Genomic DNA, 1,153,433 nt, shown 5'->3' with positions numbered 1-1,153,433 from the left:
TGTTACACTATCTACAAGCACGACATTATTGGCAACAGTCGTGGGGGAAGTATGGAAATAGATGGACATATGGGAAGCTGGATGAGATGGTGTTACGCTTACCTCCGAAGGGTAATAAATTATCCACGTGGTATAAGCTGACAAAGATGGCTCTACCAGATAACAGGCAGGGAGGAGCTGTCTCCGGTTGGAATAGAGAATTGGGAACTGAATATTCACAACCTCAATTTAATTTCTTGTTTGTGTCGCTAGCTGAATTTGTCAAATCTGTGGATTGGCAAGAAACACAGTTTAAACTGCTCCATAGAGCATATATCACCTGTGAACGGGGGAAGAAAATGAAGTTATGGGAGTCGGATACCTGCTCCAAATGCCAGGCAGGAATTGATACCTTTTTACATAGTTTTATGGAGTGCCCTAAACTGGTCCTATGGAATGAAATTTTTAAGGTATTGAACACAGTGCTCCAGGTTGAGGTAGAATGGTCCTACCAATCGTTGTTGTTGGGGGATCAGACAGATCTCCTTGAACAGGGGTTCTCCCAACCACAGCGGAGATTCTTATATATGACAACCCTGGCAGCTAAAAAAAACTGTCCTGCAGTGTTGGACAAAGGTAGAACCAGTATCATACAACTGCTGGGTGGCAAAGGTTAAAGAAATGGCAAAATATGAGCACACATTGTATAAGCAGTCTCCAAACATAGGCAACAGGCAGTATGCACTGCTTTGGCAGAAATTAGAGGAAATGGTAAGACAGTAAGGTTTCCTATCAACAATGGAGATCATAAAGGGGGGTGGGGAGGCAGGCAAGGGGGGGCCCGATCGGAGGGTGGGGGGGGGAAGGTTGACTGAGTATTACTTTTTCTCTTTGACTGAAGTAGTTTGGGGGGGGGGGAGGGAGATTGGGAGGGGACTATTAGGGGCATAGAAGAAAATGTTAGTGCAATTATGCTTCCTGGATGGTATTTGAGTATACTCTTGTGCTGAATGTCATGTTGTTTAAAGCGTTGATGGACTGTCTCAGATTGTGTGGTCTATGAGCATGTATTGTACCAATGACAATAAAGAGAATTGAAAAAAAAAAATCTGTCCCCTGTTAATTTCTGTCATCTTGTTCCCTATTTCTTCAAGCTAGATTTCCACTCGTGGGTTGATGCAGAAAGCCACTTGGTAGAGCCACATAAGAATAACCATACTGGGTCAGACCAGTGGTCCACCTAACCCAGTATGCTGCTTCCAACAGTGGCCAATTCAGGTCCCAAGTACCTGATAGAATCCCAAATAGTGGCAAGATTTATGTTACTGATCTCAGGGATAAGTGGAGGCTTTCCCCATGTCTATCTTAATAGCGGACTATGGACTTTTCTCCTCCAGGAACTTGTCCAAAACTATTTAAAACCCAGATACACTGACTGCTGAGTGCATGGCTTCTACCACAAGGTGAAGGAGAGAAAAATTCTGTGGCAGTGCATTACGCTAATGAGATGTAATTCAAAGTGCACAGAATCTGTGTGCTACTCGGAGGATGCCTGCCAGGTACATGTGCACAAAGGTTTTCTGGTATGGGCGGGTTCACTGTGCACATGTCTGAAGAAAACGAAAGTGCTAGCACATAACTACACATGAACCAGAATGATGTTCTGTGCATAAATATTAGCCTCATAAAAATTTCTTGCACATAAAGTTTTTGTGAGGCTAATATTTATGCACAGAACAACATAAGCAGATGTGTGTTGGTACTTTTTCTTTCATACTAGAGAGTTGTATAAGGGCAGAAATTTCATCCATCCCCACTGGAATCTAACCTCTACTCGCTGAGAGCCATTACATCCCCACAATTAATCTCCTCCATCCCCACTCGTGCCCTCAGGAGTTGACAGTAGTATTTACTTCCTCGCAGTCCTGTTTCCTCCCAACAGCCTCCTTTGTTTTGTTTTTTTGGGATAGTATTTACTATTTAACCTAGTCTGGTGATCTGGGTGTGCCTCTGGACATTCCAAGCCTCATTCTGGAGCTCCGGCTGCCTTCTCGCTGTATGTTCTCAAGTCTCATTCTGGGATCACCAGATTTTTTTGACTACACTCCCATGGGAATCCTGTGGCAATTTCTTCTTGTGGGGTTCCCACAATCCCCATTCCTGTGCATCTTTTTACTTCATACATGCACATAGTGAAGCTGCTGTTACCTCTATGCACTGCTGCTGCTGCTGTTCTGTCTTTTAAAGTGTATATATAGTCACAGAAAAGAAAAAAAAAACGGCATTAAATCCCCTCAACTAACCCTTCTATGGTGCCTCAGACCTAGCGGTGAATTTCTAGAATTGTGTGCGCATTAAAATCACCTATTTATTTCTGTGCATTGCAAAGGAATATGTAATGACCTCATTACCATTCATTTTATATACTGTGTGCCCATTCATACAGTACAATCTTAATCATCCAACGTAAACGGGACCAACCTGTTGTCAGATAATATGGAAAACACTGCATAAACACTGAAATCAATGCATAAAAAAGACAGAGTTCCTGATTTTCAAAAATTGTTCTAAAACAGATTTTTAATAGAAATAAACGTGATAACGTTACCGGGGGGGGTCTGTCTGTCGGATATTCTGGATGTTGAGATTAGCAAAGGTTGGATAATGGAAATTGTAGTATGTGAGTTAACTGCACAGTGAACCCCTAGTAATGTGCTTTCAGAACATTTAATGGCGCGGTTCTGCCACCAGTAGTTTTCTGCATCAGCTCCTCAGTTTATTTTCTGCATCAGCTCTTCAGTTTATTAACGTTCCATCAACTTTCACAGAGTTGCTACAGGTGCCACTCTGGGACATCTATTGTTTTCTTCCTGCATCATTTGGCTAGATGAGTTGGAGCAACATACCATTGAAATTCGTTCATGATTCACATAGGCCTTTGAGAATAAAATGGGAATGTGGACACTGTGTGATTCAAATTAATTGAGAGCTGTGCAGTCCCAAAACAAAACAGAACTGTTCCAGAGACAGTTCTAGCAGTAAGCATAAAAAATAAGGGTTCTGGAAGAGTGTATATTTTGGCTCTCTATAACTTTCTTCCCTCACTAGATTCAATAGGGGTTGCCACTAGCCCCTTGGCCTTCCAGTGAAGAACATTGCCTAGGGTGAACCTTCAGCCTTACATTTCCCCTCAATTAACTTTCAGGTCCCTAACTTACAACCCCCCCCCCCAAAAGATTTTGAAACTTAAACTAAACAATCATGATCATCGCACAAACATAATATAAAAATGCAGGTTAAAGAAAATGTTGATGGTTCTTTGAGTTTGTATGGCTGTCAGGACCTGTTTTGACTGCAGCTGCTCTTTAATACCCCCAAGAAACTGCTGTAGGCAGTCTGAGTTTTGCCTAATGGTTGGGCTGGCAGTCGTTGTTGCTAGGTATATTTCTATTGCCCTGTAGGGTCTTTTGAAAGGCTGCATACCTCTTCTTGCCCACTGTACAGTCTTTAAGTGTACAATCACAGAGATGGGTGACGTGATAAAAAGGAATAGAAAAGTTGTCTTAGAAGTACTCGCCACTGGTTTCTAAACGTGCCCTAGGGGGTTCCCCAGTCAGGTTTTCAGGATATCAACAATGAATATTCATGATATTTGCATGTAATGCCTCCATTGCATGCAAATCTTTCATAAATATTCTATACATTGTTGGTATCCTGAAAACCTGACTTGACTGGGGAGCCCCCACGACAGGTTTGGGAACCACTTTTTTGAACAAGTTAGGGGCTCTTCAGATAAGAGAGGAGATGTGATAAAGCATTTATAAAATGAGCGGGATGGAACAGGTAGATATGGGATGGTTATTTATTTTTACTTTTTCAAACAGTACAAACATTGAGTTAGTACAGTGGTTCCTAAACCTGTCTTGGGGGTTCCTTAGCCAATCAGGTTTTAAGGATATCCACAATGAATATTCATGAGAGAGATTTGTATGGACTGCTTCCTCTTCATCCAACCTAGGACTCAACCCATACATCTATGCAGACGATGTCACGATATACATCCCGTTCAAACAAGACATAACCGAAATCACAAATGAAATCACATGCAGCCTCCAAATAATGAACTCATGGGCGGACGCATTCCAACTAAGCTAAATGCAGAAAAAAACACAATGTCTCATCCTGTCCTCACAATACAACACAAACATAACCAATACCATAAACACCCCAGACTACACACTTCCCGTCTCAGACAGTCTGAAAATACTGGGAGTCACAATTGACCGAAATCTCACACTCGAAGACCATGCAAAAAATACAGCAAAGAAAATGTTCTACTCAATGTGGAAACTTAAAAGAATCAAACCTTTCTTCCCAAGGGAAGTATTCCGCAGCCTAGTACAATCAATGGTGCTAAGTCATCTAGACTACTGCAATGCCATTTATGCCGGATGCAAAGAACAAATCATTAAGAAGCTTCAAACCGCTCAAAACACAGCAGCCAGACTCGTATTTGGGAAAGCAAAATACGAAAGCGCCAAACCCCTAAGAGAAAAACTACATTGGCTCCCACTAAAAGAACGAATTGCGTTCAAAGTCTGCACCCTGGTCCACAGAATCATCTAGGGGAAGCCCCGAAACTACATGTCAGATCTTATAGACTTGCCTATTAGGAAAGCAAAAAGATCATCACGTACATTCCTCAATCTCCACTATCCTAACTGTAAAGGGTTGAAATATAAATCCACATATGCGACCAGTTTCTCGTATATCTGCATGCAGCTATAGAGCGCACTACCGAAGGCCATAAAAACAACGCAAGACCTAACCATCTTCTGAAGGCTACTGAAAACAGATCTTTTCAAGAAGGCATACCATAAACATCCATCTTAAACACGAAATAATATTATACATGATCTATACAAAACTGAACCCCTATCACATGACTGATTAACCTCTTTGCTATGAATAATCAAGCTCTACCACTTTAAACCTTATATCGAATAGGATCTCCCTATAGTCGACAACCTAATGTATGTTACAATCCAATTTATTACTCGGGAACCTTGTTGCAATACCATAATGTATTCTTCTTATATATATACCATGATCTGTTCCATGTATGTATGCACCTTATCGCAATACCATTTGTAATTCTGTTACCCGGAAATGGCAACCGCCATTATGGCAAATGTGAGCCACATTGAGCCTGCAAATTGGTGGGAAAATGTGGGATACAAATGCTATAAATAAATAAATAAGCTACTATTGAGACAGACATGGGAAGCAATTGCTTGTCCTGGGATTTATGTTATGGAGTGTTGCCACAATTTGGGTCTTCCAGGCACTTGTGACCTGGCTTGGCCACTGTTTGGAAAACAGGATACTGGGCTAGATGGACCATTGGTCTGACCCATTATGGCTACTCTTAAATTCTTATGTTGGTAAAGTCAACACAAATCCCTGGGAATAAGCAGCAAGGGATGATCTATTCTTCAGCACCTAACCATTATAACTCTATTCAGGAAATCTAGACGGCCCCAACTTGACATTTCGTCCTTTAGAATATAAGCTCCTTTGAGCAGGAACTGTCCTTCTTTGTTAAACTGTACAGCGCTGCGTAACCCTAGTAGCGCTTTAGAAATGTTTAGTAGTAGTAGTACTTTATAGTTATCTGGATTGGCAGCTGTTGGAGACAGGATGTTGGGATGAATGAAACTTTGGTTTAACAGCATGGCATTTCTTGTGTATTTGTATTCACAGTGTTTTGACAACTGCTTAGTTCCTTATTTTTGATCCAGTTCTAGATTCCTCTACAGTTTTGTGGTCATCTGTGTCTTCTTATGAACTGATAGTCTGAGATTGTGCACATTAAAATACCTGATGGTAAACTTTCCTCAGAAGCTAAACCTCCTTTATATTATCTTACTATTTTTAAATCTACATCTGGAGACCAACAGGTTGGTAAACCACAAAAAGAAAAGATCAATGTGAATAATATTTCTGCTATACTTTGAAGACTCTATCTCTGAAAGACTCACTTTGTTGGTCTCCATTTTTGAACAGGACTTAAATGCTATTCTCAGACTTTATTTTCGCAGTTCTCAAGTTTTGTTTTGTGGTTTATGTATCTTGTTTTCCCTGATTTACATAAGACAACGTAGGAAGGGGGAGAAGCCTTCCTAGCATTGAGGAAAGATACAAAAGCTCTTTGGGCTACCTTTCTCTTAGTTATCCTTGTAAATGTATGATCTGCTACTTAGGAGTGAACTATGGCCTAGATGCACAAAACTCTACCGACCCTTTAACGACAAAATTTGCCACCGTTGCATACATTATAGTCCTTTTTCTGAAGCCACTAGCAGATAACGAAAACTGAATGCAAACCAGAAACTACCATTGAAATGTGGACAATTCGCAATGCACTAACCATACCGACGATTCTAACGAATCATTTAACGTGAGAAATTTAGCGAGATCTCAGACCTGTCGCTCAGGCCTGAGCTGTCATCTCCCCGCTCCCTCCTGCACCTTAAAAATGCAAGCTGGCAAGTAAAAAAAAAATACAAACCGGTAGTTCCCCACTTCCCCTTGCACTAACCAAAACAAAAAAAAAATTCAAATAGATTGGGAGGGGGCAAAGGCGCTCGTCAGGAGCATCCTGTATGGGCGCCCTTGCCCCCCCCCCCCCCCGAGATCGCCACTGTTTCCCGCTTCAGCCGGTTTTAATAAAAACAAATCTCCACATTTTCTCATCCCCGGTCCCCCTCCCTTCCTGTGTTTCCTGTCCCTTGCTCCAGGGCTCCACCTTACGTCAATGGAGGGCGGGCCCAGGAACAACAGACTGACGTCAGAGGAGGGAGAAGCAGTTGGCGATCAGATGTTTTATCCTGTGCAGCGCCTCCACATACAGGTGACAGGCGCTGCGCGGGACGGTAATGTGGAGGGGGGTCCGGTGGAGGGTGGAAGTGGCGGCGCCGATCCCAGGGGGCGGGGCACGGAGGCGGAGGATGGCGGGAGGTGGAGCCCTGGAGCAAAGGACAGGAGACACAGGAAGGGAGGGGGAGCGGGGATGAGAATGTGGAGATTTGTTTTTATTAAAACCAGCTGAAGCGGGGAACAGCGGCGATCTCTGGGGGGGGGGGGGGCAAGGGTGCCCATACAGGACGCTCCTGACGAGCGCCTTTGCCCCCTCCCGATCTATTTGGATTTTTTTTTTTGTTTTGGTTAGTGCAGGGGGGAGCCACGTGTTTGTGTTGTGGGTTTTTTTTGGACGTTTGTGGCATGCGCAGAGCAGCCAGCATAATGCTTGGCTGCTCTGCGCATGATTTAGGGGCCCATTAACGGGGATTACGATTGATTGATACATTGTACTTGATACCGCAACGAACATGTTTGACCTGTTTTTTTGGTGCATGCTTTGGTTTTTCAAAATCGTTAAGGACTTTAACGATTTAGATTTTTTTACGTTTGTTTGATGCATCTGGGCCTATATTTTCTTTATGCCAGACCAATTAAATGCTTTTCTAGATCTAAAGAAGATTACTGTTAAGACTAATGGGATTACAGGATAATGGGGTTCTGGGTCTCCTGTTGGTTTATGGTTTCTTGATGGTAATTTATTTTTCCTCCTCTGTTTTCTCCTAAATTGTGTTTTCCCCTCCCCCCTCTATATTGTGGTCTATAGATAAAGTTAATTTGAATCCTGATTGTGATTTAATTCACTTTTCTGTATTATATTTGCTAATCGTGTTTCCTTGTGGTTTATATTTTCAAAATTATAAATAAAGAATTAAAATACTGATTTGTTGTTAGTATGTTAACTCTTAGGGATTAAAATATTCCAGGTATCTCATTGCTTGGGTGATCAGATTTTCATATTTGGCACCTACCAGAACTACTTTCAGCATGGGACCTTGGGAAGCAAACCATATGCCTGGGGTGGCTGCGCTGGGAGCAGCAAGGCAATTGTAGGAAGGAGCAGTCAGAGTAGTAGTTTCTCAAACTTAAGGAGGACCTACAGGCAGTCGGGTTGTGTGGATATCCTCAAAAATATGCATGAAATAGATTTGCATCCAATGAAAGCAGTGCAGGCAGTTATCTCATGAATGCTCATAGAGGATGTTCTGAAAACCTAACTGGCCTAAGTGTCCTCCAGGATAAGTTTGAGAGCTGCTGGCTTAGAGCAATTTCGGGTTCCAAGCTTGGAGGTCCTTCACCAGGAAGAGTAAGATACTGCAGGGGGAAGGGAGCCCTAGAGGTGGAGATTTGAGGGAGCTTCAGTGGAGAGAGTCTGGAGGAAGAGGATAGAAGTAAAAGCTGGAAAAGGAAGGAAGACTGAGATATCCCCAAAGGATCCCTAAATGGCAAGAGGTTAGAAACCAAGTTTTGAGTACTTCAGCTCAAAATAGCAGTAACATGACTATATAAAGAATTTCTGAAAAAAGTTTGGAGACTCTAATGTGCACAGAGTAAGAACCCTGTGCAAAGGCATGGTGGGTAGGTAACCTGCATGGAGTAGTAGTTAACACTAACCATCTTACTTGGCAGATTGGATGGGTTGTTTTCTTCATCTGCTATCATATATTATGTCAGGCCTTGACAAATTTTCTTTGAATTAGGAGCTTACGCAAAAACTTAGAAGCTAGTTGGCTGAGATCTCTTCACTCTCCCTCCATTTCCCAGTATCCCTATCAAAGTTCAAGAATGGGGGAGGGAAATCCTCTCAAATCTGCTGCTCCTTTAGGGACTAATTTACTAAGACTGTCTTCCCCTTTCTAATGTACCACTGCATAGCACTGGCAGAAGGCCAGCAGCTCCCATTCCCCAACTGTACTGCCAGTAACACAGTGGTGCTCCCCGTTTGATGTGCCAGACTTTATATCCTTTTTTATTTGCTTGTTAGCCGAAGCATGATTCTCCCTGTCCTCCCTTTCTTTTTCTTTTCTGTTTGATGAATGTATATGACCCCTCTCCCATGCTGCAGCTTTTGCTCTTTCTTTGTCATTGTTGCGCCGCTGTCAAAATGAACATTCCTCTTTGGCACAGCATAAGTCCACTCCAGTTTCCACTGCATGTTGTGGGAACTCCTGAGCTCATTTTGCGGACTCAAATCTTGCCAGACTTGGAGACCACAAGGGTTTCTATACTGTGTGAATCTAGCGCAAACTGACTTGCTCTACGTAGATAGAAGAGGAAAACTTGCTTTGGTGGCAGCAGAAACGACAACACTTCCCCTCTTCCCCCCCTCACTTCATAAGAACATGAAATCCTGAGCACCAGGCTGCAATTTTTAGGTGTCTCGGTGGCATAGTGCCCAGGATTTGTCATGCCCTGTACTGTGTCTAAGGGGCCCTTTCACTAAAGGTTACCACAAAATGGTGTGCTGCAAGGTTTGGCTCTTGGCCAGTATTTTTTAACATTTTTGTAAATAATATCTCTGATGGGCTGTCTGGTAAAGTTTACCTCTTTCCGGATGATACCTAAGTCTGCAATAGGGTAGACACCCCTGATGGTGTGGATAACATGAGGAAGGACTTAGCAAAGCTAGAGGAAATTGTCTGGAATTTACAGCTTAAATTTAATGTTAAAAATTGGAGGGTCATGGATTTGGGTGCAGAAACTCGAGGGAACGGTACAGTTGGGGTGAAGAACTTTTGTGCATAAGAGGAGCAGGACTTTGGTGTGATCGTATGTGATGATCTTATGATGGCCGAACAGATAGAAAAGGTGACAGCGAAAGCTAGAAGGATGCTTGGGTGCATAGGGAGAGGAATGGCCAGTAGGAAAAAGGATGTGATGATGCCCCTGTATAAGATGCTGGTGAGACGTCAATTAGAATATTGCTTACAATTCTGGAGGCCGCACCTTCAAAAAGATATGTCGTCCAAAGGACAGCTACATAAAGAGTATGAGGACAGACTTAGAGATCTCAGTATGTATACTTTGGAAGAAAAGTGGGAGAGGGAAGTTTATGATAGAGACAAGTAAATACCTATGTGGCATAAATGCACATAAGGCGAGTATTTCAACTGAAAAGAAATTATGGAATGAGGGGCCATAGCATGAAGGTGAAAGAGGATAGACTCAGAAGTAACCTGAAGAAATTCACAGAAAGGGTGTTGAATTCATGGAACGGTCTCCCGGTGGAAGTGGTGGAGGCAAAAACAGTATCCGAATTCAAGAGAGGTTGGGACAAGTACACAGGATCTCAAAAAAGCTATAGTGGAATTAGAAAAGGTACAGAGAAGGGTGATGAAAATGATAGCGGATGGGACGACTTCCCTTTTGAGGAAAGGCTAAAGTGGCTAGGGCTCTTCAGCTTGGAGAAAAGACAGCTGAGGGGAGATATGATAGAGGTATATAAAATGAGTAGAATGGAGCCGGTAGACGTGAATCAATTGTTTACTCTTTTTCAAAAAATACTAGGACTAGTGGGCATGCAATGAAGCTACAAAGTAGTATCAGTGTCTAATTAAACTCTGGAATTCGTTGCCATAGAATCTAGTAAAAGCAGTTAGCTTAGCAGGGTTTTAAAAAGGTGTGGATAGCTTCCATATCATCATGCCGATCAATCCATAGACTGGTGGGTTGTGTCCATCTACCAGCAGGTGGAGATAAAGAGCAATCCTTTTGCCTCCCTATATGTGGTCATGTGCTGCCGGAAACTCCTCAGTATGTTCTCTATCTCAGCAGGTGGTGGTCACACACAGCAGCAGCTCTGGCTAGGTCTCCAAGCCTAATTCTTAGGTTTTGTTGAGTACCTGGGGTTGAGGGCTCTTCTTGAGCAAGTGCAAACCTGGTGGTGCCAGGTCCCTCCTTTTCTCCCCCCTCCCGCTGGCTCCGTTAAAGAAAAAAAAAAAAAATTTGAACGTCCTTTAAGGGCGTTTATTTCAACGTTTATATCAGCGTTTATTGCAGCTGCTCACTAGGACATCAGTTCGTTACAGCTCGGAGCGAGAAGCAGGGAATTTTACCTTTTTATAGCGGGCAGGGGGTTTCCCCGTTCGGTCTCTCCATGTGGCTTATGGCATCGGAGGGCGAGGGCGCAAAGATTCGCTCCCCGGACCGCATGTGTGCGTCTAGCGGGGATGCGGGGGTTTCAAAGCCTGACTCGCCTTTGGGCGTCAGTTTGGAGTCCGGTCAGTGTCCCGGTTTTTCCTCCGGTGCAGCGTTTTTTTCCCGCCATAAGCGCCCATCCCCCGCTGCTCGTCCCCCCCCATTTTGGCTGGCCACTCTGCTCGGATGGCTTCTTCTTGGGCTGCCCTCGAGGTGGGAGACGTTAATGCTATGGTCGCCCTTGATTCGGGCGACGGCAAGAAAGCGGCGAAAGTTAAGCGCTGTTCTTTCCGCGCGGCTCCTTCTCGGAGTTTCGCACCGGACGCCATTTTGGATGCGCAGCATGTTTCTCTCCCGCTCTGGCTAGCGCTGGTTGAGGGTGCGTCTAGGGCCGTGGCCCAGGCGGCAGAAGTGCACAGGCTAGGGGTTTCCCCTGAGTTCATTTTGCTCCTGCATCAGGCTTTTCTTATGCTAAACGCTGCCCGGCTCCCCCTCTGATCAAGGGGTTGAGGCCTCCGAAGCAAAGCCCTCGGGTGGACTTCGGGCCCTAGAGGACTCTGTCTCCTCTTATGTAGATGAGGGCAGCGTATCTGAGTTCTCCCAACGGTCCTTTGGGGATTCCTTGGAGGAGACAGATTCCTGCTCGGGTGGAGCGGATGACCCCTCTGCAGCACGGATCTTTCGCTCAGAGGATTTGCCCAACCTGTTAATGCAGGCCATGAGCATTTTGAAGATTTCCTCTCCGGAGGACGTCTCTCCCTCAGCCTCTGTTGGCTCTGCCATTATGCTGGGGACGAAGCGCCCGCCTAGAACCTTCCACGTGCATGAAGCCATGCACACCTTGATTTCGGCTCATTGGGATTTCCCAGAAGCAAGCCTTAAAGTGGCTAGGGCTATGTCCCGCCTCTTTCCTCTGCCTGAAGGTAAACGGGAGGCCTTTCTTGGGCCTACCGTGGATTCTTTAATCACTGCGGTGACTAAGAAAACGGTGTTGCCGGTGGAAGGTGGCACGGCCCTAAAAGATGCCCAAGACAGGAGATTGGAGGCGGCTTTAAAGTCGTCCTTCGAGGTGGCTGCCTTAAGTTTGCAGGCCGCAATTTGTGGCTCCTATGTGGCCAGGGCGTGCCTGACGCTGGTGCAGCGGGCTCCCCCCTCGGATCCTTCCTTGAGGGCTGATTGGCCAGCCCTGGAATCGGGCTTGGCCTACTTGGCAGACTTGCTGTATGATGTCTTGAGAGCCTCGGCTAAAGGTATGGCTCAGACAGTCTCTGCACGTCGGTGGCTTTGGCTAAAGCATTGGTCTGCTGACCACGCCTCTAAGTCTCGCCTGGCTTAGTTACCTTTTAAAGGCAAGCTGCTCTTTGGGGTCGCGCTGGACAAGATTGTGACTGATCTCGGCACGTCTAAGGGCAAGAGGTTACCGGAGGTCAGGGCTCGGCCAGTGGTGCCCGCTCCGGTTCCTCCAAAGGACGGTTTCAGGAAGCCCGTCGGTATCGCCCGGGCTCCTCTGCCCCCTTTTTCTTCATAAGGAACTTCTCCCCCAAGCAGCATTCCTTTCGCAGAGACCGCCGTCCCGGAGGTGCCTCCTCCGGTCCTCCCCCCAGGGTCTCATACCCAATGACGGGTCGCTGGTCCATGGCCCAGAGCTGATTGGAGGACGCCTATCCTCGTTTCTGGGCGAGTGGACCAGGGTAACTTCAGACGCTTGGGTGCTGGAAGTCATCAGAGACGGCTTCAAGCTAGAGTTCTGCCGACCCTTAAGAGACGGGTTTGTGCACTCTCCCTGCAAGTCTCCGGTCAAAGCTGTGGCAGTGCAGCAGACTTTGGACAATCTGATCCGCCTGGGTGCGGTCGTTCCGGTGCCAGAAGATCAGCTTGGCAAGGGACGTTACTCCATTTACTTTGTGGTACCAAAGAAAGGAGGTTCTGTCCGGCCTATCCTCGACCTCAAAGGGGTCAATCGGGCTTTGTAAGTTCGGCACTTACGGATGGAGACTCTCCGCTCTGTTATAGCGGCAGTGCAGGCAGGGGAGTTCCTGGCATCCTTGGGTATCAAGGAAGCTTACTTGCATATTCCCATCTGGCCTCCTCATCAACGCTTTCTGCGTTTTGCAGTTCTGAGCAGACACTTCCAGTTCAGAGCCCTCCCGTTCGGGTTGGCTACTGCTCCGCGGACCTTCTCCAAAGTAATGGTGGTCATCGCGGCCTTCCTACGCAAGGAAGGAGTACAAGTCCATCCTTATCTGGACGACTGGTTGATCTGAGCAGAGTGCGGCAGAGCTTCAGACCGGGTGATTGCTCTTTTGAGCTCCCTGGGGTGGATCATCAACTGGGAGAAAAGCCAGCTGCACCCGACTCAGTCCCTGGAGTATCTGGGAGTTCGATTCGACTCCCAAGTGGGCAGAGTGTTCCTGCCAGACAATCGGATTGTCAAGCTTCAGGCTCAGGTGGACAAGTTCCTAGCAGCCTCTCCTCTTCGGGCTTGGGACTATGTGCAGCTGTTGGGCTCTATGACGGCCACGATGGAAGTAGTGCCCTGGGCCAGGACCCATATGAGACCTATACAGCTCTCTCTGCTGCAGCGATGGACTCCAGCTTCGGAGGATTACGCTGTGCGCCTTCCCTTGGATCCGGCGGTGCGCAAGGCGCTGAGCTGTTGGCTGAGGCCAGACTAGCTGTCCGCAGGAATGCTTCTTATGACCCCGGAGTGGGTTGTCATCACGGTGGACGCCTCTTTGATGGGCTGGGGAGCCCACTACTTGGGAAGGACAGCACAGGGGCTCTGGTCCCCTTCAGAGGCAAAGTGGTCTATCAACCTCCTGGAACTCAGAGCCATTCGGTTGGTGCCTTTGGAGTTTCTCCCGGTCCTGGCGCTGAAGCCAGTACGGGTCCGGTCGGACAATGCCACGGCTGTGGCCTATGTCAATCGCCAGGGAGGTACCATGAGCGCCCCTCTAGCCAAGAAGGCCATGAAGCTATGCCTGTGGGCGGAAGCAAACCTGGAACAGATGTCGGCGGCCCACATTGCGGGGGCCAGCCGAGCCTAGATCTGATGGCGTCATCAGCCAATTGCCAAGTGCCGCGCTTTTTCAGCAGAGGATGTGACCCTCGATCTCTGGGAGTAGATGCACTTCTCCAACAGTGGCCGACACAGGAGCTTCTCTGTGTGTTCCCGCCTTGGCCCATGTTGGGCAGGGTGCTAGGCCGGGTGGCAAAGCATCCGGGCCAGATTATCCTGGGGAGTCCAGATTGGCCCAGACGTCCCTGGTATGCGGACTTGATCAGGCTCTCAGTGGACGGCCCTCTGCAGCTGCCAGCAGAACGGGGCCTGTTGCATCAGGGTCTCGTGGTAATGGAGGATCCCTCCCCCTTTGGTCTTTCGGCCTGGCTATTGAGTGGCAGTGTCTGAGGAAGAAGGGCTTCTCTGACAAGGTCATCGCCACTATGCTGAGAGCGAGGAAGCGCTCTACTTCTACTGCTTACGCCAGGGTTTGGCGTACCTTTGCATCGTGGTGTGAGGCAGGCTCACTTTCTCCCTTCACTGCTCCAATTTCTTCAGTATTGGTGTTCCTGTAAGAAGGTCTGGAAAAAGGCCTGTCGCTCAGTTCCGTTAAGGTCCAGGTAGCGGCTCTTGCTTGCTTCAGGGGTTACCTCAAGGGTGCTTCCCTGGCCTCGCAGCCAGATGTGGTGCGCTTTCTCAAGGGAGTTAATCACCTGCGCCCTCCTCTGCACTCAGTGGTACTTGCGTGGAATCTCAGCCTGGTGCTAAGAGCCTTGCAGAAGCCGCCTTGTGAACCCTTGTCGAGGGCATCTCTGAAAGACCTGACGTTGAAAGCAGTCTTTTTGGTGGCTACCACTTCAGCCAGAAGAGTTTCCGAGCTCCAGGCGCTATCATGTCGAGAGCCCTTTCTGCAGTTCACTGAGGCAGGAGTGTATTTTCGCACAGTGCCTTCCTTCCTGCCCAAGATTGTTTCTCGCTTCCATGTGAATCAGCAGCTCTGTCTACCCTCCTTTCGTAGGGAGGACTACCCAGAGGAGTACTCTGCTCTCAAATATCTAGATGCGAGACGAGTCATCATCAAATACTTGGAAGTGACCAATGATTTCCGGAAATCGGATCATCAGTTTGTGCTGTTCGCAGGTCCTCGTAAGGGTCTGCAGGCTGCCAAGCCTACAGTGGCACGATGGGTCAAGGAAACCATTGCAGCGGCTTAAGTGGCCGCGGGGGAAGGTGCTGCCTATCCAGCTGAAGGCTCACTCCACTAGAGCGCAGGCGGCCTCGATGGCAGAGGCCGGGTCCGTCTCCTTGGAAGAGATTTGTAGGGCGGCAACTTGGGCATCGGCTCATACCTTCCCCAGACATTACCGCTTGACTGTGGCTGCTCGGGCGGAGGCCCGGTTTGGAGCTTCAGTGTTGCGGTCAGGGATTTTTATGTCCCGCCCTGGGTGAGTACTGCTTCGGTACATCCCACCAGTCTATGGATTGATCGGCATGATGATATGGAAGGTAAAATTATGTATCATACCTGATAATTTTCTTTCCATTAATCATAGCTGATCAATCCATAGCCCCTCCCAGATATCTGTACTGTTTATATTCTGGTTGCATTTCAGGTTTAAGTTTAGTCTTCAGTTCCTGTTCAGGAGGACTTCGTGTTCAAGTTTTTTCAATTGGATTCTTCAGGAGTTGAGACGATTTTGTGTTACAGTGAGCTGCTGCATTCCTCTCCCCTCTGTTTTACGGGGCTGGATTGAGACCTAAATTCTGCCGGCGCTCCCTCCCGCATCGTGCGGCTGTAGGGCAGCTTTGTAGCCCTCCCGCTTCGGCGGTGTTAGGGTCAGTCAGCTCCTCCTGCGGTTGCAGGATAAGCCAGATCCCCCCCCACATCGGCAGGTGTGGTGTCCCTTCCCTGCTCCGCGGGGATGAGCTGGACGAATTCCCCTCCCCCACTTGTGTGGGGGATGAGCTGGGTTGATTCCCCTCCCCGTTTCGGCGGTGGTGAGCTGGGTAGAGTGTCCCTTTGTGGGTGTAATTCTCTAAGTGCTGAGTCCTGCGGATGGAGCTTTGATATCGACATACTGAGGAGTTTCCGGCAGCACATGACCACATATAGGGAGGCAAAAGGATTGCTCTCTATCTCCACCTGCTGGTAGATGGACACAACCCACCAGTCTATGGATTGATCGGCTATGATTAATGGAAAGAAAATTATCAGGTATGATACATAATTTTACCTTCTTAAAAGAAAAGTCCTTAAGCCATTATTAAAATGGACTTCGGGAAAATCCACTACTTGTCAGCAGCAGCATATGAATCCATTAACTGATGGGTTGTATCCGCCTACCAGCAGGTGACAACTGTTTGAAAATACAAAAATTCCTTTATTATTCCAATATGCTAAAACACTAAAATCTAAATTAAACCAAAGCTAACCCAAAAATACTCCATACATTCATTCCACTATACATTCAAACACCCCGTGGTACAGCATCCAATACTTTGAGACTGACATATATCTGATGGCAAATATACAATCTGTCATATTACACACTTATAATACAAATACAGAATCTGTAGTGCAAAATCAACAGTCCCATAATATCCTGTGATGTGATGAGATAAAAGTTCTTCATCAGGTCAACCTTGCCACTCTCATCATCATCAATAAACCATTGTCAGTAATTTCCAAATTATTCCAGCTCAGTCTCTGTATTCCATATAATAATAGCTCCGATTGACCAGAGCATATGATTGCCATCTGGTAACTCCCACAAAGTACTGAGATGTATAAATAGTTTGTTTTTCCAATTGATCCATGTACAGGCACGCAACAGTGGGGGCTACCGTAGCCCCCATTTCTACTCCTTTTAACTGAAGATAAAAGGTATCCTGAAATTTGAAATAATTATGATATATAATGAGTCTTGCCATTTTACTAAGTAACTGAATCTTAGAAGCCGACAAGGGCAAACTTTCCAGCAACCTATCTATCAACTGAACCGCCTCATATTGAGGAATATTAGTATATAATGCCGAGACATCCAACGTCACCAGGCATATAGTCACATTCTCAGGTATCACTAATTGTTCCAATATCTCTAAAAGGTGCTTGGAGTCCCTCACATAAGATGTAATAGACTCCAAGCAAGGTCGTAAATGATAATCAAGATATTGGGATGTCTCAAACAAAGATTGACGGCCCGACACAATGGGGCGACCCGGGGGATTCACCATATCTTTATGTATTTTCGGAGTGAAATAAATCACTGGAATTCTAGGATATTGACGAAAAAGATAGCGATATTCCTGAATGGTAATAATACCATTTTCTACAGCCTTATTTAAAAGTAGATATAATTGATCCTGATACTGTTCTGTAGGGTCTTGTGGTAAAACCATATAAAATGAGCGATCTGCAAGCTGTCTAAATGCTTCCTCGTTGTATATATTTATATCCTGAACTACTACTCCACCCCCCTAAGGATGATAATACTCTCATCCTTTTGTAATTCAATCAAAGCTTGACGATGTGCCGGGTTCAGGTTACTATACTGTCTGCCCATGTCAGTCTCCAAAATACTAAGATCGTGTAGTACCCACTCCTGAAAAGTAGCAATTGCAGGATCCACCGGGCCAAATGGCACCCAGGTGGATGGACGACGATATTTCTGCAAGAAAGTTGCAGGCTCAGAACCTTCATCAATATTACACTCATCTACATTAGCAAAGTGCAACCTCAGCCGTAATTTTCTGAAAAATTTATATAAATTTACACGTGCTTCGAAAGACTTGTGAAATTGTGTCGGAACAAAAGATAATCCAAGACTGAGCAGTTGGATTTGATATTGGCTTAACGATTTTGAAGACAGGTTAAAGACTATCAGTGAGTCTTCTTGACCTGTCTCTTCGGCCGCACTATTGGTTGTTCCACTGTCACATTCTGAAGATCTTGACCTTCCTGTGCTAAAAAAGATCTACTAGGTACTTGTGCTCCCCCGCCATCACCAATTGTCTGCTTGTTACCAGCTGTTAACTGTTGCTCGTCACCTGACGAATCACTAGATGAATTAATACACGTGACTCTCTTTCCTTTCTTGTTCCTTCTAGATTTCCTACCCTGATTCATCCAGGGGTAAACGAATCCTTTAGTGTAATCAAGTTCGTCACGTTTATACTTTGAAATCTTTTGTGATCTTATTTCCTGCCTATACCGTTCGATCACTAAATTTCAAATCATAATTCTCAGGAGAGCTTCATGTTTTCAGCACTCCTAATTTCTGATCTAATTCCTCCTGAGTGCTAGTCTTTATTAATTTATTCAATTTATCAGTTTTCCTTGTCATCAAGCAGATGAAGTCATTACGTATGGGTTGTGTCCATCAACCAGCAGGGGGAGATAGAGAGCACTCAACTTTTCTCAGTGCCTCATGGCCAGCTAGCTCCACTGCCTCTTCAGTATTCTCTATCTCCCCAAGCAGGGTGGCTGCAGCTTCTTCGAGCTCCATCAAAAATCTGCCTGGGGGTGGCTCCTGGCTTGCCAGTTGTTAGCCGGGGTGTTAGAGGCTATAGCAGCTTCACTTTGAAGGCACATAGGTTAGCCCTTTCCCTGCCTTACCCATGCCCCCGTGGATGTGGACATATTAGCTTGCTTTTCCCTGTCCTTTCCTACTCAGTGGATGCAGGCACATTGCTTCGCCTTTCCCTGCCTTTCTCACTCATCTGAGTCTCCGGAGTTATTACCTCTGCTTTCCTCACAGCGTTTAAAAAAAAAAAAAATGGAACAGAGGTTTTCCTTTGATTCTTCTATGGGACCGGAGCTGTGATACTCAGTCCATTGAGGTAAGAGTGTTTAACTCCTCCAGGGTGGGCCCGCGATCGGGGCATTTTTGGCGCGAAACCGCCATTTTGAATTTTCTCGCCATTTTTGGCGATGGCTGCAGAGAATGTAAAGCGCTGTTCCCGGTGTGGCAAGCGCAAATCAGCAGCGGGGCTCTGTAAATCGTGCTGTAGAGGTGTAAGAGCTGGCCCGAGCATAGCGAGCGATGATTCTTCCCGCTCAGAGCTGGCAGCCGATGCCATTTTGAATTCTCTGCATGGCGCGGCCTCCGTAGAGACGGAGAGCCATGAGCCGGGGGAGGGGGGAACCTCGAATTGAGGCTATTCAGGGAGCGGCTAGCCCCGGACGGGATCTGGGTGCCCAGGGTGAGTTTTTCTCCCCTGATTTTGTGTTATTGCATAAAGCATACATGCTGAAAAGAGCTCTCCCTCAAGGGTCGTCTGAGGTCCCTTCTATTGTCCCCCCCCCCCCCCCCCCCCCCCCCCCAGTGAATTCTGGCCTGGGACTGCCCGCTGAGGCTATTTTCCCTGATAATTGGCATAAAGAAAAGCGTAGAAGGGCTAATTCCCCTTCAGATTGTGGTGCACCTCCTTCCCCCCTCCCCCCCCCCAATGGTCGGGCTGTGAGGATTCGGAGAGTTCTGGCAGGCCTTCGTGGTCTGAGGAGCCAGAGTCAGGTGCAGAATTACCACAGGATTTGGATGATTCTTCCGCGGTGAAGATTTTCCACTGTGATGAGCTGCCAGTGCTTATTTCAGATGCCCTACAGGTCTTTTCTATTGAAGAGCCTGACAGTGGCACGGCCTCCTCTGTGAATTCTAGGATGGCTAGTACCAAAAAGCCTGCTTGAGCCTTTCCTTTGCGTAACTCCATCCAAGAGCTTATTTCCGCTCAGTGGGCTGACCCTGAGGGACCTTTGAAAGTTTCCAGGACTATGGGGCAATTATACCCTCTGCGTGAGGAGCATTTGGCTCGCTTTGCAATGCTTAAAGTAGATGCCCTAGTCACTGCGGTGACAAAGAGAACTACCCTCCCTGTGGAAGGAGGAGTTGCCCTGAAGGATATACAAGACCGTAGGCTGGAAGCAGCACTTAAACGGTCCTTTGAAATTGCAGGTCTTACTGTTCGGGCGTCTGCATGCAGTTGTTATGCTGCTAGAGCCTGCCTGGCATGGTTGCAACAGGCAGTGGAACAGCCCGGAGATGGAGCGGAGCCCTTCTCGGATGTGGCTCCGCGGCTGGAGTCGGCCTTGTCCTTTTTGGCTGATGCCCTTTATGATATTATCAGAGCTTCGGCTAAACAAATGGCAGTAGCAGTGGCGGCTCGCCGTCTTATTTGGCTACGACATTGGGCAGAGGACATGCCCTCTAAGCAAAGGTTGGTGAAGTTGCCCTTTCAAGGCCTTCTCCTATTTGGTGAGGAGTTGGGGAAAAAAAAATTGTTAAAGGCCTGGGAGATCCTAAACCCCAGCGCTTGCCCGAAGTTAGGCCAAGGCCTTCCTCCAAGGGCTAGACCTCGCTTCCGTGAAACTAGAAGGTACCGCCTGGGGCGTTCTGCTGGGTTCACGTCTTGTGCCCGTTTTTCAGCAGAGGAACTCCTTTCGCTCAGACAAGCGTTCCGCAGCCACCGGCTCTAGGCCTGGAGTTCAGGGGTGACCCTCTCAATGATGGTGCGCCTGCCCCCTCCTCGCTTCCTGTCAACAGAGGACGTCTTTCCCTCTTTGCCGAGGAGTGTGCCAATATTTCCTCAGATCAGTGGGTTCTGGACCTGATCAGAGATGGCTACAGAATAGAATTCAACGCCCCAGTAAGAGACGTGTTTGTGGAGTCCTGATGCGGTTCTGCCGCCAAACGGGCGGCGGTAGAGGAGACTTTGCAAGGTCTGATTCAGTTAGGGGCCGTGTCCCCGGTACCTCTCGCCGAACACGGCTACGATCGATACTCCATCTACTTTGTGGTGCCGCAAAAGGTGGGTCTTTTCACCCTATTCTGGACTAAAAAGAATTAAACAAGTCCCTGAGAGTGCGGCATTTCCACATGGAAACCCTGCGCTCCGTCATTGCTGCGGTACAGCCAGGAGAGTTTCTCACGTCTCACGTCTCTAGACCTGAAGGAAGCTTACTTGCACATACCAATTTGGCCCCCGCACCAGACGTTTCTGAGGTTTGCGGTGTTGGGAAAACATTTCCAGTTCCGGGCCTTGCCTTTTGGCCTCGCCACAGCTCCCCGAACCTTTTTGACGGTAATGGTGGTAGTAGCTGCTTTGCTTAGGCGAGAAGGTATCAGGGTTCACCCGTACCTAGACGACTGGCTCATCAGAGCAGACTCTGTAACAGAGAGCTATCAAGCTACAGCCAGAGTGGTCTCAGTACTTCAATCTCTAGGCCAAAAGTCACCTGACCCCCTCGCAATCTCTAGAATATTTGGGGGCCAGGTTCGACACAGACTCGGGCTATGTATACCTACCCGAGCTAAGGCGATGCAAGCTTCAGAATCAGGTCCGTCTGCTCCTGAGGATGCCCCGCCCGCGAGCTTGGGACATTGTCCAGCTGCTGGGATCGATGACAGCCACATTGGAAGTGGTGCCCTGGGTGAGAGCGCACCTGAGACCTCTACAGTATTCCCTACTTCAAAGATGGTCTCCAGTTTCTCAGGATTATCAATGCAGACTTTCTTGGCTCCCTGCGGCCCGACTCAGCATGGAGTGGTGGCTCTCAGACAGCATGCTGCGGCGAGGAATGCCGCTGGCGCTCCCCGATTGGTGTCTAGTAGTGACAGATGCCAGCCTGAAGGGCTGGGGCGCACATTGCAAGGGGAAGCATGCCCAGGGTCTATGGACACCCGAGGAGTCGGAGTGGTCCATCAACCGCCTGGAGTTGAAAGCGGTGTTTCAGGCGCTTCTGGCCTTTTAAGTGACCCTGGAAGGATTGGCTGTCAGAGTGATGTCGGACAACACGACAGCAGTGGCCTACATAAATCGACAAGGCGGCACTAAGTGCAGAGCACTGGCCGCGCAGGCCGAACAGATTTGTCACTGGGCCGAGCTGCATCTTCAGTTTCTGTCGGCAGCTCACATTGTAGGTCAGAGCAACGTGCAAGCCGATTATCTAAGCAGGCATCAGATCGATCCAGCAAAATGGGAACTAGCAGACGAAGTATTCCTGCAGATATGTGCCAAATGGGGCAAGCCTTTGATGGATCTTATGGCGACAAGTTCAAATGCCAAAGTCCCGTGCTTCTTCAGCAGACGGGAGAGATCCTCGCTTGGCAGGGTTGGATGCCTTGACTCAGCCCTCGCCTCCGGGCCTACTATATGTGTTCCCTCCGTGGCCCTTGATAGGGTGCGTGCTCCTGCGGATTCGGCTGCACCCAGGAGAAGCGGTCCTCATCGCCCTGGATTGGCCCAGGAGGCCTTGGTATGCGGACCTCCGACAGATGCTAGTGGAGGCTCCCCTTCCTTTACCTCTGGTACCAAACCTGTTGTCACAGGGCCCGTTAGCCATGGAGGACGCCTGCCGCTTTGGTCTTCTGGCATGGCGATTGAGAGGGCGCAATTGAGAGAGAGAGAGAGAGGCTACTCAAATAAGGTAATTTCCACACTCCTGCAGGCTCGTAAGCGCTCCACTTCTGTGGCTTATGCCAGGATTTGGCGCCAGTTTGAAGTCTGGTGTGTTTCAAGAGTGCTTTCTCCGTTGCGGGCTCCTGTCTCGCCGATTCTGGACTTTTTGCAGGATGGTCTACACAAAGGCTTGGCCTATAATTCCCTGCGGGTGCAAGTGGAAGCATTGGCCTCCCTCCGTGGCAAGGTTGAAGGGCATGTCCTTAGCTGCTCATCCAGATGTGGCACGGTTTCTTAGAGGGGTGCTTCGGCTTTGTCCTCCCGTGCGGGCCCCTTGTCCAGCTTGGAACCTGGGGTTAGTATTGAAGGCCCTCAGGGGGCTCCCTTTGAACTGCTTCGGCGTGCTTCAGAGAAAGATTTGACACTGAAGATCGTCTTTTTAGTGTCCATTACCTCGGCGAGATGGGTGTCGGAGCTCCAGGCGCTGTCCTGTAGCGACCCTTTTCTGCAATTCTCAGAGTCGGGTCATGGTTCGGACCGTGCCTTCCTTCATGCCTAAGGTGGTTTCAGCGTTTCACCTAAACCAGCCTGTTTTTCTTCTCTTCTTTGTTGAGGAGGAGTTTCCAGATTCATTTGGGCAGTTGCACCTTTCGGATGTGTGCAGGACTCTGTTGCAGTATCTGCAAATTACAAATTCTTTCAGGACCTCTGATCATCTTTTTGTGCTGTTTGCAGGTCGTTGCAGAGGGTCTTCAGCATCTAAAGCCACTATTGTCCATTGGCTCAAAGAAACTATCTTTTCAGCATATCTGCTGTCTGGCCGGGCTCCACCTGAAGCCTTTAAGGCACATTCTACAAGAGCAATTTCCTCTTCCTGGGCGGAAACTGGAGCACTATCTCTTCATGAGATTTGCAGTGCTGCAACATGGGCTTCTAAGCTCTTTTTCGCCCGACATTACAGGCTGGATGTGGCTGCCAGGAGGGATGCGCGTTTTGGAGCACAGGTGCTAGCGCGTGGTGTGGCTTGTTCCCACCCTATTTAGGGATTGCTTTGTTACATCCCATACGTAATGGCTTCATCTGCTTGATGACAAGGAAGGGAAAATTAGGTTCTTACCTTTGTAATTTTCTTTCCTTTAGTCATAGCAGATGAAGCCATGAGCCCTCCCTGTATGATTGTCTGTATGCTGTGAATCTGTTTTTCAGGTTCTGTTCTAATTTCCTGAAGTTCCTTCCTTTGGAGAAAGTTGGAAAACAATCTTCAGGATTCATGTTCAGTTTAAATTTAGGAGGATGTGTTCATTCCCTCCAGCATGTTTTTTTTTGGAGGATGTGTTGATTCTCTCCAGGAGGCGCGTATGTTCCCCTCCAGTTCTATAAATAGGAGGATGAGTTCATTCCCTCCAGTGTGTTGGGAGGATGTGTGATTCCCTCCAGGAGGCGCGTGTGTTCCCCTCCACTTATACAATAAGGAGGATGAGTTTATTCCCTCCAGGAGGATGTGCATTCCCTCCTTTATGAGTTCATGCCCTTGTGATGGGCCATCGTTCGCTGTGAGGAAAACTCTTGTGATTCCCATTGCGGTTTGCCATACTGCTTTGGAAGCTTCAAATACTGAAGAGGCAGTGGAGCTAGCTGGCCAAGAGGGCACTGTGAAAGTTTGAGTGCTCTCTATCTCCCCTGCTGGTTGATGGACATAACCCATACGTAATGGCTTCATCTGCTATGACTAAAGGAAAGAAAATTACCAAGGTAAGAACCTAATTTTCCCATAACCTATACCAGTTGAATTATGTGCCACTCCTTACGACAATAAAAAGGGACCTGGGTGGTTGGAAGAAGGGCTGGTTATCATGGTGGGGCCGGATAGCGGCGATCAAAATGAATGAATATACTACCGTGGCTGCTGTTCCTGTTTCAAACTCTACCTATCCTGGTCCCTAAGAGGGAATTACAGAAAATACAAATGGAATTAGGAGGGTTTGTATGGGGAGAGAGCCCAGCAAGACTGTCAAGGAAAATAATGTGGAGGGCGATAGACCAGGGGGGAAGGGGCATGCCAAATATCACCTGGTTATTACTGGGCTGCTCAGCTCCAGCAAATTGGAGTATGGAGTAAAGTTGACCTCTCTCCAGTGACAAGGCTTGAACAGATATTTGTTCAGGAGGGGAGGTTAGATGCTTTATTGTGGGGGTCATTCCCGGATTATAATTATAAGAAACTGACATTAAACCCATTTATTTCTCACTTGCTAACATTATGGGGGAAGCTTAAAATGAAGTTAAGAGGCACACAGAGCAGGTCAACATATGCTTGGCTAACCCAGGAACCGGGGTTCCTGAGGGGTGGGGGGGGGGGAGAACAAGATATTTAGTATATGGTTTGAGAAAGGCTTGATTCGCTTTCGAGAGCTCATGGTTGAAGGATCTATTAAGAGTTTTGAAATACTCAGAAAGAAATATGATTTGCCTGAAATAGATCTATATGCATACCTGCAAGTTAAAAATTATATGGTGGAAGAAAAATGGACTAAAGGGAGTTTAACGGAAAGTGAAAAATTCGAAAACTTGTGGGGGACTATAGGCTGTAGTGGGAAGGGGATTTATAAGCTTTATGAACATATAAGAGGAAAAGAGTTTGTAAAACTACCATATATGACGGCTTGGGAAAGGGATCTTAAAGTGGACATTAGTGCGGGAGAATGGAAGAAAATATGCTTGGAGGTCAAAAAAGCATTTATATGTGTGCTAATCAAAGAGAATGCCTATAAGATATTGAGCCGATGGTATTTTACTCCAGACAGAATAAAAGCTATGTATCCCAACTCTTCGGATACCTGTTGGAGATGTAAGAGAGAGAAAGGATCATACTTTCATATATGGTGGGACTGTCCAGTGATACAGGAGTATTGGGAAAGCATTATGAGACTAATAACTGCAGCAGTAGGAGTCCTGTTCCCTTGTGATCCTAAGTGGTGCCTATTGGGTTGGGGAAATAAGAGGAGGGGGGGAAAGAAATGGCAATGTAGAATCAAAAGAATATGTCTTGCAGCAGCAAAAACTATAGCATTGAAATGGAAACAGGCGATGGGCCCTACGGAGAGGGATTGGATAGAGAAACTTCAAACGGTGATAGCATTGGAAAGCCTCACAGATAGGCGTAGGGGAAAGTATAATCCGTAGGCAGAGGAATGGTTACACTTGGAGGAGATCTTGGGAGGAGTAAAGGGAGGACGGGCGACATGAAACATAGTTGGGGGGGGAAGGGGAGGGAGGGGCACAGGGTTATAGGGGGGAACAATTGGTTGCTGGAAAATGCTTGTATGTGATCATATGTGAAATGTTCAGGAGAATATGTCTCCTAATAGTTTAGTTGGCTTTATTTTCAATAAAATTTTGTAAATTAAAAAAAAAAAAAAAAAAAAGAGTACGTATTGATTCTGCTTAATAATTTTGAGGCTATTTTCAGCGTGCAGCTTGATCGGAGCTCGTTTGACTCGGTCTTTTGAGGTGAGAGTGGTGCCCAGCTCCTCTGGGGAGGTCCCGCAGACGCCATTCCGAACGGGGTAAGTTTTGGTGCTGAGGCAGTTAAACGTTGCTCCTGTTGTGGTAAACGCAGATCAGCAGCAGGGCTCTGTAAGACATGCTCTTTAGACGCTAGAGCTAGTACGAGCATGGCAAGTGATGATTCTTCCCGCTCAATGGAGCTGGCAGTGGGTGCCATTTTGGAAGCGCCGCATGTCTTGACCCTCGCGGAGGAGTCTAAGTGCAGGGGGACGTCTCGGTTAGAGGCTACCAGAGGAGCTACTATTCCCGTTACTCCTAATTTGGAGATGGAGGGTCAGGGTGAGTTTTTCTCCCCGGAGTTTGTGCTTTTAATGCATAAAGCCTTCATGCTGTAAAGAACTGTGCCGCAGGTGTCTGAAACTGCGCTGCTACCTGGTTGCCCCCCGGATGTTGATGGCCTGGGGCTGGCTACTTCCCTTGAGCGTTGGAAGGACGCTAAACATAGACAGGTACATTCCCCGTCGGAGAGTGGCGCACTTCCCTTTCCCCCCTGTGGTCGGGCTGTGGGGATTCTGAGGGTTCTGGCAGGGGCCTCATGGTCTGATGAGCCAGAGGAAGGTGCCGGTTTGCCACCGGATCTGGATGATCCCAATGCGGTGAGGATTTTCCACCGCGACGAGCTGCCAGCAGAGGTGTAGCCAGGTTTTGACATCAGGGGAAGCAAACTTTTGTAAATTAGGCGCTAGTCAGTGTCAGACAGGTGGCAGTGCCGGTACTGTCGCTTAGGTGCAGTGACTGTGGCCGGCAGTCATTAACACAGGCTGCTTCTGCTGCATCCCACTTACAAGGAACCTGGAAGTTACATCAGGAGACGGGAGGTAGCAGGGGTCCCAGGACTGGCCAGTCTTCTTAACTACAAGTAAAATTATTCAAATTGTGGCCATCACCTCAGGAACACTCGTTCCACTAGTCGAAACTTTGTTTAAATCAGATGGGGTTTTGTTTGTGTGGTGACTCTACAGGATGTGGAGCCCCTTAGTCCTTGAGCATTTTTATTTTTGGTGACAAGGGTCACCAAAGGCAGCCCTTGCCCTGGAGCCTACTTTCAAATACAGCCAGTTTATGAAATAACACAAATAACACACTAAAGACACTAAAAACCTATACACGCAATCCTACATGAGTTTTAATCAGGCTTTCGGTCGAATCACAGCACGGAAACTGTACTAGTGTCTGTGATGAACTCCTTCAAACAAACAATTGCTACTGGAAACAACATACTTCTCCTACAATTCGACATGTCCAGTGCTTTTGATATGGTTGATCATGGAATACTATTACGTATACTAGAATACTTCGGAGTCGGAGGTAAAGTTCTTAACTGGTTCAAAGGATTCCTGACCACAAGATCATACCAAATAACAACGAACGCGGATTACTACTACTACTATTTAGTATTTCTATAGCGCTACAAGGCGTACGCAGCGCTGCACAAACATAGAAGAAAGACAGTCCCTGCTCAAGAGCTTACAATCTAATAGACAAAAAATAAATAAAGTAAGCAAATCAAATCAATTAATGTGAACGGGAAGGAAGAGAGGAGGGTAGGTGGAGGCGAGTGGTTACGAGTCAAAAGCAATGTTAAAGAGGTGGGCTTTCAGTCTAGATTTAAAGGTGGTCAAGGATGGGGCAAGACGTAGGGGCTCAGGAAGTTTATTCCAGGCATAGGGTGCAGCGAGACAGAAGGCGCGAAGTCTGGAGTTGGCAGTAGTAGAGAAGGGAACAGATAAGAAGGATTTATCCATGGAGCGGAGTGCACGGGAAGGGGTGTAGGGAAGGACGAGTGTGGAGAGATACTGGGGAGCAGCAGAGTGAGTACATTTATAGGTTAGTAGAAGAAGTTTGAACAGGATGCGAAAACGGATAGGGAGCCAGTGAAGGGTCTTGAGGAGAGGGGTAGTATGAGTAAAGCGACCCTGGCGGAAGTTGAGATCTATCAGCTGCATGGACACCCAAATGTGGAGTACCCCAAGGATCCCCCCTCTCACCATCCCTCTTCAACCTGATGATGATACCTTTAGCTAAATCATTAGCTAACCAAAACCTTAACCCTTACATATGTGCAGCCGATGTCGCGATCTACATCCCGTTCAAACATGACCTAAATGAAACCACCAACAAGATTAACCAAAGCTTTCAAATCATGCACTCCTGGGCAGACGCAATGCAGAAAAAACACAATGTCTTGTACTCACCTCACAATACAATACAAACAACTTCACCTCTATAACCACACCAAAATTCTCTCTTCCTATATCAGACAATCTGAGAATCCTCTGAGTCACCATCGACCGAAACCTCACGCTCGAAACCCATGTGAAGAACACAACAAAAAAAAATGTTCCACGCCATGTGGAAACTCAAAAGAGTAAAACCCTATTTCCCTAGATCCATCTTCCGGACCCTGATACAATCACTGGTACTAAGCCACCTGGACTATTGCAATGCACTCTACGCTGGCTGCAAAGAACAAACTTATCAGGAAACTCCAGACAGCCCAGAATACCGCCGCCAGACTCATTTTTGGAAAACCAAAATTTGAAACTGCAAAACCCCTAAGAGGAAAACTTCACTGGCTCCCACTTAAGGAACGTACCATGTTCACGATCTGCGCGATTGTACACAAAATCATCCACGGAGACGCCCCGACTTACATGCTAAACCTTGTAGACCTGACTCCCAGAAATGCCAAAAGATCATCTCGAAAGGTTTTGAACCTACACTTCCCCAACTGCAAAGGACTAAAATATAAGCATATACATGCGACTTCCTTCTCCTACATGAGTACGCAGATATGAAACGCTTTACCTGCCGATCTGAAAACAATCGAAGAACTATCTATCTAACTTTCGAAAATCCCTGAAGATGTATCTCTTCAACAAAGCCTACAAAGAGAACCCATAGGTTAACTTTACAACCATACTAATCCTCAGTAGTCTGAAACTCTTCTTTAATAACTATTTTGTTAGAACGCTTTCCCACTCTCTTTACATCACCAATTGTATCTGACTCACTGGAACGGCAATGCCATAACGTACCACACCATATTCACCTATGAAAAGCTAGTACTATAAATATTACACTGGGCCCTAGAGCACCAATATACCTGCACTACAAATATTACACGGAGCCATAGAACACCAACACATTTACTACTGGTAAAACAGAACAAGTGAGACTGCTAAACAGTTCTATGCAGAAACTACTTGCCCACAAAATACCACACCTTGGTCACACACCAAATACAAAACAAGGGATCACGTTAGAAATAGAAATATAAAAATTGAATTGGGAACACCAAGAATTCAAACTAGGCATGCTGCATAACATGGGAGAAATGAAAACACAAATGTATTTTTTCTTGTACTGAAAAAAAAAACATTTTTTTTTACAAAAGACATCTGTGATGCTCATTTTCCAAAGCTAACATATTCCACCAAATAAATTCAAAATAAAACACTTTTTTCTACCTTTGTTGTCTGAGTATTTTATTTTTTCAAGCATGTTGGTCCCAGTTTCTTTTCTGTTTTTCTGTCTGTCTTCTGCTGTCTTTCCAGTGGGTGCGGTCCATTTGTCCTATCTCCATTTTCTTCTTATCTTCTTCTACTCCCTCACTATGATACATTTCCTCTTTCTCTTTTCTGTCTCTCCCCTTAGATTTTATCTTCTCACTCTTCAGTCCTCCACCTATATTTCACTCACCAGTACCTATCAACTTTCCATCTTCTCCTCTCACCCCGACCTCTCCCGTCTCACTCCTTCCCTAACCTTTTTTTTCACCCACTCCCTATTATACAATTCTACCCTCTGTACTTACCATCCTCCTCTCACTCATCTCTCCTTGAACCTTCATTTGTCTCTGCCCATATTGTTCTACCATGCCAATATATCCCCTCCGTCCTTATACCGTTGTAGCCCAGCATCTCTTTGACCCCTCAACCCCCTATGGTCTAGCAGTTCCCTCTCCCCTCTGTCCCCCTTTCCTCCTTATTGTGCCAGGAGACATGGCTACACAAATTCCCAATGCCATGTGCCTTCCAGGTTGCACAGACAGCAAACTTCACACCAGAAGTGAAAGCCTGCTAAGTGTACACAATCCAGGAAGGAACCTGCATCTCTCCCCTTCTTACTCTCTCCCACTCCTCCTCCTCCTCCTCCTCTTCTGGTTTGCCATCTTCCGCTTCTCTTCCCGTTTTCCATCTTTATAACGCCAGGCTTCCCAAAGCAGATTACACTAGTTAACATAAAGTTTAATCCATCAGGAAACAGGATATCCTCACTGAAATTTGGCCATCTGTATAATATTGAGCAGTGTAGAAAAATGAGCACAAAATAGAGTTTATTAGTGCTGTTTCTACCAGCTACAATCATTTTAAAGCTATTTTAGTGATATTCAGTTGTCATTTTATGATATTTATATCTACATATGGGACGCTTTCAAATAAATTAAAAAGCTATCAAATAAGTTAAAATAAAAAAAAATATTTGTCCTCCACCTTTTAAGGCACTACCTATCCAACTGGAACAGCTTAAACGTTTTAGGATGGACCATGCATAGGCAGTCCCTTCTAATAATCAGTTTTTTATATTGTTTTGGGTCAAAAGGCTAGATAGCCTCACCCACTCTCCTGTTTTGTCTAACCTCCTTGTCTTGAACCCCCCTCCCTGTGTCCAGTATCCTCTGTTTCCCCTTTCTCTCTCCACTGCCATCAATTCCCCTCCCCGAGTCCAGCATCCTCTGTTTCCCCCCCTCTCTCTCCCCGGTGCTGCTGACGCTGACACTGCCACCTGAACCGTCAAGTCTGCTCTGTTTAGCTGTTCCCTTCAGCGATAACACGCTGCTTGCCTGAGCCGGTATTGGATCCGCACCTCGACGCAAGTACTTCCTGTTTACGTGAGGGTGAGTCACGCAAGCAGAGGGAAGGATCCAACACCGGCTCGCTCCAACAAGGCAGCGTCAGCGTGTTATTGCTGCAGGGGCTGCCTACTCTTTAGCAGCCCCTGCAGCAATAACACGCTGCAGAAAGTGGTCTTGCACTTGGTGGGGTGAGAAGGTACGGAAAGGGAGGGGAGAAAATTGCTGCAATTTTTTAAAAATCTGTGCTGCAGTGTGCCGACCATGCCGGTAAGTGCATAGGTGCCATTTTTTCAAAAATCCATTTGGGGGAGCAACCTTAAGGGTGTCTATTTGCAGTTCCTATGCTGCTTGGGCTTGCCTATCCTGGTTACAACAGGCAGTGGAGCAGCCCGCGGATGGTGCGGAGTCCCTCGCTGAGGTTGCACCGCAGATAGTCGGCCCTATCATTTTTGGCTAATGCCCTTTATGATCTAGTCAGAGCTTCGGCTAAACAGATGTCTGAGGCGGTTGCTGCCCACCGCCTTCTTTGGCTACGGCATTGGGCGGCTGACATGGCCTCTAAGCACAGGCTGGTGAAGCTACCCTTTTGGGGCCACCTGTTATTTGGAGAGGAGCTGGAAAAAAATTGTGAAAGACCTGGGGGACCCTAAGCCCCAGTGGTTACCCGAGGATAGGCTGAGGCCTTGTTCCAAGGGTTCTGTGTGGCCCTCCTCTTCCAGACCTAGCTTCCGTGAAGCTCGCAGGTATCGCCCGGGGCGCTTTGCTGGGTTCTCTCAACGGGCCCGTTTTCAGCAGAGAAACTCCTTTTGCTCGGACAAGCATTCCGCAACGGCTGGTTCAAGGCCTGGAGTTCAGGGGCGGCCCCCTCAATGATGGGGCGCCGGTCCATTCCTCGATTCCTGCAGTAGGAGGACGCCTTTCCCTCTTTTTTTCGAGGAATGGACCAATATTACCTCAGATCAGTGGGTCTTGGACCTCATCAGAGAAGGTTACCGATTGGAATTCAGCGCCCCGGTGAGAGACGTGTTTGTGGAGTCCCGATGCGGTACTGCTGTCATACGGGCAGCGGTAGAGGAGACCTTACAAGTCTTGTTCCATATCATCAAGCTGATCAATCCATAGACTGGTGGGTTGTGTCCATCTACCAGCAGGTGGAGATAGAGAGCAAATTTTTGCCTCCCTATATGTGGTCATGTGCTGCCGGAAACTCCCCAGTATGTTCTCTATCTCAGCAGGTGGTGGTCACACACAGCAGCAGCTCTGGCTAGGCCTCCAAGCCTAATTTTTAGGTTTTGTTGAGTGCCTGGGGTTGAGGGCTCTTCTTGAGCAAGTGCAAACCTGGTGGCGCCAGGTCCCTCCTTTTCTCCCCCCTCCCGCTGGCTCCGTTTGAAAAAAAAAAAAAAAAATTTTGAACGTCCTTAAAGGCGTTTATTTCGACGTTTATTTAAACGTTTATTGCAGCTACTCACTGGGACACCAGGTCGTTACAGCTCGGAGCGGAAAGCAGGTAATTTTTACCTTTTTATAGCGGGCAGGGGGTTCCCCGATTGATCTCCATGTGGCCTATGGCGTCGGAGGGCGAGGGCGCAAAGAGTCGCTCCCCGGATCGCTTGGGCGCTTCTAGAGGGGATGCGGGGGTCTTGAAGTCTGATTCGCCCTTGTTGGGTGACAGTTTCGTGACCGATGAGTGTCCCGGTCCTTCCTCAAGTGTGGCGGTTTTTCCCGCCATAAATGCCCATCCCCCGCTGCTCGCCTCCGCCATCTTGGCCGGCCACGCGGCTCGGACGGCTTCTTCTTGAGCCGCCCTTGAGGTAGGAGACATTAATGCCATGAACGCCCTTAATTTAGGCGACGGCACAAAAGCGGCTAAAGTTAAGCGCCGTTCTTCCCGCGCGGCTCCTTCGTGGAGTGTCGCGCCGGACGCCATCTTGGATGCGCAGCATGTATCTCCCCCGCTCTTGCGAGCGCCGGTTGAGGGTGCGTCTAGGGCTGTAGCCCAGGCTGCGGAAGTGCACAGTCTGGGGGGTTTCTCCCCCGAGTTTGTTTTGCTGCTGCATCAGGCCTTCCTTATGCAAAACGCTGCCCCTGCTCCCTCGTCTGGTAAAGAGGTTGAGGCCCCCGGAGGTAAACGCCCTCGGGTTGATTCCCAGGCCTTGGAGGACTTTGTCTCCTCCGATGTAGATGAGGGCAGCGTATCTGAGTTCTCCCAACGGTCCTTTGCGGATTCCTTGGAGGAGACGGATCCCCGCTCGGATGGAGCGGATGACCCCTCTGCAGCGCGGCTCTTTAGCTCAGAGGATTTGCCCAACCTGTTAGTGCAGGCCATGGGCATTTTGAAGATTTCCTCTCCGGAGGACGTCTCTCCCTCAGCCCCTGTTGGCTCCGCCATTATGCTGGGGACGAAGCGCCCGCCTAGAACCTTCCACGTGCATGACGCCATGCACACCTTAATTTCGGCTCAATGGGATGTCCCGGAAGCGAGCCTTAAAGTGGCTAGGGCTATGTCCCGCCTCTATCCTTTGCCTGAAAGTGAACGTGAGGCCTATCTGTGGCCTACCGTGGATTCTTTAATCACTGCGGTGACTAAGAAAACGGCATTGCCGGTGGAAGGTGGCACGGCCCTAAAGGACGCCCAAGACAGGAGATTGGAGGCGGCCTTAAGGTCGTCCTTTGAGGCGGCTGCTTTAAGTTTGCAGGCCTCAGTTTGCGGCTCCTATGTGGCCAGGGCGTGCCCGACTATGGGGCAGCGGGCTTCCCCCTCGGATCATTCCTTGAGGGCTGATTGGCCGGCCCTGGAATCGGGCTTAGCCTATTTGGCAGACTTGCTGTATGATGTCTTGAGGGCCTCAGCTAAGGGCATGGCTCAGACAATCTCTGCGCGGTGGTGGCTTTGGCTGAAGCATTGGTCTGCTGACCACGCCTCTAAATCCCGCCTGGCTAGATTGCCTTTTAAAGGCAAGCTGCTCTTTGGGGTCGAGCTGGACAAAATCGTGACCGATCTCGGCACGTCTAAGGGCAAGAAGTTACCAGAGGTCAGGGCTCGGGCTAGTACTCGCCCCGGTATCTCCAGAGGACGGTTTCAGGAAGCCCGTCAGTACCGCCCGGGCAGGTCGGGCTCTTCTGTCCCCTCTTCCTTCAAGAGGAACTTCTCCCCCAAGCAGCATTCCTTTCGCAGAGACCGCCGTCCCGGAGGTGCTCCCTCCGGTCCTCCCCCAGGGTCTCGGACCCAATGACGGGGCCTTGGTCCACGCCCCAGTGCAGATTGGAGGACGGCTGTCCTCGTTTCTGGGCGAGTGGACCACAATAACTTCAGACGCTTGGGTGCTGGAAGTCATCAGAGACGGCTACAAGCTAGAGTTCTGCCGACCCTTAAGAGATGGGTTTGTACTCTCTCCCTGCAAGTCTCCGGTCAAAGCTGTGGCAGTGCAGCAGACCTTGGACAACCTGATCCGCCTGGGTGCGGTCGTTCCGGTGCCAGAAAAGCAGATTGGCAAGGGGCGTTACTCCATTTACTTTGTGGTACCAAAGAAAGGAGGTTCTGTGCGGCCTATCCTCGACCTCAAAGGGGTCAATCGGGCCTTGAAAGTTCGGCACTTTCGCATGGAGACTCTCCGCTCTGTTATAGCGGCAGTGAAGGCAGGGGAGTACCTGGCATCCTTGGACATCAAGGAAGCGTACTTGCATATTCCCATCTGGCCTCCTCATCAACGCTTTCTGCGTTTTGCAGTCCTGGGCCGACACTTCCAGTTCAGAGCCCTCCCGTTCGGGTTGGCTACTGCTCCGCGGACCTTCTCCAAAGTAATGGTGGTCATTGCGGCCTTCCTGAGGAAGGAAGGAGTACAAGTCCATCCTTATCTGGACGACTGGTTGATCCGAGCCCCCTCTTATGCAGAGTGCGGCAAAGCTGTGAACCGGGTGGTTGCTCTTTTGAGCTCCCTGGGGTGGATCATCAACTGGGAGAAAAGCCAGCTGCGCCCAACTCAGTCCCTGGAGTATCTGGGAGTTCGATTCGACACCCAAGTGGGCAGAGTTTTCCTGCCAGACAATCGGATTGTCAAGCTTCAGGCTCAGGTGGACCAGTTCCTAGTAGCCTCTCCTCTTCGGGCTTGGGACTATGTGCAGCTGTTGGGCTCTATGACGGCCACGATGGAAGTAGTGCCCTGGGCCAGGGCTCATATGAGACCACTACAACACTCTCTGCTGCAGCGCTGGACTCCGATGTCTGAGGATTATGCTGTGCGCCTTCCCTTGGACCTAGCAGTGCGCAAGGCGCTGAGCTGGTAGACGCAGACAGACAAGTTGTCTGCAGGAATGCCTCTGGTGACCCCGGAGTGGATTGTCGTCACGACGGACGCCTCTTTGTCGGGCTGGGGAGCCCACTGCTTGGGAAGGACAGCGCAGGGGCTCTGGTCTCCTGCAGAGGCAAAGTGGTCTATCAACCTCCTGGAACTCAGGGCCATTCGGTTGGCGCTTTTGGAGTTCATCCCGGTACTGGCGATGAAGCCTGTACGGGTCCTGTCGGACAATGCCACGGCTGTGGCCTATGTCAACCGCCAGGGAGGTACCAAGAGCGCCCCTCTAGCCAAGGAGGCCATGAATCTATGCCAGTGGGCGGAAGCGAACCTGGAACAGCTGTCAGTGGCCCACATTGCGGGGTCATGAATGTCAAGGCGGACTTTCTCAGTCGCCATACCTTGGAGCCCGGAGAGTGGCAGCTATCTGCTCAGGCGTTCTTGGACATCACGAAGCGCTGGGGCCAGCCGAGCCTAGATCTGATGGCGTCATCGGCCAATTGCCAAGTGCCGCGCTTTTTCAGCAGAGGACGGGACCCTCGATCCCTGGGAGTAGATGCTCTTCTCCAACAGTGGCCGACACAAGAGCTTCTCTATGTGTTCCCGCCCTGGCCCATGTTGGGCAGGGTGCTAGACCGGGTGGCAAAGCATCCGGGCCGGATAATCCTGGTGGGTCCGGATTGGCCCAGACGTCCCTGGTATGCGGACTTGATCAGGCTCTCAGTCGACGATCCTCTGCGGCTGCCAGTGGAACAGGGCCTGTTACATCAGGGTCCCGTGGTGATGGAGGATCCCTCCCCCTTTGGTCTTACGGCCTGGCTATTGAGCGGCAGCGGCTGAGAAAGAAGGGCTTCTCAGACAAGGTCATCGCCACTATGCTGAGAGCGAGGAAGCGCTCTACTTCTACGGCTTACGCCAGGGTTTGGCGTACCTTTGCAGCGTGGTGTGAAGCAGGCTCACTTTCTCCCTTCACTGCTCCAATTTCTTCAGTATTGGTGTTCCTGCAAGAAGGTCTGGAGAAAGGCCTGTCGCTCAGTTCCCTTAAAGTCCAGGTAGCGGCTCTGGCTTGCTTCAGGGGCCGCCTGAAGGGTGCTTCCCTGGCTTCACAGCCAGATGTGGTGCGTTTTCTCAAGGGAGTTAATCACCTGCGCCCTCCTCTGCACTCAGTGGTGCCTGCGTGGAATCTCAGCCTGGTGCTAAGAGCCTTGCAGAAGCCGCCTTTTGAACCCTTGTCGAGGGCATCTCTGAAAGACCTGACGTTGAAAGCAGTCTTTTTGGTGGCTATCACTTCAGCCAGAAGAGTTTCCGAGCTCACTGAGGCAGGAGTGACTATTCGCACAGTGCCTTCCTTCCTGCCCAAGATTGTTTCTCGCTTCCATATGAATCAGCAGCTCTGTCTCCCTTCCTTTCGTAGGGAGGACTACCCAGAGGAATACTCTGCTCTCAAATATCTGGATGTGAGACGAGTTATCATCAGATACTTGGAAGTGACCAATGATTTCCGGAAATCGGATCATCTGTTTGTCCTGTTTGCAGGTCCTCGTAAGGGTCTGCAGGCTGCTAAGCCTACAGTGGCAAGATGGGTCAAGGAAGCCATTGCAGCGGCTTATGTGGCCGCGGGGAAGGTGCCGCCTATCCAGCTGAAGGCTCATTCCACTAGAGCTCAGGCGGCCTCGATGGCAGAGGCCGGGTCCGTCTCCTTGGCAGAGATATGCAAGGCGGCAACTTGGGCATCGGCCCATACATTCTCCAAGCATTACCGCTTGACTGTGGCTGCTCGGGCGGAGGCCCGGTTTGGAGCTTTAGTGTTGAGGTCAGGGATTTCTATGTCCCGCCCTGGGTGAGTACTGCTTCGGTACATCCCACCAGTCTATGGATTGATCAGCTTGATGATATGGAAGGTAAAATTATGTATCATACCTGATAATTTTCTTTCCATTAATCATAGCTGATCAATCCATAGCCCCTCCCAGATATCTGTATTGGTTTTATTCTGGTTGAATTTTAGGTTCAAGTTTAGTCTTCAGTTACTTCAGGAGGACTTCGTGTTCAAGTTTTTTCACTTGGATTCTTCAAGAGTTGAGACGAGTTTGTGTTACAGTGAGCTGCTGCATTCCTCTCCCCTCCGTTTTACGGGGCTGGATTGAGATTTAAATTCTGCCGGCACTCCCTCCCGCTTCGTGCGGCTGTAGGGCAGCTTTGTACCCCTCCCGCTTTGGCGGTGTTAGGGTCAGTCAGCTCCTCTTGCGGTTGCAGGATAAGCCAGATCCCCCCGCATCGGCGGGGTGGTGTCCCTCCCCCGCTCCGCGGGGATGAGCTGGACGGATTCCCCTCCCCCACGTGTGGGGATGAGCTGGGTTAATTCCCCTCCCCCGTTTCGGCGGTGGTGAGCTGGGCAGAGTGTCCCTCTGTGGATGTAATTCTCTAAGTGCTGAGTCCTGCGGATGGAGCTTAGATATCGACATACTGAGGAGTTTCCGGCAGCACATGACCACATATAGGGAGGCAAAAGTTTGCTCTCTATCTCCACCTGCTGGTAGATGGACACAACCCACCAGTCTATGGATTGATCAGCTATGATTAATGGAAAGAAAATTATCAGGTATGATACATAATTTTACCTTGCACCTCGAAGCGGTGATCCCCGTGCCTCCCGCCGAACGCGGCTGCGGTCGCTACTCCATTTACTTTGTTGTGCCTCGAAAAGGTGGGTCTTTCCGACCGATCCTCGACTTAAGTTCAGTCAACGAGGCACTAAGTGTGGCATTTTCGCATGGAAACCCTGCGCTCCGTCATTGTGGCGGTACAGCCAGGAGAGTTTCTCACGTCTCGACCTAAAAGAAGCTTACTTGCACATTCCTATTTGGCCCCCGCATCAACGGTTTCTCTGGCTTGCGGTGTTGGGAAAAACATTTCCCATTTCAGGCCTTGCCTTTTGGCCGCGCCACAGCTCCCAGAACCTTTTACAAGGTAATGGTGGTAGTAGCTGCCTTTCTCAGGCGAGAGGGTATCAGGGTTCATCTGTACCTCGACGACTGTCTCATCAGAGCGGATTCGGCAGACAGAAGTCGTCTAGCCACAGCCAGAGTAGTCTCAGTACTGCAGTTTCTAGGCTGGGTCGTCAATATAACCAAAAGTCACCTGACCCCCTCTCAGTCTCCTGAATATTTGGGGTTCTGGTTCGACACGGCCTTGGGGTTTGTCTTTCTGCTCCGACCAAAGGTGGTGCAAGCTTCCGAATCAGGTCCGTCTGCTCCTGCGGATGCCTCACCCCCGCGCTTGGGACTTTGTCCAGCTGTTGGGGTCGATGATGCCACTTTGGAGGTAGTTCCATGGGCGAGAGCGCACTTGAGACCACTGCAGATTGCCCTGCTTCAACGTTGGTCTCCAATGTCCCAGGATTATCAACGCAGACTAACGTGGCTCCCTGCGCTTCCCTCTTGGTGCCTGGTGATAACTGATGCCAGGCTGGTCGGCTGGGGAGCTCATTGCCAGGGAAGCTATGCCCAGAGTCTGTGGGCACCTGCGGAAATGGGATGGTCCATCAATCACTTGGAACTGAGAGCGATATTCCAGGCTCTTCTGGCCTTTCACAAGACTCTGGAGGGGCTGGCTGTCAGAGTTCTGTCAGACAACACGACAGCGGTGGCCTACATAAATCGACAGGGCGGCACGCAGTGCAGAGCGCTGGCTGCGGAGGCCGCTCAGATTTGCCACTGGGCCGAGCTACACCTGCAGCTTTTCTGCATATTGCAGGTCAGAGCAACGTTCAAGCTGATTTCCTAAGCAGGCATCAAATTGACCCAGCGGAGTGGGAACTGGCAGACAAAGTGTTTCTTCAGCTCTGTGCCAAATGGGGAACGCCCGTAGCGGATCTAATGGTGTCAAGCGCCAATGCCAAAGTCCAGCGCTTTTTCAGCAGGCTGAGAGATTGTCGCTCGGCGGGGTTGGATGCTCTGGCTCAACCCTGGCCCTCGGTCCTCCTGTATGTGTTCCCTCCTTGGCCCTTGATTGGGCGAGTCCTCCGAATTCGGCTACATCGAGGAGTGGTGATTCTCATTGACCCGAATTGTCCCAGGCGTCCTTGGTACGCGGACCTCCGGCGGATGCTGGTGGAGGCTCCTCTTCCTTTGCCTCTGCTGCTGAACCTGTTGATGGAGGGACCGGTGATCATTGAGGATCCCTGCTGCTTTGGTCTTACGGCATGGCTCTTGAGAGGGCGCAATTGAGAGTCAAGGGCTAACAAAGTCATCTCCACTCTCTTGCAGGCCCGCAAGCGGTCCACCTCCGTTACTTATGCTCGGATCTGGCACCAGTTTGAGGCGTGGTGTGTTTCAAAGGCGATCACACCCACGCGGGCTACAGTCTCGCCAATACTGGACTTTTTGCAGGATGTTTACAAAAAGGCTTGGCCTACAGTTCCCTGCGACTGCAAGTGGCAGTATTGGCATGCTTTCGAGGGAAGGTCTCTGGCTGTTCCCTGGCCGCTCTTCCGGATGTTGCCCGATTTTTAAGAGGGGCTCTCCGGCTCCGCCTGCCAGTGCAGATGCCGTGTCCGGCTTGGAACCTGGGGCTGGTGTTGAAGGCGCTCCAGTGTTTGCCCTTAGAGCTGCTGAGGCGAGCTTAGGAGAAAGATGTAACTCTAAAGACAGTCTTTTTGGTGGCCATGACCTCGGCGAGATGTGTGTCAGAGCTCCAGGCACTGTCCTGTTGAGACCCCTTTCTGCAATTATCAGAGTCCGGAGTAACGGTACGTACGGTGCCTTCCTTCCTGCCTAAGGTGGTTTCAGCGTTTCTCCTGAACCAGCCCATTTATCTGCGCTGCTACTCTAGAGAGGAGTTTCCAGAATTTTGGGCAGTTGCATCTTTTGGATGTCCACAGGGCTCTGTTGCAATATCTGAAGATGTCAAATGCCTTCAGGACTTCGGATCACCTTTTTGTGTTATCAGGTCCACGAAGAGGGTCTCCAGTGTCTAAGGCCACTATAGCCCGTTGGCTCAAGGAAGTTACTTTTTCTGCGTACCTGCTGTCAGGGTGGACTCCGCCTGATGCGTTCAAGGCGCATTCCACGAGAGCGATTTCCTCCTTGTGGGCTGAAATGGGAGCACTCTCTTCAAGAGATCTGTAGTGCGGCTACTTGGGCTTCCAAGCTCTCTTTTGTCCGGCATTATAGGCTGGATGTTGCAGCGAAGCGGGATGCGCATTTTGGAGCACAAGTGCTGGATCGCGGAGTTTCATGTTCCCGCCCTAACTAGGGAGTGCTTTTGTACATCCCATCAGTTAATGGATTCGTCTGCTGCTGATGACAAGGAAGGGAAAATTAGGTTCTTACCTTGGTAATTTTCTTTCCTTTAGTCACAGCAGATGAATCTATGATCCCTCCCTGATTGACTCTGTTTTGTGTTCAGTTCTCTCATGCAGATATGTTCCCTCATCGGGAGGAGTTGCAAAACAGTTTTCAGGTTTTCTATATATTGTTCTATTACAGGAGGTTGAGATCGTCCCTCCATTGTATGGTTATTGCTCCTGTTCTGGGGTGTTCGTTCGCTGTGAGGAAAGTTCATGTTATTCTGCTTTGAGGATTCATTCTGCTTTGGAAGTTTCAAATACTGAAGGCAGATGGAGCTAGCCGTCCAAGAGGGCACTATGGTTTTTCAGTGTTCTCTATCTCCACCTGCTGGTAGGCGGATACAACCCATCAGTTAATGGATTCATCTGCTGTGACTAAAGGAAAGAAAATTACCAAGGTAAGAACCTAATTTTCCCTTATTTCTAGGATAAGCAGCACAGAATGTATTGTACTTGTGACCTGGATTGTCCACTGTTGGAAACAGGATGCTGGGCTTGATGGACCCAGTGGCGTTCCTAGGGGGGGCTGACACCCGGGGCGGATCCCGATGTGCCCTGCCCCCCGGGTGCAGCGCAACCCCCCCCCCCCGCCCGGGTGCACGCCGCTGGGGGGGGGGTGCCGCGCGCGCCTGTCCGTCGTTCGTTCCATGCTCCCTCTGCCCCAGAACAGGTTACTTCTTGTTCCAGGGCAGAGGGAGCATGGAACGAACGACGGACAGGCGCGCGCTGCACCCCCCCTAGCGGCGTGCACCCGGGGCAGACCGCCCCACCGCGGAACGCCACTGGATGGACCTTCGTTCTGTCCCAGTATGGCAATACTTAATGTATGTCTTTTTCTCTAGAAGACCCTTACATTCCAAGAAAAATTTAATCTGGGATGACTCAAAAATATATAAGAATGATTATCCATGTAAATATGTGATTCTGTTTAAGAGAAAACTTAGCACCCATGTTCAACAAATTGTTATAATAGGATAGGAATTTCTTCTTTCTAACCTGTGTCCATTTTGAGACATCTAGGAAAATAGATTTTTTTTTCTCCCAAGAAATTCACAATCTAAGCTTTTTCATCTTGTTGAAGTAAGAAAGGGAACTAACAAAGTTGATCTAAAAGTGACCTCATCCATAGAACTTTAAAGGATTTCAGTAACATTCAGACTATCAAAAGAGACATTTACTAATGGAGGTTCTCCAGAAGTAGCATGTTTAGTAGAAATTGATAACTTTTTTTTCTGCAAAGGAGGAAGAGTTTCTGGTGAGTAATGTAAAATCAAGAATCTGTAGAAAAAGCCTTTAAGAGAAACAGTCAACATTTTTGGAAAATCCAAGATTGTTAAATTCAGATGTCCGATAATTGTTGTATTTGATCATGCAGTTTGTCAGATTTAACTTTTACGTTCACTTGCGCTTCCAGGTTTTTCAGTTGAACAGAACTTGCTTGTACTGTACGACTGATTCTGGAGCGCACCAGATAACTTTGAGGTTAATCTCCGCTGGCTTCACCAGTAAAGGGACTTTATTCCAGTCCCTTGAGCTGAAACTTCTTTTGTTCCCACAGTCGATGGTTGTGTTCCCATAGACGCCATCATCTTGTATCCTCCAGCAGGTTCAACTGCAGCTGGATTCTGCTCTGAGTAACTCGAGCCTTGAGTTTATCTACAATGTCTGGAGTTCTACAGGTAGTGGGCAGCTGGACTCACAGGGCTGAGTCTCATGAATCTGGGCTCTTCCCTTCACCTAGATCTGCTGGAGCACTCCTGTTAGCGCTGCGTATAGTGAGAAATCTCTGATTCCCTCAAAGTTTGAGGCTGAATCAGGTGGGCGGAAGCCTGATGTCCTCCTTTCCTTTTACTTCAGCCAGTATCAATATTAATTTTAATGGAGGGGATTTTTTCAGAATAAATTCTGGTTATTACGCAGCTCCCAACAACCTCTTATCAATATCCTTACACACCACTTAAAGGGTATTGAATATTGGATCCATCAGATATCCATGTCACCACCATTCAGGCTATATATATGTGAGCCAGGCACTTTACTATGGTGGGCATGTATTCGTCATTGATCCTTGATTTTAATCTTTTAACTTTCTTCCTTTTACTTTCACCCAACAATTTTATCTTGTAATCACAATTATACTTAGCTATTTCGCTGCTGTTTTTTTCTTTTTCTTTTAAATTGGTCATCTCTGAGACATCAGCTAATTCGACATGGTCATGTTTCGCACAAAATGTGTCAAGGTACGTCTCCTACAAGGCAAAAGATCATATAATATCTAACTTGCTTCATTCTATATAAACTTAGTTAAAGATAGATCTAAGTTACTCCATTACCTCTATACAAGCTGGGAACATATCTGTTGCTTTCTCTATTCAAAGATGGCTGTGGCTTCTTCCTAATTATATGCCAATTAAATCGACCTCTGAACAGCTGATCTACAACATGGGCCAATCCAGAGTCCCTATGACGTAGCTCCACTTAGTTCTAGCGATGATATGTGAATACTAGATTACTGACATCCACTCAATTTCTCGATTTAGCGCACCTGGGCTAACCCAGTTACTACCCCACCTTTATCTGCACGGAGAATATATGTATCAGTATTTAGACGCAAGTATTTTAGCGCTATAGATTCCCCTGTTGACAGATTATGAATTATCTATTTTTTAGATGAATCATTCTCAATACGTGATAGGTCCGCAGGTATCAGTTTCAAAAAGGTATGTATCACCGGATCCATAGCCTGTGGATACCACATTGATTTTGGCTTCAAACTAGAAATATCTATTCCTATATCATGGTCCCAGAAGAATCTTTTTATTTGTAGTAGTCTAATGAACCTATAAATCGCCACCCTTGTTTTAAATGGCTCATATACAGTTGCGGGGACAAACCCTAATAGCTTCTTGATCTTTAGTTAGAGTGTATATGAAAAGTTGTTGGTAAGAATTAAATCCACAAGAGAAAACGGTAAGAAGGATGCAGAGGAAACCGCCAGCACGTCTTACTGTGGTGCCATCTTGGTTTTCTTTAAGCTGTTAGCTTTTTTGTTGGCTGCTGCTGCACACTAAGCAGAAAATGTGAATGTGTTGTCCATGGTAACCCTTAAAGTGGAACATACCATCAAATAACTGATTTGGATTATTCTTCCCAGTGTGCATCACTTTGCATTATTCCACATTAAATTTAATCTTCCATTTGGATGTCCAGTCTTCCAATTTCCTAAAGTCTAATGCAATTTTTCAGTGTGCATTTGTTAACAACTTTGAATAGCTTTGTGTCTGTAAATTTAAATCTGGTTCCTATTTCCAGATCATTTAAAAGTATTAACATGTAACTTCATAGCGTGTCCTCTAGTCTTTGTACTTTTTTAAGAAGCAATGGTCTCAGTACAGATCCCTGGGGCATTCATTTATTCATCTTCTTCCACTGAGAGAAATGGCTATTTAAACCTGTGCTTTTAACCAGTTCCTAATCTACAACTGAACATTGCCTCCTATCCCTTGGCTTTTTAATTTTCTATAGAGACTCTCATGAGGGTGTTTGTCAAAAACATTCTGAAAAATCTAGATGCACTACATCAACCGGTTCCACGTGTTATTCATTCCCTCAAAGAAATGAAACAAACTAAGTCAAGATTTCCCTTGCTGAATCCGTGTTTACTCTGTCCCATTAAACCATGTTTGTCTGTGTGTTTGGTAATTTTATTCTTTGCAATAGATTTGCCTGGCATTGACGTCATGCTTACCAGTCTGTAATTTCCCAGATTACCCTTTGAATACATTTTAAAAATTGGTATTAGATTGCCACCCTCCAATCTTCAGGCACTATGGACAATTTTAATGATGGATTGCAGATCACTAATAGATCAGCAATTTCATGCTTTGAGTTCTTTCAGTTCCTGAAGTGTATACCTTCTAGCCCTGGTGATTTACTGCTCTTTAACTTGTCAGTTTGGCTCAGAATGTCTTCCAGGTTCACCAAGATTTTTGTTCCTCTGTATCATCACCCTTGAAAAACCATTTCTAGCACAGGTAGATCTCTTCCGTAAAGACGAGAGCAAAAAATTAATTCATTCTGTCCTCTATGGCCTTGTGCTCTGAGTGCCTCTTTCTAGTCCTTGATGATTTAATGATCCCACTGATTCCCTCACAATTTTTTCAGATATATAAGAAGCAGAAATCTTATTACTATGACTTTTTGCCTCTGCAAGTTTCTTTTCATATTCTTTTAGCTTTCTTTGTCAGTGCTTTCAATTTAACTTGCCAGTGCTTATGCTATTGCTTGCTATCTTCTTTAGGATCCTTCTTGCTAGGGTTACCATATGTCCGGTTTTACCCGTACATGTCCTCTTTTTGAGGACACGGGGGGACATTTGGGTGGGTTTTTCCAGCCTGCCCTTTTGTCCAGGTTTGTGGACAATTTCCTAACCTTCACTCAGTTCTACAGCCTCTGTAGATGTGTATGGAGACCTTTAAAACAGGACACAAAAATCTCTCTCTTATTAGGAGTTGCAAAGTACTTTAACCAATACTATAAACCTGTGAAGTGCAACCGACATGAGAAAAGGGAAAAAGCTTCTGAACCCAACCTCCACCTACTATGACTATTTTCAAAGATAAAGGTGAAGGAAATCATGTGGGTTGGCTATCTTCACTGGCATAAAAAAAACTTCTAAAAAGGGAGATATTTTTGTGTGCTGATATTAGGACTACTCCTTTTTGTATTTTGACCTTTTAAAACAGGGACATAATCCAAGGTGTTATACCCACAGTGAAACAAGTACCAAAGTACAGTATTGGGATCTGGTTGAGCAGGGCTGTGGATTATGCCGAAGAATACTAGTCAGCGGTACTGTTTATTTGAATGTTTGTTATTTTACTTTTTAACAATTTTATTAATGACTCAGTATAAACAATACAATATTCGTAAGTCATATACAGAACACAACATGAACAGATAAATGACCGATAATCATGACAAAAACATTGATCGTCACTTTTTTCCCCCTCAATAACTCCCGTTCTCCCCCCTCCCCCATACCGCCCCTCCCTTTCTCTACCCCATTCCAGGCAGCAACATGTCTCCAATAACCCATGGAAATTGATTACTGTATTAACCAAGTCTCTTAGCTATCTTTGCTGTGTCCAGGCTTAGTCGATTTAAAATGGAACTTCGGGCCCTAGGGGCCAGAATATTAATATACGGTTCCCATGTCAGGTAGAATTTACGTTGTGTTCTAGGTTTGTAGTAGGAATCTCTCAACTCCAATAGTAACAGCGGGTGCCACCTATTGCGCCATTGCCAAAACGATGGTGTTTCTAACTGTGTCCAGTTAACTAAAATGCATTTCTTCCCCACTACACACGCTTTATAAATTAGCAGATTATAGTAGACAGTACTGTTTCCCTTCAGTAGGTCGACCCCCAGAAGGGCCGTCTCCGGCGTTAATGTCACCCTCCGCCCCAGGACGTCCCCTAAGAACTTCGCTATTTGCTCCCAGTATTTGGATATCTCTGGGCAAGCCCACATTGCATGATAATAAGTATAGTAGGGCGCCCCACACCTGCAACAAGTAGGCGAATCCGCCCTGCCCATGTGATATAATCTCGACAGTGAGGTGTACGCCCTGTATATACTGCGTCCCTGGCACTCCCTCAGTTCCGCACTACTAACTTTTTCTTTTATTTGCCTCATACTACTCAGCAATAAGCTGATACTAAATTGTTTCTGTATGTCTGCTGTCCACTTTCTGGCCAACTTTTCAAGATTCTTTTTTGGTCGACTTACTAGCAGCCTTTTGTGTATCATTGAAATAGAAGCTGGATCTGTTGTTGGCATTTCATATAGTTCATTGAATTTGGAGGCCACATCAACTTCCAACAGGTGTGTAGGCAACGTGTGAATGTAGTGGGAAATCTGTTTAAAGGCATATATCTCTGCCCATGTATTATGGTCTAGGTTCAAGGAGGCCATGGACTTAAGGCGCCCCTCCCTGTCCACAAAATCATCTACCATATGAAGCCCTTTATCCCCCCAACCCCTGATACGCTTATTCTCTAGCCCTGGTTTAAAGGCTCCGTTTCCTCTTATGGGCAAAAGTCTACTAACATGTGCATCAAAGGACCAGAGCCTCGCTATCTCTCCCCATATCAGCCGCATTGGTTTTATCAAAATACTTCTACGTATATAAGTAGGCAAATCCGAAGCTTCAGCCTGTAAGACATAGTTAAAATGCAAAGGACGTATCCAATCTGCCTCCATCTGCAGTGGTGTGTGACGCGAATCTCCCTTCAACCAGTCTCCCAGGTGTCTTAACATACAGGCTCTATTATACCACCATAAGTTCAAAATTCCAAAACCTCCTGTATTCCACCCATCCATCATACTGCCCATACTAATCTGCGGCCTTTTCTTATTCCAAAAAAATTTTGATAACAGGCCAAGCAATTTTTTCCAATCACCTTTTGTGAGGCTTAGTGGCAAAGTCTGAAAATAGTAAAGCCATTTGGGAAAAATGATCATATTGAACAATGAAATTCTACCCAAGAGCGACACCGGTAGCCCTCCCCATCAATCCAGAAGTAATTTGGTAACTGAAAACAACTTGTTAATGTTCAATTGATACAGTCTCCTCGGATCACCCGGCAGTTGTATACCTAGATATTTAAATACTTCTTCTGTTCTTTTCAATGGACAGTTAAGCTGCGACCACTCTGCATCAGACATATATAAGGTCTGAGCCTCGGACTTATCCAGGTTAAGACGAAAGCCTGAGTATTCCCCAAACTCTACAAATATCTCCAAAAGCGCTGCCAAAGATGTCCGAGGCTCCTGCAATACCACCAATAAATCATCTGCAAAGGCTGCCAGTTTAAATTGTTCCCGGCCCACCTCTACCCCCCTCACCTCCGCCATAGTCACAATATCTCTAACCAGAGGATCCATTACCAAAACAAATAGAAGGGGCGAAAGGGGACAGCCCTGTCGTGTACCTCTCTCTATCGGAAACAAGTCTGAAACTATACCGTTAACCACTACTTCTGACACAGGCGCCTGATATAAAGCCTTAATGGCTTCCACTAAATAACCTCTTATCCCATAGGCCTCCAATGTTGCATACATAAAGGACCAATTAACCTGATCAAATGCTTTTTCAGCATAGAAACTCACCAACAGTGCTGGCCTGGAGTCCCTATGTATTGCCTCTAGAGCTAATAGAATCTTCCTCATATTACATGCTACTGATCTCTCGCGAACAAATCCAACCTGCGGCTCCGCTATCAGGGATGGCAAAACTCTAGCCAGCCGATTCGCCATGATCTTAGCAATCAGCTTTGTTTCGAACGGCAATAAGGAAATAGGTCGATAGGAACCCGCTCTATTTGGATCTCGACCTGGCTTAAGCAGCACAATTATCTGTGCTTTCCTCAAAGTGTCCGGCAATGTTCCTCTCTGTATTATGGTGTTAAACACCACAGTTAAGCATGGGACTATGTCATTTATCATCAGTTTGTAGAATTCGGACGTATATCCATCTGCCCCCGGTGACTTGCATAAAGGACTATTTCTAATACACCATCTCACTTCCTCCTCATTAATCTCAGCATTTCTCTTTGCGTATCTTGTAATTGAGGTAGCTCCTGACCCGCCAGGTAAGAGGCCGCCTCAAGCCCGGTGTCAGCCGGTGATGCATATAGCTGGGCATGGAAGTTTTTGAACACTGTGTTAATATCTGCGTTAGTGTGGGAATAAGAACCCTGTTCATTCACTATTCTGACTACACATCTGCGCCCTCCCACCTGATTAACTAGTCGTGCCAACATTCTTCCCTGCTTATTAGCGTGTTTATACAGCTGAAAGCGAAAATAAGTCAGCGATTTTTGTGTTTTTGCCTGGATCAATTGGTTTAATTCCACTTGCGAGGCCAAAAGTTTGGTCTTATTCCCTACTGTCGGTACAAGCCCATATTGCTGTCTATCCCGTCTCACTTGGAGCTCAAGCCGTGCCAATTCTGCATCTTTTGCTCTCTTTTGATAAACAGAGTATGAGATAATATGTCCCCGCAAGACCGCCTTTGCTGCCTCCCAAAATAAAATCGGGTCCCTAATGTAACTTTCTTGATTGCAGTCTACATATTCTCCCCATTTTTCCTTCATAAACAGAATTTAGGATCGTGGTATAATGCTCTGGGAAATTTCCATTGGAACCCTGTCTTTTCCTCTCTACTCCAATCCAATACCACCCAAATCATCGCGTGATCAGACACTTCAGTAGCACCAATCTCTGCCTGTTGTAATTTAGACAAAATCCTCTCTGGTATTAGCAGATAATCTATGCGGGACTGTGTGCCGTGTGCTCTAGATAAATGCGTAAAGTCCCGTGTACTAGGGTGTAGCAAGCGCCATGAATCCACCAACTCCAGTTCAGAACAAACCCAAGGAACTCCTCTAGTAAGGTTCACCGGAGAGGCCCTTATGGATCCAGTACTGTCCATCAAAGGATCCGCTACCAGATTAAAGTCCCCTCCTGCTATAATTGGGGTCTGATCAAAGACGTGTATATGTTTAAGAAGTCTCTGGAAGAATTTTTTATCATATTGGTTAGGCGCGTACAGGTTGACCAGCAATAGCAGCTTGTTATTTAAAGTAATGTGCTGAATTATGTACCTGCCCTTAGTATCCACAATTCTATCATGTAAAACATATTGCAACCCTTTTCTGAACAGTATAGCTACTCCTGCCTTTTTATTGTGTGCAGGACTTTCCACCAGTTCCTGCACCCACCACTTACGTAATTTCTGCTGTTCAGTTGCAGATAAGTGGGTTTCTTGTAACATAACAATGTTAGCTTTTTGCCTATTTAATGCCTGTAGCAGCTTAGCACGTTTAATTGGCGACGATATACCACCAACATTCCACGATATTATTTTAACCATTGCATCAAACCTCTATTGGTTTCGCTATAGTGCTGATATGTTTGACCTTTGGGGAAAGTGTCCCAGCTCACCTCCCCCTCCTCCATATCCTGCCTAGTTATCCCTTTGGATTCTCCAGTTTCCATTTGTCCAAATAGCCCGCTGCCTGGAAGAATTCCCCCCTTTTCCCCATCCCCTTTGCTCTCCCCTATCAATCCCCCCCTTCCCCTCTCCCATCTTCCCATTTGAGCTCCTAATCAAGCTCGTCACGCATTGGCACCACATTCCCTCCCTTCAGAAATCCATAAGACTCAGTCCAGCCAAATAATATATTCTAACTTGGATCCCCCGTGGCATTATGACCCAAATTCAAACTCGCTACTCGTACCAGTGGTACTCTTGCTAGTCACGGGGTTTCTCTACAAAAAGTGCAAGCACTGGTTTTACCAGTGAATTTAACAATACAGTTAACCCATTAGAACAAAATAATATCTCATTTCTGCCTTCTGCAGAGAACTATTGAGGTATGAGAAGGTGGTTTTTGTGTGATAAAAAAAAAAAAATGCTTATTGTGTTCACCAGGTTCTTTATGAACATATAACATATAGGAAACATTTACTCTCCTTGACTAACATGAACATATCTGATTAATTGTATGTGAAACAGTCAGTTCAGAAGATCAATCCTTGACCATAAAACTCAGGCTGCCCGAGTAGCGCAGGCCACTTTACTGTGGGTGAAATTGGAACACAACATTAACATTATAATATTAACATCATAACATTACCCCAACTGTAGTCAGAAATCTTGCTTATTAAGTCTCACTCATGTGCTGACCACTGTGAAATGGAGTATCAGGACTCCCTTTACGAAAGTGAGGTCCTTCCACATTTGCTTTATCAGTGCATGTGCAGACACTCCTGATCGTAATTATAAAGCATTACCCATCAAAGCCCACAGATGTTCAATTATCCGTGTCTCTCAGGTGCTCAATAAACTAACAGGATTGCTGCCATATTAAACTCTTCTATTAACTATTCGGCAGCATATCATATTATTCAGTAGCAAAGTACTGGTGAAGTTTTATATTTCCTATGCCTGCCCGATATCAAACCTGTCGTCTCCCGCCTTCACTCTCTGCAAACAGCTCGTCACTCCGTTGTGGCAGATGATATGGTTTTAAGCAACTCTTTAGCCGCTTCCACCGTCTCCAGGGTTTTTTCTGTGCCATTCCGAAAAACTTTCAGCGTGGCTGGATAAAGTAAAGCAAATTTTATCTTCCGAGTATGGAGTTCTGTACACACGGGTGCAAAAGCTCGTCTTGCCGCTGCCACTTTCGATGAATAATCTTGAAAGCATAAAATGCGCTTTCCATCATATTGCAGCTGCAGTCCAGATCTAAGCGCCTTCACAATTGCCTGCTTATGGCCATAGTGTAGGACTCGCAAAATCACAGCTCGCGGCCTATCCCCCACAGCTCTCCTCGGCCCGACCCGATGGGCTCTTTCAATCTTCAGCGGTTCTTGCAAATTGTTGAGCTGTAGCTCTTTAGGCAGCCAACGCTCCAAGTAATCCACAAGCTCCGAGTCCTTAAGGTGTTCCGGGAGGCCAATAAGTCTAAGATTGTTACGTCTCGACCTGTTTTCTAGGTCGTCAAGTTTTTGCTCCAGATCACTCACTTTAGAGCGCATGGCTTCCGCTGGTTCCACGGCCTCCGTCATGCGGTCTTCAAGATCACTAATCCGCATCTGATCAAGGTCCAAATGGAACCCATCGAGTCGTTCGTGGGCAGCTTCAGCTCTATCATATAGAGCCTGTAGTTTTTTATCTAAAGTGGCTTCCACCGCCGCCGTGACTTCCGCCGTTATTTCAGCCGTCCATGCTGAACACCCCGTGCTGGTCGGTTGCCCCGATGTCTCCGCCATCTTAGAATCAGGTACCTTGATCTTCTCTTTCTCTTTTTTTTGTGATTTCGTGGCCATCGCAACACTCTCAGTAAATATAATTTCCATATCATCAAGCTGATCAATCCATAGACTGGTGGGTTGTGTCCATCTACCAGCAGGTGGAGATAGAGAGCAAACTTTTGCCTCCCTATATGTGGTCATGTGCTGCCGGAAACTCCCCAGTATGTTCTCTATCTCAGCAGGTGGTGGTCACACACAGCAGCAGCTCTGGCTAGGCCTCCAAGCCTAATTCTTAGGTTTTGTTGAGTGCCTGGGGTTGAGGGCTCTTTTGAGCAAGTGCAAACCTGGTGGCGCCAGGTCCCTCCTTTTCTCCCCCCTCCCGCTGGCTCCGTTAAAAAAAAAAAAAAATTTTGAACGTCCTTAAAGGCGTTTATTTCGACGTTTATTTAAACGTTTATTGCAGCTACTCACTGGGACACCAGGTCGTTACAGCTCGGAGCGGAAAGCAGGTAATTTTTACCTTTTTATAGCGGGCAGGGGGTTCCCCGATTCTTCTCCTCGTGGCAAACGGCGTCGGAGGGCGAGGGCGCAAAGAGTCGCTCCCCGGATCGCTTGAGCGCTTCTAGAGGGGATGCGGGGGTCTTAAAGTCTGATTCGCCCTTGTTGGGTGACAGTTTCGTGACCGATGAATGTCCCGGTCCTTCATCCGGCGTGGCGGTTTTCCCCGCCATAAACGCCCATCCCCCGCTCCTCGCCTCCGCCATCTTGGCCGGCCACGTGGCTCGGACGGCTTCTTCTTGGGCCGCCCTTGAGGTTGGAGACATTAATGCCATGAACGCCCTTAATTTGGGCGACGGCACAAAAGAGGCTAAAGTTAAGCGCCGTTCTTCCCGCGCGGCTCCTTCGCGGAGTGTCGCGCCGGACGCCATTTTGGATGCGCAGCATGTCTCTCCCCCGCTCTTGCGAGCGCCGGTTGAGGGTGCGTCTAGGGCTGTAGCCCAGGCTGCGGAAGTGCACAGTCTAGGGGGTTTCTCCCCCGAGTTTGTTTTGCTGCTGCATCAGGCCTTCCTTATGCAAAACGCTGCCCCTGCTCCCTCGTCTGGTAAAGAGGTTGAGGTTTCCAGAGGTAAACGCCCTCGGGTTGATTCCCAGGCCTTGGAGGACTTTGTCTCCTCCGATGTAGATGAGGGCAGCGTATCTGAGTTCTCCCAACGGTCCTTTGCGGATTCCTTGGAGGAGACGGATCCCCGCTCGGATGGAGCGGATGACCCCTCTGCAGCGCGGCTTTTTAGCTCAGAGGATTTGCCCAACCTGTTGATACAGGCCATGGACACTTTGAAGATTTCCTCTCCGGAGGACGTCTCTCCCTCAGCCCCTGTTGGCTCTGCCATTATGCTGGGGACGAAGCGCCCGCCTAGAACCTTCCACGTGCATGATGCCATGCACACCTTAATTTCGGCTCAATGGGATGTCCCGGAAGCGAGCCTCAAAGTGGCTAGGGCTATGTCCCGCCTCTATCCTTTGACTGAAAGTGAACGTGAGGCCTATCTGTGGCCTACCGTGGATTCTTTAATCACTGCGGTGACTAAGAAAACGGCGTTGCCGGTGGAAGGTGGCACGGCCCTAAAGGACGCCCAAGACAGGAGATTGGAGGCGGCCTTAAGGTCGTCCTTTGAGGCGGCTGCTTTAAGTTTGCAGGCCTCAGTTTGCGGCTCCTATGTGGCCAGGGCGTGCCTGACTATGGTGCAGCGGGCTTCCCCCTCGGATCATTCCTTGAGGGCTGATTGGCCGGCCCTGGAATCGGGCTTAGCCTATTTGGCAGAATTGCTGTATGATGTCTTGAGGGCCTCAGCTAAGGGCATGGCTCAGACAATCTCTGCGCGGCGGTGGCTTTGGCTGAAACATTGGTCTGCTGACCACGCCTCTAAATCCCGCCTGGCTAGATTGCCTTTTAAAGGCAAGCTGCTCTTTGGGGTCGAGCTGGACAAAATCGTGACCGATCTCGGCACGTCTAAGGGCAAGAAGTTACCAGAGGTCAGGGCTCGGGCTAGTACTCGTCCCGGTACCTCCAGAGGACGGTTTCAGGAAGCCCGTCGGTACCGTCCGGGCAGGTCGGGTTCCTCTGCCCCCTCTTCCTTTAAGAGGAATTTCTCCCCCAAGCAGCATTCCTTTCGCAGAGACCGCCGTCCCGGAGGTGCTCCCTCCGGTCCTCCCCCAGGGTCTCGTACCCAATGACGGGGCCTTGGTCCACGCCCCAGTGCAGATTGGAGGACGGCTGTCCTCGTTTCTGGGCAAGTGGACCACAATAACTTCAGACGCTTGGGTGCTGGAAGTCATCAGAGACGGCTACAAGCTAGAGTTCTGCCGACCCTTAAGAGACGGGTTTGTACTCTCTCCCTGCAAGTCTCCGGTCAAAGCTGTGGCAGTGCAGCAGACTTTGGACAATCTGATCCGCCTGGGGGCGGTCGTTCCGGTGCCAGAAAGTCAGCTTGGCAAGGGGCGTTACTCCATTTACTTTGTGGTACCAAAGAAAGGAGGTTCTGTCCGGCCTATCCTCGACCTCAAAGGGGTCAATCGGGCCTTGAAAGTGCGGCACTTTCGCATGGAGACTCTCCGCTCTGTTATAGCGGCAGTGAAGGCAGGGGAGTACCTGGCATCCTTGGACATCAAGGAAGCGTACTTGCATATTCCCATCTGGCCTCCTCATCAACGCTTTCTGCGTTTTGCAGTCCTGGGCCGACACTTCCAGTTCAGAGCCCTCCCGTTCGGGTTGGCTACTGCTCCGCGGACCTTTTCCAAAGTAATGGTGGTCATCGCGGCCTTCCTGCGAAAGGAAGGAGTACAAGTCCATCCTTATCTGGACGACTGGTTGATCCGAGCCCCCTCTTATGCAGAGTGCGGCAAAGCTGTGGACCGGGTAGTTGCTCTTTTGAGCTCCCTGGGATGGATCATCAACTGGGAGAAAAGCCAGCTGCGCCTGACTCAGTCCCTGGAGTATCTGGGAGTTCGATTCGACACCCAAGTGGGCAGAGTTTTCCTGCCAGACAATCGGATTGTCAAGCTTCAGGCTCAGGTGGACCAGTTCCTAGTAGCCTCTCCTCTTCGGGCTTGGGACTATGTGCAGCTGTTGGGCTCTATGACGGCCACGATGGAAGTAGTGCCCTGGGCCAGGGCTCATATGAGACCACTACAACAATCTCTGCTGCAGCGCTGGACTCCGATGTCGGAGGATTATGCTGTGCGCCTTCCCTTGGACCCAGCAGTGCGCAAGGCGCTGAGCTGGTGGATGCAGACAGACAAGTTGTCTGCGGGAATGCCTCTGGTGACCCCGGAGTGGATTGTCATCACGACGGACGCCTCTTTGTCGGGCTGGGGAGCCCACTGCTTGGGAAGGACAGCGCAGGGGCTCTGGTCTCCTGCAGAGGCAAAGTGGTCTATCAACCTCCTGGAACTCAGAGCCATTCGGTTGGCGCTTTTGGAGTTCATCCCGGTACTGGTTTTGAAGCCGGTACGGGTCCTGTCGGACAATGCCACGGCTGTGGCCTATGTCAACCGCCAGGGAGGTACCAAGGAGGCTATGAATCTATGCCAGTGGGCAGAAGCGAACCTGGAGCAGCTGTCAGCGGCCCACATTGCCGGAGTCATGAATGTCAAGGCGGACTTTCTCAGTCGCCATACCTTGGAGCCCGGAGAGTGGCAGCTATCTGCTCAGGCGTTCTTGGACATCACGAAGCGCTGGGGCCAGCCGAGCCTAGATCTGATGGCGTCATCGGCCAATTGCCAAGTGCCGCGCTTTTTCAGCAGAGGACGGGACCCTCGATCCCTGGGAGTAGATGCTCTTCTCCAACAGTGGCCGACTCAAGAGCTTCTCTATGTGTTCCCGCCCTGGCCCATGTTGGGCAGGGTGCTAGACCGGGTGGCAAAGCATCCCGGCAGGGTAATTCTGGTGGGTCCGGATTGGCCCAGACGTCCCTGGTATGCGGACTTGATCAGGCTCTCAGTCGACGATCCTCTGCGGCTGCCAGTGGAGCAGGGCCTGTTGCATCAGGGTCCCGTGGTGATGGAGGATCCCTCCCCCTTTGGTCTTACGGCCTGGCTATTGAGCGGCAACGTCTGAGAAAGAAGGGCTTCTCAGACAAGGTCATCGCCACTATGCTGAGAGCGAGGAAGCGCTCTACTTCTACTGCTTACGCCAGGGTTTGGCGTATATTTGCAGCGTGGTGTGAAGCAGGCTCACTTTCTCCCTTCACTGCTCCAATTTCTTCAGTGTTGGCGTTCTGCAAGAAGGTCTGGAGAAAGGCCTGTCGCTCAGTTCCCTGAAAGTCCAGGTAGCGGCTCTGGCTTGCTTCAGGGGCCGCCTGAAGGGTGCTTCCCTGGCTTCGCAGCCAGATGTGGTGCGCTTTCTCAAGGGAGTTAATCACCTGCGCCCTCCTCTGCACTCAGTGGTGCCTGCGTGGAATCTCAACCTGGTGCTAAGAGCATTGCAGAAGCCGCCTTTTGAACCCTTGTCGAGGGCATCTCTGAAAGACCTGACGTTGAAAGCAGTCTTTTTGGTGGCTATCACTTCAGCCAGAAGAGTTTCCGAGCTCCAGGCGCTCTCATGTCGAGAGCCTTTTCTGCAGTTCACTGAGGCAGGAGTGACTATTCGCACAGTGCCTTCCTTCCTGCCCAAGATTGTTTCTCGCTTCCATGTGAATCAGCAGCTCTGTCTCCCTTCCTTTCGTAGGGAGGACTACCCAGAGGAGTACTCTGCTCTTAAATATCTGGATGTGAGACGAGTCATCATCAGATACTTGGAAGTGACCAATGATTTCCGGAAATCGGATCATCTGTTTGTCCTGTTTGCAGGTCCTCGTAAGGGTCTGCAGGCTGCTAAGCCTACAGTGGCAAGATGGGTCAAGGAAGCCATTGCAGCGGCTTATGTGGCCGCGGGGAAGGTGCTGCCTATCCAGCTGAAGGCTCACTCCACTAGAGCTCAGGCGGCCTCGATGGCAGAGGCCGGGTCCGTCTCCTTGGAAGAGATATGCAAGGCGGCAACTTGGGCTTCGGCTCATACATTCTCCAAGCATTACCGCTTGACTGTGGCTGCACGGGCGGAGGCCCGGTTTGGAGCTTCAGTGTTGAGGTCAGGGATTTCAATGTCCCGCCCTGGGTGAGTACTGCTTCGGTACATCCCACCAGTCTATGGATTGATCAGCTTGATGATATGGAAGGTAAAATTATGTATCATACCTGATAATTTTCTTTCCATTAATCATAGCTGATCAATCCATAGCCCCTCCCAGATATCTGTACTGTTTTTATTCTGGTTGCATTTCAGGTTCAAGTTTAGTCTTCAGTTACTTCAGAAACACTTCGTGTTCAAGTTTTTTCACTTGGATTCTTCAAGAGTTGAGACGAGTTTGTGTTACAGTGAGCTGCTGCATTCCTCTCCCCTCCGTTTTACGGGGCTGGATTGAGATTTAAATTCTGCCGGCACTCCCTCCCGCTTCGTGCGGCTGTAGGGCAGCTTTGTACCCCTCCCGCTTCGGCGGTGTTAGGGTCAGTCAGCTCCTCCCGCGGTTGCGGTTGCAGGATAAGCCAGATCCCCCCGCATCGGCGGGTGTGGTGTCCCTCCCCCGCTCCGTGGGGATGAGCTGGACGGATTCCCCTCCCCCACTTGTGTGGGGATGAGCTGGGTTAATTCCCCTCCCCCGTTTCGGCGGTGGTGAGCTGGGCAGAGTGTCCCTTCGTGGGTGTAATTCTCTAAGTGCTGAGTCCTGCGGATGGAGCTTTGATGTCGACATACTGAGGAGTTTCCGGCAGCACATGACCACATATAGGGAGGCAAAAGTTTGCTCTCTATCTCCACCTGCTGGTAGATGGACACAACCCACCAGTCTATGGATTGATCAGCTATGATTAATGGAAAGAAAATTATCAGGTATGATACATAATTTTACCTTACTCTGCGTGCTTATCGATTATTCCCCCTCTCTCTTCTGGCAGAAAATCCTCTGGTAAGGCTGATTATAGCAAGGTTTTAGGGAGGAAATGTGGGAGCTCCGCTTTTCAGCGTCTTCACTCCTCCATGGCACCACGTGACTCCTTTGAATGTTTGTTATTTTAAAGAGAAGCTGCCAGGCCCATTGCCGATTCACAACAGAACCAACTGCCAACAGGATTGTGCACTATGCCATCGAACAAAATGCTGTTAAGACATGGCTGGCTCATGAACAGATTCAACTGTTAGAATTTTGACTGGGCAATAGCCCAGTTTTGAACATTATTCAAAATGTGTGGACAGTGATGAATCAGAAAGTGGCCATACACAAACCTGCATCTGATGCAGACGTTATGGATCAAAGCTGTGTGGACTCTACAGAAAACTGGCCAGAATGATACATACAGTTATCAGTATTTACAGTGATGCCCTTTGTTCTTAATATCTAGCAGAAAATACGTGCAATGACTTTAGATGCTAAATGCAACATAAGACAATCTGTAGCTTTAAAATCAGATTTGTTTCACATGTGTGTTAAGATATTGGTCAAAAATCATGAAAATGGTGGAGGTCGCAAACTTTTGGCCATGACTGCAAGTGGACTACACCTGGTTTGGGCTTCCAAGATTTGTATTTAAACAACATCCATGCCTGATTTTAAAGGCCTTCTCCTTTTAGCTTTTTCTATAATTTTTCTCATTTTATCATAGTTGCCCTTTCAAAAGATAATTGATGTAGACTAGTTTTGCCATTGTATGTTAAAAGTGCTGAAAGAGATTAGAGATAAGGATTCCTTGCATTTCAATTTTATTTTTGGAGGGATATGAAATAATATGAAAACATACAATATTGTTTACTGTAAATGCCAAATGGCCAATTGATTTTTGCAGAATGCTTTGGTTGATTTTTTGCTGCACTCTACTGTGGATTAGATAGGCTCACTTCCACTCCTGTCTATTAAGCCTCCTTGCAGCACCTCATAGGTTTGCTTGCAGTTTTGAGCGAATAGATAGCAATGACGGCTGCGCAAGGGAGTGGAAACAGAGATTAAGCAAACTGGCTTCCTTGCGAAGTTGAAGTACGGTCCTGAGGACTGGTGAGGGGGGGGGAGTGGGAGATGCGGGGTGGGGGGAAAGATTGTAAGCTCCTTTGAGCAGGGACTGTCCTTCTTTGTTAAACTGTACAGCGCTGCGTAACCCTAGTAGCGCTCTAGAAATGTTTAGTAGTAGTAGGTTTGAAGAAGGGAGCGGATGCAGGGAGGGACAAGAGGATAAAGTTGAACAGGTTAGAAGGAGGAGAGAGATCAGATTTTTTTTAAAATATATTGATACTAGCATTTTATATATTTTGTTCCATCTAGTTGGAACAGCGTATTTTAAATCTCAAGCTTCTGTTGCATTCTTGAATGCTTGAAATGTGTAACAATGTCTTTTGCAAGTTTTTTTTTATTTTTTTTTTTTATCAGCACACATAGTTTAGCAGCTGGAGAATCAGACTCGCAATTGTCTTTCATGAATCAAAACAAGATGCAAGTTGTGGCCAGCACACGATATCCATTGTTGATCCTTGAATGGAGCCTTAACATTAGCTCCATTGTCAATAACAGAGATATTGTCCTGACAGTAAGCTCCAAACTATTTCAAAATATCCTTCTTAATAGATCTAATATTTGCTGCAGTGTGTTTCTCAAGCACAGTTCTGGTGGCAAGGATTCTTGAGTTAAGATTAAAGTTTTTATCTACGTACTGTGCAGTTACTGTTGTGTATGGCATTCCACTACCAACTTCAGTCCACAGATAATTTAACACTAAATTTCCTTAGCAGCAGCAGATGAATCCATTATGAATGGGTTGTGTCCACCTACCAGCAGGGGGAGATAGAGAAAACTGAAAACCATAGTGCCTCTAGGACGGCTAGCTCCATCTGCCTCTCAGTATTTCTCTATCTCCCAGCAGGGTTGGACGCAACTTGTTCAGCTCCTTGAAGATTCTGCCTGGGGTGGCTCCTGTGCTTTTTGCCAGGTGTAGCAGGGGTGTTGTGGCTAAGTGGAGCTCACTTTAAAGGCACATAGGTTCACCCTTTCCCTGCCTTACCCTTCCCCCTGTATGGATGCAGGCATATAGGTTCGCCCTTTCCCTGCCTTTCCCACCCTCTTCTGCCTCCGGAGTACCTCTGTAGCTGTTTGCCTCCAACTTTCCTCACAGCGTTAAAATTTTTTTTTTTTAATCGCGCTTTGACAGCACTGCTATTTCTGAGGCTTTTCCTGACTGTGCAGTGTGACCGGAGCTCGTGGACTCGGTCCTTTGAGGTAAGAGTGGTACTCGGCTCCTCCAGGGAGGGCCCGCGGACGGCGTTCCAATCGGGGTGATTTTGGCGCAAAGCCACCATTTTGAATTTTATTCCGCCGTTTTTCGGCGATGGCTGCTGAGGGAGTTAAGCGCTGTTCCCGTTGTGGCAAGCGCAGATCAGCAGCGGGGCTCTGTAAAACGTGCTGTTTAGACGGTAGAGCCAGTACGAGCATGGCGAGCGATGATTCTTCCCGCTCGATGGAGCTGGCAGTGGGCGCCATCTTGGAAGCGCTGCATGGCTCGACCCCTGCAGTTGCGGAGGAGTCTGAGAGCAGAGGGGTGTCTCGGGCCGAGGCTACCAGAGGAGCTCCGTTCCCTGGGGCTCCTAATTCGGAGACGGGAGGTCAGAGTGAGTTTTTCTCCCCTGAGTTTGTGCTTATTTTACATAAAGCCTTCATGCCGAAAAGAGCTCTGTCGCAGGTGTCTGACCCTGCGTTGCTACCTGGTTCCCCTCCGACTGATGATGGCTCGGGGCTGATGCCAGACGTGGATGCCCCTGAGCGTTGGATGCAAGTTAAGCATAGACGGGTAAATTCCCCGTCGGAGAGTGGGGCCCCCCCCCCCCCCCCCCCGTGGTCGGGCTGTGGGGACTCTGAGGGATTGGGCAGGCCTTCGTGGTCTGAGGAGCCAGAGGAAGGTGCCGGTTTGCCACTGGATCTGGATGATACCACTGCGGTTCGGATTTTCCACCGCGATGAGCTGCCAGCTCTTATCTCTGATGCCTTATAGGCCCTCTCTATTGATGACCCTGTTAAAGGCGAGGCCTCCTCTGGTAATCCAAGGATGGCGAGTACTAAGAAGCCTGCTCGAGCCTTTCCTTTGCATGACTCCATCCAAGAGCTTGTTTCTGCTCAATGGGCTGACCCTGAGGGGCCCTTGAAAGTTGCCAGGGCGATGGGGCATCGTTACCCTCTGAGTGAGGAGCACTTGGCCCGTTTTGGGATGCCTAAAGTGGATGCCTTAGTCACGGCGGTGACAAAAAAGACCACCCTCCTAGTAGAGGGAGGGGTCGCCTTGAAGGACATTCAGGACCGGCGGCTGGAATCAGCGCTAAAATGGTTCTTTTGAGATTTCGTCTGTTTGCAGTTCTTATGCTGCTCAAGCCTGCCTCTCTTGGTTACAACAGGCAGTGGAACAGCCCGGGGATGGTGCGGAGTCCCTCGCTGAGGTTGCACCGTGAATGGAGTCGGCCTTGTCATTTTTACTGACGCCCTCTATGATCTGGTCAGAGCTTCAGCTAAACAGATGTCTGTGGTGGTGTCCGCCCGCCGCCTTCTATGCCTACGGCATTGGGTGGCTGACATGGCCTCTAAGCAAAGGCTGGTGAAGTTGCCCTTTCGGGGCCTTCTGTTATTTGGAGAGGAATTGAAGATTGTTAAAGACCTGGGGGATGCTAAACCCCAGAGGTTACCTGAGGATAGGCTGCGGCCTTCTTCCAAGGGTCAGGTGGTTCCCTCCTCCTCCAGACCTCGCTTCCATGAAGCTCAAAGGTATCGCCCGGGGCACTTTGCTGGGTTTACTCAACGTGCCCATTTTCAGCAGACGAACTCCTTTCGCTCGGACAAACGCTCCGCAACGGCAGGCTCAAGGCCAGGAGTTCAGGGCCGTTCTCCACCATGATGTGACGCCGGTCCACTCCTCCTTTACAGCTGTAGGAGGACGCCTTTCCCTTTTTCTTGAGGAGTGGACCAAGATTACCTCAGATCAGTGGGTCCTGGACCTGATCAGAGAAGGTTACCGATTGGAATTCGGTGCCCCGGTGAAAGACGTGTTTGTGGAGTCCCGATGCGGCACTGCTGTCAAACGGGCGGCGGTAGAGGAGACCTTACAAGTCTTGTTGCACCTTGGAGCGGTGATCCCTGTGCCTCCCGCTGAACACGGCTGCAGTCGTTACTCCATTTATTTTGTGGTGCTGTGAAAAGGCGGCTCTTATTGGCCCATTCTCGACTTAAAGAAAGTCAACGAGTCACTAAGAGTGCGGCATTTTCACATGGAAACCCTGCACTCTGTCATTGCGGTGGTTCTGGACCTGAAAGAAGCTTACTTGCACATTCCTGTATGGCCCCCGCACCAACGGTTCCTCCGGTTTGCGGTGATGGGAAAACATTTCCAGTTTCGGGCCTTGCCTTTTGGTCTTGCCACAGCTCCCCCAAACCTTTTCCAAGGTAAGGGTGGTAGTAGCTGCCTTTCTCAGGCGAGAGGGTATCCGGGTTCACCCGTACCTCGACGACTTGCTCACCAGAGCGGACTCTGCCGAAGAGAGTCGTCACGTAACAACCAGAGTGGTCTCAGTACTGCAATCTCTGGGCTGGGTTGTCAATATACTCAAAAGTCACCTGACCCCCCTCAATCTCTAGAATATTTGGGGGTCCGGTTCGACACGGCCTCGGGGTTTGTCTTTCTACTCGACCAAAGGCGGTGCAAGCTTCAGAATCAGGTCCGTCTGCTCCTGCGGATGCCTCGCCCTGGGACTTTGTCCAGCTGTTGGGGTCGATGACGGCCACCTTGAAAGTGGTACCATGGGCGAGAGTGCACATGAGACCTCTGCAGATTGCCCTGCTTCAATGATGGTCTCCTATGTTCCAGGATTATCAGTGCAGACTCACGTGGCTCCCTGCGGCCCGACTCAGTATGGAATGGTGGCTCTCAGACAGCATGCTGCGGTGAGGAATGCCGCTAGCGCTTCCCGATTGGTGCCTGGTGGTAATGAATGCCAGCCTGAAGGGCTGGGGAGCACATTGCCAGGGAAGCTATGCCCAGGGTCTGTGGATACCCGAGGAAACGGGATGGTCCATCAGTCGCTTGGAACTGAGAGCGATATTCCAGGCTCTTCTGGCCTTTCACAAGACTCTGGAGGGACTGGCTGTCAGAGTTCTGTTGGACAACACGACAGCAATGGCCTACATAAATTGTCAAGGCGGCACTCAGTCCAAGCACTGGCCGCAGAGGCTGCTCAGATATGCCACTGGGCTGAGCTACATCTGCAGCTTCTGGCAGCAGCTCACATAGCAGATCAGAGCAACGTGCAAGCCAATTTTCTAAGCAGGTATCAAATCGACCCTGCGGAGTGGGAACTGGCAGACGTTCCTTCAGATCTGTGCCAAATGGGGAACGCCCGTAGTGGATCTTATGGCCTCAAGCACAAATGCCAAAGTCCTGTCCTTTTTCAGCAGACGGAGAGATCCTCGCTCGGTGGGGTTGGATGCCCTGGCTCAACCCTGGCCTCCTGTATGTGTTCCCTCCTTGGCTCTTAATAGGGCAACTCCTCCTGCGAATTCGGCTGCATCGAGTGTTTATCCTCATTGCCCCGGGAAGGTCTCTGGCTTCCTGGCTGCGCATCAGGACATTGCACGGTTTCTTAGAGGGGTGCTTCGGCTCTGGCCTCCCATGCGGGCCCCTTGTCCGGCTTGGAACCTGGGGCTAGTATTAAAGGCTCTTCAGTGTTCGCCCTTCGAGCCGCTGAGACGAGCTTCGGAGAAGGTTGTGACTCTAATGACAGTCTTTTTGGTGGCTATTACATTGGCGAGATGGGTGTCTGAGCTCCAGGCGCTGTCCTGTCGAGACCCATTTCTGCAATTCTCAGAGTCCGGAGTTAATGGTACGTACTGTGCCTTCCTTCCTGCCTAAGGTGGTTTCAGCGTTTCACCTAAACCAGCCTATTTTTCTATCCTCCTTTACTAGGGAGGAGTTTCCGGAATCTTTTGGGCAGTTGCACCTTCTGGATGCAAGCAGGGCTCTGTTGCAGTATCTGCAGATGTCAAATGCTTTCAGGACCTCTGATCACCTTTTTGTATTGTTGTCAGGTTCTCGCAGAGGGTCTCCAGCATCTAAAGCCACTATAGCCCATTGGCTTAAGGAAGCCATTTTTTCTGCTTATCTGCTATCTGGCCGGCCTCCGCCTGACGCCTTTAAGGCACATTCCACAAGAGCGATTTCCTCCTCTTGGGGTGAAACTGGAGCACTCTCTCTTCAAGAGATATGTAGTGCAGCTACTTGGGCTTCTAAGCTCTCTTTTGCCCGTCATTACAGGCTGGATGTGGCTGCCAGGAGGGGCGCGCTTTTTGGAGCAAAAGTGCTTGCGCGTGGTGTGGCTTGTTCCCGCCCTATCTAGGGATTGCTTTGATGCATCCCATTCATAATGGATTCATCTGCTGCTGATGACAAGGAAGGGAAAATTAGGTTCTTACCTTGGTAATTTTCTTTCCTTTAGTCACAGCAGATGAATCCATGATCCCTCCCTGATTGACTCTGTTTTGTGTTCAGTTTTTCCTGCAGACATGTTCCCTCATTGGGAGAAGTTGGAAAACAGTCTTCAGGATTTCTGTTCTACTACAGGAGGTTGAGTTCGTCCCTCCTTTGTGTTATTGCTCCTGTCCTGTTCTGGGGCGTTCGTTCGCTGTGAGGAAAGTTCATGTTATGCTACTTTGCGGTTTAACACTGCTTTGGAAGCTTCAGAATACTAGGAGGCAGATGGAGCTAGCTGTCCTAGAGGCACTATGGTTTTCATTGTTCTCTATCTCCCCCTGCTGGCAGGTGGACACAACCCATTCATAATGGATTCATCTGCTGAGACTAAAGGAAAGAAAATTACCATGGTAAGAACCTAATTTTCCCTTAGTTTGCTGTTGCAACACATCACAGTACTGCCTTTTTCCTTTTCAGCAAAAGCAGAAATATGTCTAGAAACTGTTCTGGCGGAGGGAGTATCTGGTCTGTAGAAAGCTGGCCATATTTTGCACCAGTTGAAATCAACTTCTCTGCAAGATGATTGAAGCCAATTTCTTCTATCGTAGAGAAAGGCCCGATGTCCATGGTACACATTAAGGCGATCGCGTTGGTAACTATTGCTTTCACTGTTGCAGGCATGGTCATTGTTATGAGTTCATCCTTGTGACTCACTTTATGTAAGAAGTTCCCGATCTTGTAATAGTATGTTTTTGCTCACAGCTTGTTGCATGCCCTTCAATCCACTGGTACAATCAGGGGGCTTCTATTTCAACGTTGTCTTACAAGCCTTGCCCATAGCGAAACCTCTGCTTTGATCATCCAGAAACATAGTGCGATTAAACAAACAAAAAACCAAAACACACAACCAAACAACTTTGCAGTACAAACTACTACAATGAAATGAATTACGGAATAAATACTGTACAGCTTCATCAGTGTAACACAACTTTGGATTTTAAATTTAATTACTGACCTTTGCCACAACACACTCCACTGCCCTTTCAATAGGGAACAGCTTCAAGTGTACTTGCTTTCAATTAAGTTGTTTTCCTTGTCTTCTACTTTGTCAACTGTCCTAGCTAGGTGTGGCATACCCAATAGCCCAAACACACTCTGCTTCACTTCTCTGGCCCCTCCTAGCCAGTCTTCCTGTTCACGCCAAGCCAGAGTTTACTTGTTGTAAAACAGCAGAGCAACACTCTTCAAAGGAAAGAAGTCTGGACAGCTTGCGGAATGGTAGCATGCAGACTGCTGATACTAATTTTGCCTATGCTTTTTAACATTTTTGAATGAAGTGGAAGCAGGAATAATGAAATTTGCTGAAATCACAAGAGGATAGTGAAAAATTGCAAGAGGATTTTATGAAACTGGGAGACTGGGCATTCATATGGCAGATTAAATTTTATGTGAGCAAGTGCTAAGGGGATGCATGTAAGGAAGAGGAACCCAAACTATGAGGAGTCCCTGGCCAGGGAAAGGATGTAGGTGTTATTGTTGATGGAAAATCTCTGGTTGGTGTGCATCAGTGGCTAAGAAAAGAAATAGAATGTTAGGAATTATTAGGAAAGGAATGAAGAACAAAGCAGAATATTGTAATGTCTCCATATCACTCCATGGTGTGACCATACCTTGAATATTATGTGCAATTCTGGTGATCTTCAAAGTTATGTTTATTTGATATACCGCCCTTTAGTCAGGCCATTGAGGTGGTTTACATAGTGTGACAACCCGTGCGAGTATTTGGAGTGGGCTGGAGAAATAACATAGACAAAAGGGATGAACACAAAAATAAGCCTGTTCCCTCACAGCACCAATACATAGGGTAGGAAAACCACTGCAGTTCAGAAAACAGAGTATTAAGCAGGCCTCCAGTGGCAGGCCTAACAGTATGTGACTGCTAGGGTTGCCACGCCCCAAACAGAACCTGTAAGTCAGGGCCATGCCTAGGGTCTCTGGTGCCCCCCTGCAGACTATCAGTTGGTGCTCCCCCCCCCCCCCCCCCCTCAGTCTAGCAGAGCAGGAACAGAAGGGAGCAGGCAAGTAAGCCGGACCTCAGGAAAAAATAGCACTGTATGTATCCCTCATTGATAAGTCTCTGACTCTAAAGTTTAGCAATTTCATTAAAGCAAAATGTATTTTCATAACACTCCAAAGATTTCCAACTCAAAATAGGAATGCTAATTCAAAATGTGAGCAAAGTCCTCTTAGTTTCCAAAGATTCTTTTTCTAATCTCCTTTGCACCAAAGGATATAATTCAGATCAAACATTTATCTCTGATCAACTATCTCAGATCAAATATTTATTTCAGATCAAATATTAAGGTTTCCTTGCTTACAGTCACTTAAATCGACCTAGCCTTTATATAGCTTATAGGATTTAAACACTCTTAAACTGAAATTCACCCTTTTCTATTCTTCATAATCCTGAAATATTCAGATCCTTTTCTCACTAGAGAAACCTCAAACTTCAATCTCCACCAACCTCTTTTCGCTCATATTTTCTCATTTACCACATTATGAGGCACTCTTTTATAATTTCAATCAACACACACAGGAACTCACAGCTGCATGTCTCTCTTGGCCAAACAGACGGTCAGTTGCTGTCTCACTCTGTTCCCTTCCCGGCAGATTTCTAACAGAAGCTGATCATCCAATCAGAGAGCTCTATTTGAATGCAGATTAACATACAGACACTGTAATGGGAATTTTTAGTCAAAAACACTAGATAAACCCTTCGTTTTTGGATCAAACTTAACACTTTTGATCGGAGCCATGACCTAACATTAAGGCTGTAAACATTTCCATCATTTTTTATCCATAAATATGCAAATGAAACCCTCCCAAAAACGGACTAATTTGCATATGATTTAAACAAATCTGAGCATATGACAACCAAGTACAGACTCCCAGCACCTGAATTCTGCAATTAGATTTAATGCAAATATTTTTAAAACTTATTTTTAGCACTTTTAAAATTTCAGGTTCTCTTTAATTTGAATGCTGTTCAAGCTCTGAAGCTCACCCTGAGTGAGGAGTTATCTCCAAACCAAAGACATATATAGCAGTCTGGTTGCATTCTCTCAAATAACTTGAAGAGCCTGCCTGCCTCAATGAATACTGCTGCGTTACTTTCACTTCCGGTTTGCCATGAAAAGGAGGGCAGGGGAGATAGGAGAATCACAACTTCAGGTAAAGATTTTGCAAGTGAGCGGAAGGCAGGGACGGCAGGGCAGCGGCGCCCCTCGAAGGCAGGCGCCCCCCTGCCGTGCTTACCCCGCATACCGTATTGGAACGGCCCTGCTGTAAGTTCTTGGGTGTCTTCTTAGGTCCAGGTCTGGCTCCAGCCAGACTCAAAGCAAACCTTGCAAGATTCAGTCCAACAGTAACAGTGGCTTTCTTCAGCAGTGGAACAGTAGCTTCAGCAGTTTACAGTGGGGATTCAAGTCTTCCCTCCCTGGGCCTCCTTAACCTCAGTTGGCCCTGTCTTTTAAACTTCCCAGTATGGAAGGGACCAGTGCTCTTAAGGTGGCCCAGGCTGGTTAGAGAGGGACATTCTTTAAGGGTGAGGGGCAGTGTTCTATAAACCCCCTCGCACATTGTAACACTTTTGTAATGCTTTTTTTTTCTTTGTTTTTATATATCTTTTACTATTTATAAAGAACAAATAAGGTATGTATCAACCCAGGATATCGGTATCTACACACAACCTCAGGACTGGGTTATATATATATATATCCTATATAATAATTCTCACCTCCAACATTCTAATGTGCCTGGTACTGTGGCTCCCTCGGAGGTGGTCTGCTAGGCAGTTTAGAATGCACTGACGTCAGTGATGTCACTGACAGCTGATTCCAAGGCAAGGGGAGGAGTAGGGAAACACGCGGAGCCCCTGCAGGAAGACCCCAGAGGAGCGCAGCGACGTCAGAGGGGAGAGGAGGAGCGGCTGCAGAGATGACAGCCAATGCCAGATGGCTGTCTACGGAGCTGTGTTTCAGGTTTAAAATCTTTTTTGGGCTTTTTTCTTTTTGTACCGGCCACTGCTGCTCAACAGGAGACGCAGCAGCGGCCGGACAGCGTTAGTATTGGCGGCTGCGGGTGGCGAGGGGGTTGATGTGCCGGAGGGGGGGGGGGGTAGGGGCTTGGGTGATGCGCTGGGGGTGGTAGGGGTTTGGGTGATACGCCGAGGGGGGAGGGGAGGGTCGCTGGACATGGATGGCTGCAGGGGGGCAGGGAAGAGGGAGGTGGGGAGGGGGTCCTGAGACCAGATGGGTGGCTGCAGGCGAGGGCAGGGGAGACAGAAGAGACGCTGCAGGGGGGGGCAGGGGGAGAGGAGGGTCACTGGACATGGGTGGCTGCAGGGGGGGCAGGGGAGAGAGGAGGGCCGCTGGACATGGGTGGCTGCAGGGGCAGAGGAGGGTTGGTAGGGAGGGGGTCCTGAGACCAGATGGGTGGCTGCAGGGGGAGCAGGGGAGACAGGAAGGATGCTGCAGGGGGGGGGATTACCTTGCTAGCGCCCGTTTCATTGCCTACCGAAACGGGCCTATATATATATATATATATATATATATATATACCAGGACTCAAGTATTACAGGGCCAACCTTATGGAATATATATATATATATATATATATAAGATGAGTTTCCAGGACTGTTTAAATATCTGATGGGAGGATATCTGACATAGATGTGATAGAAGGGCATTCCATAAGGTTGGCCCTGTAATACTTGAGTCCTGGTATTTTCCAAAAATATATGACAGAGGGAATTACCAATAGATTCTGGTCTAAAGAATGTAGGGTTTGAGTATTAATATAGGGTATTAAGTAGCAATATAGGAAAAGAGATTCATAAGCAGTATGTATTTTGTGCACCAGTGATAAGATTTTGTAAATAATACAAGATTTAATTGGCACCGCATCTAAAAAAAGATATAGTGGAATTAGAAAATATACAGAGAAGGGCAACAAAAATGATAAGGGGATGGAATGGCTTCCCTGTAAGGAAGGCTAAAGAGGATAGGGTCCTTCAGCTTAGAGAAGAGATGGTTGTGTGATAGAGATCAATAAAACCATGAGGGCAGTGAACAGGTAGACATGAATCGCTTGTTTACTGTTTTTCCAAAAGTACAGGGACTAGGGGGTTACACAATGAAGTTACTAAGAGTAGATTTAAAATAAGAGAAAATATTTCTTCAGTCAACGTATAATTATGCTGTGGAATTCATTGCTAGAGAATATGGTAAAAGCGGTTAGAGTAGCAGGGTTTAAAAAAGGTTTGGACAAGTTACTAAAAGAAAAGTCAATAAATCATTATTAAGGTGGACTTGGGACCATGCACTGCTTATTCCTGGGATAAACACTGAGTGTATATAGATGAGTAACCATAAAACAAGAGCTGTTGAAATAACTAGGTGGATTAGAGTCTCATATCTTGCACATGATTATTCACATCTCACCCAATGGTGGATCACTTGTTCGTGCCTGTTTGCTAATCATTGACTCAACCTCCACCGCCCTACGGCTACCAATTTATTCAGCCCCGTTAGTACAAAATTATTGAGGCTGGATGGTACAAGAAGCTTGTGACTTTTAAAGCACTCAATGCAAAATATACTCAGCACTTAACTTGTGCCGGCTGGCGAACTCTTGCACCCCGACAGGTCCCCGATTCGTTAATCTTTTTCAAGGGGGAGTAACGCCGCATCTAACAATAAAGAGAGCACAGCACAGTCACATCTACAAACTTCAACAATAATACTCACTTAATCACTTTTACTCAATATTTCCTGCAATAACAAATCCCTGTTGTTGTGTTTTGCTCTGGTGTAGGCATGCTTCACAATTTTCTGTGGATAATTTCTTTGCAATAACTTCACTCCAAAGACCTCCGAATGTGCTTTATAATCTTCCTTTGAAGTACAAATACGTTTGAAGCGGAGAAACTGTGAAAACGGGAGGCTTTGTCTCAGTGCCATCGGGTGGACAGCTACCATATTCTAAGAATGTATTGCGATCAGTACTTTTAGTGAATTTGTTGTGAAAACACAACAGGGATTTGTTATTGCAGGACAGACAATGTCAGGAACAAGATGAGCAGATGATGACATTCATAACGAGATATACTCCTGGTGGTGAAGTCACAGCAGGGATAGTTAAGCGTCATTGGGACATTATTAGATCACATCCCGTGTTCGCTGATTGTAACATGAGAACTGCTTTTTCGCGCTCCAAAAACCTCAAGGAACTATTGAGTCCCGCAGTTTTGCCCGACACTTCTATTCAGACTGGTGCAGCTTCCACTCTGTGTGGTCATTATAAGTGTATGAAACCACGCTGTAAGACTTGTCCTGCTACGCGAAGGAGCAAGCTTTATGCACGGCAATAAGATCTACACCTTGAAAGGCAGCACTACCTGCCGCACTTCGGGGATTATTTATTTTATCAAATGCCCGTGCGATAAAATATATGTAGGCAAATCCATTAGGTCCCTACATGAAAGATTAATTGAACACCGATCACGCAAAGCTGCACAGAACACAGGAGCACCCCTAGTCCAACATTGGGTGTCTCACAAGCATACTATTGACGATCTGAAATGCATGGTAATTGAGAAAGTGGTCCGTCCAGTAGGGGTGGTGATTTCAACAGAAGAGTCTTACAACGTGAAACTTTTTGGACTTTCACTTTAAACACTATTGAACTTCATGGTTTGAATACCTATACACATTAGGGCTGCTTCTTCTGATTGTTTGGCAGATTGTTGACATAATTTGTGACGTACCAAGGGGGGCGGGTTTACAGACAGCTGTTTCCTGTTGTAAGTATTAATAAGAACGCTGAGCACCATTTTTATTGTGAGAAGCGGTTGAGCACACACAGCTACGATATGCTGAAATCCGGTAAGCCAGGGGCATGATAGTTGAGAAATATTGAGTAAAAGTGATTGAGTATTATTGTTGAAGTTTGTAGATGTGACTGTGCTGTGCTCTCTTTATTGTTAGATGCGGCGTTACTCCCCCTTGAAAAAGATTAACGAATCTGGGACCTGTCGGGGTGCAAGAGTTCGCCAGCCGGCACAAGTTAAGTGCTGAGTATATTTTGCATTGAGTGCTTTAAAAGTCACAAGCTTCTTGTACCATCCAGCCTCAATAATTTTGTACTAACGGGGCTGAATGAATTGGTAGCCGTAGGGCGGTGGAGGTTGAGTCAATGATTAGCAAACAGGCACGTAGAAGTGATCTACCATTGGGTGAGATGTGAATAATCATGTGCAAGATATGAGACACTAATCCACCTAGTTATTTCAACAGCTCTTGTTTTATGGTTCTCCGAGGACAAGCAGGCTGCTTGTTCTCACGACTGGGTTGACGTCCGCGGCAGCCCCCACCAACCGGAAAAAAGCTTCGCGGGACGGTCAGCACGCAGGGCACGCCCACCGCGCATGCGCGGCCGTCTTCCCGCCCGTGCGCGACCGCTCCCGCCAGTTTCTTTTTTTCCGCGCCTGGAGAGAGTCGTGCTTTGCCGCTCTCTCTACTTCAGCCGCCGGATTCTTGCGATCGCGTATACGCGGATCGCGCTTCGTTAATTTAATTTAATTTTCTTTTATTACCTTTTCTTTTACGAAAAAAAAAAAAAAAAAAAGAGTGCGCGTGTGGAGCACGCGCTCCCCTTCTTTTCCCTCGCTTCCAGCGGGGACGCTGCGTTGCGGCCTAGTGGCCGCACGGTCATTTTCTCTTTTCGTGGTGTGATTTTAGCCACCATTGACGATTTTGACTTAGCCGACGCGATTTTTCCGTCGATGTCCTCGAAGGTCCCGAGTGGATTTAAAAAGTGTGGTCGCTGCGGCCGGCCGATCTCGCAGACCGACACCCACGCTTGGTGCCTCCAGTGCCTCGGGCCGGAGCACAATCTCAAGTCGTGTGCTTTGTGTCTCGGTCTCCGGAAACGGACTCAGGTTGCGAGGCAAGTTCTGCGGGACCGTCTTTTTGGAACTTGCGCCGGCCCCTCGACCTCGACGGCATCGGTATCGAAGGCCGGTTCTTCGGTACCGGTATCGATGCCCGAGACATCGGCACCGATGGCAGCGACCCCAGGAGAACAGGTCCCGTCGGCCCGCCGGTCCGCCGGTGAGAGTGGGGTTGAGAGGCCGCGTGGGCAGTCGGCCCCGGTCACTCCCTCAGCTCGTGAGCCACGGGACCGAACCCTGTCTGACCCGGTGCCTCGAGACCGAGGGGGATCGACCTCCTCCTCCTCCATGCCCTCCGGCGCCGGTGACGTGCATCGAAAAAAGGACAAGAAGCGCCGTCACCGGACGCTCTCGGTGCATCCCGAAGAGGAGTCGACGCCGAAGCGTCATCGTCGAGAGGAGAGGTCCCCGTCGGTTGTGGAGGTACCGACGCGTCGGGGTTCCGGCACCTCGGTGCCGTCTCCTGGCTCCCAGCAGCTTCCGGCACCGACACCCTTACCGGCCCCACCGCCTTTCCCAGCAGCGGGCGAGTGCCTCAGAGCCATCCTTCCGGGGATCCTGGAAGGGCTGATGCGCCAGGCTGTGCCGGCCCCGGGGGTGCTTGCGCCCTCGGCGCCGATGACTGTGGCGCCGGCGAGCTCTAGCCCGGCGCCGGGGCTGTCGACACCGCCGCCGCTTGCGGTGCCGGTCTCGACTGCCACGCAGGTGGAGTCCCCGTCGACGTCGATGGAGGGAGCTCCGTCCCCGCCGGCGCGGGAGTCCACCGCTCGACGACACCGAGACCTCGGTGCCTCGACGTCGAGCCGGGCCCGGTACAGGACTCAGCTACATGAGCTAATGTCCGATACCGAGGATGAGGACTCGTGGGGGGAAGAGGAGGACCCTAGATATTTCTCCTCAGAGGAGTCTACGGGCCTTCCCTCGGACCCCACGCCTTCACCGGAGAGGAAGCTCTCACCTCCTGAGAGTCTCTCCTTTGCCTCCTTTGTGCGGGATATGTCTATCAGCATTCCCTTCCCCGTGGTCTCTGTGGAAGAGCCAAGGGCCGAGATGCTCGAGGTCCTCGACTATCCATCACCACCTAGAGAGTCCTCCACGGTGCCGCTGCACAATGTCCTGAAGGAGACGCTGCTCCGGAACTGGGTGAGACCGTTAACTAACCCCACCATTCCCAAGAAAGCAGAGTCCCAGTACAGGATCCACTCTGACCCAGAGCTCATGCGGCCCCAATTGCCCCATGACTCAGCGGTCGTGGATTCTGCTCTCAAGAGGGCACGGAGTTCGAGGGATACCGCCTCGGCGCCCCCGGGGCGGGAGTCTCGCACTCTGGACTCGTTTGGGAGGAAGGCCTACCAATCCTCCATGCTCGTGACCCGCATCCAGTCATACCTGCTCTATATGAGCATCCACATGCGGACCAATGTGCAACAGCTGGCGGACCTGGTCGAGAAGCTCCCGCCGGAGCAGTCCAGGCCTTATCAGGAGGTGGTCAGGCAGCTGAAGGCATGCAGAAAGTTCCTGTCCAGGGGTATTTTTGACACCTGTGACGTGGCATCTCGTGCTGCGGCCCAAGGTATAGTGATGCGCAGGCTCTCATGGCTGCGCGCCTCTGACCTGGACAACCGCACCCAGCAGAGACTGGCCGACGTCCCTTGCCGGGGGGATAACATTTTCGGTGAGAAGGTCGAGCAGATGGTGGACCAACTGCATCAGCGGGAAACCGCTCTCGACAAGCTCTCCCACCGGGCGCCTTCAGCATCCGCCCCCACTGGTGGGCGTTTTTCCCGGGCACGGCAGGCTGCACCCTATTCTTTTGCAAAGCGTAGGTACAACCAGCCGGCCCGAAGGCCTCGTCAGGCACAGGGACAGCCCCAGCGCGCTCGTTCTCGTCAACAGCGTGCGCCTAAGCAGCCCCCTGCGCCTCCACAGCAAAAGCCGGGGACGGGCTTTTGACTGGATCCACGGGAACATAGCCAGCCCTACAAGTGTCCGTACCGGACGATCTGCCGGTCGGAGGGAGGTTAAAATTTTTTCACCAAAGGTGGCCTCTCATAACCTCCGACCAGTGGGTTCTCCAAATAGTGCGGTGCGGATACGCCCTGAATTTGGCCTCCCTGCCTCCAAATTGTCCTCCGGGAGCTCAGTCTTTCAGCTCCCATCACAAGCAGGTACTTGCAGAGGAACTCTCCGCCCTTCTCAGCGCCAATGCGGTCGAGCCCGTACCACCCGGGCAGGAAGGGCAGGGATTCTATTCCAGGTACTTCCTTGTGGAAAAGAAAACAGGGGGGATGCGTCCCATCCTAGACCTGAGAGGCCTGAACAAATTCCTGGTCAAAGAAAGGTTCAGGATGCTTTCCTTGGGCACCCTTCTGCCAATGATTCAGAAAAACGATTGGCTATGTTCCCTGGATTTAAAGGACGCATATACTCACATACCGATACTGCCAGCTCACAGACAGTATCTCAGATTCCGCCTGGGCGCACGCCACTTTCAGTATTGTGTGCTGCCATTTGGGCTCGCCTCTGCCCCACGAGTGTTTACCAAATGCCTCGTGGTGGTAGCGGCCTACCTACGCAAGCTGGGAGTGCACGTGTTCCCATATCTCGACGATTGGCTGGTCAAGAACACCTCGGAGGCAGGAGCCCTCCGGTCCATGCAGTGCACTATTCAACTTCTGGAGCTGCTGGGGTTTGTGATAAATTACCCAAAGTCCCATCTCCAGCCAACTCAGTCTCTGGAATTCATAGGAGCGCTGCTGAATTCCCAGACGGCTCAGGCCTACCTTCCCGAGGCGAGGGCCACCAATCTCTTGGCCCTGGCCTCGCAGACCAGAGCGTCTCAGCAGATCACAGCTCGGCAGATGTTGAGACTTCTGGGTCATATGGCCTCCACAGTTCATGTGACTCCCATGGCTCGTCTTCACATGAGATCTGCTCAATGGACCCTAGCTTCCCAGTGGTTCCAAGCCACCGGGAATCTAGAAGATGTCATCCGCCTCTCCACCAGTTGCCGCACTTCACTGCTCTGGTGGACCATACGGACCAATTTGACCCTGGGACGTCCATTCCAAATTCCGCAGCCCACGAAAGTGCTGACGACGGATGCATCTCGCCTGGGGTGGGGAGCCCATGTCGATGGGCTTCACACCCAGGGTCTGTGGTCCCTCCAGGAAAAGGATCTGCAGATCAACCTCCTGGAGCTCCGAGCGATCTGGAACGCACTGAAGGCTTTCAGAGATCGGCTGTCCTGCCAAATTATCCAAATTCGGACAGACAATCAGGTTGCAATGTATTACGTCAACAAGCAGGGGGGCACCGGATCTCGCCCCCTGTGTCAGGAAGCCGTCGGGATGTGGCGCTGGGCATGCCGGCACAGCATGCTTCTCCAAGCCACATACCTGGCAGGCGTAAACAACAGTCTGGCCGACAGACTGAGCAGAGTCATGCAACCGCACGAGTGGTTGCTCCATTCCAGAGTGGTACGCAAGATCTTCCGAGAGTGGGGCACCCCCTCGGTGGATCTTTTCGCCTCTCAGACCAACCACAAGCTGCCTCTGTTCTGTTCCAGACTTCAGACACACGGCAGGCTAGCGTCAGATGCCTTTCTCCTTCATTGGGGGACCGGCCTCCTGTATGCTTATCCTCCCATACCTTTGGTGGGGAAGACCTTACTGAAGCTCAAGCAAGACCGCGGCACCATGATTCTGATAGCGCCCTTTTGGCCCCGTCAGATCTGGTTCCCTCTTCTTCTGGAGTTGTCCTCCGAAGAACCGTGGAGATTGGAGTGTTTTCCGACTCTCATTTCGCAGAACGACGGAGCGTTGCTGCACCCCAACCTTCAGTCTCTGGCTCTCACGGCCTGGATGTTGAGGGCGTAGACTTCGCTGCGTTGGGTCTCTCTGAGGGTGTCTCCCGGGTCTTGCTTGCCTCTAGGAAGGATTCCACTAAAAAGAGTTACTTTTTCAAGTGGAGGAGGTTTGTCGTTTGGTGTGAGAGCAAGGCCCTAGAACCTCGTTCTTGCCCTGCACAGAACCTGCTTGAATACCTTCTGCACTTATCGGAGTCTGGCCTCAAGACCAACTCAGTAAGGAATCACCTTAGTGCGATTAGTGCTTACCATTATCGTGTGGAAGGTAAAGCCATCTCTGGAGAGCCTTTAGTCGTTCGATTCATGAGAGGTTTGCTTTTGTCAAAGCCCCCTATCAAGCCTCCTACTGTGTCATGGGATCTCAACGTCGTCCTCACCCAGCTGATGAAACCTCCTTTTGAGCCTCTGAATACCTGCCATCTGAAGTACTTGACCTGGAAGGTCATTTTCTTGGTGGCAGTTACTTCAGCTCGTAGGGTCAGTGAGCTTCAAGCCCTGGTAGCTCATGCTCCATATACCAAATTTCATCACAACAGAGTAGTGCTCCGCACTCACCCAAAGTTCCTGCCGAAGGTGGTGTCGGAGTTCCATCTTAACCAGTCAATTGTCTTGCCAACATTCTTCCCCAGGCCGCATACCCGCCCTGCTGAACGTCAGTTGCACACATTGGACTGCAGGAGAGCATTGGCCTTCTACTTGGAGCGGACACAGCCCAACAGACAGTCCGCCCAATTGTTTATTTCTTTCGACCCTAACAGGCTAGGGGTCGCTGTCGGGAAACGCACCATATCCAATTGGCTAGCAGATTGCATTTCCTTCACTTACGCCCAGGCTGGGCTGACTCTTGAGGGTCATGTCACGGCTCATAGTGTCAGAGCCATGGCAGCGTCGGTGGCCCACTTGAAGTCAGCCACTATTGAAGAGATCTGCAAGGCTGCGACGTGGTCATCTGTCCACACATTCACATCTCATTACTGCCTCCAGCAGGATACCCGACGCGACAGTCGGTTCGGGCAGTCGGTGCTGCAGAATCTGTTTGGGGTGTAAATCCAACTCCACCCTCCAGGACCCGAATTTATTCTGGTCAGGCTGCACTCTCAGTTAGTTGTTCTTCGTAGGTCAATTTCTGTTGTACCCTCGCCGTTGCGAGGTTCAATTGACCTGGGTTATTGTTTTGAGTGAGCCTGAGAGCTAGGGATACCCCAGTCGTGAGAACAAGCAGCCTGCTTGTCCTCGGAGAAAGGGTATGATACATACCTGTAGCAGTTGTTCTCCGAGGACAGCAGGCTGATTGTTCTCACCTACCCTCCCTCCTCCCCTTTGGAGTTGTGTGTTTCATCTTTTGCTAGTTATTCAACTGGCGGGAGCGGTCGCGCACGGGCGGGAAGACGGCCGCGCATGCGCGGTGGGCGTGCCCTGCGTGCTGACCGTCCCGCGAAGCTTTTTTCCGGTTGGTGGGGGCTGCCGCGGACGTCAACCCAGTCGTGAGAACAATCAGCCTGCTGTCCTCGGAGAACAACTGCTACAGGTATGTATCATACCCTTTACTCATCTATAACATAGTAGATGACGGCAGAAAAAGACCTGCATGGTCCATCCAGTCTGCCCATGACAAACTCATATGTGTATACCTTACCTTGAATTTGTACCTGTCCTTTTCAGGGCACAGACCATATAAGTCTGCCCAGCAGTATTTCCCGCCTCCCAACCACCAGTCCCGCCTCCCATCACCGGCTCTGTTACAGACCGTATAAGTCTGCCCTCCCCTATCCTCGCCTCCCAACCACCACCCCCTCTTCCCCCCCAACTGCTCCGCCACCCAATTTCAGCTAAGCTTCTGAGGATCCATTCCTTCTGCACAGGATTCCTCTATGCATATCCCACGCATGTTTGAACTCCGTTACCGTTTTCATCTCCACCACCTCCCGCGGGAGGGCATTCCAAGTGTCCACCACCCTCTCCGTGAAAAAATACTTCCTGACATCTTTCCTGAGTCTGCCCCCCTTCAATCTCATTTCATGTCCTCTCGTTCTACCGCCTTCCCATCTCCGGAAAAGATTCGTTTGCGGATTAATACCTTTCAAATATTTGAACGTCTGTATCATATCACCCCTGTTCCTCCTTTCCTCCAGGGTGTACATGTTCAGGTCAGCAAGCCTCTCTTCATACGTCTTGGAACGTAAATCCCATACCATCCTCGTAGCTTTTCTTTGCACCGCTTCCATTTTTTTAACATCCTTCGCAAGATACGGCCTCCAAAACTGAACACAATACTCCAGGTGGGGCCTCACCAACGTCTTATACAGGGGCATTAAAACCTCCTTTCTTCTGCTGGTCACTCCTCTCTCTATACAGCCTAGCCATCTTCTAGCTACTGCCACCGCCTTGTCGCACTGTTTTGTCGCCTTCAGGTCCTCAGATACTATCACCCCAAGATCCCTCTCCCCGTCCGTGCCTATCAGACTCTCCCCGCCTAACACATACATCTCCCTTGGATTTCTACTCCCTAAGTGCATCACTTTGCATTTCTTCGCATTGAATTTTAATTGCCAAACGTTAGACCATTCTTCTAGCTTCTTCAGATCTTTTTTCATGTTTTCCACACCCTCCGGGGTGTCCACTCTGTTGGAAATCTTGGTGTCATCCGCAAAAAGGCAAACTTTACCTTGTAACCCTTCGGCAATGTCACTCACAAATATATTGAACAGATTCGGCCCCAGCACCGATCCCTGAGGCACTCCACTACTCACCTTTCCCTCCTCCGAGCGATCTCCATTCACCACCACCCTCTGGCGTCTGCCCGTCAACCAGTTCCTAATCCAGTTCACCACTTCGGGTCCTATTTTCAGGCCGTCTAGTTTATTTAAGAGCCTCCTGTGGGGAACCGTGTCGAAAGCCTTGCTGAAATCTAAGTAGATGACGTCCATAGCACGTCCTTGATTTAATTCTCCCGTCACCCAGTCAAAGAATTCAATGAGATTCGTTTGGCACGATTTCCCTTTGGTGAAACCATGTTGTCTCGGATCTTGCAACTTATTGGCTTCCAGGAAATTCACTATCCTTTCCTTCAGCATGGCTTCCATTACTTTTCCAATAACTGAAGTGAGGCTTACCGGCCTGTAGTTTCCAGCTTCTTCCCTATCCCCACTTTTGTGAAGAGGGACCACCTCCTCTGTTCTCCAATCCCTTGGAACCTCTCCCGTCTCCAAGGATTTATTAAACAAGTCTTTAAGAGGACCCGCCAGAACCTCTCTGAGCTCCCTCAGTATTCTGGGGTGGATCCCGTCCGGCCCCATGGCTTTGTCCACCTTTAGCTTTCCAAGTTGTTGATACACACTCTCTTCCGTGAACGGCGCTCTATCCACCTCATTTTCAGGTGTACTTTTGCCAGTCCCTCTCGGTCCTTCCCCAGGGTTTTCTTCAGTGAAAACAGAACAAAAGTATCTATTTAGCAAATTGGCTTTTTCTTCATCATTTTCTACATAGCGTTTCGTTGTATCTTTTAGTCTCACAATTCCCTTTATAGTCTTTCTCCTTTCACTAATATACCTGAAGAAGTTTTTGTCTCCCCTCCTTACATTTCTAGCCATTTGTTCTTCCGCTTGCGCCTTCGCCAGACGTACCTCTCTCTTGGCTTCTTTCAGTTTCATCCGGTATTCCTCCCCGTGTTCCTCCTCTTGAGATTTTCTATATTTCTGGAACGCTAACTCTTTAATCTTTATTTTCTCAGCCACTTGCTTTGAGAACCATATCGGTTTCCTTTTTCTCCTGCTTTTATTTACTCTCCTTACATAAAGGTCTGTGGCTCTGTTTATTACTTCTTTTAGCCTGGACCACTGTCCTTCCACTTCTCGTATTGAAACAGGTGGGAAATCAGGAGACGAAAGGCAAATTTTGGTTCCAAACAAGGCAACTTTATTGCTAGCAAGTGAACAGCACCGAGTAGCCTCGGGACACTGTGTGTCATAAATCATCTGACGCTTACATTTATACTTCCCTACTGGGCCTGCGCATTTGGCCCCTCACACGTCATAACTGTCATGCGCAGTAAACATTTGTAGTTCTTACAGTACAAAATTGTAGTCCCAGTACGTACACACGTCATAACACTGAAATGATACTGGCAAGAAAAACGAAACTTAGCAGCTTATTCTGTATACACACAATGCTCCTTTCTAGCACAGGAGATAAGGTGCGGCTCAGGAATGCAGGGGGGTGTCAGCACCCTCCAAGGCCGCCTATTCAGATGGCGTTGCTACGTGCAAGCTGGTCTTGTATAGGCCTTGCAACCTACTGTTACAAGCTATATATCTAATAGCCCTGCATTCTGTCTGTACATTAGTAAACAGCAAACTTGTCTTGTTAGTAAACAGTAAAACTGGATAAGGCACAAATGTCCAGTGCAGTAATAAGGTGTGGCCAAACAGCCAAAAGCAGAGGTAGAGTGCATAAGTAAAAGTCCATCAGTAGGCACAAAACATGAGGTTGTCCTGTTGCTCAGTAGTATTCAGGTAGTACCGGCGTTCCACTCCTTCATTCCCCCCTTTTGATACTTGAACATCCATTCTGGTGGAGAGTATCACCTCCACGAACCCTGAAACGGAAAGAAAGGACAAGGATAGTTAGCGAGGGAGGCAACAAGCGAGCCCTAAGCCCTTGCGCAGCCGTTGGTTGCTTCGCCGGGGTTGAGACGGAGGGCCCCTAGTGGAATCCCCCCCCCCTTTGTAGCCGGTCTTTTGCTGGCACAAGGGTGATGGTCCATTGAGTGACTCAGGGGGTTCAAAGTGCACATCAGCCACAAGGTGCTTCATCGTCAGCTTCATCAGACTGGGGGATGGGGGAGTACATCTGGAGAGCCATAAGTTGGGCAGCAGCACGGCGGTCAGCGATGCTTTCCATGGTGGAGCGGAGACACCTGAAAACTAAGGGGAGAGACAAAGGTATTATTAGGCAAGACAGCAAGAACAGGCCACCCATGACGAGGAGGCCGTGCAGGCTCCCGGAGGTTGGGAGCCAGCTGGTGAGGGAGGAAGTCCAATCCCAGGCACTGTTCCAGGTCTGGACGGGGACGTGGGCTAGCTTGACCATCCGGTCAGTTATCTCCCTGATGACATGGCTCTGGTCATCAATCTGTAAGCAGCAATTACTGAGGTTAAACTTGCCACACACCCCGCCCTCCTGGGCTAAGAGGTAGTCAAGAGCCAAGCGATTTTGATAGACGGCGGTAATGAGCTTAGTGTTCTGTCGAGCTAGGATATTGAGGGCCAGGGCAGAATCGTTAGTGAGGATTTCGAGTACGGCCTGTAGGCGAATAATGCGATTTAGCATGTAGATAGGGGTGCGGTACCCCCATGTACCATCTTCAGCCCACGTGGCCGGTCCATAGTAATGAATGATGCGTTCAGGCGGCCACTCATTGTCTCTCCAGTCTCCAATTTGGACCTTGGGCTTGACGGGTGGGAAAGACCGTCGTCGTCGGGTAGGATTATCAGGCCCCTTTTCCACGTAAAGGGGGATACCCAAAGTTTCGCCAACTTGTATGGGCAGAAGGAAAAAACTAGGTCGGACCGTGCCCAAGAGGCAGGTACCGTACCAGCGGGTCGGGAGCTGTTCATAGGCCCTGCGTCCGCAGATATAGTAGTAGCCCGCCGGGGCTACCCACTTGAGGGAAGCGTTCCCTCCGTAGGTCCATGTCATGTTCAAGGTGGGTTCTGTCCAGATAGGCTCCGGGGCGGGCAGGTTGTCCGTTTGCCACCAGGTCGTCCGGCTGCCATTGTAGTGAAGAACCCCCGTACAAGCAGAGTCTCCCACTGGTACAGAGTAACGCTTCGATGGCGCTCGACTAGCGCAGAGGGTACCTATGATGTTTGTTCTCAGGGCCCATTCGTACGGCTTCGGCCGTTGGGGAAAGGTAATGTTAGTGGTGTTGAGTGCATCCCATGTGTGTTGTCGGATCTCTCTCGCTTCCCAGGGCCATTGTTCACCCATGTCGGTGCCTCCACAGACGAAACAGTTGGCAATTCCGAGGGAGAGGGCGATGTTTTCAGCCAAATTGAGGAACATATTTCGGGCTTCTGGGGAAATGGGGAATTTAGTCTCGGTCTGCTCAGCACGAGCAATTTCATCAAATACGTCTTGGTAGCCGACAACAGTAGTCTGGTAGTGCGTAGGAGGCTTCGTTTCGAGACTCTGATATATGGTAATATATGTCAACGGATCCATTCCTCCGCCGTCAATGCCGAGGCCCCACGTTCCTCTCCAGGGCATGTCGTAACCTCGGATGGGCCAGTCTAGGGACACATAGTTACCAGAACCTCGACGAAATTCGCCCAGGCCGGCGCATCCGGCATATCCTCCTCCCGTATAAGCACATACTCGGTCCCAGCCCGAGGCTCGAGTATCGCCGGCGCATGGGAGCCACACCCACGGGGAGCAGCATCTCATGTCTGGACTGAAGGGGCAGACATACTTGTGGTCCTTAACGTATGCCTCTCGCCAACTCTGGCTACCACACTTGCGAGACCAAGGGTGCTTGTCCATGGCGGCACAGACGTCGAAGGTGAGGGTTGCTACAGTTTGGATGCCACCGACAAGGATACGAGTGGAATTAATGTAATACAGAATGCCATCTCCCTCGACTCCCGGAGGTCCGGCCACATACGCAGGGAGTCCTACGCTGAGGGTGACATTGTAGTATCTTGGTTTGGTGGGGCTGTGACAGATAGTGAGATTTCCTTGGAGGCATCTGTGGAACTGTTGGAGGCCATTCGGAGTGATGAGGGCACAAGTCGGGAGAAACTGGCAACCGCCTTCCGGGGGCTGCGTCTGGTGAATGAGGGTAGTGACTAGGTGATATCCTCCCTCTATACGGTGGCGCACGAGGCGCAAACATTCAGTACAGTTCTGGCTCAAGGGGTAATAGCTCGGGACTGAGCAGAGGAGGAGTAGTAGGCTCAGCATCATATATGCGGTGGGAGGTATCCGAGCCTTTGCAGCAAGAAAATGATAAGGCCCACGATTATGGCTGCGATAAAGAGAGAGCCAAAAACGCAGTGGGTCCAGAAACTGAGTTCCTGTTGCTGGGCAGGCATGAATCTGGTGGTTCACGTCTTTCTTAGAGTCAGCCGTAATGGAGCGTCAGGATGTTGGTGCGCAGTCCAACGCTTCAGGGAGCCGCTAGTGGGAGCAGCAGGCTTCAATCGGGTCCAATGTATCCACACTGGGCTTCCTGCAATTTTAACAGCGGTGGAGGTCGTTAGGAGAACAAGGGAGGGCCCCTTCCATTTTGGCTTTAGGCAGTCAGATTCATCCCACTCTTTTACCCATACCTCGTCTCCCACCCTGAACCTGTGCGTCGGATTGGTGAGGACCAAGGGAGCTACTCTTTCAGTGTACTGCTGGATGTCTTGCACTACCTGGTGTAAGGCTCTCATCTGTTTTACTAAGGAACTCTCACCCTGTATCTGCAAGGAGTCGGGAAAGGAGGGCAGTGGTGGTGGCCTAGCGTACATCATCTCGTAAGGAGTAAGGCCTGTAGCCTTGGGGGTACACCTAAGATGCAGCAAGGCCAGGGGGAGCAGGTCGGGCCACTTGGCTTTTGCTTCTTGGCATAGCTTAGCAAGCTGGTTCTTCAGGGATCGGTTAGCCCTCTCTACTACTCCACTGCTTTGGGGTCTCCAGGCACAATGCAACTTCCAATCGAGGCCCAGTCTGGTACTGAGCTGTTGTGTTACTTCACTGGCGAAGGCGGGGCCGTTGTCAGAATTTATTTGCTTGGGGAGGCCGTATCTGGGTAGGATTTGATGAAGCAGTAGGGAGGTAACTTCTTTAGCCATTTCCGTTCTAGTAGGCTGGGCTTCAATCCATCCGGTGTAGGTACACACGGCGACGAGGATAGCTTTGTAGCCGCGCGCCGGGGGCATGTGTGTGAAGTCAATCTGGCACACGTGGAAAGGGCTGGTGCCTCGGAGAACATGTCCTGGCATAGGGCCGGGCCCCGTTCGAGGGTTGTTCCGGGCACAAGTCGCGCATCGGCTGGAAGCGTTTTTGGTCCACAGGGATAGTTTGTTGATGTAGTAGGTCTTCTCAAGTAAGCGCCCCAGGGCGTCCCTTCCCAGGTGGGTGCGGTCGTGAGCCTCCTTGGCCACCGTCCAGGCCAAGGCTTCGGGTATCCATATGCGCCCATCCTGTAGTATCCACCAGCCATTGCGTGACTGTAGACCCTCTTGTTGGGCCCATTCCGTTTCTTGGGGGGTGTAAATAGGGGTCTCCGTAGGGAGCTGGACGACGAGTACGGGGTCAGGAGGGTGAGAGGAGTAGGGGAGCTGACTTGCCCTTTTTGCAGCGTCGTCTGCCCGCTGATTTCCCCGGGCGATAGGGTCCGTTCTTCCCGTGTGGGCCCTGCAATGCATCACAGCCACCTTCTTCGGCTTCCATACCGATTCGAGTAATTGGCAGATCTCAGCGGCATTTGCAAGTCCTTTCCCTTCTGCTGTCAAAAATCCCCTCTCCTTGTACAAGGCTCCGTGCACCTGGAGGGTGAGGAAAGCGTATTTGGAGTCGGTGTAAATGTTAACAACTTTTCCTTCAGCCCACAGGAGGGCTCTGGTGAGGGCGATTAGCTCCGCTTTCTGGGCTGATGTTCCGGGTGTCAGAGCCATAGCCTCGATCACATGGTCCTCAGATACCACCGCATAGCCAGCTCTTCGAATTCCCTCTATCACCTGGCTGCTTCCATCGGTAAAAAGGGTGATACCCCCTTGCCAGGGTTGATCCTTCAGGTCAGGTCTGCTCGAGTGCACAGTGGCCATTACCTCTTCACAGTCGTGGAGTGGTGGTTCAGGGGCCGGAAGGAGGGTGGCAGGATTGAGGTTGGTCGTGTCCAGGATCCGCACCTCCGGATTTCGCACAGGAGGGCTTGGTATTTGACCAATCGGGAGTTGGTCATCCATCTGGGTCCGTGGCTCTCGAGTAGGCCGCGGATGGTGTGGGGTGTGGTCACAAAAAGTGTTTGGCCGAATGTGAGTTTATTGGCCTCGTGTATCAGGAGACAGGCCGCTGCAATGCTTCGGAGACAGCCCGGCCATCCTCGTGCCACGTTGTCCATGCTCTTGGAGAGGTATGCTACAGGGCGTTGCCAGGTGCCGACCAGTTGGGTGAGGACTCCAAGTGCCAATCCCTTCTTTTCGTCGATGAACAAGTGGAACGGCTTAGTCACATCTGGCAGTCCGAGCGCTGGTGGGGCCGCAAGGGCATCCTTAAGGTCCTGAAGGGCTTTCAGTTCGTGTTTCTCCCACTGGAGATTTTGGCCCTCGAGTTCAGGTCCTTTCAGTTTGGCGTACAAACTGTGGGTCAGGATGGCAAAATTGATAATCCAAATGCGGCAATATCCAGCGGCTCCGAGGAGTGCCCGTAGTTCCTTCTTATTTGCAGGAGTGGGTTGGTTGCGGATGGCTTGGGTTCGGGGGATACCGAGCCTTCGGGTTCCTTCTCGGAGGCGAAACCCCAGATACTCGACTTCGATCTCGCATATCTGCGCCTTCTTGCGACTGGCCCGGTACCCCTGGGCTTCCAGGGTTTTCAAGAGGTAAAGGGTGGCTTCTGCACAGTCCGTGTACGTCTCACGGGCCACCAACAGGTCATCCACGTATTGGACGACCGGCCCGTACTCGTCTTGGTACGTTTTCAGGTCCTGGGCAAGCTGGTCACCAAAGAGGGTGGGGGAGTTCTTGAACCCCTGGGGAAGCCGGGTCCATGTATATTGCTGCTTGGTTCCCGTCTGTAAGTCTTCCCACGTGAAGGCAAACAACTTTTGGCTGTCAACAGCAAGAGGGATGGAGAAGAAGGCGTCCTTCAAATCAATGACACTGTACCACTTGGTCTGAGATGGCACTTGGGCCAGGATGGAGTATGGGTTCGGTACGAGGGCAACGATGTCGGCTACCTGGTTGTTGACTTTCCTCAGGTCCTGGACGGGTCTGTACTCGGATGTTCCTGGCTTCTTAACGGGCAACAATGGGGTGTTCCATGCGGATCTGATTGGCTTAAGGACTCCCTGTTGAAGGAGTTTCTGTAGATGTATGTGCATACTATGCCGGGCTGCATAGGGGATGTGGTATTGTCCTTGGTTAACAACTTGAGCATTCGGTTTGAGCTCAATCCAGATGGGGATAGCGTTTACGGCCAGTCCGCCGGGGTTCAATTCTGCCCATACATCAGGCACTTCATCCATTATGGCCCGCCTCTGCTGGGCGAAAGGGGTGTTCTGGTCGTAACGGCAGTCGCCGGGTCCCGCAGTTGGGGGAACATGTAGTCTCCATTCTTCTCTTACTGGACAGATAAGTGTTACTGGCCGATCTTCAAAGCGAGCTTCCACTTCACCCGTAGTCTTGAACTTCAAGGTGGCCTGGAGCTTACAGAGTAGGTCTCGACCAATCAAGGGGACCGGGCATCCAGGGATGTGTATGAACTGATGGGACACCATCGTCCCTCCGATCTGGACTTGGCGCTCTTTGAGGAGGGGGGCCGCAAGGGATTTCCCGGAGGCTCCCACAATTGGTATAGTTTCTTTCGTGGCTGGGGCTATGGCAGTGGTGATAACAGATCGCTGGGCCCCTGTGTCTAGTAAGGCCTTCATAGATTCTGTCCCCACTCGAATTTCCACCAGAGGGTCAGTGGGGACTCTGCCCTCCCGGTTTCTTCATGCTGAGCCGTCTCGGGTAGCGTCCACAGCCATCTGCCATTCCCTCCGGTCATCCCGTCCTCTCTCTCTTCGGCCCCTTCCACGGCCTCGCCTAGGGGCCCCCGTACGGTCGCCGGTCTCCTCCTCTCTCTGCCGGTCCCATGATTCCTCTTCTCTTGGGTTGTCCCGTATCTCCTCTGGACAATCAGCCCACCAGTGTCCTTCTTGTCGGCAATTTGCACACTGGTTACGCCCTATGGGGGACCGCGTTCCTCTTGTTCTCCTGCCCCTCCCCTTTGGTCTAGACCTCATTCGTTCTTCCAGCACCGTAGCCAACACATCTGCCTTCTCCCGCATCCGTCTGGTCGATTCCTTCCGGGCCTCCACCTTCTCCTCCTGGTCGCGATATCCGAATACGCGATCAGCTATAGCTTTCAGTTGGCTTAGGCTCATCCCTTCGAACCCCTCCGTTCTCTGTAGCTTTCTTCGTATATCCGGTGCTGACTGGCTAACAAAACTCATAACCACGGTTGGGAGGTTCTTAGGGTCTTCGGGATTTATCGGGCTGTGCCTTCTGAATGCTTCCATAAGTCGTTCAAGGAAGTCCCCTGGACTCTCGTCCTTTTGTTGGACTACATTGTGGATTTTCCCCATGTTGGTAACCTTCTGCTTCCCCTTCTTTAAGGCGGCCAGGTACGCCTGTTGGTATCGGCGGATAAAGGTTTGGCCTTCGGCGGTTCGGTAGTCCCACGTGGGGGCAGCGATGGGCGCCTCCGTTTCTAGTAGGTTCTGTAAATTGGCATGGGCCGGATTCGCATCCCGGACGGCTTGCTCCATATTTTGTTGTAAAAGGCGGCGTTCTTCAGAGGTCAGGATGTGGGCGCTCAACTGCCTAAGGTCGGCCCAAGTTGGATTGTAGCTGTATATAATGCCTTCCACCAGCTCTATCAGCTGCTCGGGTTTCTGGTCGTAGGACGGCCCATGGAATTTCCAGTTATACAAATCGGCACTTGAGAAGGGAACGTGACTATAGACTGTTGATTCGATGGGCTGGCCCCCCCCCTCTGCCGGGTTAGGGGTATAGGTGGTGGACTGTCGGACTGGGAATAAGTGAGAGGTTCCCCCTTTCTGGCTGGACGGAAGGGCCTGTTGCGGACTCGATTGGGGGAACCGAGTAATGTTCTTCACAACCCGTGTACTCTTCCGTGTGGTTGCGAGGCCAGGTGACTCAGGTGAGGCTGGGTGGGACGTCTCCCCGGCATCCGACTCTGACCCGGAAGTCTCGGCGTCAGCGGGGCCTTCTGCTAGGCCCGTAAGGTCAGGGTACATAGGAGCATAGGGCGGCGGCGCGATGTCGTCTTCGTATGCTTCCGCCGTAGCAAGTATCGGGGCTTTTGGAGGCTTCTTCTCGGCCAAACCCTGAACTTTCCCTGCGGTCTTCTTTGGGGGTTTTTTTCTAGAAAGTGTGTTGGTAGTACTGGGCGTAGTTCCTGCCTTAACTCTGGTAGCAGGGGGCGTGGTCTCAGTGGCTTCAGTGCTAGGGGCGGTAGGCCGTATGGGGGCGGTCCCTGCGGCCTTCGAGACGGCAGCGGTTGCCGAGCTTTGAAGAGCGAAGGCATGGGTCGGCAGGGTTCTAAGCTTGGTTTTCCGGCCTTTTCTCTGCTTTACCAACATAAGGGCGGCCTTTTCTACCTTCCGTTGGGCCCAAGCTGGCGGATCCCGGACTACATCCAACCACGCTTCTATGTATGGAATGTCCTCAGGACAGCCTGGGTTTCCCTCAATTATAACAATATTCATGACCGCCGCCACTTTTTCATACTCGAATGACCCCTTCCGGGGGCCATCCAGCAATTCCTAGCCCTGGCCACATAAATTGACATCTCTGTATCATCCCGGCCCTGCTACATTTATCTAGGTCGAACACTTCGCTAAAGTGTTCCGTCATTAAATCTAACGGTGAAGACCCACCCCCGCCCATCCTAACCTGAGTGCCAAAGGACAGGTGACGGACAAAGGGGGAAAGGGGAGGTGGAGGAGTAAGGGGTCTCGTTCCACCAGACACAGAAGGGTCAACACTCGGCCTGACCAGGACGCGGTCGCCCGGCCTGGAACTGCAAGCCCACTCACACACTTTCATACGCCACAAGAAACCCCCCCGTTCGTTCGCCGCTCGGTTTCGTCGCCGGAGCCTAGTGAGTTTCGGGACCTAGTCGGATACCAATAGTCCGTATTAGTCACTGGCTAAAAGAGGGTGATCACGCCTCTTCTTCGGTCCTTACTGGGCCGGTCACTACGTAGAGTATACTCGCCTGTCCGCCGGGGTCGCAGGCCGCGCCGTCGTGCGCTTCTCCCTGAAATGGAAAAAGGTGCCTTGTCGGAGCCACACAACCCCCTCTACAGTCAGGCGGAGTGGATCGGCCCTCCTCCGGGAGATGGACGCTGAAATCAGCGGTGGCCACTCACCACCTCCTCGGGTGGGAATCGATGACCCGATCCGACTGCAGTGGGGGAGGGGAAGAATATAATCCGATTCCCCTTTCTACTTCTGTCCCATCTGGGTCGCCAATGAAACAGGTGGGAAATCAGGAGACGAAAGGCAAATTTTGGTTCCAAACAAGGCAACTTTATTGCTAGCAAGTGAACAGCACCGAGTAGCCTCGGGACACTGTGTGTCATAAATCATCTGACGCTTACATTTATACTTCCCTACTGGGCCTGCGCATTTGGCCCCTCACACGTCATAACTGTCATGCGCAGTAAACATTTGTAGTTCTTACAGTACAAAATTGTAGTCCCAGTACGTACACACGTCATAACACTGAAATGATACTGGCAAGAAAAACGAAACTTAGCAGCTTATTCTGTATACACACAATGCTCCTTTCTAGCACAGGAGATAAGGTGCGGCTCAGGAATGCAGGGGGGTGTCAGCACCCTCCAAGGCCGCCTATTCAGATGGCGTTGCTACGTGCAAGCTGGTCTTGTATAGGCCTTGCAACCTACTGTTACAAGCTATATATCTAATAGCCCTGCATTCTGTCTGTACATTAGTAAACAGCAAACTTGTCTTGTTAGTAAACAGTAAAACTGGATAAGGCACAAATGTCCAGTGCAGTAATAAGGTGTGGCCAAACAGCCAAAAGCAGAGGTAGAGTGCATAAGTAAAAGTCCATCAGTAGGCACAAAACATGAGGTTGTCCTGTTGCTCAGTAGTATTCAGGTAGTACCGGCGTTCCACTCCTTCAGTATGTCCTCCCAGCCCATCAGCTCCTTCCTCAGGTATTCTCCCATTTTGTTAAAGTCAGCTCGCTTGAAATCGAGGACTTTGAGTTTAGAGTGGCCGCCGTCCACATGAGACGTTACATCAAAACAAACCATTTGATGGTCACTGTTTCCAAGGTGCGCAGCCACTCGGACATTTGACACACTATCCCCATTCGTGAGCACCAGATCCAATGTGGCTGCCTCCCTCGTGGGTTCGTTCACCATTTGTCTGAGCAGAGCACTTTGGAAAGCATCCACAATCTCTCTACTTCTTTCCGATTTTGCAGACGGAACCCTCCAATCTACATCCGGCAGATTAAAATCTCCCAACAACAGTATCTCTCTTTTCTTCCCCAACTTTTGAATATCAGCGATCAGATCTTTATCTAATTCTTCCAATTGTGTCAGGGGTCTATAGACAACACCCACGTGGACCAAGGTTCTATCCTCTCTTTTTAAGGTGATCCATATCGCTTCTTCCTTTCCCCAGTTCCCTGTCATTTCAGTCGCTGGGATATCATTTCTCACATACAGAGCTACTCCTCCACCTGTACGTCCCTCTCTATCCTTCATAAAAAGATTATAGCCTGGTATGTTTACATCCCATTCATGGGAACCATTGAGCCATGTCTCTGTGACTGCAACTATGTCCAAGTCAGACTCCAAAATCAGGGCTTGAAGGTCAGGAATTTTATTGCTTAGACTTCGAGCATTTGTGGTCATCGCTTTCCATGTACATTTCCTAGTATGTGTTTTGGTTTTAGTGATTTGTGAGGGTGTTTTTTCTTTGGGTACCTTCTCATATTTTTGTTCCCCCTTCCTTGCTTTTTCTTTTTCTGCTTCAGTTTTATTTTCAGGACTATCAGAGTGCTGTAGTGGAGCAAAAGAATTTTGTAGTGGCAACACTTGTGTGGGCGGATGCTTCTGTGTCACATGATGAAGTCTGCCCGAGCCTACTGTGAACCATCTGTTCTTATGTGGTTTTATTCTTTGAGGCAGTGGTGAGAAGTTATGATTCTGCACAGTGTTAATTCTTGTGATATAAGTCTATACCTGAGTGAGGCCACCATCACGTTGTCAATAATATTCCTGGGATAAGCAGCACAAAATCTATTTTACTTTATTGGGATCCTGCCAGGTACTTGTGACCTGGATTGGCCATGTTTATAAACAGGGTACTGAAGTTCATGAACTTTAGGTCTGTCCAAGTATGGCAATGCTTCTTTAAGTCTGTACTTAATTGTGTGGGGTTGTTTTGGGCAAGTGGAGCGGATTTAACTCCAGTACTTTGGAGAAGACTAGCTGACCCACAAACTGAGGCTTAATAAACTCGAATAGTATTTGGATGGAACATCATCTTCATGAGTCCCTTTTTTTTTTTTCCTGAGTTGTATAAATAATTTCTTATGTGGTTTGGTCCCCCTACAATTCTGGATTAATAGTTTGTTTAGCTTCCTTTGACAATTTTTGTGTGCCTTTATTTCTTCTATTCTCTTTTTAGCATTGCAAGTGTGTACTTTTTTTTATTATATATACATTAATTTTAGAAAACAAGTTCACCATTTCATATTGTAGGTAACCAGTGCAATTCAATTAACCAGGGAGTAATATACTCAAATCTTGAGAATCCATCATTAACCAAGTTGCTGAGTTTTGCACTGCTTGCAAAGCTCTTAATACATTGTTGGTTAAGAAATTTACAGTAATCCAGTTTCAGTGAAATCAAGAATTGAACAACTAAACTAAAATTCTCTAGTGCAAGATCAGTACACTGACTGAAATCTTGTCTTGCTCTGTAGAAAGTAGTACAGCCATTTCATGAACTTGTGGTTTTAAAGAAAAGGAGCTGAGGAAAACCCCTCAGACTTTCACAAACATGGATATCTGAACGTGGTGTTTTGAGTTCTAACACTTTCAAGGAAAGAAGAGAGGGTTCCAAGTACACCAAGGAGTCATAACAGAAATCACAAGTCGACCCCCAGTAACAGGACAATGGGAAATTCTTTATTGAGAAGACATGACACAGGCTGTATTTGGTGACCAAGAGCCTGAATCAGAGGTCTAAAATAATACAAAAATAAATGAGAACATGTACATAAAATATTTTAAATAATATAAAACATACCTGACATACACAGTATGTATAAATACCATCTAGATCATGACATATCTAGTGAATTCCCAATGTATGTGAAGCAATAGAGATAAAACAAATTTAAAATACAAACAATAAGTTAAAAACAAGAGATATATAAAATGAAATAACTTTGAAATGCAAATGAATAAAGATAAACAAAGTATATACTGTCGTGAGATACTGCTGCCAGTATATGAACCAAAAATATAAATAAAAATAACCGTGACCCTTCCTTGCTTACTGCAAAAAAACAGGGGTTCTTTTTGAAACGAATCTTATATATACACCACTAAGGGGCTCGTTTTCAAAGCACTTAAACTTAAAGTTCCATAGGTTACTATGAAACTTTGTAAGGCAAAGTACTTTGAAAATATGCCTCCAAGTAAAGCTATGATGAGAACAAAAACACAAAGAGTGACTGACATCATAAAAAAGACAAGGGTATATGTGCTGCAGGGAAAATGCAAGAGTGGCAAAAATGCATAAATATTCATAAGCTGAAACGTAATACACAATGTGAGGGTGATCCAGCTTACAGTGTGAAAAAGTCCACAAAAATATAAAATATGTTCTAAAATCAATGTAACATTTGTGACAAAATACTTCATAGTTATGTGCTTTGTGGTGGTTTGCTTAGGATGTGCACATAATGCTCCACAGTGTGTGCTGCATACCTAAGTGATTCAAGTTACATAGAAACATTTGTCAAGAGGGAAAAAAAAAATTATTAATAGTTTGACATATAGGATTCAGTGACGTAGCTAGGGGAAGCAGTCGCTCCCCCAAATGGATTTTTAAAAAAATTGCACCTATGCAGTTACCGGCATGGTCGGCACACTGCAGCACACATAAAAAAAAATTGCAGTAACTTTCTCCCCTCCCTTTCCGTCCCTTCTCACCCCACCAAGTGCAAGACCACTTTCTGTTCTCCCTCTTCCAACCCTCACCTCCCGGACTGTCAAACCTACTCTTTAGCAGCCCCTGCAGCAATAACACGCTGACGCTGCCTTGTTGAAGTGAGCCGGTGTTGGATCCTTCCCTCTGCTTGCGTGACCCACCCTCGCGTAAACAGGAAGTACTTGTGTCGAGGTGCGGATCCAATACCGGCTCAGGCAAGCAGCGTGTTATTGCTGAAGGGAACAGCTAAACAGAGCAGACGTGACGGTTCAGGTGGCGGTGTCAGCGTCGGCAGCACCGGGGAGAGAGAGAGGGGGGAAACAAGGTGCTGCACTTGGGGAGGGGGATTGATGGCGGCAGAGAGAGAGAGGAGAAACAGAGGATGCTGGACTCGGGGAGGGGGATTGATGGTGGCAGCGGAGAGAGGGAGAGGGGAAACAGAGGGTGCTGGACTCGGGGAGGGGAATTGATGGCAGTGGAGAGAGAAAGGGGAAACAGAGGGTGCTGGACACGGGGAGGGGGGTTCAAGGCGAGGAGGTTAGACAAAACAGGAGAGTGGGTGAGGCTATCTAGCCTTTTGACCCAAAACAATATAAAAAACTGATTATTAGAAGGGACTGCCTATGCATGGTCCATCCTAAAACGTTTAAGCTGTTCCAGTTGGATAGGTAGTGCCATAAAAGGTGGAGGACAAAATATTTTTTTTTATTTTAACTTATTTGATAGCTTTTTAATTTATTTGAAAGCGTCCCATATGTAGATATAAATATCATAAAATGACAACTGAATGTCACTAAAGAGAATCCACAAACAGTGGAGAACTCAAAAGATCCCACGGGGCGTGAAGCAAAAAATAAAAAATAAAAAAAGGTGGGAGAATAAGCCAGGCTATCCAAAGGAAGGAACCAAATTGGTAGAAAAACAAAATTTATTAATCTTTAAACAAATAATAATTATTTGTTTAAAGATTAATAAATTTTGTTTTTCTACCAATTTGGTTCCTTCCTTTGGATAGCCTGGCTTATTCTCCTAACTGAATGTCACTAAAATAGCTTTAAAAATGATTGTAGCTGGTAGAAACAGCACTAATAAACTCTATTTTGTGCTCATTTTTCTACACTGCTCAATATTATACAGATGGCCAAATTTCAGTGAGGATATCCTGTTTCCTGATGGATTAAACTTTATGTTAACTAGTGTAATCTGCTTTAGGAAGCCTGGTGTTATAAAGATGGAAAGTGGTAAGAGAAGCGGAAGATGGCAGACCAGAAGAGGAGGAGGAGGAGTGGGAGAGAGTAAGAAGGGGAGAGATGCAGGTTCCTTCCTGGATTGTGTACACATAGCAGGCTTTCACTTCTGGTGTGAAGTTTGCTGTCTGCAACCTGGAAGGCACATGGCATTGGGAATTTGTGTAGCCATGTCTCCTGGCACAATAAGGAGGAAAGGGGGAGAGAGGGGACAGGGAATTGCTAGACCATAGGGATGGAGGGAACAAATAGAGAGGATAGGGAACTTCTAGACCATAGGGATGGAGGGAACAAATAGAAGGGATAGGGAACTGCTAGACCATAGAGGTTGAGGGGTCAAAGAGATGCTGGGCTACAACGGTATAAGGACGGAGGGGAGATATTGGCATGGTAGAACAATATGGGCAGAGACAATGAAGGTTCTCAAGGAGAGATGAGTGAGAGGAGGGGATGGTAAGTACAGAGGGTAGAATTGTATAATAGGGAGTGGGTGAAAAAGAAATGTAGGGAAGGAGTGAGACGGGAGAGGTCGGGGTGAGAGGAGAAGATGGAAAGTTGATAGGTACTGGTGAGTGAAATATAGGTGGAGGACTGAAGGGTGAGAAGATAAAATCTAAGGGGAGAGACAGAAAAGAGAAAGAGGAAATGTATCATAGTGAGGGAGTAGAAGAAGATAAGAAGAAAATGGAGATAGGACAAATGGACCACACCCACAGGAAAGACAGCAGAAGACAGACAGACAAAAACAGAAAAGAAACTGGGACCAACATGCTTGAAAAAATAAAATACTCAGACAACAAAGGTAGAAAAAAAGTGTTTTATTTTGAATTTATCTGGTGGACTATGTTAGCTTTGGAAAATGTGCATCACAGATGTCTTTTGTAAAAAAATGTTTTTTTTTCAGTACAAGAAAAAATATATTTGTGTTTTCATTGCTCCCATGTTATGCAGCATGCCTAGTTTGAATTCTTGGTGTTCCCAATTCAATTTTTATATTTCTATTTCTAACGTGATCCCTTGTTTTGTATTTGGTGTGTGACCAAGGTGTGGTATTTTGTGGGCAAGTAGTTTCTGCATAGAACTGTTTAGCAGTCTCACTTGTTCTGTTTTACCAGTAGTAAATGTGTTGGTGTTCTAGGGCTCCGTGTAATATTTGTAGTGCAGGTATATTGGTGCTCTAGGGCCCAGTGTAATATTTATAGTACTAGCTTTTCATAGGTGAATATGGTGTGGTACGTTTTCTGTATTTATTTATTGCATTTGTAGCCCACATTTTTCCACCTATTTTCAGGCTCAATGTGGCTTACAGAGGTCTGTTATGCCATTGCCGTTCCAGTGAGTCAGATACAATTGGTGATGTAAAGAGAGTGGGAAAGCGTTCTAACAAAATAGTTATTAAAGAAGAGTTTCAGACTACTGAGGATTAGTATGGTTGTAATGTTAAGCTATGGGTTCTCTTTGTAGGCTTTGTTGAAGAGATACGTCTTCAGGGATTTTCGAAAGTTAGTTCTTCGATTGTTTTCAGATCGGCAGGTAAAGCGTTCCATATCTGCGTATTCATGTAGGAGAAGGAAGTCGCATGTATATGCTTATATTTTAGTCCTTTGCAGTTGGGGAAGTGTAGGTTCAAAAATTTTCGAGATGATCTTTTGGCATTTCTGGGAGGCAGGTCTACAAGGTTTAGCATGTAAGTCGGGGGGGGGGGGGGGTGTCTCCGTGGATGATTTTGTGTACAATCGTGCAGATCGTGAACGTGGTACGTTCCTTAAGTGGGAGCCAGTGAAGTTTTTCTCTTAGGGGTTTTGCAGTTTCAGATTTTGGTTTTCCAAAAATGAGTCTGGCGGCGGTATTCTGGGCTGTCTGGAGTTTCCTGATAGTTTGTTCTTTGCAGCCAGCGTAGAGTGCATTGCAATAGTCCAGGTGGCTTAGTACCAGTGATTGTATCAGGGTCCGGAAGATGGATCTAGGGAAATAGGGTTTTACTCTTTTGAGTTTCCACATGGCGTGGAACATTTTTTTCGTTGTGCTCTTCACATGGGTTTCGAGCGTGAGGTTTTGGTCGATGGTGACTCCGAGGATTCTCAGATTGTCTGATATAGGAAGAGAGAAGTTTGGTGTGGTTATAGAGGTGAAGTTGTTTGTATTGTATTGTGAGGTGAGTACAAGACATTGTGTTTTTTCTGCATTAAGTTTTAACTGGAATGCGTCTGCCCAGAAGTGCATGATTTGAAGGCTTTGGTTAATCTTGTTGGTGGTTTCATTTAGGTCATGTTTGAACGGGATGTAGATCGCGACATCGGCTGCATATATGTAAGGGTTAAGGTTTTGGTTAGCTAATGATTTAGCTAAAGGTATCATCATCAGGTTGAAGAGGGTTGGTGAGAGGGGGGATCCTTGGGGTACTCCACATTCGGGTGTCCTTGGAGCTGATATATCTGCGTTCGTTGTTACTTGGTATGATCTTGTGATCAGGAATCCTTTGAACCAGTTAAGAACTTTACCTCCGACTCCGAAGTATTCTAGTATACGTAATAGTATTCCATGATCAACCATATCAAAAGCACTGGACATGTCGAATTGTAGGAGTATGTTGTTTCCAGTAGCAATTGTTTGTTTGAAGGAGTTCATCACAGACACTAGTACAGTTTCCGTGCTGTGATTCGACCGAAAGCCTGATTGAAACTCATGTAGGATTGCGTGTATAGGTTTTTAGTGTCTTTAGTGTGTTATTTGTGTTATTTCATAAACTGGCTGTATTTGAAAGTAGGCTCCAGGGCAAGGGCTGCCTTTGGTGACCCTTGTCACCAAAAATAAAAATGCTCAAGGACTAAGGGGCTCCACATCCAGTAGAGTCACCACACAAACAAAACCCCATGTGATGTAAACAAAGTTTCGACTAGTGGAACGAGTGTTCCTGAGGTGATGGCCACAATTTGAATAATTTTACTTGTAGTTAAGAAGACAGGCTGCCTTCTCTGGCCAGTCCTGGGACCTCTGCTACCTCCCGTCTCCTGATGTAACTTCCAGGTTCCTTGTAAGTGGGATGCAGCAGAAGCAGCCTGTGTTAATGACTGCCGGCCACAGTCACTGCACCTAAGCGACAGTACTGGCACTACCGCCTGTCTGACACAGACTAGCGCCTAATTTACAAAAGTTTGCTCCCCCTGATGTCAAAACCTGGCTACACCTCTGATAGGATTTAGTCTTACTTTTATTACTTTATTATTTTTTTCATTTTGAAAAGCTCTAGTTGTGAACTGGGATTGTGTCCCAAGGATGGGGATGACTTCTAGGGGTTTTGGGGGTGGGGGTTACTTTGTCACTCCTACCTCCAGTATATTGCAGGGGGAAAAACTTGGTGTTTAAGAGTGATGGCAGAGTAGGTCTGAGCCTTCTGCAGATGCTTCCATGTGTGAGCTGTTGCTGCTTATATTACTTTGAGGATTGGGCAGTGACTTTAGATGTTGTTTTTTTTGTGGGGATGATGTTGGAATTGGACTTAAACATACTATATGGTTAAACATAAACAGTCATAGGGGGGATTGTTTTAGCCTTTTGTACAAATTGCTCTGCAGTTCTTTTTTTCTCATTTATTTGTTCCTGGATTATGCTTACTTGTTTTTACAAAATGTTAGGATCTTTTTCCTTTGTTGGTATATTTTAACTCTAATGCCCTTGTCCTCTTTAATTTTTTTTTTTTTTTATTTGTACCCCGCGCTTTCCCACTCATGGCAGGCTCAATGCGGCTTAGGTACTTATTTGTACCTGGGGCAATGGAGGGTTAAGTGACTTGCCCAGAGTCACAAGGAGCTGCCTGTGCCTGCAATGGGAACCGAACCCAGTTCCCCAGGACCAAAGTCCACCACTCTAACCACTAGGCCACTCCTCACTTGCAAAATGACCAATTACATCCTTTGTCAACTACTTAAGCAAAATGTGTCTACTAAGTGATAGTACCTGTTGGGGAGGGTCCCGTCTATCTGTACGCATCTGTTGGTGCGTGTGCCAACATACATAGGGCAGGACAGATCAGTTTCAAATAGTGAAGAGCCAGCAGGAGTTTCCAGGTCCCTCTGGCGAAGATTGTCCAGGCATCTTAGAAAGAAAGGGGAATGAAGGGATAGGGTATAAGGGAAGAGCTGGGATTAAGGGAGGGAGGGAGGAATGGAAAGGAGGAAGGAAATTGGGAAAGTGCAACAGTAATATAGAATTTATGAAGAGAGGATCCTTTTAATAAAGAACCTTAAGTAGTTAACACGCAAATTAGACTATGCTGTTTATCATAAGAACACAATGGCATGACAGTATGTGCTAATTTTTCAAGTTAACTGCATTCTGTGTTAAGGGTGGGAAATGGACGGATTATGGTTAGAGAATGGGCATCGATTGCACTCTACAATTAAGGCACAGTACTTACCATATACTGTCACTTGTGCAGTTAGTGTGCATACATTTATTACCACCTTGAGGCCATAAATGAATCAGCACTAACTGCAAACATTTTTAATATGTGGTAATGAATATTTCAGAACAAAGGACACACTGGAGATAGTAAATTATCACTGTTTCAGCTAAGTTCCCTTCACTGATATTCTTGAGTTTGTGAATGGAGGAAAGGGTCAACATGCTGGTTTGTCAAATGTAAGTATGTACTTTTCAAACTACAGCTTTGTATACAGCCTTTTTTTAAAAGAATAAATTAGTGTCTCATTGTGTAATAAAAAAAAAAAAAGGAAAGATATAGTACCAGATTTACTAAATTTTAGGATGTTAATACTAATAAGGTTGTGTGGAGTCCAGCTGCTGTGTGTAATCCAGCTTTTATTGTCCAGGGTATGTGTATGTTTCTTTGTTAAAACACTTGTTATGTTGCTTTTCAAAAAACAAAATCAAGCTGTTCACAAAAATACATAAGTAAATAAAAACAAATTATATCAAATTGTTTTTAAAACGCATTAGAATATAGGTGTTGAACAAAATGACATAATAAAACTTACAAATAACATCCTTCTTTCTGTCTGCCACCCCTAGTTACCAGCAACCAGATCAAGGTTTCAACCCCATTTTGAACTTCTTAAAGTTTTATCCATCTCTGAGATACTGGGATATTAAATTCTGAAGAGCTATGGCAAGATAGAAGACTGTATCTCTTACTACATCTTATTTTGCCCTATTAGAGGAAAGAAGGACTAATTGTGTGTGATGAATTTGTTGATTGGACTCTTAAATCTGATTACGTACAGTTAGTAGTGCTGATTTTAAATGAGATTTAACAAAATGAGTATCTGTACTTCACATACTTTTTAGGTTTTCCTTGCTACATAATTAAGTTCTATGTGTGTACCAGTGATGTGCTGGAGTTAAATAATTTTATGAGGGGCTCACTTGAGTGGAGTAGAACCTCATGAGAGATGCTTTAAATATGGGCAGCACATCACTGGTGTGAGATTTTGCTTCATCACAGCTTTGTGCTGGCTGGGTCTGAGCTGTTCCTCTTTTCCCATAGGGAATCTTATGGAGTGGTGTTTGCCTCATGACATTGACCTAGAAGGTGTGGAATTCAAGTCTATGGCCAGTGGATCCCACAGAGTCCAGTCTGACTTCATGTGAGTTTAACTGGGGTTTTACTTCTTTTCCCACCCCCTCCGTGTACTTCATTTATTTATTTTAAATTTTCTTTATACAGTGTTCTATACTAGTAGAAGAATGATCTAAATTAGAACTTATGGAAGTTAACACACACATACAATCTACATATGAATACATGGTTTCTTCTACTTCTAAATCTGTAAATCCTAGTGAACTCGTGTATATATTAAATAAAAGTAGGGAGATGTGCGATCCCTCTGCCAACAAGGAGACCAGAGTTGAATCTGGCACTCTGCACAGGGTCCACTTTTCATAATTTTTTTTTGTGCCATTCTTGTTTAAATTATCTTTATTGTTCCAACAGCACATACAAAACAAGAAGAGTGTCTCCTTTAGATGTAATAACAACTGAGATATTGGATACCCATATCCAAAGTACTGACCCCCCCCCCCCCTTTGTTCTTTGCATGCCCCCTCCCTTGCATGAGAACTATACAGAAAAGGATAAATCAATAATTCAGTAAATAGCTAGGAGCTCAAGAAAGTAAGATTAGCCAAAAAGGCTCCCAAGTCTCCTGAAAATGACATCCCAAAGTGCTTTCCATATCTTGCTCACCTTGGTGTTCTATGTGTTAAATCAGTGGAAGAACTAACACATGACACATACAACAGACAACCTCGACCTTCCATTCATCACTGAAACTTGGCTCCACGATTAAAACGACCCCACAATTTTAGACTTATGCCCCCCAGGTTATAAAATCACTCATTGGACAAGAAAAGGAAAACGAGGAGGAGGTATAGCATTAATCCATAAATCTCATTTCACCATAACAACAACAGCTGAGTCTATAACGCCCCCATCTTGAAATAGTCTCAGTAAGAATCCATCACACTTCCTTGTTCGACCATCTGAACGCTGTCCTGTTCTATAGACCACCAGGCAATTGGCACAAATGCCAACCACAACTTATGGACTTTATATCGAATACCTGTGTAGCTAATTCCAACATACTTACTATTGGGGATATAAACCTACACCTAGATGATTCCAATTCAACCAATATTTGTGAATGTAAAGAATTCCTTCACCTTTGTGACCTTAACTGGCCAAATATACAAGCAACCCATGACAAAGGACACACACTTGATCTCATTACATACAAACTAGCATCAGATCATTACATACAAACTAGCATCAGATCTAAACCTAACTCTAGTAGATACTAAATGGGAAGAAGTGCCTTGGTCAGATCACCATAAATTAAACATATCCTTACAATGGCGAAGAAAAAGCACACGCCGTAACCAAGAATGCATAACCTACACCTCAAGAGGACAAATTGATCCTACAACATTCTGGCAACAGCTTTACAAGGATGAATGGACAATACAAACACAATCGAATAATTATCTCCAAGATTGGGACACTAGATGCAGAAATATACTAGATAATATAGCACCATTACGAACAAAAACCACACAAAGAAACAATTCGATACCTTGGTTTAATGAAGAATTGACAAAATTAAAAACTCAGGAGATACGAACGAGCATGGAATAAAAGAAAAGATGAACACACATTAAACGCATGGAAACAAATCCAAAGGAAATACAAATATGCTATACGACATACTAAAAGATCTTACTACAAAATCAAAATTGGACCAGATTACAAAGACACACACAAACTTTTCCTACTAGTGAACAAACTACTAAATACCACCCCATTCACTACAACTACTACAGATACCCCATCAGCAGATAGTCTTGCTAAATACTTTAATGAGAAAATTGTTAAGATTTGACTCACATTATTATCTTTCTCCGAGGACAAGCAGGCTGCTTGTTCTCACTGATGGGTGACGTCCACGGCAGCCCCTCTAATCGGAACACTTTCCTAGCAAAGGCCTTTGCTAGTCCTCGCGCGCCGATGCGCACCGCGCATGCGTGGCCGTCTTCCTGCCCGAACCGGCTCGTGTTCGTCAGTCTTCTTTTGTCCGCGCTCGGTAGGGTTGTGTTACGCCGTTCGCGCCCCTTAAGTTGACCTCGCGCATCTTTTTTGGACTTTTCGCTAGTAAAAAAAAAAAAAAAAAAGGGAAAAAGGATTTCGGAAGAAGGCCTTTTCGGTCTTTTTCCCCTTCCTGTATTTCCAGTTTTTGCCCCGTTAAGTTTCTTTTCGTTTTCGGGGTAGGCCCTTTTGAGGCCTCGGGTCGAATTTTTTCTCCCCCTCTTTTTGGTGCCTTACCACAATTACGAGTTTTGATTTCGCCGGCGTGATTTTTCCGCCCATGTCATCGAAGTCTCCCAGCGGCTTCAAGAAGTGCACCCAGTGCGCCCGGGTAATCTCGCTCACTGACAGGCACGCGTCGTGTCTTCAGTGTCTGGGGGCTGGGCACCGCCCGCAGGCCTGTAGTCTTTGCGCCCTTTTACAGAAAAGGACTCAGGTAGCGAGATTGGAATGTTTTGTTCTCGGGCTGTTCGTTGGCATCGGCACCGGGAGTATCGAGTGGGTCGACGTCGACAGCGTCAAGACCTCCGTCCTCGGCCGCGACTGCATCGAGAGTATCGAGGCATCGACCCTCTGCATCGGGGCCGAGACATCGGAAGGCTGCGTGGGCGTCGGTGGTACCGGGATCTCCACTTCTGCTGATGTCGTCGGACGGTGGTGCTTCGACTGGAGTGCAGGTGAGGGCTGTCCATTCCCCTGCTGGTGGCGGTGAGCCTTCGGGTGGGTCTCCCCCTACCTGAGGGCTCCTGCAGTACAGCCCCCCCCCCCCCCCCCCCCCGAGACCGACCTTCTTCGGCCTCGGCCCCGAGGAAGCGACGGCTGGATTTTACGTCCTCGTCGGTACCGGGAAGCTCCGGTGACATGCTTCGTTTGAAAAAGTCAAAGAAGCATCGACACCGGTATCCTTCCCGTATCGGTACCGAGAGCTCTGGGTCGCCGAGGGAGTCGGCACCCAGTAGGCATCGGCACCGAGAGGACCGCTCACCCTCTGTTCAGGAGGTGTCGATGCGCTCCACTTTGGACAGCCCGGAACAGCCTCCACGCCCGGAACAGACTCTGACATCGACACCTGCATCGGCTTCCATGTCTTTCTCCACAGCCGCTCTGCACGAGAGTCTCCGGGCTGTTCTCCCAGAGATCCTGGGAGAGCTGTTGCGCCCTTCCCCTCCGGTACCGGGGGTGCTTGCGCCACCGGTACCGTCGAGTGAGGCGCCGGCTGGCCCCTTGCCCGGGGTGAGGTCTCCGACATCGGTGCCGCTTGCGGTCGCCTCCCAGGAAGGCTCCCCGATGACATCGGCGGAGGGAGCTTCGCGGGCGAGGGAATCTACCTCTCGACGCCCACACCGTGGCCGTGGTTCCACGGAGTCGAGCCGGGCACGGCTTCAGACACAGGTCCGTGAACTTGTGTCTGATACTGATGGTGAGGCCTCGTGGGAAGAGGAGGACGAGGACATCAGATATTTCTCTGACGAGGAGTCTGATGGCCTTCCTTCTGATCCCACTCCCTCCCCTGAAAGGCAGCTTTCTCCTCCCGAGAGTCTGTCTTTCGCGGCCTTTGTCCGGGAGATGTCTACGGCCATCCCCTTCCCGGTGGTTGTGGAGGACGAGCCCAGGGCTGAAATGTTTCAGCTCCTGGACTATCCTTCTCCACCTAAGGAAGCGTCCACAGTACCCATGCATCATGTCCTAAAAAAGACATTGCTGGTGAACTGGACCAAGCCATTAAGTAATCCCCACATTCCCAAGAAGATCGAGTCCCAGTACCGGATCCATGGGGACCCAGAGCTGATGCGCACTCAGTTGCCTCAGGACTCTGGAGTTGTGGATTTGGCCCTAAAGAAGGCTAAGAGTTCTAGGGAGCATACTTCGGCGCCCCCGGGCATGGACTCTAGAACCTTAGACTCCTTTGGGAGGAAGGCCTACCATTCTTCTATGCTCGTGGCCAAAATCCAGTCTTACCAGCTCTACACGAGCATACACATGTGGAACAATGTGCGGCAGTTGGCGGGCTTGGTGGACAAGCTCCCGCCTGAGCAAGCCAAGCCATTTCAGGAGGTGGTCAGGCAGCTGAAGGCGTGCAGAAAATTCCTGGCCAGAGGGGTGTATGACACCTTTGATGTTGCGTCCAGGGCCGCTGCTCAAGGTGTGGTGATGTGCAGACTCTCATGGCTGCGTGCCTCCGACCTGGAGAATAGGATCCAGCAGCGGATTGCGGACTCGCCTTGCCGTGCGGATAATATTTTTGGAGAGAAAGTCGAACAGGTGGTAGAGCAGCTCCACCAGCGGGATACCGCTTTCGACAAGTTCTCCCGCCGGCAGCCTTCAGCTTCTACCTCTACAGGTAGACGATTTTGGGGAGAAGGAAGACTGTTCCCTACTCTTCTGGTAAGCGTAGGTACAATCCTCCTTCTCGACAGCCTGCGGCCCAGGCTAAGCCCCAGCGCGCTCGCTCTCGTCAGCAGCGTGCGCCTCAGCAAGGCCCCTCGGCTCCCCAGCAAAAGCAAGGGACGAGCTTTTGACTGGCTCCAGCAGAGCATAGCCGACATCCAAGTGTCAGTGCCGGGCGACCTGCCGGTCGGAGGGAGGTTGAAAGTTTTTCACCAAAGGTGGCCTCTCATAACCTCCGATCAGTGGGTTCTTGAAATAGTCCGGCAAGTATACACCCTCAATTTGGCCTCAAAACCTCCAAATTGTCCACCGGGAGCTCATTCTTACAGCTTCCAACACAAGCAGGTACTTGCAGAGGAGCTCTCCACCCTTCTCAGCCCCAATGCGGTCGAGCCCGTGCCATCCGGGCAGGAAGGGCTGGGATTCTATTCCAGGTACTTCCTTGTGGAAAAGAAAACGGGGGGATGCATCCCATCCTAGACCTAAGGGCCCTGAACAAATATCTGGTCAAAGAAAAGTTCAGGATGCTTTCCCTGGGCACCCTTCTCCCCATGATTCAGGAAAACGATTGGCTATGCTCTCTGGACTTGAAGGACGCCTACACACACATCCCAATACTGCCAGCTCACAGACAGTATCTGCGATTTCAGCTGGGCACACGTCACTTCCAGTACTGTGTGCTACCCTTTGGGCTCGCCTCTGCGCCCAGGGTGTTCACGAAGTGCTTGGCTGTAGTAGCGGCGGCACTTCGCAGGCTGGGGGTACACGTGTTCCCATATCTCGACGATTGGCTGGTGAAGAACACATCCGAGGCAGGAGCTCTACAGTCTACGCAGATGACTATTCGCCTCCTGGAGCTACTGGGGTTTGTGATAAATTATCCAAAGTCCCATCTTCTCCCAGTGCAGAAACTCGAATTCATAGGAGCTCTGCTGGATTCTCGGACGGCTCGTGCCTATCTCCCAGAGGCGAGAGCCAACAACTTGTTGTCCCTCGTCTTGCGGGTGCGAGCGTCCCAGCAGATCACAGCTCGGCAGGTGTTGAGATTGCTGGGCCACATGGCCTCCACAGTTCATGTGACTCCCATGGCCCGCCTTCACATGAGATCTGCTCAGTGGACCCTAGCTTCCCAGTGGTTTCAGGCTGCTGGGGATCTAGAAGACGTGATCCACCTGTCCACGAGTTTTCTCAAATCCCTGTATTGGTGGACGATTTGGTCCAATTTGACTCTGGGACGTCCTTTCCAAATTCCTCAGCCGCAAAAAGTGCTGACTACGGATGCGTCTCTCCTGGGGTGGGGAGCTCATGTCGATGGGCTTCACACCCAGGGAAGCTGGTCCCTCCAGGAACGCGATCTGCAGATCAATCTCCTGGAGTTACGAGCGGTCTGGAACGCTCTGAAGGCTTTCAGAGATCGGCTGTCCCACCAAATTATCGAAATTCAGACAGACAACCAGGTTGCCATGTATTACATCAACAAGCAGGGGGGCACCGGATCTCGCCCCCTGTGTCAGGAAGCCGTCAGCATGTGGCTCTGGGCTCGCCATCACGGCATGTTGCTCCAAGCCACATATCTGGCAGACGTAAACAACAGTCTGGCCGACAGGTTGAGCAGGATTATGCAACCTCACGAGTGGTCGCTCAATTCCCGTGTAGTGCGACAGATCTTCCAGGTGTGGGGCACCCCCTTGGTAGATCTCTTCGCATCTCGAGCCAACCACAAAGTCCCTCAGTTCTGTTCCAGGCTTCAGGCCCACGGCAGACTGGCATCGGATGCCTTCCTCCTGGACTGGGGGGAGGGTCTGCTGTATGCTTATCCTCCCATACCTCTGGTGGGGAAGACTTTGTTGAAACTCAAGCAAGACCAAGGCACCATGATTGCTCCTTTTTGGCCGCATCAGATCTGGTTCCCTCTTCTTCTGGAGTTGTCCTCCGAAGAACCGTGGAGATTGGAGTGTTTTCCGACCCTCATCACACAGGACGAAGGGGCGCTTCTGCATCCCAAACTCCGGTCTCTGTCTCTCACGGCCTGGATGTTGAGAGCGTAGACTTTGCCTCTTTGGGTCTGTCAGAGGGTGTCTCCCGTATCTTGCTTGCTTCCAGGAAAGATTCCACTAAGAGGAGTTACTTCTTTCTATGGAGGAGGTTTGCCGTCTGGTGTGACAGCAAGGCCCTAGATCCTCGCTCTTGTCCTACACAGACCCTGCTTGAATACCTTCTGCACTTGTCTGAGTCTGGTCTCAAGACCAACTCTGTAAGGGTTCACCTTAGTGCAATCAGTGCATACCATTACCGTGTGGAAGGTAAGCCGATCTCAGGACAGCCTTTAGTTGTTCGCTTCATGAGAGGTTTGCTTTTGTCAAAGCCCCCTGTCAAACCTCCTGCAGTGTCATGGGATTTCAATGTCGTTCTCACCCAGCTGATGAAACCTCCTTTTGAGCCACTGAATTCCTGCCATCTGAAGTACTTGACCTGGAAGGTCATTTTCTTGGTGGCAGTTACTTCAGCTTGTAGAGTCAGTGAGCTTCAGGCCCTGGTAGCCCAGGCCCCTTACACCAAACTTCATCATAACAGAGTAGTCCTCCGCACTCACCCTAAGTTCTTGCCAAAGGTTGTGTCGGAGTTCCATCTGAACCAGTCAATTGTCTTGCCAACATTCTTTCCCCGTCCTCATTCCTGCCCTGCTGAACGTCAGCTGCACACATTGGACTGCAAGAGAGCATTGGCCTTCTACCTGGAGCGGACACAGCCCAACAGACAATCCGCTCAATTGTTTGTTTCTTTTAATCCCAACAGGAGGGGAGTGGCTGTGGGGAAACGCACCATATCCAATTGGCTAGCAGATTGCATTTCCTTCACTTACGCCCAGGCTGGGCTGGCTCTTGAGGGTCATGTCACGGCTCATAATGTTAGAGCCATGGCAGCGTCGGTAGCCCACTTGAAGTCAGCCACTATTGAAGAGATTTGCAAAGCTGCGACGTGGTCATCTGTCCACACATTCACATCTCATTACTGCCTGCAGCAGGATACCCGACGCGACAGTCGGTTCGAGCAGTCAGTGCTTCAGAATCTGTTCGGGGTTTAGAATCCAACTCCACCCCCCTAGCCCCATGTTTATTCTGTTCCAGGCTGCACTCTGTTAGTTGGATAAATTGTTAGGTCAATCTCAGTTATGTCCTCGCCGTTGCGAGGCCCAATTGACCATGGTTGTTGTTTTGAGTGAGCCTGGAGGCTAGGGATACCCCATCAGTGAGAACAAGCAGCCTGCTTGTCCTCGGAGAAAGCGAATGCTACATACCTGTAGAAGGTATTCTCCAAGGACAGCAGGCTGATTGTTCTCACAAACCCGCCTGCCTCCCCTTTGGAGTTGTGTCTTCCCTTGCCTTTTGTTTTGCTACATATGGGACTGACGAACACGAGCCGGTTCGGACGGGAAGACGGCCGCGCATGCGCGGTGCGCATGGGCGCGCGAGGACTAGCAAAGGCCTTTGCTAGGAAAGTGTTCTGATTGGAGGGGCTGTCGTGGACGTCACCCATCAATGAGAACAATCAGCCTGCTGTCCTCGGAGAATACCTTCTACAGGTATGTAGCATTCGCTTTTACTACTGACCACGAAATATTCTTCGTTTGCTTGGATCCAACTCCTGAAGAACATCCAGCTGACAGAATCTGGTCTAATTTCACTATCTTCTCTGAATCCCTTACTTAAGCGATCAATACATTTGCTAAATCTCACTGCAAGGTTGATACATGCCTATCACGATGGTGACTGTTTCCTTGTCTGTGCTTGCTTTGCCCTCTGGTGGCCAGAACCGGTGGCTGCTATGAACTGTTACCCGTTCCAGACTTCAGTCCAGTCTGGCTCGGATCTTTCGGGCTGCCAGACTTGCTTTTCTTGTTTGTGCCTGAACAGCACCCGTAGCTGCCTTGTGATTCCTGCAGCTGAACTTCAGCAGCTGATGGGCATTATTAACCACCTGGAAACTTCTGTGTTTGCCTTTGCATCGTCTAAGGTCCCTGGTTTGTTGGTGCTTTGTTGCACTTCTGCCTAGTCTGGTTTCTTGTTTTGAGTTTCTTGTCCGGTTCTAGTTAGTCTGTGTGTAGTTTAGCTTAGGTGTATTGCTTTTTTTATTGCTTTTTTCTTAGTCTTGTTTCTGGTCTAGATTCTGTTTGTCTGTGTCTCTTGCTTAGTGGCTTTTCTGCAGCTTTCAGTCCTGACTCTTGTCTGTCAGTATTTGTACCCTGTTTCAGTGGCTGCTTGGCAGCTTTCAGTTCCTGTCCTCTAGCTTGTTCATTTCCTGTCTTGTGTAGTATTGTCTGTCTGTGAGTCCTAGCCCAGTTTCCTGCCTTGCTGCCCATGTATATTCCCTTCCCCTCTGACCCTCAGTCCCTGTTCAGCCTAGTTGGTATCCAGTTCCTGCCCTGTCCAGTAAATCCTGCCGGCCGCCTGCACCCAGGGGCTCAATTCCTGGGGAAGGGCGGTCAAGTGCAGGTGAAGTCTAGCTGTTGATGTCAGAGTTCTGCCTTGTCTCTGGTGTGGGGTGGTTTTGCCTGCCACTGCCGCTCCCCGGCAGTGGTCTAAGGACACTCGAACCTAGTTTCTGCCTTGAAAACCTAACAATGCCCCAACAACCTAATAAGATTTGCCCCTAAAAGCTTCATAACAGACCTCACGAAACACCTAAATCATATGTTACAACATGGACTCTTCCCCAATGATAAAGGAAATATATTACTTACACCAATACCTAAGGACATAAAGAAAAAAGCAAATGATATAACCAACTATCGCCCAGTAGCATCCATCCCTTTGGCAGTCAAACTAATGGAAGGAATGGTGACCAAATAACTTACCGATTACTTAAACAAGTTCTCAATATTGCATGAGTCACAATCAGGATTTCGATCTAACCATAGTACAGAAACTGTGCTAATCACTCTCCTTACCAAATTTAAGCAAACAGCCGCAACTGGAGACAACATACTTCTCCTGCAATTCGACATGTCCAGTGCGTTTGATATGGTTAACCATGAAATACTGCTAAACATCTTAGAATACTTTGGAATTACAGGAAACGTACTTAACTGGATCAAAGGCTTCTTAACAACAAGAACATATCAAGTAATATCAAATTCAACTATATCACCTTGGAAACCGGAATGTGGAGTTCCTCAAGGATCACCACTCTCGCCGACCCTCTTTAATCTCATGATGACACCATTAGCCAAAACGTTATCCAACCAAGGCCTTAATCCTTTTATTTACACAGATGATGTCACGATCTACATCCCATTTAAACATGACCTAACAGGAATCACTAAAGAAATCAACGACAGCTTCCATGTTATGAACTCATGGGCGGATGCTTTTCAACTGAAACTCAAATCAGACAAAACACAATGTCTCATTCTCTCATCGCAACACAACAAGTACAAGCCCACTTATTTAAATATCCCAAACTTTACCCTTCCTGTCTCAGAAAGTCTGAAAATTCTAGGAGTTATAATCGATCGAAACCTTACATTAGAAAACCATGCGAAAAACACAACAAAGAAAATGTTTCACTCAGTGTGGAAACTCAGAAGAATAAAACCTTTTTTCCCAAGAGAAACATTCTGCAGACTGGTACAATCATTGGTGCTATGCCAACTAGACTATTGCAATGCTATCTATGCCGGGTGCAAAGAACAAATTATTAAAAAAACTTCAAACTGCAGAAAACACTGCAGCCAGACTCATATTTGGCAAAATGAAATATGAAAACGCAAGACCCTTAAAGAGAAAAATTACATTGGCTTCCATTAAAAGAACGCATTGCATTCAAGGTTTGTACTTTGTAAAATTCTGGGTTATTTCCAGCCTTCAACACACCTCAGACCAGCTGAAAGTGTCCCGAACGCAGGAAAGTCCCCAAAGCCGCTTCTAATATTACTTTACTGACTCCACCCAGGGGACAAGTGCACTTTTCTCCCCTGGTATAGAATGCAGACAATTATCAATATAAAGAATGAAAAAAGAGAACAAGAGAGAGGTTACAAATGAATATTTTACTACTCACCCAAAGCAAGCAATCAACTATAAGAATATAGTCATATATTCTTATGGGAGTTAATCGAACGGACCGGCTGGGATGCCTGACACATATATGATGATCTCCGTTTGCATAGGAGCTGTCAGTTCTTAAATATTCTTTTTGGCCAATGGTATTTCCATCTAATTTGACCATTACTGACCTTTGTTACATCCCTAAACCGCTGATTTGCACCACTCCGCCCAAAAACCCCCCTTCTGCTTTTCCACACCTGGACTTCCCGATGCACCCATCGGTCACTTGACCACAAAGTTCTCATTTTAACTTCCACCTGCCACTTTCTTAGGCTATTCTCGTCAGAGCTAAATTTCGACATCCGGCAGCTGCCAACTGTGAAGAAGACGTGTCACTGAAACTTTTTTTTTTTAGGGTCAGACAGCCAATTTGATTTCTTTAATTCAGGCCTTGTTTATCAAAAGCACAAACCAAGCCTGTTTGTCCTATCTTTCCCAGAGATAAGTAGTGACACTATTGTACAGTACCCTGGTTTATAAGATCATACACGGTGAAGCTCCGGGATGTATGTCAGGCCTCATAGACCTACCAACCAGGAACTCTATTAGCTCATCTCGTACGTTCTTGAATCTACACTATCCCAACTGTAAAGGACTAAAATATAAACTAACATATGCATCTAGTTTCTCCTACATAGGCACGCAAATCTGGAATGAACTACCAAAAACGATAAAAACAACCCACGACATAATTAATTTCTGTAAGTTATTGAAGACATTTTTTCAAAAAAGCTTACCATAATAACGCACCCTAATTGTCAGTTAACAAGATGTACACTGGACTTTCACAATATCTAATTCTTTATTTCCTATCGCTCATACTAATTTTGAAGTTTAATATTCATGATTATTTCAAGCTAAGTTATCCCGATTTTTATTATAAGATGAACTTTCCTTCCTGAATACCTACTCCATTTCTGTCTCCTCTACCTTAACTATGTATTTCTTTTTTCCGGAACTGGTAATCGCCATTACGGAACTATGTAAGCCACATTGAGCCTGCAAATAGGTGGGAAAATGTGGGATACAAATGTTATAAATAAATAAGTATACGTATTTGAAGAGCGCAATCACTGCACTGTGGGACCAGAGGCAGCCAACCAGTCCAAAAGGAACACCTTCACACCAAACAAGGCTTTGTGAAGAAAAGGCTTAAATGCAACAGGCAGGGCCGTGCCAAGGGTCTCTGGTGCCCCCCTGCAGACTATCAGTTGGTGCCCCCCCCCCCCCCCCCATCTCGCTTCTTCATTAGATGTTTCTCCATTGCTACCTGTCTTTCCTTTAGACTGAAAACTACAGGCCCAGCCAGACCTGACAAAAGGGTCTACCACACCCTTCAATGTCAAGCATATACTAGAAAACTGTAAATTAGCTTACACAGGAAAGCAGTTAAAAAAAATAAACACAATTCCTGCTGTTTCTTAACACTGCTCTCCAGAGAAAGCACTGCCTTTATAAAGAGGCTTTTTAGTGGGACTTAGCCTATTAAAAACTATTAGCATAATTAGGAATGGCCAGCCCTTGTAACTGCAGAGACCTAAGCTTTGATTATGCATGTTCCTGTCTTTGTTACAGTGGGGGGGGGGGGGGGGGGGGGGGGGGGGGGGGGGGGGGGGGGCGGGAGGTCTCTTCATCTCATTTACACAGTCTGACCTCCCTGGACTGCTATACATTGCAAAATAAGATAGCAGATGTAAATTCTCAAAGTGGACATATTCGAAACACTAATATGAAAATCGATTTTTTTTCTACCTTTGTTGGCTGGTGACTTTCTTTTTCTGATCATGCTGGCCCAGTATCTGATTCTGTTGCTGGTATCTGTCCTCTTAACTCTGTTTCCAGGGCTTCCTTTCCACTGTATGTATCCCTCATTGATAAGTCTCTGACTCTAAAGTTTAGCAATTTCATTAAAGCAAAATGTATTTTCAAATATCACAAACTCTCCCTATCCAAGCAGAATGTTTTATATAAAACAAACACACAAAAAAAGCAATCAGATTTTTACTTACCAGCTATTCTACACTATTCGTCAGCTAAACTTCCTCTTTGAACCTCAGCCAATTAAATGGATTTTAGCTGTAGCTATGATAATTATGTACACATCATTGCAGTCATGCCCTCCTCTCAGTGTACATGCTCAAAAAACAAAAACTTTGAACCACTTACAGATAACAATTACACTATTTATTTTTTATTTCTCCCCAGTCTCACTTGCACACCTGCCTCCAAACCTGTTCTCTTTAATTTGAATGTTGTTCCAGCTCACCCTGAATAAAAGTTATTCACACACCAAAGCCATAAATAGCTGCTGGTTGTACTCTTTGAAGCAGCTTTAGCAGAGCAGCGTGTCTGTCTCAGCACTGCTGGGCTACCTTCACTTCCTGATGCGGGAAGGGCAGGGGAGAGAGGAGAATCACAACTTCAGGTAAAAGATTTTGCAAGTGAGTGGCGCCCTCTAGAGGTCAGCGCCCCCCCTGCGTTGCTTACCTCGCTTACCGTGTCGGCACAGCCCTGGCAACAGGCACCCGGGTCAGTACAGACATATCATCCAAAGAGCAACAAAGGGATATAAGTAACCGAGCAGTTCCAGTGGAACATGATGGCCTGCAAGACCACTTTCCAGAAGTCCTACCACCGGATATTGCCAGAACACGTGTCCCAACATAACGAGTCCCTAGCCACACTTGGGGCAAGAGTCTCTCTGAGTAAAATGTGCTTGTAAGGCAAGGTGTATTTTAAGAACAAATTTGTAGAGCAGTTCATGCAAGTCCATCAATTTCCTTAATTTTGTGAATCCCCAAAACAAAAGTTGTAAGCTGATCCCGGGACCACTTGGCAGCCAAAGCTTTATAATACAAATCAGGTGTAGTGTCTTTCAGATACTGATGATGAAAAGTAAGCGGTACCCACTGTTGTGATCCCAGAGTAAAAGCATCTGTTAAGTGTCCTGCTCGTGTTCTGTAAGATCTATCCAAAGGAGTGTGGAGATATGTCTTAAGTTGCCATTTAGCAAAAAACTGGGATGCCGGTAGCTGATTCCCTTTGTAAGTCTTCAAAAGGTTTTAGCTCAAGCCCTGTCCTGGAGAAAAGGCTGGATTATCACAGATAGATCAAGAAAACAGGTAGGCAGACGACTCACAGAATTCAGCACTGGATAAAAAAGAAGCAAATTGCCAAAAATTCTTTCATTAACAGATGAATTTCATCATTTTATGATACATTTTTGGCGATTTGCTGCTTTTGTTTTTATTGAAATATATTTTTTTATTGATAACAGCTTAAATAATAGCATTGTACATCTCAGCAGAAATAGAGCAGATAACAAATCAACTGTTCAAAACATGTTCTTACTGTCATATTTCTTCCCCCCTTTTTTCTCCCCCCCCCCCACTTCCCTCCCTCTGTACATATATACCTTCTTCTCTCAGCTATCCTTCCCTCTATATCATTGATATCCCCCCCCCACCCCTCCCAGCACCTTACTTCACGAATCCATGTATAAATCAACTGATCCAGAGGGAACCTGTACTCTTATAGTTTCCTTCCCAGAACAACATTATAGAGCTACCCTATCTCCCCCCCCCCCCCCCCCCCCCCATCTCAGAGCAAAGATCTTATTCCACACATTCGCTGTATCTTATAGTGACATAGAATTCAGAATCAGACTGCAGCCCTTCCTGACAAAGGTTGTATAGATGGCTCCCAAATTGCCCAAAATTTTTTCTTTCGATTAATTCTAGCACCAATATAGCACGAAAAGCATTCCTCCAGTACCAAAAGGAGGGTGATAACGTCTGTGTCCAGTATTGTAAAATACACTGCTTCCCTATGACACTGGCTTTATAAAGCAGCGACCGTTCTGCCCGCCGAAGGGAACTCCCCCCCTCCCCCCCCACCCCCCAAGCTCCCAGAATAATATCCTTAGGTGTCAAATGAATCGATCTATTCAGTATGTGCCCGCAATATCTCATTATCTTATTCCAGAAGCAATGTCTCATCTGGTTCATCACATTTATAGCACTTAGGCTCCGCTATACAGCCAGCATAAAATGCCTGTTTAGGAGAAAAATATGCTCTAGTAATAATTCTGTATTGAATTTCTCTGTCTTGCACTAAATATATTTATGGGAATCTGTCTCAAATACTGTAAAGTCCCCTTCATGAATTTCCACCCCCAAGTCGGCTGTCCACTTCTGCGCTATATCCCCATATCTTTTGTGCGGGGTCGCAATTACTATGGCTTTATACAGATTAGAGACTGTACTTTGCATGCTACCAGATGGCAGGGAAAAGTGTGCAAATAGCTGATATATCCCTCTGGAGCAATTGGATCGTTTGAGTTAGGAAACATAAGTTTATTCCTGGAAGTATGAATACCAATCTATGTTCTTTCTCCCCACTATAGATGCCATAGAGGCATATTTTCAAAGCACTTTGGGAGGCTAAGTTCCATAGGTTTCTATGGAACTTTGGGAGGCTAAGTGCTTTGAAAATAAGCCTGCTTGTCTCCCTAGATATAATCTCTCCTGAGTCTTGCAATATGTCAGTCATATAGACCACTCCTTTCCACGCCCAACTATGAAATCTCCCCTGTGTTAACCCTGGACCAAAATCGGAATTCCCAATAAGAGGTATCATATCCGTGCAAGAAGGATTCTTATGTATTAGTAGAAGCAGGTATTGCCAAGTCCGTTTCATGGAGTGCAGAAGGATGTGTTTACGCCATAGCTTAGGTATGTGCCTATAGGGTATATGTAGCAGAAAGTGAGGATGATAGGGGCGGAAAAGTTATCCAGATCCTACGGTGTATATTCTTCCAATCCCAATACCCAGTCCGCCAAATGCTATACCATCATAGATTAGGCAGGCCTAAGCCCCCCACTCTCCATCCTCCATATAGTTGTTCTACTTTAAGTTTGGGTTTCTTACCTCCCCAGCAGAACTGAGACAAGAGCGTTCTAAGCTGTTTTAGATCCCTTTTTTAAGACGTATATCGGTAATTGTCGTAGGACGTATAGCCATCAAGGGAAGATTATTATACTATATAAACTTATTCTCACACATAATGATAAGGGTAGATTGTACCACTGTATTTACTGCTGTCCAGTATACTGCAGAAGTCAATCCACATTCCTTTTATACAATATTCTAAGATCTGCTGTTAAAATGACCCCCCAAATAAGTGAATTCCTGTGCAGCCCATCTCAATGGAAACTCCCCACCCATCGATTCCGCAACTCTGGGTTGGTGGGAAGACCCTCCGACTTTTGATTATTCAATTTAAACCCGAAAAGGCCTCATACGCCGCAAAGCTTTCCAATAACACCTGCAAGGATTGGCATGGATTTAGATAAGTGTACCAGGAGGTCATCAGCGAAGGCTGAAAATTTAAACTTCCATGCTCCCATTTTAACCCCAGTAATCTCAGGGTTCCCAAGAATCTCCCGAATCAAGGGATCTAATACTAATGCAAATAATAATGGGGATAATGGGCAGCCCTGCTGCGTTCCCCGGCTAATTGGAAAAACTGGTGAATAAACACCATTCACCAATACCCTGGCTGTGGGCCCCTTGTATAGTGTGTATATTGCTTTTTCAAATAATCCCCCAAATCATATGTGTGCATTGCTTCAAATAAAAATTCCCACTTAACCCTATCGAATCCTTTCTCAGCATCAAAGCGTATCAGTAAAGAATCCTGTTGCATGTTGCGTACCCACTCTAACAATGCTAAAATCATCCAGATATTTTTAACTATCTGTCTGCCCTTGATGAATCCCACCTGAGGCGCTGCTATGATTGTAGGTAACATCCCAGCCAAGCGCTTTGCTAAGATCCCTGCGAGCAATTTAGCCTCGTAGCTAATTAGCGATCTAGGTCTATAAGATTCTGGCCTAGTCGGATCTTTCTCTGGCTTAAGGAACACCATTATATCTGCTAATTGTAAAGATAGGGGCAGCTTGCCAGCTTCTATGGATGCATTAAAAAAGTCCGCCAGCGGCAGAGCGATATCTGTCTCCGGGAGTTTATAAAATTCCGCTCGATAACCATCCGGACCCGATGCTTTGCTCAATGCACTACTCCCTATCCCGTCGTATCTCTTCAGGATCTATTGGCTTATTCAGCAATGCATTCTGTTTCTCTGAGAGTTTTGGTAAGTCTAAATTGCTAAGATAAATCTCAGGATCTAGACTATCAGAAGAGTCCGGCTCATACAATTTAGCATAATAATTATGAAATACCTGCTGAATCTCTTCATTAGTATGAACCAGCCTTCCCGAAGGCTGACATATTGATGATACTTTTTGCATGCCTTTCTTTTGTCTCACCGTCTTGCCAAAAGTCTACCATGTTTATATAGCTGGTATTTAAGATAGATAGCTGATTTGGTCGCCCTCTGATGCAGCAGTTCATTAAGAGCTGCCTGGGTGGCCAGCAGCCGTTCCTGAATCTGGCTTGTTGGAGTTACCCCATTTGCTCTGCGCAGATATACTAGTTGTCGGCCCATCCTGAGTATATCGCTATCTCTTTGTTTTTTCTTTGCACTACAGTAAGCAATTATCTCCCCCCCTCAGGACAGCCTTAGCCGCTTCTCAGTAGAGGATAGGATTGTGGCTTTCCTTGTCATCTATACCAGACCAGTCCAGACTAATGGGTTGTGTCCATCTACCAGTGGAAGGAGACAGAGAAAATAGTTCCAAGTAAACTGCCCCTTAAGAGTATCGTGCAGCCTGGAATGTTCAGTATTTTCTCTGTCTCCTAGTGGATGGTGGACGGATCGTGCAGCTGCTCTGGATTGCTGGCTGGTAGCTCTTGTCCCAGATTCTTCTGGTGACAGTGGAGCCAGGGGTGTGCTGGTACCCGTGTTGGGGCTAGTTTTAGATGATACTCAGTGGTCCTGAGTTCCTCATCTACCAGCTAGGGTGATATCCAGTGACCCTGGTTCCCTCCCCTCCCCTTCCTCCCCTGGCTGTCTTTCTAGCAGGGTGATGGTTAATTGTGGCATGAAGTAACTTGTTTCCCCTGTGGGGTTCTTCTCTTCTGTGGTGGTAGGCATATCTGAATTTCTGCCTCTGAGGTAAGCCTTTATTTATTCCTGTCATTAGTGAAGTAGGTTGTGTCTAAAAGAAAAAAAGGAAACTTTGTTTTTTCCCTCCTTTTCTGCCTCTGAGGTAAACCTTTATTAATTTCTGTCACTAGTGAAGAAGGTTGTTTATGAAAAAGGAAACTGTTTTTCCCTCCTTTTCTGCCTCTGAGGTAAACCTTTTTTAATTCCTGTCTCTAGTGAAGAAGGTTGTTTAAAAAAATAAAAAAAAGAAGAACCGTTGTTTTTCCTTCTTTATCTTGCCTGTTACCTGATTTTTTTTCCCACCTTTGGCAGTGTATTCTAGGGGGCCGCTTGCAAAGAGTCTTTGAATTTCACTGGCCGGCATCTAATTCTGATCTTGGACCCTTCTGAGCTGGTACCAGTTGCTTTGATTTTTTTTTTGTGGGGCACAGCTTGTGCCTGGATCACGAAACTCAGTTGTTTTTCTCCTCTTCATGGTCCTAGACGGCAGCTGGTTCAGAGGGCGGCCCCGTTGCTGGAACTTGTACCTTTGCGGTTCGGAGGTCTTAATCTGCCATTTCTAAAGTGGGGGAATTCTCTTGCTGGCTCTGTTTGGCTGCAGGCTCGGTCTTTTTAGTCCAGGGCTATTTTTTCATTCCTGTCAGCCTTACACGGCTGTTGGTCAGTTCTTTCAGGCAGTCCGGTCTCGGCTGCTTCTGGCATCTTGCTTGAGACGCCCCTGCTATTTTGATTCTTGTTTTGGCAGCAGTTTTTCCTCCCTTCCTTAGGGAGGTTCTGGTTCTCTCGTCCCCGTGGATCCCTCCTGTCTGCTCTGGTTTGTCTGCAGGGTGCTTTCCTTCTGGTGGGGGTCCGAGTTGCCCTTGGTGTGCAGCTACTAGCTCAAATCCCTCTTCTGAGTACCCTTGGGAGCGCCATTCTTGCCAGTCTTTTGCTTGGACTCAGTTCATTGTCTCTTTATGGGAATGTGCCTTTTTAGGACTAGTTTGCCACAGCTCTTCCTTGCTTCCCTTTTTTTTGGGCGTGAGTTTTACCTGGCACAGGTGGATTTTGCCTTTTCTAGTTTCAGGCGCCTCTCTCCTGGCACATTTGGCACTCCTTCTTTTTTCTGTAGGGACGCAGTTCTTTCCTACTGAGCAGATCTATTGCTGTGCATCTGGATTATCGCCTCTTAGCTCTGCACTTTTCTCTACTTTTCTACAGGGAAGTGGCTGTGCTCTAGGTCTGGAGTTTGACTCTCCCTTAGCTGTTTTTTTCCTCAGTTTGTTGTTAGTGGCCAGCTTCCTCTTTGTTCATGACCTGGCGAGAGTTGTTTCTTCCTCACTGCCTTGCGGCTGCATTTTGCTTCCTATGGTCTGAGGATTCCAGCTCTGTGATGCTTACCTCCCTCGGGGTGGGAGTTCTTTCTTTATGTTGACTGCTGCTCCGTATCAGTTGCCTAGGAGGGCGGTCATTGTGGCTCAGAGACCACTTGAGGGCTGAGAGTGACTCTTGGGGCACGGGGCTTTCTTGTAGTTTTAGTCCCTCTGGGCCAGGGGAGTGCAGTGCCAGGTCTGCATTTCCACAAGTTGTGCTCCTTTCCTGTTGCCCTCTTGGCGGGCACCTTCTTCTCTGACTGTTTCCCGGGACTCCATCTATGCATTTTGCTTGTTGAGCACAGCTCCATCGCTGCATGTTGAGCGCGGCTTCATTGTTCCATGTTGGGCACGGCTCCATCGCTGCATGCTGGACACAGTTCCACAGTTCCAGGTTGGCTTTAGTTCCATCGCTGTATGTTGAGGACAGCTCTATCATAGCATGTTGAGTGAAGTTCCTTCGGTGCTTATTCTGCAACCTTTCTTCTCTGCATGTTGAACGCAGCTCCATTGTCACATGTTGAGTGTAGTTCTTTCTCTGCAGGTCTCAGTGTGGGGCGCAGTCCTGTGTGTGCCTGTGGAACGCAGCTCCTTGTCTGTTGTGGCATGCAGCTCTCTCTCTTTGCTTATGGAACGCAGCTCCCTGTCTGCATGCAGAGCGCAGCTCCACCGCCTGTTGAGTGTAGCTTCATCTCTGTATGTTTAGCACAACTCTTCTCTGCAAATTGGGTGAAGTGGAGCACAACTGTGACTGCAGGTGCTATACAGCTTCATGTCTGCGTAGGAAGCTTAGCTCTTTGCCGGCGTGTGGAGCGCAGTTCCTTGCCGGCGTCAGGAGCGCAGCTCCTTGTTGCGTGTGGAAAGCAGCTCCTTGTCTGCGTTTTATACACAGTTCCATTGCTACCGCATCTTCAGTTCTGCAGGTACCTCTAACATCCAGCTCTTTCAGTGGGGCACTGCTCATCCTCTGTCTGTTACTCTGAGGTTCGTCTCTGCTTGTTCAGGGCATTTCTACTGTTGTCAGAGGTGTGCAACTCTCTCTGCCCGTGGTGCGTGGCTCAGTTTGTGTGCTTTGAGTGCAACTCCATTTGTTCTCGTTGAGCACGGATCCTGCTCTGCCTGATGAGCGCAGCTTCTTTTCTGTCTGTTGAGCACAGTTCAGTCTCTGACTGTGGAGCATATTTTTCACTTTTGCCTGTTGGGCACTGTTTCACCTTGTTGGTCAACCCCAGCTTTTTTCTATGGGTTGGATACTGTAACTTTTCAGCAGTTGTGGCATACCGCAGTTTAGATTACTATACAAGGCTGACTTGTCTCTTGTTAGCTCCATTCCTGTGGCACCTTTTCTTGCCGTAGCCTCTTGGTGGCTGGCGAGAAGCTTCTCCATTGCTGGAGTTTGAATTAGTCTCTGCTCCTTTTGTGGCTGCTTGGCACCTTGGGGGTCTTTTCTCCACAGTGTGGCTCTTGACTCTCTTTCTTTTTGTCTCCTTTTGTTCTCTTGGCTCTGTTCTTTCATCCCTAAGTCCAGAGCGAGCTGGTTGAGGAGCACTTTTTCTACGGTTGTACCCTGGTATGCTGCTGCCCTTTTCTTCATGGTTCTGGAGAGACTAGCGCTCCAGTTAGTTGGTTGGTTCTCTCGACTCTGGAGTTTCTTCTTGTTCTGTGGAGTTTGATTCTCTCACTAGGCGCGAGTCTGGGTGGTTCCTGGGCCTTTCTTCTATGAAGTGTGACGCACTGTTTGGGGTTGTGTACTCCTAGTACTTGTTAGGGTCGCTTCATTCGACCATACTGGACTCAAGACAGGGGTACGTAATTTTTCTTTTGCTCAGGACGTTTGTTTTACGTCCTACGGCTTCAGTTCCTTTCTAGTGTCTAATTCTGTTCCATTTTGGTAGCCTGGTGGTTCGGATATTCGAATCCTTTTCTGCTGATCAGTTTTTTTGCTGTGTGTATAGCTTTGTTGATTTTTCAGTCTTCTGCATTCTTCTTTTCTCCCCCTCTCTTTGGAAAACTGCTTTGCTACATCCCATTAGTCTGGACTGGTCTGGTATAGATGACAAGGAAAGAAAAATTATGTTCTTACCTGATAAATTTTCTTTCCTTTAGTCATACCAGACCAGTCCAGATGTCATCCCTGGCTAATGTCGGTCAGAGTGTTGTTTCCTTTAGGTATCCCTGAGTGTTCCATGACGCTTCAATACGCTGGGATGTCCTACAGCACTGCCTACTTCATCTTCTCTATTCAATCTCCTGCCACTTGTTGTTGTGCTAGCTCTGTATGACTCCTGTTACTTGGCATCACGGAGTTCTTTCCCCGGATTCAGGGGTAGATCTCTATGTGCTTGAGCAAAGCTCAGTATGGACCTTTCCCTCCCACTTACTTTGCTGTGAGGGGAGGTTTTCAGTTGCCTTTGGCCAAGCATGAGCAGTGAGGTTCTGCATATTGGCTCCAAGAGTTTGCCTGTTGGTATTAACTGTGTTTCTTCTAGACTTCAGAGCACCATTGCTTGACTATTTGAAATACTGAACATTCCAGGCTGCACGATACCCTTAAGGGGCGGTTTACTTGGAACTATTTCTCCTGTCTCCTTCTGCTGGTAGATGACATAACCCATTAGTCTGGACTGGTCCTGGTATGATTAAAGGAAAGAAAATTATCAGGTAAGAATGTATTTTTCCATGTAAACCCTTATAATATTTATAATCCAACCATTTCTTCTGATACTTGGTAAAACATTTTATCATAATATAAATCAAGGGAAACGTTCACCTTCTCCTGTGGTGTCTGGGAGCCCTGTTCTTTCAAGTCTACAAATATAACCGCATGATCTGATATTACTGTTGGATCTATATCCGCAACCTGGATCCTAGCAAAGCTCCCATCATCTACCAATAGATAATCTATGCGTGATTGTGTGTGATGTGCCCGGGAGTAGCGGTATAATCTTTAACATCTGGATTCAACATCCTCCACGTGTCCACCACTCCTAGAGTTTCACACAAAAGTGGTATTCCCTTTGTAAGATCAGTGGGTGTTCTATGGGGATTATGTGTCCTATGTGTCCTATCTATAGCGGATCCGCTACTACATTAGTCACCTCCAATATCATCACAGAGTGAGCAGTAGATTGTAGTTTACTAATGCGGTTCCTAAAAAATCTTTTGCTGTAAACATTGGGAGCATACACATTACCAAGGAGATATGAAGACCCATACACCAATACTTGGGTAATATATATCTCTCCTCTGGGTCCAAGTAAACCTGTTGCTGTTCACCTGAAGAGATTTAAGAAACAATATTGCTACTCCTGCTTTTTTTCCCCACCACTGGAGCCTCTTTCATATTCCCACCCACCAAGTTTGTAATTTCTTATGTTTCTGAGATGTTAAATGTGTCTCCTGGAGCATAGCTATGGATGCCCCCTTCTTTTTCATATTATGTAGTATTTTCTTTCTTTTAATTGGTGATATGCCCCCCACGTTACAAGAATATATTTTGTGCCCCATTATGTTATCTCCGCGCGAGTTCCCATCTTATACGTTAAATAAGCCATCCCCAATCGGGCATGTTGTCCCAGCCTCAACATCCCTTCATATAAGCCCAGATAGCAAAATCTTCTCCCATGTCAACATTCACACTCTTGCACAAGCCCCATGTCTTCATATCCCCATCCAGCCACTGTTTCATTTCCTTTGCTCTGAATCTAAAGCCCGTTCCCTTCCCCCACTTTATACCCTTCCTTAATCAGGGTTAGTCACACTCCGTTGCCCACACCCCCTCCCCTTCTATGCATCCTTCAAATACATTGATACCTTGAACAGCGTTGCAGATTACCCCAGTCTTTCATCTTGTTGAATAATGTCCCTACTTAGGCCAAAGCACAATATGTCCATCTTCTAATACCAAACTCAGATTATATCAATTGAATCATACTTCCCCCATTAAATTCACATCTCAACATGCAGCATCCTCACACCTCTTCTGAAGTCATAACATCATAAGCAGCCTCTATGCGATCCAACAGCCTAATCAGCTATTGCAATCCGTTGCCTTCCTAACTCGTCACTGTGTTCAATTGTTGGAGATATTCTCTGGTGTTAGCCACCTAGTCAAAATGTCTGGTAGTGCCATTATCGTTGATACGCAGTTTAACTTGATACAGGAGTGCAAAATGAATCTTCTTTTTATATAACTCCGCATACACTGGCGTGAAAGCTTTTCTTAGTTGTTGCACATGTTGAGAATAGTCTTGAAACCACAATATCTTATTCCCTTGTCCTTTCCGAATCTCAAATCTGCTGTTTGTGTCTAAAGTTCAGGCTTTTGAAAATCAAGACTCTCGGACGATTAGCAGATGATCGAACTGGTCCTATCCGATGCGCTAGTTCCACACAAAAACGTTTAGCTGTTCTCCAAGTTGGAAACTCGAGATAGCCATTCCTCCAAGAAGGCTGGTAAATCTTTATCCAGCAGTGCTTCCGGTAGGCCAACTAAAGGCAAATTGTTGCGCCTACTGCAATTCTCTAAGTCATCCAATTTAGCTTCCAAATCCGCCACCTTCTGTTTCACATGTGCCACCTTCAGCATTGAGGTGCTTTCTTCTAAGTCAGATGTGCGCTGCAGGCACGAATCCAGTTCCAAGCACACGGTATCTATTTGTTCATATGCCTCCTCTGCTCGATTGTAGATTTGTTGCAGTTTTTTATCCAGCGCTGCTTCCACCGCCGCTATCACTTCAGAGGTAATTAAGACCACCCATGCAGATCCTACTGTTGCTTCCGCCGGACTGTGCTGGTCGGCCATCCGTACAGATTTTGTCGTCATTTCAGCACTTATGTTTTAATCTCCGGTCTCTCCAATGGGGTAAGTAAGTCCAAAAGGTTCGCATTCAATATCGTGTTATTTCTCTACTGTTTAGCTGCTAAAATCGTCGATTATTGAGGCGTGCACGGAGCTCTGCTTTCAGTGTCCTGCTCTGCAGCATGGCGCACGTGACCTCTTTTTTTTTTTTTTTTTTTTAATCACAGATCAATAAGAGGTTACCTTTGCTGAGAAATGGTGTCTATGGCAAATCCAAACCCACACTTCTCTAAAGCCTTCTTTCCTAAAGGTTCCTGGTGGCAGTATACTTTGGTGTGTAAAATATGGGTGGTATGCACCCAGGGAAGAAGTCGGGTTCAAGAGATGTAAGAGGAAAATGCTCAATCCCTTGGTACCAATCATTAACCCTTTAGTGTCCAATGTTTCCATCATCTGTTTCCATACGGGAACAGTGGACACTAAAGGGTTTAATACGTCACATGTCACTGGCTACTGTCAAAGTACAAGATTGAGCAGTCCCATGCCTCCATGAGCTTTGGGGTCTGTATTAGGGCTAGTGGCATGCAAGGCCTATATTATCTAACCACAGATATTTTGTAGCAAGCACGTCAGCTGGCACTCTACGCTTTAGAAAGACAGGAAGTGTTTGAAAAGTGTACAGCCATTTGGAGGTAGAAGAATGTTAAACAGGTGTACACGACCCCACAATGAAAGGAGGTAGGCCTTCCAGTTTGCATCTCATGTCGATCACAAGGATTGCACTTTAGAGAAATATAACTCATGAGATCTCCCAGCAATAGCACCCCCGGATTACAACGCCAAATCCCTCCCATGTGAGTGGTAAAGATCCCATTCAATGGTGACGTACCATCGCAGGAACTGACAATTTAGATTTGGCATAATTAAAGGAAAAACCCCAAAAAGCTACCAAAATGATCTATCATGAAGAACAATGGGGGAAAGAGCTTTCTGAGGTGTCACGCTTCACACGAAACACTGGATAGTGAGCCCTTGGGCTACTGCCGAGGATGGCAGTGGCAGGAGGAACACCCACCGAAACAGAAGCCACAGCAGAGAACAGGAAGATAGTCCACAAACCCAGCAGAACCGGGCCAGGCAAATAAAGTCAAGGTCCAGCTCAGGCACAGGTTCCAAGGCAGGTGGCAAGCAAAGTCAAAGTCCAGGTCCAGGCACTAGGTTCAAAGGCAGAAAACTGAAAGTAGCAAAAGCACAGCAACAAACAACCACAGAAGACACACCTCTGAGGACCTCTGTTGCAAGGCAAACTAGAAACACTTCCAGGTGGTTAATAAAGGCCAAGAGCCAGGGAGTTCACCAGGTACGGAAACAGCTTAGTTCCAAAAAGTCTCGAGACCAACTGGCAGGCTAGAAAATCCGGACCGGACCGGCATGACTTCTGGAACCGGGAAAACCATCAAGACAGTCCATTGCGACCACCAGGTCTGACCACCAGGGGGCGAGATGAATGAGAGCATGATACCGGGGCAGAGTCATAACAGTACCTCCCTCTCAAGGCCCCTCCGGACCTTTCGGGTGATCTAGGTCTCCATGGATATCTCTGATAGAATCTGTTGAGTTTAAGCGAGTGATCCATAATCCCTGTACTAGGCTTGGGTCGTGAGACGGTCGATTGTAGACCAGACTGGAGCTTGTACATCGAATTGGCCCGAGTGCCCAGCACCGAAGCAGGGCCACCCGCCATGATTCGCTGGGGACTCCTCTGTGAGCCTTGAGATCCCCAAACATCATGGCGGTCCTGAGCCTTAAGACCTGAATCCTGTCCTCGAGGAGAGGCGTAGGATAACCCGCCTCGAGGGATCTTCTTAGAACTCCTGATGGCGGAACGCTGGGGTTTGGACGCCTTGCCGACTCCAGCTTGGAACTGGCTGATCGGGGGCGCCATGCAGACACAGTGCAGATTCATTCCAGCAACATCCGAGTTCTGGGACTGTGAGTCGCTAATATCAGTCCAGGCATCTGATTCTTGGTCTTGTCGTTCGCTGTCAATCTCACCATGATCCGACACGAGGAAATCCATCCTGCAAGACTCACCCCAGTCCAAAATTTCACCCTTTTCCCAGTCTAGGATCGGATTGTGGCTCTGTAACCATGGTAGACCCAACACAATGGGTTGCATGGCTGACTGGAGGACATAAAAGGAAATGTCTTCTCTGTGATCCCCAATACATAAGCTCACCGGACCCATCTGGGTGTTTACATACCCTTAAATGCGTCCATAAACTGAAAAAAGTGGCATGGGCTTAGGTAGTTCTTGTATAGGAATGTTCAATTGATGAACCAGGGCCTCGGCTATGAAGTTTTCACTGGCCCCAGAGTCCAGGAAAACTTCAGTCTGTTCCCTCTTGTGACCAAGATCGAGCATAGCGGGCACCAAGAATTGAGTACGAAGAATGCCAGGTGATAGACTTACTATACTGCCTGCTGTCAACCCCTGATCCAGGGGTGCCGGTTTAAGAGGGCACCTGGCCGCATAATGTCCAATATTACCACAATACAGACAAAGGTTGAGACTCCGACGTCTCTGTTTCTCCTGCATGGTGAGGGAAGTGTGTCCTAATTGCATGGGTTCTGCGGGTGGTAGTGGAGAAGCCTCCTGGTCTTTAGACACCGGGGGCACAGCCTGAAGACTAGGTGTTTTGGTTCCCACCCTTTCTGCGGAGCGCCGTTCTCGGTTACGCTCCTGGAACCGAATATCAATTGTAGTGCAGAGTTTAATCAGGTCATCCAATCCCGTAGGAGGATCACGTCCAGCTAGCTCATCCTTAATTTGGGGTGCCAAACCCTGCCAAAAGGTCGCAACCAGGCTCTCATTATTCCAAGTTAACTCAGAAGCCAGGGTGCGGAACTGAATGGCATAGTCGCCCAAAGTCCGCGTTCCCTGCTTTAATCTCAAAAGTGCTGACGTTGCTGAGGTAACTTTCCCGGGCTCCTCAAACACTCGTCTAAATTGATCCAGGAAATTGCGGAGGTCATGCGTCACTGGGTCATTCTTCTTCCACAAAGGGGACGCCCAGGCCAGAGCCTGTCCAGACAATAGCGACATAATATAGGCTATCTGAGTTCTTTCAGTAGGAAAGTCCCGAGCTTGAAGCTCAAAAATTATAGCACACTGATTGAGAAAACCCCTACAGTCTTTAGGATTCCCATCATATCTTGGGGGTGACTTCAGACGGATACCTGGCCTTACCAGAGCTGCCGCCGGTCCTGAGTCTGAATCTGGAGGCGCCACCCCGGAAGATGTCCTAGGTCCTGGGGTGTTAAGGTGCACATATTGGCTTAACAACTGTACCTGTGCATTCACTTCGTTATAGAGTTTATAAAGGTGTGCTATCGCACCGGCGGGTGATTCTTGCGAGCTCATGGCCTTGCAATCTGTCACGCTTCACACGAAACACTGGATAGTGAGTCCTTGGGCTACTGCCGAGGATGGCAGCGGCAGGAGGAACACCCACCGGAACAGAAGCCACAGCAGAGAACAAGAAGATAGTCCATAAACCCAGCAGAACCGGGGCCAGGCAAATAAAGTCAAGGTCCAGCTCCAGGCACAGGTTCCAAGGCAGGCGGCAAGCAAAGTCAGAGTCCAGGTCCAGGCACTAGGTTCAAAGGCAGAAACTGAAAGTAGCAAAAGCACAGCAACAAACAACCACAGAAGACACACCTCTGAGGACCTCTGTTGCAAGGCAAACTAGAAACTCTTCCAGGTGGTTAATAAAGGCCAAGAGCCAGGGAGTTCACCAGGTACGGAAACAGCTTAGTTCCAAAAAGTCTCGAGACCAACTGGCAGGCTAGAAAATCCGGACCGGACCGGCATGACTTCTGGAACCGGGAAAACCATCAACAGACAGTCCATTGTGACCACCAGGTCTGACCACCAGGGGGCGAGATGAATGAGAGCATGATACCGGGGCAGAGTCATAACATGAGGATTTGTCAAAAATACCATATCAGCATATTCCTATGGCATAATTTGATGTCCAGAGATTTCAGTACCACTAATAGACAAGGTAGCATTAATCATCCGGAGAAGTGGCTCTAAGGACAAAACAAATAAGAGGGGGGAAGGGGACAGTCCTGGCGAGTGCCACACGACATATAGGGAAAGTGGAGGTGCAATCACCATTCACAAGTAGTTGCGCTTAGGGAGAGCTATACAGTGCCCGAACCGCCTAAAGAAACCAGCCCGTAATCCCAACCCTGTTTAGTACCTGAAAGAGATACCGCCAGTGCACTTGATCGAAAGCCCTGGCTGCATCTACATTGACCAACATAGCTGGAATAGCATGTGCTCTACAATGTGACATAGCCAGAAGTATCTTTCGAATGTTAAAAACCGATTGGCGAGCCTTAACAAAACCCACACAAAACCCACCTGTGCTGAACTAATCAATGCATGAAGACAGACAGCCATATCTATCGCCAGTACCCTCGCCAAGAGTTTAATATCAACATTCAGTAAGGAGATGGTAAGATTCAGCCGCCTCACACGGCTTACCCAGTTTGGGAAGTAGCATGTTAAGTGCCATATTCTCCGAGGACAAGCAGGCTGCTTGTTCTCACGATTGGGTGACGTCCGACGGCAGCCCCAGATTGGAAGTTCTTCCTAGCAACAAATTTTGCTAGCCCTCGCGTGCACATGTGCGAACTGCGCATGCGCGACCGTCTTCCCGCCTGTAGCGCAAGCGTGCTCCTCAGTCTCTTTTTTTTTTTTTTTTTTTCCTGTGGCTCAGGACGGCTGTTTTTCGGTAGTTCTGTGCCCCAGAGAGGCCCTCGCAGCGTTTTCGGCGTGTTTCTAACGAGTTCGCTCGTGTTTTTTCCGTTCAAAAAAAAAAGTTTCTTTACCTCTATTTCTTTAGTTTTGCCCGTAAGTTTCCTTTCCTTTGTCGTGAGTGGCCATTTTGGCTGCCCGTACGGGTTTTTAAATTTTTTATTTAGTACATTTATATCCCACCTTTTCCCACAGGTTTGCAGGCTCAAAGTGGCTTACAATGTAATGATAAGGCGGTTGCCAGATCAGTTGTTATACATTTACGAGACAGGATAGAAGGAACAAGGGAAGAAGAAGAGAGGGAAAGGGCAAGAGAGTCTAAAATGGTCTTCCCTGTTTTGGTGTTTCTTTTCGGCACCATCGCGAATTTTGACCTCGCCAGCGCAATTTTTCTGCCCATGTCCTTGAAGCCTGCCAGCGGCTTCAAGAAGTGCACGTGGTGCAACCGGACAATCTCGATCACTGATAGGCACGTCTCGTGTCTTCAGTGTTTGGGAGCTGGTCATCGTCCCAACGCCTGCACGTTGTGTCTTCAGCTAAAAAAGAGGACCCAGGCGGCGAGATCGGCTCAGTGGAACCTGTTGTTCAGAGCCCAGTCCGGTCCTTCGACGTCGATGGAGCCAGCGGTACCAAGGTCATCGATGTTATCGATGTCAGCATCGAAGCGTGCATCGACGTTCGGAGCGCAGGTGATGGCTGTCCAAAGATCCCACGCTGGTAGCAGTGAGCCATCGAGTGGGTCTCCACATGCCGTGAGGGCTCCTGCGGTATGGGCCCTCCGGGACCGACCTCCTGTGGATTTCACGTCCTCGTTGGTACCGGGAGGTACCGGTGGCATGCTTCGAGCGAAGGCGAAGAAGCACCGTCATTGGTCACCTTCCCGTCACAGTACCGAGAGCTCCGGGGTGCCGAGGGAATCGGCACCCGGAAAGCATCGACGCCGGGAGGACCGCTCACCCTCCATACAGGAGGTGTCGATGCGCTCTTCTCCGGACAGCCCGGTACCGCCTCCGCGCCCCAGGCAGATTCTGACCTCGTCGCCGGTATCAGCCCCACAGCCTTGCTCAACAGACACTCTAGACGAGCGCCTCCGAGCCATACTTCCAGGGATTCTGGAAGGACTGGTGCGACCATCCATTCCGGTACGTCGGTACTGTCGAAAGATGCGGCGGTTGGCTCCCCGCCCATGGTGAGGACTGCGACTCCGATACCGCTTGCGGCATCGGCGTCTGCTGCCACCCAAGTTGACTCCCCGTCGACATCGCTGGAGGGAGCTTCGTCGCCGGCGGTGAGGGAGTCTTCTTCTCGACATCGCCATACTTCCTCAGCGTCGAGACTGAAGTTCGAGAACTGGTGTCCGATACCGAAGGTGAGGCCTCGTGGGAGGCAGAGGAAGACCCCAGATATTTCTCTGCTGAAGAGTCTTGTGGTCTTCCTTCTGATCCCACTCCTTTGCCAGAGAGAAAGCTTTCTCCCCCTGAGAGTCTGTCTTTCTCGTCATTTGTCCGGGAAACGTCTACGACCATTCCCTTCCCAGTGGTTACTGAAGATGAGCCCAGGGCTGAGATGTTCGAGGTCCTGGATTATCCTTCGCCACCTAAGGAGTCATCCACTGTTCCTCTTCATAATGTCCTGAAGCAGACATTGATGGCGAACTGGATGAAGCCGTTAAGTAATCCCACTATTCCCAAAAAGATTGAGTCCCAGTATCGGATCCATGGGGACCCAGAGTTGATGAAGACCCAGTTGCCTCATGACTCTGGAGTTGTGGATCTGGCTCTCAAGAAAGTCAAGTACTAGGGATTACGCCTTGGCGCCCCCGGGGCAGGAGTCTAGGACTCTGGACTCTTTTAGGAGGAAGGCCTACCATTCTGCTATGCTCGTGGCCAAAATCCAGTCCTTCCAGCTCTACACGAGCATACACATGCGGAACAATGTGCGGCAGTTGGCGGGCTTGGTGGACAAGCTCCCCCCTGAGCAAGCCAAGCTATTTCAGGAGGTGGTCAGGCAGCTGAAGGCGTGCAGAAACTTCCTGGCCAGAGGGGTGTATGACACCTTTGATGTTGTGTCCAGGGCCGCTGCTCAAGGTATAGTGATGCGCAGACTCTTATGGCTGCGTGCCTCTGACCTGGAGAATAGAGTCCAGCAGCGGATTGCGGATGCTCCTTGCCGGGGGGATAACATTTTTGGTGAGCAGGTCGAACAGGTGGTAGAACAGCTCCACCAGCGGGACACCACATTCGACAAACTCTCCTTCAGCATCTACCTCATCAGGTAGACGTTTTTATGGGGGGAGGAGGAATGCTCTCTATGCTTATAAGCGTGGGTACAATCCACCTGCCCGCCAGCCTGCTCAGTCTAAGCCCCAGGGCGCTCGTTCACGTCAACAGCGTGCGCCTCAACAGGCCCCTACAGCTCCCCAGCAAAAGCAAGGGACGGGCTTTTGACTGGCTCCAGCCGAGCATAGCCGAGATAAAAGTGTCCGTGCCGGACGATCTGCTGGTAAGAAGGAGGTTAAAGTTTTTTTCACCAAAGGTGGCCTCTTATAACCTCCGACCGGTGGGGAGGTCACGTGATGCTGTGAGAGAGCCAGACGTGCAGAGCTAGCTCTCCGAGGCCCCAACCCGAAAATTGAACTTTATAACTCTAAACGAGACAACTCGGGTGCAAATCTCGATAACAGCAAGAGTGAGGAGTGAATGGAAAAATATTTGGAGAGCTCCCCGAGCGGAATGGTAGGCAAGGGAGTGAAATGCGAGAAGGAGAAAACGAAAGCGCTGGGAGCAAAAATGGAGGAGAAAAAGCAACAGGAGGGGCCGGTTTTCTCCGAGGAACAAGTCTCACAAATAATAGCTGCAGTTGGGAAAGCGCTGGAGCCGCAAATCAATCGCTTAGAAGAGAGAATAGTAAGCATCGAAACACTACTTACCGACATTAATAGAAGAGCAGGAGAACTAGAGAATCGGGTCTCCGCGCTAGAGGACACGGGCCCAGCAACAGCAACGGCAGTGGAACAGCTTCAAAAGAAAGTGAGCAGGATGGAGGAGAAAATGGACGACCTAGAAAACAGGTCCCGCCGAGCGAATCTCCGAATCATAGGACTCCCAGAGGAAATAGGAGAAAGGGATCTCTCGACAATACTAGAGAAGTGGCTGGCTGAAGAACTGGCCTTATCGGACACATTCGGGCCCTTGTGCCTAGAAAGAGCGCACCGCGTGGGGAGGCTTCAAGATGGCCGCCGAACACCAAGAGCGGTATTAATAAAAGTCCACAATTATACCCACAAGGTAGAAATCCTCAGGGGATATCGCATGAAACGCGACACACTACAATACAAAGGACATAAAATTCTAATATTCCAGGACTACTCAATGATGCTCCAGGAACAACGGAAACAGTTTACTCCTCTGTGCAAGAAGCTTCACGACCATAACATAAAATTTTTGCTGCTATATCCAGCGATTCTCAAAATTCACCACAATAATCAGTGGAAATCGTTTACCGCCACGGAGGCTGCACAAGAGTATGTGGCACAATTATTGGATAAGTGAAACAGTTATCATCCAATGCTGAGACTGGTAATGAGGTTTGATTGATAATGCAATAGGAGTAGAAAATGCACAGAGTTTATCGTTCACTGTTAAACAAGATAGCTGGAAATGTTATAAATAACTGTCTTGTGGGAGTTAATGATACCTTATAAGATAGGGTTGGGGCCGATGGCATTGAACATGACCTGGGTATCTGACTCATTAGTGAGTCGGATGCATGTAAAGGGCAAAGAAGGGAAAGGGAAGAAAGGGAATATAGGGGAGGGGGAGGGAAGGGGGGGAGGGGGAGGGAATAGGGAACAAAAACCTAACATAGTCTGGAGAGAGAGAAGAGATGGACGAATAAATAGTAACTGGAAATGGGGGATAATAAATAAACATACTGGCATGGATAACCTGGACTGCCCTGGGGTGAGGCTGGGCGCCCTAGGGTCGAGATGTAAGATATTACACCTAGAAGAATATTGGCCCATAGATAATGGTTAAACAAAAAGGTAGATGTGTACGAATGATATCTTGGAATGTTTGTGGCGTTACTTCGCCAGCTAAGAGAACAAAAATCTTGCAAGCTCTGAAAAGGCAACAGGCAGACATTGTTTGCCTCCAAGAAACGAGGCTCTCATCAGAGGAACACAAAAAATTAATACGTTATTGGGTAGGGGAAGTGTATGATTCTCCTGCTGATGGGCGCAGAGGGGGAGTGGCCATTCTGTTTAGTAAATCCCTACAATACAAGGCTAAGTTACTTTTTAAAGATGTAAAGGGCCGATTCGTGGGGCTTCAGGTAAACGTGCAGGGACGAGAGTTTTTGTTGGTGGCCCTATATGCCCCTGTAGGGAACAAGACAGAGCTGTTTGCACATCTATTGAGGGAATGCCAGAAATATCCAAACCTGCAACTGGTACTGGCTGGAGATATGAACGCGGTGATGGATCCAGCATTGGATCGCACAGGGCAGGGGTCCCATGGGTCCACACGCTCACCTACTGAATTAGAATTGTTCACCACAGCGTTGGGGGTGGTGGACCCTTGGAGACTCCTCCATTCGGAGGAGCTGGATTTTACACACATTTCCAGGGCACATAAAACACAATCTCGACTGGATTATATTTTTGTGACACAGCACATTCTCCAACATATATCTGAAGCCACAATAGGGCCCGAGGGGATCTCCGACCACGTGATGATATGGGTGGATTTACGGGCGCCCCACTACTTCCAGGGAACACTGCATTGGAGGTTCCCAACTTACCTATCATCCTCAAGGGAGTTTGTCACTTACCTACAGGCTAAATGGCAAGAGTATGAGTCCACGAATAGCCAACATATAGAAGACCCCGTACTGTTCTGGTCAACTGCAAAAGCAGTAATCAGAGGGAGTGTAATATCGTATGTTAGTGGGAGAAACCGTAGAATAACTGCCAAAATAGTGGAACTGGAAAATAAACTGAGAGCACTAAAAAAGAGATATACAAGACAGCCCACACAGAACACATATGAGACATTGATAGCCACTAGAGTGGCACTCAATAGTCTCATACATGAGAGAACAACTAGAGCACTCATGTACCAGAAATATAGATTTTTTAGATTTGGGGAAAAAACCGGGGGAATGATGGCACGCCTAGCTAAAAGAATGCAGAGACCTCACTACATATCAGTGGTGAAGGATGAGCATGGTACTCCCATTACAGATCTCACAGAGATTGCTAGGATTTTTAGGAATCATTTTGAAAAAACATATGCACCAGAGACCTCACAAAGATCAGAAGCAGAAATGAAGAAGTATATAGAAAAATCTGGCATGTTACACCTGTCGGAAGAGACGGCAGAGGCACTAAACGCACCAATCTCCATTAGGGAGATTCAGAGGGCCATCAAAGCATTAAAATACTCCTCAGCCCCTGGGCCAGACGGCTACACGGGAGAATTTTATAAGATCTTACAGAACCAGATTACTGGTCCCTTATTAGATTATTATACAACAGTAGTAGAAGAAAAGAAATTCCCTCAACACACCAATACAGCGCTGATTAGCCTTATACCCAAACCAGGGAAGGATCATATGCACCCGGGTTCTTACCGACCAATCTCATTGATCGATGTGGATATAAAGATTTTGTCCAAAATCTTATCGGAGAGATTGTCACCGATGATACCCCGGGTGATACACGGGGATCAGACGGGGTTCGTGAAGGGAAGGCAGTCTGTCATCAACGTTAGGAGATTAATAGCGGCATTACTACATGGAGGGGCCGGCCGTAACCCATATCTGATTGTGAGTTTAGATGCAGAAAAGGCATTTGATAGGGTGGGCTGGCCTTTCCTGTTCACAACCTTGCGGAGGGTGGGACTGCATGGGTGGTATCTGGATGCTATACAGGCTATGTATTCTACGCCCCAGGCTCGAGTGTTAGTAAATGGAGTACAGACAGATTCCTTTCCCATTGGCCGAGGGACCAGACAGGGCTGCCCCCTGTCTCCTGTGCTGTTCCTTTTAGTATTGGAGCCATTACTATGCATGATTCGCGCAGATGAGGATGTAGGGGGAGTGTGCCTGAATGATAGTAAACTTAAAGTGCTTGCATATGCGGATGACCTCCTTATTCTCTTAAGTAAACCACAGAGCTCCTTACCCAGGCTGCTACAAGTGATAGAGGAATATGGTACCCTTTCGGGGTACAAATTGAACCTCCTCAAATCCTTGGCAATGCCAATACAAGAGGAGACCCAATTGACATGGAGGGGGGCATTTCCACTAACATGGGCTAGAGAACAAATTACTTATCTAGGGGTGACCATTACTGTTGATCCCATGAAATTATATGAGAAAAATGTAACACCATTACTTATGGAAACAAAAAGATTGTTGGGTCTTTGGGGCGGGGTCCCCTTGGCGCTGGTGGGACGCATTTCACTATTTAACATGATGTTAGCACCTCGTTGGCTGTATTTGTTTCAAATGCTACCACTGGCGCTGAGGAGAAAAGAAGAAAGAATATTACACAACGCCTTGCAAGGATTCTTATGGAGAGGACGGAAACCAAGATTGCCAATCTCTAGTTTACAAAAACCCAAAGAACAGGGAGGTATGGGACTAGCCAATATTAAATATTTATCAGTAGCATGTGCCATGAGACACATACGAGATTGGATCGCAGAGACTAATGACTTTTCGGACAGAACAGTGGAGGGTGCTTTGATGCCATCTGCACATCTCAGTTGGCTATTGCACACAATGCCAGGAAGACGGGTTCAGGGCATAAGGAACAATCCAATGCTGCGGTCATCCAGAGCGGCCTGGAGATGGCTCTGCCGGAGGCATGGATTCTCTGCAGCGAGCACCCCATATCTGCCCCTCAACCACAATCCAGATTTTATAGCAGGTACCGAGTCGAGAGGGTTTCAGCACTGGACAATACAAGGGATAAAATATATAAGCCAATTGATAACAGAGGAAGGAACTATCAAACCCTTTACCGAACTTAGACAGTCATTTGGATTAAAGCACACTGACTGGCTTGCATACTTACAGATAAAACACTACATTACCTCCTTGGGGTGGTCTAATCTGACTGAGGATGTGCGGGATGTGTTGAGCGAAGCACTCACCCTAAACGCTAGCACTGCAGTACCATTGCGCTTTCACCACAGATACCTTAAGGATACGACCGAAGAAATAAACTTCAAGAAACTCATAGATCAATGGACTGAGGATTTACAAATTACCATAACAGAGGATAGATTTCGTCAGCACTTCACATCCATTCAAAGGAGAGAGACATTTCCAAGATACTGGGAATTACAGTATAAGTTTGCCTTAAGACTTCACATATCACCAAGGAGGGCATACAGAGCGAGGTTGGATACAAAAGGAGCCTGCCCTAAATGCGCGCAGGGCCTGGCCACCTTAGCACACATGTTTTGGCAGTGCCCAGACATCTCCAGCTTTTGGACACAGATCATCCTAACCGCATCTCGGCTCTGGAAGAAACCTGTTCCAATTTCAGAGTTGATTCTATTTGAGGACTTTCAGCTGGAGGATAGACCCCCAGCAGGCTTGCTACAATTCTTACGCAAGTCAGTATTGATGGGGAAGAAAGTGATTCTATTGTATTGGAGAGAGGTGCATGGACCCTCGGTGTCAGTGTGGAGAACACACATGATAGACTTGGTACGATTGGAAAGATGTAGCTTGCAAAGGGCCTCATTTGCCGAGCAACGACAGTTTAAATATACGTGGCAGCGTTTTTTGATGACACTCCATCCAGTGGCACGTAAACGACTAACTTTCTCACCGGACTAGACTCATGATAAAGGTTATCAGAAATGGGAAGGGGGGAGGGAAGGGGAAGGGGAACTGGGTGGGGGGGAAATTGTTGTAAATGATGACATGAATCTGCAGTATTTGTATTTTGTTTCTTTTCTGGTTCAATAAAATGTTTTAAATATAACCTCCGACCGGTGGGTTCTCCAAATAGTCCGGCTAGGATACTCCCTCAATTTGATCTCCAAACCTCTAAATTGCCCACCGGGAGCTCAGTCCTTCAGCTTCTAGCACAGGCAGGTACTTGCAGAGGAACTCTCCGCCCTTCTCAGCGCCAGTGCGGTCGAGCCTATGCCACCGGGGCAGGAAGTGCTGGGATTCTATTCCAGGTACTTCCTTGTGGAAAGAAAACAGGGGGGATGCGTCCCATCCTAGACCTAAGGGCCCTGAACTATTGTCCAAGAAAATTTCAGGATGCTTTCCCTAGGCACCCTTCTCCCCATGATTCAAAAAAACGATTGGCTATGCTCTCTGGACTTAAAGGATGCTTATACTCACATCCCGATACGCCAGCTCACAGACAGTATCTTCGATTCGTCTGGGAACACAGCATTTTCAGTACTGTGTGCTACCCCTTGGTCTCGCATCTGTGCTCAGGGTGTTCACAAAATGCCCTTTCAGTTGTGGCGGCGTCTCTATGCAGGGTGGGAGTGCATGTGTTCCCTTATCTTGACGATTGGCTGGTGAAGAAACACCTCGAAGGCAGGAGCTCTACAGTCCATGCAGATGACTATTCAACTCCTGCAGCTACTAGGGTTTGTGATAAATTATCCAAAGCCCCATCTTCTTCCAGTACAAAAACTTGAATTTATAGGAGCTCTGCTAGACTGCTCATGCCTACCTTCCCGAGGCGAGGACAGACCAATCTTCTGTCCCTTGTTTCCTGGGTACGAGCGTCTCAACAGATCACAGCTCGGCAGATGTTGAGATTGCTTGGCCACACGGCCTCCACAATTCATGTGACTCCCATGGACCCTAGCTTCCACGTGGTTTCAAGCTGCGGGAATCTAGATGACATGATCCAACTGTCCACAAGTTTTCTCAACTCCCTACATTGGTGGACAATTTGCTCCAATTTGACCTTGGGACATCCCTTTCAAATTCCTCAGCCGCAAAAAGTGCTGACTACGGATGCGTCTCTCCTGGGGTGGGGAGCTCATGTCGATGGGCTTCACACTCAAGGAAGTTGGTCCCTCCAGGAAACAGGTTTTCAAATCATCTCCTGGAGTTACGGGCGGTCTGGAACACGCTAAAGGCTTTCAGAGATCGGCTGTCTCATCAAATTATTCAAATTCAGACAGGACAATCAGGTTGCTATGTACTACATCAACAAGCAGGGGTGCACCGGATCTTGCCTCCTGTGTCAGGAAGCCGTCAGAATGTGGCTTTGGGCTCGCCAGTGCGGCATGTTCTCCAAGCCACCTATGTGGCAGGCATAAACAACTGTCTGGCCGACAGGTTGAGCAGGATAATGCAACCTCACGAGTGGTCTCTCAACTTGAGAGTAGTACACAAGATCTTTCAAGTGTGGGGCACTCCCTTGGTAGATCTTTTTGCCACTCAGGGTCAATCACAAGGTCCCTCAGTTCTGTTCCAGACTTCAGGCCCACGGCAGACTAGCGTCAGATGCCTTTCTCCTTCATTGGGGGAAGGGCTCCTGTATGTGTATCCTCCCATACCCTTGATTGGGAAGACTTTGTTGAAACTCAAGCAGGATCGTGGAACCATGATTCTGATCGCTTCCTTCTGGCCGCGTTAGATCTGGTTACCTCTTCTTCTGGAGTTGTCCTCTGAAGAACCGTGGGAGATTGGAGTGTTTTCCAATCCTCATCACTCAGAACGAGGGGGTGCTTCTGCATCCCAACCTCCAGTCCCTGGCTCTCACGGCCTGGATGTTGAGAGAGTAGACTTTGCCTCCTTGGGTCTTTCTCCCGAGTTTTGCTTGCTTCCAGAAAAGATTCCACGAAGAGGTGTTATTCTTTCAAATGGAAGAAGTTTGCCATCTGGTGTGACAGCAAGGCCCTAGATCCTTGTTCTTGTCCTACACAGACCCTGCTTGAATACCTTCTGCACTTGTCCGAGTCTGGTCTCAAGACCAACTCTGTAAGGGTTCACCTTAGCGCAATTAGTACTTTTCATTATCGTGTAGAGGGTAAGCCTATCTCGGGACAGCCTTTAGTTGTTAGCTTCATGAGAGGTTTGCTTTTGTCAAAGCCCCCTATCAAGCCTCCTACAGTGTCATGGGATCTCAATGTCGTTCTCACCCAGCTGATGAAACCTCCTTTTGAGCCACTGAATTCCTGCCATCTGAAGTACTTGACCTGGAAGGTCATTTTCTTGGTGGCAGTCAGTGAGCTTCAAGCCTTGGTGGCTCATGCTCCTTATACTAAATTTCATCCGCACTCACCCTAAGTTCTTGCTGAAGGTGGTGTCGGAGTTCCATCTGAACCAGTCAATTGTCTTGCCAACATTCTTTCCCCGTCCTCATACCCGCCCTGCTGAACATCAGTTGCACACATTGGTCTGCAAGCGAGCATTGGCCTTCTATCTGGAGCGGACAAGCCATTCAGACAGTCCGCCCAAATGTTTGTTTCTTTTGATCCCAACAGAAGGGGAGTGTCTGTCGGGAAACGCACCATCTCCAATTGGCTAGCAGATTGCATTTCCTTCATTTACGCCCAAGCTGGGCTGACTCTTGAGGGTCATGTCACGGCTCATAGTGTTAGAGCCATGGCAGCGTCAGTGGCTCACTTGAAGTCAGCCACTATTGAGGAGCACGCTCGTGCTATGGGCGGGAAGACTGTCGCGCATGCGCGGTTCGTGCATGTGCACGCGAGGGCTAGCAAACTTTGTTGCTAGGAAGATCTTCTGATCTGGGCTGCCGTCGGACGTCACCCATCGTGAGAACAATCAGCCTGCTGTCCTTGGAGAACACCTGCTACAGGTAAGTAACATTGCTTACTGTGAAGCGGAAATGTGCCAGATTCTATGATGGATTGATAACGCTAGTAAAGGACTATTACCTGCAATTGTAGTAACTTGTAAGTTCACCTGAGAAACCATCTGCTCCTGGAGCCGAGTAAGGCTTCAGCTGCTTATGTATTTCTGATACCGGAATTGGCGTTCGGCATCACGGTACTATGTTCGCGTTCACCATCACTGTACTATGTAAGCTACATTGAGCCTGCAAATAGGTGGGAAAATGTGGGATACAAATGCAACAAATAAATATTGCAACTCCTTGGGCTCAGGTCCACCCAGTAGCAGCACACCTATGATGTGACTGGCAGGAATCTCCATGCCCCACCAGCCAAACACTCCCAACAACTGTCCCTCCTGTGTAGCTTGTAAATAGCATATCTTTGCTCGCTCTGGCCACACAGCCTTCTCTCTGATGTATTCCTGCCTATGCGGAAAGAGAAAGTTGCATCAGAGGGAAGGCTGTGGGGCCAGCATGAGCAGTGCAGTGGCGTAGCCAGACCTGACATTTTGGATGGGCCCAGAGCTAATATGGGTGGGCACTATGTATATAGGTATGAGTCGTGTTTCATGAGACAGTCTAAATAATGCCTTAGCATGCACTTGATAACAAAATTATCTGCCCAACAGATGTCCTACATCAACATAAACCACATACATACTTTATGGAACACAGAACATTTTAAATAAAATTTAAAATTGTCAATCCTGCACTATCCCACAATTCTAGGCAGGTTGCAACTGCTACATACATAAATTTCACTAGAAGAAACCTCTCCCAAAAGTTCCACACCATCCAAGCAATTGCACACCCAAGCTTCAGAGTATATGCCACTTTGTGTCTGTAAATGGACAGAAAAGCAGCAGGTAAGTGTACGCATACCTGTGTAAATGCCAGCTTTAAATGTGCTATTGGCTAAATAGTGTATGCTCTAGCTGGCACCCCTAGGAGAGGTCTCTTCTCATGTGATTTAAATTGGTCTCTTCTACCCTCTGATTAATAGTGTATAGAAAATACATAACATTTTGCATATTAATTACTAGACAAACAACACTTAAACTTGACAAGCGAGGGCTAGCAAACTTTGTTGCTAGGAAGATCTTCCGATCTGGGCTGCTGTTGGACGTCACCCAGTCGTGAGAACATCAGCCTGCTGTCCTCGGAGAATACCTGCTACAGGTAAGTAACTTCGCCTTATCTGCCTCCCACAATGCTCACACAGGGACGTCTGCAGCCCCCCAAAATTTGCTAATTGTGCTTGGGCCATGTAAGCTCTATTTATAAAACGGAAGGCACGTTCCCTGTATTGGGCTCCACTAATCAGTTTTGGAATCTCCTTCAGATGCTGAACAATATCCCAAGATGTTAATCTGACTCCCAAATCCCTCTCCCAACGATCTTTCAGCTGAGTTAAATCTTTGGAGTCCACGTTCAACCACAATGCCTTATGGAGCCCTGAAATAGATGGGTCTGTGTCCGAAATTTCCGCAAAGAAATTTTTCATCTTATCTCCTAGTTTCTGAGTGAGGCCGACCTTGTCCAAGGACTGAATGAAATGCTTTAACTGACAGTGTGCGAACGTGTCTCCCCATCGAATGTTATCAGTACCTAGCAATTGTTCCAGGGTTTTAATCTCACCATTTTCACCCAATACATTGCCCAAGCAGTCCAATCCACATTCTTCCCAGCGGCGGAAGACGGGGTTTTCTATGCCTGACACAAACATAGGATTTCCCCTAATAGGTATAAGCTCTGTTACACCAGTTCCCACTCTTAATCTGCTCCCCAGGAACTGCCACGCTTTCCTCAGTGGAATCTGCAACAGACTGTTTCTATATTTTACGGGAATCTGCGTTCCTTCTATCTGTAAAATGGATTGCAGCCGAAGCAGATCAAAAAGTGCCTCTTCTAGCTCTATTGGCGTATAATAAGTTGAAGCAAAAATCCAATCCTGAACATGTCGTAACAGGCAAGCCATGTTGTACAGCTTCAAATCAGGTAAACCTAGACCACCCTGCTGCCAACCTCCCATCATTAGCTGATATCTCAGCTTCGCTTTCTTATTCGCCCAGCAGAATCTCATTACCATCTTGTAAAAGGCTCTCAGATCTTTACCCAGTAAACATATAGGAATGGTTTGCATAACATATAGCCACCGGGGAAGTATCACCATAAGTATTAGGCACAATCTACCTATTAACGGCAGCTGCAGTACCAGTGGCGTAGCCAGACTGCCAATGTTGGGTGGGCACAAAATTTTCTCTCTACCCCCCTCCCCCAGGAAATATTTAGTCACACTTTTCAGTGAGCTTTCAGAGGCCAAAACCTCCTGCCTCAGGTCAGTATAATGATGTTACGGTATCCTCTCCTGACCTAAGGAAGGAAGTATTGGTCTCTGAAACTTTATTAACACAGGTACCATATTACTTTATCCTAAATTAAAAATAAATATTTTCTTTACCTTTGTTGTATGGCCATTTACTTTTTCTCATTGTGTTGCTCCCAGTTTCTAGATTCTGCTTTCCTTCGTCTTTCTCTTGCCAGGGTTTCCTGTCCATTCATCACCTATGGCTTTTCATCTTTTCCTCACCCTTGTTCGCCACATGCCCCTTCCTCTTATTCTCCAGTCTTTCCCTACTCTGTCCTCTCCCTCTTTCCATCCAGCAGCTCCCCTCTTTCTCTCCCCATCCTTCGTGTCTCCCCTCTTTCTTTTGCATCCAGCGTCTCCTTTTCTTCCTACCCTTCCATCCAGTGTCTTCCCTCTTTCTCTCCTTATCCTTCCACTCATCTACCCTTTCTCCTGATCCTTCCATCTAGTGTCTCTATCTCCCCTCTCCTTCTATCCAGTGTCTATCTCTCTACCCTTTTCTGTTCAGTCTCCTCCCTCTCTCCACATCCTTCTAGTTTCTCCCCTTTCTCTCTGCACCCTTTCATCCATCTCCCCTCTTTCTCTCCCTATCCTCCCATGTTCAGCAGCTCTCTTCCCTCTAGTCCCTTCCTCTCCCTCCCATGTCCAGCAGCTCTCTCCCTTCCATCCAATCCCCTCCTCCTCTCCATCCCATCTCCAGCAGCTCTCTCCCTTCCCTCTAGTCCCTTCTTCCTCTTCCTCCCTTGTCCAGCAGCTCTCCAGTCCCTTCTTCCTCTCCCTCCCATGTCCAGTAGCTCTCTCCCTTCCCGTCAGTCCCTTCTTCCTCTCCCTCCCATGTCCCAGACGCTCTCTCCCTTCCCTCCAGTCCCTTCTTCCTCTCCCTCCCATGTCCCAGTAGCTCTCTCTTCCTTCCCTCAAGTCCCTTCCTCCTCTCCCTCCCATGTCCCAGTAGCTTTCTCTTCCTTCTCTCCAGTCCCTTCTTCCTCTCCCTCCCATGTCCCAGCAGCTTCTCCCTTCCCGTCAGTCCCTTCTTCCTCTCCCTCCCATGTCCCAGACGCTCTCTCCCTCCCATGTCCCAGTAGCTCTCTCTTCCTTCCCTCCAGTCCCTTCTTCCTCTCCCTCCCATGTCCCAGTAGCTCTCTCTTCCTTCCCTCCAGTCCCTTCTTCCTCTCCCTCCCATGTCCCAGTAGCTCTCTCTTCCTTCCCTCCAGTCCCTTCTTCCTCTCCCTCCCATGTCCCAGTAGCTCTCTCTTCCTTCCCTCCAGTCCCTTCCTCCTCTCCCTCCCATGTCCCAGCAGCTCAGCCACTTTCCCCCCAGGCCCGCAAATCCACATCCTTCCCGCGCAGTCGCAGCCCTTTTGTCCCGCGGAGGCAGCGTTCAGCGTTTCCTTCCTGCCCTGTCTTCTCCCCAGGCTCCGCTGCATCGTCCCTGCAAGAGGAATCGTTTTCCTTTTCGGCCGTCGCGCTGCTGTTCACACAGGCAGCTTCGCTCCTCCCCCGCCGCGTTCATCCGGCCCTAACAGGAAGTGCATCAGAGAGGGCCAGAATGGACGCGGCGGGGGAAGAGCGAAGCTGCCTGTGTGTATGGCAGCGCAGTGCGACGGCCGAAAAGGAAAACGATTCCACTTGCAGGCCGGGACGATGCAGCGGAGCCTGGGGAGAAGACAGGGCAGGAAGGAAACGCTGAACGCTGCCTCCGCGGGACAAAAGGACAGCGACAGCGTGCGAAGGATGGGCGGGCCTGGAGGGAAAATGGGTGGGCCTGGGCCCGTCCAGGCCCACCCGTGGCTACGCCCCTGTGCAATACACTCCAGCTCTCCAGTTGTTGCCTAGTCAGCAAGAGCCTAATGTTAATAGAATAAAGATCAGCCACTATTGGAGTCAACATTATTCCCAAATATCGGAATGAGCCCACCGCCCATCTCAGGGGAAACCGCCCCTGCCAGGCTGCACCAATGTTTGCATCAGTAGCCAATGGCTCCGATTTCTCCAAGTTTAGTTTAAACCCCGAATAATCACCAAAATCTTTAAACACCTCCAACAGGGCTCTCAGCGATTCTACTGGGTTCGTAAGCAGGACCAAAAGATCATCTGCGAACGCAGCCAATTTGAATTCATTTTTTCTAATTGTTACCCCTTTCACTGCTGGTGTGGAGTAAATATCTCTAATCAATGGGTCCAAATATAGTGCAAATAGTAGTGGTGAGAGGGGACATCCCTGCCTGGTTCCCCGTCCTATTTCAAACTTGTCTGTACAACTTTCATTAACCCTGATTCTTGCTTTCGGCGAAGTATACAACGTCCTGATCGCTCTTATGAACCACCCTTCAAAACCATATGCCTTCAGTGTAGAAAACAAATAACTCCAATCAACCCGGTCAAATGCCTTCTCTGCATCAAAACTGACCATTAGAGTAGGCTCCGAATCCATCCCTATTTTTTCTAACGCTGTCAAAATCCTTCTTAAGTTCTTTGAGATTGACGTTCCCTTAACAAATCCTACTTGCCTATCCTGCACAAGTTTGGCAGAACCCGGCTCATACGATTAGGTAGTATTTTTGCAAATAGCTTCATCTCAAAATTCAGCAACGGTATTGGGCGGTATGACTCTGGCAAAGTAAGGTCTCTTTTAGATTTGGGGATCAAAATAATTTGAGCCATATTCAACTGACTAGGGAGAAATCCCCTCTTCACCCAGCCATTAAAGACTTCTACCAATGTGGGTTCTATAGCCTCACCCATTATTTTATAAAACTCCACTCGCAAGCCGTCTGGTCCCAGTGCCTTCCCCAATTGACTATTACCTATTGCCCAATGCACTTCATCTGTAGTAATAGGGGCATTTTAAGTGCTTCTGATCTAAGTCATAGAGGACAGGATTTTTCACCCCTTTTAAATATAGGTTACTCGGAAGACCTGGTTCATTCTTTTCTGCATACAGCTTCTGATAAAATGCCTTAAAGACATCTCGAATTTCCGAGTCTGAGTGACACAGTTTGCCAGCACAATCCTTTAAGGATGTAACCGTTCGCGAGGCCTGTTTACGAGCAATCAATCTGGCCAACATCTTCCCTCCCTTGTTACCGTGCTTGTATAGTTGAAACCTATAATAAGCCTGGGATTTCACCTCTCTCTCATGAATGAGGGAGTTCAGGGCCACCTGGGCAGACAAAAGTTCCGTCCTCAGTTGGGCACACGGCCTCACTCCATATTTCTTCCTCAGTGTTTTAATTTGCTTCTCTAATTTCAGTATTTCATTGTCTCTTGCTTTTTTAAACTGGCTAACATAGCTAATGATTTGTCCACGTATCACTACCTTTGCAGCCTCCCAAAACACTATGGGATCGGAAGCCGTGTGCTCATTAAAGCGTTTGTATTCCACCCAACTGTTCTGTAAATGTTCCCGAAAGCTCACATGGTTAGCCAGATAACCTGGGAATGTCCATTGTTTGTACTTAACCCCCGGTCCCCCCGGGTTCCAGGTCGCCGAGACCTCTGCATGGTCCGACATTGCGTACGGGCCTATCTGAGCCTCCTGTATTTCTCCCATAAGAGAGCGAGACACCAACAAATAGTCTATCCTTGATTGTGTGTTGTGAGCCCTGGACAAATGTGTGTAGTCTCTATTCTGGGGATGTAAGACCATCCAAACATCCAAAAGGTCCAAGAGAGAACAAAAATTCAGAAGACCTCTCAACAGAGAGAAGATGTGGGAGCAGCGCGAGATCTATCTAACTGTGGGTCCCATGCAGTATTAAAATGCCCTCCCAAACTTAGTGGCGTTGATTCTTCTTTTGTCAAATGTCCTAATAGTTTCTGATAAAATGTGGTATCTAGCTGATTGGGTGCATAGATACTGCCCAACAGTACTTGTCTCCTGGCCAGAACTACTTTACACTACTACTACTACTACTTAACATTTCTAAAGCGCTACTAGGGTTACACAGCGCTGTACAGTTTAAGAGAGAAGGACAGTCACTGCTCAAGGAGCTTACAATCTAAAGGACAAGTGTACAGTCAGTCAAATAGGGCAGTCAAATTGGGGCAGTCTAGATTTCCTGAATAGAGGCATAAGGGTTAGGTGCCGAAGGCGACATTGAAGAGGTGGGCTTTGAGCAAAGATTTGAAGATGGGCAGGGTGGGGGCTTGGCGAATGGGCTCAGAAAATTTATTCCAAGCATAGGGTGAGGCGAGGTGAGGCAGAAAGGGCGGAGCCTGGAGTTGGCGGTGGTGGAGAAGGGTACTGAGAGGAGGGATTTGTCCTATGAGCAGAGGTTTCGGGTGGGAACGTAAGAGGAGATGAAGGTAGAGAGGTAATGAGGGGCTGTGGACTGAGTGCATTTGTAGGTTAGAAGGAGAAGCTTGAACTGTATGCGGTACCTGATCAGAAGCCAGTGAAGTGACTTGAGGAGAGAGGTGATATGAGTATATCGGTCCAGGTGGAATATAAAGACGTGCAGCAGAGTTCTGCACGGATTGAAGGGGGGATAGATGGTTAAGTGGGAGGCTAGTGAGGAGTAGGTTGCAGTAGTCAAGGTGAGAGGTAATGAAAGTGGACGAGAGTTCGGGTGGTGTGCTCAGAGAGGAAAGGGCGAATTTTGCTGATGTTAAAGAGAAAGAAGCGACAGGTCTTGGCTATCTGCTGGATATGCGCAGAGGAGAGGGAGGAGTCGAAGATGACTCCGAGGTTGCGGGCAGATGAGACGGGGAGGATGAGGGTGTTATCGACTGAGATAGAGAGTGAAGGAAGAGGAGAAGTGGGTTTTGGTGGAAAGACAGTAAGCTCGGTCTTGGCCATGTTCAGTTTCAGGTGGCGGTTGGACATCCAGGCAGCAATGTCGGATAAGCAGGCCGATACTTTGGCCTGGGTTTCCGCGGTGATGTCTGGTGTGGATTACAAAAAATATATCTTCCCTCTGGATCTTTAACAACATTGCTAATCTTTCCAGCCACCCCCTTTCTAATCAAAATAGCCACTCCACCCCTCTTCCCCTTTGCTGGTGAGTCAAACACACTCCCCCACCCACCATTTTTTAAGCTTAGCATGCTCAGTCCCAGTCAAATGCGTCTCTTGTAAAAGAGCTACATCCGCCCGGATCCTCTGCATATACTTCAGTATTTTAGACCGCTTCACAGGGGAGCCTATGCCCCCCTACGTTCCAAGTTATGATTTTAACCATCTCAAGCGGTGTGCTGACATCTAATCCACCACAGAAACTCTTTATCCTCAGGAAGGTGCCACCCCAGCCCATGGCTCCCCCCTCTTTCCTTATAACACATGGTTAGCACTTCATCATCGAGATAAGCGGAAGAACCCCCCCCTCCTTCCCTGCAAACATCTATCCTTGGAATCCTAATCTCTACCTGACAGGTTCTCCCACAGACCTGCTCCTTCACCTGTCTCCCTTCACTCCCCTTCTCCCCCTTCCCAACCTCCCCCCTCAAACCCCTTGTTACCCGTTCCTTTGGAACTAGTCATGTTTTTACGCCCCTTCTAACATTCCCATATACTCGATACTTTCCCAGCCATGACCCCCTACAGTTACCTAATAACCCTCCTTTATTATGCCCCCCAGTCCGGATCATAGCCACAACATACTCTTACATTCCCACATATAACCTTTCATGTGAACTGAACAAATCTTTTAAACATTTCAACACTTTAACATCAATTACAACTTGGGATTCATTGTTGACCTTCAGATTCCACTGGAGGCAATTTGCAGCTTACGCTTTAACCAATAACTTTAAACCAGGATCTTCATACCTATCTTGAGTTAAGTTCATATCAGTAATGAGCCCTATTTTGGAAAGCATTGCAAATCCTTCTCCCCCCTACTTAGTAATGTTTCATAACCTTTCTCCCTCACTCAACCACATTAGTCCCCACTGTAGCAATACTTGCCAGAGATCAAAGTTCAGACCCCACCAACGCGCCTCACGAGAGTCTTCAAAAAGAAAGTCATTGACTGTAAGCGGCAGAGCCTGAGCACTCGAAGATTTTGTTCTTGCTATAAGGCTTAATTTCTACCATCATTTATTTCAGACCCCCCCCCCCCCCCCCCCCCCCGATGTTACCTGACCATGGGGACCATCCAGGCTACAGTTTCTAGCAGATTCCGTGGTGAGATAAGTAGGTTCCAGGCAGATCTGGAGGACCAAGTCGCTGTACCCGGGTCCCTGAGCCATGAAGGTCATTAAACTTCCTGTGTCAAAATACCAGAACCATATCCATCTGCCACCTTAATCCTCTTGCCAGACAGCTCTGTCCATGCTGACAGGCTTTATGCTCTGCACCAGCTGCTCGTCCATGTAAGCGTGGGCTCTCAAAACCGACCAAGCTTCCACATTGAATAAAGTTAAGTTTCAGCTCACTCTCTGATGCCTGGTTTTGTTCTCCGGTTTCAATTCCCCCATTCAACAAAGCTATCTCCAATTTGCAATAATCATCCATTGACCTCCTTTAAAATCTTTTGGTTATTTAACAATGATTGTAATAAAAAAAAAACTGTGAACATATTCTCCTCCATTTCAATCAATAGCCGAGTTTTAGCAACTAGTCATTCGTCTCCATTGCTTAGTATTTGCCTTACAAATTGTTGAGCTTCTTGAACAGAGTTACATATTTTTGTAGTGGACTGGTAGAAAATCTTCAGCTTTGCTGGATATAATAAAGCAAATTTAATTTTGTGCTTCACCAACTGTGAGCAAACTGGCGAAAAGTTCTTTCTCTGTGTAGGTACTGCAAACGAATAATCCTGAAAACAGGATTTTGTAGTTGTTGTAATTCAACCCCGCTCCTCCTCGTATAGCTTGCATAATTGCAGTTTTATGAACAAAGTTGAGCAGCCAGCAGATCACTACCCTGGGCTTAATGGAGTTTTGTCTCAGCGGTCCCACTCAATGTGCCCATTCAATTATCAGGGGCCCCATGTCTGCTGGTAGTTTAAGTTCTTTCACTATCCACGATTCCAGGAAGGCGCGAAGTTCTCTATCTCCGAGTTCTTTGGGGAGACCAACGAAGCTCAAGTTATTGCGCCTAGACCTGTTTTCAAGGTCTTCAGTTTTTTCTGCTTGTTTCCACCATCTTTAACATTTTAGAGTACTTCTGTTTCATCATAGAAACCTGGTCTTCCAGGGCCCCAGTATGTTGTTGAACATTTACCATATCCTGGCTTAGCTGTGACATATTATTTTTTAGACCCTCCAGCTTAGAGTCCAGCCCTTGCAATTTTTTGTCTAGAATTGCTTCCAGGGCGCTTGTCACTTCTCCAGCGATTTCTGCAGCCCATGCTGAGCTGACTGCTGATCCTGGCGGGCTTGCCGGGGCCGCCATCTTGTCTTCCACGATTTTGCGTTTTTTTCTTTGTCTCTTCGCAGCGATTTAGCCGCCCCAGTTCCAGCTGGAATACAGTCAGGATATGTTTACTGACCGGATTACCTCAAGTTCTGCTTTCTTTGTTGGGATTTAACAGCGGGAAATGTAAGAAGGAGCATGGAGCAGAGCTTTCAGCGACCGCTCTCGTGCATCGCGTCACGTGACCCCCTTTGTAATTATTTAAAATTGCAAATACTAATTGAGTTACAGCAGCAACAGCAAAAAAAAAAAACCAGCACAAGACTGGCGCAAACAAATATGCTTTCTTTAGAGACCCAACACGGGTCGTGTTTGGGTGTACCTGCACCTGTGTCAGGGGTCAAGCTAAAGTGCAGCACATGAAATTTTAAGCAGTTTCAAAGAACTTGACAATAAGTGCACACGTGCTGAGGTGTCCCGTGCTAATTTTGTGATGTGCGCGTGCTACCCATGCGCTAAAAAAAAAGAAAATTCCTTAGCCTCAGCAGCAGATGAATCCAGAAACTGGTGGGTTGTGTCCATCTACCAGCAGATGGAGATAGAGATTACTAGACTGAAGATAGTGATACTAGATGACCAGCCCCTTCAGTAGTCAGTATATCTCTATCTCCAGCAGGTGGTGGACATCATCTGTTCAGCTTCTGCATTCATCTTCTGTGGGGCAGCTCCTGGACCGTTGCCAGTTGACTTTGGGGGCAATTGGCTGAGCGGTGCCATTCTTGGGGGCATACCTGGTCTCCAGGTCCCTGCCTCGCCCCTTAGTTCTCCTCCTTCCTCCTGGCTGTTCTGCTGTCTTGTTTTGTTTGTTGTTGGCTGTGCTTCCCTCACCAGCCATTAAACAAAATACATATTTAAACTGATCTTTAAGGACAGCTTAAAAGTTTTTTTTTAAAGCAGACGGCATTGAGTGCACACACACAGCGGGACCGCTGCTGACGGGAGATTAGCCTGCGCCTGGGAAACTTGTTTGGCAGTGCCCTGTGTTTTGAGTTACTGCTGCTACTTCCTGTGTAGTGAGTAGTACCGCTGTTCTTTTCTTCTGTCTTGCTCCAAGGAACGTCTATGGTGGCGGAAGCGGTTAAACGTTGTCCCTGCTACAGGAAGAGGAAATGCGCAATGGGAATCTGTGTGGCAGGCTACGCGGAACTTTTAGTGGCAAGCGTTTCTCTTCCTGAGCAGTCTTCTTCCCACATGGAGGCGGCGGGACCGTGCACCATTTTACCTGCTCTTGCCGATGCAATTCCCTCTCTGCAGGTTTCGGTGGGTTTGGAATCCTCCCACCTGCCGATGGAGTCTGGCACTATGTCAGCAGGGGGCTCCGGTCCAACATGTGCTGATTCTCCGGGGTTCTTGCCCAGGTCTGCAGACACAGGAGAAGGTTTTTCCCCCGAGTTAATTTTGCTCCTTCACTAGGCCTACGTTCTTAAGTGGATCTTGCCTCTGCCTCAGTCTGACCCTGATTCCTTCCCCTATTGAGGATTATACTCTTAAGAGGCGGTGAATGACCTCTCTCTCTGAAAGGGGGGGATCTTGGGTATCATTTCTCTGGGGATTTTCTCCGTCCGTCTCGCATTGATGAGCTGGAGGAGGGTGAGTTGTTGTAGGGGGAATCTGATGACCCTATTGTGGTTCGCATTTTTCATAAGGAGAGTTACTCTCCTTGGTTTCTAGCACTACTACTATTACTAATTAGCATGTCTATAGCGCTACAAGGCGTACGCAGCGCTGCACAAACATAGAAGAAAGACAGTCCCTGCTCAAAGAGCTTACAATCTAATAGACAAAAAATAAAGTAATCAAATCAATTAATGTGTACGGGAAGGAAGAGAGGAGGGTAGATGGAGGCGAGTGGTTACAAGTGGTTACGAGTCAAAATCAATGTTAAAGAGGTGGGCTTTCAGTCTAGATTTAAAGGTGGCCAAGGATGGGGCAAGACATAGGGGCTCAAGAAGTTTATTCCAGGCGTAGGGTGCAGCGAGACAGAAGGCGCGAAGTCTGGAGTTGGCAGTAGTGGAGAAGGGAACAGATAAGAAGGATTTATCCATGGAGCGGAGTTTACGGGAAGGGGTGTAGGGAAGGACGAGTGTGGAGAGATACTGGGGAGCAGCAGAGTGAGTACATTTATAGGTTAGTAGAAGAAGTTTGAACAGGATGCGAAAACGGATATGGAGCCAGTGAAGCGACTTGAGAAGAGGGGTAGTATGAGTAAAGCAACCCTGGCGGAAGACGAGACGGGCAGCAGAGTTTTGAACCGACTGGAGAGGGGAGAGGTGACTAAGTGGGAGGCCAGCAAGAAGCAGATTGCAGTAGTCTAAACGAGAGGTGACAAGGGTGTGGATGAGGGTTTTGGTAGAGTGCTCAGAAAGAAAGGGGCGGATTTTACGGATGTTGTAAAGAAAGAAATGACAGGTCTTGGCAATCTGCTGGATATGAGCAGAGAAGGAGAGAGAAGAGTCAAAGATGACCCCAAGGTTTCGAGCTGAGGAGACAGGGAGAATGAGAGAGCCATCAACAGAAATAGAAAACGGGGGGAGCGGGGAGGTGGGTTAGGGGGGGAAAATGAGAAGCTCGGTTTTGGTCATATTTAATTTCAGGTGGCGTTGAGACATCCAGACAGCAATGTCAGACAAGCACGCTGAAACTTTGGTTTGGATGCAAGGTGAGATATCAGGGGTAGAAAGGTAGATTTGGGAGTCATCAGCATAGAGATAGTAGGAAAAGCCATGGGATGAGATTAATGAATCAAGGGAAGAAGTGTAGATAGAAAAGAGGAGGGGACCAAGAACAGAACCCTGAGGTACGCCGACAGGCAGAGGGATAGAAGTAGAAGAGGATCCACCAGAGTGAACACTGAAGGTGCGGAGGGAGAGGTAGGAAGAGAACCAGGAAAGGACAGAGCCCTGGAATCCAAGTGAGGACAGGGTATCGAGACGTATGCTGTGATCGAATGTGTCAAAAGCAGCGGAAGGATCAAGAAGAATGAGGATGGAATATTGACCTCTGGATTTAGCCAGTAATAGGTCATTGGAGACTTTAGTAAGCGCAGTTTCGGTTGAGTGGAGAGGGCGAAAACCAGATTGTAGTGGGTCAAGAATAGCATGTGAGGAGAGAAAATCAAGGCAGCGGCGGTGAACAGCACGCTCAAGTGATTTGGAGAGAAAAGGAAGGAGGGAGATGGGTCGGTAATTAGAGGGACAAGTAGGGTTGATTGAAGGCTTCTTAAGGAGAGGTATGACCACAGCATGTTTGAAGGCAGCAGGGACAGTCACAGTGGAAAGTGAGAGGTTGAGAATGTGACAGATAAAAGGAATAAGAGCAGGAGAGATGGCATTAAGAAGGTGGATGGGAATGTGATCAGAGGAACAGGTGGTACATTTTGAGGAAGAAAGGAGAAGTGTAGTTTCCTCTATAGTAACTTCAGGAAAGGAGGAAAGGGAATGAGGGGAAGGAGAGAGAGGAGAACGGACTAGTGGAGGGAGAGGTGATGAGGTAGAGAATGCAAGGTTTATCTTTTGAACCTTGTTGTGAAAGAATTCAGCAAGGGTCTGAGGAGATAATGAAGGGGGAGTTGGGAGAGGGGGCACCTTGAGGAGAGAGTTCAATGTGGTGAAGAGAAGTTGAGGGTTAGAGCCAAGAGAGTTGGTCAGTTGGATATAATAATCCTGTTTGGCTCGTAAAAGAGCATGTTGGAAGGAGGTCAGCATGAACTTAAAGTGTAAGAAATCAGCAAGGGCCCGAGATTTCCGCCAGAGGCGTTCGGCGGAGCGGGTACAGGAACGTAGGTAGCGGATATTAGAAGTCAGCCAAGGTTGGGGTTTTGTACGCCTTACAGGGCGGGTCATCAAAGGTGCAAGAGTGTCTAAGGCAGAGGATAGAATATTGTTGTAAGAAGAAACAGCCTCATTGACAGACGTGGATGGTGCCACAGTAGAGAGGAGGTTTGAAACATGGGAGGATAGAGATGAAGGGTCAATATTGTGGATTCCTATCTAAATTAGATAAGATAGGATGGGACTGGGAGGGAGGAGATTTAAGTGTGAAAGTTATAAGATGGTGATCAGAGAGGGGAAGATCAGAGGCAAGGAAACTAGAGGGTGAACAGTTGGAGGAGAAGATGAGATCAAGACAGTGACCATTTTGATGAGTGGGGGAGGTGGAGCATAGTTGGAGATTAAAGGAGGACGTTAAAGCGAGTAACTTGGAAATATAACAGTTGGAAGGATCATTAGCAGGAATATTAAAGTCACCAAGGATGAGAGAGGGGGAGGAAGGATCATGGAAGAAGGCAAGCCAGGCATCAAAGTCACTGAGAAAGGATGAATGGGACTTATCAGGGGGACGATAAATGACCGCTGTTCGAAGAGGCAGAGGAGAGAAAAGGCGGATAGAGTGGACTTCAGTGGAGGAAAAACAGTGAGATTGAGGTGGAAGAAGGGGTTGAAATCTGGAGGAGGGAGAGAGAAGTAGTCCAACACCGTCCCCGCGACCAGCAGGGCGAGGAGTATGTGAAAATAGATAACCGCCATGGCACAGGGCTGCGACTGAAGTAGAGTTATCAGGGCAGAGCCAGGTTTCTGTTATGGCGAGCAGATGGAGGTGACGCGAGATAAAGAGGTCCTGGATATAGGGGAGTTTGTTACAGATAGAGCGGGCATTCCATAGGGTGCAAGAGAAGGGCAGAGAAGAGGAGGGGAGTAGAGAAATAATGAGGTTAGAGAGGTCGTGGTGAGATCTGTAGAGTTGGGATAATAGTTGGTGAGGGGGGCCAGGATTGGGATTGATGTCACCTGCTGAGAGTAAGAGAAGGAGTAAAAGAAAGCAGAGGAGAGTAGGAGAGGTGTGGCCACGAAGGCGTCGAAGGCGAGAGGTATTTAGGTGGAATGGGGAAGGCAAAATGGAGGGAAGAAAGAGACTGAGATTAAAAGCCAAGAGGGAGGAAGAGGGTAGGAGAGAAGGTGAGGTGATGAAGTCGCTGGATGGGCAGTGAGTTCCTGTAGCAGAGAGAGGTAGGGGGTGAGGGAAAAGATTAGGAAGGGACAGGGCTAGGAAGAGAATGTGAATAGGGGCCATAAACGACTGAGGTACTTTAGCAACTGGGAAGAAGATTAGATGTAAAGAGAAAAATGGGGCACCTAGAGTGGAGGCCCTGAGTGGATCGGAGTGGACCTGCGTGTCACCCCAGAGAAGGCTGTAAGGATATGCAGATGAGCTGCAAGACCTCCACAGCACCTGAAAGGCAGCCGGTGGTAGAGCTGGGCACCTCTCAGCTGAGGAAAGGCTTACCAGGGGTTAGGCCGAAGCCAGCATTCCTCCCCCTGAGGGTCACCTGATCCTTAGAGGCACTGAATATTGCAGATCCAGAGACCCAGGCTGCGGCAATGGTCAATCCTAAGATGGCCTGCACTAGGAAGCCATCCAAATTCTTTCCTGTTCACGAGACCATCCAAGAGCTTATTTCAGCTCAGTGGTCAGAACCCGAGTGGGGGCTTAAGGTGGCAAGGGCGATGGCTTGCCTTTACCTGGTAGGTGCGGACCAGGTGAATAAATTTGCCCTTCCCGCAGTGGACGCTCTGATGATGGCGGTCACCAAGAGACTACTCTGTTGAGAATGGAGTAGCACTGAAGGATATGCAAGATGTGAGGCTTCTTTGAAGTGTGCATTTGAAGTTTCTGCGTTGACTCTCCAGGCCTCTATCTGTAGCTCTTATGCTGCTAGGGTGTCTTTTTCCTGGCTTCAACAGGCTTTAGAACAGGATGTGGTGACTGTTGTAGGGTCTGTTGCGCCCCACATGGAATGGGACTTGCCCTATCTGACAGATTCCCTTTATGATTTGGTATGTGCTTCGGCCAAACAGATGGCTTTGTTGCTTTGTTCCTACTGGATGTTGTGGCTTCGTCACTGGCAGCGGATATGACATCCAAGCAACACCTCACTAAATTACCTTTTTGGGGCAAACTTCTCTTTGGGGAGGACCTGGACAAAAACTGTGAAAGATTGGGTGCCTCTAAATGACAACAGCCTGTGTCATTGCCAGGGGCGGTGAGGCCCCAGGTTCGGGAAACCCGCAGGTACTGTCTGGGCTGGGCTTCCACTTCCAGTGCCCCAGATGTCAACAGCATTCTTTCTTTCATGGGGATAAGCGACCTGTTGGTTTTGCGGCACGATCAGGGGTGCCCAGCCGCCCCCTCCTATTGATGGGGTGCCGGTCCACTCTTCGTTTCTAAGGATAGGAGTTTGACTGACTCTCCTACGACAAGTGGGCCAAGATCACCTCAGACCAATGGGTTCTGAATATCATCAAATACAGCTACAAACTGGAGTTTCCTTCGCCCATAGGCAACATCCTTTTGGACTCCGGTGTGCCACGTCAGCCAAGTGGGCCGCAGTAGAGGCCATGTTGCGATCTCTCCTAGACCTGGGTGCAGTGGTGCTGGTGCCTCCATGAGAGACAGGCACGGGGCACTACTCCATTTATTTTGTTGTTCACAGTAAGGGAGGGCTCCTTTTGCACTATCCTGATCCTCCGAAGGGCAATCAACACTTGAGAGTTCGGCATTTTCACATGGAAACTCTGTGGTCAGTGGTGGTGACAGTTCAGCCAGGGGAATTTCTCACAGCACTGGACCTAAAGGAGGCTTATTTGCATATCCTCATTTGCCCCCCCCCCCCCCCCGCATCAGCGTTTCCTGTGTTTTGCCATTGTAGGTCTTCATTTTCAGGCCCTGCCCTTTGGCCTGTCTACTGCTCCCTGTACCTTCTCAAAGGTCATGGTGATGGTGATGGCATTCCTGTGGACAGAGGGCATCAGGGTGCATCACTAGCTAGACAACTGGCTCATCAGGGCAGAGTTGGAACAGGTGAGTTGCCGGGCCATCGATTGGGTGATTTCACTTTTACAGTCTTTGGCATGGATCTCACATCTTCCCAAGAGCCACCTGGTTCCCTCTCAGAGATTGGTCTACCTTGGTGCCCAGTTCCACACAGCTCAGGGCCGAGTTTTTTTGCTGGAGGACAGGTGGGTCAAACTTCAGACTCAGGTGTCCAACTTGCTTCTCCTATGGAATCCGCAAGCATGGGACCATTCGGCGACCTTGGAGGTGGTGTATTGGGCGAGAGCTCACATGCGCCTGTTACAGCAGTCCCTCCTGTGCATATGGTCACAGATTTCCCAGGACTACTCTCGGCACCTGCTGTGGCAGCCCACAATGAGGCGCAGCATGGCCTGGTGGCTTTATGACCCCAACTTGCATCAGGGGATGCCTTTGGCCTCTAAGCCCCCCCCCCCCCCCCCCCGGTGGGTTGTGGTGGTTGTGGATGCCAGCCTGACAGGCTGGGGAGCTCATCGTCTCCAGGATGCTGGACCACTTTGGAGGCGACCTGGTTGATCAGTCGGCTGGAGCTGCATACAGTAGTGAATGCCTTCAGAGCTTTTCAGGACTTGCTGTCAGGCAAGGTAGTGCGCGTTCTCTTGGACAACACGACAGGGTGGCATTCGAAGCCTGGCTCTTGCCGCAGAAGCAGCATGGCCTCGAGTGGGGAGAAACCCGTGTTCAGTGCCTGTCGGCAGCCCACATTGAAAGCCAGAGCAATGTACGGGTAGATTTTCTCAGCCATCATCTGTTGGACCTGGTGGAATGGGAGATCTCAGCAGTGGCATTTCTCCTCATTTGGATCTGATGGCATCCCGGGTAAACTCCAAGGTGGACAGGTTCTTTAGTAGACTAAGAGAGCTCGGGTCCAAGGGTCTGGACTCTCTGCTCCAACTCTGGCCTGAGGGCGATCTCCTTTACATGCTCCCTCCGTAGCTGTTGATAGGTTGAGTGTTGCATTGGATTGCTCGCCACCAGGGACGAGTCATCCTGGTGGCTCTGGATTGGCCATGCCATCCTTGGTATGTGGACTTAGTCTGCTGATGAAGGTGCCCCTTTGGTTGCTTCTCAGCTCTGGTACCGATGGAGGATCCTTCTCGCTTTGGTCTTGTGGCCTGGCCCTTGAGATGACACATTTGAGGAAGTAAAGCTGTTTAAATCCTGTGATTGCTACCTTGTTGCAGGCGCGGAAGTGTTCTACTTCGACAACATATGCTTGAGTTTGGCGGACCTTTGTCTCCTGGTGTTCGGCCAGGACTTGGTCTCCTTTGTATGCCTCTGTGGCTTAGCTGTTGGCTTTTTTGCACGACAGGTTGCAGAAAGTTCTGGCCTGTAATTCTTTTGAGTTCAGGTTGTGGCCCTGTCTTATTTCAGGGTGTGGGTGTCTGGTGCTTCCCTGGCTTCTCATCCAGACCTGGTTTGGTTTTTGTGGGGGTCTCTCCACCTTCAACCTCCTGTTTGGCGGGCGTATCATGCATGGAATCTGAATTTGGATCTTAGGGCTGTGCAGGGTGCTCCCTTTGAGCCATTGCACAAGGCCTCTGTCAAGGGTCTTAATTTGAAGGTGTTGTTTTTAGTGGCTATGGCGTTGACACGTAGAGTTTCTGAGCTTCAGGCTTTGTCTTGTCAGGAGTCTCCTTATGTATGGTTCCTTCCTTTCTGCCTAAAGTGGTTTCAGCCTTTCATATTAATCAGCCTTTCCTCCTTCCATCCTTTCAGAAGGAGGACTACCCTGCAGGATTAGGTAACCTTCAGTTTCTAGATGTTCGGCAAGTTCTTCTCCGCTATTTGCAGGTGTCTAATTGTTATGGTATAAGCGCTCTTACCCCCAAAAGAAATAATTTCTTGTAACACAATGAGTTTCGGTGTTCAGATCACTTTTTTGTCCTGCTGTCAGGGCCACGGCATGGTGAGGTGATGTGTAAGGCTACTGTAGCCCAGTGGATTAAGGATACCTTTTCTTCCGCGTATATTTTAGGCGACCAGGTTCCGCCAGAGGACTTGAAGGCGCATTCCACTAGAGCGCAGTCAGCTTTGCGGGCGGAGACGTCTGTTCTGAATCTGGATGAGATCTGTAAAGCAGCTACTTGGGCGCCTCTACATACCTACCTTTATGTGCCATTTTAGAATGGATGTTACGGCGTGGGTGTTTTGGTGCGGAGAGTGGCGGCTTTCCACCCAGACTAGGGATTGCTTTGGTACATCCCACCAGTTTCTGGATTCATCTGCTGCTGAGGCTAAGGAAGGTAAAATTATGCCTCGCCTGATAATTTTCTTTCCTTTACTCACCGCAGATGAATCCAGGATCCCTCTCTTCTCCGCTGCTATGTTCTGCTGTGTGTTTGTGTGTGTGTGTATTTGTTTCTAGGGCCTCTGTTGCTATACTTTCATCTCTTCGCCGTGTCTCTTGAATTCATTGTTGTCAAGAGAAAAATGAATGACAAACACATACAAACTGTACATGGATGCATTTACAAGTCTTTCCCTCTTTGAGAGAGTTTTTTTTTTTTTTGTAGGGCAGCTTGCACCACGTTTTTTGGCATTGATATGGCTTGCCTTGGAGTATGGTTGGTGAGGAAGGTTTTCTATTTGTTGTTGCCTGTTTATTTTTTCCTTCTGCTTTGTGATGCAACATATACTTAATGAAGGGGCTGGTCATCTAGTATCACTATCTTCAGTCTAGTAATCTCTGTCTCCACCTGCTGGTAGATGGACAACCCACCAGTTTCTGGATTCATCTGCTGCGAGTAAAGGGAGACAACCCACCAGTTTCTGGATTCATCTGCTGCGAGTAAAGGGAAGAAAATTATCAGGTAAGACATAATTTTACCTTATTTTTTTTTAGCACTGGGACAGGTGTGGAGGTGGAAATTGGGTGTGTTCTGTGCTAATCCAATAGTGCATGAGCATTGCCATGCACTAACCGATTACCGCAGGTATAGTGCATGAGTTGCTATTACCTACAAAACAGGCGGTGGTAGGTGCTAATGGGAAAACTAGTACTTGTAAAAATGGCCTAAGCATGCAAGAATGACCTGCTTAGGGGCATGCTAAGTTGTTTTTAATTTTTTTATTTTTTTACTGCTGTTTGGTAAAAGGGTCCCCCTTGTATCCTATCTTTATTTTCCCCTGTGGTGTCCTTTTCAACTTTGAAAAGGCAATACAAGATCTGATTTCTAGATTTGTTGTTTGATGGTGGACTGCTCATGCTCATTTAGTATTTCTGTTTTGGTTTGGTCTCCTCTTTGAATTGTATTGATAGATATTTTCGCAAAGGACAGTACTTCGGCCTAGCATGCTTTGCCAATATGTCTGTGGAAAGTGAACTGGAGCGTGGGGCACGCATGAAATCTGTGGGGATCCTGTCACCGTCATATACGCTACTCTACAAATACATGCACTTCTTGGAGAAACAGGTCAGGTGAGTCCTGCTGCCTGCTTAAGAACATAAGATATACCATACTGCATCAGATCAAAGGTCCATCAAGCCCGTCATCCTTTCTCCAGCAGGATCTCAAGGAGCAGATTGATGCAAGCTTGGTGATTCAAATAAGGTTTAAATTTAACCATATAATGCCTACTGAAAGCAAACTTTTATTTGAATCGCTGAGCTTTTTGTGCAGTTATGCAGGTGATGATGCTCAGCATCCTGGACTGCTATGCATGCTTTACATCATAAGTATTGCCATACTGGGAAAGACCATAGGTCCATCAAGCCCAGCATCCTGTTTCCAACAGTGGCCAATCCAGGTCACAAATACCTGGCAAGATCCCCAAAAAGTACAAAACATTCTATACATCTTATCCCAGAAATAGTGGATTTTCCCCAAGTCCATTTAATAGTGGTCTATGGACTTTTTCTTTAGGAAGCCATCCAAACCTTTTTTAAACTCCGCTAAGCTAATAGCCTTTACTACATTCTCTGACAACGAATTCCAGATTTGAGCTTTCTACCTAAGAGCCTAACTTTGGCTTCCAGAACCTCTCTCCCACATTTTCTTATGTCATTGGTACCCACATGTATCATGACAGCTGGCTCTTCCCTAGCACTATCTAAAAATCCTACCTAGGTGATGCGTGGGGTCCGCCACCTTCGCACCAGGCAGGCAATTCACCAGGCTATCCTCACGACCACCAGCCACCCAGCTATCTATATGCCTAATGATCGAATCACCAACGGCTGTGCTAACCCTTCCTTCCCGGGCAGCACTTTGAGACATATCCTCGGTGCAAGAGGATAGTACATCCCCTGGTGGGCAGGTCCTGGCTACAGTAGTACTTCCTACTTCACCAGGGTGAAGGCTCTCCTTCTAGGAGACCACCCTCCTCCAAGGTAGCACAGAGGCTACCAGACTGGAGGTGGGACATCTCTACAACATCCCTGTAGGTCTCCTCTTTGTACCTCTCTGTCTCCCTCAGCTCCACCAAGTCTGCTACTCTAGCCTCAAGAGAACGGACAAGCTCTCTGAGAGCTAGGAGCTCTTTGCATCGGGCACACACAAATGACATCTCACCAATTGGGAGATAATCATACATGTGACACTCAGTGCAAACGACTGGATAGCACCCCTCTCGCTGCTGGACTGCTGACTCCATCTTAGTGTTTTTGAGTTTTTCAATAATTTAAAACTTGCTATAGTATTAAGGATATTAGCCTAGTTTATGTAGTATATGGTGTGATTTATTTAGTGTTTCCTTCTTAGATGGTAATGAAATGTATTTAAAACTCTGTAAGAGCACTCCTTGCTTGTTACCCTAATTACAATAACTGATTATAAATGAAGAGTTGTCCTAGGGGTGGGTGTGAAGACTAAACTAGATTCTGCAGTGCCTGCTAGATTCTATCTGTTAATGCTGTGGTACAAAGTTTTTAAAACTAAGGGGAAAACACTATGGAGATTAGTTGATAAAATTTGCTTTTTTTTTGTATTTTTATTTTGCCTAACACTAACCTACAATTGCTCCTTTAAACCCCAATCTTTAAGTTCCCAAGCACAAAGCAAAATAGTGATCACTTACCAGAGAAATGCCCTCTTCTCTCAGAACTTACAGAAAGAAAGTTCAGTGGGACCTTTCCTCTTTATATAGTTTTTGAATCTAAGGGGCGTTTTTTTAAACAGGTCTTTTGAAGCGAACTCAGGGCCAGATGCACTAAACTTAACGAGCAAGTAGTAAACCCTGGCATGCACTAAAGACTTTTTCTGATGACGGTAGCAGCTAACAAATACGGAATGCAGGTGAGCAAATTGTGTAGCAACCCTATTGTAATGAGATGCACTAACTTTTTCCGATTGCCTTAACGCTGGAAAATCTAATGAGAGGTCTGTACCTCTCGTTGGGGCTGCACGGAATTGAAAAACTGCTACAAAAGTAAACCCCCCCCCCCCCCCCCCCCCCCACCAAAATAGCGCTCTGCTTAAAAAAAAAAAAAAAAAAGTCAATTTTGGCTGCCGTGCTGCTCACCCCCTCCGATGCGGTTCGATCCAGAGGACAGTGCAGGTCGGTCGAGTATGCGCAGAGCAGCCAAGCGTTATGCTGTGTGCTCTGCGTATGCCAAATACGCCTCCCTGTGCCGCCCAAAGACACCACGCTGCTCACCCCCTCCGATGCGGCTCGATCCAGAAGACAGTGCAGGTGAGGACGCCTATCCCAAAAAAACGTCTATTTTGGCTGTCATTTCTCCCCCCCCCCCCCCCCCCCCCCGCAATAGTAAAAACGTCTTTTTTGGCAGTGCTTCACTCAGCTGAGAGGCCAGGAATTCTCTGATCCAATCACAGCGCGTTTAGCTCGGCTAAACGCGTTGTGATTGGCTCAGGAAATTTCAGGTCTCTCAGCTGAGTGAAGCACTGCCAAAAAAAGACGTTTTTATTATTGCGGGGGCGAATGACGACCCAAATGGACTTTTTTTTTTTTTTTTGGATGGGCGTCCTCACCTGCACTGTCTTCTGGATTGAGCCGCATCGGAGGGGGTGAGCAGCGTGGTGTCTTCGGGCGGCACAGGGAGGCGTATTTGGCATACGCAGAGCACACAGCATAACGCTTGGCTGCTCTGAGCATACTCGACCGGCCGATTGGCCGACTGTTTAACAGTGGAATAGAGAATGCAAGTGATCTACAACGAGCAGCTCATTTGCATTCCCTTTCCTTAATGCATGCCCGTTCCTTACCGATTCGCTAAGGGAATCTGTAAGGGAAGGGCTCTAACGATTGTTTAGTACATCTGGCCCTCAGCAACCTATGCAAATATTGTACTTCCTCACACCTTAGTGTTCACCCTCACCTGCCTGTCTCACAGCCCATCTACTTGCCCCGTGTACACCTCAGTCACTACTCATGGCCCCCATTCTCGTTCTATTCCTTGCCCTGTCCCTCCCTAATCTTTTCCCCCTCCCACCGCTGTATACCACACGATCTCACTGCCCATCCATGTCTTCTCCCGTACTGCTCACTACTGCAATACCCTACCCACCCCTGTCCCCCACCACCTCACTATCCCTATTGTCCTCCTCCTCCTTCCTAGCTCTCAACCTTCAACACCTCCTTCCTGCCATGAACCCTTCCCCATTCCTCCTAAGCGCATCCCATCTTCGTCGCCTTCGTCACCCTACCTCACCCACCCTTCTCTGCACTCTCTTGCTCCTTCTCCTGGTATCCGCGGGAGACATCAATCCGAACCCAGGTCCCCAACACCTGTCCTCGTCCTCATCTATGCAAACGTTTCCGCGATTTCTCCAATCTCATCTCTATTCCCCTCCTCCCCCCTCCTCCCTCCCCTTCTCGTGCGCCCTGTGGAGCGCCGCTCGGTCTGCAACAAACTTCCCTTCACCCACGATCTCTTCATCTCCCATTCCCTTCAACTGCTCGCCCTAACTGAAACCTGGCTCACCCCTGACGACTCTGCCTCAATCGTGGCCCTATGCCATGGAGGTTATCTATGCTCCCATTCGCCCCGCCCAGTTGGCCGCGGTGGCGGCGTCGGGCTACTACTTTCGCCCTCCTGCAGTTTTCAACCTCTCCTCCTACCTCAGTCTCACTGCTTCTCATCCTTTGAAGTTCACTCCATCCGTCTATTCTATCCGCTGCCACTCAGAGTTGCAGTCATTTAACGCCCCCCCTGATAAGTCCCTCCCTTCCTTCCTTACCGACTTCGATGCCTGGCTCTCCGTTTTTCTTGAGCCCTCATCCCCATCCCTCATTCTTGGTGACTTCAACATACACACTGATAACCCATCCGACTCATACGCTGCTCAGTTCCTCACTCTAACCTCCTCCTTCAACCTCCAACTGAGCTCCACCAATCTGGCTACTGTCTTGATCTCGTCCTCTCTTCTACTTGCTCACGCTCCAATTTCCGCGCATCAGCTCTTCCTCTCTCTGACCATCACCTGATCACATTCACACTTCATCACCCTCCCCCTCAATCTCGCCCAACACTAACTACTACTTCCAGGAATCTCCAGGCTGTTGACCCCCCCACCTTATCCTCTAGTATCTCTGATCTCCTCCCTTCCATCATGTCCTCCGAGTCTGTTGACAAAGCTGTCTCCACTTACAATGCCACTCTCTCCTCTGCTCTAGACACCCTTGCACCGTCCATCTCCCGTCCCACAAGGCGTACCAATCCCCAGCCATGGCTGACCCCTTGCACCCGATACCTTCATTCCTGTGCCCGTTCGGATGAACGCCTCTGGAAGAAATCTCGCACCCTTACTGATTTCATTCACTACAAATTCATGCTGTCCTCCCTATTCCTCGCCAAACAGGACTATTACACCCAACTGACTAATTCCCTCAGCTCTAACCCTCGTCGTCTCTTCGCCACCCTCAACTCCCTCCTCAAAGTGCCCTCCGCTCCCCCCCCCCAAACTCTTTCCCCAATCTCTGGCCGACTACTTCCGTGACAGGGTCCAGAAGATCAACCTCGAATTCACCACCAAACCTTCTCCTCCTCTTCATCCTATAACCCACTCTCTCAACCAACCAACCCAGGCCTCCTTCTCCTCTTTTCCTGATATCACAGAAGAGGAAACTGCCCATCTCCTCTCCTCCTCAAAATCCACCACCTGTTCCTCAGACCCCATCCCCACCAACTTACTTAACACCATCTCTCCTACTATCACCCCCCCCCCCCAATCTGTCATATCCTCAACCTCTCTCTCTCCACTGCAACTGTCCCAGATACCTTCAAGCATGCTGTAGTCACACCACTCCTCAAAAAACCATCACTTTGACCCTACCTGCCCCTCCAACTACCGTCCCATTTCCCTCCTACCCTTCCTCTCCAAGATACTTGAACGCGCAGTTCACAGCCGCTGCCTTGATTTTCTCTCCTCTCATGCCATCCTCGATCCGCTTCAATCCGGCTTTCGCCCCCTACACTCGACAGAAACGGCACTATCTAAAGTCTGCAATGACCTGTTCCTCGCCAAATCCAAAGGTCACTACTCCATCCTCATCCTCCTCGACCTATCTGCCGCTTTTGACACTGTCAATCACAACCTACTTCTTGACACACTGTCCTCTTTTGGGTTCCAGGGATCTGTCCTCTCCTGGTTCTCCTCTTATCTCTCCCATCGTACCTTCAGAGTACACTCTCATGGTTCGTCCTCCACCCCTATCCCGCTCTCTGTTGGAGTTCCTCAGGGATCTGTCCTTGGACCCCTTCTTTTTTCAATATACACCTCTTCCCTAGGCTCCCTGATCTCATCTCATGGTTTCCACTATCATCTTTATGCTGACGACACCCAGCTTTATCTCTCCACACCAGACATCACTGCGGAAACCCAGACCAAAGTATCGGCCTGCTTATCTGACATTGCTGCCTGGATGTCCAACCGCCACCTGAAACTGACCATGGTCAAGACCGAACTTATTGTCTTCCCACCCAAGCCCACTTCTCCTCTCCCTTCACTCTCTATCTCAGTTGATAACACCCTCATCGTCCCCGTCTCATCTGCCCGCAACCTCGGGTTCATCTTCGACTCCTCCCTCTCCTCCCTCTCCTTCTCTGCGCATATCCAGCAGATAGCCAAGACCTGTCGCTTCTTCCTCTATAACATTAGCAAAATTCGCCCCTTCCTCTCTGAGCACACCACCCGAACTCTCATCCACTCTCTCATTACCTCTCGCCTTGACTACTGCAACCTACTCCTCACCGGCCTCCCACTTAGCCATCTATCCCCCCTTCAGTCTGTTCAGAACTCTGCTGCACGTCTTATCTTCCGCCTTTTCCGATATACTCATATCACCCCTCTCCTCAAGTCACTTCACTGGCTTCCGATCAGGTACCGCATACAGTTCAAGCTTCTCCTACTAACCTACAAATGCACTCGATCTGCAGCCCCTCCTTACCTCTCTACCCTCCTCTCCCCTTACGTCCCTACCCGTAACCTCCACTCTCTAGACAAATCCCTCCTTTCAGTACCCTTCTCCACCACCGCCAACTCCAGGCTCCGCCCTTTCTGCCTCGCCTCACCCCATGCTTGGAACAAACTCCCTGAGCCCATACGCCAGGCCCTCTCCCTACCCATCTTCAAATCATTGCTCAAAGCCCACCTCCTCGATGTCTCCTTCGGCACCTAACCACTACACCTCTACTCAGGAAATCTAGACTACCCCAACTTGACATTTCGTCCTTTAGATTGTAAGCTCCTTTGACCAGGGGTCTTCTTTGTTAATTTGTACAGCGCTGCGTAACCCTAGTAGCGCTCTAGAAATGTTAAGTAGTAGTAGTAGTAGCACCTAATTGAGGTTGCTGGACTTGCTATCTCTCCAGCAGCCAAATAACAGAAAATAACTGCCTTTTAGAACAAGAGTTTTTGGCTGTTAAGTTTCTACCTCTAGAAAAGGATTCAGGTTAAAACTTTCGGAAAAATGCCTATTTCTAGAGAAAATTTCAGTTTAAAACTATGGGGAAAGGGTTGTATACTATGGCAACTAGTAAATAATGCTTGCTTTCCTCTGTCTCGCTCATTTTATTCCCCCTTAATACTAAACTAGGTCCTGCTCGCTTCTCTCTCTCTTTTTCTCTCTCTCTCTCATTTTATTCCCCCTTAATACTAAACTAGGTCCTGCAGTGCCTGCTAGAGTCTGTTAAAGCTGTGGTAAAAAGTTTTTAAAACTAAGGGGAAAAGACAATGGCGATTAGTTGATAAAATTTGCTTTTTTATATTTTTATTTGGCCTATCACTAACCTACAATTCCTCCTTTAAACCCCAATCTAAGTTCCCAAAGCACAAAGCAAAATAATGTTCACTTACCCAGTGGCGTTCCTGGGGGGGGGCTGGCACCCGGGGCGGATTGCCGATGCGCCCCCCCCCAGGTGCAGCCCCCCCCCCCGATGCAGCGCGGACCCCCCCCCCCCCCCCCGCGAAGGAACCCCCCCGCTGGGTGCACGCCGCTGGGGGGGGGGGGGGGGGGGGGGGTGCCGCGCGCGCCTGTCCTCCGTTGTTCCATGCTTCTTCTCTGCCCCGGAACAGGAAGTAACCTGTTCCGGGGCAGAGAAGAAGCATGGAACAACGGAGGACAGGCGCGCGCCCGGGGCAGACCGCCCCCACCCCCCCCCCCCCCTAGGAACGCCACTGCACTTACCAGAGAAATGATGCTGCAACTTGTATCATTACAAGTGCCAGGAGAAAAAGTGCACACCCTTTGATATTGGAATTCAAAGCCTTACAGTTTGAGTCATAAGTACATAAGCATTGCCATGCCAGGACAGACCAAGGGTCCATTGAGCCCAGCACCCTGTCTCCAACAGCGGCCAAAAGAACAAACAATTTGTCCCGCCCATCCCAGAAATAGTGGATTATTCCCACGTCCTTTCAATAACATTCTATGGCCTTTTCCTCCAGGAAGCCGTCCAAACCTTTTTTTAAAGTCCACTAAGTCAACCGCCTTAACCACTTTTTCCGGCAACGAATTCCAGAGTCTAACTACGCGTTGAGTGAAGAAAAATTTCCTCCAATTCATTTTAAATTTACTACACTGCAGCTTCATCGCATGCCCCTTTTCCTAGTATTTTTGAAAGCGTAAACAGACGTTCCTTGTCATCAAGCAGATGAATCCATTACGAGTGGGTTGTGTCCATCAACCAGCAGGGGGAGATAGAGAGCACTGAAAAACCATAGTGCCTCATGGCCAGCTAGCTCCATCTGCCTCTTCAGTATTCTCTATCTCCCCAGCAGGGTGGTTGCAGCTTGTTCAAGCTCCTTCAGAAAATCTGCCTGGGGTGGCTCCTGTGCTTTTGCCAGTTGTAGCAGGGGTATTGTGGCTGATGGTGCCCACTTTAAAGGCAAATAGGCTAGCCCTGTCCCTGTCTTTGCCCATGCTGTGGGTGCAGGCACATAGGTTCGCCCTTTCCCTGCCTTTCCCACGCTACAGATCCTCCGGAGTTGGAAATTTGCCTCTTTTGCTGTTGCCTCAAACTTTCCTCACAACGTTAGAAAAGAAAAAAAAAAAGTTGCGTCGCACTTTGGCGCTGTGATCCCAGAAAAGAGGCTTTCTTCTGATTGTGCAGCGTGACCGGAGCTCAGAGACTCGGTCTGGTGAGGTAAGAGCATTTTGTAGCTCCTCTGGGGAGGGCCCTCGTTCGGGACGATTTTGGCGCGAATCCACCATTTTGAATTTCCGCTGCTTTCGGTGATTGCTGCTGAGAAAGTAAAGTGCTGTTCCGTTTGTGGCAAGCGCAAATCTGCAGCGGGGCTCTGTAAGGCGTTTTTTTTTTAGACGGTAGAGCCGGCCCGAGCATGGTGAGCGATGTTCCTTCTCGCTCCATGGAGCTGGCAGCGGGCGCCATTTTGGAACAGCATGGCGCAACCCCCGCTGAGGCGGAGGGGTTTGAGCCTGGAGGGGCGCCTCGTGTAGAGGCTAATCAAAGAGCTGTTTCCCCCAGACTGGAACCGGGAGGCCAGGGTGAGCCATTTTCCCCTGTATTTGTTTTATTGCTGCATAATGCATATATGTTAAAAAGAGCTCTTCCGCAGGGGTCCTCTGTGGCCCTGCTTTCTGTATCCCCTCCAGTGGAGTCTGGCCTTGGATTACCGTCAGGCGTGTTTTCCCGTGACAGATGGCTGCAAGACAAGCGCAGAAGGGTGGATTCCCCTTCAGAGAGTGGCACACCCTCTTTTTCCTCCTCGTGGTCGGGATGTGAGGACTCTGAGGGGTCTGGCAGGCCTTCGTGGTCTGGAGAGCCAGAAGAAGATGCAGGATTGCCACCGGATCCAGATGATCCTTCCGCGGTGAGGATTTTCCACCGTGATGAGCTGCCAGCGTTTATTATTGATGCCTTGCAGGTCCTCTCTATAGAAGACCCTGGGAGTACCGAGACCTCCTCTGGTAATCCGAGGATAGCAAATACTAAGAAGCCTGCTTGAGCCTTTCCTTTGCATGACTCCATCCAAGAGCTTGTCACGGCTCAATGGGCTGACCCCGAGGGGCCTTTGAAAGTCGCCAGGGCTATGGGGCAATTATACTCTCTAAGTGAGGAGCATTTGGTGCACCTTGCAGTGCCTAAAGTGGATGCCCTAGTCACGGCTGTAACAAAACTACCCTCCCAGTGGAAGGAGGAGTTGCCCTGAAGGACATGCAGGACCGTCACCTGGAGGCAGCTATGAAACAGTCCTTTGAAATTTCAGGCCTATCCTTACGGGCGTTTGCATGCAGCTGCTACGCTGCCCGAGCCTGCCTTGCTTGGTTACAACAGGCAGTGGAACAGCCCGGAGATGGAGCGGAGCCCCTTACGGAGGTGGCACCGCAGATGGAGTCGGCCTTGTCATTTTTGGCTGACGGCCTTTATGATCTGGTCAGAGCTTCGGCTAAACAGATGACTGTGGCGGTTGCGGCTCGCCGTCTTCTGTGGCTATGGCATTTGGGCAGCTGATATGGCCTCTAAGTAAAGGTTGGTGAAGTTGCCCTTTCAAGGCCTTCTCCTATTTGGTGAGGAGTTGGAGAAAATTGTGAAAGGCCTGGGGGATGCCAAACCCCAGCGCTTACCCGAGGATAGGCCGCGGCCTTCTTCCAAGGGTCAAGCGGTTCCCTCCTCTTCCAGACCTCGCTTCCAGGAAGCTAGAAGGTACCGCCCGGGGCGTTCTGCTGGGTTCACTTCGCATGCCCGTTTTCAGCAGAGGAACTCCTTTCGTTCGGACAAACGTACTGCAGCAGCAGGCTCAAGACCTGGAGTTCAAGGGCGACCCTCTCAATGATGGTGTGCTGGCCCCCTCCTCGGTTCCTGTGATAGGAGGACGACCAAGATTACCACTCGAGGAGTGGGCCAAGATTACCTCAGATCAGTGGGTCTTGGACCTGATCAGAGAAGGCTACAGAATAGAATTCAGTGTCCCGATAAGAGATGTGTTTGTGGAGTCCCGATGCGGTTCTGCCGCCAAACGGGCGGCGGTAGAGGAGACCTTGCAAGGCTTGATTCACATTGGGGCGGTTTCCCCCGTGCCTCCCGCCGAATGCGGCTCTGGCCGTTACTCCATTTACTTCGTGGTGCCACGAAAAGGAGGGTCTTTTCGGCCTATCCTAGACTTAAAACAAGTCAACAAGTCTCTGAACGTGTGGCATTTTCACATGGCAACCCTGCGCTCCGTCATAGCGGCGGTACAGCCAGGAGAGTTTCTCACATCTCTGGACCTGAAAGAAGCTTACTTGCACATACCAATTTGGCCCCCGCACCAGAGGTTTCTGTGTTTTGCGGTGATGGGAAAACATTTTCAGTTTCGGGCCTTGCCTTTTGGCCTCACCACAGCTCCCCGAACCTTTTCCAAGGTAATGGTGGTAGTAGCTGTTTTTCTCAGGCGAGAGGGTATCCGGGTTCACCCGTACCTAGACGACTGGCTCATCAGAACAGACTCTGCAGAAGAGAGTCATCAGGTTACAGCCAGAGTGGTCTCAGTACTGCAATCTCTGGGCGGGGTTGTCAATATAGCCAAAAGTCACCTGACCCCCCTCTCAATCTCTAGAATATTTGGGGGTCCGGTTCGACACAGCCTCGGGGATGGTCTTCCTACCCGAGCAAAGGCGGTGCAAGCTTCAGAACCAGGTCCGTCTGCTCCTGAGGATGCCTCGCCCGCGAGCTTGGGACATAGTCCAGCTGTTGGGGTCAATGATGGCCACTTTGGAAGTGGTGCCTTGGGCGAGAGCGCACCTGAGACCTCTGCAGTGTTCCCTGCTTCAACGGTGATCTCCTATATCTCAGGATTATCAATGCAGACTTACGTGGCTCCCTGCAGCCCGGCTCAGTATGGAGTGGTGGCTCTCAGACAGCATGCTGCGGCGAGGAATGCCGCTAGCGCTCCCCGATTGGTGCCTGGTGGTAACAGATGCCAGCCTGAAGGGCTGGGGCGCACATTGCCGGGGAAGGCATGCCCAGGGTCTTTGGACACCCGAGGAGTTGGAGTGGTCCATCAATCTCTTGGAGTTGAAAGCGATTTTCCAGGCGCTTCTGGCCTTTCAATTGACCCTGGAAGGATTGGCTGTCAAGTTATGTCGGACAACACGACAGCAGTGGCCTACATAAATCGCCAAGTTCATTGCACTAGCAGCGCAGGCCGCGCAGATTTGCCACTGGGCCGAGCTTCATCTGCAGTTTCTGTCAGCAGCTCATATTGCAGGTCAGAGCAACATGCAAGCCGATTATCTGAGCAGGAATCAAATCGACCCAGCGGAGTGGGAACTTGCAGACGAAGTATTCCTGCAGATATGTGCCAAATGGAGAAAGCCCGTAATGGATCTTATGGCGTCAAGCACAAATGCCAAAGTCCCATGCTTTTACAGCAGACGGAGAGATCCTCGCTCGGCAGGGTTGGATGCTTTGGCTCAACCCTGGCCTCAGGGCCTCCTGTATGTGTTCCCTCCGTGGCCCTTGATAGGGCGAGTACTCCTGCGGATTCGGCTCCACCAACGAGAGGTGGTTCTCATTGCCCCGGATTGGCCCAGGAGGCCGTGGTATGCGGACCTCAGGTGGATGCTGGTAGAGGATCCCCTGCCGTTACCTCTGGTACTGCACCTGTTGTCACAGGGCCCAGTGACCATGGAGGACGCCTGCTGCTTTGGTCTTATGGCATGGCTATTGAGACGGCGCAATTGAGAGACAAGGGATATTCCAGTAAAGTCATTTCCATTCTCCTACAGGCCCGCAAGCGTTCCACTTCCGTGGCTTATGCCAGGATTTGGCGCCAATTTGAGGCTTGGTGTGCTTCTAAAGCTATCACACCCATGCGGGCTTCTGTCTCGCCGATCCTTGACTTCTTGCAGGATGGTTTACAAAAAGGCTTGGCCTATAAATTCCCTGTGTGTTCAAGTAGCAGCCTTAGCATGTTTTCGAGGGAAGGTCGCTGGCCTCTCTCTGGCTGCTTGCCCGGATGTGACACGGTTTCTTAGAGGGATGCTTCAGCTCAGTCCTCCCGTTCGGGCCCCGTGTCCGGCCTGGAACCTGGGGTTAGTTTTAAAGGCCCTTCAGTATTTGCCCTTCGAGCCACTTAGGAGAGCTTCGGAGAAGGATGTGACCTTAAAGACGGTATTTTTGGTGGCCGTGACATCGGCGAGACGGGTATCTGAGCTCCCGGCGCTGTCCTGTCGAGACCCATTTCTGCAATTCTCAGAGTCTGGAGTAATGGTACGTACGGTGCCTTCCTTCATGCCTAAGGTGGTTTCAGCGTTTCATCTAAACCAGCCTATTTTTCTGCCCTCCTTTTCTAAAGAGGAGTTTCCAGAAGCCTATGGGCAGTTGCACCTTCTGGATGTGCGAAGGGCTCTGTTGCAATATCTGCGCATGTCAAATTCCTTCAGGACCTCTGACCATTTTTTTGTTCTTTTGTCAGGTCAGCGCAGAGGGTCTCCAGCGTCTAAGGCCACTATAGCCCGTTGGCTCAAAGAAGCTATCTTTTCAGCATATCTGTTATCTGGCCGGCCTCCGCCTGAAGCCTTTAAGGCAATTTCCTCTTCTTGGTCTGAAACTGGAGCACTCTCTCTTCAAGAGATTTGTAGTGCAGCTACTTGGGCTTCAAAGCTCTCTTTTGCCCGACATTACAGGCTGGATGTGGCTGCCAGGAGAGATGCGCATTTTGGAGCACAAGTGCTGGCACGTGGTGTGGCTTGTTCCCACCCTATCTAGGGATTGCTTTGATACATCCCACTCGTAATGGATTCATCTGCTTGATGACAAGGAAGGGAAAATTAGGTTCTTACCTTGGTAATTTTCTTTCCTTTAGTCATAGCAGATGAATCCATGAGCCCTCCCTCAGTGGTTCATTGTGTGATTCATATTACTTTTATGTTCAGTTTTTCCTGTAGATATGTTCCCTCATTGGGAGAAGTTGGAAAACAGTCTTCAGGATTTCTGTTAAGTTACAGGAGGATGAGTTCATTCCCTCCTTTGAGTTATAGCTCCAGTTTTGGGGCATTCATCCGCTGTGAGGAAAGTTCATGTTATTATGCTTTGCGGTGTTGCACTGCTTTGGAAGCTTCAAATACTGAAGAGGCAGATGGAGCTAGCTGGCCATGAGGCACTATGGTTTTTCAGTGCTCTCTATCTCCCCCTGCTGGTTGATGGACACAACCCACTCATAATGGATTCATCTGCTATGACTAAAGGAAAGAAAATTATCAAGATAAGAACCTAATTTTCCCCTCCACATCGACCCGTTCCATTCCACTCATTATCTTATAGACCTCTATCATATCTCCCCTCAGCCGCCTTTTCTCCAAGCTGAAGAGCCCCAGCCTCTTCAGCCTTTCCTCATAGGGAAGTCGTTCCATCCCCTGTATCATCTTTGGCACCCTTCTCTGCACCTTTTCTAATTCCACTATATCTTTTTTGAGATGCGGCGACCAGAATTGAACACAGTACTCGAGGTGCGGTCGCACCATGGAGTGATACAACGGCAGAATAATATCCTCATTTTTGTTTTCCATCCCTTTCCTAATAATACCCAACATTCTATTTGCTTTCCTAGCCGCAGCAGCACATTGAGCAGAAGGTTGCAACGTATCATCAACGATGACACCTAGATCCTTTTCTTGGAGCGTGACTCCTAATGCTGAACCCTGCATGACGTAGTTATAGTTTGGGTTCCTCTTTCCCACATGCATCACTTTGCACTTCTTCACATTAAACGTCATCTGCCATTTAGACACCCAGTCTCGTAGGGTCCTCTTGTAATTTTTCACAATCCTCCCGCGATTTGACGACTTTGAATAACTTTGTGTCATCAGCAAGTTTGATTACCTAACTAGTTACTCCCATCTCTAGGTCATTTATGAATATGTTAAAAAGCAGAGGTCCCAGCACAGATTCCTGAGGGACCCCACTAACTACCCTTCTCCATTGCGAATATTGACCTTTTAACCCTACTCTCTGTTTCCTATCTTTCAACCAGTTTTTAATCCACAGTAAGACACTACCTCCGATCCCATGTCCCTCTAATTTCCTCTGTAGTGTTTCGTGAGGGACCTTATCAAATGGCTTCTGAAAATCTAGATACACAATATCAACCGGCTCACCTTTGTCCAACAAAAATCTAGATACACAATATCAACCGGCTCACCTTTGTCCAACAATATCTGCCAACTTGCAGCAGTAGTGTCTGAATACGCAGTTGTGCTCTGCATAGGGTTGTTTGTTGCTTTTCCTTCAGCATTCGTGGTGCATTTGGTGAAATGGAGGAATAGCACTTTTGTAGCTGCTTCAGGGTATTGGAATAAGCTATCTGCATTTGGAGAGGAATCTCCAGAAGCAGCAAAAAGTTATACTGAGTAATTCAGGATAGGTTTTGAGTATGGATTTGAGACTGGGAATGTGTGTTAGGAATTTCGTGCTAGTGGATTTATGTGTTTAATCTTTATGTTGTAGCTGTTTTTTAAAAGAGCTTAAACTGCCTTGATCCACATCTGCATATTGGTTTCATGGAATCTTTCTTTGTCTTATTACTATTTGAAAGAATAAACGGTTTTTATTTACCCTTTCCGTCCCACTCATGATTCTATAGTTCTCAGTCTTATCAATCTGTAACTTTCTCTCTTTCAAACTCAAGGACTTTCTGATCCTGGGAGGAGAAATATAATAGGTTCCCAGCACTTGCAGTTGCTGGTGCTGCTATGGGCAGGTCCCAGCAGACTGCCAGTTCAGGCCTTTCCCAGGCCCTCCCTTTTGACTGCAGCCTGTCAGCTCCCCTTCTTTTGTCCATGTCTGCCTTGGGCCTTTCCTGCCCATTGTGGCTTACAGTTTAAATGGTTCATAGTTTTTGTTTCTTCAAATTGTTGATCCTGGGCCCAAATCCCCCCCCCCCCCCTCCCCCGTGAGCGTCTTTCATGCCAGCAGCTATACCTCTGGGACCTCAAAGCCCTGCAGGACCCCAGGTAAATATATAATGATATTTTTCAATCTATTACATTTCTTGCCAGCCTGAGAAATATTGTCCCCCTAGCTTGCTGTAATGCTTTTCTTAACAAATGTGATTTTCCATCTCATTAATTTGGTTTGCCCTTTTCTATACCTTAAGTTCTGCTGTATCAGTTACACCATTAGTCTGTACAGAGGTACTTGTACACACACCTTTGTGCGCTGTGTTTAGTTGGGCGCACAACTTTATAGAATTAAGATGATTCTGGAAAGTGCCAAGGTGGAACATAGATGTTCCTAAAAATTACCAGATAGTGGCGATATTCAGTCAGTTCTCCGAGGATAAGCAGGCCAGAAGTATTCACATGTGGGTGATGTCATATGATGAAGCCTGATGCGGGAGCTTCCTAGTGTGCATTGCTTCAAGAAAGTTCTAGCAGAATCCCACCGCATAGGCGTGTTGTCTTTCCACCCAGTGCGTTTCCATGGAGCTAGGAGGTTGCGTTTTTCTCAGTCACCCCTCGACACTGTTTCTTGAGGTTTTTTTTTGTGCCATCCCTTGCGGGTATTGCATTTTCTTTCCTTCTTTACCTCACATTTTTTTTCTTTCAGTTATTTTCCCTTAAATTTTTGAGTTTTTACAGCCCTTAAAAGTTTTTTTTTTTTTTTTTTTTTTAATTTCTTGCAGCTCTTTAGGTCCGCTTAGGCCTGAGCACCGGCCTCAGTTTGAGTCTAATCCCTTTTTAATCTCAAAATTATGAAGTTTAATTTAGCCGTGATTCTTTTTTCAATGTTAAAGAACTCCAGTGGTTTCAAAAGGTGTGCCTAGTGTAATTGGGTGATTTCTATCACGGACCCATGCAGTTGGTTCATCGGGTGCTTAGGACTTTACAGTGAGGCTGATTCTTGTTCTCTGTTTGCATATGTAGTTAAGAACAGAGGGTGCGCCTGTCCAGCAGGAGAAACTTTTTGTCTCCCCAGACTGCTTCTACCACTGGGAGTGCACCGACATCAAGGAGCTCTCCACCTCCCTTTTGACATTGGGCGCCATTAGTAAGATCTGGGACTGGTCAGCATTAGACCCAATAGATATTTCTGCTGCACACCGCTCGGACATTGAGGGTACTTGCACCAGCTGCAGTTCATCTCAACTCCTTCCTGAGGTTCAAGCTCTGCCTATGGACTGGTCTTTGGCGCCTTGCTGGGCGTCAACTTCGACCTATGTGGTACCGTTCTCAGCATCAGGAGAGGAAGCTTCTGTGGAGTCTTGAGAGTAGGGCTGTACCTCGGCATCCTTCAGAGAATGGGCAGGGTCCCACTGAACTGGGGCAGGCACAGACCTGGTCCGTCCAGAATACTTTGAGGAGTCTGAGCTGGACTGTTCATGGAAGTCAGAGGAGGATTCACATTACTTCTCGGAGGAGTCATACGGTATCCCTTCTGACCCCTTCCCTCACAGGAGAGGCGTAAATCCCCACCTGAGGGTCTTTCTTTTTTACTGGGTTTGTCAAGGAGGTTGCTCTTCAGTCCCATTAAAGCTGGAGACAGAGGAGGAGCCCTGGGGCTGAGATGGTATCAGTCGTGCATTATGAATCTCCTCCTAGGGAAGGGGTCATGGTTCTACTACACCCTATACTGAAGAACTGGGAATCTCCTCTCCCTTCAGTGCAGGTCATTCCAAAGAAGGTGGATATACAATATCCAAAAGGCTTCCGGATTCGAAAAAGCGCAGCTGCCTCACCACTCATTGGTAGTTGAATCCACTCTCAAATGGGCCAGAAGTTCCAGGACTCATACTACTACTACTACTACTTGACATTTCTAAAGCGCTACTAGGGTTACGCAGCGCTGTACAGTTTAACATAGAAGGACAGTCCCTGCTCAAAGGAGCTTACAATCTAAAGGACAAATGTACAGTCAGTCAAATAGGGGCAGTCTAGATTTCTTGAAAGGTATAAAGGTTAGGTGCCGAAAGCAACATTGAAGAGGTGGGCTTTGAGCAAGGATTTGAAGATGGGTAGGGAGGGGGCTTGGCGTAAGGGCTCAGGAAGTTTATTCCAAGCATAGGGTGAGGCGAGGCTCCACCAGGTAGAGAGGCCTGGATCCAAGACTCATTTGAAAAGAAGCTTTTTCAGATCTCATTGCCTGCATCCAGACCTACCAGCTCTATACAAGAATTTACTTGAAGTGTCTGGCGGCAGTATACTTAGTTTTGTGGATTCTCTCCCTCAGGAACCGGCTACAGAGCTTTGCCAGTTGGCCAAAAAGCAGCTGGAGTGAAGCATGTATCTAGCCAGGGGCACCTATGAGTCCTTGTTGACATTGTGTCCAGGCTTTCTGCTCATAGCTTCATGTCTCTGACCTAAAACCAGCGGTTCAAGAGAGTTTTGCAGATGTACTTTGACAAGGTGACAGCCTTTTTGGAGAAAAAGTGGAAGAGGTCACTGACCTTATTTAAAAAACACACTGACACCCTCCAGTCCCTCTTCTGACAGCCTCCAGCTGCTTTCTCCTTGAGCAGGAGGTTCTTGAGTGGGCCTAGGCGGAGACCCTACTACTCTCAAAGACATAGGTAGGGGGGGAGGATGAATTTTTTTCCATCAAAGTTGGCCCCTTTTAACCTCTGACTGATGGGTTCTTTAAATAGTTTGTCTCGATTACACACTACATTGGTTTCCAAATTGCCCACTGAGAGCATCATTTATCAGTTCTCAGGACAAGCAGGTAGGTAGGAAATCTCTGCCCTTCTACAGGCTAGTGCAGTTGAATGTATGCCATCAGGGGACGAAGGAAAGGGATTCTATTCCAGGTACTTCCTTGTGCCCAAATATTTGGGGGAATTTCATCCCATCCTAGACCTAAGAGCCCTTAACAAATTCCTAGTCAAAGAAACGTTCTGGATGATTCCGTGGGCAGCCTTCTCCCCACGATTCAGGAAAAAGATTGCCTATTCTTTCTGGACATAAAAGATGCCTATATTTGTATTCTGATGCTTCCCAGTCACAGGAAGTATCTGATTTTGAGTAGGGAAATACCACTACCAGTATTGCCTTCTTCCTTTGGCTTCACATCAGCTCCCATGGTCTTTACCAACTGCCTAGCAGTAGTCACAGCACTGATATGCAGACTGGGATTGTATGTATTTCCATACCCGAATGATTGGCTAGTCAAGAGGACGTCGAAGGAGAAGCCGCAGGAATCCTTGCAGAGAACTGTTTGGGTGCTGGTGCTACTAGGGTTTGTTATAAACTACCCCGAGTCCCACCTGCACTCAGTACAGCGATTAGAGTGCATAGGAACCCTGCTGGATACAGTACAGGCTTTCCTGCCACAAGCGAGAGCAGATGTCTTTGTTGCAGTTGCTTCGCAGGTCTGCAGCAGCAAACGGGCTACAGCTCAGCAGATTATTATTTATTGCATTTGTACCCCACATTATCCCACCTTTTTGCAGGCTCAATGTGGCTTAATTATGAGATTACTAGGCCACATGGCCTCTACATTGCATATCAGTTCCATATGAGAGGGGCCCAATGGATCCTAGATTCTTAGTGGTCACAGGCCACAGGGAACCTGGCAAATGTTGTCTGCATCTCTTCAGAGCTAGTTCACTCCCTGCTCTGGTGGGCAGTTCAGTTGAATTTTGGGCAGTTCAGTTGAATTTGACCATGGGACTACCATTCCAAATTCTACCACCTCAGAAGGAGTTGACAACTGATGCATCCAACCTCAGATGGGGAGCTCATGTGGATGGGCTTCATACCTAAGGGGACATGGTCTGCTCAGGAGAAAGACTTTCACATCAACCTCCTGGAGCTAAGTGCCATTTGGATTGCTCTAAAGGCTTTCAGAGATTCGCTGTTGAGCCAAATTCTTCTCATTCAAACTGACAACCAGGATGCGATGGACAGTGTGAACAAGCATGGGGGTACAGGGTCCCTACCCCTTGTGTTCAAATGATTTTTATTGATGAGTTCAGAATACAGATACATCTGTATATACCAGAATATTAAATATTAACACGTAGTAATACATTCAAAAACAGATTATCACCAAGTCAAAGCATACTGTCATCAAACTTTTATCCCAATCCCCTTCCGCCATGCAATAGATCTATCAAGGTCATCATCCTGGCATACCTCCCTCCCACCCCCTTACCCTCACCCATTGACTCATCCTAGTTAAAGGTTCAACAAAAAACGTCCTCCTTTATGGGGAAGAGTAATCCACAATGGTTCCCACATTGCCCGAAATTTAAGACCCGGAACACTCTCAAGGTCAGTGATTCCACATCGGTCTATACACATCTGTTTTATTAACTGTGACCTCCAGACTTGCAGCAGAGGTCCCGCAGTGGACCGCCATGATTGCCATATATTTTGGGATCACTTCTATTCTACAATCTTAATAAAACCCCTAAATCCCTCTGGAGGGTCCGACGAGTATTTGTAATTATTAAAGAGTAGCAGGAGGTCATATATTAAAGTACAATTCCACATCTTCTCCACACCCTTTAACACATCCTTCCAAAATCGTTGTATAAACGTGCACCGCCAAAACATATGTCCCAGCGTGGCTAGTCTTCTTCCACATTTGGGGCAGTTCCCACAATTTGTAAATTTCGCCCGATATGCCCTGCGTGGGGATATATAAAGTCTCAGAAGCCATTTATATAGTGTCTCTCTCTGTGGTATCGAAAGCCTCTGTGTATAAAGATTTTAAATAAGATCTACACAAATCAGCTGAAACCTCACATGCAAGATCTTCCGACCAGTCGAGAGCCAGGCGCATATAATCCACCTCCGCAATTGAATCCTTCAACTGTTGATGATGAAATTTCGATGTGATGGATAATTGGGCCCCCAGTGAGAAAGCTTCAGATAGCACTTCCACCACGTCCTCTGTCAAGTCAGTCCAAGTCAGTGTAGCAATGTAATGTTTCAGTTGAAGGTATTCGAATAAGTGACCCGGGGGAATCCCATTTTGGGTCTGCAACTCAGGGTAAGTGCGCATACAGCCCTCCTCTGTAACTACCTGTGCTAAATACACTCTACCTCTCTTTGCCCACCTACTAAAGATGCTATTCCCCTGACCCGGAGGGAAGGCAGGATTGTTGCATATGGATAGCCAGGGAGAACAGGTGGCTGAAAAATGATGCCTCCTACACATCCAGCGCCAGGTAGCCCTAAGAGACTGCAATAATTGATGTCTTATGAAGGCATGAGGTGGCAAAGTTCCCCCGGAGTGTAAGAGATGGCTCAAGTGGAGTGGAGGAGTGACCTAGTGGTTAGGGTGGTGGACTTTGGTCCTGGGGAACTGAGGAACTGAGTTTGATTCCCACTTCAGGCACAGGCAGCTCCTTGTGACTCTGGGCAAGTCACTTAACCCTCCATTGCCCCATGTAAGCCGCATTTGAGCCTGCCATGAGTGGGACAGCACGGGGTACAAATGTAACAAAAAAATAAAAATCTCCGGAAATAAAGACGTCTCTACCGATGTTAGCAAAAACTCAGAGGACCCCCGATACCAATCATTAATATGGTGCATTGCACAAGCCATTGTTAAAGATCTAATATTTAAGAGGCCCATTCCCCCGCCCCCCATCCCTTGGAGTAGCGATTATATCAAATGACAGTCTTGGTTGATTCCCTTGCCATTGGAAATCTTGCAAAAGTCTCCTCAAGACCCTTTCCTCTCGACTTTTAAGGAAGAGGGGAAGCTGCTGAAACGCATATAGCCACTTAGGAGCCAACATCATATTAAATAATGCTATCCGCCCCCACACCGTAAGCGGAAGGGCCTTCCACATGGACAATTTACTTCTAGTCATATCTAGCAGAGGGATGATGTTAACCTTGTACAGAGAGGCCATGTCCTTAGTGAGAAGTATCCCCAAATATTTCATCTTCGTGTTCACCCACCGAAGTGGAAACTCCCTCCTCCATGAGTTTTCCGTCTTTTCATCTACTGCCATTGCACAAGATTTATTAAGGTTAAGGGTGAAACCCGATAGTGACCCATATTCCCGCATCAAATCCAAGGCCGCCACAAAGGACGGCTGGGGATCTGATAAAATTAGCAAGATGTTCTCGGCGTATGCGAGAGCTTTAATCTCCTGGTCCCCCACTTTTACTCCCCTGATCTCTGTGCTAGAATTTAACAACCTAAGCAATGGCTCCAAAGCCAGATCGAACAATAAAGGAGAAAGTGGGCATCCCTGCCTTCTTCCTTGATGCTCTTCGAAAGCCCCCCATTAACCGCGATGTGCGCCTTCAGTCCGCTATATAAGGTTCTTACTGCCTTTATGAAACCACTTGGTAAGCCTACCCATTCAAGGACCTGAAACAAAACCCTCCATCTAACCTGGTCAAATGCCTTGGCTGAATCCAAGCTGACGACTATCGCCGATTCCTTTTGATAAATATTAAATGAGGTAATAAAATACAGAGCAATCACGAGACACAATTATTGGAGTTTAATATGGAAGTTTATGGGTTAAGATAGAATTATCTGTTATCAGATTTTTATTGTATAACAAAGAATTGCAAGTAATGCGTCTTCATTCATAACAATAGTTAAAACATAAAAGGTAAATATAGAATAGGGTCTGGGGGGAGGGAGCCATGGCTAGTAAAGTCATGCGTATATGTAGGACGGAGTGGCGTTTAGGTATTAATTCCACCTGTGCCGGCCCAATGAGATCTGGCAGATAATTCATTAACCTATTGGCCAATATCTTAGCCAACAGTTTAATGTCAACATTAATTAGCGAGAGGACGGTATGATTCAGGCTCTTCTGGGGCCTTCCCAGGTTTCAGCAAGAGAAAAATTCGTGCTGCGTTTTCAAACATAGGAAAGCTCTCTTCTCGAATGACCGACTGAAGATATTCGAACAGCGGACCCAGCAAGGAATGCTGTAATTTTTTATATTTCAACATTTTTATTGATGACAAAGATAACTACATCCAATATCTGGCAGAAACGTAAATGCCACCAGCAAACTTTCATAATAGAAATACAATGATAAAGTCCATCATCAATCTTTTTGACAGTTTCTCCCATCCCCCCTAACCCTCCCTCTTTCCCCTCTACTTGTCATTTTCGACCGTTTTTATTGATGACATCTCCAAAGGTACCAATCCACCTAAACATAACATTCTCAAAATAATTATACAAAACTCAGTGGAAGAGCACTTCAACCATGCAACATTGCGTACAGCCATCCCATTTTGAAATACAACATTTATCCCTCCCTCCCCCCAGACCCTATTCTATATTTACCTTTTATGTTTTAACTATTGTTATGAATGAAGACGCATTACTTGCAATTCTTTGTTATACAATAAAAATCTGATAACAGATAATTCTATCTTAACCCATAAACTTCCATATTAAACTCCAATAATTGTGTCTCGTGATTGCTCTGTATTTTATTACCTCATTTAAGTCCCAACAGTGTTTACCGACGAGACTTCTGAATGTTTTTCTTCAAACAAAACTTTTCCAAGCTATTATGGCATGTAACCCTTCAATTTACATAGTATCTTACCTTTTTCAAACCTATTTCCCCTTCCTCCCACCCCCACCTCCCTCCATCCTCTTAAACCAACTTTTAACTTCATGGCATCCCTCTCCCTCTCCCCTCCGTATACTTATCAGAGTGTAGGTTAACGTGTCCGGATTCCTCTGGCACTTTCCCCCATTTCTGAGGCGGTCTTCTCTAACTATGCATACTCCACTAACCCCTCCCATTCCTAAAATTTTTAGCCTCTCTCTCCTTCTATCTCATGGCTCGGTCAGATTATTGAGCACTGCACTTCGTGCCTTATGAGAGATTTGTTGCAAGTATCTGTTCCAAATGGAAATGAATGCTTTTCTTTTCTTTGGGGTACCTCGTGCTGCTCTAGCCTCCCATAACATCAACTCATGAAATTTATTCCTCCACAGCCAGATGGTGGGTGGTTCCTCTTGCATCCAATGTAGGAATGCTGTAATTTTTTATAGAACTCGCCTGAAAACCCGTCAACTCCTGGAGCCAAAAAGGACTTCAACTCTCTAATTGCACACTGGAGCTCCTTGGGCTGCAAAGGAGATCCAAGCCTAGTCACTGCTTCTTCACTTCCGAGGCATCTTCGCTTTGGTCAAAAAGTCTCTCACCTTCTCCTGGCTTACCGACTCTTTCTTCGCATATAGCTGTTTAAAGTGGGCCCGTAATAGTCCGGTTTCCTCCTCACTTTTTTACCATCCTTGCCAACATACCCCCTGACCTGTTACCGAACCGGGCAAAGCGATATTTTTGGTACACCGGATTCCGTTGCATTTGTTCTTGCAACAAGGTGTTGACAGTCGCCTGCACTGTGTAGGATAAATCACAGATAATAAATTACCTGTGTCCAGGTTCCCCTAAGCAGAACTATCTGCAAGCAAATAATCCTGATTTAGGTCTAGGGGTGGGAACCTTGGAACCTAGCCAAATACTTCCGTTAGAAAGAACTGTAGCTGAGACTGTAGGCTGATATATATATTAGATTTATTATGGTATCAGGTAAGAAAATAGAGCTAAGGTATACAAAATAGAACTCTACAAGCTTTGGCTGAATACAAAAACACTGGCTGATAAAAATTACACTCATACGTCACACTACTAAACACTAATTCTTATTGGTTACCAGGTAAAATTACACCACTGATCCGTCACACTATGTTACGAGGTAGTACAGTTATTAGCAGCTTCTCCTGATCACAAGTACGACGGCCCCAGCCTTCTGCTTAGGTAAATACCACTAACTAGCCCCCGACTAGTAGGAAATGAATCACTGTGTTTCTCACCAGGCTGAGACCTCAGGGTCGTCTCTCTCGGGAGCTGGCACGGGACACCTCACAGACTCAAGCTGATATAGCAGCGAGTGTTAGTCAGAGCTGGAAGGGAACTTTGCAGCAGATAAGGAGGTCACAGGTCACTCCGTGCTGATACAGCTGAACCACGATACTTTCCTCCAGATACACAGTTCATCAGTTGGTGGACCTTATTAGGTCTCATTGGTCTTATTTTCACTTCCACCTTCTTCCAAGGCTTCCGAATAACCCTTTCTTTGTTCCCGCTCTCCCCGTACCTCTTGGTCCGGTGGCTGCAGGAACCAATCTGGATCTTTCTCAGCTCACTGCCTGGCAAGAACAGTCCATTGTTCTTGACCTTCAAGTTGTTACATTTTGGTATGCATTTTCTGTTTCTCACCCGCCTTGCTGGAGCCAGCCTCTCAGGGAGATAAGGGGGCCTGCTTTGCCCACAGCATGTCCTTGGTGTTGACCTTCTGCTGTAATTTTCCACAAGCTGCAAAGCTGTTTCTTGCTGACATAGAGATGTGCGGGTCAGAGTTTACAGTCTCCATTTTGGTGTCATAGGATTTTACAGGCCAAGGCCCGCAAGGTGAGACACACAGGGAAATACTCCTACAACTGACAAATAATTATCTCGGTGGGTCTCTGTAGGCGAAGCTGTATATCTGTGCCTGGCTCTCTGCAGCTGTCGGTTTAAATGAATAAGACTAGTTGCAATTTTTCTTCGCCGTGTTGCTAAATAAGCAATCAGTTCTCCCCTCATTACTGCCTTACCAGCACACCAAAAAACTTGAGGGTTAGATTTATGCTCCTTATTATGCGCTACATAGTCTTCCCACTTTGTGTGTAAAAACTTCTGAAAATCTTTAACTTTTGATAGCTGGGAAATCTCCAGCTCCGGGTTGGTTCAAAACACCCCGGGGCAGCCAACTGAAACCACACTGGCGCATGATCTGAAATCATTCGCTTCCTCACCCGAGTCCTTAACCCACGGGAAAAGGTCTGTGGTCACTAACGCATAATCAAGGCGTGCCCACGATCCATGGGCCCTAGACCTATGTGTGAACTCTCGAGCATCTGGATGTAAAAGCCTCCAGACATCTACCACATGAGAGAGAGGCCGCAAACTCCTGCATCATCCCTCTTTTTTTCCCCGCGAACCCTCCGAGCGCCGGTACAATCCTTATTTGGGTCCATCAGTGTATTTATATCCCCTACTACAATTAGCTGTTTTCCTTGAAATGGAAGAAGATCTCTCATTAGCCCTGAAAAGAATTGGCAATCAAATGGAGTAGGGGCATAAACATTAAGCAAGTACAGTTCTCTGCCTTAAAGCCATAATTTAATCATAATATATCGCCCCTGGGGGTCTTTAGAACTGTCTCTTTATTTTTATTTTAGTTGCATTTGTACCCCGCGCTTTCCCACTCATGGCAGGCTCAATGCGGCTTACATGGGGCAATGGAGGGTGACTTGCCCAGAGTCACCAGGAGCTGCCTGTGCCTGAAGTGGGAATCAAACTCAGTTCCTCAGTTCCCCAGGACCAGAGTCCACCACCCTAACCACTAGGCCACTCCTCCACTCCGGCTGTATAAGCTAGCTGTTTATGGAATAAGATGGCCACACCCCTTTTGCGCCCATCAGGAGACGCACAAATAATTTGCCCCACCCAGTCCTGTTTAAGCTTATCATGCTCCTGATCTTTTAGCCTGGTTTCTTGAAGATGTGAGACGCTTTGAATGGGTTAAAAGATTTTTCCGTTTGATCAGGGAAGAGATCCCTTCCACATTCCAAGTAATTAATCTACAATGTGACATTACGATTCATTCTCATGACAGCAGAATTAACATAATTTATAGCCTCTGGGTCCCAGCCCTGTCCCAGAGGCCCTAACTTCCCAATCACGCCCTGTACATCACCTATTCCTGTAACACTCTTATTTACATAATATAGTCTTTCCCAATCCCCTTTACTAGGATTTTCATATTTCTGAATCATTTCTCCCCCCACCCAACCTTCTCGTCCCCCCCCCCCAAGCCCTAAAGAAACCCCCCACACACCCATCCTGCAATCCCTTTAATATTCCCCTTCTACAGCCCCCACTTACATCTGAAGAGCCATCGCTCATCAGCCAGGTCCTGTTAATGCAGGAGCCCTCACTCCCCATCACCTCTCAAATGTTCAATACATTCATTCATCTGTTAACACCAACATTAATCCCCTCAAGCATCCTCACTCGTGCAGAATCAATGCCAAACATTTGTAGATCAACGTATATGAACTCTCCTCCAGAAAGTCTGTCTGGATCCTTGTAAAAAAAAAAAAAAACAACCTTTTCAACAGTCTTTTCTTCTGCAAATGGCCACATACTATCTTTCATTGCAATTTGCAAAATTCCATACCACTATTCATGATCTCAGTCCAAATTAAGGCATGGTATACCACTCCTATGCTTTCAAACTACGTTTAGTCGCAATTCTGTGTTCACAAAATTCTGCACATTGGACACCGAATCAAAGGAGCACCACTTTGCCTCATGCTGAATCTTTAAGATTGACGGATACAGCAGTATAAAACATATTTTCTTTTCCACCATTGAGGAGCAGAGTGGGTGAAAGCGACGTTGCCTTTCCTGTACTCCTGCCGAATAATCTTCCCCTAATCTGGGCCCTGTCGTAAGTCACACTTCAATCTGTATCCCCTCAGAATTTCTTCTTTATGAAGATAGTTGTGCACCTACTACTACTACTACTTAACATTTATAAAGTGCTACCAGGGTTACGCAGCGCTGTACAATTAGCTTTATAATGACAATCCTGGGCCTCTGGTTATCTTGCTGCTGCCTTCCAACTCTGTGAGCGCGTTCAATGCACAGCACCCCGTAGCTGTCGGATAAGGCAAACTCTGTGCACAGCCATTGTTCCAGTAAATATGTCCTAGCGATTTGTCTGGCAGTTTCTCTGGCAAACCAACAATTCTTAAGTTGCATCTTCTCGATCTGTTTTCATTTTTTTCTTTTTTTCTTTTCAATTTGTAAATTTTATTGTTCAATCAATTTGACAACCATCAGGAGCCCAATACTCTTTGTACTTTGCTTACATTCCACTTTTTAAAACATCCAGAACATACACAACAGTAATAATTTTCCATTTCAACCCGATTTTTCCCCCCTCCCCCCCATTCTTCATCAGTTTATTCAGCCCTTACCCAGTACCCTCTCTCATAATATTCTCTAGGTGTATCCATTCCTCCGCTGTCCAACAAAATATCCCCCTGCGGCAGTCTGTCATCTTTTCCATTGTAGACACCACTTTGTTTCATGACCCAGTTGTGTACTGTGGGGCCCGTTTTTACCTTCCAATTCGAGGCTATGGTGGTTTTTGCCGCTGCTAAACCTATTCTTTTGATTTTACATTGTCACTTCTTCCCCTGTTTATTTCCCCACCCCAGTAAGCACCATTTGGGATCACATGGGAATAGGGAACCCAAAGCCCTAGTTAATAATTTCGTAACTTCCCCCCCAAAACAACTACAGTTTCGGGCACTCCCACCATATGTGGTAGTAAGTACCCGTATCGTTCTCGCATCTCCAACATCTGTCTGAAGAGTCTGGATACATTGCTTTTACCCTATCTGGCGTGTAGTACCATCTACTTAATATCTTGTAAGCATTCTCTTTAAATAGTACGCATACCGAGGTCACGTGACGCTATGAGCGGGAGTGGGCGCTAGTTGGATCGCTCCTGCCTTCTCCTCAAACATCTAGGCAAAAAATCGCTGCAAACAAAGATTAACATCCTGCTAACTGAGAGCGAACAATAGCCGAACTCACAGTGAACGGATTGAGTGCAGAAGGTTACGGCAATGGCGACAAAAAACACAAGAAAAGAAAAAGAAAAAACTCGCCTAGTTGGAGACAAAATGGCGGCGCCGGTGAGCCCGGGAACGTCGGAGGTGGGGTCTGCCTGGGCCGCGGAAATTGTGGGAGAAGTTACACAAGCGCTAGAGGTAATATTAGATAAAAAACTGAGTTCCCTGGACAACAAGTTGGAATCCCTTAATAACAGTATAGCCCAAATACAAACGGATATGGCGCAATATCAACAGCGGGCCAGTGAAACGGAAGACCGAGTCACTGTACTAGAAGCAGAGATAAATCAACTGAAGAAAACAATTACCTCATACGACGACAAACTCGAAGACCTAGAAAATAGGTCGAGGAGGAACAACCTCCGAATTGTGGGACTAACTGAAGGGCAAGGAGATCGTGAACTCAGCAAATTTCTTGAAACGTGGTTCACAGCAGAACTGGAGTTACCTGAGATGTTGGGGCCGCTAAGAATAGAGCGTGCACATCGACTAGGGCCGAAGAACGTGGCGGAGGGAAGACCACGTGTAGTCATCTGCAAAATTCTCAATTTCAGTCACAAAAACGCCATACTGCAAGCCCTGCGCAACGGCAAAGAACTATACAGCGGGAACCGCAAAGTTCTTTGCTTTCAAGATTATTCATCGGCGGTGGCGGCGCAAAGAAAAAAGTTTTCATCGATATGCTCAGCGTTGGTGAATAAAAAGATTAAGTTTGCGCTATTATACCCTGCAAAGTTGAGAATCATTCATTCTTCGGGCACAAAGTTGTTTACCACTATGGAAGAAGCAAAACTATTTGTGCAACAGATGGAAGAGAGGCCGGAAACTTGAGAGCTAAGGATTGCACTGCTGAAAAAAAGACATTTTCTAACTGACTCCGCTAAATGCTTGAGAAAAAAGTATAAAGAAGAGACCTATAATTGAAATGAGAATTATAAACAGAGGATGTTGGGGCAGATGATACATAAAAGAGACTATCAATGGACACACTGAACAGCGACACAAATTGGATTTAAGGTGGACATAATGCACACTGAAACCATTAGAGGGCCAATTGAAACACAAACAGGATAACAGGAAAGGACGATTTAAGCATGAAAAGTGGCCAAGAATCTTGGATATTAGGAAAGTATGTCATAATAGATATAGTATAAGGATATTAAGATATTACTTTTGTTGTTAGATATTTGATACTGCAGATAATGTAAGCTGCAAGGCCTGAAATCAGTTAAATTAGATTTGAAAGTATTACAATCTAGGTTTGAAAGAATCTGACAACACTAAGATCTCATAAGACTAATACTACTCTTGATTAACAATTGTAGAGACTGGCAAATTTAAAAGTCAAATGAGATGGGGGACTGAATGATAAAGAGGTAATACATACTCACACAATCATAAAAATATGTTATAATAGATATAGTATAATAAGGTTAAGATACTACTGTTGTTGATAACAAGTTGACACTGCAGGTCATATAAGTCGTAGAGCCTGAAATCAGTTACATTAGATTTAAAAGTATAACAAGCTTAGTTTGAAAGAATCTGATAATCATAAGATTATTTATGACTAATAATACTGCTTTTGCTTAATAATTGTAGAGAATGGCAAATCTAAATGTCAAATGTGTTGGGGGACTGAATGTTAAAGAGGTAATACTTACGGGGAGCGGTGACGTCACGCTGAGCTATGGCGGTGTGAGAGAACAGCTCCGCACGCCAGTAGCAAAGTTCGATAATATATAGCCGAAGACGGCGAGCGCGGAGCACACGGACAGATATAGCAAACAGTAGAGGAGCAGCGGAGCACGGAGATGGCAGGCAAAGAGGCATCTGGACCCCGCAAATCGCTAAAAGATTTCTCTTACCGGCCGCTGCAGATGGCGGACAAGATGGCGCCCGCTGAAGAGTGCGGGAAAGCTGACAAGGCCCGAAGTGATAGTTCCCCAGAGAACTTAGCGGGGGAGGGGGAACTATCTGCAAAAGATTTCTGGGCATTGCTAGAGGTGATCCGAGCGGACATCAAAGGAGTTCGCGAAGACTTCGCGACCTTAGCAGCAGATCTCCGCGGCGAGGTCTCAGAGATGGGACACCGCGTGGAGGAGCTAGATGAGCAGATGGAAAGTCAGCAGGAGGCCCTGAGCTCCGTTGAGCTTATGCTAGAGGCGCAACAGGCCATGTGCAGGTCGCTGAATGAGAAGGTGGAAGACCTAGAAAATCGGGGGAGGAGATCTAATCTCCGTATTAGAGGCATACCGGAGCAAGCTGAGTATGTGAACTGCGAACAGGTCACACAGCAAATAGCGAGTATGTTACTATCGGAAGAGGGGCAAGAAGTGACCACCTCCATGATTAAAATTGACAGAGCGCATAGAGTACTGGCACGCACGAAAGCTAATGTGCCTCGGGACATTATCGCATGCTTCTCGGAGTACAAAACGAAGGAAGCAATTCTGCGTAAGGCACGGAAATTGGAAGTGGTGCACTGGGAATCCTTCCCGATTGAAATTTATCAGGATCTTGCCCCCTCTACATTAAAACGACGGGCGGAGCTGCGGAACTTCACTAGATACTTGCGAGATAAAGGAATACCATACAGATGGCAGCATCCGTTTGCATTGACATACAACCAGGAGGGAACGTGGCATCGAGTGGCCACTGCGGAGGAAGCTCGGGAAAGATGGCCAGAAGTAGAGGCACCCCGGAGGGCCCCGGACGAGCAGATCAGAGCAGAGGGGGATGCACGCCCGAAAAGACAACGCTGGACTCGAGTGGCGAGAGGCAAAGGGCGCCTCACTAGACAACAATCTGATAAGCAATTGATAGCATCACGCTCTCATATAACTTGACTGTTGCACTATGAACATTGAAGCTCCAGGTTTGGTTGATGTGATTTGTGTGCTCACGGGCTGATATATAAGGGGAAAGTAAGGGCAATAATAATGTGGTTATATACAGGTACAGGGGATAATTGGGCATCTACTGGCGTGGGGATAGTCACCGTTCTCCTAATTTTGGAGGTGGGATACAGTTTTTCCCATCGGTTAAAGATGGATAGGGGAAAGGAGGAGGGAGGGGGGGGGGACACGGGGATTTCTCAGGAAACTGATAGCATTACACATTGTTCTGATAAGCTGGAAGGGACTATGAGGAAGGATGATAGAGTTGCTGATAAGGATCCACCATGACTGGGTTGATATGCTTATCTCTCAATGTACGAGGTCTTAATTCTCCTTTAAAACGTAGGAGGCTCTTTCGAGAGGCGCTGAGGGTGAAGGCTGAGGTTTTATTTATACAGGAGACACACCTACTACCCCGACATGAACATTTACTACAGCATCCTAGATACCCTCATCAATACTTGGCATCTAATAGGCAGCCGGCAAAGACAGCGGGTGTGGGGATACTATTTAAACAAGGGCAACAATGGGAAATACAAACGGTTAAGAAAGATATAGGGGGCAGGTTTGTGATCGTGGTAGGGACTCTCAGGGGTCATACCTATACATTAGTTAACATTTATGCCCCGAATCAAGCGCAGGGAGCCTTCTTTGATACACTGGGGGCTCAACTGTCGCGTTGTGTGCAAGGGGAGCTTCTGCTTGGAGGGGACTTTAATTTGACGATGGATCCCTCCTTAGACAATTCGAGCGGGACAGCGAACTATGCGCAATCAGACCGGGATAATCTGCTTAAATTCTTAAATCAGTGGGGCCTGGTGGATATTTGGAGGGTGTTACATGGGGGAGAGAGGGACTATACGTGCTTCTCCGCCCCTCATGACTCTTATTCGAGAATAGATATGTGGATGGGAAGTGCGGGCTTGGCAATGCAGGTGGAATCCTCAGAAATACACACGAGAGCATGGTCGGATCACGCCCCTCTTTCTATAACCCTCCGGGGATTCCCAGTAAAAGATAGGCATAGGAAATGGCAGTTCCCGGACAGAGTGTTAGATGATCCAAAAAACGTTCAGAAGCTCGCAGGAGAGATCAGGGAGTTTCTGCAATTCAATGACATACCGGGTACATCGCCAGAGATTCTATGGGAGAGCCTGAAGGTTGTGATTAGGGGGTCTTTGATCTCAATGCAAGCCTTTTTACAGAAAGAGCACAGGGAAAAAGAAACAGCTCTGAGACAAACATTACAACAGTTAGAACCATTAGCCAAACAGAATCAGGCTTCCCCGAGCCAGCAAGCGGAACTACATAGCACTAGGGTGCAATTGCTGGACCTAGATCTCAAGATTATTAAAGAGCAGATGCAGAGGACACAACAAGAATTTTATGAATTCAATAACAAAGCTAGTAAAATATTAGCATATAAATTGCGACAGCTAAGGCAAAGGAATGTCATTAGTAGAGTGAGAACGGAGGATGGGCGGATGTGGGATCAGCCGGCAGATGTTAAGAGACTGTTTGTGGAGTACTATCAGAGGCTCTATAGAGCGGAGGGGGGGGGGCGGAGGGGGCCCCTCGGACCTATTTAAATAACATAGATATGCCGAGCCTGAGGGGGAATGATTCTGAGATGCTATCTGCCCCTATAGAGCTAGAGGAGGTGATATCAGCAATCAAGGGTCTGCCTAGTGGAAAAGCCCCAGGAGCAGATGGGTATAATAACCGCTTCTACAAATATTTTAGCTCGCTATTGGCACCAATTTTACTTAGAGTATTTAATGCTATACAGGCTGACACCGGGCTCCCAAGATCTTGGCGCCTGGCAGAGGTGGTCTTATTATTAAAACCACATAAAGACCCGCAAAGTTGCGGTTCGTATCGGCCAATCTCCCTGTTGGGGACTGATTATAAAATTCTGACCACCATTTTGGCCGCCCGACTGCAGAAAGTGCTCCCGTACTTGGTTCATGAAGACCAGGCCGGGTTCATAGCCAATAGACAGACCTTTGATAATACTAGGCGGGCGCAGTACCTACTGGATAGAATTAAACAGTTGGGACACCCGGCAGTGTTTGTGTCATTGGACGCAGAAAAGGCGTTCGATAGGGTGCTGTGGCCCTTTCTGTTTGAGCTGTTGCGGAAGGTTGGAATAGATGGGCAATATTTAAGCTGGGTCACTGCGCTCTATCAACAGCCGATGAGTCAGCTGCGAATTAATGACACGACAACGGAGCCTTTTGAATTGTTTAGAGGTACAAGACAGGGCTGTGCCCTCTCCCCATTGCTGTTTGCACTAGCCATGGAGCCACTGGCAATTTTGATCCGAGCAGACGCTACAGTACAAGGTATTAGAATAGGGAGGCATGAAACCAAGCTACTGCTTTATGCAGATGATATATTGCTGACACTGTTGCAGCCTGAGAAATCGCTGCAAGCTGTGTTGCAGATAATCCAGGGATATGGTCAGGTGGCTGGTCTCAAAATTAATATGCAAAAGTCTGAGATCATGCCCATACAATGCCCGAATGAGTTGCAGGAGCAGTTACAAGCCTCCTTCCATTTCCTTTGGTCACCTCAGTATATTAGATATCTGGGGGTTAACAACGCCAGACACGGGGGACCTATTTCGGGAAAACTTTATACCTAAACTACGCGAACTTTTGCAAGAACTGGACAGGTGGGGAGGGCTACATATGTCATGGATGGGCAGAATAGCTGCGGTTAAGATGACACTACTCCCCAAACTTTTGTACCTGTTCATGGCGGTGACAGTTCATATACCATATACATTCTTTCACGATTTGCATAAGAAGGTGTTTTCTTTTGTCTGGCGTAGAAGACCACCCCGAGTGGCGCGTAGTGTTCTCTTTCAAGTACGGAAAGATGGGGGTATGGGAGTCCCTAATTTTACCTTATATTATAAAGCTGCACTCTTTCAGATGCTGTCCACGGTACAGAGAGGCCCAACTAAACTATGGACCTATGAGGCGCAATGGGGCTTGAGGGGGGTGCCATTATGGGCGGTGGCATGGCTCCCCTTGCCGCTCCTGCGAAGCCTTATTTCTGGAATGCGAGGCCCAATGGGGGTGGTCCTGGGGGAGTGGGTTAGATGTAGAGCGGCCTGGTTTCCTGGACGTAAATACCATGTGATGACCCCTATCATTTTTGCATCCGACTTTACCCCAGGTCGGGCAGATGGGGTATATAGACAATGGTCAGCTGCCTCGCTGCGTTTGTTGGGGCAAATATGGGAAGATGGGAAGTGCCATTCATTTCACACACTCCAGGAGGAATTTGGATTAGGGGACAAAGACTACTTCGCCTATATGCAGATTAGAGATTTTATACAGAGAAGAGCGAGAGAGGACTTATCCCTTGCAGACACAGAACTTGAGTTGGCCATAAGATCAGGGGAAGGTAAAGGGGGGATATCCCGCATTTACAGAGCTTTGCTGCATAAGACACAACCAATGGGCAAATACATTAAGAAATGGGAGACTTTACTGGGTACCACTTATGATCCACTGATCTGGAAAAGAATATTTAAACGCTTATTGGCATTTTCAGTGGCGACTCCTTTATTGGAGAACGGGTATAAAATGCTGTATCAATGGTATATGACCCCTAGCCGACTGGTCCATATTTTTAAAAAGGGATCGGCAGCTTGTTGGCGTAAGTGCGGGGCAGAAGGTACTCTTTGGCATATCTGGTGGGAATGTCCAAAGATACAGCAGTTCTGGCAGGACGTACAGTCCAGACTGCAGAGCGGGATGGGGCTGGGGATAAAGTTGGACCCTGGCTTGTGCCTGCTGAACGTAGTTGTAAAAGAGAGTAAAGACTCCTGCTCTGCACTTTTGCGTTATATTGTTACAGCAGCCAGGACTTTAATTGCAAAATACTGGAAACAACAAATATTGCCCACTGTGGACCAAGTACTCACCAAGGTAGATTACTGTTGTATGATGGACAAACTAACTGCTCTGCGAAGAGGAGGAATGCTGAGATTTCTCAAAACCTGGTCTACGTATGTAGAGTGGCGGGGGCTTACAGGCTGATATTTGTATTTGGTGACATACGTGACAAAACAATGTGTATCTTTTGGGCTATGTTATCCTGAGAGGGGGGGGAGGTTTGTAATGCAGAAAAGATGGAGCCTATGGTCAATATGCGTTACTATTTGTTCTGAAAATTGTTAACTTAATAAAAAGATTTTCAAAAAAAAAAAAAAAGAGGTAATACTTACTCACACATACATGTATCATTAATGGAAGAACGAGCAGAAAAGGGACGGATACAAATAATGGGAGGAGGAGCGTTGAAAGTGACCTGCTTCCTACGGGAAGGAGAGGGCTAATGGGGGGGAATGGGGAGAGGGGGGAGGTTAGGGAACAGATAACTACAGGACAATGTAAGGGGGGGAAGGGGAAGAGAGTAACTCAATGTAACCTACAGACGCAAATAAATATGAAAATGAGAACATGGGGTATGAACAGGAGTGGTTGGAGGCTGGGCTGGCTACTCTTGATAGTAAAAGGTAATCAGATGATGGAAAATCGCTATATGAATGATAACTACTTAAGGTAGCATCCTGGAATGTGGGGGGAATACATTCCCCCATCAAGAGATCAAAAATATTGCGCCATCTTAAACATATAAGAGCAGATATTGCAATGCTCCAAGAAACACATTTGTCAGCAGAGGAGCATGCCAAATTAGCCAAATGGTGGGTGGCGGATTGTGTGGCAGCTGCGGCAATGGGTCGAAAAGGGGGAGTAGCCATACTTTTTCGGAAAGGGCTAGCAATCAAGATACATAAAACTATTTCAGACCCAGAGGGTAGATTTGTGCTAAGCATAGTAACCATTAATAAAAAAACTATAATTTTGGGAAATGTCTATGCTCCTAATGTGTTAGATTTAAAATTCTATAAGAAATTGCTTTCCCAAATCACTCAATTGGAAAACTTGCCCCTAGTGATGGGAGGAGATTTCAATATGACTTGGGACCCGAATATGGATAGATCGCATCCGCCTAAGGAGATAAGAAAAATAGATACTAGGGGTCTACCGGATTTATGTGAAATATTAGATTTAATAGATGTCTGGCGCACCTTGCATCCTATGGAGAAAGAATACACACACCAATCTAGAGCACATGGGTCAGCATCAAGAATTGATTACTTGCTGGTATCACGAACTATAATAACAGACATTACTGAGGTACACATAGATCCCTGTGTCATATCGGATCATTCAGTGGTCGGAATGACATGGAAGGGAGGAGAGGATGAAGACTTGCTAAAAAGCTGGACGTTTCCAACATACTTAATTAAAGATGCAAGATTTGGGGAGCTTTTACATGCTAAATGGGCAGAATTTAAGCATTTTAATGAAGGCTCAGTGGATGAGATCAGCACTTACTGGGAAGCAGCGAAAGCGGTGTTGCGGGGGGAAATAATTAGCTATGTCACGCACTATAAACGAATGAGAGACAGAGAAATAATGAGACTAGAACAACTTTTAGGTAAATTACACCGCCAATACGGTATGAACCCTAGTAATGATATCAGACAAGAGATTCTGACTATACAAGCAACTTTAAATGCCAAACTACATGAGAGAGAAGTGAAATCTCAGGCCTACTATCGCTTTCAACTTTACAAGCACGGGAATAAAGGGGGCAAATATTTAGCTCGACTTATAGCATCTAAGGTTAATTCCCGAAATATAACAACTATTAAACAAAAAAATGGGAAACTCATACACTCTAATAAAGAAATTCGACAAGCTTTTCAAAATTTTTATCAAGAACTTTATAAGAGGGCAGATCAAGACGAGCTACAGGGGGAGTCTTACTTAGAGGGTGTTCACATTCCGAGGCTGCAAAGTAGAGACAGAAAGCGGCTAAATGCTAGGATTAGTGAAGACGAGGTAGGATGGGCAATCAAACAAAGTAAATCAGGCAAGGCATCAGGTCCAGACGGTTTTAAAGCAGAATTTTATAAGATGATGGGGGACTCGATTCTCCCTACCTTGACTGAAATGTTCAATGACTGGATAGAGAAGGGGGCCTTGTCTGATAATATGAATTTAGCTAGGATAGTAGTATTTCCTAAACCAAAACGAGATGAACAGTTGGTTACATCATATAGACCCATTTCCCTAATTAATCAAGAGGCAAAATTATTTGCAAAAATATTGGCCAAAAGATTAGGAGGGATATTGCCTCATCTAATTCATCCAGCACAGGTGGGTTTTGTCCAAGGGCGAACAAGTACAAAAAACTTGCGGAATATTTTGGCGTCATTGGAAGGACTAGGTCACTCCAAAGAACAAGCTGTGATGATCAGCTTCGACGCAGAAAAAGCATTCGACAGAGTGGAATGGCCCTTTCTATACTCGGTGCTACAGAAATATGGATTTAATGGCACCTTTGTGCAGGCAATTAGAGCACTATATCATAACCCAAGGGCACAAGTGCTGGTAAATGGAAATATATCGGGGGAAATTCAGATCACTAGGGGAACTAGACAAGGTTGTCCTTTGTCGCCTCTGTTATTTGCACTTCAATTAGACCCATTAATTAGAGACATACATGATTGTGCAGCGATAACAGGGGTACATATTAAAAATCAGGAATTTAAGATAGCTGCATTTGCGGATGACTTGTTAATGATTATTACGAAGCCAAAAGATACTCTAGAGAATCTTTTACAAATTTTCAGAGAATATGGAGATTATTCGGGTTTCAAACTGAATATAGACAAGTCAGAAGCGCTTCAAATTAATGTGGACATACACGAGTTATGGGGGGGAGATTTCCCTTTGAAGCAGGCACATAAATCTTTTGTATATTTGGGTATACAGTTGCCGGCCAGACCAAAAGAGCTATATCATTTAAATGTTGAAAAATTACTGGAACAGACAGCACAGCAGTTGGCATCATGGGGCACGCTAACACTCTCGCTCATAGGGAGGATCAACCTTCTTAAAATGGTGATCTTACCGAGATGGTTATATATGTTGCAGATCTTACCAATAGCCCTGTTGCAGAAAGATATAAAGCGCTTATACCGAATGCTGCTCAGATTCTGTTGGGCTAAGAAAAAAGCTAAAATACAACAAAAATACATGTTGGGAGGATGGAGACAGGGGGGTTTGGGAATTCCCAATCTTAAATATTATAATATGGCATGTTTATTGCGACTGGTGAGAGATAGATTATTTCATGCTTCCGACTATACACCTATAGAGATGGAAGATGCATTATTTAACCCATATCACTTTACTACCCTAATGCATTTGCGGAGCGGGGAAACTCCTCCTAGAATTAGGCACAATATTTTACTTAAACCCATGAGAGAGGTATGGAAATTTATAGGCAAACTATTAGGCGGAGACTCGAGAATAACGGAGTTAATAAGTATTAGAGGGAATCCGGCCTTCCAACCAGGAATGGAGAACAAAATCTTTGATGACTGGGGAAAGATAAGTGTGGAAACCCTGGCAGACGTACTAGGAGAGAATGGGGATATTAAGCCACTGCCGCAGCTGCTTCATCAAGAGGAACCTGGATGGCAAGATACTTATGCGCACTATCAGCTTAAACATTACATACAAAATTTAAATAAAGAAGCACTTATAATTAGGTTAGGTAATAAAATTATTACCTTCTTTGAGGAAATTACAGAAAATGCCCCTTCTATATCGCAATTATATCAGAGACTATGGAGCCTAACTCCTGCGAAGGAGATGACTTTGTTGAAACAGAAATGGGAAAAAGATATGGGAAGGAACTTGCAATCCTGGGATATAATGGCACAAATCAAAAGTATTCCATGCCTGATAGGGGGAAATGATTATAGGGAATGTGCATTTAGAATGATACACAGGGCATACTTTACACAGGTTCAATTGTATAAAGCAGGGGGTATAGAAACAGCTCTTTGTGTAAAATGTCATAATGCCGAGAACTCCATTTATCATGCGATGTGGAAATGTGTATTAATACAACGATATTGGAGACAAATAACTAACTATCTTACAGGTATGTTATGTAGTAGAGTAGATATGAATCCATTACATCTCATATTGGATATGAAGGAGGTACAATCGAGTTTAAATGCAGATAAAGTATTGCTAAAGCGCAAATTATGTTTGATAGCAAGGAAATGTATTATGCAGCACTGGACTACACACAACCCGCCAAATTTCTGGCATTGGCGTAATCAGGTACATCAATTGTTGGTTTGGGAAGCAAAAGAGGCTAAAGGAAATGATAAAAGAAAAACGAGATTTCTTAAAATCTGGGGATGCTACTTGGAAAAAATGACGCAGAAAGGGCGAAGTCTGATTATTAATACCTTATGAGTGGACTTTATGCGATACTGGAAAGTATGGGGAATTTTATAGGTTACAGGGGGAACCATGAAGAATAAGAGGGCAGGGAGGGTGGGAAGGGGGAAAGGGAAATAGTAGGTATAAGGATGGAAGAATGCAACATTATACTATGGTGGGAACTAATAATGGATTTGTTGTACTAATATCGGATAATGAAGGTGGCACAATACTTGGTTATGTTAGATGTTGACAATAATGCAATGTTCTGTTGAATTCATGGATAATACAAATTAATGAAACACACAGAGAAAGAAAAAGAAACACACTATCCTTGTGTAAGATAATTATTGTTTTATTATGCTGTTACAAGATAATGGAGGAACAAAAAAATACTTGTATTAGTTCTATAATGTCTATAAGATGTGGATATGTTGATTTCTTTCATAATAAAAAACAGTTGAAACATAAATAGTACGCATACCAATGCTTTTTTCGCCTCCAGGCACACTCTCTTCCATTCTGTCACACTAAGCTCTTGTGTGAGGTCTTTTTCCCAGGCCAACATGTATGGAAATTTGACAAAACCTTGCCCTCTAAGATGCCCATGCAGCCTAGAAATCCCCTTCCCCTCCCTGTCTATTACTACTACTACTTATCATTTTTATAGCGCTACAAGGCATTCACAGCGCTGTACACCATACACAAAAAGACAGTCCCTGCTCAAAGAGCTTACAATTAGATAAGACAGGTAAACAGACAAAACGATTAAGGGTAAGGGAATAAATAGGTGAGGATAAAGGACAGGGCCAGTGAGTAGTGGTTAGGGGTCAAAAGCAGTGGTAAAGAGGTGGGCTTTAAGTTTGGACTTGAAAATGGCCAAGGACGGGGCTAGATGCACAGGCTCGGGAAGTCTATTCCAGGTGTGAGGTGCAGCAAGACAAAAGGAACGGAGTCTAGAATTAGCAGTAGAGGAGAAAGGGACGGATAAGAGAGATTTATCTACAAAACGGAGTACCCAAGGGGGGGGCGTAGGGAGAGACGAGAGTGGAGAGGTACTGGGGAGCGGCAGAGTGAATACACTTATAGGTCAATAAGAGAAGCTTGAACTGAATACGGAAACGGATAGGGGGCCAGTGAAGTGACTTAAGGAGGGGGCTAATGTGAGCATAGCAACTTTGGTGGAAAATGAGTTGTGCAGCAGAGTTTTGGACTGATTGAAGAGGAGACAGATGGCTTAGCGGAACGCCGGTGAGAAGCAGGTTACAATAATCAAGACGAGAGGTGATAAGAGTGTGGATAAGGGTTCTGGCAGAGTGCTCAGAGATAAAGGGACGGATTTTGCTAATGTTATAGAGAGAGAAACAACGGAAAAATTCAAAAATATCGTAGTCTCTGGTAACATCCACAAGTAAACATATAAACCAGGACCTTAGCCACCAAAATATAAACTCAAGTCTCAGCTATCACCAATGCACTGTTTCACCTGTATGGTACACATGATGTAATGTACATATTATATTAAGTATAAAGGGAAACCTCAGATGTTTTTCCACTTCTCATGCAGTCAATAATGCTGCTATGAAGTGGTATAGCATTTCTTTCATCGGGTCTCCCCAAAGTGTTTGCGGAAGACTTTTTTTCTTTCTGTTATTTTTTTGGCTTCCCAACACCACAGTGCTACAAACTTTAAATCTTTGAAACAAATGTGCTAGGTGAAAAGCATTACAAAACAAAAACATATCAGTGTTGTAGAACACAATTTTCTCTTTCAGATGATACTGGTCACAAGCTGATTCAGGCAGACTCTTTTTTAATAATTGGCTTTGAACTTTGGTACATTTTACCATTTGTGCTGACAGTGCCAACTTTGAAGAGATCCTGCAGGGCGTTTATAGATGCTGGTTAGTTGCAAATCTGGCAGTATTATGTCCAGCACAAGTATAATACTTGTTCAAAATTTCAAGTCCGTATCTTTGTTTGCATGGAAGTTGTTGCGGTTTGAATATTGGTCCAAATATGTTCCGATGAGTCGCGACCAATTTTAATGAACACTTTGAGTCAACATGTTTGACTGGATTTTGCATCCATAATGTTAAAATGTATTTCATCGGAATTAGCATGAAAAACTGTAGAAGATTTGAATTTTTTAGCCATTCTTATAAATGTGTTTGGATTTTATTAGACCCCAAAAATGGCATTTTGGTAAATGTCGCGCGCTCATGGACTGACAACCTTTCAGAAAAGGGGGTCTAGATCTGCAACTATTGCAGTTAGAGACCTCAAATTTTGGGAAACTTCGTTTAACACCTGACTCGCGCAACAGATAAAATTTGAGCAAAATTGGAGACATGATGGTGGGAAGGTTTAGACCACTTGGCATGGAATTGACCCCATGTTAAGTTTCAGATGAAGTTGAGACATCCAGACAGTGATATCAGATAGGCAGGCTGAAACCTTGGTCTGGATGCTAGTTGAGATTTCAGGGGTAGAGAAGTAAATTTGGGGGGAGTCAGCATAGAGATGGTATTGAAAGCCATGGGATGATATCAGAGAGCCAAGGGAAGAACTGTAGATGGAGAACAGGAGAGGACCGAGAACAGAACCCTGGGGTACACTGATTGGTAGAGGGATAGAAGTGGAAGAGGATCCACCAGAGTGTACACTAAAGGTGCGAAGCGAGAGGTAGGAGGAGAACCAGGAAAGAACAGAGCCGTGGAATCCAAATGAAGACAGCATATCAAGAAGTAGGCTGTGATCAACAGTGTCAAAAGCGGTGGATAGATCGAGAAGGATGAGGATAGAATAGAGACTCTTGGATTTGGGCAGGAACAGGTTGTTGGAAACTTTTACAAGTGCAGTTTCAATTGAATGAAGAGGGCGAAAGCCAGATTGGAGAACAGCATGAGATGAGAGAAAGTCAAGACAGTGGCGGTGAACGGCGCGTTCAGGAAAGGAGGAAAAGGACGGAAGGGTTGAGGAAATAGAGGAGCGGACAAGAGGGAGGGACAAGGGGAAGGAGAGGCAGGGGTGGTTTGGTAGAGAATTCAAGGTTTATCTCCTGAACCTTGTCGTAGAAGAACTTAGCTAGGGTCTGGGGAGATAGTGAGGGGGGGAGTTGGGGGTGGAGGCACCTTGAGGAGAGAGTTTAGTGTGGCGAAGAGGAGGGTTTGAGCCGAGAGAATTGGTCAGCTGGATGTAGTAGTCTTGTTGGCAAGCAAGAGAGCAGATTGGAAGGAGGTCAACATGAACTTGAAGTGTGAGAAGTCAGCAAGGGCATGAGATTTCAGCCAGAGGCGTTCGGCAGAACGGGTACAGGAACGTAGGTAGCGGATTTTAGGGGTTAGCCAGGGCTGGGGTTTGGTGCGTCTTATAGGACGGGGCATGAGATGTGCAAGAGTGTCTAAGGCAGAGGATAGAATAGTATTGTAGGAAGAGACGGCATCATTGACAGATTTGGATGGTGTAGTGGTAGAGAAGAGGTTTGAGACATTGGAGGATAGGGTAGTAGGGTCAGTGGCCTGGAGATTCCTAGATAAATTGGTTAAGGTTGGACGCGATTGGGTGGGAGGAGGTTTAAGAGTGAAGGTTATTAGATGATGGTCAGAGAGGGGAAGATTTGAAGTAAAGGAATTGGAGGGAGAGCAGTTATAGGAGAAGATAAGATCAAGACAGTGACCATTTTGGTGGGTAGGGGAAGTGGAGCATAGTTTAAGATTGAAGGAGGATGTTAAGGTGAGGAACTGGGAGACGTAAGAGTTGGAGGGATCATTGGCATGAATGTTAGTCGTCAAGGATGAGGGAGGGGGAGGACGGATCATGAAAGAAGGAAAGCCAAGCGTCAAAGTCACTGAGAAAGGATGAAAGGGATTTATCAGGGGGTACGATAAATAACTGCTAATCGAAGGCAAAGGAGTGAATAGGTGGACAGAGTGGACTTCAAATGAAGAGAAACAGAGAGATTGAGGTGTCAGAAGAGATTGAAATTTGGAAGAAGGCGAGAGTAGTAGACCAACACCACCACTGTGGCCAATAGGGCGAGGAGTATGGGAGAAGAGATTTCAAATACTTCCCTCTCTACGAGATCTTCCCTTAACCAGTTCTCTTTCACAATATAATGCTTAACCTGAAGATAGGCAAATAAATCTGTCTCGGGTAAATCATATTCTTCCCTGAGTTCCTCAAAACTTTTAAGAGCCCCATCTTCTAGAAAGTCTCTAAAGCGAATCAAGCCCTTTTGGAACCATGTTAAGAAAACCCTATTCTCCCCACCCCATGGGAATCCTGGCTCTTGGATAATCCAAGCATTTGTTGATCTCTTTTGCGAGCCCCTTAATTTATTTTTAAGTGCTCCCCATACTGCCAGTAAGTGTGAGACAAAGGGGTTTAGTGTCAACCTCCTATAAGAGTGATCTGGGGAAGCGGCCCATAGTAAGTCATCAAGCCTCCCCTCTCTAACAAAAATCTGTTCCAGCCTCGTCACTGGAGACAAATCCACTTTACTCCATTCTCCAATCTGTTTTAATTGTGCTGCCCAGTAGTACCAGAGCACATTTAGCATGCCCCTCTGTCCTTGTTCCACTGCCCCCCACATAATCTTCCATGACAATCTGGCCGGTCGTTCCCCCCCATGCAAACCCCCCTAATTCAGATTGTATTCATATTAACTGTCCCTTAGGGACCTGAATCGGTAGTGTCTGAAATAAGAACAACAGCCTGGGCAAGATGTTCATTTTAACAGCTGCTATTCGCCCCCACCAGGATAACCATCCATTTTTCCATTTACTTATATCCCTTCTTATGGCTCCAAATAGAGGGACATAATTCTCGTGGTATCCTTATTTCCAAATATCGAAAGCTAGTGGAGGCCATCCTAAATGAAAAATTTTTCTCCATTTGTTCAAGCTCCAGGTCTGTTGTGGTGACCCCCATCAATTCAGATTTATCAAAATTTACTTTAAATCCCGATAGATATCCAAACGCGCTATGATCCCTTATAATTACAGGCAATGTCAAAAGCGGGGACGCCACATAAAATAGGATATCGTCTGCAAATAATGCAATTTTATGTTCACTCCCCCCCCCCCATTTGAACCCCTCTTATATCTATTAAAGACCGGACTCTTTGTGCTAATGGTTCTATAGCTAAGGCGAATAATAAGGGAGACAGCGGGCACCCTTGCCTCGTACCCCTTTGAATACATAATTGATCAGACCATCCCCTATTAACCTTAATCTGTGCCACCGGTGCTGCATATAGCCCTTTCACCCACCCCAGGAAAGCTCCTCTGAAACCCATCTCCTTCATAACCTCCCACAAATACTCCCACTCCACCCTATCAAATGCTTTCTCTGCGTCAACAGTAAGCAACGTCAATGAGTCCCTTCGCCTCTGGGCCCCCCATGCTATATTCAGGGTTCGCCTAATATTATCTGTTACTTGTCTATGTGCTATAAATTCCGATTGATCTTCATGCACTAGCTGAGGCAGGACTCTACTCAATCTATCAGCCATAATCTTTGCCAGACTCTTAACATCCACATTCAGTAGGGATATCGGTCGATAAGATCCGCATACCGCCGGATCTCGCCTAGGCTTTAACAATACCTATACCCCTGCTGCATGCATACTAGGGGGCATCCCCTTCGCTCCAAAACAGGCATTACCCACCCGCACCAATAATGGTCCCAACTCTCGACTTAAATGTTTATAATATTTAGCTGTAAACTCGTTTAATCCGGGAGACTTCCCCCCCCCCCCCTTTAAACCCTTAATAACCCCTAAGACTTCTTGCAACGTAATCTCCGCATCTAACTTCACCCTTTGCGAAGCTGTAACTCTTTGTAAGCCCATCTCCTGTAAGAATTCCTGTATCTCTGCTTTAGAGGCCCCCGCTCCCTTAGTGTATAGTTTTGTGTAGTATTGAACAAATTGCTCTCTAATTTCCTCATCCTGATAGAACATTTTGAGGGGCGTAATCGAACGCGAACGCCCATCTCCATGGGCGTCCATCTCTGAGAACGGGTACGTGAAGGGGCAGGACAAACCGTATTAAAAAAAAAAAATGGGCGCCCATCGTTTTTTTTCGATAATACGGTTTGTGCCGGGCAAATGCATCGGATTTGTGCGGATTTGAGCTGGGCGGTTTCGTTTTTCAGCGATAATGGAAACCGAAGGCGCCCAGCTCAAAAACGAACAACTCCAAGGCATTTGGTCGTGGGAGGGGCCAGGATTCGTAGTGCACTGGTCCCCCTCACATGCCAGGACACCAACCGGGCACCCTAGGGGGCACTTGTAACAATTAAAAAAAACATTAAAATACCTCCCAAGTCCATAGCTCCCTTCCTTTGGGTGCTGAGCCCCTCATATCCCCCCCAAAACCCACTGCCCACAACTCTACACCATTACCATAGCACTTATGGCTGAAGGGGGGCACCTAGATGTGGGTACAGTGGGTTTTGGGGGTGGTTTGGAGGGCTCCCATTTACCACCAGAAGTGTAACAGGTAGGGGGAGGGATGGGCCTGGGTCCACCTGGCTGACGTCCACTGCACCCACTAACAACTGCTCCAGGGACCTGCATATTGCTGTGATGGAGCTGGGTATGGCATTTGAGGCTGGCATACAGGCTGGAAAAAAAAGTTGTTAAAGTTTTTTTTTTTTTTTTTTTGTGGGAGGGGGTTAGTGACCACTGGGGGGAGTAAGGAGTGGTCAGCCCCTATTCCCTCTGGTGGTCATCTGGTCATTTAGGGCACTTTTTTGGGACTTGTTCGTGGAAAAAAAAGGGTCCAAAAAAGTGACCTAAATTCGCGCTAAAAACGCCTTTCTTTTTTCGATTATCGGCCAAGGGCGCTCATCTCTCCTCAGCCGATAAACACGCCCCAGTCACGCCTTCACCACGCCTCTGACACGCCCCGTCAACTTTGCCCGTTTCTGCGACAGATTGCAGTTGAAGACGCCCAAAATCGGCTTTCAATTATACCGATTTGGGCGCCTTTGCGAGATGGGCGCCCATCTCCCGATTTGGGTCGAAATATGGGCACCCATCACTTTCGAAAATAAGGCCTTTTATTTTAGTGATTGTGTTCTTCAATCGCCTTTGGCGCAGCCCCCTCCCTAGCCAACATACTCCCCGCCTTATTGCTAAATTCGAAAACGTTTTGCTGCATCAAGCTCCTATGGTATTCCATCATTCTTATCTGTATTTTTTTGCATTTCTGTTCTCCATTTTAAAAGCTCTACTAAGCTCTGGGGGTTCCCCTCCCTTTTATGCAGCGCCTCATATCTGGCCAGCTGTTGGCGCACTGCCAACTCGTGCGCCACTCTCTCTCTTTTTCAGTGGGCCCCCCCTGTGAATGAACTGTCCCCTTACTACCGCCTTCAACGCATCCCATAACATCCCTTCCGATGTTTCCCCATTGTCGTTAATTTCCAAGTACTCCTTTATAATTGCCCTCATTTCCTGACAGTCCCGCTCCCCTTCCAACAACGACTCATTAAGACGCCAAACCGTGCCCTTCCCCCTCTTCCCTACTCCTTCAATGATATCCATACCGGAGCATGATCTGAGGCATGTATACTTTCAATTTCAGAGTTTTTTTACCTCTCCCCACCATGTACGACTACTCCAAATCATGTCTATTCTAGTGTATGACTGTTCTGCATGTGGATAGAATGTATAATTTTTTTGCCCAGGGTGCTGTAATCTCCATACATCTAACAAGTCCAATTCCTTCATCATTTTGAGCAGCTGCCCCCTGTGCGTGTCCCCCCCCCCCCCCCCTCCAATACGACCCTTGGAGTGATCAATCCCTTCCACCGGGTAATTGAAATCCCCTCCCATGACAACCCCCCTCCTTCTACAAACTGAATTAATTCTGCTCGAATGGAGTCGGAACTTTCCTTGCCCTACATTTGGGGCATACACATTAATAAATGTAATGGGTCGATTATGTATCCTCCCTTTAATCGCAATACACCGGCCTGCCCTATCTTTGTATACTGCCTTTTTCACAAATTGCAGATTTTCCTTAACATAGATGATCAATCCTCCTGTTTTTCCCCCCTTAGGATCCGCCAGTGGAAAACCCAGTGGCGTTCCTAGGCTGGCTAACAACCGGGCCGGATCGCCAATGCGCCCCCCCCCCCCCCCCGGGTGCAGCACCCCTCCCCCCCCGGCGAAATTACACCCCATCTCCCCGGGGTGCATTTTTACCTGCTGGGGGGTGCCATGCGCCTGTCGGCTCCGAGTCTGCTCGTTCCCTGCTGCTCCCTCTGCCCTGGAACAGGAAGTAACCTGTTCCGCTCAGAGGGAGCAGCAGGGAGGGAACGAGCGGACTCGGCCAACAGGCGTGCGGCACCCCCCAGCGGCGTGCACCCGGAGCGGACCGCCCCTCTCCGCCCCCCCCCTTGGTACGCCACTGGGAAAACCCTCTCCTAATCCTTTATGCATAATGTACGCTACATCCTGCTGCCTGATATGGGTTTCTTGCAACATAACATCCCATTTCATCCTGCGCACTTCTTTGAAAATAATACTTCTCTTCCCCGGGCTATTTAAACCATTGACATTCCAGGACCCCACCCTTAACCCCTCCCCCCTTCCTCGCCCCCCCACCCAGACCCAGTCTCCCCTCTCAACTGGCCTCCACCCTTTCCCGCCAGTTATATCCCATAGGAAGTGAGCCCCCACCAGAGACCCGCAGCCCATTTCCCTTCTCCCTTTACCAGCTCTCCACCTCCCATTTCCCCACCATACAATCCCCCCTGAATATATTTGGTGCCAGCGGAAGTGCTAGAGGGCCGTAGTATTAACAGTCTGGGAAGGGGAAGCAATAGGATTTCTTCCGACCTGAATAGAATGGCATGCTCCCTTTAGATGATTACTTATTCTGCCCTAGTATTTAATCAGACTGTTTTACACAGTCTGTGCACTAATAAGCAACATAGTCAGTGTCAAGCTTCTTCCCTGGAAGCCCTGGGTTTGTGAGCCCTTGGGCCACTACTGTGGAGCGGCAGTGGCAGGCAAGGTCACCTTCAAATCAGAGGCTGGACTGGAACCCCGGACTGGAGTTCTGCACTGGAATGCACAGGACTGGAACGTACCGGACGGGTGCGCACTGGACTGGAACCCACTGGACTGGAACACACGGGACCGGAACCCGCTGGACAGGAACACACTGGACCTAGGCTTCACCTACGCTTAGCCACCGTTCCCCGAGGGTTGAGCCCTCAGGTTCGGGCAGCCGGCAGGGCTTACAGGAAAACCGGAACTGGAACTAGCAAGCAGGAACAACAGGAATCAGGATACAGAAGTGCCCCCAGGCACCTAGGCGAAAGCAAGGCAGACAGGCAGGGAATGTCCGGGTTCCGGCAATAGTCAGGTCTGCCCACAGGCAGAGAATATCCGGGTTCAGGCAGTAGTTGGGTCAGGCAGCAGGCAGAGAGTAGTCAGATACAGGCAATGGTCAGGTCAAGTAGCAAGACTATGGCTGGAACTCCAGTAGCAAGGAGTACTGGCAGTGGACAGGACTAGGGCTGAAGCTCCAGAAGCAAAGGAAAATGCACACGGGAAAACCAGAAAGCTAAACACAAGAAAACTAGTAAAGCTATGCCCAAGCTAACTAGTCACAAGCTAGAAACTCACACAACACACAGGAGAACTAGTAAAGCTGTACACAAGCCAACAAGAAAAGCTATGCCCAAGCTACTAGTAACAAGCTAGAAACTCACACTGAACTGGACAAGGTAGCAGTGCACAGAGCACTCTAACATACCAGGGACCTTAGACAATGCAAAGGCTGCAGTCTCTAAGTGATTAATAAAGCCCTTCAACACCTGAGGAGCAGCTGCAGCCATCAGTAAGTGAGAGATGTTTTTTTTTATTTTTTTCTTTGAGGCCTAGCTCTTAGCTGTAAGCCTGAGCCCTTGGCCTATACTTCACTGAAAGCAAGTGACAGCATATTTCTACACCCCTCACTTTTAACACTGCCTTCCCCCATTGAACACTTGTTTTTCCCCGACATTAGATTATAAATGCGCCATTAACCATCCTCATCATTCCAGCTTCAGGTTTCTTCTCTAATTTCTGGGTCTGCTTTCTCCGCTCGAGGGGAGAGACGCCCCCTCCCTGCATCCACTCTTTTCCATCCATTCTGCTCCGCTGTGGCTGGACCCTGCTTCAGGTGTTGACCCTCAGTTTCCTCTCTGGGAGCATCTGTGCAGCCCACGTCTCTCAACACTTTCCAGGCCCCCACATGTGTTTGTAGTTTTCGGGTTTTACTTCCCACCAGTGGCGTACCAAGGGGGGGGGGGGGGCGGTCCGCCCCGAGTGTCAGTGGGTGGGGGGGGGTGCTCCGTTGCAGACTGCAGTCAGCCCTCGTCTCCTCTCCACCCTGGGCCTTTAAAAAAAAAATCTGAAAAGCGGCATGGCAGGCAGTGCTTTGCGTCTGCCCTGCCTGCTTGTAAAAGAAAGTGCTGGCAAACCTCCTTGTCAGATTTTTTTTAAAAGCCCCGGATGGCGGCAGGAGACGAGGGCTGTCGTCGAAGGTGGTAGGTGGGTCTAGTTGTGGGGGGGCTTAGATGGGCGAGGAGGACTGGGGAGGAGGGTTTCAGATGGGAGAAGGGGACTGGGGTAGGGAGGGGGATCTCAGATGGGAGAAGGGGTGGGGGGTCTCAGATGGGAGAAGAGGGGAGAAGGGGACTGGGGTGGGGAGAAGGGGGTGGGGGTCTCAGATGGGAGAAGGGGACGTGGGGGGGTCTCAGATGGGAGGGGAGAAGGGGACTGGGGTGGGGAGGGGGTCTCAGATGGGAGAAGAGGGGAGAAAGGGGATGGTGGGGAGAAGGGGGTGGGGAAGGGGCCATGCCTGGGGCTGGTGGGAAAATGGGTCTGGGGCTGAAAAGGGGTCCCTAATGCAAGGCATGTAGATGAAGGGGGCTGGAACTGGGGGCTGAAAAGGAGGGTAGGTGGGATAAGGGGGCTAGTACTGGAACTGGGGGCTGAAAAGGGGCAGGGGCTGAAGCTGGGGGGACTGGGGGTTGAAAAGGGGATAGGGAGAAGTGGCTGGGGCTGAAGCTCGGGACTGGTGAAAGAAAAGGGCTGGGGCTGAAACTGCGGACTGGTGGGATAGTGGGGCTGAAAAGGGGGAGCAAGTGGGAGATGTGGGCTGGGGCTAGAACTAGGGGCAGGTGGGATAAGAGGGCTGGAACTGGGGCCTTAAGGGGCAGAGAGAGAGGGGACAGACGATGGATGGATGGACGGGGGGGAGAGGGAGGGCAGACCCTGGATGGATGGGGGGAGAGGGAGGGCAGACCCTGGATGGATAGGGGAGGGCAGACCCTTAATGGATGGGGGGGGGGTGAGGGAGGGCAGACAGTGAATGGAAGGGGCAGGGAGAGAGGGCAGACATTGGATGAAGGGGACAGCAGAGAGAACAAAGACAGATGCTGGAGGGAAGGAAGACAGTGAAAAGAAGATGAGGAAAGCAGAAACCAGAGACGACAAACTGTAAATAAAATATATATTTTTGTTTTTTTTGCTTTAGGATAAAGTAGTATTGTAGCTGTATTAATAAATGTTTATAATAGAACATGTAAATAAGGTAATCTTTTTATTGGACTAATTTTAATACATTTTGACTAACCTTCGAAGAACAAACCCCCCCCCCCCGCCTCAGGTCAGGTTAGGACACTGTAACACACTTTCTCCGAGGACAAGCAGGCTGCTTGTTCTCACGACTGGGTGACGTCCGCGGCAGCCCCCACCAACCGGAAAAGGCTTCGCGGGACGGTCGGCACGCAGGGCACGCCCACCGCGCATGCGCGGCCGTCTTCCCGCCCGTGCGCGACCGCTCCCGCCAGTTCCTTTTTTTTCCGCGTCTGGAGAGAGTTGTGCTTTGCCGCTCTCTCTGTTTTCAGCCGCCGGATTTTCGATCGCGTTTACGCGGATCGTTGCTTTTTCTCTTAGTTTTTTGTTACCGCCGGTTTCTTTTTCAAAAAAAAAAAAAAAAAACCTGAGCGTGTGGAGCACGCGCTCCCTTTTTTCCCTCGTTTCCAGCGGGGACGCTGCGTTGCGGCCTAGTGGCCGCACGGTCGTTTTCTTTTTTCGAGGTGTGATTTCAGCCACCATTGACGACTTTGACTTCGCCGACGCGATTTTTCCGTCGATGTCCTTGAAGGTCCCGATTGGATTTAAAAAGTGTGGTCGCAGACCGACACCCACGCTTGGTGCCTCCAGTGCCTCGGGCCGGAGCACAATATCAAGTCGTGTTCCCTGTGTCTCGGTCTCCGGAAACGGACTCAGGTTGCGAGGCAAGTTCTGCGGGACCGTCTTTTTGGAACTTGCGCCGGGCCCTCGACGTCGACCTCGACGGCATCGGTATCGACGCCCGGTCCTTCGGTACCGGTATCGATGCCCGAGACATCGGCACCGATGGCATCGACCCCAGGAGAACAGGTCTCGTCGGCCCGCCGGTCCGCCGGCGAGGGTAGAGGTGAGCGGCCGCGTGGGCAGTCGGCCCCGGTCACTCCCTCAGCCCGTGGCCCACGGGACCGAACCCTGTCTGACCCGGCTCCTCGGGACCGAGGGGGATCGTCCTCCTCCTCCTCCATACCGCCCGGCGCCGGTGACGCGCATCGAAAGAAAAACAAGAAGCGTCGTCACCGGTCGCCCTCGGTGCATCCGGACATCGGAGAGGAGGCGACGCCGAAGCGTCATCGTCGAGAGGAGAGGTCCCCGTCGGTTGTGGAGGTACCGACGCGTCAGGGTTCCGGCACCTCGGTGCCGTCTCCTGGCCCCCATCAGCTTCTGGCACCGACACCCTTACCGGCCCCACCGCCTTTCCCGGCAGCGGGCCTGGACGAGTGCCTCAGAGCCATCCTTCCGGGGATCCTGGAAGGGCTGATGCGCCAGGCTGTGCCGGCGCCGGGGGTGCTTGCGCCCTCGGCGCCGATGTCTGTGGCGCCGGCGACACCGCCGCCGCTTGCGGCGCCGGTCTCGACCGCCACGCAGGTGGAGTCCCCGTCGACGTCGATGGAGGGAGCTCCGTCCCCGCCGGCGCGGGAGTCCACCGCTCGACGACACCGAGACCTCGGTGCCTCGACGTCGAGCCGGGCCCGGTTCAGGACTCAGCTACACGAGCTTATGTCCGATACCGAGGATGAGGCCTCGTGGGGGGAAGAAGAGGACCCTAGATATTTCTCCTCAGAGGAGTCTACGGGCCTTCCCTCGGACCCCACGCCTTCACCGGAGAGGAAGCTCTCACCTCCTGAGAGTCTCTCCTTTGCCTCCTTTGTGCGGGATATGTCTATTAGCATTCCCTTTCCCGTGGTCTCCGTGGAAGAGCCGAGGGCCGAGATGCTCGAGGTCCTCGACTATCCATCACCACCTAGAGAGTCCTCCATGGTACCGCTGCACAATGTCCTCAAGGAGACACTGCTTCGGAACTGGGTGCGACCGTTAACTAACCCCACCATTCCCAAGAAAGCAGAGTCCCAGTACAGGATCCACTCTGACCCAGAGTTAATGCGGCCCCAATTGCCCCATGACTCGGCGGTCGTGGATTCTGCTCTCAAGAGGGCACGGAGTTCGAGGGATACCGCCTCGGCGCCCCCGGGGCGGGAGTTTCGCACTCTGGACTCGTTTGGGAGGAAGGCCTACCAATCCTCCATGCTCGTGACCCGCATCCAGTCATACCTGCTCTATATGAGCATCCACATGCGGACTAATGTGCAACAACTGGCGGACCTGGTCGATAAGCTCCCGCCGGAGCAGTCCAGGCCTTATCAGGAGGTGGTCAGGCAGCTGAAGGCGTGCAGAAAGTTCCTGTCCAGGGGTATCTATGACACCTGTGACGTGGCATCTCGTGCTGCGACCCAAGGTATAGTGATGCGCAGGCTCTCATGGCTGCGTGCCTCTGACCTGGACAACCGCACCCAGCAGAGACTGGCCGACGTCCCTTGCCGGGGGGATAACATTTTTGGTGAGAAGGTCGAGCAGATGGTGGACCAACTGCATCAGCGGGAAACCGCTCTCGACAAGCTCTCCCACCGGGCGCCTTCAGCATCCACCTCAGCAGGTGGACGTTTTTTCCCGGGCCTGGCAGGCTGCACCCTATTCTTTTGCAAAGCGTAGGTACAACCAGCCGGCCCGAAGGCCTCGTCAGGCACAGGGACAGCCCCAGCGCGCTCGTTCCCGTCAACAGCGTGCGCCTAAGCAGCCCCCTGCGCCTCCACAGCAAAAGCCGGGGACGGGCTTTTGACTGGATCCATGGGAACATAGCCGCCCTCAAAGTGTCCGTACCGGACGATCTGCCGGTCGGAGGGAGGTTAAAATTTTTTCACCAAAGGTGGCCTCTCATAACCTCCGACCAGTGGGTTCTCCAAATAGTGCGGTGCGGATACGCCCTGAATTTGGCCTCCCTGCCACCAAATTGTCCTCCGGGAGCTCAATCCTTCAGCTCCCATCACAAGCAGGTACTTGCAGAGGAACTCTCCGCCCTTCTCAGCGCCAATGCGGTCGAGCCCGTACCACCCGGGCAGGAAGGGCAGGGATTCTATTCCAGGTACTTCCTTGTGGAAAAGAAAACAGGGGGGATGCGTCCCATCCTAGACCTGAGAGGCCTGAACAAATTCCTGGTCAAAGAAAAGTTCAGGATGCTTTCCTTGGGCACCCTTCTGCCAATGATTCAGAAAAACGATTGGCTATGTTCCTTGGATTTAAAGGACGCATATACTCACATACCGATACTGCCAGCTCACAGACAGTATCTCAGATTCCGCCTGGGCGCACGGCACTTTCAGTATTGTGTGCTGCCCTTTGGGCTCGCCTCTGCCCCTCGAGTGTTTACCAAGTGCCTCGTGGTGGTGGCGGCCTACCTACGCAAGCTGGGAGTGCACGTGTTCCCATATCTCGACGATTGGCTGGTCAAGAACACCTCGGAGGCGGGAGCCCTCCGGTCTATGCAGTGCACTACTCGACTCCTGGAGCTGCTGGGGTTTGTGATAAATTACCCAAAGTCCCATCTCCAGCCAACGCAGTCTCTGGAATTCATAGGAGCTCTGCTGAATACTCAGACGGCTCAGGCCTTCCTTCCCGAAGCGAGGGCCAACAACCTCCTGTCCCTGGCTTCGCAGACCAGAGCGTCTCAGCAGGTCACAGCTCGGCAGATGTTGAGACTTCTGGGTCATATGGCCTCCACAGTTCATGTGACTCCCATGGCTCGTCTTCACATGAGATCTGCTCAATGGACCCTAGCTTCCCAGTGGTTCCAAGCCACCGGGAATCTAGAAGATGTCATCCGCCTCTCCGCCAGTTGCCGCACTTCACTGCTCTGGTGGACCATCCGGACCAATTTGACCCTGGGACGCCCATTCCAAATTCCACAGCCCACGAAAGTGCTGATGACGGATGCATCTCGCCTGGGGTGGGGAGCTCATGTCGATGGGCTTCACACCCAGGGTCTGTGGTCCCTCCAGGAAAAGGATCTGCAGATCAACCTCCTGGAGCTCCGAGCGATCTGGAACGCACTGAAGGCTTTCAGAGATCGGCTGTCCTGTCAAATTATCCAAATTCGGACAGACAATCAGGTTGCAATGTATTACGTCAACAAGCAGGGGGGCACCGGATCTCGCCCCCTGTGTCAGGAAGCCGCCGGGATGTGGAATTGGGCCTGCCGGTTCGGCATGCTTCTCCAAGCCACATACCTGGCAGGTGTAAACAACAGTCTGGCCGACAGACTGAGCAGAGTCATGCAACCGCACGAGTGGTCGCTTCATTCCAGAGTGGTACGCAAGATCTTCCGAGAGTGGGGCACCCCCTCGGTGGACCTTTTCGCCTCTCAGACCAACCACAAGCTGCCTCTGTTCTGTTCCAGGCTTCAGGCACACGGCAGACTAGCGTCGGATGCCTTTCTCCTTCATTGGGGGACCGGCCTCCTGTATGCTTATCCTCCCATACCTTTGGTGGGGAAGACCTTACTGAAGCTCAAGCAAGACCGCGGCACCATGATTCTGGTGGCGCCCTTTTGGCCCCGTCAGATCTGGTTCCCTCTTCTTCTGGAGTTGTCCTCCGAAGAACCGTGGAGATTGGAGTGTTTTCCGACTCTCATCTCGCAGAACGACGGAGCGTTGCTGCACCCCAACCTTCAATCCCTGGCTCTCACGGCCTGGATGTTGAGGGCGTAGACTTCGCTGCGTTGGGTCTCTCTGAGGGTGTCTCCCGGGTCTTGCTTGCCTCTAGGAAGGATTCCACTAAAAAGAGTTACTTTTTCAAGTGGAGGAGGTTTGTCGTGTGGTGTAAGAGCAAGGCCCTAGAACCTCGTTCTTGCCCTGCACAGAACCTGCTTGAATACCTTCTGCACTTACAGTGGGGGAAATAAGTATTTGATCCCTTGCTGATTTTGTAAGTTTGCCCACTGACAAAGACATGAGCAGCCCATAATTGAAGGGTAGGTTATTGGTAACAGTGAGAGATAGCACATCACAAATTAAATCCGGAAAATCACATTGTGGAAAGTATATGAATTTATTTGCATTCTGCAGAGGGAAATAAGTATTTGATCCCCCACCAACCAGTAAGAGATCTGGCCCCTACAGACCAGGTAGATGCTCCAAATCAACTCGTTACCTGCATGACAGACAGCTGTCGGCAATGGTCACCTGTATGAAAGACACCTGTCCACAGACTCAGTGAATCAGTCAGACTCTAACCTCTACAAAATGGCCAAGAGCAAGGAGCTGTCTAAGGATGTCAGGGACAAGATCATACACCTGCACAAGGCTGGAATGGGCTACAAAACCATCAGTAAGACGCTGGGCGAGAAGGAGACAACTGTTGGTGCCATAGTAAGAAAATGGAAGAAGTACAAAATGACTGTCAATCGACAAAGATCTGGGGCTCCACGCAAAATCTCACCTCGTGGGGTATCCTTGATCATGAGGAAGGTTAGAAATCAGCCTACAACTACAAGGGGGGAACTTGTCAATGATCTCAAGGCAGCTGGGACCACTGTCACCACGAAAACCATTGGTAACACATTACGACATAACGGATTGCAATCCTGCAGTGCCCGCAAGGTCCCCCTGCTCCGGAAGGCACATGTGACGGCCCGTCTGAAGTTTGCCAGTGAACACCTGGATGATGCCGAGAGTGATTGGGAGAAGGTGCTGTGGTCAGATGAGACAAAAATTGAGCTCTTTGGCATGAACTCAACTCGCCGTGTTTGGAGGAAGAGAAATGCTGCCTATGACCCAAAGAACACCGTCCCCACTGTCAAGCATGGAGGTGGAAATGTTATGTTTTGGGGGTGTTTCTCTGCTAAGGGCACAGGACTACTTCACCACATCAATGGGAGAATGGATGGGGCCATGTACCGTACAATTCTGAGTGACAACCTCCTTCCCTCCGCCAGGGCCTTAAAAATGGGTCGTGGCTGGGTCTTCCAGCACGACAATGACCCAAAACATACAGCCAAGGCAACAAAGGAGTGGCTCAGGAAGAAGCACATTAGGGTCATGGAGTGGCCTAGCCAGTCACCAGACCTTAATCCCATTGAAAACTTATGGAGGGAGCTGAAGCTGCGAGTTGCCAAGCGACAGCCCAGAACTCTTAATGATTTAGAGATGATCTGCAAAGAGGAGTGGACCAAAATTCCTCCTGACATGTGTGCAAACCTCATCATCAACTACAGAAGACGTCTGACCGCTGTGCTTGCCAACAAGGGTTTTGCCACCAAGTATTAGGTCTTGTTTGCCAGAGGGATTAAATACTTATTTCCCTCTGCAGAATGCAAATAAATTCATATACTTTCCACAATGTGATTTTCCGGATTTAATTTGTGATGTGCTATCTCTCACTGTTACCAATAACCTACCCTTCAATTATGGGCTGCTCATGTCTTTGTCAGTGGGCAAACTTACAAAATCAGCAAGGGATCAAATACTTATTTCCCCCACTGTATCAGAGTCTGGCCTCAAGACCAACTCAGTAAGGAATCACCTTAGTGCGATTAGTGCTTACCATTATCGTGTGGAAGGTAAAGCCATCTCTGGAGAGCCTTTAGTCGTTCGATTCATGAGAGGCTTGCTTTTGTCAAAGCCCCCTATCAAGCCTCCTACAGTGTCATGGGATCTCAACGTCATCCTCACCCAGCTGATGAGACCTCCTTTTGAGCCACTGAATACCTGCCATCTGAAGTACTTGACCTGGAAGGTCATTTTCTTGGTGGCAGTTACTTCAGCTCGTAGGGTCAGTGAGCTTCAGGCCCTGGTAGCTCACGCTCCATATACCAAATTTCATCACAACAGAGTAGTGCTCCGCACCCACCCAAAGTTCCTGCCAAAGGTGGTGTCGGAGTTCCATCTTAACCAGTCAATTGTCTTGCCAACATTCTTTCCCAGGCCGCATACCCGCCCTGCTGAACGTCAGTTGCACACATTGGACTGCAAGAGAGCATTGGCCTTCTACTTGGAGCGGACACAGCCCCACAGACAGTCCGCCCAATTGTTTATTTCTTTCGACCCTAACAGGCTAGGGGTCGCTGTCGGGAAACGCACCATCTCCAATTGGCTAGCAGATTGCATTTCCTTCACTTATGCCCAGGCTGGGCTGGCTCTTGAGGGTCATGTCACGGCTCATAGTGTCAGAGCCATGGCAGCGTCGGTGGCCCACTTGAAGTCAGCCACTATTGAAGAGATCTGCAAGGCTGCGACGTGGTCATCTGTCCACACATTCACATCACATTACTGCCTCCAGCAGGATACCCGACGCGACAGTCGGTTCGGGCAGTCGGTGCTGCAGAATCTGTTTGGGGTGTAAATCCAACTCCACCCTCCAGGACCCGAATTTATTCTGGTCAGGCTGCACTCTCAGTTAGTTGTTCTTCGTAGGTCAATTTTCTGTTGTACCCTCGCCGTTGCGAGGTTCAATTGACCTGGGTTCTTGTTTTGAGTGAGCCTGAGAGCTAGGGATACCCCAGTCGTGAGAACAAGCAGCCTGCTTGTCCTCGGAGAAAGTGAAGGATACATACCTGTAGCAGGTGTTCTCCGAGGACAGCAGGCTGATTGTTCTCACCTACCCTCCCTCCTCCCCTTTGGAGTTGTGTTTCATATTTTATTGCTTGTCATTCAACTGGCGGGAGCGGTCGCGCACGGGCGGGAAGACGGCCGTGCATGCGCGGTGGGCGTGCCCTGCGTGCCGACCGTCCCGCGAAGCCTTTTCCGGTTGGTGGGGGCTGCCGCGGACGTCACCCAGTCGTGAGAACAATCAGCCTGCTGTCCTCGGAGAACACCTGCTACAGGTATGTATCATTCACTATACTGTATTGACCTGAGGAAGAAGGTTTTGGCCTCTGACAGCTAAATGTATTAGTCCAATAAAATGGTATTTTATTTTCTATATTTGTTTTATTTCTATTTGTTAATTTGTAAAGTGGTGATTGGTATTTGTTAGTTTTTTTCAAATTTACATCTGCTGTCTTTATATTTTGCACAGTACTAGGGGACATTTTCTGTTTCTGTGGTGTTGCATTGTATGCAGAGTCTGGCATCTTGGGGGTTCAGTTTAATCTTTGTCTAAATAGAAAGTTTATGATTACTTGTTCTGTAGTGGATTAGGGTGTATCTGTGTTTGTGAAAAAGACATGACTTTCAGTTGGCATTGACTGTGCAAGATTGACGATCTGTACTATCTGTCTGGTTTCGTTTTACAATAGGTGAATTGATGTTCTAGTGCTCACTGTAGTGTTTAAGATGATTTCTTTTTCCTTGTGTGACTCGAAGAAATGACTGCTTATGGTATGGTAGAATTGCTTTATAGGTCCTGAGTGTTTTGTATTCTCGATATGCCTAGTACTGGATTTTGGAGGGGGGTGTTAAAAAATGACCGGCCCCGGGTGTCAACTACCCTAGGTACGCCACTGCTTCCCACTGTAACCTGAATTCCGAATGGAAATAGCCACCGATATCGCAATCCTGCTTTTTGAAGATATGCTGTAATTTCTTTAAAGTCCCTCCGTTTCTGAAGGGTTTTCCTGGATAGATCTTGAGACACCTTTAGCTTGCTGTTTTTCCATTCGATCTCGCCCAAACTCATAAGTACATAAGCACTGCCACGCTGGGAAAAGACCAAAGGTCCATCAAGCTCAGCACTCTGTCTCCGACAGCGGCCAATCCAGGCCCCAAGAACCTGGCAAAAACCCAAAATTTAATAACGATCAATGGACTTTTCCTTCAGGAATCTGTCCAGACCCCCTTTAAACTCAGCAAGGCCAGCTGCTGTCACTACCTTCTCCGGCAATGAGTGCCAGAGTCTAACCACACGCTGAGTAAAGAAAAACTTTCTCCAATTTGTTTTAAACCTACCACATTCTGATTTCATCTTGTGCCCCCTAGTTCTATTATTGTTAGAAAGCGTAAACAAACGCTTCACATCTGTCCGCTCTACCCCACTCATTATTTTGTAGACCTCTATCATATCACCCCTCAGCCACCTTTTCTCCAGGCTAAAGAGTCCTAGCCGTCTTAACCTCTCCTCATAAGGTAGTCATCCCATCCCTTTTATCATTTTCGTCGCCCTTCTCTGCACCTTCTCCAATTCCTTTATATCTTTTTTGAGATGAGGGGACCAGAACTGAACACAATACTCCAGGTGCGGTCCTGGCTTTTTCCATATAGTTTCTTTGATCGCAAATTCGTGAAAGCAAGCCACAATGTCTCTGGGAAGTCCCCCTCTTTGGGGCCCCAAACTGCGATGTGCCCTTTCAATCATGATTTGCGCTGGGGTTTGAGAACCTCCTGCTCCATTTCCTTGCAGCAGTATAAAAGCACAAATTTCTTGCACTACTTTTACTGTGTCTTTAAATTGGTCGTTCTCCGGTACTCCCTTAAATCGCAGGTTGTTTTGTCTGGATCTATTTTCCAGATCCTCCACCAGTAATTCCATTTCTATTCTGGATTGGCTTTCTTTTTTAAGGGCCTCGCGAAGGTCCCGTATCTCCTCTGCTACTGCTTCGGTTCTCTCCTCCGTCTCTACGTTTAAATGATTTTTATTATTAACTTTTCACTTAACACAGTGTGCTTACAATACATAGTGTCCAGGCATGCTTAATTCGCAAATACAGTCACTTCTATATCAGTCTAGACTCTTCTTAAAATTTAAGCTGCTTATCACACGCTCCCTCATTTAAACATTCCCCCCCCCCCCCCCCCCCTCAGAGGCAGGTCTCATTGTCCTTTTGTGAGGTCCATTTTTGTTTGACTTATTACATATTCAATAAATATCCTCGGGTGTCATTGAGTCCAGGAAAGGGCCTCACCTACGTTGAAATCTCAGATCTCCGGCCGGGGGTTGGTGGTTTGTTTCTAATCTTTCAAATCTCACGAGCTGTATCATTTCCCCTCGCCAGCATTGGTTTTGGGGTGGTTTCGAGGACAGCCAGGCTGTAAGTATAGTTTTCTTGGCCACAATGATGTCTCGCAAACTCCCGCATGCCCGGAACCACCGGGCCTTGTATTTGTAATTTTCCAAACAACATCTCCGGTCCGGGGTGCCAGTCTGATTGCCAAATGCGTGAAATCCATTGTAACAGTCTGTCCCAGAATGCGCATGTGGCCGGGTATGTCCAGAACATGTGCCCCCAAGTGTGGCTCCTTCTGCTCCACACTTTGGGCATGCTCCATCCGGGGATAGCCCCATGTGGAAGGCCCTCCTTGGCGGTATATGGGCTTGCATTACCATCCGATATTGAATCTCCCAATGCCTTGCCACTAGGATCATCCGCCTCAGCCCTAGGATATGATCTTTTAATATTTCTGCTGTTATAGTCCCATCCAGCTCTCCACTCCACACCTCTGCTAATTTCCCATAGTCCAACTCTGGGATTGTATCTTTTATATGTCTGTGGTGGAATGTAAGTGGTACTTTCTGTTGTGATCTGATAGTAAATGCTTCCGCCAATTCCTCCTGGACATCTTCCGTTAGGGAATCCCAGGGTAGGCTAGATATATAATGTTTCAGCTGATAATAATAAAACAGATCCGACGGCAACAGCTGGTATCTAGTCTGTAGTTCACTAAAGGTTTAATTTTCCCATCTTCTATCAGCACCTGTACCAAATATACCAGGCCCTGTTGTTTCCATCTCCAGTAGGCCTTATGTAGCTGTTCTGGTTGAAAGTCTGGGTTCCCACATATGGGTAAGTACGGTGTTGTCCTTGCTGAGAACCGATGCAGTCTGCAGACTCACCTCCAAACCGCCCGTGCTGTTGTGAAAATTCCTGTATCCTCACTCATTCCGAATTTTTGTCCTTGATGCATGCAATAGATAACCAAAGTGCATGTTTTGCAGTGCTGACTGCTCCAGTGTGGTGGCTGAGAAAAAGCTAGTGTCTCTCAACCAATCATTAATGTGACGCATGTCACTTGCCACTGTCAAATATTGTATGTTCAGGAGCCCTAGGCCACCATACTCCATTGGGGTTTGTAGAATCGACGGGTATCCGGGGCTTTTTCCCCTGCCAGAGGAATCTGCAGATGGCCCTATTTAATGTCTTTTCATCTTTAAGTGAAAGGTATAATGGTAGCACCTGGAATACATAAAGCCATCTGGGCACAATCATCATATTTATTATAGCAGTATGCCTGCCATAGCTGTAACCTAGCACATGTCTCCCATCAACCTAGTGACATTCAGTGCATATAATTGTGTTAAATCTTTCGGTATACGGACCCCAAGATACCTAAATTCTTCCTCCGCCCAGGTCATCTAAGTTTCCCCTGCCATTTGGTCCCTTCCCCTTGCACCATCATAGCTGTTGATTTTGTGAAGTTTAAAGTGAAGCCTGATAGCTTACTATACTTATCGAGTAGTTTCAGCAGACTTGGGAGGGAGCTATCCGGGTTTGTGATCAGGATCAGTAGGTCATCTGCAAATACTAATACTCTTATGTCATGAGCTCCCATCTTAACCCCTTGTATCCCCTCCTCCGATTTTATTGCTCTAAGTAATGGCTCTAGGGACAATATAAATAACAGGGGCGAAAGGGGGCAGCCCTGACGCGTCCCCCTACCGATCATAAAATTATCGCTTCTCACCCCATTGGTGAGGATCTCAGCTGTTGGCTCTGTGTAGAGGGCTCTTATGGCATTGTAAAACCACCCTTTGAAATCCCATATAGTGTAGTGTGTCAAACATGAACTCCCAGTCTACTTTGTCGAATGCTTTTTCCTCATCGAGGCTTAGGAGTAGTGCTGTAACATTCTCCGCCTTGCTCCGAGCCATTGCTATTAATAATTTACGGACATTCCCTCCTGCTTGCCTCTGTCTCATGAACCTCGTCTGTTCTTCTCCTATCAACCTGGGCAGTATTTTAGATTATTTTTGCTAAAATTTTGTTTGTCTACATTTAGTAGTGAAATGGGGCGGTATGCATCCGCCTGGTCCTCTGAATTACCCGGCTTCGGCAGTAAAGTTATGAGCACTGTATTTGCATAACGGGGGAAACTCATGGTCTGTACAACGCCATCATAGTAGGCTCCCAAAGTTCCCAGGAAGGTCTCTGGCAGCAACTTATAGAACTCTCCCGACAACCCATCCGGGCCCGGCGCTGAATGCAGCGCCAATCCCCGGACCACCTCCTGAAGCTCTTTCCCATTGATGGGTTCGTTCAACTGTTGTTTCCATATCATCATGCTGATCAATCCATAGACTGGTGGGTTGTGTCCATCTACCAGCAGGTGGAGATAGAGAGCAAACTTTTGCCTCCCTATATGTGGTCATGTGCTGCCGGAAACTCCTCAGTATGTTCTCTATCTCAGCAGGTGGTGGTCACACACAGCAGCAGCTCTGGCTAGGCCTCCAAGCCTAATTTTTAGGTTTTGTTGAGTGCCTGGGGTTGAGGGCTCTTCTTGAGCAAGTGCAAACCTGGTGGCGCCAGGTCCCTCCTTTTCTCCCCCCTCCCGCTGGCTCCGTTAAAAAAAAAAAAAAAAAAAAAATTTTTTTTGAACGTCCTTAAGGGCGTTTATTTCGACGTTTATTTAAACGTTTATTGCAGCTACTCACTGGGACACCAGGTCGTTACAGCTCGGAGCGGAAAGCAGGTAATTTTTACATTTTTATAGCGGGCAGGGGGTTCCCCGATTGATCTCCACGTGGCCTATGGCGTCGGAGGGCGAGGGCGCAAAGAGTCGCTCCCCGGATCGCTTGGGCGCTTCTAGAGGGGATGCGGGGGTCTTAAAGTCTGATTCGCCCTTGTTGGGTGACAGTTTCGTGACCGATGAGTGTCCCGGTCATTCCTCCGGTGTGGCGGTTTTTCCCGCCATAAACGCCCATTCCCCCGCTGCTCGCCTCCGCCATCTTGGCCGGCCACGCGGCTCGGACGGCTTCTTCTTGGGCCGCCCTTGAGGTGGGAGACATTAATGCCATGAACGCCCTTAATTTGGGCGACGGCACAAAAGCGGCTAAAGTTAAGCGCCGTTCTTCCCGCGCGGCTCCTTCGCGGAGTGTTGCGCCGGACGCCATCGGATGCGCAGCATGTCTCTCCCTCGCTCTTGCGAGCGCCGGTTGAGGGTGCGTCTAGGGCTGTAGCCCAGGCTGCGGAAGTGCACAGTCTGGGGGGTTTCTCCCCCGAGTTTGGTTTGCTGCTGCATCAGGCCTTCCTTATGTAAAACGCTGCCCCTGCTCCCTCGTCTGGTAAAGAGGTTGAGGCTCCCGGAGGTAAACGCCCTCGGGTTGATTCCCAGGCCTTGGAGGACTTTGTCTCCTCCGATGTAGATGAGGGCAGCGTATCTGAGTTCTCCCAACGGTCCTTTGCGGATTCCTTGGAGGAGACGGATCCCCGCTCGGATGGAGCGGATGACCCCTCTGCAGCGCGGCTCTTTAGCTCAGAGGATTTGCCCAACCTGTTAGTGCAGGCCATGGGCATTTTGAAGATTTCCTCTCCGGAGGACGTCTCTCCCTCAGCCCCTGTTGGCTCTGCCATTATGCTGGGGACGAAGCGCCCGCCTAGAACCTTCCACGTGCATGATGCCATGCACACCTTAATTTCGGCTCAATGGGATGTCCCGGAAGCGAGCCTTAAAGTGGCTAGGGCTATGTCCCGCCTCTATCCTTTGCCTGAAAGTGAACGTGAGGCCTATCTGTGGCCTACCGTGGATTCTTTAATCACTGCGGTGACTAAGAAAACGGCGTTGCCGGTGGAAGGTGGCACGGCCCTAAAGGACGCCCAAGACAGAAGATTGGAGGCGGCCTTAAGGTCGTCCTTTGAGGCGGCTGCTTTAAGTTTGCAGGCCTCAGTTTGCGGCTCCTATGTGGCCAGGGCGTGCCTGACTATGGTGCAGCGGGCTTCCCCCTCGGATCATTCCTTGAGGGCTGATTGGCCGGCCCTGGAATCGGGCTTAGCCTATTTGGCAGACTTGCTGTATGATGTCTTGAGGGCCTCAGCTAAAGGCATGGCTCAGACAATCTCTGCGCGGCGGTGGCTTTGGCTGAAGCATTGGTCTGCTGACCACGCCTCCAAATCCCGCCTGGCTAAATTGCCTTTTAAAGGCAAGCTGCTCTTTGGGGTCGAGCTGGACAAAATCGTGACCGATCTCGGCACGTCTAAGGGCAAGAAGTTACCAGAGGTCAGGGCTCGGGCTAGTACTCGCCCCGGTACCTCCAGAGGACGGTTTCAGGAAGCCCGTCGGTACCGCCCGGGCAGGTTGGGCTCCTCTGCCCCCTCTTCCTTCAAGAGGAACTTCTCCCCCAAGCAGCATTCCTTTCGCAGAGACTGCCATCCCGGAGGTGCTCCCTCCGGTCCTCCCCCAGGGTCTCGTACCCAATGACGGGGCCTTGGTCCACGCCCCAGTGCAGATTGGAGGACGGCTGTCCTCGTTTCTGGGCGAGTGGACCAAAATAACTTCAGACGCTTGGGTGCTGGAAGTCATCAGAGACGGCTACAAGCTAGAGTTCTGCCGACCCTTAAGAGACAGGTTTGTACTCTCTCCCTGCAAGTCTCCGGTCAAAGCTGTGGCAGTGCAGCAGACCTTGGACAATCTGATCCGCCTGGGTGCGGTCGTTCCGGTGCCAGAAAATCAGCTTGGCAAGGGGCGTTACTCCATTTACTTTGTGGTACCAAAGAAAGGAGGTTCTGTATGGCCTATCCTCGACCTCAAAGGGGTCAATCGGGCCTTGAAAGTTCGGCACTTTCGCATGGAGACTCTCCGCTCTGTTATAGCGGCAGTGAAGGCAGGGGAGTACCTGGCATCCTTGGACATCAAGGAAGCGTACTTGCATATTCCCATCTGGCCTCCTCATCAACGCTTTCTGCGTTTTGCAGTCCTGGGCCGACACTTCCAGTTCAGAGCCCTCCCGTTCGGGTTGGCTACTGCTCCGCGGACCTTTTCCAAAGTAATGGTGGTCATCGCGGCCTTCCTGAGGAAGGAAGGAGTACAAGTCCATCCTTATCTGGACGACTGGTTGATCCGAGCCCCCTCTTATGCAGAGTGCGGCAAAGCTGTGAACCGGGTGGTTGCTCTTTTGAGCTCCCTGGGGTGGATCATCAACTGGGAGAAAAGCCAGCTGCGCCCAACTCAGTCCCTGGAGTATCTGGGAGTTCGATTCGACACCCAAGTGGGCAGAGTGTTCCTGCCAGACAATCGGCTTGTCAAGCTTCAGGCTCAGGTGGACCAGTTCCTAGTAGCCTCTCCTCTTCGGGCTTGGGACTATGTGCAGCTGTTGGGCTCTATGACGGCCACGATGGAAGTAGTGCCCTGGGCCAGGGCTCGTATGAGACCACTACAACACTCTCTGCTGCAGCGCTGGACTCCGATGTCGGAGGATTATGCTGTGCGCCTTCCCTTGGACCCAGCAGTGCACAAGGCGCTGAGCTGGTGGACGCAGACAGACAAGTTGTCTGCAGGAATGCCTCTGGTGACCCCGGAGTGGATTGTCGTCACAACGGACGCCTCTTTGTCGGGCTGGGGAGCCCACTGCTTGGGAAGGACAGCGCAGGGGCTCTGGTCTCCTGCAGTGGCAAAGTGGTCTATCAACCTCCTGGAACTCAGAGCCATTCGGTTGGCGCTTTTGGAGTTCATCCCGGTACTGGCGTTGAAGCCAGTACGGGTCCTGTCGGACAATGCCACGGCTGTGGCCTATGTCAACCGCCAGGGAGGTACCAAGAGCGCTCCTCTAGCCAAGGAGGCCATGAATCTATGCCAGTGGGCGGAAGCGAACCTGGAACAGCTGTCAGCGGCCCACATTGCCGGAGTCATGAATGTCAAGGCGGACTTTCTCAGTCGCCATACCTTGGAGCCCGGAAAGTGGTAGCTATCTGCTCAGGCGTTCTTGGACATCACGAAGCGCTGGGGCCAGCCGAGCCTAGATCTGATGGCGTCATCGGCCAATTGCCAAGTGCCGCGCTTTTTCAGCAGAGGACGGGACCCTCGATCCCTGGGAGTAGATGCTCTTCTCCAACAGTGGCCGACACAAGAGCTTCTCTGTGTTCCCGCCCTGGCCCATGTTGGGCAGGGTGCTAGACCGGGTGGCAAAGCATCCAGGCCGGATAATCCTGGTGGGTCCGGATTGGCCCAGACGTCCCTGGTATGCGGACTTGATCAGGCTCTCAGACGACGATCCTCTGCGGCTGCCAGTGGAGCAGGGCCTGTTACATCAGGGTCCCGTGGTGATGGAGGATCCCTCCCCCTTTGGTCTTACGGCCTGGCTATTGAGCGGCAGCGTCTGAGAAAGAAGGGCTTCTCAGACAAGGTCATCGCCACTATGCTGAGAGCGAGGAAGCGCTCTACTTCTACGGCTTACGCCAGGGTTTGGCGTACCTTTGCAGCGTGGTGTGAAGCGGGCTCACTTTCTCCCTTCACTGCTCCAATTTCTTCAGTGTTGGCGTTCCTGCAAGAAGGTCTGGAGAAAGGCCTGTCGCTCAGTTCCCTTAAAGTCCAGGTAGCGGTTCTGGCTTGCTTCAGGGGCCGCCTGAAGGGTGCTTCCCTGGCTTCGCAGCCAGATGTGGTGCGCTTTCTCAAGGGAGTTAATCACCTGCGCCCTCCTCTGCACTCAGTGGTGCCTGCGTGGAATCTCAACCTGGTACTAAGAGCCTTGCAGAAGCCGCCTTTTGAACCCTTGTCGAGGGCATCTCTGAAAGACCTGACGTTGAAAGCAGTCTTTTTGGTGGCTATCACTTCAGCCAGAAGAGTTTCCGAGCTCCAGGCACTCTCATGTCGAGAGCCTTTTCTGCAGTTCACTGAGGCAGGAGTGACTATTCGCACAGTGCCTTCCTTCCTGCCCAAGATTGTTTCTCGCTTCCATGTGAATCAGCAGCTCTGTCTCCCTTCCTTTCGTAGGGAGGACTACCCAGAGGAATTCTCTGCTCTCAAATATCTGGATGTGAGACGAGTTATCATCAGATACTTGGAAGTGACCAATGATTTCCGGAAATCGGATCATCTGTTTGTCCTGTTTGCAGGTCCTCGTAAGGGTCTGCAGGCTGCTAAGCCTACAGTGGCAAGATGGGTCAAGGAAGCCATTGCAGCGGCTTATGTGGCCGCGGGGAAGGTGCCGCCTATCCAGCTGAAGGCTCACTCCACTAGAGCTCAGGCGGCCTCGATGGCAGAGGCCGGGTCCGTCTCCTTGGCAGAGATATGCAAGGCGGCAACTTGGGCATCGGCCCATACATTCTCCAAGCATTACCGCTTGACTGTGGCTGCTCAGGCGGAGGCCCGGTTTGGAGCTTCAGTGTTGAGGTCAGGGATTTCAATGTCCCGCCCTGGGTGAGTACTGCTTCGGTACATCCCACCAGTCTATGGATTGATCAGCATGATGATATGGAAGGTAAAATTATGTATCATACCTGATAATTTTCTTTCCATTAATCATAGCTGATCAATCCATAGCCCCTCCCAGATATCTGTACTGTTTATATTCTGGTTGAATTTTAGGTTCAAGTTTAGTCTTCAGTTACTTCAGGAGGACTTCGTGTTCAAGTTTTTTCACTTGGATTCTTCAAGAGTTGAGACGAGTTTGTGTTACAGTGAGCTGCTGCATTCCTCTCCCCTCCGTTTTACGGGGCTGGATTGAGACTTAAATTCTGCCGGCACTCCCTCCCGCTTCGTGCGGCTGTAGGGCAGCTTTGTACCCCTCCTGCTTCGGCGGTGTTAGGGTCAGTCAGCTCCTCCCGCTGTTGCGGTTGCAGGATAAGCCAGATCCCCCCGCATCGGCGGGGTGGTGTCCCTCCCCCGCTTCGCGGGGATGAGCTGGACAGATTCCCCTCCCCCACTTGTGTGGGGATGAGCTGGGTTAATTCCCCTCCCCTGTTTCGGCGGTGGTGAGCTGGGCAGAGTGTCCCTTTGTGGGTGTAATTCTCTAAGTGCTGAGTCCTGCGGATGGAGCTTTGATATCGACATACTGAGGAGTTTCCGGCAGCACATGACCACATATAGGGAGGCAAAAGTTTGCTCTCTATCTCCACCTGCTGGTAGATGGACACAACTCACCAGTCTATGGATTGATCAGCTATGATTAATGGAAAGAAAATTATCAGGTATGATACATAATTTTACCATCTCCTGGTCTGTCAGGCACGTAATGCCCACCCCCTGCAAGTAGGCATTCAATGATGGCTTTCTAGGCTTTTGCTGTTTTTGATATAGTTGAGAATAGTACTGCACAAATATCTGCTTAATCTCTTCACTCTTGGTCTTTATCTTCCCTTGCTTATCTTTCACCGCTGTAATCACCCTGTGAGGCTTCCAATTTGTTACCAACTTCGCTATCATTGAGCCCGTTTTATTGCCATACCTATGCAACTTGTATTTGTGATAAAACATCGCCCTGGTGGCTTTCTCATGTATGTGGGAGTTAAGAGCTATTTGTGTCGTTTTAAGCCGTTCCCAGGTCTTTTTGTTTGGATTTCACGCATATTGTCGTTTAGCTCTCTGAAATTGCCTTTCTAGTTGTATAGTGGCTCTAGCTATCTTTTTATTTCGTGCTATCACATCGCCTCTTAAAACTGCCTTTGCGGTCATCCAGTAGAGACTAGTGCTATCTTTATGTTGTGCATTAGATACTGCGTAGGCTTCCCATTTTTGTTTAAGGTATTGTGAGAAATCCTTATTTTTGTATAAATATCCTGGGAACCTCCATCCCCTGCCAGTTTGGTAATAACTAGGGGCCTCCACATCCACCCATACTGGGCTGTGGTCGGATATCTCTTCTGGGCCTATCTCTGCTCGTAGGATCTCTGGGAATAACTCTCTGCTAACCAGAATGTAGTCAATTCTGGAAAGGGTCCCGTGAGCTCTAGACAAGTGGGTGAAGTCCTCACCTGGGTGTAGTGTGCGCCATGCATCCAAGACACTTAGGGTGCGCATGAATGTATGTAGTGCCTGCGCTCTCTGGCCACCATGCTCTACTCTTTTCGGTCTTGAACAATCCTGTGCTGGGTCCGCCACTAAGTTAAAGTCTCCCATTACTATTAGCGGGTGTTTAAGTACTGCACATTGCCGTACTAGGGATTGATAAAAGTTCGGATCGTATACATTAGGGCCGTATAAGCCTAATAGCACCATTTGTCTCCCCTGTAGCTATAGCCGCACTAGCACATATCGCCCACCCGGGAGAGTAACTCTGCCTTAGCGGCCACCCCCCCTCCCTATCAGTATCGCTACCCCTTTTCTCCACCCATCTGCTGATGCTGAAAAGACCCCTCCCACCCATGACCCTTTTAATTTTTCATGCTTCGGCTCGGAGAGGCGAGTCTCTTGTATACATGCTATATCCGTCCCTTGACGGCGTAAGGCCGACAAAATTTTTGCCGTTTTTATAGATGATGTTATTCCTCCCACGTTCCACGAAGTGAAACAAATTTTTTAAATTTACACCATATGTAGCTAGGTACAGATTCCAACAGCATTCCCTGTCACTGGGGCCTATCTTCGGTAGCCCAGCCTCCCCCCGAGTATTGCAATCCTCGGATTGTCCTGGTGATTTCTGAACTTCCATCACATTGCCTTGAGTGGTGCAAGGTTGCCTCTTTCCCTCTGTCCTCCCCCTTTTTTCTTTTCCAACTATCCTCTCTGCCTCTTTCCTCCTGTTCCCTCCCCTAACTTCCCTCTACCCCATTCCTCCCCCATCTTCGTCCCTATCCCTTCCCCCTTCTCTATCCTCCCTTCTGATCTAACCTGCCCCCCCTTCAGCCCCTGTCCACTTCCCGTACCCTCTCCTGTCACCCCTCTCATTTTGCGATGCTACTCGCAAAATGTGTGCTCCCGCCTCTGTGCGCATCTGGTAACATTCCTGTCTAACCAACCGTGTTCTATAAACAGTTAACATTTAACATGGCAGTGCACAATCATCAAACATACAACCCTTCAACTCTCTACTACATGCCCCTTGTCTGCTAAGAAGGATTTCACCTCAGCCACAGTTGTAAAGTGGTGCCATTTCTCCTGATGTAGTATTTTTGGGCGGGCCAGGTACATTAGGGCAAATTTTATGTCCTTTTTAATTAGCCAGGTGCACATTGGGTGAAAACCTCTTCGCTGTTCCTGGACAGATTGCGAGTAGTCTCGGGAAATTAAAATTTTATGTCCATCATAGCTGAGCTCCTCTCTCCGTAAGCGAAAGCCCCTCATGATCTCCATTTTGTGTCTGAAATTGTGGATCTTTGCTACTATTACCCTGGGGCAGTTTTTGGCTTCTTCCTTTCGACCCACACGGTGCGCTCTCTCAATTACCAGTGGGTTCCTGGAGTCCATTAGCGCTAATTTTTTTTGCCAGCCATGTCTCTAGCCATGCTTCTAAGTTCTGCTCTGGTATTCTCTCCGGGATATTCACTATTCGAATGTTGTTTTTCCTGGAGCGGTTCTCCAGGTCCTCCAGTTTCATAGCTTGTGCTGCCATTTGCTTTTGAAGGCTCACTATGTCAGGGGCCTGCGAGCGGTCATCATCCTCAAGCGCTGTTACTCTCGTCTCCAGGTCCCCCATTCGGATTCCCAATCCGTCTCCTTTTAAATGCCTCCATTTGCTGCGAAAGTGCGTTCCAGCGTGGGTCCATCGCTTTAATCACTGCCGCAGTTAACTGCTCCAATTGTGTGTCAGTGAAGCTCAGGACCGGCATCGCAATTTCATCCGCCATTTTGGATTCGCCGCCTCCTACCTTACTCTTCTCTTTCCGTGTTGATTTCTGCGCCATCACGGGTGAGGTTTTTTGTAAGTACTTTTCCATAAATTGTTCACCGCACGTTAGTGTTTTGGTCGGTTTTCAGCGTTGATTCTGCATTAATTATTGCGCTCAGCGGCGGGAGACCTCAGAGCCAAGCTCAGCTGCTGCCGCTCCGCTCACCGCATCACCGGAAGTCTCCTCCGTCTCTATTAGTCTGTTTCTGATCTCCTTAATCTCCTCATGAAGTTCAGCTCTTCTGTTTGAATGCTGCGTCTCGTCGCGATGAGTTCTGTTTCAACTCCTAAAACCATCAGACAAAATCTTGTTTATTAAGTTCAGATTCACTTGCGGTGGGTTCCTCGGGGTCTGGTTCTGATTCAGAGTCTCCGGCCGCCTTTTTGGTCGCGCGCGTCACCGCCCATAGACCCGCCCTTTTGCCTGTGCTTGAAGTCTCTGCTGAATATTTAAATTTGGCAAGCTTTTTTTGGGCCGCCATTCCTTCCGCTCGCAATTCTTCTGCTTTTGAGGGAGATCCGCTAGCTCTATCGAGGGGAGAGTCGTTTTTCTGCTCCGGAGTTCACAGAGCTCCGCGATCAAGCGGCCATCTTCCAGTGCTGACGTCACTTCCCTCTCGATCTGTTTTCAATATCCTCACGCTTTTCTTGTTGGGCCTTTATCTGTTCTTTTAGGCGCGAAACCTCCGGGTCACACCGGGCCTACGTGTCTTCCAGATCCGAAATCCGTTTTTCTGTCTCACCCGTTCGCTTCACCATATCAGCCAGCGCTGCTTCTAGTTTTTCCAATTGACCAGTCAGCAAATCAAATCGTGGAGTTAACACCGCTCCAACTGCTGCAGTTATTTGTGCCAGCTGCTTAACAGTAAATTCTCAGCCACTATTGCTTTTCACCTCCGCCATATTGGAGCTAGGTGTTGGCGGTGAAGATTTTTCTTTTTCAACTTTAGTTCCTTGGCGAGACACACCGGAAGGCATTGGAAGTAATAACTGATCCATATAATATTTACTGCAGCTTGGGTATGAATGCTGTGTCCTTAGGAGAGGTAAATTTAGTGTTGTTGATTGAGGTTAGGAGTAAGGACCCCGGAGCAGCGTTGAAACACAGCTGCTACTCGCGCCGCATCACATGACCTCTCCCTACCCCTTGTGTAAGGAAGTAGTGAGTTTGTGGCAGTGGGTTATCCTTTGCAGGATGGTTCTGTGGGCCATGTACCTGGCTGATGAGAACAGCCTGGTGGATAGACTGAGCAGGGTGATGCATCCTCAAGAGTGGTATCTCAGCATGGGTAAGGCCTGCAAGATCTTCCGAGCATGGGGCAACCCTTCGGTGGATCTTTTTGCCACTCATCTCAACAAAGTTCCGCAGTTCTCTTCCAAGCTCGGATCACGTAGCAGACTAGTGTCAAGATACCTTGCTCTTTCATTAGGGGGAGGGTCTTCTGTATGTGTATCCTCCCATACCTCTCATAGACAAGACTTTGCTGAAACTCAAGCAAGATTGGGAAACTGTGATCCTCATTGCCCTGTACTGGCCCAGATGGGAAAGTTGTGTTTTTGGTGGTGGTAACTTCTGCTCGCAGGGTCAGTGAGCTTCAGGTCCTAGTAGCTGATTTACCTAACAAGAAATTTCATCACAACAGAGTAGTTCTTCACACGCACCCTAAGTTTCTTCCTAAGGTGGTGTCAGAGTTTCCATCTTTACCAGTCAGTTCTGCCAACATTTTCCCCCGAAATCTCATGCCTATCCTGGCAAACATGTACTGCATACACTGCCTTAGTCTTCTATCTGGAGCAGACTAAAGCCCATAGACCCCTGATGGCGAACCTATGGCACGCGTAGCCATTTTCAATGACACGCGGCCGCATGTGGTCGCATACAGAGAAGCAGCGGCGTTCCTTGCTGACACCCGGGCGGATCGCCGATGCACCCCCCCCCCCCCCCCCCGGTGCATGTTTACCCGTGTGCGCTTCTATTGGCTCCCTCCGAGTCCTCTGCTCGTTCCCTCCCTGCTGCTCCCTCTGCCCCGGCTCCTGCACGGCCGTTTGACCTCACTTCCGGCCGGCGGAGCAGAGAGCAGCGGAATGCCGTGTGGGACGCATCGCTGAGGGCCCTGTGATCTCCATTACCAGCAACCACATAACCACAGCAACCATCATCCAATCTACTGTTCTGGGGTGTCGTGGATTTCTAATTGACCATCATTACTGAGATAGGTGAGGGGGAGGCTGGGAGAGGCGAGGGCATGTGCTATGGGTGCCGTTTCCCGCCATTAGAAATAGCGGCAGCCATCTTAATTTACATAAGGTGGTCAGTTAGGCTAGTTAACCCCTAATTGCTTGCAGGGCTAACAGGCTATCTATAAGTCTATTTTCTGTCACTGCCCCCCTGATGGAGAACCCAAAAAATAAAAAACCAAGGTTAAGCAAAGGAAGTGGTAGTAGCAGTAGCCGACCCTTTCAAGAGACATGGACCGAGATGTATGGCATTATAGAAAAAAATGGCAGATCATTTTGCTGAAACGGTAGTAAGCAGAACGTGGAATATAAATAGACATTTTGAAACTAATCATTCCCAGCTCTTGAAAAAAAGTGAGGATGAAAGGAAGGAATACATTTCCAGGCAGCTACACTTTTATAAGAGCCAATCTAATTCCATCCTTACATTTGTAAAAGGTTCTACAAATTTAACATCTGCAAGTTTGAGCATTGCTCACTCCATAGCTCAGCATGGAAAAGCACTCAGTGAGGGAGGATTTATTAAAGAAACTCTCCTAAGATGTGCACCAGTTGTATTTCACGATATGCAGAATAAAGATGCAATTATTAAGAGAATATCTGAGTTACCAGGAAATTTGGAGTGCCTGGATCCGATTACCAGACACTTTTAGCACCCTGAAAAATATAGCAATGGATTTACTCACAATTTTTCCCTCTACGTACTTTTGTGAAACCTTATTCTCAGCGTTAAATAATATCAAAACCAACAAAAGAAATAGATTGAAAGATGAAGTTAGTAGCGCTTGCTTGGGCTTGAAGTGTACAAAATACCAACCTTCAATTGAAGATTTAGCCAATGAAATTCAGCAACAAAAAAGTCACTAATAGGCAGATTAGTTAAAGAATTCCCCCTCCCCCTCACTTATCTTAGTTCACGGCACCCCACATAATATCAAGACCAACAAAAGAAACCGACTGACAGATGAACAAAGAAGTCACTAAGCAGGTAAGTTAAATAATTAGTTTTTGGTTTATTAAATACAGTTATATATTACAATTATACATTTTTGTTATTTAAACTATAAATATCGCGAAATTATGTTTTTTTTTTCTCGAAGTGACACACCACTCGAGTTATGCTCAGTTTTTTGGCGAATTTTGACACACCAAGCTCAAAAGGTTGCCCATCACTGCCATAGACAGTCCACCCAGCTTTTTGTTTCTTTTTATCCAAAGATCTTGGGGGTAGCTATCAGCAAATGCACGCTTTCTGTTTGGCTAGCAGATTGTATCTCCTTCACTTTTATGCCAAGGTTGGGCTGGCTCTTGGGGTTCATGACACTGCTTATAATGTCAGAGCCATGGCTACATCAGTAGCCCACTTGAGATGAGCCTTCATCGAGGAGATTTGCAAAGCTGTGATCTGGTCTTCAGTCCACACATTCATATCACACTATTGCCTTGTGCAGGGTACCTGACGTGACAGCTGGTTTAGTCAGACAGTTCTTTGTTGTTTGGAGTTCAACTCCACCCTCCTAGCCCCAGTCTTCTGTTCCAGGTTGAACTTTCACAACCAGTTTGTATATAGTTTCAGGTTAATTGACTTCAAGGCCTCAACGTTTTGAGTCCCTATTATATTAGCATTGTTGTTTTTGGTGAGCCTGGTAGCTAGTGATTCCCACAAGTGAGAATACCTCTGGCCTGTTTGAGAAAGCAAAGTTACTCACCTGTAGCAGATGTTCTCTGAGGACAGCAGGCCAAGTGTTCTCACATACCCTCCCACCTCTCCTAGGAGTTGTCTTCTACAGCTATGTTACTTTGACTGAGGGATCCGCGTTTGCATGTTGGGCTGGAAGGCACCAGTGTATGCCTGGTGGGACACTGCTAGAACTTTATTTAAGATATACGCACTAGGCAGCATATGTATCGGGTTCTGTTGGATGACATCACCCACATGTGAGAGAATTTTGTATGCTGTCCTCGGAGAACACCTGCTGCAGGTGAGTAATAGTGTTTTATCTGCATTGAATGTCACCACTGTCTGGATAATGCTGGTGGCTGCTATTCTGGCTATTCAGTCCCACTGAATATCTGGATTTATGTAACTGCTGCAGCTGGTGTTTAAAAGAGTCGTAGACAGTGGCAGCAGAAGATTGTCTCGCATATTTATTTTGAGCAGGGCTGTCATAGTATTGCAATAAAGCATCTTGTTTTAGTTTATTTTCCCTGCATTACAGGCACCAGCTGGAAATCCCGGGGCATTATTCACATCTAGAGGCCTTCTTTGAAGATAAGAAAGGAGTACTTCCTGCTGGCAAAGGTGTATCTGCCTATCAACAGCCGCCAGTACATTGGCTGCCCTCTATCCACAGATATATGTACCCAGAGATGAAGGTGAGAGCTATACAGGACGAGTGGCATCTGCTTGAGCCCAGCATGCTCATTATTGTTAAACACATCATCAAACATGGAGACAATTTCATAAAATATTAGACTTCATAAATTATTTATAATATATTTTCTAGGAAAGGAAAGAAAAAAGTATTTAGGATGGCATATTGTGTGTCTTTACCTCAAGGACTTCTCTCCAGCTATATCTATATAGATCTTCTTTGTTCTTTGTGGAGCTGAGATGGTGTGATTATATTTATGTGCCTGCAGATCTGGGATAGTATGCACAAAGCTTTGGGTTGCAGTACTTGGAAGGGGGCAGGTGTACTTAAAACTTTAGGGTGCTCTACCTGTGGCAGTGTATGGGTGGCTTTGATATGTGTCCTTGGTAGTGAATGTATCTGCTGAAGATCTGGGTGGAGATATGTAGAATTAAACTTGATAACATTCTCTGTATTTTGATACCGTACTAGCTATACCAGTGTTCTGGTTTTCTGTGTTAGGTGCACATGTATATCTTTTTGGAAACCGTGTGTGTAATGATAATCTCCTCCCTTAGATTACACATCCTGCTGGCTGTATGTCTCAATTCATTAAGTTCTTTGGGGAACAGATCCTAGTTCTCTGGAAGTTTGCTCTTCTACGCAAACGTATCTTGATCTTCTCTCCACCTCCTGTTGGTGTCGTGTGTTACCGAGGTAATTGAGGACAGTGGGCTGCACCAGAGAGGGAGGGCGATACTGTATATTGAAAGAAGATATTCTTTTCTGTTGAATGACAGAGTGATTTGAATCACCTGGGGCATACTTTCTACTTTGTTAGATGGGCGAGGAGGGCCTGGGGATTGGAAATCTCCTGGATCAGAAAAGTTAAGACAAATATCATGTCTGCTGTACCCATTGAAATATTACCACCAAAAGCTGTTACTTGTCTGTGTAATGAAGGCCTGAAAGGCAATACTTAGTTGTCTGTCCTTTGAAAATATCTTTCTAAAGTGTTATTCCTCCTCACTCAGTGATACATTCTCATTGTATTACTGTTCTTTGTTCTTTGCTTATGTTTTCTTTTCCCTTCTTTCTCTTCTGTTTCCAGTGTATTGCTGTTGCTGTCTGGCTAATGTCTCACTGCCTGGAATTGGAGGATCAGTTCCGGAGTCTAAGCCTTTCTTCTATGTGAATGTAGCAGATATAGAAACTTTGGACACGGAGGTCTCGTATGTAGCTTGTGAGTATTCCTGTTTCTGCCCTGAATTTTCCTAGGTGGCCATGACCTTACACCTACCTTTTTTATCTCTTTACACTTGACCTTTTGCTATTGACTCAATTACAGTGAAATGCATTATATGTTCATATTTTTATTGTAAAGTATTGAGATATACAGTTCTTTCTGTTTTAGGGTTTGGGATAAACATACAATTTTTTTTTCTCATAAAATATTTTTTCACTCAAAGAATTGTTAAGCTATGGAACTCGTTACTGGAGGATGTGGTATCCGCAGTTAGTGTATCTGGGTTTAAAAAAGGTTTGGACAAGTTTCTGGAGCAAAAGTCCATTGTCTGTTATTGAAATAATCATGGGGGAAACCACTGCTTGCTCTGGGATTGGTACCATTGAATGTTACTACTATTTGGGTTTCTGTTAGGTACTTGTGACCTGGATTGGCCATTGTTGGAAGCAGGATACTGGGGATAGATAGACTATTGGTCTGACCCAGTGTGGCTATTCTTATGTTGGGTTCTTGAGCATGCTTTATAAATTGCCCAAGAGAAAAGCTAGGAGTCCCTCGCTTAATATCTGCTTCCATAAGTAACTGCCCTTGAGCTTTGTTGACAGAGAGTCAGAAAAAGAGTGTATGTATTTGGTAGAGAAAGAAAATGGGTCTCAGTTTGAAGCCTCTAGTTCAGAGAAGACTGGAGAATTGAGTTGAACAGTAAGCTTCCGCCAGATGAAAAAGTATCCTCTGCCAAATTTGGTTGCATTGACATGATCAGTATCTAAATACCTAAAAAGCAAACTTTTGAATAACACTGTTAAAAAATCCCTTCTACTCCTTGAATAGTGGATCTTAAAGGCCTGGATGCTGCATAATGACAAATCCTTGTCTTCCCTGCTTCCATCCATCTAAACTGAGATGATTGCTTGGCCAGGCAGGTTTTTACCTGCTTTCAAAAAGTAGGATCATTTATCTTGCAGCCCCCCTCACCCCTTCTTGGGGAGATAGTCCCAAAGGTTAAGGGGTATTGGCACAGACAGGCCTGAGAGCTGGGCTAGAAACAAAAGATAAGTGTAATGGAGTGGCCTAGTGGTTAGAGCACCGGTCTTGAAATTCAGAGGAGGCCAGTTCAAATCCCACTGATGCTCCTTGTGATCTTGGGCAAGTCACTTAACCCTCCATTGCCTCAGGTACAAACTTAGATTGTGAGCCCTCCTGGGACAGAGAAATATCCAGTGTACCTGAATGTAACTCACCTTGCGCTATTACTGAAAACGGTGTGAGCAAAATCCAAATAAATAATAATTGAAAGAATATTTAGGAGTTAGATGCTGATAGGAGATGGTATATGGTAGTATTCTCCGAGGACAAGCAGGCTGCTTGTTCTCACTGATGGGTGACGTCCACGGCAGCCCCTCCAATCGGAAACTTCACTAGCAAAGGCCTTTGCTAGTCCTCGCGCGCCCATGCGCACCGCGCATGCACGGTCGTCTTCCCGCCCGAACCGGCTCGTGTTCGTCAGTCTTTTGTCCGCGCTCGGTACGGTCGTGTTTGCGCCGTTCGCGCCCCTTAAATTGACCCTCGCGCGTCTTTTTGACTTTTTGCTTTAAAAAAAAGGGGGATTTCGGAGAAAGGCCTTTCGGTCTTTTCCCCTTCCCGTATTTCCAGTTTTTTGCCCCGTTAAGTTTTCTTTCGTTTTCGGGGTAGGCCCTTTTGAGGCCTCGGGTTGAGTTTTTTCTCCCCCTCTTTTTGCTGCCTTACCGCAATTACGAGTTTTGATTTCGCCGGCGTGATTTTTCCGCCCATGTCATCGAAGTCTCCCAGCGGCTTCAAGAAGTGCACCCAGTGTGCCCGGGTAATCTCGCTCACTGATAGGCACGCGTCGTGTCTTCAGTATCTGGGGGCTGGGCACCGCCCGCAGGCCTGTAGTCTTTGCGCCCTTTTACAAAAAAGGACTCAGGTAGCGAGATTGGCCCAGTGGAACGTGTTGTTCTCGGGCTCTTCGTCGGCAACAGCACCGGGAGTATCGAGTGCATCGACGTCGACAGCGTCAAGACCTCCGACCTCGGTGGCGACTGTATCGATTGCATCGAGGCATCGACCCTCTGCATCGTCGGGGCCGAGACATCGGAAGGCTGCGTCGGTGGTACCGGGACCTCCACTAGTGCTGATGTCGTCGGACGGTGGTGCTTCGACCGGAGTGCAGGTGAGGGCTGTCCATTCCCCTGCTGGTGGCGGTGAGCCTTCGGGTGGGTCTCCCCCTACCCTGAGGGCTCCTGCGGTACAGCCCCCCCCCCCCCCCCCCCCCCCCCCCCGAGACCGACCTTCTTCGGCCTCGGCCCCGAGGAAGCGACGGTTGGATTCTACGTCCTCCTTGTCGGTACCGGGAAGTTCCGGTGACATGCTTCATTTGAAAAAGTCAAAGAAGCATCGACACCGGTCTCCTTCCCGCGTCGGTACCGAGAGCTCTGGGTCGCCGAGGGAGTCGGCACTCAGTAGGCATCGGCACCGAGAGGACCGCTCACCCTCTGTTCAGGAGGTGTCGATGCGCTCCACCTTGGACAGCCCGGAACAGCCTCCACGCCTCCACAACTTACATCAGCAGGCCATTCCACGCTTCCACCACCCTTTTCTTGAAATAATACTTTCTTAGATTATTCCTAAGTCTATTCCCTCTTAACTTCATTGTATGCCCCTTTGTTGCAGAGTTTTCCTTCAGTTGAAAAAGGCTCACTTTCTGTACATTAATGTCCTTGAGATATTTAAATATCTCTATTATATCTCCTCTCTCCCTCCTCTCTTCCAGCTTATACATATTGAGGTTCATAAGTACATAAGTAATGCCATACTGGGAAAGACCAAAGGTCCATCGAGGTCAGCATCCTGTCCCCGACAGCGGCCAATCCAGGTCAAGGGCACCTGGCAAGCTACCCAAACGTACAAACATTTTGAACAAGTTATTCCCGAAATTGTGGATTTTTTCCAAGCCCATTTAGTAGCGGTCTATGGACTTCTCCTTGAGAAAACCGTCCAACCCCCTTTTAAACTCTGCCAAGCTAACCGCCTTCACTACGTTCTCCGGGAACGAATTCCAGAGTTTAATTACGCGTTCGGTGAAGAAAAATTTTCTCTGATTTGTTTTAAATTTACTACACTGTAGTTTCATCGCATGCCCCCTAGTCCTAGTATTTTTGGAAAGTGTGAACAGACGCTTCACATCCACCTGTTCCACTCCACTCATTATTTTATATACCTCTATCATGTCTCCCCTCAGCCGTCTCTTCTCCAAGCTGAAAAGCCCCTAGCCTCCTTAGTCTTTCTTCATAGGGAAGTTGTCCCATCCCCACTATCAATTTTGTCACCCTTCGCTGCACCTTTTCCAGTTCTACTATATCTTTCTTGAGATGCGGTGACCAGAATTGAACACAATACTCAAGGTGCGGTCGCACCATGGAGCGATACAAAGGCATTATAACATCCTCACATCTGTTCTCCATACCTTTCCTAATAATACCTAACATTCTATTTGCTTTCCTAGCTGCAGCAGCACACTGAGCAGAAGGTTTCAATGTATCATCAATGACGACACCCAGATCCCTTTCTTGGTCCGTGGGACCTTGCATGACGTAGCTATGATTCGGGTTCCTCTTTCCCACATATATCACTTTGCACTTGCTCACATTAAACGTCATCTGCCATTTAGAGGCCCAGTCTCGTAAGGTCCTCTTGTAATTTTTCACAATCCTCCTGCGATTTAACAACTCTGAATAACTTTCTGTCATCAGCAAATTTAATTACCTCACTAGTTACTCCCATCTCTAGTTCATTTATAAATATGTTAAAAAGCAGCGGTTTCAGCACAGAGCCCTGGGGAACCCCACTAACTACCCTTCTCCATTGAGAATACTGACCATTTAACCCCACTCTCTGTTTTCTATCTTTTAACCAGTTTTTAATCCACAATAGAACACTACCTCCTATCCCATGACTCTCCAATTTCCTCTGGAGTCTTTCATGAGGTACTTTGTCAAATGCCTTCTGAAAATCCAGATACACAATATCAACCGGCTCCCCTTTAGCCACATGTTTGTTCACCCCTTCAAAGAAATGTAATAGATTGGTGAGGCAAGATTTCCCTTCTCTAAATCCATGTTGGCTTTGTGTCATTAATCCATGCTTTTGAATATGCTCTGTAATTTTGTTCTTTATAATATGAACATTTTGCCTGGATCTACCCTGGAACCTTAGATAATACTATATTCCTGTGGAGTGCAAAATATGAGAAAGGGAAAAAGCCTCTGTGCCCAAATCTCCACCCAATATATGTTAATAGGGTAAAGAGAAAAAAAACGGGTCAAACTTTTTTCTTCTGCATAAAAAACCTTTTCTCTTTAAATCTTGCTGAAAACTCCACAGGAAATTCTAATTTTTCATGGATCCATCCCAAAAACATGAAAAGGCATTTAGCTTTTAGGTTAGTGGTAGACACAAATGTGCAAAAAGAGTCAGTCACACCGACTGTGGCCAAAGTTTCGCTATCATGGGCTGTTTTAAGGCGTGCATGACCAATCAGTAACACTGAGCACACCTCGTCTTCAGTCCATCAGCAAGATTTGAAGAGAAAAGGTTTTTTATGCAGATGAAGAAGTTTTGACCCGTTTTTTACCACTTTACCCTATTAATATATATTGGGTGGAGATTTGAGCACAGAAGCTTTTTCCCTTTCTCATACTTTGCTGTCCACAGGAATATAGTATTACACTAACTAACTTGCAGTTTATACAAGAGAGGTTTTGCCTTTGTTTTGTGAAAGAGTAGAAGGTACCATGTGGAGTAGAAGAGGACTCAGTCCATGAGCAATTTTAAGCCAAGAAGATGGAAAAGGGTCTAAGAGAAGAGAGTAGTAGTCAAGTTCATATGTTGAGGATCTTTATCAAAAACGGTAATGATCAGTAAAGTATCCCAGTAGGTAGAACAAGTTAAAGCATCAGAAACCTGTGGATTAGATAACGATGGGGGTGTAATAACTGCAGAATTGTTAGTAAACTTATTCTTCAAGTTAAGGATTTTCACTGAAATAAAATGCTAGGGAGTCCACAGAAGGACGGTAAGAATTCTGCATTAAATTGGAGCCAGAGAGCTCAGAGAAAGTTCTGAACAAAATTTTTGAGTGATTATTCAATGAACTGATCATCTTAGAATAGTAATTTATCTTTGCCTTTTTTAGATCATAGTTAAACTGATTAGCTAGCCTATTGTATTCAATTGTTTTAATAAGGTAAGGTAATAAGGTAAGTCCACTGTGATACTATGGACTTTTTTGTGGGGTCGATGAACAGAGACTGTAGTAATAGACGCCTGGTCGAGATGTCTACACTGAGCGGCAAGAGAGCAGTCCTAGTTGACACCATGTTGTCTAAAGAAAGTTCAAGAAAATTATGAGATAAACAGGTAAACAGAGGTTTGCAGGTAGTAGGATCTTGTGGGATAAATGAAGATCTAGGGACAATCTGAGTAGTACTGTGTGATCATAAGTCGTTTTTTGAAATGGGAAAAATAAGGGAGGTTAACAGCAAAAAATGATCAGTCCAAGGCAATAGGACTGTTTGAATAGAAGAACATGAAAACATCTTTGTAAGATTATTCTGCTGGAGAATAAGGACAAGTGTACGTCAAACAATGTGCATGAGTCTGGAAATCAAAGGAGTAAGATGAGTGTCAGAAAAGATAAGAAATGTGAACATTTAGAGGAGGAATGTGCATCCACCTGCACACTGAAATCTCCCAGAACAAGCAGATTCGATAATCGGGTAGAAACATCAGCCAAAGATTGGATGAAATTATCCCAATTAGGATGAGAGGGGGGAGAAGGAGGAAGGCAACAGACTAGTAAAGTCGTATAGGAAGCAGTGATTCTAATCGAAAGTAACTCAAAATAAGAATCAGAAGAGGGGAGATCAGAAGCAGTAAAAGAGGAAGGAAGACAAATTGCAACGCCTCCACCTCTTCGGAGGCTCTAGCAGAAAGAAATGTGTTAAACCCTTTGGGAAGACATTGAAAAAGAAAAGCTTCCTCCCCATCATGTAGCCAGGTTTCAGTGAGGCAGAAAATATCAAGTTTATATAAGGAGAAGAGGTCGAAGATTTGCACGGTTTTAGTACGTAGAAACCAAATGTTAACCAAACCTAGTTGAACCGGAGCACTGTCCCTTTTCTAAGCCGTGTAAGCGCCAAAATGGAGTTACCACCCGACTACCGCATGGCTCTTGTGGTAATTTCATTTTTGACGTGCGTCTGAAAAATATTTTTTATTTTTGGGCGCACGTAATGGACGCGTGCCAAGTGGCATTTGTGACATGTAGGTCATTACCGCCTGGCTTCTTTACCGCTGGGTCAATGGCTGGCGGTAAGGTCTCAGACCCAACATGGATGTGTGGCAATTTTGATTTTGCCGCATGTCCATTTTCAGCAAAAAAAAAAAAGCCTTTTTTTTTTTTACAGGCGCTCTAAAAAATGGATCGGCACACTTTCAAAACCCGTGTGTACACTACCGCAAGCCATTTTTCAGCGCGCCTTAGTAACAGGACCCTTAAATACGAGAGCAACAGAAATATCGTTAGAGCAACAATTAGAGTGAGAAGTAATACTGTGACAATCCTCTATGGATGGAAAGGGCAGTAGAGTGGGATCAAGGCCCATTCTACGACCCCAGTGAACAGGAATCGGCAAAGGAGTATTTCCAGAAACTGAAAGGGAAAAATACCATATTGAAGTAAGGATTAGTAGAAAAAAAATAAAGCAAAAGTAAAGAAAGAAAGAAGAGGAGAAAAAAAAGAGATTAAATTGTCCCTGGAGCTCACCCAAGGAGCACAACCTGCTCCTTGTGCTCACTCCTTCGGCATGCGTTGCCACAGGAAGATCCAATATATCCAGAATTTCTAGGTCAATACTTGCGTGATAGTCACGTGACCTAATGGTATCAGAGTCAGAGAAACTCAGAGAATCGGGACTGGAACCAACCAGAGAATACTTCAGAAACAGGTCAGAGAGAGAGCATTCATTAAAGAAAGCAGTACACAGTCAGTCAGTGATAACACACACATGTGGAGAAAATTCACTAATTCAAGAAAGGTAAGCCAAAACTCAGAAGGTGTACCTTTATCAAGAGTCCCAACATGAATATTGCAGAAGCAATTCATAAGAAGTAGTTAACATTGTAATATAGTCTGCCAATTTCAGCAAAGAGGTAGCAGCTATAGCAGCTAAGAAAGGCTATATACAAAGTCAGCTGCTTTGTGGGGCTGCCTAAAACACAATTACCTGACCCTAAGTAGAAGATAGGCAAAGAGGGAACATATACACAAGTAACATGATAAAAGATAGCACTCTGGAATGTAATTAGGTGTAATTAGATGGCCCTCCAACAGCGAAATCCAAGTTCTCTATAGCCCAAAATAACATGAAAAGAAAGACACACAATGCTCAGATTTAAGAAAAATAGAAAAGCTGATTTATTTGTACTGGCAGCAATAATGCAAATCAGAGACAGTGCACTTATATAGAATTACTCTGAAATGATGGTAAAGTGCTGAATCTGTATACCTGTCGAGATAGGGTAGAGAACAGATATTCACAACCTTGCCCTGAGACTTATTAGGACACCTGACTCCCGAGGTACTATGAAAAGAAAGGGAAGTTTAACCTGACAGATGTAGAAGGGTCTCACACACTCTTGAACTGTGGAGAGGGAGGCAGTGTAGAAATTCTTTGAAGGAAGCAGGCAGCACAGCTGGGATGGCAGATGGTCTCTTTCAGGGCCATGCCAACACGTTAAGCGGGGTAAGCACCGCAGGGGGGCGCCGACCTCTGGAGGGCGCCGCCCAGGTCCGCTCACTTGCAAAATCTTTTACCTGAAGTTGTGATTCTCCTCTCTCCCCTGGCTTTCCCTCTCTGCGTCAGGAAGTGAAGGCAGCCCAGCAGTGCTAACTAAGGCAGACACGCTCTGCTAAAGATGCTTCAAAGAGTACAACCAGTGCTATATATGTCTTTGGTGTGGGAAGAACTCCTCATTCAGGGTGAGCTTGAACAACATTCAAATTAAAGAGAACAGGTTTGGAGGGAGGTGTGCAAGTGAGACTGGGGAGAAATAAAAAATAAATAGTGTAATTGTTTGTTAAAATCTGTAAGTGGTTCAAAGTTTTATTTTTTTTTCTGAGTATGTACACTGAGAGGAGGGACTGCATAATTATCAGGTAACTTATCAGGTAACTGCCAAACTCTGATAGAGGGGGGGGGGGGGCATTTTTACATAGCTGCTACACTGCTATAATTATTGGCAATATCTAGATTTATTTAAAAGGAAAGTTATTAATATCTAGGGCAGTTTTAAAAAGTAAAATAAAGTGTAAAGTCCTGGATCAGACACTACCATTTTGGTCCATTCAGCTAAAGAATTCCCTTGATAGATAGCAGCACTTAGCTGACCCATTGGGACAAATGGGGATAGTGTGTCAAATGTCCGAGTGGCTGCACACCTGGGAAACAGTGACCATCAAACGGTTTATTTTGATGTAACGGCTCATGTGGATGGCGGCCACTCTAAACTCAAAGTCCTGGATTTCAAGCGAGCTGACTTTAACAAAATGGGAGAATACCTGAGGAAGGAGCTGATGGGCTGGGAGGACATACGAGAAGTGGAAGGACAGTGGTCCAGGATAAAAGAAGTAATAAACAGGGCCACAGACCTTTATGTAAGGAGAGTAAATAAAAGCAAGAGAAAAAGGAAACCGATATGGTTCTCAAAGCAAGTGGCTGAGAAAATAAAGATTAAAGAGTTAGCGTTCCAGAAATATAGAAAATCTCAAGAGGAGGAACACTGGGAGGAATACCGGATGAAACTGAAAGAAGCCAAGAGAGAGGTACGTCTGGCGAAGGTGCAAGCGGAAGAACAAATGGCTAGAAATGTAAGGAGGGGAGACAAAAACTTCTTCAGGTATATTAATGAAAGGAGAAAGACTATAAAGGGAATTGTGAGACTAAAAGATACAACAAAATGCTATGTAGAAAATGATGAAGAAAAAGCCAATTTGCTAAATAGATACTTTTGTTCTGGTTTCACTGAAGAAAACCCTGGGGAAGGACCGAGAGGGACTGGCAAAAGTACACCTGAGAATGAGGTGGATAGAGCGCCGTTCACAGAAGAGAGTGTGTATCAACAACTTGGAAAGCTAAAGGTGGACAAAGCCATGGGACCGGAAGGGATCCACCCCAGAATACTGAGGGAGCTCAGAGAGGTTCTGGCAGGTCCTCTTAAAGACTTGTTTAATAAATCCTTGGAGACGGGAGAGGTTCCGAGGGATTGGAGAACGGCGGAGGTGGTCCCTCTTCACAAAAGTGGGGATAGGGAAGAAGCTGGAAACTACAAGCCGGTAAGCCTCACTTCGGTTATTGGAAAAGTAATGGAAGCCATGCTGAAGGAAAGGATAGTGAATTTCCTGGAAGCCAATAAGTTGCAAGATCCGAGACAACATGGTTTCACCAAAGGGAAATCGTGCCAAACGAATCTCATTGAATTCTTTGACTGGGTGACAGGAGAATTAAATCAAGGACGTGCTATGGACGTCATCTACTTAGATTTCAGCAAGGCTTTTGACACGGTTCCCCACAGGAGGCTCTTAAATAAACTAGACGGCCTGAAGATAGGACCCGAAGTGGTGAACTGGATTAGGAACTGGTTGACGGACAGACGCCAGAGGGTGGTGGTGAATGGAGTTCGCTTGGAGGAGGGAAAGGTGAGTAGTGGAGTGCCTCAGGGATCGGTACTGGGGCCGATTCTGTTCAATATATTTGTGAGTGACATTGCCGAAGGGTTACAAAGTAAAGTTTGCCTTTTTGCGGATGACACCAAGATTTCCAACAGAGTGGACACCCCGGAGGGAGTGGAAAACATGAAAAAAGATCTGAAGAAGCTAGAAGAATGGTCTCACGTTTGGCAATTAAAATTCAATGCGAAGAAATGCAAAGTGATGCACTTAGGGAGTAGAAATCCAAGGGAGACGTATGTGTTAGGCGGGGAGAGTCTGATAGGTACGGACGGGGAGAGGGATCTTGGGGTGATAGGACCTGAAGGCGACGAAACAGTTCGACAAGGCGGTGGCCGTAGCTAGAAGATTGCTAGGCTGTATAGAGAGAGGAGTGACCAGCAGAAGAAAGGAGGTTTTAATGCCCCTGTATAAGACGTTGGTGAGGCCCCACCTGGAGTATTGTGTTCAGTTTTGGAGGCCATATCTTGCGAAGAATGTTAAAAAAAATGGAAGCGGTGCAAAGAAAAGCTACGAGGATGGTATAGGATTTACGTTCCAAGACGTATGAAGAGAGGCTTGCTGACCTGAACATGTACACCCTGGAGGAAAGGAGGAATAGGGGTGATATGATACAGACGTTCAAATATTTGAAAGGTATTAATCCGCAAACGAATCTTTTCCGGAGATGGGAAGGCGGTAGAACGAGAGGACATGAAATGAGATTGAAGGGGGGCAGACTCAGGAAAGATGTCAGGAAGTATTTTTCACGGAGAGGGTGGTAGACGCTTGGAATGCCCTCCCGCGGGAGGTGGTGGAGATGAAAACGGTAACGGAGTTCAAACATGCGTGGGATATGCATAGAGGAATCCTGTGCAGAAGGAATGGATCCTCAGAAGCTTAGCTGAAATTGGGTGGCGGAGCAGGTGGGGGGAAGAGGGGGGTGGTGGTTGGGAGGCGAGGATAGGGGAGGGCAGACTTATACGGTCTGTACCAGAGCCGGTGATGGGAGGTGGGACTGGTGGTTGGGAGGCGGGAAATACTGCTGGGCAGACTTATATGATCTGTGCCCTGAAAAGGACAGGTACAAATTCAAGGTAAGGTATACACATATGAGTTTGTCTTGGGCAGACTGGATGGACCATGCAGGTCTTTTTCTGCCGTCATCTACTATGTTACTATGTAACTTGGGATACCTACAGCTAAAAGCCATTTCATTGGCTGATGTTTCAAACAGTAGGTTCAAACAGGAAGATTAGCTGTGTAGAAGAGCTGGTAAGTGAAAATCTGACTGCTTTTTTTGTGTGTAATTACTAAATGTTTATTTCTTATATATCTCCACCATTCATGATGTATTGTAAGCCACATAGTACCATATTCAGGGCCTACATCTTCAACTTGCCACAGCACATTATCAAATATTCAATCCTTTTCACCTTTTCCATCTATATATGAACTACAATAGTATTCACAGCCTATCAGACAGGGTTGGTAAGTTTTAGGAAATTCTGTGTTAGAAGTAACTTTAAGATCATGCTTTTGAATTAAATCATGTATTTAGGATACCTTTGTTCCCTACTGAACCAGCATTAAATATATCTATTGAAATACTACATCCTGAAGCATTAAAGGAATAATGAAGGTAATCATAGAGTGATTTTTTTCTTTCTTTTATTGTTTTCACAATAGCTGATAGCATCTCCACTCCTATCCACTATTCTAGGATACCCTGCACTAATTTCACACCTTCTCTCAAATAACTTGGCTCTGCTCAGAGGCCCTAGACAGCCCTTAATAATGCAATGGTAGTCAATCCCTGCCCTACCCCCCTTTTCAAGGGACCCAGAAATTGATAAGTGGATAGAACATTAGCATACTATATAGTGCCATGCATCCAAGTAGCACCAAGGTACTTAAGGTACTTTTAGTTGCTTGCTAAGACCCAGAAGGTGGAAAAGAGGTAGGTACAGTAAGAAAATAAGTACACCAATCCTGATCAGGGATACTGAATGAAACTCAGAATTTGTCTTAATTATCATCTTACTTTTGGTCCCTAAATCTCCACTGTAATTAATATTTTCTTGTCTCCACTTCTCACTTTATTCAATCCAATAATTGTCTTCCATTTTGTTGCACAGTTGATATTCAGAGTCTGTACTGTGTCCCCCCCCCCCCCCCCCTTCTTTGATCTTACTGACTTAAACCATTGTACACTTTCCTATTCCTTATTCAGCTACCCCTTAGAATCCTCCTTCCTGCACTTTGGCCCTCCCTACTGCAAATAGAGTTTGCATTTTAGGTAAACTGTTCAAATTCTAGGTGTTTGTTTTATTTATTTATTTGTAGCATTTGTATCCCACATTTTCCCACCAATTTGCGGGCTCAATGTGGCTTACATTTGCCGTAGTGGCGATTGCCATTTCCGGTCCATAGAATTGCAAATGATATTGACATCAGGTGCGTACATACATGGTAGAAGAATACATCAACATTATGTTATTGCATAGGTATTGACATTAGGGTAGACGTGATTGTGTTTGTTCATTGAAAGCCGTGGGTTAGTCAGTCGTGTAATGAGAGATCGGTTCTGTCTTGTTCATGTTCAGTCTTATTGTTTAATAATTAGGATGGTTGTTTGTGGTATGCTTTCTTGAATAAATCAGTTTTCAGTAGCCTTCGGAAGACGGTTAGATCTTGTGTTGTTTTTATAGCCTTCGGAAGTGTGTTCCATAGTTGCGTACAGATGTAGGAGAAGCTGTTTGCGTATGTGGACTTATATTTTAGACCTTTGCAGTTGGGGTAGTGGAGGTTGAGGAATGTGCATGCTGATCTTTTTGCGTTCCTAGTAGGTAGGTCTATAAGGTCTGTCATATATGCCGGGGCTTCTCCATGTATAATTTTGTGGACCAGGGTGCAGACTTTGAACGCTATTCACTCTTTTAGTGGAAGCCAATGTAATTTTTCTCTTAGTGGTTTTGCGCTTTTGTATTTTGCTTTCCAAAATATGAGTCTGGCTGCTGTGTTTTGAGCTGTTTGAAGCTTTTTAATAATTTGTTCTTTGCAACCGGCATAAATGGCATTACAGTCATCTAGGTGACTTAGCACCATTGATTGCACCAGGCTACGGAATATTTCCCTTGGGAAGTAAGGTTTGATCCTTTTAAGTTTCCACATTGCGTAGAACATTTTCTTTGCTGTATTTTTCGCATGGTCTTCTAGTGTGAGATTGCGGTCAATGGTAACTCCCAAAATTTTCAGGCTGTCAGAGACCGGAAGAGTGTATTCTGGTGTGTTTATAGTGTTGTGTTTATTTGGGTTGTAGTGAGAAGCTAAGATGAAACATTGTGTCTTTTCTGCATTTAGTTTTAGTTGGAATGCGTCCGCCCATGAGTTCATTATTTGGAGGCTGTGTTGGATTTCGTCTGTGATTTCGATTAGATCCTGTTTGAACGGGATGTATATCGCGACATCATCTGCATAGATGTACGGGTTTAGTCCTTGGTTGGATAGCGATTTGGCTAAAGGTATCATCATTAAGTTGAATAAGGTTGGTGAGAGCGGTGATACTTGTGGTGCTCCACATTCGGGTTTCCATGGTGTTGATGTTTTTGATTTTGAGATCACTTGTTAAGTTCTTGTTTCTAGGAAGCCTTGAAACATCTTAATACGTTTCCTCCAATCCCGAAGTAGTCTAGGATGTTCGAGAGTATTTGGTGGCTGACCATGTCGAACGCGCTGGACATGTCAAATTGAAGGAGCAACACATTGCTTCCGGTTGCAATTAATTGTTTGAATTTGGTTATCAGGGTGGTTATCACTGTTTCAGTGCTATGGTTGGATCTGACTCCTGATTGTGATTCATGTAGTATTGTGAATTTGTTTAAGTAGTTGGTGAGTTGTTTGGTTACCATACTTTCCATTAGTTTGACAATCAGGGGAATGGATGCTACTATTCGGTAATTGGTTGTGTCGTTTAGTTTTTTCTTTTAAGTCTTTGGGTATCGGTGTGAGTAGTATGTTTCCTTTGTCCTTGGGGAAGAATCCGTGTTGTAACATGTAGTTCAGATGTGACGTGAGTTCTGTTATAAAGCGTTTGGGGGCAGACTTTATTAGATTACTGGGACAGATGTCCAATTTGGAGTGGGTTTTAGAGAATTTGTTAATTGCTTGGGAGATGGTTTCTTTGGTTAGTAGATCGAAGTTGGTCCTGATTCGATCAGCTGGGTATTCATCAGGAGTTGGGTCCAGGCAGTCCATAATATTTTCATGATTTGTAGTATTAAGTGGTAACGTGGATCGTAGTTTTATAATTTTCTCGTTGAAGTATTTGGCAAGGTTGTCTGCCGATGGGGTGTCTGTGCTGTTTGTGGTAACTGGTGTAGTGTCTATTAGTTTATTCATGAGTTGGTATAATTTGTGTGTGTCTTTGTAATCAGGTCCTATTTTGGTTTTGTAGTATGTTCTTTTGGTTTGTCTTATTGTGTATTTGTATTTTCTTTGTAGCTGTTTCCATTCATTGAGTGTCTGCTCATCTTTCCTTTTCTTCCACGCTCGTCCACACTCGTTCAAGTCGTCTAACATGATTTCAGTAGTTTCAGTTCTTCATTGAACCAAGGTATTGAGTTTTTTTCTACGTGTAGTCTTTTTTTGTACTGGTGCAATTTTGTCTAGTGTGCTCTTACATCTGTCATCCCAATTTTGTAGAAAGTGTTTGGAGTTTGTTTGTGCTATCCATTCATCATTGTACATCTCTTGCCAGAATGTTACAGGATCAATTTGGCCTCTCGTCGTATAGGTTGTGGGTTCTTGTTTGGGTTGTGTTCCTTTTTTCCGCCATTGTAGGGTAAAGTTTAGTTTATAGTGGTCTGTCCATGGTAACTCTGTCCATTTTGTATCTCTCAGTATGATATTTAGGTCTGAGGATAGTTTGTGTGATATAAGACCAATTGTGTGTTCTTTAACATGGGTGGCTTGCATACTAGGCCAGCTAAGGTCCCATAGTTGGAGGAAATCCCTGCATTCGCGTGCGTTAGTTGCATTAAGGTCTTCTAGGTGTATATTTATGTCCCCAGTTATTATTATGTTGGAGTTAGATACACAGGTATTCGATATGAAATCTGTGAATTGTGATTGGCAATCTTGACTATCACCTTAGCTTTAAGGATGAAATCAATTCTGTTATCAAAGCCTCTTATTGCTCAGTTCAGAACATTGGCTACCTCTTTTTGCTCGAGTCCAATGTAAATTATATCTTTTGGTTTTCAAGTCATGTCTTCCCTCTGCACCAGAATATCTAGCTTGCTTTTTATACCTTATGCACCCTCAAGTCACCTTTGTTCCTATGCGTCTGGTTCACTCTGGTTGCCTCCTCCCTCTGTTGTCTGCCTTGATGACACTTGTTCTACAGCTATCAGTTATGCTGGACCCCAGCTTTGGAATACACTTGCTGCTCCCCTCCATTCTGAATCATCTTGCACAAAATTTAAAACAGCAAAAGCTATCTCTTTGTTACAGTTTATGGTTCAAATTAGTATTAATGTATGTATTTCAACTGTTTTTTTATTTTGTAATGGCAGCAATTGTAATTGTTTTTATTGTAAACCGCTTAGATACCATTTTGGCCCTTTGTGGTATATCAAGATTTTTGTAAGTAAAATAAATCATTTGTGGTTTGGAAAAAACCCTTCAGTTCAAAGGGACTGTGTGCCCTCAATCATCTGCTTATCCTAAGTTGCCTCAACTCTTGCAAATCCCTTTATTCGAGGTGTTAAATGGCTCAACTGATCTGAAACATGGTTTTGAAACTCCTTTGTGGTATAAAGAAATCTACAAAAATACAGAAGAACAAAGAACCTCACAGAAATAATACCACAAAGGAAACAGTGAAGGTGACTCAGTAAAACAATGATGCTGTATGTGGTCTAGAAAAAACAGCATCATCGTTTTACTGAGTCACCTTCGCTGTCTCCTTTGTGATAAAGAAATCTAATCAAATGACCTTTCTTCTGATGTAACAGCACTGTTTGCCTTTTCAGAATCAAATTTTAAGTTTAACCTGTGTATATCTCTGATCTATATATGTTTTTACATCCCTGCTTGGCTCCTCAGATCATCAGAGTAATCTTTTCTCTTTTCCTCTGCCTACAAGAATCGGATGTGAGTTCGTATACTATTGCACATTTTGTTACTTGGTAACTGGTAAATTCATCATCTTGGATTGTTTAGCTGTCATCGTCAATAACTGGCTCATAAAAAGACCCTTCTGGTCATTCCCTTACTCCTCACCCTGTGTTCCTGTTTTGTCAGGTTGCCTTAGGTCTTATTCAGTATGTCTGTCAATTATCTACTATGCTTTCATCATGAGTTTGATAGATACCTTCTTTAAATCAATTTGTGGATAATGAAAAGTGAAATTTCAAATAAACTGTTGATTACCTTAAGTGTCTGTCCTTCTGTCATCCCTTTTATCTGTCATATCCTCAATCTTTCACTGTCCACTGCGACTGTTCCTGATGCCTTCAAACATGCCGTAGTCACACCACTCCTTAAAAAAACCTTCATTGGACCCTACCTGTCCTTCCAATTATCGCCTCATCTCCCTCCTCCCTTTCCTATCCAAGATACTTGAACGTGCTGTTCACCGCCGTTGCCTTGACTTTCTTTAATCTGAAGCTATTCTTGATCCACTTCAGTCTGGCTTTCGCCCCCCTTCATTCAACTGAAACAGCGCTTGCTAAAGTCTCCAATGATCTGTTCCTGGTCAGATCCAACGGTCTCTATTCTATCCTCATCCTTCTCGATCTATCTGCTGCTTTTGACACTGTTGATCACAGCCTACTCCTTGATACGCTGTCCTCACTTGGATTTCAGGGCTCTGTTCTTTCCTGGTTTTCTTCTTATCTCTCCCAGCGTACCTTTAGTGTATACTCTAGTGGATCCTCCTCTACTTCTATCCCACTGTCAGTTGGTGTACCGCAGGGATCTGTCCTGGGACCTCTTCTTTTCTCCATCTATACTTCTTCCCTTGGTACTCTGATCTCATCCCATGGTTTTCAGCATCATCTTTACACTGATGACTCCCAGATCTACCTCTCCACACCAGAAATCTCGGCCGAAATCCAGGCCAAAGTATCAGCCTGCCTGTCTGACATTGCTGCCTGGATGTCTCAGCGCCATCTGAAACTAAACATGACCAAGACTGAGCTTCTCAGCTTTCCCCCTAAACCAACCTCTCCTCCTCCCCCATTTTATTATTTTATTTATTGCATTTGTATCCCACATTATCCCACCTATTTGCAGGCTGAATGTGGCTTGCATAGTTTTGTTAACATTGTCATTGCAAGGTGACATATACATTTAATGTTGTGCAGAGGTTAAATGAGGGTAAAAGAAGAAGGAGAGGAGTGATTTAGGTAGCTATAGTAGGTGAGTTATCTTAATTGAGTGGACTGTCTGGTGGATTATTGTGGCTATTAGTTCTCATTGTATGCCTTGCTGAAGAGATATGTCTTAAGAGATTTGCGAAAGATAGTGTCTATTTCTGTGGATAACACTCTCATCCTTCCTGTCTCTTCCTTGGGGTCATCTTCGACTCCTCCCTCTCCTTCTCTGCACATATTCAACAGACTGCTAAAACCTGTCATTTCTTTCTTTATAATATCAGCAAAATTCGCCCTTTCCTTTCTGAGCACACTACCAGAACCCTCATCCACGCTCTTTATCACCTCTTGCTTAGACTATTGCAACTTGCTTCTCACAGGTCTCCCACTTAGCCATTTCTCTCCTCTTCAATCTGTTCAAAATTCTGCTGCACGACTAATATTCCGCCAGTGTCGTTATGCTCATATTAGCCCTCTCCTCAAGTCACTTCACTGGCTTCCTATCCATTTCCGCATACAGTCCAAACTCCTCTTCTCCGAGGACAAGCAGGCTGCTTGTTCTCACTGATGGGTGACGTCCACGGCAGCCCCTCCAATCGGAACACTTTCTAGCAAAGTCCTTTGCTAGTCCTCGCGCGCCGATGCGCACCGCGCATTCGCGGCCATCTTCCCGCCTGAACTGGCTCGTGCCCGCCAGTCTTCTTTTGTCCGCGCTCGGTATGGTCGTGTTTCGCCGTTCGCGCCCCATAGTTGACCTCGCGCGTCGTTTATCAACTTCGTTCTTAAAAAAAAAAAAAAAAAAAAAGGTGTCGGAAGGAGACCTTTATGGTTTTCTCCCTTCCCGTACTTCTAGTTTTTGCCCCGGTAAGTTTTCTTTTGTCGTCGGGGTAGGCCCTATTTAGGCCTCGGTCGAAGTTTTTCTTCCCCCTATTTTTGTGGTGCCATTTTCGCCATTTCGAGTTTTGATCTCGCCGGCGCGATTTTTCCGCCCATGACATCGAAGTCTTCCAGCGGCTTCAAGAAGTGCACCCAGTGCGCCCGGGTGATCTCGCTCACTGACAGGCACGCGTCGTGTCTTCAGTGTCTGGGGGCTGGGCACCGCCCTCAGGCCTGTAGTCTGTGTTCTCTTTTGCAAAAGCGGACTCAGGTAGCGAGATTAGCCCAGTGGAACGTTCTGTTCTCGGGCTCTTCGTCGGCATCGGCACCGGGAGTATCGACTGCTTCGACGTCGTCGGCGCCCGGACCTTCATCCTCGCCCCCGATTGCATCGAGTGCATCTAGGCATCGGCCCTCTGCATCGGGGCGACATCGGAGGGTGGCGTCGGTGGTATCGAGACCTCCTCGTCTGCTGATGTCGTCGGACGGTGGTGCTTCGTCTGGAGTGCAGGTGAGGGCTGTCCATTCCCCTGCTGGTGGCGGTGAGCCTTCGGGTGGGTCTCCCCCTACCCTGAGGGCTCCTGCGGTACAGCCCCCCCGAGACCGACCCTCTTCGGCCTCGGCCCCGAGGAAGCGATGGCTGGATTCTACGTCCTCGTCGGTGCCGGGAAGCTCCGGTGACGTGCTTCGTTCCAAAAAATCGAAGAAGCATCATCACCGGTCCCCTTCCTGTGTCGGCACCGAGAGCTCTGGGTCGCTGAGGGAGTCGGCACCCAGTAAGCATCGGCACCGAGAGGACCGCTCGCCCTCTGTTCAAGAGGTGTCGATGCGCTCCCCTTTGGACAGCCCGGAACAGCCTCCACACCCGGAACAGGTTCTGACATCGACTCCTGCATCGGCTTCCATGTCTTTTTCCACAGCCGCTCTGCACGAGAGCCTCCGGGCCGTTCTCCCAGAGATCCTGGGAGAGTTGTTGCGCCCTACCCCTCCGGTACCGGGGGTGCTTGCGCCACCGGTACCGTCGAGCGAGGCGCCGGCTGGCCCATTGTCCGGGGTGAGGTCTCCGACATCTGTGCCACTTGCGGTACCGAGTGCGGTAGCCTCCCAGGAAGGCTCCCCGACTACGTCGGCGGAGGGAGCTTCGCCGGTGCGGGCGAGGGAGTCTACCTCTCGACGCTCCCACCGTGGCCGTGGTTCCACGGAGTCGAGCCGGGCACGGTTGCAGACACAGGTCCGTGAACTTGTGTCTGACACCAATGGTGAGGCCTCGTGGGAAGAGGAAGAAGACATCAGATATTTCTCTGACGAGGAGTCTGAGGGTCTTCCTTCCGATCCCACTCCCTCTCCTGAAAGACAGCTTTCTCCTCCTGAGAGTCTGTCTTTCGCTTCCTTTGTCCGGGAGATGTCTACGGCCATCCCCTTCCCGGTGGTTGTGGAGGACGAGCCCAGGGCTGAAATGTTTGAGCTCCTGGACTATCCTTCTCCACCTAAGGAAGCGTCCACAGTACCCATGCATCATGTCCTCAAAAAGACATTGCTGGCGAACTGGACCAAGCCTCTAACTAATCCCCACATTCCCAAGAAGATCGAGTCCCAGTACCGGATCCATGGGGACCCAGAGCTGATGCGCACTCAGTTGCCTCATGACTCTGGAGTTGTGGATTTGGCCCTAAAGAAGGCCAAGAGTTCTAGGGAGCATGCTTCGGCGCCCCCGGGCAAGGACTCTAGAACCTTGGACTCCTTTGGGAGGAAGGCCTACCATTCTTCTATGCTCGTGGCCAAGATTCAGTCCTACCAGCTCTACACGAGCATACACATGCGGAACAATGTGCGGCAGTTGGCGGGCTTGGTGGACAAGCTCCCCCCTGAGCAAACCAAGCCACTTCAGGAGGTGGTCAGGCAGCTGAAGGCGTGCAGAAAATTCTTGGCCAGAGGGGTGTATGACACCTTTGATGTTGCGTCCAGGGCCGCTGCTCAAGGTGTGGTGATGCGCAGACTCTCATGGCTGCGTGCCTCCGACCTGGAGAATAGAATCCAGCAGCGGATTGCGGACTCGCCTTGCCGTGCGGATAATATTTTTGGAGAAAAAGTCGAGCAGGTGGTAGAGCAGCTCCACCAGCGGGACACCGCATTCGACAAGTTCTCCCGCCGGCAGCCTTCAGCCTCTACCTCTACAGGTAGAAGATTTTTTGGGGGAAGGAAGACTGTTCCCTACTCTTCTGGTAAGCGTAGGTACAATCCTCCTTCTCGACAGCCTGCGGCCCAGGCTAAGCCCCAGCGCGCTCGCTCTCGTCAGCAGCGTGCGCCTCAGCAAGGCCCCTCGGCTCCCCAGCAAAAGCAAGGGACGAGCTTTTGACTGGCTCCAGCAGAGCATAGCCGACATCCAAGTGTCAGTGCCGGGCGACCTGCCAGTCGGAGGGAGGTTGAAAGCTTTTCACCAAAGGTGGCCTCTCATAACCTCCAATCAGTGGGTTCTCCAAATAGTCCGGCAAGGATACACCCTCAATTTGACCTCAAAACCTCCAAATTGTCCACCGGGAGCTCAGTCTTACAGCTTCCAGCACAAGCAGGTACTTGCAGAGGATCTCTCCGCCCTTCTCAGCGCCAATGCGGTCGAGCCCGTGCCATCCGGGCAAGAAGGGCTGGGATTCTATTCCAGGTACTTCCTTGTGGAAAAGAAAACAGGGGGGATGCGTCCCATCCTAGACCTAAGGGCCCTGAACAAATATCTGGTCAAGGAAAAGTTCAGGATGTTTTCCCTGGGCACCCTTCTCCCCATGATTCAGGAAAACGATTGGCTGTGCTCTCTGGACTTGAAGGACGCCTAAACGCACATCCCGATACTGCCAGCTCACAGACAGTATCTGCGATTTCAGCTGGGCACACGTCACTTTCAGTACTGTGTGCTACCCTTTGGGCTCGCCTCTGCGCCCAGAGTGTTCATGAAGTGCTTGGCTGTAGTAGCAGCGGCACTTCGCAGACTGGGGGTACACGTGTTCCCATATCTCGACGATTGGCTGGTGAAGAACACATCCGAGGCAGGAGCCCTGCAGTCCATGCAGATGACTATTCGCCTCCTGGAGCTACTGGGGTTTGTGATAAATTATCCAAAGTCCCATCTTCTCCCAGTGCAGAAACTCGAATTCATAGGAGCTCTGCTGGATTCTGGGACGGCTCGCGCCTATCTCCCAGAGATGAGAGCCAATAACTTGTTGCCCCTTGTCTCGCGGGTGCGAGCGTCCCAGCAGATCACAGCTCGGCAGATGTTGAGATTGCTGGGCCACATGGCCTCCACAGTTCATGTGACTTCCATGGCCCGCCTTCACATGAGATCTGCTCAATGGACCCTAGCTTCCCAGTGGTTTCAGGCTGCTGGGGATCTAGAAGACGTGTTCCACCTGTCCACGAGTTTTCTCAAATCCCTGTATTGGTGGACGATTTGGTCCAATTTGACTCTGGGACGTCCTTTCCAAATTCCTCAGCCACAAAAAGTGCTGACCACGGATGCGTCTCTCCTGGGATGGGGAGCTCATGTCGATGGGCTTCACACCCAAGGAAGCTGGTCCCTCCAGGAACGCAATCTGCAGATCAATCTTGTGGAGTTACGAGCGATCTGGAACGCTCTGAAGGCTTTCAGAGATCAGCTGTCCCACCAAATTATCCAAATTCAGACAGACAACCAGGTTGCCATGTATTATGTCAACAAGCAGGGGGGCACCGGATCTCGACCCCTGTGTCAGGAAGCCGTCAGCATGTGGCTCTGGGCTCGCCGTCACGGCATGGTGCTCCAAGCCACATATCTGGCAGGCGTAAACAACAGTTTGACCGACAGGTTGAGCAGGATTATGCAACCTCACGAGTGGTCGCTCAATTCCTGTGTAGTGCGTCAGATCTTCCAGGTGTGGGGCACCCCCTTGGTAGATCTCTTCGCATCTCGAGCCAACCACAAAGTCCCTCAGTTCTGTTCCAGGCTTCAGGCCCACGGCAGACTGGCATCGGATGCCTTCCTCCTGGACTGGGGGGAGGGTCTGCTGTATGCTTATCCTCCCATACCTCTGGTGGGGAAGACTTTGTTGAAACTGAAGCAAGACCGAGGCACCATGATTCTGATTGCTCCTTTTTGGCCGCGTCAGATCTGGTTCCCTCTTCCTCTAGAGTTGTCCTCCGAAGAACCGTGGAGATTGGAGTGTTTTCCGACCCTCATCACACAGGACGAAGGGGTGCTTCTGCATCCCAACCTCCGGTCCCTGGCTCTCACGGCCTGGATGTTGAGAGCGTAGACTTTGCCTCTTTGGGTCTGTCAGAGGGTGTCTCCCGCATCTTGCTTGCTTCCAGGAAAGATTCCACTAAGAGGAGTTACTACTTTCTGTGGAGGAGGTTTGCCGTCTGGTGTGACAGCAAGGCCCTAGATCCTCGCTCTTGTCCTACACAGACCCTGCTTGAATACCTTCTGCACCTGTCTGAGTCTGGTCTCAAGACCAACTCTGTAAGGATTCACCTTAGTGCAATCAGTGCATACCATTACCGTGTGGAAGGTAAGCCGATCTCAGGACAGCCTTTAGTTGTTCTCTTCATGAGAGGTTTGCTTTTGTCAAAGCCCCCTGTCAAGCCTCCTACAGTGTCATGGGATCTCAATGTCGTTCTCACCCAGCTGATGAAACCTCCTTTTGAGCCACTGAATTCCTGCCATCTGAAGTACTTGACCTGGAAGGTCATTTTCTTGGTGGCAGTTACTTCAGCTCGTAGAGTCAGTGAGCTTCAGGCCCTGGTAGCCCAGGCCCCTTACACCAAATTTCATCATAACAGAGTAGTCCACCGCACTCACCCCAAGTTTTTGCCAAAGGTTGTGTCGGAGTTCCATCTGAACCAGTCAATTGTCTTGCCAACATTCTTTCCCCGTCCTCATTCCTGACCTGCTGAACGTCAGCTGCACACATTGGACTGCAAGAGAGCATTGGCCTTCTATCTGGAGCGGACACAGCCCAACAGACAGTCCGCCCAATTGTTTGTTTCTTTTGATCCCAACAGGAGGGGAGTGGCTGTGGGAAAACGCACCATATCCAATTGGCTAGCAGATTGCATTTCCTTCACTTACGCCGAGGCTGGGCTGGCTCTTGAGGGTCATGTCACGGCTCATAATGTTAGAGCCATGGCAGCGTCGGTAGCCCACTTGAAGTCAGCCACTATTGAAGAGATTTGCAAAGCTGCGACGTGGTCATCTGTCCACACATTCACATCTCATTACTGCCTGCAGCAGGATACCCGACGCGACAGTCGGTTCGGGCAGTCAGTGCTTCAGAATCTGTTCGGGGTTTAGAATCCAACTCCACCCCCCTAGGCCCATGTTTTTTCTGTTCCAGGCTGCACTCTGTTAGTTGGTAAATTTTTTAGGTCAATCTCAGTTATGTCCTCGCCGTTGCGAGGCCCAATTGACCATGGTGGTTGTTTTGAGTGAGCCTGGGGGCTAGGGATACCCCATCAGTGAGAACAAGCAGCCTGCTTGTCCTCGGAGAAAGCGAATGCTACATACCTGTAGAAGGTATTCTCCGAGGACAGCAGGCTGATTGTTCTCACAAACCCGCCCGCCTCCCCTTTGGAGTTGTGTCTTCCCTTCTCTTTGTCTTGCTACATATGAGACTGGCGGGCACGAGCCGGTTCGGGCGGGAAGATGGCCGCGCATGCGCGGTGCGCATCGGCGCGCGAGGACTAGCAAAGGACTTTGCTAGAAAGTGTTCTGATTGGAGGGGCTGCCGTGGACGTCACCCATCAGTGAGAACAATCAGCCTGCTGTCCTCGGAGAATACCTTCTACAGGTATGTAGCATTCGCTTTATTGACCTATAAGTGCATTCACTCTGCAGCTCCTCTGTACCTCTGCACTCTCATCTCTCCCTACATTCCTCCCTGGGAACTCCGTTCACTGGGTAAATCTCTCTTATCTGCACCCTTCTCCTCCACTGCTAACTCCAGACTCCGTTCCTTTTATCTTGCTGCACCATATGCCTGGAATAGACTTCCTGAGCCGGTACATCAAGCTCCATCTCTGGCCGTCTTCAAATCTAAGCTAAAAACCCACCTTTTTGATGCTGCTTTTAACTCCTAACCCTTAATCACTTGTTCAGAACCCTGATTTTTTCATCCTCACTTTAATATTCCCTTATCTCTTGTTTGTCCTGTTTGTCTTAATTAGATTGTAAGCTCTGTCGAGCAGGGACTGTTTATTCATGTTCAAGTGTACAGCGCTGCGTACGTCTGGTAGCGCTTTAGAAATTAGTAGTAGTAGATTTCTGAATCAATGAGCAAGTCTTGATCTCAGAAGTTCATTCTTTTATGGATTGTAACTCTTGTTATTCCTTTACTCTTCACCTTGTGTTCTTGTTCTGTCAGGTTGCCTTAGGTCTTATTCAGTATGTCTGTCATTTATCTACTATACTTTTATCATGACTGTGATAGATGCCTTCTTCAAATCAATTTGTGGATAATGAAAAGTGAAATTTCAAATAAACTAACTGTTCATTACCTTAAGTGCCATCTGCTCAATTTCTATTATTTATTGTGATTTCTGAATCAATGAGCAAGGCTTGATCTCTGAAGTTCATTCTTTTGTGGTTCAGATAAGTTAACTTATCTCTTTTTTGCATATACTCCTTTGTTACCTCATTCTCTCTTCTACAGACCCCCACCATGCTCTTTTCTCTTTTGTAGGGGCAATAGTAACTTAAAAATTTGGCTGCCAGTGCCACCTTCTGTCTCCTCTGTCTCTGGGTATCTGGAATTGAGTGAAACCAATTAACCACAGCAGTCAGGAGATAAGCAGCTTTCTGATGAGCCCCATTTGCATGAGAGGCACTCTTGTTTTCCTGTCCCTGTTCCTCCACTCATTCAGAAATTGCCGCTCTGTGCAAAATCCAGTCCTAGGGATAAATCTGTTTGCCTAATTTCTGGTTTTCACTAGAGTTCAATATTTCTTGGTTCGGCAGGCACTACGGAGAAGATCTTTGAAGACAAGAGGGATCTCTATGATGTATACGTGGATAACCAAAACGTGAAGACTCATCATGAGCACCTTCAACCACTCTTGAAGGTGAACAGCGCGGACAGAGAGAAGTACCGGGGGCTCAATGATCAGAGGTAATGACAGTGGGTGGTGGACTAGGTAACCCAGAGTTAACAAAAAAGAGGAGGGCCTAACAAGCTAAGGTTATGATAAGTATGTTTGTGACAAGAGTGGATTAGTAACTAGAGATAACAGAACAGTGAAATTGTTCTTTTATATTCATCTTTTAATAGATTTTTTTTTTATTGTATTTTGCATTAGGCCAGGTGTGAGAAAATTTTGGCCTGCAGGGCAAAACTGGCATGGGAGTGCCCTTTCCTTGACTCTTGGTGGTCCTGTTGTCTGGACCTGCTGCATTTCCAACTTTGTGAAATCCACTGATGAAGAGATGATGGTGGCAGGGGGTCAGGAGCTGTTAAAACTACTCCCTTCTCTATCTCTTCCTGGGCTTGACTAACTTAACCCTTTAGTGTCCAATGTTCTTGTAATAAGCCATATGGGAACAGATTGATGGGAACATTGGACACTAAAGGGATAACACTTGGTTTCTGGTTCTGCTCTCCCAAGTGAGAGCTGTGGAGGAAGACTTTACAAAAAGCAAAAAGCCAGCAGGGTGAAACTGAAGCACTACCCCTTACAATTTTGGGACTTTTTCAGGGGCTTGGCTACCATTGAGTGAGCCCAGCAAAAAGCCCAGAGCTGCTAACTACTATGGGCAGCCTACTGCTGCACTGAAGTAACCTATTCCCATGCATAGGTACCTGGCTCCTTGCTGTCTGCCCCTGTGGTCCAAAATCTTTCCCCTTATTCCTTTCTTCTCTCCCCCCTCCTCCAGAACAAGCACCTCTCCCTGAACAAGCCCCCAGGTCCTCCAAATTTACAGTGGGTTGCTGGCAACAGAAGTGCTTAAGACAGGCCACTTCTGGCTGGCCGTGGGGCCTACCCTCTGCTATTTCCTGCTTTTTTTGATGCAGCATATTTTGGGCAGGATGAAGGAGAGGGAAGACCACAGGACTAGCTGGAGGAGGCTTGTCTTCAGCACTTCCCCTGCCAGTGACCCACGTTAAGTTCGGAGGAACTTTCTTTGAATTGATGGGGTTTTTTTTCCAAACCACAAATGATTTATTTTATTTATTTACTTACAAAAAATGATATACCACAAAGGGCCAAAATGGCATCCATGCGGTTTACAATAAAAACAATTACAGGAGGAAGGGAGATATGCCAGACTCATGGCTGAAGGGGAGGGAAGGGTGAAAAAGCTGGATCTGAGATGGGGTGGGAGAAGAAGGAAGGGAGAGTTGCTAGATTTGCGGAGGGGGTAAAGAGAGATACCATGGAAGGGATGCTAGACCTGAGGTGTGGAAGCAAAGGGAAAACACCAGCCCTGTGGTGGGATGGAGGAGGAAGAGATGATGGACCTTTGTTGGGGGGAGGGGGGGGGGGAGTGATTGATTCCCGATCTGTGAGAGAGAGGAAGAGAGAGCGAGTGAGACTGGACCAGGAGACAGAGGGGGAAAGATTCCGGACTGGGGGAGGGGGGAGTGGAGGGAAGAGAGTGATAAAGGTTGGGCCAGGAAGGGAGGAGAAATGTTAGACAGAGCAAGGGAGGGAGGCAGAGAAATATGCCAGATTGCTAGAGGGGAGGGGTGGCAAGGGAGAGAGAGGGGGAGACATGCTGGTCTGAGGGTGGGGGGAGGCAGGGGAGAGAGAGGGGCGAATCTGGTTATGGGGAAGGACAGTGACATAGAGGAACCATGCCAGATAAAGGGAGAGGAATAGGGACACTGGGAAGGCAGATGCTGTACAGGGCAAGATAGGAATACATAGTGGAGATGCTGACTGGGGGGAGGATAGTGACAAGGACACAGAGGAGAAATGCTGGACAGGAAGGATAAGGAGGCAGAGGGAAGATAGAGGGTGGACATGATAAGAGTAGACATGCTAAATTGACAGGAGACCCTGGAAAGAGTTTGGCAAAAACAGAAAAGCAGAAGAGAGACACTGGGACTGGGAATGGAAAAATAAAATACTCAGACAACAAAGATAAAATAGATAGATATAAATAATATTCTGAATTTATTAATTTAAATATGTCAGCTTTGGGAAATGTGCATCTCTGATATCTTGCATTTCGGTTTCTGTTTCTTTAGTTTTGTTGTATATGCAGAGTTTGACTTCTGGAGGTTTCCAGTTTTCATTTTTGCCTTCATATTTCTATTACTGATCTGTAGTTCCCACCCCACCTCCCTCCATTGTTCCACCCAGGGCCCATTCCATCCTACTTGTGCCACTTGACATTGTGTTGCAGGGCCCACTTTTTCCTGTGCTCATTGCTGCACCTTACAAACAAACATTGTACTCAGCTGGGCTCTACACTGCCCCTTCACAATGCCACTGCTTAAAAAAAAAAAAAGAAAGAAAAAAGAAGAAAAATGTGCTGCTAATTTGTTACACCACAGAGGCTACCAAGTAATCCTGCTCACCAATATAAATTAAAAAAAAAATTGTAATGGGAGATTTCAGGTCTTGGTGTAATAAGCAATGGGTTAGAACAGTTCACAGTGTTTTACTGCACAGTGTTCTGATACATATGCTAAAATAACTTTTATCCCCAGTGCAACGTTTAAAAAGTGCGTATTGACAGAAAAAAAATGCATTCTCTGATGTGGTAATATGCAGTGGTTGCTGCATTGGGAGTAAAATGTCTCTCCTTTTCTGTCTATGCATGAGCAGGGATTGGCTGACAGGAAAATACTAAAAAAGCAAAACAAAAAATGTTGACTGGACTTTCTGACTCCCACTCCAAAAAATTTGTACCCTAACCCCCAGACTTCCTTCCCTGGGGGCATCTGCTCTAGTCCAGAGCACTCCTAACCCAGCCATCTCAAGTCAGAGAAGCCTTTGACCAGAGAGCTTCCATACTACTAGACCCTTCTGGACCAGTAATACTTACCTGGTCCAGGAGTGATTCATTGTTGTCCTTTTGTCCATGGCATCTTGTAAAATGGCGTTGAGGCGCACCACTAGATATCAATTTGCCAAGCAAGGCTACCACTGGGGGTTAGGTGCCACAATTTTACAAGGTGGCAGTAGTGAAAGTTGGATGCCTCCTCAGATCAGGTTGTTATTTTTGGTCCAGGGGGTCCAGCCATATGGGTCACTTGATGGAGGAAAACCTGGGATCAGATAGCATAGGGGTGGCTACTGGGCCCACTTGAGCCACGAGCTCTCAGAGATAAAGGTCTACTCTTCATCTCAGGTGGCATCTTTTTTCAGCCCTTTTTTAATTCAACATGTTTATTTTTTATATGGAGAGAGAGATTACATGCCAATGGTCTTACTGCAGATTTTTCCAAGCTAAAGTCCTTACTGCATAAGGGTGAGATTAGTGTGGGAAGATAAAAAGTAAACCATTATGTTAAAAATAGTGTTGCTTTTTACATCTGGCTCTCAAAGAGGGCGAGGAAGGGAATGTGTTGAGAGCTGTGGAGGATCATTGAACCCTCCTTAACTTCTGAAATGGAGCTCAGAGGGAGATCCATCTGCCTTTTACTCCATTCCCCCCCTCGCCCCCCCCCCCCCCCCCAGGCTGTAGAATAGGCAAGAGCAATTAATGTGGCTCACTGGAAGAAAAGTTGCCCATCCTTGACCTAGGCAGTGCACCTTGGAAGGGCCACTATATCCTCTTCCCAACCTTGGGACTGACTGCATAGAAATGCAGGGTTTTGAGATACATCATGACTTTTTAAATAATGACAACTTGGTTCAGAATTTTTTTTCTGGCTACAAGTGGAGTTCCTGGAACTATGTTAATTTAATTGTTCTCTTCTTGCAGGTGTCTAGGTCATTAGTGTCTGATGCTGCTTCTCTGCTTCACTCTTCCTTGTCTGATAAAATCATTTTTCCTGCCTGTTATTCTTTGCTCCCATTATGCCTTATCCAAATCTTCCCTTCTCTTTTCTGCGATACATTTACTAACTTGTCTTTCTCTCATCTTATTTATTTATTATTTATTTGTTGCATTTGCATCCCACATTTTCCCACCTATTTGCAGGCTCAATGTGGCTTACATCTTCAGTCTCTGTTCTGTGTTTTCTCCTTCTCAGGCAGATGTTGATTTACTCACAGGAAGTGGATGGAGACTGCGGCTCCTGTGAGGAGGATCTCTTTGTTCTGTGAGTTTCCCTCCCTGATTTTGAATATATTTCCTGTTTTTTTTTTAACATATAATTAAGGGAATATTTAAAGCACAAATTATTTGAAATATTTTGATACCATTTACCTTTTTTGGTCTTAGTTATTGTTTATTCCTGAGTCATATTAGTGTTTCTTTTACTGCTCTTATCCATTTCTCCATTATACTTATCATAGTTGGGGGTCCCTAGGCTCTAGAACTGTCAAATCTGGCCCTTGCTGTGAAGAACCCCACTGAGAGAGATTCCCACAGAATCATGGGACACCCAAAGGAGTGCTGGTAGATGCAGCACAAAGTGTATCTCTGTGTTACTGTATCTGCCTTCTCCCCATAGCTATTGTTAAAAAAAAAACACAAGTATGACCCTGACAGCAGGGGAAGGCAGATAGTATTCAGCACTGCTCTTCACATTCAGCTAACTAAGGGAGTTGAAGATTGAGGCAAGGAGAATATTGGTTTGAGGGTTTGGAGGAAGGGAGAGAAAAGGAGAAGATAATCATCTTGGGGAGGAGAGGAAATGGACAGCAGATGTTATTCCTGGGGTAGAGAGAGGGAAAAAATAGAGGAGCAGAGCTTAGGTGAAAAAAAAAAAGAGAGTCTCGAGGATGTGGGTAGAGAAGAGAGAAATGTGGAAAGGATGAAAGATGGGAAATTACATTAGAAAAAAGGCAGAAGGAGGTTCTGGGAGAAAAGGATGACATCAGAGGGAGGATCAAATAGAAAAAGGAGGGAACAGATAAAAGAATAGTAGAGGGCTGATAGGAAGTGGAAAAAGGTACTCTTATGAGGAAAACTGGTGGGCTATACTGATAAGAAAATATGAAAGAGAGAAGACAGAAAAAAGTAGAGAACAACAAAGAAAAAGGTTAGAAGTGAAATGGATAAAACAATTTTTAAAAAGGTGAAAAATAAAAAAAATATGTGTCTAGATACATCACAAAGGTTAGAAAGTGTAATGTAAATTAGTTCACTTATTAAATGTAAATTTTATAAAGTTATGCAAACGTGCCCACAGAATTTCTGAATTTGCACTGGATTTACCCCATGTTACAGCAAGGAACAAGGGGCTCTAAATTACATGACGACAAAAATAAGTGACCCATCCAGTCTTCCTGGTTATTCTAGTCAACACTTATAAGTATTGCCACACTAGGACAGACCAAAGGTCCATCAAGCCCAGCATCCCGCCTCCAACAGTAGCCAATTCAGGCCACAAATACCTAGCAAGATCCCAAAAAACTACAAGACGTTCCATGCTGACCTTCCCAGAAACAAGCAGCGGACTTTCCCAAAGTTCATCCTAAAAATGGTCCACGAAGCCGTCCAAACCCCTTCTAAATCCAGATACACAATAACAACCGGCTCACCTTTATCCACATATTTGTTCACCCCTTCAAAGAAATGTAATATATTGGTGAGGCAAGATTTCCCTTCATTAAATCCATGTTGGTTTTGTCTCATTAATCCACTATTCTAAGGAGATGTTCCAGCTGTCTTACATTCAAGTTTGGTTGCCCACAGGATGTAGCTCCCTATCCCAAATTGGTTTTGCTCTCATTCCCCCATACACATAAATTGGTCATGTGCTTTTCCAGGTAGATAAGCATACAAGTTTACTGACACCAATACCCTATGTTTCTCTTAACCAACCTCTCAAACCCCTTCTTATTACTCTTCCTCTGCCGATAGGTTATTCCAGGAACCTGCCACATTCTCAGTGAAGAAGTATTTACTTATTCCTTATCCACCACACCAGTCCAGAACTGATGGGTTATGTCCCTCAGCCAGCAGGTGGAGACAGACTAATGAGCTACGAGTGTACCCTATAAGAGCCCCTGTACAGCCTCAGTAGCTCAGTATTTTCTGTCTCCAGCAAATGGTGAAGGACAGCCCATGCAGCACAATCTGATCTGGTCTAGTGTGAGTCCTGTGCTCAGGAGGAGGAGTCTGGGCCCCTTTCCTAGCCTGATGGACCCCTCCACTGAAGTCTCTTCCCTTTATTTTCCATTTTCTCTCTCTGTTTTCTATATTCAGCCAATAGTGGTCAACAGTTTTTTTTAAACACTTATCACCAGCTAAATAGGATCTTGTTATTCGATGCCAGGGCCATGTTCAGGCAACGACATTGAAGATCTAAGGCTCTCCAGGCATGTGCTGGCCACTAATTCTTAATGCAGGTGCTGGCTGGTATTCTTCTGGGACCCTCATAAGGGGATCTGTCAGATCCTCCAGTCTCCTTCTCCCCTCCAGTGTTCCAACAGGCTGCCTCATTCCTATCAACATCCTTGGTGATCTAATGGGGGTCCAGGTTTGAGTGAACACCACTCGCTTCTGCCTTTGGCAGCTCCGGCCAGAAAATGGTAGCCACGACCTTTAGTGAATAGTCTTATGGTATTACTGCTAGTAGTCAGCCTTCCTTTTGAATATTGACTCTATTTTTTTCTATTTCCCCTCTCTCCCTACCTTTCTTTCTCTTCTGCTCCCCCCCCCCCCTACATTTTTCTCTCAGAGCTGGCCTCCTGCCTGAAAAAAGTCCACAGTGGGGATTGTTACAGACCTCATGGGGAGGGGGAGCTCCTGTTGCGCCAAGTTGGCAGTGAGTAGATGAGTCCCTAGGGTAGGCTGTACTGTGAGCGACTGTGTGGCTAGCTTATTGGACCCGTGGCAGGAGGGGAGCTCTGTGGCAACATAGAAGTAGGGGGAAGTTCTTTGGCAACTTTTCCCAAGAGGAGTGCACGGGAAAGCCCCAGGATATGGCAAAGTTAATGCCAAGATTAATGCAATTGAATTGGTAGTTAGCCTGCTGGAGTGGGGGAAAGATCATCAGAGTAGGCAGAGGTTCCGGGTCTTGGTGAGATGTGCAGGTTTCATTGTTCCACTCCTCATGGAGGAGCCAGCTAAGCTGGTCAGGGGTATCATATCTGTGGGGTTCACCATGGAGAAGAGAGGACAGTCCAGGTGGGACCGCAAGTGCAAGTCTTCCAGGCTATGCAGCAGGGTAAGACATCCTGGGAGTAGGGCTGGGCATTCAGCTTGTGGAAAGGCCTAGAAGTAAAAAAGAACAGGAGAGCTCACAATTTTGTTCACCCTTGTGAATTTGCCAGCCCTCAGCCCTTGTCCCAAAGGGAGGCTTGGGAGAGTTGGACGTGGCTGGACATGTGCTTAGGGGTCTTGCTATGTTAGGCTTGTGGGGGGGGGGGGGAGGAATTTGATGGATTTTCCCCTAAATTAATTTTCTTGCTCCACAAGGCATTTATTATGAAGCAGGTTCAGAGCAGCAAAGGACTCTACTCTAGTGCTTCATGTGGACCATTTCCTCCCAATGGGGCCTTGGTTGGCTGAGTTCACTTGGGGAGTCAGGGTAGAGGCTCAGCAGATATCCTTGCTGAAGAGCTCCCCTCGGAGGTTAGGCTGTCATGGAGGGAAGAACTATTCAGCATGAGATTGCAGGCCCTAGAGGACCTCAGCATTGCAGATCCCCTGGCTAAGGAGATGGGCATCCAAGGAGATCTGCAAGCCCTTCAGGGCTTTTCCAGTCCACCTGGAAGTCAGGCTATGACTCAGCAGAGTGGAGATGCCTGAGGCAGGATTCTAAATTGGCTGAACCATGGATAAGTTATATCCACTGGTCTTGGAGGAGAAGGGAGAAGCTCCAATTTCCCCCAAGTTAGTGCAGTGGTGACCATGGTCACTTAAAAGACTATCATCCTAGTTGAAGAGGGAATGGCTCTGAAGGAGCTACAGGACTGGAAGCTGGAGCTGTGCTGTAAACATTGGAGGAGGAGAGTGTCGCTTCAAGGCTAGATCTTGGGCCCTTTGCTCTGGGATTATGCAAGTGGTGGTGTTGCTGCTGTTTTTTTTTTTTGCCATCTTTTTATTTTAGTGATTTTTCATTACAGATCATCAACTCAAGCTAACAGAGAAATCTAAACATTTCACATATAGACAACATCACAGCCCCCCCCCCCCTCTCCCTCCTGGTATCTCAACATATACATTTTCACTTCCAGTACTATAGACCCTTTGGTTTATATGTATTATCCCGTAAGACCCCGCCATTCTACATAGGAGGACCATGTTTTAAGAAATCTCACCATTCCCACTCACTTCAGGGCTGTAAGTTTGTCCATTAAACAGCAATAGTCCACTTTAGCCAACACTTGATCCACGGTGGGTATCACCTGTTGTTTCCAATATTTTGCAGTTAGAGTCCTGGCTGCTGTGACAATATAGGCTAAAAGTCCATGACAAGAGCTATGGCCCTCTCTGGCCGAGATGTTCAGCAAACACAGACCGGGATCGAACACTAGCTCAGACCCCAGCCTGTTTTGTAGTCTGTTCTGTAAATCCTTCCAGAACTGCTGTATCACCGAACAATCCCACCACACGTGCCAGAATGTGCCCTCTGCCCCGCATTTACGCCAGCAAGCTGCCGATCCATTTTTATAAATGCGGGCCAGCCGACTAGGAGTCAGATACCACTGATACAGCATTTTATATCCATTTTCCAGCAAAGGAGTAGCCACTGAGAATGTCAATAATCGTTTGAATATCCTTTTCCTATCCCCTGGTTCATATGTAGTACCTAGTAAAGCCTCCCATTTATTCATGCATTTATCCAATGGCTGAGTCTTATGTAACAAAGCTCTATAGATACGTGATATTCCCCCTTTACCTTCCCCCGATCTCATAGCTAATTCAAGCTCCGTGACCTCTAGTGACAGGTCCTCTCTCACTTTCTTCTGAACAAAATCCCTGATCTGCATAAAGAAAAACCTGTTCCTGTCCCCCAATCCAAACTCCTCTTTTAATGTGTTAAATGAATGAAAATTCCCGTCTTCCCATATTTGGCCTAGCAAGCGTAGGGAAGTCGCCGACCACTGCCCATACACCCCTTCTACCTGACCAGGTGTAAAATCTGTCGCATAGATGATAGGTGTAGTCAAATGATATTTGCGCCCTGGAAACCAGGCTGCTCTACATCGTGCCCATTCCCCCAGAACCACCCTCATCTGACCCCTCAGGCCCGATAGGAGGCCTCGCAACAGCGGTAGTGGAAGCCATGCTACAGCCCATAATGGCACCCCCTTCAGTCCCCACTGCGCTGCATAAGTCCCTAGCTTAGTCGGGCCCCTCTGTACAGTGGATAGCATTTGGAATAGGGCAGCTCTGTAATATAGGTTGAAGTTAGGTACCCCCATGCCCCCATCTTTCCTAAGCTGAAATAGGATACTACTTGTCACTTGAGGGGGCCTTTTACGCCAAATAAAAGCAAACATTTTCTTGTTAAGTGTGTGAAAAAAGGTATGTGGTATGGAAACTGGCACAGCCATGAATAAGTACAACAGCTTGGGAAGCAATGTTATCTTTACTGCTGCTATTCTACCCATCCACGACTTGTGCAGCCCTCCCCATCTCTCCAACTCTTGCAAAAGCTCTCGTAGTTTAGGGATAAAATTTTCCCAGAATAGATCCCCAGTATCTTAAGTTCACCCCCAGGTATCTAATATATCTAGAGGACCACTGAAAAGGGAAGGAGGATTGTAGTTTCTCTTGCAGCTAATCTGGGCACTGTATTGGCATGATCTCAGACTTTTGAATATTAATTTTTAGACCTGCAACCTGGCCATACCCCTGAATTATCTGCATCACAGCTTGTAACGAACTCTCAGGCTGCGACAGCGTCAGCAGAACATCATCTGCATAAAGCATTAGTTTTGTTTCATATCTCCCTATTCGTTAACCTTGTACCCTGGGATCTTCTCTAATCATAATTGCTAAAGGCTCCTTAGCTAGTGCGAACAAGAGCGGGGATAAGGCACAGCCCTGTCTTGTACCCCTATGCAATTCAAAAGGATCAGTGTTTGTGCCATTTATCCGCAGCTGACACAGAGGCCGTTGGTAGAGCGCTGCAACCCAGCATAAGTATTGTCCGCTTATTCCAACCCTTCGCAATAATTCAAACAAAAAGGGCCACAGCACTCTATCAAACGCCTTTTCGGCATCCAATGACACAAAGACCGCCGGATGTCCCACCTGTTTGATTCTATCCCCTATATATTGTGCTCTTCTGGTATTATCAAAGGTTTGCCTATTCGCAATAAACCCTGACTGGTCTTCATGGACCAGACGCAGCAGCACTTTTTGCAACCGATTGGCCAGAATTGTGGTTAGGATCTTATAATCAGTCCCCAGCAGAGATATTGGCCAGTAAGAGCCACAGCTCTGCGGGTCCTTATGTGGTTTAAGTATTAATACCACCTCCGCTAATCTCCAAGATCGTGGAAGCCCTGAATCGGCCTGAATAGCATTAAACACTCTATGTAGAATGGGTGCTAAGAGGGAGTTAAAACATTTATAGAATCGATTGCTGTACCCTTCTGCTCCCGGGGCCTTTCCACTGGGCAAACCCTTGATTGCTGCAGTCACTTCCTCCAGTTCTATGGGTGCTGATAACATCTCCTGTTCTGTCCCCCTCAAACTTGGCATATCTATTTTGTTCAGGTAAGTCTGTATAACTTCCTTAGCTACATTCTCCTCTGGCTGATAAAGCTTCTGGTAATAGTCAACAAAAGTTCTCCTAATGTCTTCTATTTGGTCCCAGATCTGCCCATCTTCCGTTCTCACTCTCCCAATAACATTTCGACTCCTGAGCTGCCGTAATTTATATACTAATATTTTACTCGCTTTATTATTAAATTCATAGTATTCCTGTTGCGTCGGCTGCATCTGCTCCTTAATAATCTTAAGATCCAGCTCTAAGAGCTGCACTCTGGATCTATACAATTCCTCTTGCTGTCTGGGCGTAGCCTGATTTTGCTTAACCAGCAGCTCTAGATGTTGTACCATTTGTCTTAGAGCTGTTTCTTTTTCCCTATGGTCTTTCTATAAAAAAGATTGCAGTGATGTGATATGGTCCCTCTGATCACTACCTTCAGACTTTCCCATAAAATCTCTGGTGATGTTCCCGGGGTATCATTAAACCGCAGGAACTCCCTAAGTTCTTCTGTGATTCGTTGAACATTTTTGGGATCATCCAACACTCCATCAGGGAATTGCCATCTCTTATGTCTAGCCGTCATACGGAATCCCCATAGTACTATAGAAATGGGAGCATGGTCCGACCAGGATCTTGTATGTATCTCTGAGGACTCCGCCTGAAGTGTCACACCCGTACTTCCCAACCACATATCTATTCTTGAGTAGGTATCATGGGGGGCGGAGTAGCATGTATAATCCCTCTCCCCCCCCCCCCCCATGTAGCACCCTCCAAATATCTACCAGCCCCCATTGATTCAGAAACTGGAGCAGTTTATCCCGATCTGATTTGAGCATAGCCAGCTATCCCTTTCGAGTTATCCAGAACAGGGTCCATCGTCAAGTTGAAATCCCCTCCAAGCAATAGCTCTCCCTGCACATGTCGTGAGAGTTGAGTACTAAGTGAGTCATAAAATTCTCCCTGTAAATGATTGGGGGCATAGATTTGACTAGTGTATAGGTGTGCTCCACAAGTGTCTATACCACAATCACATACCTGCCCCCTGAATCTTTTTTAACCTCCTGTATCTCCCAATTGCGCCCTTGCTTAAATAGGATCCCCACTCCCGCTGTTTTTGCTGTTTGCCGGTTAGATGCCAAATACTGGTGCGGATATCTAGAATGCTGCAGTAAATGCTCATGCCGGGGCAGCAGATGTGTCTCTTGTATAAATAAGACATCCACATCCACCCGCATTGCCTCTCGGAATAACTTCTTGCGTTTTAACGGGGAATTAAGACCACGTGTGTTAAGGGATAAGCAAGTAAGCTCTGTCATGGGGGCCTATTGCCAACAGCCCTAATATCCACTCCAAGGGTCCAGCTCTGTCTATGATGCCAGTGTGTGTTACTAGCTTCTTCCTGAGATACCCCATATCCCTCCCCTAGCCCACCCCCCACCCCCCATCCTTATTCAACCAATGGGTCAAGTTTATCCCACCTCTAATGTTTGAGAACGGTGACTAACCACATGACAGAAAATGCCCTCAGCTTCCCCACATATTCATGTAACCACAATACTGTTTCCCCCACCTGCCCCCAACATACATTCCCATATGTAATCAGACCATACCAGACACCTATTGAATATTCCTGCTCAAGGATCGAGTTATATTATTTTGTGGTGATGGCAGCTTCTTTTCGGATAGCTGTCTGGTAAGGCGTCCCTTGCCTCTCGCCACTCGTGTCCAACGCTGCCTTGCCGGCCGTGAGGTCGCTTCCGATCTGCTATGCTCCTCCAGGTCTTCCATGGGCGCCTCTTCCTCTGGCCATGTTGCACATGCCTCCTCCACGTTAGCAACCCGACTCCATTTTCCTTCTTGATTATATGCCAAAGCAAATGGATGCTGCCATCTGTAAGTAATCCCTTTATCACGCAAATATCTAGTAAAGTTCTTCATCTCCGCTCGCCTTTTTAATGTGGCAGGGGCTAAATCTTGATAAAGTTCAATAGGGAAGGAGTCCCACTGCAGCACTTCCATTTTTCGTGCCTTATGGAGTATCGCTTCTTTTACCTTGTATTCTGAGAAGCAAGCAATTATATCCCGGGATACATTAGCTTTCATCTGCGCCAGTAATCTATGAGCTCTGTAATTGTTTCAGGGGCCACCTCTTGCCCTTCTTCAGACAGCAGCATGCTCGCTATTTGCTGTGTGACCTGCTCACAGTTCAGATATTCTGCCTGCTCCGGGATGCCCCTAATGCGAAGGTTGGATCTCCTTCCCCTATTTTCCAGATCTTCCACTTTTTCACTCAGGGACCTGCATAGGGCCTGTTGCTCCTTCAATGTACTTTCCATGGTGTTCAAGGCCTCCTGCTGGGTCTCCACGTGGTCGTCTAGCTCCTCCACCCGTCTTCCCATTTCTGTAATTTCGCCGCGGAGGTCTGCTGCTAGGGTCGCGAAATCCTCGCGGATCCCTTTAATATCCGATCGGATCACCTCAAGCAATGCCCAGAAATCTTTCGTCGAGAGTTCACCCTCCGCTGCACTCTCATCGGGTGAGACACCGCGTCTAGCGTTAGTACTTTTACCGCGCTCTTCTGCAAGCGCCATCTTGTCCGTTGTCTGGCTAGGCCGATAAGTGAAGTCTTTTAAGGACTTACGGGGTCCCGCAATCTCCTTTCCAGCCATCACTGCGCACCGCAAGCCCTCCAACACACGTATGTTGAGTCTGCACTCTCTTATAGCGCAAGAAGCAGTTATATATTATCGATCTTCGGCGCTGGCGTGTGGAGCTGTTCTCTCACACCGCCATTGCTAAGCGTGATGTCACCGCTTTCGGTGTTGCTGTGGTTTAAACAGATCTATGCTGTGATGGATTTGTTTTGATGCTTTTACTGACGTGTTTTATTTATATTTTTTAAATATCACTCAAGTGTCAAGACCCCTGACACAGGTGCAAAGTTAGCTGAAACACAGCTTGTGTCAGGTTTCTTTAATAAAATCTCTTGATTTATCCCATGCTTGAAAGCCCTTGGTGCTGTTTTCTCTCCATTGTTGTTCTCCATGACACTGACTCTGGACCTAGTACTGTGGATGTGGGCCAACATTTGTCCTTTGTGATCCTTTATCTCTCAATGATCATCTCAGACCCAATTTTGTATTAGAAGTGACTACTATGAATAGTGGGGGATCCCATCAGTATGAGGTGGTGGGCTTCAGGACCACAATCTGGAGAAGGGCATAGATCTTGAAAGCTCCGGAATGGTTGGTTGTGACAACTGATGCCAGTCTCCTAGGTTGGAGAACATGTTGTTGTGCTCTGAGAAGGCTAGTATAGGAACTGGTTAGAGGCTTGGGCAATAAGGAGGGTACTATGTATGTTTTCAGAGCTTGGTGCAGGGGAAAGCAGTAAGGCTGTTCTTCTGAGAATGCCATGGTGGCATATATAAATCAAGGGGACACAAGGAATGTTCCAGTGATCTCATTTGCAGACGCTGTCTGTGGCCTAAATAGTGGGTGTGCAGAATGTTCTGGTATACTTTTGAGTAGACAGGCCCTGGACCTGGGAGCTATCATCCAAGGCCTTCCTCCTGGGAGACGCTGGCCAAGGATCTCATGGCAATGAGGGTGAACGCCAAGGTAACTGGAAGGTGTCCGGGTCTATAGGGCCTACAAACCTGGCCCACAGCAGACCTGGCTGATAACTAAGATGAATGCTACCAAGGGTTTTATCTCATCCTGGATTGGTAATCATGGTGGTCCTGAACTAGCCTAGGTGACTTTGCTACATGGATCTCATCTGCCTTTGGAAAGGGGACAGCCTTCTGCTCGTCTAGGTCACAGCACTGCTGTTGTGGGGCCCCGTTCTCTCTTTTCTTGTAGTCTGGTCCATGAGAGATTGTGCTTTAGGCGTAAAGGATGTGAAGAGGGAGTGATCTATCTCTCTATCCTACATAAAGGTCTGGCAGGCTTGGGGTGTGGTTAGGATTTGGGAACTCTTTTGAGCCCATTCTTTTTCTTCTCGACAAGCAGATTTATCCCTAGCTTCCTTGAGGTTTAGGTCACAATATTGTCTTGTTTCCATAGTTGCCTGGAAGGGATCTCCTTGGGGGCTTACCTAGATATGGGGGCAGTTTCTTAAAGGGGTGTCACATTTGGGTCCATGGTGTGTTTGGTGATCCCATTATCAAATCTGAATTTAGTGCTGAAAGTGCTAGCAGTGTGTCCTTTGAGCCACTCAATAAGGCGTCCCTTAAAGCTTTGACCTTTAATGGTGGTGGTTTTTGGTAGCCATCTGTACCCATAAGTACTGCCATACTGGAAAAGACCAAAGGCCCATCAAGCCTACCATCCTGTTTCCAACAGTGGCCAATCGAGGTCACAAATACTTGGCAAGATCCCAAAAAAGTACAAAATATTCTATACTGCTTATCCAAGAAATAGTGGATTTTCCCCAAGTCCATTTAATAATGGTCTATGGACTTTTTATTTAGGAAGCCGTCCAAACCTTTTTTAAACTCCGCTAAGCTAATCGCCTTTACCACATTCTCTGGCAATGAATTCCAGAGTTTAATTACACGTTGAGTGAAGAAAAATTTTCTCCGATTCGTTTTAAATTTACTACATTGTATCTTCATTGCATACCCCTAGTCCTAGTATTTTTGGAAGGCATAAATAGACACTTCCTGTCTACCCGTTTCACTCCCCTCATTATTTTATAGACCTCTATCACGTCTCCCCTCAGCCGCTCTTTCTCCAAGCTGAAGAGCCCTAGCTCCTTTAGCCTTTCCTCATTGGGAAGTCGTCCCATCTCCTTTATCATTTTCGTCGCCCTTCTCTGCACCTTTTCTAATTCCACTATATCTTTTTTGAGATGCGGCGACCAGAATTGAACACAATATTCGAGGTGCGGTGGCACTATGGAGTGATACAAAGGCATTATAACATCCTCATTTTTGTTTTCCATTCCTTTCCTAATAATACCTAACATTCTATTTGCTTTCTTAGCCGCAGCAGCACACTGAGCAGAAGGTTTCAATGTATCATCAGCGACGACACCTAGATCCCTTTCTTGGTCCATGACTCCTAAAGTGGAACGTTGCATGACATAGCTATAATTCGGGTTCCTCTTTCCCACGTGCATCACTTTGCACTTGCTCACATTAAACGTCATCTGCCAGTTAGACGCCCAGTCTCCCAGTCTCGTAAGGTCCTCTTGTACTTTTTCACAATCCTCCCGCGATTTAATGACTTTGAATAACTTTGTGTCATCAGCAAATTTAATTACCTCACTAGTTACTCCCATCTCTAGGTCATTTATAAATATGTTAAAAAGCAGCGGTCCCAGCACAGAGGCCTGGGGAACCCCGCTAACTACCCTTCTCCATTGAGAATAATGACCATTTAACCCTACTCTCTGTTTTCTATCTTTTAACCAGTTTTTAATCCACAATAGAACACTACCTCCTATCCCATGACTCTCCAATTTCCTCTGGAGTCTTTCATGAGGTACTTTGTCAAACACCTTCTAAAAATCCAGATACACTACTACTACTACTATTTAGCATTTCTATAGCGCTACAAGGCATATGCAGCGCTGCACAAACATAGAAGAAAGACAGTCCCTGCTCAAAGAGCTTACAATCTAATAGACAAAAAATAAATAAAGTAATCAAATCAATTAATGTGAACGGGAAGGAAGAGAGGAGGGTAGGTGGAGGCGAGTGGGTACAAGTGGTTACAAGTCAAAAGCAGTGTTAAAGAGGTGGGCTTTCAGTCTAGATTTAAAGGTGGCCAAGGATGGGGCAAGACGTAGGGGCTCAGGAAGTTTATTCCAGGCGTAGGGTGCAGCGAGACAGAAGGCGCGAAGTCTGGAGTTGGCAGTAGTGGAGAAGGGAACAGATAAGAAGGATTTATCCATGGAGCGGAGTGCACGGAAAGGGGTGTAGGGATGGACGAGTGTGGAGAGATACTGGGGAGCAGCAGAGTGAGTACATTTATAGGTTGGTAGAAGAAGTTTGAACAGGATGCAAAAACGGATAGGGAGCCAGTGAAAGGTCTTGAGGAGAGGGGTAGTATGAGTAAAGCGACCCTGGCGGAAGATGAGACGGGCAGCAGAGTTTTGAACCGACTGGAGAGGGGAGAGGTGACTAAGTGGGAGGCCAGCAAGAAGCAGATTGCAGTAGTCTAAACGAGAAGTGACAAGGGTGTGGATGAGGGTTTTGGTAGAGTGCTCGGAAAGAAAGGGGCGGATTTTACGGATGTTGTAAAGAAAGAAACGACAGGTCTTGGCAATCTGCTGGATATGAGCAGAGAAGGAGAGAGAAGAGTCAAAGATGACCCCAAGGTTTCGAGCTGAGGAGACAGGGAGAATGGGAGAGCCATCAACAGAAATAGAAAACGGGGGGAGCGGGGAGGTGGGTTTGGGGGGGGGAAAATGAGAAGCTCGGTTTTGGTCATATTTAATGTCAGGTGGCGTTGAGACATCCAGACAGCAATGTCAGATAAGCACGCTGAAACTTTGGTTTGGATGCAAGGTGAGATATCAGGGGTAGAAAGGTAGATTTGGGAGTCATCAGCATAGAGATGGTAGGAAAAGCCATGGGATGAGATTAATGAACCAAGGGAAGAAGTGTAGATAGAAAAGAGGAGGGGACCAAGAACAGAACCCTGAGGTACGCCGACAAGCAGAGGGATAGAAGTAGAAGAGGATCCACCAGAGTGAACACTAAAGGTGCAGAGGGAGAGGTAGGAAGAGAACCAGGAAAGGACAGAGCCCTGGAATCCAAGTGAGGACAGGGTATCGAGAAGTATGCTGTGATCGACAGTGTCAAAAGCAGCGGAAAGATCAAGAAGAATGAGGATGGAATATTGACCTCTGGATTTAGCCAGTAATAGGTCATTGGAGACTTTAGTAAGTGCAGTTTCGGTTGAGTGGAGAGGGCGAAAACCAGATTGTAGTGGGTCAAGAATAGCATGTGAGGAAAGAAAATCAAGGCAGCGGCGGTGAACAGCACGCTCAAGTAATTTGGAGAGAAAAGGAAGGAGGGAGATGGGTCGGTAATTAGAGGGACAAGTAGGGTCAAGTGAAGGCTTCTTAAGGAGAGGTGTGACCACAGCATGTTTAAAGGCAGCAGGGACAGTCACAGTGGAAAGTGAGAGGTTGAGAATGTGACAGATAAAAGGAATAAGAGCAGGAGAGATGGCATTAAGAAGGTGGGTGGGAATGGGATCAGAGGAACAGGTGGTACATTTTGAGGAAGAAAGGAGAAGTGTAGTTTCCTCAATAGTAACTTCAGGAAAGGAGGAAAGGGAATGAGGGGAAGGAGAGAGATGGGAACGGACTAGTGGAGGGAGAGGTGGTGAGGTAGAGAAAGCAAGGTTTATCTTTTGAACCTTGTTGTGAAAGAATTCAGCAAGGGTCTGAGGAGATAATGAAGGGGGAGTTGGGGGAGGGGGCACCTTGAGGAGAGAGTTCAATGTGGTGAAGAGAAGTCAAGGATTAGAGCCAAGAGAGTTGGTAAGTTGGATATAATAATCCTTTTTGGCACATAAAAGAGCAGATTGGAAGGAGGTCAGCATGAACTTAAAGTGTAGGAAATCAGCAAGGGCCCGAGATTTCCGCCAGAGGCGTTCGGCGGAGTAGGTACAGGAGCGTAGGTAGCGGATATTAGAAGTCAGCCAAGGTTGGGGTTTTGTACGCCTTACAGGGCGGGTCATCAAAGGTGCAAGAGTGTCTAAGGCAGAGGATAGAGTATTGTTGTAAGAAGAAACAGCCTCATTGACAGACGTGGATGGTGCCACAGTAGAGAGGAGGTTTGAAACATGGGAGGATAGAGATGAAGGGTCAATATCGTGAAGATTCCTAGATAAATTAGATAAGATAGGATGGGACTGGGAGGGAGGAGATTTAAGTGTGAAAGTTATAAGATGGTGATCAGAGGCAAGGAAACTAGAAGGTGAACAGTTGGAGGAGAAGATGAGATCAAGACAGTGACCATTTTGATGAGTGGGGGAGGTGGAGCATAGTTGGAGGTTAAAGGAGGACGTTAAAGCGAGTAACTTGGAAATATAAGAGTTGGAAGGATCATTAGCAGGAATATTAAAGTCACCAAGGATGAGAGAGGGGGAGGAAGGATCATGGAAGAAGGCAAGCCAGGCGTCAAAGTCACAGAGAGGATGAAAGGGACTTATGAGGGGGACGATAAATGACCGCTATTCGAAGAGGCAGAGGAGAGAAAAGGCGGATAGAGTGGACTTCAAAGGAGGAAAAACAGTGAGATTGAGGTGGAAGGGGTTGAAATCTGGAGGAGGGAGAGAGAAGTAGTCCAACACCGCCCTCACGGCCAGCAGGGCGAGGAGTATGTGAAAATAGATAACCGCCATGGCACAGGGCTGCAACTGAAGCAGAGTCATCAGGGCAGAGCCAGGTTTCTGTTATGGCGAGCAGATGGAGGTGACGTGAGATAAAGAGGTCCTGGATATAGGTGAGTTTGTTACAGATAGAGCAGGCATTCCATAGGGCGCAAGAGAAGGGCAGAGAAGAGGAGGGGAGTAGAGGAATAGAGATGAGGTTAGAGAGGTCACGGTGAGATCTGTAGAGTTTGGATAATAGTTGGTGAGGAGGGCCAGGATTGGGATTGATGTCACCAGCTTGAGAGTAAGAGAAGGAGTAAAAGAGAGCGGAGGAGAGTAGGAGAGGTGTGGCCACGAAGGCGTCGAAGGCGAGAGGTATTTAGGTGGAATGGGGAAGGCAAAATGGAGGGAAGAAAGAGACGGAGATTAAAAGCCAAGAGGGAGGAAGAGGGTAGGAGAGAAGGTGAGGTGATGAAGTCTGTTCTGCTGCTATCTGTCCTCAGTGCAGGTCAGGAAGTCATCCTGCTTAAATATCTCCCTGGCAACTCAGGACACCTCCAGCCAACCCCCCTGCTTTCCCAGCAGTAAGGTAAACAAACCATAAACCAGTTTCTACAACTGCTAGAGGGCTTTCACTGCAGCTCCTGCTGTGAGGTTAGAGGTAAATCAACAATTTAATCTCCTCAGAGCAGCTGGACTCCACAGCTGATCCATTCTGCTGCAGCAGGGGGGAGGCTTAGCCTCTCCAAGTCTCTTATACCGGGCGCATATGCTTTTGCTAGTGGAATCAGCATAACATACACAATGGGGCTCATTTTCAAAGCACTTAGCCTTCCAAAGTTCCATCCAAGGAGGAACCTATGGAACTTTGGAAAGCTAAGTGCTTTAAAAATATGCCTCTATATCAACCGGCACACCTTTATTCACATGTTTGTTCACCCCTTCGAAGAAATGCAGTAGATTGGTGAGGCAAGATTTCCCTTCACTAAATCCATGTTGGCTTTGTCTCATTAATCCATGCTTTTGAATATTCTCTGTAATTTTGTTCTTAATAATAGTCTGTACCATTTTGCCTGGCACCGACGTCAGACTCTCCGGTCTATAATTTCCCCGATATCCTTTGGAACCTTTTTTTTTTTTTTTTGGTTTTATACATTTTTTTATGTTGAAATATTTTTATTGAACAGCAATAAACAATGCAGACAACAGTTTCATGTTAATTTGTTCAGTTACATACCCACCCTTTCCTCCCCCCATCTCCCCCTTCCTCCCCTCCTCTACTCTCCCCCCTCTTTCCCTTTCCATCTCCCGGATCCCCAAACTTGTGTTCGAACGTGATCATAGAGTTCCATGAGTACATTTCAGATAACGCTACTGTAGTTATACCAATTACCATATTGTCGCCCCCCCTCCTCCCTCCTTTAATTACAGTCAACTTTAAATGTCCTATTAGGTATGGTGCCAGTTAAGTAGTTTCTTCCTTGCCACTGGCTGTAACGTGTCCAAAAACTTGCTCCATGTCCACTGCCACCGCCTGCCCTCCAGGGACGTAAGGTCTCTTATTCCACATCTCTTCCAGCTTCAGCAGTTCAATCATGAAGGTTCTCCACTGGCTTACGGAGGGTCCCGTCTCCTCTCTCCAGCACAGTAATATAGACTTTTTTCCCCATTAAAACTGTCGTCTGAAGGAACCTGCGGAATCTGGGCGGAGCAGGTTTTGGGTACTTAAATGCATCAAACAAAATCAGGGGCTGCACCAGCACTTTTCGAGCCCAGTACCTCCGGACTTCCTCAAGCAGTCGTCTCCAAAACCCGATCACCCTCAGGCAGGACCAAAACATATGGTCTAAATTTGCCAAGTCTTTCGCACATTTAGGGCACGCCCCTGTAGTTCCAAAGTCTAACTTTATGGGCTCTATAGGGGGATATGTACATTCGTTGTGCAAATTTGTATTGTAACTCCCAGTATCTGGTAAATGGTGAATTACTTAGAATGGAAAGTACAAAGCTCTGTATCAGGCTGTCACCTCAACCGCTAATTCACCAGACCACACTTTCGCCCACCTCCTATAGTCTACATCTTCTGTAGTGTCCAGCAGGTGTCGATGATGAAACCTCAAAGGGACTTCATTCTGGGATCCCAGTGTAAGCGCGGTACTGAGCGTTTCCTGCACATCTTCACATAAATTAATCCAGCCCAGTGAGATGACATAATTCTGTATCTGAGCATATGACAGTAGTATCTGAGCATATGACAAGAAGTCCTTAGCCTCTATTTTATATTCTTGCTGTAGATCTTGAAAGGGTCTCATCTTGCCTTCCTCATCCACCAGCTGATGTACATAGTGGATCCCCTTCAATCTCCATTCTGCAAACACTTTCGACACTGTACCAACTAAAAAGTCTGGGTTCTGATACAGCGGCAGAAAGGGGGTGGCCTTTGCCAAAAAACCATGCCTCCTACACAGCCATTTCCAGGTCATCCTGGCTGCCGTTAAGAGGGTTTGTGCCAATCTCAATTTCTGTTTTCTTTCACATTGTGTGTATTAGCCAGCCAAGGTGCATGTTGGGGATGGCCAAGGACTCCACTAGGGTGGCCGAGAAACCCTGATGTCCTGTTAACCAGACTCGTATGTGTCTCATTGCACTTGACACAGTGAGGTACCTGATGTTTAAAATCCCCATACCCTCGATTTACTGTTCTTGCACCTAACCCAACTCTTGCTCTCATCTATACCCCCTCCCTCTCCCTCCCACCCCCCTTCATTGCACCCTCTGTCTTGAACATCGCCTACCCATTCTGCAGTAGGCTTAGAGTCACTGCAAAGCTTGGGGCCCCTCGCCCTCTGCAGTTATTAAATTTTACTAAAGCCCCATATTAACTCAAACATAAACTTCATAGGTATTCACCTTCTTTGCACTAACGTACTCCATTCTTCGTACTCTCTGTTAGTCTTTCATCCCTTTGAACTGTCCGAGTTATTGAGTCCGCGTTTGTTCTCCATGTCTCTCACAAAATCAGTTGCCTCCTGCACTTTATTGTAGGATTTCCTTCCGCCCTCATGCTTGATCCTTAGGGACCGCTGGGTATAACAGCATGAACTGCGCCTTGATTTCATGCAGCCGCTTGCACACCGGAATAAATTGCTTGCATCTGTCCTATAATTGTGCTGAGTAATCCTGATATATTCGTACCAGATGTCCATCATACTTGGTGCTTTCTCTTTTCATTCTATATCCTTGCAGTATTTCATTTTTGTGGATGTAATTATGCACCTTTAGAATTACTGTCCTGGACGTCTGACGGCCATCTTGCCTCCTTCCCGCGCGGTGTGCTCGTTCGAGGAACAATGGCCTTGCATGATCTGATAAGGCGAATTTGGAGGCAAGCCATTTTTCGAGTACAGACCCCAGCACTCTGTCCCCCACTGTTTCTGGAATGCCTACAAATCTGAGATTTGCTCTCCGCGATCTGTTTTCAAGATCGTCAATCTTCTTGGACAACTCTGCAATCTTTATGCCCATCTGCTTCATGCTCTTTGCCATCGGAGTGAGTTCTTCTTCCATTTCTGATACTCTTCTCTCCAGTTCTCCGGTTCTCTGTGTAGTCTCTGCCATTAGAGTTTCTATGTTTGTAATTTGACTGGTCAACCTCTCCCATTTCCCTTCCATTGCTTTTTCCACTGCTGCAGTTAGCTGCATCAGCTGCTCTATCAAAAAGGTCGGCCCCTCTGCCGGCTGTTTAATCTCCGTGTTGTCTTCCGCCGCTCAAGACTTTTTCTTTTTCCTTTTTTGTGCCTCTACTAGCCATTGTTCTCGCCGGCGTCGCTAGAAACGTGTCCATTAACCGATCAATCTCGAGGGGCAGTTAGTCTCAATTTTAACTCTGTTTCAGGGTTTTTGAGCAAAAACAGACTTCGGGGCCCCAGAGAGCAGGAGAACACATCTCTCTCCCTCTACAGCATCACGTGACTCCCCCTCTGGAACCTTTTTTAAAAATTGGCATTACAGTGGCCACCCTCCAATCTTCCGGTACCACGCTCGATTTTAAGGATAATTACTAACAATAGCTCAGCAAGTTCATTTTTCAGTTCTATCAGTACTCTGAGATGAATACCATTCGGTCCAGGAGATTTGCTACTCATCAGTTTGTAGAACTGCCCCATTACATCCTCCAGGTTTACAGAAAATTCATTGTTTCTCCGACTCGTAGGCTTCGAATACCATTTCTGGCACCGGTATCCCACCCAAAACTTCCTTGGTGAAGACCGAAGCAAAGAATTCATTTAATCTCTCTGCTACGGCTTTGTCTTCCCTGATCGCCCCTTTTATTCCTCGGTCATCTAGCGGTCCAACCAATTCTTTTGCTGGATTCCTGCTTTTATTATACCTAAAAAAGATTTTTACTATATGTTTTGGCCTCCAACGCAATCTTTTTTTCGAAGTACCTCTTAGCCTTCCTTATCAGCGCTTTGCATTTGACTTGACATTCCTTATGCTGTTTCTTATTATTTTCAGTCAGTTCCTTCTTCCATTTTCTGAAGGATTTTCTTTTAGCTCTAATAGCTTCCTTCACCTCACTTTTTAACCACGCTGGCTGTCGTTTGGTCTTCAGTCCTCCTTTTTTAATATGCGGAATATATTTGGCCTGGGCTTCCAGGATGGTGTTTTTGAACAGCACCCACGCCTGATGTAAATTTTTGACCCTTGCAGCTGCTCCTCTAAGTTTTTTTTTTTCACTGTTCTTCTCATTTTATCATAGTCTCCTTTTTTAAAGTTAAATGCTAACATATTTGATTTCCTATGTATACTTCAAAGCTAATATCAAATCTGATCATATTATGATCACTGTTATCAAGCGGCCCCATCACCATTACCTCCCGCACCAGATCATGTGCTCCACTAAGGACTAGGTCTAGAATTTTTCCTTCTCTCGTCGGCTCCTGTACCAGCTGCTCCATAAAGCAGTCCTTGATTTCCTCAAGGAATTTTACCTCCCTAGCATGCCCTGATGTTACATTTACCCAGTCAATATCGGGGTAATTGAAATCACCCATTATTATTGTGTTTCCCAGTTTGTTTGCGTCCCTAATTTCCTTTAACATTTTTGCATCCGTTTTCATCCTGGCCAGGCGGACAGTAGTACACTCCTATCACTATCCTTTTCTCCTTTACACGTGGAATTTCAATCCATAGTGATTCCAAGAAGTGTTTTGTTTCCTGCAGAATTTTCAATCTATTTAATTTAAGGCTCTCCTTAATATACAGAGCTACCCCTCCACCAATTCGATCCACCCTATCACTACGATATAATTTGTACCCCGGTATGACAGTGTCCCATTGGTTAGCCTCCTTCCTCCAAGTCTCAGAGATGCCTATTCTATCTAATTTTTCATTTAGTGCAATATATTCTAACTCTTCCATCTTATTTCTTAGGCTCCTGGCATTCGCATATAGACATTTCAAACTGTTTGTTGTTCTTTTTTACATCAGGCTCAGTACTTGACAGTATTAATTTGAAATCTTTTGTCTGATTTTTATTTTTATTTAAGGACACCTGATCTACTACGGTCTCTTTTGCAACCTCACTATCAGGGTACCCTATCTTCCCTGTTTTGGTGATATATTTGAAAGATACCTTATCCCGAACCATGCTCTTTTGAGCGACTGTTGGCCTTCCCCCGTTTCTGGTTTAAAAGCTGCTCTATCTCCTTTTTAAATGCCGACGCCAGCTGCCGGGTCCCACCCTGGTTAAGGTGGAGCCCATCCTTTTGGAATAGGCTCCCCCTTCCCCAGAATGTTGCCCAGTTCCTAACAAATCTAAAACCCTCCTCCCTGCACCATCGTCTCATCCACGCATTGAGACTCTGAGCGCCTGTCTCCTGGCCCCTGTGTGTGGAACAGGTAGCATTTCAGAAAATGCTAACCTAGAGGTTCTGGATTTGATCTTTCTAGCTAGGAGCCTAAATTAGGCTTCCAGAACCTCTCTCCCACATTTTCCTATGTCATTGGTACCCACATGTACCAAGACAGCCGCCTCCTCCCCAGCACTATCTAAAATCCTATCTAGGTGACAAGTGAGGTCCGCCACCTTCGCACCAGGCAGGCAAATCACCAGGCAATCCTCATGTCCATCATCACCGTGAGTGGAGGAGTGGCCTAGTGGTTAGGGTGGTGGACTTTGGTCCTGAGGAACTGAGTTCGATTCCCATTTCAGGCACAGGCAGCTCCTTGTGACGCTGGGCAAGTCACTTAACCCTCCATTGCCCCATGTAAGCCGCATTGAGCCTGCCATGAGTGGGAAAGCGCTGGGTACAAATGTAACAACAATCCACCCAGCTATCTATATGCCTAATAATCGAATCACCAACTACAACAGCTGTCCTATCCCTTCCCTCCCGTGCAGGACTTGGAGACATATCCTCGGTGCGAGAGGATAGTACATCCCCTGGTGGGCAGGTCCTGGCTACAGGAGTACTTCCTACTTCACCAGGGTGATGCTCTCCTTCTAGGAGACCTCCCTCCTCCAAGGTAGCACAGAGGCTACCAGACTGGAGGTGGGACATCTCTGCAACATCCTTGTAGGTTTCCTCTATGTACCTCTCTGTCTTCCTCAGCTCCACCAAGTCTGCTACTCTAGCCTCAAGAGAACGGACATGTTCTCTGAGAGCTAGGAGCTCTTTGCATCGGGCACGCACATATGACATCTCACCAACTGGGAGATAATCATACATGTGACACTCAATGCAAAAGACTGGATAGCACCTCTCTCGCTCAGAGGCATAGCCAGAATTAAGATTTTGGGTGGGCCACTGGGGAAACTGGGTGGGCAAGTGATCGCCACATCTCATCTCCCCCAACTCAAACCTTTAAATATCTGAGCTGGCGGGGATCTCCAATCCCCCACCAGCTGGAAACCTCCTTGAATGTGACCAAGACTTTCTTCAACACAGTTTCACAGTCGGCGGTAGCTCTTCATAGGCGCCCAACACTGGCCCCCAGGTCATGCTCCGTTTTCCTGCGCATGTGTGAAAGCCAAGCATGCAATGAGTGCCAGTGTTGAGCAGCAAAAGAGAACTGTCGCCAGCTATGAAGCACACCAGCATTAAATATAAAATCTTTTGTTTTTTAATGTCCTGGGCACTGCAGAGCCCATCCCCACCCTGATACCTGCCTACATTATTATAATATAAAGTTTTTTGTTTTGTTTTTTTAACTTTTAACCTGGGCACTAAGCCCACCCCCACCCAGAAAGCCACCAACATTAAAATTTGTTGTTGGTGAGTTTATTTTTTATTTATTTGTTGCATTTGTATCTCACATTTTCCCACCTTTTTGCAGGCTCAATTTGGCTTACATATTACCGTTACAGCGTTAGCCAATTACAGTCTGAACAAATACATGGTACGAAAGAATTCAAGGTGATGATGTGGTAGATAAGGTGTACATGTAAGGTAGGTGTAATTGGGGGAACTTAGAGGGGGGAGGGGAGGAAGAGTCAGGTAATGTCCTTTATGTTCTTTGGTTGCATTGCGTCGCAGGTGTCCATGTATTTTTATGTTGGGTCGGTGGGGGATGCTCTTTTGAACAGGACCGTTTTTAGTGATTTCCGGAAATTAAGGTCGTCTGGCATAGTTTTTACTATTTTTATAGTTGTGCACTTAAGTAGGAAAAGCTGGATGCATAGGTGGATTTATATTTGAGTCCTTTGTTGCTTGGGTAGTGGAGGTTTAGGTATGATCGTGTAGATTTAGTGGTATTTCTGGTTGGCAGGTCAATAAGGTCTGTCATATATCCAGGTGCCTCATCGTAAATGATTTTATGAACAGTCGTGCAGATTTTGAACGTGATTCGTTCTTTGATTGGTAGCCAATGCAGTTTTTCTCTGAGTGGTTTGGTGCTGTCAAAACGCGTTTTTCCAAATATAAGCCTGGCTGCTGTGGTTTGAGCGGTTGGAAGGTTTTTTATGATTTGATCTTTGCATCCCGCATAGATTCCATTACAGTAGTCTGTGTGGCTTAGTACCATTGTTTATATCAGGTTTCAAAATATTTCCGTCGGGAAGAATGGTTTCATGCGTTTGAGTTTCCACATTGAGAAAAACATTTTCTTTATGGTAGATTTCGCTTGGGTCTCAAGTGAGAGGTTACGGTCAATTGTTAGTCCGAGGATTTTCAGGCTGTCTGAGATAGGGAGGGTGTATCCTGGGGTGTTGATGCTTGTGGGTTTGTATGTATTGCATTGTGATGAGATGATGAGACAGTTTGTTTTTTCTGTATTGAGTTTTAGTTGGAATGTATTAGCCCATGAGTTCATGGTGTTTAAGCTGAGCTTGATTTCGTTGGTGATTTCTGCCAAGTCATGTTTGAAGGGATATATAATGTAACGTCATTAGTGTAGATAAATGGGTTAAGGCCTTGGGTGAATAAGGTCTTGGCTAGTGGCGTCATGAGGTTGAAAAGGATCGGTGATAGTGGTGATCCTTGCGTTACTCCGCAGTCTGGTTTCCACGGTGATGATATGTTTGATTTTGATTTCACTTGATATGCTCTTGTGGTTAGAAAGCCCTTGATCCAATTAAGAGTACTGCCACCGATTCCGAAGTGTTCTAGAAGTCTTAGTAGTATGTTGTGGTTGACCATGTCGAATGCACTTGACATGTCAAATGCATGTGACATGTCAAATTGGAGGAGGAGAATGCTTTTGTCTTGCTATTTCCTGCTTGAATTTGGTTAGGAGACTAAGTAGTACTGTTTCGGTACTGTGTAGGGGTCAAAATTCTGATCGTGACTCATGTAGTATAGTGAATTTGTTTATGTAGTCGTTGAGTTGCTTGGTCACCAGACCTTCCATTAGTTTGACTACTAATGGGATAGATGCTACTGGGCGGTAGTTGGTAATGTCATCTGTTTTTTTTTTTTCTTGGTGTCTTTTGGTATTGGGGTGAGTAGGATGTTGCCTTTTTCTTTAGGGTAGGTACCCTGCTGTAGCATGAAGTTTAAGTGGGATGTGAGATCTGTTATGAAGCGATGGGGGGCAGATTGTATTAGGTAGCTGGGACAGGTGTCCAGTTGACAGTGGCTACTGGAGTATTTTTTTAATTGCCTGGGTGACTGTATCGGCACTGAGGGGGGCGAAATTTGACCATATTCGGTCAGGGTATTCACCAGGGTTTGGGTCTAGACCATTAATGAAGTTTTCTATGTCCATGTTGTTCCTAGGTAGGGCTTTGCGTAGATTTACGATTTTTTCATTGAAATATTTAGCAAGGTTGTCTGCAAGTTTATGGAAGGGGGTGGGGTGTGTGGTGCCTAGGGAGAAAAAAGATATAATCAATGATTAAATATACCTTTTTTTCTCCCCTATGCAGCAAAGAGCCCACTCCCACCCAGAAGCCCACCACCAGCATTACACTCAGCGTACATGTAAAAACATTTATTTTACCTGGGCAGCTGGGCTTGAGTTTCTCTAATTTGTGTGCAGGTGGTAGCAGATGCAGACTCAGAGAGTACTGCAGCCTGTTCTCTGTGTGCTTGCTCCTGTGCTTGCCTTGATGGAGCTGTGGGCCTTGGGATACTGCTGAAGCCTGGCTGGTTGGGGGGCTTAACTGAAGGCTGATCCAGCAAGGGCCCAGTAATGTCTTCTCTAGCCCTGCTTCCAGTGCATAGTGAAGGAAACCCGGCAACTGAGCCACAGCACAGGATGCAGATTTTTCTGTGCGTGCCGCGGGAGCACAGGGTGGAGGGGAGTAAGGCAAGGTAGGAGTCCTGAAATAGCGAGACTGACGGGACTCAGCAGTGAGAGCAGCACAGCATTGTTGCAGCAGCGGCGCTAAAGCACCCAACATTGCTGACCCGGACTAAAACAATGAAGAAAGTTACCGCACTGCCACAGGTAAGAGGACGAGACTGTCTGGAGAGCTACTGATTTTCCTGACGGCTACCTAACTGCATGTGGCTGAGGCCGCTGCAGCAAAACTGAAAGGCTGTGCATTCCCAGTGCAACCTAACTGGCATGTAGAAGACTGGCACTAATTGGAGGAGCATGGCAAAGTGGGTGGGCCTGATGCGGCCCAACCGTAGCTACACCCCTGCTCTCTCTGCTGGACTGCTGACTCCATCTTAGTGTTTTTGAGTTTTTCAATTATTTGAAACTTGCTACCGTATTAAGGATATTAGCCTAATATAAAAATGTATTTTAGTTTATATAGTATATTGTATGATTTATTTAGTGTTTCCTTCTTAGATGTTAATGAAATGTATTTAAAACTCTGTAAGAGCACTCCTTGCTTGTTACCCTAATTACAATAACTGACTATAAATGAAGAGTTGTCCTAGGGATGGGTGGGTGTTGGGGAGGGTGGGTAGGAAGACTAAACTAGATCCTGCAGTGCCTGCTAGAGTCTGTCTGTTAATGCTGTGGTACAAAATTTTTTGGCCTATCACTAACCTACAATTCCTCCTTTAAACCCCAATCTTTAAGTTCCCAAAGCACAAAGCAAAATAGTGATCACTTACCAGAGAAATGTCATCTTCTCACAGAACTTCTGTGGGTGTTTGAGTTCCAGGCCCTTTCAGGTCAAGACTCCTTTTTATGCTTTACCAAAGCAGAGGTTTCCCTTAAGGCTGTTCTTTCTTTTTTCTGTAAGGTGGTGACACTGTTGTACCTCAGTGAAGTGGTTCTGTTGTTTGCCTTTCGTCATGAGAATTGAGGACCGATTTCAAGCATTTGCGACTTCTGGATTTTAGGACCGTGTTCCTATGTTACTTTTTTCTGTTTGAAGGAGGTATGAAGTGCGAGGCAGCCACTCAAGCTATGATCACACATTGGTTGAAGGAGGCAATTGGTTTGGCATATGTTATTCAGAGATGGAATACATTTGAAAGTCTTCAGGCTCATTTCATGAGAGGCATGGCCATTTGTTGGGTAGAATTGCAATCTTTTGCTGGCAGAAATTTACAGGCCACTAAGTGGTCTTCCATTTCTTCCTCCTCCAGGCACTATAGATTTGAATGTGAAGTTAGAGAGGATGCTGGTTTCGGGACAGTAGTGGTGACAACTCCCCTTTCTTTTCACCTCCCTGTTTGAGATTGCTTTGCTGCATTCCATCAGTTCTGGACTGGTCTGGTGTATGATAAGGAATGAAATATTTGTTCTTATCTGCTGATTTTCTTAACTCCTATCAGACCAGTTCAGAAGCCCACTGTTTGTCAGGTGGCTTCCGAGCAAAGCAGTTTACCTTCAGAAACTCAGAGAACAGAGGGATGAAAGGAACCCTCAGGTGATCTTTGGACTGCAGGCAGTTCCTACACATGGTAGATCCTTCCTTCTGCTAAGGTTTAGAGAATGCATTTGGCAGTTCTATCTGCTTTGTTACAGGAACACTGAGCTACTAAGGCTGCACAGAGGCTTTTTAGGGTAGAGTTCATAGCTCATTAGTTGCTGTCTCCATCTGCTGGCTGAGGCACATAACCCATGAGTTGGACTTATTTAGTTGGACTCAAGGAAAGAAAATTAGCAGGTAAGAAGAAATTTTCCTTTTCTCAGAGACTTTCTGTAATGTAATCTAATATCAGCATTTATAGACTACTTTTTCCCCTTATTTGGGCCCTGAGTGGTTTACATTAAGAGCATCAAATACATAAAGAACTAAAATAAAACTAGAAATAATTTTATTCAAGAACTTATGAAAAAAAAAGGTTTTAAATGTTTGTAAAAAAAAAAAAAAGAATTGAATAAGAGGACTGTCTTCTGATAAAGGAAGATCATTTCAAATCTGTTTTGCTCTATAAGAAAAATATTCTAATACTCTCTTATAGCAAACAGACCTGAGAGATGGGAAAATCAAAGAATACCAGTCTTTTGATCTAGAAGGACCATCGCCAAGTGAAAATGAAATCAGTGAAGATAAACATTCAGGGGTTATACCATTTACAATTTTTAAAACAAGCAACCTGGGGGTCACATGATGCAGCTGAGCTAGGAGGCTGTGTTCTCTTCGAGCTCCCCGACCCCCTCTCATTTCGAGTACCTTTGTGCTATGATCTTTGGAATTTCTTCTCCTTTTCTGGCGAAGGATGAAGTGCCCCATTACTTATGGACAAATATCTTTTGAAATCTGGGGTGGAAATGACTTCTAAAAGTGCTAAAAAGGACAGCGCTAAGGCGCGCTTTGTGCCAGTGAGTGAAAGCAAGATGGCGGATGAGCAAGCGGAAGGCCCCGCGATTTCTGACACGCTCATTGAAGAACTTTCAGCAGCGGTGGTGACAGCACTTGGTACAAGACTAGATGGGATCCACTCTAGAGTGCAGGGACTAACTCAAGCCGTGGCGAACTTCAGTGCCAGCGTGACTGAGCTAGAATCCAGAATCAGCGCCACGGAAGGCGGTGTTCAGGGAGTCTTGGAAGAACTTGCGAGGCTCAGGAAGGAAGTGGCAGGCTGCCCTAACAAATTGGATGATTTGGAAAACAGGTCCTGCTGCAACAATATAAGAGCGGTGGGGCTGCCGGAGGCGACGAAAGAAAGGGACCTAAAGCAGAAATGGTTCACGGAGTTGCTGTTGACTGAGTCCTCCATGGGGCCTATTCAAATAGAACGTGCACATCGCGTAGGAAGACTCATGGAAGGTGCGGCCAGGCCCTGCGTGGTGGTGGCACGGATTCTGAATTTTGCGCATAAAGAACAAATTTAGCAGAAATATAGGTCAATGCAAGATTTGCAGTTCCAGAATACTGAAGTACTATTGTTCCAGGATTATTCGGCTTCAGTGGCGCAACTACGTAAAAGTTATTTGGAGATATGTATAACACTGGTGGAGAAGCAATTAAGAGTTACTTTACAGTTCCCTGCCTGACTTTGCATCATTAAGGAGGGAAAGGTTCATATTTTCGAAACTAGTGAAGCGGCCAAATCACAAATGCAGCAATGGTTTCTGAATTGATACAACTATGGAGGACTTCTATAGGATTACCTACCTACACCCTGTCGGGGGAGCTGGACATAGCGGTTTGATTCTCCATCTGTTGAAATAGTGCTGAGAATGATGTACTTCTTCTTTCCATCTCTGTTGTATGATGCACCTAGCCAGGTTTTAGGTATATGCTTAAGTCAACATCCTATATTTCTAAGGTGTGAGTCTGTTGGTAGTGCGTGATTGTGGGGAAATATGGGGTTTGGGATGCTAGAAAGGGGGATGTGTTTGTGCGGAGGGGGCGGGATGCATCATAACGCTGACCTTGATGAGTGCGAGAGGGGTTGATGGGGGAACGGGATTAAGGGGGAGAAGAGGGTGGGGTGGGAAGGGGGAGAGAGGAGGGAGGTTCTGTATAATGAGGAAGTCGTATGGGAAGCGGAGGAGTATATGGAGTGATGAACAGGGTGTGTGGTTAGTTGCTTACCAGGGGGGAGGCTGGGCTTTCTGGTGGGTTGTCAGTGCAAATGTTATAGTGTATATCTGTACCCATCTTTATGTTGCCCATGATGGCGACTAAGGGTTTGAAATTAATATTGTGGAATGTGTCGGGTGTTAACGTGCCAATAAAAAGATCTAAGATTTTGCAGTACCTGGGAAGACACAAAGCTGATATTGTGGGATTGCAGGAAACTAAACTAAATGATATTGAATATCAGAAATTAAGACGGTCATGGGTGGCTCAATGTTATTATGCTTCTGCACCCAAAAGTAAGGCGGGGGTAGCCTTATTGATTCATAAATTGGTGCCTTTCATTCAACACAGGGCCACAAAAGAAACAGGGGAGGTTTGTCATAGTGGAGGGGAAACTAAATCACTCTAACATCACTCTGGTCTCAATCTATGCACCTAATGCTGCAGAAAGGCTTTTCTTTAGGACTATAATAGCAAAATTGTCCACTATTGCTGGGCCTAAAATTCTTCTGGGTGATTTCAATGTTATCTTGGACTCAAATCTAGATACTAATCCCGGGACACAGAGATCTAGGCCTAGATCTACGGAAGGCCTAGGGTTTTTTTTTTTAAACGTAGTTTGGATTTGGTGGACCCTTGGAGAACGTTGCATCCACAAGAGAGAGATTTTACGCATGTCTCCAAGGCCCATGCAACACAGTCCCGAATAGACTATATATTTGTATCTAAAGACTTGTTCCATAAGATAGAGAGGGCGGAAATTGGACCCTTAGTGATTTCAGATCACTCACCTATCTCTATAATTGTAGATCTGGGAGGTCCCGGGGAGGGGATAAGAGGGTGGTGGCGATTCCCAGCCCATCTGTACACAGACCAAGTCTTTAGACGATATCTTACCCAAAAGTGGGAGGAATTTCTCAATAGTAATAAAGAACATGTCTCGGATCTGATTTTGATGTGGGATGCAGGAAAGGCAGTGATTAGAGGAGATATTATATCCTTTATCAAGCAGAAAAAACAAACCAGTCGTATGATCGATTTAGAAAGGAGAATTAGAATGTTAGAGGCGGCTACGAGCACATCCAACTGTGGCATGTAGGCACTCTTTAGAACAGGAGCAGGCTCAGAAAAATATTTTCTATTATAAGTTTCATATTTTTAGATTTGGAAATAAACCTAGTAAACTCCTGTCGAATCTTACAAAAAGCTGGACTGGGCCAACAGCAATATCTGCGCTTCGAGATCTGCAAGGTCAGATTGTGACTGAGCAAAAGAAGCTAGAGGCACTCCTTGTCCAATTCTATAGCTCTCTGTATAGGGCAGTGGACAGCAGGAGAAAATTGAATCTTTCCTACATACTTGTGGAGTCCCGTGTTTGCTGGATGAGGAAAAAACCAAATTGAATGAGCCCTTATCTGGACCTGAAATACAGAGAGCTATAAAGAGTTTGAAGCTGCATAAGTCACCTGGGCCTGATGGGTTCAGTGGAGAATTTTATAAAATCTTAAATACGGGAGTGATGGGTCTCTTGGGAGCCTACTTTGACACAGCTATACAGATGGGGTTTTTCCTCAGTGGTCCAACCAAGCATTGATCACGGTCTTGCCTAAGCCAGGGAAGGACCCTTTGCAGCCAGAGTCCTACAGACCTATCTCTCTCATAAATGTAGATCTTAAATTGTTAGCGAAAAATTTAGCTGAGAGACTAGCCATGGTGATTCCCAAGCTTGTGCGGTTTGTGAAGGGACGGCATGCTGGAGTAAATGTAAGGCGTCTGATTTTGGGGCTGGAGCGTTGTGCTCAATTGTCCACCCCAGCTGTGGCTATCAGTTTCAGCTCTGAAAAAGCTTTTGATAGGGTGGAATGGATTTTTTTATTTTCGTTACTGGGCATATACGGTATAGAGGGTTTTTTTCTCCAGGCAATTTGAACTCTGTAAACTAGCCCATCAGCGGCTGTGTTAGTGAATGGAGTATCATCTGAGGTTTTCCCTCTGGGGAGAGAAACAAGACAGGGCTGCCTGCTATAGCCTTTGCTATATATTCTTTTTTTGAGCCTTTGCTGGTGCAGCTTCGAGGTAATAAGCATATAATGGGGATCGAAGTATCAAGGACGTGTGCTCCACTAAAATGCATGGCTTTTGCAGATGATATAATGCTACTTGTGACGGCACCGGGGCGGACACTGCCTCTGGTGTTACAGATGTTTGCAGACTTTGGTCAATTATCTGGGCTTAAGTTGAACATATCGAAATCTGAGGTGTTACCGATGAGTTTGGGGGCTGACCCCGCTGAGAGAGGCGGCAGGCTCCGTTAAGTATTTGGGTACTTATATACCCGCTGATATGAACAAGTAGTATGAGTTAAATGTGTCTCCACTCCTGCAGAAATCTGTGGATTGCTTGCAGTTATGGTCGGGCCTGCCTTTGGCCCTTTCGGGCAGAATTTTCCTGTATAACATGCTTATAGTGCCCAGATGGTTATATCAAGTGCAGACACTGCCTTTGTGGTTGAGAGAGGCGGAGTTGCTGAAATTGTATAAGGCATTACGGATATTCCTGTGGAAGGATAAGAGGGCTAGGATTCCCTTATCTACACTTATGATCTCTGGGTCGAAGGGTGGGATGGGGCTTATGGATCTGAGACAGTATAACTTAGGCTGTGGAATGCGACACGTTAGGGATTGGCTATTGGGTACATTGGGGTTTACAACCTGGGAGGTGGAGGCTATGTTTCTGCAACCCATGTCGGTATCATATATGTTACATGCTAGAGCAGCACACTTGGTTGAGGCTTTTGGGAGACGTGATTTGGGCGTCCAAATGGCAGATGAAGTTCAACGTTGACAAGTGCAAAGTGAAGCACGTGGGAAGGAGGAACCCGAATTACGGCTATGTCATGCAAGGTTCCGCTTTAGCAGTTACAGACCAAGAAAGGGATCTGGGAGTCATCGTGGATAGTATGTTGAAATCTTCCGCTCAATGTGCTGCGGCGGCCAAGAAGGCGAACAGAATGTTGAGTATTATTAGAAAAGGGATGGAAAACAAGCATGAGGATGTTATATCCTCCATGGTACGACTGCACCTGGAGTATTGTGTTCAGTTCTGGTCGCCTCATCTCAAAAAAGATATAAAGGAATTGGAGAAGGTGCAGAGAAGGGCGACGAAAATGATAAAAGGGAGGTTAAGAAGGCTAGGACTCTTTAGCCTGGAGAAAAGGCGGCTGAGGGGTGATATGATAGAGGTCTACAAAATTTTGAGTGGGGTAGAGCGGACAGATGTGAAGCATTTGTTTACGCTTTCTAACAATAATAGAACTAGAGGACACAAGATGAAATTAGAATGTGGTAGGTTTAAAACAAATTGGAGAGAGTTTTTCTTTACTCAGCGCGTGGTTAGACTCTGGAACTCATTGCCGGAGAAGATAGTGACGGCAGCTGGCCTTGCTGAGTTTAAAGGGGGTCTGGACAGATTCCTGAAGGAAAAGTCCATTGATCGTTATTAAATTTTGGGATTTTGCCAGGTTCTTGGGGCCTGGATTGGCCGCTGTCGGAGACGGAGTGCTGGGCTTGATGAACCTTTGGTCTTTTCCCAGCGTGGCAGTGCTTATGTACTTATTTACATGAGGGACATTTGGAGGGCACTGTGTTCCACTTTACTGGGTTTTAGATATGTTTCCCTGTTTCTGACTTTGAAGGGGAATCCTGACTTCCCTCCTGGCATGGGTTGTGGGGGAATTTTGGGGGAAGAGAGGGAGATACGTTGGGTAGGAGATCTACTGGACGTGGAGGGTAAAGTGCTTCCCTTCTCTACTTTGCGAGAGAGATACGAGCTGGCGGAGTCTATTTTTATGTTTTTACAGATGAGGCATTGTATCTCCTCCTTGCCTGTGACATACCTTGGGGCTTCTTTTGCTCAGCAGGTCACGGTATGTTTAAGGTTGGAAGACAAGGAATAGCCTCGCCTCTGCCAACACGTAAAAGCTCTATATGAGGTTCAACCCGACTTATCTTTACAGAAGGTGGCGGAGGCATGGCCGGGGGATTTGAAGAGTAGTGTTTCAATAGCAGTGCTTCAAATCTTTCTTAACAATATTGCCAAAACATCTATAAATATGCTTCATAGAGAACAGGAATATACATTTTTATTACAAACCTATATTGCTCCTTGGAGGGCTTTTAAAGCCTGGTTTGCTGATTCAGGCAGATGTCCCAAATGTGGGCAAGATGGGGCTACACAGGCCATATGTTTTGGACATGCGAAAGGACTCAAGTTTTTTGGGGAAGGGGTGAGGAATTTTTTGTCCAGGTGTCTCAGAAGGAAGATTCTGCTACATCCCTGGGCTTCTTTTTCCAAGATGGGACACACTTGCAGGTGGAGTCGGACGCGCAGCGCCTTTTTGTGGCAAAGTCTTTACTTCTGGCTAGAAAGGCCATTCTTGCCCAGTGGCGAATGCATAGAGTTCCACAGTTAGCAATGTGGCGTTCACTGTTGTTTGATATGGCACTCATGGAGCGTAAGTTAGTGGGTAACAGACCTGAATCTCAGTGGAAATGTTTCCAGGAAGTATGGGAACCTTATTGGTCTATGCTTCCACACAAGGAGCGTAGCCTGCTCTTGAATGTATAAGGGGTAGGGTGGTCGGGCTATCCAAAAATAGTAAATGGTAACTTTGTATTATGATATTTATGGGTTTAAAACAGTATCTTGTAGAAACTCATGTGTTAGACTTGAGGTATTTAGCTTCCTCCTATGTTTAATATGTTTTTTTGTTTTGGGAGGGGGAGGGAGAGAGGTAGAGAGGGATTGGGGGGTATACATGAAAAATGTGACGGATATCTCGTGTTTTGACTAATTGCTGGATCATGGCATATGTTAATGTCTAAATAATGGTGCTGTGGTATGAGAGTTACAATGCTTAACGATTTTTGTTGGTTGGTCTATTGATATTGACAACGTTTTTCTCTGTAATGATGAGAACTCCAAATAAAGATGATGTAAAAAAAAAAAAAAAAAAACAAGCAACCTAATTTAAAAGCTATTCATGCCTTTGAGAGAAGCCAGTGAAGCTCAGTGAAGAGTGGATATGGATGATAAAACTACTTCTTTTAAAAAATCAATCTAGCTGCAGTATTTTGCAGTAGCTAAAGTTTTTTTCATAGATAAAACTGTGGTTCTGCCATAGAGGGAGTTGTAATAGTCTAGCTGTGATAGTATCATTGAACCAACAAAGCAAACTGATTTTCATAAAAATGGGAACGGACAGTTATTGTTTCATTTTAAATAAACATTTCTTGTCTAAACTGAGATTCAAAAGATAACTCATAACACTTTTGAATTACTATCAATTGATATCTAATCACTGTCAGTTGAACAAACTAATGAGGGCGTCGTAGGGTGACTATTTCCTAGCTGCAAAAATTTTGTTTTTGTGGGATTCAGTTTTAACAAATTACAACGAGCTCAAATTTTTAATTTTATTGATACAGAAGTTGCATTTTAAAATTCTAGATTGTATCTCAGTTGGTACTGTCTGTAAGATGAAAATATCATCCGCATAAGAATAAAGAAACTCACTGTTATGTAATGGCACAGAATCTAATGTACACATAAAAATATTAAATAAAGTATGGGATAAGGGCAAGCCCTAATGAACTTTCCACTGTAGGAGCCAAAAATGGGAACATTTCCCCTTCTCTTTACCATATATGATCGATTAACCAGGAACTTTTTAATCTAAAACTGTCTCTCCAACGTTGTATCATGACTCCTTGTCCTTATTTAATTTGTCTGTGGAAATTTTCACTTTCTTGCACCATATTGAAGTTTTCTAAATAAATATTTTTCTTATATCTCCTCTGTTCTCATCTTTCCTGTACTAAATACATTTTGAGTGCTGAAACGTCTCTGTGTGAGATTTGGATTATAAGCCCTATACCGTTTTTTATAGCTTTTCTCTGAAGTGCTTCTATCTTATTGATGTCCTTACAAAGCTTTAGTCTCCAAATATCAACATGGTATTCAAAATGGAACCTCACCAGTGGCTTATACTGGAAGATATTACCTCTTTCCTGCTGATACCACTTCTGCGTATACACCCGAGTACATTGTTAGTGTTCACTGGTCTCTTACAAAGGCTTGCAAACCTACAGGTCATCTTTTTTTTTTGTCTACTAGATTGTAAGCTCTTTGAGCAGGTCTTTCTTCTATGTTTGTGCAGCGCTGCGTACGCTTTGTAGTGCTATAGAAATGCTAAATAGTAGTAGTAGTAGGTCTCTCTCCTATTGAACAGTTGCCAATTCTTCTCTTCCTATTTAGGGTAAAGGCCATACTGTCATGGTGTTATACAAATAAGAGTAGATAAATACAGGCACTGAATATCTGGTTGTGTGCTGCCGGCTGTCACTTATCCAGTTACATATGATATTCAGTACTTTAATGCCTAAGTGAAACTGGGCAAACATAGGATTGTATTTTATGTGGTCCAATTTTGTCCAGTTAACTTAGGTGGTAAAGTGCTGAATATTGGCTCTTAACCACCTAAGTACTAACTCTGCCCCTTGACCGCTCACAAAATCACTGGCTACAGCTTTACCGGTTAGTACTGATATTCGGTGGCACTAACCAGTTAACTGGTGCTGACTATCAGCAGATAGCCCTGCACAAGTGATTTAACTGGGTAGGAGCCTCTACTGCCAAGTTAAATACTTGCCCAGACATTATTAACTTCGGGGTTGATATTCAGTGATTTAAATGTATGTCGTATATCGAAAGTGATGCTGCAGCTTTCATCTTTTAGGTTTCAGCATACCAAAATCTCCCATTGACACTATGCATACTCATTATGCCACACTAAACTGTATCCACAGTTTTTTTAAAACAACCAATCAGGCATAGGAAGCAAGAGAGGAAAAAGGCTCCCACCGATGTAAACAACGCTTTCTCAAAATTTGGGGAAATTTGCTGGAAACTTTAACATAGAGAGGCAGAAGCCTTATTCTTAACACGTTATAATCGGGGTAACAGGTGTGAATCACATTGGGGAGTAAAATATGTGCACCAACATATACACATATGTAAGCATGTTGTTTGGACAAGGGAGGGGGGATGAGGGATGGAAAGGGAGGGGGAGAAATTACAATATGATGAAAGAGGATGCCATTGGAAATTGTAATATGAGTGTATTTTGAGGATGCTATGGTGTAAGAAATGACAAATGTTGGGGGATGGGGATAAAATATAAAAGAAGAGGATTTATCATACTGGAGCTTCACTGGATAGTTTGTTTGACTGCTGTGTATTCAATGGCGATACTGTTGCTTTTGTATTGTTTTCAATAAAAACGTTGAAACTAAAACAACCAATCAGCTGATTTTTCATTGTCCAGTAGCTTAATGAACCATATTTTCAGATGCAAATGCCATATTCAATGCCACTAAGACTTGATTCAACTGTATGTGTATGTATGTGTTTATTTATATTTTAATATAATTTGAAAATAAGTAATAGTAACTTATACGGAAATAGGCAAGAAAAGAATAAAGCAAATGAAAATATGCTCAAGTGGCCTAGTGGTTAGAGTGGTGGACTTTGGTCCTGGGGAACTGGGTTCAATTCCCACTGCAGGCACAGGCAGCTCCTTGTGACTCTGGGCAAGTCACTTAACCCTCCATTGCCCCAGGTACAAATAAGTACCTAAACCACATTGAGCCTGCCATGAGTGGGAAAGCGTGGGGTACAAATTAAAAAAAAAAAAAAAGGAAGGACCCAACAGCAAAAGTTTGGAGGAAGTTCATAAGAAAGTGTTTGTTTTTTTAAAGAGACCCTGGTGCTAACTATTAACTGTCCAGCTTTTCCTGTGATTGTCCATTTTGGACTAGATACTTATCACACCTTAAAAAATGGGCGCCGAAAAAAAAATACACTTAGGTGTATCTATAAAGTATGCCTAAATTTAGGCATACTTTATAGAATATGCCTAAATTTCTGCTTGGCTTGTAGAATATGCCAAGCGGCCATCCAAGTAACTAAATTTTAGTTGCGGGCAGTTATGCCAAGTAAAACTTGGTGTAAATGCTGCTGCCTAAATTAGGCGTCTCATACTGTCACAAAGACACATTTATGTCATACTTCTTTCAAGCTTGTATGCTTGTGACTTGGTATAATCATAGACCACCTCCAGCCAACCAGTAGTTCACACTATCTGCCTATAATGAAAACATCGGTGTCCATATAACCGTGTACTTGCTGTGATATATATTTAAAAAAAAAAAAAAATTTTGTGCGCTACTGTTCAAAAATTCAAGCACTGTTGGAATAAATTTAATTATAGTGCAAAAAATCAACTTACCTTAATGTCTCTGGTAGTTGCAAGCCATGTTTTAATCTTCTTAGGCTTCACGCATTTCCAGAGTTCAGCTTACCAGACATTAGTAGAGTCTCCGGTATCATTGTCAGCCCGACAGGACCCTGTTTCGCGGTCAACTGCTTTCTCAAGGGCATATGTCTCTGAAACACGGAGAACAAAACATTACCACAAACATACTCTTGATTTCTGCATACCTTATATATAAAAACGGCAACTGGTCTCACTTCAACAGCATCTGATACCGATACAAAGCCAATCAAAATTATATTGAAGTGGTGAATATAACATTAGAGGACAGACAGAGGCCACATTAGGTCCCTACTAAGTTTTTGATGTTTTTGTTGAAATTGGCGTTATGTAAGAATTTCTTTAAATTTGGTAACAAATTATATCTGCAAACGTCTGGCGTAGCCATGGGCGCTACGTTCGCCCCCACCATGGCTAATTTATACATGGCAGTGTTCGAGAATAAGTGGTTGTCCAGCTCTCCATTTAACCACAACATACTTATCTGGCGCAGATATATTGATGATATCTTTGTCCTTTGGAATGGCATAGAAGTTGAACTAAAAAATTTTCACCAATGGTTAAATAGCTGCCATCCACGTATACAATTCACGGTTACCTTTTCAGATAGCGTGATTCATTTTTTAGACGTAGAGATTACTTTAAGTCAATATACCTTCCATACAAGGGTATATACAAAATCTACGGACAGGAATACGATCTTGGAATATGGTAGTTGTCATCCTCGAACTCTCCGTAGAAGTTTACCTTTTTCCCAATTTCTACGTTTCAAGCGGATATGTACAGATGAAACTGATTTTCGTCAGCAAGCCCATGTATTTGGCTCTAGATTATTACATCGAAGTTACCCTAAGGGAGTTCTCAAACAAGCATACACTAGAGCCAAATACCTTAACCGGGACTTATTATTACAAAGAACTACACCAGAGTCGCAAGAAGATCTGGTTATGACTTTTATTATGAGATATGTACAAGGAGGTGAAGCAGCATCGCAAATTATTAAACAACATTGGGACATTATGCGTGCTCACCCTATTTTTGAGAATTTTCAAATAAGAATGGCCTTCTCTCGAGCACGCAATCTCAGTGAAATTTTAAGTCTGGCTGATTTACCTTCAACAGAAGCAACTGACGATATTAGACACGGTAGTCATACAAAATGCAATAAAAGTGGATGCAAAACATGTGCTTTGTCTATAGAAGCGTCAAATTTTTGCCATAATGGCCGTATATATCAGCTTAAACATCAAACCACCTGTCGTACAACACATATCATTTATTACATCAGATGTCCCTGTGGTAAGGTATACATTGGCAAATCAAACAGATCTCTAAATGCTAGAATGGTTGAGCACAGATCGAGAATAGTTGCTAATAGCATCGGAGCCCCACTTGTACAACATTGCATCAAAAAACAACACTCAAGTGAGTCATTAAGGTGTATGGTTATAGATTGCATTATTCCAAATGCCCGTGGTGGTAACATTGATAGATTGCTATTACAAAAAGAAACTCAGTGGATCTATCGTCTGAACACGTTAGAGCCTAATGGACTCAATACGTATCTCCAATGGAACTGTTTCTTTTAATCAAACAGCTGACTGTGACTTAACAGCTAAATAGGCGGGGCCTGAAGGTTTTAAAATAAGAACGCCAGCGCCATTTTGATTGGCTTTGTATCGGTGTCAGATGCTGTTGAAGTGAGACCAGTTGCCGTTTTTATATATAAGGTATGCAGAAATCAAGAGTATGTTTGTGGTAATGTTTTGTTCTCCGTGTTTCAGAGACACATGCCCTTGAGAAAGCAGTTGACCACGAAACAGGGTCCTGTCGGGCTGACAACGATACCGGAGACTCTACTAATGTCTGATAAGCTGAACTCTGGAAATGCGTGAAGCCTAAGAAGATTAAAACATGGCTTGCAACTACCAGAGACATTAAGATAAGTTGATTTTTTGCACTATAATTAAATTTATTCCAACAGTGCTTGAATTTTTGAACAGTAGCGCACAAAAAAATTAAAATATATATATATATATATATCACAGCAAGTACACGGTTATATGGACACCGATGTTTTCATTATAGGCAGATAGTGTGAACTACTAGTTGGCTGGAGGTGGTCTATGATTATACAAAGTCACAAGCATACAAGCTTGAAAGAAGTATGACATAAATATGTCTTTGTGACAGTATGAGACGCCTTCAATAATAAATATCTCTGTTGTAATAAATTGCTTTGCCTTTCAAACGTTGTGTATTTCTACAAAGATATATAAGACAAAGCGGAGCCATTCCAGATTTATTTTTTGTGCTGCCTAAATTAGGCATGGATTGGGTCTATTCTGTAACAACGCATATAGATTTTAGAAATACCCATGACCCGCTCATTCCATGCCCGTGGCCACAACTCCTTTTCAACTATGCAACTTAGAATTTACACATATCACGTTAACAGAGTATGCATAGACAGTTGTTTATAAATTCTAATTAAAGCAAATTAATATCAATAATTTCCTGTTAATTGGCAATTAGCACTGATTTGCTAGTTAACTAATTAAGTTGCGTGTGCAAATCAACATTCAACCAGATTTGTGTGCAACTAAGTCACGCTATATAGAATCTGGGGGTTTATCCAATAATGGCCTTCAGTCCCAAGCTGTACTGGAAGCTTATCATGAAACAGACTAAGCTATTTAGGGTCATAAATCACTTTGGATGTACCACAGAAGGGTGGTATATCAAGAATCTACTAAACATAAACATAAAATATATAATATACATCAGAAAATTTTGCCATTTAGCAGGAAATTGCAAAAAGAGCCAAACACTGTGGCCCCCTTTTACTAAGGAGCGCTCACGTTTTTAGCACGCTCTAAAATTGTGGGCACACTAAACGTTAGAGACACCAATGCATTCCTATGGTCATCTCTAACGTTTTGCGCACCTACAATTTTAGTACGCGCTAAAAACATGAGCGCGCCTTAGTAAAAGGGGGCCTGTATATAGAGCCAAGAAAAGTTGATGCCTTTCCTGGGTTTTCCTACACTTACACATCTGGAAAACACCATAATTGTATGATATGACTCTCATCACTTTAAAACTTGAAGGACACAAAGCAAAGTTGCTGGATCCTCTACCATATTCAATGAAATATGGCGTCCTTCAATGAGTTGGTGAAAATGTAACTGTGAGGGACTGGCACAATAAGTCGTTTTGGATTATACAGATTTGTTTTGGGTTCTTTCATAAAGCGAACAGTGAAACATGGTCCATTTTGGGACCCTTAAAGATGATAAGTTGTTCTACTCAATATGTTATATTTGTTAAAGATATTTAAATTTGTTATAGTGTGCAATGATTAAAACTTTGAGTCAGGATGAGAAATTGACCTGTTTAGGGTTGGTCGTCCCAGTAAGGGGTATGAGCACACTGCATATAACTTATCAAGGAATGTTTTTATTGTTTTTTGGAGCATAATTATATCAAGCTTTGAACTGTTTGGAGTGTTTTTTTACTCTGTGGGATTTTTGTGGATTATTTTCAGTGAGTTTCCTCCAGAATCTTTTCCTCTTTCATTTTTGGTTATTCTTTAAATATTTTGTGTTGCTTGATATTTTGTATTGCTTTGGCATCCTTCTATTACTTATTCCTACAGGCATTTGCCTAGAACATTAAAGGGCATATTAAGTTTGAGCTGCCATACTTGGTAGCAAGCCTGTGACTCTCAAATTTCACTGGACATTGAACTTCCCTGTTTGTATGCCTCTTCCCATCTCTGTTCGCTGACTAATGCCAGTGACACAGTACAGAACAAAGTCCAAAGTACAGCAAAAAGCACCAGGAGCCTTCAGAAATGGGACACAATTCTATTTATTATAAAAATCAATATTCCAATGTGAACCCGACATGGGCCATGTTTCGGGGCACAGCGCCTGCGTCAGGGGTCTGTATTAAACATAAATAGCAATATAAATCAGGCAAAAACAACGTAAATGATTGAGGTTAATAATATAATAAAACATATGTATAAAAGAAAAAATATATAAAATATCTTAAGTTAGACATGCATAATAAAACAGTGTGAATGGATCTTAATATTGTGCTGTTATATAAAAATGTGACATAAAATTATTCATCACAGAATATCAAGCCATTCCAGTTAATGATGTGGATCAGAGATGTTCCTGAAATCAGAGCTGCTATTAAAAGGTCATATGGCTTGGTTTATATACAGGCTTATTTTCGAAAGAGAAGGGTGCCCATTTTTCGACACAAATTGGCAGATGGGCATCCTTCTCCCAGGGTCGCCCAAATCGGCATAATCGAAAGCTGATTTTGGGTGTCCTCAACTGCTTTCCGTCACGGAGACGACCAAAGTTCACAGGGGCGTTTCAGAAGCATAGCGAAGGCGGGACTGGGGTGTACCTAACACATGGGCGTCCTCGACCGATAATGGAAAAAAGAAGGGCATCCCTGACGAACACTTGGGCGACTTTACTTGGTCCATTTATTTTCATGACCAAGCATCAAAAAGGTGCCCAAACTGACCAGATGACCACCGGAGGGAATCAGGAATGGCCTCCCCTTACTCCCCCAGTGGTCACTAACCCCCTCCCACCATAAAACAAACTTTAAAACTTTTTTTGCCTGCCTCAAATGTCATACCCAGCTCCCTGACAGCAGTATGCAGGTCCCTGGAGCAGTTTTAGTGGGTGCAGTGCACTTCAGGCAGGCAGACCCAGGCTCACGCCCTCCTACCTGTTACACTTGTGGTGGAAAATGTGAGCCCTTCAAAACCCACCAGAAATCCACTGTACCCACATGTAGGTGCCCCTTAGGGCTATGGTAGTGGTGTTCAGTTGTGGGGAGTGGGTTTGGGGGGCTCAGCACCCAAGGTAAGGGAGCTATGCACCTGGTAGCAATTTATGAAGTCCACTGCAGTGCCCCCTAGGGTTCCTGGTTGGTTTCTTGGCATGTCAGGGGGACCAGTGCACTATGAATGCTGGCTCCTCCCAAGACCAACTGGCTTGCATTTGGTCGTTTCTGAGATGGGCGTCCTCAGTTTCCATTATCGACGAAAATCGGGGACGACCATCTCCAAAGATGACCATCTCTAAGGTCGACCTAAATTTGACGATTTGGGCGTCCCTGACCATATTATCGAAATGAAAGATGGACGTACATCTTGTTTCGATAATACAGGTTTCCCCGCCCCTTCACCGGGACGTCCTGCGAGGATGTCCTCAGGAAAACTTGGGCGCCCCTTTCGATTATGCCCCTTATAATCTCCCAGGATTAGATAACATTTACATTGCTGAACCAAGTTGGTCCTTCAGTTATTTATGTTTATTAGAGAATATTTGGTACTTTGGTTTTATTTATCTAAGACCTAATTTTTAGTGGTAAGACTTGTAACAAAACTATTCTAGGAACTTGCCTTATGTTTTATGTTGCTATGCTGAATAATACCAACAGTAAAAAAAAAAAAAAATCCACTATAAACAACCAAAAGTGGAAACAAAACCTTGCTTCTCACCACCAAAACTCAGATTGTATATTGTATAGATCTTTAAGTTATTTTTAAAAAATGGGAAAAAAAAAGACCTAAGCTGGCTGTGATCTTCAAATGGCGATATGCTTGCTGGGCAGTTCAAAAGCTCCAGCTACTTCATGAACACAGCTCACAATTTTATTCATTGTTCAAAAAAACTTCCTTCAACAAAATCAGTATTTCTTATCGTGCCCCCTTCACATAACACTCATGTCTTTGTGCCAAACAAAAGGTTTCTTTTGTACATTTTTTAAATATTTATATATTCAAAAAGTTCAAGTCTTGCAATTCTTCAATGAATAATGTCACTGAAGCTTGTACTTAAACTTATATATGTATGCAGCAGGAAAACACTTAATCAGAATCTCCTTTTTCCTGCTGGCCATTCCTCCCCCAGTGGGAACAACAGTCGATATGTGAATGTCTAGGGATTCAATTCTTGCAATTCTTCAGTGAATAATGTCACTGAAACTTATACTTCTTTATATATGTATGCAGGAAGAAAACACTTAGTTTAAACAGCAGAGGCGATCCCTATAGGGACCTGTTTCACCTCCCAGGCTTCTTCAGGGGATTTCAACACCCTGCCGGTGCTTCCAAACTGAAAAAAAAGTAAAAATGTCTTCCAAAAATTGAATCTTGAAAACAAGCACATCTTTCAACTGGAGAAAAAACAGTACTGAATTCAGGCACTATGGGACAAATTACTCAATGCAGACTCTCAATCACTCTCAGACCCGCTTCTTGCTAGGTGGACACCACACAAAATGGTGTTGTATTTAAAATCCACGCCAATGCATGTTCAGTGACAACCAAGAGCTCCACTGCTTCCTAATGGAATTTAAAAGAAAGCAGCCCACTCGATAATATTATTAAGTCCCAAACTTCTGTTGACTGATGTTAGAACGAATGAATGAGCACAGAGGTTTGGTGCACCTTTGGTTTCCCACAGCATTGCTGCACAGCATTTTTTCAATGACTTCAACTGTTGGGTTACCATTTCAGTTAATGTGCGTGGTGGCAATATGGATAAAAGATTATTGCAATTAGAATAATGGATTCATCATTTGAAGTCTGTAGAATCTTATGGACTTAAAAATATTATAAAGTGGGCTGCTTTCTTTTAAATTCCATGAGGGAGTATTGAAGCTCTCGGTTGTCATTGGGAGGTGAAATAGGTCCCCATAGGGATCCCCTCTGCTGTTTAAGCTAAGTGTTTTCCTCCTCCATACATATATATGGAAGTATCAGTGACATTATTCATTGAAGAATTGCAAGACTTGAACCCCTGGACATTCACGTGTTGAATGTTGTTCCCACTGGGGGAGGAATGGCCAGCAGGAAAAAGTAGGTGATAATGCCTCTGTATGTCTCTGGTGAGATCTCATTTGGAGTACTGTATACAGTTCTGGAGATTGCACCTTCAAATAGATATAAGTAGGTTGGATGCAGCCTAGAGGCCATCTATTAAAATGGTCAGTAGCCTTTGCCATAAAGCATTTGGGACAGACTTAAACATAGTGAGATCTTTGGAAGAAAGCTGGGAGAGGGGAGATATGATAAGACATTTATATACCTCTATGACATAAATGTACAGGAGGCAGACTTTAAGTCGAAAGGATGACCATTTTTATTGAAAGGAAGCTAGGGAGCAATGGGTCACAGGATGAAAGTAAAAAGGGACAGATTCTGTAAGGTGGTGGATGCACGGATGGCCTCCCATCAGAGGTGGTGGAGATGAGAACAGTATCTCAATTCATGAAACAAGCACAGAGGATCTCTAATGGAAAGAAAGGGATTGTAGAGATTAGTAGTTGGTAAGGAGATGCAGGAAATGAGGAGGATACCAACATATCCTAAGTTTAAAGGAGACTTTATATTCTCTGGACTTAAAAAAAGCATACAGTACATCCATGTAGAGAGACATCCAAGTTACTGTGAGTATTTCAGATATGTAATACGGAAACTCCACTACCATTATTGCATCATGCCCTTTGGCCTTGCACCAGTTATACGTCTGTTCTCCAAATGTCTAATTGTGTTAGTCACTCACTTTAACAAAATGGAAGTGCATCTCTTTTCCTGTCTGGATGATTTTCTAGATGTGGTGTATTTAGATTTTAGCAAAGCCTTTGACACAGTTCCACATAGATTTGAAATGAGACTCTCATGTTGGATGGTTGGGAGCTCTGTTACAGCATAACCTTGCTGTATGGTGTGTAGTACCCAATGGTTGGAGGTTATGAGAGGCCACCTCTGTTGAAAGAGGATGAGTCCCTCTCTAACCGATAGTTCTCTTGGCACGGACAACTGTAAAGTGGCAGTGCTCTCTAGGAAGGTGTCAAAAACTGGGTTATTTAGACTGAAAGGGTGTCTGGGATTTTTTTTAAATTCTTTATTTATAAGTTTTAACATTTATATCAGCAAACATAAATGCATTGAAATATCAGAAATATAATAGAATATATGACATAATACTTTATATCATTCAAATAAAATAAGGAAAAATTTGTTATATAATTTGTCCACAATTATTTGGTCAAGATACTAAGAAATAGTTCAAGTGGAAACTTATAGTAAATTAACAATTTACAAACGGATGGGAGCAACGAATGTACACAGCCGATTTCAGCATATTTAAACTAAGGGAATACCTCCACGGTAGGAACAGCCTTTTCCCTTGATTCAATAAACTCCAATAACTTCTTAGGAGTAAAGAAGACATAGTTCACCAGATCAATTGAAATACAACATTTACAGGGAAATCTCAGCACTAATGTGCCTCCTAATTTTAATACCCTAGATTTATACAAAAGAAATTCTTTTCTCCTCTTCTGTGTAATCCTTGCTAAATCTGGGAACACTTGAATCTTTTGTCCCATGAAAGAATCGTTGATATGTCGGAAATATAACCGAAGAATATTGTTTCGGTCAAACTCGAGGGCAAAAGTTACCAACAATGTAGTTCTTTCAGATATCAGTTTGAGAGAGTTCTCCAAGAATTCTGTTAAGTTTAATGTGTTTGAGGTTGTTCGTTTAATTGAATAGGTCTACCAGTTATGTATTGGGTTCTCGTTATGGGGGGAAACCCCTCCACTAGAATCCCCAATACCTCAGTACAATATTTCTTAAGCATATCTGTAGGATTTATCAATGGTGATTTCGGGAAGTTCAAAAATCTCAAATTGTTCCTGCGCACATTATTATCAAGATACTCCATTTTTCTATCTTGGATTTCTCTTTCTTTAATCAGGACTGAGGTAATATTCTGTAGTTTTTCAACCTCTCCTTCTATTTTCGTAATTTTAACTTGCTGCTCCTGAGTTTGAGCTAACAATGTTTGATTGGCCTGTTTCAGGTCCGTTATATCACTTTTAACTGAATTATTCATCAAGAGTAAAATATTGTTCATTGCCTGAATGGCATCCCAAAGTGTATTCATAGTTACCACTGCTGGTCTCTTTAAGACTCCAATAGATGCGGCTGCGATCTCCCGGGGAACAGGAGCAGCGACCTGCACTGAATCCTGTAATGATGTTTCCTTTCTCGGGGTTGAAGTGCTCATAGGTCCTCCCTCTACGAGTACCACCGGTCTGGGTAACTCCAGAACCTCAGGTTGTCGTGACCCCACGAGCAAAGAATCGCCTCCCGGTCGCGGAGGTGCAGTGAGGGAAAGAGGACTTAGCGTCACTCCTTCTATGCTGTGCTCGGTACCCTGAGAAACCAAGCCAATCGAAGCAGGCATTCATTCTCCAGGAGGCACCACTCAAAAACTCTCCAAAGTCATCTGGCGAGTGGCGGGGGTTGGCGGCGGAACCGCGGAGGAAGGAACCGTCGTTTTCCCCTTTCTCTTCCCCATAATGAAATCGGGAAGATCAATCCTCGCGCCAGAGCGTTTTCGAGTCTCAGGAGCTAAGGTGCCTCACTTCCGTTCCTGACGCCATCTTGACCGACAAAAGTCGTGTCTGGGATTTTTGACCCCACTGCTGCCTTGGATTTGAGTGTTGGGCTGTAATCCTTTGAAGTGGTGGAAGAGGAGTGTAACGATGCTTAGACATATATTAATTGGAGCATCGAAATACTCCTCAGATTTTCTATAAGAAGAAGTAGCAGCAGCAGAAGTTTGTGGCTTGGTTATAGTATCTGTATGTTTTTTAATTAGGTTGACCACTTAAAGTTTTCTCCATGACAAAGGACATCTAGATGTTCTTGGACAGCAGATTCGAGGTCATAGACCCTGAGCCAGGAAAGACGTCGCATTGCTACTCCTAAGGCGGAAATGCATGAAGAGACAAGGCATCAAAGGCTTACCTTGCCAGATATTTATGACAATCCAGAAGTTTCCTGTGAAGTTGATGAAATTCATAAGCTTTCTCAGGGGGAAGAAATTCTGCAAATGAGAGAGTACTCTGTATTGGAAATTTTAAGTAAATTGTGCAATAAAGTTGATAGTATGCAATTGGTTAGCATTGAAGCCTGATAAGTTTTTCTGCCAAAAATGACCAATATTCTAGCTTCTCTTCCTGGAGGAGCAGAAGCATGAGATCTCGCACTACGATGTCACGGTTGTGACTGTATCCCATGCCTACACACTCACCTCACCTCCTGGTGACCAGGCCCTTTGGCTGCTGTGGACTGTGTTCTTCCTGTTTCCCAAACATGTTCCAGAATCCGGTTCCAGCCAAGCCTATTCCAGTCCTATTCTGATGTTCCAGCATTCCAGACTTGTGACCTCATCTGTAATTGTCTTTATTAAGCACCTGGGAACTTTCAGGCTTGCCTTTTTCAACAGAGGTCTTCAGATGAGTTTTCGTCTGTGTGTGTTTGTTGCAGTTCCAGCCCTGCTACTTCTTGTCTTGCCAGTCTTCAACTTCTACTCCAACCCTGCTTGTTCCAGTCCTGCAAGCCTTCAGCTTTAGTTCTAATCCTGCTTGTGTTTGCCCTTTTTGTCTTCAGCTTCAGTTCCTCCACTGTTTGTTCCAGTCCTGTCTGCTTTCAGCTTCCATTCCAGCTCTGCCTGAATCCTGTTCCAGCCAAGCCTGTTTGAGAATCCTGAATCCAGTTCCTGCCTTGTTTGTTTTGCTTCCAGTTCCAGCCAAGCCCATTCCAGAATCCAGTTCCAGCCAAGCCTGTTTGAGAATCCTAGCTATACCTTCAGCTCCAGTCCGGTTGTTCCAGTCCTGCATATTTCAGCCCTGCTCATCTACAGCTTCAGTTCCCATCCTGCTAGTTCTGGCCCTGCTTGTACCAGCCTGTTTGTGTTCAGCCTTGCTTCCTGTTTGAGTGGTTCACCTGCTGCTGCCGGTCACTGGCAGTGGCCCAAGGGCTTACTACTCCGGACTCTGTGACAGTCCTTGACATACGAGTGCATCTTAAAGCAGATTTTATTCTAGTTAAACCCTTATTAAAGAATCATACCTCAGACATTACAATAGTTGGTGTTATAGACCCATTTCCTCTTTGCCTTTTATATCAAAACTAATGGAGAAAATAGTTTGATGATTTCACAGATTTTTTGGTTAAACATAGCATCTTGGATCCTAATCCATCACACATTCACCTCGGAACTCTCATTCCCGTAATATCACATCATTCATAACTTCAATCACAGAAAGATATATATCATATGTCTTTATGCCTTCTTATCGCCCTCTAAGCTCCCATTGTTTCCTCCCAATGTTTCAATGTTTGTGCTCCATTGTTACACTCCCAAGGACACTCCAATTGTTTCGCATAATTATGCAAAATGTAATCCATAACCAATCTAACAAATTGTATTTCCAATATTTAACTCATATTGTAAGCCACACTGAACCCGCAAAAAGGTGGGAAAATGTGGGATACAAATGCAATAAATAATAAATAATAATAATAATAATCAGTTCGGTTTTAGATCATGTCATAATACTGAGACTTTATTACTTTCTTTGATATCATTAGATCTGGATTTGACAGAGGACAGAGAGTTTTGCTAGTAACTTTAGATATATCTGCCAACTTTGACACTACAGATCATACTATTTTACTTAATTGTTTCAGTACTATTGGAATGAATGTTTTGTGATGTTCATCTTTTTTACAAAATAGGCATTTTGTGTGTTTCAGAATTGGGTCGAGTCCAGTTATATGATTATGACTACTGGTGTCCCACAAGGGTCATGCTTATCTGCAGTGTTGTTTAACATTTTTTTATAACTGTCTGAACTGTCTGAATTTTTAGAATTTATGCAGATGATAGTCAATTTTTGGTTCCTTTAAGTGATTCAGTTACTGCTACATTTGACAGATTAAGATTGTATCTGCAGACTGTTCAAGCATGGATGAGAGCTAATCATCTAAAATTGAATATCATGAAAACCCAAATTTTGTTATTGACAAGTTTTCCCAGCAATGATATACCTGATACGTTTGTATTTGTGATTCAATTCCTGTGGTTGGTAAAATTCAAAATTTGGGAGTTATGATGGGTTCCTCATTAACACTGAAGTGGCATATTCAGAAAATTATTAAGAATGTCTTTTATAAGTTATGTTTACTGAGAAGATTAAAAGATCTACTGGCTGTCACGACTGTGGTCGTGACTCCACTTTCGACTCACCTTGCCTTCCAGTGGTCAGCTTCAGAGATGGCTCTAGTCTCTTTTTTCCTTGCATTGTTGCCTTTGTTACCACTTTTGTGTTTTAAGCCTCACTCTGGTATTCTGTGTGTTTCAAGCCTCTTTCCTATAGTCATGACATCATCGGTGAAGGCCTTCATAAGGAAGTTGTGGACATTCGTTCAGGGCCTTTGCTTCACCAAAGGTCTCCAGGTTTTCCTGTGTGCTTGTAGCACTTCTGCCTTGTTCCTTGTCAGTGTGCTTGTGTAGCACTTCTGCCTTGTTTCCTAGCCTATGTGGGCACGTCTGCCTTGTTTCTTATTTGTTTGCCTATGTGCTAGGGTTAGCACTTCTGTCTTGATTTTTGCTTGTTGTCTGTATGCCTGCTTGGCACTTCTGTTGTGTCCCAGCCTTGAGTTGCTTCTCTGTGTGACCTCCCTTTTTCCTTTGGGTGGCTGTGTGGCTCGGCCTAGTGTTCTGCCTAGTTTGCCTTGCCTAGTGTTCTTCGTGCTTGGGTTCCAGTTCGGCCTTGTGGCCCTTATGAGGGGGCTCTGGTATGCACAGATTACAGTTCGGCCTTGCGGCCCGTTTGAGTGCCTTTCTTCTAGCTTTACTTGGCTCTGCTCCTGTGTCCTCTGTTCCTGCCTAGCCAAGCTCTGCTCCGGTGTACACTGTTCCTGTCTAGCCAAGCTCTGCTCTGGTGTACCCTGTTCCTGCCTAGCCAAGCTCAGCGGCCCAAGAGCTCATGTTTCCCTGAATCCAAGACAAGTTTGCTAAGGCCCCAGAGATCATGACACTGACTTTTAATAATTTTAGAAAGGTTGTTCAAAGCATTATTACAGCCTCCTTTGATTACTGCAACAGACTTCTTTGTGTACAGAAAAATTGGTTGCGAGCTTTTACAAGTCGTGCAGAATGCAGTGGCAAGAATTCTTACTGGTAGGAATCGGTATGATCATATCTCCCCTGTACTTAAGGAGCTTCACTGGCTTCCAATTGCTTTTAGGATTGAAATTCAAGATTCTTTGTATGATTTTTAAGGTGTTTACAGGACAAGTTTCACCATAGTTGGCAACTAAATTACATATCTACCAACCTAGATGATCCTTGAGATCTGAAAAAAACAACTTTTACTTGATGTTCCTTCCTATCAAAATATTATGTTGGAAGAATACAGGAGCATGATTTTTTACATAGCTGGGCCTATGCTGTAGAATGCACTGCCTTTGAAATTAAGAGGAATCCAGAGTTTAACTGATTTTAAAGAAGAACTTAATACATATTTATTTGTGGAGGCCTTTAAAGGAGTATAGAATTTTTGCCTTCTTAATATGAGTGGGACAGTTATGCAAACATTGATGCATTTGAGCAAAAATAATTTGCACATGTTACAGAATGTATACGTTAATGTTTATCTGATGATGTTTAAAAAATGTATTGTTTTGGATTTGTTATGAATATGGTGTGGAGCCTGGATTATATTGTGTATGTTGCATTGTGAGCCGCTTAGAACTTTTGTAATAGTGCAGAATACAATTTTTTAATAAATAAATATATCTAGGGAATGGTGAGGTAACCGTGTTTTCTCTATCTCTGTGTCCTATACATTGTATCTATATTCTTTGGGGCAAATTGAAACGTCAGTGGAGTCTCAATTTTTGATCAGAGTTTTTTTTCATAAGTGGAACAGTGATTCCTTCTCTGGGAGGAGATCCATAATATAGAACCTCGAAGTTCTGAACGAGGTTCCTCCTCTGTCTCTAATTTGGATGGTATGGCTTGAGCTATCTTGTGGACAAAGCCAGGAAAGGATAATCTAATGTAATCCAAAATTTGAAATACTGCAGAATCCAAAAAACATTACAATAGAGATGAGATAAAGTGTACAAAATCAATACATTAAAATACAGTAAAATTATTAAAAATATAAAATTAACAAAGGCAGCACAGTTATACAAACAACAATTTCTCAAAAGATAAGTCTTCATTTTTTTTTCCAAAAAGAAATTTATGATGAATCCAACCTAAGTACCAATGGAAGATTCTCCCAAATTGAAACAGAAAAAGTAGGAAAAGATGCTTTCCAGTTCTTACTATATCTTAAACCTACAAGAGAGGATAAGACAATAAGCAATTACTTCTAGAACGACATATGTTTCCCAGAGGAAAAAGGGTGAAATTCAATTGCTTCACCAGAGAACAACGCGCAGAGCCATATTATGATTAAAACACAAAACTTTAAACAGCACTCTTGCAGACACCGGAACCTAAAGCTTGCAACAGTTGAGTAACACTTTCATATTTGGAACGGTGAAATACCAACCTAACAGCTGTATTTTGCAGCAATTGCAGCTTCCATATCATCAAGCTGATCAATCCATAGACTGGTGGGTTGTGTCCATCTACCTACCAGCAGGTGGAGATAGAGAGCAAACTTTTGCCTCCCTATATGTGGTCATGTGCTGCCGGAAACTCCCCAGTATGTTCTCTATCTCAGCAGGTGGTGGTCACACACAGCAGCAGCTCTGGCTAGGCCTCCAAGCCTAATTTTTAGGTTTTGTTGAGTGCCTGGGGTTGAGGGCTCTTCTTGAGCAAGTGCAAACCTGGTGGCGCCAGGCCCCTCCTTTTCTCCCCCCTCCCGCTGGCTCCGTTAAAAAAAAAAAAAAATTTTTGAACGTCCTTAAAGGCGTTTATTTCGACGTTTATTTAAACGTTTATTGCAGCTACTCACTGGGACACCAGGTCGTTACAGCTCGGAGCGGAAAGCAGGTAATTTTTACCTTTTTATAGCGGGCAGGGGGTTCCCCGATTGATCTCCAGGTGGCATATGGCGTCGGAGGGGGAGGGCGCAAAGAGTCGCTCCCCGGATCGCTTGGGCGCTTCTAGAGGGGATGCGGGGGTCTTAAAGTCTGATTCGCCCTTGTTGGGTGACAGTTTCGTGACCGATGAGTGTCCTGGTCCTTCCTCCGGCGTGGCGGTTTTTCCCGCCATAAACGCCCATCTCCCGCTGCTCGCCTCCGCCATCTTGGCCGGCCACGCGGCTCGGACGGCTTCTTCGTGGGCCGCCCTTGAGGGAGACATTATTGCCATGGACGCCCTTAATTTGGGCGACGGCACCAAAGCGGCTAAAGTTAAGCGCCGTTTTTCCCGCGCGGCTCCTTCGCGGAGTGTCGCGCCGGACGCCATTTTGGATGCGCAGCATGTCTCTCCCCCGCTCTTGCGAGCGCCGGTTGAGGGTGCGTCTAGGGCTGTAGCCCAGGCTGCGGAAGTGCACAGTCTGGGGGGTTTCTCCCCCGAGTTTGTTTTGCTGCTGCATCAGGCCTTCCTTATGAAAAACGCTGCCCCTGCTCCCTCGTTTGGTAAAGAGGTTGAGGTCCCCGGGGGTAAACGCCCTCGGGTTGATTCCCAGGCCTTGGAGGACCTTGTCTCCTCCGATGTAGATGAGGGCAGCGTATCTGAGTTCTCCCAACGGTCCTTTGCGGATTTCTTGGAGGAGACGGATCCCCGCTCGGTTGGAGCGGATGACCCCTCTGCTGCGCGGCTTTTTAGCTCAGAGGATTTGCCCAACCTGTTAGTGCAGGCCATGGGCATTTTGAAGATTTCCTCTCCGGAGGACGTCTCTCCCTCAGCCCCTGTTGGCTCTGCCATTATGCTGGGGACGAAACGCCCGCCTAGAACCTTCCACGTGCATGATGCCATGCACACCTTAATTTCGGCTCAATGGGATGTCCCGGAAGCGAGCCTCAAAGTGGCTAGGGCTATGTCCCGCCTCTATCCTTTGCCTGAAAGTGAACGTGAGGCCTATCTGTGGCCTACCGTGGATTTTTTAATCACTGCGGTGACTAAGAAAACGGCTTTGCCGGTGGAAGGTGGCACGGCCCTAAAGGACGCCCAAGACAGAAGATTGGAGGCGGCCTTAAGGTCGTCCTTTGAGGCGACTGCTTTAAGTTTGCAGGCCTCGGTTTGCGGTTCCTATGTGGCCAGGGCGTGCCTGACTATGGTGCAGCGGGCTTCCCCCTCGGATCATTCCTTGAGGGCTGATTGGCCGGCCCTGGAATCGGGCTTAGCCTATTTGGCAGACTTGCTGTATGATGTCTTGAGAGCCTCAGCTAAAGGCATGGCTCAGACAGTCTCTGCGCGGCGGTGGCTTTTGCTGAAACATTGGTCTGCTGACCACGCCTCTAAATCCCGCCTGGCTAGATTGCCTTTTAAAGGCAAGCTGCTCTTTGGGGTCGAGCTGGACAAAATCGTGACCGATCTCGGCACGTCTAAGGGCAAGAAGTTACCAGAGGTCAGGGCTCGGGCTAGTACTCGTTCCGGTACCTCCAGAGGACGGTTTCAGGAAGCCCGTCGGTACCGCCCGGGCAGGTTGGGCTCCTCTGCCCCCTCTTCCTTCAAGAGGACTTTCTCCCCCAAGCAGCATTCCTTTCGCAGAGACCGCCGTCCCGGAGGTGCTCCCTCCGGTCCTCCCCCAGGGTCTCGTACCCAATGACGGGGCCTTGGTCCACGCCCCAGTGCAGATTGGAGGACGGCTGTCCTCGTTTCTGGGCGAGTGGACCACAATAACTTCAGACGCTTGGGTGCTGGAAGTCATCAGAGACGGCTACAAGCTAGAGTTCTGCCGACCCTTAAGAGACGGGTTTGTACTCTCTCCCTGCAAGTCTCCGGTCAAAGCTGTGGCAGTGCAGCAGACCTTGGACAACCTGATCCGCCTGGGTGCGGTCGTTCCGGTGCCATAAAATCAGATTGGCAAGGGACGTTACTCCATTTACTTTGTGGTACCAAAGAAAGGAGGTTCTGTCCGGCCTATCCTCGACCTCAAAGGGGTCAATCGGGCCTTGAAAGTGCGGCACTTTCGCATGGAGACTCTCCGCTCTGTTATAGCGGCAGTGAAGGCAGGAGAGTTCTTGGCTTCCTTGGCCATCAAGGAAGCGTACCTGCATATTCCCATCTGGCCTCCTCATCAACGCTTCCTGTGTTTTGCAGTCCTGGGACGACACTTCCAGTTCAGAGCCCTCCCTTTCGGGTTGGCTACTGCTCCGCGGACCTTTTCCAAAGTAATGGTGGTCATCGCGGCCTTCCTGCGAAAGGAAGGAGTACAAGTCCATCCTTATCTGGACGACTGGTTGATCCGAGCCCCCTCTTATGCAGAGTGCGGCAAAGCTGTGAACCGGGTGGTTGCTCTTTTGAGCTCCCTGGGGTGGATCATCAACTGGGAGAAGAGCCAGCTGCGCCCGACTCAGTCCCTGGAGTATCTGGGAGTTCGATTCGACACCCAAGTGGGCAGAGTGTTCCTGCCAGACAATCGGATTGTCAAACTTCAGGCTCAGGTGGACCAGTTCCGAGTAGCCTCTCCTCTTCGGGCTTGGGACTATGTGCAGCTGTTGGGCTCTATGACGGCCACGATGGAAGTAGTGCCCTGGGCCAGGGCTCATATGAGACCACTACAACACTCTCTGTTGCAGCGCTGGACTCCGATGTCGGAGGATTATGCTGTGCGCCTTCCCTTGGACCCAGCAGTGCGCAAGGCGCTGAGCTGGTGGATGCAGACAGACAAGTTGTCTGCAGGAATGCCTCTGGTGACCCCGGAGTGGATTGTCGTCACGACGGACGCCTCTTTGTCGGGCTGGGGAGCCCACTGCTTGGGAAGGACAGCGCAGGGGCTCTGGTCCCCTGCAGAGGCAAAGTGGTCTATCAACCTCCTGGAACTCAGAGCCATTCGGTTGGCGCTTTTGGAGTTCATCCCGGTACTGGCGTTGAAGCCAGTACGGGTCCTGTCGGACAATGCCACGGCTGTGGCCTATGTCAACCGCCAGGGAGGTACCAAGAGCGCCCCTCTAGCCAAGGAGGCTATGAGTCTATGCCAGTGGGCAGAAGCGAATCTGGAACAGCTGTCAGCGGCCCACATTGCCGGAGTCATGAATGTCAAGGCGGACTTTCTCAGTCGCCATACCTTGGAGCCCGGAGAGTGGCAGCTATCTGCTCAGGCGTTCTTGGACATCACGAAGCGCTGGGGCCAGCCGAGCCTAGATCTGATGGCGTCATCTGCCAAGTGCCGCGCTTTTTCAGCAGAGGACGGGACCCTCGATCCCTGGGAGTAGATGCTCTTCTCCAACAGTGGCCGACACAAGAGCTTCTCTATGTGTTCCCGCCCTGGCCCATGCTGGGCAGGGTGCTAGACCGGGTGGCAAAGCATCCAGGCCGGATAATCCTGGTGGGTCCGGATTGGCCCAGACGTCCCTGGTATGCAGACTTGATCAGGCTCTCAGTCGACGATCCTCTGCGGCTGCCAGTGGAGCAGGGCCTGTTGCATCAGGGTCCCGTGGTGATGGAGGATCCCTCCCCCTTTGGTCTTACGGCCTGGCTATTGAGCGGCAGCGTCTGAGAAAGGAGGGCTTCTCAGACAAGGTCATCGCCACTATGCTGAGAGCGAGGAAGCGCTCTACTTCTACTGCTTACGCCAGAGTTTGGCGTACCTTTGCAGCGTGGTGTGAAGCAGGCTCACTTTCTCCCTTCACTGCTCCAATTTCTTCAGTGTTGGCGTTCCTGCAAGAAGGTCTGGAGAAAGGCCTGTCGCTCAGTTCCCTTAAAGTCCAGGTAGCGGCTCTGGCTTGCTTCAGGGGCCGCCTGAAGGGTGCTTCCCTGGCTTCGCAGCCAGATGTGGTGCGCTTTCTCAAGGGAGTTAATCACCTGCGCCCTCCTCTGCACTCAGTGGTGCCTGCGTGGAATCTCAACCTGGTGCTAAGAGCATTACAGAAGCCGCCTTTTGAACCCTTGTCGAGGGCATCTCTGAAAGACCTGACGTTGAAAGCAGTCTTTTTGGTGGCTATCACTTCAGCCAGAAGAGTTTCCGAGCTCCAGGCGCTCTCTTGTCGAGAGCCCTTTCTGCAGTTCACTGAGGCAGGAGTGACTATTCGCACAGTGCCTTCCTTCCTGCCCAAGATTGTTTCTCGCTTCCATGTGAATCAGCAGCTCTGTCTCCCTTCCTTTCGTAGGGAGGACTACCCAGAGGAATACTCTGCTCTTAAATATCTGGATGTGAGACGAGTCATCATCAGATACTTGGAAGTGACCAATGATTTCCGGAAATCGGATCATCTGTTTGTCCTGTTTGCAGGTCCTCGTAAGGGTCTGCAGGCTGCTAAGCCTACAGTGGCAAGATGGGTCAAGGAAGTCATTGCAGCGGCTTATGTGGCCGCGGGGAAGATGCCGCCTATCCAGCTGAAGGCTCACTCCACTAGAGCTCAGGCGGCCTCGATGGCAGAGGCCGGGTCCGTCTCCTTGGCAGAGATATGCAAGGCGGCAACTTGGGCATCGGCCCATACATTCTCCAAGCATTACCGCTTGACTGTGGCGGCACGGGCGGAGGCCCGGTTTGGAGCTTCAGTGTTGAGGTCAGGGATTTCAATGTCCCGCCCTGGGTGAGTACTGCTTCGGTACATCCCACCAGTCTATGGATTGATCAGCTTGATGATATGGAAGGTAAAATTATGTATCATACCTGATAATTTTCTTTCCATTAATCATAGCTGATCAATCCATAGCCCCTCCCAGATATCTGTACTGTTTATATTCTGGTTGAATTTTAGGTTCAAGTTTAGTCTTCAGTTACTTCAGGAGGACTTCGTGTTCAAGTTTTTTCACTTGGTTTCTTCAAGAGTTGAGACGAGTTTGTGTTACAGTGAGCTGCTGCATTCCTCTTCCCTCCGTTTTACGGGGCTGGATTGAGACTTAAATTCTGCCGGCACTCCCTCCTGCTTCGTGCGGCTGTAGGGCAGCTTGTACCCCTCCCGCTTCGGCGGTGTTAGGGTCAGTCAGCTCCTCCCGCGGTTGCGGTTGCAGGATAAGCCAGATCCCCCCGCATCGGCGGGTGTGGTGTCCCTCCCCCGCTCCGCGGGGATGAGCTGGACGGATTCCCCTCCCCCACTTGTGTGGGGATGAGCTGGGTTAATTCCCCTCCCCCGTTTCGGCGGTGGTGAGCTGGGCAGAGTGTCCCTTTGTGGGTGTAATTCTCTAAGTGCTGAGTCCTGCGGATGGAGCTTTGATATCGACATACTGAGGAGTTTCCGGCAGCACATGACCACATATAGGGAGGCAAAAGTTTGCTCTCAATCTCCACCTGCTGGTAGATGGACACAACCCACCAGTCTATGGATTGATCAGCTATGATTAATGGAAAGAAAATTATCAGGTATGATACATAATTTTACCTTGTCAGCTTTCAAGAAAGAGCAAAATAGATGGGGTTACAATAATCCAGACTAGTTAATATTAGTGCCAGATATACTAAAGCAAAATGCTCTTCATGAAAATGAGAACAAATGGATGTCAGTATACTTTCTGGAGGAGACCTGCGTATCTCACGTGGCAGAGAAGGATCATATGGGATGCCATAGGACTCCTTAGCTGAGATGTCCTGTGGGTCTTGATGCATTTCCTGGGAGAAGTCTGAGCTGACTCTCTTCAAAGTACCATTCATGGGAAGTATGTGGAAGAGTGTCGACTAGAGCGTTGGCTCTACATTGAGGTATGTTGAGGTAAATGAGTCTCCAAGGTTGGAGAAAGTTGCCTGCTGACGTTGATGTATGTGTTAGTTGGGTTCATGCTGCCCCGATGGTTGGCGCCGAGCTGGTATGCAGGACCTGTCCCATGACTGTCTCTCTGATGTATTGACGGGCTGGGCTGAGACTGGTACAAGCATCCTGTAAGCCTGTATAGACTTTGAATGTAGTAGCCCTGAAACCTGCTCCTTGAGCCAAGCCCGGATTTCCTCCTGTAGAGCAGGCATTGGTACCAGCTAAGAAAGTGGTGTGGATGTAACCTGAGTTACAGCCTATACAGTCATAGGAGATCTTGAAGGCTCTCATTGAGAAATAAGTTGGAGAGGATGTCAGTATAGGGGAGGTGTGGGCAGAGTGCCTGGAGGGGAAATGATGACTTTTTATGCTGCAGATCCCTCAATACATGCAGTGGAATGCATTCACCGGATGGGCATCCTGAAGGACAGGGAATCACGTCCCCGTCCGGAAATGGCATGAGTGTTAAACTACGCAGCCAAGGAGAAACTCATGCAGCTTTTCAGAGCCCAGAAAGAAGTGGATTACAATGGCGCCCAGATCCTAAGGTTTCAGGATTACTCTGCCAGGGTTTCTGAGTTGCGCTGGCAGATGGGTCAACAATGTAAAATCCTCTTCTCCAAAGGCATAAAATTTGCAATCCTCTATCCTGCAAAGCTACGAGTTGTTCACGATAATAAGACTTTGTTCTTCACAGACCCTGCAGTCCTTAAAAAGTTTGCAGATGGATTACCAGGTTAAACTGCTATGATGTGGTCAAGCCCAGTGAGCTCTGTTTACAGGCCTAGGCCGAACTCTTAATTTTTACTGTCTCTCTTTTGGGACTCATGAGCTGACCATCCGACTCCTGTCATGGGGTAGAGGACATCTCTATTTGGAAGGGTCCCGATGTTGTTTGCCAACATGATGGTCATTTTGTACATTTTTTTTGCAACCTTTTTTTTCTCAGACAGTGGGTTTGTGGGCTTAGACCTGCGTAGCATTGCTACCTTGCAGGTTGGACCCATTGTGTGAGGGAGCTGTGGACTTAAATTGACCTTACTCTCATCCAAATATGTGATTTGTATAATCGGGGGTGGGGGAGTTGGGGGGGATGTGTTAGTGATTGTTTGGTAGCATTTGAATGTAAGTTGACCTGGTTTTGAGTGGACAAAGAGAACATGTTATTTGGGTTTCTTTTAGGGATGTAGGTCAGTTTGTTTATGAAGGGAGGGGATGGGTTGCAATTTGAGTGTTTACTGGCAAGGGGGGCAGTTTGGGGTTGATAGTATTATTTTATGGGTTATTTTCTTTTCCTTTTTTTTTTTTTTTTTTTTTTTTACTGGATCTCTCTCTTTCCATGACTAGCGTCAGACTGTTGTTTCACCTTTGTTCTGTACCGCAATGCCTTATATGTGAGGTGGGGCTTGGCTGGGAGGCCCTGGACCTGTCATGATGCATGCACCTTGCCACCGCTGCTGCATTGTTTGGAAACCCAAATAGATGAATGATCTTAAGGTAGTGTCCTTTAACGTGGATGGGGGTACATTCTCTGGTCAAGAGGACTTGGATCCTCCAGGCTTTAAAATGTAAGCACACCGATGTTGCACTATTACAGGAAACTCTCCTCTCTGCAGGGAACACTTAAAATTGAAGCGGGATTGTCTGGGAGAATTAATTTTTGCACCATATAATGGATGCCAACGAGGGGTTGCTATTTTAATTAGACAGTCTCTGGCTTTCACTCTCCACAGGACCGGGAGGGAAGATATTTGGTAGTCACAGGTGTCCTACAGGGAGTAAAAATAGCTCTCTGCAGTGTTTATGCTCCTAATGTCTATTCTCACCAGTTTTTCTCCCAGTTGCTGGCTAAATTAGTTACCTTTGATAATTATTTTGGATTATTGGGGGGGGGGGGGGGAATTTCAATATCACCAGCGACCCTAGTATTGACTGCAGGCTGCCCAGACAAATGTCCAGGGACCATGATGGGTGGTGGGGGGAATCAATCTTTTGATCAGGGAGCTAGCTCTGATTGATGTATGGAGGCTATTCCATGCAGATGAACACGATTACACCTTTTTTTTCCCACCCACACGGGGTCCACTCACACTTGGACTACATACTCATTTCCAGGGGGCTGCTTAGCAAGGTTCTGGCGACCACTATTTATACGAATGAGCTTTCGGATCATTCCCCAGTAACACTCACAGTGCAGTGGGGGGGGGGGGCTAACATACACTCCACCAGGTGAAAGATGAAACCGGCGCTATATCGAGACAACCAATTCTATGTGTTTCTTCGTAAAACTTGCCAGGACTATGAAAATACTAAGTCAGTAGAGGTGAGTCCTCGTGTCGATTGGGAGGCAGCTAAGACAGTTCTCAGGGGTAAGATTATAGCATACTCCGCAGGTCTTCGTAAGAAATGAGAACAGGAGCTGGAGGCACTTGCCTCCCAGCTGCAGATCTGCCAACGCCGTTTCCTGACTGATTCGAGTGACCAATCTCGCAGTGAGTTCCTTGAAGCTAAGAAACGCTTCCAATCCCTGTTGGATCAAAGGGCCCTGTATTGATATCAAGCTGTACAATACTGGCTGTATCAGTGGGGCAACAAGACGGGGAAGTTATTGGCCTGACTGGTCTGGCAGAGATCCTCTAAGAGCTACATTAGTAAGATAAGATCCAGTGAGGATACCAATTATACTAAATTGGCCGATATCCAGCGGGCTTTTGTACAATTCTATGAATCTTTGTATGATTCTGAGTCATTTTCCCCTGAAGCCTGCTCTGCGTTTTTTGTCACTGAGGCTCCCCTCACTATCTCCAGAGCAGCTCTCTAGCTTGAATATGCCATTAACCAGGCTTCAGGTCCAAAGAGCTATTAATTGACTCAAGCTGGTCAAGGCCCCTGGCCCTGATAGGCTTGGCACCGAACTCTATAAAATTCTCCAAGATCTTATAGTGTCACCCTTTATTTGTATGAGTGAAGCTATTCGAGATACGCAAGATATGGGCTCATCCTTGAACCGTGTCTTTATAATAGTCCTCCCTAAGCCAGGAAAGGATGTAGAACTGGTGGGATCTTATAGACCCATTTCATAAGTACATAAGTATTGCCATACTGGGACAGACCAAAGGTTCATCAAGCCCAGCATCCTGTTTCCAACAGTGGCCAATACAGGTCACAAATACCTAGCAAGATACCAAAAAGTACAAAACATTTTATACTGCTTATCCCGGAAATAGTGGATTTTCCCCAAGTCCATTTAATAACAGTCTATGGACTTTTCCTTTAGGAAGCCGTCCAAACTTTTTAAAAACTCTGCTAAGCTAACCGCCTTTACCACATTCTCTGGCAATGAATTCCAGAGTTTAATTACACGTTGAGTGAAGAAACCGTTTCTCCGATTCGTTTTAAATTTACTACTTCCATATCATCATGCTGATCAATCCATAGACTGGTGGGTTCATCTACCAGCAGGTGGAGATAGAGAGCAATCCTTTTGCCTCCCTATATGTGGTCATGTGCTGCCAGAAACTCCTTAGTATGTTCTCTATCTCAGCAGGTGGTGGTCACACACAGCAGCAGCTCTGGCTAGGTCTCCAAGCCTAATTTTTAGGTTTTGTTGAGTACCTGGGGTTGAGGGCTCTTCTTGAGCAAGTGCAAACCTGGTGGCGCCAGGTCCCTCCTTTTCTCCCCCCTCCTGCTGGCTCCGTTAAAAAAAATAATAATTTTGGACGTCCTTAAGGGCGTTTATTTCAACGTTTATTTAAACGTTTATTGCAGCTACTCACTGGGACACCAGTTCGTTACCGCTCGGAGCGAGAAGCAGGTAATTTTTACCTTTTTATAGCGGGCAGGGGGTTCCCCAATCGATCTCCACGTGGCCTATGGCGTCGGAGGGCGAGGGCGCGAAGAATCGCTCCCTGGACCGCGTGTGCGCTTCTAGCGGGGATGCGGGGGTCTTAAAGTCTGATTCGCCCTTGTTGGGTGTCAGTTTGGAGGCCGGTCAGTGTCCCGGGTCTTCCTCCGGTGCGGCAGTTTTTCCCGCCATAAACGCCCATCCCCCGCTGCTCGCCTTCGCCATCTTGGCCGGCCACTCTGCTCGGACGACTTCTTCTTGGGCCGCCCTTGAGCTGGGAGACGTTAATGCCATGGCCGCCCTTGATTTGGGCGACGGCAAAAAAGCGGCTAAAGTTAAGCGCCGTTTTTCCCGCACGGCTCCTTCGCGGAGTGTCGCGCCGGACGCCATCTTGGATGTGCAGCATGTTTCTCCCCCGCTCTTGCAAGCGCCGTTGAGGGTGCGTCTAGGGCTGTGGCCCAGGCTGCTGAAGTGCACAGTCTGGGGGGTTTCTCCCCCGAGTTTATTTTGCTGCTGCATCAGGCCTTCCTTATGCAAAACGCTGCCCCTTCTCCCTTGTCTGATAAAGGGGTTGAGGCCCCCGGAAGTAAACGCCCTCGGGTGGATTCCCAGGCCTTAGAGGACTCTGTCTCCTCTGATGTAGATGAGGGCAGCGTATCTGAGTTCTCCCAACGGTCCTTTGGGGATTCCTTGGAGGAGACGGATTCCCGCTCGGATGGAGCGGATGACCCCTCTGCAGCGCGAATCTTTCGCTCAGAGGATTTGCCCAACCTGTTAGTGCAGGCCATGAGCATTTTGAAGATTTCCTCTCCAGAGGACGTCTCTCCCTCAGCCCCTGTTGGCTCCGCCATTATGCTGGGGACGAAGCGCCCGCCTAGAAACTTCCACGTGCATGATGCCATGCACACCTTAATTTCAGCTCAATGGGATGTCCCGGAAGCGAGCCTCAAAGTGGCTAGGGCTATGTCCCGCCTCTATCCTTTGCCTGAAAGTGAACGGGAGGCCTTTCTTTGGCCTACTGTGGATTCTTTAATCACTGTGGTGACTAAGAAAACGGCGTTGCCGGTGGAAGGTGGCACGGCCCTAAAGGACGCCCAAGACAGAAGATTGGAGGCGGCCTTAAGGTCTTCCTTCGAGGCGGCTGCCTTAAGTTTGAAGGCCTCAGTTTGCGGCTCCTATGTGGCCAGGGCGTGCCTGACGATTGTGCAGCGGGCTTCCCCCTCGGATCCTTCCTTGAGGGCTGATTGGCCGGCCCTGGAATCGGGCTTGGCTTATTTGGCAGACTTACTGTATGATGTCTTGAGAGCCTCGGCTAAAGGTATGGCTCAGACAGTCTCTGCGCGGCGGTGGCTTTGGCTGAAACATTGGTCTGCTGACCACGCCTCTAAGTCCCGCCTGGCTAAGTTGCCTTTTAAAGGCAAGCTGCTCTTTGGGGTCGAGCTGGACAAAATTGTGACCGATCTCGGCACGTCTAAGGGCAAGAGGTTACCAGAGGTCAGGGCTCGGGCTAGTGCTCGCCCCGGTATCTCCAGAGGACGGTTTCAGGAAGCCCGTCGGTACCGCCCGAGCAAGTCGGGCTCCTCTGCCCCCTCTTCCTTCAAGAGGAACTTCTCCCCCAAGCAGCATTCCTTTCGCAGAGACCGCCGTCCCGGAGGTGCACCCTCCGGTCCTCCCCCAGGGTCTCGTACCCAATGACGGGGTCCTGGTCCATGGCCCAGTGCAGATTGGAGGACGCCTGTCCTCGTTTCTGGGCGAGTGGACCAGGGTAACTTCAGACGCTTGGGTGCTGGAAGTCATTAGAGACGGCTTCAAGCTAGAGTTCTGCCGACCCTTAAGAGACGGGTTTGTAATCTCTCCCTGCAAGTCTCTGGTCAAAGCTGTGGCAGTGCAGCAGACCTTGGACAATCTGATCCGCCTGGGTGCGGTCGTTACGGTGCCAGAAAATCAGCTTGGCAAGGGATGTTACTCCATTTACTTTGTGGTACCAAAGAAAGGAGGTTCTGTCCGGCCTATCCTCGACCTCAAAGGGGTCAATCGGGCCTTGAAAGTGCGGCACTTTCGCATGGAGACTCTCCGCTCTGTTATAGCGGCAGTGAAGGCAGGAGAGTTCTTGGCTTCCTTGGCCATCAAGGAAGCGTACCTGCATATTCCCATCTGGCCTCCTCATCAACGCTTCCTGCGTTTTGCAGTCCTGGGACGACACTTCCAGTTCAGAGCCCTCCCTTTCGGGTTGGCTACTGCTCCGCGGACCTTTTCCAAAGTAATGGTGGTCATCGCGGCCTTCCTGCGAAAGGAAGGAGTACAAGTCCATCCTTATCTGGACGACTGGTTGATCCGAGCCCCCTCTTATGCAGAGTGCGGCAAAGCTGTGAACCGGGTGGTTGCTCTTTTGAGCTCCCTGGGGTGGATCATCAACTGGGAGAAGAGCCAGCTGCGCCCGACTCAGTCCCTGGAGTATCTGGGAGTTCGATTCGACACCCAAGTGGGCAGAGTGTTCCTGCCAGACAATCGGATTGTCAAACTTCAGGCTCAGGTGGACCAGTTCCGAGTAGCCTCTCCTCTTCGGGCTTGGGACTATGTGCAGCTGTTGGGCTCTATGACGGCCACGATGGAAGTAGTGCCCTGGGCCAGGGCTCATATGAGACCACTACAACACTCTCTGTTGCAGCGCTGGACTCCGATGTCGGAGGATTATGCTGTGCGCCTTCCCTTGGACCCAGCAGTGCGCAAGGCGCTGAGCTGGTGGATGCAGACAGACAAGTTGTCTGCAGGAATGCCTCTGGTGACCCCGGAGTGGATTGTCGTCACGACGGACGCCTCTTTGTCGGGCTGGGGAGCCCACTGCTTGGGAAGGACAGCGCAGGGGCTCTGGTCCCCTGCAGAGGCAAAGTGGTCTATCAACCTCCTGGAACTCAGAGCCATTCGGTTGGCGCTTTTGGAGTTCATCCCGGTACTGGCGTTGAAGCCAGTACGGGTCCTGTCGGACAATGCCACGGCTGTGGCCTATGTCAACCGCCAGGGAGGTACCAAGAGCGCCCCTCTAGCCAAGGAGGCTATGAGTCTATGCCAGTGGGCAGAAGCGAATCTGGAACAGCTGTCAGCGGCCCACATTGCCGGAGTCATGAATGTCAAGGCGGACTTTCTCAGTCGCCATACCTTGGAGCCCGGAGAGTGGCAGCTATCTGCTCAGGCGTTCTTGGACATCACGAAGCGCTGGGGCCAGCCGAGCCTAGATCTGATGGCGTCATCTGCCAAGTGCCGCGCTTTTTCAGCAGAGGACGGGACCCTCGATCCCTGGGAGTAGATGCTCTTCTCCAACAGTGGCCGACACAAGAGCTTCTCTATGTGTTCCCGCCCTGGCCCATGCTGGGCAGGGTGCTAGACCGGGTGGCAAAGCATCCAGGCCGGATAATCCTGGTGGGTCCGGATTGGCCCAGACGTCCCTGGTATGCAGACTTGATCAGGCTCTCAGTCGACGATCCTCTGCGGCTGCCAGTGGAGCAGGGCCTGTTGCATCAGGGTCCCGTGGTGATGGAGGATCCCTCCCCCTTTGGTCTTACGGCCTGGCTATTGAGCGGCAGCGTCTGAGAAAGGAGGGCTTCTCAGACAAGGTCATCGCCACTATGCTGAGAGCGAGGAAGCGCTCTACTTCTACTGCTTACGCCAGAGTTTGGCGTACCTTTGCAGCGTGGTGTGAAGCAGGCTCACTTTCTCCCTTCACTGCTCCAATTTCTTCAGTGTTGGCGTTCCTGCAAGAAGGTCTGGAGAAAGGCCTGTCGCTCAGTTCCCTTAAAGTCCAGGTAGCGGCTCTGGCTTGCTTCAGGGGCCGCCTGAAGGGTGCTTCCCTGGCTTCGCAGCCAGATGTGGTGCGCTTTCTCAAGGGAGTTAATCACCTGCGCCCTCCTCTGCACTCAGTGGTGCCTGCGTGGAATCTCAACCTGGTGCTAAGAGCATTACAGAAGCCGCCTTTTGAACCCTTGTCGAGGGCATCTCTGAAAGACCTGACGTTGAAAGCAGTCTTTTTGGTGGCTATCACTTCAGCCAGAAGAGTTTCCGAGCTCCAGGCGCTCTCTTGTCGAGAGCCCTTTCTGCAGTTCACTGAGGCAGGAGTGACTATTCGCACAGTGCCTTCCTTCCTGCCCAAGATTGTTTCTCGCTTCCATGTGAATCAGCAGCTCTGTCTCCCTTCCTTTCGTAGGGAGGACTACCCAGAGGAATACTCTGCTCTTAAATATCTGGATGTGAGACGAGTCATCATCAGATACTTGGAAGTGACCAATGATTTCCGGAAATCGGATCATCTGTTTGTCCTGTTTGCAGGTCCTCGTAAGGGTCTGCAGGCTGCTAAGCCTACAGTGGCAAGATGGGTCAAGGAAGTCATTGCAGCGGCTTATGTGGCCGCGGGGAAGATGCCGCCTATCCAGCTGAAGGCTCACTCCACTAGAGCTCAGGCGGCCTCGATGGCAGAGGCCGGGTCCGTCTCCTTGGCAGAGATATGCAAGGCGGCAACTTGGGCATCGGCCCATACATTCTCCAAGCATTACCGCTTGACTGTGGCGGCACGGGCGGAGGCCCGGTTTGGAGCTTCAGTGTTGAGGTCAGGGATTTCAATGTCCCGCCCTGGGTGAGTACTGCTTCGGTACATCCCACCAGTCTATGGATTGATCAGCTTGATGATATGGAAGGTAAAATTATGTATCATACCTGATAATTTTCTTTCCATTAATCATAGCTGATCAATCCATAGCCCCTCCCAGATATCTGTACTGTTTATATTCTGGTTGAATTTTAGGTTCAAGTTTAGTCTTCAGTTACTTCAGGAGGACTTCGTGTTCAAGTTTTTTCACTTGGTTTCTTCAAGAGTTGAGACGAGTTTGTGTTACAGTGAGCTGCTGCATTCCTCTTCCCTCCGTTTTACGGGGCTGGATTGAGACTTAAATTCTGCCGGCACTCCCTCCTGCTTCGTGCGGCTGTAGGGCAGCTTTGTACCCCTCCCGCTTCGGCGGTGTTAGGGTCAGTCAGCTCCTCCCGCGGTTGCGGTTGCAGGATAAGCCAGATCCCCCCGCATCGGCGGGTGTGGTGTCCCTCCCCCGCTCCGCGGGGATGAGCTGGACGGATTCCCCTCCCCCACTTGTGTGGGGATGAGCTGGGTTAATTCCCCTCCCCCGTTTCGGCGGTGGTGAGCTGGGCAGAGTGTCCCTTTGTGGGTGTAATTCTCTAAGTGCTGAGTCCTGCGGATGGAGCTTTGATATCGACATACTGAGGAGTTTCCGGCAGCACATGACCACATATAGGGAGGCAAAAGTTTGCTCTCAATCTCCACCTGCTGGTAGATGGACACAACCCACCAGTCTATGGATTGATCAGCTATGATTAATGGAAAGAAAATTATCAGGTATGATACATAATTTTACCTTGTCAGCTTTCAAGAAAGAGCAAAATAGATGGGGTTACAATAATCCAGACTAGTTAATATTAGTGCCAGATATACTAAAGCAAAATGCTCTTCATGAAAATGAGAACAAATGGATGTCAGTATACTTTCTGGAGGAGACCTGCGTATCTCACGTGGCAGAGAAGGATCATATGGGATGCCATAGGACTCCTTAGCTGAGATGTCCTGTGGGTCTTGATGCATTTCCTGGGAGAAGTCTGAGCTGACTCTCTTCAAAGTACCATTCATGGGAAGTATGTGGAAGAGTGTCGACTAGAGCGTTGGCTCTACATTGAGGTATGTTGAGGTAAATGAGTCTCCAAGGTTGGAGAAAGTTGCCTGCTGACGTTGATGTATGTGTTAGTTGGGTTCATGCTGCCCCGATGGTTGGCGCCGAGCTGGTATGCAGGACCTGTCCCATGACTGTCTCTCTGATGTATTGACGGGCTGGGCTGAGACTGGTACAAGCATCCTGTAAGCCTGTATAGACTTTGAATGTAGTAGCCCTGAAACCTGCTCCTTGAGCCAAGCCCGGATTTCCTCCTGTAGAGCAGGCATTGGTACCAGCTAAGAAAGTGGTGTGGATGTAACCTGAGTTACAGCCTATACAGTCATAGGAGATCTTGAAGGCTCTCATTGAGAAATAAGTTGGAGAGGATGTCAGTATAGGGGAGGTGTGGGCAGAGTGCCTGGAGGGGAAATGATGACTTTTTATGCTGCAGATCCCTCAATACATGCAGTGGAATGCATTCACCGGATGGGCATCCTGAAGGACAGGGAATCACGTCCCCGTCCGGAAATGGCATGAGTGTTAAACTACGCAGCCAAGGAGAAACTCATGCAGCTTTTCAGAGCCCAGAAAGAAGTGGATTACAATGGCGCCCAGATCCTAAGGTTTCAGGATTACTCTGCCAGGGTTTCTGAGTTGCGCTGGCAGATGGGTCAACAATGTAAAATCCTCTTCTCCAAAGGCATAAAATTTGCAATCCTCTATCCTGCAAAGCTACGAGTTGTTCACGATAATAAGACTTTGTTCTTCACAGACCCTGCAGTCCTTAAAAAGTTTGCAGATGGATTACCAGGTTAAACTGCTATGATGTGGTCAAGCCCAGTGAGCTCTGTTTACAGGCCTAGGCCGAACTCTTAATTTTTACTGTCTCTCTTTTGGGACTCATGAGCTGACCATCCGACTCCTGTCATGGGGTAGAGGACATCTCTATTTGGAAGGGTCCCGATGTTGTTTGCCAACATGATGGTCATTTTGTACATTTTTTTTGCAACCTTTTTTTTCTCAGACAGTGGGTTTGTGGGCTTAGACCTGCGTAGCATTGCTACCTTGCAGGTTGGACCCATTGTGTGAGGGAGCTGTGGACTTAAATTGACCTTACTCTCATCCAAATATGTGATTTGTATAATCGGGGGTGGGGGAGTTGGGGGGGATGTGTTAGTGATTGTTTGGTAGCATTTGAATGTAAGTTGACCTGGTTTTGAGTGGACAAAGAGAACATGTTATTTGGGTTTCTTTTAGGGATGTAGGTCAGTTTGTTTATGAAGGGAGGGGATGGGTTGCAATTTGAGTGTTTACTGGCAAGGGGGGCAGTTTGGGGTTGATAGTATTATTTTATGGGTTATTTTCTTTTCCTTTTTTTTTTTTTTTTTTTTTTTACTGGATCTCTCTCTTTCCATGACTAGCGTCAGACTGTTGTTTCACCTTTGTTCTGTACCGCAATGCCTTATATGTGAGGTGGGGCTTGGCTGGGAGGCCCTGGACCTGTCATGATGCATGCACCTTGCCACCGCTGCTGCATTGTTTGGAAACCCAAATAGATGAATGATCTTAAGGTAGTGTCCTTTAACGTGGATGGGGGTACATTCTCTGGTCAAGAGGACTTGGATCCTCCAGGCTTTAAAATGTAAGCACACCGATGTTGCACTATTACAGGAAACTCTCCTCTCTGCAGGGAACACTTAAAATTGAAGCGGGATTGTCTGGGAGAATTAATTTTTGCACCATATAATGGATGCCAACGAGGGGTTGCTATTTTAATTAGACAGTCTCTGGCTTTCACTCTCCACAGGACCGGGAGGGAAGATATTTGGTAGTCACAGGTGTCCTACAGGGAGTAAAATAGCTCTCTGCAGTGTTTATGCTCCTAATGTCTATTCTCACCAGTTTTTCTCCCAGTTGCTGGCTAAATTAGTTACCTTTGATAATTATTTTGGATTATTGGGGGGGGGGGGGGGAATTTCAATATCACCAGCGACCCTAGTATTGACTGCAGGCTGCCCAGACAAATGTCCAGGGACCATGATGGGTGGTGGGGGGAATCAATCTTTTGATCAGGGAGCTAGCTCTGATTGATGTATGGAGGCTATTCCATGCAGATGAACACGATTACACCTTTTTTTTTCCCACCCACACGGGGTCCACTCACACTTGGACTACATACTCATTTCCAGGGGGCTGCTTAGCAAGGTTCTGGCGACCACTATTTATACGAATGAGCTTTCGGATCATTCCCCAGTAACACTCACAGTGCAGTGGGGGGGGGGGCTAACATACACTCCACCAGGTGAAAGATGAAACCGGCGCTATATCGAGACAACCAATTCTATGTGTTTCTTCGTAAAACTTGCCAGGACTATGAAAATACTAAGTCAGTAGAGGTGAGTCCTCGTGTCGATTGGGAGGCAGCTAAGACAGTTCTCAGGGGTAAGATTATAGCATACTCCGCAGGTCTTCGTAAGAAATGAGAACAGGAGCTGGAGGCACTTGCCTCCCAGCTGCAGATCTGCCAACGCCGTTTCCTGACTGATTCGAGTGACCAATCTCGCAGTGAGTTCCTTGAAGCTAAGAAACGCTTCCAATCCCTGTTGGATCAAAGGGCCCTGTATTGATATCAAGCTGTACAAATACTGGCTGTATCAGTGGGGCAACAAGACGGGGAAGTTATTGGCCTGACTGGTCTGGCAGAGATCCTCTAAGAGCTACATTAGTAAGATAAGATCCAGTGAGGATACCAATTATACTAAATTGGCCGATATCCAGCGGGCTTTTGTACAATTCTATGAATCTTTGTATGATTCTGAGTCATTTTCCCCTGAAGCCTGCTCTGCGTTTTTTGTCACTGAGGCTCCCCTCACTATCTCCAGAGCAGCTCTCTAGCTTGAATATGCCATTAACCAGGCTTCAGGTCCAAAGAGCTATTAATTGACTCAAGCTGGTCAAGGCCCCTGGCCCTGATAGGCTTGGCACCGAACTCTATAAAATTCTCCAAGATCTTATAGTGTCACCCTTTATTTGTATGAGTGAAGCTATTCGAGATACGCAAGATATGGGCTCATCCTTGAACCGTGTCTTTATAATAGTCCTCCCTAAGCCAGGAAAGGATGTAGAACTGGTGGGATCTTATAGACCCATTTCATAAGTACATAAGTATTGCCATACTGGGACAGACCAAAGGTTCATCAAGCCCAGCATCCTGTTTCCAACAGTGGCCAATACAGGTCACAAATACCTAGCAAGATACCAAAAAGTACAAAACATTTTATACTGCTTATCCCGGAAATAGTGGATTTTCCCCAAGTCCATTTAATAACAGTCTATGGACTTTTCCTTTAGGAAGCCGTCCAAACTTTTTAAAAACTCTGCTAAGCTAACCGCCTTTACCACATTCTCTGGCAATGAATTCCAGAGTTTAATTACACGTTGAGTGAAGAAACCGTTTCTCCGATTCGTTTTAAATTTACTACTTCCATATCATCATGCTGATCAATCCATAGACTGGTGGGTTCATCTACCAGCAGGTGGAGATAGAGAGCAATCCTTTTGCCTCCCTATATGTGGTCATGTGCTGCCAGAAACTCCTTAGTATGTTCTCTATCTCAGCAGGTGGTGGTCACACACAGCAGCAGCTCTGGCTAGGTCTCCAAGCCTAATTTTTAGGTTTTGTTGAGTACCTGGGGTTGAGGGCTCTTCTTGAGCAAGTGCAAACCTGGTGGCGCCAGGTCCCTCCTTTTCTCCCCCCTCCTGCTGGCTCCGTTAAAAAAAATAATAATTTTGGACGTCCTTAAGGGCGTTTATTTCAACGTTTATTTAAACGTTTATTGCAGCTACTCACTGGGACACCAGTTCGTTACCGCTCGGAGCGAGAAGCAGGTAATTTTTACCTTTTTATAGCGGGCAGGGGGTTCCCCAATCGATCTCCACGTGGCCTATGGCGTCGGAGGGCGAGGGCGCGAAGAATCGCTCCCTGGACCGCGTGTGCGCTTCTAGCGGGGATGCGGGGGTCTTAAAGTCTGATTCGCCCTTGTTGGGTGTCAGTTTGGAGGCCGGTCAGTGTCCCGGGTCTTCCTCCGGTGCGGCAGTTTTTCCCGCCATAAACGCCCATCCCCCGCTGCTCGCCTTCGCCATCTTGGCCGGCCACTCTGCTCGGACGACTTCTTCTTGGGCCGCCCTTGAGCTGGGAGACGTTAATGCCATGGCCGCCCTTGATTTGGGCGACGGCAAAAAAGCGGCTAAAGTTAAGCGCCGTTTTTCCCGCACGGCTCCTTCGCGGAGTGTCGCGCCGGACGCCATCTTGGATGTGCAGCATGTTTCTCCCCCGCTCTTGCAAGCGCCGTTGAGGGTGCGTCTAGGGCTGTGGCCCAGGCTGCTGAAGTGCACAGTCTGGGGGGTTTCTCCCCCGAGTTTATTTTGCTGCTGCATCAGGCCTTCCTTATGCAAAACGCTGCCCCTTCTCCCTTGTCTGATAAAGGGGTTGAGGCCCCCGGAAGTAAACGCCCTCGGGTGGATTCCCAGGCCTTAGAGGACTCTGTCTCCTCTGATGTAGATGAGGGCAGCGTATCTGAGTTCTCCCAACGGTCCTTTGGGGATTCCTTGGAGGAGACGGATTCCCGCTCGGATGGAGCGGATGACCCCTCTGCAGCGCGAATCTTCGCTCAGAGGATTTGCCCAACCTGTTAGTGCAGGCCATGAGCATTTTGAAGATTTCCTCTCCAGAGGACGTCTCTCCCTCAGCCCCTGTTGGCTCCGCCATTATGCTGGGGACGAAGCGCCCGCCTAGAAACTTCCACGTGCATGATGCCATGCACACCTTAATTTCAGCTCAATGGGATGTCCCGGAAGCGAGCCTCAAAGTGGCTAGGGCTATGTCCCGCCTCTATCCTTTGCCTGAAAGTGAACGGGAGGCCTTTCTTTGGCCTACTGTGGATTCTTTAATCACTGTGGTGACTAAGAAAACGGCGTTGCCGGTGGAAGGTGGCACGGCCCTAAAGGACGCCCAAGACAGAAGATTGGAGGCGGCCTTAAGGTCTTCCTTCGAGGCGGCTGCCTTAAGTTTGAAGGCCTCAGTTTGCGGCTCCTATGTGGCCAGGGCGTGCCTGACGATTGTGCAGCGGGCTTCCCCCTCGGATCCTTCCTTGAGGGCTGATTGGCCGGCCCTGGAATCGGGCTTGGCTTATTTGGCAGACTTACTGTATGAAGTCTTGAGAGCCTCGGCTAAAGGTATGGCTCAGACAGTCTCTGCGCGGCGGTGGCTTTGGCTGAAACATTGGTCTGCTGACCACGCCTCTAAGTCCCGCCTGGCTAAGTTGCCTTTTAAAGGCAAGCTGCTCTTTGGGGTCGAGCTGGACAAAATTGTGACCGATCTCGGCACGTCTAAGGGCAAGAGGTTACCAGAGGTCAGGGCTCGGGCTAGTGCTCGCCCCGGTATCTCCAGAGGACGGTTTCAGGAAGCCCGTCGGTACCGCCCGAGCAAGTCGGGCTCCTCTGCCCCCTCTTCCTTCAAGAGGAACTTCTCCCCCAAGCAGCATTCCTTTCGCAGAGACCGCCGTCCCGGAGGTGCACCCTCCGGTCCTCCCCCAGGGTCTCGTACCCAATGACGGGGTCCTGGTCCATGGCCCAGTGCAGATTGGAGGACGCCTGTCCTCGTTTCTGGGCGAGTGGACCAGGGTAACTTCAGACGCTTGGGTGCTGGAAGTCATTAGAGACGGCTTCAAGCTAGAGTTCTGCCGACCCTTAAGAGACGGGTTTGTAATCTCTCCCTGCAAGTCTCTGGTCAAAGCTGTGGCAGTGCAGCAGACCTTGGACAATCTGATCCGCCTGGGTGCGGTCGTTACGGTGCCAGAAAATCAGCTTGGCAAGGGATGTTACTCCATTTACTTTGTGGTACCAAAGAAAGGAGGTTCTGTCCGGCCTATCCTCGACCTCAAAGGGGTCAATCGGGCCTTGAAAGTTCGGCACTTTCGCATGGAGACTCTCTGCTCTGTTATAGCGGCAGTGAAGGCAGGGGAGTTCCTGGCATCCTTGGACATCAAGGAAGCGTACTTGCATATTCCCATCTGGCCTCCTCATCAACGCTTTCTGCGTTTTGCAGTCCTGGGCCGACACTTCCAGTTCAGAGCCCTCCCGTTCGGGTTGGCTACTGCTCCGCGGACCTTCTCCAAAGTAATGGTGGTCATCGCGGCCTTCCTGCGAAAGGAAGGAGTACAAGTCCATCCTTATCTGGACGACTGGTTGATCCGAGCCCCCTCTTATGCAGAGTGCAGCAAAGCTGTGGACCGGGTGATTGCTCTTTTGAGCTCCCTGGGGTGGGTCATCAACTGGGAGAAAAGCCAGCTGCGCCCAACTCAGTCCCTGGAGTATCTGGGAGTTCGACTCGACACCCAAGTGGGCAGAGTGTTCCTGCCGGACAATTGGATTGTCAAACTTCAGGCTCAGGTGGACCAGTTCCTAGTAGCCTCTCCGCTTCGGGCTTGGGACTATGTGCAGGTGTTGGGCTCTATGACGACCACGATGGAAGTAGTGCCCTGGGCCAGGGCTCATATGAGACCCCTACAACACTTTCTGCTGCAGCGCTGGACTCCGGTGTCAGAGGATTATGCTGTGCGCCTTCCCTTGGACCCAGCAGTGCGCAAGGCGCTGAGCTGGTGGCTGAAGACAGACAAGTTGTCTGCAGGGATGCCTCTTGTGACCCCGGAGTGGATTGTCATCACGACGGTCGCCTCTTTGACGGGCTGGGGAGCCCACTGCTTGGGAAGGACAGCGCAGGGGCTCTGGTCTCCTGCAGAGGCAAAGTGGTCTATCAACCTCCTGGAACTCAGGGCCATTCGGTTGGCGCTTTTGGAGTTCCTCCCGGTACTGGCGTTGAAGCCAGTACGGGTCCTGTCGGACAATGCCACGGCTGTGGCCTTTGTCAACCGCCAGGGAGGTACCAAGAGCGCCCCTCTAGCCAAGGAAGCCATGAATCTATGCCTGTGGGCGGAAGCAAACCTGGAACAGCTGTCAGCGGCCCACATTGCCGGAGTCATGAATGTCAAGGCGGACTTTCTCAGTCGCCATACCTTGGATCCCGGAGAGTGGCAGTTATCGGCTCAGGCGTTCTTGGACATCACGAAGTGCTGGGGCCAGCCGAGCCTAGATCTGATGGCGTCATCGGCCAATTGCCAAGTGCCGCGCTTTTTCAGCAGAGGACGGGACCCTCGATCTCTGGGAGTAGATGCTCTTCTCCAACAGTGGCCGACACAGGAGCTTCTCTATGTGTTCCCACCCTGGCCCATGTTGGGCAGGGTACTAGACCGGGTGGCAAAGCATCCGGGCCGGATAATCCTGGTGGGTCCGGACTGGCCCAGACGTCCCTGGTATGCGGACTTGATCAGGCTCTCAGTGGACGACCCTCTGCGGCTGCCAGTGGAGCAGGGCCTGTTGCATCAGGGTCCCGTGGTGATGGAGGATCCCTCCCCCTTTGGTCTTACGGCCTGGCTATTGAGCGGCAGCATCTGAGGAAGAAGGGCTTCTCAGACAAGGTCATCGCCACTATGCTGAGAGCGAGGAAGCGCTCTACTTTTACTGCTTACGCCAGGGTTTGGCGTACCTTTGCAGCGTGGTGTGAAGCAGGCTCACTTTCTCCCTTCACTGCTCCAATTTCTTCAGTGCTGGTGTTCCTGCAAGAAGGTCTGGAGAAAGGCCTGTCGCTCAGTTCCCTTAAAGTCCAGGTAGCGGCTCTGGCTTGCTTCAGGGGCCGCCTGAAGGGTGCTTCCCTGGCTTCGCAGCCAGATGTGGTACGTTTTCTCAAGGGAGTTAATCACCTGCGCCCTCCTCTGCACTCAGTGGTGCCTGCGTGGAATCTCAACCTGGTGCTAAGAGCCTTGCAGAAGCCGCCTTTTGAACCCTTGTCGAGGGCATCTCTGAAAGACCTGACGTTGAAAGCAGTCTTTTTGGTGGCTATCACTTCAGCCAGAAGAGTTTCCGAGCTCCAGGCACTCTCATGTCGAGAGCCTTTTCTGCAGTTCACTGAGGCAGGAGTGACTATTCGCACAGTGCCTTCCTTCCTGCCCAAGATTGTTTCTCGCTTCCATGTGAATCAGCAGCTCTGTCTCCCTTCCTTTCGTAGGGAGGACTACCCAGAGCAATACTCTGCTCTCAAATATCTGGATGTGAGACGAGTCATCATCAGATACTTGGAAGTGACCAATGATTTCCGGAAATCGGATCATCTGTTTGTCCTGTTTGCAGGTCCTCGTAAGGGTCTGCAGGCTGCTAAGCCTACAGTGGCAAGATGGGTCAAGGAAGCCATTGCAGCGGCTTATGTGGCCGCGGGGAAGGTGCCGCCTATTCAGCTGAAGGCTCACTCCACTAGAGCTCAGGCGGCCTCGATGGCAGAGGCCGGGTCCGTCTCCTTGGAAGAGATTTGCAAGGCGGCAACTGGGGCATCGGCCCATACCTTCTCCAGGCATTACCGCTTGACTGTGGCTGCTCGGGCGGAGGCCCGGTTTGGAGCTTCAGTGTTGCGGTCAGGGATTTCAATGTCCCGCCCTGGGTGAGTACTGCTTCGGTACGTCCCACCAGTCTATGGATTGATCAGCATGATGATATGGAAGGTAAAATTATGTATCATACCTGATAATTTTCTTTCCATTAATCATAGCTGATCAATCCATAGCCCCTCCCAGATATCTGTACTGTTTATATTCTGGTTGCATTTCAGGTTCAAGTTTAGTCTTCAGTTCCTGTTCAGGAGGACTTCGTGTTCAAGTTTTTTCAATTGGATTCTTCAAGAGTTGAGACGAGTTTGTGTTACAGTGAGCTGCTGCATTCCTCTCCCCTCCGTTTTACGGGGCTGGATTGAGACATAAATTCTGCCGGCGTTCCCTCCCGCTTCGTGCGGCTATAGGGCAGCTTTGTACCCCTCCCGCTTCGGCGGTGTTAGGGTCAGTCAGCTCCTCCCGCGGTTGCGGTTGCAGGATAAGCCAGATCCCCCCCGCATCGGCGGGGTGGTGTCCCTCCCCCGCTCCACGGGGATGAGCTGGACGAAGTCCCCTCCCCCACTTGTGTGGGGATGAGCTGGGTTAATTCCCCTCCCCCGTTTCGGCGGTGGTGAGCTGGGCAGAGTGTCCCTTTGTGGGTGTAATTCTCTAAGTGCTGAGTCCTGCGGATGGAGCTTGGATATCGACATACTGAGGAGTTTCCGGCAGCACATGACCACATATAGGGAGGCAAAAGGATTGCTCTCTATCTCCACCTATTGGTAGATGGACACAACCCACCAGTCTATGGATTGATCAGCTATGATTAATGGAAAGAAAATTATCAGGTATGATACATAATTTTACCTTTGTGGCTTCATCGCATGCCTCCTAGTCCTAGTATTTTTGGAAAGAGTAAACAAACGATTCATGTCAACCCGTTCAACACCACTCATTATTTTATAGACCTCTATCATATCTCCCCTCAGCTGCCTTTTCTCCAAGCTTAAGAGCCCTAGCCACTTTAGCCTTTCCTCATGGGGAAGTCGTCCCATCCCCTTTTTCATTTTTGTCGCCCTTCTCTGCACCTTTTCTAATTTCACTATATCTTTTTTGAGGTGTGGCGACCAGAATTGAGCACAATATTCGAGATGCGGTTGCACCATGGACTGATACAAAGGCATTATAACGCCCTCATTTTTGTTTTCCATTCCTTTCCTAATAATACCTAACATTCTATTTGCTTTGTTAGCCGCCGCAGCACACTAAACAGAAGGTTTCAACGTATCAATGACGACACCTAGATTCCTTTCTTGGTCTGTGACTCCTAACGTGGAACCTTGCATGACGTAGCTATAATTCGGGTTCCTCTTTCCCACATGCATTGCTTTGCACTTGCTCACATTAAACGTCATCTTCCATTTACACACCCAGTCTCCCAGTCTCGTAAGGTCCTCTTGTAATTTTTCACAATCCTCCCGCGATTTAACGACTTTGAATAACTGTGTCGTTAGCAAATTTAATTACCTCACTAGTTACTCCCATCTGTAGGTCATTTATAAATATGCTAAAAAACAGTGGTGCCAGCACAGATCCCTGGGGAACCCCATTAACTACTCTTCTCCATTGAGAATACTGACCATTTAACCCTACTCTCTGTTTTCTATCTTTTAACCAGTGTTTAATCCACAATAGAACACTTCCTCCTATCCCATGACTCTCCAGTTTCCTCTGGAGTCTTTCATGAGGCACTTTGTCAAACACCTTCTGAAAATCCAGATACACAATATCAACCGACTCGCCTTTATCTACGTTTGTTCACCCCTTCAAAGAAATGTAATAGATCGGTGAGGCAAGATTTCCCTTCACTAAATCCATGTTGGCTTTGTCTAATTAATCCATGCTTTTGAACATGCTCTGTAATTTTGTTCTTCATAATAGTCTCTACCATTTTGTCCAGCAGTGACGTCAGACTCACTGGTCTATAATTTCCCGGATCTCCTCTGGAACCTTTGTTAAAAATCAGCGTTACATGGGCCACCCTCCAATATTCCGGTACCTCACTTGATTTTAAGGATAAATTACATATTACTAACAATAGCTCCGCAAATTCATTTTTCAGTTCTATCAGTACTCTGGGATGAATACCATCGAGTCCAGGAGATTTGCTACTCTTCAGTTTGTAGAACTTCCCCATTACATAGACAATCCATTCAGTTTCTCTGACTCGTCAGCTTCGAATACCATTTCTGGCACCGGTATCTCTCCCAAATCTTCCTTGTTGAAGTCCGAAGCAAAGAATTAATTTAATCTCTCCGTTACGGCTTTTTCTTCCCTGATCGCCCCTTTTACCCCTAAGTCATCTAGCAGTCCAACGGATTCTTTTGTCGGCTTCTTGCTTTTAATATACCTAAAACATTTTTACTATGTGTTTTTGCCTCCAACGTAATTTTTTTTTTTTTTTTTTCAAAGTCCCTCTTTTCCTTCTTTATCAGCGCTTTGCATTTGACTTGACATTACTTATGCTGTTTCTTATTATTTTCAGTTGGTTCCTTCCATTTTCTGAAGGATTTTCTTTTAGCTCTAATAGCTTCCTTCACCCCACTTTTTAACCGTGCCAGCTGTCATTTGTTCTTCCGTCCTCCTTTTTTAATACACGGAATACATTTGGCCTGGACTTCCAGGATGGCGTTTTTGAACAGCATCCACGCCTGATGTAAAGTTTTGACCCTTGTAGTCGCTCCTCTGTTTTTTTTTTCACCGTTCTTCTCATTTTATCATAGTCTCCTTTTTTTTAAAGTTAAACACTAACGTATTTGATTTCCTATATATACTTACTTCAAAGCTAATATCAAATCGATCATATTTTGATCACTGTTATCAAGCGGCCCCAGCACCGTTACCTCCTGCACCAGATCATGCGCTCCACTAAGGACTAGGTCTAGAATTTTTCTTTTTCTCTTCGGCTCCTGTACCAGCTGCTCCATAAAGCAGTCCTTGATTTCGTCAAGGAATTTTACCTCCCTAGCATGCCCTGATGTTACATTTACCCAATCACTATCGGGGTAATTGAAATCACCTGTTATTATTGTGTTGTCCAGTTTGTTTGCGTCCCTAATTTCCTTTAACATTTCTGCATCCGTTTGTTCATTCTGACCAGGTGGATGGTAGTACACTCTTATCACTATCCTTTTCCCCTTTGCACATGGAATTTCAATCCATTTCTCTACTCGGTCAAGATTTAAAGATCTTAGCCTCTGTCCTAGCGTCTAGACTGGGTAAATTCCTCCCACAGCTCATACATCCAGACCAGGTGGGCTTTGTCCCAGGCTGCTTTGCATCTGCTAATATTTTAAAGGTTAGCCACATTTTATATGAGGGCAGAATGGCTCCTGGGGATGCAATTCTGGCCAGCTTACATGCAGAGAAGGCTTTTGTCAAGGTGTTTTGGAAGTATTTGTTCTGGGTGCTACAGTGCTTTGGTATCTCTGGTGAGTTTCTGGAGTGGATCAAAGTATTATACAGTAACTCCACAGCCCAAATACTTGTTAATGATATCCTTACAGAAACGCTGCAATTGGGCTGCAGCATGTGTTGGATGCCCAATCTCCCCTCTTCTTTTTGTTCTTAGACTTTGAGCCCTCAGCTGCAAAACTTCATCAAGACAGAAACATACGTGGCATCGTAGTAGGTCTTCAGGAATACAAAGTTAACCTTTTTGCCGATGACATGTTACCAATTATCGACCATGCATCCTCATCCCTCCAGGTCATTATGAACATCATAGGGGACTTCGGGTTTTTCACAGGCCTATGCACAAATTTTGGGAAATCTGAGACTTTACCTATAATGCAGCCATGTGCTAGCGCGTCCGCGAATGATTTCCCTTTGACTTGGGTGTATACGGGAATTAAATATTTGGGAGTATGCTTGAATGCGGGCTACTCCTGGGCTTATTGGAGAAACATTAGTGACAAATGGGAGAGTCTGCGAAAGCTCTGTAAAGTCTGGGGGGAACTACATTAACTTTCTAGGAAGGGTTGCACTATGTAAGGTGGTCCTGTTGCCCAAATTGATTTCCCCATACAGATGCTCCCTCTATGGGTACAAAGGAGGGAAGAGGACATGTATCGTCAGTTTATTAGCTCATTTATCTGGTATTCTAAGTGGCCTAGGACAGCCTTTTCCAAGTTAATGGGCAATAGGGCACAGGGGGTGTAAGGCTCCCAGACCTTCGGTTTTATAATGTTGCCGTTCTTCTCAGATGGATCCGTGAGATTCAGAGTGGTGGGTGCACGTATGCTCCTGTAGACTTTTGGCAAAGCTGAAGTGACCCTTTTGATGTATTTTCTGTCTGGAACCTGGGTGCCATTGCAGGACGGGTGTCTTGTGGGCGAACCCGTATTTAACCTCCTTAAGTAAGACATGGTCTTGTTAGTGACATTGTTGAGGAAGCCAGGGGGGTTAATCCATTTCTGTCTCTACTAGGGAACCCTGAATTTACGCTGGGGCTGGGACATGGTGCTTTCCAGCATTGGAGAAATGGGGTTGCTGTGGGATCTGGGAGGGCAGGTTTTTCCCTCTTTCGATCAAATCAAGCGTGAGTGCGGTATCACCAACAATCACCTGTTTCATTTTTTTTCAGGCACGCAACTACCTTCTCTGGAGCACAGGATGTCCTCTCAGCCTCATTTCACCCAGCTAGATCGGATCTTTCTGAGCCTCCCACCCAAGCAGAATAGGATTTCACAGTGGTATCAACTATTTATTTTATTATTTTTATTTATTTAGATTTTGCTCACACCTTTTTCAGTAGTATCTCAAGGAGAGTTACATTCAGGTACACCTGATATTTTTCTGTCCCAGGAGGGCTCACAATCTAAGTTTGTACCTGAGGCAATGGAGGGTTAAGTGACTTGCCCAAGATCACAAGGAGCAGCAGCGGGATTTGAACCGGCCACCTCTGGATTGCAAGACTGGTGCTCTAACCACTAGGCCACTCCTCCACTCCACTAGTAAGGGATGGACAGTCACTTCCCTAGATTCTCTGGCCCCAGGTGTGGGAGGCAGACTTGGATGAGGACTTTTCGAGCCAGCACTTGCAGATGGTTTTTTGAAGACCTCCCTTCGGTTACATCTAATGCTGCCCTACAAGACATACAGTATAAAATAGTCCATAGAGTCTACGTAATACAGGTATCATACTCCCACAGCCCCATACAACTCTCTCTCTGCCGCATTAAGTGTAAGGCATTTTGCGGTACATACCTGCATTCCTTTATGGAGTACCCGGCTCTCTCACAACTGTGGTCACAGGCCTTGCGGACAATTGACCTTACCCTACAGGTCTTAGTCACATGGACTTAGGTGCTTTTGCTGGGGGATGGTGCCCCACTGCGTCGGGGAAGCCTAAATGATGCACAGCTTGTCTTTGTGTTGTTGTCTGCCTTTTTGGTCAAGAAATGTATTTTACAGTACTGGGCTAACCAGATGAGCCCTCATGTTAACAGTCTGGCGCACTGCTATGAAGGAGATGGACTGGATCCTCTTCCAATTAAGGAAAGCAGGGTCTGTGCACAAATGCCAATATTGTGACATATGGCAGCTTTATGTAAATCTGTCTTATTACTGTGTGGAGAGATGAAGGAGAGGGCGGCGATCCAGTTTCTGGTTCTGGTACTGTTTCTGTTTACGGGGGATTTTTATTTCTTAGTGTTCCTTTAGTTGAGGTGAGACAATGTGGGGAAAAAACCTCGGGGCAGGTGGGTGACTGACGGGCTCATTTTTGAGAGGACGTCCATCTTTCGACATAAATCAGAAGATGGATGTCTTCCTCCCACAGATGTCCAAATCGGTATAATCAAAACCCAATTGTGGACGTCTTCAACTGCAGTCTGTTGCAAGGATGTCCAAATTTTAAGGGGGCATGTCGCAGGCGTAGCGAAGGTGGGACTTGGGCATGCGCAACACTTGGACGTATTTGACCCATAATCGAAAAAAACAAGGATGTCCCTGACAAACACTTGGATGTTTTCACCCGGACGTGTTTTTATTACGAATAAGGCACAAAAAGGTGCCCGAAATGACCAGATGGCCACCGGAGAGAATCGGGGATGACCTCCCCGTTACTCACCCAGTGGTCACTAACCCCCTCCCACCCTCAAAAAACATCTAAAAATACATCATGCCAGCCTCAGATATCATATCAGGTCCATGACAGCGCATGCAGGTCCCAGGAGCAGTTTTAGTGGGTACTGCAGTGCACTTCAGACAGGCGGACCCAGGCCCATATACCCCCTACCTGTTACATTTGTGGAGGAATCAGCGAGCTCTCCAAAACCCGCCACAAACCCACTGTACCCATATATAGGTGCCCCCCTTCACCCGTAAGGGCTATGATAGTGGTGTACAGTTGTGAGTAGTGGAGTTTGGGGGGGGGGGTTGGGGGGCTCAGCACACAAAGTAAGGGAGCTATATTCCTGGGAGCATTTTATGAAGTCCACTGCAGGGTGCCCGGCTGGTGTCCTGGCATGTCAGGGGGACCAGTGCACTACAATTGCTGGCTCCTCCCACACCCAAATGGCTTGCATTTGGACGTTTTTGACATGGACGTCTTTGGTTTCGAAAATCGCCAAAAGTCAGAAACATCCATGTCTAGGGACATCCAAATCTAGGGGCGTCCAAATTTAAGGATTTGGACGTCTCTGACGGTATTTTTGAAATGAAAGATGGACGTCCATCTTTTTTTTTTGAAAATACGCCCCTGGATTTTGCCGTTATGCAAGGCCATCCAAATCGCAACTTGGATGTTTCTTTCAAAAATGCCCCTCTAACTGTTAATGTTTTCTGTAACTGATGTTCTGTATTTCGCTTACATAGCACCGAACTATGTTGCTGATATACAGTTTGTGCATGGTTGTTTATAGATTGGGAAGGAAGATGGCGACCTGATCGGACGCCAAAACGGCGGGATCGCCTGCTTGGGAGCAGCGAGGGAAGATCGTGGGGTGCGAGCTGAGAGCGTGGCGGGACGGTCACTCGCAGTGACCTGAGACCTAAGGCCACGAGGAAATCAGCTGCCCGGCTCTGTAAATCGGCACTCCAGCCGAGCATCCGGCCGAGTCGAAGGCCCTGTGCTGCGGCGATCAAGTGGAGAGCGGACGAGAAGTGGGGGCCGAGCATGGCCACTCACCCATCTTGGGGCCTGGCTCTGATCCGAGGCCGAAGAGAGGTCCAGTGGCCGGACAGGGGTCCAGCCGCGCCAGGACCACACCAGATTGGCTGACTGGGCGACCAGAGACTGACGGCGGCTGTCTGGTCGACGTGCCCGCGGCCCAAGGAGAGGCGCCGACTGCGTGGCCCGAGGAGACGAGGGGGCCTCCATCGCAGGATCGCCACCCGGCCGCTCGGCGACACGAGCGGCGACGACCGGCCGAGGCGCGGCGCCGCAGTGCACCCGGGCACTCACTGGAGCATCGAGCCACGGGTCACCCAGGCGCATCGGAGGTGCCAGCAGCCCGTGGGTCTCTGGACTGGAGGCGCTACCGAGGTTGATGGAGCCAGGCTGGGTGAGATCCTGCTGACTGGGTGTGTGCACTGGAGACCCGATAGGAACGGCTCTCACAGCTGCTGGGCCGCATTTGACTTGCCTGCTTTGCCTTTCGCCTTTTTTTTTTTTTTTCTTTTCATGGTGCAGCCTTTGCCTGCTTGCTTCTGCTTTTTGCAAAACTGCCTTCAAACGCATACTAGGGGCCCCTCATGCTGCTTTGCCTCTGGGCTTTGCTTCTAAATACCTTACTTGCCTGCTTCTGACTTTGTAATACAGCCTTTAACTGCTTGCTTATGCTTTTTGCAATACTGCCTTCAAACGCACACTGAAAGCCCCGCATACTGTTTGGCTTCTAAGCTTTGCTCCCAAATGCCTTACCACTTTATGTTTAAAGGCAATTGCAGGCTGGCCTTGCTCTGAATTGTTGCCAAGCTTTGAATTGTTACCAAACTTGCTTTGAATTGTTGCTAAGCTTTGAATTGTTACCAAACTTAAATGTATATGTAAGCTTTATCTCGCTTTGAACAGTAGCCAAGCTCAAACGCAAACGTAGACTTTACCGCGATTTGAACTGCCAAGCTTAAATGCAAATGTAAGCTTAATTCGCATGAATGTAAACTAGCTGAATGTCTGCCACAACGCCTCAGACATAGAGATGAATACTAGTAAAACACTCCTAATCATCCATTGTCTCTCCCTACTCGTACACACAAACACAACCCAGATAACAACAAGCCCATTACCCACAATTCACACAGCACTCACATACACACAATGTCCACCCTAAAGAACATCCAGAACAACTCACTCACAATACACCAATCCTATGTACAAACTATCAACAACCCACCAAACCAAAGACAAAATAACCAAAAGGAAGAATCTCCGGATATGAATACCACCGACAAAAAGAAGAAAATAACAACAACAACAAATTCAACCACCGAAGAAACAGACAACTAATAAAAATAAATACATCGAACCCCCCCCTGCGGAACCATACCACTCAATCCAACTAGGATACATCAACGCAAGATCAGCAGTAAGCAACTCAGTAGACATACGAGACTGGACTACCACAGATAACTTAGACCTATTATTTATCACAGAAACCTGGTTCCATAGCCCCACCGACCCCGCCATCCTAGAAACATGCCCACCAGATTACAAAATCACCCACTGGACAAGAAAAGGGAAAAAGAGAGGAGGCGGAATAGCTATTATTCACAAACCCGAATTCACCATCACAATCACGGGTGAATCTACCTCACCACAACTTGAAATTGCATCGACAAGAATTAATCATCCAGACCTAATAGGACACCTTAACACAATCCTATTCTACAGGCCACCAGGAAAATGGCAAGACTCCCAAGCACAACTCATGGACTTCATCTCGAACTCCTGCGTATCTGCCTCAAACATCCTTATACTAGGAGACATCAACCTACACCTAGAAGATGACACCTCACCAAGCACACGAGAATGCAAAGAATTCCTAAAACTCTGGGACCTGCAAGCACCCAACACGCAACCAACACACAAAAAAGGACACACACTAGATATCATAACAAACAAATTCGAATTGGACTCAACTATCACACTTACTGAAACAAGATGGACACCCACATTATGGTCAGACCACTATAAAGCAAATGTCTGTCTCTGCTGGCGAAAAACACACATAAATACAATCAATAAACATGAGCGAACAACATACACAACAAGAGGAAAAATAGACCCCACAATATTCTGGCAACAGATCTACCAGAACGAATGGTCAACAAACGCTGACACCACCCAATTCCTCCAAGAATGGGACGATATATGTACAATAACATTAGACAAAATCGCCCCAATCCAAACCAGAACATCACACAGGAAAAAAGCAAATCCATGGTTCACCGAAGAGCTGAAAAAACTTAAAACACAAGTCAGGAAACTAGAACCAGAATGGAACAAAAAGAGAGACGAACAAACACTAAACGCCTGGAAATTACTTCGGAGAAAATACAAATACACCATAAAACAGACCAAAAGACTACATTACAAAACAATAATAGGACCAAACTACAAAGACACACATAAACTCTTCAACCTTGTGAACAAACTGCTAGACACCACACCAGTTACAAACAACGACAAAGATATACTAGACGTTGCCAACCTTGCGAAATACTTCAAAGAGAAAATAATACAACTACGACTCAAAATACCCGCCAGCCCTACTGAGTACACCACACTTTTAGATTATCTGGATCCAGAAGAAGGAACATACCCAGCAGACAGAACCTGGACCGAATTCGAAATACTGTCAGAAGACCTCATCTCTGAAACTCTCAAAAGATATGCCAAATCCCATTGCAAACTAGACACATGCCCAAATAACCTCATGAAATCTGCTCCTCAACAATTCATAATAGACCTAACGAACCATGTAAACTTCATGCAACAAAACGGAGTCTTCCCAAAAGAAAAAGGAAAAATCTTACTCACCCCTATTCCTAAAGATACAAAGAAAAGCACGAGCGAAATAACCAACTACAGGCCAGTAGCATCCATACCACTAATAACGAAAATAACCGAAGGAATGGTAACTAAACAACTCACAAACTATCTGAACAAACACTCAATATTGCATGATGCCCAATCAGGATTCCGCTCGAATCATAGCACAGAAACAATATTAGTCACCCTTATGACTAAATTTAAACAAATAATTGCAACTGGCAACAATATACTCCTTCTACAATTTGACATGTCAAGTGCCTTCGATATGGTTGACCACGGAATCCTGCTACACATACTTGAATACTTTGGAATTGGAGGAAATGTCCTGAACTGGTTCAAGGGGTTCCTAACCCTACGTTCGTATCAAGTCACATCAAATTCAACCACGTCTAAGGCATGGACACCTGAATGCGGAGTACCACAAGGATCACACCTCTCACCAACCATTTTCAACCTATTGATGATCCCCCTGGCTAAACTCCTATCAATCCATAACCTCAACCCATACATATACGCTGATGATGTTACAATATACATCCCTTTCAAACAAGACATCAACGAAATCCTCAATGAAATCAATCAAAGCCTACACATCATGAACACATGCGCAGATGCATTTCTTCTGAAATTAAATGCAGAAAAAACTCAATGCCTGATACTCGCCTCCCAATACAACAAAAGGAATTTACCACTATAAACACACCAAACCTAAACCTTCCAATCTCAGAAACGCTAAAAATCCTAGGAGTCACTATCGACCGCCACCTAACACTCGAAATTCATGCAAACAACATAACTAAAAAGATGTTCTACTGCATGTGGAAATTGAAAAGGATAAGACCATTCTTCCCAAGATCCGTCTTTCGCAGCCTAGTGCAATCCCTCGTAATCAGCCATCTGGATTACTGCAACTCACTATACGCAGGTTGCAAAGAGCAAATACTGAGGAAACTTCAAACGGCCCAGAATACAGCAGCCAGACTCATCTTCGGAAAACCAAAATATGAAAGTGCAAAGCCATTAAGAGAGAAACTACACTGGCTACCACTCAAGGAACGCGTCACTTTCAAAGTATGCACATTAGTCCACAAAATCATTCATGGCGAAGCCCCAGCCTACATGTCTGAATTAATAGACTTACCACCCAGGAACGCCAAAAGATCATCTCGAACTTTCCTCGACCTTCACTTCCCCAAATGCAAGGGCCTGAACTACAAGACGCTACACGCGTCAACCTTCTCTCACATAAGCACGCAGTTTTGGAATACACTGCCGCGCAAATTAAGAACAATCCACAAACAAACTTCCTTCCACAAAGTATTGAAGACCCATCTTTTTGAAAAAACATACGGAAAGAGCCAAAACACATAAAGTCCATACTCACTGTTCACTAATGCATCACACATCCAATTCTACAATCCTCTCCCCGTAATCTCACATCACTCATACCTCCACTCAGAGAAATATGTATACCGTATGTCTTCATGCCTTAATGTTGCCCTTTAAGCCTCCCATTGTCCCCTTCCAATGTTTCAATGTCTGTGTTCCATTGTTATATTCCTTAACGTTACTTGACTGTCTCGCTTAAATCTACACAATGTAATCCATAACCAAGTTGTAACAAATTGTATTTCTATCATTTATATCATATTGTAAGCCACACTGAACCCGCAAAAAGGTGGGAAAATGGGGGATACAAATGCAATAAATAAATAAAATCTTTGCTCTGAGTTAATAAAGGTATCTTAAAAAAAAAAGATTTAATGCTAAGAAATGCAGGGTCATGCATTTGGGTTACAATAATTCAAGTGAACGGTACTGTATAGGGGGTGAAGTGCTTCTGTGTACGAAAGAAGAGTGGGACTTGGGGGTGATTGTGTCCGAAGACCTTAAGGTGGCCAAGCAGGTAGAAAAAGTGACTGTCAAAGCCAGAAGGATGCTTGGGTGCATAAGGAGAGGGATGACCAGCAGGAAAAAAAGAGGTCATAGTGTCCTTGTATTAGTCTCTGGTGAGGCCCCATTTGGAGTACTGCATGCAATTCTGGAAGCTGCACCTATGGAAAGATAAACAGAATGGAGTCGGTCCAGGGGGTGGCTACCAAATTGGTAAACTGTCCCTGTTATAAAACATATAGGGACAGGCTTATGGACCTCGACATGTATACGCTGGAAGAGAGGCGGGGGGGGGGGGATATAATAGAGACATTTAAATACCTCAGTGGTGTAAATGTACAGGAGGTGAGCCTTTTCCAAATGAAGGAAAACTCTAATTCCAGAGAGCATAGGAAGAAGTTAAGAGGAAATAGGCTTTGGAGGAATCTACTATTTCACGGAAAGGAAAGCTAACCGCCTTTACCACATTCGTTGTCGAACGAATTCCAGAGTTTAATTACACATTGAGTGAAGAAATATTTTCTCTGATTCCTATTAAATTTACTACTTTGTAGCTTCATCGCATACCCCCTAGTCCTAGTATTTTTGTAAAGAGTAAACAAACAATTCACATCTACCAGTTGCACTCCATGATAGGGAGATATTTTAGACCCTAGTCCTTAGTGGAATTTGGTGCAAAGGGTAAGTTTGTTGGGATTACTTGGTAATAGTGATCATAATATGACCAAATTTGACTTAACTAGAGGTAAGACACTAAAGAAATTTACTGAACTAGTACTTAACTTTCAAAAGGGAGACTATAAGAAAATGGTAAAGAAAGAAAAAGTGTAGCTTTATATTTAGCCAAAGGTGTTGTCCAAAAATACCATCTTGAATGCCCAAACCAGTTATGTTCCACATATTAGGAAAGGTAAAATGAAAGTCAAAACAACAGCTTGCATGGTTAAAATTTGAAGTGAAAGAGGCTGTTCCAACAAACAAACTTCTTTAAAGAAATGGAAAAAGGATCTGAGTGAAGGAAACTGGAAAGAGCATAATTACAAGTAAATTAGATTCAAAACTTTGATCAGGAAGGAAAAGAAGGTTGCTGTAGAGGTGTTACCTCATAACAGAAACATTTTCAAGTATGTTCAAAGCAAGAAACCTGAGGGAAAGCATGGCATACAAATGTAACAAAAAAAAAAAAAAGATGTAAGGGAACTAGCCATGCCAGAAGTGGTATTTAATGGTAACAATTCAGAGGAAACTGAAACAAAACTTGGTGAACCTGGAATGTGTAATAGGACAAGTTGACAACTAAAGAGCAGCAAATCACCTGGACCAGAAAGTATACACCTAAGAGTGCTGAACTCAAAAATGAATTTGCAGATCTACTATAAGATATTAGACAATTTTAATGATAGAGTACGGATTACCATGGTACCTGAAGCCTGGAAGATGGCCAACGTCATACCAATTTTTAAAAAGGGTTCCAATGGTGATCCAGGAAAACTACAGACTGGTGAACCTGATGACAGTGCAGATCCAAAAAGCCTGTGAGGGAATACACAGGACAGTTAGACCATGAAGGAGCAAAAGGGGCGCACGTGAAAAAACCCCTCATAGTAACACCTTTTTCAGGTACATCAGAAGCAGAAAGCCTATGAGGGAATACGTGGGACAATTAGACCATGAAGGAGCAAAAGGGGCACACATGAGGGACAAGGCCATAGTGGAGAGATTCAGTGAATTATTTGCTTTGGTCTTTAAGGAAGAAGATGTAAGAGATCTACCTGTATCAGAAATGGTGATGCTGTGTAGGAACCGAAAGAAATCTCGCTGAACCTGAAGACATACTGAGCCAAATTGTCAAGTTAGAGTAGTAAATCACCTGCACCAGATGGCATACATCCAAGGGTACTGAAAGAACTCAAACATGAAATTGCTGATCTGTTAAGTGTTCTGTAACCTGAGGTTAAAATCATCCATAGTACCTGAAAATTGGAGAGTGGACAATGTTGTTCTGATTTTTAAAAAGGGTTGCAAGGGTGATCTGTGAAATACAGACCGATAAACCAATAAGCCTGGCTTCAGTGCTGGGCAAAATAGTGGAAACTATTATAAAGAATAAAATTACAGAACACAGAGATAAACTGGTTTAATGAGATTGTCAGCATGGGTTCAGCCAAGGGAAGTCATGCCTTACCAATTTGCTTCATTTCTTTGAAGGCATGAATAAATATGTCAATAAAGTTGAGCTTGTTGATGTAGTGTATCTAGATTTTCAGAAAACTTTTGACAAAGTCCCTCACGAGAGACTCCTGAGAAAATTAAAGAGTCATGGGATAGGAGGCAATATCCTTCTGAGGATTAGGAATTTTTATTTTTTTTATTTTTTATTTATTGCATTTGTATCCCACATTTTCCCACCTTTTTACGGGTTCAGTGTGGCTTACAATACATTATGAATAATGGAAATACAATTTGTTACAATTCAGGTTATGGATTACATTGTGAAGAGTTAAACGAGTCAAAATCAAATTCGTTAAGGAGTAAATCAATTGATAAGAACATTGAGACATTGGAAGGAGACAACGGGAAATTAAGGGGCGCTATATGAAGCATATGGTATATTGGTTATTGGATATAAAACAAGAGGGTAGGATTTAATGGCCATTTTTCTCAATGGAAAAGGGTGAATAGTGGAGTTCCACAGGGATCTGTACTGGGACCTGTGCTGTTTAACATATTTGTAAATGATGTGGAAATCGGAACAAGTGAGGTGATTAAATTTGCAGATGATACAAAACTATTCAAAGTTGTCAAAAACATGTGGATTGTGAAAAATTGCAGGAAGACTGGGCATCCAAATGGCAGATGAAATTTAATGCAAAGCGATGCATTTTGGGAAGAATAATCCAAATCATTGTTACCTGATGCTAGGTTCCACCTTAGGAGTCAGCACTCAAGAAAGAGATCCAGGTGTCATTGTAGACAATATGCTGAAATCTTCTGCCTAGTGTGTGGTGGCAGCCCAAAAAAAAAGCAAACAGAATGCTAGGAATTATAAGGAAAGGGTTGCAATATAGCAAGAATATTATAATGTCTCTGTATCGCTCTATGGAGCAACCTCACCTTGAGTATCGCGTTCAATTCTGTAATCAACTCAAAAAAAAAAAGTCTTTGAGCAAGAGACGTGCATGGGACACCCCCTCGGTGGATCTCTTTGCCATTCAGTCCATTCCCAAAGTCCCTCGGTTCAGTTCCAGGCCCATGACAGACTAGCATTGGATGCCTTCCTCCTTCACTGGGGCACAGGACTTCTGTCTGTATATCTTCCCATTCCTCTTGTGGGGAAGACTTTGCTGAAACTGAAGCAAAGACTGCAGGACCATGATTTTGATCACTCCCTACTGGCCCTGGCAGATTTGGTTCCATCTTCTTCTGGAGTTATCCTCTAAAGAACCATGGAGATTGGAGTGTTTTCCGACCCTTATCACGCAGAACGAGGGATCTCCTCTGCATCCCAGCCGCTGGTCTCTGGCCCTCACAGCCTAATGCTGAGAGCTTAGAATTTGCTTCCTTGCATCTTCCTGAGGGTGTCTCCAAAGTCTTTCTAGCTTCCAGGAAAGATTCCACTAAGAGATGTTATTCTTTCAGATGGAGGAGGTTTGCTATCTGGTAGGCCCTAGATCCTATTTCCTGCTCTACATGGACCTTGCCTGAATACCTTCTGCACCTCTCTGAGTCTGGTCTCAAGACTACTACTACTACTTAACACTTCTATAGCTCTTCAAGGCATACGCAGCGCTGTACATCAGTGGCGTAGCTAGGGTAGTTGACACCCGGGGCCGATCATTTTTTAACACCCCCCTCCAAAATCTAGTACTAGGCATGCCGAGAATACAAAACACTCAGGACCTATAGAGCAATTCTACCATACCATAAGCAGTCATTTCTACGAATCACACAAGGAAAAGGAAAGCATCTTAAATACTACAGTGAGCACTAGAACATCAATTTACCTATTGTAAAACGAAACCAGACAGAACAGTACAGATCGTCAATCCTGCACAGTCAATGCCAACTGAAAGCCATGACTTTTTCACAAACACAGATACACCCTAATCCACTATAGAATAAGTAATAATAAACTTTCTATTTAGACAAAAATTAAACTGAACCCCCAAGATGCCAGTCTCTGCATACAATGCAACACCACAGAAACAGAAAATGTCCCCTAGTACTGTGCAAAATATAAAGACAGCAGATGTAAATTTGAAAAAAACTAACAAGAACCAATCACCACTTTACAAATTAACAAATAGAAATAAAACAAATATAGAAAATAAAATAATACCATTTTATTGGACTAATACATTTAGCTTTCAGAGGCCAAAATATCTTTCCTCAGGTCAATACAGTATAGTGCTGTTACAGTATCCTATCCTGACCTGAGGAAGGGGGTTTTGTTCTCCGAAAGTTAGTCAAAATGTATTAAAATTAGTCCAATAAAAAGATTACCTTGTTTACATGTTCTGTTATAAACATTTATTAACACAGCTACAATACTACTATATCCTAAAGCAAAAAAATAAAAGTAAATATTTTATTTACAGTTTGTTGTCTCTGGTTTCTGCTTTCCTCATCTTCTTTTCACTGTCTTCCTTCCTTCCATCCAGCATCTGTCTTTGTTCTCTCTCTGCCATCCAGTGTCTGCCCTCTCTGCTGTCCCCTCCATCCAATGTCTGCCCTCTCTCCCTGCCCCTTCCATCTGCCCCTGTCTGCCCTCTCTCTCTCCCCCTTCCATTCACTGCCTGCCCTTTCTATCGCTTCCATCCACTGTCTGCCCTTTCTCTCTGTCCGCTCAATCCACCATTTGCCCTCCCTCTTCCATCCATCTAGGGTCTGCCCTCCCTCTCACTCCCCCTTCCATCCAGGATCTGTCCCCTCTCTCTGCCCCTTTTTTTCAGCCCCCAGTTCCAGCCCCACTATCCCACCAGTCCCCAGTTTCAGCCCCAGCCCTTTTCTCCCACCAGTCTCGAGCTTCGGCCCCCAGCCACTTCTCCCTGTCCCCTTTTCAGCCCCCAGTTTCAAACCCAGCCCTTTTCTCTCACTAGTCCCGAGCTTCAGCCCCAGCCACTTCTCCCTGTCTCCTTTTCAGCCCCCAGTCCCCACAGTTTCAGCTCTTGCCCCTTTTCAGCCCCCAGTACTAGCCCCCTTATCCCACCTACCCTCCTTTTCAGCCCCCAGTTCCAGCTCCCTTCATCCACATGCCTTGCATTAGGGCCTCCCTTTTCAGCCCCAGACCCCATCTGGGCTCCCCACCCCATCCCCTTCTGTCATCTGGGCCCCCCTGACCCGACCCGACTACCAGCTCCGTCAAGTCGACAGCGGGTGGGGAGGGGGTGCTCCGCTCCCGCTGCTCCCACCCTACCTTCTTTTAAAAAAAAAACAGTAAAGCGGCATGGCAGGCAGCGCGCTTCACATCTGCCCTGCTTGTAAAAAAGTAGATCTCGTCGGGCCTTCGCTCACTGGGTCCCGCCCTCGAGGACATAGGAAGTTACCTCAGAGGAGGGCGGGACCCAGTGAGCGAAGGCCCAACGAGGAGATCTACTTGTTTTACAAGCAGGGCAGACGCGAAGCGTGCTGCCTGCCACGCCGCTTTACTGATTTTTTTTTTTTTAAAGAAGGTAGGGTGGGAGCAGCGGGAGCGGACACCCCCCACCCGCTGACACCCGGGGCGGACCGCCCCCACCGCCCCACCCTTGCTACGCCACTGCTGTACACCATACATGAAAAGACAGTCCCTGCTCAAAGAGCTCACAATCTAAATAGGGCAGGCAAACAGACAGAACAACTAAGAGGTAAGGTAATAAAGAGGAGGGGATAAAAGGGTACAGGGCAAGTGAGTAATGGTTAGGAGTCAAAAGCAGCGTTAAAGAGATGGGCTTTTAGCCTGGATTTGAAAACGGCCAAAGACGGGGCTAGACGTACAGGCTCGGGGAGTCTATTCCAGGCGTGAGGTGCAGCGAGATAAAAGGAACGGAGTCTGGAATTAGCAGTAGAGGAGAAGGGACAGACGAAAGAGATTTATCCACAGAACGGAGTACCCGAAGGGTAGCGTAGGGAGAGACAAGACCAACTCCGTAAGGGTTCACCTCAGTGCAATTAGTGCTTCCATATCATCATGCTGATCAATCCATAGACTGGTGGGTTGTGTCCATCTACCAGCAGGTGGAGATAGAGAGCAATCCTTTTGCCTCCCTATATGTGGTCATGTGCTGCCGGAAACTCCTCAGTATGTTCTCTATCTCAGCAGGTGGTGGTCACACACAGCAGCAGCTCTGGCTAGGCCTCCAAGCCTAATTTTTAGGTTTTGTTGAGTGCCTGGGGTTGAGGGCTCTTCTTGAGCAAGTGCAAACCTGGTGGCGCCAGGTCCCTCCTTTTCTCCCCCCTCCCGCTGGCTCCGTTAAAAAAAAAAAAAAAATTTTTTTTGAACGTCCTTAAGGGCGTTTATTTCGACGTTTATTTAAACGTTTATTGCAGCTACTCACTGGGACACCAGGTCGTTACAGCTCGGAGCGAGAAGCAGGTAATTTTTACCTTTTTATAGCGGGCAGGGGGTTCCCCGATTGATCTCCACGTGGCCTATGGCGTCGGAGGGCGAGGGCGCGAAGAATCGCTCCCCGGACCGCGTGTGCGCTTCTAGTGGGGATGCGGGGGTTTTAAAGTCTGATTCGCCCTTGTTGGGTGTCAGTTTGGAGGCCGTCAGTGTCCCGGGTCTTCCTCCGGCGCGGGCGGTTTTTCCCGCCATAAACGCCCATCCCCCGCTGCTCGCCTCCGCCATCTTGACCGGCCACTCTGCTCGGACGGCTTCTTCTTGGGCCGCCCTTGAGCTGGGAGACGTTCATGCCATGGCCGCCCTTGATTTGGGCGACGGCAAAAAAACGGCTAAAGTTAAGCGCCGTTCTTCCCGCGCGGCTCCTTCGCGGAGTGTCGTGCCGGACGCCATCTTGGATGCGCAGCATGGTTCTCCCCCGCTCTTGCGAGCGCCGGTTGAGGGTGCGTCTAGGGCTGTGGCCCAGGCTGCTGAATTGCACAGTTTGGGGGGTTTCTCCCCCGAGTTTATTTTGCTGCTGCATCAGGCCTTCCTTATGCAGAACGCTGCCCCTTCTCCCTTGTCCGATAAAGGGGTTGAGGCCCCCGGAAGTAAACGCCCTCGGGTGGATGCCCAGGCCTTAGAGGACGCTGTTTCCTCTGATGTAGATGAGGGCAGCGTATCTGAGTTCTCCCAACGGTCCTTTGGGGATTCCTTGGAGGAGACGGATTCCCGCTCGGATGGAGCGGATGACCCCTCTGCAGCACGGATCTTTCGCTCAGAGGATTTGCCCAACCTGTTAATGCAGGCCATGAGCATTTTGAAGATTTCCTCTCCGGAGGACGTCTCTCCCTCAGCCCCTGTTGGCTCCGCCATTATGCTGGGGACGAAGCGCCCGCCTAGAACCTTCCACGTGCATGATGCCATGCACACCTTAATTTCGGCTCAATGGGATGTCCCGGGAAGCGAGCCTCAAAGTGGCTGGGCTATGTCCCGCCTCTATCCTTTGCCTGAAGTGAGCGTGAGGCCCTTGTTTGGCCTACCGTGGATTCTTTAATCACTGCGGTGACTAAGAAAACGGCGTTGCCGGTGGAAGGTGGCACGGCACTAAAGGACGCCCAAGACAGAAGATTGGAAGCGGCTTTAAGGTCGTCCTTCGAGGCGGCTGCCTTAAGTTTGCAGGCCTCAGTTTGCGGCTCCTATGTGGCCAGGGCATGCCTGACGTTGGTGCAGCGGGCTTCCCCCTCGGATCCTTCCTTGAGGGCTGACTGGCCGGCCCTGGAATCGGGCTTGGCTTATTTGGCAGACTTACTGTATGATGTCTTGAGAGCATTGGCTAAAGGCATGGCTCAGACAGTCTCTGCGCGGCGCTGGCTTTGGCTGAAACATTGGTCTGTGGACCATGCCTCTAAGTCCCGCCTGGCTAAGTTGCCTTTTAAAGGCAAGCTGCTCTTTGGGGTCGAGCTGGACAAAATTGTGACCGATCTCGGCACGTCTAAGGGCAAGAGGTTACCAGAGGTCAGGGCTAGGGCCAGTGCTCGCCCCGGTATCTCCAGAGGACGGTTTCAGGAAGCCCGTCGGTACCGCCCGGACAAGTCGGGCTCCTCTGCCCCCTCTTCCTTCAAAAAGGAACTTCTCCCCCAAGCAGCATTCCTTTCGCAGAGACCGCCGTCCCGGAGGTACGCCCTCCGGTCCTCCCCCAGGGTCTCGTACCCAATGACGGGGTCCTGGTCCATGGCCCAGTGCAGATTGGAGGACGCCTGTCCTCGTTTCTGGGCGAGTGGACCAGGGTAACTTCAGACGCTTGGGTGCTGGAAGTCATCAGACGGCTACAAGCTAGAGTTCTGCCGACCCTTAAGAGACGGGTTTGTACTCTCTCCCTGCAAGTCTCCGGTCAAAGCTGTGGCAGTGCAGCAGACCTTGGACAACCTGATACGCCTGGGTGCGGTCGTTCCGGTGCCAGAAAATCAGATTGGCAAGGGACGTTACTCCATTTACTTTGTGGTACCAAAGAAAGGAGGTTCTGTCCGGCCTATCCTCGACCTCAAAGGGGTCAATCGGGCCTTGAAAGTGCGGCACTTTCGCATGGAGACTCTCCGCTCTGTTTTAGCAGCAGTGAAGGCAGGAGAGTTCTTGGCTTCCTTGGACATCAAGGAAGCGTACCTGCATATTCCCATCTGGCCGCCTCATCAACGCTTTCTGCGTTTTGCAGTCCTGGGACGACACTTCCAGTTCAGAGCCCTCCCTTTCGGGTTGGCTACTGCTCCGCGGACCTTCTCCAAAGTAATGGTGGTCATCGCGGCCTTCCTGCAAAAGGAAGGAGTACAAGTCCATCCTTATCTGGACGACTGGTTGATCCGAGCCCCCTCATGCAGAGTGCGGCAAAGCTGTGGACCGGGTAGTTGCTCTTTTGAGCTCCCTGGGGTGGATCATCAACTGGGAGAAGAGCCAGCTGCGCCCGACTCAGTCCCTGGAGTATCTGGGAGTTCGATTCGACACCCAAGTGGGCAGAATGTTCCTGCCAGACAATCGGATTGTCAAACTTCAGGCTCAGGTGGACCAGTTCCTAGTAGCCTCTCCTCTTCGGGCTTGGGACTATGTGCAGCTGTTGGGCTCTATGACGGCCACAATGGAAGTAGTGCCCTGGGCCAGGGCTCATATGAGACCACTACAACTCTCTCTGCTGCAGCGCTGGACTCCGATGTTGGAGGATTATGCTGTGCGCCTTCCCTTGGTCCCGGCAGTGCGCAAGGCGCTGAGCTGGTGGATGCAGACAGACAAGTTGTCTGCAGGAATGCCTCTGGTGACCCCGGAGTGGATTGTCGTCACGACGGACGCCTCTTTGTCGGGCTGGGGAGCCCACTGCTTGGGAAGGAAAGCGCAGGGGCTCTGGTCTCCTGCAGAGGCAAAGTGGTCTATCAACCTCCTGGAACTCAGAGCCATTCGGTTGGCGCTTTTGGAGTTCCTCCCGGTACTGGCGTTGAAGCCAGTACGGGTCCTGTCGGACAATGCCACGGCTGTGGCCTATGTCAACCGCCAGGGAGGGTACCAAGAGTGCCCCTCTAGCCAAGGAGGCCATGAATCTATGCCAGTGGGCGGAAGCGAACCTGGAACAGCTGTCAGCGGCCCACATTGCCGGAGTCATGAATGTCAAGGCGGACTTTCTCAGTCGCCATACCTTGGAGCCCGGAGAGTGGCAGCTATCTGCTCAGGCGTTCTTGGATATCACGAAGCGCTGGGGCCAGCCGAGCCTAGATCTGATGGCGTCTTCGGCCAATTGCCAAGTGCCGCGCTTTTTCAGCAGAGGACGGGACCCTCGATCCCTGGGGGTAGATGCTTTTCTCCAATAGTGGCCGACACAGGAGCTTCTCTATGTGTTCCCGCCCTGGCCCATGTTGGGCAGGGTGCTAAACCAGGTGGCAAAGCATCCGGGCCGGATAATCCTGGTGGGTCCGGACTGGCCCAGACGTCCCTGGTATGCGGACTTGATCAGGCTCTCAGTCGACGATCCTCTGCGGCTGCCAGTGGAGCAGGGCCTGTTACATCAGGGTCCCGTGGTGATGGAGGATCCCTCCCCCTTTGGTCTTACGGCCTGGCTATTGAGCGGCAGCGTCTGAGAAAGAAGGGCTTCTCAGACAAGGTCATCGCCACTATGCTGAGAGCGAGGAAGCGCTCTACTTCTACTGCTTACGCCAGGGTTTGGCGTACCTTTGCAGCGTGGTGTGAAGCAGGCTCACTTTCTCCCTTCACTGCTCCAATTTCTTCAGTGTTGGCATTCCTGCAAGAAGGTCTGGAGAAAGGCCTGTCGCTCAGTTCCCTTAAAGTCCAGGTAGCGGCTCTGGCTTGCTTCAGGGGCCGCCTGAAGGGTGCTTCCCTGGCTTCGCAGCCAGATGTGGTGCGCTTTCTCAAGGGAGTTAATCACCTGCGCCCTCCTCTGCACTCAGTGGTGCCTGCGTGGAATCTCAACCTGGTGCTAAGAGCCTTGCAGAAGCCGCCTTTTGAACCCTTGTCTAGGGCATCTCTGAAAGACCTGACGTTGAAAGCAGTCTTTTTGGTGGCTATCACTTCAGCCAGAAGAGTTTCCGAGCTCCAGGCACTCTCATGTCGAGAGCTTTTTCTGCAGTTCACTGAGGCAGGAGTGTCTATTCGCACAGTGCCTTCCTTCCTGCCCAAGATTGTTTCTCGCTTCCATGTGAATCAGCAGCTCTGTCTCCCTTCCTTTCGTAGGGAGGACTACCCAGAGGAATACTCTGTTCTCAAATATCTGGATGTGAGACGAGTCATCATCAGATACTTGGAAGTGACCAATGATTTCCGGAAATCGGATCATCTGTTTGTCCTGTTTGCAGGTCCTCATAAGGGTCTGCAGGCTTCTAAGCCTACAGTGGCAAGATGGGTCAAGGAAGCCATTGCAGCGGCTTATGTGGCCGCGGGGAAGGTGCCGCCTATCCAGCTGAAAGCTCACTCCAGTAGAGCTCAGGCGGCCTCGATGGCAGAGGCCGGGTCCATCTCCTTGGAAGAGATTTGCAAGGCGGCAACTTGGGCATCGGCCCATACCTTCTCCAGGCATTACCGCTTGGCTGTGGCTGCTTGGGCGGAGGCCCGGTTTGGAGCTTCAGTGTTGCGGTCAGGGATTTCAATGTCCCGCCCTGGGTGAGTACTGCTTCGGTACATCCCACCAGTCTATGGATTGATCAGCATGATGATATGGAAGGTAAAATTATGTATCATACCTGATAATTTTCTTTCCATTAATCATAGCTGATCAATCCATAGTCCCTCCCAGATATCTGTATTGGTTATATTCTGGTTGCATTTCAGGTTCAAGTTTAGTCTTCAGTTCCTGTTCAGGAGGACTTCGTGTTCAAGTTTTTCAATGGATTCTTCAAGAGTTGAGACGAATTTGTGTTACAGTGAGCTGCTGCATTCCTCTCCCCTCCGTTTTACGGGGCTGGATTGAGACTTAAATTCTGCCGGCGCTCCCTCCCGCTTCGTGCGGCAGTAGGGCAGCTTTGTACCCCTCCCGCTTCGGCGGTGTTAGGGTCAGTCAGCTCCTCCCGCGGTTTGCGGTTGCAGGATAAGCCAGATCCCCCCGCATCGGCGGGTGTGGTGTCCCTCCCCCGCTCCGCGGGGATGAGCTGGACGGATTCCCCATCCCCCACTTGTGTGGGGATGAGCTGGGTTAATTCCCCTCCCCCGTTTTGGCGGTGGTGAGCTGGGCAGAGTGTCCCTTTGTGGGTGTAATTCTCTAAGTGCTGAGTCCTGCGGATGGCGCTTGGATATCGACATACTGAGGAGTTTCCGGCAGCACATGACCACATATAGGGAGGCAAAAGGATTGCTCTCTATCTCCACCTGCTGGTAGATGGACACAACCCACCAGTCTATGGATTGATCAGCTATGATTAATGGAAAGAAAATTATCAGGTATGATACATAATTTTACCTTATCAATGTGTAGAGCCTCTAGTTGTTTGCTTCATGAGAGGTTTGCTGTTGACAAAGCCCCCTGTCAAACCTCCACCTGTGTCATGGGATCTCAACATCGTTCTCACCCAGCTGATGAAACCTCCTTCTGAGCCACTTGATTCCTGTAATCTGAAGTACTTGACCTGGACGGTCATTTTGTTGGTGGCTGTTACTTTAGCTCGCAGAGTTAGTAAGCTTCAGGCTTTATATAAGTATAGTATATAAGTAATGCCATACTGGGAAAAGACCAAGGGTCCATCGAGCCCAGCATCTTGTCCATGACAGCGGCCAATCCAGGCCAAGGGCACCTGGCAAGCTTCCCAAACGTACAAACATTCTATACATGTTATTCCTGGGATTTTGGATTTTTCCAAGTCCGTTTAGTAGCGGTTTATGGACTTGGCCTTTAGGAAACCGTCCAACCCCTTTTAAAACTCTGCTAAGCTAACCGCCTTCACCACATTTTCCGGCAATGAATTCCAGAGTTTAATTACACGTTGGGTGAAGAAAAATTTTCTCCGATTTGTTTTAAATTTACTACACTGTAGTTTAATCGCATGCCCCCTAGTCCTAGTATTTTTGGAAAGCGTGAACAGACACTTCACATCCACCTGTTCCACTCCACTCATTATTTTATATACCTCTATCGTGTCTCCCCTCAGCCATCTCTTCTCCAAGCTGAATAGCCCTAGCCTCCTTAGTCTTTCTTCATAGGGAAGTCGTCCTTAGTGGCGGATACACCTTTATACGAAGTTTCATCATAACAGAGTAGTCCTCCACAAGCAGCATAAGTTCCTTTTTAAGGTTGTGTCAGACTTCCATCTGAACCAATTGATTGTCTTGCTAACGTTCTTCCCCCGATCTCATGCCCATCCTGGCAATAGCACACTGCACACCTTGGACTGCAAGCCTTTTACTTGGAATACACTAGGGCCTACAGACAGTCCACCCAACTTTTTTTTGTTTTGATCCCAATAAGATGGGGGTCGCCATCGGGAAACGCACCATTTCCAATTGGTTGGCAAATTGCATTTCCTTCACTTATGCCCATGCTGAGCTGATCCTTGAGGGTCATGTCAGGGCTCATAATGTCTGAGCCATGGCTGCGTCGGTAGACCATTTGAGGAGGTCGGCCTCCATTGAAGAAATTTGCGAGGCTGAGATGTGGTCTTCGGTCCACGCATGCACATCTCATTACTGCCTTGAGCAGGATACCCGATGTGACTGTCGGTTTGGACTGATAGTTCTGCAGAATTTATTTGGGGTCTAGAGTCCAATTCCACCATTTTAGGCCCATTTTGTTCTGTTCCAGGCTGCACTCTAACCTAAAACTATATACAGTCTGAGTGAATTACTTTTTTGCCCTCATCATTTCGAGGTCCAGTTGACCACTGGTGGTTGTTTTTGGTGAGCCTGGTACCTAGAGTTTCCCATACAGACGACTGACTCCAGTTTCGACGAGGGGGTTTCTGCTTCAGCTACTGCTCCAGCAACAGTGACGTCCTCTCTTCAGCAAAGGCATCTTTCACAATGTTTTCCTCTACCCTCATCTTTGTAATCTACTCCTCTGTCCTAATCTACACCACGTTTACTGCGACGGAACCAGAGTGGAACATCATTCCTCTAGTCTCTCTCAGGAGAAGAATTTTGCCTTACCGCCCATCTCGCCATGCGTCTCACTTGGAGCAAGCGCGCATCCTTACTCTGGCTGAGCTCCCACCTGCAAGACCTAGATGCCTAAAAAATGTCTTGCGTGCCAATAGGCAGGCAGTTCCTTCCACTTTGCATGGGTTACATAAACGCCAGGTCCGTGGTGAATAAGCCTGAATTTATATCGGATTGGATTAAATCTGAGAACCTAGATCTCCTCTTCCTAACTGAAACCTGGATTCAGGTGTCTAATGACCCGATTGTCCTGGACCTTTGCCCTCCAGGATTCAAGTTCATGCACTGGGATTGACAAGGAAAGAGAGGCGGAGGGATAGCGTTAATTTATCGCTCCTACCTCAAAGTAGAAGTTTGTGCTGATCACTTCTCTTTCCTTGAAATAGCTGCAATCAACATCCAACATTCTACTCTTCTTGGCCATCTTGCTTGCATCTTGCTCTACAGACCACCTAACGCCTGGAATTCTTGCCAGACCGAGCTTATGGATTTCATCGCCAGAACGTGCATTGCTCACTCAAATATTTTAATCCTGGGTGATCTTAATCTCCATCTGGAAAACCACCTATCCATGGATACAGCCCATTTCCTGGATTTCCTCTGCCTTTGGGACCTCACCTGCCCCAGCATCTGTCCATCGCACTCAAGAGATCACTCATTAGATCTCCTCTCCTACAAATTCGACACCCCTACAAATTTCCAACTGGATGGCGTCAGGTGGGTGGCAACACCCTGGTCCGATCATTTCAAACTGCAATTCACCTTACACTGGTTAAAATCAGGCATTTACCAGCAGAGTAACAGTTGATCCTCAGCTATTTTGGCAATCGCTCTACAGTGATAACTGGTCAGCTGACACGGAATCACATCATTATCTAACTGCCTTGGAGAACAGGTGTAAGTGTCCTTGATGTAATCGCGCCCTTGCAGCGTAAAACAGCCTACAATCGCACGTCCACGCCTTGGTTCACGGTGGAGCTAAAAGCACTAAAGTCACAAACAAAATTTGAAAGAGCATGGCGTAAATTGAGAACTGATTGTACCCTCAATGCGTGGAAATCCAGTCATTGGACATACAAATACGCAATCAGAAGCGTGAAGCGATCATACTTTTCGGAAAAACTCACGTCAGCTGGCAAAGACGCTAAAAAACTTCAGTGACTCTTGACTTCGTTCCTTTATACGCGCAGAACTGTTTCCACGCAAGCCACCTGTCCCTCTGCTGACAAGCTTGCAGCCTATTTCAGTGAGAAAATCCAGCTATTACGAAAATCACTGCTTGGCAGTACTGCTGTCGTCGAGGACTTTCTCAAAACCCTGGACTCATCGCTTGCCCTTTGCCCAGCAGATCGCAACTGGTCCACCTTTAGCTCTGTGAACATTGATACTGTAGCACAAGTGCTTTCAAAGTTCTCAACGAAACATTGTGGTCTTGATATCTGCCCTAGTCACCTGTTGAAAACTGCACCAGATTGCTTCATCGCGGATTTAACCTCCTATCTAAACTTCATGCTCGAGCGGGGTCTATTCTCTCCTACGCATGGAAGTATTCTTCTGACACCTATTCCCAAGAACCCAAAGATTAATGCTGATGTTATTTCAAATTATTGGCCAGTAGCCTCAATCCCCCTGCTAATAAAAACAATGGAGAATTTGGTCACTACTCAGCTAACTTCGACATTTTGCATTGCTCTCAATTGGGGTTCCATCCACAGCACAGTACCGAAACGGTACTGGTTACCCTTCTATCTAATTTCAACAGGGAAATATCCACTGGGAACCAAATCTTATTACTCCAATTTGACATGTCCAGCGCATTCGATATGGTGGATCATGAACTCTTACTGTACCTGCTGGACACATTCGGAATAAGTGGGAACGTATTACAATGGATCATGGGTTTCCTAACTTCCCTTACCTACCAAGTTAAAGCGCATTCCAACTTCTCGGCGCCATGGAAAGCCAATTGTGGGGTACCTCAGGGCTCACCCCTTTCTCCGCTCCTCTTCAATGTCATGCTGATTCCACTAGCAAAAGCACTAGCAAAACTCGGCCTTAACTCATTCATTTATGCGGACGATGTGACCATCTACATCCCTTTCCGGTCAACACTAGCCGAAATCGCTGAACAAATTGAAACCTGTTTTTCCACCATGGATTCCTGGGCAAAGGCGTTTTTGTTTAAACTTAATCAAGATAAAACACAATGTCTTATCCTATCCGTCCCAGTACAATGAAGTTGTCCACAAAACGCTCTCTGTGAAGGACTGCACACTTCCAATCTCCAATAGTCTGAGAATCCTTGGAGTTATGTTGGATGACCACTTATGCCTGGACAGCAAGTGCAACTCATCACAAAACGTATGTTCTATGCCATGTGGAGGCTGAAGCGTATCAGGCATTTCTTAACACGGGATCTATTCCGTACCCTTGTACACTGGCTGGTCCTGTCCCATATAGACTACTGCAGAGGGATCTATGCCAGTTGCTGGGACTATATTCTTAAATGTCTACAAACGGCTCAAAACACGGCCACACGACTTATCCTAGGGAAATCTCGTGTTGTTCCTGCTCAGCCGCTCTGTTTTCAACTACACTGGCTCCCTGTCAAGGACCGTATTTCATTCTACAAAAGAAAATGGCGCCATTTTCTTTTGTAGAATGTTATCAATAGAAATCAAACAAAATAAAACATGGAAAAGAAAATAAGATGATACCTTTTTTATTGGACATAACTTAATACATTTCTTGATTAGCTTTCGAAGGTTGCCCTTCTTCGTCAGATCGGAAATAAGCAAATGTGCTTATTTCCGATCTGACGAAGAAGGGCAACCTTCGAAAGCTAATCAAGAAATGTATTAAGTTATGTCCAATAAAAAAGGTATCATCTTATTTTCTTTCCATGTTTTATTTTGTTTGATTTCTATTGATAACCTTAAGTGGACTAACACGGCTACCACACTCCTCTACTTTTGTAGAATGCAATCTGAAAAAAATTGAACCAATATCTGCAACGCAAGTCCCTGAAGAAGCCACATGAAGGTGAAACGGTGGCGCCGTTGGGCTTAAGCTAAGTGTTGCTTTATTTTCATTGGCGCTTTTTCAGCAAAATGTGCAATTCAGATTTGAGATGTTAAACTGCTAACCATAAAACATAGCATTCAGCACTTATTGAATTCATATAAAATATTTAAAAAGAAGAAGTTTTTAGAATCCCCATGATAGAGACTAATCAACGATATCATATACTCGTTGTTAACCTAAGACCTTGAGTCTGAGAGGTTTCTGAGGGATTCTTTTCTTCTCAAAAAAAATTACACAATAGCGGATTTTCTTCTAGTGTTCTTTGTTTTGTTTTGTATAGATTTACTGCATTTCAGACACTAGATTTGCTGCACTATTGTATTTTTAGTATAGATTATAACATCAATATTAGTATTCGAGGCTTTACACTATTCTCTGATTGAGCTGCTTATTTGGTTTGTATTCCTGCTAGGTAAGGATCCTGGGAAGCATGTAAACTTCTTTCTATCTTGAACTGTGCTTCCAAATTAATGCCTCTCGTAATAGTCTCCAAACAGTAGAAAGTTTATGTTGTGAAAGCTTTTCAAGTTTCTTTATTTGATATATCACCCATTTCAATTTATCTGAACTGTTTACATATGTAATTACAAGAAAAATGAGGAATCAAACAGGAAAAAAACAGCAGAATTCCATTAGGATAGGAAAGGAGAAGGAAGGGACAGTAAAATAGAGCTACAGTGTCCTTCAGGGTTCCCTACAGCATTCGTGTCTCATGTCTCAGTCGCCTCCCCTGCAAGTGGAGACCTAGAGAAAAGCTTTTGTAAACAAGTTTTGAGTTTGGCTTTGAATGCCAATAAGGACTCATGTAATCTCAGAAATAAAGGAATAGTGTTCCAGAGAATAGGGCCTGTAATAATGAAGATTTTCTTTCGAATGCACTCAAGCTTTATCTGCCTGACAGTAGGGATGTCAGGAAGATGCTGTCGACTAGAACAAAGTGATTGTTGTGGAGAATAAGGTTGCAACAACTGAACTAGAAAAAGAGGATGATGAGTATGCAGGACCTTATGGACTAGGAGCAGAATTTTATAAGAAATTATATAAGCACTTTTGGCAGTGCTTTGGCAATATTTATTTAATTGTAAAACTTTTTATACCCTCTTTTTGGCAAATAAATTACCATTCAAGAATACAGTGAAATAATAAAAGTAAATAAAATACATTAAAAATCAAAATTTAAAATCTGGGAAACAAGTTTTCAGTGTCTTCCTAAAGGCCAAATATGATAGCACATTCCATTCTTCAACAGCCCATTGTTGGAAAGCCTTCATTCCACATCTTTTCCTATTAACCCCCCCCCCCCCCCCCAAAAAAAAAAAAAAAACCACCTATTTGTAATTACCAAACAGTTCTGATCCATAGACCAAAATCTATGACTCAGGACCCATTGTTGGAAAGCCTTCATTCCCCATCTTTTCCTATTAAAAAAAACCAAAACACCTATTTGTAATTATCAAACAGTTCTGATCCATAGACCAAAATGTACAACTTGGGACATACTGTTGAGTGAAAGGGCAAAGCATTTGTGGAGTTTCTGAATGTAAAACCTTAAAAACCAAAATTAGCATTTTAAACAAACAATGCTTCCTTCTGGACAACCAGTGTAGTTTTTTTTCCTCAGCATTAGGCTCTGTGTTTTTTTGCATACATTTCATCAATATGTATTTTGGCTGTGAGTACGCTGTGCATCATTACTCGTACATTTTTTTTTAATGTTCAACAGTTTTTATTGAAAACAGAATTGCAAAGCTACAAACACCAAAAAGACTTATTCACAATATATTCTACTGATACATCACAATGACAACGAAAATCATTTTCATTTTGTTTGGACCCTTATATCCCCCTCCCCCCCTCTTCTCCCTATACCCACCCTATATTCCCATATAAATGTTTCGTCGGGCACCAGAGTTAAATACAATATCAATCATAATTTATTCAGGATTAAACTTCTTCCCTGTTGTGTTATCTTGGCTAAATAGGGGTTCCAGATCCCAAGAAATCGGAGCTTACGTTTATAAGAGCCTCTGGCTTCTTGTGCTTCCCAGGTAATTACTTGATGTACTTGGTTTCGCCAGTGCCAGTATTCTGGCTTGTCCTGTGAAGCCCATTTTTGCAAGATGCATTTCCTTGCTATCAAGCAAAGCTTACGACATAGCAACACTTCACCCACACTGAGCCCCCTAAATGTGTCCGGACAATCAAGTACCACCTGGGCAGGCGTTCCCTGTATATATTTCGGCATCAAGAGAGAAAGAAATGCTGCCACCCTCCTCTAAAAACATCTTATAAGCAGACATCCCCAAATTCCATGATATAGAGAATTATCAGCTGAGTTACACTTCAAGCAAGTGGGTGTCTTTATTCCCCCCGCTCGGAATAGCTGAACTTGTGAAAAGTATGCTCTATGAATAACTCTGTATGCACATTCTCTATATCCTGCCCCACTAATTAATTGGGGAATGTTCTTAAGATGCACTGCAATATCCCAAGAAGTAAGATCCTGACCCACGTCTACCTCCCAACGTCTCTTAAGCTGAACCAGCTCCTTCCCAGGCACTAATGCCCAAAGTTTCTTCTGTAGATTAGAAATGGAGGGGGCCTCACTAGAAATTTCGGCAAACAGGGTTAAAATTCTCTCTCCCAAGCGAAACGGAAGTGCCACCTTATCGAGAGAGTGAACATAGTGCTTCAGCTGACAATGTGCAAAGGTGTCACCCCAGCGAATGGACTCTTGAGGGATCAGGTGGTCTAAAAGTCTAGGCTCTCCTGTGTGGTCTACCACTGTCCCCAAGTTACTGAGTCCTTGAGCTTCCCACCGCACGAACACTAGATTCTCCTGTCCAGGTCCAAACATAGGATTCCCTCTAATCGTTAAGAGTTGCGACACCTGTGGATCACCTCCCAGGTGTCTCCCCAAGAATCTCCATGCATCCCGTACGGGCCCCAGAAGTACGGATTTACCTCCCAGCTGTGCCAATGTTACACTATCTCCATGCAATAATGAGACCAGTTGATAAGGTTTAAACAACTCCCTTTCTATGCCCAAGGGGGTATGGTATTCAGAGGCATAAATCCAATCACGTACTTGTCTCAAGTTACATGCTATGTTATATAATTTAATATTAGGTAAGCCCATGCCACCGTGCTTCCACCCCCCCAAGAGTAAGGGCATCCGGATTTTTGCCTTTTTATATGCCCAACAAAACCTCGTCACTAAACGATAAAACAGTCGTATATCTTTCTGTAATAGTCGCAATGGCAAAGTTTGCATGACATATAGCCATCTAGGGAGAATGACCATGCGTACCAAGCACAGTCGACCTGACAGTGGCAATGTTAAGGGCTGATTAATAATCCGAGCAATTTGGGGGGCTAAATCCGTGTGAGGACGCACACACATTTATCCAATGGCTCGTCTGATTTTGCCTGTAGCAGAAGAGGACGCTGTGCATACCAGGCCCTCTTGTATGCATGGCGTATACATCGATCTGGATATCCTCTATCCCGTAGACGTTGAATGAGCACGGACGATTGTTGTCGAAACAATTCATCAGTAGTACAAATGCGCCGCAGTCGTAAAAATTGTCCTATCGGCAGGGATTGTCTTAAGCGATATGGATGATGATTATGATATTCCAATAAAGAATTTCGGTCGGTGGGTTTTCTATGCACCGTCACTGAAAAATGATGATCCTGTATAAACACCTCAGTGTCTAAAAATGAAATGCATTCTTTGCTGTATTGCATTGTAAAACGCAGATTTGTATCCATGGTGTTAAGCCAAGTAACAAATTGCTGTAATGTTTGAATAGATGTCCAAATAAAAAACACATCATCGATGAACCGATGACATTTTACTATGAATTGGAACCATTGGGATCTATACAGAAATTGTTCCTCAAAGGCACTAACGTATAAGTTCGCTATACTTGGGGCAGCAGCTGTGCCCATAGCTACACCGTGCCTTTGGTCATAAAAAGTAGATCCAAAGGCAAAATAGTTCTTCCGGAGGACCAATTCCGCTAATTGCACTAAAAACCTAGTGGTCACTCTGGCTGTCACAAGGCGTTTTTTCCAGCATACGTCATACGATATCTAGTGCTGCTGCCTGAGGAATGTTAGAGTACATTGACTCCACGTCAAGCGTAACAAATGTCATATCAGAAGTAATTAACTCCATATGTGAATATTCTCTTAAAAAATGGGACGTGTCTTTTATATAGGATCTTGCTGCGGTAACAAAAGGTTGCAAATGTAGATCAAGAAAATGTGATAAGGGTTCTAATACTGTATGTTTCAAAGAAACAATCGGTCGACCGGGAGGGTCGTTCAATCTTTTGTGCACTTTCGGTACTATATAAAATATAGGTATCTTCGGATGTTGATTTTGTAGATATCTAGCCTCCGGTTTTAGAAGAACTCCTTCCCCTACTGCTTGTTGAACTAACACTGCAATTTCCTTAATCAACTGCGGAATGAGGTTCATTTGGCACGATTTCCCTTTGGTAAATCCATGCTGTCTTGGATCTTGCAACTTATTGGCTTCCAGGAAATTCACTATCCTTTCCTTCAGCATCGCTTCCATTACTTTTCCAATAACTGAAGTGAGGCTTACCGGCCTGTAGTTTGCAGCTTCTTCCCTATCGCCACTTTTGTGAAGTGGGACCACATCCGCCGATCTCCAATCCCTCGGAACCTCTCCCGTCTCCAAGGATTTATTAAATAAATCTTTAAGAGGACCCGCCAGAACCTCTCTGAGCTCCCTCAATATCCTAGGGTGGATCCCATCCGGCCCCATGGCTTTGTCCACCTTTAGCTTTTCAAGTTGTTCATACACACTCTCTTCCGTGAACGGTGCTCTATCCACTTCAATCTCATTTGTACTTTTTGCAGTCCATCGCGGTCCTTCTCCAGGATTTTCTTCTGTGAAAACAGAACAGAAGTATCTATTTAGCAAATTTGCTTTTTCTTCATCATTATCCACATAGCGGTTCGCAGTATCTTTTAGTCTCACAATTCCCTTTTTAGTCATTTTCCTTTCACTAATATACCTGAAGAAAATTTTGCCACCCCTCCTCACATTTCTAGCCATTTGTTCTTCCGTTTGCGCTTTCGCCAGTTGTATCTCTCTCTTGGCTTCTTTCAGTTTCATCCGGTATTCCTCCTCGTGTCCCTTTTCATGAGTTTTTTTTGTATTTCTGGAACGCCAACTCTTTAGCCTTTATTTTCTCAGCCACTTGCTTGGAGAACCATATCGGTTTCCTTTTTCTCTTGCTTTTATTTACTTTCCTTACATAAAGGTTTGTGGCCCTATTTATAGCTTCTTTCAGTCTGGACCACTGTCCTTCCACTTCTTGTATTTCCTCCCATCCCATCAGCTCCTTCCTCAGGTATTCCCCCATTTTACTAAAGTCAGCATGTTTGAAATCCAGGACTTTGAGTTTTGAGTGGCCACCCTCCTCTTCAGCCGTCATATCAAACCAAACCGTTTGATGGTCACTGCTGCCCAGGTGGGCACCCACTCGGACATTTGACACATTATCCCCATTTGTGAGTACCAGATCTAGCGTCGCTCCCTCCCTCGTGGGTTCTGACACCATTTGTCTGAGCAAAGCACTTTGAAAAGCATCCACGATCTCTCTGCTTCTTTCCGATTTCGCAGACGGAACCGTCCAATCTACATCCGGCAGATTGAAATCTCCCAACAACAGCACCTCTCTTTTCTTCCCCAACTTTTGAATATCAGTGATCAGATCTTTATCTAGGTTCTCCAAATGTGTCGGAGGTCTGTAGACAACACTCACATGGACAGAGGTTTTATCCTTTCTTTTTAAGGTGATCCATATTGCTTCTTCCTTTCCCCTGTTCCCTGTCATTTCAGTCGGTGTGATATCATTTCTCACATACAGAGCTACTCCTCCACCTTTACGCCCCTCTCTATCCTTCCTAAAAAGATTATAGCCTGGTATGTTTACATCCCATTCATGGGAACCATTGAGCCATGTCTCTGTGATTGCAACTATGTCCAAGTCTGCCTCCAAGATTAGGGCATGAAGGTCCTGAACTTTATTGCTTAGACTGTGAGCATTTGTGGTCATCACTTTCCATCTACATTTCCAAGTATGTGTTTTGGTTTTAGTGATTTGGGGGTGTCTTTTCTCTTTGGGTACCTTCATATCTTAGAAACAGTTTCTACAGGAGTGCAACAAAAAAAAGTTTAGAAATTAAGTTAGGCAACATAGGGCTGCAGAAAAGCTTCCCAGACTAGCAGCAGTGACAGGCTCACTGAAAAAGTCACGGAGATGCCTACTAGATATGGGGAGGGAACCGCCCAAGGCAGAAAAGGGGAAGTGAAAAAATGTCGCAGCAAAAAAACCCTGTAGCAACAGAGGAAGTGTTCTCAGGAAGTATCTAAAAAAAAAAAAAAGGGACTACGCAGGAGAAATAGAGATAAGATTTAGTATTGAGAACTCCTCTATTAAGGGAAAAGAAGCAAACTTTTAAAACTTTATAACCACATTGTGGAACACGATAAGATCTACCAGTCTGTCTCTTGCAGCATTAAAAAAAAAAAAAAAAATCTGTCTCTGAGTTTTAACGAGACCGGGCAACAGATTAGATTGCCAAATACAGCATCTTAATTCTGAAAGTCTCAGAAACAGTTTTAGAAAGAGACTAGAAAGCAAAAATAAAACAGCAGTTTATAAATTCAGCCAAAAATTATGCTAGTAAGGGCAACATTCAATTGGAAGATAAAACAACAGAATTTTAGTCAAGATCTATAATCAACCCCCACTTTGACAAAAATTCTGGTGGCGTGCTTAAATCGAACGCTGGGGGTCACCAATGTTCTAAATTTAGGGTTCAGAGACCCCCAAGAAGGCTGGAGTGACCTTAAATCTGACTCCATCTCTAAATAGCACTAGTACTGGGGTAATCAAGGAGTTGTGAAGTTCTAAAAAGAATTGCCACTAAGAGAGATGTTAGGTCTAAGGAAAAGATATCAGCCTTATGACAAACTGGATTTATGTCACAGGTTATACAATGCAGTGAAAGACAGCCTGATACAGCAAAAGCATTTATACTTACAGCCTCTGAACATTAAGTGAAGTCCACAAATCATCATTTGGAATGAGGAGTTTATTTGCCAAGGTACAAGTCAAATCAGTGATTGACAACAGGCACGTACAATCAATTAGTTATAGGAATATAATAATCCAGCTGCAAACAGGTGTTAATTAGTTCCTAATCTTTTATAATTTCTCTTACCAATTAGAGGTTTTACAAGGGAAAGCAATTAGGTAATTTGTCAATTCTGCTGGACACATTGGTTTCCCTTGGAGAGAGTGGCAACCCTTTTCTCTAACTTAAACCAGGAAATACCCTGATTTTTATAGGTGCCCTCAGGATATGGATAATATGACAGTAGATATACCTGATTGGATCTATGCTAATGTCATGTTTGTCACTGATTGATCATGCTAATGAGTAGCTTCTATCTTGCTAACATGGTTTTGTCTTTAGCTCGCTTGACCACAAATCTTAAGCAAGACCCTGCATCCAGCTACACCTTTCCTTTCTCACACCATGGCTGACCACAATCCTGCTCACAGGAAAGTCTCATTTCTCAACTTGTTTTTCTAACTTACATTAGAGAAAATTCCACTTTGTAACAGATACGGCTTCCATTTTGTGCTGAAATCCTCCATTTGTTTCCATATCTATTGACCTAACTTTTCCTAATTTAGCTTATTTAGGCCTCAATCCGGGCTACAAACTAGGCCATACTTTTCCAGTAAGCTCCCAGTTATGTCAGCCATCAGATTTCTGACTCAGCCAAGGTCTGTAATGGCCTGAGCTCTATGACTGGGCCCGCCACCATTCCAGTGGGGGGGTCTCTGTCTGTACCATAATTATACAAGTTTAACTTGTAAATTCCGAAAAAATCTTGCTAGTTCAACCCTAGCATTGAATTTATGATGGAAATTAGTGGGTACATATGAAGTAGAGGAGTGTGGTAGCCGTGTTAGTCCACTCTTAAGGTTATCAATAGAAATCAAACAAAATAAAACATGGAAAAGAAAATAAGATGATACCTTTTTTATTGGACATAACTTAATACATTTCTTGATTAGCTTTCGAAGGTGCCCTTCTTCCTCAGATCGGAAATAAGCAAATGTGCTGGCTGACAGTGTATATAAGTTGAAAACATTCAAGCATTACTATGACAGTCTGACAGGGTGGGAGGAGGGGGGTGGGTAGAAGTATGCATGGGGACATCAAAGCATATCATTGATATTCTAACAGGGTGGGTGTGGATAGGTGAGGGAGGGTGATCAACAGAGACATACAGCTTTATGGTTTATAATGGGCTAGGAACCCCAGATCCTTGTTAAGTCCTTTCTGTGTGTGTTAAATATTCAATCATTCTGACTTCAAAGGTCTTACGTTCTTGTATGGTTTAAAGTTACCTTTGAGGATTCTCACTGTGAAATCACTGGTACAGTGTCCTGGTCCTGTAAAATGTTGACCAACAGGCGTGGGGAACCCTGCTGGCACCAGTATTGTTCATATGATGTCTATGTAAATTGAATCTTGTCTTAAGCATCTGGCCTGTTTCTCCAATATAGCATCCTTCGATACATTTTTTACACTGAATGATATATACCACATTGGAAGATGAGCAAGTGAAAGATCCCTTTATGTTGATATCTTTCCTTTGTGGATGACTTTGGGGTCCTGTGAAATATTTTGGCATAGTTTGCAACTGGATAAATTACAGGGAAGTGTGCCCTTCTGTTCCTTTTCAGTCTGTGAAGGAAGTTACCTTCTGATTAGCTTGTGTTTTAAATTGGGGTGGCTGTCGGAAGGCCAGTACTGGTGGGGATGGGAATATCTCTTTCAGTAATTCATCCTCCTGGAGTATATGTCTCTTCCAGCTCAGCCATAAAAAGGTTGGCATATTGGGGTGCTCTCCTGGTGCCCATCGCAGTGCCCATTATTTGCAGATAGATATCATTGTTAAAGTGGAAGCAGTTGTGAGTTAAGATGAATTTGATTAATTTTGTAATAGTTTCTGGTGAGTATTGATGGTCCAGTGTGGAGTTTTTTAGGAGTCTTTTTAGGACTCCTAAAAAATCCACACTGGACCATCAATACTCACCAGAAAACTATTACAAAATTAATCAAATTCATCTTAACTCACAACTACTTCCACTTTAACAATGAGTATCTATCTGCAAATGATGGGCACCAGGACAGCACCCCATATGCCAACCTTTTTATGGCTGAGCTGGAAGAGACATTTCTGCATACACACCAGACCAAACCTCTAAAATATTACCGGTACATCGATGACATTTTATGATTTGGACAGAGGGTGAAGAAACTCTGAAACAATTTTTATTCTGCATTCGATACATACCATCCTACAATCAGATTCAAAATTGACTACTCCCCAGAAAAAGTCAATTTTTGGACACCACGGTCTCAATCAGTGATGGCTGTATACAAACATCTATATTCCAGAAACCCACAGACAGATGTAGCTACCTCCACAACTCCAGCTTCCATCCTTCACATACAAAAAGATCCATCATTTACAGCCAAGCCACAAGATACCACAGTATCTGCTCTGACCCAGGGGACAGAGACAGACACCTTAAAACCCTGACTGAATCCTTCAAACAGAAGGGCTACAACCCCAAAATAATCTCCAAGAATATTGCCTCCTCCCTCAAAACACCCAGGGAGAATCTGCTACAGTACAAAAAGAAAAGATCCACAGACAGAATCCCGCTTGTAGTGACATACAATCCAGAGCTGGAAAAACCGAGGAAAATCATAAGAGATCTACAACCTATACTCCAGGAGGATGAATTACTGAAAGAGATATTCCCATCCCCACCAGTACTGGCCTTCCGACAGCCACCCAATTTAAAACACAAGCTAATCAGAAGTAAACTTCCTTCACAGACTGAAAAGGAACAGAAGGGCACACTTCCCTGTAATTTATCCAGTTGCAAACTATGCCAAAATATTTCACAGAACCCCAAAGTCATCCACAAAGGAAAGATTTTCAACATAAAGGGATCTTTCACTTGCTCATCTTCCAATGTGGTATATATCATTCAGTGTAAAAAATGTAATGAAGGATGCTATATTGGAGAAACAGGCCAGATGCTTAAGACAAGATTCAATTTACATAGACATCATATGAACAATACTGGTGCCAGCAGGGTTCCCACGCCTGTTGGTCAACATTTTACAGGACCAGGACACTGTACCAGTGATTTCACAGTGAGAATCCTCAAAGGTAACTTTAAAACCATACAAGAACGTAAGACCTTTGAAGTCAGAATGATTGAATATTTTAACACCCAACAGAAAGGACTTAACAAGGATCTGGGGTTCCTAGCCCATTATAAACCATAAAGCTGTATGTCTCTGTTGATCACCCTCCCCTCACCTATCCACACCCACCCTGTTAGAATATCAATGATATGCTTTGATGTCCCCATGCATACTTCCTACCCACCCCCCTCCTCCCACCCTGTCAGACTGTCATAGTAATGCTTGAATGTTTTCACTTATATACACTGTCAGCCAGCACATTTGCTTATTTCCGATCTGAGGAAGAAGGGCAACCTTCGAAAGCTAATCAAGAAATGTATTAAGTTATGTCCAATAAAAAAGGTATCATCTTATTTTCTTTTCCATGTTTTATTTTGTTTGATTTCTATTGGGTACATATGATAAACCATAATTCAACACTCGTATCTGGGTGGGCGTGAGAGTTACATCCGACAAATTAATCACATTGGATAATTCTGCATGCCTGACCGTGTTACTGGGCCTGTCCAATGTTGTTGTTGTGAAGGCATTTGCTGTGCTCGTCTGCGGTATGCTCTGCTGCGCTGGCGTCCCCCCCGGGGGCCTCGTAAAAAACGCTGTCCCATATTAATGACACTGATGTTTTCTTTTGAACTAGACAAGTGTTCCGTAATGTTACTCGTTAGAGTGCCTGATGTAGCACCTGTCCCATTAACTGCCTGATTACTTAGACTCTGTAACCAGGGATGTATACTCATTTTTTCAGGTTGATTTTTGATTACTATTTAGTCTTAGTCTTAATTGAGGAAATGAGTAAAATTTATAACGTCATTTCCTGCCAGGGATCATATAAAACCCTCATAGTAATAGTAATAGATAATACTTCTGAAAAGAGAGAGGGACTGATTTTTGTTCCAAGTTTCAACAGTTGTAAACATTTGGAGTTCCTGAGGAAGTTTTCCAACGAAACCCTGCAGTGTTGGACTCTTGATGTTTTGAAGACAGCAATATAGCCCAACCGGGATGTGAAGATTTTCACCTTGGTGTGGTGCTTGTGGTGGAATATAATCATTGGAAATAACCCATATTGGATCCACTTATATAGTGGATGGGGATTTAATAGAATTATCGAAGAAGCTCACAATAAGCTAAGTGAATTCAAATATTCTTTACAGTGCCTCTTGAATATATGAACTATGAATTAGTCAAAAAAACTTTATAAGAGGGATAGTGGCACGAGAGATACTTGTTGGACTGTTACTTTTAATTCATTTTTTGAAGTGTTTGAGCACTATTGTGGTTTTCGTGAAGGGAACACGTATTTAAATAAAAAACCACGGAGAGGCTCTGTGATTGAGATGCTCAACCACCCAATGAGATGCACAGGTGTTGGGCAAATTCTCATGTTATAGGGTGAGTTAATACTCTGAGAGCCCTCCAAAAATTCAAAAATTAATAATCACACTAAGAGTACTTTATCAAACAGTGGTTTAAAAGAGCAGTCCTCCTTTAATGGTACTCTCGTGTCCACCAGCCTGGTCTCTTGTTAGAAGATTAGTTAAAGATGGCACTATGGAATCCCCCAACAATTTGTAAAATTCTGCCCTTAAGCCATCTGGGCCCGGAGCTTTATCTAGCTTGCTACTTCCTATGGCCCAGCTCACCTCATCGCTGCTTATGGGAGCGTTCAAAAACTTACATTCTTTCTGTGTAATGTGTGGGAGTAAAACGTTTTCCAAATAAAGAACTTCACTAAGGCCACTCTCCTCTCCCGGACTATATAGTTGTTGAAAAAACCTTTGAAAAACATCTCTTATCTCTTTGTCTGTATGGAGTAATTTCCCCCTTTCGTCTCTAATAGTTAAAATATGTCTGGACGTGTTCTTGGAAGTGATCAACTTCGCCAGCATCCTACCCCCTTTATTTCCATATTTATAAAGTTGAAATTTGTAAAATGCCTGCGACTTAACCACCCTGTCTTGTAGTAAGGTATTCAGCGTGGTCTGAACATTTATAATATTTTGTCTAATCTGGGGAGTAGGCTGTTTCCCAAATTGTTTTCGTAAGCCAAACAATTGTTTTTCCAAACGTAGAATTTCATTGTCTCTGGCTTTCTTGTGGTGACTAACATAACTTATAATGTCCCCCCTCAGAACCGCTTTTGCAGCTTCCCAAAATAAAGTGGCTTTATCTTTCATCTCTTCATTATGGTGTAAGTAGTCCTTCCACTTGTTTACAAGAAACTCCCTGAAGTTCCCATCCTTATAAAGATAACTAGGAAAGGACCAACCTCTCCCCGCCCCCTCTTGAATCCCCAATTTCCATGACATCGACACTGCTGCGTGATCAGAAATTATGCAAGGACCAATTTCGGCTCCACCTACGTCAGAGAAACTTTCTCGCGAGACCAACAAGTAGTCAATCCTGGAATGAGTATCATGTGCTCTAGACTGATGTGTTATTCCCTGTCTGATGGATGTAAGACCCGCCATACGTCTATAAGATCAAGTATTGAGCAAAAATCTGGCAGTCCCCTCCCCTTCAATGACCCTTGCCCTGACGGGGGATTAGATTTATCCATCTGAGGATCCCAAGCCATGTTAAAATATCCCCCTAGCACCAAAGGGATAGATTCCATTTTAGATAGAATTGCCACTAAATTCTTATAAAATTTAAGGTCAAGCTGGTTTGGGGCATATATACTTCCTAGGAGCAACTGCTGTCTGTTTATTGTCGCCCGGCATAAAATAAAGCGGCTTTCAGGATCTTTCATGATGTTAGTAAGTTGCATTGCCACCCCTTTTCTGATTAAAATGGCCACTCCTCTTTTGCGGCCCACTGCCGCTGAAGCCACGCACTCCCCTACCCACCATCTTGCTAATTTAGCATGTTCACTCTCCGACAAATGTGTTTCCTGCAGAAACACTATATCTGCCTTGATACGCTGTAGATACTGCAGTATTTTGGATCTTTTTATGGGGGAATGAATACCCCCCACATTCCACGTAAATATCTTAATCATGTTACCTACAAATGATATTAGTTAACCCCCACTTACTTAACACTGTACCCAAGGGGAGCCAGCCCAGCCTCCGGTCCCCCCCATGTGAGACGGTAAAATCCTCCCTAACGCACTCATCATAATAATTTGTTTTTGCATAAGGTTCAATCCTTTTCTTCCTGTCTGGCACCCGTTTTTTAAAAATCCCTCCCAAACACCCTCCCATCCCTTGCATTCTCTCCCATGTCCCTCCCCAAAGCATCCCAACCAAACTCCCCTTCGTTCCCCTGCTATCCCTCTACGAGATCTAGTACTTTTGACGCCTCCCCCCCCATCCCGAACCCAACCCAACCAACCAATACTACCCTTAAGTGATATGCATCCTTCTTATTAACCCAAATATTAGTGATCCAACCCTTCTCTCCCACCTACTCCATCTCAACATATTATGCAAATTATATTCCACAAGTAAACTCCCACGAATATGTGTTTGACAGGCTTAACCATTCTCATGCTCCCCCTGGCACAATGAAAGCCTGCACAAGGGGGGCAAACAATGCCTCTTAGCTCCCACAATTCTATAACACTGGGGTGTTATTAAATTTCTTAAACACATAAATAGCAACATATTTGAAAACCCGGTATTCAAATATAACCATACAGAGCAAACCATCTCACTTGCACTTCACTGCTGGTAAACATTTATTCTTCAAACATCCAGTCCCGATTCAAACCCTTCAGCAATTAGCAAACCAATTGATGGATAGTCTTCCCCGTTCCCTCCACGAAGGAACGTAGAATGCTGTTGTTTGCATTAAGCATATTGTTTGCATTAAGCATATTCTCTGCTGCTGCAACTGTTTAAAAGGTCTGCCAGTTATCCTGTTTTTGCACTCGCTGTTTCGCCAGGCATGTAATGCAAATTTTATCTTTTCCTCCACTAGTTTTGAGCAGGTTGAATGTAAATTTCTGCTCTGCACTTGTGATGCTTAAGAGTAAGTTCAAAGCTAGTAATTAATACAAACCGTTAGTAAAACCCGAAAACTCAAATATATTCAAACAAATCCAGCAGTCTCTTTTGCACCTCCCTGCTGGTATCCATGTAGATTGCCGTCCTCCAGTCCCGGTTCTCCACCAACAACAAGTAGGGACCAAGGTAATAAGTAGATTTCCTCAATTCCTCCATTGAGGGATGTTAACATTCAGGTCTCTGCCAACATATGGTGCTCATTAAGCTTTTTCTCGGCTTCTGTTGCTGTTTGAAAGGTCTGCCAGCGATCCTGCACTTGCACCCGCAGTTTCGCGGGATATTGTAGAGCAAATTTTATCTTTTTTGCCGCCAACTTTGAGCAGATTGGATGGAATTTTCTTCTCTGTTCCTGTACTACTTGGGTGTAATCCTGAAAAATCAGAATGTTTCAATGAGTCTCTCCGTATCTTAAAGCCCTGGAGAATCTCAAGCTTGTGTTTGTAGTTTAGGATCTTTGCCACCACTACCCTGGGCTTAGTGTTTATCTCCAGCTTTCTTCCCACGCGGTGTGCGCGCTCAATCACCAACGGTCCCGCTGAATCCATTAGAGCCAATTCCTTTGTCAACCAAGCCTCCAGCCATGGCTCTAAGTTTCGCTCCGGGAGTTGCTCAGTGAGCCCAACAATGCGCACATTATTCCTTCGTGATCTGCTCTCCAGATCCTCGATTTTTAATCCTTGTTCCCTCAGCTGCTGTTGTAAATTGCGCAGGTCGGGGCCATAGCTGCATGTGTCATCTTCTAATGCGGAGACTCGCGTTTCTAAATCGCTTGTTCCGAGTACCTAGCCCTTCCATTGCCATTTGAAGATTATCCAATTTGTCATTTAGCGCTGTCCATTTCGGAGCCCAAGCACTTGTGATTGCGCCGGTCAGCTGGGAAAGCTGCTGCTCCATAAAACTCGACACCGCTATGTCGGGGCCTGCTTCCGCCATCTTGCCCTCTGTGCTGCTCACCTTATTCTTTATTGGCCAGTCGCTGGGTCATTGCTGCTGGAGATTTCGTGATATATTTTTCCATACGCTGTTATTGATTAAATCAGCGAGTTTTGAAGGACTTCTCCCTGGTAAATTAGGCTGTTTAAGGGATGAGGGTCTCAGAGCTGAGGCACCATGCTGCTAGCTCAGCTCATGACGTCATGTGACCTCCCCAAGACCATGTTAATAATCTTACTCGTACATTTTAAATCATCAGCTTCAGCAAATGCGATTTAATTTTATTTTCTCCCGAGCTTTTATGTCCCATACAGTAAACTGTTTTTCTGATTTTCCCATATATATCTAATGCACAAAATGGCTTAGGCTGGTTCTTTTTGGCTGCATTGTTTCACAGATATTTTGTCACTTGTCACTACCTCATCGAGGGCATTCCCCTGGTCACTACCCAGTGGTGTTCCACAAGGCTCCGTCATCTCTCACCTCCTGTTCAATGTATTTCTTAGTCCCCTAGCAACCTTGATACAATCCATAGTCTCATTTCACTTCTGTGCAGATCATCTTCTCTACCCTGTAAACACCTTCAATCCTTCTCTAGGACTGCTTCAAAGCTGTCTTCAACTTCTTTCTGACTGGCTTTATGATCTTAAACTTGTCCTTAATAGGGAAAAAAACTGTAACATGTTGGTTTATGGGTGGCCTTTGTACTTGGTCCATTCTTCAACCAGTTGAATCTTTCAGGTACCTTGGAGTTATTCTGGACTCACAGTTATTTGCACCTCAGATTTCAAATGTGTGTAGGACATGGTTTTTTGTAGTCCGTCAACTCTGCCATATTTTAGTCGCAAAATCTTTAATGCCTTGATTCTCTGTTTGCTTACTACCAGGTTAGATTACCATAACAACATATACTTAGGTTGTACCCAAGTTTATATTTAAAGACTTCAGTCTATACAGAACACAGCCATCCGTTTGCTCTGTCATGCTCATTGTTATGACCATGCTTCTCCATTGATGCAAAAATATCACTGGTTATCGATCCATCAGCGTATACTCTTCAAACCATTGGTTCTCACATTTTGGTCTTACAGGCTTGGTCTACCCTTTTATCTTTTCTCTTTCACTATTCTGTACTCTCCAGCCTGTTTTTTACATTCAAAAAACGATCAGCATCTAATTTTACCTGTCCCCAAGTCTGCTCAGCTAGTGTTCACCCTTCAGTGCGCTTTTTTCACTGCTTGTTTTCATTGAAATTCCTCTCACTAGACATCCATCCGTGCCAAAACCTCTTTTAAAACTTTCAAAACAAAACTAAATACCTGGCTTTTGTCTAAAGCCTTTTCTGTAGATTGAACCATTGTGACAATCTGCTGTTGTACTCCCTCTCTTGTCCTCCTCCCCTCTACGCTGTTTTTACCCCTCTATATCTCTCTACCTCTGTGCTGTCCAATTTCCTGTAAAATTTTGTAGTTCCTTTCTTTTTCCTTAAATTTGTTTTTAAATATTGTAAACCGCCAAGATCTGCCAGTTAGTCATGGCGGTATAGCGAGTTCTAATAAACCATAAACCATTGATACATTTCATCGCGTTTTGAGCCAGTCCTTTGGCCGACTTCAGTAAGTTTCTTTTCATCATTTACAGTTTTCTTACTGCTGTTTGAAGGATAATATCCAGGTCTTAATTCATGTTTTTAAATTATCCTTACGTCCATTGTTTTAAAATCAGGTTTGGCAATTTTTATCTTTATTTTACCCATTCGGCAGTTATTGTCACCTAAAGTTTCTATGGCTACTGAATGTCAGCTGTCCTGTAAAAACATTTAACAATTGTAGCTTGTTCCTATGAGTTGTTGATTGCTGGTCTATCGTGGTGTCTTTATTGTTCAAACACATTTTTATGCACCCTGTACACAATTTAACATCCTTGCATGCTCAAAAGTGGTGGCTTTTGTTCAAAGCTATTCATATTGCTGTATGTGTGCTCAATGATAGCTCTTGCTTCAGGAGAACTGCGATGTATTTACACTGCTCTCTACAGTGGAGCACCAATAGTATGTGGTACTCGGGAGGCAAGAACCTTGAACCGCGTAATATTGGTGCGTGTATAAATGGATCATCAGGCTTACTCAAATAGCGGACCGCAGTCCAGAGCTAGAGGGCACCATTTTTTTTAAACTAACACTGCAGCAGACTGACCCTCTCCCTCAACCCCTCCTGTGGCCCCAGGTCCGACATTTCCTACCTTAAATCCTTTCTCGGCCCAGGTTTTTAGCAGTGACAGTGATTCATATGGGCTGTCTGCCCGAGCTCAGAGAAGCTGTCTGCTGTGCCCTGCCCCTTTCTGATCTAACTTCCTGCTTCTGCAAGGGCAGGATACAGCAGAAAGCAGATTCCGAATTCGGGCAGACGGCCTGTTTGAATAGCTGTCGCTGCTGAAGACCTGATCAAAAAGAGAATTTAAAGTATGGGGCGCGTATGAACGAGTCCCACATACAGAACTTGGAGGCATGTTACCTCATGCATTATCTGGACCTGTGCAATAATGGGTCGCGTACTAACGGTGCTCCACTGTACTTTTATCTTGCTAATCTGTGTTGATTTTGCTTGCAGAGCTGTCACTCGCTGCTTTAATTTAAGAATGTTTTATTTTTTTCGAGTTCACACTATTTGCCATGTTTTTTTCATTGGGTCCACCATAAAATATGCTGCTAATTTCCTTTTTGTCACTATGTATAAATGGTTGTTTCTTTCAGTCTATATCTGAAGGCTTTTATATACAATTTCTTTTCACATACAGTGTGTTTCATGTTCACTTCACTTTGTTTTGTATTCACTACTTATTAGTTTCAATATCATTCCCTTTGTGGTTTCAGTATATTTCATATTTAAGTTATTTATATCTAGGTTATATATTTATGTATTTTTTTTAGCTATTTACAATAGATGTGTTTTGTATTGATTTATATATATTTGTTGATTTATTTCCATTTAGCCATGTGCTTTATGAGTTTGTTTATTCATGTAACATTGTATTACTAGTAAAAAAGGCCCGTTTATGAACATAATGAAAAGGGCGCTAGCAAGGATTTCCTCGGAGTGTGTATGTTTGAGACAGTGTGTGTGAGAGTGACTGTGTGTGTGAGAGTGAATGGGGGACAATAGCCGTTCTTCCCCTGTACTTCCCTTTCCTTAGCCCTGTACCGGAAGGAGGGGGTGTGGGGGGGGGGGGGCCTTGGTTATTGTTTTGGTTGGGAGTGTGTGAGTTGCATGACCAATCAGCAGTGCCATTTTTTTTGGGGGGGGGGGGAGGGTAGCATTGTTCCACATCAGTGTATGTGTTTGTGGGGGTTTTTTTTGGGGGGGGGTGCTATGGGTGTGTTTGAGAGAGAGATGTTGAATTTCCTTGTTAGAGTTTGTGTATTAAGGGGGTTGTGGGGGAGGGAGTGTGTGTGTGAGTGAGAGAGAGATGCTGTCTCTCCATGGCAGATTGTGTGTATGTTGGTGTGGGTGGTGGGGAGTTTGGTTGTGTGTATGGGTGTGAGTGAGAGATGTTGATTCTTCATGGTAGATCTTGTGTATTTAGTTGGGGGGGGGGAGTGTGTGGGTGTGAGTGGGAGACAGAGATGTAGATTCACCATGGCAGAGTTTGTGTATGATGTTGTGGGGGTGGTTGGGGGGAGTGTGTGTGGGGGGGTGGGGCGAGGGTAGCGGCGTCTGTGTGTGAGAGTGTTTGTATGGGGGACAATTGCCGTTCTTCCCCTGTACTTCCCTTTCCTTAGCCCTGTACCGGAAGGAGGGATGTGGGGGGGCCTTGGTTATTGTTTTGGTTGGGATTGTGTGAGTTGCATGACCAATTAGCGGTGCCATTTTGGGGGTGGGGGGGAGGGTAGCGTTGTTCCACATCAGTGTATGTCTTTGTGTTTTTTGGGGGGGGGCTGTGGGGGTGTGTGTGTGTGTTTGAGAGAGATGTTGAATTTCCTTGTTAGAGTTTGTGTATTAAGGGGGGGGGGAGTGTGTGTGTGAGTGAGAGAGAGCGCGATGCTGTCTCTCCATGGCAGAGTGTGTGTATGTTGCTGTGTGGGGTGGGGAGTTTGGTTGTGTGTATGGGTGTGAGTGAGAGATGCTGATTCTCCATGGTAGATCTTGTGTATTTAGTTTGGGGGGGGGGGGGGGTGTGGGTGTGAGTGGGAGACAGAGATCATGATTCACCATGGCAGAGTTTGTGTATGATGTTGTGGGGGTGGTTGGGGGGAGTGTGTGTGTGGGGGGGAGAGGGTAGCGGCATCTGTGTGTGAGAGTGTTTGTATGGCGGACAATTGCCGTTCTTCCCCTGTACTTCCCTTTCTTTAGCCCTGTACCGGAAGGTGGGGGGGGGGGGGGACTTGGTTATTGTTTTGGTTGGGATTGTGTGAGTTGCATGACCAATCAGCAGTGCCATTTTTTGGGGGGGGGGGAGGGTAGTGTTCCGCATCATTGTATGTGTTGTTTTTTTGCGGGGGGGGTTGGGGGGGCAGAGGGTGTGTGTGGGTGATTGAGATAGAGAGATGATGAATTTCCTTGTTAGAGTTTATGTATTAAGGGGGGGAGGTGTGGGGTGGAGTGAGTGAGAGAGATGCTGTCTCTCCATGGCAGAGTGTGTGTATGTTGGTGTGGGAGAGGGGGAGTTTGGTTATGTGTATGGTTGTGAGTGAGAGATGTTGATTCTCCATGGTAGATCTTCTGTATTTAGTTGGGGGGGGAGTGTGTGGGAGACAGAGATGTTGAATTTCCTTGTTAGAGTTTGTGTATTAAGGGGGGTGGGGGTGGGGGAGTGTGAGTGTGTGTGAGAGAGAGAGAGAGATGCTGTCTCTCCATGGCAGAGTGTGTGTGTGTCTGAGTGAGATGTTGTTTTTCCTTTTTTACAGTGTGTGTGTGTGAGGGCGTATGTGAGGGAGGTTGCAAGTGTATTTCAGGGGGGGGGGGGGGTGGAACTGGGAGGGAGGTTGTTTGCGGTGCCGGCGACGTTGGGAGAGTGGGTAGTTGTGTGTGGGAGGGCATTTTGTGATGGAGGTGGCAAGTGGATTTCAGGGGGTGTGTTTGCGACGTTGGGAGAGTGGGTTGTTGTGTTTGGGAGGGGGTTTGTAAGGGAGGCAGCGAGTGGATTTCAGGGTGGGTGGTTACGGCGCCATTATCGTGAGCATTGTTACCGGCAACGTTGGGTGAGTGGGTCGAGTGTTTGTGAGGGAGGCAGCAAGTTGATTTCAGGGGGGGGGGGGGTGGTTCTGGCGCCATTACCGTTTCAGTCTTGACGTACCAGGAAGTACTGACGTCAGTCCATTGGATGTATAGCACGAATGCCTCAAGGTTAGTGCTACGCAGTCAGCTTCAGAACATTGGAGGTGCTTTTTATTATATAGGATTCATTTTTAAGTGAACTTACTATTTAATTGTTGTATCTATATGTTGGCTTTTAGACTCCTGATGCAGACTTCATAGCCAAAACATGGTGACTGTGTCGGGTCTCATCATTAATAAAGACTCTTTGGACTTGCACATTCTTCTCTGCGTTGTTACTCCTCTCCTGTTTGGCTATTGTTCTTCTGTGGAGTTTTGTTCTTCCTTTTCTCATTGTCTCAGGTCATATTTCCCAGAGCCCATTACAACCCATCTGTCCATGGGTTGTGTTTCTTTGCAGAAAGTTAGAAATTGATGGTGCAAGTTCTGAGCCTTAAGACGGTTGTATTAGGATTAGAGAGCTACAGTTATTGCACTGAATAATAGTCATTTTGATTGTATTGTAAACCAAGTAATATAAAGTAAATTAAGTGGCAAAGGCCCTTCTGACCCATATCAAACTAAGGGGTCCTTTTACTAAGTTGTGCTGAAAAATGGCTTGTGGTAGTGTAGACGTGTGTTTTGGGTGCACGCAGAATCATTTTGCAGCACACCTGTAAAAAAATGCCTTTTTAAAATTTTTGCCGAAAATGGATGTGTTGCAAAATGAAAATTGCTGCGTGTCTATTTTGGGTCTGAGACCTTACTGCCAGCCACTGACCTAGTGGTAAGGTCTCGTGCAGTAACTGGGCGGTAATGGTCTATGCACGCAGAATGCCAATTACTGCCTGCGCGCCGGAAAATAAAATATTTTCCGGCACGCATAGAGGATGCGCATCAAAAATGAAATTACCACAAGGCCATATGGTAGCCAGGTAGTAATTCAAAATTGGCTCGCATAGGCGCTTAGTGAGGGACTTGAAGGGGACCCTGAAGAGCTGGAGTTTTGGGGTCCAGTAAGGTATAAGGGAGAAATGGAAAACCTGTGTCAATTTATATAATGAAAACAGTTTTCCTGAGGCTGACAATGACCTTGAAGGCTATGAACAGTAAATGCTTGGCTAATTAGCTGTTGAACCAAATGTCCTAGCAATAGGCCTTGAGACCTAGACATAAAAGGGAAAAAGAAAATTGTCAGTAGCGTAGACATTGACTTCCCATTCATTTTAGAGTTTTATTTAAACTGGCTTGTTTAATTTTTAAAATGTTTAATGGTTCATCTCCAGAATCATTTTTTAATCTGATTTCTTTTCCTTTTGTTTGTGGTATGCAGAGAACCAGAGATCCGTTATGCCTGTTATTACCTTCTTTCTCAGGTGTTAACAAAAAGACATCTCCAGAATCCTATATAATAAAACTCACCCTCAAAGTTCTGAGGACTCTGATGTCACTGTCAGTTACTCTGGGCACTTCCTTCCGGTTCGAAGGGTTCGTGGTGGTGAAGCCACCGAAATCACTGTGTTGGGGCCCCGCCCTCGCGTCAAACGTGATGACGTCGAGGGCGGAGCAATGGCGTCAGTGGCTTCACAACCAACGACTCAGCACATTGAAGGTGGCGTTGGCGTGCGTTGACGAGGTCCGCAACAATGGCGGTCAGTGCCTTCACAACGCCGAAGGGGTGAGCAGGGGGGGGGTTCGGGAGGAAAACCTTGCTAGCGCCCGTTTCATTTGCGCCTGAAACGGGCATGTTTTACTAGTGTTTTTATATTTATCAAGCTCTCTCTTCCTATTGAACGTCGAAGCTTTTCTAGTTATTTTCAATTTTGTAAGAACTTAAACTTAGCTATTTAAATGATTCATGTCTTAATCAGTAGAGTTTTTAGGTTACATATTTTTTAACCACTTTGAACTACTGACAAGTGGGACTTAGTGGGATATAAGAAACACATCACACATACGTATATGTGATGTGTTTCTTATATCCCATTAAGTCCCACTTGTCAGTAGTATGATGTATCTATTGATAGAACAGACAGGACCTGAGAAGGTGAAAGTGTGTTGCTTGCCAATTAGGAATCTGTATCCTGAAATTTGCTAATAAAAGTGGCCCAGAAAACAGGAGAGACAGAGATTTGTTTGGCAAGGCTGCTGTGATTTGCAGTTGTGATAAAACTCTCCTGACGCCAGCTTCAATCTAATTATTCACTTGTAACCTGTGTTGGGTTTCAGAGCCCAAGGTGTGTTCGGGAAATAAAACACAAGAGCAGAGGTAAGGGCAAGGAGTCCCCCAGGTTCTACCATTCATCAAAATCGCAAAGCTCTCTTTTAAAGGTTAAGTATGGAAGAGTTTCAAAACTAGACAAATTTCAGTTATTCAGCAATATATTTTAGTATAAGAAAACAAAAACAGAGAAGCTTTGAGCAAACAGGCCCAAACAATGAGCGTTTTATTCATTTTTCTAGCTAGAATTAATGAAAAATAAATTAAGCAATATATTCAGTGTAGAAGAATAAATTAAGTTGAAATAGGCAGCGTAAAATGTCTTGGCTTTATTGCAGGCAGCACATTGAAATTCTCAGCCTAGTGTGATTTGTCTGCCAAAAGAGTCTGTTTTTACCTCATGGTAGAAATTCCTGAAATGCCCATTATATTAGAGAGAGACATACCCCAAGGTTGTGAAGGGGGTAGGCTAATGTCAGTTGTTGACCCATAGCCCTCTCATCACCTGGGTTCCAAGGACCCAGAAGGGAATGGGACTTGACACACCGCCTTTCTCTGATTTTTTTTTTTTTTTTTTGCAACTACGTTCAAAGCAGTTTGTACCTGGGGCAATGGAGGGTTAAGTGACTTGCCCAGAGTCACAAGGAGCGGCAGTGGGAATTGAACTCAGTTCCCCAGGATCAAAGTCCACTGCACTAACCACTAGGCTACTCCTCCACTCCAGGTGTTACAACTATCCTTGCACAATTTTTGCTAAAGCCATATACACATGGCCTACATAGCATTTCTTCTCACAAGCCCATACACATTCAGTGTTTTTTCTGTTTCTACCACTATTCCACATCTTCTACCTTCAAAATCTTCCCACTATAGAAAACCAAGATTGGATTCTAGATTTTAAGGAGACAGTGTCGAGGGGGTTCAGGAGAGAGAAACAAAATTTAGTGTATGCAACACCCCTCACCTGTAATGACAGGCCATTAAGGTAAAAAGAATCAGCCTCCACTAACTTGTCACCTGCTCGTAACCTTTATCTTGTCTTCCTCTCTTCATTAGTCCCTTCCCATATGTCCTATCTGTCTTTCCTACCCTTATCCCTTATTTGTTCTGTCTGTCTGCCCTGATTTAGATTGTAAGCTCTTTTGAGCAGGGACTGTCTTTTCTTCATGTTAAATTGTGAAGCGCTGCGTACGACTGGTAGCGCTATAGAAATGATTTATAGTAGTAGTAATGACAAGGGTTGGACATCACAGCTAAAATTTAATTAAATCAAGACAGTTTTACTGTTTACACCTACCCCTACTGTTCGCGCTTGTTTCATGTTAACCACTTCCTGTTTTTTCTTTGCATTTTACTTTTCTTTTATCCATCTTTCCCCTCGCCTCCTCCCCCGCTGACAGTTTCATTCTCTTTCTCCCATTTATCACTTCACATTTATCATTCTATTATATTTCATTTATTTGTATTTTGGTTTTCTTTACCCCATATAAAGAGATGCCAAGGGTGAAGATTTGGTAGTGATACCGGTGCCAGAAAGGGTATTAGAAGCTGACAAGTCGGAGAAACTGAATGAAATCTCTATAAAACTAGAGGATGTAATGGGGCAATTTGACAAATTGAAGAGTAGCAAATCTCCTGGACAGGATGGTATTCATCCCAGCATACTGATAAATTGAAAAATGAACTTGTGAAAGCGTAAAGGGTTAGGCTGATCTTTATATGCCCTCCACTACCAGGGAACCTATCAGTTCTTGATCCTAGATTCCCCCGAAGAGGTCAAGTAAAATGGAAATAAAGCACATACACAAAATATATGTATCCTATATAATAATTCTCACCACCAACATTCTAATGTCTTGCCCTTGTCCGTGGCTCCTTCGGCGTTGCTGAGCTAGGCTCCGTAGCCAGGCTGATGTCACTCACAGCTGATCCCCCCCCCCCCCACCACACACACACAGCCACATGCAAATCTGGCATCAAACGGCCACCCATGTCCAGCGACCCTCCTCTTCCCCTGTCCCCCCTCCAGCCACCCATGTCCAACGACCCTGCTCTCTCACCTGCTCCCCCCTGCAGCCAGCCAAGTTGTGAATTCTTTGGGGCAGGCAGGAAAGATCCCCTGGCCCTCCCCCGCTGCTGGATCGCTGTTCAAAATGGCCTCCGAGACTTACAAGGGCGGACTCCAAAACCAACAGAAGTCTCGCGAGTCTGCCATTGGACGTCTCGGCGGCCATTTTGAACAGCGATCCGGCAGCGGGGGAGGCCCTGCGCCAGCAGCGGGCAGGCAGGACTGGGGATCTTTCCTGCCTGCCCCAAAGAATTAACTACACAACCTGGCTGGCTGCAGGGGGGGCAGGTGAGAGCAGGGTCGTTGGACATGGGTGGCTGGAGGGGGGGGGGGGGCAGGGGGAGAGAAGGGTCGCCGGACATGGGTGGCTGCAGGTGGGGCAGGGGGACAGGAGGGTCGCCGGACATGGGTGGCTGGAGGAGGGGGGAGCAGGGGAGAGGGAGGGGGGTCCTGAGACCAGAGAGGTGGGGGTGGAAGGGGGTTCTCAGACCATAAAGGGGGGGCCCTGAGAGAGGAGGGTGGGAGCAGGGCCCTGAGAGGGGGGGGTGGGGGCACACACTCACTCTCTGTTTCTCACATACATTCTCTCTGACACACTCTCTGTCACACACACACGTCACTCTGCCTCTCACACATTCTCTCTCTCACACACACACACTCTGTCTCTGACACACACACTCCATCTCTCACACACACTCTCTCTCTGAAACATACACTCCGAGGAAAACCTTGCTAGCGCCCGTTTCATTTCTTACAGAAACGGGCCTTTTTTACCAGTATATATATAAAATAAAAGCAAAGGCCAATGCGGAGCGAACTCCTGAGTCTCTTGAACCGCAGAGATTCTACAGGACTGGCTCAGAGATACAGGGGAAGGCTGTGCCCCATCTCTTCTCACCAGGATGTCCAATCAGTACGTGGAAGGAGGCAGAGCTAAGGACACAGCAACGATCCACCACCTTGCTGACTTTCCTCTGTCTTTGTTACTTGAAAGCATACTTGGCTAGTATTTCTAATCTGTCAATGCACAGAAAGGTTTAAAATAGAGCAGCCTGGTCCAGAACTAGGGATTTTGCAACCTTATGAGTGTGTCTGTGTGTAGATAGCCAGAAAGAACTTACCAGTTAGAAGTGCTCTGGATAGAGCAGCAGGCTGAGACCTAGAGGAGCACAGATCAAATCCCACTGTAGCTGCTTTTGATCTTTGGCAGATCATTTAACCAGTGTTCCCTCTCAGTTGTGCATGTGTGAATGTGCACACAGGTCACAAAGGGAGTGCATGCATCCAGCAACTGTGTGTTTAAAATTTTTGCTGGCTTTCTTTTAGGCTATACTGCACACATCAAGTTGAGGCTGAAAAACTTCTGCATATGGGCAAGCAAAAATTAGAGAGAACATAGCACTTAACCCTCCATTGCTTCAGGTAACATAGTAGATGACGGCAGAAAAAGACCTGCGCGGTCCATCCAGTCTGCCCAACAAGATAACTCATATGTGCTACTTTTTGTGTATACCTTACCTTGATTTGTATCTGTCTTTTTCAGGGCACAGACTGTAGAAGTCTGCCCCGCCTCCCACCACCACCACCACAAGACCAACTGAGTCCAGGTCATTATCTGCAAGATAATGCTCCCATGCCTGAATCAAAAACTGCTGAAACTTGGTATCTAAGTACAGGGTAGGGTTCATACGCCACATTCTCACCCTTTCTCCTTGGTACCACCGGACGTCCGCCCACACCAAGCAATGATCCGAGACTGCCCCATCCTCAATATCAGCAGTCACTACCCGGGACAACATGGAGGGATCTAAAAGTATATAGTTGTCTCTCGCGTGGACCCCATGCACCTGAGAAAGAAGGTATATGATTTTCAGGATGCAACACCCGCCAGATATCCCAAAGACCCAACTCGTGCATTAAGAAGTTCACCCCTCTATCTCTCCAGGCAGACCCTCTAGGTTTTGCAGGAGCGCAATCTATAAGGGGGTCCGCAGTAATATCAAAATCTCCTCCCAAGAACAATTGATACCCACTCAGGGCCACAAGATGTGCCAGCAGGCTGGAAAACAAAGGAGTGAGAGTACACACTGGGGGCATATACCTTTCAGGAAATCTAGACTGCCCCTATTTGATTGACTGTGCATTTGTCCTTTAGATTGTAAGCTCCTTTGAGCAGGGACTGTCCTTCTATGTTAAATTGTACAGCGCTGCGTAACCCTAGTAGCGCTTTAGAAATGTCAAGTAGTAGTAGCTCTCCAGGGACAGACTATCTTCTGTAACTGAATGTTCACTGCTTAGATAGCTTTTGGGCTTGCAGGCGCTATGTAAGAATATTTTTTAAATTGGTAATAAATAACCTGTTCCTTGCCATTTTCAAACACACACACTATTGAATGGTCACTCCTAGTCTTTTCTAGCAACAGGCCAGGTTGTAGAGAGAGGTTGTGTTCTGTTGAGCTTGGTGTTGTACATAGCTGCAGATGAGGAGAAATTATAAGCAGAGAAATGGATTTCTATTTATTTTTGAAGCTGCTGTTTTCAGTGCTGCTCAGAGAACCAGATTTTCAGCAAGATATCTGCCTATCTTTGAACCGTGCTTGTTCTGCTCAGTATATACCGTAATGTCTCTCCTAACCAAGCACACTACTAATATTTATTAGTAGGGAGAAAAGTGCTGCTTTTGTAAATGTTTTTATCTTTTAGTATTGCAATTTTTCATCCTCTTTCTTTTGTGTTTTTCACTGTATCTTCATTTTTTTATTCCACTGCAGGTTTTTCATGGAACAGAACAATAGGATCTTCCAGACTCTGCTGGAAGTATCTGCAAGCCAGGATAAGTCTCTGACTGCGGAGCATGCTCGAAGCATGGGCCTGGATCCACAGGGTGACCGCAGTTTTCTGATGGACTTATTGGAGGTTTATGGCATAGATGTTATGCTTGTCATTGATAACCCTTGCTGCCCGTAGCCTTGACTTGCAAGAGGGAATTGAGCATTTTACCACTGCTTCAAAAAACAACCCCCCCCCCCCCCCCCCCCAAAGCTGGTTTCCAGACTGTAGAAATGTTGAATTTCAACAGAGAGCCACTTGAAGGGTCAGCAACCTGCTACAAAGAAGACAAGAGATTGCTATTTATAATTTTTTAAAAGATTTTTATTTCTACTTTTTGATGTGATCACAAAGGGGGCTTACGGATAGGTTTGCTTTCTTATGTTATCATCACCTTGTGCTCAAATGTTGTATGTGTGCAGTTTATAGCTGGAAGCGAGTTGGGAAATGTGACAGACTGACTACTACACTAGGGTTGCTAGTGTTTGGCTATAACTGCCAGGCTTTGGGCTACCTTTTTTTTTGGGGGGGGGGGGGGGGTGAATGAAATACAGGGTTGGAATTGAAAAGCTCAAAGTGGGTTGTCAACTGACTGAAGCCCTTTTGTTTCACTCAAGGTCGTTCTTAGTTGGGGGTTATAGTCTAACAAGGCTTCATGTTTTGCCTTGTCAACAGGGTTAAAAGATGACCCTTCAGTTTCCTCTAAACACTGTAAATTGTCCTCTATGAAGAGATTATTCTTTCTTTGCTGCTGTCTCACTGATTTTGAGCAAGTTATTGTTTTCTACTTTTGTTATGGGCTCATCATTTGTAATATCAGTTATTTATGGTGTTGCAGATGATCAGTTTGCCTATCCACTATAACAGTAAGTTCCAACTGCCAGTTGTATGAGCTTGACCCACTTGTACAACATTTTCTGAGGTCAGTTCTGTGCAGATCATAAAAGTTTCTGTATTTCACCCAACGGTTTATTCTTTCAGCTGTTGTATAGCTTTATAATTTGTTTATGGCTTTCATTTCTGTACCTGCATAGTTTATAGCAGTGGAGGACTCCATTTTAAGAGCATGTTGTACTCAGAACTGAAAGAACATTTAAATTAGATCAGATCAGATCTGTTAAAGATGAATCAGCATATAACACATCAATTTCACTCACAGGTACTAGAGGACTTGATGGGGGCAGGACAGAGGGGCAAAAACTGCAAAAAGCTGTCTTTTAAATACCAGTGTGTTTGGTGGTGCAGTTATTTATTTTGTGCTAAGGAGCTGGTTTGTTCAGTTCTGATGCTGGGTACTAAGACAGCTGAACCAAGTTTTTCTCTGTTCAACTTGTTGGACATGAAAGAAGTACATGTACCATCTCTAAAGTGTGCTTAAATGCAAACTTTTTTTTTTAAAATATAAAGTTAGACTGCTGTTACCACTTTCTACTGTACCAAACATCTTCTTTTATATAACCCTTTGGGCCACTTTTAAGGGCTCTCTGCACCTGTCTGATGTAGCTGGACTATTTTCAGGAATAGGTGAAAAAAAATAGCATTTAAATAAGATTTGGTTTTCAAAATGAATGAGTTGAAAGGTTTGTTACTGTTATGTATCTTGAGCAACATAAGACTGTTAGCCTTAGAGAGGCAGGGAGCTAAAATGAAGGGCACTTTTCCAACTTTCACTGTCCAGCAGCAGCAGTTTTGAGAAAAAGAGGTAATGGCTTTTGGACAAAGCAAGTTTTGCAGAGTATTCAACTCCAAAGTAATTAAAATACCATGAATGTAGTGGGTATTGGCACAGGAATAAGCTACAGTAAATGAATCTTACTTGAACAAAATTAATGCATAACTCAAAACTGAAAAAAAAACTAGACTATGTGAGTTTTGGAAAAGTGCTCTTCAATCTTATATCTTGGATTGCACTCTTCAATTGTGCTTTGTCTTATATCATGGATTATAGAGCAATAGACAAGCTTCACACTAGAGAACTAAATATTGCTGGATGTATAAAATATCAACATGTGCTGGCTACACTACCTGAAGAAAGGCTAAATCATGGATGAATATCCTCTCTGTCATAACTGTCTGGTGGTGGTGGTGTAACCCCTCTTGGAGTATGCCTATGAGGAGCTATGCTTGCTATATTGTATTGTGTGCCTATCTTTTTCTTGAATGATTCTTGTGTAATTTTTTATCTAAATTTATTTTTATACAGGCATGTTCAAACTTCCCCTTTGTCTTCTCTGTGCAACCATGCACAAGTATCCTTTAGCCCCCCCCCCCCCCCCCCCCAAGTCACTGTGTGTGTATAAAGTGACAGGCTAAAGTGTAGTGGGATCTTGCTTGGATGAAGGATATTTTATAAATTTAACTCTGCCCTCTTCACATTAGATATCCTGTTGTGCAAACTGGAGCAGAGATGCTCACCTTGAGGTGCTTGAACCAAGTGTAGCTGGTTTACAATGGCACAATCCATTTTATTTTTAGTAAGATAGTTATTCATTGTGCCCTGCTGGACTTATATTGTAAGGTTTATGCTTTTCAGTTTAAATAATGGTATATCATTACTCCTGCTATATAGAAACAGAAGGATCAAGGTACAGGAGAATTGAGCTTTATTATATACTAGTAAAAAAGCCCCGTTTCTGATGCAAATGAAACGGGGGCTAGCAATGTTTTCTTCTGTGTGCATGTGGGAGTGTGTGTGTCCCTGCCCTCTGGCCTCTCTCCCCTCCCCCCTCCGAGTCCTTCACTGTTACAGAGCCAGCGATTTGATTTCGTGCTCTGCTGTTTTCCTTCACTGACTGTGTTACAGAGAGGGCGGGGCAGACACTCATAGGGAAACCGGATATCTCGCCCCCTTCACACTTCCGGCTGGAGGCTTCATAGAACATTGGTGTTGCTTTTTATATAGAGAGATAATGCCCATCTTGTGTGGTATGGTCTTAGAATGATATAAACCAGAAAATAACTGTCCACTGTATGCATTTGTGATGTCAGACTGGAACTGGCCCATAAGAAATAGTTGCTTTTCAAAACAGTGTAATAAAAAAGAAAACAAATTCTGGAGTTCTCTCATCTTTTGCAGAGGTAACTGATCTGAGGAACTCTCTTGCCTTCCTCTACATGAGCACTGAATGCTGAGACTCTGAGCAATAGTGGTGCTAGTGCTAGAAAGTCTGGGGAGTTTTGGCAGAACCTGGTGGGGATATTATCTGCTTGGCACAGGCTGGTCAAAAGCGTCATGGCACCCCGATGGAAGGATGTCATTGTAGCCTCTTTTGAGCCTTAGTGGTCCTCATTAAAAAAAAAATAGTGAAAACCAACAAACACTATCGTATGATCATTTTCTAGAGAAATGTAGTGCAGGCTAGTGCTATATATACTCCAAAGTTAATCAAAGAGGGTCTCCTTTAGCCTCAGCTAAGCAAAAATACAGTGCTACACCAATTACACCCAATGTTCTTGACAGTTGAGAGTGTAAGCCACAGAACACTAGCATTTGTGAATAAGAAAGACCTTTGCATCTAACCCTATCCAATAAGGCTCATCTGTTGAGAAAAACTTTTATACTTGAGTGCTTTTGATAGAATTTGGTTCTTGTGCCATTATCAGAGTGGAAAGATATTAATTCTATTGTTAAATTAACATTTTTAATTCTTCTGTGAATTAGCAGCATACCTCAAAGTTGAGCGTCGGTATGCTGTGGATTCTGAATTCTGCATTTGAACATTCATTGTATATATTGGTTAGTTTGATTTAATAGACTGCCTTTTATTGAGATGCACAGCAAACTGTATTGTGGCTAAATTGTCAAGGATCCCAAATTAGTGCATCCTGCAAGCAATGCCTATAGGTGGAGAAGGAAGCCAAAGTAAAATTACACTCAGCTCCTATAAAATGACATCATGACACACAGCCCCCGGCGCTAAGGGATATATTGGCCAACACCTTGGCTCACCTCCACTCTCCACTACCAACTTCAGTCTAAATTCTGAACTGGCATGGTCCACCTCTAGTCTTGTAGTAGGTGCCTCAATCTTTATGATGCAGCACAGATTGCAGCAGCACATAGAAAGGGCACCTTGGTCATGCCAGGGACAGAAACATAGATCAAAGCATTACCTCATTCTTCCCCCCCCCCCCCCCCCCACTCCACATCCACAAATCTGGCCAGCAGGCAATTGCCCCTATGTAAAGCATCAATTTTACTTTCACAGAATTTCTTTATTTGTAATAACAATATTATAAATTATACATAGAAAAGTTTCCTCACAACCTGCAGCATTGTTCCACCATGTGTGACAATTAATAAGCTAATATATGAAAATTAGCAGCCAGAGGGACACATTACTTAACTGTGTAAGAACCTGGCACATCCCCCTTTTTTTTTCACACCTCATTCCGAGGGCAGTTTACCTCAGGACTGCTAGAAACTGCACAAAGATAACCATGAAACATTTGTATGCAAATTGAGTAGTCAATAGTGACTGGCTGTGGGGTCATTGGACAGTTTTGCTATATTGGAAGCACAATGAAAAAGAGTACTTGTGACCTTGGGGAAGAGATAAATCCCACTACTTGACAAGGGTTAAACACCACCACTTTCATCACATATACTGATCTTGAACAGCTGTCATCTATGCTGTAGGAGCAGTGGGGCATAGTATTTTGTACAAAATGTTATAAATACTATACCTGGTGAGAATGAAACTGGGCCACTAACTATGCCAGTTTACATAGCTAGGTGGCTATTAAAGGGGTAATTGCCTTTGAACACTTTACACGTTACAATCACAATATCTGACAATCTAAAAATCCTAGGAGTAACATTAGACAATCACCTAACTTTAGAAACTCATGCAAAAGCCACAACGAAGAAAATGTTCAACATGATGTGGGTACTGAAAAGAGTAAAACCATTCCTCGTTCTGTTTTCTGAGTCTGACGTCCTGCAGGTACAACGTGCAGGACGTCAGCATGCAACAGAACGAAGACTTTTTTGACTGCAGGACGAAGAGGACGTCGGCTGGCGGGTATTGGGGTCCTCCGCCAGCAAAACCGAAGGTAGGCGACGGCAGGGGAGGGTTCGCAGGGGTCGAGAGGGTGGGAGGTTGTGAAATGTGGTGGTGGGTTGGCAATGGGGGGGGGGGTCTAAAATGTGCCCCCTCACCTCGGGCTCTGGACCCCCCTCCCACCAAAGTGTGGCTACGCCCCTGCTCCTCACTGAGGCCTAAGAACCAATGTTTCAAATTTATTGGGGTTACTAAAACCAATGGCAATTACCTCTCCCTGATCAAAGGCAAGGCTTCCCTATCATCAAGTCGATCAATCCATAGACTGGTGGGTTGTGTCCGTCTACCAGCAGGTGGAGATAGAGAGCAATCTTTTGCCTCCCTATATGTGGTCATGTGCTGCCGGAAATTCCCCAGTATGTTCTCTATCTCAGCAGGTGTGTGGTCACACAGCAGCCGCTCTGGCTAGGTCTCCAAGCCTAATTGTTTACGTTTTGTTGAGTACCTGGGGTTGAGGGCTCTTCGTGAGCAAGTGCAAACCTGGTGGTGCCAGGTCCCTCCTTTTCTCCCCCCTCCCGCTGGCTCCGTTAAACAAACAAACAAAAAATTTTTAAAACGTTCAAAAAGGACGTCTATTTGCAGCTGCTCACTGGAACAAGTCGTTGCTGCTCGGAGCAAGAAGCAGGTAATTTTTACCTTTTACTAGCGGGCAGGGGGTTCCCCGAACGGTCTCCACGTGGCTATGGCCTCAGATGGCAAGGGCGCGAAAAGACGCTCCCCGGAACGCGTTCACGCGCCTAGCGGGGGGATCGAAGGTAGAGTCACCCTTTTTGGGCGCCCTTTCAGAACCGGGAGAGTTCACCGGGTTTTCCTCCGGCGCGGCGGCCTTTCCCGCCTTAGGCGCCCATCCCCCGCTGGCCGCTCTCCTGGTTGTGACCGGCCACGCGGCTCGGTCGGCTTCTTCTTGGGCCGCCCTCGAGTTGGGAGACGTTAACAGCTTGGTCGCCCTTGAATCGGGCGACAGAAGTCGGCGAAATTAAAACGCCCTTCTTGCTGTGCGGCTCCTTCTCGGAGTTTCGCGCCGGACGCCATTTTGGATACGCAACACGCCTCTTCCCCGCTACTGGGAGCGCAGATGGAGGGCGCCACTAGGGCTGCGGCACAGGCTGCAGAAACGCACAGACTGGGGGGTTTCTCCCCTGAGTTCATTTTGCTGCTGCATCAAGCCTTTCTTATGCAGAACACTGCCCCTGCCCACCTCTCTGATTGGGGTGATGAGGCCTCTATGCTTAAGCACCCTCGGGTGGATCTTCCACCCTCGGGGGACTCTGTCTCCTCTGATGTGGATGACGGCAGCGTGTCTGAGTTCTCCCAGAGATCCTTAGCGGAATCGATGGAAGAGACTGATCCTCGCTCGGATGGAGTGGACGACCCCTCTGCAGCGCGGCTTTTTGCTCAGAGGATTTGCCCAACCTGCTTGTGCAGGCCATGAGCATTTTGAAGATTGCCTCTCCGGAGGAAGGCTCTCTCTCAGCCTCTACTGGCTCCGCCATTATGCTGGGAACAAAGCGCCCGCCTAGAACCTTTCACGTTCATGAAGCCATGCAGACTTTAATTTCAGCGCAATGGGATGCCCCTGAGGCGAGCCTGAAAGTAGCCAGGGTTATGTCCCGTCTGTACCCCTTTCCTGAGGGGGAACGGGAAACCTTTGTCTGGCCCACGGTAGATTCCTTAATCACTGCCGTGACTAAGAAAACGGCGCTGCCGGTGGAAGGTGGCACTGCCCTGAAGGACGCCCAAGACAGGAGAATGGAGGCGGCCTTAAAGTCATCCTTTGAGGCGGCCGCTCTGAGTTTGCAAGCCTCGGTTTGCGGCTCCTACGTGGCTAGGGCGTGCCTGACTGTTGTGCAGCAGGCTTCCCCCTCGGACCCTTCCTGGAGGGCGGAATGGCCGACCCTGGAGTCGGGTTTGGCCTACTTGGCAGACTTGCTCTATGATATTTTGAGAGCCTCAGCTAAGGGCATGGCTCAGACAGTCTCTGCGCGGCAGTGGCTATGGCTTAAGCACTGGTCTGCTGACCATGCCTCTAAATCTCGCCTAGCCAAGTTGCCTTTTAAAGGCAAGCTGCTCTTTGGGGACGAGCTGGACAAGATCGTGACGGAGCTCGGCACGTCCAAGGGCAAGAGGTTGCCGGCAGTGCCCGTCCTGGTTCCTCTAAGGGCCGATTCCAGGAAGCCCATCGGTATCGCCCGGGCAAGTTGGCCTCCTCTGCCTCCGCTTCCTTCAAACGGAACTTCTCCCCCAAGCAGCATTCCTTTCGTAGGGACCGCCGTCCCGGAGGTTCGTCCTCCAGCCCACCCCCAGGGTCGCGTACCCAATGACGGGGACCTGGTCCATGGCCCAGTGCAGATAGGAGGAAGGTTGTCCTCGTTTCTGGGCGAGTGGACCAGGGTAACTTTAGACGCTTGGGTTCTGGAAGTCATCAGAGACGGCTACAAGCTGGAGTTCTGCCGACCCCTAAAAGACGGGTTTGTAAACTCTCCTTGCAAGTCTCAGGTCAAAGCAGCTGCCGTGCAGCAGACTTTGAGCAACCTGATCCGCCTGGACGCGGTGGTCCCGGTGCCAGTAGATCAGCTTGGCAAGGGGCGCTACTCCATTTACTTTGTGGTGCCAAAGAAAGAAGGATCTGTTCGGCCTATTCTCAACCTCAAGGGAGTCAATCAGGCCTTGAAAGTTCGGCATTTCCGGATGGAGACCCTCCGCTCCGTAATAGCTGCAGTGAAAAAGGGAGAATTCCTGGCCTCCCTGGACATCAAGGAAGCTTACCTACATATTCCCATCTGGCCGCCTCATCAGCGCTTTCTGCGCTTTGCAGTGCTGGGCTGACACTTCCAGTTCAGAACCCTCCTGTTCGGGTTGGCTACGGCTCCGCGGACCTTCTCCAAAGTAATGGTGGGCATCGCAGCCTTCCTCCGCAAGGAGGGAGTGCAAGTCCATCCCTATCTGGACGACTGGCTGATCCGAGCCCCTTCCTATGCGGAGTGTGGGAGAGCTTCAGACAGGGTCATTGCTCTTCTGAGCTCCCTGGGATGGATCATCAACTGGGAGAAAAGCCAGCTGCGCCTGACTCAGTCCCTGGAGTCTCTGGGAGTTCGATTCGACACCCAAGTGGGCAGAGTGTTCCTGCTGGACAACCGGAGTGTCAAGCTTCAGACCCAGGTGGGCCAGTTCCTAGACTCCTCTACCCTTCGGGCTTGGGACTATGTGCAGCTGTTGGGCTCCATGATGGCCACGATGGAGGTAGTGCCCTGAGCCAGGGCTCATATGAGACCACTACAGCACTCTCTTCTGCGGCGGTGGACTCCAGTCTCGGAGGATTACGCCGTACGCCTTCCTTTGGATCCAGCGGTGCGAAAGGCGCTGAGCTGGTGGCTGAGGCCAGGCAAGCTGTCCGCAGGAATGCCTCTTACAACCCCGGAGTGGGTTGTCGTCATGACGGACGCCTGCTTGATGGGCTGGGGAGCCCACTACCTGGGACGGACAGCGCAGGGGCTCTGGTCTCCTGCCGAGATGAAATGGTCCATCAACCTCCTGGAGCTCCCAGTCATTCGGTTGGCGCTTCTAGAGTTTCTCCTGGTACTGGTGCTGAGGCCTGTACGGGTCCTGTCGGACAATGCCATGGCTGTGGCCTATGTCAATTGCCAGGGAGGTACCAGGAGCGCCCCTCTAGCCAAGGAGGACATGAAGCTATGCCTATGGGCGGAAGCGAATCTGGAACAGCTGTCGGCAGCCCACATTGCGGGAGTCATGAATGTCAAGGCGGACTTTCTCAGTCGCCATACCTTGGATCCCGGAGAGTGGCAACTGTCTGCTCGGGCGTTCTTGGACATCACAAAACGCTGGGGCCGGCCGAGCCTGGATCTGATGGCGTCCTCGGCCAATTGCCAAGTGCCGTGTTTTTTCAGCAGAGGACGGGACCCTCGATCCCTGGGAGTCGATGCTCTTCTCCAGCAGTGGCCGGCACATGAGCTTCTCTACGTGTTCCTGCCCTGGCCCATGGTGGGCAGGGTGCTAGGCCGGGTGGCAAAGCATCAGGGCCGGGTGATCCTGGTGGGTCCGGACTGGCCCAGACGTCCCTGGTATGCGGACTTGGTCAGACTCTCTGTGGACGGCCCTCTGCGGCTGTCAGTGGAGTGGGGTCTCTTACATCAGGGTCCCGTGGTGATGGAGGATCCCTCCCCCTTTGGTCTTAAGGCCTGGCTATTGAGCGGAAGCGGCTGAGGAAGAAGGGTTTCTCAGACAAGGTCATCGCCACTATGCTGAGAGCGAGGAAGCACTCTACTTCCACCACTTACGCCAGGGTTTGGCGTACCTTTGTGTCGTGGTGCGAGGCAGGCTCTATATCGCCCTTCACTGCTCCAATATCTTCAGTGTTGGCGTTCCTGCAAGAGGGGCTGGAGAAAGGCCTGTCGCTCAGTTCGCTGAAAGTCCAGGTGGCGGCTCTAGCTTGCTTCAGGGGTCGTCTGAAAGGGGCTTCCCTGGCTTCACAGCCGGATGTGGTAGGAATCTCAATCTGGTACTACGGACCTTGCAGAAGCCGCCCTTCGAGCCTTTGCCAAGGGCATCGCTGAAGGACCTGATGTTGAAAGCAGTCTTCCTGGTGGCTATTACATCAGCCAGAAGAGTTTCCGAGCTCCAGACGCTCTCGTGTAGAGAACGGTTCCTGCGATTCACTGAGGCAGGAGTATCGATTTGCCCAGTGCCTTCCTTCCTGCCCAAGATTGTTTCTCGATTCCATGTGAATCAGCAGCTTTACCTACCCTCCTTTCGTAGGGAGGATTACCCAGAGGAGTACCCTGCGCTCAAATACCTGGATGTTAGACGGGTCATCATCAGATACTTGAAAGTGACCAATGATTTCCGGAAGTCGGATCATTTGTTCGTGCTGTTCGCAGGCCCTCGTAAGGGTCTGCAGGCATCTAAGCCTACAGTGGCACGTTGTGTCAACGAGATGATCGCGTCAGCTTATGTGGTGGCGGGGAAGATTCCGCCTATTCAGCTGAAGGCACACTCTACTAGAGCACAAGCAGCCTCGATGGCGGAGTCCAGATCTGTCTCCTTGGAAGAGATTTGCAGAGCGGCTACTTGGTCGTCGGCTCATACCTTCTCACGACATTACTGTTTGGATGTGGCTGCTCGGGCCGAGGCCCAGTTTGGGGCTTCAGTGTTGCGTTCAGGGATTTCCATGTCCCGCCCTGGGTGAGTACTGCTTTGGTACATCCCACCAGTCTATGGATTGATCGGCTTGATGATAGGGAAGGTACAATTATGTATCATACCTGGTAATTTTCTTTCCCTTAATCATAGCCGATCAATCCATAGCCCCTCCCAGATATCTGCATTGTTTGTGTTCTGGTTATATTTCAGGTTCAAGTTCAGTCTTCATTTCCTGTTCACGAGGACTTCGTGTTCAAGTTCTTCCAATTGAAGTCTCTTCGAGTTGAGACGATTTTGTGTTACAGTGAGCTGCTGCTTCCTCTCCCCCCGTTTCGGCGGTGGCTGGCTTGATAACTAAATTATGCCGGCGCTCCCTCCCGTTTCGTGCGGCTGTAGGGTAGCTTTGCATCCCTCCCGCTTCGGCGGTGTTAGGGTAAGCCAGCTCCTCCCGCGGTTGTGGTAGCAGGATAAGCCAGTTCCCCCCGCGTCGGCGGGTGTGTTTTCCCGCCCACCGCCCCGGCGGTGGTGCGCTGGAATATTTCCCCTCCCCCGCTTTGGCGGTGGTGAGCTGGGCAGAGTGTCCCTTTGTGGGTGTAATTCTCTAAGTGCTGAGTCCTGCAGATGGAGCTTTGATATCGACATACCATTTCCGGTAGCACATGACCACATATAGGGAGGCAAAAGATTGCTCTATATCTTCACCTGCTGGTAGATGGACACAACCCACCAGTCTATGGATTTAATCATAGCCGATCAATACATAATTTTACCATGGTTCCTATGCACTGAATTACTTTGGTGGGGGGGGGGGGGGTGTACCTGTCCCCTTCAAGCAGACCCACATTCCATTCCATGCCCAGCCTCATACCTTCCTCCATCAGACACTTCCCTCGACTCACCTCCCCTCCACACTTTGCTCTAGGCACATGTCCCCTTCGTGTAAAGGAGAAATTTTCTTCTTGCTGCTGATCAAGCATTTCTAACATTTTTTGGCTTGAGGAGGAGAGTAGATTTTGCTGGTGTTTGATGCACTGGACACATAGGCGCCAACACCATGGGTGCTGTGGGTGCTCAAGCACCCCCAATATTTTCTAACCTGCCGTCACCCAAGCACCCAGCCCCCTTCAGAAGTTCCGGCTCCAACCCCAGCCTGCCCGCCCCCCTCAATAGTCCTCCATCCTCACCTTCCTACCACCCAGAATTTAAAACTCATTTTACCTCAGGTCGTGGCGGCAGTGAAAGGCAAGCAGGCTCGCTGTCAGCCTTCCCTTCTCTCTAGGCTCTGGTCCCGCCCTTGCGGAAACAGGAAACGAGGGCGGGACCAGAGCCAAGCGAGAAGGGAAGGTTGAAAGTGAGCCTGCTTCGCCTTTCATTGCTGCCACGATCTGAGGTAAAGTGAGTTTTAAATTCTGGGCAGCAGGAAGGTGACAACAGAGGACTGTTGTGGGAGAAGAGGTCAAGCTGGGGTTGGAACTCGGGGGGGGGGGGTGCTGAACAGGGGCAGGTGGTGTTTGGGGGCGAGTTATTAGACATGGAGGGGAGGGCAGGGGAGAGAGGAGAAATCGCTGGACATAGAGGGGAGTGCAGGGGAGAGAAAATAATTGCTGGATATGGATGGAAGAGAGGGCAGGGGAGAGAGGAGACTTGTTGGACATGGAAGGTTGCAGGGGAGAAAGGAGAAATCACTGGACATGGATGAGAGGGGAGGGTTCGGGAGAGAGGAGAATTGCTGGATATGAATGGAGGAGAGGGCAGGGGAGAGAGGAAACTTGCTGGACATGGATCGATGGAGGGGAGGGCAGGGGAGAGAGGAGAAATCGCTGGACATGGAAGAGAGGGCAGGGGAGAGATGAGACTTGTTGGACATGGATGGATGGAGGGGAGGGAAGAGAGGAGAAATCACTGGATATGGATGAGAGGGGAGAGAAATTGCTGGACATGGAGGGGAGTGCAGGGGAGAGAGGAGACTTGCTGGATATGGATGGAGGAGAGGGCAGGGACAGGAGAGTTGCTGGACATGGATGGATGGAGGGGAGGGCAGGGGAGAGAGGAGAGTTGCTGTACAGGGATGGAGGGGAGGGCAGGAGAAATACTAGACATGTACGGAGGAGAGGGAAGACAGGAAGGAGATGCACATGGATGGAGAGCAGGGGAGAAAGGAGAAATGCTGGACTGGACATGGAATGGAGGAAAGAGAGGAAGTAGATGCACATTGCGGGGAGAGGAGAAATGCTGGACATGGATGAGGGGAGGGAAGACAGGAGGAGATGCACATGGATAGAGGGGAGAGAGGAGAAATGCTGGACATGGATGGAGGGGAGGGAAGACAGAGGAAGTGAGATGAACATGGATGGAGGGCGGAGAGAGGCTAAATACTGGACGGATGGAGGAGAAGTAAGAGAGAGAAGGGAGATGCATATGGATGGAGAGGATGGAAGAAAGAAGAAGGAGATGCATACTGACTGAGATGAGGGAAAGGAAAAAGAGGAGAAAACCTACACATGGATGGAAAGAGGGAAGAAAGGGGGCAGATGCTGGATGGAAAGGGGAGAGAGAGGGGGTAGGAGTGGAGGAGTGGTTAGGGTGGTGGACCTTGGTCCTGGGGAACTGAGGAACTGAGTTCAATTCCCACTTCAGGCACAGGCAGCTAGCTCCTTGTGACTCTGGGCAAGTCACTTAACCCTCCATTGCTCTATGTAAGCCACATTGAGCCTGCCATGAGTGGGAAAGCGCAGGGTACAAATGTAACAACAACAAAAAAAGATGCTGGATGGAAAGTGGGGAGAGTTAAGATCAAGGAAAGAAGAAATGAGACTGAAACCAACACAATTAGAACCAGGAAACAGCCAGACAACAAAGGTAGGAAAAAATGAATTTTATTTTTAGTTTAGTATAAAGTAGTGTGGTAGCTATGTTAATAAATACAGAAAATGAAACTAAGTTAATATCTTTATTGGACTCATTTTAATACATTTTTGACTAATGTTTGGAGACCAAACCCTCCTTTCCCATGTCAGAACAGAATACCGTAACAGCAGTATACTGTCCTGACCTGAGGAAAGAGGTTTTGGCCTCTGAAAGCTAACTGAAAAATGTATTTAGTCCAATAAAATATCATATTTTCCATTTTTTGTTTTATTTGTTAACCTATAGTACAGTGATTGAAATATATCATGTTTTTGAAATTTGCATCTCCTTATATTTGCACAGTATAGGGGGACTGAGGGGTTGGACTGTTCAGGGAAGAAGTCCTAGTGTAGGTTGCAGGCAGCCTTTGAGTGGTGCTGCCACTGCCCAGGTGAAGACTGCAGCAGACAGGATGTTAAGGTACCGGGGGAGGAAATGCACCACCTGTTAAAAAAAAAAAACGTTTCAGCACCCCCAATCATTTTGAAAAGTTGGCTGCTATGACTGGAGCGGATGCTGGTGTTGGTGCTGGAAGCATGCAGAATAGTTCCCAGGGGCAGCAGCAACAGTAGAAAATAGAATGAAAGAGTAAAGATAAAGCACTTTAAAACATGATATAAAATTAACGTATCAGGCGAGTTCCCACCCACCAATTCCGGCCTAGGACCATTCCCACCAAGGACTCCCACCCTCCCTAGCCTTTTTTTTTTTTTTTTTTTTTTACTGACCATAGCTTCTTTCTTATATTGGGTCCCATAAGTCAGTGCTTTATTTTCTTTTTCAGTGTGTCATTTTGAGGGTCTGAATTAGGTTGAATTCTAGTTTGGGGGGGCACTGCCCCCCCCCACATGAACTGCAGTTTGTATTTATTTATGTATTTACTTATTTATGACATTTAGATCCCAGATTAAACATAAATTAGATTGAAACCTGAGGGGTATTGCCTCCCTACACATGAACTTCACACCTGGAAGGGGAAAGGGAGGTGTAAAAGATAATGTTGTGAGGGGTTACTGGCCCCCCTCCCTCAAACGACCTGGAAAAGGGAGGGAGATTACTTGACTTGTGAATTTTGTATTTTTGGGGGGGTTATGGGTGGGAATTGGTTCAGTGGGAATTGTCCAGATGGGAACTGACTTAGAACCAAAAATTAATCAGTAGGCATGTTTCCTGACCAGCAGCAAGCTGTGTGCTATTTACACTTCATATACAAAGATGAGGAAAATACAGGCATGCTGCTTGCTTTATGGCCATAGGCTGGGTAGGTGTGGTATTTCTTCTCCTCATCCCCCACAAACTCTGCAAAGCCCTGATTGGAAACCACTATGCTGGACTACACCCCCAGCAGAGCACATACATCTTCTACAAAAAGCAAGGTAAGTTTCCTCATCTGTAAGGCTGCTCGTTAGAGGCTGTGGCAGTTGGACATGGATTCTCTTCAAGTTGTAGTAGCTCCTGCTTTTTCTTGGAATCACACAGGAACTGTAACTTATGGGGTAGTAATGTCACCTCCACAGACATGGCTTCATATTCCTCATCATCAATACTGAAGAAACCCTCGGTGCCCTGTGTGAGGAAAGTCATATATAATTAAGCCAAAAGCTTCACTACATTACAGCTTTTATTTAAAAGACCCAATTCAAGTTTTTTTTTCTATTGGAATTTAAGTAAATGCAATCTATACAGCATAGAACAGAATTTAGCTAACTCAAGATTTGTAGCCCTTTAAAATGTGTTTTGTGATGAATGCTACAGAGCTAGGCCCATTTTCTTTGATGTTAGAGCAGGAGTTCGCTTCCTTTTGCTTGAGACACACTTAGCCAGTCAGGCTTTCAGAATATCCACAATTAATATGCATGAGATAAATTTGCATGCACTAATTGTAGGGTATCCTGGAAACATGACTGATTAGGTGTGTCCTTCAAACTGTTAAAGGGATGACAGCTTCAGTAACTGGTATAAAATTCAGTAACAGTATTAACCCAAGGTAGAATATTGCAAGGGTTTCCAGGCTACTTGCTCATTTCAAAGGCACAGATTTGATCCCTTATTAAGTACATGCCAAAACCGCATGACTAGGCATGGTTAAAAAAAAATACAAAAACAAAGTGACTAAACATCAACAATAAATAAATCAAAGAAAATACAGTTTAATTAGTAGCAGTGGCTCATTGTGAAAAGGCTTGTCTGTACAACCAATGTAAAATGTCTTTTCAAATACCTGATTTGTTTTTGTCTAAAGTTATTGCCTCACCTTTAATTCTCAGTATAGTTTTTTTGGCCCAGCATATTCTTTCTCCTTTAGGCCTTCAGGTGAATTGAAACTAGCCCCTTTAAATTTACAGGGCTGTGGGTCTTCATTTGTAGCTCCCCTCCCCTCTGCAACAACAAGCTTGTCATCTCTCGTTCCCTTCAGCTACTCGCCCTAACTGAAACCTGGCTCACTCCTGACAACTCTGCATCAGTCGCTGCCCTTTGCCACGGAGGTTCTCTCTTCTCCAACACTCCCCGCCCTGATGGCCGTGGTGGAGGCGTTGGGGTTCTACTCTCGCCCTCTTGTAGCTTTCAACCCCTCCTCCTACCGCAGTCCTACTGCTTCTCCTCCTTCGAAGTGCACTCCATCCGTCTTTTCTACACACTGCCACTCAGAGTTGCAGTCATTTACCGCCCCACCCCGACAAGTCCCTCCCCTCCTTCCTCACTGATTTCGATGCCTGGCTCTCAGTTTTTCTTGAACCCTCATCTTCGTCCCTCATTCTTGGTGACTTTAATATACACGCTGACGACCCATCCGACTCTTACGCTTCCCAATTCCTCACTCTGATATCCTCCTTCAACCTCCAACTGAGCTCAACCACCCCTACTCACCGCTCTGGCCATTGTCTCGACCTCGTCCTCTCCTCTTCCTGCTCACCCTCCGATTTCTGCACCTTTGCTCTTCCTCTCTCAGATCATCACCTGATCACCTTCACACTTCATCACCCTCCCCCGCAGTCCTACTAACCACCACTTCCAGAAATCTCCAGGCTGTCGACCCTCCCACCCTTTCCTCTCAAATCTCCCATCCATCCATCATGTCCTCCGAATCTGTTGACAAGGCTGTCTCTACTTACAATGCCTCTCTCTCCTCTGCCCTGGATACCCTTGCACCATCCATCTCCCATCCCATACGACATACTAATCCTCAGCCCTGGCTGACCCCTTGCATCCGATACCCTCGCTCCTGCGCACGATCGGCTGAACGCCTCTGGAGGAAATCTCGCACCCAAAGTGACTTCTGTCATTACAAATTCATGCTATCCTCCTTCCAGTCCTCCCTATTCCTTGCCAAACAGGAATACTACACCCACCTGACTAATTCTTTTAGCTCCAACCCTCGTCGCCTCTTCGCCACCCTTAACGCCCTCCTCAAAGTGCCCTCCGCTCCCACCCCCCCTCACTCTCTCCTCAATGTCTAGCCGATTACTTCCGCGACAAGGTGCAAAAGATCAACCTTGAATTCGCTACCAAGCCACCTCCTCCTCTTCACCCTTTAACCCACTCCCTCAACTATCCAACCCAAGCCTCCTTCTCCTCTTTTACTGATATCACCGAAGAGAAAACAGCCCAACTTCTCTCCTCCTCGAAATGCACCACCTGTTCCTCTGATCCCATCCCCACCAATTTACTTAACACCATCTCTCCCACTGTCACCCCCCCCCCATCTGTAATATCCTCAACCTATCTCTCTCCACTGCAACTGTCCCCGACTCATTCAAGCATGCTGTTGTCACACCGCTCCTCAAGAAACCTTCACTTGACCCTACCTGTCCTTCAAACTATCGCCCCATCTCCCTCCTACCCTTCCTCTCCAAGATACTTGAACGCGCCGTTCACAGCCGCTGCCTCGATTTTCTCTCCTCTCATGCCATCCTTGACCCGCTTCAGTCCGGTTTTCGCCCTTTACACTTGACAGAAACGGCTCTTACTAAAGTCTGTAATGACCTGTTCCTTGCAAAATCCAAAGGTCACTACTCCATCCTCATCCTCCTTGACCTATCCGCCGCAGCTGATACTGTTAATCATAATCTACTTCTTGACGCACTATCTTCACTTGGGTTCCAGGGCTCTGTCCTCTCCTGGTTCTCCTCTTATCTCTCCAACCGCACCTTCAGAGTACACTCTCTTGGCTCTTCCTCCACTCCCATCCCGCTCTCTGTTGGGGTTCCTCAAGGATCTGTCCTTGGGCCCCTTCTTTTTTCAATCTACACCTCTTCCCTGGGCTCACTGATCTCCTCTCATGGTTTCCAATATCATCTTTATGCCGATGACACTCAGCTTTATCTCTCCACACCAGACATCACCGCAGAAACCCAGGCCAAAGTATCAGCCTGCTTATCTGACATCGCTGCCTGGATGTCTAACCGCCACCTGAAACTGAACATGGCCAAGACTGAGCTCATTGTCTTCCCACCTAAACCCACTTCTCCTCTCCCTCCACTCTCTATCTCAGTCGATGGCACCCTCATCCTTCCCGTCTCATCTGCCCGCAACCTTGGAGTCATCTTCGACTCCTCCCTCTCCTTCTCTGCCCATATCCAGCAGACAGCCAAGACCTGTCGCTTCTTTCTCTACAACATCAACAAAATTTGCCCCTTCCTCTCTGAACACACCACCCGTACTCTTATCCACGCTCTCATTTCCTCTCGCCTTGACTACTGCAATCTGCTCCTCACTGGCCTCCCACTTAACCATCTATCCCCCCTTTAATCTGTTCAGAACTTGGCTGCGCGTCTTATCTTCCGCCAAAACCGATATGCGCACATCACCCCCCTCCTCAAGTCTCTTCACTGGCTTCCGATCAGACACCGCATACAATTCAAGCTCCTCCTACTAACCTACAAATGCTCTCATTCTGCAGCCCCTCACTACCTCTCCACCCTCATCTCCCCGTATGCCCCTACCCGTAGCCTCCGATCACAAGGCAAATCCCTCCTCTCGGTACCCTTCTCCACCACCGCCAATTCCAGGCTCCGCCCTTTCTGCCTCGCCTCACTCTATGCCTGGAATAGACTCCCTGTGCCCATACGCCAAGCACTCTCACTGTCCATCTTCAAATCTCTACTCAAAACCCATCTCTTCAATGTCGCTTTCGGAACCTAACATTGTACCTAGTAACCTAGACTGTTCCAACTATTGATTGTCTACTCCAATTATTGCTTGTCTGCTCTCCTTGTCCGTCTTGTCCTCTAGATTGTAAGCTCCTTTGAGCAGGGACCATCATTCTTTGTTTATTGTACAGCACTGCGTAACCCTAGTAGCGCTCTATAAATGTTAAATAGTAGTAGTAGTTGTCAATGCCTGGACTGCTGTGGTTATAGAAGCCTGTAACAGTTACGAATTTTATATTTAAATAGTTTTATTATCATACTAGTAAAAAAGGCCCGTTTCTGACACAAATGAAATGGGCACTAGCAAGGTTTTCCTCTGAGTGTGTATGTTTGGGAGTGTGAAAGAGAGAAAGTGAATATGCGAGCATGTGTGTGTGACAGAGAGTGAGTGAGACTGGGTGCGAGCGTGTGTGTGAGAGAGAGAGTGCGTATGTGAGATTGAGAGTGTGTGTCAGGGGCGCCCCCCTTCTGAGTTCCGGGGTCATCCCCCCTTCCCTCCCAGTTCCAGGGTCGTCCCCCCTCCCTCCCTCCAAGTTCCAGGGTCGTCATCCCCCCTCCCTCCGAGTTCAAGGGTCATCCGCCTCCCTCTGAGTTCCAGGGTCATCTCCCTCCCTCCCTCCAAATTCCAGGGTCGCCCTCCCTCCAAGTTCCAGGGTCATCCCTCCCTCCGAGTTCCAGGTTCTTCCTCCAAGTTCCAGGGTCATCCCCTCCCTCCAAGATCGTTGCCTCCTTCTCTCCCTCCGAGTTCCAGGTTCCCCCCACCTCCCAGTTCCAGGCCCCTTCCCTCCAATTTTTAAAAGTCATCTTTCACTTACCAAGTCTCTCTCTTTCTCAGCTGTGGTCCCGCCCTTGCGGAAACAGGAAATGAGGCTGGGACCACAGCTGAGAGAGAGAAAAGGGCCAAGCCTGCACGCGTTCTACCACTGTTGCCGGCCGCCGTAACCCTGACTTGGTAAGCGAAGATGACTTTTAAACATCGGAGGGAGGGGGCCTGGAACTGGAAGGGAGGAAGGGAGGGACGACAACCCTGGAACTGGGAGGTAGGGGGAACCCTGGAACTGGGAGGGAGGGGTCTCGGAGATGAGAGGGAGGGCGGCGGGACGGGGAGCGTGTGGCTGCGGTGGGTGTTCATCGGGGAGGAGGTTGGGTGAGGGGGGCTCTGGGCGGGGGACGGGGTCCAGCGGCGACTCGAGAGGGGTCCTTCCTTTCCTATGTGGGGAGGGGGGGGCGTGTGTCTCAGAGCGTGTTTGCAGCTATGGCTGCGGACCCAGGGGGGGAGGGCGTCGTGTGTCTGGGAGGGGGGTTGTCAGGGAGGCGGCGAGTGGCTTGCAGGGGGGTGGTAGCGGCGGCAGTACCGGGATACCAGCGACGTTGGGTGTGGACTGAGGGTGTGTCTCAGAGTGTGTTTGCAGCTACGGCTGCGGACCCAGGGGGGAGGGCGTCGTATGTCTAGGAGGGGGTTTGTCAGGGAGGCGGCGAGTGGCTTGCAGGGGGTGGTAGCGGCGGCAGTACTGGCAGTGTTGATGCCGGCGACGTTGGGTGCGGACTGGGGATACGTTGGTGTGCCTCATGCTACTATCGTGTGGTTGGTCACTGCTGCTTGTGTTGAACCAGGAAGCACGCGAACATCAGGACAGGAGATGGATACAGCATTACAGGCAGCACAAACCCTACAAACCCTTTCACTCCCACGGAGTCAGCTTCAGAACGTTGGAGGTGCTTTTTATTATAGTAGATAAAAGACAACAATATTCTGTAACTGTCATTTATAAATCACAAACAATAATACAGAAGAAGGATTAACAAAATCCCCAACTCCCCCCCCCCCACACACATCCCTTCTACTATCGAGAAAACTGAACAAGCCAAATTACTAGAATGCTATTCATGCTAACAGAATACCTTTGTCACACACACAGAACAGCTGACTAAAAATAATAAAAATAAATTTAACCAAAATCTCAAGAAGCCACACCGTGCATGTAGTACAACACTAAAGAAATAGAAAGAGATGCACTTCCTCCTATACTGTGCACAATATAAAGATTGCACATGCCAGGGATGGTGTTAGGGGAATGCAAGTTGGGCAACTGCCCCCTGGCCAGAGAGCCATAAGCCTGCTGGAAGCTGAAGGCACAGCCTGCTAGGGGACTCCGGGGTCCCCTTCCAAATTTCTGCCCTGGGACCCAGTCATGTCTAACACCAGGTCTGACAGGATACACATTTCAAATCTAACATGATCACAAAATACAAAATAAAATTATTTTTTTCTCTCTTTCGTTATTTTAGTTTTAAAATCATGTTGGTCTCAGGTGCTGGCTCCTATTTCTCTCTGTGCTCTCTTAACTCACTCACCAGGGTCTCCTATCCATTTGATATTTCTTCTCTCTCCATGCTTACCATCCATCTTCCATCACTCCCCATGTTCAGCATCTCCCTTTTCTGTGTCCCTATGCTTCCATGTCCAGCATCTCCCCTGTAATCATCCCCATATCCATCATCACAGCTTTTTGTCCCTATCCCCTCCTGTGTCCAGCAACACTCCTCTTTGTCTCTATTGCAAGCCCCCTGGTGGCAGAGCAAGGTATTACACTGATAAAAATTTGCCACAGAGTTTCCCCAAATAAACTCTACGCCAAACCAGGAAGTTTAACAATAAAAATACATATTTATTTATTTATTTGTAACATTTATACCCCACACTTTCCCATTCATTAGCAGGTTCAATGCGGCTTACATAGTAAATCAGGTTGACAAAGGAATATAGAATGTTGCAGCTGTAATATAGTAAGTAAAGAGGTGGTCGTTTATGTGGATAGGTAAGATGGGCAAGGAAGGAGGATGGAAGAGGTAGGGGAAAGGGAGGAGGATTTACTATTAATCATGAGCTATCAAATAATTCAGTTGCATTTCAAAACTAGCAGATAACAAATGTATTCGTTTGTTTGTTTTTTTTGTTTTGGGTTTGTTTTTTTTTAACTGCAGGAGCAAGGGTTGTTTTGGTTACCATGCATGCCTTGATTAAAGCAGGGCCCTGGTAATGCAGTTAAAAAAAATGTTAACCTTGGGAGCAAAGCTTTTTATAGGAGCCAATGCTTTTCCATGTTTTTGATTACAGCAGGGCACTAGTGTACACTGGTGTAGTGGCATCTCAATTACCCATGCCACTGCTACTTAGTAGAAGATTAAAATTTTGATTCTCACCCTTGCTGCTCAATCCTTAGACCGGGTAGGAGCATAGTAGAGAATGACACGCGATAATAGAAAAATGTTTTGAAGAATTACCACGTGTCCCCATCAACATGTCATTCTCTACTATGCTCCTACCCAGTCTGAGTAGCAGAGGTGGGAATCAAAATTTATATCTCCTATTAAGTAGCAGTGGCACAGATAACTGATACAGCTATACCAGTGCTCTGCTGTAATCAAGATATGGTAAAGCATTGGCTCCTATACAGATCTGCCAATAGGCAGAGGAATAGCTGGCATATTGCTAGCTGCAGTGAAAGACTACCCAAAGGAAGTAGCACAATCAAGGCCAGCCACACCCCTGCCTCTCTTCTCATCTTCCCTCTCATAATATGAAGGACACTTTTGAGCTGTTGTGGCTTGTTCTTGTGAGCAGAATGAACTAAACAGCTGTGAAAAAAAGAATATTTTGCTTAGCAATGCTTCTTCTAACTCTCATCTGTAACACGTCTGAAGAAAACAATCACTGGGAAAGAACACCTTGGAAAAGAGAAAGGAGCTAAGCATAGGCGCCCGGTATAAGAGGCTTGGGGAGGCTAAGCCTCCCCAGCCCAACTGCTGCCCCCACCCCGCGAGCTGCAGACTTCCCCGTCTGCCCTCAGCTGCCATTTCCTAGCCTCCCCCCGCTCCCCACCTCCCGTCGTCAATCATCTCACGTCACGTCTGCTGCCCACCCTCGTTCCCTTCCTGCCCTCGCCCCATAGGCGCCGACTCCGTGGGTGCTGTGGGTGCTGTAGCACCCCCAATATTTTTCAAACCTGTCCTCCTTGCCTTCCTGCCGCTGAGCCAGCGCTTAAACTCATTTTACCTTTCTGAACTGCACTGCAGTGAAAGAAACAGAGTACAGCCGGCTCCGTCTTCAGCAGCTTTCTCCTTCCCTCTCAGCTGTGGTGGTCCCGCCCTCATTTCCTGTTTACGCAAGGGTGGGACGCTGAGAGGGAAGGAGAAAGCTGCTGAAGATGGAGCCGGCTGTACTCTGCTTCTTTCACTGCAGTGCAGTTCAGAAAGGTAAAATGTATTAGCCGGTTTTTCTGCGGGCCTCCGTGGATGTTTTCTGCATGAGTTTTCCTTGTTGTGGATAGAGGGACGCTCACTAGTTTTGCAGGACTGACAGAAAGCTTTTTGGGGGGGGTGGGGGTTGTCGTTTGGGCTGGAGATGTGAGCCTTTCTGCGTTTGAAAGGTTTTGGGCTTGCTTGCTGGGAGTTGGTGCTGTTAAGAATGACGGAGAGGTGGCTGCTCTATCCACAGAGTTAAACTTTCCTCACCCTAAAGGGAAGATTTCACAAGCGTGGGGAGGGATACTCTGAAGATTGCTCCCAACTTCAGCTGTCTTCCGTGGATGTTAATCCTTTTCTTGAATAAATATCACCCTAGACTTTTCTTTCCTTCTCACGGGCACCCCTGGAAAGGAAGCTGGCAGGGATTTCTAATCTCAGGCATAATGATAACTTGCCAATGAAACCAATTCTGCATTTTCTGAAATAGGAGGCTAGTATCATGGGTTCAAAGATGAAAGATCTGTCCTTAGCTTGTTCTTTTCGTAAGCAATATGAGGAAGGTTTTCTTTTGCAGATGATACCAAGATCTGTAACGTCATGGAAGGCATGGGTAATGTACTAATGGAGGTCAAGTGAAGCTTGACAGTCTTGATTTTGGCTGCTAAGACTTAATCCTAAAAAAATGCAGGTTCTTGAATTCAGGTTTTCGGTGCAGTACATGGGATGAAGCATTGTGTACGAATGAGCAGGATCTATGGGTGATAATATCTGATGAGTTTAAGTGGCTAAGCAAGTAGATAAGATAATGCTTAGGTATAAATGGTCAGGGGTAGCAAGCAGAAAACAGGAGGAGATGGTAAAAGTTTTTAGTAAGACTTTACATGGAGTATTGTGTGAAGTTCCTTTTAAAAAAAGGTAAAAACCAGATGGGGTCCATCCAGACTCTGGTTACTAAAATGGTCAGCAGCCTTCATTATAAGTGGTATAGTAACAGTTAAAAAAATACTGTGGAGGAAATGCAGGATGAAATAAAGACAGACCTGTTCAGAAGAGCATACCCCACCGACCCAACATAAAAATACCTGGACACTTGCGACACAATGTAACCAAAGACCGTAACGGACATTACCTGATTCTTCTTCCCCTTTCCCTCTCTAAGTTCCCCCCAATTGTACCTACCATACATGTACCTCATTCTACCACAATATCACTTTGTATTCATTCATACCATGTATTTGTTCAGACCGGAATCGGCTAACACCGTTAACAGTAATATGTAAGCCACATTGAGCCTGCGAAAAGGTGGGAAAATGTGGGATACAAATGTAACAAATAATAAATAATAAAAAGAGGGGAGAAAGCGCTTAACATGGATGCAGGGAAGAGGGGAGAAATCGCTGAACATGGATGCAGGGGAGGGGGCAGGGAAGAGGGGAGAAATCGCTGAACATGGACGCAGGGGAGGGCAGGGGAGAGGTGAGAGTTGCTGTACATGGATGCAGGGGAGGGCAGGAAAAATGCTGGACATGGAGTGGAGGAAAGACAGGAAGTAGATGCACATGGAGGGGAGAGGAGAAATGCTGGACATGGATGGAGGGAAGGGAGGACAGGAGGAAATATACATAGATGGCAGGGAGAAAGGAGAAATGCTGGACATGGATGGAGGGGAGGGAAGACAGGAGGAGATGCACATGGATGGAGGGGAGAGAGGAAAAATGCTGGACATGGATGGAGGGGAGGGAAGAGAGGAAGTGAAATGCACATGGATGGGAGGGGTGGAGAGAGAGGAAAATGGTGGACATGGATGGAGGAGAGGGAAGAGAGAGGAAGGAGTTGCATATGGATGGAGGGGAGTGAAGAAAGAGGAAGGAGGTGCATACTGACAGATGAGGGAAAGGGAAAAGAGGAGAAAAACTACACATGGATGGAGAAAATAGACGCTGGATGGAAAGAGGGAAGAGAGGGGGCAGATGATGGAAAGGAGAAAAAGAGGGGTCAGATGCTGGATGGAAAGGGGGGAAAGTTAAAGATCGAGGAAAGAAGAAACAAGAGACTGGGACCAACACAATTAGAAACAGTAAACGGCCAGACCACAAAGGTAGGAAAAAATGAATTTTATTTTTAGTTTAGGATAAAGCAGGGGCGTAGCCACGGGTGGGCCTGAGTTTTGGTTCAGGCCCACCCAGCAGTGGAGGCAGCGGAGCGGAGGGAGCAGGCTGAGCTCCGATCCCGCATCTGCCTCCCTCTCTCTCACGGCAGCATAGGCGCCCCGTACCAGCCCACCACTGCCCCGCCGCCGCCCGCCGTACCTTTAAATATTACAGTTTTGCTGGAGTCGCGGGCAGCCGGCATTGAAGACATCGGCAGGCTTACGCCGGTTCCAGCAGCCTTCCCTCTTCCCTCGTTGCAAGTCGGATGATGGCTCCGCCCTCTTCTGACGTATTTCCTGTATCTACGAGGGCGGAGCCATCATCCGACTTGCAACGAGGGAAGAGGGAAGGCTGCTGGAACCGGCGTAAGCCTGCCGATGTCTTCAATGCCGGCTGCCTGCGACTCCAGCAAAACTATAATATTTAAAGGTACGGGGGGGGGGGGGGGGGAGGAAGGAAACAGGGCAGACGGGAGAGGAGGGTTGCTGCACATGGTGGAAGAAGGGGAGAGGAGGGTTGCTGGATATGGTGGAAGAAGGGGAGAGGAGGGTTGCTGGACATGGTGGAAGAAGGGGAGAGGAGGGTTGCTGGATGGAGGGAAGGGGAGAGGAGGGTTGCTGGACATGGTGGAAGAAGGGGAGAGGAGGGTTGCTGGATATGGTGGAAGAAGGGGAGAGGAGGGTTGCTGGACATGGTGGAAGAAGGGGAGAGGAGGGTTGCTGGATGGAGGGAAGGGGAGAGGAGGGTTGCTGGACATGGTGGAAGAAGGGGAGAGGAGGGTTGCTGGACATGGTGGAAGAAGGAGAGAGGAGGGTTGCTGGATGGAGGGAAGGGGAGAGAAGGGTTGCTAGACATGGTGGAAGAAGGGGAGAGGAGGGTTGCTGGATGGAGGGAAGAGGAGAGGAGGGTTGCTGGACATGGGTGGATGGAGGGGAGGGTAGGGGGGAGAGGAGGGTTGCTGGACATGGAGGGGGAGGGAGGAGTGAGGAAGGAGATGAGATAACAGAAAAGGAAGAGAGTAGAAAAACTGCACATGGATGAAGAAAATAGGCAAAAGCTGGATCCACTGGACAGTCAAGTTTGCGGAGGACCCAGCTTTTACTTATGGATGTAGGACAAGAAATGAAGAAGAAAGGCGGAAAGTAAACAAATAAATGGAAAGGAAGCCCTGGAAACGGAGTTAAGAGGACAGATAGCAGCAGAATCGGATACTGGGCCAGCATGATCAGAAAAACAGTCACCAGACAACAAAGGTAGAAAAAAAATCATTTTATTTTCATTATAGTGTTTGGAATATGTCCACTTTGAGAATCAAGTGCTCAACATTAAAAGTTTATATTTATTTACTTATTTATGGCATTTTATCCCACATTAAACATGAATTAAATTGGAACCTGGGATCATTTAATTTTTTTTTCCTGGAGACAGTAATGCATTGCCCCCCCCCCCCCCCCCCAGGCTCTCTCCCCGGCTATAGCCAGCTCTGCAATTTTGAGGAGAGGTGCACAGGTGGATGGGGGGGGGGGGGGTGCAGAGGTGGACCGGGGAGAGAGCCTGTTGTTAAACATTTACCAGCACACCACTGTCTAGTGCCCACCCATCCAGCCTGTTGGCCCACCCAAAAATTGACTTCTGGCTACGCCACTGGGATAAAGTAGTGTGGTAGCTTTGTTAATAAATACAGAAAATGGAAGTAAGGTGACATGTTTACTGGACTAATTTTAATACGCTTTTGACTAATGTTTGGAGACCAAACCCTCCTTTCTTATGTCAGAGCAGAATACCATAACAGCAGTATACTGTCCTGACCTGAGGAAAGAGGTTTTGGCCTTTGAAAGCTAATTGAAAAATTTATTTAGTCCACTAAAATGATATCATATTTTCCATTTTTTGTTTTATTTGTTAACCTATAGTATAGTGATTGAAATATGTCAGTTTTTGAAATTTGCATCTCTTTATATTTGCACAGTACAGGGGGACTGAGGGGTGGGACTGTTCAGGGAAGAAGTCCTGGTGCAGGTTGCAGGCAGCCTTTGAGTGGTGCTGCCACTGCCCAGGTGAAGACTGCAGCAGACAGGATTTTAAGGTATTGGAGGGGGGGGGGGGGGGGGGGAACGCACTGCCTGTAAAAAAAAAAAAAGTTTCAGCACCCCCAATCATTTTGAAAAGTTGGCTCCTATGCCTCGCCCTACCTTAAAATATTGGCAGGCGACACCGTCATTAGAAGCAGCAGCAGGCTCCAGCCTTCCCTCGCATGGCTCCGCCCTCTTCTGACGTATTTCCTGTTTCCGCGAGGGCAGAACCATGCGAGGGAAGGCTGGAGCCTGCTGCTGCTTCTAATGCCGGCGGCTGGAGCAGAAAGAATCTAAGAGTCGCGAACTGAACCGGCGGGTGGGGGACGACACGAACATTCTGCTTGCAGTGGACGGCCGGGCTCAGCACTGAGCGGCAGACTGCCGATTTCCTCTCCTCCCTGGTGATGATGCTGTAGTGATGTGGTGAACGCTTCCGCAGTGGCTAAGGTGCATCTCTGTCGTGCCGGCGCTATCTTTCTGTGTCGTGCCAGGGTTGGTGGCATAGTGTCTCTTGTGCTCAGCGACCTTTGCCACAGAAGCGCTAGTTTCATTTTAATTAAAAAGCAGGATAGGATGGGGGGGGGGGGGGGGGGAGGTATGCCTGCTGCTGCAGCAGCAGCAGCTGCAGAGAGGCTTTTCACAAAAAACTGCTTTCTTCCTACTTCGATGAGCCACAGAAGTGCTAGTTTAATTTTAATTAAAAAGAAGGATGGGGGGGGGGGGGGGGGGGGGGAGGGGAGGGTACGCCTGCTGCTGCAGCTGCAGAGAGGCTTTTCACAAAAAACTGCTTTCTTCCTACTTCGATGAGTCCTGGTATTCGTCTTTGGCCCTTCAGGGGCGTAGTTTCACTAGTGCGTGTAGGCATTTTCTATTCACTAGATCTTTAAGGACAGGCTGAGCCGAAAGAACAGATTTTCACCACTACTGGAAGTTGCTAGTTTCAGATCAGGTGCTCAACATTAAAAGTTTATATTTATTTACTTACTTATGGCATTTTATCCCACATTAAACATGAATTAGGGTGTTTTGTGGCTCTACATGATCCCTTGTTTCATATTGTTGACGGTCTGCATTTTCCGTATGGATGGTATATTGGTGTATTAGGTTCTGCCCAGTGTAATATTTATGGTACCGTAAGGTTCTGAGTGTGTTTTTGCACAAAGTTGTGCATAATGTTTTGCAGTTGAGCGATTGTGGTTAGTATATGCTTTGAGCAATCACTTTATCCTTTGACATATGATACATATCTAATATCTAAAATTAATAAAAGGTATTGTGACTTATTTTTATTTATTTTTTCTGTGTGTTATCAAACAATTATGGATTTAAGCTCCACCCCCAACCCCGCCCCCTTTAGCCTCCCCAAACAGTTGGTCCACCGACCGCCTATGGAGCTAAGGGAAGTAAGTGCAAAGAGTTAGAGGTAACAAAGGGAAGGGGGTTATGCTTTCAAATAGAAAAAGATGCTTGAGAAAAGAGGAAGGAAAATAAGAACATAAGTATGTCTGGTTATGATACGTATGTAACGGGTAAGTAGGGGAGGGGGAGGGGGAGGGAGATCAGTTCAGCATTAGCACTTGCAACGCTTCGGAATGCTGTACCCCATGCCCACTCCAAACCACACTTTTGGTAACAGCATGGCTAGCAGGAGAGTGAATTAAAAACACAGCTGATGCAAGATGGGGTCCAGCCTTACATTACCCCACTTTGGCTGAATATTGTTCTACTGCTGCTTAGTACCATAGAATACCACATCTAAATCACTGGATGCCTATTGGCACACTGTGCATTATCAAGTTCTCCAAAATAAATAAAAGAAAAATTTCATCATTAATACTCTCTCCCTAACCCAAGCATCAATATTGAGCTGGTTGAGCAAAGTCTATCCTCCAAGACAGTTAAATGGGTTATAGATTGACCATATCTGCTTACTGTCATACTAGCTTCAGATGCAGCCATCGTAATTCTCCTAAACTCTAGCAGCTGAAGAAACAAACATTTCAGTTCTCCAAACTTCCCTAGAGATTTGCATTCTCTCACACTTTTTTGTTCCCACTTTTTTTTAAATTTCGTAACTCTCTTCTGCATTTCACAGACTTCCCTCCCATCTCCCCAACTCAGTTTTTATTTAAGGTCTGACTGTATTAAAAGAAAGGATTTACCTTGGCTTTGGGCCATGAGAAATGAAAAGCTTTCATTCTAACCTGAAAATATGTTATTCATTAGGCCTGCACTAAGCAACGAAGATCATCATCAGTGATTTTTTCTGAGCTCAAAGTATAGCACATCTCCAGTAGCCAAACTGGTCCTAAAAGCAATGAGGATTCTTTGCAGGTTGTGATACAACACTATAATACATGACCTTATAAGAACATATAGCCCCAGAAACATCTAGGTATGACCACTTAAAAAGCAAAAGTATCCACTTGCTAGTCCATTTAGCTAAGAATCATACACGGATTATGCATCAACCAATTAAGAAAAACTATTGTTTTCATAGGTGTTAAGTTTCATAAAGTTAGCTGCTCCATAAGGTACACTTATAAAAAATATTAGGTAGCATCATTTCCCTGCCCAACAAAGCAACAATTCATCTATAAGTCCCATACTCTAACCTAGCATTTCCAAAACTGTGCGCCACGGCGAACTCACTGGGGTGACGAGGGGCAGATGGGAGGTTAACAGGCAAGCGCCTTTGCTCAGTTTTTGCCCCCTGCACCTCCTTGCCTCTTGTACTGCCGGTACAGCACCATTAATTTTTTTTAAGCAATGCAGGTACAGATCGGCAGGAATAGGCTGTTTCAGCCAATCCTGGGGCCTTTCTTCAGCCCTCAGGGGTGGGACATGCTGAAGGAAGGCCCCTGGGATTGGGTGAAGCAGCCTGTTCCTACCAACGTGTACCAGCACTGCTTAAAAAAAATTAATTGTGCCGCGACCGAGTGTGTGCTTGCGTGCCTTTTCTGTCTGAGAGTGACTGCGGGTGAGTCTCTCTCCACTCATCGCCGGCAGTGCCAGTCTCTGTGCCCCCCGGCCCTTTTGACTGCGGCTTCTCCACCTGGCCTTTGACTCTTGGCTGTGCCGGGCCCCGGCCGCAGCGAGGAGACAGACACCAAATGGACAGTGCTTCTGGAAGCGGGTCCTCTCCTGATCTGCTCTCAGAGTTAGAGAGAGCAGATCATCGGGAGAGAGGAACCCGTGGCACCACCAGAGAGGACGGTGCTGGAAGAACCGCAGAAAGAGGGAGTCTGGAATGGATTGGCCGCTGTCGGAGACGGAGTGCTGGGCTTGATGGACCTTTGGTCTTTTCCCAGCATGGCAGTGCTTATGTACTTATGGAGGGTGGAGGGAGCCAGTCTGGAGGATCGGATATGAGCTGCTGCTTAATTATTGGTAGCATTTTTATTTAATCTCATTTATACTTTCAAACATGCCAGCCAGCTTGTGCAGCATACGGATGCACTAGAGAAAGTAAAACCTTTTTATAGGTAGAGTAGTAATTTGTTATAAATCATAATCAGTGTGTCATTTGGTGGGGCTGGTTATAGGGACACCCTAGCATGTGTTAATATATATGCAGAGATTTTTTTCTCCTGGTAAAGGGCCACTAAAACAGACATCGTAATGAGAATCAGGTGCTCAACATTCAGAGTTTCTAACTATTTATTTTCTTATTTTGACAGTTTATCCCATATTAAACATGAACTAGATTGCAACCTGCGAGGGAAAGAGAGATGCTGCAGGAGAAATGAGGGGCATAAGTATTGGACATGAGTTGGAGGGGGAGGAAGGGGTGAAATCTTGTATATGAGGGTTGAGGGGAGGGTGAGATGCTGCATGGAGAGGGGAGAAATGTTGGATATAGGGGTGGAGGGAAGGGAGAGATACTGATGTGTAGTGTGTGTGTGTGGGGAGGGGGGTGCGGTGGAGACCTTTGTGTTGGTGGAGGGGGGAGTGCCGCAAAAAAATTCTCAGACACTAAGGGTGCCTTGAACCGAAAAAGTTTGGGAACCACTGTTGTAAGTCAAAAGAAATGCTTCATAGTTTAACAAGCAAAGTAGCAATCTATTCCTGTCACAGACTCGAAACATGGGCAATTATTTCCACATGTCTTAACAGGCTTTTTCAACACAGTTTAAATTACACATAAATCCAGGCCTGATTCCAGCTGGGGCACCCGGGGCCAGGGTCTTCACAAATAAATAAAGGCTAACTTTCACCTTGGCATTTTTCTATTTCTTTTCAGGCAATCCCTGGGCACATTAACAATATTCCCATTCAGATCATCTTGCTGTAGAGCGAATGCTACATACCTGTAGAAGGTATTCTCCGAGGACAGCAGGCTGATTGTTCTCACTGATGGGGTGACGTCCACGGCAGCCCCTCCAATCGGAAACTTCACTAGCAAAGGCCTTTGCTAGTCCTCGCGCGCTCATGCGCACCGCGCATGCGCGGCCGTCTTCCTGCCCGAACCGGCTAGTGTTCGTCAGTCCCATATGTAGCAAAACAAAGCAAGGGAAGACACAACTCCAAAGGGGAGGTGGGCGGGTTTGTGAGAACAATCAGCCTGCTGTCCTCGGAGAATACCTTCTACAGGTATGTAGCATTTGCTTTCTCCGAGGACAAGCAGGCTGCTTGTTCTCACTGATGGGGTATCCCTAGCCCCCAGGCTCACTCAAAACAACAACCATGGTCAATTGGGCCTCGCAACGGCGAGGACATAACTGAGATTGACCTAAAAAATTTACCAACTAACTGAGAGTGCAGCCTGGAACAGAACAAACAGGGCCCTCGGGGGGTGGAGTTGGATCCTAAAGCCCAAACAGGTTCTGAAGAACTGACTGCCCGAACCGACTGTCGCGTCGGGTATCCTGCTGCAGGCAGTAATGAGATGTGAATGTGTGGACAGATGACCACGTCGCAGCTTTGCAAATTTCTTCAATAGAGGCTGACTTCAAGTGGGCTACCGACGCAGCCATGGCTCTAACATTATGAGCCGTGACATGACCCTCAAAAGCCAGCCCCGCCTGGGCGTAAGTGAAGGAAATGCAATCTGCTAGCCAATTGGATATGGTGCGTTTCCCCACAGCCACTCCCCTCCTATTGGGATCAAAAGAAACAAACAATTGGGCGGACTGTCTGTTGGGCTGTGTCCGCTCCAGATAGAAGGCCAATGCTCTCTTGCAGTCCAATGTGTGCAGCTGACGTTCAGCAGGGCAGGAATGAGGACGGGGAAAGAATGTTGGCAAGACAATTGACTGGTTCAGATGGAACTCCGACACGACCTTTGGCAAGAACTTAGGGTGAGTGCGGAGGACTACTCTGTTATGATGAAATTTGGTGTAAGGGGCCTGGGCTACCAGGGCCTGAAGCTCACTGACTTTACGAGCTGAAGTAACTGCCACCAAGAAAATGATCTTCCAGGTCAAGTACTTCAGATGGCAGGAATTCAGTGGCTCAAAAGGAGGTTTCATCAGCTGGGTGAGAACGACATTGAGATCCCATGACACTGTAGGAGGCTTGACAGGGGGCTTTGACAACAGCAAACCTCTCATGAAGCGAACAACTAAAGGCTGTCCTGAGATCGGCTTACCTTCCACACGGTAATGGTATGCACTGATTGCACTAAGGTGAACCCTTACAGAGTTGGTCTTGAGACCAGACTCAGACAACTGCAGAAGGTATTCAAGCAGGGTCTGTGTAGGACAAGAGCGAGGATCTAGGGCCTTGCTGTCACACCAGACGGCAAACCTCCTCCATAGAAAGAAGTAACTCCTCTTAGTGGAATCTTTCCTGGAAGCAAGCAAGATGCGGGAGACACCCTCTGACAGACCCAAAGAGGCAAAGTCTACGCTCTCAACATCCAGGCCGTGAGAGCCAGAGACCGGAGGTTGAGATGCAGAAGCGCCCCTTCGTCCTGTGTGATGAGGGTCGGAAAACACTCCAATCTCCACGGTTCTTCATGGATAACTCCAGAAGAAGAGGGAACCAGATCTGACGCGGCCAAAAAGGTACAATCAGAATCATGGTGCCTCGGTCTTGCTTGAGTTTCAACAAAGTCTTCCCCACCAGAGGTATGGGAGGATAAGCATACAGCAGACCCTCCCCCCAGTCCAGGAGGAAGGCATCCGATGCCAATCTGCCGTGGGCCTGAAGCCTGGAACAGAACTGAGGGACTTTGTGGTTGGCTCGAGATGCGAAGAGGTCTACCAAGGGGGTGCCCCACGCTTGGAAGATCTGTCGCACTACACGGGAATTGAGCGACCACTCGTGAGGTTGCATAATCCTGCTCAACCTGTCGGCCAGACTGTTGTTTACGCCTGCCAGATATGTGGCTTGGAGCACCATGCCGTGATGGCGAGCCCAGAGCCACATGCTGACGGCTTCCTGACACAGGGGGCGAGATCCGGTGCCCCCCTGCTTGTTGACGTAGTACATGGCAACCTGGTTGTCTGTCTGAATTTGGATAATTTGGTGGGACAGCCAATCTCTGAAAGCCTTCAGAGCGTTCCAGATCGCTCGCAACTCCAGAAGATTGATCTGCAGATCGCGTTCCTGGAGGGACCAGCTTCCTTGGGTGTGAAGCCCATCGACATGAGCTCCCCACCCCAGGAGAGACGAATCCGTGGTCAGCACTTTTAGAGGCTGAGGAATTTGGAAGGGACGTCCCAGAGTCAGATTGGACCAAATCGTCCACCAATACAGGGATTCGAGAAAACTCGTGGACAGGTGGATTACGTCTTCTAGATCCCCAGCAGCCTGGAACCACTGGGAAGCTAGGGTCCATTGAGCAGATCTCATGTGAAGGCGGGCCATGGGAGTCACATGGACTGTGGAGGCCATGTGGCCTAGCAATCTCAACATCTGCCGAGCTGTGATCTGCTGGGACGCTCGCACCCGCGAGACGAGGGACAACAAGTTGTTGGCTCTCGTCTCTGGGAGATAGGCGCGAGCCGTCCGAGAATCCAGCAGAGCTCCTATGAATTCGAGTCTCTGCACTGGGAGAAGATGGGACTTTGGATAATTTATCACAAACCCCAGTAGCTCCAGGAGGCGAATAGTCATCTGCATGGACTGCAGGGCTCCTGCCTCGGATGTGTTCTTCACCAGCCAATCGTCGAGATATGGGAACACGTGTACCCCCAGTCTGCGAAGTGCCGCTGCTACTACAGCCAAGCACTTTGTGAACACCCTGGGCGCAGAGGCGAGCCCAAAGGGTAGCACACAGTACTGGAAGTGACGTGTGCCCAGCTGAAATCGCAGATACTGTCTGTGAGCTGGCAGTATCGGGATGTGTGTGTAGGCATCCTTCAAGTCCAGAGAGCATAGCCAATCGTTTTCCTGAATCATGGGAAGGAGGGTGCCCAGGGAAAGCATCCTGAACTTTTCTTTGACCAGATATTTGTTCAGGGCCCTTAGGTCTAGGATGGGACGCATCCCCCCTGTTTTCTTTTCCACAAGGAAGTACCTGGAATAGAATCCCAGCCCTTCTTGCCCGGATGGCACGGGCTCGACCGCATTGGCGCTGAGAAGGGCGGAGAGTTCCTCTGCAAGTACCTGCTTGTGCTGGAAGCTGTAAGACTGAGCTCCCGGTGGACAATTTGGAGGTTTTGAGGCCAAATTGAGGGTGTATCCTTGCCAGACTATTTGGAGAACCCACTGATCGGAGGTTATGAGAGGCCACCTTTGGTGAAAAGCTTTCAACCTCCCTCCGACTGGCAGGTCGCCCGGCACTGACACTTGGATGTCGGCTATGCTCTGCTGGAGCCAGTCAAAAGCTCGTCCCTTGCTTTTGCTGGGGAGCCGAGGGGCCTTGCTGAGGCGCACGCTGCTGACGAGAGCGAGCGCGCTGGGGCTTAGCCTGGGCCGCAGGCTGTCGAGAAGGAGGATTGTACCTACGCTTGCCAGAAGAGTAGGGAACAGTCTTCCTTCCCCAAAAAAATCTTCTACCTGTAGAGGTAGAGGCTGAAGGCTGCCGGCGGGAGAACTTGTCGAATGCGGTGTCCCGCTGGTGGAGCTGCTCTACCACCTGCTCGACTTTCTCTCCAAAAATGTTATCCGCACGGCAAGGCGAGTCCGCAATCCGCTGCTGGATTCTATTCTCCAGGTCGGAGGCACGCAGCCATGAGAGCCTGCGCATCACCATACCTTGAGCAGCGGCCCTGGACGCAACATCAAAGGTGTCATACACCCCTCTGGCCAGGAATTTTCTGCACGCCTTCAGCTGCCTGACCACCTCCTGAAAAGGCTTGGCTTGCTCAGGGGGGAGCGCATCAACCAAGCCCGCCAACTGCCGCACATTGTTCCGCATGTGTATGCTCGTGTAGAGCTGGTAGGACTGAATTTTGGCCACGAGCATAGAGGAATGGTAGGCCTTCCTCCCAAAGGAGTCTAAGGTTCTAGAGTCCTTGCCCGGGGGCGCCGAAGCATGCTCCCTAGAACTCTTAGCCTTCTTTAGGGCCAGATCCACAACTCCAGAATCATGAGGCAACTGAGTGCGCATCAGATCTGGGTCCCCATGGATCCGGTACTGGGACTCGATCTTCTTGGGGATGTGGGGATTAGTTAAAGGCTTGGTCCAGTTTGCCAGCAATGTCTTTTTTAGGACATGGTGCATGGGTACAGTGGACGCTTCCTTAGGTGGAGAAGGATAGTCCAGGAGCTCAAACATTTCAGCCCTGGGCTCGTCCTCCACAACCACCGGGAAGGGGATGGCCGTAGACATCTCCCGGACAAAGGAAGCAAAAGACAGACTCTCGGGAGGAGAAAGCTGTCTCTCAGGAGAGGGAGTGGGATCGGAAGGAAGACCCTCAGACTCCTCGTCAGAGAAATATCTGGGGTCTTCTTCCTCTTCCCACGAGGCCTCACCCTCGGTGTCAGACACAAGTTCACGGACCTGTGTCTGCAACCGTGCCCGACTCGACTCTGTGGAGCCACGTCCACGATGGGGGCGTCGAGAGGTAGACTCCCTCGCCCGCATCGGCGAAGCTCCCTCCGCCGACTTAGTCGGGGAGCCTTCCTGGGAGGCGACGGCAGCCGGTACCGCACGCGGCACCGACGCCGGAGACCTCACCTCGGGCGATGGGCCAGCCACGCTCGACGGTACCGGTGGCGCAAGCACCGCCGGTACCGGAGGGGTAGGGCGCAACAGCTCTCCCAGAATCTCTGGGAGAACGGCCCGGAGGCTCTCGTTCAGAGCGGCTGCAGAGAAAGGCACGGAGGTCGATGCAGGCGTCGATGTCAGAACCTGTTCCGGGCGTGGAGGCTGTTCCGGGCTGTCCAGAGTGGAGCGCATCGACACCTCCTGAACAGAGGGTGAGCGGTCCTCTCGGTGCCGATGCCTGGTGGGTGCCGACTCCATCGGCGACCCAGAGCTCTCGGTGCCGACCTGGGAAGGAGACCGATGACGATGCTTCTTCGATTTCTTGGAACGAAGCATGTCACCGGAGCTTCCCGGCACCGACGAGGAGGACGTAGAATCCAGTCGTCGCTTCCTCAGAGCCGAGGCCGAAGGAGGTCGGTCTCGGGGGGGCTGTACCGCAGGAGCCCTCAGGGTAGGGAGAGACCCACCCGAAGGCTCACCGCCACCAGCAGGGGAATGGACAGCCCTCACCTGCACTCCAGACGAAGCACCACCGTCCGACGACATCAGCAGACGAGGTCCCGGTACCACCGACGTCGATGCAGCTATCCGATGTCTCGGCGCCGATGCAGAGGGCCGATGCCTCGATGCACTCGATGCACTGGCGGCCGAGGATGAAGCTCTGGACGCTGAAGATGTCGATGCACTCGATACCCCCGGTGCCGATGCCGACGAAGAGCCCGAGAACAAAACGTTCCACTGGGCCAATCTCGCTACCTGAGTCCGCTTTTGCAAAAGGGAACACAAACTACAGGCCTGCGGGCGGTGCCCAGCCCCCAAGCACTGAAGACACGACGCGTGCCTGTCAGTGAGCGAGATGACCCGGGCGCACTGGGTGCACTTCTTGAAGCCGCTGGTAGACTTCGATGTCATGGGCGGAAAAATCACGCCGGCGAGATCAAAAGTCGAAATGGCGGAAAAGGCACCTAAAAAACAAGGGGAAGAAAACTTCGACCCGAGGCCTAAAAGTGGCCTACCCCGACGACGAAAGAAAACTTACCGGGGCGAAAGCTGGAAATAGCGGGGGAAGAAAAGACCAAGAGTCTTTTCCCACACAGAATGGATTATAATTTTTCTCTTTCGAAAACACGACGAACGCGCGAGGTCGACTTTGCGGGGCCCGACACGGCGAAAACACGACCGTACCGAGCGCGGACAAAAGAAGACTGACGAACACGAGCCGGTTCAGGCGGGAAGACGGCCGCGCATGCGCGGTGCGCATGAGCGCGCGAGGACTAGCAAAGGCCTTTGCTAGTGAAGTTTCCGATTGGAGGGGCTGCCGTGGACGTCACCCCATCAGTGAGAACAAGCAGCCTGCTTGTCCTCGGAGAATATCCCTTATCATAGCTTTGGAGTAAATATACGGAGGAAATCAAATACGTTAGCATTTAACTTTCAAAAAGGAGACTATGATAAAATGAGAACGGTGAAAAAAAAACCCAAACAAACTTAGAGGAGCGGCTGCAATGGTCAAAAATTTACCTCAAGCATGGCTGCTGTTCAAAAATACTATCCTGGAAGCCCAGGTCAAATATATTCCGCGTATTAAAAAAGGAGGGTGTAAGACCAAACGACAGCCAGCATGGTTAAAAAGTGAGGTGAAGGAAGCTATTAGAGCTAAAAGAAAATCCTTCAGAAAATGGAAGAAGGAACCGACTGAAAATAAGAAGAAACAGTGTGGATAAGGAAGGCAAAGAGGGACTTTCAAAATAAGATTGCAATGGAGGCAAAAACACATATTAAAAGCAAGAAGCTGGCAAAAGAATCGGTTGGACCTCTAGATGACCAAGGGGTAAAAAGGGGCAATCAAGAAAGACAAAGCCATAGCAGAGAGATTAAATGAATTCTTTGCTTTGGTCTTCATTGAGGAAGATTTGGGAGAGACACAGGTGCCAGAAATGGTTTTCAAAACTGACAAGTCGGAGAAACTGAATGAAATCTCTATAAACCTGGATGACGTAATGGGGCAATTTGACAAATTGAGGAGTAGCAAATCTCTTGGACTGGATGGTATTCATCCCAGAGTACTGACAGAATTGAAAAATAAACTTGCAGAACTATTGTTAATAATATGTAATTTATCTTTAAAATCGAGCATAGTACTGGAAGAATGGAGGGTGGTCGATGTAACGCCGATTTTTAAAAAAAGGTTCCAGAGGAGATCCGGGAAATTTTAGACTGGCGAGCCTGACGTCGGTGCCGGGAAAAATGGTAGAAACTATTATAAAGAACAAAATTACAGAGAATATTCAACAGCATGGATTAATGAGACAATGCCAACATGAATTTAGTGAAGGGAAATCTTGCCTCATCAATCTATTACATTTCTTTGAAGGGGTGAACAAACATGGATAAAGGTGAGCCAGTTGATATTGTGTATCTGGATTTTCAGAAGGCATTTGACAAAGTACCTCATGAAAGACTCCAGAGGAAATTGGAGAGTCATGGGATAGGAGGTAGTGTTCTGTTGTGCATTAAAAACTGGTTAAAAGATAGAAAACAGAGAGTAGGGTTAAAGGGTCAGTATTCTCAATGGAGAAGGGTAGTTAGTGGGGTTCCCCAGGGCTCTGTGCTGGGACCACTACTTTTTAACATATTTATAAATGACCTAGAGATGGGAGTAACTAGTGAGGTAATTAAATTTGCAGATGACACAAAGTTATTCAAAGTTGTTAAATCTCAAGAGGATTGTGAAAAATTACAAGAGGACCTTACAAGAATGGGAAACTGGGTGTCTAAATGGCAGATCAAGTTTAATGTGAGCAAATGTAAAGTGATGCATGTGGGAAAGAGGAACCCGAATTTTAGCTACGTAATGCAAGGTTCTATGTTAGGAGTCACCGACCAAGAAAGGGATCTAGGTGTTGTAGTTGATGATACATCAAAACCTTCTGCTCAGTGTGCTGCTGCGGCTAAGAAAGCAAATAGAATGTTAGGTATTATTAGGAAAGGAATGGAAAACAAAAATGAAGACGTTATAATGCCTTTGTATTGCTTCATGGTGCGACCGCACCTCGAATATTGTGTTCAATTCTGGTCACTGCATCTCAAAAAAGATATAGTGGAATCAGAAAGGGTGAAGAGAAGGGCGACAAAAATGATAAAGGGGATGGGATGACTTTCCTATGAGGAAAGGCTAAAACGGCTAGGGCTCTTCAGCTTGGCGAAAAGACGGCTGAGGGGAGATATGGTAGAGGTCTATAAAATAATGAGTGCAGTGGAACGGGTAGACGTGAAGCGTCTGTTTACTCTTTCCAAAAATACTAGGATGAGGGGGCATGCAATGAAGCTACAAAGTAGTAAATTTAAAACGAATCAGAGAAACTTTTTCTTCACTCAACGTGTAATTAAACTCTGGAATTCGTTGCCAGAGAATGTGGTAAAAATGGTTAGGTTAGCGACGTTTAAAAAAAGGTTTGGACGGCTTCCTAAAGGAAAAGTCCATAGACCATTATTACAATGGACTTGGGGAAAATCCACTGCTTATTTCTAGGATAAACAGCATAAAATGTTTTGTACTTTTTTGGGATCTTGCCAGGTAGTTGTGACCTGGATTGGCCACTGTTGGAAAGAGGATGCTGGGCTCAATGGACCTTTGGTCTGTACCAGTATAGCAATACTTATGTACCTATTCATGCCCATTTTAACCAATCAAAATGACTTTCATTCAGTGTAATAGTTATGGTACATTAATTCTAAAGCAAACCATTTAGAGGCTTGTCTCATCTGTCTTCAACTCTTACTATGACAGAGGAACTCAACAAACTCAAACACGAATTGGCTGCAATTAATAGGATTTCCAGGACTACACAGCTTCCAAATAATTTACCGCCACCACTACCACAGAGAATAAAGAATAAATCAACCCAACAATAGATGGGTCACAGTAGGCTCAGTTAGATTATGACCTGTGACATACAGGCATCCACCCTCCCAATCACTGCACTAATTTTTTGGTGCAATGGAGCATTACGATTCTCAGAAAACAAGAACAGAGGTAGAGCCAAAGACAAAGAAGGTATCTCAATTCAGAAGTCACCTCCAAAGAACCAATAAAACAAACTCTTGCTGCTAGGGTACTCAGTTATCAGAGGCATTTATCTTGGGAACACAATCCATGGGACCCAATAAAATGAAATGCCTTCCAGGTTCCTCGGCTACCAGGAACCACCATCAAATACTGACTATGTTCACAGAAGAGCAATGATTCTAATACTGATGCTGTAATCCACCCTGGGATAAATGACCTAGCCAACAGCAGCACACTAAGAAGAAAAGGACTAACAGAATATTAGTACTCTACAAACTATTTCTACTGCTGGTCCTGACGGTCTGGAAAATCTGTCTGAGAATAGAGACCCCCGGGTCCAGGTTGAGAATGATTATGAGGAGCTGCCCTGTAATTTAATATAACAGTTAAATCAGGGGAGACAAAAGCTTGCAGATAGATGAAACTTACAGCAACTACAACAATAATTACTGGAAATTAAACTAATGTTGCAAAAACTGGAAATAGAAGCTAGAAATAACACATATTTCTAAATCAACAGCTGAGGCTAGCAGAATGATAAAGAATACAGAACTAGGCAATGTCCCTGATCAGTAAATTTAACTATAGCCTGTTTTTGGGAAATCATAGGTTTGTCAGTATTAAGTGACCAAAGATCCGTTGCCTGGCCAGATAGTTGACACGTGAATTGGAAAGATAAATATGGGTGGTGGTCAGACTTGTTGCTAATAGGCTGGATGGACAACTGCTGACATATAATGATTAATGAGTAATGCTTTCCACGTGATGCTGATAATATGTGATTGGTTTCTGAAAATAATGATGATGTGGCATTGATTGCTCACCGATAAAAAGAAGGGGGCTGAAGTGAATCTCTGAGCTAGTATGCTGAGCAGCCTTCACAATTCAGGAGGCCCAGGAACTGCTCCGCATTGGCCTTTACTTATATATATTTTTGTGTGTGTTTTATTTCTCTTGACCTCTCTGGGGACAAGGATAAAAACTGGTGGGTCCCCTACTTGGTGGGGGAGGGCATAAGAAAGATCAGTTGGCCCTAAACGCTTTCAGTTTTTGCCATGACTCGGATTCTTAGACCTCTTGGAGATGTCAACGGAAGAAGACCCCTACTCAGGTAATACCACTATACTTTGTTACTATGGGGTCTCTTTGTTCTAAGACATTTAATGATAAGGAAGTTCTGCAGGAAAGTATTAAGCAAACTACCACTATGGGTGGACCAATTGGTGTTATGTTAAAAAGTCATGGTAGGGGAGCTCTCGTTCCTATCCCTAGGTGGCACTGTATTACTGCCAGACTTCAAAGACTGCAGTTTCCCCTTACTGGGAGTTTCTCAGTAGAGAAACTGCCTTATCTGGCTACCCAATTACAATTGGAATGCCACACTAAGGATAGAAAAATCTATGACTGGCAGATTCTCTGTTGGTGGCAAGCGACAGCACAGAATCAGGAAAGAGAGCGGAATAGGTCTCAGTGTAGATCTGAAACTGGTACTTAAGTCAGAAAACTTGAGGACACAATACAACAGTTAACCATATCCATAAGTCAAAAAGATAAGAATACCACCCCGGGGTTTCCTCCCCTAGCAGAACCCAATGTACCCCCCCCCCCTTAGCTATATGGAGGAGGTGTGTATATTAAGCACAATGCTAGGGCATACTGCTGCAGAGGAACTGGGATGAACAGATAGTGAAAGTGCACTTCGGCATGAGTCTTCAGCTGTTTCAACTGATAAAATTAGAGAGCAGTGAATAAGTGACATATGGCAAACAGCTCAGCTCTTGCCTTCAGCGAAAGCTACAGCCTTTACTGCTGGGATGACTCATAGATCTCTCCAAGAATTACAGGAAATAAAACAAAAAGTAACCTTAGCAGTAAAGGAACAGAAGGAAGCAGATGATTTAAAAGAGTGTATTGCAACTGTTATTTCAATATCACCCAAGACTATTAGTAGACACTATGAAAATTGTAAGGATCTGAATAGTCTTAATGTTATAAGAATTAAGTTTAGTCAGTTACAATCAGAAATGACAGATGCCAAAGATAGAATGAAGGAGTACTGGGAACGAAGTAAAGGTATTGTTGTCAAATTAACAGAGTTACAATATGCAGACACACTCTGTAGGACGAAGTACCCCTGAGAGTGTATGATGTTGATTGGCATTATGACCAACTGCAACAGCTGAAAGGTGCTTTACAAAATGCCATTACTGGCAGCAACCTTGTGCAGGGTTCAGAACAATCTGAATTTATGAAATTGTGTGATGACAAAACAGTAAAGAAACCTAGTGCAGCACTAATAAGTTATGCTGGCACTGCTGAAATGTTTCCCTTGAGACCATTCCCGTCTGCCAAAGGGGGGATGATTATGGTCCCGGTGAATTGGACCCCTCCTGAAATTTTTCATTTAGCTAAGTCTTTTCCAAATCCTCGGCACAATCCAGTTTCTTTTATAGAAAATTGGAAACAACTGATGGCTTCTTATAATCCTACTTGGGCAGACGTGAATAATCTCAATACCCTATTTGTCAATAAATCAGATTACATTAAGATAACAAATAATGAAGAAACAAATACTAAGTGGCCCACTGAGGATCCTGTTAAGGATTACACAAACCCAGGAGAAGTTAATGATTACACTGATCAAAGAAATAAACTGACAGCAAGTTTAGAGAAATTCTGTGCACCCAAAGTAGATTGGCTAAAATTGATATCTCTGAGGCAGGAGAAAGAGGAAGATCTTACAACCTTCCATACTTGGTGTACTAAATCTTTATCCCATTTTTCTGGCCTTCCTGATGAAGGAACTGGGAAAGGGATGACTGCAATGTTTGTAAATGGCATTTTGCCATCCATAAAAGACATGTTAGAGAATGCAGTCCTTGATTGGCCAGCTAAAGATTCCAGTGCTATTTTGGTAGCTGCCAGACTGTGTGAACGAAGAATCAAAGAAAAGGAAGATCAGGAAATGCAAACAAAGTAAAACCAGAAACAGAGATTGTTGAACTTACAAATTTCTTCCTTAGTGGGGGCAGCTAAAGGACGGGGGAGAGGAAAAGGGGGAGATCACAGAACTAGAAATCCAGGATATAGGAGTGGTAAAATAATCTGTTATCAGTGTGGACAGCCAGGACATCTCAAACTTGAGTGCCCGTATAAACCATGGGTGTGCCAGCCACTCCCTTATTGCATCCACCACCACATCTCTCCCCGCTCAGAACTCAAATCCCACAGCACACAGCCCTGGCCCAAACCACCTCTGGCTGCTTATTACTCTGATGACATAATGTAATGAAAAAGTTTGTGCTTGATATTGAGTTCTGCCTAAGTATTGTTATCATATTTAATGTTTCCTTGAAAGTACATAATGAACTATTGTTATCATAGTTAATGCTCTCTTGAAAGTACATAATGGACTCCCATATGGATATTTAGTGTTTCTTGAAAGTACATAATGATTGTTATCATAGTTAATGCTCTCTTGAAAGTATATAATGGACTCCCAGGACAGGAAATGATAGCATTATCATATTAAATGATGAAGTGATTTGTACTAAATGGAATGACAACATGCTTAGGGCTAAGGATGATGTTTCACATGAATCTCTGGAAACCTGGTCAGTTCCTGGGGATGCATTAAGAAACTGTCATATCCTTAAATACATGTCAGCCTTATTCAATTAAATGATGAGATTGTATTTATTGGTCAGTATAAAACATGGGAGCTAAGGGCAAACAGATAGAGGTTTTCAGACCAGGAGCAGATGTGCTACCCAGGCCCCTTGTGCCCGCTGAAACTCTCTGTCTGGCTGCAACCAAAAACCTCCCAGTCGCTGGCAAAGATGTTGTCTGCAACTCAAGTGGTGATGTATGATTTACTTATTTGAATAAAGTTTATGTAATAACCTTTGACCGCCTCTATAGTCTACGTATGACAGAGATATAACTGAAAGAACCTAAAGCAGAACACATACACATTGACTTTACAGAGGACTGACTAGGCCATGAGGCCCCGGTCCTTATGAATCTTCAACTCCCTTGCTTAGAAGGAGCGGAGATGGGGAGGTGGAAGGTTCATTTTGGATTCAGGGGCCACTTATTCAGCCCTCCACTATAAGGATGCCCCCATGTGGGCGTCCCAAAAATTAGAGGGAGCACAAGTTATACATTGTGAGGGAATTGGAGGTACAGAAATCTCTCACTTCAAGTCACCACCCCTGACATTGACCCCACAAGAACACAAATACCACCTCCCCTGCCTGATTAGTACCCAGCTCCTAGTAAATCTGTTTGGCTGGGATTTTCTTTGCATGGCCAAGGCTAGTCTTAGCTGGGACCAGGGCACATTAAAATGCTCCATTTATTTAATGCAACCAGCAGCAGAAGAAGAAGATGAGTTGAAGGATATTCCTAAAGACTTGGCTACACCAGGAGCTAATGCTGGATTTTAACAGTCCCACCAGTGAAAATTGAAGTGCATCCAGAGTTAGAATTACCCCGCATCAAATAGTACGAATTGAAACCAGAAGCAATAGAGGGAATTAGACCAGTGTTTTTCTGTTATAGACTTGTGCTCTGCCTTTTTTAGTATACAGATCCACCCCCTTTCTCAGCAGTTTTTTTGCTTTCTCCTTCGAGGGGCAGCAGTACACCTTGCGGACCGTCTCGCAAGGATACACCGAGAGTCTAAGTTATTTTTCACAGGCCTTGAGAGCTGCCTTACAGAGATTCATAAGTATTGCCATACTAGGACAGACCAAAGGTCCATCAAGCCCAGCATCCTGTTTCCAACAGTGGCCAATTCGATCCAACGCCTTCTACTCTGGTACAGTATGTGGATGATTTGTTATTATGTGCTGATGATGTTGAATCTTGTAAAAATGTTACTATTCTTATATAATACTGGGCTTAAGGTAAACAGGGAGAAGTTACAGTACTGTAAATCTAGAGTAGTTTTTTTTTTTTTTTTGGGGGGGGGGGGGTGTAACTGATAAGGGAAGAGAAATTACACTTGAAAGAATTGCAACTATTTTGAATCTGAGTTTTCCAAAAAAATATGACTGCCTGCCTTAAGAAGATTTTAGGGGTTAACTGTATTCTGTAGACAATGGATTCCTAACTTTACTCAGATAGCAGAGCCATTGTATGTCACGTTAAAAGAGACAGATGGAGAATTCCATGCCTTTCTTAACTTGAAAATAGCTTTAACCAAGGCTCCCTGTCTGACTTTGCCGGACTACAAGTTAAAGTTTAATTTATATGTGTAGCACACTAAAACTGTAGATACTTGTTTGTTGGCCCAGAAGTTTCCCACTGGCCTTAAACCACTGGGGTACTTCTCACACCAGTTTAACCCTGTGGGTAGGGGAATGCCGTATTGTTTGCAGAGCTTGATTGCAACGGCTTATGCTGTACAAATTACAGACTTTGTAGTTCTACAGCATTTTCTGACTATTCATACAGAGCACACGGTGTCACAGTTAGTCTTGGCAAAAACTCAGCATATTACAAATACCAGACTACTGCATGTTGAGCTGACTCTGACCAAGGATCATATAACTATCACTAAATGTACTGGAATGAATCTAGCAACCCTCCTCCCTACAGAGGGAGAGGTGGGGTAGCTGAGGGGAATCATGACTGTATTCAGCAAATTACACTGGACACTAAGCCACATCTAGATCTTTCACCAGTGCCTTTGCCTGATGCAGATTTGATCATGTTCACTGATGGGTCAGCCTACAGGGACCAACAAAGGACTATACGAGTAGGTTATGCCGTATGTACTCAGGAAAGAATAATAGAAAAAGGGTCTTTGCCCTTTACCAGTTCTCAGCAAGCAGAACTGTTTGCATTAATTCATGCATATGAGTTGGGACAGTTTGTAGTTGTAAATATCTACACTGTCAGTGCATATGCTTTAGGGGTTGTCTGGGACTTCGCTCAGATCTGGAAACAGCAAGGTTTTTTTTACCTCATCTAACAGACCTATCAAATATGCTAAATATATACACAGACTGTTGGAAGCAATTAAGAAACCAGCAAAAGTAGCAATCCTTAAGTGCGCTGCACACACTGGAGGATTGAACTCTGTGAGCCAAGGAAATAAGTTTCCTGATCAGACCACAAAAGCAGCAGCTCTGAGTGAGTCTACTACTGTTTATTTGTTACCTCTGTATCCTAAGCCTCCTCCTGAATTGACTGCATTGGAATATCTGAAAGAATGCTTTGCCCAGTCAGACCCACAACAGCGTACAATATGGGCCACTTGGGGGGGCTGTCCTCACGGCTGAAGGTTTATGGAATAAGGATACTTTAATTGTATGCCCAGACAAACTACTTTATCCTCTAGCAGTGTACATGCACACTGGGACACATCCAAATGTTGCTTCTATGATAAAGACTTTCTCTATCCTTTGGTATCATCCACAGTTAACTGAGCATGCTGAAGCAGTAGTCCAAGCCTGTCATCATTGCTGGGCTTCTGGAAAGAAAGAACAGCTTTGCAGACCAGTACCTGCACATCTTCCAAAGCCCTGGGGCCCCTTTCTCTATATACAGGTTAATTACATAGAGTTACCTCTGGCCAGAGTGGGGCTCAAGTATTTACTGGTGGCAGTCTGTGGGTTCTCTGGATGGGTGGAGGCATATCCAACTACAAATTGTACAGCTGGGACAACTATTAAAAAGTTGATGACACATTTCTTTCCAACCTGGGGAATATCTTTAGTGATTTCCTCAGACCAGGGTCCCGCATTTGTCTCGTCTCTTTGGGAGGAGTTAGAACACCAGTTTGGGCTAAAGGGGCAGCTACACACTCCAAACCATCCTCTCAGCTCTGGCCAAGTTGAGGGAATCAATGGATTAATTAAGCAGCAATTAAGAGTACTCACCTCTGAGTGCAGAAAAGATTGGGTTCAGTGCTTGCCCTTTGCCTTGATGGTGCTTCGAAATTCCCCTCAACGGGCTAGATAGGGTCTCACCCCTTATGAAATTATTATGGGTAGACCCCTGGTAACCCCAGAAATGTTAGGGACCCTGCCAGATTCTGTTTTACTGTGCAGCGATCTCCTAACTTTTTCTCAGTACTTGTATAAAGCGCTTTCTTCTTTTTCTCCATTTCAGGTCACAGATTACAAAGCTGCTGGTGAGATACAGAGCGAGTATCCTCATCTGGAACCATAAGGCGCTTTCTTCTTTTTCTCCATTTCAGGTCACAGATTACAAAGCTGCTGGTGAGATACTGAGCGAGTATCCTTGTCTGGAACCTGGACACTACGTATACATGAAGGTCCAGAGGCCTCACACAGCTTTATCAGATACCTACAGCGGACCCTACCTGGTGTTACTGGTTGGACACTCAGCAGTCAACCTTCAAGGCCTGAATTCCAGGATTCATCTTTCCCACTGCAAGAAGAAAGCTACCCCAGCCCTAGGATCGGATGGGAAAACTGAGGTGCTTCAGTATTCGGATTCCTGAAGAGATTGAACTTGATCTGACTCCAGATTCAACTTTAGACAACAACAGAAACAATTCAGCTCTGCGTGAACATTTGGATCAACTGAAACAGAGGACAACAGATTGGTGTTCTATCTGTTTCTTAGTTTACCTAGCCCTAAGCCTAATTACAATAATTTTGATGCTGACGTACCTTTTATGAACATGTTTTGGTTTCTATTACAGATTGCCTTTCTTGTATTTCCCATTGGTTTTTTGCTCACTTTGGCAACTAGCTAGAGACATGATGCCTAAGCCCCAAGTTAAACTTATGGTAAAACAAACCATAAAAGAGGACACCTTCCCAATTAACATGCAGACAGAATTCCATGGTTTAAACATGATTTATGACCCCTTATGGGGTCAGAGAGGAGGGGGAGTCTGATGGTCTGAAAAATCTGTCTGAGAAGAGAGACCCCCAGGTCCGGGTTGAGAATGATTATGAGGAGCTGCCCTGTAATTTAATATAACAGTTAAATCAGAGGAGACAAAAGCTTGCAGATAGATGAAGCTTACAGCAACTAAAATAATAATTACTGGAAATTAAACTAATGTTGCAAAAACTGGAAATAGAAGCTAGAAATAGCACATATTTCTAAATCAACAGCTGAGGCTTGCAGAATGATGAAGCATATGGAACTAGGCAGTGTCCCTGATCAGTAAATTTAATTGTAGCCTGTTTTTGGGAAATCATAGCTTTGTCAGCATTAAGTGACCAACAATCCACTGCCTGGCCAGATAGTTGACATGAGAATTGGAAAGATAAATATGGGTGGTGGTCAGCCTTATTGCTAATAGGCTGGACGGACAACTGCTGCCATTTAATGAGTAATGCTTTCCGCGTGATGCTGATAACATGAGATTGGTTTCTGAAAATAATGATGATGTGGCATTGATTGCTCACCAATAAAAAGAAGAGGGCTGAAGTGAATCTCTGAGCTTGTATCCTGAGCACCCTTCGAAATTCAGGAGACCCAGGAACTGCTCCGCATTGGCCTTTGCTTATATCTATCTATCTATCTATCTATCTATCTATCTATCTATCTATCTATCTATCTATCTATCTATCTATCTATCTATCTATCTATAACTATAGTGCAATCCGCTTAAGTGCAAGGGTCTGGGACCAAAGAAATGCATACAGTTAACCAGAGCGTGCACTTAACCATTGTGACCCAAAGAAGCTTGACATCTGATAAACATATGTACAGTACTGTTTATTATTATACATACCGTATACAGTCTCAGTTAACTCACATTAGACTTGCTTGAAGTAATCAGTTATAGTCCTCTGTACACTATTGGGTCTGTGAGTTCCATAGACTACGTCTGCCACACAGTAAAAACTGTCATAGCACTGACATCCAGTGGCCTCCAGATAGGCCCGCACAGTGTTGAGACTCTCCAGCGCTCTTGCAAAAGTGACAGGAGGAGGTTGTTGAATTTCGTCAGCATGTGCCTTGCTGCTCATTTCTTCATCTGTTCCATCATCAGCCATTGTTGCCTGTGTGTAGGCGCATATCTCGACATCAGTGTCGTCATCAGCTATTTGATCGTAATCAACAGCTACGTAGTGATGGAACTCCTCTTCAGTAACACCAGCTGGGATGTCACTAACCTCTTCATCTGACATGTTTGCAACACCTGCATCTGTTTCGTCCCTCTCCACATCCGTAACAAAGCTTGCCTGCTAGTAGCAGTTCACAATGGTTGCCTGTGTAACATGATTCCAGGCTTCTTTCTGCATATGTAGGGAATCCAACAGTGATAGATTACGAGCCAGTTCAACAGCACGTTTATCCTTGTCAGTCTGGTCATCCATAATGCTCATCAGACAACGTAGCACAAGAGCCCGATAATGTTGTTTGACATTGGCTATTGTGCCCTGATCCATAGGTTGGATCAGAGAGGTAGTGTTTGGTGGAAGGAAGACCACCTTGACGTTAGACAGCCTGTCATCATCCCTGTATGCAGCATAATTATCACAAAGCAGCAAAATCTGACGCTTTTGTGCCCACATTCTAGTGTCTAACTTCTTTAGCCACTGCTTCCAAATTTCCTCAGTCATCCATGAATTTGGATTAGCCTCGTATGACACAGGAAGTCGCTTAACTTTCTTGAAGCAACGGGGCTGTTTGCTCTTTCCAATGCACTCCCACCCATATTGCAGCAAAGGAGGATTGTCAGACAGTCCTTCGGTGTTTTACCTCCAGTAGTTTCGGCATGTTTGAATGCAAGTGTTCCATCAGGAATCGCTCTCCAGTAGAGACCATTTTTGTCAGCATTGAAAATGTCACGAGGTGCAAACTTGTTCAAGATGGTAAGAAGAACTGAAACAACCGAATTTTCAGCACCAAAGTCATCAGCGTATTGTTTCTCACCATGCTGTTTCTTGAATTTTATGCTGTTCCTCTCCTTCCAACTTTCCAACCATCCAACAGTGGCTTTGAATTCAGTTAGTCCAATACTTTCTGCTAGCTGGTTAGCTTTCTCCATAAGCAGTGGACCACTGACAGGAACTGTCTGCACCTGACTTGAGAAAACCACAGAAGAAGAGCATCTTCTACCTCCTCAGCTTTTCCCACCCGTTTTCGTTTCCGTTGTGGACTTGTATTGTTTTGCCATTCTTCCAGAAGCTGATCTTTCTGCTTCAAGACATGTGAAATTTGACTGGGATTGACACCACATTCTTTAGCAATAGATGCTTGACTTTGTTTGTTTTCTAATTTTTTAAGAGCTTCTATTCGTTCAGCCAGTGATAAAGTCTTACAGTTCCGCCGCGACGACGACCCTGGTGTACGCTGTAAAAACATTCTTTCGCTTATTCTGCCTGAGGCAGTTAAAGAGGCAGTAAATTTGAAATCTCGTTGGTTGTCACGCGCCAATCGGCTTCCATATTCCATGCGCGCGCTTATGCGGAGTCTTTCCTGCAGAGGAGTGGTCTTAAACCATGCATATAAGCAAATCTTGCACTTATCAGTGGTGCGCTAAACCGAAGTTTGTCCCCATAGTAACATAGTAGATGACGGCAGAAAAAAAGACCTGCACGGTCCATCCAGTCTGCCCAACAAGACAACTCATGTGTGCTACTTTTTGTGTATACCCTACTTTGATTTGTACCTATGCTCTTCAGGGCACAGACCGTATAAGTCTGCCCAGCACTATCCCCGCCTCCCAACCACCAGCTCTGGTACAGACCGTATAAGTCTGCCCAGCACTATCCCCACCTCCCACCACTGGCTCTGGCACAGACCGTATAAGTCTGCCCAGCACTATCCCTGCCTCCCAACCTCCAGTCCCGCCTCCCACCACTGGCTCTGGCACAGACCGTATAAGTCTGCCCAGCACTATCCCTGCCTCCCACCACTGGCTGTGGCACAGACCGTTTAAGTCTGCCCCGCCTCCCAACCTCGCCTCACACTACTGGCTCTGCTATCCAATCTCGGTTAAGCTCCTGAGGATCCATTCCTTCTGAACAGGATTCCTTTATGTTTATCCCACGCATGTTTGAATTCCGTTACCGTTTTCATCTCCACCACCTCCCGCGGGAGGGCATTCCAAGCATCCACCACCCTCTCCGTGAAAAAATACTTCCTGACATTCTTCTTGAGTCTGCCCCCCTTCAATCTCATTTCATGCCCTCTCGTTCTACTGCCTTCCCATCTCCGGAAAAGGTTCGTTTGCGGATTAATACCTTTCAAATATTTGAACGTCTGTATCATATCACCCCTGTTCCTCCTTTCCTCCAGGGTATACACGTTCAGGTCAGCAAGTCTCTCCCCATACGTCTTGTAATGCAAATCCCATACCATTCTCGTAGCTTTTCTTTGCACCTCTTCGATTCTTTTTACATCCTTAGCAAGATACGGCCTCCAAAACTGAACACAATACTCCAGATGGGGCCTCACCAACGACTTATACAGGAGCATCAACACTCCCTTTCTTCTGCTGGTCACACCTCTCTCTATACAGCCCAACAACCTTCTAGATACAGCCACTGCCTTGTCACACTGTTTCATCGCCTTCAAATCCTCAGATACTATCACCCAAAGATCCCTCTCCCCGTCCGTACCTATCAGACTCTCGCCACCTAACACATACGTCTCCCATGGATTTCTATTCCCTAAGGGCATCACTTTGCATTTCTTGGCATTGAATTTTAATTGCCAAACCTTAGACCATTCTTCTAGCTTCTTCAGATCCTTTTTCATGTTTTCCACTCCCTCCGGGGTGTCCACTCTGTTACAGATCTTAGAGTGGACACCCCGGAGGGAGTGGAAAACATAGAAACATAGAAATTGATGGTGCCAAAAATGGGACCGAAGTACGGCATGCAGTTAAACAGAGCATGCGCTTATCCAACGTGCACTTAAATGGAGTGCACTGTATATTTATTTATTTATTTGCTGCATTTATATCCCACACTTTCCCACCTATTTGCAGGCTCAGTGTGGCTTACAATATAATACAACAACAATCACATTAATGGGATAAGGAAATCAGAATACAGATAACAAATATATATTGTGTGTGTGTGTGTGTGTGTGTTTTATTTCTCATGACCTCTCCGGGGACAAGGATAAAGAACCTATGGGTCCCCTACTTGGTGGGGGGGGGGGGGGGGGGGGGGGAGAGGGCGTAAGCTGGGCCCTAAATGCTTTCAGTCCTTGGTCAGTTCTTTATTATTTTTTTTTTATTTACATTTCATTATAGGCTGCCTAACTATTCTAGGTGGATAACAAATGAATATTAGAAATAAACAATACTAATTACATGAAACACACACATACAATATACAGGACAGCAAGATAAAAATAAACTAGAATTATCATCTCTGACCATTATTGGAAAGTCAGCAAGGGCAACAGCTACAATCAATGAATCCATAGCAAAAAAAACCAAACTCCTTAGACTGGCCCCCTAAAAATAATTTAACAGTACTTTGATTTAATCAGCAAAGGAAAGACATTTCTCACCAACTATCTTCCTTTGGCTCAGCTGTAGGTCTGTTCTTCTGCAGAACAGTGGGAGTGCACATTGTACAACTGTTCACTGAAGGTAGCCTTCAACACTCTGCAAAGAGAAATCTGGGTTGCTCACCTCTTGTAACTGTAGAGAGCACTGGCTGGCTTGAAGATGCTGACTTCCATCAGGACATACTGGGGGATTATACTGCTTCTGGCTCCTGGTTATCACAAATCAGGAATAAATTACGTATTTACCAGCATGTGTCAGAAATAATATCTAAAATAATCATGTGAGGTACAAGGCATAAATAGGAGTATTCCTATCTGAAGAAGGGACATTCATTCTCAAACGTTCATGTACAATGACATCACCTTGGTCTAACAGGTATCATAATCTATAAAGATTTAAAGAGACTTCTTAATAATAATTTTTTTTTATTTAGCTAATACCTTTTCAGCGCTCAGAGGGCTTACAATCTATTTTTGTCCCTAGGACAATTGGAAGGTGAAGTGACTTGCTAAAAGGTTGCTATAACTACTAGGCTACTCCTCCACTATTATGATGTGTGAAAGCTGCAGTGAATTACTCTCTGTATTCCAATTGCTCAAAATCTTCTCTGATATGTTTTCAAAGCAAACCATAAACTCTAGTCAATTTTACATTGCTATCTGGTTTGCTTTTAACTGCTACCCTTTGGATGTAGCCTTCTCCACCGTGTCTATCATCTGAATAGAGTCTCCTCCTTTACACTCACCCCAGAGTTATGAAGTCTGCTTTACTGACTGTATCCGGCTCAATACAAATGTTCATAGAATCCTCAGTGCGCTGGAAAGATAATAAAGAGATTCTGTAACACCATATTAGTGTGTGCATCTTATCACTGTAACCTCACACTGCATCAGCAGCAGTGACAACCGTCTCCTCTCTGGGCATGGCCTTTCCTGACACCCCACATCAGCACACAGTAGTGGGTTTCAAGAACTGGCCCCCTTCTAAGGGCAGGTGTTCGATGTCTATTTTATACATTTATGTGCACAAAGTAATGGAACACTTAAAAGATGATCATATTTCTTCACTTGTCAAGAGAATTCATAACCATCAACATCTGCACATGAGTCTGCTGAAATACTTCAGAAACTATAAGCGAGCACTACAGGTGCTACAAAAAAAGGAGTAATTTCTTTTTTTATTTGTCAAAATTTAGTTTATTGAACCAACACAAGTATGCAATAACTACTAGAAATTTACAACACAAAATTTGGTTCCCAAACAGCTACAATACAGCATACCTTTGAGGTTTAATATTTTATATCCTCCCACAACCCCTCAACCACCCACCTCCCAAATATATATCCAAACAAAAAGGAGTACTCTTTTCAAAACTATTGACTTCCCCTTCTTTTCAACATAAATTTTAGGACTCTTCTATTCGAACTTTGAGGATGCTTCACAAAGGGCCTCTTTTCCTTTGAAGAGTAGTGCAGGGCTCTGGGTTAGCATTAAAGGGTATTATTTTTAATGTTCAAGAAACTATTTGGACAGAAAGATTCCTTCTTGTTTCTCTAAGGTTTTCCCTAGTTTTAACTCTTATTCTTCTGCTGTCTAGCCTAGCCATCACAGCAACTCTTGTCAGAAGTCAGAGACCATAGCTTTCTTTGAAAGCTAGTATGCAGACATCCAGTCTAGACATGAGGTGTACTAGTATGTTTTCAACACTCTAGTTTGCTACCTTTGCTTTCATTAGTTGATAGTTAGATTCACGTCCTTTATGGGGTCAATACTAAATACCATGATGGCTTAAGTAGGATTTGAAATCAAAGATCTGTGATTCCTTACCCTGAGGTTTAGCTGTCTATTCTGTGTTGAAATGGATAGCTCAATAGCAGAAAGCTCAACTTGTTCCCAAGATTCTGGAGTCACTTCCCAGGACACATCTGTGAATACAATGATACAGTAAAGTGAAGACACTTACCTGTAGCAAGTATTCTCCGAGGACAGCAGGCTTATTATTCTCACAAGTGGGTTGACGATCCACAGCAGCCCAGGAACCGGCATGATATATAACAAAAAAGTTGTCAGAGCCTTCTGCCGCTCTCACCGCACAGAGTGCCATCCTGCCCATCGTGCAACCGTGCTTAGTTTAATTCAACAGCATAAGAAAAAACGAAGAAACAAACAACTCCAAAGGGAGATGGGTGGGACTGTGAGAATAATAAGCCTGCTGTCCTCGAACGCCTGTTACAAGTAAGTATCTTCGCTTTCTCCGAGGACAAGCAGGCTTAAATATACTCACAAATGGGGAATCCCCTGCATCCAGGCTTACCCAAAACAATAAACAGTGGACAACTGGGCCTCGCAACGGCGAGAACATAACACAAAGTAACCTGAAACTATATACAAACTAGCTGAGAGTGCAGTCTGGAACAAAACAAAACGGACCTAGGAGGGTGGAGTTGGATTCTAAACCCCAACAGATTCTGCAACACTGACTGCCCAAACCAACTGTGGCATCGGGTATCCTGCTCAAGGCAGTAATGAGATGTGAATGTGTGGACTGAAGACTATGTTGCAGCTTTGCAAATCTCTTCAATGGCGGCTGACTTCAAGTGAGCCACCGATGCAGCCATGGCGCTGACATTATGAGCTGTGACATCACCCTCCAGAGTCAGCCCAGCTTGGGCATAAGCGAAGAAAATGCAATCTGCTAGCCAATTGGAAATGGTGTGTTTACTGATGGCGACTTTCCTCCTGTTGGGGTCAAAAGAAACAAACAACTGGACGGCCTCCTGGCACAGAGGGCAAGATCCAGTGCCCCCCTGCTTGTTGGTGTAATACATTGCAACCTGAATGTCTGTTTGAACTAAGATAATTTGGTTGGACAGCTGATCTCTGATAGCCTTTAGAGCGTTCCAGATCGCTCGGAGCTCCAGGAGGTTGATCTGAAGACCTGTTTCCTGGAGGGACCAGGCTCCTTGAGTGTGAAGCCCATCTACATGAGCCCCCCACCCCAAGAGCAATGCATCCGTCGTCAGCACTTTTTGTGGCTGAGGAATTTGAAATGGAAGTCACAAGGTCAGATTGGACCAAATTGTCCCCCACTGAAGAGAGCGTACCAGCTTGGGGGACACTCGGATGACATCTTCTAGACTCCTCATGGCTTGATACCACTGAGAAGCCAGAGTCCACTGAGCAGATCTCATGTGAAGACGTGCCATGGGTGTAACATACACTGTGGAACACACATGGCCCAACAACCTCAACATCTGTCGAGCTGTGACCTGCTGCGATGTCCGAACCTTTGACGCTCATCCTCTACTTCTATGGGGAACGAAATGACATCCGCCATTTCCCGTACAAAAGAAGTAGAGAAACTCTCAGGTGGAGACAGTCTCCTCCGAGGTGGAGGGGAAGGTTCAGAAGGAATCCCAAAGGACTCATCGGAGAAGTACCTGGGATCCTCTTCTGATTCCCATGAGCGTTCCTTGTCAGTGTCGGTTAGCACTTCCCTCAGTGATTTCCAAGACCTAACCCGCCTCGACCTCAACGACCCACGGTCACGAGCTCGGTGTCGTGCAACTGATTCCCGCATCGACTGCGACAAAGCTTCCTCCACCGATGTCGAAGGCGAATCGGCCTGGGTGGCAGTCGACATCGGCGCCATGCAAGAGGCCTCACCACGGGTTGAGGGCCAGCCAAAGCTGCAGCAAGAGGCATGGTAGGCGCAAGCACCTCTGATGCCGATGCACTTCGACGCAGCAAGCCTTCCAGAAGCTCTGGAAGCAAGGCCTGGATCCGCTTGTTGAGAGCCTCCATTGGCAAAGGCTGTAGGGCTGGTTGGAGATCAGGCTGCAGAAGTGCTTGGGGACGGAAGCACAATCTTGGCTGCTAGGAGACAGATGCGTCTGCACTTCCTAAATGGAAGGGGAGCAGTCCTCCCGGCGTCGATGCTTCTCAGGTGTTCTCCTTTGGCACCCTGGAGCTCCTGGCACCGTGTGTCCAAGGAGAATGGTATCGATGCTTCTTAGCCTTCACCCGATGCTAAGGGGTCATTGAGTCATTGAGACTCCTCGGTGCCGATAACGTCGAATCCTCCATTCATCTCGGGGTCAGGTCTGACGAAGGCCGGTCTCAGGGGGGCCTGCATAGCAGGAGGCCTCGAGGTAGGTAGAGACCCGCTCGATGCCTCACTGCTCTCAGTGTGTCAGGGTCTCTGTGTAGCCACTGCCGATGTCTCCCTCAATGCCAACATTGATGCCGCCGACGTTGATGCTGATGCAGACGTTGAAGGACCAGAACGGGCTCCAAAACGTTTCTCTCTTTGAGCCTCTCGGGCAGTTTGTGTCCTTTTCCTCATACGAAGACAAAGGGCACAACTCGCTGCACTATGGTCGGGCCCAAGGCACTGGATACACCAAGAATGGGTATCTGTACCTGAGATGGTCCAGTTGCACCGAGTACAGTGTTTGAAGCCACTGGGATTCTTTGATGTCATGGAAGGGAAGACAGCTCCGGCTAAATCAAAAAACGCGATTCCGCCAAAAGGAAAGAGGCACAAAAGGAGAAGAGACCTGGCCAAGCAGGCCTAAGTACAGCTGCGATGAAAAAGAAAGGAAGCTTAATGTGGGTCAAAAAACTAAGAAAAAGAAGAGTCGAAAGAATGCTGAAAAGCGCTGAAATGCTCGTTCCCGGGTGAAAAAGGAGCCCCGGAAAAAAAGATACCTGAGGAGCGCGGTCTTGCAACAGATGGGAAGGCACTCCGCGCATGCTCTGGCAACATTTGTGCTATATATCATGCAAGTTCCCGGCCCAGATCGTTGACCCACTTGTCAGTATAATTAAGCCTGCTTGTCCTCGGAGAACATATCAGTGAAGAAATTATATATGGGATAAAACTGCTGAATATTAAAAAATTGTGATCACATGATTCCAACCAATAAAAAGATGATGCTAGGAATCCAGACATAGTGGTCAAAGAGAAAAACTCAAAAACAGCATTGCTAAGAGAGATGTCAGTACCATGTGACTATTCTGTGCTACAGAGAGAGAGAGAGAAAAAAAAATCAAGCAAATACCAACTAAGAGAATGTGGCGGAAATATACAGAAATAATCTTAAATGTATTAGGTGCCAAAAGTCCAATTTAGAACTTGTAAGAAGATTGATATGTTGCCTGAATATATTAAAACCTATGAAATCTAGAATGATCTGTTTGGCATAAACAATATTAAGAGAAATATCTGAAAAACCACAATCAAACCTGGCATACCCTGGCTAAAGAGTAAAACTCGTTCCTGCCGTGGTACACTCAAAACAAAAGCATTTGGAGATAATATCCTGAGGAAAACCACAACAGAAAGTGTCCAAGGCAAAAATAATCAATTATTGTTCAAAGTATGTTCAATAGGTGACTAGGACCCCAGCCTAGCAGTTAATGTCATACAATGCAAACAGGAGACCAGTTCCCAGATCTTGTTCTTCCTGCTTAGGCATGCATTTGGCATATCACCTTTCTCAGCTACAATTAAAGCAGTTTATATATTATATACAGGAACTTTCTCTGTCCCTAGTGCGATCACAATCTAAGTTTTTTGTACCTGGGTCAACGGAGCATTAACCTATTCTATTAAGTTAGATGCCTAACTGTACGTTTAGCACGCAAAGTTGAACGCGCAAGTTACAGAATAAGGTCAGTTGCATGTGCAACTTAACATCAATTATAAGCTAATTATTATAGTAACTAAGAATAACTGGCACTAAATAATGTTAATTAGCATTTCCAGAAATTTTATTGATTTTCCAATAACAAAGGATAGAACAATAATCGTAACAAACATGTTCCATTATAACTTGTTAAAAAAAATAAACAAAAAAGAATTAAATGTACATATCAGCACTTCTCAAAGAAAGTTAAAAGGAGAGAGAAAAACAAAGAAGGGAGAAAAACATTTAAGAAATAGTACTGATTAGCTGCTTACCAAAAAGACAATAGCATAGGTTAGATATAAAGCATTTACATCGGAGTCATGTGATGCTAGGCGAGGGGTAGGACGCCGCAGGACTGAGCTCTGAGGCCCCGAAATAACATCTCCCCTCCCTAGCAGCGCAAATCGGCAACTAAACAACTCGCAAGAGGCGACAGTATAAACGGAAAGATAGAGCCAAGAGATCGGCAGCAGCAACAAAGAAAATAATAAAGATATGACCTCTAAAACACAGCGGAAAGACGGAGCACGAGGGAGAGCTGGTGACAGCAAGATGGCGGATCCCAGTCCTTCGGGAGAAACAGTGAGCTCCGTCTGGGCGGCTGACTTCCTTCTCATTAATGAAACTTGGATTCATGACTCCAAAGACCCAATAATCCTAAAGCTTTGCCCACCAGGGTACAAAATTACCCATTGGACAAGGGAAGGAAAAAGAGGCGGAGGCAAAGCTATAATTTATAAATCCCAATACACAGTCACAACAACAGCTGAATCTATCCTTCCCCAACTCGAAATAGCCTCAGTCAGAATCAACCACCCCAACCGCAGGACCAACTAAACATAATCCTATTTTATAGACCCCCGGCTAAATGGCAAGATGCCCAGACACACTTCATGGACTTCATATCAAACACCTGCCTGTCCTCCCAAAATATTCTTATAGCAGGAGACATCAACCTTCATCTGGAAGATATTAACACAAACAATGTACACGAATGCAAGGAATTCCTACATCTCTGGGAGATCCACTGGCCTAACATGTAACATGCAACCCACTCACAAGAAAGGACACACATTAGACATCATTACCCATAAATTTTCGTCAGAAGCGAACCTCAGAATCAAAGACACAAAATGGACAGCCACACCGTGGTCAGACCACCACAAGGCAAACACCTCCCTCCTTTGGAAAACAAAAGAGACACAACAAAACAAGAATAAAGAACATATACTACAAGAGGCAAAATAGACCCTCTAACATTTTGGCAACAAATATACACCGACGAATGGACAACAACTACAGACTCACCCCATTTTCTACAAGAATGGGACAACAGATGCAGAACAGTTCTAGACAAGATAGCACCACTCCAAACTAGAACCTCACATAGGAAAAGCTCAATCCCTTGGTTCAACGAAGAACTGAAAGAACTAAAAACACAGGTTAGAAGGCTAGAAAGAGCTTGGAGCAAAAAAAAAAAAAAAAAAAAAAAAGACGAACACACACTCAAAGAGTGGAAACAGTTACAAAGAAAATATAATTACAAAATCAGACAAACCAAAAGAACGCACTACAGAACTATAATAGGACCAAATTACAAGGATACGCATAAACTCTTTTCACTTGTAAATAATCTCCTAAACACCACACAGGTCACTTCGAATAGCATAGAAACCCCATCGCCAGCCAACCTAGCAAACTAGTTCAAGGAAAAAATCATAAAGCTCCGACGCATGATACCAAGCAATACCACTGAGTACACAAGCATCCTTGAATGCTTAGACCGGAAACCTGGGGAATATCCAGCCGATCGATCATGGACCAACTTTGACTTGATTTCAGTAGACGAACTCACACACTGGCTCAGAAAATACGCCAAATCTCAATGCAAACTTGACATCTGCCCTACTAGCCTATTAAAAGCCGACCCCAAACAATTCACAAAAGACCTCACGAACCAAGTAAATTACAGACTCCTAAATGGTCTCTTCCCCACGGACAAAGGAAATATCCTTCTCACTCCACTGCCAAAAGATGCCAAGAAAAGCACAATGGACCTAACCAACTACCGACCAGTTGCTTCGATCCCGCTCATAACAAAACTGATGGAAGGCATAGTGACGCAACAATTCATGGAATACCTAACCAAACACTCAATTCTACATGAGTCTCAATCAGGATTTAGATCAAATCATAGTACTGAAACTGTACTAGTGTCTGCAATGAACTAATTCTAAAAAACAATTGCAACCGGCAAGAACATACTCGTACTACAATTCGACATGTCTAATGCTTTCGACATGGTAGATCATGGAATATTACTACACCTGCTAGAATACTTTGGAATCGGAGGCCCAGTTCTCAAATGGTTCAAAGGATTCCTTACCACCAGATCCTACCAAGTAACAACGAATAATGACAGATCACCACCTTGGACACCGGAATGTGGAGTTCCTCAGGGATCCCCCCTTTCGCCAACTATTTTCAACCTTACGATGATACCACTAGCCAAACTTCTAGCCAACCAGAACTTCAACCCCTACATATATGCGGATGATGTCACGATCCACATCCCGTTCAAAAGTAACTTAAACGAAATAAGCAACGAGATCAACCAGAGCCTCCAAATCATGCACTCTTGGGTGGACTCATTCCAGTTAAAACTGAACGCAGAAAAAACTCAATGTCTAGTTCTCACTTCCCAATACAACACAAACAACTACCCTACCATAACCACACCATACTGCACATTCCCTATCTCAGAAAATCTGAAAATTCTTGGAGTCACTATTGATCGATACCCACGTGAAGAATATAACGAAAAAAATGTTCTACTCGATGTGGAAACTCAAGAGAATAAAACCTTTTTTCTCAAGAAACACCTTCCGTACCCTAATACAGTCATTAGTAATAAGTCATCTGGACTACTGTAACACTTTGTACGCAGGCTGTAAAGAACAGACCATTAAAAAAACTCCAAACAGCCCAGAACACCGCAGCCAGACTCATCTTTGGAAAAACTAAATACGAAAGGGCGAAACCTCTAAGAGAGAAACTACACTGGCTACCACTCAAGGAACGAATCGAGTTCAAGATCTGCACAACCGTCCACAAAATCATCCACGCAGACGCCCCACTCTATATGTTAAACCTAGTGGACCTACCACCCAGAAACGCCAAAAGATCGGCCCGCAAATTCCTCAATCTGAACTTCCCCAGCTGTAAAGGAATTAAATACAAACATTCATACGCTACTTCTTTTGCGTATAAAAGTACACAGATCTGGAACGCATTACCCATGGCCCTGAAGAATATGGACAATCTAACCTGCTTTCGCAAATCTTTGAAAACACACCTCTTCAACAAAGCCTACTAAAGACATCCTTAATAAATCATTCCTCAAACTACTCAGGTGCACCAAAAACACCTCTCACAACACCTTACCTAGTACCTTGCATCTAAATCACCTACCTTCAGCTTATTATCGACTGTATTTAAGATCATGCAATGACTACATCATAACAACACTCTGTAAGCCACATTGAGCCTGCAAAAGGTGGGATAATGTGGGGTACAAATGCAATAAATAATAATAATAATAATAATAATAATAATAATAATAATAAAAAGCAGCAGAGGTCTCACAACTACTGGAATCCTTGGTAGATGTGAAATTGCAGAGGATCTCAGAAAAATTAGACACCATGGACGGCAAATTAGAAAGATTGAAAACGGATATGATGGGATTTCAGCAAAGGCTGTCTGAACTAGAAGATCGCAACGCACAGCAGGAGGGCCAAACTAAGGACTGGCAGAGGAGGATCACCCAGTTACAAACGAAAGTGGAGGACCTGGAAAACAGGATGAGAAGAAACAACATCAGGTTGGTGGGGATCCCCGAATCTGTCCGGGAAGTGGACCTGCGCGAAGTAATAGAAGCATGGCTGCTGAAGGGGTTAAAAATGAAAGCCCTGGAGAATAACTTACGAATTGAGTGGGCACACCGCCTAAGTCAACTGAGATCAAAAGCACAGCATCCCCGAGTAGTAATCTGTAAAATCTTAAATTATACTCACAAACAAGAGATTTTGAGAGCCTGGAGAGCTATGGGCAAGGTGTGCTATGAAGGGCAGAGTGTGCTGTGCTTTCAAGACTTTTCGGCAGCAGTAGTAGCACAACGCAAGCAGTTTGTAGGCGCATGTATGGAGCTGCATAAAAAAAGAATTCATTTTGCATTGCTCTATCTGGCACGATTGAGAATTCATCATTATGGTCAAGTCCACTTTTTTACCACCCCAACGGAGGCGCTGCAGTTTGCCCAGCAGAATAATGGAAGTACGGAGAAGAATGGGGAGACAGTGGCACGTTAACAGACGAGGAGTGGTTTTCACATGGCTGACAGGATTTTCAAGATTCCAGGAGATGGAGGAGTGGAGTCAGCGACATACTACAGAAGCAGAGACTTGAGTATGGTTGATTTGAGACACTGAATTTCACAGTATTAAAATAAATAAGAAGTGGGGAATTAAAGTTAAACACACTTCCAAAACTGCTAATGATAACTGTACTGGAGCAGGGATGGCATTTTGGAAGGCAAGTTGAGTGCGGAAGGGCCATTTTAACATGACAAAGGGAGGAAGAGGTAATAAGGGCTTGGAGACCAGAGAAAGCGGGTTGTGAGTGTTCATAAAGAAATGAGGCTGCAGGGGGAGGGGGCAGGGCCAGGACGTGACCAGTTCTCTAGAGAGAACAATGATTAGTAGACCAGCGAGGGGAAGGGGGGGAGGGAAGGGAGAGGGAGGGGAAGGCAGGGGACAGGGGGGGGGGGGAGTTGGGATTTTTTTGTTATTTTCATTCTGCTTCTCCTAATATTATTTTGCATACTTCGCGCCCGGGGGTGGGGGGAAACAGTGGAGGACTCAGCTGTTCAAAGGAGGGGTGCCTAAGGGCTGGGAGGCACGCTCTCCAATTAGAGGGAAAAAGAACAGAAATGCACCCTAAATTGGAGTGATAGGGCAGGTTAAATTGATATCATGGAACGTGGGGGGGGGGGGGGGGGTCTCATCGCCCATAAAGCGGAAAAAAATATTACAAGCTTTACAGCAGCATGCAGCAGACATTGTGTTCCTTCAAGAAACGCATCTGACCTCGATAGAACATGATAAATTCCAACAAGGTTGGGTGGGAACTGCAGTGGGATCCCCAGCTAACAATAAAAAAGCAGGAGTGCTGATATTATTTAGGAAGGGATTACATGTGGTCACAAAAAAGATCAGAAGAAGCGCAGAAGGTAGATATGTTCTGATAGAAGCAGAAGTAGGAGGGACCACTTACATTTTTTGCAGTATATATGCACCCAACGTATATGATAAAAAATTTCACAAGGAGATAGTGACATTACTGAATCCATATCAGGGAGAGAATGTGGTGCTGGGAGGCGATTTTAACATGGTGTTTGACCCCTTAATAGACAAGACAAACCCAGGGGGCTTAGGGCATAGACACTATTTAAGGGGACTGCCGTTTTTGTGTGCTACTTTGGAATTAGTAGATGTGTGGAGGGTGTTACATCCGGGGTGTAGAGACTACACACATCTATCTCGGGCTCACTCCTCCTTATCCCGAATTGATTATATATTCATTTCCAAACCCCTTTTTGCTAGAACTGTGGAAGTGGAGATTGGACCAGGTGAGATTTCCGATCATTCCCTTATATGGGTGACATTGGAAATAGCAGGAGACAAAAAAGGACAAGGGGGGTGGAAGTTTCCATATGAGCTCTACAGGGACGCAAAATTTCAGGAACTATTACGGGAAAAATGGAGAGAATATGAAACTCATAACAGAGGGCACATAGAGCAGCGTGGGTTATATTGGGAAACAACAAAGGCAGTTATGAGAGGGGAGATAATTGCATATAGAGCATGGACGAGGAAGTGAAGGGATAGAGAGATATTACATCTGGAAAGGGAGGTACGTACACACCGAATGAAATATGGAGCTACTCAAACGGAAGAACAGAAGCTAAAATACTTAACGTCCCAGAGAGAACTAAATGAATTATTGCAAGAAAGAGCACAGAAAGCTGAGTGGTATTACAAACATAAGCTATTTATGTATGGGAACAAGGCGGGGATGCTACTAGGCCGAATGGCTAAAGGGAAAAGAGGGACAAGTATAAATAAGAAGTGGGGAATTAAAGTTAAACACACTTCCAAAACTGCTAATGATAACTGTACTGGAGCAGGGATGGCATTTTGGAAGGCAAGTTGAGTGCGGAAGGGCCATTTTAACATGACAAAGGGAGGAAGAGGTAATAAGGGCTTGGAGACCAGAGAAAGCGGGTTGTGAGTGTTCATAAAGAAATGAGGGCTGCAGGGGAGGGGGCAGGGCCAGGACGTGACCAGTTCTCTAGAGAGAACAATGATTAGTAGACCAGCGAGGGGAAGGGGGGGAGGGAAGGGAGAGGGAGGGGAAGGCAGGGGATGGGGGGGGGGGGAGTTGGGATTTTTTTGTTATTTTCATTCTGCTTCTCCTAATATTATTTTGCATACTTCGCGCCCGGGGGTGGGGGGAACAGTGGAGGACTCAGCTGTTCAAAGGAGGGGTGCCTAAGGGCTGGGAGGCACGCTCTCCAATCCTACAAACAAAAAATCAAAAAGGAGATAGGCTTAGACTTGAACAAGATATAGTGAAGAGCTTTCGGCAGTATTATGAGAGAATGTATAAGGAGCCTGAGGAGATAATACCGGACAGCACGTTGTTTTTAGACAATGTGGATCTCCCAATGCTCTCAGCTTCACAGAAGAAATATCTCAATGCGCCTATTGAGGAGGTGGAGTTAACATTGGCATTACAACAGAGTGATATCCATAAGACACCGGGGCCAGATGGATATAGCATGGCGTTTTATAAAATGCTACAAGAACAGGTAACCCCGCCGCTGTTGAACTTATTTAATTCGATAGCGGTCATGGGATCGGTTCCTGAGACTTTTAGAATGGCAAGAATGATAGTGCTGTTGAAACCAGGTAAAGATCCAGAGGAAATGGGCTCATACAGACCAATTTCCCTGTTAAATTGCGATGTAAAACTATACGCAAAAATTTTAGCTAATAGGCTGGCCCGGGTGCTGCCAGATTTGATAGCATCGCCACAAGTAGGGTTTGTAAAGGGAAGATCAGTAGTAAGCAATGTACGAGCTCTTATTGCTTCCTTAGAGAGAGTGGAAGAACAGAAACAGCCTTCTCTGCTCGTAAGTTTTGATGAAGAGAAGGCCTTTGACCGGGTGGTGTGGCAGTTCATGTTTGAAGTTATGCGGCGAGTAGGAATAGAGGGGTTTTTTTTAGGAAGGCTGTGGAGGCCCTTTATCTGAACCCACAAGCGTTCATATGGATCAATGGGAAACGGTCATCAACATTTTCGATAAGGAGAGGAGTGCGGCAGGGGTGTCCGCTATCCGCGCTATTGTTTGTACTGGCACTTGACCCATTGATCAGAGAAATAATGTCCCACCCGGAAATCATAGGAGTGACATGGGGTACGGCTGAGTTCAAGATCTCCGCATATGCGGATGATATTTTGGTGCACCTCACAGATCCCAAGAATTCCTTAGCCGCCCTGTTGGAATTGTTTCGGGAGTATGGGGACTTCATGGGATTTAAAATTAACTCTTCAAAGTCCCTGGCATTAACAGCCACAGTTAACATGCGGGGGGAATGGGGGGAGGAGTTCCCGTTAAAGTGGGCAAAGGAAAATCTTACATACTTAGGAGTACAGGTGGCTATGAAGACGGCGGCCTTCTACAACCTAAATTTCACAAGATTGTTGGATAATATGAGGAATAGGCTGAAAAGATGGGCAGTATTACCACTCACGCTGCATGGAAGAGTACAGCTCTTTCACATGGCAGAATTCCCCAGATGGCTTTACATACTACAAGTATTGCCACTGCGCTTAAGTAACAAAGATCTCAGGTGTTTTTATAGGCATTTACGGCAGTTTATTTGGGGAGGGAAAAAGGCCAAATTACCAATGGAATTGCTAGTAGGTTCTTGGAAAAGGGGAGGCATAGGGCTGCCAGATATTAAAAAATATAACCAAGCACGCTTGTTGCGACACTTGGGAGATAGAAAGATAGGACTTTACACCGAGGAAGTTGGAAGAGGCCTTTTTTGCACCATTTCACTTACATTATTTACTCCATGGCCCAAGGAGTGTGGTACCAAGCAAATTCAAAGGTAGTTTGTTATTAGGACCAATGAGAGCAGTGTGGAGGGATTTGAATAAATACTGGGGCCTGGAAGCAGATACCTCGGATCTTTTGCCATTGCAAGGTAATCCAACATTCTCACCTGGTTCAGATAATAAAGTATTTTGCAGGTGGGCCCTTATGGGAATAATGAGAATAGAACATGTATTGGGGACAAGAGGAGGACTATTAAATTTAGGTGCCTTGGGGGTAGGTATAGACATCAATCATGAATTCGCATATCAGCAATTTGCTCATTACTTTCAATCCCTAAATATGGAAAAGCTGAATAGTGGACATGGGAGGAAAGTTCGGGAATTTTTTAAGGCAGTCCAGGGGGAATGGCTCTCAATATCAGGCCTACACAAAATATTATGGGTATTAGATTCACAGAAAAACACGACAGTCATCACGACCAGATGGGCGCGGGAGATGCAGAAACCAAATTTAGTCCTGGACTATGTAAAGTTAGTATCACGCATACCTGAGATTTCAGTTCAAGCGAATCTGAGGGAATGTCAATTTCGAATACTGCACAGAGCTTATATGACCAAACCACAGATATTTAAGATGGGAGGTGTGTTAGACCCGCTGTGTGTCAAGTGCCAGCAAAGGGAAGGCACATTCTATCATCGTCTTTGGGATTGCCCTCCTATACAAAGATATTGGAAAATGATAATACAGTATATGGAAAGTTTAATCAAATCCCAGATCAACTTCACTCCTATGGGGATTATATTTGATAAATATGAACTTTTTGCCCTCCAAAGGGGAGGCCAGAAACAACTGGTCTGTAAAGCTTGCCTGATGGGGAAAAAACTGATCACGAATGGGTGGTTGAGTGTGGACCCACCAGATTTTTGGAATTGGAGGAACAGATTCCATGATTTATTGCTGCATGAGCGCAGGGCGGTGGGACTCTCCCAGAAGAAAAGAACACGTTTTTTGGAGATCTGGAGACCTTACATTCAAGCCTTGCCCTCACGTGCGCGAAGTTTAGTATTAAAGGGTTTATAGTTTGTTTGTTTGTTTTATTTCTCTCTCTCCTCTTCTAGTTTTGGAGGTTCTGTTAAGTAACAAGTAACATACATAGTAAGATAGTAGATGACGGCAGAAAAAGACCTGCACGGTCCATCCAGTCTGCCCAACAAGATAAACTCATATGTGCTACTTTTTGTGTATACCTTACCTTGATTTGTACCTGTCCTTTTCAGGGCACAGACCGTGTAAGTCTGCCCAGCACTATCCCCGCCTCCCAACCACCAGCCCCACCTCCCACCACCGGCTCTGGCACAGACCGTATAAGTCTGCCCAGCACTATCCCCGCCTCCCAAACACCAGTCCCACCTCCCACCACCGGCTCTGGCACAGACCGTATGAGTCTGCCCAGCACCATCCCCACCTCCCAACCACCGGCTCTGCCACCCAATCTCGGCTAAGCTCCTTAGGATCCATTCCTTCTGAACAGGATTTAGGCCATAGAGGCAAAGTGGGATAAATCCTGAATCCATGCACAGAATTGGTGGAAAGGGAGGTGATAAGAAACAAACACCTCTCACTCGATTATGGATATCAGTCTATGGGGTGGTGGCCTCGGCCAGATATGGGCGGAGGTTGCTGGTACCGTGGTATAGACCACATCGGAAGGCATGGTTACCTTGGAGAGACTGCCCACACAATGTCAGATTAAGTAATCTTTGTGAGATAAGGATTAAATGGTTGATCCAGAGTTAAAAAACGCCTATTTATTGGATTAGTATAACAGTTTGTTCTAAGTTGTTAAAGTTCAATACAATAAGAAGAGGGATAAAAAAAGGGGGGTAGGGGGAAAGGGGGAAAGGGTAGGGGGGAAATACGAAAAGAAAAGTTATTTGTTGATAGCAGAAGAGATAAATGTTGGTGGTACTGAATTGTTCCTTAAGTGACCAAATTCTGCGTGTATTAACTGTTATTTTTGACAATAAAAAGACTTAAACATAAAGCATTTACATCAAGGAAGGGATTGTAAATATATGTCTAATGAAGACCAGGTTTGTAGTTTTTTCCTTGAGCAACCAGATAGTTTAGCTGCAGTGATTTCCGATTTATGATAATACAAACCGTAAAGCCGTTACAACGGGCGAATTTCTGTTGTATGTAATGAAATAGCAAAACGGGGAAGATATTTTATGTCTGAAATGTAATTTAAAAGCTGATGAACGTAATGTCAGTTGATGTGTATAGTACAGGTTTATATACTATGTTCTTTGTGTAAACAGCATTAGATCCTTCAGAATTTGAACCTTGTTATTGTTAGACTTATGTGATTTCCCTTGTCCCTTATTGTTCAATTTTTTTCTGGGTGTGTGTGTGTGTGAGAGAGTGAGTGTGTGAGAGAGTTGAGTGTGTGAGAGAGAAAGTGTGTGTGTGCATGTATGTGTGTGTGAAAGAGAGAGAGAGTCAAGGAAGGAGAAGATAAATTTCTCCCTGCTTTCGCGAGCTTCCCTCTTTCATTTTGGCCTGCCCGCTGCCCCAGCCGAACAGCTGATTCACACCGGTCCGCTCCCTGCTCTGCCGCTCTCACTCCCTGCAGCATTCCTTCACCGATGCAGGACGCGGCCAAACCTTGACGACGCCCTGACCCCTGAAAATGAATGGGTCACCTCAGTGTAAACGCCCCCTGCCTGCCCACAGCTCCCACGGCCTGTCTCCCGGATCGCCGCTTCAGCCCCGCAGCAACTTACTGAGCAGCGACTTGCTGAGCTGCCAACATGCCGACTGTCCCGGTGGGATCGTCCGCGCACTGGCTCTTGATTTGCCCGGCAGCAGGGTCGATCTGGTCCTGTCTCTAACCACATTGGGAGAGACCAGGATATTGTGTGTGTGTGTGTGTGAGAGAGAGAGAGAGAGAGAGAGAGAGAAGAGATAAAGTGTGTGTGTGTGACTGTCTGAAAGAGAGTGTGAGAGTGAGTGAGAGAGAGAGGAGAGAGAGAGAGAGAGGGGAGAGGGAGAGAGAGAGGGGAGAGGGAGAGAGAGAGAGAGAGAGAGAAAAAAAAAGACAGAGACACGGCACTGTTTCAGGGGGAGAGTGCTTGAGCATACTGTGGTTTTTTTCTCCCCAGCTGTGGTGCTTACTGGGTCCTACGTTGCAGGCTCTGAACTCTGTAGTTATTTCTCTTGGGCTGGTAGGGGTGCTCCTTAGGATCGATGCTCGTGTGTTCAGTGCTCTAGTTGCACGGTCTGCAGCTTTATGGTAGTGACACGTTCTAAGCGTTGTCCAGTGTGTCAGCGACATTCTCTAAATACCTCCAGTCACTGCTTTTTGTATGAGAGAACAGCCTGTACCTTCCTCAGCATCTATGTTGGTGGTACCGGGGCTGGGCCCAGTATATGCTTTGGTGGCAGCGAGGGAGTGATGGAGCAGCATTCAAGGATAGTTTCACTTTTAGTTGGAACCGCTGCCATCTTGAATCCCCTGCCACCTCCTGACTTGCCGCCGCGTCTGGAATCTGTCACTGCAGGAGAGTCAGCAGGAGCAGATGCAGCGCTTTCTGCTCCAGCAACGGTGGATTTTTGCCCCAATTTTATGTTGGCCATGTAAAGGGCCTTCTCTCTGTCCCCGCCGGTAATGATCGTCCGCAGCAGCAGCAGCCAATCAGGAGCGCAGGCATGGGGCGCCCCAGGACGCGAGAAGCAGGCGGGGCGGCCCATGTTTGGCGAGCGACGGCTGCAGTGCCAGCTGATTTCAACGGCACGTACAGAGAAACCTGTGACGTGACGTCGGGAGAGATATGTGACATGCCACGCATGTGTGGCACGTCGGTCAGTCTTCATTTATATAGTAGGATAATACAGATTGCCATTAGAAGTGCAGGTTAAGCAATGAGACATCTTTCCAGTTGGTCAAAACAAATCTCTGAGCAATAGTTATTAAGATCTCAATCAGTCTTCTTTGATGATCTGGTAAAGTCACTCTGATAGCTGCTGATTTAAAAATAACTAGTTGAGTTGAAAGTGCAATGTCAATACGGAAGATAGCAGAGATAGTACTCCATATTGAGGACCAGAATGGCTGTATCAAAGGACATTCATATATCATATGAAGTAAAGTACCAGTTTTTATTTGCAATGCCAAAATGTATTACAGGACCATAATCTAGCCGAGTGAAGTTTCCTTGGGGTTCAATTAGTCTTGTGATATACGAAAATCACTGATTGTAGTATGCTGGCTGAAGAGAGAGGTCTTATAATTATTTGTGCTCGAGAGTTGCATGAAGTATCGTCTAGTGAGAAACCAGATTCAATTCCCCAAAAGTGAATAACAGAGTTATTTGCCTTTTGAAAAGGTTTCAGTAGCATCTTATATATAGAGGACGCCACGTGACCCTTGTCATATAAAGTACATGCCAAATCTGGTAGAAAGGGTTGACTATTACAGGTTTGGGAAAGAAGCTTAGAGAAAAAGAGACAATGATTCAGTTGTATCCATTGAAAGTAACAGGAAGGAGGTAAAGAAAATTTAGTTTGTAAGTTGTCACATAATAATTTTTTGTTGGTTGTGTCACATATATCTGCAAGTGTTTATATATTTCAGGTGGACCAATTTTTCCAGAAAAATATGGATTTATTAATAAGGAGTTTGGGGTTAAACCAAAGAGAGGCAAGAAAGGAGACAGAGAGCGAAAACTTTAATGTATTATCAAAATCAAGGAGACATTTGTGTGTGTTAACAAGTATTAAGTTTGTCATATCAGTTACATACAGTGTAGCAGTGGGCATTAGAGAAATAGGAATTGGGTACAACAATAGTTTTTCTAAAGTAAACCAAAGAGAGATATTTTCAGTTAAATCAGGAACAAGCCATCTAAGTCCTTGTTGAATTATAAAAGATTTATGATAAAGGAGAAAGTCAGGGAATAACACACCCAAGTGTTCTCTAGGGGCTTTCAATTTGGTTAGTGATATTTTAGGAGGCTTGGAGTTCCATAGAAAGGAAGAAAAGTCTTTCTTTGTAGAAGACAGGTGATAATAATACTGGGATCATGCTAAGTATGAAGTTGGTTTTTGGAGATACCATCATTTAATGGTCTCTAGTCTATCCCACCAGGATAAATGTAGCGGGTGTCAAGTAGACAATAGGGATTTTATATAGTGCATGATAGCATCACTATTTTTTAGAATTGTTTCCTGTAGGGTTGGAAATAATGAAATGCCAAGATATTTTAGTTTTGTAGGTGACCACATGAGGCCAAAAGGTTTAATCATATCAGAGTGAGCATGAACATTAACCGGTAACACTTCAGTTTTAGACTGGTGGATTTAATACCCTGAGAAGGTTGAGAAAGTGGCAATTAAATCAAATAATGCAGGAAGAGAAGTATTCGGATTTTGGATATAGAGCAGAATGTCATCTGCATAAGCAGTGACTCTGTACGATTCAGAACAAGGGGAGGAAGGGTTAGACTGTAATGATAAGCCTGAAATATCATTATGTGCCTTTATATTATTATTATTAATGAGGAGGGAACTTCTGTGCTATAAAGGTGCATATATGAAAGCTATTCAGGGCATGTGCATAGCAGCCACACTTACTGATTGAGTGCTATGCTCATGCCCTGGCCTGAGCTGCACCGTAAAGGTCCGTTCAGCTCATTTGCATGTGATTTTTTTTTTAAAGCACAGCTTTCCACCTTAAAGTGGCAGACGTGAGAATGAAGTAGGCAGTAAAGAATTTAGAAAAGATGTTCAGGGACATAATGGATCTGCCCCACCTCCAATCTGGTAGCTCCTGTGAAGCATTGGAGAAGCAAGGTTACCAGGAAGATGATGATCACCTTGGGGTAACAAAAAGCAAGCCTGTAACAAGGGGTCTGCCTTCTAGGCAATGCATTCTTCTCCAGGAATATGTGCACAAAAGGGAAAGAGTAGGAGTGCCATAGTGATAACAGAAAAGCTGGTGGGTATGCGCCAAACTCTTGTTACCTCTCCTGCCTCTGTCTCCATCACCTTCCTCTGTTTTGCTCATAGGATTGAATAGTGGTTACTTTTCCTGCCATGAAGCTATCACCCCTCTCTTCTTCTTGTAAACACCATGTAGCTCACTGAGCAGCAGCTGTTTGAACTGCATGGATTCTGTAGGTAGTGCTTCTGAACTTTCTCCTAGAGGCGCACTGAGCCAGTATGGTTTTCAGGTTTACTGCAGTGAGTACATATGCAACATTTATCTCACATGTGTTGTAGTAATGTTGTAACCTGATTGGGTTGGTTTGCCTCTGGGAGAGGGTTGAGAATCATTTGTGTAGAAAGTGCCATGTGGTTCAAACAGCTGTTGATCAGTGAACCATGCTGCATAGCAGGAAGAGGAAGAGATATGTGCTGGCTCCTCAGCAGAATTTTACAATTTTTATTTCTGACAGGCTTCCTATTTTCTTGTGGTTTAATTATGGACAAATGGTAGCTTCTGGGCTCACTCAGGTCTCTTTAAAATATAAACTTAGCATTTCATTGTCCTGATTATCATTCATGTTCTTCATTAAGAGAGAATAATGTTAGTTTCCTGGTTGCATTGTTGAGGAGTTCCTCCAGTGTTTAGCAACAGATAAAGTTTTTGTGCCACACAATATACAGTATTGTGCATGCAGTAATCAAGAGGGAATGGATGAGAAAATGGACAGCATGGAGATGGGTGAGTGGGAGAGAGAGTCATTGAACTGGGGGAAGAGAGAGGATGGGATGAATGAATGAGGGGGGTGGAGAGACAGCATTGGGGTACATAAGTATTGCCATACTGGGACAGACAAAAGATCCATCAAGCCCAGCATCCGGTTTCCAACAGTGGCCAATCCAGGTCACAAATACCTGGCAAGATCCCCAAAAAGTACAAAACATTTTATACCACTTTGTATTTCTCATTCCGGAAATGGCGATCACCACTACGGAACAATGTAAGCCACATTGAGCCTGCAAATAGGTGGGAAAATGTGGGATACAAATGCAATAAATAAAATAAATAAATTACATTTGTACCCCGCACTTTCCCACACATAGCAGGTTCAATGTGGCTTACATAGTAAATAGAATTACAAAGTCTTGAAGGAGAATGTTACAAGTTGTAGTAAACATAGTAGTAGTGGGGTTTTGAGGATATGTAAATTGAGCATGGAGAGGTAAACAAAGATAGGATGAGCAAAAGGAGAAGAGATTGGGAGGGGTAAGGAGTAGGAAGGATGGAGAGGAAGAGATTGAGGAATGAGCATAAGGAGATTGTGAGACACGGTCAAAGGTTTAATAATCGTCGGGGCAGGAATCATGTGGGTGGGCTTAAAAAGTTAAGTTGGGTCATTAGGGTAAGCTTTCTTGAAGAGATGGGTCCTTCAACATTTTTCTGAATGGTAGATGGTCATTGATTGTTCGGATGGATCTTGGTAGAGCGTTCCAAAGCTGGCTGCCTAAAAAGGAGAAACTGGATGCATAGGAGATCTTGTATTTAATACCTTTGCAGTTGGGAAGGTGTAAATTGAGGTAAGTATGAGAAGACGATGATCTATTTCTGGTTGGGAGGTCGATGAGGTTATTCCTGTAGTTAGGGGATTCTCCATATATGATCTTATGAATCAGAGTGTGGACTTTCTCTGATGGGGAGCCAATGAAGCTTCTCTCGAAGAGGTGTTGCACTAGCGAATCTTGACTTGCCAAAGATAAGTCTGGCTGCCGTGTTTTGGGTAGTCTGAAGTTTCTTCAGGATTAGGGTCTTACATCCTAAGAAAACACACTGTTGCAGTAATCTGCATGCGTGAGTACTGTGGATTGTACTAGGTTCCGAAAGGTGTCCAGGGGAAGGTGTGATTTCACTCGTTTCAAAATCCACATCATATTAAACATTTTTGTGAAGAATGTAGCATGGTTTTCGAATGATAAATGGTTATCAATCGTTACTCCAAGTATTTTTAGGTTGTCAGATATGGAGAGTTTAACATCTGGGGTGCTAAGAGTAGTCGGGAGAAGTGGAGAGTATTGAGATGAAAGGACTAGACACTGTGTTTTCTCTTTGTTTAATTTCATCTTTAAAGCGTTAGCCCAAGAGATTAGGGTGGTCATGCCTATATTTATTTTATTGGAGATTTCAGATAGATTGGATTTAAAGGGGACAAATATAGTGACGTCGTCAGCATAGATGCAGGGATTAAGGCCATGTTTGGCTAGGGGAATCATCATGAGGTTGAAGAGTATCGGGGAAAGCGGAGATCCCTGCGGTACCCCGCATTCAGATGACCATGGGGAAGATATGTTTGTAGTTCCTTTGACTTGGTAAGATCTTGTGGTAATAAAGCTTTTTATCCAGTTGATGATATTGCCACCGATCCCAAGTTTGTCCAGAAGTTTAGTTAGGATAGTATGATCAACCATGTCAAAAGCGCTGGATAAGTCAAATTGTAGGAGAAGGATACGGTTTCCAATTGCTATTTCATGTTTGAATTTGGATATTAAGGTAAGAAGAACCATTTCAGTGCTATGGGCCGAACGAAAGCCCGACTGCGATTTGTGCAGGATGGAGAATTTCTGAATATATTCGTTGAGTTGCGAGGTCACTCTGTTTTCCATCAGTTTTGTGATTAGAGGGATGGAGGCAATTGGACGGTAGTTGGTAATATCATTTGCAGGTTTGGGGTTTTTTTTTGGTGTAGGTGTTAGTAATATATTGCCATGTCTGGTGGGGAAGGAGCCTCGCTGAAGTAGGAAGTTTAAGTGGGTGATGAGATCTGAAATATAACATGTTGGGGCGCCTTTCAAAAGATAGTTGGGACAAGGGTCAAGTTGGCAATAAGACCTGGAGAGTTTAGAGATGGTTTTAGTGACTTCTTCAGTGGTAAGGAGGGTAAAATTGGTCCAATATCGGTCTGCTGGTACATCATCAAATCCAGGGTCCAGTTCGTCAAGAAAGGTGTCTGCAGTAGAATTGTCTTGAGAAATTGATTTGCAAAGATTGGTGATTTTGTCATTGAAATATTTAGCTAATTGGTCAGCAGAAGGACGGTTTGAAGGTGAAGTTGTTACTGGATCTGTGTTTAGGAGAGCTTTTATGATTTAAAATTGTTTTTTTTTATATCTGCACAAGTCATGGTAATTTTTTGTGTATAATAATCTCTTTTGGCACGTTTAATGGTATATTTTTAGTTCCTTTGTGACTGTTTCCATGTATTAAAGTTAAGGTTATCCTTTGATTTGCTCCATGCTTTTTCAAGTTTTCTGGTTTGTGATTTCAGGTTTTTCAGTAAATTGTTGAACCACGGTGAGGGGTTGCGTTTACGTAAAGTCTTGGAGTGTAGTGGTGCAATTTCGTCCAAAATCATTTTGCATCTTTTATCCCATATAGTAAGGAAGAGATCTGAGTTAGATTGTGTTGACCAGTTATTGGCGTAGATATGTAGCCAGAAATTATCATTATCAATCCGTCCTCCGGTGAAGATCGTTATAGGGTATTGTGATTTGGACTGGCCCTTTTTACGCCATTGTAAGGTTAGGAAAGCTTTGTAATGGTCGGACCAAGGTGTAGGAGACAATTAATATTGGATATAATGAAGTTATGGTTAGTGGAGAATTTATAAGAGATAACATCTAGCGAGTGACCCTTGATGTGAGTGGGTTGTGATGGAGGGAGGATAAGGTCACGTAGGTCAAGAAGATCCATACATTCTCGGGTGTTGACAGACTTGGAGTCACCTATTAAGATTACATTAGGGTTGTTGATGCATGAGTTAGATAAAAAGTCCATGAAGGTTGAGTGGTTGTGGATCCAGTTACAAGGGGGTCTGTAAAATAAAATACAAGTTAGGTGATCGCATAGTGTGGGGCTGTGGAGTTTTATTGAGGCAATTTCAAGTTGTGGGGGGTAAAGCTTTCTGAGATGGGTTCAGAGGAGAAGTTGGATCTAAGGATTAATGCTATACCTCCTCCAATTTTCTCTTTTCTAGGCCAATGTAAGATTTTGTAGCCAGGAGGGCAGAGGTCAAGTATGATGGGATCTTTGGAGTCATGGATCCAGGTTTCTGTGATGAAGAGCAGGTCTAGATTGTCAGACTTAATCCAGTCAGTGATAATTTCAGCTTTATTGACTGCTGATCTGGCATTGATATATCCTACACGGACGGGTAAGTAAGGTTCTGTTGCATGAGATGACGGGCGAATATTTATAATTTGTCTTGTTTTTTGTATATTAGTTTTAGTTGTTTTAAGTGTTTTTGATGTTATATATTGTTATCTTCAGCTTTTGTTGAGACTGCTACTGCTTTTAGTGATGACTGGTTGAGTGTTGAAGGGTTTTTATGGTTGTGAGCAGTTCGTGAAGACGTGATTATCTTGGTTGTTCTTTTGTGGTAATGAAGAACTGGTATGATGTTGATTTCCGAAGGTAGGGCTTTGGAAGTTGCATGGATAAGAGCAAGTGAATGAATGACAATGAGTATTTTTAAGAAAATAATTTTAAGAAAATCATAGATAAGGTAGGGGTAGATAATTTGTTAATTAGGTGGGGGTGAGGCACAGGAGAGTAGAATTACAGGGATGGATGGACAAGTGTCACTTCGAGTGAGATGACGGTATGATTGTCTTGATAGTCTGGATAAGGTGGATGTGAAGGATGCGGAGGAATAAAAAGGCCAAAGGATTGGGAAAATGGAACAACGAGAAGACAAAGTGAGTATAAAATTATATACTGTGTATACAGATCAAAACAGACAGTATTAATGTACAGTTATATACTATCTATACGAATCCAGTATTGTTAATATAAAGCATATATGAACTTACATACACAGTAATATATAACAGTATGGTTAATATTGGTAAACAGATATGAGCTATGTAAATAAATCAACAGTCTGAGGTGGTCAGTGATCCCTTATTAGCTTAGAATTCAGATTCAACAGATAAGGTTATTATTAGTTAGCAGGTTGGTAGAGCCTCAGAAGCAAGCTGCCTATTGTGGGAGGTGCTTTCTGATATCACCAACCATCTGCCTGGTTTGAAATTATGTTGTGAAAGATGATGGCTGAGGAAAGCCTTCCCCAAGAGCAGGCTACAATAAAGGTTGGAGCTCAGCAGCTCTAATAAGAGTGTAGACTGCTGTAAAGTAGGAGCTTAACAGTTCTAAAGTAAGTGCAGGCTTACAGTGAGAGTGGGAGCTCAGCAGTTCTGATGGGAATACAGGCTCACAGTATATTATAGCTAACAGTATTATTATTGTTTATAGCTAACAATAATGGTTCTAGAACAATATTAAACAAATATGAGGAGCAGGGACAACCTTGCTGTGTTCCTCTTTTAATTGTATAGGATTAGACAACGTATTGTTAGCTATAATTTGTGCAGAAGGGTTGGTATACAAGACTAACTTTATCTACAAAATTTGAATGAGCTCCAAACCAGCTCAAGATATGGAAGAGGTATGGCCATTCAACCCTGTCAAAAGCCTTCTCCGGATCAAGAGACAAGGCTATGACAAGATGAAGAGATTTTTTTGCCAATTCAGGTAAGTGAAAGAATAATCTTGTGTTATCTGTTATTAGTCTGCCAGGCATAAAGCTGACTAGATTAGGTGAAATAATTTTGGGCGATAACACTTTTAAGATGATTAGCAAGTGTTTTTGCATATATTTTGCAATCAATGTTTAATAATGAAATTAGGTGATATTTGTGAACCTCTAGGAGATTTTTATTAGGTTTTGGTATAGCTTTAATAAAAGCATCTGTAAAATGACTAGTGCAGATATCAGAGTTGGGAAGAGAGTTGAAAAGGGCTGTTAAATGTGGGATTAAGGAATGCTGAAACAGCTTAAAGAATTCTGAGAGAAGGCCATCTGGGCCAGGAGACTTTCCAGGCGATAATTGTTTTAAGGCTTGTGAGACTTCATCAGCATTGAAAGCTGTACTAAGGATAGAATTATCAAATTCAGACCATTAGGGTCTTTGTAAGGAACTGAGAAATTGGTCTATTTCAAAATTAGTACAGTGGAATTCAGATTGTATAAAAGTTATGAAAAATATTTGCGATATCTTGGTAAGAAGTCTTAATTTCCCTATTGTCATTTTTAAGGGCTAGAATTTGAACTTTAGGCCCAGATGCACTAAACGTTTTCATCGTTAAATGAGCCCTTAAGGAAGAATTTCCCGATCCTTTCCATGCACTAAAGCCTATTTTTTCGACGGTAGTAGCAGCTAACGAAAACGGAATGGAGATGAGCAATTAGTGTGAAAACCCCATTGAAACGACATGCACTAACCTTTTCCGATTGCCTTTACGCAGGAAAAAGGCAGGAAAACTAACGAGAGGTCTGGACCTCTCGTTAGGACAGCTCTGTGCCAGGAAAAAGTGTTAAGTGAAAAAATAAACAAACTTTGAGCCAATCCCAGCGCATTAGCAGAGCTAAAAGCGCTGTGATTGGTCCAAAGGACCTCAGAAAACACATAAAAAAATAAAATAAAAAAAGGATCGGGAGGGGGCAAGGGCGCTCATCAGGAGCGTCCTGTACGGACGGCCCTTGCCCCCCCCCCCCCGCTGCTTCCCCACTTTCCGCCGCTCCCCCACCCCGAAAAAGCAAACTTCTAGAAGCCCCTGCCCCCCTCCCTTCTCTCTCACCTCAGCTCCGCCTCCCGACATCCTCCGTCCGTGCCCCGCCCCCTTTTGGGGTCGTTGCCGCCATTCCCCTCCTCCATCGGGCCCCCCTTCCTCTTACCGGGCCCTTGCAGCGCCTCTCTCCTCTGTCCGAAGGCGCTGCACGGGCAAGAAGAAAGCTGAATCAGCTGATGCCTGCCTTCGCCTAGCTTCGATAGAGCGTCTTTCTCCTCCTGGGCCCACCCCTGTCTGACGTCAGTAACCTACATAGTTACTGACGTCAGACAGGGGCGGGCGCAGCAGGAGAAAGACGCGCCATCGCGAAGGGCAGGCATCAGCTGATTCAGCTTTCTTCTTGCCCGTGCAGCGCCTTCGGACAGAGGAGAGAGGCGCTGCACGGGCCCGGTAAGAGGAAGGGGGGCCCGATGGAGGAGGGGAATGGCGGCGACGACCCCAAAAGGGGGCGGGGCACGGACGGAGGATGTCGGGAGGCGGAGCTGAGGTGAGAGAGTAGTGAGGAAGGGAGGGGGGCAGGGGCTTCTAGAAGTTTGCTTTTTCGGGGTGGGGGAGCGGCGGAAAGTGGGGAGCAGCGGGGGGGGGGGCAAGGGCCGTCCGTACAGGACGCTCCTGATGAGCGCCCTTGCCCCCTCCCGATCCTTTTTTTATTTTTATTTTTATTTGGGAGCCATGTGCTTGCGATTTGACTGTGTTTTGAACGTTTCTGGCATGCGCAGAGCAGCCAGCATAACGCTTGGCTGCTTTGCGCATGCTTTACGAGCCGATTAGCGACGGGGATTGGTGCATCGTTCTTTCCAATACCGCACCAAACTTTTTGGGGCTGTGTTTTTGGAGCATGCTTCGTTATTTGAAATTCGGTAAAGGTTTTAACGTTTCTGATTTTTTTACGTTTGCTTGATGCATCTACCCCTTAGTTTGGTTTTTTTTCAGATAGCCAGCATTTTACTGCTTTTGTTTCCTTTGAGGTAATATTTGGTTTTTTTAATTTATCAAATGAGATTTTCAGGAGATATAAGTTATTCTTGAGGGTGTTATTGGGAGTTGATGAGTAACTTTTCTGTTTCTTTTATTTGACGTTCAATTTCTTTTAGATGTGCATTTTTCTCTTTGTTTAATTGTGAAGGTACGGAAATAAGCTCCCTCTAAGAGTCACCTTAAAGGCTTTCCAGATGATTAAGGATTTTAAATCAAGAGTATTATTGGTCTGAAAAAAAATCATCAATGAATTTAGCAAGGTGTTTTTGAATATTCTCATCTGTAAGTATATTCATGTTAAGTCTCCAAACTGGAGAGCGAGGTGGACTAGAAATATGGTCAGTGAGAGCTAAGGTAATTGGTGAGTGATCTGAGAGTACCGAGGCATGGATTTTGGAATCTAAAATTTTAGGTAGCAAGGGTGCAGATATGAGAAAATAATCTAATTGAGAGAAACAGGAATGAGGAGCAGAGTAATGAATATAATCTCTATCAGGGTGTAAAAGCCTCCAGGGATCAACTAAATTAAAATGACTATTGAGAGAACGTAATGTGATATGAGCTTAAGACTGAGTACTCTTATTACCTGAGTTTTTTATGTACCCATGGATCTAGTTCTAACCATGGATCTAGTGGGAGATTAAAGTCACCAGCTAGATAAGTAGGTAAGGATCCAAAGTCTGACAAATGTTGAAAGAAAGAGATAAAGAATTCAGGGGAATCACTGTTAGGAGCATACAAATTTGCAGTAAGTAATTGTACAGATGAGACCTCCAGTTTCAGAATTACCCATCTACTTTCAGGATCAATCTTTTGATCAAGAATCTGAAACTGGAAGTCTTTACTTAACAGGATCGAGACATCCTTTTTTCTTCCTATTGAAGGTGAATCAATAGTTTTTGATATCCATGGGAAATTGCCTATATAGTGAGAGAGATTCGGTAAATGAGTTTCCTGAAGAAAAATTATAAAGGGTTTAAAAGATTCAAATGACTGAAAATCTTTTTCCTTTTAACCAGGTGACTCAACCCATTTACATTCCACGAGATTAGTGAACATGGTAAAGTTTGAGATACCAAAGACATTTGTTATAGAAGAGCATAAAAGACAGAATAGGCTCAAACATATCAAGATTAGAGAGGTAAGCAGTAAAGATGAGAAAAGACTCAATCTCTGAAGCAGGCTGAGTGCTATACGATGAAAAAGGCTGGTAGAACATAGGCATGTTCAGCCTAAGGTGGGGAGAAAAACACCACAAATTTTGAGGCTAGTGGCAGGGATCAATGCATCTAAGCAACAGTCCTAAATAGCTATGAAAATGAGACTTAGCGATTAATGTGATTTAACATTAATTGTGTAACAGAATATATTAAAATGTTAAACAGAGAAAAAAAGGGGGGAGTGGGGAACATAAGAATGTACAAGATAGCAAAGTATAACAAAGTCCAAACAGGAGCTGGGGGTCATGTTAATATGGAGCAAAAAGGAAGGGTTTTGTAGTCAGGTACAGTACTATGACAAAATAACTGGAGTTCACAATAGAGAAACAGCAATATGATTGGAGAAGACTAATAGTTATAAAATTCAACATATTACGCTGGGTTGAAAATTGCCTAGGCTAGGCAATATTGAAGGTGATCAGAGTCAGTCCAGAAAATCAGAGGATTTAGTAGCTTGTTGATGCTCCTTTCTTGTACACTGGGTATTGGAGCCCATTTTAGTTTCGATCAATTCCAAATGGGCTCTCTTTAGAGTAAGATTTTCTGATCCTTGTCATGGTTCTTGTAAGGTTGGCGACCATTAGGTCCAATTACTCCATCAAGTTGGAGACGTAGAATCAAAACAGGATCTGGTAATAAAGATACTCTTGAGATAAAAGGAAGAATTTTGAGATCGGGTACATTAAGTATTGAATCTGAACTCACAGTGAAGAAAATATCAGTCTTAAAAGTCAAGTCCTTCCGCTGGTCTGAAGATTAAACAGATAATGCTGAAGATGATGGCGAATTGAAGGATTTAGTTGTGCTGTTGATGGTGATTGTCTTATGCGCTGGGTATTGGAGCCCATATCTAGCGCCAATCAATTTCAGATGGGCTCTCATTTCCAGGAAAGATTTTCTTTTCATTGCCGTAGTTCTTGCCAGGTCAGAGACAATTAGAACCTTTTTCCATCCAAGCTGGAGAGCAGGAGTGGTGGGGAAGCATAAGAGCTTAGCAACCACCAGCCTAGGACTTGTTTGGGCCTGTTTCATATGGAATGGAGCACGATGAGCCCATTCGAATTTCAGTGTGTGTGTGTGTGGGGGGGGGGGGGGGGGGGTCAAAGGTGATATTTAATAGAGCTGGAATCCATTTGGTAAGAAATGCGATTATATTTGCACCTTCAACCCCTTCTTTTACACCAAGTATTCTTATGTTATTCCGGTGGGATCTGTTGGCTAAATCCTCTAACTCTAATTCTAGTTTTTTTGAAACATTTATCAGTAGTTTCCTGGTACTGCGCTGTTTGTAACGCAGTTTGGTCTGTTTTATGTTCCAGATCAGTTATTCTTAATTGAAATGCAGCTAAAGAGGCAGAAATAGCTGCAAGTTCAGATTTTAGATTGCAGGTCGTTTCATAATGATGAGAGGAAAGATCTCCTAACGATTTGAGTTCATCAAGTACGGCGTTGGTAGCAAACACAGAGGACTTACCCCATGCCATTTTCTCAGGAGTTGATGGATTGTGTTTAGATCTTTTAGTGCTTTGTTGAAAAGATGATAGTGGATCAGACTTTAGTGATCTTGTACCCGACATTAAGTGCAAGTCAGATACCCCCCCCCCCCCCAAAAAAAAAGCAGATAATGTTCTGTAAAGACACTGAAAATTGTCAATGTTCTATATCAAGGAGGAGAGTAAGTTGCCTAGGCTGCCATTCACGTCTCTGGCTCACCAGCGCCCCCCCCCCCCCCCCCCCACTAAGTAGTGTTAATTGGCTGTAACTGGCACTAATTAGAAGTTAAATATGCAATTGATCTTCCTTGATATTCGACATGCAACAGCAAAGGGAGTGTGGATCGGGGAGGGGTATGCCCAGGACTTGTGCACACATATTATAGAATACATGCAATTACATGCCTAACTGCCTAGTGTTAGGCATGAGCACTTACACAAACCTTTGAGCTAGCATAAATGCTCACCATAAATTAGGCACATAAATGTGGACTTATGGTTGTATTGTATAACAGCATGGAACTGCTATTATAGATTTGATACTTAGCACCCAAATGTTAGGGGACTAACTCTAGGCAATTTCAATTGAATTTACGCGTAAATGACTTCCTGGGATCACAAGAAGTCACAGTGGGAACTGAACCCAGGTCCCCTGATTCTCAGCCCATTTCACTAAGCACTGTGGAAAAATGTACATAAGTATTGCCATACTGGGAAAGACCAAAGGTCCATCGAGCCCAGTATCCTGTTTCCAACAATGGCCAATCCAGGTCACAGATACCCGGCAAGATCCCAAAAATGTACAAAACATTTTATACTGCTCATCCCAAAAATAGTGGATTTTCCCCAAGTCCATTTAATGTCTAAGGACTTTTCCTTTAGGAAGCCATCCAAACCTTTTTAAAACTCCGCTAAGCTAACCGCCTTTACCACATTCTCTGGCAACGAATTCCAGAGTTTACTTACACGTTGAGTGAAGAAAAATTTTCTCTGATTCGTTTTAAATTTACTACTTTGTAGCTTCATCGCATGCCCTCTAGTCCTAGTATTTTTGGAAAGCGTGAACAGACGCTTCACATCTACCCGTTCAACTCCACTCATTATTTTATAGACCTCTATCATATCTCCCCTCAGCCGCCTTTTCTCCAAGCTGAAGAGCCCTAGCCGCTTTAGCCTTTCCTCATAGGGAAGTCATCCCATCCCCTTTATCATTTTTGACACCCTTCTCTGCACCTTTTCTAATTCCACTATATCATTTTTGAGATGCAGTGACCAGAATTGAACACAATATTCAAGGTGCGGTCACACCATGGAGCGATACAAAGGCATTATAACATGCTCATTTTTGTTTTCCATTCCTTTCCTAATAATACCCAGCATTCTATTTGCTTTCTTAGCCGCAGCAGAACACTGAGCAGAAGGTTTCAACGTATCATCAACGACGATACCTAGATCCCCTTCTTGGTCCGTGACTCCTAACGTGGAACCTTCCATGACATAGCTATAATTCGGGTTCCTCTTTCCCACATGCATCACTTTGCACTTGCTCACATTAAACGTCATCTGCCATTCAGATGCCCAGTCTCCCAGTCTCGTAAGGTCCACTTGTTATTTTTCACAATCCTCCCGTGATTTAATGACTGAATAACTGTGTCATCAGCAAATTTAATTACCTCGCTAGTTACTTCCATCTCTAGGTCATTTATAAATATGTTACAAAGAGCCCTGGGGAACCCCACTAACTACCCTTCTCCATTGAGAATACTGACCATTTAACCCTACTCTCTATTTTCTATCTTTTAACCAGTTTTTAATCCACAATAGAACACTACCTCCTATCCCATGACTCTCCAATTTCCTCTGGAGTCCTTCATGAGGTACTTTGTCAAATGCCTTCTGAAAATCCAGATACACAATATCAACCGGCTCCCCTTTATCCACATGTTTGTTCCCCCCTTCAAAGAAATGTAGTAGATTGGTGAGGCAAGATTTCCCTTCACTAAATCCATGTTGACTTTGTCTCATTAATCCATGCTTTTGAATATGCTCTGTAATTTTGTTCTTAATAATAGTCTCTACCATTTTGCCCGGCACCGACGTCAGACTCATCGGTCTATAATTTCCCGGATCTCCTCTGGAACCTTTTTTAAAAATCAGCGTTACATTGGCCACCCTCCAATCTTCCGGTACCACGCTCGATTTTAAGGATAAATTACATATTTCTAACAATAGCTCTGCAAGCTCATTTTTCAGTTCTATCAGTACTCTGGGATGAATACCATCCGGTCCAGGAGATTTGCTACTCTTCAGTTTGTAGAACTTCCCCATTACATCCTCCAGGTTTACACAGAATTCATTAAGTTTCTCCAACTCTTCAGCTTCGAATACCATTTCTGGCACCGGTATCCCACCCAAATCTTCCTCAGTGAAGACCGAAGCAAAGAATTCATTTAATCTCTCCGCTACGGCTTTGTCTTCCCTGATCGCTCCTTTACTCCTCGATCATCTAGCAGTCCAACCGATTCTTTTGCCAGCTTCCTGCTTTTAATATACCTAAAATATACCCCAAAAAAATTTACTATGTTTTTTTGCCTCCAATGCAATCTTTTTATCAAAGTCCCTCTTAGCTTTCCTTATTAGCGCTTTGCATTTGACTTGACATTCCTTATGCCGTTTCTTATTATTTTCAGTCGGTTCCTTCTTCCATTTTCTGAAGGATTTTCTTTTAGCTCTAATAGCTTCCTTCACCTCACTATTTAAGCACGCCGGCTGTCGTTTGGTCTTCCGTCCTCCTTTTTTAATAAGCGGAATATATTTGGCCTGGGCTTCCAGGATGGTGTTTTTGAACAGCATCCACGCCTGATGTAAATTTTTGACCCTCGCAGCCGCTCCTCTAAATTTGTTTTCACCGTTCTTCTCATTTTATCATAGTCTCCTTTTTAAAGTTAAACGCTAACGTATTTGATTTCCTATGTATACTTCAAAGCTAATATCAAATCCGATGATATTATGATCACTGTTATCAAGCGGCCCCCAGCACCATTACCTCCCGCACCAGATCATGCTCTCCATTAAGGACTAGGTCTAGAATTTTTCCTTCTCTTGTTGGTTCCTGTACCAGCTGCTCCATAAAGCTGTCCTTGATTTCATCGAGGAATTTTACCTCCCTAGCGTGTCCCGATGTTACATTTACCCAGTCAATATCAGGGTAATTGAAATCACCCATTATTATTATGTTGCCCAGTTTGTTTGCGTCCCTAATTTCCTTTAACATTTCTGCATCCATCCGTTCATCCTGGCCAGGCAGACGGTAATACACTCCTATCATTATCCTTTTCCCCTTTACACATGGAATTTCAATCCACAGTGATTCCAAGAAATGTTTTGTTTCCTGCAGAATTTTCAATCTCTTTGATTCAAGGCTCTCGTTAATATACAATGCCACCCCTCCACCAATTCGATCCACTCTATCACTACAAAATAATTTGTACCCCGGTATGACAGTGTCCCACTGGTTAGCCTCCTTCCACCAGGTCTCAGAGACGCCTATTATATCTAACTAGTAAATCAGGCCCATTTCTGACACAAATGAAACGGGCGCTAGCAAGGTTGTCCTCGGAGTGTGTATGTTTGAGTGTGTGTGTATGATACTGACTGTGTGAGAGAGAGAGAGAGAGAGAGAGAGTGAATGTGCGAGTGCATGTGTGTGACACAGAGAGAGTGAGACTGGGTGCGAGTGTGTATGTGAGAGAGAGAGTGTGTGTGTGTGAGAATAAGAGTGTGCGCCATGGGCCCCCCTCCCTCCCTCTGAGTTCCAGGGTCGCCCCCCTCCCTCCGAGTTCCCGGTAGCCCCCTCCCTCCCTCTGAGTTCCCGGGTCGCCCCCCTCTCCCTCCAATTTCCAGGGTCTCCCTCCCTCCCCCCGAGTTCCAGGGTCACCCCTCCCTCCCTCCGAGTTTCAGGGTTCCCTTCCCTCCCTCCCAGTTCTAGGGTCGTCGTCCCTCCCTCCCTCCCTTCCAGTTCCAGGCGCACTCGCTCCAAATTGTAAAAATCATCTTCACACGAAAGCAGCGTTAAAAGGCATGCAGCCTCGGCCCTTCTCTCTGTGTTAGTTCTGGTCCCGCCCTCATTACGGAAACAGGAAATGAGGGCGGGACCAGAGCTAACAGAGAGAGAAGGGCCAAGCGTGCACGCCTGGGGGCGGCGACCTGGGGGTGTGTGGCGTGCTGTTGGTCAGTGCTGCGGCTGACGTACCCGGAAGTACGTGACGTCGGTTCAGTAGGTGGAGCCTTACAGAGCGCAGGAATGCTTCAGCCACGGTCCACGGAGTCAGCTTCAGAATGTTGGAGGTGCATTTTATTAGATAGAATATATTGCACTAAATGAAAAATCCTAACTCTCCCATCTATTTCTTAGGCTCCTGGCATTTGCATATAGACATTTCAAACTGTGTTTGTTGCTCCATTTACATCATGCTTAGTACTTGACAGTACTAATTTGCAATCTTTTGTCTGATTTTTATTTTATTTAAGGACACCTGATCTACTACGGTCTCTTTTGCAGCCTCACTATCAGGATACCCTATCTTCCCTGTTTTGGTGGTATCTTTGAAAGATACCTTATCCCAAACCATGCGCTTTTGAGCGAATGTTGACCTTCCCTCCATTTCTAGTTTAAAAGCTGCTCTATCTCCTTTTTAAATGCCGATGCCAGCAGCCTGATCCCACCCTGGTTAAGGTGGAGCCCATCCTTTCGGAACAGGCTCCCCCTTCCCCAGAATATTGCTCAGTTCCTAACAAATCAAAAACACTCCTCCCTGCACCATCGTCTCATCCACGCATTGAGACTCCGGAGCTCTTGGGCCCTGAGTGTGGAACAGGTAACATTTCAGAAAATGCTACCCTAGAGGATCTGGATTTGAGCTTTCTACCTAAGAGCCTAAATTTGGCTTCCAGACCCTCTCTCCCACATTTTCCTATGTCATTGGTACCCACATGTACCAATACAGCCGACTCCTCCCCAGCACTATCTAAAATCCTATCTGGGTGACGCGTGAGGTCCGCCACCTTCGCACCAGGCAGGCAAGTCACTAGGCGATCCTCATGTCCACCAGCCACCCAACTATCTATATGCCTAATGATCGAATCACCAACTACAACAGCTGTCCTAACCTTTCTCTCCTGGGCAGCACTTGGAGACATATCCTCGGTGCGAGAGGATAGTACATTCCCTGGTGGGCAAGGTCCTGGCTACAGGAGTACTTTCTACTTCACCGGGGTGATGCTCTCCTTCTAGGAGACCTCCCTCCTCCAAGGTAGTACAAGGGCTACCAGATTGGAGATGGGACTTCTCTACAACATCCCTGTAGGTCTCCTCTATGTACCTCTCTGTCTCCCTCAGCTCCACCAAGTCTGCTACTCTAGCCTCAAGAGAATGGACATGTTCCCTGAGAGCTAGGAGCTCTTTGCATCGGGCACACACATATGACATCTCACCAACTGGGAGATAATCATACATGTGACACTCAATGCAAAAGACTGGATAGCACCCCTTTTGCTGCTGGACTGCTGAATCCATCTTAGTGTTTTTGAGTTTTTCAATAACTTAAAACTTGCTACAGTATTAAGGATATTAGCCTAATATAAAAGTGTCTTTTAGTTTATGTGGAGGGGCATAATTGAACGAAAACGTCTATCTCCATGGGCGTTTATCTCCGAGAATGGGTCCGTGAAGGGGCGGACCGAACCGTATTTTCGAAAAAAATAGAAGTCCATGTTTTATTCGACAATTTGTGAGCTGGGCGTTTTTGTTTTTCAGTGATAATGGAAAATAAAAGCGCCCAGCTCAAAAACGAATAAATCCAAGGCATTTGTTCGTGGGAGGGGCCAGGAGTCGTAGTGCACTGGTCCCCCTCACATGCCAGGACACCAACCGGGCACCCTAGGGGGCACTTTTACAAAAACAAAAAAAAAAGGTAAAAGAGCTCCCAGGTGCATAGCACCCTTCCCTTGTGTGTTGAGCCCCCCAAATCCCCCTCAAAACCCACTGCCCACAAGTCTACACCATTACTATAGCCCTAAGGGATGAAGGGGGCACCTACATGTGGGTGCAGTGGGTTTGGGGGGGGTTGGACGACTAAGCATTAAGCAGCACAATTGTAACAGGTAGGGGGGGGGATGGGGCTGGGTCCACCTGCCTGAAGTCCACTGCACCCCCTAACAACTGCTCCAGGGACCTGCATACTGCTGCCAGGGAGGTGGGTATGACATTTGAGGGTGAAAATAAAAAGTTGTGAAACATCATTTTTTGTGGTGGGAGGGGGTTAGTGACCACTGGGGGAGTCAGGGGAGGTCATCCCCGATTCCCTCTGGTGGTAATCTGATCATTTAGGGCACTTTTTGGGGCCTTATTCGTGAAAAAAACAGGGTCCAGGAAAAGTGTCTTAAATTCTAGCTACAAACGCATACTTTTTTTCCATTATCGGCGAAAGGCGCCCATCTCTCCTCGGCCGATAACCACGCCCCAGTTCCACCTTCGCCACGCCTCCGACACGCCCCCGTAAACTTTGTACGCTTCCGCGATGGAGTGCAGTTGAAAACGTCCAAAATCGGCTTTCCATTATACCGATTTATTCGTTTTTTGTGAGATAAACGTCTATCTCCCGATTTGGGTCGAAATCTAGGCGTTTTATAAGGTGGATAGTATATTGTATGATTTAGTTAGTGTTTCCTTCTTAGATGGTAATGGAATGTATTTAAAACTCTGTAAGAGCACTCCTTGCTTGTTATCCTAATTACAATAACTGACTATAAATGAAGAGTTGTCCTAGGGGTGGGTGGGAAGACTAAACTAGATCCTGCAGTGCCTGTTAGGTTCTATCTGTTAATGCTGTGGTACAAAGTTTTTATGTTCATTCAAAATAAGTGGAAAAGACTATGGAGATTAGCTGATAAAATTTGCTTTTTTATATTTTTATTTTGCATAACACTAACCTACAATTCCTCCTTTAAGCCCCAATCTTTAAGTTCCCAAAGTACAAAGCAAAATAGCGTTCACTTACCAGAGAAATGTTCTCTTCTCTCGGAACTTCTCAGAAAGAAATTTCAGTGGGACCTTTCCTCTTTTTTTTTTTTTTAGTTACATTTGTACCCCGCGCTTTCCCACTCCTAAGGGGCCTCTTTTAAACAGGCTCTTTGAAGCTGACTCAGCAACCTATGCAAGTATTCTACTTCCCCACACCTTAATTAACACTTAATTGAGGTCGCTGGATGAACTACATGAAGATCGTTCAAAAGTGGGGAATTACAGACCTGTATCAAACCTATGTTCTTCTGCTAAATTAGCAGAGCAACTGGTGTTACAGCAACTAGTTAGTTTGTAGAGTCTGCCAACATTTTGCATCCTCGTCAGGCAGGCCTTACAGTGGGGCACAGTATCGAAACTTTGGTAACCACAATGCTGAGTGAGATTTACGATTGGTTGGATAAAGGAGATAACGTCCTTGTAGTGTCTTTAGACCTAGCCTCAGCATTTGACTCTAATTGACCCTAACCTACGTTTACAATGTTTAGCAGAGATAAGCATTTCAGAAACAGTTTTACAATGGTTTTCTTCATTCCTGAATAACAGACCATTTCAGGTTCTGGTTAATATTCACAGTTCTCAGAAATATCAGCTAGAATGTGGAGTGCCCCAGGGCTCTGTGCTCTTACCAATTTTATTTAATTTGTATCTTAGTCCATTACTCACTTTGATGTAGAGTTTGGACTAAGTGCTTATTGTTATGCTGATACATCTTGATTATCTTAAGAGTTTCTCCTCAAAACCTTGGATTTATCTCGCTACATTATGGTTTAAATGCTATATCAGATTGGTTGGCGGGGGGGGGGGGGGGGGGGTCATCATTACTACTAAACGTAGAAAAAACTAAGATTTGTTGGCTCACTGGGCATCCACAGTGTCCAGATGTTGTACCTACTTTATTTGGGAGGGCAATTAAACCCATGACATGTTTCAGATATTTAGGGGTTCTTATTGATTCTAGTATAACATTTTTTTTGTTACATTTGTACCCCGCGCTTTCCCACTCATGGCAGGCTCAATGCGGCTTACATATTGTATACAGTGTGAAGACGAGGCTTCTCCTGCTCTCCAGCAGGCCTCACTGGCCTGTGGCTCCTGAGCAGGACTCTAGCCGGTCTCTTCCCAGCATACTGAACACACCAACCTTCAGGATCCTAAGTCCCTTGTTCACTCAGGGTGACCTTGTTCTTAATATGCAAATTAGATGTAGATTAGACAGTTCTCAACAACAGCATATTCATCCGGCAGCTCTTTATTCCAGCCCCCTGGGCACACTTCTTCCAGCTTAAACACTTCACAGGTCTTCCCACGGAGCCCTCACACACAGACACCTGGCCCAGTGCTAACAGCCCCTCTGGCCTGAACAGGATATTCTTCCCCCACTCTGAGGGTACAGCTCTGTCCTCCAGCCCCTGGCTGCTAGTTCCCTGTTCTTACTACATAGTTCTATCCACAACACAGTTCATCAAGAGTCCAGCCAGTACCTTCAAGGGGATCTTCTTCCACCAGCTGCCAGGTCTCCAGCTTCTCTCTCTTCCCTTTTCAAAACTCAGGTAGGTATAAGAAGGTTGATTAGCTTATCCACCCCATTAGGCTCTTCCCCCTAATTCCAGGCAGAACCCAGCCCATAACCACTTACACCTGTTTCTAGCTCAGGACTCTCCTTGGTCCTAGCAACCTCCACCTGGACATTCCCTACTGGCTCCCTCTAGTGACTCCTCAGTAATAACATGACCTGGACATTTTCCCCCACTTCTATGGGAACAGCGCCACCTAGCGGCCTACCCAGGACAGGACAGCCCCTTACTCTTCACAACAGGTACTTATTTGTACCTGGGGCAATGGAGGGTTAAGTGACTTGTCCAGAGTCACAAGGAGCTGACTGTGCCTGAAGTGGGAATCAAACTCAGTTCCCCAGGACCAAAGTCCACCACCCCAACCACTAGGCCACTCCTCCAGAATCAGGTTACGGTTGTGAAAGAAGGTTTTATGGTACTATGGAAATTATGCTCATTAAAGCATCTATTTATACACTGCTGCATGCACTACATATTTTGCATACTGATTACAGTAATGTTATGTACACAGGCCTTTAGGGTGTCATCTAAAAAGATCACAAACTTTAAAAGAATGCAGCAATTAGATTAGGTAATAAACATAAATTTGACCATGTTACCCCATTATTTAGATACTATCATTGGCTTCCTATTACTTAAGAGTTCACTTAAGGCAGCCACCATACTTAAGTATGCTAGTAATACCCTACTCACCAGGAAGGGTATCTCGATCAGTTCAAGACTTTAGAATGGTAGTTCTAAGTTTAAATAGAGTAAGATGGGAGAGAACTAGAGATAGCGCCTTTTATTGCTTGGCCTGAGGTTAGCTTAAAAAAATTTAAGACCTTGCTCAAAACTTAATTTTTTACGTTAAACATTCAACTTACCTGAGGAAGGGGATGGGAAGTTTTAATGAAGTAGCTGCAGTTGAAGAAATATAAATTCTCACCCTAAGATTGAATGGTCTAAAGTCAATTTGTTAGATCTTTCCTGTTAAATAATGGCATTCCTTCTCTCTTTGTTTAAATTGTCTTCTTAACTGTACATTGTTATCCGCCTAGATCTGGTAAAGTGTGGCGGTATATAAAGTTTTTTTTTTAATAAACATAAACATTAGGCTACTTCTCCCACTCAATCCTACAGCCTGCAGAAGGGGAGGGACAAAATATTGTTTCTATGACGACACTTAATGGCTGTCCAAAGAGAAACTCCAAGATGTCTGCATCTTGTTTCACAGATGAACAAGGCCTGCAACACCTGGTTTCAATAAGGAATCAAACAAGTAAAAGCATGACCACCAGGGAGCTTTAAAGGTTTGGGGGGTAGGGGGGTTGGGAGGGATCTGATCATCATTAGACATGCCCACAAGAGATGTGACTACCAGGGAATGCTCAGACCCTTTTACCAACCAATGCTCAAAATTAATAGTGTGAATATAATTTGCATGCAGTTAGTGTTGAGCATTGGTTGGTAATTCTGACTCGGTATTGAGCTGATGTTTTTTCCGGTGATGTTCTCTATCTTGGGGTGATTATTGATACTGTCCTCTCTTTGAGTAATCAGATCTCGCACATTGTGAAGAAATTATTCGACAGTTATGTTCGGTTAGAAATTCATTAGAACAAAATTTGCTTTGTACTTTATCATATGTGTACATTACCACACGACTACTATAATATTATTTATATTGGCATCACCAAATCCAATCTGAAATGTTTACAAACTATTCAGAATACTGAGGCCTGCGACATCCGTCAGGCCTCTAAATAGAGAGAGCCACCCCTCTCTTGCACCATCTTCACTGGATTCCTATTGAATTTCAAATTAAATTTAAAATTCTTACATTGACACATAAGGCACTTCATACTGCCACCCCATCATCTCTTGTGGCTTTGACCATTCCATACACACTTGGCCGCAGTCTTCGTTCATTAACAGACAAATCACTGGCTCTAACCCCACCTTCCAAGGCTAGATGGGAATCCACTCGCACATCAGCTTCTTACTTTGTCTCCAGCACTATGGAATTCATTGCCTCAGCCAATTAGATTGGAGAACTCTTATTCTCGTTTTCGTGTGTAGCACTCAAAACCTACTACTACCAATCAATTTTCATTACTTGCTGAATTTTGGTTGTCGACTAAACAGGTTTCTTGAAGTTTTTGAGATGTTTTTGATTTATGTTATGATGAATGATTGTTGTACAAGTGAATTGGCTTTTTTAATTGTTTTTCATTAGTAAGAAAGATTTCTGTCTTATATCCTATCTTTAAATAGAGTTCCTAAATAATTTTAATTTATGTTAATTTTTATTATAATATTTGCTATGTGAACCGTTCTGATTTGCCATATAACTGCTAGCATTCTATAATATGTGCAATTGTCACATATTTAGGTGCCATGTTATAGAATTAAGGGGAATGTGTTTTATGAACTTGGCTGGACTGTTTTACCTTGGTTTGATCTGCTGTTCTCACACAGCAGGGAAGGACCCATTCATTGTGTCACTTGGGTACTGCTCCAGCAGCAGCCTTTGACCTCCCAGTACCTCTGTTACTGATGGTAACACGCACACTGAATATACTCCAGGGAATTTTGTGCCAAAAACAAATCAAATTAATGCACGAAAATCATACAACATACTACACAGAACAATACAGTATTCTGGAAATATATGCAGCTACATTAACACTGTGGCTCCCAGTCATCCCTGGCACCCCATTACAGCATCTTCCTGCTGAGTATTTCTGTTCATGTGGCCAACAGTACTGTAACAGAAATCCTATGGTTAATGCTATCATAAAATGATTTGCCTTTTTATTTTATTTTTTTTCAGTTGCCAAATGGCCTCCAGGCCTCAGATCTGCAGGCCTTTAGTTTATTAATGAGTTACCAAACATGTTTGGAGTAGACCTAATGCAGTGGGCAGAGAACCAGGGGCTCAAATCCCACTACTGTTCCTTGAGATCTTGGATAAATCACCTAAACCTCCACAAAAGGTTTAGGTGATTTATCCAAGTGTTGTCCATCTGTCAAGGAAGGGAAGAGTGTCTTCAGCAACAGGCTGGCTAAAGTACTAAAGAGGGCTTTAAACTAAAATTGATGGGGATGGGTATAAAAGGCCATGAAGCCATAATTAACCCCAAGGAAGGTAGGACATCTAACGCTTCTATAGAACTGAATAAAAAGAGTAAAATCTGGAGAGCCTTGTATACCAATGCCCATAGTATGGAAACAAACTTCTAGAACTTGAGGCTACAAAGATAGAAGCGGACTTGGATTTAGTGGCGGTCACGGAGACGTGGTTCACGGAGAACCATGACTGGGATGTTGCTATACCTGGCTATAATCTATTCAGGAAGGACAGAGTAGGAAAAAAGGGTGGAGGTGTGGCATATATGCTAAGAATGATATCCAAGTGACAGAACTGCAGGACATGTGGGGTATGGAAAGAGCGCTGTGGGTTAAACTGGAAAGAGGGAAAGGAAAATGTATCTATATCGGAGTGATATACCGACCTCCCTCACAGTCGGAGGAAATGGACAGGGACTTAATTGAAGACATCCGCAAGATAGCTAGGAAAAGGGAAGTACTACTGATAGGTGACTTCAATATGCCGGATGTTGATTGGGGTGTCCCAGCTGCGGGGTCGTCTAGAAGCAAAAAGATCTTAGATTTCCTACAGGAAGAATTGTTCCAGCAGTGGGTAATGGAACCAACGCAGGATACGAATGGAGAGTACGTTTCTGACGTCAAGGTGGCGGACCATTTGGCATCTAGTGATCATCGTATGGTATGGTTCATATAAAACAGAAGAGAGGGCTCACTCGAGATTGAAGGTCCTGGATTTCAAAGGAACTAACTTTCGCCAAGATGAGGGAATTTCTCAAGGAACAGTTAGCGGGATGGGAACAGCTAAAGGATGTAGAACAGCAATGACAAGACTGAAAGGAGCTATATTAAAGGCAACTAACCTTTATGTTAGAAAATTACATAAAAGCAAGATGAAAAGAAGGACTCTCTGGTACTCAAATGTAGTAGCTGAAAAGATAAGGGAAAGGAGGCTAGCCTTGCATGCTATAAGACGACTCACAAAGGTGAAGACAGGAGGGAATACCTAAATAAGCGAAGAGAAGCTGGAAAAGCTAGAAGGAAAGCGAAGCGGCGAATGGAGGAAAAGATAGCTAATACGGTAAAATTGGGGGACAAGACCTTTTTCAGATATGTAAGGTGACAAGAGAAAGTGCCATAATAGCATTGTGAGGCTGCAAAGCTGAGGGAGAGAATATATGGAAGAGGATAAGGATAAAGCTGAACTGCTTAACAATTATTTTAGCTCTGTGTTCACGAATGAAAGACCGGGGGTAGAGCTGCAAAAAACACAAGCTATAGGGGATGGATGTATGGTTGACCAAGACCCATTTACGAGGACTATGTTCGTGAGGAGTTTGCCAAACTAAAAGTAGACAGAGTGATGGGGCCTGATGGGATACACCGAGGGTGCTTAAGGAACTCTGAGAAGTTCTGTCGGCTCCGCTGATGGACCTCTTCAATGCTTCCTTAGAAACTGGAGTGGTCCCGGTGGACTGGAGAAGGGCGGATGTGGTTCCTTTACACAAGAGTGGAAGTAAGTGGGAATTACAGACCTGTCAGTCTGACCTCGGTGGTGAGTAAGCTAATGTAAACGCTTCTAAAGAGGAGGATTGTGACATTTCTTGAACTACATGGAATGAGGGACCCGAGGCAGCATGCACTAGTGACAGGTCGTATCAGAAGAATCTGACTGTCTTCTTCGCTTCGACTGGGTGACCAAACAGTTGGATGCGGGAGGGGCGCTTGATGTGGTATACTTGGATTTCAGCAAAGCCTTTGACACGGTTTCCGCACAGGCAACTGATAAATAATTGAGTGCCCTTGTGTGGGACCCTAGAGTAACTGATTGGGTAAAAATTGGTTGAATGTAGGAGACAGTGGGGTGGTGGTAAATGGAGCTTGCTCTGAAGAAAAGGATGTCATCAGTGGAGTACCACAGGGATCGGTCCTGGGGCCGGCTCTTTTTAACATCTTTGTGAGCAATATTGCGGAAGGGCTGTCTGTAAGGTTTGTCTCTTTGCAGATGATACTAAACTCTGTAACAGGATGGACAGCCTGGAGGGTGTGAATGACATGAGGAAGGTACCTAACGAAGCTAGAGGAATTGACCGATATTTGGCAACCTAAGGTTAATCCAAAAAAATACAGGGTCATTTGGGTCGCAAAAATCCGAGGGAACGGAACAGTATAGGGGGTTAGTGCTTCAGTGGTGTGAAGGAAGAGCGGGACTTGGGGGGTGATTGTGTCTGACGACCTTAAAGCTTCAACAGGTAGAAAAAAGCGATGGCCAAAGCCAGAAGGATGCTTGGGTGCATAAAGAAAGGCATCACCAGCAGGAAAAAGGAAGGGTGATAGTGCCGTTGTATAAGTCTCTGGGTGAGGCCTCATTTGAAGTACTGCATGCAGTTCTGGAGACTGCACCTACGGAAAGATATAAACAGGATGGAGTTGGTCCAGAGGGCGCTACGAATTAGTAAGCGATCTTGAATGCAAAAATTATAGGGACAGCCTTATGTACAAAACCATAGAACGAAGGCAGTAACTATTAGAGCAGGACAAGTAACCTAATACAAAAAACAAAGCTCTAATATCTAAATGCGTGCTTGTGAAAATGAAGAAAAAGCCCTCAGAAACCGTGGGTAAAATACCCAGGGTTTTAGTGCGCGGTTATGTTATTTTTATAACACACGCCACGATTCTATCATAGGGCAAAAAACTTCATTTTTTGGTAAATTCACTGTTCAATAGCCTCTAATGTGGCTTATAGAATGTGCCTTTTCGTGAATATATTTTTCTTTTTTTCAATAATTATTTAACAATCCAACATTGTCTGTTGTACTTAGCTTTGAAAGCTGGGCACTCTTCAATATCTGTTCAACGGGAACCCGTTTCGCCCAAAACCTGGCTTCATCGGGAACGGAGTGCTTTAAATGTGCTGAAAACAAAGTGCAATAGATGCAAAAAGTTGTTATTAAGGAAAGAAATATAACATTAGCACATTAAATTTCACCTCGCGATCAAACATACTTTAGTGAAAGCGTACAGCATTTCAAAAAATGGCGCCTGAAATACTTGCGCCTGTGTTACGTACTGTACGCTTTCACTAAAGTATGTTTGATTGCGAGGTGAAATTTAATGTGCTAATGTTATATTTCTTCCTTAATAACACTTTTTGCATCTATTGCACTTGTTTTCAGCACATTTAAAGCACATCCGTTCCCGATGAAGCCAGGTTTTGGGCGAAACGGGTTCCCGTTGAACAGATATTGAAGAGTGCCCAGCTTTCAAAGCTAAGTACAACAGACATGTTGGATTGTTAAATAATTATTGAAAAAAAGAAAAATATATTCACGAAAAGTCACATTCTATAAGCCACATTAGAGGCTATTGAACAGTGATTTACCAAAAAATGAAGTTTTTTGCCCTATGATAGAATCGTGGCGTGTGTTATAAAAATAACATAACCGCGCACTAAACCTGGGTATTTACCCACGGTTTCTGAGGGCTTTTTCTTCATTTTCACAGCCTTATGTACCTCAACATGTATATGCTGCGAGAGAGGAGACATGATAGAAACATTTAAATATCTCAAGGGCATTTATGTACAGGAAGAGAGCCTTTTTCAAATGAAGGAGAGCTCTGGAATGAGGGGACATATGACAAAGTTAAGAGGGAATAAGCTTAGGAGTGGCCTCCCGGTGGAGGTTGGTGGAGTCAAGGACAGTTCCAGAATTTAAAAAGGCATGGGATAAGCATGTGGGATCGCTTAGGAACAGGAAGAATTATGGGGTTACAGAGGGGATGGGCAGACTGTATAGGTCAATGGCCTTTATCTGCCATCATGTTTCTATGTTTCTAAAAGCACTGACTACCTAGGAAAAGTCAGCACCATAAACACTGCAGTGGGTAGCAGAACATCAATACACCTATTGGGAAAAATAAACAAGATACATTAGTACAGATTGATCCTACACAGTCATTCAGTGCTAAGAGGTTTTTGGTAGAGTGCTCAAGAAAAGAAGGGTTGAATTTGGTGATGTTTGGGAATTTGTGGAATATATTAATAATGTGGATAGTAAATACGGTTCACTACATAATGGCACAATAGACATATACATTTTTTTAAAGGTATTTTCTGTATCAGTATCTGATGAGGGCACGTTCTATACGTTCTACGTCACCAGAAGGAAACTGATAGGAATATAGTACTTCATTATTCCAGCTTTTACTCTAAACATTTATGAGACAATATTCCCATGGGTCAATTCCCTTCGGTTGAGACGTTTGTGTTACACAGTAGAACAATTTATGTTCCAGGCAGGTTCCCTATATATAGATTTTTACAATGAGGTTATCCCCAGTCTATACTTAAAAAGGCCTATAAGTGGGCCCTTTATGCCAGACAATGGCTTAATGCAGCCGCAGAAATGCGACAAACAGAATTCTTTGGTTTGTGTTTTGCCTTACTCTACAGGGGCCTATGTGGTTTGATCTGTACATAAGTACATAAGTACATAAGCACTGCCATGCTGGGAAAAGACCAAAGGTCCATCAAGCCCAGCACATCTTCTCAGACAGCGGCCAATCGAGGCCCCAAGAACACTGGCAAAAACCCAGAATTTAATAACGATCAATGGACTTTTTCCTTCAGAAATCTGTCCAGACCCCCTTTAAACTCAGCAAGGCCAGCTGCCGTCACTACCTTCTCCAGCAATGAGTTCCAGAGTCTAACCACACGCTGAGTAAAGAAAAGCTTTCTCCAATTTGTTTTAAACCTACCACATTCTAATGTCATCTTGTGTCCCCTAGTTCTATTATTGTTAGAAAGCGTACACAAACGCTTCACATCTGTCCGCTCTACCCCACTCATTATTTTGTAGACATCTATCATATCACCCCTCAGCCGCCTTTTCTCCAGGCTAAAGAGTCCTAGCCGTCTTAACCTCTCCTCATAAGGTAGTCGTCCCATCCCTTTTATCATTTTCGTTGCCCTTCTCTGCACCTTCTCCAATTCCTTTATATCTTTTTTGAGATGAGGCGACCAGAACTGAACACAATACTCAGGTGCGGTCGCACCATGGAACGATTATAATCGGCATTATAACATCCTCATGCTTGTTTCCATCCCTTTTCTAATAATACTCAACAATCAATAATACTCAACATTCACCTTCTTAGCCGCCGCAGCACATTGAGCGGAAGATTTCAACGTTCTACCCACGATGACTCCCAGATCCCTTTCTCGGTCCGTAACTCCTAAAGCGGAACCTTGCATGACATAGCCGTAATTCGGGTTCCTTCTTCCCACGTGCATTACTTTGCACTTGTCAACGTGAACTTCATCTGCCATTTGGACGCCCAATCCCCCAGTCTCACGAGGTCCTCTTGTAATCTTTCACACTCTTCCCGCAACGAGACGACCCTGGATAACTTTGTGTCATCTGCGAATTTAATTACCTCACTAGTTACTCCCATCTCAAGGCCATTTATAATATGTTAAAAAGCAGCGGTCCCAGCACAGACCCCTGAGGGACCCCACTTACTACCCTTCTCCATCGAGAATACTGACCATTCAAACCTACTCTCTTGCTTCCTGTCCTGTTTAACCAGCTCTTAATCCATAATAATAACCTGCCTCCGATCCCATGACTCTCCAGTTTTCCTTTGTCAACGCCTCGGAAAATCTAGATATACAATATCCACCGGCTCCCCTTTGTCCACATGCTTGTTCACCCCTCGAAAAAATGCAGTAGATTTGTGAGGCAAGACTTCCCTTCACTAAATCCGTGCTGACTTTGTCCTCAGCAGCCCATGCTTTTGTACGTGCTCCGTAATTTTATTCTTAATAATAGCCTCCACCATTTCCTGGCACCGACGTCAGACTCACTGGTCTACAATTTCCCGGATCTCCTCTGGAACCCTTTTTAAAAATCGGCGTTACATTGGCCACCCTCCAATCTTCCGGTACCACACCTGATTTTAGGGATAAATTGCATATTACTAACAGCAAGCTCCACAAGTTCATTTTTCAGGCTCTATTAATACTCTGGGATGAATACCATCCGGACCCAGCGATTTACTACTTTTTAGTTTGCAGAACTGCCCCATTACATCCTCCCAAGTTTACAGAGAAATCATTTAGTCTTTCTGACTCGTCCGCTTCAAATACATTTTCCGGCACCGGCATCCCTCCAAATCCTCCTCGGTGAAGACCGAAGCAAAGAATTCATTTAATTTCTCCGCTACATCTTTGTCTTCCCTGATCGCCCCTTTACATCACCCATCGTCCAGCGGCCCTACCGATTCTTTAGCTGGCTTTCTGCATTTAATATACCTAAAAAGATTTTTCCTATGTGTTTTCCGCTTCTATCGCTAACTTTTTTTTCAAAGTCCTCCTTAGCCCTCCTTATCGCCTTTTTGCATTTGGCTTGACATTCCTTATGCTTTATCTTATTGTCTTCCGTCGGTTCCCTTCTCCATTTTCTGAAGGATTGTTTTTTGGCTCTAATAGCTTCCTTTACCTTACCGTTTAGCCAAGCCGGCGAGTTCACTTACTTCGTAGCCAATATCAAAACCGATCATATTATGATCACTGTTATCAAGCGGCCCTCGCACCGTTACCCCCCGAACCAGATCATAAGCCCCACTAATGATTAAGTCTAGTATTTTCCCTGTGATACTGAAGTATTGGCATGTGTTGTGAATACATTCTTCATTAAAGGATAAACTGCAATTTCTATACCAGAGGGGTAGAAATTTGGGGGAAATGTTGTCGAACCTCTGTGAATTTGCACCATCTGCACAGGGCCATGTTAAGTGTAGGAAATGCTTATATTGTTATTATGTTAAGTAAACTACTTTTGTTGAAATACCCCAGACTTCTTGCAGATTTTATTTACGGTCTGGGACTAATTGCAATTTGACAGGCGTTGTTTATTGTATTATTTGCCCCTGTGGTCTATATTATATTTATCAGCCCATAAAATAAAAATTTGTATTGGGGAACATATAAACAATATAAAGACAGGTAAACAGATGCCCCATTGACCACATATTGGAGGGAACGGGGGCATCAAATTTCAGATTTTAAAATATGTGGTTCTCTTACAAGTGTGAGTTAAGGGGAGTTCATAGTTAATAGACTTCTTTACAAAGAAGTGATTTATCTACATGTGGATCACCACTCACCCTAGAGATTTGAACAGGGAAGTAGAATGGATATAGCAAAAATGATGACTGAATAGTGTCACATGCTCCAGGGTTACACATTTAAATTCAGGGGTGCGTAACAGGAACGTGTGGTTGCTAACTGAATTTGCATTATGGGTTTTGCTTCCTGATGGGAGAAGCATCCGCAAGTGAGCTTCCTGTTATTTAGAGGGAAATTGTATGTAATGTTTATAGTTTGCTTTTGGAAATGTTTGTAGTATGGTGGTAATTGGACTATATTTCATGATAGCATATCCTTTTGAAGGAGCCGTGGCGAAACCTGGCCTGAGTTAAGGATCTGCACTTGATTTGAATAAGGATTTGACAAGTGTTTGTCTGGGATATATGTGATTGTGATTTCAACTCTAATTCCAATGGATTTTGACATCTAAGGACCTATTTGGACTTAGTGAGATGGAAGTAATTACACCATGGCATTGAAAGTGAGAGTTTGAAACAAGTACGTATCCTATTTGAGGTTTTTCGTAATTTGGGACTTTTTGAGTCCCTATATGTGTTTTTGGACGTTATTTTCTATCTAATTGGATTTTTGGGACAGTCTTTTATGCACCTAATTTAAGAATTTTTCCACAGATAAGTATATATACATACATATAATATTTTTCTTTGACAAATTGGGATTGGATGATGTTCTTTTATATATTTGTAATAAATCTACATTATAGAAGTGTTTAGTCTTTGCCACCTCACATACAAATGTTCTTATATTTGATTGTATTTAGATAAAGGTTATCTTATAACTATGCTATAATTAGAGAAAGAAAAAGAAATGTCAGATTTTACAGTCTGATGGATATGTGCAGAAAAGGAGAGAAGTCGATGACCTCAAGGTTATGAGCTGGGGAGAATGAGAGTGTTATCTACAGAAATAGAGAATGAGGGAAGATGAGAGGTGCTTTTAGTGGGAAAGAGAAGCAGCTCAATCTTGGCCATGTTCAGTTTCTGATGGTGGTTGGGGACATCCAGGCAGCAATGTCAGTCAAGCAGGCAGAGACGTGGGCATGTATTCCTGATGAAATTTCTGATGTGGAGAGGTAAATCTGGGGAGTCATTAGTATAAAAAATGCTTATGAAAACCATGAAGGAGATCAGAGCACCAAGGGAATAAATACAGAAATATAGAAGAGGCCCATGTATACCGACTGACAGTGGAATGGCAGTGGAGGAGGATCCGTTAGAGCATATGATAAAAGTGTGACTGGAGAGATAAGAAGAAAACCCAAGACAGAACAATGCCCCAAAATCCATGTGAGGATGGCATATCAAGGAGTATGTGGTGATCAGTGTGTCAAAAGCAGCAAATAGGTCAAGGATGAAATTTGGATGGCCCTGGATCTGGCCAGAACCAGGTTACTGGAGACTTTGTGTTACGTCTGTGCTTTCCTCGCCCTCTGGTGGCCAGTACAGGTGGCTGCTATGGACCATCACCCGTTCCAGATTTTAGCTGAGTCCGTCCGGATCTTCCAGGCTACCAGGTTTGCTTGCTTGGATTGAGCCTGCACAGCCACCATAGCTTCCTGGTGATTGCTGCAGCTGAGTCTTTCCTGTCTGGGCTTATTAGCCATTTTGAAACTCTCTGGCTTTGCCTTTGCATCGCGTCTAAGGCCCTGGTATGTTGGGGTGCGGGTGCACTTCTGCTGAGTCCAGTTCTAGTTTGGTTTCCTGCCTTGATTCTTGTCTGTTCTAGTTAGTCTGTGGATACTTAGATTAGCTTGTTTTTTGTTTGTTAGTCTTGTCTCTGGGTTATAGTTTTGTGTGTAGTCCTTGTCTGTTTGTATCTTAGTGGCTGCTCTGCAGCTTTTAGTTTTGTGTCTTGTAGTCAGTATTTTGCTCCCTGTTTTAGTGGCTGTTTTCAGCTTTCAGTCCTGCCCTTTATTTTACCCTTTCCTTGCCCTGCTGTCCCTGTATGTTCCTTTCCCCTCTGACCCTCAGTCCCTGTTCAAACCTAGTTGGGATCCTGTTCCTGCCCTGTCCTACAAGTCCTGCGGCCACCTGAAGCCAAGGGCTCAACCTTTGGTGAAAGGTGGCCAGGTGCAGGTGAAGCCTAACTGTTCATTAAAGCTCTGCCTTGTCACTGGTGTGGGGTGTTTTGCCTGCCGCTGCCGCTCCTCGGCAGTGGCCCAAGGGCTCACAACCTAGTTTCCTGTTTTGTAAATGTGACACTTTGGCAAGGGATGTTTTTCTAGACTACAGAGGGTATTGTAGTGAGATCGAGAAAACAGAGATTAAAGAAAGTCAAAACAGGGGCAATGAACAGCACATTCAAGTAGCTTGGAAAAGAAAGGGAGGAAGGAGATGGAATGATAGTTGGAAGGGCAAGTAAAGTCCGGTGAAGATTTGAGGAGTGGTGTAAACACAGCATGTTTGAAGGCACCAAGAACAGTTGCCCTGGAAATTGATAGATTGAGGATAAGACAGATAAAAAGGATAACATTAGGGAAGATAGACATGAGTAAATGGGTGGGAATGGGATCAGAGGAACAAGTGGTGAGTATGGAGAAAGAAAGAAGATGTGCAGTTTCCTCTCCTGTGAATTTAGAAAAGAAAGAAAGGGTGGCAGGGGTTGAGGGAAGGTTGTGGGAAAGAAGCTGGGGATAGAGATGGAGGGGACCTGGTGGAGAACTCAAAATTAACCTTGTGAACCTTGTCATGGAAGTACCTGGGTAGAAAGTGATGGGGGAAATTTGGAGGTGAAGGCATTTTAATGAGGGAGCTCAATATGGAACAGAGATGGTGAGAGTTTGAATCGAAAGAGTTTGTCAAATGGATATAGTCTTGTTGGCAAGTGCAAGGGCAGATTAGGAGAAAGTCAGCAAGAATTTGAAATGTATGAAGTCAGCCCAGGCATGGGATTTTAGCCAAAGGCACTCAAAAGAGAAGGTACAGGAATGTAGCTAGTGCATTCTAAAGGTCAGCCAAAGCTGGGATTGGAACATCTTACAGAACAGAAAATGGAAGAAGCAAGAGTGTCCAGAGCAGAGGAGAGAATAGTATTATAGAGAGCTGGCCTCACTGGCAAACTTGGATAATATAAGTGATGAGAGGGAGGTGAAACTGGTGGAGAGAGCTAACGGATCAACAGCCCGAAGATTCCTAAATGCTTTAGTGGTGATGCTTTAATAGTGTCTGAACAAGACTGAGGGGAAGGGTAATTAAGTACAAAGTATCAGATGATAGGCTGAGAGGGGAAGAACTGAGATAGAGAAATTATTAGGCAGTTGGAAAAGATGACAAGATCACGGTAGTGGCCATGCTGGTGAGCAGGGTAATGGAGTAGAGCTGAAGACTGAATAAGGAGGTTAAAGCAAGAAATTTTGAGGTATAAAAGAGTCAGAGTGATCATTAGTATGAATACTAAATTCCCCAAGAATGCGGGCAAGGGATGGTTCAAGAAAGACAGAAACCCAAGAGTCAGTGAAAAGGAAGACAGGAACTTATCAGGGGATCCATAAATGACAGCTACCTGAATAGATAGTGGAATGGGCCTTCAAAGGAAGGAAAGCAGTGAGACCGAGATGGAAGAAGAGGTTGAAACTTACAAGAAGGCGAGAGTAACAACCTAACACCACTACCACAACCAACTGGGCAAAGTGTATGGGAGAAAAGGTAAACTCCATGACGGAGGGCAGCAAGTAAAGCAGGATCTTCAGGAAAGCTGTCTCAGGGAAGAAAGATGGTAAGTATGAGAGATAACGAGATCGTGCAAGCTTGTTGTAGGCACAGCAGACATTCCATAGGGGACATAAGAGAAGACTGGGTCTTCAAATCTCTCATATGCATATTAATTGTGGATATCCAGAAAACCTGACTGGCTGGAGTTCCTCCAGGACAGGTTTGGGAACCCCTACCCTACACTTTGGGGCGATCCATGCTGCCACTCTAGCCCTATCATAAGCACTATGATTGCCTATCACCATGGGGTGTACTGCAAGTCAGTCTTCCAGGGCACCAACAAGCTGATTTGTCCCCACACCCACCTAAGGTCAGCCCATATAGAGGCAGTCATATACAAGGGGTACAGGAGGAGTGGCCTAGTGGTTAGAGTGGTGACTTTGGTCCTGGGGAACTGGGTTCGATTCCCACTGCAGGCACAGGCAGCTCCTAGTGACTCTGAGCAAGTCACTTAACCCTCCATTGCCCCAGGTACAAATAAGTACCTAAGCCGCATTGAGCCTGCCATGAGTGGGAAAGCGTGGGGTACAAATTAAAAAAAAAGATAGAAGTATAGCAGCAATGCATACAAAATATAAGATGTTTCTCTGGATGCCGTGGATGTGCTTTATATTTGTAGTGCTCAATGAGCAGATAGTGAAAGCTACATACCTGTAGAAGGTATTCTCCGAGGACAGCAGGCTGATTGTTCTCACTGATGGGTGACGTCCGCGGCAGCCCCTCCAATCGGAGATCTTCCCTAGCAAAGACATTTGCTAGGCCTCGCACGCACACGGACACCGCGCATGCGTGACCGTCTTCCCGCCCGAACTCGCTCGTGTTCGTCAGTCCAGTAAATAGCAAAGACAAAGACAAGGGAAGACATAACTCCAAAGGGGAGGTGAGCGGGTTTGTGAGAACAATCAGCCTGCTGTCCTCAGAGAATACCTTCTACAGGTATGTAGCTTTCGCTTTCTCCGAGGACAAACAGGCTGCTTGTTCTCACTGATGGGGTATCCTTAGCCCCCAGGCTCACTCAAAACAACAAACATGGTCAACTGGGCCTCGCAACGGCGAGGAATAACTGAGATTGACCTAAACTTATTCAACTAACTGAGAGTGCAGCCTGGAACAGAATAAAATGGGCCTAGGGGGGTGGAGTTGGATTCTAAACCCCGAACAGATTCTGCAGCACCGACTGCCCGAATCGACTGTCGCGTCGGGTATCCTGCTGTAGGCAGTAATGCGATGTGAATGTGTGGACAGATGACCACGTCGCAGCCTTGCAAATCTCTTCGATAGTGGCTGACTTCAAGTGGGCCACTGACGCTGCCATGGCTCTAACACTATGAGCCGTGACATGACCCTCAAGAGTCAGCCCAGACTGGGCATAAGCGAAGGAGATGCAATCTGCTAGCCAATTTGAAATGGTGTGTTTTCCGACAGCCACTCCTCTCCTGTTGGGATCAAAAGAAACAAACAATTGGGCGGACTGTCTGTGGGGCTGTGTCCGCTCCAGATAGAAGGCCAATGCTCTCTTGCAGTCCAACGTGTGCAGTTGACGTTCAGCAGGGTGGGTATGCGGACGGGGGAAGAATGTTGGCAAGACAATTGACTGGTTCTGAACCAGATGGAACTCTGACACCACCTTTGGCAAGAACTTAGGGTGAGTGCGGAGGACTACTCTATTATGATGAAATTTGGTATAAGGAGCATGAGCTACTAGGGCTTGAAGCTCACTGACTCTACGAGCTGAAGTGACTGCCACCAAGAAAATGACCTTCCAGGTCAAGTACTTCAGATGGCAGGAATCCAGTGGCTCGAAAGGGGGTTTCATCAGCTGGGTGAGAACGACATTGAGATCCTATGACACTGTAGGAGGTTTGACGGGGGGCTTTGACAAAAGCAAACCTCTCATGAATCGAACAACTAAGGCTGTCCCGACATTGGCTTACCTTCCACATGGTAATGGTCTGCACTAATCGCACTAAGATGAACTCTTACAGAGTTGGTGTTAAGACCAGACTCAGACAAGTGCAGAAGGTATTCAAGCAGGGTCTGTGTAGGACAAGAGCAAGGATCTAGGGCCTTGCTGTCACACCAGACGGCAAACCTCCGCCATAGAAAGTAGTAACTCTTCTTAGTGGAATCTTTCCTGGAAGCAAGCAAGACTCTGGAGACACCCTCTGAGAGACCCAAGGAGGCAAAATCTACGCTCTCAACATCCAAGCCGTGAGAGCCAGGGACCGGAAGTTGGGATGCAGAAGCGCCCCCTCGTTCTGAGTAATGAGGGTCGGAAAGCACTCCAATCTCCACGATTCTTCTGAAGACAATTCCAGAAGAAGAGGGAACCATATCTGACGCGGCCAAAAGGGAGCGATCAGGATCATGGTGCCTCAATCTCTGCTTGAGTTTCAGTAAAGTCTTCCCCACCAAAGGTATGGGAGGATAGGCATACAGGAGACCCTCCCCCCAATGCAGGAGGAAGGCATCCGACGCTAGTCTGCCGTGGGCCTCAAGTCTGGAACAGAACTGAGGGACCTTGTGATTGACTTGAGCGGCGAAGAGATCCACCAAGGGGGTGCCCCACACTTGAAAGATCTCGCGTACCACTCGGAATTGAGTGACCACTCGTGAGTTTGCATGATCCTGCTCAATCTGTCGGCCAGACTGTTGTTTACGCCTGCCAGATACGTGGCTTGAAGAAACATGCTGTTCCGGCGAGCCCAAAGCCACATTCTGACGGCCTCCTGACACAGGGAGCGAGATCCGGAGCCCCCCGCTTGTGATGTAATACATGGCAATCTGATTGTCCGACTAAATTTGAATAATTTGATGGGACAGCAGATCTCTGAAGGCCTTTAGAGTGTTCCAGACCGCTCGTAACTCCAGCAGGTTGATCTGTAGATGGGCTTTCACACCCAAGGGAGATGGTCTCTCCTGGAGCAAGATCTGTAGATCTTGCTCCGGAGGGACCAACTCCCTTGGGTGTGAAAGCCCATCTACATGAGCTCCCCAACCCAGGAGAGACGAATCCGTCGTCAGCACCTTTTGTGGCTGAGGAATTTGGAAAGGACGTCCCAGAGTCAAATTGGACCGAATTGTCCACCGATGGAGGGACTGAAGAAAACTCTGTGGACAGCAGGATTATGTCCTCTAGGTCCCCAGCGGCTTGGTACCACTGAGACGCTAGGGTCCATTGAGCTGATCTCATTTGGAGGTGGGCCATGGGCGTCACATGCACTGTGGAGGCCATGTGGCCCGAGCAATCTCAACATCTGCCGAGCTATGATCTGCTGGGATGCTCGTACCCAGGAAAACAAGGGACAGAAGATTGTCGGCCCTCGCTTCCGGAAGGTAGGCACGAGCTGTCTGAGAATCCAGCAGAGCCCCTATGAATTTGAGTTTCTGATCAGGAAGAAGGTGGGACTTTGGATAATTTATCACAAAACCTAGTAGCTCCAGGAGTCAACTAGTCATCTGCATGGACTGTAGAGCTCCTGCCTCGGAGGTGTTCTTCACCAGCCAATCGTCGATGTAAGGGAACACGTGCACTCCCAGTCTGCGTAGAGACGCCACTACCACAGCCAGGCACTTTGTGAACACCCTGGGCGCAGAGGCGAGACCAAAGGGTAGCACACAATACTGAAAATGCCGTGTTCCCAGACGAAATCGAAGATACTGTCTGTGGGCTGGCAGTATCGGGATGTGAGTGTAAGCATCCTTTAAGTCCAGAGAGCATAGCCAATCGTTTTCCTGAATCATGGAAAGAAGGGTGCCCAGGGAAAGCATCCCTAACTTTTCTCGGACCAGATATTTGTTCAGGGCCCTTAGGTCTAGGATGGACGCATCCCCCCTGTTTTCTTTTCCACAAGGAAGTACCTGGAATAGAATCCCAGCCCTTCTTGCCCGGGTGGCATGGGCTCGACCGCATTGGCGCTGAGAAGGGCGGAGAGTTCCTCTGCAAGTACCTGCTTGTGCTGGAAGCTGAAGGATTGAGCTCCCGTTGAGCAATTTGGAGGCTTGGAAACCAAATTGAGGGAGCATCCCAGCCGGACTATTTGGACGGACTATTTGGAGAACCCACTGATCGGAGGTTATGAGAGGCCACTTTGGTGAAAAAATTTTAACCTCCCCCCGACCGGCAGATCGTCCGGCACGAACACTTTGACTTCGGCTATGCTCTGCTGGAGCAGTCAAAAAAGCCCGTCCCTTGCTTTTGCTGGGGAGGCTGCAGGGGCCGGCTGAGTCGCACGCTGTTGACTGAGAACGACTGCGCTGGGGCTTGGCCTGGGCAGCAGGCTAGCGAGAGGGAGGATTGTACTTACGCCTATTAGAAGAATAGGTAACAGTCCTTCTTCCACCATAAAAACGTCTACCAGTTGAGGTAGATGCTGAGGTGCCTGGTGGGAGAATTGTCGAAAGTGGTGTCCCGCTGGTGGAGCTGCTCTACCACCTGTTCGACCTTTTCACCAAAAATATTATCCCCCCGCAAGAAGAATTCGCAATCCGCTGTGAATCCTATTTTCCAGGTCGGAGGCATGCAGCCAAGAGAGTCTGTCGCATCGCCACACCTTGAGCAGCGGCCTGTGACGAGACATCAAAAGTATCGTAAACACCCATGGCAGGAATTTACGACACAGCCCTTCAGCTGCCTGACCGCCTGCTGAAAAGGTCTTGGCTTGCTCAGAAGGGAGCTTATCCACCAAGTCCGCCAACTGCCGCACATTGTTCCAGCACATGAATGCTCGAGTAGAGCTGGTAAGACTGGATTTTGGCCACGAGCATTGAGGAATGTAGGCCTTCCTCCCAAAAGAATCCAAGGTTTTAGAGTCTCTGCCCGGGGGCACCAAAGCATACTCTCTAGAACTCTTGACCTTCTTAAGGGCCAGATCCACAACCCACAGAGTCGTGAGGCAACTGAGGTCCGCAATCAACTCCGGGTCCCCATGGATCCGATACTGGTATTCGATCTTCTTGGGAATGTGGGGATTAGTTAGCAGCTTCGCCCAGTTCGCCAACGCAATGTCTTCTTGAAGACTGATGCATGGGTACTACTGTGGACGATTCCTTAGGTGGCAAAGGATAGACCAAAAGCTCAAACATTTCAGCCCTGGCTCATCCTCCGTAACCACAGGGAAGAGAATGGCCGTAGACATTTCCCGGACAAAGGTCGCGAAAGATAGACTCTCAGGAGGAGAAAGCTGTCTTTCAGGGGAGGGAGTGGGATCAGAAGGAAGACCGTCAGACTCCTCATCTGAGAAATATCTTACGTCTTCCTCTGCTTCCCACGAGGCCTCACCATCGGTGTCGGACACTAGTTCATGAACCTCTGTCCGAAGCCGTGCCCGCCTCGACTCCGTAGACACATGGCCATGGTGGGAACGTTGAGAAGTAGACTCCCGCATCGGTGGTGATGAAGCTCCTTCCATCGACGTCGTCAGACAGTCTGCTTGGGAGGCAGCCGACGCGGGCACCGCAAGCGGTACCGGCACCGGAGACCTCACGACAGGCAAGGGGCCAGCCGTCGCCTCACTCGATGGCACCGGCGGCGCAAGCACCCCCGGTACCGGAGGAGAAGGGTGCAACAGCTCTTCCAGGATCCCTGGAAGATAGCCCGGAGGCTCTCGCTTAGAGCGGCTGTCAAGGAAGGCTTGGAGTCCAGTACAGGCGACGAACTGAGAATCTGCTCGGGGGCGCGGAGGCGGTACCGGGCTGTCCAGGGTAGAGCGCATCGACACCTCCTGAATAGAGGGTGAGCGGTCCTCCCGGCGTCGATGCCTATGGGTGCCGACTCCCTCAGCGACCCAGAGCTCTCGGTACCACGACGGGAAGGTGACCGGTGCGATGCTTCTTTGCCTTCACATGAAGCATGTCACCGGAACCTCCCGGTACCTGCCGAGGAGGACGTCGAATCCAAGTGCCTCTTCCTCGGGGCCGGATCCGAAGAAGTTCGATCCCGGGGGGGCTGTACCGCAGGAGCCCTCGAGGCAGGGGGAGACCTACTCGAGGGCTCTGCCACCAGCAGGGGAATGGACAGCCCTCACCTGCACTCCGGACGAAGAAGCACCCTCCGACGACATCAGTACCAACGATGATCTCGGTACCGTAGACGCTGGAGCACCGGTCGATGACCTCGGTACCGTCGATGCACCGGCCGATGACCTCGATACTGAGACTGTCGAAGCACCGGGCGAGGCCCCGAACAGAACGTTCCACTGGGCCAATCTCGCCACCTGAGTTCTCTTTTTTAACAAACAACAGAGAGTACAGGCCTGAGGACGGTGCCCAGCCCCCAGACACTGAAGGCACGAGGCGTGCCTATCAGTGAGCGAGATAGCCCGGTTGCACTGGGTGCACTTCTTGAAGCCGCTGGGAGGCTTCGATGACATGGGCGGAAAAATCACGCCAGCGAAATCAAAATTTGCGATAATGGCAAAGGCACCAAAAATAAAGGGAGAAAGAACCCGTACGGGCGGCCAACAGGGTCGCTACTGAAAGCGAAAGGAAACTTACACGGGAAAAAGAACTCGAAAATAAAGGAAAACTTTCTTTTTTTTTTTTTAAGAACACGCGAAGTAGATCAAAAAGAAGACTTCCGAAACGGAAGGACGCAAGAAAAGCGTGAGGGTCTCCTCAGGGCACAGAATGACGGTAAACACAGCCGTCCCGAGCGCAGGAAAAAAGAAGACTGACGAACACGAGCGAGTTCGGGCGGGAAGACGGTTGCGCATGCGTGGTGTGCGTGCGTGCGCGAGGCCTAGCAAACGTCTTTGCTAGGGAAGATCTCCGATTGGAGGGGCTGCCGCGGATTTCACCCATCAGTGAGAACAAGCAGCCTGCTTGTCCTCAGAGAACTTAAATTAAAGAGCTCCTTAATAAGGGATTAGATTATTTTAAAGAACCAAAAAAAAAAAGTTTCATTAATCGATTGCATTATCCCCCTGAAATCTTTGTCATGTTTGAAATGCTCCAATCAACTGAATTTGTATGTAGTGGTGTACCTACCTTAGTTGCCGCCCGGGGCACAGCTCTCCTCCTTTAAGCAATGGGTGCGGCGAGCAGGCGCACAGCTGTCAGCTCTGCCGGTCCTCTGCTCCCTATGACATCAACTTCCTGTTCTGGGTAGAGGACCAGCAGAGCGATAGCCGTGTGCCTCCTAGGCGCATCCCCCTGCTGCCTGCACCTGGGGCAGACTGTCCCCACCACTACGCCCTTGGTACACTAGAGTTGTATGAAACAGCTCCAGCAACTAAGTATCACCTGTTTAGTGCACAATACTGTAAAGGTGTGGATGAGCAAACCTGGATGGAAAGTGTTGCAGTTTATTTTTCTAACAGGTTGATTCTTACCTTCTTTAGGTTGTGCCCAGTAATTGACAAGCCTTCTGTAAATACGAATGTACAAAGGAGGCCTTAAAGGTTTCTGTACTGGCTCCTCTGGGGGCCTCTCCCTGGGACCTAAATACATTATCAAAGCTTGATGTTTCTGGGGCCATTCCTACATGAAAGATAAATCAACATAAATTCAGGAATTATTTCATATACTTATGTTACAGCTGAGAGTCAGGTCAAGGCTTCACAGAATGGCTCTCCAGCTCCTTGCTGTTGTATCAGCTACTTCAACAGCTCTTGGTACCAGGGGTGGAGTAACCATTCATTCAACTGGGCAGTGCCCAGGGAAGTGGCGGGGCCCCGTACATCCCTCCTATGTGCCGACATCCCTCTCTCCCCTAGACTGGGACGCCCTTTCGACTACTACTACTTATAATTTCTAAAAGCGCTACTAGACGTACGCAGCGCTGTACACTTGAACATTGAAGAGACAGTCCTGCTCGACAGAGCTACAATCTAATTAGGCCAGACAAACAGGTAAACAAGAGATAAGGGAATATTAAGTGAGGATGATAAAATAAGGGTTCTGAACAAGTGAATAAGGGTTAGGAGTTAAAAGCAGCAACAAAAAGGTGAGCTTTTAGCTTAGATTTGAAGACAGCCAGAGACGGCCCTTCTCACACTCCTGTCTCTGACCCCCCCCCCCCCCCCACCACCACCACCACCTGGAGCAAGAAAAGTGCTTCCAGTTGAAGTCGTAAGAAGAAGAGGAAGGAGAAGAGTTTGTGCTTACCATCCTGAGGCCCGGTCCGCCAACGCTGGAACTTCTCTCTGCCACGGCGTGCCCTTCCAGAAGAAGAAAGTTACATCAGATGGGATGCCTCAGGATGGTAAGCTCGGACTCAGCTTCTCCTTCCCCTTACCACTTTAATTGGAAGCTCTTTTCTCGCTCCAGTTGGGGGGAGGTGGGGTTGGAGACAGAAGTGTGGGAGGGGGAGAGAGAAGGGGCATACCAGTCCCGGATGGAATGGGGATGCCTAATAATCCCTGTTGCCCAGGGGCCCAGATCATTGTTAATCCGCACCTGTCTGTTACACTTCCTCAATCCTTTTTCCTCATGATAGATTGAGTTTTGCTGCAAAATATTGCACCACACTCTTCCCCAAGATTAACAGGTCTCCACAATTCTGACCTTCAGCAACTCCTGCTGTTCTAATAGAGACTCTACATATAATTATACTAATGAACTCAGTTCTGACTTGCAATATTCATAATATAAGACCATTAGTAGTTTACTGAAAAGTTGACTGCAAAAGGTAACATACAATATTACTTGGCTACCACCACAAAGAACACTGCAATATAACAAAGTTACTTACCTATAGCAGGTGTTCTCTGAGGACAGCAGATACATATCCTCAAGCATAGGTGATGTCATCCAATGGAGTCCTGCCCACGAACAATTTTCCAGCTTTACTCAAAGCCTTAAGAACACTGAACCATTGAATTCAGGCTAAAATTAAATCGGGAGAAGACTAAATTTTTGTAATAACTAATCTGTTTGACCATGATCCCTGTAGCAATTTTAGCATTGACTGTTTCTTATCCTTTGGAGTCCACTCTAAAAGTTTAGGGGTTGTTGTTGTTGTTGATCGGCACAACCTTTGATTCTCAGGTGTCCTCGGTAGTTACTAAATCTTTTAAATTACTTTGGCAGCTAAAGCGCATTAGGCCCTTTTTTTCAATTGATATTTTCAGATTACTTGTCCAATCTCTTGTTTTGACCCAATTGGATTATTGCAATTCTATCTATGCAGGATGTAAAGAATGTATCTTAAGTAAACTGCTAACTGCCCAAAATAATGCGGCTAGAATTGTCATGCATGTATCATGCTTTGAGAGGGCTACTCCTTTGCTGATACATTTACATTGGCTTCCTATTAAGGCCAGGATTGTATTCAAACTCTGTGCTCTCATATTTCAGATTCTGTATGGTATTGCCCCTGATTATATGTTGCCCCTTGCTACTGCCTTCTCACAATTCAGTCTTTGGTGCAAGAGAATACATGCGTCTTTATTTTCCTACCTGTAAGAAAGTAGTATATAAATCTATATATTCAGCTACTTTTTCATACTAAGGTACTAAATGGTGGAATTCCTTGCCGAAAAATATAAAATCCCAACATGATGATCTGGTTTTCGTAAGTTTTTGAAATCTTTCCTTTTGAAAAGTTTCTGTCAATGGATCCTGGTGCCTAATCTCCCCCTTCCATTCTCCACATTATGCTTTATTATTGAATTCTTTATATATTTATGATTCTTTATATAAGAACAAAAGTATTGCCATACTGGTACAGACCAAAGGTCCATCAAGCCCAGCATCCTGTTTCCAACAGTGGCCAATCCAGGTTACAAGTACCTGGAAGATCCCAAAACAGTACAATACATTTTATGCTGCTTATCCTAGAAATAAGCAGTGGGTTTCCCCCAAGTCCATTTTAATAATGGCTTATGGCCTTTTCTTTTAGGAGGCTATCCAAACCTTTCTTAAAACCCGCTAACTGCTTTTACTACGTTCTCTGGCAAAGAATTCCAGAGTTTAATTACACGATGAGTGAAGAAATATTTTCTACGATCCGTTTTAAATTTTACTACTTTGTAGCTTAATTGCATGCCCCCTAGTCCTAGTATTTTTGGAAAGAGTAAACAAGCGATTCACTTCTACCCGTTTTCACTCCACTCATTATTTTATAGACCTCTATCATATCTTCTCTTAGCCGTCTTTTCTCCAAGCTGAAGAGCCCTAGCTGCTTTAGCCTTTCCTCAAAGGGAAGTCGTCCCATCCCCTTTATCATTTTCGTCAACCTTCTCTGTACCTTTTCTAATTCCACTATATCTTTTTGAGATGCGGTTACCAGAATTGCACACAATATTCGAGGTGTGGTCGTACTATGGAGCAATGCATTATAACATCCTCATTTTTGTTTTCCATTCCATTCCTAATAATACCTAGTATTCTATTTGCTTTCTTAGCTGCTGCCACTGCACACTGAGAACAGAGTTTCAAGGTATCATCAACAATGACACTTAAATCCTCTTGTAATTTTTCACAATCCTATTACGATTTAACAACTAACTTTGTGTCTTCAGCAAATATAATTATCTCACTAGTTACTCCCATCACTAGATCATTTATAAATATGTTAAAAAGCAGCGGTCCCAGGAAAGACCCCTGAGGAACCCCACTATCTACCCTTCTTTATTAAGAATACTAGCCATTTAACTCTACTCTCTATTTTCTATCTTTTAACCAGTTTTTAATCCACAATAGAACACTGCCTCCTATCCCATCACTCTCCATTTCCTCAGGAGTCTTTCATGAGGTACTTTGTCAAATGCCTTTTGAAAATCCAGATACACAATATTGACCGGATCACCTTTATCCACATATTTGTTCACCTTTTCATGCCTTATTGATGTGTGGGTTTATGTATTTTGTTTCATATTTGTAATTACTTCTTTTTAGCTTCTTTTACTGTACGGGAAAATGTGGGGTATAAATATCATAAATAAATAACCGTGCATAAACATGCCTTCTCGCCTGTTGTCGCAAGAGACCTAATCACTCAAGTCTCTAACAGAATTAAGTTCTGAGGGGAGAAGGAAGGGCATTGTGAAGATATGTATCCTGTGGTCCTCGGAGAACACCTGCTAGTTAACTATTCTTTCTGCTGACAAGCATGATAGCAATATCCTTGCATGTGGGGTCTCCTTACCTATATGCTGCCTTATTTATTTTATTTTGTACAATTTAATATGTTGCCATTCACATAAAAATTACACATCAAGGTAGTTTACATGGCTTGTATGGTCTGAGTCCCACATATTGCAATTCGATTATTGGATGGATTGGAGCGAGCTTCGACAGAAACTCCAGTAATATGGAACACTAGTAAAAAAGCCCCGTTTCTGATGCAAATGAAACGGGGGCTAGCAATGTTTTCTTCTGTGTGCATGTGGGAGTGTGTGTGTCCCTGCCCTCTGGCCTCTCTCCCCTCCCCCCTCTGAGTCCTTCACTGTTACAGAGCCAGCGATTTGATTTCGTGCTCTGCTGTTTTCCTTCACTGACTGTGTTACAGAGAGGGCGGGGCAGACACTCATAGGGAAACCGGATATCTCGCCCCCCTTCACACTTCCGGCTGGAGGCTTCATAGAACGTTGGTGTTGCTTTTTATATAGAGAGATGAGGACAGTATTGGGCAGACTTTATGTTCTGTGACCTACAAATGACAAAATGGATTCAGATAAGCTGGAGTGAGGTTTGATGGCAACTCCAGTAATTGGAACATAAGAACAGAGCCAGGCAGACTTCTATAGTCTATGTCCCAGAAACATCAAAGAAAGACCATGATCAAGTACATAATATCATGTTCATTGTTGATTTACTCTTGAACTGATAGTAACTGTTGGGTAGACCGGATAGACCATTCAGGTCTTTATCTGCCGTCACTTACAAAGTTACATTAAAAATTAAAATCAGCCTACTGGCAATGTGTTTCCTTACAATAAATTTCAGATCCTTCCTACAACTTGGATGTGTCTGTATGGGGGTATAAGCAACCTTTGTCCAGAGAGCAGGAGGGTGCATAATGAAACCATTCTGAACTTTTGCTTGGGCAGATATTTATTCAAGGCCCTTAGGCCTAGGAAGGGACAAAAATCCATTACTCTCCCCCCATCATTTTTGTTATCATGAAGTGCATGGAATAAAATCTCTGCCCTCTTTCTCACAGTAGAATGTTCTCGACCGCACTGGCCTAAAATAAGTAACAGAGCATTCCTTGGTAAGTAATTCATCATGATGAGCGCTTGGCTTTGATTGATATGCTCTCTGTAGGCAATATGGCAAGTTCATCTCTAATTACACCCAGTATCCTTCACAGACTTGTCCAAAAGACCTCTGGTCTGAGGTTGTAATGGGCCATCTTGGTGCAAAAACATTAGCCCACCCTCTTACCAGAAGGTCGAAAGGTCAGCTATGGAGACTGAAGATGTGCTCTGCTGAAGACTGTCAAAACCCCATCCCTGTTTTTTTTGTTTGTTTTTTTAAGTTTATTTAATTTTATTGAAATACAACAAAGCTTAGTAAATACAACATCAGAACCAAACACAGGTTAAGTTCCCAATAGTGAATATAATACAGGCTGCTACCTAACATTCATTTTACTACACCCAACCCCCAACCCCCCCCCCAGTTCTCCCCCCCCCCCCCCCCATACCATCCCCTCTGAATTAAGCAAAGAAGAGTCAGGATGAGAGGACCACATAACGTATGTATCCCAAATGCAGTGATAGGACAATATACGGCCTTTACACATAGCTGTAAGCTTAGACATCAAATGAATATAGTCCAACTTGCATAGTATCACAGGAAGGCCCGGTAAAGTCCGCTGCTTCCATGCCGCTGCCAATACTAATTTACTGGCCACAAACACTTGCGTAACTAACTGATGAGTGTTCAAGTTCCCTCCCTGCGGTCTGACATGCAAGAGACAGGATTCCATTTTCTTGGGATAGGTGGTCTTAGTCAAGCTAAACACAAGCTTCAAAACTTTAGTCCAGAACTCTTGAGCATGAGGACAAGACCACCAAATATGATACATATCCCCCTCCATCCCACACTGGCACCACATAGGGCTGATCCCACTTTAAATATTTTAACCAGCCTCTGGGGAGTATAATACCAGCAACAGAGTATCTTGTATCCATTCTCCACAAGGGCACTAGACACTGACATTTTAAGCAAAGATTTAAAACACTTTCCCACTCTGAATATTCATAAGAATCACCTAATGCCTTTTCACACTTCTGTAGGTAGTAAATAATAGGTTTAGCCTGCTGGAGGAGTGCCTTGTATATTCTAGATATCCCTCCTCTTCCCCTCCCACTAGCCATCGCCCGCTTTGTGTTTCTGCTAGCTCAACTCCCTCCTTTGTTCGCCTAAGGATAGAATCTCGCAACTGATGATACTGAAATGCATTGGAGGAAGGGACCCCATATTCCTCTTGCACTTCCCCAAAAGCTGGGAGTTCCCCATCTTCCCACACCTGCCCAAGCTCACAAAGACCTAGCTTTTCCCAGTTGCCATAAACAGGGATCGGAGGTCCCAGGAATAAAACCTAGGTGCAAATCGGATAAATATGTGAAGGAAATGTGTGCGCCCAGGAAAAAAAAAACGCCTTCAATTTGCACTCCAGGTCATAAGAGGCCAACGAATGAGTGGCGGAGCTATTTTGACCACACCTCTCAACAACCGATCTGGCAACCAAGGGATGGCTCTCAGTGGATATGAGACAAACCAAGTTTGTTCCAAAGATTTCCAAAATTTTCTCCCCCCTTGAAGCCAATCAGCCAGAATTCTAAGATGGGCTGCCTGGTAATAGAGAAAAAAAGAAGGAACTCCCGTTCCCCCATGAGCGTGCGACTGATACATTACCGCTCGACGTACCTGTGGGGGCCTCCTATTCCAAATAAAGGAAAACACTCTCATTTGCAAGCCCCGAAAGACCTTATCAGATAGAGAGATTGAGAGTGCCATAAACAAATACAGCGATTTAGGAAGCAGGATCATTTTATCTGCATTAATATGTCCAAGCCAAGAGATCATCAATTCCTCCCACCAATCCAGTTCCCAGAACAGCTCTCGTAATTTAGCAGGGGAAATTTGCTTCATAGAGATCTTCCAGACTCCTCGTCAAATTAACCCCCAAATATTTGATAAATTGCGATGCCCAGCAAAAAGGAAAGTTGGATCGCAACATTGCTTCCTGGCAGTCTGGAACAGTGATATTCAAAGCCTCTGACTTATCCATATTTATCTTAAAGCCTGAAACCCAGCCGTATTCTTGCAAAACCAAGGACAGAATTGGAAAAGAAGTACTGGGGTCAGTTAAGGTAAGAGTATATCATCAGCAAATAAGAGAATCCAAGATTTGATTGTCCCCCGCCACAGTCCCTTGATATCTGGATACGTACGGATATGAACAGCCAAGGGCTCAATGATCAATCCAAAAAGGAGAGGAGATAGAGCACAACCCTGCCACGTTCCCTGAAACAAGGAAATGGAAGAGTATGTCTACCATTAACCCGAGCCGAAGAAGTGGGAGCCTTATATAAAAGATGAAGCAAATGGATAAAACACCCCGATATTCCCATTCTCTCCAAAACTACAAACAAAAAGGCCAATGTACCCAGTCAAACGCCTTCTCGGCGTCCAATGAAAGCAGACAAAGAGGAATCTCCATGGAACAAATGTAATGGATAAGGTGAAGCACCCTACGGATATTATCAAAAGTTTGACGCCCATGGACAAACCCAGCCTGGTCCTCATGAACCAAAAGTGGAAGGTAATGTTGTAATATCGTAGTAAAAATTTATAATCAATCCCTAGTAAAGAAATCAGTCTATAAGAGCTACATAATTGTGGGTCCTTAACAGGCTTAGGCAAAACTGTAATACGCCCAAATTCCAAGTCTCGGAAGTGATTGTGCATCCCTTAGCGAGTTAAACACCTGCAAAAAAGGGGGGGCCAAAAGCCTTACCAAAGTCTATAAAACTTATTTGTGAAATCATCAAGGCCGGGAAACTTACTAGGAGCCAAAGTCTGAATTGCTTGTAAAATCTCACCCCTGTTCAATAGGTCTAGACAACCTATGTTGGGCCCCCTCTGTAGCTTCGGTAAAATGAACTGATCCAGATAAGCAGGAGATTCGTCCTCTGAAGGACAAATATCAGAGGTATAAAGTCTCTCAAAAAAATGTTGAAAACATTAATTGCAAATCCATTCGATCAGAAGTCACCGCACCGTTTGCCATCTGAAAGGTGGAAGACATGTGCTCGGCTTGTTTCTTTTTTTAGTTTATGGGCCAGAAGTCTACTGCCTTATTTCCAAACTCAAAATGGGCCTGCTGGACCCTTTGCAGCTGCTCCAAGATGTCAGCCAGCTGCAACCCATAGATCTCCTGCCGGAGTTATGTGCTTGATCTAATAAGATTGAGGGGGAGATTGAGAGTCTCGCACAACTATTAGCCTTTCCACCCCGGCCAAGTGTTTCTGCAAGGAATCTTCCGCCTGGTAGCACTCTTTCCGCACATGAGCCTTTAAAGCAATGAGATGCCCTCGCATAACAGCCTTAAACCCCTTGTTCCGGGCCCTCTCTCTATGTAAACAGGTCTCGAGGAGACGAGCTCCCCAAGTGCTGCAAGGTGCACATGGGTGGTGGTTTCAGGTCCACCTTATGGTTCGCTACTGAGCTGCCAGTGTACGTAAACTGAGACAAGTTAGCTTGCAGCTCATTGTCACCAAACGCCCTGATTCTCAACTATGCTCCACTGATCAAAAAGAGCTGAAATAAATTCAGATTCTGGGAAGTCGCTAGGAAAACGGCGTGGGTGAGTGGGAGCAAGCTCTTCAAGCAGCCATTCTGCTTGGTGACGCCACTTCCTCCCCATCCCTGTTTTTTTTTACTATGGAGTTAGTAGGGTCTTTTGGGCCCTCGGCTGTTAGCATGAAAGCGAGATCCCTGAGTTGACTGGGAGGAACAGGAGGGTGGAGGATACCTATGCCTAGATGAATAAGGGATCTTTGTTGCCCTCCATTGTAAAACTCCTAGAAGAGGAGGCTGTGTCAGGCGTGGGACAGGAAAGAGCTTAAACAGTATCTTAGTGTTGTTTGATTACAGCAGGCAAGCTCTTAAACCTGATCTCTAGGGAGAGTCACGTGATGTGCTAGAGGGAGCAGGACGTGTGCTTTGCTCTCTTTGAGGGAACTGGGCCCAATCTTGGACACTGACCCGTTTTTTTTAAAAACAACACGCTATTTCTTACTTGGGGACGAGGAGACCACATGGACAAATTCGTAGAATCTTCCCCGAAACAATGGCGAGCAGAAGCACCAAGCGAGAGAAGGAAAACCTCGCTCGGGCGAAGAACCAGCAGAACGCAAAGGGCCGCTGAGCGGGAGCGTGGGGTTCATAAAAGAGCAGCTGGCTCAAATCACCACCGCCGTGGAAGCAGCTATGGAACCGTGCATGGAAAAAATCTTAACCCAGCTTGCAAACGTATGAAGAGGCCAAACAAGATCTTACCCGCTGGACCGGGGAGTTAGTAGCAAAGGGTCTCCGACTTGGAGAACTCAGCGGAGGCTGCTTCCCCGGAACTGAAACAACTTCAATCAACTGTTGCCTCCCTCTCCGCAAAAATAGATGACCTGGAAAATAGGTCAAGATGATCGAACCTACGACTCATAGGGATCCCAGAGTCAGTGGGGGACAAAATATTCTTAACGGAGATGGAAAAATGGCTGAAGACAAATTCACACTATCTGATCATGCGGGGACTTTAAGCCTGGAGCGGGCTCACAGAATTGGAAGGCCGCAAGAGGGCTGTACAGGACCGCGCACGGTGATTATTAAAATCCACAATTACCTCCACAAAGTGGAAATTTTGAATGGCTACCGCATAAAACGAGAGGCTATGAAGTTTAAAGGCAGCGCAGTCCGCATATACCAAGATTATTCCGCCGCGTTGCAAGAGAAGCGCAAAGCTTTCACCCCACGTGCAGCTGTCTACACGATCTGAACATCCAGTTCATGCTGATATACCCCGCTGTTTTAAAAATTAAGCAGAATGGACGCTGGAACTCCTTTACCTCTGCCTCCGCCGCTAGAGAGTTTGTGGGGGGTCTTGAAAGAAAAGGAAATAATACACTGAAGAACCTCAAGTGAGATGAACAGTTTGGACTTAGCTCTCAAGCGTTGTAAGTCTGATTCCACTGTATGGTAGGATGTATTCCGTTATGCTGGGATACTGTGAAAAGGGTCTCATGTAATTTGATTATGGGGGTCCAGTTTTCTCAACATTTAGGTGACTCTATAAATGTAGGTTCACAGGGGGTTGGGGAGTAGGGAGGGAGGACTCGGGGGAGAAGGGGTGAGCAAGGTAGGAAGGGTGGGGAGGGGAGTGCATGGGGGAGGGGGGAGGAATGGGAGGAGGGTTTCTTGGATTTATGAGAGTGCGGTGGAAGTGTATGTGTGTTTGGGCACTAAAAAGGTGACACTGATTGGGGATTATTGGAATTTAGGGCAATCCCCTGCTCTGACTTGCGATTGGATCCCCCGGGGGGAGGGGCTGGCCTCTGGGGGTGATCAAGGCAATGGATCTATTACTTATTATTTATTTATTGTATTTGTACCCCACATTTTCCCACCTTTTGAAGGCTCAATGTGGCTTACAGAGTATGGAAAATGAAAAACGTCGTTACATGATTTGAAAGAACAAAACAGTCAATCATAAGCTGAGGTGAAAGAGGAATTCAGATGGAAAGGTGTTAGGTAAGGTCGTGTGAGAGGTGTTGTAGGTGCCTTATGTAGTTTGCGGAATGATATGTTTCATTGAGGGTGACTTTTGTAGGCTCTGTTGAAGAGATGTGTTTTCAGAGCTTTGCGAAAGCTTGTTAGATTGGTTATGGTTTTCAGGGCCATGGGTAGTGCGTTCCAATATTGTGTGCTTTTGTACACAAAGGTGGTAGCATACGCCTGTTTGTATTTCATTCCTTTACAGCTGGGGAAGTTCAGGTGGAGGAATCTGCGGGCCGATTTTTGGCATTCCTGGGTGGTAGGTCCACTAGGTTTAGCATATAGAGTGGGGGCATCTGCATGAATGATTTTGTGTACAGTCGTGCAGATCTTGAACTCAATACGTTCCTTGAGCGGGAGCCAGTGCAGTTTCTCTCTGAGGGGTTTCGCACTTTCGTATTTAGGTTCCAAAAATGAGTGGCGGCGGTGTTCTGGGCTGTCTGGAGTTTCTTGATGGTCTGTCTTTGCAGCCTGCGTACAGAGCGTTACAGTAGTCCAAGTGGCTTATTACTAGGACTGTACTAGGGTGCGGAAGATGTTTCTTGGGAAGAAAGGTTTTATTCTTTTGAGTTTCCACATCGATTGGAACATTTTTTGTCATGTTCTTCGCGTGGGTGCGAGAGTGAGGTTTCGGTCAATTGTGACTCCAAGGATTTTCAGATTTTCTGAGATAGGAAGTGTGCAGTAGGGTGTGTTATGGTAGGGTAGTTGTTTGTATTGTATTGGGAGGTGAGAACTAGACATTGAGTTTTTCTGCGTTGAGTTTTAGCTTGAATGAGTCCGCCCAAGAGTGCATAGTCTGGAAACTCTGGTTGATCTCGTTGGTTATTTCATTTAAGTCGCTTTTGAAGGGATATGGATCGTAACATCATCGGCATATATGTATGGGTTAAGGTTTTGGTTGGCTAGGAGTTTGGCTAGTGGTGTCATCATTAGGTTGAAGATAGTTGGTGAGGGGGGATCCTTGGGGCACTCCGCATTCTGGTCTCCAAGGTGGTGATCTGTCCGTATTCGTTATTACTTGGTAGGATCTGGTGGTGAGGAATCCTTCAAACCATTTGAGAACTGGGCCTCCGATTCCGAAGTACTCTAGTAGGTGTAATAGTATTCCATGATCCACCATGTCGAAGGCACTAGACATATCGAATTGTAGAATGAGTATGTTCTTGCCAGTTGCGATCGTTGTTTTGAATGTGTTCATTGCCGTCACTAGTACAGTTTCAGTACTATGATTTGATCGAAATCCTGATTGAGACATGTAGAATTGAGTGTTTGGTCAGGTATTCCGTGAGTTGTTTCGTCACTATGCCTTCCATCAATTTTGTGTGAGTGGGATGGAAGCGACTGGTCGGTAGTTGGTTAAGTCCATTGTGCTTTTCTTGGTATCTTTAGACAGAGGAGTGAGTAGATGTTTCCATTTTCCGTGGGGAAGAGCCCATTTATGAGTCTAAAGTTATTTGGTTCGTGAGGTCTTGTTTGAATTGTTTGGGTGCGGATCTTATTAGGCTGGTAGGGCAAGTGTCAAGTTTGCATTGAGATTTGGATTTACTGAGCCAGTGTGTGAGTTCATTTATTGAGATCAGGTCAAAATTGGACCATGATCGATCGGCTGGGTATTCCCCAGGATTTGGGTCTAAGCATTCGAGGATGCTTGTGTACTCAATGGCATTGCTCGGTATCAGCGTCGTAACTTTGTAATTTTTTTCGTTGAAATAGTTGCTAGGTTGGTTGCCGATGGGGTGTGTGCTATTCGAGGTGACCCGTGTGGTATTTAGGAGATTGTTTACAAGTGAAAAGAGTTTGTGCGTGTCCTTGTAGTTTGGTCCTATTATAGTTTTGTAATGCGTTTTTGGTATGTCTGATTTGTATTGTATTTCTTTGTACTTGTTTCCACTATTTGAGTGTGTGTCATCTTTTTTTTTGCTCCATACCCTTTCTAGTCTTCTGACCTGTGTTTTAGTTTTTCAGTTCTTCATTAAACCATGGGATTGAGTTGTTCCTATGTGAGGTTCTCGTTTGGAGCGGTGCTATTTGTCTAGCACTGTTCTGCATCTGTTGTCCCATTCTTGTAGAATTGGGGTGATTCTGTAGTTGTAGTCCATTCCTCGGTATATATTTGTTGCCAGAATGTTAGAGGGTCTATTTTGCCTTCGTAGTGTAGGTTTTTTTTCTTGTTTTGTTGTTTCTCTTTTGTTTTCCAGAGGAGGGAGGTGGTTGCCTTGTAGTGATCTGACCATGGTGTGATTGTCCATTTTGTATCCCTGAATATGAGGTTCGCTTCTGATGAAATTTATGAGTTATGATGTCTAGTGTGTGCCTTTTTTGTGGGTGGGTTGCATGTTAGGCCAGTGGATCTCCCATAGTTGGAGGAATTCCTTGCATTGTGTACGTTGTTTGAGTTTGTGTCTTCAAGATGGAGGTTTATGTCTCCTGCTATGAGGACATTTTGGGAGGACAGACAAGTATTTGATATGAAGTCTGTGAAGTGTGTCTGTGCGTCTTGCCAGTTAGCCGGGGGTCTGTAGAATAGGATTATGTTTAGTTGATCAGTAGGTTAGGGTGGGTGATTCTAACTGTGGCTATTTCGAGTTGGGGAGGTTGATGCAGCTGTTGTTGTAACTGTGAATTGGGATTTATAAATTATAGCTATGCCTCCGCCTCTTTTCCTTCTCTTGTCCAATGAGTGATTTTGTATCCTGGTGGACATAGCTCTATGATTATCGGGTCTTTGGAATTATGGATCCAAGTTTCATTGATGAGAAGGAAGTCAAGGTTATCTGCGGTATCCAGTCAGCTACGTTGTAGTTTTCTTGTTATTGATCTGGCGTTGGTGTATCCTATTTGTATTAATGGTGTTGCTTCCTTGGGTTCGAATTTGTTGTGATTTTTATCAGTTGTCTGTTTTCTTGATGTGCTGGTTTGGTGTCTTCTTTTGATAACCTCTGTTGGTGTCCATGGGTTTAGGTTTCTCAGGTTTTTTGTTATTTGTTTGGGTGGGGGCATGGTGTGTGTGTAAGTGGTGTGTGATTTGTGAGTGTGGGTTTGTTGTTATCTGTGTCGTGGGTTGTGTATATGTGTAGGAGTAGGGTGAGACAGTAGAGAGTTAGGATTGTTTTGCTGGGGTTCATATCAGCATTTAAGGCACCACAGCGCTTTCTAGGGCAGCAGTGTATAGGATAAACAATACCATGTGAGAGTAGTACATAGGAGCATGCGGCATCTGGTTCAGTGGGGTAGTGCGCTTAGAGGTAGATCTCGTTTGCAGGAGTGTACGTGATGGCGAGTCTCAGTTGGCAGTGAACCCTGTGGTCAGTCCAATCTGCGGTGTCCACATCGTATCTATGAGCGGTGTGATCAGCGCGAGGCAGTTCGTCTGGGCAGTGTATTCTGCATTGGTTCAATCAGATCTCACTTGCCTTAAGCTTGTCAACAGTTCATGCTGATCTTACTTGGTTTACATTTAGAAGCAAAGCCAGCCAGCATTTACATTTAAGCATTACTGTGAGCGGTACAATAAGAAGCAGAGCCAAGCATTACTGTGAGCGGTACAGTCGGAAGCAGAACAAAGCAAAGCCAGCGTTTACATTTAAAGCATTACTGTGAGCGGTACAGTCGGAAGCAGAACAAAGCAAAGCCAGCGTTTACATTTAAAGCAAAACTACCTGGCTGATCACTCCCAGGTAAAAATCGTATCTTGGAATGTCTCTGGCATTAAGTCCCCAGTGAAACAATATAAAATCCTGACCCAGCTGAGGCGTAAGGGTGCCACCATAGCATGTCTCCAAGAGACTGAACTTAAGGATATAGAACATCAAAAACTTAAACAACAAGGGTGGGGGAGTGTTTTTTCTCCTCCTCAGGGAGCAGGAAAAGTGGGGTAGTATCTTGATCAAAAGGGACTCCCCTGCCAGACTGAATTAGTTTACAAAGACTCAGAGGGTTGTATAGTCTTACTCCGAATTAACTACCAAGGGCAGAGGTTCTATTTATGTGGGGTATACGCTCCCAATGATTATAGTTCCGGCTTCTTTCATACCACTTACCTCCTTAGGGCTACAATATACTGACACCCCCTGGATCTGGGCGGGGGACTTCAATCAAGTATTAACCCTGCATTGGATTAGGTCCTCCCCTAGGGCAATTCCGGGGCTGGGGAGCAGGAGGGGACTGCCGGCCCTATGCAGACAACTACACTTGGTGGACCCTTGGCGAGTGTATAACCCCACAGTTAGAGACTATACCCATCAATCCAAAGTGCACCAGTCTTGGTCGAGAATCGACTACAACACTGATTTCACAGGATGGTTTTTCAGGGTCAGAGAGGCTGAGCTGGGCCCAATGGCAGTATCAGATCATGTATTGATCTGGCTAGTTCTGGACTTGACTGGGGGCATTTCTGGGGTCCGGCCGTGGCGATTTCCCTCATACCTCTACCAGGATAAACATCTCTTAGAACACCTGCACGCAAAATGGCAATTTATGTAGACACAAATGATGATTCATGCGACTCCTCCATTATATTCTGGGAGGCCTCCAAGGCAGTCATGCGGGGGGAGGTGATTGCTTATCAATAGCTAGGACCAAGAGGTTGGCCGCTGGGATACTGCGCTTAGAAAGGGAGTATAAGTTAGCAAAGAAGAGACATATCTCATTCCCCTCGAGAGTAAATAAAGATAAAATGGATACCGCTTTAGTGGCTCTTAACTCACTCTTGCACGAGCAAACCCAGAGACAATTATTAGTGGGCCGTCTAAAATTTCAACGTTTTGGCAACAAGACGAGGAGATTGCTCGCAGGGGTTACAAGATCCTGTACTTCATGCCAGTTTATTCCCACGATAGTTGATCAGAGGGGGAGGAGGGCTTCCACTCCACAAGGGATTCTGGAGGGATTCTGCGCTTTTTTCGAGGACATGTACGCCACAGGTAACCGTGAATTGGGGCCCTCGACCTGGGACTACTTGGAAGAATCAGGAATGCCGAAACTGAGGGCAGAGGCGCGACAAGTGCTTTCAGCCCCAATTCAGGGAATAGAGGTGCAGAAGGTTATTAAAACTTTGACACTGGGCTCTTAGCCAGGAATGGATGGGTTCGCAAATGAGTACTTCAAACTTCTGGCACCTCAGTTATGTACTCCCCTGGTGGCCCATTATGATGAGGTAATAGAGAGGGTTTCTTTTCCAGGGAGAGAATGAGGCCCTTATCACATTGATTCCTAAACCCAGCAAACCGAAAGATCAGATAGAATCTTATAGGCCCATCTCTTTACTTAATGTGGACATAAAAATTTTGACCAGGGTACTGGCAAACCGCCTGGCGGCCCATATCCCATCCTTAGTGGAAGAACATCAGGTAGGGTTTATGAGGGGCCGCCATGCGGTTACCCATGTGCGGAAAGTGGTACTAGCGACGGCCTAGGGTCAGGCTACTGGTGACCCCCTGCTGTTGGTGAGTCTAGATGCGGCCAGGGCCTTCGACAAGGTTAACTGGGCCTACCTCTTTCAAGTCTTAGACTATATAGGGGTACCAATACCATGGCACGGGTATTGGTGAATGGGTTTCATTCTGATCCTTTGTGTGGCAAGGAGTACTAGGCAGGGGTTTCCCCTATCCCCATCTCTGTTCTTATTATATCTGGAGCCACTGTTACGCTCTATACTAAGAGCCCGGACATTAAAGGAGTGGTGCTTCGTGGGATTGAGACCAGGGTGTTAGCTTTGCAGACGATCTCTTCCTGACCCTCACAAAGCCAGCCCTCTCGGTCCCCCACCTGCTAGAAGTTATAGAGGAGTTTGGGTTTTTCTCCGGGCTGACCTTAAATCTACAAAAGTCGCTAGCGCTGCCGGTTCAGCCACCGGTTAGAGAAGACTGGGTGGGAGAATTCCCAATCCAATGGGCCGAGGGGGCGGTTAGATACTTGGGTATGCTCATCCCGTCGGATCTAGCTCACTTGTACTCGATAAATTTGAGGCCCTTGAAAGAAAATCTGTCAACCACTTTACAGGGGTGGCGGGAACTACCACTTTCGCTACATGGCAGAATAGCCTTTATTTAACATGATATGTTCCCCAGGTGGACATACATTTTACAAATGCTCCCGCTCGTACTGGGTTATAAGGAGGATAAATGGCTCCAGAGACAGCTTAACCGGTTCTTATGGCAAGGGAAGAGAGCATGCGTTGAGATTCATAAACTTATGAGATCAAGGGAGAAGGGGGGACTAGGGCTTTTAGATTTGAAACTCCTCTCCATGGCAAGTAGCTTATGACATCTATCAGACTGGTTTCGCTCCACGGAATTCTTTCATGTACAAGGATTGAAACCACACTGATGGAACCCCTCCACTTTGCATATTGGCTGCATGCACCATCAGATCAGTTAACCTCCCTGGGACCCTACAATACATCTTGCAACCCCTGCGCAGAGTGTGGCAATGGCTCAGTAGAACCTATAAGTGGGATAAGTCAGTGTCGCCCTTACTGCCATTCGGGTAATCCAGCATTCCCGGAGGGAGGGTCGTCCCGCTTACTGAGAAGATGGACTGCCCGGGGGATTCAATATTTGTTCCAGGTGGTAACAGAGCAGGGAACTATTAAATCTTTTCAGGCCCTATGTGAAGAATTTGGGTCTACAGCAGGTGATACCTTTGCTTATTTTCAAATGAAACACTATGTCCGGTCGTTGCCGGCTGATTCCCTAAGACAGGGAGTATGGGAGAGGCAGAATGAACTATTGGACTTTGAGGCACAGCAAAGAACCCCACTGAAATATTTCCATACCTGCCTACGGGATTCTCTAGAATCGTTGGATACTACTTCAATTTGCGTCCTATGGAGCCAGGAATTGAAATGGCGAGTGGAACCACAACAAGTTATGAACTGTTTAAAGTCCATCCACAAAGTGACTGAGAATCAGCCTGGTGGGGAGCTGAACTATAAATCTCATACTCCGATTACACATTTCGCCTCACAGGGCCTTTAGAGCATCCCTGAGAGAGACAGATGATTGTCCTAAGGTGTGCCGGTGGGGGGGGGGCCTCCCTGGCCACATGTTTTGGCATTGCCAAGGAGTGTCGGCATTTTGGTCGGCACTGGGCCGCAAGTATCGGTTATGTGGAAGGGTGTGTTGGGAAACCACCCCTGGGCAATTTTTGATAGTTTCTTAGTACAGGGGCCACAACCTGCGGGCGTTGGGCGATGATCAATGTTGTTCAGTAGAAAGCGGGGGAATCGATGACTTGGCTTCCTTCAGGGAGACCAGTTTGTAAAAGTTGGTCGCCATTCTGGGATACACTCACTCCTACTACTGCAAAAAGCAGAATCTTGATTGTTGAGGGAGGGGGGAGGGGCGGTTTGGGAGCAAGGGGTTCCGGGGGGGGGGGGGGGGGATTGGTGGGAATGGGGGGGGGGGGAATTTAAATATGTAAGTTTGGCAGTTCTTCCATAACAGAAATTGTCTGCTCAAGTTTCTGTAATAAGTTTGTGCTTTTGGTAGCTCTTGCATGTCTAATGCCATGCCAATAAACAGATTATATAAAAAAAAAAAAACCTTGATCTCTAAATATATTCTCTTCATGGCATGGCAGATGAGCAAGTTTTCTTGCACTACTGCTTTGAGGTCTGAGGCCAGGCAATTCTGCAGGCACCAATCCTCAGTCATGGAGGCTATATTGAGAATATCATAGATTGCACTCCATTGCCTTGGCTACAAGCTCATTTGAGTTGTCAGCCTTTTCCTAGGGGAGTGTCAGCAAACTCTCTAAGGTGTTACGGATCAGTTTGGGGGCTGACCCCCGCTGAGAGAGGCGGCAGGCTCCGTTAAGTATTGGGTACTTACATACCCGCTGATATGAACAAGTTGTATGAATTAAATGTGTCTCCACGCCTGCAGAAATCTGTGGATTGCTTGCGGTTTATGGTCGGGGCCTGCCTTTGCCCTTTCGGGCAAAATTTTCCAGTATAACATGCTTATAGCGCCCAGATGGTATATCAATTGTAGACACTGCCTTTGTGGTTGAGAGAGGCAGATTTGCGGAAATTGTATAGAGGCATTACGGATATTCCTGTTGGAAGGATAAGAAGGCTAGATTCCTTATCTACACTTATGATCCCTGGGTCGAAGGGTGGGATGGGGCTTATGGATCTGAGACAGTATAACTTAGGCTGTGGAATGCGACACTTAGGGATTAGGCTATTGGGTACATCGGGGTTTACTCCCTGGGAGGTGGAGACTATGTTTCTGCAACCCATGTCGGCATCATATATGTTACATGCTAGAGCAGCACACTTGGTTGAAGGCTTTGGGAGACGTATTTGGGCGTCCAAATGGCAGATGAAGTTCAACGTTGACAAGTGCAAAGTGAAGCACGTGGGAAGGAGGAACCCGAATTACGGCTATGTCATGCAAGGTTCCGCTTTAGGAGTTACAGACCAAGAAAGGGATCTGGGAGTCATCGTGGATAGGATGTTGAAATCTTCCGCTCAATGTGCTGCAGCGGCCAAGAAGGCGAACAGAATGTTGAGTATTATTAGAAAAGGGATGGAAAACAAGCATGAGGATGTTATAATGCCGTTATATAGCTCCATGGTGCGACCGCACCTGGAGTATTGTGTTCAGTTCTGGTCGCCTCATCTCAAAAAAGATATAAAGGAATTGGAGAAGGTGCAGAGAAGGGCGACGAAAATGATAAAAGGGATGGGACGACTACCTTATGAGGAGAGGTTAAGAAGGCTAGGACTCTTTAGCCTGGAGAAAAGGCGGCTGAGGGGTGATATGATAGAGGTCTACAAAATTTTGAGTGGGGTAGAGCGGACAGATGTGAAGCGTTGTTTACGCTTTCTAACAATAATAGAACTAGGCGACACAAGATGAAATTAGAATGTGATAGGTTTAAAACAAATTGGAGAAAGTTTTTCTTTACTCAGCGCGTGGTTAGACTCTGGAACTCATTGCCAGAGAAGGTAGTGACGGCAGCTGGCCTTGCTGAGTTTAAAGGGGGTCTGGACAGATTCCTGAAGGAAAAGTCCATTGATCGTTATTAAATTTTGGGATTTTGCCAGGTTCCTGGGGGCCTCGATTGGCTGCTGTCAGAGACAGAGTGCTGGGCTTGATGGACCTTTCCCAGCGTGGCAGTGCTTATGTACTTATGTACATGAGGGACATTTGGAGGGCACTGTGTTCCACTTTACTGGGTTTTAGATATGTTTCCCTGTTTCTGACTTTGAAGGGGAATCCTGACTTCCCTCCTGGCATGGGTTGTGGGGGAATTTTGGGGGAAGAGAGGGAGATACGTTGGGTAGGAGATCTACTGGACGTGGAGGGTAAAGTGCTTCCCTTCTCTACTTTACGAGAGAGATACGAGCTGGTGGAGTCTGATATTTTTATGTTTTTACAGATGAGGCATTGTATCTCCTCCTTGCCTGTGACATACCTTGGGGCTTCTTTTGCTCAGCAGGTCACGGTATGTTTAAGGTTGGAAGACAAGGAATAGCCTCGCCTCTGCCAAAACATAAACGCTCTATATGAGGTTAAACCCGACTTATCTTTACTGAAGGTGGCGGAGGCATGGCTGGGGGATTGAAGAGTAGTGTTTCAGTAGCAGTGCTTCAAATCTTTCTTAATAATATTGCCAAAACATCTATAAATATGCTTCATAGAGAACAGGAATATACATTTTATTACGAACCTATATTGCTCCTTGGAGGGCTTTTAAAGCCTGGTTTGCTGATTCAGGCAGATGTCCCAAATGTGGGCAAGATGGGGCTACACTAGGCCATATATTCTGGACATGCAAAAGGACTCAAGTTTTTTTGGGAAGGGGTGAGGAATTTTTTGTCCAGGTGTCTCAGAAGGAAGATTCTGCTACATCCCTGGGCTTCTTTTTCCAGGATGGGACACACTTGTAGGTAGCTAGAAAGGTCATTCTTGCCCAGTGGCGAATGCATAGAGTTCCACAGTAGCAATGTGGCGTTCACTGTTGTTTGATATGGCACTCATGGAGCGTAAGTTTGTGGGTAACAGACCTGAATCTCAGTGGAAATATTTCCAGGAAGTATGGGAACCTTATTGGTCTATGCTTCCACACAAGGAGCGTAGCCTGCTCTTGAATGTATAAGGGGTAGGGTGGTCGGGCTATCCAAAAATAGTAAATGGTAACTTTGTATTATGATATTTATGGGTTTAAAACAGTATCTTGTACAAACTCATGTGTTAGACTTGAGGTATTTAGCTTCCTCCTATGTTTAATATGTTTTTTTCTTTTGGTTGGGGAGGGGGAGGGAGAGGGGTAGAGAGGGATTGGGGAGGTATACATGAAAAATGTGACGGAGGTCTCGTGTTTTGACTAACTGCTGGATCATAGCATATGTTTTATGTATAAATAATGGTGCTGTGGTATGAGAGTTACAATGCTTAACGATTTTATTGGTTAGTCTATTGATATTGACAACGTTTTTCTCTGTAATGATGAGAACTCCAAATAAAGATGATGTAAAAAACAACAAAAAACAAGCAACCTAATTTAAAAAGCTATTCATGCCTTTGAGAGAAGCCAGTGAAGCTCAGTGAAGAGTGGATATGGATAATAAACTACGTCTTTTAAAAAATCAATCTAGCTGCAGTATTTTGCAGTCGCTGAAGTTTTTCATAGATAAAACTGTGGTTCTGCCATAGAGGGAGTTGTAATAGTCTAGCTGTGATAGTATCATTGACCAACAAAGCAAACTGATTTTCATAAAAACGGAACGGACAGTTATTGTTTCATTTTAAATAAACATTTCTTGTCTAAACTGAGATTCAAAAGATAACTCTTAACACTTTTGAATTACTATCAATTGATATCTAATCACTGTCATTTGAACAAACTAATGAGGGGTCGTAGGGTGACTATTTCCTAGCTGCAAAAAGCGAATGCTACATACCTGTAGAAGGTATTCTCCGAGGACAGCAGGCTGATTGTTCTCACTGATGGGTGATGTCCACGGCAGCCCCTCCAATTGGAACACTTTTCTAGCAAAGTCCTTTGCTAGTCCTCGCGCGCTGATATGCACCGCGCATGCGCGGCCGTCTTCCCGCCCGAACCGGCTCGTGTTCGTCAGTCCCATATGTAGCAAACAAAGCAAGGGAAGAAACAACTCCAAAGGGGAGGCGGGCGGGTTTGTGAGAACAATCAGCCTGCTGTCCTCGGAGAATACCTTCTACAGGTATGTAGCATTCGCTTTCTCCTAGGACAAGCAGGCTGCTTGTTCTCACTGATGGGGTATCCCTAGCCCCCAGGCTCACTCAAAACAACAACATGGTCAATTTGGCCTCGCAACGGCGAGGACATAACTGAGATTGACCTAACAATTTATCCAACTAACTGAGAGTGTAGCCTGGAACAGAATAAACATAGGCCTAGGGGGGTGGAGTTGGATTCTAAACCCCGAACAGATTCTGAAGCACTGACTGCCCGAACCGACTGTCGCGTCGGGTATCCTGCTGAAGGCAGTAATGAGATGTGAATGTGTGGACAGATGACCACGTCGCAGCTTTGCAAATCTCTTCAATAGTGGCTGACTTCAAGTGGGCTACCGACGCTGCCATGGCTCTAACATTATGAGCCGTGACATGACCCTCAAGAGCCAGCCCAGCCTGGGCGTAAGTGAAGGAAATGCAATCTGCTAGCCAATTGGATATGGTGCGTTTCCCTACAGCCACTCCCCTCCTGTTGGATCAAAAGAAACAAACAATTGGGCGGACTGTCCTGTTGGGCTGTGTCCGCTCCAGATAGAAGGCCAATGCTCTCTTGCAGTCCAATGTGTGCAGCTGACGTTCGCAGGGCAGGAATGAGGACGGGGGAAAGAATGTTGGCAAGACAATTGACTGGTTCAGATGGAACTCCGACACAACCTTTGGCAAGAACTTAGGGTGAGTGTGGAGGACTACTCTGTTATGATGAAATTTGGTGGAAGGAGCCTGGGCTACCAGGGCCTGAAGCTCACTGACTCTACGAGCTGAAGTAACTGCCACCAAGAAAATGACCTTCCAGGTCAAATACTTCAAATGGAGGTTTCATCAGCTGGGTGAGAACAACATTGAGATCCCATGACACTGTAGGAGGCTTGACGGGGGCTTTGACAAAAGCAAACCTCTCATGAAACGAACAACTAAAGGCTGTCCCGACCTCGGCTTACCTTCCCACACGGTAATGGTATGCACTAATCGCGCTAAGGTGAACCCTTACAGAGTTGGTCTTGAGACCAGACTCAGACAAGTGCAGGAGGTATTCAAGCAGGGTCTGTGTAGGACAAGAGCGAGGATCTAGGGCCTTGCTGTCACACCCGATGGCAAACCTCCTCCATAGAAAGAAGTAACTCCTCTTAGTGGAATCTTTCCTGGAAGCAAGCAAGATGCGGGAGACACCCTCTGACAGACCCAAAGAGGCAAAGTCTACGCTCTCAACATCCAGGCCGTGAGAGCCAGAGACCGGAGGTTGGGATGCAGAAGCGCCCCTTCGTCCTGTGTGATGAGGGTCGGAAAACACTTCAATCTCCACGGTTCTTCGGAGGATAACTCCAGAAGAAGAGGGAACCAGATCTGACGCGGCCAAAAAGGAGCAATCAGAATCATGGTGCCTCGGTCTTGCTTGAGTTTCAACAAAGTCTTCCCACCAGAGGTATGGGAGGATAAGCATACAGCAGACCTTCCCCAGTCCAGGAGGAAGGCATCCGATGCCAGTCTGCCGTGGGCCTGAAGCCTGGAACAGAACTGAGGGACTTTGTGGTTGGCTCGAGATGCGAAGAGATCCACCAAGGGGGTGCCCCACACCTGGAAGATCTGTCGCACTACTCTGGAATTGAGCGACCACTCGTGAGGTTGCATAATCCTGCTCAACCTGTCGGCCAGACTGTTGTTTACGCCTGCCAGATATGTGGTTTGGAGCACCATGCCGTGACGGCGAGCCCAGAGCCACATGCTGACGGCTTCCTGACACAGGGGACGAGATCCGGTGCCCCCCTGCTTGTTGATGTAATACATGGCAACCTGGTTGTCTGTCTGAATTTGGATAATTTGGTGGGACAGCCGATCTCTGAAAGCCTTCAGAGCGTTCCAGACCGCTCGTAACTCCAGGAGATTGATCTGCAGATCGCGTTCCTGGAGGGACCAGCTTCCTTGGGTGTGAAGTCCATCGACATGAGCTCCCCACCCCAGGAGAGACGCATCCGTAGTCAGCACTTTTTGTGGCTGAGGAATTTGGAAAGGACGTCCCAGAGTCAAATTGGACCAAATCCTCCACCAATACAGGGATTTGAGAAAACTCGTAGACAGGTGGATCACGTCTTCTAGATCCCCAGCAGCCTGAAACCACTGGGAAGCTAGGGTCCATTGAGCAGATCTCATGTGAAGGCGGGCCATGGGAGTCACATGAACTGTGGAGGCCATGTGGCCCAGCAATCTCAACATCTGCCGATCTGTGACCTGCTGGGACGCTTGCACCCGCGAGACGAGGGACAACAAGTTGTTGGCTCTCGCCTCTGGGAGATAGGCACGAGCCGTACAAGAATCCAGCAGAGCTCCTATGAATTCGAGTTTCTGCACTTGGAGAAGGTGGGACTTTGGATAATTTACCACAAACCCCAGTAGCTCCAGGAGGCGAATAGTCATCTGCATGGACTGTAGAGCTCCTGCCTCGGATGTGTTCTTCACCAGCCAATCGTCGAGATATGGGAACACGTGTACCCCCAGCCTGCAAAGTGCCGCTGCTACTACAGCCAAGCACTTCGTGAACACTCTGGGCGCAGAGGCGAGCCCAAAGGGTAGCACACAGTACTGGAAGTGACGTGTGCCCAGCTGAAATCGCAGATACTGTCTGTGAGCTGGCAGTATCGGGATGTGAGTGTAGGCGTCCTTCAAGTCCAGAGAGCATAGCCAATCGTTTTCCTGAATCATGGGAAGGAGGGTGCCCAGGGAAAGCATCCTGAACTTTTCCTTGACCAGATATTTGTTCAGGGCCCTTAGGTCTAGGATGGGACGCATCCCCCCTGTTTTCTTTTCCACAAGGAAGTACCTGGAATAGAATCCCAGCCCTTCCTGCCCGGATGGCACGGGCTCGACCGCATTGGCGCTGAGAAGGGTGGAGAGTTCCTCTGCAAGTACCTGCTTGTGTTGGAAGCTGTAAGACTGAGCTCCCGGTGGACAATTTGGAGGTTTTGAGGCCAAATTGAGGGTGTATCCTTGCCGGACTATTTGGAGAACCCACTGATCGAAGGTTATGAGAGGACACCTTTGGTGAAAAACTTTCAACCTCCCTCCGACCGGCAGATCGCCCGGCACTGACACGTTGATGTCGGCTATGCTCTGCTGGAGCCAGTCAAAAGCTCGTCCCTTGCTTTTGCTGGGGAGCCGAGGGGCCTTGCTGAGGCGCACGCTGCTGACGAGAGCGAGCGCGCTGGGGCTTAGCCTGGGCCGCAGCCTGTCGAGAAGGAGGATTGTACCTACGCTTACCAGAAGAGTAGGGAACAGTCTTCCTTCCCCCCAAAAATCGTCTACCTGAAGAGGTAGAAGCTGAAGGCTGCCAGCGGGACAACTTGTCGAAAGCGGTATCCCGCTGGTGGAGCTGCTCTACCACCTGTTCGACTTTCTCTCCAAAAATGTTATCCGCACGGCAAGGCGAGTCCGCAATCCGCTGCTGGATCCTATTCTCCAGGTCGGAGGCACGCAGCCATGAGAGTCTGCGCATCACCACACCTTGAGCAGCGGCCCTGGACGCAACATCAAAGATGTCATACACCCCTCTGGCCAGGAATTTTCTGCACGCCTTCAGCTGCCTGACCACCTCCTGAAATGGCTTGGCTTGCTCAGGGGGGAGCTTGTCCACCAAGCCCGCCAACTGCCGCACATTGTTCCGCATGTGTATGCTCGTGTAGAGCTGGTAAGACTGGATTTTGGCCACGAGCATAGAAGAATGGTAGGCCTTCCTCCCAAAGGGGTCTAAGGTTCTAGAGTCCTTGCCCGGGGGCACCGAAGCATGCTTCCTGGAACTCTTAGCCTTCTTTAGGGCCAAATCCACAACTCCAGAGTCGTGAGGCAATTGAGTGCGCATCAGCTCTGGGTCCCCATGGATCCGGTACTGGGACTAGATCTTCTTGGGAATGTGGGGATTACTTAATGGCTTGGTCCAGTTCGCCAGCAATGTCTTTTTCAGGACATGATGCATGGGTACTGTGGACGCTTCCTTAGGTGGAGAAGGATAGTCCAGGAGCTCAAACATTTCAGCCCTGGGCTCGTCCTCCACAACCACCGGGAAGGGGATGGCCGTAGACATCTCCCGGACAAAGGCCGCAAAAGACAGACTCTCGGGAGGAGAAAGCTGCCTTTCAGGGGAGGGAGTGGGATCAGAAAGCAGGCCATCAGACTCCTCGTCAGAGAAATATCTGATGTCCTCCTCCTCCTCCCACGAGGCCTCACCATCGGTATCAGACACAAGTTCACGGACCTGTGTCTGAAGCCGTGCCCGGCTCGACTCCGTGGAACCACGGCCACGGTGTGAACGCCGAGAGGTAGACTCCCTCGCCCGCACCGGCGAAGCTCCCTCCGCCGACGTCGTCGGGGAGCCTTCCTGGGAGGCGACCGCAGTCGGTACCGCAAGTGGCACCGATGTCGGAGACCTCACCCCGGGCAAGGGGCCAGCCGGCGCCTCACTCGACGGTACCGGTGGCGCAAGCACCCCCGGTACCGGAGGGGAAGGGCGCAACAGCTCTCCCAGGATCTCTGGGAGAACGGCCCGGAGACTCTCGTGCAGAGCGGCTGTAGAGAAAGACGTGGAAGCTGATGCAGGTGTCGATGTCAGAGTCTGTTCCGGGCGTGGAGGCTGTTCCGGGCTTTCCAAAGTGGAGCGCATCGACACCTCCTGAACGGAGGGTGAGCGGTCTTCTCGGTGCCAATGCCTACTGGGTGCCGACTCCCTCGGCGACCCAGAGCTCTCGGTACCGACACGGGAAGGAGACCGGTGTCGATGCTTCTTTGACTTCTTCAAACGAAGCATGTCACCGGAGCTTCCCAGCACCGACGAGGAGGACGTAGAATCCAGCCGTCGCTTCCTCGGGGCCGAGGCCAAAGAAGGTCAGTTTCGGGGGGGCTTTACCGCAGGAGCCCTCAGGGTAGGGGGAGACCCACCCGAAGGCTCACCGCCACCAGCAGGAGAATGGACAGCCCTCACCTGCACTCCAGTCGAAGCACCACCGTCCGACGACATCAGCACTAGTGGAGGTCCCGGTACCACCGACACCGACGCAACCTTCCGATGTCTCGGCCCCGATGCAGAGGGTCGATGCCTCGATGCACTCGATGCAGTCGCGGCCGAGGACGGAGGTCTGGACGCTGCCGACGTCGATGCACTCGATACTCCCGGTGCCGACGAAGAGCCTGAGAACAAAACGTTCCACTGGGCTAATCTCGCTACCTGAGTCCTTTTCTGTAAAAGGGCGCAAAGACTACAGGCCTGCGGGCGGTGCCCAGCCCCCAGACACTGAAGACACGACGCGTGCCTGTCAGTGAGCGAGATTACCCGGGCGCACTGGGTGCACTTCTTGAAGCCGCTGGGAGACTTCGATGACATGGGCGGAAAAATCACGCCGGCGAAATCAAAACTCGTAATTGCGGTAAGGCACCAAAAAAGAGGGGAAGAAAAAAATTCGACCCGAGGCCTCAAAAGGGCCTACCCCGAAAACGAAAAGAAACTTAACGGGGCAAAAACTGGAAATACCGGAAGGGGAAAAAGACCGAGAAGGCCTTCTTCCGAAATCCTTTTCTTTTTTTTTTAGCGAAAAAGTCAAAAAGATGCGCGAGGTCGACTTAAGGGGCGCGAATGGCGTAACACGACCGTACCGAACGCGGACAAAAGAAGACTGACGAACACGAGCCGGTTCGGGCGGGAAGACGGCCGCGCATGCGCGGTGCGCATCGGCGTGCGAGGACTAGCTAAGGACTTTGCTAGAAAAGTGTTCCGATTGGAGGGGCTGCCGTGGATGTCACCCATCAGTGAGAACAAGCAGCCTGCTTGTCCTCGGAGAAATTTTGTTTTTGTGGGATTCAGTTTAACAAATTACAATGAGCTCAAATTTTTAATTTTATTGATACAGAAGTTGCATTTTAAAATTCTAGATTGTATCTCAGTTGGTACTGTCTATAGGATGAAAATATCATCCGCATAAGAATAAAGAAACTCACTGTTATGTAATGGCACAGAATCTAATGTACACGTAAAAATATTAAATAAAATATGTGATAAGGGCAAGCCCTAATGAACTTCCCACTGTAGGAGCCAAAAATGGGAACATTTCCCCTTCTCTTTACCATATATGATCGATTAACCAGGAACTTTTTAATCTAAAACTGTCTCTCCAACGTCGTATCATGGCTCCTTGTTCTTATTTAATTTGTCTGTGGAAATTTTCACTTTCTTGCACCATATTGAAGTTTTCTAAATAAATATTTTTCTTATATCTCCTCTGTTCTCATCTTTCCTGTACTAAATACATTTTGAGTGCTGAAACTTCTCTGTGTGAGATTTGGATTATAAGCCCTATACCGTTTTTTATAACTTTTCTCTGAAGTGCTTCTATCTTATTGATGTCCTTACAAAGCTTTAGTCTCCAAATATCAACATGGTATTCAAAATGGAACCTCACCAGTGGCTTATACTGGATGATATTACCTCTTTCCTGCTGATCCCACTTCTGCTTATACACCCGAGCACATTGTTAGTATTCACTGGTCTCTTTCAAAGGCTTGCAAACCTAAAGGTCATCTTTTTTTTTTTGTCTACTAGATTGTAAGCTCTTTGAGCAGGGACTGTCTTTCTTCTATGTTTGTGCAGCGCTGCGAACGCTTTGTAGCGCTATAGAAATGCTAAATAGTAGTACAATGTGCACTATTTACCACATGCTCATGAAGAGCTGGTAAGATGTTATGTGCTACCTTGGAGGAGGGAGGTCTCCCAGAAGGAGAGCATCACCCTGGTGAAGTAGGAAGTACTCCTGTAGCCTGGACCTGCCCACCAGGGGATGTAGTATCCTATCGCACTGAGAATATGTCTCCAAGTGCTGCCCAGGAGGGAAAGGTTAGGACAGCTGCTGTAGTTGGTGATTCGATCATTAGGCATATAGATAGCTGGGTGGCTGAAGGACGTGTGGATTGCCTGGTGACTTGCCTGCCTGGTGTGAAGGTGGCGAGGAGGAGCCGGCTGTCTTGGTACATGTGGGTACCAATGACATAGGAAAATGTGGGAGAGAGGTTCTGGAAGCCAAATTTAGGCTCTTAGGTAGAAAGCTCAAATCCAGATCCTCTAGGGTAGCATTTTCTGAAATGCTACCTGTTCCACGCGCAGGGCCCAAGAGACAGGAAGAGCTCTGGAGTCTCAATGTGTGGATGAGACAATGGTGCAGGGAGGAGGGTTTTAGATTTGTTAGGAACTGGGCAACATTCAGGGGAAGGGGGTGCCTATTCCGAAAGGATGGGCTCCACCTTAACCAGGGTGGGACCAGGCTGCTGGCATCGGCATTTAAAAAGGAGATAGAGCAGCTTTTAAACTTGAAACGGGAGGAAGGCCAACAGTCGCTCAAAAGTGCATGGTTCGGGATAAGGTATGTTTCAAAGATATCACCAAAACAGGGGAGATAGGGTATCCTGATCCGGGGTACAAACTATATCGTAGTGACAGGGTGGATCGAATTGGTGGAGGGGTAGCATTGTATATTAACGAGAGCCTTGAATCAAATAGACTGAAAATTCTGCAGGAAACAAAACACCTCTTGGAATCACTATGGATTGAAATTCCATGTGTAAAGGGGAAAAGGATAGCGATAGGAGTGTACTACTGGCCGCCTGGCCAGGATGAACAGACGAATGTAGAAATGTTAAAGGAAATTAGGATCAGAAACAAACTGGGCAACACAATAATAATGGGTGATTTCAATTACCCCGATATTGACTGGGTAAATGTAACATCGGGGCACGCTAGGGAGGTAAAATTCCTTGATGAAATCAAGGACAGCTTTATGGAGCAGATGGTACAGGAGCCGACGAGAGAAGGAAAAATTCTAGACCTAGTCCTCAGAGGAGCGCATGATCTGATGCGGGAGGTAACAGTGCTGGGGCCGCTTGATAACAGTGATCATAATATGGTCGGATTTGATATTAGCTTTGAAGTACACATAGGAAATCAAATACGTTAGCGTTTAACTTTAAAAAAGGAGACTATGATAAAATGAGAAGAATGGTGAAAAAAAAAAACTTAGAGGAGCGGCCAAGGTCAAATATATTCCGCGTATTAAAAAAGGAGGAAGGAAGGCCAAATGACAGTTGGCATGGTTAAAAAGTGAGGTGAAGGAAGCTATTAGAGCTAAAAGAAAATCCTTCAGAAAATGGAAGAAGGAACCAACTGAAAATAATAAGAAACAGCATAAGGAATGTCAAGTCCAAAGCGCTGATAAGGAAGGCTAAGAGGGACTACGAAAAAAAGATTGCGTTGGAGGCAAAAACATATAGTAAATTTTTTAGGTATATTAAAAGCAGGAAGCCGGCAAAAGAATCGGTTGGACTGCTAGATGACTGAGGAGTAAAAGGGGCGATCTGGGAATACAAAGCTGTAGTGGAGAGATTAAATGAATTCTTTGCTTCGGTCTTCACCGAGGAAGATCGGGTGGGGTACCGGTGCCAGAAATGGTATTCGAAGCTGACAAGTCGGAGAAACTTAATGAATTCTCTATAAACCTGGAGGATGTAATGGGGCAGTTGTACAAACTGAAGAGTAGCAAATCTCCTGGACCGGATGGTATTCATCCCTGAGTACTGATAGAACTGAAAAATGAGCTTGTGGAGCTATTGTTACATAAGTACATAAGCACTGCCACGCTGGGAAAAGACCAGCACTCTGTCTCCGACAGCAGCCAATCCAGGTACCAAGAACCTGGCAAAAACTCCAAATTTAATAATGATCAATGGACTTTTCCTTCAGGAATCTGTCCAGACCCCCTTTAAACTCAGCAAGGCCAGCTGCCGTTAGTAATATGTAATTTATTCTTAAAACTGAGCATGGTACCGGAAGATTGGAGGGTGGCCAATGTAACACTGATTTTTAAAAAAGGTTCCAGAGGAGATCCGGGAAATTATAGACCGGTGAGTCTGACGTCGGTGCCAGGCAAAATGGTAGAGACTATTACTAAGAACAAAATTACAGAGCATATTCAAAAGCATGGATTAATGAGACAAAGAGGGGCATAATCGAACGTGATCTATTTTGGCGGCGGTGCAACAGCTGGCCAGAACCGTATTATTGAAAAAAATGGCCGGCCATCTTTTTTTCCGATAATATGGTTTAGCACGGCCAAATGCCAGAGTTCGCCTGGTTTGAGATCACCGGTTTTGTTTTTCAGCGATAATGGAAAAAAATGCCGGCCATCTCAAACCCGGCGAAATCCAAGGCATTGGTCATGGGAGGAGCCAGCATTTGTAGTGCACTGGTCCCCCTGACATGCCAGGACACCAACCGGGCACCCTAGGGAGCCACTTCTAAAAATGTTTAAAAAATACAAAAAAAAGCTCCCAGGTGCATAGCTCCCTTACCTTGGGTGCTGAGCCCCCCCAAACCCACTCCCCACAACTCTACACCATTACCATAGCCCTTATGGGTGAAGGGGAGCACCTACATGTGGGTACAGTGGATTTTGGGGGGGGTTTGGAGGGCTTAACATTTACCACCATAAGTGTAACAGGTGGGGGGGGGGGGGGGGATGGACTTGGGTCTGCCTGCCTGAAGTGCACTGCACATATTAAAAACTGCTCCAGGGACTTGCATACTGCAGTCAGGGAGCTGGGTATGACATTTGAGGCTGGCATACAGGCTGGCAAAAAAAGGTTTTTATTTTTTTTTTTTTTTTAAATTTGTATTTATTTATTGGTTTTGTATAATAACAAACATGTTGCTTATCAAACAGTCAGTCACTGATACAATCCAAAATATTCCCGTCCCCCTCCTTCTCCCCACCCCTCCCTCCCCAGCCGATTATACATTTAAGTTACATGTCATGTGGGTTAAGCTCCGATATTGAGTCCATAACTCTGAAGATTCATTATAACGTCCCAATCTTTTGTCCGTAAATTTCTCCATTTCACCAATCAAAGATAGCTTCAAGAGCCAGTCCTCTTCTGAGGGTGCCTCTAATTGTTTCCAATGCCTAGCTATGACAGTTTTTGCTGCTGCCAAACACATTCTTTTAAACCGGCTCTGCCATTTAGCTCCTCGTCTATTACCCAATCCAAGCAAACACCATTGAGGTTCACATGGGAAAGGTTTCCCCGTGTGGGCTGCTATCTTTGTAGCAACATTTCCCCAGAAGACCTGTATTTTAGCACAGGATCACCAAATGTGTAGATAGGTCCCCTCCTCATCTCCACATCTCCAACACCATTGTGATGTCCCTGGAAACATAACATGCAATCTGTGTGGGGTATAATACCATCGTGACAGGATTTTGAAAGCATTTTCCTTTATCAGCACACAGGTTGAGGCTTTAGTAACCTCAGCCAAAATTGCCTTCCACTCGTGTGCTGTAAATTCCTTATGCAAATCCCGTTCCCACTGAAGCATATAAGGACATTTCTCAAAGGTCCTTCCCCTTAAAAATTTATACAATATAGAGATAGTACCTTTCATTTTCCCCAAGGAGCTCCACATGTTCTCTAGGCCCTCAAACTCCTCCGGGTCTGCCTTCAACCACCCTTGTGTTTGTATATAATGTTTGACTTGTATGTAGAAGAATTGTTCAGTATCTAAAATCCCATTTTGCTCTTTAAGCTCTGCAAAGGGAACCATTTGTCCATCATCCATTAGATCTCTAAAACAAATTATCCCCTTCTCTGCCCATCTCCTTGCCACCGGATGACCCATCCCTATCTGAAACCCTGGTTCCCCCCCAATGTATGCATAGGATGAGGTGAGCCTGGACTGCCACAGTTTGCTTCTAACCACTGCCCACAATATTAAGAGGTGTTGCACGAAAGGATTGGAAGTCAATGTTGTGTACATCCTACGTGGATAGGAGGCCCAAAGTACTGATTTTAGACATTGATTCGGCACCATAGATTGATCAAGTTGGGCCACCACTGAAAGCCTATCTTGGCTCCATGCGGAGATGAACTTTAGTTGAGCAGCCCAGTAGTACCATTTAAGGTTTGGAACCCCTCGTCCCCCCAAATCAACTGACTTCCATAACAACTTTCTGCTTTGCCTAGGCGCTTTGCCCTCCCAGATAAATCTCAAAAGAGCTCTCTGCAATTTCTCCAACTCTCCCTTAGGCACCAATATTGGTAATGTCTGAAAGAAGAATAGCACTCGAGGTAAAATATTCATTCGGACAACTGCTATACGCCCCCACCATGACAGCCATTTCCCCGTCCATGCTTCCATATCTGCTCGTACCTGTTGAAAAAGTGGTATATAGTTCAGATTAAATAATTGTGAAATCTCTATAGGTATCCTGACCCCCAGATATTTAATCTTATCGTGCCTTACACGGAATGGGTATGTTCGCATGAGCTCTTGCATCCAAGCCTGTGTAATGGAAACCCCCAACAACTCCGATTTGTCATAATTGATCTTAAAGCCCGACATGCGTCCATACTCTGCTAAAGCTACCATCAGATTCGGAAGGGTCAATGCAGGGCTTCCCACAAAAAATAACACGTCGTCTGCAAATAATGCTAATTTGTGTTCTATAGTCCCAATTACTATCCCCTTTACATCCGCAGATTCTCGAATCTTCTGCGCTAACGGCTCTATATAGAGCGCGAAGAGCAGCGGAGACAATGGGCAGCCCTGGCGAGTTCCACGTTCTATCTGAAATGTCGACGTGTACCCACCATTGATTTTTAATCGAGCTATTGGCCTTTCATATAACCTATGGAGCCATCCCAGTAGACCAGTCCCAACTCCCATATGTTCCATAACTTCCCATAGATAGGGCCACTCCACCCTATCAAATGCCTTTTCTGCATCTGTACTTAGCAAAGTGACCGGCATATCTTGTCTCTTAGCCTCCCATATAACATGCAGTGTACGACGTACATTATCTGCTACCTGCCGGCCCTTAACAAACCCAGATTGGTCAGTATGTACTAATTTTGGTAGGATTGCACCTAGCCGGTCTGCCAACACTTTTGATAATATTTTTATATCTAGATTGATCAGCGAGATTGGTCTATAGGACCCACATATAGCCGGGTCCCTTCCTGGTTTTAAAAGCAGAGATATTCCCGCCTCATGCATACTAATGGGCAATGACTGACCCTCAAAACAGGCATTACCCACTCTCATCAACAAAGGTCCCACTTCCCCCGCAAAAAGTTTGTAGAATCTGGCGGAGTAGCCATCCATTCCCGGGGCCTTTCCTCCCTTAAGATTCTTAATGACTCCTGTGATTTCATCAAGACGAAATGGAGCTTCCAGCTTACGGCTCTCCTCGCTAGTCAGTTTCGACAGCCCAAGTCCCTCAAAACTCTGCCGCACCTCAGCAGCTTCCAACCCTATTTCTCTTTTGTAGAGCTCTTTATAAAAAGTTAAAAATTGAGTTCTAATTTCGTCATCCCTGTAATATAGCTGATCCCCTGGGCCTTTAATTTTTGTAATGGTATGATTTCTCTGCCTAGCCTTAAGGCAATTGGCCAGCATTTTCCCTGACTTATTACTATATTCATAAAATTTATGTTGGAGGAGCTTCCTCATAAATTCCACCCGCACTATTTGTAGCTTTTCTAGTTCCATCCGGCACCTCCTGAGCTCTTGCAAGTCTTTTGCCAACCCCCCCGCCTGGTGTTGTCTTTCCAGATGAACCAGTCTGGATCTCAAATTGAGTTCCGCTGCTTCTCTGGCGCGCTTTTTACGAGCCCCCCACTTTATGAGATGCCCTCTTACCACCACCTTCAATGCATCCCAGAGCGTCCCATCTGAAACCTCCCCCGTGTCATTGCTTATGCAGTAAGACTGGATCACTTTACGAATATCTGCGCAAATTTTGTGGTCTCCCAGTAATGACTCGTTTAATCTCCAGAAGAGGAGCCGATCTTCCTCCCTCCACCCCTTCAGTTCAAGTTCTACTGGAGCATGGTCTGAAATACTAATGGGGCCAATCTCAGAATCTAACACACTATCCCAGAGTGTGCGACTGCACCAAATCATATCTATTCTAGTATATGTAGTTTGTGAATGAGAAAAAAATGTATATGTCTTTTGGCCTGGGTGTCTGAGCCTCCAAACTTCAACTAAATCTAACTGTGAGGTCAATTGTTTTAGTTTTTTACTGTGGGTCACATTTATGCTGCCTCCTCCTCTAGAGTGGTCCATTGGTGACATATATGTGTTAAAATCACCTCCTAAAATCATATGACCTTGTTGGAATTGGGAAAGTTCCTCTGTCATTTTATCGAAAAAGTCCCCCTGCCCCACATTCGGAGCATATACATTCACAATAGTCACAGGTTTGCCATATATAAGTCCCTTTACCGCCAAACATCTGCCTAGGACATCTTTATAAATATCATCAATTATAAATGGTATACCTTTCCGAACATAGATTACAAGCCCTCCCACTTTTCCTCCTCTTTTATCAAAATGAGCTATACAATCAGCAAAAGATTTGTGCTTGAGCAAATGAGCATCACCACTCCTAATATGTGTTTCCTGTAGCATTACTATATCCCAATGAAGCCGTTGCATCTCCCGAAATACAAGACTGCGCTTTGATGGGGAGTTCAACCCATTGACATTCCATGTACCCACTTTTAACCCCTGACCCCCCCTCCCCCTCCCTTCCCCCCCCCCCCCCCCCCCCCTGAAGTAGCTGGTAGAAAACCTGCCAGCAGATGGTTCTGAGGAAGTAACTCCTCGCCAGAGCAGACTATTATTAGGCTTCGTATGAAAAACCCCCAATTGCAATAAACTGTTTCAATCCTTATCCCTCTCTCTAATCTTGTCTTAATATTATTGCTAGCCAACATAAAACATATGTATTAACAACATTTCAGGAGCGACATGAAACTGTCGCCTAAACTAAACATGTTCAACCAACTGGTTATATAATTAACACTGTATGGTATGCATCCAGTTCTCACTATCGTGTGTTCAGGTCCCACTCTTCTTTGGAGATCTTCGAGGACTTGTTTCCTTTCTGGATCCCACTCTCTGCCATGTGGATGCCATGCGTGACTGATTCGCATTTGTAGAGGTTGATCCAGAAGCTTCTGGTGGCAAATCCTTACAGCCCAGATCTTTCAATATAGTCCACGCCTCTCCTAGCCGTGACACCCTCCGGGATTGACCTCCAATTGTAAATTGTAATCCAAAGGGAAATGTCCATCTATATCTAATGTTGGAGTGTTGAAGATATTGAGTAAGATCTTTAAATGATCTTCTACGTTGTAGGGTGCCTAATGCCAGATCTTGAAATATCGTAATTTTCTGGTTTTCCCAGAGGACATCACCCTTAGCTCTTGCTTTTCTCCAGATCATGTCTTTGATTGTATAACTTGAAAAACAGACGATTATATCTCGAGGTTGAGAGGACCTCCTGGGTCCCAGGCTTCTATGTACTCTGTCAAATTGGATTGCAGGATCTCCTTGTTCCTGCTGGGTCTCTGCAGTCTCTCCCAGAATAAGAGCACATATTTCTCTAATGATTTTAGCACAATCCATATTTTGATCAGTATCTGGTATGCCTTTAAATCTGAGGTTACTTCGCCGTGAGCGATTTTCCAAGTCCTCCAGGTCTAATTCCATTTTAGCCTTATCCTCTTTCAGGGATTGAAGTTCTGACTTTAACTGGTGCACTTCGCTTCCCACGTGCTCCAGTTCACCCTCTGCCTGCTCCATTCTATGCCCGATTTCCCGCATGTCTTTCTGTAAATCTGTGACTGCCTCCTTAATCGTCTTGCGAACAGATGACATTTCTGCTTTCAAGGCTTTAAACCATCGAGCGACTTCTTTTTTGGTGATCTCTGTATCGCTATCATGTTGTTCCATGAGGCCTTCCGCCTCCGATTCGGAATCTGCGGCCGCCATTTTGGCGCGTGTCATGTGCGATATGCTGCCGGAGTTCGCTGCTCCGTCGCGCTTCTCCGCCGTGAATTTAAATTTATCTAATTTTTTCCGGGTCGCCATAGGCTTGTGTTGGCCGCTGTGTTTTTTATCTGGAGGTTGAATTTTCGGGGTTTATTCGCCGTTTTCGCCGTCGCTCTAGCGGAGCTCCGGAATCATGCGTCCATCCCTGACGCTGACGTCACTTCCTTCTCCGGTTTTTATTTTTTTTAGTGTGGGAGGGGGTTGGTGACTATGGGGCGGTCATCCCCCATTCCCTCCAGTGGTCATCTGGTCAGTTGATGCACCTTTTTGAGGCTTGGTCGTGAAAATAAAAGGACCAAGTAAACCCGGCGAAATACTGATTAACACCGCTTTTTTTTTCCATTATCAGCGAAAGCCAGCCATCTGGTAGCCACGCCCATGCCCGCCCATGTCCCGCCTTCGCTATGCCGCCAACACACCCCCTTGAACTTTCGCCGGTGAGGCGATGGGAAAGCGGCGATGCTGTCAAAAAAGCCGCTTTCGATTATACCGATTTCGCCGCTTTTGAGAGATTGCCAGCCATCTCCTGATTTATGACGGGAAATGGCCGGTGATCACATTCGAAAATAAGCCTGGAAGTCAACATGGATTTAGTGACAGGAAATCTTGCCTCACCAATCTAATACATTTCCTTGAAGGAAGTCTAAATGGCAGGTGATGTTTAATGTGAGCAAGTGCAAAGTGATGCATGTTGGAAAGAGGAACCCGAATTATAGCTACGTCATGCAAGGTTCCACATTAGGCATCATGGACCAAGAAAGGGACCTAGGTGTCATCATTGATGATACACTGAAATCTTCTGCTCAATGTGCTGCTGCGGCTAGGAAAGCAAATAGAATGTTGGGTATTATTAGGAAAGGGATGCCATTGTATCGAGTATTGTGTTCAATTCTGGTTGCCGCACCTCAAAAAAATATATAGTGGAATTGGAAAAGGTGCAAAGAAGGGCGACACAGATGATTTAGGGGATGGGACGACTTTCCTATCAGGAAAGGCAAGGCGGCCAAGGTGGGATATAACAGAAGTCTATAAGATAATGAGTGGAATGGAACGGGTTGATGTGGAGCGTCTGTTTACGCTTTCCAAAAATACTAGGACAAGGGGGCATGCGATGAAGCTGCAGTGTAGTAAATTTAAAACGAATCGTAGGAAGTTTTTCTTCACTCAACACGTGGTTAGACTCTGGAATTCGTTGCCGAAGGTGGTTGGGGCGGTTGGCTTAGCGGAGTTTAAAAAAGGTTGGACGGCTTCCAGGAGGAAAAGGACATACAATGTTATTGAATGGACGTAGGAATGATCCACTATTTCTGGGATGGGCGGGACAAAATGCTTGTTCTTTTGACCGCTGTCAGAGACAGGGTGCTAGGCTCGATGGACCCTTGGTCTGTCCCAGCATGGCGATGCTTATGTCTTATAACTTCAACAATCAATCTCTATCAATGCGAACAAAAGTGTAGAGGGTATTGCTAGCCCTTCTTTAAAGGATTCAAGAAAAGCAGTTAAATTCAAACTATCCTGTGATATTGGAGAAAAAGCATCTACTCCTCCTTCTCCAGTCTCCCTTTTCTTTACAGAAGGCAAATAAAAGATTCTTGAGATTGGAGGTAATGATTGTGATGGCACTTTCAATATTTCTAGTATATATCTCAAATATTTCTTCAGCAGAAATCCCAAGGATCTTAGAAAAATTAATCAAACATAAATTCCTCCTTTGAACTTTATTCTTCAAATTTTCTAATTTTGAATCTACTGACGTCAAACCTTTAACCAAGGAGGCTGTGAGGGCAGGAGTAGATTTTGTCTCGATAACTAAAGTTTGAACAGAATTCTGTACCACAGATAGTTCTGATTCTTGTGAATCCACCCTCTGTTCCAAAGTTATTAATTTAGCATGGGCAAAAGACTGTTGAGCTGTGAGTGATTTTCCTAATGCCACAATAGTATTCCAAATTTCCAACATGAACACAACAGGTCTTACTGGTGAAAATGACACTCCGGAACTGGTTTTATCTCCAGGTGCTCCGGGAAAAGATTCAACCTCATCTGTATTTGAAAGAGCATGCAGTTGTAATTCTGCGTCAACTGATAAGCTTCCTGATTTCCTCAAACCATTGAGCTCCTGTGCAGTGGCTCCCACAAGAGCCTCAGCTGCTGGTTGGCAAATCAATGGGGAGATTGCTCCGGGGCTCGATGAGGATCCTTCGGTGGCCCTCTCCCTCAGACCAGCTGGATCCATTGATGGCTCTCGATCATCAGGGTACAACGATATGCTGCTATCCAGGAGTGGTGAGGCAGATGCTCCTGCCTCCCACACTCGCAGTGGATCCCTGGTAGATGTTACCTCTGCGAAACCCTTGAGGGTAGTTTGAACAAATCTAGGTAAAAATGTAGAAGCCACGGAAGCCGAAGGATAAACTCTCCTGTGACACTTCTTAGGCATTGCTGAGGCAATATAAAGGAAGCAGCTAGTGTTCTTCCCTCTAGGGCGTCATCTTGTCTTCGATAGCTCTTTTGTGTATCAGATTGCTTTGATATGGAATGAATTTCCTATATCTGTTAAACGCTTATTTTTCTTTTCATAAAAGTTTGAAAACTCTAGTAAGTAGAACTTGTTATAGCTTGATTAATTCTTAGCATGCTGTTACTATGTAGAAACTTTTGTATAATTTTCATTTAGGTATGGGCTATGATTGTACACCACTTTAAACCTATTGGGATTTAGCTGTTTATAAATCCTAGAGAATAGAAGAAAACTGTATTGAAGTTATATATAGATGGTACTTAATTCCTACACATCTGCATCACATCTACTCTACAACCTTTCCACTTTGCTGGCACCACGGAAATACTGGTCACATCTGGTGGACCTGTTATAAGATTCAGGTCTTCTGGAAACAGTACCAATTTGGCTGCAATTTTGATTAAATATAACAATCTCATGGGATCTGGGAATATTCTTATTAAATAAAAAGGTACCTGATCTCCCCAAGATCAAACAGATGCTGGTGAGTCATGTGGTTAAGCTTATCGTAGCTCAATGTTAGAAGTCTGAAAAGACCTCACCTTAGCTAAATGGTTGAAAAACTGCACTATATTTGTGAAATGGAGTGTCTTACAGTAGAATATAGAAAGACTCTCTGTAAATGATGTCTTCCGCAATCTGATACAATCTATGGTCTTAAGTCAGATGGACTACTGCAACGTTATATATGCAGGATGCAAGGAACAATACTAAAGAAATTACAAACAGCTCAGAATACTGCGGCTAGACTGATCTTTGGAAAACCCAAATTTGAATCTGCAAAACCACTTCGAGAAATTCTGCACTGCCTCCCCATTAGAGAACGAGTAGCCTTTAAAATATGCACACTAATTCACATGATAATCTTTGGTGAAGTCCCAAATATACTTGAATTAATTGACATACCACCCAGAAACAGATTCAGTACCTCAAGATCATATCTGAACTTACACAACCCAGATTGTAGTGGCCTTAAGTACAAATCAATTTATGCCACCAACTTTACATATATAGGCACTCAACTATGGAATGTACCCAGAACGACCTAAATTTCCGAAAATTATTGAAATCAGTTTTGTTTAAGAAGGCTTATTTCCCAGTTGTGTGCTGGAGCAGGCTCTCACAGGCTCGCAAGAGCCGGTTGTTAAGTTTTTAAGAATTTTGGGAGTTGGTTGTTAAAGTAGGACCCTCCATAGGACTACTGCTGCTCCCCGCTCCTTGTTTCCAGCTCGGAGCAGCAGGCTGGGATTTCTTTCGAGCATGTGTGAGAAGTTCCAGCAAGCTGCTCAGAGGAAGACATTGGGAGTGGGGGCAGTCCATTTATTGGCTGCCAGCAAAGGTATGCCTAGCGTGCCTGCATGAAGGGAGGGAGGAGAGAGAGACAAATGTTGCTACCCCCTCCCCCGGCCACCCCTGGCCCTTTCAACTGCAGAGCTGGCTACGTCCGGAGAAAGAGCCTGTTAAACTTTTACCAGCACACCCCTGCTTATTCCCCAGGTTTAACCTAACTTGAATTAACTATTACTATAAACTCAGATCTAAGGACAATAATTACCTGTCATTATCACTTGCCTTTTGATGTTTAATTGTTATTTTATATCTTATTCTCAATTTGTATAATTGTTTTTCTTGGACTGTAGCTTGCACTACAGACTTTGTAAGCCACTTTGAGCCTGCGATCAGTGGGAAAATGTGGGATATAAATGTAATAAATAAATAAATAAATAAAATAAGTGTTCTTCAAGATGTAAAACTTGATAGTTTGTGGACGTTGTGTTTTTATAAAAATCTAATAGTGGAGTTTAATATGCACCTGGCAGATTTGTTAAGTAGGTCTAGTGGAAGGGAGAAAATTAAGGGGTATGGGGGTAAGTTAATTACAATTAAAAGTATTAAAATTTGAGAGGGTTTCATTTTCAGGTTGTAGTTGGGCTATACTTTTTTTTTGTTACTTTTGTATGCAATAAGGGTATTAGCATAGGCATGTACAAGTCAGTGGCGTAGCTAGGTGGGGGGCCAGGGTAGCGACCGCTCCCCCAAACGGAGTTCTTCTGGCGCCGGCGCCTATTTTTTTCGTTGTGCAGCACTGAAAATGTGCACCGGTGCCAGCGGAAGTCCTGCGCTGTCAACCTGGCTGAACCTGGCTTCGCTTATGGTACAAGTGTGCTTATCACTTGATTATATTATGTATGCAATGCTGTAACTGTATTTATTGTACTTTTGGCATACTGTTCAATAAAGACCTCTACAAATTAAAATAAAGTCTGAAAAACCTAATGCAGCTAATGAGAAAAAATACACACCATTCAACAATGAAAAGACTTAAATGCGAAAAAATAGTCAAAACATTGCTAGAAAAAGAAACCAGACGCGAACTATGAGAGAGTGCAAATAAAAACTGATCACTAAGCTCTATGGAAAAGTGATGACTGGTGAAGTCTCATGTGACAGCAACAGGCAGGAAGATGTGCACATGTACCACTGAATGCTCTCAATAGTCTGAGTAAAGCTGGAGAGGGAAAGGGAATGAGATTTTATATACTGCTTTTCTGTGGTTACAATGAAAGTGGTTTACATATTATATACAGGTACTTATTTTAAACCTGGGGCAATGGAGGTTTAAGTGACTTGCTCAGAGTCACAAGGAGCTACAGTGGAAATTGAACCCAGTTCCCCTGATTCTCTGGTCATTGCATTAACCATTAGGCTCCATAGGATGACATCAACTGCACGTGATATTCGCATCCTGCTTGAAGAATGCACATGCTAAAGTAGCTCTAATAGGTTTGCCTGCCTGTCAATTGAAATTTCCTTGCGATGTTAATCCTTACCTTGAATGTGCAGAAAAAGTGAGCAGCTTTGTTCTTTAGAGGTCCCAGATACCAATATCTAAAATACAAAACAAAATGCCACTCGGGTGATTCCTGCAACACAACTTGACTAAAGATTGTAACTCCTCAGCTAAACGAATCTTTTATGTGGCTATACCACAGGTTCCTTTTCTACCACAACATAACTCTGTAACTGTTTTACCCCGGAGCCTGTAAACACCTCTCCGGCGCTATGTAAGCCACATTGAGCCTACAAATAGGTGGGAAAATGTGGGATACAAATGTAACAAAATAAATAAATAAATAAATAAAATAAAATATTTAGGCTTTCAAACAGCATTCAACAGAAAGTGTTTTCCAAAATGTATACTGAACAAATCTAGATATCACAAGCTGCGTACAGTTTACCTGCTCTGTGGTCTAGTCATACAAGCTCCAACTTTGAAAGTAAAATGTTAGACCAACAAAGTTGCTTACCTCCAATAAGTGTTCTTTGAGGACAGCAGGTTACCAGTCACAGAGATGGGTGGTATTATCCAGCAGTTCTCATGTAGAATGCTTTTTCAGAGCTTTCCAGTGAAGACTTAAACAGCTCTTTAAAAAGTGCAAATATTCCTGCAGTATATTTGAATTCTCCAATTATGCTAAAGAGCTCAACTCTAGAAAGGGTGTGGAACTGTTGAGCTGCTGTATTCAGAAAACAATTTTTACAGGTAAGTAACTTTGTTTTCTCTAAAATAATTCTGTTTACTTAGTTACACAGATGGGACCCTAACAGCTGTCTTCAACATGAAATATTAAAAAAAAAATACTTTAAGAGAGGCTAATGACACTTTATAGACCAACCAATTTATTGAGGACAAGAGTTCATTTTGTTATGACATCTAATACCCAGAGAATATGCTACTCGAATCTGTCATCAGCATGGAAAATCTACACCTAAACAGTAATTTGAACCATGTAACTCTATGGAACCTTGCATGGTTAAAATCAGCAGATAGGCTCAGGATGACAGAGCAGGATAGGGCCACTTGTGCAGCCATTCGCCACCTCCTGTTGCTATGCAATCGGGGGGGGGGGGGGGGGGGGCTAGACTTCAGTAAACTGCAATGACCCTGCAGAGGGGGGGGGGGGGGGGGATGGAAAAATGAGAGGCAGAGGTGTATCCTCTAGAGGCCAACTGGGTTTCGGTTTTAACGCCAAAACCTATCTGAAATCGGGGTTTTGGCTAAAACCAAAAAAACTCCCCCCCCCCCCCCTCCACCTGCAATCATTCTCCACCGCTGCAACCCTGGAAGAGGGCAGGTCCTCCTGGACCAGCCAGCCATCCAACTCCTCTGCCCTCCCACCACCCTCCCTCCCTGGGCCTACCTTTAAGTGGCCTGATGGTCTAGTGGCATCTTCTAGGCAAGAGCAATCCCCAAATGCAGGTTCCTCAACCAAAATGCCTGCCGGGAATGAAGATTGCTCCTACTTATGCTGCTTCTAATCCCAAGGTGGCCACCGGGACCTCCCGCTACAAGTTCTTGCAGTCATTTTGGCTGAGGAAGCTGTGGGGGCAAGAAGAATTGCTCTTGCCCAGAAACAACTGCTAGACCACCAGGCCATTTAAAGCAAAGGAAGGCCTGGGAAGGGCCTTTGGGTGGGGGGAGTGTGGAGGGGTTGAGGGTTAGGTGGCAGCTGACTGGTTGGCCCTCTTGGGGGGGGAGGAGCTGGCACTGGCGGCTGGGCCAGGAGGATTCACAAAGCGCCAATAACTTTTGGCCAAAATCAAACAGCGAATTTCAGCAATGGATTTGGTTTCCACTGAAACCAAAACTACCAATTTCGGTCGGCCTCCAATATACTCTTCCTCTGCCTGAATATTCTTAGAAGTACTGCAGCTTAGAATGACCCAATCTACCTAATTATTCATTTGGCAGATATACATATTGAGGTAGATCAAAGATGCTTGTTCTTCATTCTCTCAGCAAGAATCAGAGGATAAAACCTGCTTCATTCCCTGAGTCTCTCTAAGTTTCAGCACAAGAACTGTAAGTACATTCTTTGGCACTTTTAAACCTCCAGCAGTTGGTGTGGATCTATGGCCTTTGTGGGTTTTGTTTTGTTTTCAAATGTCTCACACAATTTAATTGATCTGGATTTTTATTCAACTTATTCAAGTATTGCTTGAGGGCACGATGCCTCTCAGTAACATCCTGAGCAGACACTACAATGCTTCTCACCACTTCATGCTTCTCACCCAGATGTCAGTAGTAGGTTTTATGGTGATCTTTTGCCCCTGATCTGGGCACTTTTTGAAGCTACTGGCCATGCTACCATCATCAGAAAAATCAATAATACAAATTTCTTATTTCAATTTTGCAAGACTGATGGGTCCATTACAAGACATACACCATGGTCAGCAAGGCCTATCAAGAATTGCCAAGAAACCTGACAGGATCTTGAAGAAAGAAACCTGTAAAGTACTGAAAACTCTAAACTGAACATTAAGATGAAAAGAAACAATGCACAAGAAACAATCCAAACAAAGGAAGTAAAATGCTCTAAAGTAGAGTAGCAACTTAGTGCAGCACTCAGAAAGAAGCAATGTATCCATTACTCTAGAAATATGTTAACATCATATCATAAGAGAAATGTTAATATATAGAGCCAACAGAACTTCAATTTCATGGTTTGTTTTTTTGTATGTGCATCAGCACACAGTATGACGGTCTGTCAAAGAATACAGCTGTTTTTGGCAACATACAATGTTAAAGAATATATAGACATGCATGTATCTACAAGGATGTAAGCATCTGCCTGAAGAAAACATTGATAATGAAAATCTGCCATACTTGCTGACTTTAACTGCAGCGTCTCGATAGGATCCCCACCTCAGGCCAGTCATTGCAAAAACAGGTTGATCCTTCTTCCCCTGTAACACAAAAGAGCTGCTTTTTACCACACATTCATGCTGTTTATCCACCCAGTGAAATTCCTTACTTTTTTTAAAACTAATTTTTATTGAATGTTTGCCCATCAACATATACAATTACTGCTGTAATTGCCTATTGCTCATGTTTGATCTATTCTTACTGTACACCGCCTTGAGTGAATTCCTTCAAAAAAGCAAAAAAATAAATCCTAATAAAAAAATAAATAATCTTTATCAATAGGTGATAGGGTGGACTGAATTGGTGGAGGGGTAGCATTATACAATAAAGAGGGCCTTGAATCGAATAGACTAAAAATTCTGCAAAAACCGATTCAAGGGTGCATGAATCTTACTCCAAAATTTACACTGGTTACCTATCAAAGCACGCATATCCTTCAAGATTTGTTCCTTAGCCTACAGAATAATCTTCGTTCTCACACAAGAATATATGACTGGTCTATAGATTTACCATTATGCAACGCCATCAAAAGCGCGAGGTCCTATCTCACCCTCCACTATCCCAAATGACAAGGCTTAAAATACAAATCTACATACTCGAACAACTTCTCTTATGTCTGCACCAAAATATGGAACTCACTACTGGAAGACCTAAAATCAGTAAACAACTACCTAACCTTTCGCAAACACCTAAAAGCATATTTTTTCAGAAAATTCATTCCCGATGATTACGCCTAACCCAGCAAAACACTGACAATCTCCCTCCATCTAAAACATGGACAGAATTGAACTGCACACATGACACCTCTATCACCACAAAGCTTGTATACCTTAAATTAACTATAAGCCACACTGAACCTACCAACAGGTTGGAAAACGTGGGTTATAAATGCAGAATAATAATAATACTGGAATCCCTATGGATAGAAATTCAATGTGTGAAGGGAAAAAATATAGCGATAGTGTACTACCGGCCAACTGGCCAGGATGAACAGACGGATGTAGAAATGCTATCAGAAATTAGGGATGCTAACAACTGGGTAACACAATAATATTGGGTGATTTCAATTACCCCAATATTGACTGAGCAAATGTAACATCAGGACATGCTAGGGAGCTGAAGTTCATTGATGAAATCAAGGACTGCTTTATGGAGCAGCTAATTCAGGAACCAACAAGAGGGGGAGCAATTCAAGACCAATTGCTTAGTGAAACACATGATCTGGTGCAGGAGGTAACAGTGCTAGGGATCACTTGATAACAGTGATGATAACATGATCAGATTTGATATAATCTCTGGGATAAGAATGCAAAGGAAATCCAATACATTAACACTTAACTTTCAAAAAGACTATGATAAAATGAGAATGGTATTAAAAAAAAAAACCTTAGAGGAGCAGCTGCAAAGGACAAAAATTTACATCAGGAATGGATGCTATTCAAAAATACTATCCTGGAAGCCCAGACTAGAAATATATTCCATGTATTAAAAATGGAGGAAGTAAGGCCAAACGACAGTTGGCATGGTTAAAAAGTGAGATGACGGAAACTATTAAAACTGAAAGAAAATCCTTTAGAAAATGGAAGAAAGATCTGACTGAAAATAATAAGAAACAGCAAAAGAAATGGCAAGTCAAATGCAAAGTGCTGATAAGGACAGCAGAGACAGACTTTGAAAAGAAGATTCTGTTGGAGGCAAAAACACATAGTAAAAGTTTTTTTTAGGTACAATAGAAGCAAGCCAATAAAATAATCAGCTGGACTGCTAGAAAGGAACTCCAATAAATTTATAGGATAGAAACAACACAAACACTCATATGATAATCAAATAATGAGCGAAGTGGAACGGGTAGACGAGGACCGTTTATTTACTCTTTCCAAAAATACTAGGAATAGGGGGCATGTGATGAAGCAACAAAGCAGTAAATTTAATATGAATCGGAGAAAATGTTTCTTCACTCAACGTGTAATTAAACTCTGGAATTCATAGCCAGAGAAAAGGCGGTTAGCTTAGCGGAGTTTAAAAAAGGTCTGGACAGATTCCTAAAGGAAAGGTTCATAGACAATTATTAAACTGACATGGGGAAAATCAACTGCTACTTCTGGGGTAAGCAGAATAAAATATATTGAACTTTTTTGGGATCATGCCAGGTATTTGTGACCTGGATTGGCCACTGTTGGAAACAGGATGCTGGGCTTGATGGACCTTTGGTCTGTCCCAGTATGGCAATACTTAATGTACTTAATGTACAAAAATCCAATATGCAAGCATGGAAAGGGAGCAGAGGAAGGTTATTGCAAGAAACAAGGTGTGAGTCAAAAGCACATAGTAAATTTTTTTTTTAGGTATATTAAAAGCAGGAAGCCGGCAAAAGAATTGGTTGGACTGCTAGATGACCAGGGGTAAAAGGGGCAATCAGGGAAGACAAAGCCATAGCGGAGAGATTAAATGAATTCTTTGCTTCAGTCTTCACCGAGAAATATTTGGGAGAGATACCGGTGCCAGAAATGGTATTTGAAGCTGACCAGTCAGAGAAACTGAATGAATTCTCTATAAACCTGGAGGATGTAATGGGGCAGTTATACAAACTGAAGAGTAGCAAATCTCCTGGACCAGACGGTATACATCCCAGAGTACTGATAGAACTGAGGTCACGTGTCGCTATGCCATGGAGCAGACGCTGAAAGACTAAGCTCCGTGCTCACCCCCCTGAAAATCAGCAAACAGGGATCGATAGCAAAATTTGAACACTTGAACATAATTTAGAAGAATAAGAAAGTGCTATCGAGGCAAATTTAATAGACAGCGATAGGGGAATAAGCCGGAATGGCGACAAAAACGGTCCGTAAGGAACGAGAGAAGCAGAAGTCGGTGCCAAACAAAATGGCCGACCCTGAAAGCCCCGGAGAACCAACGGCCGGATCAGCTTGGGTAGCTGAAATAGCGGCAGAGATTAAAGTGGCAGTGGAAGCGGCATTGGACAGCAAGCTGCAGCAACTCTATGACTGCACGGAGGAAGCGCATGAAAGGCTAGACTCAATGAATTTAGAGCTGGATGCCAGACTACAACGCACCTCCGATTTGGAAGATCAGGTGGAAACCATGCGGTCGGAACACAAAGCTATGGAGAAGAAAATAAAAGATATGGAAACTCACATTGACGACCTTGAAAACAGAAATCGGCAAAACAACCTAAGATTAGTGGGACTTCCGGAGGGAATCTTGGACAAAGATTTAATGTTATTTCTGGAAGAATGGATCCCAAAGGAGCTACAATTAGAGAGCAGCCTGACAAACTTCTGTGTAGAGAGAGCACATCGGATTGGGCCACAGAGAAGCAGCACGACGCGGCCAAGGGTAGTCATTTTTAAAAGTATGAACTTTCGACACAAACAACGAATATTAGCAGAGATTAGAAAAGGGCGGCAGCTGCAATACCAAGGACAAAAGATATTGTGCTTTCAGGATTATTCACACCACGTGCAGCAGTAAAGGAAAGTATTTTCGCCACTATACACAGAACTTTATAATAAAAAAATCAAGTTTGCACTGCTATACCCAGCTAAACTCAAGGTCACAGAGAATGGTACAACAAAGATCTTTGATCGGGTGGCTGAAGCAAGAGAATATCTGCAATCCCTGAATGTGTTACAGACGGAGGAGAATAGAACCGAAACCTGAATATTGGGACAGACTGATACGGACTAAAGACTATACAATTGAAGGGGTATGTTACAATGGGGTAGAGGTCAATCAGAATGTTTGGAGAGGGAAGGGAGAATATACAATTAAAGCAGGACCGATTAAAGGGGAAAAGGCAATACTAAAAGAAAGATAAAGAAGCCTATAAGTGAGGGGGGGGTGTTGGCGATAAGAGGTGACTAGCCAACGGGGAGGATGGTTTGGCGGGACAGTGGAGGGGGGAGGGGAAGGGAGGGGAGGGGGGGTTGTTGGGGGATATTTGTGATACAGAGGGAAAGAATGGAAGAAGATATTACAAATCAGTTTGCAGGAATGTTGTATGGTGAGATAATAAGAGGAGCGGGACTACTGCAGCTGGGACAGTGGCCCGCACTTAATAGAAGACATACTTTGCTAATACAAAACAAAGTAAGAGGGATCACATGAAGGGGATGGTGATATACTCCTGGAATGTGGGAGGCATTGGGTCGCCTATTAAGAGAAAGAAAATTCTGGGGGCTCTGAAAAAGAAAGGGGCAAATATAGCAATGTTACAAGAAACCCATCTAACATCACAGGAGCATGAGAAACTTAGAAGCTGGTGGGTAGGCACACTGATAGAGGCCCCAGCAGTGGGGAAAAAAGCGGGAGTGGTGATATTGTTTCATAAAGGATTACAGGTTGACCAAGAATATACGTTTAGAGACCCTGAAGGAAGATATATAATAACCAAAGTGAAAGTGGATGGAGAAAAGATGCTCTTAGTAAATGTTTATGCCCCCAATGTATACAGTAATAAATTTTATAGGACACTAATCACAAAGATTCAACATATTAAAACTCAAGAACCACATGTCAGACTGATAATAGGGGGAGATTTTAATACAGTGGCAGACCCGAATCTGGACAGAACATATAGTTCGGGAAGTAGAATAGGCAAACAAATGAAAGGAATCCCCCTATTGTGTGATGCATTAGAAGAAGTGGATATATGGCGAATATTACACCCAGATCTTAGAGATTACACCCACCTGTCTAGGGCACATCAAACGCAGGCTAGGATAGACTACATATTAGTGAGCGAAGGGGATGCAACAGGGATATAGGAGGCAGGAATAGATCCCACTATAATATCAGACCATGCGCCAATCTTTATTATGATTCATACACAGAGGACTCGAAACCAGCAACATAAATGGATATTTCCTATAGAGCTGTACTATGATAAAGATTTTCTGGAATACATCAGAGGGAAGTGGATGGAGTATAAAATACATAATGAGGCACATAGACAGGATCCTATATTATACTGGGAAGCAGCCAAAGCTGTACTCAGAGGAGACATAATAGCCTATAGTAGTCATAAGAAAAAAAGCAGGGATAAGGATATACTACGGCTGGGGAAACAATTGATTCGACTACGAAGGGAATATGGAAACAAAAATCAAAGGACAATAAGGGAACATTTAATGGCCACGCAAACACACCTAAACACATTAATACACCAAAAAGCGCATAAGTCAGCGATATATTACCAATATCAATTATACAAATATGGAAATAAGCAAGGTAAACTATTAGCAGGGATGATTAAGCGAAAGAAAGGCCCTCAGAAAATATTATCCTTACAGAATGATACGGGGGGAATGATGCATAATGATGACAAAATAAGACAAATATTCTCATCATATTATAACAAGCTATATAGCCCAGCTACCGAAGATCAGCTAGACCCGGGGCTATATTTATGTAATGTAGAACTGCCCCAGATAACAGAAGCCCAAAAGACGATGATAAATAAACCCATAGAACTAGATGAAATCACCAGTGTAATTAAAAGTAGCAGCCTACATAAGGCACCGGGACAGGATGGGTATAGGGCGGAGTTCTATAAGCTGTTAGAGCCTGATATAGTCCAGTCCATCCAGCAATCATTACAGCAGATGGTGGGAATGGAGGCACTATCGACAACACTAAGGATGGCCGATATTGTGGTATTCCCAAAACCAGGGAAAGATCCGGTTAAACCGGAATCATACCGACCGATATCACTCATAAATTATGAGGCCAAACTACTGGCTGGGATATATGCTAGAAGAATGGCAAGAATATTGCCGGATCTGATTGCATCGCCCCAGGTGGGATTCATAGCAGGCAGACAGACAGTGAAGAACATGAGGAAGATATTAGCTTCGCTAGAATGGGTAAAACTGAAGCAGCTGGATTCACTACTGATCAGTTTTGACGCCGAAAAGGCGCTTGACAGAGTGGATTGGGGGTTTATGTTTAGTGTGTTAGGAGCGTATGGATTTGAAGGAACATTTGTGCAGGCCATTGCAGCATTGTATAAAGAGACACAAGCCAAAATATACGTTAATGGAAGTTACACTACATCGTTTGACATTGGCAGGGGGACGCGGCAAGGATGCCCATTGTCGCCCCTGTTGTTCGCTTTGACACTAGATCCGTTAATACGGACAATAATGGAAGACCCAAAAATCACGGGAGTGTGTATGGGGAAACATGAATTTAAAATCTCGGCCTTTGCCGACGATCTCTTAGTTCATTTAACTAAACCAGACATAGCCTTACCGGTGCTATTAGAAAGATTTAAAGAATATGGGTCCTTTTCAGGATTTAAATTAAACATGCAAAAATCAGAAAGCATGCCCACCAATGAAAATATTCCGAGACGATGGGAAGGGGAATTTCCACTTCGTTGGACTGTGGGAGAATTTAAATACCTGGGAATTGTACTAACAGCGGATCTGCAAAAACTTTATAGGAAAAATATAGATAATTTGCTGCAACAAACGGGGCAAACTATGGAGCGCTGGCAGGGACTACCGCTGACACTAAGTGGGAGGCTTGGACTATATGGCATGGTCATCTTCCCGAGGTGGTTATATGTACTTCGACAACTCCCACTCATTATACTAAATGTTGACATGAGAAGATTACGAAAATTGATCTCAAAATTTTGTTGGGGAGGGAAAAAGCCTAAAGTACAATTGGAACAATTATATAGAGGGCTGCGGTATGGTGGGTTGGGATTACCAAATTTGAAAGAGTACAACTGGGCCTGTCTGATGAGACATCTGGCCGATTGGACTCTGGGAACTGAAGAATATACCCCATGGGAGCTAGAGAGAGAATTATTTAAACCATATCATCCGTATTATTTAATACACGCAAATAGTAAACGGATACCAAAGCAATGGAAGTGGCATGTATTGTTGGGCTCCATGAGGCGAGCGTGGCAGTACATGGTGCGGCTGCTGGGGAAAAACCCAAGATATACGGACTTGTTACCTTTGATGGCAAATGCGGAATTTGTACCTGGCCTTAGCTCAGATAGGTATGATAAAAGGGCCAAAAAAGGGTTGGTGGTTGTGGCAGATCTGTTTCATGATACAGGACAACTAAGAACACAGGAAGATATAAAGGGGATAGTGGGGGTAAATAACATAGACTGGTACTCATATCTACAAGTGAAAGTCTATGTGACCAGGTTACTGAGATTAGGATGCTCTAGGGGATTGATCCCACTATTGGAAACTTTACTGATACCTAGGGAACATCAAAGGGTGACAGTATCAGGACTCTATGAGATAATAGCAACAAAGACACAACCTAAGAAGCTTGATATGATAGCGCAGAGATGGACGACTGACATGGGAATGATGGTTACAGAAGAGGATCTCTTAGCACATATCAAAGAAATTAAGGATAACATACACAGTGCCAGACACAGGGAAACTAAATATAGAGTGATCATGAGAGCTTACTTTACACCGAAACAGGCGTATTATGCGGGGCAGATACCAACGAGTGCCTGCCCCAAATGTGAGACATTGGAGGCGTCTTTAATACATATGTTTTGGGAATGTCTTCCTGTGAGGCGGTTCTGGAATGTGATACAAAGATTTTGTGAACAAATATTACATAAACAGATTAGATTGACATCTCAACACTGCCTGTTAGGGTACAGAGGGAGTAGACATAATTTAAGAAATGCTGAACGCCAGTTTGTCTATAAAGCTAGTGTTATAGGGAAGCAATATATACTGCAATTATGGATACAGGAAGAAGCACCCTCATTCTGGCATTGGCGGAACAGCATGCATACCCTAGCTACATGGGAAGCTAAAGATGCCAGAAATACGATAAAGCAAAAGAGAGAATTCTGGGCAATATGGGAACCATATATACAATCCCTAGGACATAAGGCTCGAAGTTTAATGCTGAATACCATACAAATACAAACTTAGGTATTCTTAATGAATGGAGTTTAAGATGGAAGTTTATGGGTTAAGATAGAACTATCTGTTATCAGACTTTTATTATTTAATAAAGAATTGCTAGAAATGAGTATTCATCCATAACATTAGATAATACATAAATGTTACATACAGAAGAGGGTTTGGGGGGAGGGAGGGATAAGTGTTATATTACAAAATTTGATGGCTGTATGTAAAGTTGAATGTTTGAAATGTTCCACTGAGCTCTGTACAACTGTTTTGAGACTGCTATGGTAAGGTGGATTTGTATTTTTGGAGATGTCATCAATAAAAACTGTTTAAATAAATAAGTGGGGGGGGGGGATGAGGGGTGGGGGGGAAAGGAAAAACTTGGAGACAGTTAGGAAAAGCTTTGTAATACAGCAAAGTTATGTTAATGGATGTTATTGAACTGAGAAACAGTGTATTGAAGTATTTTATCTCGTACTGTTTTTAATAAAAAATGTTGAAATATAAAAGGCTCTAGAGGAAATACAGGAAATTATAGACCGGTGAGTCTGACGTTGGTGCCGGGCAAAATGGTAGAGACTATTATAAAGAACAAAATCACAGAGCATATTCAAAAGCATGGATTAATGTGACAAAGCCAACATGAATTTAGTGAAGGGAAATCTTGCCTCACCAATCTACTACATTTCTTTGAAGGGGTGAACAAACATGTGGCTAAAGGGGAGCCAGTTGATACTGTGCATCTGGATTTTCAGAAGGCGTTTGACGAAGTACCTCATGAAAAACTCCAGAGGAAATTGGAGAGTCATGGGATAGGAGGTACTGTTCTATATTGGATTAAAAACTGATTAAAAGATAGGAAACAAAGAGTAGGGTTAAATGGTCAGTATTCTCAATGGAGAAGGGTAGTTAGTGGGGTTCTTAATAAACTTTTTCGGTGCTCTTACTCTTTGTGGTTTCTATCTGGTCTATTTTGGGTTTTCTCCCGCTTTCTTTGTTGTTTTATGTGTTTTGCGGGAGACCTGGACCTTCTTTTTGTTAGTTAGAGATGGGAGTAACTAGTGAGGTAATTAAATTTGCTGACAACACAAAGTTATTCAAAGTCGTTAAATCGCGGGAGGATTGTGAAAAATTACAAGAGGACCTTATGAGACTGGGAGACTGGGCGTCTAAATGGCAGATGACGTTTAATGTGAGCAAGTGCAAAGTAATGCATGTGGGAAAGAGGAACCTAAATTATAGCATGCAAGGTTCCATGTTAGGAGTCACGGACCAAGAAAGGGATCTAGGTGTTGTTGTTGATGATACGTTGAAACCTTCCGCTCAGTGTGCGGCTGCGGCTAGGAAAGCAAATAGAATGTTAGGTATTATTAGGAAAGGAATGGAAAACAAAAATGAGGATGTTATAATGCCCTTCTATCGCTCCATGGTGTGATCGCTCCTCGCATATTGTGTTCAATTCCGGTCGAAGCCTGTCATCAAGACTCCTCGGTACCGATGAGGAGGACGTGGAATCCTCACGTCTCCTCGGGGCCGGGTCCAACAAAGGTCGGTCCCGGGGGGCCTGCATAACAGGAGGCTTCAAGGCAGGTGGAGACCCACTCGACACCTCACTGCTCCCAGCGTGAGTTGGTCTCTCAGCAGCCATTACCTTAGCTTCAGACGTTGATGCTCCTCTCGATGTCGACACCGTCGACCTCGGTACCGATGTTGATGTCAAGGGACCGGACCAAGCCCCAAAAAGCTTTTCTCGTTGGGCTTCTCGAGACGCTTGGGCCCGTTTCTTCAAACAAAGACACAGACTACAAGCGGCTGGGCTATGGTCGGGCCCAAGGTACTGGATACACCAGGCATGGGTATCGGTACCTGAGATGGTCCGGTTGCACAGAGTACAACGTTTGAAGCCGCTGGGTGTCTTCAATGACAAGGAAGGAAAAACGGCTTCGGCGAAATCAAAAGATGTGATTGTGCCTACTAAAAGAAAAAGGGCACAAAAGAAAGGGAGAGCCGGCCGCGTTGAAAAAGAAAGTAAACTTTAAAAGGGGGCTAAACTAAGAGTTAGCTATAGGAAGGGGTTTTTTTTTTCCAAGAATGAGACAAATACAAAAAAATTGAATTTAAGTCGTCAGACTCTTTTCCTGGGCCTTACGAGGAGCACAGAAAAAAACCCTGTCACCTCGTCCGTGGACAAGAAAAAACTGAAGGGGCATGCTCGCGCGACGGGCGAGAAGTCGTCCGCACATGCACGCCAGAAGACTCTGGCAAAACTTTACTTTATTGCTTGCAAAAATTTGCCGCTTCCTGGGCCCACGCGGATGTCGACCCACACATGAGAACAAGCAGCCTGCTTGTCATTGGAGAACGCTTGTTTACTCTTTCCAAAAATACTAGGACTAGGGGGCATGCAATTAAGCTACAAAATAGTAAAATTTAAAACGGATCGAAGAAAATATTTCTTCACTCAACGTGTAATTAAACTCTGGAATTCTTTGCCAGAGAATGTAGTAAAAGCAGTTAGCTTAGCAGGTTTAACAACGGTTTGGATAGCTTCCTAAAAGAAAAGGCCATAAGCCATTATTAAAATGGACTTGGGGGAAACTCCACTGCTTATTTCTAGGATACACAAGTAGATGAGTGTGGTAGCCATGTTAGTCCACTCTTAAGGTTATCAATAGAAATCAAACAAAATAAAACATGGAAAAGAAAATAAGATGATACCTTTTTTATTGGACATAACTTAATACATTTCTTGATTAGCTTTCGAAGGTCGCCCTTCTTCCTCAGATCGGAAATAAGCAAATGTGCTAGCTGACAGTGTATATAAGTGAAAACATTCAAGCATTACTATGACAGTCTGACAGGGTGGGAGGATGGGGGTGGGTAGGAGGTATGCATGGGGACATCAAAGCATATCATTGATATTCTAACAGGATGGGTGTGGATAGGTGAGGGGTGGGGTGATCAACAGAGACATACAGCTTTATGGTTTATAATGGGCTAGGAACCCCAGATCCTTGTTAAGTCCTTTCTGTTGGGTGTTAAAATATTCAATCATTCTGACTTCAAAGGTCTTACGTTCTTGTATGGTTTTAAAGTTACCTTTCAGGATTCTCACTGTGAAGTCACTGGTACAGTGTCCTGGTCCTGTAAAATGTTGACCAACAGGCGTGGGAACCCTACTGGCACCAGTATTGTTCATGTGATGTCTATGTAAATTGAATCTTGTCTTAAGCATCTGGCCTGTTTCTCCAATATAGCATCCTTCGTTACATTTTTTACACTGAATGATATATACCACATTGGAAGATGAGCAAGTGAAAGATCCCTTTATGTTGAATATCTTTCCTTTGTGGATGACTTTGGGGTCCTGTGAAATATTTTGGCATAGTTTGCAAATGGATAAATTACAGGGAAGTGTGCCCTTCTGTTCCTTTTCAGTCTGTGATGGACGTTTACTTCTGATTAGCTTGTGTTTTAAGTTGGGTGGCTGTCGGAAGGCCAGTACTGGTGGGGATGGGAATATCTCTTTCAGTAATTCATCCTCCTGGAGTATAGGTTGTAGATCTCTTATGATTTTCCTCAGTTTTTCCAGCTCTGGATTGTATGTCACTACAAGGGGGATTCTGTCTGTGGAATTTTTCTCCTTGTACTGTAGCAGATTCTCCCTGGGTGTTTTGAGGGAGGAGGCAATATTCTTGGAGAATATTTTGGGGTTGTAGCCTTTCTGTTTGAAGGATGCAGTCAGGCTTTTAAGGTGTCTGTCTCTGTCCCCTGGGTAAGAGCAGGTATCTTGTGGCTTGGCTGTAAATGATGGAACTTTTTGTATGTGAAGGATGGAAGCTGGAGTTCTGGAGGTAGCTGCATCTGTCTGTGGGTTTCTTGTATATAGATGTTTGTATACAGCCATCACTGACTGAGACTGTGGTGTCCAAAAAATTGACTTTTTCTGGGGAGTAGTCAATTTTGAATCTGATTGTAGGATGGTATGTATTGAAGGCAGAATAAAATTGTTTCAGAGTTTCTTCACCCTCCGTCCAAATCCTAAAAATGTCATCGATGTACCGGTAGTATTTTAGAGGTTTGGTCTGGTGTGTATTCAGAAATGTCTCTTCCAGCTCAGCCATAAAAAGGTTGGCATATTGGGGTGCTGTCCTGGTGCCCATCGCAGTGCCCATTATTTGCAGATAGATATCATTGTTAAAGCGGAAGTAGTTGTGAGTTAAAATGAATTTGATTAATTTTGTAATAGTTTCTGGTGAGTATTGATGGTCCAGTGTGGATTTTTTTAGGAGTCTTCCACATGCAGCTATGCCATCCGCATGTGGAATGTTGCTGTATAGTGATTCTACATCCATCGTGACCAGAAGGGTGTTAGGTGGTAGTTGCTTGATACACAACAAACTGCAGGAGGAGCAGCTATTACTCAATACACCTTATGCTGTTTACTAAAATACAAAGAATATATAATGAATTGTTGCACAGACAAGTTTATACACTAAAGGACATTTATAGCAAGCAAGTTGAGTGCACTATCGGAGGCTGGGGGCAGTCTATGATTATAAAGAGTCACAAAAGCAGAGGCTTAAGAGAGGCATGATATAGAATGCCAATGTGACTGTATGAGACGTCACCTTAGTAAACAGCTAAAGTGTATTGAGTAATAGCTGCTCCTCCTGCAGTTTGTTGTGTATTTTTCAATTATAATGTGGAGCACTGCCATTTTTGTGTTATTTTTTGATTGTTATTTCTAGGATAAGTAGCATAAAATATATTGTACTGTCTTGAGATCTTCCAGGTACTTGTAACCTGGATTGGCCACTGTTGGAAACAGGATGCTGGGCTTGATGGACCTTTGGTCTGTCCCGGTGTGGCAATACTTATGTACTTATGACAGTAAAGTCTTAGACTGGACTAAATTCATGGTGAAACAACCAGGTTTTGAGAGCTGCTCCTCACACGGAGAAAAACAAATTGAGGAGAGTGGTCGTGCGGGAAGGCACTCCACATATGCACGGTGTGGCGTGACACGCACGTCAGAAGGTTCTAGCAAGTTTTGAGCTATTTATTATGCCGGTTCCCGGGCTGACATGGATCGTCAACCCACTTGTGAGAATAATTCAGCTTGCTTGTCCTCGGACAATAGTGCAGTACAGTGGAAGTGGAATCATGCCACACTCACTATATAGCCTACCTGCTAGCTGCAGGAACTAAAAGCCTCTTGTAGACTGTAAGAATAAAACTGGAAGCTAGATAATAAGAGGCACACTAATAATCTCCCCAAGAATGTATAAACCCCTGCTAATACAGAAGCAGAACAGAGACATGTGGAAACTTGGCTAACACAAAGGAGAATCAGAAAAAAGATCTGTTTCGAAAAAGAAGCAGAACCACCTGAGAATAAAGAAGGAAAATATGTTTCCGTGCTGTGCAGCATAAAAGAGCAGCACTACGAGCACTAGTGCAATCTCAGTAAGGAGGGATACTATCCATGAGTTTCCACAACGGACCCACAAGTAAAAGGAAAGAGGGTTTACTTTTATTTATTTTTTTTTTAATTCAGCTTACCTGGAGGCAAGCATATGCAGCTAACTATAAGCAAAAAGAAAGCTCCAATAGCACCTGAAAGAGAACACTATCCAGCTTATTTTCGAAAGAGAAAGACACCCATATTTCGACCAAAATCGGGAGATTGGCGTCTTTCTCCCGTGGGCGAACAAATCGGTATAATCGAAAGCCGATTTTGGTCGTCTTCAACTGCACTCCGTCGCAGGAACGAACAAAGTTGATGGGGGCGTGTCGGAGGCATGGCAAAGGCAGGACTGGGGCATGGTTATTGGCGGAGGAGAGATGGGCGTCTTTAGCTGATAATCGAATCAAGAAAGGCGTTTTTAACGAGAATTTGGTCCGCTTTATTTGGACCCTTTTTTTTTCAGGTCCAAGTCCCAAAAAAGTGCCCCAACTGACCAGATGACCACCAGAGGGAATCGGGGATCACCTCCCCTGACTCCCCCAGTGGTCACTAACCCCCTCCTACCAAAAAAACCCACTTTACAAACTTTTTTTCCCAGCCTGTATGCCAGCCTCAAATGCCGTACCCACCTCCATGACAGCAGAATGTGTTCTATCCTCTGACAGCCTTTCCCTGGTTCTGATGCGGGTCTCGGGTGAGTGTGACACCTTTTCTGTTAAGGGCACTGCAGAGTCACATCAGCAATGCATTGTGGTGGGTGTAGGGTATTGGGATCCGTGATTCCACTAACCTATGTTACATGCTCACGATGTTGGTAGTTGGTAGGCTCTACTCCCATGGTGCTTTTCCCTCTGCTTACTGTATCAGAGTGTGCCCTGTTTTGTTTCCGGTAGGCCATGAGGTAGTGGCCATTTTTGTAAGACACTTTTAGATCCCTTTCATGTGTTAGCCACGTTACAGAACTTAGTTCTTACCTTGAATGTTGCTGAAAGAGGGCATTGTACACCATTCTGCCAGCTCTGACCTACTGCTAATCTCAGTACCAGGGAGACTCTTTGCCAGTGGGGCACAACCTCTGATCTGCAGTTAACTGTGAGTAAACGTGCTTATTCCAATAAAGGACGTTTTTGGAGACATTAGTCTTCAGGTGTCAACGTGTGCCAATGTTATATAGCAGTAACCAGTCCTAGAGGCCTGCGTGTATGCAGGTCCCTGGAGCACGTTTAGTGGGTACCGCAGTGCACTTCAGGCAGGTGGACCCGGGCCCATCCCCCCTACCTGTAACACTTGTGCTGGTAAATGGGAGGCCTCCTAAACCCACTGTACCCACATGTAGGTGCCCCCTTCACCCCTAAGAGCTATGGTAGTGTTGTACATTTGTGGGTAGTGGGTTTTGGGGGAGGGGGGTTGGGGGGTCAGCACCCATGGTAAGGGACCTATGCATGTGGAAGTGTTGTCTGAAATCCACCGCACTGACCTCTAGGGTGTTCAGTTGGTGTCCTGGCATGTCAGGAGGGTAAGTGTACTACGAATCCTGGCCCCTCCCACGATCAAATGGCTTGGATTGGGATGTTTTTGAGTTGGGCGTTTTTAGTTTCCATTATCGCTAAAAAAACCAAACGCCCAGCTCGGCATTTTGGTCCGTACAAACCGTATTTTCGAAGCGGAAGATGGATGCCCATTTTTTTCGGAAATACGGTCCGTCCCATCCCTTCACGTACCCATTCTCGGACATAGACGCCCATGGAGATGGGTGTTCGCATTCGATTATGCCCCTCTATATATCTTCCTGAAGATACATGACATGCTTTTAGTTACTTTAGATGTAGAAAGCCTCTACACTAATATTCCCCAGAAGAAGGTGATTGATATTAACAGGAAAACTATCATCAATAGTGATTTCTTTTCTTAAAATTCCCACCGAATTTGTGGTAGAATTGGCCACTATTGTACTCACAAAAAACTATTTTTCTGTCAATAATAAATATGAACAGGTGAAGGGAACTCCAATGGGCGCTACCATGGTGCCCTCCCTTGCCAATCTCTATGTGAGAGATTTTGAAGACAAATATCTCTGACCATGCATTTTCTGACCACGTTTACTGTGGAAAAGATATATTGATAACATTCTGCTAATTTGGAAAGGGACAGCGTGCAAATTTGATGATTATATGTGATTGAATAATTTGGATACTAAACTAAAATTCCAAATGAGTAATAATAGAAAGAGATCTCTTTTCTAGATATCAATATTAGTATAGATGGCAAAAGATTTTCAACAGATATTTACTGCAAACCAACAGATGTAAATAAATTTCTCAATTTTCAAAGTTGTTATAGTGCATCACTTTAGGCTAATCTTCCTTTTAGTCAGTTTTTACATTTGAAGAATTTGTGCTCAGATGCTCATACTTATCAAATACAATCTACAGATATGAACAGGTGGTTTAGTCAAAAAGGATATCCAACAGAATGCATTAATAAAGGATACCAGCGAGCATCCAAACGTGCAAGAGCAGATCTGCTGAAACCTGTTAACAAGAAATCTAATAATAAGGTTTGACTGACAGGGGCTAAAGCTGTTTGTGTTTTTTTTTTTAAGTTTCTCTCTCTTAAAACTGTCTGACTCTATATCTTAACTAAATCTAGCTAAAAAAGAACAAAACGAACACTGTTCTTTCACTTTTGGGTCTGTCCTGTCTGAATCTCCTTAAAGCTTCTTTACCTATTCTATACTTGCTAGTATACATTTTTGGGCTAGTAATTTCTGTTAAAACTGTGTTCAATTGCTGTGCTGGTACTTTGCCTTTTCCTTCTGCTGGAGTGATTCCTGTGTTTGGGGGGAGCTGGGCTGCCTGCGTTTAGTTCCTGAGAGGGTGCTGAGAAGCTTACCTTAACAGATAGGATTCCAACAGGAGAGGGGGGGGGGGGGGGTATGATTGTGGGAACAGCTAGGTAGTTTGTTAAGAAAAGGGGCGGGAAATCAGAACTTCACTTACTTTGGAGTCCTGGGCTGTGCTGCTGGGGGATCTGCTGAGCTGGTTTGACTGACAGGGGCTAAAGCTGTTTGTGTTTTAAAAAAAAAAGTTTCTTTCTCTTAAAACTGTCTGACTCTATATCTTAACTAAATCTAGCTTTAAAAAAAACCAAACAAAATAAACAAACAAACACTGTTCTTTCACTTTTGGGTCTGTCCTGTCTGAATCTCCTTAAAGCTTCTTTACCTAACATAACATAGTAACATAGTAGATGACGGCAGAAAAAGACCTGCACGGTCCATCCAGTCTGCCCAACAAGATAAACTCACATGTGCTACTTTTTGTGTATACCTTACCTTGATTTGTACCTGTCCTTTTACGGGCACAGACCGTATAAGTCTGCCCAGCACTATCCCCGCGTCCAAACCACCAGTCCCGCCTCCCACCATCGGCTCTGGCACAGACCGTATAAGTCTGCCCAGCACCATCTCCGTCTCCCGCCACCGGCTTTGCACCCAATCTCGTCTAAGCTCCTTAGGATCCATTCCTTCTGAGCAGGATTCCTTTATGTTTATCCCACGCATGTTTGAATTCCGTTACTGTTATCGTTTCCACCACCTCCCGCGGGAGGGCATTCCAAGCATCCACTACTCTCTCCATGAAAAAATACTTCCTGACATTTTTCTTGAGTCTGCCCCCCTTCAATCTCATTTCATGTCCTCTCGTTCTACTGCCTTCGCATCTCCGGAAAAGGTTCGTTTGCAGATTAATACCTTTCAAATATTTGAACGTCTGTATCATATCACCCCTTTCCTCCACAGTATACATGTTCAGGTCAGCAAGTCTCTCCTCATACGTCTTGTAACGCAAATCCCATACCATTCTCGTAGCTTTTCTTTGCACCGCTTCAATTCTTTTTACATCCTTAACATGATACGGCCTCCTGAACTGAACACAATACTCCAGGTTGGGCCTCACCAACGACTTATACAGGGACATCAACACCCCCTTTCTTCTGCTGATCACACCTCTCTCTATACAGCCTAACAACCTTCTAGCTAGGGCCACCGCCTTGTCACACTGTTTCGTCGCCTTCAAATCCTCAGATACTATCACCCCAAGATCCCTCTCCCCATCCGTACCTATCAGACTCTCCCCGCCTAACACATACGTCTCCCATGGATTTCTACTCCCTAAGTGCATCACTTTGCATTTCTTCGCATTGAATTTTAATAGCCAAACCTTAGACCATTCTTCTAGCTTTCGTAGGTCCTTTTTCATGTTTTCCACTCCCTCCGGGGTGTCACTCTGTTACAGATCTTAGTATCATCCGCAAATAGGTAAACTTTACCTTCTAACTCTTCGGCAATGTCACTCACAAATATATTGAACAGAATCGGCCCCAGCACCGATCCTTGAGGCACTCCACTACTCACCTTTCGCTCCTCCGAGCAAATTCCATTCACCACCACCCTCTGGCGTCTGTCCATCAACCAGTTCCTAATCCAGTTCACCACTTCGGGTCCTATCTTCAGCCCATCCAGTTTAGATTGTAAGCTCCTTGAGCAGGGACTGTCCTTCTATGTTTGAATTGTACAGCGCTGCATAACCCTGGTAGCGCTTTAGAAATGTTAAATAGTAGTAGTAGTATTTAAGAGCCTCCTGTGGGGAACCGTGTGAAAAGCTTTGCTGAAATCTAAGTAGATTACGTCCATAGCTCGTCCCTGATTCAATTCTTCTATCACCCAATCAAAGAATTCAATGAGGTTCGTTTGGCACGATTTCCCTTTGGTAAAACCATGTTGTCTCGGATCTTGCAACTTATTGGCTTCCAGGAAATTCACTATCCTTTCCTTCAGCATCGCTTCCATTACTTTTCCAATAACCAAAGTGAGGCTTACCGGCCTGTAGTTTCCAGCTTATTCCCTATCACCACTTTTGTGAAGAGGGACCACATCCGCCGTTCTCCAATCCCTCAGAACCTCTCCCGTCTCCAAGGATTTATTAAACAAATCTTTAAGAGGACCCGCCAGAACCTCTCTGAGCTCCCTCAATATCCTAGGGTGGATCCCATCCGGTCCCATGGCTTTGTCCACCTTTAGCTTTTCAAGTTGTTCATACACACTCTCTTCCCTGAACGGTGCTCTATCCACTTCAATCTCATTTGTACTTTTTGCAGTCCATCGCGGTCCTTCTCCAGGATTTTCTTCTGTGAAAACAGAACAGAAGTATCTATTTAGCAAATTTGCTTTTTCTTCATCATTATCCACATAGCGGTTCGCAGTATCTTTTAGTCTCACAATTCCCTTTTTAGTCATTCTCCTTTCACTAATATACCTGAAGAAAATTTTGCCACCCCTCCTTACATTTCTAGCCATTTGTTCTTCCGTTTGCGCTTTTGCCAGTCGTATTTCTCTCTTGGCTTCTTTCAGTTTCATCCGGTATTCCTCCTCGTGTCCCTTTTCTTGAGTTTTTTTGTATTTCTGAAACGCCAACTCTTTAGCTTTTATTTTCTCAGCCACTTGCTTGGGGAACCATATCGGTTTCCTTTTCCTCTTGCTTTTATTTACTTTCCTTACATAAAGGTTTGTGGCCCTATTTATAGCTTCTTTCAGCCTGGACCACTGTCCTTCCACTTCTTGTATTTCCTCCCATCCCATCAGCTCCTTCCTCAGGTATTCCCCCATTTTACTAAAGTCAGCATGTTTGAAATCCAGGACTTTGAGTGGCCACCCTCCTCTTCAGCCGTCATATCAAACCAAACCATTTGATGGTCACTGCTGCCCAGATGGGCACCCACTCGGACATTTGACACATTATCCCCATTTGTGAGTACCAGATCTAGCGTCGCTCCCTCCCTCGTGGGTTCTGACACCATTTGTCTGAGCAAAGCACGTTGAAAAGCATCCACGATCTCTCTACTTCTTTCCGATTCCGCAGACAGAACCTTCCAATCTACATCCGGCAGATTGAAATCTCCCAACAACAGCACCTCTCTTTTCTTCCCCAACTTTTGAATATCAGCAATCAGATCTTTATCTAGGTCCTACAATTGTGTCGGGGGTCATAAGTACATAAGTAATGCCATACTGGGAAAAGACCAAGGGTCCATCGAGCCCAGCATCCTGTCCACGACAGCGGCCAATCCAGGCCAAGGGCACCTGGCAAGCTTCCCAAACGTACAAACATTCTATACATGTTATTCCTGGAATTTTGGATTTTTCCAAGTCCGTTTAGTAGCGGTTTATGGACTTGATCTTTAGGAAACCGTCCAACCCCTTTTTAAACTCTGCTAAGCTAACCGCCTTCACCACTTTCTCCGGCAACGAATTCCAGAGTTTAATTACACGTTGGGTGAAGAAAAATTTTCTCCGATTTGTTTTAAATTTACTACACTGTAGTTTCATCGCATGCCCCCTAGTCCTAGTATTTTTGGAAAGCGTGAACAGAAGCTTCACATCCACCTGTTCCACTCCACTCATTATTTTATATACCTCTATCATGTCTCCCCTCAGCCGTCTCTTCTCCAAGCTGTATAGCCCTAGCCTCCTTAGTCTTTCTTCATAGGGAAGTCATCCCATCCCCGCTATCATTTTAGTCGCCCTTCGCTGCACCTTTTCCAATTCTACTATATCTTTCTTGAGATGCGGCGACCAGAATTGAACACAATACTCAAGGTGCGGTCGCACCATGGAGCGATACAACGGCATTATAACATCCTCACACCTGTTTTCCATACCTTTCCTAATAATACCCAACATTCTATTCGCTTTCTTAGCCGCAGCAGCACACTGAGCAGAAGGTTTCAGTGTGTTATCGACGACGACACCCAGATCCCTTTCTTGGCCCGTAACTCCTAACGTGGAACCTTGCATGACGTAGCTATAATTCGGGTTCTTTTTTCCCACATGCATCACCTTGCACTTGCTCACATTAAACATCATCTGCCATTTAGCCGCCCAGTCTCCCAGTCTCGTAAGGTCCTCTTGTAATTTTTCACAATCCTGTCGTGATTTAATGACTTTGAATAACTTTGTGTCATCAGCAAATTTAATTACCTCGCTAGTTACTCCCATCTCTAAATCATTTATAAATATATTAAAAAGCAGCGGTCCTAGCACAGACCCCTGAGGAACCCCACTAACTACCCTTCTCCATTGTGAATACTGCCCATTTAACCCCACTCTCTGTTTCCTATCCTTCAACCAGTTTTTAATCCACAATAGGACATTTCCTCCTATCCCATGACCCTCCAATTTCCTCTGTAGCCTTTCATGAGGTACCTTGTCAAACGCCTTTTGAAAATCCAGATACACAATATCAACCGACTCCCCTTTGTCCACATGTTTGTTCACTCCTTCAAAGAATTGAAGTAAATTGGTCAGGCAAGATTTCCCCACACAAAAGCCATGCTGACTTGGTCTCAGTAATCCATGTCCTCGGATGTGCTCTGTAATTTTGTTTTTAATAATAGCCTCTACCATTTTCCCAGGCACCGACGTCAGACTCACCGGTCTATAATTTCCCGGATCTCCCCTGGATCCTTTTTTAAAAAATGGGCATTACATTGGCCACCCTCCAATCTTCCGGTACCATGCTCGATTTTAAGGATTTTAAGGGTCTGTAGACAACACCCACATGGACAGAGGTTCTATCCTCTCTTTTTAAGGTGATCCATATCGCTTCTTCCTTTCCCCAGTTCCCTGTCATGTCAGTTGCTGTGATATCATTTCTCACATACAGAGCTACTCCTCCACCTTTACGCCCCTCTCTATCCTTCCTAAAAAGATTATAGCCTGGTATGTTTGCATCCCATTCATGGGAACCATTGAGCCATGTCTCTGTGATTGCAACTATGTCCAAGTCTGCCTCCAAGATTAGGGCATGAAGGTCATGAACTTTATTGCTTAGACTGCGAGCATTTGTGGTCATCGCTTTCCATCTACATTTCCTAGTATGTGTTTTGGTTTTAGTGATTTGGGGGTGTCTTTTCTCTTTGGCTAGCAATTAACACAGCTAGTACAAACACAAAAAAAAAAAACCTGGTTCACTGCCAGGTCGTAAATCTGTTGCTTTTGCCAGATTTATGACCTGGCAGTGAACCAGGTTTTTTTTTTTTGTGTTTGTACTAGCTGTGTTAATTGCTAGCTGTTTTTTTTTTTCCTTCACTTTCCTGTCCGTACAGTGTCAGTATGACGGCACCAACCATAGGCTCTCACCTCTAGAAGTAGCAGTGTTTGATGCAATGGTGGCAGGGGGCCAGTCTAAAACACTTACAGAGGGCTCTCTGAAGTCTATGTTGTCCTTATTTCGCAAAGAAAACACACAAAGTTTCAAAGCATATGAAATAGTCTTGAACCAAATCTTGAAGGTAAAGCATAGATTGTTCCAGCATTAGTGGAGCTCTCATGCACCCTGCTGGCTAAAATGGAAAGTGCAAGTTGTAATCGCGCTACATTGCAAAACGAAATTCAGCAGTTGCAGACTGAAGTTTACGCCCTAAAGAAAGAGAGACTTGATTTACAATTGGCTCTTGAGAGCAAAACTTCACAGGCAACTGGTGAAGGGGGGGTGACTGAGAGTTCCCATGAACATGGTATATGCGCCGAATGTGTGGGTCTTCAAGACAAATTTGTTACTTTAGAGAAAGACAGATTGCATTGGGAACAGACTGCCCGATCTTTACAGACTGATTTCAGGCTGAAAAATTATTCCCTCTCTGCTAAATCATATCAATTAGAGGAGGTGATGAGAACTAAGTTTGCAAATGAAAGAAATAAATCACACTCACTCCCGGCAACAGGAGGAGAGAGAAATGCATCAGGATATGATTTCTGCTTTGCGTAGGGAGTTACAACATGAGAAAGGGAGTCATAGCTTTGCTCAGCAGGCTTGGCATAAAGCCGAAGGAGAACTAGCGGAGTCCTGGGAGAAAAATAATACACTGTCACTGCAGTTATCTCAGGCTGTTGCAGGAATTACCACTAGTGTTAGCAGAATCTGTGGTACTTCAGGAGTCAAACAGCACACACCAGAATGAGGGAGAAATCTTCTTTATTTGCCAGCAAACAAAGTAGGACATCAGCATTAAGTCTCTTTTTCTCTTCCTCAGCTCTCTGTGTCTTTGTGGCTTCTGTCTGTCCTCTTCAGCTTTCTTCTCCTGTTGTCTGTCTTCTCTCTCCTTCTTCTGTCTGTTCCTTCTGACGTAAGCTGCTTCGGCTCCCACTTATATACAGTTCTATCCCCCTCCTAGCCCCCCTTACTCTCCAGATGGTAAAGAATAGATTAATTACCCTGTCTGAACCAATCATCTCTATACATATATTTCCAAAATATCAGTTACATAGGTTTGAGATGTCCTAAACTGACCTATGACCTGGGGCCCCTCACGTTAGACAATATGGCACCAGTCTCTTACATTTTATTATGATTAACTTAGGTTCATTGAGGGGCGAAGGGGCCAGTCTTACATTTTGCTATAATCCCAGTCATAGCTCAAACTGCTAACTGGACTCTGGCATTCATTAAGGGGTCAAGGGCCAATCTTACTTAATGGCATACATATCAGTTATTACTTTCAGAAAACCAGTCCTACATTTACCTATAATCCATCAAGGAAGTAAGTTGACTTTTTCTGACCTTTTTCACCTATTAGCTTCCTTCACAGAACTAGCTAAGACCGTAGTTAATTCAAACCAGATGCTGACCTTTTCAACTGTAGTCTTACTTATAAAGTCACACTGAGTTGAACAGATATTCTACACAGAATTATTAATTACACAAAATAAAACATATTCTAAAATAAGCATCCTTATAAGACATATTCTAAATATCAAGAACTTCTAAAATCTAACTATTGCCTCTCTCTAAACAGTATTTCAGCCTAATCTTAAAACAAACTGCCTGCTTGCCTTGTTCATAATAGCATACATATGTGCTAGCATTAGCAATCCATCACTCACAAGGGGTCAAAGAAAATTTCTGTCTCTGACCTTTCTAACCTTTAGCTTAGCCAAAGCTAGACTTTCTAAGTAATTAAATCCAGCTGGCATTCCTTCACTTGCAGGGTGAAAAGTTGAAATAAATTTTAAACATATATATATAATTATGCCCATGCTGCCTCAAGGCTTTGCAAGATAAAGAGATGTGTATAAAAGCACTCAATCAGCATAAAGGAGACCTAGAGATGTTGCAGAAGGGGGTATGTGACTTGGTGGATGAGGCTACAGCTACACCCACGGAGTTGCAGGATAGGGATGACATGAGATCACACAGCCTTGTACTAGAACAATTTTGCCTGCCTGAATGGGTCCCTTGTAATGAATTAGAGCAGGAGTCTAATCCTTTTCAGTTGACAGCACCTCCCCGGTACAGTACTCATGGTCCGCAGACCTTTGACTGCATGCCGGAGCACAGGCTCCGCCCAGTCCGGTCACGGAACACTGTATCCCCCGATGAGGACACTGACACTAGTAATCAGAGACTCCCACCAGTCAGGTCCCGGAATACTATGCCCACTGATAAGAGTCATGGTACAATTGGTCCTATGCTCCTCCCAGGAAGGGCACAGCACAATGCAACTACTGATGAGGTCACTGGTACCATTGGGCCTATGCTCCCCCAAGAAGGTCACAGCTTTCTGTCCTGACTGATGATGTCACCAGGAACAGTGGGCCTGTGCCACACCCAAGGAGGTCACAGCCCTCTGCACTACTTGATGACATCAACAGTACACCCGCACTACCATTTTTGTCCCCTACTGGTGAGCAGCGGTATTCCACCCAGACACTTAAAAATAACACTTTATCTAGGGAACAACACTCCCAAACAATGAAGACTATTCACACTATGATCAAACCTTTTAAGGAGTCTTCTAAGGTATCCATACATGCTTATTTGCGGTCAGTCCATGAAATCTTTAAAACTTTACAGGTCACTGCAGAGTCAGATATACTGGCTTTACTTAAGTGGACATTTGACGAAGAATGTCAGGTGTACTTGGAGGCTATAGTGGAAGACAGCCCAGACCTGTTTACTGTGGAACAAGCGTTGAAGAAGCGATATGGTCTGTTTGCAGATGACACGGAAGCAAAACGGGCGGCCTATAATATGTTCTGTGGTCCCAAGGAGAGTCCGCGTGAGTGGGCCTTTCGCCTGAAGCAAGCCTTTTTCCAGGGGCAGACCATACCAGACGCAAAGGATCTTGAATTTGGTGAATTCAGAAATCTTTTTCTGAAAGGGCTGCCTGAACGAGTGAGATTTCACTTGATGGGGCAACAGAAGGAACCTTATTCCAAGCTTCTGAAACAGGCAGATGAGGTTTTTGATATGTGTCGCACCCGGCCCACGGTGGAGGCACCCAAACCCGCATCAAAGCATCGCAGCCCGGGGGTTCAACCCAGTGTTTGTGCAGTCACCTCCACCCTTGCACTGGAAAACAAGGTGTCCAGTCCATCGACACAATCACAGCCTAGCAATACCCAACCTCGCCAGCCAGGTGGCACCGCGCAACCTGCTGCGCGTGAAGGACAACAACAAGACCCGAATAAGAAGCATTTTAACAAAAGGCAGCGATCTCAGGATAAGATCAGAAAGCAGCAAGCACAGATTGAGCAATTGTTGGCGCAACTGCTACGAACAAATTCTGAAACCGCACCTCAGCCATCCTCTTCACAAACCAGAGGAGGCAACTTTTCAAAGAACAAGGAGAAGCCTTTTGGGCCACCCACATCTGGGCCTAGTGTCAACTCCATTGAGGTGGAACCTCTGTCCATGCCTGAGGACGACCAGACATGACTAGGCTTGGATCCACCTACACCACCATCCATGCCCACAGTGCAGGTGGAAGCTGTGTCGGTCCTGTGACCCAGGCTGATGTCCACCCCTCAAACCCGGAAGGGCCTCTATTATGTGACTCGATTAAGGAAACCAGGTACTTTATGGGTCAACTTACTCGTAAAGGTTACAGATATACCGTGGAGCTGTTGATTCAACAGACATTTTCCTGTCAGGGTCTGCTGGATACAGCCTCAGAGGTGACTTTGATTATCCAAGGCCTATTTCAGAAACTCGAGGCATCTCTAGGGGGGGAGCGGGATGTGCTGAGTGTCACTCCATGCGATTTATCCCTAATGGCCTATGGCAACCAGAGCATCGGTACTGTGGGACAGGTTTGGCTTTCTTTACAGCTCGGTGAGATGAGTATCAAACACCCTGTCATCATTACTGCCAGTGCGGGCGAAGAATTCTTAATTGGCAATGATCTGTTAAAAAGATTGCGGCCTAATTTGGATTATCACCATGAAGTCATCTGGGCTCAAGTCACAGGTCCCCTTCCATATAGGAAGGTACGGCATATGAGCAGAGTCAGTGGTTCCAGCTCTGTGGGGCTTAGGGATTCTCCATGTTGAATTAATTTCCAGACTACAGAAGACCCTCTTACCTGAGAGATCCAGTTGAGTGGTGCACCGGGGGGGGGGGGGGGGGGGGGGGGAGTCCAGAATGCTGAAGTAATCCAAGTTCAGACAGATCGGATAGCTGACATCGTCATCCATGCTGACAAGTTGGAGATTGTTTTGAATAACCCACCTACCACGCATGACACTCCAGATGATGCTACAGACATACCTCAAGAGATCACGGCATCCTCTTCCAGTCATGAGACACCACATCCTCGCCGGTTGACTGACACCCAGCAAAAGGATGATGCTTTCACCATTCCTGTTCAGATAGCTGACATCCAAACACTTCAGTCCACTTTGCTGTTGCCTAGCGATGTCTCCTTCATCAGTGACACTCTGTTCTTCCGTCTGCGAAAGTCTGTGCAACTTCACTTCAGTAAGTGTACTTCCACTTCGGTGCAGGTACCTGGACAAGGTGCCAAGACGCTCGTGGGAATGTGCAGTCTCCCTTTGACCGTGGGACAGATGACGTTCACCCACCACTTCTCAATTGTGAAAGGCCTACAACAGCGCTTATGCCTGGGCTCCGATTGCCTTGTGCGACTGGGAGTTTATGTGGATCTGGTGAACCTTGTCTTGTGGAGTAGACTTGCTGGCAGCCCCGTGGAATCCGAGGTAACGCCTGAAGTCTGGACAGACCATACCCGAGGTCTGTGAAGTAGTCTGTGATAAACATGTGATCATTCCGGCTAGAGTGAGGGATTTTTCCATCAAGCTCCGTCTTGCTCAGGGACAGCGTCTGTTGGACTAACTGGTGTACTTCAACCCTCATGCTCATTTTCGTGACCTAGGGTTGTCCACTGGTGTTCTGCCATGTTTGGAGGTATCTGATGCTCCTTTCCACTTGTTGGTCAGCAATCCGCAATCAGATGAAGTTGTTGTGTCTAAAGGAGACCCTTTTGGATTTCTGGTGGGAGAGTCTTTTCCTGATGTCGAGGTAAGTTTGCCTATTATTGGCAGGCTGCCTTCCTCTTGGAACACCTGCCGGAGGGGGAGACTGAGAGTCTGTTTACCTCTCCCAGAGGCCTCATATCTCTGGAGTTCATGTGGCCATACGATGCAATGGATTCACAGGTGCAGTTGGAAGACGACTTCTTGATTTTGTCCAGAAGGATGTCTACCCCAGAGGTCTAGAGGGGTGAATTCTGTCGAAACCTCATCTCTGCAGGCGGACATTGAAGAGCAAGTGGAAATTCCATCCAACCAACCTTTCTCAGAGTTTGATGCTATGGTGAAAGATCAAGTGGAACAGGCTGATGCTTGTACTACTGACACAGAGAAGATGCAGTTGACTGAGTTGCTGTACAAATACAAGGAACTTTTTGCTGTAGACTCATATGACTGTGGCCTTACAGACCTGCACGTCACCAGAGTGCCTACAGAACCAAATAGTACGCCTGTCTTTGTGCGCCAGTATAAGATTCCATTGGCTTCCTATGAATCTGTGCAAGAGATTCTCAATACCTTGGAGGCCAGGGGCATCATTAGGCAATGCAACAGCACATACAACTCCCCTCTGTGGCCCATCTTGAAAAAGAACAACAGCTGGAGAATTGCGCTGGACTACCGTCAGCTGAATAAGCGAGTACCGTTGTCCAGGTGGCCAATGGCTCCACTGGATCAGAGTCTTGCTACTATCAAGGGGGCTAAGTATTTCACCAGCTTAGACTTGGCATCAGGGTTTTGGACCGTACCTGTACATCCACATGATCAGTATAAACTGGCTTTCACCTTTGGGAAGAAACAGTACACGTGGAACAGAACTCCCTTTGGTTTTCTCAATTCACCTGCTGAATTCAACATCTTCCTACATAAAGCACTTTCAGATGCTGAAGCTCGAGGAACTGTAGTCTATGTGGATGATATTCTGATCAAAAGCCCTACCTTTCAAGAACATTTGTCAGAGATTGAGCACGTTTTCAGACAGTTGACAAATGCTGGAGCCAAACTGACATTGGCCAAAGGTGCAAGAAATCTCTGAATTACCTAGGTATGAAATTTCTGCTGAGGGTCTGCGACCTCAGAGGAAGCGAGTTCAGGCCTTACAACAGCTGAAACAACCCACCAATCTCACAGAACTTCGTTCCTTTCTGGGAATATGCAATTACTCCCGACAGTTCATAAATGAGTATGCGGAGATCACCCAACCGTTGATCAAGTTATTGAAGAAGGATGTACCCTGGACTTGGGGTCCAGAGCAGGAATCTGCTATGCAGGAGCTGAAGGAGCAGCTCAGCCGCTTTCCATGCCTCGCGTACCCTGAGGGGGGTCGTGAGTTCTACGTTGACCTGGGATACTCCAATCACTCTATGAGTGCTGTCTTGTATCAGAAATATGATTCTGATAAGCGGGTTGTGGCCTATGCCAGTAAAGGCCTATCCGAAGTGGAAAAGAAGTATTCAGACTGTGAGAAATCCTTATTTACCACAGTGTGGGCTCTGCAACATTTCCGGAGTTACATCCAAGCTAATCGTGGAAACTTGTCATCAAATCGTTAGTTTCCTGGGTAGCGACCGAATCAAATCTGGTCGGGTGTCCAACAGCAGAATAGTCTCCTGAACACTGGCTCTTCAAGGATGGCCTCTAGAGGTAAGGTATGCTCAAAAACATCGCAATGCAGCAGCCCAAGGTATAGCTGACCTGCATGACTGTGCAGGATATGATTCCTTTGCAGGTAATCCTGAAACAGATATCCCACCACCAGAGGTAGAACCTCATCGACACCACCTGTATGATGAGAAGATTTGTACTACCATGCCCAAAGTCTATGTGGATGGTTGTGCCTACCGCCGTGACACAGACCATGAGTTGGTTGCAGGTGTGGGAGTAGTATAGAATCCAACCGGTCCTGAAGAGACTTTGAAGCACAGCTTGGGTTCACAGACAAATCAGTACGCGGAGATTGCTGCAGCTTTGGTGGCGGTACAGTCTGCCGTTCAGAGAGGAATTAGGGAACTAGTCATCTGTACAGACTCCGATTATGTGAGACAGAACTTTGTCTCACATCTACCCAACTGGAAGCAGAACAACATGCTAAACTCGAAAGGAAAACCAGTACATCATGGAAGTTTGATTCTGGCCTTAGATCGCCTGGTATGGGACTATGACATGACCATCTATTGGAAGAAGGTTAAGGGTCATGCCAAAGTTAATAGTCCTGACAAGATAGGGAATGACTTAGCAGACCAACTCGCCAAGGAAGGTGCACTCACAGGAGAATTATGGCGGTTCTCAGAACCTGAGACATTGGCAGTTCATGCTGTCACTCGACGGCAAACAAAACAGTCGAATGAGACTCCCGTGTTCCAGTGGTGTAGTGAAGTCCCATCATTTGATCTGGTAACGGCTCAGAAATCGGATCCAGTGGTTGGACGATTTTATGAGTACATCCAGAATCCGCAAGAACATCCATTGACAGAAGAGGAGTGTCAATCTGAAGAACTGAGGATACTCTATACATCCAGGGAGAAGTTCAAGATCCGACAGGACCTGCTGATTCGGACGAGTAAGCATGGCATTGAGCAATGGGTTGTGCCCCAGACATATCGTGGCATCATGTTGCAACATGCTCATGATGAACCATGTGCAGGTCATAGAGGAGAAGGCATCACCTATGAGACCTTGAAGCAAGTGGCTTATTGGCCCCATATGCGTCAAGATGTGAAGCTGTATACTCGAGGTTGTCTGACCTGTTGTCGTTTCCAGTCATCTTCACCATCCCATCGGGCACCCCTCAGGAAGAAGGGTATTGTTATGCCCTGGTCAGATATCCAGATTGATTGGGTTGGACCTGTGGTTCGATCCACCCGAGGCAACAAGTACATGCTTACTGTCACCTGCATGTTCACCAAGTGGGTGGAGTGCCTACCTGCACCCAATTGCACCACAGAGACTACGGCTACCTTACTCCTGAATCATGTGTTCAGCTGGTGGGGTTTGTCCATGCGAGTGGATTCAGACCAAGGATCCCAGTTTACCGCAGAAGTGATCCAACACATGTGGAAGATGCTAGGCATGAAGAGTAAACTACAAATTGCCTACCGACCTCAGTCCTCAGGACAAGTGGAAAGAGCTAATCGTACCATTGTCACCATTCTGAAGAAGTACGTGTCCTCCTCAGGTAAGGATTGGGACATGAAGTTACCATTGGTCCTCATGGCCATACGTGCCACACCCCATCGGTCTACAGGAGTGTCACCCTTTGAGATGATGACAGGTAGGGAAATGATGTTACCAATTCATTTGCTTTACAGGACTAATGATGTGAACTTGTCCAGTGCTACTTCCTCTCATGAGTATGTCACCCATTTGTGGCAGCATTTGCAAAGTGCCTTTGCCTTTGCCCAAAAGAACTTGGAAAGTAGTGCTAGAGGTAGGAAAGCCTACTATGATCAAGGGACTACCTCCAAAGAATACCAAATTGGCGACAAGGTATTCTATTTCAATTTTGCCAGAAACAAGGTAAAAGAAAAGAAGTTTCTGCCCAGTTGGCATGGTCCTTTCCCTATAGTGGAAAAAGCTTCACCTGTGGCTTACCAAATTCGCCTCAGAAAAAATTCTCAAGGTGAAGATAACCTTAAATGGGTCCACATCAATCAGTTGAGACCATGTCATCCTAGTCATTCGGTTCCAGATACATGCATTGTTGAAATGACTCAAACTAACCATGAAGCAGAATAGCTTCGTCTTCTTTTGTTTTTCAGCTACAAAGAAAAAAAAAACAAAACCTTGAAGATTCGGTGCAGTTGCCAACCAGATTGATCCTGTTTCCTTCCCTGATGTTGTTCTTCAAGATGTTCCTGACGCCCTGCTTCCTAATCCATTGGTGGTTTTCAACATTCCTTCCCCTTGTTCCTTATGATTTCCATTGTTTAGTCATGATTGTTGAAGTTTTCTTTGCCCAAGAATCATTCTTCTTGTTGGGGGGGAATTTGTTTGGTTTTATTTTATTTCAACCGATCCAGTGTTCCTGAAAGTGAAGTTTTGGATGTGTTTGTTTGTTTTTGGGACATTTCATTGACTTTCTTTTTGAACTGTGTCCAATGCTTATGTTTAAAGACTTTCTTCATCATCACCATTATGTGGACCATTTTGTTCCTGTTTGATGTCTTCTTGATGTGAGAAGTTGTCCATTTACACCTCATCATTCATCACGGTCCACCCTATTGACTATGGTTTGGACATTATGCCATTTTTACAGTCTAAAGACTCTCATATTATTGACTTTGTTAGACTTTGTGGAGGTCAACCATGAGTAATTCTCCACGATGCAACAGTATTAGTCTACTATCATATTAAGGACTAATTTGCTGATGCTTTTGCCATACATTTTATAGTATGATAATTGATGTTGATTATATTTTCATGCGTTAGGACATAACTGCTAACACCCTATGATTTGTTCCTGTATTAATGATCTGCTGTTTTAGCATGTGAATTTACGTGTGAACATAAAGCCATGATTCATGAAGTGCATTAATAGAGTGTTAGTATGGAGTTACTGACCTTTACAGTTCTTGTTTTATTTGGTCCTGACCATGAGTCTTGATGTCAACCCGTCTAGTTATATTGCTAGTTAGGCTGGAGAAGGCTTTTACTCCATTGTAGTAAATTCCATCTCCAAGGGGGGGAATCTGTAGGGGTATTTCCCTGTGATCTAGCCTAAGCTGGTCTTGGCCTATACAAGCCTATGACATCTTGGTATAATAAGATGGCTGCTGCAACATCTCTGTGTCAGCAAGATCCAGCTTCAGCTTGTGGAAAATCACTGACAGGCTTGCTGAAGCCAAGGCCATTCTGTGTTCCAATCATCCCCCTTCTGAGACGCTGGGAAGGGAGTCATAGTCATGGCACCAGAAGTTACCATCTTCAAGGTCACAAAACAAAGAACTCTTCTTATCCATGCACTGTACTGTATGACAGGAGAATTGGTCCAGGCTATCACACGCGAGAGAGGTCTGGAAGACCCGGGGAGAGTGGGAGAAGGAGGTTAGTCGGAGACCCTCAGAGGAGGAGTACCTGTGAAGGACCTGAGAAATCCAGCAAGGCTCGGAGTGAGCTAGAGACTGTATGATACCAACCTTGTGACCTGCATATCTGGTGCAAATACCTGTGGCAGAGATATTGGCTCTGATAACCAAAGGAGAGACGGGAACCTGCTTGTTTGCTGAGAAAGACCTGCACTACATAAGACACAGACAGCTGAGATAGCGTCTGGGGAGATTCTGCTCCGGTCTTATCTGAAGCCGTCATCAGGACAGCGTGGTAAGATCACAGTGATATATTTCCAAGTCTGGGGTTAGGCAGTGGTTTTATCTAAGTATGACTGGTTTATGTCAGCTCTTGGTCAGGGAAAGCTGCTAATGTGTATTTTGCATAAGATGTGATAAGTTTCATAAGGATCATTAGGATATCATTTGTACTGTTCTAATCATTACTGTACATAGTCTCAGGATAATCAGAGTGTAGTTAGACAATATATTTTGTTAGTGCATATCAGTAAGAGATATTTTTGCATATAAGCTATTGCAGAGTGTCTATTTTTCTACCTGTAATAAATAATATATAATTCTCATCTGTGACGTGGCTTTGTTTTTTTTTTTGGCAAAGAACAAAACACTGGCAGGGTGCCAGCACAAGGTTTCTTTATAATATTTCCCCTAGACTGAGCGGAAACCTTGTAATAAGTTTTATCAGGGAATAATTATTGCCCTAATTACTTATTTTAAGTCTAAATCAGGAGAAGGTATTCTCTGCAGCCTATCTGTGAGATAGAAAATGCTCTCTGAAGCTGCTGCTATAAGTTGTTAGTTTTCTCTCCCTGAAAGAGATCCAAGCCATACCCACGGAGTTCAAACTGTCAGTGGGGAGGGGGAGGGGAGGAAATGGCAGTGCTTGATGAAAAAGAGAGCTCAGTTTGATAGGAGATATACTATAGTAACCTCTCGTGTTTCAAAGTTAAAGAAAGTGCAGATCAGCCATCAGATATGTGGTTTAACAACTTTTTCTCCCCCCCCCCCCCCCCGGCCCCCTTTACCCACCATCCCCCCCCTACTCAAGTTGTTATGCTTCTATAGATACTTAATGATATTAGCATATATCATCCAGAAACTTCATTATAACAGAAGGTAACACCATGGAACATATTGAAACATGGGTAATATAGACAAAATGAAATCCTTATTAACAAAACCAGAACTTGTCTTTAAACTCTCTAACCCAAAACTCTTCTTCCCTATCTCCCAGAACCTCCCCCCTCCCCTCCCCGAGCATTGCTCAGATTCAAAATCCCTTCATTGGTTCCAAGGAAGTCTATTCAAAATATGACTTCTCGCCTTAGGCGAGATAGTGTTTATGTATGCCTCCCATATTGCTAGGAACCTCCGCTGCCTTCCCGGTGACAGACCCGCCCCTCTAGATTCCCATGTCAATAATTCATGAAGTCGATTCCTCCAGTGCCAAAAGGAGGGTGGGCAATCACTAGTCCAGTAAAGGAGGATGCATTTTTTCCCAATATGCAGGCCTTTCCAAGAAACAATTTCTCCCCCTTTGTGGATCCCATCCAGAGCCTAGGTACGCTAAATACAGTTCTTTCAAAGGTTAAATTTATTGTGCGCCCCAGCACTTTGGTCAAGTATTTGCCAATTGCCAACCAGAATACTGATATTGGCCTACATTGCCAGATCCCATGAAAGAAGTTTGCCTTCAACCTATGGCACTTCCTGCAATGCTGTACAGTCGATACTCCTGCCCTGAAAGCTTGTCTCTGAGAGAAATATGCTTGATGGATAGTGCGAAAGTGACACTCCTGTAATTCTGCACTGTGTACCATGGCCACCCCACTCTGAAGAGCTGATGATATCAGTTGTGTAGAAATATCTTTGCCCGATTCTATACTCCAACTATTTGCTACCTCTGTCAAATCCCGCTCCATTGAGAGCCTACCCAATTTGCCATAAAACCAGGATACTGAAATTTGCCCCGCAGCATCTCCTTCTAATAATTCTCTTAATTGTCTCCTGAACTGTGGGCGCAGACTATCCGGTGGGAGGGTACTCACATAATGAGACAACTGCCTGTACGCCAACCAGGCCGCCGTCCCCTGCCCACATTTCTCCAAAAAGTCAGTTTACGAGAGCAGAGATCCATCTTCCATTACCAGCTTTTCCAACGAATGGATTCCCTTATTCTCTAAAAGTCGGAAAATCCTATTTTCGTCTCCAGGCCTAAATGATACATTCCCCCTCAAAAGTAACCATACGCTTCTTCTGCTATCCTGCCCCCAACATGTGAGCATTGTCTTCCACACATGCCACATTGGCTTTAACAATACACTTCCTCTTACTCTTTCTGGCAAATCTCTCCTTGGAGAGTGTAACAGGGAAGCCAGATGCCAAGGCCTAAAGTGGTCTCGTTCAAGTTCCACATGTGTATAAACAACTGAATCCATCAACCAGTCTCTCAGATGCCTTAACAGGCATGCCTGATTATATTTCCGAATGTCCGGGAGCCCTAAACCACCCATCGTTTGTGCCCCTAATAAATATTTCCACCTCACTTTAGATTTTCCACCCCCCCCCCCCCCCCAACAGAATTTCATCACTAATTTCCTAAGGGCTTCTAAGTCTTTTTTGAACAACCACAGAGGAAGAGTCTGTAGAAGGTAGAGCCATCTAGGGAATACCTTCATTCTAAACAAATGTAATCGTCCCAATAAAGTTAATGGCAAGATAGCCCAAATCATCAGCTGCTCCTTTGTCTCCCGGAGGAACCATAGAACATTGATTTCATATATCTTTGTCGGATTCATTGCCAATTGTATCCCCAGATATTTAAATGATTCGTTTGCCCACTGTAATGGGAACCCTGCTCCCCACAATCTCCGCAGATCATTTGAACTAGCCAACGCCTCCGATTTTGAAAGATTCAATCAGAAACCAGAGAAATCCCCGTACTCCTCCAGGCTCTCCATCAGGTAATGCAGGGAGTCTCTAGGCTCAGTTATTAATACCAATAAGTCATCTTCAAAAGCAGCGGAAGCTCTTCATTTATAGTCAGGGTTCTACTTAGGGTAATAGGCAAGTACTGTTACCACTTAGTCTTAATCTCAATACATTCAGCATATCCAAAACAGTAATCACAAAACAAAATACATCATATTTAAATCCTACAGACACTTGTCTATTCAACATCCTTAATTTTGTAGCTTGTTTTAACATATTTAGATATTCATATATTAATGAGATGGAGTCAGTAGTCCAGCAGCAAGAGGGGTGCTACCCAGTCTTTTGCACTGAGTGTCAGATGTATGATTATCTCCTGCTTGGTGTGAAGTCATATGTGTGTGCCCAGTGCAAAGAACTCCTAGCTCTCAGAGAGAAGGTCCGTTCTCTCGAGGCTAGAGTTCAAGACTTGGTAGAGATGAGGGAAATAGAACAGTACATAGATGAGACCTACAGGAATGTGGTAGAGAGGTCCCACCTCCAGCCGGGTACTCCTGTACCTGGGACCTGCCCACCAGAGGATGTACTATCCTCTCTCACCGAGGATATGTCTCCGATTACAGCCCACAGGGGAAAAGTTAGGACTGCTATTGTAGTTGGCGACTCAATCATTAGGCATGTAGATAGCTGGGTAGCTGGTGGACGTGAGGATCGCTTGATGACTTGCCTGCCTGGTGCAAAGGTGGCGGACCTTACGCGGCACCTAGACAAGATCTTAGATAGTGCTGGGGAGGAGCCGGCCGTCTTGGTACACGTGGGTACCAATGACGTAGGAAAATGTGGGAGAGAGGGTCTAGAAGCTAAATTTAGGCTTTTAGGAAGGAAGCTCAAATCCAGATCCTCTAGGGTAGCATTTTCTGAAATGCTACCTGTTCCACGCGCAGGGCCCAAGCGACAGGCAGAGATCCGGAGTCTCAATGCGTGGATGAGACGATGGTGTGGGGAGGAGGGTTTTGGATTTATCAGGAACTGGTCAGCATTCTGGGGAAGGGAGAGCCTATTCCGATCTGATGGGCTTCACCTTAACCAGGGTGGGACCAGGCTGCTGGCGTCAACTTTTAAAAAGGAAATAGAGCAGCTTTTAAACTAGAAACGGGGGGGGGGGGGGGGGGGGGGGGGGGGAAGGCTGACAGTCACTCAAAAGCGTATGGTTCGGGAGAAGGTATCTTCTGAGGATATCACCCAAATAGGGAAAATAGGGTTACTTGTAAGGATAACAAAGAAATCATAGAGGATCAGATAGCCTTAAATAAAATTAATAATGACCAGACAGAAGACAACATATTAATAATGCCATGTATTAAACGTAATAAAATACGGAACACGCATACATTGAAATGTCTATACGCAAATGCCAGGAGCCTGAGGCATAAGATGGGAGAGCTGGAGTACATTGCACACAATGAAAAACTGGATATTATAGGCATCTCTGAGACCTGGTGGAAGGAAGATAACCAATGGCACACAGTCATACAGGGCTACAAATTATATCGTAGCGATAGGGTGGATAGGATTGGAGGCAGGGCCGTGACAACACGGTAAGCGAGGTAAGCATGGCAGGAGGGCGCCGTCCTCTGGGGGGTGCCCCGCCGCACCATGCTTACCTCACCCTCCCGCTCCCATGTCCCAACTGCCCGCCCTCTTCTCCCCCCCAACAAGATCCCTTTTAAATTTACCTCCGTCCAGCAGCGAAGGCACAGCGTCAGAGAAGGAGGCGGCGCTCCCGACGTCTCTACTAGTCTTCCCTTCGCTCAGTGTTCCGCCTTCTTCTGACATCAAGGAAATGACGTCAGAAGAAGGCGGGACATTGAGCAAAGGGAAGACTAGTAGAGACGTCGGGAGCGCCGCCTCCTTCATTGACGCTGCGCCTTTGCTGCCGGACGGAGGTAAATTTAAAAGGGATCTTGGGGGGGGGGGGGAGAAGAGGGCGGGCAGTTGGGACATGGGAGCGGGAGGGCAGGGGAGAGAGTTGCGTGGATGGGAGGGCAGCGATCATTTTCACGGGGGGGAGAGGGGGCGTGCGTGCACCAACTGTTCGTCTGCGGGGGGCGCTGGGGGCACCAACTGATCTTCTGCAGGGGGCGCCACAGACCCTTGGCACGGCCCTGATTGGAGGAGGGGTAGCACTGTATGTAAATGAGAAACTTGACTCAGATAGGCTGCAAATATTGCAGGAGACAAAACATCTATTGGAATCCTTGTGGATTGAAATTCCACGTGAAAAGGGGAAAAGGACGGTGATAGGAATGTACTACCATCCACCTGGCCAAGACGAGCAGACGGACGCAGCAATGACAAGAGAAATTAGGGAAGCGAATAAAAAGGAAAATGTAATATTAATGGGTGACTTCAATTATCCAGATATAGACCGGGTGAATGAAACATCGGTACACGCAAGGGAGGTGAAATTTCTTGATGAAATCAAGGTCGGCTTCATGGAACAGCTAGTTCAGGAGCCGACAAGAGAAGGAAAAATACTAGACTTAATCATTAGTGGAGCTCATGATCTGGTGCAGGGGGTAACAGTGTGAGGGCCGCTTGATAACAGTGATCATAATATGATCGGTTTTGATATTGGCTGCGAAGTAAGTGAACTCAGGAAATCAAATACACTAGCGTTTAACTTTAGAAAAGGAGATTCCGATAAAATGAGAAGAATGGTGAAAAAAAAAGACTGAAGGGAGCGGCTGAAAGGGTAAAAAAACTTGAATCAGGCGTGGATGCTGTTCAAAAACACCATCCTAGAAGTACAGGACAAATATATTCCACGTATTAGAAGAAGAGGAAAAAAGACCAAACGTCAGCCGGCGTGGCTAAACAGTAAGGTAAAGGAAGCTATTAGAGCCAAAAAACAATCCTTCAGAAAATGGAGAAGGGAACAGACTGAAGACAATAAGATAAAACATAAGGAATGTCAAACCGAATGCAAAAAGGAGATAAGGAGGGCTAAGAAGGACTTTGAAAAAAAGTTAGCGTTAGAAGCACAAACCAATAGCAAAAAGTTTTTTAGGTATATTAAAAGCAGGAAGCCGGCTAAAGAATCGGTAGGGCCGCTGGACGACTGTGGTGTTAAAGGGGCGATCAGGGAAGACAAAGCCGTAGCGGAGAAATTGAATGAATTCTTTGCTTCGCTCTTCACCAAGGAGGATTTGGAAGGGATACCGGTGCCGGAAAAGGTATTTGAAGCGGACAAGTCAGAAAGACTAAATGATTTCACTGTAAACTTGGAGGATGTAATGGGGCAGTTCTGCAAACTGAAAAGTAGTAAATCACCGGGACCGGATGGTATTCATCCCAGAGTATTAATAGAGCTGAAAAATGAACTTGTGGAGCTACTGTTAGTAATAAGCAATTTATCCCTAAAAACAGGTGTGGTACCGGAAGATTGGAGGGTGGCCAATGTAACGCCGATTTTTAAAAAGGGTTCCAGAGGCGATCCGGGAAATTATAGACTGCCGAGTCTGACGTCGGTGCCGGGAAAAATGGTGGAGGCTATTATTAAGAATAAAATTACAGCGCACATACAAAAGCATGGGCTACTGAGACAAAGTCAGCACGGTTTTAGTGAAGGGAAGCCTTGCCTCACAAATCTACTGCATTTTTTCGAGAGGGTGAACAAACATGTGCACAAAGGGGAGCCGGTGGATATTGTATATCTAGATTTTCAGAAGGCGTTTGACAAAGTGCCGCATGAAAGACTCCAAAGGAAACTGGAGAGCCATGGGATCGGAGGCAGTGTATTATTATGGATTAAGAGCTGGTTTAAGGATAGGAAGCAGAGAGTAGGGTTAAATGGCCATTATTCTCGATGGAGAAGGGTGGTTAGTGGGGTCCCTCAGGGGTCTGTGCTGGGACCGCTGCTTTTTAACATATTTATAAATGACCTTGAGATGGGAGTAACTAGTGAGGTAATTAAATTTGCAGATGACACAAATCACCGGGACCGGATGGTATTCATCCCAGAGTATTAATAGAGCTGAAAAATGAACTTGTGGAGCTACTGTTAGTAATAAGCAATTTATCCCTAAAAACAGGTGTGGTACCGGAAGATTGGAGGGTGGCCAATGTAACGCCGATTTTTAAAAAGGGTTCCAGAGGCGATCCGGGAAATTATAGACTGCCGAGTCTGACGTCGGTGCCGGGAAAAATGGTGGAGGCTATTATTAAGAATAAAATTACAGCGCACATACAAAAGCATGGGCTACTGAGACAAAGTCAGCACGGTTTTAGTGAAGGGAAGCCTTGCCTCACAAATCTACTGCATTTTTTCGAGAGGGTGAACAAACATGTGCACAAAGGGGAGCCGGTGGATATTGTATATCTAGATTTTCAGAAGGCGTTTGACAAAGTGCCGCATGAAAGACTCCAAAGGAAACTGGAGAGCCATGGGATCGGAGGCAGTGTATTATTATGGATTAAGAGCTGGTTTAAGGATAGGAAGCAGAGAGTAGGGTTAAATGGCCATTATTCTCGATGGAGAAGGGTGGTTAGTGGGGTCCCTCAGGGGTCTGTGCTGGGACCGCTGCTTTTTAACATATTTATAAATGACCTTGAGATGGGAGTAACTAGTGAGGTAATTAAATTTGCAGATGACACAAAATTATCCAGGGTCGTCTCGTCGCGGGAGGAGTGTGAAAAATTACAAGAAGACCTCGTAAGACTGGGGGATTGGGCATCCAAACGGCAGACGAAGTTCAACGTTGACAAGTGCAAACTGTTGCATGTGGGAAGGAGGAACCCGAATTACAGCTATGTTATGCAAGGTTCCGTGTTAGGAGTTACGGACCAAGAAAGGGATCTGGGAGTCATCGTGGATAGGACGTTGAAATCTTCAGCTCAATGTGCTGCGGCGGCTAAGAAGGCGAACAGAATGTTGAGTATTATTAGAAAAGGGATGGAAACCAAGCATGAGGATGTTATAATGCCGTTATATCGCTCCATGGTGCGACCGCACCTGGAGTATTGTGTTCAGTTCTGGTCAAAAAAGATATAAAGGAATTGGAGAAGGTGCAGAGAAGGGCAACAAAAATGATAAAAGGGATGGGACGACTACACTATGAGGAGAGGTTAAGACGGCTAGGACTCTTTAGCCTGGAGAGAAGGCGGCTGAGAGGTGATATGATAGAGGTTTACAAAATAATGAGCAAGATAGAGTGGACAGATATGAAGCGTTTGCTTACGCTTTCTAACAATAATAGAATCAAGGGACACAAGATGAAATTAGAATGTGGTAGGTTTAAAAAAAAATCGGAGAAAGATTTTCTTTACTCAGCGCGTAGTTAGACTCTGGAACTGATTGCCGGAGAAGGTAGTGACGGCAGCTGGCCTTGCTGAGTTTAAAGGGGGTCTGGACAGATTTCTGAAGGAAAAGTCCTTGATCGTTATTCAATTTTGGGTTTTTTGTCAGGTTCTTGGGGCCTGGATTGGCCGCTGTCGGAGACAGAGTGCTGGGCTTGATGGACCTTTGGTCTTTTCCCAGCGTGGCAGTGCTTATGTGCTAAGGTTGTCTGCACACTTCCGTTCACACCCATCTAATCACATTGTGAAGATTATAAGAAGGCACTGGAATATAGTACAAAGTCTAGAATCATTTTATGATAAAGAACTAATGATTGCTTATAAACATGAAAGCAATCTTAAGGATATGTTTGTGCCATCTGCACTGTCTGATACTGTATGGAAAAGGAGAAGGAAAAAACCTCCACGAATGGAACAAACCACAGAGTCAATAAAAAGTGGAATCAGTGGATAAAAATGGAACCAGATGGGATCCAAGATGGCCGCTGCACTGGATGTGTGAACGAGAGTTCTGGTGATTTCCTATCTTGAGTTCGCCCCAAGGAGTGCTTCCCGTGAGAAATGGGGAAGAGGAAAGGCAAAACAATGGCTCCTACCTCCTCGAGCGCTGTTTCTGGTCCCGCCTTGGTGCAATCCATGCTGGAAACATTTGTAATCCGTCCACCGGGACCGATAGAAACTGCCTCTAGAATCTCCGAAGTGGCAGCTACGGAGCACAGCACCGAGGGCGCTATTCTTAGCCCTCTTGCAGGACTGACCCCGCCACAACCTGGAAGTAGAGGCGGACGGGAGGTAGCGCTGCTGGAACAGGCGTCCGGTGAGGTCGACCTAACATCGGCGGTAGGAGGTCCAGTCCAGGCCTCTACTCCAGGTACAAATACAGCGTCAGGGGAATATTTTCCCCTAGCCTTAACCCATGAAACGTTGTTTTCTGGATTAGGAGGAGGTGGTATCGAGAAACCTGCAGTAATCACTATGGATGTGATATGGGAGGCCATACAGGGGCTGAATATATCCCTTCAACGTATGTTTAATGCTACTCAGACTGAAATAAGACAATTGAAGGAAAAATCTGAGCAGCACACCACTAGACTGGATATGTATCAAGAAAAATTCTCAAATGTTGATTCTAGGTTACAGTCTATTCAAACAACAGTGGTGGCTACCATAAAAGAGAACAAAATCCAAGCTAGGAAATTGGAGTATATAGAAAACCAGAATAGAAAAAATAATCTTCAAATACTTAATTTTCCTACTTCTGCATTTATAACACCAACTGAACTACTGAAAAAATACTTTTTGGAAGTTCTGGATATTCCTGTTGAAAGCCACCCTATGGTGACTAAAACGCAGTATATTAAAAAATCTCCAGTTACTACTATTGAACCAGAAACTCCTCAAGATAATCTGACTGATTTTCTAGAGCGGTCTGAAATTTCAGACCGAGCTACATTGCTTGTGACATTTGCTTTGGACTTGGATAAAAGTTTTATCTTGAGGTCTTATTTCAGAAAAATGAGTATTAATTTTATGGGCGAGAAAGTTTGTATTTTTCCGGATTTTGCTAAAGAAACTCAGTCCAGGAGAAGGGAGATATTGGCACTTAAGCCAAGAGTCCTTTCACTGGGTGGAACTTTTGTGCTTAGATATCCATGTAGATGTTTGATATCCTTAAATGAGGTTAATTATCTTTTTTTTTGTCCTGTGAAATTAAGAGATTTCATTATTGCTAAGGAAGGTATACGTGATACTCCTGCGATGACCTCCCCAATTTAGGTGTACTGTCTAGGCTGCAGAGTCTTGACGTTCTTCCAGTTTATTTTTTTTATATAATTATTTCTTGTCTTAAAAATTAGACTTCCTTATCTTGGGCCCATTTGTTGTGGACAAATAATTAGGATTGTTTTTCTTATATAAATATGTGTAATTATATTTCAAATCTATACATTTTGATGTGTTATCATTGTCTTGTAATATATTGTAAACTTATAAATTAAAAATTAAAAAAAAAATGGAACCAGATGATCCTTTATTAACCTCAGCAACTGTGAATAATGCTAAACCCGACACAGCTGTGTTTCAGCATACAGATATGCCTGCATCAGGGGTAAATTCTCTACAAGCTTTATTTTAAGAGGAATTTTACTCGCCAAGCTTCATTTGACGTTGTTTCTGACTGTATTATTGAATACAGAACCAGAGGTTGAGACTCTTCTTTTCAACTTCCACAACGTTTATGTAAAAGTATGCTCATTTTGAATCAGGTCCATTTTTATCAAAGTCATTTTTCTTACTGTTGTTTTTATTTTCATTCTCATATTTGTCTGTAAGTTACGTTACATATGTTTTGTTCTGACATAATTTAAGATGTCTGTTTACATGTTTCTGGTGTTCTAATATGTAGCAGTCAAATATCCTGTTCATTTTATATTATTTTTGGTCATTTATAAAGATTTTGCTTATAGAGAATTTACCCTTAAGCAGGCATATCTGTACTCCAAAACACAGCTATGTCGGGTTTATCATTTTTCACAGTTGCTGAGACTAATAAAGAATTATCTAGTTCCATTTTTATCCACTGACTCCACTTTTCATTCACTCTGTCTGATACTGTGCCACCAATGGGGAGATAGCCCATAGGACCTTTCTCCCTTGGCACATTCTCAGTATGTACAGTCAATATGAAAACATATTCTGTATACAATCAATGGGTAACAAGGTGTTTTTAAACAATTTCTAACTGTAAGACAGATAATATGGTGTATACAGCCCTAAGCCCATGTGGACTGGCATATATAGGGAAGACGAAGAGGAAATTTAATACTAGGATCACAGAGAACAAGAGGGCGCACAAAAGAGGTATGAAGGAAAAACCAATGGTTGAGCATTCTGTCACACTAGGGCATAAATTTGAGGATTTTGTTTCTGTGTTCCCTCTGTATTTAAGACGTCATGAAGAGGAGGTCCTGTTGACAAATAGCTTTTGACACGAGAACAGACCTTAATTTTTGATTTGGGGACTCTACATCCTGGTGGTTTAAATATGGATACAGATTTTTCTGTCTTTCTTTGCATTTGTTCAGCATGAATAGGTCGGCAAACAAATTACTTATTTATTTTCATTTTTTTATTCACTTTTTAGTTTTGCATTGTTTATTGACCATATGTTTATACTAGTGAAAAAGGCCCGTTTCTGACATAAATGAAACGGGCGCTAGCAAGGTTTTCCTCGGAGTGTGTATGTTTGAGAGAGTGTTTGTGAGATTGACTGTGTGAGAGAGAGTGAATGTGCGAGTGTGTATGTGTGAGAGAGAGAGTGAGACTGGGTGTGAGTGTGTCCGTGTGAGACAGTGTGTGCCAGGGGCCCCTCCCTCCTCCCTCCCAGTTCCAGGGTCCCCCCTCCATCCCTCCCCTCCGAGTTCCAGGGTCCCCCCACCCTCCCTCCGAGTTTCAGGGTCCCCACCCTCCCAGTTCCAGAGTCACCTTCCCTCCCTCCTTCCCAGTTCCAGGGTCCCTCCCCGTTCCTGTCCCTGCCCTGCTTGGTGGGGGGGGGGGGGGGTTGCTATTTGCTGTCAACCTAAGGAGACACTGCTTCTGGCGTCCAGCAGCCAAGTCCTGTCCTGACCCACAGGCAGCTGGAGCTTCCTCATCAGGGGCTAGCCATGGTTGGGCCCGGGCCCACCCAATTTGGGGTCAGGCCCGCCCAGCAGCAGTGTTCCTGACAGCGATTCCAGTCGCAGGCTCCGCTCGCAGTCGCAGCGATTCCCACATGTTGCCTGCTGGCTGCCGCTCAACAATCTCCTTGCACTACTAAGCGCTAACCCGGAAGTCTCTCCCCTGCAGAGGAGAGGCTTCCGGGTTAGCGCTTTAGTAGCTGGGCGGGCCTGAAAGGAGAGTGGAGGAAGATGAGGTGAAAGTTGCTGCAGCTGCACGGGGGAGGGATGATGGGGAAAAGATGTTGCATGGGGGAGGGAAGACGGGGGACAGCAGCTGCACAGGGGGAAGGGAAGATGGAAAGAAGATGCTGCACAGGGGGGAGGGAAGATGGAAAGATGAGGCATGGTTGGTTGGATGAGTGGGTGGGAGGGAGAGGGAGATGCAGCAAAGGGGTGGCGGGGTGAGGAAGGGAGAAGTCTTGGCTGTGTATGAGGTGGAGGGGAGGGAGACATGCTGCATAGAGAGGGGATAGGTGGTGAGGGGGAGAAATGGTGGGCATAGGGGTGGAGAGGAAGGAGAAATGGTGGCCATAGGGGTGGAGGGAAGGGAGAAATGTTGGGGAGGAAGGGAGAGATGCATTGGAAGGGGAGAGAGATGTTGGATCAGAACACAAGGGAGAGGAATGTTGGACATGATGGTAGAAGGGAGGAAGGTAGAGATACTGTATGGGAAGGGGAGAGAGATGTTGGACCCAGAACACAAAGGAAATGGAGAGAGAGATGGTGGACAGTGGGAATGAGAGGGGAAGACAGACATGGGGGTGGATGAGAGGGAGGGAGAGGTACACAGTAGGTGGTGAGGGGGGAAAATTGGCCATGGGGAAGAGGACAGGAATGAAGAGAGAAGGGGCAGGAAAATATAAGGCTACCAGGGTGGGGTGGGGAGGCGATCAGATGCTGGTTAGAAGGGTGGATTGAGGAAGACGATGGGAATGGTGGAACCCTGTGGGAGAGGCCAAGAGGGGGAGGAGGGGTGGAAAGGAAATGAATGAGAGATAGTGATTACAGAGGGTAGAAATATGCTTGGTACTGGCAAGTTTCCTACAAGTCATGGTAACATCCTACTAACCCCGGTACCTAAAGACGCTAAGAAAAAAAGCTGTGATCTGACCAACTACCGGCCAATAGCCTCCATCCCCCTTTTCGTAAAACTTATGGAGAGCCTGGTGAATAAACAACTCAGTGAGCACCTGAATAAATTTAATGTTCTGCACACCTCGCAATCGGGATTTCGACCGCTCCACAGTACTGAGACCGTACTTGTCACTCTCCTATACAACTTCAAGAGGGAAATAGATGAAGGGAAGAGCATTTTACTCTTGCAGTTCGACATGTCCAGCGCCTTTGACATGGTGCACCACAGTATACTTCTGTGGCTCCTTGACTACTTCGGTGCAAGTGGAAATGTACTAGCCTGGCTTAGAGATTATCTTACATCTAGATCCTACCAAGTACATGCCAACTCCGCATTCTCGTCCCACTGGAAAGCTGACTGCAGTGTGCCACAGGGCTCCCCACTATTACCTACCCTCTTCAATATGATGTTGATCCCCCTGGCAACGGCTCTCTCCAAACTAGGATTGAACCCATTTATCTACGCAGATGACATCACGATCTTCCTCCCTTTTGAGAAAGACCTCAATGAAATTACCAGTCGGATACATCAAGGCTTCAACACCATGCTTGACTGGGCCAACTCTTTTAGATTCAAGCTCAACGCTGAGAAAATGCACTGCTTGATCCTCTCCTCTCCCTATAACAAACTCTGGCCCCGTACATTGATAACTCCAGAGCTTGTCCTGCCCATCTCGACATCCCTAAAAATCTTGGGAGTTCTGCTTGACAGATCTTTGTCATTAGAGCAGCATGTGAACTCAACTGTCAAGCAAATGTTCTACTCTCTCTAGAGGCTTAAGCGTAACAAGCCATACTTCCCTCGAGATGTATTTAGCAGTCTTGTCCAGTCCCTGGTGATTAGCCGTCTTGATTACTGCAATAGCATCTATGGGGGTTGAACGAGTATGCGCCTAAAAAAAATTGCAAACAGCTCAGAATACAGCAGCTCGACTTATCTTCGGCAAATCTAGATTTGACAGTTCGAGACCGTTACGTGAGCGGCTACACTGGCTTCCTGTGAAGAACCGCATCGTCTTCAAAACCTGTGCATTGGTGCACAAAATAATCTATGGTGATGCCCCTTCCTACATGGACACTCTCATTAACCTGCCGCCCAGGAACTCCCGAAGGTTGGCCCGCTCGTACCTCAACCTCCACTACCCTGCTCCTCATGGCCTCAAATATAAGACCATCTATGGTTCCTCTTTTCCTTATCTCAGCACTCAATTATGGAACGGGTTGCCCCGAGAGGTCAAATTCACTTCAGATCACCCGACCTTCAAGAAGCGGCTCAAGACCTTCCTTTTTGGCAGTGCATACACTAAGAACCCAACAGGTGCCATACCCTTTTAGCCTGCGGCTCCCTCCATGATAATTTGTCACCTCCACTCTCTTCCTCTCCCTCCTTGGTTATTTCTCTCTCTCTCCTGTGACCTTGTGCACTGTACTTTGTACTATTGTTTGCTTATTAATTATTGTACGCCACATTGAGCCTGCCCATGGGCGGGAATATTGTGGGATATAAATGTCATAAATAAATAAATAAAATTAAATTAAAGAGAAAAGAGAAAGTGGAGAGGAAGTGACGTCGCGGACCTGAATGGCTGCCTAGGTTCGTTGCTCCACTGCACCCCACTCCTTTCGTAGCTAAAATAAGCGTTATTTTGATCCTCTATCGGGAAACAATTGATCGCATTGAACAACACTTACAGTGCTGAAGCAGACGAGCCCATTCTTTGCAACGGCGATGGCGGCTTCGAGGAAGGAGAGTGAAAGGCTTTCCAGTCGGCAAACCGCCAAAAATTTGCGCCGCCATGTGCTCGCGTCTGATCTCGCTTCGCATTCCGACTCCGATTCGGCCCCGTCGCTGTCTGAGGCTGGTGCAGTTTCGGCGAAGCGTGGGCTTGCTAAGGACTTGACAAAGTGCCTGAAGGAAATTCGGGAGGAAATTAAAAGCTCAAAAGACGAGATCCTGGAGAAAATGGACGCCCTGAGAGTGGACCTCCGAGAGTTGGGAGGCAGGGTAGAAGAGCTCGAGGCCCGAACGGATGAGCATGAGGCAAAGTTTGGCGAAGCAGAGGCGCGCAGCACGAAACTATTTGAACTATACACTGACATGCAGTACAAAATAGACGATCTGGAGAATCGTGGGCGAAGGAACAACTTGAGATTTCGGGGGGTCCCAGAGGTAGGGGACAAAGAAGATGCCGTTGCGATTGCGAAAACCCTGTGCAGTAAGCTGTTGGGAACGGAGGAGATTGCTATTGAGAGAGCTCATAGAGCACTGGGGAAAAAACTAGAAAATAGACCCAGAGACATTGTCGTCTGTTTTGCCTCCTTCATTGTAAAAGAGCAGGTGTTGCAGCAAGCAAGACAGACCCAGCATATAGACTTTAATGAAGCACAGGTGAAAGTCTTCCAGGACCTGTCTGCTCATACTCTGTTTTTGAGGCGAGAAATGAAGCCAGCCCTGGAGATACTAATTAAGCACAAGATCCCTTATCGTTGGGCATTTCCCTTTGCCCTTTGCTTTCTGGCGGGAGGGAAAATGCATCGAGCTCGTACTATGGCGGAGACCTGGCAGATTCTGAAAAATGAGGGATTGGTGACAACAGAAGCTCCTGTAGCGGAGTTGGCTGACTCAACGCGCACCAAATTGCAGCAATGGAAGAGAGTGCCAAACAAATCTAAGAGCACCAGAGCTCTTTCTTGAACGGATTATAATCTTCTGGGACCTTGCACCGCAGTTAACAAAGCTGTTTTGGTACCTAAGGGAGCGCCTCAACGCTGTTATATGTTTCTGTTTACAGCATTAATTTTTTTTTTTCTGCAAGGAATGTTTTACATGCATGCATGGGAGACGTGTTTAGTGAAGGCGTAGAAGGGTGAATATGTAAGAGGAGAACAGGGGGATGAGAGATCAAAATAGATTTGTTTGAAAACGAAGTGTTGGGGGTGGGAGTTGTAGACGGGGGGAACCGGGGGTAGTCTTTGGGGAGTGTGTTCTTTCTCTCTTTTCTCCTAGCTTAGGAGTGATGTCCTGGGCTAGTGGTGGGAGTCAGGGGGGGATGGGGATTAAGATGGCGAAAAGACCGTCAGTAGGGGAGAAAGTTTTCCGAGGGAGGAGGGGGGGGGAGGGGGGATTTGGTTGAGAGTCAGTTCCTTCTGTTATTCATGTTTGCTTACCGGGAAAAACCAAATGACAAACTTTAAGATTCTTACATACAATGTTAAAGGGCTGAATTCTCCACATAAAAGACATGCTCTGTGGCGTGAACTCAGTTTGTTGCATCCGCAAGTGGTCTTTGTGCAGGAGACTCATCTGTTAAAAAGACATGAGGGGGTTGTATCCTCTAGACAATACCCGAAAATGTATTTTGCTTCTGATGTAAAGGAGGCCAAGAAAAGAGGGGTGGCCATTATGTTTCATAAGAATGTACAGGTGCAAATATTGCACCAAAAGAGGGATTCTGAGGGCCGATTTCTCTTCTTGCATGTCATGCTGGAACAAGAAGAATATACCCTAGCATGTGTTTACGCCCCAAATGAGAGGCAGGAAAAATTCTTTGTTCATCTTCAAAAGGAGTTACAGATTTTTGCTCGAGGCAAATTGCTGGTGGCAGGGGATTTCAATGCCACCATGCAGCCTGGGATAGATAAATCTGCCTCTCCGACCCCTCTTGACTATAAAATTGCCCAGGCCTTAAGGAACTTTGTGGATGTTATGGGATTGTACGATGGTTGGAGGCTGGGGCACCCCAGAGGAAGAGATTACACTTTCTATTCACATGTTCATCTCTCCTATTCTAGACTTGACTATGTCTTTTTGGATAAAACTTTGACAGATGGGGGAGGTGATACTAACATAGGCTCTATCACAATATCTGACCATGCACCGGCCTGGGCAGTTCTTCCTTCATTGAGGGAGGAGCACAGGGACTGCAGATGGACATTTAACAACTGTCTGTTGCAGGACCCAGACATTGTAGCCAATTTTAAACCAGTCTTGAAGGAGTACTTTGATAATAACTTGGACTCTGGACCGTCTCTGGGCATTGTCTGGGATGCCTTTAAAGCAGTTTCGAGAGGATATTTTATTAAGTGTGCTAGTCAGAAATCCAGAGTGCATAAAGAAAGTTTGAAACAGTGTATGGAGAGAGTAACTGTCTTGGAGCAGGCCTACAGGGCTTCTGGCTCAGTGTCTGCCTATCGAAAGCTGCAAACGGGACGCTTGGAGTTGAATGCGTTACATGAAGACAGTTTGAAATTTGTGAATGCGCGTTTGAGGCAAGTACAGTATGAATGTTCTAACAAGCCGGGGAGAGTGCTTGCGGCAAAACTTAGAAAGTTGAGAGTAGATAGACAAATTCTGCGAGTGAAGGACGATAGGGGCGCCATGTTGCATAGCTCTGCCCAGATTAGGGATCGCTTTGCCAAATTTTATGAGACTCTTTATGAGAAGGATGCTGATGTACAGACGGGGGAAATTGATGGATATTTGAAGGATAGGAAATTACCAGTTTTGTCGGCAAAACAGCAGTTAGAGCTGGATGCCCCTGTGACGACGGACGAGGTGTTGCAGGTAATTAAAGCATTACCGACGGGGAAGGTGCCGGGCCTAGATGGCTTCACGAATGAGTTCTTTAAGACCTTTGCTGAGGTGTTGGTACCCTACTTGGTGTTGATACTTAATTCGGTTAGGGAGGGAGTTTCCTTTCCAAGGACGATGATGGAAGCTTGGGTGGCGGTTATCCCGAAACCTGATAAGGACAAAACTGACTGTGCTTCTTATCGTCCTATTTCTATATTGAATACAGACATAAAAATTTTAGCTAAGGTACTCGCCAATCGTCTGGGGAGGATTCTTCCTGAGTTAATCCACCCGGATCAGGTGGGCTTTGTTCCGCAGAGACAGGCAATGGATAATATACGCAGAACTATAGATCTGCTCTATGCGGCTCAGAGGAAGGCTTGTCCGATGGTGTTGCTAGGCCTGGATGCTGAAAAGGCCTTCGATCGGGTTCATTGGGGGTACTTAGACTCTGTCCTGAATAGATTTGGGATAGGTCCCTTCTACCGGGCCTGGATTCAGGCTTTATACACTTCGCCGCAGGCTTGTGTAAAAATTAATGGGGGGCTTTCTGGTGCGTTTACCCTGGGGAGAGGAACTAGACAGGGTTGTCCGCTTTCCCCACTGCTCTTCGCTCTGGCCATGGAGCCGTTAGCGGCGGCTATAAGAGAAAATGTGGACATTAGTGGTATACCCGTGGGAGCTCATGAGTATAAAATCGCATTATTTGCTGATGACGTGCTCATGTCTTTGACCAAACCACTGATCTCCTTACCCAATTTGATTAAAGAAATAGAGCGATATTCTCAGATATCTGGTTATAAATTGAATGCTTCTAAGTCCATGGGATTAGAGGTGGGGATACCGCCACAGATGAAAGCAGTGTTGAAAACCTCATTTGCATTTAAATGGTCAGACAGAGACATACGCTATCTGGGGGTTAGGATCCCTAGAGATCTCTCGGAATTATTTGCACTCAATTACCTGGACCTTCAGAGGGCTCTACGTACAGATTTGGATAGGTGGGCTAACATAGGCTTGTCTTGGTTGGGCCGAATTGCGGCAATTAAAATGAATATTCTGCCGCGCCTCTTGTACTTATTTCAGGTTTTACCATTGCGGGTTTCTCGGTCCTTTTTGTCTAGCTTACAGGATATGTTGATTAGATTTACGTGGAACCGGAAGAAGCCGAGGTTACCAAGGGCCCTACTATACAAGAGTACACAGGTTGGAGGGCTGGGGGTGCCTAACCTATATTGGTACTACGGAGCTGCACAGGCCAGGTCAGCTGTTGAATGGTTCAGGTGTGAGGACCACAAGCTGTGGGTACACATAGAGCAGTCGTTGATAGGGTCCCGTAAGTTGGGGCATTTAATGTGGCTCGCGGATAAATATCGAGGACAGGTTGCTAGATTTCCTCCGCCGGTGCAGGCCACTTTTTACTACTGGGATCTTATGTTTCCGGAGAGATGTCCTCCTGTCTCGGGACTGGCGCCAATAGTGGACAATCCTCTATTCGAGCCGGGAGTGGGGAGCACGCCGTTTAGCAAATGGGTGAAAGTAGGTCTTGATATGCTAGGGCAGCTCCATATTGGAGAGAATTTGATCCCTTTCGCGACATTACAGGAAGATTATAAACTTAACCCTAATGACCAATACGGCTACTTGCAGTTGCAACACTTCCTGAAGGGGGCTATATACGGTAAGTGCTTAGGGAGGGAGGTGCACCCGATGGAGGAGATCTGTGTAACCCCTAGGAGTACACGTGGGATGATTACTTACCTGTATCGAGTGCTGGCGTCGCGACAAATTCCATCCTTGGTACATAGGAGGAAGTGGGAGCAGGAATTGCAGTTCGTCCTTTCGGACGGGGAGTGGTTGAAAATAGAGAGGGGGATATTGCGATCAGCCTCTGCTGTGTATATGAAAGAAAATGCCATTAAAGTGTTTTACAGATGGTATCTTACTCCGGCTCGCCTGAGCCATATGTTTCCTGCAATGCCAAAAACATGTTGGAGACAATGCGGTGAAGTGGGGACTATGGGACACATTTGGTGGACTTGCACTAAGGCAAAGGCCTATTGGAAGGGCGTGCAGTCACGTCTTCAGAGGTGGGTGGGAAAATCTGTGCATTGGCATCCGCTGGTCTTTATACTGGGGCAGAGGCCCGAGGGGTTGATAACTCACCAATGGTTGCTAGCGAGGGGGGCCTTGCATGCAGCTCGACTTAATTTAGCTCAACATTGGAAATCTCCAGGGGTTCCCTCTCTGGTAAAGTGGATCACCAAAGTACGCTATATCTGTGAGATGGAGAGACTGATGGCTGTTAAAAACAGAATGTTGCCGAAATGGGAAAAGATATGGACCCCCTTTTTGAATGCACGTTCTGGTTGACGGAGGGGTGGATGAGGGATAGAGGGAACTGACGGGGGGGGGGGCTAGGGGGGTACACATGGGGGGGGACAAGACAAAGTAGGGGGGGGGTCGGGTTGGAGAGGGTAGGAACTAATCTGTAAAAATAAAAAAATATTTGGAGTCAAAATGATAGTAGACCTAGAGCGGACACAAATAATGTTCATGTTGACCTGTTTGTTTATAAGTTCCTGTTAGATACGCCATGCTTTGTACAAAATAGTACTGTATGGAACTGCATATGCTTTATTATGTGTTAACAATATCCAATAAAGACTTCTATAAAATAAAAAAAAAAAAAAGAGAAAAGAGAAAGTAGGGATGGGGAGGAGTAAGATGGGGAATGGGAGAGCTAGTGGGTGAAAGAAGAAGATGGAAATTTGATAGGTAGTTGAAAAGTAAAAAGGAGACGAAGAAGGGTGAGAGAGAGGCAGAAAAGGGTTAAAAAGGAATGATCAATATGTCAGAGGCAGGAATAATGAGGGAACAAATAGGAGAGAGGAGAAAAGACAAATGGACTGCAGCCGCTTCAAGAAGAATTAGCAGACGACAGAGAGGAAAGCAGAAAAGAGAAATTGGAACCAGCAAGATGGAAAAAAAAAATGTCCAGACAAGAAAGGTAGAAACAAAGCATTTTATTTTTAATGTTTTAAATGGAATATGTCAGCTTTTGGAAATGTGCATAGCAAATGTCTTTCTATTGTGTTCTGTAGAAAAGGAAATACATCTCTGTTTTATGTCTCCAGTGTTGCAGTAATGCTATGTTTAACTTCTTAGGGTTCCCTTTCAATTTTTGTCTAAATATTTTTATTTCTAATTTGTGATCCCTTGTTCTGTATTTGGTGAGGGTCTGTTGGTGTGATAGTAATGGCAGGTGAGAGATTGGAGGGGAGGCAAAGAGGAGAGGGAATCGGGGAGGGGAGACCTCCTTTATTTTCTGACCAAGTAGGTCTAACACCAGTCCTAACCCTTGCTGTATAGCTGGTGAGGATTCCCAGGCATCCCCTGCTAAGGACCTCCTCCAAAGGCGGCCAGAACTCCCTTCTACCAAGCTCTGGCAACAGCATCCTTGAGCCATCGACAGCTAAGCATGTGTGGGGTGCTGGCATCAGTGGCTTAGGGTCATTGCTGCTGCCTGCCAAGCTTGGTAAAAGAGAGTTCTGGTCACCTTCAGAGAAAGTCTTCAGCTGACTGAGCTTGAGGATCCTCATTAGCTAAAGTATTTATATATTTTTTTGTTACATTTGTACCCCGCGCTTTTCCACTCATGGCAGGCTCAATGCGGCTTACATATACAGGTACTTATTTATACCTGGGACAATGGAGGGTTAAGTGACTTGCCCAGAGTCACAAGGAGCTGCCCGTGCCTGAAGTGGGAATCGAACTCAGTTCCCCAGGACCAGAGTCCACCACCCTAACCACTAGGCCACTCCTCGTAGGTAGGGCGGAGCAGAGAAAATTTTGTGCCCACCCACTTTGGGCTCAGGTCCACCCAAAACTGGCAGTCTGACTACGCCACTGTCCCTCATACTCTTTCAGTGACACACATTGACAGGCAACGGCGGGGATGACGCAGCCACAGGCACTTACTTGGATAAACTTTGTATTGTTGACAAATGATCTGAAAATACAGAGTTTAAAATTGCTGTTTCTACCAGGTAGAATAATTTTTAAAGCTGTTTTAATGATATTTAATTTAGATTTCATGATATTCATATGTACAGATGGGTAGCTTTGAAATAAATTAAAAAGGTGTGCAGTAAGAAAACATAAACCTTTTGTCTTTTACCTGTTAAGGCACAGCTTATCCAGTAGAAACAGCTGTAGACGTGTTTCAGATGGAAGAAGAAAAAAAACGACAATGTGGATCAGCAGCTCCTAGGTGTGCTTGGTTTTGAGTGAATGAGAATGACGGCTGTGTTGGGGAGTGGAAACAGAGATTAACCAATGGGCTTCCTTGCTTACATTGTAGTTGATTGGGTCATTTCCACTCGTGTGTAGTAATCGTCCTGCTGCATGGCCAGAGTTGGAGAGGAGAGGGGGTGCGGTGGAACGGGGAGCGAGCGGCTGCGGGAGGGTGGGTGAGGGGGACTGTGGGCGGGGGGGGGGGGGGACGGGGCGCAGCGGCGATTTTGTTTGGTTTTGAGTGTATGGGAATGACAGCTGCGTTGTGGAGTGGAAACAGAGATTAACCAATGGGCTTCCTTGATTCGTTGAGTGTCAGTGCTCCACCCTCGACGTCATCACATTTGATGCAAGGGCGGGGCAGACACTCATGGGAAACCGGATATCTACACCACCACAAAGGGAGACGTTTCTGACTTGCAGGTGAGGCTTCAATAGAACGTTGGAGGTACATAAGTAATGCCACACTGGGAAAAGACCAAGGGTCCATCGAGCCCAGCATCCTGACCACGACAGCGGCCAATCCTGGCCAAGGGCACCTGGCAAGCTTCCCAAACGTACAAACATTCTATACATGTTATTCCTGGAATTGTGGATTTTTCCCAAGTCCATTTAGTACTTGTCCTTTAGGAAACCGTCTAACCCTTTTTTAAACTCTGCTAAGCTAACCGCCTTCACCACGTTCTCCGGCAACGAATTCCAGAGTTTAATTACGTGTTGGGTGAAGAAATATTTTCTCCGATTTGTTTTAAATTTACTACACTGTAGTTTCATCGCATGCCCCCCTAGTCCTAGTATTTTTGGAAAGCGTGAACAGACGCTTCACATCCACCTGTTCCACTCCACTCATTATTTTATACACCTCTATCATGTCTCCCCTCAGCCGTCTCTTCTCCAAGCTGAAAAGCCCTAGCCTCCTTAGTCTTTCTTCATAGGGAAGTTGTCCCATCCCCGCTATCATTTTAGTCGCCCTTCGCTGCACTACTACTACTATTTAGCATTTCTATAGCGCTACAAAGCGTACACAGCGCTGCACAAACATAGAAGACAGTCCCTGCTCAAAAAACTTACAATCTAGCAAACAAAAAATAAAACAAACATATCAATTAATGTGTAGAGAAAAGAGGAAAGGAGGATAGGTGGAGGCGAGTGGATACAAGTGGTTACGAGTCAAAAGTAATGTTAAAGAGGTGGGCTTTCAATCTAGATTTAAAGATGGTCAAGGATGGGGCAAGACGTAGGGGCTCAGGAAGTCTATTCCAGGCATAGGGCGCAGCAAGACAGAAGGAGCGAAGTCTGGAGTTGGCAGTAGCGGAGAAGGGAAAAGATAAGAAGGATTTATCCAGGGAACGCAGTGCACGGGAAGGGGTGTAGGGAAGGACAAGTGTGGAGAGATACTGGGGAGCAGCAGAGTGAGTACATTTATTTTATTTATTTTCCAATTCCACTATATCATTCTTGAGATGCGGCGACCAGAATTGAACACAATACTCAAGGTGCGGTCGCACCATGGAGCGATACAACGGCATTATAACATCCTCACACCTGTTTTCAATACCTTTCCTAATAATACCCAACATTCTATTCGCTTTCAGAGCCGCAGCAGCACACTGAGCAGAAGGTTTCAGTGTATTATCGACGACAACACCCAGATCCCTTTCTTGGTCCGTAACTCCTAACGTGGAACCTTGCATGACGTAGCTATAATTCGGGTACTTTTTTCCCACATGCATCACCTTGCACTTGCTCACATTAAACATCATCTGCCATCTAGCCGCCCAGTCTCCCAGTCTCGCAAGGTCCTTCTATAATTCTTCACAATCCTGTCGCGAGTTAATGACTTTGAATAACTTTGTGTCGTCAGCAAATTTAATTACCTCGCTAGTTACTCCCATCTCTAAATCATTTATAAGTATATTAAAAAGCAGCGGTCCCAGCACAGACCCCTGAGGAACCCCACTAACCACCCTTCTCCATTGTGAATACTGCCCATTAACCCCACTCTCTGTTTCCTATCCTTCAACCAGTTTTTAATCCACAATAGGACTTTTCCTCCTATTCCATGACCCTCCAATTTCCTCTGTAGCCTTTCATGAGGTACCTTGTCAAACGCCTTTTGAAAATCCAGATATACAATATCAACCGGCTCCCCTTTGTCCACATGTTTGTTTACTCCTTCAAAGAATTGAAGTAAATTGGTCAGGCAAGATTTCCCCACACAAAAGCCGTGCTGACTCGGTCTCAGTAATCCATGTCCTTGGATTTGCTCTGTAATTTTGTTTTTAATAATAGCCTCTACCATTTTCCCCGGCACTGACGTCAGACTCACCGGTCTATAATTTCCCGGATCTCCCCTGGAACCTTTTTTAAAAATGGGCGTTACATTGGACACCCTCCAATCTTCCGGTACCATGCTCGATTTTAAGGATAAATTGCATATCACTAGCAGTAGCTCCGCAAGCTCATTTTTCAGTTCTATCAGTTCTCTAGGATGAATACCATCCGGTCCAGGAGATTTGCTACTCTTCAGTTTGCCGAACTGCCCCATTACGTCCTCCAGGTTTACTGTGAAGTCAGTAAGTTTCTCCGACACGTCCGCTTGAAATATCATTTCCGACACCGGTATCCCAACCAAATCTTCCTCGGTGAAGACCGAAGCAAAGAATTCATTCAATCTCTCCGCTACGTCTTTGTCTTCCTTGATCACTCCTTTTACCCCTCGGTCATCCAGCAGCCCAACCGATTCTTTTGCCGGCTTCCTGCTTTTAATATACCGAAAAAAGTTTTTACTATGTTTTTTGCCTCTAATGCTATCTTTTTTTCGTAATCTCTCTTGGCCTTCTTTATCTGCGCCTTGCATTTGCTTTGCGTTTTATATAGATAGATCATTGAGAGCTGATTTTATATTTTAAGTGGTGGCACTTTACTTTTCTTTGTGGTTATAGTGTAGCTATTTCAAAGTAAAGCTTCTTTTTTAGATGCTGTCGCGTGCTCGAGGACCTTGGCACACTGTCAGGCTTCTTCCCCGGGAGCACTGGTTTCGTGAGTCCTTGGACCACTACCGTGGAGCGGCAGTGGCAGGCAAGATCACCTACAAGGTAGAGATAAGACAAGACTGGACCGGAACTCCGGACTGGAGTTCTACACTGGAACACTCGGAACTGGAACGCACCGGACAGGTGCGCACTGGAGTGGGGCCCGCTGGACTGGACACACTGGAGTGGCCCCACTGGACAGGAACATACAGGAGTGAAACCCGCTGGACTGGAACACACTGGAGCGGAACTGGAACACCCTGGACCTAGGCTTCACCTACACTTGACTGCCTTCCCCCTCGGGTTGAGCCCTCAGGTTCTGGCAGCCGGTAGGACTTACAGGAACAGCAGGAATGAAGATCCAGGAGTGCCCCCCGGCACCTAGGAGAAGGCAAGGCAGACAAGCAGGAACTGTCCGGGTTCTGGCAGTCAGCAGGAATCAACACAATGACTAGTAGACTGTACCCAGGCTAATAGGAACGCTATACCCAGGCAACCAGTCATACACAGGAACATACACAGAGCAAACTCAGGAGACTTAGAAAAGCTATACACCAGCTAACAACAAAGCTGTGCCCAAGCTAACAAGTCATGCACTGGAAACATACACAGAGCAAACTCAGGAGACTTAGTAAAGCTATACCCCAGCTAACAACAAAGCTGTGCCCAAGCTAACAAGTCATGCACTGGAAACAGACACAGAGCAAACTCAGAAGACTTAGTAAAGCTATACACCAGCTAACAACAAAGCTGTGCCCAAGCTAACAAGTCATGCACTGGAAACATACACAGAGCAAACTCAGGAGACTTAGTAAAGCTATACCCCAGCTAACAACAAAGCTGTGCCCAAGCTAACAAGTCATGCACTGGAAACAGACACAGAGCAAACTCAGGAGACTTAGTAAAGCTATACCCCAGCTAACAACAAAGCTGTGCCCAAGCTAACAAGTCATGCACTGGAAACAGACACAGAGCAAACTCAGAAGACTTAGTAAAGCTATACACCAGCTAACAACAAAGCTGTGCCCAAGCTAACAAGTCATACACAGGAAACAAACACAGAGAACTAGCAGAGCTAGACACAGAAGGGTAGGAAACCCATAGAGCAATAAACACAGAAGGGCTGAAACCCTACAAGCGATAAACACAGAAGGGCTGAAAACCCACAGAAGGGTAGGAGACCCACAGAGCAATAAACACAGAAGGGCTGAAACCCTACAGAGCCATAAACACAGAAGGGCTGGAAACCCACAAGCGATAAACACAGAAGGGCTGGAAACCCACAGAAGGGTAGGAGACCCACAGAGCAATAAACACAGAAGGGCTGAAACCCTACAGAGCTATACACACAGAAGGGCTGGAAACCCACAAGCGATAAACACAGAAGGGCTGAAAACCCACAGAAGGGTAGGAGACCCACAGAGCAAATAACACAGAAGGGCTGGAAGCCCACAGAACAATAAACACAGAAGGGCAGAAAACCCACAGAGCAAAAGACAAGGAAAGCAAACGGTGCTAACAGCACACTAACCTCGGGACCTAAGGCACTGCGGAGGAAATGGCAATGCAAAGGCCAGGACTGTAGTTTCCAAGTCACTAATAAAGCCCCTCAACACCAGAGCCACAGGTGCAGCAATCACCTTGCAACCAAACAGAGGCTTGACACTCAGAGCAGGCATCCCATAGAAAGTAACAGCGGGAGCCATCTTGGATACTGGCAGAGACGAAGAGGCGGCAGCCATCTTGGAAGAGGCAAAGCCCACACAGGTGAGATTCAGTAGGGCAATCAGCACACAGAGCCAGAGAGAAACTAAGACAGAGACAGACACAGAGACAAGCAGAAGCCAGCACAGCCACCGACTCCCAGAAACAGGGTAAGTATGAGGGTGGTCACGGCCACAGACGTGACAGATGCACAGTGACGTGGGATTCATGTACTGATGCCACTGTGTGCATTTTTATTTTTATCTTTTTTTCAAATATTTATTGTTTGTATTTTAGCATCTGTTGTAGTTTTATAACGATGCTTGTTAATGTTTTTAAGTTTCTATTTTTTGGCAGGAAACAGAACACATCTTGGAATTCCTATGAATTGAATTTCCATGTATAAAAGGGAAAAGGATAGTGATAGAATCGTACTACCATCAACTTGGCCAGGATTTATTTTATTTGTTGTATTTGTATCCCACATTTTCCCACCTCTTTGCAGGCTCAATGTGGCTTACAATACATCATGAATAGTGGACATAAGAAGAGAATAGGCATTTGGTATTGCAGAAGGATTTTGGGTTACATGATAATGATAGTACATGATAGTAATATAACAAGAAAACATTGTCAGACATTTCAAGATACATGTGGGAGAGTTCACATGCGTTGGTCCTTGTGGTATGTCCTGTCAAAGAGATGGGTCTTCAGTAGTTTGCGGAAGTTGGCCAGTTCATAGATCGTTTTTAGGTTACGCGGCAGCGCGTTCCAGAATTGTGTACTCATATAGGAAAAGGTTGATGCATGCATTAGTTTGTATTTTAGACCTTTACAATTGGAGAAGTGAAGATTAAGGAATGTGCGAGATGATTTTTTAGCATTCCTGGGTGGTAGGTCAATCAGGTCTGACATGTAGGCTGGGGCATCGCCATGAATGATTTTGTGGACTAGGGTACATATTTTGAACGTGATGCGTTCTTTGAGTGGGAGCCAATGTGGCCAGGATGAACAGACGGACGTAGAAATGTTATCATAAATTAAGGGAAAGGGGGAAAGGGAAATGGGATGATATATCGCCTTTCTGAGGTTTTTGCAACTACATTCAAAGCGGTTTACATATATTCAGGTAATTATTTTGTACCAGGGGCAATGGAGGGTTAAGTGACTTGCCCAGAGTCACAAGGAGCTGCAGTGGGAATCGAACTCAGTTCCCCAGGATCAGAGTCCACTGCACTAACCACTAAGGCTACTCCTCCACTACTCCTCCAGGAGACTAACAAACTGGGCAACACAATAATAATGGCTGATTTCAATTAACCCGATATCGACTGGGTAAATGTAACATCAGGGCATGCTAGGGAGGTAAAATTCCTTGATGAAATCAAGGACTGCTTTATGGAGCAGCTGGTACAGGACTCAACAAGAAAATGTTTTTATACTGTATCTACTAAGTAAGCATATCACATTTGTGACTGACACAGTTTCATTAATCATTCTATGTCATGGTATTGTTTTTTTTTTTCATTTTTTGTCTAGTTTTATATTTTTATTATTTATTATTGTTTAACTTGTTAATTATGATTATTTATTATTTCATAGCCCCTGACGCAACCCTTGTGTAGGCAAAGCACTGCCTGTGTCGGGCATTATCTTCGTTTGAGTTTCATCAATAAAGATCTGTTTGCACTTCCAATTGATCTACTTAGTTTGTTTCCCAGCGTGAAAGAGCAGCACTAAGAGGAACCTCAATAAGGAAAGACACTATCCATGAGTTTCCATAGCAGTGCCACAAGTAAAAGGAAAAGAGGATTTATTTTCTCTCTCTCCGTTTTTTCTTTCTTTCTTTTTTTTTTTTTTAATTCAGCTTACCTGGAGGCAAGCATATCCAGCCAACTATAAGTAAAAAAGAAAGCTCTAATAGCACCAAGAAGAGAACGTGGTTCATCTGAGTGGTGGTTACAGCCAGAGACAGGAGGCACTAAAAAAATAGGCAAATGCTTGTCTCAGATTTTTTAATTCACTCACCAAGAAGGAAATTTTGGGACCTACTTACTGTAGAAATATGCTAGCCCTTGCTCTCAGTAAAATACAGGCCAATGGCTCAGGCTAAGAGCTAGGCCTCTTAAAATCAAAAATCATCTCTGATACAAAATACATTTCACTGCAGCAAATGCTAAAATGAGGTAATTGGGAGCAGATAGAGGGAGGGGAGAATCTGCTCTGTAAATAACAGCTGGAAGGGCACCAACAAGAGTCACAGGCATAGATGTTATGGTTAATGGGAGATAGCAGTGGGTCAGGTGCAAACCGGGGGGGGGGGGGGGGGGGGGGGGGCTGAAAGGGACTTGGAAAGATGTCACATCATTTGTTTATAGTTAGGTTTTAGGAACATATGAAGTCATTCTGATCAACTGATAAGGGCCAAGAGCTCTGGTGAGAAAGCTAGGGTCCACTGAAATGAATAGGGTCAAATGGTATAAAAAGGGGAGTCTGGAGGGTATTAGATCAGAAGAAGAGAGAATACTTCAGAAGGCTGGAGACAGACGTGTTGTGAGGTGCTGTTCTACCATACCAATACCTGGTTGCCTGTACTGCCTTTGGGTGAGATGCTGTTCCTAATAAACTATCTACTGAATACTGGGTTCCTTTCTAATTATTGAGCTTGTCACTGCCCAGACTGTTTAAAACTGTCATGACCAGACACAAGGTTGGGGTAATTAAGTATTTGGAGGGAACATGGAATCCTTTACAGGATAGTAGAAAGCCTATGGCTTCCGCTGCGCAACAGAGGTGGCCGACCTAATTATTAATCATTACTAAGGTGCATTAGCGTTTTTAGCATGCGCTAACGCTAAGACACCCATAGAAATGTATGGGTGTGTCTAGCATTAGCGCACGCTAAAAACACTAGCACGCCTACAGCGCAGCTTAGTAAACAGGGCCCTTTATGTGCTGAAAGTTTTAGAATAAAAACTGCCAACAAGCAAGAAAATGAAAAACACTTACCTCAATGAGCAAGAAATTAAAATTAAGATACTTGCCAGGGTGATGACACCATCGGAATTCATAGGAAGTCCACTGTTGTACTTCACTTTACTTCAAGTCTTCAATAATAATAGAGGAAGAAAGAGATGATATACACAGTCTTCACAATATTCTTTCTGAATGTAGACTGCAATACTTTCAATGATCAAAACTGTCACTGGAGTACAAAAAATCTCAAAAGAGAAAAAAGCCACAGAACCCTCCTCCACTTCTGTATGACAGAAAAACATGTGGTAAGTATGAGAAAAGGTTGAGATAACTTCACAGGCATAAAAAAAAACCTTGAGAAATAATTTGTTGTAAATCCGGTAAAACCAGCTTTCAAGGGTTAAAAAAAAAAACATGACGTTAATATAAATTTAGAACTTAGCTTTAATATTCAGGCGACTCTGCTACCGCTTATAGCACACACCGACTGTGGCCAAAGTTTCACCAAAACAGGCTTTTGTCAAGGTGCAAAACTATGCTTCTATAATTAAAATATAAAATTATGTGAGAAAGTGATGAAATAAAAGGTAAAATTATGTATCATACCTGATAATTTTCTTTCCATTAATCATAGCTGATCAATCCATAGACTGGTGGGTTGTGTCCATCTACCAGCAGGTGGAGATAGAGAGCAATCCTTTTGCCTCCCTATATGTGGTCATGTGCTGCCGGAAACTCCTCAGTATGTCGATATCAAAGCTCCATCCGCAGGACTCAGCACTTAGAGAATTACACCCACAAAGGGACACTCTGCCCAGCTCACCTCCGCCGAAACGGGGGAGGGGAATTAACCCAGCTCATCCCCACACAAGTGGGGGAGGGGAATCCGTCCAGCTCATCCCCGCGGAGCGGGGGAGGGACACCACACCCGCCGATGCGGGGGGATCTGGCTTATCCTGCAACCACAACCGCGGGAGGAGCTGACTGACCCTAACACCGCTGAAGCGGGAGGGGTACAAAGCTGCCCTACAGCCGCACGAAGCGGGAGGGAATGCCGGCAGAATTTAAATCTCAATCCAGCCCCGTAAAACGGAGGGGAGAGGAATGCAGCAGCTCACTGTAACACAAACTCGTCTCAACTCTTGAAGAATCCAAGTGAAAAAATAACTTGAACACGAAGTCTTCCTGAACAGGAACTGAAGACTAAACTTGAATCTGAAATGCAACCAGAATATAAACAGTACAGATATCTGGGAGGGACTATGGATTGATCAGCTATGATTAATGGAAAGAAAATTATCAGGTATGATACATAATTTTACCTTCCATATCATCAAGCTGATCAATCCATAGACTGGTGGGATGTACCGAAGCAGTACTCACCCAGGGCGGGACATAGAAATCCCTGACCACAACACTGAAGCTCCAAACCGGGCCTCCGCCCGAGCAGCCACAGTCAAGCGGTAATGCTTGGAGAATGTATGGGCCGAAGCCCAAGTTGCCGCCTTGCATATCTCTTCCAAGGAGACGGAACCGGCCTCTGCCATCGAGGCCGCCTGAGCTCTTGTGGAGTGAGCCTTCAGCTGGATAGGCGGCACCTTCCCCGCGGCCACATAAGCCGCTGCAATGGCTTCCTTGACCCATCTTGCCACTGTAGGCTTAGCAGCCTGCAGACCCCTACGAGGACCTGCAAACAGGACAAACAGATGATCCGATTTCCGGAAATCATTGGTCACTTCCAAGTATCTGATGATGACTCGTCTCACATCCAGACATCTGAGAGCAGAGTATTCCTCTGGGTAGTCCTCCCTACGAAAGGAAGGGAGACAGAGCTGCTGATTCACATGGAAGCGAGAAACAATCTTGGGCAGGAAGGAAGGCACTGTGCGAATAGTCACTCCTGCCTCAGTGAACTGCAGAAAAGGCTCTCGACATGAGAGCGCCTGGAGCTCGGAAACTCTTCTGGCTGAAGTGATAGCCACCAAAAAGACTGCTTTCAACGTCAGGTCTTTCAGAGATGCCCTCGACAAGGGTTCAAAAGGCGGCTTCTGCAATGCTCTTAGCACCACGAGATTCCATGCAGGCACCACAGAGTGCAGAGGAGGGCGCAGGTGATTAACTCCCTTAAGAAAAGCGCACCACATCTGGCTGTGAAGCCAGGGAAACACCCTTCAGGCGGCCCCTGAAGCAAGTCAGAGCCGCTACCTGGACTTTAAGGGAACTGAGCGACAGGCCTTTCTCCAGACCTTCTTGCAGGAACGCCAACACTGAAGAAATTGGAGCAGTGAAGGGAGAAAGTGAGCCTGCTTCACACCACGCTGCAAAGGTACGCCAAACCCTGGCGTAAGCAGTAGAAGTAGAGCGCTTCCTCGCTCTCAGCATAGTGGCGATGACCTTGTCTGAGAAGCCCTTCTTTCTCAGACGCTGCCGCTCAATAGCCAGGCCGTAAGACCAAAGGGGGAGGGATCCTCCATCACCACGGGACCCTGATGTAACAGGCCCTGCTCCACCGGCAGTCGCAGAGGATCGTCGACTGAGAGCCTGATCAAGTCCGCATACCAGGGATGTCTGGGCCAGTCCGGACCCACCAGGATTATCCGGCCCGGATGCTTTGCCACCCAGTCTAGCACCCTGCCCAACATGGGCCAGGGCGGGAACACATAGAGAAGCTCTTGTGTCGGCCACTGTTGGAGAAGAGCATCTACTCCCAGGGATCGAGGGTCCCATCCTCTGTTGAAAAAGCGCGGCACTTGGCAATTGGCCGATGACGCCATCAGATCTAGGCTCGGCTGGCCCCAGCGCTTCGTGATGTCCAAGAACGCCTGAGCAGATAGCTGCCACTCTCCGGGCTCCAAGGTATGGCGACTGAGAAAGTCCGCCTTGACATTCATGACTCCGGCAATGTGGGCCGCTGACAGCTGTTCCAGGTTCGCTTCCGCCCACTGGCATAGATTCATGGCCTCCTTGGCTAGAGGGGCGCTCTTGGTACCTCCCTGGCGGTTGACATAGGCCACAGCAGTGGCATTGTCCGACAGGACCCGTACTGGCTTCAACGCCAGTACCGGGATGAACTCCAAAAGCGCCAACCGAATGGCTCTGAGTTCCAGGAGGTTGATAGACCACTTTGCCTCTGCAGGAGACCAGAGCCCCTGCGCTGTCCTTCCCAAGCAGTGGGCTCCCCAGCCCGTCAAAGAGGCGTCCGTCGTGACGACAATCCACTCCGGGGTCACCAGAGGCATTCCTGCAGACAACTTGTCTGTCTGCAGCCACCAGCTCAGCGCCTTGCGCACTGCTGGGTCCAAGGGAAGGCGCACAGCATAATCCTCCGACATCGGAGTCCAGCGCTGCAACAGAGAGTGTTGTAGTGGTCTCATATGAGCCCTGGCCCAGTGCACTACTTCCATCGTGGCCGTCATAGAGCCCAACAGCTGCACATAGTCCCAAGCCCGAAGAGGAGAGGCTACTCGGAACTGGTCCACCTGAGCCTGAAGTTTGACCATCCGATTGTCTGGCAGGAACACTCTGCCCACTTGGGTGTCGAATCGAACTCCCAGATACTCCAGGGACTGAGTCGGGCGCAGCTGGCTCTTCTCCCAGTTGATGATCCACCCCAGGGAGCTCAAAAGAGCAACCACCCGGTTCACAGCTTTGCCGCACTCTGCATAAGAGGGGGCTCGGATCAACCAGTCGTCCAGATAAGGATGGACTTGTACTCCTTCCTTTCGCAGGAAGGCCGCGATGACCACCATTACTTTGGAAAAGGTCCGCGGAGCAGTAGCCAACCCGAAAGGGAGGGCTCTGAACTGGAAGTGTCGTCCCAGGACTGCAAAACGCAGAAAGAGTTGATGAGGAGGCCAGATGGGAATATGCAGGTACGCTTCCTTGATGTCCAAGGAAGCCAAGAACTCTCCTGCCTTCACTGCCGCTATAACAGAGCGGAGAGTCTCCATGCGAAAGTGCTGCACTTTCAAGGCCCGATTGACCCCTTTGAGGTCGAGGATAGGCCGGACAGAACCTCCTTTCTTTGGTACCACAAAGTAAATGGAGTAACGTCCCTTGCCAATCTGATTTTCTGGCACCGGAACGACCGCACCCAGGCGGATCAGGTTGTCCAAGGTCTGCTGCACTGCCACAGCTTTGACCGGAGACTTGCAGGGAGAGAGTACAAACCCGTCTCTTAAGGGTCGGCAGAACTCTAGCTTGTAGCCGTCTCTGATGACTTCCAGCACCCAAGCGTCTGAAGTTATTGTGGTCCACTCGCCCAGAAACGAGGACAGCCGTCCTCCAATCTGCACTGGGGCGTGGACCAAGGCCCCGTCATTGGGTACGAGACCCTGGGGGAGGACCGGAGGGAGCACCTCCGGGACGGCGGTCTCTGCGAAAGGAATGCTGCTTGGGGGAGAAAGTCCTCTTGAAAAAAGAGGGGGCAGAGGAGCCCGACCTGCCCGGGCGGTACTGACGGGCTTCCTGAAACCGTCCTCTGGAGGTACCGGAACGAGTACTAGCCCGAGCCCTGACCTCTGGTAACTTCTTGCCCTTAGACGTGCCGAGATCGGTCACGATTTTGTCCAGCTCGACCCCAAAGAGCAGCTTGCCTTTAAAAGGCAATCTAGCCAGGCGGGATTTAGAGGCGTGGTCAGCAGACCAATGTTTCAGCCAAAGCCACCGCCGCGCAGAGACTGTCTGAGCCATGCCTTTAGCTGAAGCTCTCAAGACATCATACAGCAAGTCTGCCAAATAGGTTAAGCCCGATTCCAGGGCCGGCCAATCAGCCCTCAAGGAATGATCCGAGGGGGAAGCCCGCTGCACCATAGTCAGGCATGCCCTGGCCACATAGGAACCGCAAACCGAGGCCTGCAAACTTAAAGCAGTCGCCTCAAAGGACGACCTTAAGGCCGCCTCCAATCTTCTGTCTTGAGCGTCCTTCAGGGCCGTGCCACCTTCCACCGGCAAAGCCGTTTTCTTAGTCACCGCAGTGATTAAAGAATCCACGGTAGGCCACAGATAGGCCTCACGTTCACTTTCAGACAAAGGATAGAGGCGGGACATAGCCCTAGCCACTTTGAGGCTCGCTTCCGGGACATCCCATTGAGCCGAAATTAAGGTGTGCATGGCATCATGCACGTGGAAGGTTCTAGGCGGGCGTTTTGTCCCCAGCATAATGGCAGAGCCAACAGGGGCTGAGGGAGAGACGTCCTCCGGAGAGGAAATCTTCAAAATGCCCATGGCCTGCACTAACAGGTTGGGCAAATCCTCTGAGCTAAAAAGCCGCGCTGCAGAGGGGTCATCCGCTCCAACCGAGCGGGGATCCGTCTCCTCCAAGGAATCCGCAAAGGACCGTTGGGAGAACTCAGATACGCTGCCCTCATCTACATCGGAGGAGACAAGGTCCTCCAAGGCCTGGGAATCAACCCGAGGGCGTTTACCTCCGGGGACCTCAACCTCTTTACCAAGCGATGGAGCAGGGGCAGCGTTTTGCATAAGGAAGGCCTGATGCAGCAGCAAAACAAACTCGGGGGAGAAACCCCCCAGACTGTGCACTTCCGCAGCCTGGGCTACAGCCCTAGACGCACCCTCAACCGGCGCTCGCAAGAGCGGGGGAGAGACATGCTGCGCATCCAAAATGGCGTCCGGCGCGACACTCCGCGAAGGAGCCGCGCGGGAAAAACGGCGCTTAACTTTAGCCGCTTTGGTGCCGTCGCCCAAATTAAGGGCGTCCATGGCATTAATGTCTCCCTCAAGGGCGGCCCACGAAGAAGCCGTCCGAGCCGCGTGGCCGGCCAAGATGGCGGAGGCGAGCAGCGGGGGATGGGCGTTTATGGCGGGAAAAACTGCCACGCCGGAGGAAGGACCGGGACACTCATCGGTCACGAAACTGTCACCCAACAAGGGCGAATCAGACTTTAAGACCCCCGCATCCCCTCTAGAAGCGCCTAATCGATCCGGGGAGCGACTCTTTGCGCCCTCGCCCTCCGACGCCATATGCCACGTGGAGATCAATCGGGGAACCCCCTGCCCGCTATAAAAAGGTAAAAATTACCTGCTTTCTGCTCCGAGCTGTAACGACCTGGTGTCCCAGTGAGTAGCTGCAATAAACGTTTAAATAAACGTCGAAATAAACGCCTTTAAGGACGTTCAAAATTTTTTTTTTTTTTTTTTTAACGGAGCCAGCGGGAGGGGGGAGAAAAGGAGGGACCTGGCGCCACCAGGTTTGCACTTGCTCAAGAAGAGCCCTCAACCCCAGGCACTCAACAAAACCTAAAAATTAGGCTTGGAGGCCTAGCCAGAGCTGCTGCTGTGTGTGACCACCACCTGCTGAGATAGAGAACATACAGAGGAGTTTCCGGCAGCACATGACCACATATATGGAGGCAAAAGGATTGCTCTCTATCTCCACCTGCTGGTAGATGGACACAACCCACCAGTCTATGGATTGATCAGCTTGATGATATGGAATATGACATTCAGTGTATTCCATGACAAGTGGCCACAGTCGGTGTGTACTGTAAGCTGGAGCAGAGTCACATGATGGGTTCTGAGGCTTTTTCCCCTTCTGAGTTCTTTGTACTCCAGGGACAGTTTTGACATTTGAAAGTATTGCAAGCTAAATTCAGAAAAGGTATTGTGAAGACTGTGTACTTCACTTTAATGCCACAGCTGCCACACAGAGAGGAGTGGGACTGGAGGTGGGGAGAGAGGTGTGGGACTGGAGGGGGGGACGGAGGGACCCGGCATTGCTGAGCATCATAGTAGCTGGATGATGAGGGACTCGGGTCTTTGCATCAGTCTTCACCATAGACAGAACTTAAAAATTAACTTGAACAGCTATTGTTAGTAGTATGTAATTTATCTTTAAAATCATGCATGGTACTGAAGATTGGAAAGAGGCCAAGGTAACACCAATTTTTAAAAAGGTATCCAGAGGTGATCTGTTAAATTTAAAGACCAGTGAGCCTCATATAGATGCCAAGCAAAATGTAAGAGACTATGATAAAGAACAAAATTACAGTGTATTTACAAAGGCATGGATTAATCAAACAAAGCCAACATGGATTTTGTTACAGGATATCTTGACTCACCAATCTACTACATTTCTTTGAAGAGGTGAATAAATATGAGGATAAAGGTGAGCCGGTCGATATTGTGTATCTGGATTTTCAAAAGGCATGTGGCAAAGTGCCTCATGAACAACTCCTGAGAAAATTAGAAAGTTACAGGATAGGGGTTAATTGCCCTAAATGTGACTATTGTGGATTAAGAACTGGTTAAAAGATAGAAACAGAGAGTAGGGTTAAATGGTCAGTATTCTCAATGCAGAAGAGTAGATGGTGGGGTTCCTCAGGGGACTGTGTACCAGATCAGACTGCAAGCACTACAACTGAAGATCTAACTACCCTGTTTCTACGAAAATAAGACAGTGTCTTATATTAATTTTTGCTCCCAAAGATGCGCTAGGTCTTATTTTCAGGGGATGTCTTATTTTTTCATGAAGAAGAATTCACATTTATTGTTGAACAAAAAAAAAAAGAACATTTATTGTATACTATACAGTAGTTGTCATCACAAACCAGCATAACCAGACAAACTGTGAATCCTATCAAGAATTTCTTATTACTACCATTATTTCCATGTACAACAATCTATGGTACATTTACCGATCCTGATATTTATGAACACAAAGCAAGATTTATTCAATGACAATGATGTCATCATCTTCTGGAACATCATCATAACAATCCAAACCCTGAATTTCCTGGTGAATTTCTTGTGACTCCATTTCTTTCAGAATCATTGGCCCAAATCTCTCATGTCTAGCAATAGCACTGTCCTTAAATGAGTACTTCTTGTCAAGGTAGCCTGCTCGTAGTGCATTTGCAATGCAACTGTCAGTGATTTTCTCCCAAGAATTCTTCACCCAAGTCACAACCTCTTGCAGTTTAAGCCTCACAAAGTTTCCATGCTGATTTCTCTCCATTCTATTTTCAATGTAGTCATTAATTGCCATGCGCAAATTGTCCTTGAATGGCTTGTTTATTGCAATATCAAGAGTCTGGAGATAGGCCGTCATTCCTGTGGGAATCATTATTTGATCTATTTTTCTTTCGTGAAGAAATTTCTTCGAGTCTTTCGCGCGGTGTGTGCTGGCTGCATCCCAGACTAGCAGACCTCTTTGGCTCCCTCGCATAACAAGCGGCAGCATTACATCGACCCACTTCCTTATAACTGCTTGTGTGGCCCAAGCTTTTTCAGTTTCAAGAATAAAAATGCCTGAAACACGTTCAATCTTATCCTTCTTGCCCTTAGAAATTATTAAAGGTGGGACTTTAGTGCCATCCAGACGAATTGCCAAAATACAGGTAACACGTGCACTTTCGTAAGCAGTGGAGGGAATGTACACTGAGGAGGCACCCCGCTGTTCAATCGTTGTTTGAGATGCTTGGCCCATAAACACTGCAGTTTCATCCATAGCAATCATGTTGGAAAGATTGTATTTAGAGAAGTCAGCGTCATCAATAAAGGACTTGAATACAAATGCACGTTTAATAATTTCAGCATCTTCCAGCCTAAACAGTGTTGTGGATCTTCTTAAAGACAGTTCACTTCGCTGAAGGAAACTATCCAGCCAGTGTTGTGATGCTTTGAATTCTTCGGGGGCTATTTCGAACTGTGGTGCCATTTCAAGGGCAAATTCTTGAATCTGAGCCCTATTCACAACCAAAGTCTTTGCTTTCCTGTCAACAACCCATTCACAGATCAGGTCTTCCAGCTCAGAAAATAATGGTTGCCGACCTGATCCACACTTGCGCTTTTTAGCATTTCCGATGTCCACTTGTTGACTGAGGTTACCGTAATCTGCTCGCTATTTTCGGACCAATCGGATATTCAACATCTTCTCTTTGCAGAAAGCAGTAAGATTTTTGCCCCAAGAGTCTTCCACGATTCCTTTCTTGTACTGGACGGAATAGCTCTTTCTTTTTGCGCTCATGTCTAGGTAGGGGCAAAAATATACCAGCACTGTATATTTCTTGTACCGTACTTTAGACCCTTCAGCAGAAAAGCAGACACCCCCCTAAAGAATCAAAGTGACACACTGGTTGCCCAACTCACAAACAGGGCCACAAAAAACAAGGGCTGTGTTTGGGGAGAAATTATGACTGGTTTATTGCTGTGAGAGGAAATACCTCATCAGAGGAAGGCGGGACACTGAAGGGAGAGACTGGACTCCAGCTGCAGCCGCTGCAACTTAAAATACCGGTAACAGCTGAGCTTTAAACGCAGGGCGGGGAGCATAGGAGCCAACTTTTCAAAATGATTGGGGGTGCTGAACACAACCCAATATTCTCTCTCTTCCTGCCACTACAAAAAAAGAAATCTTAGTTTGCATTCAAGGATCTCCTGTCCCTCTCCCCCTCCATGTATTATCTCCCCTCTCTCTCTCTCTTGGGCTGGCCATGCAACATCTCCTCTCTGTTTTTTCCCCCATCCAACATCATCCATCTGTCTTTCCCAGGATATCTTTTCTATCTCTCTCCGCCCCAATCCAACATCAGCACTTGACCCCACCCGACAGCAGACCAAAGGAGGGAAAAGTAAAAGTTACCTTCTTGACTTCTTCAGCTTTTTAACGCTGGGTTGGCACCTTTCCTTGGCTTGTTGTACCTCTCTCTGGGCTGGCTCGCTCTCTGAAACGTCTCTGCCCTTTTTCAGTTCTGTTCTATTCTGATCGGGGGCAGGGCCGCCCACCGGTAAGCACACCAACCGTCTGTGACCACCACCTTCGCCTTCGCCCTGCACAGCTTCCGGGTCCGGAACAATGAAGTGTGCAGGGCGGTCCAGGGAGCATGCAGGGACTGCAGCGGGAGCCAGCCTGGGAGGGTCAGGAGTCGGACAGACATGCACGCACGGCCCACTGCTATGGTAAGTTCGGGCTCCTGAAAGCTCCTCTGTGCTCTGCCTCGGCTCTGACTGTGCCTGTGCAGTATGATGATCACCATCCCGCCTATGCGGGAGCGGAACGAGCAGCCAGAGCCAGAGGGAAAGCTTCACGGAGACGAAGACCGAGTCAATCCGGATTCCGGAACGTTGAAGGAGGAGGCTGAGCGGATGAACAGCACAGCGGTGCAGCAAGGTAAGGACGGACTCAGGTCAGAACAATGCAGGGAGCAGGAGCGGGAGTTGAGTGCGGGCTCAGCCAGGGGGCAGAAGATACAATTTGGAGGAGAAAGGTGGGGAAGGTCACAGTTTATACGGGGCTCTGGTGTTCTGTTCGGCGGGCATGCTAGGTCTTACTTTTGGGGGAGGCCTTATATTTCGCAATTCAGCAAAACCTCTACTAGGCCTTACTTTCGGAGGATGTCTTATTTTCGGGGAAACACGGTATGCAAGATTTTAAATACTAGGGAATTCCTAAGACTACTGATTCTAATAATGGTCCAGCTTTTGTTAAACAGCTAATCAAAGAACTGTTTGATTTTCTGGGCATAGAAAAACCATTGCATATCCCTTACTATCCAGACAGCAGGGCAGGTAGAAAGAATTAATCAAACAACTAAGGCACCTCTCAGTCCTATGCTTAATCTGACTGGAATAAACTGAGATCAGGTTCTCCTTTTATGAATAACAGGGGAGATTCTATGTAGGGCGCCTAAAAACATCAATGCTGAAATCAATGCCAACTAAGAGTATTCTATAATCGGTGCCTAGAAGGAAGGCTCAAATCTTGTTCTAAAAGAAAGTTATTTTCTGTCCTTTGGATGCTAGAGATGTAACACTGCTACTGACCTCAATTAGGTGTTAATTCAGGGCTGAGGAAGTAGAATATTTGCACAGGTTACCAAGGGAAACCTTAATACTGATTTAGCTTGAAAGGGACTGTTTGATGCAGTCCCATTAGATTCTAAACTATATAACGAGGAAAGGTCCCAATGAACTTTCTTTCTAAGAAGTTCAAAGAGAAGAGGACATTTCTCTGGTAAATGAACATTATTTTGCTTTGTGCTTTGGGAATTTAAAGATTGAGGTTTAAAGGGGGAATTGTAGGTTAGTGATAGGCAGAAATATAAAAAAAGCAAACTTTATCAACTAATCTCCATACTCTTTTCTCCTAATTTTAAAACTTGAACTTTGTACCACAGCATTAACAGATAGCCTTTAGCAGGCACTGCAGGAGCAAGTTTAGTCTTCATCCGGACCACTCCACCTAACACAACTCTTCATTTATAGCCAGTTATTGCAATTAGGATAACAAGCAAGGAGTGCTCTTACAGAGTTTTAAATAAATTTCATTTCCTTCTAAAAAAAGAAAACACTAAATAAATCACACAATATACCATGTAAACTAAATACATTTTTATATTAGGCTAATATCCTTAATACCTTAGCACGTGTTAAATTATTGAAAAACTCAAAAATACTAAGATGGAGTCAGCAGTCCAGCAGCGAGAGGGGTGTTATCCAGTCTTTTGCACTGAGTATCACATGTATGATTATCTCCCAGTGGGTGAGCGGTTATATGTGGATGCCTAATGCAACGAGCTCCTAGCTCTCAGAGAATTGGTCCATTCTCTAGAGGCTAGAGTAGCAGACAAGGTGAAGCTAAGGAAGACAGAGAGGTACATAGAGGAGACCTACAGGGATGTTGTACAGAAGTCCCACCTCCAGTCTAGTAGCCCCTATGCTGTCTTGGAGGAGGGAGATCTCCTAGAAGGAGAGCATCACCCTGGTAAAATAGGAAGGACTCCTGTAGCCAAGACCTGCCCACCAGAGGATATAATATCCTCTCGCACCAAGGATATGTCTCCAAGTTCTGCCCAGGAGGGAAGGGTTAGGACAGCTGTTGTAGTTGATGATTCGATCATTAGGCATATAGATAGCTGGGTGGTTGGAGGACATGAGGATTGCCTGGTGACTTGCCTGCTTGGTGAGAAGGTGACGGACCTCACGCGTCACCTAGACAAGATTATAGATAGTGCTGGGGAGGAGCCAGCTGTCTTGGTACATGTGGATACCAATGACATAGGAAAATGTGGGAGAGAGGCTCTGGAAACCAAATATAGGCTCTTAGGTAGTGTCACAGTTCTGGCCGTTCCATTATGTCCAGACCTACTGTTTCTCTGTATCTAGCTCTGTGACCTCTCCAGTCTGCCTTTTCTTCCTGCTGTTGTTCTTCCTCTTAGCCAAGCCTCACTTTGGTGTCCCTGAAGCCAAGGCTCGCTTTGGTGTCCCTGCTTCTGCTTCATTTCCTACTTGTGATATCAGCCTACTCCTTTATAAGGACCCAGGGCGATATCCTGCATTGCTTTTGCAACAGGTCTATTTTCCCTTTTCTTGATGTACTGTTGGTTTGATTCTGAGTGAACTGGTCTTCTTGTTAAGCTGTGCCTCTGGGCACAGCCCTGAGCTCTGTGTGTGTGGTTTTGGTTTGAATCTGTATGGATTACTTTCCTGTTAGGTTTGTTCTCAAGCAAAGCCCTCTTCTGTTTTCCTGTGTGTGTGTGGTTCTGGGTTGAACCTGAATGGATTACTTCCTTGTTATCTAGGCTCTCCAGCATAAGCCTGTTCTGTTTCCTTGTGTGGTTTCCCTTGTTATCTTTCACTGTTCAGAGAGCCGGTTGTTGCCAGCCCAGTTGCTTTCCTTGATTACTTTGCTTCCGTGCAGCTGTGTGTGCTCTGTCTGCCTTTCCTTTCCTCACCCACATGTGCTAGCTGAGTTCTGGTAAGAACATTGTTTGTTTTTCCCTTTCTTTGCTTTAAACCGTTGACTGCAGTGTAAGCCCTGCTACTTTCTGACTTGTGTATTAGAAGCAGCCCCTCCCTTTAGCCTACTTAACTCTTTGTCTGCAGTGTTTGTCTCCTGATTTTTGTAAGCATTGTTCCTTATGTGATTTATGTATGTAAAAGCAGCTTTCCCTGTTTGCTTGCTTTTCCCTTTGTCTCTAGTGTCTGTTATTTGACTCTGTGGCACAGCCTTGTGTATTCTTATGAGTGGCTTCCCTTTACCCTTGAGTGCAGTGAAGAACAGCCTTGTGTATTCTTATGAGTGGCTTCCATTTACCCTTGAGTGCTGCGTGGCACAGCCTTGTGTATTCCTTTGAGTGGCTTCCCTTTTTCCTTGAGTGCCTAATGGCACACCCTTGAGTATTCCTTTGAGTGGCTTCCCTTTTTCCTTGAGTGCTATGTGGCACAGCCATGAGTGTTCCTTTACTATGGCCGTGTGGCCTTGTCTTAAGTTTTCCCTGTTTGATTTCTGTTTGAGTCCTCTCTGTGAGGTATCTGTTTTGAGTTTGAGTGGGTTGCTCTTCCGTTTAACAGTGACTACTAGCACAGCCCTGAGCGGTCTCTCTGTGTGGCACGGGTGGGCTGTTCTTCCGTTTAGCTGTGTCTACTAGAACAGCCCTGAGCGTCCTCTCTGTTTGATTCTCTTTGTGCTTGAGTGGGTGGTTCTTCTGTTAGCTGTGACTACTAGCTCAGCCTTGAGCTGCTTCTCTGTGTGGCATGAGTGAACAGCTCTTCTGTTTAGCTGGGACTACTAGCTGAGCCCTGAGCTACCTCTCTGTGTGATTTCTGTTTGACTTGGAGTATTCGTTTATAGCTGTGGTTCTAAGCACAGCCCTGTGCTGCCTCCCTGTGTGGTTTTCATATCTTTTACTTGTGGTTTCTAGCATGTGAGTCTAACTGGGGTTGCCCTTTCCCCTTCAATTTCTTTGTGCCTGTGTGTAGTGTCTCTTGACGCCTTGTTTGTGGTTCTGTTTAGTGCACTGTGTGTGCACTGCTTGAGTAGTACTTGTTCAAGAGATTCCGTTCTGTTTCTTTTCTCTTCCCTCTGGTATGAGTGGGTTCCAGTTCGGCACTGCAGCCCGTATGTTTGGATTCTGTTATAGTAACATAGTAGATGACTGCAGAAAAAGACCTGCACGGTCCATCCAGTCTGCCCTACAAGATAAACTCATATGTACTACTTTTTGTGTATACCTTACCTTGATTTGTACCTGTCCTTTTCAGGGCACAGACAGTGTAAGTTTGCCCAGAACTATCCCCGCCTCCCAACCACCAGCCCCACCTCCCACCACCGGCTCTGGCACAGACCGTATAAGTCTGCCCAGCACTATCCCCGCCTCCCAACCACCAACCCCGCGTCCCACCACCGGTTCTGGCACAGACCATATAATTCTGCCCAGCACTATCCCCGTCTCCCTAATTTTTGTGTATACCTTACCTTGATTTGTACCTGTCCTTTTCAGGGCACAGACCGTATAAGTCTGCCCAGCACTATCCCCGCCTCCCAACCACCAACCCCGCGTCCCACCACCGGTTCTGGCACAGACCATATAAGTCTGCCCAGCACTATCCCCGCTTCCCAAACACCAGTCCCGCCTCCCACCACCGGCTCTGGCATAGAACTATGAGTCTGCCCAGCACCATCCCCACCTCCCAACCACCAGTCCCGCCTCCCACCACCGGCTCCGGCACAAACCGTATAAGTCTGCCCAGCACTATCCCTGCCTCCCGCCACCGGCTCTGCCACCCAATCTCGGCTAAGCTCCTTAGGATCCATTCCTTCTGAACAGGATTCCTTTATGTTTATCCCATGCATGTTTGAATTCCGTTACTGTTTTCATTTCCACCACCTCCCACGGGAGGGCATTCCAAGCATCCACTACTCTCTCTGTGAAAAAATACTTCCTGACATTTTTCTTGAGTCTGCCCCCCTTCAATCTCATTTCATGTCCTCTCGTTCTACCGCCTTTGCATCTCCGGAAAAGGTTCGTTTGCGGATTAATACCTTTCAAATATTTGAACGTCTGTAGCATATCACCCCTGTTTCTCCTTTCCTCCACGGTATACATGTTGTTTATTTTTACGGTTCAGAGACCCCCAAGAAGGCTGGAGTGACCTTAAATCTGACTCCATCTCTAAATAGCACTAGTACTGGGGTAATCAAGGAGTTGTGAAGTTTTAAAAGGAATTACCACTAAGAGAGATGTTAGGTCTAAGGAAAAGATACCAGCCTTATGACAAACTGGATTTAGATTACAAGTTATACAATGCAGCGAAAGATAGCCTGATACAGCAAAAGCATTTATACTTACAGCCTTTCATCATTAAGTGAAGCCCACAAATCATCATTTGGAATAAGGAGTTTATTTGCCAAAATACAAGTCAAATCAGTGATTGACAACAGGCACGTACAATCAATTAATTATAGGAATATAATAATCCAGCTGCAAACAGGTGTTAATTAGTTCCTAATCTTTTAAAATTTCTTTTACCAATTAAAGGTTTTACAAGGGAAAGCAATTAGGTAATTTGTCAATTCTGCTGGACACATTGGTTTCCCTTGGAGAGAGAGAGTGGCAACCCTTCTCTCTAACTTAAACCAGGAAATACCCTAATTTTTATAGGTGCCCTCAGGATATGGATAATATGACAGTAGATATACCTGATTGGATCTATGCTAATGTCATGGTTGTCACTGATTGGCCCATGCTAATGAGTAGCTTCTATCTTGCTAACATGGTTTTGTCTCTAGCTCGCTTGACCATAAATCTTAAGCAAGTCCCTGCATCCAGCTACACCTTTCCTTTCTCACACCATGGCTGACCAGAATCCTGCTCACAGGAAGGTCTCCCTCCCCTCTTGGACAGCTAGTTCCCTATTTTCTTTGCACCTGCCATGACTCACTCATTTCTCAACTTGTTTTCCTAACTACATTAGAAAAATTCCACTTTGTAACAGATACGACTTCCATTTTGTGCTGAAATCCTCCATTTTGTTTCCATATCTATTGACCTAACTTTTCCTAATTTAGCTTATTTAGGCCTCAATCCGGGCTACAAACTAGGCCATACTTTTCCAGTAAGCTCCCAGTTATGTCAGCCATCAGATTTCTGACTCAGCCAAGGTCTGTAATGGCCTGAGCTCTATGACTGGGTCCGCCACCATTCCAGTGGGGGGGGGGGGTCTCTGGCTGTACCATAATTATACAATGTTCAGGTCAGCAAGTCTCTCCTCATACTTCTTGTAACGCAAATCCCATACCATTCTCGTAAGTTTTCTTTGCACCGCTTCAATTCTTTTTACATTCTTAGCAAGATACGGCCTCCAAAACTGTACACAATACTCTAGGTGGTGCCTCACCAACGATTTATACAGGGGCATCAACACCCCCTTTCTTCTGCTGGTCACACCTCTCTCTATACAGCCTAACAACCTTCTAGCTACGGCCACCGCCTTGTCACACTGTTTCGTCGCCTTCAAATCCTCAGATACTATCACCCCAAGATCCCTCTCTCCATCCGTAACTTATCAGACTTTCCCCGCCTAACACATACGTCTCTCGTGGATTTCTATTCCCTAAGTGCATCACTTTGCATTTCATCGCATTGAATTTTAGTCGCCAAACCTTAGACCATTCTTCTAGCTTCAGTAGGTCCTTTTCATGTTTTTCCACTCCCTCCCAGGTGTCCACTCTGTTACAGATCTTAGTATCATCCGCAAATAGGCAAACTTACCTTCTAACCCGTCGGCAATGTCACTCACTCACAATATATTGAACAGAATCGGCCCCAGCACCGATCCTTGAGGCACTCGACTACTCACCTTTCCCTCCTCTGAGCGAATTCCATTCACCACCACCCTCTGGCGTCTGTCCGTCAACCAGTTCCTAATCCAGTTCACCACTTCGGGTCCTATCTTCAGCCCATCCAGGGTAGGTTCCAGTTCGGCCTTGTGGCCCTTATGAGTGTCCATCCTTTGTTCCTGATTCCTGCTTTTGTTAAGTTCCATTCCTGGTTTTTGCTTTATCCAGGCTCTGGTTTCACCTTGTCTTGAGTGTGCTCTGTCTATTTGCCATGTCTGGTATCTTGCTTGTATTCAGTTCTTGGTTCGCCTCTGCTCTGCGCCTCCCCAGAGGACTTGTCTGCTGCAGCCTGGCTGCATCACAAGGGCTCACCATCCCAGGTTCCGTGACAGGCAGAAAGCTGAAGTACAGATCCTCCAGTGTCGCATTTTCAGAAATGCTCCCCATTTCACGTGGACCTAAAAGGCAAACAGAGCTCCAAATTATCAATTCATGGTTGAGACGATGGTGCAAGGATGAGGGATTTAGATTTGTTAGGAACTGGGTGGTATTCCGGGAAAGGAGAAGACTGTTCCGAAAGGATGGGCTCCACATTAACCGGGATGGAACCAGGCTGCAGGCGCTAACTTTTAAAATGGAGAAAGAGCAGCTTTTAAACTAGAATGGGAGGAAAAGTCGACAGTCGCACAGGAACGCATGGTTCGGTGTAGAGTATCTTTGAAGGATACTATTTAAACAGGATAGTTAGGGAATCCCAGTAGAGAGTTTCAACAATGCTTAAAGTAAGCCAGGAGGGCTTAATGAGCGAGCAGGATAAAGGATGCGAATTATTCCCTTCAACTTCTAAGCAGCTTGTAGATCAAAGTAATAAAACACAATTTGAAGTGCAAGTGCCAGAATACAAATGCTAGAAGCCGAAAAATAAGATGGGAGAGTTAGAATATATAGCACTAAATGATGAGGTAGATATAATAGGCATCTCAAGAGACTTGGTGGAAAAAGGACAATCAATAGAACACTGTGTTAACAGTGTACAAATTGTATTGCAACGATAGAGAGGATCAAATTGGAGGGGGGCATTGCGCTATATGATAAGGATGGAATTGAGTCAAATAAAATAAACATTCCACATGACACAGATAGAAAAGTGGAATCATTATGGATAGAAATTCCATGTGTGAAGGGAAGGAGTATTCTTGTAGGGCTGTAGTACAGTCCGCAGGGAATAAACTAAAAAAGCAGAATGGTAAAACAATGAAATTTAATAAAAGACCCAAAAGTCTAAAAGCAAACAACAATAACCGACGTGGCCACGTTTTCGCCCTCGGGCTGTGTCAGGGGTAGTACTATAAAATAGAATACAAAACACACATATGATAACATTCTACATGAACCAATTACATATATAAAAACAGATAAAAAGTCAAAACATGTTTAGATACTTTGAGGCATATTATCAAAACACTTAGCCTTCCAAAGTTCCATAGGTTTCTATGGAACTTTGGAAGTGCTTTGAAAATATGCCTCTTTTAAATAATTATTAAATAATCATACAATACTCAAATCATATTTAAAAATTATTTAAATGATAATGAAATTTAATTAAAATATGAAATATAACAAATATAACAAATCATCATAATCTAAATCTCAAACAGTGACATACATCAATAAATGAATCCATAATTTAAAATTTAAAAATCAAAACATATATAAAGAGAGGTGGATAAAATATGTGTCCAACATATATAAGTCAAATTAGCAAGCTTGTGTAAATAGTATTTGTATATAATATACATACCCACAAACAAGGGTGTTAAAAAATTCCCCCCTTACAAAATGTGTGATAAAAACCTACAAAATGTAAAAAATGAAAAATCAAATAAGAATTATGTCCCACATCAAAAATACAGTCAGAATACCAAACTGAAACGGCACTATAAGCACCATAGCAATCTTTATTAACTCCAAAACGTAATTATGTGTCCTCTTTAATTATTTTATAAAAACTACATTAAAATGCAAGATACAGAGTGTCAATATTCCATGTAACAACTCTTAGATAGTATTACCATTTAATGCTTACTAATCCACACTGTGCTATATTTCTATCTGACCTGAATTCTTTACCAATTACCTTTACTTACTTCAAAGTCCAATTTCACATATTCATAACTAATATCGAATATTGACTACATTATTGGCCATAAGTATGAGCTAACTCAAAGTAGCAAGGGTTTTTGTTACTAAAAATCTCATCGATCATTATATACAAACGATTACTCACTGCGATTACATAGCAAATCAGCGTCCAACGCTTCCTTTAGCTGTTTCACAGTGTTACCATATGAGTAGCGTTTCTTGCTTATATATCTCTTAATTACGTCATAGGGGTGTTCATCATCAATTTCCAACCGTCATTTTTTTTGGCTCTTGATGAAATAACAAACCCACGATGTAGTTCGAATTGTCACGTTATGAAACTCTTGTACAATGATCCAATAATAAAAAAAACATCAATTTGAAATAGCCAATTTTTTACAACACCAACGTGGTGATGTCATGACGTTAGTTTAAACAACGACCGATGAACTTGTCCAGCTTCGTTTCAATCACTAGTGGCATTTTACTCTTATTATGACGTTAGTTTAAACAACGACCAATGGACTTGTCCAATTTCGTTTCAATCACTAGTGGTATTCTGCTCTTGTTACAATGAAATCATTCTCAGAGTCTAATATTATTGTTACATAACAACATTAGAACCGGTAACCTAAAGAACAGCTTAATGCACCTAATAAAAAAATACAACAGCAACAGTGTTTCATACAACTAACCAACATACAAGGCCATAGAGGATTACTGGAAGTAAACAACTCTAATGTGTGCATTGCACTGGATGTAACTAATACACATACATTATTATCAGAGAATGATTATAGATCGCAAATATTATCAATTTGTCAAAGAAAAGATTAAACCAATATGAGATCTCTATTCTGAATAAAGGGCTTTCATTCATTTCAACACCACGATATAATGCTTTTAATACACGTATAGATTTATATAAATTAACTAGGAAATTACGTATATTAGATTTTTTTTCTCTAATAAAGATATTGCAGCTGTAGATGATTCGGTAGTTAGAAAAAATAGTAAGTGGATTCTGTCAACACAAATGAATCCAATGATTCAGGCCTTTGAAAGAATGGTGTTAAAAGATATAGATACACTGGAAAAATAGAAAAGATCCATTCTACAATATAACCAAAGAAGAAAATAAAAGCTATCGAATCATTGCAAAAGACAATAACATTGTAATAAAACAAGCGGATAAGGGAGGGGCAGTAGTGATAATGGAAAAAGATGATTATGTTAGAGAAACTAAAAAACAGCTAAGTGATACAGACTTCTACTTACCACTGCCTAGAGACCCTACAATTAGATTAAAATCTAAAATTGACTCATTAATATCCTTTGGTTCAGAGGCTGGATACTTGACAGATAAGGAATGTGATTTTCTGAAAGTAGATCACCCCCGGATCCCAGTAATTTATATACTACCTAGAATACATAAATCACTTATAAACCCTCTGTGTAGACCCATTGTTTCTGGGATAGGTTCTCTTTTAGAACCTTTATCTAAATTCACAGACATGTTCCTCAGACTGCTCATCCCCTAATCCCCTCATATGTGAGAGACTCAGCTCATATCATTATATATTGGAGGAATTGATATTGACAGATAATGGCATTATTTTAGTGACTCTCGATGTTGAATCACTATACACGAACATTCCGCAAGATGAGGCTTTAGTAGTAATTGAGAAAGCAATGACACATAGAAAAACTTTTAAAAGGATACCCACAGTGTTTATCATGCAATTAATCACGATAGCCCTCAAAGAAAATATTTTTGCCTTTGAGGATAGCTATTATAAACAGGTGAAAGGGACAGCCATAGGGGCAATGGTAGCCCCTTCGCTAGGTAATCTTCTTATGGCACATTCTGAAAAAATGCTATATACAAACAATCTATATCAAACACACATTATGTTATGGAAAAGATACATTGATGATATTCCGATGATATGGGAAGGTGCAGAGACTATTGAAAGAATTCTTTGAATGGCTAATTCAAGAGATAAGAATTTGAAGTTTCAAATGAATTATAATATAGAGAGGTACCCTTTTTGGACATTAAAATCCAACATATTGATGGTAGATTCTGTAAATAATTGCGTGTTCCCATACCAGGATTAATTACTCTGACCTCGAATCTGCTCAGATTGTTTTACACAGTCTAGGCAATAACAAGCTCCATAATCAGAAGGCCACCCGGGATTCAGTGGATATAGAGATATAGTTTATTCAGCATCTTACCAAAGGCAATACAGGCAATTAGGCATTCATATCTGGAACATGGTGGAGCAGCTCTCCGGGACACGCAGAAGGTGTTGTCAATCTTCTCTCTTCTGGCTTCTCCGACTATACCCTAGCAGACTTGCCTTATACCCTTAAGGCACAATTCATTCCTATGGAACCTCACTTTCTCACCAGAACTCCTTGGCCATTATCGGTTGATAATAATGACTTCATATGTTTCCAAAACTCTTAAGTATCAACAAATGATGTGACATCCTTCCAAGTTCCCTCCAACCCCCCTACTTGCACCTGACCCATTACTATCTTCCACTAGCTAAAACATCTTTGCTCATGACTTCTTGCTAGTGCCATTCCAGCTTCTATTTACAGCGCAGATTCCCCCTCCCCCTATCTGCTCTCAATTACCTCATTTCAGCATTTGCTGCAGTGAAATGTATATGTGTCAGAGGTGATCTTTGATTCTTAGAGGCCTAGCTCTTAGCCTGAGCCCTTGGCCTGTATTTCACTGAAAGCAAGTGACCGCATATTTCTACAATTCATGACAACACTATACTGAAAACAGACAGAAACAAATTACTCCAATTTGAGAGCTGTCATAGCCAACCACTTAAGAAAAATCTGCCTTATAGCCAACTCTTAAGGGTTAAGAAATTATGCTCAGATAATGTAGAACGCAAACAACAGATGAACATAATGGCAAATAGATTTGCACAAAGAGGGTACCCTAAGAAATATATAAGAGAAGGTTTGCTTAGAATGTCACAACATCTGAGATATGACCTTCTACACAATAAAAATAATACTAATATGGAGAAAGATAATAAAATTGTCTGTACATTATATTTCGATCATATGTCATCAGATTTTATCTAGATATTGAGGAAGCACTGGTCATTAATTAAAAATATTCCATTCTTTTCAAATAAAGAACTATTGATAGCATTTAAAAGATATAAGAATCTAAAAGACCTTTTGGCGCCTTTGGCGCCACCAGTGACAATAAGAGATGACCCTGTATGGGGGCATTATCAATGCCTTAATTCTATTTTTTGCTCTGTGAACTTAAAAAAAAAAATTCTTCATCCACCCTGGGACAGGAGAAAAATATGAATTAAAACAATATTCTAATTGTAAGACCCCACAGGTGATTTACACGGTTATCTGTCCCTGTGGACTCATCTATATTGGAAAAACGAAAAGGGCATTGAATAAAAGGATTGCAGAGCATAAAAGTGCCATAAAAAGAAATGAACCAGATAAACCCCTGGTGAAACACATGTATGCCCTTAAGCATTTGTTAGAAGATTTAACGTTTTTAGTACTGTTAAAAATCAGAACTTATTGGAGAGGAGGAGATACTGACAGACAACTTTTACAAGTAGAACAAAGATTAATATTCAGATTTAACATAGTAACATAGTAGATGACGGCAGAAAAAGTCCTGCACGGTCCATCCAGTCTGCCCAACAAGACAAACTCATATGTGCTACTTTTTGTGTATATCTTACCTTGATTTGTAACTGTCATTTTCAGGGCACAGACCGTACAAGTCTGCCCAGCACTATCCCCGCCTCCCAACCACCGGCTCTGTCACAGACCGTATAGTCTGCCCAGCACTATCCCCCGCCTCCCAAACACAGCCCCGCCTCCCACCACCAGCTCTGCCACCCAATCTCGGCTAAGCTCCTGAGGATCCATTTCTTCTGAACAGGATTCCTTTATGTTTATCCCACACGTTGAATTCCTTTACTGTTTTCCTCTCCACCACCTCCCGCGGGAGGGCATTCCAAGCACCCACCACTCTCTCTGTGAAAAAATACTTCCTGACATTTTTTTTCAGTCTGCCCCCCTTCAATCTCATTTCATGCCCTCTAGATCTGCCGCCCTCCCATCTCCGGAAAAGGTTCGTTTGCGGATTAATACCTTTCAAATATTTGAACTTCTGTATCATATCACCCCTGTTTCTCCTTTCCTCCAGAGTATACATGTTCAGGTCAGCAAGTCTCTCCTCATACATCTTGTAACGCAAATCCCATACCATCCTCATAGCTTTTCTTTGCACCGCTTCAATTCTTTTTACATTCTTAGCAAGATACGGCCTCCAAAACTGAACACAATACTCCAGGTGGGGCCCTCACCAATGATTTGTACAGGGGCATTAACACCTCTTTTCTTCTGCTGGTCATTCCCCTCTCTATACAGCCTAGCAACCTTCTACTTACGGCCACCGCCTTGTCACACTGTTTCGTCGCCTTCAGATCCTCAGATACTATCACCCCAAGATCCCTCTCCCCTCGGTACCTATTAGACTCTCACCACCTAACACATACGCTCTCGTGGATTTCTATTCCCTAAGTGCATCACTTTGCATTTCTTCGCATTGAATTTTTTATTGCCAAGCCTTAGACCAATCTTCTAGCATTCGCAGATCCTTTTTCATATTTTCTACTCCCTCCCGGGTGTCCACTCTGTTACAAATCTTAGTATCATCCGCAAAAAGGCAAACTTTACTTTGTAACCCTTTGGCAATGTCACTCACAAATATATTGAACAGAATCGGTCCCAGCACCGATCCCTGAGGCACTCCACTAGTCACCTTTCCCTCCGCGAGCGAATTCCATTCACCACCACCCTCTGGCGTCTGTCCGTCAACCAGTTCACCACTTCGGGTCCTATCTTCAGCCCGTCAAGTTTATTTAAGAGCTCCTGTGGGAACCGTGTCAAAAGCTTTGCTGAAATCTAGGTAGATTACATTTATAGCACATCCCTGATTTAATTCTCCAGTCACCCAGTCAAAGAATTCAATGTTGTTTTAATTCTCCAGTCACCCCAGTCAAAGAAAACCATGTTGTTTCGGATCTTGCAACTTATTTGCTTCCAGGAAATTCACTATCCTTTCCTCAGCATTCACTTCCATTACTTTCCAATAATCGAAGTAAGGCTTACCGGCCTGTAGTTTCCAGCTTCTTCCCTATCACCACTGTTTTTTTATTTAATACAGTTAAACCTTATGGTTGAATCAAGAAAATGACTATACAGTGTTTTTATAAATATATATATTTTTTCTCATGAGAATATTCAATATCATTGAAAACTATCTGAAATATTTTATTTTTTGATCATATCAGGATTTTTTTAAAAACTTTTATATATTTTTGATTTTATTTTCTATTTTTTATATGATTCTGATAATTAAAAAGTTCTTTGTACAAGTTTATTTTCATATTTTATTTTATTCATACAAATCTACTTTAGTCCTCCCAACATTATTTGGAGATATTTTGAATTTGAATTCTGATTTCAATACTTGATTCTTAAAGGCCACCAATGCACATTAAAACGATTTTTAGTCATATGTATTAAAAAGATTTTTTGCATATGTTAATATTGATGATAAGCAACGTGATTTCAGCAGAATTTGGGTTAGGTTGTATGAAACACTGTTGCTGTTGTATTTTTTTATTAGGTGCATTAAGCTGTTCTTTAGGTTACCGGTTCTAATGATGTTGTATAGCAATAAATATTAGACTCCAAGAATGATTTTGTTGTAACAAGAGCAGATACCACTAATGACTGAACAAAACTGGACAAGTCCATTGGTTGTTTAAACTAACGTCATAATAAGAGTAAAATGCCACTAGTGATTGAACAAAGCTGGACAAGTCATTGGTCGTTCGTTTAAACTAACGTCATGACATCACCACGTTGGTGTTGTAAAAAAATTGGTTATTTCAAATTGATGTTTTTTTTATATTCGAATCATTGTACGAGAGTTTCATAACGTGACATTTCGAACTACATCGTGGGTTTGTTATTTCATCAAGAGCCAAAAACAATGACGGTTTGGAAATTGACGACGAATGCCCCTATGACGTAATTAAGAGATATATAGCAAGAAACGCTACTCATACGGTAACGCTGTGTAACAGCAAAAAGAAGTGTTGGACGCTGAATTGCTATGTAATAGCAGTGAGTACTCGTTTGTATATAATGATCGATGAGATTTTAAGTAACAAAAACCCTTGCTACCTTTGAGTTAGCTCCATACTTTATGGCCAATAATGTAGTCAATATTCGATATTAGTTATGAATATGTGAAATTGACTTTGAAGTAAGTAAGTAAAGGTAATTGGTAGAGTGTAAGCTCCTTCGAGCAGGGACTGTCCTTCTTTGTTAAACTGTACAGCGCTGCGTAACCCTAGTAGCGCTCTAGAAATGTTAAGTAGTAGTAGTAGTAGTACAGAATTCAGGTCAGTTAGAAAAATAGCACAGTGTGGATTAGTAAGCATTAAATGGTAATACTATCTAAGAGTTATTACATGGAATATTGACATTCTGTATCTTGCATTTTAATGTAGTTTTTATGTATAAAATAATTAAAGAGGACACATATATACGTTTTGGAGTTAATAATGATTGCTATGGTGCTTATAGTGCCATTTCAGTTTGGTATTCTGTCTGTATTTTGATGTGGGACATAATGTTTATTTGATTTTTCATTTTTACATTTTGTAGGTTTTTATCACACATTTTCAAGGGGGGAATTTTTTAACACTCTTGTTTGTGGGGTATGTATATTATATACAAATATTATTTACACAAGCTTGGTAATTTGACTTATATATGTTGGACACATATTTATCCACCTCTCTCTATATATGTTTTGATTTTTAAATTTTAAATTATGGATTCATGTATTGATGTAGGTCACTGTGATTTAGATTATGATGATTTGTTATATTTTTTATATTTTAAGTAAATGTCAATATTATCATTTAAATAATTTTTAAATATGATTTGAGTATTGTATGATTATTTAATATGTATTACACAAAGTATCTAAACATGTTTTGACTTTTTATCTGTTTTTATATATGTAATTGGGACCGCTGGGACCGCTGCTTTTTAACATATTTATTAATGACCTAGAGACGGGAGTAACTAGTGAGGTAATTAAATTTGCTGATGACACAAAGTTATTCAAAGTTGTTAAATCGCGGGAGGATTGTGAATTACAAGAGGACCATACGAGACTGTGCGTCTAAATGGCAGATGATGTTTAATGTTAGCAAGTGCAAAGTGATGCATGTGGGAAAGAGGTACCCGAATTATAGCTACGTTATGCAAGGTTCCACGTTAGGAATCATTGACTAAGAAAGGTATCTAGGAGTCGTCGTCGATGATACGTTGAAACCTTCTGCTCAGTGTGCTGCTGCGGCTAAGAAAGCAAATAGAATGTTAGGTATTATTAGGAAAGGAATGGAAAACAAAAATGAAGACGTTATAATGCCTTTGTATAACTCCATGGTGTGACCGCACCTCAAATATTGTGTTCAATTCTGGTCACCACATCTCAAAAAGATATAGTGGAATTAGAAAAGGTACAGAGAAGAGCGACAAAAATGATAAAAGGGATGGGACGACTTCCCTATGAGGAAAAGCTAAAGCAGCTAGGGCTCTTCAGCTGGGAGAAAAGGCGGCTGAGAGGAGGCATGATCGAGGTCTATAAAATAATGAGTGGAGTGAAAACGGGTAGACGTGAAGCGTCTGTTTATGCTTTCCAAAAATACTAGGGCTTGGAGGCATGCGATGAAGCTACAATGTAGTAAATTTAAAAAGAATCAGAGAAAATGTTTCTTCACTCAACGTGTAATTGAACTCTGGAATTCGTTGCCAGAGAATGTGGTAAAGGCGGTTAGCTTAGCGGAGTTTTAAAAAGGTTTGGACGGCTTCCTAAAGGAAAAGTCCATAGACCATTACTAAATTGGACTTGGGGAAAATCCACTACTTCTGAGGTAAGTAGTATTTATTTTTATTTATTGCATTTGTATCCCACATTTTCCCATCTATTTGCAGGCTCAATGTGGCTACATTGTTCCGTAATGGCGATGGCCATTTCCGGAATGAGAAATACAAAGTGGTATAAAATGTTTTGTACTTTTTGGGGATCTTGCCAGGTATTTGTGACCTGGATTGGCCACTGTTGGAAACCGGATGCTGGGCTTGATGGACCTTTTGTCTGTCCCAGTATGGAAATACTTATGTACCCCAATGCTGTCTCTCCACCCCCCTCATTCATTCATCCCATCCTCTCTCTTCCCCCAGTTCAACAACTCCCTCTCCCACTCACCCATCTCCATGCTGTCCACTTTCTCACCCATTCCCTCTTGATTACTGCATGCATAATACTGTATATTGTGTGGCACAAAAACTTTATCTGTTGCTAAACACTGGAGGAACTCCTCAACAATGCAACCAGGAAACTAACATTATTCTCTCTTAATGAAGAACATGAATGGTAATCAGGACAATGAAATGCTAAGTTTATATTTAAAGAGACCTGAGTGAGCCCAGAAGCTACCATTTGTCCATAATTAAACCACAAGAAATAGGAAGCCTGCCAGAAATAAAAATTGTTAAATTCTGCTGAGGAGCCAGCACAAATCTCTTCCTCTTCCTGCTATGAAGCATGGTTCACTGATCAAAAGCTGTTTGAACCACATGGCATTTTCTACAGCAATGATTCTCAACCCTCTCCCAGAGGCAAACCAAGCCAATCAGGTTTTCAAAATTACAACAACACATGTGAGATAAATGTTGCATATGTACTCACTGCAGTAAACCTGAAAACCATACTGGCTCAGTGCACCTCTAGGAGAAAGTTCAGAAGCACTACCTACAGAATCCATGCAGTTCAAACAGCTGTTGCTCAGTGAGCTACATGGTGTTTACAAGAAGAAGAGAGAGGTGATAGCTTCATGGCAGGAAAAGTAACCACTATTCAATCCTATGAGCAAAACAGAGGAGGTGAAGGAGACAGAGGCAGGAGAGGTAACAAGAGTTTGGCGCATACCCACCAGCTTTCCTGTTATCACTATGGCACTCCTACTTTTTTCCCTTTTGGTGCACATATTCCTGGAGAAGAATGCATTGCCTAGAAGGCAGGCTTGCTTTTTGTTACCCCAAGGTGGACCTCATCTTCCTGGTAACCTTGCTCCTCCAATGCTTCACAGGAGCTACCAGATTGGAGGTGGGGCAGATCCATTATGTCCCTGAACATCTTTTCTAAATTCTTTACTGCCTACTTCATTCTCACGTCTGCCACTTAAGTAGAAGATGTGCTTAAAAAAAAAAAAAAATCACATGCAAATGAGCTGACGGATCTTTTCTGTGCAGCTCAGGCCAGGGCATTAGCATAGCACTCAATCAGTAAGTGTGGCTGCTATGCACATGCCCTGAATAACTCTCATACATGCACGCTTATAGCACAGAAGTTCCCTCCTATTTACTGCTGGTGTCCACTTCTCTTTCTCTTATGATTCACTGCCGACACCTCCAGTACCACCACACAGCGACTCTGCCCGGAACTCCCTACCAGTCCCGTAGCCTTTAGGCTCCCCAAGATACACTCTGTCCTCCAGCTCTGGTCAACCCATGAGCTGCTTCCTCTGACTGTCACAGCCTGTGCAAATCCAAAAACGAATACAGTAGGGAGCAGGACAGGGCACGAGAGAGAGGGGAGCAGGAGTCCTTCCTCTAGAGACCCCCCTCCCTTGGACAACCTCGGGAGATGTCTCAACCTCACCGCATGGAAATTCGAGGCGGGCAGCCAAGCAAGCATGTGTTCCCCTCAGGCCAGGATATGAGGTAGGGGGTGATATTAACACCTAAAGCCCCCGGCGCTGTGCTGAGGGTAGGTAAGACAACCGCCGGAAGCGGCAGAAGTGGGAGAGAGCTGCTTTCCTTCCCTGACAGAGCCTGCCGAGATCGCGAGCTGAGCCAAGCCCTACCCATGCTCAGGGGCAAGGAACACCAGACCTTCCACAGATCCATCCAGGGACCGGATCCTTACCATCCGTGACAGCTACGACAGCTCTGACCTCTACGCAAAAGTTAGGGACTGCTTCTGTGCATCACTCAGAAAACGACTGTGCATCACTTGGAATGCACATTTGAATGCTAAGCAGCTCTTTTGCCTATGATTTTCATGTGTTCTACCAGGAACACAAACAAGCTCCCTAAGCCTTTGTGCATGACTCCCTAAAGGACCGTACGTACTAAACCGGCTGGAGCCAGTGAAAAACGCACAGTGCTGCCTGGTGAGCTTTATAATCGGGCCCTTCATCTCTGATAACTAGGGGCTACTACACCAGACACCCATAAATAACCTCTTCATCACAGACCATCATACATGTGACATGCTGTGCAAAAGACCAGACAGCTCTCATTTTGCTGCTGGGCTGCTGTCTGCATATTTTTGTTTTAAATTACGGAAGGGAGGGGACTGACGCATATTGCTGAGCTCTGGGGAGTTTCCTTTTCTCTTATTAACGGATTTCTTCTTTAAATATGCCAAAGAGGAAGGGGAAAATTAGAGGAGGTTCCTCCTCAGCCTCTACTGACCCTACTCTGCGACAGATACCGAATCACAGCATTTGCAATGCCGATTACAACACGGGGTGCTCCAGCGGCTGGTGCAGAGAGGAGTCCCGGCCAGGAAAGTGAATTATCACTTAGCCCTCAAAGACCAACACAACAGTTTCAGAGGCAGAGAGCAGGCTGGGAGAACAACTCGCTAAACCGTCGGAAGTAGTGGCGGAGACTTGAGCTGAGGAGAAGCTCTCCCAAGCCAAGGCACTGCCTCTAATGGGAGATTCTCCCGAAAATTTAAACCTCTCGCTACCTCTAGAGAAGTTGGGCTTAGAGAGATCAAATACCTCTAAGACAGACTCTTAATCTCAAATTGTTTCCCAAGAATTTAACCTCAAAAAGCTTGATACATCATTAACCCCAAGTAAAAGAACTGGAGACTAAATGCTTCAGAATGCTGATGTGGTACACCGTAAATTAGAGAACTTGGAAAATGGGGCTTAGATCATTGAACTTCAGACTTTAAAATTTTCCTTCTATAAACTATACCCCAACAAGAGAACTATTTCAGAAGTTTTTAAAAGAAGTCTCCATTACTCTGAAATGCATTTCCTCCACTACAAAAGCTTTACTATTTGCCTACTCGAGAAATCAGATCATCAGTCCAATTGCCATTAAAAAATTACGGAAGGGAATGGGGATGTTTTACAAGTTCAGAGTTCTTTAAAGTGCTACACTGTCCGCCTTATTTTCGAAAGTGATGGCGCCCAGATTCGACCCAAATCGAAGATAGGCGCCCATCTCGCAAGGCGCACAAATCGTATAATCGAAGGCCGATTTTGGGGCTCTTCAACTGCACTCCGTCACGGGAATGAACAAGTTGACGGGGCGTGTCAGAGGCGGGGTGAAGGCGGGACTGGGGCGTGTGTTTATCGGCCGAGAGAGATGGGTGCCTTCGGCTGATATCGAAAAAACAAAGGCGTTTTTAGCGCAAATTTGGTGTCACTTTTTTTACCCTTTTTTTTCACGAACAAGTCCCAAAAAAAGTGCCCTAAATGACCAATGACCACCGAAGGGAATCGGGGATGACCACCCTGACTCTCCCAGTGATCACTAACCCCTCCCACCAAAAAAAACAACTTTAACAACTTGTTTCCGCCTGTATGCCAGCCTAAAATGCCATACCCAGCTCCATCACGCACGTATGCAAGTCCCTGGAGCAGTTGTTAGTGGGTGCAGTGGACCAGGCAGGCGGACCCAGGCCCATCCCCCCCTACCTATTACACTTGTGGTGGTAAATGGGAGCCCTCCCAACCGTCCCCAAAACCCACTGTACCCACATGTAGGTGCCCCCCTTCAGCCATAAGGGCTATGGTAATGGTGTAGAGTTGTGGGCAGTGGGTTTTGGGGGGGATTTGAGGGGCTCAGCAGCCACAGGGAAGGGAGGTATGGACTTGGGAGGGTATTGACTTCGTTTTTTTAATGTTACAAGTGCCCCCTAGGGTGCCCAGTTGGTGTCCCTGGCATGTGAGGTTGGACCAGTGCACTACGAATCCTGTCCCCTCCCATGACCAAATGCCTTGGATTTGTTCGTTTTTGAGCTGGGCGCCTTCGGTTTCCATTATCGCTGAAAAAAGAAACCGCCCAGCTCAAATCCGCACAACTCCAATGCATTGCCGGGCACAAACCGTATTATCGAAAAAAAAAAAGATGGGCGGCCATTTTTTTTCGAAATACGATCTGTCCCGCCCCTTCATGTACCCATCTCGGACATAGACGCCCATGGAGATGGGCGTTCGCGTTTCGATTATGCCCCTCTGTGTGATCTTAAGCATTATACTTGAAATTTATCAGTAAGGATTCAATACTAGTCTCTCAACAGTTTCATACTATTTGGCTTAATAGCCTTCTTCCTAATTCCCTAAGTTTCCTTTCCCTGTAGCCCAGATTTGGAATTTATTAGTAAGGATTCAACTAGAACTAGCTTCTTAAAAAAAAAAAAAGAACTAAGTAAGCCCCACTGGCTGAAATCCTAAAAACAACCAACACTCACAGCTCCTCTAAACAAAATTAGTTGTTTGTTTATCTACATTAAGTTCAACCTTATTCAATAATAAATATTTTGTTCCATCTTTCTGTTTGCAAACATGTGCACAGAAAATGCAAACATATTATATAAAATGATGGTCAAGCTATTTCTAGTTTTTGTAAGCCATTACTACTACTACTACTACTACTACTTATGCACTTATTCTATTCTCATGCTTTTTAAGATTATTATTTCCTGGTCCATTGGTTAGAGCAATGCTCATATATAAAAAACTGGAAGAACAGGTGGGAAAAATGCCTTTTTCAGTTGAAACTTCAGCAACTAAATTTGACTGAAAACTGGCACCTAACTTAGGGGCCTAATTTAGATTTTCAGCATGTTTTAATATCAGCTTTCTCGTCAACATACTCTGAAAAGCTACCCCACTCAAGAAAACAGTTTCGCTTACTCATCAGCAAAACAAATTATAACTCCCAGCTTTTACCTAGATAATGTTCTGCCCCTATAAACATTGCTGCTACTATCTACAGATCACTTAACACTTATTTCAGTCTGTGTCTTTTTATTGTTATCAGTTTTAACTTCTGGTGTCAGTCTGGTGCCCTTCATCAGCAAGTATTTCACTACTGAAAAAGGCCTAGTTTACCTTAATTTGTAGCACATCAAGTGGAATTGTTTCACCTTTGAGAATAGCCAAGGCAGCATCTGTGATCTGTCTGAAACAGAATGAAAAATAACAAATATAACAAAGGAACATCTTGTGCAGATTTTCTGAATTACAGAAATGATCTGAATCAAGTAACAATGTGACTGGGTGCATAAACTAAACATCCAGATCACTTCTAAGATCATATGTAAGTACTGCATAATGTAGATCTGCTAGAATGCTATGAGGGGGATAATCGAATGGGAACGCCCATCTCCATGACCGCCCATATCCGAGGACGGGAGCGCGAAGGGGCGAGACAGACCATATTATCGAAAAAGATGGGCGACCATCTTTTGTTTCGATAATACGGTTCCAAACCGCTAGAGCCACTTTACTGGTTTCTTTTGTTTTCCATCAAGATAGAGACTCAGTATTGAGACTGTACTATAAGACAGCAGACACCTCATTTATGGGTGAGAAGGTGCAAGTGTTTCCTGATGTATCCAAGTGGACGCAGTCTAGATGGAAAACGTTCTGGAATTACATTTTACAGACTTCTTTAGGAGCTTCCTTCCAACTTAGATTTCCTTGTAAATGTTTTGTGGTATATCAGAATGTTCAGTATATTTTCTATGAACCAGCTCAAGTCGAGATTTTTTCTGGAAGGGAATGGTGCTACTCTTTATTGATGCCCACCTTGTTAGGGGTAAGAGAGGTTGTTTGTTTTTTAACTCTTTTTTATTTTCCTTATCCATCTTCATCTGGATTTACTATCTCTTGGTTCCCCTTCTGAATGTGGACTAAGTTGAAAACATATTTCTTTTATGGAACAATAGATTCTATTTATCTTTGACTGTAATATGTACATTGTTCTGGATTATAAAAGTGTTTTCTTTTAAGTATTATTTAAAAATGCAAATAAAAAAAAGAAAAAAGAAATGCGAGTCTGATACACATATTGACATAGTCATACATAATCATGTACATGTCTAAGTCCATTCAGTGGCATGCACCAAACACAGTCTCATAAAAATACAGTATAATCAATCTCACTGTTCAAACTATTGGTACTTGAGGGTTCAATTGAAAAATGATAGGCTTCTTCCTGCAACAAGTTTTTTAAAATCTAAATCGCCTCTTCTCCAAGAAACAGAGAGCATCTTGAGTGCTAAAAATCTGAGGTCTGCAAAGCTATACTTGAAGGACAAACAATGACTCACAAGTGGTGCTGTTAATATCTGTCTTTTCGGTTTACTCTTGTGTTCCAGAATTCCGACATGTATCTTCCAGACTATCTTACTGACAATCACAATTACAATCAAATGGTTAATTGGATAACTTTTACCTGTATAGGATGAATGAAAACTTCCATATTTAATGAATAGGAATAGACTGAATATTGGTCACATTGATAGTGGCCCTTTCTCATTTGGATAGCAGAACAGGCTGGGTTCAAAGCAGAGGGAGCAATGATATCTTTAATGTTTTTATCCCTAGTATAGGCTACAGTAAGGGCTTTATTTTGAAGCACTCATGGCCCTCTAAATATGTCAATGGTATGTAGTATTTTCTTGATGTCTCTGGATAGCTCTGAGAAACTAAGGAACATAGGACATCTAGTGGCCTTTTTACCATTTTGAAAATCAATAAGTGATCTCTACTAGAACCTCTTGCTTTCACTAAGCTCTACTCTATATATGTCCCAGGATATTCTCTTTCCAAAAATCTCTTGACATTTCTTTTACCTGTACTTCGTATTCCTCAAAGCTACTACAGAGTCATCCAAGTCTCAAAAATTGAGAATATGGTAAATTCATTTTGAGACTTGTGGTATAACAGCTTTCATAATGCAAAAACGGATTTTTATCTGTTGGTTTTCTATATAGGTTGGTGCTAAAGCTGTGAACATTTTTCTTAATGAGAATATCAAGGAATAGAATACAATCAGGCTTATTTTCGAAAGAGAAGGGCGCCCATCTTCCGACAGAAATCAGGAGATGGGCGTCCTTCTCTCAGAGTCGCCCAAGTCAGCATAATCGAAAGTCGATTTTGGGCTTCCTCAACTGCTTCCCGCCGCGAGGACAACCAAAGTTCAAGGGGGCGTGTTTGCACCGTAGCGAAGGCAGGACTGGGGCGTGATTAGGAGATGGGCGTCTTCAGCTGATAATGGAAAAAAGAAGGACGTCCCTGACGAGCACTTGTCCAACTTTACTTGGTCCATTTTTTCTTGCGACCAAGTCGTGAAAAGGTGTGTAAACTGACCAGATGATCAGAGGAGGGAATCAGGGATCACCTCCCCTTACTCCCCTAGTGGTCACCAACACACTCCCACCCTAAAAAAATAACTTAAAACATTTTTTTGCCAGCCTCAAATGTCATACCCAGCTCCATGACAGCAGTATGCAGGTCCCTGGAGCAGTTTTAGTGGGTACTGCAGTGCACTTCAGGCAGGCAGGCCCAGGCCCATCTCGCCCCCCCCCCCCCCACCTGTTACACTTGTGGTGGTAATGTGAGCCCTCCAAAACCACCACAAACCCACTGTACCCACATGTACGTGCCCCCCTTCACCCCTTAGGGCTATGGTAGTGTGTACAGTTGGGGGGGGAGGGGTTGGGGGGCTCAGCACCCAAGGTAAGGGAGCTATGCACCTGGGAGCAATTTGTGAAGTCCACTGCAGTGCTCCCTAGGGTGCCCGGTTGCTGTCCTGGCGTGTCAGGGGGACCAGTGCACTACGAATTCTGGCTCCTCCCACGACCAAAGGGCTTGCATTTGGTCGTTTTTGAGATGGGCATCCTCGGTTTCCATTATGGCCAAAAACCGGGGATGACCATCTCTAAGGTCGACCATCTCTAAGGTCGACCTAAATGTTGAGATTTGGGCGTCCCCGACCATATTATCTAAACGAAATATGGACGCCCATCTTGTTTCGATAATACGGGTTTCACCGCCCCTTCGCCGGGACGTCCTTAGAGATGGGCGCCCTTAGAGATGGTTGCCCCTGTTCGATTATGCCCCTCCACAAGAGTCAAATTGCATACAAAATTTTAAGTTGGACTCTTTGGTTCTTAGCCATTCATGAAACTGATGTAGTCTGTCTGTACTGCACGTCCATAGCATAAAAACAAAAATATATCTCCGCCACATTCCGATTTTGTCTTGAAAGGAATGCGTTTCAAGGTATTTCTTTTCAAACTGTGCCACATATAAGTTAGCTATGTCAGAAGCCATAGTGGCTCCCATCACAGTACCCTTAATCTGCTGAAAGAACTCTCCTTAGAAGCAGAAATAATTCCTTTTTAAGGCCATGCCAGCTAATTCAATTAAAAAAAATGTCAGACCCCTTAAGTTAGAGGATTTGTTACATAAATTTTATTTTTATTTTATTTATTGCATTTGTATCCCACATTTTCCCACCTTTCGGTAGGTGGAGTGGAGAAGTAGCCTAGTGGTTAGTGCAGTGGACTTTGATCCTGGGGAACTGAGTTCGATTCCCACTGCAGCTCCTTGTGACTCTGGGCAAGTCACTTAACCCTCCATTGCCCCTGGTTCAAAATAAGTACCTGAATATATGTAAACCGCTTTGAATGTAGTTGCAAAAACCTCAGAAAGGCGGTATATTGTCCCATTTCCCTTTCCCTTCAATGTGGCTTACATAGTACAAGAGAGACGATACAGAATTTCAGTTTGGTGATGTCCATCACTTAATACAAATGATCAGTAGTAGCGTAGACTGCATTAACATAACAGATAGGGAGAATAGGGGGTATTTGCAGGAGTGAGGTATGCATCGTAGTTTTTCATTTATGAGGTTGTTTCGTGTAATTTTTCGAGGTTAAGAGGTTATGACAACGTAGAAGGAAGGAACTTTCCGAAAAGGTGTGTTTTTAGGTTTTTCCAGCAGTTTAGGTAGTTGTCCATGAGTTTCAGGTCTTCTGGCAATGAGTTCCAAAATTGGGTGCCTATGAAGGAGAAGCTGGCGGTGTATGACGATTTGTATTTTAGGCCTTTGAATCTGGGATAGTGGAGGGTCAGGTATGATCTTGTTGTTTTTATCAAGTTTCTTATTGGTAGATCAATTAGTGTGGTCATGTAGTCCGGTGCAAGGCCGTAGATAATTCTGTGTACGATTGAGCATATCTTGAAAGTTATTCGTGCATTAATTGGTAGCCAGTGTAAGCTTTGTAGTAGGGATTTCGCACTTTTGAAGCATGATTTTCCATAGATAAGTCTGGCTGCTGTGTTTTGTGCTGTCTGTAGTTTTCTTATGATTTGGTCTTTGCAACCCGTGTAGATTCCATTGCAGTAGTCTACGTGGGCCAGCACCATTGTTTAGATCATGTTGTGGAATATGTTCCTAGGGAAGTAAAGTTTTATGCATTTGAGTTTCCACATTGTGTGGAAACATTTTCTTTGTTGTGTTCTTAGCTTGGTTTTCGAGTGTTAGGTTGCGGTCTATTGTTACACCTAGAAATTTCAGGTTATCTGAGATTGGAAGAGATGAACCTAGGGCATTGATGGCAGTGGGGCATTCCATGTTATATTGGGAAGAGAGAATGAGACATTGAGTTTTGCTCTGTTGAGTTTTAATTTGAATGCCGCTGCCCATGATTCCATGATGTTCATGCTGTTTGTTATTTCCTTGATAATTTCTGTGGAGTCATGTTTGAAGGGAAGGTAGATTCTGATGTCAACCCCATATAGAAATGGGTTGAGGCCTTGTTTGGCTAATGATTTGGCAAAGTGGGGTCATCATAAGGTTGAATAATATGGGTGAGAGTGGTGAACCCTGTGGTACTCTGCATTCTGCTTTCCATGGTGGGGAGATATCTGTGTTTGATTTAACTTGGTAGGTCCTGGAGGTCAGAAATCCCTTAATCCAGGTAAGTACTTTTCCTGTGATTTCTATCTTGTCTAGGATTTTCAACAGTGTGTGGTGGTCAACCATGTCAAATGCACTCGATAGGTCAAACTGGAGTAGGAGGATGTTTTTGCCCATTGCTATTTCCTGCTTGAATCTGGAAAGGAGTGTGACTAGTACTGTTTCTGTACTATGGTGATGCCTGAAGCCCGATTGAGATTCTTGCAGTATGGTGAATTTAGTAAGGTATTCTGTTAGTTGATTAGCTACTATGCTTTCCTAGGGGTACGGATGCAATCGGCCTGTAATTTGTGATTTCTTCTACTTTTTCTTGGTGTCTTTTGGGAGGGGTGTTAGTAGAATGTTTCCTTGTCTAGTGGGAATAGGCCTTCTTGGAGCATGTAATTAAGGTGGGCTGTGAGTTTGAGGAAGAACTCTTTAGGGGGGGGGGTCTTTCATGATATAGTTGGGGCAGGTGTCTAGATGGCAATGGGCGGAAGAGAACTTTCTATTGCATGTGCCATTGTTGGCAGTTAGTTGGGTGACTTTAGACCAGATACTGGTATTCCTCTGAGTTGGGATCTAGTTCATGTATGAAGGTTTCAGGTTTAGTGTTTCCCTGATGCAGGTTTGTGTGTAGCTTGGTGATTTTTTCTTCGAAGTATCTGGCTAATGTTTCTGTCGATGGGAGTTTGAAATCAGTGTTGTTACTGTTTTGGTGTTGAGTTTCTTCATGTCTTTGTGGTCTATGCCAATTTGTTCTTTATAGTATTTCTTTTAGATTGCCTTATTTTATATTTGTTTTTTAATTTCTTTCCAGGCTTTTAGTGATTGTTCATTTTTGTTTTTTCTCCAGTTTCATTTGAGTCTTCTTGATTGTGTTTTAACTCTTCATTGAACCAGAGTATTGTGTTGCGTTTTGGTTCGTATGGGTGCAATTTTGTTTAGGACTAAGTTACATCTTTCGTCCCATTCTACAAGGAAATCAGTGGAGTTGGTTTGTGGCGACCAATTGTAATCATAGATTGCTTGCCAGAAGGCTGTGGGATCCACTTTACCTCTTGTTTCATATGGTGTCCGTTCTTGTGTATGGTGAAGTACTTTCTTCTTCCAGCACAGGGTCATAGTTAGTCTGAAGTGGTCAGACCATTGTATGCTCTTCAATTGTTGATCGGTTATTGAGAAGGTTAGGTCTATGGATAGTTTGTATGTTAGTAGATCTAGTACATGACCTTTTACATATGTTGCTTTTACTTGCGGCCAATGGAAGTCCCACAGTTGAAGAAATTCTTTGCATTCCCGTGTGTAAGTTGATTTTGTGTCCTCCAGGGGTAGGTTTATATCTCCTATAATCACCACATTGGGGTTTGCGATGCATGTATTTGATATGAAGTCCATGAGAGTTGCCTGGGCCTCTTTCCAATTTCCTGGGGGTCGGTATAGTATGATGCAAGCCAAGAGTGATAGGAGAGACTTGCTTTGTAACCTGACAGCAGCAATTTCAAGTTGTGGTGTTATGGATTCCGCAGTGGTTTCTGAAGTGAAGTGGTCTTTGTATATTAGGGCTATGCCTCCTTCTCTCGTTCCTGTTCTGGTCCAATGGTTGATTTTGTATCCTGGAGGGCATAGATCTAGGATTATAGGATCTTCTTGGTTGTGAATCCATGTTTCGTTGATAAATACTAGATCGAGATCATCATGAGTGATCCAGTCTGACATAGTTTATGTTTTGTTTACTGCCGATCTGGCATTTATGTATCCCACATGGATATGTGTGTGTGTATCTTCTGAGGTGGAAATTAGTGGGACATTTATTAATTGTCGTGTGTTCCATGTACTGGGTGAGTTTGGGTCTTTTAAAAACATAATAACCATTCTGGGTCAGACCAATGGTCCATCTAGCCAGGTATCTTGTTTCCAACAGTGGCCAAGCCGGGTCACAAGTACCCGGTAGAAATCCAAATCGTAGCAACATTCCATGCTACAAATCCCAAGCCAAACAGTTGCATTCCCATGTCTGTCTCAACAGCAGACTAGGGACTTTTCCTCCAGGAACTAGTCCAAACCTTTAAACCCTGATACGATAACCATTGTTACCACACCCTCCGACAAAGAGTTCCAGAGCTTAACTATTCATTGAGTAAAAAAATATTTCCTCCTATTTGTTTTAAAGTATTTCCATGTAACTTCCTTGAGTGTCCCCTAGACTTTGTACTTTTGAACGAGTAAAAAAAAACCCAATTTACTTCTACTCATTCTATACCATTCAGTATTTTGTAGACCTCAATCATACCTCCCCACATCTGTCTCTTTTCCAAGCTGAAAATCTCAAATCTCTTTAGCATTTCCTCATACAAGAGGAGTTCCATCCTCTTTATCATTTTGGTCGCTCTTCTTTGAACCTTTTCTAATTCCACTATATCTTTTTGAGATACGGTGACCAGAACTGAACGCAATATAGTATTTTTGGTCTTATTGACCATCCCTTTCCTAATAATTCCTAGCATTCTGTTTGCTTTTTTGGCCACCGCCTCACACTGAGAAGATTTCAGCGTATTATCTACAATGAAACCTAGATCTTTGAGTGCTGACCCCTAAGGTAGACCCTAGCATCAGGTAACTGTGATTCGGATTATTCTTTCCAATGTGCATCATCTTGCATTTGTCCACATTAAATCTCATCTGTTCAAAATATCCTGTACAATACTCAATATATCATCCTGAGGTATGTTAGTGTACAGCGATTCAAGAAGTCAAAAAAAGCACAAGGAGCCTTCAAGAACGGGGGCGTCAAATCAGTGCTTTATTTAACAGATCCAACATGATCCGTGTTTCGGTGAAACCACCTGCAACAGGGGTCTAATAATAAAAACAATGTGCAAATGAGTTGTACATATAGGTTAGAAAAATTTTCAAAACATCGATATGAAAAGAACATTAATAAAACAATATGTAAATAAGTAGGAACGCTGATAAAACAATATGTAAATGAATAGTATTATGGGACTAGATTCTACATATCACACCTAAAACAAATTGGCACCTAGACGTATACTATAAAGTATGCCTAAATTTAGGCGTACTTTATGGAACAACCCTAAATTTCCACTCAGTTTATAGAATACACCAAGCGCCCATTCGCACAACTAAATTTAGTCACAGGCAGTTACACCTAAATTATGTGCAGACCGGGTGTATTCTATAACAACGTGCATAGATTTTAGAAACGCCCATGAGCTGCCCATGACCAAGCCCTCATTTCAGTTATGCAAATTATTTTAAATTTGTTATTATTTTGCATGCGATTACAATAAAACATTTAACAAATCAGTTATGCAAATTAGAATTTACACGCACATTACAAGGTATGCTTAGACTGTTCTGTGCATAAATTCTAATGCCAATTAGTGTCAACAAATGCTTAAGTTCCAATTATCTGCGGTTGATTAGCTTAAGTAATTAAGTTGTGCATGCAAATCTAGAATATGACTGGATTTGCACGCACAACTTATGTCACGCTATACATAGTAACATAGTAGATGACGACAGAAAAAGACCTGCACGGTCCATCTAGTCTGCCCAACAAGATAAACTCATATGTGCTACTTCTTGTGCATACCTTACCTTGATTTGTATCTGCCATTTTCAGGACACAGACCATAGAAGTCTTGCCCAGAACTAGCCCCACCACCCAAACACCAGCCCCGCCTCCAAATCTCGGCTAAGCTTCTGAGGATCCATTCCTTCTGCACAGGATTCCTTTATGTTTATCCCATGCATGCTTGAATTTCGCTACCGTTTTCATCTCCACCACCTCCTGCGGGAGGGCGTTCCAAGTATCTACCACTCTCTCCGTGAAAAAATACTTCCTGACATTTTTCTTGAGTCTGCCCCCCTTCACTCTCATATCATGCACTCTCGTTCTACCGCCCTCCCATCTCCGGAAAAGGTTTGTTTGCGGATTAATACTTTTCAAATATTTGAACGTCTGTATCATATCACCCCTGTTTCTCCTTTCCTCCATGTTCAGGTCCGCAAGTCTCTCCTCATACGTCGTGTAACGCAAATCCAATACCATTCTTGTAGCTTTTCTTTGCACCGCTTCCATTTCTTTTACATCCTTAGCAAGGTACGGCCTCCAAAACTGAACACAATACTCCAGGTGGGGCCTCACCAACGACTTATACAGGGGAATCAACACCTCTTTTCTTCTGCTGGTCACTCCCCTCTCTCTATACAGCCTAGCAACCTTCTGGCTATGGCCACCGCCTTGTCACACTGTTTCGTCGCCTTCAGATCCTCAGATACTATCACCCCAAGATCCCTCTCCCCATCCGTAACTATCAGACTCTCCCCGCCTAACACATACTTCTCCCATGGATTTCTACTCCCTAAGTGCATCACTTTGCATTTCTTCGCATTGAATTTTAATTGCCAAACCTTAGACCATTCTTCTAGTTTCCACAGATCCTTTTTCATGTTTTCCACTCCCTCCCCGGTGTCCACTCTGTTACAAATCTTAGTATCGTCCGCAAAAAGGCAAACTTTACCTTCTAACCCTTCGGCAAGGTCACTCACAAATATATTGAACAGAATCGGTCCCAGCACCGATCCCTGAGGCACTCCACTACTCACCTTTCCCTCCTCCGAGCGAATTCCATTCACCACCACCCTCTGGTTTCTGTCCATCAACCAGTTCCTAATCCAGTTCACCACTTCAGGTCCTATCTTCAGTCTGTCCAGTTTATTCAAGAGCCTCCTGTGGGGAACCGTGTCAAAAGCTTTGCTGAAATCTAAGTAGATTACGTCCATAGCACGTCCTTGATTCAATTCTCCAGTCACCCAGTCAAAGAATTCAATGAGATTCGTTTGACACGATTTCCCTTTGGTAAAACCACGTTGTTTCGGATCTTGCAACTTATTGGCTTCCAGGAAATTCACTATCCTGTCCTTTAGCATCACTTCCATTACTTTTCCAATAACCGAAGTGAGGCTTACCGCCCTGTAGTTTCCAGCTTCTTCACTATCACCACTTTTGTGAAGAGGGACCACCTCCGCCGTTTTCCAATCGCATGGAACCTCTTCCGTCTCCAAGGATTTATTAAACAAATCTTTAAGAGGACCATCCAGAACCTCTCTGAGCTCCCTTAATATGCTGGGGTGGATCCCGTCCGGTCCCATGGCTTTGTCCGCCTTTAGGTTTCCTAGTTGTTCATACACACTCTCTTCTGTGGACGGTGCTAAGTCCACTCCACTCTCACATGTACTTTTGTCAGTCCATCTCAGTCCTTCTCCAGGATTTTCTTCTGTGAAAAAAGAACAAAAGTATCTATTTAGTAAATTTGCCTTTTCTTCATCATTTTCTACATAGCGGTTCGCAGCATCTTTCAGTCTCACAATTCCCTTTTTAGTCTTTTTCCTTTCACTAATATACCTGAAGAAATTTTTGTCACCCCTCCTTACCTTTCTAGCCATTTGTTCTTCTACACGCGCTTTCGCCAGACGTATCTCTCTCTTGGCTTCCTTCAGTTTCATCCGGTATTCCTCTCCGTGTTCCTCTTTTTGAGTTTTTCTGTATTTCTGGAACGTCAACTCTTTAGCCTTTATTTTCTCAGCCACTTGCTTGGAGAACCATATCGGTTTCCTTTTTCTCTTGCTTTTATTTACTCTCCTTGCATAGAATTTTGTGGCCCTATTTATAGTTTCTTTCAGCCTGGACCACTGCCCTTCCACTTCTCGTACGTCCTCCCAGCCCATCAGCTCCATCCTCAGGTATTCCCCCATTTTACTAAAGTCAACATGCTTGAAAATCTAGGACTTTCAGTTCTGAGTGGCCACCCTCCTCTTCAGCCGTCATATCAAACCAAACCGTTTGATGGTCACTGCTGCCCAGGTGGGCACCCAATCGGACATTTGATACAATATCCCCATTTGTAAGTACCAGATCTAGCGTCGCTCCCTCCCTTGTGGGTTCCGTCACCATTTGTCTGAGCAAAGCACTTTGAAAAGCATCCACGATCTCTCTACTTCTTTCCGATTCCGCAGATGGAACCTTCCAATCTACATCCGGCAAATTTAAATCTCCCAACAACAGCACCTCTCTTTTCTTCCCCAACTTTTGAATATCAGCAATCAGATCTTTATCTAGCTCCTCCAATTGTGTCGGGGGTCTGTAGACAACACCCACATGGACAGAGGTTCTATCCTCTCTTTTTAAGGTGATCCATATCGCTTCTTCCTTTCCCCAGTTCCCTGTCATTTCAGTCGCTGTGATATCATTTCTCACATACAGAGCTACTACTCCACTCTCTCTATCCTTCCTAAAAAGATTATAGCCTGGTATGTTTGCATCCCATTCATGGGAACCATTGAGCTATATCTCTGTGACTGCAACTATGTCCAAGTCTGCCTCCAACATCAGGACTTGAAGGTCATGAACTTTATTGCTTAGACTGTGAGCATTTGTGGTCATCACTTTCCATCTACATTTCCTTGTATGTGTTTTGGTTTTAGTGATTTGGGGGTGTCTTTTCTCTTTGGGTACCTTCATATCTTTTGTTCCACCTTCCTTGCTTTTTCTTTTTCTTCCGCCTCAGTTTTATTTTCAGGAACATCACAGTGCTGTAGTGGAGCAAAAGAATTCTGTAGGGGCAACACTTGTGAGGGCGGATGCTTCTGTGTCACATAACAAAGCCTGCCAGAGCCTACTGTGAATCACCTATTCTTAGGTGGTATTATCCTTTGAGGCAGTGGTGAGAATTTGGCACGATTCTGTGCAGAATGATTTTGTGCAGTCCTAGAAGTTGCTTTAAGTGCATTCAATTCCTGCTTTACTTTGCTGAGCTCCTGATTTAAACTAGCGAGCTGAAGACAGATAGGACAAGCTTTAAGTCTCCAGATGCTTGGCCTTGAAACTAAAGCACCACAATTATTAAAGAGAATAAAAGTCATCCTGATTTGTTGAAATGGGTATGAACAGGTGTACTATGATGGGGTTGTAATTAGGGTGGGGTTAATTTATGATACGTAGTATATTTGGGAAAGCTATATAAGATAGTTTAGAAAAATATGTAAAAAGAAAATACACAAATTAGATACTGAAGAATTAACAAAATAAGAATAAACACGGTTACACAAACTAATAAATATGTAAGTAAATAAATGACAAATCAAACAGCATGTAATAAATTAGGGGAATAAAAAATATCAAATAAAAGCAAGTGGAAGCTGCATGTTGCACACATCTTGTGCAGAAACAATCTTCAATTCTATCGGTCTTTCAATGAAAAAAATATAGTCTTGCAATAAAGGTTGACAAATATAATTAAAAAGAAAAACGAATGTGAAACAGAACAAAAAACAGGTATGTCAATCATACTGAATGTGTCAACAAAAGCCTTTAAAGAGAAAGGGGTGCACAGACATGCATAAAGTGATTATGAAAAGAAAAAATTGCAAAGAATATGATCTGTGAATGATGGACGCATAAATCTCATGTTAAAGCACTGTGAAATTAATTGGTGTATAGTGCAAGTGCGTGAATCAAAGAGATGTAAAATTTGAAACCATAATCCTAAACTGGAGATCAAATGAACGAGACAGAATACAGTTATGTAGTGCTTTGTGCAAAGTACGGTGAAAATGAGCTAAGGTATTACAATGAAACCAAAAAGGATGCGCATGACCGTGTAAAAGTGAAAAAATTGAAGTGGTGATCCATAAACTGATCAAACAGCTTGATAACTATGGAAAGGTGAATTAAGGATTCAAAGAAAATGGCGGTGGAATAACTTCAAACAACAGAAATGCCTATGAATGGCGTGGAGCTAAAAACAAACAAACCCACAATTATATAAATGCAAGTTAAAAGAATAACAGCCAAAGGGCAAATTGGAAATGTGAATGATGAAAGACCTAGCTTAATGTCAAGCAGAAAAATGGAAGAATTACCGCGCAATGTCAGCTTTCTGTCAACAACAAACTGCCGCAATGGCAAAAATGAAACTAGTAACAGGTTGGGGTGATTAAAAAGACCATGTACCAAACGTGAACAAGAAAAAAACTTTATGGTCTGCTAGCATTGGCACTAAAAACAAGTGTAAAAAAAGGGGAATGTATGCTAAAATTTATTCTGCCATAAAAATGTATGAGCAACCTGGGGAGAAAGTAAAAGAATGACAGATGAATAACCTGATCCAAAAATAAACATGTACAATTCTTAAAACAATGATACATAGAAATGCTAAGTAGTAGTAGTAGTAGTAGTAGAATACAAAAAATGGCAGAACAGTTCACAAAACATCAATCAATATGATAACCAAACATGGACTACTTAACACAGACAGAGCAATTATAAAAAATGACAGCAGAAAAAAGCCTCAGATGTCGCCAAATGTTCCTACCATCCCAGTCACTGGCATACAATATTTAGCTTTTTAAGCAACTATAGTAATCATTGGTCAGGAGTTTATTGACCAATGCTACTATATTTGCTTAAAAGCGAATGCTACATACCTGTAGAAGGTATTCTCCGAGGACAGCAGGCTGATTGTTCTCACTGATGGGTGACGTCCACTGCAGCCCCTCCAATCGGAATCTTCACTAGCAAAGGCCTTTGCTAGTCCTCGTGCGCCCGTGCACACCGCGCACGCGCGACCGTCTTCCCGCCCAAACCGGCTTGTGTTCGTCAGTCCCGTATATAGCAAGACAAAGACAAAGGAAGACACAACTCCAAAGGGGAGGCGGGCGGGTATGTGAGAACAATCAGCCTGCTGTCCTCGGAGAATACCTTCTACAGGTATGTAGCATTCGCTTTCTCCGAGGACAAGCAGGCTGCTTGTTCTCACTGATGGGGTATCCCTAGCCCCCAGGCTCACTCAAAACAACAAACATGGTCAATTGGGCTTCGCAACAGCGAGGACATAACTGAGATTGACCTAACAACTTATCCAACTAACTGAGAGTGTAGCCTGGAACAGAATAAACATGGGACTAGGGGGGTGGAGTTGGATTCTAAACCCCGAACAGATTCTGAAGTACTGACTGCCCGAACCGACTGTCGCGTCGGGTATCCTGCTGAAGGCAGTAATGAGATGTGAATGTGTGGACAGATGACCACGTCACAGCCTTGCAAATCTTTTCAATAGTGGCTGACTTCAAGTGGGCCACAGACGCTACCATGGATCTAACATTATGATAAAAAGTAAAAAGTGAGAATAGTTGAGGATACCAAAAACGTATATGTTTATTCACATAAAAAAACAATTGTATGTATAAAATATAAAACGGACCCGACACGGCCGTGTTTCGGCCCTAAGGCCTGCCTCAGGGGTCTTTGCAACCTAAATTAAATAATAGAAACAAAATAAATGAATAAATAATATTGATACAAATATGGCAGAAACATAAATATGATGAATGAAATAAGTAAATGATACAAAACGATAGTGGATAAATACATAGCATTAATAAGTGATCAATCAAACAGAAAATTATCCTTAACTTGTTCTAATGACATAGCATTTGCATGTTAAGAATGAATAATATATATGTAAAAACATTTCTATAATTATTAAAAATTGTTTGAAAATTATGGATCAAGTCACATAAATAATGTATTGGACTATACATCAATTTATGGAAATAACATTATATTGTTTTTTTTAAAAAAAGGAATCGTCGAATAATATAAATTGTAAAACACCATAAATAATATTTTAAACAATACATTAATTTGTGAAAATAAAATTTATAGAAATGAATTTGGCAATTTATAAAAAATGGACAATATATTTGTATATACACAAAAATGATAATTGAAATTGTGAAAACTAATGTGTATATAAAGAAAAGATCATGTATAATATAAGCACATGTTCAATCAATATGTCTTTATAATAAATTAATTGTACTATGAAAAAATTAACAATAAGTTGAATGAACTATAGATTACCTCGGAAGATGTTTCTCAGAATGTATATTCCAAGGAAAATATCAGGACGATAATCTCTTAAGATCTATGTACTTCAACATAAGAATGATATAAAAAGATGTTTGTATAAATGAAGTATATCAAGTAATGTTATAAAAATGTATTGAGATGATATTTATCAGAAAAAACTTAAAGAAACATAAATGTGAGACATCCTAAATATAGAACAGAACGTAAGAAATGAAAGGGCTAGAAAATAAATGACTTAAAGTATTAAATATTATGGATTCTATATTGTAAGCAAAATATAATAAATTTTCTGTGTATAAACGCTATATATTAGCATGTAAAGATTATGAAAAATTAATAAGCACGCAAAAAATATAATAAATTTTTATATATAAAAACACTATGTATTGACATGTGAAGATTATGATAAATTAATATGTGGAGGTTGAGTGAACTTACCTCCTCTCTTCTAAAAAAACATATATATAAGAAATGTGCTAAAAAGCACAACGTTCAAATAATGCTGCAAGAAAGATAAAAAAGATTTACGCTGTATGAAAAGAGCGGAAACTAATGGTAAAATGATTTTAAAAGATATAAAAATCACGGTATTGTGAAAGAATTAAGAACTTAATATGATAAACTCTAAAACTTCTGTTCTACCGTTTGTAAAATCGACATTGCTAATGTGATATATGTACTAGTTATATATAAAAAAAAGACGCTGAATATATTGTTGTGACATTACCTGAATCGATACGACCAAAATCTCATAAATCTCTAAAGAGAGCTATCAAAGGTCTGTAACAAGAATAGTCTACTGCAAGAAACTTCTGGATGTATTTGCTTATTAAATGCTGAAACATTAATGAGCGTGTCTTTCTAAATGTCTTTCTGCGAGTGTGTGTAATGTGAGTACCACGGACGTTTTATTTTGAGTAGCAAGATTTTATTATAGTATCAAAAAAACGGTAGTAAAAATGCTGGTTCTCAGTACTTACCTTCTCTCCAGAGAGATGTCTACGAATTGTAAAGTATTGAAAAAATGGCAGTTTGATTGGCGTCTCTTAAATAGAAAAAATTGAAGGAAGTGACGTTTTTCAAAAATTGGCGGGAAAAAGGAACGTCTAAGTTTCAATTAAGGACACGGGTGAACTGATGAGATGAAGTTAAACTATGATACAATGAAATTACGACAATTTTGTGAACAATAAAGAAAAGATATGCGAGTGAATGATATGAGTAGAGAATGAGGTAACCATGTTAAAAAATGTGCCATGACACTAAGAAAACGTAAAAATGATTAGTACAGACATGGAATAAAAAACTAAACGTAACAAATACGTGATATGGAGTAGAGTAAAACATTAACATTATTTGATTAGAAAATGATCAGATAAACACTCGTTGATCTGTCTGTATTGATTGATGAAAACGCTGCTACTTAAATTTTGAAATGCTATTAGATATAAAATGAAGATATGAATAAAAAGGGGTTACAAATTATGAACTAATGGTTATAATGCAATTTAAAAATAGTAAATATGAAATAGTATGATACTGAGATAAACTGAATTTGTTAAATAAAATTACGCAAAGAAGAAATACATCCAGAAGTTTCTTGCAGTAGACTATTCTTGTTACAGACCTTTGATAGCTCTCTTTAGAGATTTATGAGATTTTGGTCGTATCGATTCAGGTAATGTCACAACAATATATTCAGCGTCTTTTTTTTATATATAACTAGTACATATATCACATTAGCAATGTCGATTTTACAAACGGTAGAACAGAAGTTTTAGAGTTTATCATATTAAGTTCTTAATTCTTTCACAATACCGTGATTTTTATATCTTTTAAAATCATTTTACCATTAGTTTCCGCTCTTTTCATACAGCATAAATCTTTTTTATCTTTCTTGCCGCATTATTTGAACGTTGTGCTTTTTAGCACATTTCTTATATATATGTTTTTTTAGAAGAGAGGAGGTAAGTTCACTCAACCTCCACATATTAATTTATCATAATCTTCACATGTCAATACATAGTGTTTTATATATAAAAATTTATTATATTTTTTGCGTGCTTATTAATTTTTCATAATCTTTACATGCTAATATATAGCGTTTATACACAGAAAATTTATTATATTTTGCTTACAATATAGAATCCATAATATTTAATACTTTAAGTCATTTATTTTCTAGCCCTTTCATTTCTTACGTTCTGTTCTATATTTAGGATGTCTCACATTTATGTTTCTTTAAGTTTTTTCTGATAAATATCATCTCAATACATTTTTATAACATTACTTGATATACTTCATTTATACAAACATCTTTTTATATCATTCTTATGTTGAAGTACATAGATCTTAAGAGATTATCGTCCTGATATTTTCCTTGGAATATACATTCTGAGAAACATCTTCCGAGGTAATCTATAGTTCATTCACCTTATTGTTAGTTTTTTCATAGTACAATTAATTTATTATAAAGACATATTGATTGAACATGTGCTTATATTATACATGATCTTTTCTTTATATACACATTAGTTTTCACAATTTCAATTATCATTTTTGTGTATATACAAATATATTGTCCATTTTTTATAAATTGCCAAATTCATTTCTATAAATTTTATTTTCACAAATTAATGTATTGTTTAAAATATTATTTATGGTGTTTTACAATTTATATTATTCGACGATTCCTTTTTTTAAAAAAAACAATATAATGTTATTTCCATAAATTGATGTATAGCCCAATACATTATTTATGTGACTTGATCCATAATTTTCAAACAATTTTTAACAATTATAGAAATGTTTTTACATATATATTATTCATTCTTAACATGCAAATGCTATGTCATTAGAACAAGTTAAGGATAATTTTCTGTTTGATTGATCACTTATTAATGCTATGTATTTATCCACTATCGTTTTGTATCATTTACTTATTTCATTCATCATATTTATGTTTCTGCCATATTTGTATCAATATTATTTATTCATTTATTTTGTTTCTATTATTTAATTTAGGTTGCAAAGACCCCTGAGGCAGGCCTTAGAGCCGAAACACGGCCGTGTCGGGTCCGTTTTATATTTTATACATACAATTGTTTTTTTATGTGAATAAACATATACGTTTTTGGTATCCTCAACTATTCTCCTCACTTTTTACTTTTTATCTCACGGTTTCGTGAGGGTTTTTACCTCCTTTTTGTTTTTGTTCTAACATTATGAGCCATGACATGACCCTCAAGAGCCAGCCCAGCCTGGGCGTAAGTGAAGGAAATGCAATCTGCTAGCCAATTGGAAATGGTGTGTTTCCCCACAGCCACTCCCTTCCTATTGGGATCAAAAGAAACAAACAATTGGGCGGACTGTCTGTTGGGCTGTGTCCGCTCCAGATAGAAGGCCAATGCTCTTTTGCAGTCCAATGTGTGCAGCTGACGTTCAGCAGGGCAGGAATGCGGACGGGGAAAGAATGTTGGCAAGACAATTGACTGGTTCAGATGGAACTCCGACACTACCATTGGCAAGAACTTAGGGTGAGTGCGGAGGACTACTCTATTATGATGAAATCTGGTGTAAGGGGCCTGGGCTACCAGGGCCTGAAGCTGACTCTACGAGCTGAAGTAACTGCCACCAAGAAAATGACCTTCCAGGTCAAGTACTTCAGATGGCAGGAGTTCAGTGGCTCAAAAGGAGGTTTCATCAGCTGGGTGAGAACGACATTGAGATCCCATGACACTGTAGGAGGTTTGACGGGGGGCTTTGACAAAAGCAAACCTCTTATGAAGCGAACAACTAAAGGCTGTCCTGAGATCGGCTTACCTTCCACACGGTAATGGTATGCACTGATTGCGCTAAGGTGAACCCTTACAGAGTTGGTCTTGAGACCAGACTCAGACAAGTGCAGAAGGTATTCAAGCAGGGTCTGTGTAGGACAAGAGCGAGGATCTAGGGCCTTGCTGTCACACCAGATGGCAAACCTCCTCCATAGAAAGAAGTAACTCCTCTTAGTGGAATCTTTCCTGGAAGCAAGCAAGATGCGGGAGACACCCTCTGACAGACCCAAAGAGGCAAAGTCTACGCTCTCAACATCCAGGCCGTGAGAGCCAGAGACTGGAGGTTGGGATGCAGAAGCGCCCCTTCATCCTGTGTGATGAGGGTCGGAAAACACTCCAATCTCCACGGTTCTTTGGAGGACAACTCCAGAAGGAGAGGGAACCAGATCTGACGTGGCCAAAAAGGAGCAATCAGAATCATGGTGCCTCGGTCTTGCTTGAGTTTCAACAAAGTCTTCCCCACCAGAGGTATGGGAGGATAAGCATACAGCAGGCCTTCCCCCCAATCCAGGAGGAAGGCATCCGATGCCAGTCGGCCGTGGGCCTCAAGTCTGGAACAGAACTGAGGGACCTTGTGGTTGGCTCGAGATGCAAAGAGATCTACCAAGGGGGTGCCCCACACCTGGAAGATCTGAAGCACTACTCGGGAATTGAGCGACCACTCGTGAGGTTGCTTAATCCTGCTCAACCTGTCGGCCAGACTGTTGTTTACGCCTGCCAGATATGTGGCTTGGAGCAACATGCCATAACGGCGAGCCCACAGCCACATGCTGACGGCTTCCTGACACAGGGGGCGAGATCCGGTGCTCCCCTGCTTGTTGATGTAATACATGGCAACCTGGCTGTCTGTCTGAATTTGGATAATTTGGTGGGACAGCCGATCTCTGAAAACCTTCAGAGCGTTACAGACCGCTCGAAACTCCAGAAGATTGATCTGCAGATCGCGTTCCTGGAGGGACCAGCTTCACTGGGTGTGAAGCCCATCCACCTGAGCTCCCCACCCCAGGAGAGACGCATCCGTAGTCAGCACTTTTTGTGGCTGAGGAATTTGGAAAGGGCGTCCGAGAGTCAAATTGGACCAAATCGTCCACCAGTACAGGGATTTGAGAAAACTCGTGGACAGGTGGATCACGTCCTCTAGATCCCCTGCAGCCTGAAACCACTGGGAAGCTAGGGTCCATTGAACAGATCGCATGTGAAGATGAGCCATGGGAGTCACATAAACTATGGAGGCCATGTGGCCAAGCAATCTCAACATCTGCCGAGCTGTGATCTGCTGGGACGCTTGTACCCGGGAGACGAGGGACAGCAGATTGTTGGCCCTTGTCTCCAGAAGATAGGCACGAGCCGTCCGAGAATCCAGGAGAGCTCCTATGAATTCGAGTCTCTGTACTGGGAAAAGATGGGACTTTGGATAATTTATCACAAACCCCAGTAGCTCCAGGAGTCGAATAGTCATCTGCATGGACTGTAGAGCTCCTGCCTCGGAATTGTTCTTCACCAGCCAATCGTCGAGATAAGGGAACACGTGCACTCCCAGCCTGCGAAGCACTGCTGCTACTACAGCCAGGCACTTCGTGAACACCCTGGGCGCAGAGGCGAGCCCAAAGGGTAGCACACAGTACTGGAAGTGACGTGTGCCCAGCCGAAATCGCAGATACTGTCTGTGAGCTGGCAATATCGGGATGTGCGTGTAGGCGTCCTTCAAGTCCAGAGAGCATAGCCAATCGTTTTCCTGAATCATGGGAAGAAAGGTGCCCAGGGAAAGCATCCTGAACTTTTCCTTGACCAGATATTTGTTCAGGGCCCTTAGGTCTAGGATGGGACGCATCCCCCCTGTTTTCTTTTCCACAAGGAAGTACCTGGAATAGAATCCCAGCCCTTCTTGCCCGGATGGCATGGGCTCGACCGCATTGGTGCTGAGAAGGGTGGAGAGTTCCTCTGCAAGTACCTGCTTGTGCTGGAAGCTGTAGGACTGGGCTCCCGGTGGGCAATTTGGAGGCTTCGAGGCCAAATTGAGGGCTTACCCTTACCGGACTATTTGAAGAACCCAACGGTCGGAGGTTATAAGAGGCCACCTTTGGTGAAAAACTTTCAACCTCCCCCCGACCGGCAGATCACCCGGCACGGACACGTTGATGTCGGCTATGCTCTGCTGAAGCCAGTCAAAAGCTAGTCCCCTGCTTTTGCTGGGGAGCCGTGGGGCCTTGCTGAGGCGCACGCTGCTGATGAGAGCGAGCGCGCTGGGGCTTAGCCTGGGCCACAGGCTGGCGAGAGGGAGGATTGTACCTACGCTTACCAGAAGAGTAGGGAACAGCCCTCCTTCCCCCATAAAAACGTCTACCTGAGGAGGTAGATGCTGAAGGCTGCCGGCGGGAGAATTTGTCGAAAGCGTTATCCCGCTGGTGGAGCTGTTCTACCACCTGTTCGACCTTTTCTCCAAAAATGTTGTCCGCTCGGCAAGGGGAGTCCGCAATCCGCTGCTGGATCCTATTCTCCAGGTCGGAGGCACGCAGCCATGAGAGTCTGTGCATCACCACACCTTGAGCAGCGGCCCTGGACGCAACATCAAAGGTATCATATACCCTTCTGGCCAGGAATTTTCTGCACGCCTTCAGCTGCCTGACCACCTCCTGAAACGGCTTGGCTTTCTCAGAAGGGAGCTTGTCCACCAAGTCCGCCAACTGTCGCACATTGTTCCGCATATGGATGCTCGTGTAGAGCTGGTAGGACTGAATCTTGGCCACGAGCATAGAGGAATGATAGGCCTTCCTCCCAAAGGAGTCTAAGGTTCTGGAGTCTCTGCTCGGGGGTGCCGAAGCATGCTCTCTAGAACTCTTAGCCTTCTTTAGGGCCAGATCCACCACACCAGAGTCGTGAGGCAACTGAGTGCACATCAGCTCTGGGTCCCCATGGATCCAATACTGGGATTCGATCTTCTTGGGAATGTGGGGATTAGTTAATGGCTTGGTCCAGTTCGCCAGCAATGTCTTTTTTAGGACATGATGCATGGGTACTGTGGACGCTTCCTTAGGTGGAGAAGGATAGTCCAAGAGCTCAAACATCTCAGCCCTGGGCTCATCCTCCACGACCACCGGGAAGAGGATGGCTGTAGACATCTCCCGGACAAAGGCCGCGAAAGACAGACTCTCGGGAGGAGAAAGCTGCCTTTCAGGGGAGGTAGTGGGGTCAGAAGGAAGGCCATCAGACTCCTCGTCAGAGAAATATCTGATGTCCTCCTCCTCGTCCCACGAGGCCTCACCATCGGTATCAGACACAAGTTCACGAACCTGCGTCTGAAGCCATGCCCGACTCGACTCCGTGGAAACATGGTCACGGTAGGAGCATCGAGAGGTGGACTCCCTCGCCAGCACCAGCGAAGCTCCCTCCGCCGACGCTGTCGGGGAGTCTGCCTGGGAGGCGGCCGTAGCCGGTAACGGATACCGGAGACCTCACCTCGGGCAAGGGGCCAGCCGTCGTCTCACTCAACGGTACCGGAGGCGCAAGCACCCCCGGTACTGGAGAAGGGCGCAACAGCTCTCCCAGAATCTCTGGAAGAACGGCCCGGAGACTCGTGCAGAGCGGCTGTGGAGAAAGACTGAGAAGCCGATGCAGGCGTCGAGGTCAGAGTCTGTTCCGGGCGTGGAGGCAGTTCCGGGCTGTCCAAGGGGGAGCGCATCGACACCTCCTGAATAGAGGGTGAGCGGTCCTCCCGATGCCGATGCCTACTGGGTGCCGACTCCCTCGGCGACCCAGAGCTCTCGGTACTGAGACGGGAAGGAGACCAGTGTCGATGCTTCTTCAACTTCTTCGAGTGAAGCATGTCACCGGAGCTTCCCGGTACCAACGAGGAGGACGTAGAATCCAACCGTCGCTTCCTCGGGGCCGAGGCCGAAGAAGGTCGATCTCGGGGGGGCTGTACCGCAGGAGCCCTCAGGGCAGGAGGAGACCCACCCGAAGGCTCACCGCCACCAGCAGGGGAATGGACAGCCCTCACCAACACTCCAGACGAAGCACCACCGTCCGACGACATCAGCAATAGCGGAGGTCCCGGTACCACCGATGTCGACGCAGCCTTCTGATGTCTCGGTACCGACGATGTAGGAGGTAGAAGCCTCGATGCAGTCGATGCCGATGCAGAGGTCGAAGACTTCAATGCTGTTGACGTCAATGCACTCGACGAGTCCCGTGCTGTTGTCGTCGAAAAGCCCGAGAACAACACGTTCCACTAGGCCAATCTCGCTACCTGAGTCCTCTTTTTCAAAAGAGCACAAAGACTACAGGCCTGCGGGCGGTGCCCAGCCCCCAGACACTGAAGACACGAAGCGTGCCTATCAGTGATCGAGATTACCCGGGCGCACTGGGTGCACTTCTTGAAGCCGCTGGAAGACTTTGATGACATGGGCGGAAAAATCACGCCGGCGAAATCAAAATTTGGCACCAAAAGGAAGGGAGAGAAAAACCCGTACCGAGGCCAAATAGGCCGTTTCCGAAAGCGAAAGGAAACTTACGCGGGGAAAAAACTGGAAACACAGGAAAGGGGTAAAGAAAGACCTGAACGGTCTCTTTTTTTTTTTTTTTTTAAACGAAAATCGCGAAGATGCGCGAGGTCAACTTGAGGGGCATGAAACGGCGGCAAAACACGACCGTCCCAAGCACGGACAAAAGAAGAGTGACGAACACGAGCCGGTTTGGGCGGGAAGACGTCGCGCATGCGCGATGCGCATGGGCGCGCAAGGGCTAGCAAAGGCCTTTGCTAGTGAAGATTCCGATTGGAGGGGCTGCCGTGGACGTCACCCATCAGTGAGAACAAGCAGCCTGCTTGTCCTCGGATAAAAGAGTTTAAAGAAATGAGGAATAAAATTACTGACAAAATTAACGATTTGCATAAGTACTGGGCTCCCAAGTAAAAGGGCTTGAGACTCACGTGGAGGAACATGAGTCCCTGCAGGAGACACAGGTCAAGAAGGAGTATCTGGCAGCTCAATATGAGGACATGCTTTATAAATCATACGATGTTGAAAATCGGAGTAGATTAGAACCACTGATTTAGAGGTGTGCCAGAGAGTGATCACGAGAATGTTCCTCTTATAGTGCAAATGATGTGAATACAACTGGTGGGAATTGAGGAGGCCAAGGCCAACATTGACTTGGACAGTACACAGGGCCCTGAAAGCTTCACCAAATAAACTGAGATACATAGTTGTGCACTTTACAAAACGTCAGGATAAAGAGAAATTGCTTCACAGGGAATGGGCTGGTGGCATTGTGATGTATAAGGATCAGCAAATACAGATTTTTCAAGGTTTGTTTGTTTTTACACTAAGCAAGCACAAAGAGTTTAAATTAATATTGGAGGTAATCATGAAAGAAGTTCTCAGAGGACATTTCAGTGCTAAAGTGACATTATTTTATTCTCTGCTTGGTAACTCAAAGATTGGGTTTAAAAGAGGAATTGCAGGATTTTGATAAACACAGCTAGAATTTTAAAATAAAAAAAGAAGCAAACTTTATTAGCTAGTCTCCATACACTTGAATTTTATGCCACAGCATTAACAGAAAGTTTACAGAAGGCACAGTAGGGCCTAGTACGTATCGCCTGGTCACTTGCATGCCTGATGCGAAGGTAGCGGACCTCACGCATCCCTTAGATAGGATTTCAGATAGTGCTGGGGAGGAGCCAGCTGTCTTCGTACATATGGGTGCCAATGACATAGGAAAATGTGGGAGAGAGATTCTGAAAGCCAAATTTAGGCTCTTAGATAGAAAGCTCAAAAACAGAACCTTTAGGGTAGCATTTTCCAAAGTGCTACTCATTCCACACGCAGGGCCCAAGAAACAGGAGTCTCAACACGTGGATGAAGCGATGGTGCAGGGCAACGTTCTGGGGAAGGGACAGCCTATTCAGAAAGGATGGGCTCCACCTTAACCAGGGTGAGACTAGGCTGCTGGTATCGGAATTTTAAAAGGAGACAAAGCAGCTTTTAAACTAAAAACTAGGGGAAGGCAGACATTCGTTCAAATCATAGGCGCCAACCCCGTGGGTGCTGTGGGTGTTCGAGCACCCCGATATTTTCTAACCCGCCATCACTCAACCAGAACAAGCCGTCGGAAGTTCCGGTTCCAACCCCAGCCCGACCTGCCCACCCTCTTCTCCCTCAACAGTCCTCCATCCTCGCCTTCCTGCCGCCCAGAATTTAAAACTCATTTTATCTCAGGTCGCGGCGGCAGTGAAAGGAAAGCAGGCTCGCTTTCAGCCTTCCCTTCTCTCTCAGCTCTAGTACCGCCCTCAAGGAAACAGGAAATGAGGGCGGGACCAGAGCCGAGAGAGAAAAAAAGGCTGAAAGCGAGCCTGCTCGCCTTTCACTGCCGCCGCGACCTGAGGTAAAATGAGTTTTAACTTCTGGGTGGCAGGAAGGCGAGGATGGAGGACTGTTGTAGGAGAAGAGGTCGAGCAGGGGCTGGAACTGGAACTCGGTGGGGGGGGGGGGGGGGTGGAAGGGCAGGTGGTGTTTGGGGCGAGTAACTGGACATGGAGGGGAGGGCAGGGAAGAGAGGAGAAATCGCTGGATGTGGAGGGAAGGGAAGAGAGGAGAAATCGCTGGACATGGAAGAGAGAGCAGGAGAGATGAGATTTGTTGAACATGGATGGGTGATGGAAGGAGGGGAGGGAGGGGAGGGAATGGAGAGAGGGGAGGGCAGGGGAGAGAGGAGAACTGCTGGATATGAATGGAGGAAAAGGCAGGGGAGAGAGGAGACTTGATGGACATGAATGGAGGAAAAGGCAGGGGAGAGAGGAGACTTGCTGGACATGAATGGAGGAGAGGGCAGGGGAGAGAGGAGACTTGCTGGACATGAATGGAGGAGAGGGCAGGGGAGAGAGGAGACTTGCTGGACATGAATGGAGGAGAGAGCATGGGAGAGAGGAGACTTACTGGACATGAATGGAGGAGAGGGCAGGAGAGTCAGAAGAAATCGCTGGACATGGATTGATGAGGGGAGAGAGAAGAAATCGCTGGACATGGATGGGAGGGGAGAGAAGAGAAATCGCTGGACATGGAAGAGAGGGCAGGGGAGAGATGAGACTTGTTGGACATGGATGGATGGAGGGAGGAGAGGGCAGGGGAGAGAGGAGAAATAGCTGGATATGGATGAGAGTGAAGAGAGGAGAAATAGCTGGACATGGAGGGGAGTGAAGGGAAGAGAGGAAAATTTCTGGATATGGGTGGAGGAGAGGGCAGGGGAGAGAGAATTGCTGAATATGAATGGAGGAGAGGGCAGGGGAGAGAGGAGAATTGCTGGATATGAATGGAAGAGAGGGCAGGGAGAAGAGAGTTGCTGGACATGGATAGATGGAGGGAGGACAGGGGAGAGTGGAGACTTGTTGGACATGGATCAATGGAGGGCAGGTGAGAGAGAAGAAATCGCTGGACATGGAAGAGAGGGCAGGGGAGAGAGGAGAATTGCTGGATATGGAAGGAGGAGAGGGCAGGGAGAAGAGAGTTGCTGGACATGGATGGATGGAGGAGAGGGCAGGAGAAATACTGGACATGTATGGAGGAGAGGGAAGACATTAAGGAAATGCACATGGATGGAGGGCAGGAGAGAAAGAAGAAATGCTGGATTGGACATAGAGTGGAGGAAAGAGAGGAAGTAGATGCACATTGAGGGGAGAGGAGAAATGCTGGACATGGATGAGGGGAGGGAAGACAGAGGAGGAGATGCACATGGATGGAGGGGAGATGAGAAATGCTGGACATGGATGGAGAGGAGGGAAGAGAGAGGAAGTGAGATGAACATGGATGGAGAGGTGGAGAGAGAGGAGAAATGCTGGACATGGATGGAGGGAGTAGAAGAAAATTGTTGAACATGGATGGAGGAGAGGGGAGAGGAAGGAGATGCATATGGATGGAGGAGAGAGGAAGGAGATGCATATGGATGGAGGAGAGAGGAAGGAGATGCATATGGATGAAGGACAGGGAAGAAAGAGGAAGGATATGTATAATGACTGAGATGAGGGAAAGGGAAAAGAGGAGAAAAATTACACATGGATGGAGAAAATAGACGCTGGATGGAAAGGGGGAAGAGAGGGGGCAGACACTGGATAGAAAGGGGGAAGAGAGGGGGTAGATGTTGGATGGAGAGGGGGGAGAGAGAGGGGGTAGATGTTGGATGGAGAGGGGGGAGAGAGAGGGGGTAGATGCTGGATGGAAAAGGGGGAGAGTTAAGATCGAGGAAAGAAGAAACATGAGACTGAGACCAACACAATTAGAACCATTAAATGGCCAGACCACAAAGGTAGGAAAAAATGAATTTTATTTTTAGTTTACATAGTAACATAGTAGATGACGGCAGAAAAAGACCTGCACGGTCCACCCAGTCTGCCCAACAAGATAAACTCACATGTGCCATTTTTTGTGTATACCTTACCTTGATTTGTACCTGTCTTTTTCAGGGCACAGACCGTATAAGTCTGCCCAGCACTATCCCCGCCTCCCAACCACCAGCCCCACCTCCCACCACCAGCTCTGGCACAGACCGTATAAGTCTGCCCAGCACTATCCCCACCTCCCAACCACCAGCCCTGCCTCCCACCACCGGCTAAGCTTCTGGGGATTCCTCCCTTCTGAGGAGGATTCCTTTATGTTTATCTCACACATGTTTGAATTCCGTTACTGGTTTCCTCTCCACCACCTCCCGTGGGAGGGCATTCCAAGCATCCACCACTCTCTCCGTAAAAAAATACTTCCTGACATTTTTCTTGAGTCTGCCCCCCTTCAATCTCATTTCATGTCCTCTAGTTCTACTGCCTTCCCCTCTCCGGAAAAGGTTCGTTTGCAGATTAATACCTTTCAAATATTTGAATGTCTGTATCATATCACCCCTGTTTCTCCTTTCCTCCAGGGTATACATCTTCAGGTATGTATCTTCATTTTCTCCGAGGACAAGCAGGCTGCTTGTTCTCATGACTGGGGCATCCCTAGCCCCCAGGCTCACTCAAAACAACAAAGAAAGGTCAATTGGACCTCGCAACGGCGAGGACATAACAAGGATTTACCTACAAAGAAAACATCTAACTGAGAGTGCAGCCTGGAACAGAACAAAAAAGGGCCTAGGGGTGGAGTTGGATTCTAAACCCCGAACAGATTCTGCAGCACCGACTGCCCAAACCGACTGTCGCATTGGGTATTCTGCTGAAGGCAGTAGTGAGATGTGAATGTGTGGATTGATGACCATGTCGCAGCCTTGCAAATCTCTTCTATAGTGGCTGACTTCAAGTGGGCCACTGACGCTGCCATGCCTCTAACACTATGAGCCGTGACATGACCCTCAAAAGTCAGTCCAGCTTGTGCGTAAGTGAAGGAAATGCAATCTGCTACCAATTTGAAATGGTGCATTTCCCGACAGCAACTCCCCTTCTGTTGGGGTCGAAAGAAACAAACATTTAGGCGGACTGTCTAAAGGGGCTTGTCCGCTCCACATAGAAGGCCAATTCTCTTGCAGTCCAATGTGTGCAACTGACGTTCAGCAGGGCAGGTATGAGAACGGGGAAAAAATGTTGGCAAGACAACTGACTGGTTCAGATGAAACTCCGACACCACCTTCGGCAGGAACTTAGGGTGAGTGCGGAGAACTACTCTGTTATGATGAAATTTAGTATAGGGAGCATGGCATACCAATGCTTGAAGCTCACTGACTCTACGAGCTGAAGTAACAGCCACCAAGAAAATGGCCTTCCAGGTCAAATACTTCAGATGGCAGGAATTCAGTGGCTCAAAAGGAGGCTTCATCAGCTGGGTGAGAACGACGCTGAGATCCCATGACAATGGTGGAGGTTTGACAGGGGGCTTTGACAAAAGCAAACCTCTCATGAAGCGAACAACTAAAGGCTGTCCAGAAATAGGTTTACCCTCTACACCATAATGAAAAGCACTAATCGCACTAAAATGAACTCTTACAGAGTTGGTCTTGAGACCAGACTCTGATAAATGTAGAAGGTATTCAAGCAGGGTCTGTGTAGGACAAGAGCGAGGATCTAGGGCCTTGCTGTCACACCAGACAGCAAACCTCCTCCATTTGAAAGAGTAACTTCTCTTCATGGAATCTTTCCTGGAAGCAAGCAAGACTCGGGAGACCCTCAGAAAGACCCAAGGTAGAAAAGTCTACACCCTCAACATCCAGGCCATGAGAGCCAGAGACTGGAGGTTGGGATGCAGAAGCGACCCCTCGTTCTGAGTTATGAGGGTTGGAAAACACTCCAATCTCCACGGTTCATTAGAGGACAACTCCAGAAGAAGAGGGAACCAAATCTGACGCGGCCAGAAGGGTGCAATCAGAATCATGGTTCCCCAGTCTTGCTTGAGTTTTAGCAAAGTCTTCCCCACCAAAGGAATGGGAGGATATGCATACAGTAGACCCTTCCCCCAATGAAGGAGAAAAGCATCCGACGCTAGTCTGTCGTGGACCTGAAGTCTGGAACAGAACTGAGGGACCTTGTGATTGGTCTGAGTGGCAAAAAGATCCACCGAGGGGGTGCCCCACGCTCGGAACATCTTGCGCACCACGCCCGAGTTGAGTGACCACTCGTGAGGCTGCATTATCCTGCTCAACCTGTCAGCCAGACTGTTGTTTACGCCTGCCAGATACGTGGCTTGGAGAAGCATGCCGTGAGCGCGAGCCCATAGCCACATCTGGACGGCTTCCCGACACAGGGGGCGAGATCCAGTGCCCCCCTGCTTGTTGACGTAGTACATGGCAACCTGATTGTCTGAATTTGAATAATTTGATTGGACAGCCGATCTCTGAAAGCCTTTAGAGCGTTTCAGATCACTTGCAACTCCAGGAGATTGATCTGAAGACCTGATTCCTGGAGGGACCAAGCTCCTTGATTGTGAAGCCCATCTACATGGGCTCCCCAACCCAGGAGAGATTCTTCCGTTGTCAGCACTTTTTGTGGCTCAGGAATTTGGAAGGGACATCCCAAGGTCAAATTAGAGCGAATTGTCCACCACTGAAGGGAATTGTGAAAATCGGTGGATAGCTAGATTGCGTCCTCTAGATCCCCTGCAGCCTGAAACCACTGGGAAGCTAGGGTCCACTGAGCTGATCGCATGGGAGTCACATGGACTGTGGAGGCCATATGGCCTAGCAGTCTCAACATCTGCTGAGCTGTGATCTGCTGAGATGCTCTGGCCAAGGAAACAAGAGACAGAAGGTTGTCCGCCCTCGCCTCTGGAAGATAAGCATGAGCCGTCTGTGAATCTAGCAGAGCTCCTATGAATTCTAGTTTCTGAACTGGAAGAAGATGGGACTTTGGATAATTTATGACAAACCCCAGTAGCTCCAGTAGTTAAATAGTCATCTGTATGGACTGTAGAGCTCCTGCCTCTGAAGTGTTCTTCACCAGCCAATCGTCGAGATAAGGGAACACATGCACTCCCAGTCTGCGTAGCAACGCTGAAACTACCACCAAGCATTTGGTAAACACCCTGGGCGCAGACGTGAGACCAAAGGGTAGCACACAATACTGAAAGTGCTGCGTTCCCAGACAGAATCTAAGATACTGCCTGTGAGCTGGCAGTATCGGGATGTGTGTATAAGCATCCTTTAAGTCCAGAGAGCATAGCCAATCGTTTTTCTGAATCATGGGAAGAAGGGTGCCCAGGGAAAGAATCCTGAACTTCTCTCGGACCAGGTATTTGTTCAGGCCTGTTAGTTCTAGGATGGGTTGCATCCCCCCCTGTTTTCTTTTGCACAAGGAAGTACCTGGAATAGAATCCCAGCCCTTCTTGCCCCAGTGGAACGGGCTCGACCGCATTGGCGCTGAGAAGAGCGGAGAGTTCCTCTGCAAGTCAGTGGCGTAGCCAGACAGCCAGTTTTGGGTGGGCCTGAGCCCAAAGTGGGTGGGCACAAAATTTTCTCTGCTCTGCCCCACCTCCACCTCAAAATATAAATACTTTAGCTAATGAGGATCCTCAAGCTCAGTCAGCTGAAGACTTTCTCTGAAGGTGGCCAGAACTCTCTTTTACCAAGCTTGGCAGGCAGCAGCAATGACCCTAAGCCACTGATGCCAGCACCCCACACATGCTTAGCTGTCGATGGCTCAAGGATGCTGTTGCCAGAGCTTGGTAGAAGGGAGTTCTGGCCGCCTTTGGAGGAGGTCCTTAGCTGGGGATGCCTGGGAATCCTCACCAGCTATACAGCAAGGATTAGGACTGTTGTAAGACCTACTTGGCCCAGGTCAGAAAATAAAGGAGGGCTCCCCTCCCCGATTCCCTCTCCTCTTTGCCTCCCTTCCAATTTTCCACCTGCCATTACTATCACACCAACAGAACCTCACCAAACACAGAACAAGGGATCACAAATTAGAAATAAAAATATTTAGACAAAAATTGAAAAGGAACCCCAAGAAGTTAAACATAGCATTACTGCAACACTGGAGACACAAAACATGCATTTCTTTTTCTACAGAACACAATACAAAGACATTTCCTATGCACATTTCCAAAAGCTAACCTATTCCATTTAAAACATTTGAAATAAAATGCTTTGTTTCTACCTTTGTTGTCTGGACATTTTATTTTTCCATCTTGCTGGTTCCAATTTCTCTTTTCTGCTTTCCTCTCTGCCGTCTGCTAATTCTTCTTCAAGCGGCTGTAGTCCATTTGTCTTTTCTCCTCTCTCCTGTCTGTTCCCTCAATATTCCTGCCTCTGACATGTTGGTCATTCCTTTGTAGCTCTTTTCTGCCTCTCTCTCACCCTTCTTTGTCTCCTTTTTACTTTTCAACTACCTATCAAATTTCCATCTTCTTCTTTCACCCACTAGCTCTCCCATTCCCCATCTTACTCCTCCCCATCCCTACTTTCTCTTTTATCTTTAATCTACTCCCCATTACCATATTTCTACCCTCTGTAATCACTATCTCTCATTCATTTCCTTGCCACCCCCTCCTCCCCCTCTTGCCCTCTCCCACAGGGTTCCACCATTCCCATCATCTTCTCCCTCCACCCTTCTAACCAGCATCTGATCCCCTCCCTACCCCACCATGGTAGCCTTATATTTTCCTGCCCCTTCTCTCTTCATTCCTGTTAAATAGTAATAGTAGTAGTCCTCTCCCCCATGGCCCAGCATTTCCCCCCTCATCACCTACTGTGTACCTCTCATCCACCTCCATGTCTATCTCCCCCTCTCATTCCCACTGTCCAACGTCTCTCTCCCCTTCCCATACAGCATATCTACCTTCCTCCCCTCTACCAGCATGTCTAACATTTCTCCCTTCCCTCCACCCCTATGCCCACCATTTTGCCCTCCTCTCCACCCTTATGTTTAACATTTCTCCCCCTCTCACCACCTATCCCCTCTCTATGCAGCATGTCTCCCTCTCCTCCACCTCATATGCAGCCAAGACTTCTCCCTTCCTGACCCCTCCACCCCTTTACTGGATCTCTCCCTTCTTCCCTATGCAGCTTCTCCCCCACCCACCATGCCTCATCATTCCATCTTCCCTTCTCCCTGTGCAGCATCTTTCCTTCCATCTTCTTCCCTCCCCCCCCCCCCCCGTGCAGCTGCTGTCCCCATCTTCCCTCCCCCATTCAAACATCTTTTCCCCATCATCCCTTGCCCCGTTGCGTGCCACAACTTTCACCCCCATCTTCCCTCACCCTCGCAGGCCCGCCCAGCAGCGATTCCGATCGCAGGCAGCTCCTCCGACTGGCAGATCGTCTGGCACAGACACTTTTATAGCGGCTATGCTCAACTGGAGCCAGTCAAAAGCCCGTCCCTTGCTTTTGCTGGGGAGCTGCAGGGGCCTGCCTAGGCGCATGCTGTTGATGTGAACGAGCGCGCTGGGGCTGAGCCTGAGAAAGCTGTTGGGAAGGTGGATTGTACCTACGCTTATTGTAAGCATAGGGAGCAATCCTCCTTCCCTGGAAAAAACATCTACCTGATGAGGTAGATGCTGAAGGTGCCTGGTGGGAGAGTTTGTCGATGGCATTCTCACGCTGGTGGAGCTGCTCTACTACCTGCTCGACTTTCTCACCAAAAATATTATCCCCCCAGCAAGGAAGATCCGGAAGCCGCTGCTGGACATGATTATCCAGTTTTAGAGGCATGCAACTATGAGAGTCTGCGCATCACTATACCTTGAGCAGCGGATCTGGATGCAACATCAAAAGAGTCGTAAACACCCCTGGACAGGAATTAACGACACGCCTTCAGCTGCCTGACCACCTCCTGAAAAGGCCTGGCCTGCTCCAAAGGGAGCTTATCGACCAAGTCCGCCAGTTGCTTCACATTGTTCCGCAAGTGGATGCTTGTGTAGAGCTAGTAGGACTGAATTTTGGACACGTGCATAGAAGACTGGTAGGCCTTCCTCCCAAAAGAGTCCAGAGTTCTAGATTCTCGTCCCGGGGGCGTCGAGGCAAAATCTCTAGAACTTTTGGCTCTCTTGAGAGCAGAATCCACAACCATAGAGTCGTGAGGTAACTGCGACTTCATCAACTCAGGCCCTCCGTGGATTCGATAGTGGGACTGAACCTTCTTGGGGATGGTGGGATTAGAGAGTGGTTTCGTCCAGTTCTTCAGCAATATCTGCTTAAGAACATTATGCAGAGGAACAGTGGACGACTCCTTAGGTGGTGAAGGATAGTCAAGGAGCTCGAACATCTCGGCCCTGGGCTCATCCTCAGATACCACAGGGAAGGGAATAGCCACAGACATTTCCCGCACAAAGGAGGAGAAAGAAAGACTCTCCGGGGGAGAAAGCTTCCTTTCAGGCGAAGTAGTGGGATCATAAAAAAAAGACCACAAGACTCCTCAGAAGAAAAATATCTGGGATCCTCCTCTTCTCCTCACGAGGCATCCTTCTCGGTATCGGACAAGAGTTCGCGAACTGCAGTCCAAAACTGGGCCCGTCTCGACTCCGAGGAACCACGTCCTCGATGACGACGTCGAGAAGTCAACTTCCGAGCTGGCGGCGATGAAGCTCCCTCCAGCGATGTCGACGGGGAGTCGACCTGGGTGGCAGCCGAGGCCGATGCCGCAAGCAGCACCGGTGTCGGGGACCTCACCACAGGGGAAGAGCCAGCTGCCGCTTCCATCATTGGTACCGAGGGCGCAAACACCCCCAGTACCGGAACAGACTGACGCAGCAGCCCCTCCAGGAGACCAGGGAGAATGGCTCGGAGGTGCTCGTCCAGACTGTCTGCCGGGAAAGGCTGTGTGGCCGGTGCTGGAGCCGGAGGCAGAACCTGTGCAGAGCAGAGAGGCAGTACCGGACTGTCCGAAGACCGCCACACCGCCACCTCTTGGATGGAGGGTGAGCGGTCCTCCCGGCGTCGACGCTTCCCAAGTGCTGAATTCCTCGACGCCCCGGAGCTCCCAGTACCGTGTGTGGAAGGGGACCAATGCCGATGCTTCTTAGCCTTCACTCGATGCACGGCATCGAAACTCCTCGGTACCAATGAGGAGGTTGTGGAATCCACACGCCTCCTTGGGGTCGGGTCCGAAAGTGGTCGGTCCCGATGGGCCTGCACAGCAGGAGCCTTCGAGATAGGCGGAGACCCACTCGATGGCTCACTGCTCCCAGCGTGTGGTGGTCTCCGGACAGCTATTACCTGCTCTCCCGATGTCGCCGCCAACCTCGGTACCGCTGTCGACGTTGACGCCGAAGTGCCGGGCAAAGCTCCAAACAGACATTCCCACTAAGCTTTTCTCGACACCTGTGTCTGCTTTTTAAGGCTAAGACACAACTTACACACGTCTGGGCAATGGTCGGGCCCAAGGCACTGGATACACCACGAATGGGGATTGGTACCTGAGATCGCAAGGCTGCACCCACCGCACTTCTTGAAGCCGCTGGGAATCCTTGATGTCACGGACGGAAAAATAGTGGCGGCGAAGTCAAAGTTCTCGATGGTGCCAAGACAAAAGGGCACAAAAGGGACAAAAGGGGCCGCGACGGCAACAAAATGCAACTTAAGCAGGGCCAATGCTAAAACCTTAAGGGAACGTCTTTTTTTTTTTTTTTTAAATAAAGAGCTCAACAGAGCACAATAAAGAAATGAAGAAAAAACAGCTAAAAACTAGCGAAAAAAGCGAAGGCTCTTCCTCAGGGGCAGAGAGAGAGAGACGGAAAACAACCGCTGCCTAACGCGGAAAGAGAAAAACTAATGGGACTCTCACACGACGGGCAGGAAGCTGATGGCCGCGCATGCGTGGTGCGAGCGCTCGAAGGCTCTAGCAAACTTGTTGCTAGGAAGATTTCTGATCATCGGGGCTGCCATGGACATCACCCAGTCGTGAGAACAAGCAGCCTGCTTGTCCTCGGAGAACCTGTGGGACACTGTCAAAGCGGGGTACAAATTATATTGTACTGATAGGGTGGCTCGAATTGGTGGAGGGGTAGCATTGTATGTTAAGGAGGGCTTTGAATCAAACAGATTGAAAACAAAACACATCTTGGAATCCCTATGGATTGAAATTTCATGTGTAAAAGGGAAAAGGATAGTGATAGGAGTGTACTACCGTCCGCCTTGCCAGGTTGAACAGACGGATGTAGAAATATAATCAGAAATTAGGGAGGCTAACATACTGGGCAACACAATAATAATGGGAAATTTCTATTACCCCGATATTGACTGGGTAAATGTAACATCAGGGCGACTGGGTAAATGTAACATCAGGGCATGCTAGGGACGTAAAGTTCCTTGATGAAATCAAGAACTGCTTTATGGAGCAGCTGGTACAGGAGCCAATAAAGAGAAGGAAAAATTCTAGATTTTTTTTCACTCAACTCTGGAATTCGTTGCCAGACAACGTAGTAAAAGCAGTTAGCTTAGAGGGGTTTAAAAATGGTTTGGATGGCTTCCTAAAGGAAAAGTCCATAGACCATTATTAAAATGGACTTGGGGAAAATCCACTGTACTTTTTTGGGATCTTGTCAGGTACTTGCAACCTAGATTGACCACTGTTGGAACCAGGATGCTGGGCTTGATGGACCTTCGGTCTGTCCCAGTGTGGCAATACTTATATACTTGATAGGCTTTCCTGCTGGCTCTCTACCTTCTGGTAGTGGGGAAGATATATAGAGTAAAAACTTCAGCAGAGGCATGAAACATTTGAGGGATACTGGCTTGGTTTCTGGAGTCCAGTTGCCTACAGTAGACACAACAAAGTTGATGGGTGACAGCAAGTGCAGCATAGAGGCAAGAGAGGTTTCTATTTGCTCTGTTGTACTTGAATAAAATCATAGTAACATAGTAAATGACGGCAGATAAAGACCTGTACAGTCCATCCAGTCTGCCCAACAAGATACTTTATATGTATAATCGAGTTTGATTTGTCCTTGCCTTTTTCAGGGCACAGACCGTAGAAGACTACCCAGCACTGTTCTTGTACTACGTTCTGAAGCTAACGTCGAAGTCTCTTAAAATTTACACTCCAGCCTATCCCTATCTATTCAGTCACGATCAGGGCACAGACCATAGAAGTCTGCCCAAATCCTGTTTTGTTTCCCAATAACCGGTGTCGCCACCCAATCTCCACTATCCCCTTCTCCCCTCTGAGCTCCCCAATCCCCTTCTCCCCTCTGAGCTCCCCTCCCCAATCGCCTTTGAGCACCCATCTGAGCTCCCCAATCCCCTTCTCCCCTCTGAGCTCCCCCATCCCTCCCCAATCCCCTTTCAGCACCCCACCCCTCCCCAATCCCCTTTGAGCACCCCCACCCCTCCCCAATCCCCTTCTCCCCTCTGAGCTCCACCACCCCTCCCCAATCTGAGTCCCCCCTCCCACCCCACCTGACCCGACCCGACACACCTACCAGGCACCTCCGTTCGCCTGCTCCCACCCTGTCCTCTCTTTAAAAAAAAAAATCGAAGCGCCGGAGTGGCAGGCAGCGCCTCCTGTCTGCCCTGCTACTAAAAATCTCTTCAACGTCGTCGTCGGGCCTTCCCACATTCAGTCCCGCCCGCTCGCTCGCGGTAATAGGAAGTTACCTTAGAGGTGGGCGGGACTGAATGTGGGAAGGCCCGACGACGACGTTGAAGAGATTTTTAGAAGCAGGGCAGACGGGAGGCGCTGCTTGCCACTCCGGCGCTTCAAATTTTTTTTTTAAAGAGAGGACAGGGTGGGAGCAGCGGGAGCGGAGCACCCCCCCCCCCCACCCGCTGACACCCGGGGCGGACCGCCCCCCACCTCCCCACCCTTGCTATGCCACTGGCCTACACTAGAAATACATCTAGTCTGGTATATTTTCTTAAGGGATATAAGCAAATGTGCTGGCTGACAGTGTATATAAGTGAAAACATTCAAGAATTACTATGACAGTCTGACAGGGTGGGAGGATGGGGGTGGGTAGGAGGTATGCATGGGGACATCAAAGCATATATACAGACTGTCACAGTAATGCTTGAATGTTTCACTTATATACACTGTCAGCTAGCACATTTGCTTATTTCCGATCTGACGAAGAAGGGCAACCTTCAAAAGCTAATCAAGAAATGTATTAAGTTATGTCCAATAAAAAAGGTATCATCTTTTCCATGTTTTATTTTGTTTGATTTCTATTGAAATTCTAGATAAACTACATCCATCAACCGGCTCACCTTCATCCACATGTTCATTCATGCATTCAAAAAAATGAAACAAATTGGTGAGACAAGACTTCCCTTGGCTGAAACCATGCTGACTCTGTCACATTAAACCATGATTATTTATCTGTTCCCTAATTTTATTCTAATAGTTTCCACTATTTTACCCGACACTGATGTCAGGCTTACAAGTCTGTCACTTCCCAGATCACCCCTAGAACCCTTTTTAAAAATCAGTCACGCTGGCCTCCCTCCAATCTCCAGGTACTACAGACAATTTTAATGACATTTTACATATTACTAACAGCAGATCAGCAATTTCATACTTGAGTTCTTTTAGTACCCTTGGATGTATGCCATCTGGTCCAGGTGATTTACTACTCTTTAATTTGTCAATTTGGCTCAGTACATCTTCCAGGTTCACTGAGCTTTCTTTCAATTCCTCCAACTCATCACCCTTGAAAAACATTTCTCATACAGGTAGATCTCTTACATCTTCTTCCATAAAGACAGAAGTAAAGAATTGATTCAGTTTCTCCGCTATGGCCTTGTTCTCCCTAAGCACCCCTTTGCTCCTTTGTGATCTAATGGTCCCATGGCATCCCTTGCAGGCTTTCTGCTTCTGATGTACTCAAAAAAGTTGTTACTGTGAGTTTTAGCATCTGCAACAAGTGTCTCTTCATATTCTTTTTTAGCTTTCTTTATCAATGCTTTGCATCTGAATTGCCAGTGCTTATTGTTGCTTCTTATTTTCTTCATTTGGGTCCTTTCTCCATTTTTTGAAGGACATTCTTTTGGCTGTAATAGCCTCTCTCACTTCACCTTTTAAACGTGCTGACTGTTCTCTTCTTGCCACCTTTGTAAATACGTGGAAAGCATCTGGTCTGGGCTTCCAAGATGGTATTTTTTTATAATGTCCATACCTGATTTAGTGTCCTAACCTTTGCAGCCAATCCTTTTAGCTTCTTTTTAACCATTTTCCTCATTTTATTATAATCGCCCTTTCGAAAATAAAATGCAGCTATAGTAGATTTCTTTTGTGGCTTCATTCCACATAGTAGCTCAAACATGATGATGTTATGATCACTGTTTCCCAGGTACCTCTCAAACTATGCACTGCACTCCACCAAAGACTCGATCTAAAATGGTAATCCCTCTTTTCGGTTCCTGGCCCAGTTGTTCCAAGAAGAAGTCATTTATTACATCTAGAAATGTTATCTCCCTTGGGCTCCCTGATGTAACAATAATCCCGTCAATATTGGGGTAATTGAAATCACAATTCCCCAATAATTCCCCACTGTTGTACTCTGTATGTCTAGAACGGTTATATGTCATATTTCTATCACTCAACAGTGGAGAAAAAGACTTCAGACTCACTGAGATTCACATCCACTTGTAAGGTAAAACCTTCATATATGTGGGTGGCTTTCCCCCAATCATAAGTCATAAAAAAACTCCACTTGATTATTACGATTGACCACAAAACCTTTTGAGATACAGAATAGCCTGTTTCCTTTGATAAGCTTGTATTAGCTGTGATGCTTTAAACTCAATGTTATCCTAAATGATTGTTACTTATCTTGAGAACTTTTCTTAAATCTCAACAGGGGTTCCCTGTTTCACCGACTTGGTTCTCTCTAAATATCCAAGACGATCGCCTCATCTTAATGGCATCACAAATTTTCAAAAAACAACTTTCCACACAAAAACTCTCATTCAAAATGGTGATGGGGTTCCTCAAAAAAAAACGCCTTCCTTTTATAATGACGTAGTGACGTGACGCCAGTTTCAGTGTCTACCCTTGATGTCAAACTCATAAAAAAGCCTTCCATTCTAGTGATACATTTAAACCTAAAGGCGCCACCGTGCGTAAACCAAAAATCCATTTTTGTTCTCGCTGTCTAAGTATACCTCTGATGTTACTTTTCCTTTCAGTGATTTGCAACTGTTGCAACACAATACATCGGGTCTCTGAAAAAGAGTGCTGTTTTTCTATGAAATGTGTTACCAAAGGTTCATTCAGTTTCTACACTTGAATGCAATGACAATGCACTATCAGGCATGTTTTTAAAGCCCTGGAAGTCTGCTTTATGTAAAATAAATTACAGGGACAACTCAACAAATATATGACATTTATAGAATTGCATGTTGTATTTGCACTTAAAGGGTAAATCCTACCTTTGTGGCTATCTATAAATTGATTTGTATTCATCATTACTGTACACACTGAACAGTTCCCACAGGGGGCATGATGCCCTATGCATCTGATGTTAATGCTATCTATACTCCAGACCTCTGCCGGACATAAAATATCGTTAAGATTATTATTCCTTTGATAAGAAAATAACACTTGGATTTGTTGAAAACAGGGATGAATCTGTAGTATCAGCAAAAAATCTTTCACCGCCCTCGTTAACAAATTAATATGTGTGTTATATTTAGTCACAAAAGTCAGCACATCTTCCTCTTTGGATTACTACTACTACTATTTAGCATTTCTATAGTGCTACAAGGCGTACGCAGCGCTGCACAAACATAGAAGAAAGACAGTCCCTGCTCAAAGAGCTTACAATCTAATAGACAAAAAAAAAAAATAAAGTAAGCAAATCAAATCAATTAATGTGAACGGGAAGGAAGAGAGGAGGGTAGGTAGAGGCGAGTGGTTACAAGTGGTTACGAGTCAAAAGCAACGTTAAAGAGGTGGGCTTTCAGTCTAGATTTAAAGGTGGCCAAGGATGGGGCAAGACATAGGGGCTCAGGAAGTTTATTCCAGGCGTAGGGTGCAGTGAGACAGAAGGCGTGAAGTCTGGAGTTGGCAGTAGTGGAGAAGGGAACAGATAAGAAGGATTTATCCATGGAGCGGAGTGCACGGGAAGGGGTGTAGGGAAGGACGAGTGTGGAGAGATACTGGGGAGCAGCAGAGTGAGTACATTTATAGGTTAGTAGAAGAAGTCTGAACAGGATGCGAAAACGGATAGGGAGCCAGTGAAGGGTCTTGAGGAGAGGGGTAGTATGAGTAAAGCGACCCTGGCGGAAGACGAGATGGGCAGCAGAGTTTTGAACCGACTGGAGGGGGGAGAGGTGACTAAGTGGGAGGCCAGCAAGAAGCAGATTGCAGTAGTCTAAACGAGAGGTGATAAGGGTGTGGATGAGGGTTTTGGTAGAGTGCTCGGAAAGAAAGGGGCGGATTTTACGGATATTGTAAAGAAAGAAACGACAGGTCTTGGCAATCTGCTGGATATGAGCAGAGAAGGAGAGAGAAGAGTCAAAGATGACCGCAAGGTTTCGAGCTGAGGAGACAGGGAGAATGGGAGAGCCATCAACAGAAATAGAAAACGGGGGAGCGGGGAGGTGGGTTTGGGGGGGAAAATGAGAAGCTCGGTTTGATTTCCCTTTGAAAACAGTAACAGCTCTCTATGGTTACAGAGGGCTCTTTTGCCTGCTTTTTTTCACTGTAGAAGCCGGCTATCCTCTTTTAATAAATTTATCCGTTAACACAGGCAGCTGTTGTTTGAACTCAGATGTAGAAGAGCAAATTCTGCAATACCACAAAAATTGTGAGAACGGTATATTTGACTTACAGTGAGAAGGGTGAATGCTTGTATACCCTAACAATGTATTTCTGTCCGTGGGTTTAACATAAACCGATGTTTCAAATCTACCCTGTTTCAAAGATATCCAGATGTCAAGAAATGCGATCCCTGAGCTGCTGCTCTGCATGTCAAATTTGATGGTATTGTGGCATCCATTCATGCATTGTAAAAAACGTTCCAGATCTTGATGAGTGCCATTCCATAACATTTTGGAAAAAATTAGATGAATAAATCCATTTGGTTTCAAACCAATCCATATATAAATTCGTAATGGTTGGGGAGAACGCTGCTCCCATGGACACGCCTGTTTTCTGCATATAACAACTATGGTTGAATGTAAAATAATTATAAGATATAGCCACCTTTGTAAGAGCTAATATGAATTCTCCTGGAACTACATGAGGTCTTTCATGTTGTTCTAATACTGTGGCCAAAATGTCGAGAGCCTCATTTTGAGGTGTACATGTGTACAAGGAATGGAAATCAAATGTCACCATAATTATAGATTCATCCATTTGACTTGTATGGGAAGTTAGCAACCTCAAAAAGTGAGCACTATCCTGTATATATCATCTAAGGTAACTTTCTTTTAGCAAACAATTTTAAAACACAGAAGTATGACTACCTGGTTTCCTGTAAGCATTCCTTTTTTTTAATGGCCCATCTGTGCTGCAAACAAAAGTTAAAACTCTAAACTGGAGTTTTCCTGTGACCATCAGCTCTTTATTCCTTATTTGAACTGGCTAAGCTACACTGCAAAACTAAAAACCTCCAAACTAGGGTTTCCTGTGACTATCAGCTCTGTATTCCTTATTTGAACTGGCTAGGCTGTGCTGCAAAACTAAAATTAAAACTCTAAGCTGGGGTTTCCTGGGACAATCAGCTCTGTTCTACACTGATGCTATGGTAAATTCTAGAACAGTCCCTTAATGCTAGCCTATGGAACTGTAATAGAGACTTTAAATGCTAAACAAAGAAAGCCCTAACTCCTTAAACTGCCTTTGCTAAATAAATAGAGAAACTTTAAATAAAGACACAGAGAAAACCTATTTAACTCTAAATCTACCTTTCCCAAGTTTAAAAGCAATTTCCAAGTAATATCTTACCAATGAAGATTTGCCCTGCTCTGGACATCCTCGCTTTCTTTGGTCTAATAGTACCTGTGAAAAAACAGTCTTGACTGAAGGATCTGAAGGTGAAGAAACAATGTGACACGGTGACGGTGTCAGGTCTTCAAAGCAGGAACCAGGTCTGTGAGCCCCTGGGCCACCGCCGAGGAGCGGCAGCGGCAGGCAAACCACCCCACACCAGGAATCAGACAGAACCCAGATAGGAACAGCAAGACCCCACCTGCACCAGCCGCCCCTCCCCAGGAGCCGAGCCCCTGGCCGCAGGCGGCCAACAGGACCCACAGGACAGGGCAGGAACTGGAAGCCGCAAGCAGCCACCAAAACAGGGTGACAAACACCGACAAACACGAGACAGAACCGAAAGCTGCCAGGCAGCCACTGAACAAGGAACACAGACAAACAGAACCCAAACACAAAAGACAAACAAGGAACAAGTCTAGGAAACAAACAACACCCCAAGCCAAACCACACACAGACCAACCAGCATCAGACAAGGAACTAGAACAAAAACCAAGCTAGGCAGAAGTGCAACAAGCACCAACAAACCAGGGCCTTAGGCGATGCAAAGGCAAAGCAGAAAGAATTCAGAATGGCTAATAAGCCCAGCAGCAACTACGGGAGCTGTGCAGGTTCAAACAAAACAAGCAAGTCTGGCAGCCCGGAAGATCCGGACCGGACTCAGCTGAAATCTGGAACGGATGACAGTAACCAGACAGTCCATTGCAGCCACCAGGTCTGGTCACCAGGTGGCGAGAAGGAGAACAAGAAACATGGGCACAACCGTGACAGACGGCCATGGTCAGAAGGATGCTAGGCTGCACAGAGAGGGGTATAACCAGCAGAAGAAAAGAGGTGTTGATGCCCCTCTACAAGTCGTTGGCGAGGCCCCACTTGAGTACTGTATTCAGTTTTGGAGGCCATATCTTGCTAAACATGTAAAACGACTGCAAGCGGTGCAAAGAAAAGCTACAAAAATGGTATGGGATTTGAACTGCAAATTGTTCAAGAAGAAACTTGTCAACCTGAACATTTAAATCTTGGAGGAAAGGAGAAACAAGGGTGGCATGATACAGACGTTCAAATATTTGAAAGGTATTAATCAGCAAACAAACCTTTTCCAGAGATGGAAAGAAGGTAGAACTAGAACACATGAATTCAGGATGAAGGGGGGCAGACTTAGGAGTAATGTCAGGAAGTATTTTTTCACGGAAAGAGTGGTGGATACGTGGAATGCCCTCCCTCAAGAGGTGGTGGAGATGAAAATGGTAATGGAATTCAAACATGTGTGGGATAAACACAAAGGAATCCTGTTTAGATGGAATGGATCCATGGAATCTTAGCAGAGATTGGGTGGCAACAGGGGTAATTGGGAAGCAAAACCAGTGCTGGGCAGAGTTCTACGGTCTGTGCCCTGAGAACGGCAAGGACGAATCAAACTAGGGTATACATATAAAGTATCACATACCATGTAAAATGAATTTATCTTGTTGGACAGACTGGACAGACCATACAGGTCTTTATCTGCCGTCATCTACTATGTTACCATGTTATTTTGGCTCATCTCTATGCTCCAAATGCTAATCAAGCAGACTTCTTTTACAAGCTAAAAATAGCTTTGTCAGCCATTGCCCAGAGATCTGTGATTTTGGGTGAAGATTTTAACACTTGTATTAATCTTATAATAGATTCCACTAGGATACAATCTTACGAAGATTCCAAACACTCTAGGGCAGTGATGGCGAACCTATGGCACACGTGCCAGAAAGGGCACGCGCGCCATCGCCTCAGCCAGAGTAGAACTGCTGGCGCGCTTTTTTACCGTCTGGCTGTTCAGTGGATTCTTCGGGGCAGGCAGGAAAGATCCCCAGTCTTGCCTGCCCGCTGCTGGCGCTGACCCTCCCCTGCTGCCGGATCGCTCTTTAAAAATGGCCGCCGAGACTTCTGTTGAAGTCTTGGAGGCCGCCCTTGTAAGTCTCGGCGGCCATTTTGAAGAGCGATGCAGTAGCGCCGCGGGAGACTCAGCGCCGTCAGCGGGCAGGAAAGACTGGGGATCTTTCCTGCCTACCCCGAAGAATCCACTGAACAACCTGGGTGGCTGGAGGGGGGGCAGGGGAGGGAGAGGACAATCACTGGGTATGGGTGGCTGGAGGGGGGGGGGGCAGAGGAGAGAGGACAATCGCTGGGTATGTGTGGCTGGAGGGGGGGCAGGGGGAGAGAGAACAATCGCTGGGGGTGGGTGGCTGGAGGGGGGGGCAGGGGGGAGAGAGGACAATCACTGGGTATGGGTGGCTGGAGGGGGGGCAGAGGAGAGAGGACAATCGCTGGGTATGGGTGGCTAGAGGGGGGCAGGGGGAGAGAAGAGAATAGCTGGACATGGGTGGCTGGAGGGGAGGGGCAAGGGGAGGAGAGGGCTGCTGGACATGGGTGGATGGAGGAGAGGGCAGGGGGGAAGAGAGGGTTGCTGGACAGGGGTGGATGAAGGAGGGGCAGGGGAGAGAGGACAATAGCTGGGTATGGGTGGCTGGAGGGGGGCAGGGGACAGAGGACAACTGCTGGACATGGGTGGCTGGAGGGGGGCAGGGGAGAGAGGACAATCGCTGGACATGGGTGGCTGGAGGGGGGCAGGGGGAGAGGAGGGTTGCTGGACATGGGTGGAGAGGAGGGCAGGGGGGAAAGAAGAGCTGCTGGGCATGGATGGATGGAGGAGAGGGCAGGGGAGAGGACAATCGCTGGGTATGGGTGGCTGGAGGGGAGGGAAGGGGAAAGAAGAGAATCGCTGGACATGGGTGGCTGGAGGAGAGAGCAGGGGAGAGGAGGGTTGCTGGACATGGGTGGATGGAGGGGAGAGAAGGGGGAGAGGACAATCACTGGGCATGGGTGGCTGGAGGGGGGCTTGGGAGAGAAGACAATCGCTGGGTATGGGTGGCTGGAGTGGGGGCACGGGAGAGAGGACAATCGCTGGGTATGGGTGACTGGAGGGGGCAGGGGGAGAGAAGAGAATCGCTGGACATGGGTGGCTGGAGGGGAGGGCTGGAGGAGAGGGCAGGGGGAAAGGAGGGTTGCTGGAAATGGATGGATGGAGGGGAGAGCAGGGGAAGGACAACTGCTGGGTATGGGTGGCTGGAGGGGGCAGGGGAGAGAGGATAATCGCTGGGTATGGGTGGCTGGAGGGGGGCAGGGGGAGAGAAGAGAATCGCTGGACATGGGTGGCTGGAGGGGAGGGTTGCTGGGCATGGGTGGATGGAGGGGAAGGCAGAGGAGGAGGAGGAGGGTTGCTGGGCATGGGTGGCTGGAAGGGGGCAGGGGAGACAGGACAATCGCTGGACATGGGTGGCTAGAGGGGGGCAGGGAGAGAAGAGAATCGCTGGGTATGGGTGGCTGGAGAGGGGGCAGGGGGAGAGAAGAGAATCGCTGGGCATAGGTGGCTGGAGGGGAGGGCGGGGGAGGGGAGGGTTGCTGGACATGGGTGGATGGAGGGGAGGGCAGGGGAGAGAGGACAATCACTGGGTATGGGTGGCTGGAGGGGGGGCAGGGGAGAGAGGACAATCGCTGGATATGGGTGGCTGGAGGGGGGGCAAGGGGAGAGAAGAGAATCGCTGGACATGGGGGGCTGGAAGGTAGGGCAGGGGAAGAGAAGAGAATCGCAGGACATGGGTGGCTGGAGGGGAGAGCAGAGGGAGAGGAGGGTTGCTGGACATGAGTGGATGGAGGGGAGGGCAGGGGAGAGGACAATCGCTGGGCATGGGTGGCTGGAGGGGAGGGCTGGAGGAGAGGGCAGGGGGGAGAGGAGGGTTGCTGGACATGGGTGGATGGAGGGGAGGGCAGGGGGGAGGACAATCGCTGGGTATGGGTGGCTGGAGGGGGCAGAGGAGAGAGGATAATTGCTGGGTATGGGTGGCTGGAGGGGGGGCAGGGGGAGAGGAGAGAATCGCTGGAAATGGGTGGCTGAAGGGGAGGGCTGGTGGACATGGGTGGCTGGAGAGGAGGGCAGGGGGGAGAGGAGGGTTGCTGGAAATGGGTGGATGGAGGGAAGGGCAGAGGGGAGAGGAGGGTTGCTGGACATGGGTGGCTGGAGGGGAGGGCCAGGGGGGAGAGGAGGGTTGCTGGACATGGGTGGCTGGAGGGGAGGGCAGGGGGGAGAGGAGGGTTGCTGGACATGGGTGGCTGGAGGGTAGGGCAGAGGGGAGAGAAGGGTTGCTGGACATGGGTGGCTGGAGGGGAGGGGCAGGGGGGAGAGGAGGGTTGCTGGACATGGGTGGCTGGAGAGGAGGGCAGGGGGGAGAGGAGGGTTGCTGGACATGGGTGGATGGATGGGAGGGCAGGTAGGAGAAAAACTGCACATGAATGGAGAAACAGCAAAAACTGGATCCACATTATACCTCCTCCAGTCAATTCCACAGAGGAGGACACAGCTTTTACTTATGGATGGAGGGCAAGAAATGAAGAAGAATGGAGGAAAGTAAAGAAATATATGGAAAGGAAGCCCTGGAAATGGAGTTAATAGAACAGATAGAGAGCAGCAGAATCAGAGACTGGGATCAACATGGATAGAAAAACAAAGTCACCAGACAATAAAGGTAGAAAAAAATCATTTTATTTTCATTTTAATGTTTGGAATATGTCCAATTTGAGAATTTACATCTGCTGTCTTATTTTGCACTGGGTATACTGGAACTGTAACAGCTTACAGAGATGATTTATAATGAAAAAAAAATCATGTTATTTTTTCTCTTATACTAGTATATACTTGTTGTTCATTGGAGGCTTGTCTGTAAGAATATCATAGTGTTAGTTATTTTTGGTATAGGAATAGATTTGTATTGGGAGTTTCATATTATTTTAATTTTATTTTATTTTTTATTTTTGTAAACTCAGTCGAACACCCAAAAATGAGTGCAGCATGCATGCAATAGCAAATATCACATTAATTATTCAAAAGCATGCCAAATGCTTTTAAAGTTCTGTTATTCAGGTTAAATTGCCCTGTTGGCACTTTGCGACAAATAATTAGATTTTGGGTTGCTATTTGGGCACTCGGTCTCTGAAAGGTTCGCCATCACTGCTCTAGGGTATTGCAATCTTTGATGGCAGATCTACTACTACTACTAATCATCAATTTTATAGCGCTACTAGATGTACGCAGCGCTGTACACTTGAACATGAAGAGACAGTCCCTGCTCGACAGAGATTACAATCTAATTAAGACAGACAAACAGGACAAATAAGAGGATAAGGGAATTACTAAGGTGGGGATGTTAAAATAAAGGTACTGAACAAGTGAATAAGGGTTAGGAATTAAAAGCAGCATCAAAAAGGTGGGCTTTTAGCCTGGATTTGAAGATGGCCAGAGATGGAGCTTGACGGACCGGCTCAGGAAGTCTATTCCAGGCATATGGTGCAGCAAGATAAAAGGAATGGAGTCTGGAGTTAGCGGTGGAGAAGGGTGCAGATAAGAAAGATTTACCCAGTGAACGGAGTTCCCAGGGAGGAGTGTAGGGAGAGATGAGAGTGGAGAGGTACTGAGGAGCTGCAGAGTGAATGCACTTATAAGTCAATAAGAGGAGTTTGAACTGTATGCGGAAACAGATAGGGAGCCAGTGAAGTGACTTGAGGAGAGGGCTAATATGAGCATAGCGACACTGGTGGAATATAAGTCGAGTGGCAGAATTTTAAACAGATTGAAGAGGAGAGAGATGGCTAAGTGGGAGACCTGTGAGAAGCAAGTTACAATAGTCTAAGCGAGAGGTGATAAGAGTGTGGATAAGGGTTCTGGTAGCATGCTCAGAAAGGAAAGGGCGAATTTTGCTGATATTATAGAGAAAGAAACGACAGGTTTTAGCTGTCTGCAGAATATGTGTAGAGAAGGAGAGAGAGGAGTCAAAGATGACCCCAAGGTTACGAGCTGATGAGACAAGGAGGATGAGAGTGTTATCCACAGACATAGAGAATGGGTGAAAAGGAGAGGTTGGTTAGGGGGAAAGGTAAGAAGCTCAGTCTTGGTCGTGTTTAGTTTCAGATGGTGGTGAGACATCCAGGCAGCAATGTCAGACAGGCAAGCTGATACTTGGGCCTGGATTCCTGCTGATATTTCTAGTGTGGAGAGGTAGATCTGGGAGTCATCAGCGTAAAGATGGTACTGAAAACCATGGGATGAGATCAGAGTACCAAGGGAAGAAGTATAGATGGAGAAAAGAAGAGGTCCCAGTACACATCCCTGAGGTACACCAACTGACAGTGGGAAAGAAGTGGAGGAGGATCCACTACAGTATACACTACAAGTACGATGGGAGAGATAAGAAGAAAACCAGGAAAGAACAGAGCCCTGAAATCCAACTGAGGACAGCATATCAAGGCTGTGATCAACAGTGTCAAAAGCAGCAGACAGATCGAGAAGGATGAGGATAGAATAGTGACTTTGGATCTGGCCAGGAACAGGCCATTGGACACTTTAGCAAGTGCTGTTTCAGTGGAATGAAGAGGGTGAAAGCCAGATTGAAGTGGATCAAGAATAGCTTGAGAGGAAAGAAAGTCAAGGCAACGGTGGTGAACAGCAAGTTCAAGTATTTTGGTTAGGAAAGGGAGGAGGGAAATGGGGCGATAGTTGGAAGGACAGGTAGGGTCCAATGAAAGTTTTTTAAGGAGTGGTGTGACTACGGCATGTTTGAAGGCATCAGCAACAGACACAGTGGAAAGTGAAAGATTGAGAATATGACAGATAAAAGGGATGACAGTAGGAGAGATAGTGTTAAGTAGATGGGTGGGAATAGGATCGGAGAAACAGACAGTTAGTTTCGAAGAGGAAAGAAGATGTGTAGTTTCCTCTTCAGTGATTTCAGAAAAGGTAGAAAAGGAGGCAGGGGTTGGAGGGCTGAGAGAATGGAGTAAGGGAAGGAGAGGTGGAGGTGACCTGGTTGAGAATTCAAGTTTAATCTTGTGAACCTTATCATGAAAGTAGACAGCCAGAGTCTGGGGAGAAAGTGAAGAGGGAGTTGGAGGTGAAGGCACTTTGGGGAGAGAGTTCAGAGTGGCAAAGAGACGTCGAGGGTTTGAGCCAAGAGAATTTGTCAACTGGATGTAATAATCCTGTTTGGCAAATAAAAGAGCAGACTGGAAGGAGGTCAGCAAAAATTTGAAATGTATGAAGTCAGCATGGGCATGGGATTTCAGCCAAAGGCGTTCGGCAGAGCGGGCACAGGAACGTAGATAGTAGATTCTAGAGGTCAGCCAAGGCTGGGGTTTGGTACACTTTACAGGACGGGGAATGGGAGGAGCAAGAGCATCCAGAGCAGAGGAAAGAATAGTATTATAGGAAGAGACAGCCTCACTGACAGACTTGGATAACATAGTGGTAGAGAAGAGATTTGAAACACTGCAGGACAGAGTAGAAGGGTCAATAACCTGAAGATTTGTAAATGTATTGGTTAAGGTTGGACGGGACTGGGGAGGAGGGTGTTTAAGTGTGAAAGTTATCAGATGATGGTCAGAGAGGGGAAGAGCTGAGGCACAAAAACTGGAGAGTGAGCAGTCTGAGAAGAGGATAAGATCAAGACAGTGGCCATTCTGGTGAGTGGGGGCAGTGGAGCACAGTTGAAGATTGAAAGAGGATGTTAAAGCAAGAAACTGCGAAGCATAAGAGCAAATAGACGGATGGCATAGACTTCAAAGGAAGAAAAACAGTGAGACTGAGGTGGAAGAAGAGGTTGAAATCTACAAGAGGGTGAGAGTAGTAGCCCGACACCACCTCCGCGGCCAACTGGGCGAGGCATGGATAATTCCGAAGCCTAATAGAGACTGTACCCTTGTACAGAATTATAGGCCTATTTCTTTGTTAAATGCTGATTACAAAATCTATGCAAAAATATTAAGCTGTAGAATGGAGAATATTCTCCCATTGCTCATACATAGAGATCAAGCTGGCTTTGTTAAACACAGATATGGTGCTGATAATACTAGATTATTGAGTCATCTTATCCACTCCGTCCACTCTCTGGACCATCCTGTTTTATGTCTCTCTGGATGCTGAAAAAGCCTTTGATCGGGTGGAGTGGACATACTTATTTTTGTGTGCTTGCGCATTTTGGGTTACCTGATTCTTTTCTGCATATGGTACGCCTGTTATATTCTCAGCCTGCTGCACGAGTATTAGCAAATGGTGAGTTCTCTGCCCCCTTTGAACTGAATAGGGGTACGAGACAGGGCTGCCCCATCTCTCCCCTGTTGTTTAATTTAGCTCTTGAGCCTTTGTTGGTGGCTATCCAGAAATCACACGATATCACTTGTGTGGTGCTGGGACCAGAGGAATTTAAATTCTTATCAATAAAATCTTACCAATCCTGTGGCATCACTGAATGCCCTCATTCAACTGATTTGTCATTTCTCCACTCTGGCTACAAAATTACTTGGGACAAAACTGAGTTGATGCCTTTAAATGATGCTTGTACCCCTTTTATAATCCCGGGTTATCCCCTTAAGTGGGTGGTCTCCTCCCTCAAGTATTTGGGTGTCCTTTTTGACAGAGATCTTCAGACTACTGTCCAGCTTAACTCCACTAGAATTACTGCCATGGTTACACATTCACTTTCCTCTTGGTCTCCACTTAATCTTACTTGGTGGGGTCGGCTCGACTCTATTAAAATGATCACATATGTTCTTAGTATGATTCCTGTCCTGTTTCCCACTGCTTTCTATAGACAGGTGGAAAGGCTACTCTCTAACTTCTTATGGAATTCCAAGTCATCCCGCATTTCCCTGGGTAAACTTAAATTATCTAAATTGCAGGGTGGTGTAAAATTTCCTGATCTTTTAAATTATCATAAAGCGTTTATTATACGTCAGGGTCTAGAATGGATTGTTCCCTCTACCGCAGAACCTCCACCCAGATGGTTGCTGCTGGAGCAGACTTTAGTTAGCCCTTTACTTCCTGCTTCTTTAGTAGGTATGCAACTTCCAAAGCGTATTGCCTCCAATCCCATCATCAATACCACTCACAAGTTACTGACCTCGTTTGACAAGCTCTTACCCATCCCCTGGTCATCTACTTTCAGCATGCCCGTCTGGAATAACCCTAAGTTCACAGTTGGTAAAAAGCAGGTTTCCTGGTCTCACTGGCAACAAATTGGTATATGGCAACTTGGTCATTTTGTTGATTTAAATACTCATACCTGGAAGTCGTTTTCAGCTATGCAGGCTGACTTCCCCTTATTGAACTCCCATTTCTATCAGTGGTTACAACTTAGCTCCATGTTGAAAAAAAGCGACTTACAACTTACCATGCTGCTTCATTCCCCTTACCTTGTTGATGTAGCCACACGTCTTCAGTCAACAAGACATGTTGCATCGCACATTTATACTTTCCTTTTATGTAAATCTTCCATTACATGTCTGGGCTTGCGTAGATGTTGGGAACAAGATATTCAGCAGCCCATTTCTGATAGCAGTTGGACGCAGCTCTGGCGCTCAGTGTTTCAGTGTTGCAGGTCTGCGGCCATCACACAGTCCCTTTATTTTTTAATGCACTGGTCCTTATGGACGCCCCTCAGGTCGCATACCATTAATCCGTCCATTCCCAGTTTATGTTAGTCTTGTCATGCTCAACAGGGCACTATCAGACACCTTGTTTTTGACTGTGTATGCCTTCAATCATTTTGGACTGATGTCTGGTTCACTTAAACAGATATATTTCATTTCCATGGTCCCATGCTGTATAAATATGTGTTGCTCAGAGACCAATGTTTTCGCTCTACCTTAAGCCATAATGAATGCTTACTTGTTAATACTTTGCTCACTTTAGCCTTGAAAGTAGTTTTGGGGCACTGGAAGACCCTGGGTCAAGTCACATATCAAGAATGGTGGAATTTGGTATGTCAGACTTATAAATATGATATCTTTCTGGCTAAAAAGTCATGTCGCTATATCACTTATAAGGAGAAGTGGTCTTTGTTATTGTCCTACTTTAGAGATGCTTGATGAGAAGTGTTTTTCTTTTTTCTTTTCTTCCTCTCCACTCTCTCTTCTGTCCTTTACATGATTTTTGCAATTTGTATGCTGTTGTACTCTTTAAATGTAATAAAATACTACGACCAAAAACACATATATGCATGGAAGCCTATGGGTAACCTTAGCTTTTGAAAAACTCTGATTTGTTTTCAATTATTCTCACTTCAAACAGTCAACAATTACTTATTTTTCTTGTGTGTGTGGGGGGGGGTGGGGGGGGGGGGGGGGGGGGAGACCACAGTGGTTTTAATGGCCGTAATTTAGGCACATTAAAAAGCCTCACAAGAGACCACAATCATAGGTCAACAAAAAAAAACCTTCTTTCAACATTCAACAATTTTAAATATTCTTTTAACTTATTTTTCCATTTTTTGTTATTAATAAAATTCAAACTTTCAACTGCTAACAGATTTAGTATTTTTTTATGGTCTGAAAAGACACCTCTCTTTTGCTGGCTTTTCAGTCCTAGGCTCATAGAGCCGTCAGTTTCACGAAATGCAGCTTCTTCAGGAACCAATTTGTATTTAAATTTGTGAATGTTGCTGTAATTTATTTTCTCATACCGACAGACATTACTCTGTCTAAAACAGAACACACAAAGTGAGTTCATAATACTAATATCGGGCTTTTGTATCCACAAAGTCTTATTTTCTTTTTTTCAGAATCCTTCTTACCATGTCGGTCTTGCTGGTAGTTTTACATACCCGCAAGCAAAGATGGCACCTTGATTTTTTTTTTTTTTAATGATGACCTTTTCAACCCAGAAGTAAATTTGAAATATCACGAATTACAATTTTTCATACTCTTTATCCACGCCAATACATTTTTCTCAAATTTAAAAAAATAATACTGCTGTTCAAAGTGCACTTCAAAATTTTCAGTTCATCAGCTCATTCACCAAACAGCTTTCCAGTCTATAGAAATATTTAACTCTATAGATTCTATGGTACTCAGTCTATTTACAACCAAAACTTTGGAGGAAAATACACATTCATACTTTAGTCGGGCCACTATGGGGGAGTTACATGATGCCTTTCTGCTGGGCTGACGTCTTAATATTTTGCTCCGCTCCTGCCATTCGCAAATCCTTGTTTTTAATCTACTTAAACCTCCCCGAGCAGGTTTTCATCTTGTTCATTTGGTTGCTGAAAGTCTGGAGGCATTTTTTGAGACAATTGTGGTACCCAGCGGCGTTTGCTGAGGGGGTTATGCCCACGAGGACTCCGCACACTAGGAGGCACCACGCACAGAATCCTAATCGCAAGATGGCGGCAACGCAAGCAGGCCCCTCTCCAATAAACTTGCCGGTAGAAGCCATCAAGGAGATAACACAACAAATCACGGAGGTTCTTGACAAAAAAATGTCGAAACTTCAAACCTCAACAGACTCCTTGGAGAGGCAGGGCACTCAGCTCCAGCAGGCTGAAGACCGCATATCGTGCCAGGAAGATCAAGCGGAAGTTGCAGCCACGAGGATCGCTGCTCTTGAATCACAGTGCAAGAATTTAGCCTGACAAGTAGATGACCAGGAAAACAATTTTGTTTTGAGCTGTGTGGTAGAACCTAAATTTACCTTGTGAGCTGAAAGCTGCACTGAGCATTTTCAGACTTGGTTTGATTGGTAACTGAAGTTACCTGTGTCCAAGTCCCACCCACCCCTAGGTAAACTCAATCAAGGAACAAGTAGCTTCATTACACTTAATTGGTCAATCCTAATTCTTGTTATTCCCTCTCATAGTTCACCTTTTCACACTTGTGAATCACATCATTATGGCCTTCATTTAGTGCAATATATGTTCTGCTTTAATCCTAAGGCAAACTATCTGGAAACTTAGAGCTTGTCCTATCTGTCTCCAAATATCAGCCTTGAAAGCAGAGATCAACAAACTCAAGAAGGAATTAACTACAATTAAAGAAGCGTCCAGGATTACTCATTTCCCAGCTAATTTACCACCACCACTGCCTCAGAGAATGAAACATCAGAGGAATAGATGGGTCACAGTAGGCTCTGGTAGACTAAGATCTGTGACACAGAAACATTCGCCCTTCCAAGCTCTGCCCCTGTCAAATTCTTTTGCAGCATTGCATCATTATGATGGCGAAAAAAAAAAGTACTGTGGTAGAACCACAGGCAATGAAAGTAGCACAACCCCAGAAACATCCCCCAACTAATGACAGAATTGTGAAAACTAGAATATTACTATTTGGAGACTCCATTATCAGAGGCATTTACTTAGGAACACAGTTCAGGGGTTCCAACGTAATGAAATGTCTTCCAGGATCTTCAGCTACAAGATGTACAGACCAAAAACTGAAAGTGATCCGAGAAGAGAGCGAGTCTTCAACGCTGATGTTGTAATTCACCTGGGGACCAATGACCTGTCCAACAATAGCAAGTTCACAGCACAGAGAGCGTTCCAGAAGCTTGGGGAGGGAATGAAATCTTTGGTTCGGACTTTGGCTTTTTCTGAAGAAATTCCTACATGGGGGAGGGGAGAGGAAAGACTACGTAAAGCAGAGGAATTCAATAAGTGGCTTGAGTCTTGGTGTAAAGAAGAAGGTTTTAGATACATAGGAGAATGGGGTGATATGTGGAAAAATAACAGGCTGTACTGTAGTGATGGGCTACATCTTTCTGCGACGGGAAAAAGGATCCTTGAGGAGAAATTCAGACAATATGTTTCTAGACATTTAAACTAGAGGATGGGGGTGACAAAAGGAAACAGGGGATTTCAGAAAGTCACCCCCAGAATAAGCATGATGGCAAAGGGAAAGGTCATGTAAATATAAAAAAACAGCCAAACTCACTAAGCATGTGGAAAGCTATGTGCACAAATGCTCGTAATCTAAGTAAAAAGGTTCAAGCAAGCCCTGATGTTTCAAGAAAACTTGGATATTGTTGCTATTACGGAGACGTGGTTCAACGATTCTCATGAATGGGATGTGACCGTACTGGGCTATAATCTTTTTAGGAAGGATAGAGAGGGCCGAAGATGTGGAGGAGTGGCTCTGTATGTGAGAGAGAATATCAGTGGCTGAAATGCGGGGAACCTGGGGAAAAGAAAAAGCTTTATGGATCGTCCTAGAAAGAGAAGACGGAACCTGTATCCACACGGGGGTTATCTACAGACCTCCTGCGCAAACGGAGAAGGTAGACAAGGATCTGATAGAAGATATTCAAAAGATTGGTATGAAAGGGGAGGTGCTACTGTTGGGAGATTTCAATTTGTCTGATGTAGATTGGAACGCCCCGTCTGTGGAATCGGAAAGAAGTAGGGAGATTGTGGATGCCTGTCAAAGTGCCTTGCTCAGACAAATGGTGACAGAACATACGAGGAAAGGGTCAATGTTGGATCTAGTCCTCACTAATGGAGGTAGAGTTTCCGATATCTGGGTGGGTGCCCACCTATGAAATAGTGATCATCACACCATATGATTTGATATAAAGGTGAAAGCAGAGTGCGAACGCACAAAACTCAAAGTATTGGATTTCAGATGTACTGATTTTGATAAAATGGGGGAATACCTGAAGAAGGAGTTGTTGGCGTGGGAAGGCGTAGGAGAAGTGAAAAAACAGTGGTCCAAGCTAAAGGCTGCTATAAATATGGCGACTGATCTTTTTGTGAGGTAAGTATACAAAAACAAGAGAAGCAGGAAGCCTATATGGTTCTCCAAATAAGTAGCTGAAAAAATAAGAGCAAAAGAGGCTTTGTTAAAGAAATACAAAAAAACGCAACTAGAGGATCACGGAAAAGATTATCGGATTAAACTCAAAGAAGCGAAGAGGAAAATACAGCTGGCGAAAACGCAAGTGGAAGAAAAAATGGGTAAAGATGTAAAGAGAGGTGACAAGACTTTTTCAGATATATTGGAGAAAGGAGAAGAGATAGAAATGGAATTGCGAGACTGAAAGATAATGAGAATGGCTATGTGGAGAGTGATGAAGATAAAGCAAACATGCTAGACAATTATTTCTCTTCGGTGTAAACGGCGGAAAATCTTGGAGAAGGACCATGGTTGGCTGCCGAGGGAACATCTGGGAATGGAGTGGATACTGTGCCATTTACGTAAGAAAGAGTTTATAAACAGCTGGACAATCTGAAGGTGGACAAAGCTATGGGGCCAGATGGGATACATCCCAGGATAATGAAGGAGCTCAGGGAGGTCCTGGCGGGACCTCTTAAAGATTTATTTAATAGATCTTTAGAGACGGGAAAGGTTCCGCGAGATTGGAGACGAGTGGATGTGGTCCCTCTTCACAAAAGTGGAGACAGGGAAGAAGTGGGGAAACTACAGACCGGTAAGTCTCACGTCGGTGGTAGGAAAAATAATGGCGTCGCTGCTAAAAGAAAGGATAGTTAACTTTCTAGAAGCTGACGGGTTACAGGACCCGAGGCAACATGGCTTTACCAAAGGAAAATCCTGTCAAACGAATCTTATTGACTTCTTTGACTGGGTGACCAAAGAACTGCATGAGGGACATGCGATAGATGTAATCTACTTGGACTTTAGCAAAGCCTTTGATACGGTCCCTCACAGAAGACTCGTGAATAAGCTGAAAGGGTTGAACTTAGGACCGAAAGTGGTGAACTCCATAAGAAACTGGTTGACCAACAGGTGGCAGAGGGCAGTGGTATATGGAACTCGAATCACTTTCGAAACATTGAAAAATAGACAAACCTACAGGCAGATACCCAATTATCTGATAATCACCTTTGCGACACTAGCACTTACCAAAAATTACTTCTCATTCCAGAAAACCTTTTACCAGCAGATACGCGGCACAGCCATGGGCTCAGCCATGGCTCCTGACGTCGCGAACTTATATGTGGCAGAGTTTGAGAAATAATTCCTTCAAGACCATCAATATCAATCCAAGATTATACTCTACAAGAGATATATAGATGATGTGCTCATATTATGGAAAGGTGGGACTGATAGATTGAATGATTTCTACAATTGGCTAAACACTTGTGATGAGAACTTAAAGTTCAAGATGCATTATGACCCTCACCAGATACCTTTTTTGGACATACTAATCACTAAGTCTGACTACTCGTTTACCACACAGGTATACAGGAAACCAACAGACAGAAATACTTTTCTTCATTATACCAGCTTTCACACACGCAGCCTGAAGAATAACCTCCCTTACTCACAGTTTTTAAGACTTTAAAAGAATATGTACCAACTTCAGTGATTATGAATCACAGGCCAACACACTTTCAAAACGTTTCTTACAAAGGGGCTACCCAAGGAATTGTATCAAGAAATGTTTTGCAAAAGCAAGTATGCAGAATAGAGATACCTTGTTGACTAACCAAGGAGTGAGAAAAGCACCAGACCTTGTCTGTACTCTCCGCTACTCCCAATATGCTAAAGAATTCCAAAAAATTATTTACAAAAATTGGCACATCCTAGAAACTCACCTCTGCTTTAAGAACATCAAACCCACAATAGCATTTTCAAGGGGCAAAAATCTGAAAGATCACTTAGTTCCATCAACCCTCCCAGACAGAGATATCATAGAACCAATAACAACAGATGCTCGGTCTGCAGGCATGCAGTTATTACTAATACCTTTACACATCCCATTACAAAGAAAAGATATCCACTTAAGAAACACACTGATTGTAACTCGATTAGAGTAATTTACATCATTAGATGCCCCTGTGATCTCCTGTATATAGGTAAGACTAAACGAATGATAAAAACGAGGATAATAAAGCACAAGAGCTGCATAAATAGAAACATCGAATCAGCCCCCCTTGTAACCCACACCATCGAAGAGTTACGGTTCTTGGTGTTTAAACAAATAGTTCCTAAGTGGAGAGGGGGCAACACTGATAGTCTTTTACTACAGGAAGAACAACACTTAATTTTTGAATTTGACACAGTGCATCCTAAAGGGCTGAATATAGATCTAGATTTAACAGCGTTTCTTTGAAAACACATTTTTCTGTAAGCTTTACATACATTCAACTATTCATGCATTGGTTGTCCATCATTTCAGGCTGATATATTGTACTTTTTTCCTTGAGACTTACATGTATCACTATTTGCCTGCTAGTTATTATATACAACATTTTTTATTGTTATTATGTCTTCTTATTATTATTTTTTATTATTATGATTTTTTACTATTATTCGTTTTTATTTTTTTATATTTTTCTTTTTCTATTCCCTGCCAGCATCCTGGCTCTGTTTCTGTACATATCTTTTCACAAGCTAACTCACTGCTGCCCCTACTGCACCCAAGCTGCTATAACACCCTCTTGTTTACACTGACGTACTTTTCTAGCCAGTGACGTCAAAGCATTCAGTATATTAACCAAAGTTGGAAAACAAACCAGCAGATCAGTATAATATCCAAAAAGACTTTATTGAGGATACCGTGTATGAAACAAATGCCCGACACAGGCCGTGTTTCGCCCAACAATAGGGCTGCGTCAGGGGCTAGTCTGTATCTTTCTTAAATAAGATCGGTATCAAATTTTTTTTCCCAGCCTTCGTTAGCAGGCTATTCATTGTCTATCTGGCGTCATCCAGGATATTCTATTTTATGCTGTTCATGCTGGTGTTTTATGAAGAAGATTCCTTATATTCTTGTTTTGACATATAATTTGATACCGATCTTATTTAAGAAAGATACAGACTACCCCTGGCGCAGCCCTATTGTTGGGCGAAACATGGCCTGTGTCGGGCATTTGTTTCATACACGGTATCCTCAATAAAGTCTTTTTGGATAATATACTGATCTGCTGGTTTGTTTTCCACGTTGGATTTTGCAGATCGTTTGCCTTGTTGCTTTCTGGGACCCCTATTAACCAAAGTTGCCAGGTGGGCGGTTTTACCGCCCAATTGGGCGGGTTTTTGCCAGCGGCGGAGGGAAAATTTCGCCAGCGGCGGCGGGAAAGTTTTGCCGGCCGCGGGATGCGGTTTTTTGGCTGGTTTTCCCGTCGCCGCTGTGCGAGTTCGGCGGTTTTTTCTGGGGCTTCTATTGGTCCAATTCGGTCCAATAGAAGCTTTTCCGGGGCTTCTATTGGTCCAATTTGGTCCAATAGAAGCTTTTCCAGGGCTTCTATTGGTCCAAATTGGACCAATAGAAGCCTTTCAGGGGTGGGGTTGATGTCAGGGATGATGTAGGGGGCGGGGCTAGTGACATGGGAGGCGGGGTTAGGTGATGCGGGGCGGGGCTCGGTGACGCGGGAGACGGGGATTGGCTACGGGCGGGTTTATGGCTCGTTTGGGGCTGGGAAAAATTTTCCCAGCTGGCAACCCTGATATTAACCAAAATGCACTTCTACACTGGTTCAGATGCTGTTCAAGCGGTGCCGCTCGTACCTAGGTGCTACAGTGAAGTTTCTTCCCCAGAGCGTACTTTGGTTTTACTAAATATTTCAGGTATGCTTCTTGCTTTTCAATGAGTTTTTTTCTATATTGTTGCCATAGCTGGACAACCCCTTTTCCCCGCCTTTTTTGTTTCCGTTTTTTCACCACTCCCTTCCCTACGGTTTTCACCTACATTCTGAGTCACAATATGTTCCTTTATGATGTTAATAGCTGAAGCAGCAATTCCCTCTGCCTTTTTGGTCTCCGTTTTCTCAGCTGCCCCTTCTGTTTGCTGTTCTCTCAGCTGTCCCCTGTGTTTACAGTTCTCCTATCATGAATGGCTAACAGTGATAAGATGCTACAGTTCCCCTATCATAAATGGCTAATAGTGTTAAAAGTGAAGATGTAAACAGATAGGTATGCTGTGCTGTAGTATTTTTCCATTCCTATCTACAACCGAGGTTGATTTGTGTTCCCTGCAGGTTTTTGTCTTATATTTTTCTACATTTTTTCCAAATTCCCTTTTTTTCAGTTTTTCTCTTCAGGGACCAACTGATCATCAATACACAAGTATTTTCTCTGTAATAAGCCCCACAATGAGCCTTTTTGACCATTGAAATGTTGCATGTTCTTCAATACAAAAAATATGTGTTCCTATAACATCAATATGTGCATATATCAGCACATGTAACTATATGCTGTCCTTGATTACTAACGATCATGTTTTTCAATGGTAAGTTTGTAAGATTTTTTCAATTCTGCCACACATTGTTTTACTCATCTATGATGCCCTTTTGACTGTGTCAATACGTGCACAAACCAGCACATGTCACTATATTTTCACTTGTAGATTTTCAATGCTCAATTTCATAGATGTTATTTTTAATTTTGTCACATTTTCTTATACTTTTTTCCTCGCTTATGAGGTCCTTATAAGCCCTTTTGACTGTGTCAAAATGTGCACATATTAGCACATATAAACGATATGTTCTTGATCATTTTCTACTGCTGATTTTCAATGGTTTGATTTTATAAATGTGATTTTTAACTCTGCCACACTTTCTGTTATATATTTTTCTCCTTGTATGCCCTTTTGACTATGTCATTATTAATATATGCAACTATATGTTTTCTTTGATTATTTTAACTTTTTCATTGGGCCATGAGGTCCCCGTATGCCCTTTTAACTATGTTTTTAATATTCTTTATTATTTATGTAACAAAAATATTTTTATCACTTAATGCTAAACGTAGATTGCCTTTTTTACATAATATATTATTATCATTTGTTATATATATTGAGTGCCTTTTTCATGTAATCTTTTAACTTCCATTTCACTGTGTGTTTATATATTGGACCTATATATATCAATGTGTGTCTGTTTCTGTAAATGTTATATAGTAAATTTTCAAAAAATATTTTTAAGTTGTCATTCACCCGTTTCGTATATATTTTTAAATATTCATTTAAGTTATGTTGTTATTTAATTGTTGCATATTATTTTAGGGACTCCTGAGGCAGGCCAGAGTGACCGAAACACGATTCGTTTCGAGTCCAGTCTTTATCAATAAACTCTTGCTGTGAACTTTTTTTTGAATCCAGTAGTAGTTTCATCGATATCATCCACCTTGTCACCTTCGCTGTGCCTTTCTCTTGGTTTTACTATTGCGGAGGTTTGTTTTCTTTAGTGATTGTCGACCATCTCTTTCCAACTACATTTCAGTGGAAGTCTCATCATCTTCTGTTTAGTTTTTTTCTTTAGTCTCACTTCCTGCTGTGTTGGTAAGAAGTGATTTGCTAAGATAGTTGTTTCTAATACTACTGTCACACCTTGTCTTTAGCTGGGGGGTGACCACTGGAAATGACCTGCCTCCATATGCTACCCCTGCTTTCTAATGTAAATGCCTACATATTTTCTGAATTTTTCTCCAAGGATTTTTTTTCCGCCACAGTGAGATGCACTCCATCGTTACAATATAATCTTTTTTTTTTTCCATGTATTGCCCTATCCTGCTATGTACCTAAAACCTTCTTGATGACACCAGGCTTTGAGCCACCTATTGAAATGCTCTGTATTTTGTAAACGTCTCTCACCCTTTCCAAAAATAGGTAGTACTTCAGAAAAAGCTACTGTTTGTACCAAAGGTTTTAACCCCTCCCTCAACTCCTGAAAAGCTCTCTGCGCTTCAGTGGGGTATTATTGGCCAGGTCATTTGTTCCCAGGTGGATAACATCAGTGTTAGACTCCTTAGTTTCTTCTTTGATTATAGTCGGTATTTGTCTGGTACTCCTGGTAGCTGAGAAGCTTGGAAGGTATTTCACTTTGTTGGGCCCCTTGAACTGTGTTTCAAAGTTAATGCCTCTGATAATAGAATCCACTAGCAGCAACAGTTTTCTGGTATGAGATTCTTTATTAGCACTTTGAGGGTGTCTTTTCTCTTAAGACACCTTCACTGCTTTCTGATCCATCTCAGTTCTATTTTCTGGAGCATCATAGTGCTGTAATTGAGCAAAGAAATTCTGTAGGGGCAACAATAATGAGGGTGGATGCTTCTGTGTCACATGTTGTAGTCTACCTGAGCCTACCGTGATCAGTCAATTCTTAGGTGGTTTTATTTTTTGAGGCAGTGGTGAGAAATTGGTATGATTCTGTGCAGTGATAGAAGCTGCTTTAATTGCATCCAATTCCTGCTTTATTTTGCTGAACTCCTGCTTTATACTAGCAAGCTGAAGACAGATAGGACAAACTTTAAGCCTCCAGATGGTGTGCCTTGGAAGTAAAACACCACAATTATTACAAAGAATAAAAGTTATTTTGATTGGTTGGAATGGGTATGAACAGGTGTACCATGATAGGGTTAACAGTCTGTAAAATTAATATTACTTGTCAGTCATACACAGGTAATGACTTTTGGGTTGTCTATATATGACTAGAAAACCCTGGGGAGGGTGGGGTGTGGGAAGGGTGCGTGGGACTATAATTCCCAGTGAGTTAGTCAAATACTCTATCAAAAAAAAGTTCTAGGGCAAGCAATGTCACAGTTTGTTAAAATAATCAAATTCAGTTTGACACAACAGTCAAATTGAGCTAGAAACTAACTTTTCCAAAATCTAAATATTCCTGAAAAATTATACCAGTCCCTGCAATGTAAAAGCAAATTACGCCAGTTGTAAGACTAAAGCTGCTTTTTTTTTTTTACCTATAATGGAAAATAAAACTGGCAGAACTTGTCCACAGTATAGTAGAGCGAAGTTACTCACCTGTAGCAGGTATTCTCTGAGGACAGCAGGACTTATATTCTCACCAGTGGGTAACGAAGAAGAACTATGCGGAGTGTGCGTGAGTGCCTTCCCACTCACCACAGGAACACTGTCATCTCAATTGAGTATTACAGCAAAAAAGGAAAAATAATAAAGAAGACAACTCCAAATGGAGGTAAGAGGGATTGTGAGAATATAAGGCCTGTGTGTCTTTGCAGAATACCTGCTACAAGTAAGTACCTTCACTTTCTCTGAGGACAAGCAGGTCTACCTGTTCTCACAAGAGGGGCATCCCTAAAAACAACAAACATTGGTCAGTTGTGACGCGCAACAGAAAGGACATAACACAGATTAACCTGAAACTATATACAAGCTGAATGACAGTGCAGCATGAAACAGAATAAAACGGGCCTAGGAGGGTGGAATTGGATTCTAGACCCCAAACTGATTCTGCAAAATTGTCTGCCCAAACCAACTGTCACGTTGGGTATCCTGCTCAAGGCAGTAGTGTGATGTGAATGTGTGGGCTGAAGACCACGTTGCAACCTTGCAAATTTCTTCAGTGGAGGCTGACCTCAAGTGGGCTACCGACACAGCCATGGCTATGACATTGTGAGCCGTGACATGACACTCTAGGGCCAGCCCAACCTTAGCACATGTGAAGGAAATGCAATCTGCCAGCCAATTAGAAATGGTGAACTTCCCACTGGTGACACTCATCCATTTGGGATCAAAAGAAATAAAAAGTTGAATGGACTATCTGTGGGCCTGGTCCGCTCCATGTAGTAGGCCAATGCTCTCTTAAATCCAAGGTGTACAAGCTGCTTTCGCCAGGATGGGCATGAGGTCATGGAAAGAATGTTGTAAAGACAATCATCTGGTTCAGATAGAACTCTAACACCACTTTCAGCAGGAACTTATGGTGCGTGCAGAGGACTATTCTGTTGTGATGAAACTCAGTATAAGGTGAACCCACCACTAAGGCCTGAAGCTCACTGATTCTATGAGCTAAAGTAACAGCCACCCAAAAAATGACCTTCCAGGTCAAGTACTTCAGATGGCAGGAATTCAGTGGCTCTTTCATCAGCTGGGTGAGGATGACGATGAGATCCAATGACACAAATAGAGGTTTCACAGGGAGATTTGACAAAAACAAACCTCTCATGAAGCAAACAACTAGAGGCTGTCCAGAGATGGCCTTACCTTCTACAAGGTGATGGTAAACACCAATTGTACCAAGGTGAACCCTTATGGAGTTGGTTTTGAGAACAGACTCCGAGAGGTGTAGAAGGTATTCAAGCAAAGTCTGTGTAGGGAAAGCATGGGGATCTGGGGCCTTGCTCTCAAACCAGATGGCAAACCTCCTCCATTTGAAAGAATGGCATCTTTTAGTGGAGTCTTTCCTGGAAGCCAGCAAGACCCGGGAGACACCCTCTGAAAGACAAAAGGAAGCAAATTCTAGGCTCTCAACAGCCAAGCTGTGAGAGCCAGAGACTGGAGGTTGGGATGTAGAAACGACCCCTCATTCTAAGTGATGAGGGTCGGAAAACATTCCAATTTCCACGGCTCTTCAGAAGACAAATTCAGAAGTGGATGTAAGCATATATGCCACAGCCAGTATGGCGCGATCAGAATCACGATTCCGTGGTCTTGCTTGAGTTTCAAAAACGTTTTCCCCACTAGAGATATGGGAGAATACGCATACAGAAGACCTGTCCCCCAGTTGAGGAGGAAGGCACCTGACGCTAATCTGTTGTGGGTCTGAAACCTAGAACAAAACTAAGGGAGCTTATGGTTGATGTTAGTGGCAAAGAGATCCACGGAGGTGGTGCCCCACGCTCGGAAGAACTTGTGGGCAATGCCTATATTGAGAGACCACTCGTGTGGTTGCATTATCAAGCTCAGTCTGTTAGCCAGGGTATTGTTTTTGCACACCAGATAAGTAGCTCAAAGGAACATGCCAGCTAGTGAGCCCAGTGCCACATCCAGATGGCCTACTGACACTGAGGGCGTGATCCAGTGCCCCCCTGCTTTTTGGTGTAATACATGGCAACCTGATTGTCTGTTTGGATGAGCACAATTTCATGAGATAACCGATCTCTGAAAGATTTTAGATTGCCCGGAGCTCCAGGAGATTGATCTGAAGATTTGTTTCCTGGGTGAACCAAACACCCTGGGTGTGAAACCCATCTACATGAGCACCCCCATCCCAGGAGAGATGCATCCGTTGTCAGCACCTTTTGTGGTTGAAGAATTTGGAATGGAAATCCCAGAGCAAATTGGATCGAATGATCCACCACTGAAGGGAGTGTACAAGCTCTGAGGACACTTGGATGACGTCTTCCAGGCTCCCCATGGTTTGACACCACTAAGAAGCCAGGGTCCATTGGGCTGATCTTATGTGAAGATGTCATGGGTGTAATGTACACTGTGGAAGCCATGTAGCCCAACAATCTCAATATCTGCCAAGCTGTGATCTGCTGAGAGGCTTGAACTCTGGAAACGAGTGTGACAAGAGTGTCCGCTCTCGTCTCGGAAGGAAGGATCAAACCTTCTGTGTGTTCAGCAAGGCTACTATGAACTCCAATCACCAGCGGGGACTTAGAGTAATTTAAAATGAACCCTAGAAGCCTGAGATCCGAACAGTCCTTCACATTGACTCCTGAGCACTGTCCTCTGAGGTGCTCTTTACAAGCCAATCATCAAAATACAGGAACACATGGACTCCCAATTTCAATATCAACTGTGTTTCAAACTGTTTGTGTTTCAAACTGGTTTATTGATATCTGTGAATCTGAAACTAGATTTCTGATTTCAAACTGCCAGCAAGTATTAGAAATCTTTCTTTTGCCAAGTTTCTGAGCTCCTTCCTTCCCCCACCCCATCTATCTCAGTTCACCTGGTTTTTTTTTTTCTGCAGCCATTTTAAAAGCACAAGTGTGTTTTCTGTGGAGAGCTGTGTTGCTGGTCTCTGGCTGGGAGAAACTCAGATAAGATTTGTGCTGGCTATATTTGTGGCTTTTCCTACCCTAGAACTGTGGGTTTTTTTGCACATCTCTACCTACTATCCTTGTCTGTCTGTGTCTCTGCAGATATATTTTCCTAAAAAGATTAAAAAGATTTAAAAAAAAAAAAAAAGCCCTCAGATAAGATTTGTGCTGGCTATATTTGTGGCTTTTCCTACCCTAGAACTGTGGGGTTTTTTGCACATCTCTACCTACTATCCTTGTCCTCCCCTTGTCCCAATCAGCTTTGTAGAAAAGAGGCTTAATACAGGCCTAAGAAAGGTTTTACAGCAAACACATTCCACAAGTTTAGGTTTATACCCACCCACCCCAAGACTGACACTTCCTAAATCCCTATTCTAACTATATTACTTATCACAACTTAACTCCACCCGAATTACAACTGTCTCAAATTGCTGAGGAGTAAAGTTAATCTTGTACACTGTCAAGCCTCATCATAAAATACCTATTCATACCCATTCAACAAATCAAGATGACTTTTATTCTCTGTAATAATTGTGGAGCTTAGTTTCAAGGCCAATCATCTGGAAACTTAAGGCTTGTCCTATCTGTAATCAGCTCGCTAGTTTAAAACAAGAGGTCAGTAAATTAAAAGCAACTTCTAAGACTGCACAAAATCAAACCAAATTCACACCACTGCCTCAAAGGATAAAACCTCCTAGGAATAGATGGTTCACAGTAGGCTCAGGCAGACTTCGTCATGTGACACAGAGGCATACACCCTCACAAGTGTTACCCCTACAGAATTCTTTTGCTCCATTAGAGCTCTGTGAGGTTCCTAAAAATAGAACTGAGCCAGAAGAAACAGCAAAAGAAATTAAGGTGGAACAAAAAGATATGGAGGGACCCAAAGACAGAAAACACACCAAAATATCAAATGTTGAAACACATACCAGGAAATGTAAATGGAAAGTGATGACCACAAATGCTCACAGTCTTGGCAACAAAGTTCATGACCTTCAAGCCCTGATGTTGGAGGCAGACTTGGACATTGTTGCAATCACAGAGACATGGCTCAATGGTTCCCATGAATGGGATGCAAACATACCAGGCTATAATCTATTTAGGAAGGATAGAGAGGGTCGTAAAGGTGGAAGAGTAGCTCTATATGTGAGAAATGATATCACAGCAACCGAAATGACAGGGACCTGGGGTAAGGAAGAAGCGATATGGATCACCTTAAAAAGAGATGATAGAACCTCTGTCCACGTGGGTGTTGTCTACAGACCTCCAACACAATTGGAAGAATTAGATAAAGACCTGATCGCAGATATTCAAAAGTTGGGAAAGAAGATAGAGGTGCTGTTGCTGGGAGATTTCAATCTGCCGGATGTAGATTGGAAGGTTCCGTCTGCGGAATCGGAAAGAAGTAGAGAGATTGTGGATGCTTTCCAAAGTGCTCTGCTCAGACAAATGGTCATGGAACCCACGAGGGAGGGAGCGACGCTGGATCTGGTGCTCACAAATGCGGATAGCGTGTCAAATGTCCGAGTGGGTGCTCACCTGGGCGACAGTGACCATCAAACGGTTTGGTTTGATATGACAGCTGAAGAGGAGGGTTGCCACTCAAAACTCAAAAGTCCTGGATTTCAAGCGTGCTGACTTTAGTAAAATGGGGGAATACCTAAGGAGGGAGCTGATGGGCTGGGAGGACGTACAAGAAGTGGAAGGACAGTGGTCCAGGCTGAAAGAAGCTATAAATAGGGCCACAAACCTTTATGTAAGGAAAGTAAATAAAAGCAAGAGAAAAAGGAAACCGCTATGGTTCTCCAAGCAAGTGGCTGAGAAAATAAAGGCTAAAGAGTTCGCATTCCAGAAATACAAAAAAACTCAAGACGAGGAACACGGGGAGGAATACCGGAGGAAACTGAAAGAAGCCAAGAGAGAGGTACGTCTGGCGAAAGCGCAAGAACAAATGGCTAGAAAGGTAAGGAGGGGTGACAAAAATTTCTTCAGGTATATTAGTGAAAGGAGAATGACTAAAAAGGGAATTGTGAGACTAAAAGATACTGCAAACCGCTATGTTTGTGCAGCGCTGCGTATGCCTTGTAGCGCTATAGAAATGCTAAATAGTAGTAGTAGTAGTAGTAATGTAGATAATGATGAAGAAAAGGCAAATTTGCTAAATAGATACTTTGTTCTGTTTTTACTGAAGAAAATCCGGGAGAAGGACCACGAAGGACTGGCAAAAAGTTCATTTGAGAATGGAGTGGATATAGCACCGTTCACGGAAGAGAGTGTGTATCAACAACTAGAAAAACTAAAGGTGGACAAAACCATGGGACCGGATGGGATCCACCCCAGGATATTGAGGAGCTCAGAGAGGTTCTGGCGGGTCCTCTTAAAGATTTGTTTAATAAATCCTTAGAAATGGGAGAGGTTCCGAGGGATTGGAGAACGGCGGAGGTGGTCCCTCTTCACAAAAGTGGTGATAGGGAAGAAGCTGGAAACTACAGGCCGGTAAGCCTCACTTCGATTATTGGAAAAGTAATGGAAACGATGCTGAAGGAAAGGATAGTGAATTTCCTGGAAAAAAATGAGTTTCAAGATCCGAGACAACATGGTTTTACCAAAGGGAAATCGTGCCAAACGAATCTCATTGAATTCTTTAATTGGGTGACCGGAGAATTGAACCGTGGACGTGCTATAGACGTAATCTACTTAGATTTCAGCAAGGCTTTTGACACGGTTCCCCACAGGAGGCTCTTAAATAAACTGGATGGGCTGAAGATAGGACCCAAAGTGGTGAACTGGATTAGGAACTGGTTGACGGACAGGCGCCAGAGGGTGGTGGTGAATGGAGTTCGCTCGGAGGAGGGAAAGGTGAGTAGTGGAGTGCCTCAGGGATCGGTGCTGGGGCCGATTCTGTTCAATATATTTGTGAGTGACATTGCCGAAGGGTTAGAAGGTAAAGTTTGCCTATTTGCGGATGATACTAAGATTTGTAACACAGTGGACACCCCGGAGGGAGTGGAAAACATGAAAAAGGATCTGAAAAAGCTAGAAGAATGGTCTACGGTTTGGCAATTAAAATTCAATGCGAAGAAATGCAAAGTGATGCACTTAGGGAGTAGAAATCCAAGAGAGGCGTATGTGTTAGGCGGTGAGAGTCTGCTAGGTACGGATGGGGAGAGGGATCTTGGGGTGATAGTATCTGAGGATCTGAAGGCGATGAAACAGTGTGACAAGGCGGTGGCCGTAGCTAGAAGGTTACTAGGCTGCATAGAGAGAGGTGTGACCAGCAGAAGAAAAGAGGTGTTGATGCCCCTGTACAAATCGTTGGTGAGGCCCCACCTGGAGTATTGTGTTCAGTTTTGGAGGCCGTATCTTGCTAAGGATGTAAAAAGAATTGAAGCAGTGCAAAGAAAAGCTACGAGGATGGTATGGGATTTGCGTTACAAGACGTATGAGGAGAGACTTGCGGACCTGAACATGTATACCCTGGAGGAAAGGAGGAACAGGGGTGATATGATACAGACGTTCAAATATTTGAAAGGTATTAATCCGCAAACGAACCTTTTCCGGAGATGGGAAGGCGGTAGAACGAGAGGGCATGAAATGAGATTGAAGGGGGGCAGACTCAAGAAGAATGTCAGGAAGTATTTTTCACGGAGAGGGTGGTGGATGCTTGGAATGCCCTCCCGCAGGAGGTGGTGGAGATGAAAACAGTAACGGAATTCAAACATGCGTGGGATAAACATAAAGGAATCCTGTGCAGAAGAAAGGGATCCTCAGGAGCTTAGCCTAGAATGGGTGGCAGAGCTGGTGGTTGGGAGGCGGGGCTAGTGTGGGCAGACATATACGGTCTGTGCTGGGGCTGGTGGTTGGGAGGCGGGACTAGTGCTGGGCAGACTTATACGGTCTGTGCCGGGGCTGGTGGTTGGGCGGCGGGGATAGTGCTGGGCAGACTTATACGGTCTGTGCCAGAGCCGGTGGTGGGTGGCAGGGATAGTGCTGGGCAGACTTATACGGTCTGTGCCAGAGCTGGTGGTTGGGAGGCAGGGTTGGTGGTTGGGAGGCAGGGATAGTGCTGGGCAGACTTATACGGTCTGTGCCAGAGCCGGTGGTGGGTGGCAGGGATAGTGCTGGGCAGACTTATACGGTCTGTGCCAGAGCTGGTGGTTGGGAGGCGGGGTTGGTGGTTGGGAGGCGGGGATAGGGCTGGCCAGACTTATACGGTCTGTGCACTGAAGAGGACAGTACAAATTTTAAAAAAAAGTAGCACATATGAATTTGTCTTCTTGGGCAGACTGGATGGACCGTGCAGGTCTTTTTCTGCCGTCATCTACTATGTTACTAACACTGCAACTAGACATTGGTGAAGACCCTGGCAGTTGACGCAAGGCCAAAAGGCAACACACGATACTGAAAGTGATGAGTTCCCAGCCAAAATCGAAGCTACTTCCGATGGGCTGGAAGTATCGGGATGTATGCATCCTTTAAGTCCAGAGAGCATAGCCACTTGTTTTCCTGAATCATTGGGAGAACGATGCCCAGGGAAACCATCCAGAACTTCTCTCGGACTAGGAATTATTCAGGACCCTTAGGTCTAGGATGGGACACATCCCCCCTGTTTTCTTTTGCACAAGGAAGTACCTGGTATAGAATCCCCACCCTTCCTCCCCTGGTGGAATGGGTTCAATCTCGGGGGCCACCGTTTATTCTTTCGGAAGTAATTTTGAATCGGCACTGGGAGAAAGACTGTCTGCAGATGCACTGGGCAGGAAAGAGGGGGGTCTTTTCTGCCCCAAATACGTCACTAGACCACCAGGGCACCACACTAAGGTAAAGGAGGGGAGGGGAGGATAGGACACCCTGAGGCCAGCTTCCTCGTTCGTCCGCAAATTTGGACAAACAGGCAGGCTGGCAAAACTCACTCAGTTGCCTGGCCGTGTCCTCAGAAACAGTATATGTCCGGGTAAAACTGGATGTATTTATGATACTGTCTCTTTTACAAACAAGGGGGAAATTTATCAATGTGAGCCATCATTAAGTCGGGTTATGTTATTTTAGCACAGGGTGTCATACTATAAAATGGGACACTGCGCTAAAATAGCACAACATGTGGTAATGTTTGCCCATGTTGATAACTTATCCCCTAAACGTGATATTAAAATTTTACCCTTAATTGCTCATATTATACTATTTAATAAGCTAAGGTGCCATATGTGATGGTTACATGTTTTGCCCACAAGGGAATTATGCACCGAAAATTTGTTTTTTTTTTTTTAGTTCAATCAGTTTTTTATTGATTTTATAACATATTGTAAATTTAGTACCAATGACAATAACAGTTAACAGAAAGGTCAATGTACTCTGACTATATATATACAGTGGGGGAAATAAGTATTTGATCCCTTGCTGATTTTGTAAGTTTGCCCACTGACAAAGACATGAGCAGCCCATAATTGAAGGGTAGGTTATTGGTAACAGTGAGAGATAGCACATCACAAATTAAATCCGGAAAATCACATTGTGGAAAGTATATGAATTTATTTGCATTCTGCAGAGGGAAATAAGTATTTAATCCCTCTGGCAAACAAGACCTAATACTTGGTGGCAAAACCCTTGTTGGCAAGCACAGCGGTCAGACGTCTTCTGTAGTTGATGATGAGGTTTGCACACATGTCAGGAGGAATTTTGGTCCACTCCTCTTTGCAGATCATCTCTAAATCATTAAGAGTTCTGGGCTGTCGCTTGGCAACTCGCAGCTTCAGCTCCCTCCATAAGTTTTCAATGGGATTAAGGTCTGGTGACTGGCTAGGCCACTCCATGACCCTAATGTGCTTCTTCCTGAGCCACTCCTTTGTTGCCTTGGCTGTATGTTTTGGGTCATTGTCGTGCTGGAAGACCCAGCCACGACCCATTTTTAAGGCCCTGGCGGAGGGAAGGAGGTTGTCACTCAGAATTGTACGGTACATGGCCCCATCCATTCTCCCATTGATGCGGTGAAGTAGTCCTGTGCCCTTAGCAGAGAAACACCCCCAAAACATAACATTTCCACCTCCATGCTTGACAGTGGGGACGGTGTTCTTTGGGTCATAGGCAGCATTTCTCTTCCTCCAAACACGGCGAGTTGAGTTCATGCCAAAGAGCTCAATTTTTGTCTCATCTGACCACAGCACCTTCTCCCAATCACTCTCGGCATCATCCAGGTGTTCACTGGCAAACTTCAGACGGGCCGTCACATGTGCCTTCCGGAGCAGGGGGACCTTGCGGGCACTGCAGGATTGCAATCCGTTATGTCGTAATGTGTTACCAATGGTTTTCGTGGTGACAGTGGTCCCAGCTGCCTTGAGATCATTGACAAGTTCCCCCCTTGTAGTTGTAGGCTGATTTCTAACCTTCCTCATGATCAAGGATACCCCACGAGGTGAGATTTTGCGTGGAGCCCCAGATCTTTGTCGATTGACAGTCATTTTGTACTTCTTCCATTTTCTTACTATGGCACCAACAGTTGTCTCCTTCTCGCCCAGCGTCTTACTGATGGTTTTGTAGCCCATTCCAGCCTTGTGCAGGTGTATGATCTTGTCCCTGACATCCTTAGACAGCTCCTTGCTCTTGGCCATTTTGTAGAGGTTAGAGTCTGACTGATTCACTGAGTCTGTGGACAGGTGTCTTTCATACAGGTGACCATTGCCGACAGCTGTCTGTCATGCAGGTAACGAGTTGATTTGGAGCATCTACCTGGTCTGTAGGGGCCAGATCTCTTACTGGTTGGTGGGGGATCAAATACTTATTTCCCTCTGCAGAATGCAAATAAATTCATATACTTTCCACAATGTGATTTTCCGGATTTAATTTGTGATGTGCTATCTCTCACTGTTACCAATAACCTACCCTTCAATTATGGGCTGCTCATGTCTTTGTCAGTGGGCAAACTTACAAAATCAGCAAGGGATCAAATACTTATTTCCCCCACTGTATATATATATATACATATATGTATATTCTTATGAAGTATGCATGCATATCAGATGTTATAGTATTAATGCCAATGTTTGAAAAGTACCTGTACATTAATTACTTAGCTGGATGAATATTTAATCACCGGAGACCAAATTTTATTATATGCCATAAAGGAACCACATTTCTCTGCTGCTACTTTTTCGTATTTAGCTGTTAGACATACTGAGTTCCACCACATTTCGTAGGTTAACTTTGTAAAATCTTTCCAGTTTTGACATATCAATTTTATAGCCACTTGGATCAATATACGTAGTAGTTTAATTATATGTGGTGATAATATATTGTTAATGCCGAAATCTCCTGCTATTATCGTTTTGTAAGTTAAAGAAATCTTTAAATTTAGTATAAGAGAAATTGTTTTCTCTATTTGAGACCAATATTCATCCAGTAATGGGCAATGATATATTAAATGGTCCAAGGTTCCTATATTGTTGCAGCAGGACCAGCAACGATTGGAAGCATCTTTTGATATCTTAGATAGTTTATATGCACCGAAAATTTGAAAATTATGTGGCAAAAAATCTAAATTATACCAAAGCAAAAATTTTTACAAACTACATTAAACAACTGCAAAATTATTAAAAACCATGTATAGTGGAATCTCAGTATCATCAAGTTGGAAAATACATTGAGAAATGCATTTCTGCGTCATACTTTTTGCATGAAAAATTTTCTTCCTTATCAGGCCCCCACCCCCAGTTTCCTACAAGTATTTCCACTTTCCTCTCCCCTATCATTTATCGTTTATTCATTTTACTATACCGTTTCAAATTGTGGTTACAAAACAAAAACGGTTTACATGGTAATGTAAAATCATAATAAAACAATCATAAAAGAACTCCATTGAATAGATAGGAAAGCAAACTAAAACAATCATTCTTAAAAATAGAAAACACCAATTCTTACTAAAACAGCCCTATCAGGCTCCTTCTCCAAAGCTGTAATTAGTACTCCATTTACCTCCTCCCATACAAGCCCTTGCCACCATTAAGTAAGTTCAGGACCAGTCAGGTGTGCAGACTGGGGCAGTATGGGAAAAATGCTGAGCACAAAGGTACCTAAGGTGAGGATGTGCACACTTGACAGGTTCATAATTCCCCAAAATTTAACTTTTTGCCAATTTGATCAAGGCAGTAGGTTGAAACATAGAAACATGACGGCAGATAAAGGCCATATGACCCATCCAGTCTGCCCATCCTCTGTAACCCCTAATTCTTCCTGTTCCTAAACAATCCCACATGCTTATCCCATGCCATTTTAAATTCTGGAACAGTCCTCGACTCCATCACCTCCACCGGGAGTCGACTCCACACCTCCTTTCTGTGAAATAATACTTCCTTAGGTTACTCCTAAGCCTATTCCCTCTTATCTTTGTCATATGCCCCCTCATTCCAGAGCTCTCCTTCATTTGAAAAAGACTCTCTTCCTGTACATAAATGCCCTTGAGATATTTAAATGTTTCTATCATGTCTCCTCTCTTCCAGCCTATACATGTTGAGGTACATAAGCCTGTCCCTATAATTTTTGCATTCAAGACTGCTTACTAATTTCGTAGCCGCCCTCTGGACCGACTCCATCCTGTTTATATCTTTCCATAGGTGCGGTCTCCAGAACTGCACGCAGTACTCCAAATGGGGCCTCACCAGAGACTTATACAATGGCACTATCACCTCCTTTTTCCTGCTGGTCATGCCTCTCTTTATACACCCAAGCATTCTTCTGGCTTTGGCGGTCGCTTTTTCTACCTGTTTGAAAGCTTTAAGGTCGTCAGACACAATCAGCCCCAGGTCCCGCTCTTCCTTCACACACTGAAGCACTACACCCCCTATACTGTACCGTTCCCTCGGATTTTTGCGACCCAAGTGCATGACCCTGCATTTTTGGGGATTAAACCTTAGTTGCCAAATATCGGTCCATTCCTCCAGCTTCGCTAGGTCCTTCCTCATGTCATTCACACCCTCCAGGCTGTCCACCCTGTTGCAGAGTTTAATATCATCCGCAAAGAGACAGACCTTACCAGACAGCCTTTCCGCAATATCGCTCACAAAGACGTTAAAAAGAGCCGGCCCCAGGACCGATCCCTGTGGTACTCCACTGACGACATCCTTTTCTTCAGAGCAAGCTCCATTTACTGCCACCCTCTGTCTCCCACCATTCAAACAATTTTTACCCAATCAGTTACTCTAGGTCCCACACCGAGGGCACTCAATTTATTTATCAGTCACCTGTGCGGAACCATGTCAAAGGCTTTGCTGAAATCCAAGTATACCACATCAAGCGCCCCTCCCACATCCAACTGTTTGGTCACCCAGTCGAAGAAGACAGTCAGATTCGTCTGACACGACCTGCCACTAGTGAAGCCATGCTGCCTCGGTCCCGAATTCCATGTTCAAGAAATGTCACAATCCTCTTCTTTAGAAGCGTTTCCATTAGCTTACTCACCACCGAGGTCAGACTGACAGGTCTGTAATTCCCTACCACCTCCTTACTTCCACTCTTGTGCAAAGGAACCACATCCGCCCTTTCTCCAGTCCACCGGGACCACTCCAGTTTCTAAGGAAGCATTGAAGAGGTCCGTCAGCAGAGCCGACAGAACTTCTCCAAGTTCCTTAAGCACCCTCGGGTGTATCCCATCAGGCCTCATCGCTCTGTCTATTTTTAGTTTGGCAAGCCCCTCACGAACACAGTCCACCATAAATGGGTCTTGGTCTACCATACATCCATCCCCTTTAGCCTTTGTTTTTTGCAGCCCTACCCCCGGTTTTTCATTCATGAACACAGAGCTAAAATAATCTTTAAGCAGTTCAGCTTTATCCTTATCTTCCACGTATTTCTCTCCCTCAGCTTTGAGCCTCACAATGCTTTATGGCACTTCCTCTTGCCACTTACATATATGAAAAAGGTCTTGTCCCCCAATTTTACTGTATTAGCTATCTTTTCCTCCATTTGCCGCTTTGCTTTCCTGATAGCTTTTCCATGTTTCCCATCCTCTCCCCTCCTGATGTCTTTATCTATCTGAATTTTCAGCATGGCAAGAACATGAAGCACAGAGTGATTTACCTTGGCCGAGTACCAATCATTCTAGTTAGCTGCTCATACAGGGCCCAGCAATTTTTAAGTCTCTGCCATAGCACCCTGGGAAATTATGGGATTTAATGTGATGATGTGCACACACCATTCAGTTATGTGCAAAATTGTGCATTTTGGATAATTTCCCTAGGGCCCTGTTTACCAAGGTGCGCTAGCGTTTTTGCATGTGCTAAAAATTACCATGCGCTAACAGTGTAGATGCTGAGAGGAATATTATAGGAATCTACATGGTTAGTGCACACTACTTAGTACGTGATAAAAATGCTAGCATGCCTCTAGTGCGGCTTAGTAAACAGGGTCCCTGGTATATTAAATGCTTCAATAGTTCAGTTAAGCAATACGAATAAGGTAAAAGGTTGTGAGGAAACACTTGGAAAGATTTGGAAAGCATGGTTTTTTTTCAAAGTTACTTTCAATTCATTAAGAATAGCCATACTGGGTCAGACCAATGGTCCATCTAGCCCAGTATCCTGCTTCCAATAGTGGCCAAGAAACCTAATTAGTAGCAATATTCCATGCTATCAATCCCGGAGTAAACAGTGGCTTCCCCCATATAAGGCCTGCTGTCCTAGGAGAATACCTGCTACCATTGGAGCCGACTCTGTGGGTGCTTGAGCACCCCCAATATTGAGAAAAATCCTTGTATGTGTCCAGGGAGGGGTTATTTCCATTGGGCTTAGCACCCCCAATAATTTTGAAAAGTTGGCTCCTATGCCTGCTACAGGTAAGTACCTTCGCTATACTATGCCATACTTTGCATTTGTTTAATATTTGTAGTGCTGTAATTGCTTGTGTTTCACTTATTCTTCCTTTACACCACCTTGAGTGAATTCCTTCAAAAAGGCGGTAAATAAATCATAATAAAATAAAAATAATTACATCTCAGTAAGACTATAGACATTTTCCTCCAAGAACTTGTCCAAACCGTTTTATGTTTCAACGTTTTTATTGAAAACCAGTACAGAAATTCAGCTATTACAAATGAACCTATAATAAAACAAAGGCAATTATCATCTGTGTTCATTATCATAGTCTAACATTTTTTCCATTTTCACCCTCTCCCCCCCTACCCTCCCCTTCTTCCAGTGATGTTCTCAGACCTCTCATTAAGAGCATGTAACTTAACTATAATTCCCACCGAAATCTTCACCAATCCCCATAGGTTAAATGTGACCTCAGATGCATGAATGTACTAGTACCCAGCGCTTTGGTCCATCCCTCCCCTCTTCCCCTTCCCCCCACCCCTTCCCCCTATCCCCCTCTGGACTTGTGTTCTGATAGCCCAGAGGAGTCCCCCCCCCCCTCCCTGCTGTCTGTGAACTTCAGATTTGTGTGTTCAAGGCTGTCCAAGGTTATACTAGGGTGTCGCATGATGCCGGTTGAGGATTAGACTACGTCCTTTAGGGCTTAACTGCTCCAAATAGGGATCCTATATCCGCTAAAATTGAGCATGCCTTTTTGGGGAACCCCTCGCCTCCCGTGCTTCCCATGTTGCTAGCAGATGTACTTGGTTTCTCCAGTGCCAATAGGCTGGTGGTTCCGAAACCGTCCAATACTGCAGAACAGTCTTCCGAGCCACCAAGCACAGTTTACGACATAACATATGTGTCCCCACTGCATGGGCACTGAAAGCCCTTTTCGTATCCAGTACAAAGTGATCCCAAGTTCCTGTTACTGTTAATCCTAGTATCCGGGACAGGAATCTCCTAACCCATGTCCAGAAGGCCTTTACCCCTGGACATGCCCAAAATGCATGGAACAGTGTGTGTGGGATTTGCTTGCATTTGACACAGCTCACTCCTTGCGGGAGACCTATGTGTGACAACTGTTGCCCTGACATAAAGCCACGCATGATTGTCCGATAGCCACACTCTCGCAGCCTTTCATCTGACGTGAGGGCAGCAATACTCCCCAACATAGTTCTCACTTCCCAACCCACCAGAGGGCTCCCTGCTTCTTGTTTCCCATCTATCCCTAATGGTCTCCAAATCTTTTGTTGGAGGTCCCGACGGATCAGTGCCTTGTGGAGTGCTGACACTGACTTCCATCTCTTGAAAAAAATCTCTCATTCTTTGCCCCAAACTCTGTCTCAACATAGACTGATCTAAGGCAGACACATAGTGTTTAATTTGAACATATGCGAATCTATTCCCCCAGGAGACTCCTATCCGCCTCTGCAATTCTTCATAGCCTATTAATTCCCTGTCATTCCCCAAGAGATGCTCCAGCTTCCTAATTCCCTCTCTCTCCCATTTTATGTTTTAATCATTTTTATTAGTCAACAGCACTGACATTTCAAGCTAAACATTTCACCAATCAGCATATCACGTATATTCATAACATTATAACTTGAAAACCTTTGTAACTTTTATACCCCAGCTCCCTGTCCCCCGACTTGACCTTTTGCAACTTGCTCTTTCCAGATAAGGTTCCTAATCTTGAGTCAAAGTCGTTTCCCTATCCCACCCTTCCCACCCTACCCTTCCCATTAAACCCCTTCTTTAACTAGTCAAAATACATTCACTCCACCAGTATTGGTTAAACAACTATCTGTTCATAAGGCGGCTTCGAGCAGCTGGTGTTAAGGTATCCAAGAATAGGCTCCAGCAGTTTGTCCACTTCTCGCCTCTTTCCGAGGAAAATTGTTTTATACCCATCCTCGCGATCCGAATTAAGTGGATCATCCGCAATCTCCACCCCTGAAAAGTGGGGTATCTATTTGTAATCCACTCAGCCAGGATGCATTGTTTTGCTGTTATAATAGATTTTTTCACAAAGGCCTTCATGCCTTTTGGGCCCTGTTGCGGAATTGACCAACAGCCCAGCAACAGCCTGGCATCGCTGTGCCAGCGTACCCACCACAAAGTTGATACTTGGGCCATGAGTGTCCTCCAAAAAGTTCTGATACCTTTGCACGACCATAACATATGCCCCAGTGTTGCTCCTTCTGCTTTGCATTTCGGGCATTCGCCCCAAGGGGACACTCCCATGTGGAATGCCCTCCTTGGTGTTATATATATCCTCAGAGCTATTTTGTATTGTATATCCCATTGGGTAGCATAAGCCGAATGTCGTCGAATAGATATTATATGTTCTCTAAGTTGATCTGGTGTTAGTGTAATAGGCAAGTCTCTCTCCCAGCTTTCTGCCAGTCACTTGTAATCCATTTCAGATACCGTATCCTTTATATGGCGATGATGGTAGGCCAGGGGTACTTTCACTTGTGCCTCCAAAGAAAAGGCTGATGATAATTCTTCTTGTACATCTTCCGTTAAGTCTGTCCAGGGTAAAGCTTGAAGTCTCCCATTTTATAAATACAGGGTTATCTGTTCCTGGTTGAAAAGCTAGATTTTCCCTTATTGCCAGTTGGTCAGACACCCTATAGTTTCCCCCCCCCCCCCCCCCCCCCCCCCCAGTTTTTTCACCAGCCCTTTCCACACCAGTATCACACAGCTTCTGTATTGTCGCGGAAGTTGTCTCTGTGTCATATGCAACAACGAGAAGAAATCATACGGTGACAAATATTCCCTTTCCATGTCGATCGGGGTATATAATTTCATCTGACAAAACCAGTCCCCTAAATGTCGTAATAGACAGGCTTGGTTGTACACATATAAATCGGGGATCCCCAGCCCCCCCTGCTTCCAACTCCCTAGCAGGTAGGAAAACCTCACCTTTGGTTTCTTCTTTACCCAACAGAATCTACTAAATACCCCATATAGCCTCTTCAGACCCTTCTGTAGCAGTGGCAGCGTCCGCAGTACATTGAGCCACTTAGGAAATACTATCATGTGCACTATATTTACCCTCCCTCGAAACGATAGTGGGAGGTCCCCCCATTTTTCCAGTTAAGTCTTAGTATCTCTGGTCAATTCTGTGATATTGAGGTTAAAAAACTGCTCCAAATCCAGTGTCAGCCTAATACCCAGGTATCTAAATGAGCCATCTGCCCAAGCCAGCAGAAAATCTCCACCCCATAATAATCTCACCTCTTCTGAGGAGGCCAACGCCTCCGACTTAGCCAAATTTAGATGTAAACCCGCAAAGTCACCATATTCCCTCAGGATTTCCATTAAGGCCATGAATGACTCCTTTGGGTCTGTCAGCAACACTAGTAGGTCATCTGCGAATGCCGCAATTTTGAAATCCCTATCTCCCACCCTTACTCCTTTCACTAATGCATTATCCATCACGTCCCTAATAAGAGGATCCAAAGTTAAAACAAATAGAGGTGATAGTGGGCGCCCCTGTCTTGTTCCTTGAAGTATGGGAAAGGTCTGTGATTCTAAACCATTTACCAAAACTGTAGCTTGGGGAGCATGATAGAGGGCTTTGACTACAGATATGAAGCGTCCCCCAAAACCATACGCCTGCAAGGTGGTAAACATAAAGTCCCACCGAACCTTGTCAAATGCTTTTTCTGCATTGAAACTAATAAGCATTGATGGGGTCTTATTCCTCTTTTGAGTCTCCAATGCCATCAGAATTCTCCTTAAATTTTTTGCTACCGTCCTCCCCTCCACAAATCCTACCTGAGCCTCGTGTAGCAATCTCGGTAATACTCCTGCCACCCAATTGGCTATTATCTTAGCTAGCATTTTCGCTTCTACATTGAGTAAAGAAATAGGACGGTAGGACTCTGGCCTGGCTGGATCTTTACCCGGCTTTGGCAGGACAACTATTTGCACCAAAGATAACGTGTGCGGCAACTGCTCCATGTCCACTGCTCTATTTAAATATCTGGTCAATGTTGGTATGATTTCTTCTCCTAAGGTTTTATAAAATTCCATTCTAAGCCCATCCGGCCCTGGGGTTTTGAAAAGTTGACCCCTTGCTATCACACCAAAGTTACCTCTTCTTCCTCTATTGGTCTATGCAATTTTTCCAGATCTGCCTGCCTCAAGGTCGGAAAATTAAGGTTTTCTAAGTATAGATTCCCTTGCAGCCCCTGCTCCTGAGGTTTATCATATAACCTACTGTAGAATTCTTGAAAGACCCTACAAATATCCTCATCTTTCCACACTACTACCCCTTGGCTATCCTTCAGCTGGAGCACCCTTCCCCCTCCTCCTCTGGGTTTCACCAATCTAGCTAATAGGCGTCCCATCTTGTTGCCATGTAAATATAGTTGATATTTATAGTAAGCTTGAGATTTAGAGGCTCTCTGGTGCAAGTGCTCATTTAACACCACTTGCAGTTCCATTAAACGTGTTCTGTGGGCCATGCTATGTGTCTGCCCGAACAATCTACATGCTTTACAGATTTGTGCACTCAAATCTCAAGCTCTCTCTATTGCGTGCCACTTTCACATGATGCGAATAACTAATGACCTCTCCCAGGAGTACCGCCTTCGCAGCATCCCAATATAGAATTGGGTCATCTACATACCCCCTATTTAGGTTAGCGTAATTTCGCCAGCACCCCACAATTTTCCCTTTAAAGTTTGGATCTCTGTATAATTCCGTCAGGAACCTCCACCTGCCCCTTCCTCCATATGAGAGCATATTGACCATTCCATGAGTACCCCAGGCATGATCTGAGATTGTGTATGTCCCAATCTCTGCCTTTAGAACTTTTCCAAATAATCCCGTAGAAACCAGTACATAATCAATCCTTGCCTGTGTGGAATGGGCTCTTGACAAGTGCGTGTAATCCCTCTCCGTGGGGTGAAGCACCCGCCACACATCAACCAGGTCTAACAAATTCCCCATGCGGCGCAATCCCCTATCGGATGCCCCCACGTCTCTACGAATTCCCTGTGAACTATCTAATTGTGGATCCCATACCGTGTTAAAGTCGCCCCCCCCCCCAACCACCAAACAGGCCCCTGTGCAATTAAGCAAGTGATTTGTAACACTAGTGTAACTTTTTGTCATATTGATTGGGTGCATATATGTTACATAATACAATTTTTTGACCCTGCATTTCCAATTCTACTAAGACAAACCTACCCCCTGGATTCAATGAATATTGGCTTAATGGGCGGCTGCCACTCCCCTATGGACTAACACCGCCTCTCCTCCTTTCTTTCCTATGGCCGCTGCAGCTACACAGTCTCCTACCCACGATGTTTTTAATTTAGCATGTTCTGCCTGTGTCAACTTTATACCGCTGCAGTTGTTGTAAGATTCTTGATCTTTTTATCAGGGAGTTAATGCCTCCGACATTCCAGGAAACCAACTTTACCATAGGCACCACCAACCAAAGGTAACACTGTCATGATTTTTTGAATTCTATCTCCAGAGAGGCTTCTCAGCCAGCACCTCACTGGTTCCAATCCTATTCTTGATCCCCATCGCCACACTAATATAATTAATAACAGCCCCACACTTATTCCATAGTCAACCTCCCCCCACATCCCCCTCTTCCCATCTCCCCCCTCCCCCAAACCCTATACTCCTATACCAAACGTTCCCTAAAGAGGAAACTATCACGTCTTAATGCCACCCCATCCTCTCCCCTCATTCACCAATATTTTAAGACTCCCAAACCTCCATCCCAAACTTTTACCCTGTAATCTATAACAACACCTGCAACCTTTGCAACAAACCACTTTTTGAGTTTACCACTTCTAATCAATCCCCTCCCCCTCTATAGAAAGTCGTCGCATGGTATATGTCACGTCTGTGGCCGTGACCCCTCTCTGACTCACCGTATTTCCTGTGGTCAGCTTCTGAACTGGCTTCTGTCTGTTCTTTGAGAGTTGGTTCTGTCTCTGTCTCTGTGTGCTGGCTGCATTAGATTGTCTGTGTGCTGTCACCCACTCCAGATTTCAGCCCAGTCTAGTCCGGATCTTCCGGCCTGCCAGACTTGCTTGTTTTGTTTGAACCTGCACAGCACCCTTAGTTGCCTGGTGATTGCAGCTCCTGAGCCTCAGCTCCTGCTGGGCTTATTAGCCATTTTGAAACTCTCTGCTTGGCCTTTGCATCGTCTAAGGTCCCTGGTATGTTGGTGCGCTGTGCACTTCTGCCTAGTCTGGTTTCTTGTTTTAGTTTCTTGCCTGATTCTGCTGTCTGCCCAGACCCAGCTTGTTTCCTGGTTTTCTCTTGTGTCTGCTGCCTGCCCTGACTTGGCTTGTTTTCTGGTTTTCTCTTGTGCCTGCCGCTGCCGCTCCTCAGCAGTGGCCCAAGGGCTCACAATCCGAGTTCCTGCGTTTTTGGAAAACGTGACAGTATATTTCCTTGCCCCAACCTATACCTCTCGGCCCTCCAGCTCTACGAGAGTGTCTTTATTATTCAGTTCCAAATGATTCATCCTGTCCACTCTCGTCTCCAGCACATCTCCACTCCCCCGGGAGTGGAAAAAATTCTACGCTCCTCTCGGCGCAATAGCATTCATCCAGAGTCATCTGCAAATTCCTCCTCCTCCAGCTGATTCACATATCTCTGCGCCTCCACTAACCACTCAAACGAATGCGTTGTCCCATTATGGGTGATTCTTAGCACAGCAGGATATAACAAAGCAAATCTGATTTTCCAAGAGAAAAGCTTGGTACAGAGCGGCGAAAAAGCACGCCGTCTTCCCGTCACTCCCACTGAGTAGTCCTGGAAACACAGGATCCGTTTATTTTCATACATCAAGGTGTTATCCACACGTGAGGACCTCAATAAGAACTGCTTATGAGCAAAGTTTAGCACACGCAGAATGATCACTCTCGGTTTGCTTGCGTTAGTATTGCGGGGTCCCAGCCTGTGAGCTCTCTCCACTCTTAATGGCCCCAAATGGGCAGGAAAGGAAACAACCTCTGTGAGCCAGCGCTCAAGTCCTGCAGTCAGATCTTTGCCCCCCATTCTTTCCGGGAACCCCACCAGAGGTAGGTTGTTTCTTCTGGAGCGATTCTCCAGGTCCTCTACCTTGTGCTCCAGAGTTTCTATTTTCTTTTGCAGATTCTGTTGTGTGCCCTCGATCTCTGTCACTCTATCTTCTACTTCACTAGTTCTCGTTTGGAAGGCTACACACTTGCGAATTAGATCTTCCATGCAGTTTTGTACTTGCTCTAGCTTAGTGCCGATGGGTGTCAATCGTCGTTCCAGCATCTCTTCTAAGACCGCCGTCATTTCGGAGGTTATTTGGCCACCCACGCAGATGAAATTGTTGAGCCCGCGGGACTCAGAGAAGCCACCATTTTGTTTCTGGCGGTTTGTTCTGGAGCTTCTCTTTCTGAGCCGATTTTGCTGCCATCGCTTCCATTTTAACTGACGAAAAAGCGCCTGGTATGTACTGCCGCCTTTCCGGTTGCAGATTTTGCTTTTACAAGTTTCAAAATTCTGCCCAATTCTCGAAGGATTGGTATGGGTGCCGGAGAGCAGTTCACATGCGTCTACCCTCCCGCATGGCGTCACATGATCCCCAAACCATTTTTAAACCCAGATACTCTAACCGCTGTTACCACATCCTCCAGTAGTGAGTTCCACAGCTTAACTATTCTTTGAGTGAAAAAATATTTCCTCCTATTTGTTTTAAAAGTATTTACATGTAATTTCATTGAGTGTCCCCTGGTCTTTGTACTTTCTGAAAGAGTGAAAAATCGATTCACTTTTACCAGTTCTATTCCACTCAGAATTTTATAGACCTCAATCATATCCCCCTCAGCAGTCTCTTTTACAAGCTGAAGAGCCCTAAACTCTTTAGCTTTTCTTCATACGAGAGGAGTTCCATCCCTATTATCATATTGCTTGCTCTTCTTTAAACCTTTTCTAATTCCGTTATATCTTTTTCTGACACAATACTCAAGGTGAGGTCGCACATGGAGCGATACAGAGGCATTATAATATTCTTGGTCTTATTTTGCACCCCTAGCATTCTGTTTGCTTTTTTGGCTGCCACCACACACTGAGCAGAAGATTTCAGCATATTGCCTACAATAACACCTAGATCCTTTTCTTGAGTGCTGACTCCTAGGATGGACCCTAGATTCAGATAACTATAATTCAGATTATTCTGCCCAATGTGCATCACTTTGCATTTTTCCACATTAAATTTAATCTGCCATTTGGATGCCCAGTCTTTGTAGTCTTATACATTAATTTTCTTGTGTTGGTTTGTGTTATGTTCTATATATAGGTGGTTATTTTATTTTATAATATTTTATATAGGTCACAGACATCTTAAATTTGGTGACAAGATATCAAAGTAAATAAATCAAGCAAGGGGACAGAAAATGTTATTAACCAGATCACCACATTCCCTATTGCCCAACCAATGACTTACTTCACTCTGCTGGAGCTTTGAAGATAAAGTGTGTGGCTGAGTGTGCTGGTTGTTCCAAGAGGTATGAAACCAATAGGAATCTTGCTGAAAGTTGCCTGAAAGGTATATTGACAGAAGGAGAGGTCACGTTTACATACTTAGAATACAAGCAATTTTACAGATTCAGTTTAGTTCATTTGAATTTATAAATCTGCCTTACCTAGTAAGCCCAAGGCAGAATACAAGGTCAACATCAAAACAAAGCCTACTAACAGATAAAACAACCACAATTAACCAATGACTAACAGGTACATGAAAAATGTTGAATCCCAAATACTTAAAAATTGTATTTTAGTTGGAACTGCTCATGTTCAGACATATCCTGCTATCTAGTCAGTACACCTGTTTATAGCCAATTTTTCTATTTTCATTTGACTGCCAGAGGCAATAAACCTATAAAGAATGGCTATTCCACCTTTATATATTAGAAGTACTTATAAGCAGAAAAATACAGACATGGATTACTGTAGATAGGATGTGGAGTGAGAGTTGGGAAAGAGAAACGGGGCCAGGGCTAGAAGAAAAGTGATAATTAAAAGTGCATACAACCTCTTTCCCTAGGGGAAAGGCAAAAAATTAAAATTAGCACTTGCAAAACATTGCAAGACATACAGCCAAGAAAAGAGCTCTGCTCCATGTTACCCATCAGTTTTTACTCTAGAAACCTAACATGATTACAAACATTTGAAAGCCACATGAACAGATATTTCATTTGTAAGTACTTTAATGATTACTTCTCAGTTATTTTTCCACTGTTTTCATAATCAGTCTTTTCTTCTTTCCATTAATTTCTATTTATTCTTCTTTCTTCCTCTCCCTGCCACGTCTCTTCCACATTATAACAAAAACATCTAACGGACTCAGAGTTCTTTTACCTGTGCACATCAGTGTTCTGTCATGGTGCATCCTAGACGAGTTAGACTGTGATTGTTCCCTATTGTCGATACACAGTTTCTCGGACGCTCTAGTGATCTCAGATATCACAATAGTCACAAATTACAGGGACTCCAGTTCTTTTTGTGAAATAAACTTCTGATGTTACAGGTAACTCTTTCAGTCCACTAGACATTTTTGTCATCATCTTTTTTTGTCTACTTCGCTGTGCTTGCTTATCTGGCTTTTACCTGCGCAGAGGCTCTTTGTTCTTCTATGTTTGTCTCTTCCACATTATACCTCTCAATTCTTCATTCCCCTCTGCAATTCTCCCATCTTTTACCTCTCATCTGCTGCCCCATCTTATTCCTCAACTACCACCTTTTTACCCTCCTGTCTCAGTCCTACTGCATCTTCAGTCCTTTATTGCACCCTTTTTTCCCTTACCTACTATCCTTGTATGCCTTCCAGTCTCTTGTGTTGCTCTTATCTCCTTCCAGCCCCATCTCCATCTAGCTATGCACTTCTTTCCATGTTCAAACCCCATCTTAACTATCTTACCCTTCCCTACCCAGGTTTCCCAACCTCTCAAACATCTATTTCCCCTTCAAGTATCTTTCTCTCTCAACATTCTTCTCACCCTCTCGTAGCCAGAGGAAGATTAGGAATTTCAAATCATCCAACGCAATCTGCATTAAATTCGGCATAAATCCATTCAACCTTTCTTCCTCCTAAGATATTTAATTCTAGCTAACTAATTTTTTCCCATCCCATTAGAAGCTGACCGCATTTCCATTTGGTTTCTGTGCCAAAATCAGCCAGAAATTCAAATTTGGTCTTGATTTGGGTTTCGGCTGAAGACCGCCCATGCATTGAAGCCGAAACTCCCTCTCCCCCTGAAAGGTAGTTTCCCACACCCCTCTTCCTCCCCCAAACAAGAGAAGGAACCACTCCCAACCCCCCCCCCCCAAACAAATCAGCCCTCTCCCCACCCCAAGCCTACCTTACAAATCCTAGTAGTCTAGTGGCCTAGCTGAAGCAGAAGAGATCCCCAGCCTTGTGAGAAGGCCGCAGGAGACTGCAACAGCCATTCTGAGATTGAAGCTTGCATAGGCAGCAGTCATCCAGGTCACTCCTGACCTTGTCAGCTCTAATCTCAAAATGGGTGCCATGAGACTACTGCGGGACGTTCTAGCAGTCATTTTGACTGTGCAGCCAACAGGGGCAGGAGCAACAAGGGACTGCTCCTGCCCCAACTAGGCCACTAGGGTTTGTAAGGTAGTCCCATCAGGGGTGGGGGAGGGGAGCTACCACTTTGGAGCTGATTTTGTTCAGGGGGTTCAGGAGTGGGGCCTGCTTTTGTTCAGATGAAACCAGGCAGCGAATTTTGGTCCCAGACTGAGTTTCAGCCAAAAAATTCAATGTTCTTTTCCATTGATATATTCCTTAACGATACTTTGATTTTGTCTCATATAACTTTTCACAATGTAATCCATAACCGAATTGTAACAAACTGTATTGTAAGCCACACTGAGCCCGCAAAAAGGTGGGAAAATGTGGGATACAAATGCAATAAATAAATAAAAAATAAAAATAAAAGTTTTGTTCATCCTCTACTACCCATCACTCCTTTCAATTTCTCCCCAACCATTCTCTTCCCACCTCCCTTCAATTTTTCCACATACTGCCTCAGTTATTCTTTCTTTGTACATTCTCATTCTCCTTTTTTCCATTACTTCCTCAGTGTTTCACAATACTTCCACTCATCTCCATTGTTCGTTTCATTTTTTCCCCTTGTTTCTTTACCTCTCTTCTCCAATCCCTCCTCATTCTTTCCCTACTACCAATCCATTATCTTTCTCCACCATGTTTTCTCAGTTCCCTCAGTCAAATTCCCCACCATCTACTCCACTCCTTCCTGCATAAAGCAACCCAACTTTAAAATAAAAATGACTAGACTTCCAATGGCACCTGCAGCCAAGATGGGACACACATCAGAGACCAAAAAAAAGGGTTCTTGCTTGCTTGTTCTTCACAGGAATACTCCTTGCAAGAGATGTGATAATAAATTGCCACGGTCTTCTGAAATTTACTATAGATGAGAGGCTTGGCAAGCAGTGACCGCCTTCACGGTACTATGATTGGTTGGAATTGACTAGCACAGGGCTTTTTATTTTGCTGCCCCATTTCACTGGAACTCACTTCCCCTTACCATCCATACCGAATCATCTTTTAAAATCTTTAAGGCTGCTGTGAAGGCCTGGCTTTTTTTGCAGGCATACTTTCTGCCCTTAGGTAGCTTTTATGATGCTATCATTGAGTACTCGTCTCATTCACCTTCTCTTACTCTGTATCCCCTTTCTCTACCCCTGCTCCTGTCTTATGTGTTCTACCTTTTCCCTACCATATCTTGCCTTAGAATCTGGATGAATTAATGAAACACTATCTTGTCACTTGCCCTCCTAGTTAGCAAAAACGGTATAGCAAATACAAATAACTATTATGCTCCTCGTGGCAGGAATCAGGGCCTTTTTAAGATTATAATGCAGGGCTGCAAGAAAAAGCTAAAATCTACTTTTGACACCACCACACCTGGCAGCAAGGACCTTCGACTAGAGGGGAGACTGACAAGAAACCATCTACCCATTCAGCTGGGCTACAGAACATACTGAGCAATCATGCCAAAAAAATTAAAACCAATGCCCTCCACTTCAAAGATCTGTGTGCAGCCAAGACAGTACTGCCTGCGGGTGTTGAAGGAAGCCCAAATGGATCTTCCCCTCCCAGATCTCATGCTGTTTCCTTGAGAAAAGCAAGGAATTATAGCTACGTCTTGCAAGGTTCCGCGTTAGGAGTTACGGATCAGAAAGGGATCTGGGTGTCGTCGTCGATGATACGCTGAAACCTTCTGCTCAGTGTGCTGCTGCGGCTAGGAAAGCGAATAGAATGTTGGGGTTTATTAGGAAGGGTATGGAGTCCCAGGTGTGGCGGATGTTATAATGCCGTTGTATCGCTCCATGGTGCGACCACACCTGGAGTATTGTGTCAGTAACTGGTCTCCGTATCTCAAAAAAGATATAGTAGAATTGAAAAGGTACAGCGAAGGGGGCGAAAATGATAGTGGGGATGGGACGACTTTCCTATGAAGAGAGGCTGAGAAGGCTAGGGCTTTTCAGCTTGGAGAAGAGACGGCTGAGGGGAGATATGATAGAAGTGTATAAAATAATGAGTGGAATGGATCGGGTGGATGTGAAGCGACTGTTCACGGCTATCCAAAATACTAGGACTAGAGGGCATGAGTTGAAGCTACAGTGTGGTAAATTTAAAACGAATCGGAGAAAATTTTTCTTCACCCAACGTGTAATTAGACTCTGGAATTCATTGCCGGAGAACGTGGTACGGCGGTTAGCTTGACGGAGTTTAAAAAGGGGTTAGATAGATTCCTAAAGGACAAGTCCATAGACCGCTATAAATGGACTGGAAAAAATTCCTCATTTTTAGGTATAACTTGTCTGGAATGTTTTTACGTTGGGGAGCGTGCCAGGTGCCCTTGACCTGGATTGGCCACTGTCGGTGACAGGATGCTGGGCTAGATGGACCTTTGGTCTTTCCCAGTATGGCACTACTTATGTACTTATGTACTTATGATGTTACAGGATGTTAGTAGTACTACAAGAGAACAGAAGGGCTAATCATACTTGGAAATGGTGGTTATGCACCTGGAGGAGCGGTTTGAAACAACCACATGGAGGCCTTTGAAAGATGATTTGAGGAACTGGAAGCGGCAGGGGCAGAAGACAAATCCATTAAACCCAAGTTCAGCATCAGATTGTAATACTGATGGAAAAGATAGAGGACCAAGAAAACGCACAGAGGGTCCAATTTGTGAACAATTGGTATCCCAGAAGGCAAAAGGGAGCATCACTGATTCACTATGTTTCCAGACTGTTTCCCAGAAACCACTGCCTCCCCTTCATTTGAAATTGAAAGGGCACATAGGGAACTTAGACCTAAACCAAATCTTAATGCCCCGCCCACAGCTTTTGTGTTAAAAGTACTCCAAAAGATACAGACATGATGCTAAGGAAGGCAAGAAAATTAAAGTGTGTAACTATGATAATGCAAATGTGAGGATATATCCCGACTTGAATACTGAGACTGGTGAGAAGGAAAGAACTTTCTCAGTGCAAAAAAAAGAACTTCAATGGCATGGATTACAAGTTGGTTGTGATTATGAATGGAAAGCGCAAGTTATAACCAAAGGAGGACAAAACGTTTATCAAAGAAATGAACTCCCCAAGACAACAAGGTCAAGAGAATCAGGTTCAGCAAAGATCTGGGATGACAGTCTGTGCTACCCAAGCCTTTGGAACTACAAGTCCTCTCAGATTCTAAGGGCCTGCTTCTTCAAAGTCTGATCTGGACTGTTCCAGATCGGTACTACCACAACAGAAATTGAATAAATCTTCTGTTCCAGACTGTCTGACAGAGACTGTGTTTAGGGAAGTTTGATCTCAAGAAGCAGCTCATCACCGTTTTCACTGACAAATGAGAGAGATGGTCTCCAAGATGAAGATAGGACCTAAAGTGGTGAACTGGATTAGGAAGTGGTTGACGCACAGACGCCAGAGGGTGATGGTTAATGGAATTCACTTGGAGGAGGGAAAGGTGAATAGTGGAATGTCTTCAGTTTTGTTGCTGGAGCAGTTTCTGTTCAATATGTTTATAAGTGACATTGCCGAAGGGTTAGAAGTAAAGATTGCCTTTTTGTGGATGATACCAAGATTTGTAACAGAGTGGACACCCCAGAGGGGTAAAAAGTGATGCACTTAAGGAGTAGAAATATATGGGAGACGTATGTGTTAAGCGGTGAGAGTCCTGATATGCACAGGCAGAGAGAGGGATTTTGGGGGATAGTATCTGAGAATTTGAAGGCGATGACATAGTGTGACAAGGCGGTGGGCCGTAGCCAAAAGGATGTTAGGCTGTATAGAGAGAGGTGTAACCAGCAGAAGAAAGGAGGTGTTGATGCCCCTGTACAAGTCATGGACAAGGCCCCACCTGGAGTATTGTGTTCAGTTTTAAAGGCCATACAGGTATCTTGATAAGGATGTAAAAAGACTTGAAGCAGTTCAAAGTAAAGCTACAAAAATGGTATGGGATTTGTATTACAAGATGTATGAGGACAGACTTACTGACCTGAACATGTAAACCCTGGAGGAAAGGAGAAACAGGGGTGATATGATACAGACGTTCAAATATTTGAAATGTATTAATCCTAAAACTATCCTTTTCTGGAGACGGGAAGGTGGTAGAACACGAATAGAGGTTGAAGGGGGGCAGACTCAGGAAAATGAAGCATTTTTTCAAGGAGAGGGTGATGGATACTTGGAATACCCTCAGGCGGAAGGTGGTGGAGATGAAACGGTAACAGAATTCAAAAATGGGTGGGATAAACACAAAGGAATCCTGTTCAGAAGGAATGGATCCACAGAAGGTTAGCGGAGATTGGGTGGCAACACCAGTAATTGGGAAGCAAAGCTACTGTTGGACAGACTTCTATGGTCTGTGCCCTGAAAATGGCAAGTACAAATCAAGGTCAGGTATATATATAAAATAGCACATACAATGAGTTTATCTTGCTGGGCAGACTGGAAAGACCATATAGGTCTCTATCTACCGTCATCTACTATGTTACTATGTAGATATGCCTGAAGAGGTCTGATAAAGCTAGGGGAATAGTGGTGGTGGGGGGGTTATAACCTTTTGAACACAATACTATGCAATTGGCTGGTAATGATTTTCAGTAAAGCGAAGGCACTTACCTATAGAAGGTATTCTTTGAGGACAGCAGGCTTCATATGCTCACGTGGGTAGACACCGATCTGCGTCGCCCTGTCCGGCATTTATGCCAAAGTAAAAAGTCAGAGCTTTATGAAAAGCAAGCCAAATTCCAATGTGCATGCGTGAATGTCTTCCTGCCCGCTGCAAGAACACTGTCCTCTCAGTTTAGTTTCAAAGCAAAAAGAATAAAAATAAAATAATGAAGGAGACAACTCCAAGGGGAGGTGGGTAGGATTGTGAGAATATGAAGTCTAATGACCTCTGAGAATACCTTAGCTTTCTCCAAGGACAAGCAGGCTTGCATACTTTAACAAGTGGAGAATCCCTAGCATCCAGGCTCACCAAAAAACAAACAAACATTGGTTAATTGGGCCTTGCAACGGCAATGACATAACACAGATTAACTATATATAATCTGAATGAGGGTGCAGCATGGAACAGAATAAAACAGGCCTAGGGTGGGTGGAGTTGGATTCTAGACCCCAAACAGAATCTGCTACACTGACTGCCTGATCCGACTATCGCGTTGGGTATTCTGCTCCAGGCAGTAGTGAAATGTGAAAGTGTGGACTGATGACCACATTGCAGCCTTGAAAATTTCTTCAATGGAAGCTGACCTCAAATGGGCTACTGACGCAGCCATGGCTCTGACATTATGAGCCGTGACATGACCCTCCAAGGCCAGCCCAGCCTCTACATAAATGAAGGAAATGTAATCTGCCAGCCGAATTGAGATGGCGTTTTTCCCGCTGGCGACCCCCATCCTGTTGGGATCAAAAGAAACAAAACCCTGGGTGGACTGTCTGTGGGGCCTCGTCTGCCCTATGTAGTAGGCCAATGCTCACTTGCAATCCAAGGTGTGTAAGCTGCTTTCGCCAGGATGGGCATGAGGTCATGGAAAAGAAATTTGGCAAGACAATCGACTGGTTCAGATGGAACTCCAACACCACCTTTGGCAGGAACTTAGGGTGCCTGTGGAGGACTTCTCTACTGTGATGAAACTTAGTATAAAGTACATCCACTACTAAGGCCTGAATCTCACTGACCTTACGAGCTGAAGTAACAGCCAACAAGAAAATGACCTTCCAGTCAAGTACTTCAGATGGCAGGAATTCAGTGGCTCAAAAGGAGCTTTCATCAGCTGGGTGAGAATGACGTTGAGATCCCATTACACTGGTGGAGGTTTGACAAAAGTAAACCTCTCATAAAGCGAACAACTAAAGGCTGTCCAGAGATAGGCTAACATTCTACACATTGATGATAAGCAGTAATTGAACTAAGGTGAACCCTTAAGGAGTTAGTCTTGAGACCAGACTCTGACAAGTGTAGAAGGTATTCAAGCAAGGACAGTGTAGGACAAGTGAGAGGATCTAGGGCCTTCCTCTCACACCAGACAGTAAACCTCATCCATTTAAAAGATTAACAGCTCTTAGTAGAATCTTTCCTGGAAGCCAGCAAGACTCGGGAGACACCCTCTGAAAGACCCAAGGAAGTGAATTCTAGGCTCTCAACATCCAAGCTGTGAGAGCCAGAGACTGGAGGCTGGGATGCAGAAGCGACCCCTCTTCCAAGTGATTGAGGGTCGGAAAACACAACAATCTCTATGGTTCTTCAGTGGATAATTCCAGAAGAAGAGGGAACCAAATCTGCTGCGGCCAGTATGGCACAATCAGAATCATGTTTCTGTGGTCTTGCCTCGAGTTTCAACAAAGTTTTTTCCACTAGAAGTATGGGAGGATATGCATAAAGAAGACCTGTCACCCAACTGAGGAGGAAGGCATCTCACACTAGTCTGCTGTGGCCTGAAGCCTGGGTGGCCTTGTGGTTGATCTGAGTGGCAAAAAGATCCACAGAGGGGGTGCCCCACGCTGGGAAGATCTTGGAGGTCATGACCACGTGAATAAAATGCTTGTGTGGTTTGCATTATCCTGCTCAGTCTGTCGGCCATGGTGTTGTTCGCGCCGGCCAGGTTAAGTGGCTCGAAAGAACATGCTGTGCAGGTGAGCTCAATGCCACATACGGACAACCTCTTGACACAGAGGGTGTGATCTGGTGCCCCCCTGCTTATTGATGTAATACATTGCAACATGATTGTCCGTTTGAACGAGAATAATTTTATGGGACACCCAATCTCTAAAAGCGAGTGTTCCAGACCGCTCAAAGCTCCAGGAGGTGATCTGAAGATTTGTTTTCCTGGGAGGACCCAAGTTCCTGAGTGTGAAGCCCATGTACATGAGCTCCCCATCCCAGAAGAGAGGTGTTCCCATCGGTCAGCACCTTTTATGGCTGAGGAATTTGGAATGGGAAGTCCCAGAGTCAAATGGATCGAATTGTCCACCACTGAAGAGAACGAGAAAAGCTCTGGGGGACACTTGGATGACATCCTCCAGGCTCCCCGTGGCTTGATAACACTGAGAAGCCAGGGTCCTATTGAGTTGATCTCATGTGAGACATGTCATGGGTGTAACATACACTGTGGAAGCCATGTGGAACAGCAAATCTCAACATCAGCCGAGCTGTGACCTGTCGAGAGGCTTGAACCTTTGTCGCCAGCTAAACAAGATTGTCTGCTCTGGCTTCTGGAAGGTAAGCTCAAACCTTCTTTGTGTCAAGCAGGGCTCCTATGACCTCCAATTGCTGGATAGGGTGAAGATGGGAACTTGAGGTAGTTTAAACAAACCCTAGTAGTTTCCAGCACCCAAATAGTCATCCATATGGTCCTCCCGAGCACCATCCTCTGAGGTGCTCTTCACCAGCCAATCATCAAAATATGGGAACACATGGACTTCCAGTCTGCGTAACGATGCCGCAACTGCCGCTAAAACACTTGATGAAAACTCTGGGAGCTGACGGGAGGCCAAAAGGCAGCACGTGATACTGAAAGTGATGTGTTCCCAGCCAAAATTAAAGATACTTCTGGTGGGCAAGAAGCACCGGGATAAGAGTATATGCATCCTTTAAGTCTAGAGAGCATAGATAATCGTTTTTTCTGAATCATTGGGAGAAGGGTGCCCAGGGAAACCATCCTGAACTTTTCTCGGACTAGAAATTGTTCAGGGCCCTTAAATCTAGGATGGGACGCATCCCTCCTGTCATTTTTCTGCACAAGGAAGTACCCTGCAATAGAATCCCTGCCCTTCTTCCCCTGGTGGAATGGGTTCGACCACATGGGCCTTCAGAAGGGTGGAGAGTTCCTCTGCAAGTACCTGCCTGTGTTGAGAGCTGAATGAATGAGCTCACAGTGGGCAATTTGGAATGCCAATTGAGGGTTTTATCCGAGACGGATTATTTAAAGAACCCAGCGGTCGGAGATTATGTGAGGCCACCTGTGGTGAAAACATTTAGCCTCCCCCCGACCGGCAGGTCATCCAGAACAGATTCTTTTACTGTGGCTATGCTCTGCTGGAGTCCAGTCAAAAAACCTGTCCCTTGCTTTTGAATGAGGAGCAGCAGGGGCCCTTGGGTGCACGCTTTTGACGAAAATGAGCATGCTGGGGCTGAGCCTGAGCAGGCTGACAAACCAAGGAGTGTACCTACGCCTAGAATAGTAGTAAGGAGCACTCCTTGACTTGCCAAAAAAAACACCTAGATGAGGAGTGGGATGCAGAAAGGCACCCTGCAGGAGAGAGAAGAGATAGTATCAATGTGTTTCTTGATTCGGTCCCTGCAACCTCCTCAACATTCTCTCTGAAAAGATTATCCCCCGTGGAAGGGGCATCCACCAAGCTCTGCTGAACCTAATGTTCCAAGTCCGAAACATGCAGCCATGAGAGTCTGCGCATTGCTATACTTTAAGCAGAGATCCTGGCAGCCACATCAAAGTGTCCTAAGTGCCCCAGCCAAGAACTGTGTGACACACCTTCTGCTGCTTGACCAACTGGTGATAAGGCTCGACCTGCTCTGGAGGGAGCATATCGACCAAGTCTGAAAACTGTCCTCACCGAATTTCGCAAGTAAACACCCGTGAAGAGCTGGTATGACTGGATACGGGAGATCAGCATTGTGGCCGGGTACATCTTTCTCCCAAAGAATCCATGGTTCTAGCTTCTCTGCCTGGGGGAGCCGAGGCATAGTCCCTAGTACTCCTGGCTCTTTTGAGAGCAGATTCCTCCACCATGGAGTCATGAGACGACTGAGGCCTTACAAACCCAGGCTCACCATGGATCTGATACTGGATGTCAATCTTCTTGGGGACAACAGTTACCTACACAGGGGACGCTCAGTTCCTGACAAGGACTGCCTTGAGTGCTGTAGACCCACTTGATGCCTCACTGCTCCCAGTATCTAGAGGTCTTGAAACAGTCATGCTTGCCGATGTTCCCGAAGCGGTGCGACACTCGACGTTGGAATGCCAATTGAGGGTTTATCCGAGACGGATTATTTAAAGAACCCAGCGGTCGGAGATTATGTGAGGCCACCTGTGGTGAAAACATTTTAGCCTCCCCCCGACCCCCCTGCCTTGAGTGCCTTGATGGCGACACCTCCTAGATGGGCGATACCAATTTCAAGGAACCAGACCTGGCTCCAACAATCTTTTCATGTAGAGCCTCCCAGGAAACCTGGGTCCTCTTCTTCATACGAAAACACAGAACACAGTTAGCAGGGCTATGGTCAGGCCCAAGACACTGAAGACACCAAGAATGGGTGTCTTTCCCAGAGATGGTGTCACGTTCACTAAACAGGAACTGGGTTTGTGAGCCCTTGGGCCACTGCCGAGGAGCAGCAGTGGCAGGCAAAACCACCCACACCAGAAGCAAGGCAGAACAGACGTACCGGTAAATCCAGGCTAGGTCTCTGGCAGTCAGCCAGCAAGCAGAAGACAGATCCAGGCAAAGGTTCAAAAGGCAGGCGGCAAGCAAAACAAAGGTCATAGTTCCAGGCAAAGGTTCAAAGGCAGGCAGCAAGCAAAAGAATAGTTCAGTAACACTCCGGGTCTAGGCAGGCGGCAAGCAGAAGACTATTCCAGTGACACTCCGGGTCTAGGCAGGCGACAAGCAGAAGAATAGTCCAGTAACACTCCGGGTCTAGGCAGGCGACAAGCAGAAGAATAGTCCAGTAACACTCCGGGTCTAGGCAGGCGGCAAGCAGAAGTATAGTCCAGTAACCCTCCGGGTCTAGGCAGACGGCAAGCAGAAGAATAGTCCAGTAACCCTCCGGGTCTAGGCAGGCGGCAGCAGAAGAATAGTTCAGTAACAGGCAGGGTTTCAAAAGGCAAGAAACCAGCAAACACAGAATCAGGAACAAAGTCTCTCAGGCAGAAGTGCACCAGCACCCACGTACCAGGGCCTAAGATGCAATGCAAAGGCAAAGGCAGAGAGGATCCAAAAGGCTAATAAGCCCAGCAGGCAGCTGAGACTCAGGTGCAACAATCACCAGGCAACTAAGGGTCGGGCAGCCTGGAAGATCCAGACTGGACTGAGCTGAAATCTGGAACGGATGACAGCACACCGACAATCTAATACAGCCAGCACACAGAGACAGAGACAGAACTAACTCACAAAGAACAGACAGAAGCCAGCTCAGAAGCTGACCACAGGAAATAAGGTGAGTCTGAGAGGGGTCATGGCCACAGACATGACAGATGGACCGGTTGCACTGGTACAACGCTTGAAGCCATTGGGAGTCTTCGTGGAAATGGATGGGAAGACCTCACAGCCCAAATCAAATGACTAGATGGTGCCTGAAAAAGGGGCAAAGGCACAAAAAAGGAAGGGAGTATCCGACTGGAGTCAGGGCCTAAAAGCAGCCCCCGTTGAAAATAAAAGAAACTTCAATGTGGACAAAAAGTTACTAAAAAAATAAGGTATTTTTGTTTTGTTTTGAAAAGAAACAAACCTCAAAAAGAAAGAAAAGAAAGGCCGAAGGCACTCAAAAAGCTCTAATACCAGGCATGTGAAGAGAGACCAAAAAGCACAGCTGCTCTTCACATGGAAAAAATGAAACTGAGGGAACCGCATACTTGCGGCAGGCGGGAAGGCACTCGCGCATGCGCAGTGGATCGCGGCTTGCACTTCACAAAGCTCTGACGTTTTACTTTGGCATAAATGCCGGACTGGGCAACATGGATCGGCTTCTACCACTTGTAAAATATGCAAGACTGCTTGTCCTCGGAGAAACTGTGTTATTCCTGTTTACAAGAACTGTTTGTTGAATGTGAGAAATGGCAGGGTTATAAAGGGATTTTGGGGTCCTTGAGCCCCTGGCCAATACAACAAGAATAAGTGGGGCATCATGGCCATGGCTGTGCCCCCGCATCCAGGCTTCTCTGCACTACATTCCTCCTATGCTGAGGACTCTGAGGTTTCCCTGTTTGTCAAGCCTATTCCAGAGGACTATCCAAACCTCAGTCTGATGTCCACTATCTTAGCCTTGTTCTGATGCCTGCTGTGTTCCTCAGTGATTTCCCAAGCCTCATTCCAGCGCACCACAGAATGTTGATATCATTAATGAGAGCCTTTATAATGAACCTTGGGACTTTCATGCATTGCCTTTGCAACAAGTTCACCTTGTTCCTGAACCCTGTTCCTGGCTCCTGCTCCAGCCAAGCCTTACTACTGGTTCATGCTCCACCAAGCCATATTCCTGGTTCCTGCCAGATTCAAGCCTTGTTCCAGGTTTCTGCCTAGCGGCTGTGCCTAGTCCCAGTAAACTCGCCTGCCATAGCCATTTTCCGGCTGCAATCCAAGGGCTCATCTTCTTTTGAGTTCATGACATGGGGTTAAGAGGAGAGTGTTTGTCGAGACTCCTGGTGGGAATGGGGGGCTTGGGAGAGGCAGTGGGAGAGAATACTGGAAGTTTCTATAGAGAATACTTTGGAAAGTGGAGGGAAGAAAGTAGGAAGGGTAATGGGGAGAGATACAGATGGGTGGGAGGGAAACAATTAGGGGGAGGAGTAAGATATGGGTGTAGGAAGGGTTTAGGGTTAGGTTTCTCTGAAAAATGGGTCAAGCTGTAGATTCTGAGAAACAAATGATTCCTAATGGTCGTTTAGCAATAGAAACCTGAAATGTGGGAGGGCTGAACCATCCAATCTACAGATGACGAGTTCTACGACATTTATCCCAAGGGTAAATATAGCCCTATTATAGGAAGTTAAAAGAGAAGTAATGTGACTTCCAGTGCAGCTGTTGGCCAAGATGGCCGCTACAAACTGAGCTCCTTTAGACCCCCAACCGCGAGGCCCCGATTTAGGCGACCACATCACTCTCCCTCAACCTTGCCCGCCCTAGGTCTCGCCCTCAACTTTGCCAGTTGGCTTCGGGGCGCCAGGGCTGCTCACGGTAAGTGTTCATGCCCCCCCCCCCCAACCATCAGAAGTGAAACAGCAACTCGGGTAGGAAGTCTGGGGGAAGATAGCAGTTGGGTGAGGCAGCCAGCCCGAGAAGCAATTACACAGGGCGGCAGAGGTGGGAGGTTGCTGACGAGCAACAGCTTGTGTGGTGGAGGGAGCCGGTGCTGCAGCGTTGGGGCGGAGGAGGCTGAGACATCCCACACAGACTGGGAGCTGATCTAGGCCCAGAGAATTGGGTCGGGACAGTGAGACAAAGGGATCGGGTTGGTGGCATCTCATCTTCAGCTCTCCTGTATGCTGTATCATCTGCCTGAACAGATTACACCTCCTGGTTCCTCAACAGGGTGGACTTGCAGCCATTTGGGAGCAGCAATGAATTTTGACTGGGCTGCTTCTCTGGCTGATTTCTGCATTCATCAAGGGCCAGTGCTGGGAGGGGTCTTCTCTCTCTCTGCCTTCTGTCTCCCGGTATGCTTGTCCGATATATTGCCCAAGGAGTGAGACACTAGCCTATTGTAGCTGTCTAGGGGGAGCAGTGTTTCTTTATGGCAGCCTGCAGCTCCAGAAAAGACATGGAGAAGATTCATGGTGGAGGATTAAAAATGGCAGAGAACAAGTGCCCCCCCCCCCCCCCCCCCACCCACCTAGTAGTGGGATCCGCTTGGGCGGTCAGAAATAGTTACAAAAGTCGGCCAGGGCTGTGGAACAGGCCATGGGAACTCAGTTGCAACAATATTATTGATAACTGGATGGCATGGAACATCGATTTGCTACTTTCACTCTTTAGGAGGTTCAACAGAGAGTTGGAGAGGTGGAAACTTCGACTCAAGAATCTTCACTGCGGCAATCAAGTGCCTTCAAGAAAAAAGTTGCTTCCTTGGAAGATAAGGTTGATGACTTGGAAAATTGCTCTCAAAGGAACAATCTGAGGACTGGTTGGATTGCCGGAATAGGTGCACAATGCAGAATTACGGGGTTTTCTGGAAGCCTGGTTTCCCTAGATTCTTGCAACATCAGAGTACGGCTGGCCCTTTGATATAGAATGCGCACACCACCTGGGGCCCAAAGATCACCCACGGAACTCCCAGGGTAGTCATTTTTAGACTGCTTCATTATCATCATAAGATGGAGATATTGACTGCTCTCCACAGTCGTAAAACCCTGGATTACGAGGGCCCATAAGAACTTGTGTTTTCAGGAATATTCTACTAATGTCTCTCTCCAGCATAAACAATTTTCTCCACTTTGTGGCCACTTACATAAATTTAAAGTATGCTTTAGTTTGTTATATCTGGCTAAACTGCGGATCCACCACAATAGAACTTTCACTATTAGATACAGTTGCGGAGGCTCAAGCCTTTGTGGATCAGCTGGAACGAGATAGGCCGAGAGCTCATCGAAATGACTCTTGAGACTTTCAGTATTGTGCCTGATGCTGCTTCTGTTGTGGTTCTGAGGATAGGGGAGTATACTGTATATGTGGGTTAAAACTACATTTTGCTAGGTAAAGGGCATGGGGGGGGGGGGGGTTTGCGTGTTTTTTTCATTAACTGAGTTTCTGCTGTCTAAGATGTTATACTTGGCTGGGGGGGGGGGGGTGGTTGGAAGCCTAAATACTTTTTCATTTTTGATTTACAAGACAGGGTCTGCAGTTGGGGGTCCAGAAGTCGTGTACCTTATGGTGCCCTTTAGGAAAAGGGAGGGGATGGGGAATGGGAGGGCAGAAGAGTAGGGATGGGTGGGGTTCTTACTGTGAGGGTCAGTAGGATGGAAGTAGGCAGAGAATCCTGGTCTGTTACATGGGAGGGGAGGGGATCAAGGTGTGGGTTGGCGGGGTCACCTTCTGTTAAAATGGGCCGGTGAGTCTTTTCGTTACTTGGGGGTGTTGTTGTCTATGGAGACCTCTAGATTATATCGACTGAATATCGATAGGTTGTTAAAAGACAATAAGCTTCATTTTGAGAAATGGAGTCATTTACCTTTATCTTTAATGGGGAGAAGTAATCTCTTCAAAATGATTATTTTTCCTTGCTGGCTCTATGTTTTACAAGTTCTACCATTGTGTCTTTAGTGGAAGGATTACACCTGTTAAACAAGCTATGTAGAAAATCTTTGGGGGGGGGGGGGGGGAGAAAATAAAAAATGCATTTAGACTACCTTTATAATTCCTGGCCACAGAAAGATTTAGGCTTCCCTAGCCTTAGGTGTTAGTTATAACCAGGCTTGTCTTAGGGATTGGCTGTTTGATACAGAGCAGTTTACTCCTACAAGATGGGAAAGGAAATTGTTTACACCTTGGCACTTGAATTATCTTTTGCATGCCCAGACAAAAATTTGCCTCACTCTTGCAGCAGGAGTATATTGCTGCAACCATGAGAGGCATTTGGCAGGTTCTTTTGAACTGCTGGAATCAGAATCAGCATGTTAGTGATTTATTGCCATGTAGGGGTAAATCCTGATTTTCAGCCATGGATGGAACCTGGTCTGTTTAAGAGATGGTCAATATGGGTATTGTTTTGCCTAAGCATTTTCTCAACGAGGAAGGTGCTTTCTACTCTTTTTTTGGAATTACAGCAGCACTCTCCCTAACTCACACAGATTATTTTGCTTATAGGCAGCTACATCACTATTACTCTAGCTTAGATCACGAGGCTGTGCATAGGAGGCTGGGTCAGAAAGTTCGAGATTTTTTACAGCGGGATGTTTTTGGCCAGGTTTCTCTTTCAGGTTTACACAGAGCTCTGGTTTCTCTTCTCCCTCCTCGGGAGTATGGTCCTCTTAAGGAGGCTTGGAGTAGAGACCTTGGGTATGAATTCAAAGGAGTGGATTTTATTAAATTGATTAAAGCTATTCCAAAGCAGGTTGGTAATGCTGAACTTCAGGAGAGTCAATATCACGCACTCCACAGGGCATATAAATCACAATATCAGTATGCCAGAGCAGGCTGGGTACCGGTTAATCAATGTCCCAAATGTCAGCGGGGGGACAATACCTTTTTTCATGCTTTTTGGCGGTGTGGTGGCATTCAAGCGTTTTAGAGGTCACTTCATAGCTATTTGGGTATTCTTTTTGGTCACCGTATAGTCTTTTCTTAGAAGGAAGTTTTATTGAATAAATGAGAGGCATATGGGAACTCGGATAAAAATTCGAACTTGCTACTCAGTAAAGCTTATGCATTGTGGAAAAAGTGCATACTTAAGCACTGGATGCAAGAGGAGCCTCCTTCTTCTGGTACTGGAGAAAACAGATTGCATGCCTTAATGTTACGGGAAGAATGGGAATTCCCAAAAAGGAAGACGGGCTTTCATGTCTACCTAGAATTGTTACTTGCAAACTATCTCCCATAAAGCAAGAAGCACTGTATCGAATGGGTTTCAGGGTGTTTCCTAAATTGGTTCTGTTACATTAGGGGTTGTTCTGGGGTTCCCTGCTTGGGTAGGGGAGGGAGGATTAGGAATAATAGATGTTATCCTTTCAAAGATGGCCTGGTGTCATAAGAGGTCCAGCCACCGGGTCATCTCAGTTGTATTTTTGAATTGATAGGTTAGGGTAGGGTCAGGATAAGGGGGGATGATCTCGAATAAAACTGGTAAAACTTGAACTGGAAAGTAGGGTTGTAGGGAAGGGTGGTAATGGGAGTTTTTCAATAAAATGGGATCTTATGTTACCCAGTTTTTTCTGTAAGATGTTCTTGTTTGTCATTCTCTTTTGCTAGCTTATTGTTATGTAACCACTTGAAGTCTTTGTTTAGACTTGTTCCATTGCTAGATGTTGGGTGTTTTGATTTTGAATAAAAGCCATTACACCTTAAAAAAGAGAGAAGGAATGTAAAAGATTGACCCTGTACCAATTTGGGGGTGGGGGGGGGGGGAGTGATTTACTCTCCCTACAGTTCAAAGAAAAGCTGTATGCAAGCATGTGCCCTTTGTTGTGTACAAACAGGAGAAGGTTAAAGGAGGATGACTGATGTGGATAATAGGCAGAGTACATAATCAGGAGGTAATCTTAGCAACTGTAAACACTCCAGCTAGTCCCAAAGCAGCCTTCTTCAGTTGAATATTTAGTCAATGGCAACAAAAGATGAAGGAGAAGTTGATCAATGGAGGTATTATGAACTTTGCTATAGGTCTTAGACAGATCAATGGGGAAGAGAAAGGAGTGGGAGCAAGTTAAGATCCAGGTTATAATCGCATGGGCCTGTAGATTTTTGGAGAGAGAGTAATGAAAGAGTGTGAGAGTACATGCATTACTCCAGACAGGATTACATATTTGTTCCTCCATCGACACAATTTAGATCATGCTTTGGTGCCACCTAGATGGAGATGTAGAGGAAACAAAGTATTGGTGAGTCAACCTAAGCCTGTAAGAACAACCTGACTTCAGGTGCTCTTGCAGGACTACCTTTTATTAAATGACACAGGTGAAGTAGAATTGGCCAGAGTGTGAGAAGCTGGGAAAGCATATTCGCCAGGGGCTCTCACCAAAATTTCTTTTTCATCAATAAAGATTGCAGCTGGGATAGTGCTATCTTCTCAATAACTTTTGCTAGGAATGAGAGTGAGGAGATAAGACGATAATTGTCTGGGTTATACGAATCTACCTTACCACTTTTGTTCTTGATGGAAACAATCAATCAGTTTAATAATGCTGAACACACTTGTACATTCATTTTACAATTATAGGTCACCTTTTTAACAAAGAATACAGTTTAAAGCATTTATTAAAGACAAGTTCAACATAGCATAGTATGATAAATATGAAATAAAATAAATTGTATCCTTTGCTCAATTAAGGATGCTAACAATTTATTAGTTTATTAAGAGTACATCCTAAGAAAATAACATTGGAAAATGTTCCTAAAAATTAGGTTTTGTTAGTTTGGTACAGGGGGCTTAATTCATTTAAAAATTTTATGCCACTAAAGGGTAAATAACTCTCAGCTTTTAGTACAGCTGATATCTGGGAAATGATTTTATACAGCGAAAATATTTGTACCCCATTCTACCACAAAACATATTTTTAAACATCAATGCACATAAATATGTATGTGCACATTTTATTTGCCTCTGAAAGCCTTCAGCTTAGATTAAAAAAAAACCTGATTTTGTTATTCATAAAATTTGAACAGCAAAATACAGTGATGTGAAAAAGTCTCCACCCCTCCCCAATTTCCCCTATCACTGCATATATGTTACAATGAATGGCTTCTGAAATTTAAACAAAATGTAATATTAGACAAAGGGAACCTGAGTACATACAAAACAGATCAGCACAAACTTACCTAAAATCTCCACTACCCAAGTACTAAAGGACTCAAATACAAATCAACTTATGCATTCAGCTTTTCTTACTTAAGCGTACAACTATGGAATGCTCTGCCAAAGATAATAAAAACAACGAATAACCACCAAAAGTTTCCGGAAAGAAATAAAAACAAACCTGTTCAAAAAGGCATACCCCACTGACCCAAATAAAAACCTAAGTTCCTGCGACACTGCAAAACCAAAGACTGTAATGGACATACCTTAACCCTCATCCCCACGCCCTAACTTCCCCAATGTATCTACCAAATACAAACCTTATTTTACCACAATAACACCTGTATTTGTTCATACCACAACTGGCGAACGCCATTGCGGTACCATGTAAGCCACATTGAGCCTGCAAATAGGTGGGAAAATGTGGGATACAAATGAAACAAATAAATAAAGTACTTCATTTTTAAAGTACTTCATTTACGTAAGGAAGTGCTTGCTTCTCAACCCTCTCCTGAAGGCACAACATGCCAGTCAAGTTTTCAGTTATCACCACAATGAATAAATATGAGATAAGAATGTTATATTACCAGGCACAGTTAAGGAGACAAACAGCAATGTTCCGCAATGATTGCAAATGTCAAACTATATTGAGAAAATGCCAGAGCAAATGACATTGCAATAATCCAAAGTGTACATCTGAATGACTAACGAGAAACAAAATTAAAGTTTTTAATTGGCCTAGTCAAAGTCCTGATTGAGCTCACAGAAATGTTGTGGCAGAACCTGAAACAAGTTCATGCACACACACCTATGAATGCGTCCAAATTAAAGCAGTTCTGCAAAGAAGAGTGGGCTAAAATTCAACAGTGACATGAAAGACTGATACCAAATTATAGGAAGTGTTTCGCTGCAACAATTATTGCTAAAAGGTAGTGCAACCACTTATTGTTTATTGTATTTCATATACTGCTCTTATTTGTCAAGCAAATCTAAGCAATGAACAAAACAAAATTCTTTTTATCAAGCAAAGGAACGCCAATTGAAATAGGAAAATTCCAAAACACATAGAGCAATCATACCCTTTAAAAAAAACACTAACAGTTAACAACTTTATGGGACAGATACTTTTCACATGAGTGATAGATAAAAGGAATAGTTAAGGAATCAAATTATCAAGCCGCGTAAGCGGCTCCCAGTGCAGTAATGCCAACAAAGCCCATTCACTTTGAACGTACATCGTTGACATCGCAGCACGGGAACTGCTAGCGCAGCTTGATGAAAGAGGCCCGAAATGAAGTAATAATTTTAAAGCTGTATTATGTGTTAACTCAGGTTCCCTTTCTCTACTAATACATTTTGTTTAAAGATCACAAACTATTCCACACACCACATTTTAATTTATTAGGATTTATTTACAGCCTTTTTGAAGGAATTCACTCAAGGTGGTGTACAGCAAGAATAAGTCAAACGCAAGCAATTACAGCAGTACAAATATTAAAGCAACAAAGCAAAGTATGGCATAGTGTAGCGAAGATAATTACCTGTAGCAGGTATTCTCCAAGGACAGCAGGCCTTATATTCTCACGTATGGGTAACGTGATCCCGAGATACCCGGTCCAGAGCTTATGAGAAGCTATTAAGAGCTTTGTGGAGCATGAGACATGTTCCACTGCACATGAGCAAGTACCTTCCCACCCACCATGAGAGCACGGTTACCTCAGTACAATACTACAGCATAATAATAAAAGACAAAAAAAACGGAGACAACTCCAAGGGAAGGCGAGAGGGTTATGAGAACATAAGGCCTGCTGTCCTCAGAGGAATACCTGCTACAGGTACGTATCTTCGCTTTCTCCGAGGATAAGAAGGCCTATTTATTCTCACATATAGGGAATCCCTATATACCAGGCTCATTGAAAATAGTAACACAGTAACATAGTAGATGACGGCAGAAAAAGACCTGCATGGTCCATCCAGTCTGCCCAACAAGATAACTCATATTTGCTGCTTTTTGTGTATACCCTACTTTGATTTGTACCTGTGCTCTTCAGGGCACAGACCGTATAAGTCTGCCCAGCACTATCCCCGCCTCCCAACCACCAGCCCCTCCTCCCAACCACCGGCTCTGGCACAGACCGTATAAGTCTGCCCAGCACTATCCTCACCTCCCAACCACCAGCCCTGCCTCCCAACCAATCGGCTCTGGCACAGACCGTACAAGTCTGTCCAGCACTATCCCCGCCTCCCAACCACCAGTCCCGCTGCCCACCACCGGCTCTGGCACAGACCGTATAAGTCTGCCCAGCACTATCCCCGCCTCCCAACCACCAGCCCCGCCTCCCGATTTTGACTAAGCTCCTGAGGATCCATTCCTTCGGCACAGGATTCCTTTATGCTTATCCCACGCATGTTTGAATTCCGTTACCGTTTTCATTTCCACCACCTCCTGCGGGAGGGCATTCCAAGCATCCACTACTCTCTCCGTGAAAAAATACTTCCTGACATTTTTCTTGAGTCTGCCCCCCTTCAATCTCAACCCTTCAATCTCCCTTCAATAACAATCATTGGTCATTTGGGCCTCGTAATGGTGAGAACATAACACAGATTAACCTCGAACTATATACAAACTATGTGAGTGTGCAGCCTGGAACAGAAGAAAATGGGCCTACGAACTGGAGTTGGATTCTAGACCCCAAACAGATTCTGCAATACTGTCTGTCCAAGCCGACTGTCATGTCGGCTATCCTGCTCAAGACAGTAGTGTGATGTCAATGTATGGACCAAAGACCAAGTTGCATCCTTGCAAATTTCTTCAATGGAGGCTCAGCCTTGAAATAACCCTTCAGAGTCAGCCCAGCCTCAGCATAAGTGAAAGAAATGTAATCTGCCAGACAATTCGGGATTGTGCGTTTCCCGATGACGACCCCCATCTTATTGGGATGAAAGCAAACAAAAAGTTGGGCAGACTGTCTGTGGGGCTTAGTCCACTACATGTAAAAGGCCAATGCTCGCTTGCAGTACAAGGTGTGCAAAGCGCCCTCACCAGGATGGGCATGAGGTCGGGGAAAGAATGTTGGGAAGAAAATCAACTGGTTCAGAAAGAACTCCAACATCACCTTAGGCAAGAGCTTAGGATGCGTGCTAAGGACTACTTTGTTGTGATGAAATTTTGTATAAGGCGCATTCAGTACTAAGGCCTGAAGTTCACTGACTCTACGAGCTGAAGTAAGAGCCACCAAAAAAATGATCTTCCAGGTCAAGTACTTCAGATGGCAGGAATTCAGTGGCTCAAAAGGAGCTTTCATCAGCTGGGTGAGAACGATGTTGAGGTCCCATGACACTGGTGGAAGTCTGACAGGGTGCTCTAACACCTCTTAGTAGAATCTTTGCTGGAAGTCAGCAAGACCTGGGAGACCCAAGGAAGCAAATTCTAGACTCTCTACATCCAGGCCGTGAGAGTCAGAGACTGGAGATTGGAATGAAGAAGAGACCCCTTGTTCTACGTGATGAGGGTTGGAAAACACTCCAATTTCCACGGTTCTTTGGAGGATAACTCCAGAAGAGTGAACCAGATCTGCTGGGCCAATACGGAGAAATCAGAATCATGGTCCCGTTGTCTTGCTTGAGTGTCAACAAAGTCTTCCTCACAAGAGGTATGGGAAGATACGCATACAGAAGACCTAACCACCAATGAAGGAAGGCAGGCATCCAACCCTAGTCTATCGTGGGCCTGGAACCTGGAACAGAACTGAAGGACTTTGTGATTTCAGGGAATTTGTGACTGATGTGTTGGAAGATCTCGCAGGCAACGCACATGTTGAGAGACCAATTGTGCAGCTGCATTACCCTGCATCAGTCTGTCGGCTAGGATATCATTTGCTCTGGCATTTCTCAATATAGTTTAAGACAGCTGCAATCACCACAGAACACTGCTGCTTGTCTCCTTAATTGTGCTTGGAAATATAACACTCTATCTCATATATATTGTTTCATCCACCAGATAAGTGGCGCAAAGAAGAATACAATGCCACAGAGCCCAACGCCACATCCAAACAGCCTCCTGACAGACAGCATGATCTGGTGTTCCATGCTGGTTGCTGTAATACATTGCAACCTGATTGCCAGTTTGAATTAGTACAATTTGGTGAGGAAGTTGATCTCTGAAAGCCTTTAGAGTGTTCCAAAAAGCCTGAAGCTCCAGGAAATTGATGTGGATTTCTGCTTCCTGGGCAGACTGAGCACCTTGAGTGTGAAGCCCATCTACATGGGCTCCCAACTGAGGTGAGATGCATCCATCATCAGCACTTTTTGCAGCTGAGAAATTTGGAATGGAAGTCAAATTAGATCGAATGGTCCACCACAACAGGGAGCGAGCAAGCTCCGGGGATACTCAGATGACATCCTCCAGGTTCCCTGTGGCTTTGCACCACTGAGAAGCTAGGGTCCATTGGGCTGCTCTCTTCTGAAGACGAGTCATGGGCATAACAACCCATGTGTCCCAACAACCACATCTGCTAAGAGGTTTGAACCTGAGAAACCTATGCAACTAGTGTGTCTGCTCTCAGCCCTAAGAGGAATGCCCAAACCTTCTGTATATCGAGCAGAACTCCAATTGCCAGGCAGGGTACAGATGTGACTTGGGGTAGTAAAAATGAATCCTAATAGCTCGAGCACCTGAATAGTCCTCCACATGGACACCAGAGCTCTGTCCTCTGATGTGCTCTTTACCAGCCAAGTGAAGATAAGGGAACACATGAACTTCCAGTCTGCATAGCAACAGTGCAACTACTGCTCGACATTTTGGTAAATACCCTAGGAGCTGACGCAAGGTTATATGGCAACATGTGGTACTGGAAGTGCTGTGTTCCCAACCGAAACCGAAGATACTTCTGGTGGGCTGGAAGTATCAGGATGTGCACATCTGCATCCATTGAGTCCAGAGAGAATAGACAATCGTTTTCCTGAATCATGGGAAGAAGGGTACCCAGGGAAACCATCCTGAACATTTGTTTGACCAGGAATTTGTTCAAGGCCCTTAGGACTAAGATGGGACACATCCCCCACATCTTCTTTTGCACAAGGAAGTACCTGGAGTACAATCCCTGCCCTTTCTCCCCTGGTGGAAAGAGCTCGATCACATGGACCTTCAGAAGGACAGAGTTCCTCTGCAAGTACCTGCTCATGCTGAGAGCTGAAGGAACGAGCTCTGTGGGCAATTTGGAGTTTCTGACGCCAATAGAGGGCATATCAGAGAGACTATTTGAAGAACCCACCTTCCATGAAAAAACACTTTAGCCTCCCCGACTGGCAAGTTGTTCCGTATGGACACTAGGTCAGCAGCTATGCTCTGCTGGAGCCAGTCAAAAGCTCATCCTTTGCTTTGACTGGAGAGCAGTAGGGGCTTTAGGCGCAGTGTTGATAAAACGAATGCGCTGGGGCTGACCCCGTGAAGGCGGGTAAGAGATGGAGGCATACACACACCTCTGCAAGTAGTAGGCATCCCTTCTCTACTTGCCAAAAGACCTCTTAGAGGAGGAGGCAATGTAGAAGGCGCCCAGCGAGAAAAAGATATGGTATCAGTGTGACCGAAAGGATAATATTTAAGGCATTTTTGCTTGTTATTTCAAAATTATTTATGGTTCTATATCATATTTATTAATAAATATGATCTCCAATTCACTATTTAGTCATTCATCTCATTTAAGGGATGAGCTTATTATCTGTCCTATATTATTCTTTTAGAAACTTACATTTTTTGAAGATGATTAACTCAATTTTTTTTTTCAGTTATCTGAATAGAATTCTCTTCCATCAATAATTCGTTTGGAATAGAATAATCTGACATATCACAAAATGCTGAAAACTTTTCTTTTTGTTTGGGTTTAAATAGTTTTTCTTATTTTTGCTGTGCTGTATAATTTAGATATTGCTCCTTTTGTACACCGCACTGAACCCAAGTTACGGGAAAGCTGCGATCAAAAAGTGTAGCATCAACATTGACACTGACCTCTTCAACTTTCACTCCAAAAAGGTTATGCCCTTGGCGTGGGGTATCCACCAATCTCTGCTAAACCGCTGGTTCCAAGTCAGAGACATGCAGCCACGAGAATCTGCGAATCACTATAATTTGGGCAGAGATCTTGGATGCCACATCAAAAGTATCGTAGGCTTCTGCTGCTTGGCCAACTGACAAAGCAATTCAACCTGCTTTGGTGGGAGAGTCAGCCAAATCTATCATCTTGCGCACTGAGTTCTGTAAATAAATGCTCTTGAAGAGCCAATATAATTGTATACGAGAGACGAGCATAAAGGCCTTAAACATCTTCCTCCTGGAGGTGCCAAAGCATAATCCCTTGAACTCTTGGCCCTTTTCAGGGCGGATTCAACTACAAGGGAATGATGAGGCAACTGAGGCTTATCAAACCCAAGGGTGTTGTAAATCTGGTACATGGTATCGATCTCTTTGGACAGTACCGGGAAAAACAGAGGGGACTTCCAGTTCCACATGAGAACATCCTGCACGATCTCGTGCAGCAGAACAAAGAGGGGAATTTTCGAAAGGGACGTACAAGTTGCGATTTGGACGTCCTTGCAAAATGGCAAAATCCAGGGGCGGGGAAACCCGTATTTTCGAAACAAGATGGACGTCCATCTTTCGTTTCGATAATACCATCAGGGACGTCCAAATCCTTAAATTTCGCCATCCCTAGATTTGGACGTCCCTAGACATGGACGTTTCTGACTTTCGGCGATTTTCAAAACCAAAGACATCCATGTCAAAAACGACCAAATGCAAGCCATTTGGTCATGGGAGGAGCCAGCATTTGTAGTGCACTGGTCCACCTGACATGCCAGGACACCAATCGGGCACCCAAGGAGGCACAGCAGTGGACTTCATAAATTGCTCCCAGGTACATAGCTCCCTTACCTTGTGTGCTTAGCCCCCCCCCCCCAAAACAAAAAAACCCCAAAACCCACTACCCACAACTGTACACCACTACCACAGCCCTTACGGGTGAAGGGGGCACCTTCATGTGGGTACAGTGTGTTTGTGGTGGGTTTTGCAGGGCTCGCTGTTTCCTCCACAAACATAAAAGGGGGGGGGGATGGGCCTGGGTCCGCCTGTCTGAAGTGCACTGCACCCACTAAAACTGCTCCAGGGACCTGCATGCGCTGTCATGGACCTGAGTATGACATCTGAGGCTGGCACAACATATTTTTAAAGATGTTTTTTGAGAATGGGAGGGGGTTAGTGACCACTGGGGGAGTAAGGGGAGGTCATCCCCAATTCCCTCCGATGGTCATCTGGTCATTTCAGGCACCTTTTTGTGCCTTATTCATAAGAAAAACAGGTCTGGGTGAAAACGTCCAAGTGTTCGTCAGGGATGCCCTTGCTTTTTTCGATTATGGGTCAAGGACATCCAAGTGTTAGGCATGACCAAGTCCCGCCTTCGCTAAGCCTCTGACATGCCCCCTTGAACTTTGGCCGTCCTTGCGACAGAGTGCAGTTGGAGACGTCCTAAATCGGGTTTAGATTATACTGATTTGGACGTCCCTGGGAGAAGGACGTCCATCTTCCGATTTATGTCGAAAGATGATCATCCTTCTCTTTTGAAAATGAGCCCAATAGCCTCTCTAGCAGGAGACTCACAGTCCAGGACCTCGAGCAACTTGGCCCTGGGCTTGTCCTCCACCTCCAAAGGAAATGGAATGGCAGCCACCATTTCCTTGACATAAGAGGGAAAGGAAAGGCTCTCAGGTGGACACTTTCTCCAATCTTGTGGATGGGAGGGGTTGGAAGGGATGCCATAGGACTCATCCTCCGAGAAGTACCATGGCTCCTCATCAGTGTCAGTCAGAAACTCCACAAGGGAGGGCTGAGACTGAGCCTGCCTTGACTTAGAAGAACCATGACCCTGAGAGGGGCATCAAGGACTCAGCTCCTGCCTTGACTCCGGCGAAGCTTCCTCCACCAACGTCGAAGGGGTACTAGCTTGGGTGGCAGGCGACACTGGTGCCGGAGGCCACACCACAGGATGAGGGCCAAGTGGGGTCACAAAGGGAGGCATAGTAGGTGCAGACACCCCCAATTCAGATGCAAGAAGAACTAAAATATGCTGACACAAAGACCGTACATGGGCCGTGTTTCGGCATGAAGCCTTCCTCAGGAATTGTGGCATTTCAAACAAAGCAGCTCCACAGAGTATTTAAATGGGAAAAAAACCATGAATGCGCTGGAACAATATGCACTGAAAAAAACGTCTGGTTGCCATGCCTTTCAGCACATGTTGTTCCAGTTCTTTCACGGTTTTTTTTCCCCATTTAAATATACTGCGGACCTCACTTTATTTGAACTGCCACAATTCCTGAGGAAGGCTTCGGGCCGAAACACGGTCCGTGTAGAGTCTTTGTGTCAGCATATTTTGGCAAATGAACTCTTGGACGCTCTTACTGCTTGTTTGCCTTAATCATTTAGAACTCTCCTCACTTTCACCCTCGTTGGTTCTGCTTGACTTTTTTGTGGAAATTGTGAGGACCCCCTTTTTTCTTGCTTGGATTGCTCCGTTGCAAGAAGCCATCCAGCAGCTCAGAGAGTAAGGCCCAGATATGCTCATCAAGAGCCAACACCAGGAAAGGCAGGAGCATCGGCTCAGAGAACTTCTGGGGTCAAAACGGGAGCCTGTTCTTAGCTGCTTGAAGGGGGAGCAGTCCTCCTGGAGCTTCTTGGTTGCTGAATCCCTCGACACCCCAGAGCTCCCAGCACCGTGTGTCGAAGGGGATCGATGCTGATACTTCCTAGTATTGAGGCTCCTCAATGCCGAGGATGACGTCAAATCCCCATGTTGCCTCGGGGTCGGATCCAACTCAGGCTGGTCCCGGGGGCCCTGCTCAGCAGTCAGTGTCAAGGCAGGTGGAGGACCCACTCAATGTACAACTGTTCCCAGTGTCCACAGGTCTAGCAGCTATACGTACTGATGCTCCCAATGCAACACCCAATGTCGACACCGAAGTCGAGGATTTGGACCGGGGACCAAAAATCCTCTCTCGCTGAGCTTCTCTGGCCAACTGGGTCCTTTTCTTCATACAAAGACACATGACACAGTTAGAAGGAATATGGTCAGGTCCTAGGCACTGAAGACACCAAGAAAGTGTGACCTTGCCAGAGATGGCCTCATTGCACCCGGTACAGCACTTAAAGCCACTGGGAACTTGAGTGGACATGGGAGAAAAATCTCCGTAGCCAAATCAAACGAGTCGATGGTGCCACAAAAAGGGGCAAGGCACAACAGAAAAAGAAAGGGAAAATGCGACCAAAGTCGAGGCCTAAAAACGGCCCAGTGACAAAGAAAAAAAATTAAACTCAGAAGTGGGAAAAAGAACTACCAACAATAAGGAAAGGAAAAGGAGTCACCTGCACAGTGAAACAAGAAAAGGGCAATGCAAAAACACACTGAAAGGCACTTAAAAAAGCTCTTTGAGTTGTGAAGAACAGTAGAACAACATGACCACACTTCACCGCAGTAGAAAAAGAACTGCAGTAACTGCACTGTTGTGGCAGGTGGGAAGGCATGTCTCACGCTCCACAAAGCTCTTTAATAGCTTGTCATAGAAAGGAGTCACGTGACGCTATGAGGAAGGGTGGTCGCAACTGAGCGACGCTCTGACCCTTATCCTAAAACCTCCGAGAATCGTACTGAATTTCGGCCCCGAAAAAACGTGCATAACGAACCTGGAGCAGCAGCAGCACGCAGGGGTAATAGCCTCAACAAAGAAAACAGCTCCGATGGTGGCAAAATCGACGCAGAAGGAAAAACTTAGAGGCAAATCAGCGGAATCCAAGATGGCGGCGTCCCCGGACCCAGCGGGATCAGTTTCATCGGCCTGGGTGGCGGAGATCACCACAGAAATGTCGATGGTTCTGGAAGAGATGCTGGAGAGACGTCTAACACCTATAAGTACCAAGCTGGAACAGCTGCAAACGCGGATGGAGGATCTGACGCGCGAGTGTGTGGCCTTCCAAACGAGGACGAGCGAGGTGGAAGACAGAATGACGGAGGTGGAGGAGACACAAAAGACGATGCAAAAGAAAATGGAGTCGGTGGAGCAAAAACTGGAGGATCTGGAGAACAGATCCAGACGGAACAACCTGAGGCTGGTGGGGTTCCCTGAAAGCGTGAGAGACCAGGATTTAACAGCGGAGGTTGAACGCTGGCTTGCAAAAGCTGTTGCATTTCCGGCGGAGATGGGCCCAGCAAGGGTGGAAAGAGCCCATAGAATAGGACCCTGCAAGACTCATATGAACAAACCCCGAGTGGTTATCATGCGGATTCTCAACTTTGCCCACAAGCAATTTATATTGAAACATTCCCGTGTGGACAAACAACTGTCATATGATAATAAGCGGATCCTGTGCTTCCAGGACTATTCAGCAGGAGTGGCGGGACGCAGACGGGCTTTCTCGCCAATATGTACAAAACTCTTTGAGTGGAAAATCAGATTTGCTTTAATATATCCTGCTAACTTAAGATTACCCATAAGGGAAAAGACTACTCTTTTGAAACAGTGGCGGAGGCGCAGAGGTTTGTCTCACAGATGGAGGAGGAGCAGGCAACTGGATCGGGCTGAGAGATGACACTTGGAGAGAGCGAGTGAAGCCAGGAAACTCTATTGGAATGGAGGTTTGGCTGCAAAAGGCAGCAACCAGAGAATATTAGAGACAAGTAACCACGGGGACTTTGCATGGGCGTTAGGGGTTGGAGAGATGGAGGTTGGGACATGGACATAAGTTACCTCTCTCTATCCCTTATTACTCTGGGGGAGGGGTGGGAATTGTGCAGGAAGTTTAAAGTTTATAGGATATAGCTTGAAGGGGTTTTGTTAATAACAGTTGGAAGTTCTGTTAAATTTAAAAGAGAAGAGGTTGTTAAGTTGGATATAGGAGGGGAAGGATGAGGGGGCGTCCAGACGTGACTGTTTCCATGCTGGGAACAGAGATCAAGGGGGGGGGCAGGGCTGGGAAGGGGGGGAGGGGAAGGGGGGGAGGATAGGGGAAGGGGAAGATAATAGGAACGGTATGTGTGACAGGCTGTCAACGATAATAACAGATAGGGGTGACCAGATTCTATTTGATAGACAAAGAAATGTAAATGCAGAATTCAAACCAGAGAGGTGCTGGCTGGGAGGCCTCTCTGGGGGTGAAATTTATGGAAATGAGACTGCTGTTATCTTGGATGGGTGGAGCTCATGGTAAAGCTGGTATCTTGGAATGTCAGGGGCATTAGTTCCCCGATAAAAAGATCTAAAATATTACAACAGCTGCAGAGATATAAAGTTGATGTGGCGCTGCTGCAAGAGACGCATCTTACACAAGCAGAACACGCGAAACTTAAAACATGGTGGGTAGGAGATTGCATAGCGGCAGCGGCTATAGGAAAGAAAGGAGGGGTGGCGGTGTTGGTCCGTAGAGGGGTAGCAGCCGCCATTCGTCCCATATTCATAGACCCGGGAGGTAGGTTTGTGTTAATTGAATTGGAGTTGCAGGGCCAAAAAATTACACTGTGTAATATCTATGCACCCAATCAATATGACAAAAAGTTTTATGCTAGTGTGATTAATCAATTACTCAACTGCACAGGGGCCCATTTGGTGGTGGGGGTGATTTTAATACGGTTTGGGATCCACAGCTAGATAGTTCACAGGGGATGCGTAGAGATATGGGGGCATCTGACAGGGGATTGCGTCGCATGGGGAGCTTGCTAGACCTGGTTGATGTATGGCGAGTTCTCCATCCTAAGGAGAGAGATTATACACATTTATCAAGAGCCCACTCCACACAAGCGAGGATTGATTATGTGCTGGTGTCTACAGGATTGTTTAGCAAGGTTCTTAAAGCAAAGATAGGGACCTATACAATATCGGATCATGCTTGGGTATTCATGGAATGGTCCACGAGTTCTCAGAGGGGGGGCAGAGGCTGTTGGAGGTTCCCGATGGAGTTATATAGGGACATGCGCTTTAAGGAGAAAATTGTGGGTTGCTGGCGGGATTATGCAAATTTAAATGGGGGACATGTAAGTGACCCAATTCTGTACTGGGACGCTGCGAAGGCGGTACTTAGAGGAGAAGTCATCAGTTACTCACATTTTGTAAGGGTGGCTCGTAATAGAGAAATTTTGAGACTGAGTGCGCAAATTTGCAAAGCCCGTAAACAGTTTGGTCAGACACATAGTACGGCTCATAGAACACGCCTACTGGAATTGCAAGTGGCATTAAACGAGCTTTTACATCTGAGGGCAGCTAAATCCCAAGCCTATTATAAATACCAATTATATTTACATGGTAACAAGATGGGCCGCTTGTTGGCTCGCTTGGCAAAGCCTAGAGGGGGAGGAGGAAGGGTGCTTCAGTTGAAGGATAGTCAGGGGAAGGTAGTACGGAAAGATGAGGATATATGTGGGGTCTTCCAAAAGTTCTATAGCAGGCTATATGAGAAACCGCAATACCAGGGGCTGCCGGGACATCTTTATTTAGAAAATCTTAACCTGCCAACTTTGAGGCAGATTGACATAGAAAAGCTGAATAGGCCAATACAGGAAGAAGAGGTGGCATTGGTGATAACAAGAGGTTCACTTGGTAAAGCCCCGGGACCGGATGGGCTTAGAATGGAATTTTATAAGACACTGGGAGAGGAAATCATACCAACGTTGACTAGATATTTAAATAGAGTGGTGGAAGTGGAGAAACTGCCGCATACGTTATCCTCGGCACAAATTGTAGTCCTGCCAAAGCCGGGCAAGGATCCATCTAAGCCAGAGTCCTACCGCCCCATTTCTTTGTTAAATGTGGAAGCAAAAATATTGGCCAAGATAATGGCTAATCGGGTGGCAGGAATGTTACCTAGACTGCTACATGAGGCGCAGGTGGGATTTGTGGAGGGGAGGACAGTAGCAAAAAACCTAAGGAGAATACTGATGGCGCTAGAGACTCGAAAGAGGAGTGGGATCCCGTCAATGCTTGTCAGCTTCGATGCTGAAAAGGCATTTGACAAGGTACGATGGGACTTTATGTTTACTACTCTAAAGGCATATGGGTTTGGGGGGCGCTTTATGTCGGCAGTAAAAGCCTTATATCATGCACCTCAGGCCACAGTTCTGGTAAATGGTTTAGAATCAGAATGTTTTCCTATACTTCAAGGAACAAGGCAGGGATGCTCACTATCGCCCTTGCTATTCGTCTTAACTCTAGATCCTTTTATTAGGGACGTGGCGGATAATGTTTCAGTGAGAGGCGTACGGGTGGGAGATAGAGATTTTAAAATTGCAGCATTCGCAGATGATTTGCTGGTGTTGTTGACTGACCCGAGGGAATCATTTACAGCCTTAATGGAAATCATACGGGAATATGGCGAATTTGCGGGCTTACGTATAAATTTAGCTAAGTCAGAGGCGTTGGCCTCCTCAGAGGAGGTGAGACAGATATGGGGGGGAACATTTCCGCTAGTTTGGGCAGACGGCTCATTTAGATATCTGGGCATCAGATTGACATTGGAATTGGAGAAGTTATATGAGCTTAATATTAAAGAATTGATGAGAGAAACCAAGAAACATCTGGAAAACTGGGGAAATCTTCCATTATCATTGAGAGGACGGATAAATTTAGTGCAGATGATGATATTTCCCAAGTGGCTCTATGTGCTGCGGACATTACCGCTTCGTCTGACCCGGAAAGATTTGAAGAGGCTCTATGGAATTTTCGGCAATTTCTGTTGGGCAGCAAAGAAGCCAAAGATAAGGTTTTCCTATCTGCTAGGGAATTGGAATCAGGGGGGCCTGGGAATCCCCGACCTATATGTGTATAACCAAGCTTGCTTGCTACGTCATCTGGGGGACTGGGTTTGTAAGACCAACATATATACCCCGACTGATATGGAAAGGGAGTATTTTGCCCCATATGATTTCCTCTCTTTGTTGCATATGACCCAGAAACAACTTCCGCGACAATTTAGAGGCTGTGTGATACTCACATCAATGAGGGAGGTATGGAAAGGGTTGGCGAGGAAGTTGGGGGGGAGCTATACAGTGTCTGACCAACTGGCAATAAGGGGGAATCCGACTTTCCAGTCAGGCACGGATAATCCAGTATTTATAAAATGGGAAAGAGAGGGTATTAGGAAACTGGAACACCTCCTGGGGAGAGAGGGAGACCTAATAGGTTATGAAGAATTGCAGAGACGAGTAGGAGTTTCTTGGGGGAATAAGTTCGCGTATGTCCAAATTAAACACTATATATCTGCTTTAGATCAACCTATGCTGAGACAGGGTTTGGGGCAAAAAGTAAGGGACTTTTTTCAAGAAACAGAAGCAACAGGCCTGTCAGTGTCGGCACTTCATAAAGCATTGACCCGTCGGGGACCTCCTGTAAAGAATTATGAAGTTATAAAAGGTAGATGGGAACAGGAGGCAGGGAGAACCCTGGTGGGTTGGGAAGGGGGAACCATGCTGAAAGGAATAGCAACCCTTACGTCAGATGAAAGGTTACGTGAGTGTGGCTATCGGACAATCATGCGGGCATATATGTCAGGGCAACAGTTGTCACATATAGGCTCCCCGCAAGGAGCGAGTTGCATTAAATGTAGTCAAACCCCGCATACATTGTTCCATGCATTTTGGGCATGTCCAGGGGTAAGGGCTTTCTGGACACAGGTTGAGAGATTCTTGTCCCGAATACTAGGTTCATCAGTAACGGGAACTTGGGATCACTATGTATTGGACACAAAAAGGGCCTTCAGGACACATTCAGCGGGGGCACGTACCTTATGCCGTAAGCTTAGCTTGGTGGCGCGGAAGACTGTTCTGCAGTATTGGACGGCTCCGGAGTCGCCGGCTTACTGGCACTGGAGAAATCAGGTACACCTTTTAGCAACATGGGAAGCACGGGAGGCTAGGGGCTCCCCGAAGAGATATGCAAATTTTAAACAGATATGGGGCCCTTATTTGGAGGCATTAAGCCCTAGAGGACGTAGTTTACTACTTAATTGGCACAATGCGACACCCTGAAGGTTAAAGATAATTCTGATCACACATATTCTGTAGTCAAAAGACAGCGGGGGGGGGGGGGGGAAGGAAGGGGGAAGGGATCTCTCAGGGCTATCAGAATACAAGCCAGGAGGGAGATCGGGGAGAGAGGGGTGAAGGAGTAAACAAATGGATAGTATCATTGGAAAGAAGAGGGAGGGAGGGGTGGGGGGAGGAGGGTGGAAAAAAGGGGGGGGGGAAATAATGTTGGATGCTGATAATGATCACAGACGACAATTGGCTATGTAGATTCATATGTGCAAAATTTTATTTCTGTATCGGTTGGTCAATAAAAATGTTGAAACATAATAGCTTGTCATAACCTCCGGACCAGGCAATGCTGGATTGCATTACCCATACGTAAGAATGAATAAGTCTGCTTGTCCTCAGAAAAGCTATATTACAATGTCAACACAATGCGCAATAAAACATTTTAATAGACAATATCAGGTGTAAGCAAAGGTGGAACATAGATAAGTCAGAGTAAAAGGAGTTAGAAAATAAGGGGACTAATTTAGAGAAAGTCGCACATGAGGTCAGAAAGGTGCTTCAATATTATCTTAGCTAAGGTAGGAGGGGATAAACATGTCCTGCTATAGTATGTACAGCCAGTGTCACTCCTTGTGTATGTGTGATTAGCAAGTTAGTTACTTCTTCCATTAAAGACCTGGTTGAAGAGCCAAGCTTTCACCTGCTTCCTAAAGTAGAGATAGTCTTGTCTTAAGCAAAAGCTTTCAAGGAGTGCGGGGGCTACTCCCAAGAAGGCTCGCTGGCGAGTATCGCATTGCAAGAGGGTGTGATTAGGGATACTCCTTGGGAGGACCTTATTGATCTTGGAAGTGTGTGTAGAGAGAATCTGTTTTTCAAAGAGTCTGGGCCATTACCTTTAAGGGCCTTGAAGATCAGACAGTTTTAAATTTAGTCCTGTACAGTACTGGTAGCCAATGAAGGTTTTGCAAAAATGGTGTGATGTGGTTGTGTTGCTTATAACCTTCTATTGTTCTTGAGGCAGCATTCAGGATTAACTGGAGCTGGTGCAGACCCTACGTATTCAGACCAGTGTAGCGTACATTACAGTAGTCCAATCTCGATGTTACCATGGCATGAACAACTGTGACAAGACTTGCCTTCTCAATATAAAGAGAGAGGCAGCATAGTTATCACAAATAATAGAAGCAGCAGGCGAGAGTGCTTGGATATAGGAAATCAGCTTAAGTGTTGCGTCTAGCTGTATTCCTAGGTTCCTCACTTGTGATTTAAGAGGGAGTTCGTATTTCCCAAAAGAGATTTTTGTCAGTTATGTGCCCACTTGGTGTTAGAGACCCAGAGAAACTGGGTTTTACTTGGATTCAGGCAAAGTTTGTTGTTTTTAGCCCATTCTTGAATTGATGTTACACAGTTTATTCAGGGCTGTGAATAAGTCAGATTCAATGGGTATGAATATCTGTACGTCATTCGCGTAGATGTAGAACTGAGTGTCCATTGACCAAATCAGCTCAGCTAGTGGCTTGAGATAGCTATTCAACAGAATAGATAACAGTACCAATCCTCATAATACTTCACAGGTCAGTGTCCATGGTGGTGATGAGGTGCTGCTCAACAGTATGAACTGTTGCATGTCTGATAGATAGGATATGAACCAAGCAAGAACTGTTCCACTGACACCTGTTTCTGCCACTCGTGCTAGCATATCGTGATCCACTGTGTCACAAGTGCTAAAAAAATCTAGCAGCACTAACATCGAGGCAAATTCCCTATCTCGGTATATAGTAGGGATAGAAGGGCCATTTCAGTTCCATAACCGGGAATGAATCCAGACTGACATGAATGTAGCCAGCTTCTCACTTCTAGCCAATCTGAGTTGAACACAGACCGTTGTATAATAGTTCCTAGAAATTTGAAGTTAGATACTGTTTGGTAACTTTTTTTTGTCCTGGTCAAGGTTGTTCTTTAGCAAAGAACGGAGCAGTACCCTTTTTAATGCTGGTAGCTGCCCATTAGAAAGAGAAAAGTTTACGATTTTTGTGGTGCCTTCTATGAAGCCCCTGCTTGCCTGCTGCACTCTCTCTGATGGGAAGGGTTTGAGGGAGCAAATAGTTGGTTGAAAGTCTTTTAGGATTTTATCAACGCCCTCCTCTGTTATCTGGTTAAGAGAGTCCCATATGTTTCTGTCAGGAGGCAGTAAGTTTGTGCACTCCTGATTAACTGATTGGGTGGGACTGCCTGTAAATCTTGGTAGAGACTTAATTTTGTTGGCAAAGTATGCAGCAAAATCACTGCAGTTCAGTTCTGAGTGGACAAGCTGGTTCTGTTGTGGGGGTTGCAGTAGGCTGTTTACTATGCTGAACAAGTGTTTGGATGAACTGGCAGCCTGTGCAACACAATGAGAGAAATATTTTTGGTTGAAGTACCTAAAGATTGGAGGGTGGCCAATGTAATGCCTTTTTTTAAAAAATGGTTCCAGGGGTAATCCAGGAAATTACAGACTGGTAAGCCTGACTTCAGGGCCAGGCAAAATAGTGGAAACTATTATAAAGAATAAAATTACTAAACACATAGACAAACATGGTTTAATGGGACAGAGTATGGATTCAGCCAACGGTAGTTTTGCCACACTAATTTGCGTTATTTTTTTGAAGATGTGAATAAACATGTTAATAAAGGTGAACCGGTTGATGTATTATATCTAGATTTTCAGAACGCAAAGACACTCCTGAGAAAATTAAAGAGTCATGGGATAGGAGGCAGTCTTCTGTTGTGAATTAGGAATTGGTTATTGGACAGAAAACAGACTGTAGGGTTAAATGACCATTCTCCTCAACGGAGGAGGGTGAATAGTGGAATGCTGTAGGGATCTGTACTGGGACCAGTGTTATTTAACATATTTATAAATGATCTGGAAATCAGGACAAATAAGGTGATTAAGTTTTGCAGACGTCAGAACACTATTTTGTGAAAAATTGCAGGAAGACCTTAGGAATTTGGAAGACTGGGCATCCAAATGGCAGAAGAAATTTAATGTCGGCAAATGCAAGTGATACACATTAGGAAGAATAATCCAAATAACAGTTACCTGATGCTAGGGTTCACCTTAGGAGTCAGCACCCAAGAAAAAGATCTAGGTGTTGTTTAGATAATACACTAAAATCTTCTGCCCAGTAGGAAATAGTTTTTCACTCAGTGAATAGTTAAGCTCTGGAACTAGTTGCCAGAGGATGTGGTAAAAATGGTTAGCATATCTGGGTTTTAAAAAGGCTTGGACAAGTTTCTGGAGGAAAAGTCCATGGTCTGCTATTGAGATAAAAATGTGGAAGCTACTGCTTGCCCTGGGATTGGTAACATGGAATGTTGCTGCTATTTGGGTTTCTGCCAGGTACTTGTGACCTGGACTGCCCACTGTGCATACAGGGCTAGACGGACCGTTGGTCTGACCCAGTATGGCTATTCTTATATTCTTGGCTGCTGTTAAGGCTTGGAAGCACTTTGTCACGAGTTTCCTACAGTTTAGTCTGTCCTTATCCAGTCGAGGTTTATACCATTGCCTTTCCAGTTTCCGTTCTTCATGAAGTTCTGGAGAAAATCAAGGTGAGAATGTGTGTGTGTGGAACATAAGACATTTTTTTAGTGGTGCTGTTTTCTCAAAGGTCTTAGTTAATTGCGTATTCCAAATATCAACCTGTTCTGACACTGTAAATGTCTTTTCATCCACATGTGGATAGTCCAAGGCCTCTGGGAAATTCTCAGTCAGCTTATTCTAGTCTCTGATCTCCTTCTAAACTCTGGGAGGTGTTTGTTTCAGGTGGTCACCTAGGGAAAACCTAATTAGAAAATGGTCTCTCCATGATAGGAGTGCTATTTCAATACTGCTATCCCTGTATTCTGGGACATCAACCACTTTGTAGAACACCAAGTCAAGTATGTGATGCTTTTCACGGGTTGAAGAATAAATCACCTGTGTGAATCTTATTGCTGCATCGTGTCCATGAAAACAGCTATGGTGGTATCTGAAATCTCCCATCATTACCATACTAGGGTAATTCAAGGTCACTTGTGTAATCAGATCAAGGAGTTCTTCCACAGATAACATGTTGTTATGAGGTGCTTGGAATACCTTGAGTAGCTAGATTGGTTTCTCCTCTTTCAGATGGATTAAAAGAGATTCCAATTCATTTAGCTGGGGAATGGCGATTCTGCACAGTTTGATTGTACCCCAAATCAGGACTGCTATCCATCCACCCCGTCTTGGTTGATGTTGGATGTTAAAACCTGTTGGGCATTGCTCAGCTAGTGGTAAACCCCCACTTCCTAAGATGTCAGGATGTTGTTCATGGATCACTGAGGATTTCTTAACAGCTGATCTGGCATTCACAAGGCCTAAGGTTCTAAAGGGTGGTCTGGGGCTAGCTTTGGTATGGCAGTGAGGTGATTGTTTAAGTACTGTTATTTAAGTGTTTGACCTCTTGCACTTTTGCTTTCTCTTTAGTTGGTGGGGATTATAGTTTCCTCTCCAGACACCACTGGGATCCCCAAGGTATCTTGGTCTGCTGGGACAAGGCACATTTTGTCAGAAGCTCCTCATGTAAATTTCACTAGGTGGCACTACAGTCCTAGAAGATTCTGTGGATCAACAATTTTACCAGTTAGAACTGTAGGATTAGAAGTTTTAAGTCAACAGGTCTGAAAGAATAGACCTTTTAAAAATGTAAAATCAGACCAGGCCTGGAAGATCAAAAGCTTCCAGTAAGAGAGAATCAAATGACTGTACTTTGTATTTGTGTTAATTTCTTAGGAGACTTAATGCAGAGGGGGTTGATGGTGGACTTTAGTTTCAACAGAATAAAAATCCTTAAAACAGTTAAGTAGTTAAAGTACACTGGCTGCCAAACAAGGTAAGACTAATCTTCAAAGCTAGAATAATCATATACAAAACACTATTTGGTATGTCTCCAGAACATGCTAGACATGATCGAACTAACCTCAAGGAACGTAAGCCCAGAAACCAGGAGCTACCTACTTCTTCACCTACCCAACTGCAGAAACATAACCTACAAATCTATCTACGTGGCTGGATTTAGCTACCTGGGTTCCAAATGGTGGAACTCTATACCAAAGGTAACAAGAAGCATCACCAATTACCTTCAGTTCAGGAAAATTGAAAACCTAACCTTTAAAAAAAATCTACAATTAAAAAAAATTAACTATCAATATCCTTTCCAATTCCTAACTGTAAACCATCATTACAATTTTCAACCAGAATGTAAAATGTAAACCATCATCGTAAATCTCAACCAGAACATATAGTTTAAGCCACTTTGAACCGGAACCTGTTTTTGGATAACAGCGGGATACAAGAATGCATAAATAAATAAATTTCAACTCACAGAATGCAATTATTCACATTGTAGTTACTGGTTCTGATATCCTTGGATGGTCCAGTTCAGTCAAGGTTATATTAATCCTTACCTGATAATCTTCTTTCCATTAGTCCCAACAGATCAATCCGGAGACTAGTGGGTTATATCCCTCTGTCAGCAGGTAGACAGAATTTCAGAGGTTTACTATGAATTGATTTGCACTTTTCTGACCACTGACAAGTCAGTTATGACCCATGAACTGCATAGCTAGAGGTTCAAAATGCCTGAAAGCTGCATCTTTCTATACTTTCTGCTGAAAGCTGTGAATTCGAGGTCATGCTGATCTACAGCAAGGAGCACTTTTCCCCTCCATGACAGAGTTGGTGCCACTGACTCTACATCACAAGGACACTAAGAATGTATACACAGTTTGAAAGTGAAGATGTGTTGAGGTTACTAGACAAAACAATGATAAGATCTGAGTATTGGAAAAATTCCTATAACAAAATTATGGCTACAATCTCTTGTAAAAGAACCCTTGGACTTGTTATAAGATGCTGTGTTCCATAACATTCAGATAGTGTGTTCCATTCTATGTAAACAATGCAGTAAGACAGAAATTAGCTGAAGTTGCAAGGCTGAATGATTTGGGAGGGAATTGATGCCCAATCCATTGTACAGAAAAGTATATAAGTCACTGTTGTGCTGAACTTCCGGTGACGTCATGAGCTAAGGAGCAGCACTACCGAAGCTCCGAGACACCCAGCTCCACAAAACCGCTAAACGACGGAAAAAAGAAGCCCCACAGATCCAAATTAGTATGTGGAAAAGTTCCTTATTACTTCACCAACAGGAATGGCGCAAAAAAAACGTAAAAAAAGAAAAAACTAAAGCAAACAGCGGAGACACCAAGATGGCGGATGATTCGGCCCCGCCGGGAGCCTCGTTCACGGAGGTGCAACTTACACAGCTGACGCAGGCGATTGAAAAAGCATGGACACCAAAGTGGTCCGAATTAACAGCCAAGTTAGAGGCTTACCAAACCAAACTAGATGGTATCGGGATTCGAGTGGGGGACTTGGAAGCCAGAATGTCTGCAACGGAAGACGAAACAAGGGGGTATGGACCCGACATCGCCAACCTGCGCCAGCAGCTGAAAGAACAAAAGGACTTACTTGATGAATATGAAAATAGAGCACGCAGGAATAATATCAGGATTGTAGGACTAGACGAAGGTCTCCCAGAACGGAATCTGGACACATGGTTAGAAAATTGGCTATCTAAAGAACTTGCGATAACAGACACTATGGGCCCCTTTGCAATTGAACGGGCACACCGCGTAGGCCGGAAGATGCCAGATCGTAACAGACAGAGGGTTATTGTTGCAAAACGTTTGAACTACAAGCATAAGGTAGAAGTCCTCCAGGGCTTCAAAATTAAAAGAAACACCCTCAAATATAATGGCCAGAATGTCCTAATATTTCAAGACTTTTCATCACTGGTACAAGAAAAACGGAAGTTATACCACCCACTGTGCGCAAAGCTAGCAAATCAGAAAGTAAAATTTGCTTTGCAGTATCCGGCCCAATTAAAAGTTTTCTATCAGGATAAATGGCAAACTTTTACAACAGTACAAGAAGCCCGGAAGCAATTGCTAAAAAACAAGGTAATAGACGTAGATTGAAGTGGTCCTAAGTGCACAATGACAAAATGGTCTGTGGGATAAAAAGTAATAAAGTGGTATAGTAATGGATACATGTATGTATAAAGTTACAGTAAAAGCGGGGCTGGGGTCTCTGGCTGAATCCGGGGTCACTCTCACCTTACTAAGGGAACTTAGGGGGATGAGACAGGGTATTAGTTGGGTAGGGGGAAATTTGGAAAAGGGGGGTTGAACAAGGGTGGGGAAGGGCGGGATCTCTCTGCAGGATCGAGGGTGCACAACATCAACAGATCTCAGACATTCAAAAATATCTAATGGAACAAAGGGCAGAAAATATCAGGTAAAATGCAGAACTTACTTTACTAGGGAGATAAAAGATGATTTTGAAAATAGAAACGATACCCGCAGAGTACCGTTATGCCAGTGAGGATAATAACTTGGAACGTGGAGGGCATAACGTCCCCATGAAAAGAAATAAAATATTGCAATTCTTAAAAAGACATAAAGCGGACATAGCCTGTCTACAAGAAACACGATTAAGCAATTTAGAACACGCAAAGTTACAACGGAATTGGGTGGGCGAGTGTTATGCGGTGGCCTCAAAGGGACGGAAAGGTGGAATAGCAGTATTATTCAGGAAAGGATTAACATACAAAGTAACTAAGGTGGAAAAAGGGGAGAGGGGTCGAACTATCATATTGAGAGTATGGCTGCACGGGGTAGAAGTCTCACTAGTGGTGGTTTATGGTCCCAACGAATATGACCCCAAATTTTTTGGTTCTCTAGGGAACAAATGTTTACAAAGTAAAAACAAAAAACTGATAGTCTTGGGAGACTTTAACTTAGTTTGAGATCCTAAGGAGGATTCCTCCAATCCAAACTCAGTACACTATTCAGGACAGAGGGCTGGGGAACTTCAGAGGTTTACGAAGACATTGAATTTGGTAGATGTCTGGAGAATCTTTCATCCTGGAGAGAGAGAGACTATACCCATAGATCGCGTGCCCACGGTACACTAGCGAGATTAGATTATATATTAATGGAACACTCAACATTTCCAATGGTGAAGGCAACTTCAATAGGGCCGGAGGAGATCTCAGACCACGCCCCAGTTTGGGTGGACCTGGAAGCTCTGGTGGATAAGTTGGGAGGTGTAGGATGGAGATACCCAGCATACTTACATGCAGACCCACAGCTAAAGAAGTACTTAACTGACAGATGGGAAGAATACGCAAAACATAATGGAGAACATGCTCTAGTAGACCCCACACTGTATTGGTCGGCCTCTAAGGCGGTCCTAAGAGGAGATATTATTGCATACTGTAGCGCAAGGAAAAAGCGCCGGGCGGCTAGTATACTGCAACTGGAAAAACAGTTTCGAAAAGCCAAGAGTACATACATACGTCAGCCCTCACCAGGATCACTAGAGGCACTGAAAACAATACAGAACACACTAAATTCACTAATCCATGAGACTGAAACCAGAGCCCTCATCTTTTATAAGCTGCACCGCTATGGCAACAAATCAGGAAGATTATTAGCAAAGGTGATAAAAAACTGGGGGGGGGGGGACACGAACGGTGACTTCATTAAAAGATGATACAGGTAAACTTACAACAAATCAAAAAGAAATTGGGCAACTTTTTACGAAGTATTTTACTTCCCTATATAGCGCTGCAACGCCATCAAAAACACAAGAAATACAAACCTATTTGAAAAAACGTAGGACTTAGGGCCCTGGCGCAGGAGGAAATTGATATACCTAATGCTCCCCTGACAATAAAAGAACTACAACAGGCTGTTAAGAGACTGAAATTACGATCTGCCCCTGGCCCGGATGGGTACACGGGAGAATACTATAAAGCCCTCCCGGCAGAGGCCTATATGGCTCTTTTAGCCTATTATGAAAGGGTTATAGACAAAGGACAATTCCCACAATATGCCAACAAGGCCCTCATTACTTTAATACCGAATACCAGAAAAACCTTAGACAAACCGGAAGATTACAGACCTATCTCGTTATTGAACGTGGATATTAAACTACTGGCAGGCATGTTAGCTGCCAGACTTGCTCAATATTTGCCTAAGTTGGTGGGTAAAGATCAGGTGGGGTTTATCAAAGGAAGGCAGGCAACACACAATGTTAGACGTCTATTGCTAGCAATGGCAACATGCCAGGAAAATAGAACACCGGCAGTGGTAGTCAGCCTAGATGCTGACAAGGCATTCGATCGGGTTGGATGGGACTATCTATTTAATACACTGACAGCAATGGGAATTACGGGTTGGTTTCAGCAAGCTGTACATGCCCTATATAGCAACCCCGGGGCAAATGTGTTAGTAAATGGTATAAAAGAGCCTGAGTTTGACATAATGAGGGGCACAAGGCAGGGCTGTCCCCTCTCGCCTGCGTTGTTTGTGTTGTCAATAGAACCATTACTATGTGCACTTAGGACACAGAAAGATATCAAGGGACTCCAAGTGGCAGGAAAAGAAGTAAAAGTATTGGCATTTGCGGACGATCTACTAATGACGGTGATAGACCCACAAAGATCCATAGAAAAACTACTGGAAGAGCTAGAAATATTTGGCCAATTGTCAGGCTTTAAGCTAAACTTAACAAAATCATCAGCTCTGGAAGTGGTAGAGGACAGTAGCACTAACTGGAAGCATACACTACCGTTCACATGGGCGGCCTCCCATATCAAATACCTGGGAGTATATGTCCCAGCTAATTTAGAAGAATTATATGAGTTAAATATACAACGACTGATGTCGGATAGCAAAACGAAGCTGCAAGCCTGGACTGAACTACCTATATCGCTGCTGGGACGAATAGCCCTATATAACATGATAATAGCACCAAAATGGATATATATTTTTCAAACAATTCCGGTCTACTTGAAACGAAAGGATGAACGTACCTATAACACAATGTTACAGAAGTTTCTTTGGAAAGGGAAGAAAGCTCGTCTTTCGATTTCAATACTGAGTATCCCAGTAGAATATGAAGGCTTGGGGTTGCTAAGTCTGAGGTACCTCAACATAGCCACTGGCATGAGAACTATTAATGACTGGTATCGGAATACCGAGGACTATACAAATACCAGTATGGAGCTAGGTCTAATACCAAAGATTCACTTCAGCAATTTCCTGCACGGGACCGAGACAAGAGCACCATATGCTCTACAGCACTCTGGAATTATGGAAAACGCACGGGCAATTTGGAAATGGATATGTCGCCTACATAGCTTCTCAGCAAAAGTTACATCGTTTTTGTCAATATGCGACAATCAAGCCTTTGCACCTGGTCAGATGTATCCCACCTTTAAAAACTGGCGAAAGAAAGGAGTTGTATATCTGCTGTAGGTGGTAACTAGGGAAGGTCATGTGAGGTCGTTTGCGGACCTACAGCGGGAATATGATATACCAAATAAAGACAAATTTCATTATATGCAGCTGAGCCATTACGTGTCAACTTTACCATGGACATCACTAACAGAGGATGTTCAAGAGGAGATATCGTCAGTCTTTTCCTTGGGATCGCAACAAAGAGTGCCCATGTCGTTCCATCACAGGCAGATACGAGAGACAACGCCAGAATTGGAATTCCACAAATTGGCACAATCGTGGTCCATGGATTTACAAATAACAGTACAAGAGACACTGTTAAAAGCACATTTATTGGAGATCAGAAAAACTACAAATTGGACCTCACACTGGGAATTGCAGTATAAAATGGCTTTGCGCATATATATACCACCAAGACGGGCATTCTATATGGGACTCTCCCCATGGGGAGAGTGCCCAAAATGTGGACTGAGTGGAGCAACTTTGGGCCACATGTTCTAGACATGCATAGGTATTCAGAAATTTTGGACATTGATTACAACATATGTCTCCGGTTTGTGGGGGCAGATCTGGAGATGTGACCCGACCATGCTGTTCGGAGGCCTAGACCTTGGTCCTTCGCCGAGGAAGGGATACAAAGCATTTGTGAAGAGGTCTGTAATAATTGGAAAGCAAGCCATTTTGGCTGAATGGTTAACAAACAGATACCCAACGAAACAACAATGGCGCACATATATGCTGGTTTTGGTGCGTATGGAGAGACTTGGTGCAACACCACTTGACTCTGAACAAGGGAAAAAATTTCAACAAAGGTGGAGCCCGTTTTGGGACACCATGAGCCCAGCGGCTAGAAGTTACTTATTAAACATTTGATTGAAATGTTGATTGTGACCACAGTAGGAAGATAATTAATAATGCTGAGAGAGATGTAGGGGGGAAGGGCGGGTAGTTGTGCTGTTAGGAAGAAGGGGAAAGGGAGATTTAGACACTTGAACCACCGTCTGGAAAAGAAATAGTTTGCTGTGAAATGTTAGATGATTTAATTAATGTTGTTAACAAAAATCACAATGTCAAGGTGGATAATTTGTTGTTATTTAACTGGTGGGGGAGCGAGGGGGGGGGAAGGGAGGAAAATTGTGATGATGTGTTTCCTTTGTTTTGCCAGGAAAGACTTGTTACAAATGACTATGAGCAAAGATTGTTGACAGGTCAATATGAAATATCTTTAATAAAAACTATTGAAACATAAGTCACTGTTGTATTATATTTAGAGAGAAGCTGAGATGATTGTCAGTGAGTAAATCTTTTACAGTAGTGGTCTCTCTCTCCCTCTCCTAGCAAATTGCCATTTCTTATTGCCTGATTGCTTTGTTATTCTCTGGATTGGTAAGGAATAAAGACTTTCTCCTTGGAAGAAACATAGCCTCTGTTTTCTCTGTCACCCCATATCTTGGGGGTGGCAGGTTCACTATAGTTTGGGGTGGGTATAAGGAGGCAGAAAGCGAATGCTACATACCTGTAGAAGGTATTCTCCGAGGACAGCAGGCTGATTGTTCTCACTGATGGGTGACGTCCACGGAACCCCCTCCAATCGGAAACTTCACTAGCAAAGGCCTTTGCTAGTCCTCGCGCGCCCATGCGCACCGCGCATGCGCGGCCGTCTTCCCGCCCGAACCGGCTCGTGTTCGTCAGTCCCGTATGTAGCAAGACAAAGACAAGGGAAGACACAACTCCAAAGGGGAGGCGGGCAGGTTTGTGAGAACAATCAGCCTGCTGTCCTCGGAGAATACCTTCTACAAGTATGTAGCATTCGCTTTCTCCGAGGACAAGCAGGCTGCTTGTTCTCACTGATGGGGTATCCCTAGCCCCCAGGCTCACTCAAAACAACAAACATGGTCAATTGGGCCTCGCAACGGCGAGGACATAACTGAGATTGACCTAACAATTTATCCAACTAACTGAGAGTGTAGCCTGGAACAGAATAAACATGGGCCTAGGGGGGTGGAGTTGGATTCTAAACCCCGAACAGATTCTGAAGCACTGACTGCCCGAACCGACTGTCGCGTCGGGTATCCTGCTGCAGGCAGTAATGAGATGTGAATGTGTGGACAGATGACCACGGCGCAGCTTTGCAGATCTTTTCAATAGTGGCTGACTTCAAGTGGGCCACTGACGCAGCCATGGCTCTGACATTGTGAGCCGTGACATGACCCTCAAAAGCCAGCCCAGCCTGGGCGTAAGTGAAGAAATCTGCTAGCCAATTGGATATGGTGTGTTTCCCCACAGCCACTCCCCTCCTGTTGGGATCAAAAGAAACAAACAATTGGGCGGACTGTCTGTGGGGCTGTGTCCGCTCCAGATAGAAGGCCAATGCTCTTTTGCAGTCCAATGTGTGCAGCTGACGTTCAGCAGGGCTGGAATGAGGACGGGGAAAGAATGTTGACAAGACAATTGACTGGTTCAGATGGAACTCCCACACTACCTTTGGCAAGAACTTAGGGTGAGTACGGAGGACTACTCTGTTATGATGAAATTTGGTGTAAGGGGCCTGGGCTACCAGGGCCTGAAGCTCACTGACTCTACGAGCTGAAGTAACTGCCACCAAGAAAAAGACCTTCCAGGTCAAGTACTTCAGATGGCAGGAGTTCAGTGGCTCAAAAGGAGGCTTCATCAGCTGGGTGAGAACGACATTGAGATCCCATGACACTGTAGGAGGTTTGACGGGGGGCTTTGACAAAAGCAAACCTCTCATGAAGCGAACCACTAAAGGCTGTCCTGAGATCGGCTTACCTTCTACACGGTAATGGTATGCACTGATTGCACTAAGGTGAACCCTTACAGAGTTGGTTTTGAGACCAGACTCAGACAAGTGCAGAAGGTAGTCAAGCAGGATCTGTGTAGGACAAGAGCGAGGATCTAGGGCCTTGCTGTCAAACCAGACGGCAAACCTCCTCCATAAAAAGAAGTAACTCCTCTTAGTGGAATCTTTCCTGGAAGCAAGCAAGATACGGGAGACACCCTCTGACAGACCCAAAGAGGCAAAGTCTACGCTCTCAACATCCAGGCCATGAGAGCCAGAGACCGGAGGTTGGGATGCAGAAGCGCCCCTTCGTCCTGTGTGATGATGATCAGAAAACACTCCAATCTCCACGGTTCTTCGGAAGACAACTCCAGAAGAAGAGGGAACCAGATCTGACGCGACCAAAACGGAGCAATCAGAATCATGGTGCCTCGGTCTTGCTTGAGTTTCAACAAAGTCTTCCCCACCAGAGGTATGGGAGGATAAGCATACAGCAGACCTTCTCCCCCAGTCCAGGAGGAAGGCATCCGATGCTAGTCTGCCGTGGGCCTGAAGCCTGGAACAGAACTGAGGGACTTTGTGGTTGGCTCGAGATGCAAAGAGATCTACCAAAGGGGTGCCCCACACCTGGAAGATCTGGCGCACTACTCTGGAGTTGAGCGACCACTCGTGAGGTTGCATAATCCTGCTCAACCTGTCGGCCAGACTGTTGTTTACGCATGCCAGATATGTGGCTTGGAGCAACATGCCGTGACGATGAGACCAGAGTCACATGCTGACGGCTTCCTGACACAGGGGGCGAGATCCGGTGCCCCCCTGCTTGTTGATGTAATACATGGCAACCTGATTGTCTGAATTTGGATAATTTTGTGGGACAGCCGATCTCTGAAAGCCTTCAGAGCATTCCAGACAGCTCGTAACTCCAGGAGATTGATCTGCAGATCGCGTCTCTGGAGGGACCAGCTTCCCTGGGTGTGAAGCCCATCGACATGAGCTCCCCACCCCAGGAGAGACGCATCCGTAGTCAGCACTTTTTATGGCTCAGGAATTTGGAAAGGACGTCCCAGGGTCAAATTGGACCAAATCGTCCACCAATACAGGGATTTGAGAAAACTCGTGGACAGGTGGATCACGTGTTCTAGATCCCCAGCAGCCTGAAACCACTGGGAAGCTAGGGTCCATTGAGCAGATCTCATGTGAAGGCAGGCCATGGGAGTCACATGAACTCTGGAGGCCATGTGGCCCAGCAATCTCAACATCTGCCGAGCTGTGATCTGCTGGGACGCTCGCACCCGAGAGACGAGGGACAACAAGTTGTTGGCTCTCGTCTCTGGGAGATAGGCACAAGCCGTCGGAGAATCCAGCAGAGCTCCTATGAATTCGAGTCTCTGTACTGGAAGAAGATGGGACTTTGGATAATTTATCACAAACCCCAGCAGCTCCAGGAGGCGAATAGTCATCTGCATGGACTGTAGAGCTCCTGCCTCGGATGTGTTCTTCACCAGCCAATCGTCGAGATAGGGGAACACGTGTACTCCCAGCCAGCGAAGCGCCGCTGCTACTACAGCCAGGCACTTCGTGAACACTCTGGGCGCAGAGGCGAGCCCAAAGGGTAGCACACAGTACTGGAAGTGACGTGTGCCCAACTGAAATCGCAGATACTGCCTGTGAGCTGGCAGTGTCGGGATGTGCGTGTAGGCGTCCTTCAAGTCCAGAGAGCATAGCCAATCGTTTTCCTGAATCATGGGAAGAAGAGTGCCCGGGGAAAGCATCCTGAACTTTTCCTTGACCAGATATTTGTTCAGGTCCCTTAGGTCTAGGATGGGACGCATCCCCCCTGTTTTCTTTTCCACAAGGAAGTACCTGGAATAGAATCCCAGCCCTTCTTGCCCGGATGGCACGGGCTCGACCGCATTGGCGCTGAGAAGGGCGGAGATTTCCTCTGCAAGTACCTGCTGGTGCTGGAAGCTGTAGGATTCAGCTCCCGGTGGGCAATTTAGAGGTTTTGAGGCCAAATTGAGGGTGTATCCTTGCCGGACCATTTGAATAACCCAACGGTCGGAGGTTATGAGAGGCCAACTTTGGTGAAAAACTTTCAACCTCCCCCCGACCAGTAGATCGCCCGGCACTGACACGTTGATGTCGGCTATGCTCTGCTGAAGCCAGTCAAAAGCTCGCCCCTTGCTTTTGCTGGGGAGCCGAGGGGCCTTGCTGAGGCGCACGCTGCCGACGAGAGCGAGCGCGCTGGGGCTTAGCCTGGGCCGCAGGCTGTCGAGAAGGAGGATTGTACCTACGCTTGCCAGAAGAGTAGGGAACAGTCTTCCTTCCCCCATAAAAACGTCTGCCTGAGGAGGTAGATGCTGAAGGCTGCCGGCGGGAGAACTTGTCGAAAGCAGTATCCCGCTGGTGGAGCTGTTCTACCACCTGTTCGACTTTCTCTCCAAAAATATTGTCCGCTCGGCAAGGGGAGTCCGCAATCCGCTGCTGGATCCTATTCTCCAGGTCGGAGGCACGCAGCCATGACAGTCTGCGCATCACCACACCTTGAGCAGCGGCCCTGGACGCAACATCAAAGGTATCATATACCCCTCTGGCCAGGAATTTTCTGCATGCCTTCAGCTGCCTGACCACCTCCTGAAATGGCTTGGCTTGCTCAGGAGGGAGCTTGTCCACCAAGCCCGCCAACTGCCGCACATTGTTCCGCATATGGATGCTCGTGTAGAGCTGGTAAGACTGAATTTTGGCCACGAGCATAGAAGAATGGTAGGCCTTCCTCCCAAAGGAGTCTAAGGTTCTAGAGTCCTTGCCCAGGGGCGCCGAAGCATGCTCCCTAGAACTCTTAGCCTTCTTTAGGGCCAGATCCACCACACCAGAGTCGTGAGGCAACTGAGTGCGCATCAGCTCTGGGTCCCCATGGATCCGGTACTGGGACTCGATCTTCTTGGGAATGTGGGGATTACTTAAAGGCTTGGTCCAGTTCGCCAGCAATGTCTTTTTTAGGACATGATGCATGGGTACTGTGGACGCTTCCTCAGGTGGAGAAGGATAGTCCAAGAGCTCAAACATTTCAGCCCTGGGCTCATCCTCCACGACCACCGGGAATGGGATGGCCGTAGACATCTCCCGGACAAAGGCCGCAAAAGACAGACTCTCGGGAGGAGAAAGCTGCCTTTCAGGGGAGGGAGTGGGATCAGAAGGAAGACCATCAGACTCCTCGTCAGAGAAATATCTGATGTTCTCCTCCTCCCACGAGGCCTCACCATCGGTGTCAGACACGTTCATGAACCTGTGTCTGAAGCCGTGCCCAACTCGACTCCGTGGAAACACGGCCACGGTGAGAGCGTCGAGAGGTAGACTCCCTCGCCAGCACCGGCGAAGCTCCCTCCGCCGACGTCGTCGGGGAGCCTTCCTGGGAGGCGGCCGCAGTCGGTACCACAAGTGGCACCGATGTCGGAGACCTCACCCTGGGCAAGGGGCCAGCCGGCGCCTCACTCGACGGTACCGGCGTCGCAAGCACCCCCGCTACTGGAGGGGAAGGGCGCAACAGCTCTCCCAGGATCTCCGGGAGAACGGTCCGGAGACTCTCGTGCAGAGCGGCTGTGGAGAAAGACATGGAAGCCGATGCAGGCATCGAGGTCAGAGTCTGTTCCGGGCGTGGAGGCTGTTCAGGGCTGTCCAAGGTGGAGCGCATCACAAGGTGGAGCGCATCAACACCTCTTGAACAGAGGGTAAGCGGTCCTCCCGATGCCGATGCCTACTGGGTGCCGTCGATACCTCAATGCAGTCGATGCCGAAGGTCTTGATGCTGCCGACGTCGATGCGCTCGATGCCTCCGGTTCTGTTGTCGACGAAGAGCCTGAGAACAACACGTTCCACTGGGCCAATCTCGCAACTTGAGTCCTCTTCTGTAAAAGAGCGCAAAGACTACAGGCCTGCGGGCGGTGCCCAGCCCCCAGACACTGAAGACACGAAGCGTGCCTATCAGTGAGAGAGATTACCCAGGCACACTGGGTGCACTTCTTGAAGCCGCTGGGAGACTTCGATGACATGGGCGGAAAAATCACGCCGGCGAAATCAAAATTCGTAATGGCGACTAAGGGCACCAAAAATAGGGAGAGAAAAAACCCGTACCAAGGCCCTAAAAAAGGCCTATCCCGAAAGCGAAAGGAAAGTTACGTCGGGGAAAACAAACTGGAAACACGGGAAGGGAAAAGACTGAGGTCTACTTTTTTTTTTTAAAGAAATCGCGAAGACGCGCGAGGGTCAACTTTGAGGGGCACGAAACGGCGCAAAACACGACCGTCCCGAGCGCGGACAAAAGAAGACTGACAAACACGAGCCGGTTCGGGCGGGAAGACGGCCGCGCATGCGCGCACGAGGACTAGCAAAGGCCTTTGCTAGTGAAGTTTCCCATTGGAGGGGCTGCCGTGGACATCACCCATCAGTGAGAACAAGCAGCCTGCTTGTCCTCGGAGAAACTCTATTGCCCCACTTGTCCAAAGGGTATATTTCTTATGGTAAGTAGAAGGGTCAGAGAAAAAATTCTCACATATTATAGCCTCCTCTGAGACTAGGTGGTTACCAGAGGAGATCATATAACCACTGACTCCACTATAAACAACTATTACGTGGTAATGTGCAGCTACCTTAACCTCAGTATTGTTGATACCAAAGCAGTGGAATAAAGAAGAGGAAATCCAACAATAAGCCCTCTCCTACCTGCATAAAGCCCATGTAGGCTCCTCAACCGCTACTGCAGGGGGGGTAACAACAGAAGGGTTCCTTTTTGTTTTGATTTGTTTGGGGGTTCTTTTGTTGGCTGTTGCCAAAATCAAACAAAGGAACCTGATGAAACTGAAGCAACTAGAAGAAAACAATTAACCATGAACAACAAAGGGCAGGCCTCTGAATTGATCTGTTGGGACTAATGGAAAGAAAATTATCAGGTAAGGACTAATTTTACCTTCCATAGTGTCCCATAGATCAATCCAGAGACTTGTAGGATGTACCAAAGCAGTCCTCAGTGGGGCTGGGCAGTACAACCTCAGGAGACCGAAGCGATGTTCCACAGGCAGCAGCTACGTGCGTTGCCACGTCAAGCCTCCAATGCCTAGTGCTGTTAACATCAAGCCTGAAATGCCTAACAAGGAAAGGACAGAAGATCAAGCGAGCAATCTGCAAATGACATCCACGGCAGGACAAAGGACCACCATGGAAGCTAGACAGGAATCGGAGAAGTCAACTGCGCTCTGGAAGAAAGCGCTGCCAATCGCAATGGCGGAGACTGTACAAAGACAGGCCAGCTGAAGAAATTGCTTCCCTCCGCCAACGGCCACCACAACTCTCAAAACCAGATCCCCTTCCTTTCAACCAGCAATTGGACAGCATGAGGCTATGCTGGGAGTCATTTCTGTTCAGCGGTTCAGGAAGCTGATGACCCCACCGCAATGTGGATGTTTCGTAAGGAGAAATCACGTGCCTGTAGACCTAAGGCTCTCCAGGTTCTAAGTATGTCTTCTTATCATGCCACAGCCACATCTAGTAAACTTAAAATTGCAAGCACTAGAAGACTGCTTCAGTCTTTTCCAGTGCATGAGACTATGCAGGAAGTCACTTCTGCTCAGTGGTTCATCTCAGACACTGCCCCACTACACCAGCACTTGCTAATCTAAAAATGGTGAGCCAACGTGGCATTGGAAGCTGCATTACCTTCCTAAGGTCCCTAGCAAGGCATGAAGCAAAGATTTGACCAACAGAAGTCGCTGGTCCCTTCCAAACAGTACAGGAGTACATGGCGAACATCAAAGAAGTGGGAAGAGACAAAGGTTGATTGGGTTAAAGGCAGAAACCACCTTATACAGAAAAGACAGGACTGTGAGCCCCATCAACCCTTCAGAAGAACTTAGGAGGATCTTGAAAGGACGAAGTCGGGAGTTCTGAAACCCTGCTAGGACTGAACCTGGCACAGGTAGCTCCTTGTAACTGGGCAAGTCACTTAACCCTCCATTGCCCCATGTAAGCCGCATTGAGCCTGTCCATGAGTGGGAAAGCGCGGGGTACAAATGTAACAAAAAAAAAAAACTAGGCTGCCCCGGACGATAGTACCTGGTCTCTTTAAAACGAGGTGGCATGAACTGCCTGATATTTGGACTTTAGCTTGAATGGAGAATTAAAGAAAAATCTAGAGTGGAATGGGAGAACTCTAGATTGTAACCCTGAGTTAGAAAATACAAGACACATTGGTATGAGGCAATCTTGGTCCACTCCTCATGAAAACCGTAAATGAGTCCTGCTACTATGAAACCCAAGGAGTGAACCGAGACCCTATCACTGGGAGATGCAGCAGGCTTACCTCACCAATTTGCTTCATTTCTTTGCAGGCATGAATAAACGTATGGATAAAGGTGAGCCAGCTCATGTAGTATATATCTAGATTATCAGAAATGTTTTTGATAAAGTTCCTCATAAGAGACTCCTGAGAAAATTAATGAGTCATGGGATAGGAGGCAAGGTTCTGGTGTGGATTATGAATTGGTTATTGGACAGAAAACAGAGGGTAGAGTTAAATAGTCATTTCTCTCAATGGAATAGGGTGAACACTGTGGATTGAAATTCCATGTGCAAAGGGGAAAAGGATAGTGATAGGAGTGTACTACCGTCCGCCTGGCCAGGACGAACAGACGGATGCGGAAATGTTAAAGGAAATCAGGGACGCAAACAAACTGGGCAACACAATAATAATGGGGGATTTCAATTACCCGCATATAGACTGGGTTAATGTAACATCTGTACACGCAAGGGACATAAGATTTCTTGATGAAATCAAGGACAGCTTCATGGAACAGCTAGTTCAGGAGCCGACAAGAGAAGGAAAAATACTAGACTTAGTCCTTAGTGGTGCTCATGATCTAGTGCAGGGGGTAACGATACGAGGGCCGCTTGATAACAGTGATCATAATATGATCGGTTTTGATATTGGCATTGAAGGAAGTAAAACTAGGAAATCAAGTATGCTAGCGTTTAACTATAGAAAAGGTGATTACGACAAAATGAGAAAAATGGTGAAAAAAAGACTGAAAGGAGCAGCTCGCAGAGTAAAAAACTTGCATCAGGCATGGATGCTGTTTAAAAACACCATCCTGGAGGTTCAGGACAAATATATTCCACGTATTAGAAAAAAGGGAAAAAAGACTAAACGTCAGCCGGCGTGGCTAAACAGTAAGATAAAGGAAATCATTAGAGCCAAAAAACAATCCTTCAGAAAGTGGAGAAGAGAACCAACTGAAAGTAACAGGATAGATCATAAGGAATGCCAAGCCAAATGCAAAGCGGAGATAAGGAGGGCAAAAAAGGACTTTGAGAAGAAATTAGCGTTGGAAGCAAAAATACATAGTAAAAATTTTTTTAGATACATTAAAAGCAGGAAACCGGCCAAAGAGTCGGTTGGGCCGCTGGACGAAAATGGTGTTAAAGGGGCGATCAAGGAGTACAAAGCCGTAGCGGAGAAATTAAATGAATTCTTTGCTTCGGTCTTCACCGAGGAGGATTTGGGGGGGACACCGGTGCCGGAAAGAATATTTGAAGCGGGGGAGTCGGAGAAACTAAACAAATTCTCTGTAACCTTGGAGGATGTAATGGCTCAGTTCAGCAAGCTGAAGAGTAGTAAATCACCGGGACCTGATGGTATTCATCCCAGAGTATTAATAGAACTAAAAAATGAACTTGCGGAGCTACTGTTAGAAATATGCAATCTGTCCCTAAAATCGAGTGTAGTACCGGAAGACTGGAGGGTAGCCAATGTTACTCCGATTTTTAAGAAGGGTTCCAGAGGAGATCCGGGAAATTATAGACCGGTGAGTCTGACGTCGGTGCCGGGCAAGATGGTGGAGGCTATTATTAAGAATAAAATTGCAGAACATATACAAAAACATGGACTGATGAGACAAAGTCAGCACGGATTTAGTGAAGGGAAGTCTTGCCTCACCAATCTAATGCATTTTTTTGAGGGGGTAAGCAAACATGTGGACAATGGGGAGCCGGTTGATATTGTATATCTGGATTTTCAGAAGGCGTTTGACAAAGTGCCGCACGAAAGACTCCTGAAGAAATTGCAGAGTCATGGAATCGGAGGTAGGGTATTATTATGGATTAAGAACTGGTTGAAAGATAGGAAGCAGAGAGTAGGATTGCGTGGCCAGTATTCTCAGTGGAGGAGGGTAGTTAGTGGGGTCCCGCAGGGGTCTGTGCTGGGTCCGTTGCTTTTTAATGTATTTATAAATGACCTAGAGATGGGAATAACTAGTGAGGTAATTAAATTCGCCGATGACACAAAATTATTCAGGGTCGTCAAGTCGCAGGAGGAATGTGAACGATTACAGGAGGACCTTGCGAGACTGGGAGAATGGGCGTGCAAGTGGCAGATGAAGTTCAATGTTGACAAGTGCAAAGTGATGCATGTGGGTAAGATGAACCCGAATTATAGCTACGTCTTGCAAGGTTCCGCGTTAGGAGTTACGGATCAAGAAAGGGATCTGGGTGTCGTCGTCGATGATACGCTGAAACCTTCTGCTCAGTGTGCTGCTGCGGCTAGGAAAGCGAATAGAATGTTGGGTGTTATTAGGAAGGGTATGGAGTCCAGGTGTGCGGATGTTATAATGCCGTTGTATCGCTCCATGGTGCGACCGCACCTGGAGTATTGTGTTCAGTACTGGTCTCCGTATCTCAAAAAAGATATAGTAGAATTGGAAAAGGTACAGCGAAGGGCGACGAAAATGATAGTGGGGATGGGACGACTTTCCTATGAAGAGAGGCTGAGAAGGCTAGGGCTTTTCAGCTTGGAGAAGAGACGGCTGAGGGGAGATATGATAGAAGTGTATAAAATAATGAGTGGAATGGATCGGGTGGATGTGAAGCGACTGTTCACGCTATCCAAAAATACTAGGACTAGAGGGCATGAGTTGAAGCTACAATGTGGTAAATTTAAAACAAATCGGAGAAAATTTTTCTTCACCCAACGTGTAATTAGACTCTGGAATTCGTTGCCGGAGAACGTGGTACGGGCGGTTAGCTTGACGGAGTTTAAAAAGGGGTTAGATAGATTCCTAAAGGACAAGTCCATAGACCGCTATTAAATGGACTTGGAAAAATTCCGCATTTTTAGGTATAACTTGTCTGGAATGTTTTACGTTTGGGGAGCGTGCCAGGTGCCCTTGACCTGGATTGGCCACTGTCGGTGACAGGATGCTGGGCTAGATGGACCTTTGGTCTTTCCCAGTATGGCACTACTTATGTACTTATTAACAGTGGAGTGCCAAGGGATCTGTATTGGGATCGGTGCTATTTAACATATTTACAAATGATATGAAAATCAGAAGACTGGACATCCAAATGGCAGATGAAATGCAAGGTGATGCACATTTGAAAGAATTATCCAATCATAGTTGCCTAATCCTAGGGTCCACACCTTGGGGGTCAGCGCTCAAGAAAAGATCTAGGCATCATCGTAGATAATACGCTGAAATCTGCTCAGTGTGGCAACCAAAAAAAGCAAACAGGATGCTAGGAATTATTAGGAAAGGGTTGGTGAATAAGACCGAAAATACTATAATGTTTTGTCTCACTCTATGGTGTGACCACATCTTGAGTACTGCGTTCAGTTCTGGTCACCGTATCTCAAAAAAGATATAGCTGAATTAGAAAAGGTTCAGTGGCCAAAATGATAAAGGGGATGGAACTCCTCTCGCACACGAAAAGGCTAAATAGGTTAGGGCTCTTCAGCTTGGAAAAAAGATGAATGACGGATAATTGAGGTTTACAAAAATCCTGAGTGGTATCGAATGAGTAGAAGTAAATCAATTTTTTACTCATTCCAAAAATACAAAGACATGGAGACACTCAAGGAAGTTACATGAAAATACTATTAAAACACATAGGAGGAAAGCGAAGATACATACCTGTAGCAGGTATTCTCCGAGGGCAGCAGGCTGATTGTTCTCAGTGATGGGTCGACGTCCATGGCGGCCCAGGAACGGCAATTATTCATAGCAAAAATAAACAAAGTTTTGCCAGATCCTTCTGGCGCGCCGGGCAAACAACGCGCAATCGCAGCCGCCTTCCCGCCCGTCGCGCAACAGTCCTCGCTCAGTTAGATCAAAAAAACAATAGCAAGGAGAAGAACAACTCCAAAGGGGAGGTGGGTGGGTTTGTGAGAACAATCAGCCTGCTGTCCTCGGAGAATACCTGCTACAGGTATGTATCTTTGCTTTCTCCGAGGACAAGCAGGCTGCTTGTTCTCACTGATGGGGTATCCCTAGCCCCCAGGCTCACTCAAAACAAAGAAGGTCAATTGGGCCTTGCAACGGCGAACACATAAATGAGATTGACCTGAAGCAGAAACATCTAACTGAGAGTGCAGCCTGGAACAGAATAAAAATGGACCTAGTGGGGTGGAGTTAGATTCTAAACCCCAAACAGATTCTGCAGCACCAACTGACCAAACCGACTGTCGCGTCGGTATCCTTATTTCTGGGGTCAGCTTCTGAGCTGGCTTCTGCCTGTCCTGAGTTAGTTCTGTCCCTGTGTGCTGGCTGCTTCCAGCGTGGCTCTAATTACTCCACTATACTGCACCTGTGTGTGTTGCCTGAGTTAGCTCTGCCTCTGTGTGCTGGCTGCTTCCAGCATGGCTCTGATTGCTCCACTGTGCTGCACCTGTGTATGTTGAGCCTCTCTATGCTTCAGTATGCTTTCTGCCTGCTTCTTGGTTTGTGCTCCCCTCACCCTCTGGTGACCAAAACCGGTGGCTGCCATAGACTGTCTTGCTGTCCCTACCCATTCCAGGCTTCAGCCCAGTCCAGTCCGGATCTTCCAGGCTGCCAGACTTGTCTTTCTTGTTTGTGCCTGAACAACACCCGTAGTTGCCTTGAGATTGCTGCAGCTGAGTCTCAGGAGCTGATGGGCTTTATTAATCACCTAGAAACTTCTGTGTTTGCCTTTGCATCGCCTAAGGTCCCTGGTATGCTGGTGTGCTCTGTGCACTTCTGCCTAGCCCAGATTACTGTCTGAGATTCTTGCCTGATTCTAGTCTAGTCTTTGTGTAGTTTATCTTGTACTGTATTGCTTGTTTCCCAGTCTTGTTTCTTGTTTGTATTTCTCTAATTCCTGGTTGTCTGTGTTTCTTGTTTAGTGCCTGCCTGGCAGCTTTCAGTTCGGTCTCTTACCTGTCTGTGTTTCCTTTCTTAGTGGCTGCTTTGCAGCTTTCAGTCCTGACGACCCTTAAGCCTGTCCATTTCCTGCCTAATGTAGTATTGTCTGTCTGTGAGTCCTAGCCCAGTTTCCTGCCTTGCTGCCCATATATATTCCTTTCCCCTCTGACCCTTAGTCCTACCCTGTTCAGCCTAGTTGGTTTCCAGTTCCTGCCCTGTCTGGTAAGTCCTGCCGGTCACCTGCACCTGGGGGCTCAACCCCTGGGGAATGGTGGTCAAGTGCAAGTGAAGTCTAGCTGTCTGTCACATCTGTGGCCGTGACCACCCTCAGCCTTACCTTCTTTCTGGGGGTCAGCAGCTCTGCTGGATTCTGTCTGTGTTTGTGTTAGTCTTGTCTCTGTCCTGGTGTGCTGGCTGCTTCCAGCATGAACCTGATTGCTTCATTAGACTTCACCTGTGTGGGCTATGCCTATCTAGGGAGCCAGCATCTAAGATGGCTGCCACTGGGCTCTGTGCCAGCTTCCAAGATGGCTCCTGCTTGTCTTTCCTGTGGGCTCACTTACTATGTGTGTCAAGCCTCTCTTTGGGGTCAGTGTACTTCCTGCTTCTGTCCTACTGCTGGTGACTCATCAGTGAGAGCCTTCATAAGGAAGTGCTGTGCTTGCAGTCAGGGCCTTTTGCATAAGTGTTATGCTCTTAGGCCAGGTCAGGTTAGTAAGTGTCTGCTGCACTACTGCTTAGCCTCTCTCTGGGTTCCAGCCCAGCTTCTTTCTGTGTCTGTGTCTGTTGTCCTTCCGTGGGGGGTCTTCCCTGCCAATGTCTGTCTGTGGACTGCGGTCCATCCTGGCTTACCCTGAGTTGGGGTGAAGCCTCTGTCTGTGGACTGCGGGTCCTTCCTGGCTTACCCTGGGTTTGGGGTGAAGCCTCTGTTCCTGGCTTACCCTGTGTTTGGGGTGAAGCCTCTGCTCCAGGCTTACCCTGTGTTGGGGTGAAGCCTCTGTTCCTGGCTTACCCTGTGTTGGGGTGAAGCCTTTGTCCTGGTTTACTCTGTCTGTTCTCCTGTCTGCCCCAAAGACCCTTGGCCTGTTATTTCTGGTTACTCTGTTTGCTCTACTGCCAGCCCAAGACCCCTGGCCTGTTCTTCCTGGTTTGCTCTCTTTACCCTGAATCCTGCCTTGCCTAGCCTGTGTGCCTACCCTGCTTGTATATCCTGAGGGTATATCCTGAATCCTGTATCTGTCTGGCTAGTGTGTTTTCCTGGGTGATTATTCCTGTATCCTGTCTCCACCTAGCTAGAGGGTGTACCCTGTGGGTATTCCCGGATCCCCGTTCTGCCTGGTGTGTTGCTGCCCTAGTCCTTGCTCCTGCTAGTTTCTGTACGCCTTGTGTTCCTTGGTCTGTCTTCTGGGTCTTGCTAGTGGCTGTGCAGCAGCACACTGTCTGAGTCTAGTTCCGAGCCCTGTCACCCTCGTGTATCCCAGACCCAGGGTGGGTCCTCTGGATCTTCAGTTCCTGCCTTATCCTGCAAGTCCTGCCAGCCGCCTGCACTTCGGAGCTCAACTCCGGAGGAACGGTGGCTAAGTGCAGGTGAAGCTGTTCCTGTCTCATCTGTTCTAGTTGCCTGCCTTGTACTACTCCAGTCCAGAGTTCCAGTACTGCTCTTCTGTGTTTCCAGTCCCGAGGTGGTCTTGCCTACCGCTGCCGCTCCTCGGCAGTGGCCCAAGGGCTCACGAACTCCAGTCCTGCCTCGAGGACCTGACAGAATGCCAAGGCCCTTGAGAACGCAACACTGTCCCTGCCAGAGTTCTGCCTTGTCTCTGGTGTGGGGTGGTTTTGCCTGCCGCTGCCGCTCCTCGGCAGTGGCCCAAGGGCACACGAACCCAGGTTCTGCTTTGAAAGCCTGACATGACCCCAGTGTTACGGCCGCTTGGGAAGCTGCGGGAGACCCGAGGACTCTCACTGCAGCCTTCTGACAAGAAGGGGTCTGAGAGTCCCTCAGGCCTCCTCATCAGAAAGGTCATACCAAAGGTACCAAATCTGGAGCAAAAAGGGGGGAAATCTACCCCTGCTCCCCCAGCCACAGCTTCAGAATGACCAGCACTCAAAACCAACCAGCATCGGCAATCAAACAAGACTCTTCATGGAGCCGTGGTGCCTCAGCCTCGCCACATGGTGGAAAAGATGGTGCCTGCAGGTACTGCGTGAAAGAAAACTCCACTGCACCCGCCAGAATGGGCTGGGAGAACACTATGCTCCCCACAGTTTCAGGGTTGCCCAGCAGAATCCAGTGGCACAGCAGTCAGCGGGCCTCCACAGGAACAGTAGGAACAAATGCACGATGCTGCTCACCAGTGCCCCCACTAGACGCCTCGCTGAAGAGACCCCACCGGAACCACCATCATAAAAATACTTATCCCCATTTGGGAATCTGCAACCGGAGGCAAGTTTAATCCCCTCACACCACAGCCAGGTCTATAAAGCAGCACAAGCCCACTGCGCTAATGTGAGCAGGCTGAGAGATAATTTTTTTTTTTTATAAGAAGCAGGAGAGGGAGCTGGAGCAAATCTCAGTCAAGGTACCTCAAGGCAGACTAGGAGGAGGCAGATGGGGTGAAGAAGGGAGGAACCTGGCACCACCAGGTGAACACCTAGACACTAAGCCTGGGCCACCTCAACCTCAAAAGCTCTACTGGACCTGGGGGACCAGGCCAGGAGCTAAGCAATCCAGAGCTGCACAATTACGACCATCCACCTGCTACACAGAGATTAAGGTGGCTACACATGACTATATATAGTAAACTTCTCAAGTTCCCTCTATCTCCACCTGCTGGCAGAGGGACATAACCCACAAGTCTCTGGACTGATTTGTGGGACGCTATGGAAGTTGCTCTAGGCTTTTTCTTTTGTTGTCCAAGAGGAGGGTTAGATATAAATATAGATTCAGCTTAGATCACAGGATATGAGGAGAGTTTTTTGTATTATGAAGGGAAGATAATGTAAACACAGCCTGTACAGCCACATATACAATAATAGGTGAAATCAGGAGAGGATGGGGGGTAAAACCTTTTCACATCAGTGTATTACAAACAAATCAAAACCATATGGAAAACATACCTGATCTGTCCTACGAAGGAGTCCTGTCACCACCTAAAACAAGTAAAATATCCAGGTTAGTCTACATCTCCTATTCGGTTAACATCTTTAATTAAAATTGTATAAGAGAAATTTCTTACTTATTTGTCACTCTTCAAAAATACCACACCAGTCTCCTGAGGAGTAGCAGGAAAGCAAAATTGTTTCTTCTTGTGTATAAACCTGTGTAGATTATTAGTGTGTCTTCCTAGTTTAAACCTGGGCTGTGGAGTTGGTACAAAAATCCTTCGACTCCGACTCTGACTCCTCAGTTTTTAATATGTTTTTTTTTTTTGCATGTTGACTGAAAGAGTGCAGCATGCAAGGCTGCATGTTAATGTTTGGGTTTAAAATCTATGTCATTCTGACTTTTTATTTTATTTATTAAAGAAACTATAAATATTCATTAATCCTAAAGTTTAAACAAAAAAACACACATAAAAAAACAAGGTTATGTTTATTGTTTTTTTATCAAGTATAAAGTCATCATAGCATTAGCAAGTATAAAAATCTGGAAAAACCACATCCTTTGGAAATTAGAACAAAATCAAAGTTAACCTACATAAACCAAAAACATTTGGAAAACCTAAAACAACATATATATTATTTAAACTTGGCATATATAGCTGTAGAATAGCTGTTAAACATAATCCAAAATTAACTAATATATTGTTCTTAGAAACAGAATTGCTTCCGCCAGATCCTCCTTCATAGAAGCCCTTAAATCTGATTTGATTATTTTCAGTGCTGAAAACAGTCTTTCAACACTGACTTGGGTGGGTGGCATTGCTGTTACGGTTCTAGCTACATCACTGACAATCTCTGGATAAACAATGATGGCTTCTTCTATAGTCAGTTTTGATGAGCGGTCAAACTTTTCCACTTCTTTTAATCCTTTAAAAAACTCTTGCATGAATTTCTTTATATGGACATTTACAGGTTGCTTTTCCATGCTTAACCGACATCGCTTTGCTTTCAAGCTTCCTTTTGTCCAAATAGGCTTGAAAATTCTCTTCTTCATTTGAAGAGGATGAACCTGAGTTACCATTACCACCAGTATTTATAGCTTTAGCTTCATCCAGTGGTTTATGAGTTTCAGGTAGCATCCCTTTCATGCGAACTGTTATGTCATAGAGTGCCTGTTTTCCTGTAGCAGTTTGGTCACTGCTCAACAAAATTCGGCTCATTGGATCAACATAAATAGCAGCTAAGAGAATTTGATTATCCAGCAAGAGCTCCTCTCTTTTCCTCATTGAAGATACAATGCCATCAGCATTTAACCCCCCACTTTTGTTAAGGTTATATATCAAGCCCTTCCATTCCAAGAAGAATTTACCTGGTGTTAAATCTTCATATTGCAGCTTCTTGGTAACAGCAAAAGGGTAAGAAAGTAGCCTTTCTAATTCTGTAACTTGAGCCCACTGGTTTTCTTTAATGAAACATTTACATTGTCCAGTTCTTCAAGAAAGTCTTTTAGTTCAAGCAAACGCTTTATCATCAAGTAAGTGCTTCCCCAGCGCATTGCTTGATCCAAAATGGCTCCTTTTCCAGCACGTCTCTTCAGAATAGCATCTGTTTTAGGGATCCTGGCTGCAACAGCTACTTGCCTCAACTTGCTAATTAGTGTAGCCGCATGACGATCCTTCAATCCATCTCTTATTGCTAGTTGCAGAGTATGAACAGCACAACGCATATGTTGAATGGTAATAAGCTTAGATGCTTCTTCAGCAATATCATCCAAACTTTCACAGCTTTCTTGAATTGCAGAACTGTCATCTTCTGATATTTGTATGCTGCTTTCTTCATCAACTTCCTTCATTTTTTCAATTGTGCTTAACATATTTGAAGCATTATCAGTTACAATACATAGAATGTGTTCCCTTTTAATTTCAAATTCTTCTAAAACACCTTCCACTAACTTCTGCAGATACTCACTGGTATGATGTGCCCGAGTGTCCTTTACTCCTAATGTCCGGGTTAGCGAATGATACATACCTGTAGCAGGTGTTCTCCGAGGACAGCAGGCTGATTGTTCTCACGACTGGGATGACGTCCACGGCAGCCCCCACCAACCGGAACAAAACTTCGCGGGCGGTCCCGCACGCAGGGCATGCCCACCGCGCATGCGAGGCCGTCTTCACGCCCATGTGCGACTGTTCCCGCTCAGTTGAATGACAAGCCAAAGAATGAGTAAAAACGCAATTCCAAAGGGGAGGAGGGAGGGTAGGTGAGAACAATCAGCCTGCTGTCCTCGGAGAACACCTGCTACAGGTATGTATCATTCGTTTTCTCCGAGGACAAGCAGGCTGCTTGTTCTCACGACGGGGGTATCCCTAGCTCTCAGGCTCACTCAAAACAAGAACCCAGGTCAATTGAACCTCGCAACGGCGAGGGCATAACAGAAATTGACCTACGAAGAACAACTAACTGAGAGTGCAGCCTGAACAGAACAAATCGGGTCCTGGAGGGTGGAGTTGGATTCAAACCCCAAACAGATTCTGCAGCACCGACTGCCCGAACCGACTGTCGCGTCGGGTATCCTGCTGGAGGCAGTAATGTGATGTGAATGTGTGGACAGATGACCACGTCGCAGCCTTGCAAATCTCTTCCATAGTGGCTGACTTCAAGTGGGCCACTGACGCTGCCATGGCTCTAACACTATGAGCCGTGACATGACCCTCAAGAGCCAGCCCAGCCTGGGCGTAAGTGAAGGAAATGCAATCTGCTAGCCAATTGGAGATGGTGCGTTTCCCGACAGCGACCCCTTTCCTATTGGGGTCGAAAGAAACAAACAATTGGGCGGACTGTCTGTGGGGCTGTGTCCGCTCCAGATAGAAGGCCAACGCTCGCTTGCAGTCCAATGTGTGCAACTGACGTTCAGCAGGGCGGGTATGTGGTCTGGGAAAGAATGTTGGCAAGACAATTGACTGGTTAAGATGGAACTCCGACACCACCTTTGGCAGGAACTTAGGGTGAATGCGGAGTACTACTCTGTTATGATGAAATTTGGTATACGGAGCATGAGCTACCAGGGCCTGCAGCTCACTGACTCTGCGAGCTGAAGTAACTGCCACCAAGAAAATGACCTTCCAGGTCAAGTACTTCAGATGGCAGGAATTCAGTGGCTCAAACGGAGGTTTCATCAGCTGGGCGAGGACGACATTGAGATCCCATGACACTGCAGGAGGCTTGACAGGGGGGCCTTGACAAAAGCAAGCCTCTCATAAATCGAACGACTAAAGGCTCTCCAGAGATGGCTTTACCCTCTACACGATGATGGTAAGCACTAATCGCACTAAGATGATTCCTTACTGAGTTGGTCTTGAGACCAGACTCTGATAAGTGCAGAAGGTATTCAAGCAGGTTCTGTGCAGGGCAAGAACGAGGTTCTACGGCCTTGCTCTCACACCAGACGACAAACCTCCTCCACTTGAAAAAGTAACTCTTCTTAGTGGAATCCCTTCTAGAGGCAAGCAAGACCCGGGAGACACCCTGAGACAAACCCAACGAAGCAAAATCTACACCCTCAACATCCAGGCCATGAGAGCCAGAGACTGAAGGTTGGGGTGCAGAAGCGCTCCGTCGTTCTGCGAAATGAGGATCGGAAAACACTCCAATCTCCACGGTTCTTCGGAGGACAACTCCAGAAGTAGAGGGAACCAGATCTGACGGGGCCAAAAAGGCGCTATCAGAATCATAGTGCCGTGGTCTTGCTTGAGCTTCAGTAAGGTCTTCCCCACAAAAGGTATGGAGAATAAGCATACAGGAGGCCGGTCCCCCAATGGAGGAGAAAGGCATCTGACGCTAGTCTGCTGTGTGCCTGTAGTCTGCAACAGAACAGAGGCAGCTTGTGGTTGGTCTGAGAGGCGAAAAGGTCCACCGAGGGAGTGCCCCACTCTCGGAAGATCGGAAGATCTTGCGTACCACTCTGGAATGGAGCGACCACTCGTGCGGTTGCATGACTCTGCTCAGTCTGTCGGCCAGACTGTTGTTTACGCCTGCCTGGTATGTGGCTTGGAGAAGCATGCCGAACTGGTAGGCCCAACGCCACATCCCGACGGCTTCCTGACACAGGGGGTGAGATCCGGTGCCCCCCTGCTTGTTGATGTAATACATTGCAACCTGATGGTCTGTCCGAATTTGGATAATTTGATAGGACAGCCGATCTCTGAAGGCCTTCAGTGCGTTCCAGACCGCTCGGAGCTCCAGGAGGTTGATCTGAAGATCTTGTTCCTGGAGGGACCACAGTCCTTGGGTGTGAAGCCCATCGACATGAGCTCCCCATCCCAGGCGAGATGCATCCGTCGTCAGCACCTTCGTGGGCTGCGGAACTTGGAATGGACGTCCCAGGGTCAAATTGGTCCGAAGTGTCCACCAGTGCAGCGAATTGCGACAACTGGGGGACAGGCGGATGACATCTTCTAGATTCCCGGTGGCTTGGCACCACCGGGAAGCTAGGGTCCATTGAGTAGATCTCATGTGAAGACGAGCCATGGGAGTCACATGAACAGTGGAGGCCATATGACCCAGGAGTCTCAACATCTGCCGAGCTGTGACCTGCTGAGACGCTCTGGCCTGGGAAGCGAGGGACAGGAGGTTGTGGGCCCTCGCTTCGGGAAGAAAGGCCTGAGCCGTCCGTGAATTCAGCACAGCTCCTATGAATTCCAGAGATTGGACTGGCTGGAGATGGGACTTTGGGTAATTTATCACAAACCCCAGCAGCTCCAGGAGGTGAATAATGCACTGCATGGACCCCTGCCTCTGAGGTGTTCTTGACCAGCCAATCGTCGAGATACGGGGACACATGCACTCCCAGCTTGCGTAGATACGCCGCAACCACCACGAGACACTTCGTGAACACCCGTGGTGCAGAGGCGAGCCCAAAGGGCAGCACACAATACTGAAAGTGCCGTGGCCCCAGACGGAATCTGAGATACTGTCTGTGAGCTGGCAGTATCGGGATGTGAGTATAAGCGTCCTTTAAATCCAGGGAACATAGCCAATCGTCTTTCTGAATCATTGGTAGAAGGGTGCCCAAGGAAAGCATCCTGAACTTTTCTTTGACCAGGTATTTGTTCAGGCCTTTCAGGTCTAGGATGGGACGCATCCCCCCTGTTTTCTTTTCCACAAGGAAGTACCTGGAATAGAATCCCTACCCTTCCTGCCCGGGTGGTACGGGCTCGACCGCATTGGCGCTGAGAAGGGCGGAGAGTTCCTCTGCAAGTACCTGCTTGTGATGGGAGCTGAAGGATTGGGCTCCCGGTGGGCAATTTGGTGGAGTGGAGGCCAAATTCAGGGTGTATCCGCACCGGACTATTTGGAGAACCCACTGGTCGGAGGTTATCAGAGGCCACCTTTGGTGAAAAGCTTTCAACCTTCCCCCGACCGGCAGGCCGTCCGGCACGGACACTTTGATGGTGGCTATGTTCCCATGGATCCAGTCAAAAGCCCGTCCCCAGCTTTTGCTGTGGAGGCGCCGGGGGCTGCTTAGGCACACGCTGTTGATGGGAACGAGCGCGCTGGGACTGTCCCTGTGCCTGAGGAGGCCTTCGGTCCGGCTGGGAGTACCTATGCTTGTTGTAGGCGTAGGGCGCAGCCTGCCTGGCCCAGGAAAAACGCCCACCTGTTGAGGTGGATGCTGAAGGCGCCCGGTGGAAGAGCTTGTCGAGAGCGGTTTCCCGCTGGTGCAGTTGGTCCACCAACTGCTCGACCTTCTCACCAAAAATGTTATCCCCCCGGCAAGGGACATCCGCCAGTCTTTGCTGGGTGCGGTTGTCCAGGTCAGAGGCACAAACCAGGAGAGTCTGCGCATCACTATACCTTGGGCCGCAGCTCGGGATGCCACATCACAGGTGTCATAGATACCCCTGGACAGGAATTTTCTGCACGCCTTCAGCTGCCTGACCACCTCCTGAAAAGGCCTGGACTGCTACGGAGGGAGCTTGTCGACCAGGTCCGCCAGTTGCTTCACATTGTTCCGCATGTGAATGCTCGTGTAGAGCTGGTATGACTGGATGCGGGTCACGAGCATGGAAGATTGGTAGGCCTTCCTACCAAACGAGTCCAGAGTGCGAGACTCCCGCCCCGGGGGCGCCGAGGCGGTATCCCTCGAACTCTGTGCTCTCTTGAGAGCAGAGTCCACGACCGCCGAGTCATGAGGCAATTGGGGCCGCATCAACTCTGGGTCAGAGTGGATCCTGTATTGGGACTCTGCTTTCTTGGAGATGGTGGGATTAGATAATGGCTTCAGCCAGTTCCGAAGCAGTGTCTCTTTGAGGACATTGTGCAACGGCACCGTGGAAGACTCTCTAGGTGGTGATGGATAGTCGAAGACCTCGAGCATCTCAGCCCTCGGCTCATCCACAGAGACCACGGGGAAGGGAATGCAAATAGACATGTCCCTGACAAAGGAGGCAAAGGAGAGGCTCTCAGGTGGTGGGAGCTTCCTCTCCGGTGAAGGAGTGGGGTAGGAGGGAAGGCCCTCAGACTCCTCTGAGGAGAAATATCTGGGGTCCTCCTCCTCCCCCCACGAGGCCTCTTCCTCGGTGTCGGACATGAGCTCTTGCAGCTCTGACCTAAACCGGGCCCGTCTCGACTGCGAGGAACCACGTCCTCGATGGCGTCGAGCGGTGGACTCCCGCGTCGGCGGGGATGAAGCTCCCTCCATCGACGTCGACGGGGATTCCACCTGCGTGACGGTCGACACCGGTGCCGCAAGCAGCGTTGGTGTCGGAAGCCTCGGCATCGGGCTGGAGCACACTGGCACCTCTATCAACGGCGCCAGGGGCCGGCAAAGCCTGGCGCATCAGCCCTTCCATAATCCCAGGAAGGATGGCTTGGAGGCACTCGTCAAGGTCCGCTGCCGGGAAAGGCAGGGGGGCCGGTGCAGGTGTCGGTGCCGCAAGCTGCTCGGGTCCAGGAGACGGTACCGAAGCACCCATGGGCTGACACAGCGACACCTCTTCGACCGAGTGGGAACGCTCCTCTCGGCACTGCCGCTTCCTCGGCGTCGAATCATCTCTGGAGGTGCCGGAGCTGGTGGTCCCATGCGCCGTGGGCGACCGATGCCGGTGCTTTTTCGGTTTCTTACGGTGCTCGTCATCGGCGTTGGGTGGCAGAGATGAAGAGGAGGTAGAACCCCCCCCCCCCGGCCTCGAGGAATCTGGTCTGACAGGGTTCGGTCCCGATGGCCCTGGGTAGAGGGAGTGGCCGGGGCCGATTGCCCACGCGGCCGCTCACCCCTGCCGTCGCCGGTAGACCGGCGGGCCAACGGTACCTGTACTCCTGGGGTCGATGCCATCGTCGGTGCCGATTTCGTCGACATCGGTACCGGTACCGAAGATCCAGCCGTCGACGTCGAGGGGCCGACGCAAGTTCCAAAAAGACGGTCCCGTAGAACTTGCCTCGCCACCTGTGTCCGCTTTCGCAAGCCGAGACACAAGGTGCACGTCTTGGTATTATGCTCCGGCCCAAGGCACTTGAGGCACCAAGCGTGGGTTTGCGAGATCTGCCGGCCGCACCAACCACACTTCTTGAATCCACTTGGGACCTTCGAGGACATCGACGGAAAAATCGTGTCGGCGAAATCAAAGTCGTCTATGGTGGCGGTGAAAAGCACAACCGAAAAGAAAACGACCGTGCGGCCACAAGGCCGCAATGAGGCGCCCCCGCTAAAGATGACGAGGGGACACTTCTTCATTTTTTTTTTTAGGGATAAAACGAAGCACGAACGCGCACAAAGAGAAAAACCTCGAAGAAAAACTCGCGGCTAGGCCGCGATCCGGTTTCCAGGGCTGACAGAGAGAGAGACAAAAGCACGTCTCTCTCCAGCGCGGAATCGAAAAAAACTGAGCAGGAAAAGTCGCGCACGGGCGGGAAGACGGCCGCGCATGCGCAGTGGGCGTGCCCTGCGTGCGGGACCGCCCGCAAAGTTTTGTTCCGGTTGGTGGGGGCTGCCGTGGACGTCAACCCAGTCGTGAGAACAAGCAGCCTGCTTGTCCTCGGAGAAATTGTTTTTTTTATTTTCATCAGCAAATCTACCATTAATTGCAAAATAATTGACTCTGTGACGTGTGCATGCATCCATTTTAATAAAGACAAAACGTCCCTTCAGACTTTTTCTTAGTTCTTCCTTCTTACATTTGGCCTCTTCAAGTATAAGTTTCCTTATACTTTCTTGTTCCAGAGAAACTCCAAGCTTTTTAGCCATTTCTCCATTTAAGCCTAAAAAGGCTGGTTGTGAAAAAAAGATAGTGGTATACTATTCTTTACTGCCATTTCAATGATGTGGTTTTTGAATTTTTCTAGTATCATTGTTATAGTAACTTTGTCAGCTGTAAAAAATCTTGATAGTTGTGTCTGGCCTCCAGTAGATTTCTGATCTTTTACTGACCCTGAAGTAGATGAAATGTTTTCATTGCTATCTTTCTCATTCACAGCTTCTAACACTTTAGGATGGAAACGCTGCAAGTGTCTTTTTAAATTTGATGCTCTTGTAGGTACATTTTTTTCATAACCACTGAAACTGCTAATTTTTGCATCACATACTTTTTCACCATCATCATCTTCTATAATACATTGACATACATAATGCTTCCCATTTGTTGATATTGTAAAGTGTTCATAAACAGCAGTCTTTGTCATGTTTCCTGACATTCTTTTTCCCACTGTGAATGGTGTGCCACTTCCACTAAAGCGAATGCTACATACCTGTAGAAGGTATTCTCCGAGGACAGCAGGCTGATTGTTCTCACTGATGGGTGACGTCCACGGCAGCCCCTCCAATCGGAAACTTCACTAGCAAAGGCCTTTGCTAGTCCTCGCGCACCCATGCGCACCGCGCATGCGCTGCCGTCTTCCCGCCCGAACCGGCTCGTGTTCGTCAGTCCCGTATGTAGCAAGACAAAGACAAGGGAAGACACAACTCCAAAGGGGAGGCGGGCGGGTTTGTGAGAACAATCAGCCTGCTGTCCTCGGAGAATACCTTCTACAGGTATGTAGCATTCGCTTTCTCCGAGGACAAGCAGGCTGCTTGTTCTCACTGATGGGTATCCCTAGCCCCCAGGCTCACTCAAAACAACAAACATGGTCAATTGGGCCTCGCAACGGCGAGGACATAACTGAGATTGACTTAACAATTTATCCAACTAACTGAGAGTGTAGCCTGGAACAGAACAAACATGGGCCTAGGGGGGTGGAGTTGGATTCTAAACCCCGAACAGATTCTAAAGCACTGACTGCCCGAACTGACTGTCGCGTCGGGTATCCTGCTGCAGGCAGTAATGAGATGTGAATGTGTGGACAGATGACCACGTCGCAGCTTTGCAGATCTATTCAATAGTGGCTGACTTCAAGTGGGCCACTGACGCAGCCATGGCTCTGACATTGTAAGCCGTGACATGACCCTCAAGAGCCAGCCCAGCCTGGCGTAAGTGAAGGAAATGCAATCTGCTAGCCAATTGGATATGGTGCGTTTCCCCACAGCCACTCCCCTCCTGTTGGGATCAAAAGAAACAAACAATTGGGCGGACTGTCTGTTGGGCTGTGTCCGCTCCAGATAGAAGGCCAATGCTCTTTTGCAGTCAATGTGTGCAGCTGACGTTCAGCAGGGCAGGAATGAGGACGGGGAAAGAATGTTGGCAAGACAATTGACTGGTTCAGATGGAACTCCGACACTACCTTCGGCAAGAACTTCGGGTGAGTGCGGAGGACTACTCTGTTATGATGAAATTTGGTGTAAGGGGCCTGGGCTACCAGGGCCTGAAGCTCACTAACTCTACGAGCTGAAGTAACTGCCACCAAGAAAATGACCTTCCAGGTCAAGTACTTTAGATGACAGGAGTTCAGTGGCTCAAAAGGAGGTTTCATCAGCTGGGTGAGAACGACATTGAGATCCCATGACACTGTAGAAGGTTTGACGGTGGGCTTGACAAAAACAAACCTCTCATGAAAGCAAACAACTAAAGGCTGTCCTGAGATCGGCTTACCTTCCACACGGTAATGGGTATGCACTGATTGCACTAAGGTGAACCCTTACAGAGTTGGTCTTGAGACCAGACTCAGACAAGTGCAGAAGGTAGTCAAGCAGGGTCTGTGTAGGACAAGAGCGAGGATCTAGGGCCTTGCTGTCACACCAGACGGCAAACCTCCTCCATAAAAAGAAGTAACTCCTCTTAGTGGAATCTTTCCTGGAAGCAAGCAAGATGCGGGAGACACCCTCTGACAGACGCAAAGAGGCAAAGTCTACGCTCTCAACATCCAGGCCGTGAGAGCCAGAGACCGGAGGTTGGGATGCAGAAGCGCCCCTTCGTCCTGTGTGATGAGAGTCGGAAAACAGTCCAATCTCCACGGTTCTTCGGAGGACAACTCCAGAAGAAGAGGGAACCAGATCTGACGCGGCCAAAACGGCGCAATCAGAATCATGGTGCCTCGATCTTGCTTGAGTTTCAACAAAGTCTTCCCCACCAGAGGTATGGGAGGATAAGCATACAGTAGACCTTCCCCCCAGTCCAGGAGGAAGGCATCCGATGCCAGTCTGCCGGGGGCCTGAAGTCTGGAACAGAACTGAGGGACTTTGTGGTTGGCTCGAGATGCAAAGAGATCTACCAAGGGGGTACCCCACACCTGGAAGATCTGGCGCACCACTCGGGAGCTGAGCAACCACTCGTGAGGTTGCATAATCCTGCTCAGTCTGTCTGCCAGACTGTTGTTTACGCCTGCCAGATATGTGGCTTGGAGCAACATGCCATAACGGCGAGCCTACAGCCACATGCTGACGGCTTCCTGACACAGGGGGCGAGATCCGGTGCTCCCCTGCTTGTTGATGTAATACATGGCAACCTGGTTGTCTGTCTGAATTTGGATAATTTGGTGGGATAGCCGATCTCCTTGAAAAACTTCAGAGCGTTACGACGCTCGTAACTCCAGGAGATTGATCTGCAGATCGCGGTTCCTGGAGGGATCAGCTTCCCTGGGTGTGAAGCCCATCCAGAGAGCTCCCCACCCCAGGAGACGCCGATCTGTAGGCAGCACTTTTGTGGCTGAGGAAATTGAAAGGGCTTCGAGAGTCAATTGGACCAAATCGTCCACCAGTACAGGGATTTTGAGAAAACTCGTGGACAGGTGGATCACGTCCTCTAGATACCCAACCGCCTGAAACCACTGGGAAGCTAGGGTCCATTGAGCAGATCGCATGTGAAGACGAGCCATGGGAGTCACATGAACTGTGGAGGCCATGTGGCCCAGCAATCTCAACATCTGCCGAGCTGTGATCTGCTGGGACGCTCGTACCCAGGAGACGAGGGACAGCAGATTGTTGGCCCTAGTCTCCAGAAGATAGGCACGAGCCGTCCGAGAATCCAGCAGAGCTCCTATGAATTCGAGTCTCTGCACTGGGAGAAGATGGGACTTTGGATAATTTATCACAAACCCCAGTAGCTCCAGATGCACTGTAGAGCTCCAGCCTCGGATGTGTTCTTCACCAGCCAATCGTCGAGATAGGGGAACACGTGCACTCCCAGCCTGCGAAGCACCGCTGCTACTACAGCCAAGCACTTCGTGAACACTCTGGGCGCAGATGCGAGCCCAAAGGGTAGCACACAGTACTGGAAGTGACGTGTGCCCAGCTGAAATCGCAGATACTGTCTGTGAGCTGGCAGTATCGGGATGTGCGTGTAGGCGTCCTTCAAGTCCGGAGAGTATAGCCAATCGTTTTCCTGAATCATGGGAAGAAGGGTGCCCAGGGAAAGCATCCTGAACTTTTCCTTGACCAGATATTTGTTCAGGGCCCTTAGGTCTAGGATGGGACGGCATCCCCCTTTTTTCTTTCCACAAGGAAGTACCTGGAATAGAAATCCCAGCCCTTCTTGCCCGGATGGCACGGGCTCGACCGCATTGGCGCTGAGAAGGGACGGAGAGTTCCTCTGCAAGTGCCTGCTGTGCTTGGAAGCTGTAGGATTCAGCTCCGGTGGGCAATTTGAGGTTTTGAGGGCCAAATTGAGGGTGTTACCCTTTCCGGACTATTTGAAGAACCCAATGGTCGGAGGTTTGAGAGGCACCTTTGGTGAAAAACTTTCAACCTCCCCCCGACCGGTAGATCGCCCGGCACTGACACGTTGATGTCGGCTATGCTCTGCTGGAGCCAGTCAAAAGCTCGCCCCTTGCTTTTGCTGCGGAGCCAAGGGGCCTTGCTGAGGCGCACGCTGCTGATGAGAGCGAGCGCGCTGGGGCTTAGCCTGGACCGCAGGCTGTCGAGAAGGAGGACTGTACCTACGCTTGCCAGAAGAGTAGGGAACAGTCTTCCTTCCCCCATAAAAACGTCTACCTGAGGAGGTAGAAGCTGAAGGCTGTCGGTGGGAGAACTTGTCGAAAGCGGTATCCCGCTGGTGGAGCTGTTCTACCACCTGTTTGACTTTCTCTCCAAAAATATTGTCCGCTCGGCAAGGGGAGTCCGCAATCCGCTGCTGGATCCTATTCTCCAGGTCGGAGGCACGCAGCCATGAGAGTCTGCGCATCACCACACCTTGAGCAGCGGCCCTGGACGCAACATCAAAGGTATCATATACCCCTCTGGCCAGGAATTTTCTGCACGCCTTCAGCTGCCTGACCACCTCCTGAAATGGTTTGGCTTGCTCAGGAGGGAGCTTGTCCACCAAGCCCGCCAACTGCCGCACATTGTTCCGCATATGGATGCTCGTGTAGAGCTGGTAAGACTGAATTTTGGCCACGAGCATAGAAGAATGGTAGGCCTTCCTCCCAAAGGAGTCTAAGGTTCTAGAGTCCTTGCCCGGGGGCGCCGAAGCATGCTCCCTAGAACTCTTAGCCTTCTTTAGGGCTAGATCCACCACACCAGAGTCGTGAGGCAACTGAGTGCGCATCAGCTCTGGGTCCCCATGGATCTGGTACTGGGACTCGATCTTCTTGGGAATGTGGGGATTAGTTAAAGGCTTGGTCCAGTTCACCAGCAATGTCTTTTTTAGGACATGATGCATGGGTACTGTGGACGCTTCCTTAGGTGAAGAAGGATAGTCCAAGAGATCAAACATTTCAGCCCTGGGCTCATCCTCCACGACCACCGGGAAGGGGATGGCCGTAGACATCTCCCGGGAGGAGAAAGCTGCCTTTCAGGGGAGGGAGTGGGATCAGAAGGAAGACCATCAGACTCCTCGTCAGAGAAATATCTGATGTCCTCCTCCTCCTCCTCCCACGAGGCCTCACCATCGGTGTCAGACACAAGTTCATGAACCTGTGTCTGAAGCCGTGCCTGACTCGACTCCGTGGAAACACGGCCACGGTGGGAGCATCGAGAGGTAGACTCCCTCGCCAGCACCGGCGAAGCTCCCTCCGCCGACGTCGTCGGGGAGCCTTCCTGGGAGGCGGCCGCAGTCGGTACCGCAAGCGGCACCGATGTCGGAGACCTCACCCCGGGCAAGGGGCCAGCCGGCGGCGCAAGCACCCCCGGTACCGGAGGGGAAGGGCGCAACAACTCTCCCAGGATCTCTGGGAGAACGGCCCGGAGACTCTCATGCAGAGCGGCTGTGGAGAAAGACATGGAAGCCGATGCAGGCGTCGAAGTCAGAGTCTGTTCCGGGCGTGGAGGCTGTTCTGGGCTGTCCAAGGTGCAGCGCATTGACACCTTCTGAACACAGGGTGAGCGGTCCTCCCGGTGCCGATGCCTACTGGGTGCCGACTCCCTCGGCGACCCAGAGCTCTCGGTACCGATGCGGGAAGGAGACCGGTGTCGATGCTTCTTTGATTTTTTCAAACGAAGCATGTCACCGGAGCTTCCCGGTACCGACGAGGAGGACGTAGAATCCAGCCGTCTCTTCCTCGGGGCCGAGGCCGAAGAGGGTCGGTCTCGGGGGGGCTGTACCGCAGGAGCCCTCAGGGTAGGGGGAGACCCACCCGAAGGCTCACCGCCACCAGCAGGGGAATGGACACAGCCCTCACCTGCACTCCAGTCGAAGCACCACCGTCCGACGACATCAGCAACAGTGGAGGTCCCGGTACCACCGACGCAACCTTTCGATGTCTCGGTACCGATGATGCAGAGGGTCGATACCTCGATGCAGTCGATGCCGAGGTCGAAGGTCTAGATGCTGCCGACGTCGATGCACTCGATGCCTCCAGTGCTGTTGTCGACGAAGAGCCCGAGAACAACACGTTCCACTGGGCCAATCTCGCAACCTGAGTCCTCTTTTGTAAAAGAGCGCAAAGACTGCAGACCTGCGGGCGGTGCCCAGCCCCCAGACACTGAAGACACGAAGCGTGCCTATCAGTGAGCGAGATTACCTGGGCGCACTGGGTGAACTTCTTGAAGCCGCTGGGAGACTTCGATGACATGGGCGGAAAAATCACGCCAGCAAAATCAAAATTCGTAATGGCGACTAAGGGCACCAAAAATAGGGAGAGAAAAAACCCGTACCGAGGCCCCAAAAAAGGCCTACCCCAAAAGCGAAAGGAAACTTACGTCGGGGAAAACAAACTGGAAACACGGGAAGGGAAAAGACCGAGGTCTTCCTTTTTTTTTTTTTTAAGAAATTGCGAAAACGCGCAAGGGTCAACTTTGAGGGGCACGAAACGGCGCAAAACACGACCATCCCGAGCGCGGACAAAAGAAGACTGACGAACACGAGCCGGTTCGGGCGGGAAGACGGCCGCGCATGCGCGGTGCGCATGGGCGCGCGAGGACTAGCAAAGGCCTTTGCTAGTGAAGTTCCAATTGGAGGGGCTGCCGTGGACGTCACCCATCAGTGAGAACAAGCAGCCTGCTTTTCCTCGGAGAAAATATAAAGCTCTTCTTGCAGAGAGAGAGGAAGTTGGGTGGAGTCTCTCTGCTGCCTTATCTGTGTGTGCTGAATGATCTTCTCTTGGAGCTTAAGTTCACTGTGGGGTCAGAGAGGAGGTGCTCTACAGCAGGTCAGTAAATGCAAAGGGAGACTGAGCAGAGGGAAGCTCTCCAGCAAAATAGTTCAGCTGGACTTCACACTAGTGAAACAACTAGGTACTAAGCTTTATTCACAGCAGAGAAGTACTTTATTCAAATGTATGAGGAGTCGGTACATTTTTGCTGACTCCAACTCCAACTGAATGTACCCAAAATTGCTGCCGACTCCGACTCCACAGCTCTGGTTTAAACCTATATCTATTTCTTTTACTTGATTCTGATCTATTTGTGAAATATGTTCTGCTGCAGAGAGAACCTACAATTGGAATTTAAATTTTGAAATTGGCTTACTACAAGGGACAATTTCTTTGTATTGAGGCAGTCCTGGAAATAGGAGATAGTTTAGATTTTAAATAACTTCTTGATAATTTAGATTCTGTCTTATAAGGAATTCTGATCTCTGCTTATTTTAAAATATGTTTTATTCTGTTTAATTTTTAATACTTTCTTTTAATTAATAAGTTCTATTTCTCCCTGTAAAATATCTTTTCAATTCAGTGTTTACATCTTTGTCTGACTTTTCAAGTGAGATTTTCTACAGTTTAAGAGGTCATCATCTGGTTTCAATTATCCACATTCCTAGCTAGTTCTGTGTATGAAGCTAAAGGTGAAAGAGGTCAGGAAAAGTCAACTCTATTCCTTGATTGATTATAGCTAAGTGTAGGACTGGCCCCTTAATGAATGCCCCGAGGGAATCTGATTATGTGAATAATAAAACAGAGGATTGAGCTATTGGTAAATTACTATGCAATGTTGTGCCTGTTACAATTACTGATGTCCATAAGTGTGAATTAGAATCAGGGATTGCTAAATAATAGAATCTGAGAATTTAATAATAATAAAATGCAGGAGATAGGTGCCGCATTGTCTAGTTTGAGAGGCCCCAGGTCGTAGGTCAGTTTAGGAAATATTTGAAACCTATGTAACTGATATTGTAATTAATGTGTAGAGATAATTAGTTCAAGACAGGGTAATCAATCTATTCCTTACCATCTGGTGAGAAAGGGGGGCTAGAGGGGTTTAGAACCATATATAAATGAGAACAGAAGCAGCTTATGAAAGAGAGCCAAGAGAGACAAGAGACAAGACACAGAGAGCCAAGAGAAGGAGAGGGTTAGCGCTGATGTTCTACTTTGTTTGCTGGCAAATAAAGAAGACTTTTCTCTCATTCTGGTGTGTGGTATTTGACTCCTGAAGTACCATAGATTCTGCTAACAATAGTGGTAATTCCTGCATCAGTATAAAGGGTTCATAAACCACTTTTTCAGAATAGCTTGTGTATAGCCCAAGGAGCTACAGAGTCAATTTAATTTCCTGCATAATTCTTGTGTATGCACCTCTGTAGGTTAACTGTGTGCGCTTCCAGTTTGTGTAGCCTTTTCTTTCCTTATCTGATTTTTTTTTTTTTTAATATTTTGCTTTGTTGTGCTGTAGTTGGAAGAACTCTCCTACTGGAGTTTAAGCAACTAGTTTTGAATTCCACAGGTGCTGGTCATCTTATATAACTTCCTAACTATTGTAATGGATAAGCTTTTTTTTTTTTGTTAAGATTTTGCTTTGCATGTACATTAATCAATTAGATGTACATATGATAGCCCATATATCAAGACTGAATAAACTTGAAACTTTTATCCTGCAAGAAATTAGTATAGTTATTAGTAAAACACGTTTAGACACCACAGCATTTTTTCCTAAGTCTATCAAGAATTACTAGGGCTCCTGTGTTTGCTAAATTCCGATTATTCCAATTTACACTTTATTTAAATATTTATCCCTTCAGAGTAAGAAGGAAAAATATTGACAGCAATACACCAGCAGATTAGAGAGCCTATCCAGTCTTTTGCACTGAGTGCCCACATATATGACTATCTTCCGTTGCAAGAAAAATGATCTGTATGCACCAGTTGCAAACAGCTCCTGACAGTCATAGAATAAGTACCATCTCTGGATGTATAAGTGGTTGCTCTCTGGAAGAACTGAAGCAAGCTGAGTGTTACATAAAGATGACCTTCAGGAAACAGTAGATCAGTCTTCACCTTTATTCTGGCAATCCAGGTGTTGCTTTGGAGAAAACAAGGTCACCAGGGAAAAGACCGCCACCTATCAACAGCAGGAAGTGATCTTGCAGGTAGGCCCTGCTCCACAAGGTAATGTCTTAACTGCCTACCACCAAGGATGAATCATCAGGTCTCTGTTTCCAGAAGGGTTGAAATAGAACTGCAGTTGTTGGTGATTCAATCATTAGCCATATGTAAATAGCTCCGGTGATCCCACACACCTTCTACATAAGATTTTATAGTGTGCTGAGGAGGAGCCAATTGTCTTGGTCGATTTGACCACAAACATTGGAAGTGCAGGAGGGAAATGATGAAGGTTAACTTTAGTCTGCTATGTGGGAAACTAAAACCAGAACCTCCAGGTTAGTATTCTGAGAAATTCTCCCATTTCTGCATGCAACATCCCAGAGGCACGCTAAGCTCCAGAGTCTCTCATTACAGATGATCAGAAGCAAACACCGGCTGTAGAGGTTGTTAGCGCCATACTAGCGCCTGCATTTGCTACTGCCCCGTGATCAGAGTCCCCAAGAGCGTGAAACAATGCGCTCGAGGGCTCTGAACGCAACTAGCATGCAAATGCATACAAAACAGAGCTCTTAGCGCAAATAGCATGCAAATGCATGCTAAAACTATTCATCTCCAATTATCAACGACCAGTGCGGCAAACCCTACGCCAGCTCCGAGCTGGCGTTAGGGGTTGCAGACCATATGGGAGGCGTGGTGAGCCCTGTTCAGCATGCATTTACATGCTAGAAACCCCCATTCCCCCCAACAAAGCAACTCCCCCTCAGGAACCGACGACCTCCCCCCCCCCCCCCCCCCCCCCCCCCCCGCAACAAAGGGCTGGAGGTCCGGGTGGACCCCGGTCCTCCCGACCCCCCCCCCCCCACAGGTTCAGGGAGGGTTGAAGATCCAGTCTCCCCCCCCCCCCAGCATTTTCTAAAAAGTCCCTGGTGGCCCAGTGGCGCGACCGATGACCTGACCCCCCCCCCCCCAGCGACAGGGGGGCTGGAGGTCCTGCGGACTTCCGGTCCATCCCCCCGGACACAGTTCAGAGATGATTGCGTGATAAATTTGCATGTCATTATCTCTGATCCACAGGTCCAATACGCCCCCGCGCTGTTCCAGTGCTGTTTGGAACAGCGCCGGGCTTCTGATCATCTGCTTTTCAATGCATGGATAAGACAATGGTCCAGAAAGGAAAACTTTTAGATATTAGACAACATAGAACTTTATGGGTGGATAGACTTTACCCTTAACTAAATGGCACCAACTACTGTCTTATTGTTTATCACTTCTTCAGATTGATAAACCGCCTTTACTGACTAACCAGGTAAAGTAGGGTACAAATTGAGGGGCCCTTTTACCAAGCTGTGGGGAAAAAAGCCCCCAGCGCACCTGGCCTTGCGGGTAACAGAACTCTTACCACGTGGCCATGCGACGGGAAGTCCTTACCACACCCCACTGAGGTGGTGATAAGGGCTCCACGCTAACTCCGGCGGTAACCAGGCAGCGAGTGGTGATGCCCTGGTTACTGCTACACACGCCATTTCCAGGGGGGGTTTCTTTTTTCCCCTGGAAATGGCGTGTGCTCGGGGCGGGACCACATTGGGTGGCTGCATTGAGCTGGCGGCAGTCCTGCAAAGAGCAAGTGGTAAGCCGCGTGGGCTTACCGCTGCTCTGAAAAGGGGCCCTGAGAATATTGAAAGAACACAGCTTGGGTGGAAAAATAAAGGTTTTATATTTTTATGAGTGTATATTGTGATTTGTTATGATAGGCAGAATATAAATAGGAAACAAAATAAATATGTTGTGTAAGGTCAAGATCAGAGAGAAAAGTAAGAAAAAGTGATCAGATCACAGAAGATGGGGCTCATCCACATGAATATTTAAGTTTCCCAAAACTGGGAGAGAAAAATTTGACAGTAATATCAGCTGTGTCCTAAGATATCCCAATCAGCAGCAGACAGTGAGTACAGGCAACACAACAAAAATACTTACCTCTTAATTGACTCCTAATCATTGCTCAATTGCCTGTACCTATTATCCCCACCTCTTTAATCCCCCTTACCTCTTAATTGTTCTGTTCGTCTGTCCTATTTAGATTGTGAGCTCTTTAAGCAGGGACTGTCTTTTACGTGTATGGTGTACAGCGCTGTGTATGCCTTGTAGCGCTATACAAGTGTTAAGTAGTAGTAGTAGGTTAGCAATTCCCAAACTGCTAAACCTTTCAGGTATTTGAAGATGCCCACAGAAAGTTCAACAACCATTAAACCTGAGAATATCAATGCTAATCCTCCCCCTCTTTTAGCAGTTCTGGATAACAAACTGGGGGCAGGCAAATAATCAAATATCAAGCAAATAAGCTTCATCTTCCCCTTGAAGACAAAAGAATTGGAACATAAAAGGTGATCGAGTCAAATATGGAGGCTGACTCAGCCCTACGTTAAGACAGGCAGTTCCGTCTCAGATTATCCAATTTCCAGCGGCAAGCATTTTGGGTCATCACAATGATCTTCTACCCCAGAAAACAGGCATAGAGGATTCCAAGGAAGACAGATATGGAGACACTGCAGCCAATCATAACTGCAGGAATAGGGGATACAGAAGGTGAGCAACAGAAAAAAGAGAATAGTTGGCACATCAAAAGACACCCCTTGGAGTTCACCCCAAGGAGCTTGCCCTGCTCCTTGGGCGTGCTCCTTCAATACGTTCCCACGGAACATGCCACTGCAGCACAAATGCTGCTGATGGCCACAATAAAGAGAGAAAAAACTTCTGAGTATAGTATATGCATCTTTCATGTGACAGGAGGAAATGCAGGTCACAATAGATGGACAGTGGGTACAACAGATGGACAGTGCGTATAGCAGATGCAGTGGGCATGTGACAGGAAGGAACTTGAGGCCCCATACTGCACAAAGCTATTTCAACGAGGACTTCTGCTGGCAGTGCATTACTCAGAAAGAGTGAGCATTGTTCACAACTAACAAGACCCTAATGCTTGTCACGCCTGAGGCTCTTCAAGCTTTTCTGGACAAGCTGCTAGTATGAATGGTGAAATTAGGCCTTACCTGCTAATTTTCTTTCTTCTAGATCCTCTAGACCGTTCAAGACGCTTGGGTTATGCACTCTTACCAGCAGAGGGAGACTGAGAACACTAAAACTTCTTATACAAGTAGCCTGTGCAGACCTTCTACTAACCAGTAAAACAGTAACAAAGCAGAGGAACAAAACACCTCCACCTAAACAAAACCACTGAATCCACACTCAGATCTCCTCCCCTTAAGACAGGGGAATTCAACTGCAGATGGGCACAAACGGTACCACAAACTGCCCTTTGTAAAACTCCAGGACCTACTAGAAATATCAGCAACTGAAGTCTAAAGAAAATCTCATACTGAACTGTCCGATACACTGGGTGGGCTCTTGAACGGTCTGGAGGATCTAGAGGAAAGAAAATTAGCAGGTAAGGCCTAATTTCACCTTCCTCATCAATCCTCCAGACCGTTCAAGACGCTTGGGATGTACCAAAGCAGTAAACACATCTAAGGGTGGGACCTGCGAAGCCCAGAGGACAGGACTGCAGCTCCAAAACTGGCATCCTCCCTTGCCTGTACATCCACTCTGCAATGTTTGACAAAAGAATGCAGGGAGGACCACACAGCCGCTCTACAAATGTCCAGCAGTGGAACAAAACTACTCTCTGCCCAAGAAGCCGCCATCCCCCTAGTGGAATGTGCCTTGAGCCCCACCGGCACCGTACGGCCATGCAATATGTAAGCTGAAGAGCTGGCATCCTTCAACCACCAAGCTATAGATGCCTTAGAAGCAGCCGTTCCCTTCTTGGGCCCCCCATGAAGGACAAATAACCTGTCCGAAGACCTGAATTCCTCCGACCTGCGCAAGTAAACCTTCAACACTTTGCGCACATCCAATTTCGCCAAACGACGCTGAGAAGCATCCCCCGTCCAGTCCCCCAAGACCGGCAACGAAATCACCTGACATGAAAGGAGGATACCACCTTAGGCAAAAACGAAGGGACTGGACGCAGCGAAACCTTTTCCTTAGAAAACCACAGAAACGGAGGCCTACATGAAAGAGCCTGAAGTTCCGAAATCCTGCGAGCCGACGATATAGCTACCAAAAAGACCACTTTCATAGTAAGGTCTTTTATCGAAGACTCCAAGGGCTCAAAAGGAGAACCCACCAAAGAGTCAAGAACGATATTAAGATCCCACTGAGGCACTACCGGCCACTGAGGAGGACAAAGCAACTTCACCCCCCCTCAAAAAACGGACCACATCCGGGAAAGACGCAACCGACCTGCCCTGCACCTTACCCCGAAAACACGCCAAAGCAGCCAGCTGCACCTTCAAAGATGACAATGAAAGGCCCTTCTCAAAACCATCCTGCATGAAATCTAAAATGCACGACACAGAAGCTGTCGAAGGGACACATGCCTGGTCCCCACACCAATCTTCAAATATGCGCCACACACGCACATAGGCCAAAGATGTCACAGGTTTGCGAGACTGCAGCATCGTCTGAATCACCTGAGGGGAAAACCCTTTCCTTCTCAACCGTTCCCTCTCAAGGGCCACACCATAAGAGAGAACCGAGCCGGATCCGGCATGACAATTGGACCCTGAGACAACAGCACCGAGCCCCTCAGTCGAAGAGGCTTGCCTTCTAACAAGCGCATCAGATCCCCGAACCACGGCCGACACAGCCAATTCAGAGCCACCAACAACACCGGACCCGCATGACATTTTACCCTCTGTAGGACTCGACCTATCAAGGGCCACAGGGGAAACACGTACAGCAACACCCGCTGAGGCCACAGAAGGACCAACGCATCGATCCCTTCCGCTCGTGGATCCCGACGCCGACTGAAATACCGGGGAACCTGAGCATTCTGTGCCGACGCCATGAGATCCACTACTGGCATTCCCCACTTTAGAACTATCTGGTCGAACACCAACCAGTGCAGAGACCATTCTCCGGGGTGCAACGTGTCTGCTTAGAAAATCCGCGTTCACGTTGTCCACCCCGGCCATGTGCGCCGCTTAAATCTGCATTAGATGCCTTTCCGCCCAACTCATGAGCAGAGCCGTCTCGATTGCCAACCGCGGACTCTTTGTACCGCCCTGCCGGTTGACATATGCTACCGCTGTCGCGTTGTCGGACATGACTCTTATCGCCTATCCGACCACACTTGAGCGAAATGCCAACAGAGCTAGCCAAATCGCCCTCGTCTCCAACCGGTTGATAGACCACTACTGAGCTTCCTCCGTCGACCACCGCCCCTGCGCAGACCGACCGAGACACTGAGCTCCCCAGCCCAGCAGACTGGCATCCGTCACCGGAATCACCCACTGAGGAGGTTCCAACGGCATGCCCTTTTTTAGATGGGCCAAGCACAGCCACCACTGGAGACTGCGCCGAGAAGCTCCCCTCAATGACAACCGCAACTCCAAACTGTGTACCTGGGGAGACCACCGGGACAACACAGCCGCCTGAAGCTGACGCATATGTGCCCTGGCCCATGGTACTACCTCTATTGTCGCTGCCATGAGGCCCAGAACCCGAAGGCACATTCGAACCGTCGGACTCTGAACGGACATTAACAGCCGGACCTGCTGCTGAAGAGAGGCGATCCGAGAATCCGGCAGAAAAACACGACCCACTGCCGTGTCGAACCGCACTCCCAAGTACTCCAGACTCTGTAATGGGATCAACTGACTTTTGACTACATTCACTACCCATCCGAGCAATTCCAGAAACGCGACCACCTGAGCCGTCGCCGCAACACTGTGAGCCCGAGACTTCGCCCGGATCAACCAGTCGTCCACATACGGATGCACCAGAATTCCCTGCCTCTGCAAGGCTGCTGCTACCACCACCATTATCTTGGAGAAGGTGCGTGGACCCGTTGCCAGACCAAAAGGCAGAGCACAGAACTGAAAGTGCCTCCCTAAAACAGCAAAATGAAGGAAACGCTGATGGGCCTCTCGAATCGGCACGTGCAGATACGCTTACGTGAGGACCAGTGACGTGAGAAATTCTCCCTGACGAACAGCCACTTTGACCGAGCGCAGAGTCTCCATGCGGACGGATGGCACCTTGAGCGCCCCATTGACCCTCTTCAGGCACCACAAAGTAAATGGAATAACAACCCATTCTCTGCTCGTGCCGAGGAATGGGTACCACAGCTCCCAACTGGATTAAACGACCCAGAGTCTCTTGAATAGCCTGTAACTTGACTCGAGAGTGACAAGGAGAGGGAAGACACAGATCCGGCAGCGGGTGCTCGAACTCGAGCGCATAACCGTCGCGAACGACCTCCAGCACCCACTGATCTGATGTAATTTAGGTCCACCCCTGATAAAACAGACGAAGTTGCGCCCCGACCTTCACCAGAGGCTGGACCCGCACACCTTCATAAGGAGGACTTATTACCATTTCCAGCACCTACGGAGGAGTCCCGACCTCCTCAACGACCCCCTCGAAAGGACTGCATCCGCTGGAAAAACCGGCTTTTAGGAGGAGATACAAATCTGCCCGGCCTGTACCGCCTCGCGTCCTTAAACCGACCTCTAGCCGAACCACCTCAGGCCGTAACTCCGGCAACCGTGAGTCCTTGGTATCCCCAAGACCACTCATCAGTTTATCCAAGTCCTCTCCAAACAACATAGAACCTTTGAAAGGTAGAGAACACAACTTTGCTTTAGAGGCCGCATCTGCCACCCAGCCCCTAAGCCAAAGAGCCATGCGAGCCATCACCGCCAGAGCCATATTCTTAGCCGAAGCCCTTAGCAAATCATAAAGGGTGTCCGCCAAAAACGAAGACCCCATCTCCAATTTGGCCAGGTCCTGAACCAAACCAGTCCTATCTAACGCAGGCTCATCCAAGAGCTTCTCCGCCCAACGGAAACAAGCTCTGGCTGCCAAGCCACCACACACTGAGGCTTGCAAGGCCAAAGCCGACGAATCAAAGCTGCGCTTCAGAAAGGACGCTAGCTTCCTATCCTGAGGATCCTGTAAGGCTGTACAGCCATTCTCCGGAATGGCCGTAGCCTTAGTAACCGCCGCAACCACAGTAGGTGGTTTCAGCAGGGCCAAATCTTCCGGAGGCAAGAGATACAGCCGCGCCATAGCCCTAGACACCTTACAAGCAGCCTCCGGCACAGACCATTCCTGAAAAACCATGTCTCTAATGTCTGAATTCATGGGAAAGGAACGGGAGGCTCTCTGAATCCCCTTAACCAAGGGATCTACCTGGGGTCCCTCCGCAGAGGGAGTGGCTGCCGGAGCAAACTTCAAAGTACAGATCACCTGATCAATGAGCTCTAACAACTCCTCCTTTTTTTTTTTTGTATTTGTACCCCGCGCTTTTCCCACTCATGGCAGGGCTCAATGCGGCAGGCGATGGAGGGTTAAGTGACTTGCCCAGAGTCACAAGGAGCTGCCTGTGCCAGGAATCGAACTCAGTTCCTCAGTTCCCCAGGACCAAAGTCCACCACCCTAACCACTAGGCCACTCCTCCACTCCACTCCTTATGAAAAATGCTAACCACTGAAGAATCTTCCCTAGGCCTTAGCCCATCCTGATCCTCAGACTCATCTAAGAGATCCTCCTCTCCTGGGTCAGTCCAAACCTCCAACCCAGGCAGAGAAAGTATCTCCATAGGCTCCGAAATATCCACCCACGGGCGCTTAACTCCCACTGAGCTAGCAGCCTCCGGGGAACAAACAGACAGAGGGTCCAGCTCTCCAGGCATTATACAGAGACCAAACAAACTCAGGGGGGAAACCAGACCCCCCCTGATGCTGCTGAAGCCCCAATAACACTTCCCGCAGTCTCCGCGACGGACCCCCCTTGTTTCCGAGGCGGCAGGTCCATCGCGTGATCCGCAGCTAAACTAGGCACGCTTCCCACCACACATGGGTCCCCCAGCACCGGTACGGAATGCGCGGACAAAAGGGCCGTGCTTCCCGCCAAAAAAGGCTCAGTCGAGGCCGACCCGGGACGCGCAGCCAAAATGGCCGCGTTTCCCGCCAAAAACGGCCCCACCATTGCCGGCCCGGAATGTGCAGTCAAATCGCCGCCCAACACCTCCGCCGACTCAGAGGAAAGCACGGGGGGCAAGGGCGCTGACAACGTAGGCTCCCCACAAAATTTACATTGGCCACCTTTCACTTCAACGTTGCGCTTCGCGCAAAACTGACACCTCGCTGGCTCAGACATAATGGCCGCGAACACAATAAAAACAAACAGTTGCTTTGTGCTCTGACAGACTAATAGGCAAAACCGCCTAAGGCAAGAACGCCCTTGAAGACATTTTATCTCTGGACTGCCACAAGAACGGCCAAAATAGCCGCCTTTATTTTATTTATTTTTAAACTTCGTTGTTGATGCCTAAACGCCTCAAGGGTACAGAACGAGGTCTGTAGCCGAGGTCAAGCAGTCCTCCAGAGGAAGAGCATAGGGGGAGGGACCCGGCCACCCGGGTGTGACACCCCACAGGGAAGAAGAAGCCCCTTAGGACTTACACCCTGTAATAGAGATCCAAGTATGGGTTCTCTAACATTTACAACCCAACCTAGAAACCCCAAACGGGCCTACCAGACTGAGTACACTGCACAGGCTGCACACATCTACCCTCTGCTGAGACTGAGAAAATACTGGTTAGTAGAAGGTCTGCACAGGCTACTTGTATAAGAAGTTTTAGTGTTCTTAGTCTTCCTCTGCTGGTAGGAGTGCATAACCCAAGCGTCTTGAACAGTCTGGAGGATTGCTGAGGAAGCCAGCATTTTTTCTTCATAGGAGGGGCCTGTGCGGAGTCTGACTGCATCTTGCCCTGCTGCACTATATAATGGCTGAGCACTGTTACATTTCGTGGGTATACCTAGGTCAGCAACTATGAATAGCAACCATTATATTATCATCCCTTCTGTCTGTGTGTGGGGAATTGTGAAAGTGGAGAGGATACACACATTCAGGTTCTTGGATCTGTTGCTATTATTTGATGACTCGTAGATTTTAATGCAGGGTTCAAGCTTGGGAATAGTATTAATGCTGCAGCCTTAGATTGCTATATTGGGATGGTTCTCCATTCTCTAGATGTTGAGGATTTTGAGAGTGATTTGCTGGCATGACTGTATTAGCTCTGTGTCTAGCCTACTGTGGCTGCCCTGACCAGCTGCAGTCCTAGAGAGATGCAGAGTCCCCTCAGGAGGGCCCCTTTTTATTAAGGTATCTATAGGTTCCTCACTGTATATTCCTATTCCAGTTACTCTACTATGCTGTTGAAGACTGGTTTTGTTTCAGAATCAATATTTACTGTATAGGTCCTGTTATGCCACCTATGCTCATACTATTGCATATTATTACTTGTTGATGGGGGAAAAGAGAGAAGGGGGAAAAGAGAGAAGAGGGGGTGGAGACTGGGTCTTTGTAAGAAGGGAGGATCTGGCTTGGAATGCAAGAGGGTAAGAATAATTTTGGGAGGTGTGTGTGTAGAGGGGAGGAGAAGGGATGTTGAGGTTGGAATGGGGAATCATAATGGGATTCTAGACAAAGGGCATTGGGCAAAGCAGGATAGAACACCAAAACAGGGACATAGAGGTCCCTTTGAACCCTGGTCTACTAGGATAGCTCAGTTGGGAGGCCATTTCAGGCATAGTTACTTCTGTATGTTTGTGCCGATGTGCTGGGTAAAATAAAAATAGTTACTCTAAATGTTGATGGATTGCATTCCCCTATAAAACGCACCAAGGTCCTCTCCTTGGTGTGGTGGAGTAGCCTAGTGGTTAGTGCAGTGGACTTTGATCCTGGGGAACTGAGTTTGATTCCCACTGCAGCTCCTTTTGACTCTGGGCAAGTCACTTAACCCTCCATTGCCCCTGGTACAAAATAAGTACCTGAATGTATGTAAACCGCTTTGAATGTAGTTGCAAAAAAAACTCAGAAAGGTGGTATATCATGTCCCATTTCCCTTCCCTATCTCAAGAAAGAAAACACGGACATAACATTTTTGCAAAAAATCCATCTTTCTCAAACTGAACATTCCAAGCTCTGTAGAAATTGGGCTGTCGAGTTGCCTTTTGGCTCATACAATGGGAGGGAAAACGGGGCCAGCATTGCCATTCATAATGCACTTTCTTCCTGGAGGGCAGATCTGTCATCTGAGCAGGTAACATACTAGGTTGTAAACTTACACTCTTCAGTGTCTATACTCCCTATATATATATTTTCACAACTATTTCTCTCAGCTAGTGGCAGAGTTAGCAACCCTGCAAGCCTACCAACTGATCATAGGGGGAGATTTTACTATCACACAGGATCCCGCCATAGACTGCAATCCCTGGAAGGTGGTACTCAAAGATGTAGATTGCAGGGGAGTACATTTTTTAACATCTGAATTGGGATTAAGTGATATATGGAGAAGCTTACACCCAGAGGAATGGGAATATACATATTTTTCTCATGTCCACAAGGTCTATACACAACACAACTACTTTCTAGTGGCTGATACACAGCCCATAACGTATCCATTGATCCTATGGTGGTATGGTATGGTCAGAGCCAGGACGGGCACACACAAACCATATGGAGGATGAATCCTGCTTTGTACCTGGATCAAAATTTTCATGATTCACTAAAGAAAGACAACAAACATGGAAAATCTAGCTGTAGTACTTATTGGGTGGCAGCCAAATCAGTTATGCTTGAGAGAATTCCCTCATGTTTCTCAAAGCCAAAAGCAAAGGGATGCTGACCTGTTGAAGCTATAACAACAAATTAGGTACTGTGAAAGAAACACATTGTGGTGCTGACAAAGACTGATAGGCTAGCTTATTTAGCAGTGAGAAAACAAATTAATGATATTCTATACAAGAGAGCATTTTATGACCTTCATAAATACAAATATAATATATGCACAGATAGGAGAACAAAATAGGGAGTCTACTTGCATAATTAGTGAAGCAATGAATGGTCAAATATAGTAACATAGTAAATTACGGCAGATAAAGACCTGTATGGTCCATCCAGTCTGCCCAACAAGATAAACTCATTTTACATGGTATGAGATACTTTATATATAAACCAGAGTTTGATTTGTCCTTGCCATTTTCAGGGCTCAGATCGTAGAAGTCTGCCCAGCGCTGTTCTTGTACTAAAAGTTCTGAAGCTAACATCGAAGCCCCTTAAAATTTACACTTCAGCCCATCCACATCTATTCAGTCATGATCAGGGCACAGACCATAAAAGTCTGTCCAGCACTAGTTTTGCTTCCCAAATATTGGTGTTGCCACCCAATCTCCGCTAAGATTCTGTGGATCCATTCCTTCTAAACACAATTCCTTGTTTGAATTCCATTACTGTTTTCATTTCCAGCTTCCACAGGAGGGCACTCCATGTATCCACCACCCTCTCTGTGGAAAAACTACTTCCTGACATTACTCCTGAGTCTGCCCCCCTTCAATCTCAATTCATGCCCTCTAGTTCTACCACTTTCCAGTCTCCAGAAAAGGTTTGTTTACGGCTTAATACCATTCAAATATATGAACATCTGTATCATGTCACCCGTTTCCTCCAAGGTATACAGGTTATTATAGGTTATAAACAGGTTATTACTAGAATTAAAAGGGCCTAATGGTCAACTCTTGACCAAAGAGCAAGATATCATGGCAGCTTTTGTCCACTTTTATAAAGCTTTATATATTAAGAGTAACAGAATGAGATCAAGGAGATGTCTTTTTAAAGTATCTAAATCTCTCTGAAGAGCTACAATGGGTACCTGTCGCATACCACACATGAATGGAAAAAAATGTGATAGGTACCCATTCATTCCCAGCATGGCTACTGGGTTCACATATAACAAACACCATTACCATTAGCCTCCCTCTATCCACTATGTCTTAAAATATACTCTATAGCTCCATTCCACCCTGTCAAATAGCTTTTCAGCATCCAGTTTGATCAGCACCTTTCCCTCACCCCTTAAATAACCCCCTCATGGAGTCCTAATATCCCTACTGATCTATACAGATTATCACTCCCCCTTCCACCTGCCACAAACTCCACCTGATTTCTACAAACTAAATGGTGTACCACTTCCTCCAGCCAATTGGCTAACATCTTTACATAGATCTTAGCATCATAAGAGGCAAAGGACTCCACTGGGTGCCCTGCCTTATGAATCACCATAATATAAGCTTCATAAAAGAAGTGGGGAAGGAGGCCAGTCACCTGCACACTCTGAAATATGTGAGCCAAAACAGGTGCTATCGTATCTCCCAAGACCTTGTAAAATCCTATCCATATGCCTTCCCCACCTTCATCTGTTGATTGCTTAAAGAACTTCCTCTCAACCCAACAGGTGGCAAAGGTGCACCTTCATATCTGCAGTCACTGTCACCAATCCTGTCTCAGCTAGGAAGGCTACCAGGGCTTCCTTAGTCACCTGCCCCTGGGCAGTATGCAACTCATTATAATAATCTCAAAGAACATTCACAATTTCTTTACGCATATCCATTACCTTGTCCCCTCTTTTAATCAAATTCACCCCAGCCCGTACTCTTACCCTGTGGCCTATCCACCTACTCATTATATTATCTCCTTCATCCATGACATTGCATACATTATGTTCTCCTGCAAAGCGAATGCTACATACCTGTAGAAGGTATTCTCCGAGGACAGCAGGCTGATTGTTCTCACTGATAGGGTGATGTCCACGGCAGCCCCTCCAATCGGAACACTTTACTAGCAAAGACCTTTGCTAGTCCCCGCGCGCTCATGCGCACCGCGCATGCGCAGCCGTCTTCCCGCCCGAACCGGCTCGTGTTCGTCAGTCCCGTATGTAGCAAGACAAAACAAGGGAAGACACAACTCCAAAGGGGAGGCGGGCGGGTTTGTGAGAACAATCAGCCTGCTGCCCTCGGAGAATACCTTCTACAGGTATGTAGCATTCGCTTTCTCCGAGGACAAACAGGCTGCTTGTTCTCACTGATGGGGTATCCCTAGCCCACAGGCTCACTCAAAACAACAACCATGGTCAATTGGACCTCGCAACGGCGAGCACATAACTGAGATTGACCTAAAAAATTTACCAACTAACTGAGAGTGCAGCCTGGAACAGAACAAACAGGGCCCTCGGGGGGTGGAGTTGGATCCTAAAGCCCAAACAGGTTCTGAAGAACTGACTGCCCGAACCGACTGTCGCGTCGGGTATCCTGCTGCAGGCAGTAATGAGATGTGAATGTGTGGACAGATGACCACGTCGCAGCTTTGCAAATTTCTTCAATAGAGGCTGACTTCAAGTGGGCTACCGACGCTGCCATGGCTCTAACATTATGAGCCGTGACATGACCCTCAAGAGCCAGCCCAGCCTGGGCGTAAGTGAAGGAAATGCATTCTGCTAGCCAATTGGATATGGTGCGTTTCCCCACAGCCACTCCCCTCCTATTGGGATCAAAAGAAACAAACAATTGGGCGGACTGTCTGTTGGGCTGTGTCCGCTCCAGATAGAAGGCCAATGCTCTCTTGCAGTCCAATGTGTGCAGCTGACGTTCAGCAGGGCAGGTATGAGGACGGGGAAAGAATGTTGGCAAGACAATTGACTGGTTCAGATGGAACTCCGACACAACCTTTGGCAAGAACTTAGGGTGAGTGCGGAGGACTACTCTGTTGTGATGAAATTTGGTGTAAGGGGCCTGGGCTACCAGAGCCTGAAGCTCACTGACTCTACGAGCTGAAGTAACTGCCACCAAGAAAATGACCTTCCAGGTCAAGTACTTCAGATGGCAGGAATTCAGTGGCTCAAAAGGAGGTTTCATCAGCTGGGTGAGAACGACATTGAGAGCCCATGACACTGTAGGAGGCTTGACAGGGGGCTTTGACAAAAGCAAACCTCTCATGAAGCGAACAACTAAAGGCTGTCCTGAGATCGGCTTACCTTCCACACGGTAATGGTATGCACTGATTGCACTAAGGTGAACCCTTACAGAGTTGGTCTTGAGACCAGACTCAGACAAGTGCAGAAGGTATTCAAGCAGGGTCTGTGTAGGACAAAAGCGAGGATCTAGGGCCTTGCTGTCACACCAGACGGCAAACCTCCTCCATAAAAAGAAGTAACTCCTCTTAGTGGAATCTTTCCTGGAAGCAAGCAAGATGCGGGAGACACCCTCTGACAGACCCAAAGAGGCAAAGTCTACGCTCTCAACATCCAGGCCATGAGAGCCAGGGACCGGAGGTTGGGATGCAGAAGTGCCCCTTCGTCCTGTGTGATGAGGGTCGGAAAAGACTCCAATCTCCACGGTTCTTCGGAGGACAACTCCAGAAGAAGGGGGAACCAGATCTGACGCGGCCAAAAAGAAGCAATCAGAATCATGGTGCCTCGGTCTTGCTTGAGTTTCAACAAAGTCTTCCCCACCAGAGGTATGGGAGGATAAGCATACAGCAGACCTTCCCCCCAGTCCAGGAGGAAGGCATCCGATGCCAGTCTGCCGTGGGCCGGAAGCCTGGAACAGAACTGAGGGACTTTGTGGTTGGCTCGAGATGCGAAGAGGTCTACCAAGGGGGTGCCCCACACCTGGAAGATCTGTCGCACTACACGGGAATTGAGCGACCACTCGTGAGGTTGCATAATCCTGCTCAACCTGTCGGCCAGACTGTTGTTTACGCCTGCCAGATATGTGGCTTGGAGCACCATGCCGTGACGGCGAGCCCAAAGCCACATGCTGACGGCTTCCTGACACAGGGGGCGAGATCCGGTGCCCCCCCTGCTTGTTGACATAGTACATGGCAACCTGGTTGTCTGAATTTGGATAATTTGGTGGTACAGCCGATCTCTGAAAGCCTTCAGAGCGTTCCAGATCGCTCGCAACTCCAGAAGATTGATCTGCAGATCGCGTTCCTGGAGGGACCAGCTTCCTTGGGTGTGAAGCCCATCGACATGAGCTCCCCATCCCAGGAGAGACGCATCCGTGGTCAGCACTTTTTGTGGCTCAGGAATTTGGAAAGGACGTCCCAGAGTCAAATTGGACCAAATCGTCCACCAATACAGGGATTTGAGAAAACTCGTGGACAGGTGGATCACGTCTTCTAGATCCCCAGCAGCCTGAAACCACTGGGAAGCTAGGGTCCATTGAGCAGATCTCATGTGAAGGCTGGCCATGGGAGTCACATGGACTGTGGAGGCCATGTGGCCCAGCAATCTCAACATCTGCCGAGCTGTGATCTGCTGTGACGCTCGCACCCGCGAGACGAGGGGACAACAAGTTGTTGGCTCTCGCCTCTGGGAGATAGGCGCGAGCCGTCCGAGAATCCAGCAGAGCTCCTATGAATTCGAGTTTCTGCACTGGGAGAAGATGGGACTTTGGATAATTTATCACAAACCACAGTAGCTCCAGGAGGCGAATAGTCATCTGCATGGACTGCAGGGCTCCTGCCTCGGATGTGTTCTTCACCAGCCAATTGTCGAGATATGGGAACACGTGCACCCCCAGCCTGCGAAGTGCCGCTGCTACTACAGCCAAGCACTTTGTGAACACCCTGGGCGCAGAGGCGAGCCCAAAGGGTAGCACACAGTACTGGAAGTGACGTGTGCCCAGCAGAAATCGCAGATACTGCCTGTGAGCTGGCAGTATCGGGATGTGTGTGTAGGCATCCTTTAAGTCCAGAGAGCATAGCCAATCGTTTTCCTGAATCATGGGAAGAAGGGTGCCCAGGGAAAGCATCCTGAACTTTTCTTTGACCAGATATTTGTTCATGGCCCTTAGGTCTAGGATGGGACGCATCCCCCCTGTTTTCTTTTCCACAAGGAAGTACCTGGAATAGAATCCCAGCCCTTCTTGCCCGGATGGCACGGGCTCGACCGCATTGGCGCTGAGAAGGGCGGAGAGTTCCTCTGCAAGTACCTGCTTGTGCTGGAAGCTGTAAGACTGAGCTCCCGGTGGACAATTTGGAGGTTTTGAGGCCAAATTGAGGGTGTATCCTTGCCGGACTATTTGGAGAACCCACTGATCGGAGGTTATGAGAGGCCACCTTTGGTGAAAAGCTTTCAACCTCCCTCCGACTGGCAGGTCGCCCGGCACTGACAGTTGGATGTCGGCTATGCTCTGCTGGAGCCAGTCAAAAGCTCGTCCCTTGCTTTTGCTGGGGAGCCGAGGGGCCTTGCTGAGGCGCACGCTGCTGACGAGAGCGAGCGCGCTGGGGCTTAGCCTGGGCCGCAGGCTGTCGAGAAGGAGGATTGTACCTACGCTTGCCAGAAGAGTAGGGAACAGTCTTCCTTCCCCCGAAAAATCTTCTACCTGTAGAGGTAGATGCTGAAGGCTGCCGGCGGGAGAACTTGTCAAATGCGGTGTCCCGCTGGTGGAGCTGCTCTACCACCTGTTCGACCTTCTCTCCAAAAATATTATCCGCACGGCAAGGCGAGTCCGCAATCCGCTGCTGGATTCTATTCTCCAGGTCGGAGGCACGCAGCCATGAGAGTCTGCGCATCACCACACCTTGAGCAGCGGCCCTGGACGCAACATCAAAGGTGTCATACACCCCTCTGGCCAGGAATTTTCTGCACGCCTTCAGCTGCCTGACCACCTCCTGAAAAGGCTTGGCTTGCTCAGGGGGGAGCGCATCCACCAAGCCCGCCAACTGCCGCACATTGTTTCCGCATGTGTATGCTCGTGTAGAGCTGGTAGGACTGAATTTTGGCCACGAGCATAGAAGAATGGTAGGCCTTCCTCCCAAAGGAGTCTAAGGTTCTAGAGTCCTTGCCCGGGGGCGCCGAAGCATGCTCCCTAGAACTCTTAGCCTTCTTTAGGGCCAAATCCACAACTCCAGAGTCATGAGGCAACTGAGTGCGCATCAGCTCTGGGTCCCCATGGATCCGGTACTGGGACTCGATCTTCTTGGGAATGTGGGGATTAGTTAGAGGCTTGGTCCAGTTCGCCAGCAATGTCTTTTTTAGGACATGATGCATGGGTACTGTGGACGCTTCCTTAGGTGGAGAAGGATAGTCCAGGAGCTCAACATTTCAGCCTGGGCTCGTCCTCCACAACCACCGGGAAGGGGATGGCCGTAGACATCTCCCGGACAAAGGAAGCAAAAGACAGACTCTCGGGAGGAGAAAGCTGCCTCTCAGGAGAGGGAGTGGGATCGGAAGGAAGACCTTCAGACTCCTCGTCAGAGAAATATCTGGGGTCTTCTTCCTCTTCCCACGAGGCCTCACCCTCGGTGTCAGACACAAGTTCACGGACCTGTGTCTGGCCAACCTCGCCCGACTCGACTCCGTGGAGCCACGTTCACGATGGGGGCGTCGAGAGGTAGACTCCCTCGCCCGCATTGGCGAAGCTCCCTCCGCCGACGTAGTCGGGGAGCCTTCCTGGGAGGCGACGGCAGCCGGTACTGCACGCGGCACCGACGCCGGAGACCTCACCTCGGGTGATGGACCAGCCGGCGCCACACTCGACGGTACCGGTGGCGCAAGCACCGCCGGTACCGGAGGGGTAGGGCGCAACAGCTCTCCCAGAATCTCTGGGAGAACGGCCCGGAGCCTCTCGTTCAGAGTGGCTGCAGAGGAAAGGCATGGATGTCGATGCAGGTGTCGACGTCAGAACCTGTTCCGGGCGTGGAGGCTGTTCCGGGCTGTCCAGAGTGGAGCGCATCGACACCTCCTGGACAGAGGGTGAGCGGTCCTCTCGGTGCCGATGCCTACTGGGTGCAGACTCTCTCGGCGACCCAGAGCTCTCGGTGCCGGACACGGGAAGGAGACGGTGACGATGCTTCTTCGACTTCTTGGGACGAAGCATGTCACCGGAGCTTCCCTGGCACCAACGAGGAGGACATAGAATCCAACCGTCGCTTCCTCGGGGCCGAGGCCGAAGGAGGTCGGTCTTGGGGGGGGCTGTACCGTAGGAGCCCTCAGGGTAGGGGGAGACCCACCCGAAGGCTCACCGCCACCAGCAGGGGAATGGACAGCCCTCACCTGCACTCCAGACGAAGCACCACCGTCCGACGACATCAGCCAACGAGGTCCCGGTACCACCGACATCGATGCAGCTGTCCGATGTCTCAGCGCCGATGCAGAGGGCCGATGCCTCGATGCACTCGATGCACTGGCGGCCGAGGATGAAGCTCTGGACGCTGAAGACGTCGATGCACTCGATACCCCTGGTGCCGATTGCCGACGAAGAGCCCGAGAACAAAACGTTCCACTGGGCCAATCTCGCTACCTGAGTCCGCTTTTGCAAAAGGGAACACAGACTACAGGCCTGCGGGCGGTGCCCAACCCCCAAGCACTGAAGACACGACGCGTGCCTGTCAGTGAGCCGAGATGACCCGGTGCGCACTGGGTGCACTGCTTGAAGCCGCTGGGAGACTTCGATGTCATGGGCGGAAAAATCCCGCCGGCGAGATCAAAAGTCGAACGGCAGAAAAGGCACCCGAAAAAACAAGGGGAAGAAAACTTCGACCCGAGGCCTAAAAGCGGCCTACCCCGACGACGAAAGAAAACTTACCGGGGCGAAAAAGCTGGAAACTAGCGGGGGGAAAAAAGACTGAAGAGTCTCTTTCCACACACAGAATGGGGTTTTTGTTTTTTTTTTTTAAACACAACATGAAGAACGCGCCCCGCCCCCGAGGTCGACTTTGCAGGGCATGACACGGCGGAAAACACGACCGTACCGAGCGCGGACAAAAGAAGACTGACGAACACGAGCCGGTTCGGGCGGGGAAGACGGCCTGCGCATGCGCGGTGCGCATGAGCGCGCGGGGACTAGCAAAGGCCTTTGCTAGTAAAGTGTTCCGATTGGAGGGGCTGCCATGGACGTCACCCTATCAGTGAGAACAAGCAGCCTGCTTGTCCTCGGAGAATAATGCATTAACTGTCCTCAAAATAAACATATTTCATCCCATAGTGGGGAGAGGTACTCCTTATATTCTCGTTTATTCTTCTATATACAGTCCAACAAATTATCCCATCTCTTTCTCTCATTTCCCATAGGCACAAACCATATTAAATGACCACTACCTGCATCCCATAGAGTTTCCACAGCAATACCTTCAATGTCACGAAACTCCAAATACTCGCCCTATTGTATCCTAATGTCCTGGCAAATTCCTCATTCAAAAAAAAAAAAAAACTTACATCACTTCCTCCCACCATTCTCCCCTTCCCATACAATTCTAGTACAACCGGGGCATGATCAGATACAGTGATGACCTAAATGTTACACTTCTTTACCCGCAAGCCAAACCACCACAAGGGTGGAGGTACACAAATTCCTACGAAAAGTAGAATCTGAGGAAAGGGGAGTAGGAGGAGTAGGCTCTTGAACAACACCAGTAGGCGACGTAGATAGGAACAATCTCTTTATTTAATTATACACTCGACTCAACACAGCCGTGTTTCGGCGCTACAGACGCCTTCTTCAGGAGTCTTGTGATATATAAATATACGAATATTAAGCTCAAAGAGAATGAAAGCAAGGCTTCTGCTACAATTGTATCCACTGCCGATGCAGAAAAAAAGCTCAGCGTATTCAATTGCACTTTGACTTCACAGAAGTGCAATTGAATACGCTGAGCTTTTTTTCTGCATCGGCAGTGGATTACAATTGTAGCAGAAGCCTTGCTTTCATTCTCTTTGAGCTTAATATTCGTATATTTATATATCACAAGACTCCTGAAGAAGGCGTCTGTAGCGCCGAAACACGGCTGTGTTGAGTCGAGTGTATAATTAAATAAAGAGATTGTTCCTATCTACGTCGCCTACTGGTGTTGTTCAAGAGCCTACTCCTCCTACTCCCCCTTTCCTCACACTTCTTTACCCGCCATCCCCATCCGCCACATGTCCAATCTTGAGTAGGCTTTATGAGGAGCAGGAAAAAAGTATAGTCCCTACATAATGGATGTTTCTACCACCATCCTGCTTATAATCGAACGAAAAAAACGCCCAAGAGTCGACCTAAATCGGGAGATGGACGTTAATCTCACAAAAACGAGTAAATCCATATAATCGAAAGCAATGTTTCAGTGCGTCCGTGTCGCTCATACGTGGACGTAAAAACCAAATAAGAGGCGTGTCGGGGGCGTGTTAGGGGCGGTGATACGACGTGGACGGGTACAACGTTATAACAAATAGCGAAAGGGCTCTGGTTGAGCGGGAAGATGGGCGTAATATGATGGACCCGAAATAAAAGCGACCAGAGCAAGGGGGAAAGCGTCTTTAGACCCATTAGCGATTGTGTGTAGTTGGAGAGTGGCGATATTGTGGTGGAAGAGCGGAAGTGGTGGTTGCAGAGAGAAAGCCGAGCGTGTTGAGTACCTGTGACCGTCGTCTGTGTGCCCTGCCTCTTTTTGTGTCTTACCCCTTTGACCGTTCCTTACTCCTACTCCTTTGCTCCATCGCCCCTTCCCTCCCCCTATCCCTCCCCATTCACTCTTCCCACGTGTATACTCTATTCCCTGACCTCCGTTTGTCTCTGTGTGCCTGTACTGTTTGGCGAGTGAGTGGCCAGAGGGCGTGGTGGCTGGAAGTGACAGATCTGTGTGTGTTGCTGTTTGTTTGACTACTAGTCCTAATACTTGCACTGGTGGTGGGGATATGGATGCACTTAATGCACTTGTGGCATGCATGCTACACGAAGAGGCCACCCACCGCAGGAGGTATTCACGGCCCCGAGTGTTTAGGCCCCGCACCACCTTCCTACAACTCACTGACCAGCAGTGTCTAACAAGGTTCAGGTTTGATAGGGCCACTATTCGTCAGCTGTGCGAGCAGCTGACACCCCTCCTTCAGCCCCAGACACGTAGGAATAACCCCATCCCTGCCCACCTCAAAATCACTTCCGCTCTCTCTGTCCTGGCCACTGGCAGTTTTCAATCCGTATTAGCTGCTAACACAGGCCTCACCCAGGCTTCTATTTCACACTGTCTCACCCAGTTCCTGGATGCCTTCATGACTCACACCTCACACTACATCACTTTCCCCACCACCCCCCAGGCCCTGCACAACAACATGGTCGCCTTCTATGCTGTTGCTAGATTCCCCTCGGTCATCGGTGTGATAGACTGCACACACGTAGCCCTCAGACCCCCCCGGGCACACGAAGCCACCTACAGAAATAGGAAGGCATTTCATTCTATGAACATGCAAGTTGTATGTGATGCCCAGGGGGAGATATTAGACGTGTGTGCCAGGTACCCCGGCTCCAGCCACGATGCCTACATCCTACAGCACTCGGGCATCTTCCGCAGGTTCGAGCGAGGGGAGTTCATTGGTGGATGGCTACTAGGTAAGTGCAACATGCATGTATCACCCATACTAGACCTCCTCCACTGGGCAACCCTCCGCCCTGGCTTCCTCCACCACAACCCACTATCCAAATCCCCCCGCCCCCCCCTGTACCTGCTCCAAGCGATACACACTCATCTATCTCATTCTGCTTTTCTGCAAAGGTGACCGAGGCTACCCGCAGAGGACATGGCTTATGACCCCCCTGATCCACCCACAACCAGGGCCAGAAGAAACCTACAACAGGAAACATCGCAGCACCCGGGGGATCATTGAGCGCACCTTTGGTTTATTGAAAAACCACTTCCGCTGTCTGGACCGGTCTGGAGGAGAGCTGCTCTACAGTCCAGAAAAGGTGGCCAAGATCTTTGTGGCGTGCTGTATGTTACACAATTTGGCCCAGCGCAGAGGACAGCCTCTCCCAGAGGAGCCACAGCCACCACCAGAAGAGGCCCCAGATGAGCTGGAAGAGGAGCCCCCTCCACCCCCAGCCCACAGAGCAGAGCTCAATGCCTACCAGCTTGGCGTAAGAGCAAGACAAAGACTCATTGAAACAAGTTTTAGGTGAATGTAAGTGAACATTATTTTGTACATACAGTGCATATGTGTTTGGTCAACCCCACCACCACCACCACCACCACCCCCCTCCCACACCCACCCCCCTCCCACCAACCCTCACCCTACAGCATGTCCCATCATTTTCCCCTTCCCTTCCCCCGTCCCCTGTACCCCTCCCACGCCCTTCCTTTGCAGCTGGTGCTGCATGGGAAGTCTCTTCTGAGCTGCTGCTCCCAGTGTCCTCCTCCCTATCCCCACGGCAGCCTGCGGCTTCGGCTGCACCGTGGAAATCGGGCCACCTTCTTGCTTCTAGTGGTCTGGCCACAGGACCCAGAATGGGAGCAGATTTCGCGGGTGCTGCAGGAGTGGGTGCGGAGGCTGAGGAGCGCAATGCCCACCTCTTAGCTGGTGGTTGCTGGTGGTCAGTGGAGGAGGATGTTGATGGCAGGGGCTGCTCCAGCAGCACGGGGGCTGGAGTAGGCGCGGTGCCCTGAGGGCGCAGGTGTTGGATGCTCTGCTCCAGCCGTCTCAGTTGCTGGAGCACCTCCTGGTGGCCTTCACGGTGCGCCTGGAGGAGTTCCTGGTGTGCTCGCTGCTGTGCCTCCAGTGCTTGGCGCTGCAGCTCCAGTTTCTGCTGGCGGTACTCCTCCAAGCGCACGTTGTGGCGGAGTAGCTCCGTGGCCAGCCGCAGGAGTTGCCTCCTTTGGCCAGATGGCCTCTGGCGGGGAGCTGGGCCCTCCTCCTCCTCAACAAAGTCCTCCGGTGCTGGAGGTGCGGCCTCTGCTGGTGCAGGTGGTGGTGGTGGTGGCAGAGGCTGGACAGCTGGTGCAGGTGGTGGTGGTGGTGGCAGAGGCTGGACAGCTGGTGCAGGTGGTGGTGGTGGTGGCAGAGGCTGGACAGCTGGTGGTGGTAGAGGCTGGACAGCTGGTGCAGGTGGTGGTGGACGCGGAGGATGCACAGCTGGTGCAGGTGGTAGAGGCTGGACAGCTGGTGCAGGTGGTGGTGGACGCGGAGGATGCACAGCTGGTGTAGGTGGTAGAGGCTGGACAGCTGGTGCAGGTGGTGGTGGACGCGGAGGATGCACAGCTGGTGCAGGTGGTGGAGGCTGGACTGCTGGTGCTGCAGGCTGTGGAGGTTGAGGCTGGACGGATGGTGTAGGGCGTTGGCCTTGCAGGCCACTAGGGCCAGCCTCCGCTGAGTCTTCACCTGTATAGCACAAGAGTGAGGAATAGTGTTGGTGCAAATAACCCACTTTTGTCTTTCAGCATTCATATACATTGGTATGTCCCTCAACCTGATGACCCAGCAAAGAGATGGTGAGGAGGAATGGAATTGACACGGGTACGAAAGAGAGAGGCCCGCAGGCAGCTGGGTAGAGGTGGTGGATGAGCAGCCAAGAGAAGGACACCACTCACAACGTTGTGCTCAAGCTGTTAGTTGTATAATTGTTAAATTGAACAACATTGCAGCATGTGTTGTGTTACTACTGACTTGCTAAACTGCATAGAACTGCTTTATGACCCCCATTACAGGCTCCTTCAGTTGAATGCATGTGGCCCACACTCAGTAGAGCACAGAGGTCACAGGAGGAACTAGGCACAGTTTGGTAATGGGAAAATAGGAGGGAGTAGTAGGGAAGGACGGCCCCCAGAGTTCTGCCACAGTAGTAACCTACACACACCCATAGGAGCCAACTGGAAAGTAGTATTGGGGGTGCTAAGCCCAGTGACCAACACTCCTCCCTGCACAGCTACATGATCTTTCCTCAATATTGGGGGTGCTCACACACACACACAGCACCCACCCTGTCTGCTTGCTCCTATAACACACATGACCACTACCACTACTCAAATAGAGCTTACAATTAATTCTATAAATATGGGCACACAGGACAAGTAAGAGGAAACCCAATGACAACGGTAGGGATAGGGAGTAAGAGTAGACAGCTAGTGAGTAGGGGTTACCAGGTCACAACAGCATCATAAAGGTGGCCTGTTAATATACATAAAGACAGCCAGAGATACTCCCCCCCCCCCCCACCCACCTATTTCCCTCCCTCCTTCTGCCCCCCACTCCTCACCTCCCTCCCCCTGACCCCAACTTCTATAACACAAGTGTACTGCAGCACAACAGATACCCCAACTGCATAATGAAACACCTACCTGAGTCCTCAGCCTGGCCCGAGGTGTCCATGGAGCCAATCCCGTGGATGCCCTCCTGGGGTAGGAGGGAGTACACCATCAGCTCCATGGGTGTAAGGTTGGCAGTGTCATTGCCTGGGGGATTGGCCCCCGCCTTCCTCCGAACATCCCTCCTCAGCTTCCGCCACTTCCTCTTGCAGTCCTCCACGTCTCTCCCAGCATGGAAGACAGCATTCAGGCTGTCCCGTACTGCCTCCCATTCCCGCTGCTTTACTGTTGCTGCCAGCCTCTGCCCTGTGGGAGCAAACAGACTCCGGTGCCGCTGTACAATTTCTTGCACCAGGAGCTCCACCTCTGCCTCGAGAAAATTACCCTTCCGGGTCGGCGGCATGCGTGGTGGCATTGTACCAATGGGGTTTTCGAAAATACGGAGTGGGCGTTTATATAGGCGCCAAGAACGCCCATTGAGACGGGGGAATAGGCGTTTCTGATTTGGGCGCTACTTTTTCAATTATACACATAATTCCTAAGCGTGCCCAGCTCAGATAGCGATTAGGAACACATGGTTTCGATTATGAGTAGATAAGTATGGGCGTCTCCACCTGCCTTCCCTTTCTTCATTGCCATTTTACCTGCCATTTCCTGCACTTAGACCTTGCCCGATGTTCGTAATAATCAGTTACAGGGTTTTACCCTCACTTATATGTATGCTTGGGTACACCTGTGTATTTAGGGGGGGGGGGGGAATTATTGTTGGCCCTCAGCCACCACGCCTTCCGTTTCCTGTCTTCCACATCCCCTGATGCTCCCTTTCTTTCTCCCATTCTCTCTGCCTAGTTGTAGCAGGCAGTGTGTGGGGGCGAACAATTTAGTACAGTCGGCCCAAATCAAACACCCCTCGGTGAGGGTCATTTCAATCAGGGAGATGTGCAGCTAATGTTCCAGAAGATAAAAGGCGCACTACACAGTCTTGAAACAGACGTTCATGGTAAGCTCTCATTTGTCTGCCACCTCTTCTCTTTGTGCTCATAGTCAAGGAGTGTGCATTCACTGTATGTATGTAGTCTGGAGTCAGATGTTAGGTAGCTCTCTTTTCACCAGGTTCCTGTGCACTGTACTGTGGGGTTGGCAGGTTCTCAGTGGTGTGGGCCAGCTGTTGGAGGTGCTGTATTGGTTCCCGGTAGCTTCCATCTTCCTTGTTTATGTGGTGTACCCCAGTCCCCATTTATGAAGTGGCCACCCATTCTCAAGGTCCATAGGCGGGGGAGGGGAGAATGATTAATGCAATGGATGTGTATAGCACATTATGGAACACCTTCCTAAATTGCTCCATAGGTAGTAGGGTAGGGAACATGCACATTACATTGTTTTTAATCGGTAGCCTGGACAAAATGATCGAGGTGGCTACAGGTAGTGCCACTGAGGCCTATGACGTGGTGGTGAGGGAAAGGGGTGTGTGTACAGGTACCAACCCAAAGTAACTGGTGGTGGCTAAAGCCTGGTGGCTGCTGTGGCCTAGTGGTTAGAGCACCAGCCTTATAATCATAAGGTTGCTGGTTCAAATCCCACCTAAGGCAAGTCAGTTCAGGGACAAAGTTTGACACAAACCCAGAATACTTGAATGTAACACACCTTGATCGACTACTGGAGAAAGTGTGATCACACGTGCAAATAATGAGCACCATTTTTATTTGTGCCCTTCCCTAACACAAGTATTACATTGCAACTGTGATGAAGTAACCATCCATCTATTGGGTTTCCCATTGTTTCCCTTTTGCTCCTCAGCAGTACCTGGAGTTATGTGGAAGTGTGTACCTGGCAGATCACACGTGGTACACTATTAATCTCTTATTGATGGCACTCTGTATTGTGGGTCAGTATGGTGGAGGGGAGGGAGGAAGGGAGAGAGAGATGCTGGCTGGCCATTTTTATTCATGAACACAAATATCCATCCAGCCTCCCCGGCCCAACCCCCCTGCACATATGGCCATGCAGGTTGGAATGAACAGGTGGCGTTCTGTATGGCCAACATTCTCAGACATACATCACCTTCTCATTCACACAGCACATTTAATGCTATGCATATTGCTGCCTCCTTCCTCTCAACTCAACAGCACCATTTGGTGATATGTAATGCACAAGGGAGACAAACACACACACACACCCTGATAGTTATATTATAACAGAAACATTTATTTCCCCCCCACCCCCACCCCTACAAAATAAGCCCCAACAATGCCCTCCTCCCCCCCCCACAACTCCCCACACACCCCAACAATTCCCTCCCCCACCCCCCACAGAACCCCCATTTCCCTCCCCCCACACACACAACCCCAACAATTCCCTCCCTCCCCCCACACACACAACCCCAACATTTCCCTCCCTCCCCCCACACACACAACCCCAACATTTCCCTCCCTCCCCCAACACACACAACCCCAACAGGCCCCCCCTATTTAAATTAAGGGCGGCCACGCCCTCTTAGTAAGGCCCTCTGTAGCAGGGCAATGAGCAGCCCCAGCAGTACCCTTAGTGGGCCCTGGAGCTGCTCATTGCCCTGCCGTAGGGCTGTCACCTCCTGCAGCAGCTGTTGCTGGCCAACTATAAGTTGCTGCTGGCCAACTATAAGTTGCTGCTGGCCATCTACCAGCTGCTGCAGGAGGCGCACTACAGTAGCCGGGCCAAAGGCTGGAGGTGGGCCAGGGGACACGGAAGATGGGCCAGGGGATGGAGGTGGGCCAGGGGACACGGAAGATGGGCCAGGGGATGGAGGTGGGCCAGGGGACACAGAAGCTGGCCCAGGGGATGGAGGTGGGCCAGGCGATGGCGCTGCAGGTGGGGAGGGAGAGGCCTGATATGCAGCTGCAGGTGGGGAGAGATCCTCATCTATGATCAGGACTCCCTCCTCCGAGTCCTCCTCCTCCTCTTCTTCCTGGTGGCCCGCCTCCTGGCCTGGCTGCTGCTCCTCCTCCTCCATGTGCCCCTTCTCCTGCTCCTCCTGCTCCTCCTCCTCCTCCTCCTGCTCCTCCTCCTCCTGGAGGTGGTGGCCCTCCTCATCCTGCCGCTCAGCTTCCTGCTGGTGGAGCCCTGTGTATGTAAAAGGAGTGTGATTGAGATCAGTGCATACACCATGGCTTGCATAGTGCAGTAGCTGGGTGGCGTGAGGCAGGGGATGGGGCAGGGTGTGGTAAGGCGTAGCCTATGCCCATGGGGAATGAGCTGCATCAGATGACATGAAACAGAACCCTGGACCCTCCTCTGACACACACCACGCAGGACATGTGGCCATACCAAATTCATTGCTGACCAGCATGTTTGCATTGTGAGATGCAACGAGGGGTTGATGGGCAGTTGTTGTAGGAGTTATTGGGGGGGGGGGGCAGTGGGAAGGGTGTTGAGCACAATTCTTTTATGTGATTTAGGCCATAACATGCAGTAAAAGTAGGGCCTCAGGCAGCTGTACCAGGACACAGTAATCAGCCACCACAATAAGGGGAATAGTAAAGTGGGGCATATCATCTCATTCATCTCGGGGGGATGGTCGGACGTTGCAAGCACGCTCATGGGAGAACCCCTGCAACCTGCATCCTTGATCTGGGACAGATATGGTATTACTAGGTGGCTATTAGGCACATGGGAAATGATATTGTACAACACATTTGCTTTATTCATGAAATGTATGTAGTAATGTGTACAGGTGTCCTGTTTTTGAATACTTACGGCGAGCCCTGAGGTGCCTTCGCACCGCCCGGATGAGGTCGGGCCTCTCCCGCCTCACCCGGCGGAACCGCCTCCTTAGAGACTCGAGGTCCCGGTGGACTCCAAAGCGTCTGTAAGATATAAGTTTGTAGAGCAGGGGTCAGGGGTGTTGGTCCTTTTTGTCCTCTGCACACATTCATTTGCTATTCACATACCAGAGAGAGAGGGTCTACAGTGTTGGGGGGGGGGGGGGGCACCTCCATTGGTAGTAAATCATAGGAGCCACCTTTTTACCATTTTGGGGGGTGGAACCCCCAGTGGAGATGACCCCTCCCTCCATACATATTTGATATTGGGGGTGGGGTGGTGAAGCACCCACAGCAGCCACCGAGTTGGTTCCTATGCAGATGATGCCAGAGAGGTGGGCATGAGGCCAGACAATACCGTTTGTATACATTATAATGTATGCTTGTTAAACTACTTTATATGTGTTATCATGACCATGTTATAAAGTATGGTATAGGTTTCATTGGTCTCATGCTTCCACTATTCGGTGGCGTTGTAACCCACTGGCTGCAAAGAGGGGTTGGAAAATGTGGCCTTCACATAACTAACGATATTTTCACATAACACTAATAGCATAGTCACGATACTAACCTAACGAAATACATTCTTGTAGGGATGTGGGAATGGTGGACGTTTAAATAACATACAAATTATTAGTGATTATGCATATTCCTATATTACTCATGATCCTTGCATGGACACTCCAGTTACTGCTGGTAACATTGATGACGGAGCTGTTATATGTGTAGGTACAGGAGGGGAGGGGGGTTGGGCCATAACCTTACCTTTGTAACCTTTCCCGGATGCGGGACCAGGCTCGCATGGCCTGCAGCCTGGGGGGCAGGTGGTGGTGCTGTATGAAAAGGGTGTGGCGGTGCCTTAGGCACAGCCTGACGAGGAGCAAACTCTCCTCCTCTCCGAAATTCGGCTCTCGCCGTTGTGCCATTTTTCCACGTGTTGGAAAAGAAGTGCCTTATATAGACGACCTTGCGTGAGGGACGTCGTTTCATGCACAGCTCCATATATGGATGACCATTCCATATATGGCCCCTATCAGCACGTGGACGCCCTCGTAAGCATAGACGTCTTTGACGTGCACATGCCTGCAGGAGTGTGAAACGTGCCTTATATAGATGAGTATGACGCACCCCACCCGACCCTTTTCACATATACACAATATGCATTTACTGCATGTTCAGTAGGTGTACAGTGCATGCAGATCCGGACATTCAGATGGGCACATATGATGAAAGTATGGGTGGAGCAGCATGATATGTCTGTAGTTGACACATATATGCGTTCCTCATATATTTCCGTACCCGGATGGCCTGAACAACATGTACTATACTTGAGATACACCTTTGTACATTATTTTACACACCACGTGATTTGGTCATTTGCACCTGCAATAATCGACCATCTTAGGGCGCCCAATTTAGTCACGCTTATGCGCTCGTCATTTGATTGTTTTCTTACAGGGATAATCGATTATCGAAAAACGCCCACACTATTTTTCCATTATACAGGTCTATTTTTGGACGTTATCGTAAGAACGCCCTAATTCGTACTTGGACGATCTTTCCATTTTGCCCCTCTATATGTCCCTCAACCCCAGCTCCTTCATTTGCCCTTAACTGCTTTCCCTAATATGTTACACTAATCCACCCGATCTATCTATATTATGAACCAAAATCAAATTAAAATCCTCTCCGATCACCATCACACCTACTTTCTCTAGCAACCAAATCAAACAAACCTGTAAAGAAAAGTCTTCCCCCTCTTATTGTACCCTTCATCAATACATATTGCCCATCTCTATCCATTATTACATTCTTACACTGAAACCTTAACGCCTTCCCTATCAACACAGCCACCCACACTTCCCCCTTCTACTTTACCTTATTACTTGCCACATAGTACTCTTCAACCCACTTAGCTGCCAGTCTGGGCCTCCACCATACTTAATGCATTACTTGAAGGAAAGCTACATCCACATGCATTCAAGGCAGCACTTTGGAGGATTTTCCTTAATTTAATTGGATTATTTGCACCTTTAACATTCCAAGAGGCCAATGCTCAAAGTAACACTGGCATTAACGCTGGCTTTGTGCACGTCATTGTCCTCCTAATGCTCAAATGGTTTCAGCACTGGTTTTAACTCACGCTGAAACCATTATCACAGACCACATTAAAATGCATGTTAATGCAGTTATTACCAACCCACAGCCATGCTCAAAAAAAAAAACAATTCTCACATGTTTAGCATGGGAAACTACATCAAGTTTGTGGCAGTGTCGAGAGCAGTGGGTGTCCTGCAGCACTCCTCCTTTCCCTCCAACCAGACTACCCTGCCCTGCTTCCTGCCCCCCCCCCCCCCCCACTAATCTGAGCCCAACTTGAACGTGTCGTTCCCCCCACCCCAATATTAAATTAAAAAAAAAAAAAAAAAGATTTCCAGGTGGTCTAATGTCCTCCAGGTCACCCTTCCCATGTACACACATACAAATCCCTAGTGTAGTGGTCTTCACCCCCTCTCCTGTCACATAACAAAAACTCCCTGATAGTGTAGTGCACACCACCGTCCAATTTAAAACAAAACAATACACATTCCCTGGCAGTCTAGTGCTACCCCAAACCAAGGCCTCCCTATACCTGGAAATACGGGTGGCAGGAGCAATGCCCACTTGCACTTGTCTCTGTACACGGGTAGCAGGAGCAATGCCCACTTGCACCTGTCTCTGTACACTATCATCTTCAAAATGGCAAGGACCCTCCCCACCCAGCCCATCCTGAGAAGCAGTGGGCAGGGCCTATCATATAAGGCACTTTCCCCTTATATACCAAATAAGCTCAACCCAGGGCATCTCGGGATGCACTGGGCAGGGAGGGCCCCATTTTGAAGACGCACAGAGATGCCTCCTTTATTTCCAGGTACAGGGGGGCCTTGGGTTGGGGTCATGGAGTGGGGTGGGGGGCACTAGACTGCCAGGGAAGTTTTTTATGGGATTAAGGGGAGGGGCAATACATTAAGGATTTGTGTGTGGGTAGGAGGGAGTGGGGCTAGGAGGCCACCTGGAAATCTTTTTTAAGATAGAAGGGTCAGACTGGCCATTTTGCAGCATGTAGGTGTTTTTTGTTTTGTTTTTAAATGTCAACCTTCCTGTCAGTGCCTGAGCGGTGATTGGCTCAGGCACTGACAGGGAAGTTTACATTTCGTACTAAGCTGCAGACTACTGCCACAATGAGACAATAATTTGCATGCTCATTAATTTGAGCATGCCGTGGCTATTTTTTTGTGCTAGTAGCAGAGTGAGAACTCTACCAAAAACCTTTAAGCATCAGCCAAGTTCCAAATGTTACTTAGCTATCCATCCATCACTACCAATCACCTGTGGGGAAAAAAAATCACATTCCAAACCTCAAGAGATAATTGGCAGATAGTGAGAAGTAAATTTAGTTAACACTCTGGATTATCTCATTTCTCACTCACAATCAAACACAATAGTCCAGATTATAGATACCTTATACTTATACTGAAAGTAATAGACACAAGACTCTGATATTACTATAAAAATAGAGAGCTGTTTATTAGCCAGTACTGGCAGTAATGGCAGATGTATTCAGATGTAAAACCACCCAAAATGATGGTACAGGATGTCAGTACCTGTCAAGGGAACTAAGATGGAACACACTAGCCTAATCCTGAGATTAATAGGATACCTATCACTCCAAGCACTACTAGGCACGAAGGAGATAGCAGTTCAACCTGACAGATGATAACTCATGAATACTGGATCCCCAGTAATCAGGAACTGATCGTGATGAAACACGATCAAAAACTCAGGTAGCTCTTCCCATCTGTGCAAGAGTAGGCAGGGGGAGTGATGCCACAGATTAACAAGCCTTCATCATGTGGCAGGCTCGGAGCCAGCTGAAGACGGTTATCTCTGTCCCGTCTGATAAAAGCTTGCTGATAGCAGGTTCAAGAAAAGAGTTCTTATATCCTCTCCTCAGGTCTTAGTGCCAGACCTATCCAGGACCAGGTAATATACCAAATTAAAACCACCACATAGAACAATATTATAATTCACATATGGAAACAGAACATTGAACAATCTAACCACAAAAAAAACCCTATCATAAGTATTAGATGCATACACATTGCATAAAACCGTAGAATGTTTATTGACACTCTGGGTCACTGAGTACATCTGGACATCCAAGACATTCTGAAACAAAACCAGGACCCCAGCTTTCCTCCAAATGGAAGGACACTCCACAAGAGAGCTCACCCACCATTTCTGGAATTTCCGATGTTCTGATGAGTAAAGATGGGTCTCCTGCAACACTGCAATGCTCAAAATATCAAATAATTCTTAATTTCTCTTATAAAAGCTGAGAGTTACACAGTTCAGCCAATTTACCCATTAAATGTTCATTCTTCAGTTGTCATCTGACAAATCTAGAAGTTTTCATCAATTTCAGTTCATTAGCTGAGCGGAGACTTCTTTATGTTTAAACGATTTTTATTGATATTTCAGCATGTTAAACCATAACAATACATCGATGCAGAAAAAGCATTTGACAGAGTTGATTGGTCATTCTTGTTTGCGGCAGGTGGGGATATCGGGACAATACATGCTATGGCTACAGCTAATATACAAAAGCCCACTAGCGACGTTAAAAATTAATGGGTCATACACAAGCACATTCCCACTAGGGCGGGGAACTCGACAGGGATGCGCCCTCTCCCCACTCCTTTTTGCCCTCTCTTGAACCACTAGCATGTATACTGAGGAGCGATGGGGAAGTACAGGGAATAGTGAGGGGACGAAAAGAACAAAAACTAATGCTATTCGCAGATGATATACTGCTGACCCTTACACAACCCGCTATGTCGGTACAAAAGGTGATAGATCATATGACATATTATGGGGCGATGTCAGGATTTAAACCCAACCTAACCAAATCTGTCCTGCTAAATAGTACGGTGCCCGATACAGAGCTGCCGGGTCTGCGGGCAGCATTCCCTTTTATTTGGGCACAAAAATCCATCAAATACTTGGGAATACAGATAACTCCCGAAGTAGAAGGGCTCTTTCAGGCTAACTTTCCCCAAAAGATAGACAAACTCTTTCAAGATCTGGATAGGTGGGAAGGCCTTAACACATCATGGAAGGGTCGTATACATGCCATTAAGATGATGCTGCTCCCCAAGCTATTATACCTGTTCCTGGCCTTACCTATCCCAATCCCTAGATCTTTCTTCACACAAATACATAGGAAGCTGTTTCGATGTATATGGAGGAGACGCCCACCGCGAGTGCGAAGAGTTATGATGTATCAGACAATTGAGCGGGGAGGTATGGGAGTGTCCAATTACAAAAAGTAGCACATATGAGTTTATCTTGTTGGGCAGACTGGATGGACCATGCAGGTCTTTTTCTGCCGTCATCTACTATGTTACTTAACAAATTTCACAAACGAGTCATGCTGTATAAATCCAACGCATTACTGAACAGCATCTAAAACGTTTTAACATTTTCTTCCCTATCCTCTAACTTCCCCTTCTACCCCCTTTGTTTCCAACAATTTTATTGATGATTCAACAAAATTAACAGCCAAGCTCAATATACACTGAGTTGCAAACAAACCTGTCTCAGTAAGAGCAAGATAATAGTCACATCATCAGCATTTTAACCCTTTCCTCCCCGTCTTATCCACTCCCAAAACCCACCTCTCCTATAGGTTATCAAAGTTCCAACAATTTTTATGAATGATGTAGTGAATTCAACACATAGAGCTCTCTACTATTGCAGTATACAACCCACTGTCTCTTAACATAAGTCGTCAAATCTCTATATCATGGCCGTCATCATTCTTTATTTCCCCACTCCTTCCCTGGCTCCCCCCTTCTCCCGGTGCCCCCCCCCCCCATTAGCACTACTTAACTGTAGGCATAACGTCACATGTGCCGCCCAGCCTCCCAGGCAGCCAGGGCCCGGGATAATGAAATATCTTTGTTTCTTTATGGAGATTGCTATCCCTAAATCTCCAAGGTTAAATCTTCCCACCTTATACCTCATCATCCCCTACTAGATACCAATAATACCGATACCAAAACCAAACCTCTCCTAAAATGCCGCTATCTTGAAAATCTGGGGACCAATCTGAACCCCTTTAATCAGCGAGTTCCCACGACATCTCTGATGAGAGGATCCATGGTCAATACAAAGAGAAGCAGTGAAAGAGGGCATCCCTGCCTTGTGCCCCTCCCATTGGTAAAATTTGATGATTCTATCCCATTAACCAAAATTGTTGCACTAGGATTGGCATATAGTTCTTGGATTGCCGCCACATATCGCCCCGTGAACCCATAATTCTCCAAGGAGGTGAAAAGAAAGTCCCAATTAACCCTATCAAAGGCTTTTTTCAGCATAGAAACTAACCAACAAAGATTGCAAGCCCCTGCTGCTGCTGCTTTCCAACGTAGCCAAAATTTTCCTATGCTTTTTGCTACTGATCTACCCCTTACAAAGCCCACCTGACTTTCATGGGTTAATCGTGGCAGCAAATTCGTCAGCCTATTTGCCAGCACCTTTGCCAGCAGCTTTGCGTCATAGTTCAATAAGGAGATAGGGCGGTAGGATGTTGGCTCTACGGGGTCTTTTCCAGGCTTAAGTAATACCACAATTTGCGCCCTATTTAACGGTGGCAACCTTTTATCATTTATCGGTTGATTTAGGAATTTAGTAAGATCAGCTACAATATTTGCCTCAAGTAATTTATAGAACTCGTCCCGGAGACCATCAGGTCCCGGGGCTTTCAATAGTGGGTTGCAGGCTATTACCATAGTGACCTCATCTTCTGTGATTGGTTTGTTAAGCCGATCAAGGTCCCTTTGTGTAAGTTTGAGCAGATCAATATTATCTAAATACATCTGGCTTGAAAGCCCTGACTCCCTCGCTGGGGTATAAAGTTCACTATAAAATGCCTGGAAAATATCACATATTGCTTTATCCGAATTAGTACATCCCCCTTCTGGTTGCTTAAGAGAGAGAATATTTCTATTTCCCCGCCTCGGCCTAATCAGCTTTGCCATTAGCTTACCCACCTTGTTCCCCTGCTGGTATAACCTACACCGATAATAAATTTGAGATTTAATCGCCCTACTGTGCAGGAGTTCATTCAAAGCTGTTTGCAAACAGTATTTGCTGCTTATGACCAGTCTCGTGCGTCCAACCAAATCATCGCCTCGCTTGACAGAACTGTTTACTTAATCTAATAATCTCCCTATCCCGCGAGGCCCGCACAAAATGAGTGTGGCTTATAATTTCCCCTCTGAGCACCGTCTTTGCTGTCTCCCAAAACAAAACGGGATCAACCCGATGGGCTCGATTATGCATCACATATGACTCCCGGCAGGCAAGCAGCCACGCCTTAAGTACTGGGTCATTATAATATTCAAGCGGAAACATTCATCTTTTAACAAATCCAACAGACGCCCGGGGCACCCCACTCTTACATTACCTATACGTGGTCGTAGATAGCATATGGTCCTATCTCCGCTGTCCTAACCTTCCCAAATATCTGTCTAGACACTAACAGGTAATCAATGTGCGATTCTGTCGAGTGTGCCCTCTACAAGTGTGTGTAATCTCTATCGGAGGGATGCAGCAACCGCCACACATCCATCATATCTAGCAATTGACTTACCTGTAATAAACCTCTATTAAGATGGTATAATGAAGCACTCCCAGGGGCCGATTTGTCCATCAATGGGTCCCAAACTGCGTTGAAATCCCCCCCAATTATAGCTGCAGATGACTGCTGTATCAGGAGATTAATCACTGTCTGATGGAATCCCCGATCATAAGTATTTGGGGCATACATACTACAGATAAGCAGTTTCTGTCTCTCAACTATTGCCTCTACAATAATGTACCTTCCAGCTGGGTCTGTAGCAGTTGTATTTATTTTTGATGCTAACCATTTTCTAAAAAGGATCGCCACTCCTCTTTTCTTCCCTTGCGCATGGGCCGCTACACAGTCCCCCACCCACCATGTGCTGAGCTTGGCATGCTCTACTTGATTTAGATGTCTCTTGTAAAAGCGTTATGTCTGCCTTCTGCCTGTTTAATTGTTGCAAAATCTTAGAACGCTTTATAGGTGAATTAACTCCATCAACATTCCATGTTACAACCCTTACCATTCCATTAAGCTTAACTGAACGACTTTGTCCACAAAAAACTTTGGTGCAAGCCAGAGAGGCCATCCCAGCCTCTGTCCCCCCTGACCCCGGGCACTGTCCCTCAAGACATAATCCCCAAAATCCAGGACCTGGTCATGAGCCCACCTACTCACTTTACTCGCAGGAACCCCACAGGAGGCTCTTAAATAAACTAGATGGGCTGAAGATAGGTCCCGAAGTGGTGAACTGGATTAGGAACTGGTTGACGGACAGACGACAGAGGGTGGTGGTAAATGGAGCTCGCTCGGAGGAGGGAAAGGTGAGTAGTGGAGTGCCTCAGGGATCGGTGCTGGGGCCGATTCTGTTCAATATATTTGTGAGTGACATTGCCGAAGGGTTAGAAGGTAAAGTTTGCCTATTTGCGGATGATACTAAGATTTGCAACAGAGTGGACACCCGGGAGGGAGTGGAAAGCATGAAAAAGGTTTCTGAGGAAGCTAGAAGAATGGTCTAAGGTTTGGCAATTAAAATTCAATGCGAAGAAATGCAAAGTGATGCATTTAGGGAGTAGAAACCCACGAGAGACTTATGTGTTAGGCGGTGAGAGTCTGATAGGTACTGAGGGGGAGAGGGATCTTGGGGTGATAGTATCCGAGGATCTGAAGATGACAAAACAGTGTGACAAGGCGGTGGCCGTAGCAAGAAGGTTGCTAGGCTGTGTAGAGAGAGGTGTGATCAGCAGAAGAAAGGAAGTGTTGATGCCCCTGTACAAGTCGTTGGTGAGGCCCCACCTGGAGTATTGTGTTCAGTTTTGGAGGCCGTACCTTGCGAAGGATGTTTAAAAAATGGAAGCGGTGCAAAGAAAAGCTACGAGGATGGTATGGGATTTGCGTTCTAAGACGTATGAGCAAACACTTGCTGACCTGAACATGAATACCCTGGAGGAAAGGAGGAACAGGGGTGATATGATACAGACGTTCAAATACTTAAAAGGTATTAATCCGCAAAAAAATCTTTTCCGAAGATGGGAAGGCGGTAGAACAAGAGGACATGAAATGAGATTGAAGGGGGGCAGACTCAAAAAAGATGTCAGGAAGTATTTTTTCATGGAGAGGGTGGTGGATGCTTGGAATGCCCTCCCGTGGGAGATGGTGGTGATGAAAACGGTAACGGAATTCAAACATGCGTGGGATATGCATAAAGGAATCCTGTGCAGTAGGAATGGATCCTCAGAAACGTAGCCAAAATTGGGTGGCGGAGCAGGTGGGGGAAGAGAGGTTGGTGGTTGGGAGGCGAGGATAGTGGAGGCCAGACTTATACCGTCTGTGCCAGAGCCGGTGATGGGAGGCGGGACTGGTGGTTGGGAGGCGGGAAATACTGCTGGGCAGACTTGTACGGTCTGTGCCCTGAAAAAGGCAGGTACAAATCAAGGTAAGGTATACACATATGAGTTTATCATGTTGGGCAGACTGGATGGACCATGCAGGTCTTTTTCTGCCGTCATCTACTATGTTACTATGTAATTGATTCCTACTCAAACCCTGCAGAATCTTCTGACATTTAAAAGGAGCAGTGACCCCCTCCTACATTCCAGGAAGATAATTTAAGAGAACTCAGGGGTCAACCAGCTGTAACCTGTAAAAACTCAAGAAGAATCACAGAAACTTATAGAGCACGAGGGCCACCCCAGTCAGCAGCCTCCCCGCTCTCCCCCAAGCATATGAAAAAAAGAAGGAACTCGCATAAACCAGAGCCCCAAAACCCATACTGAGATCTTGGATAACAAAAGGAAAAACCATAAACTAACCAAAAGAAAAAAAACAAAACAAACGTTAGCAAAATAAAAAAACAAAAAAATCCCCGACCCATCCCACCACCCAAACCCAGCCCTCTCCCAAACCCAAAACTTAACCGTCTTACCCCCCCGCCCCTTATCCTTCTCCAATAAACAGAAACATTGTAAAACTATGAGCCCCACCTGAAGAAAAAAAACACAAATAGCTACTCAGTGCGGAACCATAAAGTCACAAGGCCATGTCCATGTTGGAAATCATAGTCAAATCAGTGTCCCAAAGAAGAATCAGCACCATAGATGAGCTAGAATGCATCCCATAAAGGATGGAAAACCAGGGAAAGATTCCAGTTCAATCGATCCTGTGTTTCACTATCACATAGAAGATCCAATGTAGCAGCTCAAAACCAGCATCAATGATGTCCACTAGGCTCCAGCAGTTTTTCGGCAAAGTGAAGAACCTCAGCAACCTGAGGGAAAAAGTGGGTCTTAACTACATGATGGACCTGGAGCTTAGCGAGGTACAATAATGTAGAGCGCACCTTTTTCTGATGCAAAAGAATACACGTTGGAACAAATTCCTTCTGGCAGGCCGCCACCGTGGCAGAGAAATTTTGAAAACATAGTACTTTATTACATAAGTACATAAATATTGCCATACTGGGAAAGACCAAAGATCCATCAAGCCCAGCATCCTGTTTCCAACAGTGGCCAATCCAGGTCACAAATACCTGGCAAGATCCCAAAAAAGTACAAAACATTCTATACTGCTAATCCCAGAAATAGTGGATTCTCCCCAAGACCATTTAATAATGGTCTATGGACTTTTTCTTTAGGAAGCCGTCCAAACCTTTTTTAAACTCCGCTAAGCTAACCACCATTACCACATTCTCTGGCAACGAATTCCAGAGTTTAATTAGCACATAAGCACCGCCACGCTGGGAAAAGACCCAAGGTCCATCAAGCCCAGCACTCCGTCTCCGACAGCGGCCAATCCAGGCCCCAAGAACCTGGCAAAAACCCAAAATTTAATAACAATCAATGGACTTTTCCTTCAGGAATCTATGCAGACCCCCTTTAAACTCAGCAAGGCCAGCTGCCGTCACTACCTTCTCCGGCAATGAGTTCCAGAGTCTAACTATGCGCTGAGTAAAGAAAAACTCTCTCAGATTCGTTTTAAACCTACCACATTCTAATTTCATCTTTTATCCACTGGTTCTATTATTCTTAGAAAGTGTAAACAAACACTTCACATCTGTCCGCTCTACCCCACTCATTATCTTGTAAACCTCTATCATATCACCCCTCAGCCGCCTTTTCTCCTGGCTAAAGAGTCCTAGCCGTCATAACCTCTCCTCATAGGGTAGTCGTCCCATCCCCTTTATTACACGTTGAATGAAGAAATATTTTCTCCGATTCATTTTAAATTTACTACATTGTAGCTTCATCACATGCCGCCTAGTCCTAGTATTTTTGGAAAGCGTAAACAGACACTTCACATCTACCCGTTCAACTCCATTCATTATTTTATAGATCTCTATCATATCTCCCCCTCAGCCGCCTTTTCTCCAAGCTGAAGAGCCTGAGCCACTTTAGCCTTTCCTCATAGGGAAGTCGTCCCATCCCCTTTATAATTTTCGTTGCCCTTCTCTACACCTTTTCTAATTCCACTATATCTTTTTTTAGATACGGCAACCAGAATTGAACACAATATTCGAGGTGCGGTCGCACCATGGAGCGATACAAAGACATTATAACATCCTCATTTTTGTTTTCCATTCCTTTCCTAATAATACCTAACATTCTATTTGCTTTCTTAGCCGCAGCAGCACACTGAGCAAAACGTTTCAACCAGGGTTGTGCTGGAGCCAGCTCGCACCGGCTCTGCAGAGCCGGTTGTTAATTCTTGACGAATTGTGCGAGCCGGTTGTTCAGCTATCTCTGTCAGCAGGGACGGGAACAAAGTTTGTTTTTTTCCCTACAGCCAGGAGGCCTCCTCGTGCTGCATTGGGCTGGTTCCAGTGGCGTACTGAGGGTGGGACCACCCCGGCCCCCGGGTGAAAATGCAACCCAATATGGGGGGGGGGGTCACCTTCTAACTTCTGCTCCGTCCGTGCTGCACCGCGGCGCGCCTTAAGTTACACCTACCTACCTCTGCGGCTCACTTGTCTCCTCCCAGGGGCTCACTTGTCTCCTTCCAGGGGTTCCTCTCGTTCTCTCTCCGCCTCTCCAGTCTCCGAGTCGCGTCCATAATTCATCTGTCGACGTCACGATGCCGCTTCCTCCCTTTGCAGCTCCTTTCGCTGTCTCCCCGCCTCTCTAGTCTCTGAGTCCCGCCATGACTCACGTCACGACGCCTTCCTCCCCCTGCGGCACCCTGTGCACCCTTCTTGCTTGTAACAGATCCTGAGTCCTGCAGGTGTTTAGCGCCTTCTGCTTCCTGCACTGCTAGTGCACTCCGTGTCCATCTCCTCACACCCCTGCCGCTGCCGCCTGCCAGTCTGTCTATATTGTCCTCCCTCCTCCTCGTCGGCAGAAGAATCTTGGATCTTCACTTGCATTACAGCCAGGTAGGCCCCGCGGCGATCTAATATTTATTTAAATTACTACTACTACTACTATTTAGCATTTCTATAGCGCTACAAGGCGTACGCAGCGCTGCACAAACATAGAAGAAAGACAGTCCCTGCTCAAAGAGCTTACAATCTAATAGACAAATAAAGTAAGCAAATCAAATCAATTAATGTGTACAGGAAAGAGGAGAGGAGGGTAGGTGGAGGCGAGTGGTTACAAGTGGTTACAAGTCAAAAACAATGTGGGCTTTCAGTCTAGATTTAAAGGTGGCCAAGGATGGGGCAAGACGTAGGGGCTCAGGAAGTTTATTCCAGGCATAGGGTGCAGCGAGACAGAAGGCGCGAAGTCTTGAGTTGGCAGTAGTGGAGAAGGGAACAGATAAGAAGGATTTATCCATGGAGCGGAGTGCACGGGAAGGGGTGTAGGGAAGGACGAGTGTGGAGAGATACTGGGGAGCAGCAGAGTGAGTACATTTATAGGTTAGTAGAAGAAGCTTGAACAGGATGCGAAAACAGATAGGGAGCCAGTGAAGCGACTTGAGGAGAGAGGTAGTATGAGTAAAGCGACCCTGGTGGAAGACGAGACGGGCAGCAGAGTTTTGAACCAATTGGAGAGGGTAGAGGTGACTAAGTGGGAGGCCAGCAAGAAGCAGATTGCAGTAATCTAAACAAGAGGTGACAAGGGTGTGGACGAGGGTTTTGGTAGAGTGCTCAGAAAGAAAGGGGCAGATTTTACGGATGTTGTAAAGAAAGAAACGACAGGTCTTGGCGATCTGCAGGATATGAGCAGAGAAGGAGAGAGAAGACTCAAAGATGACCCCAAGGTTTCGAGCTGAGGAGACAGGGAGAATGAGAGAGCCATCAACAGAAATAAAAAACGGGGGGAGCGGGGAGGTGGGTTTGGGGGGAAAAATGAGAAGCTCGGTTTTGGTTATGTTTAATTTCAGGTGGCGTTGAGACATCCAGACAGCAATGTCAGACAAGCACGCTGAAACTTTGACTAAAAACATTTTTTTCATTGTATTTTCTGCTGCTGCTAGTGCTAGTTTGACACGAGCAGTAAGCTGCAGCTAGGGAGCCGGGGGGGTGGGGGGGTGGGGTGTGGGGGCAAGATAGAGCACTACTCTGGATGGGAGAAAGTCAGGACAATAATGGCAATGGGCATGAATGGCCAAATTTAAGTGAGGTTATCCTGTTTCATGCTGGGTTCGTCTTCTTAACTGTTGTTGTTGTTGTAATCTATAAAGTTGACGGAATATATATTGAAATTAAATGGAAGTAGAATTTATTAAACTTTCCTTTCATTGGGGCACACATAGAATCAGATCTTCATCTGTTTTGTAGAAAGTACCTTTTAGATACACAAATGGATTATTCTGTTTTGAACATGTTTCAGGAGGAAGTGGTTTTATTAGTCAACATAAATATTTTGTTTCATGCAGATTTCTTTTGTTTATACATAAATGGGCTATATAAGCCCCTAATGCAACCCATATTGGTTTTCTTATATTTTGTTCTTGTGATAACTTATACTGTGCCAAAACTGAAAACTCTTATCTCTGTCTGGTCGGTAATAAAAGGAGCTCATTGTGAACACTATCTACCCTAAAAGGTTGTTTTGTGGCTTGGTATGGTCGCATTTTCAATATGGTAATACTACGGCCCAGCTAAGGAACAGCCAGGTTATTTTGAGTTAGTCTTCACTGGACCAAACTTGCTTTCCTTGTGCCACCATCACTATCCAGCAGGTAGGCAGTGTCTTAAAAGATGGAGGATAAAGGATTTAAAAAAAAACATTTATCACACATTCCAAGCAAAGTTGGCTTACATTTCAAAATACACTGAGACAGAATAATAGAATTCAGTTATATCATGGGAACAAATAGATGGATATGTCTGAAACATTTGAGATTAGCATATATATGATATATACCCAACTGAGCATTTAAAAGTTTGTCCTTTAATGATACCATATGTTCAGAAATCCATAGCCATTTAGTATAGGTAGTTATTCAAAGATTATCACATTCATACACCAGAACAGGCATCCATCCATCACATCACATTGCAAAAGAAAACAACTTCTACAGAGTACGTCCAAAATTTAATTTTTATTTCCTTATTTCTTTCTTCCAAAATTCCAGACAGCACATGTACAGATCAGTAGGAGGACTCAAAGCACTCCAAAACAAGTAAAGTCAGAAACAACACAGTTTATTCTTCAACCACCCTTAGGATTTACCTTGGGTTTAAAAAGCAAAACCATGTGCATATCCTTTGTACCAATAATGTATAATAAAGTTACATTATCAGCCCCACTCAGTCAAACTCAAATCTGGAAGGAAGTTTTTTTGAACAGTAGTTTGATTTGTGTTAAGTAAAAGCGAAAGCTACAGACCTGTAGAAGGTATTCTCCGAGGACAGCAGGCTGATTGTTCTCACGAATGGGTGACGTCCACGGCAGCCCGTCCGATCGGAGATCTTCACTAGCAACAGCGTTTGCTAGCCCTTGCGTGCGCATGCGCAACCGTCTCCCCACCCGAACGCGCTCGTGTTCGTCAGTCCAGTACATAGCAAAGACATAGACAAGGGAAGACACAACTCCAAAGGGGAGGCGGGCGGGTAGGTGAGAACAATCAGCCTGCTGTCCTCGGAGAATACCTTCTACAGGTATGTAGCTTTCACTTTCTCCGAGGACAAGCAGGCTGCTTGTTCTCACAAATGGGGTATCCCTAGCCCCCAGGCTCACTCAAAACAACAAAGAGGGTCAACTGGGCCTCGCAACGGCGAGGACAAACTGAGATTGACCTAAACTTATTCAACTAACTGAGAGTGCAGCCTGAAACAGAATAAAAATGGGCCTGGGGGGTGGAGTTGGATTCTAAACCCCAAATAGATTCTGCAAGCACCGACTGCCCGAACCAACTGTCGCATCGGTGTATCCTGCTGTAGGCAGTAATGAGATGTGAATGTGTGGACAGATGACCACTTCGCAGCCTTGCAAATCTCTTCAATAGTGGCTGACTTCAAGTGGGCCACTGACGCTGCCATGGCTCTAACACTATGAGCCGTGACATGACTCTCAAGAGTCAGCCCAGACTGGGCGTAAGCGAAGAAGATGCAATCTGCTAGCCAATTAGAGATGGTGCGTTTCCCGACAGCCACTCCCCTCCTATTGGGATCAAAAGAAACAAACATTTGGGCGGAATGTTTGTGGGGCTGTGTCTACTCCAGATAGAAGGCCAATGCTCTTTTGCAGTCCAATGTGTGCAGCTGGCGTTCAGCAGGGCAGTATGAGGACGGGGAAAGAATGTTGGCAAGACAATTGACTGGTTCAGATGGAACTCCAACACCACCTTCGGCAAGAACCTAGGGTGAGTACGGAGGACTACTCTGTTATGATGAAATTTGGTATAAGGAGCATGAGCTACCAAGGCTTGAAGCTCACTGACTCTACGAGCTGAAGTAGCTGACCTTCCAGGTCAAGTACTTCAGATGGCATGAATTCAGTAGCTCGAAAGGAGGTTTTCAACAGCTGGGTGAGAACGACATTGAGATCCCATGACACTGTAGGAGGTTTGAAGGGGGCTTTGTCAAAAGCAAACCTCTCATGAAGCGAACAACTAAAGGCTGTCCTGAGATCGGCTTACCTTCCACACGGTAATGGTATGCACTAATCGCACTAAGATGAAACTCTTACAGAGTTGGTCTTAAGACCAGACTCAGACAAGTGCAGAAGGTATTCAAGCAGGGTCTGTGTAGGACAAGAGCGAGGATCTAGGGCCTTGCTGTCACACCAGACGGCAAACCTCCGCCACAGAAAGAAGTAACTCTTTTTAGTGGAATCTTTCCTGGAAGTAAGCAAGACCCGGGAGACACCCTCGGAGAGACCCAAGGAGGCAAAATCTACACTCTCAACATCCAGGCCGTGAGAGCCAGAGACCGGTGGTTGGGATGCAGAAGCGCCCCCTCGTTCTGAGTAATGAGGGTCGGAAAACACTCCAATCTCCACGGTTCTTCGGAGGACATCTCCAGAAGAAGAGGGAACCAGATCTGACGCAGCCAGAAAGGAGCAATCAGAATCATCGTGCCTCGGTCTTGCCTGAGTTTCAGCAAAGTCTTCCCCACCCAAAGGTATGGGAGGATAAGCATACAGGAGGCCTTCCCCCCAATCCAGGAGAAAGGCATCCGACGCTAGCCTGCCGTGGGCCTTCAAGTCTAGAACAGAACTGAGGGCCTTGTGGTTGGCTCGGGTAGCAAAGAGATCCACCAAGGGGGTGCCCCACGCTTGGAAGATCTCGTGGACCAATTTGGAATTGAGTGACACTCGTGAGGTTGCATGATCCTGCTCAACCTGTCGGCCAGACTGTTGTTTATGCCTGCCAGATATGTGGCCTGAAGACACATGCCATATCGGTGAGCCAAAAGCCACATTCTGACGGCCTCCTGACACAGAAGGCGAGATCCGGTGCCCCCCCTGCTTGTTGATGGCAACCTAGTTGTCTGTCTGAATTTGGGACAATTTGGTGGGACAGCCGATCCCTGAAAGCCCTTAGAGCGTTCCAGACCGCTCGTAACTCCAGGAGATTGCTCTGTAGACCTTGTTCTTCCTGGAGGACCAACTTCCTTGGGAGTGACGTCCATCGACATGAGCTCCCCAACCCAGGAGGGACGCATCCATCGTCAGCACTTTTTGCGGCTGAGGAATTTGGAAGGGACGTCCCTGATTCAAATTGGATCGAATTGTTCCACCACTGCAGGGATGAAGAAAACTGGTGGGCAGCTGAACTACGTCTTCTAGATTCCCAGCAGCTTGGTACTACTGGGAAGCTAGGGTCCATTGAGCTGATCTCATGTGAAGACGGACCATGGGAGGAGTCACATGAACTGTGGAGGCCATGTGGCCGAGCAATCTCAACATCTGCTGAGCTGTGATCTGCTGAGACGCCCGCACCCAAGATACGAGGGACAGGAGATTGTCAGCCCTCGGTTCCGGAAGGTAGGCACGAGCTGTCTGAGAATCCAGCAGAGTCCTATGAATTCGAGTTACTGAACTGGAAGAAGGTGGGACTTTGGATAATTATCACAAACACTAGTAGCTCCAGGAGTCAAATAGTCATCTGCATGGACTGTACAGCTCCTGCCTCGGAGGTGTTCTCACCAGCCAATCGTCGAGGTAAGGGAACACGTGCACTCCCAGTCTGCGTAGAGATGCCGCCACTACCGCCAAGCATTTTGTGAACACTCTGGGCGCAGAGGCGAGACCAAAGGGTTGCACACAATACTGAAAGTGCCGTGTCCCAGACGGAATCGAAGATACTGTCTGTGAGCTGGCAGTATCGGGATATGAGTGTAAGCATCCTTTAAGTCCAGAGAGCATAGCCAATCATTTTTCTGAATCATGGGAAGAAGGGTGCCCAGGGAAAGCATCCTGAACTTTTCTCGGACCAGATATTTGTTCAGGGCCCTGAAGTCTAGGATGGGACGCATCCCCCCTGTTTTCTTTTCCACAAGGAAGTACCTGGAATAGAATCCCAGTCCTTCTTGCCCCGGTGGTACGGGCTCGACCACATTGGCGCTGAGAAGGGCGGAGAGTTCCTCTGCAAGTACCTGCTTGTGCTGGAAGCTGAAGGACTGAGCTCCCGGTTGGCAATCTGGAGGCTTTGTGACCAAATTGAGGGAGTATCCTTGCCGAACTAGTTGAAGAACCACTGGTCGGAGGTTATGAGAGGCCACCTTTGGTAAAAAAATTTTAACCTCCCCCCGAATGGTAGATCGTCTGGCACGGACACTTTGATTGCGGCTATGCTCTGCTGGAGCCAGTCAAAAGCCTGTCTCTTGCTTTTGCTGGGGAGCTGCAGGGGCCTGTGGAGGCACACGCTGTTGACGAGAACGAGCGCGCTGGGGTTTGGCCTGGGCAGCAGGCTGGAGAGAAGGAGGAATGTACCTACGCTTATTAGAAGAATAGGTAATAGTCCGCCTTCCCCCATAAAAACGTTTACCAGTTGAGGTAGATGCTGAAGGCGGTCCGGAGGGAGAATTTGTCGAAAGCGGTGTCCCACTGGTGGAGCTGTTCTACCACCTGTTTGACCTTTTCTCCAAAAATATTATCCCCCGGCAAGGAGAGGTCCGCTATCCGCTGCTGGAGTCTATTCTCCAGGTTCTGAGGTGCGCAGCCATGAGAGTCTGCGCATCACCACAGCTGAGCAGCGGCTCTGGACGCGACATCAAAAGTATCGTAAACACCCCTGGCCAGGAATTTACGACACACCTTCAGCTGCCTGAACCACCTGCTGAAAAGGCTTGGCTTGTTCAGAGGGGAGCTTGTCTACCAAGTCCGCCAACTGTCACACATTATTCTGCATATGAATGCTCATGTAGAGCTGGTAGGACTGAATTTTGGAAATGAGCATAGCAGAATGGTAGGCCTTCCTCCCAAAAGAATCCAAGGTTCTAGAGTTCTTTGCCCGGTGAGCGCCGAAGCATACTCTCTAGAACTCTTGACCTTCTTAAGGACCAGATCCACCACACCAGAGTTGTGAGGCAACTGAGTCCGCATCAACTCCGGGTCCCCATGGATCCGATACTGGGATTCGATCTTCTTGGGAATGTGGGGATTAGTTAGCAGCTTTGCCCAGTTCACCAGCAATGTCTTCTTGAGGACATGATGCATGAGTACTGTGGACAATTCCTTAGGTGGCGAAGGATAGTCCAAAAGCTCCAAACATTTCAGCCCTTGGCTCATCCCTTCGTAACCACAGAGAATGGAATGGCCGTAGACATTTCCCGGACAAAGGCCGCAAAAGATAGACTCTTGGGAAGAGAAAGCTGTCTTCAGGAGAGGGAGTGGGATCAGAAAAAAAGACCATCAGACTCCTCATCTGAGAAATATCTGATGTCTTCCTGTGCTTCCCACGAGGCCTCACCATCGGTATCGGACACCAGTTCATGAACTTCTGTCCGAAGCCGTGCCCGCCTCGACTCCGTAGGAACATGGCCATGGTTGGGAGCGTCGAGAGGAAGACTCCCGGCACTGGCGGCGATGGAGCTACCTCCATCGATGTCGTCGGGAGGAGTCAGCCTGGGAGGCAGCTCGCTGCCGGTAAGTACGGGAGACCTCACCACGGACGAGGGCCCAGCAGTCGCCTCAGTCGTCGGTACCAGCGGCGCAAGCACCTCCTGGTACGGGAGAAGGGCGCAACAGCTCTTCCAGGATCCTGGAAGGATGGCCCTGAGGCTCTCGTTGAAAGTGGCTGCGAGAGAGGCAAAGGGTCCGGTACACGGCAACGAGCTGCGAATCTGTCCAGGACGTGGAGGCGGTGGTACCGGGCTGTCCACAGGGGAGTGCAACGACACCTCCTGAATGGAGGGTGAGCGGTCCTCCCGGTGTCGATTGCTTGGGTGCCGGTGGCACCGGCGACCCAGAGCTCTCGGTTACCACGTCTGGAAGGTGACGATGACGAGCTTCTTTGCCTTTGCACGAAGCACATTACCGGTACCTCCCGGTACCGAAGAGGAGGACGTCGAATCCAAATGCCTCCTGTGGGCCAGGTCCGAAAGAGGTCGATCCCGGGGGGGGGGGGGGGGCTGTACCGCAGGAGCCCTCGAGGCTGGTGGAGACCTACTTGAGGGCTCACCGCCACCAGCAGGGAATGGACAGCCCTCACCTGTGCTCCGGAAGACGAAGCACCCTCCGACGACATCGATACCACAGATAACCTCGGTATCGAAGACACTGGATCACTGGCAGAAGAGCTGGGTACCGCAGACGTCGATGCACCGGACGATGACCTCGGTACCGAAGATGTCGAAGCACCAGACGAGGCCCTGAACAGCAGATTCCACTGGGCCAATCTCACCACCTGAGTCCGCTTCTTCAAGAGAAGACAGAGAGTACAGGCTTGGGGGCGATGCCCGGCCCCCAGACACTGAAGGCAAGAAACATGCCTATCAGTGAGGGAGATAGTCCGGCACTGGGTGCACGTTTTGAAGCCGCTGGTAGGCTTCAAGGACATGGGCGGAAAAATCATGCCAGCGAAGTCAAAATTCGCGCGATGATGACTAATGGCACCAAAAAATTTAGAAAAAACCCGTACGGGTGGCGAAAAAAGGCCGCGCTCGCCAACGAAAGGAAACTACGGGAAAAAAACTTGACGTAAGGGAATTTTTTTTTTTTTTTGAAAACTACGAAACACACGATGTGGAAAAAGAAAATCGGACACTTCCGAATGGCAAGAACGCAACGAAAAGACGCGAGGGGTCTCCTTGGGCACAACCGACCGAAAAAACAGCCATCCTGAGCCACGGAAAAAAGAAGACTGACGAACACGAGCGCGTTCGGGCGGAAAGACGGTCGCGGCATGCGCACGCGAGAGCTAGCAAACGCTGTTGATAGTGAAGATCTCCGATCGGAGGGGCTGCCATGGAAGTCACCCATTCGTGAGAACAAGCAGCCTGCTTGTCCTCGGAGAAATCCAATTACACGTTTGCTACAATTAAATATTCTTTAGCAAGATATATTAGCAACATTTAAAGTTGTATCCTCTATTGGGCTCCACAAAAATGGTAACCCTATGTAGGTTGTTTTACATATTATTCTACTATAAATGTTAATAATAATAATAATAATAATAATATAAATAATTTATAAACTTAAATGTAACAAATATTTTCAGATTGTGATGATCCCTAAAATGCAAAAAACGACAGAGTGATCTATTAAGTTATTTAAAAGTGAAGAACATGAGGACAGATACTGAAAATGATGGGAACGAAAATCATTGTAGAGAGAAGTCAGCAGAAACAAATGTTAAGTCTGCTGAACAACCAGTTATTGAAGAAAACCCATCATGTTCATCAAAAGAAAAACAGCTAATCTTGCATTTCCAGATTGTTTGGACTGAGAAACAATTATCTATGTTTACAAAACAGTACGAATGGCTTGACATAAAAGAAAGTAAATTTGGATGTAAGGATGTTCGAAAGTTCAGCATTTAGGGTTGTCAGCAGGAAAGCATGTCCATGTGTCCAAGGAATGGAGTGCATATTTAGTAACCCCAAATGGCAGTAATAAAACCACTAGGCAAGCTTTCTATACGGAAAAAAATTATGGAACATGACGTTTCTAAATCTCATGCTAAAATTCAGATTTGGTAAAGAATCAGCTAATGACTCAATTTCCAGTTTAGTGCATAAACTAAATAAAATATTGAGGCTACTGTAAAGTTTTTACATACTATTTACAGTTTAGTAAAACGTAATAGGCCTCTGTCTGATATAGAAGGGGCAATTGCATTACAAGAGAAAATGGAGTTGATGTAGGCAATTGTTTGCATACCGTTACAGTGCAACAGAATAGCAGAACACATTGCAAATGAAATTAAATGAAAATATTAAGAATATTATAGAAGAGAATGCCAAAATTGTTCATAATTGATGAGGCATCTACAGTTTCAAAGAAAAGCACCCTAGTGATTTATCTCCAATGTGCAATTCAATCTGCCCCTGCACCTGTAATGGTATTGTTGATTTAAAAGAATTGGTATCAACCACAGCAGAGAACATTTTCAACAGATCATTGTCTACATTAAATGACTATGGCTTTGATATTGAATATTTGAAAGCAAACTTGATTTTGTTTTGTTCTGATGGTGCTAATACAATGCTGGGAAGAAAGTCTGGAGTAGCTGCAAAGTTGTTAGCAAAATTTCCTAAAATCATCATTTGGCACTCTTTAAATCATCAATTGCAACTATCACTGACGATTCAATATCTGAAATAAAGCAAGTAAATCATTTTAAAATATTTTTAGATAAAATATATTCATTTATCACCAATCTAATAAAAATCAAACTGAGCCTACAAGCTATAGCTAAAGAACTTGAACTTGAAATATTAGAATTGGTCGAGTACTGGGCCAAGATGGGCCGCATGTAGTTACGAGCTGCTACTGCTGTGTGGCATGCATATCCTGCATTATATGTGCATTTTTCCCAATTCTTCTGCTTATTCTGGTTGGCAAAGAGATTGGCTAACATAAATTTCTTGCAAGACCTTGCTTTAATGATTGATATTCTTGAGGAATTGTCTTTACTTTCAACTGCATTGCAGTCAAGACCAACTAACATCCAAAAGGCACACAAATTGATCAAACGTACCATAAGAGCTTTAGAAAATTTAAGGGTTGGTACTGGAAAGCATGAATCTCAAATTGAGGATTTGATTAAGTCAGATAAGTTTAAAGATATTCCATTTACTAAAAGTAGTAAATTCATTGCTCTTCCAAGGAATGTGTTATTAGAAAATGTAATTCAACACATGAACTTGCGTCTTTTACCAGACCGAAACAATGATTGAAAGCATTATTGACTGTTTTGATGTGCTAGAACCATCTACTTGGCCTTATGAAGAATTAACTTCACCATGGATAGCTGGTGAAGAGAAATTGTGTAATTTAAATGAAATTTTAAAGTATGACATTGACTTGAATGATTTTCGAGATTTTGTAGACAGTAATCTAGAATCAAAAAATGTTCCAGTTCCTTCAACTATCCAGAAGCTAGAAAAATAGCTAGCACTATGCAGTCAGTAGTGCTGAAGCTGAAAGAGGTTTCAGTTTAATGAATGTAGTTTGTACGAGGGTAAGAAATAGTCTGACAGTAAATCATATATCACATTTAATGACAAATGTATGGGAAAAGAGCAGATTGGGATGCAACTCCATTTGTTAAATCTTGGATGAATAGCAAACATAGGCTGGCTACAGATACAAGAGTGCGGCAAAAATCAACCAAAGCATTGTTGTGAAAATCAATTGGCCATTTGGAATTTACAGTAAAGAATATTGTATTTTTTTGATATGTTTGTAAATTGGTTGCTACAGAGGCCCTTTGTACCAATAATGTATAATAAAATTACATATTGTTAATACTTTACCAGCTAACTCTCTCCCTGGGAATAGCCAGCTCTGCAATTTGTGTGTGTGGTGGGGGGGGGGGGGGGGCGCAGAGGGAATGGGGGAGAGAGCCTGTTGTTAAAATTTACCAGCACACCACTGGTTTCACGTATCATCAACGACGACACCTAGATCCCTTTCTTGCTCCATAAAGCAGTCTTTGATTTCGTCAAGGAATTCTACCTCCCTAGCATGCCCTGACGTTACATTTACCCAGTCAATATCAGGGTAATTGAACTCATCCATTATTATTGTGTTGCCCAGTTTGTTTGCGTCTCTAATTTCCTGTAACATTTCTGCATCCGTCTGTTCACCCTGGCCAGGGGACGGTAGTACACTCCTATCACTATCCTTTTCCCCTTTACACCTGGAATTTCAATCCACAGTGATTCAAGAAGTGTTTTGTTTCCTGCAGAATTTTCAATCTATTTGATTCAAGGCTCTCGTAATATACAATGCTACCCCTCCACCAATTCGATCCACCCTATCACTATGATATAATTTGTACCCCGGTATGACAGTGTCCCATTGGTTAGCCTCCTTCCACCAAGTCTCAGAGATGCCTATTATATCTAATTTTTCATTTAGTGCAATATATTCTAACTCTCCCATCTTATTTCTTAGGCTCCTGGCATTCGCATATAGACATTTCAAACTATGTTTGTTGTTCCTATTTACATCATGCTCAGTACTTGACAGTATTAATTTGCAATCTTTTGTCTGATTTTTATTTTTATTTAAGGACACCTGATCATACGTAACAATATGGGAAGCATACAAGTCTTGGCTGCGAGGTGAAGTAATTAACTACATATCTCATCTTCGCAAAACCCAACAACACCAAAGCTGTTCAGCTTGAAGAAGAAATTGTCAACTTGAAATGTTCTTTTATATGCTTCCTCATCAAAATCTGCGCTCAAAAACTCAGATGCCTTAAAATGCAATAACAACTTGATTCTGTCCAATGCTGCCAACGCCATCGCCTTCCAGCAAAGCGCCATGTATTACGCAGGATCCAACAAGCTGGCAAATTACTGACGTCTTATCTAAAGGCAAAAGAACGAAACAGCGCATAGCCACAATTGTTTCACCTGTGGAACAACCTTGACTACATCTTATCAAATAATGGAAGCCTTTGAATCATTATTTATTATATTTGTACCCCACGCTTTCTGATTCTGAAATCTCTACCTTTCTCTCCTCACTGAACCTCCCCTGCCTCTCTGAGCAACAAGCATGCCAGCTCAGTCGACCCATTTCCCAGGACGAGATACTCTCTGCAATCAAAAGGTTATCGTCATCAAAGACGCCTGGAACTGATTGGTCTCCCAGCTGAGTTTTATAAGTCATTTCTGTCCCTTGTTTTGCAACGCAAGCCAAACCACCACGGAGGGTGGAGGTACACAAATTCCTACGAAAAGTAGAATCTGAGGAAAGGGGGAGTAGGAGGGTAGGCTCTTGAACAACACTAGTAGGCGACGTAGGTTAGTAACACTCTCTTTATTTAAATATACACTCTGACTCAACATAGCCATGTTTCGGCGCTACAGACGCCTTCTTCAGGAGTCTATGAAATAAACCAAACAATGGTAATAAAACAAACGTGCAAAACAAAAGTAAAATAATATAAACGTTAAATGTGTGATGAACATAAATTACATATAAAATTTAAAATAAAAACATTTTAAAAATTTTTATATAAAAAAATGTATTGCAAAAATGCTAGATATATATACTATATATATATATATATATATATATATAAATACATACACAAAAATACATATAGTCATACATATATACATATATAGTTTTCAATATATAATAAATTATTAATTATTAAAAATATTAGATTATATATAACATACAATAAAGGTGTTGTATATTACCAATCAAAGAAGGATGATATCTAAAAATTAGCAGAAAAAAACATCAAAATGAAGTATAACGAGACAAACTCAAATACAGTAAAATAAATATATCACACTTAAAATCAATTAGTAAATAATATATGATATATGATGTAACCATATAAGTCAAGTATCATAGATAAACTGACCTTCTGATATATAGATATACGAATATTAAGCTCAAAAGACTGAAAGCAAGGCTTTGCTATAATTGTAATCCTATAGATAAAGCAGAAAACACTCAGTTATTTATGGCAACATAGCAGGCATGAAGAATATGTTTTGTATATATATATAAAAGGGGTGTATAATCATGTATTGGAACATCAATGCATGAAGTTAGTATCAAACAAAATCTGCGCAATCCTATCCACAAATTCACCAATATTTCCAAAAAAATTTCAAGAAAAAATATATATAATATGCAATATATTGTATCAGGGCACAAATGTTGAAAAAAGCTAATTGTAAAAAATTAATGCATAATTTAGTAAGAACACAGGACCCTCCATTATTCTGTGCTCAGAAAAGATATAAATATAATAAAATAAAGAATCTGTGATGCCAATATCCAAAATAGATGGTGCAGGTTTTGTCCGTGCTGTTTAAAACTAAAAATAATAATAGATGCAGCACCTGATGTTAAAAAATAAAAATACAAGGACAAAGAATCCACTCTTTGGATGTATAGTCCCAAGAAAAGGACTACCACTGCCGATGCAGAAAAAACAGCTCAGCGTATTCACTTACACTTCCGTGAAGTCACAAAGGGACATGTTCACACTACGTCCGTTTTTATAAGAGGAAAAAGCGCGCCCAAAAGGAGCAATCAGGCTGTGCAGGCTTAAAGTATAATGAGTAGCACATCAGTATGACGTATCATAGTTTGAAAAAAATCAAAGATAGTACTAATTTTAAATATACAACTGGTGAACCAGTACTATGGATAACGAGAGGAACAAGCAAAATAGAATATACCATTTCAAAATGCCAAAAGAGATGAATCTAAAAATAAAAATGAAAAAATACAAAAATATGAAAATAAAATAAACATAGGGCAGCAGTGGGATTTGAACCTCAGAGCTACAAGACCGGTGCTCTAACCACTAGGCTATTCCTCCAGAGATACGAGAATAATAAAAAAATAATCTATAAAAGATTTTAATATACATGTATTAATATAAAGAGAAATGTAGAAATAGATTACATATATTTAAAAAATTTTTATAAATTTGGATTAATTTCTTATGCACTCATCACTTTATATTTAAATAGCAAAGGAATTTCTATTATAATATCAAAAATAAATATCAAATGTGAAAAATGGTGGTGAAAATGCAATATTGGAAAGCGTAGATAAATCAAAATTAAATACACCAACAAAAACAAAAATAATAATAAAACCCAAACAAGATATAGTACCAAAAATAAATGTGAACTTGAAAAATGAGTAATATAAAACTGCGTATATCCCATTAAAAAAATCACAAAATGCTTGTATTCTATCTCTATATTTAATCCAAAGGGTTCTAAAGTCTGTAAATTAAAAATCAACTTCTGTTCTTCCTGAAGTAGCATCTTATCTGTAATGTTCCTACGCCAGTCTTCTTAAATGTTTTAATTACAAAAACTGTCAAGTCCGATATTGAATGATCCTTCTGCTTCCAGTGTGCTACCAAAGGTGCTGATACAACTTCTCTCCTCAAGCAACTGCGGTGTTCAATAATTCTGGTTTTGACTGGTCTCTTGGTCTTACCAATATAGACACGAGGACAGGGGCACATAATGGCATAAATAACATTGGAAGTGGTGCAATCTGAAAACAAGTCTCAATATATATATTTTTTGTGTACTTGGATTCAAAAATTCTGTATCTCCATGGTGTGTTCGCAAACGCTGCATCTTCCACACTTCTTATGTCCCCAGGGTACACTGTCTGCATTATATGACACTGTCTCTGGAAGGCACGAGGGAACCAAAATTCTATGAGATTCTTCTCCGGGAATAAGCAACGACTAGCTGTTGTCTTTAAGCATTCGTGTCCCTCTAAAATGTGCCAATGACGTCTGATAGAGGATTGAATGTGTCTCACCAGTTGTGAGAACTTAGTGTACAAACAATGTCAGGGGGCTTGTTTGTCAGGTCTGGGGGCAAGTAGAGCATCTCTGTCTTCAAACACTGCTCTCTGAAAGCCAGTTTACAATTTGTTTCTTGGGATAGCCTCTACTTCTAAAACACTGTGCCATCTTTCTGGATTGAAACTGTAAAGTCATCAAAGTCTGTGCAAATCCTTCTAAGTCTTAAAAATTGACATAATGGTAGAATTCTTCTTCAATGTGTGGTGATGGTAACTGTTAAAAGGTAAAAAGGCATTGCGATCGGTAGATTTTCTAAAAAGAGAAGTATCTTATATAATAAAACTCACCCTCAACGTACTGAGGACAATGACGTCCAGTGTCACTTCCTTCGGGCACTTCCTTCGGGTTCGAAGGGTTCGTGGTGGTGAAGCCACCGAAATCAGTCTCTGGGCCCGCCCTCAGCGTCAAACGTGATGACGTCGAGGGTGGAGCAATGGCGTCACAGAGCGAGGGGCGGAGCAATGGCGTCAGTGGCTTCACGACTCAGGAGATGAAGGTTGGCGTGCATTGACGAGGTGCGGAGCAATGGCGGTCAGTGGCTTCACAACGCCGAACGGGTGGGTAGGGAGGGGGGGGCTTCGGGAGGAAAAACCTTGCTAGCGCCCATTTCATTTGCTCCCGAAACGGGCATGTTTTACTAGTAAAATGATAATTATCTTTCCTAATTAATAAATCTAAATAGCTAATTCTTTTTGGTCGTATTGCATTTAAAATGGAGATGTGGGATCTTGGGTATTTATCCACTCAAAGAAAAGGTTCAATTCCCGTGGCGTCCCCTTTCCATAGCAGGAAAATGTCGTCTATGTATCGTTTATACAAAATAATGTTATGTTATAGGGGTGTTCCTCCAAAATTGTTTTCAAAATGTGCTACATAGAGGTTAGCTATGTCCGGAGCCATGGGAGATCCCATGGCCGTGCCTCTAAATTGTTGATTAAAATTATTGAAACAAAAATAATTATTGGTTAATGCGATACTTGCGCATGTCAGGATAAATCTATTAGGTATTCGTTTGTAGGTTGTGCGATTCTTTAGTGTCTCTTCAATGATCTGCAAGACTTCGAGAATTGAGGAATATTTGTATACAATGCTTCAATATCAAGAGTAAACATAAGAGTGTTATCAAGATCACTGTCAAATTCTTGTAGTAAATTTATCATATGCGTAGAATCTCGTACATATGAGGGTATTTGTGGAACATATGGTCTTAAAAAGAAATCAACAAATACTGATAAAGGTTCTAGAACAGAGCCATTACCTGAAATAATGGTCTACCAGGTGGTTGAGTCAATGACTTATGTATTTTGGTAGTATGTAAATAATTGGAATTGTGGGATCTGAGATCTTAAGAAAATGAGATTCTTTGGAGGTGATATATCCTGCTTTGTAGCGAAATCAACGACCAATTCTATTCCTTCTCCAAATCCGATGTGGGATCTGATGGTAAGGGTGCATAATCATTTCTGTCATTGATTTGTTTTTCTATTTCAGCAACTAATCTGATCGATCCAAAATCAAAATTATGCCCCCCTTTGTCAGCGGGGTTAATCACTATTGCAGTAGTATTAGCCAGGCCTTTATTGTTGCAGATTTTTTCTTCTTTAGTGAGGTTATAAAAACGGGGTCTCTTCCGTTGCTCAATTTTTGGAGGTCCTGTTCAATACATGAATTGAATGCATGTATTAATGGATCGATGGGGCCTCTGATGGAATCCAGCAGAGGGTCGTTTGACGACAGATTGGTCTGTATTTGTGGGTTGATTAGAAAAACATTGGATAATCTGAAGTTTCCTAGAAAATGTAACAGGTCTACTCCTTGTTTGAAATGCATTATAAGGTGCAGTTGGTACAAAGGTGAGACCTTTTTCCAAAACTGATTTTTCAGTACTTTTTAAGGTAAAATTATGTATCATACCTGATAATTTCTTTCCCTTAATCATAGCCGATCAATCCATAGGACTGGTGGGTTGTGTCCATCTACCAGCAAGTGGAGATAGAGAGCAATCTTTTGCCTCCCTATATGTGGTCATGTGCTGCCGGATATTCCCCATTATGTCGATATCAAAGCTCCATCCGCAGGACTCAGCATTTAGAGAATTACACCCACAAAGGGACACTCTGCCCCAGCTCACCACTGCCGAAGCGGGGGAGGGGAAATATTCCAGCGCACCACCGCCAGGGCGGTGGGCGGTAAACCACACCCGCCGACGCGGAGGGAACTGGCTTATCCTGCTACCGCAACCGCGGGAGGGAGCTGGCTTACCCTAACACCGCCGAAGCGGGAGGGATACAAAGCTTACCCTACAGCCGCACGAAGCGGGTGAGGGAGCGCCGGCATAATTTAGTATCAATCCAGCCACCGCCGAAACGGGGGAGAGGAAGCAGCAGCTCACTGTAACACAAATCGTCTCAACTCGAAGAGACTTCAATTGGAAGAACTTGAACACGAAGTCTCGTAAACAGGAAATGAAGACTGAACTTGAGCCTGAAATATAACCAGAACACAAACAATACAGATATCTGGGAGGAGCTATGGATTGATCGGCTATGATTAAGGGAAAGAAAATTATCAGGTATGATACATAATTTTACCTTCCCTATCATCAAGCAGATCAATCCATAGACTGGTGGGATGTACCGAAGCAGTACTCACCCAGGGCGGACATGGAAATCCCTGAACGCAAACTGAAGCCCCAAACTGGGCCTCGGCCCAAGCAGCCACATCCAAGTGGTAATGTCGTGAGAAGGTATGAGCTGACGACCAAGTAGCCGCTCTGCAAATCTCTTCCAGGAGACAGATCTGGACTCCGCCATCGAGGCTGCTTGTGCTCTAGTAGAGTGTGCCTTCAGCTGAATAGGCGGAATCTTCCCTGCCGCCACATAAGCTGATGCGATCGTCTCCTTGACCCAACGTGCCACCGTAGGCTTAGATGCCTGCAGACCCTTACGAGGGCCTGTGAACAGCACAAACAGATGATCTGACCTTCCGGAAATCATTGGTCACTTCCAAGTATCTGATGATGACCCGTCTAACATCAAGGTATTTGAGCGCAGGGTACTCTCTGGGTAATCCTCCCTACGAAAAAAGGGTAGGTAAAGCTGCTGATCACATGGAATCGAGAAACAATCTTGGGCAGGAGGAAGGCACTGGGCGAATCGATACTCCTGCCTCAGTGTAATCGCAGGAACGGTTCTCTACACGAGAGCGCCTGGAGCTCGGAAACTCTTCTGGCTGATGTGATAGCCACCAGGAAGACTGCTTTCAACGTCAGGTCCTTCAGCGATGCCCTTGGCAAGGGGCTCGAAGGGCGGCTTCTGCAAGGTCCGTAGCACCAGGTTGAGATTCCACGTAGGCACTATCGAGTGCAGGAGGGGGGCGCAGGTGATTAACTCCTTTGAGAAATCGTACCACATCCGGCTGTGAAGCCAGGGAAGCCCCCTTCAGACGACCCCTGAAGCAAGCTAGAGCCGCCACCTGGACTTTCAGCGAACTGAGCGACAGGCCTTCTCCAGCCCCTCTTGCAGGAACGCCAACACTGAAGATATTGGAGCAGTGAAGGGCGATACAGAGCCTGCCTCGCACCACGACGCAAAGGTACGCCAAACCCTGGCTTAAGTGGTGGACGTAGAGCGCTTCCTCGCTTTCCAGCATAGTGGTGATGACCTTGTCTGAGAAGCCCTTCTTCCTCAGCCGCTTCCGCTCAAGAGCCAGGCCGTAAGACCAAAGGGAGGGATCCTCCATCACCCACGGGACCATGATGTAAGCAGGCCCGCTCCGCTTGGCAGCCGCAGAGGGCCGTTCACCGAGAGTCTGACTAAGTCCGCATACCAGGGACGTCTGGGCCATCCAGACCCCACCAGGATCACCCGCCCTAGCACCCTGCCCATCATGGGCCAGGGCGGGAACACAGTAGAGAAGCTCCTGTGCCAGCCACTGCTGGAGAAGAGCATCGACTCCCAGAGATCGAGGGTCCCGTCCTCTGCTGAAAAATGCGGCACTTGGCAATTGGCCGAGTACGCCATCAGATCTAGGCTCGGCCGGCCCCAGCGTTTCGTGATGTCCAAGACGCCCGAGCAGACAGTTGCCACTCTCCGGGATCCAAGGTATGGGCGACTGAAGAAAGTCCGCCTTGACATTCATGACTCCCGCAATGTGGGCCGCCGACAGCTGTTCCAGATTCACTTCTGCCCACAGGCATAGCTTCATGGCCTCCTGGCTACAGGGGTGCTCCTGGTACCTCCCTGGCGATTGACATAGGCCACAGCCGTGGCATTGTCCGACAGGACCCGTACAGGCCTCAGCACCAGTACCGGAGGAGAGAAACTCTAGAAGCGCCAGCCGAATGGCTCGGAGCTCCAGGAGGTTGATGGACCATTTCGTCTCTGCAGGAGACCAGAGCCCCTGCACTGTCTGTCCCAGGCAGTGGGCTCCCCAGCCCGTCAAGCAGGCGTCCGTCGTGACGACAACCCACTCCGGGGTCGTAAAAGGCATTCCTGCGAACAGCTTGGCCTGGCCTCAGCCACCAGCTCAGCGCCTTTCGCACCGCTGGATCCAAAGGAAGGCGTACGGCGTAATCCTTCGAGACTGGAGTCCACCGCCGCAGAAGAAAGTGCTGTAGTGGTCTCATATGAGCCCTGGCCCAGGGCACTACCTCCCTCGTGGACGTCATGGAGCCCAACAGGCTGCACATAGTCCCAAGCCCAAAGAGTAGAGGAGGCTAGGAACTGGCCCAACTGGGTCTGAAGCTTGACGCTTCCGGTTGTCCGGCAGGAAACACTCTGCCCACTTGGGTGTCGAATCGAACTCCCAGATACTCCAGGGACTGAGTCGGGCGCAGCTGCTTTTCTCCCAGTTGATGATCCATCCCAGGGAGCTCAGAAGAGCAATGACCCTGTCTGTAGCTCTCCCGCACTCCGCATAGGAAGGGGCTCGGATCAGCCAGTCGTCCAGACAGGGATTGGACTTGCACTCCCTCCTTGCGGAGGAAGGACGCGATGACCACCATTACTTTGGAGAAGGTCCACGGAGCCGTAGCCAACCGAACGGGAGGGCTCTGAACTGGAAGTGTCAGCCCAGCACTGCAAAGCGCAGAAAGCGCTGATGAGGCGGCCAAATGGGAATATGTAGGTAAGCTTCCTTGATGTCCAGGGAGGCCAGGAATTCTCCCTTTTTCACCGCAGCTATTACGGAGCCGAGGGTCTCCATCCGGAAGTGCCGAACTTTCAAGGCCTGATTGACTCCCTTGAGGTCGAGAATAGGCCGAGCAGATCCCTCTTCTTTGGCACCACAAAGTAAATGGAGTAGCGCCCCTTGCCAAGCTGATCTACTGGCACCGGGACCACCGCGCCCAGGCGGATCAGGTTGCTCAAGTCTGCTGCACGGCAGCTGCTTTGACCTGAGACTTGCAAGGAGAGTTTACAAACCCGTCTTGCTTTGACCTGAGACTTGCAAGGAGAGTTTACAAACCCGTCTCTTAGGGGTCGGCAGAACTCTAGCTTGTAGCCGTCTCTGATGACTTCCAGAACCCAAGCGTCTGAAGTTACCCTGGTCCACTCGCCCAGAACGAGGACAACCTTCCTCCTATCTGCACTGGGCCATGGACCAGGTCCCCGTCATTGGGTACGCGACCCTGAGGGCGGGCTGGAGGATGAACCTCCGGGACGGCAGTCCCTACGAAGGAATGCTGCTTAGGGGAGAAGTTCCGTTTGAAGGAAGCGGAGGCAGAGGAGGCCGACTTGCCTGGGTGATACCGACGGGCTTCCTGGAATCGGCCCTTAGAGGAACCAGGTACGGGCACTGCCGGCCCAAGTCCTGACCTCCGGCAACCTCTTGCCCTTGGACGTGCTGAGCTCCGTCACAATCTGTCCAGCTCGTCCCCAAAGAGCAGCTTGCCTTTAAAGGCAACTTGGCTAGGCGAGATTTAGAGGCATGGTCAGCAGACCAGTGCTTAAGCCAGAGCCACCGCCGCGCAGAGACTGTCTGAGCCATGCCCCTGGCCGAGGCTCTCAGAACATCATATAGCAAGTCTGCCAAGTAGGCCAAACCCGATTCCAGGGTCGGCCTTTCCGCCCTCCAGGAAGGGTCCGAGGGGGAAGCCCGCTGCAAAACAGTCAGGCACGCCCTAGCTACATAGGAGCCGCAAACCGAGGCTTGCAAACTCAGAGCGGCCGCCTCAAAGGACGAATTTAAGGCCGCCTCCATTCTCCTGTCTTGGGCATCCTTCAGGGCAGTGCCACCTTCCACCGGCAGCGCCGTTTTCTTAGTCACAGCAGTATTAGGAATCTACCGTGGGCAGACAAAAGGCTTCCCGTTCCCCCTCAGGAAAGGGGTACAGACGGGACATAGCCCTGGCTACTTTCAGGCTCGCCTCAGGGGCAATCCACATTGCACTGAAATTAAGGTCTGCATGGTTTCATGAACATGGAAGGTTCTAGGCGGGGCGCTTCGTTCCCAGCATAATAGCGGGAGCCAGTAGAGGCTGAGAGAGAGCCTTCCTCCGGAGAGGCAATCTTCAAAATGCTCAAGGCTGCCCAAGCAGGTTGGGCAAATCCTCTGAGCGAAAAAGCCCGCGCTGCAGACGGGTCGTTCACTCCATCCGAGCGAGGATCAGTCTCTTCCATTGATTCCGCTAAGGATCTCTAGGAGAACTCAGACACGCTGCCGTCATCCACATCAGAGGAGACCGTAGTCCCCGAGGGAGGGAAGATCCACCCGAGGGGTGCTTAAGCATAGAGGCTTCCTCACCCCCGATCAGAGAGGTGGGCAGGGCAGTGTTCTGCATAAGAAAGGCTTGATGCAGCAGCAAATGAACTCAGGGGAGAAACCCCCAGTCTGTGCATTTCTGCAACCTGTGCCGCGGCCCTAGAGGCGCCCTCCATCTGTGCTCCAGTAGCGGGGGCGAGGCGTGTTGCGCGTCCAAAATGGCATCCTGTCCGGCGCTAAACCCGAGAAGGACGCCACGCAGGAAGAAGGGCGTTTTAATTTCACCGACTTCTACTGTCGCCCAATTCAAGGGCAACCAAGCTGTTTAACGTCTCCCATCTCGAGGGCGGCCCAAGAAGAAGCCGACCGAGCCGCGTGGCCGGTCACGACCGGAGGGCGGCCAGCGGTGGGATGGGCGCCTAAGGCGGGAAAGGCCGCCGCGCCGGAGGAAAAACCAGTGAACTCTCCCGGTTCCGAAAGGGGCGCCCAAAAAGGGCGACTTACCTTCGATCCCCCCGCTTCCCTGCTAGGCGTGCGAACGCATTCCGGGGAGTGTCTTTTCGCGCCCTTGCCATCCGAGGCCATAGCCACATGGAGACCGTTCGGGGAACCCCCTGCCCGCTAGTAAAGGTAAAAATTACCTGCTTCTTGCTCCGAGCAGCGACGACTTGTTCCAGTGAGCAGCTGCAAATGGACGTCCTTTTTGAACGTTTTTAAAAAAAAAAACATTTTTAACGGAGCCAACGGGAGGGGGGAGAAAGGAGGGACCTGGCACCACCAGGTTTGCACTTGCTCACGAAGAGGCCCTCAACCCAGGTACTCAACAAAACCTAAACAATTAGGCTTGGAGACCTAGCCAGAGCTGCTGCTGTGTGCCACACACCTGCTGAGATAGAGAACATACTGGGGAATTTCCGGCAGCACATGACCACATATAGGGAGGCAAAAGATTGCTCTCTATCTCCACCTGCTGGTAGATGGACACAACCCACCAGTCTATGGCTTGATGATAGGGAAAGGATAATTAGATAAATTAAAAACTGGAATATCTACCTCCAGCTCTCTCATCGTGTGTGTGCCCTGTTCGCTGGCAAGTATGGGCGACCGAATCCTCTCCCTCGTCCTCTCCAAGTTCCCCTCGTTCCAAATGTTTTCTGTATATGGAAAGGTTCTTGTGTCAGATGAATCACCCTGTACATCTGATTTTGAAACCGTGGAGGAATCTCCCTGGTGTCCTTGGGCCAAATCTTCTCTAAAAAAGATGTCTGAGAGGACTGCACATTCTGGGCTGGTGATGATCTCAGAATACCCTGATTAGGCAAACCCTGTGGAATAGGTGACTCGATAGGACTGTTAAGGGGTGATGTAAAAAGATCCCCCGAATCACTCCTGATGCGTTTTCTGCTTTGTTCTACAGGATTCTGCACACTCATGCGAGGTACACGTTGAGTACCTTGATTGATAGGATTATTCCTTTTAGAAACAAAATATGGTTTAGCTTTTGCAAAGGGATAAATTGCACCTTTTTTATAATCACTTTCATCCCTTATGAATTTCTTCTTCTTTATATCTTTTAATTCTGATTTAAAACTATGTAATTTATATTCTATATCTGTATTGGTTATATCAAAATTCTTATCTTCCTTTTTCAATGTGCTTAATATGTTATCACATTTCTCTTTTGTAATTGTATTTTTGTCTTTGGCTGTTTCTGCTATTAAAATCATCAAATCTAAAGAACATTTGTTTAAAATACAACACCATTTGTCTAAAAACTTTGTGATTATCTAAAAACATAGTTGTTTTTTTCATAATACGAAGACCCCTAGGGATCTTTCTAGCTCTGCAATATTGTAACATGCTGACAAAATGTAAATCATTTCTAATTATATTTTTTTTGTGCTCTATAGCCTCTTTCCATGCCAGCTCAGTCGACACATTTCCCAGGACGAGATACTCTCTGCAATCAAAAGGTTATCTTCATCAAAGATGCCTGGATCTGATGGTCTCCCAGCTGAGTTTTATAAGTCATTTCTGTCCCTTGTTTTGCAACCCCTGTTGCTCTATTACCAAGGTTTACTAAATTCAACCTTTGCAGGACACTTTTTAGGTGCTGTCATTGTAGTGCTTCCTAAAGCCAACAGAGACTGCACATCAGTGCATAACTATAGACCAATTTCATTGTTAAATGCAGATTATAAAATCTTTGCAAAAATATTATGTTGCAGGCTGGACAACGTCATACAATCTCTTATACACAGAGATCAAGCTGGGTTTGTTAAGTTCAGATATGGGGCCGACAACACTAGATTACTGTGTCACCTTATCCACTCCGCTCGGTCTATGGCCCAACCTATCTTGTCTGTTTCTCTAGATGCTGAAAAAGCCTTTGACTGGGTGAAGTGGAAATACCTATTCATGGTGCTTAAGCATTTTGGTTTTCCAGACTTCTTTATACATATGTTGCACCTCTTGTACTCTACGCCGACTGCACGCATTGCCGCCAATGGCAAGCTCTCTGCTCCACTCATATTGCACAGAGGCACTAGACAAGGCTGCCCTGTGTCGCCTTTGCTATTTAATTTAGCGCTGGAACCCCTCCTGAAAGCTATTCGAAATTCACATGAGATTGCGGGTGTCCTCATAGGTAGCAATGAGTTTAAGCTTTCGGCATATGCAGACATCATGCTATATCTTGTTAAGCCCCAGGCCTCCATGGATGCATTAATTAAGCTAATCTCCCATTTTTCAAAATTATCTGGCTATAAAATTAACTGGGACAAAACTGAGATGATGCCTCTAAATGATGCTTGCACCCCCTTCACTATCCCAGGTATATCCCCTTAAATGGGTAGTTTCCTCCATAAAATATTTAGGTGTCTTTTTTGATAGGGATCTCCCCACCACTATTAAAATCAATTCAGATAAAATAATAGACAAGGTTGAAACTTCTTTTTCGTCCTGGTCTCCGCTTAATTTAACTTGGTGGGGCAGACTTGACACCATCAAAATGATGATAGTACCTAAAGTCACATATGCTTTAAGCATGATCCCCCTCCTCTTCCCTAGCACTTTTTATAAAAAAAACTGGAAAAAACGCTCTCTAGATTCCTGTGGAACTTTTAAGTCGCCTAGAATCTCCTTAGGTAAGTTAAAACTATCAAAACTACAGGGAGGGGTAAAATTTCCTGATCTTTTAACCTACCATAAAGCGTTTATTATTCGTCAAGGCTTGGACTGGTTTGTTAATACTAACACTTTGCCTAGGTGGGTGGCACTGGAACAGTCCATTATTGACCCATTGGTACATCCCTATTTAGCTGGTATGCATCTCCCTAAGCATATTAATTCTAATCCCATTATTAACACCACTCATAAACTGTTGCTAGCTCTTGATAATCAATTAGACATCCCCTGGTCTTCTACCACACATATGCCAATTAACAAAAAGCAAGTCTCTTGGTCACACTGGCAACAAATAGGGATATGGGATCTTAGCAATTTCCTTGAGTCGGGCAGCCATGGCTAGAAAACTTTTTCTGCCATGCAAACTGAATTCTGCTTAAAGGATCCTTAATTCTTCCAATGGTTACAGATTAGTACCATGCTGAAAAAAAAGCAAGATGATATCCCGCATTTTGCATTGTTATCCCGACATCTTCGAATTAGCTAAGAAGTTACACTCTACAGGGCATATCGCATCCCATATCTATGCTTTCCTCATAAGTAAATCCTCTGTTAAATGTGCTGGTCTACGCAGATGTTGGGAAGAAGATCTCCAGCAAACTACTACAGACCAAAGTTGGGAGCAAGTATGGTGTTCTCTATTTAAGTGCTCTCATTCTTCCTCGATAACACAATCACTCTATTTCTTCGTGCACAGGTCTTTTTGGACTCCTCTCAGGTCACATACAATTGACCCTCACACCTCCAGCATGTGCTGGTCTTGTCAGGTGCAGCAGGGTACTCTTAAACACCTCATTTTTGACTGTATATGTATTCAAGAATTTGGGAGTAATGTATGGCTCACCTTGACAGAGATCTTCCATTTTGCTGGCCCAATGCTATATAAATATTTGTTGTTCAAGGGTCAATGTTTTAATAATACGCTAAATCCTGATGAATCTAGGCTTGTCAACACTATGCTTTCTTTAGATATGAAAGTAGTTTTCTCACACTAGAAAACTTTGCATCTAGCTTCTCATCAGGAATGGTGGAATTTGTTGCTCCAAACTTACAAATTTGAAATGTATCTGGCTAAAAAATTACAACTTTTTGTCAAATATAAGAAAAAATGGTTGGTGCTAGTGTCAAATCTCTCAACGGTAAGATGAACAACTAATATACTCCCCCCTTTTTTTCTTTTCTTTCTCTCCTTCTTCTCTCTTTCTCTCCCATAAACTCGTTCATGCACCTGACTACTTGTACTTTACCGCGTTATGTATTAGACCAGCATTGTTGCTTGTTGTTGCTTTCTCTTTTGTAACAAAATCAATTAAAAAAATATATAAATATATAAACAAAACATATACCATTGATAATACAGTTTTGTTTGTCCATATAATTATTTTTAACAACATTCACATTGTGTTCATAATTATCATTCATCCATTAATCCTTTATTCATATATCTTATTTTACATTTTTTAATTCCTTAGTTTGTTCAACACTCCTCTTTTAACAATCAATGACCTTTTACAAAATTCAATTTCTTTTTTATAATTCAATTTATGTTATATATACTTTTGTACTTATTTATGTGTTCACTGTATAAATCATTTTTTATTTGTTCGTCATTTATTTTGTTTTTTTATGTAGATTCATTAGACCCCTGATGCAGGCCTTGGTGCCAAAACACGGCCGTGACGGGTCAATTTGTTTAGCTGTTAACATTAAAGACTTCCTGATTCCTCCTTGAGCTGTCCTCACTTTTTTGTCCATTGCTTTTGTTGTACGTGAGGGTTTTCCTCCTACTTTTGTTTTTTGTTTTATTTTTGTATGTACAACATGTAAAAACTCAAGCTCCTTATCTGTAAGATAGCCTGCCTTTTTCCCAATGGTTTCTTTTCTGCAATTCTTTTATAGGACCACCTGGTAATTTCTCATAAAAATTTGTGTCACTGATCTATCTTTCAATTTCCCTTATGTAATCCACTCTATGTAGCACAATCATCCCCCCCCCCCCCCACCTTTATCCGCCTATTTAATAACTATTATAGGATCAGTCTTTGATTCTATAGCATTCTTCTCATCTTTTGACATATTGAAGAATGTGTTTTTTTTCTTGTCTTCTAATAACTCAATGCCTTTTGAAACTTTAGTACTTAAAGATATTGTGTTGTTAGACAAGAAAAAAAACCACCACTCTTCAATATGTCAAAAGCTGAAAAGAATGCTATAGAATCTTTAAAGAATGATCCTAGAATACATTAAGAAAACCAAATTTGAAAAAATGAGAAGAAACACAGAGGATTAAAAAAGGGACTCCATATATCCCTGGGCTAAACCCAAGGTCTTTACTAAAAAGGACAGACCATTCCATGGATCCAAGAGAACACTCCAGAGAGAGGGGGGACTGTGCAAGAATTGAAAAGAACATGGACTAACAAAAGGGATAGGAAAAGGATCCTATCTCAAAGCCCTATACTACTGCTGTCTACTACCTCTCTGAGCAGCTTTCTTTTAAGAACTTTAGACATGCAAAAATCCTTATTTCCTATTCTTTGAATGCCAGTACACAACAGATCTTGCTTGTAAATATACCATAATTATGTTCAACATAAATATATAATTTTAGTGTATTAGTGTATCACATTTATGTAAGAGCTGTTTTATGATGATTGCTTTAGTTGGTATTTATCTTAACAAGCTTTGGAATATATGATAAGATGATGGGTTTCTTTGTATGTTAAAATAAAATTATATTAACAGGTTTAAACACACACCTACTTTCTACTGAAACAGTTTGGAAAATACTGTGTATACATGGATTTTTTTTTAGCACCTTCAACATAGGCGCCAACTCCTTGGGTGCTCGAGCACCCCCAATATTTTATGCACTGGAAGTTCCCTTCCAGCCCAGCCAGAATTTTAAAAGTCCCTCCCTCCCTCCCTACCTCCGAGTTCCAGGGCTGTCGGGCCGTCCGTCCATCCCTACCTCCGAGTTCCAGGGCCCACCCTCCGTCTGTCCATCCGAATTTTAAAACCTTCTTCTTACCTCGTCAGTGAAAAGCGTGCACTGCAGGCTCGGCGGCGCTTCAGCCCACACTTTTCACTGACGAGGTAAGAAGAGGGCTTTTAAAATTCAGGCGGATGGAGGGGGGCCCTTGGAACTCGGAGGGAGGGGGGCCCTTGGAACTGGGAGGGAGGGGGGTCTTGGAGGGAGAGAGGGGAGGGAGGGGGGCCTGGAACTCGAAGGGAGGGAAAGGAGAGAGGGGAAGGAGGGAGCCTGGAACTTGGAGGGAGGGAGGGAGGAGGCAGCCTTGAACTCGGAGGAAGGGAGGGAGGGGGGCCTGGAACTCGGAGGAGAGGGGAGAGGGGGGAGGAGAGGGGAGGGGGGCGGGGGAGAGGGGGCAGAGGGGAGAGGGGGGGGCGGGAATGCACCACCTGTAAAAAAAATAATTTCAGCACCCCCAATCATTTTGAAAAGTTGGCTCCTATACCTTTCAATATTACTTTATTGAACAAGGCATGAATTTCATCAGTTCTGACCTTTTTAACAGTGTAAATTGAAACTGGTGGACCTTACCTGCAAGTATCAAACCAACTGCTGCAGTTTAATGGATGTTTCTTGTGCGTCTACATAGACAGACTGATTCCCTTTTGCACCCCATATAGAGAAGTGTTTTTAAAAAATGATAAAATCCATCATAAAATCAAGTGATTTTAACATCCATACCCAAAATTACAGTTTAATAGCATTAATGTTGTATATTTGAAAACATATACACTGTTCCCCCTGCTTTCCTAGTTTGATTTTCTTGGTTGACGGTCTACAGTGGTGCTTTATCATGCGACCCATCTGCAGCTCCAGAACTAAATTTGGAAAGAAGTGTATTGGGCCTAACTCTAGATAACAAGCTTCTCTTAATATGTTTCCACATGACTACATGAGCAGGTATTGGCAAGTATGTTCTTCTCTTAAGCTTCTACAGTTTCAATTCACAATTAGATTGGAAAACACTATTCTGGAGGTAAACATCTGTAGCGTCCTCACCTTGGACAAAGCCAGCTGTGAAAACTCTACTCCCCCAGCCATCTCCAATACCACATAACACAAATATAAAAAAATGTTTACCTCTTGGAGTGTTCCACCCCCTCCAGCAACAATAATCAGGTCAGTTCTGTCCAAGAGTTCAAGTAGCTTCTTAGCCTGCCCTTCATAATCTGTCTGAAAAAGAGAAAATAGGAACTCACACTCTGTCTTTTATAATCTGAGACACAAAGAACCAAAGTTGCACACACTGTTTTCTCAAGTTATCAAAGTCAAGCATGCAGAAGCAGAGCCAGGTTGACGGCACAGGGGGAGCGGGAGCGGACTTCCGCCGGCACACATTTTTAATGCAACACATTGAGAAAAAAATAGGTGCCGGCAGAACTCCGTTTAGGGGAACGGTCGCTCCCCTGGCGCCCCCCCCCCCCCCCCCCCAGCTACGCCACTGCAAGCATGCACACCAATACACAGCTGTTCATAAAAGTAATTATTTTTTGTGAGACACACCATACTGCAGCAGCAGTTCTCTGGATGAAAGTGTGATGGGCTTCTCAGCCTACAGACCACAGCGCTCCTGAGGCAACACTTCAACCACCCCCCCCCCCCACACACATACACACAATACTGGGCACCATTTATGTCAGGGGGCACGGCTCTGGTGCTGCAAACCCCTATATCCCAGACACAAGTTTCCCACAGACCTGACAGTTCACACTTCTTTGAGCCAATTAACAATCTCGATTATTTCCAACAACAGGATCAAACTGAAATAAAACAACTTTTGCTTCTTTTAACATAAGGGCACTTCTATTAGAGTACCTTAAGAACAGGCTTATCTTACCCTTTCCAATTACACCAGGGGCGTAGCCACGGGCGGGCCTGGATGGGCCCAGGCCCAGCCACCTTCCCTCCAGGCCCGCCCAGCCAACATCCCGGTGTCAGCAGGTGGGGCGGTGCTCCGCTGGCACCGCAGTCCCCACCTGCCTACCAGCTACCCCAACGGACACGACCCTCTTCTTCCCCTGCCACCTGCCACCTAACCAGACCCAGCCTTTAAAAAAAAAAGTCTGTGAAGCGCCGAGCATCTGCTCTGCTCGGCACTGCTGCTGTAAAGCAAGTAAATCGCCTCCCTCATCACGTTTGCGTCGGCCCTTCCTTCGCTGTGTCCCGCCCTCTGATGTAACTTCCTATTTCCGCGAGGGCAGGACACAGTGAAGGAAGGGCCAACACGAATGCGATGAGGGAGGTGATTTGCTTGCTTTACAGCAGCAGTGCCGAGCCGAGCAGAGCAGACGCTTGGCGCTTCATGGACTTTTTTTTTTTTTTAAGGCTGGGTCTGGTCAGGTGCCGGGTGGCAGGGGAAGAAGACGGTTGTCTGTCCGTCGGAGGGTCTAGTAGGTGGAGACTAGGTCGGGGAGGGGGGCTCAGATGGGAGAAGGGGTCTGGGTGGGGTGGGCTCAGATGGGAGAAGGGGGCAGGAGGGAGAATGGGTCTGGGGCTGAAAGGGGGGGCCCTAATGCATGTGGATGAAGGGAACTGGGGGCTGAAAAGGAGGGTAGGTCAGATAAGGGGGCTGAAAAGGGGACAGGGAAAAGTGGCTGGGGGCTGAAGCTCCGGACTGGTGGGAGAAAAGGGGCTGGGGCTGAAACTGGGGACTGAAAAGGAGGGGCAGGTGGGAGATGTGGGCTGGGGCTGGAATTGAGGGCTGAAAAGAAGGGGCAGCAAGAGAAAGGGCAGACCCTGGATGGATGGGAGAGGGAGGGCAAATGGTGGCTTGAAGGGACGGCAGAGAGGGCAGACACTGGATGGCAGAGAGAGAGAGAGCGAAGACAGATGCTGGATGGAAGGAAGACGGTGAAAAAAAGATGAGGAAAGCAGAAACCAGAGACGACAAACTGTAAATAAAATATATATTTTTATTTTTTTGCTTTAGGATAAAGTAGTATTGTAGATGTCAGGCATTTACCTGTTTTATGAATACAGCTTAATCAGGCATTGCATTTGTTACAAAGCAAAGTTTGAAGGACATGTGCCATTGACATGTTTGCCTTATAGCAGTCATATTTGGTCAAGTTTAAGATATGGGATAAAAACACTATATTTAAAAATGCTGGTGTTCCATGAACCAGGTATGTGGTTTGTGTTAATGCAGGAGAGCTGTTGCACAGACTATTTACTTAGAAATCCATCATCAAGTGCACTCTAAGGCATTATTAAGGAGTATCCCAAGAAACACTACTCACACCTAGTGCCCACCCATATTAGCTCTGGTCCCACCCAAAATGTCAGGTCTGGCTACGCCACTGAATTACACACACACAGGGTTCCCTCCGTCCCTCTTTCAAACACCCAGCTGAGTGCTTCCCAGGTGGACAAATTAATTAGACAGGCAGCCTCACTGTTCAATCCTGTCCGTTTACTTCCAACCAACCCACTCTACATATAATGCACATACTTCATTTACTCGGGTAGGGCTCTTAACCTCCTACACCTGAGCCCTTCCTCTACCAGTTCCTTTTTACGCACCTAGGAACCGGGTGGTCTTCTGCCAATTAACCAGGTTCAGCCCTCAACACCTTCTGTCTTCAAAACTCAGAATGTGGGCTGCTTGACTTATCTGAATAAGGGCTACCATCTTTCCTAGCCCTACTCCAACATACACCGTAGCCAACTGCACAGCTCCCTTCCCCTTCTGTCTTTCCCAGAGAAAGCTGTGGGTCCATACTCCAGCCAGAAAACAAGGACTACTATTCCTTTTTCACTCACCGTACCAGCCTTCTGCCCCTCCCTGGATTCCACCTGCTGCAGGCTTCCCTGCTCCTCACAGCACTCGGAGGGAAATTCCTTTTCCTTTGGACAGGTTATGACTTGTGGATCCCTTCCTCTCTTCTCACCTGCCTCTGGGAACTGGCCCTTCCCTTCCTCTGGTTTCTAGGGAATCCACCCCGTTCTTTCCCGTGGACCTCTGTTCTCTGCTGGATTGTTACTTTTAACCAGTGTGCTTTCTAGCCACATCCTCTCTCTCTCTGGCTGTGGGGCAAACCAAGGAACACATACACTCAGGCTACATTGATTACCAGGCTGACCTGCCATGAGGAAAATCCTCTCCCCCCCCCCCCCCCCCCCCGGCTCAGCTTGTGCAGGGATTTCTCCTGCCTCCTTCTTACAAGTTAAGTGCCAGAGATTCCTTTCTTTCCCACTTTCTCCAGCGTGTTCAAACCCTAACATAGTCTGCATTCCAACAGGGACCTGTATAGAGTTCCTGCCTCCAGGTTTTCCCTTGCTCCTAAGTCTTACTATCACCCCTCGCAGCAGGTTTAAACAAACTTTTTGGTGCTCGCCTGCGTTTTCTCCCTGTCCCGGGGAGATGACAGCTTCTGCCTGTCACAAAAGGCATACATCACGGCTGCTTCTGCAACTCACTACAAGCATACCCTTGAACTAGTAGGTGTCACTGTTGAACAGTGACTGACTCCCTCCACCTCACAACTGTATATGCTGCCTTTATAGTATCCCTAGCCTTTAGCAGCTCAAAGCATCCTAGCTGAGTCAATTGAATAACAAACTGGCCCAAAATTGTGTTATTTAACAATCTATCTTGTCAGGACAAATAAAGAGATCACTATGGTAAAAATGATGCTCTATCACCAAATTCTGAAAAGTGGTTATCTTCATGTAGACCAGAACAAGTTCATTAATTTTCCTCAGGGGCAAAGCTATCATTAGAGCAACTACAATAAGGTCACCCTGTTTAAGATGCTTCCTTTTTATGGCAGAAATATGTGGACTATGGAAGGGATAAGTGAAGGTACAGCCATAGGGATACTGAGCATAGACTTTTTACATTGTCTTCCTTTTCTCTTCCAAGCTGGGTGTCCTGCTATTGACAGTCTGCATTATGAAATGGTAATTTATTAACAGGGCTTAAGCAGGGAAGGCACATAACTGCATATGTTGATTTTATAAAAGCAATATATGTGCCTATATAACTTTATATAATTACCTTTTTAAAACTGCTACATAAAGTTACATCTCTCTAGAGGAGGAGCTGTTTTGGGTATGTATGTGTTAGTAAGAATTGGCACTTGTGTATATTTTATAAGATATAGATAGACATAGGTGGATTTCTGCCCCCTAGTCACCCATTCTCCTCCTGATTAATAATTAGGTCTGCCACCTCCGTTGTGCAGCGGAAGCCATGGGCTTTCTACTATCCTGTAAAGGGTTGCATGTTCCCTCCAAATACTTAATTACCCCAACCTTGTATCTGCTCATGACGGGTTTACAAAGACAGAGCAGTAGCAAGCTCCTCAATTGGAAAGAAACCCAGTATTCAGTAGATATAGTAAGATAGTTTATTAGCATCAGTATCTTACCCAAAGATAGTACAGGCAAATCAGGCAGTCACATGGTGGAACAGCATTACACGACACGTCCTCTTTCTCTAGCCTTCTCTGGTCTTCTCTCTGCAGTCTTCTGATCTCCCTCTAGGCTGCCCTTTTTATACCATTTGACCCTATTCATTCCAATGGACCCTAGCTTTCTCACCAGAGCTCTTGGCCCTTATCAGTTGATCAGAATGACTTCACATGTTCCCAAACTCTAAGTATAAACAAATTATGTTTAGGACAACATCTGCGAAGAAATGATTTCACAGGTCATTTTGCCCTCCCTCCCTCTACTTGCACCTGACCCATTACTAACTTGCATTAGCCATAACATCTTGCTCATGACTTCTCGCAGGTGCCAGTCCCAGGATTGTTAACAAGAGCAAATGCCCCCTCCCTTGCCAGCTCTCTTGGAACTCACTTCAGCTTGAGCTGCAGTGAAATATATTTTGTGTCAGAGATGATTTTTGATTTTAAGAAGCCTAGCTCTTAGCCTGAGCCATTGGCCTGTATTTCACTGACAGCATGTGACAGTATATTTCTACATTCCCCTCTTGCCGGGCCCACTCAGGGGGGGACGACACACATGACAACTAGTGTGTGTGGCCATCCTTTCCAGAGGGCTCTTAGAGTCCTGTGGGGGGATGTATAGATTTGAGGTGACAGGGGTGCTCTGACATAGTGAGGGACAAGGCCATAGCGAGAGTCAGCCTGTGGATACATAATTATATGCTGGATGAAATGCAGCGTTGGGATTCCCCTTTTATCATAACCAACCCAAGGGGCCTAACCATCCTACACCTACCCCTCTGGGGCAGCGTGAGACTTGGAAACATGAGAAGTCAATTAAGTCTATGTGTCATACAATGGAATCAACAAATTTGAATGTATATGATTGCAATCAACTAATATATCATTATTACAAAGCTGATCATTAGTCAAACTTTGTATAAATATAGCTAAAACTGGTATCAATAGGGCAGAAATATTTCATTGTATCATTTAGACAACCAGCTCAGGGTTAAACAGAAAAAGTAAAAAAAAAAAAATGAGTTTTAAATTGCTAGGTGTGAAAGCGGATTCAGCCTGTGTCTGTGCAGGGAAGACGCAGAGCTGAATCTATAAACAAAGTAAGGTTGGCACTTCTTCCAGGAAGGCGACCTTGAAGACTTCAGTTAAAGTGCTTGTTAGAAATGATTGGAAAAGGAGGTCACGTGATGGACTGAGGGAGGAAATAGTGTCTTCCATCTCTCCGGGGCTCCCCCTCCACTTTCGCGCTTCTAACGGCTATTTAATGAAGCGAATTTGACCCAAAATCAGTATACCAGCCTGGAACAGCCTATGGATCATTTTGTGACTCGTGAAACAAGAGCGACGCCCAGTAGAACAGCAAAAAAAGGCTCAGATAAACAGCGTGGCCCACCTCCACAGTTCCACCCGCTGCAACTACAACAAATAATGGACGCGGTTAAGTCCGCACTCGACCCACAACTCACCAAACTTTCCGAACGACTAGCAGGAGTTGAAACGTTGTTGGGGGAAACAACGCGTCACACGGGGGAACTGAGAGGTGCGGGTGTCCGACTTGGAGGACTCGGCTTCAGGCAGAGATGGCCTAATAAAAGACCTGCAAAACACACTAAAACTACAGGCGCAGCACTTGGACGATTTAGAAAATTGATCTCGGAGGTCTAACCTGCGCCTGATAGGCATCCCTGAGTCGGTGCAGGACCGATCGCTGCCCACACAACTGGAGCGCTGGCTAAAGTTGGAATTCGCCCTATCCGACGGTGTTGGGCCTTTGTGCTTGGAAAGAGCACACAGACTGGGACACAAAGCCAATGCTGGCAACAGACCTTGAGCAGTAATAATCCAGGTCCATAATTTCCTCCACAAGGAAGAAATATTGAGAGGAGCACGGGCAAAATGAGTACAACAGAGATCGAAGGGGCTGGCTATTGGGGACCTTAGCAATAAAAGATGAAGGGTAAAACAGATTTACAAATTTTATCCTGGAATGTGGCAGGGATCACGTCCCCAATTAAGCGCTATAAGATCTTATCACAGTTGAGGGCGCATGAAGCTGCCATTGCTTGTCTTCAAGAGACAAAACTCTCGGATAGTGAGCATGTGAAATTGTGCCAGCAGTGGGTGGGAGAATGCCATTATTCATCTTCAGGGACCCGTAGAAACGGGGTGGTTGTCCTCCTAAAAAGGGGTTTACCCTGTCAAACTAAATTGGTGCATAAAGACTCCGATGGGCGAGTGGTACTGCTCCACTTAAACTACCAGGGAAAAACTTTTTTTACCTATGCGCAGTTTATGGGCCAAACACTTATTCCCCTTCCTTTTTCCAACACTTGGTCGCATTGGGCCTACAATACACAGATGCCCCGTGGGTGTGGGCAGGGGATTTCAATCAAGTAATGGATCCAGCTTTGGACAGGTCTTCTCCTCGTGCAATAGCAGCGGTGAGTGAAGGGAGGGGCCTGCCAGCTTTATGCAAATCCCTGCAGTTGGTTGACCCATGGCAATTGCTGCACCCTGAGACTGGGGACTATACTCACCAGTCCAGGGTTCACCAATCATGGTCACGCATCGATTATATCCTGTTGACACACTCATGGTTTTTTAGAGCACACAAGGAGGCATATTTTCAAAGCACTTAGCCTTCCAAAGTTCCATAGGTTTCTATGGAACTTTGGAAGGCTAAGTGCTTTGAAAATATGCCTCAAAGCGTTTATAGGCCCCACAGAGAATTCTGATAGAATTGAACCTAAGCACCAGAGGGACTACTGAGGGTCACTGGCGATTTCCCTCGCACTTGTACCAAGACCGACAATTCATAGATCACATTAAAGCCCGATAGCAGTTTTATGTTGATACTAATGCGCAGTCTTGCACATCGCCAGCCTTATTTTGGGAAGCCTCCAAGGCGGTTCTCCGCAGAGAAATAATTGCATTTATGAAAGCACAATCAAAAAGGCTGGCGGTAGGCATTATGAGGTTAGAATCAGCCTATAGGGCTGCAAAGAGATCACACATAGCTAACCCAACCAGAGAATACCAGGAGAAAGTGGCATCTGCCCTGGCGGTGCTGAATTCGATGATTCATGAGAAATATAAGGGATTATTATTTGCCAGGCACCTAAACTTTCAGCGATTTGGTAACAAGGCGGGAAGATAGCGCAGATAGCGAGAGCAAAAACATCGCGGAAATATATCTCTCATATTAAGTTAAGCAATGGGTCCCACCTCTCTCAGCCTGAAGAGATAGCAAAGGTATTTAAAGACTATTTTCATGGAGTTTATTCTAAGAGTGGAGAAACTCAAGAATCCTTAATAGAAGATTACTTTGAAGATGCAGGTATGCCGCGCTTGGAACAAGGAGTAAAAGAACAACTGTCCCTACCTATCAGAGCGCAAGAACTTCAAAGGGCCATAACGTCCCTCCCACTTCGGTCAGCCCCTGGTCCCAATGGGTTCTCTAGTGAGTACTACAAAATATTAGGCCAGGAGATAGTGGGGCCCCTTGTTTCATACTATGATGTAGTGGTGGGATGTGGTTTTTTCTCGCCGGGAGAGAACGAAGCTTTAATCACTCTCATCCCGAAGCCAGGAAAACCCCATGAACAAGTAGAATCTTACAGGCCAATATCGTTGCTCACCGTTGACATCAAAATTTTGGCAAGAGTACACTGGCTGATAGATTGGCACAACATTTGCCGACCTTAATTGGCGAATATCAAGTAGGCTTTGTTAGAGGTCGCCAGGCTACGGTAAATGTGCGAAAAGTTCTCTTGTCTATAGCACACAGCCACAACTCTAAAGATCAATTGTTACTGCTGAGTCTAGATGCTGAAAAGGCATTCGATAAGGTGCAGTGGAGCTACCTTTGTAAAGTGCTGCACTGGGTTGGATTGGGGGGCTGGTTTATGGAGGCAGTTACTGCTCTGTACTCCAACCCCTCTGCATGAATAGTGATGAATGGGACTCAGTCTTCAGCATTCCAGTTGCAGAGGGGAACCAGGCAGGGTTGCCCACTATCCCCACTGTTGTTTTTACTGTATCTGGAACCCCTCCTACGCACAATCATGAAGGACCCAGATGTCGCGGGGATTGCCATGCCTGCACAGGAGGTCAAAGTATTAGCATTCGCTGATGATATCCTCTTGACCCTGACACGACCTGAAAGATTGGTGCAGCATCTGTTGGCGACCTTAGACGAATTTAGCTTCCTCGCAGGTTTTTCCCTAAATTTTCAAAAATCTGTGGCCCTCCCAATACAAGCTGAGATTAGGACACAATGGACAGGCAAGTTCCCATTTCACTGGGAACAAACACGAATTAAATATTTGGGGGTTTATATCCCTATAGACCTATCGGAGTTATATGCACAAAATATAGTACCCCTAAAACAGCAGGCCATGAAAATACTACAGAGGTGGCAGGCGCTCCCGATCACCCTACTGGGTCGCATAGCACTTTATAACATGGTCTTGTTTCCCAAGTGGAGCTATGTGCTGCAGATGCTTCCCCTTCTACTGCGCCCCAATGAGGGGAAAGTGGCTTCGAAAAAAATTAAACTATTTCTTATGGCAGGGAAAGAGGGCTCGCATGCCACTCTCCAAAGTAATGATACCTCGAGAGAAGGGGGGTTTAGGGCTGCTGGACCTTAAGCTCTTTTCCCTGGCCAGCAGCATGAGACACCTATCCGATTGGTTTCACAATACTCAGTATTTCTCTTGCACAGAAGCAGAAACAAAGCTTTTGGGAAAAATACATTTTTCATATTGGTTACATGCGCCCTCAGTAGAACTGACACCATTGGGGCCACTTAAACATGTTTTGTACCCGCTGCGTGCTACTTGGAAACGGCTTGGCCGGTTTCATCTGATGGATGCCTCCGTGTCAGTGCTTTTGCCGCTTAAAGGAAATTTGGCATTTCCGGCAGGGAGCTCATCCCTCCCTTTCCAGAAGTGGGCCGCGGCGGGAATCAAATATCTATTTCATGTGGTTACTGAACAGGGGGTAATAAAGCCCTTTGAGAAACTGAAAGAAGAGTACGGATTGAGTGTGAATGACTGGTTTGCTTATGTGCAATTGAAACACTATGTAGCCTCGTTACCCTCAGCTTCTCTGAACGCCGACTCATGGGAAAGACTCAATGAACTGCTGGGATTAGAGGCACAGTTGAGAGTGCCATTAAGTTACTTCTACCACAATTTGAGAGACGCTCTTGAGATGCTTGACTACCGAGTGGTGACTCTGGCCTGGAATGCGGAGTTGCATTTAAATCTCCAACCAGAACAAATAGGAGTGTGCTTAAAAACACTGTACACGACAACAGAAAACGCAGGTTGGTGGGAACTGCAGTACAAATTCTTGCTTCGCTTACACATCTCTCCTCACAGAGCACATAGAGCAACACTCCGAGAGACAGATTCTTGCCCAAACTGCAAGGGCACCAATGCACACCTGGGACACATGTATTGGAGCTGTACTCGAGTAAAAATGTTCTGGACTGAGTTAAACATACATGTGTCACAGCTCTGGAACACGTCGTGGAAACCGTCCCCAAGGCAGCTGTTTGACCTATTTGGGATACAAAGGCCTGCCCCAGCGGGATTTAAAGATCAGTACTGATGGCGAAGCGAATTATACTACAATTGTGGTTGGCGGCGGACCGCCCAACCATATCCCACTGGAGATCAGCAATGATCCAAGCATGTGCACTAAGGAATCCCGGACCTGGCCTCCAGGAGAGGCGAACAGTTTTGTAACACCTGGTCGCCCTTCTGGGACTCTCTTACCACAGCAGCACGAAGCAAGATATTGAACTGTTAATCTATGTTTGCTAGGGGATGGTAGGGGAGGTTAGGGGGGGCGGGGAGGGAGAGGAGGGGGACAGGATGGGGGATGGATAGGGGATAGGTGGGGAATAGTTGGGGAAGAAACAAAAATGCAAGACGAACACTGTTTTCTTTTTACCTGTTGTATTATTTGGACATGAATGTAAGTTGATCAAGTTTGGATTGCAATAAACATGATATTTAAAAAAAAAAGAAATGATTGGGAAAGTTTAAGAAAAATGGTTTAAATTAAATGTGCTGTGTGTGCGCAATGTTAGTTAAACTGAGAGAGGCAGATCCTAATACCAGAGGAAAACGGAACAGCGCCTTCCTCTGCTACCAAGATGATTAATAATTAGGTCTGCCACCTCCGTTGGGCAGCTGAAGCCATGGGCTTTCTACTACCCTGCAGACAACAGTATATTTCTACACTCCCCTGGAAAAGCTATGCTGAAGTATGCACTATGTTTTCCTAATACCTACTTCTATGCCTACATACAATGGGGAAATTATAAAAGCATCCACTTAAATGTATCAAACATTGTTCTACATACTCAGATCACTTATTAAATCATAGAGAAAGAAGAGGGAGAAAAAAAGATGATGAAATGTAAAGATGGAAGGGCTTGAGTGACTATTATACAAAGACAGGCTATAATGTGCTTCTAAGGTGGTGTGTTCCTAATACTAGAAACCTGTGTTATACTGCTTAGGTAATTTGTTGGTGTGGAAAAGCACTGCGTATCCCATGAAGTTGTCTTAAATTGGACACTACCACTCAATATTCAGCACAAACATTAGTGTACATTTTTGTCAGTGGAAGATACTGTGTTGCACTTCACTCATCCCAGAAAAATCACATCTTCTGTTGTTGAATGGAAATACTAAGAGGCACAAGTCAAAAGAAAATAATTTTCTTCTCTTACATTGCAGAGTTAATCTTAAATGTTTCCTTGTTTTCGGACTTTTAGGGTATATACCCCCTAATTCTATTTTTAAAAACTCTCCAAAAATTGCGCCTGCGCCCAATTTACCTAAATAACAAGCTGATTAGTGGCAATAACTGGCTCTCACAAGCAATTACTGGCACTAATTAGATTTAATTGGCATTTACGTGTGTAAATTTAAGCACAGGATCCACACCTAAAATTTACCCACGATCTGAAAAACTGGGTGCAGAAATAGGAGACAGGCGTAATGGGAGTGTTCGTAAAATTAACACGTGTAGTTATAGAATACCAGGAATATGCGCTAATGTGGGAGCATACATTTGCACCACATTTCAGCTAGACTGCTGCCCAGTAAGCTATAACAATTTCGGTAGACAGTGCCCAAAACCTTACCACAAGGGAAGAGCCTGTCAGGATTCATACAAGCGTGATATTCTCCTTGCAGGTGGAAGCCTCATTGCCATTAGAGGTCCCTTGCAAAACACGAACTAAAGAACCTACCACCAGAACTCGTAGGGCACTACCTTATAGTGCAGGAGTACACGGCGATTGTGAAACAAGCAAGCAGAAATGACAGTGGAAACAGATGCAATCAGAAACTACCAAAGGAAGAAAATATGGGACTGTGCACCTCTGCCCTCCTTCAGGAGAAAAACAGAAAAGCCCTACAGACTAAAGCCCGGAGGTCCGAAACCAGAATCCCCAAATAAAACCAAGCCACCCTGGACAACAGCATGTGGTTGTGAGAAATGAGGGCGAGCCAGACCTGACCGGCAAGCACGGGGAGACTTGTTGTTACGTCTGTGCTTTCCTCGCCCTCTGGTGGCCAGAACGGGTGGCTGCTATGGACCATCACCCGTTCCAGGTTTCGGCTCAGTCCGGTCCGGATCTTCCAGGCTGCCAGGTTTGCTTGTGTTGTTTGAGCCTGCACAGCACCTGTAGCTGCCTGGTGATTGCAGCAGTGAGTTCCAGGTGCTGCTGGGCTTATTAGCCATTTTGTTACTCTCAGCCCTTGCCTTTGCATCGTCTTAGGCCCTGGTACATGGGTGCTTGTGTACTTCTGCCTGAGAGACTTTGTCTGGACCTGATTCTGCGTTTGCTGGTTTCCTGCTTTTTGAACCTTGCATGATCCTGGATTTTTGCTTTGTTTCCCACCTGCCTTCTGACCCTTTGTCTGGACCTGGACTTTGCTTTGCTTGCCTCCTGCCTTTTGAACCTTTGCCTGGACCTGTCTTCTGCTTGCTGGCTGACTGCCTAGAGACCTAGCCTGGATTTGCCGGTACGTCTGTTCTGCCATGCTTCTGGTGTGGGGTGGTTTTGCCTGCTACTGCCGCTCCTCAGCAGTGGTCCAAGGACTCACAAACCCAGTTCCTGTTTAGTAAACGTGACAGAATGCAAAGGCCATGAGCTCGGCCAGATCACCCTACCAGCGTAAGACTTTCTTCCCTGTTGGCAATCCGGGTTCCAGCCCCGGTGCAGCTCCAACCCAATTTTTGATCTTGATCCTTTTCTGATACTCCGGAATTACCATATAAAACTTTTGTCTGACCCAGCCCTGGAGAAAACTCCTGAAGCTGTAGCAGAGAGAAAGCGTTTCTGGGGTCCTGTTGTCTCTGGAAACCCAATCTCTTCTATTGATCCTTCTACCAAGCTCTTCTTGTACCGCTTCAGACTTCTCTCAGATCCAGGCCTGCGGGATACTCTTGAAGCCCACGCAGAAAGAAGGTGGCTGCCTGGTTCCGGTCCAGTTCTGGATTCTGATGTCAGTTCCAACCAAGCTCGGAGTCCAGTCCACGGGACGTGTCTAACCGAGCCTCCAATCTCAGTTCAAGTGGTGCTTCCACTCAAGCCTCGGAGTCCAGCCCGAGTGACACTGCTAACCGAACCTCCAATTCCAGTTCGGGTGGCGCTTCGAACTGAGCCTCCAATCCTCGGTCAAGTGGCGCTCCCACTCAAGCCTCGGAGTCCAGTCCATGGGATGCGTCTAACTGAGCCTCCAATCTCAGTTCAAGTGGTGCTTCCACTCAAGCCTCGGAGTCCACCCCGAGTGACGCTGCTAACCGAGCCTCCGATGCCAGTGCGGGTGGCGCTTCGAACTGAGCTTCCACTCTTGGTCAAGTGACGCTCCCACTCAAGCCTCGGAGTCCAGTTCGAGTCGCACTTTGAACCGAGCCTCTGATGCCAGTCCAAGTGATGCTTCCAGTCAAGCCTCTGAGTTCAGTTCGAGTGCCACTTCTAACTGAGCCTTTGATTCCCGTTCAAGTGGCACTCCTAGCCGAGCCTTTGCTGAGTTCGAGTTCCAGCCCAGATGATGCTGAGTTCACTCCGGGTGCGAGTTCCAGCCAGGATGAGACTGATCCTGTCCTGAGTTCCAGCCAAGATGTTCCTGAGTCTGCACTGTATTCCAGCCAAGTGCCTGAGTCTGCTCCGAGTCCCTGCCCAGAGCCTGAGTCTGTTTTGAGTTTCAGCCCAGATGAGCCTGAGTCTGCTCTGAGTCCCTGCCCAGAGCCTGAGTCTGTTTTGAGTTTCAGCCCAGATGAGCCTGAGTCTGCTCTGAGATCCTGCCAAGCGCCGGAGTCTGCTCTGAGTTCCAGTCAAGCTTCTGAGCCTGTCCTGAGTTCCAGCCAAGATGTTCCTGAGTCTGCACTGAGTTCCAGCCATGTGCCTAAGCCTAAGCCTGCTCTGAGTTCCAGCCATGTGCCTGAGCCTGCTCTGAGTTCCAGCCAAGTGCCTGAGTCTACTCCGAGTTCCTGCCCAGTGCCTGAGTCTGTTTTGAGTTCCAGGCCAGAGGATGCTGAGTCCGCTCTGAGTTCGAGTTCCAGCCAAGCTGTGCCTGAGTCTGCTCGAGGTCTAGTCCTGAGAGCGGTTCGAGGGCCGGCGCTGATGCCTGTCCGGATGCCAGTCTTGACTCTGGTTCAAGCTCCAGCCTAGCTACCCCTGGTCATGTTTTGAGGCTCCTCCGTAGATTCCATCATTGCTACCCGTGAAGACCTGAATTCCCCGTTTCCAGGGCTTCCTTTCCATTTATTTCTTTTACTTTCTGCCTTTCTTTTTCATTTCTGGTCCTCAGCTTCTGCCTGTTTTCTTCATCCATGTGCAGTTTTTCTCCTCTCTTCCTTTTCCCTCATCTCATCTCCTTCCTCGCTTTTCCCTCCCCTCCATCCATGTCCAGCATTTCTTCTCTCTCCCCTCCTATCCCCTGCCCTCCATCCACCCATGTCCAGCAGTGGCCCTCCTCTCCCCTGCCCTGCATGCACCCATGTCCAGTGACCCTCCTCTCCCCTGCCATCCATCCACCCATGTCCAGCAGTGGCCCTTCTCTCCCCCTGCCCTGCATGCACCCACGCCCAGCAACCCTCCTCTCCCCTGCCCTCCATCCACCCATGTCCAGTGACCCTCCTCTCCCCTGCCCTCCATCCACCCATGTCCAGCAGTGACCCTCCTCTCCCCTGCCCTGCATGCACCCATGCCCAGTGACCCTCCTCTCCCCTGCCCTCAAACCACCCATGTCCAGCAGTGACCCTCCTCCCCCCTGCCCTGCATGCACCCATGCCCAGTGACCCTCCTTCCCCTGCCCTCCATCCACCCATGTCCAGTGACCCTCCTTCCCCCGCCCTCCATCCACCCATGTCCAACAGTGACCCTAATCTCCCCTGCCCTCCATCCACCCATGCCCAGCAGTGACCCTCCTCTCCCCTGCCCTCCATCCACCCATGCCCAGCAGTGACACTCCTTCCCCTGCCCTCCATCCACCCATGTCCAGCAGTGACCTTCCCCTGCCCTGCATGAATTATTCTCCTCCCTCCCTCCGGATCCTGACTCTTCAAATTCTTCGGGGCGGGCGCCGGGCGGGCAGGCAGTTTTGCCTGCCCGCTGTGAGCGCTGACTCTCTCCCACTGGCGCTGCCGCTGTTCACGCTTCAAAATGGCCGCCGAGACTTACAGAAGTCTCGCGAGGCCGCTGGACCAGCGCAGCACCAGCGGGGGAATCAGCGCTGGCAGCGGGGCGGGCAGGCAGGCAAGACTGCCCCGAAGAATTAGCACACCACCGTCGCTGTGGCTGGGGAGGCTTAGCCTCCCCAAACCTCCAATACCGGGCGCCTATGATTACCTCGCTAGTTACTCTCATCTCTAAATCATTTATAAATATATTAAAGAGCAGCAGTCCTAGCACTGACAACTGAGGAACCCCATTAACTACCCTTCTCCATTGTGAATACTGCCCATTTAACCCCACTCTCTGTTTCCTATCCTTCAACCAGTTTTTAATCCACAATAGGACATTACCTCCTATCCCATGACCCTCCAATTTCCTCTGCAGCCTTTCATGAGGCACCTTGTCAAACGCCTTTTGAAAATCCAGATACACAATATCAACCGGCTCCCCTTTGTCCACATGTTTGTTTACTCCTTCAAAGAATTGAAGTAAATTGGTCAGGCAAGATTTCCCCACACTAAAGCCGTGCTGACTTGGTCTCATTAATCCATGTCCTCGGATGTGCTCTGTAATTTTGTTTTTAATAATAGCCTCTACCTAGGGCTGTGCCTAGAGTCTCTGGTGCCCTCCTGCAGACTATCAGTTGGCGCCCCCCACCACCCCTCCCCAATCTCCTTCTCCCCTCTGAGCACCCCTCTGAGCTCCCCCACCCTCCACAATCCCCTCCTCCCCTCTGAGAACCCCTAAGCTCCCCCACCCCTCCCCCAATCCCCTTCTCCCCTGTGAGCCCCCCCTCCGTCGAGAGCCAACAGAGCCCTCTTCTCCTGCCACCACCCTGCCTTTTTTTTTTTTTTAAATCCATGCAGCGATGCAGACAGCGCCTCCCGTCTGCCCTGCGTGTGCTGTGAAGGGAGAAAATCGCCTCGCTGGCGTTGGGCCTTCCCTCGCTGTGTCCCGCCCTCTTCTGAGGTAACTTCCTATTTCCTCGAGGGTGGGACACAGCGAGGGAAGGCCCGACGCCAGCGAGGTGGTTTTCTCCCTTCACAGGCGCACACGCAGGGCAGAAGATGGCCGCCCTTATCCTTCGAAAATAAGCAGGATTGTCTCACAGACTCTCTCTTTGTGAATTAAAAAATATACATTCATCAAAGGCAGCCAAGTCACAGCAGTGAGGAGACAAATCAGGGGCTTGGGGTTCACTACACCTAGTTTGGAGCATGAGCACTCATAAGAGATTGGATTGCTCAAAAGGAATCTTCACAATGTTGCACAGAGCCTTTTACAGCTAGGACACCAAATTTAAATCAAGTTCCAGGCAGTGGAGTTTAAAAGGGAGGCCTGTATGAATTCTCCTCCACACCAGGAAAGGATGCATCTTTTACGATAAGACTATCAAAGGCTCAATGGTTTAGTGCTGTACAATCTGTATATACTAATTTAAACGAGAGCTAAGGTAATAAATTATTTGAAGCAAATGAGGTAATTAAACTGTCAAAAATAAAGGAATTTATTCACTTATTCTAACACTGCATTCGTTTTCTAACTCAAAATGTATCAACAGGATTAAAAAAAATCGAACATTTACTGGTTGGATTTAAATCAGTATTTATGATTTATTTGTTTTAATTAAGACTCATTATGGATGTGGGTACTAGAGCACAATACAGTCAGTTCAGTGGTCTTACAAACCAGCTGTAAGGATATTCAGTGAGAGAGTGCTAGCAATACAGGGAAACAAAAATATTTTACAAAATTTTCAAATCATCTTGCCAGTCCGTGTAAAATTATCTTTCAGATTACATTTTTAAAATGTATTTTAACAACTATAATAGTTGTTTTCCTTTAAATATCCTTAATAGGGACAATGGTAACAACAACAAACGGTTACTTTAACACAACCATACAGGTTGGAAGCACAGCATAGCTGTCCAAAGTACTGTTCAGTGCATAATGCTTGCTATGGAATGCACGTACTCTGAATAGTGTACTTTTGAGTGCTGAAATATTTTAACAAAAATGTTCAGCAAGACATAGATCGATCAGACAAAAAAATTACAACATTATGCTGTTCTATGCCATTATTTTTCCTGTCTCTCAACCTCCACTGAAACATATAGCGCCTTAAACAAATGTCAAAGTACAAAACACTCTTCTCCTTTTCAGGCTAATTGTTACTAAAGGAGTCCATAGTCCTTGCAAAGTCACCTGACCCATTTCTGTAAAAGCACTGCTGAAGTGTAAGCTAGCTGGCTGGAAGTTAAAACTAGTAGATTTAAACAATTCTACTACAATCTGGTTTTCGCCCTCTCCACTCAACCGAAACTGCGCTTACTAAAGTCTCCAATGACCTATTACTGGCTAAATCCAGAGGTCTCTATTCCATCCTCATTCTTCTTGATCTTTCCGCTGCTTTTGACACTGTCGATCACAGCATACTTCTCGATACCCTGTCCTCACTTGGATTCCAGGGCTCTGTCCTTTCCTGGTTCTCTTCCTACCTCTCCCTCCGCACCTTTAGTGTTCACTCTGGTGGATCCTCTTCTACTTCTATCCCTCTGCCTGTCGGCGTACCTCAGGGTTCTGTTCTTGGTCCCCTCCTCTTTTCTATCTACACTTCTTCCCTTGGTTCATTAATCTCATCCCATGGCTTTTCCTACCATCTCTATGCTGATGACTCCCAAATCTACCTTTCTACCCCTGATATCTCACCTTGCATCCAAACCAAAGTTTCAGCGTGCTTGTCTGACATTGCTGTCTGGATGTCTCAACGCCACCTGAAATTAAATATGACCAAAACCGAGCTTCTCATTTCCCCCCCCAAACCAACCTCCCCGCTCCCCCCGTTTTCTATTTCTGTTGATGGCTCTCTCATTCTCCCCGTCTCCTCAGCTCGAAACCTTGGGGTCATCTTTGACTCTTCTCTCTCCTTCTCTGCTCATATCCAGCAGATTGCCAAGACCTGTCGTTTCTTTCTTTACAACATCCGTAAAATCCGCCCCTTTCTTTCCGAGCACTCTACCAAAACCCTCATCCACACCCTTGTCACCTCTCGTTTAGACTACTGCAATCTGCTTCTTGCTGGCCTCCCACTTAGTCACCTCTCCCCTCTCCAGTCAGTTCAAAACTCTGCTGCCCGTCTCATCTTCCGCCAGGGTCGCTTTACTCATACTACCCCTCTCCTCAAGACCCTTCACTGGCTCCCTATCCGTTTTCGCATCCTGTTCAAACTTCTTCTACTAACCTATAAATGTACTCACTCTGCTGCTCCCCAGTATCTCTCCACACTCGTCCTTCCCTACACCCCTTCCCGTGCACTCCGCTCCATGGATAAATCCTTCTTATCTGTTCCCTTCTCCACTACTGCCAACTCCAGACTTCGTGCCTTCTGTCTCGCTGCACCCTACGCCTGGAATAAACTTCCTGAGCCCCTACGTCTTGCCCCATCCTTGGCCACCTTTAAATCTAGACTGAAAGCCCACCTCTTTAACATTGCTTTTGGCTCGTAACCACTTGTAACCACTCGCTTCCACCTACCCTCCTCTCTTCCTTCCCGTTCACATTAATTGATTTGATTTGCTTACTTTATTTATTTTTTGTCTATTAGATTGTAAGCTCTTTGAGCAGGGACTGTCTTTCTTCTATGTTTGTGCAGCGCTGCGTACGCCTTGTAGCGCTATAGAAATGCTAAATAGTAGTAGTAGTAGTAGTAGCTGGCTGGAAGTTAAAACTAGTAGATTTAAACAATTCTAGAACTGCCTGGCTCAGCGACAGCTTCCGGGGTTCTTACCTTGTGCCTGAAGTCCCTGGCCACCTTTCTCTCCATGACCCCTGCACGAGCAGCCGTCAGCCTCGGCCCTCCTTACCAGCTCGCTCTACTTCTCACAATTTACCCCAGAGCACAAATTGAAGTGTAAGCCTAATCCTGATTGGGCAACCTCTTAGACCTCCCCTAGCTAGCCTTTGAAACCTTTCATCTGATTGGCTCGCCATATTTACCTGCCCGACGCCAGCGAGGCGATTTCCTCCCTTCACAGGCGCACATGCAGGGCAGACGCGAGGCGCTGCCTGCGTCGCTGCATGGATTTTTAAAAAAACAGGCAGGGTGGTGGCAGGAGACGAGAGCGGAGCAGCGTGAGCGCAGCGGTATGGCGGAGCAGCACCGCAGCGGTGCCCTTGAAGGCAGGCGCCCCCCTGCGGTGCTTACCCCGCTTACCGTGTTGGCACGGCCCTGCCTCTACCATTTTCCCCGGCACCAACGTCAGACTCACCGGTCTATAATTTCCCGGATCTCCCCTGGAACCTTTTTAAAAAATTGGCGTTACATTGGCCACCCTCCAATCTTCCAGTACCACGCTTGATTTTAAGGATAAATTGCATTTCACTAACAGTAGCTCCGCAAGTTCATTTTTCAGTTCTATCAGTATTCTAGGATGAATACCAGTTTTTAATCCACAATAGGACATTACCTCCTATCCCATGACCCTCCAATTTCCACTGCAGCCTTTCATGAGGCACCTTGTCAAACGCCTTTTGAAAATCCAGATACACAATATCAACCGGCTCCCCTTTGTCCACATGTTTGTTTACTCCTTCAAAGAATTGAAGTAAATTGGTCAGGCAAGATTTCCCCACACTAACGCCGTGCTGACATGGTCTCAGTAATCCATTTCCTCGGATGTGCTCTGTAATTTTGTTTTTAATAATAGCCTCTACCAATTTCCCTGGCACTGACGTCAGACTCACCGGTCTATAATTTCCCGGATCTCCCCTGGAACCTTTTTTAAAAATTGGCATTACATTGGCCACCCTCCAATCTTCCAGTACCACGCTCGATTTTAAGGATAAATTGCATATCACTAACAGTAGCTCCGCAAGTTCATTTTTCAGTTCTATCAGTACTCTAGGATGAATACCACCCGGTCCAGGTGATTTGCTACTCTTCAGTTTGCCGAACTGCCCCATTACATCCTCCAGGTTTACCGTGAATTCAGTAAGTTTCTCCAACTCGTCCGCTTGAAATATCATTTCCGACACCGGTATCCCACCCAAATCTTCCTCGGTGAAGACCGAAGCAAAGAATTCATTTAATCTCTCCGCTACATCTTTGTCTTCCTTGATCACCCCTTTTACCCCTCGGTCAACCAGCGGCCCAACCGATTCTTTTGCCGGCTTCCTGCTTTTATTTTTTATTTTGAATAATTTTTATTGAGTTTTATATACTATTACAGAAATTTATCTAACTGCAAAGTGTAATACAGCCGTTCAATAAAGAACTAGAAGAATTTAAACAAGCAAAATACAAATAATATTGGCTTCCTTAGACCCCTATTTTAGAAAGGGGGGGTAGGAATATAGTGAAGATATACATTAAGATAACATATAAAGGAAAATTTTTATGGTTCCGTGAATCCCATTATATCACAACTCTCTATCGTTGTTTGTTGTCTAGTAGAGTCTGAAGCTGATCAGGCATATAAAAAATATATTTAACTTGGTTTAACTTAATAACACATTTACTGGGGTAAGCCAGGAGGAAAGAACCTCCCATTTCCAATACTTTCGACCTCATTGAGAGAAATTTTTTCCGTTTTTCTTGTGTAGATTTAGTCACATCTGGATACAGCCAGATCTTTTGGCCGGCGAAGATACGATTGGTTGATTTAAAATAAAGGCGCATTACAGCATTTAAATCCTGCTGAAATACAAAGGAAATTATCAACGTCCCTCTTTCAGGTGAATCCTCAATTGTTTGCTCCAAAATGGCTGTTACATTTTGCAGATCTGAAATATTCGCTGTTCCAACTTTTTTCATCGTGCTAGGAATATAATAAATCTTATTCATAGGTGGGAAAGCTTCTTGGGGAGGCTTCCTGCTTTTAATATACCGAAAAAAAATTTTACTATTTTTTTTGCCTCTACTGCTATCTTTTTTTCGTAATCCCTCTTGGCCTTCTTTATCTGCGCCTTGCATTTGCTTTGACACTCCTTATGCTGCTTCTTGTTATTTTCAGATGGTTCCTTCTTCCATTTTCTGAAGGCGTTTCTTTTAGCCCTAATAGCTTCCTTCACCTCACTTTTCAACCACGCCAGCTGTCTTTTGGACTTCCGTCTTTCTTTTCTAATTCGCGGAATATGTTTGGCCTGGGCCTCCAGGATGGTATTTTTGAATAGCATCCACGCCGGTTGTACAGTTTTTACCCTCTCAGTTGCCCCTATAAGCTTTTTCTTAACTGTTCTTCTCATTTTATCATAGTCTCCTTTTTTAAAGTTAAACGCTAACGTATTTGACTTCCTATGTATAGTTACTTCAAGGTTGATATCAAAACTGATCATATTATGATCACTGTTATCAAGCGGCCCCAGTACCATAACATTCCTCACCGGGATCATGCGCTCCACTAAGGACCAAGTCTAGAATTTTTCCTTCTCTCGTCGGCTCCTGCACCAGCTGCTCCATAAAGCTGTCCTTGATTTCATCAAGGAATTGTACCTCTCTAGCGTGTCCCGATGTCACATTTGACCAGTCTATATTTGGGTAATTGAAGTCACCCATTATTATTGCATTGCCCATTTTGTTTGCATCTCTGATTCCTTTTATCATTTCTGCGTCCTCCTCCTCATCCTGGCGAGGCAGACGGTAGTACACTCCTATCACCATCCTTTTCCCTTTTCTACATGGAATTTCAACCCACAATGGTTCAAAGGTGTGATTTGTGTCCTGCTGAATTTGTAATCTGTCTGAGTCAAGGCTCTCATTAATATACAATGCTACCCCTCCACCAGTCCGGTCCACCCTATCACTATGATATACTTTGTACCCCGGTATGACAGTGTCCCACTGGTTATCCTCCTTCCACCAGGTCTCAGTAATGCCTATTATATCCAATTTTTCATTTAGTGCAATATATTCCAACTCTCCCATCTTATTTCTTAGACTCCTAGCATTTGCATATAGAGATTTCAGAGTATGCTTGTTGTTCCTATTTGCATGATGCTTAGTGCTTGACACTATTGATTTCCCATCTTTTGTCTAATCTTTATATTTAAAGGCACCTGGCCTACCATGGTCTCTTGTGCAACCTCACTATCCAGAAACCCTACCTTCCCTGTTTGTGAGGTATCCTTGCAAGATACCTTATCCCGAACCATGCGCTATTGTGTGACTGTCGGCCTTTCCCCCATAACTAGTTTAAAAGCTGCTCTATCTCTTTTTGGGAATGCTGACGCCAGCAGCCTGGTCCCACCCTGGTTAAGATGGAGCCCATGGTTTCGGAATAGGCTCCCCCCTTCCCCAGAATGTTGCCCAGTTACTAACAAATCTAAAACCCTCCTCCCTGCACCATCGTCTCATCCACGCATTGAGACTCTGGAGCTCTGCCTGTCTCTTGGGCCCTGCGCGTGGAACGGGTAGTATTTCAGAAAATGCCACCCTGGAGGATCTGGATTTGAGCTTTCTTCCTAAACGCCTAAATTTGGCTTCCAGAACCTCTCTCCCACATTTTCCTACATCATTGGTACCCACATGTACCAAGACAGCCGGCTCCTCCCCAGCACTATCTAAAACCTATCTAGGTGCCGCTTGAGGTCCGCCACCTTCGCACCAGGCAGGCAAGTCACCAGGCGATCCTCCCGTCCACCAGCCACCCAGCTATCTACATTCTTAATGATTGAATCGCCAAGTATGACAGCTGTTCTAACCTTTTCCTCCCGGTCAGCCATTAGAGATTTATCCTTGGTACGAGAGGATAGTACATCTTCTGGTGGGTAGGTCCTGGCTACAGGAGTACTTCCTACTTCACCTTCTGGGAGACCTCCCTCCTCCAAGGTAGCACAGAGGCTACCTGACTGGAGGTGGGACATCTCTACAACATCCCTGTAGGTTTCCTCTATGTATTTCTCTATCTCCCTCATCTCTACCAAATTTGCTACTCTAGCCTCGAGAGAACGAACACGCTCTCTGAGGTCTAGGAGCTCTTTGCATCGGGCACACACATATGACATCTCACCAACTGGGAGATAATCATACATATTGCACTCAACGCAAAAGACTGGGTAGCACCCCTCTCGCTGCTGGACTGCTGACTCCATCTTAGTGTTTTCAAGTTTCTCAATTTAAGAGTTGCTACAGTATTAAGAATTTCAGTCTGATATAAAGTGATTTTAGTTTATATATTGTATGATCCTTATAGTGATAACTACTTAAATGGTAATGAATGTATATAGTTCTATAAGAGCACTACTAGCTTATTTACCCTAATTACACTACTTGCTATAAATGTAGTGTTGTGCTAGGGGAGGGTGGGTCGGAAGACTAAACTAGATCCTACACTGCCTGTCAGACTCTATCTGTTACTGCAAGTTAATGGGATTACTTCACTCGTAGAGAAACACAGCACCTTCAAAGCAACTCCAGCACAAGTAAAGCAATTTAGCAGCACACAGTTTTAAAAGAAACAACTAGCCCCCAAATTAAACCTAGCAAGTACAGAGTAGATAAAAGAGGCTTAGAGAGGACTAGAGAGGAAAGACCCTTAGCAGTGAAGGAACAACATGTTTTTTTTAATGTTTGTTCTAGTTGAGATATAGAGGCAGACAGTTATAAGAAAAAGCTTTAAAGAGAAAGAAACGTTTTAAACCACAGGCAACCTTAGCCACCAAACAAACCAGCCCTGAAGCTCTCCCACACGAATCCAAGGCAAGTGACAACATATGTAAGCCCTCAAGAGCCATACCGTGAAAAAAACAGCCAAACCAGCTGCTGATGACTGCTTCCCAGTGACACAACCATCACAAACGATAGGCTGTGACCAACAAAGACAACCATATGGCCAATGCCCAAAGCAAGGCATACAAGAAAACTGCCAAACATGCTCACCCCGGCTCCTCATCCGGGAACTCAGCAGGAGACTGAAGAATGAACCTTGTGAAAAAAAATCTGAAAATTGAAGCCCCACGCTAAGGCACACCCTAACAGCCAAGAAGGTGGAGATAGCCGCCTGGTCTGAGAGAGTACCTGGGAGATGTGAGACGAAGGCTGCACTGAAGCAACCCATGAAGAGCGAAAGGCATGGACCGCCCAAGAGAGACAGACACGAACAGCTAAGAAAGACTGCTAAAGTGACCCAATGCATTATTTGGGCCATGGCAGAACGTCTAAGAGAAAGACCATTGTGCCCAGAACTGGAACAGTTTCTCAAACTCCAGAACATGGGAGAGAAAGCAGATCCTAACTGGGGCGTGTAGCTTAGTGGAGGAGGAAGAGGACTAAAAGTGGGCTCTAAGCCAATGTTGAAGAGCATTCCATACACTCCAAGAACTGGGATGGAAACAACGAACTCTTGGTGACAAAAAAGACCAAGCCTAAGGCCTGCCAAAGAGAAGCTAATTTGAATGAACTGGCAGACCCTCTGGACAGCTAGTGTCACCAATCAGTCAACCGTCAACAACTCCATCCTGGTGAAGGAAGGCTACTACTACTAGCATGACCTTGAAACATGGCCACGCCGATATGACAAGACTGAACATAAGCACGTAAGTACATAAGTATTGCCATACTGGGAAAGACCAAAGGCCCATCGAGCCCAGCATCCCGTTTCCAACAGTGGCCAATCCAGGTCACAAATACCTGGCAACATCCCAAAAATGTACAAAATATTTTATACTGCTTACCCCAGAAATAGTGGATTTTCCCCAAGTCCATTTAATAACAGTCTATGGACATTTCCTTTAGGAAGCCATCCAAACCTTTTTTAAACTCTGCTAAGCTAACCACCTTTACCACATTCTCTGGCAACGAATTCCAGAGTTGTTGATTTTTTTTTGCAAATTATCTTTATTGGAGTTCTCATCAATACCAACAAGAATAAAGAAGCAAACTGCATCCGCAGCCAACAAGCAGAAATCACAGTCAATAGCATATCATAGAACAAATGGTAACATTCCTAAACATAACATATATATAAAGCAACATTTGGTGTTAAACTACACATCTGAGATCTCCAGCACCCATTTTTCTATTTTCACCCTCCCTCCCCCCCTCCCTTAGTGAGACCCCTCAGACAAACAGCCCATCTCCTTCCACCTACCACATACCCTGAACATAAAATAACATACCATGACGATGTAGCCTTATATTTTAACACTGTCGTGCAACATGGCAGCGCAACATTACAACCGAACATCTGTACCCCTGTACCAAAACATCAGGAGCACATCCCAAACATAGTATGCTTACTAAATCTCCTCAAGCAATGAGGAGCAAACTGCGCTCCCGATGTGTGAGGTGGAGCCAATATGGTTCCCATATGTTCTAAAAATATTTCCACTGTGTTTCACCTCTCTTAGCCACCCCTTGCCTCTCAAATAGCGCTAATTCAAACAGAAACATTTTCCACATGGTTAATTGAGGGGCTCTTTTCATATGCCAGTGCACCAGCATTACCTTTTTCGCTAACAGAAGAGCTTTTGCTAGAAACAGATGTTGTGCCACAGACTCTACCTGAAACAAGGTCTTGTCATGAAACAGAAAACCTGCCGGATGACTCGGCACTTGTCTCGCTAGACAGTCTGATAACAACCTCCGAACCCCTTCCCAAAACAAGCCCAATACATATGTCCCAATGAAGCATTGTCTAAACCACACTTGGGGCATCCACCTAAGTCTGAAAAGCCTGCTCGAAAGGCTCTCCAAGGAGCAACATGCATTTGTAGAAGAAATTTATACTCCTGCTCTCTGTAGTAGAGGTTTTTACTATATTATCAAGAAACACTTGGAGCACCCCAGCATCAACACTATTCTTTAAATCCTCTGCCCAGGCCTCCGCCACTCTCTGTAAAGAGACCGCTGGCCTGACTTCATAAAGCGCTCTGTAATTAGATAATCTAGGGTGTGCTCTATCCTCCAACTTCAGGCCCACCATAACCCGCTGAGCGAAAGCCGCTCCAAGCTGGGCTCTTGGCAAGGAAGCAACATAATGTCGCACTTGTAAGAACATTAATAAATTGGAACCTCTCCAGCCATATCTCTCACACAAAGTCGAAAAAGAGAGCATATTCCCTTCCGCATCTAGCAAATCACCTACCCACCAGATGACCACCTCCCCTTCTTTCCCCGGAAATCCATCTCTCCCCATCCCAGGCTGAAAGTCTAAATTCCCCACCAAAGGCAAAAAAGGTGACACCCCACGAGTTCCTTGAAACGCTTTACACAGGGCCCGCCATATCGTCCTCATATATCTCCAGACCACATGCTTCTTGAGCGCCTCCATCAGCTGTATTGCTCTAGCATGCAGCATATAAGGTGCTGACAATGGGTGCACACAGCTAGCCTCTACTTCGAATGGCGTAAACCCAGAGGTTCCAAGAAGCCAGTCCCTAACATGCCTCATATCACAACTCAGATTATACTGCCTCAGGTCTAGAAGCCCCATCCCTTCCTTAGACCTAGGATTCATGAGAGTGGACAAAGAAATTCAGGCTCTCTTACCCTTCCAAAGAAAAGAGCTCAGGACCTTATTGAGTTCTCACATCTGCCTCTCTCAGCCAAATAGGTAAGATCTGTAACAAATATAGCCACCTAGGCACTATAATCATATTATACAGGAAGATTCTACCAGCTAGAGCCAATGGCAAACCCATCCACATGCGGAGGCACTCCTCCATTTTCCTTAATAATGGAAAAACATTTAACTCATACAACTTGCTTGTGTCTGCAGTGACGTACGCACCTAGATACTTCAGGGAGCCCTCTGCCTCCTTCAGCGGGAACTCCGTCCCCAAGTCTTCAATCCTCACATTAATTGGTAACGCTTCAGAATTAGATACATTAAGCTTAAGCCCAAACATTTGCCCAAAGTCATCAAACAACTGTAATACCTGCTGCCAAGTCTTACTTGGGTCCATCACCACCAACATAATATCGTCAGCGAAAGCCATACACTTTAATGGGGAACACCTCTGCGATACTATTATCCCTGATATATTCTTAGCACTTCAGAGTTGTTCCAACAATGGTTCCAGAAAGAGTATATACAACAAAGGCGATAAGGGACACCCTTGCCATGTACCTCTCCCCAACGGGAAGTACTCCGACTGTAACCCATTCACTAAAACAGCAGTTGTAGGGTTGGTATATAGAGTACGTATGGCCTGTAGAAAAAAAAACCTTCAATTCCATAAAAGCTCAACAAAGTGAATAGAAAAGACCACTCCACTCTGTCAAAGGCCTTTTCAGAGTCAAAACTTATAGCCATTGCAGGGATATTCAGTTGTGCACACCTCTCGAGACTCAATAACAACTTTCTAACATTTACCCCAGTATGCCCTACCTTTCACAAACCCCACTTGATCACTTCCCACCAACCGCGGAACCACCAACGCTAACCTCTCAGCCAATACCCTCGCAAGCAATTTAAGATCGACATTTATGAGAGAGATAGGTCTGTATGACCCCAACTGTAACGTATCCTTCCCCGGCTTAGGAAGAACTGTGATCAATGCTTGGTTGGAGCCCCCGGGAAAGAACCCTCCTTGCACAGCTGCTTCATAATATTCACCTAGAAGACCCAGCACCTGCACATTCAGGATTTTGTAGAAATCTTCACTATACCCATCTGGCCCCGGAGATTTGTGTAGCTTAAGGTTCTTAATAGCACTCTGCAGTTCAGATTCTGAGATGGGCTCATTTAACCTAACCCGCTCTTCCTCTGATAGTTTTGGCAGATTACACTCCCGAAGGAAGGCCTCCATTTTGTCCTACTGTCCACCCCCTGCGCCATGTATAATGATCTATAAAACTGGGCAAAAATCTGCTCCAACTTCTTCTGATCCATCTCTACCCTACCCCCCCCCCCCCCCCGAGTCATAGAACGCAGAGATTACCGACATGCCCGACCACCTCTTAGTAAGGTCTGCCAGCAATTTACCCGGCTTGTTTCCAAATTTAAAGAGTCTGAACCTATGGTAAAAGACATTTTGCTGCGCCTGCTCCTGAAATAAGCTATTAAGTGTTCCTTGAGCCCACTCCAAAGCATGTCTACCCGCTGCTGTAGGACGAGAGCTCATCCGCCTCTTCAACATTCTAATCTGTCTTTCCAGCTCCACCATCCTACTAGCCTGTTGTCTCTTCCGCTTAGCAACAAAAGCTATGATGTCTCTAATAACTACCTTCCCTGCTTCCCACAGTAGAGTTGGGTTTGCCTTATGCTCTTTGCTATTATGTAAATACTCTTCCCATTTTTGACTAAGATAATTAATAAAAACCCGGTCAGTGTATAAATGCGCTGGAAACTTCCACCTCCCGTTCCTCCCAAATCTGTGATGATATGTACAGGTGTATGATCTGAGTCCACCAGCGTCCCAATATCAGCTCGCTGTACCTGATGAAAGATATCCCTTGAGATAAATATATAATCTATTCTAGATTTCGATGCATGTGCCCTCGAGATATGTGTAAAGTCCCTCTCTAAAGGATGCATTATTCTCCAAGAATCCACCAGATCCACACTCTTCAACAAGACCCCCAACCCCTCTGTAGTTCTAGGTCTGGACCTCTGCATGCCAGCCGTAGTATCCATGGTGGGATCAAGAATTGTGTTAAAGTCCCCCAGGATAATTTTTGGCCCAGCAATCCCTGACAATTGAGCCACTAATGTTCAAAAGAAGGATCGTTGAGATGCATTACGGGCATATACAGAAACTAGTGTAAGCCTAGACTGATGTAAGCTCCCCTCCACAATCACATACCTCCCCTCTGCATCAACTGTGACCTTTTAACTGCCCCAAAGTGAAAGGAGCGATTCAAGATGGCGGCATGTTAAGACGCGCTGAGAGACGCTCCTGAGGCTCGATTCGGTGAAAGAATTCCTCTGCAATATGCCCCATACAAAACGCAAGGGGACGACGAGATTAGTTCCCCCACCTACCTTGACGTCCTCTCTGATCCAAATGGGCCTCGAGCGATTCCTGGTGCCAGTTCTCCAGTCAGTTAGAGACACGGATCCCATTGCGGGGACCTCAGGGGAAGCTGAAGCCCTGCAGGGAGAGGAAGTGTCTCTCTCTCCACCTCCGACACAGAAACCTCCCCACCTGGCGTCAGTGTCGACCCCAGTTGGTGAACTTTGCCCTACCGGAAGTGTTGCGGGTAAGCTCACCAGTGAGGGCTTGGAATCGCCACAAAAGACACTGAGGACTGAGGCAAGAACCTCAGAGAAGATGCAGGAGGAAATAAGCCTAAAAATGATATGTAGGAAGCTGAATGAAATGGACTCAACTTTATTGCAGACATCAGGTGATGTTTCTACTTTTAATAACAAGTTTGAAGAATTAAGTTTAAAAGTGGATCAAATAAAAGGCGAATTAGCTGGAAAAGTTCAAAATGCTCAGCAGAATGTAGATTCCTTACAAGAATTTAAACAAACAGCATCTTAGAAGAAAAGTTTAACAGATCGAAAATTTCAACAGAAGATTAAACTTACAGTTGTTGAATTTCCCAAAACGTTTTGGAATAAACCCATACGACATGTTTAAGAGATACCTAAATGAAGTTTTAAAAATGCCTCTAGAAGCAATTCTGCCAATAAATAAAATATATTATGTTACAAATTCATTAAAAAGGAAGAGCGGGGGAAAAACAAGAAATTGGGAAAGATTATGCGGAAATTTCAGCTATTTTGGAACAATCCTTACATGAAACAATGGAAAGATCCACTCTACTGGTATCTTTAATATTTGAACAAGATCTAAATAATATAATGAGCCTCTACTTTAAAAATTTAAAGACGTGTTTTGGAGGTATTAAGGTACAAATATTCCCTGATGTAACGAAATCAACCCAACAAAGAAGAAAACCCTTTTTGGCTTTGAAATCAAGGACAATAGATATTGGAGGGACATTCTTTTTAGCTTACCCTTGTAATGTTAAGTGGAGTGGCCTAGTGTTTAGGGTGGTGGCCTTTGGTCCTAGGGAACTGAGGAACTGAGTTCAATTCCCACTTCAGGCACAGGCAGCTCCTTGTGACTCTGGGCAAGTCACTTAACCCTCCATTGCCCCAGGTACAAATAAGTACCTGTATACAATATGTAAGCCGCATTGAGCCTGCCATGAGTGGGAAAGCATGGGGTACAAATGTAACAAAAAAAAAAAAAGTTGGGTGAGGTGAAATATACATTTTATTCACCTGAGCACCTGAAATCATTTCTGGACGTGAAACAACTGAAGTAAAATTAGATAAAGGCTGGAATAACACGTCATCATTTTCCTTTATTAATTTAATATGTTGAATCTTCCCTAACTCTTATCGCTCTCTTGTATAAATTGTAAATGTGGGCTAACAAAGCATAAAAAAGTTTTTATTTTCTTTCTCCTTTTGAATGTATGAAAATGGTGAATGTATGATTATTGTTGTTGGTTTTTTTTTGCTTGTGAAATAACTATGGCTATATTTCAATAACAAGTGTATTCTTGTTAAGAATTATAAAATAAATAAATAAAATAAAAAAATAAAAAACTGCCCCAAAGTATGCAGTTTACACACACCAAGGGTTATTTGTTCCCCCCAAAAATATCCAACACCAAGAACCATATAACAGGCAAACTTCAACATAATACCAGCCCAGATACATTCCAGTATGTTCCACCACTCTCAAGCAGCAGTGCAATACTTTCCTCAGAAAATTTGTTCATAATGTTCAATTTGGGAACCACTGCTGCATCTGCTTTTTTGCTGCTTCACTGTTCTCAAAAATATGAGCTTTTCCTTCTTTGACCACTCGGAGTCTCGCTGGAAACTGTAAAGTAAATTGGACTTGCTTCTCCACCAGTTTTTTGCAGATTTCCGAATAACCCTTCCTAAGCTGAGCCACTGCCATAGAGTAGTCCTGGAACATCAGGATTTTGGAATTCTGAAATTGTAAATTCTGCTTAGCCCTGCATTTCCTCATGATTTGTTCTTTCTGTGCAAAGTTTAGGAACCTCACCACCACCACTCGCGGCCTGGTTGCTCCCTCCATCCATCGCCCCACATGGTTTGCTCGCTCGATCTGTATAGCTCCCGCATCCAACTCAGACTCCATTAGCTCCACAAACCATTTTTCCAGGACACTCTTCAAATCTCTATCACCCGACGATTCCGGCAGGCCCACTAATCTCATGTTGTTTCGCCTGGATCGATTTTCCAAATCGTCCAGCTTGAGATTACAACCTGCCACTTCCTTCTTTAAAATCGTCAGTTCATCCAATACGCCCTGCAGACCATCCTCCGCGGCCCCGACTCGCACTTCAAGCTCGGACACTCTGATGTTAAAGACCGTTACCGCCTGGGTAAGTCCCTGCACACTGGCCTGGATGCCATCTAATCGGGTACCCAGAGCGGTGCTCACTGCCATTGAAAGCTTTTCAATAAGCTCCTCCGATATCACTGAGGGTTCCCCGCATCTTCCGCCATCTTGTTTTCAGCCAGCGTTCCCAAACGCGTTTTAGCATTGTCTTTTTTAGTGTTTTTAGCAGCCATAACCGCCCCCGATTTCAGCACAAATCTGTCCATAAGCGTGAGGGCTTTGGATCCTTACTCAAACGGAGTAGGCAAACAGAAATGAGCTTATCTCAAAGCTTTGTGATAGAGGAGAGGGCAGAGGAGCTCAAGGAGATCGCTGCCTCTTAGCTCAAGCGCATCACGTGACCCCCATTCCAGAGTTTAATTACACGCTGAGTGAAGAAAAATTTTCTCCGATTCGTTTTCAATTTACTACATTGTAGCTTCATCGCATGCCCCCTAGTCCTAGTATTTTTGGGAAGAGTTAACAGACGCTTCACATCTACCCGTTCAACTTCCCTCATTATTTCATAGACCTCTATCATATCTCCCCTCAGCAGCCTTTTCTCCAAGCTGAAGAGCCCTAGCCGCTTTAGCCTTTCCTCATAGAGAAGTCGTCCCATCCCCTTTATCATTTTCGTCGCCCTTCTCTGCACCTTTTCTAATTCCACTATATCTTTTTTGAGATTCGGCGACAAGAATTGAACACAATATTCGAGGTGCGGTCACACCATGGAGCGATACAAAGGCATTATAACATCTTCATTTTTGTTTTCCATTCCTTTCCTAATAATACCTAACATTCTATGTGCTTTCTTAGCTGCAGCAGCACACTGAGCAGAAGGTTTCAACGTATCATCAACGACGACACCTAGATCCCTTTCTTGGTCCGTGACTCCTAACGTGGAACCTTGCATGACGTAGCTATAATTCGGGTTCCTCTTTCTCACATGCATCACCTTGCACTTGCTCACATTAAACGTCATCTGCCATTTAGATGCCCAGTCTCCCAGGCTCGTAAGGTCCACTTGTAATTTTTCACAATCTTCCCGCGATTTAACGACTTTGAATAACTTTGTGTCATCAGCAAATTTAATTACCTCACTAGTTACTCCCATCTCTAGGTCATTTATAAATACATTTAAAAGCAGCGGTCCCAACACAGAGCCCTAGAGAACCCCACCAACTATCCTTCTCCATTTTTATTTATTTATTTATTTGTAGCATTTGTATCCCACATTTTCCCACCAATTTGCAGGCTCAATTGAGAATACTGACCATTTAACCCTACTCTGTTTTCTATCTTTTAACCAGTTTTTAATCCACAATAGAACACTACCTCCTATCCCATGACTCTCCAATTTCCTCTGGAGTCTTTCATGAGGTACTTTGTCAAATGCCTTCTGAAAATCCAGATACACAATATCAACCAGCTCCCCTTTATCCACATGTTTGTTCACCCCTTCAAAGAAATGTAGCAGATTGGTGAGGCAAGATTTCCCTTCACTAAATCCATGTTGACTTTTGTCTCATTAATTCATGCTTTTGAAAATGCTCTGTAATTTTGTTCTTAATAATAGTCTCTACCATTTTGCCTGGCACCGACGTCAGCCTCACTGGTCTATAATTTCTCGGATCTCCTCTGGAACCTTTTTAAAAAAAAATTGGCATTACATTGACCACCCTCCAATCTTCCGGTACCACGCTTGATTTTAAGGATAAATTACATATGTCTAACAATAGCTCCACAAGCTCATTTTTCCAGTTCTATCAGTACTCTGGGATGAATACCGTCCAGTCCAGGAGATTTGCTACTCCTCAGTTTGTAGAACTGCCCCATTACATCCTCCAGGTTTACAGAGAATTCATTAAGTTTCTCTGACTCATCAGCTTCGAATACCATTTACGGCACCAGTGGTCTGCAAGGACTGCAAAGCACAGACACCCTGGAGGAGGTTAAATGGAAACAGGAAAGCATGCCTCCTGGAGATCCAGGGAGGTTAGAAACTCTCCCTGCTGAAGCGAAATCATTACAGACAGCAATGGTCCCAGTGTAAATGGCTGAGGCTGCCACACTTCTCGGCCACTGTGAAATCCAAGCCCAGGAGGAAGGAATCCCTCAACTGTGAATCCCAATCGACATAGGGGACAGTTGTCATAGTACCCAAAGGAAGAAGCCATGCAAGGTGGCTTGAACAGCCAGTCGGGCTGGAACTAGCAGGGAAAAGCCAAGAAAAAAACCTGCTAATGAATGGCAGAAGTGTAGATGGCAACCCTGGGTGAAAAATTCCAAGACACACTGCTGCAGGCAATTTTATTTTAAAGGAACCCAGAAAGGCGTCCTGCTCTGAAGAAACCCAAGGAGTGGAGCAAGACCCCTCCACTGGGGAGGAGGGGGAGGCAGTGGTAGACTTGTAGTGAATTCAAGTTCCCTCTGGCCGCATGACAGAAGCCTTGTCCTGATGAAATGGGAACCCTGAATGGTAGATTTGCCCAGACTGTCTTGGCTTACCCCACAAAACCGAAAAACAAGACCAAGAGGACTTAAAGGAATCCCTAGCCTCGTCCTCTGACAATCTCCGAGACCTAGATACCCCTAGGTCCTTAACTGACCAGTCTACAACTTTCCCAAAGGCTCACCTCAAAAAGTAGCTGTCATGGTCTTACCATGACTCTGCTGACCTGCGTTGGCAGCGCCAGCGCACTTCTGATTTCTGCAGTCAGGTCGCGCTGGTGTGACAGAAGTAACTTATCACAAGTGCGGGGCCCGCCTGACCCTCTGGCGCTCTCTTGACATCAGATGCTACTCTGGGGCAGGGGATTTAATCCCGCCAGACTTCTTTCTAGATGCTCTCACATCACAGCCGCCCTTGTCTGCTGTGTGCAGTGTGTGGGTCCTGAGACACCTTTCCTGCTGTTAGTGTGCGAGTGGGTTCCAGCACAGCCATCTGCTGCTAGTGTGCGAGTGGGTTGGTTGGTTTATTTATTTACAGTAATTTGTTATACCGCCTGAACTGACAGGTAGACCTAGGAAGTTTACAATTCTAAAAATTTGTACCAAATATGATAAGTATAAAAAAGGAACTACAATGTTCAGATAGGAAAGTAAATAGAATACACTAAGAAGGACCAATACATATCCATACAGGGATGGAGCAAACAAAGGGAAGTGGGAGAGAGGTAGGGGATGAGTTTGAACCAACAGCTGTGACCACAATTGGCTAAGTTGGAAGATCGAACACCTGGCAGAATAGCCAGGCCTTTAAAGCAGGCTTAAACTTTTTAAATGATAATTCAACACAGACTTCGTGGGGAACGGAATTCTAATAGGCAGGGGCTGCAAAATAGAAGGCACAATGTCTGGCTGATTGTAAGCTAGATTGTTTGGGATTTGGCAAAACTCAACAGTAATCGCTGCGAGATTGCAACAGACAAATGGGTGAACGGTAACATTAGTCAAGTAATCTGGGAATCCCAGTCAGAAAGCTTTAAAGGTAAGAGTAAGAAGTTTATGAATGATTCATTGCTCTATAGGAAGCCAGTTGTATTTTTGAAGTAGGGGCGAGACGTGGCCCATTCTTTTAGCATGGTGAAGTTTAATTGCAGTGTTTTGCAATGTTTGCAGACGCTGTAAAGAACAATGAGGAGATCCTTGGTATATTCTGTTGCAATAATCAATTTTTGACATCAGAAAGGAGAGAATAAGCGAATGAAATGCATTGTGATTGAAATAACTTTGGAGCTGTCGGAGAATAAAGAATCCACATCCACTTTACTCCAAAGGTTTTTTTTTATTTTATCAATAACAAATACTCAACTTTATTTAAGCACTATTTAGATACAATACTTGCCATATAAATTCACCTTCATTAAAACCTAAATTACTCCACCCTCACTCAACATTCACTACCACATTCAACACATAACATTCTGTTCAAGGGGTAACCTGTATTCCCTTCTGGTGCCCATTATAAATTCATTTGACATTTTCTCATTAACGTTTTTAACTTGCTCAAACGTTCTTCTATTCAAACCGTTCCTTGGATAATGACCAGTCTTTCCCTTCACAATAGTCCTTGTTACTGCATAGTCTCTTCCATTTTCTCCCTAACATTAGGGTGTATGAAGACTTTCCGGCTACGTTAGTAGCCTGCTTGTTACTTGCTGTCAAATACTTATTTCATCCAATGTTCATATGGTCTTTATAAATCCACATTGAACATACTCTACTTGCCATCCAATGTCATCTCACTTGTTATCCATGCTAGGCACTCCACAAGATGGGACAACTTCCCCTCTCCAATATCACTCTTGTCTCATCCCGAATATAGCTTCCACATTATTTTCTGCATAAGCTTTAATAGGTCAGAATAAAGAAACCTGACTTGCATAGTTTGGAAATTTGGGCTGAGAAAGTGAGTTGAGAATCGTGGAGGAGTGGCCTAGTGGTTAGAGTGGTGGGTGGTGGACTTTGGCCCTGGGGAACTGGGTTCGATTCCCACTGCAGGCACAGGCAGCTCCTTGTGACTCTGGGCAAGTCACTTAACCCTCCATTACCCCAGGTACAAATAAGTACCTGTATATAATATGTAAGCCGCATTGAGCCTACCATGAGTGGGAAAGTGCGGGGTACAAATGTAAAAAAAAAAAAAAACTAACGGCAAAATACCTGAAGGAGTCTAGTGGAGTGACAGTGGTGCCAAAGAGATCTAAAGGTGAATTAGGGGTTGAACAACCTGCAGTGAACCAGGACGTGATCATCTTTTCTTTATTTAGAACCAGCCTATGTTCTAGGAACCATTTATGAAATGCTTTTTTATTTATTTATATTTATCCATGTCAATACAGGTAGGTACGTGCATCAGATTACAGATGGGTTTGTTTCATTACATAGAACATCATCAATTGAAAACAAGTGTTGCCTATGCATCAGGAATATCCACCCCCACATTGACTTTTATATTTATCAATCCCCGAACCCTGGCAGTCTCTCTCATCCCCCTACCCATTGTCCCAGTAATACGCATTTACTTGCCACCATGCAGACGTACTTACTCGACTCATCAGGCAGTGCACCATACATCCATCGTCACTTTTCCCCATTCATTCCTCTATCCCTCCATCTCACCCACCCTCCCCGTCAGTGTGCAGTGATTTGGTGTTGTGTTGGTTCAATATCTCAAGAAGTCACTGCCAGAGCGTCGCATACTGTCTATGAGTCACATTCAGTGCTCGTGCATAGGACTTATATTCAAATTTAGCCACCTCGGTCACTCTTAAAACCCAGCATGCAAAAGGGATGGGCTCCTCAGATGTCCAGAACTGCAAGATCGTTTTTTTGGCCACCAAAGTTGTCATGTAGAGAAATCGCCTTTGAGGCTGTGTCAACCCCTGTGACATCAGGAGGGACTGCTCCCCTAGGAGCAGTGTGGCATAGGACCACTACCGGGTGCACCAACATACCTGATTGAGTACAGGGAATATTCTGTTCCCAATATCTAGTTTGGGGCACTCGAGAAAGGCATGCAGGAATGTCCCATGGCCGTTTTGACATCTCAGAAATTGGTTGGATCCCCACATTTTCATCTGGGCCCCCTTTGCCCTCGAATGCTCTATGTATGATTTTGTATTGTGTCTCTTCCAGATCTGCCAACTTGACCATCTCATATAGTGTGGAGAACAATGTACAGAACTGTAAGTTGGAATATTGGGTGTCCAGATCTGCATTCCATGTTTGTATGACGGCGTCGATGGTGCTCTCTGGGCCTGATTGTTTCAATACTTTATACCAGGTAGTCAATCTGTTTCCCTCGGCTGTCATGTTCGTGAGTATGGGGTCTATCGCCCCGCGCGCCCCCCTCTCCCCATGTTCCGTTCTCACTTGCTGCCAGTAGTGCCCAGCCTGCAAATATGCTAACATGTGTTCATTTTGAAGGCCCCATTTCTCTTTTACCTGTGTAAAGGAAAGGAACCGGTCCATGCCTGGCGCAAGCATGTTCCCATACTAATGCAACCCAGCTTCGCCCACTCACGAAAGGTTGAGGGGCCCATACCCGGCCTGAAGTTCTCATTGCCCTCCAGGCGCAGAAAGGGTGAAGCATCTGGGCTTCGTTGTTGCCGGGTTCGCCACCAGCTCCATGCCACCCGAATTGGTGCCAGGAAGCTTAGCTGCATATTATGTGGTGTGCCTAGCCCAGCAGGTGTGTGCAGGAGATTTATAAAAGAGTACGGCGCGCTCCATCCCTCTAGCCATCCCTGGGGTGTAAACTGGTGGGCCCCCGTAGTGCCCTCTGATACAATCCTCATTAATGCTGCCACACTGTACAGCCATAAGTCAGGGAGGTTAAGTCCACCCCCCTTCTTATCCAGGGTTAGTTTGGGATGCCCTATGCGCGCCCCTCGTCCCTTTCATAGAAAGGAGCCTATTATGGACCTAAACAGTCTTTCACCCTTCCTTTTAATCCACATCGGGATGGCCTGTAATGGGTATAGTAATTTGGGCAATAGCACCTGTAAATAACTGTCACAAATTGAATGCAGTGAAAAAACAGGTTCAGACATTCTAAGCAAACTAGGCCTGTAAATCATAGCATTTCTCAGTCCTGATACTTCACTGAAGAAATGTGACAGTCTGATTACGTTAATGAAGCTTGGCAGAGTTACAAAGATGGCAAGGATTGTGTACAGCTGGACATAGGCATGCTGAGAAACTATAAAAAAAATAATTGGGCCAGGTGCAGAAAAGTTAAATTTAAGGATGAGCGAAGCTTGGAGATAAGAAAACTTACTAAGGTTGAAACTTGGTCATAATTGGATGAGAGATAAAGTTGAAACTTGGTCATAATTGGATGTATGTGCCAATTATGATGAAATTGCAGGTGGCTCAAAGGGATCTATGGGACCAAAAAAGTATAAAAAGGTCTGCTACCTAAGCAGTGCCTCAGAGAAGCCAGTAACCTGTGAAGGCACATGCCATGTGTCACAAAGTACTGCTCTCCCCACCTCTGAATGCCTGCATACTAGCTGTACTGTGATGTCGTCCTATATTGTTAAGCTTGCCTTTGATAAGAATGAAATAAACTTATAAATCTATCCCAGTGTGTCCTTCTGATTATGGAGCTCGAGGTCAGAGTAATTAGTGGGAACACGCTAATTATTTATACACCATCTTTGTCAAAGCCACTCTTTCAAATAGGGATATTGGGAGATTTTTCCATCGGAGGCACAGTGTCCTGATCTTATCTATCGGGTCTAGAATGTTACGTCTATACATCTCTACCTGTCGGATGCTGAGGAAGATCCCCAAGTAGCGCATAGGGTGCTTTACCAGGGGGATGAGCAGGTCACGAAGTCTCAGGTCTGGGTTCTCCCCTCCCAGTGGGAGGAGTTCCGATTTATCACAGTTGGCCCGCAGTCCGGAAATATCCCCAAATTCCCTGACTAGGGTCAGTGCCTTCAGGAGGTGCGCTGTGGCATCCTTAAGATAGAGCAGTATATCGTCAGCGAAAAGGTTAATGCGGATGTCTTGCCCTCCCACCCAAAGTCCTTCTATTTGATCGCTTTGGCGGATTTTGGCAGCTAGGGGTTCAATGGCCAGGAGAAATAAGATAGGCGATAGAGGACATCCTTGTCTCATCCCTCTTTGGAGGTTGAAGCTCTTTGTCAATTTATTGTTTATCATTAGCTGCGCCTGTGGGCGGGTACAGAGAGCCCCAACCCATGCCAGAATTGTGCCCTGAAGCCCGTATTTCTCAATACCCACATGAGGTACTACCATGATATACTGTTGAACGCTTTCTCCATATCTAGGCCCGCTATGGCTTCTAGTCCCCCCCTCCACCCAAATGTGTAGATCATCGCCAATACGCATATAAGGTTCATGGAGGCATATCGGCCGGGTACAAAACCCACCTGGTTTTCGTGTACAAGGGATGGGAGAAAGGCATTCATTCGGCGAGCTAGAATGGCTGCCAACAGTTTGACATCTTGGTTAAGAAGGGATATGGGGCTGTAGGAACCCACCTGTGATGCCTCTTTCCCTGGCTTAGGAAGTAAAACGTGGTGGGCCTGATTTTGGTGTTGCCCTAACCCATCCTGTCCCACCGCATTATTCATGTTACTCAGGGGCTGTGCTATGAGATCGGCTAAGATACGATAGTATTCGGGCCCGAACCCATCCTGGCCCGGGGCTTTAGTTAGCTTCAACTGTTTAATGCCGAATGTGATCTCTTTTGTTGTTGTTGGCCTGTTTAGTGCCTGTACCTGTTTGGCCTTTAGCCGTGGCAGGTGCAGGTCTCTGAAGAATTCATCCCTCTTATGTTAATTTAATTCCCTTTCTTGGTATAGAGAGCTGTAATATTGGACAAACTGGGCCATAATTTGTTGTTCTGTGATGTATTGCCTCCCCGTCCCGTCTTTAATAGATGTGACAATTTGCCTCCTCTTATACGGTCTTACCATATTGGCCAGTAACTTCCCTGCCTTACTTCCCCACCGGAATAGTTTGTACCGCTGATAATATATATCCCGCTCAGCCCTAATATTCAGCAAGTTATCAATCTGCCTTCTAACCTCCATCATGGTTTGCTTCAGGGTCCCATCTAGACTGGATACATGGTGCCTCCTGAGGGTCTGGTATTCCTGTGATAGCCTTAACAGCTCTGCTTCCTGTAGTTTTTTCTTTCTCGATGTTTAGGCCAGTATGTGTCCCCTTAATACCGCCTTGGATGCTTCCCAGTATGTCACTGGCCCAACATCCATTGTGTCATTAGTGGAATGGTACTCTAGCCATTTTTCTCTCAACTAGGTTTTGAACTGCGTGTCATTATATAGCGCGGGCGAGAATTTCCAGACTCTGTCGGGTCCCTCACAAATGATAGGCCAAGCGTGATTGCTGAATGATCAGACAGGGAATTATCTATGATTTGCCCCACTTGCAACGCAGGGAAGAGTGACTGCGATATTAGAAAGTAATCTAATCTACAGTATGCGTTATGAGGGTGAGAGTAGAAGGTGTAGTCTGCATTGTGTGGGTGCAGCATCCTCCATATGTCCACCAGCCCCAGCTGAGTAAGCAAGAAATTAATTCCTGTGTTCCCCTGATTTCAACCCCCTTCTTTGCCGGCTTACAGTCAATGGTAGGATCTGCAAGAGTATTTAAGTCTCCTCCCAAAATAAGCTGATAATCCAGATGAGGTATCAGCTTAGCCACTATGTCTGAGAAGAATCCATGACTGTATGTGTTAGGGCCATAGACGTTACACAATTTAAGCTTCCATCCCCAGAGCTCTCCGAGCAGGATAACGTATCTTCCCTCTTTGTCTTGAATTATTTTGTGGCTATGGAAGGGAAGCTGCTTATGTATCAGTATAGCCACTCCTCGTCGGTAATTATGAGAAGGGTACCACTTCTACCTATCCCCATTTCAGTTTGTGGTGTTCAGTAGTGGACAAGTGAGTTTCCTGGAGGTATGCTATATCAGTATTTCTAGATTTCAACCACGTTAGTATTTTTGTGCGTTTGACTGGCGAGTGTATACCATCCACATTAAATGACACCAATTTCAAGTTAACCATGACCAGCATGCATTCTAGTGATATATAAGCTGATGTTTTTTTTCCATCCAGCAGGTCTCCCAGCTTAACCTGCTAGATTGTCCCTTATGTCTTCTGATTCCTTGCAACCTTGCACCACAGCCACCTCTCCATGCTTCCTGCTGAAATCTCATTTCCTCCCCTGCAAACTCCTTCCCCCCCATCCGCCCCCCACCCCTTGAAGCCCCGCCTTCCACCCACTCATCCATCTCATTCACACCTTCCCTGACCCCCCTCCTCCCTTCATTCCCTTCTCTCCACCCCTGCTCAGAATCCCTACACATCCTTCCCCCTCCCCAAGAACACACCAGAACATTCGCCCTGCATCCAACCTGCTATTTAGTCAAAAACAGTAACTTTGATGTTTGCCACTTAACTTCGTACGAACCAAATTTTGGGGTTTCTTTACAGTCTAAAACAAAAAGTCCACATGTTCAGGCCGATCCATGTCGGGGTCCATCTTAGGTTCCAGCGTGTAGCGCACCCCTTCGTATAGCATGCTGTCATCTCATCAGCCATTGTTGACCATCGCACTCCAAAATCCTAAGTGTAAGGGGACCTCGTTGCGTTCGGAATATATAACCACTTCAACAATGTCCATCCGAGCACGCACCTCGAAAGCACGCACCCAAAATACCCTGATCTATCCATCAAGGGTCAGTGTCCGGTTCCTGGGCTTCTCCTCTGTTGAGGCGGTTCAGGAATGCTCGCGCCTCCGCCACGTCCGTCAGCACTGTCGCCTGGCCCTCATGCCAGATCCATAGTTTAGCTGTGTATAGGAGGGAAAAGCGTACCCCTTTCTTGTATAGTGCGGTGCACGTCGGTGCCATCACTTTGAGCAGCAGTGCCACCCTTGTGGAGTAGTTATTAAATAGTATCAGACGCTGTCCCTCATATTCCAGAATTTATTTATTGCAGAAGGCCTTCAGCAGCTGTTCCTTTTCCGACCAGTTTATAAAGTGCGCAATTGCGGTCCTGGGTTTATTCTCTCGCTTCCATCTGGGCCCAATACGATGCATTCGGTCGCATTGAAAATTCCTCTCTCCCGTCTCCAGCCACAAGTTCTCAGGCAGCCAGGAGCTGAAAAAATGGCGCAGGCTTTTATCGTCCATTGACTCAGGGAGTCCCACAACTCTGAGATAGTTTCTCCAGCTTCAGTTTTCTTGCTCCTCTAGCCTTTCTCTGAGTGCCACCGTTTCTTTCTGTAGTTCGGTGATTTGGGCCGCCATGTTATGCGTTTCATCTTCCTGGGATAAACATAAAGGAATCCTGTTCAGAAGGAAGGGATCCTCAGGAGCTTAGCCTTGAATGGGTGGCAGAGACGTTTGGGAGGCGGGGCTAGTGCTGGGCAGACTTATACGGTCTATGCCAGGGCTGGTGGTTGGGAGGCGGGGATAGTGCTGGGTACACTTATACGGTCTGTGCCAGAGCCGGTGGTGGGAGGCGGGGCTGGTGGTTGGGAGGCGGGGATAGTACTGGGCGGACTTATACGGTCTGTGCCCTGAAAAAGACAGGTACAAATCATGGTAAGGTATACACAAAAAACTAGCACATATGAGTTTATCTTGTTGGGCAGACTGGATGGACCATGCAGGTCTTTTTCTGCCGTCATCTACTATGTTACTATGAGTCGACACCCGTTGCTCCACCGCAGATATTCGCCTGGCATGGGAGTCGAATTTCTCGTTGGTTTCTTCTACCGTTGCTTGTATTTTATTCAGTCTGTCTTCCAGGGCCGTGGTGACCGTTCATGATATGTCCTGTGCCCACTCGCCTGGTTGCTTCTCTGTCAGCGTTTGCCAAGGAAAGCTGTCCGCCATCTTAGGCGTGCTTGTATGGGTAGCGTCTTTTAGGCCCCGCTGGTTCCTCATAGGCATTACTTCTATGCACTGCTTTTACGGTCAGCTTAAGAGGTCTAGTGGTTATCTCCCAACTGTTCGTTCATCAGATCTCTATGTCTGAGTCTGAAAAGTACTTGGTTAATGGCAGGTTTGTGCAGGTTCTTTGCGGAGCTCTCGTTTCTGCTGCTTCTCAGCCGGCAGGCATCACGTGACCCCCCTATGAAATGCTTCTAAGCAGTGCTGAAATGGTTGTAGTATTAGTTGGAAAAAGTAGGAGAATATCGTCTGCGTAAAAGTGAAAAGAAATTCCAAAGGACTGTATGATTTGTTAGTGGACTTATGAACAGATTAAACAAAAGGGAAGAGAGAACAGAGCCCTGGGGGACTCCACAGGTCAAAGATCGAGGGGAAGCAGAAAGAGTGGGGGTGACTACATGATATGAACGACCAAAAATGAAGAAAACCAAGAGAAAACAGAGCCTGATAGCCCAAGTGCAGCTAGACAAGAAAGTAGCAGAGAATGATTTACCAAGTCAAATGCAGATGATAAGTCAAGAGAAATTGCTAAAACGACATTATGTTTGTCAGACATTGCCGAAGAGTTAGAAGGTAAAGTTTGTCTATTTGCGGATGATACTAAGATCTGTAACAGAGTGGACACCCCGGTGGGAGTGGAAAACATGAAAAAGGACCTACGGAAGCTAGAAGAATGGTCTAAGGTTTGGCTATTAAAATTCAATGCGAAGAAATGCAAAGTGATGCACTTAGGGAGTAGAAATCCACGGGAGACGTATGTGTTAGGCGGGGAGAGTCTCATAGGTACGGATGGGGAGAGGGATCTTGGGGTGATAGTATCTGAGGATTTGAAGGCGACGAAACAGTGTGACAAGGCGGTGGCCCTAGCTAGAAGGTTGTTAGGCGGTATACAGAGAAGTGTGACCAGCAAAAGAAAGGGGGTGTTGATGCCCCTGTATAAGTCGTTGGTGAGGCCCCACCTGGAGTATTGTGTTCAGTTCTGGAGGCCGTATCTTGTTAAGGATGTAAAAAGAATTGAAGCGGTGCAAAGAAAAGCTACGAGAATGTTATGGGATTTGCGTTACAAGACGTATGAGGAGAGACTTGCGGACCTGAACATGTATACTCTGGAGGAAAGGAGAAACAGGGGTGATATGATACAGACGTTCAAATATTTGAAAAGTATTAATCTGCAAACTAACCTTTTCCAGAGATGCGAAGGCAGTAGAACAAGAGGACATGAAATGAGATTGAAGGGGGGCAGACTCAAGAAAAATGTCACGAAGTATTTTTTCACGGAGAGAGTAGTAGATGCTTGGAATGCCCTCCCGTGGGAGGTGGTGGAAACGAAAATGGTAACGGAATTCAAACATGCGTGGGATAAACATAAAGGAATCCTGCTCAGAAGGAATGGATCCTAAAGAGCTTAGACGAGATTGGGTGGCAAAGCCGGTGGCGGGAGACGGAGATGGTGCTGGGCAGACTTATACGGTCTGTGCCAGAGCCGATGGTGGGAGGCGGGACTGGTGGTTTGGAGGTGGGGATAGTGCTGGGCAGACTTATAAGGTCTGTGCCAGAACCAGTGGTGGGAGGTGGGGCCGGTGGTTGGGAGGCAGGGATAGTGCTGGGCAGACTTATACGGTCTGTGCCCTGAAAAGGACAGGTACAAATCAAGGTAAGGTATACACAAAAAGTAGCACATGTGAGTTTATCTTGTTGGGCAGACTAGATGGACCGTGCAGGTCTTTTTCTGCCGTCATCTACTATGTTACTATGTAAAATCAGAATGGAGTCGCAAAAAGTGCAGTGAAAACAGTCACAGTACTGTGATGCACTCCAAAACCTGATTACCTCAGGTGAAGAACCAGGGACTTTTCAATAAAAGAAAAGAATTGGACATAGACATTTTTTTCTAATACTTTAGAAAGGAGACACAGGACAATAGTGAACAGGGGACTTGGGATCAAGGGTAGATTTCATCAGAAAGGACGAACAACCGCTGTTTTCTAGAGAAGCAGAACTTGGCTGCAAGAAAGGTTGTTATTTATTAACGGAAGTATCTTGGAAATTAATTGCAAAGCGGGATGTTTAAGCCAAGCCAAGGAGAAAGGGTCAAGGGGACAGGTGGTTTTACACATAGTGGAGAGTGTCTTAGTGAGTGAGACCAGTGTTTGGAGCTGAAACGAGGACCATGAAGAAGAACCAGGTAACGATGATGATGGGATAATGGCATTTAGGGAAACCTGATAATTTAAGATATTTTGTTGAGAAGAACTATGTAACGTAGTTAAGTTGGTGGTGGGTAAAGAACTGATAATATCCGAGACTTTAGCAATGAAATATTGGGACAACTGTTCCACAGTAAGAGGGCAAATCTTATTTGAAGAATGTTTAGTTACCTGAGGAAAAGAAGTCAAGTCACAAGATAGAAAAAACATCTCGTGTGGGATTTAATGATTTATTAATCCAGGCAGAAAAGAAGGAAGCATTAGACGGTGCTCTGGTCTTCTTTCGGCCGGTTCCCTGCGTCGCTGTGCGTCCCTGAGGGTGGCTGATGCCGTGAGGGTTGGAGATCAGGCCCGCAGCACCGCGAGTCGCTTCCACAGCGGCAGACTCGAGCGTGAGAGAGATGTTGGTGGTGGAGTCGGGCAGTGGACGTTGTCAGCACGGGATCCCTGAGTCGCTCTTGGCGCTGCAGTCTTGTCGCAGGAGGTGTTGCTGGAGGTGCAATGGAGCCGTGATCCTGTCAGCAGAAGTGGAGCGCAGGGCGATGGTACCAGAGGTGGGCTGCGTGGTCCCAGAACAGGCCCAGCTTCCCAGGGCTCTGCGTCGCCTGGTAGCGGCGACCTTCGTCGGAGGAACTGTAGTGGCTGCTTGGGGAGCAGCTTTCATCTTCTTCTGCAGCCTGCATATTCGCATTGGACTGCTGGATCGGTTTCATCTCTCATCCTGTTGCCTCTGTCCATTTCTCTGTATCCTCGGCAGGCAGCGAAGGAGGGTTTAGCCACTCGGGCTCCGAATCTCATCTGAAGACCTTCCTACCATCATATTTATGGCCCATTTTGGACATTCTCACCTTTCCTTTTTGTTTCTTTTATCTAATCAATTTCTGCTTTCCCTTCCTTTCTCCTTTTGATTCTCTGCCCTCTTAACTGTCATTGTACTTGATTTCACAGTTCATTGTAAGCCGCTTTGAGGCTGCTTTAAGTGGTATAAAGCTCAGCCTTAAATGCCAAAAGACTGGCAGGTGATCTTGGTTTAAGCCATTTATGCTCAGCTTAGCACATAAGTCTTTTTTGTTCTCTTAGACCAGGGTTTTCTATTAGGAGCAGGAGGAGATATGTTAAGGGTCATGGGAGCAGTTTGATCTAGAACAGAAGAAAGTGTGGCATGGAGAGCAGATGTCTGATTGTCCAGGGTTAAAGATTCAAAGTCGGAGGGGAAAGAAAACATGGTAGAAGAGTAAAAGGGGTTAATCCGTGACAGACATCTAGGCAATTTTTGAGTTGAGTCAGAAGTAGGGGAAGGTAAAGAAAGTGGCAGAGAAAAACAAATTAATGAGTGATCAGACCAGGGGACTCAGAGAAGATAGTGAACTGGGTATGAAAATAGTATCTGATGGGGAGATAATAAGATCTAAGGTAGGTCCAGCCTAGTGTGTAAGGAAAGTAATCCACTGTATGAGGTTGAGATCAGAAAGGAGCATTTTTTTTTTTGTTACATTTGTACCCCGCGCTTTCCCACTCATGGCAGGCTCAATGCGGCTTACATGGGGCAATGGAGGGTTAAGTGACTTGCCCAGAGTCACAAGGAGCTGCCTGTGCCTGAAGTGGGAATTGAACTCAGTTCCTCAGGACCAAAGTCCACCACCCTAACCACTAGGCCACTCCTCCACTCCATCTGAAACATTCGTGAACAGGAATGTGAAGGAACATCCATACGAATATTAAAATCTCCCAGCAACATGACATGGGGATACCTGACAGTAGCATCAATAATTGTCTGGAAACAAATTGGCATTGGGATGGTGTACAATAAAAGAGAAAAACCAAGTGAATTAGAAAAGCAGTGGAAGTCTGAACTGCTAAAACTTCTGGGAATGAAGAGGGAAGATCAATTTCAGTGAGTCCTAAATTACAAGAAAAGAGAACAGCGAGAACACCCCCACGTTTAGAGGTCCTAGAGGAATGGAGGACTTGAAATACATTACAGAGACAATCTGAGAAGACCTTCTTCTCCTTCTTTCAACCAGGTTTCTGTAAGAAATAAAATGTCTAGTTGTGACTGAGTGATGAGGTCACGTATCAAATCAGTTTTAGTTTGCAGGGCTCTACAATTTAGTAGACCAATATTACTATTATTCAGTAAGCGTTGTTTAGGCTTGGGTATTACCAGAATGGACAATAAAAAACATATTCATGGATGAGGTCATGGTCTAGGAAAAGAATTTCAGTGACTGTTGAGAATTGAGAATTACCAGGATAGGAAACTCTTGCAAAGGACAAACGGAATACGAGGAAGTTGAGGAATAATCAGCATAAATGTGGCAGAGGAACACTGCTGTGTAGAAGTAGAGGATAGTATGGTAAAAGCCATGATTACTTCAATAGAAAATTAACATCGCAAGGGCAGAGTAAATATACAATGTAGGAAGTAGAACTTCCTGTCTGAGCGAGCTCACGCAAACAGTAGGTGTCACGTGACCAGCTAATCATCCAGGAGCACACGGCTCCCATGAGGAGTCAGAGGCTTGTATGGTACTTCAGCTGCTGGATTGCAAATGCTAGGGGTTATGTGACTGGCTAGTCATCCAGAAGCACCCGGCTCCTGTGAGGAGTTAGAGGCTTGTGTGGTACTTCAGCTCCCAGTTCCTTAATGTTGTAAACACTTCTCCACTCTGCCTTCAGCTCTGTTCAGTCCAGTCTGCTCTTGCTCTGAGACAGCTTCCAAAGATTACACTGTCTTCGGGTTTTACTGCCTCCACATAGAAACCTCCTGCTTACCAAAATGAACAGCAGAATGAGGTGAAACAGGAGGTTCTCCCAGAGAAGAGGAAAACTGATTATACGAAGAAATACTGCTGGCGCCTGATTTCCTCGGCAGAGTACAGCATGGCATTTGTTCATTCAACACTAGAGAAGGGGTGCAGCGTAGGGTGAGCACCCATCCCAGCATCCTCATTAGCATACAGCCTGAACACAGGGACTGGACTAGGGAGGCACGGCAATTCTGCTTACCAAACGGCCCTAAAACAATTTTATTACTGTTCAACAGTGGGAAAAAAGTTCAGTAAAGAGTTTAACTGCCGTCAAACGTTTTGAAAGTCAGAAACTAAACAAACGATATAAAGGCACTAGATCAATGGTAGAAAGTCTGGCAGGCAGGATATAACCCGGGATTGCAAAGCTCACAGAAAGCAGTCTGCTGCTTGTGTGAGTGGGTTCCTGCCTTGTTTGCTTTGCCTTGTGTGAGTTGGTTCCAGTACTTGCCTTGTTGCTTGTGTGAGTGGGTTTCAGCCTTGTTTGCTTTGCCTCGTGTGCATGGGTTCCTGTGCAGCTGTCCACTGCTTGTGTAAGTGGGTTCCAGACTTGTTTTGCCTTGCTTGTATGTTTGGGTTCCTGAGCAGCCATCCACAGCTTGTGTGAGTAGATTTCAGCCTTGGTTCGCCTTGCTTGTCTGTGTGGGTTCCAGTACAGGGCCTTACTGCGTGTGTGTGTGTGTGGGTTCCAGTATCATGCCTTGCTATCGTCTGTGTGGGTTCCAGTGCAGGGTCTTTCTGCTTGTGTGTGTGGGTTCCAGTATTTAGCCTTGCTTCCTGTGTGCACAGGTTCCAGTTCAGCCTTATGGCCCATGTGAGCGGGATCCTGTTCTGTTTGACTTTCTGTGTGCACAGAAGTGTGTGGGCTTCTGTTCTATTTGACTTCCTTGTGTCCTCGTATTCCAGTTCCAGCGTGGCTATCTATGGGATTAGATCCTATTGCCATCTGGGCTTTGTCTTTGCCTGGCTGCCTGCAGCCACCTCTCTTGTCTGCCTGTGGGGATTTCGCAGGCCTGCCCTATGTACTAAGGGGCTCACTACCCAGAAACATAACAGTAGCCTGCAGAATGTGACAGAGAAGTCACATCAGCTGCCCAATATCCAAACCAGAGCCAACTGCTCGCTGAGGTAACAAGAATTGGCTGTCAGGGCTGCATATTGAAGCAGACTAGGCCAGGCGTGCGGCAGAGCTAGATGACTGGACACACTACTGATGGCAAGCTGTAGAAGAACTGAAACCAGCAACCTCTGGAGCCCTGGGCTCACCTTCAGCTGGTTGTGTCAACCTTAAGTTAGTCCTCTACCTTGAATAAGCTGCCTATCTCGCTAACTGTACCAAAGAATAAAAAGTGCAAGAGAAGCTGACAGAACACTACAGCTTACAACTAATGGTGCTGCTGAGGCAGAAGGTGGGATGCAATAGATTGACAGTGACAGAACACAACATCAGAGAGCAAGGCTAATGAGGAAAGGCAACACAGTCAACTGTCAACAGATAGTTATCCATCTCAACCATGTAATGAACTGGGTGCCAAGGCAAGCAACATGGGAAAGTTAAGTGAAACATGTCCCACATTAAATAGAGCTGAGTGCCACAGCTTCCTATTATGCCCAAAGCTGCCTTGAACCTGACAATTACAGGTGGAAAACCCAGTCATTTTCCAGAACTCTCTGCTTCTCATAGCACTGGAAACCCTGCACCCGGAGAAAACCCATTTGACAAGAGTATTTCACTCTTCCCTGGGTACTATGGAGACCAGGAGAAATATGAGAAGAGTACTAGCCTCAAAAAAAAAAAAAGCCGCAGCTACCTGTACTACCAATATAAAAAAGAGTTCAGGCGACTTCCTGGGGCTGTTGGCCAAGATGGCTGCAATGCGCTGAGCTCCAGAAGCCCCTCTCCTGCATAACCCCACTACTGGCTACCAGCTGTTTCATTCAGCTAAATAACAGAAGCCACACATTCAGCTCCTTACCTAGCCTCCCGGGAAGATACGTGGACAGACTCTCTTGCCCTGGTGAGTAGCGTGTGTTCCATGCACTGGTGGGGCACATTTAGCCCCCACATGGCCAGCGCAGCATCTCCTGCTTTGGCATTCGGAGCGGTGGAGGAGTGCTGAGGCGGACCGAGGCAGTGGTGCAGCACACTCGCACAGTGGAGAGCCACCACTGTCGGCAGCAGCGGGAGAGGAGTGGTACCGCTTTGAGGTTGCTGGTGGGGTGGAGAGTGATGGCGCATCAGAGTTGGTGCAGGAAGGCCTAAAGGGCTGCGCAAGACACTAGGTATCTAGTGGGGCAGTTGCATTTTGTGAACCTCAGTTCCTGCTGGCTTTTGCTATTCAGCAGTTCTGCGGGCCAGTGTTGGAGTGAGCACACAGTGGAGTGCTGGTGGATATGGCAGCAGCTCTTCGGGCCCCTTGGGGCCCCTTGCTTGACAGGTGGCAAAGATCATTGGACCATCTTCTGAAAGTTTCTTCTCTGGAGGCCTGGTATGACGCTGGGCATTATATCTGTTTGTCTGCTCTTCTCCATGACCAGAACAAGAGGTGTGCTTTATTAATAAGTACACTTCCCACCACTCTCTAGACACTTCCTTTGCCTGACTGCGAATTTAGTGCCTTTGTGGGAGCGCTCCAGCTGGAACGCTACATTTTTATCTTTTTTTTTTTTAATCTCTCCCTCTGGTGACCATCACAACGCTGCTTTGTTGTAGATACCCGAGAACTACATGCATCCTGCAAGGCATCTAAGGAACTCAGGAAGGACGCAGAGAGAAGTCGCAAAGGTGGCTCCAAAATGGCAGAGAAAAGTGCTCCCACTTTGCCCACAGCGGGCTCGTAATGGGTTGCTGAAATCATCACATTAGTCTGCTTGGCTGTCGAGCAAGCTATGGGTCACCAATTGCAGCAAATTCTCAATAAACTTGATGGCATGGAAACACCCCTCACTACTTTTACACGAGATCTTCAGGTGGTTCAGCACAGAGTGGGGGAGGTGGAGACCTCGGCTAAGAAATCCTGCTTGGAATTAACGACTGCAGGAAAAAGTTGCTTATCTAGAGGACAAGGTAGATGACCTTGAAAATCTTTCTTGCAGAAGCAACTTGAGACTGGTTGGGCTGCCGGAGTCAGTGCACAAAGCAGAATTACGTGGATTTTTGGAAACATGGTTTCCTAGAATCTTGCATCATCAGAGTACTGCTGGTCCTCTACACACAAAACACGCACATCTCTTGGGTCCTAGAAGATCCGCCACAGAGCATCCCAGGGTAGTCATTTTTCAGCTACTCCTTTACCATCATAAGGTAGAGATACTGTCCACTCTCAGAGGTGGTAAAATCCTGGAATATGAAGGACACGAGATCTTGTGTTTTCAGGACTATTCGACCAAGGTCTCACTCCAATGCAAACAGTTTGCCCCGGTGTGTGGCCACCTCCACAAACTGCAAGTCTGTTTTAGCCTGCTATATCCGGCCAAATTGCGTGTTTATCACAATGGAGCTCCACAATATTATGATACTGTGGCAGCAGCCTTAGCCTTCGTGGAACAACTGGAGTGAGACAAGCCAAGCACATCCAAATAAAGATTTTGTGGTATTAGCCCTCAGACTGGGGCCTCTGGGGCTTTGTTGGGGAGGAGATTCTACCCTGCCTTCTTGTTTGTCAATTTATCTGATCCTAGGTCCCAGCATTGCTGGAAGAACTGAATGTGGGGCAGGATAGATCTTTTTACGATAGCTTTAGATCTCCAGCCTTCCGGAGGGTATCTGATGGACACACATTACACAGAGCAGGGGCGTAGCCACGGGCGGGTCTGGGTGGGCCCGGGCCCAGCCACATTCCCTCCAGGCCCGCCCACCGAACATCCCTCGGTGCTGGTGCTGCTGCCTGCTGCAATGACGATTCCGTTCCGGCGTCCGCTCCCTCCAACTAGTGTGATGTATCGCTCTCCCTCCTCGCTCCACCTTCCCTCCCCCCCCCCCCCCCCGGCAGGCCTTTAAACTTACAGACCTCCGGCAGCGTGCGTCAGCAACATGAGTGCTGCCTTTGGGCAGCCCCGGAAGCCTCCTCTGTACAACGTCCCGCCTACGCAGGAAGCTGTACAGAGAAAGCTTCCGGGGCAGGCTAAAGGCAGTTCCTACATCGCTGATGCTGCGTGCCAGTGGGGCTGGAAAGCTTGGAGGCTTCAGAGCGAGGTAGGGGTGGAGAGAGCTGAGATGGAAGAGCGTCACAATGTCAGCCAGACCGCAGGGAAAGGGAAAAGGGGGTGGAGAGAGGACGAAGATCACGCGATGCCAGTCTGAAGGGGAAGAAGGGGTGGAGAGAGGAGGGAGAGCAAAGCCAGACCTCAAGGGAAGGGAAAAGGAGGGTGGACCGAGGAGGAAAAGCAATGCTAGACCGAAGGGGAAGAGGGGTGGAGAGGCAGAGAGCGATGCCAGACCTCAGAGGAAGGGGGAAGAAGGAGGGAAAGTGATACCAGGCCACAGGGGAAGGAGAAAAGTAAAATATACAGGAGATACTGAAAAGCAGAAGATGGATAGGGAGAGGAGAGATAAAGATGGAGAGAGGGGGAGATGTTGGAATGCATTATGTAAAAAGGACAGAGGGGGTACATGCTGGATGGAAGGGGCAGAGAAAGCGGGCAGACACCAGTGGAAAGGGGGAGAGGGCAGACAGAATGGAAGAGAGTGCAACAGTGGATGGAAGGGGCAGAGAAAGCAGGCAAACGCTGCATGGAAGGGAGAGAGAAAAGGCAGACGCTGGATGGGGCAGAGAAAGTGGGCAAATGCTGGATGGAGGGGGGGAGAGAGAGAGAGGGAGCAGATGCTGGAAGGGAGAGAGTGAAGAGAAGATGAGAAAAGCAGAAACCAGAGACGACAAAGGTAGAAAAAAGATTTATTATTATTATTTTATTGTTTTGCTTTAGGATAAAGTAGTATTGTAGTTGTGGTGATAAATAGAAAATGAAAATAAGGTGATCTTTCTATTAGACTAATTTTAATACATTTCAGAGACCAAAACCCCATCCTCAGGTCAGGACAGGATACCATAACATACTAACCTGAGGAAAGAGGTGTTGGCCTCTGAAAGCTAATTTAAAAATGTATTAGTCCAATAAAATGGTATCACCTTATCTTCCTTTTTTTTTTATTTGTTTGTTAATTTGTAAAGTGGTGATTGGTATTTGTCAGTTTTTTCAAATTTACATCTGCTGTCTTTATATTGCACAGTACTAGGGGACATGCATCACTGTTTCTGTGGTGTTGCATTGTATGCAGGATATGACTTATTGGGGGTTCAGTTTAACTTTTGTCTACATATTTCTGTTTTTAGTTTGTGGTTACTTATTCTATACTTGGTGAAGATGTATCTGTGTTCTATGTGAAAAAGACATGGTTTTGTGTTGGCAGGATCATTTTTACTAATGTCTTGTGTAGTTTTACAATTGATGTATTGATGTTCTAGTGCTCACTGCAGTGTTTAAGATGCTGCCTTTTCCTAGGTGTTCTTCTGTATTTTGGTTGTTTTCCTAGGTACACCCTTGTTGTGTGAGTCGTGGATTATTATTAAAAATATTTTTTTCATATAGATGAGGGGGGGTGTTAAAAAATGAGTGGCCCCAGATGTCAAATACACTAGGTATGCCACTGCTGCAGATTTCTTCTTTTTGCCTGTCACCGGCAGCGCTCTGACTGCTGCCATTCACACAGGCAGCTCCGCTCCCCTTGCCGCGTCCATCTGGCCCTATCTAAACAGGAAGTGCATCAGAGACGGACGGATAGATGCGGCAAAGGGGAGCGGAGTGTGAAGTGGCAGCGCTGCCGAGGAACGAAAGCAGCAAACCTTTCTACAAGTAAAAGTTGGTTTGTGTTAGTTTTGCTGGTGGTGGGGGTTTGTGTTTTTTATTTGTTTTATATTTTCTGCATCCAGGATGGCAATTCTGACCCAGTATGGTTACCTTTATGTTTTTGCTTTTGGAATTTATTTATAACACTCTAAATCATGAAAACAGCTGCAAAGGAAAAGTGACTTGTTACTGGAGAATAATGAGGCAGCATTGCATTTTAGTACGGTGACTTATTTTGGCTTATCGTGTGTTGTGTGTGTGTGGGTATTTTTTTTTTCCTCTCCTGGGGCTTTAGCTACTTTTAAGAGAGCCTGAAAACTGTGCCTATTTGAATTAGTTATTCACTCACGGATTTGTAAGTTATTGGGAGTGGGGTAAGTGTGCGGTAGGAGTAGGGGCGTGAGCAGGGCATATCAGGTGTCCATCCATCCAACCTGTTGGCCCACCCAAAAATTGCCTTCTGGCTGCGCCACTGACACAGAGGATAATGGTTCTGCACTGTTGGGGTTTGTATCATTTGTGATGACTGTACTGCCTTGGTTTTGGATTTTTCCTTGCTGCTTTGACCAAGCTCCAGTTTGAAAGAAAATTTTTGGTTGCTTTAATGAGACAGCATAAGGAGGGTGGCTCTGTAATTTGATCTTCATTCTATGGAGGGCTGAATAGGCGAGGATATGAAATGAAGCACTTAAGGTGCCTGATAAGCGAGGGACAGGGTTTTTGGGGCTGGGTGGGATAAGGGACGTGGGAACAGGCGGGGGACCCAAATAAGGCTGAGCAATCCTTGTTGGCTTTGTCAGTGTGGTGAGGATACTGGCTGGGATGTCCACACTGCTCCTACAGAGTGGTTTTCATGTTTGTGCAACTGCTAATGACTGCAATCATGTAATGTCTTATCACGTAGCAACCTGGAACATTGGTGGCATTTCATCACCTATAAAACACCAAAAAATACTTCAAGCATTGAATCAAAAGAAGGTGGATACAGCTCTTCAACAGGAAACCCATTTAGGTGCTAAGGAACACCAGAAATTAAGCTGATGCTGGGTAGGCGCTTATTTTGAATCCCCAGCCCGGGATAGAAAGGCTGGAGTTGTCTATCTCCAGAGCTCTGATGAAGTTCTCTATTTGGTGGGTGGAGATTTACGCAGTGGGCGTTCCAGAGTTAGATGTATCGCATGGAAAACTTGGGGTTCCTACCATGAATCACGGGGCATTTCACTGATCTGTGAGGTTCTAGCTGTGGTGGATGTGTGGCGTACTAAACACCCAGTGGATCGGTATTACACTCATTTATCTTGTGCGCACTCCACCTCGCCAAGGATCGATTATATGTTCATCTCTAGGGGGTTAATCACAATTACACAGACAAAAGGTCCCATTAAAATTTCAGATCATACCATGGTGCACGTTCAGCTGGAGTTTACTGGGGTGCCTACATGACCTTTTTAGTGGAAGTTTCCTATCTGTTTTTATGGGGACAGAACATTTCTTGATTTTCTCTCACAGAAATATAAAGAAATGAATGCTGCCCATATAGACAACCCTATATTATACTGGGATACTGCTAAGGCAATGCTGCGAGGAGAAATTATAGCTTATGCTAGTCACCAAAAGAGGGCCAGAGGCATAGGCGGTCGGTGGCCCAACTGTTTGGGGAGGCTAAAGGGGGTGGGGTCAGGGGCGGGGCTTACATCCATAATTATCTGACAACACAGAAAAAAATAAGTAAAGGTAAAATAGTAACAAGTAATACCCCCTCCCATATCCAACATTGTGCCTCTGCCTCTTCCCTCCCCCATCATCCTCTCTGTTTCCTCCCATTTCCTGCCTCCACCACCTTCAGTGAATTCCTTCATAAAGGCGGCAAATCAATCCTAATAAATAAATAAAATAAATAGTTTAGCTGGGGTGGGTTCCTATCTCTTCCCCCTCACCCCACTATGTCTTCGCCCTGTCACAAGGTGTAAGGGTTATGCACGAATGCACTGCTTGCGATTCAGTAACACCCATGTGCCTCTGTGAGGTTGCTCCTTGGGGTTAACGCTGGTCCCCTGGACAGTGCTTCGGACACAGTCCAGCCTTGGTCACTCGGATCCTTCAGTTCGGCGTTTCTTACCTGACCAGATGCTGTAGCTCCTCTCCCAGCCGGTCCTCGAACTCATCCCAAGCCGTGTGAGCATTGGGGAAGAAGTGGGCCAGGTCCAGGTCTTGGAAGCGGGCTGAGAAGTCCTCAAGTCGATGATCCCGCCCCGGTCCACATCCAGCTTGTCAAAGAGCAGTCGGACTTGGGTGGGCTTCACGTTCAGGTCCCGGCAGAAGGAGGCGAAGTCCTCGAACTCCCAGCCCTGAATAATTCACGTTGCAGACGGAGAAGAAGCGCCTGAGCTCCGGCCGGGAGATCTCGTCAGAGCCCATCGGAACTCAGAGATCACCTGGACCCGAAGGCAGTAGTGGCACCGATCCTCGCAGAGCCTGGAAGCACTTCCCTTCAATGCTGCCCTGCCGCCAAACCCGCTGCCTCTCTGATTCAGTGGCCATCCATCGTCGGTAAACAAACACTGTGCACGGAGCCATAGAGCTCCGCATGGCAGCGCTGACAGCTCTTCCGGTCCTCCCACCCTCTATGATGCAGCTCTATGGCTCCGTGCACAGTGTTTGCTTGCCGACGATGGATGGCCACTGAATCGGAGAGGCAGCGGGTTTGAGGGCAGGGCAGCATGGAAGGGAAGTTCCAGCTTCTTTCGGGCAGAAACCGGCAATCTCCAAGCGACGTGCGCTCCAAAAGTTGCATTTGGGCTGGGGAGGCTTAGCCTCCCCAAGCCTCTTATACAGGGTGCCTATGGCCAGAGGGCGGGAGATTTCCCACCTGGAGCAGAAGGTCACCCGATTGAGGAGTCTCTATGGGACAACCCATTGTGCTCAGATAAAAACTCAACTTCTAGAGATCCAACAAACTTTGAATGAACTGATTCATCAAAACACACAATTGCTTATTTATTTTAAATATCAATTATATAAACACTACCCCAATTGCAAAGGACTCAAGTACAAAACCTACTATGGATCCAACTTCTCCTTCTTAGGCAGCCAATTCTGGAATGCCCTCCCCAGACCAATCCGATCACTCAGTGACTATCTGCCCTTTCGGAAATCACTAAAAACCCATCTGTTCAGGCAAGCCTACCCAAATGATCCAGAGTAATTCCCACAAACCCATCTACTCATCACATATCCAGGAGACCTAGACTACATCTCCCGCCTCATTTTCCCCTGCTTATCCCCTGTTCTATCACCTTTCGCCTCAATGACCCCTCCCCCAATGCTCACCTACCCTTATTCACACCCCTCCTACTCCCTTCACTTTTACCCATTCCCCTCCGCCTCATCTACCCTCCAATCGCTCACTTACCCTTGCTCATACTTCTCCTACTTCTTTCATCCCTGCATTCCTACATTCTTATTTCTTTTATTACTCTGATAATACTCAACTTATTTCTCTCCACCAATACTTTGTAATCCCAATTACTATGTATGCCGCATTGAACCTGCTTTGAGTGGAAAAACGCGGGGTACAAATGTAATACATAAATAAACATGCAAATAAGAGTGGCAGATTGCTGCCACAACTGTCTCATCCCCAACAAGGCCCCATTAAGATAGACGCCTTTTATTCAGCTAACGAGAGTCTGGAGAATAGAGATATGAAAATCAATGCTATTTTGAGGGATTATTAAGCTCAGCTGTACTCATCTCCAGACCCTCCATTGCTGGATAGTTCTATGTATTTATCTGGTTTAGACCTTCCAAAGTTGGATCGGGTAAGTTTGAATGCCCTCTTCTGGGAAGAGGAGATCTGGGGCAAGCCCCTGGGCCTGATGGATATAGAGGGGAATTCTATAAGATGCTGAGGACCAACATTGTTCCCCTGCTGACATCAATGTTTAACTCCATAGTGGAAGTAGGACAAATGCTTGAGTCGTTATGGCTTGCCCAGATAATTGTTTTGCCCAAAACTGATCGCGATCCAGAGAAGCCAGAATCTTATAGGCCAATCTCACTGTTTAACTTTGAAGCTAAATTATTTGCAAAGGTCTTGGCTAATTGCTCATCTCGTGTTCTCCCAAACCTGACAGAGGAATCACAAGCGGGTTTTGTGCAAGGTCACACCATCACTAAGAATATGTGGAAAATCCTTGCTAATTTGGAGCTAGCCCAGGCTCGATCTCTCACCACCATGTTAATTAGTTTTGATGCAGAAAATGCTTTTGATCGGGTGGGGTGGGATTTTCTGTTTGGTGTTTTGAATGCCTATGGGATTATTGGATTTTTCCAGGAAACAGTACAGGTTTTATATCATCAGCCTCACACTCAGGTGTGAGCGAATGGTCTGTTCCCTTTACCTTTTCTTATATATCGAGGTACCAGGCAGGGTTGCCTATTATCCTTTCTATTTGTTCTCACATTGGATCCCATGATTCGAGATATTCAGGGGGTCCTGGACAATTAAGGCTTAAAGTTGGGTACTGATACTTTTAAGACAGTGGCTTTTGCCAATGACATACTGGTTCATGTTGCAAACCCGCCTGACTCAGTTCTTGCACTATTAGAATGTATGTCAGAGAATGGGGATTTTTCTGGCTTCAAACTTAATCTGGAGAAATCAAAAGCTCTGCAGACTATAGGGAAACCTGGCTTGGGATGGTGAAGGCCTTTCCCATTAAGGTGCACAGGCAGATCTTTCTATTACCTGGGAGTGTTGTTGTCTATGACAACGCAGGATATATATTGTTTGAATATAGATAGGCTGCTACAAGATATAAAACTTCAGTTTGATAAATGGAGTCATTTACCCCTCCCTTTAATGGGCATGATTAATCTTTTCAAAATGGTGCTTTTTCCTCGCTGGCTTTACCACTTAGTCTCTTGTGGAAAGATCTACAGATGTTAAATAAAATATGTAGGAAGTTTTTTGGGGGGACGAAAAAAATCGAAACTGTGCACAGAATATCTTTACGGTACTTGGTAGCAGTGGGGTCTAGGACTTCCCTGTCTGAAGTGCTATAACCAAGCTTGCTTAAGGAGATATCTGCAAGATTAGATACTAGCTTCCGATTAATATACGCCAGTGCAATGAGGTGTGCATTATTCACCCTGTGGCATTTAAATTTTCTTTTGCATGCCAGAGTTGGGAGTTTGCAAAAGATCTGTTGGACTAATATATTGCTGCAGCCCTTATGAACTTTTTGGAAAGAGCTCTCATATTTCTGTAATCAAAATCCTTTTGTTAGTGACTTGTTGCCTTCAGGAGGTAACGCTGACTTTACGCAGGGTGTGGAGTCTGGCCTTGGGTTTTATTTTCATTGAGCATCTTCTCAATGGGGAGCATAGACTTTATTCCTTTATGGAATTACAGCAAAAGGTTCTTGCTAGTTCCAAAAGACTATTTTGGGTATTTGCAATTTTACCACTATTATACCAGTTTAAATCAGTCAGCCCTACAAACAGGCTTAGGCCAGAAGCTCAGGGAATTTTTAAAAAGAAATATTTTTGGCCAAGTTTCAGTTTCTGGGCTACATAAAGCATTGACTTTCCTCCACGGAAGTATAGATCTCACCGGGATTGGGTATGGTTTGGAAGGCACAGATTTTCCTAAATTGATAAAGGTAATCCCTACTCATGTCTTTAGTGCCACATACCTCACAGAACATATATCTTGCAGGTGCAGGCCTCTAGTGCAGGTTGGGCACCTACAGCACAATACCCTCAGTGTCAGCAGGGGGACAACTCCTTTTTCATGCTTTTTTTTTCATGTGTATTCTATCCCATATTGCTGACTAGCACAGAGGCATGAGAGCTTACTCCAACATCCACTGACGTGACCTGTGCCTACTTTACCCCAGCACTCAGCAATGTGCTGCCTAAGACAACAGCCGAAGGCGCCCTTCTTAATGCGTCTCTTTGTGCAGCAACTGTGCAGTGACCAAAGTAAGAAAGTTAAAAATGGATTGAAACAGGATTTGATAGATCGAAGTATTCAATGCTGTAGTTAAAATTCAGTTCTCAAGACGTATCAGTGTATTCTATCCCAGTGAGACTTAGATATGGCTGGTATGAGGACCCCCACCAATGTCTGAATGATACTTAGTCGAAGTACCAATATCTAAGTCAGGAAATGCTCCAGGCCCTAAGAGCTATAGAATTGCTCTTTTGAATGTGCATTCAGTAAGAAATAGTTACCATCTTATTTGACTTAAGTCAGGGAAAAGGGTTATGTTGTTAACTGAAGATATTATGATTCTAAATCATATTTGTCCCCCCCGTGTTAGCACATCATCTACCAGCCCCACCTTGATAAGAAGGGAGGTGGGGTTCTCATGATCTTAAAGATTTTATTAATTTGATAAATAATTGGTCAAAATATTCCTGGAACTGAGTTACTGGTATTGTCTTCTAAAAATGTATGAATCTTATTATGTTATTGCGCTCTGGGGACTTTAAGTACTAACTATTCTCCCCTAATTGAAGTTGTGAATAATTTGAATTTTGTCCCATCCAACACAGTTAACTTGGGAGACTTTAACCCCCATGTATATTGTAGTGGCACAGACAGTAAAGCTGCTGAATTTCTAGATATTTCAGACATTAGGGTGGCAACAGACTGTCTCGCAAGCAACTCATAACAAGGGTCATACTTTAGACCTAATCTTTATAGATAAAGACTCTACTGCTATCAGTGTACGAGATACCAATATCATGCATGCTCCCTGGTCTGATCATTAATTGGTAAGTTCTCATAGAACCTCATAGAAGGTTGTAAGCGACATGACCACATCACACCATTTTTGCAAAAACTTCATTGGCTACCAGTACAACATAGGGCTACATTTAAAACTCTATGTCTGATCTTCAAGGCCCTGAAAGGAAATGGCCCTGAGTACCTGAAGAATAGGATGATCCTCCACATACCCCCAAGGACACTAAGGTTCTCCCAAGGACTTTCACTAACTACACCCTCTCCAAAAGACATTACACGATGTGATACCCGCAAGTGAGCCTTCTCTGGAGTAGCCCCCACACTCTGGAATTCATTGCTTGAAAGGCTCCGCTTAACACAAGACTATCTATATTTCAGGAAGCAGGTGAAAGCTTGGCTCTTCAACCAAGCCTTTAATGGAAGAAGTAACTAACTTGTTAGTCTCACTCACACACACAAGGACTGACTCGGGCCGCACATACTGCAGCGGGACATGTTTATCCACTCCTACCCTAGCTGAGATGATATTTAACCATCTTTCTGACCTCATGTGCAACTTTCTTCCAATCAGTCACCTTACTTTCTAATTCTTCCTACTTTCTTACTCATCTATATGTTACAACTGTGCCTTACCCTTCACTACCAATTATAATGTTCTATTACGTATTGTGTAGTCATTATACCATAGTCAAGCAGACAAACAGTGGACCAAAAAAACTCCCCTCTCAGATGGTGTTCTTAAACAAGGTCTTTACTCAAATAAAATAACGACCCGAGTCATGTTTCAGCCTAACGGCCTACGTCAGGGGTCTATGAGTAAATATAACAAAAATAATGAAAATAAGCAAAATATATATATAAAGGTTTGTGAAGAATACATATGATAAACATAAATAATTAAAAACAAATACAACATATATGTATAATACAGTAAAACATATATGTAAAGGAACATACCTAGTGATTTTGGATACAGAAAATCTTTTCTAGACCAATAAAGTTTCAGTCAATTTTCTATGATCTGAAATATCTATGACAACAAAAAATTATTATACTTAAAGTATAAAACATGTATAACACAGCAAGATCCATCGTAATCTGATCCAAAGTATCTATAACAACAGAGAAATATGTTTAAACTATAAAACAAGTGTAGCACAGACATAATAAGATGCTTTGTAATATGAACAGATAAATATACATTGAGTTAAAACAATACATATATACAAAAACGTGTATAATAATGCCAAGACTGTAAAAGTAATAGAGATTAAATTGCAAAATGTTTATACAAATCCACACATATATATACTATATATATCTATATCTTTATCTATATCTATATGTATGAATAAAAAATAACCAAGCAAATGTATATAACCACAAAAGCACGATGGGGTGAATAAAAAGGACAACAATTTTTTAAAAACGTATATATAGACCAAAGGATTAAAATGTCAAAGGATAAAAATATCAAAGGATAAGAATATATCAAAGGATCAAAAATCAACCAAAGGATAAAAATATATAGGAAAACCTTCTCTTATAAAAATAAATGCTTACACACACCCGTGTTTACCACGTAACCTTAAAAACTTTTCGATGTAAGCATCAAGAGGACTTGTGTTAAACATTGGTATACTAGGTTGCATGTTAAACAACATTAAAGTCTCCCACTTAGCCATCTCTCTCCTCGTCAATCTGTTCAAAATTCTGCTGTACGACTAATATTCCGCCAGTGTTGTTATGTTCATATTAGCCCTCTCCTCAAGTTACTTCACTGGCATCCTATCCGTTTCCGCATACAGTTCAAACTCCTCTTATTGACCTATAAGTGCATTCACTCTGCAGCTCCTCAGTACCTCTCCACTCTCATCTCTCCCTACATTCCTCCCAGGGAACTCCGTTCACTGGGTAAATATCTCTTATCTGCACCTTTCTCCTCCACTGCTAACTCCAGACTCCGTTCCTTTTATCTTGCTGCACCATATGCCTGGAATAGACTTCCTGAGCTGGTAAATCAAGCTCCATCTCTGGCAGTCTTCAAATCTAAGCTAAAAGCCCACCTTTTTGATGCAGCTTTTAATTCCTAACCTTTATTCACTTGTTAACCATTATTTTATCATCCTCACTTTAATATTCCCTTATCTCTTGTTTGTCCTAATTAGATTGTAAACTCTGTCGAGCAGGGACTGTCTCTTCATGTTCAAGTGTACAGCGCTGCGTACGTCTAGTAGCGCTTTAGAAATGATTAGTAGTAGTAGTAGTAAAAAATGAAAAAATAATAAATAAAAAGGAGAAAATAAGTAAAAAAGGAAAAAATAAATAAGAAATGGACTAAAAATTACCGTCTATTACAAGACATATATTGATTGGAACAATACCCGACGTGGCCACGTATCGCCCTCAGGCTGCGTCAGGGTACAAACTATGAAAACAAAACACAAGTATAAAAACATATATAGCCATACATAATAACAATGTCATAAGCATGATTCAACAAATAAAAAACAATTATTTAAAAATTGATTCACCATATATAAAATAATCATTTGAAAAAATATACGTACTGTTTTACCAATATATACAAGTCCACAAGGGCAAATAACTGCATAGACAACCTGAGATGTTTTACAATTCGAATATTGTTTCAGTTCAAATTTTTCTCCTGTCTTTGGATTTTCAAAAAATTTTGCTTTCAAATTTACTGTACAAAAACAACAATTCAAGCATGGGAAATGACCCCATACTGGATCCTTCCTTACAGGTACTGGTAATGCTGACGGTGCTAAAAAAAAATCCTTTAAATTTCTATTTCTCTTAAATGCTATCATCAGTTGTTTCTCAGAAAAGCACGGTATATTCTGAACAAGTGTCCAATGTTTTCTAAATATTTTAATAATATCACATGACACATGGTCAAAATTGTTTTGATTCTAACTGTATTATCTTAACATTTCTTTATTGAGAGCTATAAATGTGATGTGAGTAACTGTAGATGTTCTGATGAAATTTTACATGTGATGTTTTATGATTTTAATGATGATTATAAATATTTGTCTTACGCCCCCAGTGGTCACCAACCCCCTCCTACCCTCACAAAAAAAACGTAAACATTTTTTTTTGCCAGCCTCTGTGCCAGCCTCAAATGTCATATCCAGCTCCATGACAGTAGTATGAGGTCCCTGGAGTAGTTTTAGTGGGTGCAGTGCACTTCAGGCAGGCAGACCCGGGCCCATCACCCCCTACCTGTTACACTTGTGGTGGTAAATGTGAGCCCTCCAAAACCCACCCGAAACCCAATGTACCCACATGTAAGTGCCCCCTTCACCCCTTAGGGCTATGATAGTGGTGTACAGTTGTGGGGAGCGGGTTTTGGGGGGGTTGGGGGGCTCAGCACCCAAGTTAAGGGAGCTATGCACCTGGGAGCAATTTCTGAAGTACACTGCAGTGCCCCCTAGGGTGCCCGGTTGGTGTCCTGGCATGTCAGGGGGACCAGTGCACTACGAATGCTGGCTCCTCCCACGACCAAAGGGCTTGAATTTGGTCGTTTTTGAGATGGGCGTCCTAGGTTTCCATTAACACTGAAAACCGGGGACGACCATCTCAACATTTAGGTCAACCATCTCTAAGGTCGACCTAAATGTTGAGATTTGGGCGTCCCCGACCGTATTATTGAAACGAAAGATGGATGTCCATCTTGTTTCGATAATACAGGTTTCCCCGCCCCTTCGCGGGGCCGTCCTGCGAGGACGCCCTCATGAAAACTTGGGCGACCCATTCGATTATGCCCCTCAATGTGTCTCAAATAGTTTCTGGACACAATGACCAACTTAAATATACTCAGACTTTATTCTCAATGTTGATTAAAGAGAACACTTTGTTAAAGCGTAAAGTAGAGATATTGGAAACATGGCAAGATTTCCTAATCTGCATGTGATTAATTTTCCTAAGCTGCCACTTATTTCAGCTAAATAAAAGCTTCTTAGGTATCAGTGGACCTCCTTCTGGAACACACTAACCCCAGCAGCACGCAGCTATCTGTTAAACTTGTAACAACTGAGTGAATAAAATTGGATGGACAATGGACATGGGGAGGAGGGGGTGAGCAAGTGGTAGTTAAGGGGAAGGTTGGGAGGGGGTAGGGATGTATCAATGTTCAACTTAAAACCAAGAAGAAAGATGTTGTGGTTGGGGGAAGATAGCTGGGGAGAAAATTGGGAAAAATGATTGTTGGTAACTGTAGACACAATGTAAATAATATCACCTGTGCAATGATAAGTAGTGTGTACCATCAATAAAAATGAGTTAAATATAAAAGCTTCTTAGGTATCTTAAGGAAGTATTACAAGTTCCTCAAGAGACTATCCCTCTGCTTTGGAGTGTTTATTTGCTCGAGTTAAAGAAAAAACCCTTACAAGTCCAATCTGCTATAGCACTCCTTTCAGCTGGAGAGGTGGACATTTTGAATATTTCTGAAATTCTGGAGACCTCAAAGACAATGTTAACTACTACTACTACTACTGAGGCAGCTTGGGCAAAGAAATCATATTAATTTGGTGTTTAACTTTTCAGTCCTGTAAAGTGGAAGAATGCCATCTGGGTTTAATTGCTCAAATGTCTAGCTTTTGCTAGACTAGAGGTTAGAAAGGTCAGAGAGAAATGAAATTTTCTTTGTACCTTTTTGAGTGATGGATTGATCATAATAAATATACCACATCTGGATGCCATTATGAGCAAGGCATACTGGACAGTTTCGCAGGCTAATGATGTTTAGAAGGAGATAGTGTAGGTTTAAATAATTCTTGATGATTTAGATTTTGTCTTATAAGGAATTCTGATTTCTGCTTATTTTAGAATATGTTTTATTCTGTTTAATTAATAAGTTCTATTTCTATTTAGAATATCTTTTCAATCCAGTGTCTGACTTTTCAAGTGAGCTTTGTCTGCAGTTTAAGAGGTCATCATCTGGTTTGAATTATCCACAATTCTAGCTAGGTGAAAGAGGTCAGGACAAGTCAAGTCTTCTCCTTGATGAATAGCTAAGTGTAGGACTGGTCTTCTGAAAGTAATAACAAACCATGTCTGTGTGCCATTAAGCAAGACTGGCCCCTTGACCCCTTAATGAATGCCAGAACCCAGTTAGTATGAAGTTGATTGGGAATCTGATTATGAGAAATAATAATAAAATGCAGGAGATAGGTGCCACATTGTCTAGTTTGAGAGGCCCCAGGTCATAGGTCAGTTTAGGAAATATCTCAAACCTATGTAACTGATATTTTTGAGTAAATGTATGGAGATAATTAGTTCAAGACAGGGTAATCAATCTATTCTTTACCATCTGGTGAGAAAGGGGGGGGGGCTAGAGAGGGTGTAGGACTCTATATAACTGGGAGCAGAAGCAGCTTACGTTAGAAGAAGAGAAGGAGCTGAGACGAGAGAGACAACAGACAGGAGAAGACAGGAGACACAGAGAAAGCTAGAGCTGATGTCCTACTTTGTTTGCTGGCAAATAAAGAAGATTTCTCTCTCATTCTGGTGTGTGGTGTTTGACTCCTGAAGTACCACAGATTCTGCTAACAATAGTGGTAATTCCTGCAACACTACTACTACTACTTAGCATTTCTATAGCGCTGCCAGGGTTACGTAGCGCTGTACAAGTACTGTGACACTGGTGGTCTCTTTGGCATTAGCCTCGGATCGGGAACAACTTCTACAAATTTTCTTCAAGAAAAGAGATGTCCCTTTTCTGGGCCTGTAGGTCAGAATTTTTCCAGATTTAGCTAAAGAGAAGAGGAGAGCTTTTCTTTTTGATAAGACAGGCAGTTCTCCAGATGGGGGCACTATGTTTCCTTAAATATCCATGTAAATGTGCAGAGATGCCAAGGGTGGCCCATCCCAAAGCCGGAGATTTACCACCGCAATGCTGGAGATTAAAGGCCAATCAGTGAGGTTTTTCTCACAGCCCCCAGCCATGTCTAAAACCAGTTCTGACAGAAGCACATTCCAAAAACTGACATATTCTAATAAATAAATAGAAAATAAAATTATTTTTTCTACCTTTGTTGTGTGGTCATTATTTTTCTAATGGTGTTGGTCCCAGTCTCTGGTTTCTGCTTTCCTCCGTCTTCTCTTACCTGTCTTGCCAGAGTCTCCTTGTCCACCATACATTTTCTTTCTACATCCCTATCTATCTTACCCAGTATCATCGCTGTGGCCTCCTTGCCCCCATCTTCTTTCTGCAATATTGAGCATCTCCCATTTTTGTCCCTATTCTTGCACTATCCAACATAATTTTTCTGTGCCCCTATGCACCCCCACCCCCCATCTGCCGGCATTTCTCCCTCTCCACTTCTCAGGAGTACCAGCAAGTGCTCCTCTTTCCTTGCTCCTGTTCTGTCTCCCCTAGGCAGGTCCAGCACCTCTCCTTCTTCCTTCTTTCCCTGCAAATTCTGGCATCTCTTCTTCTTCCCTCCCCCACCATCTTGGCATCTCTTCTTTTCTCCCCCCTTCCCTCACTATCTTGGCATCTCTTCTTCTCTCCCCCCTACCACCACCATCCTGGAATCCTCTCCTTTCTCCTCCTCCCCAACTCTCTCTCCCTTTTCTTCCATCCACGTGCAGCATTTCCCCCTCTCCCTTCCCTCCTATCCATGTGCAGCATTTCCCCCTTTCCTATTCCCTTCAAGTGCAGATTTCCTAACCCTTCCCTTTTGTGTGTTTGGCTGCCTCTGTTGGTCCATCTCTCTCCCTCTCATTCCTCCATCCCCCATAGTCTAGCATCTCCCCCTCTCCCCAACCCATAGGCCAGCATCTCCTCTCCCCCTAGTGCTCCCACCCTGTAGTCTGGAATCCCCCCTTATAGTCCAGTATCTTTACTTTCCCTATCCCCTCCACAGGTCTAATATGCTCCCTGTCTCCCCTCCCCCATGTATATTCTGCATCTCTCCTGCCCTCTCCCCTTCCCTGGTGGATCCAGTGCCTCTGCCTTTCCTTCCATCCAACCATTCCCCACTGGTCCAGCACTTTTTCCTCTTCCACCCCCTTCCCCTCAGGGTGAATCCAGCACCATATCAATTTGCTAGGGTAGCATATTTCAGTCTGATATTATAGGTCTTTCTTCGAATTTTGTTCTGGTACCTTTAACGTAGTCACAAGTCCAGAAGACAGTTTCTCTACCTTGGAAACAATGTATTGAAAGGAAAATTAAAGCAATGCTTGCTGAATTCTTGCAGGTAAATGACTACCTTAAAGATACCCCCACGGTCTTTTTTTTTACAATTTTTATTGATGAACTATAGACACAGTACATCAGTGATATGCCGCCTTGCACTGTACAAACTGTTTGATAAACATCACAAATATTATCATCGATTTTACATTTTCTCCCTCTTCCCCCCAGCCTCCCCCCATCCCATCCCCTCCCACCCCACCCTCCCTACCGATCCTATTAACAGTTCAAAATCCTACTTCTCGCCATGGGTGTCAGAGTGTCCCAGAATGGTAGCCAGGTTTTGCAAAACTGGTCTCCCCTCCTCGAAGCCAAATCTCCCACTCTCTTCTTTTCTAGCATGCAACAGTGCATTATTATTATTTTTACATTTGTATCCCACATTATCCCACCTTTTTGCAGGCTCAATGTGGCTTACAATTCATCGTGGATACTGGAAATAGAAAAGAATGTACATTTGGCTTTACAGCGAGTTTTGGGTACATGATGGTGAAATACATAATATTAGAAATAGAAAAGAGTATACATTTGTTTTAGCAGAAGTTTTGGTTACATGATGGTAAAATACATGATAGCGTTAAAGCCATAGACATTAGGTGCATGATAGTGTGAAAGCAGAAGACATTAAAGAACATTCCTGAGTAACTTAAAGAAAGTAGAGTTACATGTGTTGTTCTTTATGATATATTTTGTCGAAGAGATAAGTTTTCAGGAGTTTACGGAAATTGGTCATTTCGTAGACCAATTTCAGGCTACGTGGCAGTGAGTTCCAGAGCTGTGTGCTTGTATAGAAAAAGGTTGATGAATGTACTGATTTGTATTTCAAGCCTTTACAATTAGGAGGATGAAGATTGAGGAATGTGCGGGAGGATTTTTTTGCATTTCTGGGTGGTAGTTCTATTAGGTCCGACATGTAGGCTGGGGCGTCGCCATGGATGATTTTATGGACCAAGGTACAGAGTTTGAACATGATGTGTTCTTTGAGTGGGAGCCAGTGTAGTTTTTCACGAAGGGGTGTTGCGCTTTCGTATGTTGGTTTGCCGAATATAAGTCTGGCTGCCGTGTTCTGGGCTGTTTGGAGTTTTTTTTTGAGTATTTGCTCTTTGCAGCTGGCGTAGAGTGAATTACAATAGTCCAGATGACTAAGTACCAGCGATTGTACCAGGTATCGTAAGACGTTCCTTGGGAAAAATGGTCTGACTCGTTTTAGTTTCCACATTGCATGGAACATCTTTTTAGTTGTGTTTCTTGCATGGTTCTCAAGTGTTAGGTGTCGGTCAATGGTGACTCCAAGGATTTTTAGGGTGTCAGAGACTGGTAGACTTAGATTAGGTGTGTTGATGGTGGTGAATTCCTTCTTGTTGTATTGCGAGATGAGTACTAGGCATTGGGTTTTTTCGGCGTTTAGTTTCAGTCGAAATGCATCTGCCCAGGAGTTCATAGTGTGTAGGTTTTGGTTGATTTCGTCAGAGATTTCTCTTAGATCGTGTTTGAAAGGGATAAAAATTGTTACATCATCAGCATATATGTGTGGGTTTAGATTCTGATTCGGTTGTGGCACTCCAGATGGGTCCGATTGCAGCCACAATTGTAGTATAACTCTCTTGCCCATCAAGACCGCTCTTTTCAAAAACGCTTTGAACCCTTCCGGTGATGTGCCACGAACATTGTACACATCAAATAGTTGACCCGGTGCTGGCTGCCAGTGTGCCTTCCACATCTGTGATGTTTGCTGTCCTATATTTGTCCAGAAAGGGGTCACCATTGCACAAAACCAAAACATATGTCCCAGACAGGCTCCTACGTGTCCGCATTTGGGGCAATCATCTGTAGACCTCAGTGTTGCTCTATAGGCTCTGTGTGGCGATATGTATAAGCGCATAATAAATTTAAATTGCATTTCCTGCCATGCCACATTCTCTGTCACCTGGTATACACTGGTCAAACACAGCTTAATCTGTTCTGGATCTGGCTTCCATCTCAACTCTTGGTGCCACTGTTGTGACACTAATGTATAGTCCAGGGTCCCCTGAAGGTCTCTGAGGTGGTGGTGTAAATACCGGAGCAGTACTTTTAACTGGGCCTCCAGGTCTAGTAGTTCACTTATGGATTCCCACTTTTGTTGTGTGAGGTCCAATGCAGACAATAATCTAATATAATGGCTGAGTTGCAGGTATTGGAAATAATCCTTCTGTCCTAGACCAAATTCTGCACACAAGGCTTGAAATGTTTTGATAGTCCCTGTCTCAGACACCACCTGAAACAGATATTGAATGCCACAAAGGTCCCAGTTCTTAAATAACATAGACCTTCCCCCCTCTGGGAATGCCAGGTTACCCTTAATAGGCAGTAGTGGGGACACTTCACTATTCCAATTATATGTCCTGCCCAACCATTTCCATACTTTACGCAAGGGATTCACAATAAACCCATATGGTCCCAATGCTGGTAACTGTTCCGATGCAGCGTGAAGCCAATAGGCAAATCCCATTGGGGCCATCAGGGAGGTTTCCACACTAGTGCAAGAAAATAACTCCCTCGAGCGGAACCAATCGGATAAATGGCGCAAATTGCAAGCCATTGTTATGAACTTTAGGTCGAGTAATCCCAGCCCCCCCCCCCCCTTCAAACATGGTCTCATGAGTTTCTTTAATCCTATACGTGCTCATTTGCCCTGCCACAAGAAAACATTGAGTGTTTTATATAGCCACCTCTCCTCTTTATATCCCAGTGTAGCAGGAATCATCTGAAAAACATATGTCCATCTAGGAAAAATGAACATATTGTACATAGTGATTCTTCCCCACAAGGACACAGGCAAGCCCTGCCAACCCTGCAACAACTCCCCAGTACGTTTCTTCAATGGGTCTATATTTTCCTTATATAAATTTGCTAGGTCCCTTGGTATGTAGACCCCTAGATACTTAAGTGTCCCTTCCGCCCATGGGAAACGGGCCTTCCCACTCCAACCGCACTGCCTCCTGTTTCGGGAGAGCTAGCGACTTCTGCAAATTTAATTGCAGGCTCGAAAAAACCCCAAATTCATCTATTGTTTCTAGTAGTCGAGACACTGAGGTCTTTGGTTGGGTAAGGGTGAGAAACATATCATCAGCAAAAGCCAGTATTTTTATCAAATTCCCATGGAGTACGACTCCCCTGTATGTCTGGATCTAGCATAATTGTACGTAAAAGAGGTTCTAGATATAGGAGAAACAATATAGGGGACAGCGGGCAGCCCTGCCCGGTACCACGTTCTACTTGAAAGGGTTTGGAGGTGGTCCCATTAACCAGTATTCACGCCGTATTGTTCTTATGTTTAAACATTTTTATTGGTGACAACGTAAAACAAAACATTCCATTCCAGCCTGAACAAAAAGGCCATCATCACAATCCACTGTCAAACTAAGTGATAAGATCTGTCGTCAAACATTTTACCATTTTCATCCCAATCCCTTCTCCTCCCCTCTCCCCCTCCCCGACCCGTTCATAGTTCGATAGTTTTTGCATGTAGGTGATCCAAAGTTGCACAACCATTAGACTCCTATACAGTACTTCGGTCCTTTTATCATACACTGATACAAATCATATAAAACCTACCATCAACCCAGTGTTTCATGTTTCCTTCCCTCCCCCCCCCCTATTCCCTTTCTTCTTTCCATTCCCCCCCTTCCCTTCCTTTCCATTCCCCCCCTTCCCTTCCGCCGTATTGTTCTTATAGAGCGCCCTTATCGCTTCCATAATCCAACCACCCAGCCCAATATATTCAAGCACTTGAAACAAATAGTCCCAGTTGACTTTATCGAAGGCCTTGGCCGCATCTAAGCTGACCAATAGTAAGGGGTCTCCCGTAACTTGTCCATGCGCCACTGCTAAGCGGGCCTTCCGTAACTGTTTAACCGCTTGTCGGCCTTTAACGAACCCCACTTGGTGCTCTCCGATCAACTCTGGAATGTATGCTGTTAATCTATTCGCCAGTATTCGGGACAAAATCTTAATATCTACGTTTATTAGGAAAATGGGTCTGTAGGATTCCACTTAATCTTTAACTTTGCCTGGTTTGGGGATTAACATAATCAGTGCCTCATTCTCCCTTGGTGAAAAGAATCCCCTGGCCACTACTGCATCAAAGTAGTCTACTTAGGCTCCGCCCAGCTGTGGTGTTAACATTTTATAATATTCATTAGAGAAGCCATCTAAACCTGGTGCAGATCTCAGCTGCATGGCTTTTATTACTTTGAGCACTTCCTGTGCCTGGAGTGGTGCTGACAGCGCCTGGCGGGCTACCTCTGTTAATTGGGGCAATTTTGCATCTTCCAAGTAATCTTTGGTAAGGGGGCCTTGGAATCTATCTTGAGAAATGTACATCTCCATAAAGTGTCTATGGAAGGTGTCTACTATATCTTGTAATTGTGTGAGCCTATCCCCCCTAGAGTTCTCAATCACTGGGATAAATCTTTGAGAGTTATGTGTCTTAGCTACCCTTGCCAATATTTTGCCCGATTTGTTTCCAAATCGTTGAAAATTCAGGCGCCTTGCCACCATCTGTCTCATAGCTTGCTCATGGACAAGAGAGTTTAATGCCACCAAAGCCGCTGACATCAAGTCCCTGTTAATTGGTGTAGGGCTGCTCAGATTTTTCCTCTTTGTTTCCACGTATGCCTTCTCTAACTGCATTATACCAGCTGCTAAGCGCTTTTTCCTGGCACATTGGAACGCTATCACTTCCCCCCTCATAACCACATTAGAGGCTTCCCAGAATATTATGGGTGAGGCACACGAGGCCAGGTTCGTATCCTCATACAATTGCCATTTCTCTTGTAAGTGCTCTAATAGCTACTTGTCATGATACAAGTAAGCGGGAAATCTCCATTGGCCACCTACCCCACTTCCCCCTTCCAAATCAAGCTCCACCCAGATCATATTATGGTCCGAGACCTCCATCGGGCCAATAAAAGGCCCTCCGGACTTTAAAGAACCAGGATTGTGATATTAATATATAGTCGATTCTGGACCAAGATTGATGAACTTTAGATTGGTGCGTATAATCTTTTGTGGTGGGATGGAGCGCCACGGATCAATTAACTGAAGATGTTTACAGAGTGTTGGTATCCCTTTCCCCTTGCCCACCCCTGGGATGGCCGAGGGAGATTATCTATCTAAAGCCGGGTCTTGTACTTGATTAAAGTCACCTGCCCATACCCAGGGGGCATCAGTATGCTGCAACCCTAGCGCTATAAGGGACTGGAAAAAGGTTGGACTGTATGAATTTGGGGCATATATTGCACATATGTAAAATCTCTGTCCTTGGTAATTAACCCGTAATAGTACAATACGACCACCGGAGTCACGTGATGCTGAGGAAGCAGTAGCCATGCTTTAGCACTGCTCCAGGTCCCCACTCGGCCCTCACCTGCTAAATTATTCAATACCCCACGAAACTGACTGACCAGCTTGCCTGGCGCTATGTATGGTGTATGGACCAATACCTTATATCCATGTCACCGGGAACCGCACGGAAAGGCTCGAAAACGGAGAAAGAAAAACCGATAGCTCCCGGCGGCGATTCCAAGATGGCGACCAGAACGCCAAGAAGCGAGGCGGAGTTTTCGGCTCGCCAGTTAACACAGCTGACGGCAGCCGTCGGAGCAGCACTTGAGCCCAGATTTGCCTCGCTGGATGACCAATTTAATAAGCTCGATGGGCAGATGGCAGAACTGGTAAATCGCACTGCGGAGACTGAAAAGAGGGTGTCCACTTTAGAGGACTCATGGCAGCGCTGGGAGCCGGAAATCGCAGGCCTTAAAGATGAACTGGCCCAACAAGCAGAAAAGCTGGACGAGCTTGAAAATAGAGCACGGCGCAGCAACCTCCGATTAGTGGGACTATCTGAGAATATACCTGATAAGACTTTGAGCACTATATTGGAAGAGTGGCTGGTAAAGGAATTTGCCCTATCTGATAGCAGTGGCCCGTTTTGCATAGAAAGGGCTCATAGACTTGAGAGACAATAGCCAGGCAGCCCACGTCCCAGGGTAGTCATCATTAAAGTGCATAACTATGTGCACAAAGAAGAGATTCTTCGAGGGTATCGCCTGAAACGGGAATCTTTAACATATGCAGGTGCCCAGGTGCGAATTTTTCAGGACTACTCGGCTAGTGTTCAAGAGAAAAGGCGAAGGTTCCACCCAGTTTGTACAATGTTGGTGGAAAAGAAGGTACGCTTCATGCTGCTGTATCCAGCCACCCTGAAGATACAACATGAAGGGAAATGGATCTCCTTTGTGTCTGATCAACTGGCCCTGCAGCTTTTGAACCGAGAACTGAAAGGAGTAGAGAGTCCTACTTGAAGTGGTGGTTTTTATTTGCTGGTTTTCTGGGGAGCAAATATGTTTGATGAAAGTGGGGGGCATATTGACTAACTGTTGCCCTAGAGTTATGTAAGTTTATTATGATATGGCAGGGGCGGACGAGGTGGAGGGAGGGGGGTCGGGCGGGGGCCACAACACTTTGTGACTTCGTTTGTATGAGGGTAATTCAGTTGAGGGGGTGGGGAGGGAGAGGGAAGTTTAGGTGGGTTTTGGGGGGAGGTGGGAGGGGTGGGATTGCCACAAGGAAGAACTCATTTGGAGGCTGCGTATGCTGCACGCTGTGATGGCTTGCGAGACCATGACCCCTGGGTGGAGGCTGGGCACTTGGGGGCTTTCTTAGTTCTCTGGACTCTGATAAGCATTGTGGTGGGGCATTGGGACCCGGGTTAAATGCAGCTGCCTAGATTAATTTCCTGGAATGTATCTGGCATCGGGTCCCCAATTAAAAGAGCAAAAGTTTTAACAACTTTGCAGCGTCACAGGGCCACAATTGCTTGTCTTCAGGAAACAAAATTATCTGAGGCAGAACATTTAAAACTTAAGCAGCGATGGGTGGGGGAGTGTTTCTTCTCTTCCGCTCTGGGGAGAAAAGGCGAGGTCGCAATCCTTATTCATAAAAACTTGCAATGTACAGCGCGTATTGTGGTACAAGATAGTCAGGGGAGATACAAATTACTGCATTTAAACATCATGGGACAAGAGGTTTTTCTGCTTAATGTGTGTGGACCGAACGTATATGATCACTCCTTCTTTCAACATATAGTACACGCTTGGGCATCCAACATTCAACTGCTCCCTGGCTCCTTATGGGAGACTTTAACCAGGTGATGGATGGGCAACAAGACCAATCGGGTCCCTCGGCGGGGACGGCGTTGGGTAGGGGGGCAGAGGCCTACAATATCTGTGTAAAGCGTTGAATTTAGTAGATCTGTGGCGCCTAGTTAACCCCACTGCACGCAACTACACCCACCTTTCTCGAGCACATGGTACTTGGTCAAGGCTGGATTATATCCTAACAGATGGTGCCCTCTTCCTACAGATTCTGAAAGCCGAGATCGGACCACTAGAGATCTCTGACCATTCCCTGATATGGGTTGATATTGACCTGGGTGCGGCGAGACTTAGAGGTAATGGGTGGAAATTCCCTTCTTATTTGGAGGGAGATGCACACTCTTTCAAGAACACATCTGGCAGAAATGGCTGCTGTTTGCAGAGGCCAATGAGTGCCATGAGGAGGATGCACTCCTGTACTGGGAAACCTCAAAGGCGGTAATGCGGGGGGAGATAATTTCTTATATGTGTGCATGGGCAAAGCGCCTAGTTAAAGGCATAGTCCAATTAGAACACAAATTTAAGACAATAAAACGTAAATATTTTGCGACCCCCTCCTTGGCGCTTAAAGAGGAGATGGTGTCAACGCTTGCGGCACTAAATTCACTAATACATGAGCATACCAAGAGGCAGCTTTTCCACCACTCTCACACTTTACATAGATTTGGCAACAGATCGGGTAAGCTATTGGCCAGAGTAGCAAAATCCTGGGGGGGGAGTAGATTCATCCCTTCCTTGTTGAAGCCGGATGGCATGAGAGAGGTTCAACCTGTGGGGATTGTGCAGATTTTACACGATTTTTATGCATCTTTATATACCAAGGCAGACACCCAGAGTGGTCCCGCACTCATAGATTACTTAGAGGACTCGGGCATCCCACGATTACCAACGGAGGTGGTCAGTCAGCTCAATTCCCCCTTGACAGCTCAGGAAATACAGAGGGTGGTTAAGATGCTAAAACATGGCACTGCACCGGGCCCCAATGGATACACTACGGAGTATTATCAATGCATGTGGCCCCAGATCTGCGGTGCATTGACCTCCTTTTTCGAGACCTCGGTGGGGGAGGGTAGATTCCCACAGGGCACCAACAAAGCATGGGTCACACTTATACCTAAGCCGGGTAAACAACCAGAGTATCCCGAGTCCTATCGCCCAATCTCTCTTCTAAATGTTGACTTAAAGATATTAGCCAAGGTATTACCAGAGCGTCTGAGTCCCCATATGGCAACCTTGATTGGGGAAGGAGAGGTGGGATTTGTTAAGGGCAGGCACCCGTCCCTTAATGTACGTAAAGTCTGCCTGGCGGTGGCTCACAGTCGGCTCTTAGAGGAGCCACTATTGTTGGAGAGCCTAGGCGCCGAAAAGGCGTTTGACAAGGTCAGTTGGGATTATTTGCTTGGGGTCTTGGATTATGTGGGCCTGACTGGCTGGTTCAGACAGGCGATCTCGACCTTATATTTCCAACCCAGGGCCTCCTTATTGATTAACGGATTATGCTCCTCTTCATTTCCAATAGGCAGAGGGACAAGACAGGGGTGCCCACTTTCACCTTTGTTGTTTCTTCTTTATTTAGAGCCTCTGTTACATACCATCCAAAAAGATCCTGCAATTTCAGGGATTCGGACGCCTACATTTTTGGTAAAAGCTCTGGCGTACGCTGACGATATATTACTAACCTTGACGAATCCTCGTCGATCATTAGACCACTTGTTTGACACCATAGGAGAATTTGGGTATTATTCTGGGTTTACCCTCAACCTACAGAAGTCTGTAGCTTTCCCTATTCAGAGCTCGATCAGAGAGACGGCGGGGAGACTTCTCGCTCTCTTGGTCCACGGGCCCCTTAAAGTATCTGGGCGTGATGATCCCTGCTGACCTATCAAAATTATATGAGGTAAATGTGGCTCCTTTACGAATACGTACCAGTCATAGCTTGCAAAGTTGGCATTCGCTCCCATTGTCTCTTCTAGGCAGAATTGCCCTTTATAACATGATGCTAGTGCCCAAGTGGACTTACGTGTTGCAGATGGTGCCTATTTTTCTTAAACAAAAGGATGATAACTGGGTGACACGGTTGGTGACCCGTTTTCTTTGGCAGGGCAAGCGGCCTAGGTTGCAAGCATCTCAACTATTCTTGCTGCGCGTGGGAGGGGGAATGGGATTGTTAAATGTCAAGCTTTTTTCGATCGCAAGCAACATGCGTCACCTTACGGACTGGTTCCGGGGATCGTCTTATTTTTCTTGCACTGGAGTGGAGACGGGTCTGTTTGCTCCCTCCCATTTTAGTGCATGGCTACATGCAGCCCCGGGAAAGTTGCTGACGTCTCGGGCTTTTGCACCTCTGCTATTGCCTGTGAGGAAGACATGGCGATGGCTCTGCCGTTTTTATGGCCTGTCGGTAGAGTCTTCCCCGTTGTTGCCCATTCAGGGTAATATGGACTTCCCCCCGGGATCTACATCAGTGGGTTTTGACACCTGGGCGGCCAAGAATTTACAGTATTTACCCCAATTATATAATGAAGATGGTAAACTTAAATCCCAAGATGATCTTCGGGTGGAATATGGGGTGGAGGGCATGCACTTTCTATCTATGTTTCAGTTGCGTCACTACATACAATCACTTCCACCGGCCACCCTAACACCACAGGTGTGGGAAAAGTTGGTTACCATACTAGGGTTGGATGCCCAATTACGGGTTCCACTTAAATACTATCATGCTACTTTAAGAGAGCAGTTGGGGGAGGTAGATTATGATCATATAGCCAGTACTTGGACCAGAGAACTAGCGGTGAATCTTTCAGGAGATATAATGAAGACTTGTCTTTTGGGAGTACGACAGCAAGTGGAAAATGTGACGTTGCAAGAAATGCACTATAAATTTCTAATGCGGATGTACATATCTCCCCACTGAGCGTTTCGGGCGTCCCTGAGGTTAGATGACGTGTGTGCCAAGTGTACACAGTCCCCAGCTGGTTTGGGCCATATGTTTTGGACCTGTCCGCGGACCCTTGGTTTTTGGCGGCAGGTGTGTCAGCATGTGTCCAGACTATGGGGGGTTACCTGGCGGCCAACCCCATCTCAACTCTTTGAGGTGTTCCGGGTGTCCCCGTACCTGCCCAGGGGTCTAGAAGGTTTTTTTAAAAAGAACAATCCTGATGGGCAAGGAATCGATTCTACAACAGTGGATAACTGCAGAAGCCCCATCATTGCAACAATGGCGATCCAACATGATTACTTTATGTGCTTTAGAGCGCAGAGGAGTGGAAGATTTGTCATCGACTCAAGGAGATCAATTTTGTCAAACCTGGTCGCCCTTTTGGGATTCATTAACTGCAGTAGCGCGCAGCAGGGTTCTTAATGCTTAAGATAATGTGGCAAAAGGGGGGGGGTTAGAGGTGGGGGGGGAAATAGGGTTAAGATACATTATTCCAAGTTAAACTCCTGTATTGAAGGGTAATGTTGGACACCCTTGTTTTTGTTACTTGTTGTGGGGAATACTCATGATGTGGTTGGGTGGATGAGAGGGTGGTGGATAAGGGGAGATTTGTTTAACGGAGAGCCTCAGGGGCTTCGAGGCAGAAGGTATTGTATACAACTTGTCTACTCCTCTGACAAGGAGAGGTAGGGGTATTTGAGGGGTGTGGGGGGCATGAAGGGGAGGATGGGGGCTGAGAAGGGATTAGAGGGGTTCATAAAAAGTATAGTTTGGTGAATTGTATTGAAACTGAGAGGTATGCATCATAATTCATAGTCTGTTGGTATGGTGATGGCAATGTAATATGTAAGTTTTGCTTCTTTCACCAATAAAATCTTAAAATTATACTACAATACGACCTTCAGTGTCTGTGTGCACCAGTTTAGTTGTACAGGGTAGTACCTTACGTATCAATATTGCAACCCCGCTCCTTCTGCTACCTGAAGAGGAGAAGTGGCTTTCACCCACCCACTGTTGACAGAGTTTCCCATGTTCTATATCTGACAGTTTTGTTTCCTGTAAACATGCTATGTCTATTCCTTGTCGTTTTATCTGAGTCAGGATCTTATAGTGCTTCACAGGTGATGTGATGCCGGAAACATTTCATGACAGGATCTTTACTCCAGGACGCTTAATATTTCCTCGGTTTCATTAATACCATCAAGAGTATTATCATAACAATCCCCGGGGGGCCCCAGCCCCCCCCCCCCCAGGGAGTGTGCAATGCTACAAATGGGAGACCTTGTTGCACCCTTGACACACCATGCACGAGAACAGATACAGTTTGAGCTCCTCCCCCTACCCCACTATCCAACCCCCCTCTAACCCTACCTCGCCCCCCCCCCCCATTACTCCCCGTACCCTCCAACAGAACCAATCCCATCTAGGTGAGACCACAACATGCAAAGGTCCCCACCCTCCCCCAACCCCCCTCCTTACTCACACAAAATGCACAATTTTATATCTTGTCCCTCCATACATGCCAACTATTCATCACCAGTTTTACCAGTCATCTTTGTGTATCATCGTCCTTCCCTGCTAACAGTTGTTGTATGTAGAACAATGTCAAGTGGGTTCTCCCTCCTGTTTCATCTCACGGTTAATGAATTGTAAAGCCAGCTGGTTTGAGGTGAAGGGAACCCATTTCCGCTCCACCAACGCTGAGCAAATCGGGTGAAATTTCTTTCTTCTATCCTGAACGCTGGTAGTATAATCTTGGAAGATGCGCACTTGGGATCCATCATATCCCAAGGATTCTCTTTTCTGTTGGTACCCTCTGAGGCGCTCCTCTTTAAGGAGGTAGTTGTGTATTTTAATTATCACAACTCTAGGCCACTGATCGCTCTGCTGGGTTCTTCCCAATCTATGGGCGCGCTCAATGCAAAGGGGTCCTCTGCTGTCCGATAGAGCGAATTCCTTCGATAGCCAATCTTCCAGCACAGGGCCAAGGTTTCTTTCGGGGGTGCTTTCAGGAATGCCGATCAGGCGGAGGTCATTGCGCCTTGCCCTGTTCTCGTAATCATCGAGCTTCTCCGCCTGATTTGCCAGTTTTTCTTTGAAACCGAGGAATTCAGGCTCCCAGCGCTGACAGCTGTCTTCCAGGGTTGAAACTCGTTTCTCCGCCTCTGCGGTTCTGGTCGTGATCTCCGCTAGCAGCCCATCAAACTTCCCCAGTCTATCCTCCAGCGACTTAAAACGGGGCTCCAGCGCTCTGCCGACGGTCGCTACAAGCTGCTCTAATTGTCTTGGCAGAAAATTCTGCCTCACCGCGAGGAGACGTGGCCACCATCTTATTTTCCGCGTTGGGCCCAAGCAGTTTTTCTTTCTCGTTTTTTCATTCTTCCTAGTGCTGGCGATCGGCATGGATGCGAAATATTGTTCCATGCACCCTCACCGATGCTCCTGTAGGTCCGGTGATGTTTTACTGAGGATTTGACGGTATTAGGAGGCTAAGTTCGGGTGGGTCCCTCGGAGCAGCACAGAATCACTGCTGCTGCGTCCACCGCATCATGTGGTCTCACCCCCACGGTCTTTTAAAACTTGTTTTGGCAGAGGCAGTGATAAACAGATGCTGCCCACGACCTGCCTGGAATCCCTCTCTCTGGTACATCTCGCCCCCTGTTACTCAACTTTCTGTTTATGCAGGGGTGAGATGCAACAGAAAGAGATTCTAGGCAGGCCACAGGCAGCATGAGTTTATCGCTGCCACTGCCAAAACATGTTTCAAAAGACTGCAGGAGGAAAGAGGTGCTGGATTCACCCGCCGGGGGAGGGGGGGAATAGTCCTAATGCTGGATCCAGAGAGGGAGGGATAGGAAGGAGAGAAAGATGCCGCTGCAAAAAGTAGGGAGTGGAGTGAGAAAGCTAGTGCGTGAGATCGGGCCCCTTAGGCGTGTGAGCTGGAGAAGGGGCCCGATTGCATGTGTCTCACTCCGAATGCGTGTGACTTGGCATGTCTGAATGTGTGACTGAGTGGAAATATGTGAAATATATTTTCTTTGAACCCTCTCAACTCTCTGGGTTCTTGAGCTGCAAGAGGATGGACACTAGTTCACCAATTAGAAACGATGTGATGGACTCTTAATAGTTATTATTGGTGTGCACCTATGCTGTGCAACTGTGTTTGTTACTTTATCTAAGTAATTAGTAAAAACATACCAAGTCACATGTATTCAGCATGTGACACACACAATCGGGCCCCATCTTCAGCTCACACACTTAAGGAGCCCGATCTCATGAATTTCCGTAAGTAAGGAAGTTCTACGAGATTCCAGTGGAGATGTAATTAGTTACCATGGGATTCCTGCAGGAATGTAGTCAAAATCTATGTGACTCCAGAATGAGGCTTGGAATGTATGAGGAGCAGTTGGAGCACCAGACTGAGGCTTGGAATGCCCAGAGAGGCAGCTTGAACACCAGACTGAGCCTTGGAACACTCATTGCTTGAATAATGAATATCATCCAAACAACCATGGGAAGCTGTTGGGAGGAAACAGAGGTCTGTGAGCAAGTAAATAATAATGTTGACTTCTGCGGGTACAGGTGGAAAGGGAGGAGATTAACTGTGGGGATGGAATGAATCTTAGCAGGTACGGGTGGGTATGGGTTAGATTCCATTGGGGATGGGAAACATTTATGTCCCCGTGCAACTCTCTAATTTCAACCAGGAATTGGTCAATTATGACTGCAGGAACAAGCTGGTGGGGCAAAGGGGAAGTTACTTAGGGCAATCAATCAGCAGAACTTGGCTTTAGAGCCTTCCCATCCTTCTGAGCAGATCAAACAGTGCTGGTAAGTGCCAAACGTACAGTTTCTCCTCTACTCACAAATAAGACACTATGCCTTACTTAAATGGTAGAAAGAGAAGCAGCCTCCAATTGTCCAGGAGTGGGAAACCAGTATGTGGGTGTGGAAGTGAAAGAAGGATTCAGAACGTGAATGAGGAATCCATGGAGATAAAGTTAAACATCATATGCTTTAAGTTAGAAAACTAATATTCTTTGAAAAGAAGCTCTTTATAACCATATTGCTGGTGGTTACAGATAAGCGGAGGATCCCCACTCATTGTCATGTCTCATTATAGGGACATCTATAATCCCGTCCTTTTAGAAATTACTAGTGACAATATTTCAAAGGCACTATAGCTCTACATATGATAATTAGCAATGGCCAGATATTATTTTGATTAGCTTACATTTTTGAACATCTACTCTATATGAGGAATCTGCTGATGTGTGTATTTTTTTGTGCCTTATAATGTCAATCAAGTATTCTTAAGTTCTGGCTATCTTAATATGAGTAAATTTATCACCTTAATTAGCCAGTTACTGGACCAATGTGTGATTAGGAACTCATGTGCTGTTTTTGTACTTCTGTGTTTCAATAAAAATATATAAAAAAAAAAAAAATTAGCCAGTTAACTAGCCAATATTTTGTCTCTAAAAAGAAGAGCTTTGCTAATTGTATTTCGAACGGAATCAGACTTAGAAAGACTCTCTCTGTTCAGAATCTGTTCCTTGCGTAGGCAAATATATTGTACTCAACAGTGAATAAATCAATTACACTGCTGATTTGTTAGACTTGTTCTTTGTCTTCACAGCATTATCACTGAGGGATTTTCTTCTGGGTTCCACAAGTGAAAATTGTTCAATGGGATTTGCGAGGGCTTAAGGCACAAATGGAAAGTCCAGGCCACATTAATAGGGAAAATGTATCTGTCTACAGAAACAAAGCAGCTAACCGGATAAAGGAGTGGGGGGAGGGGGTTGAGAAGAAAAAAAAAAGGATATAAAACAATGCTAAAAATGGGATCCATTTTGTGCACTGGTTGTTTGTTAAACAAAGATTAAGATTATGGACATGCTAAAAGGCGGCCATAAATTTGTACTGAATGTATTTAGGAGTGTCTGTTGCTCTACTTTTTTCATTACAAGTTTTGTTAATGGTTATTGCTTAATTCTATTCAATAAAGCTATTTATAAAAATAAAATAAAAAATCTTAAGTCTGCATCAGCTATTTCTTTGCAACTTCCAATACTATCAAACTCTTCCAAATTAGTAGACTCTTACCACACCCTCTATTTATAGCAGAAAGTAGCAGTACATTACATTTATTTCATACATTTCAGATACCGCAAAATTGAGCCTGGAAAGGCAACTAAGCAGTTTACACCATGACTAAAATGATTTGGGACAGTGCCGACAATATACTATAAAGGGTCCAAAAGGGGAAGGGCCAAGGGGCGAAGACAAAAATGGGTAAAGAGGAAAATGAAAAAAGGAGGCTAAACAAAAACAAAGCAAAGAGCCACCACCCATAATTGAAGACTTCAGTAAATAGATGCGTTTTCAGAAGAGATTTAAATGATCGTAGAGGCATGGGCATCCTGAGAGACGAAGGTAATGATTTCTATAATTTAGAACCCAGGTAACTAAAAGCAGTATCTCGAGATATCAGGTACATGAAGATTATCAGAAAAGGATCGGAGACTACATACAGGACAGTAGGGAACTAACAATTTAGATAGATATACTGGGGCCACCGAAGACCGATTCTTAAAGACAAGCAGCAATATTTTGAAGTGAATTCTAAAAACAATGGGAAGCCAGTATTCATGCTGAAGGCGGGGGGGGGGTACATAGTCAAAGCGATGTGCGCGACGGATAAGTTAACATCTTTTTCACTGCAAGGGACCATGTGAATCTATTCAGCCAACAAGAAAGTAGCTTAAGGCCCAATGTACTTATCTGCACATAAAGTAAGACCCTCCGTACATACCACACATTGCCATACACAAATGCAGTAATGCACATTACATCAGTTTCTTCTTAAAAACATCTGCTTGTCGTAAGTACAAAAGTATTGCCATACTGGGAAAGACCAAAGGTCCATCAAGCCCAGCATCCTGTTTCCAACAGTGGCCAATCCAGATCACAAATACCTGGCAAGATCCCAAAAAAGTACAAAACATTTTTATTTATTACTAGTAAAAAAAGGGCCGTTTCGGTAGGCAATGAAACGGGTGCTAGCAAGGTAATCCCCCACCCTCCCTCGCTGTCTCGCTCTGTCCCCTCCGTGACCCACGCCCCCCTCCATCCCTTCCTTCCGCGTTCCAGACCTTCCTCCCTCCCTTTCAGTTCAAGGCCCCTTCACGCCCCTCCCACCGAGTTCCAGACTCCCCCCTCCCTCCGATTTCAACACCCCCCCCCCATGTCACTGACCCCTGGACCCCCCTGCCGCGACCCTCTCGACCCCCCCTTTCCGCCAGAAACCCTCCCCCATCGCGTACCTGTGCTGACGGGGGACCCCAACCCCCGACAGCCGAAGTCCTCTTCTCGTCTGCGCCGGCGTTGCTTGCTGAATGATCTGATCCAGTTTCTGTGTGTGCGTCTGATGTCAGCGACGGCTGTGGAGGAGGGTTTTCAGTAGGAGGGGGGGTTGAGAGGGTCACGGCAGGGGGGTCCAGGGCTCAGTAACGCGGAGGGGGAGTGTTGAAATCGGAGGGAGGGGGAGTCTGGAACTAGGTGGGAGGGGCGTGAGGGGGCCTTGAACTGGAAGGGAGGGAGGGAGGGGGGGTTGATACGCCGAGGAGGGGGCGTTGGTGCACCGGGGGAGGGGGCTTTGGTGATGCACGATGTGGGGGGGGGGGGCTCCTGCTCCTTGTGTCGCAGCCAATCTGGTGTCTCCAGTGACGTCAGCCTGGCTTCGGAGCTTAGCTCAGTAACTCCAAAGGAGCCACGGACACAAGCAGGTCCTATTAGAACGTTGGAGGTGAGAATTATTATATAGGATTAGGATTTATTTACCGCCTTTTTGAAGGAGTTCACTCAAGGCAGTGTACTGCTTATCCCAGAAATAGTGGATTTTCCCCAAGTCCATTTAATAATGGTCTATGAACTTTTCCTTTAGGAAGCCGTCCAAACCTTTTTGAACTCCGCTAAGCTAACCGCCTTTACCACATTCTCTGGCAACGAATTTCAGAGTTTAATTACACGTTGAGTGAAGAAAGATTTTCTCCACTTCGTTTTAAATGTACTACATTGTAGATTCATTGCATGCCCCCTAGTCCTGGTATTTTTGGAAAGGGTAAACAGACGCTTCACATCTACCCGTTCCACTTCACTCATTATTTTATAGACCTCTATCATATCTCCCCTCAGCTACCTTTTCTCCAAGCTGAAGAGCCCTAGCCGCTTTAGCCTTTCCTCATAGGGAAGTTTAACTAGATACTAACTTCAGGAACAGGAAAATACGTACTGTACCTGAATGCAACTTGCTTTAAACTACTGAGAAAGGCATAACAAAAACAAAATCCAAATATTAAAAACTATTTTACACTTCCACTGACTCAGGTCCACAAACCAGAGATCTTCTCCCTAACTCTCTCCTCCAACACCTGCCTTCAAAAATTAACAACTGCTGAATCATATTTCAAAATGAAGTTTATGTTTTATCAAGCTCCAAGTTCATCTGCCATTTGAGATAAGTTCTTGCCTGAGGTAGAGAACAGCAAAGAAACCTGCAAATATCAGTTTCTCTTACCTTCACTACTATCACGTCCATGCCAGCCAGGTGTAAGAGTGGAGCAGCATTTTTCTCAAATAGGCTTCTAGCTTTGCTGAAAACAGGACAGAAAATTAATACAAAATTACTTTATTAACCTAAGTCACAAAATATTTCTATTAATTAAATATAGCATGCTTAATTTGAGATAATGCATAATTTCCGGCATCACCAACATTATTAGAAAACATGGCCCCATCCTATGGTCTACCATATGGAAATTATCGGGCCTAAATATAGCCCAGAAATTTTGTCCCAATAGGTTTAGTCAAATTTTAGCTGAACAACTAATAGGTTAAGTTTTGCTGAATATGCAGCTCTTGATAACTACATAAAATTACTGATTACCTTTCACAGTCAATAGATTTTCAAAAACAGGCATGATAAATGTGCAAAATATTTCAACAGCTTATTTAGAATAAAGACCAGAGAGACAAATATTTTTCAGAACCATGAAGTTTCATTATATCACCAGTGTTATTACCCATTATTCTTAAACAGATTCAAAACCACAGACTTTAAAAGCACACCAATATTCATTCCACATTCTGCCAACTTCAATAAAGAAATCTAAGTTTCCAAAAGCAAATTTATGTGTTTTCCTTTCATATATATATGTTTTCTATGACTAAAACTTCCCAAACTCTTATCAACTGGTCAGTCAATACTGGAATTTTTATTTTATATTTATTTATTTATTTTTACACAGCCAAGGCTTAGATTTGTAATTTGGGTAAAAATGTGCAAAACCCTTGAAGACTGTTTACAACCATAATTTTGAAATAGCATATCTTTAGCTCAACACTTCAAACTTTCTGCAACTTGTATTTTAATGGAACATACACTCTTTCCAGTACCCTACCAAATTGCTTCAATTTCTCAAGAGTATTTTTTTATATTGATGCCCTCACTTCTGTTGTCTGTACTTTTTGTACTTCTATTGTGACTGAGGGGCCCTTTTACAAAGGTGCAGCAAGCCTACCAAGGGCTTGCTGCGTGCCAATTCAGCACTATTGCTGGGCTACCGCAGGAGCCCAGTGGTAGTTCCTGCCCCCACCGCACGCCATTTCCGGTGCTTAAAGAATATTTTTCTATTTTTAGTGCCAGGGACTTACCCAGAGATAATTGGGCAGTGCCACATGCTACCCGGTTACCACCGGGTTAGCACGGGAGACCTTACCACCTCCTAAATAGGTGGTGGGGGGGGAAGGGGAGGGGGAATAGAGAATATGGATAGGAGGTTTGCCCATATGGGACTGATGTAAGAGTTGTAGAAGTGGAATATTGGGCTAAAGTCTGTATTGTTCCTTTATCAGTTGGAATGTTTATATGTTAAAAATAGTTATATGTGCACGAGGAAGGAAGGTTGGGGAGGGGGGAGGATATGTGGGGAGAAAATGTAAAATTGGTCTTGGATAAATGTGTCTGTTGATAGCAACCTAGTGTTAGATCACATGCAAAGATGTGTTAACGGATATGTTATTCTGTGGTTGTTATGATGAAGACTCAATAAAAAATGTTTAAACATAAATAGGTGGTGGCAAGAGCTCCATCAGGACATGGCCACACGGTAACTGTTTAAATTACCAAATGGCCATTTCATTTTCTTTTTTAAGCCTTTACCAGCTGCGGTAAAAGAGGGCTTCAGCGCACGGCAAATCCACATGCCGATGCCACTACAGGATCCATTTTACCGCAGCTTGGTAAAAGGGGCCCTAAGTTTCTTTTGATTTTCTTGAAACATATCAATTTGAAATCTTTTGTTAGGGGAGCATTTTTCAGTCTGATATTATAGGTCTTTCCTGGAATTTGGTGTTCTGATATCTTTAAGGTAGTCGTTTGCCTCCAAAAATGTGAGTTAATGGCCTCACTGCTTATATATCAGTTTTCCTTGTGTATGAGGTTTATCTTCAGTAGATTTTTCCTCTCCTGTTCTATACAGCCCAGATGCTTACATATCATTGGGGAGAGAAACTATGACCACCTAGACCTTGCCAGAGCCACCAGGACCATCTTAGTGATGTGCTTTACCTCACCTGAGCCACCCAGATCATCCTATTGGTATGCATTACCTCCGGTTCTTTCTATCCAGGTTCCTACCCCGGATCATCTGAAGTCCCGCCTCCTGTGGCACAAGCAGGTGCACGGCTATAAACAGATGAGGCCTGCACTGGAAGTAATGACAAAGTAGCTCAACAATGTTGCTCCTTTGCGTGCTCCTTCATTCGGACTTTGGGTGGGCTTTGTGTGGATTTCATTTCGACTTTGAGTATTTACACCCACTGTAACTTACAGAGGTATTTACTAAATTAATTGGTTTCTAGTAATGAATTTCTCATGTATTCCAATAAAAGAGGATCAAGGGAGGTATGGCTATCTTGCATCACCTGTAATTCAATGTTACCTAAGCATGTTTTAGGTAGAAATACCCCGACTGATGATGCATGATTTAAAAATCTTATTAGTGAATGCTAGATTGGTAAAGAACAAGACAACTATTATTTATGATTATTTAAGAGACTATAAACCTGATATAATGTGTATTACAGAAAGTTGGCTGAATTAGTCAGCAATTTCTCAGGCCAGACTATTGAACTTGAAGGGGGCTTGTTAGTTATTTTTCCGTAAGATTTGGTTTTACACAAGCATTAATTTATTATTCCAAAGAAATATGAAGTGTTAGCTTTTTATAAAAATTCATAGAATTTTCTTCTTTTTTTATTGTGTTCCTGGTCTACTGTATACTAATTACATCCCTATTATAAAGGGAAGGAGAACTACAGGGGGACAACATAAAGGTGTTGGAGACCAGCTCTGAAGCATACCCCTGCTAGACCACCTTCAGCATCCACTGCTTTGAAGCAATAAGGATCCACTTCATAAGTACATAAGTACTGCCACACTGGGACAGACCACAGGTCCATCGAGCCCAGTATCCTGTTTCCAATAGTGGCCAATCAACGTCACAAATACTTGGCAAGATCCCAGAAAAGCTCAATACATTTTATGATGCTTAAACAAGCAGAGGATTATCCCAAGTCCATTTAATAATGGTCTATGGACTACTCCTTTAGGAAGCCATCCAGACCCTTTTTAAACCCCGCTAAGCTAACCGCCTTTACCACATTCTCTGGCAATGAATTCCAGAGTTTAATTGCACGCTGAGTGAAGAAACATTTTCTCAGATTCATTTTAAATGTACTACTTTGTAGCTTCATCGCATGCCCCCTAGTAATAGTATTTTTGGAAAGAGTAAACAAACATATCTCGTCTACCCGTTCCACTCCACTCATTTTATAGACCTCTATCATATCTCCCCCTCAGCTGTCTCTTCTCCAAGCTGAAGAGCCCTAGATGCTTCAGCCTTTCCTCATAGGGAAGTCGTCCCATCCCCTTTATCATTTTCGTCGCCCTTCTCTGTACCTTTTCTAATTCCACTATATCTTTTTTGAGATGCGGTGACCAGAACTGAACACAATATTCAAGGCGCGGTAACACCATGGAGCAATACAAAGGCATTATAGCGTCCTCACTTTTGTTTTCCATTCCTTTCCTAATAATACCTAACATTCTATTTGCTTTTTTAGCTGCCGCAGCACAATAAGCGGAACATTTCAACGTATCATCGACGCCGCCGAGATCCCTTTCTTGGTCGGTGACTCCTAGCGTGGAACCTTGCATTACATAGCTATATTTCAGGTTCCTCTTTCCCACATGCATCACTTTGCACTTCCTCACATTAAATATCACCTGCCATATAGATGCCCTGTCTCCCAGTCTCATACGGTCCTCTCGTAATTTTTCACAATCCTCTCACGATTTAACAACTTTGAATAACTTTGTGTCATCAGCAAACATAACTACCTCACTAGATACTCTCATCTCTAAATCATTTAAAAACATGTTAAAAAGCAGCGGTCCCAGCACAAACCCCTGAGGAACCCCACTATCTACCCTTCTCCATTGAGAATACTGATCATTTAACCCTACTCTGTTTTCTATCCTCCAACCAGTTTTTAATCCACAATAGGCCAGTACCTCCTATCCCATGACTCTCCAATTTCCTCTGGAGTCTTTCATGAGGTAAATTTGTGAAACGCCTTTTCAAAATCAAGATACACAATATCAACTGGCTCACCTTTATCCACATGTTTGTTCACCCTTTTAAAGAAATGTAATACATTGATGAGGCAAGATTTCCCTTCACTAAATCCATGTTTGCTTTGCCTCATTAATCCATGCTTTTGAATATGCTCTGTAATTTTATTCTTTATAATAGTCTCCACCATTTTGCCCAGCACCAACGTCAGGCTCACCAGTCTATAATTTCCCTGATAACTCTGGAACCTTTATTAAATATCAGCATTACATGGGCTATCCTCCAATCTTCCGGTACCACACTTGATTTTAAAGATAATTTACATATTACTAATAGTTCCGCCAGTTCATTTTTCAATTCTATCAGTACTCTGGGATGAATACCATCCAGGAAATTTGCTACTCTTCAATTTGTCAAACTGTCCCATTACATCCTCTAGGTTTATACAGATTTCATTCAGTTTCTCTGACTCATCAGCTTCGAATACCATTTCTGGCACCGGTATAACTCCCAAGACCGAAGCAAAGAATTCATTTAATCTCTCCGCTATGGCTTTGTCTTATCTGATCGCCCCTTTTACCCCTCGGTCATCTAGCGGTCCAATCAATTCTTTTGCCTATACCTAAAAAAATTCTTACTATATGTTTTTGTCTCCAATGCAATCTTTTTTTCAAAGTCCCTCTTTGCCTTCCTTATCAACGCTTTGCATTTGACTTGACATTCCTTATACTGTCTCTTATTATTTTCAGTCGGTTCCGTCTTCCATTTTACTACTACTACTACTACTACTATATAGCATTTCTATAGCGCTACAAGGCATACGCAGCGCTGCACAAACATAGAAGAAAGACAGTCCCTGCTCAAAGAGCTTACAATCTAATAGACAAAAAATAAATAAAGTAAGCAAATCATTTTCTGAAGGATTTTCTTTTAGTTCTAATAGCTTACTTCACCTCACTTTTTAACCATGCTGGCTGTTGTTTGGTCTTCCTCCCTCCTTTTTTAATACACAGAATATATTTGGCCTGGGCTTCAAGGATGGTATTTTTGAACAGCATCCACGCCTGATGTAAATTTTGGACCTCGCAGCTGCTCCTCTAAGTTTTTTTTTCACCATTCTTCTCATTTTATCATAGTCTCCTTTTTGAAAGTTAAATGCTAACGTATTCGATATCCTGTGTATACTTACTCAAAAGCTAATATCAAATCTGATCATATTATGATAACTGTTATCAAGCAACCCCGTCACCATTACCTCCTGCACCAGATCATGCAATCCACTAAGGACGAAGTCTAGAATTTTTCCTTCTCTTGTTGGCTCCTGTACCAGCTGCTCCATAAAGCAATCCTTGATTTCGTCAAGGAATTTTACCTCCCTAGTATGCCCTGATGTTACATTTACCCAGTCAATATTCGGGTAATTCGAATCACCCATTATTACTGTGTTGCCCAGTTTGTTAGCCTCCCTAATTTCTGATAACATTTCTACATCCGTCTGTTCATCCTGGCCAGGAAGATGGTAGTACACACCTATCACTATCCTTTTCCCCTTTACACATGGAATTTCAATCCACAGGGATTCCAAGATGTGTTTTGTTTCCTGTAGAACTTTCAGTCTATTTGATTCAAGGCTCTCCTTAACATACAATGCTACCTCTCCACCAGTTTGATCCACCCTATCACTACAATATAATTTGTACCCGGTATGACAGTGTCCCACTGGTTATCCTCCTTCCTTCCACCAGGGCTCAAAGATTCCTATTATATCTAATTTTTCATTTAGTGCAATATATTCTAACTCTCCCATCTTATTTATTAGGCTTCTGGCATTTGCATATAGACATTTCAAACTATTTTTGTTGTTCCTATTTACATTATGCTCAGTACTTGATTGTACTAAATTGCAATCTTTTGTCTGATTTTTATTTTTATTTAAGGACACCTGATTTACTACAGTCTCTTTTGCAACCTCACTATCGGGATACCCTATCTTCCCTGTTTTGGTGATATTTTTAAAAGATACCTTATTCCGAACCATGCGCTTGAGCGACTGTCCGCCTCCCCCCCCTCACCCCCCCCCCCCCCCCGTCTCTCAAAGAACATAGAGAGACAACCTCTCCTGAATCTCCATGGAAAGTGCCCATGCCTCCTCAATGGATCTCCTTATCAGTATCAGCAGAAGAAGCTGAGGCAAGCTCCCTGAACCTCTTTATGCATTCAAGGGGCAATGCTCTGTAGGAAGCTCCTTTGTTCTGCTGATACCTAGCCCAGTCTTTGATCTGGGTACTAAAGCCTGATCTCCAAGAACCCAACCTAGCCCTATCAACAGGAAGACATTGAGGCCTAGCCTGGTCAATGTCTTTAACGATCTTATCAAAATGTTCATTGAAAAACAAGCACCCATGAAAGGGAAGCTTCATCAACCAATACTTGGGAGGCTGAGTCCACTACCCAGTGCCAGAGCCACCTGCAAACACCCATCACTGGGGCCACAGAGCAGGCACTGATATGCACAAGATTGGGCACCAGTCAAAAGACCACCCCCAACTCCAGGCAAGCCACCTCCAGGGAGGAGGGTAATCTGCTGGGTCCACTTCAAGAGGGCTCTGGCCACATATCTATTACAGATAATGGTCTAAACACCTACAGCCAATGCGTTGAAGGTCTGTTTAAAAAACAATTTCACCTGAGGAGGAACTGATGTCATCTCTGTGGATGGCCATTTAGTCACAGAACTCCACTGGGGCAGTGATAAAAGAAGATGAAATAAATCCCCCCCCCCCCCCATTTAATTTAATTCATTATAAACATGAATCAATACTAACCTCCCAATGGGGTAAAAAAAGAGGCCGGAAGCATTCCGCTATGCCACTGGGAACTAGGAGTGCAGTGGGTCTGGCAGCGCATATGCTGGCAGCTTGGAAGACAAAATGGCAACTGCAAGCTCTGAGTGGGAGGAAAAGAGTGGTGGAAGTCTTGAGAGAGATGAGGCACCACAGATAGAGGGAAATAGCTAACTAGATCTTTAAAAGGAGATAAGAACCTCCTGAAAAGAAATGAAAACCACAGATGCAGAGTTGAGCTATGAAATGAGAGAGCTGGGCCAGGGGCAAGAGCTAGTGAAGGAAACCTTGGGCTGCTTGACACATGTCCACAGGGATCTAGCTAGAGAATATGAAGCTCTGACAGAAATGGTGGAAGATCTGAAGAACAGATTGCAGTGAGTGAGGGGGTTGCCAGAAGTAGATGCAAATGAGGACTGTGTCAAAGCAGTGCAAGAAACCAGTGAAGAACTCATCTACAGGTCCTGAAGAGAAGGAGAGAAGCTGAAGGGGTTGAAAATACAACACAGACGAGCCTGGGTCAACAGAGCAACCAACAATCTTGGGATATAATAGCCTGTCTCCATTATTATACTTTAAATGAGGAAATACTGGCATGAGCCAAGAAAGGGGAGGCACTGAACTGGACAGGTGCTAAAGTGGCAATCTACCAAGACTTGTTGCAACTCACAATAACGGATAGAAATGAGAGCTATCACTCAATACTTGATAAAGGAGGGTATATGCTACAAATGACTGTTTCCCCTTTGTCTGCTATGGATGGAGAATGGGAGCTCAGAGAAAAAAGTGACAAGCAGCCAGGGAGACCCTAATAGAAATCAGATTCAATGATGTACCAGCGAACATTAATGGGCAAGACAGACGGGGAGCAGATTAGGAAAAGGCAAAATGGCAGTGTGTGTCAAGTGGCAACAAGAGGGCTCAATAAATTCTCCTCAACCCCCATTAAGGACAGTGGCAAGGCCTCAAAGAAAGATGGGGTCTGAGGAGAATGATATAATTAGGGGGGGAGAGAGAGATGGAAAGCTGGAGGCAGAGACCTAGCAGACAATTCTAGGAGGATCAGGAGGATGAATTAGATGGAGGAGTGGGAGATAGCTATAAAGTAGGGGGAGAGAGAATGTAAGATGTTTGAATGGCGGAAGATGGGGGGGGGGAAAAAAGAGATAGGGAGAGGGTCAGAAAGCGAATGCTACATACCTGTAGAAGGTATTCTCCGAGGACAGCAGGCTGATTGTTCTCACTGATGGGTGACGTCCACGGCAGCCCCTCCAATCGGAAACTTCACTAGCAAAGGCCTTTGCTAGCCCTCGCGCGCCCATGCGCACTGCGCATGCGCGGCCGTCTTCCCGCCCGAACCGGCTCGTGTTCGTCAGTCCCATATGTAGCAAGACAAAGACAAGGGAAGACACAACTCCAAAGGGGAGGCGGGCGGGTTTGTGAGAACAATCAGCCTGCTGTCCTCGGAGAATACCTTCTACAGGTATGTAGCATTCGCTTTCTCCGAGGACAAGCAGGCTGCTTGTTCTCACTGATGGGGTATCCCTAGCCCCCAGGCTCACTCAAAACAACAAACATGGTCAATTGGACCTCGCAACGGCGAGGACATAACTGAGATTGACCTAACAATTTATCCAACTAACTGAGAGTGTAGCCTGGAACAGAATAAAACATGGGCCTAGGGGGGTGGAGTTGGATTCTAAACCCCGAACAGATTCTGAAGCACTGACTGCTCAAACCGACTGTCGCGTCGGGTATCCTGCTGCAGGCAGTAATGAGATGTGAATGTGTGGACAGATGACCACGTCGCAGCTTTGCAAATCTCTTCAATAGTGGCTGACTTCAAGTGGGCTACCGACGCTGCCATGGCTCTAACATTATGAGCCGTGACATGACCCTCAAGAGCCAGCCCAGCCTGGGCGTAAGTGAAGGAAATGCAATCTGCTAGCCAATTGGATATGGTGCGTTTCCCCACAGCCACTCCCCTCCTGTTGGGATCAAAAGAAACAAACAATTGGGCGGACTGTCTGTTGGGCTGTGTCCGCTCCAGATAGAAGGCCAATGCTCTTTTGCAGTCCAATGTGTGCAGCTGATGTTCAGCAGGGCAGGATTGAGGACGGGGAAAGAATGTTGGCAAGACAATTGACTGGTTCAGATGGAACTCCGACACAACCTTTGGCAAGAACTTAGGGTGCGTGCGGAGGACTACTCTGTTATGATGAAATTTGGTGTAAGGGGCCTGGGCTACTAGGGCCTGAAGCTCACTGACTCTACGAGCTGAAGTAACTGCCACCAAGAAAATGACCTTCCAGGTCAAGTACTTCAGATGGCAGGAGTTCAGTGGCTCAAAAGGAGGTTTCATCAGCTGGGTGAGAACGACATTGAGATCCCATGACACTGTAGGAGGTTTGACAGGGGGCTTTGACAAAAGCAAACCTCTCATGAAGCGAACAACTAAAGGCTGTCCTGAGATCGGCTTACCTTCCACACGGTAATGGTATGCACTGATTGCACTAAGGTGAACCCTTACAGAGTTGGTCTTGAGACCAGACAAGTGCAGAAGGTATTCAAACAGGGTCTGTGTAGGACAAGAGCGAGGATCTAGGGCCTTGCTGTCACACCAGACGGCAAACCTCCTCCATAGAAAGAAGTAACTCCTCTTAGTGGAATCTTTCCTGGAAGCAAGATGCGGGACACACCCTCTGACAGACCCAAAGAGGCAAAGTCTACGCTCTCAACATCCAGGCAGTGAGAGCCAGAGACTGGAGGTTGGGATGCAGAAGCTCCCCTTCGCCCTGTGTGATGAGGGTCGGAAAACACTCCAATCTCCACGGTTCTTCGGAGGACAACTCCAGAAGAAGAGGGAACCAGATCTGACGCGGCCAAAAAGGAGCGATCAGAATCATGGTGCCTCGGTCTTGCTTGAGTTTCAACAAAGTCTTCCCCACCAGAGGTATGGGAGGATAAGCATACAGCAGACCTTCCCCCCAGTCCAGGAGGAAGGCATCCGATGCCAGTCTGCTGTGGGCCTGAAGCCTGGAACAGAACTGAGAGACTTTGTGGTTGGCTCGAGATGCAAAGAGATCTACCAAGGGGGTGCCCCACACCTGGAAGATCTGGCGCACTACTCGGTAGTTGAGCGACCACTCGTGAGGTTGCTTAATCCTGCTCAGTCTGTCGGCCAGACTGTTGTTTACACCTGCCAGGTATGTGGCTTGGATCACCATGCCGTGACGGCGAGCCCAGAGCCACATGCTGACGGCTTCCTGACACAGGGGGCGAGATCTGGTGCCCCCCTGCTTGTTGATGTAATACATGGCAACCTGGTTGTCTGTCTGAATTTGGATAATTTGGTGGGACAGCCGATCTCTGAAAGCCTTCAGAGCGTTCCAGACTGCTCGTAACTCCAGGAGATTGATCTGCAGATCGCGTTCCTGGAGGGACCAGCTTCCCTGGGTGTGCAGCCCATCGACATGAGCTCCCCACCCCAGGAGAGACGCATCCGTAGTCAGCACTTTTTGTGGCTGAGGAATTTGGAAACGACGTCCCAGAGTCAAATTGGACCAAATCGTCCACCAATACAGGGATTTGAGAAAACTCGTGGACAGGTGGATCACGTCTTCTAGATCCCCAACAGCCTGAAACCACTGGGAAGCTAGGGTCCATTGAGCAGATCGCATGTGAAGGCGGGCCATGGGAGTCACATGAACTGTGGAGGCCATGTGGCCCAGCAATCTCAACATCTGCCGAGCTGTGATCTGCTGGGACGCTCACATCCGCGAGACGAGGGACAACAAGTTGTTGGCTCTCGTCTCTGGGATATAGGCACGAGCCGTCCGAGAATCCAGCAGAGCTCCTATGAATTCGAGTCTCTGTACTGGGAGAAGATGGGACTTTGGATAATTTATCACAAACCCCAGTAGCTCCAGGAGGCGAATAGTCATCTGCATGGACTGTAGAGCTCCTGCCTCGGATGTGTTCTTCACCAGCCAATCGTCGAGGTAAGGGAACACGTGCACTCCCAGCCTGCGAAGCGCCGCTGCTACTACAGCCAAGCACTTCGTGAACACTCTGGGCGCAGAGGCAAGCCCAAAGGGTAGCACACAGTACTGGAAGTGACGTATGCCCAGCTGAAATCGCAGATACTGTCTGTGAGCTGGCAGTATCGGGATGTGCGTGTAGGCGTCCTTCAAGTCCAGAGAGCATAGCCAGTCGTTTTCCTGAATCATGGGAAGAAGGGTGCCCAGGGAAACCATCCTGAACTTTTCCTTGACCAGATATTTGTTCAGGGCCCTTAGGTCTAGGATGGGACGCATCCCCCCTGTTTTCTTTTCCACAAGGAAGTACCTGGAATAGAATCCCAGCCCTTCTTGCCCGGATGGCACGGGCTCGACCGCATTGGCGCTGAGAAGGGCGGAGAGTTCCTCTGCAAGTACCTGCTTGTGCTGGAAGCTGTAGGACTGAGCTCCCGGTGCACAATTTGGAGGTTTGGAGGCCAAATTGAGGGTGTATCCTTGCCGGACTATTTCAAGAACCCACTGATCGGAGGTTATGAGAGGCCACCTTTGGTGAAAAACTTTCAACCTCCCTCCGACCGGCAGATCGCCCGGCACTGACACGTTGATGTCGGCTATGCTCTGCTGGAGCCAGTCAAAAGCTCGCCCCCTGCTTTTGCTGGGGAGCCAAGGGGCCTTGCTGAGGCGCACGCTGCTGACGAGAGCGAGCGCGCTGGGGCTTAGCCTGGGCCGCAGGCTGTCGAGAAGGAGGATTGTACCTACGCTTACCAGAAGAGTAGGGAACAGTCTTCCTTCCCCCATAAAAACGTCTACCTGTGGAGGTAGAAGCTGAAGGCTGCCGGCGGGAGAACTTGTCGAAAGCGGTATCCCGCTGGTGGAGCTGCTCTACCACCTGTTCGACCTTCTCTCCAAAAATATTATCCGCACGGCAAGGCGAGTCCGCAATCCGCTGCTGGATCCTATTCTCCAGATCGGAGGTACGCAGCCATGAGAGTCTGCGCATCACCACACCTTGAGCAGCGGCCCTGGACGCAACATCAAAGGTGTCATACACCCCTCTGGCCAGGAATTTTCTGCACGCCTTCAGCTGCCTGACCACCTCCTGAAATGGCTTGGCTTGCTCAGGAGGGAGCTTGTCCACCAAGCCCGCCAACTGCCGCACATTGTTCCGCATGTGTATGCTCGTATAGAGCTAGTAAGACTGAATTTTGGCCACGAGCATAGAGGAATGGTAGGCCTTCCTCCCAAAGGAGTCTAAGGTTCTAGAGTCTTTGCCCGGGGGCGCCGAAGCATGCTCCCTAGAACTCTTAGCCTTCTTTAGGGCCAAATCCACAACTCCAGAGTCGTGAGGCAACTGAGTGCGCATCAGCTCTGGGTCCCCATGGATCCGGTACTGGGACTCGATCTTCTTGGGAATGTGGGGATTACTTAAAGGCTTGGTCCAGTTCGCCAGCAATGTCTTTTTTAGGACATGATGCATGGGTACTATGGACGCTTCCTTAGGTGGAGAAGGATAGTCCAGGAGCTCAAACATTTCAGCCCTGGGCTCGTCCTCCACAACCACCGGGAAGGGGATGGCCGTAGACATCTCCCGGACAAAGGCCGCAAAAGACAGACTCTCGGGAGGAGAAAGCTGCCTTTCAGAGGAGGGAGTGGGATCAGAAGGAAGGCCATCAGACTCCTCGTCAGAGAAATACCTGATGTCCTCCTCCTCCCACGAGGCCTCATCATCGGTATCAGACACAAGCTCACGAACCTCTGTCTGAAGCCGTGCCCGGGACGACTCCGTGGAAACACGGCCACGGTGTGAGCGTCGAGAGTTAGACTCCCTCGCCCGCACCGGCGAAGCTTCCGCCGCCGACGTCGTCGGGGAGCCTTCCTGGGAGGGGACCGCAGTCGGTACCGCAAGCAGCACCAATGTCGGAGACCTCACCCCGGGCAAGGGGCCAGCCGGCGCCTCACTCGACGGTACCGGTGGCGCAAGCACCCCCGGTACCGGAGGGGAAGGGCGCAACAGCTCTCCCAGGATCTCTGGAAGAACGGCCCGAAGACTCTCGTGCAGAGCGGCTGTGGAGAAAGACATGGAAGCCGATGCAGGTGTCGAACTCAGAGTCTGTTCCGGGCGTGGAGGCTGTTCCGGGCTGTCCAAGGTGGAGCGCATCAACACCTCTTGAACAGAGGGTGAGAGGTCCTCCCAGTGCCGATGCCTACTGGGTGCCGACTCCCTCGGCGACCCAGAGCTCTCGGTACCGACGCGGGAAGGAAACCGGTGTCGATGCTTCTTTGACTTTTTCAAACGAAGCATGTCACCGGAGCTTCCCGGTACCGACGAGGAGGACGTAGAATCCAGCCGTCGCTTCCTCGGGGCCGAGGCCGAAGAAGGTCGGTCTCGGGGGGGCTGTACCACAGGAGCCCTCAGGGTAGGGGGAGACCCACCCGAAGGCTCACCGCCACCAGCAGGGGAATGGACAGCCCTCACCTGCACTCCAGTCGAAGCACCACCGTCCGACGACATCAGCACTAGTAGAGGTCCCAGTACCACCGACGCCAACGCAGCCTTCCGATGTCTCGGCCCCGACAATGCAGAGGGTCGATGCCTCGATGCAATTGATACAGTCGCGGCCGAGGGTGGAGGTCTTGACGCTGTCGATGTCGACGCACTCGATACTCCCGGTGCCGATGCCGACGAACAGCCTGAGAACAGAACGTTCCACTGAGCTAATCTCGCTACCTGAGTCCTTTTCTGTAAAAGGGCGCAAAGACTACAGACCTGCGGGCGGTGCCCAACCCCCAGACACTGAAGACACGACGCGTGCCTGTCAGTGAGCGAGATTACTCGGGCGCACTGGGTGCACTTCTTGAAGCCGCTGGGAGACTTCGATGACATGGGCGGAAAAATCACGCCAGCGAAATCAAAACTCGTAATTGCGGTAAGGCACCAAAAAGAGGGGGAGAAAAAACTCGACCCGAGGCCTCAAAAGGGCCTACCCCAAAAACGAAAGAAAACTTAACGGGGGCCAAAAACTAGAAATACGGGAAAGGGAAAAGACCGAAAGGCCCTTTTCCGAAATCCCTTTTTTTTTTTTTTTTAAAGGCGAAAAGTAAAAAATACACGCGAGGGTCAACTTAAGGGGCGCAAACGGCGCAAACACGACCGTACCGAGCGCGGACAAAAGAAGACTGACGAACACGAGCTGGTTCGGGCGGGAAGACGGCCGAGCATGCGCGGTGCGCATGGGCGCGCGAGGACTAGCAAAGGCCTTTGCTAGTGAAGTTTCCGATTGGAGGGGCTGCCGTGGACGTCACCCATCAGTGAGAACAAGCAGCCTGCTTGTCCTCGGAGAAAGTAAAATTATGCCAGCCCCTTAGTCAGCCAGTATATGTCGCATCACAAAGCAGAACCAAAAGGAAAACCATGGAAAGCCTTCCTCACAAAAATGCGAAAAACGCAAATAGGCATGGAGCCAAACTCCCAAACACAGCTGCACACAGGGCGGTGCCAACACTGAAAACGGGGTAAGCGCCGCAGGGGGGCACCTGCCTTCAAGGGCGCCATCGAGTTGTATTTAAAAAAAAAAACCTTACTGCATTGGCGAACCGGCGGGCGGGACGCCAGTAGTAAAAGCAACAAGCAGGCACGCTCCGTCTGCTTCCCTGCCCTCTCAGCGTCCCGCCCCCCCCAAAAGAAAATGACATCAGAGGAAGGCGGGACGTAGAGAGGGCAGGGAAGCAGACGGAGATGAGTGTGCCTGCTTGCTGCTTTTACAACCTTCCTTCCTTGTGCACGTTGTAATTGATGCGGTGCTGGTGCTATTTACAAAACTGTGACTCACAATAGGAGAAAAGTTGCTGCTCTAGTATTAGCTCAGATCAGATTTTAGTTTCACAGACTGCAATTATAACTGCTCGCAGCAGGAGAGAGGCTGCCTGCGCCTTTAAGTGGTTCAGGAAGTGTGAGGTTCAGGAGAGCCGAGGCACAGCCCCCTTCTTTACTTCTGTGTTAACAGAGAGTGCTGCTTTGCCCATTGCTAAGCTGCACAGACACAATGTGCCGGTTTATCTCATTTGGCATTGGTCCAATTGGTACTACTGCTTTTCAAAGCATGTTTTTCCAGGAAGAAGTCCCTGAATCCATTTGCTTTAGACTCCCGGAGACCTCCTGCACCGCTGGTGATTGACAAAGCAGAGAGGAGAAAAGTGATCAAACAAGGTAAAAGTCATAGGCTGGACTGGGCACTCTCGTGTCCTGGAGAGGTATCCCATGCCGATCCATGGCACTGAGGGAACGAAGCGCCCCCTGATCATAAATATTTATTTATTTATTAGGATTTATTTACGCCTTCTACATTTCATAATTATTTACTATTACTTAAGCAGCTATTTTAAAGAATAAGCATTAATTTATGGTTTGAAGGTACTATTCCCAAAATTTAATCAGTCCCCCATTCCCAAGAGTTAGTGATCAGAAGAAAATTGAAATTATGAAGAAAGGCACGGCATCCTGCTTAAATAATGAATGACAAGTGCATATAAAAGACTACATTTTACTGTATGCCAAGGTCTTTTGTATGGGACATATATGGTATAAGCATAGCAAGCAAGCTTTCCTGTTCAATTTTGCTACTTAAAACAACAATTACTGTACTTTTAACAGTGTAATAACAGTGCCATAACTGATTCTACATGATCCTTATAGGTCTGCAGCCCTGTGCTTCAGGAAAAAAGGTTTTCTCCTTTGCAAAACAAATAGAGCCCAAGGCTATTTGCTGTGATTGACAAAGTAGGGCATTGACCCTCGATGAAACAGACACTGATCATTTTAAAAACACTTTACATGTTGATAATAAGGAAATTTGCTAACACTGCTAGCCTAAATTCACCAAACTGCGTTCTATAGAATATGCTAATATGCTCCGCCCCATCCTTTGCCCCTCCAAATGAAACAGTCAAACTACGCCCATGGCTGCTGCTGCCTTCCCGCACGCTGTGCTCGGCTCTTTGGCACCGCCCAGCTCTTCCACGCGCCTTGGAGCCAGGCAGGTCCGGGGGGGCTCACCAACTGATAGTCTGCAGGGGGGCGCCAAAGACCCTAGGCACGGCCCTGGATGCACAGGATGAACTTGTCAAGGTTCTGTATTTCTTTCTCTGAATCTGATTTCATCCATTCTTCTTTATTTTGTTTTCTTTTTTACTATCCTAAGAAATACCATAGACAAGAGAGACCCCCGTCAACAATCATAACTGTAATGTGGCTAAACGAGTGGGATCCTGAATTCATCTGCTAAGACTAAAGGAAAGAAAATCATCAGGTAAGGCATAATTTTACCTTCGATAGCCTCAGCAGCAGACGATTCCAAAAACTGGTGGGATGTATCAAAGCACTCCCTAAAGAGGGTGGCAAGCCACAGCTCCCCAAAACAGCACCACCATACCAAAACTGGCATCCTCCTGAACGGCCACATCCAATCTGTAATGTTTCGAAAAGGTATGTAAGGAAGCCCAAGTAGCCACCCTACAAATCTCCTCGGAAGAAAAAAATTATTATATAATATTCTATTCTTCTATATTCTATTCTGTTCACCAATTAGATATAATGTAATATGATAACAGTAAGAATATGTAAGAAAAGGGGGAATTAAATAATATATTTGTTGAATTACATTAACCTGCACTGTAAGGTTTAAGGACATGTGCTCAGAACATAAAGACCATATATTTAACTTTAAAATGTTTATTTACAATACAGGTAATGTAATAATGTTACAAGAGAGAGGCAGTTTTTAAGAATCTTTCACAAGGGGAATATGCTTTCAAGATTAGAAAGTCTGAATTATAAATTATGCTGGATAATGGTAACTCACTTTGATGGAGGCTGCTGGTTGGAGTGATGAAGGAGATCCTCACTAGAAAAGAAGTCTTTTTGTTGTAGAGTTGTTGCTGGAGCCTGGAGAAAGTCTTATCAGGGATGTGTGTGAAGTCTAGCAAGGATCATGGAGGTGCAGATCAGGACTCGAGGAGCCGAGAGCCAAGAGCAAGAGCGAAGAAACAAGAGAGAACTGAGCATGTTCCAGGTTTTTTTCTCTTGTTGGACCATAGGCTGAAATCAGGTGGGGTGTATTTGATCCAATGAAAACTCAGGGATAGCTGAAAACTGGTTTCATCTAGTTTTGAGATGGAGCATGGTAACTGGTCACATGTTTTAATGACATCATAAGACTTTCTATCTGGACATCTGCTGTGATATACATCCAGAAGGCATCTGACAGGATTAAAAGAGTCTTTGTCTGAGAGTAAGTGGGCTTATTTTTGTTATATTAGATAGGTAAATGGGCTTTTCAGTCTGTCATTGTCTGAGAATAGGTGGAGTTTCACTGTCTTTGGTTAACTCCAGTCTCTGTGCTTGCTGTCCATCTTCAGAGTTTTGTTCTTTGGAGATGTTTTGATGAACTTAGGTATCCACCCAGCTAGTTTTTGTTATCAGTAGTTTCCAGGGGAAAAGGAGAAGGTGAAAGCCAGACCAGTTTATCTGATTATGTCCCAATATGTCTTTGCAGCTGTATATTTTACATTTGTGTCTGATCCAGCAAAATCAATAACTGACAATTAAACTCACATCATGCTACAAAAGCCTTACTGAACTCCCATGAAATTTATGCCATTCCAGCTATCATTCTAAGCCTCCCTTCTCCATAAAAGAGAGCATTTCTGACACAAAAAGCCTACCCCGGCTTCTCCCTGTACCAACTTGTGGATTCTTGAATTTTAGTGCATAACCATGTTTTGGTGTAAAAAGAAAAATGATTTTTCAGCTTATTCTGAGGGTGCCACACTTACACACACTATTCTATATGTTCATAAACCCACTTTGTTTAAGCAATGTGTAGTATCCTCTGGCCCTAACCTTGGACTCTTAGTGATGATATCATCTGACCCTCAGATACAGAAACCAAATTTGAAAAGTACTGTTCCTTATATTTATTTTTGTTATTTTTGTTACATTTGTACCCCGCGCTTTCCCACTCATGGCAGGCTCAATGCGGCTTACATGGGGCAATGGAGGGTTAAGTGACTTGCCCAGAGTCACAAGGAGCTGCCTGTGCCTGAAGTGGGAATCGAACTCAGTTCCTCAGTTCCCCAGGACCAAAGTCCACCACCCTAACCACTAGGCCATTAAATCAGAGCGTAAGAGAATTGCTGCTTGTCTTTGGTTAATGTGGGCCATATGTAAGAAAGTTTTAAAAGAGCGTGCAGAATTGAAAGAGAAATTACAAGCCAAAGAGAAAGAATGTATGGAGACAGATAAAGAAAAGAGTTTTTAATCACGACTACTTGCTTAAGTTATCAAGTAGATTCTCTGAAACAGCAAGTCCAACAACAGGTAACCCAAGAAAATCAAATGCAGACCCAAATTTCAGCTTTGGAAATACAAGCAAGCCAGGTTCCAGGCTTAAAACACTTAGTAAGAGAGATAACACTGCAGACTCTCACTCTAGGTGAAGATGCTGATCATGCACATTGTCACAGGGATACAGGCTTTAAAACAAAAACTGCAGGATTCTCGCCTGCAGGTCTCAGCAATTACAGGCCTTCAATATACCCCTCCGGACCCAAAGACAACCACAGCTAAGCCTGTGTCAGCTGTAATAAAGGTATCACAGTCTCAACCTATAGGAGGTGGTTTCACCCAAACTATTAGCTCACAACTGTTATCACAGACAGATATGGAAGTGATAGCTAAGCAGGTAGGCAAGATAAGACCCCAATAATTTCCCCCATGCTTGTGTTGTGCTAAGGAAGTTAGAGCAGGAAGAAAAGCTTGATACAGAGGAATTAAGATTGTTCGCCTCTCTATTAAGCCTAAATATGCAAAGCAAATGGAAAAAGCTATTAGTTTGGCTAAACAGATAAGCTTTTCCTTACTCAATTTGGCTGTTTGTGTCTCTTTTGGCATGAGAAGGTTTAAGGCCCAAAGTGCAGTTATCCAACAGGATCAGAATGAGAGAACTGAAGATTATGTTAGAAAAGCAATACTATTACTGGTGATGACTGGACTAGCTTATGGAAGAGATTCAAGAGGGCAGCTACCAAAAGATCTTTTAGATGTGCACATAGGTACTGAGGACCTCAGGGAAATTTGTCAGGGTATGCATCCTGCTATTGCAAGAGCTTTACGTTCTTGGGCACCAGGTGAGCCTGCTTCTGCTAGAGATTTGTGTGTAAAGGCAATGAATGTCCAAAAGTATCAGTCTTGTGCTTCACATCCAGTGGCAGCAGCTGGACCTGTTTTATACCCTGATTTAACACCATACCAGGAACAGGCCCCAACACAGCATCCAAAACCCCAGTACAAAGGAGCACAACCTGCTCTGTATTCTAATTTAAGCACTCAAAAAAGTGAGCCTTCAATTAAAAATTCAGCTCCTCACTATATAGACACAGAAACCCACATGCAAGCATGTGACATTTTGAAATATCATGGTGAGAATATTTCATATTGGGAGAACAAACCCACCAGTGTCCTTACAGCAAGAGCCTTACAAATAGGCACCCAGAAATCTTTTAAAAAGAAAACTCTGCCACCAGATAAGCAGGAACTTATAACTGCATGTCCTATTGTAACAGAAACTAACATTCTCTCAGCCCTTCCTGCAATGTTTGATTTCTATGGAACATGAGGAGATACGTCCAGCCTGGACTGGAGTTCTCCACAGCAGGGTCCACTCTGCAGATTGCAGTGGGATCCGGGTGGCTGATTTATGGTATAGGTTGGACAGGAATATAGGGAAACGTTTTGCACTGAAGTACCCTTGAGATATAGTTTAGGATTTAAAATGTCTCTCTGTAATGAGTAACTCCCACTTGAGCTGAAACTAAAAAGCGAATGCTACATACCTGTAGAAGGTATTCTCCGAGGACAGCAGACTGATTGTTCTCACTGATGGGTGACGTCCACGGCAGCCCCTCCAATCGGAAACTTCACTAGCAAAGGCCTTTGCTAGTCATCGCGCACTCATGCGCACCGCGCATGCGCGGCCATCTTCCCGCCCGAACCGGCTCGTGTTCGTCAGTCCCATAAGTAGCAAACAAAGCAAGGGAAGACACAACTCCAAAGGGGAGGCGGGCGGGTTTGTGAGAACAATCAGCCTGCTGTCCTCGGAGAATACCTTCTACAGGTATGTAGCATTCGCTTTCTCCGAGGACAAGCAGGCTGCTTGTTCTCACTGATGGGGTATCCCTAGCCCCCAGGCTCACTCAAAACAACAACCATGGTCAATTGGGCCTCGCAACGGCGAGGACATAACTGAGATTGACCTAAAAGAATTTACCAACTAACTGAGAGTGCAGCCTGGAACAGAACAAACAGGGCCCTCGGGGGGTGGAGTTGGATCCTAAAGCCCAAACAGGTTCTGAAGAACTGACTGCCCGAACCGACTGTCGCGTCGGGTATCCTGCTGCAGGCAGTAATGAGATGTGAATGTGTGGACAGATGACCACGTCGCAGCTTTGCAAATTTCTTCAATAGAGGCTGACTTCAAGTGGGCTACCGACGCTGCCATGGCTCTAACATTATGAGCCGTGACATGACCCTCAAGAGCCAGCCCAGCCTGGGCGTAAGTGAAGGAAATGCAATCTGCTAGCCAATTGGATATGGTGCGTTTCCCCACAGCCACTCCCCTCCTATTGGGATCAAAAGAAACAAACAATTGGGCGGACTGTCTGTTAGGCTGTGTCCGCTCCAGGTAGAAGGCCAATGCTCTCTTGCAGTCCAATGTGTGCAGCTGACGTTCAGCAGGGCAGGAATGAGGACGGGGAAAGAATGTTGGCAAGACAACTGACTGGTTCAGATGGAACTCCGACACAACCTTTGGCAAGAACTTAGGGTGAGTGCGGAGGACTACTCTGTTATGATGAAATTTGGTGTAAGGGGCCTGGGCTACCAGGGCCTGAAGCTCACTGACTCTACGAGCTGAAGTAACTGCCACCAAGAAAATGACCTTCCAGGTCAAGTACTTCAGATGGCAGGAGTTCAGTGGCTCAAAAGGAGGTTTCATCAGCTGGGTGAGAACGACATTCAGATCCCATGACACTGTAGGAGGCTTGACAGGGGGCTTTGACAAAAGTAAACCTCTCATGAAGCGAACAACTAAAGGCTGTCCTGAGATCGGCTTACCTTCCACACGGTAATGGTATGCACTGATTGCACTAAGGTGAACCCTTACAGAGTTGGTCTTGAGACCAGACTCAGACAAGTGCAGAAGGTATTCAAGCAGGGTCTGTGTAGGACAAGAGCGAGGATCTAGGGCCTTGCTGTCACACCAGACGGCAAACCTCCTCCACAGAAAGAAGTAACTCCTCTTAGTGGAATCTTTCCTGGAAGCAAGCAAGATACGGGAGACACCCTCTGACAGACCCAAAGAGGCAAAGTCTACGCTCTCAACATCCAGGCCGTGAGAGCCAGGGACTGGAGGCTGGGATGCAGAAGCGCCCCTTCGTCCTGCGTGATGAGGGTCGGAAAACACTCCAATCTCCACGGTTCTTCGGAGGACAACTCCAGAAGAAGAGGGAACCAGATCTGACGCGGCCAAAAAGGAGCAATCAGAATCATGGTGCCTCGGTCTTGCTTGAGTTTCAACAAAGTCTTCCCCACCAGAAGTATGGGAGGATAAGCATACAGCAGACCCTCCCCCCAATCCAGGAGGAAGGCATCCGATGCCAGTCTGCCGTGGGCCTGAAGCCTGGAACAGAACTGAGGGACTTTGTGGTTGGCTCGAGATGCGAAGAGATCTACCAAGGGGGTGCCCCACGCTTGGAAGATCTGGCGCACCACTCGGGAATTGAGCGACCATTCGTGAGGTTGCATAATCCTGCTCAACCTGTCGGCCAGACTGTTGTTTACACCTGCCAGGTATGTGGCTTGGAGCACCATGCCGTGACGGCGAGCCCAGAGCCACATGCTGACGGCTTCCTGACACAGGGGGCGAGATCCGGTGCCCCCCTGCTTGTTGACGTAATACATGGCAACCTGGTTGTCTGTCTGAATTTGGATAATTTGGTGGGACAGCCGATCTCTGAAAGCTTTCAGAGCGTTCCAGATCGCTCGTAACTCCAGAAGATTGATCTGCAGATCGCGTTCCTGGAGGGACCAGCTTCCTTGGGTGTGAAGCCCCTCGACATGAGCTCCCCACCCCAGGAGAGACGCATCCGTGGTCAGCACTTTTTGTGGCTGAGGAATTTGGAAAGGACGTCCCAGAGTCAAATTGGACCAAAGCGTCCACCAATACAGGGATTTGAGAAAACTCGTGGACAGGTGGATCACGTCTTCTAGATCCCCAGCAGCCTGAAACCACTGGGAAGCTAGGGTCCATTGGGCAGATCTCATGTGAAGGCGGGCCATGGGAGTCACATGGACTGTGGAGGCCATGTGGCCCAGCAATCTCAACATCTGCCGAGCTGTGATCTGCTGTGACGCTCGCACCCGCGAGACGAGGGACAACAAGTTGTTGGCTCTCGCCTCTGGGAGATAGGCACGAGCCGTCCGAGAATCCAGCAGAGCTCCTATGAATTCGAGTTTCTGCACTGGGAGAAGATGGGACTTTGGATAATTTATCACAAACCCCAATAGCTCCAGGAGGCGAATAGTCATCTGCATGGACTGCAGGGCTCCTGCCTCGGATGTGTTCTTCACCAGCCAATCGTCGAGATATGGGAACACGTGCACCCCCAGCCTGCGAAGTGCCGCTGCTACTACAGCCAAGCACTTTGTGAACACCCTGGGCGCAGAGGCGAGCCCAAAGGGTAGCACACAGTACTGGAAGTGCCGTGTGCCCAGCTGAAATCGCAGATACTGTCTGTGAGCTGGCAGTATCGGGATGTGCGTATAGGCGTCCTTCAAGTCCAGAGAGCATAGCCAATCGTTTTGTTGAATCATGGGTAGAAGGGTGCCCAGGGAAAGCATCCTGAACTTTTCTTTGACCAGATATTTGTTCAGGGCCCTTAGGTCTAGGATGGGACGCATCCCCCCTGTTTTCTTTTCCACAAGGAAGTACCTGGAATAGAATCCCAGCCCTTCTTGCCCGGATGGCACGGGCTCGACCGCATTGGCGCTGAGAAGGGCGGAGAGTTCCTCTGCAAGTACCTGCTTGTGCTGGAAGCTGTAGGATTGAGCTCCCGGTGGACAATTTGGAGGTTTTGAAGCCAAATTGAGGGTGTACCCGTGCCGGACTATTTGAAGAACCCACTGATCGGAGGTTATGAGAGGCCACCTTTGGTTAAAAGCTTTTAACCTCCCCCCGACTGGTAGGTCGCCCGGCACTGATACTTGGATGTCGGCTATGCTCTGTTGGAGCCAGTCAAAAGCTCGTCCCTTGCTTTTGCTGGGGAGCCGATGGGCCTTGCTGAGGCGCACGCTGCTGACGAGAGCGAGCGCGCTGGGGCTTAGCCTGGGCCGCAGGCTGTCGAGAAGGAGGATTGTACCTACGCTTGCCAGAAGAGTAGGGAACAGTCTTCCTTCCCCCGAAAAATCTTCTACCTGTAGAGGTAGATGCTGAAGGTTGCCGGCGGGAGAACTTGTCGAATGCGGTGTCCCGCTGGTGGAGCTGCTCTACCACCTGTTCGACTTTCTCTCCAAAAATATTATCCGCAAGGCGAGTCCGCAATCCGCTGCTGGATTCTATTCTCCAGGTCAGAGGCACGCAGCCATGAGAGTCTGCGCATCACCACACCTTGAGCAGCGGCCCTGGACGCAACATCAAAGGTGTCATACACCCCTCTAGCCAGGAATTTTCTGCACGCCTTCAGCTGCCTGACCACCTCCTGAAAAGGCTTGGCTTGCTCAGGGGGGAGCGCATCCACCAAGCCCGCCAACTGCCGCACATTGTTCCGCATGTGTATGCTCGTGTAGAGCTGGTAGGACTGAATCTTGGCCACGAGCATAGAAGAATGGTAGGCCTTCCTCCCAAAGGAGTCCAAGGTTCTAGAGTCCTTGCCCGGGGGCGCCGAAGCATGTTCTCTAGAACTCTTGGCCTTCTTTAGGGCCAAATCCACAACTCCAGAGTCATGAGGCAACTGTGTGCGCATCAGCTCTGGGTCCCCATGGATCCGGTACTGGGACTCGATCTTCTTGGGAATGTGGGGATTAGTTAGAGGCTTGGTCCAGTTCGCCAGCAATGTCTTTTTTAGGACATGGTGCATGGGTACAGTGGACGCTTCCTTAGGTGGAGAAGGATAGTCCAGGAGCTCAAACATTTCAGCCCTGGGCTCGTCCTCCACAACCACCGGGAAGGGGATGGCCGTAGACATCTCCCGGACAAAGGAAGCGAAAGACAGACTCTCGGGGGGAGAAAGCTGTCTCTCAGGAGAGGGAGTGGGATCGGAAGGAAGACCCTCAGACTCCTCGTCAGAGAAATATCTGATGTCTCCTTCGTCTTCCCACGAGGCCTCACCCTCGGTGTCAGACACAAGTTCACGGACCTGTGTCTGCAACCGTGCCCGACTCGACTCTGTGGAGCCACGTCCACGATGGGGGCGTCGAGAGGTAGACTCCCTCGCCCGCATCGGCGAAGCTCCCTCCGCCGACGTAGTCGGGGAGCCCTCCTGGGAGGCGACGGCAGCCGGTACCGCACGCGGCACCGACGCCGGAGACCTCACCCCGGGCGATGGACCAGCCGGCGCCACGCTCGACGGTACCGGTGGCGCAAGCACCGCCGGTACTGGAGGGGTAGGGCGCAACAGCTCTCCCAGAATCTCCGGGAGGACGGCCCGGAGGCTCTCGTTCAGAGCGGCTGCAGAGAAAGGCATGGAGGTCGATGCAGGCGTCGACGTCAGAACCTGTTCCGGGCGTGGAGGCTGTTCCGGGCTGTCCAGAGTGGAGCGCATCGACACCTCCTGAACAGAGGGTGAGCGGTCCTCTCGGTGCCGATGCCTACTGGGTGCCGACTCCCTCGGCAACCCAGAGCTCTGGGTGCCGACACGGGAAGGAGACCGATGACGATGCTTCTTCGACTTCTTGGAACGAAGCATGTCACCGGAGCTTCCCGGCACCGATGAGGAGGATGTAGAATCCATCCGTCGCTTCCTCGGGGCCGAGGAAGAAGTAGGTCGGTCTCGGGGGGGCTGTACCGCAGGAGCCCTCAGGGTAGGGGGAGACCCACCCGAAGGCTCACCGCCACCAGCAGGGGAATGGACAGCCCTCACCTGCACTCCAGACGAAGCACCACCGTCCGACGACATCAGCAGACGAGGTCCCGGTACCACCGACGTCGACGCAGCTGTCCGATGTCTCAGCGCCGATGCAGAGGGCCGATGCCTCGATGCACTGGCGGCCGAGGATGAAGGTCTGGACGCTGAAGACGTCGATGCACTCGATACCCCCGGTGCCGATGTCGACGAAGAGCCCGAGAACAAAACTTTCCACTGGGCCAATCTCGCTACCTGAGTCCGCTTTTGTAAAAGGGAACACAGACTACAGGCCTGCGAGCGGTGCCCAGCCCCCAAGCACTGAAGACACGACGCGTGCCTGTCAGTGAGCGAGATGACCCGGGCGCACTGGGTGCACTTCTTGAAGCCGCTGGGAGACTTCGATGTCATGGGCGGAAAAATCACGCCGGCGAGATCAAAAGTCGAAATGGCGGAAAAGGCACCACAAAAACAAGGGGAAGAAAACTTCGACCCGAGGCCTAAAAGCGGCCTACCCCGACGACGAAAGAAAACTTACCGGGGCGAAAAAGTTGGAAATATCAGGGGAAAAGAGACCGAAGAGTCCCTTTCCACACACAGAATGTTTTTTTTTTTTTTTTCACACGAAGAGAACGCGCGAGGTCGACTTTGCGGGGCACGACACGGCGAAAACACGACCGTACCGAGCGCGGACAAAAGAAGACTGTCGAACACGAGCCGGTTCGGGCGGGAAGACGGCCGCGCATGAGCGCGCGAGGACTAGCAAAGGCCTTTGCTAGTGAAGTTTCTGATTGGAGGGGCTGCCGTGGACGTCACCCATCAGTGAGAACAAGCAGCCTGCTTGTCCTCGGAGAAACTATTGTATCTTGATTGAATTAACTACAATATAAATATGCTCGATAGCAGATCGACTAGTTAAACAAAACCAAAAACAACAGATCTGCAGTCAGAAAAAGATTAGTCCCTTAACGCACTCTATAGCAGTGGAAAAAGCCTCAAAGTCCTTCTAAATCTTGAATTGATTTAAGAAAGATATGACGGGTCAAATGACCTCTTTCATCATCACTGGCATAAAAAACCACTGCTTGTGCAAATATTCATTTATGATTAACCGTGATTAAGCAATGGTAAACACCAAATTCCACACTTATCTTTAAGGTGGATGCTTGCAGCTTAACTGCGCTGTACTCGTTACTCTCAACTGGTGCAGGGGAATATCAAAAGCTCCTTCTACAAAATGAGCAAAAGTGGATATTTAGGTTAAGGTCTCTGCATCCGGCAGGACTAAACCATCGCATAGAGTGGAGTCATTTTTTGTAACACCCCCTCAAGATCGTCTATGCTTTCAATAGCGTCTGACGTCAGCAATTTGTTTATAGAGAAGCCATTTTTGATAGAGAAGTCAAAGAGTAAGGAAGTGTATAACGAAGCTGTCCTCTCAACCCGGTGAGTGTGGTAGCTCTTTATGATTTTCAGTGTTTAGATTTATAACATCAGGTTTTGATATGTATATCTTTCAACAGAAAGTGCGGTAGAGGCCCTGAAGCAGCCTTGCGAAACGCTGGCCACCGTCGGCCCTGCACCAGTTGAGAGTAACGAGTACAGCGCAGTTAAGCTGCAAGCATCCACCTTAAAGATAAGTGTGGAATTTGGTGTTTACCATTGCTTAATCACGGTTAATCATAAATGAATATTTGCACAAGCAGTGGTTTTTTATGCCAGTGATGATGAAAGAGGTCATTTGACCCGTCATATCTTTCTTAAATCAATTCAAGATTTAGAAGGACTTTGAGGCTTTTTCCACTGCTATAGAGTGCGTTAAGGGACTAATCTTTTTCTGACTGCAGATCTGTTGTTCTTGATTGAATTAACCAGATGTGCTTATTTTTGTAGAAGAAACTAAAGCTTGTCTACACCCTGCTGTCACGGTTGTGCCCATGTTACGTGCTCTACCTCTCGCCACATGGTGGCCAGACCTGGTGGCTGCAATGGACTGTCTGGTTATTGTCACCCGTTCCAGATTTCAGCCCAGTCCGGTCCGGATCTTGCTTGCTTGGATTGAACCTACAAAGCACCCGTAGTTGCCTGGTGAGTGCTGCAGTCAGCCTCAGCTGCTGCTGGGCTTTATTATTCAGTTGGAAATTCTCTGCCTTTGCATCACCTAAGGCCCTCAGGTTTGTTGGGGTGCTGTTTGCACTTCTGCTCAATCTGGTTCCTTGCCTTGATTCTTGTCTGTTTTAGTTAGTCAGTGGGTAGTTAGATTAGGTTGTTGTTTGTTTGCTAGTCCTGTCTCTGGGTTATAGTTTTGTGTTTAGTCCTTGTCTGTTTGTGTCTTTGTGGCTGCTCTGCAGCTTTCAGTTCTGTGTCTTGTTATCAGTGTTTTGTTTCCTGTTTTAGTGGCTGCTTGCAGCTTTCAGTCCTGCCCTTTAGCCTCTGTATGTTCCTTTCCCCTCTGACCTTCAGTCCTGGTTCAGCCTAGTGGGTATCCAGTCCTGCCTTGCCCAGTAAGTCCTGCCGGCCACCTGCAGTCAGGGGCTCAACTCCTGGTGAAAGGTGGCCAAGTGCAGGTGAAGTTTAAGTGTGAGTGCTCTGCTTATTCCTGCTTGTTTGCCTCTGCTGCAACTCCAGTCCGGGGTTCCAGTTCTGTTCTGCCCTGTCTCTGGTTTGGGGATGGTTTTGCCTGCCGCTGCCACTCCTCGGCAGTGGCCCAAGGGCTCACAAACCTAGTTCCAGCATTGAAGATGTGACACCTGCTTGCAAGCCATGGTCTAAGATCTTGTGAAGGAACTGTGAATGAGGGAGTGTCCTACTAATAAAAGAGCCAGAACAGTGGAGCCATGTGACCTTGTAAATTAATATGAAAGTGGGGGGGGGGGGGTTTCTCTTTCAGAGTTCAAGATTAAATTTAGGATTTTCATGGGGCCAGGAATTGATACATACATGGCTATCCTGGAAACATTTTTAATATAAGCAAATCCTTTCCTATTTATGGGATAGTTAGGCCATGTATAAGTTTTGCTTATTTGTACACATAAAAAGTCCTTCTCACTCAATGGAACTGCTTTGGTATTCTAATTGGATACCACATATGATGCTGCTTTATGTAATAGTGTATTTATTTGCAGGTTAAGCCCGATCCTGAATCAGGAATAGACCAATGTGATATATATAAGGCCTACTAGATATCAGGTCCCTCGAGGCAGGATCTGAATTCGTGAGCCCTTGGACCCCTGCCACGGAGCGACAGAGGCAGGCAAGACCACCCTGGAACTGGACACAAGGAAGAACAGGACTGGACCTCTGGACTGGAGTAGTAACTGAAACAGGCAACTGGAACCGGCAGAACAGGAACAGCTTCACCTGCGCTTGACCACCGTTCCTCTGGAGTAGAGCTCCGGCGTGTGGTTGGCCGGCAGGACTTGCAGGATAAAGCAGGAACTGAAGATCCAGAGGACCCACCCTGGGTCTGGGATACACGAGGGAGGCTGGGCACAGCACGAGACTAAGACTGCAAGCTGCACGCAGCCACTAAGCCTGAAACACCAGACAGACTAAGGAGACAAGACGTACACAAGGCTTGGCAGGAGCAGGGGCAAGGAATACACTCAGGATATACACACTAGCTAGGCAGAAGCAGGGTTCAGGATATACACTCAGGATATACGCACTAGCTAGGCAGAAGCAGGGTTCAGGATATACACACAGGATATACGCACTAGCTAGGCAGAAGCAGGGTTCAGGATATACACACAGGATATACGCACTAGCTAGGCAGAAGCAGGGTTCAGGATATACACACTAGCTAGGCAGAAACAGGGTTCAGGATATACACACTAGCTAGGCAGAAACAGGGTTCATGATATACACACTAGCTAGGCAGAAGCAGGGTTCAGGATATACACACAGGATATACGCACTAGCTAGGCAGAAACAGGGTTCAGGATATACACACTAGCTAGGCAGAAACAGGGTTCAGGATATACACACTAGCTAGGCAGAAGCAGGGTCCAGGATATACACACTAGCTAGGCAGAAGCAAGGTTCAGGAAATACAAGCAAGCCTGGCAGAAACAGGATTCAGGAAATACCAGCAGGCTTGGCAAAGCAGGCAGAAGAACCAGGAACTAGCAGAGTCTTTGGGGCTGGCAGCAGACAATAGAATAAACCTGGAGCTAACCAAGTCTTTGGGCAGGCGGCGGACAGAAGAATAAACCAGGAGCTAGCAGAGTCTTAGGACAGGCGGCAGACAAAGGAAAAACCAGGGATAACAGGGTCAGGGTTGAAGCTTCAGACACCAAACACAGACAGAGAGAAAATGGCTGAAGCTTCAGACTCCAAACTCAGAGCAAGGCAAAAGAAGGACAAGCAGTCCAGAGACACAAAGCAGCAGGGCAGAGCCCCCCCACGGAAGGACAAGCAGTCCAGACACGAAACAGCAGATGGGCAAAAGCCCCAGAGAAAGACTAAGTAGCAGCGCAGCAGTGCACTCACTAACCTGACGACCTATAGCATAACACCATGCAAAGGCCCTGAATGCAAGCACAGCACTTCCTTATGAAGGCCCTCACTGATGATGACACCTGCGCAGGACAGGAGCAGGGAACAGACTCACACCAAGGGGAGGCTGGGAACACATAGGAAGTGAACACACAGGAAAGACAAGCAGGAGCCATCTTGGAAGCTAGCACAGAACAAGCGGGAGCCATCTTAGATGCTGGCTCCTCAGAGAGGCATAGCCCACACAGGTGAAGTCTAGTGAAATAATCAGCACACAGAGTCTGAGACAAAACTAACACAGAGACAGACAGAAGCCAGCACAGATGCTGACCCCCAGAAACAAGGTAAGTCTGAGGGTGGTCACGGCCACAGACGTGACACTAGAACTCTGTGTTTTGTCTGTCATGTGGTCTCCATTTTTATATGTTTGTTTTATCTTATGGGATACCCAAGGAACTATAACACAACAGACACTCCTAGACCATCCCACTCAGCCCTTTCATTAGTCCAAATTGTACCATGTCCTTTTCCAAAATATGTTCTCATGGCAAGCACGCTATAGAAAAGAAATGATTTAAGCTATGGTTTATACACTCTGATTGTAGCTCAGTTAAGGCTTGTCTTACCACTTTATTTTTTATTAAGTTCTACAAATTGCTATTTAATGTTATGTATTTATATGAGTATATATATATATATATTCAAAACCACGAAAAATAAGGTTTCTCTTTATATGAACTACCAGACACAATCAGTATAGTGAATGTTTCTAACTTTTTAGTGTATGTACAATCAGTACATACACATGGTCTCTCTCCTGAATGAAATATCAGTTGTGTGCAAAACACAGTTAATATATCTCTTCTGACTTCTTTACTAAATACACTAACACACGAATATTGTCTCTATCAATTTACTACATTAACATATATGAATATTGTAGCTTTTTTACTACACTCAGTACAGATACCTAGTTTCTCTCTGAAAGATATCTCATGGTACCATACCATGATCCTGTTTTTCCTTATTCGGTCAGTGATCAATTAGATATTGTTTTACAGGATTTATGTATTTCCTTAGATAGGAATAATTATTTTGTATGTGATAGTAACCTAGGAAGTTATTATGATAAATGCATGCTTAATGGTACCTGTGCCTTTCATCTTTATGTATCTTGTTTATGTATTAGAACTATCTGTCCTTTTATTATCGCTAATGGTATGCTGTTCATAGTAACTGAAGAATTAAATCTGTCTATGTGATGTCACTAGGATTACAGGATGTGATTTTAGTTATTCCAGACCAATGATGCAGTATGTTTCCAATGACCTAGCCGTACCCACTCCTGAACTATTACCTATTCCCTTAGGTTTTAATGTAACACAACCAGTTAGCCTCTGAAATAGAGAACATACGGAAACATTCATGGTGGGATATTTTCCTTGGAAAGTCAAATACTGGGAATAATGTACTAAATAGATTGTTCCATCCCATTGTGGTTTTGTTCCATCCCATTGTGGTGGTATTGGTCGGTCATCTGCTCACTCTAATGCTAATGATTTGGCTAGCATGCTGGGTTAAGAGAAAGTTTCACCAGATCCAGAAGATGACCTCTCGCAACCAGATCTACAAGTGCCATACCATGAAGATATCTTGTGGCATCTACTTGGGAGCAACCTATGTCCCTGAGCAGTTGCAAAAAGGAGCTGGTCTCTAGGGGTGGTGCATATGATACTTGCATGATTAAAGGAATGTGAGTGTGATTGCAGGCCTGCTAAAACTAGAGCAAAGCCAGACTCTGCCCAAAACCGCCTAACTGAATAGAAGCCTAATGGAACAGATACCGGATGACCACAGAAAACCTGATCAATGGTGAATACCCAGCAACCTAAATGTAAGACATGAGCAGGAGCAAACAAAATTAATAATAATGAGCATTTGCTTACAATAATCACAATTCCTATTACGTGACATTTTCCAAGGTTCAATATCCACTATTCAAAGACTCACTTCTCCCAATACACCCATGTAAATAGTCCAATATATTTGCTATAGTTTTATTTGAATTCTGCTTTATGTTAGTGTTAAGATTGTAACTTTTTCTAGCTATTTGTGATTCTCCGTTCCAATATAAATGTGTTAATATTGTCTCAAGAATCAAGAGAGGGAAATATGTAGCATGATATGAGTTTAATTGTCAGAGTTATTGATTTTGCTGAATCAGATACAAATGTAAAATATACAGCTGCAAAGAGGTATTGGGACAGAATCAGATAAACTGGTCTGGCTTTCACCTTCCCCTTTCCCCCTGGAAACTACTGATAACAAAAACTAGCTGGGTGGATACCTAAGTCCATCAACACATTTCCAAAGAACAAAACTCTGAAGATGGACAGCAATCACTGGAGTTAACCAAAGACAGTGAAACTCCACCTATTCTCAGACAATGACTCAGACTGAAAAGCCCATCTACCTTTCTAATCTGACAAAAATAGCGCACTTACTCTCAGACAAAGACTCTTCTAATCCTGTCAGATGCCTTCTGGATGTATATCACAGTAGACATCCAGACAGAAAGTCTTATGATGTAATCAAACATGTGACCAGTTACCATGCTCCATCTCAAAACTAGATGAAACCAGTTGTCAGCTATCCCTGAGTTTTCACTGGATCAAGTACACCCCACCTGACTTCAGCCTATGGTCCAACAAGAGATTATAAAAAGCCTGGAACATGCTCAGTTCTCTCTTGCTCTTGGCTCCTCGAGTCCTGATCTGCACCTCCATGATCCTTGCTAGACTTCACACACATCCCTGATAAGACTTTCTCCAGGCTCCAGCAACAACTCTACAACAAAAAGACTTCTTTTCTAGTGAGGATCTCCTTCATCACTCCAACTTGCAGCCTCCATCAAAGTGAGTTACCATTATCAAGCATAATTTATAATTCAGACTTTCTAATCTTGAAAGCACATTCCCCATGTGAAAGATTCTTAAAAACTGCCTCTCTCTTGTAACATTATTACATTACCTGTATTGTAAATAAACATTTTAATGTTAAATATATGGTCTTTATGTTCTGAGCACAATGTCCTTAAACCTTACAGTGCAAGTTAATGTAATTCCACAAATATATTATTTAACGCCCCCTTTTCTAAACAAAAAAAACAAAAAGGCACACAACTGCTTACAAAACAGTAGATAAAAAACAACAAAGCAGTGGAATCAAATGCATTTATTGGAACAATACCCGACGTGGCCACGTTTCGCCCTCAGGCTGCGTCAGGGGTACAAACTATAAAAACAAAACACAAGTATAAAAACATGTATAACCATACATATTAACAATGTCATAAGCATGATTCAACTAATAAAAAGCAATTATTTAAAAAAAGATTCAACATATATAAAACAATCCTTTAAAAGTTCTAAAAAAACATGTATAGACATACATGATATCATCTGTAAAACAAATATTTATAACTATCATTAAAATCATACATCACATAAAATTTTTAATCAGAACATCTACAATTATTCATATCACATTTATAACTCTCAATAAAAAATGTTAAGATCATACAATTAGAATCAAAACAATTCAATGAAGAGGGGAAGAAATTTCTTTATACATACCTATCAAAAGTGTATGTAAATATATCATACACACTAGTAGTTCCAAAAATCTAGTTTTTACGTTTGGGGAGCGTGCCAGGTGCCCTTGACCTGGATTGGCCACTGTCGGTGACAGGATGCTGGGCTAGATGGACCTTTGGTCTTTCCCAGTATGGCACTACTTATGTACTTATGTACTTATGTACACAGATATAAAAACAAAAAATAAAAGTGTCATCAGACAAGATGCATATCTAAATGTACACAAAACTTTTAAAAGACTCTAGACATTCTAGTCTCTCCACTGATATTCTTAACACAAAACCAAAAAAATTCCTTAGAAATAAATAACCAGTCCACATTACTGCTAGAGGCAGGAAACAGTTCACTGAATAAAAGACTTCTCACAAAAATATAAATATAACAACAGAGGAAGCACTGCAAGCACTCAATCTTAAAAACAACATCTAGTACGTCTCCATCAGATCACAGCTAGACTCCCTACATATTCCAAAGATGTGCAAGATGAACAGAAATAAAGCAAACACTTACCCACTTATCTGCTACTTCCAACTAAACTGATATGCATTAGCATTACTAGCTTCTGTGAGACCCATGACTCATATAGCATCATCATAAGGTTAAAGGTCATCTCTAAGCACATTGCAAGTGTCTTAAAGGGCCAGATAGCTATTTTACATTTGAGAGCCAGATTTTAAAATAAGCAGTGCTTAATTGTGAAATGTTCATAAAGGTTACAAAACTGATGATCTAAATTAATAAAAGCTTACAAATGAGTATAAACACAATGCTTTCAAAACCGAAAACTCTAGGAATAAATAACCTGTCCACATTACTGCTAGAGGCAGGTAACAGTTCACTGAATGAAAAACTTCTCACAAAAATGTAACAGCAGAGAAAGCACTGCAAGCACTCAATCTTAAAAACAACATCTAGTACGTTTCCATGAGATCACAACTAGACTCCCTACATATTCCAAAGGTGTGCAAGATCAACAGAAATAAAGCAAACACTTACCCATTTATCTGCTACTTCCAACTGAACTGATATGCATTAGCATTACTAGCTTCTGTGAGACCCATGACTCATATAGCATCATCATGAGGTTAAAGGTCATCTCTAAGCACATTGCAAGTATCTTAAAGGGCCAGATAGATATTTTACATTTGAGAGCCAGGTTTTAAAATAAACAGTGTTTAATTGTAAAATGTTCATAAAAATTACAAAACTGATGATCTAAATAAAAGCTTATCTAAACAAATGGCTTTATCATAGAAAAACCGAGTAGTCACTCTCTTGATTTAACCCATATGGTTTCACTGTATTAAATTTAAAAATAAGCCTCTGTTCTGCCTTTAACAACAATTTGTTGACATCTCCACCTCTCCAATGTGTTTTGATTCTCAATAATACAAGAAATCTCAATTCTTCAAAGGAGTGCATAAAATCCTGCATATGTTCTACCAGTGGTTTTTCAAACATCTTGTTTTTTATGGCACTCTTATGTTCTGCAATACGTTTATTGAATATACATACTGTTTTACCAATATATACAAGTCCACAAGGGCAAATAATTGCATAGACAACCTGAGATGTTTTACAATTCGAATATTGTTTTAGTTCAAATTTTTCTCCTGTCTTTGGATTTTCAAAAAATTTTGCTTTCAGATTTACTGTACAAAAACAACAATTCAAGCATGGGAAATGCCCCCAAACTGGATCTTTCCTTACAGGTACTGGTAATGCTGATGGTGCTAAGAAATCTTTTAAATTTCTATTTCTCTTAAATGCTATCATCAGTTGTTTCTCAGAAAAGCACGGTATATTCTGAACAAGTGTCCAATGTTTTCTAAGTATTTTAATAATATCAAGTGACACATGGTCAAAAAGCGAATGCTACATACCTGTAGAACCCTGATGGCGAACCTATGACACGCGTGTCAGTACTGACACGCGTAGCCATTTTCAGTGACACGCGGCCGCATGTGGCCGCATACAGAGAAGCAGCGGAGTTCCTTGCTGACACCCGGGGCGGATCGCCGATGCGCCCCCCCTCCCCCCCGGTGCAGCGCGACCTCCCCCCCCCCCCCCGGCGAAATCACCCGGTGCATGTTTACCCGCTGGGGGTGTGCCGTGTGCGCTCCTATTGGCTCCCTCCCTGCTGCTCCCTCTGCCCCGGCTCCTCACTTCTGGCCGGCGGAGCAGAGAGCAGCGGAATGCCGTGGGGGACGCATCTCTGAGGGCCCTGTGATCACCATTACCAGCAACCATCATCCAATCTACTGTTCTGGGGTGTCGTGGATTTGTAATTGACCACCATTACTGAGATAGGTGAGGGGGAGGCTGGGAGAGGCGAGGGCATGTGCTATGGGTGCCGTTTCCCGCCATTAGAAATAGCGGCAGCCATCTTAATTTACATAAGGTGGTCAGTTAGGCTAGTTAACCCTTAATTGCCTGCAGGGCTAACAGGCTATCTATAATTCTATCTTCTGTCTCTGCCCCCCTGATGGAGAACTCAAAAAATAAAAAACCAAGGTTAAGTAAAGGAAGTGGTAGTAGCAGTAGCCGACCCTTTCAAGAGACATGGACCGAGATGTATGGCATTATAGAAAAAAATGGCAAATCATTTTGCGTTCTATGTACTGAAACGGTAGTAAGCAGAACGTGGAATATAAATAGACATTTTGAAACTAATCATTCCCAGCTCTTGAAAAAAAGTGAGGATGAACGGAAGGAATACATTTCCAGGCAGCTACACTTTTATAAGAGCCAATCTAAGTCCATCCTTAAATTTGTAAAAGGTTCTACAAATTTAACATCTGCAAGTTTGAGCATTGCTCACTCCATAGCTCAGCATGGAAAAGCACTCAGTGAGGGAGAATTTATTAAAGAAACTCTCCTAAGATGTGCACCAGTTCTATTTCACGATATGCAGAATAAAGATGCAATTATTAAGAGAATATCTGAGTTACCAGGAAATTTGGAGTGCCTGGATCCGATTACCAGACACTTTTAGCACCCTGAAAAATATAGCAATGGCTTTACTCACAATTTTTCCCTCTACGTACTTTTGTGAAACCTTATTCTCAGCGTTAAATAATATCAAAACCAACAAAAGAAACAGATTGACAGATGAAGTTAGTAGCGCTTGCTTGGGCTTGAAGTGTACAAAATACCAACCTTCAATTGAAGATTTAGCCAATGAAATTCAGCAACAAAAAAGTCACTAATAGGCAGATTAGTTAAAGAATTCCCCCTCCCCCTCACTTATCTTAGTTCATGGCACCCCACACAAGTTAAATAATATCAAGACCAACAAAAGAAACCGACTGACAGATGAACAAAGAAGTCACTAAGTAGGTAAGTTAAATAATTAGTTTTTGGTTTATTAAATACAGTTTTATATTACAATTATACATTTTTGTTATTTAAACTATAAATATCGCGAAATTATGGTTTTTTTCTCGAAGTGACACACCACCCGAGTTATGCTCGGTTTTTTGGCGAATTTTGACACACCAAGCTCAAAAGGTTGCCCATCACTGCTGTAGAAGGTATTCTCCGAGGACAGCAGGCTGATTGTTCTCACTGATGGGTGACGTCCACGGCAGCCCCTCCAATCGGAATCTTCACTAGCAAAGTCCTTTGCTAGCTCTCGCGCGCCCGCGCGCACCGCGCATGCGCGGCCGTCTTCCCGCCTGAAACCGGCTCGAGCCGGCCAGTCTCGTATGTAGCAAAAGAGATACAAGGGAAGACTCAACTCCAAAGGGGAGGCGGGCGGGTTTGTGAGAACAATCAGCCTGCTGTCCTCGGAGAATACCTTCTACAGGTATGTAGCATTCGCTTTCTCCGAGGACAAGCAGGCTGCTTGTTCTCACTGATGGGGTATCCCTAGCCCCCAGGCTCACTCAAAACAACAACCATGGTCAATTGGGCCTCGCAACGGTGAGGACATAACTGAGATTGACCTAAAAAATTTACCAACTAACTGAGAGTGTAGCCTGGAACAGAACAAACAGGGCCCTCGGGGGTGGAGTTGGATCCTAAAGCCCAAACAGGTTCTGAAGAACTGACTGCCCGAACCGACTGTCGCGTCGGGTATCCTGCTGCAGGCAGTAATGAGATGTGAATGTGTGGACAGATGACCACGTCGCAGCTTTGCAAATTTCTTCAATGGAGGCTGACTTCAAGTGGGCTACCGACGCAGCCATGGCTCTAACATTATGAGCCGTGACATGACCCTCAAGAGCCAGCCCCGCCTGGGCATAAGTGAAGGAAATGCAATCTGCTAGCCAATTGGATATGGTGCGTTTCCCCACAGCCACTCCCCTCCTATTGGGATCAAAAGAAACAAACAATTGGGCGGACTGTCTGTTGGGCTGTGTCCGCTCCAGATAGAAGGCCAATGCTCTCTTGCAGTCCAATGTATGCAGCTGACGTTCAGCAGGGCAGGAATGAGGACGGGGAAAGAATGTTGGCAAGACAATTGACTGGTTCAGATGGAACTCCGACACGACCTTTGGCAAGAACTTAGGGTGAGTGCGGAGGACTACTCTGTTATGATGAAATTTGGTGTAAGGGGCCTGGGCTACCAGGGCCTGAAGCTCACTGACTCTACGAGCTGAAGTAACTGCCACCAAGAAAATGACCTTCCAGGTCAAGTACTTCAGATGGCAGGAATTCAGTGGCTCAAAAGGAGGTTTCATCAGCTGGGTGAGAACGACATTGAGATCCCATGACACTGTCGGAGGCTTGACAGGCGGCTTTGACAAAAGCAAACCTCTCATGAAGCGAACAACTAAAGGCTGTCCTGAGATCGGCTTACCTTCCACACGGTAATGGTATGCACTAATCGCACTAAGGTGAACCCTTACAGAGTTGGTCTTGAGACCAGACTCAGACAAGTGCAGAAGGTATTCAAGCAGGGTCTGTGTAGGACAAGAGCGAGGATCTAGGGCCTTGCTGTCACACCAGACGGCAAACCTCCTCCATAGAAAGAAGTAACTCCTCTTAGTGGAATCTTTCCTGGAAGCAAGCAAGATGCGGGAGACACCCTCTGACAGACCCAAAGAGGCAAAGTCTACGCTCTCAACATCCAGGCCGTGAGAGCCAGGGACCGGAGGCTGGGATGCAGAAGAGCCCCTTCGTCCTGCGTGATGAGGGTCGGAAAACACTCCAATCTCCACGGTTCTTCGGAGGACAACTCCAGAAGAAGAGGGAACCAGATCTGACGCGGCCAAAAAGGAGCAATCAGAATCATGGTGCCTCGGTCTTGCTTGAGTTTCAACAAAGTCTTCCCCACCAGAGGAATGGGAGGATAAGCATACAGCAGGCCCTCCCCCCAATCCAGGAGGAAGGCATCCGATGCCAGTCTGCCGGGGGCCTGAAGCCTGGAACAGAAGTGAGGGACTTTGAGGTTTGCTCGAGATGCGAAGAGATCCACCAAGGGGATGCCCCACGCTTGGAAGATCTGGCGCACCACTCGGGAGTTGAGCGACCACTCGTGAGGTTGCATAATCCTGCTCAGTCTGTCGGCCAGACTGTTGTTTACGCCTGCCAGATATGTGGCTTGGAGCACCATGCTGTGACGGCGAGCCCAGAGCCACATGCTGACGGCTTCCTGACACAGGGGACGAGATCCGGTGCCCCCCTGCTTGTTGACATAGTACATGGCAACCTGGTTGTCTGTCTGAATTTGGATAATTTGGTGGGACAGCCGATCTCTGAAAGCCTTCAGAGCGTTCCAGATCGCTCGCAACTCCAGAAGATTGATCTGTAGATCGCGTTCCTGGAGGGACCAGCTTCCTTGGGTGTGAAGCCCATCGACATGAGCTCCCCATCCCAGGAGAGACGCATCCGTGGTCAGCACTTTTTGTGGCTGAGGAATTTGGAAAGGACGTCCCAGAGTCAAATTGGACCAAATCGTCCACCAATACAGGGATTCGAGAAAACTCGTGGACAGGTGGATCACATCTTCTAGATCCCCAGCAGCCTGAAACCACTGGGAAGCTAGGGTCCATTGAGCAGATCTCATGTGAAGGCGGGCCATGGGAGTCACATGAACTGTGGAGGCCATGTGGCCCAGCAATCTCAACATCTGCCGAGCTGTGATCTGCTGAGACGCTCGCACTCTGGGAGATAGGCACAAGCCGTCGGAGAATCCAGCAGAGCTCCTATGAATTCGAGTCTCTGTACTGGAAGAAGATGGGACTTTGGATAATTTATCACAAACCCCAGCAGCTCCAGGAGGCGAATAGTCATCTGCATGGACTGTAGAGCTCCTGCCTCGGATGTGTTCTTCACCAGCCAATCGTCGAGATAGGGGAACACGTGTACTCCCAGCCAGCGAAGCGCCGCTGCTACTACAGCCAGGCACTTCGTGAACACTCTGGGCGCAGAGGCGAGCCCAAAGGGTAGCACACAGTACTGGAAGTGACGTGTGCCCAACTGAAATCGCAGATACTGCCTGTGAGCTGGCAGTGTCGGGATGTGCGTGTAGGCGTCCTTCAAGTCCAGAGAGCATAGCCAATCGTTTTCCTGAATCATGGGAAGAAGAGTGCCCGGGGAAAGCATCCTGAACTTTTCCTTGACCAGATATTTGTTCAGGTCCCTTAGGTCTAGGATGGGACGCATCCCCCCTGTTTTCTTTTCCACAAGGAAGTACCTGGAATAGAATCCCAGCCCTTCTTGCCCGGATGGCACGGGCTCGACCGCATTGGCGCTGAGAAGGGCGGAGAGTTCCTCTGCAAGTACCTGCTTGTGCTGGAAGCTGTAAGACTGAGCTCCCGGTGGACAATTTGGAGGTTTTGAGGCCAAATTGAGGGTGTATCCTTGCCGGACTATTTGGAGAACCCACTGATCGGAGGTTATGAGAGGCCACCTTTGGTGAAAAGCCCAGGAATTTTCTGCACGCCTTCAGCTGCCTGACCACCTCCTGAAAAGGCTTGGCTTGCTCAGGGGGAAGAGCATCTACCAAGCCCGCCAACTGCCGCACATTGTTCCGCATGTGTATGCTCGTGTAGAGCTGGTAAGACTGGATTTTGGCCACGAGCATAGAGGAATGGTAGGCCTTCCTCCCAAAGGAGTCTAAGGTTCTAGAGTCTTTGCCCGGGGGCGCCGAAGCATGCTCCCTAGAACTCTTAGCCTTCTTTAGGGCCAGATCCACAACTCCAGAGTCGTGAGGCAACTGAGTGCGCATCAGCTCTGGGTCCCCATGGATCCGGTACTAGGACTCGATCTTCTTGGGGATGTGGGGATTACTTAGTGGCTTGGTCCAGTTCGCAAGCAATGTCTTTTTTAGGACATGGTGCATGGGTACAGTGGACGCTTCCTTAGGTGGAGAAGGATAGTCCAGGAGCTCAAACATTTCAGCCCTGGGCTCGTCCTCCACAACCACCGGGAAGGGGATGGCCGTACACATCTCCCGGACAAAGGAAGCAAAAGACAGACTCTCGGGAGGAGAAAGCTGTCTCTCAGGAGAGGGAGTGGGATCGGAAGGAAGACCCTCAGACTCCTCGTCAGAGAAATATCTGGGGTCTTCTTCCTCTTCCCACGAGGCCTCACCCTCGGTGTCAGACACAAGTTCACGGACCTGTGTCTGCAACCTCGCCCGGCTCGACTCCGTGGAGCCACGTCCACGATGGGGGCATCGAGAGGTAGACTCCCTCGCCCGCATCGGCGAAGCTCCCTCCGCCGACGTAGTCGGGGAGCCTTCCTGGGAGGTGGCCGCAGTCGGCACCGCACGCGGTACCGACGTCGGGGACCTCACCCCGGGCGATGGGCCAGCCGGCGCCACGCTCGACGGTACCGGAGGCGCAAGCACTGCCGGTACCGGAGGGGTAGGGCGCAACAGCTCTCCCAGAATCTCTGGGAGAACGGCCCGGAGGCTCTCGTTCAGAGCGGCTGCAGAGAAAGGCATGGAGGCCGATGCAGGCGTCGACGTCAGAACCTGTTCCGGGCGTGGAGGCTGTTCCGGGCTGTCCAGAGTGGAGCGCATCGACACCTCCTGAACAGAGGGTGAGCGGTCCTCTCGGTGCCAATGCCTGCTGGGTGCCGACTCCCTCGGCGACCCAGAGCTCTCGGTGCCGACGCGGGGAGGAGACCGGTGTCGATGCTTCTTCGATTTCTTCCGAAGCATGTCACCGGAGCTCCCCGGCACCGATGAGGAGGATGTAGAATCCATCCGTCGCTTCCTCGGGGCCGAGGTCGAAGCAGGTCGATCCCGGGGGGGCTGTACCGCAGGAGCCCTCAGGGTAGGGGGAGACCCACCCGAAGGCTCACCGCCACCAGCAGGGGAATGGACAGCCCTCACCTGCACTCCTGACGATGCACCACCGTCCGACGACATCAGGAGACGAGGTCCCGGTACCACCGACGTCGATGCAGCTATCCGATGTCTCGGCGCCGATGCAGAGGGCCGATGCCTCGATGCACTGGCGGCCGAGGATGAAGGTCTGGATGCTGATGACGTTGATGCACTCGATGACCCCGGTGCCGATGCCGACGAAAGACCCGAGAACAAAACGTTCCACTGGGCCAATCTCGCTATCTGAGTTCGCCTTTGTAACAGGGAACACAGACTACAGTTCTGAGGACGGTGCTCGGCCCCCAGACACTGAAGACACGAAGAGTGCCTATCAGTGAGCGAGATTACCCGGGCGCACTGGGTGCACTTCTTGAAGCCGCTGGAAGGCTTCGATGTCATGGGCGGAAAAATCACGCCGGCGAAATCAAAATCCGAAATGACGAATTTGAGCACCAAAACTTTAAGGGAGAAAAATCTCGACCGAGGCCGAAAAGAGGCCTACCCCGACGACGAAAGAAAACTTACCGGGGCAAAAACTGGAAATACAGGAAGGGGCAAACGAAACCCAAGGGGGTTTTCGGAGCACTTTCCGAACGAAAAGAGAACTTTTCCGAAGAAAAACACGTCGATTAAGATAACGGACGCGCGAGGTCGACTCTCCGGGGCTCGACACGGCAAAACACAGCCGTACCGAATGCGGACGAAAGAAGACTGGCCGGCTCAAGCCGGTTTCGGGCGGGAAGATGGCCGCGCATGCGCGGTGTGCGCGCATGCGCGGTGCGCGCGGGCGCGCGACAGCTAGCAAAGGACTTTGCTAGTGAAGATTCCGATTGGAGGGGCTGCCGTGGACGTCACCCATCAGTGAGAACAAGCAGCCTGCTTGTCCTCGGAGAATAAAGGGTACACACAATTTTATCTGTATTCTTATCAGGAATATTATTATTTCCATGGAGGAGGTTACCTCTTTGATGTTCTTTTGTTTTTAGCATCCCTTCCTCTATGTGTCTATGTGGATATCCCCTCTGTTTAAATCTATCAGCCATTACATGCATCTGTTTCTGAAAGTCATTAGTATCTGAACATAATTTTTTAACTCTTAAAAACTGACTATATGGGAGGTTACGTTTCAATGGTTGGCTATGACAGCTATCATATTTCAAAAGTTTATTCCTGTCTGTTGATTTACGGTATATTGTAGTTTTAAAATTACCATGTTCAAATTGTATTTTTATATCCAGATATGGTATTTCTTTTCTATTAAAATACATTTGAAATTTCAAATTATTATCACGTGTGTTCAACCATTCGTGAAACTCTCTCAGCTGTATTTCAGTACCTTCCCATAACATCAGTATGTCATCTATGAATCTCCTCCATGTTAAAATATATTTTCTCAAGGGACTAGTCTGTACATATTTCCTTTCAAAATTACCCATGAATAAGTTTGCCAATGATGGGGCTACCGTTGCCCCCATGGCTGTCCCTTTCACCTGTTGGTAGTAACATCCTTCAAATTTGCTTTAAAAGAAAGGGACAGCCATGGGGGCAACGGTAGCCCCATCGTTGGCAAACTTATTCATGGGTAATTTTGAAAGGAAATATATACAGACTAGTCCCTTGAGAAAATACATTTTAACATGGAGGAGATTCATAGATGACATACTGATGTTATGGGAAGGTACTGAAATACAGCTGAGAGAGTTTCATGAATGGTTGAACACACGTGATAATAATTTGAAATTTCAAATGTATTTTAATAGAAAAGAAATACCATATCTGGATATAAAAATACAATTTGAACATGGTAATTTTAAAACTACAATATACCGTAAATCAACAGACAGGAATAAACTTTTGAAATATGATAGCTGTCATAGCCAACCATTGAAACGTAACCTCCCATATAGTCAGTTTTTAAGAGTTAAAAAATTATGTTCAGATACTAATGACTTTCAGAAACAGATGCATATAATGGCTGATAGATTTAAACAGAGGGGATATCCACATAGACACATAGAGGAAGGGATGCTAAAAACAAAAGAACATCAAAGAGGTAACCTCCTCCATGGAAATAATAATATTCCTGATAAGAATACAGATAAAATTGTGTGTACCCTTTATTTTGACCATGTGTCACTTGATATTATTAAAATACTTAGAAAACATTGGACACTTGTTCAGAATATACCGTGCTTTTCTGAGAAACAACTGATGATAGCATTTAAGAGAAATAGAAATTTAAAAGATTTCTTAGCACCATCAGCATTACCAGTACCTGTAAGGAAAGATCCAGTTTGGAGGCATTTCCCATGCTTGAATTGTTGTTTTTGTACAGTAAATCTGAAAGCAAAATTTTTTGAAAATCCAAAGACAGGAGAAAAATTTGAACTAAAACAATATTCGAATTGTAAAACATCTCAGGTTGTCTATGCAATTATTCGCCCTTGTGGACTTGTATATATTGGTAAAACAGTATGTATATTCAATAAACGTATTGCAGAACATAAGAGTGCCATAAAAAACAAGATGTTTGAAAAACCACTGGTAGAACATATGCAGGATTTTATGCACTCCTTTGAAGAATTGAGATTTCTTGTATTATTGAGAATCAAAACACATTGGAGAGGTGGAGATGTCAACAAATTGTTGTTAAAGGCAGAACAGAGGCTTATTTTTAAACTTAATACAGTGAAACCATATGGGTTAAATCAAGAGAGTGACTACTCAGTTTTTCTATGATAAAGCCATTTGTTTAGATAAGCTTTTATTAATTTAGATCATCAGTTTTGTAATTTTTATGAACATTTTACAATTAAACACTGTTTATTTTAAAACCTGGCTCTCAAATGTAAAATATCTATCTGGCCCTTTAAGATACTTGCAATGTGCTTAGAGATGACCTTTAACCTCATGATGATGCTATATGAGTCATGGGTCTCACAGAAGCTAGTAATGCTAATGCATATCAGTTCAGTTGGAAGTAGCAGATAAATGGGTAAGTGTTTGCTTTATTTCTGTTGATCTTGCACACCTTTGGAATATGTAGGGAGTCTAGTTGTGATCTCATGGAAACGTACTAGATGTTGTTTTTAAGATTGAGTGCTTGCAGTGCTTTCTCTGCTGTTACATTTTTGTGAGAAGTTTTTCATTCAGTGAACTGTTACCTGCCTCTAGCAGTAATGTGGACAGGTTATTTATTCCTAGAGTTTTCGGTTTTGAAAGCATTGTGTTTATACTCATTTGTAAGCTTTTATTAATTTAGATCATCAGTTTTGTAACCTTTATGAACATTTCACAATTAAGCACTGCTTATTTTAAAATCTGGCTCTCAAATGTAAAATAGCTATCTGGCCCTTTAAGACACTTGCAATGTGCTTAGAGATTACCTTTAACCTTATGATGATAATGCTATACGAGTCAAGGGTCTCACAGAAGCTAGTAATGCTAATGCATATCAGTTTAGTTGGAAGTAGCAGATAAGTGGGTAAGTGTTTGCTTTATTTCTGTTCATCTTGCACAACTTTGGAATATGTAGGGAGTCTAGCTGTGATCTGATGGAGACGTACTAGATGTTGTTTTTAAGATTGAGTGCTTGCAGTGCTTCCTCTGTTGTTATATTTATATTTTTGTGAGAAGTCTTTTATTCAGTGAACTGTTTCCTGCCTCTAGCAGTAATGTGGACTGGTTATTTATTTCTAAGGAATTTTTTTTGGTTTTGTGTTAAGAATATCAGTGGAGAGACTAAAATGTCTAGAGTCTTTTAAAAGTTTTGTGTACATTTAGATATGCATCTTGTCTGATGACACTTTTATTTTTTGTTTTTATATCTGTGTAGAACTAGATTTTTGGAACTACTAGTGTGTATGATATATTTACATACACTTTTGATAGGTATGTATAAAGAAATTTCTTCCCCTCTTCATTGAATTGTTTTGATTCTAATTGTATGATCTTAACATTTTTTATTGAGAGTTATAAATGTGATATGAATAATTGTAGATGTTCTGATTAAAAATTTTATGTGATGTATGATTTTAATGATATTTATAAATATTTGTTTTACAGATGATATCATGTATGTCTATACATGTTTTTTAGAACTTTTAAAGGATTGTTTTATATATGTTGAATCTTTTTTTAAATAATTGCTTTTTATTAGTTGAATCATGCTTATGACATTGTTAATATGTATGGTTATACATGTTTTTATACTTGTGTTTTGTTTTTATAGTTTGTACCCCAGACGCAGCCTGAGGGCGAAACGTGGCCACGTCGGGTATTGTTCCAATAAATGCATTTGATTCCACTCCCCCTTTTCTTACATATTCTTATTCTTATCATATTACATTATATCTAATTGGTGGAGAATAGAATATTATAATTTTACAGTGGGATGTATCAAAGCACTCCCTAAAGAGGGTGGCAAGCCACAGCTCCCCAAAACAGCATCACCATACCAAAACTGGCATCCTCCTGAATGGCCACATCCAATCTGTAATGTTTCGAAAAGGTATGTAAGGAAGCCCAAGTAGCCACCCTACAAATCTCCTCGGAAGAAAAAACACTTGTCTCCGCCCACAAGTCCACTTACACTTGCGTAGAATGGGCCCGAAACCCACCCTTCCAAAAGATAGGCTAAAGAAATCGCCTCTTTGATACAATGCACAACATTTGCTTTGGACGCAGCATAGCCCCACCAAGGCCCCAACAGGCACAGAAACAGATGATCTGAACACCAGAAGCTTCGCAAACTCCTCTGGATAAGCCCCTCTAGAAAAGGAAGGAAGAAAAAGAGGCTGCTTGAGATGAAATGCTTGGGCAGAAAGGAAGGCACTGCCTGTAATGTAACCCCCGATTCCAAAAACGAGAAAGGGATCCCGACATGACAACACCTGAATCTCAAAGATCCAGCACACTGAAGCTATGGCCACCAAAAACACCGCCTTTAAGGTCAGATCTGTGTCGGAAGCCTTGTGCAGCAGTTCGAATGGCGCCCACTGTAACGCCTTAAGCACCAAATTCAAATTACAGGTTAGAAAGAGATGACAAATCGGAGGACGCAAGTGAAGAGAGCCCCACAAACACGAACCACATCAGTATGCGCTATCAGAGACAAACCTGACATGTGTCCTGGGAAACAGGAAAGCGCCAACACCCGAGAATTATATGCCAAACCCTTCTGCAAACCCTCCTCCAGAAAGGACAACACCTGGGGCACCATCACCCGCAAGTGAAACCAGGCACATTCCATGCACCACGACTCAAAGGTGTGCCACATTTTAGCATACACCATAGTAGTGGAATGTTTCCTGCTGCAAAGAACAGTAGGCGAAGAAGAGCAGCTATCACCACATCCATATACCCCTTCTTCCTCAATCCCTACCTCTCAAGAGCCAGGCCGTAAGACCAAAGTGGGAGGGAACCTTCATCAGCATCAGACCCTGATGCAACAGGTCGTGAGAGGGAGGAAGTCAAAGGGGAGCACTGACCAGAAGAAGGAACAAGTCCGCATGCCAAGGACACCGCAGTCAGTCCAGTGTCAATCAGATGACTATTTCCCGGTGTCATTCAATCCTGTGCAAGACCCACCATATTAGATACCCAAGAGGAGACAATGTACAGGAGCGCCCCTCCTCTAGCCTGTGTTGCAGGAGACTGTCAAACCCTACAGAGCCGACATCCCTTCGTCTGCTGAAGAACCGGGGTACTGTGGCTTTCAGATGCATCATCACGAGATCGATCTCAGGCATACCTCACTTCTGTTGAATCAGGAGAAATGCCACCGCTGAGAGCTCCCATTTCACCTGATTCAGGAGACTGCGGCAGGGGCGTAGCCATGAGCTGGCCTGGACGGGCCTAGGCCCAGCCACTTTTGCTCGAGGCCTGCCCTAACTAGCCCCAACCCAACATCCCTCGCTGCCTTTTCTCCCACGGCTCCGGGTCCGGCCGTCCGGGAGCATTGCCTGCCTCAAATTCTGCTCCTCCTCGCAGCATTCTTTTTTGGCCCGTCGCTGGCAGCGCTGCGATTCACACAGGCAGCTCCGCTCCCCTCTTCCGCGTCCATCTGGCCCTACGTAAAGAGGAAGTGCATCAGAGAGGGCCGGATGGACGCGGCAAAGGGGAGCGGCGCTGCCTGTGTGAATCGCAGTGCTGCCAGCGACGGGCCAAAAAAAGAATGCTGTGGGGAGGAGGAGAATTTGAGGCAGGCAACACTCCCGGACGGCCGGACCCGGAGCCGCGGGAGAAAAGGCAGCGAGGGTGTTGGATTGGGGCAGAATGAATTGGAGGAAGGCAGAAGTGCTGGACTTAGGGGGAGGGATAGTGCTGCCCGACTTGTGGGAGGAAGGGGGTTGGAGGGAAGGCAGAGAGCTGCTGGATGTGCGAGGAAGAGAAGGAGGGGACTGAATGGAAGGGAGAGAGTTGCTGGAGGTGTGAGGGAAAGAGGAGGGGATCTGGATGGAATCTTCTGGCCAGGGGAGGGAGAGGAGGAAGGGGCTGGAGAGGAGAGAGCTGCTGGACAAGGGAGGAAGAGGAAGAAGGGACTGGAGGGAAGGAAAAGAGCTGCTGGACATAGGAGGAAGAGGAGGAGGGAGAGCTCTGGTGGACTTCAGAGGTAGAGGGGGCTGGAGGGAAGGAAGACAGCTGCTGGACTGGGAGAAATAGGAGGAGGAGACTGGATGGAAGGGAGAGAACTGCTGGAGGAAGATGTTAATAATAATAATAAACATGCTGCATAAATATAATGAGAAACAGTTGAACAGTATAAAGTTCCTATGGTCAGTGGAATGCAAGCATTAAGGCAAAAACGAGATATGAGTCACAAACCTGTGAAAATAATATGGTTGTCATGGAAATAGCCTTGAGCTATGTAGCCCTGGGCAGTGAAGTAGAGACGGAGGAGAAAGTCTGTGCAAGGTAGCAGAAAGAATGTAGCATTTATAGATAAGAAATGTGAGAACAAGCTTCAAAGAAAAGGGTTGCTGACGTGCACATTGGGTGCAGTATGAATGTAAGTGTATTTAAACTGAGGAGAAGATATGTATCTTAAGCAAAGCAAAGCAAAGCAAGCATATACCTCTGTATTACTGCTGAGCAAACATATATCTCTGTATTATTGCTAAAAATATATTGTGTAAGTAGACTTTGCTTCCAGCGTGATGTTCTCATGCTGCCTCTGTCCAACGGAGGACAGTTGAAAAAATAAAAATTTTTGATGATTTTTCTTTATAATAGGTGTCAGTTTCTTTGTTTACACACATATAAGGTGTAAATAAACAAAGAGGAGGAGGGGATCTGGATGGAAGGGAGAGAGCTGCTGGATGTGGGAGCAAGAGGGGGCTGACGGAAGGGAGAGAGCTGCTGGACATGGGAGGAAGAGGGGGAGGAGAACTAGAGGGAAGGGAGAGAACTGCTGGTATAGCACAAGGAGGGAGGGAAGGGAAATAGAGATACTAGACCAAGGACATGAAGGAAAAGGGAACAAATACCAAACCTACAGTATGAGGGAGGCAGGGAATCAAGCAACCAAACCAGATGCTGGAAAGGGGAGAGAGTGAGAAGGAGAAAAGCTGGATGGGGTAAGGTCAGAGAAGGTAAAAAACATATTGGTACTGGGGACGAAGAGAGGGGAGAAGCTGGACAGAGAAATATACGGACACAGAGAAAGGGAGATACTAAACATGGAGGAAGATAAAGGTACAGAGATGGAAGAAGATGGATAGTGGACATGGAGAGAGAGAGTAGAACTATCAAATGGACATGAGACCTTGGTGAGTGAGTTAAGAGAAGGATGTAGAAACCAGAGCCTGGGACCAACATGACTTGAAAAATAAAATGAGCAGACAACAAAAAGTAGGAAAAAGAATTTTATTTTTCTATTTTGTGACTAGAATCTGTCAGATTTGAAATGTACATCCTGCAAGATATGGATGGGGCCCAAGGCAGAAATTTGGGAGGGGACACAAAAGCTTACTAATTGGTGCACCTTCTTCAGCTTACAGCTGGCCTGGGGTTCTCTCTGGCTAGGGGGCCAAACGCAGTTGCCCTAGTTGTACCTCCCCCTAACACTGTCTCTTGCATGTGATTTTGCACAGTATAGGAGAAAATGTATCTCTTTGTATTCCTCTGTGCTGTGCTAAATGCAATGTCTGGCCTCTTGGGATTTTGATTTAATTTGTTTATGGTTTGTGGTCACTTATTCTGTATTTGTGTTCTGTGTATGTGACCAAAGTATTCTGTTAGCATCAATTTTCTATGTAGTATTCTATAGTACTTTGGCTTCTTCAGTTTTCTTGATAGATGTATTGATATTTTAGGGCCCCACTGTAATATTTAGGGCATATTTAAGGGAAGCATATGTGTGTTGGCGGACCGTGGCTCAGTGGAGAATGAAGAGTGCACCCTTTACATCTAATCTTCTTCCCAGTTGCTAAAGTACCACAGTCGTTTATGGCCCCTATTCACATTCTCTTCCTAGCCCTGTCCCTTCCTAATCTTTTACATCACCCCCTACCTTTCTCCACTACAGGAACTCACTGCCCATCCATCGACTTCATCACCTCACCTTCTCTTCTACCCTCTTCCTCCCTCTTGGCTTTTAATCTCAGTCTCTTTCTTCCCTCCATTTTGCCTTCCCCATTCCACCTAAATACCTCTCGCCTTCGACGCCTTCATAGCCACACCTCTCCTTCATGGCCACACCTCTCCTACTCTCCTCCGCGCTCTTTTACTCCTTCTCTTACTCTCAGCCGGTGACATCAATCCCAATCCTGGCCCTCTTCACCAACTATTATCCCAACTCTACAAATCTCACCGCGACCTCTCTAACCTGATCTCTATTCCTCTACTCCCCTCCTCTTCTCTGCCCTTCTCTTGCGCCCTATGGAATGCCCGCTCTATCTGTAACAAACTCCCCTATATCCAGGACCTCTTTATCTCGCGTCACCTCCATCTGCTCGCCATAACAGAAACCTGGCTCTGCCCTGATGACTCTGCTTCAGTCGCAGCCCTCTGCCATGGTGGTTATCTTTTTTCACATACTCCTTGCCCTGCTGGTCGCGGGGGCGATGTTGGACTACTTCTCTCTCCCTCCTCCAGATTTCAACCCCTTCTTCCACCTCAATCTCACTGTTTTTCCTCCTTTGAAGTCCACTCATCCTCCTTTTCTCTCCTCTGCCTCTCCGAATAGCGGTCATTTATCGTCCCCCTGATAAGTCCCTTTCATCCTTTCTCAGTGACTTTGATGCCTGGCTTGCCTTCTTCCATGATCCTTCTTCCCCCTCTCTCATCCTTGGTGACTTTAATATTCCTGCTAATGATCCTTCCAACTCTTATATTTCCAAGTTACTCGCTTTAACATCCTCCTTTAATCTCCAACTATGCTCCACCTCCCCCACTCATCAAAATGGTCACTGTCTTGATCTCATCTTCTCCTCCAACTGTTCACCCTCTAGTTTCCTTGCCTCTGATCTTCCCCTCTCTGATCATCATCTTATAACTTTCACACTTAAATCTCCTCCCTCCCAGTCCCGTCCTATCTTACCTAATTTATCTAGGAATCTTCATGATATTGACCCTTCATCTCTATCCTCCCATGTTTCAACCTCCTCTCTACTGTGGCACCATCCACGTCTGTCAACAAGGCTGTTTCTTCTTACAACAATACTCTATCCAATGCCTTAGACACTCTTGCACCTTTGATGACCCGTCCTATAAGGCGTACAAAACCCCAACCTTGGCTGACATCTAATATCCGCTACCTACGTTCCTGTACCTGCTCCGTCGAACGCCTCAGGCGGAAATCTCGGGCCCTTGCTGATTTCTTACACTTTAAGTTCATGCTGACCTCCTTCCAATCTGCTCTTTTACGCGCCAAACAGGATTATTATAGCCAACTGACCAACTCTCTTGGCTCTAACCTTCAACTTCTCTTCACCACGTTGAACTCTCTTCTCAAGGTGCCCCCTCCCCCAACTCCCCCTTCATTATCTCCTCAGACCCTTGCTGAATTCTTTCACGACGAGGTTCAAAAGATAAACCTTGAATTCTCTACCTTGCCACCTCTCCCTCCACTAGTCCGTTCCCCTCTCTCTCCTTCCCCTCATTCCTTTTCCTCCTTTCCTGAAGTTACTATAGAGGAAACTACACTTCTCCTTTCTTCCTCAAAATGAACCACCTGTTCCTCTGATCCCATTCCCACCCACCTTCTTAATGCCATCTCACCTGCTCTTATTCCTTTTATCTGTCACATTCTCAACCTCGCACTTTCCACTGCAACTGTCCCTGCTGCCTTTAAACATGCTGTGGTCACACCTCTCCTTAAGAAGCCTTCACTCGACCCTACTTGTCCCTCTAATTACCGACCTATCTCCCTCCTCCCTTTTCTCTCCAAATTACTTGAGCATGCTGTTCACCACCGCTGCCTTGATTTTCTCTCCTCACATGCTATTCTTGACCCACTACAATCTGGTTTTCGCCCTCTCCACTCAACCGAAACTGTGCTTACTAAAGTCTCCAATGACCTATTACTGGCTAAATCCAGAGGTCTCTATTCCATCCTCATTCTTCTTGATCTTTCCGCTGCTTTTGACACTGTCGATCACAGCATACTCCTCGATACCCTGTCCTCACTTGGATTCCAGGACTCTGTCCTTTCCTGGTTCTCTTCCTACCTCTCCCTCCGCACCTTCAGTGTTCACTCTGGTGGATCCTCTTCTACTTCTATCCCTCTGCCTGTCGGCGTACCTCAGGGTTCTGTTCTTGGTCCCCTCCTCTTTTCTATCTACACTTCTTCCCTTGGTTCATTAATCTCATCCCATGGCTTTTTCTACCATCTCTATGCTGATGACTCCCAAATCTACCTTTCTAGCCCTGATAGCTCACCTTGCATCCAAACCAAAGTTTCAGCGTGCTTGTCTGACATTGCTGTCTGGATGTCTCAATGCCACCTGAAATTAAACATGACCAAAACCGAGCTTCTCATTTCCCCCCCCAAACCAACCTCCCCGCTCCCCCCGTTTTCTATTTCTGTTGATGGCTCTCTCATTCTCCCCGTCTCCTCAGCTCGAAACCTTGGGGTCATCTTTGACTCTTCTCTCTCCTTCTCTGCTCATATCCAGCAGATTGCCAAGACCTGTCGTTTCTTTCTTTACAACATCCGTAAAATCCGCCCCTTTCTTTCCGAGCACTCTACCAAAACCTTCATCCACACCCTTGTCACCTCTCGTTTAGACTACTGCAATCTGCTTCTTGCTGGCCTCCCACTTAGTCACCTCTCCCCTCTCTAATCGGTTCAAAACTCTGCTGCCCGTCTCGTCTTCCGCCAGGGTCACTTTACTCATACTACCCCTCTCCTCAAGTCGCTTCACTGGCTCCCTATCCGTTTTCGCATCCTGTTCAAATTTCTTCTACTAACCTATAATTGTACTCACTCTGCTGCTCCCCGGTATCTCTCCACACTCGTCCTTCCCTACCCCCCTTCCCGTGCACTCCGTTCCATGGATAAATCCTTCTTATCTGTTCCCTTCTCCACTACTGCCAACTCCAGACTTCGCGCCTTCTGTCTCGCTGCACCCTACGCCTGGAATAAACTTCCTGAGCCCCTACATCTTGCCCCATCCTTGGCCACCTTTAAATCTAGACTGAAAGCCCACCTCTTTAACATTGCTTTTGATTCATAACCACTTGTAACCACTCACCTCCACCTACCCTCCTCTCCTCCTTCCTGTACACATTAATTGATTTGATTACTTTATTTTTTGTCTATTAGATTGTAAGCTCTTTGAGCAGGGACTGTCTTTCTTCTATGTTTGTGCAGTGCTGCATACGCCTTGTAGCGTTATAGAAATGCTAAATAGTAGTAGTAGTAGCTCTCAATGTGGCCTGCAGCCACTGAGGCCAGCACTGCTACTCCCATTGAAGTTATTGGGAGTGGGGTAGGTGTGCGGTAGGAGTAGGGGCGTGGGCAGGGAACATCAGGTGGCAGGTTTTTCTCTAGTCCCCTTTCACCCAACCTGTTGGCCCACCCAAAAATTCCCGTCTGGCTACGCCACTGGATTGCGGCTGAGCAAATCCGCTTGCTTACTGAGCTGACCCGCTATGTGTGCCGCCGACAGACAAAGAGAGTGGGCCTCTGCCCATTCCAGAAGGCTCTGAGCCTCCATGGTCACACAACACTGCGCACTCTGCCTTGCAAACTGTTGTATACCACTGCAGTCATATCGTCCGAGAGAACCCAAATCGACTTGCCCCCCAACACAAATACTGAAAAACCCAAAGTGTGCTGTTCACTCCTCACAGTTCCAGCCAATTGATCAGCCAGCCAGTTTCCATCTCTGTCCAATGTCCTTGCGCATGCCGGTGGAGACAATGCACCCCCCCCCCCCCCCAACCGGTCAGACTGGCATCCGTCACAACCACCACCCACAATGGAGACTATAAAGGCATCCCTCTTCGCAAGATAGAGTAGTGAAGCCACCAGTGCATGCTGTGCCTTGCCTGGGGCAACCACGCAGCCAGGGCCGATACTCCTGGTACACAGGCAACCACCTGCACAGCAATGACTGTTACAGATGATGCAAGTGAGCCTTCGTCAATGGGACTACATCCAGAGTAGCCACCATGGACCCCAGCACCTGAACATAATCCCAAGCGCGGGGCATCGCTACGCTTAATAGTTGGCCCACCTGCCTCTGACGCTTGTCCCGGCATAGCTCAGACAAGAAGATTCTGCCATGTCAAAGCACACCCTCAGATACTCCAATGATTGGGACATAAGCAGATGACTCTTGGAAAGGTTGATCACGCATCCAAGGTACTGCAAGAGGGAAAAGACTCGCCGATGACCTGACGACTCTCCTGGGCCGAGGCTGCATGGATCAACCAATCTACATAGGGATGCACCTGGATGCTCTCCTTCTGCAGAAAAAAGTCACCACCCTCACCATAACCTTGGAGAAAATCCAGGGGGCCATGGCCAGACCAAAAGGCAGAACCTGAGATTGGCAGCAACCGAGAACCGCAAAGCGAAGGAACTGCTGATGGTGAGGCCAAATGGGAATGTGCAAATAAGCCTCCTTGAAATTCAACACCATCAGGAACTCTCTCTGGCCTGACCCACTGCTACTACACAATCCTGCTCCAACGTGTGCTGAAACCAGCTAAGGCATGCCCTGGCCATGTAAGAGCTACAGATAGAAGCTTGTAAGGCGAGAGTGGATACCTTTTTCAAAGGAGTGCTTCAAAGAAGCCTCCAGTCGCTTATCCTGCATATACTTCAGCACACCTCCCTCCATGGGGAGAGTGGTTTTCTCAGTGACTGCTGCCAGCAGGATATCCACTTTAGGAAGGGAAAACTGTTCTGCCCGGTCCTGAGCCACCGGATAAACACGCGATATAGACTTCGCCACCTTCAGACCCACATCAAGATCAGTCCACTGAGCCGTATTAAGCTTTGTATGGTACACACCCTAGAGGGTCTCCGCGTTCTTGCCATCTTCAGGTTAACCAAAGTCACGGCTTGCACTTCTGGATCAGCAATATTCAGCGCTTCCAACACCCCCCAAGATGAGAGGACAATTCCTATGAAAAATGCAAATGGCCAAGGGATCATCAGGCTCCTCCTGATGAATTTTCCCCTCCTCCAAATCTAAGCACAAAGGGCGCAAAGACTCCCCTGAAAGAGCTGCCAAGGAAGGGGCAAGAGAAATAGGGTCCACTAACCCCACATCCAAGAGGTCCATATGACAGCGCTTAGGTGCTGGATCACCCAAGGGGGAGGGCAAGGACCCCCAGGGAGTCAACTGGAAGAGAAACTGATTGAGATGGGGGGGGCTGAGGTAAGGTCTGTTTCAACAGATAGGTCCGGTACAATAAAAACACAAAACTGGGAAAAAAAACTCCCCAGAGAACAATGTCCCAGGTAGCATCCCCAGAACCCCAACCAACCCAGTCAAACAGACTCTACCAGGGACACTGCCCGAACTGCCCTCCTGGAGTGCTACAGAGCATGAAGAATCAATGGCAAGAAAACCAGATGCTGCCTGCTCATCCGGAACAGTGTCAGTGGGCGAAAGATAGATGGCGCGCGCAGGAAGGCGCCGCATCCAACAAAACTAACCTGCCAGCATCCCTGAGGCTCTCAGCACAGCCCACGGGGCAGAGACCAGTTGTCGACCATTGCTTTCTGCAGCGGGAGCAATACTTTACAGTCTCAGCTGCCGTGCTCCCCTGCGTGGCCAAGAAGAGTCCAACCGGTAAGAGGGAAAAGGTTGAGGCACTTACCACGCACTAGATGGGACTTGGGTCTCCCCTGCCATGGTCCCTCCAAGGTAGGGCTACAGAACACAACGTAGTGTACCAAACTCCTCCTCAGCACAGTCTGCCTCGGCTGCCTGTCTTTTCTTTTCTTCTTTTTTTAAAAGGCACTTTTTTTTGCTTTGTTACAAAGGCTGTAGAAAGAGAGACAGACACAAACAACTAGGAGGAAAAAAGGGGAAAGACTGGGGTACGGCAGGGACCCAGAAAAACAGGTATGCCCCCAAGGATGGTGCCTACTGGCCAAATATCCCCTTCCTCAACTGGCCAACTTGGCCCAGGAGGTCTCCACAGAAGAATTCAGAAGCTGGTAAGAAGCCATCCACTGCCTGCTGGAGATAGAGATATACTGGTTGACTAAGGAACTTGGCCGTCCAGGACCACTGTCTTCCGTACAGTATTCTCTATCTCCATCTGCTAGTAGATGGACACAACCCACCAGTTTCTGGATTCAACTGCTGCTGAGGCTAAGGAAGGGTAATTAAAGGGGCCCTGGAGATGAGTCAAATCCTCAAGGGGGCGACTGGAAATGGAGGCATGTTGCAAGGTGAAGTAGGAAGAGGAGAAAGGAAATGGGGGTTGCATAGGAGAGCCTGGTGAAGTATGGGAGAATCAGAATAGGAGGGAGGGGTTAAATTAGTGGGATCATGCAACAGCTCTGAGAAAAGGAACATAGTACTTAGCGAAATCACTAGGCAGCAATGATGCTGCAAGAGACACATTTGAGGTCAAGAGATGCACATGTGGACGTTTTGCCATCTCTGTAGTGAAAAATCAGTAGATAATTTTTGTTGATTCACTAGGGCCTTTACTGACCTGTATAAATCTTTGGAATAGCTTTCAGAATCCTATTATATCAGCTGTAAACTACGTTTTTGTTTAGTGGTTGTTGATATACCACCTTTCAAAGCCTACATCTACTGTGACAGTCGTATTAATAAACAGCCTTGCAACAAATAAGGTTTTATTTTTTTCCTGGGAAGATTGGCTGGAGGAGAAGGGGCGTAAGAGCGTACTGAAACACTTCCTCTTAGAAAATGCCATTCCTGCTGTCACCAGTGTAAATAAGGTATTTCTGTAATGGCTGTGGGACTGAGGTGTGCAAGGGGGTGAAGATATGAGGTTGAGTGGGCGAGGCCAGAGGCATGTACTAAAACCTTCCTCTCAAAAATTGGGCCCCCTTGACAACTCTGGGATAGCTCAGAGACTATTATTTCAAAATAGTGTATGTAATAGACACCCAACCATAAACTTGCACTAGACTATCAAGATCCAACAAAAGAATAGTCATACTGGGTCAGACAAATGGTCCATCTAGCCCAGTATCCTGCTTCCAACAGTGGTCATCTAGGTCACAAGTACCTGGCAGAAACCCAATTAGTAGCAACATTCCTTGCTACGAATCCTAGGGCAAGCAGTGGCTTCCTCCATGTCCATCTCAACAACAGGCTACGGACTTTTCCTCCAGGAACTTGTCTAAACCTTTTTTAAACCTAGATACGCTAACCGCTGTTACCACATCCTCCAGCACAAAGTTCCAGAGCAACTGAGTTTCAGCAAAGTCTTCTCTATTAAATGTATTGGAGGATACACATACAGGAGACTCTCCCCCCCAATACAGGAGAAAGGCATCTAATGTTAGTCTACTGTGTGAACTGAGCCTGGAGCAGAACTGGGGGCCTTCTGGACACAGATGGAGAGGAGAGAGTTGAAATGCTAGACATGAATGGAAGGGAGTGAAGAGAGAAGCAGTGAGATGAGCATGGATGGAGGGAAGAAGAGAGGAGAAATGCTGGACATGAATGAAGGGAGGAGAGGAAAAAAGCTGGACATGGATGGATGAGACGGAAGAGAGAGGAAGGAGATGCATATGGATGGAGGGGAGGGAAGAAAGAGGAAGTAGATGCATACTGACGGAGATGAGGGAAAGAGAAAAGAGGAGAAAAACTGCACATGAATGAAGAAAATAGGCAAAAACTGGATCCACTCTATACCTCCTCCAGTCAAGCCCATGGAGAACCCAGCTTTTATCTATGGATGTAGGGCAAGAAATGAAGAAGAAAGAAGGAAAGTAAAGAAATAAATGGAGAAGTCCTGGAAACGAAGTTAAGGGAACAGATAGAGAGCAGCAGAATCAGAGACTGGGACCAACATTATCAGAAAAACAAAGTTGCCAGACAACAAAGGTAGAAAAAAATCATTTTATTTTCATTTTAGTGTTTGGAATATGTCCAATTTGGGTATACTGGAGCTGTAACAGCTTACAGAAATAATTTTTAATGAAAAAAAAAAAATCAAACGTTATTTTTTTCTTCTATACTAGTATAGTATTTTCAATGATACCTATTTATATGCGCCATGGCTGGTATAAGGGGTGTGGCTACCATAGGGGCAGAGTCATAGATGGTGACCCCACCCATAATGAGTACCGGTACCTTTTTCCCTACAAAAAAAGCACTACTCCTATGTACTCCAATCGTTGGACCAGGAGTAGGTGGAACTTTGGGCAGTTTATCACGAAACCTAGTAACTCCAACACCCGAATAGTTAGGCACATGGACTGTCATCCCTTCCTGCGATGTGCTCTTGACCAGCCAATTATCTAAATAGGAAAACACACACTCCCAGCCTGTGTAGATATGTGCTACTACTGCTAGACATTTGGTTAAAAAAAAAAAAAAAACCTGGGAGCCAACACAAGGCCAAATGGCAGTATGCGATACTGGTAGTGGTATATCCCATGTGAAATCTTAGATACTTCCTGTGACTGAGAAGTACTGAAATGTGGGTGTAGGTGTCCTTTAGGTCCAGAGCATGGTCAGTCATTTGCCTGAATCATGGGAACAAGGGTGCCAGGAATTTATTCAGGGCTCTTAGGTCTAGGATGGGACAAAATCCTCCCATTTCTTTTGGGCACAAAGAAGTACATGGAATAGAATCCTTTCTTTCTTCCCCTGGTGGTGGGGTTCAACTGCACTGGTCCGGAAAAGAGCAGAGATTTCCTCTACCAATACTTGCTTGTGCTGAGAGCTGAGTGATAGTGCTCTCGGTGGGCAATTTGGTGTTTTTTTGCTGTCAATGGAGAGCGTGACTGAAAAGGACCCACCTGTATGAAATTAAAAGGGGCCACCGATCAGGGTAAAAATTCAGTCTCCCCCCCCCCCCCCCACCCCCACCGGAGGGTCATCTAGAACAGTTACTTTTAACATTGCTATAAATTCCTAGAGTCAGTCAAAAGCTCGTTCTCTGTTTTGGATGGGGAGAATGGGGTTGACAGGTCCAGAGATGCTGGCCCTGGGCAGAGCAGGAAGGTGGCAGGAACCTAAGCCTTTAAGAGTAATAGGGTCACTGCCTAGAACCACTGGAAAATCTCCAGGAGGTGGAGAATGCAGCTGGAGGGTGCCAAGATAATGTTTGAATACTATCTGTGTATCTCTTGATGAGGTCAGTGACCTCCTTCATTTTGTCTCCAAATAAGTTGTCCCCTCAACACGGGACATCCAACAACCTCTCCTAAACTACTGGTTTCTTGTCAGAGACACACAGCCACGACAGTTTGCGCATTCCCCCCACCCATGGCGAAGAGTTTGGACGCCACATCAAAATAGTCATAAGGTATTTCCTATACCACAACTGCTTCTTAGCCAGCTAGAGAAGTTCAGTAGCTTGCTCATGAGGGAGAGAGTCCTCTAGACTAAGTGAATTGAGGACCAGTGTGTGAATTGAGGACCAGGGACTGCAAGTACAGGCTCATATAGAGCTGGTAGGGCTGGATGTGGGCAATGAGCATCAAGGCTTGAAACGTTTTCCTCCCAAACAAATCCAGTGTCCTGGCCTCACTACCTGGGTCATGGAACTCCTAGCTCATTTGAGGGCTGATTTGATCACCAGGGTGGTGTGGCATCTGGGCAGTCTCAAATCCAGGAGCCTTTTGGATATGATAATGCGTATCCACCTTCTTTGGTGCCACCTGCACTAAAAGGGAAGATTCACAGTTCCTCATCAGTGCATCCCTAATGATAGGGTGCAATGGTACAGTGACCCCTTCCCTTAGGTGGAGAATCAAAGTCCAGGACAGCCAACATCCTTGCCCTGGTCTCTTTCTCAATTTCCAAATTAAATAGGATAGCCAAAGTCATCTCCTTGAAAATCCAGTGAAAGAGAGGCCCTCAGGTGGATATTTACATCTCTCTTGAGGCAGGGAGGGATCGGAGGGAATACCACACAATGACTCCTCCGAGAAGTAATGCAGATCCTCCTCCTGAGTCCCATCAGCGGTCCCAATCAGACTCTTCCTTGTAATCTGAGCCGACTGGGAGAATCTCTCTCTGCCTCAGCTCAGAGGAACCCTGTCCACACCCCCGAAGAATGCCAAGGTTCAATTCTAGTCTCTGACTCCGGGGAAGCTTCCTCCCCTAACGGCACCATATGCGTCAAGGTCACACCCTTCAAAGTGCCAGTGTCAAAGATGTCTACACAGACATAGGAGCTCCAGAGTGAAGTTGGGGTTAAACCACTGCTGCCTCAAGTGCCCTTGATGCCTGAAAAGCCTATTGCTGCAGCATCTGTGCCAGCTCTTCCTTGAGCATGGCTCGAAACCGCTCATCGAAGGAAAGCATCAGCAAAGATGGGGGAGCCAGTAAGGTGGAAGCCTGAGAAGTGGATGGTGTCAAACTGGAAGCAGGGACCTGGATGCTATGAGGCTCGCACACCGGCACCTCTTCCAAAGAGGGGGAGCACTCCTCTGATGCTGCAGTGCTACCAGTGCCATGTGAAGAGGACCAATGCTTGTACCTCTTAGACTTTCCCCAATGCTTAGCATTGCAGTCCTTCAGTGCTGCTGATGAGGACGACGTCGAATCTGTATGTGCCCTTGGTGCTGGGTCCAATGCCGACGCTCAGCATCTGATGTCAAGACAGGTGGAGACCTTCTTGATTCCAGTGCACTCCCAGTGGATGTAGAAGCCTTTGCAGCTATCGAGGTCGATGCTTCCAGTTTTTGAGGAGCCCACAAGTTTCTCCTGATGGGCCTGCCGCACCCTCTATGTCCTCAACTGCATTTTTAAACAGAGAGAACATGAGTTAAGCTCCAAAGCACTGATGCACCATGAGTGCGGGGCAGTTACCGAAATCACTCAAATACATTGGGCGCACCTCTTGAAGCCAGTGGGGGGGTCTTCTGAGACATCAAAAAAAAGAATTGCAGCCAAATTTAACTCCTCAATGGGGGGGGGGGGGGGGGGGGGGGGGTTCCACGTGATGCACTGTGAGCACCGGACTTAAATCTGAGTTGCTCCAGGGTCGCCATGCCATTTTTAGTCTCTAAACTGCTTGAACGTGCCAAAAAAGGGACATACTTTCTAAATACAGAGATCAGAAGCTTGTATGGACCAATACATGGTGCCCCTGTCTATTGGAATGTCAAAAAGAGGCACAAAAACTGACAAGGAAAAGCAGCGACCCGCTGACCATAAAATGGAGGAACCAACTACGCCACAGGTACCTGCCTTCACGGAACATCAGGTTGCACAGATTACTACAGTGGTTAGTGCTGCGCTGGAGCCAAAACTTTAAACTCTAGTGGGGCAATTGCAAAAGCTCAGAGCACACCTAAATAAAATAAATAAAAGGACTACAGAAGGGATTCCCAAACCTTTTCAGTTTGCGGCACCCCTCCCCCCCACCACCACATCGGTCTCCCTTTCCCTGAAGTCCTCTGTCTTTCCCAAATCCAGCATCGCTCGCTACCTTCCTTCCTGTATGTCAAGGATCATTGCTGCGTCCTTCTCTTCCCCCGCCGCCGCTGCAGTGCTTGCTGCTTACATTTCTGGGCCATCCATGATTCACACAGACACTCCAGGGCCTTCCCAGTCTGCTGTGTCCGGCCCTCTCTGATGCAACTTTCTGTTGTGAGGGCCAGACGCAGCAGAGGGAAGTCCCTGCAGTGCCTGTGTGAATCACGGATGGCCCAAAAACGTAAGCTGCAAGCACTGAAGGTGGCGGGGGAAGAAACAGGAAGCAGCAGATGCTGGACCTCCGGGAAGGTAAAATAGGGAATGATGCGCCACGGCACCCCTGAGAATTCGCTGTGGCGCACCAGGGTGCCATGGTGCACAGTTTGGGAGCCGCTGGACTAAGGAGATGGAAAACCAGCTCTCTAATATTGAAGATGAGGCCTCTCATCATACAAACAAGAAGATGTAGCTAGAACTCTTATTAAAAGCGAAAGATGCTAAAATCGAAGACAAAACAACTTGAGAACAGTAGATCTTACAAAAATACCTGAAAGAAATTTGGCGGCTATCTTGGAGTAATGCTTTAAGAAAGAATTTGCTCAGTGTGGGTCTCTTGTGCATTGAGCATGCACACAGGCTGGGCAAACCTCAAGAAGGCCAGCAAAAGCAGAGAGTGGTTATTATTAAAATTCTCATCTCTATTCATAAACAAGAGATTACGCGAGGATACAGACTTAAACAGAACACACTAACTTATAATGAGGAGCCAGTTCGACTCTTTCAGGATTATTCAGCAGGTATACAAGAACAAAGGAGGAGTTCTAAGCCAATTTGTGCAAGACTCCATGAAAAGAAAATGCATTTTATGCTGCTCTATCCATTGCTTCTTAAAGTTCATGCTAATGGTACCTGGATATCTTGCGACTCAGTGTCTGCAGCACAAAAAAGTCTGAATATTTTGCTGGAATAACATCAACACTCCTTCGTTGGAATTTTTTCTACTGGTCACTATTGGTGTCAAGCAAGTATATATGCAGCTTCCTGGCCATACTGGCGAGATAATACCAAGATTACGACCAATGAAAGAGACTATAAATTGATCTTATAGTAATATGCTTCCTTTTCTGCTTGGTTCTATTAATTCAGTGTCAGGGGTGTATGAATCTCTGCTGTCTCACTATTACATGTGTGATAATCATATAGAACTGGAGGGGGAGGGGGTCACGTGATGGATGCAACCTTAATGGACGCCTGGAGGCTGCTCTCCTCTCCCCTACCATGGAACATTGGCGTTAATATCTGCTTTCCTCCCCGCATCAGACCCAGTGAGCATCACTAAGTGGGCTAAGAGCTGGTGTAGCTACCGGAGGGATCGTGGTGTCTTGCAGGGGCGCTGATTCGGTTATGCCAGCCAAGACACCGAGGCCTGCCAGAGAACATGGGAGCAGTCACACAGACAAGATGGTGTATGAACCTGGGAACTCTTTTGGGGCTCTTCTGGTTGCCTTCTCTGTGCACGGGGTAAGGAAGATGGGGGGGGGGGGGGGGGGAAGCTGGGACGCTGCCCCTTATGCTGATCCTTTTTCTAACAGTTTGAGCTGCATATGTGGCCAGAATACGATTTATGAGTAATCTGAGATTTGGCTCTTTAAATGTAGATGGCATTATTTCCCCTATTAAACGCAAACAAATTCTATCACATTGACCCAAAATGAAGGTAGATGTCATGTTTTTACAACAGACTCACCTATCGCACACGGAACACTTGAGGATGAAGCGCAATTGGGTAGGTGAGATAGGCTATGTATGTTTATTTATTTATTTATTTATTTATTCCCAACCCAGAGGAATCTTCCACGCACTCCAGTAATTAGGGAGAAACAAAGTGTACGCCACAAAGGTATGAGAAAATACTAAATTTTTATTCACTTACCAAGCTAGAAAAACAGACATCCAATAATAACAATGTCTACAAAGCTTTTCTCATGGGAGTGTGCACCCTGCATACCGATGCTGTCTCCTAGCACATCTCCACAGAAGCAGGAATTACAGTCACTTATACATGGAAAACTTAACATTGAGTCTATGGGAGACATGTCATTAGTCCTGCCTCTTATGTTCCTCTTTCCTACAAAAGCTGATCAAGATTGTTTAGGGTGGTCCACAGAAACATAAGACTGATTAGGTTTGTTTATTAGATTGCTTCATGGTCCATTTCACCAGCAACCTGCTATCTCATGTTTCTATCACCTATATGTATATCCAGATAATTTGCAAAGCCCCATACAAATTCTGTCCTCCACCCCTGGCTGGAACATTTTAGCTCTTAGTTCCTCTTTCTGCAAGCTGCAGAAGCCAGCTTGTCACGAAGTGCCATTTCTGGGTCACACAAAGTTTATTGCTTTTAATTTCAGATGTTAGCTCCAGGCCTTCAGAAACTTTGGTTCAGACAAGGCCCAGACAGGTTCATTATTATCACGCTATTTTGTTTCATAAAAAAACATCCGGTTGCAATACACAAGCTAGTTCAGGATCCGGATGGTCGATTTGTGCTGTAGGTGGGCGAGGTGGCAGGAGAGAGGGTTGCTTTAGGCTCTGTTTACGCTCCTAATGTCTACTCCCACTCTTTCTTCTCCCGTTTGTAACACAACTTGCATCAATTAGTGGATATCAGTTAATTGTGGGGGGAGACTTTAATATCACTGAGGACCCCCTCATAGACTGTTGTCCAGCGAAACCCAGGCATCTGCATGGGAGTACAGGGGTGTGAATTTTCTCTTGCGTGAACTAGGTCTTTTAGACATTTTGCGGGTGCTCCATCCAGAAAATCATGATTACACTTTTTTCTCCCAGGTGCAAGGGGTACATGCGCGGCTTGACTATCTGCTCCTAGCCCCCTCTCTTCTCTCAAAGGTGGCAGGTGCTGACAATCGCTGACAGGGTGGTCTCAGATCACTGTTTAGTATGGTTGGATATGTTGGCATCAAGGAGGGGGATCGCAGCTATGGTATATGAATCCTACTCTTTATCTGGACCCCCATTTTAGAACATTCCTGCTCCAGGCTTGGGACCATTATCTCCTAGAAAATGACCCTGATTCGGTTTACCCCATTACCTATTGGAAGGCGGGTAAGGTGGTGTTAAGAGGGAAAATTCTGGCCTACATGGCAAAAACCTGCAGAGAACAGGAACAACACTTACTGGCCGTGACTGAACAACTGCAGAAACTTTGGGGCGAGCACATTCTTACCAGAGCTGAGGCAGTGAAGCGGGAATACAATGCTGTCCGTCAGCAATTAATGATCTTTTAAATGCAAGGGCTGCTCAGGATATCCATATGCATAAATATAATCTCTACCGTTGGTAAAATAATGCTAGGAAGTTGTTGTATGTGCTGGTGAAGAACAGATGGGCAAAGCAGATATTAATAAAATATGCACACAGGAGAGGAGAGTAGTACATGCGGTATAGGATGTCCAAAATGCTTTTCTGCAGTTCTATAAGGCTCTTTATGATAAAGGGGAGGGTGACCAAGGAAAGCGAGTGCTATTTTTTCAGGACCTTAATTTGCCTCAATAATCTCACGCTCAAAGGGACGCCTTAAATGCCCCTGTTGAGGTGTCAGAGATTTGCCAGGCTATCCGATGCCTCAAGCTAGTGAAAGCACCAGGCCCCGATGGTCTGGGTCCTGAGTTCTATAAAATCCTTGGCGGGAGAATTGGGCCTCCTTTTCCAGGAGCTTTGCCATCATTTGTGGGCAACTGGGGAGGCAGGAAAGAGATTGGCTCATGTTCATATTGTAATGCTTCCCAAACCGAGGAGAGATGTACAGCTGCTTGGCTCGTATCGCCCGATCTTGCTTCTCATTCATTCCCCACATATACCCAGAAATGTTTAATAATGTCTTCTACTATATTACTATCATGTATTCTCTATTACCATGCAACCCAAAACCCTTCTGTAAAACCAAATATCTATTCTCTTCTTACTCCCACTATCCATGATGTATTGTAAGCCACATTGAGCCTGCAAAGAGGTGGGAAAGTGTGGGATACAAATGCAATAAATAATAATAAAATAATAATATTAAACTTTGCCAACATTCTGGCACGACGGCTGGGAAAGGTGTTGCCTGAGTTGATATATGTAGATCAGGCTAGTTTTGTGCTGGGTAGGTACGCCTCTTCTAACATATTACGTGCATTATCAGCTCTGCAAACGCTGGGAGGTAAACTGGGAGATGCTATTATAACCAGTCTTGATGTGGAGAAACAATTTGATAAGATTTTGTGGGACTATTTGTTTTGGGTGCTGCCCCAATTTGGTATAATGGGGGAATTTCTGGGGGGAGTTCGGACTTTATACAGTCACCCAACAGCACAAATCCCAAATTTATTCTGGAATGAGCATGCAGCAGGGCTGCCCTTTATCCTCTATGTTATTTGTACTATCATTGGAGCCCCTTGCTACAAAAATCAGACACTCCACTGAGATCAGGGGCCTTCGGGTTGGATTTCAGGAAAGCGAATGATACATACCTGTAGCAGGTATTCTCCGAGGACAGCAGGCTGATTGATCTCACGACTGGGTGACGTCCATGGCAGCCCCCTCCAACCGGAAAAAACTTCTTGCGGGAGGTCCCGCCCATGCGCGACCGCTCCCGCTCAGTTAAGTAAAAAGCAAAAGAAATAAGGATAAGAAAAACTCCAAAGGGGAGGAGGGAGTGAAGGTGAGAACAATCAGCCTGTTGTCTTTGGAGAATACCTGCTACAAGTATGTATTCGCTTTTTCCGAGGACAAGCAGGCTGCTTGTTCTCACGACTGGGGTATCCCTAGCTCCCAGGCTCACTCAAAACAACAAAGAGGGTCAATTGGGTCTCGCAACAGCGAGGACATAACAAAAATTGACCTACGAAGAACAACTAACTGAGAGTGCAGCCTGAACAGAATAAAAATGGGCCTGGGGGATGGAGTTGGATTCAAACCCCGAACAGATTCTGCAGCACCGACTGCCCGAACCGACTGTCGCGTCAGGTATCCTGCTGGAGGCAGTAATGAGATGTGAATGTGTGGACAGATGACCACGTCGCAGCTTTGCAAATCTCTCCAATAGTGGCTGACTTCAAGTGAGCCAAATCTGCTAGCCAATTGGAGATGGTGCGTATCCCGACAGCGACCCCCTTCCTGTTGGGGTCAAAAGAAACAAACAATTAGGCAGACTGTCTGTGTGGGCTTGTCCGCTCCAGGTAGAAGGCCAATGCTCTCTTGCAGTCCAATGTGTGCAACTGACGTTCAACAGGGCTGGTATGCGGACGGGGAAAGAATGTTGGCAAGACAATTGACTGGTTCAGATGGAACTCCGACACCACCTTTGGCAGGAACGTAGGGTGAGTGCGGAGGACTACTCTGTTATGATGAAATTTGGTATAGGGAGCATGGGCTACCAAGGCTTGAAGCTCACTGACCCTCCGAGCTGAAGTGACTGCCACCAAGAAAATGACCTTCCAAGTCAAGTACTTCAGATGGCAAAAAGCCAGTGGCTCGAAAGGAGGTTTCATCAGCTGGGTGAGGACGACATTGAGATCCCATGACACTGTTGGAGGCTTGACAGGGGGCTTTGACAAAAGCAAACCTCTCATGAACCGAACTACCAAAAGCTGTCCAGAGATAGGCTTACCCTCTACACGATAATGGTAAGCACTAATCGCACTAAGATGGTTCCTTACTGAGCTGGTCTTGAGGCCAGACTCCAATAAGTGTAGAAAGTATTCAAGCAGGGTCTGTGCAGTACAAGAGCGAGGTTCTAGGGCTTTGCTGTCACACCAGTCGACAAACCTCCTCCACTTGAAAAAGTAACTCTTCTTAGTGGAATCTTTTCTGGAAGCAAGATTCGGGAGACACCCTCAGGCAGCCCTAAGGCAGCGAAATCTACGCCCTCAACATCCAGGACTTCAGAGCCAGAGACTGGAGGATGGGATGCAAAAGCACCCCCTCGTTCTGCGTGATGAGGGTTGGGAAACACTCCTATCTCCACGGTTCTTCAGATGACAACTCCAGAAGAAGAGGGAACCAGATCTGACGGGGCCAGAAGGGCGCAATCAGAATCATGGTGCCACGGTCTTGTTTGAGTTTCAGCAAAGTCTTCCCCATCAAAGGTATGTGATGATATGCGTACAGGAGTCCGCTCCCCCAATGCAGGAGGAAGGCGTCCGACACTAGCCTGTCGTGGGCCTGAAGCCTGGAGCAGAACTGAGGCAGCTTGTGATTGGTCTGCGTGGTGAATAGATCCACCGAGGGGGTGCCCCACTCCCGGAAGATCTTGCGTACCACACGCGAATTGAGCGACCATTCTTGCGGTTGCATGAGTCTGCTCAGTCTGTCGGCCAGACAGTTGTTTACGCCGGCCAGGTATGTGGCTTGGAGAAGCATACCATGCTGGCGAGCCCAGCGCCACATCCTGACAGTTTCCTGACACAGGGGGCAAGATCCGGTGCCCCCCTGCTTGTTGATGTAGTACATCGCAACCTGATTGTCTGTCCAAATTTGGATAATTTGGAAGGACAGCCGATCTCTGAAAGCCTTGAGCACGTTCCAGACCGCTCTCAACTCCAGGAGGTTGATCTGCAGACCAGATTCCTGGAGGGACCACAGTCCTTGAGTGTGAAGCCCATCGACATGGGCTCCCCACCCTAGGAGAGATGCATCCGTCGTCAGCACCTTTTGCGGCTGAGGAATTTGGAATGGGTGTCAAATTGGAGCGAATCGTCCACCAGCAGAGTGAAGTGCGAAAGCTGGCGGGCAGGCGGATTGCATCTTCTAGATTCCCTGTAGCCAGGTACCACTGGGAAGCTAGAGTCCATTGAGCTGGCCTCATGTGAAGACGTGCCATGGGAGTCACATGGACTGTAGAGGCCATATGGCCCAGGAGTCTCAACATCTGCCGAGCTGTGATCTGCTGGGACGCTCTGGCCCAGGAGGCGAGGGATAGAAGTGACTGCGCCCTCACCTCGGGAAGATAGGCATGAGCCGTCTGTGAATTCAGCAGGGCTCCAATGAATTTGAGTGACTGGAGTAGGTGGGCCTTTGGGTAATTTATCACAAACTCCAGTAGCTCCAGAAATCGGATAGCCCTCTGCATGGACTGTAGAGCTCCCGTCTCTGTGCTCTTCACCAGCCAATCGTCGAGATAAGGGAAGACATGCACCCCCAGCTTGCGTAACGCCGCCACCACCACCACCAGGCACTTCGTGAACACCCGTGGCGCGGAGGCGAGCCCAAAGGGCAGCACACAATACTGGAAATGCTGTGTCCCCAGACAGAATCGCAGATACTGCCTGTGAGCTGGAAGTATCGGGATGTGGCTATAAGCATCCTTTAAATCCAGGAAGCATAGCCAATCGTCTTTCTGAATCATGGGGAGAAGGGTGCCCAAGGAAAGCATCCTGAACTTTTCTTGGACCAGATATTTGTTCAGGCCTCTCAGGTCTAGGATGGGATGCATCCCCCATTTTCTTTTCCACAAGGAAATACCAAGAATAGAATCCCAGCCCTTCTTGCCCTGGTGGTACGGGCTCCACCGCATTGGCGCTGAGAAGGGCGGAGAGTTCCTCTGCAAGTATCTGCCTGTGGTGGGAGCTGAAGGACTGAGCTCCCGGCGGGCAATTTGGTGGAATGGAGGTCAAATTGAGGGCGTACCCGCACCACACTATTTGGAGAACCCATTGGTCGGAGGTTATGAGAGGCCACCTTTGGTGAAAAAATCTTAACCTCCCCCCGACCGGTAGATCGCCCGGCACGGGCACTGGTATGGCAGCTATGCTCCCGTGGATCCAGTCAAGAGCCCATCCCTTGCTTTTGCTGGGGAGCCGCAGGGGCCTGCTTGGTCGCATGCTGTTGACGCGAACGAGCGCGCCAGGGCTGAGCCTGGGCAGGCTGTCGGGAAGAAGGATTGTACCTACGCTTGGTGTAAGCGTAAGCAGCAGTCTTCTTTCCCCTGAAAAATCACCTACCTGAAGAGGTAGGTGCTGAAGGCGCCCGGTGGGAGAGGTTGTCGAGGGCGGTTTCCCGCTGGTGAAGCTGTTCGACCAACTGCTCGACCTTCTCACCAAAAATATTATACCCCCAGCAAGGGACATCCACCAGCTGCTGCTGGGTCCAATTGTCCAAGTCAGAGGCGCGCAGCCATGAGGGTCTGCGCATTACTATACCTTGAGCAGCGGCTCTGGATGCAACATCACAAGTGTCATAAATACCCCTGGACAGGAATTTGTGACACGCCTTCAGCTGCCTGACCACCTCCTGAAAAGGCCTGGCCTGATCTGGCGGGAGCTTGTCAACCAGGTCCGCCAGTTGCCGCACATTATTCCGCATGTGGATGCTCGTGTAGAGCTGGTAAGACTGGATCTTGGTCACGAGCATGGAGGAATGATAGGCCTTCCTCCCAAAAGAGTCCAGAGTGCGAGACTCACGCCCCGGGGGCGCCGAGGCGGTATCCCTCGAACTCTTGGCTCTCTTGAGAGCAGAATCCACGACCGCCAAGTCATGAGGCAACTGAGTCCTCATCAACTCCAGGTCAGTGTGGACTCTATACTGGGACTCCACCTTCTTTGGGATGGTGGGATTAGATAAAGGCTTCACCCAGTTCCGAAGCAGCGTCTCCTTCAGGACATTGTGCAACGATACCGTGGAAGACTCTCTAGGTGGAGATAGATAGTCGAGGACCTCGAGCATCTCAGCCCTCAGCTCGTCCACCGTGACCACAGGAAAGGGAATGCTCACAGACATGTCCCTAACAAAAGAGTCAAAGGAGAGGCTGTCAGGTGGCGAGAGCTTCTTTTCCGGTGAAGGAGTGGGGTCAGAGGGGAGACCACAGGACTCCTCGGACGAGAAATAGCTGGGGCCCTCCTCCTCCTCCCCCCACGAGGCCTCCTCCTCGGTGTCGGACATGAGTTCTCTGACTTCTGTCCTAAACCGGGCCCGTCTCGACTCAGAGGAGCCACATCCTCGATGATGGCATCGGGAGGTGGACTCCCGTGCCGGCGGGGACAAAGTTCCCTCCATCGACGTCGACGGGGATTCCACCTGAGTGGCAGCCAAGACCGGTGCGGCCGCATCACAGGGCCAGAGCCAGCCGGCACTTCCATCAACGGTACTGAGGCCACAAGCACGCCCGGCGCCAGAAGAGACTGGCGCAGCAGTCCTTCCAGGATACTTGGAAGGATGGCTCGGAGGCGCTCGTCCAAAGTCTCTGTCGGGGAAGGCTGAGGGGCCGGTGCAGGAATCAGTGCTATAATCTGCACGGGGCCAGGAGACGGTACCGGACTGCCCGACGACCGACACCTCTTGAATGGAGGGGGAGCGGTCCTCCTGGCATCGACGCTTCTCGGGTGCCGACTCTCTCAACGACCCGGAGCTCCCGGTACCGTGCGAAGGGGGCGACAGATGACGATGCTTCTTAGCCAACTTCCTTCGATGCACGTCATCGGCGCTCCGCGGTACCAACGAGGAGGACATGGAATCCACACACCTCCTCGGGGTCGGGTCTGAAAGAGGTCGGTCCCGATGGCCCTGCCCAGCAGGAGCCGCCGAGGCAGGTGGAGGCCCACTCGGCTGCTCGCTGCTCCCAGCGAAAGATGGTCGTCGGGCCGGTGGTACCTGAACTCCTGAGGTCAATGCCATGTCCGGAGCCAAAGTCGACGCCGCCAGTGCCAATGCTGCCGAAGTCGACGCCACCGGTGCCGATGCTGTCGATGTCGACGCGGAAGGGCTGGCGCAAGCTACAAAAATTCGGTCCCGTTGAGCTTGCCTCGCTACTTGTGTCCGCTTCTTCAAGCCGAGACACAAGTTGCATGCTTTGGGATTATGTTCAGGCCCGAGGCACTGAAGGCACCAAGCGTGGGTGTCGGACAGCGAGATGTGCCGGCCGCACCGACCACACTTTTTGAAGCTGCTGGGTATCCTCGATGTCATCGACGGAAAAATCGCGGCGGCGAGGTCAAAATCGTCGATGGTGGCGGCAAAAAAGGGCCACGAGAAGAAAAAAAACAAGGCCGCAATGACGGCAAAAGGAAAGGAACGGAATAAGAAGAAGGGGGGGGACCTTTTCTTTTTTTTTCAACGAGAAGTAGAATTAAGAGAAAGAAGGCGCGAATGGCGCCACAAAACAAAGAAAAAAGCGGACTAGGCCGCAAACCGGTTTCCGAGGCTGACAACGGAGGGGACGCGGAAAACGAGAAACTGAGCGGGAGCGGTCGCGCACGGGTGGGAGCGGTCGCGCACGGGCGGGACCTCCCGCAAGAAGTTTTTTTCTGGTTGGAGGGGGCTGCCGTGTACGTCACCCAGTCGTGAGAACAAGCAGCCTGCTTGTCCTCGGAGAATATCGAATTAATCTGTTTGCTGATGATATGCTTATATATCTAGATAAGGCTACTGACTCTATGTCTAAACTGGTGTCACCTATTCTGCAATTTGGAACTCTTTTGGAGCTAAAAATTAATTTTGAAAAATCTGAGGCCTTGCCCATCTCCTCTCCGTGTGGGTGTCAGCAGCTGTCTACCTTTCCTCTTGCATGGTCTTCAGGAAGTTTAACATTTTTAGGGCTTTATCTTCATAGGGATTTGGAGGTGGTATATTGTAAGAATATCCGGGACAAATTGGATACCATTAAATCTATATGCCGTTGCGGGCGGGATCTGCCACTCTCTCTGCTAGGTAGGGTGGCACTGGTCAAAATGGTCATGTTCCTAAAACACTGTACTCATTGCAGATGTTGCCTCTATGGATCACTAGATGGGAGGAGAAGCTATATAAAGGGACCATAGGATCTTTTATATGGGCAGGTCGTAGGGCAGGAATTGGCTATATCAAATTGATCCGTTCTCGCTTTAAGGGGGAACTCAATCTGCCGGACCTACGTCTCTATAACGTGGCAGCATTGCTTAGGTGGATTCATGAGCTCCATACGGGAGTCTGCAAATATGCACCACATTATATAAGGGAAGATTGCACTCACCCCTATTCGGCTTTCAATCTTTTGCAGCTACCTGCGGGGAAGGGGAGGAGGCTGCACCCTATGCTCCGCCCACTCTGCCGGGCATGGATGTGGTGGAGGTTTCGCTTCGGGCCCATTCCCCTTCCTAGTGGTGGTTGACAATCCTTACTTCCCTGCTGGGCAGGGCATGACTCGATTTAGTGCATGGGCAAGGGGGGGCTGTCGTTATGTAGGTCATTTCACAGTACCAGAGGGGGATACCTTCCCATCGTTTCAGCAGGCGCAGGAGCGGTGGCAGCTTTCTCGCTAAGATTTCTTGGTATTCCTGCAGATGAGACACTATTGCGCGTTCTTAATCCCCTCTGGCAGTAGAGGCCTGGTTTTCACCCTCCTGGATAAACTCTTTTGTCAGTTACCTGCTCAAGCAAACAAACTAGCAGCACAGTATGCCTTGGGCAGGGAACAACGTCCTGCTCCTTTATTTGCTCACCTGGCCCGGTGGTGGGGGCAGCAGCTGGGGAAGACCTGTCTGATGCGGAATTGACTGCCTGTTTTGTGTCGGCCTCTAAAGTTACTCCTAGTGCTAACCTGCAAGAGATGCAGGGTAATAAAAATCGGGCAGGATAATCCTTTACTGTTTGGCTGGGTTTGTTAATGATTATATCTTGTTCTTCTCAGTTACTGAGTATTGTTGGATACCCTTCGTATGCTTTTATTTGGTGATTTGACCTCAAATTCAAAAAAGATATTTACAAAAAAAAAAAAAAAAAAAAAAGAACTGAAGGGAGTAATGGGCATGGGGACCCTATGAGGCATATTTTCAAAGCACTTAGCCTTCCAAAGTTCCATAGAAACCTATGGAACTTTGGAAGGCTAAGTGCTTTGAAAATATGCCTCTATGCATTTCAATGCCCCCAATTGTTCTCACTAATTGATAGCGGATGACTATGATGGGATATGAGGGCACCTATTTTTGGAAGGAGAGGGATGAGGAATGGAGGGAGAACGATACTCTCAGGCCATTTAAGTTTACTAAATTGTATGTATGTAAAACAAGACCATGACTACAAATACTCTGTACCTTTAATACGGAAAGATACTCCTGTATATTACTATTTGCTGTGATTGGCACTTGGGCCAAAATTATCAGCATTGCTCGAGTGGTCTACTTAGCCCAGAGCTTTATGTATGCCAGCTAGCAAACTAATTACTTGGAATGCGGGGCGTATAACCTCACCAATCAAGCGAAAAAAAATCTTAACAGCCCTTAAATGTAAAAAAGCGGGGGTCACGTGATGCACCTGAGCTAGGAGGTAGCGTTCGCCTCGAGCTCCTCGGCCCTTTCCCCCATCAAGAGCCTTTGATGAGATTCTATATTATTTTTTCTCCCTTCGCTTGGTACCGATAAGGAGAGCGGTAGCACATGGACAGATATATGGTGAAATCCGGAGTGGATACGGCTTCTAAGAGCGCGAAAAAAGAAAGTGCCAAAACGCGCCAGGGAGCAGTGCACGAAGCAAAGATGGCGGAGGATTCGGGCGAGTCCGCAGGGCTCACGGAGGCACTTATTGCAAAGCTGTCCTCGGCGGTGACCACGGCTTTGAATGCGTGGCTGGATGGAATACAAGCCAGCGTACAGGGACTTACCCAAGCTGTTACAGACTTCAACTTCAGAGTGTCGGAGCTGGAAACTAGGGTGGGAGCCAAGGAGGACGGCATGAAGGAGGTTCTGGATGAGCTCACAAGGCTTCGGAAAGAAGATACTGGTTGCAACGCCAAGCTAGAAGATCTGGAGAACAGATCAAGACGGAACAATATCAGGCTGGTGGGCTTGCCCGAGTCTTCTAATGAGAGAGACCTCAAACAAGTGCTGGAAAAATGGTTTGCAGACATATTGGGCACCGAACTTGGAGCAGGGCTGGTCCACATTGAAAGAGCACACCGCGTGGGGCGCTGGGTGGAGGGAGCGACCAGGCCTCGGGTGGTGGTGGTGAGATTTTTGAACTTTGCACAAAAAGAGCAAGTTATGAGAAAATGTAGAGCCATGCAAAATCTACAGTTGCAGAACTCGAAAATCATGCTGTTTCAGGATTATTCGGTGACGGTGGCCCAGCTGAGAAGCTGCTTTTCTGACACGTGCAAGCTGTTGGTGGAGAAGCAGCTCCGTTTCACGCTACAATATCCTGCCAGACTTCGAGTGATTAAGGAAGGGAAGACCTATGTATTTGACACCTGCACTGCAGCGCAAGAACAGCTGTGAATTTGGTTCCCGAACTGATATCTTGAACCACCATTGGTGTGTGAAGAAACGCAGCTGTGGTCCTTGGTGGTGTAATCTTTGGACTGAATGAAGGTCATAATATGTTTTCCTAGTTATGTGTTTGATTAGTTATGAGGGGACTTCAGATTGGCTATTGTTTATATATACCCAGATGTGGGATAGTTATGCTAGGGTGGTGGGATTATATGCAGGCCGGTGGGCACAAGATTGTGTAATAGCAGGAAGGGGGGAAGGGCTGGGAAGTATCACAAGCATGACTTCTGAGAGTATCAGGGGGAGAGTTAAGGGTAAGAAGGGAGAACTGGGGAAGGGGTGGGATCGGGGGAGCGGAAGGGAGGACCTGAGGTAAAGAGAGTGGTAGAGGGAAGGGTATAAAGAATGGATTGGGCGAATGGATGTGGTAGTGTGGGGGAGTATGGTTGCTCACTGTGGGGTAGGCTGGGCCCCATGGTGGGTACTACTTTGTGCTCTGGTGGGTATGGTTGTTCACAGTTCTTTGGGATATAAGGGGACGCATAAAGGTATCACTTGTGTAGCGTGGAATGTATCAGGTGTCAACTCTCTGATAAAAAGAGCTAAGATCTTGCAATACCTGGGTACACATAGTGCTGATATAGTGGGGTTGCAAGAGACTAAGCTCAACGATGTGGAACATCAAAAGCTGAAGAGATCTTGGGTGGCATAGTGTTTCTGGGTATCGGCACAGAAAAATAAAGGTGGGGTAGCCATCTTGATCCGAAAGTCTGTTCCCTTTGTTCATCATAAGGTTACCACAGATATAGAAGGGAGGTATGTAATCGTGAAAGGGAAAATGTCCCATTCTAACCTGACACTATTTATTTATTTATAGCATTTATACCCCGCTCTTTCCCGCTCGGTAGCAACACAGAGTTAATAAAGAGTATGGAACAAAGTATCAGAGATGACATAGTTACATAGGGTGTGATACAAAGTATCACAGAATTAATACAATGTAAGAAACAGAGATATGACATTGTTACATAGGATAGGTCAATAGTAAGAGATGTGGGGAAAGGATTGGTGTTTGGGTAATACTAGTGTTGTGGAGTTGGGTTCAAGAGTTAGGATGGGTCATTTGGGTAGGCTTGTTTGAAGAGTAAGTCTTCAGTAGTTTCCGGAAGGGTAGGTGTTCAATGGTTTTCCTGATGTGTCGTGGTATGGCATTCCAGAGTTGGCTGCCTATAACAGAGAAGTTGGATGCTTAGTAGGTTTTGTATTTGAGACCTTTGCAGTTGGGAAGATGGAGATTGAGATATGTTCGAGAAGATTTGAGCCAGTTCCTGGGTGGAAGATCGATCAGGTTGGACATATAGTTTGGAGATTCGCCATGGAGGATCTTGTGGATCATTGTGTGGGCTCTGAAGTTTATGCGTTCCTTGATGGGGAGCCAGTGAAGTTTTTCCTGTAACGGTGTCGCACTTTCGAATCGTGATTTGCCAAAGATGAGTCTAGCTGCTGTGTTTTGGGCGGTTTGGAGTTTTTTTTCGTGATTTGGGCTTTACAACCGATGAAGATGCTGTTGCAGTAGTCGGCATGGGTGAGCACTGTGGATTGTACTAGATTGCGGAAAGTTTTCTGTGGGAGGAATGGTTTTACTCTTTTCAGTACCCACATCATGTTGAACATCTTCTTCGTCGTGGCTTTTGCATGAGTTTCTAAAGTTAGGTGTTTGTCTAATGTTACTCCTAGAATTTTTAGATTGTCAGATATAGGGATTGTAACGTCAGAGGTGTTCAGGGTGGTTGGGATCTGAGTAGCGTGTTGTGATGAAAGGATTAGGCATTGAGATTTTTCTTTATTCATTTTCATCTTGAAAGCGTTGGCCCATGATGTTAGGATGTCCATGGCAGTGGTTATTTTCTCCGAGATTTCTGTAAGGGTGGATTGGAAAGGGATGAATATGGTGACGTCATCAGCGTAGATGTAGGGATTTAGGCCATGTTTAGATAAGGATATTGCTAGAGGAATCATCATAAGGTTGAAAAGGATCGGGGATAGGGGTGAGCCTTGAGGGACTCCGCATTTTGATGACCATGTAGGTGATATTGATGAGGTTGATTTAACCTGGTAAGATCTGGTGGTAATAAAACTTTTTATCCACTTGATGATGTTTCCGCCAATCCCTAGTTTGTCCAGTAATTTCGTAAGAATGTCATGGTCTACCATGTCAAATGCGCTGGATAGGTCGAACTCAGGGGTGTGCTGGTAAATTGTTAACAGGGGGCTCTCTCTCGCCAGCAAAGTAAAAGAGAATTCAGGAGGGGCCCAAGCCCACATTTTGGGATCCATTTGTTAAAGTAGCCATGGAGAACCGGCTCCCAAAATTCTTAAAAACTTAACAAACGGCTTTCGAGAGCCTGTGACAGCCTGCTCCAGCACACCACTGGTCGAACTGTAGAAGAAGTATTTTGTTGCCAATTGAAATTTCTTGTTTGAACTTAGTTACCAGGGTGAGTAATACTGTCTGTGTGCAGGTCGAAAACCCGATTGTGATTCATGTAGTATGGAGAATTTTTGTATGAATTCGTTAAGTTGGGAGGTCACTCTATTTTCCATCAGTTTGGTTAGAAGAGGGATGGAGGCCACAGGTCGATAGTTGGTGATGTCATTCGCTGGTTTTTGGGGGGTTTTCGGTATCGGTGTAAGTAGAATATTGCCGTGTTCGGAGGGGAAGGAGCCTTGTTGGAAGTAGGAAATTTAAGTGGGTGGTGAGTTCTGTAATAAATTGTTCTGGTGCATTTTTCATCAGATAATTGGGGCACGGATCCAGGTGGCAATGAGACTTGAAGAGTTTGGATAGTGTGGAGGAGATTTCCTCGGTGGTGAGAGGAACGAAATTTGTCCAGTAGCGATCTGCTGGAACCTCTTCAGAGTCAGGGTCTAGTTCGTCGAGGAAAGTCAATATTGGTGTCATCTTGTGGAATTGTTTTGCACAGATTAGTGATTTTATCGTTGAAGTATTTGGCCATCTGATCGGCAGATGGACAGTTTGAGGGTGAAGTTGTAACTGGGTTCGTGTTAAGAAGGTTCTTTATGATTTTGTATTGTTTCTTTATGTCTGTTCCTGTGGTTGTGATTTGTTTTGTGTAGTAAGTTCTTTTGGCTCGTTTAATGTCATTCTTGTATTTCTTTTGTGTTTGTTTCCAAGCGTTAGGGTGATATCATTTTTTCATTTGCTCCAGATCTTTTCAAGTTTCCTGGTTTCTTTTTTTTTGTTTTTTTAAATCCTCGCTGAACCACGAAGAGGGTTTTTTCTTTGAGTTTAGGGTTTTGAAGGGTAGTGGAGCAATATCATCTAGAATGAGTTTACATCTGTGGTCCCAATCTGTAAGGAAGTGGTTTGAGTTTGGGTCTATTGACCAATTATTGTCGTAGATACGTTCCCAGAAGGTTTCCTTTTCAATCCGTCCTCTGGTTTCAATTGTTGTGGGTTCTGGTGGTTTGGGTTGATCTTTTTTCCGCCAGTATTACTACTACTACTATTTAGCATTTCTATAGCGCTACAAGGCGTACGCAGCGCTGCACAAACATAAAAGACAGTCCCTGCTCAAAGAGCTTACAATCTAATAAACAAGAAATAAAGTAAGCAAATCAAATCAATTAATGTGTACAGGAAGGAGGAGAGGAGGGTAGATGGAGGTGAGTGGTTACGAGTCAAAAGCAATGTTAAAGAGGTGGGCTTTCAGTCTAGATTTAAAGGTGGCCAAGGATGGGGCAAGACGTAGGGGCTCAGGAAGTTTATTCCAGGTGTAGGGTGCAGCGAGACAGAAGGCGCGAAGTCTGGAGTTGGCAGTAGTGGAGAAGGGAACAGATAAGGATTTATCCATGGAGCGGAGTGCACGGGAAGGGGGGTAGGGAAGGATGAGTGTGGAGAGATACTGGGGAGCAGCAGAGTGAGTACATTTATAGGTTAGTAGAAGAAGTTTGAACAGGATGCGAAAACGGATAGGGAGCCAGTGAAGCGACTTGAGGAGAGGGGTAGTATGAGTAAAGTGACCCTGGCGGAAGACGAGACGGGCAGCAGAGTTTTGAACCGATTGGAGAGGGGAGAGGTGACTAAGTGGGAGGCCAGCAAGAAGCAGATTGCAGTAGTCTAAACGAGAGGTGACAAGGGTGTGGATGAGGGTTTTGGTAGAGTGCTCGGAAAGAAAGGGGCAGATTTTAAGGATGTTGTAAAGAAAGAAACGACAGGTCTTGGCGATCTGCTGGATATGAGCAGAGAAGGAGCGAGAAGAGTCAAAGATGACCCCAAGGTTTCGAGCTGAGGAGACAGGGAGAATGAGAGAGCCATCAACAGAAAGAGAAAACGGGGGGAGTGGGGAGGTGGGTTTGGGGGGGGGGGGGAATGAGAAGCTCGGTTTTGGTCATATTTAATTTCAGGTGGCGTTGAGACATCCAGACAGCAATGTCAGACAAGCACGCTGAAACTTTGGTTTGGATGCAAGGTGAGTTATCAGGGGTAGAAAGGTAGATTTGGGAGTCATCAGCATAGAGATGGTAGGAAAAGCCATGGGATGAGATTAATGAACCAAGGGAAGAAGTGTAGATAGAAAAGAGGAGGGGACCAAGAACAGAACCCTGAGGTACGCCGACAAGAAGAGGGATAGAAGTAGAAGAGGATCCACCAGAGTGAACACTAAAGGTGCGGAGGGAGAGGTAGGAAGAGAACCAGGAAAGGACAGAGCCCTGGAATCCAAGTGAGGACAGTATACGGATAAGGTTGCTTTATGGTGGTCAGACCAGGGAAAGGCGGCCCAGTGGATGTCAGATAGTAGGAAGTTTTGATCTGTCGATTGTTTGTGAGTGATGATATCAAGTGAGTGGCCTTTGTTGTGGGTTGGTACTCTTAGTGGAAGATTGAAATCACATAGTTGGAGGAAGTCTGTACAATCCCAGGTGTGAGCAGAGTTGGAGTCTTCTAAATGAAGGTTTAGGTCCCCGAGTAGTAGTATGTTGGAGTTGTTGACGCATGCATTTGATACAAAATCCATGAATAATGTTTGGTTGTGGTTCCAGTTATTGGGTGGCCTATAAAACAGTATGCAGGTTAGACGTTCGTATAGTATGGATCTATATAGTTTTATAGAGGCAATTTCAAGTTGTGTTGAGAAGGACTCTGAGGTGGGTTCAGCGGAGAAGAGTGCTCTGTAGATGAGTGCTATTCCTCCTCCTCCTCTTTTGTCTTTTCTGGGCCAGTGTGATATTTTACAGCTCGGGGGACATAGATCGTTTATGATAGGATCTTCAGGTTGACGGATCCAGGTTTCTGTGATGAAAAGTAGATCAAGGTTCTCAGAGGTGATCCAGTCTGTGATGATTTCGCTTTTATTTACCACTGATCTTGCATTAATGTACCCTATTCGGATGGACTGAAATGGCTCGGTGGTGTAGGGAGATGGGCGGATATTGGTAAGTTGTCTTGTTTTTTGTGTTTTGATGATGTGGGGGGGTTCTTCCTGATTTAAGGATGGTATGGACGTTGGGAGGTTTCTAAGGTTGTTGTTGGTTTGTAGGGAAGTGGGTTTTGTATGGATGTTTGGGTAATGCTGGAGGAGTGGTGTCATGGTAAATTTTGGCTAGTTTCCGTGTATGCGCCAAATGGGGCTAAGAGGGCCTTTTTTTGAACATTAATTGCGAGACTTTCTGGGATCCCTGGGCCTAAGATTCTACTGGGGGATTTCAATACTATCCTGGATCCGAGTCTACATACCACAGCTGGGGCACAGAGGTCTAGGCCTCGTATTTCAGAGGGATTGGGGGTATTACTACAGAGTTTGGATTTAGTTGACTGCTGGAGAGTTTTGCACCCCTTAGAATGAGATTTTACTCACGTATCGAGGGTACACTCAACACACTCAAGAATAGATTATATTTTCATTTCTAGGGATGCTTTTCATTTGATACACAAGGCAGACATTGGGCCCCTGGTGATTTCTGACCATATCCATTAGTGTAGAACTGGGAGGGGGGGAGCTGGCCAGAGGGGGAGATGGAAATTTCCTGCACATTTGAGCACAAGCCCCGAATTCCGACATTACCTGAGTGAAAAATGGGAGGAGTACATTCAACATAACAAAGAACATGTGGCTGACCCAATCTTATTGTGGGAGGCTGGAAAGGCTGTTATTCGGGGTGACATCATTGCTTTTATGGCTAGGAAACGAACGCAGCAGGCTAGTAAGATGATTGAGTTTGAGCGTAAGATTTGGTTGCTGAAGAGACAGTTGAGCTCCAGGCCTATGGAGGCGGGTAGGCATACTCTAGAGGGAGTTCAGGGGGCGTTGAATAGTTTATTGCATGAACAGGCTCAGAAAAATGCATTTTACTATAGCTATAAACTCTTCAGATTTGGTAACAAGCCAGGTAAACTTTTGGCCAGCCTTACTAAAAATTGGTCGGGCACGTCTGCTATTACTGCGCTTCGGGATTCAGGGGGTCAGATAGTGACTGATCAAGCCCATCTGGAACAGATATTTGCCAACTTTTATAGTACATTGTATACGTCTGAGGGGGGTGGAGGACAGGACGTAGTGGAAGCCTTCCTGCAAGGGTGTAACCTGCCGAAGCTCTCAGAGGTAAAGCAACTTCGCTTTAATAAGCCAATATCGGGATCAGAACTGCGGGAAGCTATAAAGAGACTTAAGATGCATAAGTCCCCGGGGCCAGATGGCTTCAGTGGTGAATTCTTTAAAATCCTAACTGATCAGGGATTCCAAGATGGCGCTGTGAATGGATGCACCTGTGTTTGCTCCTGGAGGCTGCTGTGTTTGTGAGTTTTCCTCGGTGCCTCTGTAGCCCTGTCAACGATGGGGAAGCGGAGGGGGAAGGTAAAGGAATATCCCTCGGTTCCTGTGACCTCCTCGACGATGAAACAAACAACCCTGCAATTTCCCAGGCAGCAACCGGGTCCTCAGGGAACTTTGACCCCCCTCTGCAGCTCTCGGCCCTTCGGAGTCGATCGAGAGTGGAAACGGGGCTTCCCTGAGCCCTGTGGAGTGAATTGCACCTCCCCAGCCTGGTGGAGAGTTGCTGGCTGTTCAAACAGAGACAAACACCGAAGTGGCTCATCTGGTCCTGTCCGAGGGTGTGACTGCAGCAACGGAGATAGATTCTCAACTTCGGGAAACATTACTACAACAGGCTTCAAAGGTATTGCCTCAAGCTATTGTTTCCAAGTTAGCTCGTGCTGATAGTCTATCTCAATCTCCTCCTGTGGCTAGTGGAGTGATTAGACCAGCAATTGTGACGCTGAAGTCACTATGGGATATGGTTTACAATATCCAAACCTCTATGCAAACTACTTTAAAGCAGAATTCTTCTGATATTGAAGTTCTTTCTGAGGCTGCCCTGCTTCAAGCACAAGTGACTGCACAGCAAACCCAGAAATTGGAACATGTGGATATCAAAATTCAAGAAATGGGATCTATAGAAACAGCTCTGGTTAAAGACAATAATTTCCTACATAAACGACTTGAATACTTGGAAAACCAGACTAAAAGACTTAACCTTAGGTTTCTTAATTTTCCCAAATCGCCGTTAATTTCTCCCTTGGAGATGGTTAAAAAATATACTTGGTGGACATCCTAGGAATGGACAAGGACTCACTCCCTCCCGTTACACGGGCTTATTACATCTGGCGTACTGGAGTGGTGGTAGGACCCCCCCCCCCCCCCCCGTAATAGGGGAAGGAATGAATCTTACCTCATTCCTAGAAAGCTCATTAGAAATAGTTACTCAGAGGTTAACTCTGCTTGTCACTTTTGCGCTGCAGCCTGATAGGAATGCCGTACTACGGCTTTCATTGAGACATTTAGAAAATCTGTTTTTGGGCTCAAAGGTCCGTATCTTTCCAGATCTCTCACGGCCTACACAGATGAGACGAAGGGCCTTTTTGGAACTTCGCCCCAGGGTGGTGGCATTGGGAGCAAATTTTGTCTTGCGATTTCCTTGTTTTTGTAATGTGATGCTTGAGGGTAAACATTTTCAGTTTGTAGACCCAAAACAGTTGAAAGAGTTTATTGATGCAAGAGTTGTTGTGAATATAGTAAACCTTCCCTAATCAGCAGGCTGGGGTCTGAACCAGAGGAAGCATCTATCGATTGTTAATTTTTGTATTTTTTTTTAATTTCCTTAATCTTGGAATCAAATTTCTTTACCTTGTGGACAAACAGGCTGTAAAGATATATACTTATTATTTTTGTTTCCTAATGTTAAATAATGCCGATTGCATATTCACTTTAAGTGGTGATGTATTGGAAAATTTAAATAAATAATTAAAAAAAAAATCCTAACTGATCAGGTTCTGGGGCTTCTGGGGGAATATTTTGATGCAGCTATCCAGAGAGGGTCCTTTCCTAGGGGGTCGAATCAAGCTCTCATAACAGTGTTGCCAAAGTTCGGGAAGGACCCACTGCAGCTGGGGTCCTATAGACCCATCTCTCTTATAAATGTGGATCTTAAGCTGCTGGCTCGGATATTAGCTGAGAGGCTGGCTTTGGTGACACCTGGATTGGTAGGCACTGATCAAGTGGGATTTGTTAAGGGTCGGCATGCCGGAGTCAATGTCAGGAAGTTACTATTTTCCTTTGGGAAGAGGCACGAGACAAGGCTGCCCATTGTCGCCGCTGTTGTATATTTTGTTCTTGGAACCACTATTGATTAGACTTCGCAATGCACAAAATATACCAGGGGTAGCAGTTTTGCAATGCTGTGAGATATTGAAGTGCTTAGCTTTTGCGGATGATATTATGCTGCTAGTAATAGATCCGGGGGCAGTATGGCCGAAGGTGTTGAAGCTCTTTGCGGACTTTGGGCGAATTTCTGGGCTTAAACTCAATGTCTCCAACTCAGAAGCATTACCCATTAACTTAAAGATTGAAGAACTGGGAACGGGGTTTCCTTTGAGGGAAGCGGAGGGCTCTCTCAAGTATCTGGGAGCCTATATTTCGGCGGACAGCAGTCAGCTAAACGACCTCAATGTCCGGCCGCTGTTACGGAAATCGGAGGAATACTTACATAAGTGGATGGGCTTGCCACTGGCCTTGTCCGGTAGGATATTTTTATATAATATGACCATATTGCCAAGATGGTTATACATGTTACAAATACTTCTGATATGGTTGAAAGAGGCTGATTTGAAAAAATTATACAAAGCTCTGAGCTACTTTTTGTGGAGGGGTAAGAGAGCTAGAATCTCCTTGTCTACCCTTATGGTTCCTAAGTCCAAGGGGGGTATGGGCCTTCTGGATTTCAGGCAGTATAATCTGAGCTGTGGCATGCGGCATGTCAGGGACTGGTTGCTAGGGACGGCTGGATTCACGCAGTTCGATGTTGAAGCTGGCTGTATGATGCTTATGTCTCCAGTCTATCTACTACATGCCAAGACTCCTTGTTTGGCAGAGGAAGATAAGAAGCATGTCATATGGCGATATATGAGGTCAGTTTGGAGGGCATTGTGTAGGGTCTTTCAGGGGAATAGGAATGTGACACCCCTTCTGCCCTGGGTGGGGAATTAGGACTTTCCACCGGGAATAGGAGGAATATTGCTCAACATATACAGGAGCATCCGAGACTGTGCCATTTGTAAAGTGGATCCTCCTTTCTCAGCGGTTGCAGCTCTCCACAGCCTGAAGAACACCTTCCAGTACTGCTCCTTTTTCCCTCAGAACAAGGAAGCTTTTTATTGCATAGGAGGGGCTTCTCTCCTTCCCTCAGTTGTGGCACCAAAACACAAAACAAAGCACGGTTATCATTCACCTTTCTCAATCCGGTTAGTTTCCCAGTCCAGGCTTCCACAGCTGCTTCCTCTCCCTCCCTCCTGGGGAAGAGTAGCAGCAAATACTAAAGAAAAAAAAATACCCTGTTCAGTGTAGCGGGTTTTTCCAAAACCCAGTTCACTTTTAGTCAAGCTTCAAAAACATAGCTCAGTCCAGCTAGGCTTTCAAAAAACACAGTTCAGTTTTAGGCCAAGCTTTCAAAACACAGCTCAGTTTAGCCAGGCTTTCAAAAACACAGCTCAGTTCTAGCCAAGCTTGCAAAACACAGCTCAGTTTAGCCAGGCTTTCAAAAACACAGTTCATTCCTAGCCAAGCCTCAAAATACAGTTCAGTTCTAGCCAAGCTTTCCAAAACACAGCTCAATTTAGCCAGGCTTTCAAAACACAGTTCAGTTCTAGCCAAACTTGCAAAAAAAACACAGCTCAGTTTAGCCCGGCTTTCAAAACACAGTTCAGGTCTAGCCCAGCTTTCAAAATTCAGTGGCTCTGCGCGGGCTCAGTCAGTCATACTCCTACCTGACCTCCTCCCGCTTGACCCGGCTTGGCCCCGCTACTTCCTTGGCTTTCGCTGAGCCAGAGCTGAAAAGTCCATCGGCTCTTCCAGGGTGTTCTCCGGTTCAGTCAACTCCATAGGGCAAGGCTCACTCTCTGCCTCTCTCTCCTCAGGAGCCCAATCCATATTCTCCTCGCCCCGCCCTTCTCCCAGCTGCTCACCCTTTCTTTCATTAAAGCTCTTTGGTGGCTCTTCTTTCTCCACCCACCACCTCTTCCACCAGGTTGGAGAATCAGCCTTATTCCTTCCCCTGCGGCCCCCCTCTGGAGACCCCTGGGAATGCACATAGTTTCTTTTATCCCCGGTCTCCCTTGGGGCATGCTGGGAGTTGTAGTTCTTTATTTCTAGTTTTTTCCTGGGGAATGCCTGCCTATAACGGGGGTATTCTGGCCTATCCCAGGGTTCCTTTGGGGCCTGTCCTACATACTCTTTACACATTATGTCACGTTGCTCCGTGAGATTCAACCATCGATATCATTGCAACCAGTGGCTGCGAGGTGGATGGCAGACTTGCAGAGCACAGTGACAGAGGGGGTGCTTCAAGCATTCAGGGATAATATAGTAAAAACCTCTTTAAATGAGTTACATCAAGAACAGGAATATAAATTTCTACATTGCGCCCTGAAGAGCTTTCAAAGCTGGTTTTGCAGACTCGGGAAGATGCCCCAAATGTGGTGATGATAGACTACCTTGGGGCATATGTTCTGGGCTTGTGCTCGAACGCAGGCGTTCTGGGGGGGAGTAGGTAGGTTCCTCTCTCTATATATAGGAAGGGCAGTCCGGGTACACCCGGGGGATTTTTTATTCCATGAGGGGGCATACTTGCAGGGGGAGTCTGGGGCCCAGTGCTTATCCCTAGCAAAAGCTCTCATGTTAGCGAAGAAGGCAATATTAGTACATTAGCGCATGCGGAGGCACCACAATTAAAGACGTGGAAAACGATGATGTTTGACTTGGCGCTTTTTGAGCGCAGGGTGGTGTCTTCCAAATCTGAGAGTCAGTGGAAAGCCTTTCAGGACATTTGGGAACACTATTGGACTAGACTTTCGCACCAAGAGCGCAGTTTGCTCCTCAATGCTTAATCTAAGCAGGGTTCGTCCACTATTGGGTTGGTGATATCTCCGGGACTTAAAGAGAGATATTAGTAATAGAATATCACATTGCCATATCTCTTCTCTATGTTTTTTGTTTTAAGTGTTTGCCCTGTCTCTCTATCTGCTTTGGAACTTGCTGACAAGATGGTTGCGGAGTACTATGCTTCAGGGGGGTTATTAGGGGTGGGGGTATGAAAAACTGTTGCTGGAGAACTCTAAATGGTGGATCCGTATGTGCCATAATTTTTTCATTGTTTAGCCTGATGTCATGAAGGTTGACAAAACATGTATTTGCTGTTCGTTTTGTTTTAAAAGATGTTTGTAATGAGCTCTTTTTGTAGCATATTGTACTGACGTTGAGAACTCCAAAAAAGATGATTTAAAAAAAAAAATGTAAAAAAGCGGATATAGAATGTCTCCAAGAGGCACAGCTGCTGAACATGAAAAGCTCCGATGCTGCTGGGTGGGTGACATCTGTTATGCCTCCCCTCGGGGCAGGAATGGTGGGGTGGCTATATTGATAGGTAAACACCTAGCTTGCGCAACTAAAGTAATGATTAAAGACAATAAAGGCAGATTTTTATTGCTTAAAATATGGCTACAGGGGAGAGAATTGTATCTGTTCATATGTATCTGTTCATATCTGTTTATATGCCCCAATTTTCTATCCTTCAATAATGGCGTTACTACAACCCTATTAGGATAAGCAAATGATAGTGCTGGCAAATGATAGTGCTGGGTGACATGAATGTGCTTGCAGATCCAAACTTAGATTGCTTGGACAGATAACTTAATGGAGCCCAGCAAAGAACTGGGAGAGGGATTCTTAAAGCATTCAACACAATATATGACATCTATATGACCGAGAATATGTCTCCAAGTGTTGCCCGGGACGGAAAGGTTAGGACAGCCGTTGTAGTTGGTGATTCAATCATTAGGCATATAGATAGCTGGGTGGCTGGTGGACGTGAGGATCGCCTGGTCACTTGCCTGCCTGGTGCAAAGGTGGCGGACCTCACGCGTCACCTAGATAGGATTTTAGATAGTGCTGAGGAGGAGTCGGCTGTCTTGGTACATGTGGGTACCAATGACATAGGAACATGTGGGAAAGAGGTTCTGGAAGCCAAATTTAGGCTCTTAGGTAGAAAGCTCAAATCCAGATCCTCTAGGGTGGCAATTTCTGAAATGCTACCTGTTCCACACAAAAGGCCATAGAGACAGGCAAAGCTCCGGAGTCTCAACGCGTGGATGAGACGATGGTGCAGGGAAGAGGGTTTTAGATTTGTTAGGAACTGGGCAACATTCTGGGGAAGGGGGAGCCTATTCCAAAAGGATGGGCCCCACCTTAACCAGGGTGGGACCAGGCTGCTGGCATCGGCATTTAAAAAGGAGATAGAGCAGCTTTTAAACTAGAAATGGAGGGAAGGCCGACAGTCGCTCAAAAGCGCATGGTTCGGGATAAGGTATCTTGCAAGGATACCTCACAAACAGGGAAGATAGGATTTCTGGATAGTGAGGTTGCACAACAGACCTCAACTAAATACAACTAAAGATCAGACAAAAGATGGCAAATCAATAGTGTCAAGTACTAAGCATCATGCAAATAGGAACAACAAACATACTCTGAAATGTCTATATGCAAATGCTAGGAGTCTAAGAAATAAGATGGGAGAGTTGGAATATATTGAACTAAATGAAAAATTGGATATAATAGGCATTACTGAGATTTGGTGGAAGGAGGATAACCAGTGGGACACTGTCATACCGGGGTACAAAGTATATCGTAGTGGTAGGCTGGACCGGACTGGTGGAGGTGTATTAACGAGAGCCTTGACTCAGATAGATTACAAATTCAGCAGGACACAAATCACACCTTTGAATCATTGTGGGTTGAAATTCCATGTAGAAAAGGGAAAAGGACGGTGATAGGAGTGTACTACCATCCGCCTCGCCAGGATGAGCAGGTAGACGCAGAAATGATAAAAGAAATCAGAGACACAAACCAAATGGTCAAAGTGATAATAATGGGTGACTTCAATTATCCAAATATAGACTGGTTAAATGTAACATCGGGACACGCTAGAGAGGTACAATTCCTTGATGAAATCAAGGACAGCTTTATGGAGCAGCTGGTGCAGGAGCCGACAAGAGAAGGAAAAATTCTAGACTTGGTCCTTAGTGGAGCGCATGATCTGGTGAGGGACGTTATGGTACTGGGGCCGCTTGATAACAGTGATCATAATATGATCAGTTTTGATATCAACCTTGAAGTAACTATACACAGGAAGTCAAATACGTTAGCGTTTAACTTTAAAAAAGGAGACTATGATAAAATGAGAAGAACGGTTAAAAAAAAAAACTTAAGGGGGCAACTGAGAAGGTAAAAACTGTACAACAGGCACGGACGCTGTTCAAAAATACCATCCTGGAGGCCCAGGCCAAACATATTCCGGGAATTAGAAAAGAAAGACGGAAGTCCAAAAGACAGCCGGCGTGGTCGAAAAGTGAGGTGAAGGAAGCTATTAGGGCTAAAAGAAATGCCTTCAGAAAATGGAAGAAGGAACCGTCTGAAAATAACAAGCAGCAGCATAAGGAGTGTCAAAGCAAATGCAAGGCGCAGATAAAGAAGACCAAGAGGGATTACGAAAAAAAGATAGCATTAGAGGCAAAAAAAAAAAAAAACATAGCTAAAAATTATTTCGGTATATTAAAAGCAGGAAGCCAGCAAAAGAATCGGTTGGGGCACTGGATGACCGAGGGGTAAAAGGGGCGATCAAGGAAGATAAAGATGTAGCGGAGAGATTGAATGAATTCTTTGCTTCAGTCTTCACCGAGGAAGATTTGGGTGGGATACCGGTGTCAGAAATGATATTTCAAGCGGACCAGTCAGAGAAACTTACTGACTTCACGGTAAACCTGGAGGACGTAATGGGGCAGTTCAGCAAACTGAAGAGTAGCAAATCTGCTGGACCGGATGGAAAAATGAGCTTGCGGAGCTACTGTTAGTGATATGCAATTTATCCTTAAAATTGAGCGTGGTACCGGAAGATTGGAGGGTTGCCAATGTAACGCCCATTTTTTAAAAAGGCTCCAGGGGAGATCCAGGAAACTATAGACCGGTGAGTCTGACGTCGGTGCTGGGGAAAATGGTAGCGGCTATTATTAAAAATAAAATTACAGAGCACATCCAAGGACATGGATTACTGAGACCAAGTCAACACGGCTTTTGTGTGGGGAAATCTTGCCTGACCAATTTACTTCAATTCTTTGAAGGAGTAAACAAACATGTGGACAAAGGGGAGCCGGTTGATATTGTGTATCTGGATTTTCAAAAGGCGTATGACAAGGTACCTCATGAAAGGCTACAGAGGAAATTGGAGGATATCACAGTCCCTACCTTCTTAAGGATTGCTTTTGTATATCCCATTTGCCTGGACTAATCTTTGGGATGTAATGGAATGAAAAATTAATTTCCTTCTGTGATGGTTTCGGTTTTTCCAGGTTCTATGTAATTTAAGGTGTTTGTATTGTTCTGGTTCCGTTATTTCTAAGGGACGAGTTTTGACCTTTATTTCATAGTTCTTTTTCTATCTAGCGGCTGAAGTTTTTTTCTCTGGAAGTCATTCTCTTTCACTGCTTTGTTATCAGGGCTGCCGAGTGGGGGGGACAAAACTCCCCGAGCCCGGGTATCCAAAGGGGGCCCGGTGCTGGGGTCTCTCTCCCTCTCCTGCTCCTGATGGGACCTGGGTGATCGTGTTCCGACAGGAGCTGGAGGGAGAAAACTCTGGCGCCAGGCCCCCCCCATGGAGGCTGGGGAGCACCTGGAAAAACAGACACAGCAGGCTGCTCTTCTTCACAGTCTGCCGCATTGCCTTCCCCTGTGGCTGCTTTTCCCCTCAGGTCGTGCATGCGTGACCTAAGAGAAAAAGCAGCCGCAGGGGAAGGCCACGCGACAGAAGGAAGAAGAGCAGCGCTGGAGGACAAACTCTTCTGCTGGCAGGGCCTTGGGATCCCTGCCAGCCAAGGTACTTAACAGTTATGGTGGGTGGGCAGCAGCAGCAATCGAGGAGGGTGGGGCGGCAGCAGCAGCAGTAATCGAGGAGGGTGGGGCGGCAGCAGCAGCAGCGATCGGGAGGACTCTGGGGCAGCGACAGAGTAGCAATCGGGGGGGCAGCAGCGGCGATGACGATGATCCTGAGGGGGCCATCGGCAGCAATGATCCTAGGGGGGGGCCCGGAGGCTGCCTTGCCCCAGGCCCGGCTCAGTCTCTCAGCGGCCCTGTTTGTTATTGAATACTGGCTTGGTTGCTAAGCACAGGAGCTTATGAACTCAGAGTTCTCTATCTCCACCTGCTGACGGAAGGTCACAACCCATTTATCTGGGCTGATCCTTTGGGACTAAAGGAAAGAAATTTATCAGGTAATTAACTAATTTTTCCATGTGTGGGATAGACACAAAGGATCCCTATATAGAAAGAGGATAGAAAGAGGATGGTACCAAAATAGAACTCAAATTGCCTCATGGCTGTTGATATGTTACGATTGGTAGGAATGATGATTAGACAGTAACTCCAGCAGTGGTCAAAGGCCAGTGGTGGACAGACTTCTTCTGTGTCTGTGTCCCATATATGGCAAGGCAGATCAGGCTGGGCTAAAGTGGCCTCTAACAGTATCTCCAGTATTTGGGGAGAGAGACCACTGCTGGGCAGACATCTATGGTCAATGGCAAAGATAGATCAGGATCAAGTATATGTATTTTATATCATATTCATATTGCAAGCTGTAAGTGAAGGCACTGTGTATCTCAGTGGGAGAGGGGAAGCAATACAGTTGGATTGTTGGTTGAATCTTCAAATGATAATGAATGTGACTGTTGGGCAGACTGGATGGCCCATGCAGTCTTCATCTGCCATCATGGAACACACCTGCTTTTGTCAGTGGAAATTGGGCCCACAGTCTGAATTGGGAATTCTAGAGGCCTCGCTCCGTAGGCATCCAAAGCCTCAACTTTGGTCTGACATCTGCTTTTCTTATCTGACAAGCCCATGTTTACACCGCTTTGTCTCTGAATTCTCCTGCCACAGCCAGAGACCTTCACCCCTCCCTTACCAATTAGTAACTGAGGTAGAAAAACATTCCTTTTTCTGCATGCATGTATATGTTACCCTAGCCAGATTCTGTATACACAGGTTCTACATACATGTACATATTTGATTGTTCATCCTGGTCAGGTACTGCCCCACCTGGGCAGGGCAGAGGAACAGTATAAGTGTAATATGAACTGGTATTTTTTAGGAGAACTGGATCTTTTTTCTTTATTTTCTTTGGTCTTTTGCTCTGATATTCCACCTCTATGCACTATGGAAATACAACTGCAAATCTCTACAGGCTAGACCCTTCATGCCCCCCCTCCCATGCATGGAAGGTTAGAGACTACCATGAATACCATACATCTAACCAGAAGCTGTGTGAGCTGATTATTTTGCTGGCATCATATTAAAAGGTATCTATCATATTCTATTTCTGAGGTGAGTGTGGAGGAGTGGCCTAGTGGTTAGGGTGGTGGACTTTGGTCCTGGGGAACTGAGAAACTGAGTTTGATTCCCACTTCAGGCACAGGCAGCTCCTTGTGACTCTGGGCAAGTCACTTAACCCTCCATTGCCCCATGTAAGCCGCATTGAGTCTGCCATGAGTGGGAAATCGCGGGGTACAAATGTAACAAATATGAGAATATGTAGTCTAGGAACATTTGTCATCCAAAAATACAAAACCCACAAGATACAATCTAGATCAGTCACTTACAGGCTCATTTTCGAAAGAGATGGACCTCCATCTTTCGACATAAATCGGAGCATGGACGTCCATCTCCCAGGGACATCCAAATCGGTGTAATCAAAACCCGATTTTGGACGTCTCCAACTGCAGTCCGTCAGAAGGGGGGGGTGTTCAAGGCGGGACTTTGGCATTCCTAGGACATGGACGTCTTTCAGCGATAATGGAACAAAAAGACATCCAAGACTAAAACTTAGACATTTTGAGCTAGACCTGTTTTTATAATTAATAGCTGCAGTGAAAATTGAACCCACTTCCCCAGGATCAAAGTCTGCTGCACTAACTACTAGGCTACTCCTCTACTCCACATAAGAGGTGCCCCAAATGACCATTGGAAGGACTGGGGGATCACCTCCCCTTACGACCCCAAATCACAAAACATTTTTCCAAACAGCACTTTCAAAAGGAAAAGATTATAATTTTTTTTGTAGAAAATGACCTTTCCTGTTCTAATTTTGGACGTTTTACAAAAAAACGTCCAAATTCAGACTTAGATGTCACATCCAAAAATGCCCTTTCTGTATTTGACTTGCCCAAAGTCTCAAGGAGCAACAGTGGGAATTGAACTCATGTTGCCAGGATCAAAGCCCGCTGCACTAACCATTAAGCCACTCCTCCTCTGTTTTGGACATCTTGCATTTGGAAGTTTTTTGTTTGAAAATAGACCAAAAACAAGGACGTCCAAATCACAGGACGTCCTTGGTATTTTCAAAACGAAAGATGGACGTCCATCTTTTTTCAAAAATGACCTTCTCCCCGCCTTCGAATTTGGACATCTTTGTAAAACGTCCAAATTCTGACTTAGACGTTTCTTTCGAAAATGCCCCTCTTACTATATTACCATGTTTTTGTTTACCAAATAAAAAACATCAAATATTTGCTGGTAGCACAGGGTACAAAATTAGTATTTTAGATGTGTGTCTGCACAGTGATTTGAAACTCATGTCTTCACTAATTAAAAATACCTTTCATGTTTCATTGGCAGTGCTGTTAGAAAAAGCTTCCTAAATGCAATCACTAATCAGACAAATGTTTCTAAACTGCCTGATAAAATGCCATGACAAGGACACCAGAAACACTCCCATTTTCAATAATTAATTGCCCTGTGATAAAGGAGTTAAGTGTAATTCTGATCCCTTTCAACTGCTTTATTTAGGTTCTACTTACAATAATAAATACAGGCAACATGCTAGTGTCATCCTGATTCCTAACTGAAATAGAAACAGATCCAATATGTAAGTATGGTGGGTTGTACTTGAAGTCTTCAATCTGCCAGCTACACAAGTGATTTGAGCTATGCGATTCATTTTGTTCATCAAGGCAAGATTCATTTACTGTAGCTTGATCAACAATCACATGGCTCAAAACGGACAAAAAAAATTAACCGAGTGAGTTTTGTGGAAAAAAGTGCTCTATTGTTCTACAGATTGTTTCTCAAGCATGACCTGAAATTACCCCTAGCCACTTTGCTTTTCATGATATCCACAATGACTGCATGAATTAGATCCGCATGCAATGGAGGCAGTGCACACAAATCTAGCATGAATTAGATCTGTACGCAATGGAGGCAGTGACACAGATCTGTTGAAGGTGTGGAAGGCATATGGATTGGATTTTACAAGGTCTTGGGAGATATAGCAGCACCTATTTTGGCTCGCATATTTCAGACTGTGCAGGTGACTGGCCTCCTTCCCCACTTCTATTATGGTGATTCATAAGGCAGGGCACCCAGTGGAATCATTTGCCTCTTATGATGCTAAGATCTATGTAAAGATGTTAGCCAATTGGGTGGAGGAAGTGGTACACCACTTAGTTTGTAGAAATCAGGTAGAGTTTGTGGCAGGTAGAAGGGGGAAGTGATAATCTGTATAGACCAGTAGGAATATTAGGACTCCAGGAGGGGGTTAGTTAAGGGGTGAGGGAAAGGTGCTGATCACACTGGATGATGAAGAGCTATTTGATAGGGTGGAATGGAGCTATATAGAATATATCTTAAGACATAGTGGATAGAGGGAGGCTTATTAAAGACTAGTAAAAGAGGCCCGTTTCCAACAGAAATGAAATGGGCGCTAGCAAGGTTCCAGGGCCTCCCTCCCTGTCCTCTGAGTTCCATGCACCCCTCCCCTTCGAGTTCCAGGCCCCCTCCCCCTCGAGTTCCAGGCCCCCCCTTCCAGTCGAGTTCTAGGACCCCCTCCCCCCTCCCGTTCCAGTTCCAGGACCCCCTCCCTCTTCTGACCTGCCCTCCGAGTTCTACACCCCTGCGCCTCCCTCCCCCCCTCTCTGTTACCTCGGAGTAGAAGCAGGATGTGTGCGGCTGGTCCTCCCCTTCGTAAGTGCCGGCTGTTATTTAAAACTTCTTACCTCATGGTCTGTCAGCAACAGTGAAGTCGAGCAGGCACGGCACTTCACACTGCCTTCGCTTCTGTTTCAGCTCTGCCTCTGGTCCCGCCCTCATTTCCTGTTTGCGGAAGGGCGGGACCAGAGGCAGAGCTGAAACAGAAGCAAAGGCAGTGTGAAGTGCCGTGTCGTGCCTGCTTGACTTCACTGTTGCCGGCGGAGCACCAGGTAAAAAGTTTTAAATAACAGCCGGCACTTACGAAGGGGAGGGCCAGCCACACACGTCGTGCTTTCACTTGGAAGGCACAGAGAGAGAGGGAGGGAGGGGGGCATTCTGTGCAGATCTCCGGAGGAGAGGGGGGGCGTGGAACTCGGACAGGAGTGGAAGGAGGGAGGGAGGGGGGCATGGAACTGGTGCTGGCTTCCCTTCCCAGGTCATCGTGAAATCGGGGGGGGGGGGGGGATTCTGTGCAGACCTCCGGTGGCTGCTGCTAGCTTCCCTCCCCTCTCACTTCCCATTGGTCCGCCCTGTGACGTCATCCCCAGGGCGTACCAATGGGAAGTGTGTTACGAACCGAGGTATCCAGATGGAGGTGCAAATTATTATATAGGATAGGATGGTAATGGTGTTATATGTGAAGCCAGTAGCTATGCTGGGAATGAAAGGGTACTTATCACATTTTTTTCCATTCATGTGTGGTATGCAACAGGTGCCCATTGTTGCTCTTCAGAGAGATTTAGAATATACAATTTTTTTTAAAAAGACATCTTCTTGATCTCATGCTGTTACTCTTAATATATAAAGCTTTATAAAAGTGGACAAAAGCTGCCATGATAGCTTGCTCTTTGGCCAAGAGTTGACCATTAGGCCCTTTTAATTCTAGTAATAACCTGTTTATAACCTATAATAACCTGTATACCTTGGAGGAAAGGAAAAACAGGGGTGACATGATACAGATGTTCATATATTTGAATGGTATTAAGCCGCAAACAAACCTTTTCTGGAGTACGGGAAAGTGGTAGAACTAGAGGGCATGAATTGAGGTTGAAGGGGGGCAGACTCAGGAGTAATGTCAGGAAGTAGTTTTTCACGGAGAGAGAGGTTGATACATGGAGTGCCCTCCTGTGGAAGGTGGAAATGAAAACGGTAATGGAATTCAAACAAGGAATCGTGTTTAGAAGGAATGGATCCACAGAATCTTAGCGGAGATTGGGTGGCAACACTGGTATTTGGGAAGCAAAACTAGTGCTGGGCAGACTTTTATGGTCTATGCCCTGATCATGACTGAATAGATGTGGATGGGCTGAAGTGTAAATTTTAAGGGGCTTCGATGTTAGCTTCAGAACGTTTAGTACAAGAACAGCGCTGGGCAGACTTCTACGGTCTGAGCCCTGAAAATGGCATGGACAAATCAAACTTGGGTATACATATAAAGTATCGCATACCATGTAAAATGAGTTTATCTTGTTGGGCAAACTGGATGGACCGTACAGGTCTTTATCTGCCGTCATTTACTATGTTACTATATTATACATATGAATTATGGATATCCTGAGTATCAGGCTGACCAGCAGGCATTCCAGAATCAGTTTGAGACACACTGCTCTAGATGACTGTTCTCACATGCTGCGCATGAAAAACTATAGTTATGTCAGATGTATAGCACACAGTAGAGATGTAAATATTAAGCCCTAGCCTTACCCTTTACAGGCAGCAGGGTTAAGGAACACAGTCGCCTTCTTCATTTGTACATTGGGAAGAATGACCTGGTTGCCAAATACCTGATGATCAAACACAAAACAATGAGACACAGAAGGGGGAGGAAATAGGGCAGAAAAAGTTAAACAAAAAAAAGGCAGACAGGCATGAAAGATTAAAAAAAAGAGTAACTTATTCAGAGCATACAGTCTTTAGAACATAGTGATGCACAAGCATCAATAAAAATAACTTATTCAGAGCATACAGTCTTTAGAACACAGTGATGCACAAGCATCAATAAAAATCCAGGGCAGTTTAGAAAAAAAGAAAAGGTGCTTTCAGCCACAATGGACCACAGATGGGCTAAGGGACAGCAGAAGATGGAAGAGGGAGTTTGCAAGCTTTCGGATTCCACTGGTGTCACTTTACCACAAGCAAAGGAGCAGATATTGGAGGCTTGCAAACTCCCCCTCTGTCACACCCCTCACCTCACCAGTAACAGCGTCCTCGGGGGCGCAGGCTCCCGCCATCATTGCTGGACAGGTGCTCCCTCCGACAGCAAGGTTTCCACCCATCTTTGCCAGCGTGCGCACACTACCGGTGCCCTCGAGCCACACTGTCCTTTTCTCCTTCGGCGCTTCTCTTCACCTCCTGCACATGCTGGTTGGGCAACTCCCTATGTGGCCGGGATCTAACCCACCTCCCTGCTCCACGGGGATTGGCCATTCCTGTGAGTAACTTCCTGGGTTCTCCCTCTCCATGCCTTTCTAACCCATGGGCTATCTCTTGCTCTCTCTGCTCTTTTCCCATTGGTTGCTTGCCTGTACCTTTTGCTTTTCTCTATCCTATGGCTGCTCTCCCTCCCAGCTGATGTCAGACGCCAGCTCTATTTCTGTTGAGCTGTCCCTACCTCAGAGCTTCAGCTTCTACTTTGGTAGTTGTTTCCTTGCTTAGCATTCTGCATTTTTCACTGCTTTTCTAGTTACCGGACCCCAGCTTATACCTGGACCTCTCTGAGCCTGCTGCCTGCCTGTTTTGACCTCAGCTGTATCAGGACCTCTCTGTGCCTGCTGCCCGCCTGTCCGTCCTAGTCTCGGCCCCTGCTCACCAGCCTCCGCTCTCCTAAGCCCTGCCGGCTGCCCGCACCTAGGGGCTCAACCTCTGGGGAACAGCAGTCACTGCAGGCGAAGCCTCAGGGTTGCCGACCACCAAGTCAGAACCTAGGTCCTCTTCTTTTCTGGACCCGTCTGCATTCTACTTGGTACTAGAACTCACTAACCTGACACCCTCCCTATAGTCCTCTGCCGGCCTGCAACATGGTTTTTGAGCATCACGGGTGGGGAGTAGCTCTGTAGATGCCAGGGAATTTTCAGGTTACAGTCCTCTCCTCTTCCTTAAAGGCCGATTAGGAGGTTGAACAGAAGAAAGAGGGGACGGATTAGGGAGTGGAATAGCTCTTCAATCTGCTCTTCCCATTCTATTCCAACCTCCCTAACCTCCTGTTCTCTGCAGGCCTGGAGGGTAAGAGCTGGATTAGGCAGCAGAAGTACTGCTCTCTTCTATGTGATAAAGGAGAAACAGTAGCAAAAGCAGCAAAATAAACTGTACTCAGCTAAAGCCAAAAACCTGTTATGATCAGGGGCAACACAGAAAAATGCCAGAACATGGGAATTGTCCTTGTAATTCTTCCAGTAAGCTTCTCTTACCATCCTTGGGAATTTTTTTTTTTTATTTACACACTTTAAATATCACATAAGAAACACATAAAAGCTGTTACTTAATTAAGTCCCACAACTGGTCTAATTCATCTAAGTATCCTCCCCATCAAGTAACAGACAATGAGAAATCAATGTAAAAAAACATATCCTAAAATGGTGTTCTACGCTTCAGTACACAGCATTCTATTGAACATGCTAAACATTTTTTTTTTTAACTAAAACATTTACTCCTGATTCAGTGAACTTATGGCAAACAAGGTACTGTGCCATTAAACAATGTATGATGAGAAAAAAATCAGCACACACTTGCCTAACATGCCACAGTTTGCTGCACTGGGTATAAATGCTTTCTCTTCCTGCTAGTTCATGAGCAGAAATTGGCTCATGCTCCAACAGGAGGGGCAACGTTAATTTTAAAAAAGTCCAGAAGAGGGAAACCCATCTGCTGTGGCCAATATGGTGTGATCAGAATCATGGTTCTGCAGTCTTGCTTGAGTTTCAACAAAGTCTTTTCCACTAGAGGTATCGGAGGATACGCATATAGAAGGCCTGTCCCCCACTTGAGGAGGAAGGCATCTGATGCTAGACTGCCATGGGCCTAAAGCCTGGAACAGAACTGAGGAACCTTGTGATTGAGTTGAGTGGTAAAAAGATACACCGAGGGGGTGCCCCATGCTCGGAAACATCTTGTGGGCTATGCCCATATGGAGAGACCACTCGTGCGATTGCATTATCATGCTCAGCCTATCGGCAAGGGTGTTGTTTGCGCCTGCAAGATAAGCAGCTTGAAGAAACATGCCGTGTTGGCGAGCCCAATGTCACATCTGGATGGCCTCCTGACACAGAGGGCGAGATCCAGTGCACCCCTGCTTGTAGGTGTAATACACTGCAACCTGATGGTATCTTTGAATTATAATCTACTATAATAAAACTCACCCTCAACGTTCTGAAGACAACGTTCTGAAGTCACTCAGTCGCTCACTGAAGGGTTCATGGATTCATGGTGGTGAAGCCACAACACTGACCATGCCTCTCTGCCCCACCCTCGCATGACGGACCAATCAGAAAAAACACCCTCAACATTCTGAAACACAAAGGACCATCACACCACCGTTCCCAGGCAACACTAGGCAACGTAAGACGGACCAATCAGAGGAAACTACGTGACAATAAGGGAGGAGCATTCCCCAGCAGAATGGCTCATTATCTGTGCAGCACGGAGAGTACAGAACCACCGCTGGAACGAGAGAAGAATATTCCTGCTGTGGGTATGTGCAAAAATAGACCGGCACAGCACATCCCACAACCCCCAAGCAAAAAACAAAACAAAAAAAGACACACATCAACAACCTGCACACACACCGCACCCTCACACACACACACACACACACAAAATAACTCTGTGACACATACACACACACAAAAAAAAAGCCACATGCTAGCACCCGTTTCATTGGTTTCGGAAACAGGCCTTTTTTACTAGTAATTTGATAATGCAGCCGATCTCTGAAAGCCTTTACAGTGTTCCAGATAACTCGAAGCTCCAGGAGGATGATCTGAAGATTCATTTCCTAGGCGGACCAAGCACCTTGAGTGTGAAGCCCATCTACATGAGCTCCCCAACCCTGGAGAGTTGCAGCCATCGTCGGCACTTTCTGTGGCTCAGGAATTTGGAATGGAAGTCCCAGAGTCAAACTGGATCGAATGGTTCACCATTCAAGAGAGCGTACAAGCTCTGGGGACACCTGAATGACATCTTCTAGATTTTTTGTGGCCTGATACCAATGAGAAGCCAGGGTCCATTGAGCTGATCTCATGTGAAGAAGTGTCATGGGCATAACGTACATTGTAGAAGCCACGTGGTCTAACAATCTCATCATCTGCCGAGATGTGACCTGCTGAGAGCACAAACCCTGGATGATAGAGAGACAAATTTATCCACCTGCATCTCCAGAAGACAGACTCGAACCGTCTGCATGTCAAGCAGGGCTCCCATGAAATCCAATCACTGAACAGGGTGGAGACGGAAACTGAGGTAGTTTTAAAATGAACTCTAGTAGCTCTAGCACTCAAACAGTCAGCCGAATGGACTCCTCAGCACCATCCTCTGAGGTGCTCTTCACCAGCAAATCATCGAGATATGGGAACACATCGACTCCCAGTCTGTGTAGCAATACTGCAACTACTGCTAGACACTTGGTGAAAACCCTGGGAGCCTACACAAGGCAAAATGGCAACAAGCAATACTGGTAAGTAATGTGTTCCCAGCCGAAATCGAAGATACGTCCAGTGGGCTGGAAGTATCGGAAAGTGAATATATGCATCCCTTAAGTCCAGAGAGCACAGCCAATCATTTTTTCTGCATCATGGGAGAATGGTGCCCAGGAAAACCATCCTGAACTTTTCTCGGACAAAAAATTTGTTCAGGGCCCTTAAGTCTAGGATGGGACGCATCCCCTCTGTCTTTTTCTGCACAAGGAAGTATCTGAAATAGAATCCTGCCCTTCCTCCCTGGTGGAACAGGTTCAACCACACAGGCCTTTAGAATGGCAGAGAGTCCCTCTGCAAGTACCTACCTGTGCTGAGAGCTGAATGAATGAGGTCTCGGTGGGCAATTTGGAGGTTTGGAGACCAGATTGAGGGCGTATCCAAGACAGGACTATTTGAAGAACCCACCAGTCAGAGGTTATAAAAGGTTATAAGAGGACACCTTTGGTGAAAAAATTTTAGCCTCCCCTCAACCAGCAAGTCGACCGGGACAGACTCTTTTAGTGTGGCTATGCTCTGCTGCAGCCAGTCAAAAGTTCGTCCCCTGCATTGAGAGGGGAGCAGCAGGGGCGTTAGGCGCACGCTGTTGATGTGAACGAATGCGCTGGGGTTTAGCCAGAGTAGGCTGTCAAGCTGCAGAAGTGTACCTACTCCTAGAATAGCAGTAGGGACCGCTCCATGGCTTGCCAAAAAAACCTCCTAGCTGAGGAGGTGTATGCAGAAGGTGCCCGGAGGGAGAGAAAAGAGATGATATCACTGTGTTTCTTGATCTGTCAGCAACCTCCTCAACATTCTCTCTAAAAAGTTTAACTCCCTCCCCCCCCCCCCCGGCAAGGGGCATCCACCAACCTCTGCTGAGCAGAATGTTCCAAGTCAGAAACATACAGCCATGACAGTCTGCGCATTGCTATACTCTGAGCAGAGATCATAGATGTTACATCAAGTGTCTTAAGTGCCCCTGGTCAAGAATTTTCAACACGCCTTCTGCTGCTTGACCAACTGGCAAAAAGGCTCGGCCTGCTCTGGAGAGAGCGCATCGACCAAGTCTGACAGCTGTCTCACTGAATTTCACAAGTAAACGCTTGTGAAGAGCTGGTATGACTGTAAACAGGAGGTCAGCATTGGAGGCCTGGTACATCTTCCTCCCAAAACAATCCAGGGTTCTATCTCATGCTTCAATTTGGCCAGTAGGGTGACTAGTACAGTTTCGGTACTATGGTGGGAGTGGAATCCTGATTGTGAAATATCTAGTATTCAGAACTTGTCCAGGTATTCCATGAGCTGTTTAGTCACCATCATTTTTACTACTAGTGGGATAGATGCAACTGGGCGGTAGTTGGTGAGATCGTTTGTGCTTTTCTTGGCGTCTTTTGGTATTGGGTTGAGTAGGATGTTGTCATATTCCTATGGGAAGACACCTTGTTGTAACATGAAATTTAGGTGGGATGTGAGGTCTAATATGAAGCAATCGGGGGCGGATTTTAGTAGATAAGTGGGATATGTGTCCAGTTTGCAATGGGTCTTGGCGAATCTGTGAGTCACTTGTATAACTGATTTGGTGTTGATGAGATTAAATGTTGTCCAAATACAGTCAGCTGGGTATCCGTCGGAGGTTAGGTCCAGTTCATTGAAAAAGTTTTCGATGTCGATGTTGTAAAGAGGAAGTGTGCTGCGTAGTTTTATTATTTTTTCATTGAAGTAGTTAGCAAGTTTGTCTGCGGGTAGGATGTCTGTGTTGGTTGTGGTGACAGGGGTGGTGTCCAGTAGCTTATTTACGAGTTGGAACAGTTTCTTCATATTTTTGTAATCCGGTCCTAGTTTGGTTTTGTAGTAGGACCTTTTGGTTTCTGTTATTGCATATCTGTATTTTCTATGTATGTGCTTGCATGCGTTGAGTGTATGTTCGTCTTTTATTTTTCTCCATGCTCGTTCAAGTTTTCTGGATTGTGTTTTGAGTTTTTTTAGTTCGTCATTGAACCATTTATTATTTATTTATTTATTTGTAGCATTTGTATCCCACATTTTCCCACCAATTTGCAGGCTCAATGTGGCTTAGATTTGCCGTAATGGCGGATGCCATTTCTGGGTAATAGAATTACATATGGTAGGTATTGCATTAGTGTGCGGACATACATGTTAAGAAATATACAATGGAACATAACATAAATGGAGTAGATCATGGTAGAGAGGAATACAATAAGGTATTATATGAAGTTTTCTGAGGTATGAAATTGGATTGTAACATACATTAGGTCATCTACTATAAAAAAGCCTATTTGACATGAGGTAGTGCTTGATCTTTGGTTATGTGAAAAAGGTTTCGGTTTTATGTAGAACGTGTATAGTGTTATTAGTTAGTATTCAAGATGAATGTTTATTGTATGCCTCCTTAAAAAGATCTGTTTTCAGTAGCCTTCTGAAGACCATGGTATTGTATTCTGTCTTTTTGATATTCTTGTTTTTAAGGGTGCTATTTCATTTAATACGCTGCTACATCTGTCATCCCACCAGTTAAGGTAAAGTTTGGAGTCCGTTCTTATTGGCCATTCGTTGTCGTATATCTGTTGCCAGAATACTTGTGGATCTATTTGCCCTCTAGTAGTATAGGTTGTATGTTCTAGGTTGCAGTTTGAACCCTTCTTCCGCCAGTTTAAAGTTAGGTTCAATTTGTAATGGTCGGTCCAAGGTGTTGCTGTCCATTTGATGTCTGTTATTAATAGGTTGTGGTCTGTGGGCAATTTATGTCATATGAGGTCCAATGTGTGACCCTTGATATGGGTCGGTTGCATGTGAGGCCATTTGAGATCCCAGGACTGTAGGAATTCTTTACATTCCCGTACGTAGGTGGAGTTGGGGTCCTCTAAGTGAAGGTTAATGTCGCCTAGTATTAGTGTGTTGGAGTTGTTTACACAATTGTTTGATATGAAGTCTGTGAAAATGGGCTGGGTATCGTTCCAGTTGCCGGGTGGTCTGTAAAAAAGGAAGCAGTTCAGGTGATCGATCAGGGAATTGTTATGGATTCTAAACGAGGCAATTTCTAGTTGGGGTGTTATGGAGTCGGTGATGGTTTCGATGGTGAATTGTTCTCGGTAGATTAGTGCTATGCCTCCGCTTCTCTTTTCCAGTCTGATCCGATGAGCGATTTTGTAGCCCGGAAGGCATAGTTCAAGGATTATGGGGTCCTTTTGGTTGTGAATCCATGTTTCATTGAAGAAGATAAGATTGAGGTTTTCTGAGGCAAACCGGCACCTTCCTCTGGCTCATCAGACCAAGAGGCCCTGCCAGAACCCTCAGAATCCACACCGCCCAACATGGGGGGTGGGAAAGGGAAGTGCGCCACTCTCCGATGGGGAATTTACCCGTCTATGTTTAGCATCCTTCCAAGGCTCGGGGGAAGAAGCCAGCCCCGGGTCATCAACACCCGGGGGAAACCAGGTAGCAGCGCAGTGTCAGACACCTGCAACAGAGCTCTCTTCAGCATGAAGGCTTTATGCATTGGAAGCACAAACTCCAGGGAGAAAAACTCACCCTGACCCTCCGTCTCCAAATTAGGAGTAACTGGAATAGGAGCTCCTCTGGTAGCCTCTAATCGAGGCGTCCCCCTGCACTCAGGCTCCTCCGCAACAGCGAGGGTTGAGGCGTGCAGCGCTTCTAAAATGGCGCCCACTGCCAGCTCCATTGAGCGGAAAGAATCATCGCTCGCCTCTACGGGGAGGGTGGTCCTCTTAGTCACCACCATGACCAAAGCATCCACTTTAGGCATCCCCAAAAGGGCCAAGTGCTCCTCACTTAGAGGGTAAAGCTGACCCATAGCCCTTGCCACTTTCAAAGGCCCATTGGGTTCAAACCATTGAGCTGAAATAAGCTCTTGGATGGAGTCAAGCACAGGAAAGGCTCGAGCAGGCTTCTTAGTACTCGCCATCCTCGGATTACCAGAGGAGGCCTCGCCCTTGGCAGGATCATCAATCGAGAGGGCCTGCAAGGCGTCAGAGATGAGCGCTGGCAGCTCATCGCAGTGGAAAATCCTCACCGCATTGGGATCATCCAGATCCGGTGGCAAACCGGCACCTTCCTCTGGCTCATCAGACCAAGAGGCCCTTCCAGAACCCTCAGAATCCACACCGCCCGACCACAGAGGGGAAAAGGGAAGTGCGCCACTCTCCGATGAGGAATTTACCCGTCTATGTTTAGCGTCCTTCCAACGCTCGGGGGAAGAAGCCAGCCCCGGGCCATCAACACCCGGGGGAAACCAGGTAGCAGCGCAGTGTCAGACACCTGCGGCAGAGCTCTCTTCAGCATGAAGGCTTTATGCATTGGAAGCACAAACTCCAGGGAGAAAAATTCATCCTAACCCTCCGTCTCCGAATTAGGAGTAACTGGAATAGGAGCTCCTGTGGTAGCCTCTAATCGAGGCATCCCCCTGCACTCAGAGTCCTCCGCAACAGCGAGGGTTGAGGCGTGCGGCGCTTCTAAAATGGCACTCGCTGCCAGCTCCATTGAGCAGGAAGAATCGTCGCTCGCCATGCTCATACTAGCTCTAGCGTCTAAAGAGCATGTCTTACAGAGCCACGCTGCTGATCTGCGTTTACCACAATGGGAGCGGCGTTTAACTGCTTCAGCAGCCATCATCCAACCAGACGGAATTATATAAGTAAAATGGCGGCTTCGCACCAAAAACTTACCCCGTTCGGAACGGCATCCGCGGACCTCCCCAGAGGAGCTGGGCACCACTCTCACCTCAAAAGACCGAGTCAAACGAACTCCGGTCAAGCTGCATGTAGAAAATAGCCTCAGAATAGCTGCGCAGAGAGAAAGGAAGTGACATCACTGCAGACTATGGCTGCTTAGTTTGCGTTCTCCTCCACTTGACTCCTGGAAAGTGGCAATATCCTTACTTACAGTTGGAGATAAGGGCTGAGATCCTGGCAAAATCGCGTGGGAGGCATCCAGCAGCGATACTTTAAAATCTTGAGTGCAATCTCAATGGCAGGGCGGAAAGATGCAATCCGAAGCTCTGGGCGAGCGGCTAGTAAGGCCGCTGCGCGCCACGAGGCTGCAGCTCCTGCATCGATGTCGGAGTCGGATTCCACGCTCTTTATGGACAAGGCGCGAAGTTCTCCCCCGAAAAAGGGAGTATCCGCGGAAATGCGCAAAATGTTGAATGACATCCAGGCAGCAATTAAGTCTTCTAAGGAAGAGATCTTAGAGACCATTGTGACGCTGAGCTCGGACCTCCGCAAGTTAGGCAGGAGAGTCAAGGACATTGAGCTGAAAATGGATGAGCACTCTGAGTTACTGGAGTCTCAGGAGAAAAGCGTGCAGACTTGGTAACGAAGTGTGCTGACTTATTACTTAAAATTGATGACTTAGAAAATAGAGGGAGAAGAAATAACTTGAGATTTCGAGGTGTGCCTGAGGGGGGGGGGGGGGGGGCAGCCGAGGATGTGAAATTATCGTAGGCTCCCTTTGTGCCTCTCTGCTAGATCTGGCACCTGGAGAAGCGCCTTTGGAACTGGTTAGGGCGCACCGAGCTCTGGCTCAGCGACAGGATGGCAAGTCACGAGATATAATTGCCTGTTTTCAAAGATTTGTGGATAAAGAACTAATTCTCACAAAGGCACGCCAATCTAAGGATCTGGATTATAATGGCTCTCGAGTTACCATCTTTCAGGATATATGACAATTTACTTTGCAACAGCATCGGTTAATGAAACCAGTGCTGGAGGTGTTGTCTAAAGAGAAGATCCAATACCGCTGGGGATTTCCCTTTTCTTTGATTTTTACGCTGCTGGGGAAAAGACATCAAGTCCAATCGGTAGCAGACGCATGGAAGCTTCTACAAACTGCGGGCCTGGTGCACAGCTCGTGTCCGCACGCTTAGCTGGCCCCAGTGATGAAGGTGAGGCTCCAGAGATGGCAGCGCACAACGAAGATGTCTAAAGCACACGGGACACCAGAACCAGAGAGAGTGGAGTTTGATTCAGACTGACCAGGGCAATGGTTTGTGTTTTGTGGGACTATGAGGAGGACTGGCTGAATGCTGTGGTATACAATGGGGCTTAAGGGGTATGGCACAGTGCTGGGTGGATATGTAAAGGGTGGTGGATGGGATGGATGCAAGTTGGATGGCAGGGCTATGTCTTGGGTTCAATAAATACACGCTGTTGTTCGCAATGGGAGTTTGGGGGTGAGATTGTGGTCTAAGGAGGACAAGGTAGGAGATGGGGTTATCAGGATTCTCTTTACGGGGCTGGGTAAGGATTTCTACGTTGTAAAGGGAAGGGGGTTGGGGGGGGAGGTGAGCTGGGGACTTGTCATGTGTGTGGGGACTTACTTCCTGAATTCCCACTCAGGGGGCTTTTGTCTTCTGTTTGGAAGTGTGATTGGGGGGAGGGGAAGAGGGGCTCTGATTCGGGAGGGGGTGGAGGGGTGGTTTGCCTTTCATCTTTGCAATAGGTATGCACGAAGTTATACTCATGGGTGACTGTAAGATATTAACTTATAATATTAAAGGATTAAATTCTCCGTATAAACGGCATACTTTATTCAAGGAATTGAATATGGTACGCCCACAAGTAGTTTTTTTGCAGGAAACTCATTTTTTAAGAAAGCATGAGGGATTGCTATCCTCTACTCAGTACCCGATTGTGTATTTTGCATCAGATACGAGTGGTGCAAAAAAACGGGGAGTAGCTATTATGTTTCATAAAGATCTGCAGGTGCAGCTTTTGCATGTTAAGAGGGACCCTGAAGGTCGATTCCTTTTTTTGCATGTAATGTTGGAACAGGAGGAGTATACTTTGGTTTGTGCTTATGCGCCAAATGAGCATCAAGATGTTTTTTTGGACCGTATTTGGCGAGCTCTGCAAACCTTTGTGCAGGGTAAATTAATAGTGGCTGGTGATTTAAATGCTACTATGCAGCCAAAGTTGGATCGCTCTGCCACTCCAGTTTCAACAGATTATAAAATGTCTTGGGCTTTGGGAGGCTTGGTAGATTCTCTAGGCCTTTGCGATGTGTGGAGGCTTGGGCACCCAAAAGAGAGGGACTACACTTTTTATTCCCCTGCTCATCTGACACATTCATGGTTGGATTATATTTTTATCGCTAAAACTTTGTCTGGGGGAGGGGGGACTCGTTTATAGGACATATCACTATCTCGGACCATGCTCCGGTCTGGGTTACTCTTCCTGATTTCAGGGGGGAGGTCCGGGATCGGAGATGGACGTTTAATAATTGTCTATTACAAGACTCAGAGATGTTCAAAATTTTGTTCCCATCTTGAGAGAGTACTTTGATATTAACCTGGACTCGGGTCCATCTTTGGCTGTAGTTTGGGATGCGTTTAAGGCTGTTTCCAGAGGATACTTTATGAAGTGTGCGAGTCATCGAGCTTGGGTTCAGAGGGATCGTCTGGCTAACTGTATGCAGAGATTGGGAGTTTTGGAGGATAAATATAAGGCTTTGGGTTTGGCATCGGATTATCAGAAGCTACAGGCGGTTCGCCTAGAACTAGCAGCTCTTCATGATGAGAGTTTGAAATTCGTTCATGACCGATTACGTCAAGTAGACTATGAAAGTACCAATAAGCCTGGGCGTCTGCTGGCCTCAAAGCTTAGAAAGTTGAGAGCGGATAGGCAAATCTAGCGGGTTCGGGATGGAGGAGGGGATCAATTAAGGAAGTCTGCGAGTATCCGAGATAGGTTAAGTACATAAGTACATAAGTAGTGCCATACTGGGAAAGACCAAAGGTCCATCTAGCCCAGCATCCTGTCACCGACAGTGGCCAATCCAGGTCAAGGGCACCTGGCACGCTCCCCAAACGTAAAAACATTCCAGACAAGTTATACCTAAAAATGAGGAATTTTTCCAGTCCATTTAATAGCGGTCTATGGACTTGTCCTTTAGGAATCTATCTAACCCCTTTTTAAACTCCGTCAAGCTAACCGCCCGTACCACGTTCTCCGGCAATGAATTCCAGAGTCTAATTACACGTTGGGTGAAGAAAAATTTTCTCCGATTCATTTAAATTTACCACACTGTAGCTTCAACTCATGCCCTCTAGTCCTAGTATTTTGGATAGCGTGAACAGTCGCTTCACATCCACCCGATCCATTCCACTCATTATTTTATACACTTCTATCATATCTCCCCTCAGCCGTCTCTTCTCCAAGCTGAAAAGCCCTAGCCTTCTCAGCCTCTCTTCATAGGAAAGTCGTCCCATCCCCACTATCATTTTCGTCGCCCTTCGCTGTACCTTTTCCAATTCTACTATATCTTTTTTGAGATACGGAGACCAGTACTGAACACAATACTCCAGGTGCGGTCGCACCATGGAGCGATACAACGGCATTATAACATCCGCACACCTGGACTCCATACCCTTCTTAATAACACCCAACATTCTATTCGCTTTCCTAGCCGCAGCAGCACACTGAGCAGAAGGTTTCAGCGTATCATCGACGACGACACCCAGATCCCTTTCTTGATCCGTAACTCCTAACGCGGAACCTTGCAAGACGTAGCTATAATTCGGGTTCCTCTTACCCACATGCATCACTTTGCACTTGTCAACATTGAACTTCATCTGCCACTTGCACGCCCATTCTCCCAGTCTCGCAAGGTCCTCCTGTAATCGTTCACATTCCTCCTGCGACTTGACGACCCTGAATAATTTTGTGTCATCGGCGAATTTAATTACCTCACTAGTTATTCCCATCTCTAGGTCATTTATAAATACATTAAAAAGCAACGGACCCAGCACAGACCCCTGCGGGACCCCACTAACTACCCTCCTCCACTGAGAATACTGGCCACGCAATCCTACTCTCTGCTTCCTATCTTTCAACCAGTTCTTAATCCATAATAATACCCTACCTCTGATTCCATGACTCTGCAATTTCTTCAGGAGTCTTTCGTGCGGCACTTTGTCAAACGCCTTCTGAAAATCCAGATATACCATATCAACCGGCTCCCCATTGTCCACATGTTTGCTTACCCCCTCAAAAAAATGCATTAGATTGGTGAGGCAAGACTTCCCTTCACTAAATCCGTGCTGACTTTGTCTCATCAGTCCATGTTTTTGTATATGCTCTGCAATTTTATTCTTAATAATAGCCTCCACCATCTTGCCCGGCACCGACGTCAGACTCACCGGTCTATAATTTCCCGGATCTCCTCTGGAACCTTTCTTAAAAATCGGAGTAACATTGGCTACCCTCCAGTCTTCCGGTATTACACTCGATTTTAGGGACAGATTGCATATTTCTAACAGTAGCTCCGCAAGTTCATTTTTTAGTTCTTTTAATACTCTGGGATGAATACCATCAGGTCCCGGTGATTTACTACTCTTCAGCTTGCTGAACTGACCCATTACATCCTCCAAGGTTACAGAGAATTGTTTAGTTTCTCCGACTCCCCCGCTTCAAATATTCTTTCCGGCACCGGTGTCCCCCCCAAATCCTCCTCGGTGAAGACCGAAGCAAAGAATTCATTTAATTTCTCCGCTACGGCTTTGTCCTCCTTGATCGCCCCTTTAACACCATTTTCGTCCAGCGGCCCAACCGACTCTTTGGCCGGTTTCCTGCTTTTAATGTATCTAAAAAAGTTTTTACTATGTATTTTTGCTTCCAACGCTAATTTCTTCTCAAAGTCCTTTTTTGCCCTCCTTATCTCCGCTTTGCATTTGGCTTGGCATTCCTTATGATCTATCCTGTTACTTTCAGTTGGTTCTCTTCTCCACTTTCTGAAGGATTGTTTTTGGCTCTAATGATTTCCTTTATCTTACTGTTTAGCCACGCCGGCTGACGTTTAGTCTTTTTTCCCTTTTTTCTAATACGTGGAATATATTTGTCCTGAACCTCCAGGATGGTGTTTTTAAACAGCATCCACGCCTGATGCAAGTTTTTTACTCTGCGAGCTGCTCCTTTCAGTCTTTTTTTTCACCATTTTTCTCATTTGTCGTAATCACCTTTTCTATAGTTAAACGCTAGCGTACTTGATTTCCTAGTTTCACTTCCTTCAATGCCAATATCAAAACCGATCATATTATGATCACTGTTATCAAGCGGCCCTCGTATCGTTACCCCCTGCACTAGATCATGAGCACCACTAAGGACTAAGTCTAGTATTTTTCCTTCTCTTGTCGGCTCCTGAACTAGCTGTTCCATGAAGCTGTCCTTGATTTCATCAAGAAATCTTATGTCCCTTGCGTGTACAGATGTTACATTACCCCAGTCTATATGCGGGTATTGAAATCCCCCATTATTATTGTGTTGCCCAGTTTGTTTGCGTCCCTGATTTCCTTTAACATTTCCCGCATCCGTCTGTTCGTCCTGGCCAGGCGGACGGTAGTACACTCCTATCACTATCCTTTTCCCCTTTGCACATGGAATTTCAATCCACAGTGATTCCAAGGGGTGTTTTGCTTCCTGCAGAATTTTCAATCTATTTGATTCAAGGCTCTCGTTAATATACAATGCTACCCCTCCACCAATCCGATTCACCCTATCACTACGATATAATTTGTACCCCGGTATGACAGTGTCCCACTGGTTATCCTCCTTCCACCAGGTCTCAGAGATGCCTATTATATCTAATTTTTCATTTAGTGCAATATATTCTAACTCCCCCATCTTATTTCTTAGGCTCCTGGCATTCGCATATAGACATTTCAAACTATGTTGTTGTTCCTAAGTACATCATGCTTAGTACTTGACAGTATTAATTGGCAATCTTTTGTCTGATTTTTATTGTTATTTAAAGATACCCGATCTACTACAATCTCTTTTGCAACCTCACTATCAGGATACTCTATCTTCCCTGTTATGGTGATATCTTTGAAAGATACCTTATCCCGAACCATGCTCTTTTGAGCGACTGTCGGCCTTCCCCCATTTCTAGTTTAAAGCTGCTCTATCTCCTTCTTAAACGCCGATGCCAGCAGCCTGGTCCCACTCTGGTTAAGATGGAGCCCATCCTTTCGGAATAGGCTCCCCCTTCCCCAGAATGTTGCCCAGTTCCTAACAAATCTAAAGCCCTCCTCCCCTGCACCATCGTCTCATCCACGCATTGAGACTCTGGAGCTCTGCCTGTCTCTGGGCCCTGCGCGTGGCACAGGTAGCATTTCAGAAAATGCTACCCTGGAGGATCTGGATTTCAGCTTTCTACCTAAGAGCCTAAATTTTGCTTCCAGAACCTCTCTCCCACATTTTCCTATGTCATTGGTACCCACATGTACCAAGACAGCGGACTCCTCCCCAGCACTATCTAGAATCCTATCTAGGTGACACGTGAGGTCCGCCACCTTCGCACAGGCAGGCAAGTCACCAGGCGATCCTCACGTCCACCAGCCACCCAGCTATCTATATGCCTAATGATCGAATCACCAAGTACAACAGCTGTCCTAACCTTTCCCTCCCGGGCAACATTTGGTTTGCACAGTTCTATGAGCAGTTATACAAAGGAGACGCCAATGTACAGGTCGGGAACACTGATAGCTACCTGAACGCGCGGGGTCTGGCGGCTTTGTCGGAGCAACAGTGGAGGGAGTTGGATGCCTTGGTAACCGTAGACGAGGTGTTGGGTGTTATAAAAGAGCTTCCGACAAATAAGGCCCCGGGTTTAGACGGATTCACCACCAAATTTTTTAAGGCTTTTGCTGGAATATTGGCACCATACTTGGTGCTGGTTATTAATTCGGTGAGAGAAGGTGCACCTTGGCTGGGTGTACTAGTGCAGTGGCATCCGGCTGCTTTCTTACTGGGACAGAGACCTGGGGGATGTAATGGGAGGCAATTTTTACTTGTGCGGGGGGGCCTTACAAGCAGCTCGTATACACATGGCAAGGTGCTGGAAGTCTCCTGGTGTTCCATCGCTGAGTGGGTGGGTGGCTAAGGTGAGGTATATATGTGAGATGGAACGTTTGACAGCGGTGAAAAAGAAGATATTGCCCAGATGGAAACAGATATGGGAACCATTTGTTCATCATTGCCCTGTATGAAGGGTTAGTGTCACTATCGTGTTTTACTTTTGTTTAGCGTTGGATGAAAGGTGGGGGGGAGGGTGGGGGGTTGAAGGGGGTAGGTAAGAGGCGGCGGGGGGGGGGGGCTGTATGTGTTTTGGGTGGTACTGTTTAGGGTAGGACAGCTTTTGGGCGGGGCGAGTGTAAAAATGGGAGGGAAAAAATAAGAATATTGAATGTTCACATCGCTGCATTGAAATTGTACTTAAGTGACTTACTGGGCTGAGTTCCATTGTGTTTCTGTGGATGTATTTCTTATAGCATGTTGTTGTTACTTCTGAAAATTTGAACTGTTGTAATGATATTCAATGCTCAATAAAGATTCTTATAAATTAAAAAAAAAGAATAGCTACGCAGAACATAAGCGTACTCTTTTTTTTTTTTTTTTTTTAACGCTGTGAGGAAAGTTGGAGGCAGGCAGCAACAGAGGTACTCTGGTAGGCAGGGGGGATGGGTAAGGCAGGGAAGGGGCGAACCTATATGCCTTCAAAGTAGGCACCACCAGCCACAACACCCCAGCTTCAACTGGCAAAGCACAGGAGCCACCTCAGGCAGAATGTTTCCAGGAGCTGATCAAGCTACGTCCATACCTGCTGGGAGATAGAGAACACTGAAAAACCATAGTTCTCTATGGACGGCTAGTTCCATCTGCCTTCAGTATTTCTCTATCTCCACCTGCTGGTAGGCTGACACAACCATCAGTTAATGGATTCATCTGCTGCTGATGACAAGGAAAGAGATATTTAAATATCTATGTGGCATAAATGCACAGGGGGTAAGTCTTTCAACTGAAAGGACGATCTGGAATGAGGGTGCAAAGGATGAAGGTGAAAGGGGACAGATTCAGAAGTAACCTGACAAAATGCTTCTTCACAGAAAGGGTGGTGAATTTATGGAGATGAAAACAGTATCTGAATTCAAGAGAGCTTGGGACAAGTATACATAGGATATCTAAGGGAGTGATAGGGAGAGTATATGGCATGGATGGCAGACTGGCTAGGCCATATGGTCTTTATCTGCCTACATTTTTCCTTGTTTCTATAATTACCTGGGCTTCCTGGCAAGCAGCTCTCCTCAATAGGTTATCACTAAAAAAAAAAAAAAAATTAGATATTAGCAATGGAAATATTTATTTATTTAACATTTGATTAACTGCTATTCCAGGGAAAGTCATGATGATACCATTTTATAAATGCATACTTCAGGCAGGCACCCTCCCACACCACCACAAACACTACCACTCCTGTAATATGAGATCCATGGACAACCCAAATCCAGCACCGCATCACTGACAACCAATGTTTCCAACAATCTGTTATTAACATAATAAGGCCTGCTTCCTTTGACTCACCCACTAAGTTTCCCTTTTCTTAAGATTCAGTTTCAATTTTCTTTGTATCAAATAATACACCACAGCCCCTAAACAATCATCCATGTAGCTGCAGCCAGGCACAACTATTAATCGTCAAAATCCGCAAAACATTCTATCCCCCTAACTTCTATCATCACACAAGGGACTCCAACAAGAGACAATACTGACTCCACAAGGGGCTGCACTAGCAATTTCATCTTGCTTGAAGTCTGCCATCACATTTACAGCAGCCACATGAGGTATTCATAGTTCAATGTTTATAAGCAGGAGAGAGCGTGAGAGAGCGAGCACGAGAGAGAGAGATTCTAAGACATTATTGCTTAGCTACCAAACACCACGGAAAGGTACAAAAAAGGCATCAACATATTTTCCTGATTCTGTATGCAGATGCATTGTTTTAATAAACTTGCTTCAAACAGCCACTAATATTTGCTCCAACTGTAGATTAAAGATCACTATTCAAAGTTACAGTCAAGCTCCCAGAGTATTTACTAAGTTGAATATAAAGACCTCAGTCGTGCCACTCGATTAAAGTAAATTATATCATCAAGTCTTCATCATCAGTCTTTTAAATATATAACGTTATAACTATGTTTACTTCTTAATAAAGTGAATTTATGCTCTTATGCACTTATCTTTGTTGTTGGCTCAGGAGTATATCGTCCAACATAACCCATGTTTTGCAACCACTTCTTCAAGGACGAACTCCCTCACATTTAGCAAGACACCTTCTGTCGACTCTTATTTCTCAGATGTCTCAGTACAATAATTCTTACAAAATACAAAATGCCCAGTTACATAACACCATATCCAGCAACTTAACAAGAAATGATAGCAACCCGATAACAATTCTCTAATCAAAGATGGATGTGGGCTTCCCGCTCTCCAACACAGACTTCACCAAAGCTATCTTCAACAGAGATAGTATATAAACCGCCTCAAAACTTTTATTGACTAAGGAAGCCAGCAGTGGTGCTACTCACTTCCCAGTTCCTTAATCAGAACATGAGTAAATGATCTCAGCCCCTTAAAAATCATTTTAATTTCAATCGTGGTAATCGACCTTTAATCAATAAGTAGATGGAGTCAGAAGTCTATGATCCCATCATCAAGTGGCATCACTCCCATCCCTCTTTGAGCAAAGCTCCAGAGAAAGCCATATTGCCCTCCTTTCTCGACCAACCCAACTTTTTTTGAATAGCAATATTTTATTGACCACTACATAACAGGAAGTGTTTTCATAACAGAATCCCCCTTACCGTCATTCCCCCCCCCCCCCCATCCACTGTCCCCTGCCCCCCCAAATACCCCCAACTCAAAACTCAACCCAAATAGCTAAACCCCCACAACTAGTAAGATGCACCATAAGGACAAAGTAAAATGGGTAAACATAGGCCAAACAAAAACCAAACAAAAGACAAAAAACAAGGATAGAAAAACCAAACTACAGGTAGCAGGTGGAAATCAAAAAGAACCACCTAGAATAAAATATCTGTCTTAAAATCAGGAGGAGTCCTTCTGAAATGATGCCCATTTCTTGAAGAATCAGGCTTTAATGGAAAGTGCAAGTTGCTGAAAACCATACAATTCCATACAGACAACCAGCCAGGCCATCTGAGAAGGAGCCTACGCATCTCTCCAGTGCCAAACGATAGTCACCTTAGCTGCAAGAACCAGTGTGGCTTCTAGAGACTGCCAATACCCATGCAAAAGAATCAGCTGGTAAAAAAAAACCTAGTAAGCAATGCAAAGGAACTCACCCAATTCTCCATAGTCCAGTGTTGTTTACATGTCCATACCTCCAACCAAAAAAAAGCCCAGATAAGCGGACAGTCCCACCACATATGGTCTCCGTATACCATATACTGGTCTCCGTATCTCAAAAAAGATATAGTAGAATTGGAAAAGGTACAGCGAAGGGCGACGAAAATGATAGTGGGGATGGGACGACTTTCCTATGAAGAGAGGCTGAGAAGGCTAGGGCTTTTCAGCTTGGAGAAGAGACGGCTGAGGGGAGATATGATAGAAGTGTATAAAATAATGAGTGGAATGGATCGGGTGGATGTGAAGCGACTGTTCACGCTATCCAAAAATACTAGGACTAGAGGGCATGAGTTGAAGCTACAGTGTGGTAAATTTAAAACGAATCGGAGAAAATTTTTCTTCACCCAACGTGTAATTAGACTCTGGAATTCATTGCCGGAGAACGTGGTACGGGCGGTTAGCTTGACGGAGTTTAAAAAGGGGTTAGATAGATTCCTAAAGGACAAGTCCATAGACCGCTATTAAATGGACTTGGAAAAATTCCGCATTTTTAGGTATAACTTGTCTGGAATGTTTTTACGTTTGGGGAGCGTGCCAGGTGCCCTTGACCTGGATTGGCCACTGTCGGTGACAGGATGCTGGGCTAGATGGACCTTTGGTCTTTCCCAGTATGGCACTACTTATGTACTTATATATGCACAAAAGAACCAGCTTGTTCGCACTTACGCCAGCAAAGTCCAGACTCAGACTTGAAAAACTGAGCCAACTGGAGTGGAGACCAGTATTTCCTGTGTAGTAATTTATATTGAGCTTGTTTATAAATTAGTAATCAATGAACATACACCCACAAATCTGATCCCAAACCCCAACCTCAAAGGAAGTTCCGAAACCATGTTTCCCAAGCCCATTGATAGGAAAAGGGAGGAGCGCAACCATGGTCCAACAGGGAACCATTTATGCAGGACAATATCCCCCTCCTCTGAGGGACCTTAAAATCATGGTTTCTAGGGTAGTATTATTATTATTTTATTTGTAGCATTTGTATCCCACATTTTCCCACCAATTTGCAGGCTCAATGTGGCTTACAATTATGCCGTAATGGCGATTTTCTCTGATTCATTTTAAAATTTACTACTCTGTAGCTTCATTGAGTGCCCCGTCCTAGTATTTTTGGAAAGAGTAAACATAGTAAGAGCTCTATGCGGATTCCGTTTAGCATCTGCACTCATCAGTAAATGACAGATTTGAAAAAAAACTGAAAAAAAAAAAAAAAGGAATTTTAACATTTAGTCCACTCCTGTAGCTGAATATGAGACACCAAAGCTCCCTCACAGAATAAATCCGAACATAAATCCCCACCCAAGTACATAAGTATGTAAGTACATAGGTACTGCCATACTGGGACAGACCAAAGGTCCATCAAGTCAAGCATCCTGTTTCCAACAGTGGCCAATCCAGGTCACAAGTACCTGGCAAGATCCCAAAACAGTACAATGCATTTTATGCTGCTTATTCTAGAAATATAACAAAATATTTAAACACACATGAATACAAGTGTAATGCTTCTTCAGCTTATTGAGAGTGGAGTAGTCTCATATGTAACACACGATAAAGATTATTTGATTTTTCACCCAATGACTGGGTGTATTATCTGTGTGTATTGTCTAATCATTGACTAAACCTCCACCACCCTTTGCTAATCTTATATATGAAGATATATTTCTGTTTATCAATATGCTATCATCTAATTTTATGCAGCACTTAGCTTGAACAAGGGGTTTTAAGAGCACCAACTTGTTCAAGCTAAGTGCTGCATAAAATTAGATGATAGCATATTGATAAACAGAAATATATCTTCATATATAAGATTAGCAAAGGGTGGTGGAGGTTTAGTCAATGATTAGACAATACACACAGATAATACACCCAGTCATTGGGTGAAAAATCAAATAATCTTTATCGTGTGTTACATATGAGACTACTCCACTCTCAATAAGCTGAAGAAGCATTACACTTGTATTCATGTGTGTTTAAATATTTTGTTATATTTTGATGCTCGACAGAGCACAGGCACAATTGTTTATTCTAGAAATAAGCAGTGGATTTCCCCCATCCATTTTATATTTCAATCTTTTTTATTGTAACCAACCATAGTAATACAATAAACCATGACTGTCCAACCGTTCAAGCATGTACATATATGTTCAACCATGAAAGTTATGCATTTGTCAAATTATCTTTTATCTGGTTACAGCATTTGCTTATTCCCCCTCCCCTCCCCCCAACCGATCAATCCTTAACCCTTCCCGCCCCTATCTCTCCAATCTATGTGTCAATCCTGTATTATTGTAGCCAATCAAAGCAATATAATAAACAATGACTATCTAACAGGTCAACTATATACAGATAGGGTAGCTACGAAATTGCATTTTACTTAGTTATCTCATATCTGGTTACAACATTTATTCCTTACTCCCTCCCCCCAATTTATCCTTCCTAACCCTTCCCCCCTTTTATCTCCCAATTTAGGGCATAAACATCTAAGCATCCGTCTCTCACTTCAATACAGTCCAGTTAGTCTCTAGAGATTTAACAGATGACTCCGGGCTGTCGGCGTGAGAGTCTGCCACAAGGGTGCCCAGCAGCGCTGGAATTTCTTCCCCGCTATCGAGTCTAAGGTGAAGTGTTCTTGACGCTCCAGGCGCATTAGATACAACATTCTGACTCTCCATGACTGCTGGGTGGGCGGATTCTTCGTTATCCACTCTGCCAAGATCACTTGTTTGGCAACGATGGTTGCTTTCAACACAAATTCCATAAATCCTTTAGGCTTAGGCGTACTTAGTCTAGGGTGTCCGAACAGCAAGATAGCGTCATATGTCCACTGTGAGCCCCACATCCGGGACACATAAATTAGCAAATCTCTCCAAAATTTCTCTACTGCCTTGCAGCTCCAGAACATGTGTCCCAGTGTTGCCCCTTCTCTTCCACACTTGGGGCATGAGCCCCAGGGAGACACTCCCAGATGGAAAGCTCTACGGGGGGCAACATACAGCCTCATCACAAATTTGTATTGTACTTCCCACTGACTCACTGCGCTAGTTAAACGCCTGATGGATAGAACATGTGCCTTCACTTGCATTCCCGTAATGTCAATCAGTAAGTCCTCTTTCCACTTTTCTGCCAGTCGCAAATAATCCACTTCCGCCGCTGTGTCTCGGATGTGTCTATGGTGGTAGGTTAGAGGTACTTCTTGTTGCGCCCCCAGTGAAAATGCTGTCCCCAGCTCCTCTTGCACATCCTCTGCCAGCCATTCCCATGACAGAGTTCCGACATAGTGTTTGAGTTGCAAATAATAAAATCTGTCTCGCTCCTCCAGTCCATATTCTCTCTGTAAATCTGGGAACGGCTTTATCTTGCCCTCTAATGTGAGTACCTGCAGCAGATATTCCACCCCCTTTTGTCTCCACCTGTGGAATACTGCGTACAAATTTCCAGGCGCAAAGTCTCTGTTTCCACAGATGGATCTGAACGGAGTCACTCTTGCGGAGAATTTGTGTAACCGGCATATCCAGGCCCACGTCGCTTTAGCCGAAGTCATTATCCCTGAGTACTTTAGCACCTCTGGAATAGGTCCTCCTCCCACATGTAAGTAGTTAGAAAAGTGTAGTTGGGGTACCAATTGTGTCTCCAGTGTGGTATTAGAGAACTCCTCCGTCCCTCGGCACCAGTCGTTTATATGTCGCATTCCACATGCCACTGTTAGATGCCTCACACTCAACAGTCCAAGTCCTCCATACTCCACCGGGATCGTCAAGGTGGACAATGGAAGGCGCGCTCTCTTCCCCTGCCAGAGAAAGTTTTGCGTAATACTGGTCAATTTTCTCTCGTCTGTCTTTTTCAAGTATAGTGGTATAGTCTGGAATACGTACAACCACTTGGGGATTATGCACATGTTGTAAAGGGCAACTCTTCCCATAAGCGTAATGGGCAGTGATCTCCACATGCTCAACTTCTCCTCTGTCTCTACCAATAACCTCCTAACATTCTCTTTATATAGAGCTCCCAAATTTGCAGGGAGCTGTATACCCAGATACGTGATTGGACTCTGGGTCCATTGTAAAGATCTGGGGCCTCTCCACCTGTCCCCCTCCCCCTCCTGTAGTGGAAGAATAAAAGATTTGTTGTAATTTAATCTGAACCCAGAGTAACTACCATAATTTTCAGTCTCTCTCAGCACTGCTGCCAAGGAGCTATTAGGGTCTGTCAGTGTCAGTAGTAGGTCATCCGCATATGCGAGTACTTTCAGTGTCTGCCCTGCATCTTACTCCTTTTATGTCTTCGTTACGGAGTAAGTGTTTTAATAATGGTTCTAATGCCAATATGAACAGCAACGGCGAAAGCGGGCAACCCTGCCTGGTACCTCTACAAATGGGAAACTCTCTCTCTTTCTTGCCATTAACTATCACACTAGCTCTGGGTTTTGTATAGAGGACCTGGACCGCTCTCGCAAACCAGCCCGTAATGCCTATGTTTACCAACACTTGAAATAAAAACTCCCAGCTCACTTGGTCAAAGGCCTTTTCCGCATCCAAGCTAACCACCCACGCCGGCACCCCTTTCTCTTTACACATTGCCATCGCTAGTAGCAATTTCCGTACGTTGTGGACTGCTCTTCTCTTTTTTAGAAATCCCACCTGCTCAGGTCCAATAATGTTGGGCAAACACAGTGCGAGGCGATCTGCCAAGATTTTTGCTAGGAGCTTTACTTCTACATTTAGTAGAGATATGGGCCTATAAGACCCTGGCTGTTCTATCGGTTCCCCATTTTGGGAATTAACGACACTAAAGCTGTGTTAGCAAAAGGTGGGAAGCAGCCATCACTCAGCACCTCATCATAGTAGTCTAATAGGTGTACTAGTGCTTTGGGAGGGAGCAGCCTGTAATACTCGCCGGAAAGGCCATCTGGGCCTGGGGCTGATCGGAGTTTCAGCGCTTTTACCGCCTTCTGCAGCTCCTTTATTGTCAGTGGGGCGTTTAAGAGTCCTAATTGATGATCCGTTAATTTGGGGAGTTGAGCCTCATCTATATATTTTACCATTTCTGCCCTCTGAGATGTCTGCTGTTTCTTATATAGTGTAGCGAAATACTCTGTGAATAGATGGCCTATTTCCTCATGATCTCGTATTAAGTTCCCTGCTGCGTCTTGTAAAGTGGGTACCGCCCTGGGGCCTCCCTGCGATCTTATTACTCTAGCAAGTAACCTTCCGGTTTTATTCCCGAATTTATGTAGCCTGTACTTATAATACAAGGTAGATCTACTTTCCTTCTCGTGCAACAGGGAATTTAGTGTAACTTGTATGGACTTGAGGGCATCTAATGTGGCTGGTGACGGCCGTTGCGCATGCGCTCTCTGGGCTCTCTTAAGTCTTTTTTCTAATAATAAAATGCCTGCCACTCTATTTTTATTACGTTTACTACAATAGGCAATTATGTCCCCTCTCAGGACTGCTTTAGAAGCTGCCCAGAATAGGGCAGGTTGAATATGCACATGTTGCACATTATTTTTTGCATATTCTTCCCATTTGGCCGCTAAATATTTTGCAAATTTGGGATCTGTATACAAGTAGGCTGGGAATCTCCAGCCCCTCTGTCCTTCCCGATCTATCTGCATCTCTAAGTCTACCCACACAAAGGCATGGTCTGAGATTTCCTCAAGTCCGATGTCCGCTGTCACTACGTGCGTGAACATTGTCCTCTCCACTAATATGTAGTCTAGCCGGGATTGCGTACCATGCGCTCTAGACCTATGTGTGTATTCTCGCTCTGTAGGGTGTAGGGCTCTCCAAATGTCCATTAATTCAAGGTCCCTAATAAAAGATGTCATAGCCCTTGCTCTTTGCCCAGTGTAATGTATAGAGGTGCTATTTGAGCAATCTATTTGAGGGTCTACCACTAAATTGAAGTCTCCCACTATTACCAATTTCTCTCTCTCCTTGGTAACACAGCTACCTCTCAAGTTCCGAAGAAAAGCTGGGTCATAGCTGTTCGGCCCATAGAGGACTACTAGCCTTATCTCCATTCCTGGCATCCATACCTTGATAATGATATACCTTCCATCTTTCCCAATAGCTACCTGTGTCGCTTTGTATATTAACCCCTTACGAAATAGTATGGCCACCCCTCCTGTCTTCCTTTGTGCTGGTGCCGAGAATACCTCCCCCACCCACATCTTCTGCAGTTTACTGTGTTCTAGATCGTTTAGGTGCGTTTCCTGCAAGCAGGCAATGTCTGTTTTATGCCTCTGTAAGGCTGTTAGGATTTTTGCCCTCTTAATTGGGGAACTTACTCCCCCTATATTCCATGTTACAATTCTAACTGTCATGTCCAATATTTACAATAGTTTGTGTCAGACACGTGATGCTTTCCCGCTTCTTCCTTCTAGATCTCTTATGCCAAGATATACAGTAACCTAATCTTACCCCCCCCTCCCCTAACCCTGTCCCCCAACTATCCCTTCCCCATAACCATAAACACCCAGTTTCCATCCTCTGAACCTCGAAGATGGATGTGGAGATCACCCCAGGACGTGAGTCCATGCCCTTTGCTTACCACCATTAGTGCTTTCGTTGCTTCCCTGGATTAATGATCAGTTTTCAGGTAGTTTCCACCAAACCGGCCTCCTTTATTGCCGCTGCAGCTGCAGGAACTGTCTGAAATGATTCCCATTGATCTTTGATTAAAATTCTCAAAGTGGCTGGAAACTTCAGGGTAAATTTTATGCTTTTCTCTGCCAAGGCAGAGCATATCGGGTGGAATTTGCGTCGTTGTTGTTGTACCTCTGCTGAAAAGTCTTGAAATATTAGGATTTTGTTTCCATCATGCATCAAAGATCCTCTACGCAAACAGAAGCCTTGTAAGATTTCATTTTTATGGCGGAAGTTAAAGATTCTTGCCATTACTATTCTTGGTCGTGCTTGCTTTTCTGACCTGCGGCCAACTCTATGGGCCCGCTCTATTACGAGGGGGCCTATGGTGTCTGAGAGCGAGAGCTCTTTTGCAAGCCAGTTCTCGAGCCAGCAGGTCAGATTACGTTCTGGAATAGACTCTGGTAAACCGACTACTCGGATATTGTTTCTGCGAGAGCGATTTTCTAGCTCCTCCAATTTCTCGTGGCTTTCTTTTAGTTGTTTTGTAAGGGTCGCAATATCTGGGCCATACCCTCGGCCATCGTCCTCTAGGGCCGCCACGCGCGTTTCAAGATCTCCCACGCGCGTTCCCACACCATCCAACCGCGTGGCTAGACTCTCTAGTTTCTTCTCCATTTCTGCCCATTTCGGGTCCCAGGCTCTTGCCACGGCTGTAGTGATTTGCACGAGTTGCGCTTCGGAGAATCCTCCTGGCTGCAACGTATCATCCTCCGCCATATTGTTTTGGCCGGGGCCGTGTATTTTTACCTTTTCTGTCTTTTCTTTCTTGGAAGTTCGTTGCGCCATCGCCCCTTCCGATTTCCTCAAGTATCTGTCCATACAGTGATCGATTCGCTAGGCAGAATATTATCCAGAGAAGCTTTATTTATTCAATTATCGGGCATGGATCTCGGAGCCCCAACAACGTGCCGCCGTTCAGCTCATGCCCCCACGTGGTCTCCCCCCCATCCATTTTAATAATGGTCTATGGACTTTTCCTTTAGGAAGCCATGCAAACCTTTTTTTAAACCCCTCTAAGCTGCTTTTACTATATTCTCTGGCAACGAATTCCAGAGTTTAATTACACGTTGAGTGAAGAAACATTTTCTCCGATTTGTTTTAAATTTACTACATGCCCCCTAGTCCTAGTATTTTTGGAAAGAGTAAACAAGCGATTCACGTCTGCCCATTCCACTCCACTCATTGTTTTATAGACCTCTATCATATCTCCCCTCAGCAGTCACTTCTCCAAGCTAAAGAGCCCTAGCTGCTTTAGCCTTTCCTCATAGGGAAGTCGTCCCATCCCCTACAGCACTACATACAACTAGTAGCACTACAGAAATTATTAGTAGTAGAATTCATGAGGCGTATTTTCAAAACACATAGACTTACAAAATTTCATAATAACCTATGGAATTTTGTAAGCCTAAGTGCTTTGAAAATGAGCCCCTCCTCACCATTTCAGAAATTAAAAATAATTTATCAGAATGGAGAACAATATATAAGATGGAAAACTGCAAAATTTCAGACTTCTATCTTCAACGATTTTCAAGATAGTAGTTCTTTATCCAATGGGGGTTGGCACAGTTCATGGCTGACTGAAGGTTTGGGCACCTTTTAGATCTTAAGTCTGCCATTAAGTGCCCTACCGCTGTGAAATCTGCATCACTTATTCACATTTTGTGCAGATTCAGAAACTGCAACCCATTTTGAGCCGAGACACATGGCTTCTGAAATATTAATTGTAAAAAATGGGATTTAAATTAAATCTCGCATAACAAAATGCCACTTTCAGCAAACCACTGTGCCAAAGATATTAAAGGAAAAGTTTTCATATTTTATTTGTTAGTAGTACTGGTTAAAATACGAGCTAAATTTTGTGCTGATGGAAGCTATAGCTTTCCTGATATGCCTCACTGAAAGAAATCTCAGTGAACACAGAAGAAGTACTGAGCTAAATCAACAAACTAAAGAGTAGTACATCACCTGAACCAGATGGCATGCATCCAAAGGTACTCAAAGAACTCAAAACATGAAATTGCTGATCTGCATCTGTAACCTCTGTCGTTAAAGTTGTCCGTAGCATCTGAAGACTGGAGGATGGACAATATAACACCGATATTTAAAAAGGGTTCCAGAGGTGATCCAGGAAATTACAGACCAGTAAGCCTGATGTCAGTGCCAGTTAAAATAGAGGAAACTATAACAAAGAACAAAATTACAGAACACAAATATAAGCATGATTTAACAGGACAGAGTCAGCATGGTTTCAGCCAAGGGAAGTTGTGCCTCACGAATTTACTTCATTTCTTTAAGGGCATGAATAAACATGTCGATAAAGGTGAGCCAGTTGATGTAGTGTATCTAGATTTTCAGAAAGCTTTTGACAAAGTTAAGAGAGACTCCTGAGAAAATTAAAAAGTCATAGGATGAGGAGTCACGTGATGCCACGCTGAGAACCAGATGTGGGAGAGGAGAGCTCCCGGGCCCCGAATGAGCAATCGACCCTGATGGTATAGTGCACACGAAATATAACAGAGGAAGAAAGCACTAACCAACTACTAACAGGGTTCGCGATCAAAGTGAACGCTCTGGGCCCCGATGGCGTCTAAATCAGTGAGAAAACAAGGAGAGAAAACCAAGGTATCAGAGCCGTGCAAGATGGCGGAGGCAGACGGAGGCGGCCCGCAAACAGTGAGCTCCGCATGGGTAGCCGAAATTGTGACGTAAGTCACACAAGCTTTAAACCACTCACTTGATAAAAAATTCCAACAGCTTACCGACAAGCTGGAGTCGCTGGATGGCAAAATGGAAGAAATCAAAGGCGAGTTTACAGCCTCATGCCAGAGATTGTCGGACCTGGAAGACCAGGTGCAACAAATTACCACGGAGAAAGAAACTCTGCAAAGGAGGGTAACGGAATTGGAAGGAAAAATGGACGATATAGAGAACAGATCCCTTAGAGGGAATATATGATTGGTGGGCTTACCACAAACAATATCAGATGCTGAACTACGGACCTTTCTAGAAGAATGGTTAACCACGTCGCTTCAGCTGCAATACACAGCGGGCCCACTACGTATTGAACGAGCACATAGACTTGGGCCTAAAAGGCATGGGGAAGCAAGAACAAGAATTGTTATATACAAACTACTAAATTATGTGCACAAGATGGAGATATTGAAAACAATACGGTCAAGAGGACCTTTAAAATATGATAATACCTCCATACTGTGTTTTCAGGACTTTTCGTCGAGAGTTTCGTTGCTCCGAAAGACGTACTCACCAATCTGTTCGGCTCTTCATCAGAAACACGTGCAGTTTGCACTGCTGTATCCAGCTCGGCTGAAGATATTCTCTGATGGCAAAGCTACTATCTTTGAAACGCCCGAGGCGGCTAGGGGATACTTGAATCAACAAGAATCACCCACATGGGTTTGAACGCAGACTAAAAGACGAAGAGAACGGTTAGCAGCGCGCTAGAATTTGAACTTTACTTTGATTTCGTGAAAACAGACCCCCGGTTTGAGAGGGGGGGAGTAAGAAAGCTTAACGAAGTACGGCCATGAAATTCTTAAACGGATGGGAGCAGGAGTTGGTGAATTGGTGTGGCGATCGCGAGGAAGAAATGGCTACCGGAAGGTTTTGGCGGGACGGTTGACGGCCTCTGAGGTGAGATCATGGCCTGTAAATCTGAACACAAAACACGCCGCAACACCGCTAACTTTGGGAATATTCTTATAGATCTTATAGACTAAAGAAGGATAGGATCTGAATACGACGGATTGACTTCTGAACAACAGACATAAGTAGTAAGCTGAATAATTCAGGTTGGAAGCAGCTAACTGTATAGACAGGAAATAGGCAGACCTAATCACACTGTCATGAATACTAGAGCACTCACATATGAGTAGGGAATATGAGGGCTTGTGATATTTTGGGCTCGTACTGGACCTGTCTGTTTTGATTTACACATAACAAATGCTAAGAAGATTTGGAGATTCCATGCTCTCTCAATTACTTACCCTTTCTTAGCCCTACCCCCCCCCCCCCCCCTTTTTCCTTTTTTTTTTTGTTATGTTGATGGCATGGGGTTGTATTAAGTGGGGGATATTTGTGCTAATGATGATAAGTGAGTTTACAAATTCCAGGTACTGTTACATACCGATTTACCATGTGCACAACCTTTTTGGAAGGGGAAGAGAGAAATGAAGATAACTGAGGAATGCCTAGGGGTCAGCTGTTCATGGGGTAGGGGGGGCTCACTCTCGTGGTGACTGATTAGACTTTGTTCGGCACAGGTGCTGTGGATGAACAAACCTTGGGGAAAGGTGGTTGGGGGGGAGAGGAGAGGGAGGGACAAATTGGGGGACTACATAGGGGGAGGGGGGTTCTGGGATAGGAAAGGGAAGGGGAAGACAGGTTAGGGATGGGAGGGGGGAGGAGGAGCTTGGCTCTGCCTGACTACTCAGAGGAAAAGAGGACGCTCCGGGTGGGGGAACCGGGTCATCGGGCGCTAGGCGGACAACAGAGGGGGTTGGAGGCTGGGCTGGCACCCTTTAGGATGGAACAGATGGATCATGTGCCTTGGGGGAATCACACAGATGCCAGGATGAGCACTATCCGATTTGTATCGTGGAATGTGAATGGTGTCACGTCCCCAATTAAGAGGCAAAAAATCTTACAGATTTTAAATTGCCAGAAGGCAGACATAGTGTTCCTCCAAGAAACACATCTATCCTCTGTGGAACATAACAAATTTAAGAAATGGTGGGTGGGACATCTACTAGAAGCCTCTGTGCAGAATTGAAAAGCGGAGGTGGTGATCCTGTTTAGAAAGACATTAGATGTGCAAATACAGGGCTGCTGGTGAGGAGGAGATGGTAGATACATAATTGCCAAAGCACTGATCAATAAGCAAGCATTTTTGTTCGCAAATGTCTATGCACCTAATGTTTATAATCATAATTTTTTCAGGTCCCTGATCCAAAGGATAGCTGGACAAGAGGGCACGCAGGTGATAATGGGAGGGGACATGAACACGGTTCATGACCCCACTCTGGACACCTCAAAAGGGCAAAGCGCAGAGAAGGGAGCTAATTCTAAGGGGATTCCGTGGCTGTGTGCATCCCTGGACTTAGTAGATATTTGGCGTATTTTAAATCCAATAGACAGAGATTATACACATTTGTCCAGAGCACACTTGACACAATCGAGGATTGATTACTGGCTGCTATCTAAAAAATCTTTTCTTGAGGGTACAGGAAGCGGGAATTGGGCCATATGGGGGTCTCGGACCATGCATATGTCTGGTGGACTCTTAAGTTGTCTACAGGGGAAGCTCAGAGATTCCGGTGGCAATACCCCACTTATTTAGGGAAAGATAACGAATTTCGAGAGTATATAGCGAAAGAATGGGCGGATTACCAAATTAATAATGCAGCACATAGAATAGATCCGGTATTGTTCTGGGAGACAGCTAAGGCGGTTCTTTGGGGAGCCATCATAGCATATACTAGCTATAAAAGGAAAGCACAGGATAAAGACATAATTAGATTGGGCAAACAGGTGGGGGAGGCTAGACGGCAGTATGGACGAACACCCCCACTGCAGCAAAAAGAGAATCTATTGATGTTACAGGCTTCCTTAAACAGCTTGATACATTCAAGAGGGGTTAAATTGCTGCAATATTATAAATATCAACTATACCGGCATGGGAACAAACAGGGGAAAATGATGGCGGGACTAGTTCGGCGGAAAACTGGACGCCAAAAAATTTTACAAATTCTTAACGCTAACGGGGAGAGGTTGCGGAAAGATGAAGAGATAGCGGATACGTTCCGGCAGAGCTCTATGCCAACCCTGGAGATGGAGAGATGGAGAGTAATTTATATTTAGAAGGGAGGGAGCTACCAAAGTTACAGGAATCTCAGAAAACTAAATTAAACCGACAGATTACTGAAGAGGAGGTACATCAAGTAATATAACAGGGTACGGTATTTAAATCACCTGGCCCAGATGGGTTTCGGTATGAATTCTATAAAGTGTTAGATCATCAGATAGTAACTCCGTTGACGGCTATGTATAATAAGTTTATTGAAAAAGGGAATTTGTCGGATGCCCTGAACGAAGCTCAGATAGTAGTGCTGCCGAAACCATGACGAGACCTTGAGCGACCATCATCTTATAGGCCGATATCTCTCTTGAATGCTGAGGCTAAGATGTTTGCCAAGATCTTGGCAAATCGATTGGCAAGGATATTACCCTCGTTGGTAGAAGACAGCCAAGTGGGATTTGTGCGAGGGCAGAATATATCTAAAAATATGTGGAAAATCTTGGCTTCGATGGAATTGGTAGAGAGGAAAGGAACGCCTTCTCTGCTGATCAGTTTTGACGCGGAGAAGGCGTTCGATAGAGTGAATTGGAATTTCCTATTTAAGACACTAGAGGTCTATGGCTTTGATGGGTTATGGGCGCAGGCTGTACGAGCACTTTATAAAGTACCACAGGCAACAATATGGGTAAATGACGTTCTGTCCGAACCGATCTCTATTCAACGGGGGACACGGCAAGGGTGTCCGCTGTCACCGCTCTTGTTTGTGTTAAGTATGGATCCATTAGTGAGGGAAATATTGGCTAACCCAGATATCAGAGGAATTGCAAAATGGCAACCAAGAATTTAAAATATCAGCGTTTGCTGATGATTTACTGGTACATCTCACTACCCTGAAAGAATCCCTAGCAGCGTTGATGGACAGCTTTGCAGAGTTTGGGGACTTTTCCGGATTTAAATTAAATTTAGATAAATCCTTAGCTTTACCAACTAGGAGCTTGGTGAAAAGGCAATGGGAAGGGCCATTTCCGTTAAAGTGGGCAACTAATAGTTTTACATACTTAGGTATTAAACTCCCTTATAAGACATCGCTTTTACAAGCTTTAAATGTATCACACCAAATAGAGCAGCCGAAACAACTGTTGTTAAAATGGAGTGCACTACCGCTGTCGTTATATGGATGTAGTCAATTGTTTCATATGACCCATTTCCATAAATGGTTATATATGCTACAAGTACTGCCGATCAACCTTACCAAGAAAAAATTGCAGGCTCTATATAGACTAATCTCCAAATTTTGTTGGCGGGGGAAAAAAACGAGAATCCCATTTCGACATTTATTAGGAAAGGGACGGACAGATGCCACTGGGGAGGGGGTACCTTTCTCCACTCTTTTTTGGAGTGCTCGAGCCTATCTATCTGGAATGAGGCATTTCAAATAATACACCAGGTCACTCACAAGCAGATAGAGTGGGACTATACAACATTACTACTGGGAGATCAAACTCTTTTGTTGACACAGGGCCTATTGCTACCATACAGGAGATTCATACATATGACATTACTGCTAGTCAAAAAGACTATTTTGCAATTTTGGACCTCCGCTGAGAGTGTACCAATTGAAGCCTGGAAGACGAGGATGCAGGAAGTCTGCAAATATGAAAGCCAGATCTATGCCAAATCTCTAAAATCCATAAACAAGCAATATTCGAAGGTGTGGACAGATTGTTTACAGCAGTTAGGGTAAAGAGGGAAGGTGGAGGGGATGGGATGGGATGGGATGGGAGGGAAGGAGGCAGGGTGTGTTTCTGAAGTGACTGGTGTGAGAAGGAATGGGAGGGAATGGAATGTTTGAGATGAATGGATAGGGGGTATTCTAAAAAGCCGACACGTCTATGACATTACAAAACCTAAGTTGTTAAATCTTTGTTTATTATTGGATGCTGTTCAGGCTATCTACTGTATGGAATTGCTTTTGATACTACCTGCAACATTGTAGATATGCCTATGTATCGCATTGGTGACAATAAAAATTAATTTAAAAAAAAAAAGGAAAGGGACAGGGAGGTTTGGGATTACCAGATATGAGGAGTTATAATTGGGCCTACCTACTACGGTCATTAGGGGACTGGTTGTTGGAGGGCCAGGAATATACTCCAAGGGGGCTGGAACATGTACTATATAGCCCATGGAATATTTTTTCCTTGCTTCACTGCCCAACCAAAAAACTCCCAGAGGAGCTACGTGGTAGCCTTTTGTTGAAATTGACACAAACAACATGGAAATATTTAGTGGGTTTGTTGGGGGGGGGGGGGGGATCTGCAGAGCTCGGATCAACTCCCACTGGGGGGGGAACATAGATTTCACCCCTGGCAGGGATAATGTTAACTTTCGAAGGTGGGATAATTCTGGGATTAAGTATATTAAAGATCTGCTAGATACGGATGGGAAATTAATGACTTGGGAGATAATGTTGAATATGGGGAAATTAGAGTCCAATGATATATTTGTTTATAGACAGATCCAACACTACATTCAAAGTTTAGCCATACAAGATGCGAGATTCCCCATTTGACAGAAATTGATAAGAGTTCTTTGAACCAGTTCAAGATAGAGGAATCTCATTATCGGCTTTAAAGAAAGCGCTGGAGGGTATACAAAGCACACAAGAGAAGACGGAGATACAAAGCCGATGGAGTAGAGATTTGGGGATCCCAGCTTTTAAGTTGAATATAACTCAACTGGCAGGACGCAGTGTATCCAGGACAAGTAGTGCGGAACTCCGCTAAAGTAATTTTCAAGTGTTACATAGAGCTTATTTTACACAAGAGTGCTTGTTTAAAGTGGGAGGAATCGACTCCCCGATCTGTAAGAAATGTCAACTAATGATAAACTCGTTTATGCATGGGATATGGGAATGTACAAAGGTAAAAAAATTTGGGGGGTCAGTGATCTCTTATTTGGAGACCCTGGGGGGTAGAAAGATCAAAAAGTCACCAGCGGGCTTTTTCCTAGATAAATATGAAGACTTTGGTCTCCAAGAAAAATGTTTTAAAGTGTTAATCAGGAAAGCAGGGATGCTGGGCAAGCGAGTAATATTAGGAGAATGGGTCAGTGATCAGGCTCCTTCATATTGGCATTGGAGGAATAAATTGCATGCTTTGATGTTGCTGGAACAAAGAGATGCCCGCCTAACAATCAAACAGAAGAAATTATTCTTGGCTACTTGGGATAAATATATTCAATCCTTATCTCACAGAGCCCGTAGCCTTGTGTTAAATTCGTTTTAAAAACGCAGTAGATGAGGGACTAGAAGATTGAGGAGGGAATAGGAGGACCAGATGGCACGGTCCGAATCACCTGGAGTGTCCCAGTAAAAATCGCAACTGAGTGGAAGAGGCACAGCCAACGGGAGGGGGGGGGAGGGGTGTATGGCATAGGCTTGGGGAAATGAGATTTGGTACGATTGGGGGGAAAGGGTTAAGGTTATGGGAAGGGTTCTTGTTAAGATAGTGATGAAGAGGTCGATAATTAATGGGTTATCAGGGTTAGTGGGTGAATTGTAAATTGCTGTTCTATTGCTGATAAGTGTCCATTATATTGCTGAAAGGTTTAAAATCTGGGGGTGGGAAAAAATGAACACAAAATTCTTTTGATGACAAAACAGTTGGAGAGTTTTGAGAGGTATAAAAGCGAAGAACATTTACGAGTATCCAATAGAATTGTTAAATTATTTTCCATATTGCTAATCATCAATAAAAATTACTGAAACATAAAATATTGAAACATAAGATCTTCTCCCACATCATCCCGGGGGGGGGGGGGGTCATCAGAGTCCAGACCTCACGGGGTATTGATGGAGAGGAGGTTGTAAATCTTAATTGGAGTTCGGGATAGTTGGATGTGAGACTATAATAATTTGGGCAATACAAGGTGCATGACTACTAATGTTACGAGGAATGGGGGAGGAAGGTGGGGATAGGGGAGAAAAATGTTATAAAAAATTATTAAGATGATAATTTGTATTAAGTTGTTTACATACAGCATGATATGTTTGCGGAACTATGCAATGTATTGTATTGAACAGTTGTAATATGCTGAAGTTTCAATAAAAAACCGTTTAAACATAAAAAGTCATAGGATAGGAGGTAATGTTCTGTTGTGGATTAGGAATTGGTTATTGGACAGAAAAAAAAGAGGGTAGGGTTAAATGGTCATTTCTCTCAATGGAGGAGGGTGAATAGTGGTGTGCAGCAGGGATCTGTACTGGTACCTGTGCTATTTAACATATTTATAAATGATCTAGAAATCAGAATGACACAAAACTATTCAAGTTGTTAAAACACATGCGTACAGTGACAAACTGCAGGAAGACCTTAGGAAACTGGAAGACAAGCATCCAAATGGTACATGAAATTTAACGTGGACAAATACAAAGTGATGCACACTGGGAAGAACAATCCAAATCACATTTACCTGATGCTAGGGTCCACCATGGAAGTCAACACCCAAGAAAAATATCTAGGTGTTGTCGTAGATAATACACTGCAATCCTCTGCCCAGTATGCGGCGGCGGCGGCCAAAAAAGCAAACAGGATGCTAGGAATTGTTAGGAAAAGGATGGTAAATACGACTGAGAATACATTAATACCTCTATATCGCTCCACAGTTTAACCTCACCTAGATTATTGCATTCAGTTCTGGTCATTGTATCTCAAAAAAAGATATAGCGGAATTTAAAAAGGTTCAAAGAAGAGTGACCAAAATGATAAAAGGGATGGAACTTCTCCCAAATGAGGAAAGGTTAGGGTCTTCAGTTGGAAACGAGATGGCTGAAGGGAGATATTATTGAGGTTTACAAAATCCTGAGTGGTGTAGAATGAGAAGACGTGAATCAATTTTTTACTCTTTCAAAAAATGCAAAGACTAGGGGGCACTCAAGGAAGTTTCATGGAACTATTTTTAAATCAAATAGGAAGAAATATTTTTCCACTCAACAAATAGTTGAGCTCTGGAACTCTTTGTTAGAAAATGTAGTAACAGGAGTTAGCGTATCTGGGTTTAAAAAAAGGTATGGACAAGTTCCTGGGAAAAAAGTCCATAGTCTGCTGTTGAGATAGACATGTAAAGTCACTGCTTGCCCTGGGATTGGTGGCATGGAATGTTGCTACTATTTGGGTTTCTGCCAGATACTTGACTTGGACTGGCCACTGTTGCAATCAGGATACTGGGCTAGATGGACCATTTGTCCGACCCAGTATGGTTATTCTTATGTTCTTATGAGTCCACTCAGTAAACAACAAAGATCAAGGCAGCAAATAATAAAAGCTGAGCACTTATCAGGACCTCCTATCACCAGAGATAGTCTCTGCTCAGCATCAATTAATGTACATGGAGAGCAACTCCCTTTAAAAGCTGCTGGGTTAAGTGCACATGATATTCTTCTCTATCTCTTGAGACTAGGCTCAGCTGATTATGTGGATAACAGCTACAAGAAAGCTAAAAATAAGGATTGAAAGAAGCTACTGAACCCAGTCCCCAAGAAATAAAGAGAAGAATATCATGTGCACTTTACCCTTCGCTCATCTATCCAAGGACATTATAAAGATTTTGGGGAGACACTGGAACATTATAGAACACTTGGACTGTTGCAGTGATCAACCACATACTGCTCTTAAGTGAAGTCAATCTCAGAGATCATTTGGTGTCATCAGCTTTACCAGTGATTAAGAAAGACAGATCAAAACTACCACAATGACATTTTAGATGTGGCACCAGCTCAGTATGCAGGGTGAATCACAAGACAAAGGAATTTGTGGATCCCAACTCTGGAATTAAAGCACGAGCTGAAAAATTTTGCTACGAGTTTCTTTTACAAAGATGTGCTAGTGTTTTTAGCATGCACTAAAAATGTGTGCGCTAAATGCTAGAGACACCCATACATTCCTATGGGCATCTCTAGTGTTTAGCTCACACTAATCATTAGTGCATGCTAAAAACGCTAGTGCACCTTTGTAAAAGACTCCCTGTAAAAGTAAAGAAGTGGTGTATGCAGGCATTTGCCCATGCAATCTCATGTACATAGGGAAAACTAAGAGAATTAAATGAAAGAGTGATTTAACACAAAAGTGCTATTAATAGGAAAAATACAGATAAACCTCTGGTTTCCCATTCAATTGATGGACATTCATTTGGCAATTATAAATTTTTATTTCTATCCAAACCTGAGATGTTCTGGAGAGGAGGTGTTCAGAAGAATCCGCAATGCAACGGAGAACTTGAATGCCCCACGGGAAAACACAAGTGCAGATAAAAGTGGGATGTTTGACCACGGAAAAACAAATCCTGGAAACAATAATCTTGAAAATGCTTGTTTATTTGTTAAAAAGACTCGACACAACTGTTGTGTTTCAGCCGTCAGGCCTGCATCAGGAATCTTAGACTGCTTACGATACCAGACTTGTTCACAAGCTGCGTTTAATCAAAGGTCTTTTTAAAGACCATTTTGCCTATAGACTACCATATCATTGGTCATCCTTCGCACAGATCAGCTGTTCTTTCAGGTGTCTAAGACTCCTGATGCAGGCTTGACGGCCGAAACACAACAGTTGTGTCGAGTCTTTTTAACAAATAAACAAGCATATTCAAGATTATTGTGTCCAGGATTTGTTTTTCCATGGTCAAACATCCCACTTTTATCTGCACTGGAGAGGAGGTGACCATGTCAAACTCCTGAGATTGGAACAAAGATTGCTAAGCTTAAAAAACTCTGTTTATCCAAAAGGAATCAGGAAGTGGACATGTCTGTTTTTATCTGAGATTATTTTAAGAACTATTTTCACTCTTTAGGAAGAATCTAGTTTCTAATATGCTTTTTTGACCTGAGCATTGTGGTGTATCCCATAGAGGCGCCGCAATCATGTAACCTTTTTTTTCCAAATGGAGTAGCTCCCTGTCCCTAACTTTCTTTTGGTGACTAACATAGGCTATGATTTCTCCCCACAGCACTGCTTTAGCAGTCTCACAATATAAGAGAAGGGCATCCACATGAGCAGCGTTCATATCTTTAAAATGTGTGCCATTTCTGCGAGAGAAAAACTAAAAATTTCCCATCCTTGGCGGTCACGTGATGCTGTGAATAACAGCAGACGCACCTGGGATCGCTGCGAGGCCCGAACTCCCCCAAACACCTTGAAATTCGACGTTAAGCACCCAGATCGAGAGAGAAAAGGCTCAGAACGGTCAGAATTTATGGACAAATTTCTGACCAACTCGCAAACGCTGATGGCTGCTAAACCACCTCGCAGAGGCGCGGACAAGGCAAAATCGGGAGATGACAAAATGGCGCCTAACTCGCCACCCAGGTCAGCCCAGGCAAATCTTACGGCGGAGCTGACGGAAGCTGTAGTTAAAGCATTAGACCCCCGGCTACAACAGCTTTCCGAGCAAATTGCAGGAATTGCACAGTCCACAGCAGATCTACAACGGCGCACCGGAGAGATCGAGTGCAGAGTTTCGGATGCGGAAGACACGCTGCAGGAGTACAAAGATAAAGTGGACGGTATGGAGGCCATAATTAAAGCACAACATGATAAACTGGAGGAGCTGGAAAACAGGGCGAGGAGAGACAATCTCAGGTTTGTCGGCTTCCCGGAGTCGTTAGCGGAGGCGTCGCTGGCAAAGACCTTGGAGACCTGGCTAATTGCGCATTTCCCTGAGGTGGCCATACAAGGGGAGATAATAATGGACAGAGTACATCGGGTGGGCCCGGTGAGATCGGATGCCACGAAACCCAGAGTTGTAATAGCAAAATTTCATAGATATGCTCAAAAGGCACAGCTCCTAAGTTCCTTTAAAACTAAACGAGAGTCTGTGAAGTACGAGGGGCAACAAATCAGGATGTTCCAGGACTACTCAGCGGAACTTGCATCCAAGAGGAGGGCATTTTCAACTATATGCTCCCACCTGGTAGAAAAGAAGTATCGTTTTATGGTACAATTTCCAGCCATCCTAAAGATCCAGCATTTGAACCGCTGGCATGCATTCACAGAGGCAGCAGAGGCAGAAGAATGGGTGAAATCCCTGGAACCAGTGTGAAGACAGTATTCATTGCAGGTGTGTAGTGGGGGTCAGCCGGGAAAAAAAAATTTGGTTATAAGTTGGATGGTTTAAACATAAACATAAAGTTACACTGGGGAGAAGTCAACAGATGGGGGGGGAGACGGCTCTCAAACACCAGGTGAAGACCCGGACAGGCTAATCCCTCAGAGAGAGAGGGGAGCCTAGAGCGAGACAGGGGAGGGGAGGGGAGAGCTATGGGGAGGGGGGGGAAAGAAGATTACAGTAATTGTGGGAGTAGTGAGAGGTAGGGAAGAATATGAGGGGGAAAGGGGTGGGGGAGGGAGCAAGGAAGAAGAACATTGGGAGTTGTAGTCAAAGAAGAAAAAAGTCAACACGTATTGCGAATTAAGGGGCAGGAGAATGGCAGCGTAGAACCACAGGGGATGGGCTGGGCCCCTGGGGTAGCTTCTCAAAGGGAATCGATGGAAGATACAGAAAAGGAGCTAGGCACATAAGTCCACTTTACGAGTAATCTCCTGGAATGTTTCAGGCATAACGTCTCCCATCAAGAGGACCAAGATTTTAAATCAGCTTAAACATCATAAGGCCTCGATAGCCTGCATACAGGAGACTAAGTTAACAGACATAGAACATGAAAAGCTAAGGCAAAAATGGGTGGGAGAATGTTATTACTCGTCTTCGGGGGTTAAAAGAAGTGGGGTGGCGATTCTAATAAAAAAAGGCCTGATGTGTGGCTCTAAACTGATATATAAAGATAGGGAGGGGAGAGTGGTGCTGTTGAATTTAAACATACAGGGAATGCGGGTTTACCTGTGTGCGGTATATGCTCCCAACTCCCATGCAGCCACGTTTTACCAAACGCTGATTTCCTTGGGCCTCCAATACATGGACGCGCCATGGATATGGGCAGGCGATTTTAATAAAGTCATGGACCCACAATTAGACCGATCGGGAAGGAGAGAACTCGAGGAGAGGGCTAGTTTGCAGGAGCTGGGAACAGAGTTGGGATTGGTGGACCCCTGGAGGTTACTGCACCCAACCACCGCAGATTACACGCATCAATCAAAAGCCCATGGGACGTGGTCCAGACTGGATTATATCTTAGTGGACCAATCATTATTTTTTAGAATTGACCGAGCGGAGATAGGCCCCGCGGAAGTGTCAGATCATTCATTAATTTGGATAGATGTGGTACATGACATTCCCGGGGAGAAGGGCTATACATGGAGCTTCCCCTCTTTCCTTTATAAAGATGAAAGATTTGCTACGTACATTAGAGAGCAATGGGACCAGTATATAGCCACGAACGCAGAAACATGCACATCCCCAATAACACTATGGGAGGCCTCCAAAGCAGTGGCCAGAGGGGGGATAATAGCTTATATGAGCGCTAGGAAAAAACGGATAGCAGCAGGCATAATCAACCTAGAGCAGGAGTTGAAGAGGGTAAAACATAAATGCATACAGCACCCAACAACTGATAACCGAGATGCCTTAACGGCCACAACGGTGGCACTTAACTCCCTTATCCATGAACAGACCCAAAAACAGATGACAGGGAGCCGGTTACATTTTCATAGGTTTGGGAATAAGGCGGGTAGATTGTTGGCCAAAGTGGCACAAACACAGAGGCCTAAGAAACTGGTATCTTCTATTCTCCCCGGGAGGGGCCCACGGGTTCATAGTATAGAGGGAATCACAGAGGCCTTCCACAAGCATTTCACTAAGATGTACTCTAGGGGTGATAGCCCAGAGGAGCAACTAACCATTGACTATATAGTAGACTCTGGAATGCCCAAATTGACACAGATCGGGCGAGAATTGCTCTCCAGACCAATTCAGACCTAAGAGATTCAAACGGTGCTCAAAGCCCTCCCCTTGGGTTCAACCCCGGGTCCAGACGGATTCTCAGCTGAATACTACAAGATTTTGCCAGCACACTTTTGTGGGTCATTGGTAGAGTACTATGAGGCGGTGGTGCAGAGGGGCTCCTTCACTCCTGGAGAAAATGAAGCAATGATAACACTAATCCCCAAACCGGGTAAACCGGAAGACCGAGTTGAGTCATACCGCCCAATATCACTTATTAACGTAGATTTAAAAATATTGGCCCGAGTACTGGCGGAACGGTTAGCACCTCAGCTGAAGGAGTTGATAGGGGAACACCAAGTGGGCTTTGTTAGGGGTAGACACTCAGGAATTAATGTGAGGAAGGTCCTTCTGTCAATTGCCCAGAGTCAAGACACAAAGACCAAGATGCTGATGGCCAGTCTCGATGCAGAGAAAGCTTTTGATAAAGTTAATTGGGATTATCTGTTTCGAGTGCTAACATATGTTGGGGGGGGATGGCTGGTTTCTAAAAGCAGTTAAAACTCTATATGAAGGCCCCTCGGCGAAGATTCTAGTAAACGGGGTCAAATCTCCAATAATTGAGGTACAGGCGAGCACAAGGCAGGGATGCCCGTTATCCCCACTATTGTTTTTAATATACTTGGAGCCACTGTTGCACACGATTGCAGTGGACCCAGACATAGAAGGGGTTCAGTTCCCGGGGCAGGTTGTGAAGGTACTAGCCTTTGCGGACGACCTATTTCTAACCTTGAAAAAGCCACAATCATCGTTACCGAGGCTGTTAATGACAATAGAGGAGTTTGGGTTCCATTCAGGGTTCACCTTGAATACCCAGAAATCCGTAGCCCTCCCTATAGGTCCAGAATTAGTAACAGAATGGGAGGGAACGTTTCCACTACAATGGGCACAGGGAGCGGTGACATATTTGGGGGTCCAAATCCCGGCTGACCTAAAAACACTTTACACCTTAAATATGGACAAAATGAAGAACAGAGTGGGGAAGATACTTCACAACTGGCAAGCACTTCCCATCTCATTAATGGGACGAGTGGCTCTCTACAACATGATCCTGTTTCCTACATGGATTTACGCTTTCCAAATGCTGCCAATGTATCTGAGCGGGAAAGATGAGAGATGGTTACATAAACAACTCAATAAATATCTGTGGCAAGGCAAACGAGCGCGAATGTCCATCAAGCGAGTCATGCTTCCGCGAGCTAAAAGGAGGACTGGGCCTATTGGATCTGAGACTTTTCTCAACGGCGAGCTCAATGCGGCACCTCTCTGACTGGTTTCGGAGCAAGGAATACTTTACAAACACACAAACAGAGATACAATGGTTTCGACACCAACACTTTGCAAGTTGGTTGCATATGCCCTCGGACACCAAAAAGACTGTGGGGGCGGCGGCTCCAATTTTCCGACCTCTGCAACGGACGTGGAGATGGTTGACAAAGTATTATGCACTGACCACGGCGTCCTCACCATTATTACCAATTAGAGGCAACCCAGCATTCCCTGTGGGGGACACGTCCAAGATATTCAAGAATTGGGAGGAACATGGAGTTAGATACCTGTTCCATGTGGTGACAGAGCAAGGTACGATAAAGCCATTCGAAGATTTGTGCATGGAGTTCAAGTTGGACAAGAAAGATGCATTCGCATTTATGCAATTACGGCACTATATTCAGTCCCTTCCCAGCTCATCGCTTAGCGCGGGAAGATGGGAGACATACAACATAATGTTGGGTCTGGATGATCAAACACGGATACCACTTAAGTGCTTTCACTGCCTTCTTCGGGAACATGTAAAGAAATATGACTATGACAAAGAAGCGAGACAGTGGACAGCAGATTTGGGAGTAACTGTTACAGCGGAACAGCTGGAAAATTGTGTACAAAGGACCTATAAATTGACTGAAAATGCATGCTGGCAAGAAACGCAATATAGGTTTATCCTACGCCTTTATGTATCACCACACAGGGCCTATAAAGCGACACTAAGAGACAATGATGACTGTGCAAAATGTGGTTTAGCAAATGCTCATCTAGGCCACATGTTTTGGTCATGCCAAAAGGTACATAAATTCTGGAAAGCCCTGGCAGAGCAGGTGTCAGACATGTGGAAAGTAAAATGGCACCACTCCCCGAGACAATTATTTCATAGATTTACAATACAAAGTCATAAACCGGCTGGCATGGAAACCTTTTTACAGAGGACAGTCTTAATGGGGAAAAAGGTGATCTTGCAAGTTTGGCTGTCTTCAGAAAGCCCAACGATATCACAGTGGAGAGCACTTATGATCCACATGTGTTCCCTAGAACGGAGAAGAATTACGGACTTAGCTTCCAAAAAAGGAGATGACTACTGTAAGATATAGGCCCCATTTTGGGAGACTTTGACTGCAACGACAAAAAGTAGAATATTAAACTCTTGAAAGTAAGGGAAGGGAGGGAGGAGAAGGCGGGATAGAGGGAGGGGGAGGATAATAGGGGGGAAAGGGGGAAAAATAAAAAAGGAAAACAGGGGGAACTGTTTTGGTTGTAAGGACTGTTATTAATATTATATTTTACATGTTTGTTCTAAGTTTCCTTGTGTACTGATGTGAATAAACAAGATTTATAAAAAAAAAAAATTTCCCATCCTTATAACAATGGACTGGGAACCTTTACTGATAAGATTTTGGAAGTGTCCCAGGGAACTCCAACTGAGTGGATACCATAGCATGGTTCGATATTTTAATTAGACCAATCTCCGCCCCCTGTACAGCTGTAAACAAACAGCGAGAAAGAAAAATACATTCAATTCTGGACATGGTGGAGTGTGTCGAGACAAGTGGATATAGTCTCAATCTACCGGATGTAAAGTGTGCCGTACATCCACCATATCCAGAACTTTGCACATCACTGGAATACCCCCGGACGCATGATAGATCACATGGGAAATCGGGTGGCTGCTATCTAACCCTGGATCCCCCACCTCACTGAAGTCATCTCCCACCAAAAAAGGGAACCCCATCAAAGCTCTGGAGGTGTTGAAGAATCTGCCTGTAAAAGACTTTACTGTAGATATTCGGGCATAAACATTACAAAGGAGCAACAGGTGGTGTTCAATAATTAAATGAACCATCCAAAATCTACCAACATCATCATTAATAATTCTATGAGTAGTGATCTGGACCCCCTTTCCTGATTAATATAATAACTCCAGCCTTTTTGTCACGAGCAGAAGACTCAAAGTAAGAACCAAGCATCCAAATGTGTTTCCTGGAGGAAAGCAATGGACACCTTCTGTTGGTTCAGCGCTTGTAGTATTTTTCGTCATTTAACTGGTGATGAAATTCCACCAAGAAAACAGGAGGAGCCTCCACGGAGAATCAAAGCACCCACATTCCAAGTCACTACATTGAATGGCATTACGTGACAGCACTGTACAAGTTAGACATAAAACTGAAAACATCTCTAAAGGAGTGATAAGTATATCCCAGCAAGTATCCCTACCCCTCCTACCAAACAACCACTGATTGTAAAAACTCTCACCCAGCATACCAGGAACCCTTATCTTCATTTTCCCACCTACCCCTACCTATAAACATCCCCACCCTTCCCTAACCCCTTCCCTCTCCTAATGGGTATCATTAGGTGCTCGACTTCCGTGCCCCCACCCACAGACCCCCTTATCTAATTAAGAAGAGATATATAGATACCCAGCCCGCCCAATCAACCAAAAAGGATACCATGAGGAACAACTAACTCTCTGAAACTTGGAACTGCAGAACCCCACCAGTGTGTCTCAAACAAAAGGGCAGAAGTACACACCTGCACTGTCAAAGATCTACAAATCACAAACATGCAAACACCAAAGTGAAGCGGAGTATGCCCGCCTCATCAACTAAACCACAGAGGCCCCAATTAGAGAATGACGCTGGGATGGGGACAGAGCCTGTGGGGACAGGGACAAACTTTGTCTCCATGTCACTTTCTACTTTGAAGCCTGTTAATGAACTGGACTGTTATGAGTGATGCAGAACATGCTTGCCACAACTAGCAAAATTTGCATGGGGGATCCTGTACATTCTGCTACCAGAAGACTAAGAAGACATCTTCTATTGCAGGAAGAACTGTGGAAGACAGGAAAGCTAGACTGAATCCTGAGATTGTTGATTTAGTAATCATCCACAGATTTAAAAATCGTCGCAGTGCATCATACGGCATATTTCTCCCACACTATGGCATGCAGAATGGGTTGTATTTTGTACCACTGGACATTTTAACAGGGTGGATTAGGATTCCTTGGGGTAGTAGAAATCAGCTATTGTTGGAGTTTGAAGGGTAGAAGGTTGTTTTGGGGGGGTTATTATAGTTGCTCTTTATTATTGTTTTCTATTTGTGATTTATAAACAACAGTTGCGCAGCATATTGCTCTTTTTTATACTTTAATAAAAAGATTTAAATATAAAACCCTAAGTGTTCGAGGCTTCTGCAGATGAGGGCAGAGCCCATGGGGATGGGGCGGGGAAAGAGATAGGGCCCATGGGGACAGGACAGGGATGAAGACAGTACCTGTGGGGATGGAGACAAACTTTGTTCCTGTGTCATTCTCTAGCACCAATCTCAGGACTACTGTCACAGGCTCAAAACGAACAGTCACGGACTCTGGAACAATGTGAGCTTTTGGCCTACTGTCGTCGAGCAGCAGCAGGAGGCAAACCCCCCCCCCCCCCCCCCCCCCCCAACCAGGACTGGACTAACAAGCAAGGATTGAGCTGGATTCTGGAACGGACTTGGCTTGGTTGGAACTGGATGCTGGAACGGCTGGAACTGGATGCTGGAAACAGATTTGATTTGGAAGGCAGTACTGGAACAGACAGGACTGGAGCTGAACTTGTAGGCAGACAATGCAGCAACAGACAGGACGAGCTGAAGCTGTAGGCAAATAATGCGGGAACAACAGGATTCAGGATACTCAAGCAGAATTCAGGATTCTCAAACAAGCTTGGCTGGAACAGGATTCAGGATACTCAGACAGGCTTGGCTGGAACAGGATGCAGGATTCTGGAACAGGATTCAGGATACTCAGACAGGCTTGGCTGGAACAGGATGCAGGATTCTGGAACAGGATTCAGGATTCTCAGACAGGCTTGGCTGGAACAGCAGGATTCAGGATTCTCAAACAAGCTTGGCTGGAACAGGATGCAGGATTCTGGAACAGGACTGGAGCTGAAGCTGAAGGTAGAGGGGACTAGAGCAAGCAAAGCAGACTAGGCAGGACACAAAGCTGATCCACACAGACAAACAGAGAAGATCAGAAGCAGAAGTGCACACAGGCACCCTAACAAGAAATCAAGACAGAAGTGCACACGGGCACACAGACTAGAATAAGGCAGAAGAGCTACACTGCACACGGACTAACCTAGAGACCTTTGGCATTGCAAAGGCCCTGAATTAAAGTCCACCACTTCCTTATAAACAGGACAGAGGCAGGAAATACACCAAAGAGAGGCTTGAAACACGCAGGAAGTGGAAACCCTACAGGACAGAGGCAGGAAATACACTGAACACCAAAGTGTGGCTTGAAACACACAGGAAAGAAACAACAATGCAGACAGGAGCCAGCTCAGAAGCTGACCATCGGAAATAAGGCGAGTCAAAGAGGGGTTGCAGCCACAGTCGTGACAACAACAAGTACAGGAGCGTCATTTAGATGTACTCAGTCTATCTCGTTCCAGTTGTTCCACAAAGGCTTGGGCTGCCACTATGATGTCCTAATACTGTAGAGTTCCATTGTGACAAACGTGCAGTTTAGCTGGGTATAACAGGCTAAAGTGTATTTGTAGCTTATGTAGGCGGTCACAAAGTAGAGCAAACTGTTTGCTTTGGAGCGAGACTTTGGCAGAATAGTCCTGAAAGCACAAATTCTTATGACCTTCATAGTCTAGTGTTGCGTTCTCGAGGGCCTTGGCATTCTGTCAGGTCCTCGAGGCAGGACTGGAGTTCATGAGCCCTTGGGCCACTGCCGAGGAGCGGCAGCGGCAGGCAAGACTACCTCGGGACTGGAAACACAGAAGAGCAGTACTGGAACTCTGGACTGGAGTAGTACAAGGCAGGCAACTAGAACAGATGAGACAGGAACAGCTTCACCTGCACCTAGCCACCGTTCCTCCAGAGTTGAGCTCCGGTGTAGGCGGCCGGCAGGACTTGCAGGATAAGGCAGGAACTGAAGATCCAGAGGACCCACCCTGGGTCTGGGATACACGAGGGCAACAGGGCACGGAAATAGACTCAGACAGTGTGCTGCTGCACAGCCACTAGCAAGACCCAGAAGACAGACCAAGGAACACAAGGCGCACAGAAGCTAGCAGGAGCAAGGACTAGGGCAGCAACACACTAGGCAGAACGGGGATCCGGGAATACCCACAGGGTAAACCCTCTAGCTAGGTGGAGACAGGATACAGGAATAATCACCCAGAAAAACACACTAGCCAGACAGATACAGGATTCAGGATATACAAGCAGGGTAGGCATACAGGCTAGGCAAGGCAGGGTTCAGGGTAAAGAGAGCAAACCAGGAAGAACAGGCCAAGGGTCTGAAGCCACAGCCGTTCCACACACTGACTGGGGAACTCACAAAGGCTGAGGCTTCGCATACAGACAGAGAACAAACCCGGACAAAGGCTTCACCCCAACCCAGGGTAAGCCAGGAACAGAGGCTTCACCCCAACACAGGGTAAGCCTGGAGCAGAGGCTTCACCCCAAACACAGGGTAAGCCAGGAGCAGAGGCTTCACCCCAAACACAGGGTAAGCCAGGAACAGAGGCTTCACCCCAAACACAGGGTAAGCCAGGAACAGAGGCTTCACCCCAAACACAAGGTAAGCCAGGAAGGACCCACAGTCCACAGACAGACAGTGGCAGGGAAGACCCCCCTACAGAAGGACAACAGAGACACAGACACAGAAAGAAACTGGGCTGGAACCCAGAGAGAGGCTAAGCAGTAGTGCAGCAGACACTTACTAACCTGACCTGGCCTAAGAGCATAACACTTATGCAAAGGCCCTGACTGCCAGCACAGCACTTCCTTATGAAGGCTCTCACTGATGAGTCACCAGCAGTAGGACAGAAGCAGGAAGTACACTGACCCCAAAGAGAGGCTTGACACACATAGGAAGTGAGCCCACAGGAAAGACAAACAGGAGCCATCTTGGAAGCTGGCACAGAGCCGGTGGCAGCCATCTTAGATGCTGGCTCCCCAGAGAGGCATAGCACACACAGGTGAGGTCTAGTGAAGCAATCAGCACACAGAGCCAGAGACAAGACTAACACAAAGACAGACAGAAGCCAGCAGAGCTGCTGACCCCCAGAAAGAAGGTAAGGCTGAGGGTGGTCATGGCCACAGACATGACATCTAGTAATTTACCATCTCCGAGGGCAGACAATACCTTCATCTTATAATGATAATGAAGTAGTCTAAAAATGACTACCCTGGGGCGCTCTGTGGCTGATCTTTTGAGACCCAAATAATGCACACGTTCTATTCGCAAAAAAACATTAGTACTTTGGTGTTGCAAAAATCTAGGAAGCCATTCTTCCAGAAACCTCCATAGCTCTGCTTCTTCGACCAACTCCAGCAGCCTGCCCAGTCTCAAATTGTTCTTAAGAGAGCGTTTTTTTCAGATCATCTACCTTATCTCCCAAAGAAGCAACCTTGTCTTATAGATGCTTGATTTCCAGTGAGGATTCTTGAGCAGAGGTCTCAATCCCTCCCACTCTCTGTTGAACTGCCTGAAGATCTTTGGTTAAAGTAGTAAAACAATGCTCCATGCCATCCAGTTTATCAATAACTTGTTGGAATTGCATGTCTATGGCCTGTTCCACAGCTAAGCAGACCTCTGTAATGATTTCAGCTGCCCATTCAGAGCCCATTGTGGGCGAGGAGGGGGCACTTTTCTCAGTTATTTTTAGGCCTCCTCCATGACTTTTCTCTGCGTCCTTTCTGGGCCCTCAAGATGCCATATGGAAGCACGCACCCCCTAGGCAGCGACAAACTAAGGCTGCAAATGTCACCAAAGGTTCTACAGAAGCAGCACCAGAAAATAGAACAGGGACTAGTATTGGAGCATTTGTGCTTTGAAAGAGGCGGTATATCAAACTGATAAACATAAACATAAAATGCAAGAGGCTGAGCCTGTCGCAGACCAAACCTCTCAATCCTCCCAAGCAAGTGTCCAGAGGGCAGTCTGAGATAAAGTGTTGAGTGAGGATCACCTCTAACACTGGGCAAGGGGTGGGGGGGGGGGGGGAAGGAGGCCAAATGAAATATTGCTCAATTCTGTCCAGACCACACATCAAGCACTTTCATAGACGCAGCCCACGTGCTTGGCAAGAGGTCCAAAGGGCAAAAGACTCACCACTGTCTCTCTCCAAGATAATCGCACCAGCTGACGGCCCAGCCAAGGCACAAAACCAGAAGAAAGGCCCAGTGAATGGTAGATCTGCCCATCTCTTACTCCCACAGCAGCAGCCCCGCACTTACTCAAGAGTGCTCTCACTAAACACTGCCGGTTGCAAGCTCCAGCACTTCAGTGCCGTCGCTTCCCATGTCACAGGCAGTTTGGGATCTTCACCTCTCCACTCCTGATGCCAGCCGGGCGCATCTCCGCGTCGTATGGACAACCAGCTTTGGTACTGCAGACCACCTTATCCCACATTGCTCCTCCACCAGAAACCAGGACGCTGCTCTAACCACTGGGGGAAAGGTACAAGCACTCATCGCCAGCTCCACAGGTCCGTGTCTAGCACCAGAGAGTGAGAGAACCACGCAGTGGATCTGTGAGAAGATAGCCTCAGGCATGCCTGAGCTGTGTACCAAATGTGAGGCCGTTTTTAAGGAAACGGAGCATCTGGGCATCCAAAATCGGGAGTTTGCAAGATGGCAAGATGGGGCCATCTTGGCCGACGGCTCAACCGGGAGTCAAACCTCCTCCATTTAAAAGAGTAACACTTCTTAGTGGAATCTTTCCTGGACGCCAGCAAGACCTGGGAGACACCCTCTGAAAGACCCAAGGAAGCAAATTCTAGGCTCTCAACATCTAGGCTGTGAAGGCCAGAGACTGAAGGTTGGTATGCAGAAGGGACCCCTTGTTCTGCGTGATGAGGGTCGGAAAAAGTCCAATCTCCACGGATCTTCGGCCACAACTCTAGAAGAGGAGGAAACCATATCTGCCATGGCCAATAAAGAGCAATCAGAACCATGGTGCCCCAATGTTGTCCGAGTTTCATCAAGGTCTTCTCTATGAGAGTTATGGGAGGAAATGCATACAGAAGTCCTCATCCTCAACGCAGGAAGAAAGCATCTGACGCTAGTCTGCCATGTCACCCCGAGCCTGGAGCAGAACTGAGAGACCCTGTTCTTAAGGTGAGTGGCAAAAAAGATCCACCAAGGGGGTGCCCACATTGAAACCACTCATGCGGTTGCAATATACTGCTCAGTCTGTCTGCCAAGCAGTTGTTTTTACTGGGAAGGTAAACGGCATGGGCGTTCATCCCATGAAGGGGAGCCCATTGTCACATACCCACCACTTCCTGACACAAGGGATAGGAGCCCGTACCTCCCTGCTTGTTGACATGAAACATCACAACCTGGTTGTCTGTCTGAATTTGGATAATTTGGTTTTGCAATTGATCTCTGAAAGCTTTAGACCATTCCAAATGGCCCATAGATGGAGATTGATGTGAAGTTGAGCCTCCTGACTTGATCACCAGCCTTGAGTGTGAAGCCCATCCACATAAGCTCCCCAACCCAGGTTGAATACATCCGTTGTCAACAACTTATGTGGTGGAATTTGGAATGGGACTCCCAGAGTCAAACTGGACCCGAATATCTACCAGAAAAGGACATGAGCCAGCCCCAGTAGGATGCGAATTACATCCATCAGGTTCCCTATGGCTTGAGAACACTGAGAAGCTAAGGTCCACTGGGCCACTCTCAAATGGAGCTGTGCCACAGGAGTGACATGCACTGAGGAAGCCATGTAACCTATCAGCCTCAACAGCTGCTGAGCTGACACTGCTAGCTGCTGTGGATTTGCAAGGCAAGTGGTACCAAGGTATCTGCTCTCGCTAGAGGAAGGAAGGCACAAGCTTCATTGTGGATTTCCTGAAAACCTGACTGGCTGTGGTGTCTCCAGGACTAGGTTTAGAAACCACTGCCCTAGACTCTTCAGTCTTTCCTCATAGGAAAGTCATCCCATCCTCTTTATGATTTTCATCACCCTTCTCTGTGACTTTTCCAATTCTGCTATATCTGAAATGCAGTGACAAGAAATAAACACAGTATTTGAGATGTGATCGCACCATGGAGCAATATAATTCTCTTTTGTTTCTATTCCTTTCCTAATAATTCCTAACATTCTTTTTGCTTTCTTAGCTGCTGCTGCACACTGAGCAGAGGGTTTCAACATATCTACAATGACACCTAGGTCCTTTTCTTGGGCGGTGACTCCTGATGTGCAAACTTGCATCATGTAGCTATAGTTTGGGTTCCTCTTTCCTACATGCATCCTAAGCCCAGCCCAGTCCTTCTTATCTATATATGTTTCCAAAATTGGCTAAATGATTCAGATTTTTAGACTATTAAACTTAAAGTACAATCAAGAAGACTTCACAAGAAAGAGGCAGCTTTTGTTTAAAAAGAGAACCATCTCCCTTGTGTTTCTTCAGTTCAAACTCAGTGCACTTATAACTATTATGTGGGAGAGATACTAGTGCCAGAAATGGCATTCAATGTTGGCGAATCAGAGAAACTGAATCAAATCTCTGTAAACCTGGAAGATGTACTGGGTCAATCTGACAAATTGAAGAGTATCAAATCGCCAGGACTGGATAGTATACATCCTAGAGTACTGATATAATTGAAAAATGAACTTGCAGTACTATTGTTAGTAATATGTAATTTATATTGAAAATCAAGCATGGTACCGGAAGACTGAACCCTATTTTTAAAAAGGGTTCTAGAGGTGATCTAGGAAATTACAGACCGATGAGCCCAATGTCGGTGCCGGGCAAAATGGTAGCGACTATTATAAAGAACAAAATTTACAGAGCATATTCAAAAGTATGGATTAATGAGACGAAGCCAACATGGATTTAGTGAAGGGAAATCTTGCTCACTAATCTACTATATTTCTTTGAAGGGGTGACCAAACATGGATAAAGGTGAGCCAGTCGATACTGTAATATTGTGTATCTGGATTTTCAAAAGGCATTTGACAAAGTACCTCATAAAAGACTCCAGAGGAAATTGGAAAGTCATGGGACAGGTTAAAGGATAGAAAACAGAGAATAGGGTTAAATGGTCAGTATTCTCAATAGAGATACTGGGTGGGGTTCTGCAGAGGTCTGTGCTGGGATCATAGCTTTTTAACATATTTATAAATGATTTAGAGATGGGAGTTAACTAGTAAGGTAATTAAATTTGCTGATGACACAAAATTATTCAAAGTTGTTAAATCACAAGAAGATTGTGAAAAATTGCAAGACAACCTTAAGAGACTGGGAGAATGGGCATCCAAATGGAAAATGATGTTTACTGTGAGCAAATGCAAAGTGATGTACGTGAGAAAGAGGAACCTAAACTACAGCTACATAATGCAAGGTTCCATGTTAGGAGTCACCGAGCAGGAAAAGGATCTCGGAGCCATCGTTGACAATACTTTGAAACCCTCTGCTCAGTGTGCAGCAGCGGCAAAAAAAAACCAAATAGAATGTTAGGTATTGTTAGGAAAAGAATGCAAAATAAAAACAAGGATGTTATAATGCCTTTGTATCGCTCCATGGTGCAACTGCACCTTGAATATTGTGTTCAATTCTGGTCCCACATCTCAAAAACAGATATAGTGGAATTAGAAAAGGTACAGAGAAGAGCAACGAAAATGATAAAGAGGATGGGACAAGTTCCCAATGAGGAAAGGCTAAAACAGCTTGGGCTCTTCAGCCTGGTGAAAAGACGGCTGAGGGGAGATATGATAGAGGCCCATAAAATACTGAGTGGCGTGAAACGCGCAGATGTCAAATCACTTGTTTACTCTTTCCAAAAATACTAGGCCTAGGGGGCACGAAATGAAGCTACAAAGTAGTAAATTTAAAACAAATTGGAGAAAATATTTCTTCAATCAACGTGTAATTAAACTCTGGAATTTGTTTGCAGAGAATGTGGTAAAAGCGGTTAGCTTAGTAGGGTTTAAAAAAGGTTTGGATAGCTTCCTAAAAGAAAAGTCCATGAGCCATTATTAAAATGGACTTGTGAAAACTTCTGGCATAAGCAGAATAAAATGTATTGTACTGTTTTGGGATCTTGCCAGGTACTTGTGACCTGGATTGGCCACTGTTGGAAACAGGATACTAGGCTTGATGGACCTTCGGTCTGTCCCAGTATGGCAACACTTATGTACTTAAGGTATGAAAAGAATGGACTAGATTAAATGGGGGTTGGGAACAAGGAGACCATGCGTCAATTCCTACTTCTTCCACTGATTGTCAACCTGAATGTCATGATTGTGGCCGTGCCTCCTCCCAAACTCACCTTATTTCTGGGGGTCAGCTTCTTAGCTGGCTTCTGTTTCTTCTGTCTGTCCTTTCTGAGCTAGGCTCTGTTTCTGTATGCTGGCTGCTTCCAGCAGCATGGCTCTAATTGCTTCACTTTACTGCACCTGTGTGTGTTGCCTGAGTTAGCTCTGTCTCTGTATGCTGGCTGCTCCCAGCACAGCTCTAATTGCTTCACTATACTGCAGCTGTGTGGGTTAAGCCTCTGTGTTTCAGTATGCTGGCTGCCTGTGTCTGGTAGTTCTTCTTCTTGGCTGTTCCTGATGCTCGTGCTCCTGTCCTAGTCGCTGCTGCCCTGAAGTGATTTAATCTAAAAGCAAGCTAGAATCCTGACTTCTCAAGCTGGACATCACATCCACCTAAAAGAAACTGCTTCAAGCTCATCAGACAGCAAATCTACCAAGAAACTTCCTGTTCCAGCAAGGATCTCCTGCATCACTCTCCATAGCAGCCTCCATCAATGTGAGTTATCCAGCTTAATTTACAATCAAACCTGTTATTTTGTAGCACACTTCCATTGGTAAAAGATCCTCTCTAAAATTGCCTCTCTATTGTAAACTTGTTACCTTGCCTGTATTAGAAATAAACATTTTCTTTTTAAAGTTAACTATCTGGCCTTTATATTGGGAAAAGCACATGTCCTCACATGTGCAAGCTCCGAATGCTTTAAGCACATGTTCCTAAACGTACAATGCAGGTTAATGTAATTAATTCAAATTTAGTGTATTTACTTCCCCTTTTCCTTTCCTTATAGGTAACTGGGGAATAATAAAACAGAATAGAATCAAAATATAAATACAGCACATGTTGCGACCACATGCTCTGAGCGATCCCCTCTATTCTTAAACATCATTTTGGAACTGTAACATTTCCTGTAATATTTTTAATGGTAATTGATAAGGAAGTGGTCCCTTCAGGGCCTTTGCAACGTTTGTGTTTGCTTTAGGTAGGGGTGGTGCAGTGTGCACTTCTGTCTTTGTGTCTAGGTTCCCTGCTTACATTTGCTTAAGGTCCAGGTTAGTGTGGGTGCAGTGTGCACTTTTGACTTGTGGTTAGCTTTCCTGCTTTTCCCTTGTGGTTCCCCTGCTTTCCCTTTTGGTGCTGTTAGAAGCACTTCTGTTAGTGGAGTGCTTAGGAGCACTCCTGGTAGCTTGGTGCTTAGGGGCACCTGTGTTAGTTTAGTGATTAGGAGCACTTCTGTTGGTTTACTGTTAGGAGCACTTCTGTTGGGTTACTGTTAGGAGCACTTCTGTTAGTTCAGTACCTAGGAGCACTCCTGTTTCAAGCTTATTCTAGTATCCTGGTCCCTGTGTTATCCTGTATTCAGTAAGTCCTGCCGGCCGCTCGAACTCAGGAGCTCAACTCCTGGGGGGTCAGTGGCTAAGTGCAGGTGAAGCTGTGCGGACCAGTCCGGTGTACTCCAGTTCAGAGTGTTCCGGTCCTGTGTGCTCCAGTCCGGTGTGTTCCGGTCCAGTACGGACCAGTCCGGTCCAGTGTGTTCCAGTCCGGTGTGTTCTGGTCCAGTACGGACCAGTCCGGTCCAGTGTGTTCCAGTCCGGTGTGTTCCAGTCCATGTGTTCCGGCTCACTGGGCAGTGCCTGCAGTCCTTGCCTGTGCCGGGGTGCTAGCCCAGTGTTGGTTGGTGGGTTTTGCCTGCTGCTGTCGCTCCTCGTCAGCAGCCCAAGGGCTCACGTTTGCTCCAGAGCCTGTCCCCGGGGGCTCTGAACCTGAGAACCTGACACTGAATGTAAATCACCTTGAGCTACTACTGAAAAAGGTGTGAGCAAAATCAAAATAAATAAATAAATAAGTGTTCATCTCCCCCACTGTCTTGGATATTCTCTCTTTCTTAGAAACTGGACTAAATCTGCCACAATTAGCCTTCATTTGAAATTACATTTCCCATTACATTTTTTCCAGAAGCAACAGTCAGGGATATTTCCTGTGTTAATGTGCACAATCTTTTCGAAAGAGGATTCACTCTTTGCAAACAGTGCATGCTCAAGTACATACTTTTAACACTACTGCTACTGTATAACAAAAAAACGATTTCCATAAATGACAGGAAATAATGTGAAATACAAATTTTGGGGCTGCGTATCACTATTTGCAATTACATGGAGCTATCCAGAGCTAAATAGAAGTATCTCCTTTCTTGGGTTCTGCTCATACCTCCCTAACATAATTACTGGGTTTCATTTGGAATATCCACAAAACTTTTTTTTTTCTAGCCACAGAAATCTCCTCTTGGCATTTCCCATTCCTCCAACAACTAGAAACTGGGAGAAAGCCGACAGTCATTCAAAAGCACATGGTTCGGAAAAAGATATCACCAAAACAGGGAAGATGGGGTACCTCGATAGAGAGGTTGCAATAGAGATCATAGTAGACCAGGTGTCTTTAAATAAAAAGTAGATAGATCTTCACGACTGCAAATTGTCACTGTCAACTGCTGAACAAGATGTAAATAGGAACAACAAACATAATTTGAATTGTCTATATGCAAATGCCAGAAGCCTAAGAAATAAGATGGGAGAGTTAGATACAATAGGCATCTCTGAGACCTGGTGGAAGGAGGATAATCAGTGGGACACTGTCATACCAGGGTCCAAATTATATCATAGGGATACAGTGCTGGAGAATTGGTGGAGGGGTAGCAATGTATGTTAAGGAGGGCCTTGAATCAAATAGACTGAAAATTCTGCAGGAAACAAAACACATCTTGGAATCCCTATGGATTGAAATTCCATGTGTAAAGGGAGAAAGATAGTGATAGGAGTGTACTACCATCCACCAGGCCAGGATGAACAGAATGTATAAATGATACCTGAAATTATGGAAGCTAACAACTGGGGAACACAATAATAATGGGTGATTTCAATGACTGGCTAAATATAGCATAAGGGCCTGCTAGGGAGGTAAAATTCTTTGATGAAATCAAGAATTGATTTATAGAGCAGCAGGTACATGAACCAACAAGAGGAAGAAAAAATCTAGACCTTATCCTTACTGGAGCGCATGATCTGGTGAAGGAGGTAATGGTGCTGGTGCCACTTGATAACAGTGATCACAATATGATCAGATTTGATATCAGTTCTGAAGTAAATACACAGAAGAAATCAAAATATGTTAGCATATATCTTTCAAAAAGGAGACTATGATAAAATGAGAAGAACGGTTTAAAAAAAAAAAAAAAAAAAAAGAGGAGCAGATGTGAAGGTCAAAAAATTACATCAGGCGTGGATGCAGGTCAAAAACACCATCTGGAAGACCAGGTCAGTTATATTCCATGTATTAAAAAAGAAGGAAAGTGGGCCAAATGACAGCCGGCATGGTTAAAAAGTGAGGTGAAGAAAGCTATTAGAGCTAAGAAAATTCTTCAGAAAATGGAAGAAGGATCCCACTGAAAATAAAAAAACAGCATAAGGAATGGCAAACTAAATGCGAAGTGCTGATAAGGAAGGCAAAGAGGGACTTTGAAAAAAAGAACACAAGGTATATTAGAAGCAAGAAGCTGGCAAAAGAATCAGTTGGACTGCTAGATGACCGAGGGGTAAAAGGGGCACTCAAGGAAGACAAAGCCATAGCAGAGAGATTAAATTAATGTTATGATTGTGGTCATAACCCCTCTCAAACTTACCTTTTTCCTGGTGGTCAGCTTAGCTGGCTTCTGTTTCTTTTGTCTGTCCTGTCTGAGCTGGCAGGTTCCAGCAGCATGGGGCTAATTGTCTCACTTTACTGCAGCTGTGGGTGTTGCCTGAGTTGCTCTACCTCTCTTTGGGTGTACTGGCTTCAAGTGCTTCACGGTGCTGCATTGGTGTGGGTTGGGCCTCTATGGGTTTCAGTGTGCTCTCTGTGTTTGTGTGCTGCCTGGGTCTAGGGAGTGTGACATCATCAGGGAGGGCCTTGATAAAGAAGTGGTATTCTTTCCTTCAGAGCCTTTGCAACGGTTGTGTTTGCTTTAGGTAGAGTGGTGCAGTGTGCACTTCTGACTTTGTGTCTAGTTTCCCTGCTTGCTTTTGCTAAAGGTCCAGGTTAGTGTTAGTGCAGTGTGCACTGGTGTCTGTGTGTTTAGCTTTCCTGCTTTTCCCTTGTGGTTCCCCTGCTTTTCCCTCTTGGTTTTGGAAGCATTGCTGTGTGTAGAGCTTTGGAAGCTCTGTTGCTGTTAGAAGTACTCCTGGGTTTGGTGTTGTTAGGAACACTTCAGAGTTTGCTGTTAGAAGTACTCCTGGGTTTGGTGTTGTTAGGAACACTTCAGAGTTTGCTGTTAGAAGTACTTCTGGTTTTGGTGCTGTAGGAAGCACTTCAGTTTGCTGTTAGAAGTACTTCTGGTTTTGGGTGCTGTAGAAAGCACTTCAGTTTGCTGTTAGAAGTACTTCTGGGTTTGGTGCTGTTAGAGGCACTTCAGTTCGCTGTGAGAAGTACTCCTGTAGCTTGGTGCTTAGTGGCACCTGGGTTAGGTTATTGCGGTGGTGCACTGCTGTAGCGTGGGGGCTTAGGAAGCTCCTTTGCTAGCTTGTGTATTTAGTTCCCTGCTCTGTTAGTTTAGGGCTTAGGAAGTCCCTTTGTTGAGCAGGGCTTAGGAGCTCCTGTTTAGCATAGGGCTTAGGAAGTCCTTTTGTCAGTTTACTGTTAGGAACACTCCTGCTGGTTTAGGGCTTGGGAGCACTTAGATCAGTTTAGGTTTAGGAGTACTTCTGTTTCCAGTCCTGGTCCCTATGTCATCCGTTAAGTCCTGCCGGCCACTCGAACCCAAAGGCTCAACCCTTGGGGGGGGTAGTGGCCAAGCGCAGGTCAAGCTGTACGGACCAGTCCAGTGTCTTCCGGTCCGGTGTGTGTTCCAGTCTGGTGCGCTCCAGTCCAGTGTCTTCCGGTCCGGTGTGTGTTCCAGTCCTGTGTCCTCCAGTCCGTGGGATTGCAGTCCAGTGTTCCAGTCCTGTGTCCTCCAGTCCGGGGGATTCCAGTCCATGTGTTCCGGTGTGCTTGCCCAGTGTTGGTTGGTGGGTTTTGCCTGCTGCTGTCGCTCCTCGGCAGCAGCCAAAGGGCTCACGTTTGCTCCAGAGCCCGGCCCCGCGGGCTCTGAACCTGAGAACCTGACAATTAATTCTTTGCTTCAGTCTTCACCAAGGAAGATTTTGGGAAATAAACCAGTGCCAGAAATGGTATTCAAAGTTGAATGAAATCTCTGTAAACCTGGAAGATGTAATGGCGCAATTTGACAAATAGATGAGTAGCAAATTGCCTGGTATTCATCCTACAGTACTGATAGAATTGAAAAATGAATTTGCAGAACTATTATTAGTAATATGTAATTTATCTTTAAAATCAAGCATGGTTCTGGAAGAGGATGGAACCAGAAGATAACTTAACAGCAAAAGTACCACAGGACACAAAATAGTACACGACAAAGTGGGAATGGAGGAAGGCTATAAACCTCGAGAACAATATAATAAAAGTTTATTATGTAAAATATATAATGCACAATTAAATAAATATGTTAAAAAACAGTAATATACACTAAGTAGTAATATACACAGAGTAATATCAGTGCTCAAGACTCGACAAGGCACCGTGTTTCGGCATGTAATGTGCCTGCCTCAGGAGTCTGCAATAAACAATAGAGTAAAACAGTGATAAAACAAATATATAAGAGCATCAATCTAAATATAAGAATGGAAATCAATAATACATGAGCATCAAAATATAAGAATGAACATCAATTAGAATAATCATTCAAGTACATAAATATATATCTGAAATGATACTTAATTTTTACATGGGAAGTGTGAAATACATACGAGGTATAAATAAGAGCATCAAAAATACATCGAATGCATATGTAAAGATATAAAGGAGAGCGCTAGAAATATAATGAATGAATACATAGAAAAAGTGTATTTGAGACATGTCAGAATGTACAGGTGCATAATTATAAATGCATAATAAAAATATGTATAACATATGATCATTCACCTACATAAGAAATTAATCTAAAATTGTAAATAAATCATAAAAGATGTAAAAACATTGGGAAATTTTATATAAAAATAGGTAATACATATAAGATATTTTAAAAAGCATTAGGAATATAGCAAATGCATACATAAAAAGGTGTGCCTGAAAACATGTCGGACTATATAGTTGCATAATTATAAATGAAATGGGGAAAATTCAAAAGATGTACAATTTGTAAAACAAGTATACCAATATTTAAAACACTGGAAATGAAGTGCCTACTGACCTGACAATTAGTGTCTCAAGAAAAAACTGCTGGGTATAAAAAGGGGGTCTGTGAAGAAAGGACAAGGAATACATAATGAGAGAGCCAGCGTGGGTAAATGTGAACACAGGAGTAATCAAAAATAAAAAAATAAAAAGAATAAATTAAAAAAAGAAAAAAGGAAAGAAGAAAAGAGAAAAAAAAGGAAGAAAGGCATACCTTTAAAAAGACCGTGCATATGTGTAAGGATGCACAATATGGGACGGTAATGTCAAAAGAAGGCAAAAATACCTACAGAAAAAAAGTTGACCGTGAAAAAATAATAAGATTCATGTTAAACGTGAGCAAAAACACTTGAAATACTAAATGTGTAAGATGTCTAAACTAACATATATTATGAATTAAAAGAACGATTCTGGGGAAACACAGATGGGGAAAAGAAATACCGATGGGGTGTAGAGAAATATGTAGAAAGGTCTAAAAGAAAGGTGGGGGTACGATCACAAGTACTAATATATATATAGTGTGTACTGGGATAGTGAAGTGCCAGCACTAAAATAACAGGATTACTGGTGAAAAAATAAATAGATTCAGAAAGAAGGAAACATGTGACTAGGTGCTCCTAGATGGGCAATATAAAAGAAGAGAACTGAGACATATTAAAAACATATACATGGCTAATGGACTCACAGAAAAAGTGGCAGAACAAAATGAAACAGCACTGGTGTGGATTACTGATGATAAAAAGTGAAATCGGCACCGAACATAAAAACATACTTCTTTCAGAAGACGCTGCAAGCAGTGTGGATAGATGAATGCAGTGAAAACGTTTAAGGTACATAGTGATATTAAATGCATATAAAAGAGAAAAAATAAAATACAAAAGAGTGCGTGGAAGAGGGGAATGTAAGTGTGCGTTTAAATATACATCTTCTGACAAGAAGGAATATCAAAAAATGAACAACTTACCAAGGTACGTATCAGCATTCGAAGCAGAAACACTGTTCGGGGAAATAAGACATCTATGCCGACTATTATTTAAAGTGGCAAAAAGGCGTGAGAAAAGACGGCATGCTTTTGAGATACAGGAAGTGGTGGATCAAATGAATAGTCAAATATGCTAAACAATGACATAATGAGACACGGAAACGTGGTTAAAAAAGTGCTACAAGATGCGGTGCTAAATGATGAGAGAAAAAATGAAACAGACCTCTAAAGAGACTGAAAAACTGGATGGAAGAATAAAGAATTAAAGAAAGTAAATAATGAAATAAAAGGATCATAGCAAAGAATATATCTAATGAAAGAGCACCTAGATAAAGGTTGAGTGTTGGGAGAAAAAGTAAAAGAAGAAAATATAAGAGGTGTATAAAGCGCAAAAGGGAAAAAATTGGGCTATAGGGGTTCTAATAGATGATGTGGAATAAAAATGCTGAAAAAGACTATAAATGTAAAAGTGTATAAGAAACGAAAAAACTGGAAGTATAAGAGGTCTGCCATGAAGAAGAAAACTGTAATAAAATAAGACAGACAAAGAGGGAAAAAAATGTGAGAATGGTACCAAATGTAAGTGAATATATAATGTGAAAAGACATGTCTGAAAAAAGGGGGGGGATATCAAAAGAATATATAGAAAAAAATGTCCAGTATTTTAAACATCTACAAACGCAACATATATGGAAAACATAAAGGTAGTAAAAAAAAGAAGAAATAAAACAAAAAAAGGAGGTGACCTAAAAGAAGTACTTAAAAAGTTCAAAATAAAAAATACAAAAGGAGACCAATGTGAAAAAGGGTTCCTTCTGTGTGAATCAGAGTGAAACAATAAGTTTAAAGAAAGGGATGGAAGTCGATTTCTTGATTTAGACCTGAGGGCATGACTGTGTTGAACTCATAAATAAAACATTGCTCCTCTTGTAAAACTAGGTTATCAATGTTGTTTCTACGCCAGTGGGGTCTCAAAATTTTAAGAGGGTGGCCAATAACGCCAATTTATTTTTTAAAGGTTCCAGAGGTGATCAGGGAAATTATAGACCAGTGAGCCTGGCGCTGGTGCCGGCCAAAATGGTAGAGACTATTATAAAGAACAAAATTACAGAGCATATTCAACAACATTGATTAATGAGACAAAGCCAACATGGATTTAGTGAAGAGAAATCTTGCCTCTCCAATTTACTACATTTCTTTGAAGCAGTGAACAAACATGCGGATAAAGGTGAACTGGTCAATATTGTGTATCTGGATTTTCAGAAGGCGTTTGACAGTACCTCATGAAAGACTCCAGAGGAAATTGGAGAGTCAAGGGATAGGAGGTAGTCTTCTATTGTGGATTAAAAACTGGTCAAAAAGATAGAAAACAGAGAGTTGGGTTAAATGGTCAATATTCTCAATGGAGAAGGGTAGATAGTGGGATTCCGAAGAGGTCTGTGCTGGGAACGCTGCTATTAGGCTCTTTATGCTTCTTCTGTTCAATTTGCATTGGACCTCAGTTCAATTTATTACTCAATTCAACTGAATTTCAAAGGCGCAATTCCATATGTACCCACTCGCCTCCTCCATTTAGCGGCCTGAGAACCTGCAGAACTGGGTTTGAGTCCCACTGTAGCTCCTTGTGAACCTAAGCAAGTCAATTCCCTCTATTGCCCCAGATACAAAATAACAACCCCTATCTAATAAGCAAACTGCTTTGATTATAACCACAGAAAGGCACTATATCAAGTCCTATCCCCATCATATCCCACATGCACATTTAGAAACCACTAGACAGAGCGCCTTTTTTTCTTAACCCCTACCCTACTCTACTCTACTCTAATCAAACAACCTCCCTCTTTTTTATGTGTTGAATCATCCTACTGGAATCTCAAATCAGGCCTATTTGTTTCAAAGGACCTTTGGAGATTTGGAACTTAAGAGATTGCCTGATTGTCTGCCTACCCACCCGCCCGCCCGCCCGCCCGTTCCCCCATTCACTATTTCCACTGGTAAGCCTACCAGATCAGGCTAATCTCTTTTTTCTATTGCCACTGTACTAATTTTATTGTATCCAGTATGAATGAGTTACTGCTTTCCTATCTGAATTTGGAGTTGCATTCCTGTTTTTTTTTGTTTGCTTTTTAGTTTGTTAACTGTTTTGACCTGTGTGCCACATAAGGTGCTTTAGTAAATACTAATCAATGCTAAACAATCCCATGGCAAGCAGTTGCTTCCCATGTCTGTCTCAATAGCACACTATGGACTTTTCCTCCAGGAATCTGTCCAAACTTTTTAAACCCAGGTACACTAACCGCTTAACTATTCGTTGAGTGAAAAAATATTTCCTCCTATTTGTTTTAAAAGTATTTCCATGTATTTTTTGTCTATAAGACTGTAAGCTCTTTGAGCAGGGACTGTCTTTCTTCTATGTTTGTGCAGCACTGCGTACGCCTTGTAGCGCTATAGAAATGCTACATAGTAGTAGTAGTAGTAACTTCCTTGAGTGTCCCCTAGTACAGTGCACTCCATTTAAGTGCACGTCGGATAAGCGCATGCTCTGTTTAACTGCATGCCATACTTTGGTCCCGTATTTGGTGCCATCAATTTCTATGGGGACAAATTTCGGTTTAGCGCACCACTGATAAGTGCAAGATTCACTTATATGCTAAAAAGTTAATCATTAGAGCTACAAAATCACTTATACTTAATTATAAACAGAAGTCTTATAGAGGGGATAGTTCCTAAAGCTCTTAAAGAGGCCTTGGTAAAGCCTAGTTTTAAAAAACCCTCTTTAGATCCATACTCCCCAAGTAATTACCGTCCGATGTCTAATCTCTCATTTTTATCTAAAATATTAGAAACAGTTGTGTTTACTCAGTTACAAACCTATATAGAAACAAAAAATATACTACACCAGAGACAATCGGGTTTTAGGAAAGGGCACAGTACAGAGACAGTTATGACTTCTCTTTTAAGTGAAATACATACTAGATTGGAGCAGGGTTATATTGCATTGATAATTTTGCTCGATCTGTCAGCAGCATTTGACCTAACAGATCATGATCTATTACTTAATCGTTTGAAGGAAGTTGGCATCTCAGGTATGATCTATGATTGGTTCGATTCTTTTCTTATGAATAAGTCATTCAAAATTGTACAAAATCGTTGCATTTCGAAAGTTCACTCTGTTTCCTGTGGGGTACCACAAGGATCGGTTTTATCATCAATTTTGTTTAATCTATACATTAGTCCTCTTTCATTACTTATCCAGTCTTTGGGTATTAGTTCATATTCGTACACGGATGACTTTCTCTTGATCCATTATGTGAAACCACTGGACATTGAGTTAACACAAATTCAAAATTGTCTTGATGAGGTGGCTAGTTGGCTTAAAAGACATCATTTAGTCTTAAATCCAGATAAGACTGTTACATCCTGGATAACAGGTCGTGAAGTAGTTCCTTCTGTAATACCTACACTGTTTAATAAACAGATACCAACAGTACAATCTTTTAGATATTTAGGAGTCATTATTGACTCAGTTCTATCATTTAATGAGCAAATATCTGAGATAGTAAAGAAATTTTTTTATCATCTACGAAAACTGTGTTCAATTAGAAATTCAATCGACAAAGATTCGCTATGTACCCTAACATATGCATATATTATGACACATCTGGATTATTGCAACATCTATGCAGGCCTTACTAAGATCAATACAAAACGGTTACAAATGATACAAAATATAGCAGCCCGTATTATTTGTAGGGCTTCAAAATATGATAGGATTACACCATCTTCATTGGCTCCCAGTTGAAGGCAGAAAAAAATTTAAGATTCTCACTTTGACACATAAAGCCTTACATTTACTCACTCCATCATATTTAGCTAATCTCATTATGTCCAAAACACAGAAGAAACCAGTCTTCGCAAAAAAACAACAATAGCCAAAAAAAGTGAAGATGACACCAAAAAAAAAAAAATGAAAAACAGACGACACAAAAAAAAATATTAAACTTCGAATTTTATTATGCATGGCACATTTTTACATTTTAAATTATGTGTATAAAAGGAATTGTATAATATATCTTTGTTCTTTCTTCTCTTTTTTCACTTTTTTCAAAATTGTATTTAAAAATGAAGTGTATTAGTGGTTGTAGCTGAACTGTTTTTCTATTGCATATTGATGTTGTTTTAAATTGATATGTTTTATTTAGACTCCTGACGCAGGCCAGTTAGGCCAAAACACAGCTGTGTCGAGTCATATCACCTTAATAAAATTCGAAGTTTAATATTTTTTTTGTGTCATCTGTTTTTCTTTTCTTTTTGTGTCATCTTCGCTGTTTTTGGCTATTGCTAATCTCATTACATCATACTCTCCCATACGAACACTTCGATCACTTACAGATAATAGATTAGTAATTCCGTCACCCCAAAAAGCCAGATGGGAGTCTACCAGAACCTCAGCTTTCTTTTTTCTAGCCCCTTCACTTTGGAACTGCCTTCCAAAAACTATTAGAAGAGTCCTATATTCACTTCCGTAAATTCCTGAAAACATATTTGTTTCAGAATACATTCAACAATAATCTGGGATGAAAGGGAAAAACAGACAGAGTGAATATGTATTAACTAGTAATATGTATAATTATATTTTTGGAATGGATGGTTGTCTATTGTTTACATACTTTTTAATATGGATATTTTTTGTTTTGCTGTGCTTTTCTATCAAATTAATGGATTTCCTGTATGTTTTTAATGCAAATTTTCATTTTTAAGATGTAAACCGTTGTTTTTGTGAATGCAATAAGAAACGGTATAATAAATAAATAAACGATAAACGATATGCATGGTTTAAGACAGCTCCTCTGCAGGGAAGACTCCGCATAAGCGTGCGCACGGAATATGGAAGCCGATTGGCGCGTGACAACCAACGAGATTTCAAATTTACCGCCCCTTTAACTGCCACAGGCAGAATAAGTGAAAGAATGTTGTTAAGAGTGTACACTGGGGTCGTCGTCGCAGCGGAACTGTAAGACTAACACTGGCTGAACGAATAGAAATTCTTAAAACATTAGAAAACAAAGTCAAGCATCAATTGCTAAAGAATATAGTGTCAATCCCAGTCAAATTTCACGTGTCTTTAAGCAGAAAGACCAGCTTCTGGAAGACTGGCAAAACAATAGAAATCCACAACGGAAACGAAAACAGGCGGGAAAAGCTGAGGAGGTAGAAGATGCTCTGGTGGTTTTCTCAAGTCAGGAGCAGACAGTTTCCTGTCAGTGGTTCACTGCTTATGGAGAAAGCTAACCAGCTAGCTGAAAGTCGGACTAACTGATTTCAAAGCCACTGTTGGATGGTTGGAAAGATGGAAGGAGAGGAACATAAAATTCAAGAAACAGCATGGTGAGAAACAAGATGCTGATGACTTTGGTGCTGAAACTTGGGTTATTTCAGTTCTTCCTACCATCTTGAACGAGTTTGCACCTCATAACATTTTCAATGCTGACGAAAACGGTCTCTACTGGCGAGCGATTCCTGATGGAACACTTGCATTCAAACATGCCGAAACTACTGGAGGTAAAACGTCGAAGGACTGACTGACAATCCTCCTTTGCTGCAATATGGATGGGAGTGAGAAGTTGGAACCCCTCATCATTGGAAAGAGCAAACAGCCCCGTTGCTTCAAGAAAGTTAAGCGACTTCCTGTGTCATACGAGGCTAATGCAAATTCATGGATGACTGGGGAAATTTGGAAGCAGTGGCTAAAGAAGTTAGACACTAGAATGCGGGGACAAGAGAGTCAGATTTTGTTGCTTGTGATAATTGTGCTGCACACAGGAATGATGTCAGGCTGTCTAACGTCAAGGTGGTCTTCCTGCCACCAAACACTACCTCTCTGATCCAACCTATGGATCAAGCCATAATAGCCAATTTCAAACAACATTATCGGGCTCTCGTCTGATGAGTGTTATGGATGACCAGACTGGCAAGGATAAACGTGCTGTTGAACTGGCTCGTATCTATCACTGTTGGATTCCCTACATATGCAGAAAGAAGCCTGGAATCATGTTACACAGGCAACCATTGTGAACTGCTACAAGCGGGCAAGCTTTGTTAAGGATGTGGAGAGGAATGACACAGATGCAGCTGTTGCAAACGCGTCAGATGAACAGGTTATTGACATCCCAGCCAGTGTTACTGAAGAGGAGTTTCATCACTACGTAGCTGTTGATTACGATCTACAAACAGCTGACGACAGCACTGATGTCCAGATATGCGCCTATACGTAGGCAACAACGGCTGATGATGGAACAGATGAAGAAATTAGCAGCGAGGCACATGCTGACAAAATTCAACAACCTCCTCCTGTCACTTTTGCAAGAGCGCTGGAGAGTCTAAACACCATGCGGGCCTATCTGGAGACCACTGATGTCAGTGCTATGACAGTTTTTACCGTCTGGCAGAGGTCTGGTAGTCTATGGAACTCACAGACCCAATACTGTACAGAGGACTATAACTGATTACTTCAAGTAAGCCTAAAGTCAGTTAACGGAGACTGAATACTGTACATGTTTGATGTCAAGCTTCTTTGGGTCACAACAGGCAGATCTCTTACATCTTCTTCCATAAAGACAGAAGCAAAAAATTCATTCAGTTTCTCCTCTATGCCTTGTCCTCCCTGAGCCCCCCTTTGATCCTTCGTGATCTAATAGTCCCATGGATTCTCTCACAGGCTTTCTGCTTCTGATGTACCTAAAAATGTTGTACTGTGAGTTTTAGCCTCTGCGGCTTCCAGACTCTCCCTCCCACACTTTCCTATGTCATCGGTACTCACATGTAACAAGACAAAATTTATTTACTTCTACTTGTTCTACACCACTCAGGATTTTGTAGACCTCTGTCATATCTCACTTCATCCATTTCTTTTCCAAGCTGAAGAGCCCTAACCTCTTTAGCTTTCCTTATACGAGAGGAGTTTCATCCCCTTTATCATTTTGGTCACCCTTCTTTGAACCTTTTCTAATTCCGCTATTTCTTTTTTGAGATACGGCAACCAGAACTGAACGCAATACTCAAGGTGCGGACACACCATGGAATGATACAAAGGCATAATAGTATTTTCAGTCTTATTCACCATTCCTTTCCTAATAATTCCTAGCATCCTGTTTTTGGCCGCTGTCACCACATACTGAGCAGACTGTTTCAGCGTATTATCTACAATGACACCCACATCTTTTCTTCAGTGCTGACCCCCAAGGGAGAAACAAAAAAAGGAGAAAGTTTGCTTTTTTATATTTTTATTCTGCCCATCACTAACCTACAATTCCTCCATTAAACCCCAATCTTTAAGTTCCCAAAGAACAAATCAAAATAACCAGAGAAATGTTCTCTTCTCTCAGAACTTCTGCATAACTGATAGCTCTTCATGGGAATCTACTCATAAAACAATAGTTTGCAGACACTTCCCATTAACAGAAAATCAAGTTATTCTGTTCACGAAAAGGAAGGAATGCGAAAAATACGTGGATGCAACAACCTATGAATTTTAAAATACCACTTATACCTTTCTCTATGGGTACTGGTGCCCAGAGACTCATCTGGCTCTGGTCGTCACACCCAAGATAAGCTTTTTCTGCACACTGTGTTCATACGCCATGTGGAGAAAATGGCTTCAGAGGTAAGGTTCAGGTTGTTTCCCTTATCAAGCAGCACAGCAACACCCTTAAATCCCTCTCCAAGCCCATTTCCAATCCAACATCGTCATTATTTTTATTTATTTATTGCATTTGTATCCCACATTATCCCACCTCTTTGCAGGCTCAATGTGGCTTACAATTCGTCGAGGATACTGGAAATAGAAGAGAATATACATTTGGTTTTACAGAGGGTTTTGGGTTACATGGTGGTGAAATACATGGTTGTATTAAAGCAAAAGACATTATAAGACATTCCTATATATATGAAAGATTGTACAGTTACACATGTTGAACTTTGTGATACATCTTGTCGAAGAGATAAGTTTTCAGTAGTTTACGGAAGTTGGTCAGTTCATGGACCGTTTTCAGGTTACGTGGTAGTGCGTTTCATAGCTGCGTGCTCATATAGGAAAAGGTAGATACGTGCATTAATTTGTATTTCAGACCTTTACAGTTGGGAGGATGAAGGTTGAGGAAGATTTTATTGCGTTCCTGGGTGGTAGTTCAATTAGGTCTGACATGTAGGCTGAGGCGTCTCCATGGATGATTTTATGGACTAGGGTACAAAGTTTGAATGTGATGCATTCTTTAAGTGGGAGCCAGTGTAGTTTTTCTCATAGGGGTGTCGTGCTTTCATATTTTGATTTGCCGAATATTAATCTGGCTGCCGTGTTCTGGGCTGTCTGGAGTTTTTTTAAGTATTTGCTCTTTGCAGCCAGCGTATAGTGAGTTACAATAGTCCAGATGACTGAGTACTGGTGATTGTACCAGATTGCAGAAGACAGACCTTGGAAAAAATGGTTTAATTCTTTTTAGTTTCCACATTGAGTGAAACATCTTTTTAGTTATGTTTGTCGCATGATTCTCAAGTGTTAGGTGTCGATCAATGGTGACTCCAAGAATTTTTAGGGTGTCCGAAACTGGTAGGTTTAGTTTAGGTGTGTTGATGGTGGTGAATTTATTCTTATTGTATTGCGAAGTGAGTACTAGGCATTGTGTTTTTTCTGCATTAAGTTTCAGCTGAAATGCATCTGCCCAGGAATTCATGATGTGTAGGCTTTGCTTGATTTCGTTGGAGATTTCCCTTAGATCTTGTTTGAATGGGATGAAGATCCTTACATCATCAGCGTATATATATGGGTTTAAGTTCTGATTCGATAGTAGTTTGGCCAAGGATGTCATCATTAGGTTGAATATGGTTGGTGAGAGAGGGGATCCCTGTGGAACACCGCATTCAGGTGTCCATGTAGCTGATGTAGCCGAATTTGATGTCACTTGATAAGAGCGTGTAGTTAGGAACCCCTTAAACCAGTTGAGAATGTTGCTTCCAATGCCGAAGTATTCGAGGATGTGTAATAAGATTCCATGGTCAACCATGTCAAATGCGCTTGACATGTCGAATTGTAACAGTAGTATGTTATTCCCGTTTGCTATCAATTGTTTGAATTTTGTCATGAGCATAACTAATTCGGTTTCAGTGCTGTGATTAGCGCGGAATCCTGACTTGGAATCGTGTAATATTGAGAACTTGTTTAGATATTCTGTGAGTTGTTTGGTCACCATACCTCCTGTTATTTTGGTAATTAATGGGATGGATGCTACTGGTCTGTAGTTCGTTAATGTTTTTCTTTGCATCTTTGGGTATGGGGGTGAGTAAAATGTTAACTTGCTCCATTGGGAAGAGTCCATTTTGTAGCATAAAGTTCACGTGGTTTGTTAGGTCCATTATAAATTGTTGAGGGGCTGACTTCATGAGGTTGTTTGGGCATATATCTAATTTGCAATGAGATTTGGCGAATCTTTTAAGCATTTGTGAGATAAGGTCTTCCGGTAGTATTATGAATTCAGTCCAGATCCTGTCTGCTGGGTAAACTCCAGGGTCAGGGTCTAGGCATTCTAGGAGTGCGGTGTAGTTGATGGAGCTGGCAGGTATTTTGAGTCGCAGTTGTATGATTTTCTCCTTGAAGTACTTCGCCAAGTCATCAGCTCCTGGTGTGTCTTTGCTGTTGTTGGTGACTGGAGTAGTATCTAATAATTTATTCACGAGTTGGAAGAGTTTGTGTGTGTCTTTGTAATTTGGGCCAATTTCAGTTTTGTAGTATTGTCTTTTGGTTTGCCTTGTGGTATATTTATATTTCCTTCGGAGTTGCTTCCAAGCGTTGAGAGTGGGATCATCTTTCTTTTTATTCCACGCACGTTCTAGTTTCCTAACTTGTGTTTTGAGTTTTTTCAGTTCTTCATTGAACCATGGTATTCAGTTCTTTCTGTGCGAGGTTCTGGTTTAGATTGGGGCAATGTTGTCTAGTATTAATTTACATCTGTTATCCCAATCTGAGAGGAATTGGATTGTGTCTATCTATGATGTTTCAGAGTGAGATCCTCACTTTCCAAAGTAGACATGGTTGTATCCCTCATCTAAGACAGCAGAAGATCAAGACGTCCCAACCAGCTTGACAGCCCAACACCTGGAATGAGGTTTTGATTATCTCTACGAGATCATAGCTAGTATTCAAGTAACGTGCCAGCCAACCTTTCAACAGGAGGGAAGTTCAAGCTTTGCTCAAACTCTTGCCTTTTTAACCGACCACTGGGTTCTGAAAGTTGTCTGGTTAGGATACTGTCTTGACTTATTTGACAAGAAGAATGCACTTGGGGTGCAGAAACCCAAACAAGATACCGGATAGGAGGGGAGAGATTGGTTAAGCTCGACTCAGGAGAGAGACCTTGGGGTGTTGGTGTCCAAGGATCTAAAGGTGAAGAAACAATGTGACAAGGCGATTGCTGTGTCCAGAAGGATGCTAGGCTGCATAGAGAAGGGTATAAACAGCAGAAGAAAGGAGGTGTTGATGCCCCTCTACAAGACGTTGGTGAGGCCCCAATTGAGTATTGTGTTCAGTTTTGGAGGCCATATCTTGCTAAAGATGTAAAAAGACTGGAAGCGGTGCAAAGAAAAGCTACAAATATTGTATGGGATTTGAGTTGCAAACCGTACAAGAAAAGATTTGCTGACCTGAACATATATAATTTGGAGGAAACAGGGGTGACATGAAATAATTGAAAGATATTAATCCGCAAACAAACCTTTTCCAAAGACAGGAAGGCAGTAGAACTAAAGGACATGAATTGAAGTTGAAGTGGGGCAGACTCAGGAGTAATGTAAGGAAGTATTTTTTCACAGAGAGGGTGGTGGATACATGGCATGCCCTCCCACTGGGAGGAGGTGGAGATGAAAACGGTAATGGAATTCAAATGTGCATGGGATAAACACAAAGGTATCCTGTTTAGAAGGAATGGATCCATGGAATATTAGCAGAGATTGGGTGGCAACGCTGCTAACTGGGAAACAAAACTGGTGCTGGGCAGACGGTCTACACCCTGATCTTGACTGAATAGGTATGGATGGGCTTGAGTGTAAATTTTAAGGGGCTTTGACATTAGCTTCAGAACTTTTAGTACAAGAAGAGTGCTAGGCAGACTTCTACAGTCTGTACCCTGAGAATGGCAAGGACAAATCAAACTCGGGTATACATATAAAGAATAACATACCATGTTAAATTAGTTTATCTTGTTGGGCAGACTAGATGGACCGTACAGGTCTTTATCTGCAATCATTTACTGTGTTACATTCTACAAGAGCAACTTGGTCAAGGTCTCCACATCAGGAAATACTTATCAAGGGGTTCTCTTCCCTTTTAGAGGCCAATGAGGTTGAAACTATTCCACCAGAGTAAAAGGGCAGGGATTTTATTGCAAGTAATTGCTGATAACAAAGAAGATGGAGGGATTCCAAGGGCCCTAAACAAGCATCTAGTCTAAGAAACATTCAGGACAGTTTCCCTAGGCACTCACTTACTACCTCCAAAAAGGACACTGGTTATGTTTTCTGCACTTAAAGTATACTTACACCCACAGAAGTGTCTCAGATTTATAACTGAAACACCATCATCAGTATTGCCTTTTAGCCTCACAACAACTACATAGGTCTTTACAAAATACCTCACAGTAGTAGTAGCATACTTAAGCAGACTGGGAGTGCAAGTTTCACTATTTGGATAACTGACTGATAAAGAGCACATCTCAGGAAGTGGCTCAAGGATCAATCTGCACCACCACCTGGGTGTTGGGAACATTAATGGCAGACCTTAATAACTCCAAGTCTTAAATAAGCCCATCAAATCAAATGGAGTTCATAGGAGCTCTGATACAAACAACTCAGGCAAAGGGCTTTCTTCCATAGGCAAAGAAATTTAAGGAAGTCTGTAGACATCAGCATGGAACATGTTGACGTTGGATCACATGGCATCAACAGTACACATGACATATCTCAAGATGAAAATTCAGTTGACCTGAACATACAGTGACATGAAGCCACTCACAGGTTCAGAGATGTAATTTCTATCACAATCCCACTCAGGATTCTTTGTCCTGGTGGATGGTTCAATCTAATATGGCAATAGGCATACCCTTCCTAATTCCTACATACCAACTAGTACTTGCCATGTTGAAGTTACAGCATGAGAAATGTTAACAGTTAGTGGACCAATATCTCAATGCGGTTGTACCCCTGAGGCAGCCCTATTTGTTTCAATAAACTATCTTTGTTTGGACTCTAATTGGGTCTGCTTTTTTCCTACCCTGCTGCTGGTGCAGACCTGAAGAGCCTCTTGATTGTCTGTTGTTTACCAAATAGTACTCACAACAGATTCATCCAAATTGGGCTGCATATCGACTTCACACCTTGGGTCAGCCCAAGAGAAACTTCATTAGATAAATTTCCTGGAAATGAGAACAGTCTTGAATGATCTGAAGGCTTTCAGAGATCAGCTGGTCAACTAAAATATACTAGTTCAGACAATCAAGTTTTATTTATTTTTATTTGTGCCATTTATATCCCACATTATCCCAAACAAGTTTGAATTCAATGTGGCTTTCAATAAATAGTATAGGATACATAACAAATAATAATTTTATTGTTATTTGTTACATTTGTACCCCACATTTTTCCACCTATTTGCAGGCTCAATGCATAATGCATAAGAAAATAATTTGTTGTAAGAATCCAATTGTACAATACAGTATTATAAACGTACTGGGATAGCTATGAATGTTTAACATTTAGAAAATCTATTATGAATGAGAAATTGTACATGAAGCAAAGAGAAGATTAATGGTAAACAGAGTAATAACCAATTCAGGTAATAATTAGTTGTTTGAGATATGGTTGTTCTTTGTGAGGGTTTGTTTGAATAGAAACAATTTGAGGATATTGCAGAATCTAGTATATTCGTGCATATTTCTTATTTTGGGTGGAAGGAGTTCCACCATTTGGAAGTTGCAATGCATTATATCAACAGGAAAGTACAGGATTCTATCTCCTCTGTGTTGGCCCAGTTCCACATTCTGACAGTCTCCCACCTCTCAAGGTATGATCTTCATAGCCATGGGCACAACTGGAAAGGAAACCACCCTAGCAGACAAGTTGACTTGTGTATTTCAACTATACAAATGGTAAATGGATGGGAACGTGACTAAGAAGTTGCAAGAGTGGATCATGCCCCTCAATAGATCTACCACTTATCAGGAGCAGAAAATTACCTTACTTCTTAACAGGACAGGTCACACAGCAAACGAGCTTCAGATGCCTTCCTCCTAAATTGGGATGGGGGCTCTTCTCTATGCATATTCTCCGATACCCCTGATAATGAAGACTACTTGAAACTCAAAAGGGAACAGGGAACCATGATTCTAATAACTCCACATAGGCCTGGAACTTTCCATAAAAAAGACCAATACGATCATGGAACTCCCTTACACTGATAATGCAGGTTTGAGGAACTCTGTTGCACCCATACATCAAGTCCCTTGCTCTCACAGCTTGGATGTTGAAAGGGTAACCTTAGTTTTCCTAGATCTGCCTGACAGTGTTTCAGAGGTAATTCTGGCTTCCAAGAGAAGTTACACTAGAACAGTGGTCTTCACACCCACCGCCAACAGGTCAGGTTTTCAAGATCTCTCTAATAAATAATGGTCAACAAAAGACAGCAATAGAAACATCAGTACGGTTCATAAAAATTTACTGAACCAAAAACTGACGCAGCCACATTTCAGCAAACGTACAGGATATTGGTTGAATTTATCAAAGGACAGATTTTGCCAAAGGAATGTTATCCAAAGAATAACTAAGTCTTTGGAATATACAAATTACAATGTACCGCTTACCACGAGAAAAGAACTTAAAAGCTTTTGAGTGTATTGAAAAATGCTGCTTACATGAAAGAGATTTGCATACAATGGAGGTATTAAGTATGCAAATCAGTCATGCATATTCGTTAGGGATATCCACAAAACCTGACCTTTTCGCAGCCCTTAGGGACTGGGAGTGAACATCAAGGTTGTCTTACAACTTTAGAAGGTCCTATATCCCTTCTCCTTTCCCATACAAGGACTGTTTTATTATCTTGTGCATTTATCTGATACAGGTTTGAAAAGCCATTCCATTTGGGTACTTCTTAATGTAACTAGCACATAGCAGCATCATGTAAAAAATTAATCCTTTAATGCGAGGCTTGCCTCTACTAAAACCTCCCATCAAGACCTTGGCAACGCCATATTACCTCACTAAGTATCCTTCTATGCAATTGTTTAACTATGGGTTACAATAGCCCACTAGAGATCAGCCTCTACGGCTGTTTAGCAATAGGCTCCTGACACAGTAGTAGGTTTATCAAAATCTCTATGGTGATCAGAATTCAACTCCATAATCCACAGGTCCAGTGCACCACCCACCAGCATTAGCTTCTTTTATGCTGAAAGTAGTCTGTAGCTTGATTTTCTCTGAGAATAAGCAGGGTTGTATTGTACTCTCAGAATATTATCAGATAGAGGTGGTCCTGCAAAAGAGCAGCAGGTGGAAGTGGCATGAAAACATAGTGAAGCAGCACAAAAACTGAAAGAGGAATCAAAACTAAGCAGTCCAATGGGGGGGGGGGGGGGCTTTTATGTCACACATAGTGAGAGGACTTGTGTCATGCAGACTAGAGAACACAGACAATCTTGACTTCCTATTCATCACTGAAACCTGGATTCACGACCTTAATGATCTAATAATCTTAGATCTATGCCCACCAGGATACAAAATTATCCACTGGACAAGAAACGGAAAAAGAGGAGGAGGAATAGCCATAATATTCAAATCCGAATTCACCATCATAGCCACAGCCAAATCCATTCTACCACAACTCAAAATCGCTTCGGTAAGAATTAGCCACCCAAACTTGCAGGAACACCTTAACGCAGTCCTGCTTTACAGACCGCCAGGCAACTGGCAAGACTCCCAAATACACTTTATGGACTTTATCTCAAACACTTGCGTCTCTACCTCAAATCTTATCATAATAGGAGATATCAACCTGCACCTTGAAGATCTCAACTCCAAGAATGCGAAGAGTTCCTACAATTATGGGATCTCCACAGGGCAAACACGCAACCAACACACATCAAAGGACACACACTAGACATCATCACATACAAACTCGATCCTAATTCAAACCTTATACTGACAGACACAAAATGGACATCCGCTCCGTGGACTGATCACTATAAAGCAAACATCACCCTCCAATGGAGAATAAAAGACATGCCGAACAAACAAGAACGTAAAACCTACACCACGCGAGGTAAAATAGATCCGGTAATATTCTGGCAACAGATATACTATAACGAATGGACAATAAAGACAGACACAAACCAATTCCTCCAAGAATGGGACGATAGATGCAGATCCATATTAGACAATATTGCACCAATCCAAACCAGAACCTCACACAGAAAAAATTCAAAACACAAGTTAGAAGGTTAGATCGTGCATGCAATAAAAAGAAAGATGACCCCACACTCAACGCCTGGAAACAACTCCAAAGAAAATACAAATACACCATAAGACAAACTAAAAGATTATATTACAAAACTGAAATTGGACCAAATTACAGACACACATAAACTCTTCCAAGTCTTGAACAAACTACTAGATAACACACCAGTCATAACCAACAATAAAGACACACCAGGAGCAGACAATCTTGCGAGATACTTCAACGAGAAAATCGTACAATTGCGACTTAAGATACCTGTCAGTACCATCGACTATGCAGAACTCCTCGACTGTTTAGACCCAGACCCTGGCGTATACCCAGCAGACAGAATATTGACCAACTTCGAATCATTATCTGAGGATGTCATTTCCCCAAACGCTCAAAAGAATTGCTAAATCTAACTGTAAACTAGACATATGTCCAAACAACCTTATGACATCTGCTCCTCAACAATTTATAACAGACATAACGAAACACTTAAATTACATGCTACAAAATGGACTCTTTCCGAAGGAGAAGGAAACATATTACTCACCCCCATACCCAAAGATAGAAAGAAAAGTGCCAGTGAAATAACCAACAACAGGCCAGTAGCATCCATTCCCTTAATAATCAAACTTATGGAAGGGATGGTAACCAAACAACTTACAGATTACCTAAACAAATTCTCAATACTCCACACTCCCAGTCAGGATTTAGGTCTAACCACAGTACTGAAAATGTACTAGTTACACTCATGACTAAATTCAAACAAACGATTGCAACTGGAAAGAACATATTACTCCTACAATTTGACATGTCAAGCGCCTTTGACATGGTTGATCACGGAATACTATTACACATCCTTGAGTACTTCGGAATTGGAGGTAATGTTCTCAACTGGTTCAAGGGATTCTTAACCACACGATCATACCAAGTGACATCTAACTTGACTACTTCAGCCTCATGGATACCTGAATGCGGCGTTCCACAGGGATCCCCCCTCTCGCCGACTCTATTCAACTTAATGATGATATCTTTGGCCAAACTATTATCAAACCAAAACCTCAACCCATATATATACGCAGACGATGTAACTACATCCCATTTAAACAAGATCTAAAGGAAATCTCCAATTAAATCAACCAAAGTCTCCATATCATGCACTCAAGGGCGGATGCATTTAAGCTAAAACTTAACGCAGAAAAAAAACAATGCCTAATACTCACCTCACAACATAACACAAACAAATTCACTACCATCAATACACCAAATCTGAACCTGCCAATTTCAAACACCCTAAAAATTCTTGGAGTTACCATCGATCGACACCTAACTCTGGAAAGTCACGCAAAAAATACATCCAAGAAGATGTTCCATTCAATGTGGAAATTAAAAAGAGTAAGACCTTTCTTCCCAAGAACCGTTTTCCGTAACCTTGTACAATCAATGGTGCTCAGCCATCTAGACTATTGCAATGCACTCTACGCCGGCTGCAAAGAGCAAATAATCAAGAAACTTCAGACAGCCCAGAACACTGCAGCAAGACTCATAATCGGTAAAACAAAATATGAAAGCGCTAAACCCCTACGAGAAAAGCTACACTAGCTCCCACTGAAAGAACGCATCACGTTCAAAATATGCACTCTAGTTCACAAAATCATTCACGGAGATGCACCAGCCTACAGGTCAGACTTGATAGACCTACCACCCAGGAATGCTAAAAGATCATCCCGCACATTCCTTAATCTGCACTTCCCCAACTGCAAAGGCCTAAAATACAAACTAATGCATGCGTCTAGCTTTACCTACCTGAGCACACAGCTATGGAACGCATTAGCGCGCTAACTAAAAACGATCTACGAACTAACTTCTGTAAACTACTGAAGACCCATCTCTTTAACAAGGCGTACCACAAAGAGTAACAAATATGAACATATATAACTCCTCCATATATATTCAGAACTGTCTTACTATATCTGCTTGTTTTACCATGTCTCTTATTATAATGTTACCCAAGATCCTTCTGTACCAGTAATTGTATATTTTCTAACTGTATTTCCACTTATCACAATGTATTGTAAGCCACATTGAAACTGCAAAGAGGTGGGAAAATGTGGGATACAAATGCAATAAATAAATAAATGCTTCAGATAAACAACTTAGTTTTATCTTTATACCTCCATGCTGTTGGTGAAATAATTGCTACTTACCAATGCTTGCCATACAGCCAGTTGCTTCCATATGCCATCAAGCATAACCCAGCAGTAGTTTTCTTCCAGTGATTTCGTAAGATTTTAAGCACTCTCATAACGTTAACCATGTTGTTCCTCTGTCACAACCTCTCTATCAAACAACAGGTACAAAGTCTTTACCTAACAAAATTATAAAATCACATTATTACAACTTTTACCACTACCAAGGAAGATCAGACATTATACAGACCACACTACCCTCTCAACCAAGTTTAATTTCTTGAAAAAAGCTATACAGAAACAAAGACAATAAAACAAAAAGTATACTGAAGACAGATACATAGCTATATATTTTTAAGACTAACATAATGTTATTGCACTATGAAGGTAGAGTGTATTTAGAGTATACTGAACATTGATTAAGACAAGCTGAGAAATACCAAATCACGCACGTTAGGGTACCAGTCTCCTCTCCCCATGGTCTGCCATCTCTCCCATTCCCCCTGATCCCACGTTTCCCCCTCTTTTCCCTGTCCACTATATACAACCCCCACCCCATCAGACTCATATATCAGATTGCTCTTACCACATCCCCTCATGCAATACTTCGTTTCCTTCGGTTCGGATCCGTCCTGCCTTATCAGAAACAGGAAGTTGCGTTAAAGGAGGAGGACCAGGTGCCGACATGACGTCTAAACGTTTAAGCCATTTAGGCAAATCTCAGTTTCCCTTTCCCCGCGCAGCCGTCGTTCTGCGTACACTCAAATTTTATTTAACCTTACTTATGTTTTCAAACATTCCAGCTTGTGTAGCATACGGATGTACACAGACACAGAGGAAGTATAACAACGGAATAACTTTTCATAAGTAGAGTAGTAGTTTGTTATAAATCGGTAATCAGTGTGGGTCAATTGGAGGCTGATTATAGGGACTCTCTAGCACATGCTGTATTCGTGCAGACATTTTTTTCCTCCTGGTAAAGCCAAGTTACCCATTCCAGCAGGGAGACGTTTTGGCCGGTCCTGGGTTTAAACTTACATCCCAAAGCGGTGTAGTATTTGTAGTCCATGATTCTATTCTATCCATTTAAATCAGTGCTGAGGGACGGGTCCCATAATGCACCTGATGAGATTGGAAGAAATCCAGGACAGGACAAAAAGTCTTCCTCCTGAAATGGGTAACCTGGCAGCTCTGTAAAGCATCACTAAAACAGACATCATGTTATGAAAATAAGGTGCTGGACATTTAGGGCCCTGTTTACTAAGCCGCACTAGCATTTTTAGCACACACTAAACGCTAAAGTCGCCCATAGGCACCTTGGTAAACAGGCCCTTAGAGTTTCTATTTATTTATTTATTTACTTATTTATGGCATTTATATCTCACATCAAACATTAATTAGGTTGAAACTTGGCAGCACTTAAAATCTTTTTTTCCTGTGCCTAGATCAAAAGAGAAAGATGGTTTGTGGGAACCTGCTCCTTTTGTTTTGTGGAATGCAGTGGTATATTATAAAAATGCACCTAATATTGTTTATTATTACTATATAAAAGAGATATTCAATAATGAGGGCAGAGATACCTTCATGCAGAAGTCCAGATTCAGCCTAAATGTGCCATCATTTTCCATTTCTGTGATATATATTTATTTCTTCTTCAAGTCTGGTTGTAAAAAGGCTTTTTTTGGGGGGTGGGGGTAAACTTTGTTTTTCATCTGTGTGTTTGAATATAGATGAGTCCCAGGAGTAATGATGACTAAGGGAAAGCAGCAGTAGAACAGATGGAGCTGAATGACATTGATGCTTTCCAAACGGTGATGCATAGCTTGATGGGATGTCCTTGTTGTAAGACCAGAGTAAATCATTTTTTAGCTTCTTGTTTAAAATTAACCAAGGAGGAACAAATCTGATAGAGGGGAAATTAGTTCAGCAAACGAAATGTAGCCTTAAAACTATTAGTTGGTTGATATTCAGCAGATGTTAACCAAGTCGACATCAAGCTTCTTTCTTATATATATATATATATATATATATATATATATATATATATATATATAAACACAGAGCACAAACACACACATTTTCCCAAGAAAGGTTAATGGGGCTTACATAACAAATTAAAGAAGAAGCATTACAAGACAATTAATATTAATACAATAATACAACTATTTTTAAAAAGCTTTTCATATTAGCTGAACACAGATCTAAAGAAGTGGGCTTTAAGTAAACTTCTAAATTACATATGATCAGCTGAGTGTCTGATATATTTGGGTAATGAGTTCCAGAGTTTGGTAAGTAAAATTAGCATTATGGATAGTTTTGTAGATTAAGGTTTTACAACTTGAGAAATGGGAATGGGACTTTATATACTGCTTTTCTGTGTTTTTTTGCAACTACTTATTTGTACCTGGGGCAATGGAGGGTTAAGTGACTTACCCAGAGTCACAAGGAGCTGCAGTGGGAATTTAACCCAGTTCCCCAAGATTAACTTCTGCTGCACTAACCACTAGCCTACTCCTTCAAACATACTAAACTATCAATATATTTAAGAAACGAGAAAAAAAATAACATCAAGGTCTTGTAAGTAACATGGACTGTCACAAAAGTCAGGAACAGTGAGCCTATTACTACTACTACTATTTAGCATTTCTATAGCACTACAAGGCATACGCAGCGCTGCACAAACATAGAAGAAAGACAGTCCCTGCTCAAAGAGCTTACAATCTAATAGACAAAAAATAAATAAAGTAATCAAATCAATTAATGTGGACGGGAAGGAAGAGAGGAGGATAGGTGGAGGCGAGTGGTTACAAGTGGTTATGAGTCAAAAGCAATGTTAAAGAGGTGGGCTTTCAGTCTAGATTTAAAGGTGGCCAAGGATGGGGCAAGACGTAGGGGCTCAGGAAGTTTATTCCAGGCGTAGGGTGCAGCGAGACAGAAGGCGCGAAGTCTGGAGTTGGCAGTAGTGGAGAAGAGAACAGATAAGAAGGATTTATCCATGGAGCAGAGTGCACGGGAATGGGTGTAGGGAAGGACGAGTGTGGAGAGATACTGGGGAGCAGCAGAGTGAATACATTTATAGGTTAGTAGAAGAAGTTTGAACAGGATGCGAAAACGGATAGGGAGCCAGTGAAGGGTCTTGAGGAGAGGGGTAGTATGAGTAAAGCGACCCTGGCGGAAGATGAGACGGGCAGCAGAGTTTTGAACCGACTGGAGGGGGGAGAGGTGACTAAGTGGGAGGCCAGCAAGAAGCAGATTGCAGTAGTCTAAACGAGAGGTGACAAGGGTGGATGAGGGTTTTGGTAGAGTGCTCGGAAAGAAAGGGGCGGATTTTACGGATGTTGTAAAGAAAGAAACGACAGGTCTTGGCGATCTGCTGGATATGAGCAGAGAAGGAGAGAGAAGAGTCAAAGATGACCCCAAGGTTTCGAGCTGAGGAGACAGGGAGAATGAGAGAGCCATCAACAGAAATAGAAAACGGGGGGTCCACTGCCAACGACGACCAGCAGCAGCAGGCGAACCACCCAAACAAGGATTGAGGGGGAAAACAGACAGGACTGGTACAAGCAGGACTGGAATTGAAGCGGAAGCCAGGCCGGACTGGAACAAGCAGGACTGGAGCTGAAACTGAAGGCAGACAGAGCTGGAACAGCAGGAATGGAACAAGAAGGACTGGAACTGACGCTGAAGGCAGACAGGGCTGGAACCGAAGCTGAAGACTTACAGGACTGGAATAAGCAGGACTGGAACTGAAGCTGAAAGCAGGCAGGGTTGGAACAAGCAAACAGAACTGGAACTGAAGCTGAAGGCAGACAGGGCTGGAACAAGCAGGGCTGGAACTGAAGCCTTACAAGACTGGAACAAGTAGGACCGGAACTGAAGCTGAAGGCACGCAGGGCTGGAACAAACAGGACTGACACAAACAGGACTGGAACGGACACTGAAGGCAGACAGGGATGGAACTGAAGCTGAAGACTTACAGGACTGGAATAAGCAGGACTGGAACTGAAGTTGAAAGCAGGCAGGGTTGGAGCAAGCAAACAGGACTGGAACTGAAGCTGAAGGCAGACAGGGTTGGAACAAGCAGGGCTTGAACTGAAGCTGAAAGCAGGCAGGCATAGGCGGTCGATGGCCCAACTGTTTGGGGAGGCTAAAGGGGGTGGGGTTGGGGCGGGCCAGGGGTGGAGCTTAAATCTATAATTCTTTGATAACACACAGAAAAAAAATAAAAATAAAAGTCACAATTAATACCTTTTATTACATTTAGATATTAGATACGTAGCATATGTCAAAGGATAAAGTGGTTGCTCAAAGCATATACTAACCACAATCGCTCAACTGCAAAACACTATGCACAACTTTGTGCAAAAACACACTCAGAACCTTACTGTACCATAAATATTACACTGGGCAGACCCTAATACACCATATACCACCCAAACGGACAACATCACAGACCGTCAACAATATGAAACAAGTGATCATATCACAATTCTCATGTCATATACACCCACAAAACATCCTTTTAGGATGGAAATTCACAATTAGCTCCTTTTATTAACGACCAGATAGAGAAAACAGTTTTCAGATTTCAATTTTGGCACAGTATAAGTCATCACAAACAAAATATAGGAACCAAAAGCATTAGGGGCTTATAGCCCATTTACCGTGTTTCCCCGAAAATAAGACACTGTCTTATATTAATTTTTGCCCCCAAAAATGCGCTAGGTCTTATTTTCAGGGGCTGTCTTATTTTTCGGGGAAACATCGGGGTTGGATCGGGGTTGGCCCGCCTGCCCTCCGTCGCTCCTGGAACTAACCTTAAACGCCTCCTTTCACCTTTGCAGCAAGCAGCAGCAGGGCAGGCCACTCCTTCCTTCCGTGTCCTGCCCTCGCCTGATGTAACGTCCGTGAGGGCGGGGCACGGAAGGAGAGGTCTGCCCTGCTGCTGCTTGCTGCAAAGGTGAAAGGAGGCGTTTAAGGTTAGTTCCGGGAGCGACAGAGGGTGGGTGGAGGGGGGGCCCGGCAACCTCGGGTGGGGGGCGGCCTTGTCCGGCTCTTGGCGGCCCTGCTTTCAAACAAAAATTTGCTAGGTCTTACTTTCGGGGGAGGCCTTATATCTACCATTTCAGGAAAACCTCTACTAGGTCTTATTTTCGGGGGATGTCTTACTTTCGGGGAAACAGGGTAGTTATGTTTAAACAAAAAGAGATCTGCATGAAACAAAATATTAATTTTTTAATTTTGACTTAAACCTTCAGAGTCAGGACCTACCTCTCCTGAAATCCAATGTGCGCTGCGTGCCAACATTTCTTCTTCTTGAATTATTATGGTCTGGCCTGGGTCTGGGAAGGAAGTGGGAACGCCTCAGACAACCATTGTAACCAGCCTTGAGCGTTGAGCCTTCCCTTCCCTACTTTGACAGCCCCTCCCGTGCGGAACAGGAAGTTGCATCGCTCTCGCGTAGGGAAGGCTGACTGGCTGAGAGCCTGCACATCATGAATATCCCACCTGCTCCGCCGATCCATCTCGCCCCTTCCCCGCGCGAGCTCTGACTGTCCCCAAGATCCCCGGCCCGCGTCAAGGCAAAGAGGAGGAGGGACGCGGTGCGCCGGAACTGGGCATGGCACTCAGCTGATGGTGAGCCGGCCGGCAGCGCTCAGAGCACTGCAGAGAGGACAGACGGACGGTGAACAGAAAACTAAAGATAAAGAAAGACAGCGTGTCGGGCCAGCGTCGTGTTGGAGAATGAGACTGCTGCAGGCGACTGGGGAGGCTTAGCCTCCCCAAGCCTCTTATACCGGGCGCCTATGCAGGCAGGGTTGGAACAAGCAGGACTGACACAAACAGGACTGGAACTGAAGCTGAAGACAGACAGGGCTGGAACAAGTAGTGGTGGAACTGAAGCTGAACACTTACAGGACTGGAACAAGCAGGATTGGGATTGAAGTTGAAGACTGGCAGGACAGGAACAAGCAGGGGTGGAACTGCAAAAAAACACACACAGATGAAAACTCATTTGAAGACCTCTGTTGCAAAGGCAAAGCAGGAAGGTTTCTAGGCGCTGTATAAAGGCATTTACTGATGATGGCACAAGTGAGAATGAGGCTTGGCAGCAGGAACACCAGAGCAAGGCTTGGCTGCAAGAACACCAAAACAAGGCTTGGCCACAGAAACACCAAAGCAAGGCTAGAATGCTGGAACATCAGAATAGGACTGGAATGATCTCTGGAACACGATTGGGAAACAGGGAGGATGCAGTCCACAGCAGCCACAGGGCCTGGTCACTGGAAGGAGAGGTGAGTGTAGACCTGGGGCACAACCAAAACCGTGACATGCACATAGCAAACAAGTTCCAAAAATTCTTCCATCAGATCAAATAAAAACAAATAAAAAGGCACCCACTCTCCCTTTCTACAACTTATGGGGAAGATATCCTAGGGTAAAAATGTTACCAGTCTTCAAAGTTCTGTGCCTGCAGGAACTAAACAGTGATTGTGCAGCTGGGCACATGGTGTACAGTGCTTGGGAGGTTCCACCCCATAAGGCCAGTTATGAACCAACACAGGTTGTGGTGGTTCTCTAGATGATGATGTGGCATTTCATGGTATTGGCACAGTATAAGTCATCCCAAGGACACAATATAAGAACACCAAATGGACTGCATTAGGGGCTTATAACCCATTTAGTTATTTTAAACAAGTAAGTGATCTGCATGAAAGTTATGTTGTTGTTGTTGTTGTTGTTGTTGTTGTTGTTGTTGTTATTATTATATGACAACGTCAATATAAAAATAAATTAACGTGTGAAGGAGAAAAATATTGGAAAAGAAAAAAATATTTAAAAAAAAATCACAAAAATTAAGGTTATCGGACCAGTGAGGAAGTTCGCTCAGTGACAGGTAGAAAACAACAGGCTGAGCTTCTGAGGTCTTTTCCTTCGAAGAGTAAAATAAGCACTAGTTTGCTATTCAGTATTAAAAATATCTTTTTGAGCACAGCAGCCAGACAAGTAAGCAATTGAATTGGAAACTATGGCAGAAGGATTAATACTTTTCAAACATTTGAATGTCTGTATCATGTCACCCCTGTTTCTCCTTTCCTCTAAATTATACATGTTCAGGTCAGCAAGTCTCTCCTCGTACGGTTTGCAACACAAATCCCATACCATTTTTTAAGCTTTTATTTGCACCGCTTCCAGTCTTTTTACATCCTTAGCTAGATAGGCCTCCAAAACTGAACACAATACTCCAAGTGGGGCCTCACCAACAACTTGTAGAGGGGCATCAACACCTTCTGCTGATTATACCCTTCTCTATGCAGCCTAGCATCCTTCTGACCATGGCCGTCACCTTGTTTCTTCACCTTCAGATCCTCAGATACCAACACCCCAAGGTCTCTCTCCTGAGTCAAGCTTACTAATCTCTCCCTTTTTATCCGGTATCTCTCTTTTGGGTTTCTGCACTCCAAGTGTATCACTCTACACTTATTGGCATTACATTTTAACTCCCCAAAGTGTAGCAAAGTATTAAAATTGTAAACAAAAATCATGAATTACAGCTCAACAGCTGCGAGTGTACTACAATTCTACATGCACCCAATGTGACTACGACTTTCAGGCATCACCCAGCCTCCAGAGGGTGGAGAAAAAAGGCCTCAGTAATACTACCCAGACAGCCAGTACTTTTCCAGCTATAAGGCATGGGCCCAGTATACCATCAGGTGGCCTAAAAATAACTCCACAATTTCTTATGCTTAAGTGTTCACTGACATGTCCAAGTGACAAGCTTATGCATATATGCAGAACACAGAATGCAGTTAATAAAAGTGGTGTAATTTCATACAATGCTCATTCCCATCACCAAACTGCCACAACATCAGATAAACAACTTCGGTGCGGCAGACCCTAGCACTTATCTGAAGATCTATCCAATGTCTCCAGTCCATCCAGCGCTGCGCTGCTCAAATCGCTCACCAAGTTGAATCCACAAAACCCAACAGGGAGTCCCTGTTTCGCCAGAGCTGCATCAGGGGTTCTACTCCTGTGTCCAGACTGCTGAGTCTCGAACAAGGCAGGTAACTGACAAAAAAAGCTGTCTTAAATCAATCACGCTCCTCCCACTTTCACTCCAATTGTTCAATCATTCCCGATGAAAAACCCTGACATCAATCTCATTACCCAGAGCAGCTAACTTCAAAAAAATGCCGACCATTCTACCCGGACATTTAGTCCCTCCGGTTCCACTGAATTAAATAAAAAAATCAATTTCTGCTCCACTTGTCGGAGCACACGACCCCTGTCTCCTCTTCGTAATGATGGCTGTAACTGCTCGATAGCTATGCATTGCAGCGTGTCAAATTGATGTTGTTTACCTTCACAGTGCAGCACTAAAGGTGCCTCTTACATCAAATTCTTCAAGCACGAGCGATGTTCCAACAATCTGGTTTACAAACTCCTAGACATCTGACCAATATATAGCAGGTCACATGGGCAGCTAATTAAATAGACCACCCACGTAGACTCACATGTCGTATTCGCTTTCAGCTGACATATCTTCCCAGTTTTCTGATGGACATATACACTCTCCTCCATCATGATATGACAGACTGAACAATGGCCACACTTCTTATGGCTACCTACTATGGTGTGCATTTTCCTGGGTGTCCACACATCATTCTGGCTCACAAATCTCCCAAATTACAACCCCTCTGATAGGAGAATAGTATCCTCACATCTCTAAATAAAGCATGCATCTTCAGTAATTAAAAATGTCTCCATATTGCTTTGCTTAATCTTGGAGTGTTTGCATTATATTTAATTACAAATGGCAATATATCATCTTGTTGTTGCACAGGTTTATATTGCAGAAGAGATTCTCTGGGATTGTACCACACCCACTTTGCCACCTTCTTTACTATATGTTGAGGATAGCCCTGCCCTGTTGTAGCAATTTGTTACTCAGTATCCTCGTACTTTTTTAAAAGTTGTCTTCTGATGAGCAAATCTGCTGATAACGCAGAAACAGTGCAAAAGGGATGTTTTTCGTCATATATGGAGGGTGCATACTCATGAAGTTTAACAGATAATTCCTGTCAGTAGGCTTGGAGAAAACGGTAGTAGAAAAACTATTGCTAATCTCTTCATGGCAGCATATGAAGAAAAGTGGATATATCCCTCTACACATTTCCAATATGTTCGCTGTTGGAAGCGTTTTATTGACGACATTTTTTGTGTATGGACTGGTACATCGGAGGGTTTGGAGCAGTTTGTGGACTATTTAAACCAATGCCATATCCAAATTAAATTTGAGGTAGTTCGCAGCACTGAGCAGATCGCATTTCTAGATGTGTGGGTCACAAAAACTAGTAAAGGTTTGTTTACTACCGTTTTCTCTAAGCCTACTGACAGGAATTCTCTGTTACACTTCACGAGTATGCACCCTCCACATATGAAGAAAAACATCCCTTTTGCACAGTTTCTGCATTATCAGCGGATTTGCTCATCAGAAGACGACTTAAAAAAAAAGTATGAGGATATTGAGTAACAAATTGCTACAACAGGGCTATCCTCAACACATAGTAAAGAAGGCGGCAAAGCGGGCATGGTACAATCGCAGAGAATCTCTTCTGCAATATAAATCTGTGCAACAACAAGATGATATATTGCCATTTGTAATTAAATATAATGCAAACACTGAATTACTGAAGGCGCATGCTTTATTTAGAGATGCGAGGATACTATTCTCCTATCAGAGGGGTTGTAATTTGGGAGATGTGGAGGGGCATTTTCGAACGGGGACGCCCATCTCTAAGGGCGCCCACCTCTGAGGACATCCCCACGAAGGGGCAGGGCATCCCGTTTTATCGAAACAAGATGAGTGTCCATCTTTCGTTTCGATAATACAGTCGGGGATGCCCAAATCTCAACATTTAGGTCGACCTAAGAGATGGTCGACCTAAATGTTGAGATAGTCTACCTTAGAGATGGACGACCTCGGTTTTTGCCGATAATGGAAACCTGGTCCCCCTGGCATGCCAGGACACCAACCAGGCACCCTAGGAGGCACTGCAGTGGACTTCACAAATTGCTCCCAGGTGCATAGCTTCCTTACCTTTGGTGCTGAGCCCCACAACCCCCCCCCCCAAAACCCACTTCCCACAACTGTACACCACTACCATAGCCCTAAGGGGTAAAGGGGGCACCTACATGTGGGTACAGTGGGTTTCTGGTGGGTTTTGGAAGGCTCACATTTACCACCACAAGTGTAACAGGTAGGGGGGATGGGCCTGGGTCTGCCTGCCTGAAGTGCACTGCACCCACTAAAAACTGCTCCAGGGACCTGCATACTGCTGTGATGGAGCTGGGTATGACATTTGAGGCTGGCATAGAGGCTGGAAAAAAATGTTTGTTAATGTTTTTTTCTTTGGGTGGGAGGGGGTTAGTGATCACTGGGGGAGTAAGGGGAGGTCATCCCCTATTCCCTCCGGTGGTCATCTGGTCAGTTCAGGCACCTTTTCGAGGCTTGGTCGTGAAAACAATTGGATCAAGTAAAGTCGACGAAATGCTCGTCAGGGATGCCCTTCTTTTTCCATTATCGGCGAAGGACGCCGATCTCTTAACCACGCCCCCGTCCCACCTTCGGTACACTGCCGACACGCCCCCGTGAACTTTGGTCGTCCCTGCGACGGAAAGCAGTTGAGGACGCCCAAAATTGGCTTTTGATTATGCCGATTTGGGCGACCTTGAGAGAAGGACGCCCATCTCCCTATTTGTGTCAGAAGATGGGCGTCCTTCTGTTTCGATTATGCCGCTGTTAGTGAGCCAAAATGATGTGTGGATGCCCAGGAAAATGCACAGCACAGTAGGTAGCCATAAGAAGTGTGGCCATTGTTCAGTCTGTCATATCATGATGGAGGAGAGTGTATATGTCCATCAGAAAACTGGGAAGAGGAAGATATGTCAGCTGAAAGCGAATACGACATGTGAGTCTACGGGGGTGGTCTATTTAATTAGTTGCCCATGTGACCTGCTATATATTGGTCAGACGTCTAAGAGTTTGAAAACCAGATTTTTGGAACATCGCTCGTGCTTGAAGAATTTGAAGCGAGAGGCACCTTTAGTGCTGCACTGTGAAGGTAAACAACATCAATTTGACACGCTGCAATGCATAGCTATCGAGCAGTTACAGCCATCATTACGAAGAGGAGACAGGGATTGTGCGCTCCGACAAGTGGATTAGAAATTCATTTTTTTTTCTTTAAGTCAGTGGAACCGGAGGGACTAAATGTCCGGGTAGAATGGTCGGCATTTTTTTGAAGTTAGCTGCTCTGGGTAATGAGATTGATGTCAGGGTTTTTCATCAGAAATGATTGGACAATTGGAGTGAAAGTGGGAGGAGCGTGATTGATTTAAGACAGCGTTTTTTGTCAGTTACCTGCCTTGTTCAAGACTCAGCAGTCTGGACACAGGAGTAGAACCCCTGATGCAGCTCTGGCGAAACGGGGACTCCCTGTTGGGTTTTGTGGATTAAACTTGGTGAGCGATTTGAGCAGCGCAGCGCTGGATGGACTGGAGACATTGGATTGATCTTCAGATAAGTGCTAGGGTCTGCCGCACTGAAGTTGTTTATCTGATGTTAAGTAGCAGTTTGATGATAGGAATGAACATTGTATGAAATTACACCACTTTGATTATCTGCATTCTGTGTTCTGCATGACTTGTCGGTGAACGCTCAAGCATAAGAAATTGTGGATTTTTTTTAGG

General features: G+C 46.0%; 2 protein-coding genes and 1 long non-coding RNA gene across 5 annotated transcripts in view; 1 reads left to right on the top strand and 2 right to left on the bottom strand.

The window, feature by feature from the left end:
* DENND11 (DENN domain containing 11) overlaps positions 1 to 397,083 on the top strand; it is a 408,291-nt gene extending 11,208 nt beyond the window's left edge. Inside the window, exons 1-9 of one of the 2 annotated variants that reach the window (XM_030215840.1) lie at positions 5,883 to 5,939; positions 99,454 to 99,553; positions 158,808 to 158,966; positions 234,442 to 234,598; positions 235,155 to 235,293; positions 235,688 to 235,819; positions 260,841 to 260,991; positions 265,027 to 265,095; positions 396,840 to 397,083. In XM_030215840.1, the coding sequence (XP_030071700.1) occupies positions 99,462 to 99,553; positions 158,808 to 158,966; positions 234,442 to 234,598; positions 235,155 to 235,293; positions 235,688 to 235,819; positions 260,841 to 260,991; positions 265,027 to 265,095; positions 396,840 to 397,035 (1,095 nt within the window). In that variant the 5' untranslated portion in view covers positions 5,883 to 5,939; positions 99,454 to 99,461 and the 3' untranslated portion in view covers positions 397,036 to 397,083. Of the gene's footprint in view, positions 1 to 5,882; positions 5,940 to 99,453; positions 99,554 to 158,807; positions 158,967 to 234,441; positions 234,599 to 235,154; positions 235,294 to 235,687; positions 235,820 to 260,840; positions 260,992 to 265,026; positions 265,096 to 396,839 lie in introns of those variants that run through there. The other variant, XM_030215839.1, reaches the window with a different exon arrangement.
* A 13,344-nt stretch (positions 397,084 to 410,427) lies between these two features.
* On the bottom strand, positions 410,428 to 1,142,330 carry AGK (acylglycerol kinase). Of its 2 annotated transcripts, XM_030216389.1 has the most exons (17): positions 1,142,260 to 1,142,330; positions 1,141,692 to 1,141,853; positions 1,079,598 to 1,079,637; positions 1,062,545 to 1,062,624; positions 966,321 to 966,396; positions 880,928 to 881,020; positions 794,587 to 794,619; positions 732,725 to 732,819; positions 647,871 to 647,940; positions 554,227 to 554,306; positions 551,390 to 551,447; positions 509,491 to 509,638; positions 451,116 to 451,213; positions 450,034 to 450,104; positions 449,412 to 449,496; positions 411,382 to 411,590; positions 410,428 to 410,468 (listed from the first exon to the last, which is right to left on the bottom strand). In XM_030216389.1, exons 2-16 carry the CDS (start codon positions 1,141,799 to 1,141,801, stop codon positions 411,411 to 411,413), a joined length of 1,317 nt encoding a protein of 438 aa, XP_030072249.1. In that variant the 5' UTR covers positions 1,141,802 to 1,141,853; positions 1,142,260 to 1,142,330; the 3' UTR covers positions 410,428 to 410,468; positions 411,382 to 411,410. The 2 variants fall into 2 exon arrangements, with proteins under 2 accessions (XP_030072249.1, XP_030072248.1); XM_030216388.1 differs by lacking the exon at positions 410,428 to 410,468 and having other exon boundaries at positions 411,096 to 411,590.
* On the bottom strand, positions 585,562 to 595,688 carry LOC115478788. The gene is made up of 3 exons (XR_003943575.1): positions 595,679 to 595,688; positions 588,658 to 588,661; positions 585,562 to 585,761 (listed from the first exon to the last, which is right to left on the bottom strand). It is a non-coding gene; the product is annotated as an uncharacterized LOC115478788 (long non-coding RNA).
* Positions 1,142,331 to 1,153,433: the final 11,103 nt, after the last annotated feature.

This window comes from Microcaecilia unicolor, chromosome 10, assembly GCF_901765095.1.
Source record: "Microcaecilia unicolor chromosome 10, aMicUni1.1, whole genome shotgun sequence".
In the NCBI taxonomy this organism is placed as follows: Eukaryota; Metazoa; Chordata; class Amphibia; order Gymnophiona; family Siphonopidae; genus Microcaecilia; species Microcaecilia unicolor.
The sequence above is the reverse complement of the archived record's forward strand: the minus strand, read 5'-3'. Positions and strand labels throughout refer to the sequence as shown.

Coding starts and splice junctions, on each gene's coding strand:
- AGK (XM_030216389.1), bottom strand. CDS start 1,141,801: ATGGTTAACGTTATGAGAGTGCTTAAAATCTTACGAAATCACTGGAAG. Junction 966,397..1,062,544: donor AACCCTGCTGCCTGTAAAGG/GTAAGGCTAGGG, acceptor TCCTGTTTTCAG/CAAAGCTAGAAGCCTATTTG. Junction 449,497..450,033: donor GCAGACTTCATAACTCTGGG/GTGAGTGTAAAG, acceptor TGTGATAACCAG/GAGCCAGAAGCAGTATAATC.